At 37.8% G+C, this 907,853-nt stretch overlaps 1 protein-coding gene across 6 annotated transcripts; it reads right to left on the bottom strand.

Annotated features, from left to right (window-relative positions):
• Window positions 1–186,991: 186,991 nt before the first annotated feature.
• FBXL17 (F-box and leucine rich repeat protein 17) lies at window positions 186,992–718,535 on the bottom strand. Of its 6 annotated transcripts, none has more exons than XM_037011920.2 (9): window positions 717,424–718,535; window positions 706,674–706,796; window positions 704,828–705,085; window positions 675,521–675,652; window positions 542,880–542,987; window positions 513,222–513,352; window positions 341,867–341,943; window positions 208,324–208,466; window positions 186,992–189,871 (listed from the first exon to the last, which is right to left on the bottom strand). In XM_037011920.2, exons 1-9 carry the CDS (start codon window positions 718,402–718,404, stop codon window positions 189,731–189,733), a joined length of 2,094 nt encoding a protein of 697 aa, XP_036867815.2. In that variant the 5' UTR covers window positions 718,405–718,535; the 3' UTR covers window positions 186,992–189,730. The 6 variants fall into 6 exon arrangements, with proteins under 6 accessions (XP_036867815.2, XP_073089270.1, XP_073089286.1 ...); XM_073233169.1 differs by lacking the exon at window positions 186,992–189,871 and adding an exon at window positions 305,055–305,085 and having other exon boundaries at window positions 208,332–208,466; XM_073233185.1 differs by lacking the exons at window positions 186,992–189,871; window positions 208,324–208,466; window positions 341,867–341,943 and adding an exon at window positions 421,423–422,862.
• Window positions 718,536–907,853: the final 189,318 nt, after the last annotated feature.

Genomic DNA, 907,853 nt, shown 5'->3' with positions numbered 1-907,853 from the left:
AAACACATACTGTAACCAAATGTGAAAATTCAACATATCAAAAGAATATGGACATCCCAATATTTTCAATAACTCTAAAGTCTGGATAGTCCCATTTTAAACAGAAAAAAAGTCATGCATTACGGTCTTCCTTAAGTGATTCAAGGAGTTGGAATAAAAGATAATGGAATTTGCAAATGTTCAAAATATAACTCAAATGTCTATCTGAAATAATTCATAAAGTCAAATCAAATGCCTCTTTCTGAGATTATATACCTAAGTAGTTACTGATAGACACCTAAGTAATAACTAAGCAGATACCTAGAGATTGAAACAGTATTAACTATACACTTATCACTAGATAATGTGACTGTCCCTTCAGGAAAATATTCAAGTGATTTAAATTTGTACAAATCAACATTATATAAAATAATTATGATTGGCACATTGTCACAGAGGCAATGACTATTAAGCTGGCCTTTAAAGGATAAGTAGCATTTTGCCAAGAATAGAAAGAGGTTCAGATATGCCAGAAAGAAAACAGCAAGAAGCTAAAAAACATGGAGAATAAAAGTATAGGGAATATTCTAATGCCTTTGAGTTGACAAGACTGAAACAAAGTTGTAGAGAGCTGAGACCTAAAACGTCAGTGAAGAATAGATTGTAAAGGGCTTAACTGCATTCTAAAAATGTTTGGATTTAAAGCTACAGGCAACCAAGTACACTGGTGATTTTAAAACAAATGACACTGAAGCAATAACCTGCCTTATATTAAAACACAAATAGGGATTTATTTATTTACCTATTTATTTTCAAATTTTTTTGGCCTTGAGCTAGCTAGACTGGTGTTCTAACCTTGGCTATGAGTTAGCATCATCTAGGGAGCTTTTTTTAAAAGAACAATGCTCGGGTCCCACCTCCTGTTTTAGTTTGTTAGGAGCAAGGACATGGGGTCTGTAATTTTCAACTGCTTCCCAGGGAATTCTAATGAGCACAGAGGACTGAGAATCACTGATCCAGATCATTTATTTTTACCTTAACTACTTCAATATTTTGGGAAAAAAAGCAAATTCTGTACTTATTTGTCTGAAGAAATGTTCTAGCTAACCATCAAACCAGCAATGTAGATACTTCAGAGAACTGAATTTCATGATCCTCTCTATTAAAATGAAGTGATATTTTAAAAATAACTTTCACTGGCACAATAGGATGCCATCTCCAAGGTGTGGCTGCACTGGCAAAGCTTACTTTTAAATACCAGTTAATTTTCCTTTCTGGACTAATTTCAGCTTCTCCATTATTAGCTGCTACCAGGTGGAAGTGGCATTCTATTGGGTCAAGTGTCCAAATAAATGAAGTAAACCCCACAGTCCACAAACTAAGCAGTTCTCATTTAATACAACAGTTAAATCAGAGCAGATACCAGAAGAGATCATAAAGGAAATAAACAAGAATAAAGATTAAAGAAAAAATTATTAGTCACAAAACTTTCTAACAGATGACTAACATAATGGTATTTAAGCTAACCCCATGAACTTTTAGAATCCACTCCAAAGCTCCCAAGAAACCAGGTTCTGTCACCAAATTGTCCCCCACCTATTCTGCCCACACTGTTTGAAGTCACTTAACGAAGCCCTCTCCCTTTCCACTCCCTTGTATAACAGGTTTCTCAGATTCTTTAGAAATAACTCCTTACTAGCCTTTCTCTCCTTATAGACTGTAAGGAACATTCCTTTACTATTTCTGATCTAGCTGGCTCTTCCGTGTGCAACCTAAAATAGGGGGGAAACCCCTTTACTAAACAGAGTACAACACCCCTACCTTCAGGTTTGCGACCTTCAACTTCCACCATGAATTTCCCACTTCTCCTCATTCTCCTTGCACTCTTCTGGTGCTTTGTTTCACAGCATCCCTTCTCTTGATGTTTGTGGATAAATAGAAGTTTTACAGGTTGCTGCAATATACTGGAAGACATTTACTTTTTTTTAAATTTATGAACTAAAACCATCTCTTTGTGGTTGTTTTTCCTTGTTTCAAAACATACTTTAAGACTTAGATGGTAAACTTTTTAAAACATACAGAAGTTTGAGCAATCATTCTAATAAACAACTAAATTCTATAATTAGGCATATATGTAAATATGTGTTATGTTTTGGTTTATTACAAATATGTACGTATGTGTAATTTTAAAAGAAGTAAACAAGAACTTGTTGATTTAACTGATTTCCACATTACTTTTCATTACCTAAACTTCAGTGTATGTACCATAGAGTTATGTGACCAGTTTTCAACCATAAAGCTGAAATTAGTAGGTGATTTTATTCCCATGAGAAATTTCCATGTTGTCTTTTATGATTTCAATATGTATGTACTTTTTGCTGCTTTGTACTTCCTCTCTTTACATTTTTAAATAAAAATCACGGAATGAAATGTATGTGCTTTTTACAAATCTAATTGATCAACTAGCAGAAAATATACTGTCCTAAAATGTTCTTTGTGAATTGTTAAATAACACTACAGTCCTTACTTAAAAGATATACATTATGATGAATGCATATTACGAAAAAAAGTTGATATTTATGTTTTATTACAACAGTAATCATGGACATCTACAACGTACCTATATTTAAATAAAAAGAATGTTAGTAGCCTTTTCAGAAATAAAGTAAATTTGTATTTTTCCATATTGAAACTAATAATTAGGATATTTTTCTCTCACCAGTAAAATCTACCATCACCCAAAAAGCATATAAGTATGAGCCTTTGTATTCTTTTACTTGCTTTGAGACCAAAAATTAAAAAGCTAGAACATCTTTTTATTTTATTGATGCCATTATTTATGCACATATATACATGTGCAGCATATATATGAGCATATATGCAGACAGAGAAAGAGACCTTATTTTTCAATCAATTTTCACCCAAGATTTTCATCAACTTCTGGGAGAATTCTATTTAAAGACGAGTCAAGGACTGTAACCCTTAGTCAATGAGCATGATTTCATGAAATAGGAAATGCTGTTTCTAAGGCCCTTTTTAGCTATGGCTTTACTTCCCCTCCCCCCCGACCCCCAGATCTAAACTTGCTAAACAAAGTATAGAGTTAAGGCAAACTAAGAAATTCTTTCCTCAAATTATGTGCATTTTGGGTTTTTTATCAAATAAAGACTCCTTTAGGGGTATCTGGGTGCTAGTATTTTGGAGTGTGAACATTTTTTTTCGAGTCATCTGAATAGTTGTCTCAATTCTTTTTTCATTTCTTTTGGCCACAGTAGAGATGTACTTTTAAAATGTTACTAATTTTTTAGCAAAACTGTCCTCTTACTGCAAATTTATAACTCTAGTCTGAGACTTCCAAATACCTTATGCCAACATTACAAATTCTATTGTAATGCTGTAAAGTTACAGTTTAAGGTATAATTTTTTAAAAGCATTTCATCTTATAGTTTGGGATAATAGTTACAAAACTGGTCTCCATAGAAACCACTGTAACTTAGGATCTTAGAATGTCAGATAATGCAAAGGATTATTGGCCAAAACTTCTTTGAAATGAGAAATATTTTACTGAATTGACTGTTTCTAAACTCAAAACTAGTGAGGAGAGTGTGCTCATAAAATGACTGCCTTTTAATCAGATTATCATTTTCCATTTCCATTAGGCTACCCTTTTTTTGGCATATTATGTATACTAAATTAAATAGGATATATTGGTTCAGCTAGATTCTGAATTACCTTCTTTTCCTGTGGATTAAGAGAGGGCATTTCTTAGCCCTTTTCCTTGAAATCCATCAGGATCTTTTATGTGGTCTATCTAGTATTATGCACACTTTCAATGCTTAATAAATATTAAATTACAATATTAGCATAATAATAAATCACCTTAAAGTACTACATGGTCTATTAAGTGAGATCCTATTCAGTTTGAGCTAAGACATCAAAAAGTTTTATTTTCTCTATACGCACACAAAGTAATTTTAAAACCCTCTTTCCATGAAATGTCCTTGCATCCATAAGATGTCTACATATTACAAAGTGAAGTAGTGAAGTACGTATCTTCCAGTTATGTATTTAATTTGTTCAATTTATTCTGGGACCTGAATTTGCCATTTTAATATGGGAAAATTCAAAATTGGGCAGACAAAAATGGAAATAGCACCATTTGTCAAGGTAATGCCCTTTCCTCAATGGTAATTCTGAAATCTTTATACAAGATTACCAGGCCAACAGCTACATAGTGTTCCTTTCCATTAAGAAGTTCTGCTTTACCTGCAATTGGTTATGTCACCAGACCTAGACTAACAGCCAATGAAAACATAAGGATATTCTTTATAGTTACAGAAACAAAAATGAAGCCAAAAACATTCAGTTAATATAATATCATCCTAACTGTTTGCTTTGAAGGAGGTCCTAGATTGAAATTGCTATCAAGGCAAAAAAATAAAAATACTTCCCCTTTCAAAAGTTTTGTTCGAATATTGTATAATTTGTCTTTGTCTACCAATAAATGAATCAAATAGGATAAAATAATGCATCATCTATAGCAAAATGGCCAATATTCTTTTCCCTTTACAGCATAATTTTGCAAAAGTCTCTCCCATCAATATATGGAGTCTATTTGTCCACCCCTTGAATCTGAGGCGGCCTTGTGACTTGCTTTGGCTGACAGAATGTGGCAGAAGCAATGTTGTTCTTTCTGAGCCGTGTCCTCTAGAGGCATTCAAGATTCCACTCTCTCTAGGAACCTTGCCCAACTGCCATGTGGATAGCCTTCTGGTTGATGAGAGACTTGTTGCCCCTTCACCCCCACTGTCCCCATAGAACCCCAGAAGCGGAGTTACTGAGACAACTGGCAGCTGTCCGCAAATGCATGAGAAATTCCTGGCCAAGACCAGAAGAACTGCACAGCTGAGCCTAACCTAAATCGCCAGTCTTCAGGATCCTGTCCTACTTAACAATTTTTGTTTTGAGCCACTAAATTTTGGGATGGTTTGTTCACAACAAAAGCCAACAGATACATGTTCTTCTTAAATTACCGAAATAAAAACTTCAATATTATTTAGCTCAAATAAATGTTATTTCACAACTTCGATTTCCATTACTAAGTTGCCTGGAGTTCAATCTGTAATTGGCAATGATAACTTTCTGAATATTTCTAGCAGAAATGTTTTGTTTCTGCTACTTTATACATTTCGCAGGAAATCTTTTTTCTTCAACAAAAACGTTACATGAACCCTAAATGAACACAATTAACGTTCAATCCCTCCTCTTAGGCTAATATCATGTGATTAGAATAGCAAACCTGAGCAGATGATTTCTCCAGAGATAATTCTTCTTCTAACGTGGTACCCAGCAAGAGAAATGAAAAGGTAAAGTCAAAGGAAGCCATGTTTAGCTTCATCTCAAGTCTCCCCTGTCACTCACTGCGATTGATCTCACATCGTGGTGCCTCCATACTTCAGCAGGAAGCTCTGCCACAGGACAGAAACTGTAGTGACCCTGTGAGAGTCATCTTGTTGTCATCCTCAAATCACAACATCTCTGCTTCTGGCTGATAGCCATGCGGGACAGGGGGAGTACAGCTTCCTTCCTGTAGATGGAATAGGAATGGTTTCAAGGAAGTGAACTACAAAGTGAAATTTTATATATCTTCCTACTAACTTAAAGTTCTAAAACAGGAGGAGGGTGTTGTCAAAGGCCCTCTGTGTACTCCTTCTAAGTCTGTTTACCAGCCCATGTTTCTAACGTGTGCCATGTAGCGCAAAGACTAACCTCACATTAACAGGGTCTCTTTCGGAATTGATCACACTTTAGTCCCCTGAAGGAACTCAACCATTGGCCACCCTTCCTTCTAGAGACTTTCCTATCCTTTGGTGTTCGTCACTTCACATTTTCAGAGCTCTCTTCTTTCATCTCCAGCTAGTTTCTTCCAGCTGCTTGACCATGACTCACAGTCCTATGCCAGGCACATACTGAACACTATTTAATGAGTATTTGTGGAACAAATATCCATCCCTTAAATACAGGTGTTTTCTTTAGTGTTCTTTTCTTCCTTCACTAACAAGATCTTTAACAACCACTTCCTACAGCCTCATATATGTATCTTCTCTCTGTGGATGTCTCCCAAGCTTCAGCTCTATGACCTAATGCTTTCCATCATCAGGCCCACATTCCAAGCCATCTCGTTTACTTTTCCACATGACTGTACCCTGATACCACAAAACCAGCAAGCCCAAAAAAAGTGCATCAATTCACTCAAAAGACCCAGACACCCCCTTTCTGGCATTATTGCTCTTTAGCATGCCAAAGTTAGAATAAAGCCCTCTATCAGTTCCCCAATGAGAACTGCTAGTTGACAGCCTTGATAAAGCAGAGGACTCAATAGTCTGTTAGGGAATGCAAAAATTATTTCCCAGTTTCTCATTTCTATACCAAGTTGTCTCCTAACCCGTCTCCACCTCCCACTCTTACCTCTCTGTCCAGATGCTACTCTGTTCTGCAGCGGGAGTGACCTCTTTCAGAGGGAAACTGGATGTCACTCCCCACCACTTAAATGGCTTCCTACACCTTTCAAAATAAAGATAAAATTTTTGACATGGCTACCAAGCTCTGCATGAGCTGATCCCTGCCTTCCTCTCTGACCTCACCTATGGAACCCTCCCCACACTCACTAACCCCAGCCACTCTGGCCCTCACCCACATCTTCAAAGGAGGACATGCATCTCCCTGTCTCTGGGCCTCTGCTTACACTGTCCCCTCTGCCTGAGCCATTTAGGTGCCCACCTGTTTTAACTTGTATGCCTCCTTCAAATCTCAGCTCAAATGCCACTTCCTCAGGGAAACCTCTTCTGACCCCATGGAACAGGGCAGGATTCCTCTAAACAGCCATATGGCACTGAGTTCCTTTTCTTGATCCTGCCTGTCCCGACTACAACTGTACATTTGTGTGGCATTTTGTGTGGCATCTACTTCCCTTTCTCGACAATTGCTCGCCATCGTCTCTCCAAAGCTGAGCATTGTGCACGGCGCATGGTGGACACTCCATTCTTAATACATATGGAATGAATGAATGGCGATAATGTGCTAGTGCTTTACATGGTGTTTTCCCTCGTGGTTTCTATGCAGAACCAGATCTCAAGAGTTATACAAAAGGTAGCAAGGATAAGAGGGAAGGACAGTTGCGTACCTCTCCATGGTGTGGAAGAAGGAGTTCCCTCAGAAGGTTTAAGCTCCACACAGTGAACCCCAGCAGAGACACACAAAACAAAACTTAACGAAGTCACTGCAGCCTACAGCCCAACCTCACCGAAGGCCTCTCAGTTTCTATAGAAGGAATGCGGCAGCTTCAAAGGGAGCCAGCCAGAAATGGAGCAAAGAAAATTAAATGGACTGAGGCATCCTAACAGTTCTCATTCTCAAGTTGGGGGTGGGGAGCTGGTCTGGCTAATAGATAAATCCAAACTGTTACCAGATGTCTCAGCACAATACCATTAAACGTTTAACTCACACACATCCTTTGTTCTGAAGTCACCAAGCTAACTCTTAATAATTTATCTCCCATTCATTCATTCATAATTTTGAATTATGAATTCAAAATTTGAAATTTGAATTATGAATTAGCTTGCCATTCATTCATTCATAAATTTACTGAGCATCTAATATTTGCTATGCTTGAGAATATAGCAGTAAGCAAGTTAGAGCTGGTCCCTGCCTTCATAGAGCTTATTTTACAGTTTATCAAGTGACAGGCAATTAAGAAAGCAATCCACCAAAATCGAGTTGGATCCTAAGTGGACTACTGCTGCCTACCTAAGATCCTTTCTTCAGAGAACTTCTTCTCTTATCCTTCTGATCCTGGTGAAGCCATCCATGGCTGTAACATACCACGCCGCACCCCCACCACCACACCACTATCACCACTATGGTGTTAATCAGGCCAGTCAGGGCCTTGCTGAGATATGTAAATGGAACTGGGTTGAGAAATTTCTCCCTTCTTTTGGAATTTTGAGTTATGTAGACCTAGGTATGGGGCTGCCAGCAACCATCTTTCCTGCTCTGGGGAATAGAGTTGCTAGCTTTAACAAGTAAAAATACAACAGGATCAGTCTGAATGTTGTGAGAATCCAGGGCAGAAAAGAAGCAGGGAGAGCGTCAGGAGACTTTATGTTAAAGGCATAGTCTGTTTTTGGACAGGTGCTGCTATCAATTATATCATATTCACATTAGGTAAGTTCTACATGTCAGAATATAAGGATTACCATGTACTTTTTAATTTTTAATTATTTTTTCTTTTCTAGATACCATGTGACTGTGAAACCCAACAATATATGGTGTGGGGCTGGAGGAATGGTAATGCAACTACTTGAATACCAATAAATAATCTTTTCCCCAAAATTTCAATTTTGAGAGCACCCATAAAACAAGGGTAGAGATTTTACACATCACCCTTGATGTCACAAGTCAAAAAGCAATCGCTCTGCAGCCAGAGGACAATTTAGTTGCTGGTACCTGTGTAGGTGAATTGTGGCTTAAGGAATAACTAAATAAGTTACATTCAAAGAAATGAGAAGGGAGGAAAGATGCATGAGCTCAGGGAAAGGATTTTATAATGTGCCTCAGTCGACTCAATGATAAATGTACATAATTAATCATAGACACCATTTTGGCAAATGATATTTTTAAATGATAGAGGCAATTATCTGTACAATTACATATGCACAGGAGTGCATTATTTTCTGACTTTCAACAGGCTTATCTTACAGAATAGGTAAGGAAGACTCTTGACTAAATTAGCATCCTAATTTGTAACCTCAGTTTAAAGAGGACATTTTTTTTTTTGGTGTTTAGAGGAGTTTCAGAAGAGGAATGTAATAATGGTAACTTCTTGGTTCTACTCTTAATATCTTTGTGAAACTATTTAACCACTTTTGGTTACAAACCATAACATGTAAGTTATATATTCTCTCTCTCTGCTCTCTTTAAAGGAATATAAAATAATTTTCTATGTCTTTCCAGTAATCAAATGTATCAAATCTGGAAACAATTTGATAAATTTGTGAAAATTAAAGAATATTTGGTACTGTCTATTAAGTTATTCTATTAATATGACAGAAAATTTCAGCAACCACAGTAAGCAATGGTCTTCTTTCTAACTTGATAGAATGAACTCAGATTCTTTCTGCCATTTCTTTAGCCTGATGGTCTTATTTTACAAAGGCAATATGGTGTGGTGAAGAGTTCAGTCTGGAATCAGACAAATGTAGTTTCCAATCTGTCTCTGCAAAGAATGATTATGAATCTAACTTTGAGCAAGTTACAAACATGCTAAGCCTCAATTTCTTTGTAAAAGTACGTCTAATCATATCATCTCATAAAATATGCTGTGAGCAGTATACAGGGTGATGTTTATCAAGTATCCATCTAATAATGTAAGAGATGCAACATACGTTCAATAATTCAGGTATTGTTAAGTCCTCCCCTTCACTGAAGTTCTTTAATATCTTATCCTTCTAAAATAAATCATAATGTCATCCCATCATTCACTTGTTCCACCAGTGTGTATTGAATGCTGTGCATACATACATGGTTATCAGTATATTTTTGGGGAAAAAGAAATTTTCCCTACTCCTCAAGGTCCTTCTAGCTGGTTTAAGAATCAAATTGACATGAGACAGATTAACAAGCGGAAAAACCAGTTTAATTACATGCCTACACGGGAGCCATAGACATGGGTTCCAAAGACAGTCAGGGATGATGAGGTACATATGTCATCCAGAACCCAGGAGAAGGGGCAGGGGTCTGAGACTTCAAAGGAAAAGGGAAGCAATTCACAGGAATATGAAAAGAGTAATGTTTGATAAACAAATGTTTGATGGGCCACCCAGAAACAATCTATGGAGCACAGAGGAAATTTAATGGATCTAGCCACATCTCTCCCTGTCTGCCACACCGAGTTCACATTATAATGGAGCTACCTAAGGTGATGGCTCTCCTCCTGGGGCACCTCCTCTACCTGAATTCCCTTTATGCAATTATGAGGGGAGGTCAAAGTTTCTGAGTCTTCTGGGCCTTTGTTCACAGTAATCTGCGTGTCACAATGGTATATGTTGGGGCAGCCCTTCCTTGGTCCCTACAATACAAATAAAAACCATTTTAGATGTAAGTAAGGAAAGGATGGACTCCAGAAAACAGCTTGGAGTGACTAGTTAGCAATTTAGCTTTCTACTCAGATGATCTAAAACTGCTGTTGCATTGATAGCCATTAGCCACATGTGGCTATTGAGTACTTGAAATGTGGCTGTATTAAATTGTGATGTAATGAATATGTAAAATATACTCTGGATCTTGAAACTCAGTATAAATACTGTAACATATCTCATTAAGATTTTTTATTATACATTAAAATATTTTTTAACTATATATACTGGGTTACATAATATATTTAATTAAATTGAATTTTTACTTTTTTAACGTGGCCACTAGAAAAGTTGAAATTTTGTTGCTCACATTTGTGGACAGCATTGATCTGTATTGGGCAGCTCTGGTCTAAATATTTAAATACAACAAGAAAAGAAGGAAGAAAAGGATAAGACAGAGGGAGGGAGGGAGGAAAGGGAGAAGTAAGAAAAAAAATGAAATCTTCAAGAACTAGAAACTGTAAGCCTTGAAAGACCTTTTAGTGGAAAAATCCTTTCTATGCATAACAACAGTGGCAGAAAATAAATAAGACTTTTAGAGGTAACTATGCTTGCAGCACAATGCCAGACATTTAGCAAATGCTCAGTAAATGCCAGCTTGCATTCTTACTTGTTTAATGATCACCTCTCATATTTTAGGCCCTATACTAAGTGCTAGAGTTACAATGATAAACAAAACAATCCAATTGACCCAGGAGTGCTCAGTCCAATAAATACAAATATGAAAAATTTTTTGGAAACTTTTATATTTTGTATTTTATATTCTTTTGGACCTATGTTATATTTTTTTCTTTTAAAGACTTTGTATATCTCTCTCTACATCTGACCCTTTTTAGGACAAGGAATATTTTCTGCTTTATTAATGTGAAAATTAACAACAGTGGGATGCTGAAAAGCATTTTCAGCTCCTTTGGCAAAGATTTCATTTAGTAATATATAGCAAAGGTGTTCAGTAACAAAAATTAATTTAGAAGCACTCATCTGGCATATATTTGTACATCGTAATTATTCTTATACATAATCATTCCCAAGTCCTTCCACAATATTTCATGACAGCTACTTGGGGCCCTCTACTTGGTTACGCTTGTATATATGCATACACAAATAAGTTTGCATACAAATAATTCAGAGCAAATAAGTTCATTTGGGAGCGGTCACAGCATTTGCCCGCCCCTCCCACCCCCAGGCTCGGAGAGGAAGGAGCCTCGCGGCTGGGGCGGCTCTGTGCCTGGCCTTTTGTCCTGCTGATTAGAATCTGAGTAGAGCTGCAGGATTTACATCTTAAAGGAAATGGAGCCCTGGCCTCAGAAACCGATCCCAGAAGGAGGAGGAGAGAGAAGGGAGAGGCTTAGGGGAGCCAGAGTTGGGAAGAGCTTAGGGGGGGGTAGAGAGGGAAAGGAAATAGAGCAGTTGTCTTGGTGAGCTGTTCAAGATACTGAGATTTGAGATGAAATTGAAATGCTGAGCTGTGGTGAGGGAGGAATCTGCGCTGAGATGCTGAGAGGCAAGACGGCAGAATGAGCGGAGGCAAGCAGATCCCAGGAAGCCTCGCCGGGGGCATATAACCCCTGATGATTTTCAGAGACGCTGAAATAAGGATTTAAAATGCTTTTCATTAATTCTTGCCTATCTGACTGGTGTTTCTACTGGCTGTGTAACCACGGACACTGGTGAGAGCAGCTGTGTTAAATAAACACAGGGACCATTGGACTGGTGCGGCGCTGATGCCCTGGCGGCCATGGGAAGCAAACCAAATCTAAGGCTGTAAATGCCTCAAAGTTAGGAGATCAAAATGCTAAGGACAACCGATCAGAAACGGCCACCAGGCTTTAAGCTACAGCCAATCCAGTACTACCTTCCCTTGTTCATGCACTTTCTGGCTCTTTCCCGAGGTCCTGCCTCGGAGAGCTCCTAACCACTTCCAGTTTGGTGCTGACTGATTCCAGTCGATTTTTGCTCAAACTCTCAAAATTTTTAATATATCTCAGTTTGGCTTTTAACAGTTCAAAGCAACCCAGCTCTCTCTGGGTCCTGTGTGTTACTTCAGTAACTGTCTTGGAAGTGGTGTCTGTCCTGTTTCTTTGGGACCCAGTCTCTGGCACCTTAACCCAACAGATGCCCCATAAAGGTGGGTCAAATGAAAATTTTTCGGGGCCCGAAGGTGGATTCGATGCTGGCATCTCTGAACACTACATCGGCATAGCAACTCATTTTAAAAATGCGTCTGTGGCTCTCGGCAGTGATTAAGCATGCACCCAAGCACGACTTTTTAAATCTTCATGTCTGTAAGGCCAGGAGCTATAACAGACGCAGTTTACTACTTCAGTGCAGGTTTTTGTTTGTTTTTAATATTGAGTTGTCCTTGACAAGAAATACACATTCTCAGCTTAAATATACAAGCTCACTTTACTGCAACCCCCACCTCCTCTGCCCCAGCACTGGGGGTAGGGGCGAGGGAAGCCTGGGCTGCAGCACACTGCCCCACTGCCCAGCACGGTGTCAGCACAGGCTGATACCGGGGACAGGGAAGAGCAGGGTGTGGTCTCCTAGAAGCCTGGGAGAAACGGGAGTTCTGGAGAGGCTGCACATTAGAATCACCAGGCTTCTTTCAAAATAAAAAATAGCCTTGTTTCCATCCAATCCAGAAAAATTAGAATTGAATTCTGAGCATCCCAATTAGAATTGAATTCTTTAAAGTCTCTGGGTGATTCTGATGCTTAGTGAGAGATGAGCAGCTCTCTCCCCTTCCTCGTAACCATGTTGGAGACCTCATTTTCAATATTATTATACAGTTAGTTACAGTCGGAGGCCTCCAGGCCTCTATAATTCAGTCAGTAGCCTGAGGTCCGGAACCTGAAGGGGAGGGTCCTTACTTTGCCCTAACTGTTGAAGCCTGATATCCCCAGTTTTGCTGGCCCAGCCCCAGATCATGCTGGTATCTTGGAAAACTTACTAATAGCTCCTTCTTTCACCCTGAAGGAGTTCAGGTTTGGATGGTAAATTACATGGTCCCTCTGCACATATCAAACAAGGGAAAGTCCAGCCAAGCCTAGCCTAGTATTTTCCTGGGATTCCTTCCAGCGATGATTTTAATATTCACTCTCTACCTGTCTCAAATGCCTTCCTTTCCAGTCCTTTCTTCTTTCTCTTTCATCAGATAAAGCTTAAACAGCGTCCAAACAACCCAGTCCTTCACTCTCCTCCCTCCCTACATCCCCAAGAATTTTTTTCCCTTCCTCTCCACATCTGTAGGCTAAGGTGGAGGCTGCAGCTTAAAGAAAACTGTCCCATTTGTGGGCAGGGAGAGAGGGAAGTGTCCTGAAGCTCTGTGGGGTCACATCACCCCCGGCTTCTCTCAGAACTTGTATGACTAGAGAAATGATCTATTAAGGACCAAGTCCACGAGGACATCTCTGCAGCTGATGAGGGAATCAGACACTGTCAGATGGAGACCCACCAAAATCTGGGCCTCCGACTACTTTGGACAGAAGCACAAGGGGACCCTGGGTCTTCCAGACTCATCCATATCACAGACTCCCCACGGGGGAATGCAGAGGCCACAGACTGTCACCTACATCTTTCCTGTCCCAGCCTTTCTTTTCGGTCGGCCCTACACTTTGAACCCCAATGCCTGTATCTGATACTCGTCGCACTTTGGTACTGGGTTTGCTTTTCCCCTCCACCTTGGCCTTGTATTTTGTATCCTAATTCCAACACATTACAATCCCCTCTACCCTCCCTGCCCTGCTTTGGACTGACTCCAGTCCCATGGAGTGCTTCCTGGATTCCGTTTCTGATTCTGGTGATTCCCAAGAACACAGGTAAGGACTAGGAACTCCCACGTCAGGCAAAGGTGATACACAGGCCAACTCAGTAGCAGAGAGCCTCTGATGTGGTCATATATGTCATTGACGTTTCTTCATGTTTACTACCTGGCCTACCTTCTTTTGACCAACACTCAGAAGATTTCTCTGCAGGGCTGATGCTGGATGCTGACAGCAGCCTCTGAGCCTGCCTGCACTGTGAAGCATGCTTCTTATGGCCCTCCCCTTGCATCAGTCGCAGCTCAGACTCACCATGCTCCTCATCACGGTTCCTACCAACCTCTGAAAGCGCCTCAGTTCTCCATCCTTCTTCAAACATGAGGTGCTAACTTGTTTTATGAGCCCAAGATTGGGTTCTACTAACTATGGAACGTTTGCAGTTGCAGAACTCAACTAATGACACAGGCTTTGCAAATTCAAATGACCTCACGGTGGAAGGCAGGGAACTGACAGGGGAACTAAGTGAAGCAGGCTGGGTGGGAAACAGAGCAAGCTGGCCTGTGGCTACCCCATCTAATGCTGTTCTCTTGCAGTGAACTGTTGCCATGGAGGAATACTGTCCCCAAATGCTTCCACTTCTCAAAAAAAAAAAAAAAAAACCCAGATTCTTGTAAGCAATCTATTAATGTTTTACATATTGGCTACTAATTTCTTACACTTTAAATTCTATACTGGCTAAATAAAACTCCTCAGTTAATAGGATCTGGTTCTCTGGCTGCTAGTTCACAATGGCTTTCCAGTGTATTCTCAGAAGCTTGTATAATGGGATTTTATGAGGGAAAAATCATCAGATGCAACCCAACATGAAATCAAGGGATGTGAAATTTTAAAAGATAACCTGGAAATCTACAGATGCTGGTATTATGCATAAAAACAACAGTGGCAATGATAGGAATTCCTATTACCTGACAACAGCCACTTAACAAAATCTTCTGATGAATGGAGATTTTAAATATTCTATGAGAGGTCCACTGTGCATGCTTTTGTAAGTGAATACTTCATTTTTCATGAACAAAATCCTCTAGTTGTCTTCCGTTGTAAAACATCTTCATCAGCAAAGATATTGAGGTGGGGGAAATTATGATATTATAAAAGTTGGCAGTGAAATCAGTTAATCTCTTATACCTTATGACAGTTTACATTTTGAGTCACAACTATGGTTATCTACTTTGCAAATATTATAGCTTCATTTTGGACAAGGTGATAAGAAAACACATGATTTTCCCACTGTTACTGGGCATTATCTTTATAAAAATCAAGATGTAATACTTTAGTATGTCAACAAATGCAATTGAAAGGCAAAGTATTTCAACATGGGATGACAAAAACGGCTGACTGACTAAAGCTCTAGAGCAGGGTTTCAGAACCACAGTACTACTGACATTTCACTTCGGTTGATCTCTTGGTGTGGAGGGCCTTCCTGGGTACTATAGGGTGCTCAGCAGCACCCCTGGCCTCTACCCACTGTATCCTCCCCAGCCCATTTGTAACAACCAAAAAGTATTTCCAGACACTGCCAAATGTTTGCTCCCACTGAGAACCATTGCTCTAGAGGAAATGTTGCACAACACACCCTAGATTTTGATTGTCCAAAAAAGTCTTCAAATGGCACTTCACACCAGGGGAAAGATGCTGGGAAAGTATCACTCTCTCACTTCAGTTAAATCCTCAGAGAACTGTGGAGGCTGGGGAGGGAGGTCTTTGGGGCAAAAGCAGTGGCTGTATACTGACAAGAAAACTGCGGTAGGGGACAAGCAGGGTCAGACCTAGATGGGAAATCCATTCTTCTCAACAGTAATGCCTCTACAAGCAGGAACCGATAGAGATCTCTCAGTCTGGGCTGCGACATCTGGTAGGTTCCAAACTACACATAGGAAACTGCAGCCTTCCTCTGACCAAGCCTCAGGTGAAACATCCTGAAGGATGGGATGATACCAAAAACTTAGACATTTAATAGGGAATCTTTTCTTAATCCCATTTTGTAAAGGAAATATTTTTTCAGAAAACCATGAAAGGTTATAATAGTGGTTTGAAATCAGTAACTTCCAATTTTTTTCTTTGTGGTTATGGAAGAAATCATCAATTCCATTTCTCAACAGAACTTCATAAACACCATAGGCCAAATGCCAGAACAGAAATTAAATGGCTGTGGGATCATCAAGCAAGACATACTTTAACTATGAAGTATTCACACCAAAGCTTGATAACAGCACATGAAAGAGAATGAGTTAGAGTGTGTGGCATTCACATTTGCTGTTTGGACAGCACTGTTTATCAAAATAACTACAATTTTCAAAGAAAGGTCTACTTAATTTTTACTATATTGCTTTTCTGTCTGATAGGAACTATGAAGAATAAGTTCACTAAGTTTTTGGTTGAGTTTTAGTTTATTTAACTTTGTTTCACCACAGTTAAATGTTTCAAAATGGTATCTTATCTCCTAGTCTTTTTATATTTTGCTAGCTTAAAAACTGTTTTGAGATACAGTAGTGGTGGATATATGTCATTATACATTTGTCAAAAATCACTGAATGTACAACAGAAAGAATGAGCACTAATGCAAGCTATGGATTTTACTTAATAATAATGTGTCAATATTGACTTATTAATTGTCACGTGTACTTCACTAATGCAAGATGTTAGTAATGGGGAAACTGGGTGGTGGGGTGGAGCTGTCTGGGTGGAAAGGTGGTATATGGAAACTACTTTCTGCTTACTTTTCCTATAAACTGCTCTAAAAAATAGTCTTTTTAAAAAAAATCTGTTATATAAACTTCATAATAAAAAATCCAACCACGTTAAAATTCTTTAAGCATCTTTACAATAGGGTTTTTGAAGATTCATCTGTCCCCTGCTTATTTACTGCTAAAAGATGATTGCTCAATCTGAAGTTGAGAGGATAAGACTTCCTTCATTGTCCAAGCGTGGCCACTGAGAGCTCTCCTTCAAATTTCTGAAAAATAATCTTTAACTGCTGTGAATAGTGAGCCTCAAGTTGCATTATTCTTATGCATTTTCTGCATTTCAGCGATTTCACATGCTTTTATGTTTTCTCCTCACAAAATAACTTGAAGGAAAATTCACCCAGAATTGTTCATAATGCATTTTACACGATAGGCTGAATTTGTTTCTAATTAACAGCATATAATACTGGCTAGAGAAACAGTAAGTTATGATGAATCAGAGAGCTTTCTCCTGGACTTGATCTTTGCAACAGCAAACAAATTGTATTCTGAAATACAGTGAATCTGTTTTCTCAGTTGCATTCTATTCATCCTGTCATGAACAACATTGGTCCCTGTTTTGATCTCTTCCACAATGGGAGATTTTTCAATATAGAGGTTTCTTAGATGGTTGTCAGAGGCTCTCCAGGCTAATTAGACCCTCATCCATCATGGGATTGCTCAGAGCAGAGCTTCATACTAGCTGCTGTGAGAGGAGAGGGCAATTTAAAGAAAGTTTTAAATGACCTGTACTGAGAGGATATAATAGTCTAGTTGGAAGGCCAGAGCCTAAGTTTATAACAATATTAAGAACACAGCCAAAGCAGCTATGAGTAAGCGCATCTGAGTTCAAGAGTAAGTTAGTGCTGAAAAGTGCCAAACACAGAGTTAGGAGGCTCAGAAGGAAGTAGTCAACTCATGGACTCAGGATTCCTAGAGACTCAGGATCCACTCCAGGTGTGGAAAAATGAGCAGGCTGCTTCACCTTCCTGGGCATCAGATCACACAGCTGTGGGGCAAAGCAAAGTGAGGTCATGTCTCTGAGGGTCATTCAAGACTTGTGGCCTAAAAAAGTCTTAGTTCTTGGGTATATGTGGGGAAGATGGAAGTTCCTATGGCCAGGATCCTCACCTGACCCTAAACTACTTGATAATGTTACTGGCCTACTGCTAGGCTGATGCTTCCACACCCGTAGGCAGTAAAGTATTATTGACTGAGTGACTATCTAAAGAGCTCTGCCCAGTGGTCTGGGTAGAGGCAGAGATCAGGAGGATTACAGACCTGCAGACTGCTGGATGAAGACATGATTCTAGTGCTTAGACCTATTGCTGGGAGAATAAAGCTGGGTATAAACTCTTTTACCCCAAGAATGTTCCATTGTCATTTCTCAGTCTCACTGAATCCATAGCAAACCTGCGCAGGGCTGAAACTCTCAGGCAAGACAGCATAAAAGCGGATTGTAAAAGGAAAATAGTTGCTCCACAAGCTCTTCATAGAACTTATGGGGATGGGAAATGGACAGAGGAGGACCAAGATAAAGAGTTACATTTACAAAGTACTCTCCCAACACAACAACAGGAAAGACTGAGTCTGTTAACTTGGGGCAGGAATAGATATTAAGAGGCCTGTGAATGGGAGGACAGGAATGACATGAGAATTACTGAAACTGAGAGTAATTTTTTTGTAGAAGAAAAGGCACATGATAATCTTGTTTTTCAAAGAAGTTAAGTGTCAGGATATGGCAGAATATCTTTAATATTGACTAATGAGCAATAAATTAGATTTAGTGATTTGATATAAGAATAGATTATATTAAACATTTTTATTACCACTTTATCATATTAGAGATTTTCTAAAAACTGATTATAAAATTCATATATGAGAATAAAGGTCCAAGGATAGCCAAGACAAATTTGAAGAAGGAAAATAAGGAAGAATTTGCTCCATTGGATATCATGAATTAGTGCACATTACATCAATTAAAATAATGTGGTATTAACAGGAAGGTCAGCATATGAATGAATGGAAAAGAAGTCAGATCTATCAATGAATAAAAAGACATCAGACCTTGGTGCACGCAGAGGTGACAGGCATTTAAGTAGCTTTACTGTCCATTTGGAAAACAATATAACTAGAACCCTATCTCACATCATACATCAAGAACAATTCCAAATAAATTAAAGACATACATGTGAACACCCAACATATTATCTTTTTATAATTTTGACAGGGAAGGAATTCTTAAACCAAGCTCAGAAAATAAAAATCATAAAGGAAAAGACTAATTTGACTACAATCATTGTTAGTAAGAGTATAAATGTGGAGAGCAATCTGGAAGCCTCTAGAAAAGCTGAAGATGCATGTATTCCAGACTCCAATTGTTGTTATAAATGTTAAAGAAACTTAAACATTTATACATAAGGAGACATGCTGTATAGTATATATGTATATATATAGAGAGAGTAGTGAAAAATTGGAAGCAACCTAAATGCATATCATTAGGGGCATGGATAAGTACATAGTGATGGAGAATCCCATACCTGTGAAATTTATTTAAACCTTAATCATGTGTATTAATATAGACAGAACTTAGAAACAAAATGTTGAATAAAAAGAGCAAGACTGAAGAATGATACCATTTGTGGACATAAAATACTCTCTACCAATTATGGGTTCATATTTATGCAGTAAACATGAAGACAATAGATGGAAGAGTATACTTCTACTTCACGATCAGGTAGGAGAGGGGGGGAAGGGAAATAACATGAGGGAGGGGTTTAAACATTCGATTGTGTGTCCCTGCGCTTAATTTTTTAAACAATAAAGAAAAATCTGTTAGTATTTTAAAATTCTGAGAGATGGAGAATGAATGTTTATAATATTACTCTTTATACTTTTCTGTATGTTTGAAATATTTCAAAATAAAGAATTAGTAAGATACAGTGGTAAAATCTTTTATCACTCTATTAATTTAAATACTACTGTTGTATTTTAAGGTGTTATAATTACTGCTTGGGAAGTATTTGTAAATTGTACTTCAAACTTTTAGAATGATTTTTTGTTTTTGTTTGTTTGTTTGTTTCTCCATTTCCCAAACCTTTCAATAAAAAGTACATGGGAAAGAAAACATGCCATGAAACACTGATAGTTATGATGCCGGGGTACTTGTTTGCGGAGTTGAAGAATGAATTTAGCAAACATGCAAGGTAGGAGTGAAGGGTCCCCACCAGTAAGATGGCAAACTTCCGGCTTCTCTTCGGGGTCCTCAGTTCCCACCGGCACCACCTGAAGCCCAATCACCTCTCGCCCCCCTCCCAATCCCAGCACCTAGCCAACAGCCACCAGCCCCGTAGAAGTGACACCTCAATCAATTCATGCCCCTTCCTATATAACCCAGCACCTTTCCCCTAATAAAGCGCAACTCTCCGGTGAATTGCTATGTGTCGCTCCTTTCCTTTCAATGGTGCCGAAAGCCGGGAGACGGGACAACCCAACTGGGCCCCATCTTCCCCCCGACACCAGCAGCAGCTTGCCCTCGTCCTCTTTTTCCGGCACTGGCTCATCACACTCACCACTCCTCTCTGGCCTTTAGGTAAGTTTCCCCCCCGGAGTGGGCCACTCTTTCCCGAGCTATCGCAGTGCCATTGACCATGATCGTCCGGCAAGGCCCTGACACTCGGGGATGAGGAGGGAACTCTCCCCACCTCAGGCCTTCACGGCTGCAGCGGACCCTCAGGCCCCTTCTCCAACAGCCATAAATCCCCGCCTCAAGCCTTTACGGCTGCGGCGGATGCTCAGGCCCCTCCTCCGACAGTCATAAATCCCCGCCTCAGGCCTTCATGGCTGCGGCCGACTCTCAGGCACCCCCCTCCAACAGCCATAAATGAGGTGACTCCTTTGTGGATGAGAACACTCCCTTTTCCCCCCCTCCTCCTTCTGCTCCATCCGCCGAAAACGCCTAGCGCTAGGTACCTCGTGACTCCTGCACTCTGCCTTCTTAGGGAAGTCTGGGTGACGACCCACACGTCCTAAGAAATTCCGACTCATATACGAGTTTCCGCAGACCACCAAGGATCATCGGGGATGCCCTTTGTCTCCTTGTGGTCTGCTTCCAGTCCGAGGATCTCTATTCGTCTTCCCCTGTTTGTCTCCTTCTCTGTCCTTTAGCCATGGGAGCCTCCTCATCCCTCCCTGAAGGTTCACCTCTTGAATGCCTGCTTAAGCATCTGGCTACCCTCTCCCTGGCGCCTGATATAAAACCAAAACTTCTCCGTAAATATTGCTCCCAAGATTGGCCAACATACCCCCTAGACAATAACAACCAATGGCCCACAGGGGGAACTCTTGATCCTAACATCACTCGCGATCTTTTTAACTACTGCCAGCGCCTGAAAAAATGGAAGGAGATTCCCTATATCGAAGCTTTCTGCCTCCTCCTCCCCCAGCCCCCTCCCAAGTTCTCCTAGCCTGCAAGCCGCCGGCCCCGCAGAAGCCTCCCATTCACTCCCTTCCCCTTCTTCTCCTACAACAGCCCTTCTCCCTTCCTCCCCCACCATCTCCTCCCCCATCTCACCTCCTCCGCCTTCGTCCCCCGCAGATTAAGCATGAGCCTTTCAGCCCCCCCTTTAACTAGGTCCCAAGGGCCTCCTCCGTCTTTGCCCTCATCACCTGTTTCTCCCCTGTTAGGGACTGCCTTTGTCTTCTCACATGTTTGTAGAGAGAATGGGAAAGCACCTCCCCCCATGTCTGAACGCAGCATGGGAAAGCACAAGCTAAACAAAAACCGGTGCTGTCCTTAGAAGTTATCTGTCCACAAAAACATATCTTGCCAAGACTCCTCACTCTGAAAATAGGGAGACCTTAAAGATGTGTAGAAACACCGCCCCTGCTTCTAGCTATGCCCTTCCCCCACTTGCCAATGTGGCAGGAATAGAAAACAACGCATTCCATAAGCAATTAACTGGAGTCCTGCTGTAGCTCAATTAGTAGAGCATGGGACTCTTAACCTCAGAGTCATGAGTTCAAGCCCAACTAAAGCAGCAGAGGCAAGCAGCTGGGCTGCTAGCTGGTGACACGTGCATCTGATTCTATCTTTATTTTCTTTGCCCCCCTTCTGCACTTCAGGACCTGCTCGACTAGGCACGGCTAGAGCACGTCACTCCCCCACAGACTGAGCCAGAACCCTTCAGTCCCCCTCAGACTCGGTCCCGAGGGCCTCCCAAAATTATTGCCCCCCCCCTCTGGGAAGTAGCAAGATCCAAAGGCATCGTGCGCGTTCACATCCCTTTCGCCTTAGGAGATTTAGCCCAACTAGACAAACGCCTAAGTTCCTTTTCCACTGATCCCACAACATACATCAGGGAGTTTCAATGGACCCTCCAGTCTTACAGCCTCACACATCATGACATTTTCATGCTCCTGGCCAATACTCTCCTCCCTGAAGAGCGTAGATGAGTTTGGGACTTCGCCCAAACGCACGCTACCGAAACCCACAAGACTGACCCCACCTATCCCCCTGGCCCCACTGCTGTCCCTGAACAAGACCCACACTGGGATTATAACACCGCCATGAATCTCTGCTCTCGAAATATTTTTGCCTCCTGCTTAATAGCAGGTCTGAAAAAGGCAGTTCATAAAGTAGTCAATTTTCAAAAGCTCCAAGACATAATTCAAAAGAGAGATGAAACCCCCTCCAAGTTCTTAGACAGACTCACTCAAGCCCTATTACAGTATACCAGCCTAGACCCAGAAACACCTAAAGGAAGACATGTCCTTATGACATACTTCCTAGCTCAAAGCTACCCCGACATTAAAGCTAAACTCAAAAAGCTAGAACAGGGCCCCGCTACCCAACAGACTGAGATCCTAACAGTGGCCTTTAAAGTCTTCCATAACAGGGAGGAGGAGAAAGAACGCTGTAAATAAAAGGCTGATCAGGCCAACTTACAAATGTTGGCCCAGCTGATAAAACCACAACCTGGGCACCCCTCTACAAACAAGCCCCCCCAGGAGCTTGTTTCAAGTGCAGAAAAGAAGGACATTGGTCAAGGGCATGCCCCTCCCCCAGATCTCCTACCACCCCATGCCCCAGATGCCACAAAAAGGGCCACTGGGGGTCTGATTGCCCAACCACCCGAAGGGGAGGCTGGACGAACAACCCCCATCCTAAGCCAGCCGTAGTAGGGCTGGCAGAAGAAGATTGACGGGGCCCGGGGGCTTCTCGCCTGACCATTTCCATCACCAAACAGGAGCCCAGGGTTACTTTAACAGTAGACGGTCGTCCCATCTCCTTCCTTCTAGATACAGGAGCCACCTTCTCAGTCTCGTGAGAATACCAGGGCCCTACCATGCCAGCCATTACTCCTATAGTCGGGGTAGGAGGTAAACAGATTTTCCCATTAAAACCTCCCCCCCTTTTTTTATGCACAATCCTAGACAATCCCATACCTTTCTCCCACTCCTTACTGGTTATGCCCCAGTGTCCCATCCCTTTACTAGGACAAGACATCCTTTCCCTCCTCCACGTTTCCATAACTATATCCACTCCCACAGCCCCCAGTACTCCCTTTCTGATGGCCCTCATAGCTGACGACCCCCCTCTACCCAATGAAAGCTCTGGTTCTGCCCTCATACACCCTGTAAATCCCAAAGTTTGGGACATTACAAGCCCCTCCGTGGCCCTATGTCCCCCTGCCTCTATCAAATTATGTGACCCCTCTCAGTATATCTGTCAGGCCCAATACCCCCTAACTACTTCAGCCCTCATAGGCCTCCAACCCATCATTCAAGCAGACCCACTCACTCCCCATTTAATACCCCCATATGAGCTGTTAAAAAAACCAACGGATCTTTCCGCCTTGTCCAAGACCTTCGCCTCATCAACATAGCCGTTGTCCCTATCCATCCCTTAGTTTTATCGCAGATCCCTGCCTCAGCATCCCACTTCTCAGTCCTAGATCTCAAGGACCCATTTTTCTATCCCTCTAGACCCCTGCTCCCAAGATTTTTTCATCTTCATCTGGATGGACCCATACACGAGACATTCTAAACAACTCACTTGGACAGTTTTGCCACAAAGCTTCCGAGATAGTCCCCATATTTTTAGACAGGTCCTAGCTCAGGACCTCAAACAGTTTCATCATGATCACTCCAAGTCCACCTTATAATACATAGACAATCTTCTACTCTGCAGTCTCTCGTGGGAACAGTCTCAACTTGACACTGCCTCCCTACTTAACCTTCTAGCTTCCAGAAGTTACCGAGTATCCCCTGTCAAAGCTCAAATCTCTTCCCCTTCTATCACTTACCTCAGATTCCTTCTATCTCAACAAAGAAAGTCCATTACCTTAGACAGAAAATAGCTCCTCTCTGACCTGCCCGTTCCCAAAACCCAGACAGAAATCCTTTCCTTTCTAAGCCTGGCTAGATATTTTAGAATGTAGATCCCTAACTTCTCCCTGCTCCCTGTTGGCAAGACCCCTATACGACCTCAGAAAGAGCCCCCCTAAAAAACCATTATCCTCCTCACCCCAACACTCCTTCATTAAGCTCTGTCAAGCCCTTGTAGAAGCCCCAGCTCTCCATCTTCCTGATTTGTCGAAGCCCTTCTCATTATACATTCATGAGAGGTCCAGTCAAGCTCTAAGAGTCCTAGGCCAATATTATGGCCCATCCTTTGCCCCAGTAGCTTATCTCTCCAAGCAATTAGACCCCACAGTTCAGGGATGAGCCCCCTGCCTACGAGCATTAGCCGCTAGACAGCTCTTGCAGAAAGAAGCTCATAAATTGACATTCAGGGCGCCCCTTACCATTCTGTCTCCACATCACCTACTCTCCCTCCCTCCAGACTCCTGACCTTACTGTCCTCTTTCCTCCAAAATCCCGTTCACCCCCTTTGCCATCCATACCCAAATCATGACTTTTTCCTCCTTTACTGCGCTCTCGCTTTTTTTCCCCTCATTCCTATTGTCTTCCCCACCACCCCAGCCTCCTTTGTATGGCAATTCAAAGTCAGACAGACTTACACACAGCATCAAACAAAAGTTACTGCCCTCATTGCCACACCAGACTGCCCTCTGAAAAGCTGCTCTGAGCCTTTATACCTTCACTTTCCTCCCTCCACCGAAGTGTTCACTAGCAGCTACCCTTATTCTCCCTACCTCTGCTTCCTCTATGACCAAAAACAAGCCTATTGCAGGCAATAGCCAGACACCTACAGGAGATGTCCCTACTGGTCTTGTGCCATTCACTACATGAGTAACTTCCAGTACCCACAGTATTACTCCTCCAACCGTTTCATGAAATATCCCAACGGCTCATTCTCCTTATCAATCCCAGATCCCTGGGACTCTCGATGAGCTGCCAGAGTCACAGCCTCAGTTTACTATGGGGGGGGGGTCTTCGACCCCCCACGGTACCCTTCATATCTCTCAAAAGTATGTTCCCTCTCCTTCCCAGATCTCTCAAGTTGCATCAGATATCAGACATTCTGAAAAAGTCATTATCCAAACTCTTGATGGCGCTCTTCATCTTCTTATCCCCACCCCTCTTCCCATTTCTCCTACTCTTCATTACAGCTCATTCAGGACAGCACCATCTTTCTCAACCACACCCTTAACACAGCCAATTGTTTCTTGTGTGCATCACTACAGCGCCCACTGCTGGCCGCCGTGCCCCTTAATATTTCCAACTACTCCTTCCATGCAGAAAGACAACCCCTCTGCCCCCTGGCAGACATACCCCTATGGGAACCAGAATACGCAGATAATCTCACCATCCACCACTGTGTAGGCCCAACTCCACCCCCCTCCAGTGCACTTCACTGTCTCTCTATCCACACCCCTACCTCCGGCTCTAAGACTTTTACGCAACCGGGACACTTCTTTTGGTGTAATGGCAGTCTTTTCAACTCACTGCCTCTCAACTCCGATACACCCTGCATTCTCGTCACCCTAATCCCACAGTTAACACTTTACAGCATGGCAGAATTCCTTGAGCTCCAACCTCCCTTGCCCTCACGCACAAAAAGAGCTGCTTTCCTTCCCATCATGGTCAGTAGCTCTTTGATCACCTCAGCCATTGGGGCAGGGTTTTCGGGAGAAGCCTTGGGTCACTCTGTATAGGCAGTTAGAGATCTCAACGCCAAACTTGAGGGAGCCCTGACATCCACTGCCTATTCTCTAGCCTCTCTCCAAAGATAGGTCACTTCGCTAGCTAAAGTCACCCTTCAAAACCGGCGGGCCCTAGATCTGCTTACAGCCGAGAAGGGCGGCACCTGCGTCTTCCTCTGGGAAGAGTGCTGCTATTCCAGCATTGTAGAAACTAACATTACCAAACTCACCGACCTTGCCTCCAGCCTCCACTCTGCTTCCAATTCCAACCCATTCTCTTCAATACTAACAAACCCCCTCCTTACCTGGCTCTGGCCCATTGCAGGCCCCATAATAATCATTCTTCTCGCCTGTCTCTTCTTACCCTGTATAATAAAGTTCATCAAATCCCAAGTCGGAAAAATCTCTAATCAAGCTTTCAACCAGCTTTTACTCAGGAACTACCAGCTTCTGGCCACAGAAGATCCCTCACCCTCAGGTGACCTCCTCACCACACGCTGAGATGGACCCCTCTCTCCACTGGAAACTGTTCCTGGAAACAATGGCCGCAGACGCCTGGCTCCTGACACCCATATCCTCTTGGCACCATTGTAATCAACAGGTCCTCAACCTATGGTTACAGGGAACCTTCATTGATTTCCAAACCTGAAGAAGTCCACATCTACTCGTCCTTACTGCGGGGAGTCCTATCAACCCTTTCCTCCCAATCCTCAAGCCCTCACTCCCTTCTCTGCCCCTGTTCAGCAGGAAGCAGCCAGAGAGAAAGCAACGTCCACAAACCCATAGAGGAGAAAGGGGGGAATGAAGGGTCCCCACCAGTAAGATGGCAAACTTCCGGCTTCTCTTCAGGGTCCTTAGTTCCCGCCGGTGCTACCTGAAGCCCAATCACCTCTCGCCCCCCTCCCAATCCCAGCACCTAGCCAACAGCCACCAGCCCCGTAGAAGTGACACCTCAATCAATTCATGCCCCTTCCTATATAACCCAGCACCTTTACCTAATAAAGCGGAACTCTCCGGTGAATTGCTGATATGTGTCGCTCCTTTCCTTTCAAGGAGAGCCAGGGAGAGGCTTTTATTTGGAGATACAATGAGAGGACAGAACTCCTGGCCCACTCCAGGAGGGGACAAGAAAGCCCCTGATGGTGAGCTGTGTTTGTGTTGTCTAGGGGATTTACAGTCGGTTGAGGATTTTCAGGAATGTGGGTAAAGGGCTTAGGGCGTGGACTTGCACCACCTGCTCTGCCCCCAAGGTAGGCTGGGTTGTTTATCTGCTAGGGCTGTTTGCAGTGAAGTCACTGGTTATGCTGAGCTATCCTTCTTTATTTGCGGAAGACTCAAACATTCCAGGCCAAGTTGCTCCTGGCCTTTTGAGTTTTAACTGATCTCACTGAAGATGTCTATATTCCTAGTCTGGTATTTTTACCCTAGAGAATTAGTGTGACCTTGACTTTGCATAATGCTTAACACAGAGTTTTGATAGGGACTTCTTTGCACATTGTTACATTGCTCTGACTGTAAATATCTTGCTTTGCTTTTTTTTCCAGAGGCTCTCACACTGCTCTGCCTAGGTTCCTGTCTCGGCTACATCACAAAAGCATTCTTAGCTTATAAAGACATTCATTTAAAGGTCTCCACTTCAATTTTGAGCATTGACTGAATAGTCAGGGGCCACTACCAAATGAAAGTATTAGTTGGTATATAAAATTCAATTCATTAAAATTTACTTTCTAATCCTTTTCAAACATGGAAGTGCTGTGCAAGAGGAAGTACACCTGTAAATCCCAAAGTGTAACTCAAGCTCTGGGGACTGTACACCCCTTTAATCTTGTCACAAATTGGCTCCTGGAAACCAAAAGGCCTTCTGGATTCAAGCCTCCAGGGACCTTACCCCCAAAGCACCTCAAAACAAATAAAGTGGCTGAGACAGGCATTGGTCCCAGACAGAATGGCAGCCATTTCACAAAATTAGCTCCCAAATGATGTGAACAGACAACTCTCCCCATGTAATTATGGCCTTTGTTATTTTTCCCCCATGAAAGCATTCTGTTGCTTTGGCTTAAACACAACAGATAGACGTATTCAGCCTTGGCTGGCAGTATTTCTTATCCATGTTTCAATAGATTATCCTGAAGTGGCCTCCTGGAAGCATTTATGCTGACCAGTTTTGCAAACTGCTCTGTCCGCCCTCACCCTTCCCTGCTAATGCCCAGCTCTAATGGATGAAAGCAGGGGGTGACAGCAGTCACTGTCTGCCTGGCCCTGAGCGTGGTACCCGAGTCTGCAGAACAGTCTGTCAGGAGGAAAAAAGGAAAAAAGGAGTGTAATTCAATGAATACTTGGGAACCAAGCTTGAGGGCCTCTATTTTCTTTTAAAGCAGCAGTGATATCAGAAGCAGGATTATGAAAGAGTTAGTAAAAATAGGATCTTTGTGAATTAGAATAGCAAGGCCATTTCAAATTGAGTTACACAGGATCGTGGCAATTACAATCGGAAAAGATCTCTCAGTCTCTCTCTGTCAGAGCATGATCACTCTCGATGGCGTATGCCCCCGAGCTTAGTCCAGTCCGATTTTAAGTGATTCAAGTGATGGAGCCTCCTCAGCCTCCCTTGGGATATCACTTCACAGTCTCAAATATCTAACTTGTGGGATATCTAACAGGGGAGCCCTGTACACATTTTTTTTGCTTTATTTCCACGACTGTTTTGTCCTTCTCCCGTTCCACCTTAAAACTATTTGAATTTAATTTTATATGGGTAGGATCTACATTTAAATGATTAAACACAGCTGAGTCTGGGTCTCTGGATCAGCTAGTATCTCCCTCTCTTTTCTCTCATACACACACACCCACACACACACATACACACAAGCATACACACATCACACATGTATACTCATATGTAACACGCACAATTAGAAAATAATACACAGCTGGAATGTGTTTATGAGAAAAATAATGAAGGCCCTAGGTTTTAAGTCATTCACTGATAAAACAATCATAAAAAATCAATAACCTACTGCTTTTAAACTGATAAAGGAGTGAAAAAAATTGAAATGTATTTCACTTTGTGAATATATTTATTGTACATGAGTAAAATAATATCTTTTAATATGGTGTTTACTATAGCTTATTCAGTGTAAATAAAACAGATATGCAATATGGTGCTAATTACATAAATATATTTATAGAGATTATGTTATTCAAACTTGTTTGCATCCTTTGAAACAATAGTGACTCATCTTTTCTTTGTGGATGGACTCATTCTTACAGTAAATTTGGTATGGGCTTTGAGTAAGTCCTGGAGCCTGGGGGAACAGCTTGGGGTGTTCAAGGTTAATGGAGGTTGCTTAAGGGTATTTAAATTTGATCAAGGGATTTATATAGCTTTCCATGTCTTTTCCAAAGAGCTGCCCTAAAGTGTTTTTCACACCTGTCAATCAACCAACCAGTATCTAATCAGGAGGGAAGATGAATACCCTGCAAAAAGAAGCAAAATTTAAACAAATGATTTGAGCTTTTTTAAAAAGATGAAATTGACCATTTTCATGGGCATGACATTTTATGTCACAAATTCATAAAATTCTTGATGTGAAAGAAATTCTAGAGCTAAGAATTTTTGAGCTGGACTCCTCTAGCTCAGTGGTTACACAGTCATGGTCTGAAAAAATTATAGAGTCTCTACAGCCATTTAAACTTTTAAATTTGTCATTTGGGTGACTTTTACTTAACTATGAAAATTGAACATGTTTTTACATCAAATTACTCCATAAATCTTGGAAAAATTAAAACAAAAGAATTTAAAAAAACAAAGAGAATGTGAGGAAGACAGTAGCTAAGGAGACATGACTATGCATTTTTTGGAATATGAAAGCAAATGGAATGGTAACTGAATGAGTAGAACGGAGGAAGCTAATACAGGCATACCTCAGAGATTTTGCCGGCTGGGTTCCAGACCACCACAGTGAAGCAAATATCACAATAAAGAGAATCAAATGAATTTTTTGGTTTCCCAGTGAATATAAAGTTTTGTTTACATTATACTGTAGTCTATTAAGTGTGCAACATTATATTTAAAAAATCAATATGCATACCTTAGTTTAAAAAATATCTTATTGCTAAAAAATGCTAACCATCATCTGATCTTTCAGGGACTTGTGATCTTTTTGGAAAGTCTTACTTCGCTGATGACTTCAGGGTGTGGTTGCTGAAGGTTGAAGTGGCTGGAGACAACAATGAAGTTTGCTGTGCTGACTGACTCTTTCACAAACAATTTCTCTGTAGCTTGCAATGCCTTTTGATGGCATTTTACCCATAGAAGAACTTCTTCCAAAATTGGAGTTAGTCCTCTCAAACCCCGCCAATGTTTTATCGATTAAGTTTATGCACCTTTCTAAATCTTTTGTTGTCATTTCAACAATTGTCAAAGCATCTTAACCAGTAGATTCCATCTCAAGACACCATTTTTTTCTGCACATATAGAAGAAGCAACTCCTCATTGTTAGAGTTTTATCATAAGATTGCAATAATTCAGTCACATCTTCAGTTTCCTCTTCTAATACTAGTTCTCTTGCTGTTTCTACCACATCTGTAGTTACTTCCTCCACTGAACTCTCAAACCCCTCAAAGCCATCTTCAAAGGTAAAATTAACTTTTTCCAAACTCCTGTTTATGCTGATCTTTTGACCTCTTTTTTGACCTCTTTCCATGAATCACAAATGTTCTTAATAGCAACTAGAACGGTGAATCCTTTCCAGAGGTTGTCAGTTCAGTTTGCACAGATCCATCAGAGGAATCACTATGGCCTTATGAAATGTATTTCTTAAATGATAAGACTTGAAAGCCAAAAGTACTCCTTGACCTATGGGCTGCAGAATGAATGTTGTATTAACAGACATGAAAACAACATCAGTCCCACTGCCCATCTCCATCAGAGTTCTTGGTTGACCAGATGCATTGCCAATGAGCAGTAGTATTTTGAAAGGAATCTTTTTTTTTTCTTCCGAGCAGCAGGTCTCAACAGTGATCTTAAAATATTCAGTAAACCATGTTGTAAACCAATCTGCTGTCCCCCAGACTTTGTTGTTCCATTTATAGAACATAAGAAGAGTAGTTTTAGCATAATTTTTAAGAGCCCTAGGATTTTGGGAATAGTAAATGAGCACTGGCTTCAACTTAAACTCACCAGCTGCATTAGCCCCAAACTAAGAAAGTCAGCTTGCTCTTTGTAGCCTTGAAGCCAGGAATTGACTTCCCCTCTTTAGCTATGAAAATCCTATGTGGCATCTTCTTCCAATTCAAGTCTGTTTCATCTACACGGAAAATCTGTCGTTTAGTTTAGCAACCTTCATTTTCTTCATTAGATCTTCTGGATAACTTGCTGTAGCTTCTACATTAGCACTTGCTACTTCACCTTGCACTTTTCTGTCTTAGAAATGGTTTCTTTCCTCAAGTCTCATGAACCAAACTCTGCTAATTTCAAACTTTTCTTCTATAGCTTCCTCACCTCTCTCAGCATTCCTAGAATTGCTCTGGACTAGGCTTTGCTTTAAGGGAATGTTGTGGCTGGTTTGCTCTTCTATCTAAACCACCTGAAGTTTCTCTGGTTCACATTCTTTTGTTTGTTTGTTTCACATTCTTATTATTTGTGTATTCACTGCAGTAGCACTTTTAATTTGCTTCCAGAAGTTTTCCCTTGCATTCATGACTTGGCTAACTGTTCGGTGCAAGACCTAACTTTCAGCCTCTCTCAGTTATCAACAGGCCTTCCTCCCTAAGCTTAATTATTTCTAGCTTTTTGCTTTAACATGAGAGATGTGCAACTCTTTCTTTTATTTGAATGCTTAGAGGCTGTTATAAGGTTATTAGTTGGCCAAATTTCAATGTTGTGGAGGAGAGGGAAAGTGATGGGGGAATGGTGGTCAGAGGAGCAGTCAGAACACAGACATTTACCAATTAAGTTTGTCATTTTATATGGGTGCAGTTTGTGTGTGGTACGTTGAAACAATTACAGTAGTAACCCCAAAGATCACTGATCCACAGATCACCATGACAAATACAGTAATAGTGAAAAGTTTGAAATGTTGTGAGAAATGTGACACAAAGGGTGACACAAAGACATGGAGCAAGCCAATGAGGTTGGAAAAATAGCCCCAGCAGACTTGCTTAACACAGGGTTGCCACAAAACTCAATTCGTGAAAGCACAATATGTGCAAAGTGCAATAAAATGAGCTATGCTTGTAATAGCTAATGATTTTTGAGCCCTTATTATGTGCTAAGCATTATTATAAAAGCTTCATATAATTAAATTCAGCTAACCTCCACAACAATGTGAAGTAAGCAGCATTATTATCTTTATTTCATAGGTGTTGATGCTGAAGCAGAGTGGGTTAGTAAAAAAAGCTTTTAAGTGGTAGAAACTGGTATGTAAACCCAGAGGATCTAACACCCACATCTGTGCACAGGGGAATATAAATGACAAGCAAGCCAAACTGCCCCACAAAACCCCCCAAAAGGTTAAGTAACTGGGAGCACAGTGGGAGAAGGATTGAAGGGTGGGGCTGAATGACTGGTTGAGACTATAGCGAAAACCTTAGACTAGTTCCCCCTTTACTAACATCCAAATGGGTCAGAATACTGGAGAATTCTTTATGGAAGAACTGAATCTCTTTGAAAAAGTACTTAAAATAACTGACATTGTGGGTTACCATAAAAAAGCCACATGGCCACCCAGCACCTACACAATAGTGCCTGTCTCCTGTATATGGAGAGCTTATCATCAGATTTTACTATATCATTGTTGATACCTATTTCTGTTGACTGCTTTGTCTCTTTCTAACAGGTTGCTTTTCTGTTGCTTTTTTGTGTCTCCTTTTTGACTGAATGCCAGGCATTATGTGCAGAAGACCAATGGAGACTGAGGAAAATTTCATTTGAATACCATGAAAAAAATGAACCTTGATCCCTACCTCATACCATATTCAAAATTAATTAAAGATGGATCATAGACCTAAATATGAAACAATTTATCTTTTAGAAGAAATCATAGGAAAACATCTCCATGACTTTACAGTAATAAAGATTTCTTAAAGGGCACAAAGGCACTAATCTTTAAAGAGTAGATTGATACAGTGGACTTCAATTAAATTAAAGAACCTGGTTAATTAAAAGAGTGAAAGATAAAGACACAAACAGGAAGAATATATCTTTAACAAATATCTGACAAAATACTTATAAAGTATGCACAGAACTCCTTCAAATTAAGAGAAAACCTGACTTGCAAGAACTTAGTGAAAACTTGAACACAAACATCACAAAAAAAGTAAGCATAGGAAAAAATACTCAACTTCACTACTCATCAGGGATATGTAATTAAAAATTACAGTGGCATATCTTGCTGCACTGATGGACAGTGACTGCATTGGAGTATGGGTGGGGACTTGATAATATGGGTAAATGAAGTAACCACATTGTTTTTTCATGTGAAACTTTTATAAGAGTGTATATCAATTATACCTTAATTTTAAAAAATTGCAATGGAATATTACTGTAAAATCACCAGAATAGATAAAATTAAAAAAGAAAACAAAACTGACCATATTAAGTTTTGGTGAGGACTATGAGCAATTTGAACTTTCATACATTGTGGCTGATTTGATTATCTCTGGGGTGGTCTTATCTGCAGTATAAAAAATGCTCTCTTTCATGACTGTGTTGGTTGCACGAATTCATACACATGTAAGCATTCATTAATTTGTATATTTAATATCAGTGCACATTCTTGAGTACACATTTTCAATGAAAAATTTTGAAAGTTAAAAAAATGGATCACATAGGATCATGACAAATTTGAAGAAAATCTTTAAAACAGAACAAAATGAAACAAGAGAAACATCATTTTCCCCAGAGAGTTAAGAGGATATTTTACATCTATGAACTAAGAAGCAGGAATTAAAAACAAAGAACAGAGACAAGAAAGTTTTCTGGGAAAAAAGAAAAAAGATAGGTAAATATAAAAACATCATTAAAAATTAGGTTAAGGAAACCTAAGACAGGCACAGTCGCAGGGGGGCCATCAGGTGAGAAATTGGGGATCAACAGAGGTGAGGCTTAGAACCTCACCCCCCCCTGTTTTGAGAGAAATCTTCTGTATCCCTGGATGTTTTGTTGCCCTTGTCTAGCTTGGATTAATACTTAGTCTATAGGCACAGACCTGATCATCTATATTTGCCCTCTTACAGCACTAAACTATGTTTTCTACCTTTATCTTGCATCTACCTACCACTTCAGCATTTTATTAAAAAAAAAATAAAATAATAATAATAAGGGAGAAATGTGGGATTCACATATAAATCAAGTATAAAAATCAAACAAATAATCATAATTGACCTGATTGTTTATAGTTCATGATGCATGATCAAAACCAAAAGTTTCTGTGATGATTGCCCTTGCACTGTTCACCATGTAAGAACTTATTCACTGTGTAAGAACTTATTCACCATGTAAAAACTTGTTCATTATGCTTCAGAAGATTGGATACTGTTGAGAATTAGGCTTGGGGTTGATTAATGATTGTGCATTGAGTCCCCTATGCAGAATTTTATTGTTGTTAACAACCGTATGATCAATAAATATGAGAGATGCCCTCTCAAAAAAGAAAATTAGGTTAAGGAAATTATCTAGAAAGGAAAACAAAACATTGGGAGAGAGTCATTACAAGATTTTTAAACAGCTTAGTCACTGCAAGCACACGTGTTCATCTCAGGCCATGGTGGTCCTTGCTCACTGTGATTCCACTCTGACCCTGCGGAGGGCCTGGGCATATTTCTTGTCACAAGGCTGCACGGTGACTGTAGCACTGTAATTTTGATTTTTTATGATATTATATCAGTTCATCTTGGTAACAACTATTTCCTCAGCTAGGACTGACTGGCAACTATAATTTTTTTAAGAAAATTGAGAAAACATTTATTAACCTTTAGTTAATTTTGTTTGGTAGATGAAACATTTCAAAATGTGAGGTCTATAAGAGAGGGAGAAAATAACAAATATGGTCCTGGTATTTGTTTAAACAACAATGAAACAATAAGAGAGGTGAACCTAGACTGACACAGACCTTTTAATATATCACAGTGCTTTTTATCATTTGACTCCCTGTATCTATTCACTTCAGGATATTGCATGTTATCATTTCAAAATCACTTCTGATTCTCTATTTTCTTAGATAAATCATGTACATTGTAGAATATGTGGATAATACAGTAAAATACAAACATAAAAATCAACCAATATTAGTCTGCACAGAGATAATGACTGTTGATATTTAGTTAAGAATTCTTACAGTCTTTATCTTTCTCCCTCCCCATATACATATCATTTGGGGGACGAAATCAAGATCACACTAGACACACATGTTTTAACCTTTTCTTTCACTTACTACAGTATTGTGATCACCTTCCTACATATATTGTCTATGTTATAGATATTATATAATATATATACCCATATTATATATATAATATATATGATATATATCCATGTGTCATATATACATAATCATTTTAAATTCATAATATTTCATAATTTGGATGGTCCATGACTTATGTATCATTATTTTATTGTTGGACATTTGTTTTAAAAATATTGTAAATGATATAAATTATGATAATATAAAAATACATAAAATACCGACAGCATTGATGAACTGGAACAAATAGTTCTAAAATTCATATGGAACCACAAAAGACCCCAAATAGCCAAAGCAATCCTGAGAAGGAAGAATATAGCAGAGGGGATCTTGCTTCCTCACTTCAAGCTCTACTACAAAGCCACAGTAATCAAGACAATTTGGTATTAGCTCAAGAACAGACCCATAGACCAGTGGAACAGAACAGAGAGACCAGATATTAACCCAAGCATATATGGTCAATTAATATACGATAAAGGAGCCATGGATATACAATGGGGAAATGACAGCCTCTTCAACAGCTGGTGTTGGCAAAACTGGACAGCTACATGTAAGAGAATGGAACTGGACTGTCTAACTCCATACACAAAAGTAAACTTGAAATGAATCAAAGACCTGAATGTAAGTCATGAAACCACAAAACTCCTAGAAGAACACATAGGCAAAACTTTCTTGAATATAAACATGAACAACTTCTTCATGAACATATCTCCACAGGCAAGGGAAACAGAAGCAAAAATGAATAAGTGGGACTATATCAAACTAAAAAGCTTATGTACAGCAAAGGACACCATCAGTAGAACAAAAAGGCATCCTACAGTATGGGAAAATATATTCATAAATGACATATCTGATAAGGGGTTGACATCCACAATATACAAAGAGCTCATGCACCTCAACAAACCAAAAGCAAATAATCCAATTAAAAAATGGGCAGAGGATCTGAACAGACACTTCTCCAAAGAAGAAATTCAGATGGCCAATAGGCACATGAAAAGATGCTCCACACTGCTAATCATCAGAGAAATGCAAATTAAAACCACAATGAGATTATCACCTCACACCAATTAGATGGCCAACATCCAAAAGACAAACAAAAACAAATGTCGGCAAGGATGTGGAGAAAGGGGAACCCTCCTACACTGCTGGTGGGAATGTAAATTAATTCAACCACTGTGGAAAGAAAGCAGTATGGAAGTTCCTCAAAAAACTCAAAATAGAAATATCATTTGACCCAGGAATTCCACTTCTAGGAATTTACTCTAAGAATGCAGGAGCCCAGTTTGAAAAAGACATATGCACCCCTATGTTAATCACAGCACTATTTACAATAGCCAAGAAATGGAAGCAACCTAAGTGTCCATCAGTAGATGAATGAATAAAGAAGATGTGGTACATATACACCATGGAATATTATTCAGCCATAAGAAGAAAACAAATCCTACCATTTGCAACAACATGGATGGAGCTAGAGGGTATTATGCTCAGTGAAATAATCCAGGTGGAGAAAGACAAGTATCAAATGATTTCACTCATCTGTGGAGTATAAAAATAAAGCAAAAACTGAAAGAACAAAACAGCCGCAGACTCACAGAACCCAAGAATGGACTAACAGTTACTAAAGGGAAAGGGGCATTACAATCAGTACATCTAATGTATGGGAGGCAGGGGGCAGGGGGAAGGCATGGGGAATGCAGTATAGCACAGAGAAGACAAGTAGTGATTCTATAGCATCTTAGTACGCTGATGGACAGTGACTGTAATGGGGTATGGGGACTTGATAATGGGGGGAATCTAGTAACCACAATGTTGCTCATGTAAGTGTACATTAACGATACCAAAAAAAAAAGAGGAAAAAAAGTATTAAAAAAATTCATGCATTTCTAAAGTATATGCTACTTATTGCCAAATTGCCTTTAGAAGTGCTATCTAAATTTACATTCACACCAGACACTGAGTGAAGTGCCTGTTTTACTGAGCATGAGCTAAATCTGGAAATTTTCATTTTTATAAAATCCTCAACAACTGAAAGGGGAAAAAAAGGTAGCATTGCTTTTTAAGTCTGAATTTCTATGTTTCTAATACTGTTGAGCATTTCTTCATATGATGACTGGCACTTTTATTTCTTTCTTTTCTGAACTGCCCATTCATGATATATTCCCCAACTTTTAATTTGGGTTTTCTTCTTATTTTTTTTTGTATTAATGTGTAAAAGCTTTAATACATTAGAGCTACAAAGGCAAATAATTTTCAAATGCTTTTTCTCTTTTTTTGTTGTTTTGTTTCACAAATTATGAGTGCCTACATGAGGGAACACTTGTGAGGCAAGATAAGAGGAAGAATAGGGCCAAGGGAAGTGACCGAAAACATACACTTAACTCCCTTAAACACAGCTTCATTTGAAAAACAGCTGAGGATGGAGTCAGCAAATCAAGAAGGGGAAGAAGGCTGGAAGAAAATGGTTCTCATGGATAATATGTACTTTGGGGAGTTTCTCATATATTTGTATTATGTAAGCAGGGCATTAGCAGGATAAAAGCTCTCTCAAAAATCTACTCAGAAGCTAATTCTTTCAACTACGATAGAAATCTTTCTTTTGCAGAATGAATAAGTCTTTTGGCTAAACATGGATAAAAGCTTCTGCTCAGTATGGCATAATAACTCCAGTAGGCTCACAGCAGCAAAGCTAAGTCTATTTCAGTGTCTTATTACAATAAAATCAAATTTAACCTCTTAAACTCAAGACATAAATCAGTCACTTTCCTTTTCTTTCAAACAATTTGTGAGTATATTATCATAAATGCTACCTGCCACAAGACTGACAGCTGTCAGTAGCTCAAAAATATGAATAAAATTGAAAATGCATTTGAATATGGGAACCATAATAGCATTTTGTAGAGAGATGACAATAATAAGAGGTTATAACAGGCAAGAAAAATTCTCAGGAGTAGGGAAATCCAGAAAACTTGCTTCCAATTAAATAAGCTCCCAAATCCATCTCACCCGCGTTATGTTTCCACCAAACATAACAGTCAGTAAAATACGTACTGGCTGTTGGTAGTCTGTAGCAATGGCAAATTGAGTTTAACTTGTGAATTTTTATCTTGAAAGTATACATATCAAGTTGCAGAACATAATTCAGAACTGCACAGTTTCTTTCCAAATGATAACTGCAACTGTCATTAGTATTTCTCCAATAATGAAAAATTAATCTCAAATGAATTTTAAAATATACTTTTAATCATTAACTAGGATGAATAAACCCAGATGCTTTTTAAAAGATCTAAGTCAATATATCTAAAATAAAGAAGTTTCATCCAAATTTTAGAACTCAATTTGTATCTTTTTTTGCATTTTCTGTTTTAAAAACATAGTATCACATGCAACTATTTGAATGGCTTTCAAGGGTATTCTTCTGAGTGAAAAAAAAAACAATCTCAAAAAGTTATATACTCTATGATTCTATTTATGCAACATCCTTGAAATGACAAACTATGGAGATGGAGGAGAGGTCAGTGGTTGTCAGTGGGTGGGGTAGAGGTAGTGTGACTAATGAAGGGATAGCATAAGGGAGTTCTTTTACGTTGCTGGAACAATTTTGTATTTTGATTATGGTAGGAGTTACAGAAATCTATACATGGGGAAAACTGCATGGAACAGTACACATACATGTGCACACACAAACCAATAAATACATGTAAAAACATGAAAACTGAACAAAATTTGCAGTTTACCGAACAGTATTGTACTATTGTCAGTTTCCTGGTTTGATATTGTACTATAGCTATATAAGATGTCATTTTGGGGGGAAACTGGGTGAAGGATAATTATACTCTATGTATTAATTTTACAACTTCCTGTGGGCCTAATTTTTTAAAAGAAAATGCTTTTTTAAAAACATTGTTTCCGTTCATCCACACTTTTAACCTCATATAGACAACTGTCAGAAAGGAAATGAATCAGAACTCTTAGCAACCAGATTATGTGTCATAAAATTCACATGTTAATAATTCATTTTACCTGTTGGGGAATTTCTTAGGTTCTCATGCAGTGCCTACTTGTTCTTACTTTAAACACATTTCTAATATAATTGGTAATCTGGTTTCCACAATTACAACAGATACAGTTATTCAATCAGCCAGTCATTTACTTATTTTACTTATTTATGTATATGTGTTCATTTGTAATATTTTTCTGGTTGTGCCAAGTAATGTGATAAGATTATGTCCTGATGAATTCCATGATTTCTGCCCACAAGGTGCTTAAGGCTTAGCTAAAGAGAAGTATGGGGAAGGAGGAAGGAAATTAGAAAGTTCCGAGCTTTTCAAAACATTCACTACCCTATCCCAGAAAGTCTTATGTATCCCTTAGGAAGACATTCTCTCACTTCCTAGAATAGAGGGAAGATGATAAATGGGAAGAGGAGATGGGTGATGGGACCTGTAGGTAGATGGGACCAGATCAAGAACAATTTTATATGTGAGAGATTTGGATTTTATCCTTAAGACAATGGTGCACTACTGAAAGGATTTAGACAAGGGGGTAGAGTGAATGATCAAATTTAGAATTTTTATAAAGATGACACAGTTTCAGTGTGCAAGTGTTGAGGATGCATGACAAGTTAGGAAGCTGTTGCAGTAATTTTGAGGTGACTAAATAATATCTATGGGGATGAAGAGAAGTAGACAGACTTTTTAATTCGTTATGTGGAAAAATTAACAGGACTTGGTGAGCAATTATTCTTCATATCCAGAGAAATGGAGGTAACCAGAGATGATGGAAAAGTGACTGGCTTCAGGAGGAGCAGAGGGGAGTTACTAAATGAATGACATACTTGTGTTACATCCAAGGGTACAATTTGGTAGAAACTGGATATATACTGAATTTCCGGAGAAAGATTGGGGCTGGGGATAAAGCATTATGGGAGTCAATAGTCTATGATCAGTGGCTGTCAATCCTGGCTTCACATTAGAATCACATGAGGAGCTTTGAAAAAGACCCATTCTGTGCTCCACTTCAGACTAAGTGAATGAGAAACTCTGGGGGTCGGGGGCATGGACATTGATTGAAAAAAAAAAATACATACAGTCCCCAAGTGATTCTAGTTGGCAGCCAGGATTGAGTACCAATGCTATGGATAGCAACTGAACCTACCAAAATGAATTCATTCACTGAAGGAGACTATGTGGCACAGCCTCTCAACCTTGGCTACATAGCAGAATCACCTGAAAGCTCTAAAAATTATTAGTGTCCACATCTCCTCCCCAAAGAGTCTGATTTAATTGATTGAGAAGTAACCTGGGAACCAGGATTTGTAAAAACTCCCCTAGTGACTGTAATAACAGTCAAGGTGGTCAGCTGTTTATACGTATGAGAAAAGTGCATATACATAAATGAGAAGGGCCAAGGTCAGAACCCCGTTGTATGGACTGCATGGCAGCACCCCCGCCCCTGCCCCCAATTCACATGTTGAAGCCCTAACCTCCCACATGACTGTATTTAGAGATAGGGCCTACAAGGTCATTAGGGTTAAATGAGACCACAGGGGGGTGTCCTGAGCCTACAGGATTAGGATAAGTAGACACACTAGAGGTAGCATGCTCCTTCACTTCCTTCTTCTCTCTCCCTCTTCAGGAAGGGATTTCTCACCGGAAACAGAACTGGCCAGCACCTTGATCTTGCATCTTCCAGCCTCCAGAACTGTGAAAAGATAAATTTCTATTCTTTAAAACACCCTGTCTGTGTTATGGCAGCCTGAGCTGACTTAAGGCAGATTTCATACTGAGGCATGGATGCTGCTGTAACAAATACCTAAACACGTGGATGTGGTTTTGGGACTGGTCATTGGTAGAGGCTGGAGGAGTTTTGAGATGGATACTAAAAAATGCCTGTTCATTTCCACGAACAGAATATAAGCAGAAGCATGGATGTTAAAGGCCATTCTGGTGAGGTCTCAGACAGAAATGAAGACCAGATTATAGGAAACTAGAAGAAAGGTGATTCTTATTATAAAGTGGCAAGAAACATGGCTGAATTGTGCTCTAGTGTTTTGTGGAAGGTAGAACTTGGCAAGTGAAGAAAGGATATTTAGCTCTGGAGATTTCTAAGCCAAGATTTGAAGTAATGAGTTGGTTTCTCCTGACTTCTTACAGTAAAATGAGACAGGAGAAAGATGAATTGAAGAGAGAATTATTAAGCAAAAAGAACCAGACTTGAAGATTTGGAAAAGTCTCAGCCTATCCACATGGCAAAGATATGAGAAAGTTTGATCTGAAAAGAGCAGTAAGGGTGTGGCCAAATAACCATTTAATGAAGAGATGATGGGTGCAACTCATGACTTGATCAGCCATCTCAGCAGAAGCCAGGAATAGAGAAGGGAATATACCACCAAAGGCACTGCCAGTTTCAACTGAAGAGAACAGAGAGAGTGGGAAAGAATAAAGGAAAGCTGTGGGACTTCTTGGGGTCCACAGGATGTGACCATTGAACTATTCGGCTGTGAGTGTTTGCTGTTCTTTAAGTAAATGGCAGAATGACCCTGAAAACAATTCAGAGGACAATTAGGGCTTCCACTGTCACCACAGGCCCAGGGGAAAAGTCTGTTTCCTCCTTAGTTTCAGAGGACAGGGCCCTTGCAGAAAACCACGTTAGTGCACCTGGAAGGCGGGACATCTAGCCAAAGAGGATCATCCTTGACCCGGAACATCGAATTTGCCATGTTAGGATTTGTATCTTGCTTAGGGACCCATCACCCCTGCTTTCTTTCCTATTTCTCCTCTTTGGAATGGGAATGTCCGCCCTGTGCCTATGCCAGCATCATAATTTGGAAGCACATAACTTGTCTGGTTTCATAGGTTCACAGCTAGAAAGGAATTTTGCCCCAGGATGAACCATACCTTGAGTCTTGCCCATATCTGACTTAGATGATATTTAAATGAGATTTTGGACTTTAGACTTCAGAATTGATACTGGAATGAGTTAAGACCTTTGGGGCTGTTGGGATGGAATGAAAGTATTTTGTACTTGGAGATGTGTGGGCTACCCTGAGATTCTGATGGACTCAGCCTGACACCTCACTGTCGGGTCTTCCCCAAGCTGTGTACAGTTTAAAAACAAAGTTTTTTTTAATTGAAATGAAGTTACTGTGTACAGCTTTTTACACTTACTTTCAACCTGGCTCCTTTGAGGACTTTCCCCACTTTGCTGGTTGTTAGTAGATTCTTTCCTCAGGAAGTATAGTATCCCTCCTTTGGAGGAGTATGTGTTAAGGAGTTTTTTGTTTTCCTGGCTTGCAAGATATGTTGATAGATACCCGGTTATTTCCTTACCATTCCTACCACACGATGATTGATCTTGGTGCTTATTTCATACCCATCTCTATTCAGAATTTCTGGGGATTCTTTTACCTAGATTTTAAAATGGGTCATCCATATTCTTTTCTCCACAATCCTGATTAGTTTATTTTGTGTTTAGGTGGAATTTTGGGGGAACTAAAAAACTCTCCTATCACATCTACTCAGTGTATAAGGCACATACAACATTAGCACTGTCACTCCTACATATCCAACAAAAATTCAAACATGTTTCCAAAAATATGTGTAAAAGAATGTTCATAGCAACACTACCTGTAATAGCTTCCAAACTGAAACAACCCAATGTCATTTGGATAATGAAACAATTTTGTTATAGTTACACAGTGGAATTCTATACAGCAGTTAAAATGAACGAACTTCTAATACATGTAACAGCATAGATATATCTCATAAATGCAACACTGAGAAAATCCAGACAAAAGAATAAATATTGTATGCTTCTATTTCATCAAGTCCCAAACTATAAGAAGACAGAATAATGGTTACTTTTGTAGGGAGGATGTCTTAGCCTGTTTAGGCATATAAAATTGAAAACAGGAAATAGAGAAATCAACAAAATCAGAAGTTGTTTCTTTGAAAAGACTGTTAAAATCAGTAAAACCTCTAGCCATGCTAATTTAGAGACAAAAGGAGAAGACACAAATATCTAATATCAGAATGAAAGAGAGGATATCACTACAGATCCCACAAACATTAAAAGAATAACAAAGGAATATTATGAACAACTCTATGCCTACAAATTGATAACCTAGATGAAATGGTCCCATTCCTTGAAAGACACACTTTACCAAAACCCACACAAGAAGCAATAGACAATCTGATTGGCATATATCTATTAAAGAAATTGAACCAATAATTAACTTCCAAACAGGAAATACAAACATCAGATGGGTTTGCAAGTAAACTGTACCAGCGATTTAAGGAAGAAATTATACTAATTCTTGACAATTTCTTCCAGAAGATAAAGCACAGACACTACTTTCTAACTCATTCTATAAGGCCAGCCTTACCCTAATGCCAAAACCAGACAAAGACATTACAAGAAATTACAAACCTATCTCTTTCACAAACACAGATGCAAAAATCCTCAACAAAATATTAGCAAATCAAATCCAGCAATGTATAAAAAGAATTATATACTGCGACCAAGTGGGATTTATATCAGTTATGCAAGGTTGGTTCAACATTTGAAAATCAATTGATATAATCCACCACATCAATAGGCTAAAGAAGAAAAATCCTATTATCATATTAACAGAGGCAGAAAAAGAATTTGACAAAAATCTAACACCTGTTCATGATAAAACTCTCAGCCAACTAGAAATGGAAGGGAGGGAACTTCTTCAACTTGATAAGGAATATCTACACAAAACCTAGAGCTAACATCATTCTGAATAGTGAGAAACTCAAAACTTTCCCACTAAAATCAGGAAAATTCAAATTAAAAACAAGATACCACTCCACACCTACCTGAGTGGCCAAAATCTGGAACCCTGACACCACCAAATGCTGACAAGGATGTGGAACAATAGAAGCTCTCATTCATTACTGGTGGGAAGGTAAAATGGTACAACTACTTTGGAAAACAGTTTGGCAGTTTCTTACACAATTAAACATACTTTTATCATACAGTCCAGCAATTGCTCTTCTGGGTATTTATCCAAATGAACCAAGAAACTTATATTCACAAAAACCTGCACATGGATGTTTATAGCAGCTTTATTAATAATTGTCAAAACCTGAAAGCATCGTTCAAAGGGTGAATGGATAAACTGTGGTACATCCAGATGATTGAATCTTACTTAGCACCCAAAATGAAATGAGCTATGAAGCCATGAAAAGAAATGGAGGAAACTTAAAAGTCTATTACCAAGTGAAAGAAGCCCATCTGAAAAGGTTACATACTATATGATTTCACCTATATGACTGACATTCTGGAAAAGGCAAAACTGTGGAAACAGTAAAAAGATCAGTGGTTCCAGGCATCAGGGAGGAGGGAGGAATAAATAGGTAGAGCACAGAGGAGTTTTAGGGCAACAAATCTATTCTTTACTATACTACAGTGGATACACGTCATTATACAGTCGTCCAAACCATAGAACGTACACCACCAAAAAGTGAGTCCTAATGCAAACTATGGGTTTTTGGTGATTATGATGAGTCAGTGTAGGTTTGGTGATTATGATGAGTCAATTATAACAAATGTTTCACTATGGTGCAGGGTTTCAATATCTGTGGGTGAGGGCAAGGATGTACTGGAAATCTGTACTTCCTGCTCAATTTGCTGTGAACCTAAAACTGCTCTAAAAAAAGTAAGTTTATTCAGTAGAAGAAAGTGGGTTCAGAAAACTTACACCAATTTTCACACTCAGAGTTAGACCTTCCATATGCACTGAAATGTCTATGAAAACTAGAAAGAGATGGTTTTAAACAATTGCTTTCTGAATCACCACCACTTAGGACTCTTGTTTTTTGGACCTTGAGGCAATGTTCCTTTTCATGGCAGAAATAGAGAAATTCTTCTCATGCTCCTTTAAAGTTAATATCCACCCTTTTCCATTATAATACATAAGATTTCTATTTCAGATTCTTGTATAATCCTCTGATCTGTAGATTTTTAGAAAGAAAATATTTTTTTAACTGTCTTAAAGATAGCTTCTGGGTATTTCTATTGAGGCTTTAAAAAAATATATGCTACCGATTATTAATTGCTTTTATTTAGGCTAGCATGAATAAAAACCTACATGTAATTTCACTTTAAGGCTAATACAAAACACATTGTGTTTAGATTGGTTATATAATGAAATTTTTTCAATATGACTTTTTTTTTATGACATTTAAAAAAATCTAATTACAGGAGTAATTCCAGCCCAGAAGAAAAACAGGGCAAAGTATGTGCTATCAGGTGTATTTCCTGATTATCTTCAGGTGGTAATGTTTATGAAGAACTAGACGATTTTTTTCAAAAAATGCTCATCCCTGAGCGAGCTTTTAGTCTGTGCCTCCTTCTAACTACACCTGTTATATTAAGGGATCCTGTTGCATATAATGATATAATTATCTACTTTGGGAAATTATTGATATGTTATGAGTGAAAGATACTGGATCAGTCACTGTGAGTGATTGTAATTTTAAAGAAGTTACCAATATTTGGCCAATGAACTCTATGAAGAATGAACCGGAATTGATTTTCAAGATCTAGGGAGTCCTGAGACCAGAGGGAGATATATTTAAAAGGACTTCCCAGGGTCTCCAAGGCAGAAAGATTCCATCAAATCACTGAGGATTTTTTCACATGTGATTTTTTAAAAGTAACTCCCAGTATACTTGGAAATGACCATCTGATGTTTCAAGACTTCACTCTCCACTAGAGAGTATTTCCTTCGTATCAAATTTACTAACCTTACCAACAATTATTTTCAACTTCATTCTTCTGATTTTACTTGTCTATCCACAAATGGTCCAAATAACTATCTTTTACTTATCTTCCATGATATCCAACTACTTTTCAATGCATTACTCTCCTGACTGTAGGGATAGGTGTGAGCTCCATGCTTTGACTCCCTGCTCAGGCCTCTTGAGGGATGTCTGACTGTCGCCACAGTGATGGGATACCATGGCAAGGCCCTCCTGGGAATGGGACAGGGCTCACGGGCTGAGGCATATGCCTGGCAGAATGAGTTTTAAGTCCTGTTAGTTGGAAGAGAACAGGAGGTAGAAAGAGGTACATAAAATTACAGTATGATACTGACAGGCCTTGGAAGCCAAATTTAATGCACTATTACAAGGAAATAAAATCTTGGTTCTGCAGCTAATCTCTATTCAAACAAAAGGGAGTAAAAATTCAGGCCCCAGAAATATTGCTGTGTCATCTCTGTGTTAATGAGCCTGGAGGGGTATGTGTGTGACACTCTAATGCTCTCAACAGTAGGCTCTGAGTCTTCTATTTGGAGAAGTGGTTTGGGAGTCATTAGCATTAGGGAGAATAATTATTAACAACATCATTAATTCAAAGTGCCCTAACATACAATAACTAATCCAACTATTTCTTCACAAACTTATTTTAAATCAATATTGTTAAGAGATGTCCCCCACAAATGCTGAAAATCCAGAGAAAACCTGCTTCATTAAAATCCCATAATTAATGGTGCAGTAACCATTTCACAACTGTGAACTGATACACAGAAAAAATTATCTCAAAATCTTCAATACAGATTTGTCTGCTTCATCACAAACTGTTAGAAAGCAAAATTCTAAACAACATATTTTCTAAAATGTCAAAAACATTCCAGTAAAATTATCAAATGACTGCAGAAGTTGGAAAGAAGAATCATTTATTGATCAAAACCAAGAAGAAAGAGAATTATTGTCTCGAAAGGCTAAGGTTAGGAAGGATTTAAAGTCACAAAATTTTTTATGAGTTTTAACATGTAGGCAGTGAAGGAATAATGGATCCTGTAGGTAGTATTTTGTAATTCTAATTTCAAGGATCTGGTGTGAGAACTAAAGTTGACACTTGAATATATAGGAGAAACACTATAACCCAACACCTTAACATAGTTTTCTCCTCCATCATTGGTTCCCTGTAGGTCTCTCTCCGGCTCGATGCTCAGTTGCTCTTGTCAAGCATGGTGCTAGGTATGAAAAGGTTTCTACATCTGGAATGGGCCTTCCACAAATATTTAGGGATCAGGAAACCTTAGGAACAGTGATCGGACTGGGATGCAATTCCGTTGAGTGCTAGAGCAGTGGTTCTCAGAACCTGTGCCTGCACCAGAACCCCATGGAGAACTTGTTAAAACCCAGATTGCTGGATCCACCCGCCGGGTTTCTGATTCAGCAGGTCTAGGGTAGGACTAAGCACCTTTATTACTAAAGAGTTCTGAGATGCTCATCTGGGCAGCACAGGTTGAGGGCCATTGTTCTGGACCCGGTCTCAACCCTGACTGTACATTACAATCACTGGGATGTTTTTGAACTCCTGATGCCCAGATTATCACTCAGACCAGTAACATCACAAACTAAGGTGGTCATGACTAGGATTCAGTAATTTTTAAAGCTCCCTAGTGGATTCCAATGTGCAGCCCATGTTGGAAAACACTGTCCAGTCTTACAGTGGCTCTTTGCCCAGGCTACACATTAGAGCAACCTGGGGAAGTATTTTTTAAATTGACGTGTAATTGACATGTCGTGAGAATTACGCTTTTAAAGTGTACAAGTGTTTTTTATTTATTCACAAAGTTGTACAACCACCACCACTATCTAATTCCAGAACATTTTCATTATCATCTAGGGAGATTTCAAACAAAGTTCTGATACTTGGGTCCTGCTCTCAGGGATTCTGATTTAACTGGTCTGCTGGGTAAAGGCATCATTGCTTTTCTAGGTTCCTTATTTTAATGTCCAGCGAGGGTTGAGAACCACAGTTTCTGAGTTTGGTTACTGACCTTTCAGCACTGTTGTAGACCTACTTAAGACCTATTTAAGAGCTTTCGCTGCCCCTGGCAGTACAGAGGAACTAGCATGCATTCTCTGTCTAAACTGCTCGTCCATTAAATTTGGTCAGTCACAATACAAGGGAGTATCACCCTAATTTCTGACTCTGAGAGCAGAATCCTGAGCAGTTGTCAACAGACAGACCTGCAGAGGACTCTGCCGGTGACCCTGCCCCACCCTGCCTGCTGCATTTCCCTGCAAACGGAAGCCAGATTTCAGGCAGCTGAAGCCTCTAGGGAGCTCAAAAGGATTCACAGCTGCTGCTAAAACTTTTCAACATTTGCTTCCATATTTTTAAGAAGCCCACTTCCCACTTTTTTTTTTGGTTTCAGTTTATTTTATTTATTTTTATCGAATTACCATTGATATACAATCTTATCAGTTACCCATATTATTAAATCCGCACCCCCTCTAGTGTGGTTACTATCTATCAATGTAGTAAAACGTTATAGGATCATTGACTATATTCTCCGTGCTATACTACCGTCCCTGTGACCAACTTGACACTGTGATTGAGAATTATTGTGCCCCTTTATCCCCCTCGCCCTTCCCCCCACCAGCCCCAACCTCTTCCCCTTGACAACCACTAGTCACTTCTCAGTGTCTGTGAGTCTACTGCTGTTTTGTTCCATTTTGCTTTGTTTTTGTTTTCCACAAATAAGTTAAATCATATGCTATTTGTCTTTCTCTGCCTAAGAAGGCCACTTCTGAAACACAGTTGGTGTGATGTTTCAGTGTGGGCCTTTTGCTGATTAAGGCAGAGAAGCAGATTGAGTCCTGGGCTCCTTCAATAGCTATTTGTCTGATTTGGAGTAAAAATCTTCTGAGATACAGTGTCCTTATTTTGTAATGATCTCTCCCCCCAGAAGATGTTTCATTATTAAGGAAAATAGTATATGGGGTACATTCACCTCTGTAGAATGGATTCAGTGCAAAGATCATAAGACTTTATGTCATATGATCTGGTTTCACTCCTTGGTTCTGGCCCTTGCTGCTGATGTGATTTGGGCAAAATGTGAGCATTTATGGCCCATAAAAGGGGAAACCATAATAATAACAGCAACAATACCCAACTCACCTTTAATAATACTTTTGCATGTTTCTGGGACGATCAAAAGGTATAGCTCATGTGAAAATGCTTTATATACTATGGCATCATATAAATGATTATGCCTTAGGATATAACTAGATGGGTAGACATATGAAAGGAAAAAAGAATGCATAATTTATAAATTGACTGTTTTTGATGTGCAGTTTGAACCTGAGGATCTCCGGAGCAAAAGGATATTTCCTCTATAGATCATTTAAAAGCAGATGTTGTCTAAAATCTAGATAACAAAACCTCATTTAAATATTTTAGGGAGCAGAGATCGAAGTTGATATCCTTTAAATAGTCATTTTTTTTCATTCCCTTCCCCTCTTTTTGGTCCCTGCCTATACAAAATTGAGTTAATTATGCTTTTCGGTTCATAGCATGTAACTGGTCCATTCGAGGCCTCTCCTTTTAATGTATTCTTCTTCATCACCATCCCTGATTTCATTTCCCATCTTTTCATAGGTCCCCGGTCCTATGTTTGCAATGTGAATTCCTCCAATATACCTTCTGCATATTTGTTTAAATGAATATATGTATGTCTGTGAAAATATTGCTTGGTACATGTGAAATTGTCTTTTTAAATTTACACAACTGTGATTTTGCTATAAATTTCATTTATTTCACTTAGCAGTGTGTTTTTATTTTATTTTTCTGTGGGTAAGAGCACTTATATGAGATCTACTTCCTTAACAAATTAGGTGTACTTTACTGTTGACTATAGGTAAAATGCAGAGCAGATCTCTAGAGCTCATTCACCTTCCCAACTAAAATTTTATGCCTGTTGATTAATAACTCCCCATTTCCTCATCTCCCAGATCCTGGGAACAACCACCCTACTCTTGGATTCTATGAATTGACTATTTTAGATACCTCAGGTAAGTGGAACCATGCAGTATTTGTCTTTCTAGGGAATAGCTCATTACATTTAGCATAATGTCCTCAAAGTTAATCTACATTGTCACATACTGCAGAATTTCCTTCTTTATAAGGTGACAATATAGATGGACCTAGACAGTATTATGCTAAGTGAAATAAGTCACACAAAGACAAATACCATATGTATTCACCTACATGTGGAATCTAAAAAACAAACAAAACAGAAATGGACTCATAACAGAATAGATTGGCGGTTGCCATGAAGAGAGCACGGGAAATGGGTGAAATAGGTGAAAGGGATAAGGAAGCACAACTTCCATTTCAAAATTAAATTGGTCATGGGGATGAAAGTACAGCATAGTGAATATAGTCAATAATATTGTTATATTTTTGTATGATGACAAATGGTATCTACACTTACTGTGGTAGGCATTTAATAATGTATATAATTGTTGAATCGCTATGTTGTATACCTGACACCAATATATAATGTTGCATATCAACTATATTTCAATAAAAAATAAAGACTGAACACTACTCCCTTGTATGTATAAACTATTGTGATATCAAGCCCTGCTATTACACAGAGATCTAATTCATTTCCTTCAAGCACTGCATGGTGTTCCATCTTAGGCAAGTACTGATCATACTTATTTCCTTAGTGAGGAACACAAGTGCTGCCAAAACAATGGTGCAGCATTCCTCCTTGTGTGTTCCCTTGCACATAACTGTGCCAGGAGTGGAGTCCCTGAATCACAGGGTATACACATAGTTAGTATCCCTAAATTCCATAAAGATGCAATCCAACTGATCATACCAGATTGTGCTCTTACCTGGTTTGCAACAGGGTTCCTATTTCCCCATATTTTTGCTAGAAGACAATATATTCAATGCTTGAATTTTTGCCAGTTTGTACAGTATCAAGTGATATCCCCTGATAGTCTTAGCTGACATTTTTCTGATTATAAGTGAGATTGGTAATAGGCAGTTCAGATGTTTTCTTATCATTAGGTTTCCAGTGAATTGCTTATTCTTACTCTTTTCTCATTTTCCTGTTGGGTTTCTGTCTTTCCCTTGCAGATTTTTGACAATTCCTCATATATTCTAGAAACTAATCTTTTGCCTATTATAGATATGAAGATTTTCCAGTCTTGGAGCCAATTTTTAAGATTGTGTACAGTGTTCCCTTTTCTACAGGCAACTAGAATTATTTTGATGTAGTCAAACTCCATCCTTCCTCTTCTTAGGGGTTGTATTCTAAAGGTCTATTTTAAGACATCCTTTTCTTCCTTGAGGTTTCAAAGGTTCTCCTGCGGAGTCTGTTTTATAGCTCTATTTTTTATTTGTCATTTGTTCTTTCACCAGCAGCATATTGTTTTAACTCTTATAGTTTTTCCTAATATCTGTAATATTTCTTAATGTCTGCTAGGTCAAGTTCATGTGTTCTTCCTTTACAAAATTGTCTTAGCTGTTTATGGGCCCTTATTGCTCCATATTAATCTTAGAAGCAGTTTATCCAGTTCTTCCAAAATATTCTGCTGAAGTTTTTATTGAAATTGCACTGAGTTTATATATCAATTTGTGGAAATCTGTATCTTTAAATGCTGAAGCTATCATGTCCATTTAAAAGATGTGACTTTCCATTTATTCAAATCCTCTCTCTTCTTTTAATAGACTTTTAAAGATTCCTCCATAAAGATCTTCATTAGGTCAACTCCTAGATAGTTTTTAGCTTTTGTATTATTGTATATGATTTTTTTTTCGATTGTATTTTCTAATTGGTTATTGCTGGTATAAAAGAATGCTTTTTGTCTTTGTTGATACTTTATTTTTAACCTTGCTAACCAGAACTCCCTTATTAACTTTCATAGTTACTTCTCTTGTATTTTTATGTAAATTTTATATAATCTACACACAATGGCAATTTTGTCCTCTCCTTAAAACTGTATTCCTCTTATTTCAATTCTTTGTCTGATTGTATTGGCCAAAACACCTGGTACTATATTGATTAGTAGCATTCAAAGAAATTAGCCTTGACTGCTTCCAGACCCAGTCATATTATGGTTATGAAACTCACTATCCTATCTCCTGGTTAAGAATGTGGTAGATTTCCTTACAAGGCTTTTGTCTTCCTGTGGTGGGGAAGGGGAGGGGGGCAGAACCTGGCTGAAAAGGAAATACATGAAAAGTCTTAGACAACAATTATGAAGTCAGGACCTCATTATGCCAAAAGCCAGGTAATTATGGTAAAGATGCACCTGGAGGTTTATACGTCAGTGATCACTATAACCCAAATTAAATCCCCTGCCCTTCTTTTCTATTCTCTCACGCTTCGAAAGTACACTGGAGCCTCTCTGTCTTTAGACACCCTAAACTCTCTCTCAACATGTGCCACTGACTGTTCTGTCTCGTCCTCTCTCCTTCCACTTTGACCACTTTCTTTCTGGTAGAACTTGACTTCTCTCCCAGAGAAAAATAACTTTCCTCGTAAGAAGGGGGATATAGCATGTCTAAATGGCAAGTTGGAGCAGAGAGAGAGAGTTGTGAACATTCCCATTGGTAATTTTTATCCTTCCTGCTTACATGATTGGGCCCATCAGGGCAGATCATTAGATGTTCAGGTAGAAATCTTTGAAAACTTCTGTTCCTTTCACTCTATATCCTTCTGCCCTACCGGTCTAAATATGATTTGTTGAGTATGACACCTGCCTCCACCATGGTGTGTCCTACTTATGCAATCTAATGTAGATATATTTATTTATTTATGTAGGCAGCTGTATCACATTGCTGATCCATTTTGACATTACACTTAACTAAGCTTCTAGTGTTACCCAGTTACTTGTATAATTAGTTTTTGGATCTAATTTAAGCATTTTACATTTGTTCTTAAAATTCCATTCTGATGTTCTAGCTTATGAAGAGTTTTAGAAACTCGTCTCTGTTACCCAACATACTATCTAGTGCTCCAATCATCTTGTCATCTATAGAATATGATAGGAAGGCCATTAGTGTGCTCATCCCAACCTTTGATGAATATGTCATAAAGGACAGGGCCAGGGAAGAACCCTGAGGCACACTGCTATAAAATCTCCTTCAGGTGACATGGAATTAGCATTCCTGGACATGACTCTTCAATTATTGATGAAGTCACCTGACTGTACTTGTATCCACTTTACATTTCTGTACGTTATCCACAAGGATTTCATGAAAAACACTGTCAGATTACTTGGTGAAATACTCACACACTGTGTGCAGCATTTCCTTGACCTACCTGATCAGCAGACCCATGTTATTATCAATTCTACTTCTGTTTCAAATGACAGAATTTCAATTTAAAGTAGATTAAGCAAAAGAGATCGGTCACAAGTTGGTCTGAGTGCATTCTACGCCGTCAGAGCACTGGCTCTCTCCACCACACTCTGCATTGGCTCCATTCTTATGCTGTCTCTCCCTGGAATCGAGATGGCTACCAGCATCTAGAGTTTTTTTCCCCCCAACCATTCCTCTAACACCCTAGAATTGAGGCTCATTGTCCCTGACAGGATTTATGAGCCCATCTCTAAACCAAACCCAGGGAGATGGGATGATATGGGTAGCCAGCCTTGGGTCACCTGCCCACCCTCAAAGTTGAAGCTGGACTCTGCTCCACTCAAATTACATGAACAGAGAAAACTTCAAAGGTAACAGCACTATCAAAGGAAGACAAATGAATGTATATTTTCTATAGCTAAAAAAAAGTCTTACCTCTCAGTGTAGGCTCCAAAGTATCTCCTCAACATATTGTTATCCACAACTCAAGGATTATTCACATTATAGCTACATACATATAACCAATTATTTTATTTATATATAACCAATTATTATGCAGTTGGGAGCAATACTCATCTGGGATAAACAATGTACCATCAGAAGTTTATTTCTATAGGGATGACTAAAGAGTACTCTCCATTCTGCAGCTGGCCAACTGACTTCAAACCCACTCACCAGAGAAATCTGAGCAAGAGTCATTTACAGATGAGGGTGGGGGTATCATGTATGCATTTTGTGATGAGCTGTTCTGCTACAGAGAGATAATTTCTTGGTCCTGATTCATTTGGATGGCAATAGTAATACACAATCCAGAATATAGTGATCTTAAAGCAACAGAGAGTTTAGACCATACCATAAGATCAAGAATCTTGAAATCTGTAAGATCAAGAACTATATTCTGGCTTTAATATAACTATTAGAATCTGGCACTGAACTGCTTTTTCAGAGATGGATTCTCCTAATGCACTTTGTCACTAAGGCACCTTTCCAGGCACTTAATTTATCTGTTTCAGCCACATTCAGATGTGTGGAGAAGTCTCACTCGCCTGTACAAACCCACTAATGAGAGAGCATAGCAGTGAACACTGGAGAAAATGCTCTCAGGGAACATTAATGGGATGCTTTCATAGGAGAAAATCTTGGGGATTTTTATATCACAGAGTTGATCAAGAGTCATTGTAACCAGACTCAATGGCCAAATGAGGATACTTCAGGTCTGGCTGAATCATTAGAACAGCTTTCTCACATCAGTGCTGTCAGGCATGCCAGAAAGAAAGCCCACAACAGCTAAGGCAGGACCCCGCTCCCTGCTTGACCACCCCAAACAATATAGTATGTGACCTTGGCCTGAACTATATACATCTGTACATATTGGATAGTGTCTGTTCTTTTCCTGTTCTTATTTTACAGAAGGTCCCGTCTTTTGTGTTGAAGCTGACACTATATCAGAGTCAGTGTCTGGGTAGCAGCAAAGTCACTGAATCTTACCCTGAAAGGCAGACAGGCAAGCAGCAGAGAAATAGCAAGAGCATTACCAACTGCCAGGAATATATTAAGCTTTTCCTGAATGAACTAGATGTAAAAATGAGAGCAAAAATCCACTGGGGATTTTGCTAAAGTGCTGGGCATATTAGGACATGAGCGACTACTACCCTTAGAGAATGTAGGGAAAACACTGGATATTTCAGGACCCCAGTGGATTAGACCAATAAGCCACTCTTTTTGACAAGGTAGAGCCAAGCCATATAAACATGAGAGTATTTGGGCATCCTTGCACTTTCCAGGCTGATCGATAACATTAAATGCTGGCAGTTAAGTCTGACAAAATGAAACTAGCAAGAACATATCAATGAACACAAAGAACCTGATCATTATCACTCCTAGAATGTAAAGAACAACAAAATTTATCTGAGGGTCCTACCATTAGAAAATAGGGCAGAGTCTTAATTTCCTTTCCCATTTTCACTCTAAGAAAGTCAATCCAGTGCTCCAGGCACTATTACATTAAATATTGATATGGAGTCACTGTATAGTAGGTTTTCCTTCTAAGAAATTGATAAATTCTTAATGAAGAGTAAGAAGACAGAGCCCAACATGAATGGATAATTTGTTCAAATACAGTTGACTTTTGTCTTTAGAGTTGTTCTTTTCCCATATTACATAATGAATGATTTCTTTGGAACTTAATTTTTTCTGAAACTAAAGTATACATACCTAATATACGTGTTTCTAGATTCTAAATGAACATTCTTGGAAAGCTTTCATTTGGCACAAAAATGAATAAAATCTTAAAACCTGTATCTTATGTGAAGCCAAACAACCGATAGTGCCTACTTATGAATTTAAAAAAAACCTGGGGTGGCTTCTGCTCCCACTGCTTTCAGAACCCTCTGTGGCTCTCAACGTTCTCTGTGCTCTGGATACACAGGAAAGGAAGAGATTATAGAGTTTTGAAACTAGTAGGGCCTGGAGGTGTCCATTTGCATCAGAGCTGCATAAAGCTGTCCAGATTCATGGTTGCCAATTCAAGGGATCAATCCTGTGCACTTCAGCTCAACAAGTTTCCACTGAGCACTAAAGTACAGGGTGTAATTAGAAAGCTAGAGATAGAAAAGGCACAGAAGACGTGATTCCAATCCCTGAGATGCATATTGTCTAGGAGATATTCAAGTCATGCATACAAGCTAAACAGTCAAGATCAATGTAGGATGATAATATTTATCAAGTTACATGAAGAGGTGCTAAGTGAGTAGAGCTAACTAAAAATCTTTTTGGAACTTTGAATGAACTCTAAAGAAAATGGCAGAGCCATCTTCTAGACTCACATATGAGATCATGAAAGAGGGTCCCTATTCAGATGTGCAGCAGGAGCTGTCTGGATGAAGAAAACCACTGGTTTGCTATTAGTAGGTTGAAAAGATGTGTTTTCTGGAACTGGGTGTGTATTTTCCTAGAGAAACCAGCAGGTCAATGCTCAGAGGGTGGCCAATGTGATGATCCATACAACTTCCAGATGACCTCTAACCAGTAATCAGCAACTGTAGGGCAGCCCAGTCCTTCCAACAGAAAGAGCAGTAGCGTAAGATAACTCCCTCATATAAGATCACTTGGAGAATGGAACATATTAAAAAATGAGGCAATTCCAACCCCCAAATATAAACACATACTTTATTTAGAAGACAGGAAGTGAGAAATTCTGAAGGGTGTTTTGAATAAAACTCAGTTACAGGAGTAAAGTTTAAATTAAATGAAATAAAATAATTAAGAAAAATAGCTAGGTACAATTATATACTAAAATTAACAAGCATTTCTACTAATCAGTGTCAGACCTTTTGGTGTATCTGAAGGAGATACATTCAATCCATGTTGTGAAGCAACTGAATGAAGAGTCTTGAATTTGCTTTATTTATGGCACTGGTTTTGACATAGTGAATGCCTTTGCTTTTGAGCATATTTTTCCTATGTGCTTCACTACTGGGTGGAAACTATACCTCTCTATTTTAGTTGACTTCATCCATGGAATTTCCTTAGTTGTTCATCATTTCACACTGTGTACTCTTTCATACATAAACCTCCTCGTGTTTGACTCTCCAGTCTCTTATCAACGTCAGGCTGTAGAGTAGGTGGTTGACAGCATGACTGTGGAGTCAGGCTACTACTGTATCCAAATCATGACCCTATCATTTATCATCAGCATTACCTTAGACAACTTATATAAGGTCTCTTGTCTATGGTTCCCTATCTGTAAAATGGAAGTAATAACAGACCAGGCCTCATGCATGACTGTGAATGTAACAGTAATAATGGAAGGAAAGTTAAGCCCAATGCCTCATCAACAGTAGGATCTCAAAAGTATTTGCTGTTGCTATCACTAAAAAGAAATAATCATAACTTTAATTAATATAATTACAAAGTTAACATTACTGTGCCCTGTGCCACAGCTACAATTTCTTAATGTCATCACAGAATATTTCCCTGCCTGATTGTCCTAGTTGTGGTCAACAACTCTTTCCAGGTGGGCTTCCAAATTGTTTCAGGTCTTTTCTGAGTCTTTTAAATCATTGTTGAGTAAGATCCTGACCTGACTTTTGAGGACCTACCCCAAGTTGACCTTTATTTTTGGAATGACAAGTACTAGATCAGACCTGTAGGCAAGAGGTTTAACTTTTACTTAACAGTCACCCTTTGCCCTTCTCTTTCTTCTCTAGAATTCTCTACCTTCTAATTTTTATATCTGTGGTGTTTATGCTTTACTATATGGTTCTCCTGCTAGACTGTAAGCTCCAGGGGGAGAGGGATTTTTGTTTTATTCATGGATGTATCCTAATTATCTAGAAGAGCTCCTGGCACATTGTAGGAACTCAATAAACATTTGTTGAAATGAACCCATCACTATTAGTTGCATGGCAATGAGCATCATAAAGATGTGGCAAGTTCTATATTTCAGTTCCTCTGCCTTGGACTGTGTCCATTCAACAAGTGTGGATTATTGAGGATGAACATGTATATATAACCTTATAGTGTGTTCACTGAACAGCCCTCAGAGATGCCTCACAGAGAATACAGCCTCTACCCACACCTGAAACAGACAAAGCAAAGGCACTGCCTTACTTTTGGTTAGTATAATACAGATAAGGCAACTGAGGTGCTCACTAACCTGGTGCAGAGACAGGATGATTACAGAGAGAAGGTTAACTAAAAATGTAAGATGATGTAACCTGTGCCTCAAGAGTGATGGCAAAGGTGCTGCCATTGAGGCTGGCCTTCAGTGGGGGAGAATGATAAAGGAAAGGTTTAGAGGCAAAAATGTATTAGCATATTCTCAAGGTATCAAGGAGATCTATGACACTATGGCAGAGGCGATGAAGAGCAGTGCAGAAGGTGTTAATGTGGGAAAAGGAAGAGTTTACCATAGACATCTCTTCTTCTAAACATTTATTGCTCAAAAACTGGCATGGTCTCTGCCCTCATGGAACTTACAGTCTATTGCAGGTGACAGAGTTAGTTTAGTAATTATTCAAATAAATGTAAAACTACCTCTCCTTATGAGCACTTAAGACAGCACATGTTATTAAAAACGAGTACAAGGGAATTTGTTCAAGATCAGGGAAGTTATCGAAAGGCTTTCTTGAACAAGAGAAAAGAGGAAATTTGCCTGTTTCTCCCACTATTTCGACTTGAGGGCAGAAATTGTTCTAGTTTGCCTTTGTGTTCCCAGGCAGAATAAACAGAGTGTATTTTTGTTGCATAAATGAGTGAAAGTATGCACACTTCAGAGAGCCTTGGATATTGAGCAGAGGGTATGAATCTTGTTCTAAATTAGATCCCACTCTGAGCTTCTACCAGCCCATGGAAAAGTTCATTTCAGTTATTATTTTGCTGTTTCCCATTCCAGGATCATACCAGATTCTGGGAGGCTTACCTGGATCCCAGAAAAAATAGATCAGATTTCTATTGCCTATTCCAATCTGTAGATGCTGACCATTCTTCATGACTGAGCCCACAATAGCCCCTTGAAGTCCCGTGACTCTATGCTGTTTCAGACACAGTTACATGTATCTTTATTAAGTGACAAGAATCTTTATTAAGACTATGAACATGGCTCACCTCCTGGACACACCCTAAAGCCACTCTATTCCCTATCTCTGCATATAAGCCCTTTTCTTAATCTGAAGCAATCACCCTCTCACTCCTCTAGCTACTTTCAATGTCTTCAGTGAACTTGGGTTTTAAGAAAGTGTCTGGAGGTACTCGTTAATACAATAATCCTGCCTCCCATCCACCCCAACCCCCGCCAAGAGCCAAAAGCCTGGGCTGCCTTTGCAGAATGGGGTAGGGGGAAGTAGTAGGGGATCTTCTGTTTATTAATATCTCAAGGTTTTCCTGCCATGCTTGGATATTTGGAATTTTCCATATAGACAATGATGCTTTCAAGTGATGGAATACCTCTTCTGACCACAGGAAGGAGAAGGCGTTATTGGGAAGCGAAAGTCTAGACATGACGTGACAGATCCTGGGCCTTAGTGCCAGCAGTGGACATGGAAAGCAGGGCAGACATTTGAGGCATATAAAGAAGTACCTGATTGGAGATAGAGATTGTGTGAGGAGTTGGAGAAACACATGAGCTTCAAGTCTCAGTGAGTGGAAGACACTGACCTGGAGGGATGGGAAAGGCAAACAGGGCATACAATGATATGGAAGTGTTAGCAGGATGGCCATTGATACAGTCATATTCAACAAATGATAAAGTTGTGAGGTTGAAGCTCTAAAAAAGTTAAGTGCTAGGGAAGAAAATTTGGGAACATGCTTGAAAGGGGTGATAGGTGAAAATCTGAACATGAAAGAGAACTGAAAGAGAGGAAACAAAGACAAGGCTGGGTCTCTGGGCTGGGTTTTGTATGAGCACAGGCAGCTAAAATCCAGAAAGCTGTCTCATGAGGAAGAAGAGAATCTCTTCGGCGCACTCTCTCTGAAGCTGCGGTGCCAAGTTGGGGTCAGCAAAACCAGAAGCTCTGGGGTAAGAATGAGAATGGCCAAGTGCCCGAGACTAAGTTGGGAAACTGTTATTGAAAAGTTAGTGGAGTAGGTTTCTAGAATCTTTGTGAGAACAGATCTAGCCATTTAACGGGAATACAAATGAAGAGTTCAGGAAATAACAGGCGGCAAAGACAAGGAGATGGGGGTTATCGACCCATTCCCTAAGAAGTCTGGCGGTGAACATACAGTGAGAAATATGACAATAACTAGAAGATGTTGTAGAATAAAATGAAAGACTGTTTTCTCTTTCCATGTACCTCAAGAAAATACCATTTCTGAGGGGCAGATGTATCAAGTTGATACTGTTAAAGAAAATAACTAGATTTCTATGATATTTTGCCATCTGGAGATAGTCATAGCAGAAGGTGTTTGTCTAGATTATCTGGCTTGGGCTCTGCCATGACTCAGTGAATGACTAAATGTCCATTTTGTGGCTTTCTGAAAGACACATTCACCACCATGGCACAGTCAGCGAATGACAGTGGAGTCTTTATTCTCTATCGCCTTCATGATCACTACAGTTGACCACTCCTGCTCAGGGGCTGTCAGTTCTGCCACCAAGAATACAAGAAAGAAAGTGAGAAGTTGGAAAGGAAATGTAGACTTCAGTCCCACGCAGAGATCTAAGGGGCTGGATCTAGACTTGTGCTCTTTTCGGAATTTGGATTAGAAACAGGCAGTGATGGAGCCTTGGAGAACAGTGCCTCTGGCATTATGACTCACTTTTTGAGGATTTCATTAGGAGAGGAAGTATATGGCCTTCAGCCAGGCATCAGGAAATCATGACTGCCTGCTTATTCCACCAAAACCTGCATAATTTAGCTGCAGAGGGTAAGAGTCTGGGGGTGGAAACTTCAACATTGATTTCCTTGCCTAAATCCAATCTTTCCTATTTCAAGTCATGAAAACACATATTTTTAGATGGGCTGACAGACATATACACATGCAGAGTGTGTATATATATTACCTTTTCATAAACATTTACCTGTCAGTGTCTGTAAGTTAGAGTGCCTTTAAATAAAATCTCAGCTGAATTAACCTAAAAGAAAATGTTCTCTATACAAGTTCCCAAAAAGAAGATGAACCCTAAGAAGGACTACTTAAATTCATTCCCGGAGAAAATGGGGAATAAATGAGAATACCAGGTAGATTCAGAGGGTTATTTTGATGAACTGATTTCTATATAATATGAAGGAAGATTACAGCTCGTAGAGTTCCGCATTTTAAAATAAATCACTGCATGGAAGCAGAGGAAATATTACTAAGAATTTTGTTCTGATGTCTGGTTAACACTTTCCTCCCCTTTACAGAGTTCAACATTTCGAAAGGAAACCACAATTTAGGCAGCTCTTTCATTCAGGTACTGAAGGCCTCCCATGAACCAGGCCCAGTGTTAGGCTCTAGGACAAGATGGTGAACAAAGAGGGACCTTTCTCACTCGCGGAGCTGAGAGGCTAATGGGGGTTGGGGGGGCGGTAAACAAATAACAGCACTGGTGAATGTACAATTACAAACTGACATAGTGCTTTAAAAGAAAAGAATGCAGTCCTATAAAGAGCAAAGAACAAAGGCATGGGGGGGTGGGGCGCAGACACAGGAAGGTTTCCCAGAGAAAGGGCTATTTGAGCTGAGATCTAAAGAACAAAGTTGAGTTAAGCTAACCAAGAAAGAGGAGTCAACACCCAGAGAAGAGCATGCGCAAAAGGGAACCCCACCCAATGCTCCATCCCCACAGGGGCCTAGCCAGGCAGCTCCTAGTTAAGGATTTGATCTTTATTTCAAGAACAGTGGGAAGCCCGTTCAAAAGTTTTAAGCAGGTTGGTGACATGATTAGATTTGCGTTTTGAAAAGAGCTCTTTGGCTGCAGTGTTCAAAACAAATCGGAAAGACATTGTCTGAAAGCCATTGTTTCACTAAGGCCCACAGCTGTCACAGTCACTTACCTGTGGTCACCTGACCCACTAGTAATGTTTCCGCACCCTTGTAGACATTTGGAAACTATTTTAGATGGAGGATTAAGAATTTCTTGATCCCAGATTATTACACGATTATGTCCACATTTGGGCTACAGAAACAATGCTTTACTGTCTGCTCAAAATGTTGATTGGCATAGCTAATCGCTGTTCTTGTTGGTGACAATATCAACAAGGCCTGACATACTTCTGCATTTTGCAGTCAGGGACAGCCCCAGAGCACCCTTCTCCTCTTTCCTCCTCTCTCCTTAGACAGGCTCTCCTCTCTCCAGGTTCCCTGTCTCTGCTTTGACTCTCCATGTCTCAGCCTGTCTCTAACTCCCCTGGTTTCCCGTCACACCAAATGCCCTGCTCGGTCATTTCAGCGGTGCTGTTGCTGTGCTGAGTTGGGGAGAGCAGGCGACAGTAGGCGGAGGATAGAGGGTCAAACCCAGTCATCCTGACTAATTGGTAATGTTACCTCAGAAAAGCCACGTTGCAAAGGCCTACTTACTAAATTTCAACTACCCAGGACTAAAACCGTGAGTGAGCAGTTGTCCTCTTGAGAACACTGAGTGGCCCTCAGGCTCTGTTAGCAGGCCTGGAGCGGCAGTCTACGGCCGGTGGGCTCAGCTGAAGCACACAGGGAAACGGGACCCGTGAGTGAGGCGGTCCTGAGGACGCCGGCCCGGGGAACCCACCGTTCACCGTACTTGCTGTGAAATGTTGCTTGTAGGGCTAATGGGCTTACAGGGCATCCTAAACTCACCCTCCGCCATGTATAAAACTCTTCAGTATTCCGGGTGTCAATAACATGGTTTTCACTGTTTCGTCTTCCTTACTTGGAGCCCAAGCAGACTCCTTACCTTCCACTAACTTAAGCTAATTGTGGTCTCTGCCACCACACAGAAGGCTAACCCTTCCCTGACAGAACGGTCCTTGAGTCCTTTAAGTGTGTCAGTTTGTCTCCTCAGTCTTCTGAAGCGCCCAGTCTCCTTCCATGAGTGCTTTTCTTGTGAGCTTTCCGGTACTCTGTTGTCTTGGCTATATTTCTCTGGACTTGCTTAAAGTTTGAAAAATACTCTTCCTAAGACATGTGTAATTGGCTGATTAAATAAGCTGGGCTCAATCAACTTTGGTCTTCTATCCATTCTTTCAAACCCATTCTTTTTCCATTTGGGGACAAAATTTCAAACAGACCCCAGAGCCTTTCCACTATGGGAAAAATAGTATTAGTCCCTTTGCTTAGGCACTCAAAATTGAGTAACTCTGTAACCCAGTCCAATCTATTCCAGTTTAGTCAAAATTCCAAATACACACCCAGTTTAGGGCTTGTCCCCTGCTCCTGCCCTGCTCTAACCCAGGCATCAAAGCCTGGAGCTGGGCACAGAGCACAGTCACCTCTTTAGAGCCTCATAGCTCCCCCTCCTCTTCTCACTGGCCGCTGTTTCTGACCACTCCGGAGGAGACGGTGAGAAGAGACTAGGGGAAATCGGCTGGTGCAGTTAAGTCTGTTGATGCCTTCTACAGGTAATGGATATGCAAAGCTGATTCTTCCTCTTATGTGACAGTTCTGCATGTCCCTTAGAGATGCCCTACCAGTGATATCTAAACTGTGTTTCTCAAAGTGTGGCCCACAAATGAGTTATTATCACTTGGGAGCTTGTTAGAAATAATCATATCAGGGCTCCATCCTAAGGAATCAGAATCTCCAGCAGTGTGGCCCAGGAATCTGTGTTTTTAAACAAGCCCTCTGGGTAATTCCAATGTTGGCTAAAGTTTGAGAGCTACTGATCTAAACAGTGGTTCTCCTCTGGCTGGCTGGTCACTTACAGCTTTGGTCACGCCCTGGGTTTCTAGCACCTTGCCCCTCCAGGCCTGTGTCCTCCTGCTGAGCCAAGCCCACAAACCAGCCCCAGGACACTATGCTTTCCCTCCAGCCAGTGGCAGTGCCAACCTCTCATTGTCTCATTGCCAGACCCCTCAGAGGTCCCTGCACCTAAACTGTCCATCTTGGACTTATGAAGAGAGGCAGATGTGTCTGTGTCCCAAACTTCAGGAGACAGGTGCTGAGCTTTCAAGGACTTCCCTTGAGGCCTCCCTCTTCCTGGCTTAAGGAACAGAGCGTGCTCTTCACTTTTATCTCCTGCTGAGGCAGGGGATGGACTCGTGTTGACCCAACTGTAGCGATGGTCTGTTAACATGTTCCAGAAACGTGATCTACCACACCCCTCTGGGGCATGGGAGGACTTGGTACCTCTTGTATTTTTCATGGCCACTGATCTTGTTGCAAAAATCCAAGACAAAATAAGAGTTATATTTAATATATTTTTGGATTCGGCATCAAAACTCAATCCAATCCAATAGGCTGTGCTTTGTTCCTCATGCTGCTTTCAGCAATGCGGTCCAAGTTCACACTGGCCACATCACATCACCCATATATAAGCGGTATACTTGTCAATTCCCTTAAATCATTTTCAGTTATGCTCCTGTTAAGTCATATATCCCCTCATTTATTCTCAGCTAGGTCTTTGTGTTGATTCTAAAATAGATTCATGCTCTCCCCTACATTTACCATGGTTATGTGACTGACACTTCTGCCTTCTTGCATTCCTACACTGCTGAGCTCCTGGAACTTTCCCGACATTGGCTTGCCTCACATCCAGGCTATCTGTTCGACTACGCTACACACTTTCAGGTGAAATGATCACTGTTCCAATTATTCCTAGTATTTTCCTTCTTGTGGATCAGAATGAAGAAATTACTAGTGCCCTAGTCAACTCCTCTACATCTCAGAGATGAGATTATCCTCAAGGCCAGCGGAGAATTTATCAGATGTTCAGCTGCCACTGCATTAAATATCCTAAAATGCTCAGTATGCATGTGCGACTCCTCTTCCCTCTTTGGGTGGTGCTCACTGCTGCTTGCTCTGTGTTGCTTCTCTATGGAGCTTACACCAAATCTTCTTTACCCCTTAAAGTCCAGGCACCACTTATTCCCATCACTCCCCACAGATGACTCTGCACTCATTCAAATAAAAGAATTAACATCAGACAAGATGAGCTCCCTCGACTTCCCTCCTCTTGACTTCAAACTCTTTCCTTGTTATTACCTCAGAAGGCATCCCTCTTATGCTTGCTAAGACCATGCCTCCATCTTTGTTATCTTTTCTCATTCCCTTTAGGGATTTTTATTTACTTAGCCTCTTTAATGGTCTCTCTTCACTAGCCCACTGACATTACCCAAAAAAAATTTTAAGTCTTACAACAAGAAAACATCCTTTGACCTCAGGTTGCTATCACGTCTTTGCTTCACCATTACTCCTGTTGACCCATCTCTGCTCACTTTTCTCCATTCTCCTAACTTTTCATTCAAAGTTGGTCAATGATCTTTTAATCATCAAATCCAAAGGCCTCTCCTTATTTTTCATCTTCTTGGAATGTTAGCCTTTTCAAGTTACACTTTATACTCCTAACTCTCCCCTGAGCACATGGTAAGTCCTCAGAATATCAGTCCTGATTATCATAATTGCATCAGCTTCAAAACTGATCTCTCTACTGATAATCTCTCTATTCCGTGTATATCCCATTGCCAGAATTAATTTCCTAAAGGAAATTCAACTTTTCTTAAATATCTTAAATAACCTACTCCCAACATCCATTTCTAGCCCTATTACCTAATGTTTCTTGACACACCAACTAAAATGGAACCTTTCCTCTTCTCCAAAGAAAATGTTTTCATTTCTTCAAGATTGTCATTACACCATTTTTCCACGTTGCACTTCTCTTCCTTCCAAGTTCTTCATGTCATGGCACTACATAATCTCTAAGATCCATCACAAATGCTACCTCTTCTGTGAAGCCTTTTCTGATTCTTTTAAATGAGTGACTACTACTTCTTCTTCTTCTTCTTCTTCTTCTTCTTCTTCTTCTTCTTCTTCTTCTTCTTCTTCTTCTTCTTCTTCTTCTTCTTCTTCTTCTTCTTCTTCTTGTTAATTCCAATAGCCTACCAGCATTCAAATACATATATGTAATTACTAAATTTAGAGAGCATAACATCTTTCTAAAATGACTACATCTTTCCTACACACATACACACACACACACACACAAAAAAAAAATACAATATAAACTACTGCACCTTTCCTGTCTTTCATTAGTTTAGATAAAACACATCTGAGAACTGGGAAAACCTTCATTTCCTTTAATGTTTTACCTGCAATTTGTAAAACAACAGAAAATATTCCTGTGGACATGTTTAAAATTTTTCCCAGATGCCGTAATTTCCATACTGCATGACAATATCTTCACAACACCCACTGAACTTCCAGATGCTGAAGGAGTCTGGGGGACAGGAACCAAATGATCCACAATTTTGGAAATAGACCCTATGTGGAAATAATTTATATACGAAGAAGGAGGAGGAGGAGAGCAAATTATTTGACTCAGAAGAGGTAGGAGCAGGAAATGTTAGCAATTAGTTTCTGAGTGTCTGAAAAAACTATTATACGAGGGACAGTGAGAAGCTGTTTCATGTTCCTAGAGAAGGACAGATGCTTTGCAATATCGCAAGAGAAATTACAAAGAGACATTAGGAAAAGTCTCCAGGCTCTAAAGTTGGTAAAATGGTGAGGTATGACAGCATGTTGTCAAAGAAAGAGAGGGGAGGCAACTTCCTACACTGGATCAGGGTGGTACCATGGCTGGGAGAAAAGACGCAGGATCTAGGGTGTCTATTCCAATGAAGTCATACATGTAGAAAAAGAAATGATTCTCTCACGTAGTATATTAGAAAGCTCTTTCAGGAAACCTAAGTTAGGAATCTAATCTATACCCAAGGAAGGCGGGAGGCTTCTGAGAACATGGCATTGTGGGTAGATGGAGTCTCTGAAATGACATTCTGATTACTTTCCCTGAGTCACCCATTTCCTAGCTTTGTGATCCTGGAGAAGCTTTTCAACTGCTCTAAGAATCAGTTTTCTCATCTACAGAGTGGGGTAATAGTTGTGCCTCCTTCACAGAGATGTGAGTAGTCACTGTGATGATGCTCAATAAATGTTCATTTTTATTATTTTATTAGATACACAGCACTTTCTAGGTACTACGTTAAGCACATTTCTAATTGTTATCTCCTTTACAGAGCAATCATCCAAGCCCTATATAAGATAGGATGATATGATGACTTTTCACCAGAGTTATGTTCTTTAATTAAAAATGAAAGCCCTAGGTATCAAAGAGCAGCCTGCTGAGTTTCCGTACCTTTCCCGACCATGAGACATTTCCCTGATGTCTGCAGCATGTCTTTGACGTCTGGGACAGAGGACCAATTTGCTTCCACCCCCACGTGGCTCCACCTGTCACCGTTACTTTGTGATCTTTATAAAATTAAACTGAGAATATACTAACTTTTTTTCATTATGCTTTCAACCAAAGCTGTTAAGCTTACACATGTGGTGTCTGTTTAATAAAATAAATGAAAAAGAAAATTCCTATATTTCATATCTTCAAAACAATATACCCATTAATATATTCATGTTCAATTTTAGCTATCTTGTATTTCTCACCATCTGATGAACTTGTGATAAAGGGTCTATTTGTAGCCAGTGGTTAATACAAAAAGGACATTCTCCTCTGGGTCATTGCTTCTTTCTTCCTCTACAGTTTACCTTCAGAAAAAGCCATTTTCTCAAAGATGCCAGGATATAACTCCTTTAACTATTCTCTGTTTATATCAAGTGAAGAGATCATCATTGTGATCTTGGCGCTAGTTATTGTACATCAATATAGACACCTGGTAAGATTTCAATTCCCCCTTTGAGAAAAAAGCATAGAGTGCTATCTATGTTGCTATATTAAAGTGTGTGTGTGCATATATATATATATATATATATGTATATATATATATATATATTTCCTGTTTCAAGGAAATTTTGGATTCTCAGGAACAAGGGTAATGAGGCATATGCTCCATTCTTAGCAAAACACAAGTTTAGTGCAAAGTGTTATATATAGCTTAATGCAAAAAAATATTAATGACTATCTCTATGCTAATAATGAAATCTAAAAACCTAGACTGTAGGGTTGAATTTATATGGTTGAGTCAGAGTCATCATAATTGGAATTTCAGCAACACGTTTCAATGATAGAAATCAGTGGGGCATGACAATCTTTACTTTGAGTTATACATAAAGATAGCTTAGGACTATAATGAGTCATACATCATGTATAAAGGAATCCTGAGACACTATGAAAATGCTTTACCACTGTGAAGAGAAAAGGGGAAGGTTAAATTACTTTGACTATAAAACCCCATGTAATGCAAAAACCAACTGAAACAGCACTGTTTTCCAGATGTCTTCAGAACTGCATAACTGGAGAGGTTGGAGGAGTATACGAAGATGATTTCAGGGTGTGTCTGACACTTAGCTACAGAAATAGCAACAATAATGAAAGTTTTCAATGATCCTAGCGTGGACAAAGGAAATACTATTTCATTGATTTAGTAAGGCATTCTTTTATAGAAAATGCCTTAAATGGCAGCCTTTGGAATAAGAAACACTTGAGTCTGAGCCTCAGAACCACCACTTAGTGTCTGCTGGGCTTTGAGAAAGTCTTTCAGCTCTCTGAGCTTTAGCTTCCTTGTCTGTAAAGTGATCACAATAACAGGGCTGACCACACAGGGCTGATGTGAGGTTTAAATAAGATAAGATTAAAACACTTAGTACAGGGTTGGAGCACAGAGTAGGGGTTCAATAAATGTCAGCTATAGTGTTGGTAATGATAAAGGGAAAATTTTGATGAAGAAGAGGAAGAGAATGAAGAAGGAAATCAGCTAAACTATCTCCAATCCTTGTTAAAACAGACTGCTGGGCGGAAATAATTTTCTGCTGATGAAATGGGAAAATCCTCTCCTTTCAAGGGTAAAATATATTATAGTGAAGCATTTAGGTGCGTTCCTTTATCTGTCCTTGTAGAATATTCATTGTAAAATTGAAATGTGGTCATATGCTTTTTGTTAGAATGGAAAAAAAGTTTTTTTTAACCTAGAATTAAGAATAAGTATTAAGTATGCTATTAAAAATTTCTGTCCTTTGCCTAAAACCCTATATAGTTAAGAGTTTATGAAAGAGAGCAGTTTCTTCACCCTCCCTTGTCTATAGGGACAGTGCAGCTGGAGGGTGGCATGTCAAAGTTTAGGCTCCAAGAACAGGCTTTCTTTGATAAGAAATTGACAAGCTGATCCTAAAATGTATATGGAAATGCAAAAGACTTCGAATATTCAGAGCAATCTTGAAAAACAAATTTGGAGGACTTATACTACCTGATGTCAATATTCCGGAAAGAAGATAAAGTAATCAAGACAGTGTGATACTGGCATAAAGACTGACAGAGCCCTGGAGCGGATTAGAGAGCATAGTAATAGACTTCCACTTAGGTGGTCACTTGATTTTCTACAAAGATGCCAAAGTAGTCCTAGGAAAAGGAAATTCTTATCAATAAATGGTACAACAAATTAAAGGAAATAAATAACAATAGTTTGGCTAACCATATGGAAAAAAAATGAACCTTGTTGCCCACCTCACATCATACACACAAATTCATTCAAGATGGATAAAAGACCTAATGTAAAAGATAACACCATAAAATTTTAGAAGGAAACATTGAAAAGGTAGGAGAATATCTTCATGATTTGGGGGTAGGCTATGTTTTTCTTACATAGGAAAAAGAAATGCTAGCCATCAAATAAAAATTTGATATATAGAGTTTATCAATGAAAATATTCACTCATCAAAAGAGAGAATGATTGTCATACACTACTAAGAAAATGAATAGGCAAACTGAAGATAGGGAGATAATATTTGTAGAACATATATCTGGACAAAGACTAGAATCCAGGTTATAAAGAACTTCTATAATTCTGTCATATAAAAATCAAATAATTTAATAAGAAAGGGGGCAAAAGATCTGAAGACACTTTCCAAAAGAAGGTATATGATTGGCTAATAAGTCCATGAAAAGATGCTTAATATCATTAGTTCTCATGAAAATGAAAATTCAGAAATAAATGAAATACCATTGCCTATCCACAAGAAGAATACAATTAAAAAGACGGACATGCCAAAAGTCGGCAAAGCTGTAAATAAATGAGAACTCTCAAATGCTACCGGTAGGACTGAAAAACAGTGCAATCTGGAGTAAGTATGACCTACTTTATGCCCTAGAAATTTCTGCTCCTAGGTATTTACCCCCAAAGAAAATATGTGTCCACAAATGTTAATATGATGTTGTTTATGATAATTTAAAAAATAATTTTAAATTCTGATTTATTCATAATACCTAAAAACTCGAAGTGGTCCATCAATAGGATAATCTAGGAATAAACTGTGTTCTATTCATAACTATTTATTCATAATATAAATACCTATTCATAGATATTCATATAGCTACTACTCAGCAAAAAAAAGAGGCGAAACTATACAGATTACATACAACAACATGAATGAATCTCAAAAACAATGCTGAGGATAATAATCCTTCCACAAAGATTTTAGAAAATCCACTTATTTTAGAAAGCAAATATAATTTATGCTGGAAAATGTCAGAACAGTGTATGCCTGAGGAGGGCAATGATTGCCTGGGAAGGGGCATATGGGAATTTTCTGGAGTGTTGATAATATTCTGTATTTGGATAGGGGTTTGGGTTACACAATTACATACATTTGTCAAAACCCAGGGAATATTTACTGAAGATTTATGCATTTCATTATATGTAAATTTTACCTCAAATAAAAAACAAGCCTGTAAACAAATACTGAACCCTAGTTAATAATATGCTGAAGTGTTTTGGGGGGAAGTGTACTGATTTGAAGTGGCTTTGAAATGCATCAAAAAATAAGATGGATAAATAGATGTATTGAAGGGTAGATAGACTGTTCTGTGAAAATATAGATATACTAAAATGTCAATGGCATAATCAAGCTGGAGGGTATATGGGTGTTCACTGTAAAATTCTTGCAACTTTTCTGTATGTTTGAACATTTTCAAAATAAAATATTGGAAAAGAAATTAAGGCTGAATGGGTAGCCAAGACCCAGGTGAGTGAGTTTGGTCCTTCTCCTTTTGAGTACAGGATGGGGACCCTTGAGGGTTTTAAGCAGGGCAGAGCCATCAACAGATGTTAGAGCCATCTTTCTGCCTGAAGTGTAGAGGGTGAATTGTAAGCACAGGAGTATGAATTAATTTCAGGCTAGGAGACCAGTTAGGAAACTATTCCAGTTGTCCATGCCAGAGACTTCACAGGGTAAAGCCCATCGAATTACAGTGGGTGATGGTTAGACACTGGTGAGAGGGCAAGGGAGGAGTCCAGGAGGGCTCCCAGGTTTCCAGCACTGTTCACAGAGCGGCAGTGACAGCCTCTGAGAGGAAAGAGATGAGGCCAAAGAGGAGTTGGGAGACAGGGGGAAAGAAAGATGCTCCTTTCCTTATTCAACACGTTGTCTTTGGGGCTCCCTGTGGTTCTCAGAGGTGAAGATGCCCAGGTGGCCTCCACGATATGGGTCTAGAGCCTAGGGAAGAGGGCTGGGTTGGAGACATGGATTTCAAAATCATTAGCCAGATGGTGGTAGTTGAAGGCCTGACAATGAATGAGATTGTGCAGGGAGAGAGCCCTGAGGCTTGCTGACACTTTAGAGGTTGGCTAAGGAAAAGGAATAAGCGAATGAGGCTGAGGAGAAATGATGCAGAACAATGTCTGTGGTGCTTAAAAGTGCTAAGGACAAAATTCAGGAGAGGAGACCGCAGATAAGTCTGTTAGGGCTTTTGGGGAGGGAAGGAGAGGTGTCAGGAAAGTTTTCACAGAGGAAATGACACTTGAACGGGACTTTAAAGGCTGGGTAGCAGTTTTCCACACAAACAAGAGAGATAAACGACTGGCAGAAGGAACAGCAGATAGGCTGGAAATTTCAAGAAGTATGCAGGGAATTTCAGGACATGTCTTTTTGATTCAGGGATGGGGGCTGCAGTGAGGCATTTTCACCAAATATGAGACAATTGGAATTCAGCCATGGGGTCAGGGCAGGAAGGCCTCTGCAGTTTTCCCCGATGTAAACCACTAGTTCTCAACCGTAGTAAGCATCAGGATCCTGGAGGGTTTAGCGCTGGGTTCCACACATGCACCCCCACCCTGAGTTTCTGGTGCAATAGGAGTGGGTGGACCTGAGGATTTTATTTCTAATAAGACCCCTGTGATGGCAATGCTGCTGGTGTGGGCCCCACCCCCGGAGCATCACTGAGGGAGCTGGGAAGAAGAGGGGCCACATGATGCCGCAGAGCCAGCTTCTCAGGGCAGGCCTTCCCTGTTAGAAGGACTAGTTATACTGGGAATAATGGACAGTTCCCACCACATGGTCTCCACATCCTTCTCATTTCATCTTCAACTTACAGGAGTTGAGGAATTTTTGAGGCTGAAATCTTCTCAATAAAATAGACTGAAACTCATGCTGAGCCCCAGGGCCATCTCTGTCCACACACCCTGGTAACACATATAAGGGAAAACGACAGCCACGCATTTCTTCCCCTCCTGACCACCCTGTGGAGCTGATGGCTGGATGACAGCACCAGACGAGGCTACCAATCCAATTCTTGCTGGGTGTTTTGTACATCTGAAGGTACATTTATCTCGGTTCATCATTTTACCTTCCTGATGAAGGTTGTTATTGGTGGATAAACAAGCATGAAGAGATGGTGATGATGTGTCAAAATCTCCACAATCGTTCTCAGTCTAGTGTTGGCCCCAGTGATGCCACAGCCTCTCAAAACTGGTGATAGATTCTGTTCATTTCAAATTTATCTCTTCCACAGCTCTGCAACATATCAACAACACAATCTAATGCAAATATCCCCAAATTAATCAGGATTTCTAGCCCCTCATTCCCCCTCCTGACCCCAGATTGTATGGCAGTTGAATCTAGGGTGCTTACTACTTTGAAGGAAGGAGTCTCCTTCCTCCCAAACTCCTGGAAATGATTCTGGTGTCAATGTGTCCGGGCAATAGCTTAGTTGATATGTCTGCAAGGTGAGAGGTGACTTAACTGTCCCAAGACTCCCTGAGGTTGGTGAAGGAGAAGAGCGGGGCTGTCCCCGGGTCCATGAGAGGAACAGAGAAGGGATGAACAAGTATCAGATGATCGATTTATTCTGCAGCAAGGAGATAGTGTAACCTGTGGGGGCCCACAACAAAGGGCATGGTAAAAGGGAATGCTGAGTTTGTTAGATGACAGGCCATAATCCTGAGCAGTGTTTACACTAGCTAAGAAAGCTGAAACAGGGAGAGCTATGCACAGTTTCAGAGACAGGGCCAAACCAGAATATACTTGCAAGATGCTTCGGAGTTTTGGAAGGCATTCAACTCAAACTGAGCCAATGGAGAGATGAAGTGACTCAATGTCAGGATTTACTGAGAGAGACATGGTCACCAAAACACAAGTCTCCGAGAATCCAACCCATTCCTCTGCCAAACTAGGTTCAGTTTATGATAAAGACATTAAAAGGAAAGGAGGCCATAACTCAGAGGATTAAAGGGCCCTGTTCTACATAGTCTGCGGTCATGTGGGGAAAAGACAATGATGCTGAGTCACAAGAAGAGGCACTCAGGATGTTGAATGTTTATCATTGAAGAGTGAAAAGTCTGCCATGTGAAAGGGGATTAAATTTGTGTGGATGGGTGGATGTTACAGAAAGAAATTTTAGAGCAAGCAATATAAGAAGGAATTTTCTAGAAAGTAGAAGAGCATGATGCTTTAGAGCATAGGGTTTGGCACAAAGCTGCTTGGGTTTGAACCCCAGTTCTACCAGTCCTGTTGTGACCTTAGACAAATTGCTTACCAGCTTGGTGCCTTAGTTTTCTAATCAGCAAAATGGCATTTCTAATGGCAAAATGGAAGATTCTATAAGAATAGTATCTTCTGATAGTATTGTGATATTAAATGGGTTAATAGTTCTAAAATGCTTAGACATCGTATAGCACATGCTAAGTGCACAATAAAAACCAACAGTTACATTTGTTGTTACTATTGTTACTGATAGAGCTAATCATAAAAAGATGATAGGAGGCCTTGAGGGATGGTGTGCACCCTCTGAGAAGTAGTCCCAGCAGGCAGAAGTCATAGAGAGAATAAGCAGTGGAAGGAGGGTGATGGCGCTGGATTGATTGGTTTTTCAACGGGTGGGCTCCATGCCACTCGTGGACTGAAGTACTACAGGTAGACACAGGATTTCACAACAATATAAAAGATTTTTTTTCTCTACAATCTCTATTCCCACTTGCAACAGCATCATGACTAGTTCTATATTCAAAATGGAAATATTTTTGTTTTTGCTTTAACAAATTACTACAGCTCAATTTCTAAACATACTTCTGCAATTTTGGTATCCTAAAAACTGTCCATAGGTGATGTATACATATTATCATAAACTAATATATGTCAACATTGAGAAAAATTGAGCATTTTGAAACATAAGCTCCAGGGAAACACACATTCTTCCTTTAAATACTTAACAAGTACTGCACATGTCAGGCACTGGGCTAGGCACTGGGGTATTTAGATTAATATTAATAAGCTACAGTCCTTGCCTTCAAGGAGTTTATGATTTAGTCCCATTAGTTGGACATAAAATACAAAAGATGAAGAACCAGTATGTGAGATGAGCCTCAGAGAAGGCTGTCAGTACTGAGTGAGAGTCTACAATTCTATACTTCTTGGCATGGTAAAAGCAGCAGCCCAGGGAACAAATTTAGTACAGAGAATAAATACACACACACACACACACAACCCCAGCAGCTAGAATCAGCCTTGGGGTGGTATAAGTATGCTGAGTTAAAAGCATTAAAGGTCACTATTCTTTTGAAAAGTAAGTGTAAGGGCAAGAAAGAGCAATGCCTGTGTGATGAGGTAGAGAAGTGGCTTCTTCAAAAAGAAAACAGAAATTCTTTGAAATGTAATATAGAAAATAAAAATCTACATGGCTATAATTACAGTCATTTAAGTATTAAATACATGTATTAAAATCAGATGGAATGGGGTACATAAGCAAACGGTTCAGAGATTGATTGTTGAGAACCTTTATGAAAACTACATGTTCTAGTTTAGAAGCTGGATCAAAAGCTCTGTGGCTAAAAGTAAATTTCACAAAGAAAATGATACAAAGCTGGAGAATTCAAGAGATGTAGTTTTAACAAAAGCAGTTTAAGGTAAAACAAAAATTTCTCCTGCAATCATTTTTAGTGAAATATTGATGGAGAATAAAGTCTTCCAGGAAGTCATTACATAGCACTTAAGACATGTAAGTGTTTCAATTCTCCAAAGCCAGATGGCATTCATTGTCGGGTCCCGGGAGGAGGCACATAGGAATGGCCATAGCATGGGTCAGGACATAAAATACAGCCTCAGTGCTACATTCTTACCTAAACATTAGGCTCCACTGGGAGTGTTTTCTTTAATAAAAGCTTGAGAATTTGGTCTCATCATTTATTAGTGCAGAGGAATTATTTCTGGAAATTTGAAATGTATTCTGTTCTCGAGAGATTTAAGAAATTAAAAATCTCTGAGGTTCTTAAATTCTAAAACACTTTCTTCAAAGACTAATTGAATCAATGTGCAGTTGTAATCTTGATATATTCTGAAGTACAAAATAAAATCAATATTCAATTTAAATTCTTCCTGGGGAAGGACAACAAAATGGGGAGAAAATAACTAAGCCAACATTACTTCCTAAGAGTGATTTATATTTTTCTATTTTTTCCAAATTTTCTATCATGAATACATATTATTTCATACTCAGGAAACATGGTTGAAACAAATAGCTATACTATACCAATGCTAAAACATTTCTTAAAATATTTATCTTGAGAGTATAATTAATTGTGGTGGCTTTACTAAAAAAGAATAATATAGCTGAGCATAATAAGAGTTAAGGGGACTACTCTGGATTAAGACTCCAAATAGACACTGTAAGATGGATGGTCCAATGCATAGTATGAAATTGAACAGTCTAGCATTATTTTATTCTAGAATACAGAAAATTTGTTAAAGACTTTATTGAGCTATTTAAGCCCTCAGTGAAATCTGAACAACTCCACATTTTACCCTGTCTGTGTTAAGGGGAAAGAAAGGACACTATATGAAATTAATAACCAGGAAAATTAGTAAAAATATGAATATTTCGTTCTGTATAGAGCTAAAGTATAGAATGTGTGTCAAAGATTACAGTAGTAAACTCACGGAGGTATATATTTTATGATCATTATGCTTGTCTCCAAAAGTATAAACAAGTTATTCCATCCATCTCCCCTGGAGGTAATCTAAAACAATCAAAAGCAATAGGACATCAGTTGGTTACCTACAAAAGATATTACATTTATTTCCTTTGCTCAGCAATATCTGAGCATATGCCAATTATTATTGTATTATGGGGCCAATGGCCGACTTATTTTGGTAATAGCAGATATTGGCTACTAATGAAACAGGACCCTGGATGAGGGGGACCAAATATTTCATCATTTATGCAAGACCTTCATTTCTCTTGCAAGATTTTTCTTTAAGAGAAGTTCCTGGTCCTTGGTAGGGAAGGTTAGTATATTTCCCAGGGAACTGAAAGCTCTGTGTAAAATAACCTCTATTAAGCATGAGATAACATCTGTCTCCAGGTCAAAGAGATGATATACTGTGATGCAGGACACCGGTTCCTTTTTGTTCCCATTAGATAGAGATAAACTCAGACACTTGGCTTCAAGTGACTGTCTGCACCAGTCATATACCTCAAAGTTTAGTCATGGCCTACTGTCAATCAACAGGCTGGAGGGCAGAAGCCCTTCCCATGTAGCAACAATACTTCATTTTTAACTGATAGCTGACATCCTCCTTCAGAGCTATTAGCACATTGAAAACTCCCAACAATTAACCTTGGGGGAAAATAAATAATTATGACTAATGTCTTCATCAGGGTCAAGGACTACCATTTTATCATGTTCATACCCTTAGTAGGTAGATTTTTCTACTAATTTGCTGATCATGTATGGGCTTCAGGCTCAGTGTACATATTTAACATTTGTAGAAGTTGACTCTATAAAGACACTACCCTGTGACAGCTTTAATAGAATTAAAATGCCTAAGCAGCCCTGCCAATACAATTCTTCCTTTGCATATCTGACTTCTGAAAAACACACATTCTCTTTGTAGTGTTCAAGCAAGTAGCCTTGAGCTGGAAGCAAGAATGAAGGTCAAATGAGAGAGGAAATCTTAAAATAAATCAGATACATTTCATTTTGCACCAAGAATTTTCTATCACATTTACCTCTATCAAAAAATCGTCCTATCTTTACCGTTTACTTTTTACCTGGGCTAAAAATTAGAGTTTGGAAATTGTAAATACAGGGGAAAAGATAATTTAGCACACTGTTTTATCACTGTCAACCCAGTGGTTTTCATAACCGAATCCTACATATTTTGAGAATGTCATTACTGCCTTGCAGTGTTTATAGAGCAAAGTGGAGCAAGCCCACCTCCAGCAAAGGTCAGAGAGAGAACTAAATGACCTAGGAAAGGGCAGAGTCTGACCTATTTGTGATTAAACCCCGGAAAAGATAACTGAGTTAAGACAGCAGCCTAAGTCGGAGGGAAGGAAGATGCACAAGTAGAGCACAGTTATATATTGCCCCACCCTGCCTCCCGCCCCGTGATGCCAAGGTTGATAATTGCCCTTTTAGATTGGGGCTTAGCTGCTTTTCTTCAGTGCAGTCATTTTGCCAGGAGAAGGTGAGGATCTTATTTAGTGATGCCAAGATGCACTTTTGTTTATTGTTTTGTACTTAGGGACAGAGAAAGGCAAGGGGAGTTTACTCTGGGTTCCAACATTTGTCAATATCCCCAGCAGAAATTTTCAGCAGCTGAAGTCAGTCAGTTCCTGGAAGGTGCTAAGCAACCATACCAAGTGCTCCCAACTAACATTACCTCTGAATGTGCATGACCAGGCATATTTCAACGGGCTCTGCCAGGCGGTGTTAGTAATGCGAGCAATATGCAGCTCACTTTACTTGCTGACTGGCTTAAAAAGAGAAAATTAAATACATTTCTCATAAGGATATTTTGTGGAATTTTTCCACATCATTAAATAAAATGTAGCCCTGGTTTAAAGGCATTTCCTGAGAGAAAACATTTCTTAAGCTAAACTAACTTAACTCTGTGAAACCGTCTGCTTGTACACACCATAATATTTTTTTCCTGATTACATGTAATGGCTCTCCTATCATCCTGCAAGCTTATCCATATCATTGAATTGTTTCGTGGCCATCTGAAAAAATGGACTGCAAACTTTTCAAAGCAGTTCTTGGGAAATGGGTGGTTATTCAATTTTCTTCTCATAGTTATACAAGCCTGGGTTGTATCAGAGATGACATTTCTGAAATAATTAAGAAAAATAATGATATTCTTTCTTCAACGAGGTACATACTTCCTTCATAACTCTGACATAACAAGCTATAACATTGCATCCTTATTGCTAGAATAAGGAAGATAAGCTCACACATGACAGAGAGTAGCAAATGCTATAAAGAAGTACAGAGCTAAATGGAAAGCACTTTTGTTTGCCATCAGAATGCATATTTTCACCTTCTTCCCAAGGAAGGGATGCTGAAATCTCGTCAGAATTTGGTTTTGCAACACCCATTTAATTACTTTAGGTCCCCAGTGAGATGAATTGCCACTCCTAACTTTATAAGGTCATGGTTCCTGCATAGGGATTGTGGTGCTATACAAGATTTATGTTTCTTTTTTATTTTCCATTGGAATAGCCACATGAGATGTTCTGGTTTTTCAACAGACTCTCTTGGCCTCTATCTCAGTCAGAAATTTTCTATTAGAAAGGAAGAAAAAAAATGATCCTTACAAGAAGATACCACACATCTTCTGTTTAATCCCAGGAGCCCTCTAGCCAATTTGAAAGTCAACATCAGACGGAGAGGTAATGCTTTTTGTTTTGTTTCAATCTGAACTCTCACAGTGGTTCGAATTGAGTCAAGAAGCAAGAGTTTCAAACTCAGTGGAGAGCTAAAATAAAATGGGGAGACACCCGCTTTACAAGGTTGTATGGGAGAACTGCTGAGTACATCAGGAAGAAAAATAAAGGAGGGGAGGCTTCCACTGGAGGTTACCCACAACCCACACAATGTGTAGGAAGAGAACGTACACGCCTCCCACAGCATAAACCGCATTGCTGTGATATGGTTTGGTGAAATATTTCAGCACTGGGGTTTTTGAAAGGGCTTTGTGAGTGAGATGCCCTCAGAAATAAAAACAGTTGCGTTCCGACGACCTCAGTGACTCTCATTCCCATCCCGCAACACTCACACAGGAGCATGTACACACACAAGAACGAGCACACACGCGCGCGCGCGCACACACACACACACACACACACACACGGTAGAGGTGCCGTAGGGACAAGGGTGCTGTGTCTAAAGAGAAACATAGAACAATTTTCTCTTTCGGATGCTGGATCAAATTCCCAGTCCTCTAACTAGGTTAGGACTTTGTCCCTGCTCCAGGCCTGCCTTGTGGCACAGAATAACCTCCTGCTCCCTGAAAAAATAAAAACCTTCAAGAAGAAAGAATGTACTATTGTTGGAGCAGAATTATTCCCCCAGCTTCTCAAAGAGGAGGTATTTTTGGCATCTGGGAAAAGATTGTGTCCAGAGGGGCTTCTTAGTTTTACAGCTGGGTCCACTCAAACCAGTCCAATAAGCCAGCATTACATAGAGGAGCCCAGCCAAACACAGGCACTTCAATCATGCCCAATTCACTTGGGTTCTTGGTAAATGAAATAAAACCCCAAAGCTTGGCTTTTTATTTTTCTTAGGGCAAAGTCCATTTAGAATTGATATAATCACTTGCTATGGTTACGTATGCCACATTTATTTTTAAATAGCTCCACATCCCAAGGGCTTCTTATTTTCATCTATACGGCAGGTAGGAAGGCTGCAGGAAAATAATATTCAACACAGTCTACATTTTACCAGGCTCGAAAAAAGCACACCTGGAGATGCACACCTAGGTTGGTAAGAAGCTAGGTCACTTGGTAAATGTGCCTTGCGTTTTGTGTTCTGCAAAAGGGCTCCCAGCCAAGGGCATGGCTAGGGGATGAAATCCATATCATAATCGGTTGGCCAAACTGAGCATCCTATCATGGGGTTGCAACTTCCTGGGATGAGAGGCTTTTCTTCCTACTCTGTGTAGATATGTCATCCATGTGGGGCTGTGTCCAGAAATCACCTGAGAGGCTAATGGTGGCCCTGATTCAGAAGTCCTGTGTCTGTTCTTGAACACCAAGTGGAAGTGGATCCATGGGAGGATGTTTCTCTGCCGGGGGAGGTCCAAGGTGACACACTTTTCTTGGTCCCTCTCAGAAGCCTGCTGAGTTGCAGACAAATGCTGGGTAAGACATGAGCTCTCCCACCTCTGATGTTCTGCTTCCTGGCTACATGGTGCTTGGTGCGCCTCCCAAAGAAGTTCACCACGTTTTGCCCAATGCTACCTAAGTTTGGTGTTTTCCTTCTCTCCCTTACCAGTAATTTGCAGTCAGACACCAGTCTCACTCATGGTTAAATACTAAATGAAGTCCATCTTGCTAGTTATGTTTTATCTAATCCAGACATTGCAAACTGTGGCCTACAGACCAGTCTAGCTGGTCGTACATCATTTGACCCAAACAGAATTTAATAAACTGCAAATCATCTTCTGTGCTGTACATGCATACTTAAATTTACAAATGAAGAGCTTCCCCATTGAAAGCTGCATTTCTAGTTTCTTTGGAAAAATTGGGAGTGCTGGCATCACTGGGCTTGCTTTCTTTCTAGAGCCAGACCAGAGAAGCTGCTCCCCTGTTTGAGTGGGTATGTTCTGTAGGTCACAGAGTCGCCATGGCGCCTTCTTGCTTCCTGGGAATTATCTGCCTTGCTCTTTGAGGCATATGGTTTAATTGAATAGGAGTCCATTGGAATAAATGATCCAATAATCCCCTTTATATTCAATTACTGGATCCGGTGCTGTAGCACAGAGTTTGTCAATGTTTTTTCTCCTTTATCATCCGTGGTAGATGACTTTCCCATGTGCAGCCTACTCTCAAGGGTGCTGTCAGGGTTATTCTAGCTGTACAAGACTGTGAGATGGCTGCTATAGCCTGGAAAGCTCTCTTCTTAGAAAAGGAAAGCAAATACTTTGCAGGCTTCAGAAAAACTATTACTGTTAACAAATTTCTTGTGACATCTCACAACTGATCATGACACACCTGTGTGGAGTGAGAGTACAGTTGAGAATAGCTCTTGCAGTTGAAAAAGGAAAAGCATAAATAAGTTTAGAGACTTGTATATACAAAGCATGACAGCAAAGGAGCATCAACAAGACCTCCAAGTAAATATTTTTGGCCAGGGTAAATATTAGGTTTACTAGCTTCAATTCCAGTTCCTACACACAGACTCACACCAGTGCCAGCCCACTATGTGGGACAGATTGGCAGCCTCCTTCTTATGCCTAGGCTGGTGATGGAATCTCTGCTATTACACTTATTTCCAGGATTTAGGTAAAGACAGGGTATCATCTCTAGGAGACTCTTGAAGTCTGAGAAGATTCTCTCAGATATTTGCCCAGAACTAGAATTAGGATTGGTGTCTTAGATTAGTAGTTCATACCATGAGAGTGGCAGGAATCTTGGGTATGTTTTCAGAGAGATTGGGGTGCTGGGAGCTCAGCAGCAACAGGGAGGGAGAAGCCATAGGTCTGGATCAGGGGGTAATAGAACCAGATGTAGGATGGACAGGGAGCCATGGGGTGACAGAGACCCAGGAGATGAGCTTCTGAAAAAGAAGCATGGAGCAGTGCAGAGATCCATGGGGACTGATTACTCCATAAATTCTCTCCATAGTTGGCTTTGTTAGTGATTTTGAAATTCACCAGTGTTAGACCACTTCAATGAAAGCATGGCTGATGGGCTGCATGAGAAGCCAGTCTTCACCTTGGGACCAGTGGAAAATCAGGTGGTAGTCCCTAATGTAGAGTATGGTGTTTGTCTTGATTACCAACCTTTTTTTCAGGATTTTTAACAGAGTGACTGGCATTTTGTCTGAAAGCAATAGATTCCTAGGGTAAAGTTTTGAAAGTCTGATGTTTCCAGGAATTAGATTGTTAATGGGCACAGTAAATGGATCAAGTGTTTCATTTATCTTTATAGGCTAGGTTATTTATAAACTGGCCTGAACAAATTAGGAACCATCTATTGAGAATTAAGTATTTATTACCCTGCCCAGGTTCTAACTTCTTCAAATTCAAAGTGGAAGACTTTTGAAAGAAAAAGAGTGTCAGAGGCTTCTAAAAATGTGGGCGAGGCTAGTAGTTTCAGTCTTAGCTCTTTAAAATGTTTTTACTACTTCTCAGAGGGACTTAAATTTCAGCTGTCTGAGGCTGGCTAATTACTGAGGTAAAGCTAAAAGTTGTTCTGTGCTCAAAGAGGACATGGGGAATAAAAGCAGTGAACCACAAAACTGTGTCAGGAAAGTTTACTTTCCATGGTCATTGAATTAATGAAGAAACAAGCCAGCTCTGGACCAACTCTGTCTGTCTCAGAGTCACCCTGGGCTTCCCCGCCACAAAGAGAGAGACACTCCAAACACCTTTTCCACTAGAGGAGAGCTGACAAACGGAATGCTCCTTGATGAGAGGGGAAAAAAAAGATTGAAAATATCTAATTCTCACTTTCCACCCACTTGCTTAAAATGTGACAATTGTGTTTCTAGGGTGTCCTTCCATAGGCGCAGGATGTGAGGTCATGGGGCAGAGAAAACAATGCCTGCTTTTTTCCCTCTGCAGAAATGGGGTGTAAGCAGAAGCATTTGCAGGTGGCCTCATCTGTAGCAGAAAGGAATGCAACGATTTGAGGAAGAGAGCTCTATTTTTTTTTTTTCTAATTGCAAAAAAGAATGAGAAGAAAACGCTAATGGTTGCAGATAGAAAATACGCCTGGGAGAAGGGCCTTTGTCACTTGCTTTTTGAAGTAGGGGCTGAGAAAGAGAGGGAGGGAACCAAGAGGGCCAATCAGGCCCTCAGAGCTGTGTGAGCACCAGGACACGAGTGATACCTGAGGGAGAAACTTTCTTTAAAGTCATTTCAAACTTGCTCAGTGATCCAGTAAGAATAATTTACATGGTCTCCTACATGGTCTATCCCTGTTTCATCTCCAAACAAGAATGCAGGAGATGTTTATAAAGATCCCAGGCTCTGTTTAAGGGATGTCTAAATACATTCTGGTAATTAGCTTAATTCAATGCAGCACTTTCCTTTGGTCAAATAAATAAATCAGTGAAAAGCTCTGGAACACTCTCCCCTTTGAGATCTCTACCCATTAATATCAAACCAAATTATTTCAATGAATATTCTTAAAGTTCATGTTCATTTAAAAAAAAATCTCAGATGTGGTTGCCTTATTAATACATAAAATTTAATATCTATTCATAAGAGTTCAAAGTTAAAAACTAATTTACTAACACAAGGCCTATTTTTTCTCATAAAACAAAGCATAAAAGTGATCTGTAGAAACTGTCCACACTTTGGTATTATTGTAATCTGCATCATATCTCACTTTATTGTTAGAAATGGTACAGCAATAGAGGAGACAGGGCTCACCTTCCATTCCCATGAATGAATTAAATCAAATTCCTTTTGCCATTTTTTTCATCCCTCTTCCCTGAAACCCAGAAGGTAAAGAGTGAGGTAGGATTATCACCTAGCTGAAAAGTATCACAGGCTAATATATACCAGATATACTATCTCTACCTCTTGTTTGTATTTCATGGTATTCCTCAGTTGTGTTGTCTGTGAAATGGGCTGGCCCTGTATCAGATCTCTTATTATAAAGGGAGAAACAGAAAGCTTATTTAATTACTTGATAGGAATGTTGAATTTCATCAATATAGAGCATAACAACAGATTTCTTTTTAAAGAAAAATTTTGGAAGGCTATTTCAATTTGTATAATTGTAAGCATTTCTAGAACAACATTCTCCCATAAAATAGCCCTTATTCAAAGATAATAAACAAAATATACTTTAAGAAAATTTACTTGTGTTTCACCACTTAAAGATAATTACAATTAACATTGTAAACTGTTCCTTTCAGAATTTTTATATGCACAAAATATGCCATTTTATAAAATTAGTTTCCTACCGTATACATAATATTATACCCTGGTTTTTTATTCAAAGTTAAATCCTTTCTCCCATGTCATTATATACGTTATTTAAAAATTGACATTAGCTTTTTATAAATGAAAATTACACCTTTCTATGGTGGGGAAAAAGATTGATGGACTGTGAAATGTGATGTGATAGAAAGAAACTCTCTTTCCCATGGTAGACCTCAGTTTTATTCCCCAGGGTTAAGTAAGCATGGTCAACAGTTCTTACAGATACTGGTTCTCAGTTGCTGGTCTATACTTTCTTACTAAACTAGCATCACACTAATGCAATGAATAAAACATCCCACAGAATTTTAGTTAATGAAAAAGGGGAGGTTCTCATGCTGTAGTTTTAAGCTGATGTGAAGTCAAGTCCATTGTTAATGTCAATGAGATTGTTTACACAATTGTGCAGCTAACCAGCCAAGGGCCAGTGACACAGGAAGACTGGAGCATCCATGAGAAAGCCCAGGTATCATCACACTTGCTGGGTGATACTGTATCCTGCAGTTCTTCCCGGGCATGCTCTGGCACCTTGAAGATCACAAATTCAGGTGTCTAGTTGCCCAGCAGAGGAAACTGAGTGACTGAAGTGGGCAGGTCAGAGAAATGAACAGAGAATGATGGGAACTTTGGTGAACAGAAAAGAATGTCTCATGGGGGCATGCTACTCAGACTAGTACTTTAGGGAAATACAGACTTCTGATTTTTAATAAGAACTAAGAAACCTAAATTTTTATGTGAATTTGTCCAATTTTTAAAGTTTAAAATTTTTTTTAAAGGTTTTAAAGTTAGCAATCTATTCTAAAAATGTAACAACAGTGGACTAACTAAACTTGTCTACAGGCTGCCTTGGAGTATGACCTTGTTTTTCTCTCATAAAAGCCACCAAGCCAAGGACAAACATTGCCTTAACTGTACCTGCAAGCCCTGGCTTCTCTAAGCTCTGGAGCAGACCCCCTACTCATTTCCTTCCCAGCAGGACGCCATGTGACACAGCTGCCTGGCAGGGATGCTGATGTTACATCTCAGCCTGAGTGTAAGCATCTCCGGGGCATAAGATGAGCAGGGCCTTGGGGCAGGGGTAGAATGAGGACAGTCCCACTCTTGCCATAGACAGAGAGCAGCTTCTGACCTGCTAGCTCTGTGACTGTGATAATGTAAGGGGATCCTTAAGGCTGCAGGGCGAGGCTGGTACAGCTGCCACAGTGCCTGTGGAAGATCTGGTCCTTTGACAGGAGCACTCAGGCCAGAGCACCTGTGGGTAAGAGATCTGAAAATAGCCTAATTATCCATTTTTTAAAACCTACTTAAGAGGGTCTAAAGCCTCTTTCCCTGTTCTAAAATGTTCTTTCTGAAATCCAGCCCAACTCTCTTTATTTGTGTTAGATTTGCCCTTGAAAGGTGCCTGGTGAGTTTACTCTGTCACCTAAGAGGCGAAAGAAAGCAAATTCAATTTTACATAAGTAGTGAAAGAAAAACACCATCAAAAAACATCAGGGCAGCGATTGTAGGTGTTTTCCACAAGAGGAATTTGAGAACGTGCTTTGTAAAAATGACAAAAGTTTGCTAACAAGAGTTGACAAGCTTGGAAACTGATGTCCCATAAAAAGGATGGCCCCTGGCATGGGATGGGGGCCATAAAGGGCTCCTGTCTATATATGATGAAGCAGACATCAGTTTACTCAAAACAGATCATAAGTGATGTCTTTGCATTCTCTCACCTAAAGGGGTGCCTTACCATTTGAATATTGAAAAATGGAATCAAACAAACCTATCAATCTAGTTCCCCTACTTATTTGCCTTTCAAATTAGTGAGATCTTTTAAAATATTCATGCTCTTTGATTTGGTAACACCACTTGCAAGAATTTATCCCAAGGAAACAAATCTAAACAACAGCAAAAAATAGAAACAAGTTAAATATTCCAATAATAGTGGAATGGTTAAGTAAACCACAGTTTATGATCTCAATGAAATGTTATACAACCATTTCAGTGATTACAAAGATTATGTTATGTCACAGAAAATACTTATGCTAAAATGTTGTCAGAGAGGCAAGATGCAAAATTCTAAATAAGCATGATTATATATTATACAAGCCAGCCAGCTGACAAGTACAAAAATCCTTTGTATAGGAAACACAGGATTAGGGAAAAATTCATTGAAAAGGGAACAGTAGCCGTGTCTAGATGCTACCAGTTTTTCTCTTCTTTCCTCAATTTTCTTAAATGAGCATGTTTTATTTTTATAATTAAAAAAAGTACAAATTTTAAAAATACGGCTTAGCCCTAATGCTCTAGGAGATGACAGCTAACACCAAAGTGAAGCAGTCTCTTCAACAAAAGTGGATTTCAGGTCATCATGAACAGGATTTTCTAAAGCAAAAAGGTTCTTCTAGCACAATAATGATTCAAATGGACTGCCTCTGGTGAGGGAAAATAAATCCAACCCTCCCCTTAAATAACTCTGCCAACACTATGCACAGAAACGAGTTAATAATTCCAAGGACAGTTTACAACCCCAAGCAAGAGATTTTCTTATTTATATCATAATCTCAGCTAAACCTTACACAAGTGGTACAATCAGTCAGAAAATTAACCTTATTAAAATCCAACTATAGTATACTGAATCAGGGATTTCCATAGGAGCAGATTCTGAAGGGTGAACAAATGTAATGTGAAGTGGAATTTCCTTTCATTTTGTACCCCACCCCTCATAAATCTCTGCCCTTCAGTTTCATCAAGTGATCCTTTGTTCTGACATTCTGAGCAGGAAGTATGGAGAGAACTGATCAGCTTTCCTAACACCTCTTGTGATTTTGAATATATGCACGTGTTTGAATACATCAAACACATCTGCTTCAAGACAGTCCACGCTAAATATTCTCACCATGTGTAATTCATATACCACACCCGCTCCCTTCCTTTCCTCTCCCCTTTATGTACCAGCAGCTCACACATACACACACTAGAGTTTTCCCAGCCTGATTTTTAAAATGAAGGGAAACAAATCTGCAACAGGAATGTGCAAAACAGTATGCTGCTCTGTCCAAATAACCACCAAGAGGGAAATAAATCAAATTCAGCAAGTGAGAGGAGAAAGGGGAAAGGGACAGGGGACTGAAGGAAGAGAGAAATTTAGGCCAGAAATTCCACTGTGTGGTTTTCAAAGGCTTTTCTGAGCTTTCTCTTTTCTATTATCACCTTACAAAGAGCCCACTGAGTAGAAGAGGATACAAATACTTGTTTTGGGTGTTTTTGCTATCTTTTGCTACCTAGAGTTAGAGGAGAAAATTTTGAAAGAAGATATTGTACTAGTCTCATATAATTTCTGCTTTATTTTTTGTGGAAGCAAAAGACACAAAAGTAAACACACACGCAAAAATCATTACTGCTGAGGCATGCAACACTGGCTTACTTTTTCATCTTGTTTTCTTGGTGTCTGTGGTTCAGGCTGCTAGAAAAATGTACTGATTGGTTGACAGCTGTTCTCAAGACCCCTCCATAGGGATGTGTATGAATGAAGTTTGTGCGTATGAGTATCACATGTGAAGTACACAAAGTTTATATTATCTTTCCCCAGTCACTATCATCTTTGCTTTTGTTTGTCCAAGTTAAATACTACATACTTTCCCCCTGGCCTCTATCCCAATTTGCTTGGTAGTATCTGAAAAGTCTTCAAATTTGGCATGGCTTATCCTCATTGAACATCTACAACAAGCCTCCAAATTGGCTTCTGAAAGAAATCTGGGAGGAATCAGTTTCTGTTTGGGGGCTTTGATTTACTTATTTGAGTCTGTTAAAAAATAATAATAATAAGGCTAATTATGTAGAGCCTAATTAAATAGAATTCCTAAGAAGCTAAACAGCATTTATGGAAAACCATATTCAGTTCATACTCCCATCAGCAACACTGAACAGGGTCACCCACTAAATGCTGCCCCACAAACCAAACTTACCAAGTCCTTCCCCTTCCTAACAAGCTTTCAATTCACAAGAGGAGCTGACCTTTAACCTGTGATGTATTTCCTTTAAAAGTCAGGAAAAAATATGAAAGACTTTATTAAAATGTCTTATAAAAGACACTTTCATGGTTACATCTATATTATATATATTATATATTATATTCTACAAACTCTTGCCTCCCAGCTTTTTGCCTCAGCCATTTCCCCTGGGACTTGAAATACCACTCTGGTTACCCAAGTCACAGTGGAAGTTTCATTTCCCACTGGGTAGAGCATATATTTAAAACAGCAATAGATTGCAAATTTGAATAAACAATTCCCACAGGGGTTCCCAGTTTCAAGCCCACTCAGAGCTGAGGTTCTCAGGAGATGTGGAAATGCTTGTAAAAGGTTAGTAGACTGGCACACTGGTGCTAAAAGTAATCCAGTGTCGGTATTCCTCAACGAGTTATTTCTCAGAAACAAAACAACGATAGGGCTCCACAGCTACTGTGCTCTACGTGAAGAACATTACACATGACTTACTCCACTCTGAAGGAGTCCCTGGCCTCTGTGAACCCTTCCTTTCTCCTTGCAGGCCTCTGTTCGCAGGGGAAATCCTGCCATGTCTGACCCTAGCAGCTACCCAACATCTTTACCGGTCTCAGCTCTTTAGTGATTGCACTGACATCCACCTCAGCAACGTTGACACTTCCTTTTACAGTGACATTGGACAGACGATCCCTTTGTGATCGTCCTAATGAGAACGGAATTCGGCTGGAACACACACACACCACGCACACATACAAGTATTTTCTGGCTTCCAAACGCAGGCGCTTTTCCTTTCCTTTGATTTTCAGCATGCCTCTCTGGGACTGAAGAGCTACATTGTTTCATACACATTTCAGGGAATGGGTCTTTTCCCTGCCCTACTTCTGCATTATGGACATATTCATGATAACAATTAATGAGAGGAAAGGGTTTTATGATAACGTCTAGCATCCGGTTTTCAGCTCTTGAATTCTTCCATTTACGCAGGGACCCTATCACCTCTGGGAGAGCGCTTAGTAATCTCAGCGTCAGAGATGTTTCAACAGAACTACTGTAATAATGAAAGTCATCTTACCACACTTTGCTCTCAGTGAATTCACCATTCCTTGATAAGGTTGCAAACACCTGGGAGGTAATTGATCTGTAATTAGTGTGGAAACCGCGGAAGACAGCCTGTGCTGGGGGTTTCGTCAGTTACCTGCCAGCTCCGTGCGTCCTGCCCGGGAACACTAAATCATTTAGCATTCCTTTCAAATACAAATGGTGTCAATGGGTTCTCCACTATTTTAAGAACTTTCTGAAGAGGGGCTAACATGTAAGTTTGTGATTATCTGTCGCCGGCGCAGTGCTTAGAGGGGTTGGGGGTGGGCGGAGTCATTGTTCACACATGCCTCGCCCGCGGAGGCCGCCGCACTGTGAATGGAGCAGGACGGGGGCTCTTTGATCTGATCAAACTTGCCCGATTTATCTTTCAAATGGATCAAAGCTTTTGATAAATGTCAATTTGACAATTCTTCAAGGGCCACAATATATCACCATCACCGTGGCTATTTTGTGGGGTCAGCCAGCCATAACGTCTTGCAGCAGAACGCGGCACCACGGACAGGCCCCGGCGCCCAGGACCCTCCTTCCGCCCGGCCGCTCGTCCCGTAGGGGGCCCGGAGCTGGCGCTCCCCCCAGGCCGCACAGTTCCCGCGGCGGGACCCGAGGCCGCCGCGCCGCGCAGAGGGATGGGGCGGGAGGTCTGTTCTCCTCCGCGGCCTCTCGCATAGCTGAGGGTTGAAGTGAATGAACCTCTTCTGTCATTTGCCCTTTTTTGTCACGTGCTATTGCTATTTTAATAGAGACTTTTTTTGTCCTCTCAAAGGTGTCTTCCTCTGTTTTGCATGAGACAACCTAAGGCAAATCTGTCATCCTTAGAGGCCCAGGACTTGGTAGGAGGGGCAGACGTGGAACGACCGAGTTGCGGCGTGAGTTTTATGTTCAGACCCAGTTTATCCTTTGATTATAAAGGCCACCGATGAAGTCAAAGGGCTGGGAGTGTAGCTGCACCTTGGAGGGCGTGGAGACAATAGACGGGAAGCGTGAGAGCTTGAGATGAGATTTCACCTCTTGCAGCCTTCTAGGGTGCGGGAACTTCGAAGCTACTTCAGGCCTAAGCTTGGATCTTCCCCTTGTCTTGGCGAACTAACATGGCTGTCACATCACGAAGGATTGCTCCCTGCCTTCTCGGGGTTTCTGTTCAAACGGCACTTCTCTTTGCTCCTTTGGCTCCATGAAAATGCAACCCTCGCTGGAAGAATAACAATTGTAATGTGACATTTTGAAATGTTTCACATGAAAGATTATTTCGAACTCCACGGTTACAAGGAGTTTCTGAAGAGCTGACAAAGGAAGATGCTTTGCACACAGCAACAATGCCTCTGTGATGGCCTTTCAGGCTCTAACGTCATGACAGACTGTGTCGCCGGCGCCCAAAGAGGCCCCACCACCTAGACATTCCACATGGACTTGATGCTATCTTTTGACAAAACTGACATTTCAGTATGATTGTGAAGAAAACTAAAACTCCCAGATCAGATGGCTGACCTGCTGAAAATACAGACATAAGATGCTGCTCTCATGTCTGCGTGGTATCTTTACCCAAGGACTAAGGAGAATCGCTGTAATTCTTACTATCTCTAAGAAAACGTGAAAGAGAACTAACTGCCTGAGTGTCTGGAGGGCATCTCACTGTTTCCAACACAGATTAATTTTTTGGGTGGGCTATCATGCAGTATTGTCAATCAAACCTCCTAGAATTGTAATGTGGCATCAGTCCTCAGTAAAGCCAGAGTCACGAGTACTCAAACTTAGCTACAGGAAAAATGGAGGTCACTTCCCTGACCTCCAAAATGTTTGCATCTCTAACTTGTTGTAGAGGACTGAGAACAGCAATTATTTTGTAGTTGCGGCTACCACAGAATGTTTGTCATCTGCCTAAAGTTATTTCATGATGGCAAAGCTGGCTGTAATGATAGGGGAGAAAAAGTCATTTCGGTCAATGCCATCCCAAGCACAGTTCTAAATAGGACCAACAACTAGACGAAATTTACCCAGTGACCGCTGAGCTTTTCTATTGCAGCCATATAGTATTCAAGTCTGTGTTCTGAGATAACTATTAATTTAAGGTACACACCTGCCCTGTAAGTAAACTCCTTATTTTGTGTTTTCTCATATTTTCTCCAGTTACATTTCATTGGGCATACTTAAAAAATGATACTTTCATAAGCATACAAGAAAATACGTGGTTAGCTAAACTTCTATTTACTGATGGATAATCATCTATTTTAAGCCCTGTTGCTCAGACATTTCATATATCATGATATACATTTTTAAGAGATTGGCAAACTCCTTTGAAATGATATTGCTGATGTAATAAACTTCTAAAATATCCTTCTCTGTGTAAATTGTCTTCCGAAATATCACCAAATGAATCATGCACATTAAACATATGGAAATCAGATTGAAAAATTAATCCACAATTGAGAATGTCACCGTTTCCCCCAAAATAGTCCTTGGTAAATAGTTCCTGTTATCTAACACACTCCCATGTGTTAGTGGGTGAACTGCTTCAAGAACTGCCCAGAGCGTTATCCTATTCAGTGTGTGTTGATGCATCCCATCCCGTAGGATGGGCCCATCCCTACCACTGATGGGCCAGACATTTGTCTACGTATTTAAGGATTACACATGTCTGAAAACTGTAAAATTTACACAAATATATGTAGCACCAAAAATGTTTATTCTTCCACCTTGATGAACATTTGTTCATAATGCCAAAATTGAGAAATATGTAAAAAGGCATAGTTCTACATAACAAACTATTTATGAAAGTTTTCTTCTACATATAGAAGAATGCAGAATGCAGTTAGTTTTGCCCATCTGGATGTTTTGTTTATGTGATACTTGGATGAATAATAAAATAAGACATGCACGATTCATAAATTATTATGTATTTATCACCTAAAATTTTTTTCTTGCCTTTCTTTTCTTTCAAAATTATACTGTTCTATTGTTTTTTAAAAAAATATTATCTAGGTAAAATCCACATAATGTAAAATCAACCATTTTGAAAGTGAACAATTCAGTGTCAGAACCTTCACTGTGCTATGGAACCACCACTCCATCCAGTTCCAAAACATCTGCATGACCCCAAAAGTAGATCTCACGTCTATTAAGTACTTATTCCCTATTTCCTAGTCCTCCAACCTCTGGCAACCATGAACAAAATAATATTGTAATAATTAAGATTCTCACATAATTTTTGTCCTATTGTCAAAAATCATCTGAAGTGTTCAATATAAGAGGTTATATGAAATCTGAATGTATGTTCATCAAAATTTTAAATCAAACATAAAAATTCAATACTAGTTTTCAAATGTTATTTTCCTTCTATAATGTTAAAATTATATATTGAAATAAGAGGCACAATATAAATTACAATTACTGAATATGAAAACTAAGTCAACTTTAAAAAAGAATTAAATTTCAATTCATTTTTAAAGTTTTCTATTTCCACAAAAATTAAAATATATACATTTTTAACATCCAATGATCACTTACAGTATAAGATACCTTCATATAATACAAATTTAGTAGTAACACTGTTTAATATTATAAAATGTTCCTGGGCTACCATATGAAACTGTTGCAAATACTGGGCTAAGTCGTGGGTACCTCCAGAACAGTAAATAGGGACATGAGCAGAAGAAAAAAAATACTACTTCTAACTAGTAGTGGGCTGCTAAACCAGCATGGGGAGGGAGGCCAAGTGCCCTGATTGGCTGTGTTTACCAACTAATTTTTAGCAATTGGCTTTTTAGCAATTGGCTCTTGAGAGCATGTGTGAGCTAGCTTCACTTAGCACCATAGAAAATGATACTTCATTATGCAGGAATGTAACATTCATGTTATCTAAAAGGAAGAATTTGACAAATTACTTGTGTGTTCTTATGACTAAGCATCCTCAGCTCAATGTTCCCACATTCAGAAGCAGTCTCTCTTTGATGCTGTACAACTCCAAACTTCGGACATTTGGACATAGCTTCCTTTTGTTTCAAAGACTGTTAAGGCAAGAGATGTGGAAAAGCAATTCTCTGGAAACAGAATAGCTTAATAAAAAGTTTAATAGTTTAATAAAAAGATGGACATCTAGGAATTCTAGTCAGTGTGTGTCAATGCTGAGCATAGATTCAGAGAGGAAGAAACTCTGGTGTATTCTTTAATTAGTTTTATGGGTTTGAAAAATTCAGAGCCTTTTAAAATACAGGGCCCCAGGGTCCCTTAAAGGTGAAACTGCTTATCAGTTGGATCAACTGTACTAATTATGTTTCTTAGATCTCTTTCCTTTTTTGTCCACTTGATCTATAATAGACTCAAATAAGTAAATCAAAATCTCTACCTCTAGGACTTTTATTTTTCCTTATATATTCTTGTCATTTTGAGATGCATATCTCTCATGACTTACGGTGTTAAACACCTTTTCATGGGCTCATTGGCCAATCTTCTTTGGAGAAATGTCTATTTGAATCCTTTGTTTAAAAGATTGGATTGTCTTTTTATTGTTGAGCTGTAATAATTTCTCATATACTCTATATAAGTCCCTTATCACATATATGACTTACAAATATTATTGTAGATTATCCTTTCACTTTATTGATGATATCATTTCAGGTACAAAAATTTATTTTTAGTGAAGCCGAATTTTTCTATTTTTTAATTTTGGTTCTTTTGCTTTTAAGTCATATCTAAGAAAATACTGCATAATCCAAGGTCATGAGGATTTATTCTAATGCTTTCTTCTGCATTTTATATTTTAGCTCTTTCATTTATATCTATGACCCATTTTAAATTAATTTTTGTATATGGTCTGAGGTAGGAGTCCAACTTCATTCTTTTGCATGTGGATATCCAGTTTTCTCAGCATTGCTTGTTGAAAGATTATGCTTTCACCCACTGAACATTAATGACACCCTTGAGAAAATCATCTGGCCATAAGTTTAAGAATTTCTTTTTGACTCTCAGTTGTACTCCATTAGATTATATGTCTATCCTTATGTCAGTATCACACTGTATTGATTCCTATGGCATTATGGCAAATTTTGAAATTGAGGTGTTTGAGTCCATCAATTCCTTCTTTTTTTTAAAAATAATTGTATTGGCTACTCTGGGTCCCTCATAGTTCCATATGAATTTTAGGATCAGCTTGTCAATCTCTACAATAAAGGTAGCTGGGATTTTGATAGGAATTGCATTGAATATATAGATGAATTTAGGGATTGTGGCCAGTTTAACAATCTTAAGTCTCATGACCCATAATTATGGGATACCTTTCAATCATGTTTTGTAGTTTTTAATGTTCAGAGAACTTGTACTTCTTTTGTATATTACTAAATACTTTATTCTTATTGATGATATTCTAAATGGAATTATTTTCTCAATTTCTAAAAAATACACTTGAATTTTATATCCTGCAACCTCGCTGAACTCATTAAATAGTTCTAATAGTTTTGTGTGTTTCTGTGTATGTTTGTATTTGTTAGGATTTTCTATGTACAAGATCATGTGATCTGCAATTAAGGATAATTTTACTTTTTATTTTCCAAGCCGGATGCCTTTTATTTCTTCTTTTCTTGCTTAATCACTCTGGCTGTAATCTACTGAATAAACATAGCAAGAATAGGCTTCTTCTTCTTCCTCCTGTTTTTGGGAAGAAGCATTCTATCTTCACCATTAGTAAGATGTTACATGAGGTTTTTATAGATGACTTTTATCAAGTTGAGTAAGTTCCCTTCTATTCCCAATTATTTTAGCATTTTTTGTCATGAAATATAGTGGATTTTGCCAAATTCTTTTTCTGCATCAGTAGAGACAATAAATTTTTGTCTTTTATTTACATTGCACTGATTGATTTTTCTGATGTTAAACCAACATTGCACTACTGAGATAAATCCCATTTGGTTGTAAAATATAATCCTTTTTGTATGTTGCTGGATTTGGTTTGCTAGTGTTTTATTGAGGATTTTGCCCTTGTATTTATAAGGGATATTGACTTACAGTTTTTTCTTTTTTGTGATGTCTTTGTCTAGTTTTGGTATAAAGGTAATTCTGGCCTTATAGAATGAGCTGGAATGTTTTCCTTCTCTTTCATTTTTTTTTTTTGAAGAATTTGTATTAATTCATCTTTGAGCATTTTATAGCATCTGCCAGTGAAGCCATCTGTTGCTAAGGGTTTCTTTTGGAAAATTTTGAATTACTAATTCAATTTCTTTATTTGTTGAAGTTCTTGTCAGATTTTCTATTTCTTCTGGAGTCAGTTTTAGTAGCTTGTGCCTTTTTCAGGGATTTTTCTACACCATCCAGATTATCTGGCTTGTTGGCTTACAATTCTTCATGTATTCTTCCTTACAATGCTTTGTATTCTCATGGGGTCGAGAGGATGTAATTTCTTTCATTTCTGATTTTAGTAATTTGAGATTCTCCTTTTTTCTTATCCATTCTAGCTAAATTTTTGCCAATTTTTTTGATCATTGATAGGAGTTAACTTTTGATTTCATTGATTTTCTTTCCCATTAATTTTCTATTTTGTATTTCATATATTTCTGCCTAACTTTATTTCCTTCTGCTTGCCCTGGATCTAATTTTCCCTTCTTTTTCTAGTTTCTTAACGTAGAAGCTTAGGTTGTTAAGTTGATAACTTTTTCCTTTTTAATATAAACACAGCTATAAATTTCCATCTAAGAGCTCCTTTAACTTCATTCCATAAATTTTCATATGTTGTATCATCATTTTTATCCATTTCAAAGTATTTTTTAATTTCCCTTGTGAGCTTTTATTTTAAACCCATTTTTTATTTGAGAAGTTGTTGTTTAATTTCCATATATTTGGGGATTTACAGATTTCCTTGGAGCTGATTTCTAACTTAATTTCATTGTGGTCAGAGAACATATTTTGTATGATTTCAATCCTTTAAAATTTTCAAGTCTTGTTTTATGGTCTAATAAATAGTGTTCTTCAATTTCTCTAATACTTGTTTATCTTTCTGCTTAGGTGTTCTTATTTAACATGGGGTATTTAAGTCTCCAGTTATTGTTAAATTTTCTATTTGTCTTTTCAGTTTTGTCATCTTTTGCCTCACATACTTTGGGGATTTGTTCTTAGGTGCATATATACTTGTAATTGTTATATCTTCTTTATGGATTGGCTATTTTATCATAAAATAACCATCTTTGTAGTTAGCACCAATTTTTGTCTTAAAGTCCATTTTCTCTGATAATAGCATAGCCATTCCAACTCTCATTTACTGTTTGGAAGGTATATCTTTTTCTATTATTTTACCTTCAACCTATTTATATCTTTGTTCTTGCCAAAGTTCAGCCATTTTTCTTGAATAAATGTTCTTCCAATTGTTGCAAGCCTTTGGTTAATTTCCAAAGTTCTGAAAAAGTTGATTTTGACAAATTTTGCCAATTTCTTGTCCCTTTTATGGAGGATATTTTTGGACGTACTTTGCCAATTTAGGAGTGCTTCTCAAAGAAACCACAAACATATAGAGGCTAAATAACATGTTTCTAAATAATCAATGGATCATAAACAAATCAAAGAAGAAATCATGCAAAGCATGGAGACAAATGAAAAGAAAAATACAACAGTTCAAAATATGTGAGATGCTGCAAAAGCTGTTCTAAGTGGGAAGTACATAGCGATATAAGCCTACCTTAAGAAACAAGAATGATCCCAAATAAACAGTCTAACCTCACAACTTAAGAAACTAGAAAAGGAACAAATAAAATCCAAAAGTAAAAGAAGGAACATAATAAAGATCTTAGCAGAAATAAATAAAATCAAGAAAAATACGATAAAAAAACAATAGAAAAAAAATTGATGATACCAAGAACTGGTTCTTTGAGAAGATAAACAAAATAGATAACCCCCTACCAAGACTTATCAAGACAAAAAGAGAGGACACAAAGTCAGGAACAAATAATAAACTTATACAAACAGTTCTAAAATTCATATAGAACCATAAAAGACCCTGAATAGCCAAAACAACCCTGAGAAAGAACAAAGCTGGGGGTATTAAGCTCCCTGACTTCAAGCTATACTACAAAGCTACAGTAATCAAAAGAGTATAGTATTGGTACAAGAACAGACCCATAGATCAATGGAACAGAATAGAGAGCCCAGATATAAACCTACACATATATGCTCAATTAATATATGATAAAGCAGACATGAATATACAATGGGGAAAAGTTAGTCTCTTCAAAACTGGTATTGGGAAAACTTGACAGCTACATGTAAGAAAATGAAACTGGATTTCTGTCTAACCCCATACAAAGAAGTAAATTTGAAATGGATTAAAGACCTAAATATGAGACATGAAATCATAAAACTCTTAGAAGAAAACAGGCAAAAAGTCTCCTGAACATAAGCATGAGCAATTTTTTTTCCAGACACATCTTCTCAGGCAAGGGGAACAAAATAAAAAATGAAGCAGGACTACATTAAACTAAAAAGTTTCTGTACAGCAAAAAAAAAAAAAAAAGTTACATACTGCTTCTTCTCCCTTTCCGGACTGTCCTTCTTGGAAGGAAGTCAGTATGTGCAGCCCACACTTAAGGAATGAGGACCTATGTTCTGATTCCTTAAAGACAGAGTATCTACATAGATTATTTAGAATTCTTCTGCATGGGAGACTGGGCTACTCTCCTTCATTTTTTATTCAATCATCCATTTATATCAGTATGGACTCCTGGGTATTTAGTTTATACTTTGGGCTACAATTCAATACTAGTTTATTTATTTTGTTGCCAAGGAACTCTTTGCCTTTGTCACTGTAGCTTTTCTGTACTACCTTCAGACTAGAGTTGGGAAAGGGGCATGGTCAGGGTGTAAAAAGCCTAATTATACCAAGTTGTCAACCTTGTTTTCTGTAATAAAGGGAAGAAAGAAAAAAAAAAAAAAGGACAACCAAAGTATGGAAGAATATATTCATAAATGATTCATCTGATAAGGAGTTAGCATCCAAAATATATAAAGAACTCATGTAACTCAACAGCAGAAAAAGCAAATAGCCCTACTAAAAAATGGTGGAGGACCTGAAGAGACAGTTCTCCAAAGAAGAAATACAGATGGCCAACAGGTACATGAAAAGATCTCCACATCACTAATCATAAGGGACATGCAAATCAAATACCACAATGAGATGTCACCTCACACTAGTCAAAATGGCCACTATCCAAAAGACAAGAAGTAACAAGAACTGGCAAGGATATGGAGAAAAGGGAACCTTCCTACACTATTGGTGGGAATGTCAATTGGTGCAGCCACTGTGGAAAGCAGTATGGAGGTTCCTCAAAAACTAAATTAGAAATACCATATGATCCAGTAATTCCACTTCTAGAAATTACCTAAAGGAAACAAAATCCCTGATTTGAAAAGATATATGCATCCTTACGTTTACTGATGCATCATTTACAATAGCTAAGATATGGAAGCAACCAGTGTCCATTAATAGATGAATGGATAAAGAGGAGGTACATATATGCAATGCAATAAATATTATTCAGCCATAGAAAAGAAAGAAATCCTGCTGTTTACAACAACATAGATGGACCCAGAGGGTATTATGTTAGATGAAATAAGCCAGATGGAGAAAGACAAATACCATTTTAAGAATAGTGCAAGCTGTTTCTTCCATTCGCTTGTTGATTTACACTTGGGTAATTCCTAGTTTTGGTATTATGACTAAAGCTGATGTGAAAATTCTTATATATGTATTTTTTTTTTTTTTTTGAGAGGGCATCTCTCATATTTATTGATCAAATGGTTGATAACAACAATAAAATTCAGTATAGGGGGGTCAATGCTCAATGTACAATCATTAATCCATCTCAAGCCTAATTCTCGTCAGTCTCCAATCTTCTGAAGCATAACGAACAAGTTCTTACATGGTGAACGAATTCTTACAGAGTGAATAAATTCTTACATGGTGAACAGTACAAGGGCATTCATCACAGAAACTTTCGGTTTTGATCATGCAATATGACCTATAAACCATCAGGTCAAATATGAATATTCATTTGATTTTTGTACTTGATTTATATGTTGATCCCACATTTCTCCTATTATTATTATTATTTTTATTTTTAATAAAATGCTGAAGTGGTAGGTAGATGCAAGATAAAGGTAGAAAACATAGTTTAGTGCTGTAAGAAGGCAAATATAGATGATCAGATGATCAGGTGTGTGCCTATGGACTAAGTATTAATCCAGGCTAGACAAGGGCAGCAAGACATCCACGGATGCAGAAGATTTCTCTCAAAGCAGGGGGGGTGAGGTTCTGAGCCTCACCTCTGTTGATCCCCAAATTCTCACCTGATGGCCCCTCTGCGACTGTGCCTGTCTTAGGTTGATCCTCCCTTGAGGAATCTTACCCGTCTCTGGCTAACCAGTCATCTTCCGGGGCCATACAGGGAAATGTAAAGTTGGTAAGTGAGAGAGAAGCCATATTGTTTGCAAAGGTTAGCTTTTTACTTCTTTGCAGATTTATGCCCTGTGGCTTCTATGCCCAGCACTTGTCTCGAGGTATCTTTACCACCTGGAGGAATTATGATACTCGGTAAATTCGATATGAGGCACGAATTCTATTTAAGGTTTGTAATTAGGAAGGAAGAAGAAAAGCTATAGATGTAGCATATGAAGGAAACTTGGGAGGATTGATTATTTCTTTGACATATCTTCTTGTATAGTACCTTAAGTATGTATAGGTTTTAAACTACTAACTAATTTGCACACACATATTAACATAATAGGAATACGGTGACATAAACAAAGCAAATCTATAATTACCAGCCATCTCCAGTGAAGCCAAGAAAACCATTTAGGCACCCTAGGCATTTGTGAAAATTTATCTATGATATGATGGATATTGTCCAACTGTACTTGAACCATCAGACAAATTAAAGCAGCCCATTTCTGGGATCTGTTCACATCCCATATGTTCTTTTAACCATAGATAGTCTATAGTCATGAGATTTTGGGGTGCTACAACTTGCACCCCTCCCAACTCCTGGTTGAGTTCCAACAGTACAGATCCAGTCAGATTCGTTGTCTCACTGTATGCACATGCCAGCCTAGACATCTCCCTCCTCCTTCTTATGGCAAGTCCAGGAGACGGTGGGCTGGATGCAGCCACAACCGCAGCATCGTCCGGATCCCTGTGGAGGCTTTTTGATGATCATCCCCTGGCACGAGTCCTCCAGAGAGTGCTGATGCCGGAAGCTCCTCCTCATATCGTATCTTAGTTCATTTTCTGGGTATCCAAGCTAGGCCTTGATCTTCTGCGTAGAAACAAACAGACCCTTTGCCCACACTTTGACATGCCCTCTATACCACTGTGCAGAACTCATTGGAGGTCAGCACACAGTAACTGCTTTCTTTTTTTTTTTTTTAATTAAGAGAAAGGAATATTATCAGAAAAGAGTACCTCCATAGCTGATCATCTGACACCCTTTAAGTGATCAACATTAAGGATATTTAAAGCATGCGTTGATCTTTGATTTACCAATAGTTTTATCCTGTTAAGGAGTAATCCCACTTTTCTTTCTTTCTTTCTTTTTTTTTTAAATTTTTAATCTACACTTACCTGAAGAATACTATGTTTACTATGCTCTCCCCTATATCAGGTCCCCCCTAACAACCACATTACGGTTACTGTCCATCAGCTTAGCAAAATGTGGTAGAGTCACTACTTGTCCTCTCTGTGTTGTGCAGCCCACCCTCCCCTTTCTCCCTCCCCCCCATGCATGCTAATCTTAATACCCCCTTCTTCTTCCCCCCCCCTTATTCCTCCCTGCCCACCCATCCTCCCCAGTTCCTTTCCCTTTGGTACCTGTTAGTCCATTTTTGGGTTCTGTAATTCTGCTGCTGTTTTGTTCCGTCAGTTTTTCCTTTGTTCCTATACTCCTCAGATGAGTGAAATCATTTGGTATTTCTCTTTCTCCACTTGGCTTATTTCACTGAGCATAATACTCTCCAGCTCCATCCATGTTGCTGCAAATGGTTGGATTTTTCCACTTCTTATGGCTGAGTAGTATTCCATTGTGTATATGTACCACATCTTCTTTATCCATTCATCTACAGATGGACATTTAGGTTGCTTCCAATTCTTGGCTATTGTAAATAGTGCTGCGATAAACATAGGAGTGCATCTGTCTTTCTCAAACTTGATTGCTGCGTTCTTAGGGTAAATTCCTAGGAGTGGAATTCCTGGGTCAAATGGTAGGTCTGTTTTGAGCATTTTGATGCACCTCCATACTGCTTTCCACAATGGTTGAACTAATTTACATTCCCACCAGCAGTGTAGGAGGGTTCCCCTTTCTCCACAGCCTCGCCAACATTTGTTGTTGTTTGTCTTTTGGATGGCAGCTATCCTTACTGGTGTGAGGTGATACCTCATTGTAGTTTTAATTTGCATTTCTCTGATAATTAGCGATGTGGAGCATCTTTTCATGTGTCTCTTGGCCATCTGTATTTCTTTTTTGGAGAACTGTCTGTTCAGTTCCTCTGCCCATTTTTTAATTGGGTTATTTGTTTTTTGTTTGTTGAGGCGTGTGAGCTCTTTATATATTCTGGACGTCAAGCCTTTATCAGATCTGTCATTTTCAAATATATTCTCCCATACTGTAGGGTTCCTTTTTGTTCTATTGATGGTGTCTTTCGCTGTACAGAAGCTTTTCAGCTTAATGTAGTCCCACTTGCTCATTTTTGCTGTTGTTTTCCTTGCCCGGGGAGATATGTTCAAGAAGAGATCACTCATGTTTATATCTAAGAGGTTTTTGCCTATGTTTTTTTCCAAGAGTTTAATGGTTTCGTGACTTACATTCAGGTCTTTGATCCATTTTGAGTTTACCTTTGTATATGGGGTTAGACAATGGTCCAGTTTCATTCTCCTACATGTAGCTGTCCAGTTTTGCCAGCACCATCTGTTGAAGAGACTGTCATTTTGCCATTGTATGTCCATGGCTCCTTTATCAAATATTAATTGACCATATATGTTTGGGTTAATTTCTGGGGTCTCTAATCTGTTCCACTGGTCTGTGGCTCTGTTCTTGTGCCAGTACCAAATTGTCTTGATTACTATGGCTTTGTAGTAGAGCTTGAAGTTGGGGAGTGAGATCCCCCCTACTTTATTCTTCTTTTTCAGGATTGCTTTGGCTATTCGGGGTCTTTGGTGTTTCCATATGAATTTTTGAATTATTTGTTCCAATTCATTGAAGAATGTTGCTGGTAATTTGAGAGGGATTGCATCAAATTTGTATATTGCTTTCGGCAGGATGGCCATTTTGATGATATTAATTCTTCCTAGCCATGAGCATGGGATGAGTTTCCATTTATTAGTGTCCCCTTTAATTTCTCTTAAGAGTGACTTGTAGTTTTCAGAGTATAAGTCTTTCACTTCCTTGGTTAGGTTTATTCCTAGGTATTTTATTCTTTTTGATGCAATGGTGAATGGAATTGTTTTCCTGACTTCTCTTTCTATTGATTCGTTGTTAGTGTATAGGAAAGCTACAGATTTCTGTGTGTTGATTTTGTATCCTGCAACTTTGCTGTATTCCGATATCAGTTCTAGTAGTTTTGGAGTGGAGTCTTTAGGGTTTTTTATGTACAGTATCATATCATCTGCAAATAGTGACAGTTTAACTTCTTCTTTACCAATCTGGATTCCTTCTATTTCTTTGTTTTGTCTGATTGCCGTGGCTAGGACCTCCAGTACTATGTTAAATAACAGTGGGGAGAGTGGGCATCCCTGTCTGGTTCCCGATCTCAGTGGAAATGCTTTCAGCTTCTTGCTGTTCAGTATAATGCTGGCTGTGGGTTTATCATATATGGCCTTTATTATGTTGAGGTACTTGCCCTCTATTCCCATTTTGCTGAGAGTTTTTATCATGAATGGATGTTGAATTTTGTCAAATGCTTTTTCAGCATCTATGGAGATGATCATGTGGTTTTTGTCTTTCTTTTTGTTGATGTGGTGGATGATGTTGATGGATTTTCGAATGTTGTACCATCCTTGCATCCCTGGGATGAACCCCACTTGGTCATGGTGTATGATCCTTTTGATATACTGTTGAATTCTGTTTGCTAATATTTTATTGAGTATTTTTGCATCTACATTCATCAGGGATATTGGTCTGTAATTTTCTTTTTTGGTGGGGTCTTTGCCTGGTTTTGGTATTAGGGTGATGTTGGCTTCATAGAATGAGTTTGGGAGTATTCCCTCTTCTTCTATTTTGTGGAACACTTTAAGGAGAATGGGTATTATGTCTTCTCTGTGTGTCTGATAAAATTCCGAGGTAAATCCGTCCGGCCCCGGGGTTTTGTTCTTGGGTAGTTTTTTGATTACTGTTTCAATTTCTTTGCTTGTAATTGGTTTGTTTAACTTTTGTGTTTCTTCCTTGGTCAGTCTTGGGAGGTTGTATTTTTCTAGGCAGTTGTCCATTTCTTCTAGGTTTTCCAGCTTGTTGGCATATAGGTTTTCATAGTAGTCTTTAATAATTCTTTGTATTTCTGTGGAGTCTGTCGTGATTTTTCCATTCTCATTTCTGATTATGTTGATTTGTGTTGACTCTCTTTTTCTCTTAATAAGTTGGGCTAGAGGCTTATCTATTTTGTTTATTTTCTCAAAGAACCAGCTCTTGGTTTCGTTGATTTTTGCTATTGTTTTATTCTTCTCAATTTTGTTTATTTCTTCTCTGATCTTTATTATGTCCCTCCTTCTGCTGACTTTAGGCCTCATTTGTTCTTCTTTTTCCAGTTTTAATAGTTGTGATGTTAGACTATTCATTTGGGATTGTTCTTCCTTCTTCAAGTGTGCCTGGATTGCTATATACTTTCCTCTTAAGACTGCTTTCGCTGCATCCCACAGAAGTTGGGGCTTAGTGTTGTTGTTGTCATTTGTTTCTATATATTCCTTGATCTCTATTTTGATTTGTTCATTGATCCATTGATTATTTAGTAGCATGTTGTTAAGCCTCCATGTGTTTGTGAGCCTTTTTGTTTTCTTTGTAGAATTTATTTCTACTTTCATACCTTTGTGGTCTGAAAAATTGGTTGGTAGAATTTCAATATTGTGGAATTTACTGAGGCTCTTTTTGTGAGCTAGTATGTGGTCTATTCTGGAGAATGTTCCATGTGCACTTGAGAAGAATGTATATCCTGTTGCTTTTGGATGTAAAGTTCTATAGATGTCTATTAGGTCCATCTGTTCTAGTGTGTTGTTCAGTGCCTGTGTGTCTTTACTTATTTTCTGCCCGGTGGATCTATCCTTTGGGGTGAGTGGTGTGTTGAAGTCTCCTACAATGAATGCATTGCAGTCTATTTCCCTCTTTAGTTCTGTTAGTATTTGCTTCACATATGCTGGTGCTCCTGTATTGGGTGCATATATATTTAGAATGGTTATATCCTCTTGTTGGACTAAGCCCTTTATCATTATGTAGTGGCCTTCTTTATCTCTTGTTACTTTCTTTGTTTTGAAGTCTATTTTGTCTGATATTAGTACTGCAACCCCTGCTTTCTTCTCACTGTTGTTTGCCTGAAATATGTTTTTCCATCCCTTGACTTTTAGTCTATGCTTATCTTTGGGTTTAAGGTGAGTTTCTTGTAAGCAGCATGTAGATGGGTCTTGCTTTTTTATCCATTCTATTACTCTATGTCTTTTGATTGGTGCATTAAGTCCATTTACATTTAGGGTGACTATTGAAAGATATGTACTTATTGCCATTGCAGGCTTTAGATTCGTGGTTACCAAAGGTTCAAGGTTAGCTTCTTTAGTATCTTACTGCCTAACTTAGCTCGCTTATTGAGCTGTTATATACACTGTCTGGAGAGTCTTTTCTTCTCTCCCTTCTTATTCCTCCTCCTCCATTCTTCATATGTTGTGTGTTTTGTTCTGTGCTCTTTTTAGGGGTGCTCCCATCTAGAGCAGTCCCTGTAGGATGCCCTGTAGAGGTGGTTTGTGGGAAGCAAATTCCCTCAGCTTTTGCTTGTCTGGGAATTGTTTGATCCCACCATCATATTTAAATGATAGTCGTGCTGGATACAGTATCCTTGGTTCAAGGCCCTTCTGTTTCATTGCATTAAGTATATCATGCCATTCTCTTCTGGCCTGTAGGGTTTCTGTTGAGAAGTCTGATGTTAGCCTGATTGGTTTTCCTTTATAGGTGACCTTTTTCTCTCTAGCTGCCTTTAAAACTCTTTCCTTGTCCTTGATCCTTGCCATTTTAATTATTATGTGTCTTGGTGTTGTCCTCCTTGGATCCTTTCTGTTGGGGGTTCTGTATAATTCCATGGTCTGTTCGATTATTTCCTCCCCCAGTTTGGGGAAGTTTTCAGCAATTATTTCTTCAAAGACACTTTCTATCCCTTTTCCTCTTTCTTCCTCTTCTGGTATCCCTATAATACGAATGTTTTTCCTTCTGTATTGGTCACATATTTCTCTTAGTGTTGTTTCATTCCTGGAGATCCTTTTATCTCTCTCTATGTCAGCTTCTATACGTTCCTGTTCTCTGGCTTCTATTCCTTCAATGGCCTCTTGCATCTTATCCATTCTGCTTATAAATCCTTCCAGGGATTGCTTCACTTCTGTGATCTCTTTCCTGACATCTGTGATCTCCTTCCGGACTTCATCCCACTGCTCTTGCATTTTTCTCTGCATCTCATCCCATTGCTCTTGCATTTTTTTCTGCATCTCTGTCAGCATGTTCATGATTTTTATTTTGAATTCTTTTTCAGGAAGACTAGTTAGGTCTGTCTCCTTCTCAGGTGTTGTCTCTGTGATCTTTGTCTGCCTGTAGTTTTGCCTTTTCATGGTGATAGAGATAGTTTGCAGAGCTGGTACAAGTGACCGCTGGAAGAGCTTCCCTTCTTGTTGGTTTTTAGCCTTTTCCTGGGAGAATAGCGACCTCTAGTGGCTTGTGCTGGGCAGCTGTGCGCAGACAGGGCTTCTGCTTCCTGCCCAGTTGCTTTGGGGTTTATCTCCGCTGTTGCTGTGGGCTTGGCCTGGCTGGGGCTGTTCCTCCAAAATGGTGGAGCCCCGTTGGAGGGGGAGCAGCCAGGAGACTATTTATCTCCGTAAGGGGCCTCTGTGCTCCCTGCTGCCCAGGGGGTTAGAGTGCCCAGAGATCCCCAGATTCCCTGCTTCTGGTCTAAGTGACCTGTCCTGCCCCTTTAAGATTTCCAAAAAGCACTCTCCAAACCAAAACAACAGCAGCAACAATGAGAGAGGGAACAGAAACAAAGAGAAAAAAAAAAGGAAAAAACAAGCGATTTTTTTTTTTTTTTTTTTTTTTTTTTGTCCTCAGGTGCCGGTCCCAGGCACCCGCTCACTGGTCCTGCTGCCCTGTCTCCCTAGCACCAGGGTCCCTGTCCTTTCAAGGCTTCCAAAAAGCACCCACCCACCGGTCCCGCAGGGAAGGAACGCTCAATATTCTTTGTCCTCAGGCACTGATCCCACGCACCCGCTCACCAGTCCCGCCGCCCTGCCTCCCTAGCACCGGGGTCCCTGTCCCTTCAAGGCTTCCAAAAAGCACTCGGCAAAAAGAGAGAAAAAAAATGGGAAAAACGCGCAATTTCTTCCGTCCTCAGGTGCTGGTCTCAGGCACCCACCCACCGGTCCCACAGGGAAAAATGCGGGATATTCTTTGTCCTCAGGTGCCGGTCCCAGGCACCCGCTCACCAGTCCCGCCGCCCTGCCTCCCTAGCACCGGGGTCCCTGTCCGTTTTAGGCTTCCAAAAAGCACTCGCAGAAAAGAGAAAAAAAAAAGGGGGAAAACGCGCGATTTCCTCTGCCCTCAAGTGCCGGTCTCAGGCACCCGCCCACCGGTCCCGCAGGGAAAAACGGGGGATATTCTTTGTCCTCAGGCGCCGGTCCCAGCCACCCGCTCACCAGTCCCGCCACCGTGCCTCCCTAGCACTGGGGTCCCCGTCCCTTCAAGGCTTCCAAAAAGCGCTCGCCAAAAAGAGAAAAAAAAAAAAAGGGGAAAAACGCGCGACCTCCTCCGTCCTCAGGCACCGGTCTCAGGCACCCGCCCCCAGGTCTCGCAGGGAGAAACGCGGGATATTCTTTGTCCTCCGGCGCCGTTCCCAGGCACCTCCTCACCGGTCCCGCCACCCTGCCTCCCCAAAAAAAAAAAAAAACCGCTCCGGTTTCTCTCCACCTGCCAGGAGCCGGGGGGAGGGGCGCTCGGGTCCCGCCGGGCTGGGGCTTGTATCTTACCCCCTTCACAAGGCGCTGGGTTCTTGCAGGTGTGGATGTGGTCTGGATGTTGTCCTGTGTCCTGTGGTCTCTATTTTAGGAAGATTTTTCTTTGTTATATTTTCATAGCTCTATGTGTTTTTGGGAGGAGATTTCCACTGCTCTACTCACGCCGCCATCTTCCACACCGCTTCTTTTTTTATTATATATGTATTTTTATAGACAAATGTATTCATTAATTTTGGGTAAATTCCTAGGAGTGGAATGCTGGATCATAAGTAGATATATTTTAACTTCATAAAATAATTTGTTGCACAGTTTTATATCTGTACTGTAAATGAGAATTCTAGTTGGCCTACATTCCCAACAATACTTCACATTATCAAGTCATTTAAGTTTCATCTATTTTAGTGCCTTGTAGTGATATCTGTGGTGTTAATTTGCATTTCCCTGATGACTACTGATGTTAAACAATATGCAAAGATCTTTTGCTCTTTGTAGTAAAAAAAGTTGGTGTTGCCAAAGAGAAAGTCTGGCCTTTGTGCTTATCTTCTGGGAGGTAATCATGTCATACCTGATAGAAGTCTTTGTTTAGGGCAGGGGTAGGCCACCAAAAGATCAACCATATGAAGAGAGGGTGAATACTTTGGGTCATGTGGAGTCAGTTGACCTAGAGGCTGAGATCAATCATGTGGGCAATCAATCACACCTATGTAATGAAGCCAAAAGAAACTCTAGACCCCAAAGTTTGAACGAGCTTCCCAAGTGGGCAATATGCTATGTATATTGTCACACATCAAATTCTGGGAGGTTAGCATGTTCTGGGAACAACTGAAGCTTCACCTTTGGAACCCACCCAGACTGTGCCCAAGGAGACTTTTCCTTTGGTTGATATTCTGCATTTTTTCTCTGTAATAAATTGTAACTATAAGTGTAACAACTCTCAGTGAGTTGTGTGTATACTTCTAGAGAACTGTTGAAACTAACAGTCATTTGGGGAACCCTCCCAAACTTGAAATTGTTGTCAGAACTGAGAGTCGTGTTTCAGAGGACTGGGCCCTCAGACCTCATAGTTTAATTAACTAACTCTGGGTATGGATTTTTATTGAATCTTTGTCTTTTCTTATTGAATCATAGATGTACTTTGTATATTCTGAATAGAAGCACTTTGTCAGATATATATATAAGGCAAATATATTCTTCCTGCGTGTGCTTTGCCTATTTAACAGTATAACGTGATGAACAGAAGATTCAACTCTGAAAAAGTCTAATTCACTTTTTATTTTATGATTAGTGTTTTCTGTACTCTGTCCATATGATCTTTCCTTGCCCTGGTGTCATAAAAATATTCTTACATGTTTCCTCTGAAGCTTTATGCCACATACATATATATATCTTAGAATTTGTTGATTCAGTCTGTCTCCTATTGTCTCACTGAAAATGATGTTTAGAGAAATTTCTTCATTTACTTTTGTTTTGTATGGAGGAAAAGTATAGATCCATAACTGCTCTGCTTATACCAGGAGTCTATAGCAATATAATTTTAATTTTGGAAACCAATTCAAATATCCTATTAATTTTGTATATTTGGAATCCATTACTAACAGGTATGAATTTATAGCTCATTTGTAAGTATACTCCAGGAGACTGTAGTACCAGCCCAGATAGCATAAGTGTGTGCTATTGAAAGAAACACATTCCTCCTTCTAAGAAGGAGATTAATGATATGTGCTTCTGAAAAGGGGAGTGGAGAGACAGAGACCCAATGTCTGTGCTCAAATATCACCAGATGGCATTGGGGTAAAGGAGAAGCAATGAAAAAAAAAAGCAAGACAAATGAGGTCATGATAAATTTTTCAATCTAGGCATTTTCTTTTTTCTTGAAGACAAAATTAGAAAATCTGTAATTCTTAGTTCTATAATAAACTCAAAACTCTCTCCTATAGCTCTTGTGACTTTTAGAAATGTTGGTCTGGTCCAGTCACAGGAAGGAGAACTGAATGCACTTTGCACAGAAAATAAATATTTTGTAGATACAATCTAGAATAAGATAGGTAAATTGAAGTCATAAATATATATATGCTGCAGTCTAGCTCAATTTACCACTAATAAAATCTGAATGGGCTCAGAATTTCAGTCTTGAAAGAAGTTAGGCAATTAGTTAGTAAAGATAATAGAAGGAATGTATATTATAGCAGATGCAACCATTAATTAATATTCCAGACCTAGTTGAGACCATGTCAGAAAATTTTTACTGTTGTGACACTGTAATAGAACAGCGTTGCTGGGAAAAATCTTTCACACAAAAATTCTGCTGAAGTATTAGTCAAAGTGGTACTGATATTGATGTATATAAGTATGAATGCATTTTATTTGTAAAACATGTACACGGTTGCCTGTTCATCATTTCCTGTCTAATAATCTAACGCAAGGACAATATCTAGGAAGTTAAGACTATGTAATTCTCAAAATTCATTTATTTTTCCATAGAATTTTTTATGGCAAAGGTGACTAGTTTTTAAAAATAGAGTTGTTATATGAGTTATTTGGTCCCATTTGCAAAGCTAATGACATTTAATTCAGATTCTTTATAAAACCTCCCTTGTCTTTCTAATATTACGGTCTGAAAAGCGGTTTAAATAGGATATAGCTTGGAGCTTGTCCTTTTATAATGGCACTGAAGGTATTTTGTATGGCCTCCTTATGTTCAGAAATGTAAACTTAATTTTTGTCATTGGCTGTAAAATAGTAATTTCCTTTTGCAGGCAGTTGCTGAATCACCATACCTAACAAAAGAATATTCAACTGGTTCTTGCTAATGTAGGTTCATGAAAAAATGAAGCAGAACTCCTTGGAAAATAGAAAATGTTCTATCCCTCTTTTCTGCTTCTACAAAGTTATGAGAGTATCAGTGAACTGACAAATGCTCAGAGTGCCAATTTCATCTGAGGGTTTCACTGTTTCAGAAATGCAGGTGCAGGTTAATGTCTTTAGATTCATATTTCAAGATGAAATTTTAACACTGCAATACCCTTGATATATAATAAAATATAAATAATATTCAGCTATTATATTCCATGCTGAAATTTATCCTACTGATTTTTATCATTATCATTCCTTCTAACTATAGGAATCTATAACTCTTCAACCAACAAGTTCTAACTTTTTCATTTACTTTGAGACTTAGATTGCAGCAAGACTGAATAAATTCATTTCTTGACTCAGTTCAGTGGCCATCAGTAATCTCTATTTGACATATTTTTAATCCCTCCCTAATTTTAATAAAAATTTCTTTAGAAATAATGAAAACAAAATAAGTACATTATATTTACATTCATTGATTATCTTCTGGAAAGTTTACTATTGAAGCCACTAAGTCATTTGCATATTCTGCTGACAATGCTTGCCTTCTAGTTTCATCTTGCAATGGCAAAACTCGGTAGCAGCTTTTTCCAAAGTGTGTTCCTTGAAGTATTATGTCCTGCAGGACACAATAGGTCTTCAGCCAAAATAAAGGGAGGCAGGATTTAATGAGCAAGAGTATTTGGGAAATTCTGCGTTAAGGTAAGGAGTTTTCACCTCTTTACTACAAAATTCTCAGGGTTCTTCATATGCTAATATTGTGACTTTCTGAAAAGGCCATGAACTCTAAAACTTTTCCCAAATATTGGACATGGAATTATTCGAAAAAATATTTTTTAAAAGTGAAAATAGGTTTTATCAGGTTAAATTCCAAGTTTCCTTTCTGTTGAGATGCTGAAATCAGTCTTAAACACATCAGTTAAGGAATAACTTAATCAGAATATTAAAGAATACACAGTAGAATATTGTACAGCCACCAGAAATAATTTTTCAAAGAATTTTTTAGTGATATGGGGACATACTAATGATATCATGATATTGAGTAAAAATAATATATAGCTGTAGAGAATTTGGCAATATTACTGAAAGTTACTGAAAACTACCAGAAAATTACTGAAAGGAAATACAGAAGAAAAAAAATGGCCATGGTTTTATGGCTGACTTTTTTTCTTCCTTGCACTTTGCTATAAATGTCACTTTTTTAAGTTTAACATCTATTACTTTAATAACAGGTAGTTAAAACTTTCCCTTTATTTTATTTTCTCTACTATTATCAGTCCATCATTACTTTTCATCTGAACTATTTTAATTGACTCTTTACTTTTCCTTTACCTCCAATCACTCATCCATATCAGGAAGTCAGCAAATAATGGCCCAGAGGCCTAGCTGGGATGCTGCTTGTTTTTGTAAGTAAAGTTTTATTGGAACATTCTCACTGGTTTACATATTGTCTATGGTTGCTTTTGCTCTATGTTGACAGACTTGAGTAGTTGTGACAGAGATTATATAGCCTATAAAGCCTAAGATATTTACTATGTCGCAGGGCTGGGTTGAGGGAGGCAAATGAAGCCCTCAGGGTGCACACACTCAGGAGAGCTATGTGCTCAAATGTGTGCAGCTCTGAACTGGTGCCAGTTTGGGCCTGTGAGTAACAGATGCAACAGAAGCATTAGATATGCAAGAGATGTATTGTTGGATATGCCTGTGAAAAGAAAAGGAGTAGGTGTGTTGGGAGGCCACCAGATCAATATGTAGGTCTGACCGCTGTGGCGAGAGAGAAGGACAGAAGAGCAATCAGGAGAAGCCACAGAGCACAGTACTGCTCTGTGAAAGTCTCATCCTGGCCAACAGGAAGCCCAGGAGCAAGACTGAAAGCAGAGGAGTGTCACAGTGAGTCGGAATGGCCTGGATCTGATGCTTCCGCCTCAGCGTGAACACCAGGACGGGTCCACCGGTGCCGAAGATGGAGACCATCAGCTGAACACATGCTTCACAAAGTTCTTCTCAAGAGACTTCTGAGTAGGATGCCTTCATTGCCAACACAGTGCTTATTAATATTTACCTTTGTGATTTGAGGTGTGTGTGGTGAGCACTGTGATTATTTTCTGCCAAATTGTCACATTACCCCCTGATTTTGGGCTTGGGAGAAGTTGACTCCAATTTGAACTAAGGCAATCAGAGGTAGGTCATCCCTAGTGCCACAGTGATTGGTGCACAGGTGGTTCAATCAAAATGAAGTTTAACACTTTTATTCAGTGGGTATAGTTAGTAGGTTCTCTCTCCTTGAACATAAACAAGGGAGCATGTAACCCTCGTTGCTGCTGGTAAGTCTGTATTAGTCAAGAAGGCGAAAGCTAAAAGTAACCAAAATACCCGATAAAAGTAGTTTATTGTTGTTAAAGAACAAGAAAATTAGAGATAAGAGGTTGAAGTTCAGTAATATTGAGGCAAGATTTTCATCTGAACTATTTCAATTGATTCTTTAGCAGCTTTTTTTGAGGCCATGATTCACTAGGCCTCATTACTGCAGAAATTCCATCCTCATTCATTTGAATTCAATGGTAGGGGCAGAGGAGACAAAGCACAGAGCATCCTTTCTCCTCACATGCCTTCCTCCCATCAGGATGAAACAGTGTCATTCTCAGATGCCTTCAAAGCAAGGACAGGGTTATACACCTACCTCTAAACCAGACCCACCTTTCCTGAGAACAGGAATCTCTATCACAAACTAAACAAAGGTAGAATTCCTCAGAGTGTAGAGGTGCAAAGGAGTGGGAAGTGGCTTCCGGAAGGGCAACAGACAGAATCAGCCACTTAGTTATTTTACAAGTTCAGCTTGAGAATGAAATTGACACACAGGAAAGGATAAAAGCTGGTAAAACATAGAGAAATGGAACCAGAGCTTACACTCAAACCATACCTGGAGTTTGCTCTGCTTCGGGGATTTTCTCTTATGTGAACAAATGCAACCTTTTGGTGATCAAGTAAGTTTGAATTGGTTTTTCTTTCCTGAAACTGAAGAATCTTAGCTGATTGAAGACTGCTTGTCTTTAGATTTTCCACAGCAGAGTAGAAAGTTGAAAATCAACTAAGGGAGTTGGATTGTATTAGTTGAGATGCTTTTGGTTGTAAGTTACAAACAAATCCCTAACTCAGAGTGACTCAATAGTATGAACTGTATTGTCTCTTGCAAGAGGAAATCTAAAAGGGGGCAGAATCCAAGAATTCAGCAGCTTAAGACCATCAAGAATTGAGATTATTAACAACCAATGGGTTAATGAAGAAATCAAGGGAGAAATCTTAAAAATACCTTTAGACAAATGAAAATGGAAATATAAAGGACAAAATTGATGAGATGCAGCAAAAACAGTTATAAGAGGGAAGTTCATAGTGTTAAATGGCTACCTCAAGAAACAAGAAAGGTTTCAAATAAGCAACCTAACTTTACACCTCAAGGAACTAGAAAAAGAACAACTGAAACTCAAAGTAGAAAGAAATTACTAGAATCAGGGTGAAAAATAAATGAAATAGAGACTTAAAAGATTATAGAAAAGATCAATGAAACTAGGAGCTGATTCTTTGAAAAGATAAACAAAATTGACAAACCGTTAGCTAGAGTCATCAAGAAAAGAAGAGCAAAAACTCAGATAAATACAATCAGATATGCAAGAGAAGTTCCAGCTGATACCACAGAAATTCAGAGGATCATGAGACCACTGTGAACAATTATACACCAACAAACTGGACAGCTTAGAATAAATGATTAAATTCCTAGAAACATATAACCTTCAAAAACTGAATCATAAAGAAATAGAAAGTATGAATAGACTAATCACTAGTAAGGACATTGAATCAGTAATTAAAAATTCCCAACAAAGAAAAGTATAGGACCAGATGGCTTCACTAAATTACACCAAAAATTCAAGAATTGACTAGTCCTTCTTGAATTCTTCTAAAAAATACAAGAGTAGAGAACACTTCCAAACTCACTTTACAAGACTAGCAATATCCTGATACTTGCCTGATAAAAATCAGACAAAGACAAGAAGAGAAAGTTACAAGTCAGTATCTCTAATGAACATAGATGCAAAAATCCTCAACACAATATTAGCAAACCAAACTTAACAACACATTAAAAGGATCATACACTGTGATCAAGTGGGATTTACACCAGGGATGCAAGAATGGTTCAACATCCACAAATCAATCAACATGATATATACCACATTAACAAAGTGAAGGATAAAAATTATATGATCATCTCAATATATGTAGAAAAAGCATTTGACAGAATTCAACATCCATTTATGACAAAAATTCTCAACAAAGTGGTTGTACCAGGAACATACCTCAATGTAATAAATGCCATTTCAGTATAATGTCCACAGAAAACATTATACTAAATGGTGAAAAGCTGAAAGCTTTTCTTCTAAAATCAGGAACAAGACAAGGATGTGCTTTTATTCAATACAGTATTGGAAGTCCTAGAGCAATTAGGCAAGAAAAAGAAATAATAGATCCAGATTGGAAAGGAAGAATAAAATTTTTGTCATTTGCAGATGACATGATATTATGTGTGGAAAATCTTAAAGACTTCACCAGAAAACTGTAAAACGAATCAATAAATTCAGTAAAGTTGCAGGATACAAAATTAATATACAAATACCTGTTGCATATCTATATACTAATAACAAACCATCAGAAGGAGAAATTAAGAAAATAATTTCATTTACTGTTGCATCAAAAAGAATAAAATACCTAAGAGTAATTTAACCAAAGAGGTGAAAGACCTCTGTACTCTGAAAACTATAAAGACATTGAAGAAGACACAAATAAAGGGAAAGATAGTCCATGCTTACAGATGGGAAGAATTGTTATTATATTGTTAGAATATCCATACTGTCTAAAGCAATCTACAGATTCAGTTCAATCTCTATCAAAATTCTAATGACATTCTTTCACAGAAAAAGAACAAAGAATTCTATAATTTGTATGGAAGCTCAAAGGACACCAAATAGCCAAGGAAATGTTGATAAAAGAACAAAGCTGGAAGCCTCATATTCCCTGATTTGAAACCACATTACACAGGTATAGTAAGCAAAGCAGTATATGCAATGGAGAAAGGACAGTCTCTTTAATAAATAGCATGGGGAAAACTGGATATCCACATGCAAAGAATGAAACTGGGCAACTATTTTATACCATACACAAAAATTAACTTGAAATGTATTTAAGCCTTGAATGTAAGAGCTGAAACCATAAAACACATAGAAGAAAACATAGGTGGTAAGTTCTTTGACAACTGGTGTTGGTGGTGACTTTTTGGATCTGACTACAAAAACAAAAGCAATAAAAGCAAAAATAAACAAGTGGGACTACATCAAACTAAAAAGCTTCTGTACAGCAAAAAAAAAAAAAACCATCAACAAAATGAAAAGGCATGCTATTGGAGAAAATATTTGCAAATCATATATCTGATAAGGGGTTAATATCCAAAATAGATAAATAACCCAATAACACAATAGCAAAAAAAGAAAAAATAAAATTAAAAAATGGACAAAGGCTCTGAATAGACATTTTTTTCCAAAGAAGACATATAGGTGGTGAACAATTATGTGAAAAGAAAGCATCATTAATCATCAAGGAAATATAAATCAGAATCACAATGAGATATCACCTCATAACTCTTAGAATGGCTATTATCAAAAAGAAAAGAAATCACAAGTGTTGGTGAGATTACAGAGAAAAGAGAACCCTGTGAACTGTTGGTGGCAATGTAATTTGGCACAGCCACTGTGGAAAACAATATGGAAGGTTCTCAAAAAATTAGAAATAGAACTACCTTGTGATTCAGCAATTCCACCTCTGGGTATTTATTTCAAGAAAATGAGCTACTAATTCAAAAAGATATATGAATACCATGTCCATTGCACTATTATTTTCAATAGCTAATGTATGGAAGCAACTTAAATGTCCATCAAGGACTGAATGAATAAAAAAGATGTGGAATTAAACACACACACACACACACACACACATACCACAGAATAGACTAGAATATTATTCAGCCATAAAAAAGAATGAAATCTTGTCATTTGACACAATATGTTTGGACTTTGAGGGCACTAGGTGAAATAAGTTAGAAAAAGACAAATACAATATGATTTTACTTATATGTGCAATTTATAAACAGCAACAAAAACAAAAAACCAAGCTCACAGATACAGACAACAGATTGGTGAGGTGAGGGTGGCAGAGGGTGGGAGGGGAAGAAATGAGTGAAGCAGATCAAAAGGTATAAACTTCCAGCTATAAAATAATTAAGACATAGGGATATAATGTTTAGCATTTGACTATAGTTAATAATACCACATTACATATTTGAAAATTGTTGAGAGTAGATATTAAAAGACTTCATCACAGAAAAAAAAATTGTAACCATGTGGTGATAGATGCTAACTAGACTTATTCTGGTAATCATTTTATAATATACACAAATATCCAATCATTATGTGGTACACCTGAAACTAATATGTCAGTTATCAAAAAAGAAAAGAAAGAACTTGAAAGGAAGGAGCGACATACAGCAGCAATTCACGGAGAATATCGCTTTATTAGGGAAAGGTGCTGGGTTATATAGGAAGGGGCATGGGGTGATTGTGGTGTTACTTCTACGGGGCTGGTGGCTATTGGCCAGGTGCTGGGATTGGGAGGGTGGAGAGAGGTGATTGGGCTTCAGGTGGCACCATCGGGAATCAAGGACCTGGAAGAGAAGCAGGAAGTCCGCCATCTTATGGGTGGGGGCCCTTCATTCCCCCCTTTCTCCTCTATGGGGTTGTGAATGTTGCTTTCTCTCTCTGACTGCTTCCTGCTGAATGGGGTGGAGAAGGGAGTGAGGGCTTGAGGATTGGGAGGAAAGGGTTGATAGGACTCCCCACAGTAAGGATGAGTAGATGTGGACTTCTTCAGGTTGGAAATCAATGAAGGTTCTCTGTAACCATAGGTCGAGGACTTGTTGATTCCAATGGTGCCAAGAGGATATGAGTGCCAGAAGCCAGGCTTCTGCGGCCAGTGTTTCCAGGAACTGTTTCCAGCAGGGAGAGGGGTCCATCTCAGTGTGTGGTGAGGAGGTTACGTGAGGGTGAGGGATCTTCTGTGGCTAAAAGCTGGTAGTTCCTGAGTAAAAGCTGGTTGAAAGTTTGATTAGAGATTTTTCCGACTTGGGATTTGATGAACTTTATTATACAGGGTAAGAAGAGACAGGCGAGAAGAATGATTATTGTGGGGCCTGCAATGGGCCAGAGCCAGGTAAGGAGGGGGTTTGTTAGTATTGAAGAGAATGGGTTGGAACTGGAAGCAGAGTGGAGGCTGGAGGCAAGCTCGATGAGTTTGGTAATGTCAGTTTCTACAATGCCGGATTCATTGATGTAATAGCAGCACTCTTCCCGGAGGAAGACGCAGGTGCCGCCCTTCTCGGCTGTAAGCAGATCTAGGGCCCGCTGGTTTTGAAGGGTGACCTTAGCTAGCGAAGTGACCTGTCTTTGCAGAGAGGCTAGGGAATCGGCAGTGGATGTCAGGGCTCCCTCAAGTTTGGCGTTGAAATCTCTAATTGCCCATAGAGAGTGACCCAAGGCTCCCCTGAAAATCCTGCCCCACTGGCTGAGGTGGCTAGGGAAATACCGACCATAATGGGAAGGAAAGCAGCCCTTCTTGTGCGCAAGGGCAAAGGAGGTAGGAGCTCAAGGAATTCTGCCATGCTGTAAAGTGTAAGCTGTGGGATTAGGGTGACGAGAATGCAGGGTGTGCTGGAGTTGAGAGGCAGTGAGTTGAAAAGACTGCCATTACACCAAAAGAAGTATCCCGCCTGCGTACAAGTCTTAGAGCCAGACGGAGGTAGGGGTGTGGATAGAGAGACAGTGAAGTGCACTGGAGGGGGGAGGGGTTGGGCCTACACAGTGGTGGATGGTGAGATTGTTCACATATTCTGGTTCCCATAGGGGTATGTCTGCCAGGGGGCGGAAGGGTTGTCCTTCTGCGTGAAAGGAGTAATTGGAAATGTTAAGGGGCACGGTGGCTAGCAGTGGGCGCTGTAGTGATGTGCGCAAGAAACAATTGGCGGTGTTAAGGGTGTGGTTGAGAAAGATGGTGGTGTCCTGAATGAGCTGTAACCAAGAGTAGGAGAAATGGGAAGAGGGGTGGGGGTGAGAAGATGAAGAGGCGCCATCAAGAGTTTGGATAATGACTTTTTTGGAATGTTTGATATCGGATGCAACTTGAGAGATCTGGGAATAAGAGGGAACATACCCTCGAGAGATATGAAGGGTACCGTGGGGGGTAGAGGACCCCCCATAGTAAACTGAGGCTGTGTCTCCAGTGGCCCATCAAGAGTCCCAGGGATCTGGGATTGATAAGGAGAATGAGCTGTTGGGATATTTCATGAAACGGTTGGAGGAGTAATACTGTGGGTACCGGGAGTTACCCATGTAGTGAATGGCACAAGACCAGTAGGGACATCCCCCGTAGGTGTCTTGCCATTGCCTGCAATAGGCTTGTCTTTGGTCATAGAGGAAGCAGAGGTAGGGAGAATAAAGGTAGCTGCTAGTGAACACTTCGGTGGAGGGAGGAAAGTGGAGGTATAAAGGCTCAGAGCTGCCTTTCAGAGGTCAGTCTAATGTGGCAATGAGGGCAGTAACTTTTGTTCGATGCTGTGTGTAAGTCTGTCTGACTTTGAATCGCCATACAAAGAAGGCTGAGGTGGCAGGGAAGACAATAGAAATGAGGGGAAAAAGCGAGAGAGCAGTAAAGGAGGAAAAAATCATGATTCGGGTATGGATGGCAAAAGGGGTGAACGAGAGATGCGGAGTTTCAAGGGATCAGAGGGATGAGGCGTGGTAGAATAGACAGCGTCTTGGGCTGTATCCAAAGGACTCTGGATTGTGACTGATGGGTCTTGGGTGTCCAGAGAAGGTGGGTCCTGGGTGTTTGATTTCAACCTGGAGATATGAATCCAAGGGGTGACAGAGTTATCAGGCAGTGAGAGCTTGGCAGCAGAGGGGGTGCAGAGAATAACTGGGTGTGGACCTTCCCATTTTGGGGTGAGAGAGGGCCGATCCTCTGGCGGCTTATAAAACACTAGTTGGCTGGGCTGTAAGACAGGAGGATTTTGGGAGGCAGATGGATCAGGAAGGAGCCAATCCTGATATTTCCACAATTCAGTGCGGAGGAGAGAGAGTAGTGGAAGGGCCATGTTGGGAGGATTTGGTCCTTTGTGGGAAGGGAGCCCCGGGGGTAGAATCGGGCAGCCGTACATGATCTCAAAGGGCGACAAGAAGGAAGGCTTCTTTGGGAGGGCCCGAATGCGGAGTAGAGCTAAGGGAAGTAAGCGAACCCAGTCAAGGTGTAGTTCTAGAGATAGTTTGGTCAGGATGTCCTTTAGAGTCCTATTGGTTCTTTCTACTTTTCCTGAAGCCTGTGGTCGATAAGGACAATGTAAATGCCAGGGGAGCGAGAGCGACTTGGAGAGATTCTGGATAATTTGGGCAGTGAACTCAGGGCCGTTATCTGATTGGAGGGAAGTGGGCGTCCCGAACCTAGGAAAGATCTGGGTGAGGAGGATAGAGGCAACCGTGGATACTCATTTATTAGTGGTGGGGAAACCTTCAACCCATCCTGAAAATGTATCTACTAACACGAGTAGGTATCTGGTATGCCATATGGGGGGCATGTTAGTGAAGTCTATTTGCCAATCTGCAGTGGGGACATTACCCCTTGCTTGATGAGCCGGGAAGGGTCGGGCCTTGAGGGGGGTTTTAGGGTTAGTGCATTGGCAGATGGTGCACCTGTGGGTGATTTGGTTAAGTAGGGTTTTGTCTTCAGGAGAGAGAGAAAAAAAGGATTGTAAAAAATGGATCAAGGATTGGGGGCTGGGATGGAACAGATCGTGTAAGAAGCAGAAGAGAGACTCTTTGTCCTGGGAACAGAGGGTGTCTTGTGATAAGGCCAAAACCGCAAGGGCAGACAGATTGTTGTCTGGTGTGTCTTCTGATAGGGCAACTGACCGGGCTACTCTGTTGGCTTTGTTGTTACCTCTTGCAATGGGGGAGTCATCCTTTTGATGTGATTTGCAGTGGACTATGCCTAGTCAGTGTAGGAGTTGTGAATCCTCTAGGAGTTTAGTTATTAAGGCTGAATTAGTGATGGAATTTCCTTTTGTGGTGAGGAGGCCTTGTTCTTTCCATACTGCCACATGAGACAAGAGAATGTGGAATACGTACTTGGAGTCAGTGTACAATGTAAGAGACGTGTCCCGGGCCAGAGTGCAAGCTCTGGTGGCTGCAATGAGTTCGGCCTGTTGATTGGTCGTACCGGGGTGTAGGGCTTGTGCCTCAATGACATCTTCGAGGGACACTACTGTATATCCTGAGTAGTGGGTGCCCTCATGTTTAAAGGAGGACCCATCAGTAAACCAGATGAGGTCGGAGTGTGAGAGGGCTCCTTCGGAGATCGTGGAGTGGCACGGAAGGAAGTTGTGAAGGGCTTCCAGGCAATCATGCGAGGGAGTATGAGGAGAGTAGGGTAGAGGAAGAAGAGTGGCCGGATTCAGGGGCTGGCAGGGGAGGAAAGAAATGTCTGGATTTTGGAAGAAAGAGGATAGTAAGGTCAGGAGTCTGAGAGAGATTCTGTAAACTTTTGTAGATTAAGAGGTCCTTTAGGTGATGTGGGGACAGAATGGTAAGGGGCACCCCGAATGTTAGTTTATGAGCTTCTTTCTGCAAGAGCTGCCCAGCGGCTAATGACCGTAGGCAGGGGGCCCATCCCCGAACTGTGGGGTCTAATTGCTTGGAAAGATAAGCTACTGGGGCAAAGAATGGGCCATAATATTGGCCTAGGACTCCTAGAGCTTGACTGGACCTCTCATGAATGTATAATGAGAAGGGCTTCGACAAATCAGGGAGATGGAGAGCTGGGGCTTCCACAAGGGCTTGACGGAGCTTAATGAAGGAGTGTCAGGGTGAGGATGATAATGGTTCTTCAGGGGGGCCCTTGCTGAGGTCGTATAGGGGTCTTGCCAACAGGGAGAAGTTAGGGATCCACGCTCTAAAATACCCAGCCAGGCCTAGAAAGGAAAGGATTTCTGTCTTGGTTTTGGGAATGGGCAGGTCAGAGAGGAGTCATTTTCTGTCTAAGATAATGGACCTTCTTTGTTGAGACAGAAGGAATCCGAGGTAAGTGACAGAAGGGGAAGAGATTTGAGCTTTGATGGGGGATACCCAGTAACCTCTGGAAGCTAGAAGGTTAAATAGGGAGGCAGTGTCAAGTTGAGACTGTTCCCACGAGGGACTGCAGAGTAGAAGATCATCTACGTATTGTAATAAGGTGGACTCGGAGTGATCATGATTAAACTGTTTGAGGTCCTGAGCTAGGACCTGTCCAAAAATATGGGGACTATCTCGGAAGCCTTGTGGCAAAACTGTCCAAGTGAGTTGTTCAGAATGTCTTGTGTATGGGTCCGTCCAGGTGAAGGTGAAAAAATCTTGGGAGGAGGGGTCCAGAGGGATAGAAAAAAATGCGTCCTTGAGATCTAGGACTGAGAAGTGGGATGCCGAGGCAGGGATCTGTGATAAGAGGGTGTATGGATTTGGAACTAAGGGATGGATAGGGACAATGGCCATGTTGATGAGGCGAAGGTCTTGGACAAGGCGGAAAGATCTGTTGGTTTTTTTAACAGCTAATATGGGGGTATTAAACGGGGAGTGAGTGGGTCTGAGGTAATTTTTGTTTAAGAGATCTTGAATGATGGGTTGGAGGCCTTATGAGGGCTGAAGTGGTTAGGGGGTATTGGGCCTGACAGATATACTGAGAGGGGTCACGTAATTTGATAGAGGCAGGGGGACATAGGGACACGGAGGAGCTTGTAATGTCCCAAACTTTGGGATCTACAGGGTGTATGAGGGCGGAACCGGAGCTTTCATTGGGTAGAGGGGGGTCGTTGGCTATGAGGGCCATCAGAAAGGGAGTACTGGGGGCTGTGGGAGTGGATATAGTTATGGAAACATGGAGGCGAGAAAGGATGTCCCGTCCTAGTAAAGGGATGGGACACTGGGGCATAACCAGGAAGGAGTGGGAGAAAGGTATGGGATTGTCTTGGATTGTGCATAAAAGCGGGGGGGGTTTAATGGGAAAATCTGTTTACCTCCTACCCCGACTATAGGAGTAATGGCAGGCATGGTAGGGCCCCAGTATTCTCACAAGACCGAGGAGGTGGCTCCTGTATCTAGGAGGAAGGAGATGGGGCGACCGTCTACTATTAAAGTAACCCTGGGCTCCTGTTTGGTGATGGAAATGATCGGGCGAGAAGCCCCCGGGCCCCATCAATCTTCTTCTGCCAGCCCCACTACAGCGGGCTTAGAATGGGGGTTGTTTGTCCAGCCTCCCCTTCAGGTGGGTGGGCAATCAGACCCAGTGGCCCATTTTGTGGCATCTGGGGCATGGGGTGGTAGGAGATCTGGGGGAGGGGCACACCCTTGACCAATGTCCTTCTTTTTCGCACTTGAAACAAGCTCCTGGGGGGGGGCTTGTTTGTAGAGGGGCGCCCAGGTTGTGGTTTTATCAGCTGGGCCAACATTTGGAAATTGGCCTGATCAGCCTTTTGTTTTACGGCGTTCTTTCCCCTCCTCCCAGTTATGGAAGACTTTAAAGGCCACTGTTAGGATCTCAGTCTGTGGGGTAGCGGGGCCCGTTCTAACTTTTTGAGTTTAGCTTTAATGTCGGGGTAGCTTTGAGCTAGGAAGTATGTCATAAGGACATGTCTTCCTTCAGGTGTTTCTGGGTCCAGGCTGGTATACTGTAATAGGGCTTGAGTGAGTCTGTCTAAGAACTCGGAGGGAGTTTCCTCTCTCTTTTGAATTATGTCTTGGAGCTTTTGAAAATTGACTACTTTACGAGCTGCCTTTTTCAGACCTGCTATTAAGCAGGAGGCGAAAATATCTCGAGAGTGGAGACTCGTGGCGGTGTTATAATCCCAGTGTGGGTCTTTTTCGGGGACAGCGGTGGGGCCAGGGGGATAGGTGGGGTCAGTCCTGTGGGTTTCGGTAGCGTGCATTTGGTCGAAGTCCCAAACTCATCTATGCTCTTCAGGGAGGAGGGTATTGGCCAGGAGCATGAAAATGTCATGATGTGTGAGGCTGTATGACTGTAGCGTCCATTGAAACTCCCTGATGTATGTCGTGGGATCAGCGGAAAAGGAACCTAGGCATTTCTCAAGTTGGGCTAAATCTCCTAGGGAGAAAGGTACATGAACGCACACGATGCTTTTGGGTTTCGCCACCTCCCGGAGGGGGGTGATAATTTTGGGAGGCCCGCAGGACCGAGTCTGAGGGGGACTGAAGGGTTCTGGCTCAGTCTGTGGGGGAGAGACAGGTGATAGGGGCAAGGAGGGAGAAGGCTCCTGGGACTTAGTTAGAGGTGGGCTGAAAGGCTTAGACTTGATCTGCAGGGTGGGGAAGGCGAGGGGGACAAAGGTGGAGGGGGTGAGGTGGGGGAGGAGATGGTGTTGGAGGAAGGAGAGGAGGGGGAAGGGAGAGGACGGGAGGCTTCTGCGGGGGTGGAGGCAGTGATGGCGGATGAGGGCAGAGGGGTTGTAGGAGGGGGAGGGGCCGAAGGGGGAAGCCTGTATGGCGGAGGTTCCTCAGCCAGGTGGAAGGTAATCGAAGAGGGGCTGGGAGTGTGGGGAAGGGAGGGAGACGGCCTGCAGGCTAGGAGAACTTGGGGCGGGGAACAGGTGGTGCAGAGGCCGGGATTTTGGGCTAGGAGGCGAAAAGCTTCAATATAGGGAATCTCCTTCCATTTTTTCAGGCACTGGCAGTAGTTAAAGAGATCGCGAGTGATATTAGGATCAAGAGTTCCCCCTGCAGGCCATTGGTTGTGATTGTCTAGGGGGTATGTCGGCCAATCTTGGGAGCAGTATTTACAGGGAAGTTTTGGTTTTATATCAGGCGTCAGGGAGAGGGTAGCCAGATGTTTAAGCAGGCATTCAAGAGGTGAACTTTCAGGGAGGGATGAGGAGGCTCCCATGGCTAAAGGACAGAGAAGGAGACAAACAGGGGAAGAAACAAGGGCTGTCCGCCACAGCCGTGAAGGCCTGAGGTGGGATTTATGGCTGTTGGAGGGGGGCCTGAGGGTCCGCCACAGCTGTGAAGGCAGGGCCTTGCCGGACGATCACGGTCAATGGCGCTGTGATAGCTCGGGGGAGAATGGCCCACTCTGGGGGGAAAACTTACCTAAAGGCCAGAGAGGAGTGGTGAGTGTGATGAGCCGGCGCCAGAAAAAGAGGACGAGGGCAAGCTGCTGCTGGTGTCGGGGGGAAGATGGGGCCCAGTTGGGGTGTCTCGTCTCCCGGGTTTCGGTACCAATGAAAGGAAGGAGCGACACACAGCAGCAATTCACCGGAGAATTCCGTTTTATTAGGGAAAGGTGCTGGGTCATATAGGAAGGGGCATGGGGTGATTGTGGTGTTACTTCTATGGGGCTAGTGGCTGTTGGCTAGGTGCTGGGATTGGGAGGTGGGTGAGAGGTGATTGGGCTTCAGGTGGCACCATCGGGAATCAAGGACCTGGAAGAGAAGCAGGAAGTCCGCCATCTTATGGGTGGGGGCCCTTCAGAACTGACATTATTTCTCCTTCCACTCTGCCATCAGCATCAACCTCAGCCTAAGGCAAAGATGGCTGCTGCTGGCATCAAAAGCTACATCCAACATGAGAGAGAAAGAGCGCAGAACGCCTGTCTTGCTCTTCAGTTCGATAGAGTCAACCTGGACCAACACCACATGAAGCAAATGGCTGTGTGGGGGAGCAGCAGGGGTGAGACTCAGGAATAGCTGATATGTATGGACATAGGTGTGTGCACACGCCTACACCTATATAGCTTGTGGCCTGTTTATTTAGAAATAAATCTTGTCCCAAGCACCATTTTCATCATCATAATTATGTAAACTAATAACTGCTAAGTGTTTACTACATGCCAGGCACTTTTGTAAGTATCTTTACATACACTGTCTCATTAAGTCCTCACAACTGCAACAGCCCTTTGAGGCTGTTTTTGTATCATTTTTCTCCAGATCTGAATCCACCCCAATTCTTTAATATCATATTTTCCTGATTAGTCTGGACCTCTCTGAGGTTGTCATTTTAACATTATTGTAACAGTACTGTATTATGGAGAAAATGGTTTGATAAGGTAGTAAAGAATCAATATGAATAAAATAACCCAAAACAATAGAACGCTGAACTGTGTAGCAAAAGGACTAAGGATTCAAGGTGATCTCCCGATGTTGGATTTACTGGACTAGGTTAGTGAGGAAGGGTCCACAAAAGGGGGAGGGGCACGGCTGGCTTTTAAGGTGTATGGAATTGGGTTGGAGGCGAAGCATTCAGTCAGCAAAGGCTCAGAGGGAGAATTAAATGTGACCCAAACTAGAGAGAATGTGAGACTGGCCGCACCGAGAGCCCCAGCCCAGGCCAGCCTTGAAGCTGTTGACCTCTTCTCCCATTAGACCACTGAAGTGATTTTATCTGGTTCCTTCCCTAACTCTCAGGAGCTCCAGAGGCTGGAAGCCATCCTCTCAGGCCTCATCTGTCAAGGTAACTGAAGACTATCTATAGTTCTACAGGTCAGCTCCTTGCAAACTCTTTTCCAGAGCTTTTTAGACTCTGGCTGGCTCTCGGGCCTTTCCCCAGGTCATCGTCAATCCTAGGCTTCCTCTAGGTAGGACTAGGCTGGGCAGGTGATGGGGAGGAGACTCAGTCAGGATTAGGACCTCCTCCCTTCTACGGTGAGCAGTCCATACTTCCAAGTTAAAAGTCCTGCCAGTGAGCTATGTATCGTCTACGTGCGGTGGGCAGTTTTCATTTTAAAAAGTATGTAGTAGGTTGAGGTTGAAATAAGATTCCACTGATCCATCACCTCCCCCAGTAGTTCCCTTGGGATCATGCCTTGAGAATGCTCCCTCTCCCGAGAGTAGGCCTAAAGGGGGATCAGCTAGAGGGGGGCAAGGATAGCGGCTGGTATGGCAGTAAGTATGTGTTAGTGGAGTCAAGAGTTAACTGGCATGCATGTGGTAACGGGAAAAATGAAGGGAGCAGATGTGGAGGAGAGGCCAGTTGCCAGCACACAGCGATGGATTGCCTGTCTTTCTGCCAGGGCTCAATCCAAGCTCCTGGGAGAAACGGTTTCACTGCCTCAAGGTCTTAATGGAACATTAGTCAGGGCGGTGGGGCCTGAGCTTTTGCCAAGCAGATGTCACCTTCAACCATATTTCAAAGAGGCTGTGGCAGTGTGGAGCTCTGCTCCTTGTCCATGGTTTCAGACTGACCACTTGCAGGCCCTGTGCTCCCACAGCACCTCCATGAAAGCAAAGCTCAAGAAGCCTGTTGTTTTCTCTCTGTGCTCGGTGTGTGTGGTCCCTGACACACTCCAGAGCCACCCAATCTCCAGAGTGAAGCCAGCTACAAACAGGCCTCAGGTTGCACCTATTGCTCTTGACAGCGTCACGATGTGCTAGGGCATGAGGCTTCTGCAGAGACAGGTTTCCATGCGGAAGTCCAGTCATTCATTCATTCACAACAAAGACACAGTGAAGCCTCTCACTGTATTTTGTGCAAGGCCTAAGCAATGTTCTGGAGATATATTACTGAACGAAACAGATACATGTTCCTGCCCTTATGCAGTTTACATTCCAGTGGGGGAAGATACTAACAGAAAATAAATAAATTATGTATTATGATGGAAGGGATGTGCATTATGGAGGAAAAGAAAATGTAAAGCAGAGTGACGTGGATCGGGAGCACCAGGGCAGAAGTGAATGACAGTTTTAAATAGAGTGGACAGAGCAGGCTTCTTCATTAAAGGGAACAAGTGGAGTGTAGTGGGAAGGGTATTTAAGAATTAAGAATGGCCCACAGTTGGGAGGTGCATGAGCAGAATGAGCAAGGGAGAGAGGAACAGGAAATGAGGTGACAGGAGAATGGGGCCAAAGCATCAGGGACTATGTAGGCAATTGAAAGGGCTTTGCTTTGGAGTTGAGTGAAATGGGAGCCACTGTAGTGTTTTGAGCAGAGAAAGGACATGATCTGACATGTTTTGAAAAGATCTCTCTGGTTGCCGTGTGGAGACAGGGTAATTATAGACACAGGGAGATGACTTAGGTTATTGCAGTGATCCAAGCAAGAGATGATGGTGGTTTGAACCAAGGTAGGAAGGTAGGCTAGATTTAGAAGAAGAAATGGTTAGATTTTACATATGTTCTTCTGAGACTGTCCTCTGCTTTTGCTGTGTTTGCGTGTAACACTACAGCATAAGCTACTATGTGGCCATCACCACATGTTAGTGACTCATTCTATCTTGAATTTCCCAAACATACTTTTTGAAATAACACTCATGATCAACCTTGGAAAATGTTGTTTAATGTCTAAGCCTCAGGGCAAAGATTGTTAACTGGCCATCCACAGGCTATTATCTGGTATAAAGATTTTGTTTTTTTAAAAATTGAACAAGCATTCTAAGAATAACAGATGTACATAAAAATCTGAATTCTTAGCTTCATTTTAAAAATTGGCATATCTAGTGATGCATTGTTCTCATGGCAACCACCAGCTGGAACTGAATAGCCACTCCCATCATGCCCTCCAGTTTCCCCTCATCCGTACTTTGGCTCTTTCATGTGTTGACATTGCCTGGACCGTGTAGGCATCAGGGTTTATGAAACTGTCATGGTCCAGGAGTTGAGAAAAAAGAGGAGTAGAGATGTGGGTCAAGACCACTAATGCTACTGGGCCATTAGACCCAGGGGTATGGGACACTCCAACAGGCAATGGAACGTAAAGCTCTTTTGTCCATACAAATATCCTCTTTAGATTTTCTCCGTAGGCATGCTGGGCTCCTTCCCCTGGTCCCTCTGTCCCTTCTCACACAGTTGACATGATGAAAAGAGCCAGACCTCTTCTAATTTGTGAAGAAATCTGCTTCTCTCCTTCCTTCCCTGTAGAGAGCCCAGTGGGTCCAACACGGACTTCAGGTAGAGGGGTCCATGGAGTGGGTGACAGAGGCCACATACTCTAAAGAGAAGACAGCTATCTCTTGCGCTTGTGTCTACTGTTTTCTGCCTTTTCGTGCCTTCTGACTAGTAAGACCTGGAGAGTATGAGATTCTAAGTGACACACTTGAGTCAGAGACCTTAGACCCTCCAGCTCTCAAGGGCCAGGGGCTCCATGGAGGCCTGTGGGGCCAAACTCTCCCAGTCACAAACCGTGTGCTTGTTTGCCTAGTTTCCCTATGAAACTGGAGTGTCTATAAACAAATGGTCAAAAAAAGGTGCCTGGGGTTCAGGACTTCTCTACCTACAGAGAGATATGTGGCCTTTAACTGGGAGTGCTTAGTCAATGAGAGATATTTCAGAAGGCTTTATTTCTGCACTTTTTGGGAAAAGACAAAGAAAAGATTCACTCTGCCCCTTTCCCCTCTTGCTCTGGATCCGGAGACGGAGCAACAAGGTTTACCTTTACCACGTATTATACAATTTTAAGCACACTCTGCCATAACACTTACCAAACCATCCATACACTTGATGAGGCTTGAAATTCTAAAAGTCTCATTTCACAATTAAAAATAAGACTTAAATGCAAAGTGTAGAAACACCAGCCCTCTGGCAGCACTGGCACTATTCAGGTCTCAGGGTAGCACAGAGAAGGCAGAGATGATATGACAAAGAATCCAAGTGTGTTTACTGACCACCTTTCATCACAAAATGAGAATCAAGCCATATCTTGGTCCAGGCTGGACTCAGAGGAGGGAACAGTCACAGAAGTTTTACAGCATCTGCTCATCTTTTCCTAATTCCCATCTCCCATCACCATGGCAAACCACACAATACAAAGGCAAGAGAAGAGATTTATGAATCTTATCTTAACCCCTTGACCTTCAGGCCTCTTTAAATTTTATTCAGTGCTTTTGAAGACCATAAGCTATCTAAACTTGTACATTGCAAGGGAGAGGATTCCTATGGAGGGATATGGGAAATAACATAGAACTTCTAAATGGTTAGCTAGAAATAGCAGGTGAGCCATCATGCTAATGACTGGTCTCTCAAGGGTATTCCACCAAGAGTAGAAGATGTTACGCCCCTAACTGAGAATGGATGAGGATTAAATGCTATGACTCATCTAAATCCACTCCAGTCCTGTTTGAATGTTAGACCTTCTTTTCAGTAAAATTTGCCTCTGCATGCTTATTTGTTTTTAAAGATATGCAAAAAAACATCTGGGAGAAGTGATAGACATGTTTTAATTCTCACTAAAGTAGAAATGACTAACTCTAGATCACTCCTAAAGAACATAAGTTTTAAATAAAGGAAGGAAGCACTGAACCTAAGTATGTAGATGTATGCAATGGAGAGAAGAAAATCCACTAACTAGAAAGGTTAGTAGGCAATGGGCACAGAAAATGCTGAAGTCTAGCAGTCAGACAGTTTGCTTTCAGAGGTCTGAATTAAACGAGTCTGGAGTAAATTGGGGATGTGGAGTTTTAGGGATGGTCTTTACCCTCACAAAAGAGCTTATATAGTGAGTTTGATAGGGTTTTAAATTCTAATGCATGTTCTGATTCTGGGTAAAATAAGGAGCTCAAATGGGTCTCAGCATTAAATCATCCCCAATATGAGGCAAGTCCATTCAATGTGGTTCCCAGATGCCCCTTAACAAGCTCTAATTTGAGCCAGGTGCTCAGGCACAGTCAGCCCCCTACACCCCACCAAGTCTGAGCTGTTGCCTGAATGGCATGTCCATTTTTCTAAACCCAAAGCAGCAGCAGTCCATGCATTACTGCTGACGGTAATTAGCAGTCCTGCAGAGGTCTGGCCGGAATGGGTCTGGTACTGTCTCCTCATGCTGCATGGAGCCGCATTTGCTGCTGCCCACAGCCAGAGAACTGGGTTTTTTTTCTTCACTTGTTTGAAACCTGAAGAGGGATTTGGACCTCAAGATGAGAATGGCAAAAATGCACTTTATACCTTTATAAATGGTTTGAGCCCCAGATTCTGACTGTTGCAGTCCCTGACACAGGACACACCATCCCAAGGAGAGATACTCTGCTTAGAGTGATTCCTGTGGACCTCCTGCTGTTCTCAAACAATAGTGCCGAATGGGAGAAACAGGAAATCAAGAAGAGATTGAGTAGGGGGTGAGGAGGGGTAAGGCAGCAAACATATGGAAGAGTTTTCAGTTATGGAGGAAGGAAGCCAAACACAGAGGCCATTATTTCAATTTTCTTCAGTTTTCAACTTTAAGAGATGCCCAGGAAATACTTTATGCTGATGCTCTTTTCTTAAAAAGCTTAACAATCTTTCCAAAGTAAGAACTAAATGTGGCGTAGAAATGCTCTGGCTTCTTTTTCCATCCTTCAAAATAAACTGCATTGTTTTTCTACCTGGGAATTAACTCTTCGAAGCTGTTATGTGAGTGGCAATTTCACTAAATAATCAGAAAATATTTGTTATGCACATTCTCATGAAGTTAAATGCTGCATGGGAGCATTTTACACAACACTGGATTCTTTCACTTTCGAATATCCTGGACACAGTGAGGACACCTTCTATTAAGAAGAGCTCTCTGGGCTTTTTATTAATTTCCACAGTGCTTTTTGGCCTATTCTCACCTTTTTGTCAGAAGCATTCTCTGCAGAGAAGCAATTTAGCTGAGAAATATGCAGACTGGAATTTAAAACAACTCTTTTATTTTTATAAGCCTTATGTGGTTTCTGACTGATATTTCAGTAAACATAGTCTAAAATTTTCATGGGGATAAACATCTTTTTATAATATTTTTCTAACAAAAATTTTCATACTTCTTTTCAAAAATTACATTAATATTCACAGCCATCAATGTGAAATTGTATTACTTCTACTATGAAGTCATTTTAATCACTTAAGATATATAAGGTGCTGAGTGTTTCCTTGGGTCACAAGATACGCCAAAGAAAATAACAAGGAATAGAATACAATCTCAGGCAAACAGACCCCATGATCTTGCCATACACAAGTGCAAATGTGTGAGTGTGTGTGCATGCAAGGTGTATTTTATAGCAAGTTTTAATTCTCTCAAAATGGCACTTTAAAAACAAAGTAAGATTAAAGGTGAAAATTTGAGAAAAGTTTATCTTGGCAATAACTCTGTCTTTAAGTTTAGTAATAGTATACAGTGTTGCTTAGAAAAGAATTCTCCTAACTTGGTCTTCATCCTAAAATTCATATATTAACTGTATAGATTAGTTATACTGTAACAGGATCATAAAAACCATTGCATAGTTTGCCATAATCAAGTAATAAATGTATCATTATCATAAGTGATAAGGAAAACTAGGATACTTACAATCCCTTAGCTCAGAAATCTTTTGTGCTTTCCCAGATCCTTGAGTCCTAAATCCTTGCAGAAGCACGGTAAAGAGGCACCCCAATCCTGGTACCCAGCATCCACGGAGTGAGTCTTGGCACCGTGGGGTCACGAGCACTGCTGGGGAAGGATGTCCACTGGAAACCTATCAGTTCTGGCTCCTCTTATGAAACTGGACACCTCACAACACAGGGCATGAATTCTTCCCAGAGGGGCAAGGCAAAACTGGCAGAGCTCTGCCTGTCAGACTCACCCAACAGGGCGCATTCTGTGTCCAGCATCTCTCGTCTTGCTTGTCTGACTCACGTGTTACCTTCCCCACACCTGTAGGCATTTGAGTTGACTTGGGCCTTAGGGAATATGTGGCCCAATGCCCTTCACCTGGCGTATTCTACCCAGTCTCAGGGGTCCTCATCTCCTAAAAGCCTTCCCTGCTCCTCTAAAGAGAAGTCTGGTGTCCTTATGTGCATCCCACCAGTACACATCTCTGTCATTGCACTTCCCATGTCACATGGAAATGACAGCTTAATGTGTTTGCCACCCAAAGTTTGTAGATAGCCCCTACTGTCTGCAGGGCCCTGTGGGGATAACATTCCCCAAAGACATGGAAAGTTACAAAATGAAATAGGATAAGGGACAAATTCATGTTCAATTAAGGAGAACACCATGGACTTCTTGCAGCAATTGACATCTGAAATATTCTGCAAAGGTTTTCACAGGACAGATGGGGCCCGGGATGTGCTCCAGGACAAGAGGACAGAAATTAGAGAGCATTCAGGGGTCAGTGAGTTTACGGGGTGTGTCTGAAGCACGTGGTGGTCCGTGAATGCAGGGCTATGGAGCAGATGCTCCTATAAATAATGAGAGCCCTTTGGAGGTCTTTGAGCCACAGTGACATGATCAGAGCTGAGGGGTGGTCACCCAGCAGGAGGAACTGGAGAGGAGAGACACAGTGCTGGAAGGAGCCAGCATTTGTTGGGTGTGCCAGATGTGCGGTATATGCTTTTATCTACGATTTTATTTTATCCTCCCAGTTCTATGAAATTCGCATTTTAATTACAAGGGGGAAAAGCTCAGACACAACTGGTTAAATAAACTGCCAACCTCTCTGTCTCTGTATCCTTAACTTCTTGGCCAGCATGTGCTTGTTGTGTAAGTATAGACAAAGGTGAACAAATGAATGAACTAACAAATGGATGGATGCATGGAGCCAGGGCCGAATCACGTCTGCCTCAAGCTAAACCTGTGTTCTTTACCTTTCACTGTCAGAAGATGTTTTTTTGCATAGGCAGGAATAGGCTCATCAAGGCCTGAACTTGGGCTGTGGTACTCTGAGTGTACAGAGGGGCTGGCAGGAGAGGGCTGGTGAGCTAGAGCCACCCAGGATTAATGAAGTCCACACTAGGAAACCACCTACTCTGATTTGCCTGGAACTAAGGGGTTTCTGGAAACACAAAACTTTCAATGGTAAAACTGGGAAAGTCCCAGGGAAACCAGGACCATTGGTTTTCCTGACTGGGAGCCCAGAGGAAAGAGTCATATATTCAAGGCAGGAACATAGGAGTGCCAGGAAACTCTCTGGGAAAGAAGTAATACTGTAACTGAACATCAATGTTTCTAAACTTGCAGCAGGTTTGAGCTTCCCTGGAGGGCTTTTTGAAGCACACAGTCCTGCACCCTACTCCCAGAGTTTCTGATTCAGTGGTGTGGAGTGGATGCTGAGAATCTGCATTTCTAACAGGTGATGAGGCTGCTGGTCCAGAACCACACTTTGAGAGACACTGCATTTGTTTGCAAAGCCCTTCTGCAGGCCTCAGCTCATTGCTCCTCCTTATGACCTTGTGGCGTAGTCTGCAACCACTGGGGTGGTTTGAGGGTGACTGCTGGCCTGTAGAGCTGCACAGTCTCAGGCCAGATAAGACATAGAACTAGCTGTAAGACCAGACACTGCCTTGGAGTCCAGTCCCTGGGAATTTATCTATACTTGTCAAGACCAGCCCTGATGCACCAAGACCCAATGTATCCTCGCACCCCCAGAGAGTCTTAGGTATAGTGAATGCTATCCTGAAGTCCCAGCATTCATGAAGCAGTCTTACAACTCCACAGAATCATGAAAGGCCTGCCTTTCCCCACCATGTGCTGTGCATTGCGTATGATCCTGTGGTCCTGAGCAAATGATTTCTAGTTCCTAGAAGTGCTCTTCTAGAAGGTACCCTGTTCTAGGACGTACAGAGATTCCTGGCTGAAAAAGAGCTATTCACTTATAATTAACCATTTCCCCAAAGCAGCCCTGTCTTCATCTGACAGGCTCTGGATTAATGCAGAGGTTACCTGCATTACCTTTTAAGCCTAACTATTGAGGCTGCCAGTTGAAAATAGGCTACCAACTTTTACAGAAGAGATTAGAGGGCAAAAGCTTATTTTCACATATTCTTTATAGTTTTCAAAGTATGTTCATAAGTCATGTCTTGCTTAATCCTTACAATATTTCCCTGGGTATGCTCCCCATTTTATAGACAAAGAGGATAAAGTGACGTATCCTAGGGTTGTGGTTGTGAGCTGGAAAGGAATGGAGTTAGAACACAGCCTCAGTTCTACCCAGTGTCTATCTCTATGAATTGTAAAGGCAGAAAGTCAAACCAGCTGCATTCTTGCATATGTATATGATGAAACATACACACTTTTTGTGTATGACTCACAGATGAATGTCACGTCTGTGAAATATCCAGATTCTAGCCAGCCTTTCAAACTCATATCCCCTTAGGGAACACCCCCTTCTTTCCTGTCGCTCTTCAACCACTTTGCATCATAGATTTTATATGTACATGTCTGTTTTCTCCAATTAGATGGTAAGACCTGGCAGACAGAGTCTTGCATTCCTTCCATTCGCCCCAGGACCCTCTAAAGCGAATGCTACATACAGAGCAGGAGTTCAGTGAGCAAGTGCTGAGTGTTCAATGACTATTAAACAAGAACCTGGCCCTCAGGCAGCATCATAAACAGCAGACAAGTGAGATGTGTCTTCATTTCCTATTGCTGCTGTAACAAAGGACCACAGATCTAGTGGTTTAAAAACAATTCAAATTTATTATCTTATAGTTTTCGAGGTCAGAAGTTTGAAATGGGTGTCATGAGCTAACAACAGATTGTTGGCAGGATTGCATTTCCTCTGGAGAGCCTAGGGAAGAATCTCTTTCCTTGTTTTTTTCCAGTATCCAAGGCTACCTGCATTCCTTCCTTGGTGGCCTGTCTCCCAACATCAAAGCCAGCTACATGAGGTTTGGGTCTTCACACTGCATCACTCTGACCTTCCCATCTGCCTCCCTGTTCCACATCTAATGATCCCCGGTGATTACCTTGGGCCCCTGTGGACAATCCATGATAAAGTCAGCAGACCAGCAATCTTACTTCCATCTGCACCCTTAATTCCCCTTTGCCGTGTAACATACCATAAGCACAGGTTCAGGGAGTAGGAGCAGAAGGGGAGCCTTACTCTGCCTACCATGCTGAGTAAGGCAGAGGGTAAAACGTGTCCAGAATTTGGTAATGTTCACATGAACATGACTCACTAAAGCACCTGTTGTCACTGTGGACTGTTTGAACACTTGCAAGGTATTTGTCTCTGGGCTTAGGGCCTCATGTTCATCTTGTGTGTATATTTAATCCTCATATCCCTCTAGTGATGTTGGTATTAGCCCCATTTTCAGATTAGGAAACAGAGGCAAAGAGAAAGTATGTAACTTGCTTATGAATCAGGACACGGTGAGTACTGGAGCTGAGGTACGCCCTCCTCTTTCCACCACTCCCCACCTGGCCTCCTGGGGCCCAGCTCAGCTCCGCTCTGCAAACCACTCAGAGCCTGGCACTTTCATAGGTCCCCCTTCTTGTAACTCTCAGCCCAGATCCAGCTTAACTATACAATGAGGAGCAGGGTAAAATGAAACCCGGCAAAACCTTCCCGCAGGTAACTCATAGGGGATTTGTTTTTTCTCTTACTCTTGTTGTTCAAGGAGACAGATGATAATTAAAATGTCAGAGCCCTTCATGCTTCTCTGATCAAGATAACTACTTTACCACAGGTGATAGAAAGAAAAGGAGGACAATTTCTGCTGTGGGGGAAGGCAGGTGAGGATTCTGAGAGGGGGCAAAGCTGGCGAAATGGATCCCTTCTGCTCAGTGGAGAGCCTATTGCAGCTCCAGCTGAGCCAGGGTGAGCGCTCAGCCCACAGCGCCTTTAGGGGGCCTCCTCCCCAAGTCCCCATCCCTACAGCTCAAAGGAAGCTAACTTCCAGCACATCCATCCTACAGCTTGCTAATTCTATCCAATCTCTCCAATTCAGTTAATTCCCAGTTTCAGTAACAGAAGCAGCAGCTGTCAAGATTAGCAGCTGTGTTCTTTGTCTCTCTAGGTCTTCCTCCCCCCTTCTCTCTCCAAGTTAACTGAGTGGGTCACATACAATCTACTAGGGGAAAAAGAGAATAAAGGTACTGGTTAAAATGAGAGAAGAAAGGAGGTATGAACCCGTAAGAACTTGAAAGTGTCAGGTCAGAGGAGGCAATGGAGAAAATTCTTCCCCAACCTTCAAGTTTCAGTTCAACACTAAACAATCTCCTCAACACCCAGGTGTTCCCTGCAACAGCCAGTTCTTCCCAAGCTTACTGTGACAAGGTGTAAACTTTTTACAATCCAATCTGTTGTGGACCAGTTCTAGGTTCTGCTGTGCATGACCAGTTAGCAAGCTCCCCCCACATGTGATTCACGCTTGAAGGCAACAATACCCAGACGGGTCTATAACTTGCTCAAAGACCACACACATGGATGTCAGGCCAATGTGAGTTGCTACACATTCTCAAAGTCTGTATTTACCTCATTGACCAAGTTGCACTGTCCTAGAGGCCTCACTGAGGAAGTGTAATGTGCATATAAATTTAAGGCATATTAGTTGGCCTTGTGAATTTCTGCAGGAAGCATATTTCAGGCAGAGGCAACAGTCATAATGAAGGTAGGAGACACGATGACTAGAGATGAAGGAATAAGGGGAGGATTTAAGAAGATGAGATTTGGCAGGTAAGGGAGGATGGTAGGTCACATTAGGCCCTGAGGCTGTTAACGGATTTTGAATTATTTTCTTACTCTAAGTGAAGCAGTATGCCCTGCCCTGTAAGACTTGGAGCAGAGGAGGCATGGCACCGCTTCAGTGTCATGGGGCAAGGCTAAAGGCAGGCAGCCCAGTTAGCTGCTGCAACAATCCAGGCTCGTGGCAATGGAGGCTCCGACCAGGGTGTCAGACCAGGAGGTCTGAAATGAAATATATTTTGAAAATAGAGCGTGGATAAGACACCAGAGAAAGAGGGGAGCCAGGGATGGGGCCACTGTTGTTTGCCTGAGCAATAGGAAGGGTGGAGTTGCTATCACTGAGTTGGGGAGGGCATCCAGTGAAGTCAGTTTGGCAGGGGAGAATGAGTTTGATTTTTAGCATGTTGAAATTGGAATATCCAACAGACCTCTCAAGAGATGCCAAATGGCAGTTGGATACACCTCTGGAGTGTGGGAGAGATGTCCAGCTAGAAATAGAATGAGGCATTGTCAGTATGTGAAGCCATGGGGGTCAGCAAGATCACCAAGGGAATGAATTCAGAAAAGAAGGCACTCCAACATCAAAGGGGTAGAAGAGCAGGAACAGGTGAAGCAGGGGGTAGGATGGAGACCAAGAGAATGTGGTGGCCTAAAAGCCACAGGGAGAAAGTAAAGTCAGGTCTGAGCCAAACTGTTGAGATTCACTTTCCACATCTACTAAATGGGAATATTAATGTTTCATACGAGGTTATTGTGAGGGTTATGAGCTAATCCATTTATAAATATGTGCTAAGTATAATCACTGTACTAGGCACCTGAGTTTGAGTAAAATATCATTCCCTGCTTCAAACAGGAGGTTATATATGCATGAAACACCTTATCCTAGCACCTGATCCCAGAAGGTGCTCAATAGAGAATGGGACTTCTCTGCACAGAATAGTAATTGCCCACGTGTGGCCTGTGTGGATTCATGCTCTCCTTTGCTTCTTGAGACTAATTAAAATTACTTAGTGCTAATTAGTTGGAATGAGTAAGCAAGGGAATCTTTCCTTTCTCTACCACTTCAACCATTTCAGTGTACTACTCTGGTATTTCATAGAATATGTGGATTTCTTTCTTGGTTAGGGAACAAGAAGGGTCCCCATTGGGAATTAGTAACTAGACTTTATCTGGGCTGACCCAAGAGCCTTCAGGGCCTTAGGCAACTCTAGGGAGGCCAGTAGCCCAATTACACCATCTACAAAACTCATCCCAACTCCCCATCGCTCAGGCCAGAAGAAGGTGAAATAAGGCAACAGGAATGTCCAAGAAGAAGGGTAGCTACAGTGCGTGTGTGGCCAGAGGCAGGCCCACTGCTGTGTCCACGGCCCATGGAGAGACTGTAGAGTGTTCACTGCGTGTACATGCCCCCAAGTGCCCATGGTTACGTATGGGAGCAAGACTTACTCTTTATCTTTCCAGGAGCCAAGCAGCCACCTCCTCCACGTGTTCACTCTGAGTATTCCAGTGGCCTACAGTCTGGAGAGAGCCTTCTTTCTCTGCCCTGTCTCCAATCCTCCAGTCTGCAGGCTGGATTGACCCTGCGGCTCCGCAGGCCTGGTAACCACAGCAGCTGGAAGCCCTGGGAGCCCAGACAGGCCTCCCCGAGGAGGGAGTCGAGGTGTGGCCGCTTCCCCAGCTGCGCTCTCTCCCCTGATGTACTCTTGCCCACCTGGGATACTGCTGAGGGAGGCCCGCTGGGCCTGCCTTTTTCTTTATGACTGCGGGTGACATTGCGCTGGTGCTCCGTTCCTCTCACTACGCCTCTGTTTTGATCTGCAAGAGTCTGCTGAGCTTCTTCTGGGCCTTGTCATGTTAACAAAAACAAATGTAATAATATGCGCTTGAAAAGGCTCACGTGTCTTGATATTTTAATAAGCTTTTGATTCTACAGGGACCTCCGAAGCTTTTAAAAGTTTAAAGTTAATAAGAGTGAAAGAAAAAAATATGAATTGTTTTTAATTATTATTATACAGGATTAACCAAGCCGGTTGTGTATAATTAGACAGTAGCTACCTTGCATTGTAGAGGCAGTAAATAGGCCCACAGGGGGGCTGCCAGAAGGCTGAGGTGTTTACAAGACACTGGAGATGTTTTCACCAAGCACATAATCCCTGTTGCAGTTACTATTGCTTTGCTAATGGATGTGCTCATTACAGCCAAGGACTAATACGTGCAGCCATCTTCTTTCTAGCACAGATGACTCTGAAGCAGGGGATGGCAGTGGAGAGCGTGCAGGTTAATTTGACGGGGAAATTATTAAGAGACCCATTAGTGTGAAGCTTCTTTTGCATGTGCTTTTATTTTTGTTGCCATTGCTAAGAGGAATTTTAAGAAGTAAAATGAACAATTGCCAAAGGAGTGATGATGAAGATATTGCTAAGAAAGCTGTTTTTGTTTTTGTTTTTTAAATACCTCCAGCAGTGAAAGTAATGGGCCAGGAGTTCTAGGGCTTTGTTATGAACCAAACTATGACTTCAGGGAATTCATTCACTAATTTAACACTTACTGAGTACTGCCATATGCCAGGCATTGTCTTAAGTGCTGGAGGAAAATAATGAGTAAGAAGCACTAGATGCTTCTTCCTAGGTGTTTCTCAAACAAGGACATCCCTCGGAGTCTCCTGGGAAGCTTTTCAAAACACGTGCTTGGAGACCCCAGCCCAGACTTAACAGACCTGGGTACAGCCCCAAGGCAATGGGCACAGGACCTGAGCATATGCAGCTTGAGGAAGTGTTTCAGTGATTGTCTTACCAATGGGTTTCAGCCCTGGGCAATTTCGCTATGGATTCAGTGTGACCAAAGAAATTGATAGCAAAACGTTCTTGAGGTGAAAGGGTCATACCCAACTTTATTTCCAGGTGGCAGGTCAGTCACTAAAATCCTGTTCACTCAGAGCGAGTCTGCATGCAGCAAGCCGGTCTCTGCCTCTGGGCCCCTCTGTCTGTACAGTCGTCCCGCACAGCAGTCCTCTGGGCCTCTGTCCTTGGCGCTGCCACCACTCCAGCCTCTGCTCTCCTACAGCCTTGCAACCCTGCCACTGTGTTGTGCCCAGAGCACTGCGTGGAGCTCTTTATATAGAGTCAACAGCCATGTATTGCCCACAGGTGTGCAGTGAGCTAGTCAACCAGGGCCAGGTGTGAATCCTGGCCACAGGACCTCTCATTTTATCCACAATGATTCTAAAAGTTTCTGATTGAAGGGGAGAAAGATACAATTAAACAATAAAATACGATGAGTGCTATGAAAGGGGAAGTGTTTGACTGCTCTGAGCTTCCAGTCCTGTATCTTTATAGTGCGGATAGCGTCTGCCCTACATAGCCATCTCAGGTCAGGTGTCCCAGGCAGCAGACTCTGAGAAGGAGCAAGGAGGGAATATGCTGCCGAGCGATCTCAGGATAAACCATTGTTGGGACCAGTCATTGGCTCCTCCCTGGCAGGACTGTAACTTGGGGCAGGGCAGCTCTCTCTCCAGCCCATGGCCAATTCCTGCCATGAATCAGCTGGCAGCTATCAGACACAGGCACTCCCTGCACCTTCACCAGTAGGGGAATGAGGCCTCAGTCCTGAAGGCGGATCTGGATGGCAGGCCACAACTTCCCCTACAGTATCCTACACAAATCGTTGCTGAAATGGAGATTGGGAAGTACTTCAGGAGATAAGTTACTCATTTTCTGTTACTAAACCACAGATAATTTGCTCTTGACAATGGCTTTTGAATTTTATTCATTTTTGATGTGAGAATAATGTGGCTGTGGCATGTCACCCCATGATCACCCCTATTATTTAGGCTGAGTTCACTGGCTGGGCAAGTACCCTCTTCTTCCCCCAGAACTCCCCGTGTCCTTCTCCCAACGCTCCCAAACCTGCACCCCTGAGCTAAGAAGGTGCTTTCCAGGGAGGGACCGACTGATCATCAAGAAACATAAATGAGACTGAGCTCTTCTGCTACACACTGTAAACAAGCTTGCAGGTTCCCCTTGTAGTGATATTACTGCTACATAAAATGTATAGCTCTTTTATTTACATTCGTTAAATATTTTTCTTGATTCTCCTACTCAAGGATGAGTTGCTGGAGTTGTTTCACAGATTCAAACAAAGAGCTTAAATCCTGTACATCTCCATTTCAGCACCTAGAAATGAAGGGGCTAATTAAAAAGATCTCTAAGATTCTCTGGCTCTAACAGTCTACGATTCCCAAAGTATTTACCAAGGCTGGGAGTACCAGACTTCCTCCCAGGTAAAAAGAGGCAATGTAAGGAGACCTCCAAGTAGAAGCCTGTTTTGTTAAAATGGAAGCACTATAAAACTTCTCTAGCACAACAAAGCTGGAAGCAGGAATTTTTTTTTTCCATGCAGCTTCTCCAGTGCCATCTCTTCCTTGTCAACACTGTGGAGTAGGGAAGTCAGTAAGTGGTTATACACAAGTGCAGGAGGAGTGCACATGGCAAGATAATACCAATGTGAAGAACTACTGAAATTGGGTAAAAAGTTGTAGTCTTCTCCACTGTCTCGGCTGGGCACATAATACTGTTCATTCTCAAATAATCTGTATGTTCCTGATGATTTGACATCATCAGGATGAGAAGTATAGTTTTAAAAAATTTTACATTTATTTAAAGAGTCATCTTTCTTCAAAACACCCCATCTCTCAGTGTGTTCAAGAATAATGTAAACAAGAGATGCTCCACATAGCTTCACTGGAGCCTAGAACTCCCTGTGCTGGGCATTGAAAAACTGCAAAGCTTTGCTGGGGGACAGTGAAGTGCAACGCGAATAGTTGGAGCTAGAAAGATCCTCAGAACGCGTCAATGTGGGTACGAAGTCTCGGTGGCAAGTTGGAAAAGTTTTCAATACATTCACTTTGCAAACATGGTTTTTAGGACTTTGAGCTTCCACCACAGCCACTGTCCTGGACAGATAAACAAATACATGTTTGTATAAATATCTGATTGTATCACATTTCCATAATTTTCTCTCCTCTACTGAAGATGGGCCATCAGGACGATCTGCTAAGTATGATGCCCAGATTACTTTTGGGACTTGGAAGGGAACTGGGGAGATGGGGCAGCTATGGGGATCTGGGGCTGAGGAAGAATGAGTGATGGCAGAATGATTAAAGACAGGATGAAAGAATGACTTTGGAGCAGAATTGGCTAGGGGGAATGCTCATGTCTGCTTTTACTGTGACGTGCAGAAAGGGAGCCACTGAGGAGCCACGAAGAGCCCTCGTCCCATGGTCTACCTGTGAGGTGTAAGAGAAGAACTCCAAAAAGAAAAGCTGGAGGCAGGCACTAACGGCGAGACAGAACTTCCATATTCCCAGGGGCAGGGGAGCATGCTCAAGGCATTTAAAAACTGAGGCTAGATTAAACTCTTGGAAATATTTTCTAGTGTTGGCAACAATTCTGCACTGGCCCACTGGGATGGAGTATATCATATAGCAAGTCGTTTTCATTACTAATTTCTTTAACTCCATGGAAAATCCTTTCTGCATTCTCCACAACTCTCTGTGTTGTTTACTAAGTGAAATACCTTAGCGCCCTCCACAGCTTTCACTAACATACTGTCCACACACTCCTCTAAATCAATAAACACATTAAATAACATTGGCCCCCAAATGGGCCCCAAATGTTCCACATTCTTAACCTCCCTCCACTCCAGAAGACCAGCTGACACTGTTGCTTGCCCCCTTTGCCTGCTCCTGCCCAGCTCTCAGAGGAGTTGAGCTCCACTTCTGTCCTTTCTGGCTACTGCCGCACAACTGTCAGGGTGCAGGGCTTGGGGGTAACACCAGCCCGTCTGATGGGAGGGCCAAGAGATAGAGCAAGGAAGGAAAAGAAGGTAGAAAAACAGTTCATTGTTCTTGCTGAAAACTCGGTTGCACTGCCACTTTTCAATTCCATTGAGAAATGTCAATGTTCTTTCCCACCGTCTGGCAGTGGCAGATTTGACCAGGTGTCTCCACACAGAGTGGGTTCTCGCAGTTGGGCTGTGTGTGTGTCACAAAGCTAAATAAGGAGCCAGTTCAGTCCGCCACCCCCCTTCGCTTCTGCCGGCCAGACACACTTCCCCATATGACAGTCTTATAAATAGCTGCTAAGCAGCTGGTCCTCCTCTCACCTCCTGACTCCGTCAGATTCCCCCACCAGAAGCCCCTGACAGTCATGCAGCTGGGAGCTCCCCCTTCCCCTCCTTCTCCCTTCTCTCCCCTCCCCTTCTGACATGTGGCTACCACCTCAGCTATGGCCACTCGAACTATTCAGATTGACTTGTGTGGGAGAAGAGCTCAAAGTGGTGGGGGCTGGATGTGACCACAGAAGCAAGCTGTCACCCAGCTCAACGAGGGGATGGAAGGTTGGGAGACACCACAGTGAGACACCAGACAGCCCGTAGCAAGGGGCCAGATGGCTGACCCAACAAAAATCCCAGAATCATTCTGGAGTGAGTCAAACGTTATAAATATCTTTGGGGCTCTGCTATGCCTCTATCTATATATGTACATATCAAGAATATTTTTGAGCAAGTAAATATAGGATAAAATGCATTATTATTAACTTTTACAAAGTACCAAAAATGTGTTCAGTGTTCAAATGAGGGTAGGACTTAGGATAGGGAAAATATGTGAAAGAGTAAGATTTGGAAGCCAATATATAATAAGAAGATGATTTAATAGAAGTGGTATTTTCTTCCTAAATACCTTTGGCTTTTTTGAAAACTCAGCCTCGACCTTGCAGGGTATCAAAGCCACAGGGATGGTCAAAGAGAGCTGAGTCATCTTGTGGGAATTAACTGAGTGCCACTGAGTGCCAGGCACAGGGAATGCAAAGAGATATCTCCTGGCCTTGATCAGCCCCTGGGCTGATGAGACAGCCAGACACATAGACGGCCTGCAGATGCTGTAGAATGCAGTCTGGTCAGTTTTCCTTTTGGGAAAGAGAGTCATGGAAGTATTCAGAGTGGACACAGGGCAGTCTAGGCTATAGGGCAGTAGAGAAGGTGGCGGGGGGTTAGCCAGGAGGACGTGCAGCTCTAACAGGTTTAAGAAAAAGTGCATAATGTATGCCGTGTCACAGACCTTGACTGTCACCTGAAGAATGCTTCCACTTTCTGGTTCACCTCACACAGGCTGCCCTGAATCTTTGAATCTCTCAGTTTAAATCTCCTGTCAGAGAGTTATCCTCGAACCATGGCCCCATCGGGATCGTTTCCCCAAATACCCTGCCCATTTCACTGGAAATATGCAGATATGCCTGCCGTGGAGGGGCCCTTCACAAAGCGGATGGACGTTCTGGCCAGGCTAACGTTGGACTGGGCTCCCTCCTCGGTTAACACACACTAAGCACTGCTCGGTTATCTTACGGGCAAGGTGAGGGCTTGAGGGCAGGAAGGAGAAGGGTAGACAGGTCCCAAAGGGGCCCAGCAGAGGGACAAATACACGGGACTGGGCAGAAGCTGGGGATGTCTCTTTAGATGTCAGCCTAGCTGTCACATTCCTTGGGAAGCCTTCCCAGACCCTTCATTATACAGCCTCATCATACTACGTGTATTTTCTTCATATCCCCATTGTCCCTGTGAGGTGGTTCATCCACATGCAGCCCCTTCTGTAGGGCAGTCCTTGGAGCGGCTTTCCTCCCCACCGAATCCCCTCCTTCCAGCGCCTGACTAGCACACATGGACACTCAGGGAATAACTGTTCCTTGAAGGGTGGTAAGAGGTAACGTTTATTGAAAAGTATCTATTACACAATTTAATCTTTAACAACCACTGGTGAAATAAATAATTTTAATTCATATCATCTTACAGACGAATAAATGGAGAATCAAAGGACTAAATAACTTGCCAAGTGCTAATGAATAGCAGAGCGGGGATGTGTGGTAGTCTGACTCCAAAGTCCATGTTTTACCATTATGAATGCGCTGGGAGAGGCCACAGGGTGGGCTGTCAGCAAAAGAGGAAAGCAGAGTGGCCCAGAGAAGGGGAGGCAGAGAAAGTGGTCGATAAGGGGGTGGGAGGCTTACACAAATCCTTTCTTCCATTTAGGCTTAAGGGGCCCAGGTTTCTGGCTTCCCCACTAGCTCACCTCCACGTCAGCTATGTAGAGAGCATTTAGCCAGTGGGTGAGGCCGGTCATTCCTAACAGATGCTGACCCCCCGCTTGGACTGGTCTCCCCAGCTGTGCATTGCTGAGTTCAAGCTGCTGAATGTTTCCTCAGATGTTCTCTCAGCAGCAGGTCCCTCCAACTTCCCACGATGTCCTCCTTGCTGTCGCCTCTGACCTACGTCCTGTTCTTGGGAGCTTCTGCACAACAGGTGAGAGGCCAGGTGGCTGGGAGTTCAGGGGTCACATAGTTCTTAGGAAATACAGGAGGTGACACTAACTAAAACTGTCACCACATGCTTAAATCTGGTGTCCCGTAAGCTCTCAGAGCATAGTATTAAATGGTCCCCTGTCAGTCTGAGACTTTTTCTATGTCAAAGTCATTTCATTACTGTATGTCTTAAATTTGATACCAAGCAGACAAGATTTTGTAATGTCTGAAAGTCAAGGTGGCTTTCTCAGAGTAGTTTTCTTCAAAGAACTGAGCCCTGACCTGTGCTAAGTGTTCTATATTTATTTTATCATTTCACGCTCAAGGGAACCCAGTAAGTAGGTATTAGTATTTCACATTTTCTGATGAAGAAACCGAGGCTCGGAGGGGTGAGGCACTTACTTAAGCGTCATCAGAGAGTGAATGGTGGAGCTGGGATCAGAACCCAGATCTTTCTAAATAGAGAGTCAAAGATCTTGACACTAGGGTATTCTGGGTTAATAGCCCATGAAGGCTGCCAGGATACAATATATAAAATTTTTTTCATTTGTGGCTCTTGAAAATAGGTTTTTGAACAGTCAAATTGGTTGCCTCGAATAGTTTAAAGAGTTAATGGGAGGATTTCTTTCTTAATCAACGGTTTGATCATTTAATGACTTTCTTTTTTTTAAAGAAAATGAAGGACCATACTAAAAAAGTCCCATCTTGGTCTGCAGTCCTAAGTCTAAGGCACCTAATCTTTATCTTCTTAAAGCAAGTTGAAAAAGCAAAAGGAAGATAGGGCAACAGGGTTAGAGCGGTTTCGCTTGGGGATTTTTTTTTTCCTGGCACTTAACTGAACAACAGCTTTTGTCTAAAAAATTAAATGTGACAAGAAATTAATCCACATTGTGATCTAATTATTTTTAGAATCATGAGAAAAATGTAAGGTGTCTCAACTATTTAATTTTAAGAGGTGTCTATGGAAATTAATTTCCATTACTTTTCATAAAGATTTTTAGTTTTCTTGACATCCTTAAATGGCGTTTTTAACAGTCACTTGTGTGGCTATTGCTGTCACATAAGGTCACTTGCATGTAAGGTGGGGTTCCTTACAAAGCCTGACTTTAAAGAATGTGTGAATGTGATGGCCTAGGCTTGTCCAAAGTGGAATTTATCTAGTTCATGACCAAGAGGGTAGGGACCAATCAAAGACCTAGCTAGTTTCTTGCCTTCCTTCATGTCTCTGAATGGTCAGCTGTGAGCACGAAGGAATGCCAAGCACAGAGGGCTTTTTTGAGGAATGTTAAACGTGCTATCAGCATGATCTTTGCAAATTAGACTAAAATAAGACCAAAAGTAATGGAAAAGCGGTTCATGGGAATAGAATTAGTTAACCTACTTAAAAATATTTGAATTTGGAGGAAATAATCCACAATTTTGACATTTTTATAACAAATGTTTTGAAAATGCTAAGGTCCTCCTCTCTTCCCAAAAATATGTCCCCCAGTTTGAGGCCCCAGGGACCTAAATACTGAGTATGGAAGTTGATCCTTTGGGGGAAAAGCATTGGGTCCAGAAGACACCACTCAAACTGAAGACTGCAGTCTGGGAAGGAAGCTGTTTATGTCCCATCTGCTCTTAGGAAGGGTGTGCTTATCACACTATTAGTAGAGAACAAGCCATGGGTTAGCTTTGCCCCAGAAGTAACAGAAATTTTGATTAGGGGACAGAGTGAGGGGAAAGCAATTAGAAAGGGACAAGACCTGCAGCCTTATCCACAGAGGGTGCCACAGAGGTAGCGAGTGGAGAGCTGGCAGTCCCAGCGTGAGAAGCAAGGACAGGAAGGCGCTCCAGAGATAGGCAAGCCAGGAGATGCTAAATCTGATTTACTTAGCAATTTTGTGGGCTCCACTGTCATTTGAGATCCTAAATTCAGTGCTAGCACAGGGCTATTTGTATTCCTAAGCATCCATTCTCCGGAACAACACCTTTAAGTCCCAGGGGAAATACTCATTCACTGTCTTGTCTTAGGCCCTCAAAACAAAAGGTGACCACATCCAAGTGCCATGAAGGCCACGCCAGGCCCACACGTGGGAGATGAGGCGGGTGCATTCTGCCTCAACACCAAGGAGGGTGTCATCAGTGTGGGAGCTTCCCTAAGAGAAATGACGAATTACTTAGCTTGTTAAATTCTTTCTCTGGCAGAGCTTGAGTGCAATGGATTCTTACATAACAAAGCACCAGTCCCCAGGGGTGCCAAGCGTCCATTTGCTTGCTTCTCTTCTTCCTCCTCGTTGGGGATTCCAAAGATACTTCATAACAGTGACACGCTGATGTGTATTACTCTTAATTTGTACATGGGTCCAGATGTAACATGAGTGAAGCATGGTACTGATTCTCTACCTTGACAGCTAGATGGAAATTTAACAGTTGAGCCGCAAATATTATTTTTTCCAAATAAAGCTATATGCTAAGATTTATGTTTAAAAAGTTAAATGAAAATATAGCCTTTATATAATGTTTATTTAAAAAATTTGACAATGATAATTTATATTGTGCTTTTTAATTTTCATAGATAATTTTGAATATTTTTAAAATGGCTTTTATAATAAACAACATAACAAAATCTGCAGTTTCACTCATTTTTAAGTAATAGTAGCATTACTATATGCATGTTGCTATACAGTAGGTCCCTAGAGTTTCCTTCATTTGCAGACCTGAACCTCTTGGCCCACTGAACAGTAGCTCCTCTTCCCCGCCTCTCCCCAGTGCCTGGCAACTACCATTCCTCCTTCTGCAACAAGAAAAAAGTTTTCTAAACATATGAGCCAATTTTATTTTTTTTAATTTTTAAGCTTTCCTTTCATTTACATTTTTATGAAAATAAATTCAAGTTTTTTTTAGGTATTTTAATGCACTTGTATATTTATATTTTGATTCTTTAGATATTACTCTCAAATAAAAAAGTACTGAGTATAACATCTTAATTAGTGATTTTGTTAAAACAAAGGTGAAAAATAAACTATGGAAATTATGATCGTTTATGAATTACATATGCCTTTATTTTATTGTTGATTCAAACAACTCCAGCTCACCCTCAGAATACCCAGACATATGAATAACAATTAATTCAGTCATTTTTGACATTTTGCCAACATTAAGTCATATAAAGGCTATAATTTTACTCACATTTTTCAATTTTGTCTCTATGAAATGTATTTGTAAAGGAAGGAAAACAAAACATATTTTAACAGTTTATTAGCTTTAATTATCTAGGCATATGGTATGTGGGCCTCTATTTGTACTCTTGTCTTGGCCCCCAAAATATGAGTTTGCCTGACTGCATTTGCATGTCTAATTATCTGTCTTTACCATTTTGAAGGGGCAATTATTTGTTTTGTATATCACTGTTTCTCCACTGTTTGGTATAAACCTGGTGTATAGTTGATCCTCCAAGAACATGCTGAATTTCACAGAAGTCACCTTCACTGAGGATTACTAATTGAGCTACTGGCTGTGGGCCACTGGATTACTGTTCATATAGGTACATACTAAGTGCTGTAGACAGTGTCTTGCAAAATCCAGATTCTGTTTGTAATATGGGGATAATAATAGCATCTACTTTGCAAGGTCATTGTGAAGATTAGGAAAAATCATTCACAGGAAGCACTTAGCACAGGGCTGGCAGAGAGTATTCACCCAGCACATGGTGGACGGTGGCTGCACGACGAGCACCAGCCTCTGTAATAGTGGTCTTGGTCATGCAGTGGTAGTGGCAGTAGCCGTCACAGTGACAGTAACTGACAGAGAAGCTCAGCAGTGAATAGTGTCTATGGGCTCAGATGGTCAGTAAAGGCATCATGAAGGAAAACAGATATTAGAGAATTGAGGGTACTTGAAAGATGTATTTTTGAAAAGACATACCAAGAAGTCAAGGCTGGATAAAAAAGAATTGAAGAAAGGAAAAGTGGAAGAAGCAGTAAGTCAGTAGATGAGAACGTTTGGAAAAGGGCCAGGCTGATAGAGTTCAACAGAATAGTTCACAGTGGCACAGGCTTGGGGGAGAAGAAGGTGGGGAGAGTTAGTCATCAAGGAGTGACAGCAGGAATCAAAGAGGGCTACTCTGAGCCCTCCTGCCTGCCCTGAGGGTGGGAGAGAACTAACAACCACGTCTTCAAAGGGCTGCAGGGGGTGCAAAATGCTCAGGGAAAATCCAAATGTCGAGGGAGAGAGTTAAAGAGAGCACTCTGAGAGAAGGTTATAGACATGTTTTTTTGGAATATGGCAATTCCAGACAGCAAGGTGGAGGTGCTGACAGTGCAGGGTTGAGGATCAGGGAGCTGGGTCAGGAGCAAGAGAGAAACGGGCGAAGGAGCAGCTCAGCACGATGTGAAGATGTGAGTTGGTTGGGAATCCACGCACTACAGGGCTTATGCTTGCTGTCCTGGCTGATGAAAACAGGGAGGCGAGGTACTGTGAATTCATTTTTACCAGTTTCCTCGGAAAGAAATAATATATCATCCCAGTCCCATCACCAAATGTCTACGAGCTTAGATAAATGACTCAACTTTCTGGGTCCGTCTCTTCATTTAAAATATAAACTCAGTAATACTTGCTTTGAGTATCAATGAAAACTTAAATATAGTTAAGCATATATATATATATTTAGATACACATATACACACACATTACATATATACATATGTACAAAATATATATATATATATATGTATATATAAAGATTTGGAGGCTTAGAAAAGTAAAAAATGTTTTAAAAACATAAGGTATTACTATAATACTCATATATCCAATCAGATTCGGTTCTCAGTTCAAATATTCTGAATACACTAGTGTTGTAAATATGTAGAGATGCTTCAACTTCTTACTGGACTTTGCGAGACACAAATCATTCAGATCACTGGCCCTAACAATAACGTCAGTCAGTGGCATGTAGCAAGCCATGCTGGATGAGAGGTATGTGAAGAAAGAAGAGCAAGGATTAGGAGAAAGAAGTAAGGCCAGATGTCCAGATGGTTCCACAAGCCAAAGGAGCTGTGCTGGAGGAGAGCCCCCCACAGGTTAGGAGTTCCCACCCCACCCCACTGGAGCCATGTCCCCAGGCCTTGCCACAGGACCCAGTGGTCTTGAGCGTGGAGACAAAGAATAATTTATCAGGATAGGGATTAAATTAGCAGCATGGAAGGACCCGACCGTATTTGGGTAGTACTGTGATATTACTTCCCTGGCTCAAGCAATATTTTTTCCCTAAAGGTTGGCTGTGTACAGCTGTGGTCATACATCTCTCCAGAAAGTTGTAATTCACTGTATTTTCTCATGTGTTAATGTATCACATTGAGTGTTGACAGGCTAGGCATTTAATTATCTGAGGATTCCTGTACTTTCTTTGCCTCTTGAATAATGAACTGGATTCTGTGCCAAAGTATGAGGTACTTCCCACTTCTCTGGGACATCAGGGACACTTCTTGAAGTTGCATGGGGATTCGGCTGTTTACAGATACCCCAAGAGGGTAAGTGAAGCAATGATCTGGAGATTTCAGGAAAACTACTGACTCATCTTAATTATCTGGATATAAGTAAAATCCAATTTCAACAAACTTTAAGATACCATCCTAATTACTTTGAATATTGAATATTGTTTGCAATATTCATTATATGCGCATTAAGCCTCTGTTGTTTAGGTGGTTATCGTTGTAATGATGTGTGTTATAATCAGATTTAACCTGCTTGAATTATCTAGAAAATGGCCTTAAATGATCGGTTCATTTAAAATAAAAAAATGTAATCCACCTTGAGTAGAGACAAGCAGAAAATAGCCCTATCAATAGCATATTTAGGTTTATAGACTGTGAACTCTCCCATAGTCAAATTATGGTTCTTGCAAAACCATTTATTCTGAGTTCACTGGAATGAAGGCAGAAGTGGGGTTGGGCTCCTTGTCCTAGTCAGTTTTGCATTCTGGGCTGCTAATTTAGCTCAGCGTGCACATGGGGTAGTTCAAGTGTATCTGAGTATTGCTTTTCCTTAGTCTGGCCCTTCACGTGGACTGCTTATCTGAGGGGCTTCATTTGTCAAAGCCACCACTTCCAATGCCTGGCTTTTCCTCTGACCATGTTCAGGCAATACTACAAGAGAGGTTCTAAATAATTTCAGCATGAGCATTTTCATTGCAAACATTTTCACCACATAACTAATTGGTTGAAGGCAATTTTGCCATAAAAGATAAAAAATCATGATAAATAAGGGACATTCTTTGAAAAGGACATAATAAAACACACAAAATGAATAACAAAATTTAAAAGATTTTACTGCAAAATACAAAATACTTGAACACTTGAAAAATGTGTGTAGATTCATGGCAATACTGCACAAATAACTGAGTTTAGTTTGTGGGTTATACCTAAGCCTTATCTTCAAAGTCTGTCGTTGATCATATTATACATTTTCTTTTCTTTTGCTTGTTGAGTCATCTCCTTGTTTGGCATGGTACTTTTTCTTTTTTTGCTAAAATTTCTTCCTTCATTAAGAGAGGTCCCAGTTTGCAAATCCCGGAATGCATATCTATAACTGAGCTTCGTATTGCACAGTGAAAGCCTCCTACCTTCTGGTTTGTTCTTCGCATATTGTCACATATTGTCCCACGTCTGTTGATAGATATTCCAAAGTTCTATGGGAAATGTAGATTCAAAATTTTCCACCACTGCACAGACCACTATGAGGGCTAAGATCTGTATAATATAAAAGAGGTAGTAAAGCGCCAGTGGGGAAATGAAGCCAAACTGTCAACCAGTTGATGAAGCCAAACTGTTAAACCAAGCTATCAACCAGTTATTTTTTAAATCTTTTATGTCACATTTGCCTTACAGACAATTAGTCATGCAGCAAAAATATCTGCATCGAAAATGTTTATGACAAAGATGTCTGTGGCAAAGATGCTTTTAGTGAAAATACCAGAAAGTACAAGAAGGTATGAGGGCTTGCAACCTCACATTTTCACACCATTATACAGGCTGTAATTACTACAGGACTGCAAGAGGTTGAGCATCATTAAGAAACAGAAGAGCAACACACTGACATATTACCTGAAGGCCTAGCATAGTGTCTTAGAGACAGAGGGTGCTTGAATACTTGCTAGATAAATGAGAAGGTGTCTGCGGAATGCCCCATATTCAAAGACAGGGGCCATAGAGCTATCTGAATAAAATTGCTTCGCACACAACTATAGCTTGAAACTATTTTCCTTTTCAACTTTAAACCTATTCTCTCCCCCACACAGAGCCCTTGCTGTGGGGGAAGCAAGTGCCCTGTTAAGAGCAGCCCTGTGGGGAAGCCCATGCGGCGAGGAATTGATGTTTTCACCAAGAACCAACAAGGGCCTGCCACAGCCAAACAAGTGAGCTTGAAAGTGGGTTTTTGAGACGTTCCAACAGGCATGTGAGTGAGCACAGGCATGGGTCCTTCCCAGCCAAGGCCTGAGATGGATACATCCCTGACTGACACCTTGACTGCCACCTTGTGAGACACCCTGAGTCAGAGACACCCACCTAAGCTGTGCCTGGATTCCTGACCCATAGAAACTATAGGATAATGAATATTTATTGTTTTAAGCTGCTAAATTTGGGGGTAATTTGTTACACAGCATAGATAACTAATAAAGCCAGACCTGTGTCTTCTAGGGTATTATAATAGTATGATAAATGGAATCCTTGCTTCACTCTATTTTTGCTTACCATAAATCAAATCATAATTACCTTGCTAAAAATATTTTATAGGCCCATATTGCTCCACAGAAAAGTTCCAAAGATCTCGTATAGAACATCATAGGTCTTCTGTTATAGCATTTCCCTGCAGTTTTCAACTTTTTTTCTATCCGTGCTTCCACTCCTAAATGTCTCTGCTCCAATGACACCAAATTACTTGCAACTACCAAGCACTCCACATATTTTGTCCTGGCTCTTCTCTTTGCTTGGTATGCCCTTTCCACCTCACCCCTTACCCTCCTGGAGAACCACTACCTGTCCTTCAGGCCCCAGGTCCCAATCTTCTGCTCTGCAAAGCCTTTTCTACTATAGGCAAAGTGAGGTCCTTCCTCTGCTGCCTTCCCGTAGTTCTCTGCTTTCCTTACACCATTCTCTCTCTGACTCGACCATGGGTTTCTCACAGGCAGGAAGGGTGATTTCTAGAGCACAGTCATTAAAAGTAAAGGATTTGGAGCCAAACTGACTGGATTCAAAATCCTGACCCCCATCTCTTTACTTAGCTGTGAGTTTTGGACAAGTTTTTTTAACCTAGGTCTCAATTTCTAATCTATAAAATGAGGATTATAATAGAATCTCCCTGCTGGGTTGGTTTATAGTTAAATGAAATAATGTGAAAGGTGCTCAGGATAGTGCCTGGTGGTACTAAGAGTTTAATACATGTTATTGTTGTTTGTATCTATAACCACGGAGACTAGATTATAGTAAAATTTCAATTAATGTTTCATGATTCTCTAAGAATTATTTGCATTTCCACTGGGGACAGAGGTAGGCAAAGAAAACAATATTAACCAGAATTTCAGGCAGTATTTTGTCTCCTCCTAAGGTTGGCCCTGCGTATTACAGCTAATAAGTTAACAGGTAGGAGAGAGAGAGCAGGGTTCATTTACTCACTGGTAACCATTTGTCAAGAGTCTGGAAATGAAAAGATTTTGCCCACTAATGTGATGAAGTGTTTGTAGTCTTGAGGATAAAGAAACCATTTCCATTTTTTTGAAAGAAAAATGGTCAGGGAATCAATACTGAGGGGTCAATAGTCTTTGATAAGCTCTTTCAAGAAGCAGGATACAGTTGGAGGGACAAAAGTCTGAAGATCTGGGTTCTAGATCCAACTCTGCATTTACTGTCTTAGGGCAGGACACACTCATCTGTTATGAGGGATAGTTATACCGGTTCTCCCTAATTCACAGCACTGCAGGAAGGAGCACATGAGACCCTGTATGTGAAGACAATGTTTAAGTTTAAGAAAACTGAAATGCATGATGTGCGTATTTTTGTGGTTTCCTATTTAAATAAGAAATAGTCATCACGTGTAAGGACAGCAATGGAAGGCATAATTGATTCTGCTTATGTAAATGTGTTTTTCTTATATGCTTTCCAAAAAAACTCAAAAGGAAGTCATAAGACGAAAAGTCATTTTAAGGAACTTTTTTTTAAAAAATTGGAGTAAAAGTGATTTTCTTTTTTGGAACTAAGAGAACACGACTTAAAAAAAAAGTAAGAAAGAAACCCTGAGAGTTCCAATATTTAAGACAAAAGAACTAAATATTAAAAGATAGCCCACTATCTCCTCTACTCAGTGCTTGAGTTCTGGCAGATGTCACTGGGCAGGTATGCACCTCCTAAGTATTAGTGAGTCTCTGTATTGACCAGGGGACTGCTTGGAATCTGCCCATAGTCACTAAACAACTTGTTTTGAAAGGATCAATGCATCTAATCTTCCAAACCACTGTTGTTAGTAGATATTTGAAAAAATCAAATGCAAAAGACAATCCTCGGTTCAAGTAGATAAATATGAGTTTCCTTAAAGGGTGATTCATTCCAATAGAAGAAAAAGAAAGAAAGAAAATGGTAGTGGGCCTATGTGGTCTACATATGAAACAGGGCATTCCAATTCCAGAGGTTTCCTTTGATGATGTCTCAGAGACAGAAATCCCTCTTCACAATTTGAAACAAAAGTAAATGGAAGTTTGCAATGCTAAGAACCCCTGTGGAAATAAGGTGAAATAAGACAAGGCCTTCAGACCTGTGAGAAAAATCAATCTGATGGAAAATCGACAAACTTGTTTAACGTGAGGCACAAGCGCCGAGGGCTCACGCTGGAGACCTGCCCTGAGATGCCCGGGAAGCTCCCCTCAGTCCCCTTAATCTGTTCAATTACACAACAGCATCGCAAAGGGAGCCTTTTTTTTTTTAACCAAACATCACTTTAAATTAACTTTTTTGCCATTGTGCTTTAAATTCCAATTTCTTTCTCTTCATTCTCTCCTCTATACTAAATTATTAAAATCACCAACTGCTCTACAATCAAAAATATTTCAGAAACTAGTGATGCCAAATTTGGATTGACTAAAGTAAAATCAGACAGAAGGAAAGATATTTCGAACACTTCTACGCTTGGTGCATTGTTTAAGGATATGGCAACAATTAATCAAAATTGACTGCTTGGCTTTTCCCCACAAAAATCAACACTAAGCTCAGTGTTTGGGCCCCATTACAGCCTAAATCAGAGCAGGGAGGCATCTGAGTGAAATGAAACACACTAATTTATTTATAAATAGACTGATTTTTTTTCTTCATTTATAACGTGTTCCTTTTTCTATATTTATAAGCTATGGTAAGATGATAAAATAAGTAAGATTAGATTTCGATTGGAAAGCCAACTCGGGAAGTCAGAATAAAGAGACAAAGTAGATAAACTTTTACGACTAGAGAAAGGCAGACGTTCTTGATTGTTTATAAGGAGATTTAACTCAAATGAACCTTAAAAGAACTTGCATATGTGTAGCTAGTCACTGAAATTCTGACACGAACACTTTTCATTTACCATTATCTATATACCTACTTAGACAAATAAGAGAATATACACAACTTCCCAGAGGAAGCAGGATCGCATCCCACCTTTACACACAAATCACAAACACAGCTCCACCAGTGGCCTGGTTGCCTTTTGATGGGGGGCCACTACTGTCTCCAGGCCAAGAGTTTCTATTTTGTGCCTGTCAGCTCCTGGCCTAGCTCCCCCCTTTACTACTGTCACATGCATCTGTCATCCCAGTTGCATTCAGTTCAACAGCTGAGTCCAGCCAACACTTACTGAATGTTCTTTGTGCCAAGCACTGGGCTGTGTGCTACAGATACATAAACGGTCCCTGCTCCCAACAAATTCATGGCATAGTGAGTCCTTCGAAGTTCCTTCATATAGTGTATTCCAGGTAGCTCTGAGCAGAGTAAAATAGGCGAATTTTCAACTAACAAGTAGGCTTTGTTTAAAAACTTTAAAAAGGGAGGACGGCTTATTGTTTGGAAATCAATTCAAATTTTTTCTATGAAAAAAAAATCAAAATGGTGGTGGTTACAAGCCTAGGCATATGAAGGCTTATTTAACACCTAATGCAGCTGAAATTCCCTACACCACCAAAGGACAATTAAAGGCAAGTCCCTTGCTGTAAATGTACCATTTCAGACATGAATTGCATATTTTTTTTAAAGTCTGTACTTTTGATAGTGTTTGATATTTAAAACACTATCAAATATTAGCTCACTTGACTCCATGAGATCAGAGGCTTATTGATCTCAGTTTCTTTAAATTAGGAAACCAGACTCCGGGAAGCTCTCTAGGGATCCCTTGGTGAGGAAGGGGTGGTTCCAGGACTGGGCACCTCCTCATTCAAGAGCCCATGTTCTTCCTTCTACTGCTTCAGGATTATCTCTGGGATAATAGAAGCTATTGCATTAAAGCATTGAATTTTATTATTTAACATTAGAAATGAAATGTTTACCTAGCACTTTCCAGTGTTCCTGGTATATTCAGTTTCTTCTTGGTGATTTCAGAGTGTAGATGCACCTTGGAGAAGGACAGATTTTTCCTGAGGCAGTTTTTCTGTCAGTGGATAAGCAGCTGGTCAACCATATATTTCTAGGCTTACCAGTCCTTGGTTCCATTTCTAGATCATGGCAATATTCTTAAAAATTTCCCTTTCAGTTTACAGGTTGGAAAATCAACATACTGATTAATTTGAAAAGAAAACAGGAGCTGCTGCTAAAAAATAGGACATGTTTGTAAAGACTGGTCCTGTTTGGTTTGGACGTGGGTCGTCTAAACATTTAGAATTTTTCTTAAATGAAAGAGCAAAACAAACAAACAAACAAACCTCTCAGGTCAATTATTAAGGCACTAATTGTACAAGGGTTGCATATTTTACCAAGCACTTTATGCAGAGGATTAGATCTCTAAGAAAATCAGACAGGTCGATTTAATTTTTAAGGGATCAAAAGCGTCACCAAATGAATGACACTTGCAAAAACTGATTTTAAAATGAACATGTCTGAGTTTCGGTCCTGTGCTGTAGATACAGAAACAGAGGCATTTAGACCACAAATTGCTAAACAGTGTCAGAAGCAAATCTGCTGTGAGAAATACAGTATCTCTCACTGTTTCTAAGTTCACAATCCAGCCTCTGTATGAAGACTTATTCTTTTCTCCTCCACCCCAATCCATTTTACTTATAATACATACATGGTTTGTTACTGTGCCATCCAATGGTGACATATTACTTCTACTTTGTGAGTAAAGTATTGCACTTTCCCACATGTTACCAAGCTGCTTTTTTTTTTTTTTTGGCTCTCATGGGAAATTTCTGATGGTGTGAAGTGAACTCCTGTCACCACTCAGTGCAATGCAAAAATAGTGTGGCTTTTGCTAAAGATCTGGATCATCTCTTGAAAGATTGCACTGATCGAATCAATATCTTCCACAAGATTTGTTGTAGCTAACCTTGTTTCAATGTATGACACAGACATTCTATGTTTAAGAACATATCCTTGGCTTTCTTTTTCCATCATATTCATTCCAGCTAATCCTGTGGCACTGGTTTTTCTAAGTGTCAAAAACACAAGGTAAGTATTCCCAAACACCTATACTGGCACTCTGTGGGCACTCAACTGACCACAGTCAGGTGCTGTTGTGAAAAGAGAATGGTGTGGAGTCCCACAGACCTAGATGGAAAGCCAGGCTCTACCGCTGGGTGGACATGTGACCTTGGGTGGGCACCCTATTCCTCCTGAGCCTTGGTTTCCTTCTGTGCAAAATGCGGGAATAATGTCTGCATCACAGGCTTGAGGAGTGCCAGGCACATAGCAGGTAGAGCCTATATGCTAATTTACTATCTTTCCTTCCACTGGGCACCATTCTCCCTTTTGCTCCATGATCCATCCATTCTCATGTCTGTATTATCCCACTCTTGAGTATGTCTACATTTATAGATGTTCATGCATATGTACAGATTTATGTCTCTATATGCATACCAATATTGAGCTTGTGATTTTCTTCCTGGACAGCCTTTAGGCATTTTAAAACAACTTAGTTTTTTATATTATTTCACATAGGTAATTTAAAATTTTTAATAGATTTTTATTTCCAACGGTTACAATCAATAAAAATAAATATTCCTCTTAAAATGGGATTCCTGACCCCAAATTATGTAAAAGGGACTTGCAATTAAAAAGGACAGTCTAAATGAGTTCCATTTATTTGAAGCTGATCTAACAATAGGCTGAAAAATTAAGCATATAAAAAAAGAGTGTCTATTACAAATTCACTAGCATATTAAAGAAAACACTGAATCCCAAATGGCAATTTTTAAAGAAAAACATTCAAAAGAGTTGTTAGAGAAAAGAAAGAGAACAAAATCTTACTGAGGGCCACACTCTCTGTTTCAATGGAAAATATGAATTTTGCACTCAGGGTATATGAGGAAGAAGAGCAGGCCCAGGACAAGGCCAATCATGTTAGCAAGAGCCCTGGGCTTCATCACCATATTAGTAATATGGCCTTAGAAAGTGTCCTGTGCTTAAGCTAAGATGTTAGGACACAACTATTTCAGAAAGTAGGAACAAACAGTAGTGGGCTGAAAAGCAGCCACATTTGAAAATGAGTGCAAAATTCAGTTGCCCAGGGCCCACATCCTGACTCATTGCTAGGCTTTACCCTTTGGCAAGTAGGCATTAAGAGCTGCATCAGAGAGACCCTCTGAGGAGATATTTTTCATTTAGGAAGATATTTTATCCTTGCGGAAGAATAATATTATTGAAATTTTAAGCAATGTGTTTATATCCGTTCAAGCAGCTGGGCCACTTAAGGGTTATTGTTACAAGGGGAGGATGCTACACAGGGTGGAGACCAAAATTGCATTCCTGGCTTTTGTCATCCAAAAGCCTGGGCTCAGGAGCATCCTGAGGAGAGCCAAGGACAAAAAGTTTGAGAGCTGTGGATATAAGTGGGAAAATGTAGAAATGCATTCGTCTCCATCCTTAACTCCTCAGACTAGAAAAATGCCCTGAGCTGGAGAAGATGGAAGAGAGACAGGGAAGGGTCCTTAAGAAAAAGATGGTGTTGGCTTCTGGATAGAAGGGTCTTTTGGCCCTGTCATCTGAGCGAAGCCCTGTGGCAGCAGGAAAACACAACGTGCTTTCCCCAAGCTGTGCACCCACTCTGGGAGACCAGAGTGCACCCAGGCCCTTTCTGCAAGCCCCGAAACGGCTGTGCAGGGGTGCTAGCCGGGGTTCTTGTTCACGAGGCCAAAGAATGAGCTTCACAAACACTCAAGGTAGGAGAGCAAGGTACAGGCTTTTATTTAGAAATAAAGTGAGAGGAAAGAGCTCCAGGCTCACGCCAGGAGGGGACAAGAGAGCCCGTAATGGTGCGTTGTCTAGGGGGTTTTATAGGCAGTTGAGGATTTTTCAAGAACATGAAAAAAACTTAGGGGTGTGGACTTGCATCACCTGCCCTGTCCTCAAGGTGGGCTGGGTCATAGTCTGATTGCCAGAGCTGACAGCGGACACTCAAACATTCCAGGCCAAGTTGCTCCTGGCCTTTTGACCTTTAACGGGTCTCACTGAAGATGTCTATATTCTTAGGTATCTTTCTCTAGAGAATTAGTGTGGCCTTAACTTTGCATAATGCTTAACAGAGTTTCACTGGGGCTTCTTTGCCCATTGTTACATTGCTTTGACTGTAAATATTCCGCCCTGCTTTTCCCCAGAGGCCCTCACCCTACCCTGATTACACCCACGGTCCTCACTAGGGAGACAGGGTGGGACCAACAGGTCTTGCAGAGGCTTTCATGTGGCACATGGCATGAAAAGAGCAAAATGATGACTCTGATGTCAAGCATGCCACAGAGACACAGAGATGAGATGTGACCTCAGGGAACCAGCTGAATGGGAGCAAAGGCCTGAAGACAGAACAGAAGGGCTGGCAGATGACTAAGCACAAACCTGAGTGGCAGATACTCCAAGGGCCAACCCGCTTCCTACACTGCCTCTCTGTGCCATCTGTAAATCCCAAGCAGGTGCGACCCCAGAGAGAAAGGCAAGGTAGAACCTTAGATTCATGGAGGGTAAATTTCACCTCAGCACAGCCAGGGATTAACACAAAATTAGCCAGAGTTAAAGAAAAAGAAACGATTACAACTCTTGCACACCTGATTTGTGATGTACAGTCTCATTTAAGCCTGGTAAAAAGTCCTGAGATGAAACCACATAGCTTTCCTGAGAGAGAATAGCAGGTGGAAGAAGGAACGGCCAGAACACGGACGGGGCGAGAATGTCTCCTGTGGTCAGAAGTGCATACCTTGCTTTCTTCCCAAATCTCATTTACAGCTCTGTTTAAGTTCTGAAGCTGAGAGAAAAGAAGATGTGTCAGAGGGAATTGGGGCCTTTAATACTGTGCACGGCAGTTAGTTCTGGAAGCAGAGTAACTCTGCCCAGGTGTTTAAAAATGAAGTGCAGTTTTCAGTTCTCAGTACCTCATATATAGGAACTTCAGTGAGCTCGCATTCCTTTCACATTTGTTCCAAAGGCTCCCCTTACTCCTGAGGGTGAAGCTTTGGGTTTTTCAACTGTTCAAATGCAGTGCTTAGAGACTGGCACAAAGTTCCCAGTCCAAAGCACTAGCAGCACAGAACTGAGCCTGAGGCACATCAAGCCTTTCTCGCCAGATCCCAAGCAATGTCGGGGCTCCCAGAAGCCAGGCTCTGAGGAGCTGTGGACTCAGACCCCCCCATCTGGAGCCAGAAAGACCTGAGTCCAAAGGGGAGCTCTCTGCTCATTAAAACATGAGCAGCTGAGCCAAAAAGACTCCACGTCACTAAATCATAATAAAGCGGGCTTTATTTCACAATGCAGCGTGGGTGTTAGTCGCTAATACTGAAGGCAGCTGACAGATGAGCCATCTATATCCCAGGAAGGAAACAAAACTGGCCGAATTTTAAGCAAAAACCTTGGAATGACAAAAACAAATATGTAAGGGCTGGCCAAGGGCAAGTCAATAAATAAAAAGGGAAAGACAGCCTCCCTGGTGTGGCTGCCAGAGGTTAAGATTGATTACTTTGCATGTGTTGTAAGAGAAGTTGCATGTAATGCACTCCATATTTTTGCTCCTAATCATACCATTTCTGGACCATGGAGAAGCTCTGTGAACCCGCACGCACACTGCTGGGCCTGGCGGATGGGGGCACTGCTCCTCTGGACGGCCTTCCTGTAACCTGTGGTCACAGTGAAATCACTGTGTTATCTCGGGATTCCTTCAGAGTGTGGTAAGGAAGATGATAAGAACATCTCCTGGGGGCTTCAGGGTCCTCTTAGGCCTGAAAGTGGGGACTTACCAGGTGCAGATCTACCTGATAACATTTCAGAGATACCTGGAAGGGTCCTTTGCTTGCCTCTTCCAATTGCTCCCAGATGCTCAAAACTCTTTTGAAGAAATGCAATCTTTCTTTCCACTGTTAGAAAGAAAGAATTTCGTACTAGGTATAAATAACTGGTATCAGATTCCTTCCCAAAGATGGATTCTGATAAGTGGAAAATAGGAGGGAACAGGGCGGCATTACTGACAGCGGCAGTAGCGTCTTGGTAAAGGGAGGAGACAAGGTGTTCGGGGAAATGATGGGAAATGGGAAGGGTGAGGTTGCCAAAAGTTGATGACTTCATAATTTTCCACAGGGCCAGTCTTACCCACAGGAATGAAATGGCTTTTCTTAGCCATGTGCAGGTGTCATTTAGAAAAGTCTGCCAGTGAAGAGAGCTTATGTTTTACATTATTAACAGTGATGTAGGTAGAACTCCCACCGAAACATTCTGCACACACTGGGTTTCTCAGGCTCCAGCTTTCTAGGTCATTCGGCCTTCAAGTAAAGCACAGGCCTAAGGTCTGCCCAGCAGAGCTCCCTGCTGAGCCTGGAGGGCGGTGGCAGCAGCAAAGCCATCAGAGCCCCCTTGGGCCTTTTACAAGTGAAGGGTCACAAATGTTTTTGATCAAAAACCTCTTTTCATCATGAATATCTCCGTTCTCCCTAAACTAAGCTATGAATTTAATATGACCTCAATAAAAGTACTAATAATTCTTTTTGGACTTAAATGAGCTGATTTTAAAGTTCATATGGAAAAATAAACAATCAAAACAACCTGGAAATTTCTGAACAATTGGCCAGGCAAGGGGATATTAAGAGATCAGCTGTAGCAGATATTAGAACACAGTAAAAGCCTCAATATTTAAACAGTGTGGAGCTACCACATAAAAAGACAGACCTTTGGAATAGAATAGAAATTACAGAAAAAGAATAAAATGTATATAGAATTTATTACATGGTAAAGATGGACTTTTTATATGGGGTGTCGGGACAACTGAGTGTCATGTTCTAAAGGATAAGATTGGAATTTACACTAAAATCAAGACTAATGATTTAAATGTGAAAAATGTAACCACAGAAGTATAAGAAGGAACTATGGGAGAATTCTTTAATAATCTTGGTATAGGAAAGGCCTTCCTAACTACAACTACACATTTAGAATCCACAAAGGAAGAGAGAGGTAAATTCAGCTACATTTAAAAAAAACCAAAACCTTCTCCATGCAAAAGTAGCATAAAGAAAGTCAAAGAGAAAAAATAATTGCAACTCATGTGTAGACAAAGTGCTAATTTCTCTATATAAAGAGCCCCTAGAGAATAAAAAGAGGCTAACAAACCTAAAACAGAAGAATAAGCAAATAACACAAGCAACAGTTTGTAGAAATAGAAATGCAAATACCAAACATATATCAAGATTATCACTGTCACTCATTACAGGAGAAAGGCAATTTAAAACTGTACAGAGATGCTATTTCTCCCTGTGGGACTGACAACAGTTCAAAAGTCAGACAATACATTCTGTGGGTGAGGCAGGCGAGGAGGAACTCTCCTTCTCTGCTTGTCAGAGTGCAAAATGGTAAACTATAGAGGTAGGTAATTTCACAATACCCTTTAAAATAAGAATGCATCTGCCAGACTTCTACTTTCAGCCATGATAGAGTGAGAAAAACCGAATGTTCTCTTTCACTTTAAACAATGACAAAAAGGAAGAAATATTTAGACATTTGTAGTCTAATATGTAAAAATGTTTAGACATTGAACAACGAACAGCACAGGACAGTTGTGATGGTCAGTGCTAATTTTGTGTGTTGATTTGACTGGGCCATGGGGCGTGCAGATATTTGGTCAAACATTGTTACGGATGTGTCCATGAGGGTGTTTCTGGATGAGATCAGTGTTTGAATCAGAAGACCAAATAAAGCAGATTGCCCTCCCTAGTGTGGGTGGGCCTCGTTTGATCAGTTGAAGGCCTGAGTAGAACAAAAAGGCTCCGCTGTGTAAGAGCGAACCCCTACTTCCTGACTGCCTTGGAGCTGGGACTCTTTTTTTTTTTTTTTTTCCTGTTTTCAGACTCAAATTGAAACATTAGCTCCTCCTGTATCTGGAGTCTGCTGTCCTTCAGACAAGAATTACACCATCAGCTCTCTGAGTGTTTCCAGCTTGCCAACTGCAGATTTTGAGACTTGTTGACCTCCTTAATCTCATGAACCAATTCCTTATAATATACAGATTAAGAGATTTGGTTCTATTTCTCTGGAGAACCCCAAGATGAGCTAATGGTTGCCACAGCCTACTGCCTGTAAAGAGTAACCAGGTTCCAGCCCAGGGAGGGGTGAACCCAAAGAGCCTGAAGCCTTGCTAAACTGAGGAGACAGAGTTCAGAAATCAGAGAGGCTAGAGAAGTTAAGACTTCACAGGGCTAGGTACCAGGCAAGGGAGAGTTCGCAGACAGAAAGCTTCCAAGCTCGCAATGTGCCCCTTGCGTCTCCACCTAAGGACTCTCTTGATTCATGAACTGGTCTGAGCTGTAGGTGCCTCTCATGGTGAGAGCATCTTTACAGATTGTGAGACTTGACTTTTAAGACCCATTGTCCAGATGACGGGGCCTCTAAGCCTCAGGCCACTCCTTCATGTGGTGCATAACTTGAGAAACAACAATGTACTGTATCTGAAAATGTAGCTGTGTTGGACTCAATGGAAGGCATGTGTTTGTTTCTAGTATGGTGCCTCTCTAAGAGATGCTCAGAGGCTATTTTGACCATCTGCTATTTTCACCTGGTGTAGGCTTCATCTCTGTGCAAAATGCAAATCAAATTAAATGACAGGAATTCTAGATTCTGAGTCAGGAGAACTGCCGTAGGCTCTAGGCTGTCTGCAATCTGTTGGGGTTGTTCTCATCTTTATAAAAGAAAGTCTCTCAATCACATGATCTCTAAAGCCCCTGGAGTTCTAGAATTCTACAGCATTTTCTGGTAATACATCATAATCACAAAGAATTTACAACACTCCAAAATAAGGCATAATTGCACTAGTTTTAAAATATATAGTTATACTGCTTAATCTTACAATAAGAGTTAATTAATTCTCCTTTCCCACCATCAAAGCACCAGTGGAATAACTGTCTTTACAAGTCGGGCAAAGCTTTACTGTCCTGACTGGACACCCTGGATCCCACTTTGCTCTCATAGCAGGAAAAAACCTTGGCAAGAAGCAGTGCTTTATTCACTGGAGAAAAGGATAATGAAGTTGCGACAGGAAAGCCACCTCCACCCTCCTCTCGGCAGCCCCATAAGGCTTCCCTGAAGAGCTGTGGCACCAGGTGCCAGCTAAGTGCCATGGGAAGGATTTAGCCCAGTGGATAAATTTTGTTCCTTTGGCTGCCTTAAACAGGTGGATCCATCTGAAGCAAATGTGACCAACTGGACTTTTTCATATAACCTTGTTGAAATAACCAGTGCCCCTAAGCCCCAAAGGCACCAGGGAACGTTTGACTTAACCACAGGTTTACTCACCTTTTAGCTGAAGCAGACCTTCAAATATATGCCCAAGTGGTCGGCAGGCACCGAGTGGGTTTGTGGCCCTCCCTGGAGGTGGTTGCCTCCAAACCCCAGGAATGTATTATATGAAAAAATATATGCCTTTTTTTTTTTTTTTTTTACCATCTGTGAATGAAAAACATTCTTCATATGTTTAACTGTTTCAAACTGCCATATGTCTCACACACACGCACACGCACACATGCCCCTCATGCCTGTTTTGGGGCAGGATCAAGTTGGTACTATAGACTTTGGGCTCCTCTTCCTTCTGCTTTTTCTTTCAAGGAGCTGTAGGTGAAAAGCTTCCAGATTTGGATCCACCCAGAAACAAAGCAATTTCCATCTTAGTGGGGTGCTATGGCTGACTTTCCTGGAACTGCAGCCATCTGCTACACCCCTCCCCATCCCTTTCTGGCCGTTCCCTTTAACTGCCCCCATGTTGCCACAGAATCATAAACATCTGAGGCCCAAATCTGTGGCTACATAGGGCAATAGCACTTTATTTATGTAGTTTTATTTTTTGAGAGGAATGGATGGGCAGAGAGGGGAGAAGGAAGAAACTAAAGGACCTTCTGAATCCAACTGTCCCTCATTAACTCTGAATAAGAGAACTAATTGGCTTTCTTTCAAAGACTTTTTGTTTGGTTGTTTGCTTGAATGAAGTTTCCTGGAAAAATTAACAGACTAACAAAACGGAGCCTTTCTTACTACCTAAATTCAGCATTCCTCAGGATGAAGGCAAAACCCTTAACAGTACCCACTGTCGGATCCGTTCGGTCTGATCTCCCTGTGGTCACTAAGGCATGGTCAGTGAGCAAGCTGCTAATCCTTGGGAGTCATTATTTTCTAAATCTGAAAGGATGCCCTCCTTGAAAGACCTTCTCCTTTGATTTACAGGTATCGCCAAGTGAGTCCTTGTATAATAAGCAGTGGGTGCTTCCTGACTCGCTGGCACAGATGTTTCCCTGCCCCAGAGGGTGGAGCATGATCCCTGTTCCCCTGGATAGGGTTTCCATTAAGCCATGATCATGTGACACAATTCGAGACAAAAAGATATTAGAGACTTGGGACATCTGGGAAAAGCTGTTTTGGAAGACATACCTAATGTTCACTAATACCCAGTTCTCCTCTACCTGTAGATAGACCGCAAATTGTGCCTCCCTACCCTCATGAAGTGACGTGGGCTGTGGTAGAGTTCTGGCCAACAAAATCTAACAGGAGGTTACATGTGTCATTTCAGACCACAAGATTTAACAGCACGAGCTAGACTTTCCAGCCTTCTCTTCCTTTGGCACCACAAACTCTGACGTTCTTTTTAGATAAGAACCTCAACCAGTCTGGGTCCATTACGGTAAGCTAGCAAATCTGTGTAAGGCATGCAGCGGGAGCAATGTGCTTTGATTGTTTTAAGCCACTAAAATTTGGAGGTTTATTTGTTACTACAATATAATCTAATCTGTCATGATTGAGATAGCTTTTCTTGCTCTTGAGAGACAGACATAAGATGCAAGTAGGAATAGCTTCTTTTCCTACCCTGGAGACTAGTCTGTGAGGAAATGACCCTTGGGGCTGCTGCCATTTGGCAGCCATGAGGGGACAGACCGTGTGGCAGCTCAAAGCGGAGCAGGATGCTAACTCGAAAATACATAAAGAAACTGGACCCTTGATAACATCCATGAATCACAAAATTAAACCGGGAAACCTGTCACCATACTTGTCCTTAGGTGAGATAATAAACTTCTCATTTTTATGCTACTTTCAGTCAGATTTTCTTACTTGCAGAGAAAAGTTTTCCTAAGTGTTACACTGCAGAAGAGGTGATCTGCTGCTCTCCTTTCTGCTGTATCATCTCCCTTAGTCCCCATCCAACCATCCAACAGATATAACAATAAATATTTCAGGCAATGCCAGCCATGGGAAACAAAACAAAACAAAAGATGCTTACAGTTTTAACTAAAGCCATGGGCAAACTTCCTGGAACTCTGGCTCGGCCACGTCACCCCGGTGATGCTCTTGCTGAGGGCCTCCGGGAGGCCACACTGACTCTCCTACGGTAGCGCTGGAAAGCTGAGGGTCCTCGGAGCTATAGGGCCTCTTTGTCGGTACTTGCAGGTTTTAAATTTAGTCCTTCTACACAGATGTTTCCCATGTGTGGGCTCCATGTTGGGCCCTGCAGTGACAGGGAACAACACACAGTCACTGCCATGAGAAGGGTGGGCAGCGAGGTGAGGCAGACAGATTGACTGGCTGCTTGAGTGCGGGGCCCACCACTGCAATCTGCAGACCTGCTTCTCATCACATTCTCTTCGGGACACCACTCTGCCCACTGCATCTGTGTTCAGGGCTGGCCACTCACAGCAGCAGGCTGTGCCAGTCCTCCTATATGCTCCAAAGCTTCAGAGCCAAGGACCCAGCAAGCCCTCACACTGGCATTGCCCCGTGAGGTCTAGACTGATGCCCGGAAGTGGGATAGAAATTTTCTTGAACATTCCACTTGCCACATCACAGCCCTGTTTTGCCCACCTCTACCCAGTGATGGCTTCAACCACGGGCTGACAGTCCCTTACCTGCAAGGTGGCTTCCTGAGCATCCATCACAAAGATTGGAAGGTACTCTTCATCTCTATTCCTTGGTGACTGGCTCTGGAGGCCAAAGATCCTTGCAGACCTTGAAATGGAATGGGTTCTCCAGAAGCAGATGCTAGATGGAGTTCAGTGTACAAGATGTTTTTTAGGAAATAGTGGCTGTGAGGGGAAGACAGAGAAGGCAGGGTTAGGCAGAGGAAGAGTGGAACTGTGATGCAGGACAGACCAGCCTCAGCCAACCCTGTGTGAGCACTGTCCTTCTGAGTGCGTTGTGCTGGGCCCCAAGGGCCAGGCCTCCATCGTGCTCCGCTCCCTCCGGCTCCAGCTGACAGCTGCCCTAGGAACGGTGTGACCTTAAGCGAGGCCCCCAGTGTAGCCGAGGCCAATCATGGCAAAGCCGGCAGCCAGAACGGGAATCTGCTGCGCTCCCCACAGTCGGGCAGTGAGTCCTCTGGGGGAGGTGGGGGGAAGTGTGGGGGGCACATCCCAGTGCCCCCCACCCTTTGGGCTGCTTGTATCTACTCCCTATCTGTGTTCAGGGGGCATCTCCTTCAGGGTGCCCACAGGCCTCTTTTCGAAAGGGGCAGTCAGTGGCCAGTTACAGTCCTCAGTGTGAATGTCTGAGCATGGCAAGTGCTTTCAGGGCCCATGTTGATGCTCGTTTTCTCCCCCTCCATTCACCCTCATTCCACCTATGCTGACCCTGACGGCTGGATCCAGGCCATCCTCTCCAAGGGTCACCATACCCTTCCCTGGTAGGGTTGCTGGCTCTGTCCATTCACAATTACAATTGGGCAAGAAAGTAAAAAGAGGGACGCATTTGATTCCACACACACCCTTCCCTGCTCCCATGGTGTAACAGAAGCCCACATCCCGCTGAGAGTCGCCCCTGTCACTGATCTTGCCCACCTGTTTCTGGATACAAGGACCCTAAAATGCCTAGGCAGCAGCTGTAGTTAGAATTCAGTGGGACTCTTGCTGCCCCTTAGAGAAAGTCTTCCCCCCTTTGGGACAAACCTGGGATGCAGGGACATGAAGCACAAGGCTCCCCGAGTCGCAGGGAGTGGGGGCCACTCCTGCTTCCACGGCTTTGTTCCTGGACCATGTATTCTCCCGACTGGGAGCACAGTGCTGTGGGGACACAGTGCCCTATAAAGGCATTTGACTTAACGCATATCCTTCTGGACAGTGTGGAATGCTATATGACCAACACGGGAATCCCATGGCCATATGCTTACTCCTCACCTTTGTGCTGTAAAGTGGGTCTCCTGACGGGATGCAATGTTATATGGGATCTGTGCCAATGGACTAAATACCACATGAGCCCTTGGACAGTAGTGCTGGCTGACGCCCCGTTGGTAGGAAAGGCAAAGTCATGCCTAGTGTAGGTGTCTATTTTTACGACAACAAGCTGCTAGGTCTTCTGGGGCAGAAGAGGCTCAATGATTTCCTTGAGGAGTGATGCCATTAGGCATTCAGGGTCAGTTGCTATTGCCTGAAAGTGGGCCCCCTAGCAGGGCAGTTGCTAGATCAGCCATGGTTAGGCGGGAGTCCATGCTGTGATCCTGCAGGTAGACGCCATCTGTCACCATGGCCTCTTCTTTCATGTGCCCATCATGCCAGCCCTGATGTGCCTGACAGAAAAAGCTGGATAATGTCAACTGGCCTGGTCGTTTTGTCTACTTGGTCATTTAATGCTTCCACTGGAGACGCTGCTCTCTGGTAGGCATCAGCGTGCTGTACACGATTTTCACATTTTGTGCCCACTCCCATATGTTCATCTACACACCTCCACCCCAAACCACCTTGACCCCAATCTTCTAATCTTTTTCCTATCAAGCATCTGACCAGCAAGCTATGTCATTTGTGATAGCCTACAAAAGAGGAAATCATTGAGCCTCTTCTGCCCCAGAAGACCCAGCAGCTTGTTGTCATAAAAATAGATACCTACACTAGGTCTAACTCAGGTCATTTCCCTCCCTATGATTTTATGACCAGGTATACACCACTTGGAACTGCCCAGTGGGAGGATTTTCCCTTGACAGTGCCTTTCAAGACTGTTGCTGATACTGAAGCTCTCATCCATTTTTTACTTAAACCCACATACTGAGCCAATCCATATGTGTACCAAAGTTAGGCTTTTCCCTCCACTTTCAGCTGGTCACATAGCGTGACACACTCTCACAGGCAAGGGCTGAGGCAGGGGCATATGCAACAACAGTGGCTACCATGTGTCTTGTTCATATATTGAGTCCTGCTTGTGCTTGATCCCAGATGGATCATGTCTTTCATAGGGATTGCTGCTGGGCCTATCCAACCTTCTGATATGTAGGGTCTGAGAGGACCCAAACCCTACTGAGCAGTGCAGGCTGCCTGGTAACTTCGTGTCCTGTGTTTAGGGTGACCAACTGCACTGGTTTGCAGAGAACTGAGGGGTTTCCTGTGACAAGGAAATTCAGTGCTAAAATGGAAAAGCTGGGAAAGTCAGGCAATTGGGATGTGTTGGTCATCTGCCCGTGGTCAGACGTCCTTTGTCTAGTAGGGCCCCATTAGTATGCCAGGAGTTGTATTTCAAAAAGTACGTAATTCCCCACTGAAGGTAACTTGGCTTTGCTCCAGAACCTCAGGAGCCTGCACTGTTGTTCTTCCACTGGGGCTTGCCATAAATTCTTTGAGGCCATGCACCCATATGCTCTTATTCCATGGGCCAGGGTCCCAGGTTTCCTGACCAGGGCCCTGACTTTGGGTTAGCGTCTGTTTTGGTTGGCTCGCCCACTCTGGCTTGAGGTCCTGGCCTCAGTCCTTGGCTTTCTGTGAGGACTGAGAGGAGACCTTCCCTGTGTCCAAGCAGAGAAGCTCTTAGGCCGCCATCTCTGGCTTTCAGTTGCCTGCTTCTTATCTTCAACTACTTCTTATCTTCAGTGCAAGGTTTTCCTGTGGAGTACTGGTGACACGTAGCAGCAGTCATCCAATCTTGGTTGGCTTCGTAAGTTTCAGGGGCTTTATAGGTTGTTCTCACGAGTACATTCCCTTTACCCCTACACCATACCAATTAACAATAGGACCGCTACCTGGTACCAGAAAACAGGCCCTAATTGCCAATGAAGTGGTAAGTGATTTAGCTTTAAAACTCTTTCTTATCACCCCCTTGCTTTCTCAGATCTTTCTCAGTACCAGCTTTGCAGGGCTGGTTCTCCAGCAGCAAACACTGAGAGAGTCTGGGGAGTGAGAAATTGATTAAGAGTTAGTACCTATAAAGGGAAAGGGGAAGAGACAGGATTGGTCCAAGAAAGACAACGATGTGTGATGCAGGCTTAACAAAGCTTTACCAACCTGGTGGAGCACTCTGGAATGAGTGCTGTCTATAGTTTCAATCAGGCTGCCCTGGAAGAGTGTGACTGGCCAAGTGTCTTCTGCCACTGATGCTGATGGTGAAAGAGCTGACTAGAGGTTGGCTGCTAACTACACTCACTCCCTAGAGCCAGCCAGAGCTTCCTGAACAGGGGTCTGCACAGCACATGACAACATCTACCATGTAGTTCTCCTCAGACAACTCAGAGTCCTCATGAAACAGCTGGTCACACAAAATGTTCCAAGGGGCCTTGAGTGCGTGCAGGCCCTAAGCCACCCCATGATTCCTGGCATGTGGCTTCTACAAGTTGAGCCTTTACTTTCTAAGTGGAGAAGGAAGGAAAGTTGATGTGGAAGACCTGAAGAATAATTGCATGAATTAGGAGTTAAAAAGAAAAAAGCACCACAATGATCTAAGGAGAAGAATGAAAGCCTGTCTCTCTCCAAATACTTTCACTGCCTTTCCTCTCCAGCTTCTCCAGTCTGAGACCCAGAATACAAGCAAATACGAGTGTCTGAGCTAGAGGTTTCCCTAAGTCTCCTGGAAGAGGATCAGACATAACTGCATGGACCTCTCTTCCTGATTTTTGCCAGGAATGTTCAAAGGATGGTTACTCTTGCTTGCATTTGGAAACAAAAACTGGAAAAGAGAAATCTCTAACCTTGTTCCATAAATGCCAGTCCTAGACTTCTTACTATTGATCCCATTTCCCACCCTCCCCCAGCATATTGTGCGCACACACACTGCCCACCCTGCGGGAAACTCATCAAGTGCACCATCCCTTTGTTGTGACCAGCCATGCAAATATAGCGAGGCCACTTTCTATATAGGTCTACCACATCGCATGTTTAAAAAGTTAAGAGCAATTTAAAGTGCAAGTATTACTTTGAAAATGCTCCCTAATTAATAAATGTTCTACATTTTTATGTGGGAATGTTTAATATTTAATTTTTCAATAATTTTATCATTTATAATTTATTAAATTTATTTTGTGGCTTGTATTTATTAAAAATTGATGTACTTCCTATTTCTTTTACTCCAATGGTAGATTATTTTATGCAAAATGAAAAAAAAAACTGGTACTTTTAAGTCATAGGACTGTTTTTTTAAAGCCTCAATTGCAATGTATTAAGGCTCTAATATCCTAGGCTTCCCTTATGATATCTCTCTCATTCTCTCAATGCCTACTGCATCTGTGCAGGTCAGGAGAGCAGCAACCTCTTAGAAGTGGGCTAAGATGGTCAGCTTTTCTCTCCAATGAGTTGAGGGTAGAGGTTATTGCAGCACTAAATTTCATGGTATAGGAATGGTATGGACTTAGAGCCACAGTGGTCTACAGATCCCTGAAAACTCTTGTTCTGCATCAAGACGGGCTGGGTTGGGGATTCTGATCCTCAGGGACTGGCAGCTCAAGTGTGTGCAGTTTCCCGTCAGGTCATATAAAAGGGAGGGGCTGGCAGAGAATACTAGAAGTGGAATTCATGGCAAATGCCTCAGCCATTAAAAGCCAAATGTTTTCAAAGAAGCAAAACATGTCTGATGTCTGTGGTCTGGATTCTGCAAGTTTACAGCCTCTGCAAGGGAACCCTTGAGACTTTAAACTGAAGTCTGAATATAAGGGCTGTATATTCCCTCTGTCCGCCTAGACAGAGGGAATGCTATTATTAAACCTCTCCTTGCCATCCTGTGGGTTTTAGGCAGCTCAGGTTGTGGGTAAGGTCAGGAAACCATGTGTGTGTTAGGCAGAGCAGGTACTGGGATGAAGTTCGGTAAGCACACAGCAGGTCTAGTGCTCTCTGTGCACATACTTTTATTGAGCATTTACTATGGGAGGTACCCATGAGGTCAGATAGAAAGAGAGCTCCAGGGGTGAGAAAGACCACTGAAGTGAGGGTTGGCAGCCTGAACACAGAGGCCAAGCATGACCTCTGCCACCCTGTAAGTCACCAATGTTCTACAAACAAAAGCCCATCAAACAGGGCTGTGAAGAGTTGCGAGATGCTGGGTTTACAAATACGACCCAAAATCACTAATGTCAAAATCTACCACTCATCACATTTGACATTTTCATGACAAGTCATGAACATGTTTCCTCACCCCTGGCAGAACTGAGGACAGAGTCCACATCTGTTCTATCTTTACTTCCAGGCATCCTGCTCAGCACTTTGCTCAGAGTAACACCCGTAAAGATGGGCTGAGTGAATCGATGTTCACATCCACAGCATCTCTAGCTTGTAAGCCACAGGAGGAGAGGCTGGATGTATTTCCATCGATATGTCTTCGAGGGCATCTAGAGCGGTGCTTTGCCCTGAAGGGGCTGAATAAATGCTGATTCGGTTGAAGAGAAACTCCGGATCCCCAGCTCTTTTCATGAGCCAGGCCGCCACCAGCACCCTTCTCCGAGACTAGCAGTGCTCATGGGGTCCCCTTCAGTGCCAAGCACAGCGCGCTCCTGTGGTCTAGCTGCTGAGTGTCTGGAACATTCTGATATAATGCATTAAAACACTTCCTCAGCCAAGTGTTTTACACAACAAAAAATATTTTCCTATGCTAATGTTTCTTTTATTGAGTTTTTACAAAAAAATTATCACACATTCTGCAGATATTCAGCAACACTTACTCAACTGAAACACAAGATAAAATTACAGAAACACCAAGTACAGATATTCTCTCAAATTAATTGGAAAGAGCTGATTGTTAGTGAGGAAGAAATTCCACAATGTGAACAACTCGGCCCTTGCCTAGGGGTCTTTTCTGCCAAACGTCACATCGAGGGGGCACTTTACAGGTGGGCCAGCTCTACTGTCCCTTTGTCTGCATATCCAGCAATAAAATGCTGAGACTGGGCATTCTGAGTTTAGTTTACTGAAGAGTGCTTACACTGTAGCTCCAGGGGTCACAGAGCAGATTGCCACTAGGCATTGTCCAGCCCCTAATGAATTGCCATGAGGAGGCTATATAGACTCAGCCGGAGTTCCCTTGTGAAAGAAACACTCCTGACCAGAGGAAAGTGGAAGTGGTCTCACCCTGGGGAAGGACCATCGCCTGGATGAAGGTGACCTGGACTGTCAGGGGAGAGCAAATATTAAGGTGTGGGCATGGAGGAGAGTGTGAGAAGGAGGACGTAGAGAGGGTAGCAGATAGCGCATCAGTGAGGGGAGGTCACATGGGGGCACCTCCCATCTGGGAAATAAGGCCACAGTTTGTGTATGGTGCTCAGGGAAGATTTAGGGCTACCATCCAAAGCTCAACTCTTTATACTTTCATTTGCAACTGTGAATCACACCAATTTAGGCCCCCTGAGAGTCAGAGGCAGAGGGTCAAGGAGCGTAGACCCTGGATGAGAGGGTCAACAGCACTTGTGCACATGTGCATCGTATCTGATTCTCAAAATCACACACAAATTCATCATGAGTATTTTCACTCCTATTTGACAGAAGAGGAGACCAAGGACCAAGAAGTTTAAGTAGCTTGCAAAATGCTGCACTCAGGAGAGGGCAGGAGACCCGCACTGATGTTCAGGCTGCCTGGCCACTCACCTGCTGGCTTGCTCCTTTGTTTCCTGGGCATGTCCCTGATTCCATTTCCCTGACAGAAACCTCATAAATGTTTCCCTGATTACTCCACATCAGCCCCCTTTCCCTGCTCTAACATTTGTCACCATCAGAAATACTAAGACTCACTTGTCCACTTGTTTCTTGGTCTTTGTCCCTCCCGCCATTACCATGTAAGCTCAGGGTAAGCAGGGTTTGTTTGTTAAACTCACTGCTGCATCCTCCAAGCCTAGAACTCTGCCTGGCACATGGCCCTTGCCTACTCCGATTTGAAATGCATGCACCAGGGCTTCTGGATCTCCAGAGGATCTTGCGCAAATGCAGATTCTGATGCTGATGTGGGTGGTCGAGACTGTTAGCCATGACATTCGGTCTTCTTTTAGCCTGATTTGATGGTGTGTGGAGAGGGCCTGAGGAGGGCAAGGCAGGGCCAGAATGGAGGGGAATAGCTAAAACGATTCTCTTATAGGTGATTTTCTATCCTCAGTAATTGCCCTTTGACCTCATGTGCATCTTGAATGTGTGATACTCCTAAACCGTAGTTAAGAATTAGATATTTCTCTAACTTCTATCCCATAGCACTCTGACAAGCCACCAAGCCTTTGATCCACCAGGCCTCCCTCACGCACACTTCAGGAGCTGCACTGCCGTTGAAAACCTGGCTCAATTCCTAAGCCTACCTTAAAAAATAGGAAAGCCTCAAAGCCTGCAGTAAAAGAACCAAACTCTCTCAAACAGGGATTTTCTTCAGGGCCTGTTTGGCAAACACATATGGTTCTTACTTTGAGGCAGGCCATGTCAGCAGTTTAATTTAAGACATCAAATGAGAAACAATCTGTCTGGTATAACCTTTTGCCGGTGAAATGAACAGCCTCTGAGCCAGCTCCCAGAGAACAGTCTCATTATCCTGGTCTCCGTGACATGGGACATATTGTCTCTTTTCTTGACTTGACCTTAACACATCACTGATGCAAAACATATTTCTAGTTTGAAAAATAGTCACCTAGAAAATAAAATCATTTCAGAGCCTCAGCCACAGTTCTGAGCCTCAGCACTGTTAAAAATGTGTTGTATTTGTTTGATTTGTACCACTGACTGGTTTTAACCTCTCAAAAATTAGGGAAATATTTGTGATAAGAGAGGTATCCTGCAAAAATATCTTCTTTCCATTCAAAACATAAATTCAACAGACTAAGGTCAATGCGAACATGGGCTCTGATTTTGGCCACAAAATGTTTTTTGGAAACTGGGGGAGAAAGGGTCTTTTATCTGGAAATAAAGATTCATGATGAAATTAAAAAATATATAAAAACTATATAACTCTTTAAAATAGCAAAAATGTGATCTATTTCACAGACAGTTTCAGTGGAATGGGAGCAAGGCTGGGGAGGGGGAAATTAGGGACCATTTAAATTAATGAGACATTTTTACAGATGAGGAAGCTGTGGTCGGGAGAGGAAGACCTGCTCAGAAATATACACCCATGGTTGGAAGAGCAGGTCTAGAATTCAGGTTTGTAGGCTAATAACCTCCCCTGACCTACTTTCTTACCTGAAAAAAGTCCTAAACAATGGATAAACCTGTATTCATTGGTCCATTACTTATATGAGGGCCTCGTTGCACTTATATTCACTAGGATAGCATCAACTACTACTAAGAGTGGCTACTAAGATAAATGTTTATATTTTATTTATTTCAAAGAAGCCTGGTGGTAGGCAGATCTAGTGCAGCAACTCCATAGAAATTAGGGGCTCATTAGAGAGCAATTAATTTTTTGTTAGTTTTTTAAATACTTAACTTAATTTTTTGCTTCATCTTTCTATTTCAATTCATAACCCAAGATGGATGCTGAAATTCCAACCATTACATCCATCCACACTACACGGTGGAAGATGAGAAGAAAGGTAGAGGGCAAAGGCACTTTCTTCTGCTATCTCTTTTTCTTTTAAGGAGACGTCCACAAATTTCCTCCCAACAATTTCTGCTTATATCTCACTGGCCTGAACTTATATTGCCATGAAGGAGAATGGGAAATGTGACCCTCCATCAAAATGGGGTTCTTTTCCTGAGCAAGAATGAGAGTATGGGTATCGGAGGCAATGAGCGGTCTCTGCCACTATGCGAAGTATGTATGCAGTGCTGACAGCACTCCTCTGGTATGTCTAAATTTAGCCTCTTTAAAACAAATACATTAGGAATATGGTGCTGGTAGTGGTAAAGCAGCTTATATTGGACTAACTCTCCCACAAATAAACTCTGGAAAAAAACACAAAAGCAAAAACACCTCTTTGGGTCACTGGAGAACAACTAAAAGTAGGCAGCTATTAAAGGGAATTCAACCATTTTAAAAAAGAAACCACACTCACTGGGTGAGATCCCCTTCGACATGGCTTTTCCCTTGAGGGTACTCCCCAGTTTACATGGGAAGTGCTGGAAGGTTAGAACCTGAGCAGAAAGCTGCTGCCTACTGGCTGGAAGGGTCAGGGTAAAGTCCAAGAGATGGGAAGCTGAGTGGGGAAATCCTGGAAAGTAAAGAGATCCCTCAGAATCTGCGCATGAACTCCCCACCGACCTTGGCCGACTCCAGTTCTGTGCCCGCATGGGGGAGGTTATGACAGGCCCAGTGAGAGCAACAAGTGGAAGGCTGAAAAGATGGAAAAGATACTTCAGCTCTGCCATCACCAGTGAGAACAAGTGAGGAGTTTAAACCCTCAGAATCAGAGGCACTTGGCTATTGTGTTCTCAAATATTTTTCTTCCTTGTTCTCCTCTTCCCCTGTGTCTAGGATTCCAGTTGTTGTATTGGCCACTTACACTACAGGTAACTGGGGCTTTGTTCTCCCCACCCCACCCTGGCTTTTGTTTTCTCCATTCTTCACATTAGATCATCTCTATTGCTATAGATTCACATCTACTGACTCTTCTGGCAACTTACATTTGCTCTTAAGCCCATATTCAATGAATTTTCTATTTCAGATATTGTACTTTTCAGTTCTAGAATTTCAATTTTTTAAAATATAGTTTCCATTTCTTTGCTGAGATTCCCCATCTGTTCACTCATTATGACCATTTTTTTCTCTAAGTACTGGGGCATATTTATAATAGTTCTTTTAAAGTCCTTGTCTGCTAATTCCAATATCTGGATCATATCAGGTCTGCTTTGACTGATTTTTTTTCTTGAGTATGAGTCAGGTTTTGGTTTTCTTTCATATATCTATTAGTTTTGTATTGTATACAGGACATTGTAGAACACATATTGCAGGGGTTTTGGCTTCTGTTATCTTTCTCTGTTGATTATTTTTTCCCACTAGGCAGATTATGGCCGATGATCTTAACTGGTGAAGGCTTGGTTAAAGAGAAAACACAGATCATTGATAGCAAGATAGAAGAGGGGTATCATTATAGATCCTACAAACATTAAAAAGATAACAAGGGATTATGAAGAACTTCATGCCAATAAATTCCATAACTCAGGTACAATGAAAAAAATCCCTGGTGTTGTCCTGATATAAGAAAAAACAAAAAATTGAAAACCTCCCCACAGACAAACTCCAGGACCTGTTATCTAACTGGGGAATTCTTTCAACCTAAGAAATAAATTGTGCCAATTTTATAACTCCTTCAGAAAAGGCAAGAATATCATGAGGCTTAATATAACAAGAAAATAAATGAGAAAATCTATATGATCATATCAGTTGATTTCAAGAAATACCAAAAAGTTCTCCAGGATGGAAGAAATGATATTAGAAGAAACTTAATAAATATGAAGTAATGAAGACTACCAGAAATAGTAAATATCAGCATAATATTAAAAGATTAAGAAAAACATGACAAAATTCAACACTCATTTATAATAAAAACTCTGAGCAAACTAAAATAGAAGTGAACCTTTTCAGTCTGGTAAATGGTGTCTACAAAATCCTACAGCTAAGATCATACTAAATCATGAAAGATTAAATGCTTTCTTCCTAAGATCAAGAACAAGGAAGTCAGATTTCACCACATCTATTCAATATTGTACTGGGGTTCATAAACCAGTGCAATAAATCAGGCAAAAGAAATAAAAGGTGTAAACATTGGAAAGAAATAAGCATATCCTTATTATCTGGATTTTTTTGGATTGAAAAATCTTAGGAGAGACAATAAGTGAACTTACTAAAGTGTTGGATACAAGGCAATATACAAAAATTACACTTTCATATACTAGTCTAACAAACAATTTAAAATGGAAAAAATTAAATCCCATTTATAGTACCATCAAAGTACATAAAATATGTAGGAGTTAATTGTACAAAACCCGTACAAGAATTCTACTCTGAAAGCTCCAAAGCACTGCTGAAGGTAATTCAAGAAGACTTTAATAGTGAAATACATCTTGTTTATGAACTAGAAGACTCAGTATTGTTAAAATGTTAATTATCCTCAAATTTATCCAGATGTTGAAATAAAGTCTCAATTTAAATTCTAATGGGCCCTGAAAGTGGTTAATTTAAGAGACTGACAACACCAAATGTCAACAAGGATGTGGAGTACTTGGAACTCTTATTCGTTGGTACTTGTAGTAGTGGAAAATGGTGTAACCACTTTTGAAAACAATTTGACAGTTTCTTATAACATCTATGTTTATAAATATAACCTGTGACTCAGCAATTCCATTCCTAGATATTTGTCCAAGCAAATCCATTCACAGGAATATATCCCATAAAGAGTTGTACAAAAATATTTATAACTACTTTATATATAAGAGTCAAAAGAGACAACCCAAATGGCTCAACAGGAGAATAGATAAATTTTGATATATTCATAGAATGAACACTACTCAGCAATGATAGATACATACAACAGCATGGATGAATCTCAAAGACAAGCATGTGAGGGAAAGACATTAAACACAAAGAATATACACTGTATGATCCGTTTATAAGATGTTCAATAATAGGCAAAAATAATATGTGGTAAAAATAAGAACAGTGGTTGTATGTGGAGGGGTGAGGGGATGGTGAAATACCTGGGATGGTGTATACACACACATTGGATATCTTATATATTATATAGCTTATTTGGGGTGTTTGTTACAAAAGTCTACATATTAGTCAAAATGCAGAGAACTGTACCTTAACATGTGTGTATTTTATTGTAGGTAAACTATACTTCAAACAAAAAAATGTTACTTTTTAAAACATATTTTCCATCAGCTGGATATCTGTCTTTCCACTATCTTCATCTGACGGGCCCTGTAATTAATTCAGAAGATCTTTCTGTACTCCTCTCATCTGCATCTCCCCAGATATCCAACTTCTCTTCATGGCAGAGGAGTGATGACTCTCTTTTCTCCATTCCTACCTCGTTGGTTTACATGGTATTAATTATGTCATCACAATAGCCCTACAGTCTTGCCATTGAGGCGCTCCTAGCATCTCTGTAACTTCTCACTTAAGTTCGAGATCATGGCCTCTCCCATACATACGTGTGTAATTCAGTCCCAGGAGGGCAAGAGGGAAGAAAGCTTTGTCCTTTTAATCCATGAACCTCTCGCCTTCCTTGCCTTCCTTGCTCTCTGCACAGCTTTTGCCCCAACAGCTACAGTCCACAGTGAAACTCAGACCTCTCCTGTCTATGTTCTTTCTTTTCTCCAGAATGGAAAGACAAACATTGGTTTAAAGGGCTTTACAGCTGTTATTTCTGAAGTGGCCAATAAACATATGAAATGGTACCTAGCTTTTCAAGTATTTTGGAGAATGCAGACTAAAGTCACAAGAAGATACCAGGACATGGCAATCAGGAGCAAATAGGTGATCAGTAAGTATTCCATACTCTGCTGGTGGAAATGTGAATTGGTTCAACTCCTTTGGAAAATGGTGTGGAGTCCCCTAATAAAACTGAAGATATGCCAAAACTATTCTTTCCTCCCTTAGGTATATATATCCTGGAGACGTGCGCTTGTTTGCACTATGACACTTGTACAAGAATGTTTTTGGCAGCAGGATTTGTAGTTGTCCCAAATTAGAAACAAACCAAATGCTCTTCAGCAGTAGAATGGACAGTGGCATATTCACACAACAGAACATTAAGTAGTAATGAAACTATACAAACTAGAGTTACACACAACAAAATGATGGATCCTACAAACACGATCATGTAAAAAAAGAAGTATCAAAAACAATACACACAGTATGACTCTTTCAAAGTTCAAAACCAGGAGAAACCAAACTACATTTTTAAGGATGCATATAGGTGGTACAACAAAAATAAAAGCAAGAAAATTCTCTCCATAGAGGCCAGGAATGTGATCTAATCTGGAGAGAGGGAGCTGCCTGGACCTGGGAGAGGGCACCGGGGCTGGCGTTCTCTGCGGGTCAGTGATGCCCCACTTCTTGACTTCAGAGATGCTTGCTTCACGACTGTATTACAGCTGTACTTCCACGTGTTCTTTGCTTTTCTCTATTAGATGCACAACAAAACTCCCCATGCCACTGGAGAGTTCAGAACTAGAGAAAGTGACCCAGTGAGACCCATCAGCCTGGGTTAGCCAGGCAACACTGACGCTTCTGTTGGCAGGCAATGCTTGTGCCTCTCATCTTCAGATCTCTCAAGCCATGCCAAACTCTGGAAGAAGTACAAGAAGCATCCATCTATCATGTAGTGAATAAAAAGAGCTGAAAAAATTGCCCTTTGGCTGTTTCTCTTTTCTTGGACTGATGGCATCTCTACCTAGTTTTATTATCAATCAAGCAGAATCATAGGAAAGGGGATTTCTTTAGGATTATTTCCTAGGGATGATTTTAGTTTTCTGAAGCTTACTTTCTGGAGATGGTTGCATATCAGGGACTGAAGAAGCGATTTGCGTGTACTCAATGGCTCAAGAAACTGGGATTGATTTTCATAAGCAGAGTGCCCCAAATAGGAAACAACCTAATATCCACCATTGGTAGTACGGGTAAGTAAAGTGGTTTATTTAGAGAAGGAAATGGATAGACTTGACCCTGACTGTTCATTTCAACTATAGATGATCGCATTATCAGACAAGTCTATGGATTACTAGAAGGTTGTGATACCAGGTTTATCTGTGTAATTAAAAATGAAATGATAGTGAAACGGCCCCCCACTGCTTTACAAAGCAGTGTAGTGGTCCTTTGATTCCTGTGGTAATGACATGACATATACGCCACAAGAATTCTCGCAGCTGTCTCAGCACCACATGGACAGCTGTCAGAATTCCAACAATGGTCAGATAGGGACCAAGCAATGAGGCGATGCTCCGCTCCCAGCAGAAGAGCAGCAGGGCAGGGCTGGGGTGTTCTCCACTGCTGCCCCTGCTTCGACATGGGATTGCATAAACTCTGCTTTACATGCAGCTGACTTCCGCTACCAAATGGGTAGGGAACCATGCATCTAAGTTTAGCAATTTTTCATGATCAGTCAATTTAAATAAGGAATAAACATTTTTCTTTTAAAGCTTAATAAAGTATTTGATGTAAAATAATTTATTATATATACAAGCATTTTGAAGCATATCAATAAAATTAATATTTTATTTATTGAGGAGTGAAGCCACTCTTCAACTTATGAAACAGAACATCCAAATCCAGCTGGGGACCTCCACACGGCCCTGCGACCCCAGCTCACTGCCAGCCCGCCCAAAGACAGCCACCACTCTGAAATTCTGCAGTTATGACCTTTTTCTTTTCCCTTTTTATAAATATACTTGTATCACTAATTAATAGCTTATTTAATTTTGCTTGCTTTCACTTTATTCTAGGATAGAAATCACTCCTGGTTTTCTCCCAACCTCTCAGATTATTCTATTTCAGTTTCCTTTTAAGAGTTTCCTTCCTCTCCTTAGCTTCCAAATGTTGAGAGTGCCCGAAGACAGTCGTTTGGCTTCTTTTTCTATCTAAAATAGTGGATGATGACCAAGAGTGATGATTTCAGACACCCGCATGGCTTTACATGCCATCTACATACCTCTTCTCTGAACTCCTGTATCTATGTATTCAACATACTTACTTGAATGTCTAATAAATATCTCAATATTTACATATCCCAAACTTTAATATTCTCCTTCAAAATTTCTTTTTTTCTCCATGAATGGAAGCTCCAGTACCTACTTAAAAATTGCCTTTTCCCATTCTCTTTTATCTTCTGCAAGATTAGATGCCAGAAAGTCTTATACTATTCCTTTGTCTTAACCTCAATCCTCCACATGAAAATTAACCATACATAAAAGCCATTTTTCAATTCTCCTTTTACTTTACTCAGATTTACCTTTGAATTTATGAATTCTCCCTCTAGCTGAATCTCCTCTTCTACTCAAGTCTTCCATTTTAATTTTCAATTATATAATTTTTTTCACTTCTAAACATCCTATTTAGGTCTTTAAAAATGTTTATTTTTAGTAGTTTCTTTTTTATATTTAAAATTACTTGGAATATAGCAAACATTTTTTATTATGTACCTGAAAACTTAATATTGAAGCCTTTGAGGATATGGATTTATTGTTTTCCTGTCGATGTGCACTAACGCTGGCTTATTTTCAGCTCTCTGTGGTTTTAGATGGTGAGCTCACATTTGTTGGCACTTTGTGGGATTTCTTTTGAGGCCTGAATTGGGGGTACCTTTCTCCAGGAATAATGTTTGGCTTCTTTTATCAGGGAATAAGCACTCCTGAAATGAATCCTTTAAAAAATACCATTATAAGGGACACAAACTATGCAAATAGTGTAGGTATTAAGCAATGTGAATGATGGTCAGTGGCTATCTTCAGTCGAATCTTTTAAAAGAAAACAACCCATGGATAGTCAAGGCTGAAAATGGCAAAAGTCTACTTTTTCAGTTTTTCTTTTATTAGTTCAGTTTGTAAAAGGGTGTTGCCTTTTAGGTATCCTGGTTTAATGTGAGGTGGACACTGATTAACTCCCCATTATCCATGGGCCCAAAGTTCTGTACACATTTTCAAGCTCCTCCCTCTAGAGATGAAAGTTTAGCACATTCTCACCACTTTTACTCAATATAACACTAGAAGCACTAGCTACAGGAAAAGAAAAAAAGGGCATCCAAATTGGTAAGGGAGAAGTAAAATTGTCACTTTGAGGATGGCATACTAAATATAGAAAACCCTAAAGACTTCACCAAAAAACTACCAGAATTAATAAATGAATTCAGTAAAGTTACAGGATATAAAATCAATATATAGAAATCTGTTGTATTTCTATATACCAATAATGAGCTAATAGAAAGAGAAATTAAGAAAACAATCCCATTTATAATTGCATAAAAAAGAATAAAATACCTAGGAATAAACATAACCAAGGTGAAAGACCTGTTCTTTGAAAACTTTAAGATACTGATGAGAGATTGATGATGACACAAATAAATGGAAAGATACTCCATGCTCATGGATAGGAAGAATTAATATCGTTGAAATGGCCGCTCTGCCCAAAGCAACCTATAGATTCAATGTAATCCCTATCAAAATATTAATGTAATTTTTCACTGAACTGGAGCAAATAATCCTAAAATTTGCCTGGAACCACAGAAAAAAAAACAGACTAGTCCAAGCAGTCATGAAAAGAGAACAAAGCTGGGGGTATCACACCCTGTGATTTCAAACTATACCAAAAAGCTACATTATCCAAAACAGTATGGTACGGGCACAGAAACAGATATGTAAACCAATGGGACAGAATAAAAGCCCAGAAATAAACCCATGCCCATATGGTCAATTAACATATGACAAAGGAGGCAAGAATATACATTGGGGAAAAGAGAATCTCTTCAATAAATGGTGTTGGGAAAACTCAACAATTGCATGCAGAAGAATGAAACTGGATCACTGTCTTATATTTAGGTCTTTAATCAATTTTGGGTTTATTTTTTGTATGGGGTAAAACAGACCTCTAAGACATGACACTATAAAATTCCTAGAAAGAAAACAAAGGTCATAAACTCTTGAACATCATCATTAATTTTTTTCTGGATACATCTGTTCAGTTGGGAAACAAAAGCAAAAATAAACCGTAGGACTACATCAAACTAAAAAGCTTCTGCACAGCAAAGGAAATCATCAGCAAAATGAAAAGGCAACCTGCTGTATGGGAGAATGTATTTATAAATGATAGATCTGATAAGGGGCTAATATCCAAATTATACAAAGAACTCATAAAACTCATCACCAATAATAATAATAATAATAGTAACAATTAAAAATGGGTAGAGAACCTGAACAAACATTTTTCCAAAGAGGACATACAGATGGTCAACAGATAATGAAAAGATGCTCCACATCACTAATCATCAGGGAAATGCAAATCAAAACTATAATGAGATATCATCTCACACCAGTCAGAATGGCGAATATCAACAAGATAGGAAATAAAAAGTATTGGCAGGGATGTGGAAGAAAGGGGACCCTTGTGCACTGCTTGTGCGACTGCAAACTGGTGTAGCCACTACAAAACATAGTGTGGAAGTCTCTCAAAAAACTGAAAGTAGAAACACCATATGGCCCAGAAATTCCATTTCTGGGAATTCACCCACAGAAAACAAAATCACTAGTCTGAAAAGATACATGAACTCCTTTGTTTACGGCAGCATTATTTACAAGTCAACATATGGAAACAACTGAAATATCCATGGATAGATGAATGGGTAGAAAAGATGTGGTACATATATACAATAGAATATTACTCAACCGTAAAAAGGAATGATATCTTGCCATTTGCACCAACATGGATGGACCTAGAGGGAATTCTGCTAAGTGAAGTCAGTCAAAGACAAATACTGTATGATTTTGCTTATATGTGGATTCTAAAAATTATTGAGAATGTTTGATACTTTGATCTGGGTGATGCTCACATAAGCATATACATGTCATAATTCATCAAGCTGTACACTAAAATTTGTACATTTTATATGTACCTCAATATAAAAAAAAACGGTTAACATGGATCAGAATCACTCTGAGGATTTTCTACAACAGATTGCTGGGTCTTGTTTCCTGAGTTTCTGACTTAGTAAGTCTGTGGTAGAGCCCAGGCATGTGCATTTCTAACAGGTTTCCAGGAGACACCGACATGATTGGTTTGGGCTCACACTTTGGGAACCATGCCTCGAGACCAGGGGTCAGCCAAAATTTTCTGCTAAGGGCCAGATAGTGAATATGTTTGATGTTATGGGCCATATGGGTTTGTCAAAACTACTTACTCTGCTGTTTTAGCACAAAAGCAGCTATAGAAAACATAAACAGATACATGTAGCTGTGTTTCAATGAAACTTTATTTACAAAAATAAGCACTGGTCATGTTTGGCCTGGGACCACAGTTTGCTGACCTCTCCTCTAAATTGGTGTTCCCCCTGATCCTGGCCACAGAGGTTTCTTATGCTTTCTTGCAAGCATATCCAGTCATTTAGAAGGGTTTTAAAACTTTAAATGAAAAATTTTAGACATTACATAGCAGAAAATCAGGATCTTCATTCTGCCATATTTCCTGAAATAGAGGTCCTGCATTTAAATTTCTACTTGTTCAAAGACTTTAGGGCAAGACTTTCCTAGCAGATCTGATCTTTCCTACCAGTCCAATGTATTTTGTTGGCCTTCAAAAGCCTATGATTAGCCCTTTTTCCCCCTAGAACCTTTTTCTACACTTTGCCCCTACAGAACATACCCTTCTATTTTACTTAGTTACTCAAATATCCTGAACTTGCTTTGCTGTCTCATTCCCCAATGGTTTTGTACATATTTTTCCATTTCCAGGTTGCCTTTCCTTCTTTCCCCACAATAAGTTTCACAAATTCCTTTTATTCTTTCAAACCTCATTAAAAGTTCCTCCTCTGTACAGCTGTACCTTCCCAAAGCTGCTTTTCTGTCCTACATGTGCTCCCTCCAGTCCATCTTTACATCTATCGTACTGATATTGCTGATTTTCAAGAATGTCTCCTTGTTAGGTTGTGAAAAACGAGGAGGGAATAAGTTTTATTTATCTTCAAATGTCTAGAGTGTGGCACATGTTTTTTACTCCACTTACTGTTGAAAAATTGAACAAATGGCTACATAAATGAGTATTTAGGGAAGGGATTTTAAACAAACCACTTGTTTAAACCCTTGAGGTTTTAATCTTATCTCAATAATCACTGGCCAAATTAGAACTTTTGTTTATTATTCTCGGTTAGCCAAACCTTCATAAATAAAGTCCATAGTGAAACACACAAAGACATGGGCCACTGCATGCATCACACCCAAACAGCGAGGCCTTTAGAGAGGCTACTGTCTCTAAGATAAAACAAGAAGACACAGTATTTTGTTTCTCTTTTATTGCAACCCATTGCAAGGTCAAAAGATTCACAGAAATATAGAAACTACAAACCGGGTGAATTTCCCTTATCCACTCAAAAAGACATTAAAGACAAAGGACCAGAATTTTCCACTACAGCAATATATTTCATAGTCTTTATTCTGAAAATACTGTTGACATTTTGGAGAGGATAAAAAGCCCTGCATCAAACGTGTTCACATATATTTATGACATTCTAAGCAAAAAAAAAAGATAAGAAACTCTATATTGCCCAGAAAAATCATTTTAAGCCTCATTTTAAAGCATCTAATGAGAACACATTCAACAACCATCAGGAGATCACTAAAGGTGATGCTCTTTATGGCTGTTTTTTGAGATTAATGCTTTGAGGCTGTATGATGTATCTATCGATTTCTACAAATATACCGAAGCGGTTTTCCAGGTTATGTTGCATGAGGCTTTCTGGATTAGTCAACATTTTAAAGAATAAGTGCAAGTCCCCTGCCCCACCCCACCCCCCAAGCTAAAGCATGTCATAGTGCTGTACTTTAGATTCAAACAATGCAACATTTAAAAAAAATCAATTATGCACTTCTGAAACAATTTGACAACCAAACTCTTAACACTCCAAAGATGACTGCAACTTTGAACTGAGATGGCACCATCTATGTTAGTGATGGCTCTCCCTTCTTTTGTCTTTATTTTTTCACTATTTAAAATAGAGTGTGACATATATAAAAATTAAACTTTTGCTTATTCACTCAAGCTACTATTACTATACATACTTTCTTATAAATTAGTTTTGGATTAAAAATCAGTTAAAATAGTGTGAATTAAGATAGTGGTAGGGGAAATGACTATGGAAAAAATACCGTTTGATGTGTAAGAACTACAGTTTATTAACAGTTCATAGTTTTTTTCTTACACAAATTTTATTCCCTTCAAATTAAATTAGTCACCCATTTAGTGATGGAAAAAATATTCTTGGTGCTTAGTGACTAGATTTTCCTAACTGATTACGATTAAAAGCAAATAACATGCCACATCAGGAACATGTTGACACAAACAAGGGAAACAGTTGTTTACAAAAAAGGAGTCATTATAAATAAGTGTATGGCATTTGAATGTGAAGTTATTTTTTTTTGTTTCTTATGGTTAATATAATTTTATCAATATTGGGACTTATAGAAAGTGAAACTCAAACCTTAGTATACCTGTTAAAGACAAAAAACCATTATATCCACACTGGGGAAGAATAAATAGCAAAGTCACAAGTCAGGGTTTTGTGTCTAGTTCTACTCTTAAAGATAATCACTCTTTAGCTTAAAAAGGCTCCCTGCTGTCTTGATTATAAATCTAGACACAAGAAAGGTTATTTGAGCCTGAGTTCCCTACTATGAATTAATTGTAAAGATGTGTGAAATCAAAACATATATTCATTTACTGACAGATACTGTCTTAAGTGAAAGCTGGCAATCTTTAATTAAACAAAGAAATGCTTATTTCTGGCAAGTGTAAACAGAATCTTAACAGAAAGATTTTCTAATTTTTCCCCTTAACTCATACATTAACTAGGGATAAATCTTCGTAGTAGCATAAGAACTATTCAAGAAATGATAACATGCATATATCAAAAAATCTTTTCTAAAGCCCGAAGCAAAGAAAAAAAATCAATAGATTGTCTACTTATTATCTCACTCATCAGTCTTCTACTAATGTGACTACTGCCAATCTCAGAAATATACTTTCATAATTACTAAAATTAGCAAAAATATTAAATGATCTGTAGGCTTTTTTTTTTTTAAATAACTGCACACTATTAATTACATTGGTGACTTTAATGTTGGATAGTGCTAGGATTAGCTTCAAATATCATTAAAGTATATCCAGACTGTTTACCACCCATGAAATAAAACCTTATACACTGTTAACATAAACCTCAACTGAAATCTCTAGTACTCAACAGAATGCATTTGTAGAAAAATGAGTAATTAATTTTGTGAGCTGGCCAGGGAAATTCAGATTGTTACCTCCATATAAAAACTTCCCAAAAGGCTTTATTTCCTCTCTAGTCTCTAAGTCACTCACTAGATTGGTTAACTGTGAATTCACTGAGTTAGGCAGAGCCACAGTAGATGACATGTCCCTTCAGTGGCGTGGAGGAAGGCCTCTCTGTCAACAAATGATCTAGAAAGAAACTCCCTGGTGTGTGCTCACCACTTTGCACGTGTGTGTATATGTGACAATGTGAAAGCCTGTGTGTGTGTATGTGTCTGAAATTTGGAAAAGTACTGGTTTCCACACTTCTATAGTTAGTGCAACATCCCTTCTGGCCTGGTTGTCATCTGTAGAAGTGCACAATTCTATTGCATCAGAAAAGAAGGAATGCCTTCATTTTAGGGCATCTGCAAGTGGTAGTAATTAGAAGCTCAAAATAATAGATCCAATTTTTTTGATTCTATAGTAAAATATTTTTTTTAGAGGAAAAAGCCTTCAAACTTAAAACTGGGCTTGCGTCTTTCAACATCTTCAATTTTTAAGAAAAACATCAGCTCACCTGGGAACAAACAGCAATTGCGCTTATGCTATGCAGTATGCAAACAGGACACAAATACACACACTCAGGTACACGTGTAGACATGGGACAGTTAAAACCTTTCCATGAGATCACCCAACCCAAAACCTACAACTCCTCTCTGCCCAGAGGGACGGTCCAAGCAGATGTGCACACGGGCAGGGTGTTAGGAGGAGGCGGCTGACATGTTGGGGGTCCAGCCCATCTGATAGGCTCTCTCCAAGGTCCTCTTGCAGTCCTGCAGGACAGTGCTGAAGGTGATGTGGGGGTATTGCTGCACGAGCTGCTCTACTGTCACTTCATTGACCTGCAACCGAAGAAGAGCTGTGTCAGGTACAAGGACCACCAGAACCACCCGCTGCCGGGGCTCCCTGGTCTGCTTACAAAGGCACCAAGAACCCTGCCTCATTCCTCCTCAGCACTGAGAGGAGGTGCTTTGTGAGGAGATACGGGTCCCTTTCTGTCTGCCCTCCCTGATTTCCTAAGTACTACATTTGCCCTTGGAGTTTTTTTAAAAAGACATATGATCAAGAAATCACATGAGTTTTCTAGAAGCATACATGACTGTGATGACTGTGACTTGTCACGATCTTAACAATGTCCCTTGAAAATCTAGTGCTTAGGAGGTAAGGCAGCAGTAAGCCAGCATTCTAATGTGGTTTGGACTTCACTATAAACGTCGCAGCTTTTTAAAGACAAACTGTAGACCGGTGGAGAGGATACATGGGATTCTAGATAGAAGTGTTGGGGAAATGTTTATTTTTCTTCCCTTTAAATGTAGGTATTGCAAACTTCAAGTCCCTTTGTGAAAAGGGCTGAAATGTGAGGAATCAATAATTAAAACATACATGGCTGGCAGGTCAGGGATGGCCCCAATAGACCTTAACCATCAAAGATACCACCTTGATTCTTGATTAGACAAGGCAATCAGACAGGCCTAATTAAAACTAACACCTTTACAATTGCTGTGCTGTGAAGGGATTAATTTGTCAATTATTTTTAAGCTGATTGCAGTTCATATCACAGAAGTAGACAGCTTCCTTCATCCTTTAGATAAATAAATGATTAACCTAAGAACCACAACTTTTAGGTAGCTTTATTTAAAATCTTTATTGAACACTTGGGCATTTTCAAATACATCAATATTTCATTTATACTGAGTAAGCTGGTCTGAAAGATGCTTGTGATACACACTTCTGTGTCCCCTCTCCACGTCTGTCCATTACTGAAAAAGATCAGGAACACCAGGAAAAATCTAAGATGACATCAAACTCTTGCTGTTTGCTTTGAAAGCTGCGACATTCAGTCATCTGCACTTTTCTCTAATAACATGGTTTTCTGAGTGATTTGGAAAACTATGTTATATATAATCTGTTTTTAAAAATTGAGGGTTGATATTTCAATACTGTGTTGATGACAGTCTTTGTCAGAATATCTCTCTATTCAAGACTTTTATTTTATTCAAGACTCTAATCAACTTTCATTACAAATTCAACCAGGGTTCCAGTTAATTCTTTTTGTAATATAGATGTGATGCATCACACTTCATTTTCAAAAACATGAAAATAATTTTGAATAAAAAAGAAAAATCAAAATCCATTAGAGCTGAGAACATGAGTTGATGGTCTTAAAAGGATTCTTAAGCAATATATTTTTAAAATTTATATTTGTTCTCCAAGTCTTCTTGAGTTGAAGCAACTTATAACAATACATTGAGACGGTCATGCATCTTCTAGCTCCGCCTCTCTCTTGCATATTATCAATACTATGCAGTCACCTAACCTAAATTCAGATGATTAAGTTGTCCAAGTTTCTTCTGACCTCAGGGCCTTTGCACATGCTGTTCTCTTTACCTGGAATAGTTTTAAATCCACTTTCCCCAAAAAACCCATTTTGGGTCTACTTGCTACTAAATCTTGAGTTCTTAGCTTCAGTGTCATTTCCCCAGGAATTGTGATCACTGGCTTGCCCCTACTCCCCTCCCTAAATGAGGTAAGGCATCCAGGGTATTTCCTCTTCCAACACTGCCTACTTCACCTACTTGTGAAGTTAGTTTACAATTGGTTTAATGTCTGTTTCTCCTGCTCCAAAGTAAGATCCACAAGAGCCATGATCATTTTTGTGTCCATGAGCCAGGCCCTGTTTTTAGTGAATGAGTGATGAAATAGTAACAAACTATAACAAAAAACAGAAACCCAAGCTCAAGGCCAGGCCAGACACTAACACACTAATCATGAGGATGAACAACTTCCTGAGTTATTCACATTCAGCTCGGGAATTTCCTCCGTCAGGAAACCTTCCCTAAGAAAACTCCGTCCCCACAGGGCTGGTCAGATCCCCCTCTCCAGGGTTCCTGTGGCAGGCACCCTGCAAGGTTTGTCTTTTATTTAAGTACTTCCACATTCCATTGCAGTCATCTCTCTACCTGCCTATCTCTTCCACATGAACAGAAGCCTCTGGGGACCAGAGATTGTCTTTTATCTTTAAGGCCATTGAACTGGGCACAAGGTAGAGAAGAAACATGGCAACTGTGGTTCATACCATGGACTACAGAGTTGACCAGAATACATTTGAATCCCGGTCTCACTTTACTTCTTTAAAATTTGGTTTCCTCAACTGTAAAAACAGGAATAAAAGCACTTATGCCATAGAATTGTTATAAGGATTAAATGTAATAATACACCCTGTATCATGACTGACTTTAAAAGGTCCCCAATTGCTAGCTCTCATTATTACAGCAGACCCTCAATAAATGATCACTGAGTACATGGGTTAATCAACAGTATGTTAGGGCAAACAATTCTCTAAGGTGATGCTCAATATTGTTCCACTTCTGGAATATTGCAGAAATAAACCTTGATAACATTAGTTGTAATGTCAAAATAAAATAATCACAGGGCAAGAAGTAACCTTAAAGACATAGTTCATATACAAGAAGAATCTATTGTATGTTAATGCTCTCTGGAGGAGATTCCAGAACTTTCCTAATGACACAGTTTGAGCTTTAAATACCCACCCTCAGGAAATCCTCCCTTTTCTTTACCTTATGTTCCCAGGCTGCAGTTAGGTCACCTTCTTCCCTCCTGCCCTAAACACACCTGAAGGATACAGGTCCCCCTGAGGGAGAGCTGAAGTCACTAAGTCAGGGAGGAATCTCAGAAAATCTGCATCACATTGCAAAGGAGGTAAGGGTGGTCCAAGTCACCTAGTAGCCAAAGGACAACTAACTGAACGAGATGAAAAAGGATGGAGATGAGAAAAACCCACCATAAAGATGGGGACAGTCTTCTATGTTACATCTTTTCTAATCCACACTTGGGCTTGTACAAAGTTTTATATACTGAGAGGGTTGACAGGCGATTTGTTTTGGAGGTTCAATTTTTAAAAATAGAAAGTATTTCTCTGTGATAACTGTTTTGCAGGAAGAGAGATACAATGTACCTTAAGCAAACTAGATACACGAAAATAACGATTTACAAAGTGTATCAGTTAGGGGGTAACTGTTCTCCTTGGTAAAGACTTTCACAGCAGGGCTAAATTTATTTTGTCACCTCTTCTAATGTGTTTTATATATCCTTTGATTTACTAAAATTTGATTTACCAATTTCTGTTGCATAAAGTAAGGTACACCTGAAATTGAGAATGTAGAGTGTACTAGGTCTCTGGCTTTCATAGATGATGGCAAGAATAGACAGTAGTTGGCTTTGCATAGCTGCATGAAAACCAGTACCGGGAATTCTTTGTGGCTATAATGTGTCTTCTAGGCAATTTTTCCCCTGACTGCGCTCTGTAAATTTTACAGAACAAAACAGTGGGGAAAATGCAAATACTCCACTTTAGAGCTTTGTTGGGTAAAAGTTATTCAGGGGAAATACATGTGCTCCCACTAGGGAAGGTTATATTTTTTACTTACAGTGTCTCCTGGCAATACAGGGTGACACATTTTATATACTAATGTTATTTTCATTTACTCCTCAGAAGTACAAATTATGCTCACCTCTTTGTATAGACTCCATAAATACTTTGGTGCTTCTGAGAAAGAGTTTAGTGAAGACACTGGAAGGGTCCAAATCATTTTAAATTGTTATGCCTACACGCTCATTTCTGTGGACGTTTTTTCATGCACAATGCCACTCATTAGAATAAAAAGAACCATTCTCTGTTCTAACTCATAAAATGTACATAATATGAAAAATGAACATAAAGATGAATTTTTAAAAAAATTTCCCCATGATCCCTGGTTTTCTGTATTTAATTTTTTTCCCTCTTTCTGAAAACTATCAATGGCAACTTCTCTATCACATGAGATTGAAAAATGCAGCATATTTTCCTAAAGAAATATGCAGTGCTGCCATTTGAAGAAATTACTGTGATTAAAAGAAAAAAAACACATGCACCACAGCTTTTTTTTTAAAAAAAAAAAGACTGGATTTTATAGTTCTCTCCAAAGACTACATAACCATAATTTACATTTTTAAAAGTATTATAACCCTTTTTAAGGTAGTAGCAATTTGTCTGGTATTTTCATCTATTTTGAGTTAACATCTATTAGCATTCTTGAAAATGTGAGGCAAACTGGATGCTAATTAAGGTGAATCACACCATAGCTTCATTCTGTGGCAGCCGCTCCCATGGAAGGGTGAGGAGAGAACCTGCAGAGTGTCCGAGATTCAGATGCATGAACTTCCCTAGACCATCAACTGTTTCTTCACCTTCTTATCAATACTTTCCCCAGAAAGTTCCAGAGAAGTGAAAGCCTAGCCTGAATTATCTCCCCAATGATACCTATTGTTCAAAAGACACAATTTCTGATAAAAATTGCTGAAGAAACCATTTAAATTAAGTGATTCTTATTTCCTCTTTGTAAAATAGCATATTTCTTGTGAGGAGAAATATTTGACACCTGAGTATATTAAAATCACACTTAAGAATATAATAAAGCAATTAAAATCACCCTTTTTTTAAAAATGGAGAAAGTTTCCCTGCATAAAGTAAACACTGTTTAAAATACCATAAACAATAAAATGTATTGTGTGATTCCTAGACTGTTAAGTTCTCTGACAGTATGAGTATTTTAGTCATCTCTTTGTTTTCAGTTCTACATATATTGTCTGGCATATTCTCATCTCATTAGAATAGAAGCTCATGAGACAGGAGTTTTTGTTGTTTCTGTTCACTGCCAAATCCCAGCACCAACAGAATGCCTAGTACACAGTAATTATTCAATACTTGTTGGCAACATTAATATAGTAGTTGTTCCACGAATATGAAACAAGTAAACAAAACAGCACCAATGAACAGTGCATCAGAAATTGTGGACATAAACTCACCTTGTTCCTAGACTGTTCCAGCTACAGTGGCAGCTGTCTCTAAAGTCTTGACATTATGGCAGCTCCAAAGTCCTTTAATTCTTTGAAGTTCATACCCAAGTGATTCTTTGTGCTACTCTCCTGTCACTTGACATCACTGGGTACCTCTGTCCAGACACCCCTTCCCTAGGGTTTCCAATCACTTTGCACAAGAGACCAAAGCAGCTCATGACTGTGGCTCAGAGGTTTCTGCTGGGTCAGGGGGCTGGCAGGCGATACTCAGGAAATGACTAGGCTATACTTCAGATGAGTGGAGGGCAGGAGCCCTCCTCACTGGAGATCAGCAACACACTACACTGGGTGGGCGACACTGAGAAACATGCTCATGGTCACTGGACACGAGCCAGTTTCCAAAACACTGCAAGAGGCCCACGTGGTTCAAAATAGCCCATTCTTTAGCTTTTTGCTGCAGCAATGCCCTCCTTGGGGCCCAGACCCAGGAGGGCCACTCAGAAGATTATGAAATTCTGTGACATTTCAGGTCCTTTCTGATGTCACAGTCATCTGGTGGCAGAGGGGGAACTGTGGACAGGTCTTCTGATACAAAACAATGCCATTTCCACCCTCTGATTTCCTGGGTTTTAGCAATTCTATGCACCTTCACTGCTCCCTGGGGACAGATGGCGGTGGTGGTGGTGGTGGTGGTGGTGGTGGTGGTGGTGGTGGTGGTGGTGGTGTTGTTGTTGTTGTTGTCACGGTGGCTTTTGGCATTTGTTCTCTCAGGGAGCATGTAGACAATAATGCCAACAGATGGTGCATTCCCAGACAGGGAAAAATTCTCCAACCAAAACTGCCCTGTGCTCCCCCCGAGAAGCACTGTATTCATCAGTATTAGGCTCTCAGGTGGTAGGAGATAAATCAAACACATTTCCTCTGCTCAGCATGGTTTATTTTGGAAAAATACTTGAAAATAATTTGTTCACTTTTCATCCCATTGGCTAATAAGGTAAAATCAAAGTATATCAAAGTATGTCCCCATTCCAGTAAGGATGTAGAAGGAGAGAAAAGTGAGTATCTGCTATGGTCCAGGCATCTAAGCATGAATACCCTTTATTTAAGATGAACTGTGGCTTGGACAGAATTGGTATTTCATACAGGGTCACACGGCTAGTAAATGGCAGGCTGCATCTGAATGCAGGACCGCACAACACAAGGGTTCTCTGTGTGCCACATGGCCCTGGCGCAGGAAGTGCCAGACTGGGGCCTAGCTGACCAATAAAATGTTTGTTTTCCATCTAACATTACAGAAAAAATGATCACAGTTTACATGTAAATAAGTTTCAAAGTCCTTCACAATCTCTTCAAAATGGCTGCTCTGTGGGAATGTAACTTACAATGGATCTCGCTTGGCCTGCGGAATATTCTGTTGTGGAGTTGTGGAGCTGTGGTTATGGGAGACTTTGAAGCATGACTGATACGTGAGGAAGCTGCAAGCCGAACAAGGGGTCTTTGGCAGGCATGGCTGCCCCAGGCCTCTAACTGGCATTGCTGTCTCTCCAGTCTTCCGACCATCAAAACACTTTTCTGTGTCCCAGGGTAGAATGGCCAGCACAACACATATGGCCCTTGCTGTCCTGCAGCCAGTGGGGGCTGGGGGGTGGGGGAGACAGACAGTTACACCAGCCACAGCAAAGCTGGAGGTCCCTGTGGACAGGAGAACTTAGTAGGTACCTGGTCCTCTGCAGGAGGGCTGAAAAGGCTTTCCAAAGGAAATGACATACGGGTGGATTTCTGAAGGCCAGGGAGGCATCAGCCTGTGTACCACATGCACTGAATAGACACATATTTCAGGGAAGAAAGGAAACCTGCTTGTGAGCTAAATAAAACAATCTGTCCTTTACTCTGTAAGCTTCGTAAGGCAATCTTTCTTAAACCCAATTAACAAACTCAAGTGTATAACTGAAGTAGTTCTTGTTTCAAAGAGCACTCTTCTGAGGCGGAGGGGGAGAAAATGGGTTCCCCCATCTGCAGGTGGGAAAAGTGAGGAGCCCACTCCATGTCTATGAAGGTGCTGCAAATAGCACACTCAACTGCTGCCTCCTGAATCAGGGCCCTTGCCCTCACGCTGGGCTGTCATTCTTCACAGACTCCCTGGGCAATGTCACTCACTGCTTATAGCCCCAGAGGCTGACTCCTGGCCACCCAGAGGCACAGTGTTGTCTCTCAGGCAGTACACTCCCAGAATCTGCTTCTCTCTGGGAGCTGTACTGCTATCCATGGAAACTGGTGTTCACCAGGTGTCAGCAAAAGTCATCGTGGACAATGCATATTCAAATCAGACCCAACTGCTCTTTCAGCAAGTACCCACTGGCCCCAAGATGGGCACATATTAACATGGATAAAATACGGGTAATCTGAATTTTAGTAATACCTCAAATTTGTATGTAAATGAGATGAGTCATCTAAGTGCAGTTTAAAATATTCTAAATAGGACACTAAGAAAAGAATGAAAGAGCAGATGATACATTGCTTTTTCCAGGACCCTGGACAGCCAATGACAAGCCACAGCTCTCTGTGGGCCTGCTCAGACTTTCATGATGCTGCTTCCCTCCCTCTGCAGCAGGACTTCTCGTGACCCTGTCGGGGTGGGTGACATGCCACCTCCTGCTGATGTTGGAGCAGGAAGGTCTGGGACACGAGGAACTTGGCTCCACTTCTATCATCTTGCCTCTTCTGTGGCAAGGCCAGGTGCGCCAGCAGCTCAGAACCCGGGCGTGACCGCTGAGGGCAGAGCCCAGGAGGAAGGGCAGGTGTCCTTCCCAGACTGTAAGGGTGAGCGAGAGCACCCTGCTTTTGTCTCTTCCCTGTAGGCAACTTCACATTCCCTCCCCTCCCTCTCCTTTTCTCAGTCAAACCAGAGCCTTTCTCCGAGATCCCCAGTGACTCCTGTATCACCAGTGTTTGAAATGTGTGTATGGATGAGGGATGAATTAAACTGTGTCTGCACCCAAGAGTGCAAACAAGAACACAGTGGTTCTCAGCCCAAATGCTCATTAGAATCACCTGGGAATCTTTTAAAAATGCCAAAGCCCAAGTGTTGTCCCAGACTAACTGTATCCAAATCTTGGCGATGTAGGACCTAGGCACCAGTATTTTTTAAAGTTCCCAGAGATTCCAATGTGTAGCTCATGTTGAGACCTACTGGTCTAAAGCTTCCAAGTGAAGAGCTCCTCCAGGGCCCTGGTGATCTCCAGATTCATAGGGAATTTGAAGGCAAGGTCTGAACAAAGGTTATTTAAAGGTCACTAGCACCCACCCCCTTCTGTGCTACCCTGCACAGTAAATTGAGTCAGGAGTTCTGGAGAAAAGAAACTGTTGCCCCAATAGCTTATTAGTCCATCTTTTTTCAAATATTCATCACTGCCTGAAAAAAGGTATATTAACTGAATGTGGTGACACGAGACTGGGCTCCTCTCCTCAGCACTGGTCTGAGATCTCTAGCTGGGCATGGCCAGAGGAGGCTGCCACCTGACCTACCAACAGCTAATGGAAGGAAGATTTGCCTAAACCCAGTTCTCACATGGACCTCGTGTCTCCTCAACGGACCATCCATGAGGTGGGAGGGCACACATGACTAAATACTTAATATAGTTTTAAGAAGAAAGGTTGATTATCTCATTGAATCCTAAAGGCCACCTGCTAAAAATGGGAGTCAGCTGATGACAGGCCACCCATAATGCACTGCGCTTGATGCATGAACCTTGTGAGCTCCTGAGGCCTCTAAAGATGTATCTTTTTAGACAGAGGTAAGAAATATTACACTTGGGTGGCAAAAAAACTCATCTAAAAATTCCAAAGTATAGAAAGAGACAGATACTGAGAATGCAATGAACCTGACAGAAGCGGGCTCATAAATTCAGTCAACTTTGTCAAATGCAGTCATTCCATTTCAGAATCTGCGATGATTGGAAGTGCTATGGTCTGTCAATATCGCAACAGGCCTGGCTTTGTGCTGTCTTTTTTTTTCGTGAAATGTGGGTTGCCTGTTAACACTAGCATTGGTTCTATTCACTTGAATTAGCACAGTGAGAAAGCAGCAAAGAACCTGGGAGGATGAGGATCACAGAAACGCCTGCGGTGTTAAGTGAGAATCGGGGCTCGCCAACCTGAAGCCTTAATTAGAGATTAGTGTGACAGGAGTCCAACAGCCAGGCTGTCAGAGAAAAATTAGTTACATGTTCATTCCCTGTTTCACCAAGTCACCCTCCATCAAGAATGATGTTTCAAGCTGAGTCTAAGGTCCAGGCATGCAGCCTTGCACAGGTCATTCTGAGGCCACAAACCACTGGCCACAGAATTGACCCATTGCACAAGTCTATACATATTTTTTTGGTATCTATTTGAGTGTTCAGTGCATAGATTTGCACGTGCTGTGCAGATGAGAACCAAAACAGACATGTGTGGGATAACAGGACAGAGAAAGCCACTTGGAGAGTCATCTGTGGCACTCTAAATGGTTCAGCAAAAGAATGACTATTTGGGAAAACCTGGGCTCTAATATGATAATTAGCATAGTCACTAAGTGAGCAGTAAGTGCAATGTATTTATGGAACACATTGCAATGTTTCTAAGCTAAACTCTCAAAGTTAAGCTGAAAAACATCATCGAGGAGGAAAACTCTCAGAACTAAAAGATGTGTTTTCATTTGTGCTCAATGGCTTTCTTGATTTCAGTTTTTATTTTCTTATATAAAGCCTAGTGTAGTGGTAATCACCAGTGGATACCTGATAAAAATCATCTTTCCAAAATTGAAGTTCACATCAGGTAGAATTTATTGGTTTGACCTGTTTCCTAAAATGAATCTATTATCAGGAAAAATTTATTCTGCATAAAAGTCATCTGTAAATCTACAGGTTAAAAAACCTGAAAGCAAGTGTTATTTTTGGTTTTCAGAAATGAGACTCTACATAAATCAGAGCATTTCAGGGTTAGGCTCTGAAGGATGCTGAGGCCAATCACATAGCTGATGCCTTTACTCTGTGACTGTCCTGAACCTCATGGGCTCTGGGCTACCCTCAGAATTCCCCAGCTATGGGAAACTGGCATTAAATCCAATGTGTCATCTTTCTTACTCATTTATTTATTTCCCTCTTACTCATCTATTTATTTCCATCCACAAAAGGTACTTTTTACAATCTATCAAATTATTAAGAAGCAGTGGGATCTCATGATTTTCAAACTTGTTTTAGATTTTGCAAGCCAAAATAATAAACAAAGTAAGTAAGTAAAGCAATAAAAGCAGCATTGCTGTGGCTGAATTCAGGTGCAAGGACCAAGCACCCTGCCCTCTCTGTCTCTCTGTCATTGTCAGAGGCCACAAGGAACCTCCTCGGGACCTTGGAGCTACTCAGAATGAAGATGAGGAATGCAGCTTGGTCCATCCATCCATCCATCATCCAGTACACACTTGTTTAGCAATTCTTATGTACCAGCCACTGTGGGAGCGCCTGGGAAGAGAACATGGAGGAGAAACCATGGAGCTTACATTCTAATGAGGGGGAGAGTGACGGACAGGAGAAAGGTAAGAATCAATCGCTGTAACAATTAAGAGCTAATATTTGTTGCTTATTTCATGTAAGGAACTTTGCACATCTTAATTTACTTAATTCTCTCCATAGCCCAAGGAATAGGTGCTACTTTTATTGCCACTTTACACCTGAAGGACTGGAGGTGCGGAGCAGCAGTACAGGAGATGCAGCTAGAGAAGCCAGCATGGCAGACAAGGGAAGGGCATTCTCATAAACAGGGGAGTGGTTACTGTGTGGATGCAGCTGCCAAGAGATGGGCAAGTTGTGAGCAGAGAAGTGGCCCTGGTTTGGTGACATGGAAGTCACCAGAAACCTTGAAAAGAGCAGAATCAGTGGTACGGTGAGGATGGAAATAGAATGTAAGGAGCTGTGAAAATACAGGGGCAAGTGTTGACGGGCAGTCCTTTTCAGAAGTTTAATGGGAGAGTGGCAGAAAACTAGGGCTGCAGAGGACACAGCTGAGAGCAGATGTGGGATCAAAGGGAGGGTCTTTAGGCAGAAGAAATCTAACTTTGGGTACCATTTTTAAAAATCAATTTGTAGTCTTACAGCATTGTAATTGTCTGCTTGCTTGTCTGTCTCCCCCAAGAAGAGACAATGGGGCAGAAACTATCTTGTTCACTGTTTTTTCTGACCTGTCACCTATCATAGTCACTGGAACACAGTAAGCGGTTCCACAGATACTTCTTGTGTAAGTGGACTTAATATAGGATAAAAATTAGGCAGGGGTGGGAAGAAGCTTAGGTGTTGTCTTGAAAAACACTTGCCAAGCAGAAGTTTCACCAGGCCCAGCAAGGCAGGCTTGAAAACCTGCTGCTGAATGGCCAGGCCTCCGCACAGGCTGAGCCATTTCCCCCAAAGGGCAGCAGCCCCTGGGTCTTTGGAGCCACTACAGGCGGTGTCCCTCTTTCAACTTTGGCAAGTCAGGTGCTTAGGAGTTCTAGGATCTAATCTGAGACCTGTTAAGAAATTGCTGTTACCTTTTCTATTTCTAAATTAGAAAAATAATATGATCCTACAATCTAATTTTTTTTTGTCTTATTACTTAAGCCAAATCAAAGTTACAAGGTGACTATTTACTGCAAAGCAGTGAGGCTCCCGGGTGCCCTCAGGCAAACTCCACCATACATTCTTTCACCCTCCAGCAGCTGGGGAACAGCAAGCCCTCTCCTTCCTCCTTTAAAGCAAACAAACAATTCCACTATACATCAATCCCATAACAAGAGAGCAAAACATAAGCAGCTACTTGCAGCTTACTCCCTTAAAAGGTTCTTGAGATACGTCAATTATCCCAAAGAAACACACCGAACAGATCCCAGCCTGGAGGCCGACTGGCTGGCTGACTTGGTGAGAGCCTACTCTCTGTTCGCAGGAGAAGATGGACCGGGGGGCCTCTAGGTTTCCTCTTCCTTTGCAAGTTGGACTGTGACTTAATGGGTCCTAACTATTAAAAAATAGCTTCTCTAGCTTCTCTTGTGTTTTAGAATTACCATCTGAGTTTCAGGGGCCTAGTTTCTCTTTGTAAGATCTTAGCATGTGAATTTCTATTCATGGTTAGAATATTATGAACCAAGTAGTTCATATCATGGTTAAATATCAGATACAAGATTCCAGAGCAGGCATGTGTATACGAATAGATAATAATGGTAATAATAAGGGCGGTAGACATTTACTGAGTGCTTACAGTGGGCGTGACTGTGGGCTCAGTGCTTCAATACAGTATCTGGTTTGATTTCACAGCAACCCTATGGGATAAATATACCCCCATTTTTCAGATGGTGAAACTAAGGCTTCTAGAGATTAAGTTGTCCAAGGTCCCACAGACAGTGAAGTGAAGGAAGTAGAACTAGAAAACCTAGTAGACTAACCCTGGTGCTCACCAATGTAACCTGTGCCGTAAGCTCCATGCCAGTGTTTCCTGGTTTAATACTTGAGAGCAGGAAAGGCCTTTCAGTTACCACCTCGTGGCAGCTCAGGTGAGTAGGGCCGGGGCAGGAGGAGATGGGAACGCTTGGCTGAAGCGGGGTTGAAGGGTAACCTCTGAATTTCAGCTGATGTGTTTTTCCCTTTTCAATTACCGCGAATAATCAGGGGAGGGCTGTAAAAATGTGTTTTAAAGTGCTCCTGTGTGAGATCACCTGGAGAAACTGTTCCATCAGCAAAAGGGCCAAGATGCTGATGCTTCAAGTGAAGGACTTGAATGCAGGCTTGAGAGCCCAGCTACACTCCCTCAGTCGTCCCCCGGGGCACAGGGCCTCGCGGGCTGCCCAGGCGAGGGTACGTCACTCACGACAGGACAGGCAGACCACACCTGTCTTAGTAGGAGGGAGTGTTTGGTTTTGTTTTTTTCACTTTATTGTCTTTGATAAGGCATACATTTTCAATCTTAAGTGTTGGCCAGGGGCAATCTGGAAACAGCTGTACAGAGGACGATGGGGAGAGGGGAGTCCCTGCAGGTACACACTTTGTTTCATGGCTGAATTGCTACTAAACCAGTCCTGGATACAGTGCCCCACAAATTATTTTTCCCTTAAACTGATTTTTCCAGTTAGTTCTGTACATTAGTTACAGAGGCCTATATTATTTTCCCCATAGGGCTTTCCTGCTCATGATTTCTAAACAAGCTGATAAAAACTCCATTTTCTCCACAGAAATATTTAGGTTGTTGAGGCTTTCTCTTACAATTACTTCCTGAAAAATGTAGTGGTCAAATTCTCCTGAATATTTTTACATTAAATTGGGCACACAAAACTTGGCCCTTGATATTTTAAGGTTGTAAAGTAGATTCTTGGCTTTACAGAGCTGACTGGCGTCTATTACTTGCTTTCTGTATTGGCTTCTCATTGATTTGATTAAATCTCTCTACCACTTAAATGAAGAACTCTGTGTGAAAACAAGGATTTCTTTTAACCTGAAGAAATCATTTCTTATGGAAAGAAATCGTGTATTTCACTCCTCTACTAAGTACTTCAGGAATTGGGGCAGGTGAGGAGAAAGGTCTTGGCAATGGCAGTTTGATGAGAAATGAATTAATTCGATTATTTCCATGGTGTGGATCAATAATAGCCTCCACAGAGGCCCCTGGCCCAAAGGCAGCTGGATAATCAATAGGATCACACAGAGGCTTCTCCTCCCCCAGCAGCCTCTCTGATCTTTTCTGGGCAGACTCTTCACGCCTGTGTAATTCTAATTTATGTCAACTGGAAATCAAAGAAATTCCAAGAGGCTTTGGTCATAGGACATTGGGTGAACCTTTCAAAATCTATTTATGTCTACTCCTTAGGTAACGTGGTCCCCACAGCCCTCCTGGTGCCTCTTGGGGCGAAGGAGAAGCCTCCCAGCATAAAGGCAGCTATCTGCTGCCAGCAAAGGCAGAGGAGGGCAGTTAGGTAAATCGAGGTACACTTTCTCTTTCCTATCTACAACTCTGCAGGGACAGAAGAACAAATGAGCATTTTAAGCAAAATGCGTTTCCAAGAGTGGCTCCCTCAATAATGCTCTTTAACGATACCCCAGACGCTGGCATTTTCAAATCAAATGAACAGTGTATAAAATTAGTTCTGCATGAAGTTAAGGAAAAAAAAAATAAAGTGAAAGGGAGCTTTTAAAAGCTCCAGCATTTCTCCATCCAACTGCTTTTCACAAGGGTTTGGCATTTGAGAATTGCTACATTTATGATGTTATTCGCTGCTCATAATTCAGGCCCTCTGTCTCCAAACTTCTGTATTAACACTCACTGCAGAGGTTTCCACCATGACATTTTATCACTGAGGTTTCTAGAACCAGCCAGGCAGCCTCTGGCGAGGTCTGGCTTCTCAGCCAGTGCCATGCCCCTGGGCTCCACCACCTTCTCACCAACCTCGAGCCCCCAAACATTTTTCATTAACCTTGAACATTGCATTTCCATTTGCCCTAAAGCTTTCCCATGAATTTTTCTGTCCTTCTCAGTTTTGTTCTCCATCCAACAGCCTTGTAAAGACATGAGGAAAATATCATACTATTAGAAGAAACAGATCTATATAGCACCTAGAATTCACTGAAGCTGCAAAAATGATTCCTATGACCAAAGCCCCTGACTGTCTTTAACTGTGGCAAGCAGAGTAAACCAACCTATTGCTCTTATTAGAGAATCCCATAGATTATACAAGAAGTTTTAACTAAACCACCAAAAAATGTGTGTTAAGTTGATAGGTGATTTCGGGTCAACTCTAATTCCCAAGGTCAAGTAAGCCTTTGAACAGTCTTTAAGGATATAAATTCACCCCAATTCATCAAAGCTGTCTCACACAGCGTTTTCTTCTCCTGGTCCTTACAATGCACTAAAGTTTAGGAGATTAAGTGGCGTCGGCTTCAAAACCCAAAGTAATGCCTCTAACATGCTTATCCATCCAGCAATCGGAAAAGCTACTCAACCCGGGGCTTCTGAATGCACTTCCTCCTTTTACAAATGCACAGGGAATGCTGCATTTGCCAAATGGCTGGAGGACTCCTCCCTGAGCCACCAGGGTCACAGCCAGATGAATGCACTGCAGTTTAGCTCAGACATGGTCTGATAATCCAAATACATGTTGTTTTCATCTGCAAAGAATATGTGTAATGTTTCTCATCTGTTCTTTGTTTACCCAGTGAGGGGGAGAGAAGGAAAACACTTTTTCCTACAACAAATACAATGAATTTTGTTATAATTCTTATAGTTCCTCAAAAGCTCAAGTGAGGAAAAAAGCTGAAGTTTGGTAGTGCTTCCAAATCAAAGATAAGTGGCCTCAAATGAGACTGACTGCATGTGAAAAAAAAATACAACTAGACTTCAGTATTTCTCAGACCCACAGGATCACAGAACATGAGCCTGGGACACACAGACTTTACACACCCATCTCTCCCCAGTGCAGTGATCCCACTGACAACAGTCTTGACAAGCGGGTTAATTGTGTAGACTACCGAGGGCCCTTGCTCCCTCCTCCAGCTCCAGCTGGTGCACAGAAAGGGGAAGAAGAAATAAAATTAGTGAGTTATTAGTGGTTAGCAGATTTAGTTAAGAGTGATAGGACCAAATTAATTTTGTTTTTTAATTCTTTGCTGGCACAGATGATCACAGTGAGGTAGATAGTGGATCTTTGTCTCCATATCCTTATCACAACTTCTCTGTGCTTCCTGTTTTGGTTCTTATTTTTCACCATCATTTTTCTTACTGCTTTCTTTTTATTTCCCTACCTTCAACTCACCCTTTTCTTCCATTGCAAGTCTTTCTTCATCCCTAGATCTGGTTAGTAAGTTGGTTATAAATACAGAGTGTCCTACAGAGGCAGTATTTTTCCTTTGTAAAGTGTGTAAGACAATGTAATTATTGACATCTTTGTATAGAAAATAATAATCGAGATTTTAAACCTAAGTAAGAAAAAGGTAAAAAGGTCTCATCTTCTCTAGTCTGAGTTTATTATTTTCCTTTTTTTGATTTCCTTTCAAAATGTGATAGTGGGCAATACAATTTTTTCTCATTTGGAAAATCCAATATCAAAATACAGATTAATATAATGACAACGATAAGGATAATCAGTAACACTAAGCACTTCATAAATAACAAACATTCTAAGGGCTTGATTATGTTCATTCATTTAAGTGCTCACAGCACTTCTACAAGATAGGTACTATTATTATTGTCTCCATTTTACAAACAAGGGAAGGAGGCACTGAGACATTAGATAACTGCTCAAGACGTCACAACGAAGTGCAGAGCCCAGATCTGAGCCTGAACTCTGGTTCCAGAATCCATACCTTCAACTACTGACCTCTTTTCTTTGCTACTCAAGTATTTCTTGAATCTTAATAAAAATTTTAAATCTTGAGATGGATAGCATAATACAAATGTTGAAAGCTGAATGGCTACTTACTCTAGACTTCCATCTAACTACATCAACAAGCAGGCTATTACACACAAGGCTTTACATTTTGTGTGCAGTTTGGAAACCTCTTCCATCCTCACAGAACCTGTTATGTCTGACTCTGGGCTGACTTCAGCCAAAGACGCAGGCAGCAAGGCTGGGCCAGCACCACCTACCCTGGGCTGTGCTGCATCTGGCTGAGGTCAGGCAGCATGTGCTGGGGCCAGTGGGCCCTCTGAGCCGCTCACTGGCTGCTTAATGGATTCAGAGGCTGCCTGAGGGAAGGGCTAAAACCTGCAGAATTACCACTAACCAGATAGCCACCCCATCTAACTCTGGACTAATGTGCATTTGGGTAGAAAAGGATCCATTCCTTAGCTTAAAATAAGCAAAATGTTGGTCAGCAAATATGTCTGAAATAATTGTCTTCTGTACAGCTGAAACATACATTTCTACAACTCATCTCTGAAGGTGGAGCTGATCTCAACAATTCTAAAGAGTACAGACTAGAAATATGGTGATTTCCGAGAACAGCTATGGAAACAGACTCATTTTGAATGCGTACATTTGGGTGTCCTTGGCCTGACAGTACTCACGCAGCAGTTTCTACTCAAAGCTGAGGAGTCTGCTGTCACTATTTCAAGTTTCTAGAATACTCTTCCTACTGTGGACCCTTTAACTTTTTTTTAACAGAAGTGATTTAAAAATGACAGGGTTAGTAGCAGTATTAGGTTAGTTAGTGAACTTGGAGTAAGACTTGCAACTTCTGAGTCTCAGTGTTAGTAACAAAGTCAGCTTTCTAGGCTGGGCTGAGAACAATAATAAAATCTCTCTAAACATAACTAACTGGCAAAGGCCTCATATAAGTTGGAATTTTAAAGCATCTAGAGAAAAGAACCAGGTCAATTAACAAAAATGATAAAGCACACAGAGGATTTGGGCCATTCTTCTATTTGCCCCCATATTTGCTACATTTAGAAGACGCATGTCCTTGGAGAGGCATATATATTTAGTTTCACTTTCTTTTGCTAGATTTGTCACCATTTGCAAAAGTGGCACACATGTGTAAATTATACGATGCCAGCACTTTCTGAGTAAGTATCTGAGGTGCATCTTTTCCAAGGAAGGAGCCTGAAGACTGCCCCCAGGGTGTGCCTTGAGCCCTGGACACAGATGCCAAAGGCCTGGGGTAAAGTCTTGGAAAAGTGGCCTCAGACTTGGTCTTTCTGAGCCTCCATTTTCTCTCCTTTATAGTACAAATAACTATTGCTTAGACTTGTTATAGGGAAAACTAAGGGGAAAGCACCTTTTTAGTGCCTGGTGATCAATACAGATTTTTATCATCTTTCTTCTCAGTCTTCAAAGGGCCCCTTCAAAGGTGACACAATTCCTCAAAACTCATGCTCACATCTCTGGCCAGCTCACAGACCTTCAGCAGGATCTCTGGGACCATTTCTCCTCATGTGCTAAAAGTGGTATCTTAAATATGGAAAGAGGCAAATTCTCACACAATATCCCCTCATGGGCCCCTTTCTTGCCCACAAAATGGCCAGAACACACAGATGTTGAGCACTGAAATTGTACACATCAAATTGCAAAAAAACCACTTGGCACTGTTCTTTACTCTTTCCTGTTGCAGGAAACTTGGAACCCAGAACAGATTTTACTGTCAGATCCTGCATGTCGTAGTCGGCCATGCAAACATTTTAAGTTTGGGTCCATGGACTTCTGGATAGGAGGAATCTAAGTTGACTGTGCATGTGAGAGCTTTTTCTTTCTGCATAAGCACAAAATTCATTTTTAAACAGAGAAATGGAAAAGCAAACTCTATTAGTTTAGAAAAACAGGCATCTTATAATACATAGCTGTAATACTACATATTATATGCACGTACACATACATATATATAGGCAAAAGAAAATATAGCAGCAGGCTATTAACTAAACTGATTAATAGAAAACAAACTTGATAGGCAACTCTTACTTTATCGCATCTCATCAGCCCCAAGTATCTCAGGGATTTGCTGCTCTGCGCAATCAGAGTGGCTCCTTGGTCTGTGATTTCTTTACACCATCCAACATCCACAGTCTCTATTGTCATGCTGTGTCGCCCAATGGCTATCAGTGCTGTAAGGAAGGACCAAGAGAAAGCAAGCAAGCATGTTAGCAGTGCGAGGGATCACTTATCTTATTAGGACTATTTCTCTCATTTCCTCACTAAATTTGTTCCTGAACATTGTGTGTAAATGAATGTTTTGTAAATGAAATGAAATTTGAAATGCTTTTGGAAAGCTTGCTCTATGACAAACCCTTTTACAAAGTAAATAATCACTCCATAATTGCCCTTTCATTGAAACACAAACTCTTATCAGTTTTACTCATTACAAGGTTACCTGTACTTTCAAACCTTCATATCTGCAGAAGGAATAAGTTGAATTACACATATAACATTACAGAAACCCCAAGAAGAAACTAAACTCTACCTAAGATCATTTTAATAATTTTTTAGAAGAAAAATCCATGTAAACACCATTTTGAGGTGTGTTAAACCACATATGAATTTCTTTACCAGTTGGCATAATTTCTTCCATCTGCCCATCATATGTAAAATATAAGAGCATGTAATATTTTTCTCATTAGTCTTCCTTGAGACTGTTAGGAATTAAGAGTACATTATACATATAGTTCAATTTAATTGGTGCCGTGCTAGAGTGCAGTAAAGGGAATGCATTTGTTCTGGTGAATTTCCTCACCATATCAGAAGTCTTCCTTCTATTTACATAAGATGAAGCTTGTTATATGAAACCTATGGCAGTATGTCTGGTCTTTTTGACTGTTTAGCACTGTACCACTATTCAAGCACGGATACTTATCCCATAATCTATGATATGCACTACTTATCACGGCTCCACACCCCTCACCCTGTCAGAGCCACCAATCCGTGAATGTGGTTCTTTGCTACGGACTTCTGATTTGATAGACAAGCACACCTCCACATTTGTGGAGCAGAAAAACACATTTCAGTACCTCCAGCCAAGTCTACGGTACATTGGTTTGTAAATGAAAACTCTGAAAACAATGCACACATATTAAAAAGGAAAGAAAAATTGTTTGCTAATTATTTCCTCATTCAAGATAGGGTGAGATGATTTCTGTGACATTAAAGGCGGATATTTTCCAATTGACTAGATTGATAAGAGCAGAGTGAATTACTCATGCAAAAAAATATTAACTCTTTCAGCTCATAGAAAATGATACTTGGCAAAATCTCTTGGCTAATTATCTCAGTAACTTTTTTTTTTAACTAGAAAACTCATACCCATGCATTCAAGTATCAAAGCACTCCTAAGTAGCCAGATATTTAAAATTTACAAAGATGAAATCATGAATCCAGTGTCTTCCAGTGAAAATGCTATAAAGGAAGAAAAGAATGTATTCCTGGAAGATCCTCATGTCACCAGTTTGTTCATGCTCCCTCATATTTGCACAGCTATTCTGGCATTTCCTTTTCAAAGGAGGTGGGGTGGGTGGGGGGAAATCTGTCAAAGGTTTCCTGAATGGTCTGAGGTATATTTTTGTGTAGTAGAAGCAATATCCCAGGTTAATCATGTTGGTGTCTCTGACCTAAGAAAAATGCTGTTATGTCTGGTTTTGTCATAACTTTCATTGGTTATGATATCCTGAGGAGCTCCTACGATAAATGAAGTATAAGAGACATAAAAGAAATTTCTTTCAATACAAAGTGCTCAAGCTGTGATTTCAAAAGATGACAATGCATAAGTTGCTGGATGGCCCCAGGTGGGTAGACTGCGTATTTTTATTGAGGTTTGAGGCTAAAATATGAAAGCCCCGCACACAGAGGAAGGTGAACCAACGCCCGGAGGAGCTTTCAGAGGCTGCTGTGTAAGCAAACGAGGTGTCGATAGATAGCTAGTGATCCTAAGTGCCAAAAACACTGGCATTTGGTATTTCCTGTTTTTTTCTTTCTTGTCCAAATTAGATTAAACAGTAAATAAGACAACTGAAGATAAGTCAGGGTATTGTTTTTGTTTTGACATAGTTCTATTTACTGAGGTAAGAATTAAACTTTATTATTCCCTAATTCATTCATTTAGTCAGCAAACACCTCATAAGCACCCACCCTAGAGCATTTTCTCCAGTATTTATTGACTATCCACATGCTAGGCCCTGGGCTGCGAATTTAGGTGTATTACCTCCTTTAATCCTACAGCAATCTTACAAAGTCTTAAAGTTATTTCCACTGAAAGATCAAGAACCTGAGCCCCAGAAAGGCTGAACAGCTTTCCCACAAACACAAGGTACTAGTGGGGGAGAGGGTAGTAAGCTGAGCTGGCTCTAAGCTCTGGCTGCACATCAGAGTTATGAAGTCAGAATCATGGGGTCGGGCACCAAGCAGCTTTAATATGCTACACTTCCAGCATTTGTGACTGTGGGGTGACACTGGGCCTGCGATGGGTGCTGGGGACAGAGAGAGGCACAGAGCTCAGAGGCTGGTTGAGAGGGATCGGAAGGGGCAGTGTCAGGTGGACATGACAAAGAGCCAAGTAAACAGGCACAATACAATGTTCATTTCCCACCTCTTTCCATCACTTTTTAGATCCCAAGTCAAAGGTCAGCTTCTCAGAACGGATACCCCATCATTTACTGCTTTTCAAGTGTTATTATTAATTTGTTTATTTAATTTACTTTTTTGTGGCCCATCTCCTCCATTACAATGACAGCTCATATTTACCACTGTATGCCCAGCATCCAGCTGTGCCTGATACAGAGTTGGTTCTTAAAAATATTAGTTGAACATGTCAATGGCTATAATGTGGTTGGCCTGTTATGGGGGCATGCCAAGGCCATGGGAGGCCCGGACTCTTCAGTGGAGGGGAGAGAACATGGGAGCCCTTCCAGGAGAGCTGAGCTAGGTCTTGAGGGATGAATAAGGATTCCCCAGGAAAACAAGGAGGGAGGGCAAGTATGTCAGGCTAAGGAAACAGCAACATACGTAAGGAGAGAGATGTAAAAGGACAGGGAGGGAAAACTACATGTCCTGGTGTGTGGCTGAAATAAAAACAGGTGGCAAGATTTATTCCTGAAATACTCATCCAATGACTAATGGCACTGGTTTAGGCATAAGAGATACAAAGAACAAGAAAAATAAGCAGAGTCCTTGATGTCATGAAGCTTATGTTCTAGAACAGATAGATGTGAAACAAATAAACAACTTAGAAATAAATAAGTGGACAAAAGTATATATAACTCTGAACTGTAACAAATGCTCTTTAAGAAAGAGACTGATCATAGTATGAATAACATTTACACGGGGGGGCAGTGCACTGGGGAGAGTCTTTCCCATGAGGCTCCTTTTAATCCCTCCAATAGTCCTGCAAAACTGAGGTTAAACCCCCCACCAAGGCCCCATCCCTGGTTAAGTGTCAGAACCGGGGTGCACACTTTAATAGTTTGGTTCGCTCCAAAGGCAGTGCCCATTTTATTAGCACCAGCACCCAGGGTGGCAGAGGAGCCTGTGTACATTCAGAATGTATTTCCCTTTACCACCGGTCAGGACTTAAACATTACAGTTTATAGGTAGCCAGGTATTTACCCTGGGACCCAACAGAACCTTTCAATTGCAAAATATACACTGAATCATTTGCCTCTCTGTGACTACATCCTACCTATGCGTGTGTTTTCACTGTGGCCACGAGCTAGCTGTGAAACCTGTAGTGTAGTGTGGCTTCAACTTACTTCATTTCCAGCCCCACTGCTTAGCAGATGCCTGGCCTCAGGACAACACTGGACTTCCCTGAGTTCCGGCTTCCCCACCTGGACTGTGGGGATGCTGCTTCCATGTCCCACTGCCTTCACAGGGTTGGCTGGAGGTTCAAATGAGGTAATATATGCAAGAGACTTTGTACTACATACATGTCATGATTTATTTGGTATTTCCCCAAGCTATTCTAGAGTGGCGCAGCTGATAAAAAATGAAAAGATTTGAAAGAGTCATGAAAAATAAAAAGCTCTGGCAAATGAGAGCATTATACAAGGACTTCATCATACTGCTAGGGCTCTTGGACTGCCCCCTCTCCATCGATGATCGTGAACTTTGTAGACTGCTCCTGGGATGATAGGGCTGAAAATGAAATGTGTGATGACTGCCTTCACTAGGGGCTGTTGACACATTATACTGGTATTTAGTGAGCCTTGAAAAGGGATAAATTATGCAAGACTAATTCCTAATCCCAATGCAGTTTCAATATACTTTTTTTATGAACTAAGGGCAGTTAATAAGTGAAATTTTGATGTTACACAAATTAAAAGCTGAAGTTCAGTAACTTATATAATGATCAAGGTTATACATCAACCTGCTAAAAGGCTTTTCCATAGGTATACAAAGTGACTGAAAGACAGGAGAACATACATACTCAATTTTGAGTAAGAAATACTTTTTCTAGGAACCCACCCTTAAAATATACTTCTAATAATACAAAACTACAAATACACAAGTTCATTCCATTGAAGCATTGGTTGTAATTGCAAAATAGTGGAAACAGCCTAAATGCCCACGCATAGGAGAGTGGTTAGATAAACTATGCAACAGTCTCGCTATCAAATACTACGCAGCTGTGAAAACATGAATGAGGGGAGATCACAGATTCCAAATCATTCGGTGAAAAAGCAAAGTGAATAAGATTTTATGCGGTGTGCTACTTCCATATAAAAGAGAATACAATAAAAAAAGGCATGAATCTGCTCACTTGTGAAAAAGGAGCAGAGGAACAATAAACAAGAGACTACAGAGGCTACTTAATTATAGGAGGTTGGTGGGGAAAGAGGAGGAAAGAGGTGGCACAAAAGGGGAAGTGGGTGAGGAGGGGCAGACATTTGCACTGTCTCTTTGGACAGAAGTTTGATTCTCTGAACCATGGCGATGTTTAACCCAGATGAGTAATATAAACACACTAAATGGAAAGGGAGTTAAGGATTAAGCCATGAAAAACATTATTTTGACTGGATATATGTAAGGTTAAAACCAAAAAGACCTGACAGCAAATACAGTAGCTAGTAAATCTATTTCTCACAGGCATGTGAGTTGCAATTCAGTAACTAAGTTATGTATAATCTAGGATTGTAAATAATGAGAGCCAGTCTTTACTGTTAAAGAGAGAAGTTACAAATAAGACAAGGGGAAAGGCTTATGATGAACCTGTGGTATTAAACTGGAATCAGAGATATTAGAATAAACTCATGGTTGTGTGTGTGGTTATAAATATATTTATATGTATTACAGAGCTATACAGATACAGACATAACTAACAGATAGGATGTATGTGCATGCATGGTTCAGTACACACACATGCAGTTCTCCCCCTTTTGTTTTTTGGCTGAGGGCTCAGGAGCATGGGCACTTCGGTAGCAATGATCTACCAGCACTGGTGATCTTGGTTTCTAAGTATCTTTCTACCATAAGAGGAATTAGGGCTTCTTAATGAAATAGTTGATTCCTGACTGGGGCAGGGAAAAAACAAGATGAGTCTGGAACATCTTGTGATATCAGAAAAAAAGAGATGCTTAAAAAAGAATGACTGTCAAAAAGGTTCAGGATCCGATCAGAAGAAGCTGCTTATGGCCACAGCTGGAACTACTAGAGCAGCAAAATAAAAAATGACATTACTGGACTATAATTCAGAAAATTAAATAAGTATCCACAAGTCCATTCTGATAAAAACAGATGGATGGGTAGGTTGGTAAGTAGATAGATAGATAGATAGATAGATAGACAGACAGACAGATAGATAGTCAAGAAAGGGCCATGCTTCCTCACAGAAAAATTCTCTACAGAAAAATTAATAAATGTAGAAGGAATGAGGGAAATACAAAAGCATCATCAGGCAAAGACCACAGTAACAACTGTTGCAGGCTAAATCCACCAGCAGATGCTAAAATCAGTGGGTGAAAGTCTTATGAGAAACAGAATACTGGCATTGTGCCAAAGGTATGCATCAATTACAAAGGGAAAAAATGTAACTTCACGGTGGAGAGACCCAGCAGAGAACACCTTAACCAAATGGCCAGGTTAGCCTCGCTAGTAATTACACACAGAGACATCATGTGACACTGGACCACTCCTGCCAAAATGAATAATCTCAATTTACTCGTAAGAAAAGATTACACAAACTCACAGAAACATCTTACAAAATCATTCACCAGTATGCACCAGATGGGTCAAGATAATGAAATGTAAGAAAAGAATGAGGAAGTGTCATAGACTGGAAGAGACTAAGGGGCATGACAACTAAATATAATATGGGATCCCGTTCCGGATCCAGGAACGACAAGGAAGTTAGGGGAAAAGACTAGTAAAACTCAAATAAGATCGTAGTTTAACCTTATTGTTTCAATGTTAATTTCATGGTTTAATAATTGTACCACGGTTATATAAACTGATAACATTAGAGGTGACCTGGTGAAAAGTATACATGAATGGTCTACTATTTTTGCAACTTTTCTGTAATTCTAAAGTTATTTTTAAAACCACAGAAAAGCTAACAATAGATAACAAGTGAAATACGTAGAGAACTAAATTTTTTAAAATAAAAGAAGATATTATTTTCACAATGAACAACCTGCTATATAAATGTCAGGACTAAAAATACATTTTTTTCCTCATTGGAGGAAAATTAGTCAGATGAGGGCATTAACAAGTGACCTGCATGTGCCATTTTGTCCTTTGTGGTTCTATATTCTGCTGTAGATCTGTGTTCCTGTAACAAAATCAGAAGAAATGCCCTAGTGCTTGAAAGAATTTGGGTTAAAATTTAACAGTAGGATTAACATCTTTCATGTAATACTTGGATAAAAGCCATTTGCAAAGAAATTTCTTGGCATGGATACAAAGAGATAAATATGAAAAGTGCTCTTCTTTGTGGAAGCGACAGAAGCTCCAAAAACAAAGGAAATGACACTTTCAGAGACATTTGTTGTTGAGTGATGGTTCCTGTGAAGGCTTTCTCCACCCTGCAGGGACTACAGCAGCGGCTCCGAGCCCTGGCAGTTCAGGAGAATCACAGGTGCCTAGAAAAAGTACAGATGCCTGAGTCCCACCCCTGGAGACTGTGGTTCAGGGGATGCTATATAAAAGCTCCTGTGATCCCGATGTGCAGCTAGGGCTGAGAACCACCGGAACAGAATAACCTACAACTTGGGCAAAGTCAGTCAACTAAAAACAGAAGACTCATTTATAAGGATATAAATAGCTGGTAGGTTCTGATATTTTAAAACAACTTTGCCTCTCAAACAGTAGTGACCTCTTGTACATAATCTAGTACTTTTTTAATCCTTTATTTCCAGTGTGTATCCTTTCCTTCCTTTTTTATACGTTATTATTATACTCTCCCATTATTAGGTATTAAACTTGACAGGGATCTTCCCACATTGTCCTTTTTTGTAAATGTTTTCCACTACTTCAACACACTTCTTTATATTTCTAATGCAACACTTATCAGACTTTGTTTTATACTAGAATTTATCAACATGCCTGTCTTTCCACTAGATTGTCATCAAGTCTTTGAAGCAGTGAATGTGGAGAATGCTTTTCTAGGACCTCTGAATCTCTGAATATCAAATGTCACTCATTTTTGACAGTTTTAAGGAATTTTGTGAAGGTATGACTTGCATGCATAACAAATCCCAGGCTTGATGGATTTTGACAAAGCTAACACAGCTGAGAGGGCACTATCAGCACTCCTGATGTCCCCTTGTCTCCTATTCCAGTCACCACTCTTCCCCTAGTAAGGATAACCACTTTCCTTACTTCCAACCACACACACTGGCATTCTTGTTTTTGAGCTTCATATAGAGTCAAACACTCTTGTTTCTGGTTTTGTAGCTGTCCTTTATGTTCACGAGATTCATCCTCATTGTTAGTGTCCTGGTGGTTCATTTATACGTGCTGTATAGTATCCCATTCTCCTGTGCATGAACACTTAGGCAGTCCCTACTTGTTGGCTTTTTCACTTGGGTAAATACCTATGAGTGGAATTTCTGGATCATATAGTATGTGTATGTTTAACTTCATAAGAAACTGCCATAATGTTTTCCAAACTGGCCATACATTGTCACCAGTAATATATGAAGGTTCTGGTGTTTCCATATCCTTGCTAATACTTGGTAATGTCTTGTCTCTTTGATTATGCCATTCTAATGGGTGTGAAGTGGTACCTCACTGCAAGTTTTAATCTTCATTTCTCTAAAGACTAACCACACTGTGCATCTTTTTGTGGTGTTATACAAACATTATTTCTAAATTCTAGCATAGTGCCTTTCAAGTATCAAAAGGTATCTATTAAATTGATGAGGAAGGAAAGGCATATAGATAACTTGATCATTAGACTATAGCAAAGAAGAACTTTTTGGACAATAGATAATTTTCCATGTAAGATAAGGCATAGTACCAGTAAAGTAAATAGTCAATCCTCTAGAGACATGAAAAATCTTAAAGTTTCTTAAAATAAGAAAGTAAATTCAGGAAAAATATAGGATTATAGGAACTTCCGAAATGCTCACTTATCTGTAGAAATTTCAAAGACAGTGGAGTATGCTTTCTTTGGGAAATCTAAACCGCTGAAAATCAAAGGAACAATAAATACAATACAGAAATTTCCAACAATGATGGATAACAGAGTGAAGACTTTGAATTGTGCAAGAATCTTCAAGACACTGCACATAGAGGCATTCATTTTACCTAACTCTGCTTACTGAGTTCAGACAGGAACATGTAAGCACTGTGTGATTCAAAGAGAGCAAGCTGGCTGTGGCCCTTGACCTTTTGAGGATGGGGCTCTCCTGCCCTATACATAGTGAAATGGAAATGCAAGCATTATTTATAGGCCGCGTCTGTTCTCCTTCCTATGAGATAAACAAGTCCATGGAAAAGAATTCAAGTGAAGAATTTTTTTTTAAAAAAAGGTCTTTAAATGCATCAGAAGCAATGATGAGTATTTTTCTCCCTTTATCCCTTCCTAATTATTTTTATTTTAATAGCAGAAAGATACAAATCTGATTGTGTAGGTGGAAACTATTTCTGAATATGTGACTTCCAAAAATGTAATGAACAAGAGGCATATTTAGAACTAACCTCCAGTAACAGGCATCTGCTACAATGCTCTGGTTCTCCGTGGTGCTGTGTTTGGTGGTAACCAACCCTTTGCGTGGAGTGTGAGGTTCCCCTGACAATACCCTTATTAAATTTTAGAATTCAAGATGAGGAAGAAAAAAAAGCCTTTCCACTCTAATATTAGCCAAGAACCTAAAGTCCCTAGTTCAATGATTCTTTTTTATTCCAGCCTGCATAAATACATATATTACTTATCAAAGAATTATGCATCCTTTTCAAAATCCTGACATTATATTAGATTTCCTCATTTTATGAGAAGTGATTTCTGGGCTTCAATATGTACGTTTGTGGATATAGAAAAGTACATTAGTGTCTCTGTCATACATCTGCCTTGTCCACCTTTCTCAACTGAATTTTCCAGACCAACGTCAAGACAGAGCATCGGTTTCCAGCAGGCATTGGCTACAAACACTTACCTGAGGCGGCGTGCAGCAGAGCAGGATGTGATTTAAGCAACTGCTGCTTAAGAGATGCTGCGGTTGGTGACCAACATCTGTGTTGCCGGATTGCCCAAGAGACACTGTGAAAGCATCTCAATATCAAAGGGAAGGAGACCAAAGTAAGAGGGAAGAGAGTGGGCGGACGTCAGCAAAGTGAATATATTACCTGAGTCCCTACTAGGTATAGAAACATTTTAGGAACTGGAGATAAAGAGAGCAAATCCTTGCCCTTGTGGAGCTCGTATTATGAATACAAATAAATCATCAGTATACATGGTTTTTCAGGTGGTGACAGTGCTTTGGAGAAAAAGAAAGCAGGGGCCAAGGTGGGGAGTGCTGCAATCTTAATTAGGGTGGACAGGGAAGGCCTCACAGAAAAAGGGACCTTCGAACGAAGATCTGAAGGGGCATGGGAGCACGCCCACCAGGTATCTATGGGAAAAGCATGCCATGTGGACTACATTGAATTCCAAGGCCATGGGGTAGGAAGGTTGCTGGCTTGTTTTAGAGTAAGGAAAGGAGCAAGCCAGTGAGTAGTGTGGATGAGATTGGGGAGTTAATGGAAAAGGGGGCAGACAAAACATCTTTAAGCTATTTTAATGACTAAATGAAATTGGAATCCATTGGAGAACTTGTGGCAGAGGAGTCATATGATCTAACTTAAATTTTCAAAGGACTTCTCCAGTTCCGGGTTGAGAACAGACATAAGGAGGCAAGAACGGAAGTAGGGAGACCAGTAAGGAGGCCACGGCAGTGATCCAGACGAGAAATGATGGTGGCATAGCCCAGGGCCGCACAGGGGGCATGGGGAGGAGTTGAATTATGAAAAGATTTTAAAGAGGACCAACAGTATTCACTGATGGATTGGATGTTGAGTGAGAGAAAGAGAAGAGTCAAGAATATTAAATCTTTTTTTGGTTCTAAGATTTGAAAGCCATTTCCTACATGGCATTTTTACATAGCTTTTCTTTGTGTTCTATGTCCAAGTATCCTTGTATTAATGGGAATCTATTGGTTTCTTCTATGGATATAAACTCCACTCAGAGGGATAAGACTACCTTTACTCATCTTTATTTATCATCACTGTCTAGCATAGGGTCTTTACTGGTTAGTATTCAATGTATGTCCCTTTAAATATGTGTATGTTAGATATCACAATTGTAAACATTTAGGAGGATAAACTCAGAAAGGAGTCTTGTTTGTGTTCCTAGAATTCATGTTCATTTTTTTTTACTCAAACTATTTAATGAGCAGCTACAGTATGTCATTGACTGATGTCTGTAGATATCTTTGGGGCAGATTATTGTTAATGAATACTTTCCCTTATATGTTTTTGCATTTAAAAAATTTCAACACTAGGCATGTTTTACTTCTACAAAGGAAGCAAAAACCAGTTTTCAAGAAGATGTGCTGGACAGGTCACTTAGTTTTACCAGAGTAAATTGAAAAATTTGATATTTCTTACAATGGGTTTCTCTCTAACCCAGTGTTTCTCAAGGTAAACACATTTACTGGTGCAAAATTTTAATGGCAAAAATCACGTGAAACCCTGTGAAAAAAGCATAAAGTCATTTGCAAACTAAAACTAAAGTTCAGTTATCCCTGACTGTAACCACAGCAGTTGTAACTCAGGGGCTGGTGTCCAGAGCATGGATTAACTGAGATACTGGTAATAATTTCTGCTTGTGGGCATTTCTGCCATAAAAAGGGCAAAGGAAATAAAAACATGAAATTCAAAGCGTTTCAAGTTGAGTTTTAAAGTTTAGTGGAGAACTCGATTTCAAAGTAGAGAACCCTACATGTTCTGTAATCCTTTGTTTTCAGTGGGGAGGGAGAGTCCCAGCTCTGGATCTGCTCACGGGGGAACTTGGGCCATACACGCAGTGTGTATGCGTAACACACGAGCACATTCACAGATTAGACACACAATGCACACTGTTCATAGGCGCTGCCGACCCACAGCAGGCTGGCCTCGAAGCCAAAGGTGACGTTTCTGGTCCATTATTTACATGGACATTTACAAGGGCCTGGGTCCTAGAAATGTATTCACGTGGTAATAGGTATCTGTACAATCTGTTAAGGCAAGATGCTTTTACATTCTTTTTCTTAGAGAAAGGCCTCAAATTGTTTAAATCTCAGGCCCTGCAAGATCCTGAATTTGTCCCTGCCCCTGACCATAAATATTCTGATTCACTGCCTTTGGGGGTGGATAGGATACTAGGAGACTATCTTTGTCTTTTTTCTCTATTTTAATGTTACCAAGTGATTTTGATACAAAGCCAGGTTTGGAAATCACTAGCGAAGGACTACAGACTGATCAGTTTAATGAGTCCCTGACATCTAGGTAGTATTTCTTTCTGGAGCTTTGCCACCATTGATTGGGACATAAACCATATAACACTATGTAGTTTGGAAAAAGCTGACAATTGGCAACATTCCCTTCCACATTGCAGTGATGAATCACATAACCCTCTGTGCCGAGTAATTAACTATCCATTTGTATGTACTGGCTGCGGAGACACAGTTCTTTTCAATGAGGAAAGAAGGGAATTTGGACATAGCATTAACAGTTGTTAATTCCAAGCAAATAGAGTAAATTGGATTTATTAAAGAGTGTGTGTGTGTGGATTTTTTCCCTAGGAGTTGATATAATTTGTCTAGCTTTCTAATTACAGCTGAGACAGAAAATGGCTGAACCCAAAGACCTCTCACAGTATCTAATAAACTTTTACTTACAGGGAGAATATTTCTTGGGTTGGAGAATGACAAATAATTTACTAAGCTTTTCCTGAAAGATAGCTAAAGGTGTTTCACCTATATCTAGCTGATGAATTAGCTTTAGCTAATAATCAGTGTCATGAGACAGGGAAGAAGCAGCCTGTAATTACTTTGAAAGGAATGAAGGAACAGATCTGATAAAGAAACTAAATCAGCTAATTCCTCTAGGGGCATACTGAATGGGAGAGAAGCTTACTTTACTGCAAGTTTAAAGTAAGGCAAAGATAGGGGCATTGGTAGTTTTTACCTGCCTGGCATCCATTCCCACTTTCTGGTAACAAACCCTCAATTTTCCTTTCCATAGGCACAGCTGGGACACTGTAATCTGAAATATCTATACTCACTTTTTTCGCTGCCAAATTAAGATAACTTTATTCAGTTACATGATATCTAATTGGTCCAACAAATGACTCTACTGCTGCTGTAAAAATGGCAAACTTATTGTAAAAATTAAATCAATAAAATAAAGTACACAAAAGCTTTAAAATCCCCAAATCCCACCATCCAGAAATACCATCACTAACATTTGGTAAGCATTCTTCCAGCACTGTCTGCATATAGACAGAGCAAAAGAAAAATGGTTGCAGAAATCTTACATATAATCACACATGTTGAAAAAAAGTAATTTTGTACTTGATATTTTACTTGAATTTAGCCAAAATAAAGAAACTGAATTGAAAACTAAAAGAATTGTAGAACTTCACTTAAATGTTTATCATAGAAGATAATTTTTAGGAGAGGCTACATAAATTAAGAAAAATTCTTATGAAAACCTTTAAGAATTTGGAGCATTTAAAAAATGCTGCACTTCAACCTCAGACGGAATCTATTGACTCCATTTAGGAAAGATGAGAAAACTGGCAGGCATTTCTCCCTCTTCCTTCCTCCTCTCTTATTTGTTAGCTGTATTATTATTTTTACATTGTCAGGTTTCAATGTTTCCATCTGCTTTTGTAACCGCAGTTCTCATGGTTGTCTTTGCTCTGGTTCTACATTAAATGGGTGTGAATACCATCAGTTTCTCCATCATGCTTTTTTTTTCAAGCGTGAGATCTTTTTCTGATTAATCTTGGGTGTCTAGATATCATCTTTAATTAGTTTTGGTTTGTCTTTTAGAAGAATTCATCACATATTCCCCAAGTTCTTGAATGCTTGAGAGACTGTTACCTTATGATGAAGGAGCAGCATGGCTAACTATTACATTTTGGGGTCATACTTATTTTTGCCTTCAGAGCTTTACAGAAAGGTGCTTTGGTTTTGCTGTGGAGAAACCTAGGTCCAACCTGATTTTTCCCCCTTCACAAGTGTCTTGCTTTTAATGTCTGGAAGCTTTAACATTCCTCCTCTCTCTCTCTTAGGATCAATACTTTTATCAAGACATGTCTTGATTACTCTCATTTTTTTCCAGGCACTTGGCAGACCCTTTCAATTTCTGTAGATTCAAAATATTTTAGGCACAGATCTATGTGTTTCACTCTTGTCCTGTTGGCCCTACTTCTCCACACCTTCCTCACCCCTTGCAAGTGATGCAAATAAAATGCTAGGAATAGATGCTGTAAAGGATCCTGTGTGTGTTCAAGTCCTGTGACTGACTGGGGCTGGTTATCTGTGGCGAATGTGGGGAGGTAATGAGCTAGAGCTGTCTCTAACAACTAAGTGGTGTCTAATATCCTCATCACAAGTCTGTTGCATCCTGTATCCTGACACACCTGTCCTCTCAGGTTTCCATGTTCAAAGTGCCAGTGATAACAAAATGGTTTGAGTCATTTTGTGTTGAATCGTGGCACTTTCTGCTTCTCTCCCTTAGTCACCCACTCCATTCCTGGTGGTCTCCCTGATTCTGGAGCAAGGTGGCAGATGATGGAGACGGCTCACCAACCCGGTTACTCCTTCGGTGACCTCCTCCCCAACAATTTGAAATGTGAAACTGAGACCCAATAAGGCCATTCCCACCTCTTCAGGATGCAGCTGCTTGCCTGTTCTCCGAGGAGAGTGCTGACGGCTTTTCTTCTGTTACCTGCACCACCACTGCTTCCTCTAAGCCCCGTTTTTCTGCTTGTTTACTTTCCTATCTTTCTTTTATGTTGAAAGTTTTCTCAAATGTCTGGTTACTTTGAGATCTTTGGCCATATCACTTGGGGTTTCTGGAGTATCTGATGCCTTTGAGTGCTGAGACTTGCTGGGGTTTGGTGCAGCCAATAAGCTCTAGTTTATGAGGTCCTCTGTTTTATTAAGACAGGGAGCACTCTTTCTGTTTTTTAAAACATGTTGACATCTCTCATCTCTTCTTATCCCCTTTCCTATTCTCTTTGTCTTAAAAAAATCCCATTAATGTCATTTTAGTAAGATTTTAGAAGGGAGAAGAGATAAATGCCTGTGGTCTATCAGCCATTTTAACTGGTGAGAAAAAGCATAGGAAATCTATGGTGTTTCCTAATTGTTCCCAGTTTTAGGCATTCATTAAAATTGCTTCCTTTGGGCTTGAATGAAATATATAATTAAAGGAAAGGTCAGTCTCTTTACATGTGTATGTGTTACATTTTCAGTCTGTTAAAAGCGAAAATTAAAGTCAGAGTAAAAGCAGAACAACTTACCATCAAGGGTGAGCAGCATATCCTGGAAAAAGTAAGTAAACCTAACAATTAAGTAGAAACATCTTTTTAGTTATTCCTGGTTCCTGCACTACTACTCTGCCTATAGTTTATATTACTCTGCTCTAAATTTAGGTTAATCTGTGTGGGTAAATAGACTATTTAAAAAATCTATTGGAATGTATTTTAACTATTTTATCAACTGGAATACTGTATTACCATTGAGTAAAACAATATTTGAAATGAAATCCCAGATGCTTGAAATTTCTCCATATATTCTCAAGGAATAGCTCCTATTTGAATCTTTCCTTGATAACGTATTTGAAACACTTTTTCTGATTCCACCAGCACCTCAATACATTAAATACTTTTATTTCAGGATATTTGAGAACAAGCGAATAAACACCTGGTATTTTATGCAAGAAAATATTTTCAGTAAAGAAACCACATTTGCTAAAATAAAAGTGTGGCAATATGACTTGATTCAGTGTGTCTTTTAGTAAGAGATTTCAACTCTGTTTAATTCTAGCAAATCTTGATGAAATAATATTGTGCTTCCAGTTACTTCATTCCATCATCTATCCACAATACATGCAATAGTTATTAAATTCGGCCAACTATTTCTCAGGTCCAGAGAGAGAGGTGTCTTTAAGAAAACAGACTATGATTGACAGTTCCCTCAAATCAGTAATATCGTAAATACTTATGTATACGGTTATAAACAAACTGTTATTAGTTTAAGAAATGCAATTTATCCTCAGTGATATGAGCTTTGAAAGTTAAAAGGCAGGATTTAAAGATTTTAGTTCTCTGGAATTTTATGCTTTCAACAAAACAAACTGTTACAACTCAAGAATAGCAGATAATGTAGTTCTCTATCTACTAATTACTACATTTCATTTTTTAAAACTACACAAGCAGAGTATAGTAACCACTATGTGCTCACAAATTATTTGTGTGCAGTAAGTACATTACCTGGGAGAACTGTTCAGATGCCAAGAAATGGAAGACTGCATCCTCAAAAGCTTCTATTTATGTCCTTTGCATTTATGAAGCTTCTTATAAAATCTACTGAATTTCAGGTGATCATCTCTTTTTAAGGTGAGCCCTATAAAAGCAGGAGGTTCCATCCATAGAAGAGGAATAACAAAGTGCAATGTAGTTCATTTCTAGAACATATTTACTAGATTCAAAATAGAGTAAACATCCCAGAGGTTAAAAGATTTGTAAAGCTACTATCCTCTCATAATGAGGGGCTTATCAACTGTAGAACATTTTTAATCATAACATTCAGAGTATACTATTATATCCATGAACATAAGCTATATTTCAGACTGCAGAAAGCATGGTACTATATGCTTCAATTGCTTTTGTATGATTCACATAGTACCATTATAGAGTGTCTGTAACATTCTTCAGTATATTATGAATTCTATTAACCCGGATAAAGCACTGTCTAATTTATTTGGAATTGCGGAAAGGGGTTCCGTAGTGAAAATAAACAGGTAGCAGAAACTTACTACTTTACAGCATATTACTTAATGTGAAGTTACCATTTGTGTGGTTCAAAAATTATTAAATATTGGTAACTTCATATGGTTCAACTTACATACCAACATTTTAAATTTTAACTATTTTGGGTATATATTGTTCTGGAAAGTTTTACATACATCTTTATCTTTTTAGATAGCATTTATTGAACATGGTCAAACATTTCGCTGATTATTATGATATTAATCTACTATAGTAAGAAGCTATAGCCAGAACTGTAGAGGAGCTCTTTACTAAGTCTGAAGGCCTAAAGGGCCATGTAGGTAAAAATAAATGAGCAAAGATGCTTTATTATAGTATTTTGACATACATATGCTTTGTTTGCATATTACACACAGAAATGTTCTTTTCCTCCATAAAAAAAAAATGCACTTGCTCCTTTCCTTTCTGTACTGCTCAGCCCACTAGGTCTGCTTTCCCATTCCTCACTTTTGATGGAGACTCAGATATAACAAAAATCTTGTTCAGTTTCTTTTAAGCCAGAATTCAAAACACATACAAAGGTAAATGGCAACTAACACTAAGTCTCAGTGTTGGGGAGACAACAGGGACTAGTCGGGGTTTTGAACAGGGAAATGTCCTCTCTAAAAGTGGGGCTTGTGGCAAACTAGATACCACATACCCTGCAGTCAACCTAAATTCGCAGGCACTAATAATGCCTTTTAGGAATGTAGATTCAGTGTTGCCAGATCTTCAATTCAAGACAGTCTTGAAATTAATTTTTTAAATGTGAGTCACCTGATACTTAAGCATTATCAACTAGAAAAACAAAACAAAACTACTGTGTAGATCAACATAATGGGAGCTGAACAAAGAGTGTGAGATAATTATGGCCCATCAAGCACTGCTTTGGAATCTCGGCTCTGAATGTTCCCATACTATGCTGTGTGGTTTTAAATCTATGCATTTCTCTCTCTTCTCTATTTGCATAGCTATTTTTCAGTAGCTCCTAAGGTTGTTGGACAGCTTGAGAAATCATATAATCTCATCTGTCACAACAGTATAGAAAATTGGAATGAACGGGTTCTACAGGAGTAAAGGACTAATGGTTTCTTTGAAAATATTTTAGTTTACTTTATTGATTCTAGCATGACATCACAGTGGAGTAAGTTTTAAAGAAATACTTACTTCTGGTGCAGTATTAATGCAGTTAAGAGTACCAGACGGACCAGCAAGAAGAGCAGTTGCTATGCATTATGACCCTATCATAGAATCTCCCTTTTAGGGTAGGAGTTACTGTTAAAACTGTAACACTAAGTTTTCAAAAGGCTAAGTCAGGATTATCCTTCAGTACCTAAGCAAAGCATGAGTATCTCAGAGCCTGTTGTGCTCCTTCCATAAAGTGAAGCAGCTATCTGACGGTGATGTACTCTTCAAGACCATCTTAAAATACCTTTTCATATTTTCTTCTCATCTGCCTTTATTTATTTTTTAAAAGTTATTATGGAAATTTAAAAACAAAAGAACAAGATATTTTATGCATGTACTTTGTGGTATCTATTTTAATTGCACAAAGAATTTTTTTTAAATAACTTGCAGGCTTTTGGTTTGTGTTCCAGTTGAAGCTGGTTGATAATTGATCTCCATACAATTGAAATTTTACTGTAGTTTGTATAATAAAAATCATCATTCATGGCATTGACTGAATAAAAAGTGAAGAAACAGAGAAATTTTGTGTTTCATCTTAGCAATTTATGGGACTGAAGAACTTCCCTTGTGTCTTTCATCAACCTCTGTATAATAAAAATGGAAAACCATTAAGTCATTTTGATTTTGTCTTTGTAATTGTAACTTGATTTATAGTCTAAGCCTAAACAAAAAGATTTAGGCAACTTGTTTCTGAAAAATATTTCATGTTTCATGGATCTTAAAGTGAGACAATCCCCCCTACATTAATTTCTTTACTTTAGATTTTTCAATTTAAGCAACTTTTATTTCCTTGATATACATATAAAAGAAACTATCAATGGAAACAGTTAATTGAAGTATATTTATAGTAATAGTTGTAAATCATAATAATTATTGAACACTTTATTGAGGACTTTCAAGTACTCACAGTATCTTATCCTATACTCTACATTACATAGTATTAGGTTGAACCATGTGAAATTGCTGTTTTTGTAGACCAAATATCAGCAATTGCAAATGACTCAATGTAATCAATAGTATTAGCACAAGTCTTCTGTTACAGAAGAAAAAGAGCGGATAGTGGTGAAGGACCTTCCAAGGTCATGTGGTTAGTTAACAGCAAAGTTAGGATTCACACCAGCTTTCACCTTGTCCAGAAGCCAGTATTCTTTTTTTAAATTAAGTTATCGTTGATATACAATCTTATGAAGGTTTCACATGAACAACATTGTGGTTTCAACATTCACCCATATTATCAATTCCTTCTCTCCCACCCCATTGCAGTCACTGTCTATCAGCATAGTAAGATGCTACAGAGTCATTAGTTGTCTTCTCTGTGTGGTACTGCCTTCTCTGTGACCTGCCTATATTGTGATTGCTAATTATAATGCCTCTTAATCTTCTTCTCAGCTCCTTCCCTTTGGTAACCACTAGTCCCTTCTTGGAGTCTGTGAGTTTGCTGCTATTTTGTTCCTTCAGTTTTGCTTTATTGTTATACTCCACAAATGAGTGAAATCATTTGGTACTTGTATTTCTCTGCCTGGCTTATTTCACTGAGCATAATACCCTCCAGCTCCATCCATGTTGTTGCAAATGGTAGGATTTGTTTTCCTTTTATGAAGAAGCCAGGATTCTTATTAAAGAGCTGTGGTAGGGGTGTCCCATGATAGGTGAAGACAGAACAAAGGGAAAAAGGCAGAAGATAGTCCCTGAACTATAAAGATATTTACAGTTTGCTTGAGGAGGAAAATAATAGTATCAAAATTAACCAGGACAAAATAGAAACCATCACACCACAAAGTGCAAAATCATGGGACATTTACTTTCACAACATGATTTGAGTTCTATTGTTGCAACTTCAGACACAATTTTTCTTTACCCCTCTTCATCCCCCCAAACTGGTTTCTTGAGGCCATCAGGGTACCATGTCACAAGATAGCAGGAGGGAAGCTGTGGCCCTATGGCCTAAGGCCTACAAGGCAGCTTTCTCTCATACACCTATAAAGTACACATTTATAAGAATAGCATTTTAACTTTGATAGCAGTACAATTAACTGAAACATTAATGACCGCAAGCCTAGACCCCTCTCCAGAGCACCACACTGTGTTTTTGCATCTGGGATTTTACACCTAGATATTGCAGAGGCACTCAAATGCAACATGTCCAAAAATAAACTCACCATTCTTGACTCCGAGCCTACTACTATTCCTCCTATGCCCTATCGGTTGATGGCACCAATAAGTTGTCCAGATAGAGTCAGAACAGTCACCTTTTGCTCCTCTTCCCTGGACTTCATTTTCAATCAGCAATTTACTACTGATTCTGTCTCCTAAGTAGCTCTTAAATCTCCCCTAGTCTCTCCATCCCTACTGCCTCAGCTCTAATTTGGATCCTCATCATCTCTTGCCAACCAGTGACCCAGTCCAACTGGTGTCTGTCTCCAGTCTGCCCCACTTCAATCCAGCCTTCACAGAAAGGAAGCTTTCTGGTATGTTTACCCTCTAGTTTCTAGTCATATCAAGCATATTCAAAAGATGAAAACAGCCCTTCTTTACTTATATAGCCTAATTAGGGTTTGAACCCAAAAGCAGGGACATAATCAACACTTGATAACTCAGTTTTTTGGCAGGTAAGTAATACCCATGGAAAACAGGTTTGGGCCTATTCACTTAGGTTCTTAATTGAATGTTTATTCATGCCAATAATCAAATATAGTAAAAAAATGAAACAAAAGCATATTTTTCCTAAGTAAAGTCAACAAAGGATCACAGGTATTAAAAAATAACACTCCAATGCTTATGTATTAACACACTGAGAAAATATGATTCATGCAAACTGCTATTAGACTCTTTGCTCTAGGAGCAACATTCTAGCAGATTGGTAAAGCAACTCAGATTCTGATGAAGTACCTCTGGATACTTCACCGGTTGCAAAGGTGGGGCAGAAGGAGGAGGAGGGTGATGGAGAGAAGAAGAGGGAAGAGGAAAGGGGAATCCCAAGTAAGTTGGATGTCTGGTTTCTGCCTTCCAACTCAAACAGGCAGCTTGAATTTTTCTGCTTAATATATTATGGCTTCTCATAAGACTTAATAATAAAAGGGTAAGACTGCTTAAACAGAAATTGAAAAGTTATAGTTCTATAGTCTAAAAATTTAGAGTAGATGAAAAATATTTTAATTCAATGTGTAGTAACTATGTAAAAAAGAACTTTTAACTACACACAAATTAACAAAAAACAAACCTCTCTTTCATAAATATAAAACTATTCTGTCTTCTTAAAGACTTTCCATTTATAAAATACTTGATCTATTTCTAAAATGAGTTTCTTCTAGACTCAAGATTTTATCCCAAGTTATTCTGATCAATTCCTTTTCTTTTGGTTTTTCACATAGTTGACTTTTGATTACTGAGCAAGAGCACCCTTAAAACAAGGTGTGTGAAATACTTCTTCAGACTGCTATGTTAATATGTTTACTGTTTGTCGAATAACATATCTAGTACTTAGTATACATTGTAAAAATGAGATCTTAAAATAGTTCAAATACAGGCAGTTGCAGACATTTGTAGTTAAATACAGTCAGTAACAGGTAAATCTGAACATACAATCAGAACATATGTGTGTGTATATGTATGTGTGTATATATATAGTTAACCCTTGGAAAACACAAGTTTGAATTGCATGGCAGTCCACTTACACATGACCTTTTTTCAATAAATATAGTAGACAAATTATTGGACATTTGAGACAATTTAAAGAAACATTTTCTTTTCTCTAGTTTATTATAAGAATAGAGAATATAACACATATAATATTACAAAATATGTGTTAACTGACTGTTTATGTTATTGGTAAAGCTTCTTGTTAGCAGTAGGTTATTGGCAGTTAAGTTTCTGATCAAAGCCTAACTGCCACGTTCCTCAAGGGTCAACTGCATATCTGTACCTGTGTGTGTCTGTGTGTGTGTGTGTGCATAAAAATCTCCTCTCTTTGGATATATATAGGTGAGGCTGTAGCTCACCTACCCTAAAAGATTATTTTCAAGCCTCTGTCCATCTGGAATTCTTTTCATTACGGAGTTTCATATCATTCTTTTGGGGTGGAGACTTGCCTTTTAATAAATTCTATATGTTCCATATTTTCTCTGAGCCTCATCTGCCTCAGGCAGCAGCAGTAGCCTCCCATGGTAATTTGTGGGTCCACCTTTGTGCCTCTGGGCAACATTTCTTGCGAATGAAGTATAGGACTGTAGTCAAACTCAGCAGGAATATAAGGGCATGACCATGTTGGGAGCCAATCTAATATTATGCCCAAATGAACTGAAAAGGAAGAGAAGCAGATTGCATGCCTAGAGCAAACCTTTTTTATTTCAGGGAGTTTAGCAAATCTGGTTAAATTCCCTAGATCCAAATGTACGTTTTGACCTTTTCTTGGAAACTAGATGACAGGCCAGTCAAATAGTAAGAATAATTCCTACTAATACATATTTTTTGGAAGCATGTTTCTTAAATATCACAGGTATTCAAGATATGTTCTATTTAGCACATATGTGCTAAATGTAAAGAAAATTTACCCAGAATGTATTATTTTAAGTTTCATATGCTAAAGCATAATGGGTAAAAACTATTTTAAATTAAAGTGAAATGAAAGCTAAATAATGTAACATCCACCAAAGAGACTGTGAATAACATAATAATAAAAGGAAGGACAGTTAAGTAATATCTTGTTAAGTGCTTTTACATACATACATTCACTCAACTAATACTCATCCCTTTCTTGTGCTGTAGATACTATTTGTATCATATAAATGAGGAGGCTACAGTGTGGATAAGGTTGAACAACTTAAGGATTACAGTTACTAAGAGGCAGGGCCAGGACCGGAGCTCAGGTCTGTTGATTATCACAGACTCCAACATCTAACCTCCTATCACTGGATAATCAGAGGCGACTCATGAAGGGCAGAAAGCAACAGGATTTGGGTGGCAAGAACATGTCTAGGAACACGGCTAATAAATGTGAACTGTTACGAAAAATAAACTACAGTAACCAAAGAGATTCAAAAGCAACTATGAAGAAGGATAACCTTTCATTTTAAAAGTCTGAACAAGACAAAGAAACTACAGTCACAAACATTATGCAATATTTGGGTAGCTATAATACTAGTGTCACACTAAACTTAATTTTCTTTCAGTGAGGCACATCTGCAGTTTCCATTCTGCAAGGAAAGTAATGTGAGACTGGAATGCAAGGGCAGACCTTTCCTAGTCAGACTTAGAAATGCAGTCAACTTTAGAATAACAATTAGTATCTTAGTAAAATAGATAAAACTCCCATGACATGTACAGTAATTCACTGATGAATGGAGCAAAATATTAACAGCTGATTTGCACCTTCCTGTGCTGTTGTCCTCTACCTCTCCTTGACCACATCATCCACATGCATCTCGCACATTTACCTTGGGAAGAGTTAGGAAGTGTCACTACAGTGTATTGAATAAGGAATAGTCTCAAAAGATGACTAATTTGAAGGAGATAACAGTGATCTAAATAGGAAAAGTTGTAGCATGTTGGTTAAAGGTCACATTACTTCACAGATACCCTCTGGGCACTGCAACTGAAACTATGCAATAGCCACAGTACGTACATCCAAGCTCAGTACTAAACACCTGTGTAACCTCAGAACCATGCCCACCCAGTTCAGGAGAGCTGCAAACTAACCACTCTTCAAAGCAAAGCAAAACAAAACAAACAAAAAATGGAATCAACCAAGCAAACAAATAACCAACAGGATTCTACCTGGCACCTCCTGTACCTAGTAGTATGCAAAGAAATCATTCTCATGTATTTTTATTACATGAGAATTACTTCTTAATTTTTTTATTAAGTCATAACTATATTTGCTAATTTTACCAATATTTAAATGCCATCTTCTGCATGCAAAGAAATCCATTCATTTATTCAACATGTGATTATTATAAGTATCTATTAGGGTCCAGGCATATAGTTCTTAGGCACTGGAATATGAAAGAAGGGTTGGCTGGGAGACAGTTAAAACATATATCATTTAGATATATGTGTAATATATATATAATATATGCTATATATATGTATATATATAATTTTAGAGCCAAAAATGTCCACATATTCAACTTTAAAGGAACCTTTAGGCCATCTGAGAAAATGATGTATATAAACACTGAAATATGTGACCAAAAATCTGTATACAATTAATTCCCTATAAAGAGTCGTGGGTTCACAGTTAGGAGAGTCCCATGTGTACAGGAAAGAACTCTGTAGGCGAAGTAGGCTGTGAGCTAGGCTGTGAGGCATAAAAGGGCTGAGAAGTGATGAGAGTACATTCTAGAAAGGGGGGAGGGAGGCCAAGGCTCTGGGGGTGGAATGCACATGGTGGGATGGAGTTTAACAAGCCTATCAGTGAACACAGGAAACTGTGGAGAGAAATAGTGGGAATCAAGGTGGCAAATTCAGATTGGGGTCTTCCTAGGAAGGTCTTTAAGTGCTTGTTTGGGAAACTGAACTATACTGAAAGCCGCCCACAGCCTCACACCTACGGATCTGGGACAGTGACCTCCTGAACCAGTTCTTCCTGCTATGCAAACACACACTTCTGATGGCTGCAGCATGGCAAGAGGCCAGAGTGCCAGATTCTGCCCCTTTTTAAATTATGATCAACCAAATCTGTGATGATCTCACTTGTATACTTAAACAAACATAAATAGATGTTCAGAGGAACCTATATGAGATTCTGAGGGGAAAAAATGAATAAAATTAAACAGAATTCTATACTGTGAATCAATGTAGATTGAGGAAAAACAGTGAAGGGAGTACTTCCAGTCAGACCATTTCAACGACTCATTATGAACTCCTTTAAGTGGATCCTGAGTAGTTCAGGAAGAACAATTGTGCCCAGTTTCCATGGAAAGCACCACAATTTGTGCATAGTGCTTCACGACTGTCAAATTAGTTTCAAATAATGATACCTACTGTATGTGAACAATGTTTATTGCTCAATGGCTACAAATAACTAACTTGCATATATTCTTTTGACTAGCGGAGCTTCAAATCATAATTAGCTGCCTTGCCTAATGAGCACATGGAACTTCAGGAAGGAGACTGAATGGAATCGTCTTCAAAATCCTCAAGCAACAATATGAATGATGGAAATACAAAGAAAAGCTCTTAGTTCCACAGTTCTTTGAAACATTTTTCCCCTGAACTAAAAACATTTCCAGCTGATCCTGCATCATAAGCTTAAGCAGCAAAAATCTTACCTTTCTCACTAATTAGGGCCTTTTTACCTCAGGGATTATTCAAGAAAACATAACACAAATGGCAGCATCCCCTTCACATCCTTGCCCAGTGAATTCTGAGACTTCAAATTAAATAAAAAGCACAAATGTAGAGACAAGAGAGGTGACTGGGGAGGCTGCCCACAAAGGTGGGGAGGCTGTTCAAGTTAACCACCGTTAGTGTAGCATTCCCCAAACACTCCTGGGTCAGAATTCGGTAAGCTTCCTACTTGAGACACTGGAACAAGACCAGAGCTTCCTCTCTTTCAGGGAGGCTTAAACATTTCAGGGATAAAAGTCAGTTTTGAGGGAGGTAAGCAAATAAGTGTTTATGTTTCTTACTAGTGTTGACACCCAACCACTTAAAGTATATGATATATAGCGGTTGCATTCTAAGACTCTGCCTTCTTTAGAAAGGTCACTAAATTATCCTTGGAGAGCTACATACATGGAATGAAGTGACCTCACCATAAGCCACTCAAAAAAATGCCGTGCATAATCTCTACCATCTTTTGCTTGCAGTAGGGGCTGGGGGCTGGGGCAGAGGTTATCCAGAGTGGGTGAAGGCCCGGCCATGGGGGATTAGGGAACAAACTAGTCAAGGACTTCAAGAAAAGAACCACTAAAGGAAGAAAAGAAAGAATGGAATTGGGCCTGACTTGTCTGCAAAGTAAGAAAGAAGCTAACAAAAATTAATTGAAAACTTTCATTCTTAAAAACATAATCAGTGACAAATGACAAGTAGAAATACTAGGACTTCTACCTTACAGATGATGAAGGCTGACAGAGGTTTCTAGGCTAATAGCTTCTGTCTCCAGAAGGGCAAAATAAGAAGAGCATGGTGGGTGTAGCAGAGAGTCTCAGCAGGGGCTGTTCCTTTGAAACCTGCAGCAAGAATCAGGCTGGGGAGCGCCATAGCATAAGTGTCCATCAGAGCCAGGAACAGCAGGGGTGCCCCTGACATGCTAGCACCACGTACTCATGGTCCTGATAATGCCAGTAAAACAAGATGAAATATGAGGCACAGAAATTGTAGGAGACAAAAGGATCAGGATTTTCAAAAGAAATGATTGCAAGAGACTCAAAATAACCAACTATCAAAAATACTAAGAATGTCTAGTAAGTTGGCCAGTTACAAGATCCACAAAACCAATCACGTTCCAATTTAGTGACAACCACGAGTTAGAACTGAAAAGAGAAAAAATATCTCACTTACAATAGTAATAAAAAAGTAACATTTATAGGAATAAACCTAACAAAACGTAAAATAGCTTTGTAGAGAAAATTACAAAACTTTACTAAAGGACATAAAAGAAGACCAGAAATGGAGAGCTATACCTAATTTATGGAGGGGAAAACCCAATGCATTAAATATGTCCTTTCTCTTCAAGAAAATCCATACAGTCAGGGCAACCCTTCAAATACCAACATAGTTTTTTTAAATAAAATGTAAGAAATTGACTATAAAATTAATCTGGAAGAACTATGTAAGAATAAGGAAAACAATTTTGAAAAAGAATTAAGGGGAACAAATCTAGTAGATATCCAGTCAAAATATGAAGTTACAATTATTAAAAAAAGTACAGTACTGGTGATAGAATAGATGGAGAGCAGGGATCCCAGAAACAGGCCCCTGAATATATGGGAATTTTGTCTATAAGAGAAGTGCCATATCAAACCAGATGGGAAAAGATGTTGATAATCATAATTATGTAGAGACAATTCATGATCCTTATATAAAATTATGTAGATCCCAATCTCACACAATAAAAAAATAAATTCCAGGTGGACTAACAACCTAAACATTAAAAGAAAACTAAAATAATTACAATACTATAGGAAAATATCTTGTTGACTTTGAGTTGGGGAAGGCTTAGGTAATAACAGAAAGAAAACACATTCACTATGTGGCACACACTTTACCTGTATTAACTCATACACTTTGCAACAACCTATGAGGTAAATACTATTATTATCTTCACTTTACAGTTGAGAAAATAAAGGCATCAAGTGGTTATATTAATTGTCCACGATCTCAGAGTTAGTAAGTGTCAGAGCTAGGATTCACATCTCCACTGTTGAGGCCCAAAGCACGTAAAAGAATAGACTGATATATGTGGCCCTGTAAAATTCAATCTTTTAAAGGACAAAGATACTTGAGCTAAGGTAAATCAATGACAGATTGACAGAAAATATTTGTGGCATGTGACAAAGAATTAGTATCAAGAATGTATTTTTTTTTAAACTTACAAAAGTCTACAAAAATAGAAAAATGGCAATGGATACAAATTAGAGAAGAAATAAAACTGGCTAATAAATACATTAAAAAATTCAATTTCACTAGTAATCAGGAAAACGCAAGTTGAAATGTCACCAAGAGGTTGTTTCTTATTGAACAGAACAGTAAATAAAACCTTTGATAATACAAGGTGTTGGGAGGCATATAACATAATGGTTCAACAATTATACATATTACAAAATGCTTATATAAGTGTATTTATTTTTATTGTCACCACGAAAAGTTATTACAATATTATTGACCATATTTCCTATGCTGTACTTTTCATCCCCATGACTTATTTATTGGAAGTTTGTACCTTTTTATCTCGTTCACTTATATCGTTCATACCCCACAATTAGGAAAATGAACACTCTTTAATGGTGCTGATGAAATAATAAATCGATGTGGCCACTCTGGAGGGCAATTCAGAAGAAGCAAGTGAAGTGAAATGAGCACAACTTAGGATCTAGACATTCATGACATTAACAGCTCATTTTATGGAGCACTTACTGTGTGCCAAGCCTGTAACTCAGCACCTTACATGCATTAAACTTGTTAATCCTTGTAACAACTCTGTGAGGAGGAGAATGAAGCTCAGATTATTTAAGTAACTTGTCCAAGGTTCGACAGCTGGCAAGTCAAAAGCTGGGCTTTAACCAGCAATATATACTGCTTTACTGTACACAAGGAGGTCAACTGAGGAATTTGTAATAGCAAAAAACAAAGAAAAGGCTCAATGTTCATCAATATGGGAACAGATGACTACAACATAGTATATTCATTTCATAGGATCCCCAAAGTGGTTAAAAGAATGAACAAGATCTGTATGTCTCTATATAGATGAATCTCAAAAGAATGTTACTGAATGAAGAGGCATGCTGTTAAGAGATATACTAGAATTCATTTACATTAAAAAATACTACATGTTTTTGATTGGTACATACATATGAATATGTATAAAAAATAGTCTGAAAGAACTACCCATGTCACAGTGTTTTCTACTAGGAAAGGGGAATGGTAGCTAGGAGCAATTTCAGTTTTGTCTGTAACACTATACTTGTTTTTAAAGGAGGGATGGACCTGGAGGGTATTATGCTAAGTGAAATATGTCAGAGAAAGACAAACACCATATGATTTCACTTCTATGTGGAATCTAAAAAAATAAAATAAACAAAACAGAAATAGACTTATAAATAAAGAGAACAAAGGTTGCCAGAGGGGAAGGATGTGGGGGCATGGACGATATAAGTGAAGGGGATAAAAAGGTAACAAACTTCAATAAATAAGTCATGGGGAGGAAAAGTACAACATAGGAAATATGGTCAATAATATTATAATAACTTTTCATGTGGCAGATGGTAAATACACTTATAAGCATTTTGTAATTGATATAATTGTTGAACTATGTTGTACACATAAAGCTAGTGTAATATTGTATGTCAACATTACCTCAATAAAAAATATTAATTAGAAAATAAAGAAGGAATAGAGTATTCACGTATTATCTGTGCAATTAAATTGTAATATAAAGTTCACATTGGGTGCCCAAAAGACTTGGGTTCAAATTCTATCTTTGTCACTTATTTCCATATTTGGCCAAGGGCTCAGATATTGTAAAGAGGTATAGTACAAGCACTTAGGGGAGGTTGTATGTCTGATATCGGGTGGGCACAGGAGACCCTTTGAGGAGCTTCCCAGGGGCTTGACTCAGGTGGGAAATAGCTATCATAAGATTGGTTTAAAAGCTGAGACTATATTTTATTTATTTTGTATCTTAATAATTAGCTTTCACAAATAGGCTCACAATAAATACTCAGTGAATTACTAGAGACTTTAGGAGGATGTGTGTTCATGTTGAGGGATGAGGGTAGGAAATGAGGAAGCTGCTATGGACTCACTACTGACTGTCAAGAAAACAGCCACGAGGGAGAGATGGTGGCATTTCGGGTGGACTAACAGCCTGAAGAGAGGTCAATCTCACTGCATTCTGAGTAGGCAGAGGCGAGGTACAGAAATGATGTCAAGTTCTGAAGCAGGGCAGAGGAGATGGGACGACTGTTCGGTTAAGGGGAGTAACATTTTCTTCTGGGACAGGAGTGAGGGAAAAGAAGAAGCAGGCATAGATGGTGGTAATGCTGATGATGGTGATGGTCGCAACAGTGACGATGGTGTCGTCGCCCTGTGGTTTCCTTCGATCCTCTGGGAACACTCTTTAGGTGCAAAAGGTTTAGAACTGCCTTGAGAATCTTTAAACCTTAAGCGAAGCAGATCTACTAACTTTTCACTGTACCCCTCCCTGAAGACTGGGGGGTGGGTCGAGGGGATGAAAGGCCACATTCTAATCCTTAGACCCCTCCCCTTTTATTTCTAAGAATAGGAATCAGAGCTTAGCTTTAAAAACTCAGCAAGGGATGATTATTTGTTAAGGACAACAGTATCACTACTCATTCTGCAAATGCTGACAGCAGTGAATAGAAATTCAAGTCCAACTTAAGGCTACTCAGGGCAATTTTAAAGCACAGAAACGATGAGCATATGTACAGACATGAGAAAAATTGAGGAGAAAAAGCTTGAGATTCATTCTATGAGGGTTTTTGTTTTGTTGTCATTATTGTTTGTACAAGAAGCACTTCACACAATAACATGAATACAAAGCGCAACCATGAGTCCAGCACATGAAAGTCCAGCATTCCATAGGAATACTTCATTATAGATTTAGTGGAAAATCTAAATGTAAAACTGGTGCCGCATTTCCTGTTGAATCTAGCTTTTCTCTAAACCCTACAAATCATTCATTTAAGCCAGAATAGTGGTTCAAACCAGAGAGCACAGTCACGACAGAGGCAAAATGAAGCAGTAGAGTCACTGGGGAAAACTCCGCTTATCTACTGAATATACTTCTATCTGAAAAGTGGATTTGCTTCCAAAAGCTGTTAGGAATTAACATGTTAGGCATCTAAGTCAGTACCCTTTTTAGATATACAGTTGCAGAGGATATTTGCCAGCTCTTAATTATTCAGTCACCATGATCCTTCCCTTCTCCTAATAACACTCAGAGCTTCTTTTAAGAATCAACCCATTCCCAGACTCTTAGCTGCCATCAGGTGGGATTGAACGCATTGGGGTTAAGGCTTTGAAGAGCTTAAGGAAACCTGTGAATCCCATCCTCCCGGCCACAGCCATAATGAACATTTGACATAACCTAGCCCCACCAGAGTAAAGCCCAGGACTCTTGCTGGGCCACAGATTCTTCTTTTCCACAGGATGGTGTTTATGAGGTACTAGGTCTGGAACTAGCATAGCCCTTGGTGCCACCACGAGGAGAGTCAGCCCAAGGAGAGTACCAACACACCGAGGGAGGCACATGGGAAGAACTGCAGAAATACTGGCTGGAGCCTGAGAACCGTGCACTGCTGGTTTAAGCCTCGTGTGTAACTAGAGCTACCTCTTCAGTTCAATGAGCCAATCAAATCCACCCCTCTTTTTCATTTAGATCAGTTGAGTTGGGGTTTTCATTAATTTCAACCAAAAGATTCTTAACTGACAAATATCCCATTTATTTGATTAATGGTTTTAGAAAAAAACATGGATAGAACACTGAACTACATTTTAGTCTTTGATGGAGAGGCTAATAAACAATCTTTTGTGTAGAGAAAAAGTAGTTTCTTACTATAATTGAAAATTTAAAATATATTATTTGCTTAGACCCAAGCATCCCTTTATTATTTTTGGCACTTCCTAAAATTTATTCCATATGGAATGTGGAGAGGATGTTTGAATTCTAAATGAAGTCTCAACCATTACAAGCTGCATAAAACATAAGTAAAACATTTTTGCCAATTTTTTTATTTGTATATTCTATTTTAGATCTGGGAATCTGACACTAAAAATGGTCTCAGATATAATGTTGATTTGTATTCAATGCCAACAATAAAAAAAAGTAACCCTAGTTAATACATCTTTCGTGTTTTTAGTTTAGAGAACTGCTATTTCACAAGAGTGCTATCCCATATTGGGTACGGGCTAAGGTGGGGGATGGTTTATTCTTTACATGTGAAGAAAAATTCCCACCAGTAGTCTGGAAAAAATATACAACAGTCTTTCCTGCAAGAACTTATGAAAGTAATAAGATTTTTTTCTCCCCTTAGCTTCTAAGAAATTTACAGTGAGCCACATTGTTCTTGCGTCATCTAGTCTTGGGACATACAATTTTAGAAGTTGAATGTACCTTTTGCATGTAAAAATAAAAGTAATTTTGGTGCTTATAATAAATCCATAACTAAACAGGAGAGCTGTGTTTACTCTAGCCTTGTCTGCTGCTTTGTTCCACTGCTAGAACCAAATACCTTAATCCAAACTTGACTTCTCAAACATTTCATCGTTATTATTAGTTCCCGCTGTCTCCCGTCTGTGTTCAATCAGGCTGACATCTATTGGCTCAAAGAATGTGTCAGCGGACAAAGGGCGCTTGGTGCCAGATTTCCACACTCAGTGATAGGCACCTATGGACTTCTCACCTCATTGTTTTGCACATATTTTCTCTCATGATATAAAGGCTCATTTAATACTTTCTCTGCTCCAGACAATAGATTTTTCTTCTTGGCCAATAAAAACGTAAACTGGTTGCTTAAAGATCATCTGTGTAGTGCAGACTCACCTAAGCCCTGCTGGGTAGTGTAGATGGTGCAGTAAACACAGAGTCCAGATCCCAGGTATTATGTCTGTATTTATTCAATAAAGACTAGGTGGTTTGGGACTATAATTATCAATCCCTTGTTTTCACAAGCTTTTATAAAATGTAAGACCACCTAAACATGTTTTAAGGTCATGCTTTTAAAGTCTAAGACAAAATATACAACAGAGGTTGGGAAAGCTCTTAGTTGTGGATAAAGTCACTGTAGGAACCACCTCATCCACATCTCATGTGAGCTTGGGGTGGCCAGTGTTACCCATTTACTCCAGTCTCTTTTCTGACATTGTGCTTTTCCTTAAAGCTGCATGACTTCCTGTTCACTTTCATAATGTAGTCTCACAAGATGAAATGACACCAAATATAGAGGTTTGGGAATATACAGTTTCTGACAAGACTATTCTTTCCTCCATGAAATTCAACAATAAACAGGTGTTATGTTTAATCATTTTAAAAGAAGTCAAGTCTAAAATTTGCTATTTTATTCCAGATACAGGCTATACAAACATCTTTCTTTTTTCTCATATAAGAAAATAAACTTCTTAAGTAAGCTAACCTATTTCCCATAGCTGCTGGGCAGATAATGTGCTATTTAACTGAAGAATATTTTACCTCTTCCTTTTATCCTGTTTGTTTCTCACAAAATAATGTACATACTTAACCTTCAGAATAGACTGAATGGGAAAATGCCTCAAATATACGTGGTTAAAGAAGTTGGTTTTCCAAATTAAAAATTTGGAAATTTAATTTCCAAATTAAAAACTAGGAATGAGAAACCATTCTGTCAACATGCTAAAAATTTGGTTTTTTGAGCATGATCAAATGTGTGTCATTAAGACACAGCAACTTTAGGTCTAAGAATCCGATTAAGAATTTTCTATTTCACAGCCTATGAGGGCATTTCTATCCTTTCCTAGGGGCACTTCAAAGGAATGAGTTACAGGTTCTTGAATATATAAACCTTAAATATATTTTATCCTGTTAACTTGCAAATATTAATAGGTTACAACCACCATCGGCACCACTGCTATCACAACTATTGTTGCCACTTGCTGACTGGAACTGTCAGCTCCTGGAGGGGAACAAATTCTGGGTGGGGGAGGCGTCCCTGCTTTCCTCTTCTAATTTCTGATTCCTGAGGATTTAAAATGATCTTGTGAGGATGCTGGTGAAAACCACAGCTGAAAATCCAGGGAATGAGCATTCTATAAAGCCTACGAATGATATAATATCAAAAGCTTTAGAAAGCTGTGGATTTTTTTTTTAAAGAAGGTGAAATATGAAAGGAAAAGCCCGTACAAGTAGCATACCAAGAAACAGATGATCTTTTTAAAAAATGAACCAAGAGTGTGCCTTCCACACAAGCACGCTTCTTAATTGTAGCACACTGAGCACTTCTATGCAGATTATTGCAATTGCTAAGTGCAGAGCCGAATAAACAGGGTTGGCTCATTGACATGAAATGACATAGTGCACTTGGAGCTCATCTACTGTTTAGTCTGTAAACACCTGATATGCAAAATTGTACAAAGAAACTAGTGCCAAGACGGTTTAAGATTAACCAATGTTCAGTGAAGATTTGAAAGCCTGGCTTTTTTTGCTAAAGATGCTTCCTTTCTTATTTAATCAATAAATTTAGTCTTGTTTTAGTGCTCAGTTTAGAGTATATGATTTTATTTTACTTTGGCTTATTCCAAAATAAGTTAAAGGGAGCTTAGAACTAGGAGAGGAGGGGGTAGAAATAAGAACTTATATGAGTTAAACAGCAATAAAATGTCACAAGAAAAATTCAAAAACAATTACTAATTTACCTTCCTCTGGGCAGACTGAGGAATAATGGCTTCAATGTTCATTGCTATTTAGCACAGGATTGTGGAAACAATGCTGGTGAGACCCTGATGATTAAGGCCTTCTCTAGCTTCCCTCCCTTGGCCAGCACAACGTCCCTTCCTTCCTTGCTGAGGAAGCGTTTCAGTGAGGGTGGAGGCAGCCCCGCCGTTCAGGTGGGCCAGCTGCCCCCTCAGCTGCCTGGTGGGAGTCAGAGCAAAGGCGGCCCTCTCTGTAGGAGGAGGCGGATCTCCCTTGAAGGCAGGGGAAGGGTGTGTGTGGGGGTAATTCATGGTGGCAAAGCCAGGTCTCTGATTCCTCGGACAGCTGTAACCTAGCCAGGGGCGGCTTTCAGGGCTGGCTGGGGACACCTGGCGCTTCTTGGAGAGTTGCTGACTTTACATTACCCTGTCACTTAATGCAGAGAGATATTTTTTTAAAGGCATATTCTTGCTAATTTGGGTACTAACTTTCCAAACTCAACTTTTTTTGTGGACAAAAACTTTGAGTAGCTTATATGAACTCTTAGTTTACTATTGTTCTTAGTGATCACAGTAGCCAATTTCTGAATACTAAAATTTGGAACAAAATTATGGGTAAGTTTGCATTCATATACCTATATTGCTAGTCTATGTACACATTAAAAAATACATAGAAATATCTTCATTTTATCTATATTTGAAATAGTTCTATAACTGAGATACATTTCTGTAAATGATGTAAATAAAATCCCAGGGCTCCACTGAGTCATGGAAGGCAAAGTGCTTTCACTAGACTTTAAGTTCCTTGAGGATGAGGAATGTCATATTCCTTTGTTGATTTCCAATGCTTAGCCTTGCTGAGTAATGTACCAACCAGTCTTTGCCCAGCTCTCCTTTGGATTTTGCCTCCTGATCTGGGAAAGTCATACATGAGCTCCTCTTTTTTGTTCTACTTGTATTTCAAACTTGACCCTCCCTCTGCTTGCAATCCTCATGCATTGAATTTTGGGGGAGCAGGTGTATCACCAAACCTGGGTATTAGCTAACCTGACATTCCAGCATCATCTCCATTTTATGTTACACCATAATAAACTTTGTTTACTTTATAATAAATACTACTTGTATCATGTTGTTCTTTTTATAGACAGAAAAAGATTTTCACTGAATCAGAGAAAAAAATTTGTAGGGTTCTGGCTAAATGGAGAGTGGATTCCCTGCTTCGGCTACTACATAACAAGTCACTGGAACTCTAACGCTGGCAGTTGACTCCTCTCTCACTCTCACAGACACATTTGCTCCATCAGCAAATCCCGCTGGCTCTGCCTTCCATGGACCCAGAATCCAACTGCCTCTTCCCACTCCCATGCTACCATTTGGGTCCAAGCCAACTTCCTCCCTCGCCTGGATTACTGATCATTGCAGCAGCCTCCTAACTGATTGGTCCCTTTCCATCTGCCTTTGTCTCCTTAGAATCTATTCTCATGAACAGCCACAGGGATCTTTTCAAAGTGAATCGAGTCCTTCCCCCTCATGTGAGCCATCTACGGGTTCTCACCTCACCCAGAGTAATGCCACGAAGGCCCTCCACAACCTGGCCGCTGTCCTTCCTGGTCTTGCCTCTTGCTGTTCTCCCTGCTCCTCACTCCACTAGAACCTCACTGCCCTCATCACTACTCCGTCACTAAATGAGCCACTGTCCCACCTCATGCCCTCTGCACCTGCTGTTCCCCTCACCCAGATCTGATCAATCCTCCCTCCCCCAGATCTTCATGGCTCACTCACGTCCTTCAGATCTTTCTTTCAGAGTTCCCTTCAGTGTGGCCTTTCCCAACCCTCCTTGTTAAAATGGCACATCTTCCTGTCCTCCTCAATCCCCCCTGCCCAGCCTTATCACGTAGTGGCTGATACTACTCATTTACTTACACTAGAATCTAAACCCCTGAGGACAAGGATATGTGCCTGTTTCTTCAGTGCTGTTATCTCCAACAGCACTTTCCTAAATGAATTTAGAATTGTGACTCTTCTTCAGCCAGTAGATGTTTCAAAATGGCATATCAGTTCTTTCTGGGCAAATTGCCAAATGGAGAACTTTAGAGACCAGTCCCACACATTCATACCTGAAATGGGTGAGAATCTTAACAAATGGCTCACAAGTCTTAGCAGCACTGACTTTGTCACTTAATCAGCAAAACTCTTGTGGCCAGAAAAAATTAATACAATTTTTAGGTGGATGTGAATTACTACAAAGGATTGGGACAAACCAGCTCAATATGAATCTGGGAAGACTTTTTTAGATGGCCATCTTTAAAGGCCAATGGAGTGATATTTAGGATATGACTAAGTCCACTCCCCAAATTCTAAAGTAAATGTGTGAGAAAATTGAATGACTTCCATGAGGCAGCTTTTATAAATCTAGAAGAAACCGAATTTATATCAATGCTGAAGGCAGAGTGAATCTTTCTCTAGGAAAAACCTAATCCTGCAATAAGCCTGTTGAAGAGACAGGTTTAATGTTCACCAAGGCTAAGTGTTTAAGAGGTCTCCATGGTATAATTTATCACTACTACAAGTTTCCACTTTCCTTTAAAAGCCATGAAAATCGCTCCACAATCCCACTAGGCACTAAGTTGCTCATGTCAGGTCTATGGTTTACAATTTGTTTCTATTTTCATAGCACTTTGTTTATTCCTTGTTGAAAAAATATATACTATTATATATACAACAAAGCCACAGGGTATAGTCACATGAAAATTCAAAGGATAAAATACTTGAAAACGAACACTGTTTGACTATAATAAATGGAGCAAAAACAGCATTATACTGTTTATCAGACAAGGCATAGCCCTTTGAATAGGTTTCAGATTTACATGGGAATGAAGGACGTCACTGAATTTTTATTTCCATCCTAGTCTAAAAAATTAATTATTCACACACTCTTAGCATAGTGTCTATACTATAGTCCATGAGGTTTATTCAGAATGCCATAAGACTGAGCAACCCTGAATTCTCTTCATCATAGTAGTTATAAAAGAAAATGTTCTCTAATATCAAATACAACAGCATTCACAACTAATTAAGCAGGAATTGAAAGAAAACTTTTTAATGTATTTACATGCCAGACACATAAAAAGAATAAATAGACACAGATGGCAAAGACTTATTTTTCTGCTTTAAAAAAAAAACAATTAAGAAATGGCAAGTCTAGAGGCACACACTTAGTTGATGTCAGGGTCCACTTTCAGGGAGACATCCATCTATGGCAATACTATCTATTAATAAACAGTCACAAGAGGACTGGCAAGGTCTGAGGAGCATTCTGTCATTAAAGATAAACTGGACCCTTCCTCAGGTTTCAGTTTCAGAGCAGCCTCTGGTAGTCCTTTGTAAAGTGTTAGGAGGAGATCTGGTGCTAGTTTTTGAAAACTGTAAATGTTTATCCCCAACTTTTGATTAAAATTTCAGATTTTGGGGATCACAGGAAGATGGTGGCATGAGTAGTTCAGTGGAAATCTCCTCCCCAAATATATTTATGAAAATACAATAAATACAACTATTCCTAAAAGAGACACCAGTGGATGCAGTACAACAGCCAGGATACATCTACATCTGCGAGAACTCAACATCACACAAAGGGGGTAAGATACAAGCCATGGCCAGGTGGGACCTGAACGCTCCCCCACCCCAGAACCCGGCGGGAAGACAGGAGTCAGAATGGGGAGGGAGTGAAAGCCCAGGACTGCAGATCTAGAAATCCTCTCCCAGAGCACAGACACAAGGTGCACGGGGTGCTGGATATTAGAGAAATGGAAAAGCAAAACCTGTGGGCAGGTGCCCGCAACCAGCACCCCTGAGACAAAAGAAAAGCAAGTGCTTTCTGCAAGTCTTAAAGAGACAGGGACCCCACAGCTGGACGAAGTTGTCCCAGCACAATTAGCCAGCAGCTGGGAATCCCGGGGAACATTAGGTGCCCTAAACCCCGGGGTGGCAGTGCAGCTCTGAAGCCCCTCATGGCACTAAGCAGCCTGCCAGTTGTTCCTCCAACTGGCGTGGACCCTGACAGACACCGGCCGAGTAGTGGGAGAGTGGCAGCATGCGCTGGGGGCGACGGCACTGGAGGGGACCAGGAGCAGATTGTGTGCGCCGGCAGCACTAGAGGGGACTGGGAGCGGCTCATGCGAGCATGCTGCGGCGGTGATCAAACAGCCCGGGTGTGGCCTGGGTGCGCCGTCGGCAGTGGGGCCAGAGGAGCCTGGGAGAGATCCATGTGGGAGAGGCCAACGTGCACCTGCAGCAGTGCCAGAGGAAGCAGCAGTGCTCCCAGCAGCCGACCAGAATCCCAGCCTGATACACAGCCGCCCGGGCCAGACCCAAAGGCCTCTGCTAGCACACAGCTGCCAGGCAGGGGCACCGCTACTGTGGAGGAGTGCACCTGGCATGTGTGCCACTCCCTGCAGGGCTCTGTGCTGCTCTGACGGAGACCCCGCCCACAGCAGTTTAGGGGATTAACCCAGTGGCTGCTCCAGGAGTGCGGGTAACTGACACAGGCAGCGGAGAAGGGCAAGGCATCCAACAAGCAGGAAAGGACTTTCTTCTCCCAGCTGACACACCCGCAACCTGCCTACTGCTGCCACTATCACCATGAAAAGGCAAAAAAATTTAGTCCAGTCCAAGATAGTTCAGACAACACCTGAGAGAGGATCTTCAGAGACAGATCTAACTAGTCTTCCTGAAAAAGAATTCAAAATAAAAATCATAAACATGCTGACAGAGCTGCAGAGAAATATACAAGAGCTAAGGGATGATGTCCGGAGGGAGATTACAGAAGTGAAACAATCTCTGGAAGGATTTATAAGCAGAATGGATAAGATGCAAGAGGCCATTGATGGAATAGAAACCAGAGAACAGGAACGCATAGAAGCTGACGCAGAGAGAGATAAAAGCATCTCCAGGAATGAAACAATAGTAAGAGACCTGTGTGACCAATCCAAAAGGAATAATATCCGCATTATAGGGGTATCAGAAGAAGAAGAGAGAGAAAAAGCAATAGAAAGTGTCTTTGAAGAAATAATTGCTGAGAACTTCCCCAAACTGGGGGAGGAAATAGTTGCTCAGACTACGGAAGCACACAGAACTCCCGAGAGAAGGGACCCAAAGAGGAAAACACCAAGACACATAATAATTAAAATGGCAAAGATCAAGGACAAGGACAGAGTATTAAAGGCAGCCAGAGAGAGTAAAAAGGTCACCTACAAAGGAAAACCCATCAGGCTATCATCAGACTTCTCAACAGAAACCCTACAGGCCAGAATAGAATGGCATGATATATTTAGTGCAATGAAACAGATGTGCCTTGAACCAAGACTACTGTATTCAGTACAATTATCATTTAAATATGAAGGAGGGATTAAAAAATTCCGAGACAAGCAAAAGTTGAGGGAATTTGCCCACAAACCCTCTACAGGGTATCTTAGAGGGACTGCTCTAGATGGGAGCACTCCTAAAAAGACCACAGAACAAAACACCAAACATATGAAGAATGGAGGAGGAGGAATAAGAAGGGAGAGAAATAATCATCAGACTGTGTTTATAATAGCTCAATAAGTGAGTTAAGTTAGACAGTAAGGTAGTAAAGAAGCTAACCTTGAACCTCTGGTAACCACGAATCTAAAGCCTGCAATGGCAATAAGTACATATCTTTCAATAATCACCCTAAATGTAAATGGACTGAATGTACCAATCAAAAGATACAGAGTAATAGAATGGATAAAAGAGCAAGACCCATCTATATGCTGCTTACAAGAGACTCACCTCAAACCCAAAGACATGTACAGATTAAAAGTCAAGGGATGGGGAAAGATATTTCATGCAAACAACAGAGAGAAAAAAGCAGGTGTTGCAATACTACTATCAGATAAAATAGACTTCAAAACAAAGAAAGTAACAAGAGATAAAGAAGGACATTACATAATGATAAAGGGCTCAGTCCAACAAGAGGATATAACCATTATAAACATATATGCACCCAATATAGGAGCACCAATATATGTGAAACAAATACTAACAGAATTAAAGGACGAAATAGAATGCAATGCATTTATTTTGGGAGACTTTAACACACCACTCACTCCAAAGGACAGATCCATCAGACAGAAAATAAGTAAGGACACAGAGGCACTGAACAACACACTAGAACAGATGGACCTAATAGACATTTACAGAACTCTACATTCAAAACCAACAGGATGCACATTCTTCTCAAGTACACATGGAACATTCCCCAGAATAGACCACATACTAGGCCACAAAAAGAGCCTCAGTAAATTTAAAAAGATTGAAATCCTACCAACCAACTTTTCACACCACAAAGGTAGAAAACTAGAAATAAATTGTACAAAGAAAGCAAAAAGGCTTACAAACACATGGAGGCTTAACAACACACTTCTAAATAATCAATGGATCAATGACCAAATTAAAATGGAGATCCAGCAATGTATGGAAACAAATGACAACAACAACATAAAGCCCCAACTTCTGTGGGACACAGCAAAAGCAGTCTTAAGAGGAAAGTATATAGCAATCCAGGCATATTTAAAGTAGGAAGAACAATCCCAAATGAGTAGTCTAATGTCAGAATTATCAAAATAGGAAAAAGAAGAACAAATGAGGCCTAAGGTCAGCAGACGGAGGGACATAATAAAGATCAGAGAAGAAATAAATAAAATTGAGAAGAACAAAACAATAGCAAAAATCAATGAAACCAAGAGCTGGTTCTTCGAGAAAATAAACAAAATAGATAAGCCTCTAGCCAGACTTATTAAGAGAAAAAGAGAGTCAACACACATCAACAGAATCAGAAACAAGAAAGGAAAAATCATGACGAACCCCACAGAAATACAAAGAATTATTAGAGAATACTATGAAAACCTATATGCTAACAAGCTGGAAAACCTAGGAGAAATGGACAACTTCCTAGAAAAATACAACCTTCCAAGACTGACCAAAGTAGAAACACATAATCTAAACAAATCAATTACCAGAGAAGAAATGGAATCAGTAATCAAAAAACTACCCATGAACAAAACCTCCAGGCCGAACGGATTTTCCTGAGAATTTTGTCAGACATACAGAGAAGACATAATACCCATTCTTTTTAAAGTTTTCCAAAAAATAGAAGAGGAGGGAATACACCCAAACTCATTTTATAAAGCCAACATCACCCTAATACCAAAACCAGGCAAAGACCCCACCAAAAAAGAAAACTACAGACCATTATCCCTGATGAATGTAGATGCAAAAATACTCAACAAAATATTAGCAAACCAAATTAAAAAATACATCAAAAGGATCATACACCATGACCAAGTGGGATTCATCCTAGGGATGCAAGGATGTTACAACATTTGAAAATCCATCAACATCATCCACCACATCAACAAAAAGAAAGACAAAAACCACATGATCATCTCCATAGATGCTGAAAAAGCATTCGACAAAATTTAAGATCCATTCATGATAAAAACTCTCAACAAAATGGGCATAGAGGGCAAATACCTCAACATAATAAAGGCCATGCATGATAAACCCACAGCTAACATCATACTGAACAGTGAGAGGCTGAAACCTTTTCCTCTAAGATTGGGAACAAGACAGGGATGCCCACTCTCCCCACTGTTATTCAACATAGTACTGGAGGTCCTAGCCACGGCAATTAGACAAAACAAAGAAATACAAGGAATCCAGATTAGTAAAGAAGAAGTCAAACTGTCACTATTTGCAGATGACATGATATTGTACATAAAATACCTTGAAGACTCCACTCCAAAACTACTAGAACTAATATCGGAATTCAGCAAAGTTGCAGGATACAAAATTAACACACAGAAATCTGTGGCTTTCCTATACACTAACAATGAACTAATAGAAAGAGAAATCAGGAAAACAATTCCATTTACAATTGCATCAAAAAGAATAAAATGCCTAGGAATAAACCTAACCAAGGAAGTGAAAGACCTATACCCTGAAAACTACAAGACACTCTTAAGAGAAATTAAAGAGGACACTAATAAATGGAAACTCATCCCATGCTCCTGGCTAGGAAGAATTAATATTGTCAAAATGGCCATCCTGCCTAAAGCAATATACAGATTCGATGCTACCCCTATCAAATTACCAACAGCATTTTTCAATGAACTGGAACAAATAGTTCAAAAATTCATATGGATTTGCCAAAGACCCCGAATAGCCAAAGCAATCTTGAGAAGGAAGAATAAAGTAGGGGGGGGCGGATATCACTCCCCAACTTCAAGCTCTACTACAAAGCCACAGTAATCATGACAATTTGGTACTGGCACAAGAACAGAGCCACAGACCAGTGGAACAGAATAGAGTCTCCAAACATTAACCCAAACATATATGGCCAATTAATATTTGATAAAGGAGCCATGGACATACAATGGGGAAATGACAGTCTCTTCAACAGATGGTGCTGGCAAAACTGGACAGCTACATGTAAGAGAATGAAACTGGATCACTCTCTAACCCCATACACAAAAGTAAATTCGAAATGGATCAAAGACTTTAATGTAAGTCATGAAACCATAAAACTCTTAGAAAAAAACATAGGCAAAAATCTCATGGACATAAACATGAGTGACTTCTTCATGAACATATCTCCCCGGGCAAGGGAAACAAAAGAAAAAATGAAGAAGTGAGACTATATCAAGCTAAAAAGGACTTCTGTACAGCAAAGGACGCCATCAATAGAACAAAAAGGTATCCTACAGTATGGGAGAATATATTCATACATGACAGATCCGATGAAGGATTGACACCCAAAATATATAAAGAGCTCACACACCTCAGCAAACAAAAAGCAAATAATCCAATTAAAAAATGGGCAGAGGAGCTGAATAGACAGTTCTCTAAAGAAGAAATTCAGATGTGGCCAACAGACACATGAAAGGATGCTCCATATCACTTGTCATCAGAGAAATGCAAATTAAAGCCACAATGAAATATCACCTCACACCAGTAAGGATAGCTACCATTGAAAAGACAAACAACAATAAATCTTGGCGAGGTTGTGGAGAAAGGGAAACCCTCCTACACTCCTGGTGGGAATGTAAATTAGTTCAACCATTGTGGAAAGCAGTATGGAGGTTCCTCAGAATGCTCAAAATAGAATTACCATTTGACCCAAGAATTCCACTTCTAGGAATTTACCCTAAGAATGCAGCACTCCAGTTTGAAAAAGACAGATGCACCCCTATGTTTATTGTTGCAGTATTTACAATAGCCAAGATATGGAAGCAACCTAAATGTCCATCAGTAGATGAATGGATAAAGAAGATGTGGTACATATACACAGTGGAATATTACTCAGCCATAAGAAAAAAACAGATCCTACCATTCCCATCAACATGGACGGAGCTAGAGGGTATGATGCTCAGTGAAATAAGCCAGGCAGAGAAAGACAAGTACCAAATGATTTCACTCATATGTGGAGTATAAGAACAAAGGAAAACTGAAGGAACAAAACAGCAGCAGAACCACAGAACCCAAGAATGGACTAACAGTTATCAAAGGGAAAGGGACTGGGGAGGATGGGTGGGAAGGGAGGGATAAGCGGGGGGAAAGAGAAAGGGGGCATTACGATTAGCATGTATAGTGTGGTGGGGGGTACGGGGAGGGCTGTGCAACACAAAGAAGACAAGTAGTGATTTTACAGCATCTTACTACACTGATGGACAGTGACTGTGAAGGGGTATGTGGGGGGGACTTGGTGAAGGGGGGAGCCTAGTAAACATAATGTTCTTCATGTAATTGTAGATTAATGATACCAAAAAAAAAAAAATGTCAGATTTTGCCATGTTCTCACTTTAGCTTGGAATCTGATCTTTTGCTTCCCAACTCCTTTATCTCCTTTTGATGTGCCACATATGATGCAGAGGGCAGTGGCTGGGCACAGATATTCCCATATTCACAGACATCCCCATACATTCCATATATTGTCATACACAATATTAAGATGTCAGTAACACAAAACTTGATGTCCATGAGCTCTTTAATGGATTCTTCACAGCATTCAATGTAATCGAGAAGGAAAAAGCAGTGTACAAAGGGCGAGGCATGGCAGGTGGCATGGCATGAAGGAACGGGCTGGTCATGGAAAAGAGCAGGGAAAATAGAAGCAGCAAGACAAAATTTTCTTAATTATTACACAAAAAACAACTCCACATAGAACCTGAGGAGTTAAATCTAAGCTGGCTGTTATTACTGATACTGAAAACCCAGGGAGTGGGCAGAGAGAGCTGGCTGGGCGAATGGCCCCCACCATCATGCTTCCCTGGAGAGGTGCTGAGGTGGCTGGAGCCGTGTCCTGTCACCCAGGAAGAGGTCCCAGGACCAGCACCGTGTCACATCTGTGCTCTTAGCTAGGGAGCAGGGTGACTGAGAGGTAAGATCAGAAGACAAACGCTTGACAACCGAAAGCAGACACGGGCCAGAGATTTGGCCAGGAAGAGTTACAACCTAGGATGGGGGAGGGAGACACTCTCTTCTCAATCTATACATAAAGGAGATCTCTTTTATGCACAAGCCTCCAATATTTAAAATTGAAAAAGATTTGATTTCTCTCTCCTTTCCTGCTATCCCTACTGCCCCTCCCTCCACCTCTTACTTTCCAGGGAAGACACAGACACCTAACTCAAACCTGGTTGGGCTCAGATTTACTGAGTCCTGATTTGATTTAATTTCAGTATCTATGGAGCACCTGCTGAATATAAAACTCACATTTCCCACAACCACACAGGTAGATAGTACTGCTGGGAGCCAGCAGAGTGAAACACGGGTCTTAAAGCTGTGGCAGAGATATGGGTATCAGCAGGCAGATTCTGAGCAAGGATGCCTGCCCCTTGCTTCCCCATACAGGTACCAAGGGATGGGAGGGAAGCCAGAGAGAGGGCAATAAGACCTGCTTTCTTTTAGTGCTTGGAACATTTATTTCCAAAATGGATTGAGGTCAGATAGAAATACCACAAGGCATGTGGAATCTCTGAATGTAGGTTCGTAATGTGAGCTGTGGGCACTAGAGTCACTAATACGTATGAAAGTCAATGGGACTGGTTTACCATGTAATATGTTACAACGTCTAAAAAAAATCAATGTCCTAGGGCACAGAAAGATGAATCCAGAGTTTTTCAATTATTGTTTTTTTTCCCTAAAGATATTTCTTCCTTAAAATGGATTCAAAAGGCAATATGATATTGTTTTCAATTTGGTTAAGAAGATGTTGAGTCTATGCAAGGAGCTCACCCGGTTCTATCCTACAGGGTAATGGCCCACCGGGCAGAAGACTCTGAGAAAACACAGTAGGTTAATAAAACTCCCTGTGAATGAGGATGAGATATCTTTGGCAATGACTTGTCTGTTTAACAGTCTAGCTGCACCCAATTTCTTTAAGATTGACATTGTCTTTCTCTTTTCCTTTAAACCAATGCCTTCTGTCAGTAAGTACATGGATCATGGTATTGCTTTAAAATAACATTTCCTGTCACATTCACTTCTTGGGAAATGTAACAGAAGCAATCTTAAAATCCTAGCTTCTTCATATTCAGTCAAATAAGAAACCAGAGTCAGTTTAATATAACAGAAACCTAACTTTCAATCTCAATGACCCGAAAGGCAGAGGGTCATCTGCCAACTTTGGAAAAACAGGTCTGCACATAAATGATGTGATATGAAGAATAAGCTTGGAGACTTCCCAACTTCTTGAGGGGAAGAACGGAGTATTCTAGTGGGACATAAAAACATCTACTCTGTTTTGCATAGAATAGGTGTGCTCTATCTAGTACCTAAAACACTTCCAACAAGTGTTAATAGGTGTCCAGAGAAGGCTTATCAGGCTTGTTAAGAATGGCAAAGCCCTTTCTCCAAACCAAATTTTACACACAAGGCCAATAAATAATAAAATCAAGAGTAGAGTACCTCTGTAGCAATGTGTATGCAGGTGTGCTGGGGGTAGGAGGAGAAGGAGGGGATGAGGCTGGAGCTGAGATGGTGCTAATGCATAAAAGGTGCTTGATAAATATTTGTTAAAAAAATAAATGACGGATCATTTTAGGAAAGTACAGACTGGATGGCTGTGAATTCCCATGGTGTGTTACCACAGACACACTCAGCCTGGCCTTTCCTCTGGCAGCCTGTTAGGGCATTTTCATCTTCCTCCTGGTCCCCGGGAAGCAGGCCCCTGTAGCCAGGATATGATTGGGGGGACTGAGCCATGAGAAAACGAGGATTTGTTGAGCCTTCGATTCCTCTTGTTTCTTGGCTGATCCATACCACCTTAGCCCCCAGTACTTCCCCCAACACAGCCCCGCCACAGCTGCCTGGGACACTGGCCCAGATTTGCTCCTGACCATTTGCCCAACCCCTGCACCTAGTGCTCCGTTGTCAGAAAACCTGTGCTCAATAGCTCAACATTCTACTCTCAAGAGGCTTTTTCAAATTTTCATATTATTTGCTCCAATGAAATAAAGTGCATTTTTTAAAGCTAGAAAGAGTTAAGGTTCTTCCCCCAAACGCTAAGGTACTTGATATGCTACATTTATTTTCAAGGACACAGGATTCTTAATATTGTTCTTCCATTGATTCATTCAACAAAAATTTACTGAGTGCCTACTCTGTGGGAAGCACTGTCCTTGACATTGGGGTATACAATGAATAAGGCAGAGAAATCCTCTTCCTCCACAGCGGTACATCCCAGTGCAAGAAGTCAGACCAACTCACAAACAAATAAAGGAACAAGAATAAACAAAGAACACAAGACCGTGATGAGAATACCAAGGAAAATTAAACAGAGGTTGGTGATAGAGATGGGGGCCAGGATGAGAAGCTACTTTGACTGGACTAAGCAGAGGGGCTCTACCTGGGGAGGGGACATTGGAGCTCAGCAAGATTGGTTTCTGAGAGAGTGCTCCTCTGAGAGCTCAGTTTGTAGCCTTTACCAGGATATATAAAAAATACAAAGGAAGTATATAAAATATCTTATTTGTCTTTATCTATGTGGCTTAGGTTCCACTAACAGCTAAATTTCATGGCAGAGAGCCACATACATTTCTAATTGGGTACAAGGAGTCTTAATATTTATTACATGTAACTGGGTAAAATACTCCAGATGGTCTCTGGGCACTTGCATAGAGCTTCATGTCAAATTAATAATAATCAATTAAGGATGGGATTTTCAGAAAAAGCTGGCTTGAAAAAAAGATAAATAAGTGGTCAGGTCAATGCTAACTTTCCATGAAATTCAAGCAGGCAAGGTTTGGCCTTGAGGCTGCTTTATTCTCCTTCTAGAACTCTCTTTATCATATCACCACCAATGTACCCAAAGTCTTCATACATCACAGTTTTAGTAATTCAGGACTTAAACAAGTAATTGAAGGATCTGCCCTAAAAAGAATCTGAGGAACCCTCCTTTTAGCCTAAAAGCAATTTCACCAGATGATCTGTTTTAAATTGAGTAAACCATCCATCACAAAATTCTTGAAACCAATTTAAGAACTCAACAAAATTTCTTGTGCCTAATAATACCCTTGCTCAGTTGCAGAGGAAAGGTAAGAAGATAATATGTGAAATAAAGCGATTCTGAAATCTTTGCATTTTCTGATTTGTGTTATGGTATAATACAATGGAAGAATTGCTTTTGACCCTGTCAAGTGGAACTCAAGGACAAATATTTTATCATTTCTTTTCCTAGAAAATTGATGTAAAGATTCAATTTACTTTGGAGTGTCCGAGTGTTTCAGCAACTAAGAAAAAAAATAGATTGATTTTTCATATAGATGTTACATAATTAAGTTCTAATTTGATGAAAGAGTTGATCAAAAAGTGGTGATTATTCTGAAATATTCCTCAGTGCTAAACAATTACTTGTAATGCTTTTAGAAAGAAAAACTCTCAAGTATTTTTCTTTTATGTAAGGCAGGTATTGTGTTTCCATACTAATTTGTCAACCTTATTCTTAAAAAAAAAAAGAATTATAAATCTAGTGTTTGTATATTCCTCTTATGTCTCTAAGTATTTTGGGCTTGCCACATACAGCCTTATGTTGTAGGCTCTGGATGAAGGTCTATGTTGGTGCCCTTCCATATGCCTTCAACAATCACTGTTTCTGAAAAGGCTGACAGCTTCCTGTTGCAAGCCCCACGGCTCTGCTGAGTGCCCGGGCCTCTGGCCCCAAAGCATGCCTGGCCTGCATATGCTACTGACTGGAAATGACATGAAATTAACTCCCCAGAAGCAGCCTTTGACCAATGACAGACAAGCAGCAGTTGCTAAATACCCCAGGTTCTTTTTCCTTTAGGGAGACAGCTCAGAAGCAAGCTGTATGTCATCTTCCAGAAACCGCCAAGTGGGACAGATCCCCATTTGCCCACTGTACTGATGTGTTCATTAATATGTCCCCTAATAGCTTTCTTTTCCTGCCCCATTTTCCATCTCCACTCCCTTACTAGCTCTTCTTTGGATAACTTCCTAAGTAAACTACTTGCATTCAAATCCTTGCCTCAGAGTCTACTCTCAGGAATTACCACCTAAAGTAATCTAGATCTTAAATATGTAAAGAGACTATTAATGCTAAAGGACAGGCCCATTGCAACAATTTTTTTGGATTTCTTGTAACACCCAATACAGTGTTCTGCACATGTAATATGACACTGATAATAATGGAGAAAGCATCTAACACTGAACAAGCACATCTTCTATGCCATGCACTGTGCCAAATTTTATATCCTGTTGCCTATTTAACAGCCTTTTGGGTAGATAGTATTGAAGACACAAACTTATTTGGATCACTGTTAAGCCTCAGCTCCTAGAACATATCACTAAAACACATCAGGCACTCATTAAATACCTGTTGCATAAGCCAATTTTACAGATGATGCAATAGTGACCTAGAGAGGTAAGTAACTTGCTGATGGTTCTACAGCTGTAATGGCAGTGCTGATTTCAGAGTTCAAGCTCTTAACTCCACACTGTACTAGAGAACGACCTAGACAAGGAAGAGGAGTAGGGAGTCACTTGATGAATATTTATTTGCTCTGGGATTGCACAGAGATTAAGTAATATTGGGATTGCTGACCCAGTTGCCACACACACGCACGCAAATCTGCATTAACTGAATCTTCCTTTACTGATTATACTAGTCACAACACTTCTGACTACCAGTATTCTTCTTATGCTTCCTACTCCTTACATCTCCTAAATAAGTAAATTCATGTGTCTGCCCTCTTATTATGTGTGGTAAGAGTATTACAATGTTTAATTTGGTGATTAATGCATGTAGGAATCCCTGGCAAATGTCCTACTTGTCTGAAGGCCATTTCTCAGGTCAAAAGTGAAGGAGGCAGAATAACAAGCCTGCTTATGCTAAGTGAAGAAGTAAGGTCTCTCCTTTATTATTATCATTATTACTATTATTACTTAAAAGATTATATGAAAGGAAGCAGGTAGAGATGGCGGCATGGCAATATTTATTTTTTATTTCAAAATAAATTAGGGACATTCAGTACTCCAAAAGCAAAATTTTTTTTCAGTTACCAATGTACATTTTTGAGCTATCTGTACCTGATTTCTCCAATGAGTTCATGATTTTACTAGCCCATCAACTGGAAACTTTGAATTTTGTTTAAAAACAAGGCATGATTAAAATTACTAATTAAACACATAAAAAACCAAAACAACAAATGATGTATCTGAAAGTAATAATTGTAAATGGCTCAGGTAAAGGAGCAATAAAAAATATGCTAAACTTAAAGTCATGTATTTTAGTGGTCACATAGGTCTTAGTGGTTATTAAAATGTCTCTAAAGTCCTATGACTTTTAATAAAAACACTAAATAGAACAATAAATACTAAGTCAATTTCTCTTCAAATATTTAAAATGTTAAAGGCTACTTTGGATGAACTAGCCATGACAGAGTGACATGTTGTAAATAAACACCCTCTTGTAATAAGAACTGTAACTACATTATATAATAGAGATATTTAAATAATGGCTCAGGACCACACTGCATGCCATAGGCAATTAGCCACACAAGGAAAAAAAGCAACAGTAACTCCACCTCTAGATCTACATTACCCAAGATTTTGTAGAGAAGTAAGTCAGTACTTAAGACTCTTTGGAAGGCTTTAAAGCCTGATTCTTGAGCATCCCATCTGTCCAAAAGCTAAGAACAATCACTGCCTTTTTATATAAAGATTATGAGCCAAATGTGAAAACCAAAACACAAAGAAAAGAATTCCTCCAGTTAATAAGATCTCTTAAGACTTTAACTATAAACACATAATGATTCCCTAGTAAATAAAACTGGATATAAAAGAGCATAATATCTATCACAAGGTTATGTTTTTCACTAACATAGTAATTTTCTTCTGAAGAAAAGGTTCTTCATTTTGCAAGTATTCTTTATATGGGAAAAAACACCTCAATTAAAAAAAAATTATGATGATAAATTGACACCCAATGTAACTAACTCTTTTTCTTAACATACAAGTGCTGACTGGTATTCTACATATATTCCAAGGAGTTAAGGAGCAATAATGAAGGAAGTGACACATAACTTTTTTTGTATCATGTTAGCAGTAACTCTTTTAAATTCACCTGTTCTTATAACCAACCTTGTTTGGCATTTAGATATTAAATATACAAATATTTTAAGGATAGAAAATGATATTATAAAATGATTAATTTCTTACCATCCATTACAGAGCCTTTAAAAATACTAAGGTTACCCTGGGGAAAGAGGTTCATGGGTAGTTCCTCCCAATCATAACAAAGGAAATTCTAAATAATAATTAATATGAAAAAATGTGATTGCTGTTCAAGCACTGATATACGAAACATGGGTATATATTAAAATCTAGTAAAAAGAAGCAGCATATAGAAACACATGAAGAGAAAATGGGGCTCCTATGGGGCCTGTTCAAGCTCTGAAGAAAGCTTTTCACAAAGATTAGAAAGGTAGTGGAAAAAAACATCTTTGACTAACTTTGCAGGAAAATACATATACAGTAGCAATCCATCATATCCTTAGTTGTGAAACATTAATTCTTTTTAAACCTTTATTTACTTAAAAGAGTTTGGCTATAGGATTCGTTCTAAGAGACAAAAAACTACTTTGATTGTTTTAGAAGTAAGCAAAGATAGCTTACCCAAAATATTCACTGGGTATTCCTTTTGAAAAAGCTATCTTGCATTTAAAAATAAAATTACATTTAATTTTATATTCAGAAACTCAACAATTACTACTACTTCCAAATGATCTCCTATGCTCAGTTTTAAGAGAATATGTAGCTTGCATATTTAGTTTACTGATCAATAAATAGCTTCAGAATTTTATTTTATGAGAAGGTCAATGTATGAGGAGAAAAAGGTAGTGATTCTAACAGAATTAAAACCTAACATATTATTACTGTAAGAGCAAGAGGCATGTATTCCTAATCTTCCAAGTAAATACCTTTTTCTGTTATTAGCTGTGGGCCTGCCTATGATTATGCAATTATCACTGTAAGTGCATGCAGCCATTTGTAGAAAACGTGCTCTTAAAACAGCAGTTATGTATCTCCTAATGAACTCTCTGGAAGAAGAATTTCTTCCTAATGCAGAATTTCTTTCTTCAAATGTACACTGGCCCTCCTTATGCAGGAGTGAATAAGCTAAGGCTCTCCATCTCGTGCACTGCCATTTTACCATTTACTTTTCTTTACATAGTTCAGTAGAGGGGAAATAACACAAGGCAATGAAAGGTGAAATCTCTCTCTACCTCAAAGGAACTTGCCATATTGGTGGTGAAAAAAAATGCACTGTCAATATTGAAAACTGTGAAGACTAAACAGACACAATAGGAAAAGTCTTCAGAGAAGAATTCATATTTAAATGGCTTATCCTTTTATTTCCTTTGGGGTGGGGTGGAGGATATGGAGCCAAGTGCTTTTGAAAGCCTCAATCTAATTATTCCATGGTTTCTGATTTTTCCTGGTGCTTCTTTTCCTCCTCTAGCCTCATTACTTAAACTGAGCCACATTTTGTTTGGCATTATTAAATCTGATAAATTAACCTAAATGTTCCAAAATTACTTTTACTACTACTTAGTGGAAAAACATATTAAATTATTATAAAAACATTTAACTATGATAGGGTATGTAAGCGTATGCTAGTAAAAATGAAAATTAAATATATATTTTTATCTAATTTTTAGCATTTCTAAACGCTTTAGCAGATTTTCTTGGATTTTACTCTCAATCTAAAATGTTCATTTATGGAAACTATGAACATGTTATAAAAGGCAAAAATAACAGTTGGAATCAGATACCTATGAAACAATGATTCCAAGAAATACTTGCTGATCTAATTACAGGACCCCATCATGCTTTAGAGATCTCTGTGGGAGGAATCCAAGAGAAAGGCTGTAACGGAGTGACCTGCTCCATCTCCCCTGCCTTCCATGTATACAAAGCCAGAATGTTTCCACCATGTCCATCCCAAAGAGGGTGAAGTCTAGGGTGGAGAAGGGATGGGAACTAGAAGCTGTGAAATTTTTATTTCCCTATGTTTCTCCACTATGAAGTCTGGATTTATATATATTCTTCCTGAAAATAACATTCTAACAACATCATACAAATTCCTAAAGAAAATCCAATCTATCATCAAAGTCTATTTATTCTGCCTCCAAAATATACCTTGGATCCATTCACTTTGTCTGTCTCCATGGTCACTGTCATCTCTCCTTGGACCACTGCAACAGTTCCCCCACTCCCAATCCATTCTGCCCACAGCAGCCAAAGCAAATTTTTAAGACAGTATTTCTGATCACATTCCTCTGCATAATACTCTTCAATGGCTTCCCACTGCATTTGGAATAAAAGCTAAGTGCATGTCCACTGTCTACACAGGATAGTCCACCTATCTACTTGACTTCTTGTGCATCCTTCCTGTCATTCAGGTTGTGTTGGTCAGTTCCTTCAACTCCCCAAGCTCTGTCCCTCTGCAGGGCCTTTGTGGCTGTCGTTTCCTCTGTCTCTTTATCCAACTGTTCTTGTGCCTGCCTCCTTCTTATCTTTCACGTCAGGGCTTTAGATACTTCCTTCTAAAAGAAGCCTTCTAAGTATGTTGGACCTGACTCTGTTCTTTCCTATCACAGAATCTTGTAAATTCCCTAAGAACTATTTGATTACTTGATTTGTTCATGTGTTTATGGATTGTTCTCCAGCTAGTATACAAACCCCAGGTGGTCAGTACGATTAGGTATGCTTATTCTAGGCTGCAGCCCCAGTGTCGAGGACAGTGCCTGGCACTGTCACTCAGTAAGCATTTGTTAAATGAATAAACATAAAAGAAAGAAGTGAGGTGAATAGGGGATCTAGTAGCATCCTAAAGTTCTTTTATATTTTACTTTGCTGTTACCTACTCATGTATAATTATAACCTATAGTATAAACTGCTACTGCATGCTTATCTATGAAAGATGACTGATTTTTTTTTTTTTGAGAGGGCATCTCTCATATTTATTGATCAAATGGTTGTTAACAACAATAAAATTCTGTATAGGGGGGTGAATGCTCAATGCACAGTCATTAATCCATCTCAAGCCTAGTTCTCTTCAGTCTCCAATCTTCTGAAGCATAACGAACAAGTTCTTACATGGTGAACAGTACAAGGGCAGTCATCACAGAAACTTTCGGTTTTGATCACGCATTATGAACTACAGACAATCAGGTCAAATATGAATATTCGTTTGATTTTTATACTTGATTTATATGTGAATCCCACATTTCTCCCTTATTATTATTATTATTACTTTTATTTTTTATTTTTTAATTTTTCCTTTCTTTTTTTTTTTTTGAGAGGGCATCTCTCATATTTATTAACAACAATAAAATTCAGTATAGGGGGGTCAACGCTCAATGTACAATCATTAATCCATCTCAAGCCTAATTCTCGTCAGTCTCCAATCTTCTGAAGCATAACGAACAAGTTCTTACTTGGTGAACGAATTCTTACATAGTGAATAAATTCTTACATGGTGAACAGTACAAGGGCATTCATCACAGAAACTATCGGTTTTGATCATGCATTATGACCTATAAACAATCAGGTCAAATATGAATATTCGTTTGATTTTTGTACCTGATTTATATGTTGATCCCACATTTCTCCTATTATTATTATTATTTTTATTTTTAATAAAATGCTGAAGTGGTAGGTAGATGCAAGATAAAGGTAGAAAACATAGTTTAGTGCTGTAAGAGGGCAAATGTAGATGATCAGATGAGTGCCTATGGACTAAGTATTAATCCAGGCTAGACAAGTGCAGCAAGACATCCACGGATGCAGAAGATTTCTCTCAAAGCAGGGGGGGGTGAGGTTCTGAGCCTCACCTCTGTTGATCCCCAAATTCTCACCTGATGGCCCCCCTGCGACTGTGCCTGTCTTAGGTTGTTCCTCCCTTTAGGAATCTTACCCGTCTCTGGCTAACCAGTCAGAAAGATGACTGATTTATAGGAATTAGTATATTCTGAATGAGTAATGGAAAGCTATATCCTTTTTTTGAAAAGTTTTACTTATACCAGCTCATCAATATTTTCTACCTTGACATTTTCCATTGATCGTTAAGTATCTTTTGGAACTTAGCTCTATTTATATTTTCAATAGCGCTAGGTAAAAAGTAAATTACATTTTTCCTTGGGGCTATGTATAAAGCCTGTGTGGATAGCTTTCATGAGCTACCACTTTTGGTTGAGCTGAGCAGCTGGTTGAACTGTGCAAAACATAAAACCCAAGTGATGGATACTTCCAAGCCTCTGCCAGTTGCACATATAAACAGGCCAGGCAACAGTGTTGTCCTCAAGCAAAGCCTCTTGATATTGCTTTTGCTATGAAATGTGTAAGAAGCCAAGAACTCTTTAGCATTTTTGAGCTACTCATGTTAAAGAAACTTTTTAACATTGAGTTAACAGGTAATCTTTCTACTTTATTGTATGGCAGGCTTAATACTACTTGCAAACATGACTTCATTCTACATTGCTAGTTCAAGACAGATAGAATCTCTAGAACAGTATGTTTAATTTCTGTTAAAATTTAAAGGCACCAAAGACATGGAATTCTAGATAAATACCTATGGCTTACTCCATATGATAGGTCACACGTTCACATTTTACATTTATTAGAAACATAAATTTAAATAAAGTATCAATGTCAAATTCTATTAGAATAATTGTCACTGAGTGCTATACTTACTTCTTTTTGTGTTTATCTTCTTGATATACAGGTGTCTCTAAATAATGAGCCTCAGACTCACTGGAGAACTTATTCAAATGTGTAGCTTCCTAGATCCTACCTGCAGATTATGATTCGATAGGTCTGGGATGGGGTCCAGGAATCTGCATTTTTAATAAATTCTGTAGATGACTTGGACACTGATGGGAAGAGTCATATGTGCTGAAAGCCACTGGTCTAGTCTTTTCTCCTTTGCAGAAGTGCATCTGTACTTTCTAATGTCTCCTTAACCACTCTGTGCATTATCTGGAATCTCATAAGCATTAGTAAATTTTTATTGAATGAATTATTCATGAAAATAGAAAGTTTATTTTATGACTTCATGAAATATCTAATGGAATGTTCTCATTGGTATATATTTTTTGAATAGTAATATTAGCTATTACTAGTTTTTTAAAGAGCTATATTTAGGGAATCCATCTATGTTTAAAACTTTCTATGAATACAGTGAAATTGGATATTTTAATGACCTCCATGTGGCTAGCTAGCAGCAGGTGGAGTTACTGTGAAGAATAGGAAAACAGTCTTTACCACTTGATCTGTTTTATGCAATTCCATTAAGCAGCTTGAAATAGAGTGCAGGCTGTTGTTTATTGAACTCTCAACCCCAAATATATTTAATAAAACAAATTTTATTTGTTTTAAAAAGCATTATTATATCTCAAATCATTGAACTAAGACAGTCCTTTTTCTTAGCATATGGCCAAAAGATTTTTAAGAATCAAAGACAACCTTAAAATATACAAATTGAACATGATTTATTTCAAAAAAAGAGATATCTGTTAAAATAAGACAGTCTTTTTTCTCCTTTAGCATATGGCCAAAAGATTTTTAAGAATCAAAGACAATCTTAAAATATTCAAATCGAACATGATTTATTTCAAAATAAAAAATATATGTTAAAATAAGTTTAAAGAGAAACTGGAAAGAACAGCAGTGGGGGGAACCCCATAAATTATGTCTAAAACAATGTTTAGAATCCAAATTACTCCTAAGCTTGAAAAATCACCACCAAAAGCAAGGAGCCTACTAAGGAATGTACAGGATGGCTAGTTGAATGTTGACTGTGGATATAAATTAGGAATTCTAGGAGTGTATGGTCATGGTTATTATGAAAGCTGAAAATGGAAATACATGTAGTTTGAAAAGAGAAAACTGAATGGTATCAGAAGATGGTAGGAGACAGCAATAAAGAAAGGACAGGATTTAGAACTAGAAGGTAGAAGTGTGAGATCCGGCAACATGACCGTGGCCAAGGCACTTTAAAGATGTCTCAGTTTTCTTACTTGAGGTATAAAATGGTACTGCATTTATACACTTATTCTCAGGACATAAATATATTGCGCTGCAGATTTCAAAGAGAACAGTTCTGGGTTCATCATTTTTTGGATTGTCACTCAATACATTTAAATGAGAATTTTACATAAATTAAATGAATCTCTTAATTTCAAAAGTCAATATGACAGAATAAGCAGACATGACACTGTGATATTTAAAAAAACTTTAAAACTATTATCCCTACATTAAAGTTACTGAAAAGCTCAGTTAAGCTTTAAACTTTTTTTGAAGCAGGATAACTTCACCAAAAGTGTTTTTTCTTTTTGAAATGAGATACATATGCCCAATGTTAAAAGTTGTTTTCTTATTTCCTTCCTGCCCTATTTTCTTAATTTCATTTTCTTCTCATTTTTTTCACAGCACACTTGTTATTTGCAGAGTGACTCTAGTTGCCAGATCTGAAATGCAGCCCCTAAGGTCCATACCGGGAGGAGGTGGGGATGGGGAATCCCAGCATTTCAGATAGGCCCCCAATTTCACGAATTCAAGAGCTGCAATCTCTTACTATTTATTGAATTTCCTGTAAAAGCATGGGAATGCATTTTTAACTAGTGCCCGACTCACACACATTTTATCATATACTTTAATGTACTTAGTAAAATACATTGTAGTCATATGAAAAACGTAGGTGTCAAGTGTTGGCCTAGAACCCAGAACTCTTGTGATTGGAAACAAAATGTGTAATGCAAATGTGGGCTTCAAGACAGGTGAGTTGTTCTAAGGAGGCTGTGGTTGTTATCTCCTTACAGAAAAGAATGGTTGGTAGATCAGTAAGATGATGTCTTTTGTTTACTGTACTTTGTATACACAAGATACTATTTAAATAAAAAGTGGCATTTTTATATATAACTTAAATGTCTTTTTCCTTATAGATAGCAAATGTTCCTAGAGTAGATTCTTTGGTTGTTATGTGTGAGTAGCAGCCTTCAAAAATCAAGGACACTTAAGAATTGATTTGAAAGTAATTGTTCTGCTTTTTATATCAGGAGGAACTATAGCAAAAGTATTATATATTATTGATTTGCCTTAGCCTCTCTATCAAAACAATTCTCTTGATCCTCAAAACGACTTTAAAATAAAAGAGGCAAACACACACACACACACCACAAACACACACGTCTTAAAGTATTGTCAGTTTTAACCCTTTCCACAGTGATTGTTAGGAATCTTTAAGAAAGAAAGTGAAAGTGCTTTCACGATATGCCTTAAAAATATTTTATATACCCTAGTACTTTAGAAGTAATGATAAAATAAAAGGTATGCCAAATAGAATTACATCACTTTTTCTTAGACAGTTCTGCAAGATGTAAACATGTGTGTTGGCATAAAGGGCCACTGTCCATTAACTAAACCAAAGAGGAATGTTAGGTAACACATCTGAATGGAAATGCCAGAACCAGTTTTGTCCAACAAGCTCCTCACAAGATCTCATTCTACAGATCAGACTGCATAGGGGAAGAAGCAATAGAAGGGAAGCTGCGATTGCATCACCATAGCAACTGGAGAGGGTTGGGTAAGGCAGAGGACTGCGCGCCACCTGCTAATCAATTAGAAAAACTGTTTGCAAGCTCAAGAAATCCTGGAGAATCTGAGTGGAGTTGTAGCTACTGCTATAGGTAAGAGTCCAGTAACATGTGAAAATTTAATTGGGAATTTCTCTTTTCCACTTAAAACACTCCATCACATTGTTAACACCCATATATTAATAATACTGTGTTGCATGCCAGCCACTTTGCTGTATGCCATCTGTCCCAAAGAAATCTTTTAGTTATTATTGTAAATATGACAGCCATTAAAAAAGGTTGCATTGATAATTTCCTTTCCTTTTGCATTAAGTTGCACCACCGCATGAGTTTGAAAATGAACTTGATTTTTCAAATGCAATATTTTATAATCTCTCACTAAGGCATCCTGTAGCTTCACTGTTTATATAACCATCTATTTTGCACTCTTAAACCTCTTCAAATTCTTAATGACTTAAAAAGTCAAAGTATAAACTCTTTCCTAAGATTTATTTGTTTTGTGTGGCAAGATAATTCAACTTATTGTTGAATGGGGTCAAAGAAGCTTGTAAGTCACTTAATTTACAATTTATTCTTTCTAAGATTATTCCCAGAGGCTGAGAATCCTCTATAGTTTGCTGCTTTTCTTTTGCCCTCTGGCTAACTATTCCTCCTCCCCTTGTGACACCTTTTACCTTGACAGATCTAACAAGTATTCTTTTGTCCTACTTTTCTTGAATTCGAAACTATTGATGACTCTACATTAGAAGGATGACTGATGTGTTACACAAAGGCCCCTATGTAGGTGCAGTCTGGAGATATGTGCTAAGGAGCCCATTATTTTGATAGTACAGTTATCTGCTTGTGTAATTTTCAGAAAACATTTCCAAGGGACAAGACATCAGAGCCTCCATTCCTGTTTTATATTGACTTTTGACCTGACATTGGACCATTAAATCCCATGTGTAAATATGAGGCTGGGTGGCAAGACCATTTTCCTAAATATTTACAATAGTAAACTCTCCAGGTTATAAATTACAACAGAAACAAGATGATCAGCTTTACTCACCATGAACTTGTCTTTTTAACGCTTATTTTTGTATTATATCAAGCAGGCTAGCAGGAGTTTAACTAGCAGCATAGAGAAACTCAGAGAAACAAAATTAGATTAAGCAATTTGTCATGAAAATAACCACAGAGAAGAAAAATGGCTCAGAAAAACCACAATGGCCAGTGTTAGCATAGGAAAATGTTTCTTGAATTAAAAAATAAAGTCAAGATACAACTTGGGGAACAAATAAGTCTATTAAGCAAAAATTCCATATTCTCATTTATAAACACAAAAGGGTGTGCATTAAGTGAATTAACTTAGTGATAAAAACAGATTATAAAATGTATGTGAAACAACCGATAATCATCTGAACATAAATAGGCTGAGATGCACAGTCACCAGTCGGTGACACAGGAATGCAAATCAGCCCCATCTTATTCAATCTATTGTGTGCAGCAGTTCTCTGAGTGTAGAATAAAGGACTCAGAAGCCAGTGTTAGACTGTGATTTCTGTCTTCTGGGAAACTCCACTTAGCAGCTCTGAATATCATTAAAATCCTGTGAGACAGTCATTCAAGGGCTGCCGCCATAGGCTGATGTAGGAGCTTTCAAAATGTACACACAGGAAGACAGTTCATGGTTCTAGAGCTTTTTGCAGAATAAGTCCAGTGGCCAAAATGTTGGAAAGCTTCCTCTGACCTCCAGCAGCACTTCTTGCCTGTCCCTTATAATCATAAGATGGACTTTTCATCATCATGCATTAATACCATAAGCTTCTTGAAGGCAGAAAGTGTGCCTGTATTTCTTTCTATCTTATGGCACCTGGGGCATTTTTAGGCAAAGGGAAGGTGTGCAATAAATAGGTGTTGAATTGAATTACGGCATGAGATCATGTACTGGTCCCCATCAGCAGAACCCCACACATAGCTCACTGGCAGTATGGAGATTACAGGGGTCACTGGCGGCACTCTGCCTAATGGTGTGCTGACTGACAGAGTAGAAAATCAAATCAAGAAGGCCAGGGAGACCTTTGAGTTGGGCAGACAGGGTGCACACTCACCATAGCAACAAGGTCAAGATCAAAGTGACAAATGTCCAACCTTCTAGTGAAACAGCTAGAGACCTGAACTGACCACTTGTGATTATCTGCGCCATTTCATCAGCATCAGCTGGAATACGAATCGTAAACAGCGAGAGAGAAGCACAAGCGAAACAATCCCCAAGGGCAGCAAGCTCGCCGGCTCGAGGAAGCACACTTGACAACGGGCTTTTTGTGGATTACGCAGGCCTGCTGATTCGACATGAAACAACTGCTTTGTGGCGACCCGAAATGGGATTAACGTGGGCTGGAGGAGTGTTAGAAATTCTTTAAAGAACCCAGTGAAGCACCATTCAAAATGATACAGCCAAGCTGTTAAAAAAAAGATCCTGGGAAAACAGAAGCTGAGATGAATGTGGTTATCAGCAATCAAGAAACAGGACAGCTCATACTGAGAAAAACTATGTGGGAAAACATGATTCCAAGCACCAAAGTCCCTAGTTTCTCTGAATCGAGGGTGAAAAAGGTTATGAGTCACTTATCTGTCTTTTAGTCTTTCCAAATGGTGGTCAGACCTGTAGCATTATCTTTAAATACTAAGGACAAAAATAAATACACAGTATGTAAGTATGCATCTAAATTATTTTTACATTCAAAAATAACTTCTCTTTCAGCTATTGAAAAGCTCCTTTAATTCTAAGAGAGATATTCAATAGATGACTAAGCCACTGCAATTTACATCTGCTTAGTGGGGATATATTAGTCTAATCTCCAGGGGCTTCCAACTTGATTTTCTCCGTATGTTCCCCATATGTTACATTACCATAAACATATCTTCTAGAAAACAGCCATATGCTTCACTTTTATACCTGAATAATAGTAGCCCTTCTATTTATCCTTTGGTCATTATCTCATCTGTGGATTTTTTAATATGTATAGAAATTAAATATGAAAAGAATTATTTTAAAATCAGTTGGATGTAATCCCTATTATTCCTCATATTGCATTCCTAGGACCTACAAATTTCTTTTATACTAAACTTCCTTAATATTAAAATTCTCAAGCTTCAGTGTCAAGATAGCATCACTATTTACATTTGGGTCAAACAGAATTTAGCATGAGTTTTAATGCATCATCCCAAGCAGTGTTCCTAAGTATGTTCTGGAAGTGGAGGATTTCTCCTATTGATGAATGAGGTATAGATAATCATCATCAATCTCACGATATCAACAACAGTTTATAGTTACTCAGTACAGACAATATGCCAGGTACTGTGCTATGGGACACGGTATGTAATTTCTCATTCTAACTACAAGTAAAATGTAGGTAAAAACGTAGTAATGATATTTACAGCTTTATAATATTTTCAGGTTGAATTCACTGGAATTCTCAGTCATCACAACAGTGATTTTGTACATATGGGACCCTGACAATTCTGGTGTTTTCAGGACATGCAACCTGTGACAGAGTAAATAAACGATCTCTTTGCTTGTTGTCTTTTTTCTCCATCCACTTTCTTCTTCCGGCCTTTTAACCATTGGAAGGTCCACAGACTCAAACTAAGGATCTGGAAGGGCTATGATGATCTGGTTTCAGTGAATGCCTCTGGGTGCATGGCTGTAGATGTAAAGTTTTAGTGTGTGTACAATTTTTATTTCAGACTGCTTTAGAGTAGGAAATTCAGAGTCAGTCTCTACCCTTGGTAGATTTTCATTATTTCATGTCAGATTGGTGGGGGGAATCACCTTGTTTCTAGTATTTCCTATTTCCAATCATGTAAAACTGCACATAGAATAACTCTGTTGCTATACAATCTCAGTTATTTCATTTCTTGCTGTAGCACATCCTTTCAAAATCCAGGATACTGTTTGTCTTCTGCCAGCTGACTCAGGTAGCTCTCTGTCCCCCTTTCTCAAAGCTAGCCTATAAAGCCTTGGAAAGGAAGGGCAGGAGAACTCAACTAACCTAGACCAGACTAACGCAAACTGCACTGACTGTGTCTTACCTATTTCCTGCTCTACCCCATCCCAGTTAATGCCTACAGCTGCACCCAGAGGGAGACCAAGTAGGAGGTAATAAGAATAATAAAAGTGAACATTTATTTAATGTTTATTGTGCATTAGGTACAACATACTATTCACTATACAAATAGTAGTATACCATTTAATCCTCACAAGCCTATGAAGTAGGAAATAGTATTATTCTCACTAACATATAATGAAATTGAGGCTTACAAACATTAAATAACTTGCTTCAGTTTACAAAGCTAGTAAGTGGAAGAGCTGTCATTTGAACCCAGGTCTGCCTCTGGAACCCATGCTAATGCTCCCCATAAAATGAGTTTTTACAATAAATTTCATTCACTCATATGCTGAGTTTGCAGTATGTTTTAGGCACTATATACTATTACAAAGAAAAGAAAAGGCATGGATCTAACCGTCAAGCAACTCAGTGTTTTGTAGGAAGAGGACATAGAGGTAAATGGTGATAAACAAGTACACAGGAGGTGATGAGACGCACAGTGCAGAGAGGCATGAATGCCATCTGAACAAACCAAGGAAGGCTGCTACCTAAGAGTGCCAGGGCTTAAGGGGCTTCTTTAAAAATGGGAAGAATCTGTTGGGTAAAAACAGAGTATCTTTTTCAAAATATTTGCTAATATGTGGGGATGGGAGGCAGGAAAGCCTGCATGAGAAAATGGAGCATTACTGCAGTAATCTTTCCGTAAAATATGTAGAGTCAAATCATTATGCTGTACACCTTACACAGTGCTGCATGTCAATTATATGTCAATAAAACTGGGGGAAAAAATGAAGCTGGAGGATACATACAGCAGACTAGCATGAGCTTATCTGGACAAGCGGTGGAGCCATTCTGGGAAAGATCTTGAATGCTAAAGAGTTAAGCTGTTTTCTGTCCACAAAGGGTTTTAAAGTGTGGACATACACAACTGATTTGCATGTTAAAAGTGAGGGGTTCTCAAAACCAGCTGCACATTAGAATCACCCGGGGATCTTTTAAAGAAATGATGGAGTTCCAACCCCACTCCCCGAGAATCAAATCCAATTAATCTGAGGGAAGGCCTGGGCATCAGTATTTTTAAAACCTCCCTGGCTGATTCAGATATGCAGCCTCGGCTGAGGACCACAGCCTCTCAGCTTTTTCTAATTTATGACATAAAAAAACATACTTTTATTAAACACAAACAGCAAAACAACCAATTCAGAAGATTTTGCATAAGACATGATTCTCAACAATGTCTCAAATAAAAATATTGCTAAATCAAGTGAAAATTTAAAAATATAACCACTTTTGCTCGTGAATGCTAAAGGTAAGGATTTGTGGGCACGATACACTGGAATGCTGAGGGGTTAAAGCACTCCATTGGTAGAACAGAGCAGAAAAGCCGTGACAGTTAAAGGGGTAAAAAGAAATTCAACCATCCATCTTGAAAACCTTCCTTTCCCCAAATTCCATGATTCTCTATCAATGCATCTTGGGTGTCAAAGAGTTAAAAATCTATTGCATCTTTACACTATTCTGCAGAATCCTGGGTAAACTGCTAAAGCAACTGTAGAATTCTCTTGGCTGAGTTACAAAAGGGAAGCATCTGCAGGAGTGAAAGCTTGTCCTCCTCTTGGGTTTGGATGATGCATGCTCCAGTTTCTTCAGATGTGAAGCCACTAGGGATCTGGATGCAAGCATGTACTTTCATAGACACCTCAGCAAATGTAAAAGTCCTTAATGCAAACTTCAGTGCTTGGGGACATAAAATACGTTTGGGAAGCTTCCCCAGAGAGTTTTGGTTCCATTAACGGAAGACTTGGTGGCTGAGGATGGATATAATGCTGATCCCGTGTTAGAGATAGAAAGAGAAATGCTTTACCATCCTCGAGTTAGCACTCACATTTCAAAAGATAACAAGAACCTTTCAGTGTTGAGAAGACTAAAGAATTCAAGTTGAACCTAATTCAGCATCTTACACATATACTCCTCCCCTGATAGAGCTCAAGTGGCAGAACATAGCTAAAGTATTTCAGCTGCTGGAAGAGAGAAAGACAGAATTTGTGGGTATCAATGAATGTCACACTGAAGTTCCTGTTGTTGATCTCATGGTCCACAGAGGTTCTGACTGCTGGCTCTTAAATGGGTAAGGATTGCAGTTGCATGTGAAAATGTCTACTACCAACTCAAAGGCGGCATTATGCTCATGCCCATGGGAGGCCACTGTGCATAGATGTCCCCGTGTGGAGCTTCTACCTCTCGGTACAGGGCTAAAGTCTGGATACAGGCAACGGCAGCAAGTCTGCTGAGCTCCCATGACTGTCTTCAAAGCGCCTAACATTCCCTCACTAGGCCCTTGCCCACCACCATGGTCCCTCAAATCATGGAAGGCAAGATTTAAAGGAAAAAATAAGACTGTCCTCTTGGAGAGTTCAGGGCAGAGATGGAGGGGTCCCTATGGACATTCAAGGCTCCCAGAAGTGGGCCCCACAGCTACTTTCCCCTCCCCAAGAAAGATCCCTCCCATTCCTGAACAACACCAACTTTGCCGATATACTTCCACATTCCCTCAGCTGTCCCTTTCTGTCCATCCCTCTTTTCAAGGTCCTGATTTGGAACCTCACCATTTTTTAAGACTCAGTCCAGTCTGATCATTGTAGGTGATCCTCTGGCCTCTAGTACATCTTCTCCTCAGTCTATCCTGTATCCCAGTGGTCAGCAAGCTATGGCCAAGCCCCAAATCCTCCTGCTGCCTGTTTCTGAATATAAAGTTTAATCAGAACACAGCCATACCTATTCATTTATGTATTAGCTGTGGCTACTTTCCTACTACAATGGTGAAAGAGACCACATGGCCCACAAAACCTGAATTATTTAATCTGGTCTTTTATAGAAAAAGTTCACCAACTGCACTATTGCCACAATGACTTTAAGAAGTATAAATCTGTTCACACTGCTTCCAAGCTTAAAGACTTCTGTGGCTACGTTTGGTGGTGAGGGACCCAACTGCAGGTGCCAGTGCACTCTGACCACACTGAGTGAACTCTGGCTCTTGAAGGCGCCTTGCGTATTAATGTCAACACCATCCTTCTGTGTCTACGTTCTATGTTTTACATAGCATGACCTTCATCAGAACAATTTCTAGTCACCCTCCCAGGTTCAGTTCAAACGTCATCTTTACCATGTTCCCTTCCTTGACTCCTCCAGGTCAGAACCTCCTCACACACTTTTATTTCCACAGCACTTTAGGTGCTTTCTGTTTTGCACTTATCACTCAGTGCTTCATTCACTCACCTATCTACAGATCTGGTTGCCTTGCTAAATAATAAGGAATGGACTTAAATATACCAGGATTAAACTTCCAAATGATCATAATGCTGATTTTATGCCCTTAAATATTGAAGTTACTATTATTTCAAAATAGTTTGAGAATTTCTCCTAGATGTCTGAAGAAGACATCTTTATCTTTATGCAGTATGAAGTTACATCTCATTTTAAGTTGAACAAAAAGTCACTGTCTAGTCTCATCAAGCTTATTCTAAAGGAGTTTTAATCTTTTCCAAAAATTAAATCTGCACTTAAAGGAAAAAATTTACCATTGGTGGGTGGTTGATGTGACATAATTTATAGCAGGCTTTGAATGTAATTTAAAAAAAGAAATTTCTAAAACACTTTAAGCAATGGCAGCCATCTTAAAATAAATACTTTTGTTAGGCTATTAACTTTGATGGGAATGCGACATAGTCCAGAATGTGTATTTGATTAAATGATACTGTATAAAGGATGGAATCCTCAATAAATGGTTAGCCCCATTAAAAAATTAGATTCACTAGCAGATCTAAGTACACAAAACAAACAAAAACTTTTAGGAGAAAATGATCTTTATAAATCTTGGATAGGGAAGGCCTCTGAAAGCAAAATGGAAGGAATAAAATAAAGCAAAAGATGATAAATTCAACTACATTAAGATGAGAAACTTGTTCATGAAGATACCATAAAGTCAAACTACAAATTTGGAGAAGATATATGCAAAGCATTTAACTGACAATGATTAACATCCAGATTGCCTAAGAAGGATAACAAATCAATAAGATAAAAAGCAATCTCCTAAACAGAAAAAAAAGAGAGATATTAACAGGCAATCCAAAATAAGATTAAACTTGAAGGTCCAATAAAAATACCTGAAAATTCTGCCTTACCACAATCAAATAAACACAAATTAAAGCTATAATAAGATATCATTTCACAACAATCAGACTGGCAAACATTAAAAAGTCTGGCAACACCAAGTGTTGGCACGGATGTTGAGCAATGAGGAATATTATAACTGATGGTGGGAGTGTAATTTAGCACAATTTTGGAGGGCAGATTGGCAATATCTAGTAAAGTTAAAAATATGCTCCTACATACATTCTTAGACAAAAAGATGTAGATATATATATTCATTGAGGCATTATCCATTACAGAAAAGGAAAAAACCACCAAGTGTCCTTCATCAAAGAATGCAAAATTAAGTTGGGATTGCTTATATAGAACAACAAAAATGAGTGAAATTAGGGCACTTATATCAATGTGGGTAAGTTTCAAAAGCACCATGCTGAACAACAAGAAAAAAAGTGAGAAGCAAAAATAGATATAGTAAAATACTACTTACAAAGAATTTTAAAACCTGCAAACGATCTATATTGTTCAGGGATACATACAAATGAAGCAATAGTGTATAGATGTAGGTGGGAATGATAAATACTAAAATCGGGAGAGTGGTTACTTTTGGAGGGGAAAGATAGGAGTGTAAGAAGGGACTTAAACCACATTTGTAATCTCTTTTTTTTTTTTAAGCTAAGGTGCGCTGATGTTTGTATACTGTTCTCTATGCTTTTCTGAATATCTGGAATTTTCACAACTTAAAAAAAACAGTCAATCATTTTGAAGACAATTCTTTTTGAAGAAGGTTGCCATAACATGTATTTCTGCAATAATAAATCTAACAGCCTGACATCTTCCAGTCCCTGACAACAAACTGGTGAGTTTCCAAACTACTCTGACAGTGTGATCAGTTCTAGAATTAGAATTTGCCTTAAAGTTTGGCCAGTCCAACACTCGCATATTTACAAGAAGGAAATAGTAGGGATAACTCCATCAGCACGGTCAGATTGGCTAGTGAGAGAGAGAAGACAGCTGGGTTTGTACCCTCACTGCTACAACCTCAGACACAGGGGACATTAAACAGGGGCATTCTCAAAAACAATGTCCAACAGTCCAGCATTATTACTTTGTCAATCTTAATCTTGAATCACAACTATTTAGCTTGAAACTTTTGATAGGGGCAGAAATCCCAGATTATACTAAGGATTTGATATGATTGTATTATCAAAGTCCTTATAATTGTTTATCAAGTGAAAATAGGTACAGAATATGGTGTATAATATAACATCACTTTGTGAAAAATGAAGGAAAGAATTTTTTTGGCTTGCATATGCAGAAGAATGCCCAAAAAGGATAAATGAGAGCAGTGGTTGGCTGTTAGCAGGAATGAGCATTGGGTAGAGCAGGTGACAGGATCAGGAAGGTAACTTTTCACTATACCCCTTTTTATAGCTCCTCTATTATGAAAGGTACATTATTTTTCCCACCTTTGTCTCTCTATGAACTTCAGTGCCAGCTCCTTATTATGCCCATGTGACCTTTTTCACAGACTGATCATAAAATGATGGCTGATGATCAGGGCCTCACAGGCAGAGCACCACAGCCATTACCTTGGCATTGCTACGGACCCCAATTTCAAGGACTCAGCTTTTTAAGTATTAAGACTTAGATTTTAGCTTCCGAGTTGAAATGCCTCTTTGCTTTCTGCCTTCAGCTCTTGCAGTAACATGGTGCAGGCTTTGCTTAGGCTGTGAGGTGCAAGTTTCTTTTGGTATCTGGAACATGCCTGCGAGGCCACTTGGCACCCTTGTCACACCTTGACCCCGAGCTCCTGGGTGCTTACTGACTCTCATCATCTTGTCTTAGGCTTGGCTGACCTTGACCCTGTGCTGCTTATTCTCACTAGGTATGTACTCTAAGCTCCTTTCCCCTCTTTTTTCACCTGTCTTGTCTACTGATCCCTAAAAGGTAGAGTTCTCACTGATATATTTTCTGCTATGATAATTTCCACCAAGCGGGTGGAAGGTAATTCTTCCTTAACTTAGAATTTTGTTCTTCTATGGTTCCTTTCTAAAGAGAAGGGTCCTACGAGATAACTTCAAGAAAAACAGGGCAGTTGAGAGAACCCCAGACTTAGGATGAAAGGCTCCAGGTTGGATAAAGAAAAACTTTGCTGGCCTTCGTTTTCCTCAAGTCATTAAAATGAGTGGTTTAGTAGACATTATTACCTGTAAGGTTCCTTACAGAACTAAAATTCTTGACTCACCTTTTTAAAAATTCTCTTCTACTTGCTTTAAACTCTATTCTTTCTTCTACTTAAACATTTCAACATACTTTGAACAGATGTGTTTAGACACATGTACCCATGATTTAATCTCATAGAAATATATCAGAGAAGACTAAAAAGCTTAGGAACATAAAGGAACAAATGGGAATTGCTGCCTGCCAACTTTTCTCATGGGAAAAAAGCATTTTCTTCTACAGAGAAAAATCTCTCAAGGTACTATTGTTAAAAAAAAGACTCCATTTTCTCATGAGGACATTGTCTTACATAATTTTCCATAAGAATATGAGGTAAAAAGAGGTAAACGTTTGAAAGCAGTCTCTTATTTTAACTTTAACAGGTGTCATCCACTCAGTCACTAAGGTATTTTCTGAGTACATCACCATGTAAGTAATTTAGTCCTTAACTAATTTGCACTTTTAATCATCACTGTCATCTGTGGCTGAAGCTAGAAACCTGGGAGTCACCCCGAGTCCTCCCTTTTCTGGATCACACACCCAACCAACCACCCGATCCTGAGGACTCGGGCTCTGGAGCAGGCCATGAGCCCTCTCCGCGGTTCTCTAGCCCACTCAGCGACGCCTTGCTTCAAGTCTAAAAGAGCAGCCACAGCAGTCCTTTTAGACCCACAAAGCTGGCTGTGCCACTCCCCAGGGGACACTCTTCAATGTCATATCGATGGCTTTTGAGTCAAATCTATACTCCTTCCTTGGCCTTCAAGGCATACAGGATTTGGTTCCTCCTGTCTACCTTTCCATCATTAACTAGCTATGCGACCTCGAGCGAGTTACAGGATCTCTTTTTACAGTATAAAATTTATGCTTTAAAATGCAGCTAAGAAATAGAACCAGCTTGTAAAGTGCTGATGAGAGTTCTTGGCACAGAGCAAGCACTCAATGAGTATTAACTAGTTGAAGATTTTATAATCAGCAAAGACTCACAGAGCGTGCACTCTGTGTACTGCACTAAGCTAGGCACTTCAAAAAAACCAGTGAACATTTTCTAATAATTCTACCAGTATACACCCTTTTCTCATTGCCATGTCAACAAAGGGATAACTACAGTTTAACTATAGAAAGTCTTACACTTGGGGGGAAGTATCAATAGCACCAAAAATAGCTTAGGGTATCTCATAGTTAAAAGGGAAAAGACTAAGCGTTTTAGGTGGATGCAAGCATCCGAGAGAACAGAGCGCAGTGATTCCCCACTGCCTCCCCACTTACTCAATGCACACACAGAAAGAACTAAAGAAATCTTAGACCAGGATACTATTTATACCTAAAATGAGAAGTCAGATGTTGCCCTGGTCAGATAAGATGTGGTGTTATGCTAGGCAGTCGATCTTAATAGTGACATTAACATGTGAATTAAGGACCAATTTAGAACAAGGAAGGTAAGGGGGCTGCAAACAATGTTATAGGTGAGATGGTTAAGGGAACTCTGGTAATTAGCCTTGGGAAGAAAAGAACTTAGGAAATAGGACAGACAAGAGATTTCAAATATTTGACAAGTCTTTTTATAGAAAATACACTACATATGTCCTAATGAGCAGAGCTGGACCCAAAATAGAAGTGTCACAAGGAACAAGACTTCAATTATCATTATTAGAGCCATTCAAAAATGGGGGGAGTGGGTAAGTACTTGAGTAAGAGATGGCTCTTAGGAAAAGTTTTATGTACAGGATAGAACCATATGGAAAGAATTTCTTTCTTTTTTTTTTTTTTTTCAGTGGAAGCAGCATTACAAGCGTAGGGCTAATGGGCCCAGAAGAATTTCTTTTTGAGTAAGGGCAGGGACTAGAAAATAATAGCTAACATTTACTAAATACTTAACTATGTGCTAAAGGCTTTACAGAATTACTTATTTAATCCTCACCACAACTCCTTCAGACAGATACCTCCATGATGCAGGTGAGGAAATGGACAGAGGTTAAGAGAATTGCCCATGGTCCAACAGGGCATGAACCATGGGCATGAAACAGTAGTCAAATCCAGGCTGCTTGACTCCATAATTTGGACCCAGCCTCCATGCCATACAACCTCTAAACTAGCCGATTTCTGAATGCTCTCTACCTCTAATGTCCACATTTCCATCTTTTACAACTTTCTGCAGTCACTATTGACTATCACCCCATATGCCTGTAATTTCCTGTTACTAAGATTTGCTAGAAAAAGTTTTTCTGGAATAAATGAATGTGTACCATTTCCTGGAGGTGTACAGGAATGCATATGTAATTGATAGCTGTAGCAGAAAGGCAACATTAACTTATGCAAACTTGCCAAGATAAGGAGTTGCTGTGACCAAATAGGACCCTACAAGAGTTCAGAAAAAGAGTTTCTGAGATAGGTTTTAATATGCAGTCATTTAAAATATGCAATTAACAAAGAGATCAAAGAGAAAAACCCAAAGGTAAGCAACCTTTACAAGTATCTTCTTCTTATCATTAGATTAAAAAATGGTAATTGCAAGAAGTTATTAGGACTGCTAACATTCTGAAAATAAAATAATTACTATACAATATTCCCCATAAGGAGAGAGTTTATAAAGGAAAAATTTTCTGGAGTAATTTGACATCCAGATAAAAACGGGGTGGATGAAATGAGATAATAGCAAAGAGCAGAACACCCCACAGAATGCCCAGATATGCTGTTCTGGTAAAACTCTTGGGTGTATTACTATGCTCAGATGTCTCATATGGTCTCATCTGGCACAATTTTGCAGTGATAGTCAAAAATACAATTTGCTCATTTAGAACATCTTTTAGAGCTGGGTGAGAAATAATTTCCCTAAATTGAATATTTGGGAACCAATTACAACCCCAAATCTGCTATTAACCTCAAAATAGGTAATTGCAAGTTTGTGTCTAAATCCATTTGTCATAATAGAGCAAATTAAGAATCACATGATGGACGTGATTAATGCGTGACAGTTATCATGGGCACCACGAGCCAAACTAATAACAACATCAAAGGGAGATTCCAAATGTGATGCAGCCAGGAAGGCAAAACTAATTTTCGAATTATAATAGCAACATCCAAGAAAGCTCATGTTTTCTTCATGTGATAGGGATGGCTGGGTGTCTGGAGGACAGTTGGCCAGTGATGTCCCACTAAATGGCAGGCATGAGCAGGCATCATGTGGCCAGCTGAGCCACCTGCTGTGGCTATTGTCCTAATGCGCCAGCCAGGTAGCGGGTCACAGGGGGCTGGAAAGAAGTAAGTCCCATTGCTGGCTTGGGCTCAGGACTCAATGTGTCTGAGAGTTCTAACACTAAATAAACACATTTTCAACGCACATGGGCAGTACTCCTGCTTCATTTTTGTGCAACATTTCCTTCCTATTTTCCTCCTGAGAGAATACCAGACTTGGAAAACACTTGGTAGTGTCACAGCAAGAACCTGCTTTCGGCAACAGTTACCCTGCAGTTAAGATAGAGAACTGCCTGCAGATTTCTTAAGAAGAGGGGCTTCGGCTGATGTCACCTGACATATGGGGGGAACACCCACTCTGGCAGGTGTTGACAGGCTTGGTCCTGCCGGGTGAACTGCACAAGGAAAACAATGACCCTAGATGGTGAGAAGGTCTTTTCCATCTTCACATCCCCAGCACCAAGCATGGTGCCTGGAATAGGTTGCCATTATTAAGAGAGTTAAGCAAATGGGCTTGGAATCCTGGCTGTGCCACTGACTAGCCTATGTGACTATGGACAACTTATTTCAGCTGAGACTCAATTCTCTGCAGTTGAAAAACAGTTATGAGCATTAAGTTACTGTATTAATGCATTTAATACACAGATGTGCTAAAAATGGTAGTTTATTGCATCAAATACATTTTAATGATGAAAGCTGCCTAGGAAATATAAGGTAAGAGAAGACAGAGAAAACGTCTGAGATAGCCACTTTTCATAGATCAGAGATAGCAACAAAGTTTTCTGCATAGCACTGTATGAGCTGAATACAAATAATCTTTACTTGTCCAAAGTAGTTTTTTAAAAAAAATCTACTATGCTTTTTTAGCATTTTTCTCACAATAGTTCAAAAAAAAAATTCTGTCTGAAAACAGCCAATTCTCATGAGAGTTAAATACTGATTCGAATTACTATTTCTCACTTCATTTTAACTCAACAAATTTCTTAAAAATCTTGACTATTTTAACACTTGTAGAACCTCAAGCATAGGAATATAGATATGTCAAAAAAAATAACCAAATTTCTTTTTCACTTTTAGTCTTTGGTACAAATATTAACATACCTGCCAATTTAAGTGTAGACACATAAAATAATCACTGACCATTCTCTTTCAAATATTTTTACATTTACTCTTTGCAATCTTGTATAGTACCTTTCTATGATGGTTTTCTCTCTTTTGACAGGATAACAAAAGATTTTTTGCATTGCTAATAGTCTTAAAATTAAAACAGATATTTCAGGTGGTGGCTATTTTCCACATTTGCTTCCAACATTAATGAAACCATCTTGGTATCACCTCTAAGAATAAACATTATTATTAGTATCTGTAGACTCTAGTCACAGAGTTGGTTAGAAATGATGAGTATTTAAATATAATTGTTTCTTATTGAAGGATTAAATTTGAAAAAAAGTACTTTAAGGACTTCTTCAAATAATGGTTTTCTGATGTCTGTCTAATTTTGGCCTCACAAATATGTTTGTGTCATTTTAACACACCATCAAATAGTTTAGATAATCAAATGATGTTTTCAATGGTTCTGTTTAAAATATTGGCATGTTTCCAAAATACAGACTGGAATGAGTAATCAGAGTTTAAAGCAAGATTATTTGAACTATTTAAATGGCATAAGTGGTGCATTAAAACATCCACATATTCTGACTAAACTATATTGTGTATATGAATAAGGTTCAGCCTAAAATAGTCCAGCTTTTCTTACAACAATAAGTCAGTTTGATTTTCCTGATACCTAACATATAAATATTCAACACCTATAACAAATGAAATCCATATGTATATATCTTGTGATCGGTGATGATAACCTTCTATGGAACACCACTGCAGGGCCAGAGCACTATGTCTGTCTTGTCAGACACAAAGACCGGACAAAGCCAGGAGCCGTGAACGGTCACTCCTTCTGTCAGCCTCCCTGAACGGCGTACGCTCTCCACCATCTCACATGCTGGCTCTCCCTCTTCCTTAACACTACTATGGGACCCACGACAACACAGCCCCTTCTACTGTCTTCCTCTAATTTGAAAAAACTGTAGTGCTCCTCCATGCCCAATATTCCTCTTTTCTCAGGAGTCAGATGTACTCATGAATTCAACTGTTATTTATGTGTGGACAATACTGAAATATTTCTTTGTGGAATGTTAAATTGCAAGGTATCTCAGGACTCTTGTTTCATACATAAGAAAAAGGAAGCAGAGGCCATGAAGTCACTGGACTGAACTCACCTATCTGCTGGCATCACGGAGGCACTAGAACACAGGTCTCTGCAATCCCAGCTCTTTGCTCTCAGCTCTACACTCCTGAGTCCGTTTCTCGCCTCGGTTTCTCATTTGCTCTGTTGTATTTCTGCCTTCTAATTGGACTTCAAATATCCAAAACCAGATTTTTTACCTCTCTCAAGCCAGCTCCAGTGACATCTTTTTTCCAAAATGGCACTTAACCCTCCAGGTTATCATAGCAGGAAATCTTAAAATTACCCTTGATGCCTTCCTCTTATCTTCTAAAAATAATCAATAGGTAGTCTTTGGTATGGAGATTATATAGAAATATATACATCTTTCAAGGACAGAGTACAAACACTAGCACTTCAACCAAGCTGTCCAAGGTCATCAATTCATATTAATTTATCTTCCCTTTGAAATCAGAGAGTATTGATTGAGTCTACCAATTATTTTGATACCTAATCATGTATCTTACATTATTAGTTACTGAAGTTTAAATTTTGTTGTATTTCTCATAGGACCTAGAAAAGTTTATGCATATAGTAGGTACTCAGTAAATCGTCATTATGTTGAGTCGTATTTCTTTGTAACCTATTATCTGACACAGGTCAAAAACATGAAGAGGATGCCTGCCAATATTTTCTGATAGTTTTGAATATTCACACAAAAAAACTGAATTATGAATAAATATTCCTCTTAGAAGAGCATCTTATTTAATATTTCCAAGTGAGAACAAAGGTAAATAATAGTTATACCCAAAGTAAAAGGGATATAAAATAACTCTCCCAAGTATTATGGATATTAACAAAACAGGGCCATTTAAATAGGTATTTTTCCTGACACATATTTGAAACACACAAAAATAGTTTAAAATAGCAACAGCTTTAAGAGATCGGTGCTGTCTCATTAGGAAAGATCAGTTCAGAAAGTAGGCTGCACCGTACCCTGGACAGCAGTCAGCAGGCTTCTAGGGTGATGGAGGGTGCAGAGCGGAGGGGTCCTTTAAGAAACATGGCCTGTTTCAATTTTCCACATCTAACTTGGGGAATCATTATTAGCACAGACAGCTGATTTTCATTGTTCAGATGGGTACACAGAAAGAATGACAATCTCAAAAGTAAAGAGTTCTATTTCCCTCCTAATTAGTCAAAGAAAGTTGACACACCATGGCATATTCATGAGTCTACAGGAGAGGAAACATTTTAAAGGGAGAGATGAATGAAAAGAAAGCAGAGGGAGGGAAAATCGTTTTGATCACAGATGACTAGAAATGAAGGAAAACTGAAACACACTAATATTGGAAAGCAGAAGTGATTAGGACAACATTAATAAATGTGAAAACCCAAAAAGAAAAGGAAGGTTAATTGTAGGAAAACTGACTTTTTCATTTTTATTATTAACTATAAAGTTACACTCAAGGAGCTATAGATTACACATTACTCCTCTGATACAAAATGTGACTTGAAATGCAGAGATTTACTCCAAAAGCTGCAAAGGAAATTGAATCTCTCATTCATTTACTAGCATACTTTAGGTATGTCAAGTATGGGATATGTCAGGCATTTTGAAAACTGACTCTCTAATTTTACCCAACATCCAGGAAATAATTATTCTTTTAAATTATAAAACAATTTCTCAGAAGACGTTAATGCTGAAAACTAGTAAACTATAAGGAATTTCATTTTTCTTATATTTGCTGATAATTGAAAATTGTTTCCAACAAATAACAGAATCATTTATACAAGCAAAATTAATGCACTAGGTAGGAGGAAGTGCTGGTCCAAAAGAACCACAAATTCAATACATAAAATCATTCTCCCTCCCTGAATAGCTCTTAGTCTTAAGAAAAAAAAAGAGTGAATAATATAACAGCACATGAGTTTGTGACTTTCTAAAAACAAATAACTAAGAAGGATTACAAAGATGTTTCACCTTTTAAAAACTAATAACTAAGAAAGATCACAAAGATGCTTCACTTTACCCAACTGATTCTGAAACCCTCTTTAATGCTGATTTTGCGATCAGAGTGGAGGCAGCTCAGAACTTTTTCAGCTCCTTGTGACAAGAGCCTCCAAAGGAGATGAATGAGATCATCCTATTGATAAGGTTGCAATCGATCTGAAGCAGACCTTTTTTAAATTAGCAAAATGTTGCAGCACTTTGGTAAGTGTCACCAACAGCCTTTCTCCATGAAAAATGCACTGGCTTATGGAAAACAAATTTTTTAAATTAAAAATTTGTCTCCTAACAAAAAAGTGTTGCTACACCTATTTTCCCCCAATTTATTATTATTCCATAGACAGATTCTAAAGGTAGCTTATTTTTATATCTGGTTTCTGAATAATCTACCTCCCAAAGATCTTTTAAAATAAGTCATGTTCACTAATTGAAATCAATGTCAGCTAAAAGTGTCAAAAGGAAGGGTCCTCCAAACACTAATAGTTATCAATCTTAAATAAAATTCTGATCTATGAAAATGAAAACATCTTTAGCGATACTTGAAATGAGTTAACTCAAAAAATCAAAGACCTCTTGAATTACTCTGAGGAAAGCAAAACCAACCCTTCAGCTTGCTTCAGAGGAAGAAAGTGGACAGAGAAGGGCCGCTTAGCATGTAAAGGGGTTGAAATTAAAATCCAAAACTTAATCATCATTTGGCAAGTCAATTTCTTTTTCCTTCAAGTAAAAATTATTATGGAAACCTATCCAGTTATACATATACATGATGGATAGATACAGATAATTTTAACACCTTTAGAGAAGAGGTTCCTAAAGTGGAAGTACGATTCAAAATTACCTGGGGTACTTGCTAAGAGCTCAGATTCCTGGATTTTCTGCAGGTTATGGCAAGGACTCAGCAATTTTATTATGCTCCCTATGTAATTATTTTGCACAATAAAGCTTTGGAACCACTTCTGTAGAAGGACTTGGTAGCCACATCACTTGGGTACAGCATGTTGCTGGTAATCTCTAGCTTTCTTTCCAAAGACACGGGGTATAGGGGTCAGAGGTCAGGAAGACGGAAGGCTCCAACACTTGTTCTTCCCTTGATATTCCACCTTTGGGCAAGTTACTTCAACCCTCTGAGAGTTGTGTTCCTCACCTTGAAAATAAGGATTTTAATACCTCACAGAGGTGCTTTGGGATGAAAGAAAATTTATGTGAAGGGTCTGGTACATAGGAGGCTCTCAAAGGTAGTATCATTAGTTCAATCCCCACAGTGGCAATTAACTTGTTCTGCAGCTGGTCCACAGAATGTACCTCAAAACAGCAGCCAATAAAAGAAACTGATTATTCTGGGGTGGTGTTTCCCTAACTTACCAGGACAAGGCGATCTGATGAGATCCTGGGTAGTTTTACTAATGCTTCATGGAATTAATTCTGTGGGAGTGGGCAGAAGAGAGGCTGCTTATTGGACAGTTTAGGGGAAAGTCAAGAACAGCACTAGAAAGAAATGCTTCAAAACAAAGGTACATTTTTGGATTTTCTCTGTGTCAAATCTAGGCTTAGATAGTGTTAGGAAGGCAGCAAGTGAATTTGCAGAGATTTCACATTTAAAATTAGGACATAATTTGTCACCTTCAAGAATGTGAGGTTGATTCCTTTAATTTTAAATTTACATGGTTTCCCTGCTTTGCTTAATAGAGTCACTTCTTGATTATTCTTTCCTTTCCTTTGTGCTTTTTCAACCTTCTAGTGTCACTGATTAAAAACCCTTACTCCAGAAGTATACAACCAAGAGGACAAAGGGCATGGGCTTTAGATGTAATCCAGGTGAGGATAATGGGGAGAGAGACGCAAGAAGAGCAGGTGTAAACAACATCTGGTTCCACCCACTGTGTGACTATACTCAGCCAATTAGCGTGACCAGGAAGTAACATGCTAATAAACAGTTCTAACACTGGAAAGGGGAGAAAGGAAACAAGATATTTTCATTGGTTAGAGAAATGGCTTCAGGCCAAATTACAAAAAAACAAAACAAAACAGGAAGAAAAGAATCTTTCATTACATTTAGAATATACATTTAGAAATCTATTACTAAAAAGTACTTGACTTAAAACTGATTATTAGTGAAGAAAAGATCACATGTCATCATTCAGAGCTTCATACATATTTTAACTCATTGATATTTGACTCCTCAAATTGGGACATACTCCATTCTTCACCTAATGTAATTGTAAAGCTCTGTCTACATAACTCAGGTACAACCTAAGCTGCATTGTGTGCCTAAACACAGCATAAACACACTTATGAGCATATGTAACAGAAGGAAGCACTTTTAATTTTATTTTGACTACAGAGCACATGGTTTGTGATTATTTAAAATCTAGTTGTGATAGAAACTTTCTAGTGATTTAGTTGGATTAAGGAAAAAATAAAAATGTTTAAAAATGAGCCCTCCTTTCCCATTTTCACCAAGCAGTTTTAAGACGACCTAGTAGATTCTATGGGGTGATGGACAGCAACACAAATTAGGTCCCCTTGAAGAGCAGTTTGTGAACCAGGCATCCTGTGCGCGGCATGAGGCCCTGTGAGGCCCTGTGTCCACGTAACAAATTCTTAACTATTGATGTGGTGGAGAAAAGATCTAAGCTGAAATAGTACAATGGCTGTGTAACACAGGTGGAGAGCATAATTATCTCCCTTATGATTATGAGTCAACGATGGTACATAGAGATGAAGTGGCTTGGAAAAAAGTGAATCATGAGTAAAAATAGAAGGAGAAAAGATAGCCCAGATTCTGTTTTCTTTTTTGTCAGTTCTCAGCACAGAGATAAAGAACTGTTCCTTTATTTTTTGTAAGTTTAAATGTCTCCTTTCCCTTCATCAGACATCAATATTTCCCCTTAGTTTTAAGATTCTTATTGACCAAGAAAAACTTTAGATTTTAGATTTCAAGTGATGTGCACTTCAGCCAGGTTAAAATGTGAGAATCAACATATATAGCTTTTCCTACCTCATTTGATGAAGAAAAACCTGAACTATTTGTCCCTGTCTAGTTATGACAGCCAAAGTTAACTTGTCCTTAAAAACACTAAGACACAAACGAATTAGGGGTTTAATACAAAGGTGCTTATGTCCATCTGAGACCTATGGCTTCAGCTTTTAAAAATCATCTTATTTTCTCTTCAATTTTATTTAAATTGATGTTACACAACTAGACTTAAGTAAAAACATGACAAATTAGAATTTACAAGAATCCCCATATTATTTTAAAATGTGCCCTGTAGCATGCTCGTACTTTGTATATCTAGAAAAATATAACACAAAGAGTTCCTTTCCTATCCCCAAATGAAAAGTTATCAGAGTCCCCCCATCATTCCACAGCTGTGCCTTCAATGACCACTGCTCACATCCAAGCTGGGACGTGCTCATCAGCAGACTATGTGTAATACAAATCTGATGGCAGCTTTGGGATCACTCAAGCTCTGGCCTCACTTCTTGGAGGAAGTGTGAAGGACTCTAAAATGAACACTCCTGTAGGCATTCCTGGCATGCCTCTAAACAATAGTCTCTTTTTCTAGTCCTTTTCTCTTCCCAAATGATGTATCTGCCAGCTATCACCCTCTCACCCATTTTCCTTACATCAGGCAGGCCTGAGCTTTCTCAGAGGTATCTAAATGAAAAGAATAACTTTCAAAATTACATGGAAAATAATCCTTTCATAATGCTAAAAAATAAAACCAAGGGAAAACTGCATCAAGTTCCAAATTTTATAGGGATTATTGTACACCTTTCAAAATTTTGCATCTCCACTTTTATGAATGATAGGGAGATCATACATTTTTAAAAAATACATTCTGTCATACTAGAGTTTAAAATGTCAAGTATGGTCAAGGTTCTGTGGAAATTAGTGGAAACATGAGATCAGGTGCTTTAGCATTGGGAAGTGACTTGAATCATGTGGTCTCCATGGAAACAGCCTTGGTGCTTACATCAAAGGGCCTTCTCTTATATACACAATGCCCTAGATATCTCTGATGAGTGCTTGGGCCAATGAGTTGTTCTTCTCATAAGTGGGGGCCCTCTGCATTCAGGGCTGATCACTAACCTTAATTTAGGGATGCTGATGGGTGAAATTATCAATCACAGAACCCAGGGTCTAGCAGAGTACAGAGCCCACTTTGTGAGTATTCAGGAATCATTTGGAGGAACCTCATGTATTTTCAACTTACTTTTATTCAATTATACAGAAAATTAAAACATTCTGAGTCATGATTATTATTTAATGTACATACATGCATGCAGGTAACTCTTTATTCTGGAGATAGACTTTATTCCTTTATGTACTTTATGATGTTCCTCACCTGTCTTTCACCTGCTTCTAATCCACCTCATACCCCCTTTTCACTTAATCATCCTATTTTATATTTTAATAGGCGTAACTTTTACTATGCAAACAAATTCACATCCCCAGTGTACCACATTTTGCTATCACGGTTTGTATAACATGGAGACTATGACGTTTGTTACTAAAAACATCAGTTTCAAGTCCCTTCCAATGTGGTCTTGATTGACAGAAGAGAGTTTAAAGTGGTTTGTTAAAGTTGTCGCTAGAAATGGCCTCTGAGATCCCTGTTTCTTTTGTACTTTTGTTTTTTTGTCTTTAGAACTAGCATGGCTTCACAAAAGCACGAAAAGCTCTGGGAGGTTTATTCAGCGCTTTGTAATAAAATCCATAGTTACTGCAGGGAATGTTTCAGTAGATCTGTTCTCAATGACTAAAATTAATCTGTGTACCTTCCTTCTCATGTGACATACAGTCCCAGGGCTTTATTCTGTTGAGGAAACTGATATGTAGATTAATCAAGACCAGGAATGATATGGGCAGAAGGCAAATTTGGGGAACTTTGTGGTTCCTCTTGCTTCTCAAATCCCTTTTATTTTTGCTCCTCTGGATAACTTGCTTTTCAAGTGGGCCAGAGCTCACTCATTTTATCCATGGGACTCAACTTGTCCCCACTGGGTCTCCTGACATGCATAGTTGTTCATTCATCTGCTCTCTTCTTAAGAGTAACGTCCAAAGGTTTCTGATAGATCAAAAATACAAATATAGCACTGCATTTTACTTAGGTCTGACAGGTGGACTACAATTGGAAAAATTCTAATACTGTAACATTCATTTACTATTTACTGACTGCCTCCTCTGTATCCATTGCATAGGAATACCAATATTTATAAGTCCTGAAACCTTTGGGAGTTCTGGACTTAGAGGGAAAGGACAGTATTTTTTCTCAGTCCAGTGTGATGAAGGTCAGCAGACGGCACACACACAGGAGGTTTATGGGAGTGCAGAGGCAGAAAGGCTGGGTGTCAGAGAAGCTTTCCTGGAGGAGATGAAGGCTGAGCTGAGCAAAAAGCAACAGCAAGAACCAGCCTGGCTATACAGAAGTGAGGGTCCAAGTCAGGGAAGGACATTTAAAGTGGACAAAAGGAGTACACGCAGACACTGACATGGAACCCTAAGCACAGTCAGCTGCTGCTAAGCTGAGGTAACGGCGGTGGGAGTGGGCACCAAGACGGGGGGAGGGGGCAAGGATGGAGGCAAGAGTTGTAGATGATTCAAACTCACAGCTAAGCCAAAATTAAGTCGAAACCTGGTACAACTAATGTAAATTTTTTTCCTGGTACATATTTATTTCTTAAAGACATCTTGTTTGAGAAGGGTTTCATTTGAATGTGAGAAATCCTATCTCAGTTGCCCAGCTTTCTCAGCCAAACTTTGATTTCACGTGCTCATGGGTTGGGGTATATGTATGTGGAATGGGTAGGAAGGAACAAGAGATGAGTTCTTGCAGTTTAGGGAATAAAAATATCAAGATTTTTATAACAATAACTTTCATTCACTAATTCTTTTATAGTAAATGTGACTCATAAGAGGGTGAAATACCTTTGGAATAAAAAAGGGAACATAAAAGTTTACTATAGATAAATAATTTTTGTTCTTGAAGTCTTTAAAAATGGATAACAATTTAAAATTAAAAATAAAATACATATACAGTTTCTGTTTAGAAATTTCTGGAAGTGGATAGTGATGATGGCTGGACAATACTGTGAATGCTTTCAGTGCTGCTTTAAAGTGGCTAAAATGGTATATTTTATGTTAGGCATATTTTACCAAAAAATTACATATCAATTATAATCAAGACCAGGAATGATATGAGCCGAAGGAAAATGTGGGGAACAGTAGTTTGGATATGTTCCAAGTTTCCCAGTGGAGGTGTGAAACCATGGATAGTACCAAACCTTATATATACATATTATTTTTTTCTATGCACCCAAATCTATGATAAAGCTAATTTATGAATTAGGCACAGAAAGAAATGAACAATGACTAATAATAAAATATAACAACAATATACTGCAATAAAGGTTATAAAAATGTGGTCTCTTTCAAAATATCTTATTGTACTGTATTCACCTTTCTTCTTGCAATGATGTGAGATGATAAAATGCCTACATGATGAAGTGAAGTGAGGTGAACGGTGTAGGCATTGTGACAGAGCAGCAGGCCACTTCTGACGCTCTGACAATACGTTAGGAGGGTCATGTGCTTCTGGACTGTGGGTGATTGCTAGTAACAGAAACCGTGGAAAGCGAAACCATAGATAAGGTGGGACTACTGAATATATAACACACATGTATTGTATATTATATATATGTCATTATATATTTGTAGTATAAAACTTTTTATGTAAGGTAAAATACCATTGGCACCATTATTTAAAAGCCATGCTTATGCTGTTGACTACTAAAATTCCACTATATAAATAGCTACCAAATATTGACCATCAACTCTGTCAGGCCTCCTACACAACTCAACACTCTTTGCTATTGGTATTATTCCCATTTTATAGATTAGGAATATATACTATTGGGATAAGACATATCATTTACATGCAAAATTTGAAAGACCTTTGCATGGAAGTTATTGCTTTTATCTTGCATGCCAAATAGGATTTTTTAATTTGTTTCTTATATTCTTAAACACATTTTAGAAGATGTTTGTGAGCCAGTTTCTTTGAAACTAACAGAGCAAGTGCTAGCTTTTTTGTTTTTTTAATGAACAACTTTCCATCTTAAGGACATTTGTTTAACCAAAAGCTAATCATTTTCTTCATAAATTAGAACAGAGAAGTGGATATCAATAAATTCATGTAGATGATACATTTCTTTTAGTGACTTTCAGTAATTTCAAGATCTATATAGGAGTCCTTGTATATATGTCTGAATTTGGCAAAAATATAAAATTTTGTAGAGAAGACAGTTACTTTAAACAATGCATGCCTCCCAATAATCTAATTTGAAAAGCTATCTGAGTAATTTCATGGTATAAAAATCCATCCTTCTTTAGGGAAGTTTTTATTTGGAACAGAAAGTTATTTGTTCATGATCAGGAATAAAAAAAAATATTAAAAATATTTGGAAGAAGTAGTCATATACTTTAAAAGCATATTTTCTTATTATTACTCATAGCATTCGAGAATCTTGATCTTTTATTAAACTACACATAATTTATAAATTTCAGAACTTTATTGGAGTACTTAAAAGGATTAGCCTGAGTGTTAAGATGCCCATGGCTCTGATAATGGCACGCCCACCCAACCATTGATTCAGGGCCTACTGTGATTTAGGTTCTCTCACTAGGCATGGATGAATCAGACAGACATAGTCCCCTGCTTCCAAAATGGGGAATAAGAAATTGAACAAAAAACGTACAGATATATAAGTCCTGTATAAGAAATGTACATGGTGCTAAGACTAAACATAAGGGAAGGGCACTAATTTGTCCCCAATATTAATGAGCTAAGAGCTGAGGTTTTGAAGTCAGAAAGATTGTATTTTGGCTTCTCTAGTTAGCAGTCGTATTATTTAACAGTTGTACTACTGACCCTTGCTAAACTTGAGTTTTCTTACCTGTGAAATGATAATGGCACTACTTTTGATTTGAGAGTTATTGTAGAGAGAAAGTATGTAAAATGCCCAATAGCACAAAGGGCATACATAAGAGGTACCATTATTATTATAATGCCTCTGCTTATTATAAAATACAAAAACTGAGCATGAAACACATTTAATTCTGACAGCATGAAAAATCATGTTATTTCTCTGCCACTCTGTTGTTCTGTCATCTTTAGCATATAGATGGTCCCTGACTTACCATTTAATGGTTCAATTTGGGATTATTTAACTTTATGATGGTGCAAAAGCAGTAAGCATTCAGTAGAAACTGTATTTTGAATCTTGAATCTTGATCTTTTCCTGGCTGTTGCTGCATGGGACAATATTCTTCTCTGATGTAGGGCAGCAGCAGTGAGCTGCACCTCCCAGTCGGCCGCATGATCACAAGGGCGAACAACTGATAACGCTGACAACCTTTCTGTACACATACAGCCATTCTGTTTTTTCACTTTCAGTACAGTGTTCAATAAATTTACACAAGATGTTCAACACTTTATTATAAGATAGGTTTTGTGTTAGATGACTTTGCCCAACTGTAGGCTAATGTAAGCATTCTAAGCATGTTTAAGGTACGCTAAGCTAATTTAGATGTATTAAATACATTTTCAACTGGAGATATTTTCAACTTATGATGGGGTTATCAGAACATAACCCCATCATAAGTTGAGGAAGATCTATATTCAAATTTTGGAGATGCAAATCAATAACTTTATTATTTGTAAACTCACTCTAGGGTGTAAATTATAGAAAATAAAATGTGGTAAGTGGACTCTTTTCTAGTTGATGAGATTAATCATCACATAATTCACAATATCTAAAAATCCTGGATAAATGTGAAAGTTTGTCTTTCTTGGCTAGTACAAATAAGACCTAACACATTTATCATCTAGACAAATGTCTAAGAAGAGAAAGTTCAAAGAATGTGAATACAATGGAATAGTTTTTATGTCATCAAGAGCTTTGTAAGATTTATTATGGTCCCAATCTAATATAAACAGGTGAATTCACTGCACAACTGACCATTTGTTACTTCACTTTGGGCAGGGATGACCAGGCATCAGGCAAAGGTTCCCATTTGCTTTATTCAAACGGATGATTTTGCCCAGAGAATCACTTTGCTACATGAGCCTGGATGTGTTGAGCTGGCAGGCTTGTTGTCTTACATGATCAAACAACAACAATAAAGATCACAGCGGATGCAGTACATGGGCAAAGCACAGTTAGATCTATGAATAATGTGCATGGATAAAAATGATTACTTAGAGAATAAATACCATGAAATGACTGATTATCTATTCCTTTCAAAAAATTGCCCCAAGTGAAGACTATTTAAACATTATACAAAATTCAAATGTAATACAAATATCCTAACTGGATCCTAACTGCATGAGACAACAATTCCTGAGCCAAGAAGCTGCACCTAACTCTCATATTTTAAACACAGAATCTTAATAAAAATGATAGTTCCCATTAAATGTTGTCCCATTATCATTAGCACACAGTTATGACTTTATATAGAATGGATAGCTTTACCTTCAGGGCTATTTATAGGAAGCTAACAACTGAGACCCCAAAGTCCTCAATTTGCATAAAAAGAAGGCAAGTCTACATTCACTCAGGTATACAAATAGCAACCATATAGACAAAAGCTCTAAGAACTCATAATCTCTTCTTTTCGGGATTTCGTCAGGGATGGCTGGCTAATTGGAGGAACTCATGAAAGTTCCTTACAATCCAATTAGCACTTCAGTGCAATTAAGTGGTAGAGGCTTCCCTATTCTGCAGAGACTGGCTTTGATCTTGCAGTGAAAAGTGTCCTTCCTTAAAGCTGCGGTTTTGATTTTTTTCTCAGTAATTAGTGCTAATTGTAAACCCAAGTCTGACCTGCTATAAACAGAGTGTTTTACCGCATTTGACACTAGGACCTTAAATCAGTGTTCTCTTTTGTCTGTATTGTACTTGCTTATTAGAAGTCTGGCTATTTTGCTCATTATTTGATGCACAATGGATAAGCACATACTAAAGTCAGCTGAAACAAATGCCTTGATCTTAAGAGCTTGTGTGGGTATTTTCACTGGGGTCTTTTAAGCCCAGTTACCATAAAAGTACTTCATTGAATTTCATTTAAGGAATATACTGTAGTTTTTCCACACAAAGAATGACTATTCAAAAGCAGTTTCTAAGGAGTTTTAGTGACCCTTGTATGTTTGGAAAATAAAAACAAAAGATGAAAATGGTCTTTTCATAGGACCAAACATAAGGAATTGCATAAATCAACTGCAGTGTCTGCTGAAAAATATTTAGTCTAACAATGTCTGTTAAATTGACTCACTGTTTAGATTCACAAAAATGAATTAAAATATAAGCCTACTAGGTGAATAGGCCAATAAGATATCTCTGTATGTTAATAAGATGCTGCAAAATATAAAATCCCAGACCTTCTCTAAGGTACAGATAAGGCTCTTTGAAATTAACACACATTTTCTGTGCAAATGCAGAGCGGCTGGATATTAGATAGGACATTTTTCCCACAACTATGTTTTTAAACACTCTATTCCACTGCTTAGAAAATGGCTCCCTCAGAAAAAATGATCAATGAAGCTGGGTCCAGTCCAGGTTACACTATTAGACATTCAAAATTAGGACCAATTTAGTGATCTTGAAACAGATATAGTCTGGTGTGCAGACATTTAATTACTGGAGGGAAAAATATGTTTCTAAATACAAACATACACTACACATAAAATATGATGACACCAATTAACACTCTCTAGAAATAGCTATTTTGATGTATTTTGTTCCCCTAGGGAAAAAAATCAAGAGTCTAGAAACATTGTTTTCTGTAAAGAACAATATGACTGGATGCAACTAAAACAAAGAAAATGCAAGATGGGCTCTTAGAAATCGTCCCTCATCTACATCTTTAAAATTTATTTTAATCATTAAAAAATCAAAATACTGCATGAACATAGTTTAGAAACCAAACAATAATAAAGGCCTGTTAAAAACTTAGGGGTAGTTGTCCCCTCCTCCTCTCCACAGGAAACAACTTTCAACTCTATCAGCCATTGCTTTGGCTCCTCGCCTCTATCCTTTAAAATCAGCTGCGACTCCGAGAGGGATGGCTCCCAGGGGTCGGCCCTGATCATCTGCACTTTGGAGCTCATCAGGGGAAGAGGCCAGAGCCTCACGTCTAGGACCGGACTTCACCCATGTTCGCCCTATGCTCCCTCCCTGTCTTCGGCCCCTGAAGTCTTCAAGTCCTGAGACTCCCTGGTTTGGTCTTGCCGAGAGCATCATCTCCGGCCTGATGGAAGTGGAGGTCATCCGAGCAGGGACAGTGGGGATGTGGGGAGAGAAGATCAGGCAGTCCAGCACCAACCTGTACATATTTTCAAGCAGTCCCTATTTTCAGAACCCTCACTTGCTCCTGAGCCCTTTCTGGAAGGCAAATCGACTAAGCTGTTCTTTGGTACTCTTAACCTACAAGCATTTTTGTTTGACCTACCTTCTTTCTTGTACCAAATCACTTAACATTCCTTTAAAAAAAACCTTTTTATTGTGGTAAGAATACATTAAAAATCTGTCATTTGAACTATTTTTAAATGCACATTTCAGTGGCAAAAATTATAGTCACAATACTGCACATCTATTTCCAAAATGTTTCAATTATCTCAATCATTCATCATTCTTCCATCTGCTCTCCAGCTTCACGGGTTGTATTCTTGAGCTATGGGGAGCTCCTACTTTAATCACAATTGAATTTTATGTTTCTGCTTTTTTACTAGCTTTGGGGTGTGATTTTTCAAGATAAAAGTGTAGAAATATTTTTATGTCATCATAAAACCTAAAATACAATCTCCTTATTTTAAAGATGGGACACCTCTTGCCCAGAAGATTAAGCAACTTGCTCTGAGTACCTGTGTGATTTGCTTAATTGCCTACCAGAGCCCCTTTCATTAACTATCCTACTCATATCAGTATTGGAGTCCTCGTGAGTTCCCATCTTTGTTTTTTTAGTGTATAGTTTTCGATTGTGTATACCAAAGAGGTGAAAGTGATGTTTCTGTAGAAATTATTAGAGCAGTAACTATTGGACAGTTCATGCTTAGGAAGCTAGAGCTTCTTAAACTCCTGTGGCAACAGCAGCTAGGAATTTGAAAAATGGAGTTAAATCTCTGAAACTACTTAGATGTGCAAGCATGAAAGAACTTGCTGACCAGTGTGGGCAGTTCAACTTATCATCTTCTCCTAGAGCTGGCAGACCTTATTTTAGGGCCTATTTAACACAAATTTTACTGAGCATGTATCCCAAATTAGATGTAAAAAACACTTTCAACATCTAATAATGTAAAAGCAAAAATGACAAATAATATTTTCTGCAGTTGGATATGGCTTTTTGTTACAAATCTTTACTTCCTATATTCCATGTATCACTGGGGCCACCTATTTTAATGTGAGACAAATAATTTTAATCTCAGATATTTTGTTTCAGTGAAGAACTGCAAAAGGCCTTAAAAGAATAGTATAACTTAAGTGGCATGTTACCTTTTAAACCTACAGTTGATATCAGTATCACCAGAGGATAAGAGAAGGAAAAAGAGGAGGAATAATAAGGGCAACAACATCAAAGAAACAGCACAACCATGTTTTCAGGGCGGTATCCTTGTCATCCCTATTTTATAGACTGAAGAGTTGAGGTTCGGAAAAGTTAAGTGCGTTGTCTAACTTTATACAGCTATAAGTGGTACAGCTATGAATTGAACCTGTATCTAGTGCTCTCGACAACTCAGCTATGTGAGCAGATTAAAAAGTTCCCCAAACAAAGTTTAGTTATTTGAATAAAGTAAATCTAGACTAAGCACAAAATATTACAGTACACTGATCATGGTGAGGGCAGGGCAATTTCTTCTCTTCTGAAAAGCAATTTAGTCTCTTCTTTTAGAGTAGACACATCTGTTAGTCTTGATAAACTATTCATAAGTATGGAAAACACTGGACGAGACACACTAAACTATGCCCATGAAAATGGAGTTGAAAAATCTGTCCTTATCTCAAAACTGTGTTGTATAGTTACAAAAACCCTTTGAACCACAACAAAAATTTTTTAACAGCCTTATTTTACACATTAATGATTTGGTCAAGAACCTAGAAATAAATAAAAATGGCCTCTGAGCAAGCATCAAGAAAAGCCTTAATAAACTATGGACTTTCTTCACTATGAAGCCTGTTGCCTTTCCTTTGGAGTCTAGCGACTATTATTTTAAGAACAATTCGAACAAGCTAGTTTTTTTTCCTGGTAGACCACAGCACATCAAAAGCAATAAATAAAGGGGGTGTGATACTGCTAAAGGAAGGAACATCAAAACATCAAGAAACGACCGTAATGAACTTCTAAAAAATTACTCGAGAAACACAGTAGCTGAGGGCAGAGGCTGTCAAACCAGTCTACAAGCCCAATTCAACCATTGTCTGTTCAATGACAAATGGAAATCATCTATGCTCATTCACGATATATTATCTATGATGGCTCTCACAGTGCATAGCAGAGTTGAGAAGCGGCAACAGAGACCATGTGCCCTGCAAAACTTAAAATATTTACTATCTGGCCCTTTACAGAAAGAGTGTGTCAATCCTATGGTCTAGGTCATTAGAAGAATAGATAAACAGCTTTCCATACCTCACTGTGCCCTGTGGGCACATCACATCTGAGTTACCCAGAAATTGTTGTCTTAATGTTTGTTGAGTAAACCTCAGTATATCCTGTTTAATAAAGAAAGGATATAATGCATTTCAGGAGAAGTGATAAATTATTTTTTAACTGACCCAGCACAATCATTGCAGGGAGCCAGAAAATCATTTATATAGAATACCCAAATAAATGGTATTTCTAAAGGGAAATCTGGTATCAAAAAACTATTCGAAGTTGAAATCTTAAAATTATTCACTGGCTCAAGCAGGTGAACAAGGTGAGTCATTTCTGAGGCCCTTGCTAAAACAGCTTTTCCCCTTAAGATAAAAGTCAGTGTTCTAATTTCCTGCAGGTGAGCCACAGTCTCAGGGCTATAGAAGCCTCGTGTTTCCTAAACTGAGCACGTTGGAAACACTGATATCAGACAAGTGAATTGGCATTTTTTGAAGAACTACCTCTGTAATTTAAATTACTCCTTGATCTTCCCCCAAAGCATGCTAGAGAACCTAATTTCCATAAAACTTTCTAACCCAATTTGAATAGTATAATGTGGACAGTGGGGAATAAATGGGTTTGATCAATTATGAATTTATATGATATGTTAGTAAGCTATTCAGGCTAAGTCTTACAATTCAGTATTTTGAACACTAATGCCATGCTACATAATTTTAAAATGGTGCATTTCAGAAAAACCTCACTAGGGCATATTTGCATATTTGGAAATCTAATTAACCCAAGCATATCTTAAAGCTTTCAAGAGAGAACATACAATAACATTTTTGCCAGCTGAATGTTGCTTGAGGCCAAATAAGGATTGTAGCATCTGGGGTAATTTAACCCTTCAGCTCCCAGTTTTTATACAGGGGCTGTGTCACCTGGGCGTTAGGTGTGGGCAGAGGGAACCTTCCCCTTCCCGGGGCCTGTGGCTCCGGACTCAGTATGAGCAAAAGGACCCTGGCCACGTCAAGAACCATAATGTGCCCGTGGCGACGACTCTCTGTGGTAAGTCCATAGCTGTCTCTTCTCCCCCACCTTAGAGAACATACGTAAGAGCTGCGTTTCTTGCAGGAACACATAAACTAGGTGAACAAAATTACCATCACATTACATAGATAGCAAAACATCATTCTTTTTTATACTTTCTGCAGGGGGTGGGTAGGGTATTTTAAAAGGAAACCCAATGAGGGACACTGCCTGACTCACCTCCCCAGCTGCTACTTCCTCTACCCTCAACTATAATTCCTTCCAGTGGGGTTTTCATCTTTCCCTAGCTAGAATCTGCCAAAAAGAAAAGAAGGAAAAGACCAGTTCTTTGGACCTACTGGCTCCCTACATAACACAATTCCTGTGGGCAGCACTCTCTGTGCGCCTGGTAGAGGCTGGTCCAGGGCCAGAGCCGCCTCTCCCCAGATGTTTTCCTTTGCAGTTGTGGCCATTCACCTTGCCAGGATGAAAAAAGCATGCGCTGTCCCATTGCTGCATCTCCCCAGAGACGGCTGCAAGTATGGGCTCAGCCTGCAAAACACGATCTGCCTCATACCGCATCCTCGTTTTGCTGAATTCCCTGAGGATGCTCCCCTGTTAAAGAGGCCTAGAGGGAAGTGCTGCTCTGGAAGAAATGTAAGTCTTTTATCTCAGTGTTTAGTAGAAAACTGGATTTATGAGGATTCCTGATATGTCCAATAGAATCTAAGTGCATTATGTTAGAAATTTCAGGAAATAAAAATAAAAAAAAAAAGAACTTATTTGCAACAATGTACAGTCAGTTCTGTAATAATGCCTGTCTTCAAATTGCAAATCTGTTCCAACAGGATTGATATACCAGGGAGCAATTTGAGCGTAATGTAACTTTCACATTTGCTTGCTCGGAGTTCTTGATGACAAACTCTAGGTGAACACAGAAAACTACACCCAGCTGAACTGAACTGTGGAGAAATTTTAAAAACACACACAAGCACACATCTCAAACATCTCATTTCCCTTCCCAGGTCATGACCCAGTTATGAGGCACATGCATGCCCACCTGCATCACAAATTTCCATCAGATTTCAGATCACCTGAGTGTACTGACCGCTCCCACCTCTGACGCTGAATTCCACTAGGGAACAATGGGGCTTTTTCAAGGCGCACTGCCATCTTTATTGTAGTGTTTAGGTAGCGCTGTAGAGTTAGTATGTATTCCTAAACTGTGTAAAATGTGCAAAACCACGCTACCGTTTTTTATGGAGTTCTTATCTTTTAAAAATGTGTGTGTCCCTAATGAAGTTTTTGAGTGTTCTGCCCTCAACCCCATTTTCTCTTAAGCTACAATTTTCTGTGCAGCCTGATGAATTTGGAGACATGTTAGTCACCTTAGAGCTCAGTGTAAATCAGCTTTCATTGTTTTATTAAAGATCAAAGAAAGGGCAGAGGACAGAATCAATAACATTTTAGTTGATAAAATGAAATAAATGTCTTTATGTATCTGGCTAGGTAGAAGCAATCAGCTCGTATGATAGTCATCTTGGCATAATAGAGCACACTGAGCTCCCTTCCCACCACACCCCAATGCAGTTCTGAGGTCATCTCCTCCTGCAACTTGTAAAACTACCTCAGTCTGTTTTAGATGCATCCACTATGTCCCATGCGTTTCAAAGCTGCCAGCTCATAGCTTTGTCACAGGCCTCTGTTTAGTTATTATTCTCATTCACTAGACAGTGAGCTCTTTAGAGCTGTCGTTGCACATGTATTTGGGTTCTGAGCATGCAGCATAGTGTCTAGCACAGGAGAGGTGCCCAGCAAATGTTTGTGAAGGAATAATAAAGCATGTACGGTTATTTGGGTCACTCACTCACAGCCTTGAGCATAGAGTTTTGCACACAGCAGGCACTCAATAGACATTGTTGAATAAATGAAAGAAGACAGAAAGCAACAAGTGTACTTATTTAGGGATAGGAAAACAGTAAGCCAAGTCATGTCTTGAAATTGTCAAATAAAGCCTTAATATAAATAATGTAAATTCATCTTTATAGATGGATAAGAAAGGAAGATGACTGATATTTTACAGCTGTGATAGGACTGTTAAATTCCTCCAGAGGTTGTCTGGCTCAGTTCTACCGTCACGCAGGTCAGCTCTTAAGCCTTCCAACCAGCTGGGTGTTCGTTCCATTTTAAACACCTCCAAAGACCGTATGTCTCTTGGTGGCCTTAGACAAAGCTTGATGATATTTTACAATCAAGAAATCCTTTCCAATATAAAAGCAAGCCCTCCCTTGCTACTTTGAACTAATTTTCTTTTGTTCTTTCTTCTGGAGGGATGGAGAACCAGTCAGCATTCTTATTATAAACCTCTGTATACTATAAGACAGTTATTAAGCCATCTCTTAGCTTTCTATTTTCCTGGCTAAGCAACCAAACTCCTTTAATCTTTCCCCACATGACCTATTTTACACCCCATTAAGCACTTCTGCTGTTCTTCTACATATCTTTTCCAATTTTCACACTTCCTTTTAAAATGTGGAAACTCAAAGTCAACAAAATAGTTTAATAAAATCTTATACAATGCCAAACATAACAAAGGATTATGTCCTAACTCCCTAAGTCGCAGGCTCATACGAGGTATGTCTCATGCTTTGCTAAAAGCCAGTGAGCTCTTACCACTTCTCTGCGCCTGTTGGTCCTTATGTGTTCCCTGAAGGTTGGTGTGTGAGGAGGGCTGGTGCCCACACTCGGGACAGTTGTCCCAAGGTGCCCCGAGCACATGCGAACTCTCCACGTCTGCTGCCAACAACTCATTGAACTAAGGCTTTGGGGGTGGGGACCATGTTCCAGGTGTGCCTCATCTTAATTTTCTGTAGTTCTGGCCGCAAAGGAGCTAAACGTGGCTTCTGCAGAAGCCCTATGCCGTCTTGTTTTAAGGGTGAGTACCACTCTGCGGACTCACTTTGAACCAGAGGCCTTTTCTTGTCATTACTGCTTAGACAACCTTCTCCCTTTGTTGACAGTATAGTCTGCCTTTCCCTCTCAGGACGTAACCTTGAATTTGTTCCACATTTTTGAAATGTGATTTATATAATTTATTAAGATCATTTTGAATTCCTGTTTTAGCTTTCCAAATGTAACTCCTGTTAGCTTAGTGTAATCTCCAAACTTAATCAGTATGCCTTTTATTCTGTCACCCAGGCAATAATGAAAATGCAGAATAGAATCTAATGCAGGAGCCAGGGCTGAATCCTGAAGATCCCAATTAACAGGCCCCTATGGCTTATGATAAGGATTTTAGAGGGTACCCCCCCCCTCAAAAATGCATGTTTACCTAGTTGTGATGGGATCTACACAAAGTCTTCTTATTTATTGATAAAGGGTGCCATTTATGGAGTGGAATTAAAGCTGATTATGATTCTGCACAATGCTTTCCTTTAGCCTGTATGGGTTAATATTTCATCATAGAAGGAAATTATACCATTTTGGATAGACTTGCTGTTCACAAAACAGAAAGATAAAATTATAACCAAGGTTTTGTAACTGCACAGAGAGGCAATAACTAATGAAAAGTAATTTTTAAATTAACTGCATTCAGAGAAGATGATTCTATTACCTTCTAAACTTCAAACTAGATACCTTATTTATGTAGTTAAGCAAAAGAGTGAAACAATTATGTCCTCGTGAAGGCCTTCTTCATTGGTAATTTTTAAGTAGGTGAGTAAATTTAACTTCCACTCAAAAATATTTGATCCTAGAGCAATTTGCATCAGACATTTCTGTCACTGTTGTTATAATCTCCAAAAGATACAAACAATACACCTAGAGACAACACGGTCCTTAAAGAACAGTGTTCAGTTATATTGAAATATTTACTGGCTGAAAATTTGATTGCTATGCAGTCTCTTACTTGTTTATTTCCAAATTTCTTTTAGTTCCACTTATTTCAGTTATTTTAGACCAGAAGGTTGTTTTGTGCAACTATTTGATAGATGTTTATAAAACTACACAGCAATGGGTCAAGGGAGAATTATAAAAAAATTATTTCACTGGACTCAGATTTATGGAGTATTTGATAAGAGGATATCTGCTGTTAACAGAAAAAGGAACATGTATCAAAAGAAGAAAAAAATCTGAGCTGTAACATTCAGCAAAGAGTTAGTGAACTGACCTTGGAATCGTATTGTATAAACATACAATTCTCCCCCGCTGAGTTTTCTGCTGGCATATACACTCTGTCTGCATATAATGTTAATGCATCATTTATTTATATCAAAAGTCTGCCCTAGACAAGCTTCTAAAAATATAGTAAGATTACAGGCTTTGTTCTGGGAGTGAAAGAACTTGAGAAAGTCTTTATTTTTAAAATACGCCATTTTATAAAATCAAATCTCAGATATTCAGCATCTAGTCATTGAGCTATGGATTGTCTATAAATATACTCAAATACTTCTCCTCCTCTTCCCTTTCTTCACATACTGCCTTTCGCTGCTCATTAGGACATGTAGGACAAGAGAGGCTCTGTGATGCACATCTATCAATTTAAAAGCGTTGCCAAAAACTGGTGGAATTTCACTGCCCAACAGTGATTACATTTTTCTTTACTGTTTTTGAAATACGTTGATTAATAGGATTAAGCCCAAGACCATGTAAACAGATCACATAAAGAAATACCATAATACATAATTTCAATTTAATACATCATCATCTTATAATTTGTTCTTACTAAAAGCTATCTGATATTTTTTATTTTATATAGTAATCAAAATTAAAGATATAGGTGAAACTTTTTAAAATTAATACGTGCTTTTTGTTTTGCCACAATCTGTTTCATAAAAGAGTTTGAAAAAAATGTGTCATTGCCTGAGATTTGGATATTCCTTTATTAAAGTGTTTTTTATTGTAATGACATCAGGATTAGTGGAATTTGACTTATGAATTGAATGGGCAGGATGGGCTTAGTGTTTTGTTCAGTAATATGCAAAGAAGTCTAGGAATCAAAAGAAAAAAGGATGCATGGAATTTGAATCAATCTAGATGTACATCTGACAGTTCATTTTTATTACAATGATAACTGAAGTTTTAGAAATGAACTTATAAATAATATCAAAGCTTCCATTTGTAAGGTTCAATAAGGAGTCTAGCTCTTACTAAACTACTGGTTTTCCTAGCTTAGTTAAATCTGATTTTTCAGAAAAGAAACTTAAAGATGTTTGACCTAATATAGGTAGCATAAAGTTTTATGGGGAAAATGTTTAGGATCCCAACATGAAGATAATTATAGCAATAGTGGGCATGTTGTAAAATGGTTGCATAATATCAAAATGAATGTATTAGTTTATGACAATCCTTTGTTTTTTAATACATTTAACCAATATGAACATGATAACAGGAAGTTTAACAAAAGGTTACAATGATTATGTTTGAATGCTGATATTTTTTCCCCTACATTTTCTCTTTCAAATATTTGACTATGAATAAATATCATTTTTACAGACAGATAAAAAGGGAGTTAATGTAATAAAGTTTAAAAGCCAAATACAATTCTGAGAAGATTGGAAGATTTCTGCTAGCATTCTCCAAGGGGTCATAAATCTCCAGATGTTATAGATGATGCACGCCGACTTCGCTCAGGGCTGATATATGGCCACTTGGAAGAATCATGACTTTATTTTAAAAGTCTATCTTATCTCCACTGGTTACAAGTATAAAGAATGTTTTAAGTAAGGAAACATAAGAATCTAGGATTCTCTATCTGCAATTTTTCTTCTTGTTGCTGGATTTCCCTCAAACTAACAATTACTGAAATTGATATAAGAATGTCTGAAATACAGTAGGAAAAGATATTTGAATTGTTCACGCTTACTTGAAGCTAAAATGTAATATTCCATCAACAAAGAGTTACCTGGTAAATTGTTAAGTTTATGCAGTACTAGATACTGGATATAAGGGTTGACAAAAAGACCCTACCTTCCCCTCTCAGGGAGCATGATATATAAACTCAAAGTCTAGTTGCTGGTGACACGGGTGGCAGGGACCAAAGGGCAAGAATGGTCTGGCCATGATTTCCTTTGATCTTATAGTTTGGGCTTTCAGTTTGACTATTTGGGGATGCCTGTTACAGACAGAAGTGAAGAAAAATAGCAGGAGGTAAGATGTGAGTAGAAAAAGGAGTACATTGCATTTTTAAAAAGTGCTTTAGCGACATTTTTTTTCTCTTACTTTTTGAGTCATTTCAGGTTACAGCGAGCAACTGGAGGAAAAAAAAAGGATAAGACAGTAAAAGATCATGAAATAGATTTCAATATATGTAGTGTTTAAGCTGAGGTCTGAATATGTAGCACCTAGAGATAAAACACAACTGATTCTAGGCTCTAGAGGGAAATGACAGGTGTTAGGATACACTAAGAGAAGGAGAATCATTTTAGATCCACATTCACCTCCACCTTTCCACTCCCTTCCTTCTTTTCAAGCTCATTATCACTGGGATTGGAGAAGGGGGTTGGAAATTTCCAGGGTGTTTGCTATTTAAGTGCCAAATTAAAGCTTTAAAAATGATTATTCTTTCTCACTATTATAGGAGAAAGAATACATAGTTGGAGTGGGGTGTAGGCAGGTAGGGACTAAGTCTTATTCATGTATTCTAAATTATTCATTGGAGAAAATTCTTTCCAAGCAGGTTTACAAAGAACCATGATACACTGTTCAGTAAAAACATGGTTTAATAGACCTCATATTAAAAAAGATAAGAAATACATTTTAAAAATGGATTCAACTGTGTTATCTCTGAGTTAGCATTTATTTATGGGTTACCATTTATTTTCTTTGTAATTTTCTGTATTTTCCAAATGATAAGGACTACACATACAATTTAATGAGTACCCTACTATAATGCTAGGAGCTTTAATTATTACTGCTAAAATTTCAATGATCCTAGGTGGGTATTATCACCCCTAGTTTATACAGGAAAGAGAAACACCTTAGGCTCAAGAGTAGGTTAGTCTTGCTTAAGTTCACACATAGTAAGTTCCAGAGGTCAGATTTTTTTTAAAAGAAAAAAAAATGAACAGAGATGAACTGTCTATTATTGTTACTATGAGAGGCATTTATGGGCCCTTCACAATTATAACTGTCACAATTCTTTACAGCCACTGCCTGAGAGTCTTATCTGAACTCCATGGACAGCCCATGGGAACATGATTAACAAATTCTACAAAATTTACATGTGTGTATTTCTCTGGACAGGAGTTTCATAACTTTCACTGGGTAATGATTAGCTAAAGTGCTTGTTGAAGAAAGAAACCTAGCACACAGTTTGTTAGTTCAATAGACTCAAGTACTATTCCTTATATGGTTGGATTAAGACAGCAAGGGGGTTAACATCTAAAATATATAAAGAACTCTTATACCTCAACACCCAAACACCAAATCATCCTGATTAAAAAATGGGCAGAGGACCTGAACAGATATTTCTCCAAAGAAGAAATACAGATGGCCAACAGGTATATAAAAAGGTGCTTCATAGCACTAACCTTCAGGGAAATGCAAATCAAAACCACCTTGAGATATCACCTCACACCAGTCAGAATGGCCACTATCCAAAATATAAGAAATAACAAGTTTTGGTGAGGATGTGGAGAAATGGGAACCCTCTTACACACTGTTGGTGGGAATGTCAATTGGTGCAGCCACTGTGGAAAGTAGTATGGAGGGTCCTCAAAAAACTAAAAATGGAAATACTATTGGACCCAGTAATTCCAGTTCTAGGAATTTATCCAAAGAAAACAAAATCCCTGATTTGAAAAGATATATGCACCCCTATGTTTACTGCTGCATTATTTACAATAGCCAAGATATGGAAGCAACCAAAGAGTCCATCAGTAGATGAATGGATAAACAAGATGTGGTACATATACACAATGGAATATTATTCAGCCATAAAAAAGAAAGAAATTCTACCATTTTCAACAACTTGGATGGATCCCAGAGGGTATTATGCTTAGTGAAATAAGCCAGGCAATACCACATGATTTCACTTATTTGTGGAATATAAATACAAAGCAAAACAGAATGAACAAAATAGCAGTAGACTCATAGACACTGAGAAGTGACTGGTGGTTACCATGGGGGAGGGGTTAGGGTGAGTGGGTGGTTGGAGAAAGTGAGTGGGAAAAAGGGGCACAAAAATTCTCAATCATGATCTAAGTCAGTCACGGGGAAGGTAGTACAGCATGAAGAATACAGTTAACAATTCTGTAACATCTTGTTATGTTGACAGCTAGTAAGCATACTAGTGGGGGTGAGGATTTAATAATATGGGAAACTATTAAACCATTGTGTTGTCTAACTGAAACCAATACAGGATTGTTTATCAATGATGCTTCAAAAAAAAAAAAAGACAGCAAGGTGTTTAATGCAAGGGCTGGGGGTTAGTAGGGTGCAAGTCAGAAAGCAGTTGCAGTTTGAGCAGATACAGGCTGAGAGAGAATAATAGTGGAATAGAAGAATAGTGCTTGAGAGGGGAAGAGTAGTGGAATGCCAAGAGCACGGTCAGAATCACCTGGAGGGCTTGTTGAAGCACAGATGCTGAGCCGCATCCCACATTTAAGAAGTTTCTGGGTAATGCTGATGCTGCTGGATGGGGAACCACACATTAGGGTCGTGGCATAGGGTCTCAGCCTTTAAAGTCTTGGTCAACTATTTACTAGTGTGGATCATCAATGTTACTTAACCTCTACCTCAGTTTTCTAATCTTTTAAGTGGGGATGATTATAACTAATGAGATTAAATGGGATAATGCTGCTTATTCCAGTGCATGACATATATTCAGAGCTCAATAGACTTTACACAAAAATCAATGAACTCAGCTCAAAAAGTTGCATATATATATATACACATACACACACATACATAAAGTTATACACACACAAATACTTGGATTAAACAGAATTATGTAATACTGAAACAACTCCCATAGGATTGGATAATATATTAAATCAAAGCAAGTTGGGTAAAATATAGTCTCAGTTGCCTCTCAGATAAAGAAAACCCTTTTCAAATTATTGAATCAAGTTAATCATATCAAATTGCTATTTCCTTAAATCTGTGGCATTTCAATCATGGTAAGTGCATCAATGCTAAGGGAATCCATGGCAACCACACAAAGCAAACATCCAGCTATCCATTTGTACCAGCAATTATTTGGCATTTGTTATGTTAGTTAAACTGTGTAATGGTGTGTGAGAAATCAGTTTCTGCTTCCTTGACCCTTTGGAAAGCTAGTTTTCCAAGACAGCATGCTTTGCTGAGGTTCCAGAGTCTGACAGCTGTGACTTCAGACACTGATGCTCTTAGAAGCATCTCTGGAAATGAGGCAGCAAACATCATGATCTCTACAAGAGTAAGAATCTATTATAAGGGCTTGATTATTGATAATGACCATTTCTATTTTGGATCTAGGAACGGACTTTTACTGTTTGTTTTAACAAGTATTCATTATGAACCCTGAACTATCCTTCAAAGAAAATTAATTTTAGATGCATGTGATACACAAGGACAACAATGAAAGGATTATTTTCATGCCTTTAGATTTCAAGAAATACCTTCTATTTACTTATATTGAAGATGTAGAAGGAAAAAGAAAAGAGAATAAAATTAAAGAAATAATCTTTAATAAGAACAGTTTTAAGTATAAATGCATCTTTATGCTCTAATTAACCTAATTCTAAAGATATTATAGATCTAAAACTACACAGAAATTTTGCTTAATAAAATAGTATTTGTTGACTCAGGTATTTGCTATCTCCTTAGTGAGATATTCTGCATTAAATTCTAGAAGAGATACAAAAGCGAGTAAGTGTTTGTTATTAAGGAACTGATCATTTGTAGAGGAGACAAGGCATCATCCTGAAAGGGGAGGGCAAGTGGGATATGGGCAAAGTCCCGAGACTGTACTGAGGATGGAGCATTTAAAGTCAGCGAGAAGCCCAGTTGGCTTTAGTAGGAGCTCATGCCGGAGAGAAGTAGGAGATGAGGTGAAATAAAAGGAGACTGGGGGATGACAATGAATTCTGAGGAGCTGATCATCCTATGGCCACAGGCATTGTTAGCCAGAATCCTGGGGGTCATATATTTTTTTTCCCCTGCACTGTTTCTGCACCTCTGTGCTACTCACAGATATACCCAGGAAGAGGCTCACAAGGAGTGACCACAGCACTGGGTCTGCTCCTCTCTGCCTCCACAGGGTTGGAGAGGCGACTAGGGGAGTGACCCCTTACCAGGCGCAGAACAGAAGCCTAGAGGCAGGCAGCTGCTCAGTCGGGGCACAGCCTGGTGCGGGAGGAAGCACTGAGCACTGACTAGGTCACCTCCCGCTCACTGTTCAGCTTCCAGAGTCCCGCTGGTCTAATGAACACTTGCTCTACTCCAACTACAAAAATGTTCTCTTTAAGGAAATCTGTGTTGGCAGTGGCGTCTATTTTAAAGCATAACACAATATGGCCCCAGGGCGGGGGCATTATACAAGAAAGACATTCTCCTTGATATTCTTTCCAGCATGTGAAGGGGAGAAGAACCAATGAATACCCATATAAAAACAAACATTTATTCTACAGCCAACCCAGTGACTTCTTTTACCCCACCATGTTGGTTGACCTCTCCACTACTTCCCTCCATGGCAGCCCTCCTGTGGATAAAGCGATGCTTGCAAATAACTTTATTAGAGAAATATGTGGAAAGAAATCTGAACTAAGCCTGGCTACAAAATGTTAAACATGATTTTTTGTTCACTATGCAAAATTTCTAATATAATTTTACAGTAATACAGAGTGGGGCCCAAAATATAATGATAGCTTAGGAGAGTTTCTCATAATATTCTTTAGGTGAAAAAAAAAATCAAAAGATGAGCTCTGAGCACAAGGGTAAAATACATTTGAAAATATGGACTCTCCATGTAGTCAGAGAGATCCTCATCTTTACCTGGTATGCAGATAATACATAAACGAATTTTCTTTCAATTGTAAATGGAGAAGCTTAAAAGGATATTTGTACTTTAAGGTACATCAGGGCACACTTTACAGCATTAAAGTACTGAGCCATCAATATTGACCTTATCTATACAAAAGATTTTTATATTAGGATGTCAAGGAAATGTACCTGGTTTATAAGAACAAATCCTTCAACATTCAGAACACAGCTGAGAAGTGAGTACTCAGTTTTATAATCCTTTCACTCGATGCATTGATGAATATAATACATGACAATGAACTTGTTACGAAAACAACACTGGTATTTCAAAATGAAACTTTTCCTCTGCAGAGAACCAGAGGAAAAACACATCCATTTGCTCAGGGTGCTGCCTGGTTACACTTCATTTATGCCGACTTTAGGTTAATTGATAGGACTCACAGACAAGGGTTCTATAAACCATTTTACTGAGCATACATCCTGATTATAATGTCACGTTAAGAAATGGAGTGCAATCTGTCTTCATGTCATATTTAATGGATTTCTAGTAAATAGCCCACAAGTGCTCCTTCTAACAGGTGATGAATTATATTAATGCCCTGTTGTACTTTCATAATTAAGGGTCTGGCAGGATTTCCATTATAATCAAGACTCAAGGTAGGGAATAAAAGGAGCGGGTTTCATGTTTCCTGGCCCTGACTATACTGCTCGCCTCTTGCCCACTGCCCTTCTGGGCCGCGGGGAAGACAGCATGAGGCTAGTCTCAGGAAAAATTTGTGAAATTGGCTGTTCGATTATTACAACCTCTATGTTTATGAACTCATTCCTTTTCTTTTCCTGGCTTGCTTGCCCCTTCTATCAGGAGCTTACCTGCTCCTCCCCTTTCTTACCCATAAAAGTCCTAATGTCTGTCATCCGGAGCAGGCCTGATGGCTTCTCTTTGATGCCATTTCCTTCAGAGACTTGCTGTTTGCTCTGGAAGAAACTTGGCTGCCCTGTATCTGAGCTGCATAGTGTCTGCATTCTTTGCCTTTTGCAAACAATGAATGAAATTCATAAACAAAGCCAGTATGGCAAAGGGAGAGGGTAATATAATAGAAGGAGAACCTCTCTCCACAAAACAAACATGAATTTATCAGATAATTCAGAGAGTAAAACTGTAGCCTCTAAGGTCCATTCCAAAGTGGTGCTTCGAACAATAGGACTGTCAGAGCAGGTCAGCCGGGAGAGTAGGGCAGAGTCTGGGTAGGACTGGCCGCATACCTTGCGGTGTTCTCGGTGTTCTCGTGGCCCTGGGTGGAGTTACCCCAGCCCCCTGCATTAACACACATCAGAAATGGAAATGGAAGGGATGGGGCAGGGTGGGGAATAATGAAAGTAGAGGGAGAGATAACTAAAGGAGGAAGACAGGACTAGAAAGAAGGTTGGAGCGGTGTTCTGGATTGGTTTATCCTGCTTCGAAGTGGACAAAAGGAACAGAAGTCCAAAAAAAGAAGAAATGGAGTAGTCAATCCTGTCTCTCACACACAGTGATTTTAAAAAGCCTTGTTATCTCCATCAAAGGCAGAGTGCAGGCACAGCCTTGGGGCTTTGTACAGGTGAGGTTCTGATTGTCAGCTTTTTACCTTATGAGCTGGTGGCATCAAATTGGACAAGATTACCTGGGTCAATAATATTAACTTCCCAGAGCTATTATGAGGGCAAGCTTAGATATTTAAACACTTTCAAAGAATCATAGTCCCATATTCAATCTCTTCTTATGAACTTTCAAGCTATTTAGTTTTGTAAATGTGTAACATGTTATACCTAATTCTTAATTGTACAAAATTCTGACATTGTATATTACTATGAACAAGTGAGTAAATATCATTGGAATGACAGTATTAACAAAGGTCTAGTTCCTCATACGTGAGGTTGCCAGAGGCACTCTGGATCTAGTTCCCAGATATAAGAAGCCAGCCCTACACCTTGCGTTCCCAGATGCCCATGAATTCCCAGTACCCACCTGCTGTAGCAGACACTCAATCCTTCTAATGAACTTTCCCTTTGCTCAAATCAAAACAAGGTTTTGTTTCTTGCAACCAAAATGGCCTAAACAGTTGACTCAAAGTCAAATAAAAATTTTTAATGGTTATTATGGCATCTAAGTTCCTATTTGTTTTGCATTGGAATTATATGATTATATAGGGGGAAATAATTTGTTATGCTTTTATTGAGACACTACTCAGAAAAATCAGTATTCACTTTGGCACACAATAAGGATATTCTGCCTAGAATCTTTTATATGCATCTTTCACCAAAAGGAAGAAAGAATTTTGTGGCTGAAGTTGTATATACTTTTCTAGAGTAAAAACTTTATACTAACCTTTGGTAGAAAATCAGAATGAATTAGTATGGCATATACAATAACCAACTATGTCATCGTGGCAGAAGTTTGACCAATTTCTTTTCATGGAAGTTTGAAAATGTCAAGTTCATTTTTAAACCCATGGTTAGTTTCATCTACTTTAAACCGAAAGTGACAAAATAGGAATTGACTGGGGGGTAAATTTTGCAATCCGCTGTTGTTAATATTTGATAATCCATGTGAAGCAGGTTTACCACAAACTGCTGTGACAGAACAAAGATGACAGATAAACTCCTGTGACCAAATTAATTGGAAATAGATGCCTCAGTCTTGTGATCCTATTTCAGTTTTTGAAAGAATTATATGCACCTTCAGAGCATGCCACAGCTAAGGATGATTAGTCCTTGTACCGCTGGCATCAGGCTGATATGGCATGTTGCCAAGTGTCTCAAGAGAAAGCTAAAAGTTCAGTGGAGGTGGTGCAGACTGTGTAGCTATTCCAGGATTACCTCAGAGAACATTCTGGCGTTTCTGTTGAAAGCTTGTCAGAGTTTTATATCTATTCTCTTTGTGCCTATGATGTGTGTTTTTAGACTGCTGTACGTAAGTGGACCTACTGAAATAGGTCTCTTGTTTTTTTCACTTTTGCTGTATTGTTGAGAAATATTATATGAAGTAACTTCAGGTACTTTATCAGGCCATCTATATCCACACATCTTTTTCCACCTTTATTCTGATTTATACATGTCAGAACGAACTGGTATTAAACTATGGTAACTAGTCTCAGAGAGAACTCGTAATATTTTCCATTTGTCTAAAAAAAAACTACTATGTTTATTACAGAGAGGTAAATGGTCAACCATCTATAAATGTGCATATAAATCATTCTGCTAGCAAAAATATAGCCAAATATTAAACATAGCCTAAAGTGCTGTTAATTAAATGTTTAAATGTCCTACAAATGACTAATTGTAAACATATAATTTCTCGCGGATTTGCTTCAAAATAATGCAGTGCATGGAAGAGACTGGAGAAGGTGAAAGTACAGATGAAACAAGTTTAGCTGTCTACTGACAACTGTTGAAGCTGAGGAATGTGTACGTGGGGTTTCATACAATTTTTTTGTAGAGACTTGTGTTTGTGTTTGAAATTTTCTGTAATAAACATTAAGAATATAAAACCTAGCAGCTTTAGAAGGTTATAGTATTATCTAATGTGGTTGAAATAAATTGACTTTTCAGATCAGAAATATACTGAATCATCAGTATTGAGTCTACTTAACATAATAACTATAATTAAATTTATGAGATAAGATATATCTGTAGCTGGAGTAAATATTTCAATGTCTAATATAGATACATGTCTCTTATCTGGATCAATCTTCTTCTTGCCTGTCAAACCAACCATAACTTGGGTATTATGAGGAAAGCTTATAAAAACAGTTATTTTAACAGAGACTTTTTTTTTGTTGGCATGTGTAGCTTCAAATCACAAAAGATATGAATGCTCTCAACCCTTTTTAAGGCTAAGAAAAATTACAAGATTCAACACAAGCAGAAAAGCAGGTTAGTCAAACTTTAGAAAAATGTAACACAAACCTAAAACCAATTATTTGCAATGTAAGGCTGCAAGAAGTAACTCAGTTTACATAAAAAACTCAAGTCTAAATATCATATCTTGATAGTCTTTAGAATTTAACAGGGATACATACTGAAATCAAGTAAACTGTTTAAAACAGACCTAATTACATCACTTTAAATGTAAGTTTAAGTAGAATAGTCTTTTAAGTTGTACTTTAATGGAATTATTTTGACAACTTGATATTTTTATTTAAAAAAGTATATTATGCATTAACACATTAAACTTTCTGGCTAACAGCATGACACATTTACAAGTATGCAGCCCTATTTATAATGACAATTTCCAAAACTATCAGTCACTCAAAATATAACAATATAGTCTATAGATTTGAGGATGGAAATATCTAATAAATAATATAATTTCATTACCTGTAAGATAAGTTGTGGGAAAGCTATGCTTACATAGTTGAGCAATATTTTTTTTCTAATTTTAATGCTACTAAATTTTCTGAAAGTTTATAACAAATTGATTGACATCTTAAATTGAAAATTACTAATAAATTCTGGCCAAAAAAGTCACATAATGGAAATTTTAACACATTTTTGAGCAACAGCATTTATAAAAGGATGGTTGGAAGTGATCTGCTCCTTTTGAGAAGAAAGAGATAAGGAAACAAAGGAGTAGGAATTTAAAACATTATAGCTCATACACCTCAGATATTTTTACAGTCCTTGTTTTTTAAAAAAGGCAACATTAAGAGAAAATATATTTTCTAAGTGATTTACAAATGCCAAACCACATAAATAGTGTGGATCTTCAGCTATTCATATCTGCTATTGGTTAATTTTTTAACCAACAGTCACCTTTCCTTTGAAACAAAAAGTTTCAGATCCATCATGGTCAGGCAGGTGAGAAGTTTTCCCTCAGATGCTAAAACCTATCCTGAAAAAAAATAAGGTTTTTATTTTAAAAGAATAATGACAACCAACTACAGAAGAAAACCTATTATAAGCCAGGTACTTTGTATAAGTTCTCTCATGTCCTCATTCCTAAATTCTTCAACTTTCAGGTGAGGTAAAGCTCCTGCAAACTTGGTAGGTCAAGACATATATCTATTAAGACAATGGTAATGGCTTGGCCTGATGCCTTCTCATGCTCTTTGCATATTGTGTGTCCAGAAAACAAAACCTGTCTTCAGTGGGCTTCTTGTTGATAGTTTTTAACCAATGTCTACAATGAAGATATTCAAAGCCATGAAGCTTGGCACAAGTTAGCACATGTTGAAGAGATGCTCTGCAATCAGGGCAGAGTGTGAGAAAACTGGAAAATGTGTTTTGAGTGTTTTTAGAATCAATGAGAAGCTCTGGTCAGACACAGTACTGAATAAATCTATACCTATTTTAATGAAAAAAGACAATATTTTGACAGTGTTTAATTCATCATGGATATATTAGGTGGCACTGAACTGATGTTGATATTTTCTAAATTAATTGGATCATTTTATATAAATATTGGCTAAAATAGAATACTGTTGGGTTTATTCATTTGTAGATATATGTTTGGAAACAAACAAAAATCTACTACTAATAATTTAATAAAATCACCAATTCAAACATGAATGTCATCAAGTTGTCTTTAGTAAGCAGGGCCAATTTTAATATATTTCTCCTTTTTTAAAAAGAAAAATAATTTAAAAAGTAAGGCTCAAATCAAAAGTCTTCTCCATAATATATGCTGTATGTAATACAGCTACCACATCCTGAATTCTATGATTTGTCTGAACCAAGTAATTCTATATCCAGAAGTCTAGCAAGATATCACCTTTCAATTCATTACCACTTTTTTCTGCTGCAGGAAACAGATTAGTCTGAGAATTTACGGGCCAAACACTTTTCCTCCACATTTGCAATTAAAAAAATTATTTTTCAATCTTTTTTTCTTGAAGATGTCACACAAGGTGCTAACACTTTCATAAGCACAATCAACACCTTTAGAACACTGAAAAATTGGTATGAGTTGAATATACAGGCTGCTACACATAGTCCTTTTTCTAAGTAGTTTAGTTTTAGAAGTATTTTTGCAAAGGACCAACGAAATTATTTTATAAAAAGCAGAGCAATGCATTTAAATTACAGATCATTTACTATATATGAATGAAAATGAAACATTAAACACATGACTGGAACTACTGATAATACACCAAATTTGGATGTTTGATTTTAAATGTGAAAATTTTGCTTAAATGGATTAAAAGAATGAAATTACCCATCTAGATATGGTACAAGTTTTGAAATTTTTGATCCATTAATTAATATGAAAGTGAAAACCAGCATGATGATCTGATCTTTCATTTAGGTTAATGTGGTAACTGGCCACCTGGAATTTAACCCCAAGCTAAATTTTCTCTTAGAAAGCAACTAAATTTGGCAAAGAAAGCATTTTATGCAAAAGGCAACTCTTGATTATTCCTGATAATATGTGGGATAATCCAAAATGGCTATTTAATCTCATATCATGTCTATTTGCCCATCAGGTTGTTGCCATCTGAGCATCTAAGTAAGAGTGTATTTGATGTGTTTGGAGTTTGCAATATTTTTAGATAAGTAATAAGGTCATACTGTAACTAGCTGAATTAAGTTAATTTCTCTACCAGTTGTCCCTATAGGAACTGTTCATGGATCTCTAGTCAAAAAGGACCACTCCCGCTGGTCTTCAAGAGACAGCTTTGGAGTTCCTTTCTGTTTCTCCCCAGCCCCTCTTCACCTCTCTTCACGGAGGAGGCATGTACACCTCAAGTTAGATTCCAGGATGGCAACTGGGCAACATGTTCTAGGGATGAAACTTTCAAACAAGTAAGAGCTTTCCTTTGACTACTAAGGTGGTTGCTTTCTCCTGGTATCCTTTTATGAGGCTCTGCTCAGCACCCTCCATGCCATCCCCTTTCCTTCAGCATGGGAAGACAGAGGGGAAGTACTGCCCAAGGAGAAAAGGCATGAGAGGGTACAGATGGTCATACCTGTTTGTTGTGATGGGGTTCTAATTCTAAGATTGGTGTTTGGGGACAGGAACCCACTTGGTCCTTGAGCCAGGACAACAGGAGTGCTACATGTATTTTTTAAAGAGTTCTGTGTTAGGTTTCATCATCCTTTATTCATTTAATAGTTAATTATGAGGTGAGTAAGGATTAAGGTGCAAGCTGCGGAGTTAGTCTCCATAAATTTGTTTCTAGCTTCATCACTTAAAAACTGCATAACTTGGGTCATTAATTTCTTTGTGTCTAGTTTTCTCATCTGTAATTTAGAAATAATAATAATAACTCCCTGAGAAGAGCTGTTACGAGAATTCAGTTAATAAATGTGGAAACCCCTTAAAATAGGCCTGACGCATGCTCAATAAATAGGCCTAACAAGTGCTCAAGAAATATTAGCTAAAATTATAATTACTTAATGTAAAAAATATTAATAATGTTAGCCTTGCTTGGAAAGCAACTAAGCAAGGGAGGATGCAAACATAAACCTGAAGGACCAGGCCCAACCTCCAGGCACCTGTCTCATGGTGTCGTGCAGCATCATCTTAGTGATTGCTAGGATTTGTCTGAGTCAGGATTCCTGGGGTGAGGTATCATCTTAATAACACTGTAATTTGATCCTTATAACAGACACCAACTCTCAGTATAATGCCAGGACCAAATCTAAGCCTCACCAGCTAAAATTTATTTATGTTTGAAGAGGCCCAATTTTACATTTCAAGTTTAACTTAGTAACAAAGGATTTGTAAAAGCGATAATAGTAATAGGCGTGTGAAAAGTGAGACTTTTGAAGTGAATTAAAATGTACATGGCTGCATAAAACTGGAAGCCCACAATGCAAAGGATGCCAGCCTCTCTCCTCAGCTCCTTATGCTCATCTTCAAACATGGGGCCTTGTTTTCTAATAGCTTCTGGTTTGTCTAACATGACTACATAGCTAACAGTGCTGGCAGTGTAGATAGGCAGCTTCTGAACAGTTTCTGGAAGGAGAGACAAGAGTATAAAGGGCTGGGTTCAGACAGCAAGGCTGAGGCCTTTTAATCCTGGGGGCCTAGGAAGTGTCCCAGAAAGCAAATGTCATGCCCACAGAAGATACATATTTTTTTAATCCACATTGTTTTGATTTAAAAGAAGACAGTATTCTCTGGTGCAGTGACACTTAAATTTAACTAATCATAAAACTCACCAGAGAAACAGCAAATAACATTAACAAAAAACTACAGAGCTCTGCCCATCACCCAGACACCCTCCCCCCTCCCCCTGCAGAATCATATATAGTAGGTCTATATAGGGATGGTAATTTGTATTCCCCCCACCCAAAACTACCCGGAATATGTGAAGGCAGTACCAGGGCTGGATGCACTCACTTCGGTCTGGTTTTTAGAAGCACCACCCAGCCCCCCCACTTTCACAGGGACTCTGGGTTTACCGGTCTGAGGTAGGCCTGGCACTGGTACTATATAAAGTATGCCCAGGTGATTATAAGGTGCACTTAGAGCTAGGTACCTTGGGCCCTAGTTCAACGTTTTCCTGCTGAGCAGTTTATTATAAAACTGGATATGACTCTGTGCTCCAGAGCATAGCTGTCATTGTCATTAGAAGATGTGCCCTGCACCTGGACCGGGCATAAGCTATGGCACTGAGGGCACAGCCTGGGGTACACATCCTAACTGGTGATAAAGCCAAATTATGGATAAGATTAAAAAGTAAATTCCAGGGGGAACAAATACACTATGTAACCTTCATCCACTTCCCTGGAAATCCACGTGAAGGCGGCTCTTTTGGATCTAAGTTTCTCTTACTATTTTATCTCTTTCTGTTTCCAGTATTTAGATACTCCTCATGCTGGGAGAAAAACAATCCTGCATGGTTCATCTGCATTTATAATACTCATTAGCTTGGAAAATGAGGAACAAACTATTTTTCAGGGGTACCCTATATGAAATATACTTTAGCATATCTGAGCATATCATTCCATTGCTTAGGGTAGAGTATTTAATGAAATAAAGAATAATTGCTTAAATCAGAACTTCTGTCAAATGAAGTGAGAAGAGTGATGAAATACAACTTTACCTGTTTGCATCTAAAAACACTGAGATACAAATTATATACACACATAATGGCTTCTGAAGATATAAAATTGGAGCAAGTATATGACCATGAAATGCTGGGATTTTCCTTGCAAAAAACAAAACTAGGAAGAACTAGGTACAAACTGTCTCCCTTTATACAGTTTAATGATCAATAGATTTAGTCAGACTAGGAAGGAACTAGCTTATTATGGAAGTATAACATATCACAAATCTCCTGCACTAGCATGAAATGTATAGTACCATTAATACAGAGCAAAGTGAAATCTTCCATTATTACACATTAGACAAGAAAACTTTGTGCCCTTGAGATCGGAACTAGAATCCAAAACTCTCGGCCTTGAGAAAGACATATAAACAAGGCTATGGCTCTTTCAATATCTGTCATTTTTTTTAATGCTAAAAACCTTGCCATTACTAATGTTAAAAACCTTGCCATTACTAAGCAGATTTTCCTTTTTGTCCTTCCACATGATGAAAAAGGTAACCAATGGCACCTGTGTCATTGAAGAAGGAAGAATTATTCATATCACTTCTAAGTGTGCTTTGGGGAACACATTTGTAGAACTTTTTTTATCAGATAAAATTTCCAACATACACAGGATTAAAAAAAAGATACTATACTGAACTTCCATGCATCCACCACCTAGCTTCAACAATTAACCCACAGACGAACTTGTTTCATGTACACCCGTATCCACTCCCCCTACCCTGTACACCTGTATCCACTCCCCCTACCCTGATGGGCACAGAAATTGGCTTGATTTAAAGCAAAGGGCAACCAACATATCATTTGTGGGGTGGGGGTGGTGTCATTTCATCAGGCCACTACCCAGCATTTGAATAATTTGGATTTTGTTTTCTTTTTCAAGGCATATCTCTTGTACTTTTTTCATTCCTAAATTTTTTCTCTTATGGCTTCATGCTTTCACAAACATGCCTGGAAAACAAAGGTTCTCTCAGACTGGCATGATAAGGTGATGAATGATCATTCTTTATCCATGTGTATTGCTGATGTGCAATCTGTAACTCTACTGATATGGATTATCAGATAAAAAGTTAGAGACGCAGGAATATTTGCAAATATGTTCAAAACAACGCTACTAAATAAATACACATGTTTCTGACATTTTTGGTACATCAGTAAATAAAGTTCAATGTCAGTGTAGTGTCTACCTTCACACTTATTTGACAAAGCAATAAATAGTCTGGGCAGATGCTTTTCATGTATTTAACAAAAAATTTTTTCAAAAAATAAAATAAAAAGTCAAGATACAAAAGAAAAATGTTAAGGAATAGGAAATTTTCTTTTATTTCTTATAAGAAATAAATAGGAAAATTTATAAACAGGAAAAATAGGAGAGGAAAATTTCTTACATTTTCCTCAAATGATTTAATATAATACATATTTTTCCTATGTTTTTCCATTTTTACATATAAAGTCTTCTTTTAATATAATGCTAGTGTTGAAAAAGAGGATATGATTTGAATCTCCTTCAAATCATACTCCTTTGTATCATGGTGCTATCCCAAATAGTTACGGTATGGTAGTGCTAAAATGAAATGTGCGGCAAATCACAATTTATATCTAATAATGTCATAGCTAACCTACAAGAAAGCCCATCCTATCAGCTCAAGCTCTCTTTTGACTAACATCCATTACTCAGGAATCCACATTCCCCTCACTCTGCTAGTCTGGGCTGTCTGTGGTGCAGAGGATGAAGAATGAAGTTAACTAGTAGAGACTTTCAAAATTATGTTAAAATCATACTGAAATTATCATTCTGGCTAACTCCATATATTTAAAAATAAATCTTAAGTGTAAACATTGCATCATATTAAAAGAAGGCTTGGAAAGACAGAATAACAATAATTCATGAATAAACACAGATTCATAAAGCTGGATTTTTCTCTGACTATTCTAAGAGGTTTCAAAGTAGTGTCCAATAAAGGCTAATGACATGGTATCTCAGAAATTTTTTTTAAAAAGAAAATCCTCCATTTTGATGCCAAATAATTCTAAATGTTTAAAAAAAATCAAGAACTGTTTTCTTACTGCATTATTTTCAGGTCAGAAGAATTTGTGGTAGGGCAAAAATCTGTGTATAAGCCTCCCTCCCTGTGAGGTCACAGGTAATTCATTTATGAATAGTTTACCTTCAGGCTGGAAACAGCATTAAAATTACATATTTAAAAAATTAAACAAAAGACAACAAACATACTATAAAACTTATTTAGATATTTCTATGTTACATATGTTTAAAGAAAAATGTTTCTTAGGTAGAAAAGGTGGCAAAATTAATTTATGTTCGAAGCAATGACCCCGATCACCCTTGGGGGAGGGTAATGACTGGAGAGGGTCACAGGCTGAGGACTGCGGGGTCCTGGAATTGCTCCTCCTTGATCTGGACGCTGGTCATACTGTATATTCAGCTTCTGAAGATTCACTGAATTTATGGTATGTGTGTACTTTTATCCAAGTATATTACACTTAAAAAGTTTTTTAAAAAGCAGGAAATGAACTAAAATAGTATTAGGCCATTATCGTACTTCATTACCTGCAGCATTATGCTAACTTCTGAAATTTTATGTGTTAGTAAATATTTTCATATTCATAAAATCCACAGATATCTAACATAATATAGAAGTGGTTCTTCTAGTTTCAATGCTGTAGAAAGCCAATTATTTCCTATTTAACTTGATTATTTAAAATACATGCTTCTTCAAGGAAGTTGGAGTAATTTTGAATGTGCCATAGCCTCCATTAAGAATAAAGATGGCTAAATGAACACCTTAGTACAGGACAGTTAAACTACTTCTGTCAGGTGACTCAAAAGAAGCAAAAGCCAAGGATATATTCCTCATCAATTCCAGTAGGCCTTCTTTTAGAGACTATAAAATTTCCCTTACCCTTAAGAAAAAAGTCACATGTCCCATAAACGCCTATCAGTGTAACCAAAAGCCTAATGAATTCAAATTTCTGAGGGCTTTTATAAACTATTCAAGATCTATAAAGAAGTTATTTTTAAAAAATGATATGAGATGTATAACAAGAAATTCAAGTAGTCTGGTCTCATTTAAATTTTAATTTAATAATATTATCAAATAAAATAAATAATATTAAATAAATTAAATAAATAAGCAATATTGAATCAATGAGCATTTAAGTTGGTTCTGTGAAACCTAATAAAAGGCATAAAGCTGCTATTCTAAAACAAGTTGAAAGTTCTGGACAGGGAATACGGAAAATGAAAAATGCAGACATGAAAAAATGCAGACATTAAATGAGTCAAAAAAAACCAGAATCTGCAGTTGATGCAGTACAGTGGGGCAGCTGAGTATGGAAGAGACAATCTACCACAACAGATTTATTCTTTCAGCTATCGTTAGACACTCAGGCAGAAGAAGCTACTTAATTTTATGGTTAGCTTATGACCAAAACCTCAGCAACTTGAACCATGTGGAAATGCTCATAAATCGTTACAAATTCTGACTTCTCATATACGCCATGCCGGTTGTCACCTCTCTCATGCACTGCTGCTCCCTGTTCTTCCCAGGTTCCCTGTCTGAATCAGTCCAACCTTCCTCCACCAGCCTGCAATCTTCATTTTCCCTGAAATCTTCCCTGAACATATCCCAGCTCTCAATTATTTTCTTCCTTCTCTGAATTCCTCTGACACTAACAACTTAACTCTTACATAAGACGTATCTTATGAATGAAACTCTCATTTTTTTTGATGGGAAAAATGAAGGACAAATTCTATCTATGGCATTTTCTCATTCAATCTTTACAACGGTCCATTTCACAGATGAAGAAATTGAGCCTCAGATTAAATAATTTGCATATTTTCACACAGATATTAAGAAGCAAGACTGGGATCTAAGCTTGGGCCTGCTTGACTCCGAAGTATTAAAGCCTCTGCCTTCAAGTAGACAGTAATTTTGGAGGACAGAGAGAATTGTATCTACCTTGGTACCTCTGCTAGAAAATGGATTGCATTACTAACTTCACTACTTCTATACTTCTAGCATACTGTCTGAGACAGATGTAGATGTAAAATATTAAAAAGAAGATAACAAATCTGCACGTTCATACACCCTGTTAGTGGCAGGGCAGGGACTCGGAACCGTCTCCAGCCTCCTTTGCACCATGCTTCACTGAATACTCATAGCAGAGAGTGTTCAAGGGTGAAAGAGTTTATCTCAGCAGGCAGCATACTGTGCTAGAATGGGTACCAGATTTAGGGTCAGAGCGATCTAGGTTTAAAACCTTTCCCTACATTACTTTGTATCTTGAGGTAACATTTACAAATACTCTGAACATATTTCTTTATCAGTACAACAATAATAACACAGATATTGAAAGTCAGTGTGAAGATAAAGGGGTTCAATGAATGCTAAATTACTAACGAAATACTAAAGCTAGTCTCTCTGCCTCCTCCAAATTATATATAACTTCGAAATGCTGAACTCTGGTATTCTACTGACACCTCATCCCTTGCAGGGTTTCCTAGTAAAGCGCAGCCCAGAAATCACACGTTTGTCTTCTATAGGGGATCCACTCTACCTGGACTTCCGTAACTCCTCCACACGTCTAATGAGACAAAGGCGCTCCTTGTTATTCATTACCCAAGAGTATTAAGGAGCCAGCAGCTTGAAAACAATTTCAAGAATTCATTATCATACCAAATAACACAGGTTGCATTACAAGAGGGCAAGGAGTTATGAAGGAGATGGTTCCTTTCTTTTTCTGTTTGATTTGTTCCTGTCTGCCTTCCAAGACGTCAGATGAATAGTCTGCTTTATTTATAAATGACATTACAGCTGAGAAACAAAGGATGAGATTATACAAAGAAGGAAAAACAACTCAGAAAGATGAAGAAGGAGGTAAAGTTAAGGTATATTAACTGGATGGATGAATTATCACCCTGAGTCACCCAGGCAATAAAATAAATAAAATTCATGCTCAGTGACTGATTTCACCTTTGCCATAAAAGAAGAAAAACAGGAGTCACATTGACATCCATTTTTCTCATATTGCACAAAATTTAGAATGAATCCTGAAATAGAGTTTTACACTAAAGATGGTTAATCTAGGGCTGCACTTTCCAATATAGTAGCCACTAGCCACACACAGCTTGTGAGCATTTGAAGCATAGATAGTCCAAGTTGAGATTGCTGTAAATGGAAAATACACACCAGATTTCAAAGACTTCATGTTTTTTAAAAAATGTAAAGTATCTCAGTAGTAACATTTTTCATTGATTACATCAACTAATAATATTTTAGATATCTTTTATTAAATAAAACATTATTAAAATGAATTTCCCCAGGCTCTTTTCACTCTTTTCAATCAATGCTAGAAAACTTTGCATCACATACAGAGCTGGCATCTGTGGCTTGCACTACATGTCTATTGGACAGCGCTGGCCTGCAGTGAGAGCTGATGGTATTTGTAATTCAGGCAAGTGACAATACAAAAGAAATGCTCCTTTTAACTCCAACAAGAAGGATATAACTTCTTTAAGAATTGCATTTGTAAAATGTTTCTTGAGTCACAGATGTTCATGTGGCAGTACTTAGCATGTTATGTTGCTATCTGCAGGGTTTTTGCTCTTTAAGATTATGATCTATAGAGACTAGATTTAAATAACTTAATTCTAAATATATTTTATAAATATATATAACACAAATAACTTCTAACATATAAATTCTGAAAATATATAGTGACACAGAGAAGATGTCACTAGAATACCAGAGTTCAGAGTGTGTGTGGGATGTGTGTATGTGTGTGTGTGTAGGTAGGTTGGTAGATAGAGAGAGAGAGTGAGAGAGAGAGAGAGAGAGAGAGGGAGAGAGAGAATTTTTGACATCATAAAGTCAAAGGCAACAACCCTGGGAAACCTGAGGTCTGTCATTTCTTCCCTAAATGACTCCAATATCTTCTTTACTATTGGCCTCTTCACTGAACTTTTCTCAGTGCAACCATCTCCACACCACTGCTAGAATTCTGTTTTGAAAGATAAATTTTATTTTGCCACTACCCTCCACAAATACCTCCAATACCTCACATAAAGTTCACAGCATAAAGCCCATCTTTAGAGTTAAAGCTGGCCAACAGCTCACTTCAAACTACCCTTGCACTCGCATCTCTGAGAATTCCCCACGCAGAAGGCCTTGCGCTTCCCCATCGCGCAGGCTTGCTCACAGCTCTGCTGCCCCCCCACCCCCTGGGCCCTGCAGTCTCATTCCTTGTCCATTGGTGATCTCGCCTTGCCTTCAGTGATGCCCCAGGCAACCTGGGGTGGCCTTTTCGGTGCTCCCCAGCTCTCTGGAAGATGGATATCATCACATATCCCGCTCACCACATATTGTATAGGCCACTCCATCCAAGATCAGTTTGAGAGGGAGTAGAATGAAGATAAGAACCTTGATATTTTGCCTTTGTGTCCCCAGTATCTAGTAGAGTGACAGACATGAAGTAGGTCTTCAATAAATGTTTATTGATTGAAAGAATTAGGGTATGTTTCTCCACCATCTTAGGCACTAGCCATGCAAGATTCTCATATTTCTGAAACATCTAGTAACTTTCTGCAACTTTGACCTACATCCCTATTCTTCCACCATAGCTTGGAATACTTTTCTTTTTGAAACTTGTTTACTTTTGGTTTTACTTTTATCATAACAATACCTGTATATTCTTTTTACAAAAAAGTTAAAAACTACAACCAGCAGTTGCCAGCTGTATACTTCCTCATATCCAAACCTGCTTCCTGAAATCCAACTACTTCCAATGTCTTCAGGTGTGTCTTTTTATCTTCCCTTCATTCTTACTTTCTCAGGCCTTGTGTGCAAGGCACACATAGACAAAAGCAGGCAAGTCTATCTCAGTCTACATGCTCCCTAAGATATCTGGTAGAGTATTTACATATAATAGTTAACAAATATTTCTTGGTTGAGTGAATGAATAGAAATGTGAGTACTCATGCTCCCTGGTGCCTGAGCACAAACACTCAGCAGCCTGAGGTGGAGATGCAGTGACAGCTGAGGCAGAGAAATGAAATAGGGGAACAGTAAGGAGAAAGGAGGAGGGGGACAGTAAGAGGCAAGGCATGGTGGGTGGAGGCCAAGAAACTGTCCAAACCAACATGAGGATAGCCTGGGAATAGAAGCTGTGTAAAGGAGTAGCAGAATCAGACACATTTAGATTGCTTCTAGCTGAATAACTGTGGGCAAATTACTGAACGTTCCTGGGACTCAGTTTACACATCTGTAAAACAGGGATAATACTCCCTTCCAGAGGTGCTTAAGTGTCTCGCGTGCCCTATAAATGGAAGTTCCTTTATTATTACTATGCATGCACTTGTGAATTCTAAGAACAATAATAACATCCTCAACCCAGCAACCCTGAAGATGAGGCTGACTTCTAGTCTAACCCTAAGCTTCTTGCACACTTATTGCTGAAGCCTCACCAGGCTAGGGTGGAAACAGAATCAGTTACAGCTGAGAATGGGAAGAATGTGGCGAAGGCATGAGGACAGGTTCCTTCTGCAGCATTATAAAGGCAGAATATACTTACATCTTTATGTTAATCACTTTTCTGTTGGTTTGTTTGTGGCAGAGAGTCTACCAAGAAAAATCAAGACCTTCTCCAGATGGCACACTCAGAGACACGGTAACAGTACTTTAGGAATGACAACGGATATCTGATTACTTCTAAAATTTAATACACATACTTGAAGGAAAAGTATATTTCATGACACCCTATACTAATACAATCCATACACTCAATAAAAACTCTTATCTTCAACTTTCTTGTAAGATAGATATGCTGTAATCTCAAGACAATAAAATCTCACTAGAGAAACCCAGAACCTTAAATTGCTCTCAGCATCTCCATTATTCAGGGCATTAATTATAAGTGATTGGTTAAAAGCATTTAAATCAACCTTATGTTCTTGAAATTTTCCATGAACAAAAACAATATCCATTTAGAAAGATATTGCAAAAATGATTTTGTTGAAAAGAAAAAGAGAAATAGAGCTCAATAAATTATTTTAAACCATTTAACTAGAGAAGTAACATCATCTTCTATGTAAATGTAATATAAGCCTTTGAATCACAAAGTGCTCTAGGTGACAGATAATCAAAAACATGTGTTGTTCATAGCAGTATTATTCCAAATAGCCAAAAAGTGGGGGAAAAAATGTCCACCAAATGGTGAACAAGAAAAACAAAACACACATGTGTTCACTTTCACTTACCAGAGTCACATGAAATTATGAAAGAGCTGATGCACTTAATCATTAAACTTACCTGCAAATATAAACCCCAAAGCAACTAAGAATATGAGAATGTCTTTATAACCCAAAATAATCTAAGGGTAGAGGGAAAAAAATTGTCTTACATACAGTAGCAGATTTTGCTGGTGTTGCAATAATTTTTATATATAACAACTGTAACCATTTACTAGTTATGATCCAATTAGGGAAAGAAAACTCCAAACAGAGAGATAAGGATGGTATATATGGATTTTATGTTTCTAATGAAAGCATGGCAAATCAAAACTAAGTCTACGATTTGGAATTAATTTATAATTAAATGACTTCATCATTAAAATTTTTAAGTTAATGTTCATTATAATAACAAAAGTATAATTTTAGTAATCTGAATTTGAATATTGAGTAAATAAAAAGTGTATTTCTTTCAACGCAATTCTTCAGCTGAAAGTACAGAAGAGAAATAAGTTTCTTAGGGTTAGCCCTCCTGTGTCTTAGAATAAAAATGAAAACAAACTACAAACAAACAAAAACATCTCCTGGCTAATGCTTTTGACATTCTATTGGTGTTTTCCCTAGTGCTATTAAGGGCCCTTGATGACTGTGATAACTACAAAAAAAAGAGAGCGGAAGGAGGGAGGGACACACCAATATGATCCCTATCTTGCAAATGAGTATTTTCAAATGACAGAACTTTCAACTCACAATTTCTCTTATTAAATTGTAGCTAAAAACCCAAACAAACTCTTCAAATGTTATGCTCCAGATATACCTAAAAATCTTTTGAGAAAACAGAATTACTAGATAAAATACAAGCATACTTTAAAATATATAGCTGAGTTTGTAAGAAAGTAAGTGAAATTTATCATATAACCCAGCAATTCTAAGTATCCACTTAAGACAAATGAAAACAGGTATCCATGTAAACACATGCACAAGAGTGTTCGTAGTTGTATTATTCATAATAGTAAAAAAAGTCAAACCAACCAAATGTTCATGAGCTGGTAAATGGATGAACAAAACATGGTATATCCATTAAGACGGAATACAGCAATAAAAAGGGGTGAAATATTGATAAATGACACAACACAGATAAATCTCAAAAACAGAATGCTAAGAAGGCAGATACAGAAGAACACATTCGTGTGATTCTATTTATATGAAATGTCCAGGGAAGGCAAATCTATATAGACAAAGTAGACTGGCAGCTGCCTGAGGATGGTTATAGGAACAGGGATTAATTGTAAACAGGTAAGAGGATCTTACTGGGGTGATGAAAACACTCTAAAAGTGGATTGTGGTAGTAGTTGTGGCAAAGGTAGCCTATGATGGCTAAATGTTTAGGTGAGCCTAATAAGACCTCATGGTAGGCAAGGCATTTAAATGCTTAATTTTTAATATTTCTTACATTTTTTAGGTCTATATGTGACCCAGGATAAATAACATATTGCTAAAGACATGAACAAATTGATTTTAACAACATTTTAATTTATTCATTCATTCAGAAATATTTTTAAAGGTTCGTGTAGCTGCTTTGTGATAAATAGACTGTGAAATAAGAAGACAAATAGAAAATGCAGTTAAGTGGCCGGTGCAGTTGTCAGTGGGGCTGGCTCCATTTGAGATATATCTTGGGGGTAGAGCTGCACCAGCTTGTTAATGGATGTATGAGAGATGTGAAGAAAAGTGAGGCGTTAGAGACATCTATGTTTTGGCTGGAGTAACAAGGTGTATAGTGATGTCATTTACTGAGTCATGGAAGACCAGCAGTGGTTAGAAAGGAGCAATAGAAATGGTGATGAAGAACAATCAACAGCCTTCTACTCTGCATTTAGATAAACCCACTGGGAAGTGAGCACTTAACATAAGCCAGTGTGGAAAAATGATGCTATGAGAATAGTGATAATAGGGATCCAATCTTATAATCAGCATTACATACTTAATTCCTGTTATGGGAAGCAGAGATGGATAAAGAAGAAAAAGAAGGAAAAGCAAAACACAGCTTTAAGTGTGAAGCACATCCCATGTTAAAGCGAAAAAACCCGAAAGTTCAACTTCCTTCACTGTTCAAGGAGAAAATCCTTTACTCTGTATTTCAGGATAAAAGATTTGCAACTATATGATGCTTGAGAAATATGCTATTGCTGTAATTTAACTCACTGTATGTGGGCTTCAAGATGCACAGTGGCATTCCAAACCAACTTTTAAAGAAAATTGCATGGAATTTTCAAGACATCAGGAGCGTTCTTAAAAGTTATGCAGAGAAAACGAATTTTTGATAGTTATGAATTACATTTAGTGCCGCCAGATTGCAAGGAACACTCTTTTTGCCTCAGTTTGGTTAGAATTACTGTTGACAAATTTTTAACTTAAATTTTTAAGGCTTTAAATGGAAGAATATAGGTCACTGAATTTTCATTCACTGTGTAAGTATTACTAGTGTCAGAAAGCAAGATTTGTTAGCGAGGGTCCAATTTTGGCCCTGGAGTCCATCTTCCCCACAGTAGCTGGGAATCGAGTGTGTGTTAATGAGAATAATTTGGCTCTCAGTCAGTCAATCAGTGGACTGAACACGCACAGTTAGAAACCTGCCTGGCATGGAACAGAAGCTCAGTTCCGAAAATACTAAATGCATTTGTGAGACAGACTTAAGTCCACACAAATCATCTATTACAATCACAAGCTGGAAGGGATTCGATCTTTCCTAGGAGGCTGTAGACTTAGATAGATTTGTAATAGTTCGAAAATATACTGCACAGCTCCAAAGTCTAATTCTACAATTTTCAACCAGTTTCCTAAGTTGATATAAAGAGGTAAATACTTATAGAGCCTACTGCATGTAAAAAAATTTTTAAAGAGCCTTGCCATATACTAGGAAGCCTTAAGAAATTATGTAGGTGTCTAATTTAAATCTTGTATCTTAACTAATGTAACCTATGTGCTATATAGGCTATTAAAAACAAAGACCAGTTTCTAGAATAAAAGTTTTTTAATTACATTTTTTTCATAAATCTGAGAGAGTAGAATAGATTTCAAATCAACAATCTAGCAAAAAAGAGGTAGTATTAATCACATGAGAAAAGCAGCATAATTATGGAAAGGCTGTGCCTTTCCACGTAAGTTGTGTGTGTAGGTGGCAGGGTCTCTCCTTAGGTTCGTACTCAGTCCGGTGTCCTATTTGTCTTCAAGGGTCCCCAGCTCTAGAATCAGTGTTTTACTACCCAGAATGATGAACATGGTGGATAATAGTGGCATGTGTAGCGTAAACTCATCTGCATTCCCTGAATTTGCTCAAGCCTCTGAATATTGTGGAAGTAAAAGGGCATGACAGGTTGTGGAAGAGATGCATTTGGTGAGTAGGGCACTGGCCTCAGAATAATATGTTCTGCAAGCATATAAATAGTTAACAGTGGTAGACCCATAAGTACCAGACACCAAAAGCTGTGGCAAGAGAGAAGCCACAAATTATGTGCAAGCTTCAGAATGCTGGCCAAACTCACCCCTCTTCCACCCACTCAAGAAAATTTTATCAGTATCCAAGTGACTAAAAAAGAAGTCACTGAATGTTCTAATTTATAATTTTTTAGAAAGCAAATCATTTGCATACCTTGATTGCAAGGTGGGTTATAACAGCAAAGTTGAAAATGAATGCTTTGGAGGATTTCACCCAATTTCTTATGTAAAGCAGAGCAGAAGGTAGAATTCTCAAAAAAAGCCAAGTACATTTGCCTCACATAAAATAGGACTGATTGAATTTCAAACTCTTCATTTATTTTGTAGAGCTGAAATGTTAAATTCCTCATTACTGTTCAAAACTGGCTTGAACTGTATGTTATTGTAACATATATATATGTAATTATAATACATATTGTTCTCATTTACTTAAAAGAAGCTTTTGATCACTATAGGGTATACATAACTTAACATGTCAAATTTCTCCTCAAACATGTTCATAAAGTGTCATTCTGGATGATTTTGGCTTGGTCATGAGCTGCTTCCTGCAGGACCACCTTGTCCTCTGTACTCCTGAGAAGCATCTCTGGACTTCTAATCTCCAACTCTGACTCCCCAAGGCTGACTTCAGAGAGAGACTCAGACACACCAAGGGAGGGAAGGGGCTGGATCCTACTTGGGTATTATTGTGATTTTAAATAAAAAAGAACAGAAGAATTCTTTGTGAGAGGAAATAAAATATCTTCAAAGCAAACTGCTTTCTTGGAGAAACTCCTAGTCATATGTGAGGAACGAGATGGTAAGAAGGAAAAAAAATGGGAAATTTAACCTAAGAAAGAGGTAACAATGATGAAAAACATACTGCAAGCATCAATAATCAAACAGTATGTATCTAGTTTTCTACGCACTTTTTTTCTGCTTCTAAGAATGATTATCATATAAAAGCATGTTGGCAAGCAAAATTCACATTTTATCAGTATGAAGGCACTTCATTTTAAAAGGCTATATATACAGTGAATAGAAAAGTACCATTAATTTCCTAAAGACAAAATTTTCTTTTGTTTACATCTTATTTCTAATTTTTAAAAATCTCCTTTTCTCTGCCCACACTCAGTCATTCTCAGTGAAAGACAAGTCACTTTCAGTTATCTAGCTCACACTGCATAGAGGCACACAGGTTCAATCAGCCACATCAACTCAACACAATTGTTTGAAAAGTTGAAAAGTTCAAACTATTTATTTAATGTCATGCAGACAAATCCAAGGAAAGGAACAATTTGACAGATAAATTCTAGGTGATTGAGTCTTAAAAACCTTACAAAACCAAGGGAATGTTTCAGGATAAGCATTAAAATGAATAGTTTAATATTTAAGTTAAAAGAAGTTTGATTCACTTATAAATTACATTAGCAAAACTACCCTTTTGCCTCAGGAGAAAGTTCCATTTAATATCTATCCTAAAATGAAATCATCAAAAGAATCTGGTCTATTCTTTTACTCCCAAAAATATGAGATGGAAGGAATATTCACCTCTTATTTCACATCTATTAAGATCAACATAGGGCATTTGATGAGCTTGGGAAGGTTGGCACCTTGGACCTAAAGAACAGTGTCCATTTTATACCAAGGAAATCTGCCAGTTTTCTACTCTTAGGCAGGTCACTGACCAACAGATCTAGTTCTTGTCCATACACAGAAGGAGAAGTTGAACTTGAGCAATGTTTTTCAAACTGCTGGTCATTCTGTTAAGTGATGAAACCAATTTAGTAAGAGTCTGACAAGCACTTTAAATGTTAAGTGTATTCTGCTCTGTAGGATAAGGAAGTTTGAAAGCTCCTGAATGGGATTATGTTTGAACACTTTTCTACTTATTTCCAAGTAGTCCAAGAATTCTGATTTTAGCACTCACTTAAAACAAATGCAGAAAATCTGAGACAAACAAAATGAAAAGGAAATCCCCAGAAAGTGGACGCAGTAGCAAAAAAAACATAAAACTATTTCTACTTCCCACATCCCACCCCAAACTTCTCCAAAAGGAGATAATGTGGGTAGGATCAAGAGAGTGTTGGGTATAAGGAACTAGAAGTTTCAAGTGTGTTGAGAATCCTTAAATGCAGATGCTTTAAAACTGGAGGGGGAGGAAATGGTGTGTGTGGGGGAAACGGGCTGGGAGGCGGGTGCTGATGTTGTAACGGGAAGGCTGGACTTGTGATGAGACACAAAACAGGTTTTAAGATGGTGAATAAAAGACAGAAAATACAGTGATATAAGATTCAGAGTGCAGCACAGACTTAGGGGATAAAATTATCTTAAAAAAAAAAAAAGCCTAAATCACTCGAAGAACCAGAGTTTTAGAAAAATGCCTGATGCCATGTCTGCAGCATGAAATGCACAAGATGAGCCTGGTGTATCCTGTCATAGTCTGCTATGTTGGAAGAGACAGAAACCAAATTGAAGAAGCTTCTATTACCAAACACAGGACAATCTGAATATCAGTAAGAAAAAGATGACTGCAACGCATTGTTCAGTTTATAAATGCTAATTAAACAAAAACAACAACTCCTCATTGGTCACCTTTGGAAGACAGCATAAACCAAATTGATATTTTGAAAACTGGTAAAGAAAGAAAAGAAGCTTATTTTTTCCTTTCCTATATAAACTGAACTCAGGTAAACCAAAAACTCTAGAGGAATAATGCTCTTAATTATAGGAAGTCTTGCTCTTCATATAAGGAAGCCTTGGTAATGAATGAAATGCAAAAGACCCTCTGGTATGGCTTCATCCTAACGGTGTTAGTGGGTATCATGATGTGAGCCTAATTAGTGACAGATGCAGTAAAATTGGTTATTACAATGTTTAATTTATATTTTTCTGTGAGTGTTACTATCACTTTCTAATGGAAAACTTACCAGATGTTTGTTTTGTTTTGTTCAGAATAAATCAGATGCCAAGTGTCTTAAGTAGGCTAATTAGCCAGTAAATAGTGAAGGAGTTTTAGTGAAACATCAGTTGGGGAGGGCAAAATTATCTCAAAGAAAGTAAAACCCTAAGAGAGCACTTGTGAGTGGAAGAGATATGGTTTGATGCTTCAGAAGGAAGAAATGCAGCTCTTGGGTTTTTCCTTCCTTTCTGCTCCTACTTTTCATGTTATCTTAGAAAATGAGGAGCACAAAGTTAAACAGCACAGAGGGGCTGTGTAAAGCCACATGGAAGAGAGATTCAATTTTGACATCTCAGAGAACATTTCTGGAAAAGTGTCTCCTAAAGGTAGAAAAGTAAGGGGCAACTGAAGCCACGGGAACTTCTGAGCTCACGTTTAAGGAAGAGGAACTTACAGAACAGTTGCTTCTGCTTTCAAGAATGGTACAATTGTGCATCTCTACAAGTATCTGTACTTTAAAAAACTGCTATGAAATTGTCATTTAGTGTTGGCTAAAATTACTTTTAAAGGACCTTTAGATGAAGATATCATTTCTATATGAAACGCAGAGAAATTTGAGAAGTTACCTGCATATAATCCAGTAAACAATTTGGAGTGGGGAGATTTTAGTTCCAGCTTTGCTAATTAAAACCTGTTTGGGCTCAACTTTCTCATCTATTAATAAAGAATCACTATGTTTCTGCTTTTCTCATAAGTTTTCTTGTAATAATTTACAAAAGAAATGTAAGAAAATTTTTGTATCATGAAGAATTATATACAGTTTTGAAATTATTAGGGAAACATTTGTTGAATACATGAATACACATTGAACATCAATGAGAGTCTCTACTTTCTAGCTAGGGAATGTTTAATCATAGCACGCAACTGATATTTGGTGTCAGCATAACAAAGTTACAGTGAATAAGCACATTAAACCTATTAAGTTTTATAACTATATAATTAGTCCTCATGGGGTAGCTGCTGTGACACTGTTTTTTTTATATACAGATGGACAAACACAGTAGCATGTGATTCAATTGTATTGTTTAAGCTTTAACAACTGGGAAAATCTAACAAAGCTTTCTAGTAATAAATACACTTAATCACATCACAGACCTATGGGTGATTATGCAGGAAACTGGCTCAATATTGAACCCATGTCATACCATCCCTCATTATGTGAACCTGCACATTTCCAGGCCTCAGTTTCCATGTCTGTAAGCTTTCATATTAATAGTACCTATCTAAAGTGGGTGGTTAAGGGGATTAAATGAAAAATGCACACAGAAAACATCCAATAAATGTTAATTATTCTATCATTATTATTGTTATGAAAGTTTGCATTTGATTTATTTCAGTTGAACTGGGTACTTGATTAGTAGTTAGAACCCAAAGTAGTGTTTCCTTTTATATAATATATGTTAAGTGAAGCTGTTACCATGGGAATGGCGAATAAGACAGGGAAAGTTGAGATGAAAGTTGGAACTTACCCTGAATTTTCAACTAGAATATTTTCATAAAGTTTCTTCAAAATTTGCCCGTGTGTGCACGTAATCATTTTGGATGATTTCTATTCTTTCTTTAGATTAACCAATGCATACAAACTCATCCATTTAGACACCTGTTCCTGCTCTGAGCCTTTCCTAGAACTGTACTACCTCAAATGCCCTTCCTTCTCATCTCTGTTCTCACACCTCCTTTAACACAAGTCCTTCCCCCAACAGTTTCAATCTTTTATGACCATCCTTCTGAGCTCCGGGAGGGGGCTATTTTTTATTTTTAACACCATCATATTACTTAATATGATAGAAAACTTTTTCATTGCTTATATCTTCTTCTTCAATGCTAGAGTATATACTTCTCACTCATTCTCTATTCTCCACAGCACCCAGCCAGCACACATAACACTAAACTTTTGCTGAATGAAACAAAACACAAAACCACCCAGGATAAATTCCAGGAACTTAAACATCATATAGGTCAATTCCTTAGTCAATGCTTCTGACTTTCCATATCCTCGTCAAGAGATTATCATAGCTTAAATAACTCTTATAACAGAGAACTTAATACCACTCAAGACATCTATTTTCAAGAGGTTGTAAACATTAGGAATTGCTTCTTGCATGGGATATTGGAAATCTAGTATTATTGCAATTACCTTGGTGTTCCCTGCAGTTCCCCTTGAGATCTACTCAACATTAATGTAATACTGATAATAATTAATAATGATTCTTTTTATATTACAGCATAGTTAGTGTGAGGAAAACAAATGCCCAGTCTGCAACCTCAAAAATGCTAAGCAATGAGGCTTAAAGACAGGAACTCTTTGAAAAATGACTCTTAATATGATTGAGATGAATTTCTTTTTTCTTAATCCTTCATAAGATTCATGCTAAAACAGCTAATTAAAATTAAAATTAAATGCTATGATTTAGAAATGCTAGAAGTAGCTGAATAAAGGAAAGTTGGAAAGTTAATAATTCAGTTAAATATGGAAATTTAACATTCAGTTATAAAAAATTAATAAATCAATTTGGGCAACAACATGTATTTGGCGGTATAAGAAAGTTTAGGGGCAAACACACACAGAAATTAGTCCATCTGTTTTTTAAATATAGGTTTCCAGATTTCTTAATTAAAAAAAACTCTGTTATGTATAAAGCTAGAGTTGGCCCTTGAATTGGTCAAGGGAGTATTTTCTTCAAGAAATGTCTTAAGAAGTCCTTCTCAATAGATTTGAGATTTGTAGTCTGTTATGGCAAGACAGTGATAGCACTGCTATTGTTCAGTCTTTTATTTCAAGATTATATAGCTGCAGTTTGGGGACAACTTAGGAAATACAGAAGAAAGTCAACACTTTCTTTGCTGTTGAGCCAAGAAAAGCATTTGGAAAAAATTGTAATTAAATACTAAATTTTTGGTGAAGAATCATGATCGTTACTGAGAAGAAAGAAAAAAAAGAACAGAATACTTGCTAAGTACAATAGTAGATATAAATCCAGTAGTGAGGAAGTCCAGGAATATAATAAAGAATTAGATAGAAGTGAAGAGAAATAACTTTTAAGATGGACAGAGAAGCAAGGGAAATTGGCAGCAATAAAGGATTTAGCAATTTAGTATTATTTTGTTAGAAACAATAAAGGCTATCTATATTTAAATAATAGACCAGAGATAAAGCAGGAATCGTCAACAGTAAACAATAGGACATTCTTTTTTGACTTGCAAACGTATTTTCTAAAGTTCTTCTCTGTCACTACACAACACAACTATTAGAGTTATTCCTGCTGACAAAAGGAGGTGAATCTTCCCCACCAATCTTGAAGCAATAAGAAATACACTTTGAAAATGAAACAAAACATAAAAGGGAAAAACCAGGAATTTAATTTTAAACAGAACCTCACTGTATGCATTGTATAATGTATAACTAATAAGAATAAGATGATATAAAAAAAGGGCAAAATTATTTTTGGTATGAGACTTTTTTACTGAATAATGTTACCAGTGTTGGTTTGGCAAGAACAGACGAAGCACTCTTGATACCAGGATAACCCAGAATGCTGCAAGGTTTCTTTGAGTTTCTTCAGTGTGCTTACTCTGATAATGTATCCCAGATTAAATGTGGGTTAACTAGCAGCTGAAGAGGTCTGGTATCCCAAGAAGAGGGAGGGAGTGTAACCTATTAATCCACCAATAGCGTTAGAAGGTCAACAAGGCTGAGGTGAGGCATGGGTTACACCAAAGATGAATGTCAGCAGGCCACTCCCTGCCATTCTTCTTGTCTTGAAGGAGATGCATTATCTATTTTTTTTTTTAAGATGGACAGTCCTGTCCTCTGGATTCCCCCAGAATAAAAACTCTAGGAATGTAGGAACTGTACATGTCCTGCATTTATTACAGAGCCCAGCACATTGTCGGTGCTGCTGAATCAGTATCTATTGACAAAAAGAATATGTATTATGCCTAGTGTGGCTGGCAAACTGAAATGATACGTCCAGCGATAACCATGGGAACAGTGACTTCCTTGCCTTGGGAGACCTTCTGCCCAAAGCCACCCAGAAGCTTTTGTGGCAAGCCTTTGGGTTAGGTTTAAAAGTTCCAGATCAGGTAGAAGAGCACCAACCAGAGCCTGTCGCAGGCCCAGGGCCTGTGGGAGTGACAGGGGCAAGGAGAGCAGTACAGTGAGCCTCTGGGTTGTCAGGGGCCTTGAAGGCTCCAAACATTGATGTCAGTTGTTGAGTGTTTACAATCTTCTTCAATTAAAGGTTATTTGATAGCTTGAGAAGGGAGGCAAAAAGACATCTTGTAGCATCTATTTCTAGAGCCCCCAGGAGTGCTAACATCAAAGGAAATGGGATAACAACTCTGAAAGAAACATGGATCCTTTTTACAACTGCCCCCTGACACAGGGTCACACTGGTAAAATTTACTATGGAGATGCTAAGAGAGATAAGCACTTTATTCACACATCCCACTTATCACACTATACGTTCTATGCCATACAGGCTGAAAAAGACTAGTTCTGATCTCCACAGGCTTGAATGATATGATACAGGTTGATTTCTACTCCTTGTCTTCCTTTTAATCCTAAGGAAAAAAATTCCCAGAGGAGGAGAATTTTCAACAGAGAAGTGTCTGAAGACAAGCAGAAAGGTAAGTAGGAAACTACAAGCTGACAAATTATTACAGGAACAAAGGAAAGCATAAGTGAGGCAAGAGAAAATTATCTGAACAAAAATGAAGGTAACAGAGAGAAGAGACCTGAGACTGGGGGACAAATTAAAGACTTCAAACATTTTGCTGCATCTTTCCCTTTATTCCCTACTAAGAAGAATCTTTTTGCGATAGCTTGGATGTAGGTGTCACCTAGGCAGGAATAGACTGGTGTAGGTCAGACTTCTAGATAATGATCCCCACAGACAGAAAAGCCACACATGGATGAGGAGGAGGGCTGATTGTCTCCAGGGAAAGATGGTTCCATTTATATGACTGCCAACCAGTGAGTATCGGATCCATGAAAGCACCGGAAACCACACGTTTTATATTCATTTTCACCAACTTTTATGGCAGGCATTATTATGTGCTTATCAGATGACAAAACCAGGAGGTTAAGTAACTTGCTCAAGGGCACAAAGAAAAGAGGAGGCAAAGCTAGAATTCTAATCTAATTCCCTGACTCTTAAATTTGAGTTTTTCCTCATGATAGTGCCTATAATGTATAATCGTTCTATGATAGAAGAGTGACAATATTAGATTTCTCTTCAGGGAGCAATTTCTCAAGAATGTACTTTCCATTTAGCTGTGCCTGAATTATTGATTTGTTTATAATTGCTATCCTTTACCATAAAGATCTACGTTCAGTTTGGGGAATAAGAAGCCTATTAGAATGATTGTTTTCTTCATGACAACTATATCGTAGATCAATTAAAATGAACATAAATTCCTAACAGCCTGGCCAGGTGTTGCTAAGTACTATAACACCACATTCAACATCTGTGAGAATCTTGACAAAAATTATGGAGGATATGCCAGGCAAGCTGCTAAAACAACATATCTTGCAAAAGATGTCAAAAACCTCAGCATACTATTCTAAGAGCGGGTACAAACACAGCACCCTAGAGAAAGGAGGTAAGGAGACTCACTAGCTTCAACATGAGGAAAGCAATATGAAGCAAAATTACAGAATAGTCTCCTGAACTGGATGAAATTCCCTCAGTGTCAGATGTACATCAACTTTTACAATTTCTAAGTAGCCTCAATGATCTAAAAGTTCTACAGAATATGTCTCTACTTACCAGTTAAAGAAAAAAGGCAGATGTTTTCCTTAAAATTTATAATTAATACAGGGCAAGGGATCACATACAACCTCCCCTAGTAGGCCAGTTACCTCCAATAAAATGCTGTTTCTCTGATTATAATGAAAAATCCTTTTGGTGTCTTTTTGACAAAAATTATTCATGTGTTACTGATATAGCACCAGGGAAAAAGAGAGGTAGCTAAATCAGCTTTCAGTAATTTGTTTTAATTTTATAACCAAATAGCAATTATAGTACAATGTCATAAACTATGCCCTTTCCCCATCATCCTCAATTGTGCCTCAATGTTTTGAAGAACAGGATCCATAGATGCTCAGAGACTTTCACCATGAACTCTCTGAATACCTAAAACCTCAGGAAAGAAGGAAGACAGATAAGGTGGGGCAGACAGCTTAAGAGCTGGAGCGACTGAGTTATGAGAAAAATCGTAATAGATTTCTTGTCACCACAGTGGGAGAGTCCCCAAAATATTCACTTCTGGTTCCACTCAAATGGACTAGGTGAGTTGTTCTCAACTTGGCTGATGCTAACATCACTTAGGCAGGTTTTACAAAAACATTACCTGAGTTCTACCTACAAGAAATTCTGATTTAATTAGCCTTGAGTAAGGCTCAGGCATCATCTGCTTTAGAAAACTCCCCCAGGTAATTCCAATGTGCAAAGAGGCTTGAGAACCATGGACCTAAGTAATTCAGAGATATGAATAAATGTAAATGATACTGGCAAGGATTTAACATAGTTTTCACTTCACCTGGAGAAAAAAATCCTAAAACATGGGAACATGAAACTACCACTAAATAACAACAATAAACACTACCACCACCAACAAAAACCTCTTCCATATGGAAGGAAAAGGGGCCGAAGAATTTTGTGTGAATCTCTTCTCTGTCCCCCTCCAACAGGAAGGCAACATCTATCAGCAGTATATACTATGCTAATCATTAGGGCACCCAGTACAGCAGGAACATGCAGTCAGATATAAATTCCCCATTTGCCAAAGAGGTACTGAGTCCCTAAAGGCCACAGAACAAACAACAAAGTCAGAACTTGATCTCAGATCTGACCCAAGGACAAAGCTTTTTCGCTTCTCCATATCCTCTGGAATATTTCTTTGCACTTGTTAACTTGACAAATAGGTGCTGGAACAGGGTATAATTTTAGCAACATTTTATACCGCAGGACCCTGAAGAGTTCATTCTAAAGAATGTGATCCATGACTCTCCTGGCTATTAGCAATCTGATGTTAGCTGTGAATAGGTCAAGTGGAGAAACATAAAATAGGGCTGGAGGGTCAGGTAGGGGACTGATGGTAAAGGACTTCAAATGCCAAATAAAGAGTCTGTAATGAATGAAAGTACTAGTTAATTAACAAATCTACATGAATTGACAATATACCTTGTATTGAGCACAGATAACTCTAAGGCCTAGACAGCAAAGATTGGAGGCTTTAGAGTTACTGTATCTAAGTGGTAATCTAATATGCCAAACCAGAAAACAAAATAGATGGAAAGGAAAATATCAAAACATTCCTTTTTCATGGTACAATTAGGATAAAGCCAACAACCTAGACACATTATGGATAAATCCACCTAAGACATGTCTACATTCTAAAAAATAAACTCTGAAAAGAAATAAGGGTTACACTTAAGCCAAATTGTTCTTTGTTATTTTTATTGTAGCTTTATTAGAGTTTTTCCAAAGGAAGAATTTAGTAGCTTATAAAACAAAACTCTCCCACCAAGGGCAGATGGTCAACATGACACCCTAGGATTGGAATCATTTATTAGCATATGTCAGAGTTAACAATGAAAAACTTAATGGATTATCAGTTTCTATCAATTGAGAAAGCTTATCCTCAAGTTTAAGTGAACAAATTAAAAAATCAGAAAAAGAAAAACGATTTGTCTCCCAAAAAGCCAAATAGCTGCTAAAAATCTATACTTAGTTTAAATATACTAGTTAATAAGAAAAAATGTATATAAAGGTGAACAAAAAAGGAAAAGCTACGTTACTTTTCTTTATTACTCCCACAGGATGATTTCATATTTTCCATATTTTTATAAAGCAATTTAAATTTTTTCTACTTTAAAGAGATATTGAACATTAAGATAATTAAAAATCTTACATACAGATGAATACCCTCTACTTTCTATAACATAGAAGTCTCCCGTGTTTTAAAGAATTTAAAGCATTAAAAAGTGTGGCTTTGAAATGTCAGCAGGAATATATTTAACATGACATTAAATTAAGCAAATCAACTCAATGTAACAATTTCTTTCATTACATTTATCAAATATTTAATTATTCTAAAATTTATTTTCATTGTCTAGCTCTTTTACCCATACTTTCAAATCCTATGTGAAATTGCATGTGGGGATAAATAAATATACATGTTGCTTTTACTCTGGTTCTTTGTCTCATGATTTCTTTTTTTTTTTGTATGATCATAGCATAAATAATATCTATGAGATAGTAGCTCTTAATTTCTTTCAAAAGCTTTCAAAGATTTTGTAACTTTTTATTCTTGAAGAGAATTAGAAGAATGGCTTATTACATACCATAGTCTGTGATTTTACAGGACACCAGATAGAGCTCTTTCAGGTTTTGTCCTTCCTTTGCAATGACCTCCACACACCTGAAACACACACAAAGAAGTGGTGAGTTACATTAATGCTTTTCCAGCTCAATTAGCAAGAGTCTGGCCACGACCATAACAGGAAGAGGTCAGAGTTTGATGAATGCTACAGCTCTCCTCTTTCAACAAACCTCTTTCAAGGTGTTTTAGGAAAAAAGTGTTATATTCCCTACTTTAAACACAAGTTCTCTAATACTTTAATGATGCTAATTAATACATTAATAATGACCAGTGCATCTTTTAAAACCAAAGTGATGCAAATGAAATATTCCTATAAGAGTAATGTTACAATTAGTAATAGGCGAGTACACATAGGCTATATAACATGTCACTTACATGATAAAATATAAAAATAATTATGATGAAACTCTAGATATACGTGGATGGTTATTAATCCTGGATGGTAATATTTCTCACAGTTCAATTACTAATGATAGAGTTTGATAACATTAAAATACACATTTCTGGGGAATTTTATCAATATAAAACAAAAATGTTTTGAAAATCTCTAACATACTGATTAAAGATGAAAGAAAAATCTGCACACATAGTAACATTAAAATCTTTTACTTTAAAATGTTTTATTCTTAATATTTTAAGTGAATTGCTGCACCAGGTATAGGCTTTTTTAATAATATAGATATAGATGTGTAAGATTTAATGTCTTTTCTGGTTTCATTTACGTTAAAAGGTTTTTGAATGGTGCACTCTGCTCTAAGTCATGGCAGTACACCTAGTATAGAACTGAATGAACTTTAAAAAAATGATTAACAACACTATCCATTTTGCGGTTCAGTCCCCCATAATATCAGAAATATCTGTACAGTCATACTGACACATAGGCATTATGCATCCTTCAATGCAGTCCCTGTTTCAATCTTTACAAATAACAGTTAAGTAAAAGGGTAAAAGCAAAAAGAGTCATTAACCTTTCTAGAAAGTAAGGATCAAGTAATTTGATACCTGTGTATATAATCCATCAAAAAATTACTGAGTATCCATCTCTGTCTTTCAGATATTTTATTTGCTGTCTGGCTCATTTGTAGGTATCTTCATAAAATGTCAGGAAATTTTATACAATTTCACTTCACATAATTCATTACTGAAGGTTAAATTAGTTACAGAGAAGATATATTTTTCTTTTAAAAGTTTTATAGAATATTGCTTTAATGGAATGATAAACATTTCTAAGTTCCTCAGAATAACTGAATAAACACTTTTTTGACTATTTTTTAATGATTCATGATAAAAATGGGTAATCTCTTCCATGACTACAATAGAAATCTTAAAACACTACTACAATGTAATTATGATTGATACAGCTTATTATGAGAGGAAATTTTAAAACTGAACTTCATGTCATTTGGCTTTGATGTAACATTTGAATATACTCATAAAAAAGGAAGGATAAAAGCAGAAATGAATATCATATTCAACCATTTTTATATACAATTCTAAAAACTAATTTTTACATGCTACAGATAAAAATAAAGGCCCTAAATGACTAAAAAATCCTAATAGTTAAAAAGAAAAGTCTACTATCTGTCATATCAGAGATATATATCTCACTGTTCTCCTCTGTCACCTGCCCCAAAAGTTAGCAGATCCAATATTTTGTATGACTCCCACATAACGAAATAAATTAATGCAGGAATAATGTTCATATAATTTATTTGGTTCTCATGCTCTTTTTAAATAGTTCAAAATCCTTGATTTTATATTTGATTATGAAAAACCTCTGAACAAATGCAATATCCTATCTGTGTTCCTGCCACTTGATTCTGTATTAGATATGCTACAAGCACATGTGAACGATAAAGACACACAGAGCAGACTACAAACAGCAAATAACTACGAATTGATTTCATTGTATAAGCTAGATCAAATGCTATTTCATAGGCAACAAGAATCAGTATTCATATAAAATAAAACAATCAATCATTGGATGAAAACTGTCTGAAGACTGATGGAAGACCAAGAGCTTCAGGTTTCCTCCCCACATGACAGAGGGAAAGTTATTATGAAGAGACATCACACATATATTTAGCTTATTCAAGAAGCAACAGCTGACAGATAACACATGATTAAGAATAAAGCCATAAAGATCTTCTAGATAAAAAAAGAAAAGAGAAGTATAAGAGAAAAGCACTTTGCTTTTAACAAAGGATCACCTGGGATTTTGTTTCTGAAAGTTCAGTTGCAGGTTTTCCAGATACTTTAAATACCGTGTCCTCACAGTCAGAGTGCCAGAAGTTATGCACAACCGTACAAATATTCCCTGGAGGATTTGTAGCAAAATTTAATGTTTAAAACAGAAATACCACATCAATCATGGATGTGTTATTTGAGGAGAGAAACTGTAAATTCTGTGAATCTGAACTGAGACTCTTAACATAATATTAAAACACAAAATTGAGTGGTTCAAATAAAGAGTTAAAATAGCTATTGTATTGAGAGCTGAAAATGGAAGTGGGTCTGTATTATCCTGCTACCGCAAATGGGTGGAAACAGAGCCCCATATCAAGTTCCTGGCAAGGGCCAGACGCCCTGATGAGTCCAGGTCATTTCCCAGGCAGCCCACGGTAGTAGCAGGTCATGACCAGAGACCATGGGTGGTGACTATCTTTCCTCCTAAAACTTTGAGTCCATTCTAGAATATATTTACAGGAAGTACCCTAAAGTTTCATAAGTACCAGGAAAGCACAAGTCTGTGGACCACACTCTAAATAATTCTTCTGCTTTAAAAGAGTCTTGGTTCTAGTCATGGCCTTTAGTGGATTAACGTTAGACTATTTCCCAGTTCACCATATAGTATTGTCTGCAGGCAACCAACAAGGTGGTAAAGCTTAGTAATTATTGAAACTTTTTGACTACAGTTACTCATGTAAGTTTTTTTAAGTGTTATTTTAAAAATGTTAACAATGGGGAAGATGTTTCTAAAGGTGATAATCTTTAAGTAAGAAGGAGAATGACTGAATCACAGTGAAAACCCTTGTTTCTCCCTCTCCCCTATCACAGACACTGCATAGCAGATTAATGAGCTCAGTGAGAAATTATAGTTTTATCCCTAGGGACAAATAAAGTGAGGGACAAGTCATGAGTTCCTAAACTCAGAATCTAGAATTCAAAGTTTTCCCATTCTTTCCCCAAATGCTGTCCCCACCATTTCTACGGACAAACCTTAGAATATCATATGAACAACATTCTCTGCAGGTCAGTACACTCAAAGATTTCTCATTTCGTGCATGATAACGTAAGGGATTATAAAACTTCGGAAAAGAACAGTATCTTTGGAGAAAGTAATACTCTATAAGACTATTAAGGAGAAACTCGTAACATGGGAAGATTGTATAGTGAAAAAATGAAGAAAAAGATGAAATATTGCTACAGTAGCCTAGGAACATCAAACATAAGCCTACTGAAGCCATTTTCCCAAATTCTGAGATATAAAGTGAGATGCATCTTAACAAGAAGGAATTAAGAATCTGAAGAAAGACATTCTATTCTCATCTCCATGGAACCACAGAAAAACCACCTACCTTTGTTGGGAGTCCACGTCATCATTCTGTATAAAATGAGGGCCTATATGACAAATTTCTCCAAATCAAATGTCCTAGGTTTATCTCAATATATTTTGGTTTATTCTGAATTGCCTTCCCTCAAATTATGTTCCTGCTTTTATGTTTTGGCAGGGTTCTGAAGAGAATAAAAAAAAATTGCGACCATTGTAAATTCCTGAGTAACAGCTGTTGGGTACATATGTATATATAGATAAACTCTTTTAGAATACCAAAAAGGGCCAGAAAACATGCTCCAAAGTAACCAGAATTATTTTTTTATAATAATGCAATTTTATGCTCACTTGCTTTTGATAATGTTCTAAAATTCACCTGAAACATTTCATGTAATTTTAAAAGCACAAAAAGGTTACTTTTGTGGGCTATGTAGGATTTTTTTTTTTGGTTTCAGTGGAGGGAAAATCTGTCTCCTTAGCAATAGATTCCTAATCACCTGATTTATGTGAAGGGTAAAGGTTAATGAATTAAGCTGTGTAAGCTTCAAAACTATCAAAGGAATTCAAAAGAGCCTTGAATTATGGAAAACAATGGCCCATTCTACATACATACCAAATTTTCATGTTTTTTGTCTCCTACTCAAAAGCTAGAACATGGCATTAGTGACAATTGAAAAGAACTAATGAGGAAATATGACTACACTGCTTGCAAGAGGAGTGTCCTAGGAGACCTTGTTACTGTTTGTGATGTGCTTCAAACCCAAAAGCAGCTAATTGGAGCTGCCAGACACTGGTTTGCAAATCTTACTTTAAAGGACAGGCTCAATCACCTTAGAGGTGTGGAAAGAAATGCCTCCATTAGAGATGCATTAGTATGTGGCTTGCTGAATTTCCAAACAGACTTGAGGATGTTCTTTCCTAAGTCACTTTTATATTTGAATAATAGATATATCTTCAAGGAGAGGGAAAAATGCAACGAGACAAAACAAACCCACACTTAAAACCAAAAGTATGAAGAATTCTGTAAAATAATTGGCAAATAAGTGCAACGAGAGCTAGGTATATTTAAGGTTGAATAAACAAGTAGATCAAATCTTAAAACTCCTGAAATGCACACACATCATGAAAGTGATCTGCTTGGGGGTTTTAGAGATACAGCTTTATTTCATCACTTCTTGAAACTAAACAAGTCAACAAGCCACCCTATATTATATAGATTACAAATGTGTAAAATCATAAGAAGCTGCAACACACACACACACACACACACACACAAACGAAAAGAATAAAAAGGATTTAAGGGATCTAATGAGAGCAAAAAGGGAGTAAATTTGGTCCAGTTCTGTGCTATGAAAGCTTATCCTGACTTTGGGTCATTTAAATGATAGCAGAGTTGACCAAAACACAACTCGGCATTTTATAGAAAGAATAACAGCATTTTATTGATTTTTCTAAATCCTCAAATCCAGTTTTACTGAAGAATAATCCAATCCAGAGCAGCAAATGAACTGGCATGATTTACAGGTATAACCTGCTTTCAGAAAATGCACTATATAAAGGACTTCTGTTTACCAAAAAAGTAGAAATTTACAGGTGAACATTTATAAGATGAATCAATTCAATAATCTATTAATAGTACATTTCCCCTTGTTGCATGTGACTATTTCATCGATGAGCATTCCATTTATAGTTATTTTTTTAGTAACATGACACCTTAAACTTACAGAAATAGCATACAACAGTTATTTTTACATTTAACTTAAACAACTGCACATAATAAATGACTTCCCTCAGGAAAGTGACACATGGCATCAAAGTGATATGTTGAGCACCCTTTGTATTTTATGCTATGCTTTCTTGTAAATGTTTTCTACTCCATTAACAACACAGTACCAAATATATGCTTAAGTCAATTTGTCATCTTAACTTTTCAAGATATTTTCATAGAAGAGATGTTAGCTGCAAGAGAGATTTTTTTTTTAAGGTTGACTTGCAATTAAAATGCTAAAGCATTTGCTCAAAGCATGTTCTTAATATACCACAGGGGCAAAGACTAGGAGTGACATGTAAAATGTCACCAGCTCTACCAGTTAACAACAGTTATCTTGGGACACTCATTAAGTTCTCACTTACCAAATGTTATTGTCTGGAAAGCCAATATCTGACTAGTGAATCTAAGATTAATTAGGCATTTGGTACTTAAACAGCAGAGAACCGATGCCCATTTTGTTGCAAAGATAGTGGAACGCTACAAAATGAAAATACTAGTTTATTGTTTAATTTTTTAAAATAAGACATGCCACAATAAGAGGCCTATACACCGAAATGCTGTCGAAACTTAAGTTCGACAAACTTGGGTTTGGAATAAATACAACAAAGGTGTCACACCTTGGAGTGGGTGGAGCAGATGTCATCATATGCTGATTCTTTCTGGGCCACCTTTTCCCGAAATGTCTCTTAACATTAGAAAGGTTTTCTAACTGGAGAATAAGTAGAAGTCAGCATTGTAAAAAGGAGCAGAACAACAACAAAATAATATTTTCTAAAATATTTAGAAATGACCATCACAAACCAGCTCTTAGGAAAATATTCTCTTTCTTCATCTATACAGAAAAACATGTTTTAATTTAACTTGAATGTTTCTTAGAATACTTTAAAAGTGTTTTTCAGAAACACCAGGTCCTGAAATATTTTTTAAAAATGCACATTTTCTTTAAGCTACCAGGAAACACAGATATTTTTCCAAAGGGGAAGACAGAGAAGAACAGATTTGTGATAAACTTGTCTCTGGCTTTAACATTTCAGATATATTTACCCAAAAGTCTTGTTTTTAATTTCAGCCATTGTTCAATCCTTTTATCACAAATACATTAAACCATTATATAACAATTTGAGCTAACTTTTTCTAGGCATTCCTCAGAATATGCAAGAGGCAGAAAAAGATTCTAAGATTTTAGTTAATTCAACCATTTTGTATTGAGTACAAACTACATTAAAACATATTATCAGAAAAACCACATTATTATAAAATGATAGATTTAATACTTATAACCTTGACAGATCAACTACTATTTATTTTTGTTGTTATTACTGATATTAATGCTCATACCTAGGAGCAGAAAAATCATGACACTATCTGTCCTGAAAACCAACTGAAAATTGTAGTATCTCAGGACTGAAGGAAATGCTAGAAAAAAATGGAAGGAAAAAATTTAAAGACAAGATTTCTTAATTTAGCAGTTTATTCATTACTCAATGGGCGGTGGGAGTGGGGGGGCATCGTTACTTTGAAATAGGAAAAGTTAAGAAACCTCCTCCTTCCTTTAAGCTTTATGGAGTTCCATCAATTTACAGCCAATACCTCTGGGGAAATCCAGGCACTGCACAATGTTGATATAGTTAAGACTGGTGCTAGTGCTATCTTTGTGGTTTTCTAGCATACTTTAAGATAGAGGTCAGAAGAGAAGATTTTATTATCCTATATGTTACAAAAATTTACTGTGTGGAACCAAAAGCCCAGGCCCTTAAAAAATCCAGGAATATAAAAACATATAAAACTATGGTCCAGTTTAGTGAACTGTAATTCATCAGAGGCCATTGTTTTCTTTAAAAAAAAGTCAGGCAAAATTCTGGCAAACTCCAACTCCCCCACCTCTGCCCAGCAAATAAAAATTACTACTTCAATGGTAAAATTAGAAATATTTCACAGAGACTTGCTAGGTTTCCAAACAGCTAAAGTGAAATTTAGGTGGAATGCTAAACACCTCATACATGATAATCTCCCTGTCTATCCCCACACCCTTTCCTCTAACTGGTCCAAGTATTGATAAGAGTCTCAATTCAATAGACATCATATATTTAAGTTCATCTTAAGTTTAAAATGGCTAAGACTAAATTACTTTAGTGGAATATAAAAGCACTCAGCATATGAGACTCCAGACACCATTCAGGAAAGAGTTAAGTACTTCCCTACCAGAAGAAGCCACAAGTTGGCTTTGTAATGACTAATTGCCTCTTTAACCCCTGTGCTCTGGGAGCTGGCCTGCAGCTACAATACCAGTTTTGTGATAGAGCCAAAGACTGATGTTCAGCACAGACCTCCCATGACCTGCGCAGCCAAGGAGTTAACTCAGACAAGATGCTGACAAAAGGTTTCTCACTTGGGAAGGCACAGAACCTCTTTTTGGATAAGCCAAATGCTCAGAAGACTACAAAACAAGAGTAGGTAAAGACAATTTACCAAAGTCAAAAGAATGGTTTCACTTTAGCTAGCAATAATTCTAAACATCCCCATGTACTACTCAAAAGTTTGAGAAAATGATTTCAGTGATATGAAAAAATGATTTATTTATTTTTAAATGTAATGAAGAACACACCTAACTTAATATCTTTAAACGCTTATAATTAGATAGCTATAATAAGACACAAGAAAGCAGGTCAACCTTCTCCATGCCAAGTATTTCCCACATGCTTCCAGCATTCATAATCAGGAGCGAATTTTTAAGCTTTGCAAATTTCTGGCCTGATCAAAAACCAATGAAAGACTTTTTCTAAATGATTTTAAGTAGCAATTACATAAAACTAGTTAATCCTGCAACTAAGGAAAAAACATGTTGAAGGCTTCTTGTTAGTTGCAAAAAAGAAGGGATGAGTAAGGAATTCGAGACTAGAGAGCATGTAGGCAGTAAGAACAAAGTAACCCACATATTCATTCAGAAAAAGAAACATGAAAGATCCCTTAGGCTTGATGAAGGCAGGGACACCGCATACATTCAACCTTACTGATGCTCAGCTAGATTGTACTCTGAATCCTCTGGGGCTTAAGGATCATGACCGCTGAACTCATAGTACCTCCTTCCACAGCTGTGGGATGGCCATTGCTTTATTCCTATTTTCTCCCATACCGTTACATATTAATGGTAATGTCAGAGGTGAAATAATCTTTCCTCCGAACATTTACAGGAAAGGCAGCAGATCACATTTAATTGTTTTGGTACATTATGTTTACACAGAGAGACGTTTTTACTTAAAAAAGAGAAATAACATTTACACTTTCTTTTTTAAAAAAGAAAGTACACATATTCCTACAAATGACAATAAGGGGCAACAACCAAGAATTTTCTTATAAAAAGTATGCAGTTTAGGTTTTTTAAATCCCAATGGAAGGATGAGATCTGGTTTCAGTTAATATTTATTTATATAAAGGATAGAGAAATGAAATGCTCTACATAGGGGAAGGCTATTAGAACTTACTTTCCTGGCTAGCAGGCCAGCTTAGTGATTCCTAACAGTCTAAAGTCCATTTGCCTGTAAAATATACTTTCAGAAGATTCTTTCTTAGTTAATTTATCCATCAATGAAAAGACAATTATCAACAATTTAATTTACATTCAAAGGAGTATGTCTTGTACATGTGTACATATATGCATATACATTCATAAATATAATTTTTAACAAATACATTTTACCAATACTGTCATTAAATCCACAAGTATACTATTGTTATAAATGCACTCAGTAAAGGAATTTTAGCAGCATTGTCCCTGAAATGCAATAATCACTAAAAACCATATTGTTTTGCCAAAGACATTAGGTTATTCCCCATGAAAAGAAAGAAAAAAAAATCTCTTTGTTTTAGGGAGAGTAACGGAAAGCTAATAAAACCAGGATGTAACAGTGATAGAAACCACGGGGGGAAGCATTACCCTTTTTCTCCTTGCAGAAAGTTGCAAAAGCAAGACGGTAAGGCAAGAAGGAAGAAGGCTCTCACTTTCCGGTGTCTCCCAGACAGTGGGTACTGGCAGGCAACACCAGGGCTGACAGCCAGCAGGAGCGAGCAAACTCCCAGCTCCCGTACGCAGCGTTACGTTATTTTAAATGATAAAGCAAAATGAACAGCACATCTCCAGCATATTTCTAAATGCTCTACTACTGCCGCTGATAGTTACTGTTCTGTCTGCATAAGCCACAAACCATGCAGCAAAATGGAGTAACAGTATTACCATTTCTGCTGTACACAGAAAACAGTCTCCCAAGTACCCGACTAAATAAAGGAATTCATTGTGGTGTTCTGAGGAAGAAGCAAGTTTGAGAGGTGAGAACGGACTCTGTGTTGTTTTCAAATGCTGTTAGTGGGATAAAGAGGTGAAGCAAGGCCAGAGGTCGGAAAGGTTTGTCAGGTTTAGTGCGCTTGGAGTGAGCTGATGAGTTTTGTGCTTCTATGGGTCCAGAGGGTGCCAGGAGTTCTGCCCTGCTAGTGATAGAATTTGATTATAAAAAATTTAAGTTAGAGCACAAATTCCTTTTTGTGATCTTTTATTGAAAGGTAAGTAATCATCAGACACACACACACTTAGGTCATTTGGCAAAACTTGGGGGAAAATAATGCTAAGTCAATGCCATGCCATACTTAAAAAAATATTTTTGTAGATGAAAATGTATACAATTATATAGCCACATATGTATGTGGTTATAAATAGTAAATATTCATGTATTTCATAATTACTAAAAGGCCTACATTTATTTTACCTGTTTATTTATACCCAGCCTTATTCCACTAGAAACACATACAGAAGTATAAAAGGAATATCTGAGAGAGACAGGAAGGTGGAAAATATGGATAATAAAATAGGGATATATTCATCCTGAAGGGATTCATGTAATTCAGTCCTGAAAAACCGCTTAAGTCGGAAAGAAGTTGGAATATGCTTACAAAGAACCAGAATAAAGAGGAAAGTATGATTATTTATAAAATTCATATCAGGAGCTAAAAAAAGTCTGATGTTCAAAAGAAGCTACAAAACTACTGGCTATGCCTGAGGTATTTCTGGGGAAAGGCTAATGTTTGAAGGAAGTACATCAGGATATTCTGTATCATTTAGAAAATTCCCTCCCATTCCTTAATACCACTGCAGACTTAATCCACGAGAAGCTGGCTTCTGAAAAAGTTAACAATTCAAACTATACTGCATATGATTAACAACATAACACAATAATAAAACATGGTATTTAGCTACATAAAATTTTTACTAAATTTCAATGTTTCATGTATGAAATCATTCAGTTGTGCATAATGGAAATACGTTTCAGATGCTCAAATGGTCAAAGTTGTATGAATGTGATACAGTTCAGGGGTATCAACTTCCCTAAGCCTTTTCTGTAAAATGGAAATTACAACATCAACCTCCAAGGATTTTGTAATGGTTACACTTCATAATGTTTGCAAAGGCACTTTCAGTTATTCAACATAACATTTAGTAACCCCTACTATGCCCCTAACTATATGGATACAAAGGTGGGTAACACAAGCCTCTTCCCAAAGGGAATTCACAATATTGTCAACTTTAACACCCTCTACACAAATAAGACAGGGTTATTTAGAATAGAACAGAATTCCTAAAGTACATTTCTCGGAAATTTAGCACTTTGGGGCTCTGATAGTTGACATATACAAGAAAGAAATGTATGGCCTAGTAAGTTCATGTTAAATCAGATCAAATGTTTTCCTTAGTGAAAAAACATGAATATAAACCAAAAAGGACATCTGGTACAGCGTAAGCAATTAAACGTTAACTAATACTATTTAGGTCCTACACAGAACTTGGCACATAAAAAAATGCCAGTGGTAGGTTGAATATGGGACCCAAAACTAACAGTTCCTAATCCATGGAATGTATAAATGTTACCTTATATGGAAAAGAATCTTTGCAGATGTGATTAAATTAAGGATTTTAAGAAGGGGAGATTATCCTGGATTATCTAGTTGGGGCCCTAAATACAATTCCAAGTACACTTATAAGACAGGATTACACAGATTTGACACAGACAGAGGGATATTCTGAGGTAGAGATTGGAGTGAAGTGGCCGCAAGCCAAGGAAGTTGGTAGCCACCAGAAGCTGGAAAGAAGAGGAATGGATTCTTCCCCAGAGCCTCCAGAAAGAGGCTGACACCTTGATTTTGGCCCAGTGCAACTGATTTTGGATGTCTTGGCCTCCACAATGGTGAAATAATAAATATTTGTTTTTAAGCTACAAGGTTTGTGATAATTTGTTACAGTACCAACAGAAAGTGAATAGAGTACCTAATAAATGTTATTAATCACTCAATCACACATATAGCATCAAAGAGTATGATTAAGGTAACAAGCTAATTGCAATTAAGGTGATGTAATTGGAAAAGAACATTTTAAGTTGTGAAAGGTACAAAAAACTAAAACATTAAGGAATCCTACCGTATCTTCAGCCTGAATTAGAATAAACTCCAAAAAAGACACATCTTCTAAACTTTTTTAGCATAAGCATTTATTTTCAACAACAATTTATTATGGAAATTTTCAGACATACCAAAAAGTTGAAAGAACTGTTCATGGGAAACACATTATCCACCACCTAGATTCTATAACATTTTTCTACATATACTTCTCAGATGCATCCATTTATCTCTCTATCCGTCTAGGTATCTATCCATCAGTTTATCTTATTGATTTATTTCAAAGTAAATGCAGACATCAGTACATCTCACTCCTAAACACTTTAGCACATGCATCATTTACAAGAGTTCAGTGTTTTTAATGGTTTTTTTTAAGCCAGATTTGCCTATTGTGAAATGCACAAATCTAATGTCAAATGCAATCAGTTTTGCAAATGAATACTCTACCTTGAATACCTATCAAGATCTAGACTATTCCTAGCACCCCAAGTTCCCTCATGCCTTCTCAGTCAATGCCCATACTCACCCACAAAGGCAACTATAGTTGTAGATTCTTTAAAATTTCATTATATTTTACCACAGCTTAGTTTTGTCTGTTCTAAAACTTCTTAAAAAATAGAATTATACAACATGCTCTTTTGTATAAGGCTTTTTTTTTTTTAACATCGTAAGGCCTTGAGGTCCAACTATGTTGTTTCGTATATATCAGTAGTATTTCCTAAGTGTAACTTTCAATTGTCATGAGGTATCCTATTATATGAATATACTACACTTCACCCATTTTTCTCTTGAAGGGCATGAGAATTGTTTGCAGTTTGGGAGCTTTTACAAATAATACTGCTGGGAATATTCTTACACAATCTTTTTTTTTTTCCTATTCATCTATTTACATTGAAGTATTGTTGATATACAATCTTATATTGGCTTCAAGTATACAACACAGCAGTTCAACAGTTACCCATATTATTAAATCCTTATCCCCACTAGTGAAGTTACCATCTGTCAACATGTGAAGATGTTACAGAATCATTGGCTATATTCTCCATGCTGTACTACTATTACCATGACCAACTTGTATTATGATTGAGAATTTTTGTGCCTCTTTATTCCCCTTACCCTCCCACCCACCCACCCCAAGCCTTCCCCCATTGTAACCACCAGTCCCTTCTCAGTGGCTATGAGTCTACTGCTATTTTGTTCATTTTGTTTTGTTTAGTTTTTATATACACAAGTAAGTGAAATCATATGGTACTTGTCTTTCTCCATCTGACTTATTTCACTTAGCATAATACCCTCTAGGCCCATCCATGTTGTCACAAATGGCAGGAGTTTTTACTTTTTTATGGCTGAATAATATTCCATTGTGTATATGTACTACCTCTTTATCCATTCATCTATTGATGGACACTTAGGCTGTTTCCATAACTTGGCTATTGTAAATAATGTGGTGATAAACATAAGGGTGCATATATCTCTTTGAATCAGGGATTTTGTTACCTTTGGGTAAATTGCTAGAAGTAGAATTACTGGGTCGTATGGTTTTTTTCTTTTTTTTTTTTTGAGAAACCTCCATACTGCTATCCACAGTGGCTGTACCAATTTACATTTCCACCAACAGTGTAGGAGGGTAACCATTTCTCCACATCCTTGCCATGCCAACATTTGTTATTTCTTAACTTTTATATAGTGGCCATTCTAACTGGTGTAAGGTGTTATCTCATTGTCTTATACATCTTTTTGTGGACATATGCTTTCATTTCTCATGGGTAAAAACCTAGAATCATAGAGTATTAGTAGTATATATGTAGTAAATGAATGATTAGTTTTATAAAAAAATGCCAAATCTCCTTCCAAAGTTGTTATACCATTTAACATTCTCATCAACACTTAATGAGAGTTATAGTTGCTTCATAATCATGGCAATGTTGATGCTATCAGACCTTTTTAGCCATTCTGGTTTGTATGTAATGAAGACCAGTTCAACAAGATCCCATAATGATAATTCTACTTTTTTATCTTTTTGAGAAAATACACAATGACAAAAGGTGACTGGAAACAGTCCAATATTCTAAAATTCATTCTTATATTTCTAGGAAGTTTTAAGATGCACATGACTTAATAGTACATACAGATGACATAAATATTCAGTATACAAACAGTGCTTGATGCAGGCTCTTTGCAGTAGCTTTTTGGCCAAGATACATTTCATATGTGTTTTTTTGGATATCTTCATGGCTAAATCTATTTCTTTTATCACATCTATTCCAAGAAACCTAACTACCCAACAGTAATCAAATAACTTAAAGAAAGAGATATCGGTCATTTCATATAACCTTCAACATTGCATTATGTCACCTTCTACTTATCTCTCATGAGCTAAACTAGAAGTTGGAAACCAACCTAAAGTCAGACCCAAACTATGATTTCTTCTGTAAGCATCGAAATTTTCACTTAAGGTTTCTACTATAACTGAATATTTGATGGAAGACATTACATAATGTGACTTACAAGGTAGCCTGCTTATTCTGTCACCACGAGCATTTTTAAAAATGTGTTGCCAGAAACTGGATTAGGATTCTGGAATTAACCAGCTGGTATCCAGCAATAGTTAAAGATGAATATCATAGACATCTCAGCAGAGTTTTCTTGAATCATTGGGTGAAAAAAATTAATGGAATCCCCTTTCTTTTACTATTTCTAATTAATTAAATGAATTGCCCAATTTTTAAAAACAATTTACTGATTTTCATAGGTACATATACGGCACATAAAAAATCTTCACTGAAACACACTGAAAAGCATGGAAATTTTCAAATGAACATAAAGATGCTTAGTACTGATGAAAAGACAAAGTCAATGCTTTTCTCTAATCTTAAGTAAACAGAACAAAAAAGATAAAAAAAATTTAACCTGTCAGTAATCAATTTTTACTCTATTGTAAATTTTATTTATATCTCATGTAAAGTAATTCACCTATGACCTAGATGATTCATGTTAAGCAACCAAACATCAGGTATTTAAAGAATCTTTGTAAACATGGCTTCTGAATAGGATCGAGGAAAGAAATAATGTCAAATTTTTGAAGTATTCAATTAAGGCTCAAGACATACAAAAGTTCATGATCAGCCACACTAAGATTGCCAAGCACACTACAGGTTTCTATACTTGAGGATTTCTACTTCATCTGAAATACCTTTTTGGTATATAATAATAAAAATAACTTGATTATTAATAACATTAGGCATATTACTATAAACCTCACATGACCAAAGTCAGGTATTCAATGAGAGAAAAAGACATTATACTTTTATTTCACAAATATGTAAAAATACAGTAAAAACACTATGAGCTACTATATTATTTTTCACAATTAATATTTTTAAATGGTAACTATTGAATGATAATTACAAAATTATTAACTGTACAAAAGCTTTTAAAAGTAGTTTTTGTACTTATACATTATCAATTATGCCATATAACTTCAAAACATTCAGCCTAATTCTTTTTAAAGTAAACTTTAAACTGATTAGAATCAATGTCTACAAATCCCTGCAAGGGAGAATAAATGCATGCTTATTGCAAAAGTTAATATAAAACGCAAATCTATTTGGAAATCTCTCTTAATAGCTAGTACAACCCAATGTTGAACATTAATTAGAAAGAGGCATTCAGAATTACTTGGAGTAGGAAGAAGTTTTTAATGGACGGTAGGTTGTATATTCATATAAATAGGATATAGCTATATTAGTTGAGCTTAGCTCCCAAAACCCATGTCCAGTCACCCTGAGTATAGTGTTCAGCCAAACACCTAATCCCTCTATGCTTGGAATCCTAAATTTCATTGCCTTATCCAGAACAGCTTAAGAAGTGTAGAGGCCATGAAATACTGGGGGAAAAAATGGCTCCTCTCCCATCTGTAATTTCATAATAATAACTTAAAAATCCACTACAGGTCATGAAAAAAAAAGGAAGTCTAATTTTTTTCAGATTGTTTATGCTGTCCTTATGATGCTGGTACACTAATCATGTACTTGGTTAACAGTAACCTGGCAGAATGCCTAATCTTATAGCAACCGATTGCTACTTAACTGGGAACACTCTGTCCTCCCTGTTTTATAGACTAAGATGCTTTTACCACACTTTTTTATTCAACTTTTGTCTCTCCATCTATTTCTTTCAATGTAGCTTAAAACCCTAAATACTGACTTCTGGCCATATATTCTGTATAACAACAACTGGTCCACTGAACACATATACTACATATATGCTTCTCATAACACTAAACCTTTCATGTTAGATCTCACCAGAGCCACAAATAGGCAACCCAACCACATTTTGGGTGGCTGAGTTTGTGAATTTCAGAATGAATGCCTTTAAACCAGACATGTGCTCTCCTGCTGTAACACTCTACCACTCCCTAATGTTACATTTGACCCACTTTAATCATTTACATTCTATATCTGGCTTTTACAGACATTTAGGTTTGCAATCTCTAAAAATACCATGTACATCACATCCACATAGATTTAAAACCCTTAATTTAGACCAAGAACTGGCCTCTTCTCACACTGACTGTTGCTCCTGACCCCAGTTTCTCTCCTTCTGTTGTGCCCATTGAATGAAATGTATGTCACTATCCTGGCCTGATATGAATGGCCCATGTTTTACTCCCCTTTGATGAGATGCTGAGGAAAGGTTTGCTAAATGAACGAGTGAAGGATTGGTGTATGCTGATAAGACCATTGCATATACTTAGAAATCTGAATAAAATAGCAAAAGCACCACTTTTATTAAGGATAGGTCAACAAAGTAGAACATTATTTTTAAACATGAGGACTGGATTACTTATAAAGAGAAATACCTATATAAAGCCTGTCTAATAAAAAGGGTGAGGGTTGTGTACAAAATATAGATATTTTTAAACAAAATATAGAAATATTTAAAAAGAGAAAAATTTTTCTCCTTTTATGTGAAGATCCACAGAGTCTAAAGTATAAATAATAGGATAGAATGTGTAATGGAAACATAAAGTGGGTTCTGCTGAATTTCTCTCAGTAGATTTATCTCCGACATCAGATAAGCCAACCTGATTAAGAAGAAAATATAATATTCATTCTTACAGAGGCAAAAGAAGCAACAAGATCTTTAACAATTTTTTTGAAAATATTATGGCTGTTGAAAATTATAAATTGCCATTAATTTCAAGGAGCTCACCTTATACTTCTTGATATTGGAAAAGAAATATTTACCTATGGGAAGTAAATTCACTTTTCATGAAAAGTTTCACTGAAGGACAAGGAAAATATCACAATTTGTCAATGTGAAAGTCAATATCACAATAAAAAAATAAACATGGGTTTTACAAGCATTATTTTCAAAGAAGGTAGATGTGGTAAACAACATAGTTCAAAAGTACTTTTTACTTTATATATATACCCTTTAACATTTATTTCCTTACAGAATAAAAATAGTATGTTTACCGGAGGGGTCTGAACACACCTAACTTTTTTAGTGTAATTCAGAAATGTCAGTGCCTTCATGAGACAGAATGGCAGGGTGCTCTGGAGCGCAGACTCAGGCAGTCTGAGGGCCAAGGACCAGACCAGAACCAGGCTTGGAGACCTCAGCAGGTTACTTATCCTCCCTGTGCCTCACTTTCATTATCTGTTCAGTGGAGGTAATAAGAACATCTACTTTCAAGAGTTTTTGTAAGATTTAAAAGAAATTATGTTTACAGTAGTACCTTGTATATATTAAATGATACATGTCTTAACTATTATTACTCCATTTAAAATTTTCATTATCTTTAGACATTATACACCTCCTGATTTAATATAATAAGACATAAACCAGCACAACTTATGTAGTATTGTCTTGCCTGAGGGTTTCAGCCCTAGGGAAGTTCACTATGGATTTGGTGAGACCAAGAAATGACAATGGGATGTTCTTGGGGTAAAATGGTTTATACTTGGCTGTATTCTCATGGCAGTAGGTTGAGACTAGAATCACATCTGCATCCAGCAGTCTTCAGGTACATAATCGACCTCTGACTGCCTCCACCCAGAGCACTGGGCAGAGCTCTTTATATAGGGACTCAGTCAGTAATAGCTGATTGCCTAGGAATGTGGAAGCAGTAGCCTAGCAGTAGGCCAGTTACATCATCAAGTAGTTTAGGGTCAGGTGAGGATCCTGGCCATAGGAACTTCCATTTTGCCCATAAATATATTGCCCAAAACCTAGGAATCTAAATTAATCAAACTTCTAATTCACCTATCAATTTACAGGCAAAAGAGGGTGGTAAGCAAGTAGCAAAACACATTGAATGGCATCATAAAAAGATACTCAGCTAAATTCAGAATTTAAGAAATTTTGCAGGACAAATGATTCATGCTCTTCAACAAATAAATGGCATACAAAGAGACCTAAGAGATGTATCAACCAAATGTAGTATGTGAACTAGTTTGGATTATGATTCAAATAAATAATCTGAAAAAAGACTTTAAGAAATTATTGTTATCTTTGTTAGTTGTAAGAATAGTATTGTGTGTGCACTCAAAAAAATCTTCATTTGTTAGCTATAACTGAACATTTACAAATGGTAATTTGTCTAGGATTTAATTTAAAATATTTTTTTAAAAAGCCCCCCAAAAATGTGGGATCAATTGATGAAATAAGAAAGGCAAAATGTTAGGAACAGTTGAGTTTGGATAATAGACACATGAGAGTTCATAATATGATTTTCTCCATATTTATGTGTGTTGAAATTTTTCAAAATATACATTAAATTTTAAAAATTCACTATCTTATGGACTTAACATGGGTGTTTGCTCTCAAATCTGTTTATGCCAATCATATTTCTCATTCTAATTGTATAATTTAATTAAATGTTATAATAAATGAAATGTGAAAGTGAAAAAGAGATAATTATTTTTGTAAAACTATATTGACTGCTTTGCATATATTTGATAATGGTAACTAGCTAAAACATGTTTTTGAATCAGGTGTGAGACAATTTTTAAAGTTTAGGGGGAACTCTGTAAAACCAAGAAGGATTCTACTTACATTGAGTCACAATGTCTCAGTGCTTACTCTAATGTACTGAAAACTAGGAATCACTGATGATGTGGATTACGGAAGAAAAATGATATGAAATGCCCATCAGCATATTCTTACACAAATAAAAGGTCTTGGTTCTTCAGCAGAAGACTCATGAGTAACTAAATGGACATTTATACAATTTTAAGTGATGCATATTCATTAAATACTTTATTTTACAACACCCCCACCCCTTAACTGATTGCCTAGGGATGCCTTAACTGTTTAAAATAAACAAGTATTAATCTCCATCAGGGCAGAAAAGAGGGGCTTCTGTTGAGTTACAAGTTTGTTTTGTTGTTCTTTAAGAAAAATTTTGGACCTCTTTTTAAGTTAATGGAGTCCAAAGATTTATATAGGGACTCAGTCAGTAATAGCTGATTGCCTAGGAATGTGGAAGCAGTAGCTTAGCAGTAGGCCAGTTACATCATCAAGTAGTTTTAAAATCCTGTTCAAAACATTCTTTCAACTGTTTAAGGTCATTGACTGAGTCATAATATAAGATGAAAGTGGTATAAATTGAGAAAATGATGTGACATTTTGCAGTTTTAATAATGAAGATCATATGACCATAATTATAACTTCAACAAATATGATTTAGAATCTAGAGGCCTATCTAACTTGCAAAAAGCTGTGTTTTGTATTTGACAAAAGACAAAGCATACAATAAAATGTACTGATATCAACTAGACTTACTAAAAACCATACCTGTGTCAAGTTATTTATATTCTGCCTACTTAACCAAAGACCTAGCAATAGCTTATAATCAAAGGAAATATTCATTTTAGCTAGTTACAAGAAAATGAGATGACTCTGAACTTTGCTCTAAAATGAAAAACAATGCTTAAAATAAATGTTTCCTTCCCAAAGTCAAGTTATGTAAAAATACTCTAAGTTACCACTATAAAGTACTAGAACTTAAATGTCTTTTCCTGTTAAAAATGATCACTCTTCATTTGTACAGTTGGACATTAGCACTAGCATAATTCTAAGTCTTATTCATATACGTTCGAGACAATAGTATGATCACAGAAAGGTATCTTAAATTCTGACCTGTATGTTCTAATAAACTCAAGGAGAAAAAAATTGATTTCACTAAAATATATTTTGTTATAGATTTGATTTAATTATAGCCCCCATCTCAAAGCTGTTGGAAAAAAGTGACAAAGCAGCAGATCAGCAATGAAATGAATTCATAATTAGTGCCTAAACCCCTGCCAGAATTCCTCATTACCACAAATATTTTAAATGACATTATTTGGTCGTTTATTTAAAAAGAGTAAAAATATTCAAGCACATTGCTTTATATTTTGGGAAACAAACTCTCAAAATTGTAAAAATTAGATATTTAGGTATAAAAAAATCTTGAATTATGAAAAAGCATTTAGAAATCAGATACTGCCTCTTCAAGAATGTAGTTGTGTAGAGGACCCATCCCAGAAACAATCACCGCTCTGGGTCTCTGATCATTTGGAGCTTCTACCCTCACTCTGTACGTGGCTTATGTATTAAAAAGACAGAGTGGACTCAGCTGTCAACTTTCATACCTTGTTGTGGGAAGGAAATGGGGACACACACATGTGGCAGGAACATAAACTAGCAAAACCATCTGGAGTGCAGTCTGGTATTATTCATTCCTTCATTTATATACCAAAAGACCACCATACATGGCCTATACATACACTGGCTCCTAGTGATACAGGATGAACAAAACTAAGGAAACTTTCAGTGAATAGATCCTGTGACCCAGAAATTCTACTACTGCAAACACAGAGTAAGTTAAATAAATTGTGGAATTCAGATGTAGACAGTAATAAGATTATATATATTTTCCTTGACATGGTAATAAGAAAAAGTGATGAATTAAAAAATAAAGTCACAAAGCAGAATTAAAAATATCTCTCTACATGACTATTTTATATCTTACATATTCTTAAATTTATTTGGATTCTATATCTTTCTTTCAAAACAATTAATTGCCAAATGATTTGTAGGAATAAGGGGATAATTTCTGAGGTTTTGAGGGCATGAGGCTTTTACTATGCATGTTGACGAACAGGCATTAAATATGTAAAAAAAACAAAGGCAGAGTGCAGACTTGTTAATGCAGGAGTGATTTGGTTTATCTTTTGGGCAATAAATCAGCTATAAAAATTATAATAATGGATCAGTAAATGTGAATATTTTGGAATCAGAAAGCCTGGTTAGAACCCGGTTTCATCTTGTGATGTATGACATGGACAAGGTTATTTATTTAACCTCTGTGGTCTATGACCTTATTAATAAAATAGAGATAATGACTTCATAGGGATACAGTGAGGATAAAATGCTAATGAAGAGTGCTTCATAAATGCTCAATTATTTTGATTGGTAGCTATTACTAAATAGCTTAAATAATATCTTCTAAATCAATAAAATAATTTCTAAATCAGATAATATATAAATTTTAAATATTTTAAGGCTTTTTTTTTCTTTAGTATCTTATATTCTCAACTAAAATTCTAAACATGAGTATATTTTTCCTAACAAAGGAGACTCATGTTTAATCAACTTTCATGACTGGGTATTAAGCAGAAAGGATTTCTTAAGCCATGGTGATATATAGTGCTATGCCCAGAAGTGGAACTTAGCATACAGAAATTCACCAACTCATACACTCTACGAAGAACTAGAAAAACATCTATGAACCACTCTTTGCCATCATTTATGGTATGAAAACAGATACCTGGTATATGACCTTTTAAAATTTCACCAATTTAAGCATATCTTGATGGAACACAATGTTACCAATGATTTACATGTTTTGAAATCTTTTCTCAACAATACAATTCTAAGATCTTCTGTTTACAGACTTAACTCCTACAGGAAATTAAAAAATGCCCATCTAACTTTTGGTACTTGGAAAGTGAATTATGAATAAATTGCTGCAATAGACAGACTAAGCAGCTAAGGCTTTAGAGACATATCCCGGAAATCTAGATCTCATTCCTAAATATCCAGTAAAAATCTGGAGATTTATCAAAAAAGACAGGTAAGCTATATACCACCCAAAAGCATTTTACAAATGCCTTCAAAACCATGAGCCTAATCAAAAAAGTCAGATACAGAAATGAAAAACTCAGGCAAAAAACTGTTTGACATAATGTAAGATAAACATAACACGTCTCAGAATAAATTTAAAAATCTAGAAAGATCACGGAAGATGGCAGCAGAGGAAATCTCCTCCCCAAAATATATATATTTATGAAAATACAATAAATACAACTATTCCTAAAAGAGACACCAGTGGATGCAGTACAACAGCCAGGATACAATTCCATTCATAATAGCATCAAAAAGAATAAAATACCTAGGAATAAACCTAACCAAGGAAGTGAAAGACCTATACCCTGAAAACTACAAGACACTCTTAAGAGAAACTAAAGAGGACACTAACAAATGGAAACTCATCCCATGCTCCTGGCTAGGAAGAATTAATATCGTCAAAATGGCCATCGTGCCTAAAGTAATATACAGATTTGATGCAATCCCTATCAAAATACCAGCAGCATTCTTCAATGAACTGGGACAAATAGTTCAAAAATTCATATGGAACCGTCAAAGACCCCGAATAGCCAAAGCAATCCTGAGAAGGAAGAATAAAGTGGGGGGGGATCTCACTCCCCAACTTCGAGCTCTACTACAAAGCCACAGTAATCAAGACAGTTTGGTACTGGCACAAGAACAGAGCCACAGACCAGTGGAACAGAATAGAGACTCCAGACATTAACCCAAACATATATGGCCAATTAATATATGATAAAGGAACCATGGACATACAATGGGGAAATGACAGTCTCTTCAACAGATGGTGCTGGCAAAACTGGACAGCTACATGTAAGAGAATGAAACTGGATCACTGTCTAACCCCATACACAAAAGTAAACTCCAAATGGATCAAAGACCTGAATATAAGTCATGAAACCATAAAACTCTTAGAAAAATACATAGGCAAAAATCTCATGGACATAAATATGAGTGACTTCATGAACATATCTCCCCGGGCAAGGGAAACAAAGGCAAAAATGAACAAGTGGGACTATATCAAGCTAAAAAGCTTCTGTACAGCAAAGGACACCATCAATAGAACAAAAAGGTATCCTATAGTATGGAAGAACATATTCATAAATGACAGATCCGATAAAGGGTTGACATCCAGAATATATAAAGAGCTTACATGCCTCAACAAACAAAAAGCAAATAATCCAATTAAAAAATGTGCAGAGGAGCTTAATAGACAGTTCTCCAAAGAAGAAATCCAGATGGCCAACAGGCACATGAAAAGATGCTCCACATCGCTAATCATCAGAGAAATGCAAATTAAAACAACAATGAGATATCACCTCACACCAGTAAGGATCGCCATCATCAAAAAGACAAACAACAACAAATGTTGGTGAGGTTGTGGAGAAAGGGGAACCCTCCTACACTGCTGGTGGGAATGTAAACTAGTTCAACCATTGTGGAAAGCAGTATGGAGGTTCCTCAAAATGCTGAAAACAGAAATACCATTTGACCCAGGAATTCCACTTCTAGGAATTTGCCCTAAGAATGCAGTACTCCAGTTTGAAAAAGACAGATGCACCCCTATGTTTATCACTGCACTATTTACAATAGCCAAGAAATGGAAGCAACCTAAGTGTCCGTCAGTAGATGAATGGATAAAGAAGATGTGGTAAATATACACAATGGAGTATTACTCAGCCATAAGGAAAAAACAGATCCTACCATTCACAACAACATGGATGGAGCTAGAGGGTATTATGCTCAGTGAAATAAGCCAGGTGGAGAAGGACAAGTACCAAATGATTTCAGTCATATGTGGAGTATAAGAACAAAGGAAAACTGAAGCAGCAAAACAGCAGCAGAATCACAGAACCCAAGAATGGACTAATAGTTACCAAAGGGAAAGGGACTGGGGACGATGGGTGGGAAGGGAAGGATTAGGGCAGGGAAAAAGAAAGAGGGCACTACAATTAGCATGTATAGTGTGGTGGTGGGGGGCACGGGGAGGGCTGTGCAACACACAGAGAAGACAAGTAGTGATTTTACAGCATCTTACTACGCCGATGGACAGTGACTGTGAAGGGGTATGTTGGGGGGACCTGGTGAACGGGGAAATCTAGTAAACATAATGTTCTTTCTGTAATTGTAGATTAATGATACCAAAAGAAAAAAAATTTAAAAATCTAGTTCTACAAAAAGGCTCAAGCTTTTTGCACTAAACAATTAAAATTTCATAACAAATTAATTTCTAAGAAAATGCCTCAAGATAGTGAATAAAATTTCAATGCCAATAGTATCTTTGCATTGTGAAATTAATAGATTTAATAACAATATAGCTTAAATGCAGTAAAAGAAATAAACAGTGTAACTTTTATGTAAGAATTTGCAGAGTTGGTTTCCCATAGTTCTAAAATGTAAGCCTCTCAAAAGCACATTTTTTACATCTTTCATATTTAGGGGTCCCAAAGACTTATAAATTTTTAACTTCATCTCCCCAAGCTCTATAAATTCTCTTTTTGGAGTCTTGCATGGCTTTGATCTACATACAATTCTAAAATTTAAATGCAGAATCCTCAGAAACTCTAAATCATTTACAGTTGTGCAATTGAAGATGAAAGAACTTGTATACAGATGTTTAAAAGTATATAAACCTTCCTGTGTAAGACAGAAAACAAGAGGCTCAGTACTTCTTCTCATATCTATCCTAAGGGATTTTGTTAAAATAGGATGCTCTTTCAGCAATTCCATTACAATAGGCACTTCACTGGAAACAAAAAGGTTGCATTGTAAGACTAATTGTCAATAATAATTTCACCACTACTAAAAATAAGGATTATAATTGGTACTTTAAAAAGATCTTTTGAAATTAATTACACATCTGATCTCAGTTTATACTTAAAAACACTGTGTAGAGTGCTTTTATCTTCATTTGATAATTCAGGGGACTGAGTTACAGAGATATTAGGTCCTGGGGCCATAATATTCTGTGTTGTGACAGCAAGTCAATCTGTCTCTAATCTAGGACCTCTTGCTAGACAATACAAAAATAAAGTTAGCTAACACTTAATAGCTGGTAATTTGCTAAATATTTACTTATTTAATTCTGTGAAATATTACTCCATTCTACATTTTACTGTCTCCATTTTACAACTGCAGAAACAGAAGCACAGAAACTAGACAGTTACATTCAGTAAGGGGCAGATTTAAACTGAGGTCAGCATGATTATGATTACAAAGGTCATGCTTTTTCCCTAAGAGAAAAAGCTTAAGCCAGAACTAATTTAGAAGCTAAGCTATGCATACTTTCTTATTTGAGAGAGGGGAGAAGGGAATGAACATAGAACACATTTGGGTCAGGTCTGTAGATTTTTCCTGTTCTGAGATTCCTTCACTTCTCCCAACAACGAACTCAGAGCCCAGTGCTTTGTAGCACTTCGGTAGCAGTTGCCCCTAGAGGCTAAAACAAGATAGAACAACAGATTTTGGGAAGAGGATCATGCACTCTATTTGATGATCATTTAGCTGAATATATCTGTGGAGACTGAGAACAGCTAAAACATTGTTTCCCAGAGTGTAGAGATTTATCACACATAAAAAAGGGAGACTTGACTCAAATCAGTTGGCCAAACACTGCATTCTGGAAACCTCAGATTCTTGGGTCACAGTGCATATAAGCACAGAAAATTCTCTGAGCAGTATTGCAGAATGAAGGCCCATTTCCCTTGGCCTGACCAAGTGTTTCCCAGGTATAAGATCTATTAACATTCCACAAGACAACTTCTGATATTTCAGAACTGACTCTCAAAATAATCTATGCATATCAAACACATTGTGCTTTTCTTTGACAATAATTACTATGTACTGGAATCTTTATCAACTGGGTAGACCTGTAGTGCATTATTCTAAATGTATAGACAAGGAATAGCCCCAGGGCAGATGAAACTAAATGGCATGAACTCTGGATCATAGACCTGGCAGGGACTCAGGGTCTTATCATCACTTACATATGAATAAGCAAGAGCCTACAGAGAGAATCCACTCCAAGACCTTAGGACTCTAGGAAGTGGCTGTACTGTTAATGAATAAATAGCCTCTCCTCATCAGGCTTGGCCACAGTGCCTTAGCAGGATGTCTTTTCGGAGGCTTCCTGTCCAAAAGGTCCTGGCATTCTTTGCTGGCCTGGACCAGGGCCAACAGGTGGAAGGCTAAGGAGAAGTAGGTTTGGGCACTGCAGAATACTGCCTCAGGATGCTGGGCTTCTGCTCTCTTGCTTTGCTGTTTTGTCCTCCAAAGGAACCATCCCAAACACTATGGGCAGGTTGCAATTTTGAGCATGAAATGAAATAGGAATATCAGGCAGGGTCTGACATACTAAAATGTTTCTTGGCTAATATGTGCACAATTTTCCCTCAACTACCATATTGGCAGGCACTCACTACACCTAAGAATATTTCTAAATTTTATAAGGATAATTTGGGGAAAAAAATAAGTACTTTTTATCATATCTACATACAGAGTGGTTTTCTAGAGAGAATAAATAAATATATGTATGCATCTTGGAATTCAGTAGGAAATTCTAAGTTTCTATATATGTAGTAATATTATGCTATATGTATACACCTACATTTTATCTAAATATTACATACCTATATACAGATAAGCCTCAGAGATGTCAAGGTTCAATTCGAGACCACCACAATAAAGCAAATATCACAATAAAGTGAATCAAATGAATTGTTTGGTTTCCCAGTGCACATGACTTATGTTGACATTATACCAAAATCTATTAAGTGTGCAATAGAATTATGTCAACAAAAGTACATACCTTCAATTTAAAAACATTTACTGCTAAAAAGTGTTATCTGAGATTTCAGCAAGTTATAATCTTTTCATTGGTAGAGGATCTTGCCTTGATGATGATGGCTCCTGACTGATTAGCATGGTGGTTACCAAAGGTGGCTGTGTCAATTTCTTAAAATAAGACAGGTGTGCTGCATAAAGGATATCATCAATAGAACAAACAGGCATCCTACAGTGTGGGAGAATATATTTGTGAATGACATATCTGACAAGGGGTTAACATCCAAACTATATAAAGAACTTATAAGCCTCAACACCCAAAAAGCAAATAACCTGATTAAGAAATGGGCAGAGGATATTGAAGAGACAGTTCTCCAAAGAAGAAATTCAGATGGCCAACAGACACATGAGAAGATGCTCCACATCACTAATCATCAGGGAAATGCAAATTAAAACCACAATGAGATATCACCTCACACCAGTAAGGATGGCCAGCATCGAAAAGACTAAGAGCAACAAATGCTGGCGAGGATGTGGAGAAAGGAGACCCTTCCTACATTGCTGGTGGGAATGTAAGCTAGTTCAACCATTGTGGAAAGCAATATGGAGGCTCCTCAAAAAACTAAAAATAGAAATACCATTTGACCAAGGAATCCCACTCCTTGGAATTTACCCAAGGAATACAACTTCTCAGATTCAAAAAGACATATGCACCCCTGTGTTTATTACAGCACTTTTTACAATAGCCAAGATATGGAAGCAACCTACGTGTCCATCAGTAGATGAATGGATAAAGAAGATGTGGTATATATACACAATGGAATACTATTCAGCCATGAGAAAGAAACAATTCCTACCATTTGCAACAACATGGATGGAGCTGGAGGACATTATGCTCAGTGAAATATTATGTTTATGTTTATTGTACACATGGGTATTATGTTCAGTCACATGGTGTGGGGGATCACGGGGAGAACAGTGTAGCACAGAGAAGACACACAGTGGATCTATGGCATCTTACTATACTGATGGACAGTGACTGCATTGGGGTATGGGGGGGGACTTGATAATATGGGTAAATGTAGCAACCACATTGGTTTTTCATGTGAAACCTTCATAAGAGTGTATATCAATCATACTTTAATAATATATTTAAAAAAATTTTTTAAAAGAAGTGTGTTGCGTAATTGTCTCTTCCTGTCATGAACTACTTCTCTGTAACATGTCATGCTGTTTAACAGCATTTACCCACAATAGGACTTCTTTCAAAACTGGAGTAAACCCTCTCAAATCCTGCCACTGCTTTACCAACCAAGTTTATGTAATATTCTAAATCTTCTGTTGTCATTTCAACAATCTTCACAGCATCTTCACTGGAAGTAGTTTCCATCTGAAGAAACACTTTTCTTTGGTCATCCAGGAGCAGCAACTCCTTAGCTATTAAAAGTTTTATCATGAAATTCTAGTAATTCAGTCACATCTTCAGGCTCCACTTCTAATTCTCTTGCTATTTTTACCAAATCTACAGTTACTTTCTCCACTGAAGTCTTAGACCCATCAACATCATCCATGAGTCTTAGAATCAACTTCTTCCAAACTCCTGCTCATGTTGCTATTCTGACCTCCTCCCATGACTCATGGATGTTCTTAATGACATCTAGGATGGGAAATACTTCCCAGAAAATTTTCAATTTATTTTGCCTGATCCACCAGAGGAATCACTATCTGTGGCAGCTATAGCCTTATTAAATTTATTTCCTAAATAATAAGACTTAAAAGTCAGAATTACTCTTTGATCTATACACTTCAGAATGAATATTGTGTTGGCAGGCATGAAAACAAAATTAACCTCATTGCCCATCTCCATCAGAGTTCTTGGGTGACCAGGTGCATTGCCAATGAGCAGTAATGTTTTGAAAGGAATCTGTTTTTTTCTGAGTAATAGGTCTCAACAGTGGGCTTAAAATTTTCAGTAAACCATGTTGTAAACAGATGCACCATCATCCAGACTGTGTTTTTCCATTTCTAGAAAATGGGCAGAGTAGATTTAGAATAATTCTTAGGGGCCCTAGGATTTCAGAATGGTACACGAGCACTGGCTTCAACTCAAAGTCACCAGCTACATTAGCCCCTAACAAGAGTCAGACTGTTGTTTGAATTTTGAAGCCTGGCGTTGACTTCTCTCTAGCTATGGAAATCCTAGATGGCATCTCCTTCTAATAAAAGGCTGTTTCACCTACATTGAAAAATCTGTTGCTTAGTGTACTCACTTTCATTAATGATCTCAGCTACATCTTCTGGATAACTTGCTGCAGCTTCTACATCCGCACTTGGGGCTTCACCTTGAATCTTCCATAAACATCAAGAAACAGCCTCTGCTGGCTTCAAACTTTTCTTCTGCAGCTTCCTTATCTCTTTCAGCCTTCACAGAATTGAAGAGTTGGGCCTTGCTCTGGATTAGGCTTTGGCTTAAGAGAATGTTGTGGCTGGTTTGATCTTCTATCCAGACCACCAAAAACTTTCTCCAATAAGACTGTGTTCTCTTTGTTATCACTCAGGTGTTCACTGGAGCAGCACCTTTAATTTCTTTCAAGAACTTTCCCCAGCACTCACAACTTGGCTAAACATCTGGCACAAGAGGCCTTGCTCTCAGCAGGTCTTGGCTTTCAGCGCACCTTCCTCACTAAATTGAATCATTTCTAGCTTTTGATTTAAAGTGAGAGACATGTGAGTCTTCCTTTCACATGACCTCTTAGAGGCCATGTAGGATTATTAATCAGCCTAATTTCAATATTGTTGTAGAGGAGGAGAAAGATAAGAATGGTCAATAGATGGAGCAGTCAGAACACACACAACTTTTATCAATTAAGTTTGCTATCTTATATGGGTGCTGTTTGTGGTGCCCCCAAACAGTTACAATAGTAACACCAGAGATCACTGATCACAAACCACCATACCAAATAAAATAATGACAAAGTTTCAAACATTGTGAGAATTACCAAGACAAGATACAGAAATAGGAAGTAAGGAAATGCTGTTGGAAAAATGGTGCCAACAAACTTGCTCAACACAAGGTTGCCACAAACTTCCAATCTGTAAAAAACACGGTATCTGCAAAGCAAATAAAATAAAGCAAAGTGTGATAAACCCAGGTACACCTGTAGGGGTCTATATAGATGTGTCACTGCTAAACACTATTGATTGGTATTTGTAAATTATGTTTCATGTCATTTTTCAGTTCAATGGATGTGAAAGTTTTTCTTAGTGTTGATTCAACAATTAGATTAAGAAATTAATCTGGTTTTCATTATAAATTGTAAATACACAGTGAGATCACGTGGATATTTTTTTTGCTATTTAGCCAACCCATCATTTGGATACCCTTGGCTCTCAGCACCATCTCTAATATCAGCACATGGGACAAACAGCACTTTCTGGTATTTTTTTCACCAGGGAAAAAGGTGTCACATGCCAGAGTCTATCCTTACATAGTAGTTCTTTATCTAGCTACCAGTCTTTCACTATCTAGTTACACTTCTGAAAATCCTTTTGGAAATCTGTCTTCTCAAAGTTCCACTCCTCATAGAAAGCAGTAACCTCTAACCTCTACATTTAAATCTCTAAATTCCATCATCCTGTCAAAGACACAGCTTTTCCTTGGTTTTAATTTTTCTGATTCCAACCCTGCTTTCATACCCTATGCCCTCTTTCCCAATGTGAGTCAAACTTCGCAGACTCCATTCACCCCCATACCCACACACATGAATTAAACCAGTCTTCACATCACTGGAAGTGGAGGGGAGAAAAATATTTCTTGAGTCTTCATTCCTTCTATTTTCTACATCCCCATGGCAGGGCAGGTTGAGAATAACAGACCTATATCAAGACATCCTCAGAAAAAGACTCTTTTGTTATGATTATTTTTTTAAGTTCCCTATTTTCTGTTAATCTTTTATTTGTGCTTTTATAGCTAAGAATCCACATTTGAATTAGTGCCTTTGAGATCATAAATGTCTTTGGAAAAAAAAAAAAAGAGTGTGGAGAGGGAGGGAGACTGCTTGAGATTGGGTAAGTGAGGGCGGGACTCATTCCTGAAAATCAGCCTTTTCCCAGAACCCCATCCACATGCTGCCCTTTCAAGGTCCTCTCAACCGAAGTCACAAAACTCTCAAGTTTGACCCTGAAAAGACTTTTTCTTTCCAGTTGAGTTATTTCTATGATTTTGATATTTAAAGTCAGTAAATGGATAATCAGGTTCATGAAGTTATTCTACATGAGAGCTCATTTCTGTTATGTCACCATTTCTCCTAACTGGGCTATGGCTCTCTACAATATTGTTACTCTTCAAGCATAGCATTACTGATTTCCACGTCAAGAAAATCCTGAACGTTTTCACAGATATTTATTTAATTAAAATCATGACTTTCATGTTACAGGTGTGGGCTTCCTTCATTCAGTTAAGCTCTATCAGCTTCATTTTCCCTACTTAAAAAAAAAAAAGCCAGGGGAAATGCTACTTATGCATAAAACACTTTGAGCTCCCCAGATGAAAGCCCACATATATAAAATGTTATGCGTGTTTATTGCCTCTTCTCTGATGAAAAGTGGCAGTCTTCTGCTTGAAATGGGATTAGAAATTCTGACTATAATAGAGAAGAGAGAAGCACAAATGAGTAACAAGAAGTCAGAATAAATAAAATTGGAAAGATGGAGAGCCCTCCTTTTACAAAAGGAACATCAGTTGCAAAACCTGTGGTTTAATTTGGTATGCTTTCCACTTTTTAAAAATTGGGCTCAAGTGCATGTATAATAAGCTACAAGCAGAGGTACATTCAATAGTACATAAATAAAAAATGACCTTTTCATTTGCTCTTCCATAGCCTGGCTTTCCTATATTATTAAAACATAATGTATTAAAGATTAAGTAAGCATATTAGCATACAGACATCATACTTATATGTCCATGGATATGAGGGCTATCCAACATAGAGCTAGAAATCTATATAAAATAGCATTTTTAATAGTATAGGTATCAATTAAAAAGAACATAAACTTTTCTAACAACAAAGTCAGCTATTCTATCAGGGATGGAAAAGAAAGGAATGAGGAGTGAATCTTTGAAGATTATAATCATAGCTTTTCAGTAGCTGGAAGTGAGCTAGATTCTATGTTATAGAAAACATATTAAATAGATAAACTCCTTAGCTTAATGAAACTGATTATTCTCAATCTAGGATTTAAAAAACTAAAGGCAATTTTCATACCATCAATTTTTGGGGAAAATAAACCACTGATTAAGTATTTTTCTTGCATTTCTTCTTTTTATGGCTTCCTTTTTCACATTTTCTTTATACATCAATAGAATAAGAGAACACACAAACAAGCAGGTGCAAAAAGAGAACAACACAGAATTATCGAATTTTCAAGGGACAGGGTTTTCCTTTCGCCTCACTATTATGTAAGTAATACAGGTTCATTAAACAGAATTTGGAATTCAGGAAAGTGAATAAAGAAAAAAGGAAAAATAATCCTAGGAGTCTCATGCAGTCACTAGTCATTTGTTGTTATATATTTCCTTTTATTGCTTTCAGTACCTAGCTTGTTTTGTTCATGTGTGTATTTGTTTTTCTTTCTTGTCTCTCATACACTGTCACAGTAAAGACACAATGCTCTATCATGCTCTTTTCATAAGTAGGTCAAGAAGCATTTTATACTAAGAGCATGTGTGCTTCTTTTTTATTTATAGCTCATTTTTTCCTTTCAAGAAATTGCTTTATCTATCACAATGAAAAGTTGACATTCCCCAGAACTTTGTCATTTGTCCTACAGACTGCTCCCCAGTGGCTTGAGAAATGCTGGTGATGGTCTCACTTGGGGCACACTGAGAAAAGTAGATGCACTAGTATCTAAACTTAGAGAGAGACCAGAATTTCTCTTAGTCAACTGTCCAAGGTTTCGCTTCATATCTCAGTTACAGGACCAGCCTGAGGTGAGGTTAAGTATAAAGTAAAGCTTAGTTTACCTTGGTTTTTAAAGACCTCAACTGTCAATCTCTCTCTTCCCAGCTCTCCCAAACTCAGGGCCCATCAACCTACTACTCTTCACATGTAAGGAAATAAGAAGCCAGATCTTTGAACTACTATTCCTAATTTGTCAGATTCACAGTTGAACAATCTGTGTGTATACCTATAATGTGTGTATTGGAGAGACATTCCTTCATATGTGCATTATTAAAATGATTAAAATTCTTACTTGTATTTAAGAAAATTAGGTAAGATGGGACTCATACAAAGAGGAACACTAAATAGAAAATTTGGGGAAAAATAGCAAACCCTACTTTTGAAATCATGTTCATACAAAACACATTTATAATACATAGGTCTTTCCTGTTTTCTCTTTCTGTTAGATGAAAAACAATAGTGATTTTTTAAAATAGTTTGCTATGAATATAATTTATCATTACTGATGCATCATTTCTCAATTTCTTTTTCTTAATATCTCTCAGAGATAAATGGCAATAACAAAGACATTAAAATGACACTAAGAACAGCTTTTTATAGTTTTAATTATTTTTTTTCCTTTTTGGTAATAAAGATGATGTGGTATGTTTGCATGTGTTATATATTAAGAAGCAATAATACTGTTTAAATATTCATAATTGTGGAGGTAATTTTTACTTGATTTAAATATGAAATAGATTGCTTCTGGCCTTTAATATTATGGCCCTGTTTATTAATATGTATTGCAAGCACACCTATATTTATGTCAGTCAATCACTGTGTTTTTTATTGTAGTCTATTCTCGTGTATTTTGCATGGAGATAATACTCTTTTATAAGTCCATCAAGTTTCACTCTCAGAGAAATAATTTCACAATTTGTAAAGTAGATAAGGAGAGCTCATTTTGCCACTGCTCTTGGGATTTGAGCTCATTTTAGTCTAGGAAATAAAAACTGAAGAACTGAAACTAAAATAAAAGGCAGGAGAGACTGAGCGGATGGTGGACGACATGGGTGCCCAGCCCTGCCAGTCACAGAGCAGAGGGGGCAGCTCCGAGTGCCAAGTTGGGGAGGCTTGCCGGGGTCTCTGGAGGGTGATGCTTCATCTGGGTCACGACAGTCAGAAGCAGTCCTCAGCTTAGCACTCGAGAATCGATTTTGTGCTTAGAGGGATATTGAAAAGCCTTTTTAGCATAAACTCATGAAAATCAAACTCCTATATAATGCCAGTTTATTAATTTAGAATGGCACCTCACTATACTGCACACTGGATCTCTGGCCTTGTCTGATTAGCACATGCTCAAACAGACAGACATTTATGTTTGCATGACGGGCAGAGTTGAGACCTCAGAGGCTTGGTGGTTTTATCTTAGGGTTCCTAGCCTTAACCAGTTTGGAGCAGACTTCCTTCCCGTAGTTTCCTTCTGTTAAAGGTTTTCATCTAGGGTCACTTTTCAATTTTAACTTTTTAGATTTAACTTTAATTTTAAACATTCTATTTACTTTTAGGTATGCATTACATTTAAATGATACCAGTAAGATAGTGAAAATGAAGTCTACCCACCTTCCTCTTCCATGCCTAGATGTCCAGTTTCTTTCCCTGGAGGCTAGCTACACTATAAACAATATTTTAAGTAGCTTTTCAGAGATAACCTATGCATTTACAAATACATGCCATATGCATATGTGCATATGTATAAATATATGTGTGTGTTTTATATGTGTATGTGTATATATATACACACACACATATATATGTATATGTATAATTTGTCTCCCTGTAAATAATAGCAAAGTATACATGATGTTTCTGTATTTTACTTTTTTTTTTTTAATAGCTGAGTCACAGGGTCATTGGGAGAACTTCTCTTTTGGACATTCCACTAACTTCCCTCCACTGGTTTTCTTTACTGGCCACTCTGATTGTCTGCCAACGATGTTTTGGGTAAATTTAGTTCTACCAGTTTTCAGGTGATTGGGCTTTTTTCTTCCTTACTCTTTTTCTGTCTCTGAAAGTTAAATTATTGGAGTTCATCCCCTGAGACTTACCTAGTTATCAAGACAAGTTGTACAGGAGAAACCAACTAATACAAACTTCAGCATCAGTGGGACCAGAAAGCCTGATAGTAATTTCCCAGTAATTGTCTGGACTATGTACCTCTCTATGTATCTTTGACTACAAACTAATTTCAGCTTTTAAGAGGCCCAGACTGTGATACCTATCCAAGATCATTCTATTAATCCTAATGAAACACTTAATGTCTAAAAAAATGCATTTTACTTTTAAATTTCCCATATATTGAAACTTCTTAGTTTTAACATGTACACCGGGTATACAAATTAACACATACAGTAAAGATCTTTAAGTATTATTTCATGCATGTGGGAGTTTGTTAGATAATACCTAGAGGTGGAATTCTGGGTCAAAGGGTATACACATTTTTTTATTTGGAAAGTATTGCAAAACTTTTCCTCATAATTGATAATAAAAATTTGGAATTGGAAAACACACACTGAATACTGATCTGCTTCTAATTACTGTCTTACTCTCAAAGCTAGTAATTGAGGGTATCTGATTGATTATAGATCCCTAGAAAATAGGCCATCAATCACATGGAGTATTCTGCCTGATCAATGGAAAACAAGAAAAAATACTGAACATGAAAGAAACTACTTGAAACCTAGGTTTTAAAAAGGGTCCCTTTTTCCAGTAATTTTGGAGTTTCAGGGCAAAATTCCTCTAAAAAAAGAAGTGATGAGTAAAAAAGAAAAAGTGAGAAAAGTTAATAAAACCACCAGGACTGTCTGAACTGGAAATTCTAAAGTCATTTGCCAATAGGGTCTCATGAGGAAGGAGTGCTCGCCAAAGCAAGTGCTGACGGTGCCTGAGGAAGAAAATGGCTTTTCGTAGAAGGACAGGGGACGACTGAAGATCAGGCTTCCTGCAAGGATTTCTTCTGACACCCTTCCTGGTAAGAACTTCTTCCAACCATAAAGAAAGGAAAGGAAGGAAAAGAAACTGGGCAGACTAAGGCTCTGAAACTTCAGGTTCCAAACCCAAATGATAGCATGACACTGATTATAAGAAAGGTTATGGAATCTTAGAGATCATTCAGAGTCTGCTAACTAGTACTGCTATTAACTAAGTCACTGTGTTGGGATAAAGGAAAAAGCATTTTAAATATCCAAGATACAATAACTACTAATGTTAATTTATGTAACATATAAACTAAATACATAGATTATGTTTGAAATCTATTTCTATTTCAAAAGTTTGGGTATATACTGCCTTATCACAAGACTTAAAATCAAAGGACTTAAAATCGAAGGATCTTAAAATTTTAATTTCCATTCTAGAGTGACTTCAAACAACTTACATAATTCTTGGAATTATAAACAATCTTTTTAATTAGCTATATATGAATTTTCCTAAATAAAACAGGATATAAAGTAGATTTCAAGTGTATAATTTGTATATAAAATGTGAGGACAACGTCAAATTATTAAGGTGCTCTTTTCATTATGTATCATTTTGGAAGGCACACAATTACAATTTTCCTCCATTTCATTATCTTTTTTACAAACTTGCATATCATCACAAGTTTTATTGCATGTTTTATAATTACAAGGTTTACCTGAAGTTGGATTTAATAATTCCTCACTTTTATTTCTTCAAAACATAATATATAAGCCTTTAGAGTATGATTTTCTAATTAGTATATGAAAATAAATGAGACAACTGTATCTGAAATTAAATAAAGCATTTGGATCTTGAAAATGAGCATGGAGCAGTGAAACATAAAAGCTAAATTACAGTTTAAAAGCAAAAATATATTCTATTTTACAAATGAAATTATTTAGTTTGTCTTCTGAAAAATAAATTTTTAATATTCTTCTATTTACTATAAAGCAAGGTCACAGCATATGACTCTGAATCTACACTGTTTTAAACAGATCTCCAAAAAGACAAATATAGACTGTATCTCATGTTTGTTGAATGACTATTACAAAAGAAATGTGATGGATATCATTAAAAATTCATATAACATAGACAAAAACTTGTCTAGAAAGGCAAAATACACATGTCTAGAAAAGGAATGATTACATTAAGTAGAATGTTAGTTTCTGTAATCTATGAGCTTGAGGGTCTCTAGGTTGCATGAGCCCCCTTCAAAGGCCTGGTAGCTGTCCAAGCATTTGTATTTGCATGGTTACGTGTTCTCATAAATTTTTCATAAGATAATTTGAACTATGATTAAGACAGTAGTACACTTAGAATCTAATTATTTTATTTGTAATTTTGCATTTGATTTCTTAAGGTATGGAGAGAAAGTTATAAAAGCAACAGGCTCCACACACTTGGATCGGCTTCTCCCAAGTTGCTCATTACACTGAGTGGGCCTTATTGTACAAGAATTAAAACTGAACCAACGTTTGGGCAGGAAACAAAGATTTAATTTACATTCATAAAGATCTATCATTTCTTGTTGAAAAATGAGAACATGGTCAATTTTAAGTTACAGGCTAGCATAGTATTCTGAAATACAGTTTATCATCTAGCAAATCATGTGGTGAGATTTCAATCATGTACCAGCACATTTTCTCAAACTGCAGTTTTCTGGTAATTATGCTTGGACATTTATTGACAGTTAACAGTTGCTCTGCTACTTCAAGTGAAGTAGCATTTCATATTTACTCATATTTTCAGATAGCCTAAGGTACTTGAGGAAAACAGACACTTTGATATCACTTTTAAAAGTTTTTATGTTTTATTCTACATGTAAAAATATCATAATGTTGATTTCTGCCTGTATGTTCTAACATGCCTTGCTAAAAATGTGCAGTAATTAAAACACATGTTATTCAATTTTCAGTTAAATATTTTGACATACTTATTTTAGCAAAATATCAAGTCAGCTATCACGAAAGCACCATGAAATTCTTAGAGACAATGATGTTTCTGTTAAAGCTAGCAAAAAAAAAAAAGTTCTCTTTATACCAATAAAATATAAATATGCCTAATTGCTAACAGACTTTTTCTGAAATGTTAGCCCCAAATGAATATTTACAGCCTATGCTGAGTAATGGATGCCTGGAAAATAGCACTTACAATAGAAACACTGACAGCTTTAACTAAAAAAAAAAATCCCCCAAAGCCGAATTTGTATACTGGTGCTAGCTAACAGGACAATTAGAATACTCTTGGTCTTGGACTGATAAAACACACACACACACACACACAAAAAAAAAAACCATTTAAAGGACATCTGATTCTGCTGAAAACAAGATATTTTTGATAAAACAAATGCCTCAAGGTGTCATTTTCACACACATACACATGTGCACACACACACATACATACATACATACATATACATCCTATGGCCCACTGCAAGAAATATTTTGATCATTTTCATAGGACATTTTGTTACTTGGGGGGTGCGGGGCAGAAGAAAAGTAAACATGCCCTAAAATTTACAACCGAATCATGTTCACTCCAACTATAACATTATTTGCTTCTCCTCTTGTGTTATGCTATCTACATGAAACAAACAATTCAGCATTTTAAAAGGTGGATATTAAAGATCTAAGAGAAGATGACCTAATTTAACAGTTTGGCTCATGGTAAGGCTATTCGAGAATAATCATTTTATTTTGAAAACAGGAATATTAAGGACATAACTTTTTTAAGTCAAAGAAGATAAGCAATCTGAGTGATGTCTGTGTGCAAAGAAATGAGAAAATCATTTTTAAAGGATAATTTTGGTTATTTCTGTTAATGTGTCTTCATGTATATGCATAATGCCAACCATAGGTGTACACAGAAAATAAGAGCTCATAGGAAAAATCTGCAAAGGTAATTATCCTCATTAAAAAGTGAGATTCTACAACCTCTAAATCACTAAGTCGCAGAAGTAAACTGAATTTCCTGCTGACACATGAAGGACAGGAAGACTATTCTTCCTGCCACTGCCCCACTGGAACCCAGACTAACCAGTCAGTAAGGAAAGGGATCCTCCTTTCCCTCGGTCTCAAAGGGCGCCCGGCCCCGCACAGTGGGGGTGACATGAGGGCCAATGGCTCTTCTCATTTTTCTCGTTTCAAAATCTCCCTCATGCAACTGCCTGAAACGAAGTTCTAGAGTCTTGATAATTTTTTTCTTCTTTTTACTTTTATGTTCTAGACTATTAGCTATCATTATTTTGAAGCTATTTTGACCACAGCATTCCATTGGTCAAATAACAAATTTATCTCTAAAATACTCTCACAAAGAGAATTTGCCCATCTAAGTTAGGTTGCTTGAATCTTTATTGCTGTCTTAAGATATTTCTTTGGACACATGACACACATTTCAAATTAGAATATTATATATTAAAACTGCAAGCATTTCTTTAACAGATTTGTAAGTGAATCTGTCAACAATGGAAATCTCATCACAAATTAGTATGTTCACTGTGTCGTTGCATTATATCCAATGAGGTCCTGCAAAGCCAAATTCTGCAACAGATTTAATAACACATCTAATCTCAAGGCTCTGATCAGGTTAACGATGGTTTCATTACATTCATCCTCATGAAGCATGGTTGTCTTTAAAAACCACTGTTAGGTTCTGAGACTATAATTTTTAAGATACTTGTAACAGTTTTTCTCTATTACTAAAAATCTTATCTTTCATGCTGGCAAGTGCAAAGAGCTTTTCATGATCACATGAAGAAAGAAATTGCTATAAAATGAAAACTGAAAAATTATACTGTTTTTAAGTCACCAACAGGGTTTATTTCACAAGGGTATACTTTTACCACTACAAATGCTTTGAACCCATCCTGTAAGATGCATCTGCTTTTCCTACTTTCATTTCTATTACATAAATCAAAACAGCACTCATTAGTGTAAACTCATTAGAGTAAACCAGACCTCAATTGCAAGGATCTCAGCATTTCTGAAAACATAGATATAAAGATATCCAAGTTAATGTCACTTAATTAAAAATATGTAGTTTGCTTTGGACAGTTTTCACTAACCATGGTCCTTATTATCTGGACTAGTAAGATTAAGGTAATTTAGGGCTGAATAGTTCCAGAGTGCAGCAGAGCGTAAAGGCCTTCTAAAGAAGAGAAGCCCACACCCAGGCTACCCACCACCATGTAACTATCACTGGGAAATGTGGTTTTAATTTGCAGTAGGATTTTAAGGAAACTCCTTGGTGTAAATAAAAATTAATCTTTTTTAAAAAAAGGAATTCAATAATTTTGTAGATGAAGCAGATAAGGCACTGCTGCAACACTTTTCTTTTTAAAGTTGATCAAATGCAGTTTCTTGATGGAGAAAGAACTCTGAACAAATTAGAATCCAAAGCACCTTGAGATAAAATTTCATGAAGACCAATTTGGGAAAGCACTATGTTACTGAAATTAGATGGCCCTACCATCTGTAGATGGCATTGCTGGGACACATTCAGTCATCTTACTGAAATACCCAAAGTATGTAATTTTTGGCTTGGTTGCCAAAATGTGCATTCTAAATCATGCTTCCCAATGCAGGTGGAATGCAGTACTAAGATCGCGTGACCCTACTATACTTAACATATGAAGTTTTAAGGTCCAAGACAATGGAGCAAAACATGGAAAAGGAACTACCTGCTTCAGGACTCAGCAATATTTGAAAAACAATACTCCCTCTGTGTCATCTCTCTCATGTACAGGCTCGAAATTAGACAGAAAACTTCATCTCATTATTAGCATCTCAAGTTGTGAGGAAAACCACTGAAGTGCATGGATTCCTGTTTATTCCAATCTCATTCCAGATCCAAATGAACACCAACCTGATTCCAAGTCACCTTCCTCATCCACAGCATGTGCTGGGGAGGGGTGGGCACAGTGGGGGCGTTGTTCTGTCCTCTTCTACACTTGCCCTGACGTCCAGAGGAAGTAGCTCTACTCCTTCCCACGCCTAATCTCTTCAGTTCCCTTGTGATAGTGTGATTTATTATAAGAAAATATATCTGGCACAGCTTGCCTAAAACTCTTGGAATTTCCTAAATGATCAGAAAGGAGGAGGTAACTTTTGTTATGTTAATGAGGTGATTTTTAGACTAAACCTAAGTTTGGAGGCTGGCTGGCAGGAGAATCAAACCTTTGACTAGACGAAAGTTCCCACCTCCACCCTCTCATCTCCAGGAGGGAAGAAGGGGTGGAGATTTAATCAATTGTCAATGACCAATGATATAATCCATTATCCCTATGTAATGAAGTCTCAAAAAAAAAAATAAAAGGATGGGTTCAGAGAACTTCCTGTTTGGTGACCACATGGAGATTTGGGGAAAGTGGTGTGCTGGTAGCAAGCATGAAGCTCCACACCCTCACCCCATGCCCTCCTATGCATGTTTTCCATGTGATTGTTCCAGAGTTATATCCTCTTATAATAAACCAATAATCCAGTAAGTAAAATGTTTCTCTGAGTTCTTTGACTCCACTCAAGCAGGAGTCGTTGGAACCTCAAATTTATAGCCATTTTATCAGAAGCACAGGTAATAGCCTGGGCTTGCAAACGGCATCTAAAATGAAGGGAGCCTTGTGACGGTGAACCCTGCACTGTGAAATCTGATGCTATCCCTGTGTAGCAGTATCAGAATTGAGGTGAATGGTAGGACATCTAGCTGGTATCTGAGCATTGCTTGTTGGCATGGGGAACCCCATGCATCGGAGATTGGTGATTAGAACACTTAATCCCTCATTCCAGACCTGACCATTTTTCCCTCACTCCTCTCTCCCAACCTCAGTCAGCCTCTCTCTGTCTCTGTGTTTCTCCATGCTCAATTTTCTCAAATTCTAAAAGGAACTTCCCTTATTCTTATATACTCTGAAGTCAGTATCACAACCTTCCACTTCGCTTCATGAGTACTGGCCTAATCATTTAAACTTGCTGTCCCTTCTGTCTCATCGTTCATTAGTACATTATAATTTAGTTTCTATCTGCTACATTTTAGAGTACAACTCCAGCAAAATTGTCTAAGTCACAAAATTCCCTAAATCAAAAAGTGTAGATCAGTACTACATGCTACACAACCTCCACAATGTCTGGACTGGCCAAATACCCCATTCAGGAAACCTCTCTCCAGCAACATCAGATGGGCTCTTCCCCTCTCTTCCTATTACTTCTTAGTTTCCTACCATGATGTGCAAGATGTTTCCTCAGCTCCCCTGAATGGGATGAACTCATCTACTCTAAGCAAAGGCTTTACCACTCTACCTGAATGACCCCAAATGCATCCTAGACCCTGATCCTTATTCTTTATCTTTATACCTGCCATACTTGTCTAGACATATTTCAACTGCGATTCAACATGTCTAAGACCAGTCATCATCTTTATTGCCTCATACCTTACTTTACCTAGCAAAGGTTTAGAGAGCTCATTTACAAAATGTAAAGTTAAAAACACCACAAGAAATTCTTACTAAGATCTGCCAGAACCTCACAATGTATTGTATAAATGAGAGTTATTACTACAAATTCAAGTATGAGCAATAACAAGTCAAGAACAGTTACAGTGTCACAATCTGCAGAAACTTTCCTACAGAGTAGGACATGGAAGTCTTCAGCCTTATCTTGATCTCAACCACTAACACTTTTTATCTCATTCTTGGTTAACACTTTTTTCATTAGAAATATTTCAGATGTCTAGAGGCAGGCTAAGGGGCACTCAACTCTCTTGTTGTGAAATATGTTGCATTTAGCAGAAAGATGTTACAGAGCTAAAGAAACAAAAGGACCACATCTAAAGTGAAAAAGATGAAGGTATATGAGATCATGTCCGTAAAATTATTAAAATATATATGCTTATGATATAGCCTTTTTTCACCTATGTTTTTTGCTTCAGAAAGAACATTTTTATTCTTATGTTTAGTTAAAAAGCTAGAAATGCCAGTAAGACTATATTTTAATGATAGTTCATAGCAATAGCTGGTTAAATGGCAGTGTAAAGAGGACAAAAGAAAAAAAGAAAAACTGGTTCTATATGCCTACACTGAGTAACACCAAATCTATGGAAAAACTATTCTTAAAGGATAAAGGTTGAACTGTATTGGTTTGGAAATTCAGAGCCAAAGTGTGGGCAAGGAGTGAACAATATTTTAAATATTTATTTAAATATTAAGTTGTTAATATTTTGCTTAGTTTCTGAAACATCTATGAACACTTGAGATGCAAGTAAAAATGAAAGAAAATGTTACCCGTGATTTAATTACTACCAATTATATAAGGTATTATCTACAGGGACCTGAACTGAAGTCAAAGCCTATGATGAAAAATATTACATATACATGGGGAAATGAAAGATAACCAAAACTGAAAAACAAAGAAATAATTAACCTGTTTTACCTGGAAGGCTCAACAGAAGAAGATGACAAAACATAAGAAGGCTTTACAGCATAAGCAAGTTTCCCTGAAAATCCAACATGTTAAAGACCTTACACAGAAAGCATTCAGTACTATATTCATAAAGCATTTGCTATACTTGGAATAACAGAGATATAAATTCTTACTGAGGATTAGGTCAATCTCATGAAAACAGGTTCCAAAAGTTAACTATACTTAGCTAGGAACAAAGTAAGAAGTGGGGTGTGTCAGCGGGAGAGGGGTGAGTGGGTATTACAGTTTTATGGTATCAGAAAACTGTTTCATATAAAATTCTTTTACAGCTTCTATACATGTCCTATAATGAATCACTCTATAACCAGATCATACAAAATCAAGTAGATTTAAATCCTTTTCTTGCTAGAAAAGGGGTAGGACACTGAAAGCTATATGGCTGCTCATTCATTCATTCTTCATGCAACATTATCTATTATTACCCATTAACTGCCAGATTCTTCAGTAATCATGAAGACAGCACCTCTCCTAACAGAAACAAACACCAAGCAACATGGTGAGCATGATCACAGAGGGCTGTAGAGGGTCGGGCTGCAGGGTACTGTGCAGATCTAGGGAACTACCCGACCCGACAGTTCTCATTTAATGTTGGGGCAGGGAAGGGACATGGGATGATTGATAATTTTTCCTGCCTATGATGAAAAATGTTAAGATATAAGCAGTGTAGTAAGAACAGGAGGGACCTCATCTTAAAGCTAAGATTCCATTTTTAAAAAGTAGAGAATTGAGAAGTAAGATTTCTAACATATTCTCTGGTAATCAGACAATAACCCACCCAATCTTAAGGCAGGGCAGGCAGTCTTAACCGACATGTCCCCACTGCTTGAGGGTAACCACTATCTTAGAGAAGAACAGGATAAATAAATCCCTAGTGCTGGGTTTATTTAGCAGAATTAGCCGGAGGACTGATAACAGAGGAGAGGAGACCTGGTATCTCACTAGAGAAAAGCATCTGGAGACCACAAGTCAAGCCTACACCCAACAACCTCCCCTCTGCCCTTTGCCCGATTCTTGGAAGCCTTAAAAGACAGAATCCCCAGACTTTCAGTGTGCCTCTCTGAGGACACCCACACTTTCCTTTCCTTAAGAGAATACTTTCGAAAAAAGCTTTCTCACTGCTCAAATTACTGCGTTTTGTCTCTTTGTTATTTCACTCTATTTCCAAGTCTCCATTTTACCCCTGATAAGTAGGGAAGGGCTGCTGAGAGATAGATTTGGGCCTGCAAGTTCCCTTCGCCTGGGTGACCTGCACAGAACTGCAGCTGTGCAATTTGCTCTTAGTAGCCTGACTGAAAATCTCCTTTCTTTGGAAAGTTCTCAGAACATAATCTCACTCCATCCTGTGCTTTGCAGCTTCCCCAAATCCTGGGGTGGTAGGGGCTAGTCCTTATGCCATGTAGGTCCAAGCAGACATAGAATGCCAGGTGACACTGGCTTCAGGAGTTGGCAAGGGAATCTACCCTAGGCTGAGTAGGACTTCAGTGAACTTGCCCTCCTTCCCTCTGTGCTTTTGCTGCCTGCACAGGGGCTGCCATTCCCTGCTGCTCTTGCTTTAATGAATCCCTTCCTTACCTGCACTCCTTGACCCTCTTGAGAATTCTTTCTCGTTCAGAGTCAAGAATCCTCCCCCATCAGGGCTGAGGTTTCACCTCGTGTACAGGGAGAGACCTCCCCAGAGGCAGCTACCCAGCAACAATGTGAAAGAAACCCAGTTATAACTAGGTTTGGGTAAAATGCCAAAAGACTGGGTTCCACAGGAAAGGAAGGTGCATTAAGGAATAACTGGTTCTATTAAGGAATAACTAAGTTCTACTTTCTCTGTATCTCTTTCTACTTCTATGTATTGTCTTCATTCTCTTAGTCGTTTTCTCCACAACTCAAAATCACAGCTAAGGAACTCTGGTTGGCACACTTTTCCATCCTTTGTATGGGACTGGCGAGCCTGAGCTAGGTTTACAGTTGATCCAGAATAACCACTCAACGAGCTCTCTCAGAAATACCACCTTAAAGGGCTAAAGCCAAACACATCTAATGTTTGAGAAGATGCTGGGATGTGAACAGCAAAGTTCAGGTGGTCAGTCCTGGTTTAACAGGAATTGCACTTCCTGGGCATGCTTACTAGGAAGCTGGGTGTTTCCCAATGAGACCAGGGGGAAACATCTACTGACACCTTGACTACGTTGCTGAAAAATAATTCGTATGCTGATCGGGCAAAGTGACCCTGAAACTTTCTCCACAAGGGTCCTTTTTAGAATTTTGGATACATTCCTGGAATAGGGAGCCTGAAAATATCTTTGCTGACTTCCAATTAACAGTAGAAATATAAATAATGTATTTGAGGTGATGGAAGTCAAAGGGTGGAGTTTCAGTGCAGTTAAAGACAAGGCATTCTTTACTTATGCTTTAATTCTTAGTGTTATACGAGGACCAGAGAAAGTCATTAGAGAAAAATAATATATTCTCACTCTCAAAAATCGCACCATTATTAACCTTTGTTTGAAAAAGTTAAATGTGTGACTATAGTCTCACTGGGAAAACATAACCAACTTGATTATAAAAAATTGTATGGTTATTTTGTGGGTGCAAGCAATGAGATTTTAAGGATTATCTCACAGGGGGTTAGAAGTGGCAAACTTGAGATGTGTTTTAGGTTGCAAAAAGCAAACCGGTCTCCTGTTTACTACCCAGCAATTGCAATGGGCCTAATTTACACAACAATTACTTAGAAGTAATTCCTTTAAAATGCATTGTGTGATTAATTGACTTGGCTTCAGGAATGCAATGTCGTTCCTACTTTGTTGTTCACTTCAACCTAATGCCCTCTAGAGCACAGATTCAATTAAGAAATAAGGCAGGGAAGCATATAAACCGTAGTATTTCTATATTACACAGCACTTTCGTACAGGATTGAACATCACCACCTACTGTCTGAAGGCACTTGAGTTATTCAATGCATCCCTGTGACACTAGGAGTATGGCTAGTGGAAATGAATGAATAGGATTTAAAATAAATATCTTACAGAAAAATTAAAACCAGACAAATTTAACTTATTAAGAGGAGCTATTAACAATAAAAGCTTAAATACAAAAACTTAATTTTCTCACAGAAACACAAAGGTAGCCTATAGATTACTCTTGTTCATAATGAGAGCAGAATTTTCCTCTTCAATTAGATGTTCCCAACAAAATTGGCATGGAGAAAGAATTCTTTAGTTTCAACAATAATTTGCATTTCCCATTCTCTTAAGGAGAAATCATTCAGTTTGTTAGCAGAGGCAAGATCTGGAATCAACAATCACATTCCAAATGCCCTCATGCACACAACCTTTCCATTTGAGAAATTAGGGCCCTACCCACTAAGAGGCCTCCTCTAAAATAACAACCACGCAAGAGCTTACAGGGTCTCCTGACCATCCCTTTCTCCCCTTCCCAAGTAACTTTCCAAGCTGCCTACTTAGCTAGGCCCCAGCACCCTATGGGCAGCAAGTTCTTCAAGAGGAAAAATCCTAGACGCAATTCTTCAAGTCCACACACAGCATGAGGAAAGATGTGTCTGGCAGAGCAGATCTCCAATGTTGTTAGTGGGGCAGGGCCCCAGTGCATGAGAAAACCTGGAACCATAGCACACCGGCTCTCCTGTAACCCCACTACTCTCCCTACACCTGACCTTGGGAAAGTCACTCAGTGTCTCAAAGCTAGCTACATATTTACATACGAGAGCATAGTAAAATAAGAAGGGTTACAAGGGCTTCTCAAAGTCTCCTCTGGTATCAAAACACTAATGCCATAATGTAGAAGGAGCGGCCATCCAGGAACTGTATGCTCAGATTGTCTGATTCAAATCTCACCTAGTTCACTTCCTAGCAGTAAATGTCTGGGTTCTCACCTTTAAAATGGTGATACATCTCATAGCATTGTTACGAAAATTAAATAACTTGATATTATAAATAAACGCTTAGAATAATGTCTGACATGTATCAAGTGCTCAGTACTTTTTAGTTGTTCTTGCTGTTATTCTAACCATTTCCAACAGCAGACAAGTGTACAGAAGCCACCTGACATGCTATCTCTGTTTCATAGTAGATTAAATTTCATGCAGTAGCAATCTCTTCTACTGACTTCAAGTTTTCTTATTTCCCATCCTGGAAGTGTTCCTTCATAACCTGCAGTGTGCACTGAACCACAAAGATGGCCCAAGGTGCTCCACAAATTCCTTTTTGTAAAATAGCAAAATAATAATAATAAAGAAAACAAAAGATTGTAAGAGAACTGTTGCTTTCTCTCCAGTCCCTTTTGTAGAATTTATTTCCCAGTCTTTGATGAACAGATTGAGTTATGCTGTGACTGGATCACCTTTGGCTGAAAGTAATAAGAAAAGATTGTGAAGTAAAGTGAGAACAGCTGAATTTATAAGGGTAAGTGAAGCCTTTCAGTAGTATTAGGATAACATAATTTGTTTAAAAAAAAAGTTACCAAAAGATGAAAAAGATGGCAGTGTGAAAGGAGAAACAGAGGCTTCCTCCTACAACTGGACACAATAAGAAAATATAGTTGGTGCAACTAATCCTGAGAGAGCAACAGGAAAGAGGATGGTGCCAGACTGCATACACCTGGAGAAAAGAGCAGACCTCATGGAACAGGGTAACATACCAGAGGTGTGGCCCGGTGGGACCCAAGCCCTTTCCCCACTGCAGCTCACCAGCAGGAGGAAGAGAAACTGAGCAGGGAGGGAGTGGAAGCCTGGGACTGCTGAATACCTAGCTCCAGAGATCTGCGCTGGGAGCACAAACCTCCATTTCATGGTGCTTTCATCATACTCTTCTGATTACAGGGTTGGAAAGCTGGGACAGGTGGAGTTCCTGGGGAGACTGGGATTCCGGCCACTTGTGGAAAGCAGGGATCCATATCCAGCTATGCTGGGACAAAAGCTTATATCTCTGTGCTCGGCCCACTGGTTCAGGCAGTGGAGACAGGCACAGCAACCGGGAAGCAGGGAACAGCAATTTCCTCCCCTCAGGCACTAATACCACTACCCTGCAACCCCCGACATTGCTTCAGGGGCTGAGTAGCTCCAGACTATAGCTTCTGGACACTAGAGGGTGCCATATACAAATATGAAACGCCAAAGAAACCTGGTCCAGAGTAAAATTATTAATACAACTCCCAAGAAAGATTTAAATGATATGGACCTCATGACTCTTCCTGAGAGGGAGTTCAAAATAAAAATCATCAACATGCTAATGGAGGTACAGAAAGACATCCAAGAACTCAGGAATGAATTCAGGTTGGAGATACAATCGTTGAAGAGCACGATGGAGGGTATTAGAAGCAGGTTGGATACAGTGGAGGAGATGATAAATGAAATAGAAATTAGAGAAGAGGAATACAAAGAAGCTGAGGCACAGAGAGAAAAAAGGATCTCTAAGAATTAAAGAATATTGACAGAACTGTGTGACCAATCCAAACGGAACAATATTCACATTATAGGGATACCAGAAGAAGAAGAGAGAGAGAAAGGAATACAAAGTGTCTTTGAGGAGGTAGTTTCCCAATCTGGGGAAGGACATACTCTGTCAGGCCATGGAGATCCACAGATGCACCTACACAAGAGACCCAAGGAAGACAACACCAAGACACATAGTAATTAAAATGGGAAAGATCAAGGATAAGGACAGACTGTTAAAAGCAGCCAGAGACAGAAATAAGATCATATACAAAGGGAAGCCCAGCAGGCTAACATCAGACTTCTCAGCAGAAACCTTACAGGTTAGAAGGAAGTGGCATGATGTATTTAATGCCATGAAGCAGAAGGGCCTGGAACCAAGATTACTTTATCTGGCAAGATTATCATTTAAATTTGAAGGAGGGATTAAACAATTTGCAGATAAGCAAAAGCAGAGAGAATTTACCTCCCACAAAACATCTCTACAGTCTTTTTTGGAGGGACTGCTATAGATGGAAGTGTTCCTAAGGTTGAATAGCTGTCACCAGAGGCAATAAAACCACAGTAATGAAAGTAGAACAGCTAATTACTAAACAAATGCAAAATTAAATTAACTATCCACAAAGTCAATCAAGGGATAGACAAAAAGTACAGAATATGATACATAATATATAAAGAATGGAGAAGGAAAAAAAAGGAGGAGAAACAGAAAAGAACCTTTTTGTAACAGCATACTAAGTGAGTTAAGTTAGACTCTTAGATAGAAAGGAAATTAACCTTGAACCTTTGGTAACCATGAATCTAAAGGCTGCAATGGCAATAAGTACATACCCATCGATAATCAACCTAAATGTAAATTGACTGAATGCACCAATCAAAAGACAGAGAGTCACTGAATGGATAAAAAAACAAGACCCATCTATATGCTGCTTACAAGAGATTCACCTGAAACCCAAAGACATGCACAGACTAAAAGTCAAGGGATGGAAAAAGATATTTCATGTAAACAACAGGGAGAAAAAAGCAGATGTTGCAGTAGACAAAATAGACTTCAAAACAAAGAAAGTAACAAGAGATAAAGAAGGACATTAAGTAATGATAAAGGGCTCAGACCAACAAGAGGATATAACCATCATAAATATATATGCACCCAATACAGGAGCACCAGCATATGTGAAACAAATACTAACAGAACTAAAGGAGAAAATCGAATGCAATGCATTCATTTTAGCAGACTTCAACACACCATTCACTCCAAAGGACAGATCCACCAGACAGAAAATAAGTAAGGACACAGAGGCACTGAACAACACACTAGGACAGATGGACCTAATAGACATCTACAGAACTCTACATCCAAAAACAACAGGATACACGTTCTTCTCAAGTGCACATGGAACATTCTCCAGAATACACCACATACTAGGCCACAGAAAGAGCCTCAGTAAATTCCAAAAGATTGAAATTCTACCAACCAACTTTTCAGATCACAAAGGTATAAAACTAGAAATAAATTGTACAAAGAAAGCCAAAAGGCCCACAAACACATGCTAGCTTAACAACATGCTCCTAAATAATCAATGGATCAACGACCAAATTAAAATAGAGATCAAGCAATATATGGAAACAAATGACAACAACAACACAAAGCCCCAACTTCTGTGGGATGCAGTGAAAGCAGTCTTAAGAGGGAAGTATACAGCAATCCAGGCATATTTAAAGAAGGAAGAACAATCCCAAATGAATAGTCTAATGTCACAATTATCAAAATTGGAAAGAGAAGAACAAAAGAAGCCTAAGGTCAGCAGAAGGAGGGTCATAATAAAGATCAGAGAAGAAATTAATAAAATGAAGAAGAATAAAACAATAGAAAAAAAATCAATGAAACCAAGAGCTGGTTTTTTGAGAAAATAAACAAAATAGATAAGTCTCTAGCCAGACTTATTAAGAGAAAAAGAGAACCAACACACATCAACAGAATCAGAAACAAGACAGGAGAAATCAGGACGGACCCCACAGAAATACAAAGAATTATTAGAGAATACTATGAAAACCTATATGCTAAGAAGCTGGAAAACCTAGAAGAAATGGACTTCTTAGAAAAATACAACTTCTTAGAAAAAGACAACCTTCCAAGACTGACCAAGGAAGAAACACAAAATCTAAACAAACCAATTAGCAGCAAAGAAATTGAAGAGGTAATCAAAAAACTACCCAAGAACAAAACCCCCAGGCTAGATATATTTACCTTGGAATTTTATCAGACATACAGAGAAGATATAATACCCATTCATCTTAAAGTTTTCCAAAAAATAGAAGAGGAGGGAATAGTCCCAAACTCATTCTATGAAGACACCAGCATCACCCTAATACCAAAACCAGGCAAAGACCCCACCAAAAAAGAAAACTACAGACCAATATCCCTGATGAATGTAGATGCAAAAATATTCAACAAAATATTAGCAAACCAAATTCAAAAATACATCAAAAGGATCATACAGCATGACCAAATGGGATTCATCTCAAGGATGCAAGGATGGTACAACATTCGAAAATTCATCAACATCATCCACAACATAAACAAAAAGGACAAAAACCACATGATCATCTCCATAGATGCTGAAAGAGCATTTGACAAAATTCAACATCCATTCATGATAAAAACTCTCAACAAAATAGATATAGAGGGCAAGTACCTCAACATAATAAAGGCCATATATGATAAACCCACAGCCAACATCATACTGAACAGTGAGAAGCTGAAAGCTTTTCCTCTGAGTTCGGGAACTAGACAGGAATGCCCACTCTCCCCACTGTTATTCAACATAGTACTGGAGGTCCTAGACACGGCAATTAGACAAAACAAAGAAATACAAGGAATCCAGACTGGTAAAGAAGAAATCAAACTGTCACTATTTGCGGATGACATGATATTGTACATAAAAAACCCTAAAGACTCCACTCCAAAACTACCAGAACTGATATCAGAATACAGCAAAGTTGCAGGATACAAAATCAACACACAGAAATCTGTGGCTTTCCTATACACTAACAATGAACTAACAGAAAGAGAAATTGGGAAAACAATTCCATTCACAATTGCATCAAAAAGAATAAAATACCTAGGAATAAACGTAACCAAAGAAGTGAAAGACTTATACTCTGAAAACTACAAGACACTCTTAAGAGAAATTAAAGAGGACACTAACAAATGGAAACTCATCCCATGCTCCTGGCTAGGAAGAATTAATATCATCAAAATGGACATCCTGCCCAAAGCAATATACAGATTTGATGCAATCCCTATCAAATTACCAATTGCATTCTTCAACAAACTGGAACAAATAGTTAAAAAATTCATATGGAAACACCAAAGACCCCGAATAGCCAAAGCAATCCTGAGAAGAAAGAATAAAGTGGGGGGGATCTCACTCCCCAACTTCAAGCTCTACTACAAAGCCATAGTAATCAAGACAGTTTGGTACTGGCACAAGAACAGAGCCACAGACCAGTGGAACAGACTAGAGACTCCAGACATTAACCCAAACATATATGGTCAATTAATATATGATAAAGGAGCCATGGACATACAATGGGGAAATGACAGTCTCTTCAACAGATGATGCTGGCAAAACTGGACAGCTACATGTAAGAGAATGAAACTGGATCACTGTCTAACCCCATACACAAAAGTAAATTTGAAATGGATCAAAGACCTGACTGTAAGTCATGAAACCATAAAACTCTTAGAAAAACACATGAGCAACTTCTTCATGAACATATCTCCCTGCTCAAGGGAAACAAAAGCAAAAATGAGCAAGTGAGACTATATCAAGCTGAAAAGCTTCTGTACAGCAAAGGACACCATCAATAGAACAAAAAGGTACTCTACAGTATGGGAGAACATATTCATAAATGACAGATCCGATAAAGGGTTGACATCCAAAATATATAAAGAGCTCATGCACCTCAACAAACAAAAAGCAAATAATCCAATTAAAAAATGGGCAGAGGAGCTGAATAGACAGTTCTCTAAAGAAAAAATTCAGATGGCCAATAGACACATGAAAGGATGCTCCACATCACTAGTCATCAGAGAAATGCAAATTAAAACCACGATGAGATATCACCTCACACCAGTAAGGATCGCCACCATCCAAAAGACAAACAAAAACAAATGTTGGCAAGGTTGTGGAGAAAGGGGAACCCTCCTACACTGCTGGTGCAAATGTAAATTAGTTCAACCATTGTGGAAAGCATTATGGAGGTTCCTCAGAATGCTCAAAATAGAAATACCATTTGACCCAGGAATTCCACTTATAGGAATTTACCCTAAGAATGCAGCAGACCAGTTTGAAAAAGACAGATGCACCCCTATGTTTATCACTGCACTATTTACAATAGCCAAGAAATGGAAGCAACCTAAGTGTTCATCAGTAGATGAATGGATAAAGAAGACATGGTACATATGCACAATGGAACATGATTCAGCCATAAGAAGAAAACAAATCCTACCGTTTGCAACAACATGGATGGAGCTAAAGGGTATTATGCTCAGTGAAAGAAGCCAGGTGGAGAAAGACAAGTATCAAATGATTTCACTCATTATGTGGAGTATAAGAACAAAGAAAAACTGAAGGAACAAAACAGCAGCAGAACCACAGAACTCAAGAATGGACTAACAGTTACCAAAGGAAAGGGACTGGGGAGGATTGGCGTAAAGGGAGGGATAAGGGCAGGGAAAAAGAAAGCGGGCCTTACGATTAGTATGTGTAATGTGGTGGGGGGCATAGGGAGGGCTGTACAACACAGAGAAGACAAGTAGTGATTCTACAGCATCTTACTACACTGATGGACAGTGACTGTTATAGGGTTTGTTGGGTGGACCTGGTGAAGCGGGGAGTCTAGTAAACATAATGTTCTTCATGTGATTGTAAATTAATGATAACAAAATGAAAAAAAAAGTTGTACTTGTCAATCAGCTATTTGCATTTGTTCAGGAAGTGTGGATAAAGTGAAGGTGCCTATGGCCAGGATTCTCACCTGGCCCTGGTTGGCTTGATCATTACACACGTGAGGGCAGTAAGTTGTGACTGACTCTACATAAAGAGCTCTGCCCAGTGCTCTGGGTGACACGGTAGCATGGACGCACACTGCAGAAGAGCAGAGACTGGAGTGGTCACAGTGCTGAGGACAGAGACGGCTGTGGGGACAGAGAGGCCCAGAGTCAGAGACCTGCTTGCTACATGCAGACTCCCTCTGAGCTGACTGACAAGCACAACTTTTTAAAAAATAAATTGTGTTATCCTAATACTACTGAAAGCCTGAAAGAACATAAAGACTTGGCAACCACGGACTCCTCCTGGAGGGCTGCAGCCCCCTCCCCAGGTCGTGGAGCACTCTAAGCTCTGCTCCTATTCTCAGGCTCAAGCAATGAAAGCACAAAAGGAAATATGGTCTGCTTCTCGAAGGAAGAATTTAAAGGGCCCCGTGAAGGTCATGAGGACCCAGATGTGGGTTGATTGGATAAAGCCAGGAGCAGACAGAGAGAAATTGGATGGAAAGACAAATAGAATCTTATTGGAGCTGTGGCAACAAATGAAACTGAAGCAGAGGTTCCGGCTGTTGAAGACAAAGCAGAAGCCAGAGACAAAGCAACAAGACCGGCCTGTGTGTCTGCAGGACTTTCTGCTGGGGAGGCTGGAGAAGGTGGGTATTGTGAGGCCCACCTGTGGTCCTTTTTGTTAACTCATTTGGGTAGAACTGGTTTGAATACAGCCAGGATGACCACTTGGCAGCAATGGATCTCCTCAGGCTTGAGGGTTATTATAATTTGTTGTAATTTTTGTTACTTGTATATTGTAGCCTCTGTTGTTATTACGGAATTTAGTTACAATGTTCCAGCTAACTCTGCAGAAGATTGAGAGGCGAGAATCCTGAAGGGTGAAGTGTGGATAAAGTGAAGGTTCCTATAGCCAGGATTCTCACTTGGCCCTGGTCAGCTTGCTCACTACACACATGAGGGCAATATGCTGTTATTGACTCTATATAAAGAGCTCTGCCCAGTACTCTGGGCAACACAGTGGCACAACTGCAGGAGAGCAGAGACTGGAGTGGTGGCAGCACCACGTACAGAAACTGAGAAGACTGTGGGGGCAGAGAGGCCCAGAGGCAGAGACCGACTTGCTGCATGCAGACTCACTCTGAGATTCCAGTGATTCTAGTGACTGACCTGCTACCACGGGAATAAAGTTGGGTATAAACCCTTTCAGCCCAAGAACGTTCCATTGTCATTTTTCAGTCTTTTTGAATCCATAGTGAACTTGTCTGGGGCTGAAACCCACTGGCAAGACAGGAAGGCAACACTGTTCAGTACTGCTGAAATTTTAGGAATTAATGCATTATTTTATCCTTGCCCATGACTGAAGTGGGGGAATATATAAGGAAAAACAATGAGAACTATAACCCCAAAATAATCATTGTCTAAGAAGGCATAAAATATGGAAAATCTTTAAATGGTGGAAAACATCCACCTAATGACTGTTTTTAGAAGAGGAAAATAAGGCAAGACACACTAGACCCTTCTCCAAGGCTTCACCCTTACCCTCGCCTTAGAACACACACATACACACACACACATGTTAAGATAGCAAATATTCTGATCACAAACAAGAATAAACACTTTCCATTTCTTCCCCAGCTCTGCACATACTCACAAAACATTGCTCTCCAGGATTTTCCCACTTGTGACACAAAGCATCAGTCTCACAGTGTATGAAACTATTAAATAGATAGCTTAAACATACTGAAAATGTAAATGTCATAAAATGTGATTAAACACAACCAAAAATATATATGGCATAATTGCACCAAAACACAGCAGGCAACTATATAAAGGGACCTGAGCCCTGAGTCCTGGCCAGGTTTCCAGTTCAGAGACCAGTGCTTAGAATCATCAAGAAGGGATCCATCTGACCTGTACCTCAGCTAGGAAAGGGGGAAAAAAAAACTCTGAAAATGAAAAATAGTTTCAGACTGATTTTCATAAAAAGGTGGAAAACTCACTGTGTTTAGTCATTTCCACTTAGCAAAGAATCTTTCATATTTTTATAAAGTGGCTTTCTTCTGTGTTATCAATAAAAACTAACACTGACCTTCCTCCTGGAAGGTTAAACTTCCAGTTTCTGTTCGAAACGCTAGAGTGCCTTTTCTTAGAAGAAATGTTACATATACGTGCCGCCAGCAATGAAAAAGACTACACCACCGCTCCGACCCTTCATTAGTCAGAGGATCTTGGCAACAGCAATGCTACTTGTATACGGTCTCTGCATGAAAAACTGTTTTCAAAGGTAACCTTGCCAAGGGCTATGTTCTATCTTGGCAAAAGGAGGCAAACTTTACTTTTCTACCAATCAGTTTGCTCTGCATGAGAAACAGGTGTGAAGGTATGAAACGGGGCTCCGAGCAGTAGCAGAATAAAACTCAACCAAAATAAGTTTCATCTGGAAAAAAACACAACTCTGAGATAATAAGCCTGCAGGGCCGACATGTTTTTTGCAAAATGCAAATCATGAAAACTGGTTAAGGGATTAAATGCTCTTTTGCAAAAATGACCATGGAGATTATAATCATTAATTAAAATCATGTAAATAATTTTCTGAAAGAACTCTTTTTATCACATACGTTTCAAACAGCCTAATGGTAAAAGGGTTTAGTCTCAGAAGAGATTCTCTAATTAAAACCAGAAATCTGGTATAATTAATAAGTGTCAGTCTGCAATCTCAACCACTTAGTAAAGGCAGAGAAATCAAATGCTGATTTTTATAAAATGTCCAAGAAAATGAAATTTTTATAGAGCCTATTTCTTATCTACATGATAGGAGTTCCAGATGGGACAAGAAAGTTGTTAAGTGGATAAATATTTTAACACTTACAGTTTCTATATGCTAGTTTTACTCATTTTTCTTTCCAGAGTTTCCTCTTGACCCAAAAGTCAGCTTCCGGTGATTTAATTTGAGTTTACGTTTTTGAATTATCCAAGCTCCTTGATTCTTTCATGTTTCCCTGCTCATTATCATCTCATTCCAAAGGTGAACCAAATCAAGAAAAACAAGATGAAACTCAAACATCAAATACAAACTTTGATTTCATTGTCTGGCACAGTCCCTCCATCCTCCTTTCTCACACTGGATGTTCCAACTCTGACAGCTTTAGTGTTTACAAGCTCAATTTATCTCCCAAGTAAAAGCTTAAAGAACAAGGAGAATTTAAGTTTTTAGTATTTAGCTTGGTCTGTAGTTAGGCCCACACAGGTAAGGAAACCAACTACTGTCAGACAATAACAAGCCAGGAGCATTGATCAAAAACCATGTCTAGTCTGTTGGTGGACTGTCCTCCTTTTTGACAGCCCCAACTTCTCCTGGGAATTCAATGGGTTCTTCCAGGAATAGGCCACTGAGCCTCAGCTCAGCCAATCAGCGCCTTCTCCACCTCGGCCACTGGACTGAGCTCCTGCACTCCAGGCAGGGCTGTGCCTAACTGCACAGCACACACCATCCACTCTTCTCTGCTCTGACCTGGGTGGTACGCAGATGGGGAGCTGAGGCCTCTTTGCTACCACAGAGAGGCTATTGGTGGGAAAAGCCTTTGATACACGAAAGATGACAAAATCCAGGGAGTCTCAGAGAATGGAGCTAGAGCTGCTGGATTAAGAACACTCTGAATCCCCATGAACTCTGGGCCTCTGTGGGGAAAGTTCCTAAGGCCAGGATCCTCACGTGGCCCTGAAGTACTTGATGATGTAACTGGCCTACTGATAGGCTACTGCTTCCACATCCATAGGCAATAAGTTTTATTCACTGAGTCACTATATAAAAAGCTTTGCCCAGTACTCTGGGTGGGGGCAGAGACAGAGGTGGATTACAGACCTACAGACTGTTGGATGCAGCTGTGATTCTAGTGCTCAACCTACCACAGTGAGAATAAAGCCAGGTATAAACCCTTTTACCTCAAGAACTTCTGTTGTCATTTCTTGGTCTCACTGAATTCATAGTGAACTTGCCCAGGGCTGAGACCCTCAGGCAAGACAGCTTGTGTTTACATGAGCCAATGAAGTCTCCAACTGAATGAATGAATGTGAGTGGGTGTTGATGCCTATAATATAAAGAATCCAAGCCAATATAAATACATGCAAAGCATTCAACTCAATTGTGTGGGAAATTACAAGATGGTGTGTTAGAGATGAGATGTGCTGCTCAGATCCCCCTTCAAACATGGACTTGCTGCCAAGTATGGGGTGCAGGCAGCACGATCCTCAGCTTTTAGCCTTGGCTATAAGGTTGGCTTTGGCTACAGAGAACAGCCTCACCCAGCAGCAGCCTGCAACACAGTTGTCTGAGCCAGGCAGGGACAGAAAGACCCATCATTTCAGTCCCAGGTAGGTCACTTGCATGGTGTAGGGAAAACAGAAGCGCCGATGGCCAGGACCCTCACCTGACCCTAATCTACTTGATAATGTAATTGGCCTACTGCTTAGGCTGCTTACATACCTACTGGCAATGAGCCATTATTGTTGGTGTTACTATACAAAGAGCTCCGCCCTGGCTCTGCTCAAAGGCAGAGAGGAAGATGTGAGTCCAGCACCTGACCAGCCACCATGGGAAGAAATCTTGCTACAAACCCTTTTGCCCCTAACATTCCACTGTTGTTATTTGGTCTCCCTGAATCCAGAGTGAACTTGCCTGGGGGCAATCCTCCTCCGGAGAGACAGACAGGCAATTCTCCCTTGGAACTCTGCACAGGGCTGTCCAGGGCCTGGTGAGGCCTGCATCACAGTTTGGATTTTCTCTCTGCCTGCCCAATCCTTCTTGTGCACTTCCTTTCATGGGAGTTGATCCCTAATAAACAGACCTCTGCCCCCCACCTCAGTGTTTGCTGCCAAAGAACCCAACAATGGCCAGTGCAGTTTCTGTCCACTTTCACTTTAAAACATATTATAGAAGAAAAACAATTAAATACATATGTGAAACCACATAAGAAAAATCCTCACCAAATCTCTATAAGCAAAATGCATAACACAGATGTCCTCCTGCCCTGCCCCACCACTCCCTGTCTCCAATCTTCTTCTAATAGTTTCCTTCAGCCACATACAGAAGCCTTGGTAAGGGAGGAAGGCATTATTTAATAAATTGAAGTAATACAACTAAGTTGGCTTGGAACCTACTTAAAATTGATAAGGCCTGTGAGCAATGTGATATTTCCCATGAGTCACTAGTTTTGCTTTTTTTTAAAAGTAACTTTAAATGTTGCCACCACCTTTTTCTCATTATTGCTGTTTTTATTAAAGAGGATTTTATGTATAATCTGGGTAAGATTTAAGTAGTCAGGCAATGGGAAATAGATGTTTCAATCAAAATTTGCTGTGAAGCAAATTTCTTTTAAGTGAATCCTATTTTTAATTAGCTACCATTATAAAGTTGGACATCAGTTGAATAATAAAAAGATCACACCTGGGAATGCAGGTTTTCTTTAAAACTAATATAAAGGTATAAATAACTTAGATAAAACAACAATCTAGAGATTCTAGTCTCATTGCCTCATCAAAACATTTCTTGCTCTAGTCACCAAAGACATTTGTATCACAAAATCCATGGCCACTCACCAATACCTTTTTGTTGATTTCCCTAACGTATTATTGATCCCGATACTTTTTGTCCTTTGGCTTCTACCACACAATACTCTTAGTTTTACTTCCACTTTTCTGTCTCTCTCTACTTTCCTCGCTCATTCTCTCCCACCCTGTCATTAAAAGACACCCCTTAAAGCTTGGTTGAAGGCCCCTTTCCCTCCTTCTTACTCCATACAATCCCTGGCATTGACAGCCATACCCAGGCCTCTGATGTAGCACCTATCCACAGGTTACTAGTACACAGATGCACATAATCTGTGTATACACAGATCACTCAAAGAGCATTACAGACGAATGCCGCAAAGGCTCCTCCAATTCCACATGCCAAACTCTTGACAGCCCTTCTCCCAGGCTGTCCATCTCAGAGAATGGCCCTACTATTCATCCTGTAATGAAATGCTAAAACCAAATAGCCTTAGTGCCATCCCCATTGCGCCTTTGCTGTCTCCCCATATCATCAAGTCCTGTCAGCTGTGCCTCCAAAATTTTCATGATCATGATAAATTCTTCTTTTTATTTTTTTCAACCATTGAAAATACAAAAGCCAGTTACAGCTTGTGGAGACATACAAATCTAGGTGTGAACTAGATTTGACCTACAGGCTGTAGTTTGTTGACCCAGGTCTTATGAGACACACTAGGGGTTCTCAAACTGCATACCTTACTAAGTTGGTATAACTTAAGCATATTTAAGGTGTTCTAAAATGTTTGGTTCTATTTTATAGGTTGTTAAACATTAATACAACACACACACACACACACTCACCTTTTTTTTTTTCTACTAACATAACCAATGAATCAACTTGTGACACCTGTTTTTTTTTTTACCCTATTTAGGAGGGGGGTCTCTTAAAAGACTTTCTTCTCTGGCCATCTTGATTTAACTGAAGACTATCACAATGTGGTATTAGCAAAGCAAGCTATTAAAATCAAACAAAACCTCACTATGAAACCTACCAACAAAACTAAATGAAACCTGCAACTGATTATCTGTGTGAATCAAGAATTTTCTCTAAAATGTGCAACCTGAACAAAATACAGAAATAAATTAAAGCTAAGGCTAATATTGCATTGCAACTGCTATTCAAAGCACATAATTTAAAACTAACAGCAATAATAAGTAATTAACATTTATTGAGTCCTTACTATAAACCAGTCCCTTTGCTGCTTATTTAAATTTTTTAGTTCATTTAAATGGCCTTGCTTTTTAAATAACGTCTTAAGAAAACATTACATACATTCAAACTTGTATAACAAAATTATAGTTTAAAAAAATCACATTTCTCTGTTTTCTATGTTGGCATTTTACACACAGTTTCAGTTGGAAAGGGATGTCTGCTTTCACTGTATTTTTCCTTTAACATGCCAGCCACTTTGGCACTTCACTGCATGTTCTTATTTGCTTCTCTGCTGTTGGATTTATATGACCCTTGCTGCTTCTATTAGCAGGTTGTCCTTGAGTAAAGGCATCAGGCCTTGTGCTTTTTCTCCCATTCTTTATGCTACCTGTCTCATTCCTTACACATAGAACACATATCCCAAATACTCCCCTAAAACAGGGGTTAGCACACAGCAGGCCCCCAAGAAATAGAATGCTACTTATAGATGTGAATTTTTTACTTAATTTGTAAATTCCTTAAATATACATTCTACTTAAATGAAATTCACTTAAACTGAGATGCATGAAAAAATTCTTGTAAATTTTTAATAAACTCTAATACTTACATTATATTACAGATTAGAATAATGTGTGGGTAAAAAAAAACAGTATGTGAGTAGCAAAATAAAATATTTATTTTGAGTAACAGTAAAAACGAATCTATAATAACTTATTTCCTTTTGTTAATTTATACACTAAACTCTTTTGTCCAGAAAACCCAGAACTCCTCCTGTTCCTATATTCTGGCATTGGCTTTGGCACCATCCTGCAATCTGCAAGACTGAGAAAAATTGTCACTTCAAATGTCAAGACTTTTTAAATTCCATATATTACTTTACATACTAAAATTTATTTGAATGTCCCAACAAAAATTAACTTGTGTCTTTGTTAAAGATCAGAGAATCTCCACAAAGCCTCCAACTTGTACACATGGACAGGTCCATATTTGAAATTTTTCTAACAACTCATCACATGTCAGGGAAAGGCAGACACAATGAAAGTCGCTATGAGGCCAACAGTTGGCCTTGAAAAACTAGAGGGTAGGGCTGAAGCTGAGTGGGTCTGTATTTATATAAAGATGCAATTCATGAAATTCAGAGTTGTTTTTCCTCATCAAGAAACATTTATAGATCTCATTAAAGACCTTCCCCTAAATAAGTATACAAACAAGTTATGAAATCATCTTTTCAATTAATTACAAACCTGAGGGCTGAATGTTTCCCCAAAGGAGCAGAATGAAAATAAGAATAACAGATTTGTGCATAGTGTTATGATGCATTATATATTTTAGAAAATCTGATAAGAAAGGACAATGAATTGAGGGATTAATTAGAGTATGTTCTCCTCAATTCCTAAATTAGATAAATATATAATCAATTTGTGAGATAATTACCTAGAGAATCAGCAATGGAGAGAGGAATAAAACATTTCTAAACCATTTACTTAGTCAAATAATGAAATATTTAATAATTAAAATTTTAGGCTTATGCATACACAGACCTCCTCACACACACCCTCCCCCCTCCCTAGTATATGCATCATACATAAGTCCCAGAATCCTTTAGGGAGAATCAATTAAAATTCAATTTTTGTAATTTATTAAAGTTGGTAAATATGTAACTGTTGAGAACACTCCCCTTTTCTGTATTTCACAGGCTATAATCAATTCTTATAATAAAAATCTTAATTCACTTTAAAAAATGAGATGCAGTAGCTTTGTGCCAGGAGTTATCATCTACTGGAGCTACCGTCCCCTCATGTTTTCTAAGAGAAACTCAGTCCTGCACCCCCTCCAATGGCATTTGTCAGTAATTTACTAAGGAACAGCAAAACTTTCTGAGGAAGCGAAGTAGAATCCACTGATGTGGAGCATTAAAATGATTACTAAAGAAGATTTCCTTTGAATTTCTAATAAGGAACTCTTCTTGAAATGTATCCAAGAGCTGAAAAGGCAATTTACACTGCTAGATATTCCCTAAGGGTCACCAATGAAAATATATTGTATCAGGCTGAGTTTAGAGTCAGAGCATCTTAGAAGAATTTCCTTTACTACCCATTCAAGTTTACAATCCTACACTGACAGTTTCTTACATCTTCTGATTTAGTAATTTTACTACATTTATATTTGCAATGATTATATGCAGACCTGAGAGTTAAGTGGGTGGATCTAAGGGTAAGGACAATAGAATGAGATTTAAAATTTTTAACTCTGTAGCATGTCTATGTTTTATTCTAATGCCTGAATTTATTTCAAGATGTGTAATGAAAATGTATGATAATGGAGAAAGAAACAGAACATGATTTTTAAAAATCAAAGCCATTAAGTACTTAGAAAGCCACAGATTTAGGATTCTGGAGCCAGAACACATCTGCAAGTACTATATCTCTTAATTTCAGATGTTCATATTCCCCTTTACAGTTCCTCGATCACTTAGTACTCAAAAATAGCAGAAAGTCCATGGTTTCAACATCACAATCCATGCTTGCACACAGTGTGCTCTCTGAAGGCTGCACAGTTAAGGGCCTTGGGCTCTCACACTTAAAATGATTACTAGAACACAGGTATAAAACACAATCTGTGGCACGCGGCAGTGTGTGTTTTTTTTCAGTCATTATTTGTGCAAATTAAGCTCTCTGCGACCAGTTAGCTAATGAAAAAGGGAGGGGAAAACACGAGGGAAAAGCCCTTCTGCACAAACAAGTTACAAAATCATCTTTCTGATAAAATGGACAGAATTAATTATGTACCTCTGTGTATCTTATATCTAGAAATTTTTCCACACTCTGGTAAATCTGGTAATTCTAAGAGGGAGAGGTAACTATTAAATGATCAAGTTTCCTTAATACAAATGCCAGCAGGATGAGTGTAACACTGTGTAAACAGTATGTGCTATTTGGACCTAAAACCCAGGAAACCTCTCCCTACTCACTCCTGCTCTTCTATATCTTTAAAGAAAACCAGAACTATTTCTAAACTCCATTCTGCTCATTCACACAGACAATAAACATTTAGAAGTTTCTTATTCATGTAAAAAAATGGGTCTGTGGTTAAATAACACGAAAGCTGCAAATGTGCTCCCACTGCTTTATGAGAGAAAGGCCTTTTTGTAATTGAAAATATATTATTTTCAAAATCTGTAAGGACGCTCATATTCTGCTCTAAAAATGTTCCTGTCTAAACCATTTCTGAGGACTAATTATGACATGATTTACTCTGATCAGAAGCCTATGGAGGCTGAAGCAGGAGTGAAAATGATTTTAAAAGCTGAAATTTTGAAAGGCTGATATCAAAACTGATAGAAACAAGGGTACAGAAAAAGTAAACCAGTGAGTGATCTTCTGCAAAGAATCAGCTGACCGTTTATCTTGGCAGGCCTATGTCTTATGCATTTTATCAGAGCGTTTCAAAATTGGTAGGGAAGTAATGCTACCAATCATCACGCTGAGAAACAAACTTGCTTCTCTGGCCAAATATGATAAGTGATACATTTAGCTTTTCTATTTTATATATAAATGAGTTCCTTTAGAAAGCAAATGCCTCATTTATGACATTTCTTTTAACATCATAACATGTCATATGTTTACTGGGGTATGGGGGCATATTTTTCTTCCTACTAATAGTATTTTACATGTGCTCAGGACCCTACTTTCAAAGATCTCTAAGAAAGTTTTATAAATATCATCAGAAGGCAAAATTGTTTACCTACATTATGAAAATGAAGAAAGAACTGGGAACAGAAATCAGTGGAAACCTCAGACACTTCCTCACTTAATACGTGGTATTTATATAACCTTTACCATGCTGTTAGGATAAAGAAGAGGGAATGGTATTTATGTCCATTACGTGGGAAAACTCAAGCTACATAAAATTTAAATAAATTATTTTAGTAAGCTATTAACAAAGAAATTGGAGAAGTCTCCTCCAGCCTTAACGCCATATAAGGTATGGAAGAAACCAACCAAGTAGCTATTCAGATTAACAAAATATTATCTAGCATCCAATTTGATAAATTCCTGACAACAGAGGTCATTTTTGTTACTTTAACAAGTTTTAATAATGTTTGTTGTATTAGGAACATATCAGATGTTAGGAACCTTTGTGTACGATTTGTCACTGAATATTAGGCCAGAGGTACTAAATGGCTAATTTAGTTACATTTCATTCACATAAGGGCTGATGTGATGACAAATAGCATCATTCCTAGTGTTTTCACCTTTAAGTCAGATGCCAGAATAAAATGACACAAATTCAATTGTTTGAAAAGAACTAGGAAATTGTATGAAGAGAAATGTCTTAGAAATAAGAAAAACTGATAAATCAATTTCTTACACAGGTAAAAATCAATGCTGAACATGGACATGTTATCTATGCCAAAACATAACTTCAAAAAATATAGATAAAACTGTTTTTTAAAAGTTTAAAATTACAAAGAGCTGAAAATGCTCTGGGTTTAAGCAGTATGATTACCATATCAACCTAGTTATCTTCCCAGGTACAGACTCAGCATTTTAAAACTGTTATGCTTAGCAATTACTTGAAGTTAAGGGGTCCAAAAAGTGTGTTTGATTAACGTAACACAAAATATCCTACCTGGTTTTGTTTATAAACATAGGTTATGTCTTGTGTACGCATGGAAACAATTTATTTAGGCATGGAGAGCTCACACATGAAGCACTAGCAAAACGACTTTTTAGCTTAGTAAGAAGCCATTAATTCATTATCAATAACTTTGCTCCTGTGCAAATGGAAAATACAGTGTTTTTCAGACATGAGCAGGAATAACTCTTAATTTAGACAGTTATACACATAAGACAACCTTACTGTTACAAAGCCCATTTTCTCCAGGATGTCTTTGGTGGCAGTTCAAAATTAACACCAAATTTACGGGCAATGTCTCAAAACACCACTGGAAAACATGCTTATGTTCCCCTGAAGGAAGGGAACATGATAGGGAGCATGGGGAGTGGAAAGGGAGACGGAGGAGGAGAACATACTCAAGCTCTTTGGCAGTCACATATTGACCCAGATTCAAACATCAGATTATCCTGGAGTAATCGCTGGACAAACAAGAGTTTAGCACTAAAATAGAAGATGACAAGATAGGTTTCCCTTACTTTGGGGGTGGGGATTCAGACAGCACCAACGATGTGCCTGGATGGCCAGTTAATATACAAGGAAAAGATCAGGAAGTAAGGACCTCTTGGAGCAACAAGAATGCAGGATAAAGTTCTGGGTTAAGGAGGGCGGGCCCCACAACAGGGGCTGAAGGGCCCAGAGAAGCAGGCCAAGCCCAAGCGTCCAGCTTCAGGTTTCGAACTGGAAATTAAAGAACCCTGTAGTATAAGAGAGAGGCAGCCAGCTTACAGTGTGTCTGTGGATGAAGGAGTGGCACAGGTTAACTGCACTTCTTTGGAACATTTAGCCAGTCCACTGACTGGTCAAGCAGAATCAGAGTACATTTATTATTTGGATAAAACCCTACCGCTGTGAAAAGTGAGGCACTGCTCTAAGATTTTAGTTTTTAATACAAAAAACTAAGCAACTCATCTTCACATGACTGGCTCTTTGTGACATTCAGATCTCAGTTTAAAGATTACATCTTCAGAGGTGACCCTCCCTGACCACCCACCATCCCTCTCCATCCTGTCATGCTATTCTAATTCTATGAATAACTATTAATAATATCTGATAGGTATCTTACTGATTTACCTACCCACAAACCCTGAAATGAAAGCTTAATGAGAGCAGGGACCTTATTCACCACTGGATCTCCAAGACATTTGGCAAACTTTTAGTAGATGCTCAATGAGTATTTGTTGAATGAACAAATGAAGAGTCAGATGAATGAAAACATGGTTACTTCAGCAAGTTCTCAGTAAGTATTTGATGATTGACTGTACTTCTTAAAGACCAGAAATTTAATCCAGACTACCATGTACTACAGACATGATCTTCATTATCTATACAAGTCCACAACAACATAGTAGTTGCATTTAAAAAAAATCAAGGCATTGATCTCTGAGCATTCACTTCTTGTCCATTTTAATTCATAGTTAACCTGCCACAGAAGCCAGTATTTTTAACAATCTCTCTCAATAAAATTCTGTCAAACATTCCCAAGTGATGAAAATAACTTTTTTTTTATAAGGCACATAGATCATCTTTCATTCTCTTAACTCTGTTCAGCAAAAAAATCTCCGTGTCCACAATACTATTACAGTTTATGAAAATTCAACCATTTTCTTAATTAGAGAGTAGATTATGGCTGGCATGAGTTTACTGCTTGTCTTGCAATATGATAATGTGTTAGAAGACTGTTCATTTGTGGATAACCTATTAGAGACTAACTGAACTCTCCTAATTACCTCAAGGACCCTAGCATTTCAGTTAATACACTATTTATAGCATGATTTGGATATCTATATCCACCACCAGCATTCTAAATATAACACTGAAGGAAATATTAATTATTTATATATCATGGTATTATTTCCATCTCATAAAACTTTTTAAAGTTTTTTAAAGTATCCTGGATTATTGGATATTCTTCAGAAAAGAATTTCCTTCTATGAAAACACTGAAGTATCAGAAATTCTTTTTTAACTTTTTATCATGAAGAATCTCAAAAATGTAAAAATGCAGAGGAGATAGCATCATGAATATTCATGCATGCACCCCCCCTCAACCCGGCCCCCAGCTCAACAATGATGAACTCATAGCTCATCTTGTCATTTATATATGCTGACCTAGTTTTCCTCATTCCCCTCCCCACTTCAAATTGTTTTTTAAGCAAATCTCAGAAATTATGTTATATTTGTAAGTATTTCAAAATATATTTCTAAGTGATCCTCAGATTTTTAGTATTTACATAATGCAGATTTTTCACGGCTTTATTTACCTGTTTGCACCCTACCAGGAGCCTGATTTTATAACCCAGAACTTAAAATGCTTTAAAAGGACTCCTAAAAAGCTCTTCTTGGTAATTTACAGTATCAACAGCAGTTTTAAGACATCTAAAGTAAGTCTCTGCTCCTGCCTTCTTCAGGTACTCTTGGCAGGCTCTGATTACAGAATTTTTGTCCTGCCTTGAAGAATAAAAATTAGAAAGGAAAAGCAAGTTACAATGTCACAGTTTTAATCAATCACTAGAGCTTAATATTTCTTCCTTTCTTTGCTTCCAAGGCTGAAGTCCTCATAAGAAGATCAACTCATTCTTGGAATTGAGATGTACTGAGACAAATTTAGGCATTTCACTACACATACAGATGGAGCTGTAAACATAAAAGATCAGAATATCAGAAATTCCACAGCAAAAAATCTGTGGTAAATTACCACAGCTTTCAGAGGGAAGACTTTTGGGAGAGAGAGAACAGTGAATGTCTACACTGCTCCCTAGCTTAAAGAGTTTGTTCTTCAAGTCTTTGATGTGAATTTCGGGAAGCCACCAAATGAAATGGCAGGGCTATGTCATTTTTTACACCAGCCACTTGTTTCTGGGCATACTAGGAGAGACATTCAAGAACCTCTTCAGAACTCTGCTTTCAAAGTTTAATTATGAATAGAATAGCAAAGCAGGAAGACAGAGAAATTCAGTGTGTGTACATAGACCTCTGTCCGCAGGCCAAGATTTTATTTCCAAAAAGACACAGGGCCTTCTCACTGAACAATGCCATGGTTAGCTCATCATACTGACACAGGGCTTGTGCCAGGACATTTAAGCCTTTCGATGTTCCACTATTCATTTCTCCCTGATGCTTGCCAAGGGCCAGACTGAGTCCATTCAGTATAAACTTAGCACTGGGCTCAATCAAAGGAGTTAAAGGAAAACATGAACAAGTGTTCTGTATGCAGAATCCAGCCGCTGGCAATGTCTATTAATGTAACACTGTTCCCAGCTAATTCTTCTCATTTAGAAAATGGCTTTTGAACTAAATTGAGTTACCTCTGCTGTATTTTAACATTAACTGACACAAAAAGGAGAAAACATTTATAATTAGTCATTTAATATATACTTTGTAATAATAATTTTCCAAGCAATCTTCTCCTATGCTTAACAATAGCACTTGGGCAGGGAAACTGGACAAGTACCAACTTTTATCACCATCTATACTAATCTGTTACTTTAAACTAATAAAATGTTTTCAAAACCACTAAAAATATAGAATTGAACGTACAAAGGATGCCACTTCAGTTGGGAGAAATGCTAGGATACACTTTGCAAAGCTTTCAAAACAGACATCACAGAAGCAAAACCTCTTGAGAAAATGGTGTATTTGACAGAGAGCTGTACAAACAAGCCCACCGGTTCCCAGGGCAGCTGCACTCCAGGGCTCAGGCACCCGATTCAACGTGGAATGTGAATGGCTGGGGCTCAAATCAGATGAGCTGAATCAGTTTCGGCAGCTTGTCCTCAAGGAATGAGGATTAACAACAGCTTTTTATTTTTTTTCCAGAAGGGGTGGCTATTAAAAACTAAAAGGTTTCTGTTCTCAAAGAGTGAGATTCATGGAAATGGAATATGGAGAGATAAGGGGCATCCAAGATGCTAATCCCCAAACAAAACAAACTTGTAAGTGACATGTACTGTTTTAAATACTGAAAGTTTTAGTTCCAAACCAGTTTTCAGTCTCAAATTAGGAAAACGATTTATTACAAGTTTTAATTTCCTTTGACTAAAAATAGCTTTATTTCTCACAAATTTTTAGAATTGGAGAAACAAAACCATGAATATGGTGATTATGGAACTTTAAATCATACATAACTGAGTTCTAATCCTGATTTCACCACTAACTGGAGCCTTGGACAAATTATTTAATCTTTCTTAACCACAAGTACCTTATTTGTACAATGGAGATAACGCCTACACTGTTGCTTTGAATTCGGAGCTCGTATAGTGGTGGGATGTCTTTCCATTTCAGCTTACTCTACTCTGCTCATCAGAAATGCTCCAGTCCAAAGCAACTGTCTTACTGTTGGCCCCTTTGATTTTGCTCTCACTCAAGTTCACCAGTGCACATATGGTAGTAAAAACAGAAAACACAACACAAAAACCCTCATGAGAAGACACTTATGCAAACACAGCACAGGCATGATTTTCCCTGGGTGTCACTAATGCTTAACTGTGCAAAGAATTCCTAGTAGAAGAAATATTTAAATCATACCTTTTATAATATTGAATCTTATGACAAAGCAATTTTCTCATGACATTTTTTTTTTCTGCCAATAACATTTACTATTCCACACACTGTAAAGTCAGAGTTGAGAGACTAAATAAAAGAGGTAATATTGACTAATAGGAAAAGGCAAATATGTTATAAACACCACAGTGAAGCCAATCAAAGAGGGGGGAAGATATTTGCTATCAGAATTACTGGGTACTTTGCAAATATGTATAACATCTTGTAAAGCTGTAGGACTATTTGATTTTCCTGTCTTTAGAGGTTTTATTTTCTGTGAGCCAGCAAATCTGTCCTTACTCTGCTAAAAATCATCAGTTGTGAATTCACTTGGATAGAATTTGGAAAGCAATCAGAGCAAAAGAGAGTCATTCCATCAGCTTTATACAATTATGCAGAAGGTAGCCCTTCCTCAGTAATTCAATTTCTAAAACTTCAGAAAACTTCCCATAGCTTAAGGATTTAAGCTGCAGCCATTTGGCTCTCCATTGGCATGAAGAACTTTTAAATTTAACAGTGTTTGTTAGAAAAATGCACAAAACTGGACCATTGCCTCTGCTTCAAAAATAGTACCTTCCTTTTTGTTTCAGTTGTTCAAGTTTAAATGATCCCTTAACTTAAATCTTATCACTGATATCTTCAATGTAAACCTTCAGTAGAAAACACTGCTAATCTGACTGAAGAAGAAATATATGGCATTGATAAGCAGAAGTCTGTAAGCATCACAAGTAAAGAAAAATTTTTGAGATTAATTTTGAGTTTTTACACCATGCATTGTATTTTATCAGATAATCTCATACTCTTGCAGCAAAATTTTTATTTCTCAATTGTTTCAGGACAAGTAAGATATTTTCTCTTTCATTTACCACAAAGCTTATAACTGTTTTTTTTTTTTTTGATGGAAGAGTTGTTTTGGAGGTCAGTAGGGCTCTTATTTTACAGTTAAAAGGATAACTAGTCTCTTCTGCAGTTTTTGTGTTTATATTTGTATAACTTCTCAAAAACTTTCCCTTCATTAGCCTTCCTTCTCAGTCCACAACCAAGTTGCTCTTATGCCTTTTATTGATTTTCCCCTCTAGGTGCTCTCCTTTCCCCTCTTCCACAAAGCAAACTGTGCCAGATACTATGCCTTGTACTGGACCTTCTCAAATCCCCTTCATCAGTTTTATTCTCTCTCCTCACCCAGTTACTAATTTTGCATGCAACTGCATGTCAAATGTTATTTTTACCAGAAAGATTACCTATAATGAAAATAAATTAATCAGTCCTCTAGGATGCCTCCTAAATTACAGAAGATCACACTATGATATTAGCACAAAATGTCCAAGCCAACCAACAATACTTACTGTCTCCTACAGGACACACCTCTGTGCATCCCTGATGGGGAAGAATAAAAGCTTAAGATATGTATATATGTATATATATGTGTGCATGTGTGTGTGTATATATATATATGTGCATATTAAGTGAAAACATGTCCACATAAAAAGTTGTACATAAATGTTCATAACAGCATTATTCATAATAGCCATGAAGTAGAAACAACTCAAATGTCCATCAACAAAATGTAGTATATTCATATGATGGAATATTATTTGGCAATAAAAAACAATGGAAGGTTAGAAAAATGCAACAACATGGAAGAGCATTGAAAATATTGTGTTGAGGAGAGGAAAAGATGGCAGCCTGAGTAGGGTGGCAGAAATCTCTTCAGAAAACCATATATATTTTGAAAATACAGCAAATACAACTATTCCTAAAAGAGTGACCAGGAGACACAGTACACCAGCCAGTCTACATCTGCGAGAACATAACATTTCATGGAAAAGGGTAAGATACAAAGCCGTGACCTGGCATGACAAGAGCACTCCCACCACCCAACTCACCTGCAGGAGGAAAAGAATAAGAGTGGGGAGGGAGTGGAAACACAGGACTGCCAAATAACCAGCCCTAGTAATCTGCCCCAGGAGCACAGACACACATTGCATGGTGCTCTGGATACTAGAGCAGCAGAAAAGCAAGATCCAAGACTAAGACTGCGAACAGGTTCCCACAGCTGGCTGCCCTGGGACAAAAGAAAAGCATGCGCTTAAAAAGTCTTAAAGGGACAAGGGTTTAACAGGTGGACAAGATCGTCCTGGCACACTCAGCCCTGCAGGCTAGAAACTTTGAGGAACTTCAGACGCCCTAATCCCCTGGGTGGCAAGGCAGCTCCGAAGCCCCTCAAGGTGATAAGCAGCCTGCCATTCCTTTGCCCCTGCTGGCACAGCTAGCAAACCGGCTGAACCGCCATTGCTGAGGAACAGCTAAAGAGCAGCTCCACCTACACCAACTACACAGCTGAGCACAGAGGCTTCTCCCTACACACAGCTAACTGGCCCAAACCCAGAAGCTACTCCCTGCACACAGAGACCAGGAGGCATGAAGGGGCTTTGCTCTTACAGCAGAACACACGCCGCTCGCCTGCAACCCTGCCAGTGCCCTAGGCCATGCCAAGGGCTGCTCTGCCCAAGCCAGCTCAAGGAATTGACCCAGAGGCTGCTCCCTGTGCACAGTTGATGGTCACAGACACCGGAGAGAGGCGTGGAGAGTGGGAGGCACAAAGGGCCCTTATTCTCACAACAGAACACATGCTGCTTGCCTTCAAACCTGCCATTGCCCTAGGCCAATTCAAAGGCAGCCCTGCCATGGCAGCTTAGGGGATTAACCCAGAAGCTGTACCCTGCCACAGACAGTAGAGGCAGGCATGGAGACTGGGAGGCATGAAGGGGCCTTGTCCTTCTGGCAGACACACATGCTACTGACTGCAACCCACCATTGCCATAGGCCATCCCAAGGGCCAACCCACCCACGGCTGTTCAGGGGATTAACCCAGAGGCAGCTCCTTGTGTGCGGTTAACTGGCACAGACAGCAGAGACAAGCAAGGTGACTGGCAAGAAGGGACATTGTTCTCCCAGCAGACACACACACCACTCACTGTCGACCACTCCCATTGCCATGTAAAGACAGAAGAACTTTGTTCAATCCAAGATCCCTCAAACACCAGAGAAAGACCTTGGTGAGACTGAAATCACCAATCTTCCTGAAAATGAATTCAAAATAAAAGTCCTAAGCATGCCGATGGAGATACAGAGAAAAATTCAAGAGCTAAGGGATGAATTCAGGAGGGAGATAACAGAAATGAAAAAAACAATGGAAAGATTTAAGAGCAGACTGGATGAAGTGGAAGAAACTGTTAATGGAATAGAAATCAAAGGACAGGAATACAGAGAAGCTGAGGTAGAGAGAGATAAAAGGATCTCTAGGAATGAAAAGAACATTAAAAGAACTGTGTGACCAATCCAAATGGAACAATATTCGCATTATAGGGGTATCAGAAGAAGAGAGAGACAAAGGGATAGGAAGTGTCTTTGAAGAAATAATTGCTGAAAACTTCCCCAATCTGGGGAAGGAAACAGTCTCTCAGACCATGGAAGTCCAGATCTACCAACACAAGGGACCCAAGGAGGACAACACCAAGACATATAATAATTAAAATAGAAAAGACCAAGACAAGGACAGAGTATTAAAGGCAGCCAGAGAGAGAAAAAAGGATCACCTACAAAGGAAAACCTATCACGCTATCATCAGACTTCTCAGCAGAAACCTTACAGGCCAGAGGGAATGGCATCATATATTTAATGCAATGAAACAGAAGGGCCTCGAACCAAGAATACTCTATCCAGCAAGGTTATCATTTAAATTTGAAGAAGGGATTAAATTCCCAGATAAGCAAAAGTTGAGGGAATTTGCCTCCCACAAACCATCTCTACAGTGTATTTTAAAGGGATGGCTCCAGATGGAAGTGTTCCTAAGGCTAAAGAGCTATCACGACAGAAAATAAAACCACAGCAAAGGAAGCAGATCAACTAAATAATAACAAAATGAAAAATGAAATCAGCAATCTACAAAAATCAGTCAAGGGAAACATAACAAGTACAGAGTACACCTAACATATAAAGAGTAGAGGAGGAAGAAAAAGAAGTGAGAGAAATAAATAATCATCAGACTGTGTTTATAATAGCATAATAAGTGAGTTAAGTTAGACAGTTACATAGTAAAGAAGCTACCCTTGAACCTTTGGTAACCTCGAATTCAAAGCCTGCAATCGCAATAAGTACATACCTAACGATAATCACCCTAAATGTAAATGGAAAGAATGCATCAATCAAAAGACACAGAGTTATACAACGGATAAAAAAAGCAAGACCCATCTATATGCTGGAGACTCATTTCAAACCCAAAGACATATACAGACTAAAAGTGAAGGGATGGAAAAAGATATTTCATGCAACTAATAGGGAGAAAAAGAGCAGGTACTGCAGTACTTGTATCAGACAAAGTGGACTTCAAAACAAAGAAAGTAACAAGAGACAAAGAAGGACACTACATAATGATAAAAGGGACTGTCCAAAAAGAGGATATAAGCATTATAAATATCTATGCACCCAACACAGAAGCACCTACATATGTGAAACAAATACTAATAGAATTAAAGGAGGAAATAGAATGCAATGCATTCATTTTAGGAGATTTCAACACACCACTCACTCCAAAGGACAGATCAACCAGACAGAAAATAAGGACACAGAGGCACTGACCAACACATTAGAACAGATGGACCTAACAGATATCTATAGAACATTCCACCCAAAATTCCAGCAGGATACACATTCTTCTCAAGTGCACATGGAACATTTTCCAGAATAGACCACATACTAGGCCATAAAAAGAGCCTCAGTAAATTCAAAAAGATTGAACTTCTACCAACCAACTTCTCAGATCACAAAGGTATGAAACTAGAAGTAAATTGTACAAAGGTAACAAAAAGTCTCACAAAACATGGAGGCTTAACAACATGCTCCTAAATAATCAATGGATCAATGACCAAATTAAAACAGAGATCAAGCAATATATGGAGACAAATGAAAACAACAGCACAAAGCCCCAACTTCTGTGGGATGCAGCGAAGGCAGTTCTAAGAGGGAAGTATACCGCAATCCAGGCCTATTTAAAGAAGGAAGAACAATCTCAAATGAATAGTCTAAAGTCAGAGTTATTGAAACTGGAAGAAGAAGAACAAATGAGGCCCAAAGTCAGTAGAAGGAGGGACATAATAAAGATCACAGCAGAAATAAATACAATTGAGAAGAATAAAACAATAGAAACAATTAATGAAACCAAGAGCTGGTTCTTTAAAAAAATTAACAAAATAGATAAACCCATAGCCACTTATTAAGAATAAAAGAGAATCTATACACATAAACAAAATCAGAAATGAGGAAGGAAAAATCACTATGGACAACACAGAAATACAAAGAATTATTAGAGAATGCTATGAAAAACTATATGCTAACAAACTGGATAACCTAGAAAAAATGGACATTTTAGAAAACTACAGCCTTCCAAGACTGACCAATGAAGAAACAGAAAATCTAAACAGATCAATTACCAGCAATGAAATTGAATCGGTAATGGATTCACCACTGAATTTTATCAGACATTTAAAGAAGACATAATACCCATTCTTCTAAAAGTTTTTCAAAAAATAGAAGAGCAGGGAATACTTCCAAACTCATTCTATGAAGCCAGCATCACTCTAATATCAAAACCAGGCAAAGACACCACAAAAGAAGAAAACTACAGACCAATATTCCTGATGAACATAGATACAAAAATACTCAACAAAATACTAGCAAATAGAATTCAAAAATACATCAAGAGGATCATACACCATGATCAAATGGGATTCATCTCAGGGATGCAAGGATGGTACAACAATTGAAAATCCATCAACATCATCCATCACATCAACAAAAAGAACAAAACAACATGATCATCTCCATAGGTGCTGAAAAAGCATTTGACAAAATTCAACATCCATTCATGATAAAAACTCTCAACAAAATGGGTATAGAGGGCAAGTACCTCAACATAATAAAGGCCATATATGACAAACCCACAGCCAACATCATAGTTAACAGTGAGACACTAAAAGCTTTTCCTCTAAGATCAGGAACAAGATAAGGATGCCCACTCTCCCCGCTTTTATTCAACACAGTAGTGGAGGTCCTAGTCATGGCAATCAGACAACACAAAGAAATAAAAGGCATCCAGATTGGTAAGGAAGAAATCAAACTGTCAATGTTTGCAGATGACATGATATAGTACATAAAAAACCCTAAAGAATCCACCAAAAAACTACCATAACTAATATCTGAATTCAGCAAAGTTGCAGAATACAAAATTAATCACAGAAATCTGTTTCATTCCTATACACTAATGATGAACTAGCAGAAAGAGAAATCAGGAAAACAATCCCATTCACAATTACATCAAAAAGAGTAAAATACCTAGGAATAAACCTAACCAAGGAAGTGGAAGACCTACATCCTGAAAACTATAAGACACTCTTAAGAGAAATTAAAGAGGACACTAATAAATGGAAATTTATCCCATGCTCTCGGGTAGGAAGACTTAATATTATCAAAATAGCCATCCTGCCTAAAGCAACAGACTCAATGCAATCCCTATCAAAATACCGACAGCATTCTTGAACAAACTGGAACAAATAGTTCTAAAATTCATATGGAACCACAGAAGACACAGAATAGCCAAAGCAATCCTGAGAACGAAGAATGAAGGAGGGGAGATTTCACTTCCCAACTTCAAGCTCTACTACAAAGACACAGGTACTGGCACAAGAACAGAACACCTAACTGGTGTAAGGTGATACCTCATTGTGGTTTTAATTTGCATTTCTCTGACGATTAGCAATGTGGAGCATCTTTTCATGTGCCTGTTGGCCGTCTGAATTTCTTCTTTGGAGAAGTGTCTGTTCAGCTCCTCTGCCCATTTTCTCCCTGTTCCCCACAGACTGGTGGAACAGAATAGAGAATCCAGATATTAACCCAAGCATATACAGTTAATTAATATATGATAAAGGAGCCAAGGATATACAATGGGGAAATGACAGCCTCTACAACAGCTGGTGTTGGCAAAACTAGAGAGCTACATGTAGGAGTATGAAACTGGATTATTGTCTAACCCCATACACAAAAGAAAACTCAAAATGGATCCAAACTTGAATGTATGTCATGAAACCATAAAACTCTTAGAAGAAAACATATGCAAAACTCTCTTGAATATAAACATGAGCAACTTCTTCATGAACGTACACAGACAAGGGAAACAAAAGCAAAAATGAACAAGTGGGACTATAACAAACTAAAAAGCTTCTGTTCTGCAAAGGGCAGCATCAGTAGAACAAAAAGGCAGCCTAAAGTATGGGAGAATATATTCATAAATCACATATCTGATAAGGGATTGACATCCAAAATATACAAAGAGCTCACACACCTCAACAAACATAAAGCAAATAATCCAATTAAAAAATGGGCAGAGGAGCTGAACAGAAAGTTCTCCAAAGAGGAAATTCAGATGGACAACAGGCACATGAAAAGATGCTCCACATCACTAATCATCAGAGAAATGCAAATTAAAACCACAATGAGATATCACCCCACACCAGTAAGGATGGCCACCATCCAAAAGACAAACAACAACAAATGTTGGTGAGGATATGGAGAAAGGGGAACCCTCCTACACTGCTGGTGGGAATGTAAATTAGGTTCAACCATTGTGGAAAGCAGTATGGAGGTTCCTCAAAAAAACTCAAAATAGAAATACCATTTGACCCAAGAATTCCATTCTTAGGAATTTACTCTAAAAATGCAGGAGCCCAGTTTGAAAAAGACATATGCAACCCTATGTTTATCTCTGCACTATTTACAATAGCCAAGAAATGGAAGCAACCTAAGTGTCCGTCAGTAGATGAATGGATAAAGAAAGATGTGGTACATATACACAATGGAATATTATTCAAATACAAGAAGAAAACAAATCCTACCATTTGCAACAACATGGATAGAGCTAGAGGGTATTATGCTTAGTGAAAAAGGCAAGGTGGAGAAAGAGAAGCACCAAATGATTTCACTCATCTGTGGAGTGTAAGAACAAAGAAAAAACTGAAGGAACGAAATAGCAGCAGACTCAGAGAACCCAAGATTGGACTAAGAGTTACCAAAGGGAAAGGGACTGACAAGGATGGGTGGGAAGGGAGGGAGAAGGGGAATAAGGGCATTACGATTAGCACACATAATGTAGGGAGGCGCATGGGGAAAGCAGTATAGTACAGAGAAGTAGTGACTCTATAGCATCTTACTACACTGAGGGACAGTGACTGTAATGGGGTATGTGGTGGGGACTTGATAATGGGGGGGAATCTAGTAATTATGATGTTGTTCATATAATTGTACATTAATGATACCAAAATTTAAAAAAAAAGAAAATATTGTGTTAAGTGAAAGAAGTGAGACACAAAATGGCACATATTTTATTATTTGTTTGACATGAAATGTCCAAAATAGGCAAATCTATAGAGACAGAAAATAGACTGCTGGCTGTCAGGGGCTGGGGAAAGGGAGTAATGGGGAGTAACTGCTATTGGTTACAAGGTTTCTATTTGGGCTGATGAAATACCCTAAAATTAACTAGTGGTGATGGCTGCACAATTCTGTAAAGATAGTTAACACCACTGAATTGCACACATTAAGATGGTGAATCTAATGGTGTGTGAAATATATCTCAATAAAGCTGCTATTTTAAAGAGGTGAGAAAATTAAAAGAAAATTTTTTAAATAGAAAATATTATGAAAATAAATTATATACAATTCCTTTCCTCAAACCTCTAAATTTTAAACATACATGTGAAAAACATGTTATTTGGCATTTTTTTGTTATTTAAATGAGATAAAGAAATGAGTGTTTTTAAATTATGATTAGGCATTATTTTATAATTCAGTTTCCTTTGTAACTTGAAAACACATCACTGGATTCCTTTGGATACCTCATTTTTTTCATTCCACAACTCTTAAGGATATGAAGAACAAAAAGGAAAATTACAATGATAAAGGCAGAATTCAAACTGACTTTATAAAATACTTCATTTGAATGGACAATGAAGAGAAAATAAGGCAGAAGATATTTTAAAGGGACAGACAGCACATACATAAAGTAAATACACTTCTCGGAGGCATAAGGACTTTGGCAGGTCTGGATGGGCAATCATTTTCTTTCTCTTCTTTTTTTTGTTATTCAGTTGTCATTTTTATACAGTAGCAAATGAATACAAAAAAGAAACTGAGAAAACAGTTGTATTCACAAGAACATCAAAAAGAATAAACACTCACGAATAAGCCAACCAAGAAGGTGAAAGAATTATACACAGAAGACCATAAAACACTGCTGAAAGAAATCGAAGAAAACTTAAACAAAGGAAAGTGACTTGTGTTCTTGCATTGAATGATACAGTATTATTAAATCACAATACTACCCAGAGTTATCTACAGATCCAATGCAATCGCCTTCAAAACCCCAATGACATTTTTTGCAGAAATGAAGTGAAGCAGCTGAATTTGCTGGCTTCTGTAAATCCCTTCCCGCTCTATCCCACACATCATATTGATCAAGGTCAGAGGCTCTGCTCTTGGACTCCTTGCATTAAGAGGCTTCCTTTTCTTTTCTCCTCCTACTCAAAGCCATATTTTTAAGTTGAAGTATCACTGATATACTGTACAATCTTATATTGGTTTCAAGTATACAACACAATGGTTCAACAGTTACCCGGATTATTAAATCCTCACTCGCACTAGGGCAGTTACTATCTGCCAACACAGGGAGATGTTACAGAATCATTGGCTATATTCTCCATGCTTTACTACCATCCCTGTGACCAACTTATATTATGATTGAGAGTTTTTGTGCCCTTTTATCCCCCTCCCCTACCCCACCCACCCACACCAACGTCTCCCCCATGGCAACTACCAGTCACTTCTTTCTCAGTGTCTGTGAGTCTACTGTTATTTTGTTCATTTTGTTTTGCTTTCTTTTTACAGTCCACAAATAAGTGAAATCACATGGTATTTTTCTTTCTCAGCCTGGCTTATTTCACTTAGCATAATACCCTCTAGTCCCATTCATGTTGTTGCAAATGGCAGGATATCTTTTTTATGGCTGAATAATATTCCATTGTGTATATGTACTACCTATTTATCTATCCATTTATGGATTGACACTTAGGTTGCTTCCATAACTTGGCATTGTAAATAATGCAGTGATAAACATAGGGGTGCATACGTCTTTTTGAATCAGGGATTCTGTTTTCTTTGGGTAAATTCTTAGGAGTGGAATTACTGGGTCATATAGTATTTCTATCTTTAGATTTTGAGGAACCTCCATACTGCTTTCCATAGTGGCTGCACCAATTGACATTCCCACGGACAGCATAGGAGGGCTTCCTTTTCTTCACATCCTCACCAACACTTGTTATTTTTTGTCTTTTGGATAGCAGCCATTCTAACTGGTATGGGGTAATATATCCTTGCGGTTTTGATTTTCATTTCCCTGATGATTAGCAATGTGGAGCATATTTTCATGTGCCTGTTTGCCATCTGAATTTCTTCTTTAGAAAAAAGTCTGTGCAGGTTCTCCACCCATTTTTTAATCTGGTTGTTTTTTTGGTGTTGAGTTGTAAGTCGTATAAGTTCTTTATATATTTTGGAGGTAAACCCCTTATTGGATAAATCACTTCCGAATATATTCTCCATACTGTAGGTTGCCTTTTTGCTCTGCTGATGTTGTCCTTTGCTGTATAGAAGCTTTTTAGTTTGATGTAGTCCTATCTGTTCATTTTTTATTTTGTTTCCCTTGCCCAAAGAGATGTGTCCAGAAAAAAACTGTTCATGTTAAATGTTCAAGAGATGTCTTCTTATGTTTTCTTCTAAGAGATTTATGGTTTCATGTCTTATTTAGATCTGTAACCCATTTTGAGTTTACTTTTTGTATGGAGTTAGCAGTAATCCAGTTTCACTCTCTTACAAGTAGCTGTCCAGTTTTCCCAACACCAGTTATTGAAGAGGCTCTCTTTTCTCATTCATGGCTCCTTATTTATATATTAATTGACCACATATGTGTGGGTGTATATCATGCTCTCTATTCTGTTTCATTGATCTATGGGTCTTTTCTTGTGTAGTACCATACTGTTTTGATTACTGTAGCTTTGTAGTATAGCTTGAAGTCAGGGAGTATAATCTACCCCTAGCTTTGTTGTTGTTCTTCAGGACTGCTTTGGCTATTCGGGGTCTCTGTGCTTCCATAGAATTTTAGGATTTGCTCAGGCAACCATTTTCTTAGGGTTGACTCTTGTAAGTCCTTCCTGGTCTCCAATCTGCTCATCTCTGATTCACAGATCCTTCTAATGGGTATCTGCCAAAAAATACAATCTTTTATTCTGTTTTTATTGAAATTGAATTAATTATATCCTAGACAACATTTTTTTCAAGTCTATATTACTCATAGGTTTTCTAAACTTGAGAATCTGTACTATAAAATGTAAATATCATTCTCCATTTTCATTTGATTCAACACATGTGTTATTTCTCATGATACACATGGTGTAGAGGTAAGAACAGAATGGTGGAGCCAGTGTTCCTGGGTTCTCTTCCTAGCTTTGCTACTCATTAGCTACAATTCTACAGACCCAAGATAGGTCACTTGACCTCTCTGGGATCAGGTTTGTCATCTTAAAATAGGAAAATAACTTCCTAGCAGGCTTGTGTGAGGATTAAATTAGTTAATATATATAAAGCACTTTGCTTAGTGTCATGTACATAATACAGTGTAAGCACAGCCTAAGAGCTAATTCCTTAATAAGGACAATAGGAACAATCTGCAGTCCTTACTTTATTTGCAGCCCTTACCCTTGCACTAGGGTCAGCCTTAACCCAACCAGGCATCCAGGCTGACAGATCACAGTGCCAGGAGCTAGACTGCTGCCTCTGTTTCCTATCTCACCCATTCCACTGAAACCATCCTTTGCCCTATGGTCCATATTAGAGAGAAGAAGGGGTGTTGGGTCTATCACTATAGAGAGATAATAATATACAACAAAGATAATTTATACATAAATGAGTTATTTTAATTTCCCAGGTTCCTTTTTACTATCAACTTATTGCTTCTGTTTTCTATTTCATTCCCAGTTTATAAGAGTCCTAAGTATTCCTTACATGTGGTTGTCAGTTATTCATTGCTGTACTACTTAGGAAAGGACACATGGAATGGAGGGGAGGAAACAATCTTAAGAAACTGACTTAGAATCTTGAGTGTGTTTCAAAACAAATACAATAAAAATTTCTGTAGTCCTTAAAGTAATAAAATACTAATATAAGTATTCATTATATTCATAATGCAGATATCCAGAATACTGCCTCCTTGCTTAAACACAGAATGGTTTTAGTGTTCTGAATCGGAGTAAATGGAAAGAACAATGGACTAGAAAAAGAGTTTAGCTTTTTTTTTTTTCAGAGCTCGTCCAGGTTCTGAAACAGAAGAAGCTTTGGGAAAGTATTTAATACCATAGAAATTCCATTCCTTCGCTGCAGTGTGGAGCAGCAATATAGGGTTTGTGTGTATATCAGGAGAGTCCATCATCAAGAGAAGTCATTCTCAACTCTTCTTTTCAGTTCCCACATATGACCTAGCAACAAATGCTGTTAGCTCTCATCTTAAAATATATACTAAGTCTGACCACATCCCACAATCTCCACTCCTATCATCCAGGTTCACACCACCACCATCTTACTTAAGCTATTATAATACCACCAACCTAATTTCTTTGCTTCCATCCTTTTCCTAGTCTATTCACTACCCATCAGCCAGCATGATTCTTTTAATCCATAAATGAGATCATGCTATTCTCTCACTCAAAACCTTCTAACAACTTTCCATCACATCTAAAAATCTAGACCCTTCACATGGCCTCTAGTCCCAACATAATCTGCCTGCTGACTACATTCCAACCTCATACTCTACTCCTCCTTCCTTCACTGACTCTGCTGTGGCCAGAATGCCCTTCTTTCTATTTCTCAAACACACCAGTGTGATCCTGCTTCAAGGACTTACTTGCTATTTCCTCACTGATTCACATGGCTCAGTCCTTGACTTCACTTAAGTCTGAGCTCCAGTGCCAGCTCCTCCGTGAAGCACGTCCTCACCATCCTATGGAAAGCTGCAAACAACCCCTGCAGGCACAAACCCTATTCCCTACATACTCTTAAGCTGTTATACTTCTCTTACCACTATATGATGTAAAGAATATTTTTACTTGTTCTTTATCCATCCCTCCTACTGGAATGTAACTCCACGAAGGCAGGTCTGTCTGTTTTGTTCACTGCTGCATTTCTAGTGCCAAAAATAGGAAGCTCAGCAAGTATTTGTTGAATAAATGAATAAACAATCTGATGAGTCTCAGTGAAAATGCTTAGAAAACAATGAAACATTATGAGCTCTTCAGAAACAGGATTCATCTTTGTACCCTTAGGGCTGAGTACCTAGTAAATTTGAAGGATTATTAAGTGGATTCATAAATGAATGAAGTTGTAGTGTTTAAGGATAATCAGGTTAGGTAGATCTATATATTTGAATTAAAATGTGAGTAGCTATTATTAAAGATTTTACACTATCCTTTTGCCTTCCTGTTGTAAAAAATAATTTATCTTCTCCACTTTTTCAGTACTAAGCAGAACACTCCTTAGAACACTCCTGGATTTAGGTCCTTACTGAAAACAAAATAAATTGGGGGAAAGCACCCCCATGAGATCTGGTAAGCAAAATGATTCACACCCTCAAAGACCCAACTGGGAAAGTAAAAAGGGAGAACAGGCAGGGAAACACTGGAATTTGCAAGAGGAAGGACAAAGGATGATGGAGAGAATGGACTAGTGGTGGCCAGGGCTCCACTCCCAGGATTCTCAAACAAACAGTCCTATGATCTTTAGTTATTTTATTGTATATACTTTATATAAACAATGTACATCAATATAAGAGCCATACGTGATTAATATATTTTATGATATTTTTTGATAGTAATGCTACATTTTATCTAGTCCTTTTCACAAGTTAATTGCATTAGGCCTATACAAGTGGCAGGGGGAGGTGACACATCAATTTTGTTAAAATCAGAGTAAGAATTCCATTTCTTTATAATGAAGATTTTCTTTTAAAAGTCTGTCATGTGACAGCATCGAATGCCTTTATTCACATCTAGCTTGTCGTCAAGAAAGCAATTAACATTATCATGTACAGACCCTCAACTGTGGTGGTGGGTCACAAAACTCCTGGATGTCCCAGCTCCTGGGCCAGCCCAGCAAAGCTCCCACTGCTGTCAGGTCTCTTCACTCACTCAGTCACTTTAACATAGCTAGGACAAAAACCAGTGGATCAAGAACACCTGAGCAGAGCCTGAAGCATAATTCTAAATTAATCTCCTATATGATCCTCTCTTCAAGTTTAATTTGAAATGAATTCTTCAGTAATGCAAGCTATTTACTTATATCAAAAATTGAAATGGACCACAACATGTATTTCCAAATATAGACTTTTTAATATTGCTTAACTGGATATTAACAGAAATAATTATAGTGCATTATAGCTATGTCATTCAAAAAATAAATGAATGAATGAATACATGTATCAAACAAAAATGCCACTTGACCATGAGAATTAGATTTTAGTTAATGACCCTTGTCAAGTTTGTAAATAAAGTTTACTGTTTGAAAATTGTTTCTTATTCAGAGCCCTTATTTTCACACAGAGAAAAAGGCTTGAAATGATTTCAATTTTTAAATGCTGAGTAACATAGAATTTTTTCAAAATAGTCTTTATTATACTATTAAAAAATTTGTTATTTTTTATTAGAAGCATCACTTTTCAATCCTGCTGCATTTTGCTTTCTTTTTCATATATTGGCATGCTTTAAAAAAAAGAAAAATGCAGATTTGTATCCAGAAAATATCACACGACCATTTGCTGTACCATAATTTTTTTTAGGAGGAATAAACCCACACATTTTAATTAGGATGACATTTTATGTGTTTCTTTAATTCTAATTAGTGATTCAAATAAAATGCCCTAATAGTTATTAAACCTGGGATCTAAGCCTTCTTCTCTCTCTGGCCAATATGCTGAAGAGTCCACACTCACCAGCCTCCCAGTCTCTTTCACTAGGACAATGGCAATGGGAAATCTGCAACAAGTGCTGGCCTGACCCCTTTTCTTTTTCTATATCCAGCTAAGCAACAAAAACTGCTTGAAATTCAGCAATCACATTTCTCACTGTTCCAGAATGACCTATTTTGCACTAGAATGAACCAGTGAATTCATACATATAAATAACTATCTGCAGACACTGATTTTTAAAATATGAACAGGAAAAGCAAAAAATGGGGGGGGCACAAAACACGGGTTTGATTAAATTGGTACTTTTCAACTGTTTGATATGACAACTAGAAACAAAGCAGGTCTACAGAACTTAGGTATCAATGCTACATTTGAAGTCTTTAAAATTGCCAATACATAACAGCTATGATAGTGCAAGTTAAAGTTAGACCTTTTCTTAAAACATATCATATTCTTACTGCATATTTATTGAATTATCTTTTCTAGAGACCTAAAAAAAAAACAAGTTAACATATTTCTGAGCAGAATATGCCCATAAATTAGATGTGGTATCTTCCATCCACATGTATTTATTGTATGCTATTGTGTACAAGATCGACTACATCCTGCAAGCACAGTGTTGTAAGACCTTCTGATTCTCTCAGTAAGAGTCTTCCCCATTCTTATAACCTTACAGTCAATGAATAAAATTGTACATACCAGCTTTTTCCACTATACGATCATGGTTTATTCATTTCTATATTTCCAATGACTAACAAAATCCTATTACATAATGAAATTTCAATGAATACCTGCCAAATGGATTGATTATTCCCAACTCTTGCATAGCTTACAGAAGTTTAGGCAGTATTTATAAAGAACCTACTACATGGCTCATGCTAGAGTTCTGTGTCATAAACTTAAGTCCCTATATCATATCTTGAACTACCAAAAGATTCTGACCTCAGGCGCTGATTACAAAAAACAAAGATTCTTAAATTAAATCCAGGTTAAAGATTTTAAATGTTATAATAAAGTTTCAATGGATTTGGGGACTTCTGCTTCCAGCCACAATGAGAAGAACCAGATTTACCCTCTGACCTCAGAAAATCACTAAGCTAGCCAACATATATAAAAAGCTGGTATTCAGGGAATGTACAGCAGACAATGCAGGACAGCTATCTCTGAGAGAAGGGAAAGCAACAAGTGAGCCTTACATTTAAAACGCTCCCTGCCTAAAGAGCTTCCAGAGCTGTGTGGGAAAGGAGATCCCAAACAGAGCCCAACAGGATTGCTCAACTCAGGGCACAGACTTCAAAGTGCTAGAACACCAATGGGGCTAGGTCTGCGAGGCAGAGTATCAGAAGGAAGGGAGCTGCGGGGGAAGAGCAAGTGGGTGACTCTGGAGATACGCACAGGAGTCCAGGCATGCGTTTGGCTGAATAATGGTCTGGTTGTGCATAAAAGGAAATTACTGAGGCTAGATAAAAAATCATCATTAAGGAGTAATTAGAACAGTATCTAGAGCTCACAGAGGCCTGGAAATACTTGAGGTTTCCATGAGCCAGGGTAGTATGACTTCCTAATACACAAGGGGGTCAAGTCAAGGCCTCAGAAGGACGATGCCTCACTAGCATTGTCAAATTAGCCCTTATTTAAAAGCTGTTCTGTACTCACTGAACAAACCTTAAATGCAAGCCACAGATGTTCAAACTGTCCAAGTAATTTAACTGTATCCCAAACAAAGCTCAGAAATATTTAAGGGAATGCAAAAGAAAATTAGCAGTCAACAACCCAAATTCATGAGGTCCAGTCCAATCAAAATTACTAGGTGAGAAAAATAAATCAGTAGAAATAGATACAGAAATGGCATAGATGATAGAATTAGTAAACAAGATTAGGTCATTTAATCAGGTATTATAAACATACTACTGCTCAAGAAGGAGAAGGAAAGCATGAGCTTGATCAGGAGAGAACTGGAAAATGTAGAAAGATCCAAATTAAACTTCTAGAGATGAAATGGTATGTTGATATGCTTCAAGGTAAAGTGGTCCACATTTAACAGTATTATGTTCTCATACATCTTAAACTTCTTCTCTGATTTCCTCTGATACTTAAAGTCTAAAATAGGGGTAAAGTAGGGATAGATAATTATATCACTCCTCATCAGTTATGAACTTTTCTTCATCTGCCATTCAAAGTCTATACCCATTTACAGAAAGAAAGTTACTCTAAAATTACAGAGCATACAGTGATCCAGTTGAATGTAATCTAGGCTACGTTAATACTTTACCCTATCTTTTTCATATTTTCACTCTTATCTAGACCTCTGTGCTCCAGATGGGTCAATGCTGTGGAGAAGGCATGAGCACAGCGTCAGGGGACATGAGCTCCCATCTGGCCTCTGCCTCTGTCGGAAGGCCTCACAGGCATGTGGGCTCATGTGGCTAGATCCCAGTCTCTTTATCTTCTAAATTAAGGAGAAAACAATCTTTAGTAAGTCAGATGGAGAAAGACCATATGATTTTACCTACATGTGGAATCTAAAAAATAAACAAACAAAACAGAAATAGACTCATAAATACAGAGAACACACTAGTGTTGCCATAGGAAAGGGGGGGTGAAGGATAGGCAAAATAGGTGAAGCGGATAAAGAAGTACAAACTTCTGATTCTATAACAAAAAAGTTGTAGAAGTGAAAAGTACAGCATTTGGAATATAGACAAGAATAATAATAAAAAACAGATAACCACATTATTCAGAGTGAACATTTTGTAATGTATGTAACTGTCAAATCACTATGTTGTGATTCGGTAACTAACATGTTACCTACTTCAATTTTTAAAATCTTCAACTTTAAGATTAAGATCTTAATCCCAATCTGCAATTTTTAAAGATTTTTTTAGCCACCGGGCCCTTCAAACGCATTAAGTAAATAGATACATGCTATGCTATTATTGGAGAGGCTGTGTATGTGTAGATTGGAGGGGGACATAGGAGAAAGGTGGAAACAAACCCCCTTTCACATATTTCATCCCTTTTGGTCCTGGGTATATAGTTTAAAATGTACTAGATTATCTCCACCAGCCACCTCCAATGTCAGGTTTATTTATTCATTCATTTATAAATGTTTATCAAGTATCTGCTATAAGTCAGTTATTGGGAGAGGTGCTGGGGACGTAATGGTGTATATGATAGCATGTCTGTCCTCTGGAAGGTTGTCGATGAGCAACCTACCATCCTCTGGAAGGTAGATGAACAAGAAGTTCTCTAAGGAAAGATAGAGAGGGGTCAGGGGGAACCACATATAGCATATAGACAAGCTATAATCACTGTAACAGCGAGGGAAGTATTACTGCATTGCCCTAACCTAGGTCCTAAATACAGGCCAGTTTACTGCTGACAGAGCCAGAAGTTCAACAAAGCATATCTGTTAATAGTCCTAGTAGTTTTAAAATGACTAAAGTTGGTATCTGAAATATACAACAAAGTCAATAACTACTGCAGGATATATGAAATCGTGTTGGGAAAATTTTATATTCTTAGGTTTTGCTTTCAATATATCAAGGATGGGAGGAAATATGAATGGGGGGGTCATATATGTGAATTAATCCAGTGAAGAAAATACTTTATGAGCAAATGGGAAGAAAAAAGTACTTCTGAAATGTCTTTCTCAGATGCAGGAAAACTACTGAGGGACTCTCACAACAGACACCAAGACACCATCAAAAACTGATGAGGCTCCAAGAAATATCCCCTTAAGAGTAAACACCCCTCACATTAAAATGATCCAGTTCTAGGGAACCTGGAAAGTCCCCAGAATCTCTCTGCACAGTATGTCCTTCTGCCTTGAAATATCCCTGAACACTATACCTGAAATAGCCATCCCCGGAATGAAGCTGTGTAAGCTACTCTTAAGAAAATTGGCTTTTCAAAAGAAGAAGTATAATAGAATTATGGCATAAATATTAAGAAATTTACATTTTTGTTTTTTCTATCTTTTTAGAGCTTTTGTATATAGGAGAAATTTAAAATAATTTTGAGTCATTTAAATAGAAATCCTTTACATATCTTTTTTATTTATAGGACTAGACTTGTGGCAAGAACTATCTGGATTACATATGAGTGCCGTATATAAAGATTATAAAACTAGTTTTAGTTATCATTATCTGAATAAATGAATAAGAGTTTATTTTAATCAAGCACCCAAAAGGGGCTTAATTATATACCATTTTATGAATATAACACACAGATTTTGCATATTCTAATTCCTAGAACTTCAAAACTGTTTATGGATTCACTGTGAATAGATAAGAATTTGTCTACTCTTAGTACTTTTGATTTATTAGTATCTGAGTGAATTCATTTCATTCAATTCCCTATAAGTTGTTGTCTCTGGTTTCCAATTTACTATAAACTCAGTATGACATCAAGCATAAATCATCATTTATATTAATTGAGCATTATTGTTATTGAAAGACAATTAGGTACACATCACTAAATGTCTGATTGAAACAAATTAGGCAAGAAAATAATTTTATAGCCAATAATGAGAAATAAAGTTGTTGTATGTTCAGTAGCCCCACATTCTTTGTTAATGATGGTGTAGGATAATAAGTGACTTTTATATTCTTATCTATGTACATTTGTTTTTCAAACTATGTATATCAGAAAGACATTCAAACAGGCAAAATTTACTCTGATACTGAATGAAGCACACAAATGCTTGGCACATTGCAAAATGTTTCAAGCTTGGTTGGCTTCTCAATGCCTGAAAAGGGAATTAGAGAGAGGCCACTGAATGCTAATCACACTGCTGCATCTACTCACCACATTTAAATTCTTAGGGTGAACATATTTATCATTGACTTGCGATGCTACATCATTTTTTAATATTGCTCTCGAGCAGCTGGGTAGAATGTCATGTCCTAAGTCCAGGGAACCAAGGTAAATGACAAACATGTTGCAGATTTCTTTTCTTATCTTGAATATTAAGAGAGTGTCTCTAATCCATACAGAAATGTAGCCCAAAAAACAGCCATTTCAATGTGATTTTTCGCTCTTTTCAGTGTATACAATATCACAATCCCCAAGCAATTTTATGGGAACAAATTCAAAATCAAAATCGGGCAAATTCAGGACATATTAGAAAAAGCTGAAGAATAATCATTTGGAAATATATGTGCAGATGCATTAACCTGATATAGATAGTACCCAAGTTATGCAAACAAAAATACCTGTTCCTTCCATATCCATGATAAAATCAGAAAGTTCTTAGTAGGGGGAATAAAACAAAAACAGGAGAGGCATGGGCTTTATTCATTCATTTTTAAACCTAGGTTAGTTTTTAAAATGTGAGAAGTTTTAGTGTGTGCATGTGCATCTGCTATAAAAAATATATTTATAGTAAGCTTAAAAATATTTTTTCTTTAAAATGCATATACTACCATATAGATAATCATTCGTCCTTAACTTCTAGAAGTGGCCTCATATTTAGACTCATTTCTACTAAAGCCCATAGGCTCATTTCATTTCAAGAAGGGTGGGGACTAGAGCAAACTGGAAAGCACAGTCTCATCCAGAGATAGCAGCCAATATTCAGCTTAAGCTGCTGGGAGAAGAGGGAACGCAGACATCGTACTTCCACAACTTGCAATTTTTTAAGAAAAAAAATATAAAGTCTAATTTTTAAATTCAAAGTGGAACAGTTATTTCTCTGAGTAATCCTACAAAATAACCCACATAGTATATAGACCATGTCAGTAAGGAGCAACTGGACAAGATGAAAAGGAGTAAGAATTAGAGCAATTGGAGATGAAAAAGAAGTCCCCAAGAGAGCATTTCCTCAGAACCCCTGCCTTCAGACAGGTGAGTTGTTCGTCTAGTTCCAAAGCTGAGGCAGCCAAGGCTCAAAGAGATTAAAATGAGCTTGTTCACTATCACACTAAAATTAAATAACATAACACAGGTTGACCATTTTCCACTGGCTTAGAAATTTTACTGAATAAACCCTGGCTTAGAAAAAAGACAAAAATATAAAACAGAAATTTTGAAATGAAGATGACAGTGAACAAAATCTCCTTAGAAGGAATGTAGCAAATCAGAAAGAAAACAGCAAGACATAAGAAAAGTCCTAAAGTAAAGCAAGCGTATAATACAGGTTGCAGGAATGCCCTCAGCCTGCTATGGTAGTAAAATGACTCCAGAAGCAAGAGCTGGGAGAAAGAAAGGGGAGAAAATAGGAAGTGAGTACCGAGCCAAGTCAGTTAGCAATCCAGGGAGGGCTTAAAGAATATCATCGATCCAAGCTAGACCATTAAATATAGTAAAAAAAAAAAAAAAGGTTGAGATAAAGAATAATTGAATGAGGGATGAATGACACATTTTTAAAGAAGAAATTATAGGCACAAAAAAATCCCATCCTCTAAAAAGTAGCTCAGATAGATCCAGCCTAGAATGTATACCCAGTATGGCCCAAAACCCTGAATTCTCTGCTGCAGCAAGGCTGAGAGAGTGATTCCCTGCACTTTGTCCCATAAGTGACCCTCAGACCTGCAGAGGGAAGGGATACATATTTAAATAATCAAGTGGATCAAAACAATAATTTTTATACTTTTGTTAGGGTTAGAGATGTTTTGTTTGATATTTAGGGTGTCTGAAACATTTAAGAGAATCTGACACATTAGGAAATCTGACATTTTAGGCTTGTGATTTTTTAAAAAATATTTAAAGGAAGCTGACTACTAGTAAATTTGAGATTTAATTTGAAATATTTAAGGATACTTTGATTGACTAAGTTTATACACTGTGTTTGAAAACTGATTGGCTAATACATACATTAGGCTTTCAGTTTGTAAGTTGTGTTTAAGGGCTCTGGAAGATTTCTGTAAGATATGTAAGGTTGCCTTGCTAGAAGTTTAAAGTGCTTGGGAAAATTAGGTACACCAGGGTTTATAATTTGAAATATCTAAAGGAATTTAATTAGTCAAGTTTGAAAATGCTGTGAAATGTTTAGAGGAATGTAGTCTGTCAAATTTATAAGCTAACTGGTCATTAATCAAGGAACAAATGAAAGTGAGTGTTTAAGTATAACCTAAAATTACTAGATTTAAAAATGACAAGATATATAAATTGAGATTAAAGTCTTATAAAAACTCAGCTTTAAGATTTAAGACTTTTAAAAAATGAGTATTAATTAAAAACACAAGGAAATATGAGTATACCCTTCAAATATAAAGACTAAAAGCCCAAATGACTCCATGAAGATGACATTAATTTCTCCGGTCGAGATGAGCATCTTTTGCAATAGCTTGAAATATCATAAGGTATTCCATGAGGGAAAGGGTCTGTGGCTTAAAAAAAGGAAAGAGAAAAACTCAGGAAGGAGCTACTAACTCCTCCTGGAAATTTCTAGTGCCCATTATGAAGGTTTTGAGAAGTCCTATAATGAAGAAATGTATTACTTCTTTTTTGACAAAGGAGTTTGTTCATTTGATGCTTACTAACATCTCACAGAATTGCAGAAGGTGTTCCATGGAACACAGTCTGGTAAATGCTATATTAGGTAGCTGTGAAAAACATCCTTCAAGGATTATTCTTTGTTAGAATGCTGGCCCCACAATGAATGAAAAAGCAGTTATAGAGAATCAAAATTTCCTTTATTTGGTAGTATCGCCCAACAGTTGGCAGGTAAGCTGCCTAATGAAATGGGATAGCTCTGTCCCAGGATATGTTCGTGTATTACCGGGGTCCAAAACCACTGGGCTTTCCTAAGTATTACACGTTAAGCCCCTTCTTTTCCTTAAATCCCATCCATATGCATGATTTTCACTATGATCTATATCCTGATGGCTCCAGAATTTTCATTCCCAGTCCTGACTTCCATCTTCAGGTTCAGGTCCAACTTTCCAAGTACTTAAGGGACATCTCTGCTCATTAATTTCATATTCAACATATCTAAAACTTGAGTTCATTCTTTTCCACCCACTGTTTGTCCTTCAATTTTCCACAATTCAGTAACAGCATCCCACCCACCAAGATTCCCAAGCTAAAAACTACAGAAAATTCTAGAGTCCCTCATCTCCCTTCGCCTTCACATCATCATAACCTATATATCATTAATGACTCGAGTTTATCATTTCCTTTCCATTCGACTGCACTACAGATGTTCAGGATGTCAAAATTTTTTCTCCGGATCACTAAGCAGGACTGCTTGCTCCTCATCTTCCTCTAATCCACTGTATGTGGCAGGGTTTTTTTTTTGTTTTTTGGTTTTTGGTTTTTAGTACAAACCATTCAATGCCTTCCCTCATCTATATGTGATAATTTCCTCAAATCTTAGTGCAATATTCATGGTTCCTCAGGTTCTGGCTCCTGTTTATCTCCATAGATTCTTCTCTCACTATGGTCTCTATGCTTACCTTGTGTTCTAGACAAGTCCAACTTCTTGCACTTACTAGTACATGCCATGAACCTTCAAATCTGTCTTTACACATATAGTTTTCTGTTTGAAATGTCCTTTATTCTCTTTTTGCCAAAAACTACTAAGTCATCCATTAAGACTCAAGTGAAATGTCCCATCCTTGAGGAGTATCACTTGCTCTTTGCATATTTTCTGCACTAAAACCACTGCACTTGATGCATGTATGTAAAAGGCGCTCATTCAAATTGCTGCAATTATTTGCTTTACATAGCTGTCTTGCCCACCAAGACTGGTGTGGCATGCATTATTTTCTACGTATTTAAATTTTATTTGAAACATCTAGTACAGTACCTAAATTGAGTCAGTATCTCTTAAATGAGTTTTTTAAATCCTAAATTTGTGATTTGACCATTTCCTTACTTGCCTTGTTATAAACCCATTAGAAACTCCGGCACCAATGCCAATTCCCATCCTGTTTATTCCCTCAACTGATTTTATCTTTTCTTTCTTTTACATTTCTTTTGCCAACAGTAAATCATAGATGTCCCTTTCTATCATCTACAACTAAAGCACAAAATATACTGAAGTTTTAAATATCTTAATTTTAATATAGATCCCTCTTGGTCACAAACCCCTATGCCTAAAGGATGGGAGGAACTGAAGGGCTTGGGCTAATTCTGCTGACAGCATCAGAGACCTGTTTCTCTTCCCCTCAGGAGAAAATTGATTCAATTCAACAAATATTTACTGACTAACTACTAGGTGGAAGTCACCCTGTTATGAAACATGGCGCCCCAGCTAAGAAGATACCAGTTTTTCCCTACCTGGCAAAAAACACTCATGAGAACTAGCCTTCCATTTTTCTGGACCCTATTTAAATACCCTAGGATGTGCAGTACAATTTACTACCTGCAAGAAACCTTTCCTAGTCACTTCCTCTCTGTGATTTGTCCTTTGTGTTTAAATACAACTCAGGTATGGTTGGACCACAGTATACAAGATTTTATTCATTAATATATTTCCATCTACTTGTTCCTCAACTTCTCCATGACTCCTTCTTTCTTGCCTCAAGAGCAGGCGTGTTGTTTCCTGTTTTATTTCTGCTGTTGCTGATAGAACCTAGTGCAGTGCTCCACATACATTATGGACTCTAAAAACACATGTGTTCTAAAAGGCAATACTGCAGGATTATGATTTTCCTGGTTCACAGATTAATATCTTTCATCTAACAACCCATTAAGTTAAACTGCTTTTTGTAATCAAGCTACTAGAGAGTCAGGCAAAGATAAGAGTAAAAGAGGGTATCAGTCCTTATTAAAAATACAAATAAATGTGAGAGAATGTAACATTCCAATAGCCTTTTATCACTCTTGTTAAGTGCTCGGGGTGAGGACTGTACAGGGTCAGATGGGACGCTCCCACCTGACCCTGGTGTGGATAATCATGTCCTGAGGTTGTGCAAGGGGAATGCCACTAGTCCCAAATCAACAAGCTCATTCTATTCATAGCCTGGAATAAATTAGGCTCTTGAGGGAATGGACACGGCTATTCTCCCCAGGAGGAACCAGGGCTTCATGAGCAGGTCACAGTAACTGCCCTGGGCATGTCAGGTGCCCAGCCAGCTGTGAAGTTCTTCCTAGCCTTGCTCAGCTGGAAGCAGCATAATAGGGCCCATTGTTAACACTGAGAGAATCAGGAGTCTTAACTTCAGAAAGAATGTATTTTCCATCTCTTCAAAACTCAATGAGGAAAGTTCTGGAATGTAGACCTCAAGGATCAATAAATTGTAGCATTCATATTTTTATCAGAAAATTAAGTAAGTACATCTAATACTCTAATGAAGAGTTGGCTGTATAGTAACCTTACATGAATTAGATATTTTGCAAAAGTTTCTGTGTACTGAGAATACAGGCCAGCATGGTCTACTCATTTTGATATTAATTTAGCCCCGTACACTGCAACAATAACAACAATTCCTCATCATTTCTCTACATTTTCAAATAATTCCAATGAACAAGATTTAATAAAAATTCCTATGGCTGGATTTCCATGGTATAGAACTTCACGAAATACAAAAGGTGGCTTACATATAGTGGTATTGATGGACCACCTGCTAGCAACGGGGCACTACTGGATTGGGCCTTGGCATCAGGTTGGCTTCATGTTGCACGCTCACCTGCAAGCTGCTGTAAAATTAACATGCTGCATTCGTGCTATTAGCATTGCCTTTACATCCATCTACCCTTCATCCCATTCAAAAGAAGGTGCTAGGTAAAAGAAAGTGTACTTAAGAGCAGTATATTAACTTCATTATGAGGTACATAAACTCCTGTGGGAAACAGAGAGGGCAGAAAATTTCCCTATTCTAGCTTCTTAGCCTTTTGGAACAAAAAGGTTGGTTCACAGGCTAAATAAAGCTAGTTTAAATTAGATAGCAAAGCACAACTTACTATCCAAATATGAAAAAGATGACATATTAAGATGGAATACTATAAACTTCCATTATTTTAATCTCACCTTTGTAAAAGATTGTGTTTCAGATTTAACCACTGCATACAGTAACTATTTTATGGAAGACAATAAAAAGTCATTTTAACTTTTTAACACAGGTAGAGAAGAACTCTGTGTACTGAATGCATATTTGGATGCTATTAACAATTATGACCATGAAGCTCCTATATCATGGAGGAAAAAAGTTTCACTGACACATCGTTAGTGCCTAGAACAGTGCACAGCGGCATGGTAGGCACTCAAATATTCATTGATTGGTTGTGGATTGAGTCTATCCTTATCACCATGTTTATTATGTTCTTCATTTCATCAAAAGCTCAGAAGAACAAAGAGCTTTCAGATTTAGTCCATCACCATTAAATAATTTCTAAGTAAAAAGGCTACAACATCAAGAAAATCTTACTTTTTTTGCAATGGAATACATACAATGATGATATATAGATACACATGTATACTCCTCACATACACAAAGGCTTGACAAAAATGGAAAGGAAGAAAAGAAATATTTCAAAGTTATAAGAATGATTCTATGCATATTTTAATGTAATTGTTCATTATATAAATGTAAAAGCCTACCTAAATCTAATGGATAAAAAAATGTGGTTATAATTTAAATGTTTTCTTCCTCTTATTTTTAAAGATACTGAAATATGGCACTTTATTATTCCGTAGGTTTACATTCTAGCTAACATTTTACCTTTATTTGGATAACTAATACCCTAATTCCATGAATCTGAAGAGGGTGGTATAAAATTAATAAATACTAAAGATATCTTTAAAAGGCATTCAATTATTCTTCTCTAAATTTTAAGTAAACTTTTGAAAATATATTGAGCCTTCAGAATGAAAATACCAACAACAACAATAGAAACTCTTTTTAAGGGCTTATTATATACTAGACAAGTACACTCTATAATATATTCAGTTCTTATAAAATTTATATAATTCATAAAATAAAATACCATACAATACATAGACATACATAATATATACATACATACATACATACACACATACATGCACTGACACAAATACGTATATTTGATCCTCACAAAAATCCTATGAAAGAGATACCATCATCTCCTCCATTTTAAACAGGAGAAAACGGAGGCACACCCTCCGTTTATAAATTATAAATTATTTAACCTTATAAAAGGTTAAATAAATTGCTAATAAGTCACATAGGTAATAAGTAGCAAAGCCAACATTCAAATTCAGACATTCTGTCTCCTGAGTTATTCTTAATCACTATATTTCATAGAGAAATGGATTTTACTTTTTTGCAAAAGTATCATAAATTAAGTACATTGTTACAAAATGTAAAGATAACTACTTGCAGTGTCTTGTAATAAATCCACTTAGGAGGTATATGCATATAGAAGGAAAGAAACAGAAGTAACCTTTAGGCAGAAATATCTAAAATTAGACAACCAACATTATAGGAACTTAAAACTATATGCCAATTTTGTATTCATACAAAAATAAGACCTTTGAGTAACATATACTCAAAGTCAGTGAGGCAAATGCAAATGACTCTCAGTAGTGACTACTGTATTATTTGTCAGCCAAAAGCTTTATACAAAATGCCCATAAGGAGCTGCTCAGACAATGCTGCCCCAGATTCTCCCCATGGCATGCATTCATTCCTACAGCCTTGCAGAAAAGCTTGTGCAAGGAAAAGTGTGCTCCCATGGTTACCCCTGATTATTGGTGGAGGTGTCACATTCACTAGCCTAACATTTAGTTCACTAGAGCATCTGCTTCTGATACTGCCTACATATGACCTTAATCTGGGCCGAGGGATACAAGCATTATTATTTCTCATCTTCTAGTCTGATCTGTACTCTTTATTCTTTACCTGCATATAAGATTTTCTGCAAAGGTATTATGCTCAGTGAAATAAGCCAAGCAGAGAAAGACAAGTACCAAATGATTTCACTTATCTGTGGAGTATAACAATGAAGCAAAACTGAAGGAACAAAACAAATAGCAGCAGAATCACAGACTCCAAGAAGGGACTAGTGGTTACCAAAGGGAAAGGAGGTACAGAGGGTGCATAGGGAGGGAGAGAAATAGGGATTAAAGGGCATTATGATTAGCACTAATGTAAGTGGGCACGGGGAAGGCAGTGTAGCACAGAGAAGACAAGCAATGACTCTGTAGCATCTTACTACACTGATGGACAGTGACTGCAATGGGTGGGGGGGAGACTTGATAATATGGGTGAATGTAGTAACCACAATGTTACTCATATGAAACCTTCATAAGATTGTATATCAATGACACCTTAATAAATAAATACAGATTTTCCACTGCATCATGCTGGTCTTTTAGGGAAAGGCTGTTTCTGTTGTGGCACTGTTTCTTCGAGGCTTTTCTGCCTTCTTTGTAACTGCCACCACATAGTTTTGGCATTCCCTTCCTTCTGCAGGGAAGTCAAGATTCTGTAATACTCAAATATCTCTATTTTTAATATAGCTTTCTCCTGGAAGAAGTGTGTTCGCCTGTTAGTTTCCCTCAATTTCACCATTTTTTTAGCCCTCAGCACAGGCAAACCTCCAAAAAGTAACATCAAACAACTCGTAAAATAATCCAAGGAGGCTACCTGAACATCAGCAATCATGTATGTATACCAGTTCCTAAAGATAAATCTTACACATCACTGTGGGCACTGAAACATATTCAGTCACTATGTTTGCATTTCCATGTGATAACTTTAATGTAACCAAATGACATTCTGGTGTTTTTGTATTGTTGAATTTTTAGTAAAGACATATCATTGAGTCTTTTCCTTACAGCTTACTTCCCAGAATGAAAGAAAAAAACAGCAGACTGAGAGAAAGCAAAACCTAGTTTCATCCCGTTTTAGCACACTTCAAACCGTTATCTCATCACCTTTCATTTAGCTTGTGCTCCCTATTCCCATGTCTCTAGATTCTATATACCAATAGAGAAAAAAAATCACTATGAAATATGGGATCACTCAGATTCTGCTATTGTGTAAAGGGGAAGGAAAACCAAGAACCTACACTCCAAAATGGTCAGTCAAAATCAGTACTTTATATATGAAACATATCACATTATTATGTTTCCCAAGAGAGGCCATTCACAAAGTGAGGGAGTGAAATTCCCACAGAGCCTGGGGCAGGTTCCTCTCTGAGTCCCAGCGACAGAGTGCCTGCCAACTAGTGTTCTTTCTGAAACTGTGGTCAAGGATGCACTAAGTTTGAGCTGGTGACGGTCAATTTATGTTGGATAAAGAACCACTTCACACTCCCTATGTTGACATCAGCACCCTGCCTTGACAAACTCGGATAAATATAGGATTTGCTTATGCTTATTTTAGTTAACAACTTCAAAGTTTTGGCCAACTTCAACTAGTAAGTTGTACAAATTCACCTTAAACACCACAAATCTCAGGTCATCTGGAGGTTAATTTAAACTGATAAGAAGAAAAGGCTTTTATATTCCTGAAATAAGCAAATATTAAGACAGCAATTTCATAAGATATAAGATATGTCAGGAAAAAACCAAAGGGATGCAGAAAAACTTAATTTATGTCCCATTCATGAAAATTTCTAGGTGTTTGACCTTGGCATAGTACCTCCTCCAGGACTCAGTTTCTTCATATGTAAAATAAGAAGGCTGAACCAGAACTCTACAGTTCCTTAAAATTTTTAAACTCCAAACTTAAGCAAATTTATCTGAGTTTTAATGAACGTAATTACTGGCATTTAAGCTCTGGAATGACTAAATCGGCCTATCACAACAAGAAGCAATGGTATTGCAAACATTTCACTTGGGCTCAAGATGTTATTCTACTTTAATAAGAGTGCTACCCAGCTAGTAAGCAAATACCTGTACATTGAAAATATTTTTACAGCAAGCATAAACAGTTTGACAGTAATTTGTATCATTCTCACGGGAAAATAACTTCTCCAATCTCATCTTTCTAGTCTACATAGCTGTACCAATTTATAGGCATATAAAATTCGAAATCTCTTCTGTGCATCAATTATAACTCACGCAGCTCCCTGAGCAGCATTTAAAAAGCAAAGAAGTGCAAACAATATTCTGCTTGCTGACATAGTAAAAAATTTAGCTAACATAGCTTTAGAACTTCATAATTTAACTGCAATCAAATATCCCCTTTTCAAGAAAGGAAAACGATTAGGGCAATAGCCTAAGTGTAAAACACCACAACTAACTAAACCGTCCCTGAAATTATCTAAGTAATTACCCAAGGAGAAGGGCTGCTGAAAAGCTGGTTGATAATATTTTTCTTTGTTATCAAAGCACTAGAAGCTATAAAATCTTGCATTTTAAGAGAAAGGAATGCATTTAAAATCACAGACATACATATCAAAGTAACATACAAGAAGCAAATATAATGCAACATAAATAAGGGGTCTTTAACATTAGAGCCTTTTCTGCTGGTACTACATAGAAGGAGAACAAGATAAATGTACACAAAAATAAACTTGAAAAACCTGAAAGTTTTGTGAAAGTTCCAGGAAAATCAAAGAAGTAGGTCAGGGTCAAATCTGAAGAAAATACATAAGATGTAAACATCAGTTAGAATTCAAGTTAGAAAAAAGAATCCCCTCAATTAGACATTCAGAATTTTTATCTGTATCTATATGTGTAACTACAGGAGTCTCAGGGTAGGGGATAGGTAATGGAATTTTATGAAATCTTTTAAAAATGGCATAGTTTTCATAGATGGTGATAGCTTTAGTCAGTTATGTTAATGTATATTTGGTTGATCAATATTTGCATATAATCTTCACTGTGTTACCAGAACTAGTTATGGTTTGTGCCTGAGAGGGAGGGATTCCTTTTTAATCTAGGGGAGTTTATGGTATTGTCATTCAAATAATATCCAAGCCCCAGAAGGAACTAGAAAACCTTTCCTTAGTCTGTATATGTTCTTCTGTTTTCCTGAGAAATGCAGCCAGGTGAACACACCCCCTGTATATTCTCACAGTCCAAAGGGCCCACAGATTCAACAAAAATTCTGAAAGCCCACAAGTGTAAAAATCCTATTTCTCAACCCCTTAATTTTAGATTGCTCTGATGTAATAGGGCTTTTGAGAATTCTCTGCAGAGCAATCATGTGCAGTTATGAGAGGTGCACAGGCAAGTAGTTTCTGTTCAGATGTAGACCAGAGATAGTCTAGGGAAGCCTGCTAATAGCACATGGCTTAGCTAAAATAGAGGGCATAATGTAGCCTCTAATTGATCAGTTTAAAAATCAGGTAGAAACCTGAGCTCTAGATTAGAACCTGGCATATGAGATATCAGCCCAAGGGCACATTTTCTTAGAAACTACTTTGGAGGTTTTGTAGGTAAAACTAGATAAGGCTCACTCACTTCTCTCTCTTTTCATTTAAGATTCACGTTCTTTTGTTAAATCACGAAGCACTTTTTAAATTTGTTCACTAAAGTAATAAACTTGAAAATTTCATCTAATTCAAATTTGGCCCTTTTTACTTTAGATTAAAAATGATTTCATTAACATTCTAGACAGCTAAGACCCTAGGAGAAACTGCCAGTTTTTATTTTTACCACAGTCATTGTTTATTTTATATATAGGTGTGTACATTATTAATTCTTAGAGCAAACCTACAACATGGGTCAGCTCAAGGCCTATTTTCTAAATGAATGGTCAGATGAAAAAGTTACTGACTTTAAAGTTAACAAGGCACAACATTTTAGATAACTAAGTTTGGTCTGTTCTTCAGTTCACTAAAAGATACATTTAGGGGGGCAAAAAAGGTCACTGAGTTTTAGACTCAATAAAGTATGTCAGCGGTCACAGAAGAGCATAAGAGCATATGACAAACATCGTCATACAGATACCATCTGAAGTCACTGGTAGTCTTTGGGTGTCTAAAACCCTCAAATCAATACAATTGCAATCCTGTCTTTGAGTCTCTCTGTATTATGCTTTTCTGCTGTTACTTGGCTTGTGCCAATAAGAATAAGGAGAAAGATATAAATATGAAGTTTAAAAAGCATTTTTGTCTAAGTTATACATTTAGAAGACTCAGACATTTATGTCCTTGTAGAAGTAGCTTTCAAATTACCTACCATCGTCACTAGAGTACAAATTGAGAGTATGGTGAGACCACAGTGGTAATTTCCGATACTCAGCTACAATGATAACTGACACCAAACTGCTGTCATTGTCCTGCCAACATAATTCAAAGGAAAACAGTGTAGAAAATAGAAAGGCTGTGCAGGTACAAGGTGGTTATGCATCTTGATGCCCTTCTCGAAACTGCCATCAATGCTTGCTCTACTCATGTAAGTAAAATGCAGAATCCATAACTAATAGGACTTTGGGTTTCAAGGGTTATTGACATACAATGCTTGTTTCCGTGAAGAAAAAGGGAGGGGCTTAGTGCTAGGAAGGTAATGAGAAAAGAGGTGCTTAGAAAGCCTAAGAAACAAGTAAGGAGGAAATTCTGAGTCAGGCTATTGCATCCAATTTTTGAAAAACTGATTTCTTTAAAATTCTGTTTCAAAAACCTATATATAATATGGTATTCACTAAATATCAGTTTTTAGCATATTTTTAAAAACTTCTTTCCTAAGTCAATTTCTTTTAATGAAATCTTTAATAAAAAACAAGCATTGATTAAAAGTTGTTTTTTAAATAAGCTGTATGTAAATTCATCTAAACATTGAAAAGTGTTTGAATAATAAGCCCACCTGGGGGTTTTTAATCAGAGTTGCAAGTTTTCATGAAACAGTATTTATTTTTTTTCTGCTTTCTCTACTTATCAATTATTAAGAATTTTTCCAAAACGATTAACCAGAAAATCTAATCATAATTTAGTCGTGACCATTTTTTTTTGCTTTCACTGGGTTTTTGTCTGTAATGGAGGCCAGTGTTTTATGCTTTTCATTCCCAGTATTGTTTCGTCTAAAGTTAACAGTTGTGCTTCTGGGGATTTTTTTAGTCAACTAGCCTGGCTCAGCTTCAGTGTTAAAATGCTCTTACAATAAGAAAAAGGCTATAAGAAGATGAAAGGGCTAATATACTGACAATAATTTATCACCTTATTATAACTTGCCCTGTGGCACACAGAACTCAGTTAAAAACAACAACCAAGAAAGCTTCCCTTAACACAACACTGCTGATGGCTGTCATGATACCTGATTAAAATACCAAAATCAACAAGAGTCTACAAAGCAGTTAAAAATGTGAAGATCCATAGCACAATTTTTTCAAGTACTTTAAAATTTTAATGAGATACAGATTGCACAACACTAGCTAAAGAAAGCACTGGGATACACCAGGGAGTACAGCTACCAATGTGTATTTCTGCAGATAATGCCAACAGTAAGGAAAATAAACTTTTCAATATGATATATAATTTCAGCAGGAACATCTGGACATCTGGATATTTAAATATCTGCAATATAAAAACAAGCTCAACCAAGTTCAATTATTACATTTATGCTCGTAGTAGGTATACAGGAATTCATTTCCCCATCTAGCTATTTAAATGGAATTCTAGTTGATGTGATTTTTAAGTAGATATGATACCAGTTGCTACTGAGAATTGCATCAAATAGATTGACTTAAGAGTACACTCAAGTCTTGATTATTGTTAGCAGAAAATCTGAATTTAAGTATTTTCTTTCAACTGTAAGCAATCAATCTACCTATATTGCAGCCTAACAGCGCACATGAGTTAAGAAAAAGAAACCAAAAGAAAGGCTCTCTCAGCACTCTTTCCACAAAGCAGGATTTTACCAATTTGTTCTGCAGTTGTATAGGCTGTCAGGTATTATAAAATCAATGCAATGTATTCACTAGTTGTCAGTCACAAGATGACAGTATTGTAAATTAAGGGGATGCATCTTCAAGCAGGATTGCATCCACATACTTCTAAGGAATCCATTTGCAGTCTGATTTATGCTCTTAAAATAGACAACCTACCACTGTCTGTTGAAGAGTCTCACAGGTATGAAATTGTCTAATTGAATATCATTTTCCTTTACAATCAAAGTAGGTTCCCATTTAGCTTCAATCACTTTGCAGTTTTAACCTTAATATTTTCTAAACACTGAAAAGGAGTCAAAAGACTTCACGAGCAGTTTTGAATAACATTACTTATTTAAATATGTCTCTACTGAGATGAAAATTACTGAGTAAAAATATGTCATGGTAGTTACATAACTCCTGAGAATATATCAAATAGCATTCCTTAAAGTAGTAATTCATTACCATGATGGATTGCTAAAATCTATTCTAAACCCTGACTAAAATGAAGATTTTTAAAATAAATAAAAACCATTACTGGCTGGTATACTAAGATGGTTGACATTTAAAATAATGTTAAATTCCCAGTTTTTCAATAGGTTTTTTAAGAGACTGATGCATAGTCTTTTATCTAAGCTATGTTTTTTAATCACATGTATTTAATAATCTAATAAAAATGACCAGGCAATGTAAGAATCCATACAAGTTGTGATAAAGCTAGTAAACAATTTTATTTTTCATGATTTTACATATCAAAATAACATTTTAATAGGAGAAAAATTGTTTTAAAGGAAGGATAATTATACATAAGCTATTTTTATTTTTCATGTTCCATTCCAGACTTGGTCATATTATTTTTATGTAACTGTACCCATAATAACAAATAAATTGATTTTTAAGACATAATTTTTAGCATAGGTGTGAAAAAAAACACTAAAAAGATTTTGTTAGGTCAAAACTGAGACAGAATAGTAAGAAAATCAGAGGAAGAAAAATTTATTTCTCTCACATACACATGAGAACTTGCCACTCTAAACTGAATCAGAAATCTTAAAATTAGGAACAAATCAAAAGTCCCTATAATCAAGAAGCTGTGGGTGGGAGTGGAAAAGAAAAAATATATGTATTTTTTTATATATAAAAGATTATATATGGATATAATCACATAATTTGGGGAAATACCCTTAAAATTACAATTAAATGATAAGTGTCAATATAATTATTAGGCCTATGGATGGGATGTCACAGGGCTGATTATTATATGTGGATTCAATTTGTATGGATAAAGAAAGAAAGGCTATCTGCTCCAGATTTTACTCCAGGTGGTAAAATGTAAAAACCTAGAACAAGTTTATTTGGAAAGACTGCTTTTCTGCATGCTGAAAATTTCTCAAACCAATTCTTTTCTGTTGCTGCCTTGTAGGCATATTTATCAACTTCTATGGCGTAATGTGTTAAAATAAAGTCTGCTTTAATATCACACTGTATTCTTTTAACTTTTATATAGACTGTCAATTGTGTTCTAATTATGTAAAAAGATGTATATGCTCAAAGATGTCCATAACCACATTAGCCAGGTGTGCTGAGATTAGGATAGCTCTTGTAAATTCAATTAACAGCCCCATATTGTTGTGACCTAACCTAAAACACTGTCTTAAAAGTTCCAGTCCTCATTTTTAATCTATTTCTTGTTTAGATATTGTTTCTGAAAAATGAAGATGGTGTTAGTTATGTTTTTCATTACTCCAGATTTTTCAAGTTTTTCTAAACTTCAAATTTTAGAAAAAGAGCAAAACTCAAGAGACATACTATCCATATAAATCTCTATGCAATTTTTGACTCTGCTACTGAAATAAGTAACATTATTTCAAACAGGAATAGTAACAATTTTGCAGATTTACATCTACTCCTGTTTTATGTCTATTCTGACACAAACTTCTTGGTTCAAGTTATTTCTGACTCCACTAAATTATTACTTCTTGGTTACATTAAAAGGTTCCTTGAGCATCTATTGAATCTTAAATAATACATGTGTTTCCTTGACTATTCAGCATTGGAATATTATAAATAAATCCATGACTCTTTGGTAATAATATTTCCCTGTAAGAGTGATTTGTGAAAGATTTGCAAGCAGCCCAAGAATTCAGGTACTAAAATCACAAATGAAGAGACCCCCAGAGTCCTCATTAATAGGATGACTATAAATGATTTAAAATTGTAGTGAGGCAGATGTTTCTATGGAAAGACAACTTACATGGGCATTATTGGTTTTAATAATGAGAACCCACACCTTTGAAGGAAAATCCTAATAAAACATTCCATTAGGCAAAAACCAAGAGGAAGGCGAGGGGAGATAGAGGGATAGACTCCTTACAAGCTAATCACCACTGTGAATTCTCTTAAATTCTCAAAGCAGCAAGAGACTACATTTTCATCAAAATATAAATCCCTACTACAAAGGGAATTTACAACACTGACTTGTTAGTAAGAAAGAAATAATTATTATAATATTTGTTATAATTATGAAGGCTAATTATTATACAGTTACAATAATCATGGTTCCATTTGTAACTTCTAATTTTCTCTCCTAATTTCTAAAATTATCTCATAAATGTCAAGGCTGAATTTTAGGGACTTTTTGTCATGAAATTATTTTAGCTATTTAGATAACTGGCACACAAATTTACACATACAATCATATTCAAATTAGTATTTTACTAGAAGTATAATTGTATATTTTCCTAAAGGATTATAGGAAAATATAATGTACATTAACTTTGAAGGTAGTTCCTTTTTATCAGCACCACGCTCTAACCAAATAAGCCAATCCGCCAACTGGTAGTTCCTTTTTAAAACATGCAAAAGTATAAACAATTCACACACAACTGTGAAAATTCAAAATTATCTTTTACAAACAGATAACAATGACCAAATAGACTGAAATCTGTGTGCTATTATTAATATTAAGCACAAAACAATGGAAACCCTAATTAGATAATACACTAATATTCACTCCTTATTAACAGATAGTAGACCAAGTAAAAATTACCTGAGAATATTATTTGGGTGTGTCCTTATAAATGAGTAAACTTCTTTGTTTTATATAATATGTGGTGTCTATAAAAAATATTCAAAAATTATATGAAGGCTGTTTTCTCTTTAAGAATTACTTCAAAGGGACTTCATTTTCTAAATGATTTGATTGGCAAATTTAAAAAGTTTACATTTCAGTAGGCTTTCATTCAATTAAACACGGATCTACAAAATATCTTTACCTTCATTATTACCTCCTTTAACAAAGCCTTTATTTAACTAATTCATAATGATGGTCTTGTAACACAAAAAGTAATCTAATTCCCCAGGGCAGCTCCTGTAAACATCACCAGAAACCATGTAAGTCTACTTTGCCAGACCTCACCCACACTCCACAATTCCAAATATGAACAGACCATCTCCATTTCAATGCCCTGCAATAGTTTACCTCAAACTCATGTACATGGAACCAAAACAAAGGAATGTTATGTGTATAAAGAGGTTGCCTACTATCCTATTAGCAGTGGAAAAATTAGAAATAACTAATAAATTTTCTCTTCAAAAAGGGAGATGGAAGTAGCTAAGTAAACTGTGGTAAATATCCACTCAGAAGCACATTTAGCAGTAATCTAGTCATTAATTAACAGGATCACTGAAGATTCTGGAGGAACATGCAAATGCTGGTGAAATTATACAAGCACTATGTTTACAATTCAAAAAACAGTGTCAATGAAGGGTTAGAGGGAAAAACATTAAAAATAATGAAATTCTTAAATTTTACACTTCTCCCATGAACTATCTCCTTTCTGAGCTATCCTCTTTCTGTCTGTCTGCATGTCTAAACTTTTTTACATTAAGTTCAGCTCTTTCATGGAGGGGTCACCAACTAGCACTATGGCTGAAGGAAGTGGCCACCATGGAGATTTTAGTGCACAATACTTAAATATGTATTTCTTAATAGTTTATGCATTTAAATTCTAGCTACCAATCTAGTCTTATTTGCTAATAGCAATAATAAGCTATTTGAAATTATGAGAGAAATCTAAAGTTTCTATTTTATTTTCTCCATTCATTCATTTGTTCTAATTATGTCCCTGTAATCAAGAAGCTGTGGATGGGAGTACAAATAACAGCCCATTCTGAAGACTGAATTTTACCTTCCCTGAGGGCAACACTGAATTCCCACTGCCCAACCCACCCTCAGGAATCCAGACAGCATTCAGAAACTTGCTGAGAGAAGAAGGAAAAAAAATGGAGGGGTGAGGAGAAAGGAAGGAAAAGAGGGTGGTCTATATATAGCCAATAAAAGAAGGGAAAGAAAAGGAACAGGAAAAGAAGAAAGAATGAAAAAATGCTTAGACTTTGGAGTCAAACAGCTTGAATTCCATGTCTATTCCTACTAGTCGAAAATCTTGAGTGTATTTAAGTGTTATGTTCCCTTTTCCTTATCAGTTAAAATGAGTCAAATGTGTGGGCACTTGTAAAACATTTAGCTAAAGTCCAACACAGAGTAGGTGCTCAGCAAATCCTGGCTGCCTTATTGATGCCTCACTACATTTTGAAAAATACATATTTTTAGATCACTTCTAATGTTCTAATATTACAATCTTAAGCAGTGCCAGTAAAATGAGACTGAATATTGGCCATCCTTATTAGCTGCTTGGAAGACATACAACCATTATTCAGAGAAGCCCAAAGAGCTAGCTTCATTTTTTTCCCAAAAACGGCAAAAAATAAATAAACAGCAATTCTTAGGATAAGTCCAATGGCAAACAACCTAGTATTTGTTGTATGACTACAACGGTCCACTGAGTAAAATTATATAGAAGGAAAAAAACCCCTTGTATTTCATCTCAATACTAGAGTTGGAAACAAATATATGAATACATATGTGGTAATAAACATAGAAAATATAACACGGGGCCAGAGTGAATCCTCTTTTTTAAGAAATTGCTCTATAATGAAAATAATCGTCTCTTAACTTTGTCTCATTTTTAAGTTTATAATCTAATACATCAGGTTTTCTTAAACTGGGACACACCTGTATATCTACCCATAAGTTTTAAAACAACACATTTTAAAACACAAGTCATTTCACAAAATAACAAAGAAAAAAATGCAAGTAATTTTTTTCTCAAACCACATAACTGAACTGTAGCCACTCTTTCTGGGATAATAGCGGAGTTCTCTTTCCAAGAAGTGCCTGGCACAGTACAATGATGAAAAGAATAGTTCATTTGTATACGCAGAGGCACCATAGGGACTAACATTGCAACAAGAGTAAATACTCGAAGTTCTTCATTAAGGATAAATTAAAAATATACATATGCATGGAATATATATTGATATATCCATCGATTGCCAATCCTAATTCCAACAATTCCTGGCTCCTAAAGTCATCCAGTGATTGGCAGCTTCTTCTGTAGAAATTCTCAGATCACAATTCCTTACCCTCCAGTTCTGCTACACATTGACACCTCACTGTATTTCCTTTACTTTCTCTTCCTTACTGACAAAAAAAAAAAAAGAACTGCCATAATCATAGTAAAGTTTTTAAGGAATTTGTATTTTAATAATCACATCATCATCTAAGTACACTTTTTATCATTACATGTTTAGATAGAAAGTATTACTGCTCTCTCTCTTACGGTCCAAAATAATATTTTGCAATCAGAAACTTACAGACTTAAAAAGGTTGGCAACCACCTGTCTAATATATATTTAGTGGCAGCTTCAGAACTTCATTAGAGAGGGCCCTGGGGGTGTCAATGACAGGGACGAGGAATGCCTGTGGAAATCATCTTCCAGAGTGTTTATGTAACTGACCTATAGCTTTTACATGCTTTTTGTTCATTTTACAGAGATTTGGAGGGAGAAAGCTGATGGTGGTTCTCAGAGAGCTAAGACCTCCCCTACCAAAACTACTCCTTGATACAACTCCTTCATGTTTAAAGGGATAGTTTCAATGAGGAACAGGGGTGAAGGTGGGAGGCAAAAGAATACTTACAACGTGTTGTTTTGTTCTGGTAAAATTTCCCTGATGTCCAAAGGGGTACAAATTATGCAGGTAACTGGATTTTGCTGAGAAAAGATCCTTAGTTAACCATGCATCCTTGAGACTCAAACTGGATTTTGGTGAGAAAAGGTCCTTAGATAACCATGCATCCTTGAGATTCAAACCACGTTTGTAAGAGATTCAGTTCCCTGCTAGTATCTTAAGGACTCACCAAGTAGCGAAGTGAACAAACCTACATTTTCTATTGTCTGTTCTCCTTCACAATTCTTTACACTTCTAAAAATTTATTTCCAAGTAAACAGCAAGGAACCTAGGCTACCTGTGTAATTTTGAGAAAACCAGAGATAGATGTTGGGGGGCGGGGCGTGGAGGAGGAGGTGTCCCTTTACTTTGAAAGGTGACATTTGCATTTGGCAATCCCTTTTCTTCTTGAACTTGGATTTGAGGTTTGCAGGGCTTACAGGTAGAAGGAGAAGACAGTTTTTTCCTCTCTAATCAATAACTCTACTCTCTGTAATAAGTTGAACATCTCTGATATCCCAGAAAAAAGAATTTTTTAGGTGACTATTTTAGGAGACAGCAGGATGGAGGCAAAAAAGTTCTAAAACATTCAGCTCTTCCCACACCATCCAGTTTTTAATGCCACCAGCACAGCTCTTTGGAGGCATGGCAAGTGTAAGGGTTATTTAAACCAACAATGTGCAATAGTGGTTGTTGTTTCAATATGGGGAGGAAAAAAGTAGGGTTACTTTTGAAAAAAAGATTTTGTTTTCATCTCAAAATATGTACATGTATATATGTGTGCTTTGCAGGTGAAAAAAATACTGCAGATAGGTTAAACTTAGATTTAGAAGTGGAAAGACCCTCTTTTGTCTAGTTATGAGCTTAATTCTAGAACTAATTCAGACTAACCCTGGTTAATGTTTCTTGAATCATCCATTTCTTAGAAGTACGTTTTGTTTGTTCTCAAAAAAGGAAAATGGGCTAGCACATTTTAAACTTGCTAAATGTGAAAAAATTAAGTTTACAAATATCAGATCCAAAACCGCTAAGTGGCAGTGATTGCAAGTTTCTGTAACATGTTTCATGGTATGCTGTAACCAAGTTTAAACAATGGTATTTCTTGTCTTAATGTGGGTTGTAGATGTAAGAACTAGTATCTCTTGCCCAGTCATACACAATGGAATGAAGGATTAAGGTCAAAGAAGAAGCTAGAACTACTGTATCCACTCCATGCAAACACACATGCTCAACCAAAAAATATATATATATATATATATACATATATATATATATATATATATATATATATATATATATATATAAATACATAAAACTTATCCCTCAGAAGGAAAGTTTATAGTGGTATTAAATTTGCACACTGATTAGAGCCCAATCTAGTGAAAACTTCAAGTTGGGAAATGCCAGAAGTTTCATGAGTGACTATTATTACGAATGTGGTTTACTCTTAAAGGGAATTTCATGTTTCTCTTAGTCTGAAAAGCTAGTTTGATCATTCCCTGTTTTCTTAATATAGCAAAAAAAAAAACAAGTTAATAAACCCAGGATTGTTGGCATTATTTTAAATCAAATTTTTAAAATTACTGATTACTTTAAAACTATAACTTAAGATTATGTGTATAATTTTATATACATATTTATAATATATATACATGTATAATACATATTTTAAAGACACATTTACTTTAGTTTCCAAGAAACTCATTTTGATGATCAGATAACATCCAATCTTTTAAACAAAGGATAATAAAAATTAAAAACTAGAGTCATCAGAAATTCTATACTAATCTGTAGTACTGTAAAAGCTGCCATTAACTAGAATTGTCTGTGAAGTAAACACATTTCCTCTACAATGAAAATCACAATGTTAATCATGAAATACAGAAAAATCTTGAAATGTCTGTCATTTTTAAAGAAGAAAAATTACATTCAGGGTAATCTCTACTAAGTGCACTTTATTTCATTTCAACCCTATTGGTTATATGTGCATGATATATAGCGCATGTTGGCAACCTAAGGTGGTTTGTTTTTTGTGCTGGGGAGGGCATGAGGACCTGCCACTGTCCCCTCTTCTGCATTACTTGGAAGAGCTCACTCCCTGATCTTTGCCTCCACATTGTGACATACTGCTTCTTATCTCCCCACCACCCAAATTCACAAAATCGGGAACGTCACCCATAACCTCTGTGTTTTTAAAAACTGTAATCATACATGAGAGGAGTGGCATGCCGCTTTTGAAAAAGCTGCCATAGACAATAACTGAACACTGGTGAAAGTATTTAATTATTCCAGAGCTTATCATTGCCCAACAATTATCTGCTTCAGAAAACGTACTATACTTGTGAATTATCTGTTCCTAGTGAAAGTCATGAAATCAGGGTGATAACCAATGTTTCTGGACAGATATCTTAGTAGTACCCTTCTTGTTCACAAATAATCTAGTATGACCAGTTACATACTGATTTCACACAGTATCTGTTTAAAGCGTGAAACTTTAAGTCCAATGAAAAGCAGATGAGTTGCTAAGAAATGCACTATCTATGCCACACTTTTGATAATCTGGACACAACGCTTTTAAGATAAAAACCCCACAGCTAATAAAAACTATACCTGCTTACTACTTGAATTTTAAGTTATGTTGTATTATTTTTCTATAAACTTTGTGCCTCGTTTTTGTAACTTCCCATAAAAGTTTTTAGGACTAGGATGTTTATAATACAAAGATAACTTAAAGGTTCTAAATCAAAAGGACAAGACTATTGTCAATATAATATAATGTATTATTCAGTAATTTATCCAAAGTTATTTTTAAAAAGAGGCTCTAACTAAAGGGAACCCTCCTACACTGTGGGAATGTAAATTTATTCAACCATTGTGGAAAGCAATGTGGAGGTTCTTCAAAAAACCTAAAATAGAAATACCATTTGACCCAGTAATTCAACTCCGAGGAATTTAACCAAAGAAAACAAGATCACAGGTTCAAAAAGACATATGCACCCCTATGTTTATCACAGCACTATTTACAATAGCCAAGATATGGAAGCAACCTAAGTGTCCATCAGTAGATGAATGGATAAAGAAGATGTGGTACATGTACATGATGGAATACTATTCAGCCATAAGAAGAAAAGTCGTGCTATTTGCAACAACATGGATGGAGCTAGAGGGTATTATGCTCAGTGAAATAAGCCCGGCAGATAAAGACAAATACCAAATCATTTCACTTATTTGTGGCGTATAACAACAAAGCAAAACTCAAGAAACAAAACAGCAGCAAACTCAGACTCCGAGAAAGGATTAGCGGTTAGGGGTATAAGGGGCATAGAGGGTGGGTGGGGAGGGAGAAAGAAGGGGATTGAGGGGCATTATGATTAGCACACATAATGTAAGGGGTCACGAGGAAGGCAGTACAGCACAGAGAAGACAAGTAGTGACTCTGTGGCATCTTACTACACTGATGGACAGTGACTGCAATGGGGTGTGGGGGGACTTGATAATATTGGTGAATGTAGTAACCACAATGTTGATCATGTGAGACTTTAATAAGATACTTTAATAATTTTTAAAAAAAACAGGCTCTAGCTAATTGGGAGAAAGAGTCTTATAAGCAAAAGAAAGACAAAGTCAAGTTAAGGGAGTATGTTTCAGACTATAAACTGTAAGATTACTGACACTTAGAGAAACCTTTACTTCTTCCCATTTCCTCTTTCTCCCTGATATGTCTGCTTAGTCTTTCATTGGCTTTACCCTAAATATGGATTATCCACACAAATTAAGCATAAAGAATAAACATCTTGAACTCTCAATATTTTTGCCTATCAGAAACTTTGGTGAAAGATTTTGTGTGGGCTTTTGGATTATGTGTATATTTTATGCTTTTCTCCTATTCCATTGCCTAGAATAATTGGGCCTGATATGAAACAGATAAGGAAATACGTCCTGTTGAGTAGCACAAAGGTAAACCACAGGATACTGCAATAGGAAGAAGGGGAAAAAAGAAGTCACAAATAAAGTTTTGTTCTGCCTCTCTCTCACTCATGGTCTTTACACTGAAGAAGTAACAACTACCTCAGATTTACTAATTTATTTGGGAAGAAGCATTTATCTCCTGTCACAGAACATCATTCATCAAGGAGTAAACTAGTATCTTATATGACTGACAGAAGAATCTTTAACTCTCAGATGAAATTATCTGACTAAAATATGGATGTTTCCAGGCATAAAATAGGCACTAGATTTATTAAGATCACATCATACTTTGTGTGTAGGTGGGAAATGGGAGGTGATGTGTGGGCAGGGGGAGATGGTGTGTGTGGTGATAATAAACAGTGTTTAAATAATTGAGGATATCCCTGAATGAGAAACGCTAAATAGGAAACAAATTATGTCCATTTAGCACTTGAGAAAAAAGCATCTGCTAATTTTAGAATTCACAGAATTATTCACTCTACTTTGTCAGCTACAAATTTGTATGGAATTTGCAGGTTGTCATATGCCATCCTGGGTTCACAATACCTCAGATGCAGTGTCTGTCAAAATTGTTTGAGGTTTCATAACTGGGCTGCTGAGTTCCACTGGAGGAAATACAACAATCACGTGGACTGGTGCTACTAGCAGTTCATGGTCTCCAAGCTCTCAAAACCACTCAGCAATTCTATATTCTGCTGGTCAGCTCTATCTGCCACTTCCCACAGCAGCTCTTCCAAATTTTAGCTCTGGTTCCAAGGGACCTACACAGTTACTTACTTGCTTCAGGCTTTTATCTCAGAATTTGGCTTTAAAGAGCAATCAATTAGGGGCAATCAAAGCCTGCACTCTTTCAACTCCTCATACCCACAAATCCTACAGATGTTTGACCAGCACCCACCCTCTATTCTCAGAGCTAGAGGATACCTATCTCCTCTTCTCAAGGTTAATTTCTCCTGACATTCCCTTATTCGGCATCATGCCCCCTGAATTCCTCTTAGAGCTCTCTCCATGAATTCCCTCTCCTCTCCCTTATGTCTCTCATTCTCTTATCACCTTCACCTCAGCTTCTAAACATGTTCAAGTCACCCACCTTAAAAAGGTAAACAAGACTCCTCAATTCGCTGTAATCTGGGCCTTGCCCCCCACAACTTCCTTGCTAAATGGCTTTCACTAGTATCAGCAAGTTCCTCCTAAATGCTAAATGCAAAGGTTTCTCCTCAGGCAACTTCGTAACTATCTCTGAGGCATCTAACACCCACTTCTTGGAAACGTTCTCTTCCTTTGGTTTCAAGTAACAACAGTGCTGCATATTTTTCTGATTCCTCTTTCCCACTTTCTCTGAGGTTTCAGCTTCCTCTCTGCACCCTTACCAATGGTGTTCATTACCCTTCTACAACAGTAATCTTGAGAGAGCACATCCACACCCAGTGCTTTAACAGCCACCAAGTACTAATCATTTCCTAAAACCTGGCTCAAATTTTTCTTCCAAGTTCTACTCCCTAGATTCAATAGCCAAGTAGATATGAACTCAAGGAGAATATTCCACAAAATCCAGGATGACTTACTGGATTTTAACAGCTTTAACAGCCACCAAATATTAATCATTTCCTAAAACCTGGCTCAAATTTTTCTTCCAAGTTCTACTCCCTAGATTCAATAGCCAAGTAGATATGAACTCAAGGAGAATATTCCACAAAATCCAGGATGACTTACCTTACTCAGTGAATGGTACCACCCAATTACATCCACAAGAAACTTGAGTCATCCCCCTCACCCCCTAAATCAAACCAGATGTCAAGACTCATTAATTTCATCTCCTAACTAATTTTTGAACTTATTTCCCCTAATATTTTTCCCCTATCCTTGCCTTAAGTCTAGGTATCATCATCTCTTACCTGGACCAGCCAGATTGTGTCCATCATCAACTGAACCCTGACTTTGAACTCCCCTATTTGTCCTAATACAGAAATATGACATCACTCCTCTAAAGAGTTTTCTTCAGAGTGACCCCTGTGTACCTTTCTCGTTCCATCTCCTAACCCTGTATGCTCTCGTAACAATGAACTATCTCTCTTCCGATACAACATGGTGGTCCCTGCATTGGCCTAGTTCTGTCTGCCCAGAATAGCTTATTACCTGGCAGAAAGCTCATCTACTTAATTAAATACCACTTAGGTCCAGTGTGTCCATTCTTCTTAGTGCAAATCGTCTTTGCATTCCCCGATTCTCTATTCCAACACACACTCAATCCTGGTACTTTTTCACATTCCTTTCCCTTTTGTCATAATTCCTTTCCCTTTTGTCCCAGTGTGTCCATCTTTCTTAGTGCAAATCGTCTTTGCATTCCCCGATTCTCTATTCCAACACACACTCAATCCTGGTACTTTTTCACATTCCTTTCCCTTTTGTCATAATAACTGCTCTGACTATTGACCTTTCCCCACTATAGACCTTCTTCCCACACTGTATTCTGATTGTTGAAATGTCTGTTTGCCTGACATTCTGTGAGCAGGCCCACAACAGGTTTTCTTTAATTTGTAACCCGAGTCTCAAATCATGCTCATGCACTAGTATCAACTAACAAATATTTTTTCAATGAAAAAAGGGCACTGGTCTTTTCTCTTTCCAACGACCTTTCTCTTTCCACACATGTATATAAATTCTTTTTCTAAAAACAGATCTGATCAGGTTACTCTCCTAATCAATCTAAAGGTAATGAGGAGCCTGTGAAGGAATTTCCAGATACCTCAAGATGGCATCCAAGTTGCTACATGACCTATTTAAACCTTGGTTGCTTCTCCATATTCATTTGCCACTCCTACACCCTCAAATCAGACATCTTAGCAATATCAAATACGTTGTTTTTATGCCTCCAGGCCTGCACACAGGGGTATTGCATTCCTCCAGGGTCCACATGGGAAAATCCCTGCGTCCTTCAAGACATTATTCATCTATGAAGCAGAGTCGAGGCATCACACCTGTAGAAAGCATTTCTAACCTCACCAAAATCATCCTAGGTTGGGTTGATTCATCTGCTCTCTGGTTTACCTTTAACACAACTCTATTTTCCATTCACCTCATGCACTTTAACTTATTTGTTTTAAAAGTTTATTTCTCTAAGGGGCTCTCTTGTCCCCTCCTAGCATGAGCTGGGAGCTCTGTCCTTTCACTTTATCTCTCAATAAAAGCCTATACCTTGCTCTCCTAAATAAAAAAAAAAAAGTTTATTTCTCCTACTAAAATGTCAGCTCCTTCAGAGTAGGGGCTGTTACATTTATTTTTAAATTCCTGGTACATAAAAGCCTATGTTTCAAGTACTAGCAGGATGAGTAGAAAGATAAGAATGTACAAACACAAAAATACAAACACATTCTAATTAACTTTAGTTGGCATTAATTTGTCTACACTTAAAATATTCTCTCCCCCTATTCTTGCACTGGCACTTTAGAAACTATAAGAACCTACACTTGAATTATAATTATTTCAAATTCAGTGTTTTGATTCCCCTGTAATCTTTTTTTTTGCAAATAGTATTTTTCAAATACTGTTTTGGGAATTTTTCCCTTCTATGTTCAGCAAATGGAAACTCTTAAAAGGTGTTTAATGAGCTAAATCCGTACAGATCCAAAATGATACAGTAAATGCTAAATCATTTGGTCTTGAATTTCCAGATGCTCCTTATAATTTCCTTAAATTAACTCAAAGTAGGAGTGCTCCAGCGTTCACAAGAGCACCTCCATCCAAAAATACTGTCTGTTTATAAATAAATATCTATTTGTTAACTGATTTTTTTCCCCTGGAGCCCACATAAATAATACTAATCATTGCATTAAAAAACTAACTGGAAACAAGGAAAACTATATGAAAAAAAATTTGGTGAGGAACTGGACAAGATTTCTTTTATACTGCAGAAAAGTGCTTACATGATATTGCAATACCTCACAGAAGAAACTTACGGTATTATTATAGGTACTACCATGTAGAATTATTTAGCTATTAAATATATTCTTCAATAAATGAACACAGACTACTAATGTGCTTTGCCAGAAGAACAGCATTCACTATACATAAGAACATGATAACATGATATTAACATATTCATTCATTGCTGCAAGACTTTATGAAGAATTTGAAGTACAACCCCAGGTACCTCTTCATGCCCAGACTTTCTACAATAGACATTCAGTCACAATAGAATTCTAGATCTTCTGACTATATTCTGCTCTCTCCTGCCTCTGCTTTTACCAACATCTGCGTCTAAAGAAATAAATACCTCCATCCTCATTAATATATGTGAATATTTAAGTGTATTCTGAAGCCCAAATAGCTCTAACAAAATCACATCCAACAAATCTTTGTTGAGACCCTTAAAAGAAGTGAAGATGTTTCTACTCCTCTTCATACCCTGGACTTTGCATTTTCTCATGGAAAAAAAAAAAGTAAGGCTGATTTCTTAGATGGATACTCATCCTGCCTGTGGGTGCTTCTGCAATTCATCACCAGGTGACTCCGGGGGAAGACTCCATTTTGGCAAGAAAAACACAACCCACATTCTTTAATTCTTTATTTCCCAGGAGGCAGGTAAAGACATCCTGATTTTTTAAAAACCTGACCTAGTGGAAAGAACTTAGGACTGAAAAATTACAGAGATGTTATGACACTGCTTCACCTGCAGCTTTTAAAAAACAGACTAGCAACTCACGTTTCTAAGATGACAGAAGAATCAAAGACAAGTGATACCACTGAACACCTCTCTTTGGTTCTATAATTCTTTGGTACTTCTCATACACTAAGACAAGATTGAAAAGAACAAAAAGTTAAATGGAAGGTTTTTTTTTTCTTTGAACTATTTCTCAAACAGGAGGAAACTGTCTACTTCATTAGCCTAATGTAATCTAGGACATTAGATTATGCTCAGCCTCAAAGAGTTAATAATGCCTGTGCTACTACAGAGGGGGATTCTTAAAAGATGTTTAAATGAGCTATGTGAACCTAAAATGATAAGATAAACATTAAATCATTTGTGCTTAAATATATGTACTCTCATGGACCAATATATACTAGAAATATAATTTTATATATTTTCTAACATGAAAAGACCTTCACTTAATCATCTGTCACCTGGAGAAGGCAATTTCCCACAGCAAAAAATATTTAAAAATCTGATATAAGAATAAAATTATATTAAAATGCCATAATACATGGATTGGGCAACTTGCCAAGGGTAGATACAGACTTCTGCAGATCTCTCTTTCAAAGATACACCAAGTATTCCAACATTTCTAATCATTTGATAGTCAACTGCTGTAGGCAAAAAACTACCTAGTAAGTCTGTACTGCCGATATCTTTTAAGCTATTTCATAAATACTGCTCATACAGTATGTCTAATAGATTTTGCATACTTTTTCTTATCAGAAACTTCTTTAACACATATAATCTACGGAAATTCTCGAACTAAATTAAATCATAATAGAAATGAAACTGACAAAATCTTTTAGCCTATTCTACCTAGAGAAACTAGCTAAATGGGGTTTACGACTCTGAATCTCCATATATATTGAAATAAACATGCTTAATATTCAAGTAATTTAGTTAGACTTTTAGACTGAGAGTTTTTCAAACTTTTCTATATTTAAAAATGCACATGTGATAGAGAAGCACAGTAACACTTTAAATATATTGTTTTAGAACTATGCACTTTCAATCCAAACCCACCCAAACCAAGAAATTATTGGTATTAAATAAAGAAAATACTTCATTATCAGAGTTTCACAAAAGATTTTTTAATAGTAAAATAGGACATAATCTTCCATATATATATTTTGATATATTCTTGTTTATGGCACTTGTCAAGGATGAATTGAAGAACATAATTTGCAGTTTAAAAAGTAATCATGAAATTCATTTGATATTTTCTACTTCTGTCATCATGCATTGAGTACTTGCAGGATAAAAACATCAAGAACAAAAACAATCAACTTAGTAAAAGCAAGTAAGTCGGGATCACATGGCAACAAGCAGAACTCTATTCTTCAAGGATACCAGCATCTCAGAGCCCCTCTCTCAGAACTGTTATAACTAGACGCAACTTTGAAGTTTGTATAATCCAACATGAGATAGAGCAAGACAAGTTCTGTTTTATCTCCTCACTAAAACAAGCTTACTTAAAAATTTCCCTTATTAAACACATACTAACTCGCCAATTTCCTTCATTTGCCCACTTACTTTCATTTACTAATACAAATGTTAAGAAGTATCTTACAATATTTATTACCATGGGGAAGTCAAGGATATGAAACAGTTTGTATTTCAGCCCTAGTGGTGCAAATAAATGAAGTGAATTATCAAATAAAGGAAATTTTTCTAAACAACAGAGGTCAGTTTTAAAGGCCTATTGAAATTGGAACTCTAGGTGCCTCAGTCAGTTTCTAAAGGGCATTTTTAAAGGATAGAGGAAAAAATAACCTTATAGAATATAGCACTATATTTGTTGCCTAAAAAAAAACAAACTGTTTACAATTTACAGACAGTTACTAACAAGATTGAGAGAGAAATGTACAGTTACTAGTAGCAAGCATAAGCTGTAAAGCCTCTCATCATCAAAGCAACCAGAATCTTAGAATCTGAATTAAATTATCACCTCTTTGGCACAAAGAAGGATTTACAAATCCCCATATTTAACTGAGGTTAATTTTAATTCATGGCCTCTAACATAACTCTGGGCTTACTTTCTGTTTCACTGTCACTGAAGTAGGATGTAACAGGAGTTTCTCTTTCAGCTCAGTTCCTGTAATGCTATGCCTCTTCCCCTAGTCCCAGTGGATAGCACAACCCACCTCCCTGCCTTAAAGAATCTTTTCTTAGATAAGGAAAACAAGAATCAAACCCTTCTTTGAGTTTCATAAACCCAGGCTTTTGAGTTGTAATAACTTGATTTTGAAGCTTCAAAAGCTATAGCCTTGAGCTATATGTAGGATCGATGTCATCACCAAGATCTAGAAGATTGCTATCTACAGTTTCCCCTTAAGAGGAGGAGCTATACATTTAGGAAAGCTGTGTCCTGGGGTGGGCACACTGGTAGTGTAGGCTGGAAATCCCAAGACAGGTTCACACAGAAAAGAATCTGTGAAATCTTAGGTAGCAAAGGTCAGAAAAACAGTTAATGACTCAGGCTTGAAGTGGGAACAGAAAACATCTGCTAAATAAATACTACCAACAATACCCTCGGTGGTCATCTGCCCTCACTCTCTCTCACACACTATCAATTCAAAGCATTGTGGTCAGAGAAAATTTGCAAGAACATAATTTTGATGACCCTTCTTCACAGAAAAATGGAAAGCAATTACATTCTTACTTCCAAAAATAAAGTGCAAACATTCATAATTTATCAAATTATTTTTTTGTATGTTTATAGAGCCAATTTTTTACAGATATTCCTTCTAAGCATTATTGAACTATTTACATCTTTCAAAGGCTTATTCTTCCCTTTACATAGTGCATAAATACTTTAATATAATTTTTATCAATATATAATTATAGTTATGTTATTTTAAAGTTTATTGTCCCTTTTAAAAGAACTTTCCTTAAAATCTATGACCATGGTTTTTATTTTCCTTTAAAGGACCTTCCTGTTTTGTTCATTATGTGCCTTTTTGAATTTTAATTGAATTCTTTAAAGGAATATTAAATTATTCAGCAGCTCAAATTCAAATAAATATACATATTTTCAATTTTAATAAAATGGTTAAGGTTTATTGGTGTAATATAGTGAACTGAATAGCTAAACTGTAATATATTTGTTTTCATATAAATGACTAAGAAATTATTTGACACAAAGCCACTTTCATATAAATCACTGAAACTTTTGATTGAAAATGAGAAGAAAAAAGATGAAGAAAAATATATAAAGTTCACCTCCAACTAAAAAAGCACTTTAAAAATATGAGATTTCTTCTAAACTTACATTAGAAGAATTATACAGATGACAGCTAAGTGAAAAGGTAAAAGATTAAAAAAAACCTTGAAGTTATTCCTATCTAAAAGTATTAATATATATCTTAGAAAATAAAAGGACTTGATTTCCTTTTCAAATTAAGAAGTGACAAAGGATATTTTAGTGAGAGGGAAATAATTTTTGGTAAGTAAATATAAATCTCATTCCACATAATTACTTATGAAGAACTACAATTTTTTCATTTTTCTATAGGACTGTGTGGTTATTCTACTGGAGTAAGCCATGAACAAAAGAGCAAATTAATTCACAGTCACACCTAAAATTCTTTAGAACATAGTACTAGATCTCAGTTCCCTTCACATGCTTTTTATAATTTAGAAATGATCAATATCAAGACAAGTAGTTCAAGAGACATTTGAGGAAATTATCCAGAATGTAGCACAGACAAAGAGATAAAAAAATGTGAAGGGGAGGTAATAGACATGTAGTAGGAGTTATATAAAGGAGGAAAGAACACATATGTAATCAGAATTCCAGAAGAACACAGCATATGGGAAAGTGCAAATTTTCAAAAAGGTAATGACAAAGATTTTGAGAACTGGTGCATACCAACCCTCAGATCTAAAGAGCTCAATAAGTTATATGTATAATATAAAGTATTATGGCCCTCAATATATGATCATGAAATCACAATGTATAAAAGACAAAGAGGAAATGTTAAAATCTGCCAGAAAGTAAAGACTCATCATCTATAAAGGAATACTAATTAGACTTACAATGATTTCTTAACAGCAACAAAGGATGCCAGAAGAGTCAAATAATATCATCAATGAACACAAAGAAAATCCAAAAGAGACAAAAATATATTCAAAAGAACAAAAACTAAAAGAGCTTCTCATTGAAGGAATATCTGAAGAATACCACGGAGTGGGAAGGAAAATTATCCCAGATGGAAAGATAGAAATGCAAGAAGTGGTAAGCAAAAATACTGACAAATATATGGGTAAATGTAAATAAACATCAATTGGGTAAAATGATAATTTCTGATGGGAGAAGGGAATGGTAAGTCTGACAAAAAGTACATATTGATTACCTTTATACTTTTGTATGTATGCATGTTAAAACAGTGAAGATAATCATTATAAGAACAAACAGAGCATATTAACTTCCAGACAGAGAAAAAAAATGCCAGTGAATCCAAAAGAAGGTAAGAGAAGAGATGTGGGTTCGGGGAAGGTTAGGAAAGTGAAATAAATGAAAAGCATAATAACTAGATCAGGAAAAAAGACAATATACAGATGGTCCCTACGTATGATGGTCAGACTTATGATTTTTTTACTTTTTTATGGTGGGAAAGTGTTAAGCATTAAGTAGAAATTGTACTTTGAATTTTTAATTTTCATCTTTTCCTGGGCTAGCAATATGTGGTATAATTGATATTCTCTCCTGATGCTGGGTAACAGCAGTGAGACAGCTCCCAATCAGTCATGTGATCATGAATGTAAATACCCAATACACTTACATATTCCATACCCATGTAACCACTCTGGCTTTCAGTTTCAGTACATTATTCAACAAACTACATGAAATATTCAACATTTTATTATGAAATAGTTTTTGTATTACATGATTTTGCACAAATGCCTTACTGTAAGTGTTCTGAGTATATTTAGTGTAAGATAGGTTAACCTAAAACATTCAGTAGGTTATGTGTATTAAGCATTTCAACTTCTGAATTTCCAATTTAAAATGGGTTTATCAGGAAATAATCCCTTCATAAATAGAGGAAGATCTGTATTAGAAGTCACACCAGTGTAAATGAATTAAATGCAAAGGCAGCAAAAATTAAACTATCCAAAAGAAAACCAATGTGCTTTATTAGTATCAGACAAAAGAAACCTGAAGTGAAAAGTATGAATAGAGAAAAAGAGGGCCATAATAGTATGATAAAACATTCTTAAACAGAAAAATACAGAAATTTTGAACTTCTGAGAACCTAATAACATAGCTTGAAACAGAAAGAGTTACATAACAATAGCTATCAAACAAAACTGTCATCATTTAGAGATGGGGCTGTCTATGCAGAGAACCCCAAAGAATCTACAGATAAACTAGTAAGAGAGAATAGTGAAGTTGTTGGATATTAAAATCAACATTAAAAAGGCCATTGTATTCTAGATATCAGCAAGAGTTAGAAAACTTTTTAAAAAATATCATTTACAATAGAAATACCATATCTAGAAATAGGTAACAAAATATGTACAGCTTTGGATGAGAAAACATAAAATCTTATTGTAGGACATATACAAAAGACATAAATAAATTGAAATGCATGCCATGTAATCCAGGAAATGCAAATGAAAACTAGACTAAGTTTTCTTTTTAAACCTCATTAGTTTGAGCAATAATTAAAAGAATGTGGGACAAAGGGACTCTCATCCACTGCTGTTTTGGGTGTAAGTTTATTTGGCAACTTTGGGTAACAGTTTCACATTCCATTGGGAAGTAGAACATGCACAATCCCACAGATGACCTGCTCCACTCCTTGGGGATATGCCCTCAGGAAATGTGCACATGCATTTGGGAGACAAGGATAAGTATATTCCTGAGCAGCACTGCTCATAATAGCCAAAACCTGGAAACAATCCAAATATACTACGAAGTAAAACAGATAAATAAAAGCAACAAAAGATGAAAGATTAATATGAGGGAGGTTTCAAAGGGCACAAGACAAGTATTCCATCCTCTGTATTAACATATGTAGTTCTGATGGCTGCCACCAAGTGGCAGTTGTTGCTTTAGGTTCTGGAGGAAATACAGAATGCTGAACTAGGGTCACAACGGTATCATTATTATTACTACCTATGAGGTGCTAACTATGTGTCAGTCACTGGGCTATATTAAGACATTATCAGTCCTCATGACTCATAAGCAAAGCAGGGGTTTCTCACTTTGTTTATGATATAATCAAGATTCAGGTCACTTTGTCACAGCAAATGAAGGGGTTCTATTTACGTGACTTCAAAGCCTGTTCCCTTCCCACCACTGTTTTATGGCACGTAGCACAGTGCAGCCTGCAGGACGATGGTAATTTATAAAAATATCCTATCTCGTTCAGCAACCTATAAATTCCCTGAGGGTAGAATTGAGATCTGATTCATCACCCTTATAGCCTTCAAAGTAAGCCTTCAACTTTAAAATACCTGAATTATGTATGGAGTAAAGACTTTAATTTCTCTAGCCTTTTCACATACATGATCTTATTTAAACCTAACATATTCTCTGACAGAGGTACGTAGAGACATACTGAAATAAAGGACTGCTGAGTTAGATGGTCCAGGCTCAAAAATCAACCATGTCAACACGGTGCCAAACCACCTTGTGCCTTGGGAGAAATCACTTAAAGATGCTTTTATAAAGGAGAAGGAGACTTTTATTAAATAGTTGAAACAACACAACTAAAAAAGTGATTAAATATTCATTGTCATGACATATAACATTAAGAGAGGAATGTATTAGCTACAAATTTTTTCTTTACAAGATGGCTTTCGACTGGCACTAGGTTTTCTCATTACTCTGATGTCTCACCCATTTATATTCCTTAAATGTAAGTAGATCTTAAATTTCAGTTTCCTCACTCTCCACTTTGAAGTGTGGTAAGCATTAAAGAGGTAGGCTCTAGTCCTCTCATCATCTACTACCCTCGGCACATGAACCCCTTTGGGCGGTCCATGAGAGTGGTGGCAGCTCTGGTCCCAAACACCAACCCCAGCATCACATCCCATATTTTTGTACTTTCAGAAAATCACATTCATTCCATTTCATACTATATCCAAATTAATTATCCATTGATTTATTATAAATAGAAAAAAGTGCCCTAACTTGAAGATATCCCATGTTCTCTGAGTGTTTTCTTAAGTACCACATGGCTTGTGTTTTAAAAATACTCCTTTTTACCTCAATTACTTTTCTGCTCGTAAGTCCAATGCATAAGAGCTGGCAGAGAACTCTTGGGAGATTTCTCCTAATCCTATTAAATCACAATATGACTATCACACCCATAAATTTAACTGTGATATAATAATTTTTCTCTCATATAATCTATCTCCATTTTTCCAAATTACGTTCTTAATAGATTTTGTTTCAATCCAGGATCCAATGAAGGATCATGCATTGCATTTTATTGTCATTTTGCTTTTGCCTTTCATCACATTGGCATTTATTAAGAGTTCATATCAATTGTCTTATAGGATGTCCCATAGTCCAGATTTGTGTGATTAATCCTTTGTGATTAAATTCAAATTAAGCACTTTTGGCAAGAATTATATAGGAGATGCTACATTTCCCACAGGACCATAGTGTCCTGAAGGTGCAGAGTGTCCACCTTTCCCATTATTGATGGAGATGGCTAATCACTTGATTATGATAATGTCTGCTAGACTCCACCAGTATAAAGGTAACTTTTACCCTTCACAACAATCTGTGAGGTTACAGAACTATCTTTTCCCCAACAACTTGCCACACAGTGATTTTAGCATCATCGATGAATCTAACAAAGTTAATGTTTATGTGGACCTCATCCCTTATGGTTGCTGTATTAAACAATCTTTTCCCAGAATGCCTGCTTAAGTAACATACCATAAGGTTCTTTTATGAGGCTTATAGTTTTAGCATAACAGTTTGCCAAAATCCTCAGTCCACAGGATTCTTTTTTTTTTTCCTTTCTAAATCTTTTGAACTATCTTTTTATAAAAGTTTTGAATATAGTATTTTACATAATAGTTACCTCATCACTCATATTGGACAAACTCTAGTCTATCTGCTTGCCTTACTTCCTGTAAAACGCAAAAAAAAGTCATCAACACATAAGCAGAACTCAACGAAGCCCATCAGACTTGAGCCCATCTGTCTCATTGGTTAACAAAGAAAATTCCCTTTGCTTCACAAAATTACAGGAATCTGTCAATCAAAGTCTTAGCTTGTCTCCTTAAAAATTTGTACCAAGTTGTCTGACATATCTTCAATGTTCTGTATTTGCTGTGGAACCTTACTTTATCAGCTCTTAATGAAGCAAGCCACATAGGAAGGTGAGCTAAGGTTCCTATCAAAATCTTAATTCCCAAATCAGAAGTCAAGGGGGCAATCCTAAGAAGAGCACAGCCATCTGTAGATACCCAGGAGAAACTTTACTAAGACAGATAATTATGATACTGGAACTTTTTGAGAAAATAACTGTGACCTAGGCTCAAATGTTACCCATAAAAATCAAAACTTATCTTTCTATAATGCAAAATGGAAAAGCAATTTAAATAAGGATATCTATGTTTCCATTTACATTTTTTCCTCTGTGAAACATCAGGCAGACTTTTTAAGTAAGTGATCTAGAGATGAATAATATATGCATTAATGCCTCCAATAATGAACACAATATGCTCTGATAATATTTCTTATTCACAGGGACTTTAATATCAAAGGAAAAAAAAAACCTGTTTGAGTTAAATGATGCATTCTTCCACAGGGAAGCCTAAATGGCCAGCAGAAACCACAGTGAACAAGGAACTCCAGTCTCAATATTGCCACTGTGATTAGTTTTCTCATCTATTCAAAAAAAAAAAAGATTAGACTCGATGATAAAAGACTAGACTAGATCTGAAGATTTTATATTGAGAGTCATCTACAAACCTGAATATACTAGTGACTAAGATATAAAAACATAAGTAGATACTAAAACAAAATAACTTCTTCATTCCCCCAAAAGAACCAGAAGCACAAGACTTAAAGAGATATCAAAAATACTAGTAATTAAGATAGTTCAGTGTACTTTTTTTTATTAAGATATCATTGATATACAGTCCTATGAAGGTTTCACATGAGCAGCATTGTGGATACTACATTCACTCCTATTATCAAGTCCCCCCCAATACCCCATTACAGTTACTGTCCATCAGCGTAGTAAGATGCCATAGAGTCACTACTTGTCTTCTCTGTGCTATACTGCCTTCCCTGTGCCCCCCCACTACATTATGTGTGCTAATCATAATACCCCTTAATCCCCTTATCCGTCCCTCCCTCCCCACCCCCTTTCCCTTTGTTAACTGTTAGTCCATTCTCTGAGTCTGCTGCTGTTTTGTTCCTACCGTTTTTGCTTTGTTGTTATACTCTGCAAATGAGGGAAATCATTTGATTCCTGTCTTTCTCCACCTGGCTTATTTCACTGAGCATAATACTACCCTCTAGCTCCATCCATGTTGTTGCAAATGGTAGGATTTGTTTTCTTCTTATGGCTGAATAATATTCCACTGTGTATATGTACCACATCTTCTTTACCCATTCATCTACTGATGGACAGTTAGGTTGCTTCCATGTCTTGGCTATTGTAAATACTGCTGCAACAAACATAGGGGTACATATGTCTTTCTGAATCTGTGATCCTGTTTTCTTTGGTTAAATTCCTAGGAGTGGAATTCCTAGGTCAAATGGTATTTCTATTTTTAATTTTCTGAAAGACCTCCATATTGCTTTCCACAATGGTTGAACTAATTTACATTCCCACCAGCAATGTAGGAGAGCTCCCCTTTCTCCACATCTTTGCCAGCATTTGTTGTTCTGTGTCTTTTGCATGTTGGCCATCCTAAGTGGTGTGAGGTGATATCTCGTTGTGGTTTTAATTTGCATTTCCCTGATGATTTAGTGATGTGGCGCATCTTTTCATGTGCCTGTTGGGCATCTGAATTTCTTCTTTGGAGAAGTGTCTGTTCAGATCCTCTGCCCATTTTTGAATCAGATTATTTGCTTTTTGGGTGTTGAGGAGTATGAGTTCTTTATATATTTTGGATGTTAACCCCTTATCAGATATGTTGTTTATGAATATATTCTCCCATATAGGATGCCTTTTTGTCCTGTTGATGGTGTCCTTTGCTGTACAGAAGCTTTTCAGTTTGATGTACTCCCACTTGTTCATTTTTTGCTTTTGTTTCCCTTTCCTGAGGAGATGTGTTCAGGAAAAAGTTACTCATGATCATATTCTAGTGTAATATTTTTAAAAAATAAAAATGCAAAAACCTATGAGAATCTATTTTCAAGAAAGACAAGCTGTTGTTTGTTTGCTTCATGTCCCTGCATTCCTGTATAACAGGAACAGTAATTTCCAATCAGCTTGGCAACTCCCAGGCAATGAGGTTTTGTAAGGTTGAGGATGATGCCCAACAGACTGGGTAATGTCCTTTAGTTATACTTTTTCATTATACAGTTTTGATGAACTTTTTCCAACTGATATAAAATACAGGAGGATATTCTGATAATTGTACATAGGGATACATTTGTTTAATATTTTTTCCTCAGGCTCTAATATGTCTCAATAGGGCACTGGATTTAAGGTTTCATTCTTTCAATTGGCAAAGTACCAAAATGTTTAATACTAAATGCTTTTATTCTAGGAGCTTTCAGTCTCACAGAAATGAAGAGTCAGTGTTACAAAGAAGTAAAATTAAATACGAAGTACCATAGAGAAAAAACAAAAATCCTGGAATTCAAGGAGATCAGAGCTTCCTCTGTTAGGTGGGTGAGAATTTGGAAAAGATATCTGGAAGGAGGGTGGGTACTGGAGTTAGCAAATAAAAATATAAACATTGCATGAGATATATTTATGCTAAAAATTTTGTTTTTATCTGAAATTCAAATTGAGCTGGGCATCCTGCATTTTATTTGGCAATCCTAAACTGGTAGGTAGCATATAAACTGAGTCTTGAAATAATGGATCTAAATAAGAAACTTCCATTTTACTGTTTTGAGACTGCTATTCAATAAATAGGAAGCATTAAAACACAAGGCATTGACCTGAATTCAAATACAATTGTGGCACCAATAGCTGGGTAACACCAAATAAGTTATTCCCGTGAACTTCAGTTCTTCTAATCAATATAATGATATTATTTACCCTACATACTTTTCAGAGTTGATAGGCTCAGGAAACCTAATATTTCTGAAAATGCCTCATAAGATGTAGGTACGATAGTGAAGTAAGAATGTAAGATAAAGCACTGTTTTATTGTAGAGACCAACTTTATATGTGGTTCCAATACTTGGTAACCCCACTGTTCCATGGAACAGCACTTGGTGAAGGATCATAGCATCTGTGACTAGGAGTTAGGAAACATCACTGAAAAAATATCAAGGACTAGTTTGCTTTCTTGAGCAGAAAGCTTTATTCAAAGTCAGGACCACCCTCTGATAAAGAGTAAAATTCACAAGAACATTCACTTTCACATTTGTCAGGACTGCCTACAGATGATTAATTAGTATACAAAAATGTGTTTAAAAACAGTTTTAAAAAAAATCCAAAATGCTCAGGCACCTTTGACCCTGACATCTATGGGTCCTTCCTAGGCATCCAGATCTGAGTGTACCTGCAAAATTTCCTTCTTGCAGGCAGTATTTCCTTCTCTCAGAGGTGTAGGAACTCCCACAGATCCCAAAGGCCCACTCGCCAAATCTGCTAACAGGGACATTAGGTAACTGTCAGGGTAACAACAGTAACAGCTGGTTTCTCAACTGTGTTCAGTCTTGCACCGAACACCAGACGTGTGAACACTTGATTAGGAAAACAAGATTAACTTCAAACAATTAGGATGGGAGACAGACAAGAGAAAGGGATAGTATAGAAATACAGATGAGTAAACCTAGGAAAGGAAAGAAGAAAATTGTGTGGAAAGGATTACCTTCTCAAAGATGAAATGAGAGAGGTGAAAAAAAAAAGGAGATATGAAAAAAAGAGGCCAAAGCATGATGAGAAAGGAGAAGAAGGAAAGGAGCAAAAAGGCGGAGATCTAGCCAATCACTAGCCCTGAGCAAACCAGCCAACACGAGAGAAATAAGGCTAATCATGATCCTCTCTGTCTGGTCTGAAAGCAAGAAGCGAAAGACTGGAGTCAAGAAACTGGGACTTCCATAAATTTAAACATCAGGTTAGAGATAAACAAGGAGATAGGCCTCCCTTCAGACTTAAGAAAATACAAACTAAATTTGCCACTTCCCTCTAACTAGCTGCCAGTAAATTAATCTAAAGATTACTTTCATGTTAAAATCATTTTGTAACAGTAGGAAAATAAATTACACACACACACACACATTCAAATACATACACACATTTGAATGATGTCTTCAAGTGAAATTTCTGAGACTGAAAGAACTGAGACACATAAAGCAGGTTCTTATAGTTATTTCTCATTTCCAATTAGAGACAGACTAATACAAATTTTAATCCTGCCCTCCAGAATTAACTCCCTGGTAGCTTGACCTCTCTGTTTCAACAATGAAGCAAACCCTGACTAGCACATCCCAAAAACGTTCAGTAAGAATTTATCTTGACTTCTCATGAGCCTGTAAGTGTGCCTTTCTAATTTCCCTACCCCCTGATCTATAAACTGGTTATTTGGAAATAAACATCTAACATACCACAATATATAGTAGTCCCAGAATAAATTCTGATTTAGAACAAAGAATAAAAATAAAACTTCCTTAAGGAATCTATCTTGCACTATAAACTTTACACTCTTGGATTACTTTCAATTGTAATTATTAGATTTGTTTCTCTGCATTTTGTTTTTTAAATTCAATTTATAGCATATTAAAATTACATAATTTTGACATACTGCTGGAAAGCTAGAGGATTATAAAGAGGATACCTTATGCCAAAAATGGAGCACTGATTAAAACTTAATTTTACAGAAACAAGTTACATATAGTTCTAGTTAGTTGCATACAGCCATAGCCATCTTAAACTATTAAAACTTAGGGTGGATATTCGCTATGACCCTGTTTAGGTTTTTTGGATTGTTTGCTTCCCATGACTTCTATTGGAATAAGCACCTTATCATGCCACAGTGATTCATTTATAAGTCTTTCCCCTTATTGTTGCCTATGAGCATCTTAAAACAAGGAGACATATTATTCATTTACCTTTTTGTGCCCAGCATCTAACAAAGTATCAGAATATATTAGGTGCTCAATATGTATATAGTTCATAAAATTAATTGAGAAGACAAAATCCTCTATGCAAGATAAAATGTAAATACATTAAACCTAGAAACAAAATCTAGGTACTTGATATCAATAAATAATTTCTGGGGAGATGTACATTAGTATGATTCTAGTTATAAAGAACCACATTTATCTCTCCTACACAGACTATACTGAAGTATAAAAAAGAACAGTTATCTTTCTCATAACAGGGATTTACAAATTTGTGAAGTAGAGAAAGTACCAAAGCATGGTGATATTTTAGCATCCTATGCTGAGTCAACCTCTATATTGTTTATTTTTCCTTAGCTAAAGAAGTTGTAAATGTATTGTTATAAAAACACTTGACATTAAAGTTTTTATCTTTTTCATAAAAACAGCTTCTAGGAATCACTTCATGTCTCTATCTAAAATGAAGTTGTCTTAAAATATACTTCTAACTTTGCATATAAAAGAAAAAAGAAAAACAAGAACAAGAAATAATAGCAGCAATTATATTCCTTCTCTAATCTGAAGTTCCAAGAGTAATAATTTGATTCTAATGCACGTTAGCTTTTTTGCACAGCAGACAACAAAAAAACAAAGAAAATTAAGATAATGGGAACAAGTGTAATTAGTTATACAAAGGACTACAGTAATGATCTTTTAATTAAATTATATAATTTTAATTTCAGTCATTCTTGAAATGATCTATATTATTCAAATTTAAAAACAAGAATTCAATAAATGTTATTTTATGTAATGAATCAAAACACCAGAGTTAGACCTAGCTGTTAGATATGCAAATACAGCCAGCATCTGATAATATGCATTACATAGTATTCAATTTTTCACTTCATGCACTCCTATGAATGGCACTGAACAAACTGGGGGAAAAAAAGAGTAAGCTATGGACAACATGCAAATCTGAGATAATTAGGGGAAATTTTTTTAAATAGATGAATGAAGGGGGAAGTATTTCTTTCCAAAAGACTTTTCCATTCCAAATAACTCATTTTGTTGTATAATGCAGAGGTTTTTAAAAGCACTCTGTCAACAAATATCTTAAAATTCTAAATCATTACTAAAGCATGTTTTATATTGATTGAGTCATGGAACTATGCCAAGGTATCTCTTTCTTACAGAAAGATGCCCCCCCCACCTTTTTTTCCCCCAGAGAAACACAACAAAGTCCAATGCAACACTATTTATTTGGAAAAATCATGTTTGCTTTACACTGTGGAGTTTTAGGAACAGTCTAAGGAGACTCAATAACAAGAAAATTCAACTTCAATTTTTCTTTAAAAACTGCTAACACACCCAATCATGACATATTCAGATTAGGGAGTTCAAGACAATAGCATCTGAGAGGTCAAACAAGAAAAGAAAACCTTGCTAAGTGTACTCAGCCTCACATTTTTCTCTTGGGTACAGAAGATACTGAGAGAGGCAAAGACAACTATGGGGAGCTTCAAAGGCTCAAGGGTAAACCTCGAACCTTACTGGGAGAAGGAAAAGAGAGCTGAGATAATAGGGAGGTCCCTGCCAAGTAAATGGTAGTATATCAGTTAGTAATCCCATTTTTTTAGATTTATAAAGATCAGAATGTGCTTGGCCTGATATCGCACACAGACAACGTGATTTTCTCTGAAAAGAGAAATCTACCCTAGAATATCAAGTTGTAGGTATGTTCTCATATCCCTGTTAATCTAATCCAGACAACAAACTCAACTTTCCATCCCTCCTTTTTCTTGGTTGAAAACACCATGCAATTTGACTCAAAAAAACTACTAAAGCAAAAGGATTACTTAAAAAGACAGCCTTCCAGATCTGTAAAAATCTGGTGATACATGATAAATCCTGCAGAGCATATAAATGTATGTTGAGAAGTGTTCAGACTTTTCATAAGGGGTGAAATTAACACAAAATTTCATTTTCTATTATAATTTCTTAACTTATACTAAATCCATGATGTCTTTTTAAGTTAAAAATCCTTAAGTACTACATGAAGATATAAAAGAGAAAATAGCAATGATCAATCAACTTAGATCCCAGGATGATTCGGTCAGTAGGATAGCAGAAATTTATGTATTTTCCCTATATATAAAACAAGGCATGACTGCAATGAGAAATTTAGCTAAATAATATATCCCTGAACAAAAGTAAGAAAAACCTAAGTTTTAACAGGTTACTTTATGTTGTCAAATACCTAGAAGTAAAAGGGTCAAGCACTGACTTGCAGGGCTTATTTCTACTCATTTTGGAGAACAGGTTTTACAAAATCCAGATATTAAAATCCATGATGAGACACAATGAAAGGATGTGCAATTAATATAAGTTGCTTGCAATAATCTCTTCTCTGTAGCACCGAAGGCCTTTCATAGGATGAGTGTACCATAATACCAAGATTAGATTTATATATCCTAGAAAATGGGTTACACGCTGATGAACAGCATTAAATTGACATAATGGCTCTTAGTGGTTATAAATGCAGCTTTTTCCTACTTTAATTGGCAATGACTAGACTGACCTTTTCTCTATAATTGTAACTACAGTACAGTAATTAGACAAACCACTACTTACTTCTGAAATAAAGAGTGGAGGAAGAAAACTCCCAGTCACTAGCTTTGAGAATGCAGAGTAAAACTGGATTGGCATTCTAACAGGGAAAAAAGAATTACCAATAAGAAAAATAGTTTTTCATAAATTATGCTCTATGTTTAGTTTAATATCTGAACTAGGAACAAAAATCTCAGAGGAAATGTTCATATACTTTTCATATATTTAGAAGCAGTCTCCCCGCTTGAAGGCAAAAGCCAGTCCTGAAAACAAGTTAGAAGGAAAATAAAAATAATAAGAAATTAAGATGTTTTATTTGAGACAGTGGAGGGAGGGCAGGAGCAGAGAGAAGGTTTACTTCCAAAGAGCTAAAAATAATAATAATAAAATTCCTAACTGTGATCCATTCAGGCATGCCTTCCTGGGACCCACATAATTCCACTGGAGGAAACAGTCTTGACAGGGGCCTTGGGGTAAAGTCAGCTGCCAGTCATTCTGGAGGACTCCTGTCTGAGGTTGTGAAGGGAGCCATTTCCCTTACTAGAGAACAAACACTCTGTTTTCCACCCCATTTCTGGGCCTCAGGAGATCAGCCAGCCCCCAAACCTTTAAGCCACCATGATGGGAAACACCCTGGAGGGAAGGTGGGAAAAGGGTATTTCTTTTTCAGCAGCCAAGCCTGGGCATAAAGCAATCACCTCCCTGAATAACCTTGGGGAGAGAATCATGGCACACGGAGAGAAAAACCAAGGCACACTCAACCATTGGGTCAGTGTTTGTCACAACGTACTGGCCCGTTAGCATGCCCAGGTCTCAACAGAGGTCAGACTCTCCCCGACCAGCTGCAGTAGTCAGTGAGCTGTCACGCCACTAGCCAGAGATAAATTCAGGACCCAGGATTATTTTCTCATTAGGACAATAGGAGATTACTTATTTTCCCCATATGCGATTGGGGAAATATAACTGCAACAGGAATTATAATTAAACAGTATATCTCTGTTAGTCACTGAAAATAAGTTAGAAAATCTAAGAGCCAGAGACCATCTTTTTATCGGCTAAAGCAATGAATTTGATACACAAAGGGCAGTTTAAGGAAGTCATTGACAATAAGTGAAAATCCAATTTATATAAAAGGGCAATGGACAATAATTAAAAGCTATCCACAGATGCAAATTGGAGACCATAAATTTCCCCAATTACAGAAATAGCAAACAAGCTTTCAGAGTATACTTGGCAGAATTAAAAGGAGTAGAAATGATGAAAATGAAAAGTGGCAAAAGTATTTTACAACTATCCAGAAATCCCCTACATCAGAGGCAACTATAAACTCCGTGTAAACTGAGAACAACTGTTCTGCTCACTGCCCTACCCCAAGAGCCCAGTAATGGTAGGTCTTTAATAAATACCTAGTAAATGAGTAAATGAAGAATGCTAGAACAAATAAAAGAATGAAGCCATGCTCAGCAATTTTCTCTCACCTATTCTTAGCTCAGAAAAGTAACTACTTCTCTTAATGCTTATCAGACACAAAACAGAGACATGAATAATGCTTCTCTAAAGAGTTCATTTGGGCATATCACTTAGACTCTTGTGCTTTGATTCCTTCATTTGAAAAATGGGAATAATAATAATATCTACCTCATAAGGTTGTTAGGAGTTTAATATATGGAAAGCACTTAGAACAGTGACTAGCAGAGTCAATGCTATGTAAGTGTTAGTAGGTTCTGCTATTTTTCTGTAATGATATGCAGGGAGGTTTTTATGATGCTACAGCTGTTTACTGTTAGTCCCTTTCCCTCTGAACAGAAACTGTTGCCCATAGTAAGCAGAGTGATTGGCATAAAATAAATGATAGAGAAAAAAAAAGGAATACAAATTGTGCTGAATCAAACAGTAATATTACAATGTTCCCATCTAGATCAGAAAGAAGTCGTCTGGCCCATTATGATTCAGACCATGAATTTCCTACATAATAAATCTAAGTGTGACAAGCATTTGCCTCTAACATTTGATAATATCTAATTAAGAGATAGTTACAATAAATGAAAGAGCTTAAAATATTTCATATTTTCCAGGGCCCATCATAGGGCCCAATCTCTATTCCTTTATATTCTTCCTTACCATTTACTCATCATTCAAAAACTAGATTCTCAATCCTTTAAATACACTATTGTGACATTAATGGCACAGATAGCATATAAGAAGGTTCAACTGAGAATCAAATATTGGGAAATAGCCAAGACGTCAACAATGCAGAATATTAAAACATGAAAAACAATCTGTACTAAAGATAAGAACTACACATTACTCAAACGTTTCGCACACTTTTTCACAAAATAGTTAGAACTCTAAGAAAGGGTATTGTATTTATAAATTTAAAAAATTCCACCTGTCTGCCATAATTTACCCTGAAACATTTCTCCCTTGGGTTTCAGAAAAATAAAGTCTCAATTGGTACCTGATGCAACATGCTAGACCATCTAAAACCTGGCAATAAACTATTTTTTTCAAGTGTTTCCCTCCTAACATTTGTAAGGGTACATGATACTAAGAATGAGCTTTCCCCTGAGTACTTGGAAATAAGGTTGTCCTCTAAATTAAAGTATAAAATTAATCCAAAGTAGAACAAACGAGCAAGGATAACAGTCAATATAGATCACAAGCCAAAGCAAGAATATGATATCACATCATTATCACAGTGACAGCCAGACAAAGAAGCTATCAATAAGAAACAGGGTAACCATATAGTTTATCAACCATGGCATTAGGCCAGACACAAATCCAGACTGTGCTACACCAGCTGAGGCATATGATTCACCCTAAATCACAAGAAGACTTGGTCCTGTAAGAAAATAAGAATACAAAACACACACTTCAGTATTGCCCTTCCAAGTATTATAAGGGAACCCTGTTTCAAGAATACAACATTCATTTGGCAATCAAAAAAGTGTTGGTCCAAGTCTGTTTTTATGATGTGGTTTTGTGTTCTTACTTAACTTGATTAGGTAACTTTTCATTTACTTATGCCATATTTCTTCTGGTATATGGTGAGTCTTTTGATCACATGATAATGTCTCCTCTTTCAAACCCCAAATTCCAGCACTGAGTACTATAAACTACAGATAGAAAGCAAATGTTCACTGACTGATAGTGATAATAATAATTACTATTTATAGCTGGCAAGTATTGAGTGATTAACTATGTGCCAGAACTATTCTAAGTACTTTACATGTATAATCACATTTAAATCACACAAAAATTTAAGTCAGTATCCCCATTTTAATAAGAAAATGAGAGGTTAATTAACTTGCCCCATGACAAACAGGTAGGGACTGGCACTGTCAGGATTCAATCCAAACTTTCTGGCTCCAGAGCCTGTGCTCCTAACTACTGCTCTACAGTATCTCTTAGTCAAAAATACACTTGTGCCTAAATAATTAATTATGGATTTTTAGCTGTTAAACGTTAAAGTCATTTTTAAATACTCCAAAATAGTTGACAGCATTCAGAGTTCATGTGGAGAAACAGACACTTTTCTGCAGAGATGTAGACATATATAGATACATACTTCCATAGGTAATTAAGCAAGATGTTAAAAAAGATTTAGGTATGTACACCCTTAAGTGCAGAAATTCCACTTTAAGAACTTAGCTCTAAGAAGACAAAAATAAAAGCACACAAAGCTACAAGCATAAAAATGTTCATCACCAGGGCGGAGCCAAGATGGCGGCGTGAGTAGGACAGTGGGAATCTCCTCCAAAAACATATATATTTTTGAAAATACAACAAATACAACTAATCCTAAAAGAGAGACCAGAAGACACAGGACAACAGCCAGAGTACATCTGCACCTGCGAGAACCCAGCGCCTGGTGAAAGGGGTAAGATACAAGCCCCGGCCCGGCGGGACCCAAGCGCCCCTCACACCAGCTTCCGGCGGAAGGAGAGAGGTCTGAGCGGGAGGGAGAGGGAGCCCAGGACTGCTAAACACCCAGCCCTAGCCATCCAGACCAGAGCGCAGACACAGTGCATGGGTGGAGGGCTGGAAACTAGGGAAACAGGGCAACAGGGCAGCAAGACCTCTGAGCAGGTCCCAAAGCTGATGCCCCTGTGACAAAGAAGAGCGAGTGCTTTTTGAAAGTCTTAAAGGGAAAGGACGCAACAGATGGATGGAAACAACCCAAGTCACACTCCAGCAGCTGGAAATTCCAGGGAAACCGGGGCATACTAACCCCCTGAGCAACAGCTCTGAGACCCCTCACAGAGGTAAACAGCCAAACAGCCCCCCATCCATTACCCTCTGGGGCGCAGCCATAGCAGAGCAGCAGCCTAAGGCTGGCTACTCCTCAGCGAGGGAGCTTCCTCCATACTGGCCGGGCAAGACACAAAGACCCAGTCTACATGCAATTGCCCAACACAAGCCACTAGGGGTGGCAGTTGTCCCAGTAAAGAAAGGCCAGTAGCAAGTGGAAAGTTGGCTCTCCCAGCCGACAGTCAATCGCACCTGTCAACATGAAAAGGGAAAAAAATATGATCCAGACAAGACTAACCCAGACAGCATCGGCATCTGCTACATCTTCCCCTGAGAAGGAACCTGGGGAGATAGATTTAACCAGTCTTTCTGAAAAAGAAATCAAAACAAAAGTCATAACCATGCTGACGGACTTGCAGAGAAATATGCAAGAACTAAGGAAGGAGAATACAGAAATGAAACAAGCTCTGGAAGGAATTCAAAACAGAATGGACAAGATGCAAGAGACCATTAATGGACTAGAAAACAGAGAACAGGAATGCAGAGAAGCTGATGCAGAGAGAGATAAAAGGATCACCAGGAATGAAAGAATCTAAGAGAGCTGAGTGACCAATTGAAATGGAACAATATCCAAATAATATGGTTACCAGAAGAAGAGAGAGAAAAAGAGATAGAAAGTGTATTTGAAGAAATAATTGCTGAAAACTTCCCCAAACGAGGGGAGGAAATGGCCTCTCAGACCACAGAGGTACACAGAACTCCCATGACAAGGGATCCAAAGAGGGCAACACCAAGACACATAATAATTAAAATGGCAAAGATCAAAGACAAGGACAAAGTATTAAAGGCAGCCAGAGAGAAAAAAAAGGTTACCTACAAAGGAAAACCCATCAGGCTATCATCAGACTTCTCAACAGAAACCCTACAGGTCAGAAGAGAATGGCATGATATACTTAATGCAATGAAACAGAAGGGCCTCAAACCAAGACTACTGTATCCAGCACGATTATCATTTAAATATGAAGGAGGGATTAAACAATTCCCAGACAAGCAAAAGTTGAGGGAATTTGCCTCCACAAACCACCTCTCCAGAGCATCGTACAGGGACTGCTCTAGATGGGAGGACTCCTAAAAAGAGCACAGAACAAAACACCCAACATATGAAGAAGGGAGGAGGAGGAACAAGGAGGGAGAGAAATAAAGAATAATCAGACCGTGTTTATAATAGCTCAACAAGCGAGTAAAGTTAGACAGTAAGACAGTAAAGAAGCTAACCCTGGAACTTTGGTAACCACAAACTTAAAGCCTGCAATGGCAATAAGTACATAACTTTCAATAATCACCCTAAATGTAAATGGACTGAATGCACCAATCAAAAGACACAGAGTAATAGAATGGATAAAAAACCAAGAGCCATCCCTATGCTGCTTACAAGAGACTCACCTCAAACCCAAAGACATGCACAGATTAAAAGTCAAGGGATGGAGAAAGATATTTCATGCAAACAACAGGGAGAAAAAAGCAGGTGTTGCAATACTAGTACCAGAAAAAATAGACTTCAAAATAAAGAAAGTAACAAGAGATAAAGGACATTACATAATGATAAAGGGCTCACTCCAACAAGAGGATATAACCATTACAAACATAAATGCACCCAATAGAGGAGCATCAATATATGTGAAACAAAAACTAACAGAATTAAAGTAGGAAATAGAATGCAATGCATTCATTTTGGGAGACTTTAACACCCACTCACTCCAAAGGACAGATCCACCAGAGAGAAAATAAGTAAGGACACAGAGGCACTGAACAACATGCCAGAACAGATGGACCTAATAGACATCTATAGAACTCTACATCCAAAAGCAACAGGATACACATTCTTCTCAAGTACACATGGAACATTCTCCAGAATACACCACATACTAGGCCACAAAAAGATCCTCAGTAAATTCAAACAGATTGAAGTTCTACCAACCAACTTTTCAGACCACAAAGGTATAAAACTAGAAATAAATTGTACAAAGAAAGCAAAAAGGCTCACAAACACATGGAGATTTAACAACACACTTCTAAATAATCAATGGATCAATGACCAAATTAAAATAGAGATCAAGCAATATATGGAAACAAATGACAACAACAACACAAAGCCCCAACTACTGTGGGACACAGCAAAAGCAGTCTTAAGAGGAAAGTATACAGCAATCCAGGCATATTTAAAGAAGGAAGAAGAATCCCAAATGAATAGTCTAATGTCACAATTATTGAAACTGGAAAAAGAAGAACAAATGAGGCATAAGGTCAGCAGAAGGAGGGACATAATAAAGATCAGAGAAGAAATAAACAAAATTGAGAAGAATAAAACAATAGAAAAAATCAATGAAACCAAGAACTGGTTCTTCAAGAGAATAAACAAAATAGATAAGCCTCTAGCCAGACTTATTAAGAGAAAAAGAGAATCAACACATATCAAGAAAATCAGAAATGAGAAAAGAAAAATCACGACGGACCCCACAGGAATACAAAGAATTATTGGAGAATACTATGAAAACGTATATGCTAACAAGCTGAAAAACCTAGGAGAAATGGACAACTTCCTAGAAAAATACAACCTTCCACGATTGAAACAGAAAGAAACAGAAAATCGAAACAGACCAATTACCAGCAACAAAATTGAAGCGTAATCAAAAAACTACCCAAGAACAAAACCCCCAAGCCAGATGGACTTACCTCGGAATTTTATCAGACATACAGGGAAGAAATAATACCCATTCTCCTTAAAGTTTTCCAAAAAATAGAAGAGGAGGGAATACTCCCACACTCATTCTATGAAGACACCAGCATCACCCTAATACCAAAACCAGGCAAAGACCCCACCAATAAAGAAAATTACAGACCAATATCCCAGATGAACGTAGATGCAAAAATACTCAAAAAATATTAGCAAACTGAATTCAAAAATACATCAAGAGTATCATAGACCATGACCAAGTGGGATTCATCCCAGGGATGCAAGGATGGTACAACATTCGAAAATCCATCAACATCATCCACCACATCAACAAAAAGAAAGACAAAAACCACATGATTATCTCCATAGATGCTGAAAAAGCATTTGACAAAATTCAATATCCATTCATGATAAAAACTCTCAGCAAAATGGGAATAGAGGGCAAGTACCTCAACACAATAAAGGCCATATATCATAAACCCACAGCCAACATTATACTGAACAGCGAGAAGCTGAAAGCTTTTCCTCTGAGATCGGAAACTAGACAGGGATGTCCACTCTTCCCACTGTTATTTAACATAGTACGGGAGGTCCTAGCCACAGCAATCAGACAAAACAAAGAAATACAAGGAATCCAGATTGGTAAAGAAGAAATTAAACTGTCACTATTTGCGGATGACATGATATTGTACATAAAAAACCCTAAAGACGGACAGGGACCCCGGTGCTAGGGAGGCAGGGCAGTGGGACTGGTGAGAGGGTGCATGGGACCGGCGCCTGAGGACAAAGAATATCCCACGTTTTTCCCTGTGGGACAGGTGGGCGAGGGCCTGAGACCGGCACCTGAGGACGGACGAAATCGTGCATTTTTCCCCTTTTTGTTCTCTTTTTGGCGAGTGCTTCTTGGAAATCTTAAAGGGACAGGGACCCTGGTGCTAGGGAGGCAGGGCGGCGGGACTGGTGAGCGGGTGCCTGGGACCGGCGCCTGAAGACAAAGAATATCGCGCGTTTTTCCCTGTGGGACCAGTGGGCGGGTACTTTTGGAAGCCTTGAAGGGACAGGGATCCGGGTGGTAGGGAGGCACGGCAGCAGGACCAGTGAGCGGGTGCCTGGGACCGGCGCCTGAGGACAAAAAAAAAAAAATCACGTGTTTTTTCCTTTTTTTTTTTTTTTCTGTTCCCTCTCTCATTATTGCTGTTGTTGTTTTGGTTTGGAGAGTGCTTTCTGGAAGTCTTAAAGGGGCAGGACAGGACACTTAGACCAGAGGCAGGGAATCTGGGGAATCTCTGGGCACTCTAACCCCCTGGGCAGCAGGGAGCACAGAGGCCCCTTACGGAGATAAATAGTCTCCCAGCCGCTCCCCCTCCAACGGGGCTCCACCATTTTAGAGGAGCAGCACCAGCCAGGCCATGCCCACAGCAACAGCGGAGATAAACCCCATACCAACCGCACAGGAAGCAGAAGCCCTGTCTGCACACAGCTGCCCAGCACAAGCCACTAGAGGTCGCTATTCTCCCAGGTGAGGAAGGCCACAAACCAACAAGAAGGGAAGCTCTTCCAGTGTTCACTTGTACCAGCTCTGCACACTATCTCTATCACAATGAAAAGACAAAACTACAGGCAGACAAAGATCACAGAGACAACACCTGAGAAGGAGACAGACCTAACCAGTACTCCTGAAAAAGAATTCAAAATAAAAATCATGAACATGCTGACAGAGATGCAGAGAAAAATGCAAGAGCAATGGGATGAGATGCAGAGAAAAATGCAAGAGCAGTGGGATGAAGTCCGGAGGGAGATCACAGATGTCAGGAAGGAGATCACAGAAGTAAAACAATCCCTGGAAGGATTTATAAGCAGAATGGATAAGATGCAAGAGGCCATTGAAGGAATAGAAGCCAGAGAACAGGAACGTATAGAAGCTGACACACAGGGAGATAAAAGGATCTCCAGGAATGAAACAACACTGAGAACTATGTGACCAAGCCAAAAGGAGTAATATTCGTATTATACGGATACCAGAAGAAGAAGAAAGAGGAAAAGGGATAGAAAGTCTCTTTGAAGAAATAATTGCTGAAAACTTCCCCAAACTGGGGGAGGAAATAATCGAACAGACCATGGAATTACACAGAACCCCCAACAGAAAGGATCCAAGGAGAACAACATCAAGACACATAGTAATTAAAATGGCAAGGATCAAGGACAAGGAAAGAGTTTTAAAGGCACCTAGAGAGAAAAAGGTCACCTATGAAGGAAAGCCCATCAGGCTAACATCAGACTTCTCGACAGAAACCCTACAGGCCAGAAGAGAATGGCATGATATACTTAATGCAATGAAACAGAAGGGCCTTGAACCAAGGATACTGTATCCAGCACGACTATCATTTAAATATGATGGCGGGATTAAACAATTCCCAGACAAGCAAAAGCTGAGGGAATTTGCTTCCCACAAACCACCTCTACAGGGCATCCTACAGGGACTGCTCTAGATGGGAGCACCCCTAAAAAGAGCACAGAACAAAACACACAACGTATGAAGAATGGAGGAGGAGGAATAAGAAGGGAGAGAAGAAAAGAATCTCCAGACAGTGTATATAACAGCTCAATAAGCGAGCTAAGTTAGGCAGTAAGATACTAAAGAAGCTAACCTTGAACCTTTGGTAACCACGAATCTAAAGCCTGCAATGGCAATAAGTACATATCTCTCAATAGTCACCCTAAATGTAAATGGACTTAATGCACCAATCAAAAGACACAGAGTAATAGAATGGATAAAAAAGCAAGACCCATCTATATGCTGCTTACAAGAAACTCACCTTAAACCCAAAGATAAGCATAGACTAAAAGTCAAGGGATGGAAAAACATATTTCAGGCAAACAACAGTGAGAAGAAAGCAGGGGTTGCAGTACTAATATCAGACAAAATAGACTTCAAAACAAAGAAAGTAACAAGAGATAAAGAAGGATACTACATAATGATAAAGGGCTCAGTCCAACAAGAGGATATAACCATTCTAAATATATATGCACCCAATAAAGGAGCACCAGCATATGTGAAGCAAATACTAACAGAACTAAAGAGGGAAATAGACTGCAATGCATTCATTGTAGGAGACTTCAACACACCACTCACCCCAAAGGATAGATCCACTGGGCAGAAAATAAGTAAGGACACACAGGCACTGAACAACACACTAGAACAGATGGACCTAATAGACATCTATAGAACTCTACATCCAAAAGCAACAGGATATACATTCTTCTCAAGTGCACATGGAACATTTTCCAGAATAGACCACATACTAGCTCACAAAAAGAGCCTCAGCAAATTCCAAAATATTGAAATTCTACCAACCAATTTTTCAGACCACAAAGGTATGAAAGTAGAAATAAATTTTACAAAGAAAACAAAAGGGCTCACAAACACATGGAGGCTTAACAACATGCTACTAAATAATCAATGGATCAATGAACAAATCAAAATAGAGATCAAGGAATATATAGAAACAAATGACAACAACAACACTAAGCCCCAACTTCTGTGGAATGCAGCGAAAGCAGTCTTAAGAGGAAAGTATATAGCAATCCAGGCACACTTGAAGAAGGAAGAACAATCCCAAATGAATAGTCTAACATCACAATTATTAAAACTGGAAAAAGAAGAACAAATGAGGCCTAAAGTCAGCAGAAGGAGGGACATAATAAGGATCAGAGAAGAAATAAACAAAATTGAGAAGAATAAAACAATAGCAAAAGTCAACGAAACCAAGAGCTGGTTCTTCGAGAAAATAAACAAAATAGATAAGCCTCTAGCCCAACTTATTAAGAGAAAAAGAGAGTCAACACAAATCAACATAATCAGAAATGAGAATGGAAAAATCACGACAGACTCCACAGAAATACAAAGAATTATTAAAGACTACTATGAAAACCTATATGCCAACAAGCTTGAACACCTAGAGGAAATGGACAAATTCCTAGAAAAATACAACCACCCAAGACTGACCAAGGAAGAAACACAAAAGTTAAACAAACCAATTACGAGCAAAGAAATTGAAACAGTAATCAAAAAACTACCCAAGAACAAAACCCCAGGACCGGACGGATTTACCTTGGAATTTTATCAGACACACAGAGAAGACATAATACCCATTCTCCTTAAAGTGTTCCACAAAATAGAAGAAGAGGGAATACTCCCAAACTCATTCTATGAGGCCAACATCACCCTAATACCAAAACCAGGCAAAGACCCCACCAAAAAAGAAAATTACAGACCAATATTCCTGATAAATGTAGATGCAAAAATACTCAATAAAATATTAGCAAACAGAATTCAACAGTATATCAAAAGGATCATACACCATGACCAAGTGGGGTTCATCCCAGGGATGCAAGGATGGTACAACATTCGAAAATCCATCAACATCATCCACCACATCAACAAAAAGAAAGACAAAAACCACATGATCATCTCCATAGATGCTGAAAAAGCATTTGACAAAATTCAACATCCATTCATGATAAAAACTCTCAGCAAAATGGGAATAGAGGGCAAGTACCTCAACATAATAAAGGCCATATATGATAAACCCACAGCCAGCATTATACTGAACAGCGAGAAGCTGAAAGCATTTTCTCTGAGATCGGGAACCAGACAGGGATGCCCACTCTCCCCACTGTTATTTAACATAGTACTGGAGGTCCTAGCCACGGCAATCAGACAAAACAAAGAAATACAAAGAATCCAGATTGGTAAAGAAGAAGTTAAAACTGTCACTATTTGCAGATGATATGATACTGTACATAAAAAACCCTAAAGACTCCACTCCAAAACTACTAGAACTGATATCGGAATACAGCAAAGTTGCAGTATACAAAATTAACACACAGAAATCTGTAGCTTTCCTATACACTAACAACGAATCAATAGAAAGAGAAATCAGGAAAACAATTCCATTCACCATTGCATCAAAAAGAATAAAATACCTAGGAATAAGCCTAACCAAAGAAGTGAAAGACTTATACTCTGAAAACTACAAGTCACTCTTAAGAGAAATTAAAGGGGACACTAATAAATGGAAACTCATCCCATGCTCATGGCTAGGAAGAATTAATATCGTCAAAATGGCCATCCTGCCCAAAGCAATATACAGATTTGATGCAATCCCTCTCAAATTACCAGGAACATTCTTCAATGAATTGGAACAAATAATTCAAAAATTCATACGGAAACACCAAAGACCCCGAATAGCCAAAGCAATCCTGAAAAAGAAGAATAAAGTAGGGGGGATCTCACTCCCCAACTTCAAGCTCTACTACAAAGCCATAGTAATCAAGACAATTTGGTACTGGCACAAGAACAGAGCCACAGATCAGTGGAACATATTAGAGACCCCAGAAATTAACCCAAACATATATGGTCAATTAATATTTGATAAAGGAGCCATGGACATACAATGGAGAAATGACAGTCTCTTCAACAGATGGTGTTGGCAAAACTGGACAGCTACGTGTAGGAGAATGAAACTGGACCATTGTCTAACCCCATATACAAAGGTAAACTCAAAATGGATCGAAGACCTGAATGTCAGTCATGAAACCATTAAACTCTTGGAAAAAAACATAGGCAAAAACCTCTTAGACATAAACATGAGTGACCTCTTCTTGAACATATCTCCCCGGGCAAGGAAAACAACAGCAAAAATGAACAAGTGGGATTATATTAAGCTGAAAAGCTTCTGTACAGCAAAAGACACCATCAATAAAACAAAAAGGAACCCTACAATATGGGAGAATATATTTGAAAATGACAGATCCGATAAAGGCTTGACGTCCAGAATATATAAAGAGCTCACACGCCTCAACAAACAAAAAACAAATAACCCAATTAAAAAATGGGCAGAGGAACTGAACAGACAGTTCTCCAAAAAAGAAATACAAATGGCCAAGAGACACATGAAAAGATGCTCCACATCGCTAATTATCAGAGAAATGCAAATTAAAACTACAATGAGGTATCACCTCACACCAGTAAGGATAGCTGCCATCCAAAAGACAAACAACAACAAATGTTGGCGAGGCTGTGGAGAAAGGGGAACCCTCCTACACTGCTGGTGGGAATGTAAATTAGTTCAACCATTGTGGAAAGCAGTATGGAGGTGCATCAAAATGCTCAAAACAGACCTACCATTTGACCCAGGAATTCCACTCCTAGGAATTTACCCTAAGAACGCAGCAATCAAGTTTGAGAAAGACAGATGCACCCCTATGTTTATCGCAGCACTATTTACAATAGTCAAGAATTGGAAGCAACCTAAATGTCCATCGGTAGATGAATGGATAAAGAAGATGTGGTACATATACACAATGGAATACTACTCAGCCATAAGAAGTGGAAAAATCCAACCATTTGAAGCAACATGGATGGAGCTGGAGAGTATTATGCTCAGTGAAATAAGCCAAGCGGAGAAAGAGAAATACCAAATGATTTCACTCATCTGAGGAGTATAGGAACAAAGGAAAAACTGAAGGAACAAAACAGCAGCAGAATTACAGAACCCAAAAATGGACTAACAGGTACCAAAGGGAAAGGAACTGGGGAGGATGGGTGGGCAGGGAGGGATGGGGGGGGAAGAAGAAGGGGGGTATTAAGATTAGCATGCATGGGGGGGAGGGAGAAAGGGGAGGGTGGACTGCACAACACAGAGAGGACAAGTAGTGACTCTACAACATTTTGCTAAGCTGATGGACAGTAACCGTAATGTGGTTGTTAGGGGGGACCTGATATAGGGGAGAGCATAGTAAACATAGTATTCTTCATGTAAGTGTAGATTAAAAATTTAAAAAAAAAAAAAAAAAAAAGAAAGAAAGAAAGAAAAGGGGGATTACTCCTTGACAGGATAAAACTATTGGTAAATCAAAGATCAACGCACGCTTTAAATATCCTTAATGTTGATCACTTAAAGGGTGTCAGATGATCAGCTAAGGAGGTACTCTTTTCTGATAATATTCCTTTCTCTTAATTAAAAAAAAAAAAAAAAAAAAGCAGTTACTGTGTGCTGACCTCCAATGAGTTCTGCACAGTGGTATATAGGGCATGTCAAAGTGTGGGCAAAGGGTCTGTTTGTTTCTATGCAGAAGATCAAGGCCTAGCTTGGATACCCAGAAAATGGACTAAGATACGATATGAGGAGGAGCTTCCGGCATCAGCACTCTCTGGAGGACTTGTGCCGGGGGATGATCATCAAAAAGCCTCCACAGGTATCCAGACGATGCTGCGGTTGTGGCTGCATCCAGCCCACCGTCTCCTGGACTTGCCATAGGAATGAGGAGGGAGATGTCTAGGCTGGCATGTGCATACAGTGAGACAACAAATTTGACCGGATCTGTACTGTTGGAACTCAACCAGGAGTTGGGAGGGGTGCAAGTTGTAGCACTCCAAAATCATGACTATAGACTATCTATGGTTAAAAGAACATATGGGATGTGAACAGATCCCAGAAATGGGCTGCTTTAATTTGTCTGATGGTTCAAGTACAGTTGGACAATATCCATCATATCATAGATAAATTTTCACAAATGCCTAGGGTGCCTAAATGGTTTTCTTGGCTTCACTGGAGATGGATGGTAATTATAGATTTGCTTTGTTTATGTCACCGTATTCCTATTATGTTAATATGTGTGTGCAAATTAGTTAGTAGTTTAAAACCTATACATACGTAAGGTACTATACAAGAAGATATGTCAAAGAAATAATCAATCTTCCCATGTTTCCTTCATATGCTACATCTATAGCTTTTCTTCTTCCTTCCTAATTACAACCCTTAAATAGAATTCGTGCCTCATATCGAATTTACCGAGCATCATAATTCCTCCAGGTGGTAAAGATACCTCGAGACAAGTGCTGGGCATAGAAGCCACAGGGCATAAATCTGCAAAGAAGTAAAAAGCTAACCTTTGCAAACAATATGGCTTCTCTCTCACTTACCAACTTTACATTTCCCTGTATGGCCCCGGAAGATGACTGGTTAGCCAGAGATGGGTAAGATTCCTCAAGGGAGGAACAACCTAAGACAGGCACAGTCGCAGGGGGGCCATCAGGTGAGAATTTGGGGATCAACAGAGGTGAGGCTCAGAACCTCACCCCCCCTGCTTTGAGAGAAATCTTCTGCATCCGTGGATGTCTTGCTGCCCTTGTCTAGCCTGGATTAATACTTAGTCCATAGGCACACACCTGATCATCTGATCATCTACATTTGCCCTCTTACAGCACTAAACTATGTTTTCTACCTTTATCTTGCATCTACCTACCACTTCAGCATTTTATTAAAAATAAAAATAATAATAATAATAGGAGAATTGTGGGATCAACATATAAATCAAGTACAAAAATCAAACAAATATTCATATTTGACCTGATTGTTTATAGGTCATAATGCATGATCAAAACTGAAAGTTTCTGTGATGAATGCCCTTGTACTGTTCACCATGTAAGAATTTATTCACTATGTAAGAATTCGTTCACCATGTAAGAACTTTTTCGTTATGCTTCAGAAGATTGGAGACTGACGAGAATTAGGCTTGAGATGGATTAATGATTGTACATTGAGCGTTGACCCCCCTATACTGAATTTTATTGTTGTTAACAACCATTTGATCAATACATATGAGAGATGCCTTCTCAAAAAAAAAAAATCAAATATTCATATTTGACCTGATGGTTTATAGGTCATATTGCATGATCAAAACCGAAAGTTTCTGTGATGACTGCCCTTGTACTGTTCACCATGTAAGAACTTATTCACTATGTAAGAATTTGTTCACCATGTAAGAACTTGTTCGCTATACTTCAGAAGATTGGAGACTGATGAGAATTAGGCTTGGGGTGGATTAATGATTGTGCATTGAGCATTGAGTCCCCTATACAGAATTTATTGTTGTTAACAACCATTTGATCAATAAATATGAGAGATGTGAGATGCCCTCTCAAAAAAAAAAAAATGTTCATCACCAGTAATTAATAGGAGTAAAACTCAGAAATAATTAGAATGTCTATCAATAAGAGATTGGTTAGATACAATGTGCTAAAGAAAAAACATAAATCCATGAGAAATGGTGGCATAGACCTGTATTTATTCAAACAAAATAAATCCACAAAATATTGTTGACTTATCGATACAGATTGCAAAATAATATGCACAATGTAATTCCAAAAGGAGTTTGCGGAAGAAGGTGGGGGAGTTAGAGTGCACACATGTGCTTCTTAAAAGATGATCACCAAATGGGAATGTAAATTGGTTCAACCATTGTGGAAAGCAATATGGAGGTTCCTCAAGAAACTAAAAATAGATGTACCATCTGATCCAGGGATTCCACTCCTAGGAATTTAACCAAAGAAAACAAGAACACAGATTCAAAAAGATATATGCACCATGTTTATCACAGCACTATTTACAATAGCCAAGACATGGAAGCAACCAAAGTGTCCATCAGTAGATGAATGGATAAAGAAGATGTGATACATATACACAATGGAATACTATTCAGCCATAAGAAGAAAACAAATCCTACCATTTGCAACAACATGGATGGAGCTAGAGGGTATTATGCTCAGTGAAATAAGCCAGGTGGAGAAAGGTAAGTACCAAATGATTTCCCTCATTTGTGGAGTATAAGAACAAAGCGAAACTGAAGGAACAAAAGAGCAGCAGACTCAGAGACTCCAAGAAGGGACTAGTGGTTACCGAAGGGGAGGGATGTGGGAGGGAGGGAAAAGGGGATTAAGGCACATTATGATTAACGCACATAATGTAGAGGGGTCATGGGGAAGACAGTACAGTACAGAGAGGACAATTAGTGACTCTGTAGCATCTTACTACACTGATAGTGAATGCAATGGGATGTGGGGAAGACTTGATAATATGGGTGAATGTAGTAACCACAATGCTGTTCATGTGAAACCTTCATAAGGTATCAATGATACCTTAAGAAAAAAAAAAGATGATCACCAAAACGTAAACAGTAGAAATAACTGGATAGTGGCATTTGGGGTAGTCTCAATTTTTAAAACACTATTTACTGAAAACCTATCTGCGTGTGTGTCGTTTTCCCATTCAAAGGGGCATAAAAGAAATTTAAGAGCCTACAATGAGAGATACTCCGGTCCACTCTAGGTCATGAATGAAAATAAGTGTCATGGTGGAACAAGGGTCTAGTAAAGAAAGGAAAGGGAAACTCAGCTAGCACAGCAGCCTCGGGGCCCCAGGGAAGCAGCCTTCGGGCCCCACCACCACCACGGCCAGCAAGCTGTGGGGACCTGGACAGGGCACAGGTGGTCTGGGAGCCTCAGTTCAAAACTGCAAAATAAAGGAGCTGCACAGACAGTTCTCAGAAGTCCTTTTCATTTCTAAGGGTCTGTGGCTAAAATCATCGGAAAGAACAGGTAGGATTATGACAATTCCTCAATTCCTGCCAGTCACATGGGGATTATTCCACAGTTTGTCTATACTTTAGTCATTTTGTACAAGAGGTGAAATACCAGAGCCCAGAAAATGAGAATAGAAACAGAACCACATACAAGACCTGAAGACTGGAAATATGACTGTTGCTCACAGAGTACTATAGTACACTCACCTACAGAAGCCTCACCCTCCCAATAAAGCTCATTTCCAAACAGTTGACAGTTCTCTTATAACATTCCATTTTTATACAGAATAAAAAAAGCACACAGGATCCATCTGACATTGTGGTTTTTATATTTTTACTGGCAAAAATCTAAGGAAAAGAGTCAAGTGATACTTTGAGGCTGCATTCCGCTGTTATTCAGATATATCAATAATCAAATCTGGAGAGCTGCCAATATAAACAGAACAAACATCATTAGCATTTTAATAAACCTGCAAGCCACGGGGCTGGAAAAACAGCAAGACAGAGCAAAGGGAAATCAGCATTAGCAGTGCCTCCCCTCTAGCAGTTTGCCCTTTGGCAGTCCACCGTGTCCTCCCTGCTCCACTCTCACAAAACACACACTCCAGAGAGACTTCTCTGTATTTTAAAACTTCTTGTAGACCTGCCCAAGCTCTAAAGTCAAGGGGATGTGTTGCAGGTTTTTTTTTAAACTGAGAATAAATAACCCAATTTTAAAAACACTTTAAGAAAGTGCTCATCTTGTAGTTATAAGAAGCATTTTGAGCATCCTACAAAGTGTGCTTTTATATGTTAACTAAATAGAACTAATTGATAGATGAAGGAAAAGGTGGCACGAAGATGGGAAAAGAAAGAACCATATGCAATAGATGAAGAGCGAGGAGTTGAAGACAAAATGCTAAGTTAGATGTCCTCTGCAACTGCGTCCAGATCAGATACTAGGATTCTTGGAAGATATCAAACTCGGAATTACATATAAACACTCAAAGTAAATAGTTAATTTTCCTTAATTTTCACAGTCATTACATTTTCTCAACTGAACTAGAAATTAGAAGTTTAAAGCCCTGCTTCCTAGAATATTTTGAATTTCAGTTAATTTCCCATTAGTGATCATGCATGTGCATGTTTGTGTGTGTAGATAATGCTAAAGTATATTTTGAAAAGGGCAACTCATTAAACTCTATTTGGATGAAAATTTCCAGTGAAAATAATTTCACAAAGGTAAAGTAGCTATATATTAAGGGATCTTACTTTATAGCTACCTAAAGCAGGGATCGCTGGGTGTTTTTTTTTTTATCTCTACTTATTAATCTGAATATACTTTGCCCATTTAATCTGAAAACAAAGAGATGTTTATGAAAATACATAATAATGAGTACATTCTAATTGCTTTATTTTCTTCAGATAATTGGGAACACTTGTGTTACTATATGAAAAGCAGTAAGTAACCTTCAAGAATCTGCTAGTGTCTTTAAAAAGTGTGATTTGACATCCACTGTCAATCTGCAGGACACTATGACGCTGCAGTGGTGATAAAGCATCAATGATGGATGGCACCACCCAAGCCACCATTCTAATAATGAACTAATGATTCATCCTCAAGGTGCTTTTGAAACATGATTAAGCCTCCAAACATTTCACTAAGGGTAGGTTCTCATTACGCCAATCTTCTCAAAGAGAACCTAAAATAATTTTACCAAGGTCATATAGTGAATGACTCAATGATAAAAGTTTGGAACAGCAAAAAAACAACACAAAGAACCCCAGACTCCCAACACCCAACTCCTATGGCAAGCCCTACTCATTAGTACTACAGGGAAGCCTTTCAGGATGATTTATTTCTAACTGACCTTCTCTGGTGGCCACTGGCAAGTGTTTGCCAAAATGTCACTGAGCAAAAACCTCCTCATAATGCCATGTATTATAAAATGAGTATGTCAAGAATCAGATGAAAATGTCATCAGTGACACTGACAACAATAAAGAAAATATTCTACAGATTTAAGGAATGGGAAAAGATCTAAAGGGGGAACAATTACCAGAGAAAATGTCATCAGTGACTACATAAACAAAAAAAAAGGAAAACAGACCACGGCTTTAAGGGAAGAAGACACAAATTAAAGCAGAAAAAATTACCTGAGGATCAAATGCTCTGTAAGGGATCAGAAAGGGGAAGAAAGACTCCTTTTACAAAGGCTTGTGGGGAAACTACTTCCCGTTGAGAGATTGTCCTGCTCCTGGGTAAAAGGGAGACAGGGAGACGGAGGCAACACGTCTAAGCACCTGTGAGAGCTCTTCAGATAGGAGTTGCAAATCACTCAATTTCTTATTTGCATGTGAAAATGAATGACATAATTTGTGAATGTCAAAAGTAGTCACAGAAAGTTAAATAGGAATTGAACAAAATTTCCTCCTTGTTGCCCTTAAAATAGAAAGTCAAAAGTTGTTGATTTTCCCACTTTGAAATCTTTGGAAGTAAGTTTCACTTGTATAAATACTCAAAAATCAAACAACCCAGTTGGATACGTCTACTCTTGAAATTTTTTTTTAAATGCGATTCACTGAGAAAATTACTTTTACAGTAAGACTTGGGATATTTATTTAAAATGGACCTAGCTTGCAAATGTGATTACTGAAGTCAATGATTACAGCTCATTACTGATGATTAGAATATATTTTTTGTATATTTGGGAATTTTCATCTGCATATGATTGGCACTTTTAAATAATAACTTTAATAGAACTTCCAAAATAAAACATGTTCACTTTTGATTACCTGCCTGAGAATGAACTCTTTTGAAGATTTACCATAGTCCAGGTTTAATCCTAAACTGTTCCACCTAAATCCTTACAAGGACACCACCCTCTCAACAATGAAATGAAATCAATGCTAATATGAACATCAATAAAACAGGTACATGTTCAGATTTCCTGCAACCTTGGATTACTATCCCATGTTCTCCCCCATCCTTATGCCAAGCCCATCACTGTGGATCATCACAAATTCTAAACACTTTATCAAATGCAATTTGCACATAGTTAGAGGACTGAAATGTAGCATACAACTAACTGTGACAAGCTAGTAAGAATAAGGCAACCATTCAAATAAAACTTCAGAAAAATACTGTCGATGGGGGAAAGAATCACAAGTAAAATATACGTGCATACAATAAGCAACAGCGTGCAGCATTATAAAATTACTGTGACCTGGTCCCTTTCTAAACACCTACATTTTCAAAATGGGAGACTACCATCAAGTAGTAGGGCTGTCTGGTGGATGTGTAAATGTCTGCCAGGGCCTGTGTGCTGATACTTTATACTTTCTCCCTCTAACAAGCTGCACTCTCATACACTACATGGAGATGGATGGCTGCTGAGAACCAGCACCCCCAAAAATAAGCTCTTCTGCAATATATTGATGTCTCAGTACTGGGGATAAACTTGTGAAAGAAAAATCTTAGAAACAAAAAGAAGATGGGCATCTCTTTAAATATACAAATGACTAAACATGTCTAACTTCAATAAGGCTATGATATCTAAAATACTAAGTGCATTCTAAGTAATGTACATTTCTTTGAAGACAGTTATCCCATAAATGTATATAAATCTGCAGAAAGATATGGTACAGAAAAAGATGTTTTTTCAAATTCATTACTAAAAATTTAATGAAGCCAGGGCATTGTCTTGACATATTTTGTCATCACCTTTCCAAATAAATTGCTGCTGCATGAATACCATGTTTTTCCAGGGTTTTTTTGTCTTCATTTGTTTTTGTTTTTTTTTTAACCAGTAAGGTGAACCTGTTGTCACTTGTATCCATGTACCTCACACAAACCACCACTTTGTTAGAGAATTCAGTAAATGCCTCTTTAGCTCTTCAATTACATTTATAAAGCATTTTTAAAGGTAAAGTCTACATCCATTAAATGAACTTGAGTACTCTGACTTATTTTGACTTGAGCTATTTCTTGACTGACTTGAGCAGTTCATTTTTTTCCCTCTTACATTGAATACAAGTTTATGTTCACTAGATTTGATTGCCATCTAATCAATCACCATGCATTTAGTGAGCTTCTAGTTAGGAGACCAGGACCGCGAAAAAGTCACAATTCCCAGTTACAGTTTTACTCCTATGCTTTTATCAAAATGACATTCTAAGAAATTTATAATCCATCTAAATTCAAATTAAAACTAAAAGAAAAAAAAATGCAACTTTCCTCTCCCCAAAAATAAGATTCTCCAAACATATATTCAAATAAAGAAAGATATTTATTTGTGTGTATGTATAATACAATAAAATATCCATACAGTAAAATACACTGGTGATTTACTGACAGGAAAAATAGAGATTAATCAAAACCAAAAGTAAGAATTCAGTCTAAATTCAAGTTAGAAGGTAAACAAATGGAAATTGTATTTCCCAAATGAAACTAGTTCTCAAAATACCATAATAAATCATGGGGAAAATGGTCCAGGCTTTATTTAGCAGGCAATAAAACCCTGAGACAGGTCCAGTTAATGCACGGCTATGTCAAATGCTAAGATGAGCTATGATATGTACGTCAGAATCACCTACTAGTATCAGCTGGTTTATGATGTATGATTATTAGGGTGATGGTTAAAATTAAAAATAAAAGCATTTCAAAAATGAAAAGACTCCCATTTCTATTGTTGGGATTTCTGTGGTAGGTATTAGTACCGTTATTGACTATCTGCCTTGGAAGTTATGTCCTTACTTATTATTAGAAGACATTATTAGAAGATGTTGAAAGCAAAAATATAGTGATTAAACCTCAGCCACAGCTCTTCTAAGGGAGGATCTCCTCCATTCTACTTCTCCCAAACTTGACAAGGATGTAATCTTAATACTAGGAAACACCACAAACTATTTTTAAATATATATAAAATCAAGGCCTTATATTTATGTATTTTTTAATTTGTAATTGTATTCACAGTATTCCTTTTCAGACTCAAATGAGCCCCGAAGAGCTCTCCTTTTTCTCCATGCATTTTTTAGATGAATACTCAAGATTAAATAGGAACACTACAAACTGCAAACAGATGTTAGTTCATTGTAATATTTATTTTATTCAATGATACCTGTTTTATTATAATACCTTTACAATGCTATTTAGCTTGTACTTATATTCAATTGATTCCAACAGTAGGTTTAACTGGTTATTGCAACTAACAGTATGTTTAAAGTCAAAATAAGCTGTTGGAGGTAGTTTGATAGATGGGATTAAGGTCAGGCAGATAGATTTACATTCCACCCTCACTCTGCACTTAGTAGCTGTGATCATCAGCAAGATATTCTACATCTCTGAGCCTCATTTTACCTTATCTATGAAATAGGGTATAATGACACCTGTATCATAGAGTTGATATAATAATTAAATGAGAAAATGAGTAATAATGCTCTTATAGCAGGCCTAAGAATATAAAATTCTCAACATGGAGCAGCTACAAAGTCAATCTCAGTCACCAACTGCTATATAACAAACCACATCAAAACTTACAAGTATTTAAAAAAAAAAAACAGTTCTTACTCACAACTCCATGGGCCAGCAATTTGGACTGGACTCAGCTGAGAATTTCTGCTGGTTTCATTTATGGGCCTGCAGAATCTGAAGGCTTGTCTGAGGCCGGCTGGTCTAAAATGGCTTAACTCACATATGAAACTGTTGGTTCTGGCTCTTGGCTAGACCTCTATCTCCCCATGGTCTACCATCCACAGAGACTAGTCTGGGCTTCATCAAGTGGTGACAGAATCCAGAAAGGCAAAAACAAAAGTTGTGAGGTCTTTGAAGCCAAAGCTTGGGAGTCCCACAATATAATTTCCACCATATTCTATAGGTCAGAGCAAGTTGCAAAGCCATGCCAGAAACAAGAGGATAGAGAAACAGATGCCATGTCCTGACGAAAGATAGGCAATGTCACATTGCACAAAGGTATGCATATGGAAAAGCTTTTGGCTAATAATTTACATCTCCTAAAGTCTGCAAAATAGTGGTTAATTGTTTAGCACCTATCCTATCTTTCAACTATAAGTAATTGCAGAATTCAAGTTTTGAAGGTCAAAAAGAAAGTCTAGATTAAGTTTCTTCCAAACTAGAATAACATTGTTCTGCTGCTTCAGTGACAGATTTTGAAAGACCAATAATATATAGTTCAAGTGACTGATACCATCATTTAGGATTCTTTGTTTTTCCTTTCTAAGAGTCTTCAATACTTTTCTATTTGATCTAATCAATAAATTCATATTCATCTGATTCAATATTTTTACCTTTGACAAGCAGCTTTGTAACTGAATATTCCACCAGCAGTATCACTGAGAAATCTGGATCAAGTATGTAATACTTCTAGAAACTATTTGTAAAGAAGTAAAGAAAAACATATCATTGTATAAAGTACGTATGCCTTTTTTTCTTCTCTTTGAAAATGATCACTTAAGAAAAACTCAAGTTTTGTGATAAATTTAATTAGCTAGGCCCAGATTCACACCAAATTAAGGATAAGAGAAATAAATTAAAGAAAATAATTTTTATACTTAGTAAGAAGCAGAAAGTAGAATGCCAAAACAAAACATGAAATTTACCTTTAATTTACTGTATGCAATCTCATTTTAAGGAATACCTTTCTGAACTTCTTGTCACAGCCACAAAAAGTCATAAAACGATTATTGCTACTAGGACTTCCCTCAATGTGCATTTCTCTAAAAGATTCATTTTGAGAGCTACAATCCTTAATACAATATAATCTATTGGTCCAAATAATTTCATGGGGCAGGATAGCCACTAAACACACTGCATGGTAACAACTGCTCCTTACGGAAGAGAGGAAATGAAAGGAAGAACTCCTTGCTGTTTGACAATACAGCCAACAGAAAAGCAGTTTGGGGAAAGGCTGAGACCCCACTAATGACATTTCTACATTTTCCAATGAAGAACTGATTCCCAAATTTGCTTTTTTTTTTTTTTCAGCTGAGGATCTATTACAACATGGCTCCATAGGGAAACAGTTCGAAACTCAAGTAGGTTTCAATTTTAGACAAATTTATGCTGCCAAAATTATAATACTCAATAATGGAAAACTTCAGTAACATGAAGTGACACTTAAAAATCCTGATTACATTACAAGAAGCCACATGAGAAACCAAATCCATATTCATCTAGAGAAAATGCCACCAGCCCGTGCCACCTTTGGTGGCTAGGTATTCCTCCTCCTATGTGAACAAGGCACTTTAGTGTACGTTATTGAAATCAGATCATTTTGATTGATAGTTAGGGAATAATAAATCCATGCTACAGTTCCTGAATAGGTAATCTACTCCTTAACTTATTTTTAAAGGAAACCTTATAAATGTCTCAAATACTCTTATTTTGCTTCAATTATTTCAGTCTTACATGGGTGATAGATACATAGGGCCACATGGGATAGCTATCACTTTTGAAAAATAGTGACTTTTCTAACATTCTTTAATTATATTGCTTACTAATCTTAATTGCCACGATTTCAAAAGACAGTTCCAAAGTGCATCTTGAACAAACAGAAAAGCAATTAGCCTAAATTAATTGCTTTGCTGATGTGATTTGCAGTAGGTATGCTTGGTGGTTTTGAAACTCCTGCCAGTGCTTTCACAACTTGATGTTCTGATGATTTTTTAGCCCATTTTTGCACCAGAGCAATTAACCAGATAATTGTTCTAATGTGAACTTGGCCTTAATCAGTATGTTTAGGTTCATAGTAGCAATTAACCAAATATTAAACATACTTTAAAAAGCAGCACTTAAAAGTGCTACAAGAAGAGTTAAGAAAAAAATTTGCAACATTTTTCTTCATAGAGCCATATTTTTCTTACCAAGAAGCAGAAAAAAGCTGTAACTGTCTCCTCTGTTTCTTTTCGACTAACACAAGGTATCATTACATAGGAAAGGCAAGTGAAGTTTCTGCTTCTGCATTTACAAGTATTCTAAAGACCCTATTAAAAGGGCAAAATCCACTGATTCAACATTAAAATCCTATTTATTGTTCAAAAACTGAGGCTATGACTTTCAGATAAAGAGCATGCAATACATAAAGCAAGTTCCTTCTTAATCCAGACAATCACATTAAATCCTCACTTTATTAAGTATCAACTTTATTTGGAAATAAATAGATCTGGAAGAGAGAGAGCATTTGAACCAGTTGCCTGGATTTCAGCCAGAGTTTAAGCCAAATTTAAAAGCAGATTTCTTCACCCAACAAAAGAGGCATTTATAATTATCTCACCATGCAGGTATTAAATGACTTCTCTGAGGTGGGCCCTCTATGAGGTGCAGACCCAGGTCCTCCTTACAAGGAGAGAGACTCATAAACAAAACAAGCAGCCACACAATGACACAGGCCACCAAGACAGTGATGTGCTGTGGATTCAGCCAGACAGTAACGTGAAGCAGCACTTCATCATGACCACCATTATTATTTCTCTTCTTTAAACATAAAGGAATCATATTCATTTTAAAGAAATTATTAGTAGTGCACTATATATGTTAATGAAACAAGTTTGCTTTTTCTGACTTCAATAGGCAAGGAGTTATTCTACATTATCTTAAATAAAATATTTTATCAGTTGAGGAATGATAAACATAAAACCTTTCAGTTTTCACAAGGCAAAAGGGTTCAAGCTAAAAGTGCTCTGTCATTCTACAAGCTTTCCGGCTTCCTTCCTAATTTTGGAGAGCGCCGTCACACAGAGAACAGCCCAGGCAGAGATGTGTCAGGTCTGCCGTTTTCAATTATGGCCAATTGAGTTCCAGCAATTTTCCTCTAGTTAAACATGTGTGTACCTATCTTCTAAAATATTTCTTTATGCCACTGTTCATAAAATATTTTAGGCTAATGCAAAATCCCTTGCACTAAATTAATAACTAATCACAGGAGATATTTATCATCTTGGGCCTTTTACAAGAAAATTGTCAGATTTAATCACCTTTCTCATATTTTCACTATTTATTGGGCTTCATTTATCACACATTTAAAATTTTTGACAACAGTGAGTTATTTTAATTACCATTTCTGCTTGGGGATTAAGAATAAGACAACTCCCAGAGGAAATGCAGAAGGGAGGGATAGTCATAAATTTGTTCAAGCAGTCAATAAACTATAATCATTTTCATCAATGAATGAAGATTTTCTTCATTGTTGGCAATTTTTAAACAGGTTTGAGGTTAGGATGCCTTCAAATCCATGGGTGCAGCACTGCATTCACCATCACATAAAATGGGTCCCATGCTTTTCCATAATTTGATCACAAATTATGATTTCATAACAGGTAAAATACATGTTTTTTTAATCCCATAAATTAAATGCCTAATAAAGCTGTTCATTAATATTTGTATTGCCTGAAAAACAAAAAAGCAGTAGCAGCATTTATAGTAACACATCCAGGAATGCCAATAATATGATGCTATAGAAGGCCTGTTAATTATTAGTAATTTGCAGATATATCTACTTATGCATTATTGTTCACTAGGAACCAAAGACAAAGCAGAAATTTGAAATTACCATTATATGTTAGAACTATCACAAAAATTCACATTATTCCATAAGATAAAATAATGTGAACATAGAGAATCATTACACAAACTCATCCACATCAAATCCAGTTTTCATCCTATCTCCAGAATTGGAGTTAAAAATCAAAGCTGGCTGAGACACGTACATCTCATATAGATTTTCCTTTCAAGTGATTTAACTAGGTGAAATACTCTAGTGTTTTATAATTCACAATCACAATATACGTTGGTCATGGGGATGGTAGTACAGCACGGAGAATATCATGAATGGTTTTTTAACATCTTACTACACTGACAGACAGAGACTGCACTGGAAAGGGTGCAGATTTAATAACAGGGGTGACTGTTGAACCACCGGGTTGTACATTTGAAACCAACATAAGATTGCATATCAACGATACTTCAATAAAAAAAAAATACTGCAGTGTTTTATACCAACTAATACTTCCTTAAAATTTTTATTTAGTCACTAGATGTATTTAAAGAACTAATATCAGAACCAATATCATCATGTACCAAACAATGAAAAAGTTATTTTAATTTTGAATACACTAAGGATCTCATCTGAGACCAAATGCACAAATCATTTTATCAGAGAAATTTCACCTTTTGCAGAAAAGCATCATCAGCTATTTGACAAATCACATATACCCAGGAAAACTGTACAAATTAGTTATGGCAAGTATTTTTTATCAAAAGTTCTAAAAACCTTCAATGAATTTCCTTCTTTTTTAACTTAGTGACAAGTTATTCAGAGTATATACCCAGTATTCTATTTTATGCTGTAATGGTTAAGTGTTTGCTGCAAGTGGCAGGGGGCATTTATAAATAATAATATATTTGTAAAAATAAATGTGTATCATCACATGCTTCAATAAATACCTATTAAAAATTAATTTGTGAAATTCCTTTGGATATCAACTATAAGCCACATGTGATATAAAATACAAATACGGGCAAGATTTCCTACTTTTATTCAAGGAATTTAGTAAGAAATGCAGAGGATTTACAAATGGAGTTGTTGAGGAAAAGGTGTTTTATTGCAAAATTAGCTGTTTTAAAAATCTGCAACCCTGTGTAATACAGCAAGATATCTAAAACATGGTATCTCTCAGATATCCATAGGGAAAAGAGAAGGTAACATTCTAATGATGTTCACAGTGATGGAGCACAGTCTAATGTCTGAGGTGGGATTCCCATACACTTTATCACCCAAACCATTACACTCTGGAACACAGAAGGGAGCAGCAGTGCAAAAGCTAACCCTGACAGAATTCCAAAGCAACAGGAATGGTCGGGACTGTCCTGAGCAAATCAGGACCTGAGGTCACTCTAGGTCTGAGGTAGGATAAGGACCTGGGACACCAGAGCTTGGACTTTGAAAACACACGGGAATGGATTCTAGTCTTGGTTCCACCACTTAGTAGTCTGCGAGCTGTCTAACCTCTCCAGACTTAAATTCATTCATTTGAAAATGGGGTTAATTTCTTCCAAAGGATTGTTACGAAGATTAAATCAAACACCGTGTGCAAACACAGCACAATGTATGGCACAAACTGTAATAAGTGGTAGCTGTTGTTAACTGTTATTATTATCATTGGTCCAAAGACAAGAGAGAGAAAATATTACACACTCTGACCTCACAAGCACTACAAAAATCAATCATGGTTTTAAAGAAAGGGTCTAAGGGATAGATGGGCAAAGAAGGCATCATTTTTGTAGATGGTTTGGGAGCCTGAACAATAGTTATTCCAACACTATACTATTCTTCTAGGGACAGTCTTGCAAATAATTGTAAATATAAAAAAGAATGTCAGAAAATATGCCAATCTTAAATAAGTGTCACTAGCTCAGAAAGACCCAATTCTGTTCCTAGAAACCTTCTGGAACTCAGTAAAATACATTTATTATTCTTTTTGCGAAAATATGAATAAATATCATAGGTAAAACATAAAACTACGCAGTACATTACAGAAATAAGCTTTTGAAGTTCATTTTCACAAAGGCCATGTAACCAGCTCAGCCACATTATTAGGCACCAAAAGTATGCAGACAGACTGCTCTGTGCCCTAAACAGGCAGAACAGTGCTGCTATAAATACCAACACGGAACTGCTTCAGTAGTTAGCATTATTTTTGCCGCCTCTTTATTTCCAAGTTTTCAGGCTTTTACAAGACAAAACTGCTCAAACTTCACAATCAGTACTCCAAGGTGAAAAGTATTTCCCTCCTTCAGACCACTTAACTTTGATAGAAAACAAAATATTCTCAAACTCAAATTCAACTATGCCTGCTGGATTTAATGGATAGGTTTGTGCCCCTTGGGCAATCTTTAAACCTCAGTCTCTAGGAGAATTAAGTAATATTAGGGGATTGAAATGAAATAAAATTCTAAGCCCACTGTGACATGACATTCACAGGAAGATGGTAGATTATCCACCCAGTCCTTGAACACTTATAAATACAATATATAGCATATGTTCACAAAACAATTCTTGGAAATAAAACACAATGGGCACTCAGCAAATATTTTATATCACCAACACCTGCTCAAATCCTCTCTGAACTTTAATTCTAAATGTCACCGTTTTTTATTGAATCAACAGAAATTTGAAAGAAGAAACAGAATAAACATCCAGAGAAGATCAAGGGAGTTAGAAAAATCTTTATAGAAAGCCTCATTGAGTTTTACATGAGCCAGGGTGCTGTCAGTCTCCCTACAAGGGGCGGTAGAGTAATCTGTCACTCTACAGCTTCAACCTAAGTACACCTAAAAGACTAAGAGCCATACACAGAAAAAGAGAAGACAAAGAATAGCATCAAGACTTTTCTTAATGCTATAAACAAAGGAGTTATGAATCAAATACTAAGCACTGCAAATAAATTCATTTTAAATCACAAGCTTAAAGTTGGAGGGAATTTAGTAAAGTGGTTCAATTCTCTTTATAATATAGGAAACTTTTTTATAACTCTTGTTTGAACACTAAGTGAAAGTGAGCTCTCCATTCGGGAAGGGAGTCAATGAAAATGAAAGATTTAACTAATTTGAAGCTGAATTCTGTCTTCCTTTGTAACTTCGAAATGCTGTTCAAAGTTCTGATGTCTGAAATAATGAACAACTAATTTAGGTAGACCAATTGACTCTATTTACCTATTAATATAGTTTATCAGACTCAATTTAAAAAGAGCTATTTGATTTAAATTAAGGAATATCTACAATTCTCTACATTTTGTATTTTAATAGAGGAGAATTCAGTTTGTAGACTGGATGGCAACAAGTAGATAAAATAAGAGAATGGATCATGCCTGGTGGGAATAGTGGAGGACTGGAGAATGACAAAAGAGAAAAGCCCATTCCTCATCCTGGAAAGACTGTTGATTTGGGAAAATCTGAGTCCAGTGATTCTAGGTTTTCAACTTTTCCAACTGTGGGGAAGTTGGGGTTCCTATGGCCAGGATCCTCACCGAACTTAAACCACCTGATGATGTAACTGGCCTGTTGCTAGGCTACCGCTTCCACACCTTTAGGCAATAAGCTATTATTATGCTATATAGAGAGCTCGGCCCAGTGCTCTGGGTGGAGACAGAGACGCTAGTGCTCAACCTACCACCGGGAGAACAAGCCAGGTAATAAACCCTTTCACCCCAAAGAAACATTCTACTGTCGTTTCTTTGGTCACACTGAATCCATAGCAAACTTGCCGGGGGCTGAAACCCACTGGCAAGACACCAACAGTAGGCACAAATTCAGAATCTTTATGTGAAGTATTTCAATTTTTAAAGTGTTGGGTACTAATTCAAATTTTTAAGTATTGTATAGGCCAACAAAACAGTTTTGTGGGCTGGACTCAGTATGGTCCAGCAGTTTGCTTTAAATGGTCTTATAACTTTAAATGGTCTTATTTAAAAGTTTCACTTAAAGAGGAAATGTCTGTGGTTACTATTCTACACACTAGTACATATAAAGTGAAATAGCAACATACTGTAAATGTCATTTTACACTTGAAAGAAACTGGTCATAATAATCTAAGATTTAAAATCCTCCAAATGTTAGAGTGTCCACTGATGCACTAGCCCCTTTATATAAACAAAAGATTCAGAGAGCAAAATTAACTCCTTAAAGAAAGTGTCCTGAGTTATCGATGCTCAATAAAATGACTTTTTTAAACTTGAAATTCAAAGAATTAATCTCTGTTCAGCAAGTTTATCTCGTTGGTAACATAGTTTACTTTAATAAGCAGCCTGACTTTTGTTATACTTTGTGACTTTAGCTGCTAGATGCTAGAGAATCTTTCACTTCTCTCATTATCCTCTACTGTTATCCTAATTTATGCACAAATATGGTCAACTGTCAATGAAAAGGTCACATATTTGATAATGGGCATATAGATCATAAGACTAAACATTTTTTAGACTGCTAAAAAATTGAAAAAATGGAGAGATTAATTCCCTTTGATAGCCAACTTAAAAATTAAAATAGTTTTTACAATGAGGTATCACCTCACACCAGTAAGGATAGCTGCCATCCAAAAGACAAACAACAACAAATGTTGGCGAGGCTGTGGAGAAAGGGGAACCCTCCTACACTGCTGGTGGGAATGTAAATTAGTTCAACCATTGTGGAAAGCAGTATGGAGGTGCATCAAAATGCTCAAAACAGACCTACCATTTGACCCAGGAATTCCACTCCTTGGAATTTACCCTACGAACGCAGCAATCAAGTTTGAGAAAGACAGATGCACCCCTATCTTTATCGCAGCACTATTTACAATAGCCAAGAATTGGAAGCAACTTAAATGTCCATCAGTAGATGAATGGATAAAGAAGATGTGGTACATATACACAATGGAATACTACTCAGCCATAAGAAGAGGAAAAATCCTACCATTTGCAGCAACATGGATGGAGCTGGAGAGTATTATGCTCAGTGAAATAAGCCAAGCGGAGAGAGAGAAATACCAAATGATTTCACTCATCTGAGGAGTATAAGAACAAAGGAAAAACTGAAGGAACAAAACAGCAGTGGAATTACAGAACCCAAAAATGGACTAACAGGTACCAAAGGGAAAGGAACTGGGGAGAATGGGTGAACAGGGAGGGATAAGGGGGGGGGGAAGAAGAAGGGGGGTATTAAGATTAGCATGCATGCATAGTGGGGGGAGGAAGAAAGGGGAGGGTGGGCTATACAACACAGAGAGGACAAGTAGTGATTCTACATTTTGCTATGCTGATGGACAGTGACCGTAATGTGGTTTTTAGGGGGGACCTGATATAGGGGAGAGCATAGTAAACATAGTATTCTTCATGCAAGTGTAGATTAAAGATTAAAAAAAAAAAAGCAGTTCCTGTGTGCTGACCTCCAATGAGTTCTGCACAGTAGTATAGAGGGCATGTCAAAGTGTGGGCAAAGGGTCTGTTTGTTTCTATGCAGAAGATCAAGGCCTAGCTTGGATACCCAGAAAATGAACTAAGATACGATATGAGGAGGAGCTTCCGGCATCAGCACTCTCTGGAGGACTTGTGCCGGGGGATGATCATCAAAAAGCCTCCACAGGGGTCCGGACGATGCTGCGGTTGTGGCTGCATCCACCCCACCGTTTCCTGGACTTGCCATTGGAATGAGGAGGGAGATGTCTAGGCTGGCATGTGCATACAGTGAGACAACAAATTTGACCGGATCTGTACTGCTGGAACTCAACCAGGAGTTGGGAGGGGTGCAAGTTGTAGCGCTCCAAAATCTTACAACTATAGACTATCTACGGTTAAAAGAACATAGGGGTTTGTGAAGAGATCCCAGAAATGGGTTGCTTTAATCTGTCTGACTTCTCTCAGACTGTTTAAGTACAGTTGGACAATATCCATCATATCATAGACTAATTTTCACAAATGCCTAGGGTGCCTAAATGGTTTTCTTGGCTTCAGTGGAGATGGCTGGTAATTATAGATTTGCTTTGTTTATGTCACCATATTTCTATTATGTTAATATGTGTGCGCAAGTTAGTTAGTAGTTTAAAACCTATACATACTTAAGGTACTCTACAAGAAGATATGTCAGAGAAATAATCAATCCTCCCATGTTTTCTTCCATATGCTACCTCTATAGCTTTTCTTCTTCCTTCCTAATTACAACCCTTAAATAGAATTCGTGCCTCATATCAAATTTACCGAGTATCATAATTCCTCCAGGTGGTAAAGATACCTCGAGACAAGTGCTGGGCATAGAAGCCACAGGGCATAAATCTGCAAAGAAGTAAAAAGCTAACCTTTTCAAACAATATGGCTTCTCTCTTACTTACCAACTTTACCTTTCCCTGTATGGCCCCAGAAGATGACTGGTTAGCCAGAGACGGGTAAGATTCCTCAAGGGAGGAACAACCTAAGACAGGCACAGTCGCAGGGGGGCCATCAGGTGAGAAATTGGGGAAAAACAGTGGTGAAGCTTAGAACCTCACCCCCACCCCCTGTGTTGAGAGAAAGCTTCTGCATCCATGGATGTTTTATTGCCCTTGTCTAGCTCGGATTAGCACATAGTCTACAGGCACACACCTGATCATCTATAATTGCTCTCTTACAACACTAAACTATGTTTTCTACCTTTATCTTGCATCTACCTACCACTTCAGCAGTTTATTAAAAATAAAAATAATAATAAAGGGAGAAATGTGGGATCCACATATAAATCAAGTATAAAAATCAAACGAATATTCATACTTGACCTGATTGTTTATAGTTCATAATGCATGATCAAAACCGAAAGTTTCTAATGATGACTGCCCTTGTACTGTTCACCATGTAAGAACTTATTCACTATGTAAGAATTCGTTCACCATGTAAGAACTTGTTCGTTATGCTTCAGAAGATTGGAGACTGAAGAGAACTAGGCTTGAGATGGATTAATGACTGTGCATTGAGCATTCACCCCCCTATACAGAATTTTATTGTTGTTAACAACCATTTGATCAATAAATATGAGAGATGCCCTCTCAAAAAAAATTTTTTTAATAGTTTTTGTAAAGATCTATTAAAATCAAGTAGATTTCATTTCATTCTTTCACCAAAAAAGAACAAAAGATGCATTGTAAGCAGATAACTATAAAGATGCCCAGAACCATCCAGTTTTTTACATTATCAGTTTTTGACATCCAAAGCATGCTACTTTTGGACTCTGTGGCAAACATACAAAAACAATGAAGACCAAATTGGATGTGAGATAACATAAGATTTATATCAAATAGAAATAAATATTTCAATAAACTTAGAATCTGAGAGATGGAGGAGACATAACAACCCGATGTTTAATTTAAATCACTGATAGAAATAGTCAGTGTCCTCTTTTTATAAACCACCTGGATTTTATTTGTATTCAAAAGCAATGGTAAATGTCAAATGACTACTAGACCATCCTTCTGAATACAAGAAAATATCATGCTGTTTAACTTTCTAAACACAAAAAGTGCTTTTAAAAAAACAAAGATAAAGAACAGCATGTCTTAGTCACACAGAGCAATTCAAGAACCACAAAATGCTATAAGGCACCATAAGCACAACAGTAAAGGACTACATATTACTACATATTTTAAAATTCAGAACTTCGAAAGAAAAGTTCATAGATAAGAACTTTCAAAATCCAGGGTAAATCTTGTATCTACAGATCTGAGTATCAAAGTTCATCTTCATGTAAGGGATCCTTCATTAAAGCTGGCAGCATTAAAAACAGATCCTTTTCACATGTGCTACAATATCTAAAGCTTCTATTATACTTTTATTATGGAAGAAAGTAATGAGATTAGTCTTTAAAAAGCTAAGAATTTTTCATACAAATGTCAACAGTGTGTGAATGCCAGCTATGAAACAGAAAATTGACTCATTAGCCATTTGCTTTTTCTTGTTTGTCCTCACCCAGTTTTTACTGCATCAATGATGGAAAAATGTATCCATCAGAAAAGCCAAAGAAAAGTCAAAGAAATGGTCTAAATTTAATTGGAAAAGTATGACCTTCCACTGAACAAAAGATGTTGAAAGGAGTAAAAGAGAACATGTGTAAAGTGCCTATCAATTACCTGGGTCATAAAGGTTACTTTCCCCCCTTCTATCCTTACAAGACTCACTATCATCACACTCACGAAGTCCTGTGCCACCTAAAGAGAGCAACCTTTGAGAGCAGCAGGGACTCAGGGTTCCCCAGTCTGAGACACAGTACCCAGTATTTAGTAGGGGGTTAATAAATGCCTCCTGATTTACTAGAGGATAATAATAATGAACAAATGTAAAACACACGCTAATTGATAGGCTGAATGCATTAGTGCATTCCAGTGCCCTCTATATGAAAGGTTACTAACCCATCTTGGCTAAGTGCTGAAATTATAATTAAGTCTGACGGGAAGTCCCAGATTTATACCAATATAATTACAAATATTACTTAGCTTAGTGATAGACTATGGCAAGAACAATGAGATGAGTAATTTAGATGATACTGCAAAGTGGGGTTTAATGTTTGAAACTTCTATTACAGTACACAGGATAAGTGCAAGTAGTGTAATTAAAACCTAAAAGAGTCTGATCTTTAAAACTCTACTGCTCAACCTCATTAAAATGCATGTTTTCTCAATTAATCCAAACTTTTCCATTAAAACATAAAAATACACTTTCATTCCTTGCAAATAAATCTCTACAGTACACATATTTAGGATCAAATACCAAATAACCATTATAGTTAAGTAGGAAAAAAATGTCTGAAATAGCAAGAGGTTTGAGTAGATGAAGCCTAACAAAGGGGAGAAAAGGCAAAGTCAAGGCTGCCCACTTTCTCATTTGTAAATACCCAGTTCGGCTAAATAAGCATCTGAAGAGCTGTAAGATTAGAAATCCCTGAGTATCTTTGTTTAAATGACATAAACTTAAGCAAAATGCTTACTTAGGAAATAATCCTTATAATCTTATGTGGACTGCATCTTATTTATTACCTTTGTATTCTCTAATTCCTGGCTCTTCTGCACATGCGAGGTACCCAGAAAATTGTTGTGGAAGTAAAGGCAATCATTTCTATAATCATTTCTTTGCAGAAACATTTTTTCCTCTTAATTCGATGCATTACTAACGGCAGTTTATCTCCATGTTAAGCTAACACTAAATACCACAGGGTGCTTATGTACTTTATTAGTTGTTATGAAAAACACTTAAAAGACTTTTTTAAGTTGTCATATAATTAACTGTAGGAGAATGATGATTATAAAGAAGAATTTCACTTTTAATGTTTTTATCAACTTTTTCTAGATTTCAATGTACTTTATATAGCAACAACTACTCAAAACCTGTAAATACCTTTTATAAATGATGACAATGTGTCCACTCTTCATTACAAAATTTTTTAAGAAAAATTTTACTAAAAAACAACCAAGTCAGTCTACCACACAATTTAAAGTGTAATGCAGGTAATTTAAGAAAATGCCATTAAAACCTAAAAGAGTCTGATCTTTATTAAAACTGGGGAAACTAACTGGGAAAAATGTGATTTTAATTTTTAAATATAAAAGGAAATTAAAAGTGGAGAGTGAAAATATCTTGAATTTAAATTATCTGACACAAGCATAATAAAACATCGCTCTTATTTGTGGAAAAGCATTTAAATCTGAATAGGTTATAATCTGAAATAGTGTTTTTCCTTTTGACAGCAAAATATTTTTGGTGGCTTATCTTTAAAAAAAAATAACTTACTCTTGAAAAGTTAATGGGCAAGAATCTTGTCTCATGCCTGTATTTACAAACCCACTAAGTTAACCAGTAGTATTAGAGTAGAATAGTGCTACTCTGAAGTTGTTTTTCTTATTGAAAATGTCTACTTTCAAGAGTTTTTGCATTTTTTAAGTTTCATGCACTATTTCAAAGAAAAATGGATTTATCACTGTTTATAAGAAAAAACTACCCATTTTACACATTTTTACACTATATATTAAGCTGTCCATCATGTGGCTTCCATTTTCAAAATAAATTATATTTGTACAGAGAATAAAAATCCTCCTTGAGAAAGGATCTCAATATATAATGTTTGAAATGATGTCTCACATTCTCCTCGATAAACAAAAGTAAAATTAATCACAAAAGTTATAAAAATACTAAAGTGAAAAATAGACAATATATCTTGTATTGGTGACAAAGAAAATTTCAACAAACTGCTGTTGCTAACATTGTTTAGGCAAACACGTGAATTTATACATAAAAACCTTGGTGCAAATAAAAGCAATGGATGGATTAAAGGTTTCAACGGTTTTCAAAGCTTAAACATATCTATTTGAAAAGGCATGGCTACATTCAATTTCCTTAAAGGTGACATGCCTTATTATAATGATAATTAGTATTTGGTACATGTTTTCCTCTGGAAAAGTGTTTTTAAGAAGTTACAATGTATACCTGTCATTTATGATCCAGTTCAGACAGAGATTGAGAGAGCTAAGATTTTTGCACCTCTTGACAATTTCCATCACAGTTTCATTATCCAGTTCAGTGATATGACGTAGGTCCAAGCTGGAAAGGTTTCTTAGCTAATGAGATAAATAAAAAGAAAGATGAGAAAGACAAATGCTACGTTTATTCTCAAAGATTATATTTTATTACAAAGTATCATATTATTGTACAATATTTAAAATAGATAAATCTAATTATAAAATAGATAATTAAACCCATTGTTTATATGATAATACTATATTAGAAATAAGTGAAGAAAACTATGATGAATATATGAATGACAATAAACATTAAGATCGAACAGATTTTCTTGAGGCTCCATAAAAACAAAAAGTTAGCAATCTAATAGGTGGAGAAGCTGTTAAACATATTTCATTAAGTACTCACAATCTGGTAAGATCATTCCCTTTAACACTGTTCGATTTCAGATATTTATCTTCATGATTATAATGCCATTTTTGTAAAGGTTTTCTCATTTTATTTTAAAGATGAAATATGAGTTAAGTGGTTAATTCAGAGAAATCTTGGTGATATTTTATCAATGTATTCCAAATTGCATTATCACAGGTTGTGGGTTTCAGCATGTTAAAAGCAATATTAAACACTGTTTAAGCAGCAAAGGTTTTCTCCAGGGACACAGTCCCCATATTTTCATCTTCTCCCCTCCTTTCTTGAAGTTTCCTATATTCCCCTGAGGTTTAGGGCCAGACAGAAACCACTCTGAATCAGCACCACTCCGCAGGACATCATGCAGCAGTGAGTATGCTCGACATCTCTGCTGTCCAATATGGCAGCCGCCAGCCACGTGTGACTGGTGAGCACTTGAAATATGACCAGTATGAGTGAGACCTGAATTTTTTTCTCTCTCTCTTTGAATTTAGTTCACATTTAATTTTTTATCTGCATGTACCTAATGGCACAGCGTTGGACAGACGGCCAGGCAGCACTCAAACCCTCTTTTCCCCCCTCAGCTCACAAAGGGAGAAGTGGCACAGAAAGGGTTCGTGCAGAGTCACAACTGTTGATGAGTGTGATCAGTACTTGGCAACCAAAACACCATTAAGGGAAATGATTCGCCTTTGTTAAAGTAAACGGACGGCTCTGGCTATCTGAGCTCGGACGCTGACCTGTCAGAGCTGAGGCATGCTCCCTTCTTCCAGCGTCTCCGCACTCCTCACGCTAAAAATAGTCGGCACCACTCCCAGGGCCCAAAGGTGAGCTGCTCAGGGTCTGACATTCCACCCCAGACGTGACCCCTGATCACTGCCTATTACCTCTCACTACAAATGAGGTAGGCTGGCATCAAGCAAAACAACAATTACTGATCTAAAGGAACAAAAAAAAAAAGAAGTAACTATATGAAATATAAAATAAATAGTAAAATAGGTTTCTATAGTCTTTCTGATATCACTAAAAATCACTTAAAGAATCAAAGCACCGATACACATACTCCTTGCTATGTTTTCCTCCCTCCCAACTCCTGACTCATCTCCATGTGGTAGGCATGGAAACTAAAGCCATCCAGAGTAAAGGCTGGCCCACAGCAAGATGGAAGGCTGACAGTCAAGTTCCAACATCTTCTGTGAAGGAACAGGAAGCCCCAGGGGTATAGAAGCACAAGACAATAAAACAGGAGAGACAATGCTAATACCAAATGGCACAGGCCCCAGAGTCTCAGTGTTTTATTACATGTATATTCATTATTCTTGTGATTTTTCATGAGAGGCAGGAGCAGAATGATCCGGAAGCAGCTATGAAGAGCAAAGAGGCTCTTGCCTCCACCTAATGACTCTGAGAAACACAGTGAGAAAATAAACAGGTGTGGTAGGCAGAATTCTAAAATGACCCTAGTGACCCATGTCTAGTAAAATCCCTGTCCCTTGAGTGTAGGCAGGTCCTGTGAATATGATGTGATCTTCTCCTTATAAGGCAAAGGTGAAGGGACTTTGCAGATGTAGTTAAGAACCCTGACAAGATGGAATTGGATTAATCAAAAGAGACAGTGTCCTGGATAGGCCTGACCTAATTAGTTGAGCCCTTACAAAAGGTCTAGAGGTCAAAGAGATTCTCCTCCTGGCCCTGAAGAAGTAAGTGGCCATGTGAGAGGGACTGCATGAGGCCATGTGAGGAGACCACATGGCAAGGACCTGCAAGAAGGCTCCTAGGAGCTGAGAGTGCCCCCAGCTGGTGGCTCACAATAAAATGGAGACTGCAGATCTACAACTATAGGGAACTGAATTCTTCCAAAAGCTATTTGAGCTTGTAAGAGGATATAAGCTCTAGAATGAAATGGAATCTCAATTGAGACCTTGATTGTGGCTTTGTGAGGTTCTATGAAATACCAACTTGGAGTCTCTGGACCCATGGATATAGTAAGATGATTGAACACATGTTGTTTTGAACTGCTAAATCTATGGTAATTTGTTATGCTGCAAAAGAAAACTAATACAAAAGCCTGTAGGAGATTGTATCCTTGAAGAGAAGCCAGGTTTCTCTTAAGACAAGGGGAATATCCTTAGCCATTTTAAACTCTTATGCTCACTGCCCTTCCTTAAATGCATATACTCCCAAAACCATAGAGGGAGAAGCTTAACCCTTTCTGCCTTCCCCTGTAGGTGTATCTTCAGCTCCTCTAGGGGAACCTTCGGTAACTCCTGGGAAAAGAAGTTAATGTGACCACTCTTGATGGCTCCAGATTGTGTGTGCGTGTGTTGGCAGGGGGTGGGGATGTCTTGCTAAATTTCTCAAATTCGTCCTCGCTTGTGGTAAGCTGAGTTCAAAGGAAATGCTTCATGAAAAAGTTTGACAGCCCTGGGCTTCTATTCAATTCATATTCTGTGAACAGTCACATGTTTCCAATAAATATATTAATACCACAAGGTAACTGTCTCTTCACTATCACTAATTTTTTATTTTTCACAAGATTTTGCACTGAGGCTAAAGAAGTGGCTAAAGTTGTTTCACTGGCTGAGTTTTCTTGTTTTTCATTAAGCAAGGATGAACTAGTCCATGTCAAGGATTGGAGGACTGTTAAATTTTTTATTCCTCTTATTAATGTTCTGCTAAGTAATGTACTCTATACTTCCATTTTCTATATAAAAATCACCATTTTATTAAACCACATTATTTTTACAGTTAACATTCTTTACAGGGTATTTTTGATCGCAACACCAAAAAGTTTTCATTACAAATGGAGATGCACTGTTTTGGGACAATGTGAAAAACCAAACAGCCTTGAGTCGCAGTGCTGGGGAGCTTGCTGGGCTTGCATCCTGACAGCAGCCTTAGGCCTGTGCTACAGCAAAGTCAGAAGTATATGCAACGGACCCATGGGCTGCTTGGAAATACTCTGAAGCATGACTATTGAACCTATGAATATGCTCAGGATGAATTTTGCAATGTGTAACCTTATGCATGTACAAACTGTCAATACAGCATGTATGACACACAATTATCCTTTTCTATAGTCACTAGGAAGACAGAATATCATCAAAAAATTTTCCAGCCACACAAATATCTCCTACACATGCATATTTTGTCACCTAGCACAGCTTCCAACCAAAGTTTTGTTTGAATTCTTACATATCTCTTAGCTTCCTTCACTGTAAAATCTCTATCACAACAGTGAGTGTACGTAACACCAATGAGCTGTGCACTTAAAAATGGCTTCAACTGTAAACTTTATGTTTCTTACATTTTACCACAGTAAAAAGAAAATCACTTCATCAACCAGGACATAATGGGAGGATATAGTAAGTATCTACAGAGAAGAAAATTTAAGTTCTTTATGCCAGTTTGGTCTTTTCATATTAGGGAAGATAACTGAGGACCAAAGAGGTTTGAATAACTTATTAACATGCAGATAATGAAAAAAAGGTGTTAGCAAGTTTAAACTATTTAATAGAATTGGAAAAATCCAGAGATATCTTCTAAAACTAATAGAATAGCAAGAAGTAACAATTCCAGAAACTACCTATACATGATAAAACTCTAATTCTAGTTGATTGGCTCCTGAACTTTCAGAAATCCTGCATCCAGGCCCACCTCTCAGTGCAAGGTAGGTCAGGTGATGGCACCAGGCCCCTTGTGGCTGACACTCCCTGTGTCATCTACAAATGGAGCATTTGTTACTTTTCCAGGGGAGCATGAGCTCCTACAGGAGGGGACAGGGCCACTCTGGCTCTCACAGGCAGCATTCTGTTGTGATATTGAAGAGTGTCTCACTCTTGGATTCAATTAAGGCTCATTTTTCATGTGGCCTTCCCTATAACCATTTTGGCCAGTTCAACTTGAAATATCACAGTACCCAAAGGGAGTTCCAGGAGGCTAATTCCTGGTAACTGGCATCATTACAAGACACATAATGAGTACGTCTATGGGATGTGGCATTTTTATTCAAAACCCACAAACAGTTCTGTCAAATTAATCATCTCTTTTCTTGCTATGGGAATTTCATAATAGTGCCCCCCAGTGTTTCCTAAAAAGCTAAGTAAAATAATCCTTCACAGTCTAAAACAAATAATTCCATTTAGGAAACTGACATTTTAATTAAATTTACTTTCCTTATAAATTCACTGGTAGTCTTGGGTTAATACAAGTCACAGAGGATTTGAATAAACAAAGCCTTACAACCAAGATCTTCTAAATGCTTCACTCCAATTTTTAAACATTCAATAAGGTGTTTTTTTAAAAAAAACAACCCAAGTCAGAATGTAGAATACAGGTAATCAACTCTCGTTTAATACTGCTTTTATTGGGAAAAATTACTATTATAGTCAACTCAAGTTAAAGACTAAAATTAGTCAATGATTGGTGTAGCCATGTATGTATGTAAGAATAAAATAAGGCACTAAAATGTTACCTAGGAAACACAGACTTGGAGGATTATAAAAAGACCTCAAATGGCTTCCAAATTTTCTTATAACTCTGGAAAAGTGAAAAATGAAACAAAATTCTCAATTGTGCAGGTTTACTACAGTGGATGAACCAAAGCAAGAAGACTCACAGTAACCTGGCAAAAGCAGCAGGGATGTTCCACCATGGACATGATAATTTTGGAAAAGAGTATAAGTTCTATATAGTTAAATATGTTCAAATGTCAACTAGTACCTATTTTTTATTGCCATCCCTGCAGACACTGTCTTTGTTGAGATTGGGTTTTGGAGCAATCAGATGTAATCTTTAAGGAGCAAAGCCAAGGGTTAAGACTCACTGCCTTGCTGATGAAGGGGTTCCTGGAGCCAAAGATTAGCAGCAGACACACTCACCTGCCCAGCACCTGTCAGACTGCCAGGATGGGGATCACGGGAGAGACCAAAGACACAAGGGTCAGGAAGGCATCTGTAAGAAAACTAAGGACACGGAGCGAGACATAAGAAGAAAGGAAAGGGGGTAGTCGCTCAGGTCTTGCATGGTAAAAATAGGAAAAAAAAATAATGAAATTAAGATTGGGGAGGGGAAAGGAAAGGGGCAAAGAGGGAATTTCAAGCATAGGAGTTCCACATCTTGACAGGGTCTGTTGTCTGCATTTAAAAAAGAAATTTGTTGAACAAGGGAGAGAATGAGGGACATTCCTCTGCTCATCAGCTTGGTCTGAGCCTCAGAGGCTGGCATTCAAGTATGAAAAGGATAAATAAAAGCTAGATGAGCCACATTTAGGACAGCAGGCAAGTCCTGCTCAGCACCTCACAGAACTGAGAACCTCAGGGTGGAACTGAAAGCTTTTAAATAGCCTGAGTGCTTTGCAGAAATAATACAAATTTCTAATTCTAACCATGCAAATGAACTTCCAGGGTCTTGAATGTTGTTATAGCTACAGTAGGTACTGACTCCTTCACTACGCATTCCTTCCAACCACTGCCTTCTTAATCACACTGGGCTGCTGTATCTCCCAAGATCTGTTTCATTCAGCCATTTTCCCCCTGGATCTGCCATCTTTTGGCTATTTTGTTTTCACAGTCTGTTTTGTTTTCTACAACACTTTACATACTGCTTCTCAGAGCTGACCCTTGAACTCCTTGCTGGCATATTACCTGCCAGATTAATCTTCCCTAATTAACATTGACCATATCTCCCTCCTCTCTGAAACTTTCAGAGAACAAAAATATTACAAATGTGGAAAAGAATACCACAGCTTGCTTATCAAGGCCCTTCACTGTCTAGTCCTACTATTCCCTGAAATCTGTTAAAACTAGCTCAAATCCCTTTTCCCACATTTTGAGAGGCTGTACTCACTGTGCTCAGAGTGTTGGGTTCATTACTTAAAAAACAAAGCAAACAAACAAAAAACTGTTCTCACTTCACTCAATTTACTCAGATGATTTGGAAGTGTGTCTTCTTCTCTCCTTTGGCTTATTCAACTGCCTGGTTTACAACTAACTCATCTTCTCCACAAAGCCTTCCTGGTTACTTTAGAGAGAGGAAAAATTAGTGAGTCTTGGAAATATACTTGTCTTAACACAAATTGTTAACCAGGAAGTCCCCAACATAACTACACCCTACAGACAGGAATCACCCACTGGCAACAGCTGCCAAGGGGCCAAGGGAGCAACCTGCCCTCCCTGCCATCGACCCGGGAGCTTTGTCTTCTCCAGCTCCTCACCTGCCCTTTCCCACTCCTCTCCATCTCCCCACCAGCCCTTCCTGAGTTGTGCTCCTCAGGACCAATCTCTTACCGAAAACATTTGACATCTAATCTTAATGTTTGAGTTGGACCAAATCTGAGTAGCTGTGGTACAGTTTCATTCAATCATTCACACTTACCTAAAATGTTTCTTAAGCATCTGAATATAACTGTGGTGGCAAATTAGGATTACATGGGGGAACTTTAGAAAAAAATTAGTGACAGTCAGGCCCCAAGCTTAGAGATTAGAAAGAAGCCAGAGATTCTGGCGCAGAGTGAATAGAAAAGAAACTAACAGGAGACATGGCCAAAGTGCTGAGCAAAGAAGGGCAGACTACGGAAAGCCTTGCAGGCTAAGGTAAGGATTTAGCTTTTGCTCTGAGGAATTTGGGGAGCCACTGGAGGGTTTTGAATAGGAGTATGACATGGTCTAACTTACATTTTAAAATGATCTTTCTAGCTTCTGTGTGAGTCTAGAACAAAAGTGAGGGTAGAAGCAAAGTGAAGCTATATTGAATTAATCCAATAAAGCATATCAGTCAGTGATTGGACCACAATGATAGCAGCTGGGAATGGTAGGAAGTGATCAGATTCTGAATATATTTGAAAATAGAATCAACAGAATTTTTTTTGTCAAATAGTTTATGGACATGAGAGAAAATGAAGAATCAAGGATGATTCCAAGGTTTCCGGTTTGAGCAACTGGAAGATACTGTTACAATTAACTAAAATGGTTTGGGGACAGGTAGAAAAAGAGTTTGGTTTTGAATACACCACCTGAGATGCCTATTGAATATCCAAACAAAGATATCAAATAAATTTGGGAGTCATCAGCACATAAGTGGCATGTATACTTCTAAACTTTATTTATAAAAGTAGTAATTACGGGGGCGGAGCCAACATGGCGGCGTGAGTAGAGCAGTGGAAATCTCCTCCCAAAAACACATAGAGCTATGAAAATATAACAAAGAAAAATCTTCCTAAAATAGAGACCACAGGACACAGGACAACATCCAGACCACATCCACACCTGCAAGAACCCAGCGCCTTGTGAAGGGGGTAAGATACAAGCCCCAGCCCGGCGGGACCCGAGCGCCCCTCCCCCCGGCTCCTGGCGGGTGGAGAGAAACCGGAGCGGTTTTTTTTTTTTTTTTTTTTTTTGGCGAGCGCTTTTTGGAAGCCTTAGAGGGACGGGCCCCCGTTGCTGGGGAGGCAGGGTGGCGGGACCGGTGAGGAGGTGCCTGGGAACGGCGCCGGAGGACAAAGAATATCCCGCGTTTCTCCCTGAGAGACCTGGGGGCGGGTGCCTGAGACGGGTGCCTGAGGACGGAGGAGGTCGCGCGTTTTTCCCCTTTTTTTTTTTCTCTTTTTGGCGAGCGCTTTTTGGAAGCCTTGAAGGGACGGGGACCCCAGTGCTAGGGAGGCACGGTGGCGGGACTGGTGAGCGGGTGGCTGGGACCGGCGCCTGAGGACAAAGAATATCCCCCGTTTTTCCCTGCGGGACCGGTGGGCGGGTGCCTGAGACCGGCACTTGAGGACAGAGGAAATCGCGCGTTTTTCCCCTTTTTTTTTTCTCTTTTCTGCGAGTGCTTTTTGGAAGCCTAAAAGGGACAGGGACCCCGGTGCTAGGGAGGCAGGGCGGCGGGACTGGTGAGCGGGTGCCTGGGACCGGCACCTGAGGACAAAGAATATCCCACATTTTTCCCTGTGGGACCGGTGGGTGGGTGCCTGAGACCAGCACCTGAGGACGGAAGAAATCGCGCGTTTTTACCCTTTTTTTTTCTCTCTTTTTGCCGAGTGCTTTTTGGAAGCCTTGAAGGGACAGGGACCCCGGTGCTAGGGAGGCAGGGCGGCGGGACTGGTGAGCGGGTGCGTGGGACCAGTGCCTGAGGACAAAGAATAAAGAATATTGACCGTTCCTTCCCTGCGGGACCGGTGGGTGGGTGCTTTTTGGAAGCCTTGAAAGGACAGGGACCCTGGTGCTAGGGAGACAGGGCAGCAGGACCAGTGAGCGGGTGCCTGGGACCGGCACCTGAGGACAAAAAAAAAAAAAAAAAATCGCTTGTTTTTTCCTTTTTTTTCCTTTTTTTTTTTCTCTTTCTTTCTGTTCCCTCTCTCATTGTTGCTGTTGTTGTTTTGGTTTGGAGAGTGCTTTTTGGAAATCTTAAAGGGGCAGGACAGGTCACTTAGACCAGAAGCAGGGAATCTGGGGATCTCTGGGCACTCTAACCCCCTGGGCAGCAGGGAGCACAGAGGCCCCTTACGGAGATAAATAGTCTCCTGGCTGCTCCCCCTCCAACGGGGCTCCACCATTTTGGAGGAACAGCCCCAGCCAGGCCAAGCCCACAGCAACAGCGGAGATAAACCCCAAAGCAACTGGGCAGGAAGCAGAAGCCCTGTCTGCGCACAGCTGCCCAGCACAAGCCACTAGAGGTCGCTATTCTCCCAGGAAAAGGCTAAAAACCAACAACAAGGGAAGCTCTTCCAGCGGTCACTTGTACCAGCTCTGCAAACTATCTCTATCACCATGAAAAGGCAAAACTACAGGCAGACAAAGATCACAGAGACAACACCTGAGAAGGAGACAGACCTAACTAGTCCTCCTGAAAAAGAATTCAAAATAAAAATCATGAACATGCTGACAGAGATGCAGAAAAAAATGCAAGAGCAATGGGATGAGATGCAGAGAAAAATGCAAGAGCAGTGGGATGAAGTCCGGAAGGAGATCACAGATGTCAGGAAAGAGATCACAGAAGTGAAACAATCCCTGGAAGGATTTATAAGCAGAATGGATAAGATGCAAGAGGCCATTGAAGGAATAGAAGCCAGAGAACAGGAACGTATAGAAGCTGACATAGAGAGAGATAAAAGGATCTCCAGGAATGAAACAACACTAAGAGAAATATGTGACCAATACAAAAGGAAAAACATTCGTATTATAGGGATACCAGAAGAGGAAGAAAGAGGAAAAGGGATAGAAAGTGTCTTTGAAGAAATAATTGCTGAAAACTTCCCCAAACTGGGGGAGGAAATAATCGAACAGACCATGGAATTATACAGAACCCCCAACAGAAAGGATCCAAGGAGGACCACACCAAGACACATAATAATTAAAATGGCAAGGATCAAGGACAAAGAAAGAGTTTTAAAGGCAGCTAGAGAGAAAAAGGTCACCTATAAAGGAAAACCAATCAGGCTAACATCAGACTTCTCAACAGAAACCCTACAGGCCAGAAGAGAATGGCATGATATACTTAATGCAATGAAACAGAAGGGCCTTGAACCAAGGATACTGTATCCAGCACGACTATCATTTAAATATGATGGTGGGATCAAACAATTCCCAGACAAGCAAAAGCTGAGGGAATTTGCTTCCCACAAACCACCTCTACAGGGCATCCTACAGGGACTGCTCTAGATGGGAGCACCCCTAAAAAGAGCACAGAACAAAACACACAACGTATGAAGAATGGAGGAGGAGGAATAAGAAGGGAGAGAAGAAAAGAATCTCCAGACAGTGTATATAACAGCTCAATAAGCGAGCTAAGTTAGGCAGTAAGATACTAAAGAAGCTAACCTTGAACCTTTGGTAACCACGAATCTAAAGCCTGCAATGGCAATAAGTACATATCTCTCAATAGTCACCCTAAATGTAAATGGACTTAATGCACCAATCAAAAGACACAGAGTAATAGAATGGATAAAAAAGCAAGACCCATCTATATGCTGCTTACAAGAAACTCACCTTAAACCCAAAGATAAGCATAGACTAAAAGTCAAGGGATGGAAAAACATATTTCAGGCAAACAACAGTGAGAAGAAAGCAGGGGTTGCAGTACTAATATCAGACAAAATAGACTTCAAAACAAAGAAAGTAACAAGAGATAAAGAAGGCCACTACATAATGATAAAGGGCTCAGTCCAACAAGAGGATATAACCATTCTAAATATATATGCACCCAATACAGGAGCACCAGCATATGTGAAGCAAATACTAACAGAACTAAAGAGGGAAATAGACTGCAATGCATTCATTGTAGGAGACTTCAACACACCACTCACCCCAAAGGATAGATCCACCGGGCAGAAAATAAGTAAAGACACACAGGCACTGAACAACACACTAGAACAGATGGACCTAATAGACATCTATAGAACTTTACATCCAAAAGCAACAGGATATACATTCTTCTCAAGTGCACATGGAACATTCTCCAGAATAGACCACATACTAGCTCACAAAAAGAGCCTCAGTAAATTCCAAAATATTGAAATTCTACCAACCAATTTTTCAGACCACAAAGGTATGAAAGTAGAAATAAATTCTACAAAGAAAACAAAAAGGCTCACAAACACATGGAGGCTTAACAACATGCTACTAAATAATCAATGGATCAATGAACAAATCAAAATAGAGATCAAGGAATATATAGAAACAAATGACAACAACAACACTAAGCCCCAACTTCTGTGGGATGCAGCGAAAGCAGTCTTAAGAGGAAAGTATATAGCAATCCAGGCACACTTGAAGAAGGAAGAACAATCCCAAATGAATAGTCTAACATCACAATTATTAAAACTGGAAAAAGAAGAACAAATGAGGCCTAAAGTCAGCAGAAGGAGGGACATAATAAAGATCAGAGAAGAAATAAACAAAATTGAGAAGAATAAAACAATAGCAAAAATCAACGAAACCAAGAGCTGGTTCTTTGAGAAAATAAACAAAATAGATAAGCCTCTAGCCCAACTTATTAAGAGAAAAAGAGAGTCAACACAAATCAACATAATCAGAAATGAGAATGGAAAAATCACGACAGACTCCACAGAAATACAAAGAATTATTAAAGACTACTATGAAAACCTATATGCCAACAAGCTGGAAAACCTAGAAGAAATGGACAACTGCCTAGAAAAATACAACCTCCCAAGACTGACCAAGGAAGAAACACAAAAGTTAAACAAACCAATTACAAGCAAAGAAATTGAAACAGTAATCAAAAAACTACCCAAGAACAAAACCCCGGGGCCGGACGGATTTACCTTGGAATTTTATCAGACACACAGAGAAGACATAATACCCATTCTCCTTAAAGTGTTCCACAAAATAGAAGAAGAGGGAATACTCCCAAACTCATTCTATGAAGCCAACATCACCCTAATACCAAAACCAGGAAAAGACCCCACCAAAAAAGAAAATTACAGACCAATATCCCTGATGAATGTAGATGCAAAAATACTCAATAAAATATTAGCAAACAGAATTCAACAGTATATCAAAAGGATCATACACCATGACCAAGTGGGGTTCATCCCAGGGATGCAAGGATGGTACAACATTCGAAAATCCATCAACATCATCCACCACATCAACAAAAAGAAAGACAAAAACCACATGATCATCTCCATAGATGCTGAAAAAGCATTTGACAAAATTCAACATCCATTCATGATAAAAACTCTCAGCAAAATGGGAATAGAGGGCAAGTACCTCAACATAATAAAGGCCATATATGATAAACCCACAGCCAGCATTATACTGAACAGCGAGAAGCTGAAAGCATTTCCACTGAGATCGGGAACCAGACAGGGATGCCCACTCTCCCCACTGTTATTTAACATAGTACTGGAGGTCCTAGCCACGGCAATCAGACAAAACAAAGAAATACAAGGAATCCAGATTGGTAAAGAAGAAGTTAAACTGTCACTATTTGCAGATGATATGATACTGTACATAAAAAACCCTAAAGACTCCACTCCAAAACTACTAGAACTGATATCGGAATACAGCAAAGTTGCAGGATACAAAATCAACACACAGAAATCTGTAGCTTTCCTATACACTAACAACGAATCAATAGAAAGAGAAATCAGGAAAACAATTCCATTCACCATTGCATCAAAAAGAATAAAATACCTAGGAATAAACCTAACCAAGGAAGTGAAAGACTTATACTCTGAAAACTACAAGTCACTCTTAAGAGAAATTAAAGGGGACACTAATAAATGGAAACTCATCCCATGCTCATGGCTAGGAAGAATTAATATCGTCAAAATGGCCATCCTGCCGAAAGCAATATACAAATTTGATGCAATCCCTCTCAAATTACCAGCAACATTCTTCAATGAATTGGAACAAATAATTCAAAAATTCATATGGAAACACCAAAGACGCCGAATAGCCAAAGCAATCCTGAAAAAGAAGAATAAAGTAGGGGGGATCTCACTCCCCAACTTCAAGCTCTACTACAAAGCCATAGTAATCAAGACAATTTGGTACTGGCACAAGAACAGAGCCACAGACCAGTGGAACAGATTAGAGACCCCAGAATTTAACCCAAACATATATGGTCAATTAATATTTGATAAAGGAGCCATGGACATACAATGGCAAAATGACAGTCTCTTCAACAGATGGTGCTGGCAAAACTGGACAGCTACATGTAGGAGAATGAAACTGGACCATTGTCTAACCCCATATACAAAGGTAAACTCAAAATGGATCAAAGACCTGAATGTAAGTCACGAAACCATTAAACTCTTGGAAAAAAACATAGGCAAAAACCTCTTAGACATAAACATGAGTGATCTCTTCTTGAACATATCTCCCCGGGCAAGGAAAACAACAGCAAAAATGAGCAAGTGGGACTACATTAAGCTGAAAAGCTTCTGTACAGCGAAAGACACCATCAATAGAACAAAAAGGAACCCTACAGTATGGGAGAATATATTTGAAAATGACAGATCTGATAAAGGCTTGACGTCCAGAATATATAAAGAGCTCACACGCCTCAACAAACAAAAAACAAATAACCCAATTAAAAAATGGGCAGAGGAACTGAACAGACAGTTCTCTAAAAAAGAAATACAGATGGCCAAGAGACACATGAAAAGATGCTCCACATCGCTAATTATCAGAGAAATGCAAATTAAAACTACAATGAGGTATCACCTCTCACCAGTAAGGATAGCTGCCATCCAAAAGACAAACAACAACAAATGTTGGCGAGGCTGTGGAGAAAGGGGAACCCTCCTACACTGCTGGTGGGAATGTAAATTAGTTCAACCATTGTGGAAAGCAGTATGGAGGTGCATCAAAATGCTCAAAACAGACCTACCATTTGACCCAGGAATTCCACTCCTTGGAATTTACCCTACAAACGCAGCAATCAAGTTTGAGAAAGACAGATGCACCCCTATCTTTATCGCAGCACTATTTACAATAGCCAAGAATTGGAAGCAACCTAAATGTCCATCAGTAGATGAATGGATAAAGAAGATGTGGTACATATACACAATGGAATACTACTCAGCCATAAGAAGAGGAAAAATCCTACCATTTGCAGCAACATGGATGGAGCTGGAGAGTATTATGCTCATTGAAATAAGCCAAGCGGAGAGAGAGAAATACCAAATGATTTCACTCATCTGAGGAGTATAAGAACAAAGGAAAAACTGAAGGAACAAAACAGCAGCGGAATTACAGAACCCAAAAATGGACTAACAGGTACCAAAGGGAAAGGAACTGGGGAGAATGGGTGGGCAGGGAGGGATAAGGGGGGGGAAGAAGAAGGGGGGTATTAAGATTAGCATGCATAGTGGGGGGAGGAAGAAAGGGGAGGGTGGGCTATACAACACAGAGAGGACAAGTAGTGATTCTACATTTTGCTATGCTGATGGACAGTGACCGTAATGTGGTTTTTAGGGGGGACCTGATACAGGGGAGAGCATAGTAAACATAGTATTCTTCATGTAAGTGTAGATTAAAAATTTAAAAAAAAAAGAAAGAAAGAAAAGGGGGATTACTCCTTAACAGGATAAAACTATTGGTAAATCAAAGATCAACGCATGCTTTAAATATCCTTAATGTTGATCACTTAAAGGGTGTCAGATGATCAGCTATGGAGGTACTCTTTTCTGATAATATTCCTTTCTCTTAATTAAAAAAAAAAAAAAAAAAGCAGTTACTGTGTGCTGACCTCCAATGAGTTCTGCACAGTGGTATAGAGGGCATGTCAAAGTGTGGGCAAAGGGTCTGTTTGTTTCTACGCAGAAGATCAAGGCCTAGCTTGGATACCCAGAAAATGAACTAAGATACGATATGAGGAGGAGCTTCCGGCATCAGCACTCTCTGGAGGACTCGTGCCGGGGGATGATCATCAAAAAGCCTCCACAGGGATCCGGACGATGCTGCGGTTGTGGCTGCATCCAGCCCACCGTCTCCTGGACTTGCCATAAGAAGGAGGAGGGAGATGTCTAGGCTGGCATGTGCATACAGTGAGACAATGAATTTGACTGGATCTGTACTGTTGGAACTCAACCAGGACTTGGGAGGGGTGCAAGTTGTAGCACCCCAAAATCTCATGACTATAGACTATCTATGGTTAAAAGAACATATGGGATGTGAACAGATCCCAGAAATGGGCTGCTTTAATTTGTCTGATGGTTCAAGTACAGTTGGAAAATATCCATCATATCATAGATAAATTTTCACAAATGCCTAGGGTGCCTAAATGGTTTTCTTGGCTTCACTGGAGATGGCTGGTAATTATAGATTTGCTTTGTTTATGTCACCGTATTCCTATTATGTTAATATGTGTGTGCAAATTAGTTAGTAGTTTAAAACCTATACATACTTAAGGTACTATACAAGAAGATATGTCAAAGAAATAATCAATCCTCCCAAGTTTCCTTCATATGCTACATCTATAGCTTTTCTTCTTCCTTCCTAATTACAAACCTTAAATAGAATTCGTGCCTCATATCGAATTTACCGAGTATCATAATTCCTCCAGGTGGTAAAGATACCTCGAGACAAGTGCTGGGCATAGAAGCCACAGGGCATAAATCTGCAAAGAAGTAAAAAGCTAACCTTTGCAAACAATATGGCTTCTCTCTCACTTACCAACTTTACATTTCCCTGTATGGCCCCGGAAGATGACTGGTTAGCCAGAGACGGGTAAGATTCCTCAAGGGAGGAACAACCTAAGACAGGCACAGTCGCAGGGGGGCCATCAGGTGAGAATTTGGGGATCAACAGAGGTGAGGCTCAGAACCTCACCCCCCCTGCTTTGAGAGAAATCTTCTGCATCCGTGGATGTCTTGCTGCCCTTGTCTAGCCTGGATTAATACTTAGTCCATAGGCACACACCTGATCATCTGATCATCTACATTTGCCTTCTTACAGCACTAAACTATGTTTTCTACCTTTATCTTGCATCTACCTACCACTTCAGCATTTTATTAAAAAGAAAAATAATAATAATAATAGGAGAAATGTGGGATCAACATATAAATCAAGTACAAAAATCAAATGAATATTCATATTTGACCTGATGGTTTATAGGTCATATTGCATGATCAAAACCGAAAGTTTCTGTGATGAATGCCCTTGTACTGTTCACCATGTAAGAATTTATTCACTCTGTAAGAATTCGTTCACCATGTAAGAACTTGTTCGTTATGCTTCAGAAGATTGGAGACTGACGAGAATTAGGCTTGAGATGGATTAATGATTGTACATTGAGCATTGACTCCCCTATACTGAATTTTATTGTTGTTAACAACCATTTGATCAATAAATGAGAGATGCCCTCTCAAAAAAAAAAAAAAAAAAGTAGTAATTACATATTAATATGCTAAAATCATTAGGCTAACTAGGTACAGTCATAGTAGCCTTACTATTTATAGTGAATAAAAAAATGAAATAGTAATTTATGAAATTAAAATGCAGCATAGATGCCCATAGTAATAAACTAGAATATACAGTGGGCTAGCTCAATTCTAAAACATAAAATTTTTTAAATGCATTAACAGCAATAGTGGCCTGAGCTGCCTCGGGCAGTTATAGGCTGGCTGCATTTCCTATGAAAGCATAATTCAGCCTTCAAGGCACCAGTGCACGGCCTCTGTGAAACTGCCTGGGATGCCCACAGAGTAAGAGACTCTGCCGTCTGTACACCCAATGATCTTGCTTATTCTCCCTCTACAGCCTTAAACACACTGCTTTATAATTCAGTCTAATTAAGTGCATGATCCTCCCACTAGAGTCAAAGACAAGCTACTAGAGATCAAGAACCATGTGTTATTCCCCTTCGTGTTACCAGTGCCCAGACAGTGCTGGGTGCATCAAATGCATTTATTAAATGCTTATTCCTGAGTGACTACATTTGAAATCAGGATCAAAAAGTATAATTTGAATTATTTAAGTTTCTGGAGATCAGGTCTCCATTTTTTTAACTACCAAATGAAGGATCTACAACTCTGAGGCTACTTTTTTTAAAATTATTATTTTTAATATTTTTTCCTTTTTTAAAATCAAACTATCGATATACAATCTTATATTGGTTTTAAGTATACAACACAGTGGTTCAACAGTTACCCACCCACATTAGTAAATCCTCACCCCGACTAGTACAGTTACTGTCAACTTAGGAAGGTATTACAGAACCATTGGCTACATTCTCCAGGCTGTACTACCATCCTGTGACCAACTTAGGACTGAGGATTTTTGTGCCGTTTTATCCCCCTCACCCTCCTATACAGCCACCCCAACCCCTCCCCCATGGTAACCTCCAGTCTCTTCTCAGTGTCCAAGAGTCTAGTGCGAAGCTACGTGTTTTTAAAAGTGATGTATTTGAACAGAAACTTCACTAATATGTAAGCATTAAGTAATAAAAAACAACATTCTCACTCCACACAATTAAAGGTCATTTCAGAACATGAAGCATAATCAGTTCTCTACTTATGTATTTGTTCTTAAAAGGAAGAACATTAAAAAAAGAAAAAGAAAAAGCCTCCGTAAGTTGTCAGAGTTTTGATGTGTGTGGCAGGAATTTTGAGTAGTTCACCAAAATGTTAATCACTGTCTTCTGCTGCAGAAATGTGCATTTGTTAATTGGATTTCTGCTTCTTAGTATACCAATTCAGAATGGATGCTTCGTTCCTCCTCTTTCACTCTGGCAGGCAGCACAGTCTCTAATTGACTTTTTTCTAGGACTTTCCTTTCCACCAAAACCCTTTCTTTTCTCCACATAAGATTTCTAGAGCTCATAACGAACTACAAACAGCACTGAAACTTAGCAGCACGAAGCAAACCTGTCACATTTTTACCCAGCAGAAGCTTCTCTTCAGTTAAGAGAACAGGACTCTCTTCAATTAAAAAATAAAATGTTCACACTCTTTCACTTAAATAAGAAAAAAATAATCAAAACTTAAATAAATTACGGGGAAATTAAGTCAGATCTGAATGCAAGCAGGGAGAGATTAGTTCATCTAATCAGACTGGCTGTGTACTTCTCTATCATCATTTCCGTATACCAAGGTCAGAGATCTATTTTTTTAAAAAAGAAAGTTCATGGGATTTTGAACTACTTCAGTCATTTGCATCACATATCACACTCCACTGTAATGAAAATGAGGGAAATATATTCCAAATAAAAGTTCGATAACCTTATTTTTAAAAGTAGCATAATAACTGAAACACCATTAGCCCAAGACAAAAGCTTATCATATCCAAGCCAGGTTACCTGTACCCCGACCTCTTGATCTTTAACTACCAAAGCAGAACAGTCATATCATTCTGTTCTTTATTTCTAAACATGTGAAGCTGAAAAACAAGGAATGCCATTAATTATTTTTAATTCTAAAAAACACTTTGGCATATTTCTTACTGTCTGACATGGCAAAAATGTTACAGAAATGCTGTATCTACTTTCCAAAAGAAAATGTCTTTTTTGTTCTTTCTTCCTGGTTTAGAATATGCAACTAGGACTCAGCTTCACACTGAAAAGGTCTCATGCTGGCAGTTGGCTCTCTGGGCCTCAGCCTGAAGCCAAAGCTCAGAGTACGAAGTGCCTAAACCTTATTTCAGAAATCGGTCTTCTTATTCTGAGACCAGGCCCTGTGTCAGACACTGAGAGCCGAAAAGCCCCGGTACACACGATGATAAACACCAGCTGAGCTACTTCCCACCTTGGGGCACTCTGTTACCCAAAAAAAATTTCTCAACACAATGCGGAACACCAGGAGGCCCTGTCAAAAGCTTCTCTGGAAGGTTCTACCCCACAGGTCTGAGCCCCTGAAGTAGCCAAGAAGAAAACAGCCAGTTTCGGCATTCATCAGTCTTCCCTCTTTTCAATCTCCCAACCATTTTTAAAGTACTAGTGACTGATAACCAATAATTCAAATAACTAGTTCACAACAATTGATTCTTAGCCACATATTTTTCTTCTTTTTATGAGAAGAAACATTCCAAAATGCATATGTAACTCTTCCCCTACCTTCTCCCATGAGGTCCCCAAATAAAGCCCTAAATATCCCTGCTCCCTGGGAGACAGGTCCAGCATTAACAATCTAAGAATTAAGCAATCAGATGACTGTTACTACTGAGAAAGGAGCCACAGAATCTCATCCTAAAAGAAATAGGGATATAGGTTTAGAAAAATACTGTTTCTTCCACAATCTTCATTTCTGACATTGTACTTGATTTAATTATTCACTCTATTATCCAAATGCCCCAATCTCCTGTGATAATGAAAGAATGGACACTTTCCATGTGAGAAAAATCCTTAGAAGACTAAACTTTTTAAAGGGCAGGGAAGGATTTATACTCAAAATCCAAGTCAGGAACTTTCCAAACACTGAATTAGACCCCATTTGTTTCAAGAAAAATAAGGAAGTAGTAAAAACTAAGCAGTTTTACCTTTCTTCTACAACAACAGTTCCCATTACAATATATTTAGATTTGGAATTGGTAAGTTGTAGTTTCTTAACTCTGCTAATCACACTCAGTGTTGAGACCCAGAAGTAAATTGTCTAAAATTCTAGGTTAATGACTATGTAATAGACAGCATATCAGTTATCAATAAGAAATGGTAATCAGAAAAAAATGGCTGTATAATGTCCTCCTTGACATTAAATAATGTAGAACATGAAAGTACATTATCATGAAAATACATAATACAAATTTTTCCAAAATGAACTGCAAAAATTTTATAACTTTGTATATGAAAAGCACTGCTTTCTGATACAAGGATTTATCCATCTGCAATCCTGTTCTCTTCACCAATTTTGTCCATCTGTAAGTTGGAAAGTTTCAACCAATTAAGATGAATTACTTGTAACAATATTTAGCATACATCTAAGGTCAGACTTCATTGATTTATGATTTACTTTAATATTATGCACTTTTGAGTCATTCATACCTTCTCAATCAATAAAGAGCATGACCAAGATTTTTGAAAATTAAAAATAAATGGAAGTATTGACATGATAGAATGTGTATTTTTTAATTGTCAGTCAAAACTGTTCAAGATATAACTTAAAGTAACTAGTAACTGATAACCAACAACTCAAATAACTAATTCACAACAATTAATTCTTAGTCACATATTTTTCTTTATACTTGCCTCTGTGAATGACATTATAGATTACAGCACTGAGTAAACATTTAAATTTTATTATTGCTAGGCACCTGTAATAAAGAGTAGCCTCCATAATTAAGCAGCAAGTCTGCTATCCTATCTGTGAGCCTCACCACAGCCTTGCAGCATCATCACCCTTAATTGTCACATGGCTAGTTGCCCCATCTCAGTAGTTATAGCTTGTCTAGACCCAGGACAGGAGTATGGCTAGTGATAGCCGAAGGAAGGGTCAAGTCTAACTTAAATCTTTTATTATATGCAATTATCTGCTTTGTGCTTTCATCCCCAAAGTTACAAGATGCTCTGAGAGGAAATAAGTATTAGTTCTACTCTCTTAAATGTGTTCTCATCTAAGAAACTCAGAATGATGCAGAAAGGAATATGTATTAGGATCTAACCAGGAAAATAAATGGAATTGCATTAAGGAAATTGGTTATTCTGGTAAAGTAGAAGCTGGGAAAACAAACGGAAGGGACTACTATAAATCAGAGATTTAACAATAGCAAGAAGCCACCTCAAGGCTGGAGGAACAAAAGAAAAAGGCAGTTACTGAAGTAAGAGGCATGGTCACCCAGTACCAGTGGGAGTCACAGGGGTCTGTCCAGGGCTAGGGCCATGAAGGTTGCCAGAACTGCTACCTGAGAGAGAGAGGGGGAGAAACATCCCAGTTTCTCCCTCTCTTTGGCCTTCCTGCCTCCCACAAAATGCAGCCTGCAGAGTGAGCCCCCTAAAATGTAGAAAAAAGGATCTGAGGACAAACAGACCCAGAACTGCACAAAAAGGAAAGAGAGGGAAAGGGGCTTGGGGAGAGGGGGAGTTTCCAACGATGAAAAGAAGTCAATCCAATGGAAGTTCTTCATAACAACTCAGAAGCAGGAATAATTGCCAAAGTATTCCTGCACCTTGCCTGAGAAACCCAGGGTGCTGACCAGCTTTGCTTTCCTCCTTGAGCCGCAGGAAAGCTGTGTAAGTCATAACTTGAGTTGCTTTCTCAGGCACATGGGTATCGTTACTTTCTTAAAGATCCAGACTGATAGACAATTGCATGTTGAAAAAGTATCTCTAACCAAACATAATAACCAAGCATTTCCTCTAGTGAATATAACAGAGACAGTTCTGGTGCGAAGCTTTATCTTGGGGGAAAATAAAATTCACTGATGGTCAATCATCCCACTGGGATGCAATCAGTTAAAAGGAAGTCTACAACAGGGGAAGCAGCTATGGCCCAGAAGGTTTTGTAAATACACTGTGATCAACAGCTTTTGTGTAAGCCTGGGAGACCTCTGGGTTGGAGCAAACATGTGATTGCTCAACTGCCTTTCAGCAATGGGCTCTTGGATTCTGTTATTGGGACTAATACATTCTATTAGTGTATCTGGAGAAGGGGAAGCTCAGAACCAGAGTTTAACCCAAAAATTATTGTGGAAAATAATAAGTAATAATATGCAAGCCCAAATTCTGGCTTAATAATGAGGTTCCAAATGAAAATTCAGAACACACACCACTACTGTCACATAAATAACTTAAATTTTCTACTAATAGAGAATTACTATGGAAATGAGTTCCCTGTTTTCATAGAATACGACGCAACATAATTTATCCTCCTTTCAGTGTCAAGGAGCCCCTTTAGATCATCATTACAAAAGTTACACAATGTTAAACAACATAGTAAAAGGAAAATCAATTATTTGAATTCTCTATGATTAATGACTGACACAGTGTGGGTGTATACTGTTTACATCTGTGTGTAAATGATTATATAATATGTATACACACAGGCATTTCCCTGTGGCTGACAAGACCTTCCCATGTGCAGTGAAAATAGTGCTTAAGATAAGATAGTTGAATTAATTAAAAATAAAACACTGTTAGATATTTCATAAACATTCAAAACTCTTAAGTGAATATAGCTGTCAAGTTTCTTTAATCAATTGAATGTTTTTAATTAATTTGGATTCTATTTAATTCTAATTCTCAATGTTTGTTTTAAATTAATAAATGAGATCTGCTTACTTCATTTATCTCAGTTTATTTTCTCATTAAGTTTCATTGTAACTTATTCTCATTAAGTCCAAATCTCATTTCTTTAATTCCAGAAATCTGTTCTGTCCATTTAGAGATGTGACCCCACCCATGTACAATATCACTATTTATGTATAAACCACAACACTGAGTGAATTAGATTTACACTGATCCTTAAATACAATGTCTGTCACAAAACAGTATGAATGAATTTGAAAATCTAAGAAAGCATGAAAGCGACATCTCCCAGTATGTTTCTTAGATAAAGACTGACCTCATGTGTTAGAGACCAGATAAATGAAGCTGAAATCCTTTTTTCCAAGAATATTTGCAAAGAAAAACCACAATTTACAAATAATAAATGTGATAAAAATTCAAGGAGTGAACTGAGGATAATATAAGCAAAGTAAAATAATATTTAAAATATAAAAGTCATGATCCAACAAAGGTCCTTTCAGAAAAGATTGCCAACTTTCCCTATTTTATATTTATATATTTATGTTAAAACCTGAAACAACCATTTTAACCAAGGATAGATGCAACTAAGAAACTTATTTGTTCATTTTACTTGTTAGGATTTTCATAAAATGAGTCACTTGAAAGATGAATTCATTTATTTTACTAGTGTCACCCTGATGCATCTGGCTATTGCCCTGCTGAAATGAAAATGCAGTACAAACAAATATACATTACAACTAGAATGTGAGTAACAGAGTTATAAAGTATAAAAAGAGTAGACTCAGTGAACAGGTATTCATGACTTAACAGAATGAAAAAATAAATGTGATAAATTGCTATAGCTTATGTAGACATTCCCTATACTAATTTAGAAAAATAAAAATCAAAGTCACTAATTTGTACAATAATAATAAGGTATGACACTATATTCCCCTGCTTAAGTGTACTGCCTACAGTAGGAATTTTTTAATGATTTTATTATTAGTTGTTCAGTGTGTTAACTTAGATCATTAAATAACCCTTCAGGGATAAGCAGGGAAAGGAAAAAAAAAAACAAAACAGACAAGCAGATATCAATCTTAACATTCAGCACTAGCACACAGGTAGAATAAAGGGTCATAAAGTTTTTAGGTAAGATTTATTTTCATGAAAATTACATTTTTATTTTATTGAAAAGAATATGGGTGGATTAGGACTAAAGATCATGAAGAACTTTTATACACCATGTATTTTTCGATTTTATTTTTCAGCTGCTTCTTTAGTTATGTGCCAAGCACTTTTCCTCTACAACCCTAGAGGTGTATTGATGCTATTATTATTCTCATTTTACAGATGAGGAAACTGAGGCAAAGAGATCTGATGATTTGCCCAAGGTCATACAATCTGTCCTACCACTAGCTTTGATAACAGCAATAAATGATTTGCTATCCACTGCAAATTTCTAAGAAAAAAAAATCAATGAATGGATCACACAAGGCCTAGATAGCAGACTCAAATCTTAATTCTGGAAGGCTAAAAAAAGAACCAATAGCATGGTCATCCAAAAAATATCTCTTCATAATATTCACTGAGTCACACTCACTGGGGAATGTTTCAGAGGTGAGTCAAGTTAAAACATATATTTTCCACATCTCAAAATACCACTCAAGAACCTATAATTAATCATAAACAAATTAATGACAATCTATAAACAGCAATATTCCCTAAAATAGCAAAATACTATGTTCTTCCCTTATTCCCTTAGAATAAGGCATTCTAAACTTATCTGTTGTTGGGAAATTTAAAAGGCAAGAAAGTCCATCTTTCCTTTCTAGTCTCTAAATAAACAAGAAAAGGAAGACAAAAATTGAGTTAGTTGCATGAATGAACACTCTTTCAGTTATTTATGTTAAATTGACTGAAAAAAAATCATTTTGTTTTCCTTTAGAAAACATTCCATACTTTCAACCATAAGCACTTTAAAATTTTTTTTTAAGTTCTTTAAATGTGATTATGGTCCAAGAAATATCAGAAGTTTGGGCATATTGTTTTGCTGTCTGTTACCTTCCCCAACAAAACTCTGCTTAAAACAAAAACAAACATGAAAACCTCAACCAAACCCATACCTGACATATCCCAGGAATTCAGTTCATCTTTATAAACTGAATAATTGAAGCAACAATAAGATCAAATGTTGATCAGAATTAATGTTAATTGATTAATAAGCACAACTTTAAAACACATCAACAATCTAAAAAGGAAATACATATAGCCCTAAGTTTTAGCAAATAAAAATTTTTTATATAGCATAAAATAAAAATGAACTTTTTGTCAAGAATTCTTCATCATCTTCCTTACTAATCATAAAATAAGATCTTCCTGATTACTGACTGAGATCATTTGAAGTGATCTGATAGAAATCAATTCATAACTGACCTGTGGCATTAAATTCATGAATCTGTACCATTTTTAGAGTTTGAACCCCAACTGCAGGTAAAAATAACCTGCCACTCAGTTTGTCTTTTATTGAAAGCATTTTAGTCCCTCACATTTAGTGTAATGAATGATATACATGGATTACAGTTTTTCAATATTGTGATTAGAATTTACTTAACATTATTTGTTCTTTTACTGTACTTTTAAAATTTTAAACAAATCTTGTCTACCTTAAAAATGTTTTAACATATTATTGAGTAAAACTTGTGTTCAGAAAGAATCTCTGCTTTGCAACTTGTTAGCTATATGATCACACAAGTAATTTAACTTCTCTGAGCTTCAATTTCCTAATCCATAAAATATAAATAATACTCTTTCGATTGGTGGTTGTGAGAAATAACCATTGAATATAAAGGGCCCAGTAGAATAAGTACATTATAAATAATAGCTAAAGTAAATTGTCTTGAATCAAAAAATATAATAAAATAAAATAACCTGCCACTGTGAAATTTCACATCCCATGGCCTATTTATTAAACTAATTTTTAAATTAATATTACATGTAAATACACATCTTCATTAATTATTATCCTCAGCATTTTCCATGTTATGCATTCTTAAAAAGTATATTGAATAGTGTGATTCTTATCATGTTAAATTAATATCAACATTTTAAACTTTTGACCCTTCAAAGCTTTTTTACTATTATGGAAATTTTCAAATATAAACAAAAGTAATGAGAATAGTATAATGAACCCCCATGTCCTATTACCCAGCTCAATGGTTAATATTTTGCATTTTTGTCTCCTTTATTGATTCCACTTTTCCCATTTCTTTCTTTATCAAACCCTTTGTAATATTTTAAACCAAATCCCTAAACATTGTGTCATTTCACTAGAAAACACTCAAGCGTGTATCTCTTACTGATTAACTTTTTAACATGTAACAAATATTTATTACAATATACCAGTGAAGCAATCCAGTGGGCCTGGAGTGTTACTGGAGGGAAGATTTTTAACTACAAATGCAATATAAGAGATGTAAGTGTATTCACCTTATCCATTTCTTCTTGAGTGAATGTTGGTAGTTTGTGTCTTTCAAGTAAGTTTTCCATTTCATCCAATTTGTTGAATTTATAAGCATAAAGATGTCCACAGTATTCCCTGTTATCTTTTTAATATCTTTAGAACCTGTAGTTATGACACTCCTGAGTCAAAATATTGGCAACTGTGTCCTCTCCCTCTCTCTCTCTCCCTTCCTCTCTCTCTCCCAAACCAGTCTCTCCCAAACAACTAGCGTTTGGTTTCATTAATTTTTTCTTTTCTTTTTGTTTTCTATTTCATTGATTTCTACTCTAATCTCCTTTTTCTCTACAATTTCCTTTCCTCTGCTTATTTTGACTTGCTCTTCTTTTTCAAGTTTCAAATGGTAGAAGCTCAGGTCATTGAGACCTTTCTTTTTCTCTTTCATAGGTATTTAGTGCTATCAATTTTACCTAAAGAGTACTTTAGCAGCATCACGCTAAATATGATACGCTGTTTTCATTCTCATTCAGCTCAAAATACTTTCTAATTTCTCTTTTGATTTCTCTTTACTCATGGGTTATTTAGGACTAGATGCACAAGGGAGATCATCCACAGACGTCTATGCAGCTCTTTCTATTCCAGTATTCTGTCCTCTGAACTCTGGCTGCCTTCATACCCTGGACTTTCTGTTGTTTCAACTCAGATAATCTGCTGAGTTTTGCCTGCATTACCTCTCCCTGCATTGTAAGCTGGAAACTCTTTCAATGCATTAGATGGAGGCAAACATGGGGCTCCTCTGTTTGCTTCTATCTCAGGGGTCACTATAGTCATATCTCAGGGATATCCAGTGTCATATAGACCAGTGTTTCATACAATCACTCTGGTTTTTTGGATTGTTTCAGGGAAAAGAGTAAATCCAGTCCCTATTATTCCATCTTAGCTGGAATAAGAAATACAGTGCTGTTTTGTTTTGTATACATTATTATGAACTCATGATTTTTACACATTTGGTTTGCTTTAACCCACTGCAGCCAGTTTCCTTTTTGATGCTCAAAGTATCCCAACTTAGGCCAGTGGGAGCTACTTCATGTTGGCTTTTGGGTCCTTTTGACATGTTCCTACCAGTCTCTTTAATGGCAAATATTTGCATTTGCTGAACTTATTTTTAAAAAGTAGGAGAGCTAGAGAGCAAAATAAAAGTATTTTACATTTATAAATAAGCATACTTCAGTGAAAAGAACACACCTGTGTTGGAGGAGACTCAACTCTGCCACATATAACAAGTCAATAACATTCTTAACTGTTAAGTGGAAACCTCAGAAGTTCTTATTATTGCTTCCTAAATATGAACCTTCAAGTTTCCAAACATGGTCCAGTAAACCTGACTTAATCTTCATAATCTGTGTGCACTCATTGTTAGCTATTTCTGGACTCATAGCAGCTTACAAGGAAGGCCACTTACTCCAATACTGTTTGATATTAGCAGAATCTACCTGGAGATGAAGGGTATGTCATCAATAAACATGTCAAAGTAAGTAAGAGTCCACCCAAGACTGAGAACATCAAAGTCAAGTCCATAGAACCACAGTAATAGAGCATCAATATTCTGCATCTATCTCCAATCTTCTGTCTTCTTGCCCTTGGTTTAACAATCTAACATGTCACAAATCACCAATTTTCCTTTCTAACTTACTAAAGACTTGATATTTCTTACTTTCAAGTAGAGCTCCTCACAATCTCTTCCAGGTCTATGATTCCTAAATTCATAGATTCTTCTGTGTACAAGAAACTCAGGAGACAGATCATCTAATTCAAACATGTCTCTTCATAGGTACAGAGATTTTATGCCATTTGCCTCTATAACAAAGTAAAGAGCCAGAGACTTAGTAAAGTAATAAGCTGAAGAGATTTTCTGGGTCACATAAAATTAAGTATTTAGACTGATAGGTATGCTGTATGTCACATCCCTAATCATTTATTTAAAAATTACATACCACAATGGCAATAAACTATTCAGAAACTGTACTCTATGATGATAATAAAGATAGTACAACTTAGGAACATTTATCTATTTATAACATTTTGTGAATGCAGATTATATTTTGTGTAATGTCTTAGCATGAAATTGCAAATATCTTAACAAAAAAAACTTTCATTTTATTAACACCTGAATTCTACACTTGGTTATCAAGAGATAAAACAATTAAAATATCTTTCAAAAGTGATATATGTTTAAAATGCTATCTTGCCTTTAAGAGTCCAGGAAACTAAGCATAATTATACCACAAACCAGGCTTCTCATCAAAGTAAAGACACTGTTGAGCAAAGATGATCCTCAAAACTATGGGGACGAGCTTGGATATGAATCCCGTAGACTCTGACTACTGACAGGCCAAACCATCAATTCTGTCCCATAATCTTCAGAAGAACCTTCTCAGCAAACTGAGCCCTTCAACGCAAACATTCGCTGTAGCTACTATTTTGTCACAGAGAATAATTCTGATCTTTTAAGTACCAATGTATGATAATTTCTGGCCATCTCAAAATGCTCAGGGAAACACTTACTGATCTAATGGGTCTTGTTTTGTCTTTAATGAGTACATTTTCGAATGATTAGAAAAATCCATATGGTCATTATAACACTTGTTGTGTGCAATCTGTTCATCCAAAGGCATTTCTACTCTACACTATAAACAGCATTAGACATGATGAGAAAAACATTCATCTAATGTTCAGGCCAAGGTTATAGGGAAAGAATTTTTAAAAATTATGGTTGCATATGATCTTGGTTACACTAAGATGTTCTAACAGAGCAATTATTGAGGATAACATGCCTATCCTCTCCACTAGCTTTAGGCTGTAATTCTCAAAATACAATGCAGCTTATCAGTCATTTAAGACACAGGACAATCACAGGCTCTGTTTCAGATACACCAGACTAAAATGGTGATTTGTTAATTTTTCTCAAGGTTTGCTCTGATTTTCTAGCAATTTAAATATTGTAGCATCTATTTTAATATCAGTAGCTAAGATTTATTTACCACTTACTGCAATCTTGATACTGAGGCAAGCACCTTGCATATACTCCCTCAATTAATACCCTAAAAAATAATTTGCCCACTTAGCTAATAAGTGGTAGGGGCAATATCACTCAAGCTGACAGGAGAACCCAGGCTGCTAGCCACTGGGCTTCAGTGCCATAGCCCAGGTATGGTTCTAGGTAACTCATTAACATTGGCTCTTCTCCAAGGGAGGAAAAAAAACATTATTCCCCACTAAACTGTAAGCTTAAAGACACCTGTAGAGAAAACCCAGATAGACCTGGGATCTTACCTGTTTTATTTCAGCATTGTGCTGCTTTGCAGCGGTTTTCTAATAGTAATGCAATGAAGGAAAGTGGAATGAAAAGGTTACTCAGTGATTAAGAGGAAAAGGCAAGACTCACATCCACTCTCCCAAGTACTATATACAGTACACTTAAAATCTATGCAGTGACAAATTTCAGGTAATACACAAATAACTTTTATACTAGCCAGTTTTCCATTACTTGTTTATAAGAATTAGCTCCTAATTATTTTAGAGCTCTGAAAAGCAGTAGAGATAAAATGTAAATGAGGGATTACAAAGAGACTGACATTTTTCTCATTGCAGATTTCATATATTTGGTATGTAAGTGATCTCTCTGAGTTATAAGGTTAATTTTTGACATAAATTCATCTCTATTTTCATTTTTTATATTTAACTTCATCATATGTATGCACTGATCATATTCACTTCTTAAAATCCTCATACTCATAGGGCCTAATGATATGTGAGCAGTTAAAACTTCAATAAAAATACCTTCTAAATGCAATATATTAAAGTTAACATTTAAATAACTCTTGTCACATATATCAGTTTCTCTAATGTGTCTATGTCATTAGTGATGAAAAACGAAAAAGCAAGCTTCATGTTTAAATGAATGTCTCATTTCAGAAAGGATAAATTTGGTATTGTTACCTTAAACTGATTTTAACTTTATCAAATAGCAGTGTACTTTTACAATGGTCTGACTATTCCTCATTCAACTATATTTAACAATGCTATGGCACTGATATGAATGACACCTGGAAACACTACAGACAGGTAGCCATGGTACCTACCTTGGTTAGGTGAATGACTCCTTTAGAAGTAACCGAACAACCCATAAAGCCAACGTACTGAAGTTCAGGACAGTGCTCAGCAAATGCTTTCACCGACTGATCTGTCACCTAGGGAAGAGACATGAATAAAGTTATCCAAGGTGGCATTCCAGGAGGATTACGCTCCTGCAAGTTTCCTCTACCCTACCTTGAGTCATTAATATTTCCCTTTCCATTGGATTATTCAAATCTGTGTACAAACACTCTGTAATACCTCCTGTGTTTTTTTAATCTTTCATTGACCCCACATCCCCTTCTATCACCCCATTTTTTTTATTTCTTGATAGAAAATGACTAAAGATGCCCACACTATCTACCTCTATGTTTTCATGTCTCTCTCTTAATATATACATTTTATTGACACTTAATACACATACAATAAAATTCACCATCACAAAGGGCATGGTTCAGTGGTTTAGTATATTCACAAGGTTGTACAACCATCACCAACTTAGCTAGTATCTAATTATAGGACATGCTCATCACCCCAAAAGGAACCCTATGCCCATTGGCATTCATTCTCCTATTCTGCCCCCTCCTCTCAACCCCTGGCAACTTTCTGTTTCTTTTTTTTTCAATATATCCTTAACCAACATTTATTGGGCTTCTACTGTGAAGCAAACACTTTGCTGGGTGCTAGGCATTCAAGAGAAGACACGATGTCTTACCCTAAGCGTGTATCCTTTTAAACCAGGTGGTACTGATTTTTTTTATTAAGGTATGATTGATATACACTCTTATGAAGGTTTCACATGAAAAAACAATGTGGTTACTACATTTACCCATATTATCAAGTCCCCACCCATACCCCAATGCAGTCACTGTCCATCAGTGCAGCAAGTTGCCAGAGATCCACTATGTCCCTTCTCTGTGATACACTGTTCTCCCCGTGATCCCCCACACCATGTGTACTAAACATAATGCCCCTCAGTCTCCTACTCCCTCCCTTCCCACCCGCCCTCCCACACCCCTGCCCTTTGGTAACCACTAGTTCATTCTTGGAGTCTCTGAGTCTGCTGCCATTTTGTTACTTCAGTTTTGCTTCATTGTTATACTCCACAAATGAGGGAAATCACTTGGTAGTTGTCTTTCTCTGCCTGGCTTATTTCACTGAGCATAATGTCCTCCAGCTCCATCCACATTGTTGGAAATGGTAGGATTTGTTTCTTCCTTATGGCTGAATAGTATTCCATTGTATATATGTACCACAGCTTCTTTATCCATTCATCTACAGATGGACACTTAGGTTGCTTCCATATCTTGGCTATTGTAAAAAGTGCTGCAATAAACATAGGGGTGCATATGTCTTTTTTAATCTGAGAAGTTGTATTCTTTGGGTATATTCCAAGGAGTGGGATACCCAGGTCAAATGGTATTTCAGTTTTTAGTTTTTTGAGGAGCCTCCATATTGCTTTCCACAATGGTTGAACTAGCTTACATTCCCACCAGCAGTGTAGGAGGGTTTGTCTCTCTCAGCATCCTTGCCAGCATTTGTTGTTCTTAGTCTTTTCGATGCTGGTCATACTTACTGGTGTGAGGTGACATCTCATTGTGGTTTCAATTTGCATTTCCCTGATGATTAGTGATGTGGAGCATCTTCTCATGTGTCTGTTGGCCATCTGAATTTCTTCTTTGGAGAACTAACTGTCTCTTCATATCCTCTGCCCATTTGTTAATCGGGTTACTTGCTTTTTGGGTGTTGAGGTGTGTAAGTTCTTTATATATTTTGTATGTTAACCCTTTGTTGGATATGTCATTACAAATATATTCTCCCATACTGTAGGATGCCTTTTTATTTTGTTGATGATGTCCTTTGCCATACAAAACCTTTTTAGTTTGATGTAGTCCCATGAGTTCATTTTTGCTTTTGTTTCCCTTTCTCAAGGAGATGGGTTCAGGAAGAAGTTACTCATGCCTACATTCAGGACATATTTGCCTATGCTGTCTTCTAAGAGTTTTATGGTTTCATGACTTACATTCAAGTCTTTAATCCATTTCGAGTTTACTTTTGTGTGTGGGGTTAAACAATGATCCAGTTTCATTCTCTTGCATGTAGCTGTCCAGTTTTGCCAACATCAGCTGTTGAATCGGCTGTCATTTCCCCATTGTATGTCCATGGCTCCTTTATCATATATTAATTGACCATATATGGTTGGATTTATATCAGGGCTCTCTAGTCTGTTCCATTGGTCTATGGGTCTGTTCTTGTGCCAGTACCAAATTGTCTTGATTACTGTGGCTTTGTAGTAGAGCTTGAAGTTGGGGAGTGTAACTGCCCCTGCTTTATTCTTCCTTCTCAGGATTGTTTTGGCTATTCAAGGTCTTTTGTGGTTCCATGTGAGTTTTAGGATGATTTTCTCTAGTTTGTTGAAGAATGCTGTTGGTAATTTGATAGGAATTGCATTGAATCTATAGATTGCTTTAGGCAGGATGGCCATTTTGACAATATTAATTCTTCCTATCCATGAGCATGGGATGTGTTTCCATTTATTGGTATCTTATTTAATTTCCCTCATGAGTGTCTTGTAGTTTTCAGAATATAGGTCTTTCACTTCCTTGGTTAGGTTTATTCCTAGGTATTCTATTTTTTTTTTTATGTAATTGTGAATGGAATTGTTTTCCTGATTTCTCTCTCTGCTAGTTCATTGTTAGTGTATAGGAAAGCCACAGATTTCTGTGTATTATTTTTGTATCCTGCAACTTTGCTGAATTCAGATATTAGATCTAGTAGTTTTAGAGTAGATTCTTTAGGGTTTTTTATGTACAATATCATGTCATCTGTAAACAGGGACAGTTTAACTTCTTCCTTGCCAATCTGGATGCTTTTTACTTCTTTGTGCTGTCTGATTGCCGTGGCTAGGACCTCCAGTACTATATTGAATAGAAGTAGGGAGAGTGGGCATCCTTGTCTTGTTCCCAATCTTAAAGGAAAAGCTTTCAGCTTCTCACTGTTAAGTAAAATGTTGGGGCAACTCTCTATTTCTATGAAAAAATGACACAATTGGTTCCTAAAGCACAACAATGGTCTCTTTATGAGGTTTCTCTCAAGAAATCTGGTTTTGCCCTTCACTGCTTCAAATTATCCAAATTTGGATGGTGTGATGGTTAATTCTATGTGTCAACTTGACTATGCCATAATGTGTCCAGATAATTCTGAGTGTGTCTATGTAAGGGTTTCTGGATGAGATTAACATTTGAAATGGTAGACTGGGTTAACCATATTACCCTCCCCAATATGAATAAGACTCATCCAATCCACCGAAGGTCTGAATATAACAAAAAGGCTGAAAAAGAAAAGGCTCCTCCCTCTGTCTCTCTCTCTCTGCATATCTTCAAGCTGGGAAATCAGTCTCCTACCTTCAGACTCTGACTGGAAACACCATCGGCTCTCTTGATTCTTCTGTGGTTGGACTCACATTAGAATTATGCTATCAGCTGACCTCTGTGTCCAGACTGCCAATTGCAGATTTTCTTTCTCCAGCTAATGCAGTAGGTATTAGAATCTTCTAAGTAGTTTATTAAAAACTCAGAGCCAAAAGTTGTATGGCCTAGGAATCTGTATTCTTATCAAGCCCCTGAGTAACTCTTAGGCATGCGAAAGCTTGAGGCCCCAGTGCTGCAAATAAGTAACATTGACAGCTTTTGGCATTTCCACCTCGTCCTGCTTTAAGCAAAGGGGCAAATGAAATTCCTTTTTCACCTCTCCTCACCTCCAAACCATTTCTTTGTATAAAATCATCTTCTTGTAATTGTGCTAAAATTTTCTTCACTCTTCCACAAAGTTGTAGCTTATAAAAGAAGGTCCAACCATTCTCTATCATAGACTAAGTTTCAGATTCACTTTCCTTACAGGCAAGATGAAATCCGTAAGTTAAAGGCAGGCTTTTGTTAGTTTTTCAAACAGCAGTGACTTACATCTCCTTTGCATTAGCTTTAATATGGGTGACTCTTACTTTGTATCTTCCATTATCTATTCTGAATAGATATTGGAAAATAAGGTATGTGGGTAGCATTAATTCTAAAACAATCACAAGAACATTTTCATAAAATAATGAAACCAGCAGCATCCATGGTAGATCTGATAAAAGATTAATTCTGCCCTCAAAAGTAAAGTATGCTTCAGCATATTAAGACCAAGGGTGAGATTGATAAATTAAAAATGGGCCTTTCTGACACTCAGCTTTCTAAAAACATCATGTTAACAAAGAATATTCAAGGCATTAAAATTGCCTGGAACTTCAATGAAAACCAATCCCTATCAAAAATCAGGGGTGGGGGTTAACAAAGGTTAAATACACATGATCAGACACAGAGAAGACAAGTAGTGATTCTGTAGCATCTTACTACGTTGATGGACAGTGACTGTAATGGGGTATGTGGTGGGGACTTGATAATGGGAGGGAGTCTAGTAACCATAATGGTGCTCATGTAATTGTATGTTAATGATACCAAAATAAAATTATATTAAAAAAAATATTTTTTTAGTAAAAATAACAAAATAAAAAAATAAATACACATGATCAGTTGGTTAAGTATCCTGCCCAATCTCATTGTAATATCAAGCATTTTCTATATTCATCTTCAAGGAGGGACAAGGAACTCAGATAAGGATTAAGGACACAAGAAAGCTCAGGTCTAAAGTGTTAGAGCTTTCAGAGAGAAGAAAAAAGTATCTTTATTGTCAAGAGAACCATGGAGACCTGAATAACACAAACACACACAAAGATTCTACTAGAACTTCACTTTGTGAATTTTTAAGGGAGGCCTTGTCTAGCTGCTAAATCAGGAGCAAATGAAAATCAGAAATGCAGGGGGCAAAGTGGAAAAGAAAGAGGATGTTGGGTCCTATAAGCTCTTGAGAGATGCGCTCAATTGAGAAATCTTTTGAGAGTGGTTTCCTGCAAGATCAAACCTGGAGACAAGATAAACCTCTCCAGGAGATAGAAATAATAGGCCCAGAAAATCCTAACATAAGGCAACTATAATAGCCACTGTGGTGGAAATGGTCATAAATGTCTAATGAATTCTTGGCATGATAAAAGAGAAAGAGCAGAAGACAAGCTGTGCAGTGTCACTAATTTTGATTGGAGAATGACTGTTTATAAATGTGATTTCTGGATTGTGGAATCTCAGAATCTGGAGATTCAGTCTCTGGACAGAATGAATCAGTTGAGATGTGGGGTACTACTAGCCAAAGAGTTGAAGAGGGAGTAGATAATATAAAGCAGATGATAAAAACAGCTATATTTACTAAGGCCTTAATGTGTGCCAAGCTAAGACTCTCTCTGCATCATCTGGGATCCTCATAATAGCCTTGAGAGGTATCCTTATCCACACTCATAGGTGACTAAAACAAGCCTATTAAAGACTGACTTCTCCAAAATCAAATAACTGGAAGGTGGAAAAGTGGGGCTTTAAACTTTGGTTTTTTCGGTTTTGAAACCCATGCCCTTCGGTTTACCTTGTGACTCATTTCATGGTGCTAATCTTACTTAAATGCAAGAGCAAATTCAAGGGCCCCCCCTTCAGCCCCAAAGAAGTGCAGTGGCAAGGATGGGGCACAATAGCTCTACATGTTAAAGAATTTTCTAAGTGCTACACTTGATTACTTTTTTCATCTCCTATGGATAGAATGGGTGTGCTGCCAATGCTGTGATAGTCCTGAATGAGAGCCTCCCAAACACAGGAAAGGGTGTGGGTAGTCAACTGCAGAGTTGCTGAAGAAGCTGGATTAATACTAGTGAATAGTAAACCCTCAGAAGTAGAAACTGATAATCCAAAAAAGCACTTTCATCTTGAAAGGATTAAAATTAAACATGAAAAAAGTAAGGATGGGAGAAGCTTTTACATAAATTTCAGGATTCTAAATAAAGAGATGCAACTTATTCTTATTTTAAGACAAAGTTTTCTTGGAACATGGGAGGAGAAATCTATCTTTATCAGATGTATAAGACCAATTCAATGAAAGGTGCTTGTAAATCTGTGCTGAAAAATTAACTTTTGGGAAAGATTACTATAGTATCTGGGGATGAAGAGAACTTGTCATATTAACTCTAAAAAGGTGCAGCAATCTTTGTGGACATTTTTTGTACTGCTAGCATTATAGAACTATTCTGTGTAATCTTACACACATACACTAAATAATATAAAAATAATATAAACTATTTCTTGACCTTGCTCAGAAAATTAAAACAAAAAGTTTTCCCTCGATTTCACTGAAAACCTACTCATCAAGCCCAGAAATAGGTATTTTTAATGAGCTCTTTTAATTATTCTTATGGAATCAATTCAGAAACAGCCTCATTACTAAATCTAAAAACCATGGCTAACTAGACCCTCCAAATAATTAATACTGAAGATGGCCTTGGGTATATGTCAGGGTTATATCTTTGCCATCTCTACTGCCAACACAGACAACCATAGTATGGGATATGTCACCCTTCTCATGGATATTTTCAATATCCTGCACAACGGACCTCTTTCAGCTATCTTTGACCCCAGTGATCTATTCTCCACCCACCAAGCCATCGTGATCTTTCAAAAAGTGCAAAATGGATCATGTAAGAGTATTCAAAATCAACCAATTACTTGAAGAATAAAATCCAACCTCCTTCTGTAATCTACAAAGCCTCACATGATCCGACTCCTATTTCTTCTACCTCATTTCATCCCACAATCCCCTCTCCTTGTTCACTATGTGATGGTCTCCCCATCTATCTCATTCACCACTCTATCTTCAGTGTTGGGCACAGGGCCTGGCACACAACAGGAGCTCCAAAAAGAAAAATGAATGAGTGAATAAAGTACTGTCTTGATGCATATTAATGGCTTGTTGGTTCAATATTGAAAAACAAATCCAATGCCAAGAAAATTTAAATTTTTGATCTTATTGGTTCCAAGGAACTAAGAATGAGACATATGGCTTCATGAAGCTAAGAAGAGGATTTTCGAAGAAAGTGACAGTAGCATTTTGATTCTAGAGTGAATTGGAAAACTAATGTGTGAGAATTAGCAGAGTGACTCTAATCTCACTCAGGACTTCGGGATCAATTCAAGGCCTTCTTTCCACCTCCAAGGGAAAAACAGCATGGATCAAGGCATAGTGAGTCTACTACAGAGCGAATTTTCCAGGACAAATGCTAAGCTTTGATGACCTTTTTCATCTCTTGCAGCCAAAGTGGTTAGGAGACCTGCCGTGCCTTCACCTTCTGAATGCAAAATAAAGCCAGCATAAAACAATCTTCTTGGGCTAGGCCACAAGGGAGCACTGCAACCATGGAGCAGAAAGTAATTTCCATGTCTTCCAGTTCAGGGAGACTAGAAGAGCCCTACAGATTCTGGGCAGGAGACAAGTGTACAGAGTCTGGTTGTCTCAGTAACCCCTTCGGCACACAGCAGGAATAACCATCTGAATGAGTTACTGTTTCAGGAAAGCAGAAGGGAAATGACTCCAGTAATAAATGGTTACCCCAGCCACTGAATCAGCAGTATCTTTAATAATTTAAAAGTCACATTTATTGTGTATCTAATTGGAGGGCTTATTTCACTCAAGGTTGCTCAGTCTCTTAAATCCCTTTGATTCAACAAATATTTGAATACGTACCATATGCACAACACGTCATGTTAACTATTAATTCAGGATGAAGATAAGGTATAGCCCCTGCCTGCAAGAGCAACGGCTGCAGTTTGGGATGTGAACAGGTCTAGCTCCCACAACTACCAGGGAGACCTCTGGGAGCACTGGAGTCTGCATACTGCCTCTCAGCATAGGTCAGTTCTGTTCCCAAAGGCTGCTGACTAGATCTGAAACCAAGGCTGAAGAGGTAACCACGTTATGGAGGGTTAAAAGACAAGCAGATTAGTTATGACTTGATAATGAGGGAATCTATTTTATTGGTAATATGAGAAATATAGGACTTAAAGGACTACAAGTTCCCCTTGAGTTCAACATACTGCAGGCCCATGACTAATGGAGACATTCATTAGAGGATGTAAGGGAAGGGTAATAAAGGAAAAGTTGTACTTCAAAGTCCAGCAGGTACACACAGAACCAGAAAGGGATAGTCTGACCTCAGAGAGACTGGCCAGGAAGCTATGGCCACAGCAGGCCCAATGTCCCCTAGGGGACAGCTGCATATCACGGCAAGGGCTATATCAGGCCTAGCCACCTGCCAGAGTCAGAAGGACCCACAACTAACAGCTGACAAAGAACATGTCAAGTACTGTGATGATAAAAATCTCAAATGGAAGAAATTTTATTTAAATGCCCAGTAAATATGCATTATACTTAAAGGAGCTTTAAAAATGGTACACAATAAAATTTCTCTATTTATTCAACACTTCAAAATCTAAGTAAATATTCTTTATCATTTCCATCTTGCTTTGCTTTTTTTATATTATATCTTTCGTATGTACCCTCACAATTAATGCACTAGAAAGCCTTCTCCTCTGAACTAATATTGCAAAAACACAAAACAAACTGGCACTTTTCACATAAAAGGGAACACCTAATTATGGAGTCAAAACACTTGATATGGATTTGGCTTATAAACCATTTCAGTAAGACCTTCCTTACTGTGCTCTTCATTTAATAAAAATATTATATCATCAATAAATTTTAAAAAGACATCTAAGAGGAAATTTTTTTTAAAACAAATCGTTTTCTGTAAACCATGGTCAGACAACAATATTTATTGTGCACATGTTATGTGCCAAGTACTTTACCACACGCAATGAATGATTCAGACAGACAGACTGCCCTCGTGGACCTTACAAATCTAGTGAGCAGACCAAATTTTGAATATTTATTACAAGTGTGATCACTATATTAATACAGTCATTTACAGTAGTCAATAAATTATTACTTTCTGTATATGCCATAATTATGTAATTCAAGTGGAAAGGAGCCAAAAACATGACTAAAAATTACATTCAATTATTACAAGTAAGATTTTCGCCAAACATTTTAGGCAAAATCTTAAGTATACACCTGATACATTTCACAAAATAAAAAAAGATTGCTTTTATATATCATGTGAAAACAAGGATTATTTAAGAACTCATTTTCCAATACAACTCTGAGTTTAAATTAGCATGATACAATTATTTCATTAAATAAATCAGAAGCATAATGCAGTGAAATTTAATGTTCTAGTTTTTCATTATGGAAAATCTCAAAAATATACAAAAGTCCACAGAGGAGTAAATTAAACTGCCATTTACCAACCATCTAATTTCAATAATTATTAGTACATGGTTAACATTATTTCTGCAATAGCCCCATCTACTTCTAAAACACATCCTTTATCAGTAAATATTTCAATATATCTTTAAAAATGAGGCTCTTTTAAAAATCATAGCATACTACTATTATCATTTCAGCAAAAATGTTTATGTGAGACATAATATGAAAAGTGAACTATGTATAGTTTTTATGGAAATAATAATCCAACATGGTGATTTTTAAATCTCATTAAGAATTTACCACAATTTTACAAAAACTGACCCTTTGTCAACAAGAGCATTGAAATTCACAAGTCATCATTTTTCTAAAAGTCTAAAAATCCATTAGCGTCCAATGAGAATCTGATAATTTGACTGCTTACTTGACCTTCCCTGATTTTTACTCATTCTACATTGCTTAATGATAGTCTGGGTTTGGAAAAGTCAGATTGGCTGATAAAAAGAGAATTATAAATTACGCGTTAAAGTATTATGAAAGGGGAAGACACTGGTCCAGAACTACTGGCACAGATATGTGTCCCTATAAAAAGACCTATAAAAGGTTAGTATGATTTAACCACTCTCCTTTAACTTGCTAACCAAGTTTTGTTGACTAGTGCTGCTTTAGTTTATTGAAATTCAATAACTAGATAATGTAAATCAAACAGAAAAGTTAATCTATTCTACATCTGCTATTCCTTTATAATGAAAGAGGTAATCTAAAAAGTAATCAACCCGTGTAACAATCATAGCTGTATTTAGCAAAAATATTTGCCAAGTATCTTCCAGTACACATATACATTTTGTACATTCATCCAGCAAGATAAACAGGCAGGTGTCATTTCCATTTTACAAATGAAGAAATAAGTTAAAGTAAATCTGCCCAAGGTTATATATGAGCTTAGTGCTGTTTTCATTACACCCTACTCAATAATGTACTTAAAATACAACCAAAGAATCTATTTGAGAACTAAATTTGAGATTAATAAAATAATGAGTAAACATAATTAAAAATAAAGTTGTTTCATAAACATACAATTAATTCTTTGGTCATATCATAGGAAAAATGTTTTCATTCTCTGAAAGTACTGTCTTCCATTCTGTCAAACTTTTATTTCATTTCTAAACAACATCTTTAAATTAACAGATATGGTTAGTTTTTCTAAATAAAACCTTTAAGTAAACATGTTTCTCCTGAACCTTTTATGCCCAGTGGCATAAAATGACATCCTTTCTTAACTGGCAAGTCATTACATGGAATGACAGCATTTTAAATAGGATTATTGTACTAATTCCATATCAATGATATAAAACTTTTTATTTATCTCAAAAATAAGTATCAGATTATATGACTTGTCTGTGAAATCGCTGGACTCAGACAGCTTGGGTTGCTGTCTAGCTCCACTTCTTACTAGCTTGTGACCTTAAGGAAGTTATTTATTATTCAAAAAGGGGGAAAATAAAATATGAACCTAATGTAGTTCTTGTGCGCATCACAAGAGAATCCATGTGCTGGGCACATACCATACAAAGTGATCAGTAAAGGTTAGTCATTACTCAATGTATACACTTCCTTTTCCCAATTCCTAGGAGCTAGCATTTTGAACATTATCATACAAAGTTAATTTTTATTCCTATCATTATACTTAATAGAATATACAGCAGCATTTAATGAAAATCTCTGTTAGGATATGTCCCACCAACCCATTTAAAATAGAAATGCAATACACAAATTCTTCTATTCTATACTTGTTCACCAGACTCAAGTTTTATATCGGGAAAAAAATACAAGTTAAATGAGACTTTCAGTGGGTAAAATATCAGTAACTAGTTTAACTATACACAACTGGTTTACCTGTATTTTGCAGTGTTTAAAATTATAGATAATAAAAGGAAGTAACCCAAATAACATTATTTTTATTAGAGTCTATTGATTCTATTTGTAATGTTCCAACTAAACAAATTATTTTACTCTAACAGCACTTGGATATGGCAAAGCATTCCTACTGTTTTTATAGCCTTTGGAAAGCACAACAAAGCATATACAACCAAAATTAGACTTTGTGATGCTCTTAAATATGCAAAGTATAGGGTAATAAGTAGAATAGCAGTTTCTTATCTGTGATTATAACGAAGGTTTTCACTAAGGTGTTAATTCAAGAATGTATGAGTAGACTTACCGGAGAAACATGAGAAAAGAATCAGAGAAAGGAGGAAAGGGGACAGAAGGAAATACAGGAAGGGGGGAGGACAACACATGGTTGGGGGAGGAAGAGGCATTCAGGCAGAGGCTGAGGAAAGAAGCAGATAATGCCTAGTTCCTTAGCTACGGGAAGGAAGCATAGACAGTTTGGAAGTCTAACTAACACAACAAAGAACATACCCCTCTCTGGGAGGTTGATATATAATGTTCAAGAAGAAAATGCACAGAAGCAAGAGCACAACCTTCAAAAAGTCACTTGTGTTTGTGAAAATATTTCAGATTAGGCTTTAATATTTTAACAGGAGAAAATGAATCCCAGGATGAATAAAATCTAAACAAGGTGTAAAGCCCTAACAATCTGTGTTTTAATCATAAATGAAAGACAATAATCACCTGTTTTAAAAAAAAAGAGTACAAACACTCTAATACTCTAATGTATGAATATAGAACATTTCTTACATATTCATGTTTAACATTCTTTAAACAAGAAAACCTATCATCAAAAAACAAAACCTAAAATTAGGTTATACATTTTTCATCATGTCAGACAAATACACCCACAGCTCACTAAATGGCCGTTCTTACATTTCAAACACTTTAAAAATCTAACTTCCTTTAATAAGTTTCCCACAATAACTGACAAGTAAGATGGCGCGTCCATCATCCATCCTGACCTAGTTCACTTGGTACATACATTCAACCTCTACAAAGGAAGCATGCTAACTATCATGAATGTAAAGAAGGCATTTTCCTTGTCAATTTGGTAAGAAAATAGTATATATTGTATAACTCTATTTCATTCAATTTTTTTAAATTAGGAGCTGAGAAAGAGCAGAGTTCTTTTTGTAGAATGTCAAGACTCTCTCTCCAAGGAAGTTTTAAGTGTTTCTGTAACATTCTCCCCAAGTCCAAGTTAACTTCTATCAGTAGCACGAGGCCTGACAGAGACTAGGTGACCATTTACTGACCTCCTGAAACAAAGAATGAATGAAATCCAGAAAAGACAGGTACTTGAAAAAATGAGGAAAAAAATGACAAATAAAAAGCAGAATTTCTATTGTTAAGAAAAAGTCAGTATTTGAGTGCCTCTTTGACAAGCACTGTGCTAGATGATTTTCATTTATATTTATTTAAATGGCAGTGTAAGTCTTAAAGATGTTCACACATTTTAAGCCAGGGAGAACACTTCTGGAGACTTCTGAGCAATAGACTAAGCAGAGAAACAGACAAATTTGTGGGCAAAAATGCTCGCTGCAGCACTATTTATAGTAATGAAAAAACTGAGACCTCCCAAATGTATTAAACTAGGATAATGGCTAAATGATGGTGTATATTTTTGATAGAGTGTTACATGGCCATTAAAGATCATATTTTCTTAAAACATGTAATGAAGCAGCAAAATACAATGTAATTGAAAAAGTAAGATACACAATTATTAGAAGTATAAATATGATTCTATTAAGTATATATGAATAGAGAAAAAACTGAGGAAATAAAATGTTAACTACCTCTTGGTAGTGGGGTTATATAAATATGGTTTAAATTTTCCCTATGCCTTTCTTATTTCCAAAGTTCTATATCAATATTTATACTCTTAGAGTCACAGAAAACAAATGCAAAAAAAGGGGGAAAAAAACCCACAGAAGTCTTTTTAAACTTTATTCTCTTATTTTAACCTAAATAATTTTCATGCAAGTTTAGAAAAATGTAATAAAGTGAAAATTTTCTTAGAAATTAGAAAAAAATAGAATAAAAATTACTCTAACATATATAATATATTAAATATAAATTGGTACCATATTTCTACTGGCATTTATTCTCCCAAAATAACTTCTATAAACTATGCAGTAAGAAGAAAATATATTTTAAAACAATATACAATACATCTAAGTCACTTTGCTTGAGTAGACCAAAAACAATAGTTTTGAAAATCTGCTTTTATTTTTTCCTATATATTTTTTAAATTATTAAGAAACAGGAAGAACATTATACAGAATCAGTTCTCTAGTGTAAAACCAAAACACAAATTATTAATTCTAAAAAATCAAATCACTATTCTATCATATAGCTGAATTACAAAACAAGACACAGTTAGAACTCAGTATTAAAAGGTACTTTCGGTGTACAGGAATATGAGATGTTCAGTGGAGGAATGCATTCCAGGAGTCACCTGCTTCACTAACATGGTGATAGTGTGCTTGTTACACAGCTTCTCTCCTTTATTTTGTCTGAAAATTATATAAATCAAATACACCCAGACTTCAATTGCATGGGACTATAAAATGGGATACATCTGTTTTTAATGACCTAATTAGGGGGCTAAAATTCTCCATTAGCTTGACTGACAGAAACTAGCAACTCTAAATTTTCTCTCTAGTCATTTCTGAGATGCACAAAATAGTGCCTCACTCCTGCCCAAATGCTCTTCTGTTAGTTGCTGTCCCCACGAGGTACAGACTGGTCCAGCCCCTGCCACCCTGGTTCCTCTTGTTGCCGTATCTACCGCAGCAGACATGCTCAATGGCGCTTATGGCTCTTCCAGCTCCCATGATCACTCAGGGTCACAATGTGATCTACTGGAGCTCCCACACCTTCTGAACACGGAGGTGACAGGGCCTGCAGGAGTGGGACCAACGGAATCAGTGGGACTAGTCCTCCCTGACTTTGCACCAAACCTCATCGCTTGAGTCCCTAAAGCCTCTCCCTTGGGGATCAGCACCTCACCATGTCTATTTCTCACATATAATTTCTTCAGTTTCTAGCCCTCCTCACTAACCAAATGGATTAAAACCAAGAAAAACTCAAGGTACTAATTTCTGGCTCCACTTTAGGCAGCTGTGTGGCCACATTGGATACAGTATTTAATCTTCTGTACCTCGGTTTTATATTCTGTAAAATGGAGATAAGGCTATCAGATTAAGGCTTTCTCATTAATAAGGTCATTCTCCTAATAATGTAAGATATTACAGTTAACTTTTTTTACTGTAATATCAGATTGCTTCTAACCTTAGGTTTGAAATTTTTTAAATACGCCTTAAAAATTAACACGTAAGTAATGGGGATAAGGAGGTACAAATTTCCAATTATAAATAAATCACAGGTATGAAAAGTACAGGATAGGAAATAGTCAATAAAATTGTAATAACTTTATGACAAATGCTAGCTACACTTATCATGGTAAGCATTTTACTACATTGTATGCCAACTATTGTATGTCAACAATATTACAATTTTTTTAAATTAATATATCTAAACTTTTGATATCCAAATTTTATTTTTTTTAAAGGTTTGAGCATATTTTAGTTTTTACTCACAGCATTTAATTTTTACTGCATTCTAAACATCTTCAGAGTTTTCATAGCTTCTGGGGGCTTGTATCATTTATCTACAAGAAGCTAGGAAATAACATGATTCATATTCACCATATGTCAGGAATCAGTATTCAAGCTCACACTTCTGGTTCCAGAATAGAATGGAGTATTCTCCTCTGCCCATTAAGTACAGCAAAATCCTTGGATATCATATATAAAACAAACACATTAAGACGATGATCCTTTGGCTAGGAACAGCAGGAACTGCAGGGCTTTCCTGAAGATTTTTTGTAGAGGGGAGAGGGTCTGTGCTCACTGCTGTTTCCAGATTGCTGGCTTCTCCAGTACCCTGTTGGGTGTATATGAAGTAAAAAGACAATTCAGGGAATACCACTGTGTTTTTCTCAACACAGATGCTGGAATTACCTGACAAAAATGTTACACTGGCCATCATAAAAATGATTCAGTAAATAATTGTAGATATTCTTGGTAAATGCAAATTTAATAAGAAAGTTTCAGTAAAGAAAGAGAAGATATAAAGGTGAACCAAATAGAAGTTTTAGAACTGAAAAGTACAACAACTAAAAGGAAAAATGTCACTGGATAGCCTGAAAAGCAGTATGAAGACAAATGAGGGGGAAAAAATCAGTGAAATTGAAGGCAGAGCAATAGAAAGTACCCAATCTGAAAAGCATAGAGAAAAAAGACTAAAGAAATGACAACAGCCTTAGACACCTGTGTTACTAAATCAAGATTTAACATTCATGTTATCAGAATTCCAGAAAAAGAGGAGAAAGAACATGAAACTAAAACAGTTCAAAGAAATAATGGCAGAAATTTCCTCAAATTTGGTTAAAAGAACTACACTTACAAGTTCAAGATGATGAGTGAATCCCAAACCGGATAAATCCAAAGCAATGCATGCCAAGACATCATAATCCACACTCTTAAAAACTAAAGACAAAAAAAAAATACTGAGAGCAGCAAAATCTCTCTCTACAGCTGATATTCAAAAAACAATTCAATACTACAGCAGATTTCTCATCAGAACCACGGATGTCAGATGGAAATAAGGCAATATTTTTCAAGGGCTGAAAGAAATGAACTCTTAAGCCAGAATTCTATATCCAGCAAAAATATCCTTCAAGACATCCACAAAGAAAAACCTATAGAATTTGTTGCCAGCAGACTTACCCTAAAAGATGAATAAGCAGAAGTTCTTGAAATGGAAAGTAAATGATAAAAGAAGGAATCTTGGAACATTGAGAAGCAGGAGAAAGAGAAAAAGTAAAAATATGAATAAATAGAATAGACTTTCCTTCTCCTCTGGAGTTTTCTAAATTATATTTGACCCTGAACCATTCAAGCAGGGACAGGCTGAGAAAAATTCAAAGACAAACTCAACCCATCATAATGCTCCCCTTTCCGTTACTTTTCCTCCTCAACCAGCAAAAGGACACAGGATCTTGATCCCTTAGCCTAGAGACCTAACTCCTTCTTGACCCTGCACTACAATGGCTAGATTCATTCTTGCTACTACTTTGAGATTGGAAGATTTCAGTTTCTTCCTCTGCTGGAAAGGCTATGAGACAAGCCAGGAATGCATCTAACTGAGAAGATGTCTGAATGTGGACTTTTAACCATGGCAAGAATAAATGATTAAATGTGAAGTCTTATTCCTACTTATGATCTGGCCAAACACTACTAAATAGACGCCTTTATTCCAAACCAACATGTTAACTTACAGAAATGTATCTAATCAGTATTACAAACAGCATCATGCATATTTTATTATAAATTAGGAGAATTCTAATTTAACTTATTAAACAGTGAAGCTGGTTGGTCTGCTACCTTTATAAGGACATGAACTTGCATGAGTGCAACTTACACAGAAACAGAAAGAAAAGGGAGCAATGCTTCCCCTATATTCAGAAACACTATCTACTCTGGCTCAGTTCATAATCTATAACTCCAAGCAAAGATGCCTTGATGAGCAGGGCAAAGCTGAGAACAACAAAATAATATGACCCATGTTTTCTGAAATATGCTATTAGAGGTCACCTGCCCACGATTAGACATATTCCTATATTAACAAACTATGAGTGTAGAAGTCTCACCAGAGGCCACCACCTTAGGGCAGGGAAAGTAACTCCTCTTTCCTTTACCCACAAGTAAACTCTAATAAATGAAGAGATTGTAAAAACAGTTAGGAAAAGCTGACAACTCTCCTCTACATCTAAGAAACATATTTTTTGCATGCAAGAAAAAATTGACTTTATTATTTTTAAGAACTGTTACATATCCAAGGAGCCATATAAATCTTTTCAAAGATTTTTAAAAGGTTTAAAAGCCAGGAAATTTCAATGTTTCAGCACCATTAATGCTAACCTTGGCACTGTGACTGCTACCAATCAATTTTTTCCTTTCAGAAAGAATGAATAATTTTGATGAATGCTATTGCAAATTACACACTAAAAACATAATTTTTCATATGAATGGGGCCAATGTCTTTTGGCACACTTGTCACCACAATACAATGCTAATCTTCAAATACAGTTATTAACATCTTCAGAAAATCATTTAGAAACTAACTCTCCTTTTAAAGGTCAATGATTACCACAGTTAATGACCAATTGGCTTTAGCCATTACTATCCTGACCTTTACATCATGTTTCAAACTACAAAGACAATAAATTACTATTAATAATGACCTATTTTGAAGGATGCTTTTTAGTTACCATCTATGCTCCCTGAAAACATAATTTTTTTTGTTTTATATAATCACTTGGTCACTTGCTGGTTTTGCTGTTTCCTTACTGTAAGTTGGTATTATTTTTATCATGGAAGTAGGAATATGGGTGGAGGCTGAGAAGACAAAAAAATCTGATGTTCCCTATTGGCATTAAAAAAAATATTAGTTAAATATGTATTAGTTTAGAAAATATAAAGTATACTGACAACTATGAAATGGAACATAAAAGCCATCTTCTTTCCACTTCCATTTTCCAAAGGAAACCATTCTTAAATTTCTTACAATTCCTTAGAAAAAAGTGCTAAAAGTATATGCTTGTTTATAGGATATATAATTATTTACTTTTCCTTTTAATTTTACAGTTTCATATTTGAAAAACTGCTCTGTAGCTTTCTTTTTCACTTAATACCTTGGAGACCCTTCCCTATCAACATGCATAGAACTTTCTCAATTATTTAACAGCTACACCCTATTCTATCATGTGAAAATACAAATTTATTTAACCAATCCCATATTGATGGATATATAAGCTATGTCCTGTTCTGCTGTTTGATTTGTTATTATAACTAATACTTTGAGAATATCCCTGTACATATATTTTTGAAAACATACAAGTTATCTGCAATAATTCCTTATAGTACAACTCCTGGGTCAAAGAATATGTGTCTTTTTAGTTAGATTTTGCAACATTGTTTTCCAGAAAGACTGTACTGATTGTACATTGGAGAGATGTCCACACTCTTGCTACTACCACAAATACAGGAATAATTACATTTCTTATTTTTACAAACCTACATAAGGTAAAAAAGACCTCAATGTTGTTCTCACTTGAGTTCTTTAATTATTTATAAGGATGTAAATATTCTGATATGTTTACTCTAAGATGGCTGTTTTCAGCTATTATTCTCTGATTTAATTAGAACAGGAAAATAAGTCTGATCTCTTCAGTTTGGGACTTGATACATAACCTACTCAGTGTAATGCCTGATCCCTTAACAGATGACTCAAACAACAGTTTAATAAAAAATGTTCCTACAGCCACACCTTATTATTCCAATACAATATCGGGTTTTCAAAATTCGCAAGATTCCTTGACACTTAGCCAAAAGCAGCTGGCAAAACTACAGGCCAAGCAGGTTACAAACAGGACACAGAACAATAAACATTATGTAGCCACTTTCCTGTAGCTATTATCATAGACGATTTTCTACCCTGTTATATATAACACACATTTCTCCATTATAAAATTCTTTGTAAAGCTAAACAATATCCCACCAATCCTATATAAGTAGTGTTTTACAGGTTCTATTCTTTATATAAATAGTATATTGTATATATCCTTTTGCACTTTGCTTTTATCTTTTCATGCAACATTGTGTTTCTGAGATGTAGATATATTAATCCATGTAGCTCTACTCCATTAATTTAACTATTTCCAATCATTTAATATACTATGATTATCAATTATCTTATTAACTGATGTTTGACTGCAAACCATGCTGCAATGAACATTCTTACACATCTCTGAACATGTACAACAGTCTAAGATATCTGTGTGTATATATATATGTATGTACCAAGCACTAGAATTGTGAGTCTTAAAGAAGCTCTTTTACAAGTGTTGGAGATAATATAAAGAAAGGAGAATTCCCTTCTTTTACTGCTGAGAGTATTAAATTGGCATAAGTACTCTGGAGAGCAATTTGACCATATCTAGAAAAGTTTCTTAATCTGTAACCATGAACTAGTTTGCTCCTTAGATTCTTCCCATTCATAATTTCATAACTTCGAGGTCTTGTTATCAGATATGAAACTGATTTAAGTATTGAGTATCCAGAACAATTAAGCGACCATGGGAAACATGCTATTATATGATTGAAGAAGAGGGCTTCAGAGGGTTGAAAAGCAGAATAATTTCCCAATCAAATCAGCAAGCTTTTTGTTAAAACAGAATACCATGTTGATAATAAATTTTGACAAACCAGAATTCTTAAAGAACATCTTTTTCAAATTGCTTCTAAAATTTCTAGACCAAATGAAATTACCAAAATGTGGTAAAAGCATGGTAATATATTTGGTATGATTCCGACAGTCATTTGTTATCTGTAAGTTAGCAATGCATATATGCCTGACAATTTAGTACCATCTAAGTATATTCTACTACAAATAGAAAGATACATGAAACATGTATCAGACTATACCTTGCTTTCATATGAGGGTAAAAAGTCACAGATATAACTCTAGGCCCCCAAAAGGGCTTTATAGATACTGAATTTCCCTGACAGCAGAGAAGCAAACACTATTTCATCCCTGAAAGTGGGTAACAGGTACGGCTACTGTTTTTTATGCTCTAATTTGAACATTCTCAAATTGTCATTATGTACAGCAAATCTGGATCACATCCAGATAAATCTACTACGTACACCTGTAGTCTTAGAAAAAACATTAGCTAATGTGAAGATGATCTGAGGTCCCTGTGTAGGGCCTTTAGATCTTCTAAAGGACTTACTTAGATTCTATGCTAATGATCTAAAAGATTCCAAAGAACTACAATTATAAATCAGCTTGGCAAGTGAAGGCAGAATACCGTATCAATAAAACATTATCAGAATAAACATTCAAACTTGTTACTGCATGACCAAAACAACTGTTGAAGCTAATGCAGAGAAGCAGAGCTTTCCCAACCTATATATATGAAAGTTGCCTTTAAAGACAGGTCATATGAATTACAGAAAGGACATTTTAATCTGGGAACAAAGGTGTTTTCTTCTTAAATCTTTGTTTCTGTGCCTCAGCAGACTTTCTATAATAGTAATTCTTGTATTTAAGCATGTGGAATGGTTCTTTAAAGGCTATCTTCAAGTGATTCATGCCTGTTAAATGTGTTACTTTAAATCCTAACTAACATGTTTGTATTTATTAAAGCATAACATAAAATGCTACCATTCCACTTGAAGTCCTTTGGATTGCAGAAGTACTAGCTCATTAATGGTTGCTTCCATGTCATGTGACTTACCAAAATCACTCATAAAATTCTCCCCTCTGTTTTCTTTACAAGAGAAAATGAGTAAAGTATATCAGATCTTGCCACCAGCTGAGCCCCCTACTTGACCCATCTCTCCTTGGCTTCAAAAACTAGCATTAACCATTAGGGACAACTAGAACTAGTGATAATTTAAGAAGTAATTAGGCAACAATTAGGAATTTATAAAGAATATCCACATAAAAGTCATAACATGAAATCATATTTTCCTATAATACAAGTAGTCTTAGGTAAACTCATATTTTAAATTCATGGAAACAATTAATGAAGGCATGAATAAATTTTACAGAATCTAAAATTTCAAACTTAAGGAATTTTCAATCTGCATTAAAAAAACTTATTAGTAAATGAGAAACCTCTGGTAAGATAGCGCTTAAGTGGTAAAATGTGAATCTAAGAAAGAAAGGAATTATGTTAAAAAAATGCAACATATTCAAGTCAATTTCCCCCAGTTGAGCTTGAATTGGCTAAATTATATTCTCTGGTGTCTCATAGGAGACAAGACACCAATTGCCAGTGTCCAAAATTCTCTGCCTATACATACCTTCTTCCCTAATCCAAACCCACCTAGAGAGGAAACTGTCCCCTTTGCTTTCCTACTCTTCACTATTTAAATCACTGATGTGACTGAGCTTGATGATCCAGTAAGGATCTGAAATTATCATTGAGACATCACTATTCCCAAAGGATTAACTGAACACAGAGAAAATGGAATTCATAAGTGCCTCTAATTTCTCAAGCATTAGTTCTTTAATGTTGAAGAGTAACAGATGCCTATTTAATTGTATTCCAAGGAAAGATACAATATGTTATTTTGTAGAACTAATGTTTAATAACTTAAGATAAGCCATAATTTCACAAAAACATGCTTTTACCCCACAAAGATGAACTAAATTATAACAGTGAGAACAAAAGACAGAGGACAGCCCTACCCTCTGCTTTCTTCTCAATAGGGCTATCAGAGGTATTCATACCCTTCAGAAAATCATTCAGCATCAATGTTTACATTAATCCTAATGTATTCCTTCTGAAACTGCCTATATATATACTACTCCATCATAGATTTATTGCAGTAGGGCACTGTGCAACCTGCATACTGAATGTGTTGCTTTACACATGTATCATTTTAGAATTAATGTGGCTTTAGTGAGTGTACCAAGGACTGGTACAACTTAATGGAACAGAGTGTTGAATGTTATCTCCATCAGAGATCATTTAATCAATCTTGAAGAAAAGCTTATATTTGTTGTTTATTCTCTGGCATACTGATATGTATTTTTTCTGGAATCTGGAAGAACATTTCAGACAGAACATAATTGTGGCAGAAGATGAATATTTCATGAATAAAAAGTATATTCCAGTGACCTCAAGGCTTAACATGCAGAGTACTTTAATTTATATACATTGTAAAATGGATTTTAACTTTTGCATTTGGTTGTTACTAAAATCTTTTCTGCATAGTATTTCATAAAATCATAAACTTAAAAACTGATATGATTTTCAATGTTTTCTCATTAATCCCTACATTTAGGCAAATTCATAAAAAAGAAGGAATAAGTTTCAGGTAGGTTTTTTTTTTTGTTTATTTGTTTATACAATCCAACAACTGACTTTTTTCCTATTCCCTATTTTCCCACAATGGTTTGTAGGAATTAGAACTGTGTTGGGCTCATATTTAGGCTTAATCACAGGAGTCCTCTGGGCTCATGTCCATGGAAAGACTGACCAGGCCCAAATCACGAACTAGTTCCACTTCCTGGGGTGTCCTTTATAACATGTGAGACATGGTGGTTTATTTCCACACATGATTAAGTTTAGTGTGGTTGAAAATCAGATAATGAAGGTCTTAAAATTCAAAATAATGCAAATTATTCCAAGGTTTTTATAAGCAATACATCTTTCTTTTTTTTCTAGAGCCTTTTCTAGCAAAGCAACCTTAGACAAGTCACTTAGGAAAACTTAAGATTTTAAGATGTTTCTAAAAACAGACTCCATACTTTTTATTTGATTATTGGGGAGGGGCAGGAAATAATGCCTAAAACACAGAGCTGTTGCTGTGTTAATGTGGGAATCTATGTAAAAGTGCTTTAGTGATAACCAGGCACATGATAAACACATACATATTGTAGCAAAAACTCTGAATAATGGCTTCTCTGTTGACTCTGAATATAGCCAGCTCCCTGCCCATAGGTAATGTAGTAAACCTCTCTAGGCCTGTTGTGCCATCTGTAAAGCCATACTCCTGGATTCTAACCCTTCCAGTTAGAGGGCCTCTGAATCAGAAGAGAGGTCTGGAAGGAAATCTGAAAGGGCATCTGGTTCCTGAAGGGCCCCCACCAGTAATATGGTGAACTTCGGGCTTCTCTTCGGGGGTCATCGGTTCCCAACGGCGCCACCTGAAGCCCAATCACCTCTCGCCCCCCTCCCAATCCCAGCACCTAGCCAATAGCCACCAGCCCCATGGAAGTAACACCACAATCACCCCATGCCCCTTCCTATATGACCCAGCACCTTTCTCTAATAAAGCGATTTCTCCGGTGAATTGCTGCTGTGTGTCACTCCTTTCCTTTCATTGGTGCCGAAACCCGGGAGACGGGACACCCCAACTGGGCCCCATCTTCCCCCGGACACCAGCAGCAGCTTGCCCTCGTCCTCTTTTTCCGGCGCTGGCTCATCACACTCACCACTCCTCTCTGACCTTTAGGTAAGTTTTCCCCCAGAGCGGGCCACTATTCCATGAGCTATCGCAGTGCCATTGACCATGATCGTCCGGCAAGGCCCTGATGCTCAGGGACGAGGAGGGAACTCTCCCCGCCTCAGGCCTTCACGGCTGCGGTAGACCCTCAGGCCCCTCCTCCAACAGCCATAAAGCCCCGCCTCAAGCCCTTACTGCTGCGGCGGACCCTCAGGCCCCTCCTCCAACAGTCATAAATCCCCCCCTCAGGCCTTCACGGCTGCGGCAGACACTCAGGCCCCCCTCCAACAGTCATAAATGCACTCACCATCCCTTCCATCAGTGCCAAAACTTTTTAAGCAAAATTTCCCCAGGGTGGGCCACTCTTCTCCGAGCTATTGCAGTGCCATTGACCATGATCGTCAGGCAAGGCCCTGACACTCGGGGACGAGGAGGGAACTCTCCCCGCCTCAGGCCTTCATGGCTGCGGCGGACCCTCAGGCCCCCCTTCAACAGCCATAAACGAGGTGACTCCTTTGCGGATGAGAACGCTCCCTTTTTCCCCCTCCTCCTTCTGTTCCGTCCGCCGAAATCCGTTCTGTCTGCCGAAAATTCCTAGCATTGGTACCTCGAGACTCCGGCACTCTGCCTTCTTAGGGAAGTCTGGGTGACGACCCACACTTCCTAAGAAATTCCGACTCGTGTACGAGTTTCCGCAGACCACCAAGGATCATCGGGGACGCCCTTTGTCTCCTTGCGGTCTGCTTCCAGTCCAAGGATCTCCGTTCGTCTTCCCCTGTTTGTCTCCTTCTCTGCCCTTTAGCCATGGGAGCCACCTCATGCCTCCCTGAAAGTTCACCTCTTGAATGCCTGCTCAAGTATCTAGCCACCCTCTCCCTGATGCCTGATATAAAACCAAAACTTCTCCGTAAATATTGCTCCCAAGATTGGCCGACATACCCCCTAGACAATCACAACCAATGGCCCGCAGGGGGAACTCTTGATCCTAACATCACTCGCGATCTCTTTAACTACTGCCAGCACCTGAAAAAATGGAAGGAGATTCCCTATATTGAAGCTTTTCGCCTCCTAGCTAAAAATCCCAGCCTCTGCACCACCTGCTCCCTGCCCCAAGTTCTCCTAGCCTGCAAGCCCTCTCCCTCCACTCCCCACACTCCCAGTCCCTCTTCAATTACCTTTGCCAAGGCTGACAAGCCTCCACCATACAGGCTTCCCCCTTCGGCCCCTCCCCCTCCTACAACCCCTCCCCCCTCCACTGCGGCTGCTGCCTCCACCCCCGCAGAAGAATTCCGTCCTCTCCCTTCACCTCCTCTCCTACAACAGCCCCTCCCCCTTCATCTACCATGGCCACCACGGCTGCCTCCACCCCCACAGAAGCCTCCCGCCCCCTCCCTTCCCCCTCCTCTCCTCCCTCCACCACTGTCTCCTCCCCCACCTCACCCCCTCCTCCTCCATCCCCCTCACCTCCCCTCCTCCCGCAGATCGAGCCTGAGGCTTTCAGCCCCCCTCTAACTAAGTTCCAGGAGCCTCCTCCGTTATCGCCCCCTCAGACTTGGTCCCGAGGGCCTCCCAAAATTATCACGTCTTTGCCCCCATCACCTGTTTCCCCCCCACAGACTGAGCCAGAACCCTTCAGTCCCCCTCGGACTCGATCCCAAGGGCCTCCCAAAATTATCGCCCCCCTCCGGGAGGTAGCAAAATCCAAAGGCATCGTGCACGTTCATGTCCCTTTCTCCTTATGAGATTTAGCCCAACTAGAGAAACACCTAGGTTCCTTTTCCACTGATCCCACAACATACATCAGGGGGTTTCAATGGACCCTCCAGTCTTACGGCCTCACACATCATGACATTTTTATGCTCCTGGCCAATACTCTTCTCCCTGAAGAGCGTAGACAAGTTTGGGACTTCGCCCAAATGCACGCTACCGAAATCCACAGGACTGATCCCACCTATCCCCCTGGCCCCACCACTGTCCCCGAACAAGACCTGCACTGGGATTATAACACCGTCGTGGGAATCCGCTCTCAAGATATTTTTGCCTCCTGCTTAATAGCAGGTCTGAAAAAGGCAGCTCGTAAAGTAGTCAATTTTCAAAAGCTCCAAGGCATAATTCAAAAGAGAGAGGGAACCCACTCCGAGTTCTTAGACAGACTCACTCAAGCCCTATTACACTACACCAGCCTGGACCCAGAAACACCTGATGGAAGACATGTCCTTATGACATACTACCTAGCTCAAAGCTACCCCGAAATTAAAGCTAAACTCAAAAAGTTAGAACAGTGGGAGGCAGAGCAAAGATGGCGGCGTGAGTAGAGCAGTGGAAATGTCTTCCCAAAAACACATAGATCTATGAAAATATACCAAAGAAAACTGTTCCTAAAATAGAGACCAGAGGACACAGGACAACATCCAGACCACATCCACACCTGCAAGATCCCAGTGCCTTGCGAAGGGGGTAAGATACAAGCCCGGGCCTGGCGGGACCCAAGCGCCCCTCACCCCTGCTCCCGGCGGGTGGAAAGAAACCGGAGCGGTTTTGTTTTTTGGCGAGTGCTTTTTGGAAGCCTTAAAGGGACAGGGACCCCAGTGATAGGGAGGCAGGTAAGCAGGATCGGTGAGCGGGTGCCTGGGACTGGCACGTGAGGACAAAGAATATCGTGCGTTTTTCCCGGCGGGACTGGTGGGCAGGTGCCTGAGACTGGCGCCTGAGGACGGAGGACATCACGTGTTTTTCCCCTTTTTTTTTCTCTTTTTCGCAAGTGATTTTTGGAAGCCTTAAAGGGACATGGACCACAATACCAGCGAAAAAGGGCAGCAAGACTGGTGAGCAGATGCCTGAGACCGGCGCCTGGGGACAAAGAAAATCGCACGTTTTTCCCAATACTACGGAGGCAGGGCAGTGGGACCGGTGGGCGGGGGGCTGGGGAGGGTACCTAAGGACAAAGAAAATGGCGCGTTTTACCCTTCTTTTTTTTCTTGGCGAGTGCTTTTTGGAAGCCTTGGAGGGACGGAGACCCCAATACCAGGGAGGCAGGGCAGCAAGACTGGTGAGCGGGTGCCTGGGACCGGCACCTGAGGACGAAGGAAATTGCGCGTTTCTCCCGTTTTCTTCTTTTTGGCAAGTGCTTTTTGGAGGCCTAAGGTGGACAGGGACCACAGTGCCAGGGAGGCATGGCGGCAGGGCCAGTGATCAGGTGCCTGGGACAAGTGCCTTGGGACAGAGAGGGTCAAGCGTTTTTCCATATTTTTTTGAGAGTGTTTTTTGGAGGTCTTGGAGGGACGGGGAACCCAGTGCTAGGGAGGCAGGGCGGCAGGACCGGTGGTCGGGTGCCTGGGACCGGCGCCTGAGTACGAACAATATCGCACGTTTTTCCCTTTTTGTTTTTGTTTTTTTTGGCGGGTGCTTTTTGGAAGCCTTGAAGGGACAGGGACCCCGGTACTAGGGAGGCAGGGCAGAAGGACCGGTGAGCGGGTACCTGGGACGGGAGCCTGAGGACAAAAAAAATCGCCAGTATTTTCCTTTTTTTTTTTTTTCTGTTTCCTCTTTCATTGTTGCTGTTGTTGTTTTAGTTTGGAGAGTGCTTTTTGGAAGTCTTAAAGGGGCAGGACAGGACACTTAGACCAGAGGCAGGGAATCTGGGGATCTCTGGGCACTCTAAACCCCTGGGCAACAGGGAGCACAGAGGCCCCTTACGGAGATAAATAGCCTCCCGGCCACTCCCCGTCCAATGGGGCTCCACCATTTTGGAGGAGCAGCCCCAGCCAGGCCACGCCCACAGCAACAGCGGAGATAAACTCCATAGCGAATGGGCAGGTAGCAGAAGCCCTGACTGCGCACCACTGACAAGCATAAGCCAATAGAGGTCACAATTCTCCGAGGAGAGGAAGGCCACAAACCAACAAGAAGGGAAACTCTTCGGCAATCACTCGTACCAGCTCGACAAACTATCTCTATCATCATGAAAAGGCAAAACTACAGGCAGACAAAGATCACAGAGACAACAACTGAGGAGACAGACCTAACCAGCAGTCCTCAACAAGAATTCAAAATAAAAATCATGAACATGCTGACAGAGATGCAGAGAAAAACGCAAGAGCAATGGGATGAGATGCAGAGAAAAATGAAAGAGCAATAGGATGAAGTCCGGAGTGAGGTTACAGATGTCAGGAAGGAGATCACAGAAGTGAAACAATCCATGGAACGATCTATAAGCAGAATGGATAAGATGCAAGAGGCCATTGATGGAATAGAAACCAGAGAACAGGAACGTGTAGAAGCTGACATAGAGATAAAAGGATCTCCACAAACGAAACAATACTAAGAGAACTATGTGACCAATCAAAAAGGAATAATATTCATATTATAGGGGTACCAGAAGAAGAAGAAAGAGGAAAAGGGATAGAAAGTCTCTTTGAAGAAATAATTGCTGAAAACTTCCCCAAACTGGGGGAGAAAATAATCAAACAGACCATGGAATTACACAGAACCCCCAACAGAAAGGATCCAAGGAGGACAACACCAAGACACATAATAATTAAAATGGCAAGGATCAAGGACAAGGAAAGAGTTTTAAAAGCACCTAGAGAAAAAAGGTCACCTATAAAGGAAAACCCATCAGGCTAACATCAGACTTCTCGACAGAAACCCTACAGGCCAGAAGAGAATGGCATGATATATTTAATACAATGAAACAGAACGGCCTTGAACCAAGGATACTGTATCCAGCACGACTATCATTTAAATATGATGGCGGGATTAAACAATTCCCAGACAAGCAAAAGCTGAGGGAATTTGCTTCCCAAAAACCACCTCTACAGGGCATCCTACAGGGACTGCTCTAGATGGGAGCACTCCTTAAAAGAGCACAGAACAGAACACACAACATATGAAGAATGGAGGAGGAGGAATAAGAAGGGAGAGAAGAAAAGAATCTCCAGACAGTGTATATAACAGCTCAATAAGTGAGCTAAGTTAGGCAGTAAGATACTAAAGAAGCTAACCTTGAATCTTTGGTAACCACGAATCTAAAGCCTGCAATGGCAATAAGTACATATCTCTCAATAGTCACCCTAAATGTAAATGGACTTAATGCACCAATCAAAAGACACAGAGTAATAAAATTGATAAAAAAACAAGACCCATCTATATACTGCTTACAAGAAACTCACCTTAAACCCAAAGACAAGCACAGACAAAAAGTCAAGGGATGGAAAAACATATATCAGGCAAACAACAGTGAGAAGAAAGCAGGGGTTGCAGTACTAATATCAGACAAAATAGACTTCAAAACAAAGAAAGTAACAAGAGATAAAGAAGGATACTACATAATGATAAAGGGCTCAGTCCAACAAGAGGATATAACCATTCTAAATATATATGCACCCAATACAGGAGCACCAGCATATGTGAAACAAATACTAACAGAACTAAAGAGGGAAATAGACTGCAATGCACTCATTTTAGGAGACTTCAACATACCACTCACCCCAAAGGATAGTTCCACCGGGAAGAAAATAAGTAAGGACACACAGGCACTGAACAACACACTAGAACAGATGGACCTAATAGACATCTATAGAACTCTACATCCAAAAGCAACAGGATATACATTCTTCTCAAGTGAGCATGGAACACTCTCCAGAATAGAACACATACTAGCTCACAAAAAGAGCCTCAGTAAATTCCAAAATATTGAAATTCTACCAACCAATTTTTCAGACCACAAAGGTATAAAAGTAGAAATAAATTCTACAAGGAAAACAAAAAGGATCACAAACAAATGGAGGCTTAACAACATGCTACTAAATAAACAATGGATCAATGAAGAAATCAAAATAGACATCAAGGAATATATAGAAACAAATGACAACAACACAAAGCCCCAACTTCTGTGGGACGCAATGAAAGCAGTCTTAAGAGGAACGTATATAGCAATCCAGGCACACTTGAAGAAGGAAGAACAATCTCAAATGAATAGTCTAACATCACAATTATCGAAACTGGAAAAAGAAGAACAAATGAGGCCTAAAGTCAGCAGAAGGAGGGACATAATAAAGATCAGAGAAGAAATAAACAAAATTGAGAAGAATAAAACAATAGCAAAAATCAACAAAACCAAGAGCTGGTTCTTTGAGAAAATAAACACAATAGATAAGCCTCTAGCCCAACTTATTAAGAGAAAAAGAGAATCAACACAAATCAACATAATCAGAAATGAGAATGGAAAAATCACGACAGACTCCACAGAAACACAAAGAATTATTAAAGACTACTATGAAAATCTATATGCCAACAAGCTTGAACACCTAGAGGAAATGGACAAATTCCTAGAAAAATACAACCTCCCAAGACTGACCAAGGGAGAAACACAAAAGTTAAACAAACCAATTACGAGCAAAGAAATTGAAACGGTAATCAAAAAACTACCCAAGAACAAAACCCCGGGGCCGGATGGATTTACCTCGGAATTTTATCAGACACACAGAGAAGACATAATACCCATTCTACTTAAAGTGTTCCACAAAATAGAAGAAGAGGAAATACTCCCAAACTCATTTTATGAAGCAAACATCACCCTAATACCAAAACCAGGCAAAGACCCCACCAAAAAAGAAAATTACAGACCAATATCCCTGATAAATGTAGATGCAAAAATACTCAATAAAAGAATTCAACAGTATATCAAAAGCATCATACAGCATGACCAAGTGGGATTCATCCCAGGGACGCAGGGATGGTATAACATTCGAAAATCCATCAACATCATCCACCACATCAACAAAAAGAAAGACAAAAACCACATGATCATCTCCATAGATGCTGAAAAAGCATTTGACAAAATTCAACATCCATTCATGATAAAAACTCTCAGCAAAATGGGAATAGAGGGCAAGTACCTCAACATAATAAAGGCCATATATGATAAACCCACAGCCAGAATTATTATGAACAGCGAGAAGATGAAAGCATTTCCTCTGAGATTGGGAACAAGACAGGGATGCCCACTCTCCCCACTGTTATTTAACATAGTACTGGAGGTCCTAGCCATGACAAACAGACAAAACAAAGAAATACAAGGAATCCAGATTGGTAAAGAAGAAGTTAAACTGTCACTATTTGCAGATGATATGATACTGTACATAAAAAACCCTAAAGACTCCACTCCAAAACTACTAGAACTGATATCAGAATACAGCAAAGTTGCAGGATACAAAATTAACACACAGAAATCTGTAGCCTTCCTATACACTAACAATGAACCAATAGAAAGAGAAATCAGGAAAACCATTCCATTCACCATTGCAGCAAAAAGAATAAAATACCTAGGAATAAACCTAACCAAAGAAGTGAAAGACCTATACTCTGAAAACTACAAGTCACTCTTAAGAGAAATTAAAGGGGACACTAACAGATGGAAACACATCCCATGCTCGTGGCTAGGAAGAATTAATATCGTCAAAATGGCCATCCTGCCCAAAGCAATATACAGATTTGATGCAATCCCTCTCAAATTACCAACAACATTCTTCAATGAACTGGAGCAAATAATTCAAAAATTCATATGGAAAAACCAAAGACCCTGAATAGCCAAAGCAATCCTGACAAAGAAGAATAAAGTAGGGGGGATCTCACTCCCCAACTTCAAGCTCTACTACAAAGCCATAGTAATCAAGACAATTTGGTACTGGCACAAGAACAGAGCCACAGACCAGTGGAACAGATTAGAGACTCCAGAAATTAACCTAAACATATATGGTCAATTAATATTTGATAAAGGAGCCATGGATATACAATGGAGAAATGACAGTCTCTTTAAAAGATGGTGCTGGCAAAACTGGACAGCTACATGTAGGAGAATGAAACTGGACCACTGTCTAACTACCCATATACAAAGGTAAACTCAAAATGGATAAAAGACCTGAATGTAAGTCATGAAACCATTAAACTCTTGGAAAAAAACATAGGCAAAAACCTCTTTGACATAAAAATGAGTGACCTCTTCGTGAACATATCTCCACTGGCAAGGAAAACAACAGCAAAAATGAGCAAGTGGGACTACATTAAGCTGAAAAGCTTCTGTACAGCGAAAGACACCATCAATAGAACAAAAAGGAACCCTACAGTATGGGAGAATATATTTGAAAATGACAGATCTGATAAAGGCTTGACGTCCAGAATATATAAAGAGCTCACACGCCTCAACAAACAAAAAACAAATAACCCAATTAAAAAATGGGCAGAGGAACTGAACAGACAGTTCTCCAAAAAAGAAATACAGATGGCCAAGAGACACATGAAAAGATGCTCCACATCGCTAATTATCAGAGAAATGCAAATTAAAACTACAATGAGGTATCACCTCACACCAGTAAGGATGGCTGCCATCCAAAAGACAAACAACAACAAATGTTGGCGAGGCTGTGGAGAAAGGGGAACCCTCCTACACTGCTGGTGGGAATGTAAATTAGTTCAACCATTGTGGAAAGCAGTATGGAGGTGCATCAAAATGCTCAAAACAGACCTACCATTTGACCCAGGAATTCCACTCCTAGGAATTTACCCTAAGAACGCAGCAATCAAGTTTGAGAAAGACAGATGCACTCCTATGTTTATCGCAGCACTATTTACAATAGCCAAGAATTGGAAGCAACCTAAATGTCCATCTGTAGATGAATGGATAAAGAAGATGTGGTACATATACACAATGGAATACTACTCAGCCATAAGAAGTGGAAAAATCCAACCATTTGCAGCAACATGGATGGAGCTGGAGAGTATTATGCTCAGTGAAATAAGCCAAGCGGAGAAAGAGAAATACCAAATGATTTCACTCATCTGAGGAGTATAGGAACAAAGGAAAAACTGAAGGAACAAAGCAGCAGCAGAATTACAGAACCCAAAAATGGACTAACAGGTACCAAAGGGAAAGGGACTGGGGAGGATGGGTGGACAGGGAGGGATAAGGGGGGGGAAGAAGAACGGGGGTATTAAGATTAGCATGCATGGGGGGGAGGGAGAAAGGGGAGGGTGGGCTGCACAACACAGAGAGGACAAGTAGTGACTCTACCACATTTTGCTAAGCTGATGGACAGTAACCGTAATGGGGTTGTTAGGGGGGACCTGATATAGGGGAGAGCATAGTAAACATAGTATTCTTCATGTAAGGGTAGATTAAAAATTAAAAAAAAAAAAAAAAAGAAAGAAAGAAAGAAAAGGGGGATTACTCGTTAACAGGATAACACTATTGGTAAATCAAAGATCAACGCATGCTTTAAATATCCTTAATGTTGATCACTTAAAGGGTGTCAGATGATCAGCTATGGAGGTACTCTTTTCTGATAATATTCCTTTCTCTTAATTAAAAAAAAAAAAAAAAAAAAAAAAAAAGCAGTTACTGTGTGCTGACCTCCAATGAGTTCTGCACAGTGGTATAGAGGGCATGTCAAAGTGTGGGCAAAGGGTCTGTTTGTTTCTACGCAGAAGATCAAGGCCTAGCTTGGATACCCAGAAAATGAAATAAGATACGATATGAGGAGGAGCTTCCGGCATCAGCACTCTCTGGAGGACTCGTGCCGGGGGATGATCATCAAAAAGCCTCCCCAGGGATCCGGACGATGCTGCGGTTGTGGCTGCATCCAGCCCACCGTCTCCTGGACTTGCCATAAGAAGGAGGAGGGAGATGTCTAGGCTGGCATGTGCATACAGTGAGACAACGAATTTGACTGGATCTGTACTGTTGGAACTCAACCAGGAGTTGGGAGGGGTGCAAGTTGTAGCACCCCAAAATCTCATGACTATAGACTATCTATGGTTAAAAGAACATATGGGATGTGAACAGATCCCAGAAATGGGCTGCTTTAATTTGTCTGATGGTTCAAGTACAGTTGGAAAATATCCATCATATTATAGATAAATTTTCACAAATGCCTAGGGTGCCTAAATGGTTTTCTTGGCTTCACTGGAGATGGCTGGTAATTATAGATTTGCTTTGTTTATGTCACCGTATTCCTATTATGTTAATATGTGTGTGCAAATTAGTTAGTAGTTTAAAACCTATACATACTTAAGGTACTATACAAGAAGATATGTCAAAGAAATAATCAATCCTCCCAAGTTTCCTTCATATGCTACATCTATAGCTTTTCTTCTTCCTTCCTTATTACAAACCTTAAATAGAATTCGTGCCTCATATCGAATTTACCGAGTATCATAATTCCTCCAGGTGGTAAAGATACCTCGAGACAAGTGCTGGGCATAGAAGCCACAGGGCATAAATCTGCAAAGAAGTAAAAAGCTAACCTTTGCAAACAATATGGCTTCTCTCTCACTTACCAACTTTACATTTCCCTGTATGGCCCCGGAAGATGACTGGTTAGCCAGAGACGGGTAAGATTCCTCAAGGGAGGAACAACCTAAGACAGGCACAGTCGCAGGGGGGCCATCAGGTGAGAATTTGGGGATCAACAGAGGTGAGGCTCAGAACCTCACCCCCCCTGCTTTGAGAGAAATCTTCTGCATCCGTGGATGTCTTGCTGCCCTTGTCTAGCCTGGATTAATACTTAGTCCATAGGCACACACCTGATCATCTGATCATCTACATTTGCCTTCTTACAGCACTAAACTATGTTTTCTACCTTTATCTTGCATCTACCTACCACTTCAGCATTTTATTAAAAATAAAAATAATAATAATAATAGGAGAAATGTGGGATCAACATATAAATCAAGTACAAAAATCAAATGAATATTCATATTTGACCTGATGGTTTATAGGTCATATTGCATGATCAAAACCGAAAGTTTCTGTGATGAATGCCCTTGTACTGTTCACCATGTAAGAATTTATTCACTCTGTAAGAATTCGTTCACCATGTAAGAACTTGTTCGTTATGCTTCAGAAGATTGGAGACTGACGAGAATTAGGCTTGAGATGGATTAATGATTGTACATTGAGCATTGACCCCCCTATACTGAATTTTATTGTTGTTAACAACCATTTGATCAATAAATATGAGAGATGCCCTCTCAAAAAAAAAAAAAAAAAAAAATAGTAGTTTATGCTGTTACATAACACGAATTAAGTTATTATTTTAGAGGCATAGGGGAATTTATTTTGAAGTCAGAAGTCCCAAGTTTCAGCCTTATTGCCTATTTTCAAACTTTGAGTCTTACTTTCCTCACTTAAAAAAATGAAAATAATACATCAGAAAAACTCATATTGAAGGGTATTCTACAAACAACATGCCTATATTCATTAAAAATGCAAAGGCATGAGAGGTAAGAAAAACCTGAGAAACTGCTATAGATTGAAGACTAGGGACATGAAAATAGAATTCAATACCTGATTTGGAATTTACTTTTTCTATAAATAGTAGTATTGAGACAATTGTCAGATTTTGAATAATGTCTGTAAACTTGCTACAACAGTTCTGGTAAAACATTAAGTAAATTAGGTTGACTTTATTGGCTTCAGTATGATCTAAGAATTCCTGTAGATTTTAATTGTCCATGAAATATCAGTTCCCTTGTTGCCATGTAAAACCAGGAGTTGGTTGTCTGTAATTGTTCTTAAGCTAATGATATACTAACTATAATAGCATTACATTGATGTTAACTTCCTGTTTTTGAAAATTATGCTATTTAAAATTAAAATTAAAGAATATAAAAAAAAAAAAAAAAAAAAAAAAAAAAAAAGAAATACAGATGCCCAACAGACACATGAAAAGATGCTCCACATCAGTAATTATCAGAGAAATGCAAATTAAAACTACAATGAGGTATCACCTCACACCAGTAAGGATAGCTGCCATCCAAAAGACAAACAACAACAAATGAGGGCGAGGCTGTGGAGAAAGGGGAACCCTCCTACACTGCTGGTGGGAATGTAAATTAGTTCAACCATTGTGGAAAGCAGTATGGAGGTTCATCAAAATGCTCAAAACAGACCTACCATTTGACCCAGGTATTCCACTCCTAGAATTTACCCTAAGAATGCAGCAATCAAGTTTGAGAAAGACAGATGCACCCCTATCTTTATCGCAGCACTATTTACAATAGCCAAGAATTGGAAGCAACCTAAATGTCCATCGGTAGATGAATGGATAAAGAAGATGTGATACATATACACAGTGGAATATTACTCAGCCATAAGAGGGCAAATCCTATCATTTGCAGCAACATGGATGGAGCTGGAGGGTATTATGCTCAGTGAAATAAGCCAAGCAGAGAAAGAGAAATACCAAATGATTTCACTCATCTGAGGAGTATAAGAACAAAGGAAAAACTGAAGTAACAAAACAGCAGCGGAACTACAGAACCCAAAAATAGACTACAGGTACCAAAGGGAAGGGAACTGGGGAGGATGGGTGGGCAGGGAGGGATAAGGGGGGGGAAGGAGGGGGGTATTAAGATTAGCATGCATGGGGGAGGAGGGAGAAAGGGGAGCGTGGGCTGTATAACACAGAGAGGACAAGTAGTGATTCTACAACATTTTGCTAAGCTGATGGACAGTAACCGTAATGTGGTTTTTAAGGGGGACCTGATATAGGGGAGAGAAAAGTAAACATAGTATTCTTCATGTACGTATAGATTAAAGTTTAAAAAAAAAAAAAGAATGAAAGAAAAGGGGGATTACTCCTTGATAGGATAAAACTATTGGTAAATCAAAGATCAATGCATGCTTTAAATATCCTTAATGTTGATCACTTAAAGGGTGTCAGATGAACAGCTATGGAGGTACTCTTTTCTAATAATATTCCCTTCTCTTAATAAAAAAAAAAATGCAGTTTCTGTGTGCTGACCTCCAATGAGTTCTGCACAGTGGTATAGAGGGCATGTCAAAGTGTGGGCAAAGGGTCTGTTTCTTTCTATGCAGAAGATCAAGGCCTAGCTTGGCTACCCAGAAAATGAACTAAGATACGATATGAGTAGAAGCATCCAGCATCAGCACTCTCTGGAGGACTTGTGCCAGGGGATGATCATCAAAAAGCCTCCACAGAGATCCGGACAATGCTGCGGTTGTGGCTGCATCCACCTCACCGTTTCCTGGACTTGCCATTGGAATGAGGAGAGAGATGTCTAGGCTGGTATGTACAGACAGTGAGACAACGAATTTGACCGGATCTGTACTGTTGGAACTCAACCAGGAGTTGGGAGGGGTGCAAGTTGTAGCACTCCAAAATCTTACAACTATAGACCATCTACGGTTAAAAGAACATATGGGATGTGAAGAGATCCCAGAAATGGGTTGTTTTAATTTGTCTGACTTCTCTCAGACTGTTCAAGTACAGTTGGACAATATCCATCATATCATAGACAAATTTTCACAAATGCCTAGGGTGCCTAAATGGTTTTCTTGGCTTCACTGGAGATGGATGGTAATTATAGATTTGCTTTGTTTATGTCACCGTATTCCTATTATGTTAATATGTGAGCACAAGTTAGTTGGTAGTTTAAAACCTATACATGCTTAAGGTACTCTACAAGAATATATGTCAAAGAAATAATCAATCCTCCCATGTTTTCTTCCATATGCTACCTCTATAGCTTTTCTTCTTCCTTCCTAATTACAATCCTTAAATAGAATTCATACCTCATATCAAATTTACCAAGTATCATAATTCCTCCAGGTGGTAAAGATACCTCGAGACAAGTGCTGGGCATAGAAGCCACAGGGCATAAATCTGCAAAGAAGTAAAAAGCTAACCGTTTCAAACAATATGGCTTCTCTCTCACTTACCAACTTTACATTTCCCTGTATGGCCCCGGAAGATGACTGGTTAGCCAGAGACGGGTAAGATTCCTCAAGGGAGGAACAACCTAAGACAGGCACAGTCGCAGGGGGGCCATCAGGTGAGAAATTGGGGATCAACAGAGGTGAAGCTCAGAACCTCACCCCCCCTGTTTTGAGAGAAATCTTCTGCATCCGTGGATGTTTTGCTGCCCTTGTCTAGCTTGGATTAATACTTAGTCCATAGGCACACACCTGATCATCTGATCATCTACATTTGCCCTCTTACAGCACTAACCTATGTTTTCTACCTTTATCTTGCATCTACCTACCACTTCAGCAGTTTATTAAAAATAAAAATAATAATAATAATAAAGGGAGAAATGTGGGATCCACATATATATCAAGTATAAAAATCAAACAAATATTCATATTTGACCTGATTGTTTATAGTTCATAATGTGTGATCAAAACCGAAAGTTTCTGTGATGACTGCCCTTGTACTGTTCACCATGTAAGAATTTATTCACTATGTAAGAATTCGTTCACCATGTAAGAACTTGTTCATTATGCTTCAGAGGATTGGAGACTGACGAGAATTAGGCTTGAGATGGATTAAGGATTGTACATTGAGCACTGACCCCCCTTTACAGAATTTTATTGTTGTTAACAACCATTTGATCAATAAATATGAGAGATGCCCTCTCAAAAAAAAAAAAAAAACTAGAACAGGGCCCCACTACCCTACAGACTGTGATCCTAACAGTGGCCTTTAAAGTCTTCCATAACCGGGAGGGGGAGAAAGAACGCCGTAAACAAAAGGCTGATCACGCCAATTTCCAAATGTTGGCCCAGCTGATAAAACCACAACCTGGGCACCCCTCTACAAACAAGCCCACCCACCCAGGAGCTTGTTTCAAGTGCGGAAAAGAGGGACATTGGTCAAGGGCGTGCCCCTCCCCCAGATCTCCTACCACCCCATGCCCCAGATGCCACAAAATGGGCCACTGGGGGTCTGATTGCCCAACCACCCGAAGGGGAGGCTGGATGTACAACCCCCATCCTAAGCCCGCCGTAGTGGGGCTAGCAGAAGAAGATTGACGGGGCCCGGAGGCTTCTCGTCCAACCATTTCCATCACCAAACAGGAGCCCAGGGTTACTTTAATAGTAGACGGTCGCCCCATCTCCTTCTTCCTAGATACTGGAGCCACCTTCTCGATCTTGTGAGAATACCGGGGCCCTACCATGCCTGTCATTACCCCTATAGTCGGGGTAGGAGGTAAACAGATTTTCCAATTAAAAATCGCCCCCCTTTTATGTACAATCCAAAACAACCCCATACCTTCCTCCCACTCCTTCCTGGTTATGCCCCAGTGTCCCATCCCTTTACTAGGACGGGACATCCTTTCTCGCCTCCATGTTTCCATAACTATATCCACTCCCACAGCCCCCAGTACTCCCTTTCTGATGGCCCTCATAGCCGACGACACCCCTCTACCCAAAGAAAGCTCCGGTTCCGCCCTCATACACCCTGTAAATCCCAAAGTTTGGGACATTACAAGCCCCTCCATGGCTCTATGTCCTCCTGCCTCTATCAAATTACGTGACCCCTCTCAGTATATCTGTCAGGCCCAATATCCCCTAACCACTTCAGCCCTCATAGGCCTCCAACCCATCATTCAAGATCTCTTAAACAAAAACTACCTCAGACCCACTCTCTCCCCATTTAATACCCCCATATTAGCTGTTAAAAAAACCAATGGATCTTTCCGCCTCATCCAAGACCTTCGCCTCATCAACATAGCCATTGTCCCTATACATCCCTTAGTTCCAAATCCATACAGCCTTTTATCGCAGATCCCTGCCTCGGCCTCCCACTTCTCAGTCCTAGATCTCAAGGACCCATTTTTCTATCCCTCTAGACCCATGCTCCCAAGATTTTTTCATTTTCACCTGGACGGACCCATACACAAGACATTCTGAACAACTCACTTGGACAGTTTTGCCACAAAGCTTCCAAGATAGTCCCCATATTTTCAGACAGGTCCTAGCTCAGGACCTCAAACAGTTTCATCATGATCACTCCGAGTCCACCTTATTACAATACGTAGACAATCTTCTACTCTGCAGTCCCTCGTGGGAACAGTCTCAACTTGACACTGCCTCTCTACTTAACCTTCTAGCTTCCAGAGGTTACCGGGTATCCCCCATCAAAGTTCAAATCTCTTCCCCTTCTGTCACTTACCTTGGATTCCTTCTGTCTCAACAAAAAAAGTCCATTACCTTAGACAGAAAATGACTCCTCTCTGACCTGCCCATTCCCAAAACCAAGACAGAAATCCTTTCCTTTCTAGGCCTGGCTGGGTATTTTAGAGCGTGGATCCCTAACTTCTCCCTGTTGGCAAGACCCCTATACAACCTCAGCAAGGGCCCCCCTGAAGAACCATTATCATCCTCACCCCGATACTCCTTCATTAAGCTCCGTCAAGCCCTTGTGGAAGCTCCAGCTCTCCATCTCCCTGATTTGTCGAAGCCCTTCTCATTATACATTCATGAGAGGTCCAGTCAAGCTCTAGGAGTCCTAGGCCAATATTACGGCCCATCCTTTGCCCCAGTAGCTTATCTCTCCAAGCAATTAGACCCCAAAGTTCGGGGATGGGCCCCTGCCTAAGGGAATTAGCTGCTGGGCAGCTCTTTCAGAAAGAAGCTCATAAACTAACATTCAGGGCGCCCCTTACCATTCTGTCCCCACATCACCTAAAAGATCTCTTAACCTACAAAAGTTTACAGACTCTCCCTCCCTCCAGACTCCTGACCTTACTGTCCTCTTTCCTCCAAAATCCAGACATTTCTTTCCTCCCCTGCCAGCCCCTGAATCCGGCCACTCTTCTTCCTCTACCCTACTCTCCTCATACTCCCTCGCATGATTGCCTAGAAGACCTTCACAACTTCCTTCCGTACCACTCCACGATCTCCAAAGGAGCCCTCGCACACTCCGACCTCATCTGGTTTACTGATGGGTCCTCCTTTAAACATGAGGGCACCCACTACACAGGATACGCAGTAGTCTCGCTTGAAGACGTCATTGAGGCACGAGCCCTACCCCCTGGTACAACCAATCAACAGGCCGAACTCATTCCAGCCACCAGAGCTTGCACTCTGGCCCGGGACACATCTCTCACATTGTACACTGACTCCAAGTACATATTCCACATTCTCTTGTCTCATGTGGCAGTATGGAAAGAACGAGGCCTCCTCACCACAAAAGGAAATTCCATCACTAATTCAGCCTTAATTACTAAACTTCTGGAGGCTTCACAACTCCCAGACCGACTAGGCATAGTCCACTGCAAATCACATCAAAAGGATGACTCCCCCATTGCAAGAGGGAACAACAAATCCAACAGAGTAGCCCAGTCAGCTGCCCTATCAGAAGACACACCAGACAACAATCCGTCTGCCCTTGCAGTTTTAGCCTTATCACAAGACACCCTCTGTTACCAGGACAAAGAGTCTCTCTTCCGCCTCTTACACAATCTGTTCCATCCCAGCCCCCAATCCTTGATCCATTTTTTACAATCTTTTTTTCTCTCTCTCCTGAAGACAAAACCCTTCTTAACCAAATCACCTGCAGGTGCACCATCTGCCAATGCACTAACCCTAATACCCCCCTCAAGGCCCGACCCTTCCCGGCTCATCAAGCAAGGGGTAATGTCCCCGCCACAGACTGGCAAATAGACTTCACTAACATGCCCCCTGTATGGCGTACCAGATACCTACTCGTGTTAGTAAACACATTTTCAGGATGGGTCGAAGCTTTCCCCACCACTAACAAACGAGCGTCTGCAGTTGCCTCTATCCTCCTCACCCATATCTGTCCTAGGTTCGGGACACCCACTTCCCTCCAATCAGATAACGGCCCTGAGTTCACTGCCCAAATTATCCAGAACCTCTCCAAGTCACTCTTGCTCCCCTGGCATTTACATTGTCCTTATCGACCACATGCTTCGGGAAAAGTAGAAAGAGCCAATAGGACTCTAAAGGACATCCAGACCAAACTATCTCTAGAACTACACCTTGACTGGGTTCGCTTACTTCCCTTAGCTCTACTCCGCATTCGGGCCCTCCCAAAGAAACCTTCCTTCTTGTTGCCCTTTGAGATCATGTACGGCCGCCCAATTCTACCCCCGGGGCTCCCTTCCCACAAAGGACCAATTCCTCCCAACATGGCCCTGCCACTACTCTCTCTCCTCCGCACTGAATTGTGGAAATATCAGGATTGGCTCCTTCCTGATCCATCCGCCTCCCAAAATCCTCCTGTCTTACAGCCCGGCCAACTAGTGTTTTATAAGCCGCCAGAGGATCAGCCCTCTCTGACCCCAAAATGGGAAGGTCCACACCCAGTTATTCTCTGCACCCCCTCGGCTGCCAAGCTCTCACTGCCTGATAACTCTGTCACCCCTTGGATTCATATCTCCAAGTTGAAACCAAATACCCAGGACCCACCTTCTCTGGACACCCAAGACCCATAAGTCACAATCCAGAGTCCTTCGGATACAGCCCATGATGCTGTCTACTCTACCATGCCTCATCCCTCTGATCCCTTGAAACTCCGCATCTCCCGTTCACCCCCTTTGCCATCCATACCCGAATCATGACTTTTTCCTTCTTTACCGCTCTCTCACTTTTTTTCCTCATTTCTATTGTCTTCCCCGCCACCCCAGCCTCCTTTGTATGGCGATTCAAAGTCAGACAGACTTACACACAGCATCAAACAAAAGTTACTGCCCTCATTGCCACATCAGACTGCCCTCTGAAAGGCTGCTCTGAGCCTTTGTACCTCCACTTTCCTCCCTCCACTGAAGTGTTCACTAACAGCTACCCTTATTCTCCCTACCTCTGCTTCCTCTATGACCAAAGACAAGCCTATTGCAGGCGATGGCAAGACACCTATGGGGGATGTCCCTACTGGTCTTGCACCATTCACTACATGGGTAGTTTCCAGTACCCACAGTATTACTCCTCCAACCATTTCATGAAATATCCCAATGGCTCATTCTCCTTATCAATCCCAGATCCCTGGGACTCTAGATGGGCCGCCGGAGTCACAGCCTCAGTTTACTATGGGGGGTACCCTTCATATCTCTCGAGAGTATGTTCCCTCTCACTCCCAGATCTCTCAAGTTGCATCAGATATCGGACATTCCGAAAAAGTCATTATCCAAACTCTTGACGGCGCCTCTTCATCTTTTTATTCCTCCTACTCTTGGTTACAGCTCATTCAAGACACCACCATCTTTCTCAACCACACCCTCAACACCGCCAATTGTTTCTTATGCGCATCACTACAGCGCCCACTGCTGGTCGCCGTGCCCCTTAATATTTTCAACTACTCCTTCCATGCAGAAGGACAACCCCTCCGCCCCCTGGCAGACATACCCCTATGGGAACCAGAATACGCAGATAACCTCACCATCCACCACTGTGTAGGCCCAACTCCACCCCCCTCCAGCGCACTTCACTGTCTCTCTATCTACACCCCTACCTCCGGCTCTAAGACTTTTACACAACCGGGACACTTCTTTTGGTGTAATAGCAGTCTTTTCAACTCACTGCCTCCCAACTCCAATATACCCTGCATTCTTGTCACCCTAACCCCACAGCTTACACTTTACAGCATGGCAGAATTTCTTGAGCTCCAACCTCCCTTGCCCTCACGCACAAAAAGGGCTGCTTTCCTTCCCATCATGGTCGGTATCTCTTTGACCACCTCAGCCATTGGGGAAGGGTTTTCGGGAGGAGCCTTGGGTCACTCTCTATGGGCAGTTAGAGATCTCAACGCCAAACCTGAGGGAGCCCTGACATCCACTGCCAATTCCCTAGCCTCTCTCCAAAGACAGGTCACTTCACTAGCTAAAGTCACCCTTCAAAACCGGCGGGCCTTAGATCTGCTTACAGCCGAGAAGGGTGGCACCTGTGTCTTCCTCCGGGAAGAGTGCTGCTATTACATCAACGAATCCGGCATTGTAGAAACTGACATTACCAAACTCACCGACCTTGCCTCCAGCCTCCACTTTGCTTCCAATTCCAACCCATTCTCTTCAATACTAACAAACACCCTCCTTACCTGGCTCTGGCCCATCGCAGGCCCCATAGTAATCATTCTTCTCGCCTGTCTCTTCTTACCCTGTATAATAAAGTTCATCAAATCCCAAGTCGGAAAAATCTCTAATCAAGCTTTCAACCAGCTTTTACTCAGGAACTACCAGCTTCTGGCCACAGAAGATCCCTCACCCTCACGTAACCTCCTCACCACACACTGAGATGGACCCCTCTCTCCGCTGGAAACTGTTCCTGGAAGCAATGGCCGCAGACACCTGGCTCCTGACACCCATATCCTCTTGGCACCATTGGAATCAACAGGTCCTCGACCTATGGTTACAGGGAACCTTCATTGATTTCCAACCTGAAGAAGTCCACATCTACTCGTCCTTACTGCGGGGAGTCCTATCAACCCTTTCCTCCCAATCCTCAAGCCCTCACTCCCTTCTCCGCCCCCGTTCAGCAGGAAGCAGTCAGAGAGAAAGCAACGTCCACAACCCCATAGAGGAGAAAGGGGGGAATGAAGGGCCCCCACCAGTAAGATGGCGAACTTCCGGCTTTTCTTCAGGGTCGGTCCTCGGTTCCCGCTGGCACCACCTGAAGCCCAATCACCTCTCACCCCCCTCCCAATCCCAGCACCTAGCCAATAGCCACCAGCCCTGTAGAAGTAACACCACAATCACCCCATGCCCCTTCCCATATAACCCAGCACCTTTCTCTAATAAAGCGGATTTCTCCGGTGAATTGCTGCTGTGTGTCGCTCCTTTCCTTTCAGTTCCCATCTCGTATAAATATTATAAACAACCTTCAGTACCCTTACTTCTACCCCATCATAGGCACTAAAAAAACATTTGTTAACAAATGAAGAAAAATTTTTATAATTTAAGTAAGCATAAATAGGAATAAAAATGGAGCTACTGATGAAGGCATTCTGTTCCTGCCTACCTGATTTCTCTAATTGGGCAGTGTCTTCCTAGGTAAAGTCCACCCTCAAAAATTGCTAAGCAGCCCAAGAAAAAAGAGAAAGAGTCAAGATACCAAGACTAGGAGCAGATTAAGATCAAGAATGAAGCCAACTCTGCAAATTATAAACAAGACCAAGATCACTAGAAATATGAGCTGTGTTATTAACACAAGGCCTGAGGCAAAGCTCAGAGTCAAGAAGGCTCCAGAAAGCCTACTCCCCTGGCAGGTATTTTGTACTATCTGCCACTTGGGTTATTTGCATATATCTCATCTTCTGACTTGGAAGCAAGGATTATTGTCTAATTTACATTTACATCCCCTGTTATGCCTAGCGCATTGCAGACTTTCAATTAATATTTAGCAAATTAATTGAGTATGATGCCTTCTAAAGAAAATCAACACTTATCTTGACATTCAAACAAAACATCAGCTAAGTTAAAGTCAAAATATTTATTATTGGGCAAAAGTTTGTATTTTTTTCTCTATTTCTAGTTTTCATTTTGTTAAAATTATACATGTATCTGGCTTGAATTAGCAAATAACTTCAGAAGGATTGTTAAAAAAAATAGCAGACTCCTCTCCCTCCCCATCCCCATTGCCCCCTCCAAGAAGTAATAAGCATTTTCAGCTCTTTCAGATGATTATTTCGATGTTCATTCTGACTGCTGTGGATCTTTGGCATTTTCAGGAGCAACACAAATATTTAAATTGCTTTTAACGATTTAAACTAAAGTGTTTTAGTTACCAACATCTTGCTTCACTGAACAGCATTCTGTTAGGGCATGGGTCACAAACTGCCTAGGTTTTATATGGGTCACAGATATTTCAGGTATTGCAGACCTTTAGCCTAATCAGATATCATTTAAAAGTGTTAAACTGTGTTAATGTGATGTAATGGGAAGAGCACAAGATATGGAGACAGACAGGCCTGGAAAAGAATTCTGGCTCACCGTAAGTTATTAGCTATCAGTTTCTTAGTTTCCGCATTTATAAAATAGGGTTTGTTGGGATATCATAGGGCATGGCGAGAGCAGCAGTCTGAGAGCCAGAAAGCAAGCTCTCTGATTTCTCTAGCCACTGAAATAATTTAAGAATTAAAATAAACAAAGCTGGTGTGGGGTAAATTGTGGAATTTCCAGAATCTCCCGCCAGGCCTCAGTGCATTTACATATCAATAGTTTATTGCCGGCAGGCGGCCGGCCGGGCAGGGGGTGGACAGAGACCGGCCACCCTCGCCCCCCTCCGCTCCTGGTCTGGCGTCCACCAGTCACCGAGGACCCGCCGGCGGAGTTCTTCCCGGCAGGGGCTGGTGGCAAGTGGAGGCGCGCTGTGAGAGCTGAGCAAGGCCGCAGGCCAGAGGAGAGGGACAGGGCTGGGCCTAGCCAACAAACTCGAGCAAGCTGTAGGCAGTAAAAAGCCTTTCTCCCAACTACTCTTTCCCTTGACTTATTTCAGTGCCACCGGTTTATTGGCCCGGGGCCAGGAACACCTTCCCCCCCCACCCTCACTTCCCCCACCTCTTCCCCCCACCCGCCAGCAGCACACCTGGATAAAACTGACCAGAAGCATTTCCCCTACACATGATAGGATACAGAATTAATTGAAACTTAACAGGGCCCTAAATGACGGGGGAATTTTTAGGGCTAGTACAAAGTAAGTAGGCTAGAGCCATTTGGGAACCAATGGTCAGGAAGAATAGCAAATGAAGATAATAATAATTACTATTATGAAATGAACACTTTCTATTTAGCAGGCACTATCTCCGTTACTTCTCAATGTCAGCTGCTGTGAGGTAATTCTGTCCAGCTGAAAGATAAGCAGCTTAGGGCAGAGTGGCAAATGCCCTGTCCAAAATGCCCTGTCCAAGTTCACAGACACCAAGTGGCAGCCTCCGGATTCAAGTCTGGGAATTCTGTTGCCACAGCATATGCACATGCGCACTCAATCGTGACCTTATAGCGCCTTCCCTTATTAACATTTAAGAGGTGATTTAAATGGATGATATGAACTTAAATTGATCGCACATATTATAATTTTTTGAAAGAAAGGCATGTTTGTACCTGCATCAGGGAACTGGGAACAATCCTACCAGGCTTGTGTGCTCTGCCAAAGGTTGGAGAAGAAACTGCACTCACATCAATCTGTTTCTCCTCAGACCTTCTCCTCTAGCTTGACCTTGAAGGCGTATCACTAAAGACTCTGAGGCAGGGGTGTCAGCGGCTCTGAGGAATGCTACCTACTTCACAGGATTATGGAAGAGACTGAGCATGCTATGGACTGAACTGTGTCTCCCTAAATTGCATATGTTTAAGCCCTAATCCTCATGTGATTGTATCTAGACATAGGGTCTTAGGAAGTAATTAAGGTTAAATGAGGTCATAAGTGAAAGGAAAGGAGCGACACATAGCAGCAATTCACCGGAGAGTTCCGCTTTATTAGGGAAAGGTGCGGGGTTATATAGGAAGGGGCATGAATTGATTGAGGTGTCACTTCTACGGGGTTGGTGGCTGTTGGCTAGGTGCTGGGATTGGGAGGGGGGCGAGAGGTGATTGGGCTTCAGGTGGCGCCGGCGGGAACTGAGGACCCCGAAGAGAAGCCGGAAGTTTGCCATCTTACTGGTGGGGACCCTTCAATAAGGATGGGGCACTTATGGGATAGGACTGTGGCCTTGTAAGAAGAGAGACACCTCCCCTCCACCCCATCCCTGCCATGTGAGGCACGGCGAGAGCAGCAGTCTGAGAGTCAGAAAGCAAGCTCTCACCAGAAACCGAACTCTGCCAGACCGGAATCGCGGACTTCTCAGCCTCCAGATCTATGAGAAAATAACTTTCTGTTGTTTATGCCACCCAATCTATGTTATTTTGTATGGCAGCCCAAGCAAATTAATACAGAACATGAATATAGATTAGCTCCCTTTTCTTCCTTTTCCTACACTTTCCTGTGTTGGAGGAAAAAGTAGATAGCAAAAGAACAGTCAGTTGTTCAAAAAAATTAAAATAATGTGGGATTCCCACAAGAGGAAGTGATTCAAATAAATACAAAATTTCTGTTTACCATTCATTAAGGAGTTTAAGTGGTATAGTGTAAAGAACCAGAGTTGGAATCAGAAAACCTGGGCTCTGGGAGACTTGGGCCCTCATTTGTGAGATGGCTTGGCCATGTCATTTAATCTCCATTTGTTCAGATATAATCAAGCAAATAAGCATAAACCTTTAACTTCTTTTCTTTTAAAACACCCTAGGATCCTATAATCTGGGTGGTAGAAAACTAATCAACAGAAGAGTTGTTCAGGATATATTCCTAAAGTGGTAACACACAGAGAATTTAAAAGGAATTCCAAAGACACAAATTAGATCCCAGTAATCAAGAGAAAAACTAAACATAATAAAAAACTGTGATATGTCATATCCAGAGTCTACAGTATTTCCAAGGCAGTCTATAGATCATAATGAAAGCAACTGCACAATTTCCATTTAAATAACAAGCTGCTATGATTTAAAAGTGGCAGGTTTTCTTTCCCCAATACGTCCCTGGTTGCTATCAGCTCTTTTCACAGCATAATATGAAATAAAGAAAAGAAAGAACAAACAACACTGTTTTCCAAGCTGTGAGAATCAGGAATGCAAGAGATTTGATCTAGGAGGAAATCAGGTACAAAGCATGTTGGCTTAAAATCAAACACAGTATAAGCCATCAAAAATGCCTATCAATATGAAATAAGTGGGTTTGTGGAAATCCCGGACTTAAAACTTTCTGAACAGCAAAACTGTGAAACTCATTTTACTATAAAAACATAGAATGAAGAATTCAGGATTCTGAAATAATTATCACCAATGCAGCTGTGGTGCGGCAGACAGAGCCCAGAAACTGAAGCTGTCCTGGGTGTCCGTCCTTGGCCTGCCATTTACTGGCTGTGTCACTGTGCCCCCAAAACTTGACCTCTCTGATCCGTTCAGTTTCTCCACACATCATCAGTGAGAGGTGAATGACTAATACAAAGGGCTTTTTGAAAATGTTGATGCTAAAAAATTTGGCAGTGCCTAAGAAGTCCAAGGCATGTTCAATTTCTCAGTGTCAAACATGTGATAATATGAGACGTAAAAAACACAAAGGCAAAAAGTACCCCCAAAGTGACAGAACCAAATAAGGAAACCACACCCTCAAAGGAAATTTGTTCAATAGCTAGTGAAATCAAAACTTAAATGCCAGAAGGCAGTGCAATAAAATACTACTTTTAAATTTATCATCTTGAGACTAATAGTTTTTTAACCTAGGCTAAGATGGAACTTGCTTTGTAGTTACCAATAAGGCAGTGTATTTTCTTGTTCCTATCAAAATGATAAACTCCCTCCACTACTGGCTTCCTCCACAAAAATCAATCCTGGAGAAACTATCACTTAGTGAGGGAAGTAGCTACAAGGAGTTTATTTTTAAAAGCATACAAACAAAAAGAAAACTATGTAGGCTGGGAAGGAACAGGTTGCCGGAAAATTTTCCAGTGCTACTCCTGCCTCTCCTCTCAGATTAGCAAAGGCTACACCTTCACCACACATGGAAATGGGGCAGTAGATGTCTTGTTAACATCAGCAGGGTAATATAGGGTGACTTAAAGGTCATCTGAGGTGAGGGTGAAACCCCTATGCAGAGAAGAGGCTATCACTGATCAACAGAAGTCAGTGGTGCCTGGAGTTCAATGCCAGATGAATACCAAAGGCTGGCCTTTAGCCCTTCCCAGTTCATATTAAGAGACAGAGTAGCTATGTCTATGTCACGGGAAAAAGAATAGATCTAGAAATGTAGCTATTTAAACAATTATGAAAAACATCCACAGTTAAATTAATACACAAACGTAAACATACACCTTTGGTTTGTCTTTTGGCAAACATAAGGAAAGGGTGTAGGGTGGGAAGTGAGGTGGGGGGGGCAGGGCCGTGACAGGAAACACCGCTTCTAGAAGCAAGGAGTGACTGCGCGGCTTCCCACATACCCAGATTCCTCCCACACTGTCATGCCAATCAGGCCCACAAATGGAAGCACAACTAACCAGAAGTCATAATTGTTTTTGCCGTCTTGGAGCTCACCAAAGGCAACTAAACTGTGCCCACAGCAATCTAAGCCAGAGGAAGCAGTGGCCACTGGGGGTACCGAACCACAGCCAGGACTAAGGAAGATGTGGCTCCCAGACCAACACCCTGAAACCCTGGTGGGCAAGCTCAGGCTTGCTCTGGTCATTTCATCCATGTCAGTATCATACATTCTTACATTTACATAATTAAAAATTTGGACTCTTTTTATGGTCTCTTGGAAGAGTTTCATGTATCTGCTGAAACAGAATTATTGGAATAGATGTACCAATAATTTAAAATAAACACAATATATAGTTAAGGCAATAAGGAAAGATATTGGCAATGTGAAGCATAAGAAATCACTAAAAATCATTTAGAATAGTGGTATAAAACATAATAGCTGTAATAAAAAATACAGTAGAGAAAATATGCAGCAAATGGATACAGCTAAAGAATGAATTATTGATTTCAAAAATCAGATGGAGATCTCTCCTAAAAGACTATAAGAAAGGGTAAAATAAAAAACAGCAAAAAAGCATTAAAGAAAGCTGATGGGTGGAAGTAGATGTGTGAAAATCAGATAATAGGAGTCTCAGGAAAAATGGTGGGGATAGGGAAGTAAAGAGAGATAAAGAAAAATCCTTGAGGGCATAATTAAAATAAATGTTCCAGAACTGAAGAAAGATGAAATATCTCAGAATGAAAGGACAAATAAGGAAAACTCTATACCCTGACACATTATGGTTAAATTTTATGTTATAAGTAATTTTATGTTATAAAGTAGTTATAAGGAGTTTATTTTTAAAAGCATACAAACAAAAAGCATACAAAAAAAAGCAAAAAGGAAAAGATAAAATTCCTTAAACATCCAGAGAGAAAACAGAAAAACTTCAGAAGAAGACTGGATACAAAATGGTAACATTTTAAAGTATTTTAGGAAAATAATTTTGATTCTAGAATTTTATATCAAGCTAAATAGTTTCTCAAAGGTAAGGGCAGAATGAAAATTACTCGAGCATACAAAGGTATAGAAGGTTTGCCTCACAAAGTCCCAAACTGAAACTATCTTAGAAAAGGTAATCAAAAAAAAGAAAAGAAAAAATAAACTAAAAAGATCAGGAATATACTACAAATATACAGGACATAAGGTTTATCAAATATCTAATGTGCCTTATCTTACAAACTAAGTTAAACAAAACACAAACTAAAAGAAAAGGAAAAAAAAAAGACAATTCACAACTGAAAACCAAAACGCTAAACAAGAACAAAAAGCAAAATAATAATATTAACAAAAACAAGAAGCTAGGACATTATAATAAAAAGTAGAAATCATCAAAATACCAATCAAACACTGAGAATATTAACAAATACTGCCAAACCTTCCATCAAGGACAGAGGTGCCATGAAGGATAGAACAAAGACACAAAATACAGAGTGCAAAGTACAGGCTAATAGTTGATGATAAAGATAAGATGGATGAATTCCTAGAAAAATGTAACATGCCAAAACTGGCAAAAAAGGAAACAGAGATCTGGAATATACTAAACAGCATGAAATAATTTGGAATAGTAGTCAAAACTCCCATCCCTCTCAGGGGCCTTTTAAGAATCTTTGGGGAGGCACCAATGTCTTTATAATACAAGTTGTACCAGCAAATAGGAAGTGTGCAAGTTTCTAACTCATTTTAGGAGGTTAATTCATAGAATCTTGATTCCAAAACCTGACATTATAAGAAAAGAAAATGTGAGTCTACTTCACTTATAAATTAAATGGAGAGAAAACAAAACAAAACAACTTCCAAATAAAATATTGGCTAATGATCTAACATTACATTAAAAATAATACGTAATGATGCCATGAAGTATTCTACAATGCAAGGTATTTCAATATCCTGTGTTAGCTCAATACAGAAGAAGCATACAGGAAAAAAACAATAAAGTTTATTACATATTCACAATTTTTAGAAGAGCCTTAACAAGTTAAAAATGGAAGTGAACCTCCTTAAGTAGGTATAAACTATACAGGGACACTGTTCCACCTGAACTTAGCTGAACGCCCATTAGCAAAACACAGTAACAAAATAGATTGAAATAAGCTTTAAATTTTCTTCACTATATTAGCTTTCACTATTGACTATCCAAAATTTATGAGCTATATAAAGCCAATTGATTAAGATAATCTTGTTCCACCAAATAGCTGTTTGAATTCAGTAACCTGGGATAGCAAAATACCTACATAAAAACCTACATAAAACATTATATTTAATGTAGAATCTTTATTCTCTTTAAGATCGGGAACAAAGAAAGGAGATCACTAGCATCACTGGTCTTACATGCAGTTCTAGACATCTTGGTCAAAAAAGCATACATCTATGTACTTTCATATAGAAAGGGTATTCTTTGTATTTTGTATTGGTACTTCCATATTATCCTGACAAATTTTCCATGGACCTCACCATATTACCAGTGTTCATGGCACTGAACTCTTCAAATTACCACAAAATTATTCTCATCTGAAGAAACTTCTCACTATGGGAAGAAATTTTCAGTATTTAATGTGGAGTGTGTGTTTGTTTTAAAGAATCCTAAAGCAGGGAGGATCTTGCTTCCCAACTTCAAGCTCTACTACAAAGTCACAGTAATTAAGACAATTTGGTACTGGCACAAGAAAAGACCCACAGACCAGTGGAACAGAATAGAGTCCAGATATTAATCCAAACATACATGGTCAATTAATATATGATAAAGGAGCCATGGACAATACAATGGGGAAATGACAGCCTCTTCAACAGCTGATGTTGGCAAAACTGGACAGCTACATGTAAGAGAATGAAACTGGACCATTGTCTAACCCCATATATAAAAGTAAATTTGAAATGGATCAAAGACCTGAATGTAAGAAAAGAAACCATAAAACTCTTAGAAAAAAACATAGGCAAAAATCTCTTGGACATAAACATGAGCAACTTCTTCATGAACATATCTCTCAGGCAAGGGAAACAAAAGCAAAAATGAACAAGTGGGACTATATCAAGCAGAAAAGCTTCTGTACAGCAAAGGACACCATCAATAGAACAATAAGGCATCCTACAGTATGGGAGAATATATTCATAAATGACAGATCCGATAAAGGGCTGACATCCAAAATAAAGAGCTCATGCACCTCAACAAACAAAAAGCAAATAATCCAATTAAAAAATGGGCACAGGATCTGAACAGACAGTTCTCCAAAGAAGAAATTCAGATGGCCAACAGACACACGAAATGATGCTCCACATCACTAGTCATCAGAGAAATGCAAATTAAAATCACAATGAGATACCACTTCAACCAGTAAGGATTGCCACCATCCAAAAGACAAACAACAACAAATGTTGGTGAGGTTGTGGAGAAAGGGGAACCCTCCTACACTGCTGATGCAAATGTAAATTAGTTCAACCATTGTGGAAACCAGTATGGAGGTTCCTCAAAAAACTCAAAATAGAAATATCATTTGACCCAGGAATTCCACTCCTAGGAATTTACCCTAAGAATGCAGCAGCCCAGTTTGAAAAAGACATATGCACCCCTATGTTTATCACAGCACTATTTACAATAGCCAAGAAATGGAAGCAACCTAAGTGTCCATCAGTAGCTGAATGGATAAAGAAGATGTGGTACATATACACAATGGAATATTATTCAGCCATAAGAAAAAAGATCCTACCATTTGCAACAACATGGATGGAGCTAGAGGGTATTATGCTCAGTGAAATAAGCCAGGCAGAGAAAGACAAGTATCAAATGATTTCACTCATCTGTGGAGCATAAGAACAAAGAAAAAACTGAAGGAGCAAAACAGTAGCAGACTCACATAACCCGATAATGGACTAACAGTTACCAAAGGGAAAGCGACTGGGTAGAATGGGTGAGAAGGGAGGCGGGGGAGGAAAAAGAAAGGGGGCATTACGATTAGCATGCATAATATGTGGGGGGGGGGCACGGGGAGGGCGGTACAACACAGAGAAGACAAGTAGTGATTCTACAGCATCTTATTACGCTGATGGACAGTGACTGCAATGGGGTATGTGGGGGGAACTTGATGATGGGGGGAGTCTAGTAAACATTATGTTCCTCATGTAATTGTACATTAATGATACCAAAATAATTTTTAAAAATTCAGCATTGAATAAAAAGCAATACTCATTTGGTCCCAACTGAGCCAGAGAGGTGAGAGGTACTCTTGTCCTAGTTTGGTTTCTACAATTGAAAAGTGCCCAACAAGGGTCAGGTGCTCTGTCCCCAATGATCAAAAGGTCAGGAAAGAACCAATGATGGAACTAACATTATTTAAACTGTTAAAGAGTAAACAAAAATATTTAGTCAATTTTATTAATTATACAAAATAAGATAACAAGATGGTTCCTGTCTCTATGCTAGTTCTTCGTTTCACTGTTTATAAATTTATAGGAGTAAACAGGCTTAAAGTGAAAATAGAGAGATTTTAATTCAAAACAAATATTTTCTGACACCCAAGTGTAAAATTAGGAAGTATTCAAGAAGTCTTTCTAAATAGATCTTTGTTTGTTGAAAAAGGTTCATGGTTGAGGGAACCTTAGATCAGCTCTCTAAGCCTTGCCAGATAGGACCCATGACAGTAACTTTAGTAGAACAAATCTTAGTATGAAGGTACTAACTGTAACTATTCTAACTTCATGGAAATATAAATAAACCAGTCATTTGCTTTTTATTTCCTAGTCTGTTTCTTAATGCTATTAATATTAGTAAACATAAAATATGGTAGAGAATTATAGCAACAGTTGAGAAATATGTTTTCAACCGCCTTGCCATAGATATAAAGCCCTATTTCTTTTATCTATGATCATGGATTTGTTCTATATTTTTAAAAAACTATGCAAAATAATATCATGATGTACACAGACCTCTATTTAGAAAGCAACAGGATAATTTAGAACTTTTTTTCAATCAATGATTTGTCTATATTCATTTTTTTTCTGTTTTCATGTTTGGACAGTGATTATTTCACTGCCCTTTTAGTTGCTTTGATGATAATGATTAAGCTGGGGCACCTGTTCCCTCATTTCTTGAAATACAATTTATCAGTCATTCTACCAAAGTCAGGGAAAAGAACAAAACTATTTGTATTCATCTTCAGGAAAGGAATTTCAACATGGCCCTTAAAGATATTAAAACAATGTTTAAATCTAGACAATTGACCCAATTAATCAAATACATTTACAAAGGTTAGAAACCAAAAGCCAACATAGCCAAAACTTACTCTTCTCAAATATTCCCATTTATTGTATCTGAAGTATGTTCAACCCAATACCACTTTATTATGATTTAATGAATAAAATCAACACATACTAAAGTGATCCTACTTGTACTTTCCCAATGTTCAACTGTGTCTTGTCAATTCCATATCAATCATTAAGATAATAACTAAAGCAATTATTGTTCTCAGGGCTCACATGCACAGTAACATGCTTCCTTCCAAGACTTATGGAACTTGTGCTATTATTAAATAGCTTAATCTGTGAAAAACAATATTTAATCATCCTAAAGTCAGGTTCTGTTTTCATTTTTGTTTGACTACTGTATTCTAACCAGAGCATCTTAAACTTCAATCACATCTTGTTAAAAGGCAGTTTCTGATTCAGTGAGTCTGGTATAGACCTGAGATCCTACATTTCTAACAGACTTGGAGTGACGCCTCTATGCTAGTAGTCCTCAGATCATCTTCAAGCAGCAAAGTTCAAGACTGCAATTAAGTTTAACTTCTATAGAAATTCAGTATGCCGTACTTCTCTTCAGACATAGAGATAACTTCATTTTCCTTTAGCTTTCTCTTACAGGTGAGCAAATTTTCTTTCATGTTTCTAAACTTCAGAATGTGAGAGATGAGTGTGGCAGAGTTGAGGTATCCATAACAGATACATAAGAATTTTTTCAAGATTTAAAAATATGAACCAAAATTTGCTTAAAATTGTACATTGTAGCTTTAAGCAAGGTACAACTACATTACTATTTTAATGTTTTAATACTAGGAAATGGTTTGTAATAACTAATGATTGGGAAATTTTGATTTATTATGTAGCACAATGAACTGCAACTATATAAAGTTCCCACAAAAAAATTTTTTCTTAAAAAAGCAGTTTTTTACTATTAAAGGTATTTAACTAACATTTAGATATTAGCAAACTTTTTTAAGGATTAACATAATATTTTCAGGATTTTCCAATAATAGATACACATAAAAATTATTTAGCAAATCATGAAACATCTAACTAGCATTACTGAACCAGTTTCCCTAAATAAAAATAATGAAAAGTTAAGTTAAGTAAAATTAAATGCTATTATCAATACTTTGTATACTTGGCATTATGTTAAATAATCTATCAAGTATCTAGAAGGGTTTACATCTAGATATTCGAAGTATTTCTGGGAAATTCGTCATCATGTATACACTTAATCTTATTTTTCTGGGTCAGCATAGACTAAGTTTGTTAAACAACACCTGCAAATGGCACCTTGAAATTTTAAGTTTAGAAATATATTTCCTAAAATGTTTACTTCTACTGCTATTCCAGTTTCTAAATTTGCACACACAAATCTAAATGTTTGAGATTTTTCCCTAGATTTCTCAGTCAGATAATCTAACATTTTTTAAAGAGTCACACACAGAATTCTCCAAATACAGCAAAGGCAAAATTTCAACAGCATGCTTTAGAACACATTTTATAAAACAGACCAATTTTTACTACTGGACTCAAAATCAAAAAAGTCCACTATGAAATGATACTTAACCACAAAGTACTGAACTTCTAGTTGAGATTAACAAATATAAGTGGTTGGAAATTGTTAATTATGTAAATTGTCAGTGTTCAAGATATGCATTATAGTATTTAGGGTGTTAATCCTACCCCTAATTATTAGTAGTAATATAACCTCGATAAAGTTATTATCTGTAAGTATTCATTTCCATTTCTATGAAATGGAAGGAATTGCTTCCCTTGCCTCTCAACAATATTGTACGCCTCCTCTCGGGGAGGAGCTGGCCAGACCAACCACCGGCTGCAGCACTGAAGATCTAAACAGGAAGACAAACAGTGTACGGGGTGGGTGAACAGGGGATAAATATATAAAATAAGTCTTAGGAAGATGATCAAGTTGGATAAGAGGATTAAAAAATGTCCAGGGCTGTTCTATTATACAGGGTTAGATTAGGGAAGGCCTATCCTAGGAAGTAACATTTGAGTGGAGGCCTATGTTAAGAACTGTTTTAAAAAAAACAATGATCACGTCCTTTAGGTTTTAAATATTCTCTATTTTTATTATTTAAAAAATCAACTTTTATGTATCCATTTTGATAAATAGGAATGGCATAAAAAACTATATGTCAAAGATAATTCCCAACTAATTTTGGTTCTTAGTTTGATAACTGCTAACAAGATACAAAGATGGCTAATTTACATTATTGTGTGTTGCAGGCATGTTCCACCCTCTAGTAGAGTTCATAATGAGAAAGAAAAACTAGAGGTCTATAGGCAAGCAGCTGACAGGGAGAAACCTTGGAGAGGGAGAGAATAAGGAGAAAAAGGTCTGGAAGTTCCATAAACTGGGTTGGCAGCTCATGAATAAATCATGAGTAAATGACATATCTATTTCCACTTTATTCCAGAGAAGCAACAATTTCAATGGAGTGGTGTGTGTATGGATACACACATGCATAAATGCGCTATGGCTTTTATATCCAACTTCACCTAGCACTTTTCCCTTTTTACCTTCAAACTATTTTATCTCAAAGTATAAAGTTTAAAGGCAAATCTGTAACTATGAAACAGTGCTGGTTCAACATTATCAGAAAAGGACCAGAACTTGAGATTAGATAAATACTCATGTTTTTCTTTTGAGATGCATCAGCCACTTGGTGCAATACTTCAGTCACTACAGAAAGCCTGATTCTTCACTCCTTCCCGGATCAACTGTTCAGTCAGAACTATGCTGGACTTGTTTTTAAATATCAAATTAAAAAGCTAGAATTCAACCCCTGAAAAAATCAGAGAGGAAATTTGTTTTCTTGAAGATATATCAACACTATTTAAAAGAAGGTAGTATCAATTACTACATAATTGTTAAAATCTTTTTATAGATTTTAATTAAAGGACTCTAAAATCGAGTATATGATTTACCTTGTAATGTACTCTTTCCATATACAGTTATGAAAACTTTCAATCTTTAGCTCTGTGGAGACACATGATCAGAGCAAAAGTACTGAGACCAGTATCTCCAGATAAGAATCATCTGAAAAGTTTAATGGGAAGAATGTACACAGGAGAGCTAACTCCATCAAAGCTAGTTAGATTGGGTACAAAGGAAGAAATGTGTCAATTCCTTCATTCTGCTATATTAAGACTTCACTTTAAAGAGCAGTTTTAGGTTCACAACAAAACTGATATATTTCCTATATATCCTCTGTGTCCACATGTGAATAGCCTCCCCAGTTATCAGCGACTTCCACCAGAGGTGTACAGTTGTTATAAGTAGTGAGACTACTCTGACACAGCATATTCACCCGAAGTCCATGATATTTTTCCGTTATGCTTCACTCGTGGTATACATTTTATGGGTTTGGACAATGTACAATGGGATGGAGTGGTCATTATGGCATCATATGGAGTATTTGCACTGCCCTAAAAATCCTCTGTGCTCTGCCTATTCATCCCTACCCTCGACCAATTCCTTCATTTTTATTTTTTCCTATCAGCACTGGCCCCTCAGGATCATAAGACTGGTGCACAAAAAAAGAATCTTGATTCCCCACACTTGTGGCAACCTGAGGTAAGGCAAGAGTATGAAAATATGTGTAGTGGACCTCCTCCTCACCCTCCCTGTCTCCCTCCACCACCCAGACAAAGATATCCCAGAAAAAAGAGGACCATGTATTTTTCATCTTTGAATCTCCGGCACCTAAGACAGCACCAACACAAAAACAGATATTCAAAGAATAAAGACGGTCATCTGCAATCTCTGAAATGAGGTGTTCTTCTACCAAGTTACTGTTTATTGGGAAGCCCTGAAATGCATTTACCCTACTGCTATTCCAAATATCAGCATCAAGTACTGCAGCCATCGCCCCTCCACCAGAGACTAGGCAGGTCCTGGCAAAGCCAAAACACAGCAGAATGGCAATATCAAGAGCTGAAAGGTCGCCTCAGTAACTTTGAAACTAAGTTTTCAAACATGTAGATTAAAAGACATTAAAGAAATAAACAATCTCCAAGCACTCAGGAGACATCCATGGGAGGCTAAAAGTAGGGATGTCAGGCATGTTACCACATAAAGGATTAGATTCTAAAACAGAAGCTCTTAAGAATGAAAAGGGAGGCTTAAGTACTGACTGAGAACCTTTCAGTATTTGTAGACACCCTACAAAGAAATCTTCTCTACACTCCAGTCCAGTGGCAGATTGAGACAAGAGTGCTTGCCTAGCACATTTCCAAATGCAGCTGAGTCATGCATTAGCAGCATTGCAATCAAAAGGGGTAGAGCTTTAGAGAAATTGTTTTAAAAACCACATGTTCCTAAGTAATACATCTATTACCACCAAAGAAAGAGAATATTCATTAGCCATGAACCCTGAAATTAAATGCCATTTAAAAATTCGTCTCAGTATTAGCTTATATAAAGTTCTATAACAATATTAAATTATTTCTTCCATATCCCCTTTTAATTATGGGGGTGAAAGTCACATAACAAGGGTGAAAATCACATAAAAACAAATGATAATACAATGCGGATACACACTCCTAAAAGTCAATTTATTTTTTGTAAACATCCCTTTCTGTCTCCCTTTCCTTCTCTCCCCTCCTTTCTCTCTCCTGCCTCCCACCCCCTGGATTACATATGCATGCAGCTCCCTTCCTAATAATTATGTCCAACTGAACAGTGGAACTGACAAAGATATTGTTGGTGAATAAGGACAATGTATATGTAAAAAAAAGAATAGCAATAGGAAAGAACATAGTTAATAAAAATCAATACCTATATCTAAGCAAATCATGGTAGAAATCATGACACCTGATAGTCTCACTTTCCCTAGTCATTGGAGTTTCTTCCCTTTCCAGCTGTTAAAAGTCTATCTCCTCTATTAATCCTACAAATCTCTAAGTCACATTTATGTGAGGCAGTTGCTTCTCCTTCTCCCATTTTATGCCCAATATTTGACTATGATAAGAAAAAAAATGTTACTAGCTAAAGAGAATATTCATTTCATCCTTTCATTTATATTTATTCACCACACTTTCACTAAGCACTTCTAAATTCCAGGCCCAAGATCGACTTTCTTAGAAAAGGATCACTGCTGAGTAAGAAACAATTTAAGGGAAGAAGTTGCTCCAAACCCATAGTTACTCCATGAAATAAGTCTGGGCTCTCTTATGCTTTTTCTGTGCTTCCCCTAGTCATTCATTAATCTGGTAGGAGGTAGGGGAATACACACACGCACAGAAGCGTATGTGTGCAAAGGACAAAGCAGGTTAAAATAGCTAGTGAGTCCCTGACACCTGGCAAAGCCATAAAAGTTCTCTTCATTCATTACAGCCTAGATTCAAACTCTGGATTAAAAGTGGGAAGATGCTACAACCCACACACTGTGAAGGATGGGCCTCTACCATTAAAAAAACTATTTGCACAGCCAACTTCTTGAAAACATATCTGTGGTCTGGTACACAGTTTGTAAATTGGGATATAACCAAGAACAGATTATAAATTATAAAACAACTATAAAACAACATATCAGAGAAACTTATAAATGCCAAGTTTCACCAAGTTTCTATCTATGACATCATAATATTTCATGGAGTTTCTTTCACCCCGCTGGAAAAAAACCTTTCAAGTTCTTAGTAAGAGACCCAGAGAGGAAGAGTAAGAACACTTCAAAGATTTCTGAAGTGTTCCTGAAGAGGAATTTCTGGCTGTCCCACATACTACCTACGTGACCTTGAGCAAATCAAACTGTGTCTCGGTTTCTTCATCTATAGAATGTAGCTAATCACAGTATGAACTTCATGGGTCACAGTGAGGATTAAGTAAGCTAATATAATGCATGTGTGACATAAAAAGCAACAAACAACTGTTACCTATGGTTTTTATAACAAATTAACCCAGGCTTGCCCAATAACAGGGTCTCTGACTTCACTCATGATAAAAATAAATCCTCTCTTTGTCAGACACCTATTGCATATGACTGATGACACCCACTATCACATTATGAATATAGTTTTTATACATATGTATGAACATGTATATAAAAATAAGTCCATACAGAGTATGGTATAAAAAAGTGATCTTAACTAATAGTTAACATTAAGTACTTTCTGTATGTTAGGACTTTTGCATATATTCTTATAATTGACATATAACATTAGTTCTAGATGTACATGATTCAACATTTTTGAATATTGTGAAATCACCACAATAAGTCTACTTAACAACCATCACCACATAGTTACAATTTATTTTCTTATAATGACAACTTTAAAGATACATTCTCTTAGCAACTTTCAAATACACAATATGATATTAACTATAGACACCATGCTGTGCGCTTTATCTCATGGCTCAGTTATTTTACAACTTCAAGTTTGCACCTTTTGACCACTTTCACCCATTTCATTCACCCACCAACCCCCACCTCTGCTGCCACCAATCTGTCTCTGTATTTATTAGTTGGATTTTTTTTTTGATTCCACATGTAAGTGAAATCATATGGTATTTGTCTTTCTCTGATTCATCTCACTCAACATAATGCCCTCAAAGACCATCGAAGTTGTCACAAATGGCAAGATTTCATTCTTTTTTGTGGCTGAAAAATAGTCCACTCTGTGTGTGTGTGTGTGTGTGTGTGTGTGTGTGTGTGTGTGTCACATTTCATGTATCCAGTCATCCATCAATCCATCAATGGACACTTAGTCTGTTTTCATGTCTTGGCTATCATAAATAATGCTGTGTAAACATGGGTGTGCATATTATCTTTTCAAGTTAGTGTTTTCATTTCCTTCAGATAATTACCAAGAAGTGAATTGCTGGATAATACAGTTCTATTTTTTTTTAGTACTTTCATAATGTTTTCCATAGTGGTTGCACCAATTTACATTCCCACCAACAGTGCACAAGGGTCCCAAAACTTATTTTTTATAAGTCATTATAACAGGAGTTGGTATCTCATTGTAGTTTTGATTTTCATTTCCCTGATAGTGATGTAGAGTACCTTTTCATGTACCTGTTGGCCATCTATTTATTTTCTTTAGAAAAACTTCTATTAAGACCCTGTTCCTATTTTTTAATTTGTTTTGTTTTTTGACATTGAGTTGGGTATTAACCCATTATCAAATGTATTATTTGTAAATATTTTCTCCCACTCCATACATTGCCTGTGGGTTATCTACTTTATTAGTTACACATTTGAGCCCATTATTCATTTTGTGGATGGTTTCCTTTGCTGTATAAAAGCCTTTCACTTTGATACAGTTCCACTTATTTTTGCTTTTGTTGCCTTTGCTTTTGGTGTCAAATCCAAAACAAAAAACAAACAAAAAAAACTATCACCAAAACCAATGTCAAGGAGCTTACTATGTTTTTATCCTAGGAGTTTTATGGTTTCAGGTCTCACATTTGTCTTTAATGTGACTTCTTTCTGAGTTAATTTTTCTGTATGGTGTATGAGGGTGGACAAGTTTCATTAGCTTGCACGTGGCTGTCTGGTTCTCCAAAACCAATTATTGAGGAGACTGTCATTTCCCCCTTGTATATTCTTGCATCCTCCACTGAAAATTAATTGACCACACATGTGGGTTTACTTCTAGGCTCTCCATTCTGATTCATCAATCAACGTGTCTTGTTTTTATGCCAATACCATACTGTTTTGATTACTATGGTTTGTAATACAGCTTGAAATGAGGAAGCACAATGCTTCCAACCTTGTTCTTCTTTCTCAGGATACACATATTGTCTTATTAAACACAGAACCACAAATGTAAGTACTATTATATGCTACTAATTATATCCCTAATTAAGGATACAAGTAAACTGGGAAGCAGAGAGGTCAAATAATTGCTTAAGTCTGCACAAGGGAAGTGACTGATCCACAATTAAAGTTCAGATCTGCATAACCCCACAACCAGAGCTCCTCATCAGTTTGAACACTGCTTCCACAAATACTATCAACACACTTAGAATTCAACATATATATGTGTGTGTGTATACAACTTAATAACCTTTATAATTATATATGTAATTTAATGATCTTTAAGATTACTTATTATTTAAACATAATGTTCCTCATGTAATTGTAGATTAATGATACCAAAATTTAAAAAAAGATTACTTATTATGAATCCTGAATGAAATGCAAAAGTGTAACTCATAAAGTAGATAACAAGGACACTTCATCATAAATTATAATGGGAGTTTTGGTTGACTGAGGTAGTGCCTATGACACAAGAATATGACAAACCATTGGTCAAAAAGCCAGGTCAGGTTTACCATTTAGTTTTAGTTTGTGTGTGGAACGAGGAGGAGAGAATCAATATAAATCAAAACAGTTAAATATAATCATTAAAAGAAAATGTTTTAAAGCCACAATTTTAGCACACACATGGGGAAGGCAGTAAGCACAGAGAAGACCAGTCATGACTCTATCACATCTTACTACACTGATGGACAGTGAATGCAATGGGGTGGCAGGGGAGACTTGATAATATGGGTGAATATTGAAACCACAATGTTGCTCATGTGAAACCTTCATAAGATTGTATATCAATGATGCCTTAATTTTTTTAAAATGTCACAATTATCATGTTCTAGGTGGCTTTAGTCTCTGATAAGCCTACTCTGACTTGCCCTGAGTTTATTTTCATTGGAATATAAAATAGTAATGAGGCCTCCCTTCTACTTACTACTATTGCCAGTAAAGAGATCAACTGTTTTACTATCTTTGCTCTCAGATAGGAAAGGTGGGGAATAGGAATGAACTAACATCTTTGAAGTGCTATTTTGTGTCAAGAACCAAAAGACCCCTACAAAGACTGTAAGATTAATCCTCACAATCACATGGCAGAGGTTGTATTCCTACCTGCAGAAAAGGGACACACAGAAAGATCTATGCCTCTTAATTATATCACCCATCCAGTGAAGGACAGTCTAAATTTGAACCCAAAACTAACTCTAAAGCCTTCTCAACCAAGGATTCCTGAAGTAGCTTTGGCTGTACTCACAGGGAAAAACACCCTTTCTTCACTGGCACTAATCTGTTAACTCGGAACTCCTCCCACTTACTATCCCAGAACCAATGCAGGTGAGGAATTCAGATACAACAGAATTTATACACTGCATATAGGTTTCCCCTTCAAGATAATCAGGAGAAAAAAATCTGAAGAGATGTTAAATGTAAAATATTAAAACTTGAAAATAACCAGAAAGTCAATGTGATACAATATTAAATTATCCTTTATGTGTCTTCTTTCCCAAGACACTTCAGGAAACTGAAGTGGAGAGAAGAAAACACATGTAATTCCAAGGATGAAATGAAATGCTTGATGAATTAGCAGGATGTTTTTTATGTTTCCCAACTTTTAATCCTGTGTATTTCACTACTTCATTGTACTCCAGAACTTTAGGAAGTGGACATAATTTAAAATACTTGAATTGCACTGTTAAAATGAAAACATTTCTTTCAGAAACGCTATTATGACCTTGATGATCTACACAACATTCATTATACACTGGTAAACATTTGTGAAAATCCTTGCTGTGGCGAATGATTGCATTTTTCCCTGCTTCAGTTACCTCAAACTAAATTGCCTGTCATTAAAATGATGACTTCTGTCAATGTAGTTTTCTTAATCCTTCCTCGGTCCTTTATAGCAATGACATCCTTCGAATAATATATTGTAAGTCTTTATGGATCAATAATGCTCAGTATAAAACACTGCAATCTACCACCATCATTTTTATCCCCCTATTTATAATGATGTCTGACAAACTAACAGTAAAATTTCTTACTAAGGAAAAAAAAAAGGCTCCTAACAAAGAAATCAAATACAATACTATAAACAGCAGATGCCAATCTAAACAAGTTAAGAATTTTGAGTGAAGCTCAATGTTAGCAAAATGCTTTTATCCTAAAGTATTTAATGACTGAGATGTCACTTGCAGACTAGACTACTCAAGAAAAAAATTACTATTCAGGCCCTTACTTAGACATTTTGAAATGATTTATGGGAGGTTATTTATGTAAAAAGGCTTCTCTGCAATGTCAGAAACAGAAAGCTTCCACTTAAAAATCATAGAAGATAAGCCAACAAGCATACTCTGGTTAATTTATTTCCATAGGCAATTAGAAGAGACTTTTTTTTTATTTAATCTATATTTAGATTGTACCTTGGACATCTTTATACAGAAATTAGATTACAATTGCCTTTAAATACAATTCATTTAAACCAAGAATTAAATACCATTCTATTGATGGAAACTGAGCCATGATACTGCTTTACAACTGACATTACCTCTTTTATATAAGGCGTTGTATTAGCTATTCATTTTCTAAATCTCCATATTTCATCATTTATTAAAACTCAAATAACCTGAAGTTTCTGACGGCACTAAACAGGGAAAGTTTCAACAAGCTAACAGTTCACTCTATTTTTTCTGCCAAACCATTTAATTACAAATTAGGAAACAATCTGTTTTTACAATTGGGCAGTTTGAAAAAAATAACAGATACTGGATTTAGAGATGAATTAACCCCACACCAATATATCACTTTAAACTTTCCAGAGGGAAAAACGTAACCTCCATGCATTCTTACTCAAGAAACCACTGGAGGAATTAAAATTGATGAAGTAAAGTAAGAGACCAGGGAAATACAGGAATCACGGAAAACAGGATACAAAAGAAATCTACATTGAAGCAGGGCTTAGGGATCCCAGACGAATGTCTCTAAGGAAAAAAAAAAAAACTATGTTATTGGTTTGGTCTTACTGAAAGAGTTTATAGTTCTGCTAGAATTTAGGGTAAGAATTAATAATTGATACAAAGAACAACTAAGCAAATGGGGGAAAAGTTATTGTCACAAAAAACACTTACCCAGGGGGGAAAAGTAAGCATAGTATATTATTTACCTCTGTTATAAATGTTTACATAGTTACAATAATGTGACATAAATGTACTGAAAGATGGAAAGAGTAAAAAAGTAAAACAGAAAAAGGGAGGGAGGGAAAATGTTTCTTTCATAGTAGAAAAACATATAGTTAAAACTAAAAAGTCAGGAAAAACAGATTTGGTGGGATACATACAAGTAACTAAAACAGGGAACACAAGAAAGTTGAAAGCAGCTGTCTCTATGAAAACCAAGGAATGGAGAAAGATGTATCCATTTTTCACTCTAAGCCTAACATAATTTGACTTTTTAAATTATGAACACTTAGTGGTTTCCAGTAAGTTTTTAATTAATTGAGTGAAGTGGAGCTGCATGAGTCAACACTGACAAAATCTCAAAAAGCAAATTGGGCAAAATAAATGAAAATTGCAGACTTTTAAGTTCTCTATTAGTATCCTTTATACCAAGTTTAAAAATAGAAAATCAAAACAGAAAGAAAGGTACAGACTTGGTTAGTCAAACTGGAGCACCTCTATGTACTAATAATGTCACCATGCACAAGTCAATTACCAGCTCAGTTTCCTGTGCAAAATAGGGATAACAATAGTATCTCCATGTTTTGCGGAGTAAGTGAGATAATGTAAGTGAGTTGCTCAGTACATAGTATATATTTTTGGTAAATGTATGTTATTATTCCTTTTATTTTTCTTCATGTTTCAGTTTTTCTATAATGTATATTTTTAATTTGAAAATCTTTCCAAAATGTTCAAAATTCATTGAATTAGGAAGTGGCCATCCATTATTTGATCTATTAGTTGGTGTCAAAATAGCTCAGCCTCAATTATGCCTGCTCTGTGCTGCTCCCACACACAAACACTGACCAACATTTAAAGAATTACTGGTTTGAAGGAATTCTCTAATCTCCTCTTCTACTTTTACTCATTCAACAAACACTGACCACTTACTAGGCTAAGGAATATACAAGAACGTATGGCGAATATTAAGATGCAAAATATTTTTTTGTAGATAAAATAAAAATATTTATTTGTAGAAATGGTTTCTACACTCAAGTAGTTTACTGTGATCAGGATAGGGAAACAGAGAGCAGACACACGCAATGTGATATGGTATGTCATGGATTTGAAATCAGGCAGTTTGAGGTTCCAATCCTGGTTCTGTGATCTTGAATTCCAAACTCATTTCCTACATACAAATTTGGATAACAGAAATTGCCCAGCAGAGTTGCCTGAGGATGGAGACAATATCCTTAAAGCAACAACCGCACGATATGCAGTAGGTGCTTAATACTTGATGACTCTTGATCCTATCGGAATCATTGTCAAAGATACATACATACGTTCAGAAAAGAAGAATCCAAGGGAAAAGCTTTTGTACACATCTGCTGAAAGCTTTCACAAAAAGATACAAATAAATGCTGTGCATTTTCTTAGTGAGAGAATTTACTTTCAGGTAAGACAGACCAGGGAATTTTCTGTGGAGACACTAGCATCTTAAATACAATGTTCCATAGATTCTAAAACACACATTTTCATGTGTTAACATCTCTGAAGCAGAATGTATTCAGCAATGATGATGTGTCAGTCTAACTGGCACCTTTTCTCCAAGTGTATATAAAATAATAATGCATCTTATACTGAGTGAAGTACAGTAGATAGGGATGAAGGGAATTCTGTAAAGAGCGGCAATACCAAATGCACAGTATGGAATTCCCAGCACATGACTGTTGATGTATACATGCACGTTGGCTGGAATGTAGTTGTACACCAGAGAGGAGTAAGAAAACAAGGCTGAAACGGCAGACTGTTCAATTATTTTGTTTACTCATGTAATTATCTTACCAGTTTATTTACTATTGCTTTCTGTAGCAGAGTATAAATCTTGGTATGCGATAGGGTGATTCTACATACACTGTCCTTCAAAATTGTTTGGCTCTTTTTTTGCCCCTTACTCTTCCATGTCAATTTTAAAATCTGATTGTCTTATCCTGTAAGAAATACTAGTTGAGATTTTGATTGGAATTGTATTTAACTTAATGGATTCATTTTGGGACAATTTCTAATGCTTCCCAGCCAAAAGCATAGTACGTTTCTCCATTGTTTTAGCTCTTACATTTTAAAAACAATGTTGCATAATTTTTTCCTTAAAGGTCTTGCACATATTTTGTTTGATTTAGTTCATGGTATATCTTTTGGGGGTTTGTTATTTGTTACATTCCGTAAATTGATAGAATATTTAGTAATCTCAAGTATATGTGGCAATACAATTAATGTTAATATATTTAATCTTGCTCTTCTGTACATTTACATATATCACAATTTAAAAATTAACAGAAATATTTCTATGATGCACAGAATATTAACACTTCAAAAATCCAAATTAAAGATTCAAAACACACACCTCTTTTAAAACAATTAAGACAGAGATTTAAAATGTCCTGTAAAGACCATAGTATCTAAAGCCCATACTTATGTATACTATTATAGAATACATCCAAAATGTTGGGTTATTAAATATTGGACTAAATGTTGGACTTGAAGTAAGTTATATGAGTGGTAATGACAACAATTATTCTTGCTTACTTTAGTGATTTTAATCTGTCAACTCTCAACTGCCGACACCAACAGAGACATTGATACATGCAACTGAAAACCATAAATAATCCACCCAGGTTAGCTGAACATATATTAAAAAGCTAGGAATCCCCTAAATTTGGAAGTATCCAACACAGCTGGGTTATCTTCTACTCTCCTTTCCTTAAGACAACTTCACTAATCAAATGAGACAACAGGTGGCAGAGAACTGGAATTTACTGGCAGTAGAAATGAGTCCCGGTTTCCTGCAAATCCGGAATAGATTGTGCACAGACATTTATTTTTCCGAAATTTCTCTAACCCAAATTCTAAACTCTCCTTACTCTCATTACTTTACACTTTTCTTAGAAAGTCATTAACAATCTAAAAAATAAAACTGATTAAATGAGTTTGGAACCAAACTTCCAAATCTCTATTTCCTGTGCTCCAGATCTTTAGACATCCAGAGCTGCCTACTTGGGACATTCATAAGCTACTGTTCTGTGACATCTCAAACATGATGTGTGTATTAGCTAAGTCCACCCCAGTCCCAAAACTATGTCCTCTTTCCATTAGTCCCTATGTCAGTGAGTAGCAGCTCAAAACGGAAACCTAGAAGTTGGTCTTCTTTTCTCAAAAAAAGAAAGAAAAAAAAATCCTGAACTGCAATATCCAGTTAATCATCAAGACATGTTGGCTGACTCCATCTCCTTAACACCCACCCTCCCTTCCCACCTCCACAGCCAGTGCCTTAATTCAGGCATTCATCATTTTTTTCCTGTATACTGCCGTGATTTCTTTAATTGGTCTCTCTCTCCTCATCTCCCACGATAGGACCTGAATAATCTTTCTAAGAATGTAAATGGGTACATATTACTCCCCTGCTCGGAATTCTCCAATGCCTCACCAATGCTTACAGGATAATCAATCCAAAACTTAGAGCATAATGAGCACAAAACCTTCATAACCGTATTTCCAGTCAGCCCCATGGTCCCTTCTTCCTAGCCCTGCTTTCTAAATGCCTCCACCCCTTTCCACATACTACTCCCTCAACCTAAATCCATTTTTATTTTCTACTGCCTCCTATAAATTATTCCTCAATTCCTTAAATGAACTGAAGCATCATCTCAAAAACTTTCTCTGACTAACCCCCAGCACCGCTCTAAGGTTTTTTTTATCCTTGTACATTTATTGACAGTTCTTTTCTAGCACAATACAAAGAGTAGCTACTTCAAGCACTTCAAAAGTTTTATTATTCTGCATTGCTTTCTTTTGAATCATGCTTTATTATAGCACATATAATGCTGTATTTTAATTCTCAATGTCTCTTTCTCTTCCTAAATATTTAATTGAGAAATATCCAGCCTTAAAGCACAGTGTCAGTATTAGAACCAAAAAAAAATTGTTGAATACTATGCATTTATATAAACATATAATCTGAAAATATGGTTATCATTGATAATCTTTTAAAATTAAAAGATTTCCTGATAGGAGTCACTACCTCTTACAATGAGAATTTTCATTACAATGAGAATCATGCTTTATTATAGCACATATAATGCTGTATTTTAATTCTCAATGTCTCTTTCTCTTCCTAAATATTTAATTGAGAAATATCCAGCCTTAAAGCACAGTGTCAGTATTAGAACCAAAAAAAAATTGTTGAATACTATGCATTTATATAAACATATAATCTGAAAATATGGTTATCATTGATAATCTTTTAAAATTAAAAGATTTCCTGATAGGAGTCACTACCTCTTACAATGAGAATTTTCATTATAAAGTTAAATACTGCCTATTAATATGAGTTAAAAAGTTGGAATATTTTACAATAATTTTAAGTGGCTTGCTCATTTAAATTATTAAAAGCTTTCAAATCTGAAACAAAGCATGAAAATTGTAAACCTAATAATTAAAAGATATTTTCAAATATAGAGATATGCATAACTTTATTCCTAGAAAATAATTTTGGAATATTTCTGTTTCCTCTGAGTTTACATGATTCTGAACATACAACTTTTGGGACTAATGTACAGTTTACTAAACATTAAATATTATTTAAAATTATAATAAGTCTGTAGACTATACTTATCTTTGAATTTTTAATTAAATTCCCCAAATAAATTAGACTGGTTTACTAGACATGGTATATTTTATATCATAAGATGAAATAACATACAGAAAAGTAAAACAGCCATTTGCAGTTAAATTATTAATTGTAAATGACAAAAATTATTCAAGAATACTATCAATGGTAAGGATCTTACTCAGAAGTAGCTATGTCATGAGGAAAAAAATTCAAATTAGACATACACAATATTAAAGACAGACTGTCAAGTCTACAGTTAATTCTAATGTAACATTCAATCATAGAAAGAAAATTAAATCTGCTTTTTTTTAAAGTTATGCAATATGTATATTCTTAATGATACTAGACTGCAAAATATAAGATCCAACTCAACAAAGAATCAAAATTTTTTACTGTGGTCTGAAATATATACTTTTTATAATTCCAAGAAGTTTTAAGCTCCTTAAAAATACTTTGCATTTACAATCTAAGCTAATATTAACATTACTCAGTGATTCTCATTCATTATGAATGCTGTTATGAATTTTTGAGGAGAACTGTCTAGATTGAAGTATATATCCCAATGGATGCTTTTAACCTTCATCTTACTAATGCCAAATAGTGAATAAAAATCTCAAACTGAAAAAATCAGATTTATCTATAATATTACATACACACACATATATAAATATTCTATTGACATTTCCTTATATATCCACCCATCCTTTTCCCAAAACCATTGAAAGAAAACAAGAACTTGGCTAGAACTGACGAGAAAATTCATCAAGCCAACAACATTGGAAGAAAGTAAGAAAAACAAAACAATAAAAAAACATTTAATCTAAGACAGTGTCAGTCACAAGCCAAGTCTATTTCTGCCCAAAACCTTGTGACAGGATTACTTACTTCGAATACCCCACAGTGTCCTGTAAAACCTTCCACTAACATTGCTAAATTCAGTTTATCTTAAAAAAAAAAAAAAAGCCTATACTAGGTTTTCATTTTTAAATTTAAAAGGCTACCTAAGAAGATAAGGTGCCAATTTGTGGTTTTATTTTCTTAATATTTTTCTGTATCTCCATAAAGCATTTTGGTAAATAGTTATTTAGAGTGACATTACTTCATCATAATATAAGAACAACTTTAATAAAAATTAAACATTTATGTATGTGTGCAGATTTTTTTTAACTCTTAAGGACAGACTACTAAAACTTTACACAATTTAATTGTTACAAAGTTTTTAAACAGATTGGTTTTCAGACATTCAAAGATTTTAAATTAGTTTTAAAATGTCATGTTTTACTGCAAAAAAGATCTTTTAAGACCTTTGCTTTAAATTTGTGTACTACTTTCCCTAATTTTGAAATACAATACTTAGATGGTTTAACTTTTAAAATAGTAACTGTTAACATTTATTGAGCATTTACTATATACCAGGGACTGTTCTAAGGAATTACATACATGAACACATTAACTGTTGAACAATTCATTAAACTGCTCCAGGAGACAAAGCAGCACAGATGAGATTTGAACCCAGAAGTCCATACTCTTTATGCCTGGGACTTAGAATTCAAAGTTAAAATAAATAACAAAAATATACAATCACTGCTTTCAGAGACTTCATAATTATATAACTATATACATACATATACACACACATACACCAACAACCCCTCTAGTGGTAGGAGGCCTAGCAGTAGGACCCAATTGCTTGTAGAGTTCACATCAGTATGATTCATTTTTAAAGTGACTTCTTCACAAAGGAGATGACACTGGGTTTCAAAGGAAGGGAAAAGGGAAGGGGAAAGGGTAGAAAGGTAGATGGAACTCGACTCTAATAAGGTTGCAGTGAATGACATCCTAAGGAATTTAGATCTGATTGTGTAGCAGACAATCAAGAGCCAAACAAGAATTCTTAAGGTGACCAGCCAAGTGTTTTAGTAAAAAACAAAACAGAGAAAAAAAATTTTCAGTACTATTGAAGATAGGGTGGAATAGGAAAAAGATTAGGGACAATAACATTAATTAGGAAGCTACTGGAATAAGTGGACATATGAGCAAGGCTGTACAAGAGTAGCAGTATAGAAAGAAGAATGGGAAAGTCATTTCCAAAGTTTAAAAACTGAATCTGACAGGAGAGATGAGAGACAATAATGATTCTGAAGTTTCTAGCTATGGAAGACTACCAAGAAGTGTTGACATTAAGTGGATATAGGAAAAAGCAACAAGAGTTGAGGGGATCTGAGATATGATTCATGATTGGAAACAATCTAATACAGCTGACAGTACAAGTCTTGATTTTTATATTAAAAATATTGGTTACTTTCTGTTATGATATAAAAATGCCAATGGAAATTACTTCAACATATTTCTTCTGGCCTTATTTATACTATTTTTCTTGCTAAGAATACATCTAATACTAAGCATGGGATAATTTTTTTTCACAAAGTATGACCTAAGGGGCGGAGCCAAGATGGCGGCGTGAGTAGAGCAGTGGAAATCTCCTCCCAAAAACACATAGAGCTATGAAAATATAACAAAGAAAAATCTTCCTAAAATAGAGACCACAGGACACAGGACAACATCCAGACCACATCCACACCTGCAAGAACCCAGCGCCTTGTGAAGGGGAGTGCTTTTTGGAAATCTTAAAGGGGCAGGACAGGTCACTTAGACCAGAAGCAGGGAATCTGGGGATCTCTGGGCACTCTAACCCCCTGGGCAGCAGGGAGCACAGAGGCCCCTTACGGAGATAAATAGTCTCCTGGCTGCTCCCCCTCCAACGGGGCTCCACCATTTTGGAGGAACAGCCCCAGCCAGGCCAAGCCCACAGCAACAGCGGAGATAAACCCCAAAGCAACTGGGCAGGAAGCAGAAGCCCTGTCTGCGCACAGCTGCCCAGCACAAGCCACTAGAGGTCGCTATTCTCCCAGGAAAAGGCTACAAACCAACAAGAAGGGAAGCTCTTCCAGCGGTCACTTGTACCAGCTCTTCAAACTATCTCTATCACCATGAAAAGGCAAAACTACAGGCAGACAAAGATCACAGAGACAACACCTGAGAAGGAGACAGACCTAACTAGTCCTCCTGAAAAAGAATTCAAAATAAAAATCATGAACATGCTGACAGAGATGCAGAGAAAAATGCAAGAGCAATGGGATGAGATGCAGAGAAAAATGCAAGAGCAGTGGGATGAAGTCCGGAAGGAGATCACAGATGTCAGGAAAGAGATCACAGAAGTGAAACAATCCCTGGAAGGATTTATAAGCAGAATGGATAAGATGCAAGAGGCCATTGAAGGAATAGAAGCCAGAGAACAGGAACGTATAGAAGCTGACATAGAGAGAGATAAAAGGATCTCCAGGAATGAAACAACACTAAGAGAAATATGTGACCAATACAAAAGGAAGTACATTCGTATTATAGGGATACCAGAAGAGGAAGAAAGAGGAAAAGGGATAGAAAGTGTCTTTGAAGAAATAATTGCTGAAAACTTCCCCAAACTGGGGGAGGAAATAATCGAACAGACCATGGAATTATACAGAACCCCCAACAGAAAGGATCCAAGGAGGACAACACCAAGACACATAATAATTAAAATGGCAAGGATCAAGGACAAGGAAAGAGTTTTAAAGGCAGCTAGAGAGAAAAAGGTCACCTATAAAGGAAAACCAATCAGGCTAACATCAGACTTCTCAACAGAAACCCTACAGGCCAGAAGAGAATGGCATGATATACTTAATGCAATGAAACAGAAGGGCCTTGAACCAAGGATACTGTATCCAGCACGACTATCATTTAAATATGATGGTGGGATCAAACAATTCCCAGACAAGCAAAAGCTGAGGGAATTTGCTTCCCACAAACCACCTCTACAGGGCATCCTACAGGGACTGCTCTAGATGGGAGCACCCCTAAAAAGAGCACAGAACAAAACACACAACATATGAAGAATGGAGGAGGAGGAATAAGAAGGGAGAGAAGAAAAGACTCTCCAGACAGTGTATATAACAGCTCAATAAGCGAGCTAAGTTAGGCAGTAAGATACTAAAGAAGCTAACCTTGAACCTTTGGTAACCACGAATCTAAAGCCTGCAATGGCAATAAGTACATATCTCTCAATAGTCACCCTAAATGTAAATGGACTTAATGCACCAATCAAAAGACATAGAGTAATAGAATGGATAAAAAAGCAAGACCCATCTATATGCTGCTTACAAGAAACTCACCTTAAACCCAAAGATAAGCATAGACTAAAAGTCAAGGGATGGAAAAACATATTTCAGGCAAACAACAGTGAGAAGAAAGCAGAGGTTGCAGTACTAATATCAGACAAAATAGACTTCAAAACAAAGAAAGTAACAAGAGATAAAGAAGGCCACTACATAATGATAAAGGGCTTAGTCCAACAAGAGGATATAACCATTCTAAATATATATGCACCCAATACAGGAGCACCAGCATATGTGAAGCAAATACTAACAGAACTAAAGAGGGAAATAGACTGCAATGCATTCATTGTAGGAGACTTCAACACACCACTCACCCCAAAGGATAGATCCACCGGGCAGAAAATAAGTAAAGACACACAGGCACTGAACAACACACTAGAACAGATGGACCTAATAGACATCTATAGAACTTTACATCCAAAAGCAACAGGATATACATTCTTCTCAAGTGCACATGGAACATTCTCCAGAATAGACCACATACTAGCTCACAAAAAGAACCTCAGTAAATTCCACAATATTGAAATTCTACCAACCAATTTTTCAGACCACAAAGGTATGAAAGTAGAAATAAATTCTACAAAGAAAACAAAAAGGCTCACAAACACATGGAGGCTTAACAACATGCTACTAAATAATCAATGGATCAATGAACAAATCAAAATAGAGATCAAGGAATATATAGAAACAAATGACAACAACAACACTAAGCCCCAACTTCTGTGGGATGCAGAGAAAGCAGTCTTAAGAGGAAAGTATATAGCAATCCAGGCACACTTGAAGAAGGAAGAACAATCCCAAATGAATAGTCTAACATCACAATTATTAAAACTGGAAAAAGAAGAACAAATGAGGCCTAAAGTCAGCAGAAGGAGGGACATAATAAAGATCAGAGAAGAAATAAACAAAATTGAGAAGAATAAAACAATAGCAAAAATCAATGAAACCAAGAGCTGGTTCTTTGAGAAAATAAACAAAATAGATAAGCCTCTAGCCCAACTTATTAAGAGAAAAAGAGAGTCAACACAAATCAACATAATCAGAAATGAGAATGGAAAAATCACGACAGACTCCACAGAAATACAAAGAATTATTAAAGACTACTATGAAAACCTATATGCCAACAAGCTGGAAAACCTAGAAGAAATGGACAACTTCCTAGAAAAATACAACCTCCCAAGACTGACCAAGGAAGAAACACAAAAGTTAAACAAACCAATTACAAGCAAAGAAATTGAAACAGTAATCAAAAAACTACCCAAGAACAAAACCCCGGGGCCGGACGGATTTACCTCGGAATTTTATCAGACACACAGAGAAGACATAATACCCATTCTCCTTAAAGTGTTCCACAAAACAGAAGAAGAGGGAATACTCCCAAACTCATTCTATGAAGCCAACATCACCCTAATACCAAAACCAGGAAAAGACCCCACCAAAAAAGAAAATTACAGACCAATATCCCTGATGAATGTAGATGCAAAAATACTCAATAAAATATTAGCAAACAGAATTCAACAGTATATCAAAAGGATCATACACCATGACCAAGTGGGGTTCATCCCAGGGATGCAAGGATGGTACAACATTCGAAAATCCATCAACATCATCCACCACATCAACAAAAAGAAAGACAAAAACCACATGATCATCTCCATAGATGCTGAAAAAGCATTTGACAAAATTCAACATCCATTCATGATAAAAACTCTCAGCAAAATGGGAATAGAGGGCAAGTACCTCAACATAATAAAGGCCATATATGATAAACCCACAGCCAGCATTATACTGAACAGCGAGAAGCTGAAAGCATTTCCACTGAGATCGGGAACCAGACAGGGATGCCCACTCTCCCCACTGTTATTTAACATAGTACTGGAGGTCCTAGCCACGGCAATCAGACAAAACAAAGAAATACAAGGAATCCAGATTGGTAAAGAAGAAGTTAAACTGTCACTATTTGCAGATGATATGATACTGTACATAAAAAACCCTAAAGACTCCACTCCAAAACTACTAGAACTGATATCGGAATACAGCAAAGTTGCAGGATACAAAATCAACACACAGAAATCTGTAGCTTTCCTATACACTAACAACGAATCAATAGAAAGAGAAATCAGGAAAACAATTCCATTCACCATTGCATCAAAAAGAATAAAATACCTAGGAATAAACCTAACCAAGGAAGTGAAAGACTTATACTCTGAAAACTACAAGTCACTCTTAAGAGAAATTAAAGGGGACACTAATAAATGGAAACTCATCCCATGCTCATGGCTAGGAAGAATTAATATCGTCAAAATGGCCATCCTGCCGAAAGCAATATACAAATTTGATGCAATCCCTCTCAAATTACCAGCAACATTCTTCAATGAATTGGAACAAATAATTCAAAAATTCATATGGAAACACCAAAGACCCCGAATAGCCAAAGCAATCCTGAAAAAGAAGAATAAAGTAGGGGGGATCTCACTCCCCAACTTCAAGCTCTACTACAAAGCCATAGTAATCAAGACAATTTGGTACTGGCACAAGAACAGAGCCACAGACCAGTGGAACAGATTAGAGACCCCAGAAATTAACCCAAACATATATGGTCAATTAATATTTGATAAAGGAGCCATGGACATACAATGGCAAAATGACAGTCTCTTCAACAGATGGTGCTGGCAAAACTGGACAGCTACATGTAGGAGAATGAAACTGGACCATTGTCTAACCCCATATACAAAGGTAAACTCAAAATGGATCAAAGACCTGAACGTAAGTCACGAAACCATTAAACTCTTGGAAAAAAACATAGGCAAAAACCTCTTAGACATAAACATGAGTGATCTCTTCTTGAACATATCTCCCCGGGCAAGGAAAACAACAGCAAAAATGAGCAAGTGGGACTACATTAAGCTGAAAAGCTTCTGTACAGCGAAAGACACCATCAATAGAACAAAAAGGAACCCTACAGTATGGGAGAGTATATTTGAAAATGACAGATCCGATAAAGGCTTGACATCCAGAATATATAAAGAGCTCACACACCTCAACAAACAAAAAACAATAACCCAATTAAAAAATGGGCAGAGGAACTGAACAGACAGTTCTCCAAAAAAGAAATACAGATGGCCAAGAGACACATGAAAAGATGCTCCACATCGCTAATTATCAGAGAAATGCAAATTAAAACTACAATGAGGTATCACCTCACACCAGTAAGGATAGCAGCCATCCAAAAGACAAACAACAACAAATGTTGGCGAGGCTGTGGAGAAAGGGGAACCCTCCTACACTGCTGGTGGGAATGTAAATTAGTTCAACCATTGTGGAAAGCAGTATGGAGGTGCATCAAAATGCTCAAAACAGACCTACCATTTGACCCAGGAATTCCACTCCTAGGAATTTACCCTAAGAACGCAGCAATCAAGTTTGAGAAAGACAGATGCACTCCTATGTTTATCGCAGCACTATTTACAATAGCCAAGAATTGGAAGCAACCTAAATGTCCATCTGTAGATGAATGGATAAAGAAGATGTGGTACATATACACAATGGAATACTACTCAGCCATAAGAAGTGGAAAAATCCAACCATTTGCAGCAACATGGATGGAGCTGGAGAGTATTATGCTCAGTGAAATAAGCCAAGCGGAGAAAGAGAAATACCAAATGATTTCACTCATCTGAGGAGTATAGGAACAAAGGAAAAACTGAAGGAACAAAACAGCAGCAGAATTACAGAACCCAAAAATAGACTAACAGGTACCAAAGGGAAAGGAACTGGGGAGGATGGGTGGGCAGGGAGGGATAAGGGGGGGAAGAAGAAGGGGGGTATTAAGATTAGCATGCATGGGGGGGAGGGAGAAAGGGGAGGGTGAGCTGCACAACACAGAGAGGACAAGTAGTGACTCTACCACATTTTGCTAAGCTGATGGACAGTAACCGTAATGTGGTTGTTAGGGGGGACCTGATATAGAGGAGAGCATAGTAAACATAGTATTCTTCAGGTAAGTGTAGATTAAAAATTTTAAAAAAAAAAGAAAGAAAGAAAGAAAAGGGGGATTACTCCTTAACAGGATAAAACTATTGGTAAATCAAAGATCAACGCATGCTTTAAATATCCTTAATGTTGATCACTTAAAGGGTGTCAGATGATCAGCTATGGAGGTACTCTTTTCTGATAATATTCCTTTCTCTTAATTAAAAAAAAAAAAAAAAAAGCAGTTACTGTGTGCTGACCTCCAATGAGTTCTGCACAGTGGTATAGAGGGCATGTCAAAGTGTGGGCAAAGGGTCTGTTTGTTTCTACGCAGAAGATCAAGGCCTAGCTTGGATACCCAGAAAATGAACTAAGATACGATATGAGGAGGAGCTTCCGGCATCAGCACTCTCTGGAGGACTCGTGCCGGGGGATGATCATCAAAAAGCCTCCACAGGGATCCGGACGATGCTGCGGTTGTGGCTGCATCCAGCCCACCGTCTCCTGGACTTGCCATAAGAATGAGGAGGGAGATGTCTAGGCTGGCATGTGCATACAGTGAGACAACGAATTTGACTGGATCTGTACTGTTGGAACTCAACCAGGAGTTGGGAGGGGTGCAAGTTGTAGCACCCCAAAATCTCATGACTATAGACTATCTATGGTTAAAAGAACATATGGGATGTGAACAGATCCCAGAAATGGGCTGCTTTAATTTGTCTGATGGTTCAAGTACAGTTGGAAAATATCCATCATATCATAGATAAATTTTCACAAATGCCTAGGGTGCCTAAATGGTTTTCTTGGCTTCACTGGAGATGGCTGGTAATTATAGATTTGCTTTGTTTATGTCACCGTATTCCTATTATGTTAATATGTGTGTGCAAATTAGTTAGTAGTTTAAAACCTATACATACTTAAGGTACTATACAAGAAGATATGTCAAAGAAATAATCAATCCTCCCAAGTTTCCTTCATATGCTACATCTATAGCTTTTCTTCTTCCTTCCTAATTACAACCCTTAAATAGAATTCGTGCCTCATATCGAATTTACCGAGTATCATAATTCCTCCAGGTGGTAAAGATACCTCGAGACAAGTGCTGGGCATAGAAGCCACAGGGCATAAATCTGCAAAGAAGTAAAAAGCTAACCTTTGCAAACAATATGGCTTCTCTCTCACTTACCAACTTTACATTTCCCTGTATGGCCCCGGAAGATGACTGGTTAGCCAGAGACGGGTAAGATTCCTCAAGGGAGGAACAACCTAAGACAGGCACAGTCGCAGGGGGGCCATCAGGTGAGAATTTGGGGATCAACAGAGGTGAGGCTCAGAACCTCACCCCCCCTGCTTTGAGAGAAATCTTCTGCATCCGTGGATGTTTTGCTGCCTTTGTCTAGCCTGGATTAATACTTAGTCCATAGGCACACACCTGATCATCTGATCATCTACATTTGCCTTCTTACAGCACTAAACTATGTTTTCTACCTTTATCTTGCATCTACCTACCACTTCAGCATTTTATTAAAAATAAAAATAATAATAATAATAGGAGAAATGTGGGATCAACATATAAATCAAGTACAAAAATCAAATGAATATTCATATTTGACCTGATGGTTTATAGGTCATATTGCATGATCAAAACCGAAAGTTTCTGTGATGAATGCCCTTGTACTGTTCACCATGTAAGAATTTATTCACTCTGTAAGAATTCGTTCACCATGTAAGAACTTGTTCGTTATGCTTCAGAAGATTGGAGACTGACGAGAATTAGGCTTGAGATGGATTAATGATTGTACATTGAGCATTGACCCCCCCTATACTGAATTTTATTGTTGTTAACAACCATTTGATCAATAAATATGAGAGATGCCCTCTCAAAAAAAAAAAAAAAAATCAAACGAATATTCATATTTGACCTGATTGTTTATAGTTCATAATGCGTGATCAAAACCAAAAGTTTCTGTGATGAATGCCCTTGTACTGTTCACCATGTAAGAATTTATTCACTATGTAAGAATTCGTTCACCATGTAAGAACTTGTTCGTTATGCTTCAGAAGATTGGAGACTGATGAGAATTAGGCTTGAGATGGATTAATGATTGTACATTGAGCATTGACACCCCTATACAGAATTTTGTTGTTGTTAACAACCATTTGATCAATAAATATGAGAGATGCCCTCTCAAAAAAAATAAATTAAAAAAAAAAAAAAAAAAAAAGTATGACCTAAAATAAAAAGATCAACCTCCCGAAAACCCAAAAGCACTGATTTATTTACTGTACATTGTTAATGGATGAGGGTTCAGACTTGGATAACAGCTGTAGCACTCACTTTGATGTCAGTAGGAGAAGTACCACAGCTGCCTTCTATACCTAGTCATAATGAAAATGTATTTTTAATACCTTTGAGTATTGAAAGTTTCTTCAGACCTTTTTGCTTTGTTTTAAGTACTTTATTTTAATGATATTTTTACTAATATCTATTATAAAAACATTTTTAAATTATTAATTTGTTTTATCAGGCCTACTCAAGTTACAAGTATCAATTTCAAATGAAATATTTAATATGACAAAAGTCTAAAATTATAAAACATAACTACAATAAAAAATAGTGATTGGTTTTCAATGCAAAATTCATTAAGATATGTCTTTACTTCAAATTGTTATTAAAGAAGAAAAACCAAAAAGGATTTCATTTTCTGAAAAATTAAATATAGCATCATTGAGATAATGCATAGATAGTAACATAGGAATTGCCTGACTCTTCTTCCTCAATTTGGTAATTTCCATATAAGACAAATAAAATGATCATCTCTTTTAATAACCTTATTAAAAAACACAGGGTTAAGACCATTTACTTCCTTCAAAGGATAACTTACAATTCAGTAGCATATAACAAAGTTAGGAAAAGTTAAATAGTAAGGAGAATAAAGGTGGACTATTTTATAGTCTACAAAAATACAGTCATTCTGGTTAGTTTTATGAAGTATTGTTTTTAGACATAAATCTATATTGTGACAGAATTATACAATATATAAGACCTTAGTAGTTAAAGAATGCAATTATTTGACAACGAAAATTTTTTTAATTCACAAATTAAAATACATGAGTTTGACCAACAGGTGGTGCTCAATCTCCATTTATAAAGAAATCAAAACACTCCCAAAGCATTTCCAATACAATGAAATCATTCTTGACTATGCAGCAATTTTAAAAACTCAAACATGAGATCCTTTGGTTATCTTGTAAAGGAATTTTAAGACTTGATACTGCCTGCCCATTCATTTATAGAAGAATTTGCTAAAAACAGTTTATAATTGTTGCTGAAGTATTTCTTTTAAAACTTAAATACTGTAAACAATGTTAAGCAACCAGAAATAAAGTTTAAAAAAGCATCCTAGTGCTCATTACAAATTAGTAACTAATTTTAAGTGACTTTATACCAGTTTAACTTATACTTTAGAATTCTTATTAAGTTTTTAACATTCTATCCTTTGTTAGAAAGACAGTTTAAAAAAAATAAAAACTAAGAAATTCAGCTAAACCGGAATCAGTGTATTTTGAAAAATTCAGGTTTCTATATGACATTCTATTCATTTGTAAAGATAGTTTCTCTGGCCGAACCCAACTGTCTGTCTGAATTCTAAACATAAGTACTACTCTCACCTCTCACCAAGTGAAATGTCATTGCACTCCTTACTAAATGAAGATAAAATAATTTCACTCCTGCATTACCACAAATACCCAAGCAGGAGTTTTATAATTTCAATTTATCTATTATGTAAATAATTCTTCTTCTTCTTAGGGGAGTAAGAAACACAAAGAATTACAAAACCTCTGTGAAATACAGCATTAAATGATAGGAAATTATCCAACACATTAATTTTTAGTCTATTTAAGTTATAGTCTTCTCGCTACTTAATGTGAAGATAAGGCATAGAGTAGTTGGCTTCTGATTGTCAAAAAGGATAGAAGATACTACGAAAAATTACTTTTCTGTACAAAAACTCTGCATAGTAAAAGGTATTGCCACTCTATTAGTTTAAGGGAAAACAAAAATGCAGGACATGAATAAACTAAAATCTAAACAATTTCAAGGGGCTTTGGTTTTAGTAAAAGCACCTAAATCCGTATGTTTTACTTTACAAAAATTAAATGGCACTGATTACTAACTTGTTTAATGATGCTAAAAAGTAGTTACTCTAAATTCAGTATGACAGAAGGGAAACAACGTTGTAATTATAGAAAATATGAATTTGTAAAAATAAAAAAGTTCTTGATCAACACAAACTTAATTCATGACTTAGTAATAAGCTATCTTTCTCATATGGAATTTTAAAGTATCAGAAGTCTACAATTTCTAATCCATTCCACTTGTTTAATTTTTAGACCCATGTTTATTTATTCACTGCTATTAACCATTAATTAAAAACCTGATTTAGTTCTTACATGTTTTCCAAATGAAACAAAAAAGTTAGAAACAATACTTCAGCATTTAAAATATATATTCTTGAATTTTATGAGTCTTTTCTTCTATGCCCACATTGAAATTCTGGCTCACTGATATAAATAATAATATTTAAAATTAACTTTGTTTTATACAGTTTCAGTATTTCATTAAAATACAATATAGGACTTTTTCTTCTGTTACTTGCCAATAATGACACTTAATCTAAATATGAATACAAATCTGAAAAAGTAACCCAGCTTTCTGTTCCTTTTCTACAGCATTCTCATTCACAACAGTTTTTGGAAGTCTCTAGTAGTGTTAAACTCATTTAGTCAAGATTCTCTCAAAATCTTGTCTCTCTTTTAAACTAATGGCAGAGTTGTAATTTTATGATAACTAAGTTAGGATAAATTCCTAATTTGCAACTGGCTTAAAGCTCCTTAAGCAAATCCTTCTCTTCTAGTTCCCTAGTAAACCTGAGATTCTTACATGCAACCAAGACACCTGTAAGGTATATTTTGTGCTAACACAAAGCAGTTTCAAACTGTTTCTTCATCAACACAAGCAGGTTTACATTACAGAAATACAGAAAACAAAGACATACTTTATTTATAGAGGTAGAAAAATTTTCAGTCACAATGCAAACATTACCGAAAAAGGAGAGAAGAACCAGCAGGTAGGTCACTTCTACATAAACCTTCTGTTGTAGATAAAATCTATATTTACCTACAGGAAACTTACTGGCTTTTACTTTCCAGTAAGTTGCTTAAAATGAGTATCTAAAAATAGAAATGCAAAAAATAGAAAAATTAAAAATTAAGAAAGGAAAGGCCAGGCTGCCCCTGTTCATGATTGGCTGCTTGTCCAGGAAGACCTGGGTCCCTAGGTAAGTCATCCACTCTGCAGGAGCTGACTGAAGCAGTGCATGTGAAATTCAGAAGGCTCCAGGAGGAACTAAATAGGGTAGAACACAATAACATGACAAAATATCAGTCAAGAATCTGTAAAAAAAAGGGTAGATGTCATGGAAAAACCATTAGATATTTCTTCCCAGAACATCTGAAATGATGGGTAAATGAACCTAAATGTCCAAATATCGAACCTACACATGAAAGTTCCAGAAAATTAAATTTCTTAAAACTCAAAAAGATTATGTCCATTCTCAGAGAATTCTGATTATAGTTTAAATTTGTATAGTCTACAATCTTTCAAATCAGAAATAGATGGGCATTTAGGGTCTCACTTGAAAAATTTTTTTAATATTTTAAAATAATCACTGGTTGTACTGAAGAGTAACTGAATTAATATTTATATCTCTGACTTAAAAAATTTTAGGGACTTAACAAATAATTTTCAAAAGTTTTGCAGGGTTGATACTCAAGAATTCCTTCTACTTGGTTAAAAAATTATAGCAGAAATAGGAAGAAAATTCTATTTATTATATATATATATATGTAAATATATATGTGCTTGTGTCTGTACACATCCTTTAATACCCATCTGTGTCAAAGATCTAAAATGAAGGATTCTTTATACAGAGACACACATACTGTACTACTTGTCAAAGAGGCCCAATTTAGAGACAAACAAATCCATGGTTTTGTTCATGGACAAATTCGGAATTGTACAACAAATCCTTCCCTCAGAAAAGATAATGGTTTTAATTAAACATGGGGATCAAATTTGGTACTATAAGGCAGTCATTAAAAATTAGTAACTATAAAAGATCTGTTTCTTCTATATCACTTAATTACCTCCATATGGAGTTTCTAGGTTTTTACTGTAAAGTGAGTATGTTTAACAATATACAGAAGAGATGTATTCACTCTATGGAGTTTTGTTTAGTTTTATTTTGCTATGGTAGCAACTTCAGGAAAACTGGGGACAGCTCCTAGACCTAAAAAATATTCCTTAGTATGAAATAGCTCAGTTAGCTTCTTTCACACACAAAAAAAAGGCAACAAAGAGAAAGGAAAAAAACAAAGATTTGTATTTATATAATTTTATTACCAGAATTTATATAATTAAGGTCTACAAAGAATTGTTTTCTATAAGGATACGTTCTGCTAGTTCCAAAAACCTGATAAATCAGAATGATTTATAAAGATCATAGTAAAATAAAATATTAAAGAATATGTATATATGTGTATAAATGTTTATAGTTTAAAATAATAGCATATGATCTACAACTACAGAGAATAAAGTATACATATATATAAACATAAAAAAGGTCAGACCTACTTAAGGTTTTTTCTATGACATGAAATTGAGTAACCATGGCTGCATTTTCATTGCAGCTTTTCACTACATTTTTATCTACTAAATTTAAGAGAAGATACAATTAAAATTCAGGGATCTCTGAATCCTGTTATTTCTACCACTTAATTCTGTGACCCTTGGTTTTACTTTGTTGCTCAGTTTTCTATTACCCAGTCTTAAAAGGGAGGGTATGCATATTTAAAAAGATTAATTAAGTGATAAAATTATGAAATGAGTTTAAGAGATTTAACAAATGCATTTAATAAATGGAATTTTAAAAACAAAACAAACTCATCTTTTCATGGAGTACTGCTGGCATCATTTGAGAACTGAAAAACAATTTTAAGCCAGGAATTCACTAAATTTCTTCTAGCATACAATTACTACAGCTTGTCTATGCTGCAAGATTCTTTCATCTTTCTTATACATTGAAGTTACATTTCTAATGGGCCAATAATTTACTATCTGAATGCAATGGAAATTAATTGTGGTAAGTTTTATTTATTTATTTATTTTTGGTTGCAGTACCACAGATCTAGCCTTAAGAAAAATGACAAACACCAGAAAATTAACACTTATTCTTGCATCAATTGTAAGTCACAAAACCTCATTATTCCTAGAAACTGTATATCAGTTATTAGTATAAATGGAGATTAAAAATTATTTACTAAGAGACATGATTTTTCTATTTTGGAGAACCATCAAAAATTTGGAATCCTAAAAATTTTGGCACTTCAATTCCTAGAATGATAATTTCTACAAATTTATAAATATCTATCATGATTTTTAACTCTGCTAATAACAAAACCCAGATATTTCTCATTCTTAATTGGAGATATAAGCATTGATATAAGAGGATAACTAATTTTAAGAATACCTCCTAGTAGGACAGGCAATCCAACCATTTCTCATGTCATGATTGGAATATAACATTTCTGTGCACCAACCCATCATAAGTCTTTCTGAAAAACATGCCACAAATTTGGACTAATCAATAAAGCAGTTGGTCAAGGCTAAATTAGCTGAAAATACAGATGTCATGAGAGTAAGTAAACGGACACACTGAAGGAAAACAAAAGTTTACACTAAAATAGAGACAAAGATAGTGTAATGATTATTCTATGTGAATATAAAGTCATTGCTAGTCAAAACTACTTCCATGAATACACCAATACCTTGTAACTGAGGAATAATTTCTCTCAGAAAGGTAGGTAGGGAGTTCAATTTTGGTTTATAGAGTATCTATTTGAAACAAAATCCCAAAATGAAAGTTAAAAGTACATATTGCTTCCTGAACCTACTTAGTTAAGTTTGGAAGCCTCTCTAAATAAACCTTTAGCCTGAGATAATCACTTTCAAATTAACCCTTTTAAAAAAGGGAATTAACTTATCATTGGCTAGGACTGAGAGAAGCCTTGAAAAATTAATACTTAGAAAATATAATTCTACATATAAAAACCTGAAAAACTTCATCTAACAAAACAAATACAATTAAGTTAATAATTTTCCTCATCAAACCCTTAAACCTACATTGAACCATTGAGTAAATATTTGGTATTTTAATTTTAAGGATTTTTACTACATTTAAATAATAATTTAAGGAATAGAATATTTGTGTTTTATGGGATATTTTTATACAAAATGTTTGTTCAAAGATTAACATTCTGTATATATTATAACAGCTTTTTCTAAAATATACCTATGGAATTTATATACATGTATGCTTCATTTTTAAGAAAGCCTAGGTTGAAAGACAAATCAGTGATAATTCATAGTTCAAAATATCTTTTCATTTTATTAAAAAAAAGCCACAGAATTTAAGCCAAAAATCTCACTAAATTAACATATAACTCAATGTAAAAAAAAAGGTGATCTGCATTCACTTTCTGAGTACATAACACATGAGGCTACAAATACTACATTTTAAGTAAACAGTTGTACACACAAGTGTATATAGTTTCACCATTACATACAAGTACCTGGTTCAGATCCAGATAGTGTTAGCAACACAAAAAGCTTAAGTCATTATAAATACTACCTAAAGCTCAAAAAGATTATGAGATTCTTGCATATGTACGTATGTTTCAAAGCATAGTCCCTTTACTAACTCTGGTCTCTAAATTACCTTGCGTAGAGCTCTAATAGCTGCCATATACTGAACCACTGCATCTGGCTAAAAACAAAGCAAAATAATCAACATGGTGGCTCTGGATGAGCCACCTACACATTTCCAGTACCAGCTCAGTTCCGGCTGATCAGATCACTACCTCCAAACACACACAAACACCCACAATCAACACTTACCCACCATTCCTTCCCTTCGTATTTTGGTCTTCCAATTTAAGGATAAATACAAAGACAAGTCAAATTTCTTTCACTGTGGAAAATAATTCTGAATATAAGAGGGTAAGTTTGCTCAACATAAAGTACATATACTCTAAGTTTATTTTTTGTTTCAACTAAAGGTTCTTACCACTTAAAATAAAGAGTTCCAAAACATGTATTTTAACCACAGAAACAGTTTTCACTGTTTGGCTCAATGATTCTCATGCAGGACCTGTTCAGAGTATCTGTAAAGTTTAAACTATTTTAATAATAATGCTAATACATTAACTGCTTTTTCTACTCATTCTACTCATTTCCACTCATTCCACTGTGAGTATACAGTAGAATTTTTAAGAAACTATGTGACCTGTGATAATATTATCACTCTGATGACTAACAGAATGTATGCCTGTATATTCAAAATTTCTCATTTTTTATTTCAAATGCAAAGAACATCAACAAATATAACAACATAAATAAAAGCTCTTTGGAGTCCTGAATAATTAAAAGTGTAAAGGTCCACAGATCGAAGTGTTTGAGAACCACTCAGGAGAAATTTGGTCCCCGCAGATACCACTTAAATGGAAGAGAGGATCTATACCATTTATCTTCCTCGTTATCTTTTACAGCCCATAGACATATATCTCCATCCCTTTTAGTTATATTACAGTTTTAAACCCAAAACAAATAATCTATCATTAATACTAAACACTTTCAATACAGCTGCTTTAAATTTCCATGCAATTTTTATCTACTACCTTCTGCTTCTTTAACTAGATCTGCTTTTCATTAAATACCAGTATTTGAAAAAAACTATTTGTCTCAATTTGAATTATTGATTTTGCTTTAATAATCATATTTCATAGTGTTATCTATTTTTATTTTATTTAACATTCAGGAGTTCAACCTGATAGATTAAATCAATATTTACTAAACCAAAGCTGACCAAACAACATAATTATCACTTTTAATTGTTTTCACAAGAAACAATTTTCTAGATTCCAATCAAATCCATAAATAAAGTTGTGACATAAAATCACTTTTCATTGACAATTTCTTCTACTTAACTGACACTAAGCTATCAAATATACACAAATACACATGTGTGTAATTTTATCCTTTGGATTCCCAAGAACAAAATACCAATTCAAATTAACTCCAAAGAAATGATATCTACCCAATTATTAACATAAGAACAAAAAAACTTAGGCATCCAAAGAGCTCTCATCCCTTCCCTCACTTCATTTCCACCTCTCTACTCAGCACTTCTCATCTCTTACCTTCTAGCTCAGCCTTACACATACTCAATAAAAAAATGGTGTCCCTCCCCTATGCAGAGGGAGACCTCTTATCTTTTTCTACAGTAAAATATAAATAAAGCTCTTCTATTAGGAACTGATTCATTTTCACAATTTCTAATTGCCAAGACAGTAATCTGATCAGTTTTTGAGGAAGGGAAACTTTCCAAGATTCTATTTCCTCATCTAAAAAATGGGAAGATAATAATACCTACCTCACAAAGATGTCATAAATCAACAAGTCATAAAAGATGTGCCTGGTAGAAAAGAGGGGAAAGAGAATTTTGAGCAGGATGAAGTTAAGTGTCAATGGCATGTTCAGAAAACCAACTGTGGGTTCAGCTAAGGCAGAATGGGTCTGTAAAGGCTTGCTAAGAAAGTGGGCCAAGAAGGTACTGTCAATCACTCTAAGAAGTGTGGGCTCTCTAAGCTAAGACAGGAAACTATTTAAGGATTTTATCGAAGAATGAGAACACAGAAGAAAAATAGATTGAGAGAAGTGGGTAGGTAAGATTCTGTCCAACTGAGCACTAGACATGATCAGTATGAACTGAAAATAAAGGTTTATACATAAAGAAAATAAAACTATGAGAATTATTCAGCAATCTCATTATTCAGGGAGTAGCAAAGTCAGACCTCAAGCAGTTGTTAAATGGTCTTTGTCCAACTGTTTTGACCAGTCTCCACAGAAAGAAGCATCGCATGTTTATCCATCAAGTGCTGAAACTAAAGTTTCTTAAAACAATATTGACTTTACTATGCAATACATCTGATCATTTCTATTCTTATTTAAAAATATACAATAAATTTTTATCAAAACCCACTATTGGTACCTTTACTAGCAGAATAATACTCATTTAAGTACCACTGTAGTACTCAAAGCAGACTCTGATATCCAACAGCCACTACATCTGGATTTTTAAATCTTCTCCTTGACTGTTAATGTAAGTGGAAGAATACATTAATTTGTGTGTTTTTAGAGGATCTTTCTACTTTGAGGGTAAAATTTTATACATTTTATATATGTATACTTATGATTATTCTGTGAGCATTTAGATACAGGGTAAGTATACTTCCCAGTGCAAGCAGGCCTGAACATTTAATTTTGTGGTGCTGAAGAATGAATAAACATTGGTGGTTATATACTTGATATAAACTAAAGGATGCATGAATTGAAAATGAATTTTTACTACTCTTAGGTATAAAACAACAGTAGGTTCAAAAAGAGTAGTGGTCAAGAACATTGATTTTGATGCCATCCTGCCAAACGCTAACCGTGGCCCTGAAATTTACTAGCTGTCATCTCTCTGTACTTCAAGAACGCTCATTTAGAAAATGGAGATAACAACAGTACCTATCTCATAGAGATGGCATGAGAATTAAACTAGTTAAAATGTGTAAAGGGCTTCATAGAGTGCTGGATTCAAATAATAAATATTATTATCTTGGACTAAGTTATCCAGCCAGACTCTTATTTTAAGGGAAAGGGTCTTTACTATGTGGTTTGTCAAGTATTTCATCATTCCCAATATGAGGGGCAAGGCTGCCATTTTTCCATCATGGTGTCCACAGAGTGCTAAGTCATAGTATTTTAAGTTCAATTTAAAGGTCTTATTTAAAAAAGAAACTTGAACATTCATACCTTATCACTTGTGAGCATATAAAAAAGCCAACATATTGACACCAACAACTGCTCCATACCATTAAATGTATAATTCACTTTAACGATTATCCCTCCCTCAATCTCTTTTATTTATTGGTTCTTACACTTTCTCTCTTTTTTATGGCATACACTGTTTTAAGGTATCCATGATGAAACCCAAAAAGTAATTGTCGGGATGACTGACTATCAGGTCAAGTACCCCCATACCTCTCAATTGTCCCTGAGTGTGTCACTCTGTGTAATACAGTAATGCTATTGATATTTATAGTGAGGATATTAAACCACCAAGAAAAGACTAATTATTTTAATATATTCCCTATACCAAGATAATTTAGAAAGACTGCCTTTTATAAGAAGGTTTGAATTTAAATGAATGACCTTTAGTTATCTAGTCAAGGGTTTTAACTTTTTTATACTATCAATACAATCCTATTTTATTATATACTATATCAATTGGTATACCAATGTACCAAACCATACATTCTGTTTTACATGTATTTTTCCATTTGCTGATAGGTGATCCCTGCAGGAAAGTACTTGGCTGATATATTGACAGCACATTTTACTGGACAAAATATTCTGTATAAGAAATTACCTTTAATATTGGTCCATGGAGGCATCTTTGTTTAATAAAAAACTGACTATTTTGAGATGTTGTTGTAAAATATCAAGAAATAAAGAAAAAGCTGATCATGACAATTTTTATAAGTATCCCCACTTTGCTTTAAGTTTTGTCTATGCATCTATATGCTTTACAATATAACTATTTCGTTTAAGTAGTGTGCTACTGGAGACATAATAGATACGATTTCTTATATAAATGATCAATGAATACTGCCTTACAAAGTACTGTTCTCAGTCATTTATTCTTATAAATAGACAGAAAAACATAACTTTGTTTCCATCTGCCTAAGGCAATTCCTACTGCTGCTGTTTCTCACTACCTTGATATATTTTTCAACCAATGAAAATTAAGGAATCAAAAAGAACATTACTCTATTAATAGTAAAAATAATAATGATGGTAGCAGTAAGAATAATAGTAATCAGAAAAATAACAGCAGCAACAAATGGTGGCATTCACCAAGCACCTGGAACATGCAGGCGATGTGCTGAGCACATTCCTATGTACATATGTATTATTTAATTGCAACAGTGCTACGAGGAGAATATTGTTCCCATTGTACTGTTTAGAAAAACTGAGCTTCAACAAGGTTAAGTAACCTACCCAATATCACACAGTAAGTAAGTGGTGGAAAAGAAATTCAAACCAAGTCAACCTCCTTAACACTACGCACAACCCTGACCCAGGTGGTATACTGTACAATCAAATCAGGTTTTGCTCTATGAAACTGTAGTAGACATATTGATCAGACGTGGGGGAGAACGTTCCTTGTACATAATACACAAGCAATTATTCTACAACTAAGAGTACCTGAATGAGCAGTGTGATACCTCTGGCTGCTACTCAGAACAGAATAAACTTTGACCTCACTTCCTCTATCTTTTGCCCTTCATGGATGAGAAAACTATCTTTGCTTGAAAAAAAAATCAGATAACATTAATTTTTTTAAAGCATAACTGTTCATTTGTTAATCTTAGTTATTAAAAGACAGACAAACACATAGGTTAGAATAGACACAGGGAAAGAGGCACTCATATATACTGTGGGTGAGAGAACAAAATGATAAATGATACAACCATTTATCCTAGAAGGTAATCTGCCAACAGGTAGCAAATTTTAAAACCAAAGACCCACTGGACCCAAAAACTTCACTATTAAAATACAGGCCCAGGAAATAATTGCAGGAGTAAAATAAAAGAGGAAAAAAACTGATATGGCAATAGGTATTTATTACAGGAAAGTTTATAATACTGAAATATCACAAATAATCTAATTATGCAGTAATAAGTAATAAATAGAGCATGGCACATCAATACAATGGAATACAAAACAGCTTTTAAAAATAGTGTTATAATCTTTATTTACTGACAGAATAATGCATATTGTTTGATATAGTTTGAAAAAAGAACACAAAATGATATTTAGTATGAGCCATTTTTATATTAAAATAAATACATATTTATCTGTGCCTCTATGCATTAACAAGTCTGAACTGAGACTGACCATGCTGGTAATAGTAAATTACAGTTGGAAGAACTCTGAAAATGTAAATTCTAAGAAATGCCTTTCTGTACTCTTTTTTAAGTTCTAATCAACATGTGTTACTTTTACAATCAGAGACAGGGGTAATTTTCATCCTTTAAAAACAAAATAAATAATCAAGATGCCTAAGTAGATGTATGTGCAAAGACAGTCATTAAAGCCAAACATAAAAATCAAAAAACAGAAATAATGCTTCCAGCCATGAAGAACTGATGTTCTATCAGATTATTTATTATGGGATAATGTTCAAAATATATTAGTGAAGCCATATATGAAACATAGCACTTTTTAGAAAATACAAATTATATTTACATAGAAAAATACTGAGAACATGCACTCAGACAGAAAGTGACTGATCTGTCTTTGGTTGGTGTATTACGGGTAATTTGTGATTTCTGCCATTATGCTTTGTGTTTTCTAAGCTTTCTTTAGTGAAGATGTGTTGTTATTATAATTTTTTTTGGTATCATTAATGTACAATTACATGAGCACCATTAGGGTTACTAGACTCCCCCCATTATTAAGTCCCCACCACATACCCCATTACAGTCACTGTCCATCAGCATAGTAAGATGCTACAGAAACACTACTTGTCTTCTCTGTGTTGTACTGCCTTCCCTTTGCCCAACCCCTACATTATGTCTGCTAATAGTAATGCCTCATTTTCCCCCTTATCTCTCCCTTCCCACCCATTTTCCTCAGTCCCTTTCCCTTTGGTAACTGTTAGTCCATTCTTGGGTTCTGTGATTCTGCTGCTGTTTTGTTCCTTCAGTTTTCCTTTGTTCTTACACTCCACAGATGAGTGAAATCATTTAGTACTTGTCTTTCTCCACCTGGCTTATTTCACTGAGCACAACACCCTCTAGCTCCATCCATGTTGTTGCAAATGGTAGGATTTGTTTTCTTCTTATGGCTGAATAATATTCCATTGTGTATATGTACCACCTCTTCTTTATCCATTCACCTACTGATGGACACTTAGGTTGTTTCCATTTCTTGGATATTGGGCTATTGTGATTTTAAGAAGCAAAATAAATAAAAGGACTCTCCCTCTCTCATCTGTTTAAGAATATTAACAAATATTCTATATCCAATACTTCAAATGAAAACTATTTTACTTAGAGAAAGTATGATAGATGGTTAAAAATCACTAAAAAGTTCTTATTAACTTGAAAATTTCAATCAAAATGCACAGTATCGGTCTATAAATTAAATATTTAAGGTTTTTTAAGGCAGGTGAATTTCTATGCATTAAAAGCTACTTTTAAATAATTCTGTCTGAAGATAACTCAAGGTCTTCCTAAGCATCACCATGATTTTCTGGAATAGGATTTCTGAGAAAAAATCACAATTTTAGAACTGAAAGGTCTCATAAAACACAAATCTTTGGCTGGAATACCTTCTTCAATAGCTGCACATGGACAATTAGATTAAGAAAAAAGCACTTATCACACTATCCACCAACCCTGACCCTTTTAAGGGTTCCTTTTAATACTATCTACACATTCCATTTCTACACAAGTATCTCCCAATTACATAATATAAAAACTATTTTGCTCTAAGCAACCATTTTTAAAAAATCCTCTGCCCCAAATCTGCTTCACCCTATTTCCATTTAATGATCTTGTTAGGCTATCAGTATCCCAAATTGTTTAATTATGTCACAACTGCCCACTTAAAACTGCCTAACTTCAATAAATAACCTAACTGGGTTTACAATATATAGTTTGAAATATTCTAATAAGCTGCCTACATGAAAAAATTATTTTCCATTAGAACTTGGGGATGATTTTTAAACTCAAAAAAAAACAACTTAGAGATACTCCCTCAAAATTAATAAATTATGTATGTTAGGAAATTTGTCCAATTTAATACAGGGCCCTTTTTCCACTGCATATCAGACAACCATTACATGATTAATTAAGCATCATCATGTGTTATTTAAATTTCTTGTTTTAAACAAAAAGCACTATGTGACTTACACGCATCCTTTACTTTCACATATCCTACACAGCCCCAGGCTGAAAGTCCATAGGTAATTTTCCTTCACTATCTGCTGTTACCATTGATTCCTAACCTCCTTTCCTCTCCCAGCCAAACTGTCAGCAAGAAGCTTCTTCATATAACTCCAGCCATTAACACTCTGGCTTTGAGTAGGGACACTCAGGTCTAGGTCAAAACAATTAAATTTGGGACACCACTGAAACCACTGCATTCTATCTTCTGCTCCCACTCCAGAAAAATTAACTTACCTACCCTTTCCGCACATAGGTTTTATTTTTGTCACTCGTTCTCTAGTGCTGTTCCTTGGAAATGCTCCATGCAGGTCTGAGTGTTCTTCCAAATATGGAAATGACTTTTGGTTCCGGGATTCCTAAAAATCCACGCTGACATCTCTCCCTGGACCAAGTCTTCCCTATGAGTCTTTTTATTCTTTCTCCAAATCTCCATTTTTTTATTTGCAATAAATTCTTAGTAAACCTCATAAAAGAAGATTCGCTCTACTGACAGGAAAAGAGAAAGAAATGTTAACACTATTTTGAGTCTTAGTTGAAGAAAAAAGAAATCCTAGTTACAAAAAGAGTGGGTGATACCAAGACGCTACTAATGAACCTCTTAAAGAGATGGAGAGAGACGAAGGCCCAATGCCAGAATTGTTGTGTGCACTCTGGCTATTTACAGTGGAAGAACTCTAGTCAAGACTCTTTAGCTTCTAAACTAGAAAACCTGTTATGCAGACCCCAGCAGCCACTCCTGTGCCCCCCACTAGCTCACTGTTGGAATTCCTATCCAGGACCTTGGAGCTACCATGAGAAGACAGAAAGGTGTTCCTTGGACCTCCTGACTTTTGCTCTGAAGACATTTTTCTCTAGAAACATTCTTATTAAGGGTGGCTGGATCTCAAAACAACAACAGCATTATAGCTCAAGTATAGGCTATTAAGACTAGAATAGGGACACATCACATAGAATACTCCCAGGAAAAAAAAAAAAAGCATTCTTATTCCACTCAACTCCTAAAAAAAGCACAACTATTCAACATCAACTATTGAAACACCACTCTTTTCCATGTCATTAACTACCTATACTTCTGATGTAATTACAACGAGTATATTTCCATGTAGAAAAGCAATTTCCTTTCTTCCTATAAAAATATGAATCTTTTTTTTTTCCTAAACTTAAATATCCCAAGTAGCAGATTGCCTGATTGTAGCAGTCTAAGCCATTGCTGGAAGGCAACCCAACAGTGGGATGAGAGTAATTTCACACCTATCTTCTATTTAAGCAGTCACACATGTTATGACACTGCCCAAATGCCAAAGTGTGAACAGAGATACTAACTTTTATAAACCTAAGTTTCAGTTGAAAAGCCCCTTACAACTTAAGGGAAAAAGCCTGCTATTCTAATTCTGAATTTACTACTTCATAAGTATAGGTAATGCAGTAAAATGTTTTCTATCCTTAGAAATACAACTATGTACATTTTTCACTACTCTGAGGAAATATAAAGAAGTGATTATTATATTATTATTATTATATGTATATTACTCTATATTATTTGCAGACCAATCTGATTCTATATAACATTTTCACAAACTAATTTTTTTGTCAGGCCTCTAATTAAAATGGTCCAACACTGACAATTTCTAATTTAGTATATAGTCATTTCAGTAATTAAAACATATTCTTCTTCCATTTCACCATAATAAGCTAATGGCAGAGTCTTTGATATCCCACTTTTAGGTCAGATCCAAGTAACTCATATAAAATAAAACTTGAATTTAAATTTAATCAGTTATAAACCCCAACTGATCATTTCTGTTATGTTTTTTAAATAAAGGTAAACATTTCACATGCAGCCAAATCTCAGTTACTAAAAATCCAACTGTCCCGTACACATGCTGCTTTTATTTCTCCTTTCAACTTCCACTTTTGGTTCTTCTTCAATTCTTATCCATTGAATAGACAAGATAATTTTTTTTTAAGATGATGCAAAAATTAGACAACTTCAAGTTGTTTGAAGGAAGAATTCATCTACTCCAATTTTCTACCTGATGATCCTTCCCACAATTACTTCTATTCATGTAAGTACTGGGATCACAAGTCCTCTGGAGTAAGTCCACCTCCTAATCACATCACACTGGCACCTGGACTGTATACACATCCTTTGGGAGAGCTTTCAATTTGAAAATGATGGGCAAAGTATCTTCAAGAAGCAGAGGCTTAAAGACATTTAATTCCAACTCTACCTTCTGCTACATAGAAGTCCATCACTGTGTTGGAGGGGGAGGAATTAAGACAGACAAACCTCGTTCTGTCATTCATTTAAAACAAGCAAATAACTATAGATAACCTAGTAGCTATACTAAACTATTCTGCTCATTGACATTTTAGTAAGAGTTGGAGGATAGCAAAAAGATTAAACATAGGCCAAAATCAGGTTTGGTGACTGTCTTCAATTATTTTATTTCTATTATTTTTCTGCCCATTACTAAAATAAGGGTTATCATTTCACTCATCAGCCTCAGTGATGATGAACACAACATATTCTGTAAACATATAGTTAAGTATCATCATTTACCACTCTATACACTGTAGTTATTTAATGCCTATCAACCTTAGCTCCAATGCAATCTACAAATCATTTTTCAACATCCAATAGTTATAATACTAATTTATTTTGCTTTATAATAAAAGGTTTATATAGCATAGGTGAGAAAACTTGATTTTTTAAAGTCTAAAAATAAAATCCTTAGTAATATAAGTAGTTACCATAAAGAAATGTATGTTTTCACAATCAAAACAGGAGACAGGAAATACCATATATAGTGTTCCCATATAAATTAGTAAATCTGGGTAAACCATATGAGATCTTTATACTACTCTTATAACACTTCTCCTTTGAAATTATTTCAAAATAAAACAATTTAAACACCTAAAAATGGAAGAAAGACCACATTTAAAACATTTTCTTTAATACCACCAATACTTAATAAGTAATTAAGCAGCTATAAATTCTATTTTTATGCCTCCTTCTAGATACAGTTTCTCCTTAACTGTGGTAATAGAAAAAAGAATCTATAACTTCTAAAGCACCCAAAAATAATCATGGACCTTGCACTGTTAGCCATATTGAAATGATATGATTGAAAAGTGTAGACTTAAAAATATAAATGGGTGAAACAGCAAATTCCTAAGAATTTCCTATAAATGAGCTTTTTAGCCTGAATATTTCTTACTCCACATTATAAATTTAATCCAGATTAATTAATACAGTGCTCAAAAGTAAACGGGTCTGTCTAGACAACCCAGAAATTAGGCAAAAAAAAAAAAGTAGCAAGTTTCTGAAATTACTACTTATAAAAGCAATGAAATATGGTAATTCATATCATTATTTTTAAATAAAGCAAGAAAGTCACTGCACTCCTAAGAAATAATACTATATATGTGTAATATTCATAGTTTATAAAATGCTTTAAAATCTGTAATTTTGTTTTAGTTTCATATTAACATTGCATACTGGGTAAGGCAGATATCATAATACCAATTTAACAGGTAAGTTTTATAATCTATCATCATATTATAAGATCATTTATTATCTTTTCATACTTCTTAAAAGTTTTTCCATTTTCAGTTTCATGAACAAAGATAATCAATAAATGCCATGTAATATATCATTATGTTCACTATGAAAACTGTCTCTAAAAATCCATCAAGAATGATAGAGTAATTATTTTTGGAACTGATCAATTAATAAGGCTGTAAAAAATGCAGCTTATTAGAAAGTAAGGGGAAAATCATTAAAACTTAGGAAAACAACATACCAATAAGGTAATTTTATTATTGAAGCAGAAAGATAATAGACACACATTCAACAAAGAAATCCTCATGTTTCTTTTTTAGAATCTATCTACAGCTATGATATCTAGACAAGTTAGGAAGAAAATCAGCTTGAATAACCTATTCTTAGGATTACTTTTGAATTTGTTGTTGAAAATAGAAATAACTTAGTGAGATTATTAAGTCATTTATAATTTAGTATTTTGTACTTTTGAATGGTAAGATGAAAATATGTAATTAATGTATAATTTTAGTAACACTGCTGGAAATTGTGTTAAATACACTATATTTCAAAATATTTAAGTCAAAAAACTAAAATAACACACTACAAATTACCCCAAACTTGCATAGTTTGAACCAAATCTGGTAATGGCTTTCTTTCACTATTTTTCTTCCAATTACAATAAAACCAAGAGACCTTTTATTTTCTTCCAAAAATATGAACTTTGTCAGAAAAAGAAAATATATTTTAAGCAACTTGCTTCAAGCATATGCTTAATTTAATTCAGCACCACAGCTTCATAAAAACTCATAGAATCCTTAAATACAACAATTGGAATTATACTTGCTAATCTATGTCATTTGGTAACTATTAGGATATAAATCTAATGTCTTCCAAATATTTTTAATGTCTGTAGAATACTTAAAGACAAATGAACATGTTCTGAATCTATCTAATACTTTAGATTTGATAATGTTAGGAAACATTTATCTGATACATAGAGAAAATCCAGTAAGTAAATAGCCTTCATTTTTACATGTCCCAAAATGAGCACAAAACAACTAAAGTCTGACTGCAATGCTGTCCTAAAAACACACACACAACAGCCTGATGAGGCCATCTCATGACATCTACTTAGCAAGGTTCTTCACTGATGAAACCTCTTTGAATACAGTCCACATAAATCTATCCCAAATATGATGTATTATGATTCACGAAAAATGACATACTATGAATCCAATGAAACGTTACCCTTAAGAAAGATTAAGACTTTAAGCAAAATCGACCCTGTACATCTGACTCTCTAAAAACTTTAAAGGAGACAAAAGTTGATATACTGTTATTAAAATACTTGCTAGACAATACATTTCAAAGATTACCAATAATAGAAGAATTATATTTGAAATGTGAACCATTTTTATATAGCAATATCAATTTTAAATTCTAATTTCTAATGAAGTAACTTCCTACAACAATAAATTACCTGTCAGAGATTACAAATTAACCCTAAAGACAATAGGTGATTAATAAAATCCTCTTTCAAAACACAAGTTTTGAACAGAACATCTTACTTAACAGGCATTCAAAAGTTTATGTATATATATATATATACGTATATATATGTATATATATATATATGATATAGCTGTTTTTGAGTATGAGCTATAAAATTTTTAACACTAAATGATGAAAACAAAAAAGTGAGAAACATCGTCAAATTCAGAAGAAAATACTTATTTTCTGTGTTCAGTGATGCCCACTCATTAGACAAACTAGATTCAATATAGTTAGCCTTGTCAATTAAGTAGTCATTTTAAAGACTACAATGATGTTCTAAATACAATAAACAAATTATGAGTGAGGTAACAACATACCACAAGAGATGGTAAAACAAACAGCAGATACTGGAGATCATACTGTTGATATTTTAGAGATTTGTAATCACTAGATCACATCAAATTATTAAACGACTGGAAATCTTCTAAGTTATTGTAAAACCAAGTAATTACATAAAATACACTTTAACATTGAGTCAAAACTTTTTCCAGTTTCACTTTTTAAACAATTACTTGTTTTTGTATTTATCCATCACTTTTTAAATTCTTCATAATGATAATTTCAAATCGCACATTTTAATTTTTCAGTTATGCTTCTATCAAATCCCACCTGGTATTAATGAAGTAGAACAAGTGTATTGCTAAATGTTAACTTTTTTCTGTATTATATTTTCCTTTATAAAGTTTTTAGAAACGTAAGTAAAAGTGTTCTAGTAGTTCTCTAAAAATTGGACCCATGTATATTTATTTATTTGTTAAAATCATATTCGCAAAGGTTTGATCATAACTTTAGAAAATCAAATATAAAGAGCACTTTTACTGATGACACTAATTTTTCTACAATTTGCTAAAAAAAATATTTTAAGTATTTTGGTTTAAAAATTAAGATACATTACACTTGAAGGTTAACCACCTTAAGTACAATAAAAAAATTTTCCATGCATCTTCATATGCAGAATTCATGAAAAAAATATACTAATATGCACGTAATGCTTAATCATGCTAAATTATCTTAAAAATAATATGATGAAATATCTATTCCAAGACCTATACAAATTTCAGATGTCAATCAAACAAATGGAAGAGTAAAATTTAGCGTTAACAGTATGTGTTCCTACAAATCAAGCAATTTAAATGTGAAAGCATTTAATGGATGCATCCTTCCTACTTATCTATCTCTGCATCAGCAAATAGGCAATCACATAAGACTTAATTGTTCTTATTGGAACTGTATTTGCCAAATAAAAACTTTAATACATCAAGCAATGGTAAAATTAAATACATGGTTTTACCCAAAATGACTTTTATGAAAAAGTTCACAAAGCATTTCAATGCCTGTACATACAATAAAATAACATACTGATGGTTATAAAGACTATAAGCATTTATACTTCCTAACAAATGAATATTAGGTTTCCTAACATAGAGGGTGAAAAAAACACACATACAAAAAGACATTGTTTTCTTAAAATTTTCAATTAATGCATTAAAATATAATAATAATGAGCTATATCCAGCATACAATACTCAAAAATAGAACAATATCACATTCAGTAATTTAATGCCTTATCAGTAGGTTTTCACCCTACCTATGGCTTTACTGAAATAGTAAGGTACACAGACACCAGCCAAAAGTATCCACTCACCTCCTATTACATAACTTATACTGTGCTATGTGTTAATACATTTGTAATCATTTTTATTTTGATTTTTAAATAAATCCCAAATAACAGTATTAAGAAATGTATATGGAAAAAAACTATTTCTCAATAACCAACATGCAAATAGGCCTCAAAATTTTGAGGCAAGAAGTGAAAACTGACAGTGTTTGATATCTTTTATTATTTGTATATTTTCATATGTAAAATACTGTAGTTCTTCCTCACCAAAACTGTGTTTAGTTAAGGTTTGCTGGCACTGTATGCAATCATGAACAGGAAACAGAAAACAGCCAATTTTATAAGCTTGAGAAACTTAGAATTTGAATACAGAGAATCAATAGCACAAAAGACATAATATGACTGCTCTCAAATAGTGAAATATCTAGCATTCCCATCCATGGCTTTCAAAATTATAAGTCAAACAAGTAATGGCTATGAAACAATTGTCTAACATCCCCCTATTTATGATAGGACAACTGGAATTAATAATACAAATGCTCTTTAAATGTTAGTTTTAAAAATCACAATGGGAATTAAATACTCATTTAAAATGTAAGTTATTGCACATCCGAAAATTAAGTCCAAACCCAACCACAACTGACTATGCCTGATTTGACACAGCTGGAATGTTCTGCTTTGTCTACTCTCCATGAAAGACACAAGGTGAGGACAAACAGCGCTGGCTTCCAACGGTTTTATTCCACACGTACAGCAACAAAATAAATATTTTAAATAAGCCATTCCACTTAAATTGTTCTTCTGCATATTACTGTTAACATTACATAATCAATCTAGCTTTTGAAATTGATTATTCTAAGTACAGAATGGGCAGAATTAGCTGAGAAAAAGAAAAAAAAATCTTCAACATTAAGACATTTTTAAAAACACTAATATGTACTTTCTTTGAAATTTTTCTGGATATGAAAATTATCAGTGTGGCATTACACATACAGTAATACAAAAACTAAATATCATATTTCTTGGATTTAGGTATCCCAATTTGGTTAGGACAGCAACTACCATTAGGGGGAGGTTATATCTAATGAATTTAACTGTGCACTGCAATGCAAAAACCATTAACAAATGAAACAACTTGAATTACTTATTATTTTTCAACACTTTGTAAGTCATATGAAATAATGTGAAGATTTAATGTTTTCCTATCAGCATTAAATTAATGTTTCCTAAAAATTTTTAAGTATTTTTAAATGAATGCAAAATAATTGTGAACTATAAACACTACTAATAATACATTTTAAATAGACAAAAATCAATCACCTAAAAGTATTTAGATAAAGTTACCTATCAGAAAAACAATTATAATTTAAATTTTGATAACTTTTATTTTTAAAATTAACAATTTCTAAATGTGTGATTTCTATTAATATTACCATACAAACTAGAATAACTGCCTTTAGAATTTATGCTAAAAACCACCAAGAAGTGAACAGCAGTATTTTGTCTCAAATATGTATACCTGAGATGTGTACAGTGAAAAACAAGTTTCCCTAACCTGATCTAATATTGTTTCCTAAGGTGCAAAAAGTAATCTATTGGCCTTGAATATTATTTATACATCAAAAAAAAATCAGTTTTGTTTTTTCCTTTAAAAAAATTCTGTTACTCGAAAAGCACTAAGATGATAATGAGTTCTTTAGAACATTTAGCATTACGTAACTTATCTCTCCTTACTACTTTGAACTTATTTCATTTCTAATCTTCAACATTCTCCTGTTCTTTTACCTTGAGCTTTATTCCTTTCCTTACCTTCTCTTGTAAGGCCTTCTTTGTTTCTGTCTTTTGTATTTCATTCTTCAAGCCAGCAGCACATGAAGCCAAAGTGACCTATGTCACCAGGTCTGAGAAAGCTATACAAAATAAACTCGTACTATTTTTAAGTGAAGAAAAACAAGCCAGTTATCATCTGGGAGAGGATGAGGGGATTTTAACCTGGCAGACAAGCCTGTCCAATAAAACTCAGACTCGAATCAAGTGATTGTAACTTCTCATGCACACCCAGAGCTCTTGGAAAGCATCCAAAAAAAATTTTTTTTCCATCTCTCTTGTCTAAAAAGGAGACCTAAAAAAAATAATTGGACTGTAATAACTCAATCTCCTTCACAAATCTATTGAACAAGAAAGTATTTTAAATTAAATCTTTATAAGCTACAACTTTAACTGTTTTGACAATTTTTAATTTCATGTAAACACTTAAATCTGAGGGAAGGCTAAACTGCTTTTCTGCTCCCCACAATTTTTGCTCCAACTAATAAGAGTATTATCAATTGTTAAACATATAATTGTTAGAATGAAAACCTTACATTTACAACTAAAAAAAAGTTAACAAATATTTCCATGAATCTTTAAACACTTGATTTTTAGAATATCATTGTATTTCAGTAAGGAATTTTCAAACAGTTCTTTTAAAACAGATAAACTTCTTAACAATTTACAAATAATGCTGACTTTAACTTTAGGACAGCCATACATATTTAAAGAAAGAGCACAGGTTTAATGCCTACCTACAAACAAAGCTTTATGAAATCTAAACCTAAGTTTTATTAAATCTAAAGTTAAATAAATTATCTGAAGTTAAATAAATGATCACCAACTGGTTCACCTGGCAGGAGTATCCTAAGAGTATGTATTCAACAATATAACTAATGAGACTGATTTTCATGTTCTCAAATAGTTGTTGCTAATAAAAACATTAGCATTAATATTATTACTACTAATCACCTATCATATGGCATGCATGCACATACAGGTTGTTTAAGTCTATAGCCATGCTCACATTTATGTTTAATTACTGAATATATTATAAATAAGGCATTGAATTGGAAAAAAATTTACACCAAAGTGGTTGTGGTTAGAGATATATTCACAGTTTTAAAATATTCTGCTTCTTCTTTGAGGACAGAAGAGCAGAGAATGAGGCTTTTTCCAAGGGGCTGACAAAATTAAGCATGTGTCTTTTATTAGTGAGATTTGAAAGAATGGTCAACACTCTTTCCACACTTTCTTTAAATAAAAAATGGACTCTGGTTTATAGAAATGAGGACTGGTGTTGAATACTATTATATAAGAGTACATCTGCATACTACTGTCCTGAAAATGTTCCAGTGTCTCTGACACACATCAAGTACAGTTTATGTTGCTAATATTCCTATTACCTGAGGATATTCTAGTTTAATCAGAAAGACTGTTTCTGCCTTTCTAACTATAACTCAAACTTCAAAGGCCAAAAATGGAAAATGTTATAAATGTAAATAAACTTTTATTAAAAAAACCTGCTACATGGCAAAAGTGATATGATAAAGGATAAAGCCAAATGACAAACTGGAAGAAATATTTACAACTCTTAATTACATACAAGGAATTAATAAATATCTAATATAAAAAATGCTAAGGAATATAGAACAGGAAGACCAGCAACAGTTGGAAAATGAATGGTTTTTAAACATATGAAAAGAGAACCAATCAGACTTATAAAGGTAGAAACACAAATTAAAACTAACTCAGATACCATTTCTTGTCTATCAAAACGGCAAAAATCTACCAGACTGACAACTCTACTGCAAGGCTGTGGGGGAAAAATGCTCTCTCATTCCATTTCCATTGGCCATAGGAATACAAAATGATACAAGCCCTAAGATGGGAATCTGAGAATATCAACCAAAATCATACATGCCTGTACTGTGACATAGCAATCCCACTCTGAGAATCTTTCCTACAAATATACTTAACTTTGTATAAAATATGTATAACTGATCTGACAATAGGAAAAGAGTGAGTACAACATAAGTGTCCAACAATTAAGTACTGAATGAATAATTTTACTTCTAAAGTAACAAATTACCCTGTCACAGTTACAGAAGATGAAAAAAATGAGATCTTTTGGATCTGTTATGACATTTATGAAGTGAAAAAAATAAAAGTGCTATATACACTAATACTTTTTATGTAAATAGCATACCATCCTTTGGGTAAATCTTATCTACTTTTTGCATAAGAATATAAGAAATATTAGATGACTCCATTTTCTCATATTTTCATAAAAACTGGTTAACACATAGGAAGGAAGGGAGAAGATGGAAATGAGAAGATTTCTTGGTATATATATATATATATATATATATATATATATATATATATATATTTTTTTTTTTTAAGAATTTTATTTGGAACCAATAGCCTTTCCAAAGAAAATCAAAAGTGCTGACTTTGCCAGATAGTGGAAAAAACTACCACTATAGCTCTCTTATATCATTTCTAATATTGCCTTCAGTTATTTAATACATGTTCTCAAACAGGGCAGTGGGGTACCAAGTGCCATATCAATGCCTACAGTCATTAAAAATATTACTTAGAAATTTACTGTATGCAAGGATGCTGGAAGAAAAAAAAAGCCAACTCCAAAACTTTACTTGATGCCTATATTGCATGGTTGGTTTATAGCTAGAAAAAGTATGCAGTGTACATTGAATATAACCAATATTGTTCAATGAAAACTGACAGAAAGGGATAACATCACAGTCAATGGTGAAAGACTAAAAGCTTTTTTTCAAAGATCAGGAACAAAACAAGGATGTCTATTTTTTTGCCACTTCTATTTCACATAGTAGCTAGAGCAATCAGGGAAGAAAAAAAATACAAAAAGCATCTAAATGAGATAGGGAGAACTAAAAGTTTCTATGTTGACACATTATATGGTTTCATACATAAAATACCCTGAAGATTACACCAAAAAATAAATAAAACCTGTCAGAATAAACGAATTCAGTGGAGTGTCAGGATACAAAACCAACATACAAATACCAGTTGCATTTCTATACACTAACAATAAACAATCTGAAAAGAAAATTTTAAAAACAATTCCATTTATAACAGCAACAAAAGGAATAAAATATTTAGGAATAAACTTAACCAAGGAGGTCAAAGACTTATGTAGTGAAAACCATAAAATTTTGCTGGAAGAAATTAAAGACAAGAATAAATAGAAAAATACCTCACTTTCATAAATCATAAGCTTTAATATTGTTACGATGACAATACTACCCGAAGTAATCTACAGTACTTCCTGTCAAAATCCCAATTGCATATTTGCACAAAGAGGAAAATAAATCCTAAAATGCATGTGGAATATTACTTCCCGATTTCAAAGCTTATTATAAAGTGTACAACACTGACATAAAGACCAATGGAATTAAATAGACAGCACAGAAATAAAAGGGACATGATTTTCAAGAAATGTGGCATCACCATTAAATGAGGAAAGAACAGACTTTTTAACAAATGATGTTGAGAAAACTGGATATCCACATGCAAAAGAATGAAGTTGGACTCATCTTGCACCATATACAAAAATTAACCCAAAATGGATCAAAGACCTAAACATCAAGCTAAAATTATAAAAACTCTTACACAAAAACATAGGGGAAAAGCTTCACGAGATTGGATTTGGCAGTGGTTTCTTGTATGTGACACTAAAAGCATAGGTAATATACATAAAAAGGGATAAATAGGACTACAGCAAAATTTAAAATGTATATAAAAGGACAGATAATCAACAAAATTAAAAGAAAACTTATAGAATGGGAGAAGAAATTTGTGAATCATAAACCTAGTAAGGAGTTAGTATCAAGAATATATGAGGAACTACTACAACTAAAAAACAGTAACAAAATAATGCAATATAAAAATGGATGAAGGCTGATCATCTACAATTGCTCTCTTACAACACTAAACTATGTTTTCTACCTTTATCTGGCATCTACCTACCACTTCAGCAGTTTATTAAAAATAAAAATAATAATAATAATAAAGGGAGAAATGTGGGATCCACATATAAATCAAGTATAAAAATCAAATGAATATTCATATTTGACCATGTTTATAGTTCATAATGCGTGATCAAAACTGGAAGTTTCTGTGATGACTGCCCTTGTACTGTTCACCATGTAAGAACTTATTCACTATGTAAGAATTCGTTCACCATGTAAGAGCTTGTTCGTTACGTTTCAGAAGATTGGAGACTGACAAGAATTAGGCTCGAGATGGATTAATGATTGTGCATTGAGCATTGACTCCCCTATACATAGTTTTATTGTTGTTAACAACCATTTGATCAATAAATATGAGAGACGCTCTCTCAAGAAAAAAAAAAGACATATTATATGCCAGAAGCTGTGTTAAATATCTTATGCGCTAAATGATCATTGAATTCTACTAACCCTAGGAGGAACATAGCTAGGTTTTATTAACGTCACTGTATAAAAGGAAGTTGGTTTTGATTAATAGTGTTCAAAGAGGTAGTGGGGGGTGCATGTTGAAATCACTTAGGACACTTTCAAACAACGGTGCCAAAAAATTATACCTGGAGGTGTACATGGAATTTTTAAACTATGCTACTTTCTCAAAAGGAACCAGAATAGGGACTTGAGAAAAAAAAAAAAAAATGGATGAAGGACTTGAATAGCTATTTCTCCAAAGATATACATATAGCCAATAAGCATATGAAAAGATGTTTTCATTACTAATCATTAGGGAAATACAAATCAAAATAACAATGAGATAACATCTCACACCCACTCAAATGACTACCCTCAAGAAACCCCAAAATAACAGTATTGGACAGGATGTGGAGAAACTGGAATCCTTCTGCACTACTGGTATAAATAAAAATGTTGTAGCCACTGTGATTGTGGTTCCTCAAAAAATTAAAAATTAAATTACTACATTATACAGCCATTTCACTTCTGATTACATACCCAAAAGAAATGAGAATGGGGTCTCAAAAGAGGTATTCACATACCCATGTTCACAGAAGCATTACTCACAGTAACTAAAACATATAAGCAACCCAAAAATCCATCAATAAATGAATTGCTATCTATACATAGAGTGGAACATTATTCAGCCATAAAAGGGAAGGAAATTCTGATGCATACTACAACATGGATGACCTCAAAGGAGATTATTCTAGGTGAAATAAACAAGTCACAAGAACACAGATATTGTATGATTCCACTTACCTGAGGAAACTAGAGGGACCAAGTTCACAGAAACAGAAAGTAGAATGGTAGTTGCCAAGGGCTTCAGGATGGAGGAATTGATGTTTAATTGGTATAAAATTTCAATTTTGTCAAATGACAAAATCTAGAGATTGGTTGAACAACAATGTGAATGTATTTAATGCCATTGGTCTGTATACTTCAAAATGGTTAAGATGACAAATTTTGTTATATGTATTTTGCCACAATTAAAAATAATTTTTAAAAGAGGAGAAAAACTGAAAGAAAGACATTGCCTTCCCATGCAGTGCGACCATAAGATTCAGTTAAGAAACAAAGGAGTGATTAACCAAGAAGCATCACCTCTCTAACAAAATTCTTACCAAAGAAGCAGAATGCATAAATTCTTACCTTAAGGATCAAACAATCCAGAGGGACAAAAATTTTACACCATGAAATACTCAGCAAGATGAACTGGGCAAAAACCTGCTGTTAAAAGTAAATTAAAGACCTAAAGAATACATAGCATTTATTTTGGCAGGAGAGAAAAGGGTAGAAAGGAAAATAATAAATCAAGGTGAGAATAAACCTGGGAAGGAGAAGAATAAATCAAGGTGAAAACTATGGATATAAAGAACAAAGAGAAAGAGAAATATTAAGATGGCAAGTTCAACCAACAGTTGGTTCTTTCAAAAAATAAACAAAACAGACAAACCCCTGGCCAGACATATCAAGAAAAAATGAGACAGTACACAAATAAACAAAATCAGAAATGAAAATAGAATACTCACAACAGATACCACAGAAATACAAAGAACTGTTAGAGAATTCTACGAAAACTTTATGCCAATAAACTGGACAACCTAGAAGAAATGGAAAAATTCCTAGGAAAAAAAAAACCTTTCAAGAATGACCCAACAAGAAACAGAAAATCTGAACAGACCAATTAATTACCAGTTACAAAATTGAATTGGTAATGAAAACACTGAACAAATAAAAGTTCAGGACCATATGATCTCACAGCTGAATTCTACCAAACACCTAAGAAGAACAAATACCCATCCTTTTTAAAGTATTCCAAACAGTAGAAAAAGAGAGAACACTTCCAAACTCATTCTGAGGCCAACAACATCACTCTAATACCAAAACCGGACAAAGACACCACAAAAAAAGAAAGTTTTAGACAACCATCCATGATGAACATAGATGCAAATATCCTCAACAAAACATTACCAAACTGAATTCAAAAATATATTAAAAGGTTCATCCATCACAACCAAGTGGCATTTATTCCACGGATGCAAGGATGGTACAATATTCGTAAATCAATCAATGTCATACACCACCACATTAACAAAAAGAAGACTAAAAACCACATGATTATCTCAATAGACGCTGAGAAAACATTTAATAAAATTCAACATCCATTCATGATAAAAACTCTTAACAAAATGAGTATATATAGAGGGTATGTACCTCATATACAGCCATATGTGACAAACCCACAGTTAACATCATACTTGATGGCAAAAAGCTGAAAGCTTTTCCTCTAAGGTCAGGAACAAGACAAGGATGGCCATTCTCACCACTTTTATTCAACATAGTACTGGAGGTCCTAGCTATTGCAATCAGACAAGACAGAGATAAAAGGCATCCAAATTGGTAAGAAAGAATTAAACTGTCACTATTTACAGATGACATATTATACACAGAAAACCCAAAGGTTCCACAAAAAACTACTAGATTCAGCAAAGTTGCAGGATACAAAATGAATATTCAGAAATCTACTGCATTCCTATATACTAACAACAAACTTGAAGAAAGAGAAATCAGGAATGCAATTTACAATCACATCCAAGAGAATAAGATAACTAGGAATAAATCTAACCAAGGAGGTGAAAGATGTGAACTCTGACAACTATAAGATGCTAATGAGTGAAATTAAAGAAGACATAAATAGGTGGAAATCTATCCCATGCTCATGGATAGGAAGAATTAATATTGTCAAAATAGTCATCCTGCCCAAAGTAATGTACAGATTCAATGAAATCCCTATCAAAATACCAATGGCATTTTTCAATGAACTAGAGCTAAGAATCCTAAAATTTGTATGGAACCAAAAAAGACCCCAAATAGCCAAAGCAATCCTGAGAAAGGAGAACAAAGCTGGGGAAATTACACTCCCTGGCTTCAAGCTATACCACAAAGCTATAGTAATCAAAACAGTATGGTACTAGCAAAAGAACAGAACCACAGATCAATGGAACAGAATAGCGAGCCCAGACATAAAACCACTCATGTACGGTCAATTAATATATGATAAAGGAGCCATGAATATACAACAAGAAAAATACAACTTTTCAATAACTGGTGTTAGGAAAGCTGGACAGCTAAATGCAAGAGAATGAAACTGAATTACTGTCTAACTCCATACACAAAATTAAACTCAAAATGGATCAAAGACCTAAATGTAGAATATGAAACCATACAACTCTTAGAAGAAAATGTGGTGAAAAATCTCTTGAACATAAACATGAGCAATTTTTTCCTGGACACATCTCTTCAGGTGAGAGAAACAAAATTAAAAAATGAACAAGTGGGACTAAATCAAATTAAAAAGCTTCTGTATAGCAAAGGACACCATCATCAGAACAAAAAGGCAGCCTACAGTATGGGAGAATATATTCTTAAATGATTTATTCAGTAAGGGGTTAACATCCAAAATATACAGAGCTCTCATATACCTCAACCTTAAAAAAACAAATAACCTGATTAAAAAATGGACAGAGGACCTGAAAAGACAATTTTCCAAAAAAGAAATACAGATGGCCAACAGGCACATGAAAAGATGCTCCACATAGATAATCATCAGGGAAATACAAATTAAAATCACCCAGAGTTATCACCTCCCACAAGTGAGAATGGCCACTCTACAAAAGACAAGAAATAATAGGATGTGGAGAAAAAAGAATCCTTCTACACTGCTGCTGGGGATGTAAATTGGTACAGCCACTATGGAAATCAGTATGGAAGCTCCTCAAAAAACTGAAACTAGAAATACCATTCAATTCCAGATTCCACTTCTAGGAATTCACTCAAAGAAAACAATATCCCTGGTTTGAAAAGATAATATGTACCCTTACATTTATTATCATGTTATTTACAATAGCCAGGATATGGAAGCAACCAAAGTGTCCATCAGCAGATGAATGGATAAAGAAGACGTGGTACATATACTCAATGGAATATTACTCAGCCACAGAAAGAAAGAAATCCTGCCATTTGTAACAACATGGCTGGACCTCAAAGGTATTATGCTCAGTGAAATAAGCCAGGCAAAAAAAAGACAAATCCCACATGATTTCACTTATTTGTGGAATATAAATACAAAACAAAATGAAATGAACAAAATAGCAGTAGACTCATAGACACTGAGAAGCGACTGGTTAGCACAGGGGAGAGGTTGGTCTGGATGGGAAGAGAGGGTGAGGGAAAAAAAGGACACAAAAATTCTCAATCATAATATAAGTTCATCAGAGGGATGGGTAGTACAGCTTGGAGCATACAGTCAATGATTCTGTAGCATCTTCCTCAGTTGACAGACAGTAACTGCACTAGTGGGGGGTGAGGATTTTAATAATGTGGGTAACTGTTGAACCTCTGTGTTGTATACTTGAAACCAATATAAGATTGTATATCAATAAGTTCAATTAAAATAAAAAAGAGGACTGGTTACACCTTATCATCTATAATAGAACTTTCATCAGTTTTAAACAGGAAAGTAATACTACTGTAAAACACAATAAATATCTTACTCATTTGTCTGTAATTCCTATATAGGTAAACCAAAGGGGACAGGAGTATCATCTGATAAGACTAAGGGCAAGAAATTCAGACTCAAAAATAAAGGGACTAGGACTAAATAGTTAACAGTAGGACTAGAAATGCAAGGAAACAATAAAAGGAAACAAGACAGTCTAACAATAAGCAAAATACACAGGACAGAAAAGGACAAGACATAAATGATGACTAAAATTTTCTAGACAATAAGACCAAAAAATCCATTCATTCAAAAATTACCTCTGAGCAACAACATGTGCCTGGCAATCTTCTAGACAGAGGATATACCCATGAATAAGGCAGATAAACTCCCTACTCCTGTTGAGTTCACACTCTTGTAGAGGAGCATGATACAAAAACAGTAATAAAGAAAAAACAACTGACAATTGCCAAGAACTTTAAATAAGGCACAAAAGCACTCACTATTAAGGAAAAATGATAAATTTGACTTTATCAAAATGAAAACCTTCTGTTCTTCAAAGGGAAACGAAAGAAAATAAAAAAGGAAAGACACAGTCAAGGAGAAAGTAATTGCAATGCAAATGTTTGACAGAAGAACTTGCATCCAAAACATATGAAGGGTTTTTACAACTTGATAAGAAAACAAATTTTTTAAATTAACTCACAAAAGAAGAGACAGGAATAGCTAATACGCACATAAACACAGTGGTTAGGATCATTAGACATCAGGAAAAAGCAAATGAAAGCTACAATAAGGTACCACTATGGATCCACTCAGAATGGCTTAAATTAAAATCTGACATCATTCACCTGTTGGTGAGGAAGTAGTATAAATGGAGCTACCAGACAATTTTGGGAGAAGTGTAAAATGGCACAGCTTAGTAAAACTTTTGGGCAGTTTTCATTGAGTACAATTTAAACAAACTTACATATGACCCAGCTATACCAATCCCAGACATTTGCTCAAGAGAAATGAAAGCCTTTGTCCACTCAGAAACTTGTTCATGAATGTTCATAGCAGTTTTATATATAATAGGTAAACAACTGGAAATAATCCAAATGGCTGTTAACTGGTTAAGTGGATAAGCTAATTGTATGCTTATATTTTCTACCAAATAGTAAATTGAGTACAACATACTCAGCAATAAAAAGAAATTAACTATGACACGTACAACATGAATCTAGGAATTGTCAACAGTCTCTGAACTACAAGTTCAGATACAGATTTAGATTGAAGATGACATAGCAGAAATATACACAGAGTCCAAAAGACCCAGTTCCATAAACACAACGTGAAAGACACTGAATCAAATCAACCCTAAAGCCTGAATTACCCCACTCCATAGTCCACTTATGAGCCAATAAACTTATTAAGAAAGCTGAATCAGGTTTTCTGTTATTTGAAATCAAAATAATTACAGATATGGTGAGACCTATTTAATGATTTCAATATTCCCATTAAATAGTAACAGAATTTAACTCTTAAGAAAAAGGATTCATAGCAAAAAAAAAAAAAAATGATAGGAATCTAAGAAAAAAATTAATCAACTGGAATAACCACTGTGGATGAGTTACTAGGAGTAAAAAACGTAAAAGCAGTAAGAAGTGTAGGTGGAATTTTGAAAAAAAAAAGCAAGCACTAGCAGCTAAAGATGACTCTTCCAGATATTCCTCACAAGACGAAAGGCTCACTGGACCTCTCAAACACATAAAGCAAGCATTATGTTACTTTTCTACTATTCCAAGTTGCTCAGCAGCAAAGCCCTGGCAAGATTTCCTTCAAGGTTTCCTCTGGTAATGAAGAGAGAGAAGAGATGTGGCAGTTGGGAAGTTAACAAGAAAGAAGGGAAGCTAATATTTTATGAATAAATGCTATTAGCCAAGATGCCTTGTTGGGCAATCTATACTCAGTCTATTTAATTTCTTCAATAACCAAATGAAGAAGATGGTATCATCTCCAATTTATACATAAAGAAATCAAACCTCCAAGAAATTTAAATTTAAGGCTTAATAAGGAATACACAACTTATGAACTGGTAATGCTGGAACTAGAATCTGCATTTGTCTGACATGAAAGCTACCTTTTTTACAACCTCTCGGTGCGAGTAAGCATAAGAAGACACTCACTACCTGGACAGCTATATGTAAGAGAATGAAACTGGATTACTAACTCCATACACAAAAGTAAACTCAAAATGGATCAAAGAACTGAACGTAAGTCATGAAACCATAAAATTCTTAGAAGAAAACATAGGCAAAACTCTCTTGAATATAAACATGAGAAACTTTTTCATCAACATATCTCCCCAGGCAAGGGAAACAAAAGCAAAATGAACAAGTGGGACTATATCAAACTACCAAGCCTCTGTATAGCAAAAGACACCATCAACAGAACAAAAAAGCACCCTACAGTATGGGAGAATATATTCACAAATGACATATCCAATAAGGGGCAGACATCCAAAATACATAAAGACCTCACATGCCTCAACAACAAAAAGCAAATAATCCAATTAAAAAATGGGCAAAGGATCTGAAAAGACACTTCTCCAAAGAGGAAATTCAGATGGCCAACAGGCACATGAAAAGATGTTCCACTGCTAATCATTAGAGAAATGCAAAGCAAAAGTACAATGAGATATCACCTCACACCAGTTAAGATGGCCAACATCCAAAAGACAAACAATAACAAATGCAGGGGAGGATGTGGAGAAAGTGGGAATGTAAATTACTTCAACCTGTGTGAAGGTTCCTCAAAAAACTCAAAATAGAAATACCATTTGATCCAGGAATTCCACTTCTAGGAATTTACCCTAACAATACAGGATCCCAGATTCAGAAAGACATATGCACCCCTATGTTTATCACAGCACTATTTACAATAGCCAAGAAATGGAAGCAACCTCAGTGTCAATCAATAGATGAATGGATAAAGAAGATGCAGTACATATACACAATGGAATATTATTCACCCATAAGAAGAAAACAAATCCTACCATTTGCAACAGCATGGATGGAGTTAGAGGGTGTTATGCTCAGTGAAATAAGCCAGGCGGAGAAAGACAAGTACCAGATCATTTCACTCATCTGTGGAGTATAATAACAAAGCAAAAACTGAAAGAACAAAACAGCAGCAGACACACAGAACCCAAGAATGGACTAACAATTACCAAGGGGAAAGGGACTGGGGAGGATAGGTGGGAAGGGAGGGATAAGAGGATTAAGGAGCATTATGATTAGCACACATTATGAAGGGGGGTGGACATGAGGAAGGCAGTATAACACAGAGAAGACAAGTAGTGACTCTATAGCATTTTACTATGCTGATGGACAGTGACCGTAATGGGGTATGTGGTGGGGACTTGATAATGGGAGGAATCTAGTAACCACAATGGTTGCTCATGTGATCGTATATTGATATCGTAATATAGATAATAAATAAATAAATGAGGTCACTCACTGCATGTCGCTTTGTCTGGCCTGGCCCAAAGGAAAGCACCAGTTACGTCTCAAAAGGAAAATATGTTTCCTAATGATATGATTAAGTATAGAGTATCCAAGATTTTTTAAAGCATCTTGTTTACTCTTACCTCTGCTTCTAGATGTTAAACTATTTGATGGTCTAAGAGAACTCCAGCAGCACAAAAGGTCATTATTTTAAGAACAAAAAAACCCCACTAGAATGGAGATGAAGGGTAGTATACAGACAAGACATGTTTCTTGGTTTTATCTAAATTATCAACAAGACATAAAAAGGGACCAGCGGTAATATTTAACTGAGGGCTCTCATAAAGGAGGACTCTTGTGACAATGTCCTTATAAATACCCCAATAATAATTAAAACATTAACCCAAAAGAATAATTCTTTTAACATTTAATTCTTCAAGTATGGATCAATGGAAGTCTTTCTTTAATAGCAAAACATCTTTATAAAAAACTAACAGAACAAGTCATTGTAATGAATATAGCATATTTACACTAGATAATAGGTCCCTTAATTTTAATCTCCAAAATATATTTCATTTCAATTAGGTGACTAAGATGAAAAAGCATCTCTAGCAATAAAATATATCTAGATGCCACAGTTTTTGAATTCTCACTCTTAACATGCAGTATTCAATATGAAATGCTAAGATACAAGCTCTGCAGCAATGGCTTTGACAGGGGTTATTACTGTCTTCCCCAGCAGACTCTTACACGGGTTAATACAAGATAGACAGAAATTTCTCAGATTAGTAATAGTTACTATAAAGTAAGTGAGCTGGCATGCCTAATGAAAAATGGGTCTAGAGGAACAGTCCTCCATGTATGGTTAGCACTCAATAAACGCTTAGAATGAATAAGTGAATGGTAGTAGACTGGACTTACAAAACAGTTAATGATCCATGTAGTTAATAACCAAAAAGGAGCAGCCAAGGCAAATGTATTTTCCAGAATTATACCACTTGTAACTACAGCATCAATTTCCAAGCTTTCAATAAAATTTTCTAGGGTGTAAGATGTCACTCCACTCTCTAATTCTGCCTCTGAGCTTAGCTTCTGGTCTCCCAAATGTCACATATCAATGTGTTTAATGACGGCTGTAAACCTATGATCATTTTTTCCCATTAAATATCCAAATGATTAGTCTACATTGAGAAAAATGAAGAACCTATGTACCATTTTAGCTTTATAAAACATCTTGGCAGTTTTAAAAACGAGACAAAGTTTTGCTTCTTCAGGTGTGCCGTGCATTACAAAACACTGAATAAACCTCAATGGAATGGACTATGTGAAGCTTCTCAAACTACAACCTTAAACACTTTATGCCAACTGTATTTATCATTCATAAACAATCTCACCAAAATACACATTTTATAGAGAAAAGACAAATCAACAGTCAATATGGATCTCTTAGGCTCTCTTTACTGATGGTATGTATAGTTAATCAATATAAAGACAGGAACAAAAAATTATCTTCCTTACAAATTCAAAGGATATTAATCTGATATCCCTTCACCCACCTTGTATCTTATATATATATATATTTCTCATATATATATATGTAAATATATATGTGTGTACATGTACACACACACCCCTTTTAGATTGAAAATCTAAAAATGGAGATTGGTATAAATATTTGTTCTATATTCCACATTCTTATATGTGTGATTGATCATAATTTGTTCAAGAGGAAAAAAACTGTTTTAATCAAAGCTGAAATATGATCAACTAATTTGATCTCCAATAATTTCATATTAATTATCTCATTCAATATATTTACAAATCTTTAACCATTCTGAGTACTTACTATTCTTAGGTGTAATCAAAATCAACCAAATTTCCAAAGGATTAGCAAAACAAGGCAGATATGAATATTTATTTTTGTTTTTCAAAAACTACATGTTAAAAATAGAAACTAGAGAAACATCCACCTGTAGTCAAGCAAATGTTCTGTTTAACTTGATTTCACCAAAACTTGTATATCAGACTAATACTGAACTACTGGCCAGTCTAAATAAACTAAGCTGGAAAAGAAAAAGACACTCATTTTTCTGCAAATTAGTAGCTCTGAAATCATAGGAAGTCTTTCAATCAACAAATATTTAACGCAGTTTTTGTCCCCCACCAAAAAAAAATCTGTTATTAAATCAATGGCAAATCTATCAAAGAAATTAAGTACAATCATTTTATCCTTATGAAAAATGACCATGGTTGGATTTATTAAATTACTAATGATACTCTAAACTGATAAGTAAAACATAAAGATCATTTGGTAAGCTTAAAATCCACTGACCTCCATACCAAACTGGTTAAGTATTTAGATATTCCTGAACTCCCCATCACCTAAAAAAGACACTTTTCTAACCCGTACATCAAGTCACAGGAATTGCTACAATTGCAGCAAACCAAAACTACAAAAGCTCATTTTCTATATTTATTAATATAATTCATAAATGGAAATGCAAGATGCAAGGGCCAACATGTAGATAGATATTATAAACTGTATCTAAAGATTTAAAATAACAAAATTACAGCAGAGAATATCTTGTTAGATTAAACATATGAAGTTCAAGTTCAGAAACATACATCTCTTAATTTACTAAATTATATCACTCTTAAGTAACACTTTAAAAAATTGCTAAAGCATTACTTTTACCAGATTATCAATGACATCTTTAGAAATTTATTTGATAAAAAACAAGTAAAAACTAAACAATTTATTGATTAGGCACATATATATATATATATATACACATGTGTAGCAAAATTCAAGATAGTAGTTACTTCTGCTTCCCTCTGAAAGGGAAGCAGAAGATGAGAGAAGCGGGCAGCACACAGACAGATGAGTTATTGGTAATACTCTAGCTTTTAGATAGAAGGCTCTTAAGTAAATGTTAAATAATTTTCAAATAAATTAACTTTTAGAAAGAAAATAAGATCACTCATGGACCAATTATGACAGTAAGCCATGAATCAAAGATGACTAGTGAAATTTTATACTGCTGAGGTCCATTTTGAAATAACAATTGACATTTACTTAAAGATTTACCTTCTACAAATGGTTCTTTCTAACATTAATATTAAAATATCAGCAAACTCAAATCTTTTTTGCAAAATTCAGATTGAAAGACAGACTGGAGTGATGCCCTCAGAGAATCTAGACCCAAACCTAAACCATTTTCTTCCCTGCATCATTCAGAGTAATATTATCATATTGGTTTCACTTTGTAATCCTTCAGAGGCAGTTTAGGGCAAATGTTAAAAATGTTGTAATATGTATACCTGAAACATACAATTTTTAAATACTAAAAGCAAGAATGTGAGTCTCACTGTATTTATATGGTGTGATACATCTGTATTCAGATTTCTTAAATTTCAAAGTGCTTCAAAAAACAGAATCTTAATTTATGACATTCTATTCCAAGTAAAATAAACCAAATAAAAATCTATAGAACATCTAACTCAACGTCAACATAAGAACTCCTAACTACTTAAAAAGGAGACCTAATCAAACATATTTAATGGTAATTTACAAGCAAAGTTTAACAACCAAACCAGAAATATCTTTATTTACAATAAGTAAGCTCAAATATATATTTCTGAAATTTCTCAAGCATAAAATATACTTATAACTAACAGTAGTCTAGAAAACAAATATATATATTAATTTAATGTTAAGGTAATAAAACATAATATGTTTTATATTCTCTTATATATCTAAATGTATAATGGAAGGAGACTTAGGTAACCTAAGAGTATCAAAAATAAATACAGGACTTCATGCAAAGATAGAGTCAGATAAATCATCAGATTAAAAATCACTCTTAAAAGGATGAGGCACTAAGATTCTTTATTCTTCTTACCAGAAAATCAGTAGTTTCTAGCAAATTATTATTTCCACAATTTGAGGACAAAATGACTGTTAACTATTTATGAAACTGAATGAAATTCGGCAGCATTTAAAATACCACAAATTGAGACAGTAAAATCTAGTAGCAATCAAATCTTTGCTCTTAAAGGAACACACCGTAATTGAAAATTTTTTTACAAATATGCCTCAATTGTCAATTCATCCACACAGCAAGCTAATGAAAGATAAAAATATCATTCTTCTTCTAGACTTTCCTCACACATCTCTAAAGATGTCAGGGCACGGAAAAAGAACTGTAATACAAAACCCAAATGAATTCTCTTTAAGTTTTTTTCAACTGACTTGAGTAGAAAGGGTTACCTTAACATAAAATATATTAATAAGCACTTAAGGGAGAAGAGTTAAATTCAAATTTATTTTAAATTACTTAGCGAAGTAAATTCCAAAATTTTACCATAAAGACACCTACTATGTGTCAGGCTTAGCTCTATTCACTTTGTGCAACATTGTAACTATACAAATCCTCTGATTAATGTTATAATTAGATGCTTCAAAGAAATAATTTAGTGACTTCTAAAGCCTGTTCTATATTGTATTGAAACTTGCTTATTTATTAGTACTACCTCTAATAAAAACGATCACTATGTAGTGCTAACAAAGTTAGTAAGGGGTAAGCTTTAATATTTTATTCAACAGAGATTGACCTCTATAGCTTCTAGATAATTATAAGCAAAAAATTTAAGCACCCAAATTGCCCAAGAACTAGGAAGTAAAAACCTTCTGTACTCCACTTAAGCTTCCATTTTGACTTCTAATTCACTGTACATCAAAGAAAATCAACTTTCCCTGACACGTAAGGACTATTCCCTTCAGCGATCAGGCAGGTGTTGAGGCCAGAAAGAGAGCCTATTTTCCACAGCCCTTTACCTTGTTTGATCACTGGTTACTTTTGATCTGACACTGCCCTCTCTCTAGTAATGACTTCCCCCTCATAGACCCTACCTCACATCTGTCAGAAAGAATAAAGGATATCAAACTGAGCCCTGACAACGCCTATGGGCCATGCGATGGGCTGCCAACTGAATGTTCCCCAGCTCCCACAATTTCCTATTCAGTTTCTTTTGTTCTGGTAGGTACAGGGTTAGGGTACCAATGACAGCAGAAAGGATTATGCACCAACTGTGAAGCCAAGCCTTCTTGAATGTGCATCTTTTATCTTTGCTTCTTCATCTTCTTAAATGTTGCAAACTTCATGGTGGCTACTATGAAATACATATTCAACAAGTGCAATAGAAAGTTTGTTTAAATCCTTTTCCAAGAGAAAACAAAAGACAAAATGTATTGTAATTCAATTATAAAGCTTTTAAGGAAAAAGTTGCATATCCAGTATGAGATTAGTAAAGGCCAGCTGTCAAAGAGCATGTTAATAGTAAATGAAACCACAAAAGTTTTAGGACCACTACTTAGTGACTATTGCCATACGCCATCTAAAAATGGAAAGACCTCCCAAAACAATGCACATATTCATAATAGGCAATCATTTCAATTGTTAAATTACAGATTCTCACATTAATTTGGTGTGAGAGTAAGTTAGTACTGAAAATAAGTATCTCCAGTCTTGTTTAAATAATGTGGTAAGTGTATGCAATTTTTTTAAAGGCACTAATAATAACTTTAAACGCTAGAAATTGGAAAAATCTGGTCAAACCTCATGTAGGCACCATCCTCCTAATAATTTTTCAACTGTCATTAAAATATTGTGTGAGTTCTTAAATATGCATCAATAAATACCCTCCCCCTACACACACAATGATGAATAGCTCATTATCAGGCATGCAAGAAAGGAATTTGTAGGGAACAGGCTTAGAGACCTTCTAAGATTACTTTCAAGGTTAAGTAACTACCTTTTTTATTTAAGAAACAGGACTCAACTTTTTAAAAATTAAGTCAGAAGAAGGAAGTGCATGATCAATAAGATATGCATGCAAATTTAACGTACCTTTAATATTATAACATAAAAACAAATAATTAACCTTAGACATGTACAAGTACAGAGTCTCAAAGCTGTGAGCTAAGCATTAAGGTGATTATAAGCTGATGCTAGTAAATGGAGGAAGTTGGTTTCTGTAACAGCTATAGAAAGGTCTAAAGAATTACCTCTAACACTGGGCAAATACATACACTAGTCTGAAAATGATTTACGACTATGGAAAGACTACATGAAATTCCTCCCGTTCTTAATGCTGATCAGCAACCAGCACTATTGTGTCCTTCTAAAAAAAAAAACTTTTCTTGATCTGTAATAAAAAAATATCATAATATAAAGTATATTAGAAAAAATATTATTTTAATAGATTTTTGTATATGAAAAAGATGATTTCTGTATACTTGGACTGACTTTACAGAAGAAAGCCATCTAGGTATACTAGAAAAAGATACCACTTCAAGATTGAAAAAACACAACTTAATCTAAGGTTAAACAGTACAGTTAGCGGAACCAATATTTATCCATTTTTTTTTCCTTAAGTGTTCCAAATGCCACTTAATCCTCGAAGAAAAAGAAGAAACAAACTGCATTATTCTAACAAATTACCTATTTATGCTTCTTTTTGGGTATTCTTTCTCCAATACCTGACCCTACAAAAACATTAGAACATATTAAAGAACAAAAAGATAATTAAGAAATGGAACCAGTTTATGAAATTAAAAAACTAAAAATTGTATATAAAGTATTTTAAGAAACACTTGTGAGTGTAATTTCTACATGGGTATTTTACTCTCAAAGCATGCAATGTCAGTGACTAACTAATGCCAGATCTGCCTGAAGAATTTCGTTGGTACCAAGCAACCAAGGTATGTATTAAATATTATATTAAATATCTCTCTCTCCAATGGCAACAATAAATCAAGCTCTTCTAGGCAAACTCAACCATAGAAGCAACTTGTTAACTTTAATCTTTTCAAGAATCAAATGATTAAAGCATGACAAGTGAAAAAGGACCATAATTCTTAGCAGTTGCGAAAGATTTTTGTTACTATTGTCTGAAAGTAGAAAAAGTACAAAGTATTGGTGGAAGCACTGAAACAATCCAATATCCTCAATGGGATGTAAACCAAGAAATGAAAATACAACTACAGGTAATTTGCAATAAGAAGTTTTAAGGACACAAGTTTCAACATTAAAATTTAAGAAATGAATTCCTAAAACTACTTAATTCTTAAAGAGAACAGACTTTTTCGGGATGTTACTTCCTTAAACTATCTGCAATTCTTCTGGTATGAACACTAATGGAGAATCACTTGACACCACCAGAGAACGAAAGAAACATACTTCACCAATTCAGATGTTAACAAAAACTGAATCTTAGGTGCTAAAAGCTATACTCTGTATATATCAAAGTATAAATCATTACCTTTCAAGTTACTGATATGTCTCATTAAAAGCATTCTGAATAGCTTCCTTGTCACAAAAATTTTTCCAGAACTAAACCAAAAGCACTTGAGCATAGAATGACTCACCTTCAACAGTTCTTTTCAGAAAATTTACAATTTTTATGTAGAAAACAATTTTTTTTAAATTCTAAGTACTAACCATTTAGCCAAAACATCGACAAATATACAGTCAGTTACTAAGTACAGCATTTAGAAAAAAATAGGCCATATCACCCCAACTATTAAAGAGCCTAAAAAAAAAAAACTGAAGCCTTAAAACTTAAACCAAATTATCAATGCATTAATAAGACATGATTAAACATTAGAAGAGGTGGAATATGGGGACACAGTAAATGTGGTGCAATTCTTAAAGAATGCTTGAAAAAAGCAGTATTTGGCTGAGCTTGAAAATAATGAACATACACTGGAAGAGAGCAAGGTAAGAGAAAATGAAGAGTACATTGACAAGTTGAGAACTAATGAGAACAGAGACTAGTTACTGGAGAAATCTTTGAAGTTATCAACTACATAGTTCTGAAATGAAAAAATATTTAAGCAAGAGCATTCCTGGGTTGAGGATGTGAAAAATAAAAAGTCAACCTTTAGAAATATCTTAGGTCACAACTGAAGTCAGTGAAATACACTATATATATATATATATTTTGTGTGTGTGTGTGTGTGTGTGTGTGTATATATATATATATATATATATATATATATATACACACATACACATCTTTACCTTTCACACTGTTTTCCGTTTTCTTTCATTAGCTTAAAACAATTATTACGTGAGTGTATACACGTGTATAAATTCATCAGCTGTAAGCTTTCTGTTTTATTGTTACCTCAATATAAAAAAATTTTTTTAAAAAAGAAAAAACAAACCAATGTTTAGTTACACATTTAAAAAATGCAATTTATGGACTGTATAATAGATCACATTATGGAACCGCCTACAACTACATGATAAAAATATTTCTTAATGTATCAATGGAAGAGGGTCATGAGTAAATGTATGTATATATAAAATTGTGTCCTGAAACAATTTAAAACGACATGAACTACTCAAAATTATCTTCAAGTATTTAATAACATTAACCTAATAAAAAAAAACAGAAATACATTTTGATTCTCTATTCAGAGAATCTGCAAATCAAAGTTTAACCTAATGCTACCACGTTGTCAGAAAAGTCAAAATGAAAAGCTAACATAACATGATACAAATCATTTTAAAATCTGTGGGCATTCACACAGGCATTTCAGCAACAATGAATATAAGTACATGCCTTCCTCTTTAGCTCAACAAGAGGAGGAAAAAAGATAAGAGTAATCACCCAAATGTAGTTCAATAAGGCCTTTTTAAGTACTTTTCTTTGAATTACAAATTCTTAATATATTCATTTATACATCATATTAAAGTGAATGATAAACACCTAAATTATAAATCAAAAGATGCTTAAATCAAAAACAGTCCATGAAAATTTGGGAATAGACACTACAAATTTTCTACCACCCAAGAACTCTCCCATTTCTATCATATTTTTGAAACCAAAAACAGTGAAGTGCACAACCAATTAAAGAAAAATACTATTTGATCTTTTCTACAACTTAAATTTGATGTGGCTGTACGAAATAAAATGTAATAAAGGGGTAAAATAAATAATGTCAAAATAATATGGATTTCTTCTGGCTTTTCAACTTCTCAGCTACTAAAAACCAGAAGGTGTGGTCCAAGGCAACAAATGTACCAACACTCTCATGACTGCGCATCTTTCCACTCTCCAGGAGGCAGCTTCATGTTTTCACCTTTAACAAAAACATCAAGAAAAACAACAGAAGACAACCTAGGTAATATGAATAATCCAAATCTGCAGCGGGAACAGAGTACTCACCACACAGGCTGCCTAGATAGGAGCACAACTTGCATAGCTTTTGCCTGAAGAGAGGATAGCCTAGTGAAAGCCCAAGTGGGACAGCACTTTCATTGAAAATGTACCTTTTTAATAGTTACTACAAGAAAATGTTGGAAAAGAAGCTCCTATCACCTGGTAGCCAGATTCAACAACAGTGTATAAACGATATTCAGAAAGGCAAATCTTAAAAACCTGAAAACAAAACAAAAAAGCTAACTCTTCCTCCTCTTAAACCTAAGAACTAAAGTAATAAATGGGATTAAGTCTTGGAACCTAAGATCCTAGACCTCATTATTGTGGATAAAGAAAAACCTAAGCCAAAACTTCTCCCTACGTCCAAACAATGTATCTCGCTTGTGGAATGACAGTCTAGAAAGGTAGTTAAGGATCATGTGCTCATAAATAACACATTCAACATTCTCCCAGCAACCACTGCCATCTAACCTTATAAATTTTCTATTTGCTAAGTCTAATGACTCAACCCCTTATCTCAAGCCACTATCTCTTGTTTCCAACACTTGAGCACAAAGCCCAAGACAGCAGTTTCACACTTATATCTGAGAGATAATTTGATTTGCTCTAAATCTGACTTTTTAAATAAGCAGTCCTAAAAGAAAGTAGACAAAAATTAAATCTTTTTTTAAAGGATCTAAACTATAGAATATGTAAGTGAAATAACACCAGCAAAAGAACTGCAATGCTAGGAACAATCTAGCAATTATAAATTTTTGATCCAAAGCAAGTTGGATATTTTTAGTAATCTAGAATTTGATCCAGGAAAAAACTTGAGAATATGTAAATACTATTTGCAGTCTCCTATTTTTAATCATAATAAATTCTGCATTATCAACATTGGGATATCTGTATCAGAGTTTTACTACTTGACTAGCTTCCTCCTGAGATCCTGTTTGCACCTGAGCATCTCCTTATTATCAGCTGATAAGAAAAAGATGGTCCCCAAAGTTTATGAACTAATTTTAATATTACTAAACCAATATAATTAGGAAAGTAAATATGATAAGTAAAGATTAGTTGCATTCACCCCAAAAATTAATACATTCCAAAAAAAATTATTTGGATATTATCCAGGTCACTGCCTGCCCTTCATACCATACTGGTACACAGGAGAAGAAAAGACACACACATACATTCTTTATGGTTTTCTATGCCTATGCCTTTTAAATGATGGAATACAATTCATTTGTGTTCTTACCAAAATATCTGACAGATAAAAAGGATACCCATAGGAGGAAGATACCAATAGATTAAAAAGAGATGTGAAGGTAAGCTCTAGCAAAGAATACAGAATGATGAAAAACGTATTTATTCTTCAGACTGAAAAATCAGCCAAGTTAAGATTTTAACTTTTTTCAATTTGTCTGCCAAATAACTTTTATTTTTAAAGTGGATCTTTCAAATAACATTCAACAAAATAAAACCAATTTTAGTAACAGTAAGAAAGTACAAGTCAATGTAATTCTTACAAGAGTAATAGTAATTTATTCTAGCTGATCAGAACAGCATGTTGTTAAAAACAATCTTCCGAGATATTTACCCATGACATCAGATATAAACTATATATGACTATAAGCTAAACAATACTGTATTGTTATTCATAGTATCATTTATGTGAAAGTATTTAAAAATATTTTTAAAGCATTGTAGGTCACAGCTGCCACTAGAAGGAGACAGTGGGATAACTGAGGGTGCAAGACAACAGAGATTTGAAGTTTATTTGCTTTATTAATCCAAGAAGAAGCAAATTTAACAAAATGTTAGCAACTGACAATGTCTGGGTAATGGGCATATAGATGTTATTACGCTTTTTAATCCATATTTTTCTTAATTTCTCAGAATTAAAAAATACCAAACATAAAAATTTGATTCATTTTCACATTTGCTGAAATCCCATTCTATAACCTCATTACATAGAGACAAATTCATTAGCATGACACTCAAGAAACTTAACAACCTGATCCCTACCTTCCTTTCAGACCCAAATAAAAACACTCCCTTACCACCCTGCCTATAAACCTAATCTTACTCTAACACTCACTATTTATTATACATTCCACGTATTTTCCTGATGCCTGTTTTTGTTAAAGCTATTTCCCAAAATTGCAATCACTTCCCCCCAAAAATGTTTGCTTGCATCACGATCGTCACACCTCTATGTGTCACTCAAGACCCAGTTCAAATGTCACCTACTATTACAGGATTTCTTGATTCCTCCCTTATCTCCTACACAAGCAACTATTTTTGTGATTGGCATTTTCATATTACTTATTACTGGATGGGGATCCCCTCTCTGCAGCTGTACAACTCTTAATTCCTCAACACCTCTCAGAGCAACGGACATACAATAGGTATTCCAATGTTAACTGAACTAAAGGAACATTTGAAACAGTGTAAAGAAACAGAAAGTTATTAGTTCATTAGTCAATTAAAATTTCCATTTAATTTGCTAGACAAAAATGAAATGGTATGAGGTATGTGGTGGGGAGTTGATAATGGGGGGAATCTGGTAACCACAATGTTGCTCATGTACTTGTATATTAATGATACCAAAATTTTTAAAAAAATTTTTTTAATGAAATGGTATTTATCTTCTGAATCCAAATTTCACAAAAAATAGAAAATACTATATTCTTGCAAGGTAAAAAATCTTGCATAAAGAGTGCAATTCTACTATAATTAACTATATCCATATTTGTACAGGATTAAGAGCAACATTAAATACTATCTTGAAGACAGTTTTCCTCTTCGATAATTTTACTAATTTTCCTAGACAAGATTTCAATGTACCTCCATTGGTACTTGAAGTTTTCCCTGAAATCTGTTACCATCCTAGCAAAAAGATCTTCTGCTCATGCTAATAATTAACTTCTTCCTTTGATGTCTTACAGCACCTGTCAGTAAGTGTTTTAAAGGGAGATAATGCCTTTTGGAAATTACTGCTTGGTTCAAAGGCATGTGGATTAGCTCCATCTGTAATGTATCCATGCAGCTAAAGGGCCTAAGAAGAGAAAGGTTTGGAAATCAAGCAGATCTGGGTTAGACTATTAACTCTGAACTTATTTGTTGTTACTTAACCTCTTTAGGCCTCAACTTTCATATCTGTAAAATGGAATAAAAAATATGCTACTTCATGTGGTAGTGGTAAGCATTATTTATATAAAACTGCACAGTGTCTGGTACATTATAAACAGGCAATAAAAGATATGTACTATTAACTATTTAAAAATTTTAACAAATAACAGCAAAATCCTGAAATGTAATATACAATAAGATGGAAATCCAGTATTTTTATGTCATCCTTTAGAATACCACATTCATATATCACTATGTACTACAAACTACCACTCTGGATGTAAGTAAATGCCTCATCCATTAGGAGGGGAGAGGGCAATGAAGGCACCTTTCCTGGCAGATTTGGGAACTTGAATACTTAGAAAATGGAATCCCCCACACAAAAAAAAATCCCCCACAAACTCAAGTACTTCACAAGTACTTGAGAAATAAGATATCAGAAGTATAGTGAGGGAGTTGAGGTGGGAGGGACCAAATCCATTAATATATTAACTTTAAGTTGAAAAGAGTAAAGAAATACAAGCCTTAATATATTGCTGAATTAGCTACTACTATTTATACTCTGATGTGTTTATCTTACATACTCCAGTTGATAACACAGCTACCAGTCTATTCACTTAGCTGGTGCAACAACCTCAAATTATAGCAAGCAGCAAAAAGAATTAAACTGTGGATAGCTAATGGATGAAATCAAATCACAGTAGGTGATATCAGGCACTGACAAAGCCCAGTTCAAGTTAGTAAACTCCAAAAAGTAAACTCTGGTAAGAGAATGAAGTAATGTAATCTTTACTGAAGACTTCCTATGTTTGGGACAAAAAAACACATCTGGTACTTTACCTCTTAATTTCATTTAGACTGATCCTCATAAAAATATGTGGTATTATATCCTTTCTACAAATAAGAAAATGAAAGCACAAAAATTAACTAACCTATGTCACATGAGTAAGAAACAGTAGGATCAAGGTATGAACTGAGTTCAGTTCAACTCAAATGCGGCATTTGCCCCAATCACCCCTAAAATGCTTCTAGCCTGGAAGAAGGAAGCCTCAAGAAGTGAATTTAGGTCTCATCTCATACATGTAAGCCTCCAAAGAATAATAAAATGAAAAACAATGTTACAAATAATGTTACAGCAGCAGTCAGAGGAATCCAGGAGATGTCAATAGACTTACAAAAGCGGTAAAATAACAATTCACCAGGATGTTGAAAAAATAAAAGGTCACAATTAACTTCCAGGAAATCAAGTTTTAACCAGGAAACATTTATCATTTCCCTAAAACTTTCTAAAATCTATTCCTAATATATTACTACTTTCTTGGTAATTCAGAAATCTATACTATTTTACAACTCAACTCTACAGAGTAGAAAATATATATACATAAAAAAAAAGACCAAATAAACACCACATACAGATCTGGGTCAACTATGCGATCAGTTATTTGCAAAATAAACCATAAATTCCTAATACTTTACAACATCAGATTGGGTATCAAATGCCAGATAATCTATTTAATCCACAGAATCTATCATTTTACAACTGAATAAAAAACTGCCAAAGAATTTCTTTCCAAAAAGTAGAGAAGCAAAATCTGGAGCAAGGACAATAAAGAAGCAGAGAGAATTCACTTAATGAGATTTGTAGATTAAGCATAACTATACACATAAACTAAATTATGACCTAAAAATGACTTTGTAGTTAGTACTGCACTGAAGTAATAGACTACCTATCACTAGAAGAAGGAAGACAGATACAGACAATATGCTAGATGCTCATTATACTTGTAGTCCTCAGATCTATTTCTAGAGTCTATACAACAGTTTTACAGCAAACGCAAAATAGATCCATGTAGGTGCATGGTAGTTGTCTCATTCAAACACAACAAAAACAGAAACTTACTCTCTTTGGGGGAAGATTTTACATTAAGTCCTCAATTCTTTACCTTACCATAACTTATCCGAACCTTAAAATGTCAAGTCATCGCCCTCTCTTTCCACCTGAATAAAACCTCTCTCTCTAATGAACACAAGAATCCATCCCCTGTTCCAAGTTTATCTTACTTAAAGCAGTGCCACAAATAAGAATGTTCAAATATCTTTTTACTTTGCACAAATAGCAAATTCATCTTGTAACATTCTAGATGCAACTAATATTTCAAATTATTTTAAGAAATTTTCCCATTAAAACCACTTAAAGGACAAAAACTTTAAATGAACCATAATCTCTGCAGAAATTGTATGCACGCATTGTGTCTCTATAGTTAGTATCAAGGACACGTTATGTCACTGAAATATACAAAGACAATGCTGCCATCTAAAGGCCAGATAAAATGTTAAAAAACTATATACTCTTGTCAAATACTGCCAATATATAAAAGCAATCAATTTAATATTTTAAAGTATGAAAAATTTATACTTTAAAACACTATGCTATGATTATTTTCAGACTACACAATGAAGCTATATTACCCTTTTGAGAGGATTCAATTTAATAAGAGAATTAGCAAAATAATTTGTCTAATGATTAGTATACACACCAGTCAAAATTCCTTTGGCATCCTGTTAAATATTCTCCTAAGTATCTCTACTAGTTGTTAATTAAAAATATGTCTTACTTAATGATGTTTATATTTCCTGTCTATAATTACATAACAATATAATCTTATAAATATATGCATATATAAATATTTGCCTTTAACCAAACTGCTATTATTTCTACTCACCCTATTTAAAATATTTTTTGTTAAAGGACTAATAATACTTCTCAGAGTGAAAACACCCAAACTATTTAAAACTGTAGGTTGTTATGCAATTCAAATACTTGTTATTTCATAAATTGCAAAAATACAAAGCATAATTCCTATGGGAGGTTAGTGATCAATAATTCAGCTGTCCAATAGAAAGAGTTCAAATTACTCTAAATTTCCCTTTTTTTTTAATTTCCTTTTAAACTGACAGAACTTTATTGAACTCAACTTTAAGATTAAGCAACATTACTTCAAATTTTCAATGAAATCAAAATGTTTACCAAGTAACACTACATACAAAACTGATTCCTTTAGCACTTAAGTGTAAAACATCTTTTTAGTGGACAACCATAGTAGGGAAAAACTAATGTGAACTAGAACTTCTAAAACATACATATTTAATTCCTTTGGGAAATCACAGATTAAAATTTTTAATGTGTCAAGAAACTTATCCTCTGTGTTTAGTCAACAGGAAAATATTAATCACTCAAAAATATTCTCATTATGTGAGGAATATAAAAAATTTAACTCGGGATTACCATGCTTTGAGCGTAAAGTGAAAACCAAGAGACAAACACAGTAGTGATCTCATAAAAACTACTATTTTTTAAGTGTTTCTCATAGGTTTGTACTAGACAACTTAAGAGCACTCCACCACTTGAACCTCAAAGCCATAACCTGCAAAATGACAAGTATTTTAATAACCCAGTTTGCAAAGGAGGTTCAGATAGCTGAAGTAACTTTCCCAGCAACAAAATGCAAGTAAGTATATACCAGAATTCAAAAATTCACTCTCTGCCCCAAAAGAACTTATTCTCTGTACTAGACCATACTGCCTCAAGAGTGATTATTAAATCTGTATTTAATGTGTAGAGGAATGTGAAGTATTTTTACTATATAATTTCAGAAGAAAACAATTCTATGTGGTAATAAAAGCACTTACTTTTAATTCACAGTGTTTCAATTTTTCTAACTGGAATCTTTTTTTAAAATAGCATTTATTGCACTTGAAGTGCTAATGCTTCTAGAGACCTTTCAAAACTTAATACATGAAATATAGTTATCAAATTTTGTAAATTACCCAAAGGCAAAACAAAAAGATCTCTTTGTTTTGGGGATACAATTAAAAAGCAAGTGTTCTTTGTAAATATGCTACATATTCAGGACCACCTTGCCCACAGTTTGAAGTACACTATTTTTCAACACTGAGAATTCTAGTGCCTCCCTAGTGACAAGTTTTTCTATTAACCTGTACTATGGACCTATCAAATATGAATTGAATGGATGTGAAATATTATTCAGGCATAAAAAAGACTGAAGCTCTGACACATGCTACTACATGAATGAACTATACTGTTAAAGCAGGTGGACACAAAAAACACATATTGTATGATTTCGTTTATACCAAATGTCTGTAAGAGGCAAATCCATAGAGACAGCAAGTAGATTACCAGTTGCCAGGAGCTGGAGGAAGGGTGAAATGAAGAATGATGGCAAATGGGCACAAAGTTTCTTTATGAGGTAATGAAACTTCTCTAGAATTAGTGATGATGATTGTACAACTCTGTGAATATGCTAAATATCACTGAGTTGAGTTTGTACACTTTAAAAGGGTGAATTTTATGTGAATTAAATCTCAGTAAGAGAAAATTAAATGGCTTTAAATTTATTATATATATTAAGTGTGAATGAGTTACACATGTGCTTAAAACATAAAATCTATGTAACTACAAAGATCTTCTGCCTCAATTTATTGAATCCCTTTTTCACCATACTGTGAAAGGCTGTATTTCAGAAGTGTACATCTTCCTGAATATTAAAAAACCCTAACTAGAATTATTACAATCCCTAGGGAATCAGAAGGAACAACAACCATATACTTATGTTTGGCATCTAAATTTAGTTTTTTCCAATTTACGTGACTTAGTTCACTGTCAGAATTAAGAAAAAAAGTATTTAAGTATTAGCACATGCTAATGAGGAATGTTTAACTTGCAAGTACCACATTCAAACACCTATACAGTTATAGTATCAATTTATAAAGTCATTTTTTGAGAGGATTCTTGCTTTTAAATAGTATTTGCCTATAAACCACCAAAAGAAAATAAGCAGAAGAAAATTTATAAGCTAAGTTACAAGGAATTCAAGAGTTAGAAAAACCCAAGGATGATAACAAGTACTTACCAATTTGTTTTCTTGCATGTATATTCTTTGCAATTTCAGACAGCCCTTGGCTATGACGATCATGCCTTCATCTGAGATCTTGTAACACTGGCCGAAATGAATATCTTTGAGTTCTCTGCATTTTGAGCCCAGCTATAAACAAAGAGATCTGGCTGAATGCTCAGAAAATAACAAAGGTAACATATTTCTAGAGAGATTTCCACATAATTTTATAAAATAGCCACACCAAAGTTAAATAATTGTTTATAAAGTGCTTCTAACACAGAATATAGACCATCTATAATTTAAAACAGTACTGTGTAAAACTTTCACGTCCTAATTAGTTCCTTGCTTCAACTACCTTATACTATTTGCCCACCTAGGTGCCTAGATTCCTTAACACCTCAAATTCATAGCTTTATTTCTTGAGTCTTTTATATTAGTTGTAGTGTTACACCAAGTGGGACACAGGTCCAAGGAATAAAATAAAGGTTCAAGAAGTGAGACAAAGTCCAATGGGTGAAAATAATAATCTATGAGATTCTGTTTCTACTTCTAATTGCCCCAAGGAACCACTTCCCTTCATCAGCTCATTTACTCTGTGAAAGAGAAGTCTCAACATGCTATAGCTAATAAGCTAGTTAGAGTACTCATTTACACACTGGAGTGCATAAACTGAAAACAAAAGGACTAGGGATTTCCTGATTAAAGTCTCAACTGTACCTTAGTTACCATTGACTATCACGATGAACAAATTACACACATTTCTTTCAAAATCTACAGAGGAGATTGGACGATAAAAGCTCACTTAATTCTCAATTGGGCAACATGCTTCAATCTATCCTTTCTGAGTAATGAAGTATATACTTTTCCTCTGTCACTATTCCTGTCTTATTTGTTAATTTGTTCAGATCCTGGTCAGTGAAAAGAGAGTGCACCAGCTGGGATCACTGATGAAGAGAACAGAATCTAGTCAAAAAGGAGTGACTGAGGTATCTGGTAGGGTCTTACACATCAGTGTGTGTGTGTATAGCTTGGTCAAGTCTTATGTTAAGACACATAAGTTGCAGTGCTGCAGCCTGTGAGAGAGGTTTTAGCTGAGTACCTGTGCTCTGACCTTAGCAAGTGGCTCTAGGAGCTTTATCTACAAACAAGAGACTTTCCCTGTTTCCAAGAGACAGGGGCCACATGTGTACCATACACAAATGAGGACCATGTGGGTGCCCTCAATAGACATTAGCTGCATGGGAGGTTCAGCAACTTACTAGGGAAGAGTGCCTCAGTGGATAATTACTGTCATTTAGTCTCACTATAGAAACTGATGTTTCGCTTTAGATGTCATCATTGGACATAAGAGGCAAGATGACAACTCATCAGTGCCTATCTGCACTAACCACCATTACGCCAGCCATAAATGTCCTTGAGTTTTAGACCATCCAGGTACCAGATAACTGGAATATCAATCATTTCACTGTGTATTTTCCCTGTGTTGCTGATGTTTTTCAAATCTCTCAATGCTGCAACCATCTGTCCATCCTCCATAGGAAAACATTCGGAGGCCATCAACCAAGCCCTCTAAAAATATCTCTGTTAGCATCCCCTAAATTTAGTACAATTAGTCCTCTATCTAAAAACCACAGCAGCAGTATAAAACTCCTCTAAACACAGAATTCTCAGGAATCTCGTCTATGGATTCACCATACTTATGTAATTAAACTTTGTTTTTCAACTCCTGTTTAAAAATATATATATATATATTTGGGACCTACCCAAATGGAGATCTTGATAAGTGCCCTAGCATCCATCTAAGACACCAAGAAGGTAATATTATGGAGGATGAACTAAGCCCTAGAGTCAGACCTATTCTAGACCATTCAAGTTAGAAGGTTTGGGAAAGACCTTGGGCTTTTCTAAAGATCCACTCATATTATAGCATGAATCTGACTGTAAACAAGACCATCCAGTAACTTCAATGTCTTTAAAAAAAAAAATCAACATCTGGTTCCAGTCTTACATGTAAGGAACTTAGAAGTCACCACTCCATCATAACAAGTAAAAACCTAAACTGAAAAAAATCAACAACTATTTTTAGATCCAACAAAACACTGAAGTTGGAGGGAAAACCACTACCCCCAAAACTGAAGAAACAAAATGATGGATACAGAGAAACTTGCCAGAGCAGAAAAGCACTAGAAGAAACCTCCATAGGAACACTGTCAGGGTAAGAAACCCTAAATTATATTGATCTATATAATGTAAAGGGTTTACTCCATTAACTCTTACACTATCCCAACAAAAAGTCAGTGTGTATAGGATCTACAAACACCTCAAAATTACCTCTATAATACTGTCCACCTTACCAAAGAACACTCATTATTAGATTAGAACACCCATCTGATTGTTGACTGCATGCAAACCACCACTCTCCATAGTTCGGATACTAGAAAACTGCTGCTTTAGGGTCCTTCCAGGTAACAGAGGTTATTAACCTTGTGGAATTTAAGCTCCAACCACACCTCTCCATTCACATTTAGCCTATCCTTCACTGCTACTTGCACCTGGCCTCAGTGCCAGGTACTATCATCACTCTACACCCAAGTTAAATGGTCTTAGGGACCTAAGACACCGAATCCCAGGATGCCATTTAAGAGGTTCTAACCTTTGTTACTACCAGTCCAGTTTCCTGTGCCCTAGGAAATGTGCAAGCACAGTTGAAAAGTAATAGAACTCCTTCTCTAACTCAGGAAGAACAACAATGTGTCAAGGACACCCACCAGTCAAACCTGAAGCAAAATGATTAATAAAAAGGGTACTTGTGGCCACTTTATCATTTAGAAGAAGCCAGTCCATCCACACAGTAAGCCATGGTTCACTTTGGCACTGAAAGTTATAGAACTGCAAAAAGACGAAAGGAAATAAATATAATACACAAGGGATTGTCCTTGATTCATTCTTTTCTTCTTTAGAATAACTATTCAAAATTGTTCACAAATTTGCTCAAATACACCCAAAGGTATTTTTCAACTGTTTCTGTAAAATACTGGGAGGTGATTTTACCAGCATCTCAAATTTAAATTAGAATTTTGCACACAACTCTTGAGACTTTACAAAAGAGAATGTTTTAAGAAGCCATCTGTTGTTACTGTGTTATTTTTATGATAAAACAAACACATTAAGAAGAGTACACTTCAAAAAAAAAGAAGAGTGCACTTCAACAAACAAAGAAGCCAGGCTCATGAAACTGGGGTAAAAAAAAAATTGGGTCTTCCCATGTCACATGAAACCTCCTTAAAACCAGTATTAAGAATGTAACCTTAGATTCTGGAAAGAGGGCTGCGCCAGACTGCATACACCTGAGGAAAAGAAAAGACCTCATGGAACAGGATAACATACCAAAGCAGTGGCCCAGCAGGACCCAAGCCCCTCCCCCACCCCAGATCACCGGCAGGAGGAAGAGAAACAGTGGGGAGGGAGTGGAGCCCTGGGACCGCTGAACACATAGCTCTGGAGATCTGCCCTGGGAGCACAAACCTACATTACATGGTGCTCTGGTGATTAAAGGGGTTGGAAAGATAAGACAGGCAGAATACCTAGAGAGACTGAGATTCCAGCCTCCTGTGGAAAACAGGGATCCGTATCTGGCTGCTCTGGGAAAAGAGAAAAGTGGACAGTCTGAGGGACTTCCTAACAACAAGAGGGCTGCTAATGGGGCAAGGATTGCACAGAGCTTACTGCTCAGGAGAAAGGACAGGGAGAAAAATTGTCAGGGTGCACTCTGCCCAGCAGGTTGGGAACTTTCACTATCTTCAGATGCTCCAGCCCCTAGGCTGGCTACACAGCTACAAGGCCTCCCTCCGTGATACGCAGCCTGCTGCACCTTCCTCCCCGCCAGCCCACACATGGCTTACAAACCAGCAAACCCTGCCCTGGCATCAGGCAAGCCAGAGGGAAGCTCCACCTATGGCAGCTACAAACGCAAACCATAGAGGATTATACCTGTGTGTTCAGTCCAATGGTTCAGGCACTGAAGATAGGCATAGCAGCCAGGAAGCAGGAAACAGCTGTTTCCTCCTGCCCAGGCACCAACATCGCTCCCCTGCAACCCTTGACATTTCTCCAGGGGCTCAGCAGCTCCAGAGAATAGAGCTTCTGAGCACTAGAGGGTGCCACACACAAATATGAAACATGAAAGGAACTTCATTCAAAGCAAAATTATAAATACACCAGAGAAAGAGTCAAATGAAATCAACCTTGTGAATCCTCCTGAAAGAGATTTCAAAATAAAAATCATAAACATGCTCACGGAGGTAAAGAAAAATATTCAAGAACTCAGGAATGAGTTCTGGTTGGAGATCCAATCACTACAGAAAACAGTATCAGAAATGAAACATACAATGGAAGGTTTTAAAAGCAGGTAAGACATGGTGGAGATGAGAAATGACACAGAAATTAGAGAAGAGGAATACAAAGAAGGTGAGGCACAGAGAGAAAAAAGGATCTCTATGAATGAAAAAATATTGAGAGAACTGTGTCACCAATCCAAATGGAAAAATATTCATATTATTGGGGTATGAGAAGAAACAGAGAGAAAAAGGGATAGAAAGTGTCTTTGAGGAGGTAATTGATGAAAACTTCCCCAATCTGGGGAAGGAGATAGTCTCTCAGGCCATGGACGAGCACAGACCTCCCAATACAACGGACCCAAGGAAGACAACACCAAGACACATAGTAATTCAAAGGCAAATATCAAGGACAAGGACAGACTATTAAAAGCAGCCAGAGAGAGAAAAATGATCATCTACAAAGGAAAGCACATCAGGCTATCATCAGACTCCTCAGCCAAAACATTACAGGCAAGAAGGCAGTGGCATGATGTATTAAATGCAATGAGGCATAAAGACTTCGAACCAAGAATACTTTATCTGGCAAGATTATCAATTAAATTTGAAGGAGGGATTAAACAATTTCAAGATAAGCAAAAGCAGAGAGAATTCACCTCACACAAAACCATCTCTACAGTGTATTTTGGAGGGACTGCTATAGATGAAAGTGTTCCTAAGGTTTAATAACTGTCACCAGAGGTAATAAAACCACAGCAAAGAAAGTAGAACAGCTAATTACTAAGCAAATGCAAAATTAAATCAACTAAACCCCAAAGTCAATCAAGGGATAGACAAAGAGTACAGAATATGATACCTAATATACAAAGAATGGAGGAGGAAGAAAAAGAACAAGAAAAAAAGAACCTACAGATTGTGTTTGTAATAGCACACTAAGTGAATGAAGTTAGACTCTTAGGTAGTAAGGAAGTTAACCTGGAACCTCTGGTAACCACAAATCTAAAGCCTGCAATGGCACAAGTACATACCTATTGATAATCACCATAAATGTAAATATGGTCTGAATGCCCCAATCAAAAGACATAGAGTCACTGAATGGATAAAAAAACAAGACCCATCTATATGCTGCCTACAAGAGAGTCACTTTAAATCCAAACACATACATGGACTAAAAGTGAAGGGATGGAAAAAGATATGTCATGCAACTAATAGGAAAAAAAAATAGGAGTTGCAGTACTTGTATGAGACAAAATAGACTTCAAAACAAAGAAAGTAACAAGAGACAAAGAAGGACACTACATAATGATAAAGGGGTCAATCCAACAAGAAGATATAACCGTTATAAATATTTATGTGCCCAACACAGGAGCACCTACATATGTGAAATGAATACTAACTGAATTAAAAGGGGGAAACAGAATGCAATGCATTCATTCTAGGGGACTTCAATACTCCACTCACTCCAAATGACAGATCAACCAGACAGAAAGTAAGTAAGGAGACAGAGGCACTGAACAACACATTAGAACACATGAACCCAACAGACATCTACAGAACTCTACCTCCAAAAGCAGCAGAATACACATTCTTCTTACGTACACATGGAACATTTTCAAGAATACATGACATACTAGGCCACAAAAAGAGGCTCAATAAATTCAAAAAGACTGAAATTGTACCAACCACTCTCTCAGACCACAAAGGTATGAAACTAGAAATAAATTAGGCAAAGAAAATGAAAAATCCCACAAACACATGGAGGCTTCACAACATGCTCCTAAATAAAAACAATGACCAAATAAAAACAGAGATCAAGCAATACATGGAGACAAATGACAACAATAATTCAACACCTCAAAATCTGTGGGATGCAGTGAAGGCAAAGCTAAGAGGGAAGTATGTTACAATACAGGCCTACGTCAGGAAAGAAAAACAATCCATATAAACAGTCTAAACGCACAATTAACGAAACTACAAAAAGAAGAAATGAGGCCCAAAGTCAGTAGAAGGACAGACATAATAAAGATTAAAGCAGAAATAAATAAAATCAAGAATAAAACAATAGAAAGAATCAATGAAAACAAGAGCTGGTTCTTCAAGAAAATAAACAAAATAGATAAACCCCTAAGCCAGACTTATGAAGAAAAAAAGAGAGTCTACACACAGAAACAGAACCAGAATTGAGAAAGGATAAATCACAGAAAAGAAAAATTACTACAGACACCATAGAAATACAAAGAATTATTAGAGAGTACAATGCAAAATTATATGCTAACAAACTGGATAACCTAGAAGAAATGGACAACTTTCTAGAAATATACAACCTTCCAAGGCTGATCCAGAAAGAAACAGAAAATCTGAACAGACTAATTACCAATAACAAAATTGAACTGGTAATCAAAAAACTACCTAAGAACAAAACCCCTGGGCAGATGGATTCACTGCTGAATTTCATCAAACATTTAATGAAGATCTAATACCCATCCTCCTTAAAGTTTTCCAAAAAGTAGAAGAGGGAATACTTCCAAACTTATTCTTAGTCCAGCATCACTCTAACACCAAAAACAGGCAAAGACACCACAAAAATAGGAAATTACACACCAATATCCCTGATGAACATAGATGCAAAAATACTCAACAGAATATTACCAAACCAAATTCAAAAATATATCAAATAAATCATCCACCATGATCAAGTAGGATTTATTCCAGGGGTGAAAGGATGGCACAATATTAGAAAATCCATCAACATCATCCACCACATCAACAAAAAAGCCAAAAACCACATGATCATCTCCATGGATGCCGAAAAGCATTTGACAAAATTCAACATCCATTCATGATAAAAACTCTCAACAAAGTGGGTATAGAGGGAAAGTACCTCAACATAATAAAGGCCATATATGAGAAACTCACAGCCAACATCAAACTTAACAGCAAGAAGCTGAAAGCCTTTCCTTTAAGATTGGGAACAAGACAAGGATGCCCACTCTCTCTACTTTTATTCGACATAGTTCTCGAAGTCCTCATCACAGCAATCAGACACCACAAAGAAATAATGGCATCCAGATTGGCAAGGAAGAAGTTAAACTGTCCCTGTTTGCAGACGACACAATATTGTACATAAAAACCCTAAAGAATACACTCCAAAACTACTAGATCTAATATCTGAATTCAGCAAAGTTGCATGGACACAATACACAGAAATCTGCAGCATTCCTATACACTAACAATGAACTAGCAGAAAGAGAAATCAAGAAAACAATTCTATTCACAATTGCATCAAAAAGAATAAAATTCCTAGGAATAAACCTAACCAAGGAAGTGAAAGACCTATACTCTGAAAAATACAAGACTCTCATGAGAGAAATTAAAGAATATACCAATACATGGAAACACCCTATGCTCATACAGAGGAAGAATTAATATTGTCAAAATGGCCATCCTGCCTAAAGCAGTCTACAGATTCAATGTAATCCATGTCAAAATAGCAACAGCATTCTTTAATGAAATAGACCAAATCGTTATAAATTCAAATGGAACCAAAAAAGACCCCGAATAGCCAAAGCAATCCTGAGAAGGAAGAATAAAGCTGGAGGGATTACGCCCCCTGACCTCAAGCTCTACTACAAAGCAGTAATGAAGACAATTTGGTACTGGCACAAGAACAGAACAATACACCAATGGAACAGACTAGAGAGGCCAGATATAAATCCAACCATATATGGTCAATTAGTATACGATAAAGGAGCTATGGACATACAGTGGGGAAATGACAGCCTCATCAACAACTGGTATTGGCAAAACTGGACAGCTACATACAAGAGAATGAATCTGGATTACTGTTTAACCCCACAGACAAAAGTAAAGTCAAAATGCACCAAAGACCTGAGTGTAAGTCATGAGACACCATAAAACTCTTAGAACACAACATAGGCAAAAATCTCCTGAATATAAACATGAGCAACTTTTTCCTGAACGCATCTCCTCGAGCAAGGGAATCAAAAGCAAAAATGAACAAATGGGAGCACATCAAATTAAAAAGCTTCTGTACAGCAATGGACACCATCAGCAGAACAAAAAGGCATCGTACAGTATGGGAGAATATATTTGTAAGCGACATATCCAACAAGGGGTTAACATCCAAAATATATAAAGAACTCATATGTCTCACCACCCAAAAAGCAAATAACCCAATCAAAAAATGGGCAGAGGATATGAAGAGACAATTCTCCAAAGAAGAAATTCAGACGGCCAACACATGAAAAGATGCTCCACATCACTAATCATCAGGGAAATGCAAACTAAAACCACAATGAGATATTACCTTACACCAGTAAGGATGGTCAGCATCAAAAAGACTAAGAACAACAAATGCCGGTGAGGATGCACAGACAGGGGAACCCTCCTACACTGCTGGTGGGAATGTAAGCTAGTTCAACCATTGTGTAAAGCAATACAGAGGTTCCTCAAAAAACTAAAAATTGAAATACCATTTGACCTGGGAATCCCACTCCTTTGAATTTACCCAAAGAATACAACTTCTCAGATTCAAAAAGACATATGTATCCCTATGTTTATCACAGCACTATTTACAACAGCCAAGATAAGGAAGAAACCTAAGTGTCCATCAGTAGATGAATGGATAAAGAAGAGGTGGTACATATACACAATGGAATACTATTCAGCCATAAGAAACAAATCCTACCATTTGCAACAACATGGATGGAGCTAGAGGGTATTATGCTCAGTGAAATAAGCCAGGCAGAGAAAGATAAGTGCCAAAATGATTTCCCTCATTTGTGGAGTATAACAATGAAGCAAACCTGAAGGAACAAAACAGGAGCATACTCACAGACTCCCATAAGGGACTAGCAGTTACCAAAAGGGAGGGGTGTGGTAGAGCAGGTGGGGAGGAAGGGAAATGGGGATTCAGGGGTATTATGTTTAGTACACATGGTGTGAGGGGTCACAGGGAAGACAGTGTAGCACAGAGAAGGCATATAGTGAATCTGTGGCATCTTAATACACTGATGGACAGTGACTGCAATGGGGTGTGGATGGGGACTTGATAATATGGGTAAATGTAGTAACCATGTTTTTTCATATGGAACCTTCATAAAAATGTATATCAATAATACTTTAATAAGTAAATGAATGGCTGCAGCCTGGCAAAGCTGCACCCAGGTTTCTGACCCATAGAAACTATGCTAGATAATAAATGCTGATTGTTTTAAGCTTATAAAAAAAAATAATGTATTTTTAAAACAAGAGGTATGCCGCTTTCATTAGAAAGAAGCTGTTTCTTCTACTTTCCATTCCCACTTGGTCGCCACTGAAACTATTATACACATGCAAAAGAGAAAATCCAAACCAAACCTCCAGTAACTTCCCCCAACTCTACTAACTGTTCATGTTTGTAAAAGCATAAAAATAACAGTTTTACAAGTTGATTCATTAATCATTTGTAGCACAGTAGCACAATGAGATACATAAGAAAGTAAACATCAAAATGCCACCCATCAGATCTATTTTAAAGATTTAAATTTTAATCTTTTTCATGGATTTATATTGTTTAACTTTGTCTTGTTTAAACAACATTCCATTTGATACAATGAAACTATGCTAAATAAGCTCCCAAAATATGTCCAAATACAATTTTTTCATTAAAGTATCATTTTATACAACCTTATATTGGTTTCAAATGTACAACACAGTGGTTCAACAGTTACCAAAATCCTCACCCCTTCTAGTGCAGTTACAAGCTATCAACTTAGAAAGATGTTAGAGTCATTGACTATATTCTCTATGCTGTACTATCATCCCTGTGACCAACTTATATTGTGACTGTGAATTATTTTGCCCCTTTATCCCCTTCACACTCTCCCCACACCTGTCCCAATCCCTCCCCCATGGTAACCACTAGTCACCTCTCAGTGTCTATGAGTCTACTGCTACTTTGTTCAGTCTTTCTCTATCTGGCTTATTTCACTGAGCATAATATCCTATAGTTCCATCCATGTTGTTCCAAATGACAGGGTTTCTTTTATTTTTATGGCTGAATACTCCACTGTATATATGTACCACCTCTTCTTTATCCATTCATCTACTGATGGACACTTAGTTTGCTTCCATATCTTGGCTATTGTAAATAGTGTGGTAATAAACATACAGGTACAGATATCTTTTTGAATCAGGGATTTTGCTTTCTTTGGGTAAATTCCTCAAAGTGGAACTACTGGATCGAACGGCACTTCTATTTTTAATTTTTTGAAGAACTTCCATACTGCTTTCCATAGCAGATGCACCAATTTGCATCCCCAAAATCAGCGTAGGAGGGTTCCCATTTGTCCACATCATCAACCAATACTATTTTATTAATTGTATTGGCATGGTATATAAATAAATTCAAAGATGAAAATTCAGAGCATATATGGAATAATCATTTGATTTATTACTTTTATTTGTTAGAAAATCAGCAAAAATGATTTTTAGCACCAAAATACAAAACCTTTATTACCTGTTACTATTGTTTCAACCAAGAAAATATTTTAATAAAACTTTTGCAACTTAAAAACATAGGAATCGAGAGGGGCGGAGCCAAGATGGCGGTGTGAGTAAAGCAGCAGAAATCTCCTCCCAAAACCATATATATTTTTGAAAATACAACAAATACAACCAAAGACACAGGACAACAGCCAGACTACATCCACACCTCCGAGAACCCAGCGCCTCACAAAGGGTAACATACAAGCCATGGCCTGATGGGAAGCGAGCACCCCTCACCTCAGTTCCCGGCAGGAGGAGAGGAGTCAGAGCAGGGAGGGAGAGGGAGCCCAGGACTGCTAAACAGCCAGCCCTAGCCATCCTCACCATAGCGCAGACACACAGTGCGTGCGTGGGGTGTTGGAAACTAGGGAAACAGGACAGTAAGACCTGTGAGCAGGTCCCCACAGCCAGCGTTCCTGGGACAAAGAAAAGGCAAGTGCTTTTTGAAAGTCTTAAAGGGACAGGGACCCCACTGCTGGATAGAAGTATTCCAGGACACTTAGCCTAGCAGCTGGGAATCCCATGGAACTCCGGGTGTGCTAACACTCTGGGCAGCAGCGCAGCTCGGAGGCCCCTCATGGAGATAAACAGCCTCCCGGCCATTTCCCCTCCAACGCGCTCCGCCATATCGGAGCAGCAGTCTGAGGCAGGCCACACCCACAACAACCGCGGAGCTAAACTCCACAGTGGCTGTGCAAGAATCAGAAGCCCCGTCTGCACATAGCTGCACAGCACAAGCCACTAGAGGTCTCTTTTCTCTGAGGAGAGTAAGGCCACAAACCAGCAAGAAGGGACGTTCTCCCAGCCAGCACACGCGCCAGCTCCGCACAACTATCTCTATTGCCATGAAAAGGAAGAAGACCAAAATCACAGTCAACCCCTGAGGAGATAGACCTAACCAATCTTCCAGAAAAAGAATTCAAAATAAAGGTCATAACCATGCTGATGGAGCTGCAGAGAAATACACAAGAGCTAAAGGATGACATCCGGAGGAAGATTTCAGAAATGAAACAATCTCTGGAAGGATTTATAAGCAGAATGGATAAGATGCAAGAGGCCATTAATGGAATAGAAACCAGAGAACAGGAACGCATAGAAGTTGACGCAGAGAGATAAAAGGATCTCCAGGAATGAAACAATATTAAGAGAACTGTGTGACCAATCCAAAAGGAAGAATATCTGCATTATAGGGGTACCAGAAAAAGAAAAGGGAGAAAAAGGGATAGAAAGTATCTTTGAAGAAATAATGGCTAAAAACTTCCCCAAACTGGGAGAGGAAATAATCGATCAGACCACAGAAGTACACAGAACTCCCAACAGAAGGGAACCAAGGAGGACAACACCAAAGACACATAATAATTAAAACGGCAAAGATCAAGGACAAGGACAGAGTTTTAAAGGCAGCTAGAGAGAGGAAAAAAGTCACCTACAAAGGAAAACCCATCAGGCTATCATCAGATTTCTCAACAGAAACACAACAGAAACAGAAAAGAATAGCATGATATACAAGAATACTGTATCCAGCACGATTATCATTTAAATACGAAGGAGGGATTAAACAATTCCTAGACACGCAAAAGTTGAGGGAATTTGCCACCCACAAACAACTTCTACACGTTATTTTAGAGGGAATGCTCTAGATGGGAGCACTCCTAAGACTAAATAGATATCACCAGAGAAAATAAAATCACAGCAAAGAAAGCAGACCAACCAAATACTAACTAAAGGCAAAAAATTAAATCAACTACCCACACAGACAGTTAAAGGAAACACAAAAGAGCACAGAATAAAACAACCAACATATAAAGAAAGGAGGAGGAGGAATAAGAAGGGAGAGAAATAAAGAATCACCAGACAGTGTTTATAACAGCTCAATAAGCGAGTTAAGTTAGACAATAAGGTAGTAAAGAAGTTAACTTTGAACCTTTGGTAACCACAAATCTAAAGCCTCCAATGGCAATAAGTACATATCTTTCAATAGTCACCCTAAATGTAAATGGACTGAATACACCAATCAAAAGACACAGAGTAACAGAATGGATAAAAAAGCAAGACCAATCTTTATGCTGCTTACAAGAAACTCACCTCAAACCCAAAGACAGGCATAGACTAAAAGTCAAGGGATGGAAAAAGATATTTCATGCAAACAACAGGGAGAAAAAAGTAGGTGTTGCAGTACTAGTATCAGACAATATAGACTGCAAAACAAAGAAAGTAACAAGAGATAAAGAAGGACATTACATAATGATAAAGGGCTCAGTCCAACAAGAGGATATACCATTATAAATATATATGCACCCAACACAGGAGCACCAGTATATGTAAAACAAATACTAACAGAATTAAAAGAGGAAATAGAATGCAATGCATTCATTTTGGGAGACTTCAACACACCACTCACTCCAAAAGATAGATTCACCGGTCAGAAAATAAGTAAGGACACGGAGGCACTGAACAACACACTAGAACAGATGGACCTAATAGACATCTACAGAACTCTACATCCAAAAGCAACAGGATACACATTCTTCTCAAGTGCACATGGAACATTCTCCAGAATAGACCACATACTAGGCCATAAAAAGAGCCTCAGTAAATTCAAAAAGACTGAAATTCTACCAACCAACTTTTCAGACCACAAAGGTATAAAACTAGAAATAAGGTGTACGAAGAAAGCAAAAAGGCTCACAAACACATGGAGGCTTAACAACACGCTTCTAAATAGTCAATGGATCAACGACCAAATTAAAATGGAGATCCAGCAATATATGGAAATAAATGACAACAACAACACAAAGCCCCAACTTCTGTGGGATGCAGCGAAAAGCAATCCTAAGAGGAAAGTACATAGCAATCCAGGCATACTTAAAGAAGGAAGAACAATCCCAAATGAATAGTCTAACATCACAATTATCAAAACTGGAAAAAGAAGAACAAATGAGGCCTAAAGTCAAGCAGGAGGGACATAATAAAGATCAGAGAAGAAATAAACAAAATTGAGAAGAATAAAACAATAGAAAAAAATCAATGAAACCAAGAGCTGATTCTTTGAGAAAGTAAACAAAATAGACAAGCCTCTAGCCAGACTTATTAAGAGAAAAAGAGAATCAACACACATCAACAGAATCAGAAATGAGAATGGAAAACTCATGACAGACTCCACAGAAATACAAAGAATTATTAAAGATTACTATGAAAACTTATATGCTAACAAGCTGGAAATCCTAGACGAAATGGACAACTTCCTAGAAAAATAAAACCTTCCAAGACTGACCAAGGAAGAAACACAAACCAATTACAAGCAAAGAAATTGAAGCGGTAACCAAAAAACTACCCAAGAACAAAACACCCAGGCCAGATGGATTTACCTCAGAATTTTATCAGACATACAGAGGAAACATAATACCCATTCTCCTTAAAGTTTCCCAAAAAAGAGAAGAGGAGGAAATACTCCCAAACTCATTCTATGAAGCCAACATCACCGTAATACCAAAACCAGGCAAAGACCCCACCAAAAAAGAAAATTACAGACCAATATCCCTGATGAACATAGATGCAAGAATACTCAATAAAATATTAGCAAACCGAATTCAAAATTATATCAACAGGATCATACACCACGACCAAGTGGGATTCATCCCAGGGATGCAAGGATGATACAACATTTGAAAATCCATCAACATCATCCACCACATAAAAAAAAAGGACAAAGAACACATAATCAACTCCACAGATGCTGAAAAAGCATTCGACAAAATCCAACATCCATTCATGATAAAAACTCTGAACAAAATGGGCATAGAGGGCAAGTACCTCAACATAATAAAGGCCATATATGATAAAACCACAGCCAACATCATACTGAACAGCGAGAAGTTGAAAGCTTTTCCTCTGAGATCGGGAACCAGACAGGGATGCCCACTCTCCCCACTGTTATTTAACATAGTACTGGAGGTCCTAGCCACAGAAATTAGACAAAACAAAGAAATATAAGGAATCCAGATTGGTAAAGAAGAAGCTAAACTATCACTATTTGCGGATGACATGATATTGTACATAACAAACGCTAAAGACTCCACTCCAAAACTACCAGAACTGATACCGGAATACAGCAAAGTTGCAGGATACAAAATCAACACACAGAAATCTGTGGCTTTCCTATACACTAACAAGAACCAATAGAAAGAGAAATCAGAAAAACAATTCCATTCACAATTGCATGAAAAAGAATAAAAAACCTAGGAATAAACCTAACCAAAGAAGTGAAAGACCTATACCCTGAAAACAATAAGATACTCTTAAGAGAAATTAAAGAGGACATTAACAAATGGAAACTTATCTCATGCTCTTGGCTAGGAAGAATTAATATCGTCAAAATGGCCATACTGCCAAAAGCAATATACAGATTTGATGCAATCCCTATCAAATTACCAACAACATTCTTCAACGAACTGGAACAAATAGTTCAAAAATTCATACGGAAACACCAAAGACCCCGAATAGCCAAAGCAATCCTGAGAAGGAAGAATAAAGTGGGGGGGGATCTTGCTCTCCAACTTCAAGCTCTACTACAAAGCCATAGTAATCAAGACAATCAAGACAATCAAGACAATTTGGTACTGGCACAAGAACAGAGCCACAGACCAGTGGAACAGATTAGAGACTCTAGACATTAACCCAAACATACATGGTCTATTAATATATGATAAAGGAGCCATGGACATACAATGGGGAAATGACAGTCTCTTCAACAGATGGTGCTGGCAAAACTGGACAGTACATGTAAGAGAATGAAACTGGATCACTGTCTAACCCCATACACAAAAGTAAATTCAAAATGGATCAAAGACCTGAATGTAAGTCATGAAACCATAAAACTCTTAGGAAAAAACATAGGCAAAAATCTGTTGGACATAAACATAAGCGACTTCTTCATGAACATATGTCCCTGGGCAAGGGAAACAAAAGCAAAAATGAACAAGTGGGACTATATCAAGCTAAAAAGCTTCTGTACAGCAAAGGACATCATCAATAGAACAAAAAGGTACCCTACAGTATGGGAGAAAATATTTGTAAATGACAGATCTGATAAAGGCTTGACATCCAAAATATATAAAGAGCTCACACACCTCAACAAACAAAAAGCAAATAATCCAATTAAAAAATGGGCACAGGAGCTGAACAGACAGTTCTCCAAAGAAATTCAGATGGCCAACAGACACATGAAAAGATGCTTCACATCACTAGGTATCAGAGAAATGCAAATTAAAACCACAATGAGATATCACCTCACACCAGTAAGGATGGCTACCATCCAAAAGACAAACAACAACAAATGTTGGCGAGGTTGTGGAGAAAGGGGAACCCTCCTACACTGCTGGTGGGAATATAAATTAGTTCAACCATTGTGGAAAGCAGTATGGAGGTTCCTCAAAATGCTCAAAAGAGACTTACCATTTGACCCAGGAATTCCACTTCTAGGAATTTACCCTAAGAATGCAGCAGCCCAGTTTGAGAAAGACAGATGCATCCCTATGTTTTTCGCAGCACTATTTACAATAGCCAAGAAATGGGAGCAACCTAAGTGTCCATCAGTAGATGAATTGATAAAGAAGATGTGGTACATATACACAATGGAATATTACTCAGCTATAAGAAAAAAACAGATCCTACCATTTGCAACAACATGGATGGAGCTAGAGGGTATTACGCTCAGTGAAATAAGCCAAGCGGAGAAAGACAAATACCAAATGATTTTACTCATATGTGAAATATAAGAACAAAGAAAAACTGAAGGAACAAAACAGCAGCAGAATCACAAAACCCAAGAATGGACTAACAGTTACCAAAGGGAAAGGGACTGGGGAGAATGGGAAGGTAGGGAGGGATAAGAGTGTGGAAGAAGATAGGCAGTATTATGATTAGCATATATAATGTGCGGGGAGGTAAAGGGGAGGGCTGTGCAACACAGAGAAGACAAGTAGTGATTCTACAACATCTAACTATGCTGATGGACAGTGACTGTATTGGGGTTTGTGGGGGGAATTTGGTGAAGGGGAGCGCCTAGTAAACATAATGTTCTTCATTTAATTGTAGATTAATGATAACAAAATTTAAAAAAAGGAAACTATCAAGCCTCAACAGATGAATTTAAGAAAATGGAGTATTATTTGACCATGAGAAGGAATGAATCTGACATTTGTTACAACACAGATAAATCTTGAAAACATTATGCTAAGTAAAATAAGCCAGACATAAAAGAATTAAAATTGTATGATTCCACTCACATGAGGCAACTAGAATGGATCTAGAATCTATAATAAGTGATTAGAACAGAGCTTACTAAAGGATGGGGAATGCAGGAGGAATAGGAAGTACTTGTTTACTAGATATGGAGTTACTGTTTGCAATGATGAAAACGTTCTAGAAATAGACACTGGTGATGTTTACACACACTGTGAATGTACTTAATGCCACTGAATAGTTCACTCAAAAATGGTTAACCTAAAAATTGTGTAATTTACCACAGTAAAAAATAATCAACATGTTGAAATAGCAAATGTCAAAAAAACTTGAGAAAAAAATTAAAACTGCTAAAAGGCAGTGGTGTTTGTTCCAAAACCTGTGCTTTCTAATTGTTAACATAAATGAGTTGAAAATTAAATAAATTGACTTAAATGAGAAGGAAAAAGAAAGCTCTTGCTCTAAAAACAAGGTTGAAAATTTTGCCACCAATGAAAGCAAGCCATGAAAATTTACTGTTGAATTAGTCTAGGGTAAAACAGCTATAAAACGATAAAATACAGATTGCCCCCAACTTACGACGGCTCATCTTACAATTTTTTTACTTTATGATGGTGTGAAAGCAATATGCATTCAGTAAAAAACATACTTCAGATTTTGAATTTTGAGCTCTTCCTGGGCTAGCGATATGTAGTAGATACCCTCTTGTGAAGCTGGGCATCCTGAAGCTTACGATTGGCCATGCAATCACAAGGGTAAACAACCAATACACTTAAAACCATTCTGTATTCCTGTACAATACAACCATTGTTTTTCACTTTCAGTTCAGTGCAGTAGATACACTTTATTATAAAACAAGCTTTGTGTTAGATAAAGTTGCCAACTGTAGGCTAACATTAAGTGTTCTGAGAACACTTAAGGTAGGCTACGCTAAGACATGATGCTCAGTAGGTTAAATGCATTTTCAATTTATGGTATTTTCAACTTACAATAGGTTTATCAGAATATAACCTCATCATAAGTCAAGGAAGATCTGCATTTGGAAAATCATATTCTAAAGGTAGCTGCACTCATATTTCTTCATAAGTAGCTTTAATTTCCTGTTCCACTTCAATGAAAAAAAAAGAAAATTGCACCTATCACATCATTGATAGAGTGTAAGCAAAACAGGTAAAAATCAAAACTCCAACTAGCCATCTCTAACTCAAGAAAAAGGCCTTGACCTTACATCAAAAGACTTACTAATGAATATACATTTATAGCTTTTTTAATTGTTTGTGATACAAGCTAATTTTGTGATTCTGTAACTGATTTTCAGCCAACCAACCAACTTCCATTCTCAGGCCCATTAGGTAAGAAGTCTTATGCTGAATTATAAAACAGCGTCTTCCTATCCCTCACATGGTTGTTGAAAAGATTAAAAATGATAATGCAAACAGAAATTCTTATTAGTATACTGTAAGACATATGAAAGTGCTTAATAAATGTTATATATCATTATTAATTATTATAATGGGTAAAAAGAAAGCTATTAGAACACTATTCATTAGCATTCATATGAAAACATTTTAGAAGTGCTATAAATTTTCAGAAAGAAATCTTGACATTTTATGAAGGCTCTACACTTTCAGCTATAGACAGAAAATATTCTCTCTAGTCACTGCAGGTTGAAATCCTAGGTATGATACCACATGATATATGATATTTGGAAGTCAAGTGGAATTGAAGGAGAAGTGAATTTGGAGTGGAAGTCAAGTGAATTTGGAGATCAAGTGGAATTGAAGGAGAACTGATTCCATACCTGCCCTATATAAACTTGGGTAAATTAATTTCTATAAGATCACACTTTGCATCCTGAAATATCACCTCAGGGTTGTGAATATTAATTTGGATAACATATATAAAAGTATAAAATACAATGTCTGGCATATGAAAAGCACCCAAAACATATTTTCTTCCTTTTGACAACTGTGATGCTAAAATCAAAACATTATTTTTTTTTTAGTAAAGTTTTGGGAGAGTTAAAGTTATATATGGACTTTTGACTGTATGTATGGTGACCCTAACCTGTGCATTGTTTAAGGGTGAACAATACCTAAAACCCTCTTGAACTTCCTAAATATAACACATTTTTAAGGCTCTGCAAGATCTGTAGTTTCTCAGTTTCATTATAAAAACATCAGTTCTCATAATAAGGATAAAATGAGTGTCATGTCATCTGAAAAGGGAAGGGAATGTATTAAATGGATTAAGTATGAACTCTAGACAGCCCTGGATTATGAGTGTCAGCCTATCACTTGATACTTTACCTCAGATAAATTACTTATAATTTATAATAAATTACTTATAATCTTTTAATTTAATACCTCAGATAAATTACTTATAATCTTATTATAAATTACTTATAATCTTTTAATTGTTTTGTCTAAAACGGAAATAGTGCCCAAGTCAAAGTGGTTGTGAATCAAAACAGAAATTAAGCATACAAACATACTAGATTATATGAACAGTGCCTAACACACGGAAGATGCTCAATAAAGGGTATTTCCCTGCTCACTATTACTGGAACATGTGAAAATAGTTTAGATGAAACTGACATTTTCCTTTATCTTATAGAAACTTAGAATCTAAAAATATTAGGCATTTATTTATTATAGTACAATATACAACATAAAAATTGCCACCATTTTAGATATACTTAAGGGTATAGTTCAGTGACATTAATTACATTTAATGTTATACAACCAGCTCCACTATTTCCAAAACTGTATCATCTCCAAACTTATCTATTAAGTAACAAGTCCCCATTCCCCAGTAACCCCAGCCCGTGAAAACCTTTATCTATGTTGTCTCTATGAATAATCTATTCTAGGTATTTTACAAAAGTGGAAACATACAATATTTTTTTAATGTCTGGCTTATTTAACTTTACATGTGTTTTTAAGGTTCATGCATGTGGTAACATTTATCAGCACTTCATCCTGTTATATGAATAATATTCTATCACATATACATACATATTATTTATTCATTCATCTCTAAAGGAACACTTAAGCTATTTCCATCCCTTGGCTATTATGAAGAGTAATGCTATGAAAATCAGTGAACAAGCATCTCTTTGAGTCATTATTTTCAATTATTTGGGGTATACAGTTAAGAGTGGAATTGCTGGGTCATATGGCAGTTCTGTGTTTAATCTTTTGAGGAACAACCGAACTGTTTTCCACAGCAGGTACACCATTTTACATTTCAATGAGCAATTAGATAAATTACTTATAATCTTATTATAAATTACTTATCTTTTAATTGTTTTGTCTAAAAAGGCAATAATGCCCAAATCAATGGACCATAGATGTAAGGGCTACTTCTAGACAATTCTATTCCATTGGTCTATATGCCTAGTCTTATGTAAATATCAGTTTTGATTACAGTACATTTATAGTAAGTTTTAAAATGAAAAAGTATGAATTCCCCAACTTTTTCTTCCTATTCAAAATTGTTGTAGCTATTCTGGGTTCCTTAAAATTCCTTATGAACTTTAGGACTGGTTTCCCCATTTCTGAAAAACACACCACTGGAGTTTTAATAAGGAATGCACTGAATCAGAAAGTCACTTTGGGTAGCATTATCTTAATAATATTAAATCTTTCAGTTTGTAAGCTCAGGATGTCTTCCCATTTATTTAAATCTTTAATTCCATTTAAAAGTGTTTTCAGTTTTCAGTGAGTATTTTTGCATTTGCTTGGTTAAACTGCCTCCTAAATATTTTATTCTTTTGGATGCTACTATAAATTAATTATGTTGGGTTTTTTTCATATATAGTGTGTAGAAATACATCTGTTTTACACACTGACTTTTTTTTGTCCTGGTACTTTGCTGCATTTATTAGCTCAGTTTTTTTGTGTGGGTATTCTTTAGGGTTTACTATATACAGGAATACCTCATTTTATTTCACTTCACTGTACTGCACTTTGCAGATACTCCATTTTTTATGACTGAACATTTGTGGCAATTGCCCTCTGTGGAACAAGTCTGTCAGTGTCAATGCCATCTTTCCAAAATTATTTGCTCACTTCATGTCTGTATCATATTTTTGTAATTCTTGCAGTATTTCAAACCTTTTAATTATATTTGCTATGGTGATGTGTGATTAGTGATCTTTGATGTTACTTATTGTAATGCTGTTTTCATGCCTGCAAAAACATCCATTCTGCAGCCATGGATCAAAGCGTAATTTCTACTTTCAAGTTATTATTTAAGAAATTATTTCATAAGGCTATAGCTGCTATAGTTGATTTCTCTGATGGATCTGGACAAAGTAAGCTGAAACCTTCTGTGAAGGATTTCCCCATGCTAGAAGCCATTAAGAATATTTGTGATTCATGGAAAGAGCCAAAATATCAACAATAACAGAAGTTTGGAAGATGGTGATTCCAACACTCATGTTTGACTTCAAGGGGTTCAAGCCATCAATAAAGGAAGTCACTGTAGATGTAGTACAAACAGCAAGAGAATCAGAATTAGAAGGGGAGACTAAATATGTGACTTAATTGCTACAACCTTATGATAAAATTTTAACAGATTAGAAGTTGCTTCTTACGGATGAGCAGAGAAAGCGGTTTCTGTAAAAGTAAACTACTCCTAGTGAAGATACTGTAAGGGCTGTTGAAATCAGGACAAAAGATTTAGAATATTACATAACCATAACTAAAAGCACAGGCAAGGTGTGAGAATATTGACCCCAATTTTGAAAGAAGTTCTACTGTGGGTAAAATGCCATCAAACAGCATTGCATGTTAGAGAGAAATTGCTCATCAGTGTGGCAAACTTCACTGTTTTCTTATTTTAAGAAAATGCCACAGCCACCCCAACCTTCAGCAATCACCACCCTGACCAGCCAGCAGCCATCAACATCGTGGCAAGACCTTCTACCAGCAAAAAGATTATGACTCATGAAAGTTCAGCTGATGATTACCATTTTTGTGGCAATAAACTTTTTTAATTAAGGTATATACATTGGTTTTTTTAGACATAATGCTATTACAGACTTTATAGACTACAGTGTAGTATAAACATAACTTTAATATGCACAGAGAAACCAAAAAATCATTTGACCCGTTTTATTGCAATATTTGCTTTATTGCAGTTGTCTGGAACCAAACCCACAGTATCTCCAAGGTATGCCTATACAAAACCACATCAACCACAAATAGAGATAGCTTCACTGTGCCTTTCCAATTTGGAAGCCTTTTCTTTCCTTTTCTTGCCAAATTGACCTGGCTACAATTCCAGTACAATGCTGAAAAGCAGTGGCGAAATTGGCATCCTTGTTTTGTTCCTGAACCTTGAAAGTTTTCAGTTGTTCAGCATTTAGAATGATATCCGTATTTTTGTCACATAGAGCCCTCAACTTTTAGGAAGTACCCTTCTAGTCCTAGCTTATGGTGCTGTATCACGGAGACGTGCTGGATTTGACAGTTATTTTCTGTACCAACTAAAATGATTATGCGGGGTTTTACCTTCATTCTAGTAATGTGGTGTATTACATTAATTTTTTTATGGTGAGCCACCCTTGCTTTCATGAAATAAATCACACTTGGTCATAGTATATAATCCTGTTAATATACTGCTGATTTGCTAGCATTTTGTTGAGTATTTTTACATCTATATTCATTAATCTCATCTTGTAGTGTGTCTGGCTTCAGAATCAGGGTAATGCTAGCCTCACAGGACTTAGAATGTGTTGCCTCCTCTTTATGTTTTGGTAGAGTTTGAGGAGGATTAGTATTAATTCTTTACATGTTTGGCAAAACTCATCAGGGAAGCTATTTGGTTCCTGACTTGTCTTTGTTGGGAAGACTTTTATTACTTACCCAGTCTCCTTGTTTTAAGTGCATTCAGATTTTCTACTTCTTGAGTCAGTTGTTGTAGTTAAAATATTTGTAGGAATTTTCCCATTTGATTTAGGCTACCCAGTTTGTGTATAGTTGGTCATAATATTCTTGTATAATCCTCTAAGTTGAGTCTTCTTTTTTCCTTAGTCAACCTAGTTAAAGGTTTGTCATTCTATTGATTTTTTTCAAAGAAAAATGGTTTTCTTCACGGTTTTTGGTTTTGCTGATTTTTTCCTATAGTTTTTCTGTTTTCTATTTCATTTAAGTCTATTCTGAGCATTATTTCCTTCATTCTACTAGCTTTGGGTTTAGTTTGTTCTTCTTAAAGTTCCTTTGGGTATACACTTAGGTTACTAATTTCAGATTTTTCTTCCTTTGTAATGCAGGTTTTTACAGCTGTAAATTTCCCTCTGAGCACTGCTTTTGTCGCATTCCATAACTTGTGATAAATTGTTTTCATTTTCATTCACTTCAAGGTGTTTGCTAATTTCTCTGGGGACTTCTTCTATCATTGGTTGTGCAAGACTGTGTTGTTAAATTTCCATGTATTTGCGTATCTTCCAGTTTTCCTTTTGTTACTGACTCCTAGATTCATTTCATTGTGGTCAAAGATACTTTTGTGATTTCAATCTTTTTACATTATCATGAACTTATTAAAACTTGTTTTATGGTCTAAAATATTGTCTAAATATTCAGAATGTTCCATGTGCACTTGAAAAGAATATATATTCTGTCTCTGAGTGTAGTGTATTCTATATGTCTGTTAGGTACAATTGGTTTAGAGTAGTGCTCAAGTCCTCTATTTCCTTGTTATCTTTGTCTGGTTGTTCAATCTATTATTGAAAGTGGAGTATTAGAACATCCAACTATTAATGTAGAACTGTTTCTCCCTTCAAGTCTTTCCATGTTACTTCATATACTTAGGGGCTCTTGTTAGGTGCATATATGCTTATAATTGTTACATTTTCCTGATGAATTGAAACTTTAATCAAATATATAATGACCTTTGTTTCCTGCAACTTTTGACTAAAATCTGTATTTTTCAGTAATAATACAGCCACTCCATCTCTCCTTGGTTATTAGTTTTTGAGTGGACTATATTTTGTATTCTTTCACTTTCAACTTCATTTTGTCTGTGTTCAAAATGAGTCTATTTAAAGTAGACATACATGCATGGCTGATTTTTTTTTTAATCTATTTTGTCAATCTTTGCCTTTTAATTAGAGTCTGATCAATTTAAAGGAACTACTGATATTTATTTCTGCCATTTAACTATTTGTTTACTATATTTCTAGATTTTTCTCAGTTCCTCTGTTACTAAATTTTTTGTATACAGATTTTATGAAATGAACCATTTGATTCTCTTCTCATTACTTTCCTGAACATATTTGTTATTTTCTTAATGGTTACCATGGAAATTATAATTAACATCTTTAACTTACAATAGCCTAATTTGAATAATACCAACTTAAATTATAATTAACATCTTTAACTTACAATAGCCTAATTTGAATAATACCAACTTAGTTTCAACAATATACACTCTGTTCCTCTACATCTCTATCCCTACTTTACATAATTATTATCACAGATTACATTTCTACACATTTGTCCATTAACACAAATTTATAATTACTGTTCTCAAAATTTGCCTCTTAAATCATATTTTAAAATGAGGGGTTACAAACCAAAGGCACAATAAAACTACCTTTCATATTTACCTATGTAGTTACCTATACTTATACCCACGGTCTTTTTTTCTTCACATGGCTTTCAGTTACTGTCTACTATCTTTTTGTTTCAGCTGAAGGACTGATTCTGTTTGGCAATTCTTTTGGGGCAGGTCTAGTAATAATGAATTCCCTCAATTTTTATCTGGGAATACCTTAATATGTTAATTAATTAACATCTTCATTTTTGAAAGACAGTTCTGCCAGACATAGAATTATTGGTTGACATTTTTTCTTTCAGCACTTTGTCACAGCCCACTGCTTTCTGGCTTCCAAGGTTTCTAGTGAAATAACTGTTAATCTTACTGAGGATCCCTTATATGCTATGAGGCACTTCTCTGTTGCTGCTTTCAAGACCACCTCTTTGTCTTTGGCTTTTGACAATTAGACTATCATGTGTCTCAATGTACATCTCTTTGAAATTATCCTGCTTGGAGTTCTTCGAGTTTCTTGGATGTACAGATTCATGTCTTTCATTAAATTTGGTAAGTTTAGGCCATTATTTCTTCTTTCTGCCTCTTTCTCCCTTCTCCTTCTGGGATTCCCATAATGTAATTTTGCTTGATGGTATCCCATAGGTCCCTTAGGCTCAAGTTCACTTTTTGTCATTCTATTTTTTTGCTTCTCGGACATAATTTCATTTGTCCTGTCTTCAGATTCACTTATTCTTCCTTCTTCCTGTTCACATCTGATACTGAATCCCTCTAATAAACTTCTTGTGTCAGTTATTGTACTTTTCAGCTCCAGAATTCCTATTTAGTTCCTTTTTATAATTTCTAGCTCTTTACTGATATTCTCACTTTTTTCATACATTATTTTCCTAAGATCTTTTAATTTTTTGTTCATACTTTACATTAGTCCTTTGAGCATATTTAAGGTAATTGATTTAAAATATTTGTCTACTAAGTCCAGGGTCTGAGCTTCCTCAAGAATGATTTCTGTCAATATTTTTTTTTCCTTTAAGTGGGCCATATTCTCCTATTTCTTTGGATGCCTCCTATTTCTTTGGATGGAAACTGGACATAAAACTTGGGAAATCATCTTCTCCTGCTTTCCCAGGGTTTGCTTTAATTTTTGAAGGTTTAGCTTGTGTTCAGTCAGTGTTTTGACAGATATTTCCTTGAATGCCAAGAGCTTAAAAACAAAACTAAATAAAACAAAAACACTTCTCCTACTCTTTACAGACTGGTTCTGTGCAGAAATACTTCTTCAACACTCAGCCATGCTATTTACAACTCTGCCTGGGCCTTCACTTCCTGCACTAAGACCAGAGAAGAGCCAGTGCTGAAAGTTTAAGGGCTTTTCAATTATTTCCTGAGCATGTACATGGCTTTCTGAATTCCCCTATACATACTGGTGCTTTTGACTGCCCTAATTTCCCAAAGATATTCTCTCCCAGGCTTCCTCTTTCAAGCCTTAGGTGGTCGGTTGCATGACTTAGCCATAATCTTTTGCCCCAGGCATCTGGAGGTTTTTCATTTGTCTTAACAATGTTTTCAATCAATGTCCACTACTTTTCCACCTTGAATGAGTTCTGAATTGGATGAAACAGATATGGGAACCTTGCCTCAGTCCTTCAGGAAACTCCCAGGCAGGTTAGAATATACAAACACAGTAATTTGTTAATAAAGTCCAGTCTGTTCCCTCTGGAACCAGGGACCTTGGTACTGGGAATGTAGGCCGCTGTCTTCAAGATTGTTGCCCAGCTGGGGAGAATATGGGACACAGACAACAATTCCACTGAGCTTTCCTGCGCCATATTTTAATTTCCTTTGTCTTGGTTTAGCATTACTTGATTGCTATAAAGCACTGTATTCTAGAGTTCTGGCAAAATTGGTTCTAACAGTTTCTGCTTATTTTTTGATATTTCTGGGTAGGAATGGGGTTTTGGAACTCCCACTCTGCCGTTTTGTTGATGTCACTCTCAATACTTATTTTTAAAGACCTAAAAACTCATGATATAGTAAGACTGAAATTTACTAATGCAACTTTATTAATTTTGTACCATCTTAATCTGAGATGATGCCTATAGTTACCATTTTCAGAAATTTCTAGGGAGACCCATGAATTGGACAGAAGTGTTAAACTGCTAAAAACTGCTGGTATTTACCAGCAGTCACATAAATATTAACTTAATGGATACAATTTTTTAGATTTCTTTGAATATCTTGGTTACTGCTATCACTTGTTTGCTGTTGGACAGTAATAAAATACTAGAAAAAACTGAAACAGCCTATTATTCTTAATTAAATAGCTCTTTTTTCCCTCAAATACATGATTGTAGTTTTATGAGATGTATATAACAGAAGTACATTTCACTGGTAAAATTATTTGGACTTATTTTTATAAAAATAAAAATATCAAGATTTCAAGTGATATTTCTCAAAGAACATAGTGTTTGGCTAAAAACAGTCTGACTTTTAGGTGTTTCACCGTAAGTTTGAAAAGCACTATTAAACAGAATTAAATATTTAAAATATCAAATTTTAGATCCATCAGAACTCCAAATTAAAATGCTTTATATAACCGCTTTTATAGATAGCAAACAGAATTAAAAAAACACACTCATATGGTATTTGCTAGAATTATAGTAGTTATGATGAAAATGTATTTTAAAGACATTATCAATAAAACACATGTATACCATTCTAAAACATTTGTCAGCTTTACTAACAGAAGAGGAAAAAAACCCAAAACCCTGTAACCTGATCTGTAGAATCAACTCTTCAATCAATTGCTTTGTTTAGGAACAAAAAAGAAAAATCAATCCCAGTAAAATTTATCAATTATGAATAGTTCAGTCCTAGGCCTTCTGAAACTTTATTATACATTTTTAAGTTGTTAGTTCACTAAACTATAATATACTCCATAGCAGAGCTCATTCAGCCTCACTGGATCATGAAATTAAATTACTGAGTTGGTCAAGGCCAACATTTATTTAACATATTGGTATAACAAATGAACAAAACAAACAGCAAAAGACTCATAAATACAGAGAACAAACTGGTGGTTGTGGAGATGGGAGAGCCAGCTGAAATGGGGGTAGGAGATTAAGAACACATCATGATGAGCATTTCATAATGTATATAAATGTCAAATCATAAACTATGTCTACTATACTTCAATATAAAAACACTAATAGTACAGATTAGAAAATATCAATTTGCACCATACATAAGGCTATGATGTATAAAATGCTCTGCTAGTGAATAAGCAGAAATGGATCCGGACAAATATTGAAACAACTAAGATTGTTACTGTACAATTTGCCTTTGTAGATAAAATAGGGTTCTATTTTGAACCCCTTTTGACCACACCTGAACTTAACACTAATGGAATGACTTAAGTTGGGGCCTCTAGATAGCTTCAGAGCTGTAGCATTCTTAATATATAAATTTTATTGACACAGCCAGTACTGTTTAGTATAGAATCTTTCCAAATTTCTCCTAATATTGATTGAACTTTGATTTCAATGTTCAGTTCAATTCATATTGTAGTGTTTAAACTTAGGGATCTTCATTTTATTTCTAACTTCATCTCAGATCAGATTTAAATATAGGACTTTATTGATACTCTGCTTTTATTGGGAAGTGTTAGGACTACATCCTAATTCTAAACTGAAGCATTAATCCTGACAAAGTTTTTGAAAGGAATTCTTTCTGTCAACAAATGTTTACCAAGGGCACAGTGAGTAAAGTGATAAATGTGTATGGCCCCTGCCCTCATGGAATAGGTTCCTGTATTCAAGTTTTAGAAGAGTACAGTCTCTTAGAATGGAAAAGTGAAAAGACAGTAGAAACTTGGGAGAATCCCAGCTCCAACATCTGCTAAACAATAGGCAAGCTCATTAATCTCCCTAAGCGTTAATTTCCTTCCTTTGCAAAAAGAGTTTAGCATCAACTATTTCACAAAATTATTTCAAGGGTTAAATGTAAAGATACAGAAAGTACCTAGTACAATAAATAGTGGGTACATTAACTAAATAAATATTCAAAATATCTCCAAATTCAGGGCCTAGCACATAGAATCCATTCAATATTCATTGAATGAATAATCCATTCTGAGACAAGAAACCTTATATACCCTTTCCAGATAAAGTGCATTAAACAGAAAATATATATGATACTATTTTTAATCCAATTATCACCATTTTCTTCATCTTATACTCTTTAACTTAGACTTCCATTTATGCCTTCAACCAGATATTTTAAAGCATGTAAGCATGTCATCTAGTAACCTGAAAGGGGAGTTCAAAGTTAATTTTTAAAATCTCATGATGACCCAAACTGTATAGTGTTGTTAAAGCAAAATTTAAGTAACAAAAGAATGAATCAATAAAACAGCTGGCCACAGTTCTTCAGGCACTCACTACAAAACGCAACAGAGTTAATTTATCAGTTGTAACAACAGCACTCTATTTCCCTATCCCAAACGAATATTCATGGGTACATTAGAAAGATAATTTATTTTAGTCTCTGAGCATTATTTTTACCATAAAAAATCTTTTGTTGCTGCAAGAAAAACATTTTGAGTTAATATGAGTAAAATCATTTTATAAATGCTGAAATTTACCTGTTTGAGTCCTTCATCAGTAAGTTTGTCCTGGTTGCCTACATGAACTTTCTGAAGTAAAGGACAATGAGAGGCAACCGCAATAATAGAGGTGTCAGAAAGCTGTTTACACCTGTAGGCTGTATATCTAAGAAGTCCAGGACACTTAAATGCTAGAACACATACGCCAGTATCAGACATACTGCGACAATCAGAAATGTTGATTTCAATTATATTTTGACTTCTTGATGCAATTTTTTCCAATAATTCATCAGTGACCTATGAGAAAAAAAAACAATACATTTAAAATTTTGCTGAAAGCGGAAATAACTATTATTTTATTAAATTTTCCCCTGGTAAATAAGCAGATTACAGAATGAAAACCACAATCAAAAGAAAGCCTACCATAATATTAAAGCATCATAAGAACTGTGCTATAATAAAAAACATGTATTTGGTCTTTCTCCAATTCCTGGAACAAAGCTCCTAAAACTCTTCGAATTTCCTGAGTGACTGAAATGTCTTTTGTTGTTCATAATGAACCCCTTTTGCCCACACCTGAATTTACACTAATGAAATGACTTAAGCCGGGGCCTCTAGATAGCTTCAGAATGAAAGCTGGTCCCAAAAAGACCAAACATATCACGTAATTAGAGGGTAAATACCTTCAGCCCCATCCCCTCACTTACTGAGAAGGGAAGAGGAGCTTGAGACTGGGTCACAAAAACTCTTGAACCATGAAATCTGAATAGTTTCTGAGTTAGCGAACACATGAAAGTGCTGTGAGAGTGGTATGCCCAGAGAAGGTATGGAAGCTCAACACCTTCTCCCTCTACACCTTGCTATATGCCATCTTTTCCACTTGGCCAGTCATGAGTGGTATCCTTTAATAATAAACCAGTAAATGTAACTATTTTCCTGTGTAACTATGTACCTCTTTTCAAATCACTGACATCACTGCATTCAGTGACACCACAATGGTAGCCTGAAATTGGCTGTGGTGGGAATATTTGCACCACAGAAACTGGCAAAGATTACAGGCCAGGGCTTTTTATTTGTTTGTTTGTTTCTGAAAACCAGTTTTAAAATATTTACCAGCATACTACTATTACTAATATGGAAGGATTTACAGCAGGTTTAGAACTCCAATAAAATCCTACTGTTATTGGATATTTTTATACATATATCCAATGACAAGTACTGACAACCAACACTAAAGGAACAATCCAACAAGTCCACCAAATTGTTTGCAATAAGCACTACTAACTTTTTTCCTAATTTATGCCACCACATACAAATACATTGAGCAGCTGGGCAATGGGGAGAGGATTAGAAAACTCATCAAAAGAAAAATTAAAATAAAATTAAGTTATTTTAGCCTATTTTGTTTCTATTTATTCATCTATAATACAGCTGTAATTTATATTATTAGTAGTAGTATAATAATAAAGAAAATAGTATCGACTCCTAAGGTTGTTTTGATAATCAAATTATATATAAAGCTCAAAGACTAGTACATGGCGTATCAGCAGTACTATACAAACATTGTCATAATTTTCTATTAAATTAATATTCATGATTAACCCCTTCAAAAAAGAAAAGGTTTAGTGACTTTTTTAAAAAGATCATTTGAAAGAAGACAAAGAGAACTAAAACAGAGAATTAAGAGGCAAAATTATGAATCCACACTAAAAAATATATTCTTCAACATAAAAACCTAGCTTTAACCTGAATTTACAAAAAAAATAGCTAAAACATGGAACTGTAAATTATAGTCACAGTTGAAAAACTACAACATGAAAGAAGTGATTTCTTTCTTAAGATTTTTTGAGTAGGCCAAACTGTTTCTTAGAACTAGTTTCCATACCTGCTGACGACTACTAAGATCCAGCTGCTTCCAAAACTGGAAATCTAAACAAAGGTCCCGCCAATACTTGCAAACCAATGATGCAGAAAGGCAGCGCTCATCCAAGGATAAATTGGAAAATATCTGTGAATAAAAAAGGAACCATATTAATATGTAATAAACATTTTAAAGGTTTTTATTAGTTAGAAAAAAAATAACTTTTTGAAACAGAAAACCATTTTGACTATAAATGGCCATTATTAAGAGAGTCACTATTAGGGACTGCCCTAAAGGGGAAGTATGGTACAGGAGGTAAGAACAGGGGCTAATGTTACCTTTTGGGTAGAGCTGGGGAACATGTGTGTACAAGCACTTGCCAATATTAAAAAAAGGGGAAGGATAAGCCAAAAACTAATAAAAAATGCTTACCTTTAGGGAAAGGAAGAAGAGACTAGGAAGGGGAAAAGGATGAAAGTGAGACTACTCTGAAGGTACCTAGTTTATAGTTTTGACTTTGGAACTGTGTAACTTTTTCTAATTATTAAAGTATCACTGATACACAATCTTATGGTTTCACATGAACAACATTGTGGTTTCAACATTCACCCATATTATCAAGTCCTCACCTCCCCTATTGCAGTTACTGTCTAGAAACTGGATAACCTTTTTATATGCCTTTTTTAACAAGGAAATCAAATCATACGAAGGACATTTTACTTGATGGTATTTTTTCCCAGGAACTCATAATCCAAATCTAACCCTGAGAAAAAGATCATATACACTAAATGTGGGACATTCTATGAAATACCTGATCAGGAATCCTCAAAAAATTTAAGGCCAGAAAAACAAGAAAAAGCTATCACAAACCAGAGGAGCATAAAGACAACTGACAACTAATACAATCCTGAATTGGAAAAAGGACATTAACAGAAAAACTGTACCAATGCTGATTTCAGTTTTGGCAAATGTATCACAGTAGTGTAAGATAATCAAATTAGGGAAAATTGAAAGTGAGTGAGGAATACACGGGAACTCTGTACTATCTTTGCCACTTTTCTAAGACTATTCCAAATGAAAAATTTATTTTTAAGAGAGTTGTAAAAAGTCAAAATCAAAAAAATATGGTTAGCATAAAGTTAGGACCAATACAGATTTTTTTAAATTATTAGTAAGAGATAGACCAACAAATACAAAATGTGAATACTGAGATCCTGAATCAAACTAAGCTACTTCTGAGACAGATAAAACTGAACACAAAATATATATTAAGTGACTTAAAGGAAATTATTCTTCACTTTTTAGGTTATGATTATATTGCAGTTATATTTATAATGTGGTTTACATTATTTCTTAAAAGTTATTATCCATTTTAGATACATACTTTAGTGATTGTGGCTGAAATGACAACTCTAGAACTTGCCTTCAGATACTTTATCAAAAAACAAAAAATTTTGGTGACAGAGATAAAACAAAAAAGGCAAAATATTGGAAATTCTTAAAACTAGTTCAATGATACATGGGAGGTTCATTATATTATCTACTTTGTTTTGTATATGACAAGTGCCATAATACTAAGTGAAAATTTTAACATGACAATGTGTTCTAATGCTAAATTGTCTTATCCTAGATTTGACTCATCACTGTACCATTATCTAGGTAACATTGGGCAAATTACCCAACCTCTCTGTATCTCAATTTCCCTATCTTCAAAATGAGGATAACAGTATGTTTATATATCTCTTCTTCCTGAGTTGCCTAAAATGATTTGTCTCTGTCCAGTCAAAAGTTTTAGACATCTAAGCTAGAATGTCTACTGTGCTTAAATTGTGAGCCTTGGGAAAACAACTGCCTTCCATTCACAACTACTCGTTCTCCTCCAGGGGTCTAGTTAGAAGAAAAAATATATGTAAGAATCTCTGGCAAAGTGGAGTACAGCCTCTCTCTCACCTTATTCATATCAATTAAAACCTCTGGACATTATACTAAAAGCAATTATCTCAGGACTCCAAAAGGTTTATAACAGATGAATTAGGGAGGTTCAAACTGAAAGGGAGCAAAAACTGAAAGAATGACCAATAACAGGGATAAGCATCCTGAGTATTTTTTCCTTTTATCTCTCAGCATGGAACTAAGTATGACCCCAATGCAGAACTGCAGAGCACTTTCTGGACAGAGGATCAGAAAAATAGGCCTCTGCAAGACAGAGAATGTGAGAAGAGTCCTTATTTCTGGTTTTCCTTTCTTTCCCTTTTCGCTTTTCTCCTTACTGCCAATATCCCAAATGCAGCCTCAGTCACAGCACTGCAATGTGGCAGCTCTGTAGCCACCTAAAACCCAGAGACAAACCCTTCTTTCTGGCCAGCAGAACCAGCACAGGGGACTCTGTGGAACAAAGAGTACACAAGGAATCCCCATTATGTTTTTCTGTCACTTCATCATGAAAGCAGTCCCAGTTATTCAAAACTCAGGAGTGCAGGTGGCTGTAATTTTGAAACTCCACGTCCTTATTTCCAGCCAAAGAACAACAAAAAGGGAAAGACTGTAAAGGAAAGATCAGAAAAGAGATCTGGAAAAGACGGTCGCTAACTCTGCATACAAAGTGACAAAAACCTGAGCTGACCACCAAGTTGCACATGCACAGAAGACTCACAGCAAAGTCTTTGAAAACTAAGACAGCATTGGAATCACAGGCCAAGGAAGGTAAAATAGAAATTTCAGTGTAAACATAACAGTGCTGAACCCTGGCAAATTTGATAAAGGACATGACTCTAAACATTCATAAGCTCAATGAACCCCATAGAATTAACTCAAGAGTCTACACAAGACACATTATAACCAAATTGTCAGAAAAGACAAAGAAGAACCTTGAAAGCACCAAGAGATAAGCAACTCATCACGTACAAAGAATCCTCAATAAAATAAATTCTGGTTTCTTGTCAGAAATTAGGTAGGCCAGAAGGCAATGGGATAACATACTTAAAATACAGAAATGAAAAGTGTCAATCAAGATACCTGGCAAAACTATCCTTCAAAACTGAAGGAGAAATTAAGATACTTCCAAATAAACAAAAAACTGAAGGAGGTTGTCACTACTAGACCTGACTACAAAAATGCTAATGGGAGTCCTTTAGGATAAAATGAAAGAACATTAGCCAGTAGCTTGAAACCACATAAAGAAATAAAGAACAGTAAAGGAAAGCATTTAAGAAGGTAAATATAAAAGGCAGTATTACTGTATTTTTGGCTTACACTCTTCTTTTTCCTATATGATTGAAAAGACAACTATATAAAATAATAAATTTATGTTGACAGACACAAAACATATAAAGGTATAGACTGTGACAATAAAAACCTAAGCACAAGAACAAAGTTTTTATATATCATTTTAAATACCAAACTAAATTGGTATTTGTAGTGTAAGTACCTTAAGCTTTTTTGATGATAATGTATCTGAATTAAGCTTCTGATTGCCAAGACTTCAAAACACATCAATCTAGTAAATAAATCATTATCAATCTTATTAATAAAATGATCAATAAACAAACATATTGCCAGATGGATGACACAGGTACTAGCAAAACCACCACATAAGGAACTAGGCTACCTCCACCCCAGGAAGTCCCTATTTCAGAAAGCCCTGGGTAACCTAGATAACTGACCACTTGAGTGACACCAGTTCTCCCTTCCCATAATCTAATTTATGCTCTTATCCTTTAAATTAGCTAATAAAGAGTAAGCACAAAAACCTTAAGACACCATTCGGGCCCTATGTGCCATACATTCTCCAGGATCTGTGAGTAATAAATCTTATTCCTCCAAGTTCCCTGATTCTTGCTGAAGTGCTTTCTGAGATCATAAGAACCAAGAAGAGCTGGCCCAGCCATACATCAGGGCACCAGTGGGAGAAAAGTCTGTGGAGCTTGCTATAAGTGATGTATGCCTAGGCAACTCTACAGGCATTTCTTACCAAAGGTGCTACCATCAATAGGCTCAGGACCAATGGAAGTTTTCAAACTAGATTACTATAAATCATGGTATTAATTATAACCCCCAGGGCAAATACTAAGAAAGTAATATACATAAAGAAAGGAGAAGGAATCAAAGTAGTACACTAAAAAATATCTAACACAATGGCAGAATTAATAAAAAATAAAAGACATAGAGAAAGCAGAATGCCAGAAACCTTTCCTTATCAGTAATTACATCAAATATAAGAACATTAAACTCTCCGATTTAAGAGAATGTAATGGGGAAAACATACACACATACACACACACACACACAATATCCAATTATATGCTGTCTACAAAAGACTCACTTCAGATCCAAAGACACTGGTTAAAAGTAAAAGGATGGAAAAACGTTCTATTCAAATAGTAACCAGAAGAGAGCTGGAGCGTCTGCATTAATGTCAGACAAAATAGGCTTTAAAACAAAAATTGTTACAAGAGACCAAGAAGAATTACAAAATGATCAACGGGTCAATCCATTAAGATACAACAATTTTATATATACACATATGCACCTAACAACAGACAAAATATAGTAAAAAAACTGACAGAATTGAAGGGAGAAAAATAAACAATTCTACAAAATGCTTGGAGATATCAACACTCCACTTTCAATAATGGATAAAATAACCAGACAGAAGATAACAAGGAAACTAAAGACCTGAACAACACTTAAACCAACGAGCCCTAACGGATATTTATAAAACACTCCACCCAAAAACAGAATACACATTCTTCCCAAGTGCACATGGACCATGTGTTAAGCCACAAATCACACCTCAATAAATTTTAAAAGACTGAAATCATACATAGTATCTTCTCTGATCACAAGGGAATGAAATCAGAAATCAAAAACAGAGGGAAATCTGGAAAGTTTACAAATATGTGGAAATTAAATAACATAACTGTAAGCAATCAATGAATAAGAGTAAATCACAAGGAAAAGTAGAAAATACTTTGAGATGAATGAAAAAGAAAAGAGAAGATAACAAAATTTATGGGATATGGGTGTGAATAACTATGAATAAAAAAATCTCAAATCAATAACCCTAACCTTCCACATTAGGGAACTACAATAAGAGGAAGAAACTAAACACAAGCCAAGCAGAAGGAAGGAAATTAAAATCAAAGCAGATATATGTGAAATACACACCAGAAAAATAATAGAATCAGTGAAATAGTAAGTTTGTTCTTTGAAAAGACCAACAAGATTGGCAAACCTTTATTTAGCCAGCTAAGAAAGCACTGTTTAGAAAAACAAAGGAACAAAACATATTTCTTGTACTTTTCTAACCATGCAGCCATAAAATGAAGCCATATTTCTTCATCTGTAATTTAAAATAATTTCTCATAATTAAAATTCAAGGTACAGCAAACTAATGAAATCACAACTATTACTACAGTGTTACTCTATCATAAACTCAGATATTATGAAATTTACACAAGAATAAACTTTATTCTAAAACCACAATTCAATAAAACATAAAACACCTTTTTTTTTAAAGTATTTTGGGAGGAGAAACAATGGAACAACTTTTGACCTAGCTCCATTATTCTTTGAGCACTTCCTTGTGTTCTGGAATAAAGTACTCTAGGCTTCTCTTGCACTTTCCTTCTCCCAGCCTGGAATCAGCCATTTGTACAAGGAACACTGAATGGTAGTTGGAAGCTAAGATATGGATGCTAAGTATGCACATAGTTAGTGGATGCTGCTGCTCCACAGTTTTCTCAGTGGGTAAAGCTACCATCCTTCCTTCAGCAGACTACTTAGAAAGTTTCACTTTCAAGCTTTAGGCAGGCAATGTAGGTAGAATATTTAAGAATGAGGCAAGATATGCCATTCATGGGGGAAAAAATTAAAAGACCAGGAAAATTGAACTTAGTTGAAATAGTTAATTCTGAGATTTCAGAGAGGGGAATCTATCCGAATCTATAGGATATTATTTGTTTAGTTCCTCATTAAAACATACATATGTATGTAAGTCACCAATCTCCCATCACTGCTGTTAGCTTATTCCTCCACATGGATGCCCTTACCACACAACTTTGCTCCAAACTGGCTGAGACTTGGGCAAGACTCTTGATAAGCATAAAATATTACATTTAGCCAAATTAAGCAACTTTTTAAGAAATTAGTAAGCTAATATTAAATGCTTTCATGTTTGTACTCACTTATCTTCCCTTACATTCCCTATCATTTATGTAACATAGAACCTCAAGTTGGCAAAGAATGGCTCAAGGTTGACTCCTTGACTTACAAGACACCAGAATGTATAGACTTCTTAAAATGACAAGAAACAGATCTCACCTCCTGGTAGCCTGATTAAGTTAATTAAGATTACATGACATGCTTCAGCAAAGAAAAATCTTGAGTCTGACTTAAGACGCGTCATTTCAGTGCTTAACTAAAACCATCCCTAGAACTACAGGGACATACCTTCTACAAGTTATCTGATACTGCAGCCTGAGGTCAAGCATTCATGAAATGTTACATGTAAATTAGTTCCTCTTGCCCACCAGTAATCTACATTCAAAACTTTAAATGTGGTATTACTTTTGTTCTTTGACTCCTATTTCCATTATTTTCAATCTTATTTGCACATCCGATAAAAAAAAGTTCAGGTACATAAGCTTTCCTCCAAAGCACATTTATCTTACAAAACTCTCTGGTGATCACTAAAGCAACCTTGTGCTAATAAAGCTATAAAAATAAAGATTTAATACCTGACACATTATCAGGGTAAAGCATGGTGAGGTAGTTTCCTGATGGTGTTATGAATTTTGGATCTATCATCCCTTTTCCTTTGAAGAAATAGGTCTGTTGACAGCAAAATATCTAAACACATGGCACACAAAGTCTCTAAAATTTAAATAAAGATTTCAAAATGCCCAGTTACTCAAACAGTAACTACTTGAAGAAAAATATTCCAGTGCCATCATTTAGTAAAACTGTTACATACTATATATATAAAATCTATAATCTAAAATCTAATTGTGATACTACTAGGCAGGGTTGCTAAGTCACAAAGGCAACAGGTAGCAAAAACTGAAGCTGATTTATTTGATCCAAAACAGTCCATTAAGCAAAGATCAACTGTCACAGACTTTAAGTACTTAAGAAAATGCTATTCCCACAGTTGACCTTTGAGGAGCCATTCCCTGCTTCTCAAATTTCTTATATTTAAAGACCACAACTCAACCCTACAGTCCCAATTATAAAATTAGCCTCTGACTGATCATGGCTTAGAAGTCCTCTGGTGTAAGCAGCTCCCTGCCTCCCTCACCACCCCTGCCACAGCCTCTCCCACCCGCCACTTCAGGAATCTTTTTCCTAAAATCTCTGAGAGAAAGTTATTCAGGTCCTCTTACACAATGTTGAAAAGATCTCTAGACCTGGAAACACTGAGCTGGGTTCCTGCCCACGGTCTGCCATTCACTATCTAAAAGGTCTTGGGCTAAGCAAGCCATTTCATTTCTCTAATGCCTGTTTTTTCATGCATAAGTAGGACATAACCAGATGACCTTAAAGGTCTCTTTCTGCTCTGAAGTTACAGAATTATGATTTCCAGTGAGGCTTACTATTTCAAGAAAGAACTCATTAACTCATTACATTTTTGCACAGCTGCTATTGTTAGAAAGGACTTTCTAAATTCTGAAATACATCCATCTTCAATCCTAAAATTCTATTTCTCAAAATCTACGCTAAAAAGAAGACATGTCCACTGAAACAGTACTAGCACTGTTTGTGGTAGCAATTAAATTAGAAGGTCCATTAATAGAGAAATAAATACAGTATGGTATAATACTATGGTATACTATGCAGTAATTAAAAAGAATAAAGGAAATCATATACGAATAAAAAAGACTTCCAAAGCACATTAAATGGAAAAAAATTACAGAATTTGTACATTTTGATGTCATTTATGAAAAAAAAAAAAAGCTATGAAGGTTTACACAGAGCTTTCAACAATGATGGAAATGTTCTGAACTTGCACAGTCCAGTATGTAGCCACCAACCACACTACTGATCTCTGAAATGTAGATATTGTGACTTAGAAACTGAATTTTAAATTTTATTTAATGTTAACTACTTTAAATTGCCATATGTGGCTAGTGGCTACTGTACTCCACAGCACAGGGGTAAAACAATCTACACTAGTAACAGTGGTTAGTTACCTCTGGAGAGGATGGTAGGTGTGAACAAAGGCAAACTTTTGTTTCACCTCCATTTTTTGAATTTTTAAATTAATACTTATTACTTATACAAAAATAAAATTTAGAAAGAAAAAGGTTTGTAGATATTGAGCCAAAAATATGCCTATGAAGCAATATATATTAAAATTTAGTTTTTCTCTTTTGCTTCTGTCATACCTCAAAAAAATTAGGCAAGTACGGTAGTTTTCCTGAAAAACAGCCATTAGATTACGTTTCCTCACCTTTCTCTCCCAAACTCTCCCCACTCCATATTCCCTTTTTTACAACTATAGAAACTCCTGCTACAAAAGACAGAGCAATACAATTATAAAGGCTACTGATCCATTTCCAGGAAAAGAAGGCATACTTTCTAAGAATGTCTTCCAGTGCGGGTGATGCATTTTGTTCTCTCTATGCAACAACCCTTTTTATCCTGTAAAAAAATTATCATAGCCCCCAAAGTCTTCTCTTCTCCAAGTTAAACTCCTCCAGCTCTCACCGGAAACAAGGCAGAACACTTTCACCACCACATGAATCTCTTGCAGCTCAAAACAACCGTAACTCAAGTCAAGATATAAACATGCCTTAAGACTTCTTACTGGTATGGCATATTCACTAAGGTTCAGTCCAGACTTCCTAAACACCTGGACATTCATGTGGTCATAATTTACCGAGTTCTATTAAATGCCTGGGACTGCACTTGGGGGAGGGACAGAACCTCTGCCTTCGAAAGCCTTATCCCTTAAAGTTCTACTTAGATTGGTAAACACTGAAAAACCTCCATTTCAATTCATTCCGAACAGTCCAACTCACTTGATGCTGAACACTTGGGACCATAAGACTCAGAGAAATCTTTATTCAAGTTTCTAATACAAGGAATGGAAATCTGCATAACGTCCAAACACTCCAACACAACAAGGAATATCCAATGAGTTAATTCCCAAATGTCCCTTAAGCCAAGTTTTCAACATTCCACAGCAAAATGTGAAAAACAACAATGTAGCAGACAGAATAAACTGTTCTGTATGGATTCTCTCTATTTTATGAGATGTCTTTCGTCCTTTTTTTGTATTAAAATATTCTCTACCTCATGAAATGATTGTTTAAATAAAAGGAGAAAGTAACCAGTTTTTGTTCTTGCTTTTTTTTTAACCAGTCTTACTTGCCAAATAACAATACAGCACTCAAAGCTCTATACCAAATATTTGTTACTTTGTCTATGTCAGCCACTCATTTCAAGAAGTCAAGAAAGTTTCCTCTGCCCTAAAATGCACCCCTGAACATACACAGGAGGCGATTACTCCTCCAATAAATATGCCGCCATAAGAGTTAAATCATTACATTCTGACACAAGAACAAGTTAAGCTTTCCAGCTTTTCTCCTATATTATTTACAAGATCATTAGTATCACAATAAAACATCCAAAAACACAAGATTATAAATACTCAAAAAGTCTAATCAAGTATACCGGTGACGGTAACAATAACAATACAAGTAACCAAATTCTTAACTAGGTCATTTTCAGGAAGTCTTAAATATCATCCACACTGAAAAGGTGATTTATATTTATTTATTAAGCTCCAAAAAGGAAGTGGGGGGGGGGGAGAAGAGCGTAAATGAAGAAAAAATAACTTGCTAATAATGATACAAACCGTGTCACATAATAAAGTTTCTCACTACACTGACCAAATTGCAAATTTTACCTAGTAGTTGAAAGTGAGATAAAGCTCCCACAGGACACCTACCTCATCTCCACTCACCCATCGCCCAACACAAAATACATCTGTTCTTACCTCTTGATAATCTGTATGCTTTCATGCAAAGGTTAACATGTAGTAAGGCAACACAACATTGCCATAAAAGAAAGAGTTTTTAAGTCAGACAAGCCTGAATTCCCAGATCTGCCCCAGTGTGTGACCTTGGACAAGTCATTCAGCATCTTCAAGCACCGCCAAACTGTAAGCTCCGTTAAGAGCAAAGACCACTTCTGCCTGCCTTACTACTGTAGGCACATAGCACCGAAATATCAGTTCCTTCTTGCAAAAAGTTAAGGATGTTAACAATATTTATCTCACAGAGAGGATCGAATGAAATACCATGTATACAAAGCTCTGGCCCAGTCCCCAATCATAGTAAATGCTCGGTAAAAGTTCACTGTTACTGACATCAACGAGCTGCTATCAAACCTGAAAGTACTGTTTGAACACTTTCAGATACTAATATACAAAGCCTTTATAAGTGTAAACTGCTCGATTAAAAAAAGAAAAAGAAAAGAAAGAACCTACGAAAAGTTTCTAAATCACCCGGCTGGAATCTAATACCAGATGAACCCTGAATTGTGCAACAAATTCAAGCTATTAAAAGACACTCATCCGACTCCCAAGTTCTTCTATCTCAAAAGTAGGCCACAAGCATCCTCCCCATTGGCTTCCCGATCTCCCCTTCGGACGTCGCAGGCTGTCAGGAAGCCCCCTCCTCCGCGCTTAGGGGGAGGAGAGAGAAAACCTCCGAGGTGGGGGCCGGGTTGGGGGAAAGCGCGCATCTCAGCGCCTCTCGCCCAGACCCACCTTGAGCAGGATGGATGGCGGCAGCTGGTTGATGTCTGGGGTTTCAGGGGGTGGCTCCCTGTGACAGTCGCAGGGGTTTTCGGGGGGATCCTGACAGTCCGCGTCGCCACATTCATGTCGCTGGGCGGGCGAGGGGGCGGTGCCCCCCGCTCGGACGGCGTCCCCGCTGGCCTCTGGCGGGGTACCTTCGGCAGTTGGAGAGGAGGGCAGGGGGCAGAGAGGCTGCGGTGGCTGCTCGGGGCCCTGGCAGCAGCCGGCGTCGGGGGGCCGCGGCGGCGAGGCGCCTCCCCCCGCAGGCCCGCCGCCGCCGCCGCCGCCGCCGCAGCCCCCACCTCCGCAGCGGGGCTGCTTACAGGGGGTGCAGGCAGGGACCCCGGCCCCCTTCCGCTTGCACACCATCTCGGGGGGCGTGGGGGGCTCGGCCGGCGGCGGCGGCCCTCGGAAGAGTTGCACGGCGGCGGGCGGCCCCAGGAAGCGCACGGGCCCCACGCTGGCCAAGAAGAGGCTCCGGCCCTGCTGCTCCCAGGCAGCGGCCGCGGCCAGCCCCAGTTCTTTACAGCAGGAGGCGGGCGACGAGGCCGAGGCGGCGGCGGCGGCGGCGGCGGCGGCCGAAGATAGCAGGAAGCGGCGGGCGGCGGCGGCGCAGTCCTCGGCAGCCAGGGCCGCGTAGCGCCTCGCCAGGTGCTGCGAGGAGGCGGCCGCGGCGTAGGCCCCGTCCCGCGGCGGCGGCGGCGAGAGCGGCGGCTCCTCCTCTGGGCCGGCGGGGGCGGGAGCGCCGGGGCTGTGCACGATGAAGCAGAGCATGCAGGGCCCGCGGAAAAAGCAGTCCCGGCTCCGGGGCGCCGCCGGCTGTGGGGGCGCCTTGGACGGGGTCCGGCGGGGCAGCCTGAGGAGAAGGCGGCGGCGGCGGCACCAGCTGCAACAGCGAGGCCTCTTCTGGCTCGGGCGGTTACGCGGTTCCTTCGAGAGAAGGTGGCCCATATAGAAGGCCCCGAGGAGGGGACCGGGACGGGGAAGTAGGGAAGCCCGAAGAGGCGAGCTACCGGCAGCGGGGCAGGCGCTCGCTGGCTCGGCCTCAGGCCCGCGGCGGGGTCGCCCTCCCTGAGCACACACACACGGGCAACACGCGACGGTGGGGGGTGGGCGTCAGCTGAGGGCCGCCCCGGAGCCTGACCGGGGCTACATGCTTTGCCCCGGGAAAGCCGGGAAAACGATGGGCGCGAGCTTTGGGAACGCGACGGAAGGAGCGAGCCTGCCGGCTAGGCGACCAGTCCGAATCTGGCCCGCCAGCTTAGTCAGTCAGTGCAGCGGCCAGGGGAACGCGGGGTCCGGCTCGGACCATTTTAACTGCGGCGCAGCCGGCAGCGCGCGCGCCCGCGACACAGCTCGGAACCGCAGACGCGCGCGGCCCTCGGGAGGGGCGGAGCTGGCGGCGGGAGCGCGCTCGGGGCGGGAGCGCGAGCCCGAGCGGTTCCGCGAGGACCGCCGCTGGGCAGGGACTACTGGGAAGAAGCGGCCCGGCGAGCGCGCGCCCCCTCCCTCACGTCCCCAAGGTTTAGTGGAGGCCGATGTGCCCACGCCCCTTCTCTGGGGCGGGAGGAGACGCTTCCGAGCCAGCTGTGTGACATCCGTTTGCACAGCCGCGCTGACGTCTGTCTGTAGGTGTAAGTTCAAGAACTGCCATTGGCCAGGAGTCGTTCTTCCACCTCCCCACTCGGAGACTGAGGCCACTGCTGAGCAGTAAACAGGGTTCCGCCGGAAGGAACCTGGTTCCCTGGCTGCAGGTCGTTGGAGTAGCAGATGTGCGGCCCGCGGGCTATGCGCACCTCTGTTCTCACGTGAGGACCTAATTGGATGTGCAGCGTCGCTGTTTCTCCACTTGTTCTAATGCTTGTTGCTTGTGGCAGACTACTGACTTTCCGTGACTTAATTTAAAAATGAAAGCCTATATCAAATTGCCCATATACAACAGAAAGATAAAATTGCTTCACTCAGTGAGTCATCCAACATTCCAAACTACAAGCTATAGACTGCTTTATCTGCGGCCTCGGAGTCTCATCGATCCATCATATACGTGTAAGTGATTGTGCAGTGCCTGCTCTATGATAAACGGTTTTAGAAGGCTCTTGATGTTCCAGATGAGAAAGTGGAAATGGGCTTTACAGCAACCCTTTTGAAGGTTTGATTATAATGAGGCCAGAGAAAGGGAAATAACTAGAGTTGGTGCCTGGTATTGAGAGAAGGTTGTCCTTCAATGAGGGAGAAATTGGAAGAGGCTTGAATACTGAAGAGAACGAGTCAGTATAAAGGACATGAAGAAATGAGAAGACGGTCTTTTTTCCATTAAGTGGAGCCTGATCACCAGAGCTATGAGTTTTAGAACTCATTATCCCAAATAATAACAGCATTAGAAGTAAGTGTTATAAATTGCAATTTAGAGACAAGTATAGCACTTAATTACTTTGTTAGTGAGAAAAAGCAAAGCAGCCTGAACAACCAGGAGCTGGACTGCATCTTTTACCTTTACTAAAATTCTCAGCTAGGTTTGACTGTTCTGTTGAACGTTCTCTCACAGAATGTCAATATCAGACATGTCCGCAATGTGACAGCATGGTAAACAAAAACCCCTCCAAGATCGTGTCTGAACACCGCAAATAAAAAGAACATTCTTCAAACCACAAAAATGACCAAACATTCTAACATAAAAGACTTCTGTTTGTGAACACTTACAACCTTAGCTTTTCTCCATTGTTCCTACCCTCTAGATAACAATTTTTAAGATACCCAAACATAGAATTACCTGTTTCCTAAGAGCATCAATCCAAAGCAAAGCTTTGAACCTTCGCAGAATCACCTAGTGTTAGGCTGGAGGAAGAAAAAACAAGGACATGCAAACAGAACAGAGAGATACCATAAAAGGAGAACAGACCAGACCTCAAGGTCTGTGCCTTATATGGAAAGGGGACAGCTCTTCCTGAATTCCATCCTTCTGATGTGCCAACTAAGACCCAGATGTCAGCCTCCTCCCTCTTGGAAGGAAAAAAGTTTCTAGTTGTCTTTTATGACACCTTTAGCCAATCATCTCTCTCCACACCCCCTAGGATAGCTTGCCCACTCCTCCCCTTCCTAACCCCTTATAAGCCGCCACCTCCCTGACCCGGTGTGACTTCCCCGGCCTGTGATAGCCAGACCTGAGAACATCACCCAGGAATTGCGCTCAAATAAACTGCCTGGCCCTTTGTTGCCTCTCATTGCCTGCTTATTTCAGCTAGAATTTATCTTACACCTAGCACAAGGGCACAATCCTACAATAAGTCTTATACAACACCTTCTTCCTGAGACTACAGTTCTCGTGGTGTGCTTTCTGCTTTCTGTGACAAGTCAAACCCAACTTGGTTTGACTATGGATGTGTTCCTGCTGGTCATTGACTAAAGGGCATTAACATGTGTTACAATTTAGATAGATGTCATCATCTATCTAAAATGATTTGTGACACCTTAAACTTAGTGCTGTATGTCAATTTATCTCAATAAAAATAAAAATTTTTTAAATTACTCTCTTTTACTCTTTCCTCTCACCCTGTTTTTACTTTCTTTATACCTCATTATCACAAGTTTATTTTGTCATTTGTTTACTTTTAGTGTCTTCCATTAGAATGTAAGCTCCATGAAGACAGGGATTTTGCTCAGTTTTTAGGAACAGAATTTGGCAACTGTATAAAATATGGAGTAGGAAGAGGCTCTTAACAGCAAAACTAGTTACACTGTTCAGTCAATACAGAGGCCTTAAAAAGTGTGAATAAGGCAATCATAGTGGGGATAATGCTATAAGAATGGGATTAAGATACATTCTTTTATGTGGGGTTTTAGGATTTAGTAACTTATGAATTAGAAAGAAGGGCATGATAGGGTGGGAATGAAGAACCCCAAATAACAACTTACACACTTATGTGATTTATTTCAATGTATAACATTGTGGTGAAATAATGGATTCTGTGCTACAAAATATTTTCATATTTGAGTAAGATTCAAACCTGGGTAAACGTGTTATTATGTAGATTCACACTGAAAGCCAGTACATAAATTTAAATTTGAAAACAATTTAAAGGGAAATACATTTTTAAATTGGAATAAAATTGATATACAATATTATAAATTTGATTTCAGATGTACAACATAGTGACTCGATAAATATACACATTACTAGATGTTTGCCACAGCAAGTTAGTTATCTCAATACCATATTACCATTCCAAGATATTACAATGTTGGTTGCATTCTATGTGTTGTAACTATGAAACGATGTGTTCCATTCCTATCACTAACTTATTTTACAATTTATGCTTTGTACCTCTTTATCCCTTACCTATTTCACCCAGGTCCCCACCTTCCTCCCTATGGTAACCAAATCTGTAGTAAATAATTATGGATCTATTTCTTTTTTGTTTGTTTAGATTCCACATGTAAGTGAAACTATACGGTATTTGTCTTTGTCTTATTTCACTTAGCAGGACACCCTCTAGGTCCATCCATGTTGTAACAAATGGCAAGATTTCATTCATTTTTATGGCTAATATATTCCATTGTGTATATGTACCACATCTTCTTTATCCATCCATTGACCAATGGGCATTTGGATTGCCTCCGTATCTTTGTTATTGTAAATAATGCTGCAAATAAACATGAGGAAAAGCCTTTTCTTTCTTCTTTGCTGACATAGAATATACTCACTTTGAAATTCATATTTTCCTTTAAAAAGACCCATATATAAAAGACTCTAATGCTTGCAGTTGGGTGGCAATAGTTGTTAGAAGTAAATAGCTAAAACATCCTACAGCAGCAGTGATATAAGTAGAACAGTTAATTAGCCATTGATCCCACTGATTGTAGTGTGAGGGATGACCTAGAAGGACACTCTGGGAAGCAGAAAACATTGATGCATCCAGAAAGCATGTAACATCCAGGTATTCAATAAATTTAATTCTGTATTGAATTGTGTTTTTACTGAAATACTCAGTCAAAGATAATAGAGAAAACAAGGTTTCAGGGAATTCCTTCAGGAGGATGATTTGTACTCTCAAATAGTTTGTTTTAGACACAATATAAAAGTTCAGCTGATGCCTGGATTGTTTTTCCCTCAGCTCTTCTCATGAGTGACTCACACTCATCTTCCTGGTCTCAACCCAGATACCAGCTCCTGTCACAAGAACTCTTCCTTAGTTACTCTGCTACACCACCCCATTCACCTCCTTCAAAGCAGCCACCGCAGTCTGCAGTCGTATTCCAGTAATTGACTATCGCTTGCATCAGGATTAAGACCTACTTTATTTACTCTTGAATCACCAGCACCTTAGTCCCTAATCTATTGCATTTTAAAAGATTATCCTGGATGGGCCTTATGTAATCAGTGAACTCTTTAAAAGAAGGTCTAGAAGTCAGAGTCCAGGAAAACTCCAGGAGATTCAAAGCAGCAGCAGATTTCTCCCACATTGTGGAGAGCACTCTGTGGCAGAAAAGAGGAGGCCTCCAGGAACTCATAGCAGCTCCTGGCAGATGGCCAAAAAGGGGGCTGGTCCTCAGTCCAGAATTCTGAATTCTGCCAACATGCATAAGCTTGTTAGAAGGCCCGGAACTACAGGAGACAGCACTGCCCCACTGAAGCCTTGATTTCTGCCCTCTGAGAACCTGAACAGAGAATCCAGTTGAGCCCATGCCAGGATTTCTGGTATACCCAACTATGAAATAGTAAATAGGTGTTATTTTAAATCATCACATTTGTTGTTCAGTAATAGAAAATCTATTCGACCACGAAACACAGTCTGTAGAAACCAAGTGTGAGGTAGTTTAATGAGGAGAAAGCAAAACAATCGATTATTCATAACCCTCCAAATAGAAATTCAAGCCCGTGAAAGGAAACAATTAACCAGGAATTAATACAGAAAATTCATTGCTCTCCCATTTTTATAGAAATTAATGTGATAATTGAGGCAAAGGTAATTTATTTTACTTTATTTCTGCTTAAGATTCACATATTTATCTTTTCCTCCACTTATGTTAATACAACACAAAGATGTTCTTCCATTTATATTCCCTCAATTCTGTGCTAACTATATCCTATATTATAATTGATTTTTCTTGTTTTCAACAGGTAAAATAGGGTCATTAGAAGAATCAAGTTACATGTGTCTTCCTAGCCAATTTCATGTTTTTCTCCAAAGTTTACAGAGTGTGGGTTTCTTATTATGCAGTTTTAAAAGTTACATACTTGCTCACAATAAACAACAGATAATTTTAATTACTTTTAGTGTCTCAAAAATGGCAAGCCACAGTTCTTCATGTTGACAATTTGTTTCACTACTGGTATGACTACCAGTAGGTTGCCTCTTCCTAACTATTCCCTCTATAAAATGGGTGTTCTCTCCCATTCTGGAGATAAAACAATCATAAGCAGGATCTACAAACGGAAGAGACTGAAAGAGCCATTCAAGTTACATGTCTAATCTTCCTGGAACAGGTTGGAGAACAGAAAAGGGAGTAACTCTCCCATCTCTGATCTGAGACTGCTGGCTTTATTAATCCCTGGATTACAGGACTTTTCTGCCTTATGTTGCCTCCTTAGCCAAGTGATTAGACATTGTTCCTTGTTACCCAGGAAGTAGATGATCCTCCTTGGATATAGGATAAAGTACTTTTTAAAGGTATTTTTCCTCTACAAAATAGAAAGAATCATAGCTAAGTGTGAAAGCAATGGAAGAAATAATTTGGAAATCTATGTTCTTTAACCTCATAAATTACATAAATTTCCTCAACTTTCTGGAAGGACACCTTTATCAGTACCACCTGTATTATCTTGAGTAGTCTCTGAGTTTCAATTCTGTTCTACCTGCATTTTAATTATACACTACTGTTTGTTTAGCATGTCTAACTTAGTTGGTTATGTGTGTCTTCATTTATGCCTATAGGCTGTACTGATACAAATGCATCAACTCTGAGTTCCATTATTTCTCACCGGTTACATGTTAAGACAAGGGTATTGGGATTAAACATTATATCGTCTATAACCCAATTGTTGAAGCAAATATAAACATAATCTCCTCTAAATTTGGTTGTTTCACAACACTTGTTATTAGGAGTCACCTTTCCCACCCCAGCTGAAAAATGGGAAAGGGTAAAATTTGGAACTTCGGGTCTTTTGCACCCTCTGGGGCAACTGATCCAAAAATCTTAAGAGTGACTGTTACATGACGTATCTTGTTCTTTGTGACTTTTTCCATTTTACCACTTCCTTAGATATTCATTTCAGTCTTATTTTGGAACCCTGAGTATGTGTCAGTGCATGACCTCAGGGACAAATATATATGAGGAGTCAGGGCTTCCCACTTCCTATTGTTTTGCCAATGATTTTTGCTAACAAATCATTACATTTCCTCCTACTATCTTCCATATTTCTAAAGCTGACATCCCTGAACATTAATGAATCAGATCTGATTTGAATAATTTGATTATTAACTGGACTACAAATCAAAGGTATTCTCTGCTTATTCACCAACAGGTTCTACAACCGCAGGTAGCAATAGGGGCCATCTCTGTCTCCATGTGCTATGGGTTTAGAGGAACTCTATTTATAAAATGAATGCAGTTGTTTTCCATGTCTACAATGAAAGGAGAAATAACATTCTCCCCGTCAACAACACTCCACACTTCATTATTACAAAGAAAAAAATGAAAGAAGGAAATTTACTTTGGAGTTTTAAGAACACAGAATCTTCACTAAAAAGATGTGTGAAACATATAGCCATGGGAAAGTGACAAGAATCTATAAAGGACTGCAATAAAATTTGATTTTTCAAAAGGAACTTTAGTTTTAAGGGAAATTAACCCTAAAACCTATATAATTGTATTGCCTATTTCATGACCTATTGTCTATTTATATTACCACCCTCACTCCAGAAATGTCTCATCTCTGTTACTTACTATTCTAGACTATATCTCAACAATATTGAGATATGCTTTATAGTTTCTTCTCAAAGATGTAGTTTTAGAGAAAAGTCTGTGAAGAAAATTAATAATCCTTTTGAGGCATATTAAAGGGAATATTTGCTAACATCAAATTAGAAAATCAACACTCTGAATAGAAACTTTGAAGAGTGGTTTAATGGAGGAATAATACTTTCTAAAATAAAACATAAGCATGGAACACTTTTTGTGGGAAGTCATCATTTTTCAGATTGCTTGAGGTGTATAGGTATGCGTGTGTGTATAAGAGAAAAAGAGAGATAAACCTCCTCATTGGGTATGCTACCATCGATAATAATTTTAAAGAAATACCAAACAAATCCTAACTTTAACTCATCCTCTTCCTTTGATAGAAAAATTCCAATTCACAGAAGCAAGTAAAAAATTTCAGATTGGAAAATTTCTGACAGCCTTTTGATTAGACTGAGACAGGCATCAGGGCTTGGTTTACAATCTCACCCAAAGAAAGACTGAGAGGAGGAAACCAAAAAAAAAGACAACAGATAAAAGACTTCAATGTTTTGGTGGGGTAGGGTATTTCTAATAACTTCCCAATTTCATTTGAAATAGTCCAGAAACTATTCCTTCATGTCCCTGAAACATAGGCCTATAGTATTCATTAAAGTAATTCAAATGAAACTCATTATCAGCGACCATGACAAACCTATACAATGGATAAAATGAAAAAAGATTGACAAGGATATGGAAAAACTGAAACTCATATACTGATGGTAGAAATGCAGAATGGTACAACCACTTTGGAAAACACACTGCCTGTTTCTTAGAAAATTAAACACACACTTGCCATATAACCTAGCAATCTCGGTCCTAGGTGTTTACCAAAGAGATGAAATGTGAAAGGATATCTCGCTGCGACCCTCCTTACTCAGAACGACTCAGGAGACACAGCCCACGCAAGAGATTTTATTATCTGAAGGAGAGAGTGGCTGCTCCAGAGGGGAGTGGGGGGGGAGAGAGAGAGAGAGAGAGCAGCAGAGAGAGCAGCAGGACAGGGAGAGCAGAGAGCAGAGAGAGAGAGAGAGAGCAGCGAGACAGACAAAGAGAGACAGAGAGAGCAGCAGAGAGAGACAAAGAGAGAGAGGGCAGTAGCATGGTGCAGAGCGTTGTGCCTTTTATTGTGGCGGATCCGCTCAGCCTGTTGCCTCAGGGGAGGGTCGGGATGTTTAGAGATAAGGGGGGGTAAACCCAGGCAAGCCCAGGCATAATTCTCACCGGCTTATATGCTTGGGACCATGGGGTAAATGGAGGATAAATTACTATATTCTTACATTCCTCCCTTTTCTGTTTTATAAGTGGTAGAGGATTTGGGAAGGGGTGAAGGTCAGTCTTCAGTAACTGCTTCCTGCTAATTAGGGGCGATGAAGTTCATTTTTGTATTGATGGGGGCGGTCCTCAGATGAGTCCTTGGTCTGCAGTGACGATGGCATTTTCCAGGTTCAATAAGGATCATCGTCTTTGGAGAGGGGTTGGTAATCCTGTAATACAAGCTGGTTAAAGGTTGGTTAGAAATTTTTGCATTTGGGCTGATTGCTATGTTTACATAGGGTGGCTGAATTAATAGCATTTTTTGGGACATATGTGTAGGCAGCAAAGCAACCTGTAGGGCAAAGGGAACCCTTGATGGTGCAATCTTTTGGACAGTCTGAAAGAGAAGAAAGGGCTGGCATTGGGAATATAGGTCTGGTTAGAGAGTAAATGTTGAGACCAGGGTTAATAATCCTGAAGCATGATGCATGGCAGTTGTAAGGGAGGTCTTAGGACTCCGTGCTGGCAGAAACTTCTTCAGTGATGAGTGGCAGTGGAGATAAGCAGTGCAAAATGTGGAGAGTAAGAGGTCCCATCAGGGTGGAGAAGGAGGAATCTGGGAGATTTGGTGGGAGAGGAATAAACTGAGACAAATGGCTTAAGGTGGGAGTTGTGTATCTAATGGGGAAGACCCTGGAGTTTAACTGCAGTTGGCGTGGAAAGGATTACTGTATATGATCTTTGCCATTTGGGAGTTAGGGATGGTGTTGCTTGGTGTTCGGAATGGGCATGGTTTGGAGAAGTTTTTTACTGTCTATGGTAATGGCCTTGTAGCGCGGGGAGAGCCGAACTCCCAGGTATGTGACCTGAGCGGCAGACAGCTGAACTTTGGAGGGTGAGACCCCATAGCCGCATTCTGAGAGAAAGTTTAAAAGGGGAATAGTATCCTATTGACAGGTTTGTAGAGACGGACTGCACTGGAAGAGATTATCTACATATTGAAGGAGGGTGGAGCTCGAGAGAGTAAGGGATTTGAGCTCTTGTGCTAGAGCCTGTCCAAAAAGATGGGGACTATCTCTAAAGCCTTGGGAAAGGACTTGTTAAGTGTTCTCTGAATATTAACTTAACATAAGGAATTTCCTACCTTGATTTTTCTCTGGGATACCAGCATCTTGGTCTGGGAGCATATCAAAAGGCTGCCTGCTCAGCGCCCAAGGTGGGCTGACGTATTGTCTATTTGATAAAGAATCCTGCCTTTTACTATGCTGTCTACAGCTGGGTCTGCATGCTAAATTAGTTGCTCAGTTTGCAAAATTACCTTGTCAGATTTGAAGGAGGGAAGACAGCACATAGGCCTGGGCCTTTTAGTATGCTAAAGTGAATCTTATACATGATTACAAATGATTAGCATAATAGAACATGTGCTACTCTTCTTTATCTGGGGAACATTAACTGATCTCACTGAAGACTGATTCTAGAGCTTAATGTTCAACATAGTTTTAGTGGGGGGGGGGGGTCCTAGCATGTAGTTTTACATTGCTCTGACTGCAAATATCCTGCCTTGCTTTCTCCAGAGGCTCTCACCTTATTCTGCCTAAGCCTATGTCCCTGTCTCATTCTCCCCTCTACAGATAGAGACTCTAGCTGCTGCTAGGGAAAAGGGGCGATGACCGCTCTGGCTGCTTCATGCTGAGAGGGGGCGCAGTAAAGGGTGCAGCTAGGTCTTCTCACTGGTCAGTTGAGAGGGCCTCGGAAGGTTGGCGCTTCTATTCTGGGTTTCATTTCTATTACTATTTGCAGTTTTGTGGCTTCTAGGCAAGATAGAACAAATTGTTATTAGGTTAAGTAGCAACATCTGGAGTTGAATTTTCCGTTCTGGAAGGACAAACTTGACAAGATTAAGAATGCATGGCTGAATATGAGAACTAGAAATAAGATTTTAACTGAGAATCATAGCCAGGTATCACGGGAAAACTAGAATTCTGAATCGAGTTTACATCTCAATGACTAGTATTAGGATTTAGTATAGATAAGACTGCATTATTGAAACAATACTTTTCTCTAAAATCACCCTCATTTTTATTAGAAGTAGCCAGATTAAGAAAATAGTTAACAGTTGGCTTGATTATTTGCGTAAGTGCAGCAAGAAGAGTAATTGATTACATGGGATCTTTTAAATGTGCTTTGGTGGAACTTTTTGTAAGGAATTTCAGATTGAACTTTTAAGGGCTTCTTGAGGCCAGAAAGCTTAGCCAGACTTGCCACCAGGTTGTGCCTGCAGTACCTGTAGATTTGGGTGAATTCCGCTCTTCTTGAGGTTCCCAAGACATTCCTGAGGTTCCTGCACTTGCCATAAAGTGACCTTCCTTACTCACTTGGTAAGGCTGCTTGGGAACTCTGTAAGCAAGGTACCAGGCCCATTCTTCTAAGGGGCTTTGTTGGCTTTATAAAGTCAACCTTAGTTCCTTAAAGCTGTCTGTTCATATCTGAGTTTACACACGTGTCTCTCAGGTATGACGTTCCAGTCAAAGCCTTGGTAATATAACCAGTGTTTTTAATTAGTCCTCTTACAAGGAAAGCAGATTCTTATTGAACTTGTGCAAATGAACATACTGCCATGATATATAAAAAATAGTCACTGAGAGTCTTTAAATTCTGGAGGTTCAGGTAGAAAGATAAAGTTTCAATTCTGCTTATAAAGGCAGTCATTTACTAAATTGTTGTCAGCTTAAGAGAAAAATCTTAAAACACTTTATCAACATTTGAAACAAAAAGCCACCAAATCACCTTCCTTAGTTACTAAATCCTATGTAACTAATACCTGTTCTGCTGAAATCTAGTTTTTTACTAGTTTAGGAGTAATAAAACAGTGACTTTAGATGACAAAAGACTTACAAATGACAATGGTTAAAGATCTGATGAGAGCTTACTGTAAGACAGTTGTCATAAGGGAATTTGGATATTTCTGTAGCACAAAACATTCAGTAACAAAGTTTAGTATTATTCTCTGTGATAGTGCCTTCCAGGTAATTAAGCAGGTAATTATATATCAGATATATTAGCTAAATTAGCCAAATATTTTCTCCAATGAGAAAAAATTCCTCTGACATGTTCCAGGGGCCCTCTGGAAAATATCAGAGTGTACTAGAGATAAAAAGCACTTTTTTGAATTTGATTTTGGGAAGCTGTTTAAAGTTTTAAGGCACTTGCTCAAATAGTTACTCACATTAGACATTAGACAAAGCTACACTTCACTTTAAGCATTTTTCTTTGAAAGATTTAACAGATACCATCAACTTAAATGACTTTAGGTAAACTTAGGCAGCTGATAAACATAAGGACATGTCTATTCAGTTCAACTTAAATTAGCATTAATGCTTAATATCTTCTATTAGAATTTTTTGGAAGTTTTAGAATGCCCAATTTTTACAAGTGCTTGTCTTTAAATCAATTTTTATTAATACCATCCAGAGGTAGAAAAATATTTTTCATTTACACACTTAGAAACAAACATATAGGTTGAGACATAATGATACAGTGAGAGGATAGACAGAGTTCCTGGCATGAGCCAGGAGGGGACAAGAGAGCCTGTGGTGATGCATTGTCTAGGAGTTTTATAGGCAGTTGAGGATATTTGGGAACATGAAAAAGCTTAGGGGTGTGGACTTTAAGGCAAGTAGAGGTATTTAGGATTGCAGGGGAGACAGAGAGAGAGCTTGGTTCAGAGGTAGGAGAAAGCCTGGATATACGGCATCTCTTTCCATTTTCCCATATGCTCACAGAAGTTGTATAAATTGTGGAGAATTTTAGGATCTAAAAAGCCATTTGGGGACCATTTAGACTGATTGTCCAAGGGATATTGTGGCCAGATCTCATTACAGTAGTGAACAGGTTTGAGGTCTGGAGTGAGGTGGAGGGGCTTTAGACTATTGAGTAAGCACCCTAGAGGTGAATCTGTGGGAACGGAGGGGCCAGATCCCATGCTGAGAAAGAGACCATTCAGAAGTTGCTGAGGCGTCCCTGAGCCATTGAGAAGGTGGCGGAGAAGACCAGGCACAGTTAGGTGGTTGTCACCACCTCTAACTGTGGGGTCAAGGCAAAAACGCCGAGGAGGCTCAGTACCTGGTACCAGGAGTTTACAAGTAGAATAGAAATGTAGATAAAGGGAGACCGGGCCTCAGTGGATGAGGATTCTCACCATGGGGAGGCAGAGAAGGGTCGACTATGGGGATCAACTGTGACTCTGAAAGTCATGGTTGGGGGTGCCCCTGTCCCAGAGGAGTGCTTGGGGGTGCCGGACACTCAACAGTCACTTTCCAGGTTCCAAAGGGACACTTAAGTCAACCATGAATAGGAGACTCACCAAATCAAAGGCCAGTGTTGGGTGAGAAGACGAGCAACTGGGGAAATGGACGGTGAGCCCGTGGAGGAGGATCAGGCAGTGAGGGTTCCCAAAGCAGCTCAGGTTCCTGGAGGAAGAGCAAAGTCAATGGGAGAGCCTCATCCGAGTCACAGCACCAATGAAAGGGTATCTCGCCGCAACCCTCCTTACCCAGAATGACTCAGGAGACATGGGCCCATGCAAGAGATTTTATTATCTGAAGGAGAGAGTGACTGCCCCAGAGGGGAGTGGAGAGAGAGAGAGAGGCATGAGGGGAGAGAGAGCAGGGGGACAGAGAGACAGAGACAAAGAGAGAGAGATAGCAGCGAGACAGACAGAGAGACAGAGACAGAGAGGGCAGCAGAGAGAGAGAGAGACAAAGAGAGAGAGGGCAGCAGCATGGTGCAGAGCGTTGTACCTTTTATTGTGGCAGATCTGCTTGGCCTGTTGCCTTGGGGGAGGGTCAGGATGTTTAGAGATAAGGTGGGGTAAGCTCAGGCAAGCCTCAGGCAAGTCCAGGCATAATTCTCACTGGCTTATGTGCTTGGGACCATGGGGCAAATGGTGGATAAATTGCTATATTCTTACAAAATGTTTACACAAAAACCTGTATGCAAATATTTATAGCAGCTTTACTCATAAAAGTTAAAACCTGCACACCACCCATTTTTCCACTGGTGAAGGGATAACCTGTGGTACATCCACATAATGGATAAATCTCAAACACATTTGGTGAGTGAAAGAAGTCAGACCCAAAAGACTACATAATGTATGATTCCATTTCTATGACTTTCCCAAAAACATAAAAGTGTAGGGACAGAAAACAGAGCTGTGATTGCCAGGATCTGGCAGTGGGGGAGGGGGTTAGTACAAAAAGCAGAATGGAACTTTCTGGGAAGTTAGAAGTATTCTATATCTTGATTATGAGGTAGTTACATGACTGAATACATCTGTCAAAACTAATAGAACTATCCAATAAAGAGGATGAATTTTACAATGCATAAATTATATCTCAATAAACCTCTCTTTAAAATAATGGAATATAGGACAATAATTTATAAGGCATCTCACAAACACTTCTCAAAAATTCAATGTCATCTAGGAATAAACCTAATGAAGGAAGTGAAAGACCTATACCCTGAAAACTACAAGATACTCCTAAGAGATATTAAAAAGGACATGAATAAATGGAAATTCATCCCATGCTCTTGGCTAGGAAGAATTAATATTGTCAAAATGGCCATCCTGCCTAGAGCAATGTAGAGATTTAATACAATCCCTATCAAAATACTGACAGCATTCTTCAATGAACTGGAACAAATAGTTCTAAAATTCATATTGAACCACAAAAGACCCCAAATAGCCAAAGTAATCCTGAGAAGGAAGAATAAAGTAGGGGGATCTCACTTCCCAACTTCAAGCTCTACTACAAAGCCACAGTAATTAAGACAATTTGGTACTGGCACAAGAACAGACCTACAGACCAGGGGAACATAATAGAAAGTTCAGATATTAATCCAAACATATATGGTCTATTAATATATGTGGTTAAATTGTAGAATTCCCAAATATCTCACCTGGCTTTGGTACATCTGCAAATCAACAGGCGATCAGAGATGTAAACAAGTAGTCTTTTTACATTTGCATCTTTCCTCAGGGGTGGAGAAGTTCATCTCCATATTAATGGATAATTACATGGGCAACAGAGGGCTTATCTGTACCTGAGAAGTGAGGGGAGGGTGGTGTTGTGACTCCTTGAGCAGGAGAGAGAGATAGGCTGGACTACAGTTTTGTAAGCAACAAATGGATTTTAAACTTTATTTCTCCCTTTGACTGATTTTGGTTTTTAGAGGTATTTTGCCCCGGGATTTCCTTTCCCTGGAGTTACATATATGATAAATGAGCCATGGACATACAATGGAGAAATGACAGCCTCTTCAACAACTGGTGTTGGCAAAACTGGACAGCAACATGTAAGAGAGTGAAACTGGATTACTGGCTAACTCCATACACAAAAGTAAACTCAAAATGGATCAAAGACCTGAATGTAAGTCATGAAACCATAAAACTCTTAGAAAAAAACATAGGCAAAAATCTCTTGGACATAAACATGACCAACTTCTTCATGAACATATCTCCATGGACAAGGGAAACAAAAGCAAAAATGTGCAAGTGGGACTATATCAAACTAAAAAGCTTCTGTACACCAAAGGACACCATCAGTAGAACAAAAAGGCATCCTACAGTATGAGAGAATATATTCATAAATGACATATCCATTAAGGGATTGACATCCAGAATATACAAAGTGCTCACACACCTCAACAAACAAAAAGCAAATAATTCAATTAAAAAATGGGCAGAGGAGCTGAACAGACACTTCTCCAAAGAAGAAATTCAGATGGCCAATAAGCACATGGAAAGATGTTCCACATCGCTAATCATCAGAGAAATGCAAATTAAAAGCACAATGAGATATCACCTCACACCAGTTAGGATGGCCACCATCCAAAGGACAAACAACAACAAATGCTGGTGAGGATGTGGAGAAAGGGGAACCCTCCTACATTGCTGGTGGGAATGTAAATTAGTTCAACCATTGTGGAAAGCAATATGAAGATTCCTCAAAAAACTAAAAGTACAAAAACCGTTTGGCACAGGAATTCCACCCCTAGGAATTTATCCTAAGAAAGCAGCAGCCCATTTGAAAAAGACACATGCACCCCTCTTTATCACAGCACTATTTACAATAGCCAAGAAATGGAAGCAACCTAAATGTCCATCAGTAGATAAATGGATAAAGAAGAGGTGGTACATATAGACAATGGAATATTATTCAGCCATAAGAAGAAAAACAAATCCTACCATTTGCAACAACATGGATGGAGCTAGAGGATATTATGTTCAGTGAAATATGCCAGGTGGGGAAAGACAAGTATCAAATGATTTCACTCATCTGTGGAGTATAAGAACAAAGAATAAACTGAAAAAACAAAACAGCAGCAGACTCACAGAACCCAAGAATGGACTACCAAAGGGAGTGGGACTAGGGAGGATGGGTGGGAAGGGAAGGATAAGGAGAAAAAGGGCATTCCGATTAGCACACATAATGTAGGGGCTGGCACGGGGAAGGCAGTATAGCACAGAGAAGACAAGTAGTGATTCTATAGCATCTTACTATGCTGATGAAGAGTGACTGTAATGGTGTATGTGGTGGGGACTTGAAAATGAAGGGAATCTAGTAACCACGATGTTGCTCATAAAAGTGTATATTAATGATACCAAAATAAAAATAAAAAAACGATTCAATGTCATGGGGGGAAAAGGTAGAGCTATATCTAAGAGAATCAAGAAACAAAAATACCAAAAATACCAGATAAAATGTATGAATGAATTCTTGTTTAATATAACAAAAAACTAAGAAAATTATCTTTGTACAGTTGGGGAAAAGACCACATATTAGATGATATTATATAATTATTGTTAATTTTCTGAGGCATTAAATAATACTGTGATTAATAGAAGAACATCTTTTGGTAGGAGTGCATACTGAAATAGTTAAGGTGAAATATCATGGTATTTACAACTTATTTTTGAATGGTACTGCAAAAAAAGTGGGAAGGGAAACATGAGAAATGCAGATCATTATTGAAACTAGGTAAAAAATCTGTTGGCATGAGCTGCACTTACCAGTCTTTTATATGTGGTGATAACACTCCGATCTAAAATATCAACTTTGTTATATACCAAATACCCATGATGGTGATGAGTAAAAGGAAAATCGCAGGCAAATGTATATTGCACGATTCCAAGGTTTTAAGATATATGTGCAATTAGTGTAAACAGGTCTATCTTTATAAAGTCCAAAATAATTTGGCGGTGATATGCATCATACCATAAATAGTGGTGCCCCTGGTAAATAAGGTGTGAGAACAGGAACCAGAAGGGGCAACAAGGAAATGTCATTTTGTACTCTATAGTTAATGCTTTATATACTTTAAAATGCTAAAAAGGTTTTGAATAGTTTCTACTTTCATTGTGGTAGAAGACTAGAGGTAAAAAAGAAGGTGGAAAGGAGGTCATCTAAAATATTGTTTTTGATCCTTACTCTCCCACCTGGACAATGAGATTAAAATTCTTTCCAAAAAATTTGTGATTCTTTTGAAATTAAATCCTCCTTAAATGGATGGATATCTACACTGAGGTATTCACAGTGGTATACTTCTACATTTGAAGGCAGTTCCGAGGAAGAATGTCAAGAAACATTTTCCTCAGTGGAAAAGTATATGTAATCCATCGATAACATAAGCAGTTCCCAATACAACAGAGAAGTTAAAAATTCATTTGAAAATTGTTACTAATCCTTTTTATTAAGGTATTATTGGTATACACTCTTATGAAGTTTCACATGAAAACACTATGTGGTTACTATATTATCCATATTATCAAATCCCCACCCATACCCCAATGCAGTCACTGTCCATCAGCATAGTAAGATACCACAGATCCACTATGTCCCTTCTCTGTGCTACACTGTCTTCCCCGTGACCCCCCACACAATGTATACTAAACACAATACCCCTCAATCCCCTTCTCCCACCCTCCCACACCCCTCCCCTTTGGTAACCACTAGTCCCTTCTTGGAGACTGTGAGTCTGCTGCTGTTTCATTCCTTCCGTTTTGCTTCATTGTTATACTCCACAAATGAGGGAAGTCATTTAGGACTTGTTTTTCTCTGCCTGGCTTATTTCACTGAGCATAATTTCCTTCAGCTCCATCCATGTTGTTGCAAATAGCAGGAGTTGTTTCTTCCTTATGGCTGAATAGTCTTCCATTGTGTATATGTACCACCTCTTCTTTATCCATTCATCTACTGATGGACGCTTAGGTTGCTTCCGTTTCTTGGCTATTGTTAATAGTGCTGCAATAAACATAGGGGTGCATATATCTTTTTGAATCTGAGAACTTGTATTCTTTGGGTAAATTCCAAGGAGTGGGACTCCCAGGTCAAATGGTATTTCTATTTTTAGTTTTTTGAGGAACCTCCATATTGCTTTCCATAATGGTCGAACTAGCTTACATTCCCACCAGCAGTGTAGGAGGGTTCCCCTTTCTCTGCATCCTCGCCAGCATTTGTTGTTCTTAGTCTTTTCAATGCTGGCCATCCTTACTGGTATGGGGTGATATCTCACTGTGGTTTTAATTTGCATTTCCCTGATGATTAGTGATGTGGAGCATCTTTTCATGTGTCTGTTGGCCATCTGAATTTCTTTTTGGAGAATTTTCTCTTCATATCCTCTGCCCATTTTTTGATCAGGTTGTTTGCTTTTTGGGTGTTGAGGTGTGTGAGTTCTTTAAATTGTTACTAATCTTATAGTGATAGGAAATGATAAATTAGGACCTTTTTCTCTTCTATTGGAGATATCATAGAAATACTAAAGTTTTTATTTAGTCAACAAATGTTTCTTGGAATGCATAGCACATTTTCCCACAGCAACATTGTTAAACAGGTTGGTAAGACATGAATGCCAGACTGGAGAAGTTTATTTAACCCACTGACTTATTGTACTAACAGTAGGTCCTAGTAAATATTTGTAGTGTGAGAGAGTGAATGAATGGATGATCAATAGGAAGGAACAGGAGGTTCGCTAGATTGTGAACTCTGGGAGGCAAGAACTGGTCTTTCATATTCGTGTTTGTATCTCCACATATTTTTTGATCAGTAAATGTTGAATGAATAATCCAAGAGCTATCCTTATCTTCCCTGGGTGTGGAACTGGACTTTTATAATAAATTATATTTGTCTTAACCCTTTATTAAAAGACACATTTTTTAAGCCAGTTCAAGGAGATTGTGAACACAAGACACAAATACAGGCTATCAGGAATACAGAAATGAATTTGCTAACAGCCAATTTTCCTTAGTGGACTTAATAGGTATTGGTCCCATATGTAAAGTAAACCTTTGTTTTCCATTAAAATTAACTGATTAAAGAACACCATTCTGAAATCATATATTCCAGTCAATTTGCCCAATTATATTCTGGAATAAAGGCAGATAGACTCTTATTGAATGTATACAAACAACTATATTATGAAAAGACTTAGAAACTACGTTTCTGTATTTGGGGGGGTCCATGAGAACCAAATACCATGTAAAAATGTTTTATTTCAGCTTACAAAAGCAGTCTAGTAAATTGTTGTGGATTGCTTAAGAAGAATGAGAAAGGACATTCCAATATATCCCTCAAAATAGAACAACATAACATCAACAATGTTCCAAACAAATAACCATAATACAGTTTCCTTATCATTCCCCTCAGTCCTTTGTAATTAATTCTTGCATTGCTTGATCTCAGTTAACAGTCTGCTGTCATGAAAACACCAGTTTCTGGACTAAAAAGAGTCTGGAAATTCTGACTCAGTTCATTGGTAAGGTCTAAAAGTTATAGCAACTCAGAAACCTGAGCAAGAGTTCATTTTTTTTGGAATACCCATAGTTTAAAGTACCTGTTAGAGTCCTTTCCCACTAGTCACCCGGACTGTTTTTATTTGTTGAAGGCACAAAACTCTGGGCTGTAACTTCCAACAGTCCTCAGGAAAGCATCAGAAAAAAAAAAAAATACTATCTGTAGGTTACAAAGACTCAATGACTGTGATTTATTTATTACTGCAACCAAAACTATCAGATTGAGAGAAAGTAAAATTTTCTATTGGAGGGCAATGCATAACTACTACATGAGTTATGATCCAATTTCCCTGAGAGTAAAAACCTCTCATGGACAGCAAGGGCACGGGCAAACCTGCAGGGACGTTTCATCAAGCATATAAGCTCTAAAGGGTCATCTCAATAACACTTATGTGTGCAAGTCTACAGCCAGGGAAGAGTGAACATCCCCTCCGATCTGACAACTGTTCCCATTCAGTTCTCACAACAGGAACGTGTCGAACAAACCCAACAGACTGTAAGTGTGTAAATTTATCTTTCTATTGGTATTAATGAAATTGATTTAAAGACAAGCGCTGTGAAAATTGGGTATTCTAAAACTTCCAGAAAACCTGATAAAAAGTGTTAAGCATTAACGAATTTGAGTTTGCCTGAGGCGGGCATGTCCTTGTAGTTATCAGCTGCCTAAATTTACCTGAGGTCATTTAAGTCATCTGCTAAATCTTTTAAAAATAAAATGCTTAAAGGCTTGGCAATATTCAGTAAAGGTCTTGTAAGTAATCTAGAATAGTTGTTACTGAGTGAACTAAATGACTGAAGCAAGTGAACCTCTTTTTAATTGTGTGTTACAGTGTGTATACCTACCTACTGCCTGAGAATCTTTGTAGAAACCTAAAACCTTAAAGTTTTGCTAAGTTAAGAAGATAACTCTATGAGAGATTGTGCTCATCAGAAATTATAAAATGTGTTCATAAATTTGTCAGTATTTAAGCAACTCTTTTTGATAAGGTAAGAAACCAAATCTGATTTTCCTTGGGATCCTTTGAAAATCTCAAAGATACTCCTAGGTGTAAAGGACACCCTGAAATTTTAATTTTTTTTTCAAAATTTAGGGTTCTGACTTTGAAGAGGCAATTTTGAAAGAGTTGTCAGTGGATATGTGGGCAATTAGTTAAGGTAGCCTCATGGGCTGCTAGGAAATAATACTTCGTTAATGTAATCAAAGTGACAATGAAGTATTTAAAAAATAAACGCAGAAGGTAACATTGAAATGGTATCTCACCGCGACCCTCCTTACCCTGAATGACTCAGTAGACACGGGCCCACGCAAGAGTTTATTATCTGAAGAAGAGAGTGGCTACCCCAGAGAAGGGTGGGGAGACAGAGAGAGAGAGAGAGAGAGAGGGAGCAGCAGGACAGAGAAAGCAGAGAGAGAGAGAGAGAGAGAGAGCAGGGAGAGCAGGGGGACAGAGAGAGAGGGCAGCAGAGAGAGACAGAGCAGAGAGCAGAGAGACAGAGACAGAGACAGAGAGAGACAGAGAGACAGAGACAGAGAGAGGGCAGCAGCGTGTTGCCTTTTATTGTGGCGGATCCGCTCGGCCTGTTGCCTTGGGGGAGGGTCAGGATGTTTAGAGATAAGGCGGGGTAAGCCCAGGCAAGCCCCAGGCAAGCCCAGGCATAATTCTCACCGGTTTATGTGCTTGAGACCATGGGGCAAATGGAGGATAAATTACCATATTCTTACACACATGATAGTAAAGAATTTTAGCTTTTTCAAAAGTGAGAAGACCTTGTTCTTTTTTTCTTAAATAATTGATAGCATAATAAAGTAAAAATAAAGCACAAATAAAATTATACTGATAAGCCACAGAATCTCTGCTACGTGGGCAAATAACACAAAAGGTAAAGAGTGAGCTTTCATGTAAGTGAAGATTATTGATCAGTGAACCAAGGAAGTAAGCCATTAAAACTGAGTAATCGTTGCTAAAACTTAACTTGTTTTATAGCCTGTTTTCAAGCTCAAATATTATAAAACCATAGAAAAAAAAATTCACTTTGCAAATTTTCCTCATTTTATTATTTTATATTCTAAATAAATTGGCCCTTTTCTGAAGGACTATTTTGGTCCATTAAGGCTGCTGGTTGGGCTACCACAGGTTGGGCAGGTCAAACAGCAAACATTTACTTCTTAGAGTTCTGCAGGCTAGGAAGTCAAAGATAAAGGCGCTGGCAGAATCAGTGTCCAGTGAGTACCCTCTTCTGGGTTCACAAATAACTGATTCTCACTGTGCTCTCACAAGGCTGGAAGGGGGCAAGGAAACTCTATGGGATCTATTTTATAAGGGTATTAATCCCATTAATGAGGGTTAATAAGGGTGCTGTGGGTAAAATTGCAGGATTTTCAGAATCTCTCACCTGGCTTTATCATCTCCATATGAATAGGTGTTTACAAGGGCTGGGGAGAAGCTGTTCAGCCCTGAGGTCAGCCAGGATGGAGAGAGAAACACAGAGAGTGAAAGCGGTGGCCAGAAAAGTGCCCCAGGCTGGGATACACTTTTCCCCCCAGAGTTACAGGTAGTAATCTGCCCTCATGACCTAATCACCCCCAGAAACTCCACTTCCTAATAACATCATATTGGAAATAGGTTTCAATGTAAGGATTTTGGAGGAACACAGTCCACAGCAAGGACAGAGTGTGGTCTCAGGACCTTTAGGGTCCCTAAAACTCATTTAGGGGATGCACAAAGTAAAACCTATTTTCATAGTAATATTAAAATGGTATTTGCCCTTTTCATTCTTGTTCTCTCAGGATCACATGACAGTGTGATACCACAACAGATTAAATGCAGAAGCAGACATGAGAATCCAGCTATTTTCTAGTAAGACAGACATTTAAGAAGTTTCCAATAATGTAAAATAGTGCCATTCTTCTTATATATTTTTGGCTTTAGAGAATAGTTACTTTTCATAAAAATGCTATGTGCAATGGGTTAATAGGGTATTGCTGTTTTCCAAAAATTCAAGAAGCAATGATTTTTTTATTTCCCACACCAGTGGAAGCTCTTTGGAGTCCTCAATTTTTAAGTGTAAGGATGTCCAGAGATGAAAAAATCACCCAACTTTTTATTTTAAGGGAAAAGACTGGATTCTGCTTATTTGAAAAACAAAAGCACATGCAGCTTTATTTTTCTGTCACTCTTGTTCCTATTGTAGTATCAACCAACTGAAAGGGCAAGCTCCTAGATTCTATTTCCGCCAATTGGGACCCGGATCCTACCTCAGCCAATCAGGACCTGGATCCTATTTCACCCAATCGGAGCTTGGTCTCTCTCCTCTCCAGTCAGCAAAGAGCTCACCCACCACCCTTAGACCCTGCTAATTGACCAGAGCCACAACCTATCACCCCACCAACTACCCCTAGATCCAGCCAATCAGTCAGAGCCACGACCATCACCCCACCAACTGCCCTAGAACCCCATAAAACCTTTGAGGTATTGAAACTCGCTCTCTTTCTCTGGCATCTTGCCACTGCGTTGGTGTAGATGAGAGATTGAGCTCGAGCTGGCTCGAATAAAGGCTCTTTGCTTTTGCATCGGTGTTGGCTCCTTGGTGGTCTTCTGGGATTCGTGACTTTGGGCACAACACAACTAATATTAATTTTAACAAAGTAACTGGCTTTTATTTCACAGAAAAGAAGGGTGGTACAGAGGTGAAAAGATTAAAATTACTTTAAACTTCAAACACTTGAACAATCAGCAGCCACAGAATAAAATATCTAAACTTAAGCAGATACTCCCCAAAATACTACTGCCATTCACTCCTCTCTAACAGATTATCATATTTGGAAGAAGACCGACTCCTAACCCCAAGAGCCAATTCAGCTCTATTTTAGCATTATAAAGCCCAATAGAACTGTTCGAGCTTTCCAACGGAAGCCCAAAATCTACATCTTTGTTAAGTTGATATAAACCTTTACCTATTCAATTAGTTACTCATTGCTGAGTGACTTCTGTGAACACTTGTAAATAAACCTTGTCTTTTCTCCTATTTGTCTATTAATTATTCACAGGCCCCTTATGAATCGAACTTTAGTGAGTATAGGAAAAGTTTTTCTCTCAAAAGACATGGGTTTTTAAACTTATGTCATGCACAATGATTTGACAAACTAGCATGAGAACACATGTTAGCACAACTTTCTACAAGCAATGCACGTCTTTCTTATACCTTAAGATGGCAAAAATGAACACATGCATTAACATGACTGAAAGACTATAGGTTCTCTGTAGGATATAAAGATGAAAAGTAGTTAAATTTCAAACTTTGATTCATCACCAATATTATGATTTGTCTAGAAATTGTCCTGCTATTTGATGATTATCTATTCATTAAGTCAATAACAGTCCAAGATTTTAAGTTATCTGAAGATCTTGGTAAATTATCTGACATATTTGACATTACTACAAAATATAATTAATTGTAATTAAAAGTATGTCAGAATAATGACTCAATTTAGTTGAGCAAAATTTATATTTTTCAAAACCGTAGACATAAGGTAAGAGCAATGTTAGTTTATTTGATCAGTAAACCTGTATCTTAGAAAAACAAATCCAAATAAAATGTACATACCTACACCACTGCGGCATAAAAGTTACACTTAACAGGAGGCATTTCAGTTCCTGAAATCCTTTATCTGCCTAAAAGCAAAGCCTCCAAAAAGAGCTCATATGAACCCGATGTCACAAATCCCCTCCCTGGGAGCAACCAGGGAAATTTGATTCTTACTATCAGAGGTGAGGGGTCTCCACACCATGCCTACATATTGTCACAAAACTTTGCCAACTGTTTCCCATTTATCTTTGCAAAAAGTTATTTGTTTTCCCATATGTGCCCTTCTCTCCCTCTACTGCCCCGATTAAGATGGTATAAAATCTTCAAATTCTAATCACCCCTTTGAGTCACATTTTTTTCTGTGAAATTCTGAGTACTTTGTACTTATGTGAATAAAAATATCTCTTTTGCTAATCTGTCTTTTGTCAATTTAATGTGAAGGCACCCAGCTTTAACCTAAGAGGGCAGAGGAAAAGTTCTTACTCCCTGACATATATTATACTTAACACTGATAAATCAGAAGGAAGACAGATTTCTTTAAAACCAAAATTATTGAACTACTCTGATTTACCAAAGAGATTCATCTTAATTATATAAATTTGAATTCTTAAAATGTTTCTGATTTGACTGTTTCTGTAGGATGAATTTATTTTTAAGCATGACACTTTTTAAGTGTTGGATACTTGATTTCCTTATTTTCTGGGAATTTAGGAATATTCCATTTATATATATACTTAGTTATTTGTAAACTAATCAGAACAGAGTTGTCTAAGAAACTTTGTTAACTAGTATACGACTATTCTCTAAAGATAGGAAAACGTTTTACAGTTCAAAACAGAAAGTTAAAGACCTTTCTGAATTATGAACATAGACACACTGAGTACTTACAATTTCAGTTCTGTTTCTGATGTAGGTCAAGATTAGACAAAGACAAAACTCACTGGTCTGTATTTATTTTGTACCAATGGGGGAGAAAAATCAGCAAAGTTAAAGTACTGCTATTGTTTGGTTTTTGCCTCCTGGAGCCACAGTAGATGTGCTGGGGCAGACTTTGGGATATACTTCTCAATAGTGACATTTCCTGGTTCTGTCAGGTGAAGCCATTGAGCAATTCTGAGGACTGTTGGGGAGGAAGAAATTTTCTCTACTTGAGATTCTTCTAGTTGGTTTAGGAATCAAATTTACATGAGACAGATTAACAGGAGAAATAACCAAGGTTTAATTAGATGCCCACAAGGAAGCCACAGACATGGATTCCAACAATAGTCAAGGAGAATAAGTCATATGTGGCATCTGGAACAACAAGAAGTGGGTAGGGGTCTGTAATTTCAAAGGAAAAGGGGAGTAATTCACAGGAATGTGAAAAGAGTAAATGTTTGGTAAACAATATCTATGATAGATCACACAGAAATAATGGGGCACAGAGAGAAATTTTAACAGAATTTGTCACATTCCTTCCAGTCTGTCAGCCCTAGTTTACATTATAATATAGCTGTTATGGTGAGAGCCCTCCTACTGGAGTAGTTCTTCCATCTAAATTCTTTTTCTGCAGTTGCAGTAGGTTGTGCATGTTAGGGGAGCAGTGTCATAGTATCTTCCTGAGACTTCTGGGCCTCAGTGATTTTCATCTCAAGATAATCTGCCTGCCAAAGTGACACATCTTGGGGCAGACTGCCCTTGGTCTCTAGAGGATGACCTTTTAGATAGTTAAAATTTAAATTTTTAAGCAAGGAAAATCATAGCTGTCAATCAAATGTAAAATGAACAAATGTCAAAAGATTTTTTAAAACTCAATTAATGAGGGAATCAGGAAAGTGTTAAAAACCAAGTCAGATGAGAAGTCAAAGAACAAGGATATAGGCAATCAGACATGCTGAAATGAATTTGGCAATAGATGTAAAACTGGTCTACCTTCACAGGGTAATAATCAATTGCATCCCTAGTAGGAAAAATCTTTTGTGTTTCTGTGGAAAAGAATTATTTGTATTTATGGATGGGAAAGAAGTTTTCTTCAATACACTTAGTTGCCTGTGTTAGGTAGAAAGACATACGCAACTGAGGAAGAGGAAGAGCAGGTTCAAGGAAAAGTGTCCAAACTCTGCCCGGGTAGAGTGTCCCACACGAAGACCATGAAGTCATTGGAGGGAGATAACTTTTTGCTTATTGGAACCAGGCTAAACTGGCCCCAACCTGATCCCAACGTGGGCTCAATCGAACAAAACTAAGAACCACTCAAACCACATCTCATCATAATCTTATTAAAATAAAACTGCGGTTTTGCTCCCCACTTCCTTGGGCTTCTCTGTGTGCATTTTGGGAAAAGACACGCACCAAGAGAAATGGGTGTATAAACAGAGCTGTCAATCAAATTACATAACCCTGTCAAAGAAGTGCCTGTGGTTAGGTCGTGGTAAATAAACCCTCCCCTAAAAGTTCAAGGCCTTTGTCTACCTTGACCCTGGGTCACTCGAAGTGTTCAAATAAAACTTTCGATCTGCAGTGCTACTGTGTCTCTGCTTTTCAATTCTTTGTTGCAGCGAGAACAAGAACTGAGGAGAACAAACTTAACCCATAGCAACTGGATTTGAAAATTAACCTGACAATGACAGGTTGATAGGAGAAGAGCGTATGAGTTAATACAAGTTTTATGTGATAATGGCAGCTTTCATAAGGAAATGAAAACCTAGAGAAATGGTTAAATCTAAGTATTTTTATGCTAGGTCTGAGGAAGGGTGGACAGTCCTAGTCAAATATGACAAATAAGACGAAGGCTATGACGCAGGTGTGATCAGCTGGGGAAGGTTAGCCAGGCCTGTTGGATGCTTCTTGATGTCCCTCTGTCTTGGAAATAAAGATATTCCTTTCTTCTGGGCATAGGGAGGGCACCTCTCCCATGAGGGACTTATGACCTGCTTCAGGGTGAAGAGGTGTAGGGAAGGTCAGAGATACCTTCCTGCCTCCGCAGTTCTTTCAAACTGTATCTGCTTGAAATAATTTAATATGCCAAGATGCCATATTTTAAGGTTGTGTGTCCTAAACCCCATCATATTACTGCCTGTTTACACACCTAACATGTGGTAAAATAGCTCTGAGACCAAAAAAGAAGATCTAGATACATTAGGCTAGACCACACCTAGCATTTCATAGAACACCCAATAATGTTTTCCCTCTTTTAAAATCTTCCACAACTTTTCCTGGCATAGTTTCTCCCACTTTCGGTATCCTCTTCCCCACTATCCTCACATAGGCAGCCCAGAGAGGTCTGCCCTTTCCCTTCTACTCCTCCTTCACAAGTTCTATTAACCTTTGGCTCCATCTACCTCATCTTCACTAGCTTTCAGAAAAAGCACTAGGAATGAAATATAGTTGGCCCTGGAACAACATGGGTTTGAAATGCATGGGTCCACTTACACGTGGAATTTTTTTCAATAAATATATTGGAAAATTTTTTGGAGATTTATGACAATTTGAAAAAACATTTTCTTTTCCCTAGCTTGCTTTATTGTCAGCATACGGTGCATTATACATATAATGTACAAAATATTAGTTAACCAACTCAGGCTTCCAGTCAATAGCAGGCTATTATTTATAATTAAGTTTTAGGGAAGTCAAGGTAATACATGGATTTGCAAATTTGCATAGGTTTGGTGCCCTTAACCCCCCTGCATTGTTCAAGGGTCAACTGTAATTTATAAGCTCTCAACCCTATACATCTTATCTGCCGTAAGTGTAGCTATGCTAATAGTGACGATAGTAAAAATGCTTGTTGTCCTAAATGAAATCTCTAATTGAAGGTGTTTTAATGGGTAGCAAAGAGAAAAAAAATTCTTCAGACAGTTTTAGGGAACAAGTTTTTGATGCTGGGTAAACACTTAGGAAGCCCAACTCTGGCTGGTTCTGATCTTCAGAATCTCTGACTTCACAGACAATGCATAGCAAAGGTCACAGGCACTCTAGTGGTCAGAGAAGTAAAGGTGGGGCAGTAGCAGCCTGGCTATATTGGTAGGTCTTCTATGGGTGACATGTTTAGAAATCTTGCATTTTGTCTTTTCTTTGAAGAGGATAGTAATCATTGGATAAATGACTAAGTTCTGGTCGTTTAAAATAATTTTATTTATGCAAGTCATCTTGTGATGACAAAATGTTATATGAGTAATATAGTATCCATTTTGCAGAAATGGGAGAATTGTTATGAAGTGGTTTTTCTTTTTGCTGAAAACAAAGCAGATACTTCATTATAGTGATTTAGGTCATTTTAATTCAGAAATGTTTTCTATTTTCTCCTAAGAATTGAACTAATTAAAGCTTCAATGTTAGTATTCAGTATTGTTTTATTATCACTTCTTCCATCTCATTTTTAACATTTTGAAGTTTATTGAAATTTACTACACAGTCTATTTTTAAGCTATTAAAATAGTTTCTACTGCCTATTATGGTGACAGAGTCTTTGCTTGACCAATTTCTAGTCAGGCTCCCAAACATTTTCCTGGGCCCATCTGTGCACTTCCTTGTAAAAGTCTAGTTTCAGCAAGAAGCCTGATAGTCAGTTTAATCAGACCCCCCATATCTGATCACTGTTCCTCATCCTCCACCATGACCCAGATGATGTACCCTGGAGGCACTAGGGGCCTTGTCATCACATCACATAGTGAAAGAACTTAACACTGAGACTTAGGAGTATGCAAAGCAAGCAATGTGCTTTATTGGAGAAGTGAGAAAACAAACACCTCGATAGACCAAGGTAGGCTGCTCAAGAGAGAGTGAGCCCTGAGAAGAATCAGGGTAGCTCCTAGTATGGGGAGTGAAAATGTTTATTCATTAGTTATTAGGTCACCTAGCATGAATAAGGAGGGTTTCAATTAGCACAGGTGCAATTGGATTGCATACATACAGGTATGTTGCAAAGTCGGCCCATGTATCATTAGCATATAAAATATCCACCCAGGGATGGGAAATTTAATATTATAATAAGGAAAAGGCAACTTTTGGACACTTTTCCTAATGCACATGTCACAAGTTGTTTGTGTCTTGGTCCATTGGTTATCTGATCCAGGGGTCTCTAAACCTAGGCCATGGTGGTTACAACTTGTTAAAACAATAGGTTGACATGAAAAACAAGACTTATTGGAGCCTTGCAGAGCCAGTGACCTGAGTCACAAGGCCTTTTTTCAGGATTTAGGTATGCAGTGTTGGACTGTGCTCTCCGTTTTTTTTTTTTCTGCCTATCTCAATTTCTGATCGCACTGACCTGTCTTCAGCAAGAATCGCAACAGGTTGGTGTAGCCAGAATCCCCTCACTCATGAGCTTTCTTTTTAGTAATTTTCCACCCACTGACTCCCACTCTGCTCCTTGGCTGTAAATTCCCACTTACCCATGCTGTATTTAGGGTTGAACCCCAACTCTCTCTCCCATTGTAAAATTCCATTGCAGTGGTCCCTACAGCTAATACCAAACTCTGCCTTACCATCTCTAACAATTATTATTGATTTTTTTCTTTAACAATGTTCTAGAGAAAACTGTGAGGAAAATATATAACTGATTTTTATTAATTAAAGAAATACAAGAAAAGAAAGAAATGATGTGAAGACAGGTGGTATCTTGGAAAAGATTCCCATTATTCTCATTTTTGACATAAAGCAATAATAAAAATGAGTATTCATCTTACCATCTCTTCAATCTCTGCTTTTATGATCTACTATCTTCAGACAGCTAGAATTTTTTTCGAGCTCTCATTTTCCTTGCTCCAACTGACTTTCTAAGGCTCTTCTGAGGAAAATACCAAAGGTGTATGTCAAAGCACAGCATAACAAATTTTAACATTTGACCATCATTTTCCTCTGACAGGAATTAATGATGCACAACCTTGGTTGTGCTAAAAAGCCACAAAACAGTATGTGCTGCTACCCAGATCCTTTACATGTTCCTCAAATCTTGTAAGAAATCAGTTGAGTCCTAGAAAAACATTAAAAATATGTTTACTCTTTTTTTATACATCTAGTAGAAATTTTAAGGAGATATATAGCAAATTTGAAATTGAATATAGCAAGATACCCTTACTTGAGGAGCTAATAATGGGGGGAAGAGGGAGGCAGGAATAAACACTCAGTTGTGAAAGAAGCAGAACAGAAGGAAAGCTACAGAGAGGAGTAAAACAAGCCTTCTGAAAGGCCAGAAAAAAGAATCGCCTGATCCTGGTGAGGGAGGGAAAGAGCTTTTTGGGCGACGCTTAGAGGAAAAAGGCAGCTGAATGGGCTTTTAAAGGATGATAATAATAATGACAATAATTAACGTTTGTTCTTTAGATGCACTTCAGTACTCCGTGGTTAGTGACCTGCGGCTAGAATGAAAGATGATTTTGCAAAGTTTTGAATCCAGGTTATGTAAAGCCTTGGATTATAGCCAGGGTATCAGCAACAGACATGCACACCTTAGCAAATATGGACTGGCAAGAATTACCAGACAGAAATCATTGTTTACATCCTGTATCCTGTATTCCTCTGATCTTCTCAATCTAGTATTTTCACGTTCTCTCAGCTGCTGTAAGCAGCCACCTCCTACCCACATCTTGCCAGGGAGCTTAGTTGCCCTTCCAAAGTCTCATTTGTCACAAGAATCAGAAAAATATGCAAGGTTCTAATCATATCAACCCTACATTTTTACATAACAGTACGAAAGGGTTTTTTTGTGTGTGTGTGTGATTGGTGGTGGTGATGGTGATGGTGTCATAATTTCCTAGGGGAAGTTTCAATTACCTCTGAGTAAATTATTAATAGTTTTGTAACTCAAAACTTGCTCTGCTCCTGTGTCTTCTGAAAATTCCCACTTTATTCCACTTTTAGTCAGTACTTCAGCTAGTGCATAAGTCCCCTAACCCCCAACACACACACACACACTTTTGAATGGTAATAGTGCATTTAATTGGCCCCAAATCAGCTGTTCAAATCCCTTAGGTAGAAATCAGATTCATTAACATCTCAATGACTGCTATCTCTTATCTAAACCTTTCCTGCTGTACAAAGGAAAAGTCCATTTAAATCCAGTAATTCTCTGATAGAGGCTTCTCCAGATCATTTATAAAGATGCTAAGTAGGATGCATAGCACCTCTAATTCTTAAGAAATCAACTTCACACACTTCTCACTTATCTCCTCCATTTCCTTCTTGTCTCCAGGCCAACTTTCATTTTAAACAAATCCCACCCATGTTCCTGTCTTATTTCCATTGAAAACTGTTAGAAAAAATTATGTCAGCCCTTAATCCCTTTTATCTACATTTTCTGCTAAGAATTCGAATAAAGTATGATTTCATTTTGCAAAATACCACCTATGAACTATTTATCCGTTTGATAATCCTACCATTAGCTTAGTTGCATAAGAGAGAGAACATTAAGACAAATCACTTCTCTGGGAGTCAATTTCGCTCTGTAAAAAGACTATACCACGGCCTCTTACATGGTTAATGAGCAGCTGTGAGCAGAGGCCCCACCTGCCACAGCCTGCAGGTGCCTAGCTAGTGTTGTCCTGCTCCTGCCCAGCTCACAGGTGCCTCATCCTCGGGTACACCGATCCTGTGACTAGCTTCCAAGTGTTGACAGCTATCACAGGATTATGCAGCCTGGACAACACTAGTTCAGTTTTATCCTCAACTTTCCAGGTGTTTTACTCTTTTTATTCTTTTCTGCCTTAAATCTTTTCATTAACCAAGCAAAGTAATACATATGTGCATGCATGTATATTGTCAATGGAACTTGTTGCATTCAGATATGAATCTCTTTTCGATGTATATATGTGATATAATGAATCATAAGGAATATATATTTGGTCATATGAATGTATATTTGTCTTCACCCACAGTTTTTTTAAATATATTTTTTTATTTTGGTATCAAAAATCTACAATTACATGAAGAACATTATGTTTACTAGGCTTCCCCCTTCACCAAGTCCCCTCCCCCCCACATACCCCTTCACAATCACTGTCCATCAACATAGTAAGATGCTGTAAAATCACTACTTGTCTTCTCTGGGTTGCACAGCCCTCCCCATGATCCCCTACCCACTATACATGCTAATCGTAATGCCCCCTTTTTTTTCCCCGCCCTTATCCCTCCCTTTCCACCCATCCCCCCCAGTCCCTTTTCCTTTGGTAACTGTTAGTCCATTCTTGGGTTCTGTGAGTCTGCTGCTGTTTTGTTCCTTCAGTTTTCCTTTGTTCTTATACTCCACATATGAATGAAATCATTTGGTACTTGTCTTTCTCTGCCTGGCTTATTTCACTGAGCATAATACCCTCTAGCTCCATCCATGTTGTGGCAAATGGTAGGATCTGTTTTTTTCTTATGGTTGAGTAATATTCCATTGTGTATATGTACCACATGTTCTTTATCCATTCATCTACTGATGGACACTTAGGTTGCTTCCATTTCTTGGCTATTGTAAATAGTGCTGTGATAAACATAGGGGTGCATCTGTCTTTTTCAAACTGGGTTGCTGTATTCTCAGGGTAAATTCCTAGAAGTGGAATTCATCGGTCAAATGGTATTTCTATTTTGAGCTTTTTGAGGAACCTCCATACTGCTTTCCACAATGGTTGAACTAATTTACATTCCCACCAGCAGTGTAGGAGTTTGTTGTTGTTTTTTTTTTGGATGTTGGCCATCTTAACTGATGTGAGGTGACATCTCATTGTGGTTTTCATTTGCATTTCTCTGATGATTAGCGATGTGGAGCATCTTTTCATGTGCCTATTGCCATCTGAATTTCTTCTTTGGAAAGTGTCTGTTCAGATCCTCTGCCCATTTTTTAATTGGATTATTTGCTTTTTGTTTGTTGAGGTGCGTGAGGTCTTTGTTTATTTTGGATATCAACCCCTTATTGGATATGCCATTTATGAATATATTCTCCCATACTGTAGGATGCCTTTTTGTTCTATTGATGGTGGAGGACAACCTTTTTGAATAAGCTCACCCACCTTCTCAGAGACCTAGGTTTCAAGCATTCTTGGGAGTACATGTCACCAAGCCACAAGCCCACCTTTTCCCTGACCCATACCCTCAGAAAGCCTGCCAAAAAACCAGGCCATAAAAATCCTCTTAGCCTGTAAGAGATACCTCCTTTGTTCTGCTGGCTAGAACAGAGGTGTCCCTCTCAGGTTTAGCAATAAACCTGCTTGGACTGTTTGAGTTCGCGTCACTTCTCCTCCTTCTACAAGAAAGGCTTGAGGCCAGTTTGTGCGGTCAGCTCGCAGAACAGGTTAAGTGAAAACAAACTAGCTACACTCTAGGAAATTAATTGATAGTAAAACAGAATGTGGTTTCTCACCTGTTAAACCAAGTAGATTCAAGATTGGAAACAAAATAACCTACAGTTACCCAAAGTTCATTATATGCTTATTAGCTAAAATGACACTCCTGGCTCTGTGGCAGGTCTGAGACTTACTGTATCAGGACAAAGAGAGGGTATAGCCACTCCCACCCCAAACCCCCTCCTTATATTTTTGGAGAAAAACCCACCTACCCTGATAAACACCCCACCCCCTGATTAAACTCCAGCTATAAGACTACCTAATTCAAAGCGGCCATGTTGCTTACTTCTTGAGCACCCCCACACTCCTTCCTTGAATGTGTACTGCTCTCACTTTATTAAACTACTCTTTGCTTACTTTGCTTGACCTACTCATGAATTATTTCTCCATCAGAGTCAAGAAGCATCTCCTGTGTTGAGGTCTCACCTAGTACTCAAGAGACCTCTCTGTATTGGATTTCCCAAAAACAGTCTGAACCAACACTTATAAAACCATCTTTAAAAAGATGGTTCCCTATTCTTTCAGGGGGCTTACATTCTAGAAAATAAATATGTGTGTTGGGGACTGGTGGCTATTTTAGATGAGGTAGTTAAGGATAGCCTCTAGATAAGGAAACATAGCAAAGAATGTAATGAGTAAGTAGGTAATGCTGTTATCTGTGTGTGAGGGTGGGTGGTAGGGCCCAGTAGGTGCAAAGGTCCTGAAGTGGGAGTCCCAGAACAGCAAGGAGCCAGTGTAATTGAAACAGTGACTGACAGCAGAGTACAGTAGAAGTTTCAAAGGTAGGTTAGGGCATTATCAAGAATAACCTTGTTTACCATGATAATAACTTTGGACTTCATTCTGATGTAGAAAACCACTAGACAGAAATCCATTTCAAACTGGGTTCTCTCCTTTAAAAAAATATATGCCAAAAAATCAACTCAGTCTGTATACTGTGTTATTTCTATCCTGGGGCATACTCTTAATTAAATGGTAATTATCTGATACAGAGATTGATAAACATTTTCTGGGAAAGACCAGATAGTAAGTATTTTAGACATTTCAGTCTATGTAGATTCTTTTGCAATTACCCAGCTTTGCTATTGTAGTGCATAAACCGCCATGGACAAAAAAAAATATGGCTGGTGTTCCAACAAAACTTCATTTATGGACACTGAAATTTTAATCTTCTCTAATTTTTACATGCTGTAAAGTACTGTTTGTCTTCTGATTATTTTCCAACCACTAAAAAATGAGAAAGCATTCTTAATACCTCATGAGCCATACAAAAAATTGTTTCCAACTGGATGTGGCTCAGAAGTCATAGTTTGCCAGCCTCTGTCTCAACCATAGTTTATAATAATTGGGTCTTTACTCTTAGGCTACTGAGAAAAGAAATGATAAATTGTGACAAAAAGAGAAAAATTAATCCCATTTGAAATCTCTGAAGTAATGCATTGACATATATTTGAGATAAACATATACACGATGATGTACTGAACTCTTCTTAAGTAAATATAATCTGAAGTCTTTAAGGTCGGAAAGAAATAAGATTACATTTAAACTAGAGAAGGAAAAAATAGCTTTGGTAAATAATCTGAAAAAGGCATCTACATTTTAACAAGTAAAATAAAAAGTATATTCAGAAATAAAGCTTTAAATGTGGATTTTCTTAAGAATCTAAAACCGGAGTGGACTTTACTGTTAGACAAATTCTAGCTGAAATAAGCAGGCGATGAGAGGCAACAAAGGGCCAGGCAACAAAGGGCCAGGCAGTTTATTTGAGTGCAATTCCGGGCGAGGTTCACCAGTCTGAGGCTGGGGAAGTCACGCCCAGGAGGGGAGGCAGGGAGTTTTTAAGAGAACAGGGAAGGGAGGGGGAAGTGGGCCTCACTAGGGGTATGTGGGGAATTTTTATTGGCTCAGGGTCGGGTGATGGACAGCCAGAGGTCTCCTCCTTCTGGATGGAGGGGGTCTACATCTGGTGTTTGTCTGCACGTCATGGGACTGGAATCCAGGAAAAGCTGTTCGTTCCTTTTCCATACGGCACAGAGCTACTTGGTGCTGTCTCTGCTCTGCCTGCATTGTCCTCACCCTTCTCTCTCTGGTATCTCTGGCCTTACACTTATCTGTAAGTAATAGATGACACCTATCCCTGAATAATTTCTAGGGTAACGGACAAGTTCTGGCACCTTCCCTAGTACTTTCATAACCAGGATGCCAGAAGTTTCTTTAGATAGAATGAACCTTTTTATTCCATAAATACAGAGTTTAAAATAGAGATAAGGGTTAAAAGATAACAATAGGTATGCACACTGTAACTCTGGGGGGAAAATCCTGGGCAAATACCTTTGAAACCAAAACCAGTCACAGGGAGAAATAAAGTTTATTTCCTACGAGCAGCAGCCGTCCACTTCTGCTCCTGTGTGTCTCACGATCAGGCTGCAGAAGAAGAGGCTCCCACTCAAACTCTCCCATCCAGATAAGCCCTCAGTTGCCCCATGTAATTACCTATTCATATGGAGATGGACTGCTCTGCACCCCCTGGAAACACCTATTGTATGGAAATGCACTAAATAAAGCCCAGCAAGAGATTGTGGAAATACTGCAATTTTACCCACACACACCCACGAAGACACCTGAAAACTTTCTAAAATGTGCACTTACATAAATAGTTTTAAGGGCTGTCAACATCTTATGTACCCTTTACTAAAATTGATCTCCCTGAAATGTCTGAGTTGCCATTGGTTTGAAATAATCCCCCATCCTAAGTCTCACCACAGCATTTAGCTCTGGAATATAAATACTTCTGTGATGTCAAACAAAGAAATATCAAAGTTTTTGTTCAAGGAAACCTCTGAGATAAGGCATAGATATCTACACAGAATTCTTTAAAGGAGGAGTTTGGCCTGAAAAATGGTGTTTTACCCATATTGGTACACTGAATTCATAACAGGAGAGGAAACATAGATAATGATGCTTATTCCTTTAAATGCAAATGAAGTGCTTTGTGAGGCTACCACAGCTTTGAGATATATTGTATAGAACCCACAGATAAAAATGTACCATCACTTCTTTAGGTGGAATATGCTTATTCAAATTTTTAGACCTGTTTCATCAAATCTTAGCTGGAGACATTGATTCCAGTTATAATCCATCACCCTATTTTACCTTATAAAATACTTTAAAATTTGTACATGCTATTAAACAAGAAATAAGCTTATTGAAATATATGATAAAATTTTAGTTGTCAACTTAAAAGTGAGCAGGAGGGTACACAGCTTTTCAGAGTTATTTTAAGGGATAAGTGAATGAAGCTGTCTGAAGACAAGCGCCCCAGAGAACTGAGAGGGGCACTTGGCTCCTCCAGGGAAAACAGAAAGACAAGGAGAGGGGAAACCTGGGGGACAGCACAAAAAGGCCGCTGAAGAATCCAAACACACTCATCTACTTTGCAATTTTCACAAAGAGCAGCCATACTGCTGTCTACTGAATCTACCCCCACTCCCTCCCCTCCATTTGAGATTGGGCTAGGGGAAGGGAGATGAGCTTTACTGAGGTTTCTATGGGGAAAGTAATTGTTTATGACTGGCTAGTTGAATAACTGCAATGGGATCTGGGCTATAGGGGCAATCTCTAGTCATCTGGTACCTGGTCCTGGGAAATAATATCTTGGCAGAAGAGTTAGACTAGGAGATGTTTGGGGCTACATATTAAGGACTGATCAGTTTGCATATGACAGATGAGCTCCCTGCCCAGTCTCAGCTGGCTCTAAGTATTGGCTAGTCCTGGGAGGGATAGTCTCTCCCCAGCCAGCAAGCTTTGGAAGATGTCAAAACATCATAAAATATAACTATTAAAAAAAGCAACAACCCATGATTGATACAAATTATCTGTTCATATCATTTGCCTACTTTTTACCTGTTTGTCTTCTTACTGAGCTGTAAGAGTTCTCTGTAAATTCTGCATAGTAGTCCTTTATCAGACATGTGTTTCACATATATTTTTTCTCAGCTGATGACGTATTTTTTTTTGTTAATGGTTAGACAATTGTTGTTAAACTAGCTATGAATATCTTTCCTTAGTCTAAAATTTCTCAGTTCAGTGATTCTCAATCATGAATATACGTTAGAACCACCTGAGAAAAAAACATCTTTACCTGTCCCCACCAAAGATTCTGATTTCATCTGGTACTGCATTCTCACCTTCAGCAGTTTTTTAAAGTTTTTAAAGTGATCCTGATGGGTAGCCAGAATGGAAAACCACTGCATTAGGAAAGCATGTAAAAGGCTGTTAGAGGCATGGTTAAGAATGATCAAAGGATGGGGCTTCTCTGATACTCTGTTCCCACATAGCCATAGCCCTGCCCCCTGGTTGATTCTCCTGATTGATTCTCCTCTGAATGACTCCCTGTGCGCCAAGTCCAGCGTTTGGTACTGTTATGTCTCTTATTAAATTTAATTCTCCCAATGATGCTGGGGTTTTTGTTTGTGGAGCCGAAGAATGAGCTTCACAAACAGTCAAAGTAGGAGAGCCAGGTACAGGCTTTTACTTAGAGATGAAGTGAGAGAATAGAGATCCTGGCTCATGCCAGGAGGGGACAAGAGAGCCCGTAATGGTGCATTGTCTAGGGGGTTTTATAGGCAGTTGAGGATTTTTAGAGAGCATGAAAAAACTTAGGGGTGGGGACTTGTTAAGTGGTCCCTGAATATTAAAAATTAACTTCACTGTAAGGAATTTCCTGCCTTGATTTCTTTCTGGGACACCGGAGCCTTGGTCTGGGAGCATATCAAAAGGCTGCCTGCCCAGCCCCCAAGGGGGGCTGAGGCATTGTCTACTTGCTAAAGAATCTTGCCTCTTGAACTTCCTGGGTGTTAAAATGCAATCTTATCTTCAAGATGGAGTTCTTCCTGCCTTTTACTATGCCGTCTACAGCTGGGTCTGCAGCTAAGTGAGTTGCTCAGTTTGCAAAATCACCTTGTCAGATCTGAAGGAGGAGAGAGCACAGAGGCCTGGGCCTTTTAGCATGCTGAAGTGAACCTTACACATGGCTACAATGATTAGCATAATAAAACATGTGCTACTCTTCTTTATCTGGGGAACATTAACTGATCTCACTGAAGAATGATTCTAGAGCTCAATGTTTAACATAGAGTTTTAGTAGGGGGGTTTCCTTACATGTAGTTACATTGCTCTGACTGCAAATATCCCGCCCTGCCCCCTCCGGAGGCCCTCACCCTACTCTGACTATATCCACGGTCCCTGTCGCACCAAGACTCTGTGAGACTAGATATGATTCCCTTGTTAGTAAATAAAGGAAATAAGGCTGAGAGAGACCAAGCAAATCAGTTACAAATATGCCTGTACTAGGTGGTGGCAATAGAAAACTTGAAATTCTGTATTCTGACACTAAAACCCATGTTTTTCATATGCATTTCAATTTCACAATGAAAAGGCAGCACCAGGATGAGTCAACACTTCTTATTACATGGTGGTGATTCTTCATTGAAGAATACCATCTCATGTCTTAAAGGCTGGAGGAAAGAACAGGATATTTGAAGTGGAAAGGAAGACTACAGCTTCATGCAAAAGTTCCTCAATAATTAGTTCCCCAGTGCCTTTAAGGTTTGCTAAAGCAGCTTTCTTACAAGGAGCCAGTAACTGTTATAGGAGAAAAAGAAGACATGAGCTCCAGAAAATTTTCATGTCTAAAGAATTCACCCTCACTTTAGAAACAAGGTACTAGGAGGGGGAAAAAGCTTCATTAGAAAACTCTAGCCCAGAGGGGGGGAAATCCTCTATCTAGTAAAAGAGAAAGAGGCTAACTCAGGGACAGCCTCCTCCCAGAGCCTTACAGGGACTTTTCAGCTTCTGTCTTTATAGTCAGGCTGTGAAAAAAGAAAAGAAGAAGAAAGAGAAAAAGTCAAATTACTTTGAAGGCTCTCAGTTAGAAAAACCACTAAGGCCTTTAAGAATATAAAATTAGCAAAAAGAGAACTTCTTAAATTTCTTTTTAAAAATTCTTCTAAATAATTTCCAGAACCCCTAAACTTTTTTAAATTCTTCTAAATAATTTCTAGAACCCCTAAAATCTTCACAAAGTCTCTTTAGAATCTTTAAAGTGCAGGTGAAGGAAATGGTAGAACTTAATTAAAAGCATATAGTCTTAGGTCTTTAAGACTATGAGGAAATAAGAATATTTGTATAGAAAATAGAGAAGCTCCATGAAAACTCTTAAGAAAAGAAAAAAATGTCCAGGTGTGACAGAAAGAAAGAGAGAGACAGAGAGAGGGAGGGAGGGAGGGAGGGAGGAAGGAAGGAAGAGAAGAAAAAAGACAAAGAGGATAATTTTAGTGGGAAAAAAATTAGTAAACTTATGTAAAAATCTTTTGAGATATTTGAGATATGGATTAGACCAATCAGATATTTTTAGGCTAGGCTTCTGGAAGGGTAAGAGAAATCAGAATTGGTGTAATAAAAGAAAACAGTTCATAAAAGTAATTACTTAGAGTAAATTTTTAAAAAATGAAGTAAGGAAAAAGAGAAAGGAAGAATAGAGACCTTCATGCAAGATTTCCTAAATAATGAATTCCCCAGTGCTTTCAATAATTAAGATAAACTACTTCAGAAGGTTATAAAAAATACAATGGAGAAAGAAAAAAGAGTACTGAAGAAAATACTTGTGCAAAATGGCATGTTTATAAATGTACTGTAAAATTTAAAGCTAAATGCTTAGAGCAGAGGTTTTTACCAGCATAATTATTTTGTGAATAAATTAATTTGGTATTAAAAAACAAACCTAGGAGGGAGCCAAGATGGCGGCGTGAGTAGAGCAGTGGAAATCTCCTCCCAAAAACACATAGAGCTATGAAAATATAACAAAGAAAAATCTTCCTAAAATAGAGACCACAGGACACAGGACAACATCCAGACCACATCCACACCTGCAAGAACCCAGCGCCTTGTGAAGGGGGTAAGATACAAGCCCCAGCCCGGCGGGACCCGAGCGCCCCTCCCCCCGGCTCCCAGCGGGTGGAGAGAAACCGGAGCAGTTTTTTTTTTTTTGGCGAGCGCTTTTTGGAAGCCTTAGAGGGACGGGCCCCCGTTGCTGGGGAGGCGGGGTGGCGGGACCGGTGAGGAGGTGCCTGGGAACGGCGCCGGAGGACAAAGAATATCCCGCGTTTCTCCCTGCGAGACCTGGGGGCGGGTGCCTGAGACCGGTGCCTGAGGACGGAGGAGGTCGCGCGTTTTTCCCCCTTTTTTTTTTTCTCTTTTTGGCAAGCGCTTTTTGGAAGCCTTGAAGGGACGGGGACCCCAGTGCTAGGGAGGCACGGTGGCGGGACTGGTGAGCGGGTGGCTGGGACCGGCGCCTGAGGACAAAGAATATCCCCCGTTTTTCCCTGCGGGACCGGTGGGCGGGTGCCTGAGACCGGCACTTGAGGACAGAGGAAATCGCGCGTTTTTCCCCTTTTTTTTTTCTCTTTTCTGCGAGTGCTTTTTGGAAGCCTAAAAGGGACAGGGACCCCGGTGCTAGGGAGGCAGGGCGGCGGGACTGGTGAGCAGGTGCCTGGGACCGGCACCTGAGGACAAAGAATATCCCGCATTTTTCCCTGTGGGACCGGTGGGTGGGTGCCTGAGACCAGCACCTGAGGACGGAAGAAATCGCGCGTTTTTCCCCTTTTTTTTCTCTCTTTTTGCCAAGTGCTTTTTGGAAGCCTTGAAGGGACAGGGACCCCGGTGCTAGGGAGGCAGGGTGGCGGGACTGGTGAGCGGGTGCGTGGGACCAGTGCCTGAGGACCAAGAATATTGAGCGTTCCTTCCCTGCGGGACCGGTGGGTGGGTGCTTTTTGGAAGCCTTGAAAGGACAGGGACCCTGGTGCTAGGGAGACAGGGCAGCAGGACCAGTGCGCGGGTGCCTGGGACCGGCACCTGAGGAAAAAAAAAAAAAAAATCGCGTGTTTTTTCTTTTTTTTTTTCCTTTCTGTTCCCTCTCTCATTGTTGCTATTGTTGTTTTGGTTTGGAGAGTGCTTTTTGGAAATCTTAAAGGGGCAGGACAGGTCACTTAGACCAGAAGCAGGGAATCTGGGGATCTCTGGGCACTCTAACCCCCTGGGCAGCAGGGAGCACAGAGGCCCCTTACGGAGATAAATAGTCTCCTGGCTGCTCCCCCTCTAACGGGGCTCCACCATTTTGGAGGAACAGCCCCAGCCAGGCCAAGCCCACAGCAACAGTGGAGATAAACCCCAAAGCAACTGGGCAGGAAGCAGAAGCCCTGTCTGCGCACAGCTGCCCAGCACAAGCCACTAGAGGTCGCTATTCTCCCAGGAAAAGGCTACAAACCAACAAGAAGGGAAGCTCTTCCAGCGGTCACTTGTACCAGCTCTGCAGACTATCTCTATCACCATGAAAAGGCAAAACTACAGGCAGACAAAGATCACAGAGACAACACCTGAGAAGGAGACAGACCTAACTAGTCCTCCTGAAAAAGAATTCAAAATAAAAATCATGAACATGCTGACAGAGATGCAGAAAAAAATGCAAGAGCAATGGGATGAGATGCAGAGAAAAATGCAAGAGCAGTGGGATGAGATGCAGAGAAAAATGCAAGAGCAGTGGGATGAAGTCCGGAAGGAGATCACAGATGTCAGGAAAGAGATCACAGAAGTGAAACAATCCCTGGAAGGATTTATAAGCAGAATGGATAAGATGCAAGAGGCCATTGAAGGAATAGAAGCCAGAGAACAGGAACGTATAGAAGCTGACATAGAGAGAGATAAAAGGATCTCCAGGAATGAAACAACACTAAGAGAAATATGTGACCAATACAAAAGGAAAAACATTCGTATTATAGGGATACCAGAAGAGGAAGAAAGAGGAAAAGGGATAGAAAGTGTCTTTGAAGAAATAATTGCTGAAAACTTCCCCAAACTGGGGGAGGAAATAATCGAACAGACCATGGAATTATACAGAACCCCCAACAGAAAGGATCCAAGGAGGACAACACCAAGACACATAATAATTAAAATGGCAAGGATCAAGGACAAGGAAAGAGTTTTAAAGGCAGCTAGAGAGAAAAAGGTCACCTATAAAGGAAAACCAATCAGGCTAACATCAGACTTCTCAACAGAAACCCTACAGGCCAGAAGAGAATGGCATGATATACTTAATGCAATGAAACAGAAGGGCCTTGAACCAAGGATACTGTATCCAGCACGACTATCATTTAAATATGATGGTGGGATCAAACAATTCCCAGACAAGCAAAAGCTGAGGGAATTTGCTTCCCACAAACCACCTCTACAGGGCATCCTACAGGGACTGCTCTAGATGGGAGCACCCCTAAAAAGAGCACAGAACAAAACACACAACATATGAAGAAGGGAGGAGGAGGAATAAGAAGGGAGAGAAGAAAAGACTCTCCAGACAGTGTATATAACAGCTCAATAAGCGAGCTAAGTTAGGCAGTAAGATACTAAAGAAGCTAACCTTGAACCTTTGGTAACCACGAATCTAAAGCCTGCAATGGCAATAAGTACATATCTTTCAATAGTCACCCTAAATGTAAATGGACTTAATGCACCAATCAAAAGACATAGAGTAATAGAATGGATAAAAAAGCAAGACCCATCTATATGCTGCTTACAAGAAACTCACCTTAAACCCAAAGATAAGCATAGACTAAAAGTCAAGGGATGGAAAAACATATTTCAGGCAAACAACAGTGAGAAGAAAGCAGGGGTTGCAGTACTAATATCAGACAAAATAGACTTCAAAACAAAGAAAGTAACAAGAGATAAAGAAGGCCACTACATAATGATAAAGGGCTTAGTCCAACAAGAGGATATAACCATTCTAAATATATATGCACCCAATACAGGAGCACCAGCATATGTGAAGCAAATACTAACAGAACTAAAGAGGGAAATAGACTGCAATGCATTCATTGTAGGAGACTTCAACACACCACTCACCCCAAAGGATAGATCCACCGGGCAGAAAATAAGTAAAGACACACAGGCACTGAACAACACACTAGAACAGATGGACCTAATAGACATCTATAGAACTTTACATCCAAAAGCAACAGGATATACATTCTTCTCAAGTGCACATGGAACATTCTCCAGAATAGACCACATACTAGCTCACAAAAAGAGCCTCAGTAAATTCCACAATATTGAAATTCTACCAACCAATTTTTCAGACCACAAAGGTATGAAAGTAGAAATAAATTCTACAAAGAAAACAAAAAGGCTCACAAACACATGGAGGCTTAACAACATGCTACTAAATAATCAATGGATCAATGAACAAATCAAAATAGAGATCAAGGAATATATAGAAACAAATGACAACAACAACACTAAGCCCCAACTTCTGTGGGATGCAGCGAAAGCAGTCTTAAGAGGAAAGTATATAGCAATCCAGGCACACTTGAAGAAGGAAGAACAATCCCAAATGAATAGTCTAACATCACAATTATTAAAACTGGAAAAAGAAGAACAAATGAGGCCTAAAGTCAGCAGAAGGAGGGACATAATAAAGATCAGAGAAGAAATAAACAAAATTGAGAAGAATAAAACAATAGCAAAAATCAACGAAACCAAGAGCTGGTTCTTTGAGAAAATAAACAAAATAGATAAGCCTCTAGCCCAACTTATTAAGAGAAAAAGAGAGTCAACACAAATCAACATAATCAGAAATGAGAATGGAAAAATCACGACAGACTCCACAGAAATACAAAGAATTATTAAAGACTACTATGAAAACCTATATGCCAACAAGCTGGAAAACCTAGAAGAAATGGACAACTTCCTAGAAAAATACAACCTCCCAAGACTGACCAAGGAAGAAACACAAAAGTTAAACAAACCAATTACAAGCAAAGAAATTGAAACAGTAATCAAAAAACTACCCAAGAACAAAACCCCGGGGCCGGACGGATTTACCTCGGAATTTTATCAGACACACAGAGAAGACATAATACCCATTCTCCTTAAAGTGTTCCACAAAATAGAAGAAGAGGGAATACTCCCAAACTCATTCTATGAAGCCAACATCACCCTAATACCAAAACCAGGCAAAGACCCCACCAAAAAAGAAAATTACAGACCAATATCCCTGATGAACGTAGATGCAAAAATACTCAATAAAATATTAGCAAACAGAATTCAACAGTATATCAAAAGGATCATACACCATGACCAAGTGGGGTTCATCCCAGGGATGCAAGGATGGTACAACATTCGAAAATCCATCAACATCATCCACCACATCAACAAAAAGAAAGACAAAAACCACATGATCATCTCCATAGATGCTGAAAAAGCATTTGACAAAATTCAACATCCATTCATGATAAAAACTCTCAGCAAAATGGGAATAGAGGGCAAGTACCTCAACATAATAAAGGCCATATATGATAAACCCACAGCCAGCATTATACTGAACAGCGAGAAGCTGAAAGCATTTCCACTGAGATCGGGAACCAGACAGGGATGCCCACTCTCCCCACTGTTATTTAACATAGTACTGGAGGTCCTAGCCACGGCAATCAGACAAAACAAAGAAATACAAGGAATCCAGATTGGTAAAGAAGAAGTTAAACTGTCACTATTTGCAGATGATATGATACTGTACATAAAAAACCCTAAAGACTCCACTCCAAAACTACTAGAACTGATATCGGAATACAGCAAAGTTGCAGGATACAAAATCAACACACAGAAATCTGTAGCTTTCCTATACACTAACAACGAATCAATAGAAAGAGAAATCAGGAAAACAATTCCATTCACCATTGCATCAAAAAGAATAAAATACCTAGGAATAAACCTAACCAAGGAAGTGAAAGACTTATACTCTGAAAACTACAAGTCACTCTTAAGAGAAATTAAAGGGGACACTAATAAATGGAAACTCATCCCATGCTCATGGCTAGGAAGAATTAATATCGTCAAAATGGCCATCCTGCCAAAAGCAATATACAAATTTGATGCAATCCCTCTCAAATTACCAGCAACATTCTTCAATGAATTGGAACAAATAATTCAAAAATTCATATGGAAACACCAAAGACCCCGAATAGCCAAAGCAATCCTGAAAAAGAAGAATAAAGTAGGGGGGATCTCACTCCCCAACTTCAAGCTCTACTACAAAGCCATAGTAATCAAGACAATTTGGTACTGGCACAAGAACAGAGCCACAGACCAGTGGAACAGATTAGAGACCCCAGAAATTAACCCAAACATATATGGTCAATTAATATTTGATAAAGGAGCCATGGACATACAATGGCAAAATGACAGTCTCTTCAACAGATGGTGCTGGCAAAACTGGACAGCTACATGTAGGAGAATGAAACTGGACCATTGTCTAACCCCATATACAAAGGTAAACTCAAAATGGATCAAAGACCTGAATGTAAGTCACGAAACCATTAAACTCTTGGAAAAAAACATAGGCAAAAACCTCTTAGACATAAACATGAGTGATCTCTTCTTGAACATATCTCCCCGGGCAAGGAAAACAACAGCAAAAATGAGCAAGTGGGACTACATTAAGCTGAAAAGCTTCTGTACAGCGAAAGACACCATCAATAGAACAAAAAGGAACCCTACAGTATGGGAGAATATATTTGAAAATGACAGATCTGATAAAGGCTTGACGTCCAGAATATATAAAGAGCTCACACGCCTCAACAAACAAAAAACAAATAACCCAATTAAAAAATGGGCAGAGGAACTGAACAGACAGTTCTCCAAAAAAGAAATACAGATGGCCAAGAGACACATGAAAAGATGCTCCACATCGCTAATTATCAGAGAAATGCAAATTAAAACTACAATGAGGTATCACCTCACACCAGTAAGGATAGCTGCCATCCAAAAGACAAACAACAACAAATGTTGGCGAGGCTGTGGAGAAAGGGGAACCCTCCTACACTGCTGGTGGGAATGTAAATTAGTTCAACCATTGTGGAAAGCAGTATGGAGGTGCATCAAAATGCTCAAAACAGACCTACCATTTGACCCAGGAATTCCACTCCTAGGAATTTACCCTAAGAACGCAGCAATCAAGTTTGAGAAAGACAGATGCACTCCTATGTTTATCGCAGCACTATTTACAATAGCCAAGAATTGGAAGCAACCTAAATGTCCATCTGTAGATGAATGGATAAAGAAGATGTGGTACATATACACAATGGAATACTACTCAGCCATAAGAAGTGGAAAAATCCAACCATTTGCAGCAACATGGATGGAGCTGGAGAGTATTATGCTCAGTGAAATAAGCCAAGCGGAGAAAGAGAAATACCAAATGATTTCACTCATCTGAGGAGTATAGGAACAAAGGAAAAACTGAAGGAACAAAACAGCAGCAGAATTACAGAACCCAAAAATGGACTAACAGGTACCAAAGGGAAAGGAACTGGGGAGGATGGGTGGGCAGGGAGGGATAAGGGGGGGGAAGAAGAAGGGGGGTATTAAGATTAGCATGCATGGGGGGGAGGGAGAAAGGGGAGGGTGGGCTGCACAACACAGAGAGGACAAGTAGTGACTCTACCACATTTTGCTAAGCTGATGGACAGTAACCGTAATGTGGTTGTTAGGGGGGACCTGATATAGGGGAGAGCATAGTAAACATAGTATTCTTCAGGTAAGTGTAGATTAAAAATTTAAAAAAAAAAAAAAAGAAAGAAAGAAAGAAAAGGGGGATTACTCCTTAACAGGATAAAACTATTGGTAAATCAAAGATCAACGCATGCTTTAAATATCCTTAATGTTGATCACTTAAAGGGTGTCAGATGATCAGCTATGGAGGTACTCTTTTCTGATAATATTCCTTTCTCTTAATTAAAAAAAAAAAAAAAAAAAAGCAGTTACTGTGTGCTGACCTCCAATGAGTTCTGCACAGTGGTATAGAGGGCATGTCAAAGTGTGGGCAAAGGGTCTGTTTGTTTCTACGCAGAAGATCAAGGCCTAGCTTGGATACCCAGAAAATGAACTAAGATACGATATGAGGAGGAGCTTCCGGCATCAGCACTCTCTGGAGGACTCGTGCCGGGGGATGATCATCAAAAAGCCTCCACAGGGATCCGGACGATGCTGCGGTTGTGGCTGCATCCAGCCCACCATCTCCTGGACTTGCCATAAGAAGGAGGAGGGAGATGTCTAGGCTGGCATGTGCATACAGTGAGACAACGAATTTGACTGGATCTGTACTGTTGGAACTCAACCAGGAGTTGGGAGGGGTGCAAGTTGTAGCACCCCAAAATCTCATGACTATAGACTATCTATGGTTAAAAGAACATATGGGATGTGAACAGATCCCAGAAATGGGCTGCTTTAATTTGTCTGATGGTTCAAGTACAGTTGGAAAATATCCATCATATCATAGATAAATTTTCACAAATGCCTAGGGTGCCTAAATGGTTTTCTTGGCTTCACTGGAGATGGCTGGTAATTATAGATTTGCTTTGTTTATGTCACCGTATTCCTATTATGTCAATATGTGTGTGCAAATTAGTTAGTAGTTTAAAACCTATACATACTTAAGGTACTATACAAGAAGATATGTCAAAGAAATAATCAATCCTCCCAAGTTTCCTTCATATGCTACATCTATAGCTTTTCTTCTTCCTTCCTAATTACAAACTTTAAATAGAATTCGTGCCTCATATCGAATTTACCGAGTATCATAATTCCTCCAGGTGGTAAAGATACCTCGAGACAAGTGCTGGGCATAGAAGCCACAGGGCATAAATCTGCAAAGAAGTAAAAAGCTAACCTTTGCAAACAATATGGCTTCTCTCTCACTTACCAACTTTACATTTCCCTGTATGGCCCCGGAAGATGACTGGTTAGCCAGAGACGGGTAAGATTCCTCAAGGGAGGAACAACCTAAGACAGGCACAGTCGCAGGGGGGCCATCAGGTGAGAATTTGGGGATCAACAGAGGTGAGGCTCAGAACCTCACCCCCCCTGCTTTGAGAGAAATCTTCTGCATCCGTGGATGTCTTGCTGCCCTTGTCTAGCCTGGATTAATACTTAGTCCATAGGCACACACCTGATCATCTGATCATCTACATTTGCCTTCTTACAGCACTAAACTATGTTTTCTACCTTTATCTTGCATCTACCTACCACTTCAGCATTTTATTAAAAATAAAAATAATAATAATAATAGGAGAAATGTGGGATCAACATATAAATCAAGTACAAAAATCAAATGAATATTCATATTTGACCTGATGGTTTATAGGTCATATTGCATGATCAAAACCGAAAGTTTCTGTGATGACTGCCCTTGTACTGTTCACCATGTAAGAATTTATTCACTCTGTAAGAATTCGTTCACCATGTAAGAACTTGTTCGTTATGCTTCAGAAGATTGGAGACTGACGAGAATTAGGCTTGAGATGGATTAATGATTGTACATTGAGCATTGACCCCCCTATACTGAATTTTATTGTTGTTAACAACCATTTGATCAATAAATATGAGAGATGCCCTCTCAAAAAAAAAAAAAAAAAAAAAATAAAAATAAAAATAAAAACATAACAAAAATAAATAAACAAAGGAAAAAAAAAAAAAAAAAACAAACCTATCCTAGATTTCATTGCTAAGCAACTAGAGAGAAAGGAGTTTCAGTTTTTCTTTTTTAGCCAACTTGCCAGTTTGGGTAATTGATTCCTCACCATAATCTCATTTCAGAATCATTACAGGGGAATAAAAAAATATATATATATATACACATGCAAACACACATGTGTGTGTGTGTGTGTGTGTGTGTGTGTGTATATACACACACACATGTATGCTAGGCCTCACCTCCCAGAAATTTTGATTCAGTTTGTTTGGAGTAGGAAATTAGCACCATTTTAAGACATTTCCACGGGTGATTCTTTCAAATCACCCTCCTGAATTAGCCATGAGGGTAGAGAGTCCGTGGTAGCACAGAATTGAAAATATGCATTAAGAAACCTTAATCGACAATTTGACAGAACAATTTTATATGTTGAATTTAAGTATTTAGGCTTGTATTTTATTTGTTTTTATTTTTGTTTCTTTTTTCTAATTAATTGATTTGTAATTTACAAACATATTAGTAGATGATGAAGTGGATTTTTAAAATTGAGAATCCCTATTATAAATATATAATTTCAGTGCCTTAAATATCTTCAACATGGATTTTGAAAGTCTTGCTAAAAACACTGAAAAGTCTTTCATGGTGGAAAGAGCAAGTTATTTTTTCTTCCTAATGGGAGTAATAGTTGTAGTATCAGAGGGGTGGTCAGGAATTAACTCTGCAGAGAGGTGTGGACCACAACATGGGCAAAGGCCCTGAGACAGTCAGAGACACCCCAGAGGAGGTCGAGAGGGCAGGAAGAGAAAGTGGTCAGGATATTTATGTCTGACAGGTAGAAGTGGGTTGGCTATGGGCCTCTGTGGAAGGAACCCCAGCTCCTGGCAGATGCCCTCTGCATACTTCTTCTCTGGTTGCATTATCTGCTCCATTTTCTTATTCCTCAGGCCAAGGAATTGTAACCACTCTTCCCTTACCCTAAATCCTATCCACATCTTAGGTTCTTATAAAATTATGTCCAGTTTAACAGTGTCATCTCTTCCAAACAGGATCCTGACAAACACCATCTCCACATTTTAATACTTAAAACAAAAACCATGCATTTCCCAATTTCATTATTTGCTTGAATGCAAATATGAATTAGATTCTACCAATCAGATACAACCTCCTGAGATTTGCATTTGGAGCTAAGTTTTGCAGGGAAACAGGCAGGGTGCAGAGCATCCATTTTGCTGTCACGGATTATTACAGAGGAAATGTTTCAATTAAGTTTATTAGGGAAGCAGAACCACACTGTAAGTACATGGAGTAAGGATTTATCATAGGAATTGAGCAGCACACACAACTGGGAGAAGAACAGGGACAGTAAAGTTTGAAAAAAGGAGTTGGAAGATCAGGATTAAGGCCAGTTGTTCTGAAGCACTGGCACCAGTGGACAAGTCAGAGGTTGGGGAAGGCAGGCACATGCATCTGGTGAAATGGGACCCAGATGGGCGGTGTCAGTCTATGGAAAGTCATTCCCTCCTCTTGGCTTTGCCTCTGAGTTCACAGTGGAGCCTTTAGTGGTGTGCCTGGGGTTGCTTTGCTTTTGGTAGGAACGGCCAGCTATCAGGAAGGACTGACAGTGGGGCCAGCAAGAATGAGTACAAACTAGAATCCGCCAGTTCTGCTGTGTCCTTCTTTCACACCACTGCTAACCCCAGTATCCAGAGAGCAATAGCTGCCACTTCACTTCTACTTTCCAAATCCTGCCCCTATTTCTCTTTTGCCAGTGCCAACCTGGAATCATACCATCGTCCTGCAGTCATTCAGGGGATTCGGGGATCTGCATTTCCACTGGTGGTTACCGGATGACAGCAGAGGATGCTGGTCGGATGCCAGTGTGGGGTTAAATCAGAATAATCAGGTACAGCCCGTAGGCTTTGTTAGCTGTCCTGACGTATGCTACCTTGGCTGCAGCTGAGATTGTTCCCAAACAATGGGGAATTTGGGGAATCTCTCTAAGGTTTTCTTCTGTGGCTCCTGGGTCATGCCAAGTTATTACAGCCATTCTGACATCACCTGGACTGTCACTGACTCTGCCTGGCCTTGCTGGACAGACCATAGGAGCAGGCCCATTTGTTAGCATGAGGTAGGTTGTATTTGGCATGGTGAGGAAAAGACCTCAGAATATGGTGACCACGTGGTCAGCAAGCCTTCTGAAAGGGATCCCACATTCATTTTGTCAATTGTACCTGCAATTAAGAAATTCTATCCCTACCTGGAAGCTCCTTGAAATCTGATGATACAGAACTTCTTACCCATCATCAACAAAAGGATGATTATTATTTTCAGAGGAAAAGGGACTTCTCTATTTGAGAAACAAAGCATGAGTTTCATCAGTTGTAAAATAAAAGGTTTGACTGTATGATCTACCTTGTAAAGAGATTTATTAGAGATGCAAATTTGTAATTTCACCTCTGCATTCTTTTTACAAAATATTTGAAAATTAAAATTAAATACGTATAAGAGTATATGACCTGTAAAGTATAAAGAGAAAAACAAAAGGCTCATTCTCTTAAGAATAACTGGCTTGTTCAGCAAGCTGTAGGAAATGTGTAAAGATGAAATGCATAAAAATAAAGTTAGTGGTGGAGCCAAGATGGTGGCGTGAGTAGAGCAGCAGAAATCTCCTCCCAAAACCACATTTATCTATGAAAATATAACAAAGACAACTCTTCTGAAAATAGAGACCAGAGGACACAGGACAACATCCAGACCACATCCACACCTGCAAGAACCCAGCGCCTCGTGAAGGGGGTAAGATACAAGCCCCGGCCCTGCGGGTCCCAAGTGCCCCTCCCCCCAGCTCTCAGCAGGAAGAGAGACATCTGAGCGGGAGGGAGAAGGAGCCCAGGACTGCTGAACACCCAGCCCAAGCCATCCAGACCAGAGCTCAGACACAGTGCATGTGTGGGGTCCTGGATACTAGGGAAACAGGGATGCAGGACTGGTGAGTGGGAGCCTGAGGCCGATGCTGGAGAACAAAGAAATGGGAGCGGCCATTTTTTTTTTTTGAGAGTGCTTTTTGGAAGTCTTAAAGGGACAGGGACCCTAATACTAGGGAAACAGTGAAGCAAGACAGGTGAGTGGGTGCCTGAGACTGGTGCCTGAGTACAAGGAAAATCGTGCATTTTTCTTTTTTTTTTTAAAATTATTTATTTATTTATTTTTCTTTTGTTGTTGCTATTGTTGTTTTGGTTTGGAGAGTGCTTTTTGGAAGTCTTAAAGGGGCAGAGCAGGACACTTAGTCCAGAGGCAGGGAATCCGGGGATCTCTGGGCACTCTAACCCCCTGAGCAGCAGGGAGCACAGAGGCCCCTTATGGAGATACATAGCCTCCCAGCCACTCCCCCTCCAATGGGGCTCCAACATTTTGGAGCAGCAGCCTGAGCCAGGCCACACCCACAACAACAGTGGAGATAAACTCCATAGCAGCTGGGCAGGAAGCAGAAGCCCTGTCTGCGCACAGCCGCCCAGCACAAGCCACTAGAGGTCGCTATTCTCCCAGGAAAGGAAGGCCACAAACCAACAAGAAGGAAAGCTCTTCCAACTGTCACTCGTACCAGCACTGCAAACTATTTCTATCACCATGAAAAGGCAAAACTACAGGCAGACAAAGATCACAGAGACAACACCTGAGAAGGAGACAGACCTAACCAGTCTTCCTGAAAAAGAATTCAAAATAAAAATCATGAATATGCTGATGGAGATGCAGAGAAAAATGCAAGAGCAATGGGATGAGATGCAGAGAAAAATGCAAGAGCAATGGGATGAAGTCTGGAAGGAGATCACAGATGTCAGGAAGGAGATCACAGAAGTGAAACAAACCCTGGAAGGATTTATAAGCAGAATGGATAAGATGCAAGAGGCCATTGATGGAATAGAAACCAGAGAACAGGAACGTATAGAAGCTGACATAGAGAAAGATAAAAGGATCTCCAGGAACGAAACAATAATAAGAGAACTATGTGACCAATCCAAAAGGAACAATATCCATATTATAGGGGTACCAGAAGAAGAAGAGAGATGAAAAGGGATAGAAAGTCTCTTTGAAGAAATAATTGCTGAAAACTTCCCCAAACTGGGGGAGGAAATAATCGAACAGACCACGGAAATACACAGAACCCCCAACAGAAAGGATCCAATGAAGACAACACGAAAACACATAGTAATTAAAATGGCAAGGATCAAGGACAAGAAAAGTTTTAAAGGCAGCTAGAGAGAAAAAGGTCACCTATAAAGGAAAACCCACCAGGCTAACATCAGACTTCTCGACAGAAACCCTACAGGCCAGAAGAGAATGGCCTGATATACTTAATACAATGAAACAGAACGGCCTTGAACCAAGGATACTGTATCCAGCATGACTATCATTTAAATATGATGGTGGGATTAAACAATTCCCAGACAAGCAAAAGCTGAGGGAATTTGCTTCCCACAAACCAACTCTACAGGGCATCTTACAGGGACTGCTCTAGATGGGAGCACTCCTAGAAAGAGCACAGAACAAAACACACAACATATGAAGAAGGGAGGAGGAGGAATAAGAAGGGAGAGAAGAAAAGAATCTCCAGACAGTGTATATAACAGCTCAATAAGCGAGCTAAGTTAGGCAGTAAGATACAAAAGAGGCTAACCTTGAACCTTTGGTAACCACGAATCTAAAGCCTGCAATGGCAATAAGTACATATCTCTCAATAGTCACCCTAAATGTAAATGGACTTAATGCACCAATCAAAAGACACAGAGTAATAGAATGGATAAAAAAGCAGGACACATCTATATGCTGCTTACAAGAAACTCACCTTAAACCCAAAGACAAGCATAGACTAAAAGTCAAGGGATGGAAAAACATATTTCAGGCAAACAACAGTGAGAAGAAAGCAGGGGTTGCAGTACTAATATCAGACAAAATAGACTTCAAAACAAAGAAAGTAACTAGAGATAGAGAAGGACACTACATAATGATAAAGGGCTCAGTCCAACAAGAGGATATAACCATTCTAAATATATATGCACCCAACACAGGAGCACCAGCATATGTGAAACAAATACTAACAGAACTAAAGAGGGAAATAGACTGCAATGCATTCATTTTAGGAGACTTCAACACACCACTCGCCCCAAAGGATAGATCCACCGGGCAGAAAATAAGTAAGGACACACAGGCACTGAACAACACACTAGAACAGATGGACCTAATAGACATCTATAGAACTCTACATCCAAAAGCAAGAGCATACACATTCTTCTCAAGTGCACATGGAACATTCTCCAGAATAAACCACATACTAGCTCACAAAAAGAGCCTCAGTAAATACCAAAATATTGAAATTCCACCAACCAACTTTTCAGACCACAAAGGCATAAAACTAGAAATAAATAGTACAAAGAAAGCAAAAAGGCTCACAAACACATGGAGGCTTAACTACATGCTACTAAATAATCAATGGATCAAACAAATCAAAATAGAGATCAAGGAATATATAGAAACATATGACAACAGCAACACAAAGCCCCAACTTCTGTGGGACGCAGCGAAAGCAGTCTTAAGAGGAAAGTATATAGCAATCCAGGCACACTTGGAGAAGGAAGAACAATCCCAAATGAATAGTCTGACATCACAATTATCGAAAATGGAAAAAGAAGAACAAATGAGGCCTAAAGTCAGCAGAAGGAGGGACATAATAAAGATCAGAGAAGAAATAAACAAAATTGAGAAGAATAAAACAATAGCAAAAATCAACGAAACCAAGAGCTGGTTCTTTGAGAAAATAAACAAAATAGATAAGCCTGTAGCCAAACTTATTAAGAGAAAAAGAGAATCAACACAAATCAACATAATCAGAAATGAGAATGGAAAAATCACGACAGACTCCACAGAAATACAAAGAATTATTAAAGACTACTATGAAAACCTATATGCCAACAAGCTGGAAAACCTTGAAGAAATGGACAACTTCCTAGAAAAATACAACCTTCCAAGACTGACCAAGGAAGAAACACAAAAGTTAAACAAACCAATTATGAGCAAAGAAATTGAAACGTTAATCAAAAAACTACCCAAGAACAAAACCCCGGGGCCAGACGGATTTACCTCGGAATTTTGTCAGACACACAGAGAAGACATAATACCCATTCTACTTAAAGTGTTCCAAAAAATAGAAGAAGAGGGAATACTCCCAAACTCATTCTATGAAGCCAACCTCACCCTAATACCAAAAACAGGCAAAGACCCCACCAAAAAAGAAAATTACAGACCAATATCCCTGATGAATGTAGATGCAAAAATACTCAATAAAATATTAGCAAACAGAATTCAACAGTATATCAAAAGGATCATACACCATGACCAAGTGGGATTCATCCCAGGGATGCAAGGATGGTACAACATTCGAAAATCCATCAACATCATCCACCACATCAACAAAAAGAAAGACAAAAACCACATGATCATCTCCATAGATGCTGAAAAAGCATTTGACAAAATTCAACATCCATTCATGATAAAAACTCTCAGCAAAATGGGAATAGAGGGCAAGTACCTCAACATAATAAAGGCCATATATGATAAACCCACAGCCAGCATTATTATGAACAGCGAGAAGATGAAAGCATTTCCACTGAGATCGGGAACCAGACAGGGATGCCCACTCTCCCCACTGTTATTTAAGATAGTACTGGAGGTCCTAGCCACGGCAATCAGACAAAACAAAGAAATACAAGGAATCCAGATTGGCAAAGAAGAAGTTAAATTGTCACTATTTGCAGATGATATGATACTGTACATAAAAAACCCTAAAGACTCCACTCCAAAACTACTAGAACTGATATCGGAATACAGCAAAGTTGCAGGATACAAAATCAACACACAGAAATCTGTGGCTTTCCTATACACTAAGAATGAACCAACAGAAAGAGAAATAAGGAAAACAACTCCATTCACAATTGCATCAACAAAAAAATACCTTGGAATAAACCTAACTAAAGGTGTGAAAGACTTTTACTCTGAAAACTACAAGTCACTCTTAAGAGAAATTAAAGGGGACACTAACAGATGGAAACACATCCCATGCTCGTGGGTAGGAAGAATTAATATCGTCAAAATGGCCATCCTACCCAAAGCAATATACAGATTTGATGCAATCCCTATGAAACTACCAGCAACATTTTTCAATGAACTGGAACAAATAATTCAAAAATTCATATGGAAACACCAAAGACCCTGAATAGCCAAAGGAATCCTGAAAAAGAAGAATAAAGTAGGGGGGATCTCACTCCCCAACTTCAAGCTCTACTATAAAGCCATAGTGATCAAGACAATTTGGTACTGGCAGAAGAACAGAGCCACAGACCAATGGAACACACTACAGAATCCAGACATTAACCCAGACAAATATGGTCAATTAATATTTGATAAAAGAGGCATGGACATACAATGGCGAAATGACAGTCTCTTCATCAGATGGTGCTGGCAAAACTGGACAGCTACATGTAGGAGAATGAAACTGGGCATTGCCTAACCCCATATACAAAAGTAAACTCAAAATGGATCAAAGACCTGAATGTAAGTCATGAAACCATTAAACTCTTGGAAAAAAACAAAGGCAAAAACCTCTTAGACATAAACATGAGTGACCTCTTCTTAAACATATCTCCCCGGGCAAGGAAAACAACAGCAAAAATGAACAAGTGGGACTATATTAAGCTGAAAAGCTTCTGTACAGCAAAAGACACCATCAATAGAACAAAAAGGAACCCTAAAGTATGGGAGAATATATTTGAAAATGACAGATCCGATAAAGGCTTGACGTCCAGATTATATAAAGAGCTCACACGCCTCAACAAACAAAGAACAAATAACCCAATTAAAAAATGGGCAGAGGAACTGAACAGACAGTTCTCTAAAAAAGAAATACAGATGGCCAACAGACACATGAAAAGATGCTCCACATCACTAATTATCAGAGAAATGCAAATTAAAACTACAATGAGGTATCATCTCACACCAGTAAGGATGGCTGCCATCCAAAAGACAAACAACAACAAATGTTGGCAAGGCTGTGGAGTAAGGGGAACCCTCCTACACTGCTGGTGGGAATGTAAATTAGTTCAACCATTGTGGAAAGCAGTATGGAGGTACATCAAAATGCTCAAAACAGACTTACCATTTGACCCAGTAATTCCACTCCTAGGAATTTACCCTAAGAATGCAGCAATCAAGTTTGAGAAAGACAGATGCACCCCTATGTTTATCGCAGCACTATTTACAATAGCCAAGAATTGGAAGCAACCTAAATGTCCATCGGTAGATGAATGGATAAAGAAGATGTGGTACATATACACAATGGAATACTTCTCAGCCATAAGAAAAGGGCAAATCCTACCATTTGCAGTAACATGGATGGAGCTGGAGGGTATTATGCTCAACAAAATAAGCCAGGCAGAGAAAGAGAAATACCAAATGATTTCACTCATCTGTGGAGTATAAGAGCAAAGGAAAAACTGAAGGAACAAAACAGCAGCAGAATCACAGAACTCAAGAATAGACTAACAGGTACCAAAGGGAAAGGGACTGGGAAGTATGGGTGGGTTGGGAGGGATAAGGGTGGGGGACGAAGAAGGGGGGTATTAAGATTAGCATGCAATTGGGGGTGGGAGAACGGGGAGGGCCGTACAAAACAGAGAAGACAAGTAGTGACTCTACAACACTTTGCTATGCTGATGGACAGTGACTGTAAAGGGGTTTATAGGGGGCACCTGGTATAGGGGAGAGCCTAGTAAACATAATATTCATCATGTAAGTGTAGATTAATGATAATAAAAATAAAATAAAAAAAAGTGGTTCCTGTGTGGTGACCTCTAATGAGTTCTACACAATGGTATAAAGGGCATATAAAAGTGTAGGCAAAGGGTTTGTTTGTGCTTATACAGAGGATCAAAGCCTAATTTGGCTACCCCAAAAATGATCTAAGATGCTATATGAAAAAGAACTTCTAACATCAGCACTCTCTGGAAGACTCATGCCAGAAGATGATCATCAAAAAACCCCAACAGAGATCCACGCGCTGCTACAGGTGTAGATGGACTCATCCCACCGTTTCCTGGACTTGCCATGGGAATGAAGAAGGAGATGTCTAAGCTGGCCTGTGCATACAGTAAAACAACAAATTTGACTGGATCTACACTGTTGGAACTCAACCAAGAATTAGGAGAAGTGCGAATTGTAGCGCTCCAAAATCTTACAACTACAGACTATTTACTGTTAAAAGAACATATGGGATGTGAACACTCCACAGGAATGGTTGTTTTAATTTGTCTGATTTCTCTCAGACTGTTCAAGTTCAGTTGGACATTATCCACCATATCATACATAAGTTTTCACAAATGCCTAAGGTGCCTAACTGGTTTTCTTGGTTTCACTGGAGATGGCTGGTAATTATAGATCTGCTTTGGTTATGTAACTGTATTCCTATTATGTTAATGTGTGCGCAATTTAATTAGTAGTTTAAAACCTATACATGCTGAAGTTACTCTACAAGAAGATATGTCAAAGAAATAATCGATCTTCCCATGTTTTCTTCCGCCTGCTACTTCTATAGCTTTTCTTCTTCCTTCCTAATTACAACCCATAAATAGAATGCATGCCTCATATCAAATTTACCGTGTATCATAATTCTTCCAAATGGTAAAGATACCTCAAGACAAATGCTGGGCATAGAAGCCACAGGGCATAAATCTGCAAAGAAGTAAAAAGCTAACCTTTTCAAACAATATGGCTTCTCTCTCACTTACCAACTTTATATTTCCCTGTATGGCCCCAGAAGATGACTGGTTAGCCAGAGACGGGTAAGATTCCTCAAGGGAGGAACAACCTACGACAGGCACAGTTGCAGGGGGGCCATCAGGTGAGGAATTGGGGATCAACAGAGGTGATGCTTAGAACCCCCCCCCCCCCCCCGCTGTTCTGAGAGAAATCTGCTGCATCCTTGGATGTTTTATTGCCCTTGTCTAGCTTGGATTAACACACAGTCTACAGGCACACACCTGATCATCTACATTTGCTCTCTTACAACACTAAACTATGTTTTCTACCTTTATCTTACATCTACCTACCACTTCAGCATTTTATTAAAAATAATAATAATAAAGAGAGAAATGTGGTATCCACATATAAATCAAGTATAAAAATCAAACGAATATTCATATTTGAACTGACTGTTTATAGTTCATAATGCATGAACAAAACTGAAAGTTTCTGTGATGACTGCCCTTGTACTGTTCACCATGTAACTTATTCACTATGTAAGAATTTGTTCTCCATGTAAGAACTTGCTCGTTATACTTCAGAAGATTGGAGACTGACGAAAATTAGGCTTGGGGTAGATTAATGATTATATATTGAGCATTGAGTCCCCTATACAGAATTTTATTGTTGTTAACAACCATTTGATCAAAAAAAATAGGAGAGATGGCCTCACAAAAACAAACAAACAAACAAATAAATAAATAAATAAAGTACACACTTCCAATTGTAAAATAAGTAAGTAACCGGGATGTAATGTATACCATAAGGAATATAGTCAAAATATTGTGACAACTTGGTGTGGTGATAGCTGGTACCTAGAATTATCATGTATATAAATGTTCAATCACTGTGTTGTACACCTGAAACTAATGTAATACTGTATGTCAACTACCTTCAATAAAAAATAATTATCTAAAAAAAATAATAAAGTTAGTCCTTGGTCTCTCCAGGACTCTCCTGTCTGCCAGCCATTTTTCTACATTTCTCTTTTTCCAGCTTAAACTAAATGTTTATCACTTCAATAATACCTTTGTAATTCTCTAAACTGCTATGCCCTTTTATCTTTTTGCCCTATGTCTGGCAAAACATTTATCCTGGTTAAACCTCGAATAAACTCTGTTCCATTAATATCTGCAAAAGTTCACTGAGCACTGATGACAGAAGTCACTTAACAGAGAAGACTGGTCCCACCACAAACTCAATCCTGCTGGATTTGTCTGGGTAGTTCTTGTCTCCATGAAGCTACTTCCTCAAACTTCCAACCTTCCTGGTTTCCCCCTGTATCCCCTCAAATACCTTAAAACCTTCCCCTTTTCCCTAAGTAATACCTCATTCCCTAGTTCACATAAGAAGCATAGGAACACAACCTTGTCTTCCCACTTCCAGATGCACAAGCTTACCTCCACCGCGCTCTATATCCCTCTTGTTACACTGGCACAGACCTTTACACCTGGGCCGTGAGCTCCATGCACTAAATTTAGTCATCATAATAATCACGTGAAGTGTGCCCTATCATTTCTTTTTCTAACATTGACTTAAATTTGAAAGCAATTTCTTTGCATTCTCAGAGGTCTCCTTGTAGCTCTTTATATTCCCTTGGGCCTGATTCCCTTGACTGACAATGTTTAGCTGGGACAGGGGTGAAAACTTAGGCCCTAGATTGTGTCATCTTGGATTAGTTAAGAGTGGTGCTGTGTTTAGGAATAAAGCAGTCTGGGCTCAACCACTTATTTCTCTCACCCTCTGACCTCTATCCTAGGCCTCCCTCCTAGGGAACAGGGGCTGCCTCCTCTTTTTGTAACTGCCCAGCCCATGGTTGTTGGGGTGTGGGTGGAGTCCTGACAGCAGAGGTAGGTGGTGAGAGAGGAGAGTATAGGGCTGCACTACTCTCACCAGCTCCAGCGTGCAGCCAAATTCTGGCAATCCCCCAAGTCATCGACACCCTGGCTGGCACTTGGACGGGGCTGCCACACAAAGCATTGCAGCAGCCAGTGGCATTGTCAGGAAGTGGGGAGAAGGGAGGGAGCAAAGAAGCCCTCCCCTGCTTGTGCCTGTCGCTGGAGTCTGGCTTTCATCTGCTCTAACCTTCATTTTCCCCTCCCTTGTACACTGCACTTCCCTTCAGGCACATACTGCATGACCCAAGAGCTTCCCACAGTTTGGGGTTAGCATGGAGACCCACCAGCCTCGCTCTAGCTTCAACTCCATGTCTATGGTTGGTTGTAGGGGAGGAAGCCACAGCCGAGCTGGTTAGATAAGAACTGGTGATACTGCTTTCTAATATGTTTTGTTTTCAATTCAGAATACCTTGACAATATTTTCTATATCACTAACTATAACTCTGTCACAGTTTGGATGCAGGTGGTTAATTTGGGAGGTGATCCCAGGGAACACAAGTAGGAAAGTGGTACAAGTGAGATAGGGTAAAGTGACAGTGAAGAAGAGCACACTCAGGAGCCCGCCACTGCTGCGAGTCCGGGGGCCCAGGCCTGCCGAGGACCTGTGGAGAATGGAACATGCCTCTGTGTATTAAGCCCGGAGGGAAGGAGGACGGAGCACCCACTTCCTTCCCTCTGGGGCCTTACCTCTCCCACACTGCAGGTTACACCTGCCAGGACTAAGCTCTCTGGGTGCCATGAAGAGCTCTCAGGCAAAGGAGTGAGAAGAGGCATGGCAGGCAGGAACCTCAGCCTCTGGGGACTACCTACTGCAGGTGCAGGAGAACTCATGGCATTGTGGGGAGGGGTGGGGACCCACCAGGCCTGCTACATCTGCAGGGGCCCAAGCAGTGGAAGAATAGCTAGGGAAACAGTAATAATAATCCTTCATGTTTTAAGGATTAAAAATAAAAACGCTGCTTGCCCTTGGGTTTATTCTCTCTAGTGAAAGGCAGACATGGTTTTGACATTCCCAGGGGACCAAACCAGAACCTAGTCCCACCCCAGCACTTCTGGCCCAATGGAAACCCTAGGATGTGTCTTTGTATGAAAATTGGAAAGTGCTGAGCACAAAAAGCTCTTCTCCAAGGAGCCCAAAAGTAGGACAAATCTGGGTGGGATAGCACTGAGAGGACAGATCACTCCTTTCAAATGACAGTGTGCTCTGGACAGGGAACTATGTCAGGATTAAATGTATTCATATGGACTTAAAGAAAAACCTTTTTAGTTTGAAATAATTCTTAAATTCCAAAAGTTGCAAAAACAGTATAGAAAGTCTCATATACCCTTCATCCTGCTTCCCCCAATGTTAGCAACAGACTATATAATCATAATTACCCAAACCAAGAAGTTAACATTTACAATAATACTGGCTAAAATACAGATCTCATTTACATTTTGTCACTTGTGTCTTTTTTCTGCTCTAGGGTTCTATTCGGGAACCCACGCTGCATTCAGTTATCACAATTTCTTCATGTACTCTGATCTATGACATTTCCTTGGTCTTCTTTTGTCTTTCATGAACTTTACACTTTTGAAGAGTACTTACTGTAAGTATTTTTTTAGAATGTCCCTCAGTTTGGGTTTGTCTGTTTTTTTTGGTTATGCATGATTAGATGGAAGTTATGCATTTTTGGAAAAAACCACAGATCTGAAGATGCTTTTCTCAGTGTATCCTCTCACGAGGTATGTGATGTCAACATGTCATATCTCTGGTGACAACATTACCTTTGATCACTTGGTTAAAGTGGGGTCTGCAGGTTTTTCCAAGGTGATGTTTCTATTCTTCCCTTTTCCATTAATAAATAATTTGGAGGGAGATTCTTTGAGACTATCCTATTTTTCATTACATTTCGCCCATTAATTTGAGCATCCATTGACAGCTCTGCCTGCCACATTATTACTCTACTGTTTGCCAAATGGTGATTTGCTGTTATCCACACTTACACGGATTGGCTTTCAATAACCTGTTGGTTGCAGTTAGGACTAATGACAGGAGTGGGCTGGTCATGGAGCAGTTCTATTCCTGCACAGATGTGGAGGCTGGAGTATACGCCTTCTGAGCTTTGGGGGATTGTAATGGCCAGAATTCCTGGATAGATCTGTAAGAGGATGAGATTCAAGAGGGAGATACTGGACTTCCTGCTAATACAGCAGTTGAGGAACTGAATAATTAAATAAAATTAAAAGGATATTAACCATATTTATACATGATTGTGTGGAGCAGTTTAATTATTAATTCCAGTTAATTATATTTATCCAGAATACAGTGGTTCTTTTAAATCTGTAGTCTTAGGTGTGCTTGCCTCCAGTTTTTGAAAGTTTTAAAAATTACATTTCATAGAGTTTGTCCTTTTATTTATACCAATTATAAAATATTGGTTTTCTGTTGTCTTTGTTTTGTATCTATTATTTTCTTTTTACATTATCTTTATCCTTTTGTCCTTTTCCTCTGCTTTTTGTGGGTATCTTAAACATCTCCCAAAGTCATTGGTTCATTTGTCTGTAGGGTAAAATTTGCTCCTAATGAATTTGAGGTCCTAAAATGCAATTAAATTCCTCTTAAAATACCTCACTCACTTAAATACCTCTTAAAATACCTCACTTAGGTTCTATTTTTATTTTATTCTCATGTGTCAATTTTTCTCTGACATTATTAAGGACTGTTTTCTAGATTTTTTTTTTCTATTTATTAGAGTAAATTTCTTCTTTGGATGCCAATGTTCACTTCCCTTTTTCCATTTGCTAAACTTCACATAGATATCACTAAAGATTGTCTATTATTCTCAATTCTGAATCAGAATAGTTCATCCAGAATTATTATTTGGCCCCAAATACCACGTATGGCTTCTTCTTGACTTCTTTCCCTGCTTTGCTGGGCACTATCTGAGTCTTCACTTAGAGACAGAAGACTAGATGTTAGTTTAGTATTGGTAGGAAGCTCTGCCTAAAGGCAGCTGTACTCAGGGAAATTTGTCTCTGCTCCCTCTCTCGTAATAACTCTGTTGAAACCCCTTCATTCAAGGCTGGCTGAGTTGAGATAGTAGTATTTCCTAACCAATTGTAAGGACATGTTACCTCCAGTGTGTTTTGCTCTTCTCTTCAGGATGAGTGAACCCTTATGGTGAACAGTCATATTTTTTATTCAATACGTGTCTTGAGCGTGTGTGAGTGTGGGTATGTTGCTGCACTTCTATCCCTACACTTACCTGTCTTTGCTTGCACTGTCACCCAAGAATTATTCCCATACCTCCCCATTTGGTCGTGGGTCAGAGAGAAAACCCCTCCTGCTTGGTATCTGTTCTAGTCTCTGCTGTGGAATCTTGTCTAAAGAATGGCAGAGCATACATTACATCTTTTTCTTAGTATGCTCCCATCATCAGATCGAGGGTTTCTCAACTTGACAGTGCCAAAGAAGTTTTTTACGTCTTGCTCTACCATCTTGACCTTTTCAGGAAGGAAATTGTCTTTGACTCCTGGCATTGACATTTACCTTGCTCTAAACTGAATTATTCCTCATCTATGCCTTGCGAAGTTTGTAGACAAGGTCAGACATGTTCCCTGAGTTCAGTGTTAATAATACCATCTTTATACTTCACTTTTGATTGTTGGCTATTTTGGTTCTGATTTCTTTTAAATTGATTTGTGGAAGAAATCTTCAGCAAAATCCCCATATCCTTTAAAAAGAATCAATATGCTTTTTGTAACATGAAAAATAGGTTTCATCTCTCCTACCAATGAGATGAGATAAATCAAATTGCAATTTTTTTGTGCTTTGGGAATTCAAAATACCTCCTAATTGATTTCCATTGCATAGCAAGTCCCTTATTACTTTCATAATCTTCTGCATGTTGAAGTTCATAAAATAGGAAAGATACACACTTAAAAGATTTTATTTATTTATTTATTTATTTATTTATTTAATTTTTTTTGAGAGGGCATCTCTCATATTTATTGATCAAATGGTTGTTAACAACAATAAAATTCAGTATAAGGGGGTCAATGCTCAATGTACAATCATTAATCCATCTCAAGCCTAATTCTCGTCAGTCGCCAATCTTCTGAAGCATAACGAACAAGTTCTTACATGGTGAACGAATTCTTACATAGTGAATAAATTCTTACATGGTGAACAGTACAAGGGCATTCATCACAGAAACTTTCGGTTTTGATCACGCATTATGACCTATAAACAATCAGGTCAAATATGAATATTCGTTTGATTTTTGTACTTGATTTATATGTTGATCCCACATTTCTCCCTTTATTATTATTATTATTATTTTTATTTTAAATAAAATGCTGAAGTGGTAGGTAGATGCAAGATAAAGGTAGAAAACATAGTTTAGTGCTGTAAGAGGGCAAATGTAGATGATCAGATGATCAGGTGTGTGCCTATGGACTAAGTATTAATCCAAGCTAGACAAGGGCATCAAGACATCCACAGATGCAGAAGATTTCTCTCAAAGCAGGGGGGGTGAGGTTCTGAGCCTCACCTCTGTTGATCCCCAAATTCTCACCTGATGGCCCCCCTGCGACTGTGCCTGTCTTAGGTTGTTCCTCCCTTGAGGAATCTTACCCGTCTCTGGCTAACCAGTCATCTTCCGGGGCCATACAGGGAGATGTAAAGTTGGTAAGTGAGAGAGAAGCCATATTGTTTGAAAAGGTTAGATTTTTACTTCTTTGCAGATTTATGCCCTGTGGCTTCTATGACCAGCACTTGTTTTGAGGTATCTTTACCACCTGGAGGAATTATGATGCTTGGTAAATTCGATATGAGGCATGAATTCTATTTAAGGGTTGTAATTAGGAAGGAAGAAGAAGAGCTATAGATGTAGCATATGGAAGAAAACATGGGAGAATTGATTATTTCTTTGACATATCTTCTTGTAGAGTACCTTAAGTATGTATAGGTTTTAAACTACTAACTAATTTGCACACACATATTAACATAATAGGAATACGGTGACATAAACAAAGCAAATCTATAATTACCATCCATCTCCAGTGAAGCCAAGAAAACCATTTAGGCACCCTAGGCATTTGTGAAAATTTGTCTATGATATGATGGATATTGTCCAACTGTACTTGAACAGTCTGAGAGAAATCAGACAGATTAAAGCAGCCCATTTCTGGGATCTGTTCACATCCCATATGTTCTTTTAACCGTAGATAGTCTATAGTCATAAGATTTTGGAGTGCTACAACTTGCACCCCTCCCAACTCCTGGTTGAGTTCCAACAGTACAGATCCGGTCAAATTCGTTGTCTCACTGTATGCACATGCCAGCCTAGACATCTCCCTCCTCATTCCTATGGTAAATCCAGGAGATGGTGGGCTGGATGCAGCCACAACCGCAGCATCGTCCAGACCCCTGTGGAGGCTTTTTGATGATCATCCCCCGGCACAAGTCCTCCAGAGAGTGCTGATGCCGGAAGCCCCTCCTCATATCGTGTCTTAGTTCATTTTCTGGGTATCCAAGCTAGGCCTTGATCTTCTGCATAGAAACAAAAAGACCCTTTGCCCACACTTTGACATGCCCTCTATACCACTGTGCAGAACTCATTGGAGGTCAGCACACAGTAACTGCTTTTTTTTTTTTTTAAGAGAAAGGAATATTATCAGAAAAGAGTACCTCCATAGCTGATCATCTGAGACCCTTTAAGTGATCAACATTAAGGATATTTAAAGCATGCGTTGATCTTTGATTTACCAAGAATTTTATCCTATCAAGGAGTAATCCCCCTTTTCTTTCTTTCTTTCTTTCTTTCTTTTTTTTTTAAATTTTTAATCTACACTTACATGAAGAATACTATGTTTACTATGCTCTCCCCTATATCAGGTCCCCCCTAACAACCACATTACGGTTACTGTCCATCAGCTTAGCAAAATGTTGTAGAGTCACTACTTGTCCTCTCTGTGTTGTGCAGCCCACCCTCCCCTTTCTCCCTCCCCCCCATGCAGGCTAATCTTAATACCCCCCTTCTTCTTCCCCCCCCGTTATCCCTCCCTGCCCACCCATCCTCCCCAGTTCCTTTCCCTTTGGTACCTGTTAGTACATTTTTGGGTTCTGTAATTCCGCTGCTGTTTTGTTCCTTCAGTTTTTCCTTTGTTCTTATACTCCTCAGATGAGTGAAATCATTTGGTATTTCTCTTTCTCCACTTGGCTTATTTCACTGAGCATAATACTCTCCAGCTCCATCCATATTGCTGCAAATGGTTGGATTTTTCCACTTCTTATGGCTGAGTAGTATTCCATTGTGTATATGTACCACATCTTCTTTATCCATTCATCTACCGATGGACATTTAGGTTGCTTCCAATTCTTGACTATTGTAAATAGTGCTGCGATAAACATAGGGGTGCATCTGTCTTTCTCAAACTTGATTGCTGCATTCTTAGGGTAAATTCCTAGGAGTGGAATTACTGGGTCAAATGGTAGGTCTGTTTTGAGCATTTTGATGAACCTCCATACTGCTTTCCACAATGGTTGAACTAATTTACATTCCCACCTGCAGTGTAGGAGGGTTCCCCTTTCTCCACAGCCTCGCCCTCATTTGTTGTTGTTTGTCTTTTGGATGGCTGCTATCCTTACTGGTGTGAGGTGATACCTCATTGTAGTTTTAATTTGCATTTCTCTGATAATTAGCGATGTGGAGCATCTTTCATGTGTCTGTTGGCCATCTGTATTTCTTTTTTAGAGAACTGTCTGTTCAGTTCCTCTGCCCATTTTTTAATTGGGTTATTTGTTTTTTGTTTGTTGAGGCGTGTGAGCTCTTTATATATTCTGGACGTCAAGCCTTTATCGGATCTGTCATTTTCAAATAAAGTCTCCCATACTGTAGGGTTCCTTTTCGTTCTATTGATGGTGTCTTTCTCTATACAGAAGCTTTTCAGCTTAATGTAGTCCCACTTGCTCATTTTTGCTGTTGTTTTCCTTGCCCGGGGAGATATGTTCAAGAAGAGGTCACTCATGTTAATGTCTAAGAGGTTTTTGCCTATGTTTTTTTCCAAGAGTTTAATGGTTTCATGACTTACATTCAGGTCTTTGATCCATTTTGAGTTTACCTTTGTATATGGGGTTAGACAATGGTCCAGTTTCATTCTCCTACACATAGCTGTCCAGTTTTGCCAACACCATCTGTTGAAGAGACTGTCATTTCTCCATTGTATGTCCATGGCTCCTTTATCAAATATTAATTGACCATATATGTTTGGGTTCATATCTGGAGTCTCTAATCTGTTCCACTGGTCTGTGGCCCTGTTCTTGTGCCAGTACCAAATTGTCTTGATTACTATGGCTTTGTAGTAGAGCTTGAAGTTGGGGAGTGAGATCCCCCCTACTTTATTCTTCTTCTTCAGGATTGCTTTGGCTATTCGGGGTCTTTGGTGTTTCCATATGAATTTTTGAATTATTTGTTCCAATTCATTGAAAAATGTTGCTGGTAATTTTAGAGGGATTGCATCAAATCTCTATATTGCTTTGGGCAGGATGGCCATTTTGACGATATTAATTCTTCCTAGCCATGAGCATGGGATGAGTTTCCATTTATTAGTGTCCCCTTTAATTTCTCTTAAGAGTGACTTGTAGTTTTCAGAGTATAAGTCTTTCACTTCTTTGGTTAGGTTTATTCCTAGGTATTTTATTCTTTTTGATGCAATGGTGAATGGAATTGTTTTCCTGATTTCTCTTTCTATTGATTCATTGTTAGTGTATAGGAAAGCTACAGATTTCTGTGTGTTAATTTTGTATCCTGCAACTTTGCTGTATTCCGATATCAGTTCTAGTAGTTTTGGAGTGGAGTCTTTAGGGTTTTTTATGTACAGTATCATATCATCTGCAAATAGTGACAGTTTAACTTCTTCTTTGCCAATCTGGATTCCTTGTATTTCTTTGTTTTGTCTGATTGCCGTGGCTAGGGCCTCCAGTACTATGTTAAATAATAGTGGGGAGAGTGGGCATCCCTGTCTGGTTCCCGATCTCAGAGGAAATGCTTTCAGCTTCTCGCTGTTCAGTATAATGCTGGCTGTGGGTTTATCATATATGGCCTTTATTATGTTGAGGTACTTGCCCTCTATTCCCATTTTGCTGAGAGTTTTTATCATGAATGGATGTTGAATTTTGTCAAATGCTTTTTCAGCATCTATGGAGATGATCATGTGGTTTTTGTCTTTCTTTTTGTTGATGTGGTGGATGATGTTGATGGATTTTCGAATGTTGTACCATCCTTGCATCCCTGGGATGAATCCCACTTGGTCATGGTGTATGATCCTTTTGATATACTGTTGAATTCTGTTTGCTAATATTTTATTGAGTATTTTTGCATCTACATTCATCAGGGATATTGGTCTGTAATTTTCTTTTTTGGTGGGGTCTTTGCCTGGGTTTGGTATTAGGGTGATGTTGGCTTCATAAGATGAGATTGGGAGTATTCCCTCTTCCTCTATTTTTTGAAACACTTTAAGGAGAATGGGTATTATGTCTTCTCTGTGTGTCTGATAAAATTCCGAGGTAAATCCGTCTGGCCCCGGGGTTTTGTTCTTGGGTAGTTTTTTGATTACCATTTCAATTTCTTTGCTCGTAATTGGTTTGTTTAACTTTTGTGTTTCTTCCTTGGTCAGTCTTGGGAGGTTGTATTTTTCTAGGAAGTTGTCCATTTCTTCTAGGTTTTTCAGCTTGTTGGCATATAGGTTTTCATAGTAGTCTTTAATAATTCTTTGTATTTCTGTGGAGTCTGTCGTGATTTTTCCATTCTCATTTCTGATTATGTTGATTTGTGTTGATTCTCTTTTTCTCTTAATAAGTTTGGCTAGAGGCTTATCTATTTTGTTTATTTTCTCAAAGAACCAGCTCTTGGTTTCGTTGATTTTTGCTATTGTTTTATTCTTCTCAATTTTGTTTATTTCTTCTCTGATCTTTATTATGTCCCTCCTTCTGCTGACTTTAGGCCTCATTTGTTCTTCTTTTTCCAGGTTTGATAATTGTGATGTTAGACTATTCATTTTGGATTTTTCTTCCTTCTTCAAGTGTGCCTGGATTGCTATATACTTTCCTCTTAAGACTGCTTTCGCTGCATTCCACAGAAGTTGGGGCTTAGTGTTGTTGTTGTCATTTGTTTCTATATATTCCTTGATCTCTATTTTGATTTGTTCATTAATCCATTGATTATTTAGTAGCATGCTGTTAAGCCTCCATGTATTTGTGAGCCTTTTTTTTTCTTTGTAGTATTTATTTCTACTTTTATACCTTTGTTGTCTGAAAAACTGGTTGGTAGAATTTCAATATTTTTTAGTTTACTGAGGCTCTTTTTGTGAGCTAGTATGTGGTCTATTCTGGAGAATGTTCCATGTGCACTTGAGAAGAATGTATATCCTGTTGCTTTTGGATGTAGAGTTCTATAGATGTCTATTAGGTCCATCTGTTCTAGTGTGTTGTTCAGTGCCTGTGTGTCCTTACTTATTTTCTCCCCAGTGGATCTATCCTTTGGGGTGAGTGGTGTGTTGAAGTCTCCTAAAATGAATGCATTGCAGTCTATTTCCCTCTTTAGTTCTGTTAGTGTTTGCTTCACATATGCTGGTGCTCCTGTATTGGGTGCATATATATTTAGAATGGTTATATCTCTTGTTGGACTGAGCCCTTTATCATTATGTAGTATCCTTCTTTATCTCTTGTTACTTTCTTTGTTTTGAAGTCTATTTTGTCTGATATTAGTACTGCAACCCATGCTTTCTTCTCACTGTTGTTTGCCTGAAATATGTTTTTCCATCCCTTGACTTTTAGTCTATGCTTGTCTTTGGGTTTAAGGTGAGTTTCTTGTAAGCAGCATATAGATGTGTCCTGCTTTTTTATCCATTCTATTACTCTGTGTCTTTTGATTGGTGCATTAAGTCCATTTACATTTAGGGTGACTATTGAGAGATATGTACTTATTGCCATTGCAGGCTTTAGATTCGTGGTTACCAAAGGTTCAAGGTTAGCCTCTTTTGTATCTTACTGCCTAACTTAGCTCGCTTATTGAGCTGTTATATACACTGTCTGGAGATTCTTTTCTTCTCTCCCTTCTTATTCCTCCTCCTCCATTCTTCATATGTTGTGTTTTGTTGTGTGCTCTTTTTAGGAGTGCTCCCATCTAGAGCAGTCCCTGTAGGATGCCCTGTAGAGGTGGTTTGTGGGAAGCAAATTCCCTCAGCTTTTGCTTATCTGGGAATTGTTTAATCCCACCATTATATTTAAATGATAGTCGTGCTGGATACAGTATCCTTGGTTCAAGGCCGTTCTGTTTCATTGCATCAAGTATATCAGGCCATTCTCTTCTGGCCTGTAGGGTTTCTGTCGAGAAGTCTGATGTTAGCCTGATGAGTTTTCCTTTATAGGTGACCTTTTTCTCTCTAGCTGCCTTTAAAACTCTTTCCTTGTCCTTGATCTTTGCCATTTTAATTATTATGTGTCTTGGTGTTGTCCTCCTTGGATCCTTTCTGTTGGGGGTTCTGTGTATTTCCGTGGTCTGTTTGATTATTTCCTCCCTCAGTTTGGGGAAGTTTTCAGCAATTATTTCTTCAAAGAGACTTTCTATCCCTTTTCCTCTTTCTTCTTCTTCTGGTATCCCTATAATACAAATATTATTCCTTTTGGCTTGGTCACATAGTTCTCTTAGTGTTGTTTCATTCCTGGAGATCCTTTTATCTCTCTCTATGTCAGCTTCTATACGTTCCTGTTCTCTGGCTTCTATTCCTTCAATGGCCTCTTGCATCTTATCCATTCTGCTTATAAATCCTACCAGGGATTGTTTCACTTCTGTGATCTCCTTCCTGACATCTGTGATCTCCCTCCGGACTTGATCCCATTGCTCTTTCATTTTTCTCTGCATCTCATCCCATTGCTCTTACATTTTTCTCTGCATCTCTGTCAGCATGTTCATGATTTTTATTTTGAATTCTTTTCCAGGAGGACTGGTTAGGTCTGTCTCCTTCTCAGGTGTTGTCTCTGTGATCTTTGTCTGCCTGTAGTTTTGCCTTTTCATGGTGATAGAGATAGTTTGCAGAGCTGGTACAAGTGACCGCTGGAAGAGCTTCCCTTCTTGTTGGTTTGTGGCCTTCCTCTCCTGGGAGAAAAGCGACGTCTAGTGAGTTGTGGTGTGCAGCTGTGCACAGACAGGGCTTCTGCTTCCTGCCCAGTTGCTATGGGGTTTATCTCCGCTGTTGCTGTGGGCGTGGCTTTGCTGGGGCTGCTCCTCCAAAATGGTGGAGACCCATTGGAGGGGGAGCGTCTGGGAGGCTATTTATCTCTGTAAGGGGCCTGTGTGCTCCCTTCTGCCCAGGGGGTTAGAGTGCCCAGAGATCCCCAGATTCCCTGCCTCTGGTCTAAGTGACCTGTCCTGACCCTTTAAGACTTCCAAAGAGCACTCTCCAAACCAAAATAACAACAGCAACAATGAGAGAGGGAACTGAAAAAAAAAAAAAAAGAAGGAAAAAACACGCGATTTTATTTTTAATCCTCAGGCGCCGGTCCCAGGCACCCGCTCACTGGTCCTCCTGCCCTGCCTCCCTAGCACCAGGGTCCCTGTCCCTTCAAGGCTTCCTAAAAGCACCCACCCACCGGTCCCGCAGGGAAAAACACGCGATATTCTTTGTCCTCAGGCGCCGGTCCCAGGCACCCGCTTACCAGTCCTGCCGCCTTGCCTCCGTAGCAATGGGTCCCTGTCCCTTTAAGGCTTCCAAAAAGCGCTCGCCAAAAAAAAAAAAACCGCTCCGGTTTCTTTCTACCCGCCGGGAGCCGGGAGGAGGGGCGCTCGGGTCCCACTGGGCTGGAGCTTGTATCTTACTCCCTTCGCAAGGCGCTGGGTTCTTGCAGGTGTGGATGTGGTCTGGATGTTGTCCTGTGTCCTGTGGTCTTTATTTTAGGAAGATTTTTCTTTGTTATATTTTCATAGCTCTATGTGTTTTTGGGAGGAGATTTCCACTGCTCTACTCACACCGCCATCCTGGCTCCGCCTCTCTGAAGATTTTATTTTTATTTATTTATATTTTTTTTAATAAAAAGGAGCTGTAGAAATAATGAAATAATTCCAAAGGCATAGTTCCATGTAATGAACTTACATGATCACCAGATGTCACTCTTGCTTCATGCTATATTTCAACCAGAGCCTAAATACACTGCAATGCTTCTTTTCAAGTGGTAAATATTTTTATCAGCAGGAAGCCTTTTCTCCTCTAATTAAGCAATTAGACATAAAAAGGTGTTCATTTTGATAGGAAAAAGAAAAAAAGTGTCTGCCTTTAATTACCAAATGAAAGAGGTAATTCTTTAAAACATGTGTCACCTGGAGAATGAAGGAATTATTGTACAGAGCTTAGCTTGCTGTTAATTATATAGTTTTTTTAAATTGACAAACACAATGGCTGCCTCATAGTTTTAATTTGTGTCAGTCAGTACAATTATGACGATTTTAAAGTACCATTTTCTCCTAAGTTTTGGCAGAACTGGTGAAGTTTAAGGTAAGTGCAAGCTAGAAATTATAAATGTCTAAAGTTTTCCTGTTAAAGAAACAGCAGGTGTCAACTTTTTTGAAAGCTGCTCTTTTCAATGGTATGTAGGATGATTTAATTTCATAAATATTACTCAAAAGTTATCTTCAGGATTTGCACATCAAAAAAATTAATGTCAATATGTTAAATTGCATTTCAATTCTAATTCCTAACATTTATTGTTTACTTATTATATGCCAGGCCCTATTCAAAGCACTTTAAATATTTGAACTCATTTAATTCTCTTGATAAACTGTGATGTTAATATTATACTCATCATTTCTTTTTTACAGTTGGACAAACTGAGTCTCAGAAGAGTTCAATAAACTATTCAAGGTCTGATTTTTAAACCCATGAAGTCAGTTTCTGGGCCCCACTGCTATCCTGTCCAATAAACTTTTAAACACAAATAAACTTTAAAGAATTTGTAGAAGTTAAACTACCACAGACTACATAGCAGGTAGCCATTTTAGAGTGGTTTGCAAGCTTGGTTATACATCAGAAAGCTATAGCACCTCAACTGTAGACTAGATTATTTTTGTGTACTCTCATTTTGTTTCAGTAGGGGACAAACTTAAACACTGTTCAGGAGGTAGGATGAAATATATATATATACTTCTAAGTTAGGATGCCAACTGGGATAAGAGAGTGCATGTAATTTAATTCATTCCCCAAGCCTATTAAAATTGCAGACAAGGTGTACTGTATATAGGCAAAAATTCTCAGTATGGTGACAACCTGACAGAAGAAAACAGCAACAAAGTTTTGTAAGGTGGAAAGCATGTGGTTGAGAGGAAACTACTGGAAGACCAGATCTTAAGCTAACAACTGAGAAATCTGTGACTGAATACAGCTCACAATTTACTCACATCTTGAAAAAGCCAAGGAATTGTTAGTTCCAGGTACATTTGGAACTGGATGTGAAGTGTGACTTTTTATGGGTGTGTATGATGGGATCATGCTATATAATAAGGAGTATGGAGTGAATGCTGTTTGAGAAAAGACTAGGTTTTTAAAATTTTCTCCTCCTCTCTGCGCCTCCAGGCAACCGTCCAGGCAGAAGGCTGGAGATTTATTTCTGGAGAAAGTAAGACAGGATCTCTGCATAGTGGGGTATGGGAAAGTTGCATTCCAAGCACAGTTGTGAGAGTGTGGGCAGGATGCCAAAAACTGGGGGAATGAGTGATCATATACTTCACAGAATGCTGAATGCCGAGGCCTCTAGCCTTCATCCCTTATTTGGATTCCAGAACAGTCAACCAGACTCTTACATTCCAGTCAGTGCTTGAAGTCTCTTGGAATTATGACCAGGACAAGAGGAAATCCTTAAATGTATCAAAATCCAGGTTTTCACAGCAAAACCTGGATAAACTAAAAGGGAAACTGAGAGTTGCTAGGTCTCAATCCCATGCCCAAGCTTCTAATTAGCTCTTTAGTCTCCTACTTTTAATCAAGGGCAAACAGCCAAGGATTTCCAGGTATATAAGGAAAGCTAACATAGAAAATAAGGGCAAAAATAAATAGAAAACAGCAACTTGGAAGAAGCAAAGCTATCCAGTTAGAAGAAAACTTAAAACAAAAGGAAAGCTGTGTTTAATGTCCTCTGGGACATAAAATGTAACTATGAAACAAGAAGAAGATGATAAAAATTTTACAATGAACAAAAAAGAAGTTTTGGAAATTAAACATGTATTAGCAGTGGAAAAAAACTCAGAATATTAGAAGATAAAATTGAAGCAATCTCCTTGTAAGCAGGGCAAATGTATAAAGAGATGGAAAATAAGAATGAAAAGATATGAAAATTAGAGGACTAGTCTAGGGGATCCAATGGCCATGTAACAGGAATTCCAAGTAGAAAGAACAGAGACCTGAATTATTCAAAAATTGAAGATTCTGAGTTTCCAGACTGAAGGGGCTCAGTAAGTATCCAATACAATGGATCCAAACAGACAAACAGACTTGGAGTACAGTGAGAGGACTGGCTGAAATGCTCACTGTGGTGCTCACTGTGGTGCTCGCTGTGGGCCTTCTGGTCTGCAAACTAACTGGGACCTAGCTTATTTCCTCTGCCCAGTGGAGAGGGTGAACCCAAGTTCAGCTTCCCATGGCACCAGTGACTTCTGCCCCTTGCTAAAGGGGGTGCTATACCTTCCCATAGACCCCATCATCTCCAGGTACAAGCAGCTAATGTTCTCATACAACTCCTATAAACTTCCAAACCAGACTAGGTAGTCTCCTCTCTTTGAATCCAGGCTGAGGGACTTGCTGCCTAATAGAACAAAGTAGGCATGATACTCTGGGACACCAAAGGCTAAATCCTAAGAAGCTTCTGCACAGGTCTTTTCAAACACTTGCTCTAGGAACAGAGCTGCATGCTGGAGAGAAGCCTAAGCTCCCTGTACACAGAAACTGAGGCTCCCCTAAAAATTCCAGCTGGCTTTCTAGACAACAGCTAGTACCAACTTTCTGGCCATGTAAGTGAGCTTTTTTGGAAGTTGAATTGCCAGCACCAGTCAAGCCACTCCAACCAAAACAGTGTGCAACGGAGGTGGACTATCTCTACCAATTCCTGCCCAAATTTTAGAGTTATGAACAAAATAATGGTTTGCTATGTTCCTCCCTTTTTAGTCTGTTCATATGGTGAATTACAGTAGTGGATTTTCTGATATTGAACTCCTTGTGTTCTTGAAATACACCATTTTTTTTTTTGAGAGGGCATCTCTCATATTTATTGATCAAATGGTTGTTAACAACAATAAAATTCTGTATAGGGGAGTCAATGCTCAATGCACAATCATTAATCCATCTCAAGCCTAATTCTCGTCAGTCGCCAATCTTCTGAAGCATAACGAACAAGTTCTTACATGGTGAACGAATTCTTACATAGTGAATAAATTCTTACATGGTGAACAGTACAAGGGCATTCATCACAGAAACTTTTGGTTTTGATCACGCATTATGAACTATAAACAATCAGGTCAAATATGATATTCGTTTGATTTTTATACTTGATTTATATGTGGATCCCACATTTCTCCCTTTATTATTATTTTTATTTTAAATAAAATGCTGAAATGGTAGGTAGATGCAAGATAAAGGTAGAAAACATAGTTTAGTGTTGTAAGAGAGCAATTGTAGATGATCATGTGTGTGCCTGTAGACTATGTGCTAATCCGAGCTAGACAAGGGCAATAAAACATCCATGGATGCAGAAGCTTTCTCTCAAAACAGCGGGGGGGGGTGGGGGTGAGGTTCTAAGCTTCACCACTGTTGTTCCCCGATTTCTCACCGGATGGCCCCCCTGCAACTGTGCCTGTCTTAGGTTGTTCCTCCCTTGAGGAATCTTACCCGTCTCTGGCTAACCAGTCATCTTCCGGGGCCATACAGGGAAATGTAAAGTTGGTAAGTGAGAGAGAAACCATATTGTTTGAAAAGGTTAGCTTTTTACTTCTTTACAGATTTATGCCCTGTGGCTTCTATGCCCAGCACTTGTCTTGAGGTATCTTTACCACCTGGAGGAATTATGATGCTCGGTAAATTCGATATGAGGCACGAATTCTATTTAAGGGTTGTAATTAGGAAGGAAGAAGAAAAGCTATAGAGGTAGCATATGGAAGAAAACATGGGAGGATTGATTATTTCTTTGACATATCTTCCTGTAGAGTACCTTAAGCATGTATAGGTTTTAAACTACTAACTAACTTGTGCACACATATTAACATAATAGGAATACGGTGGAATACACCATTTTTTATCTTGATGTATTCCCACAATTTAGACCCTGTATTGAGCATAACCATAACTATTTATAAAAAATAGATTTACCAAATTAGTAATGTAGAAAATGCATGAAAAATGTTTCACCTATTTCATAAAATTTCAGACATATGGATAGAACATCACTAAGTAGTCAAGAAGGATTCCTAGCTGGCAACACTGTAATAAACAGTTTTCTTTATTTTACATAATTAGACTTTTCTTTAATTTGAAATAGTCATCCAAATGAGCTAGTTCTCAATATTTTTTGGTAATTTTGAAGGTTGCATTTGAAGTTCAGCTTTTCCATTTGTAATTTTTACTATTCATCTTAGGGACTTGATTAATGGCATTCCATTTAGAAAATAACTGAGGCTTCACTAATCTGAAATAATCAGAGATAGAATTCTCTGTCCCTTTCTCTTTCTCCCTCTGTCTTATCTCATTGAATGTTTCCTTTAATGAATCAATTGTTTAATGTAGAAATGCAGAAACACAATGAGCCTTGAAAGGCTTTTGAAAATGGAAAATAAGAAAAAAAGTAACAAGGCAGCCTAGAGGCTCCGGACTGCCTTAGTTTGAAAACACACCAAGTGAAAAGATGCTTTTCTGCTTTTCAGATACAACAATTTTTAGGAGAGAACCTCCCACCCATCCCCCACTCTCTACCTCCTACCCTAACCCCTCTCTCACCCCCAACAAATGCTTGTACTCCCCTATACTCCCTACTTTCTTTATGGTGGTGTTTTTTAACCAATTCCCCAAAGCATTCTTTCTAAAGTGGAACTGATGAGCTCTCCCCTTCCTCTACCACCCTACCACCACCACCTTAAGAAACTTAACTATCTAGGAAAAAGAGAGACCTAGAAGTCTTAGCAAATTCTCTTCCTGTGCATTTCTAATTTTAAGGTTTTTCAATAAGAATCTCCTCTAGAAGACTTCTTACTTCGAAAAATTTACTGAAGTCCCAAACAGTGAGGGACCAGCATTTATCACCAGAAGTGACAGTAGCAGAGAGTAGAGCTCCCATCTGGGAAGCTCTCATTATGTAAATGTATCCATGTGACAGCCCTCCAAGGAGGACAAATGACTCGTCAGTGACTTCTTAATCAGCTTGTCTCTAGCAATAATAATTTAATCACTGGTCACCTAATTAAAAATGAAAGAAATTAGAGTCTCTCTAAACACTGAGCTTCTAGAATCTCAGGTTACAGATTGTCATTAAGCAGAGAGCAGTCAGCTGTTAGCATGTCATATCACAGAGAGGCACACCTTCCTGAGATGCCTCATGCTCACGTCTGTGATTTGGTTAGTGTTGCCATCATTCATTTAATGCACTTATGTGGATGTTTTGTTGCTATGTGCTTCTGGTCATTTACTCATTTGTTTATCATTTCCACCACAAACATTTACTGCAGGCTTAGTATATGCTAGGGGACAAATCCTGGGGATGGAAATATGAACAGGACACTGTTCTAGCATTTGGAATATCTCATTGTGGGGGAAACAGATATAAAAATATTTAACTATGGTACAGTTTGATCAAGCTGTAGAGATAACAAAGATACATGTGTATTGCATATTATGGAAGAAGCTAAATGGTGGCTCCCAGAACCAGTTCATAGAATTTGAGATGATTTATTTGGTGCAGATGTTCCTCAGGTTACCAAACACTCCACCAGATCCTTTTCTTTTAAACTTGGTTTGCTTCATTCATGTTTTCTCCTGGTCGCTGTTGAGCAATTGGGTTTAAGATCCTGGTGTAGAGATGGGTCTAACAGGCAGCCAGCTGCCATGAGATGCTATATTATAATTTGATATAAGTACTGTTATTTTAAATGAGTTTTAAAGAAAATTGTGTGTGGCCTTTAAAAAAATTCTTAATCATACCCTCTCAGGTGTGGGGAAAAAATAACTCACCAGCCACCTGTGCTGTATGGTAGAGAAAATAAACTTTAAACTTGACAATCAGTAGAATCTCAATCCGTTTCTTTTTAATTATCTTTTGGGGATGTTCATTGCCTTTGGGCTCAGTGCTCAGTCTAGTTTCTCTTTCCTCTGACCTGCTTCTATTCAGATAATCTTAGATATTTGAGGGGCTCTCTTGACTCTGGGATAGTGGGGAGAAAATAATCCTGTCCTGTTGCCAAGTGGCTGCTCTGCTGCCCCTGGACCAGTGGCTGTGGAAGGGCACCTAGTGTGTGGCCTGCTATGGACTGTTAGGGCATAGGCACCACGGCTGAGTCCAGTCATGGTCATTTGTCACTGGATCCAACATTTCTAGTCATGGTGGCCTCTTTCTTCCTATTTCAGGCTTCTGCTTATGGAAAACCAGCCTTCTTAGCGTTTTTAGGCTGCACTAGGGCACAGAAAACTGGATCCTCTGCAATTCATGAACAAATTGTTGTGTTAATTGTACTGGGATCAAAGAAAGTAATTTATATGATATCAGTTATTTGAAATTTGCTGAAACTTACCCTAAGATCTTGCTTGTGATCAATTTTAATAAATATCCCATGTGTAGTTGAGAAGAATGTATTTCTTTTAGTGGTTGAGTACACATTAGCTTTCTATTCCTGTATAACAAATTAATACAAACTTAGAGGCTTAAAATGACATCCTTTTTTAGTATCTCACAGTCTCTGTAAGTCAGGTGTCCAGGTGTGGGTTCTCTGCTCAGAGTCTCACACCAGAAAGGAGGTGCCCCAGTAGTGCTGTCATCTGCAGCTCAGGGTCTTCTTCCAAACTCATGCAGGCTGGCACTCTTCAGATCCTTGTGGTTCCATCTGTGGCCTTCTTTTTCTTGCTGGCTGTTCACCAGGGGTTGCTCTCAGCATCTAGATTCCACTCCGGTTCTAGCCATGTGGTTCTTTCACACGTGGCAGATTCTTTTTTTAAAGCCAACAAGAGAATATCTCTCTTGAGTCTGGAAAGGTGGATATATATATATATGTATATAACATAATGGAATCAAGGAAGTGACATCATCATATTCCCAGGTCCTGCACACACTCAAGGGGAGGGGATAAAAAATGGCATGTGCAACCAGGGGTGAAATCTTGGGGACCACCCTAGAATTCTTTCTTTGTATGTTGATTAAATCTAGCTTTTTAACTGTTATTCATATCTCCTTTATGCTTATTTTTTGTCTGCTTTACCTATTTTAATGACTAATACAGTTGTGTTGATGGGAAATTTATCAATTTCTTCTTGTAATTCCACCTTTTTTGTTTTCTGTTTTACATAATTTAAGAATGTTTTATTGGGTATATACAGTTCAGAATTATATTGAGCCTCTTTACTTCTAATAATGGCTTTGTCTTAAAATCCATTTTGTTTGATATTAATATAGAAAACTGAACTTTCATCTTGTTAGTATTTACCATGTATATATATTTAATCTTCAGTCACCCCATAGCTTATATTTTAGGCATGTATTAGTTATCTGTTGCTGCTTAACATGCTGCTCCAAAATTTAGTAGTTTATCAGAGCAACTACTGGATTTACTCATGATTCAGTGGGTCAGCAGTGCAAACTGGACTTCTGTAGGTCTTGCCTGCGATTATTCATGTGGTTGCAGGTCACCTGGCAATTTGACTGGGGCAAGCTGGTTCAAGGTGTCCTCACAGGTCTGGGAGTTATTGTCAGCTATCCACGACGTCACTCTCTCCACATAGTCTCTTATCCTCAGGGAGGATGCCAGGGCTTTGTCATGGGGTGTTGGTGTATGACGACTGAGAGCGGAAGCTGCAAGGCTCCTGGAGGACCAGGCTTGGAAATCCGCTGGTTGCAGCCATTGGCTGGAAGCAACCAGAGGGTGTGTGGTCTTGGTGTGAACTTTGTGAGGATCCCAAGACATGTCAGTTCATTAATGTTTCTCACAGCCTGTTCTTTGAGGGGGAAGTTTGAACAGCACTCCTACATGGCTACCACACAGGTATGGTTTAATACAGTAATTTAAAAATTTCAGATTTTTCCTATTAGTGAGAAACCTTGTTATTGACTTATACTTTGTGTTTTCAATGCTTGTGTTTTCCCCTCACATATATCATATGAGGGATTCAAAACATGATAGAATGAGGATATACCTATTGGGTATATATTCACCTTTAAAAGACAAACTGCCTTAGCCACTGGTGAATTAACTCAAACAGAAAAAATAAAATAAATTTGTTTCCTGAGTTCTGGAAAAATTCAGAACTCTTTTCTTCTAAACACCTAGCTTTAAATGGCTATCATTAAGACAATATAATTATGTAGTAAAGATTTTAAAAGACATTAATACAACAATTAACTTCTGCTTATCAACTCTGTTTTTCAGCTTAAGGGTGTAGTCTTTGGAGTTATGTTCATCATGATTCTCTGCTTTCTGCAACACAGTCCATTGCCTCTCAGTATTTGTCCTTCCTTCAATTTTCAGCTAGGCATATGCTTGCCACTAATGAAAGCTAGTTGCTGCTGTATAGGTTCTGGAAAATGGGATATTGATGAAAGTGATATATGGGATGTCCAGAAGTGTCTGTAAAGAGAAGATAAATATTGTATCTGCTCCTCCTTTTCTCCTTCCAATTGGCTTACTATAGACCAGAGATTGGAACAGCCATTTTGAATCATCAAGTGACAGCTGCACGATGAGGTTGACAGAGTAGCAGGGTTACAAAAGCCTAATGCTGCCTTTCCAACTCTATAGATTTGGACATTTAGATGAGAGAAAAATAAAGTTCTATCATGCTTAAGCCATTGCTATTCTGGGATTTCTATTGGTAGTTGCTAAAGCTAATTCTAAACATCTCTTATATTTTGTTTTTCCCACCATTCTACTCCCAGCATCTGCAATAATAGTGATGGGAGCAGAACTATGAGAGACAGCCGCCTAGCAGGATAAATATGATGGACCTTCCTCTGCCTGGGAGGAGGGCTGTTAAAGTATGTTAAAAGTGAGTACAAAAGCCTCCTCTGGCATAAAACAGACAATAAATACTTGTTGAATGAATTAGTGAATATAACAAGTGGCTACCATGTTTTTGTTTTATGTTTTGTTTTATTTTCTCCTTAAGGTATTATTGATATACAATCTTATGAAGGTTTCACATGAACAATATTGTGGTTTCAACATATACCCATATTATCAAGTCCTCACCTTCCCCACTGCAGTCACTGTCTATCAGCGTAGTAAGATGCTATAGAGTCATTACTTGTCTTCTCCATGCTGTACCCTTACCTGTGACCTGCCTATATCGTGAATGGGTGCCATGTTTTTGAAGCAAATATATCTGTCTAAAAGATCCCCTCCTTCCCACACCAATTAGTCAACTCCTACTAATCTCTCAAGATCCAGTTTAAAGGTGACTTTTCTGTGAAGCCTCCCCAGCTTTTCCTGGCATTCGGTAGTGCCCACCTCCTTGAGTATATCTCTACTTCTCTTACATCTACCTCTGTTACCATCTCATCATATTGAAACCTCATAGCTATGCCCATGACTTTTCTTCTTTGTGTCCATAACACCCAAAGTGATATCTGGAAGGATGGGAGAAAAACAAGGAAAGAATTCTTCCAAACATACACAAATGCATATAGGACTTTCCTCTGAAGATTTACTTCCTTTGCAATTTAGGTACTGTGTTAGGGTTCACTACTGAAACAGAACCAATAGATTACTTATATTTATACAAAGAGAGAGACTTATTTTAAGGAATTGACTTAAGCAACTGTGGAGCTGGTAGTTCTGATATCTGCAGGGTAGGGTGGCAGTCTGGAGACCCAGAGAGAGTTGATGTTGCAGTCTCAAATCTGAAGGCAGTCTTCTAGCCAAATTCCCTCTTCCTTGGGGGACCTCAGTCTTTTCTCATAAAGCCTTCAACTCGTTAGATGAGGTCCTTCACATTATGGAAGATAATCTCATTTGCTCAAAGATTATTGATTTAATGTTAATCATACCTAAAAAATACTTCCACAGCAATATCTAGATTGGTATTGGGCCAAAAACTGGGGTACTGTGTTTGACACATAAAATTAACCATCACAGGAACTGTAAAGGGAAGTGCATTTACTAAACAATTTTACATTTATATAGTACTATTTGGGTGACTTCTGTCAGGAAAGTTGTGTTTTTTATCAGTGTTGTGGCAGGTCAGTATAAAGCCAGAAAAAACAATTGATCATGACAAATGAGAGAGGAGGTCTTATAGGAAATAATTAGAAATATAATCAGGTGTGTTTAGTAACCTGATTTATAAAAAAAAAAACTTTATTATTACTGTTCATAGAGTTAAAGAAAGTTCACTCTTATGAGAATTTGCTATGTAATAAAATTAAGCCAAGTTTATGTGAACCAAGAGCACCAGGGGGAAAAACAAAAGAATCTGCACACCAGCAATATTCATTTCAGGTTAAAAGATTTTTACTATTATTAATCAAGAATTTAAATATTCCAAAGATGTAATACTTCTTTACTCAGGACAAGATGTCCTATTTATAGCCCAGATGAAAACTATATAAAACGAAGGAAAAGAAGCGCTCTCTAACATGCATTGATCTAGATTAACGGTTGCAGTGTGCAATGTTGTAAATTTAACTTCTCTTGCTGTTTGTGCAGTAAAGGGTCTCCACTGGCCCCAAAGAATTAATGCAACTTCTAAAAAGTAGGCCAACTTATTTATAGGCAATAGCTTAAAAACTAGAAAAACTGGATCAATAAGTAATGCTAAATTTATTTCCAAGGAACCTAGCAATATTTTTCTCACTGAAAAGTGAGCAGGGATGAAGTCAATCAGAAAGTGTTTTTTTTCTGAGGATGGGATTGGCATGGTGAAACATCTCTCTGTCTGGTGAAGAGGTGTATGAAGCAGGAGCCAAGGAGGCAAAAAGGAAGAAGAAAAGAGCATGTGGTAGGAAAAATCTGATGAATCTTTGTTAGCCTGTCAGAAAGAGGATGTAAAAATCTAAGAACTTGGACCAAATTTAAGGCCAACACCAAGAAAGAAAAAACAATCTTCCTTGGCAATTAGAATTACTTAAATCTCATTTATCCCTTCTTCTATTTATTCATCTTTATCAATTGTCCATTTATTATTTGGCTGTAATTTATGGAGCACACAGGAGATGCCAGAGCCTGATCTGAAAACAAAGGCTGTAATAGGGCTGTTCTTGCCCAACTCACATCCGCTCAGCCTTCTCTGGGCGTTGACTGCAAACAGTTCCTACTCACTAATGGGTGCTTGTTTTCCTCTGAGGGTGTTCTGCAGGCCTGGGCATGTGCTCAGAGATGGACTAATACCTCTGAGGGCCTCTTTAACCAATGAGGCCCAGGATATGTTTGATAAATGCCCCAGGGTCCTCACCCTTGGAGGACTGAGGCTGTTTGCCCAGTTGTGCCCTCCCCATTGACTCACTTTCCTACTTTCCCTGTTTTTTTTTCCTGCTCTCTCTCCCAGTGTTGCCTGGGCTAGCCCCCAGTTATCAAATCTTTTTCTCTTTTGGGGGCAAACCAAGTTAAGGCAGCAGGAAATAGGGCAGATAGGGTTCATTCTTGTGGAATTTATTTATCACCTGGGGAGAGGGGCAATAAACACATAAAAGAAAGAAATCCACAAAACAATTTATTTTGATTATCATTAGACCCCAAAGGTGGTAATAACCAGAGTTCTGTAGGAGTTGACAGGGAAAGGGTCTCCTTGGAGTGAGCAGGAGAGGTGACAACCTATAAACTGGAGAAGGCAACCTATAAACTGAGGCCTGAGAGAAAGGGGCCATGTGTGTGAAGAGCTAGATGGAAAATCCTACTCCCACAAAGCTGTTTCTTCCTTTCTCTGGAGCCCAGGGTTCCTGGAGGGGGGGTCCTTTCTCTTCCAGAGCTACTCCCCATCCCCACAGGCCCAAATATACCTGGTGTGGCAGCATTCCTTGTTCTGGAAGTGGGGCTCTACTCACTGAGGAGGAAGGGAGCCTATAGAGCAGTGTGGGCCTTCTTGCTTTGGGGCCAGGCACCACAGGGCCTTGGGGTGGTCCTGGGAGACTGCCTCCTCGAGATCACGGCTTGAATCCCAGGCCCTGTGGTAGACGGCCTTTGGTGCAACCTGAACCTCTTCTCTGGATCTGGTTTTCTCCCCGCCTGTGCAGCCAGCAGGGTTTCACTCCCACCCCTTTTCAGATTTGGGAAGGCTGTGGTGGATGAGCAAAGGCCCGTGTCTGGGTTCCTAGGACTTCCTCTCTCCCTTTCTGCGGGCCACAGCCCTAGGGGCCAGAGGTTCTTTAAGCTGCCACTCCAGGGCTCTGGATGAGGGAGAGCGCCTGACGCCGGAGTAAAGTGTTTCCTTGTGCCAGGCTTTCCCTTATTCTTCCTTCTATGAGAGGCGAAGACGAGTCAGGTTCTCACCTGTGTAAGATCTGGGGACTCCCCCACCCCAGGAAAATGCAGGTGACCTCCTGGTGATACATGCTGGAAAAGGGAGATGAGAACAGCCCATTGTATTTGGTAATAAAACCATCATTTCACAGGGAAGCACTGTTGATTCCTTTAATAAAATCACATCCCAGCTTGCAGTGATGGTGGTGGGGGACTTCAGAGCCAGGTAGGGATTTTCTCTTGTTTAACTCGCAGCTGCTCCGGTTCCCGGGACGTAGTAGCACCCTGGGCCCCTAGGGGCGGGGCTAGGCTGGGGGCCGGGCCCAGGGCGCTCCCCAGCGCGCATGCTCCCTCCGGCCGCGCCCTTCCGTCGGGGGGTGGGTTCCGGCCTGGAGGCAGGCCCTCCTTCTTCCTGAGTGCCTAGCAACCTCTCCTCCGGGTGGGGCCGCCACGGTGCCCGCGAGCGCCACCCGCCAGCTGTTGCCTGAGAGCCGGCACCGACCCGCGCCAGGTGGGGAGGGGCTGCAGGGGGCGGGGGTGATTCGTGCTCACCTTGCAGAGAGAAATCTCAGCATAGATATTGTACTGGAAGTGAAATTGCGGTATGCTAAGAAGGTTTGGGTGGGCAGGAAACAGGAAGATAAGAAAAAGTGTATTTATTTGCGATTTTGGGCTATTGAAAAAAGAAAAGGAAAGAAAACAACAAATGAATGGGAACTGAAGGAATCCACACTGTGGCAGATTTAAAAAAATTTTAGCCAAGGCACCTGGGCCTATTAGAAAGGAGAAGGGCTGAGGGACAAGGAGAGAACGAGGGTGCGTGAGACTTGAGAGCTTTTCTGAGGGAGATCTCTGTGTCTGTTTGCATTGTGCAGCCCCCAGCATTGACAACAGGCCTGTCCGCCATCATTTCCTTCTCCTCTTTGACCTTCATCTCCTTATCCTCCTCCATTCACTGGCTTAATGTTTCGTCTTGGCTCTATGTAGAAAGAAGGATGTATAATGTAAAGGATAGAGGCCTCAGAATCCGCACCTCAACTGTGAGATAATTGCTGCTGTCAACAATTCAGTATTTCTGCATATGTTTTTCTGTGCTAATGTACAAGTAACTATTTTGCAATGACTTATTTTTACAAATAACAGGTCATATTATGTAAGCATTTTTTTTCCTACTGTAATGACATTTCTAAGTTTTAATATACTTATTAAACCACAGTTGCTGTAGTTTATTAGTGATTGATCATTGCACATCTGTTACTCAGTTCACACACAGATAGAAAAGTACAAATTGTGTTGCTTCCTTGTTTCCCACTGATAAATCCACATGACATTTTACAAAAATGGATAATGGTAAAGAGAAAATTGGCTGATAAAGATGAAAGAGCGGCAAAAACAAGAAGTGATAATGCAGGAAGTGAAATTGAGTAGAATTTGTAGAAGAAATGACTGACCATGGAAATGTTGACATTACTACCATTTGAGAAACCCTAGATACGCAGCCAGGAAACTTAGTGAGGCTGCATGTATTGACATAAATGAGGATAGTGCTTGTGATGAAAAGGAGAAAGATATCCCAGCGGAAGTGGACAGGAACTTCACGTCACAGGAACCATGGGAGATCTTCCACAACACTGAAAACATAGAGGATAAAATGTTGAAAGGTGATCCAAACTATTAAAATATGCTAAGGCTAGAAAAATGCTCACTCGCTAGCTTAAGTTATATGAGATATAATTTGAACAAGTGTTCAAACTACTCCTGATGAGTACTTTTCAAAGAAATTAAACACTATAATTCTTGTTTCTAATGTTTTAAATTGGAGTGTACTAAATAAATATTTGCATCATTTTCATTTCCCTGTGCATTTGTAGTACACGGTACAAGTGCTCTCAGTATTTTGATAATTTTTAAGTGATGGTTTTTCCACTGATTATGAAGGTCACTTTATTCAGTGTGCATGGTTATTTTACTGTCCTGCACTACTGTGTAAAGTAAGGACTTCCTATTTCTAGCTGAGTATCTTAAATGAGTCACTTTAACTCTCTATGGCTAATTTTTCCACCTGAAAAATGGAGGTAATGATAGTATCTATCTAATAAAGATATAATGATAGCTATCAAGTTAATACCTATAAGGCAATTAAAACAAATAGTGGGTAACAGAAGGTAAATAGCACTAATTGAATGCTCCCTTATATTTTATTGTATGGTTATATCTTAATTTTTAAACAATACCTTATTGATGGGCATTTGCAGTATTTCTGTTACAAACAATGTTGCAGTGATCATCTGTGTATATACATCTTTCACTGTGTTTCTGTTAGATAAATTCTTGAGAAGAATGGTAGCATTAAATAAAATGATCATTTACAAATTTAACAAATATTTCCAGATTGCCTTCCAAAAATGTATCAAGGATGTAAAAGTCCCCATTTCCCCATGATAACACAAATTCTAAATATTGAAAAATCTTTTAAGTTTTTGCTAATGTGATAGGCAAAAATGGTATTTGATTTCAATTTTTATTTCTTTAATTAGGAATAATTTGATCATTTTTCAAATATTTATTGACCGTTTTATATTTCTCTTGCTGAAAGGCTCATTTTTCTGTTAATATGTCTTTTCCAAAGCGACATTTTCCTGCTTTCATTTGTTTATTTTCATATACTAAACAATGAAATTAAACATTGCAAAAATAATTGCATATACTACCTGCTAGGGTTAAAAGTAATATTTTCATATTTAGCAATCCCTCATTTTAGGCAACAACATATTTCCTCATAACTATAGAAAAACCTTTTTATTTTATAAAAAGCATTTATAGACTTGTAAGAAATTGCTGAAACAGTGCATAGAGCCCCATAAACACTTCACTCAGTTTTTCCTAATGGTGACTTTTTAATGTAGTAGTACAATATCAAAACCAGGAAGTTGACATTCGTGCAATACTGTTAACTTGCTTACAGACTTTAGTTTTTATTCCTGTGTGTATGTGTTTATATGTTTGTATTTGTAGGTAAAGTTCTATGCAGATTTTATCCAGTATATAGATTTGTGTAACCACTGCCATAATCAAGATAGAGAATTCTTTTATTTCTGAAAAGGAATTCCCTGTTCTACCATTTATAATTGCACCTGTCTCCCATCCCTGTCCCCTAGCAATCATTGATCTATTCTCCATCTCTGTAGTTTTGTCATTTTAAGAATGGTGTAAAAATGCAGGCATACAGCATGTAACCATTTGGTGGTAGCATTTTTGACTAAGTGTCATGACCCAGAGCTCTATCTAAGTTGTCTGTATCAGTAATTAATTCCTTTTTACTGCTGAGTAGTATTCCACTGTATGGATATAGCAAAGTTTGTTTAAGTTCTTATCCACTGAAGGACATTTGGTTCATTTCCAGTTTTTGACAATTGTGAATAAAGCTAATATGAACATTAATGTACAGGTTTTTGTGTGAATGTAAGTTTTCATGTCTATGGAGTAATTAACCAGGAATGTGACTGCTAGGTAGTATGACAGATGCATGTTTAGTTTTACAAGAAGCTATCAAATTATTTTCCAGAGTGGCTGTACTATTTTGTATTCCCACCAGTAATGCATGAATAATCCAGTTTCTCTGCATACTTGCCAGTATTTGGTATTATCACCATTTTTAAATTTTAGACATTCTGATAGGTGTTTAATGATATCTCATTGTGGTTTTAATTTGTATTTCCCTAACAGTTAATAATGTAGAACATCTTTTCATGTACTTATCTACCACTCATATCACATGTTTGGTAAAATATCTCTTCATATCTTTTACCTATTTTCTGATTGGATTTGTTTTTGCTATTGAAGTTTGAGAATTCTTTATATATTCTAGCTAAAATTCCCTTGTCAGATATGTGGTTTGCAATTATTTTTCTCTAGTCTTCAGCTTGTCTTTTTATCTTTTTTTTTTAGTTGAAGTGTAGTTGATATACTATCTTATTGATTTCAAGTATACAATACAATGGTTCAGTAGTTATTCATATTATTAAATCCTCACCCCCAGTAGGATAGCTACTACTAGTCAACACAGGAAGATGTTACAGAATCATTGATGTATTCTCCATGCTGTACTACTATCCCTGTGTCTGACTTATGATTGAGATTTTTGTGCCCCTTTATCCCCACAACCCCTCCCCCATGGTAACCACTAGTCTCTCAGTGTCTGTAAGTCTACTGCTGTTTTGCTCATTCTATTTAAAAAATTTTTATTTTGGTATATCATTAATCTACAATTACACGAGCACCATTATGGTTACTAGACTCCCCCCATTATCAAGTCCCCACCACATACCCTATTACAGTCACTGTCCATCTGCTTAATAAGATGCTATAGAATCACTACTTGTTTTTGTATTATACTGCCTTCCCGTGTGTTCATTCTATTTTGCTTTGTATTTATATTTCACAAATAAGTGAAATCATATGGTATTTTTCTCTCTCCACCTGGTTTATTTCACTGAGCTAATACCCCTAGATCCATCTACGTTGCCATTGGCAGGATTTCTTTTTTTAATGGCTGAATAATATTCTATTGTAGTATGTACCACATCTTCTTTATTCATTCATTTGCTGATATACACTTTGGTTGCTTCCATATCTTGGCTATTGTTAATAGTGAGGTGATAAATATAGGGGTGCATGTATCTTTTCAAATCAGGGACTTTGTTTTCTTTAAGTAAATTCCTAGAAATGGAATTACTGGATCAAATGGTATTTCTATTTTTAGTTTTTTGAGGAACCTGCATACTGCTACATTCCTACCAACAGTGCAGGAGGGTTTCCATTTCTCCACATACTTGCCAACACTTGTTATTTCTTGTCTTTCGAATAATGGCCATTCTAACTGGTGTGAGGTGATATTCCATTGTGGTGTTGATTTGCATTTTCTTGATGATTAGCACTCTGGAATATCTTTTCATGTGCCCATTGGCCATCTGTATTTCTTTGGAAAAAATTCTTTTCAGATCCTCTGCCCATTTTTTAATCAGGTTATTTGTTTTTTTGATGTTGAGTCATAGGAGTTCTTTATATATTTTGGGTGTTAACCCTTTATCAGATGAATCAGTTATGAATATATTCTCCCATACTATAGGATACCTTTTTGTTCTGCTGATGGTGGTGTCCTTTGCTGTACAGAAGCTTTTTAGTTTGATGTAGTTCCACTTGTTCATTTTTTACTTTTTTTCCCTTGCCTGAGGAGATGTGTCAGGAAAAAAATTGCTCATTGTTATGTTCAAGAGATTTTTGCCTTTGTTTTTTTCCTAAGAGTTTTATGGTTTCATGTCTTACATTTAGTCTTTGATCCACTTCAAGTTTATTTTTGTGTATGGAGTTAGACAATAACCCAGTTTCATTGTTCAGTTGTCCAGTTTTCACAACACCACTTACTGAAAGGACTATCTTTTCCCCATTGTATATTCATGGCTCCTTTATCGTATACTAATTAACCACATATGCTTGAGTTTGTATCTGGGCTCTCTATTTTGTTCCATTGATCCTTTGATCTGTGATTGTGCCAGTACCATACTGTTTTGATTACTGTAGTTTTGTAGTAGAACTTGAAGTCGGGGAGCATATTCCCCGCAGCTTTGTTCTTCTTTCTCAGGATTGCTTTGACTAGTCAGGGTCTTTGTGGTTTCATATGAATTTTAGGATTCTTTGTTCTAATTCATTGAGAAATATTCTTGGAATTTTGATAGGGATGCATTGAATCTGTACATTGTTTTGGGCAGGATGGCCATTTTGACAATTATATTCCTATCCATGAGCATGGGATAGATTACTGTTTATTGGTAATCTTCTTTGACTTCTTTCATCCAGGTCTTATAGTTTTCAGAGAACAGGTCTTTCACCTCAAGTTTATTCCTAGGTATTTTATTCTTTTTGATGGCAATTGTAAATGGAATTATTTTCCTGATTTCTCTTTCATTCTCCTAGTTCACTGTTAGTATATAGTATATAATTCAGTGATTAGTTCTAGTAGTTTTTTGGTGGAGTCTGTAGGATTTTCCATATATAACATATATCATGTCATCTGCAAATAGTGACAGTTTTACATCTTACCACTTTGGATGCCTTTTATCTCTTTATCTTGTGTGATTGTGGTGGCTAGCTTTGTATTTTTTAATGGAGCCTTTACAGAGCAAACATTTAAATTTTTTGTAAAGTCCAGTTTATCAATTTTTTATTTTATGGCCTTCTTACTCACTATTAAGTGCTCATATGTTAGGGAAGTTAGCTCTATGTCAGATTTGTTGGAAACAGTTTTCCAATTTTTATATTAGTTCATTCATGGTACTTTATTCTAAATTAAATTTCTTCTGTGTGGGTGTAGTCAAATTATTCATCATTTTAATCTGTTGTATGTTTTATTTTGTATTTTTCTTAAATCTCTTCCTTCTTAAAATTCTTTATCCTTTTGGCTTCTCTCATGCTGATTTTTTTCAGCTGCCTCAAAGTGTAAGGCTTCACAAAAAATTCTCAACTATCGAAATCGTAATATACTCAGTTTTTTCTGTATATGTTTTCCAGCTGATCTCCCATATTTTCACAGTTTTTAGCTGTTACCTTTAGCTTTGATGTGTATTTCTAATTCCACACTGACTGGATATTTTCACATGTCTGTCTTTACACCATCTCAAACTCATATGTCCCCAGAGGAAATCATCATTCTCCCCACTTTGATTCAGGGTTTTCCCATCATCCTAGGCTAGAAGCTTCAGCATCAAGTTAACCTTTTCTTTTCTTTTCTAACACATTAGCAGTAGTCACTGATTCCTACTAATTTTATTTTGTAGCATTCTTTAAATCTCTTTCTCCCTGGTTCATACTCTAATCATGACTGACTCGAGAGGGGAAAGTTGTCTCCTAAATCATGTTCCCATATCTTGTCTCTTTTCATCTATTCTATACATTATCATAAATGTTGTTTTCCTGGGATGGAGTCCAAATAGATATTCTTCTGCTCAAAATTTTACAATGAAAGGAAAAAGTAAAAAAAGATATAATGCTAATGAATAAAAAATATAGGTACATGAGAGACTAAATCTTTTATAGAAGAATATTTTGTACACTCCTTTGACAGTGAATTTGAAAATCTCGGATAAAATGTTTTTTTTTTTTCCTAGAAGTAAACACGTTACCCAGATTGAATAAATATATCACTTGAAAAGGTACCAGGCTTAGTTTTAGTTGCTACAGAGGGTGAAAAGACCCCAAACGAGCAAATACTCTATCTATATTGAATTTCTAGCCCACTTAAAAAGAAAGTTTTCAGATTCAACCTTGGGTTCCAATTTAATACAGCACAGGTTGGGCCAAGCAAAGCAAGAGTGAGACTTGTCAGGTTATTTCTTGTTTCTTTTAAATTAATGATTTTTATAATTTTTCCCCCCAAATCAAATACCTTGCATATTGAAGCATCAAACACAAATAGATTTCTATTTTTTATTTTTTATGTTATCTTTGTGCTCTGGAAACCTCAAGATGGCAGCATTTTACTTCGGAAGAAGGTGTTCAGTGCCTACAGTATCCATGCTTTTCTATTCAGAACAGCATCCAGGCATCAGGAAGTCAATAGTGGGAGGGGATGGGAGACAGGGTGGTAGATGCGTTTCAAAATATTCTGACCTTTACACTCTTCTCTAATTTACCATCCACAAAGAACCTCTGTAAATTGGCAGTTCGGGCAACCAGTTCCTCTGTCGTCATTATAGAAATAGGTATTTCGTTCTAGCTGCTTTTGTACTAGTCTAGCCAAACAGCTGATTTTTCTGTTCCCTACACACCACTCATAAGAAACAATTTTTATTGGAAATTTCCGTCTTGGAAATTAAGCAGTAAAGAGTCAATATTAAAGTAGTGCAACAACATCGGTCCTTTTCCATACTGCCGAAATGGCCTCCTTATAACCTCTTTTCCAAACTTCATGCCCTGTCAGTCTCCCATTCCCAGCCATCCTGTGGCTTGCCATTACAACTAAAGTAAACCCAAACTCCTTGCCATGACCTGCCTGCTCTGCAGGGTCTGGTCCTCCCTACTGCCGTGCCCCTGTCTTCTGTCACCCTCTCTCTGGCCTGCTCAGTTTGTCCTGGACACCATGGTCTTACTGTTGCTGAGCAGACTTGTTTCATCAGGGTCTTTGTACTTCCTGATTGGCTCTGATGTTTACATGGCTCATTTCCTCCTTCAGGTCTCTTCTCAAGTGTTACTTTTTCAGAGAGGATTTCTATGATCACTGTCTCTCTCTCTCCTCCACCTTATCCTTACTTTTCTATATTTTTTTCATTGGAAAAATAATACCACCTACTAAATTATTGTCTGTCTTTTTCAAGCAGAATCAAAGTTCCATGCAGGATTGGCATTTTGTCCTGTTTACTTCTGTCTCCTTGGAAACTATAAACATGCCAGACACATATAAAGTGCTCAATAAGTAGTTTAGACTGAATGAAAGAATGAAGCAAACTTCAGTCCATCTGATGTCTCTATTCCATCTCTTTTGTGTGTGGCAGTGTGCCAGATACTTGGAAACTAGCAGTCCAAACCCAAATGAGGCAGTCTTATGGACAGTAACTCATTGAATTTTTTAGACACCCATGATTCTTAATATTTATTTATTTTTAACCAAACATTTGATTTTTAAAACACCCTCCCCACCCAAATTATCACTAAAACAAAAGTGGTCAGATAAGTGCCAGCAGTTAGTTATCTTTAGTATTTACATAATTTAAAAAACATCAGAACATCAGAATTAGCATCAGATTATTCTATAATAGATCTGTGGAATTAATTCTTACATGAAGTAAATTTTACTGAAAAGTTAGGCAAGTTACCAAAAAGAGCTTGTCATCTGTGTCAAAAGAGTATGTGCACTGCTAATCCTGGATGATATTTTGTCTGCAAAACAGCTCTGAGGCATAGAGTATTCAGGCTGCAAAGGGAAGAGTGTAAATAATTAAGATGTAAATTCAATTATGGCTGTGTCCCCATTACAGTTCCTTTTTGGTAATAGTAATATACTGTGACCTCAATTTATAAATGGAATTGCATCCAATGTAAGCATGTGGAAGAAGGAATTCTGAAAAACTTCTAACAAATAAAGAGCAATTCATTAAATATGCCCATCTGTATGGCTTTAGTTATACTCAAAATGTTTGATTCAGCTTTGCAACTACATAGACTCCAAAATTAAAATTATCATTATTATTTGTACTAAGGTTTTATTGATATACACTCTTATGAAGGTTTCACATGAAAAACAATGTGGTTACTACATTCACCCATATTATCATGTCCCTCCCATACCCCATTGCAGTTAGTACCCATCAGTGTAGTAAGATGCCACAGAGTCACTATTTGCTTTCTTTGTGCTACACTGTCTTCCCTGTGATCCCCCACCACACCATGTGCACCAATCATGATACCACTCAATCCCCTTCTCCCACCCTCCCCAACCCTCCACTTTGGTAACCGCTACTCCCTTCTTGGAGTCTGTGAGTCTGTTGCTGTTTTTTTACTTCAGTTTTGCTTTGTTGTTATACTCCACCAAAGAGGGAAATCATTTGGCACTTGTCTTTCTCCTCCTGGCTTATTTCACTGAGCATAATACCCTCTAGCTCCATCCATGTTGTTGCAAATGGTAGGATTTGTTTCTTCCTTATGGCTGAATAGTATTCCACTGTGTATATATACCACCTCTTTTTTATACATTCATCTACTGATGGACACTTAGGTTGCTTCCATGTCTTGGCTATTGTAAATAGTGCTGGAATAAACATAGGGGTGCCTATGTCTTTTTGAATTTGAGAAATTATATTCTTTGGGTAAATTCCAAGGAGTGGAATTCCTGGGTCAAATGGTCTTTCTATTTTTAGTTATTTGAGGAACCTCCATATTGCTTTCCACAATGGTTGAACTAGCTTACATTCCCACCTGCAGTGTAGGAAGGTTCCCTTTTCTCTGCATCCTTGCCAGCATTTGTTGTTCTTAGTCTTTTCGGTACTGGCCATTCTAACTGGTGTGAAGTGATATCTCATTGTGATTTTAATTTACATTTCCCTGATGATTAGTGATATGGAGCAGCTTTTCATGTGCCTGTTGGCCATCTGAATTTCTTCTTTGGAGAATCATCTGTTCATGTCCTCTGCCCAGTTTTTAATTGGGTTATTTGCTTTTTGGGTGTTGATGTGTGTGAATTCTTTATATATTTTGGATGTTAACCCCTTGTCAGATATGTCATTTACAAATATATTCTCCCATATTGTAGGATGCATTTTTGTTTTGTTGATTGGTGTCCTTTGCTGTACAGAAGCTTTTTAGTTTGATGTAGTCCCATGTGTTCATTTTTGTCCCCTTTCCCTTGCTCAAGGAGATGCATTCAGGAAAAAGTTGCTAATGCTTATATTCAGGAGATTTTTGCCTATTTTGTCTTCTAAGGGTTTTATGGTTTCATGACTTTCATTCAGGTCTTTGATCCATTTTGAGTTTACTTTTGTGTATGGGGTTAAACAGTAATCTAGTTTCATTCTCTTGGTAGCTGTTCAGTTTTGCCAGCACCAGCTGTTGAAGAGGCTGTCATTTCCCCATTGTATGTCCATGGCTCCTTTATCATATATTAATTTACCCAGATATGTTTGGGTTTATATCTGGGCTCTCTAGTCTGTTCTGTTGGTCTATGGGTCTGTTCTTATGCCAGTACCAAATTGTCTTGATTACCGTGGCTTTGTAGTAGAGCTTGAAGTCAGGAAGTGTAATCCACCCAGTTTTATTCTTTCTTCTCAGGATTGCTTTGCCTATTCAGAGTCTTTTGTGGTTCCGTATGAGTTTTAGAACTATTTGCTCTACTTCATTGAACAATGCTGTTGGTATTTTGATAGGGAGTACATTGAATCTGTAGATTGCTTTAGGCAGGATGACCATTTTGACAATATTAATTCTTCCTATCCATGAGCACGGGATGTGTTTCCATTTATTGGTATATTTAATTTCTTCCATGAGTGTCTTGTAGTTTTCAGAGTATAGTTGTTTCACTTCCTTGGTTAGGTTTATTCCTAGGTATTTTATTATTTTTGATGTGCAATTGTGAATAGAATTGTTTTCCTGATTTCTCTTTCTGCCAGTTCATCATTAGTGTATAGGAATGTGACAGATTTTTGTGTTTTAATTTTGTATCCTGTGACTTTGCTGAATTCAGGGGTTAGAGCTAGTAGTTTTGGGGTGGATTCTTTAGGGTTTTTTATGTACAATATCATGTCATCTGCAAACAGGGACAGTTTAACTTCTTCTTTACCAGTCTGGATGCCTTTTATTTCTTTGTGTTGTCTGATAGCCATTGCGAGGACCTCCAGAACTATGTTGAATAAAAGTGGAGAAAGTGGGCATCCTTGTCTTGTTCCTGATCTTAAAGGAAAGGCTTTCAGCTTCTCGCTGTTAAGTATGATGTTGGCTGTGGGTTTGTCATATATGACCTTTATTATGTTGAGGTACTTGCTCTCTATAACCATTTTGTTGAGAGTTTTTATCATGAATGGTTGTTGAATTTTGTCGAATGCTTTTTTAGCATCTATGGAAGTGATCATGTGGTTTTTGTTCTTTTTGTTGATGTGGTGGATGATGTTGATGGATTTTCTTATATTGTACCATCCTTTCATCCCTGGAATAAATCCTACTTGATTATGATGGATGATCTTTTTAATATATTTTTGAATTCGGTTTGCTAATATTTTATTGAGTATTTTTGCATCTATATTCATCAGGTATATTGGTCTGTAATATTCTTTTTTTGTGGTGTCTTTACCTGGTTTTGGTATTCAAAAATAAAAATTATAATATCACAATTTAAATAATTCTCTATTCTGAAAACTATTAAGAGAATTCTCCAAAGTATTTTGCAATAATAATCAGTCTTTAAGCTGAAGCATATTAAATATTTTTTATTTGAAGTACAATTAGGAATTAAGACAAGTAGGGCTTGTTTTCTCAGTTACTTACTGAGTCTTCCTGTCTGTCATTTTTCTAAAAGCTCATTAGTTTAATTATTGTTGCTTAAAAAAATCATTTTCATTGTTTTGCTCATGTTTATTATAAATAATAATAACATCTATAATATATTAAGTTTTTCCAATGTGGTAGGCACTATACCAAGCACATTCATATCGCTTGGTTAATCCTCATGGGCTATCCTTGGAAACCAGTCAGTCACCATTTATGATATATTTTCAATGGGAAAATGGACTCCAACTTCAATAGTACTGAATTACAAATGAAATTTCTTAATAGGATGTATGTGTAAGGAGAGAACTGTCTGAATTAGGTGAGTGCTACTTCTAATGAATGGAAACCTGTACAGCATGAAAAATTAAATTAAATCAGAAGAACTTTTGTGTTCTGGAGAACACTGAAGCTCTGACATATTTTATTTCCAAATAGCATTCTTGGCATTTAAAGATATTACTGCTGAATTTTTCTGTCTACCTGTTTGCAAAGATACAAAGTCTGATGCATGAATGACTTGCAGTTACCTTCACAGTAAGCATCATTTGTGTGAATTTCATTTTTTGACTGTGTTATGGCAAAGCATTTTAGTAGCAATGCTTCTCAACTCTCTGTTAAAGGTTTCCTTTGCCAAAATAGGTCCACCATCTCTGATTGTACAGTCAACTAAGCCTTTTTGTTGCTGCTCCTGGGTCTAACATTTGCATTGATATGGCTTAGTGTACCTTTATTAGAATTCTTCAGCTCACTGTTAGTTTAATAAACCACAAGTTAGTTTATTATAGGGAAGTCATTTATATGGAGAACTTAAAATCTCAAAGTGATAAGACAAGATGGCAACTTACTATTCTTGCATGTAAAGGTGGTTATAGTGGACATCTGTGGTTTATGTCTGTTCAGCATCCATTTCCCTTTGAGGCAAAACCATCCTCCAGAGAACCATCCTCCTCCATTGATTCAGTGGAGGCTTATGATCCAGCTGGGGCTGAATCTTCCTCTGGAGCTGGTGGTTACATGGCAGATGAGAGCAACATATGCCCTGGCAATAGATACTAGTTCAGGCCAGTCACAGCTATAAACATCAGTTTGGGAATTTCTTATGGAACCACTGGGGAAGAGAAACTTTTCTTTTCTGGGGTTGTTAAGCCTAGACCTCCTGATAGCCATTTTGCCACCATGTGACTTGAGGTCAACCTGAGACACAAAGCCACATGAAGTAAGCCAAGATGGGAGATGGAGAATATACAGACTATCTTGTTTGAGTACCCGGATGTAGCTTCACCTAGAGCCAGTAATAAATCCTTAAAATTACATTAACTTAAGTTATTTGAGGTGGTTTCTTTCCTTTGCAACCAAAAGAATCCTGAATAACACAATGGGGATGACCACAAGCCAAATCTCAAGAGCAGTTGTACGGCTGTATTTGCCTTCCTACAGATGCAAAGAGTCATATTGAAGCCTTCAGTTATTTGAGGAGGGGTATGAAATCAACTGTTGTCATGTTCCTGAAGATCAGAAGTGTGTGCTGCATTTACTGATGCTGTGTTTGAGAATTCTGCTTTTCTGTCCTTCATCCTTTCGTAAAACTGTAGTGGCAGAAAGCAATCATTAGGGAAATGCTGGTTCTGTATCATCTTGTCAACTTTAGAATCTTAACACAAATTTTAGTATTTGGTTGAAAGGTATTAAAAGTAATTAATACATAGAAGGGGAAATCCCAATTGAGGTACCAAAGACTTTCTATGTGATGTATATGCTTTTGAACTTAGGCTGTACTTTCCAGCTTGTGATCATGGTCAAGTTATTTAACCTCTCAGGCACTTTTGCATCTAATATAAGAATAAGGTTAATCATAACCCTGCCTAATAGGGTCTATTTTTTATCCAATTAAATGGGTTAATTTAGGGAACAAGCCTAGAATAGTGCGTGGGCATAAGAAGTATTCAGAACAAATTGGTTATGATTATTATTCCCCCTAATTTTAGGCATCACAACATATGGTCCTAAAAAGGAACCCTGGATTTACCTATTGTGATACCATTCTCAGCTGTCTCTCCAGACACATTTGGACACAGGTCTGGCAGCCCAAGATAAAACCATAATACTCTACGCTAGATCTTAGCATGTTTTCAGTTTCTTGTGGCTTAATGGTTAATACAGAAAAGCAACAAAATGTGACTGGTCTATCAGGATTGTATTCAGCCTGGAAGTGATTTCCATTTTTATATGTTCACTCAAACCAGTTTGTGTGATAACAAATCAATGAGAAGAATACTGTGTTGGCAAGATCTCTGCCTAGTAAAATAAAGACATTTTTCTTAGACCACATATGCCTTTAAACACTGTTAATTAAAATTCTGTTACTTCCCTGCAAAGATGTGATTGCAGCATTACAAGGCAGATATTGTGGTTGTACAATAGCCTTCTTTCGTTCAGCTCTCTTGAGGCAAATATAGATTCCTGGTGTAAGTACAACCATGTATTGTAATAGGAAACAGAGCAAAAGGATGTAACATCTGAAATTGGTCAGAAAATAAGAAAGGTTGGCTTTTAGGGGCACCATTTTTAAGCTATTCTTTTTTGGCTTATGTAATACAATATGAGTTTCTGTAACAGAAACAAGATTATCAGAGAGTAAAGATAAAACATTAAAACAATTTAATGAAGATTTTTTGACTGAAGTAATTAATCTCAGTTCATTAATCTTATCTCAAATAATTACATCTTTCAATTGATTGCTGCTTTTAATACATTTCTACCTCTGTTTTCTGATTGTCAGCTATCAAATCTTAGAAGTGTCAGAATGTCTGAGTCTAGAAGCTACCCTTTTAATTTTTTGCCTCTGATCTGCAATAGAATTTGGTTTTCTATGAACTAAGAGTCAATAAGCTGTGCATGAGAGTCAATTTTCTAATGGTGAATTAGGTGACCTTAAGGTGTATGGGTTTGTGATCCATAGCCCAGATATTCAAAGGCTGCTTTTTGCATACTTCTAGTTTTCTCAACTATGTCCAGATGAGATTATGAGCTTTGGTTAAATGAAGTGCTTTTATAACATATTTAAAATTTTTGGGACTTTTTATTTTGCTGAGCTTTGCACTTATGCATAATTAATTTTATGTACTACCTTGCTCATGACCTTCCAATGGAGATATTTAATGTTGAAAGAAACAAGTCCAGAGTCTGTATTTTTTATCAGTTCTTTTTCCAAATTGACCCCGTGTGCCTTCTCAAGCCAATCAAAGACAATCATTTACCTCATCATTGTTTCTTGAGTATATCTTGCATGCTCTTACCTAAATGCAATATTTAAACTGTTGCTCTGAGTTAAGGCACACTTTGCTACCTCTCTTAATCTTCTCGTGTTTCCTAAGTCTCACAGTCTAATATTTTCATGACTCTAACTCTGGTTCATATGAATCACTCCCCACTCTAATTGCCTATATAACTATATAATCTTTCCATACATTGGGGGGCTGGTCAAATATCATCACTTACTGTTCTCCATTTGGGATTATTATCTTATTATCTCTAAGTACACTGTTATCTACTCAAGCAAATGTATGTTCCTTCTTCAGTACAGATAATAAAAATAATATTATTACTGTATTCTTTGTATTCTTGCCATTCTTAGGTCTGGTAGAAAGGAAATGACATTTATTCTGTTAGGGATGATGGAGCAGCACAGGAAGTCTAGTGATTTGAGCAGAATTGTTTGTCCTTCTTTGTACATATCTTTGTTTCTCTTGACACATGTCTTTGTATAAAGATGTCTGTCTGTTGCTATGCTACATTGCAGTGGGTAGAAAAAAATAATTACTTAATCACTCATGTACATCTGTGCAGGGCTTTAAAGGAGACTTAGGCTCAAAGGATCTAGTTGCATATACAAAAGGTGAGATACCAAGTCCACCTGTAAATATAAGGTGGTTTAGGCACTGCTTTCAGATAGAGGATTTCTTGACTCAAGCATATGGTTCAAATATGTGACTAATACAGCTTTCTTGTCATGAACCATAATATTTCCAATTATAGAAAAACATCTTTTCATAGTTCTGTTATTCCCATCTCAATGTTTGTGTTTTGTCAAAGAGAATCTTTTCCAAAATCTTTTCTTCTCTGTTTTGAAACCACTGTAATGGAAAATTTGCTCCAATTACTTTTGTACAATTCAGATGAAGGCTGTTTTACTCTTATTCTGACCACTTGTTAATGACTCACATAAATCCCTTGGGTTTTCTTGACCCAAATTCCAAGTGTTTTGTTTTGTTTTAATCTTACAACATGTTAGACACTTATTAAAGATGAATAAAATCCTTCCTGGAAGTAAAATATGTATCATTAAATTGGTCAAGCCATCAGAGTCTCCACTTAATAATTCATGGAACACAGCAAAAGATTCAAAGGTGTATGGATTGCTGGGTTGCAACAGGAAGCTAATAACAGTTAAGTCAAAAGAGCCTTAGCCCAGTTAGTTTTTTTAAATTGAAGTATCATTGATATACAATCTTATATTGGTTTCAAATGTACAACACAGTGGTTTAGCAATTACCCATATTATTAGATACTCACCTCCTCTAGTGTGGTTATTATCTATCAACATAGAAAGAAGTTACAGTGTCATTGCCTATTTTCTCCATGATGTACTACTGTCCCCATGATCAGCTTATATTGTGATTGTGAATTATTGTGCCGCTTTATCCCCCTCACCCTTCCCACCCTGCAACCCTCTCCAATCCCTCCCCCTTGGTAACCACTGGTCACTTCTCAGTGTCTATGAGTCTGCTGCTGTTTTGTTTCTTCTGTTTTGCTCTGTTTTTATAGTTCACAAATAAGCGAAATCATATGGCACTTGTCTTTCTGCTCTTGGCTTATTTCACTGAGCATAAAACCCTCTAGCTCTATCCATGTTGTCACAAATGGGAGGATATCTTTTCTTTTTATCATCCCAATTAGTTTTATGCTGATGAAGTCTCTGCTTTAAATATGTACACTGTTTTTTCAGTATGGGCAGCTACCTCAGTGGTCCACTTGCCCCTGTCAGGAAGGAGGAAAGCTGAGTAGCAACCTCACCATTGTGAGTGGAGTTTCAAACTGAATAAATCACATTTCTATAGATGCAGGGTCAGTGTATGTCAAAGCAAAGTTACTTACTTCTAAATTTTCTTGGAAATTAAAGACCTCTATAATGGTGTGTTCTGACTTATACCGACCCAGCACCTTTCTCTTCCTGGTGCCGTAACTAGCCCACAAAAGACAGTGGGTTTCAGCCTGCCGTGATTTCAATACCTGCGCTCCTACACCTTTCCCGAAAGCTTTTTGTAAAGGAGAGTTAATTACAGATTGGAACATGCAAAACTGACACATATAACGTATAAAAAGTTTTTTAATGCCAGATAAATGCTTTCTAAGTTGCAAGTGGTGATACCCAAGGATGGCAAATTACAGGTCTGATTCCCAGTGGATTATACTGAGGTTGTACCTTGGACTCCACTTCCTATTTCAAGGCAGAAGCATGAATTTGAATTACATAAAACACTTTATCATACCTATTACATTGGAAAAATTACATTAGATGGCTCAAAAGGGAAAATGATTAGTACAATCTAAAGTTTTTTTAAATTAAAAAAAGTATATATTTAAATATAATTTAGAATACATTAAATAACAGTAATACTGGCATTTGACGTTCTAATTTTATACAAAGAGATTTCTGATATTTTCTCATTTATTTCCCACCACTTTCTTGTAACATGTTCTTTCATAGGTTCTTGGTGGAGATTTGAAGGTTTGAAAGGAAAATGTCATATTGGAGAAAAAGTTTGAAAAATAATCTGAATTTTTATTCATTATACTTAAAAGCAACTTTTGGGATCCTATCATTCTTTAGATGTTTGGTGGAGAATTAACAGTTACTAACTCTAGTGCTTAGATTGCTTATGTCATTACTTCCTACTTTCTGAGTATTGAACAATTGTGCATTTATTCTCAAACAGTAGGTCAAACTTATTGTGACATCAGTTTAAGTGTGGCCACACATTAATGAAAGCTCTCATGGAAAGTGCATATATATATGACTTGTTAAAAAAAAGAATCTGTTCGCACAAGAGTATTCATTCTATCAATAATTTTTGGTGTCCAACTGATACTAATTATTCCAATTAAAGGTTTTTAAAACTTAATTATTAAAAAATTAATAACTTAATAATTTTAAGAGTTAAAAAATATGTACCATAAAAAGTAAGCCTCCTTCTTACTTATCTCTAGGGCAACCAGTGTTACCAACCTTTTTTTGTATCCTTCTAGATATATCCTATGCACATACAATAATCCATCCGCTTTTATATACAAATGGCCACATAATATATTATATTTTTATACCTTGCTTTTTCATATAGCAATATAGCTTGTAGATCTCTTCATATGCAGCTATTTTATTGGCTTTTATGTTGGCATAATATTCGATCACAATTCTTAAATACATAAAGGGCTTCTGACCTTTTAAGATATATTTAAAATGAAAATACATTTCCTTTCCTGGTAATCAGAATACATGATGGCTTATCTTCCTATTCTAATTTAGAATGTTTTTGTGCAAGAAACTCAACATAACATCTGTTTATGCAAATAGCATGCAAATTCAGTGATTTCCAGTGCTAACACTTTCTAGCTAAGTGACTTTGGACATGTTATTTAAACTCTCTGAATATGGTTTCTTCATTTGTAAAGTGAGCTAATACATCTCAAAGGACTCTTGGGAAGATTAAATGAACTAGTTAGTATGACACAGTTTAGCTACTTATGTGGCACCCAGTGTTTTATCTAGAATGTTTACATCTGAATATACCTGAATATTTATACCTGTACCTATGTTTATATCTATACGTTTCTATGTCCATGTCTACAAGAATACCCATATCTTTACTATATGAAGTTGAAACTAAGATGACTACCTCATCTATAATCACCCTTGTGACAGTCCCTTTTCTATGCTTTATTTTTCTTCATAGCATTTATTAACATAATTGATATAGCACCTAACATTGTCATATATTTATTTACTATCTATTTCTGCTGGAATATAAACTCCAAGAGAGCAAAGACCTTGTCTGTCTTATTTACCACTGTGTCCTACATATCCTAGATGTATGCCTGACACATAATAAATACTCATAAATATTTGCTGAATGAATGAATGAACTTAGTAACTATTTATAGAATGTCTATATTAGACCCTAAATTGTGCTTACAAGTTTAACTCAAGTTAAAGTATACACTGAATATTTCATTTTTATCCTATCAAATATGGTGCTCACTATGCTATAGAATCTTAGAATCAAAGCAATGTAATGTATGTGATGTGCATTCTCACAACTTTAGGTCAAATAAATAAAATAATTAGTTTTTGCTAGAATGAGGTTGCAGCAGGTGAAAAGAATGTATTTGATCAGAGAACTGGGTTATCTTAATTGACAAATAAAAAGAACTCAACTTAAGGGGGTAAAGCTTGAATTAAAAAATGAGATCACCTCACTTAGGTACTTGCTACTACACTAATTTGCCTCTTAACACCTTCTGTGTGTTCAGTACTCTACAAACCACTGTGGGAATCTAGGGTATAAAACAAGGTCTCTGTCCTCAAGGACCTTATTTGAAAAGACAAGTCTAGCAGATGTGAACTGTTAGAGAACACTGGGAGATAGCACAGTTCTAAGGACTATAATATGCTGTAAAGAAATTCAGAGATAGCCTAGGAAAGGCATTATGGGAGCCATGGAGCTAGCCAGACCAAGATCTAATTTGGAAGGAAAATTGGGAGAAATATTACAGATGAGGAAAACACATGGAGAATGTAGGAATGAGCATGAGTGTTCATGAATCAGAGAAAGGAAGCAGATGACACATTACAGAGGTTCTTAAGTAGGTTAGTGGTGGGAAACACTGTGGGACAGGGATGTGCAGTGAGTAAAGCAAATGGCCTTAACAATATTCATTTCTCAGTGATGTGAGAGTTGAGGCTTTTTAATTTAATGGTGAAGGAACTGTAAAGAAATGAAGGATTTAATAAGGAAACTGAAGTGTTGGAAATGCTATCAAAGGCTAATGGTGTGGCAATGGCATGTTGCATGGTTTAGGAGGGATTTAGGACAGCCAGAGATGTTGGAGGGGAAATAGCACTTATTAACATAATCGATAGAGCACCTGACATTCTTACACCCTTGTATCCTTATGTTTTTCATGTTATACCTCTTGTACCTTTATGCTCTTCTTATATATCATAAAGACTAGCTACCCTTAACTGCTCTTCATCACTGTCTTCTGATTCCTAGGACACTCCCTCTAGTAACTCCGGAAAGCATTACCTTTCAGCCAAGTCCCTGAACTTTCCAAGTTGTTGGCTATACTTCCTGTTTGTATGTCCGCTATGGTGGGTATCTCATGTCAGTTACTATTTATCACCTGCTAAGTGTGATATATGTTTATTTACCTGTGTTATCTTGAACAATATTGTGTGCTCTTTTAGTGTGTATAGAATATGACTTACTGCTTAATGTAGTACTTCATAGAAAGTGGGGCTTTATAAAAATTCATTAAATTGTTGCATTCTTCTTCACTTGAAGTTCTTCTGTGTGACCTCAGTGTCTACTCTTCTGGCATTATATTTGTTTTAGGATTCCTACCCTCCGTGGTACTAGGAATTTTTGCCAACTCCCATTTATCACCTACTACAAGGATGAACCTTGAACCAGATTGGATCCAACTGAAATATTAGACCCCTATATGTTATTATATGCCTAGAACATCCTGTCATTTGGGTTCTCTTACTGCCTTACTTCCAAGTATCTTGTCCCTTAATCCCTTCATCATCTCTTATGCTATCAACCTTGTCTTGGTTTACTTCCTTCCTTCTGGTAGAGATCGCATAAATACTCTCAACTCTTTGGTCCCTTGTTTTCACTGTACCAGCCATGGAGAAGAATCACACATCCAGGTTAATATAGAACCTCCACAGATTCATGGCATCCAATATATGCTGGTCTTTATGCTTCCTGGAATTTATCCCAATTCGTCTAGTCAGTTCTCTTTCTCCATCATTTTGCTAGTTTAAGGCTTCACTACTCTCCTATCTTCTAACCTGCCTTTACTCTCAAAAAAAGATCTTAACTCCTGTTTTACAGGTAAAATAGAATTAATCAGGCAGGAACATTTTCACGTTCTCCCAAGGTACCTACCAGTTCAGTTGCTGTCTATGTCCAGAGGTAGTCCTCCCACCTCTGCTCATTGTTTTCATACACTTGCCTTTTGTTTACTACTCAGTCAGTCACAGTCTTATTTCTGCCTGATGCCCCCACCTTGCCCTATCACTGAAACTTATTTAGCTAAGAGCACTTATATTCTTGTAGTTGCCAAGCTTTTGGACAAATTTCAATCCTTTCTATCTCAGTTATGCTCTATGTTTGACACTGACAACCTCGGCCCTGTTTTTGTTATATTTCATACCTTTGGTTTCTATGATTGGCCTTTCTTTTGACTCTGTCTTATCTCCTTAAATGCCATAAGTCCTTGAACTGCCCCTTTCCTCTCCTCTCCTCTCTCCTTTCTTTTCCTTGTCTTGATCCATGTACATTCTCTGTGTGATGTCATCAGAACTCATGGCTTCAACTGCAGTGACGATCAACAAAATCACTATCTCCATCTCACACTTTCTTGCTAAACTCAAGACAGTATAATCAGCTGAACATTTGCATTTTTGTGTCCCATGGGTATTACAGTCTCAACCTGTCAAAAACTGAATTCATCTTCTTTCCCAAACTTCCCTTTTTTCTGTCTTTTGCCACCACATATCTGAGAGTACTTCTCCTTTGTCCTCTCTCACAATATATTAAATCAGTCTTTAAGTTCCATTAATTTAAACCCCGATATGTGATCAATTTTCTTTCTGTCCTCACTGCTACTGACTTAGTCCTGGTTTATAGGATTATTACTATAATCACAGCTTTCCAGTCAATTCCATGATTTCACTTGTACTTTTCTAAACTGTCTTTAAGGCATTATCAGTTTCTATGAAGCAAAACTAGTCATGTCCCTCTTAGACTTAAAATATTTCATTTGTTTCCCATCTCCTTCAGGATAAAATCCAAATTTATTGGCATGGCAATAATAAACCCTTGGTGATTAGACTCCAGCCTTTATTATTATTTTTTGATTGTGAATATGAACATTGTCTTTTTTAAAATTAAAGTATTGTTGATATACAATTTTATATGTTGGCTTCAAATATACACCACAGTGGTTCAACAGTTACCCATATTATTAAATCTTCATCCCCTCTAGTGTGGTTACTATCTATCAACATAGTAAGATGTTACAAAATCATTTATATTCTCCATGCTGTACTGCTGTCCCCATGACCAACTTATGTTGGACTCCAACCTCCTTTTGACCTTGTCTTCCATTCATTTATTAAGCATAGAATATGTGTCAAGCAGTCTGCTAGGTAATGGAAACAGAGAGAAAGTGAGACATAATCCCTGTTCCTAAGGAACTCATAGTCTAATAGGATAGAATGACAGAAATAAATGTTTCTAGAAGAGTAATAGGAAGAATACCAGCAGTCTAGGCCAGACCTCTGTAGTCTGATGTCAAGCCATTCTCTACTTGGGCACACAAGCACTCATGTCACTGACAGTTCAAAAAGCTGACTTGGTCAGAAGATGTGTTAGTTTCCTAAGGCTGCCGTAATAACAAATTACAATAACTTTGGTGGTTTAAATGACACATATGTATTCTTTTCCAGTTCTGGATTCCATAAACTTGAAATCAGTTTCACTGGGATGAAATCAAGGTGTTATCAGGGCTGGTTCCTTCTGAAGGCTCTAGGGGAGAATCCGTTTTTTTGCCTGTTCTGGCTTCTGAGACTGCCTGCATCCCTTGGCTTCTGAGGCCTTCTGCTTCCGTCGTCTCCTTTCCCATTCTTTGTGGTCAAATATCCCTCTGACTCCCTCTTCTCAGGATACGTGGGATCACACTTAGGGCCTGCTCAGAGAGTCCAGGCTGATCTCCGCATCCCACATCCTTCATCACATCTGCTGAGACCCTTTTTTGCCATGTAAGGTAACATTTACAGGTTCCAGGGATTAGCACCTGGACATCTTGGGGGCCATTATACCACTAAATACGTTTGATTTTTCTTACAAAACATAATTTAAAAAAATTAGTTGCTAATGAAAATTAAGATAATACAGGACAATTCCAATTTCTGGATTCTTTTGAGACCTATCTGGGCCTGCACTCCATGTGGGCCCTGCAGAGTGGTGCCTTCGAAGTGGCCGTGTTCTCCAGTCAGGTCAGTGCTCACCAATTCCTACTGCCCTTCACTCAGTCTGTTTCACTCATCCACACCGACAGCTGGAGTTTGGAACCCCTGTCTTAAAATCTTTGTTCTTTTTCACAGCTCTTTTTCTTGGAAGATGTTCATCCCCTCCTCCTAGAGTTACTTCCTTATTCTCCCTCCTTTGTGGTGACCTGAATACTCGTACTCAGCCTTTAAGAACAAGTAAAAGTGTGCCTACTCTGGGAAGCCTTCTCCACAGCTCCTGTCCATGTGGCTATTAACATTTGGCCCACTACATTTGTTACCTCCTTTGAGGTAGAGTTTTGAGTCTGTTTTTTTTTTTTCATGCTAGCACATCACCCACAGGCTGTTGAAGCTCAATAAATGTTTGCTGAATCAATCTATGTGAAGGATGAAGCTGGTGACGCTATTTATGGGGGTAGTTATCGTGAAGTCAAAAGTGCTTTTAAAAGAAGAGTTTTCAGTTATAAAAGAGGATAATTAAAAATTTTCCACTGTTAGATAGCTTTCTGGAAAGACTAGATGGGACCAGATACTTCTGAATGAGAAAAGATTCAAATCCAGAGAGAGTATTGGAGAATATGGAGAGGAAGCAAGCCAGATTCAGGAACTATGGAAAGCCCTAAAACAAGGCTGGGCCCTGGGGTCTTGCTTTGTTAAGATCTGGTCAAACTCTGCTATGCATAAGGACCTAAGGACAGATCTACAAACAGTAACATCAGACAGTATGATGTCTAGTATCATTTCAGTTCTAGTGTGACTGAAGTGCTCTAAAGAGACACAGTTTGAATAATGAAATTGGTAAAATCTTGTGGAAGACACAGGGGAGATGGAAAGCATACCTGAGTCATGAATTATTCATGCTTCACTGGAGAACAATGAGGCAGAACTAGGCTTTTATTACTGCTTCTGATATGAAGTGATTAGTTTTAATTTTAGATGATTGTACATGCTTATGTAACACACTAAATTCTATTTGGATATTAACATTTTTGTTTTGACCATTCCAATTTGAGACAATTTACTTGAGGTTATGGAATTGTTTCTTCCTAATGAACGCATTAGATTGAATATTAAGATATATGGAAGACTTCTTCCCTGTCCTCATAGTTAATCAAATAAAGTAATTTTTGTCTCTGATGCAGAACCAGAGATGAATGGATCTTTGAGCTAAAATTAGATTAAACTGACACAGTCATCTGAAGAACAGAAATATATACACCCATTGCTAATATTTATTATAAGAGAACATCCTTGTTTTCTGATGTTGATCATAGAAGCGCTGGCTATACCATGACAGGGAAATGACATTAAGTCGCAAACAAGTTGAGTCTCTAAAATTGGCAAAAGTGGTTCAGCTGTTTCCCCACAACTAAGAATATTGGCTATGCAGTGGTAAATACAAACAATTTAATATCAGAATTGTTGACCATAATAATCACATGAATTTAGCCATAGATAGCCTGTTCACTTTTTGCTTATCAGTAATTATCACAGGAGTTTTAAGTACAGAATTTCTTTGGTTATCTTGCATATTCTGTTTGTTTTCAAGTTATATGGAGAAGTCATTATGGATCCCTTTACAGCTTATTTTAATACTCTTGGCACCTTTATATATGTTAGACTCATTTAATTATGGTTTGCAGTGCTTAAAAAAAATTGACTACAGCAGGGAAAATGGTCATTCCTCCTGTGATACCACATCTATTGCTAGGGAAAGAAAAGAAGCTGGCTGCAGTAATTTAAAAGACAACTGGGTGAATTATATTTCAGTTAGCCAAAAGGTATTAATAGAACTTTAACATTAAAAGTACTGATTTTAGTATTAAGGTGATGATAACCTTTAATCTCATGATCAAGATTTAATTTGGATTCTCAGGCAATTAGAAAATAACAACTCTAAATGCCTTTAAGCCTCTAGTGATGACAGATTGTGCAAACCTCCGCAGAATGAAATGAATCTCATGAAGTGTGCTTTTCAAGAATTCTTGTGATGGCCTGGATCTGAAGAAATGTTTTAGCTTCTACATTTTGAAACATGAAAAGATTTAATATATCTTATAGACAGTGGTCTTTTTTAACTTTGATGTTACTCTTTTTTAACTAAAAACATATATTTAGATCAAACTGTGATTGTGTAAAAATTATCTACCTGAACACATGTTGTCCATGCTGGGATCACCTTTTAAATGTCTACCATTTTTTTTCTGAAATAATAGGAAACCCAGACCCTATATGTGCAGATAATTTTCATAACTTAATTGTATTTTTAATATGAGTAGTGATAAAACTGATTTAGGAAAAATGAGATGTAATATTCTCTCCCAAATTGTAAGAATGAAGGTTCATCCCCTCAAACTCTGTCAAATGACATTTCTTAAAAATGTTTTCTGACATGGGTCTAGAGACAAAAATCTTTATTTTCAGCGACAGGAGTGACACAAGAGCCACTTCTGAGTTGCTTTCAGTGTGGCTCTAGCCACCAGTGACATGTCTTCTACTGTTTTCTTGTAGGAGTTTCCTATCTCACCATTTCAAGTGCATTTTGTCATAGCCAAAGTGGAACGCTGTTCCCTTCCTCCAGTCTCAAGAGTCACTGTGGAAACATCCCTTTCTCATGCTTCATGAGAAGCAGTGTCTTTCCCAGAGCAATCGGAATAGTTGAAGGTCTACCACCTGCTTAGCCTCACCTAAATGAGCTGGCCTTAGTCACCACTCAGACCCCTCTCCCTCACATTGCTCTCTCCAACACTGAAAACCTAAGCCCATCCAGAAGATGAATGAACATGGGGGTATTGATTCTGAAAGGCTGATGGCACTTACTTGAGAGATTTAGATTTAGTCAGATCATTCTGGGTTCTCTTCTTTATCTTTGACATTTTTTGCTTTACCTTCTCATGTCTTACTTTCCCAAGGGAGAAGAGATTCAGTGGTAACATCTACCTCCTCTCCTAATCATTTCTAAGAATATTGCTTTTGTTTACTTACTACTTGAAGATTCTTGGAAGAAAAGTGCTATGTGCTTGTAAAAGGCATGACATGTTTCTTTTTAGTGTTTGAGAAGAGATTTACCAAATTTAATGGCTCTTAGAATGAAATTGAACAGTTCTTTTTCTAGAGAAGGAAACCAGGAAGATGTCAGAAAGCACTGTGTTCTTCCAAAGCTGTCCAAACTCACTGTGAATTCAACTTAAGCTTTTAGAGGTGGTAAAAACTAGGGTGAGAGAATGTGGTTGTGCTCAGTTCAGTGGGTTTAAGCTGAAAGTGACTTAAAAAAAAAATCTTTGGTTTTTATACCCAGAGAGAAATCCTTCTTGCCTGGCTTGAGAACAACAAATTTACTTACTGTGGTGTCTGATGGAAAGCAGGGTGCACATCAGGGATCTGTGGCTCTGGTATCTGAGATGTCTTCTAAGCACAGGACTGGGAGGGTCTAACGATCTGGGGAGGAGTAGCCACACCCTCAGAACTAGTTTAGGGAGAAATACCACTTTATTGACATCTTATAATGCAGTATAAAATACCGTATTCAAAAATACTATATTCTTTTCTTACTCTAATGGAAACAAACTCTCAATTTTGAATTTACATGGGATAGAAAATCATGGGAGGAGACAACATCTGTGTTCTATGTAGAGGCGAGTCTCTTTGTGATGGACACAGATTACTCATTCATTCTATAAACATTTATTAAGCATCTTGTATTATGTACCAAGCTCTGTTAATTCATAAATAACACCATCCATCTGAAAGAGGGATTTAGAAAGAAAGATAGACATATAATCAAATAATTTATAGGTGTTTTTATGAACGGTCTAGAGAACAAAATGACTAATGTTTGTTAGACATTGCCAGATGTAATTCCTATGATAAGTTACAATTTAAAGACCTGACTATATCCTTTCTGTATGGATGTCAGGGATAATGCTGTGGGCTTCCTGGAAGGCCTATGCATAGGGAGATAGACTAGCATGCTTGGTGTATCTTGGAGAAAGGTAGTGCACCACCTATACAGATTAGATGTGGTGACCCTATGCTTAGCACATCTTGGACCCTCAGCTTGTTGAAAGAATAGATAAATAGATCTACACGTAGACTGATGACCTATGGAATAAGTGGTTTATTTGAGGTAGAAGAAAGAGAGGGAGCTATAGAGGTGAGGCAAGTTTGTCTAACTTCAAAAGTAAAGTCTTCCACATAAAAGAACGCCCCCATTTATTTATTTAAAATTTTTTATTAAGGTATATATACACTCTTATGAAGGTTTCACATGAAAAAACAATGTGGTTACTACATTTACCCATATTGTCAAGTCCCCACCCATACCCCAATGCAGTCACTGTCCATCAGTGCAGCAAGATGCCACAGATCCACTATATGCCATCTCTGTGCTACACTGTTCTCCCCGTGATCCCCCACACCATGTGTACTAAGCATAATACCCCTCAATCCCCTTCTCCCTCCCTCCCCACCCACCCTCCCACACGCCTCCCCTTTGGAAACCACTAGTTTCTTCTTGGAGTCTCTGAGTCTGATGCTATTTTGTTCCTTCAGTTTTGCTTTGTTGTTATACTCCAAAAATGAGGGAAATCATTTGGCACTTGTCTTTCTCCTCCTGGCTTATTTCACTGAGCATAATACCCTCTAGCTCCATCCATGTTGTTGCAAATGGTAGGATTTTTTTCTTTCTTATGGCTGAATAGTATTCCACTGTGTATATGTACCACCTCTTCTTTATCCATTCATCTGATGGACACTTAGGTTGCCTCCATATCTTAGCTATTGTAAATACTGCTGCGATAAACATAGGGGTGCATATGTCTTTTTGAATCTGAGAAGTTGTATTGTTTGGGTAAATTCCAAGGAGTGGGATTCCCAGGTCAAATGGTATTTCTACTTTTAGTTTTTTGAGGAACCTCCATATTGCTTTCCACAATGGTTGAACTAGCTTACATTCCCACCAGCAGTGTAGGAGGGTTCCCCTTTCTCTGCATCCTCACCAGCATTTGTTGTTCTTAGTCTTTTCAATGCTGGCCATCCTTACTGGTGTGAAGTGATATCTCATTGTGGTTTTAATTTGCATTTCCCTGATGATTAGTGATGTAGAGCATCTTTTCATGTGCCTGTTGGCCATCTGAATTTCTTCTTTGGAGAATTGTCTCTTCATATCCTCTGCCCATTTTTTGATCGAGTTATTTGCTTTTTGGGTGCTGAGGCATGTGAATTCTTTATATATTTTAGATGTTAATCCCTTGTCAGATATGTCATTTACAAATATATTCTCCCATACTATAGGATACCTTTTTGTTCTGTTGATGGTGTTCTTTGCCATACAGAAACTTTTCAGTTTGATGTAGTCCCATGATTTCATTTTTGCTTGTGTTTCCTTTGTTCGAGGAGATGTGTTCTGGAAGAAGTTGCTCATGCTTATATTCAGGAGATTTTTGCCTATGTTGGCTTCTAAGAGTTTTATGGTTTTATGACTTACATTCAAGTCTTTAATCCATTTTGAGTTTACTTTTGTGTATGCGGTTAAACAATGATCCAGTTTCATTCTCTTGCATGTAGCTGTCCAGTTTTGTCAACACCAGCTGTTAAAGAGGCTGTCATTTCCCCATTGTATGTCAATGGCTCCTTTATCATATATTAATTGACCATATATGGTTGGGTCTATATCAGGGCTCTCTAGTCTGTTTCATTGGTCTATGGTTCTGTTCTTTTGCCAGTACCAAATTGTCTTGATTACTGTGGCTTTGTAGCAGTGCTTGAAGTTGGGGAGCATAATCTGCCAGCTTTATTCTTCCTTCTCAGAATTGCTTTGGCTATTTGAGGTCTTTTGTGGTTCCATATGAATTTTAGAACTATTTTCTCTACTTCATTGAAGAATGCTGTTGGTAGTTTGATAGGAATTGCATTGAATTTGTATATTGTTTTAGGCAGGATGGCCATTTTGACAATACTAATTCTTCCTATCCATGAGCACAGGATTTGTTTCCGTTTATTGGTGTCTTCTTTCTCTCATGAGTGTCTTTAAATTTTCAGAGTATAGGTCTTTCACTTCCTTGGTTAGGTTTATTCCTAGGTATTTTATTCTTTTTGATGCTATTGTGAATGGAATTGTTTTCCTGATTTCTCTCTCTGCTAGTTCATTGTTACTGTATAGTAATGCCACAGATGTATTAATTTTGTGTCCTGCAACTTTGCTGAATTCAGATATTAGATCTAGTAGTTTTAGGGTGGATTCTTTAGGGCTTTTTATGTACAATATCATGTCATCTGCAAACAGGGACAGTTTAACTTCTTCCTTGCCAATCTGGATGCCTTTTATTTCTTTGTGTTGTCTGATTGCCATGGCTAGGACCTCCAGTACTATGTTGAATAGAAGTGGGGAACATGGGCATCCTTGTCTTGTTCCTGATCTCAAAGGAAAAGCTTTCAGCTTCTCGCTGTTAAGTATGATTTTGGCTGTGGGTTTGTCATATATGGCCTTTATTATGTTGAGGTACTTGCCCTCTATATCCATTTTGTTGAGAGTTTTTATCATGAATGGATGATAAATTCTGTCAAATGCTTTTTCAGCATCTATGGAGATGATCATGTGGTTTTTGTTTTTTTGTTGATTTGGTGGATGATGTTGATGGATTTTCGAATATTGTGACATCCTTTCATCCCTGGAAGAAATCCTACTCGATCATGATGGATAATCTTTTTGATGTATTTTTGAATTCATATTGCTAATATTTTGTTGAGTATTTTTGCATCTATGTTCATCAGGGATATTGGTCTATAATTTTCTTTTTTTATGGTGTCTTTGCCTGGTTTTGGTATTAGAGTGATGATGGCCTCATAGAATGAGTTTGGAAGTATTCCCGCTTCTTCTACTGTTTGGAAAACTTTAAGGAGGATGGGTTTTAGGTCTTCCCTAAATGATTGAAAAAATTCAGTGGTGAAGCCATCTAGTCTAGGAATTTTGTGCTCAGGTAGTTTTTTTATTACAAGTTCAATTTCATTGCTGGTAATTGGTCTGTTGAGATTTTCTGTTTCATCTTTGGTCAGCCTTGGAAGGTTGTATTTTTCTAGAAAGTTTTCCATTTCTTCTAGGTTATCCAGTTTGTTAGCATATAACTTTCCATAGTATTCTCTAATAATTCTTTGTATTTCTGTTGTGTCCTTAGTGATTTTTCCTTTCTCATTTCTGATTCTGTTTATGTGTGTAGACTCTCTTTTTTTCTTGATAAGTGTGGCTGTGGGTTTATCTATTTTGTTTGTTTTCTCAAAGAACCAGCTCTTGGTTTCATTGATTCTTTCAATTGTTTTCTTCTTGTCGGTTTTATTTATTTCTGCTCTAATCTTTATTATGTCCCTCCTTCTATTGACTTTGGACCTCATTTGTTCTTCTTTTTCTAGTTTCATTACTTGTGAGTTTAGACTGCTTATATGCATTGCTCTTCTTTCTTGAGGTAGGCCTGTATTGCAATATACTTTGCTCTTAGCATGGCCTTGGCTGCATCCCACAGATTTTGTGTTGTTGAATTATTGTTGTCGTTAGTCTCTATATGTTGCTTGATCTCTGTTTTTATTTGGTCATTGATCCATTGGTTGTTTAGGAGCATGTTGTGAAGCCTCCATGTGCTTGTGGGATTTTTTATTTTCTTAGCATAATTTGTTTCTAGTTTCATATCTATATGGCCTGAGAAACTGGTTGGTACCATTTCAATGTTTTTAAGTTTACTGAGGCTCTTTTTGTGGCCTAGTATATGATCTATTCTTGAAAATGTTCCCTGTGCACTTGAGAAGAATGTGTATTCTGCTGCTTTTGGGTATAGAGTTCTGAAGATGTCTCTTAGGTCCATCTGTTCTAGTATGTTGTTCAGTGCCTCTGCTTCGTTACTTATTTTCTGTCTGGTTCATCTGTCTTGCAGATTGAGTGGAGTGTTGAAGTCTCCTAGAATGAATGCACTGTATTCTATTTCCAATTTTAATTCAGTTAGTATTTGTTTCACATATGTAGGTCCTACTGTGTTGGGCACATAGATATTAATAACGGTTATATCTTCTTGTTGAATTGACGTCTTTATCATTATGTAATGTCCTTCTTTGTCTCTTGTGACTTTCTTTGTTTTGAAGTGTATTTTGTCTGATACAAGTACTGTACCTCCTGCTTTTTTCTCTCTATTAGTTGCATGAAATATCTTTTTCCATCCCTTCACTTTTAGTCTGTGTATGTCTTTGGATTTAAAGTGAGTCTCTTATAGGCAGCATATAGATGGGTCTTGTTCTTTTATCCATTCGGTGACTCTATGTCTTTTGATTGGTGCATTCAGTCCATTTACACTTAGGGTGATTATCGATAGGTATGTACTTATTGCCATTGCAGGTTTTAGATTTGTGGTTACCAAAGGTTCAAGGTTAACTTCTTTACTATCTAAGAGTCTAACTTAACTCACTTAATATGCTGTTACAAACACAATCTAAAGGTTCCTTTCTTTTTCTCCTCCTTTTTCTTCCTCCTCCATTCTTTATATATTAGGTATCATATTCTGTATTCTTTGTCTATCCCTTGATTGACTTTGGGGATAGTTAATTTAATTTTGCATTTGCTTAGTAATTAGCTGTTCTACTTTCTTTACTGTGGTTTTATTACCTCTGGTGGTAGCTATTCAACCTTAGGAACACTTCATCCTTAGCAGCCCCTCCAAAATATACTGTAGAGGTGGTTTGTGGGAGGTAACTTCTCTTAGCTTTTGCTTATCTGGAAATTGTTTAATCCCTCCTTCAAATTTAAATAATAATAAGTAATCTTGGTTGCAGGCCCTTCTGTTTCATTGCATTAAAGACATCATGCCACTCCCTTCTGGCCTGTAAGGTTTCTGCTGAGATGTCTGATGATAGCCTGGTGGGCTTTCCTTTGTATGTGATCTTATTTCTCTCTCTGGCTGCTTTTAGTAGTCTGTCCTTATCCTTGATCTTTGCCATTTTAATTACTATATGTCTTGGTGTTGTCTTCCTTGGGTCCCTTGTGTTGGCAGATCTGTCAATCTCCATGGCCTGAGAGACTATCTCCTTCCCCATATTGGGCAAGTTTTCAGCAATTACCTCCTCAAAGACACTTTCTATCCCTTTTTCTCTCTCTTCTTCTTCTGGTACCCCTATAATGCAAATATTTTTCCATTTGGATTGGTCACACAGTTCTCTCAATATTCTTTCATTCTTAGAGATCCTTTTTTCTGTCTGTGCCTCAGCTTCTTTGTATTCCTCTTGTCTAGTTTCTATTTCACTTATCATCTCCTCCACCATATCCAATCTGCTTTTAATACCCTCCATTGTGCTCTTCAATGATTGGATCTCCAACCAGAATTCATTCCTGAGTTTTTAAATCTTTCCATACCTCCATGAGCATGTTAATGATTTTTGTTTTGAACTTCCTTTCAGGAAGAGTCATGAGGTCCATGTCATCTTTCTCAGGAGTCATATTAATTTTACTTTGAACCAGGTTCCTTTGGCATTTCATATTTGTATATGGCACCCTCTAGTGTCTAGAAGCTTTACTCTCTGCAGCTGCTAAGCCCCTGAAGCAATGTCGGGGGTTGCAGGGGAGAGGTATTGGTGCCTGGGGGTAAGAAAGAGCTGTTTCCTGCTTTGCGGCTGCTATGAATGTCTCCACTGCCTGAACTAGTGGGCTGAGCACACAGGTAGAAGCCTCTATGCTTTGTGTTTTTAGTTGTTGTAAACAGATCTTCCCTCCAGCTGGCCTAACGTCAGGGTAGGGTTTGCCGGTTTGCAAGCCAGGTGCGGGGTGGCCGGGAGAAAAGTGCAGTAAGCTGCCTATCACGGAGGGGTTCCTTGGAGTTGTGTAGCCAACCAGGGAGCTGGAACACCTTGAAATCGTGAAAGCTCCCAAACTTCTGGGAAGAGTGTACCCAGACAATTCTGTCTACCTGTCCTTTCTCCTGAGCAGTAAGCTCTGTGCAGTCTTACCCCTTTAGCAGCCCTCTTGCTAAGGGCTTCCTTGTTAAAAAGTCTCTCAGACTGCCTGCCTTTCTTTTGTCCCAGAGCAGCCGGATATGGATCCCTGCTTTCCACAATCTCAGTGGAATCTCGGTCTCTTCAGGAATTCTGCTTGTCTTAGCTTTTCAATCCCCTAATCATGAGAGTATCTTGAAAGCACCATGAAATGTAGGTTTGTGCTCCCAGAGCAGATCTTTGGAGTTAGGTATTCAGCAGTACCAGGCCTCCACCCCTTCCCTGATCCATTTCTCTTCTTCCCGCCAGTGAGCTGGGGTGGGGAAGGGCTTGGGCCCTGCCGGGCCACAGCTTTGGTAGGTTACCCTGTTCCATGGTCTGGTCTTTTCTCCAGGTGTATGCAGTCTGGCTCAGTCCTCTTTCCTGTTGCTCTTTCAGGATTAGTTGTATTAATTATATTTTCATATTATATGTGGTTTTAGAAGGAAGCCTCTGTCTCACCTCTCACACTGTCATCTTTAATCTCCAACTAGGTCTTTTTTAAGTATGAAAACCCCCATTTATAATAGCAACAAATATTTAAGAATAAAGTTAAGAAATGTCCAAAACCTGTTCGAGATAAGCCTTAAAACATTCCTGAAAGATACAAACATAATCTTGAACAATGCAAAGTGTATCCACTTTTCTTGAAAAGGAAAACTGAAGACATTCTCCCTAAGCAAACTTATTAATATGGTCCAATCCCAATAAAAGCACCAATAAGCTTTAATATGGAGCTAGAAAAGTTGATCCTAAAGTTTATATGGAAAAACAACATGCAAGAATTTTCAGGGGGAAAGAAACCCTCTAAAAACACTAAAAAAAAAAAAAAAAAAAGAACGGGGACTGCTCTTACCAGGCATTAAAACATACAATTATAAAGCCCTTATAATTGAAGCAGTATGGTACTGGTGCGTGAATACACAGACAGACAAGTAGAACAGAATAAAAAGCCCAGGCACAGATACAAGTTCATACAGAAATCCAGTATAATGTAAGGGTGGTATCTTAAATCACTGAGTCAAAGATGAACTTGGGTAGCCATTTGGGAAAAGGTAAAACTAGATCTCACAATATACACAGTTGGTGAATCTGTTTTTAATTTCAATATTGCCTTTCCCTATTTGCTCTATTCTTTATTCCTGAAACTTCAATTAGATATTTATTAGACCTTATTTTTCTATCCCCCATTTTAGTGTCTCATTCTTGTTTTCTGTCTCTATCTTGCTTTGGAATTCCCAGTGGGATTCCTAGATCTGTCTCCTAATGCAATACTTCTCTTTTGGCTCTATTTAGTCTACTATTCACTTGTGCATTGAGGCTTTAAAAAAACTTGAGCTTATTTATAGATTAAAAAATTTTAAGTTATGTAAGTGGAAATTTTAATGTAGTTTAGGTAGAGGTGGTATATTTCACACAGCTTAAAATGTCATACTGACCAGTAGTCTCTAAATATTTTTTTAAGTATAGATAAATATTCATGATGGCCTTAATTTATGGCTATCTAATGTACTCCTTTCTTTTGTCCCAGAGCAGCCGGATATGGATCCCTGCTTTCCACAATCTCAGTGGAATCTCGGTCTCTTCAGGAATTCTGCTTGTCTTAGCTTTTCAATCCCCTAATCATGAGAGTATCTTGAAAGCACCATGAAATGTAGGTTTGTGCTCCCAGAGCAGATCTTTGGAGTTAGGTATTCAGCAGTACCAGGCCTCCACCCCTTCCCTGATCCATTTCTCTTCTTCCCGCATTTTCCTAGTTTCTGCAACTGAGGTTGTTTCAAATTTTCACTAATGTAAATAATTTTGAAGTATCTTTATTATTGATTTCACAAGATATTTTTTTTCTTCATTTACATTAAAACTCTTGAGCCAAAGGTGTGCACAGTTTTTGCATTCTCAGTGCTTATTGTCAAAGGGTTCTTTGAAGGAAAGAGCCAATTAAAATGTGATGGGCAGATTATATCAGAGTGACAGACTGCCACTTCAGCAGCATTGAGCATTTAATTTTGTTTAAGTTTTTGTTAATTTAAAGGATGAAAACAGTATCCTCTTTTTAAAGTTTTCATTTATTGGATTACTGGTAGGAGTGAACATTTCTACAAGTTTGTTTACTAGCTATATTTACTCTTTGGAGGATTATCTCTTTGTGCACTTTGTCTTTCATTTATTAGGGCCTTACTGTTCTTCTTATTGATGTGTAGGACTCCTTTCACAATACTGATATAAACCCTTTGTCATATTTGTGGCAATTTTCCTCCCAGCCTATCATTTAATTAATCTCTAAACTGCTGTGAATGCATTTACTTTCCTTGAAGCAAGACCAGCTCTTTGCTCATGTTAGTCAGTTTGAAACTGAGGAACACATTTTCTTCATGGAGATATAGAAGCTGCAGCTCTGATTTCAGCTCGTTGTGATTAAAAATGGCCTGTATGCTGTACCTGCCAGGAGCAGAGATTGTAGTATCGATGTGGTGATGACCCCAAGGTAAAGCTGTGTGGCTACAGCATGGGACAAGTAGGGGCTGTCCAACTGATAGAATTATGGCTAATATTTTGTGGAGTTACTGTAAGATCAGCACACAAATCCAGGCTAGCTTGAATAACTCACTGCTGAAGTATATTCACATAATCAAGAAAGATTCCCCAATATTATTGGGCAGGAAAAATTATTTGCCCATAGTTAGGTTTCAAGATATAAACTGTGGAAACACACTTATTGAAGCTGAGTCATTTTCTGTCTTCAAGTAATATGGGCTGGATTATTCAATAAGGAGTTAGTCTAGTTCTATTTTAAGAATGGCTGTGAAGACAAACAGATACCGGAGATATATTTGAGCAGATGTTATAAAATTTGTGAATATAGCTAGTGTAAGAGATTAAACAGGAGCATATTTCAGAAAAACACATCCTATTTAATAATCTGCATTATTCAACTTGGAGCTGACTGGCCCCCAAAGAGTGAAACTTGCATCAGTGCCATGTGACTGAAATTGAACCTGCTGTGGCTAACATCACTAATGCTATAGTAAAGTCGCAAGTGGAAGAGTGCTTTCCCTGAATGGAAATGGAAATTTCATCTTTAAATGTAGGTTCCACTTCCCCTGTTCTAATAGGAATGCCTAGGTTTACCCTCAAGGGTAGACTTCCTTTGGGAACTGTAAACATAAATCCAGTTGTCTTTGGGGTTCTAGTCTTTCTGCCCAGCACAGGGTGAACTGATCTTTTGCCACCATTCAAGAACCTCTGCTGTCTGGAGGTCCCGCCCCTCTGCTCAGTAATCCTGAATGACCCTCTCTAGGGTAGCACTTTTAAGGTCCTACACAGTCTTCATATATCCACTTGCACAGACAATCATAATCAAAAGAAAGTACAGCCATATCCTCGTCCCTTTTATTTCTGAAAGCTAACTGGAGCGAAAAATTTTATTTCAGACTTCCCACACAGAGTCACAAGATTTATTTTCCACTACTTGGCTTCCATTTCTCAATAAAAGTAGTTACACTGATCATGGTAATCAGTTCTTTTCACTAGCCATAAAGCACAAATATCACAGGTTTGAGTTCATTTTTAAAAGAAGCACAATTTAAAAACTTTTAGAAAGTCCATGCCTGGTACTGGGTGGTATAATGACCTCCTTTCAAATCAACATTAGACCCAGATTGTATTTCCAATCTGAAAAGGCTGCTGGGCCAGGGAAAGTGACCTTTGGCTGAGTGACTACTTGTTACCTTGTCAGCTTCAGTGCTGCCTGCCATTTGGAAGAACTAGCAAGTAATAAACTATTTACAGCCTGCACTTTTGTATCCCTTACAGGCACTTTCTGGGGTGGGAAAAAAAGGCAATTGACTTTCTCTATTCAATAGTTATTCTCATGTACTTAGGTCATCTAACTGCCTAGCAACTGCTTAGATTCAGTTCTCAGGGTACCTTATATAACAAGGGTGGCTGGGTTTTTTTGTTTGTTTGTTTGTTTTTTGACAAATTTTAAATGCACAACATAATAACTAGAGCCATACACAAATAAGGCATACAGACAAGGAAGGCAGAAAGAGGTTTTCCTGTCTTAAAAGATCTCATTTGAACAAAGCTATAAAAGGAATATCTAAATTCTCTTTTCATACACTCCAAACATTTTTATTCTGATGAATTAAGGATTATCTGAACTCTGAAAATTTCTTTTGGAAAACATTTTTAAAAAGTGAATTCACTTAAACTCACCAAATCTTTCACATCTGATAAATAAGGAAGTTTGTTTCATTTCTGAGATTAATTTTAAGAAGTAGATTTGAATAATATGTAGCAAAAAACTTTGATTTTATGGCTAGTTTATGTGGTGGGACAAACTTTTAGACAAGGAAGCATCAGGATACTTAAAAAACATATAAATAAATTGCATGTAAGTGTTTCAACAGTATTTTTGGAGATCTCTTATTTACCAGCATCAGGACTGTCTGGGCACCAGAAATCACCAGAAGCCTAAGGCATGGTTCTTGATTTCCTGAGACACAGATATATAGAAATATAAACCAAATAGAGTCTGAGATAGCATGTATTCATGCGGGGCTAATGACAGGCAGGACAGGGCTACTAAGACAGGGCCTCGTGTTGGGGCACAGGTGGGATGTGCGCTAAGACTTCAAGTGCAATGAATGTGGCTTATGGAGAGGCAGATAGAAAGCTCCCCCAGTGATCTATAAGATATACATTTTGGAGTAGTGGAAGATACCTTTAGAGGGAGAGATGGTGAGAGGTTATAGAGAAGTATACGTTTGGAAATGCTTTTTATTTTGAGCCTTTAGAGCAGTAGGCTCCAGTAAGGTGCACACACACAAGGAATTGCACACCAACTCAAATGTGGAAAGAAAATAGTACAGCTTTAATTTATATTTATTCTGTGTTTCATCCTTCAAACAGTTCTATTTTTATTTATTTTTTATATTATACATAGCACATTGGTATATGAAGATATAATTTATGAGGAAATTACATATTTTGAGGCTACAGTACCCAACTTTTTTTGATAGATGTGAATGATCAAAGACCTTTGGAGATCATTGCTTTACATCATTGTTATTAATCACAATAGTTGCAGCCACTTATTAATATATGCCAGAGACCATGTTTGGTGGTTTATGTAACAGTGGCATCTCATTTAATGTGCACAGTAATTCTACCTTGTAAATTTTCATAAATTTGAAGCTCAGACAGGTAAAGTAACTTTTGCCCGAAGTCATGTGGATGGTAAGTGGTGGAACCAGCTTTAAACCCTGACTTGCCGGCTGGATCAAGAGCCTATGAAATATATTTTCAGCTTTTTGGTCTTTTATAATAATAATTCATGCTCAGAGGCTATGTGGCAGAAAGCTTTCAGAATTTAAAAAATGTATTTTTATTGCATTGCATGGTATAGCTAGAGTTACTCCTCACAACACTAGAGTAACTCCTTTAAACCAGTAAATAATTCAGTTGACTTGTCTACAAGTTCTCTGGATCCTTAGGGCATTTTTTTAAATTGAAGTATTGTTATACAATCTTACGGTTTCAAATATATAACACAGTGGTTCAGCAGTTACCCATATTATTAAATCCTCACCCCCATAGTGCAGTTATTATCTGTCAACATAGGAGGATGTTACAGAATTACTGACTATGTTCTCCATGGTGTACTACCATCCCTGTGATCAATTTATATTATGATCGAGATTTTTGTGCCTCTTCATACCTCTCATTCTACCTACCCACCCATGTTAACCTCTCCCCATGGTAACCACCAGTCACTTCTCAGTGTCTATGAGTCTACTCCTGTTTGTTCCTTCCGTCTTGCTTTGTATTTATATTCCACAAATAAGTGAAATCAGGTGGCATTTGTCATTCTCTGCCTGGCTTATTTCACTGAGCATAATACCCTCTAGTTCCATCCATGTTGTTGCAAATGACAGGATTTCTGTTTTTTTTGCTATGGCTGAATAATATTCCATTGTGTATATATGTACCACCTTTTCTTCATCCATTCATCTATTGGATGCTTAGGTTGCTTCCATAACTTGGCTATTGTAAATAATGCGGTGATAAACATAGGGTTGCTATTGAAGGGGTTTAGTTATATGTCATATACTTAGCAGCCAAGAGAATGGACCACTTACACAGACTTAGAGGCCTATGACCAGACCTCCCTTGTTACTTGAAGGTAGAACTATATGGAACAGAAAGCAGGAAAAAATAAAGCCAAAGGTCAGATTCTGTTGTGCAAAATCCTCTTTGGGCCTCCTCCACTTCTCTGTGCTGGCCCAGGGCCACATTCACTTGAGCTACAGAAGTCTAGGACTGCTGAGGACCACCTGCAGGGCCTTCTCATCCACTCATAGTTGGGGGTTGGGTAGATACAGGATACACATCAATTTCTACTACTTTGCACATACCCACAGGTGGGAGCCCCCACACATTTTAGTACACAGGCAAAGTGCTTGATACCAAGCTGGTCAGAACAGTCCAGTACTGACCTAGCTATTGGTTTTTTTGACCTCAGACTACAAGACAGAAATTCTTTATTACTGGAATGTACTAGAGCTGATGTACTCTCTAACACATTTATAGCTACTGTGCTTTGGAGTAACAATTCTTGTGAAAGTATCTGGCATGTCTAAAATCACGTATATTATATTCATATATATAATGCTTGAATAAATACAGTGATGAATATATCTGAGGCAAAGATACTGAGTTTGTGATTTAAAAAGTGGCATTAGTCTGTGTTAGAGAAATCACCTAGTGGTATGTCTTGACTGCCTAGTTAATGGCCTGGCTTTAGCAAGTTGTAATCGTTTACTCCACTTTTACCATTAGAAGGTCCATGTTGCCAACAGCCATGTGTAGCACGGTGGTTTATACTGGAAAGTTGGTTCTGCCAGGTATTTAGCTATGAAATGAAGGCAAAGTTACAGACCTCATTACTAAGTGTTTCCTCACTTGAAAATAGATAAAATAATAGTTAATAGCTCATCAGTTGTTAATGAGATTAAATAAGATAATGCATTCTAAAATGCTTATCTTAGTGCCCATCTCAATGAAAATGCCCAGTAAATATTAAATATTGCTTTTGCAGTTACTTAAAGTACTTCTGAATGGCCTTTCATACCTGCTACTCCTCATTCTATAGAGGCAGGGAGCATTGTCCCTGGGGCTAGCTAGAAGTCTTGCTTCAGTGGTGATCTTCTGTCATCACTAAATCAGGCTTTGGCATCTGGGGTCTGCCCACCCAGGCAGAACTCTCTTCCCTCTGGCCCATGTTTACCACCTCTGCTCTGCAGGCCAGTGGTACAGAGGGAAATAAAAGGAGCCTGGATGGGACAGTGCAGGATCCCACTTGGCTGACATATGGGAAGCAAGCACATCCCTTCTCTTCACTCCACCTCTAGGGAATGCATTTCCAGGGAGTAGTCTGGTGTGGCTTGTCCTGTCCCTTGGATTAAAGAGGAAGTTAGAGGCCCTGAGGGAAGGCTAGGAACTGATATAGAGCCAGGGGCTTGAGAGGGAAAGGTCTACTTTACTGAAGACCTATTGCATGCTAGGCACTGTTGAAAGTTCTGGAGATATAAGCAAAGTAGACACTGTTCTTTCTATCAGAGAACGTAAGAGATTGATCAGGAAGGAAAAAGCATAAGAAGTGATAGAACAGGGCCTGAACTAATTGGGAAAGTTCGACCTGTGGAAGTGTATTTGAAATGAGATCTAAAGTTTCAATAAAATATAATGTGCTAAAGAGATGGCCGGACGAGCTGGTCAGCAGATGTCAGAGACTTGAAGCAGAAGGAGTAATAGTGTCCTCAGATGTGAAAGAAAGCTGTTATGAATGGAGTGTTGCTAGCAAAGGTGAGATTGGAGAGGTCAGCAGGGCCAGATCATACAGGACATTTTAGGCCAAGCTAGTTATGCTAGTTTTTATCCTAAGAGTACTGAAAAGTCACCAGAAGGCTCTAATTAAGAGGTTGACATGCTTTAACCTGCATTTTTGCTTGCTGTAGGGTAGAGAGTATAATGAAGAGTGGATACTGAAGACCATGCAGAAGCTGCTGCAGGCGTCCCTGCAAATGAAGAGTGCTGTGGACTAGGATGGCTGTCCTTGGGATGCACTAGACGCACTAGATATTATGGACAGGAAAAGGCTCTTAGCAAGGATGACTCCTAGCTTCCTGGCTTGCTCTAGTTGCTGTATGCTTAATCCATTTACGAAGGTTGGTGGTGCTGGAAGAGGACTGGTTTGAGGGAAAATATAGTCTAGTTAGCAACATTTTGAGTTGGAAACACGTTTGAGACATTGAAGAAGTCTTACACTGAGCATGGTTTCTACCCCAGGGCCTTTCACTTGCTGATTTCCCTGTCTGGGACTTTTTCCTTCAGGTATCCTATTGGCTTGCTCCCTTATTTTAATCAGGTCTCTGTTTAAATGTCAACTTATCTGAGGGGGTATCCTGACTATGTTGTCTAAAATAGCAGCCAGCCCCCACTGTTGCTGTCTGTATCTTTTCCAACACGAGCCCCCTGCCTTCTCTGGCCTCTGGTGCCTTTGGGTGGGCAGTCCTACCTAGTGGTTTCCTGACACCGTCTTAATGAGAGCCACTGCCTTCCCAAGTTTCCTCTGCCTTACCTTGTTCTGAAGCAGTGGCTGTGATTTCTTCCAAGCCATCATAGTTGTCCTGGGATAACTTTCTGGTTGTTTTTTAACCTTTCCTCGCTTCCTAAGATGATGTTTGATCTTCTGGGGGGTTAGGGACAAGCCCTGATGAATGTGTTAGGTCTGCTTTTCCCAGATTAGTTGACCACTTAATGAGAAGATGATAGTTCAATTGCAGTATTTCCTTCTCTGCCTTTGAGAAAAACAGTTTTTCGTTTGATTTTTATCAAAGCAATATTTTTATGTAGAAATAAGAACACCAAAAAAAGTTGTAGAAAGGTTTATAATGAAAAGTAACCATCTCCTAGCCAATTTTTCCCCATAGAAGCAGTCAATTAATTTTTTTCCTGGTGATTATCTCTATACCATTGAATATGCTTGTAACGCTCTTTCTTGTTTGCCAATTAAACCACTGTCCTTTACTCCCTGCCTTGAAACATGAGGACTTAGATTACTTTTTTTCTTAGCTTATTTTCTACTTCTAATTTTTGGTAGTTAGTTCTTCTTTTGAACTGTTAAGGAGGGGTAAGTAGCAAATTTATAGTAGTAGAGTTAATAGTAAATCTGTAGTAAAATACTAAATAGTAGGAAATTATTGAATATTTAAATACTTATTTAGATATCTTATGTTCTGTTAATCTTTTAAAATACTTATATAGAGAGTTTTTCTTGACTCCTACTATGTTAGATGAGAATATTTACATTATTATAATTGGTGTGAATATGGTCCATTGAAAAGGAAAGGGAATGTGCTGGGTCTCAGTGTCATGATCCCTGGGCCATTCAAACACTAATATTTCTATAATGAATATTCCTACATGAATTCTCTTATATTTTGTATCCAATCCAGCCATAATTTAGTTTGCTTATTTGGACCATGACTTCTTACATTTTTTTCCTGAAATTTCTAATTTTTTCTTCTTAAAGGAGGCAACTTTTTAAAAAATCTTGTCACAAACATCATCTCTTCCCCTTTCGCTATGTATTATCTTGAGTCCATTCTGTTTTACCTAAGGACATTTCTGATGGTTCCATTTTCATAGGATTTTTGTTTTATCTCTACAGTCTCTTTTTCTGTCTCCTCCATGCTAATGGTCATCTTGTTATGTCTGTGACCTTGTTTGACTGTGGATTGCTCCAGGTAGCTCTAGCCTGGAGTAGCTGCGCTGTTTTTCTCATCTGTTTCTAGCCTCATCAGGATGGCTGACCGGGGACTCTGCAGACCTGGGAGGGAGGATGGGGCCGGGGAGGGAACGGGCCAGAAGCAAGGGTGGCTTCAAATATCAAAATGGTAATGGCTGTGATTTGTAGGCTGTACTAGTTACTCTTGCTCTCTTCGGGCAGTTCACTGAGTTCATAAGAGAAGACCCCCTGATTTTTGCCTTGGAGTGACATTCCGGGTGGCCTGGGAGGAGAGGTGGAGAGTAAGGGGAGAAGGCTGCCTTGTGGAGCTCTGCAGGTGACAGCTGGTCGATCAACCCTTCTTTTTGGTTTTTACCTTTTCATAGTACCAGCTTCCCCTGAACCTCTGCCAAAAAGATTGCATTCTCTTCTCTCTTCCACAGCATGTGCGTAGTTGTCCTGGCTTGGCTTTGCTCAGGCTGTCCACAGCCTTTCCTCCTGTTTATCTTCCAGAAATTTCTCAACATCTCTCCTCCCCTGATGTAATATGGCTTTTTTCCTTTTTATCATAGTTCTGGGTTTTAGGGAGAGAGGAGATAAGGACTTGTTCTAAATTTGCTACTTGAACCAGAAATCCCAGTTTGTATCTTGAAATGTATAATAATGTGTCATGTTCTATGGAATGTTAACTGAATAAGAGATTTTGAATATTTTGCAGTGTTATTTAGATTGGGAAATTTTGGCCTAAGATAGAGTTTCTTGCACTGAACTCAAACTGAGAAAATCATAGAGTATAACCTCCACTGGCTTAGTTTATTTGGTGAAGTTTTAAATATGGCATTCAGATAACCACCTCCTGTAAAATATAAGATGCTGACTAAGCACACAGTGGTAAAGTACTCATCAGACCCAGTCTCAGATAAAGTGGAAAACCTCATAGGATGCAAAAGGATAAAAGGAGAAGATGGAAAAGGGTAATGGATTCATGTCAGCTAATAGAACTTCCTGTGTCAGAAAACACAGCTTTTTCATAAGCATTTAATTTCCATTTGAACATCGCCAGTGAGTTTACTATAATTACCTTCCACTTTCTGACTATAATTAGCTCCAGGAATATTTTCCCAGTATCAGTTTGAGTTTGCCCTTTGATCTTGCCTTACTCTTCTTTAGACCGCTTCAGTCTAAACTCTGATTTCCTCTTAAGTCAGGCACTTTTTTAAAAGTGTTTTTCTACCTGAAATGTCATTTCTTTAATCTAAATAAATCAGATGTCTTGACCTCTTTTTGTCCTTTTCTTCTTATATCACCAGCTTTTCTTGTTTGTTTCTGGGATTTATAGTTTCTCTTAAAGTTGAATATACACATAATGTATAAGTGAATCTTTTATCCAAATGTAAATAACATTAGGTGGTGAAAAACCTTGTCACCTTTCAAATTACAATTTAGTGAACCTTTCTTTAACAATGCATGCATTATTCAGTATGCTTATAGCTATGTCTCTTGGGGTGGGCTCCTAAGGCAATTTGGAGAATTATGTGCTATTCACTGCCTTATATGAATTCTTTTTGTAATTCAACCCATAGATTCTGCAAGTGTTACTTTATCAACTGGTAAGACCCAAAGCTATTTGTGCAAACACTGAACCCAATCATTCATTCATTCAACACCAGTTATGTTCCAGACACTGTGCTAGATGCTAGGAAGCAATAATAAATGAAAAGCAAGCTTGGCCCCAGTCTTATGGAGCCAAGAATCGGGTAGAGGAGAAAATTTTAGCTGTGATAAATGCTATGAAGGAAGAGCATAGAATTAACTCTGGTGGGACAAGAGGTATTCAGGAAAGCATCCTGATTAGAGATGTAAATACAAATATATTTATTTGTGTGCATGTGTGTAAGTGATATTTAAGAAATATCTAAGGCTTCAGTAGCAATAATTTTTTTATAACAACTTTACTGAAATATAATTCACATAACATACTGTCACCCATTTAAAGTGTACAGTTCAATGGTTTTATATATATAAAAATATAAAATTTGCTACTTTAGTGATTTTTGATTAGGTAGTTCATGACATTAATTACACTGACAATGTTATCCAACCATCACCACTATTTCAAAAACCTTTCACCACCCTGAACTGAAACTCTGTTATTATATATTAGTTCCATATTATGATATACATAATAAGTCCTAATTCCCTCTACCCCCTAGTAGACTCTGTTCTATTTTATGTTTCTATGAATTTGCTTATTCTAGCCATATAATTGGAATCAGTAGTGTTTGTCTTTTTGTCTGACGTATTTCACTTAAATAATGTTCAAAGTTCATTAATACTGAACCATGTATCAGAACTTCATTTTTATAGCTGAATAATATTCACTGGGTTTGTAAATACCACATTTTATTTATCAGTTCATCTGTTGATGGACTCTTAGATTGTTTCTACTTTTAGCTAATGTGAATAATGCTGTAGTAAACCCTGGTGTAGAAGTATCTGTTTGAGTCCCTGCCTTCAGTTCTTGGATAAACTCCTAGGAGTGGAGTTGCTGGATCATATGATAATTTTGTGTCGAACTTTGAAGAAACACCAAACTGTTTTCTACAGTGGCTGCATCATCTTATATTTCTATCCATGATACTTGAAGGTTCCCATTTCTCTGCATCTTCACCAATACTTGTTGTTATCACTTAAAAAAATTATAGCCATCCTAGTAGTTGAGAAGTAGTGTTCTATTTTTAACTTTTGGAGAAACTTCCAGAATATATTACAAAGTACCTATACCATTTTACATTCCTACCAGCAGTGTATGGAGATTCCAATTTCTCCATAACTCATCACTTACTATCTGATGTTTTGATTCTAGCCATCCGAGTGGGTATGAAGTAGTATTTCTTTGTGATTTGAATTTGCATATCTTTAATGACTAATGATATTGACATCTTTTTATGTTCTTATTGCTCATTTGTATGTCTTCTTTGGAGTAATATCTATCCACATCTTTTGCCCATTTTTAAGTTGGCTTATTTGCCCTTTTATTATTGAGTTGTAAGAATTCTAACAGCACTAGTTTTAATTTCAAGCTACTGGATAACATTTTGAAAAGGAACTTATCTTGATCCCAATAATAAAAGATGTCCATCTACAACTCCTGGATGTTTTCATGTCTTCTAATACTGCAAGGATTTATGGAGGGTTAGTTAGTTACTTGATTTGATTCCTTTGGGGTTTTCACATGAAGTGAAATGATTAATTCTAAAAGAGAATAGAATCTTAGTTTAATTCAAAGCAATAGTCAAATAGCTAAATCTTGTTGTTTCCCCCTACATTTTTAATATTTTCCTGTTCAGCAGTTTTCCTTGGGTTTTTAAAATTGTTTTGTAGCCAGGATTCTCACCTGGCCCTGGTTGACTAGCTCACTGCACACCTGTGGGCAATACATGACTGTTGACTCTATACAAAGAGCTCCTCCCAGTGTTCTGGGCCCTATACGGTGGCACAGCTGCAAGGCTGGAGGAGAGCAGAGTAGAGGCTGGAGTGGTGGCAGCGCCGAGGACAGAGGCCCAGAGGATGGCTGTACCGGATGACTGTGCGGACAGAGAGGCCCAGAGGATGACTGTGCAGACAGAGGGGCTCAGAGCAGAGACCGGCTTGCTGCCTGCAGACTTGCTGTGAGTGAACGAGATTTTAGTGACTGACCTGCCACCTGGAAATAAAGTTGGGTATAACCCTTTCACCCCAAGAAGCTTTTGCTGTCAATTTCTTTGGTCACATTGCATCCATAGCGAACTTGCCTGGGCTGAAACCCATTGGCAAGACAGCGTTTAACTGTTTCCCAGATACTTATATTTCCACTATTCATTCCTTTTTATTTAATTTGAATCATTGAGTTTTATAATTACATTACTTTTAAAAATATTTTTTTGAGGTATGTCATACAGTATTATATTAGTTTCAGGTGTACAGCATGATGATTTGATATTTGTATTATTGCAAAATGACCATTATAATATGTCTAGTTAACATCCATCACCATACATAGTTACAAAATTTTTTTTTCTTGTGATGAGAACTTCTAAGATTTACTCTCTTAGCAACTTTACAGCAGGGTGACTATAGTTAATAATAGCATTGGATAATTACATCTTTTAAACCATTCCTAGGTCATGGGCAATTTTGATTCATGTCAAATCAACTCACATTTGATAAATGTCAAATGCATTCAAGTTTATTCATGTGAAATCATACTTGGCATTCATAAAGCAATTTCTATATACAAAGCACTCTTCAGATAATAACTAATTATACTTTACAGTATACCTGGAAAATAGATTTACTAGTAATAATATTTGTCTGGATGTCAAACTCCATGAAGCATCCACTTGACATTAATGTCTAATGTGATATAAGTTAACTGAGAAGAACCTTTGCTTTTCAACTTGTAGTCAGCTGTTTATCCAGGTATCATATTACTAATCTCTTGTCAGATGATTTTTTTTCAAAAACAATGCATTAAATTGTTACTAAAACTTGATAAATTATAACTTGTCTTAATAGAGGAGCCATGAATAAAAATCTGCCCTGTGATATTTGATTTCAAAATAAAATGAAGGGAAAATGATTCAAATTTTTTTGTTTGTAGGTAAATGTCTTGAGAAGTGATCAACCTATTTAAAGCACCTTGAATGTCAATTAGGTAATTTGAATTCGTAACAACAGAACAAGTTCAGTGGTTACTTAGGACAAAGGGAGTGCTAGGGAACAAGGAACTGAGATAGAATCCAAACCCTGACATGAAGTACTTCGGTGATGTTTGGGCAGGGCTTCTAACCCCAGTTATTTCACTTATACAGTCGTAGGGTCACAGTAAGTCAGTTCTGTAAACTGATAGATAGTAGTCTAAATGCAGTCCCAATGATCAGTTGTTTGGCCTACACAGTATATTTTTTTAGTGTGAGCTAGTTTCCCATATTGTTTTAAATGGCAGATTACACATACAAATTCAGATATTTAATTTCTCTTGAAAAAGTCAGGTGAGCTGGCAATAGTAGTCCACATCCTTGAGTAACATTTGTTTGGGGGTGAGTAGCTGTCCCTGAACCATGGCTGTGTCATTTCCCACACCTGGCTCAGGTTATTCATTTATGTCACCTGCCCAGCTTCTCTAGTCACTTGAATGTACTACAGCAACACAAAGTGGGATATTCTAGGTTTTTTTCTAAAATGGCTGTGGAATCTGTGGCATAATTCTAAGATGGCTGTCAAGATTCCTATGCTGGTGTGCAACCCCTGTATAATCCCTCTTTTGAGTGTGTTTGAACCTGTGAATATGATGGAGGCCAGTGTCATGACTGTGTTATGTTATATGGCAAAAGAGATATAGATGCATTTGAGGTCCCTGATGGTTGACTGTGACTTAATCAAAATGGAGATATTTTGGGTGGGCCAGACCTAATCAGGTGAACTGCACCGAGCCAAGAAGCAGTTTTTGTGTGTGTGTGTGTTTAATTAAGGTATCACTGATATACAATCTTATGAGAGTTTCACATGGCAGCATCATGGTTTCAACATTCACCCATATTATCAAGTACCCCTTCCCAACACATTGCGGTCACTGTCTATCAGTGAGAAAGATGCTATAAACTCATTACGTGTCTTCTCCATGCTGTACTGCCTTCCCTGTGACCTACCTATATTGTGATTGGTAATTATAATGCCCCTAATTCCCTTCTCAACCCCTTCCCTTTGGTAGCCACTAGTCGCTTCTTGGAGTCTCTGAGTCTGCTGCTGTTTTATTCTTTCAGTTTTTCTTTGTTCTTACACTCCACATGTGAGTGAAATCATTTGGTACTTGTCTTTCTCCGTCTGGCTTATTTCACTGAGCATAATACCTTCTAGCTCCATTCATGTTGTTGCAAATGGTAGGATTTGTTTTCTTCTTATGGCTGAATAGTATGTACCACATCTTCTTTATCCATTCATCTATTGATGGACACAGGTTGCTTCCATATCATGGCTATTGTAAATAGTACTGTGACAAATATAGGGATACATATGTCTTTTTGAATCATGGATCTTGTTTTCTTTGGGTAAATTCCTAGGATTTGAATGACTGAGTCAAATGGTATTTCTATTTTTAGTTTTTTGAGGAATGTCCATATTGCTTTCCACGATGGTTGAACTAATCTACATTCCCACCAATAGTGTGGGAGGGTTCCCTTTTCTCCACATCCTCACCAGCATTTGTTGTTTCTTGTCTTTTGGATGTTGGCCATCCTAACTGGTGTGAGATGATATCTCTTTGTGGTTTCAATTTGGATTTCTCTGATGATTAGTGATGTGTAGCATCTTTTCATGTGCCTGTTGGCTTTTGAATTTCTTCTTTGGAGAAGTGTCTGTTCAGATCCTCAGCCCATTGTTTAATCAGGTTATTTGTATTTTGGGTGTTGAGGTGTGTGAGTTCTTTATATATTTTGGATATTAACCCTTGTCAGGTAAGTCATATGTGAATATAATCTCCCATATTATAGCATGCCTTTTTGTTCAGCTGATGGTGTCATGAATAAACTTCCAAATGATCAGAGATCTAAATGTAGAAAAATAAAACAATAATGGTACTGGAAGAAAACAGAGGTGAATTGCTTTTTGTGGAGAAAAGTTATTTTAAGTAGCATTGAAAATCCAGAGGCAATTACAGTAAATCAGTAATAGATTGAACTACATAAAATTTAAAAACTTTTACATGGCAAAAAGCACTCTTAGCAAATTCAAAAGATGGTTGTGAAACTGGGAAAAAATTTTTGCAATATATACCACAGATGAAAGGCTAATATCCTTCACATACAAAGAACTTCTAAAAATGAAGAAAAAGACCAAAAGTCTGGTTGAAAAAATTGAGCAAAAGGGATAAACAGTCAGTTAATAAGAATTGATGTAAGGTTGGCCTTAAATGTGTAAAAAGTTGTTCAAAATCACTCATAACCAGAAAAATACAAACTAAATATGCACTGGATAACATTTCTCAACAGTATGGTTAAAATTCAAATACTTAAGAGCATTTTCTGCTGATGAGGCTGTGGGGAAATAGGCATTCTCAGACATTGCTGGCAAGGATGCAGAATGGTGGTAAATTTGGCAGTATTAGCCAAAATTACATATGCATTTATTTTCTGACCAGATATCTTATTTCCATGAGTTTTCTCCTGAATATATACCTGCAACAGTATAAAAATGTGTGTGTAGCTTCTTCACGTCAGCTTTATTTGTAATTACAAAATGTCAGAAACTGCCTAGACCTCCAAACATAAACAATGTACACACAATGGGACACTATGTAAAAAGAGAATGAGAATGATCTCCATGAAATTATATGCAGTGATTTCCTGGGAAATAATTTTAAATAAAAAAGCAAAGTATAAAAGAGCATAGTTTGTATGTGACATTTAATTTAAGAAAGAAAGGAAAATAAAAAATCATAAACATCATTAAAAAAAAGCAGAAATGATAAACAAGAAAGCATTGTTTTTTTAAATGACTACCTATTGAGAGAATGTGGGAGAGTAATACTTTTCTGTGAGTAACTTTTTTTGTATAGTTTGGCTTTTCAAAGCATGTTAATATGTTACCTACTCAAAAAATAAAATCGAACCATCTTATACAAATCTCATTTGTATGAGAATAGGGAAGAAGCCTTAAAACTGAAAGTATCCTGATAGTGTGTCAAATAAATATCAGAACCACATCCAGGGAGAAAACATAATGGCATAAAGAAAGAAGTACGTGTAACTGATGTACATACTGACTGACATATCCTGAGTTTGGGTAAGGGAAGAGGCTGGGAGAGGGAAAGAACTGCAAACAGATTATCATCTTTTTTGAGTAAGTTTATTTCTATAGTGGTATGGCAAAGCAATTCTTAAATGACTTTGGATATATAATAGGATTTAGCAAATGAATAAATATACTGATGTTGGAGCAAGGTTTCTCAGTGAGGAAGAAGGGACATAACAAAAATGGAATGTGGGAAGGGATTGGAATTGGAGATATCAGTTTGTATTCATTATTTCTAAAATGTGTATATGCATATGTATATGCATTTATTAGTTATCTATTGCTGATAACAATTTATGCTAAAATTTAGTAGCTTAAGACAATAAAAATTAATCTCATAGTTTCTCTGGGTTAGGAATCCAGAAACAGCTTAGCTGGGTGGGTTGTTCTGACTTAATGTCTCTCATGCAGTTGCAGTCAAACCAGTGACTTAGACTGTAGTCCTCTTAAAGGTTGACTGAGGCAGGAGGATCCACTTCCAAGATCACTGATGCGGTCATTGGCAGAAAGCTTCCGTTCTGCGCTCCAGGGGCCTCTCGTTAGGCTGCTCACAGCATGGCAGCTGGCCTTCCCCAAAGAGAGTAAAGAGAGGAGAGGGTGCGTAAAACCAAAATGGAAGCCACAGTTCTTTAATAACCTAATGTCAGAAGTGACATATCATCACCTCTGCCATGCCCTGTTGGTCACTCAGACCAAACCTCACGCCAGTGTGTAAATACCAAGAGGCAGAGATTATTGGGGGTCATCTTGGAGGCTGGCTATCATGATGCGTGTGTGTGTGTATATTTATGTGTGTGCATGTGCATGTGTTTGTTTTGTAGGTGTGTGTATGTATATGTGGCTATACATGCATATATTTCCTACCTCTGTCTGCTGAAAGGGCTAAAAAGTGAAGACCTGCCAGTCACCCTCAGCATAGCTAGCATCCAGGTTTTGGTCTCTAATCTCATTCTCACTAACAAAAACTAGGGCTTCTCAGAAAAATGGCTGATTCCAGGGTTGGGTCAGGTTAAGTACAAGATGATACAAGAGTATCTTGTTTTTCCAAAAAGTAAAGAAATACTCAAACATGTGATAGTGACGTGTCATAGGAACATAGGAGCAGCTTAATGGATCCCACTGGTCAAGTCTGACAGTTTGAACATCTACATAATTAAATAATGAATTATAAATCATTGAAAAAATATGAACCCATGAATCCTTCCTGAGGATAGAGAGATAAATGATAGATTGATAGGCAGATGGATGACTTCTCTTACTTAGAGATGATGGGGCCTTAGCGGTAAATGTAGAGGGAGTGCTGGATTTGGGAAATCATCATTTGCAACCATAATGATAATGACTGGCTCATACAAAAATCATCAATGCATATCAAATTTCAGAAGAAATTTTAGTGAAGAGCAAGATATTTGCATTGTCTTAAAGTATCTCTCTATAGACTGCTTATTGGTTGCAACTGAGGAAAAATAATTATAAAGTGGAGAAATTGGGAACACATTGACCATGTGATCAAAGTTAGCGTCACTCATGAGGGTCAGATGCACACTGATATACTATGCACAGCATACAAATGATATACTCTGAGAACACATCACTGTCCTATGCAGTACTGTACCCAAGAATGTAAAACCTTAATCTAATAAAAAGGAAACCTCAAATACAAAAGGAGAAACTTTCTGTTAAAAAAAGCATGTAGATGGACAGTATTCTTTAAAAATGTCAATGTTGTGAAAGAGAAAGAGGCTGCAGAGATGTTCCAGGATTAAAAGAGGCTAAAGAGGCTGGACAGTTGCATCCAATTACCCAACCCTAGACTCAGTCTTGTTCGGGAGGAGGAAGTCCATTAGGTCAGCTGGCAAAATTGAAATATGAGCATAGCGTACATAAAAGATTTGTAATGGAGAATGGTGTTTTGTGTTGGTCAGAGATTGGTTTGAATGCTCTCTCTAGTACTACTACATGAATGATTTGTCTTTTTCCCCTTGTCTGAAAATGGGGATAACTAAACCTGCCTCATGTAGTTATAGAGGTTACTTAGCCTAAGTTAAATACTTGGTGTGGACAGAGTAGGCCCTTAGTAAACACTTTGTATTCTACAGTAGAGACAGCAACCGATAATTATCTGCTTAGTTTTTTCCACGTTGAAAATCTAGTGTGATCACTGCAAAATGATTTGTCTTCTTTAATGGTGTAAGAGATTTAAATAATTTCCCTAAGCATATATCTTACCACCATGGGGTAATTAAAGCCATTGTTACATGTGACTTTATTTCTTCAGCAACTTTAATGATTGATGTTGACACAATCAGATTGGCTGGACAGACCCACCATCTGACAATTAACTGCCAAAACCAGTTTTGATCCTTTTCAGGGTGTTAGATGCCTGCTGAACAGAGAAGAAGATACAACACCAACCCAGCAAGCTGGTTGTCTTAATGCCAAGACTGTCTTTTCTTGTGTCTTAGCTTCTTTTTAAGGTACTTTATAAAGGCTCATTTTCGGAAAGATAAGCAATATTTCAATAAATAGAGGACTGAATTAGAATGTGAACAATTGCATTCTTTAACTGATCCTGAGATTCTTTAGAGAATAATGAAACTAATATGGAAAGAGACTGTATAATTCTCCACCACAATTTTTACCTTTTTAGTAGTCTCTTAGTAATTTGCATTTTTAGTAACAAAGGTAGCTCACTCAGGACATGTACAGTCACTAAAAAGCAACACACAGCACCAAACAAGACAAAATCTCTGGAATTTTCATATAACTGTACCTCATACAATGATTGTCTCTCCTGCTGACCCCCTGAAGCAGGAGAGAGATCATACCACCCTGTGCACCCATGGTGCTTCTTATCTACTCCAATCTTCAAGGTGTCGGCAGGACAGAACTTCATGAGCATATTTAAAAAAAAATGTATCCTTTTCTTTTGAATTAATATATTCACTTAGTTCAATATTCAGAGGTACAAAAGGCCTTATAGTGAAAAATACTCCTCGAACCTTTTTATCCTAAGCTCCCAAGTCCCCTCTCTGGGCATCTGATGATATGAGTTTCTGGTGTATCTTCCCAGGCATATGTTGTGCCTATACAACCAAATATTAACATATACTCTCCCCCTCTTGGGTGAATGATAGCATACTACACACTGTCCTATACATTTTCATTTTTCACCCCCAGTAGGTCTTGGAGATCCTTCTATATCAGCTTATAAAGAACATTCCCATTCTTTTCTAAGGTTAAGAACAATTTATTGTATGACTGTGCCGTTATTTCCCAGCCTGCTATCAATAAACATTTCGGTTGTTTTCCAGCTTCTGCTCTTGAAGTGATGCTGCCCTAAATAACCTTGTATATGTGTAAGTTCACACATACTTGAACATATCTGTAGATTAAATATTTAGAAATGCAATTGCCGGGTCAGAAAAAATCCATCTGTAAATGTGATACCATCAAATAGTCCTCCATAACAATGATACCAATTTACATTCCTGAACAATTTAGAAGTGTGTCTGCTGATCTCCTTGATCTTGCCAAGTAGTGTTGTCAACTGTTTTGCCCTGTGACAAGCTAGTAAACAAAAAGTGCTGTTTCAATAAAGTTTTATTTGCATTTCTTCTGTTATAAATGAGGTTTAACATGATCTTACATGTTTAAGATCCATTTTTTCTGTGAACTATAAACTCTTATCTTTTGAACATTTTTTATTGGATTGTGGATATTTTCCTTTTTTATTTTAGAAGGTTTATATGCAATTAGGAGAATTGACCCTTGGTCTGTGATCCAAACTGAGAATATTTTTTCCAAGTGTATTATTGTAGAGGCTTTTATAGAATTTACTTTGAAAAACACTTTAGTATTGAGGTATAACATACACACAAAACATACTTAATGATTTTTTTTAAGTGAAGACACTCATAATCACCATCCAGATGAAGACACAATGTTTTCAGCATTCATGGGCATATTATTAATTTCAAGAAGTGCAAAAACAGATCACTTTGGACAGATTAGGAACTGTAGACAATGAACAGTTTCATGATTTATTTAGTGCAGTTGTCCAGATAGTAATACCAAAAAGTTGTATTTTGCAGAAGAACAGAAAATTCCAAGGAATAATGACTTTTTTTCTGGTTAGGTTGCATATTTTAACATTAGCTTACTCATATTCTTCTCTTATGACGTAAAATGTACCCTACAGTAAATGCTGTGAAGAGAGTCTTGAAGAATGTTAACTAGAAGCCACAATTCCCATGAGAATTTCTACTGACAAGAAGAGAGCTTCATCTACTGTGAGAGAATTTCACCTTTCTGTGTAACAAGCAGAATGTGAAATAGCGGGAGCCAGAAATTCTTGTTCAACTCCAGGACAAGAACAACATTATATCCTCACAGTTGATACTCAAATATGTGTTCAGTGTGCATGGTCTGAAGAGCTCAGAGCATCTTGAACATTTTAGTAGAAATAATCAGCTTTTTGGGATCTAGTTCAGTATTCCTAAATATCCAGCTTGTCTCTCTTAGTCAGATTTGATCAAAGGGTAGGTCTCAGCAAAATACAAAAGCAGGTAATGCTTTTTATCCCCATTTCCTTTTTTATACCCTTTCCCACATTGTTAGTTTTCACAACTCTACCCGAAGCATTGAGGATCCTTGGCCCCACTTCTGCTGTCACCTGCTCTTGTCTCCACTATGTAGAGGCAGTAGGGTGAGGAAAATACTGAATTCATACCTGAGTTTTTATAGTCCTGACTCTACAATGAAATAGATGTCAGACAATGGTCTCTAAGTATACCCGAGTATCAGCATTCTGTATTTTATATATTGATAAACCAGGATTATTAACTTATTCCACACAAAGTAAATTTAAAACCTGAAAATATAAGTCTGCCCTTCATGTCACCCTGTTTGTTAGAATTGGGAGAAGGGCAGGAAAAGCTAGCAGGGCTCACAGAGGCATGCAGGAAGAGAGAGAGATGAGAAGACAGCATGAGAGCCTGGCTGTACCGGGCTATTTCTGATGCTTCTGCTCCTTCTAAAAGAGACCAACACAACTGGATGTGGCTGGAAGCTGGGTTATAATGTGTATATATGGCTTATTTGTTGCCAGGCTAAAAATAAAATACCGGTCCAGATTTCTGTAGCTCTGATATTTCTTTTGATCCTTTACTGACACCGATAGCTATCTTTTCATGAGTTTTCCCTCATCAAAATTTTACCTGAAGAAACACAGACATACAAAACAAGGGAAAAAATATAGACCTCAGAAATAAACCCTTGCTAATAGAGTCTAATGACATTTGACCAGGCTGGCAAGACCATTCAGTGGGGGAAAGACCATTTTCAACAAATGGTGTGGGAAAACTGGATATCCACATGAAAAAGAATGCATCTGGACTCTTACCTTATACCATATACAAAAATTAACTCAAAATGGACCAAAAATCTAAATGTCAATGCTAAAATTATAATAGTCCTAGAAAAAAACATAGGGAAAAAGCTTCACAACATTGGATTTGGCAATGATATATTGGACATGACACCAAAGGTACAGATGACAAAAGGAAAAACAGACAAATAACATTTAATGAAAATTAAAAACTTTTGTGCATTAATGAACAGGATCAACAAAGTGAAAAGCAGTCTATGGAATGGAGATATTTGAAAATCACTTATCTGATATGGGATTAATACCTGGAATATATAGAGAACTCCTAAAGCTCAACAAAAGAGCAAACAATCAGATGACAAATAAGCAAAGGACAGCTCTCCAAAGAAGATACATAAGTGACCAACAAGCACACGAAAAGATGCTCAGCATCACCAATCAGGGAGATGCTAGTCAGAACTACAGTGAGATAACACCGTATACCCATTAGGATGGCTTCTATAAAAAACAAAACAAAAAAAATGAAAAACAGGAAATAATGTTGGTAAGGATGTGAAAAATTGAAAGACTTGTGCACTGTTGGTGGGGATATAAAATGATGCAGCCACTTTGAAAAGCAGTATGGTGGTTCCTAAAAAAATTTAAAATAGAATTAACATATGATCCAGCAATTCTGTTTCTGGGTATATAGTCAAAAGAATTGAAAGTAGAGTCTTGAAGAGAGATTTCTATATTGATATTCGTAGAAGTATTATTCACAGTTGCTAAAACATGGAAGTAATCTAAATGTCCATTGACAGATGAATAGATTAAGGAAAATGTAGCATAGACATACAATGGAGTATTATTCAGCCTTAAAAAGGAAGGGAATTTTGACTGTGCTACAATATGAATGAACTATGAAAATAAGTGAAATTATCCAGTCACAAAAAGACAAATACTGTTTGATTCACTTACATGAGGTACCTGGAATAGTCAAAGGAATAGTGGATATGTACTTCATCATATTGTTAAGACATGAAAAGGTTTTTAAAGAACCTCCCATCTGGTTGGGTTATCATTTTAGTCCTTGAGTAAAAGGACTTACTATCATTTGAGTAAACACTTGTTTACCTCAAATGTGCTAAAGAAAATTTTTTTTCCTTTAAAAATTATAGCATCTTCCCCAAGAATATTCTATGGCATATTACATCTGAAAGATGCTACCACAGAGGGGTTGAATGATAAAATGGGGAAGCAATGAGTTAAACAAAATTGAAAAAGATTCATTGATGCTAGACCTCTCAGAACTCTTAATATGCTACATTCATGCTGAATCTTTAAAGGAAATAATATTGGTAAGAATCTTTAAAGGAGAGATAGCATGTAGGGTTTTCCAAAATGAATTAGCCATGGGGCACTTTTGAGAAACGTGTGGGCAAGTGTTTCGAGGAAAATAATGTAAAAATTTTTGTCTCAAGTTTTCTAGTTTTGCCTTATCTAAATCAATGCATGTGGAATGTCTTCCATAATTTGAATCTTTCTTGACCTCCTCTAAACTCCCCAGAATTTACATGATTTTAAGCATTTCCACCAGAGTGTGCCACGGAACTAAGCTGATAAATTATATTCAGATAAAATATTAGCACCTAATAAGAGCTTTCTTACCTCCCCAGGCCACATTGGCATGACAAGGAAGCTTCAGCCTGAGAGCCAGTTCAGAATTTAAGGCAGGACCTCTCAGTGGAATGGGAGCCAAACAAGGGCTGAAGATGAGGAGCAGTTTGGAGGCAAGAGGTTTCTGATACTCCTTCAAATTACACGCTATAGGGATCAACTCCTCTTTGTATACAAACAGCAAGCTGGTTATGTTCCCACCTGTCAAACTGGGGAAAGTCATTTTTCTTTTTCGATATCAGAGGGAGAATCTGTAAGGTGACCAATGATCACAATTTTCCCAAGACAGGGATTTTATGGGACTTTCAGTTCTAAAACCAGGAAAATCCCAGGCAAACTCATACAAGTCAGTCACACTCACAGAACAGCCTTTCACAAAATACCCTAACATTTCTGGAATCAGAAACTTCCATGTGAGGCACATTAAATATTTTTTACTGAATTGCGGAAGTGTATTTGTTGGTTTGTTTATGGTGAAGAAGAAAATGCAGGAGAAAAATGGTGCAGTGTTCTCTGTCATTTTCAATCTAATCACGCAGTTTGTGGAAGGCCCAGCTGCCTCCTTCACTTCCCCATTCTTCTTTCCCCTTTGCTTCTCGGCCACGTCAGTGCTTTTTTTGCAAGAGCACCACATGGGGTGCTGCAGCTGATGGGGAAAATATTGGTTCCATAGATGGGGGGTACTACTGGTATTCTAACCCTGGTTTTTCCTCACTCCTCATTTCTAACCAACTGACTGATGTGTATCCAGGCTTTGTTTTGTTAAATCTTATCCATCTTCTCCTTTTTATTTTGTTTTGCTTTCTTAGTGTTATTCCCTAATCTTTTCATGAAAAATACATATAATGTCCAACATGTGCTGTGTCGTGCACTGTGCATAGACTTCACATACTTTATTTTGACCAATTTCACAAAACCTTAAGATGGAAACAATTTTTTAAAATTGAATTATCTATTTTTTTAAGTTTTTTTATTGAAGTATTTTTTTAATTGAAGTATTGTTGATATACAATCTTATATTGGTTTCACATATGCAATACAGTGGTTCAACAACTACCCATATAATTAAATCTTCATCCCCTCTAGAGTGGTTACTATTTAAACATAGAAAGATGTTACAGAATCATTGGCTATGTTGTCCATGCTGCACTACTATCCCCATGACCAACTTGTATTATGATTGAGAAATTCTGGGCCACTTGATCCCCCTAAACCTCCCTCTCAATTACCCCAACCCCTTCCTAATAGCAACCACTAGTCACTTTTCTGTGTCTATGAGTCTACTGCTGCTGTTTTGTTCATTCTGTTTTACTTTGTTTTCATATTCCACAAATAAGCGTGGCATTTGTCTTTCTCTGACTGGCTTATTTCACTGAGCATAATAGCATCTAGGTCCAGCCATGTTGTTGCAAATGACAGGATTTCTCTTTTTTAATGGCTGAATAATATTCCATTGTGTATATGTACCACATCTTCTTTATCCATTCATCTATTGATGGACACTGTTGCTCCAATGTATTGGCTATTGTAAATAATGTGGCAGTAAACATAGGGGTGCATATATCTTTTCGAATCAGGGATTTTGTTTTCTTCAGGTAAATTCCTAGAAGTGGAATTACTGGGTCGAATGGTATTTCTATTTTTAGTTTTAGAGGAACCAACATACAGCTTTCCACAGTGGTTGTCCCAGTTTACATTCCCACCAAGGGTATAGGGGGGATTATCTTTTCTCCACATCCTTGCCAACACTTGTTATTTCTTGTCTTTTGGATAGTGGCCATTCTGACTGATGTGAAGTGATATCTCATTGTGGTTTTGATTTCCATTTCCCTGATGATTAGCGATGTGGAGAATCTTTTCATGTGCCTGTTGGCCATCTGTATTTCTTCTTTGGAGAAGTGTCTGTTCATATCCTCCACCCATGTTTAAATCAGTTTATTTGCTTTTCGGGTGTTGATATTTTGGATATTAACCCCTGATTGGATAAATAATTTACAAATATATTCTCTGATACTGTAGGATGCCTTTTTGTTCTGCTGATAGTGTCTTTTGCTGTAAAGGAGCTATTTAGTTTGATGTAGTCCCACATGTTCATTTTTTATTTTGTTTCTCTTGCCCAAGGAGATGTGTGATGGAAAAAATTGCTCATGCCTTTGTTCAAGAGATTTTTGCCTTTGTTTTCTTCTAAGACTTTTATGGTTTCATGTCTTACATTCAGGTCTTCAATCCATTTCAAGTTTACTTTTGTATATGGAGTTAGACAATAATACAGTTTCATTCTCTTGAATGTAGCTGACCAGATTTCCCAACAGCAGTTATTGAAGAGGATGTCTTTTCTGCCTTCTATGTTCATGGCTCCTTTACTGTGTATTAATTGAACATATATGTGTGGGTTTCTATCTGGGCTCTCTATTCTGTTCCATTGATTTAGGGGTCTATTTTTTGTTTCAGTACCATACTGTCTTGATTACTATAGCTTTGCAGTAGAGCTTGAAGTCAGAGAGCATAAATACCCCAGCTTTGTTCTTCTTTCTCAGGATTGCTTTGGCTATTTGGGGTCCTTTGTGGTTTCATATGAGTTTTAGAACTATTTTTTCTAGTCCATTGAAAGATGTTCTTGGTATTTTGATAAGGATTTTATTGAACTGTACATTGCTATGGGCAGGTTAGCCATTTTGACCATATTAATTCTTCCTATCCATGAGCACAGGATAGGTTTCCATTTATTGGTGCCTTCTTTAAATTCTGTTATGAGTGCATTATAGTTTTCAGGTTTTTTACTTCCTTGGTTAGGTTTATTCCTAGGTATTTTTTAGTTTTTGATGCAATTGTAAAAGGAATTTTTCTGATTTCTCTTTCTGCTAGTTTGCTGTTAGTATATAGGATGGCAACAGGGTTCTGTGTATTAATTTTGTATCTTGCAACTTTGCTGCACCCAGTGATTATTTCTAATAGTTTTTTGGTGGCCTCTTTAGAGTTTTCTATATACAGTTTCATGTCATCTGCAAATAGTGACAGCTTAACTTCTTCCTTACCAATTTGGATGCCTTTTACTTCTCTGTCTTGTCTGATTGCCATGACTTGGAACTCCAGCACTGTGTTGAATAAGAATGGTGAGGGTGGACATCCTTGTCTTGTTGAGTATCTTAGAGGAAAATTTTTTAGCTTTTCATGATTAATTATAATATGTTGGCTGTGGGTTTGTTATATGTGGCCTTTATTATGTTGAGGTATGTATCCTGTATACCCATTTTGTTGAGGGTTATGAATGTATGTTGAGTTTTGTCAAATGCTTTCTCAGCATCTTTTGAGATGATCATGTGTTTTTATCCTTTTTATTAATATGGTATATGACATTGATTGATATACAAATATTATACCATCTTTGCATCCCTGCAATAAATCTCACTTGGTCTTGTTGGACAATCCTTTTGATATATTTTTGAATTCAGTTTGCTAATTTTTTTTTGAGGATTTTTGCATCTATGTTCATCAAGGATATTGGTCTATAATTTTTTTTTTTTTACTGTCTTTGGTTTTGGTATTAGAGGAATGCTAGCCTCAGAGAATGAATTTGGAAATATTCTCTCCTCTTCTACATTTTAGAATCTTTTAAGAAGGGTGGGTATTAGCTCTTCTTTAAATATTTGGTAGAATTCAGCTGTGAAACTACCTGGTTCTGGATTTTTGTTTGTTGGGAGTTTTTTGATTACCAGTTAAATTTCATTGCTGGTAATAGGGATGTCCAGATTTTCTGTTTCTTCTAGGGTCAGTTTTGGAAGGTTGTATTTTTCTAGGAATTCATCTGTTTCTTCTAGGTTGTTCAATTTATTGGCATATAATTTTTCATGGTATTCTTTAATAATCTGTCTTCCTGTGGTATGTTTTGTGACCATTCTTCATTTCTGATTTTGTTTAATTGTGTACTCTATCTTTTTTTCTTGTTAAGTCTGACCAGGGGATTATCTATTTTGTTTATTTTCTCAACCAACTAGCTCTTGGTTTCATTGACTTTTTAATTGTTTTATGTTTCTCTATGCTTTGATCTTTTTTATGGCCTTCCTTCTGCTAACTTTGGGTTTCATTTGTTCTTCTTTTTCTAGTTTCTTTAATTGTGAGTTTAGACCATTTATTTGGGACTGTTCTTATTTCTTGAGGTAGGCTTGTATGGCTATGCATTTTCCTCTTAGAACAGCTTTTGTGGTGTCCCACAAATTTTGAACAGTCGAATTTTTGTTTCATTTATCTCCATGTATTGCTTGATTTTTGTTTTAATTTGTTCATTTATGCATTGGTTATTTAGAAGCATGTTGTTTGGCCTCCATGTGTTTGTAGGCTTCTTTGTTTTCTTTGTGTAATTTCTTTCTAGTTTCATACCACTGTGGCCTGAGAAGCTGCTTGATACAATTTCAATCTTTTTAAATTTATTGAGGCTCTTTTTGTGACCTAATATGTGATCTATACTGGAGAACGTTCCATGTGCACTTGAGAAGAATGTGTATCCTGCTACTTTTGGGTTCAATTTCTGTAGATATCTGTTACATTCATATGATATAATGTATTGTTCAGTGCCTGTTTCCTCATTAATTTTCTGTCTGTTTGGTTTATTGATGTGAGTGGTATGTTAAAGTGTCCAAAAATGAAGGTGTTGCAGTTTATTTCCCCTTTTAATTCTGTTAGTATTGTTTTACATATTTAGATGTTCCTACGTTGGGTACAGAGATATATATAGTGGTTATATCTTCTTGTTTGACTTGCTCCTTATTATTATATTATGTCCTTTGTCTTGTTACTTTCTTGGTTTGGAAATCTATTTTATCCCTTTGTTTCTCTCTTCTCCTCTGGTTCCCCTAATATGCAAATATTGTTTTGCTTGGATTGGTCACACAGCTCTCTTATCTGGAAATTTTTTTTCTTTGTTTTCAGCTTTGTTGTGTTCCTGTTGTCTAATTTCCATCTCATTGATTGTCTCCTCTAGTTTTCTGATATATGTACTGCTACTCCTACTTTTTTGTCCCTATTATTTGCATGAAATATCTTTTTCTATCCCTTCACTTTTAGTTTGTGTATGTCTTTGAGTCTAAAATGAGTCTCTTGTAGGTAGCATATAGATAGGTTTTGGTTCTTTATCCATATTGCCACTCTGTGTCTTTTGATTGGTATATTCAGTCCATTCACATTTACGGTAATTATTAATAAGTATCTACTTATTGCCATTTTATTGGTTGTTTTCTGTTTGTTTATATAGCTCCTCTCTGTTTGTTCTTCTCTTATACTCTTCTCTTGTTATCTGATGGTTTTCTTTACTGTTGTGGTTGGATTTCTGTTTTTTAATTTTTTTGTGTATCTGTTACAGGATTTAGGTTTGTGGTTACCATAAGGTTCCAGAATAACTGCCTGACTATATAACAATACTAAGTTGATGATTGCTCTATTTCAAACACAATCTGAAACCACCTTTTTCTTCTTCCTCCTCCACACTTTATGTATTAGATGTCATAATGTGCACTTTTTGTGTATCTCTTGGCTGAATTTGTTTATAGTTGATTTTACTACTTTTGTTTTAATTTTGTACTTGCTTGGTAATGAATTGGTCTAGTACCTTTACTGTGTGTTTATTTTCACTAGTGAAAACTATTTCATTTACCCTTAGAAAGATTTCCATCTACAGCAGTCACTTGAACATATCCTGTAGTGCTGGTTTAGTCAATATAAATTCCGAGCCTCTGTTTATCTGGGAATTGTTCAATCTCTTCAGATTTGAATAATATTGCTGAGCAGAGGATTCTTGGTTGAAGGTCCTTCTGTTCAATTAATTAAGCATTTCATGCCACTCTCTTCTCACCTGTAAAGTTTCTGCTAATAGCCTGATGGGGTTTTCCTTATAAGTAATTTTTTGTCTCTCCCTGGCTGCTTTCAATACTCTCCCCTTATCCTTAACTGCCATTTTCATTTTTATATGTTGGTATTGTCTTCCTGGGGGTCCTTTTATTTGGGTTTTCTGCCCTTCCATGACCAGAGAGTGTCTTATTTCCTTCCCCCAGATTGGGAAAGTTTTTCACAATGATTCCCTCAGAGAGACTTTCTAACCTTTTGTCTCTCCTCCTTCTGGTACCCTTATTATGCAAATATTGTTTTGTTTGGATTGGTCACAAAGCTCTCTTTTCATGCTTTCATTCCTTGAAATTGTTTTCTGTCTGTTGCTCAGCTCTGTTGTGTTTCTGTTCTCTAATTTCCATCTTTGTCTCCTCTTTGCAGCAATCTTTTGTTTCCCCCATTGTAGTTCATTTGAGTTATTATATTCTTCAGCTCTGAGTGGCTCTTTTTCAGCTCTTGTATTTCTTTGTTGAAGTCCTCCCCAAAGTCTTCAGATTTGTGGGCATATTTGTGACTTTTTCTTTAAATCTTTATCGGGAAGATTAGTAATCTCTATTTCACTTAGCCCTCTTCCTGGAGTCTTATCCTGTCATTTTGTTTGGAATAAATTCCTCTGCCACTTCATTTTGTCAAGGTTTCTGTGTTTCTTCCTTTGTAATAGATGGATCTGATGCTTCCTGACCTAGAGAGTAATGACTTTATGAAGAAGGCATTCCGTGGAGACCAGGTTTTCAGTGGAACCCCAGTTGCTGTTGGTAGGCAATGAGCAGGGCTGCCTTTCTGTCTGTCAGAAGTGGTCTCAGTCTGCTGGGTCTGGTAGTTTGCCTCAGCCAGCCCTTTGTGATCAAAGCAGTGGCTTCTGCTGGCATTGTTGTGGGTGGGCCTCTCTCTGCTTGCCCTGCAGCGATGGCAGGTATGCTTTTCAGTGAGGGCAGGTGGTTGTGCTTCTCTGGAGCAGGGTGGGGCATGGTGAGTCATGAGGTGCCCAGGTGTGCTATGACAGAGTCACGCTGGTACCCCCTGGCAGCAGTGAGGTGCGCAGGACCAGGCTTGGCCACCGGTTCAGTGGAAGGAACACTCGGAGCTGGGTCTTGCTACAAACACCTAGAAATGCTACATGAGGAAAAATAAATATCTTTTAAATGTATAGATGGGCTCATAAGAAAATAATGGAAACCTACAAGTGTCAAAAATGAAGAGAGAGATAAATGAGTGGCGGTCATGCCCACAGGCTGCCCTGGGACATCTCAAGCCTTGAAGAATCTAGAGACTAGAAGTTTAATGGCTGTGAAGGGGAAGTAAGACTAAACAGAAGACCCTCAGCAGGTGGTGAGTTGGAAGTGACACCCCTTCATAAAGCTTAGAGCCTCAAAATGTCAGTACTTTTCTTTTTTCTTTCTAGAAGAGGGAATGCTGTATAAAGTTTTTAAAAGTAAAAACTGATAGTAGATATTTTTATGTAAATACCAAATTCTGGCTAGAATTTTCTAAATTCTGGAAGGGGGAGAAGTGGGAGAGTGAAGGAGGCGAATGCAGGTGGGGGGGAAGGTCACACCCAGGGTATCTAAAATATTTGCAGTGTTTAACTTTTTGCTCTATGTCCATCTGAGTTTATTCTATTACTTTTTGTATTTGTGAAATACTTTTGGGTAAACATCCACAATGAAGAAAATGAGGTTGCAAAGTGATGTGTCTAGTATGTCTGTGTATGTGTGCCTTGTATATGTGTAGAACTTCCAGAGTATGTACATTTAAATAAAGACTACGGCAAGTTGCAGAAGAATTCATATAGAAAGATACATACAATTTAAAACATGTAGCGCAATACTGTTGGTGCCTGAAGACATACCCACATAGTACAATTATAGAGAGATTATATATATGAGAGATAAAACATAAATTATATATGAGAATTGGTGAATACCAAATTAAGTGTAGTGGTTATATCCCAGGGAGGGATGGGGAAAGGCATCCGGGAAGGGCCACACTAGGTGAACTGAACATTGTTGGCCTTATATCATCTCTAAGCTGGGTAGTACATACTATTCTTTATTACCACTTTTTATTTCTTAAATATTATAAAAAATACTTTGAAACTTTTAAAATAAAGTATTTTAATGTCATAATCTTCTAAACAGCACCTGGGCATGCATGCCTGAGGCTTGAGGGCATGCTGGTGGCCTAATATCTTAAGAGTGACCACCTCTGCTCAGAACTGTCTCCTTAATTTTTTTCTAATGCAATAATTAATTTTATTAATGCTTATTGAGCCCCTACTCTGTACCAGGCCCTGTTCTAGGTTCTAGAGATACAGCAGTGATGAAAACAGAAACTATATCCTAGTGCATATCAGATCCAGATCATCTCAGTAAAGTCTGGACTCTGCAGGAAAAAGTTGCTGAATTTTTTTCTCTAACTGCTATTAGAGGCATTGGTAGATGTGTGTGTAGCATATGCTGGAAGGTTTTTTGTGATTCATTTCTGAGGATTCTGTACATGTTCAAATAAACCTCGGAATTGTGACCAGGTATTGTGTCAGCGTTAATGAAATACACCTATAATTCATACATGTATCTACACTATCTGTATAGACTCATCAGATAGGCCTGGAGGAAAATTGCATTGGAATTAAACTAGATATTATGGCAGGATTTTTCATTTATGGGTTGTCCTGATGAGATATTCTTGATTTTATTGTGGTTTAGATTGGCTGTTCTAGAAAACAGCCAGGAATCTACTTCTGAACCTGAGAAGTCACCATTTATCACCCTTACTCCCAAATATTGATTAAGGTTTATTTGTGTATCATGTTGTCGAGTGATTGCAGCCATCTTTTTCAAAGGGGTAGAGAGTAATATAGTCTTTGAAGGACAAAAGTCAGTCTGCTTGCTTGTCATCACCTATTGTCACTTAACAAACCACTCAAAACATAATGCCTTAAAACAGGAGTCATTTCATAAGCTCAGATCTGTGGGGTAGGAACTGGTCAGGGCTCAGTTGGGTGATTCCTTTGACTCACAGGGCATTGACTGGGACCACTCAGTTGTCTCAGCTGGTAGCTGTTTAGATTTGGAGGTTCCAAGAGGGATTCATTCAGATATTTGCTGTCTTATTTGTGTTGAGTGATGCTTGGGCTCATCTGGGCTTACCCTTTCCTATAGTTTCAGGGCTTCTTGACATGGTCTCTCCACAGGTGACTGAACTTCTTACATGGCAGCTCAGAAACCTAAGAATGCGTGTTCTTGGAGGCATAAGTCTCTTGAGGCCTGGACCCTGGATACTAGCACAGCAGCAGTCCAGGAACACAACACTTTCAAGGGGAACATGTACTGAGGAGGGGTCCAATGAATCTGTGACAGTCTTTAAGCCATCACACCATCCTTTTCCACTGTTAGCTAATGATGTGGATACAGATAAGGACTCACTGTCAGGGTCCCACACATAGGCTCAGCCTACTATGATAAGCAGAACTCAGTCAAAGCAGGATATGTCAGAAGGGACTGGAATATCAGACTATCTCTTGTGGTGCTTTTAACCAGAGGAAAGCGAGATAATGTAATGACTCAGCAACTTGGAGTTAGGGGTTAGAGCCAGAATGTCATTCCTTCATTCATTCTCTACATTCCACTTAGTAAATATTTATTGAGGCCTGCTATACACCAGTAACTACTAGGCACAAGAGTAAGACTGTCTTGCCAATGGGTTTCAGCCCCGGACAAGTTCACTATGGATTCAGTGAGACCAAAGAATGACAATGGCTTGGGGTGAAAGGGTTATATCCAACTTTATTCCCTCAGTGGCAGGTCAAGCACTAGAATCCCGTCCACTCAGAGTGAGTCTGCCTGCAGCAAGCCGGTCTGCCTGTAGGCTTCTCTGCCCCCGCAGTTGCCTCAGTCTCTGTCCTCGGTGCTGCCAACACTCCAGTCTTGTCTCTGCTCTCCTACAGCCTTGCAGCCATGCCACCCAGAGCACTGGGTGTAGCTCTTTATATAGAGTCAATAACAACGTATTGTGTGCAGTGAGCTAGCCAACCAGGGCCAAGTGAGAATCCCGGCCATAGGAACCTTCACTTTATACACAGAGATACTTGTTCTAATGGATCCTATAGTGTGTTGGAGGTTAACAAATAAATGGGTAAATGATTAAGCAATCTGGAAAACGTGACAGATTTTTCAGGGAGTTAAAATCTATTATGAGAACTCCCTGTGGAGTGGATGTTTAATCTGATTACCTGAGTGGTACAAAAGAGCCAAGACTGGAAGGAAGCACATTCTAGAGAAAGTGCAAAGTAGGAGGAACAGGATGAAGGTGAGTGTGTTTGGAGCACTATGAGTGATGGGAGCTGTAGGAAATGAAAATGTAGAGAGAGGCAGAAGTCAGAGAATTTAGGGCCTTCAAAACCATGGTGAGGAGTTTGGATTTTATTGGAGCAAGGAAGAAAGCCAATAAAGGGATTTGATTCAGGGGAGTGGCATAACTTGATTGATGTTTATGAAAAGATCTCTCTAGAATGGACTGTGAAAGCACAGGAAAAGGGGGAAGGAGACCATAGGTTGGGAATGGTGTGTTTGTGTGTGTGTGTGTGTGTCCTGGTGAGAGCTGAAGGCCAGATATTAGTGGTGCAGATGGAAACCATAGACAGATTCAAGAGGTATTTAGGAGGTAATGTTGATGGGGATTGCTGATGGATTGGAAAGGGTACAGAGGGAGAGGAACACCTCAAAGAGGAGGCCTAGGTTTCTGGTACCTGGGACCTACTGTCATCTCTGCTTGCCTTGTCACCCAGCCGGACAGAATATTTAGATCATTATTTTCACTCATCTCAGCTTGCTTTTGAGAGTGAGGCTTCTGAGTTACCTTGTGGCTTCTGTAAATGCTACCAGCAGTGAGCCCAGAAATATTCAGACACTAAATATATATTAAAAGTACCTTTCAGTCTGCTAAGGGAAAAAAAGGGGGGCAGTGCCTTCCTAATCCTTTCGTGGTCAGCAGATTTAGCTGAGCCAAGTAGCATGAGCTTTCCCCTGTGTGGGTGTCACAGTGTGTCTTTGAAAAGTGGCTAGCCTGATCATGAGAATAGAGTTGAGAGATTCAGGCTCTGTGGGAAACTCTGACTTGTTCTTGCAACCTATCAAGGAAATAGCTCTAGGAGAGCTCTCTTGCCTGCTTCAGGGTGCTGCTCCTCTTGATTTTCTCGGATGAAGGGACACTGAGTGATCACAACTTCAGCTTTGTGCCATAATGTTAGATTGACCTTAAGCGGCTGTAGCTGCAGACAGTGGGCCAAACAAGATGCCGGAAAAATATCTGAGTAAGAATTATTTTCTGGGCAAATCTTTACAATTCTTCAGATTGTAGTTTATCATTCTAGTCTAGTTGGAAGAGTTTGGACATCAGAATAAAAAGGTAGTTTATTATTGTGAGGAGTTATGGACAGGCATACTATGAAGATACAGCAATGGAGGGGAATAAGCGTATTCTGTTAGCCTGATGTTGCTGTCTCTGGCAAGGAGATGCTGTGGGTTAAACTTTTCAAGTCTGCTTGGCTTCACTGCTCAGCTAGTTATTTATCTCTGTTTTAAAAGTTTCCAGGCTTATATGAGAAACTTGTACAAATAAATCTAAGGATCAGAATCAAAGCACTTTGGTATCCAAAAATCTGTGATCCTTACCTCTAAAAGTAAGTTTTGCTTCAACTGAACTGCTTCCCTGGCTCTTCACATTTAATAATATGCTCTGCTCAATTTGGAGCATGGTATTTTAGAGTTATTTCTAAATGTCTTAAATATGCACACATAAATAGAAATTTGCCATCAGTGTCCTGTGCTCTTTGTACATAAGGCTAATAGTTCTAATGACTCTAAACATGCAGATTGTCTCCTACATAGGGCCATTGCATGAGACAATGCCAGGGGACCTTTCACATTGTATTCCTGTTGAGTCCCGTCCCCTGGGTGGTGCCAGTGGTGCCTTTCATATGCCTCTTGGGAGTTTGGAATGAGGCATCTTGTTGCCACCCATCTCATCCATGAACCAACTTCATGAACCTATTAAATGCTCCTCTCCTATCTTTGGCACTGTTTATGGTACCTAGGATGGGCCTCCAGGCATTCTTGGGTGTACCAGGCTACAGACTTTATGCTGCTGGCGCATACTACTTATAACTTGGCTTTTGCTTTGGTTTCTGGATGTATTTTGTCCTACTATATATGAGAACCCTGCCCCAAGCCATGCCTAGCTGTTGTCCTTCCCTTTTATAGGGCATTGGAATCTGTTTCCTGTACCCATCCTTAGGCTCTACTCCAGCACAGAGTCTTGTCCCAGCAAGCATAATCTGCCTCAGTCTGTTTCATCTGACAGGTCCAACTCAGATCAAGCCCAGGTGTGCTCACCTCCTGAAACACTGTGATTTGTCCTGCTGTGAAGCCATGCCCAGTCTTGATCCTGACATTTTGGGCTCATTCCCTGTTTCTTGCAGGATCACTTTAGAGGATCAAGTGGGCAACACACAAGAGGGTGATATTATCCCATTATAAATCTATATCATTGGACATGTAAGTGTGGGCTGAGTTATGACTCATATTACTTCATTCAACAGCATTTGACAGGAGCGTTTTAAATTTAATTCATGAAACACATCAATAAATACATTCTTTCCATTTTTGTTGTTTATGAAAAGCTCGAAGTGTTTGAAAGATCAATTCCTAAACATCAGTTTGTCTTTCTTTGGGTTGGCTAGTAACATAAACTTTCTCCTCCTGGATTGTCATTCTCTTCTTTATGTCCCATTCCCCTATCTTTTCACTCCATTAAACCCTTAGAAATTTGGACAAAAGGTGGAAGTTAGATATAGGAGATGCAAGGCATGGTGTTTCTTCAATGGTTGTTTTCCTTCGTGTTGGGTAGGTTGAGATCTGCCCTTATTTTCATAAAGGGATTCATAAAGCTCTGGACATAACCAACTCTATTCTGGGAAAGAAACAAAAAATTGAAATTTGGGTTTTTTTTAGTGGTACATTCAGTGAAAGAAAAATGATGAGTATTTGCAAATAAGCTTAATATCACTTAGTCACATACACCATTGTAATCTGGGCACAGATTTAAGACACATGTAATCCCTGTGCTCTCTGGAAGCTCCCCAGGGGTGACATCACTTGTTAGGAGGTTGAGAGGGAGTATCTCAAAGAATGTAATGGAAAAATCCCAAATGCATATGTAATTGGTTATGAATCCCAGAAAGTTCACTGTGTTTATACCAAGAAGACTGACTGCATCTTTTAAGAAATAGGAGTCTGGCTGTTACCACAAAACTGTCTTTTGAAGATCCTATTCCTCTTACTTATGCCCTCCGATTTTGTCCATTAGGAACCCAGGTGTAAGCATGGGGACCTTCAGCAACTGCCTTTCTGGCAAAATTGAGAGGTTAAGTCTGTAGGGACAAGGGGTAAAATTCTACTCCCTTTCCCTTACAACCTATCCTCACTTTCAGCGTTAGAGGGTTTGGGTAAATGGCCAACGACTGCGCCCTGGTTCCATGCGGGAGACACATGAACTGAAGCAGCATTCCGTGATGAAAAGAGCCCTGCTTCAGCATCAGACTCGCTGGCCTGGCTTTGAATCCCTGGCCATTACTCGCCGAGTGACCCTGGGAGAGTGCCTTAATCTCTTTGAGTCTCTGTTGTGCTATATGCAAAATTGAGGATAAAAATACCTACCTTGCAAGAATTGTTATGAGAATGGAAGATGATAAATAACTATTTTTCATGTTTCCTACAGAGTAGAAATTTATAACCAGTAATAGGAATTACAAGTATTTGTGACTATAACTTTTATTATTGTGATTTTTATTATTATTATGATTATTACTATCAGCTCCCTCTCCTTTTACTTCTTCCTAAGAATTCCTTGCAAGTCCACCAGTGATAGGTAAGTACTGAGAAACATTCTGTTTCTTCCTTTCTCTTGGGCTGGCCTAGGCACTAAGGCACAATCTCCCCCCAAACTTACCCCAGACTGCTGAGATCCCTTAGCCTGGCAATGCACACCCCATGATTGAGTTCAGTTAACTCAGGACACCATCCTATCCCTACTCACCATTTCTTCAGGTGATGGGAAATGAATCTTGATTTTGCAGATTAAAGGTGATTTAGTCACATTAAGTTTAAAACTTAGTCTCAGTTAATTATGTTTGGTTCAGGTTTTAGAATAGTACAATTCAAAGTTCATAACCTTTCTTTCCATCCTCCTGGCGGTCTTGGGAGACAGGTGGAGATTATGTGCTGTTAGGGTATTGGGGCAGTGGGTGTAGTCTGCAGGCTGGCCTCAGCACTGCCGGCCTTCACTGGTTCTTCAGGACCGGCCTCTGTGGCCCTACATCTGCTGCTGACGTATCCAGTGCCGCTGGTTTGGGGGCTTGGACAGAAATGTTATGCTGATGTTTGTTGTCCCTGCCAGAGCCTCTGGTGACCAGGTCCACATTTTCTGTGTCCTTTTCACCCAGCTGGGGCCTCTGGTCATTTAATCCTCTGACCTGGCTGCTTTTCTCTTTCTCTGTCTTCCTTGCTCAAAGAAATCCAATTTTGTTCAGGGTACCAATGCGATTAATACCAATATTCAGCTTTTCAGACTTCTTTTCTCTAGGGATAAATAAGAATAGGCTTCTAGGCTTCTCAGAAACTATTGTTTCCAGGACGTGGAAAAATAAAAGCTGACGTGTGCCTTTTGTCTTTGCCTTTTCCCATTCTTGCTTATTGGAATGTAGACATGATGCCAGAAGGTAGAGCAGCCGTCTGGCCACCAGCATGCCACATACTAAGGTGACAGTAAGATGCGAGGAGGAGTCTGATGTCTTTGAATACAGACCAGAACTACTTATCTTCAGACTTTTTGTTAGAGGGAAAGAAATAAACCTGTATTTACTTAAAAGCCATGGTGATCTAGTCACAGGTACATGCAGCTAAAAGCAATAAAAATTGATCAAATTGTGTACCACATTCCTAATCTTGCTGCCTCTAAGGCCTAGTCTTGTGGCCTCCCAACCTCCACCAGCACCCGCCAGAGTAGCAAGTGTTTTTATAGACATCCTGTGTGTTAGGAAACTACTGTTGTATCATTGTGAGGAAATAAAATTTCCCTGGATTCCTCAGTACTCTCATAAAAAGCACTAGCCTTCTGAACACAGAATGTAAAAGATATAAAGATAGAGAATTGGCTTTCACTTTCTCTGCACACATTTTTGCATACAATAAGGCTGTGTAGCCATTTGTTTCCCTAATAATGTAGCTAATTGCTCTCATCAGAGAGGATAACAAAACCTGTCATCTCCCCCAAAGCCACAATCTAGAGATAGGCAACTAGGTTAGCTCCTAGGAATTTATTTATAAACAAAGATGAAGCTGGGGACCTATCCAGGTTGGAGTTCAGGCTCATTTGACTCCTGGAGAGATTTTATTTATAATCCAACACTAAGGGTAAGAACCCCGCATCCTTTCCATCCCCACAGAAGGAGGTTCCCCCCCCCCCCTTTCTTCTCTTATTTGGGGAAGGGAGTGGAGGCAGCTGCTTCTCTCTTGTGTATAAACAGAGAAAATCCATTATTCTCCACCTTCACTACCTGAGTTAAAAGATACGGTGGCTCTCTGGGAAGCCTGTGGCCCTGGTGCGGGCAGCTGGCACTCTGGGGTTATCCTCGTTGTTGATTTGGTTGTATCAACAGAGGACTCCTCTCTGGACTGGACGCTTCATATCTCTGCAGTATTCACCTTTGAAAAGGAGATAAAACTGTGCAAGCGGCATAATATGTCCCAGTTCTTGACAAAACAATCACACTTTTATCCTTCCTATTCTGCAGTCCATTTATAGCCACTATTCTTTGATTCCCCTGAGTTCAGGCTCATTTAAAACTGTAAGCCCTACTTGCTCTAAACAGCCTGACTCTTTCACACTCTTGTGTGAAATGGACTTCACAAAGTTGGAAGTCTGAATGGAACATTTAACCGTTTGTCTTTGCTCTAGTCTTTCCTCACTTTGAAGAGTACCTTTAGAGAAGTAATATTACAGGAATAAAATATGCATGGTGCTATATTTCAGAATATTAGCCTGTTGTACTGTTTGTGTTAGCTAGTATAACATTACCACATTACGTGGTGCTGCAGTCTTTCATGACATTGTAAATTTAACCCATCGTCAGACTTTGGGACCGTAGTAGCAGTACTTGGGCTGACCTTATTGTTTATTTTGCATTGAGCCATTTCTTGCTTGGACATGGTACTTTGCATCTTGGTGTGGTGCAATGTGTGTACATCAACCTCCTTGTCTTCTGTCCTTCAAATCTGGTAGGCCAAGCAGCCACAATGTCTTTGATCCTTTTCCAATTGAAGGATGAGGTCTGGTTTCCTTCCCTCAGAATCTGTGCACTGTCTGTGATAGTGACCAACAGAAAATGATGGAAAGGGTGCTGCAGTAGTTTCTGGGCCAAAGCCTTAAGAAGCAGCTGCATTCACTTCACAGGAAACATTCTTTTAGCCTGGAGTCACCATGTAAGCAACCAAATTACTCTGCAGAAAGGATCATATGGAGAGGACATGGAGCCCAGCCAAGCCTAAGCTTTTAGCTCTCCTTGTCAAGGCATTGAGCATGTGAAAGAAGTCATCTTACCCCTTTCAGAGCACCCCATCCTCCAGCTGAACACTGGAGTGACTCCAGTGGATGCCACAGGCAGCAGAAGAATTGTCCAGGTGAACCCTACCTAAATTTCTGACCCCCAAAATTTTTAGGTGTAATTAAATTGGCTATTACACAAGTCAATAAGCAGAACACCCAGGTTCATTGCTGTCCTTCCTTTGTCATCTGTCTTTGTCAGCAGCATCTATTTTCTTTCTCTTCTCCCTAGGACAGTCTCATAGCATCCCCCTCATTGATTTTACCCTACTGCTATTTGTTATATAACAGTGGTTCAAAAAAACATATAGAAAGTTAATTACCAGACAAATTGCTTAATAGGCTAGAATGTGAATTGTAATAATTATGTTTGGATATTGTCAAGATCTAGGCCTGTCCTCTAGTTGGCAAGACAATGTATTCATTCAGAAATAGATTTTTTTAAAGTCTAATCAACATTATCATTACTTATGTTGATGGAAGTATTGGTATTAAATAAACCCTAAACAGCCTCAGGGTTTGAATTTCTTTTCCATTTAGACCTGTCAAGATTCATAAAATGCAACTTTGATTAATGAGGAGAAATACGTCCAACATGCAATGATGTAATTAGTATCCAAAAGCTTAAGAAAAAAATAACATTTCAAAAATGTTCAAAGCAGAGCCAAGATTGAATATCTGTGCTTCTCAGAGGGATATATACAGATGAGAAGGCAAGAGGTGACGAGGTTGTAATATGTTTACACAGTCTTGCTCTTTGGATTTTTCTTCTAAAATTTTAGAACCGTTCTTTCTTTGAAGTTCTTTCTTTCACTGGAGTCTGCCTATGCTGCATGGTAGTCCAAGAACCTTCCAGCAGTGGTTATCCACCCTATCAGACCTAACATCCCCTACTGTCCTGATGTGAAATTCACATGTAGCAATGTATCTGCACAGGTATTTAGAACAAATTATATAATACCCTAATTTTAATGGACTAGAGAAATACATGAAAAGTAATTTAGAATACAATATTTTATTATGTAAGAACTTGGGCTCAGTAATCCTATAAGAATAATGAAGAATCAGGTGCTTGCACACAGATGGACTCACTATGATGGGGACAGCTACAGGTGATACAGGTGTGGTATATTGGCAACTCAAATTTAAGCACTATTGTCACAGGTGATAGAGTTTTCTGGAATGATGAATAACTATTGTTAACATACTGAACAAAACAAAAATCATTCCTTAAGTCACGTAATTGTTGCCTTCTGATTTTTAGGATTCTGTTGTGTATTAAATTCTTTATACATTAAAGCCTTCCCAACTTACTTTGTGTCCATTAGTGTGCAGTAGGATATTCAAAAGTCACATGGCTATGGGACCATTCTCTATTGTATAAGGTTGTTCAATACTTGCACAATATCTAGCATCCTTGCTCCCTCCATCACTATGATGAAAACATTTCCCCTAGAAATTATGAGAACTCCCTAGAGGAGGGTTGCTGCATTAAAATCCAGATGCCTTATTATATTTGAATTTCAGAGAAACAACAGAACATTTTTTCAGTATAAATGTATCCCATGTAATATTTGGGACATACCTTCACTGATAAAACTAGCTGTTTCTCTGAAATCCATATTTTACTAGGCATCCTGTATTTTTATTTGCTAAATCTAACAGCCGTAGCTAGAGGGAGGTACCACTCTTTTGAGAACCAATGCTCAGCAGGCTACACTCAAGACCATGAACCAAACTTCCACCAAATAGCCTCTTGATCGCAGGAAACAGGGGCCTCTCATGAAGAGAAGAGACAGGCACCAGGCTGTAGGGGCCCAGCTGCTCTCCTTTTGTGTCATCCACTGTCCACAGCATGCAGAAATTCTCTAATACAGGAAACTCTTTTTTTGGGGTGGGGGAAAGCCCAGAGTTGTTTACGGCACTGCATTCACTTGTCATTCCATTCTCTCTGCTAATTTTAATTTAAAGAAAGACACAAAGGCATCCAAGCCCAGTTTTTTCTAAGAAACTATTTAAAACATTTCCTTTATGAGGAAAAAAGGGCACTTAACCTTTTATTGGTTTTCATGTTGGTGTATCTTCTCTCTAGAGATAATGAAGATAAACAGAGAAATAACATAGCACCTTATCTCTTTTTTTGCTGGACATATTTCTTCTGAATACCAAATACAGACATGGATGATATTAAGAGAGAGGGAAAGGAGGGATCAAGAGAAAGAGAAATAAAAATTTATAAGTCTGTCTCTCCTATATGACTGAAAACTTTTTCTTGAGGAGAAAGTTCTTATAGGTCTCTTCAAAAGTGCCTAGCATAGTACCTTCTAATGGGGACACTCATCTCCCTAATGTGACAGAAAGGATCGAAAGCAGCAGAGTAAAGTAGATTTCATATTAAAAAGCATCATGACATATGCTAGTCAGAAATAAGCCAATTATTCTTTTTTTATTGAAGTATCGTTCATATACAATCTTTTTTTTTTACTTTTTAAAATTTAAGTATCATTGATACAATCTTACATTGGTTTCAAGTATGCCATGCAGTGGTTCAACAGTTACCCATATAAATAAATCCTCACTCCCAACTAGTGCAGTTACTATCTGTCAACATAAGAAGATATTACAGAATCATTGACTATATTCTCTGTGCTGTACTGCTCCCCCTGTGACCAATTTATATTATGATTGGGAATTTTTTTGCCCCTTTATCTCCCTCACCCTTCCCACCCACCCACACCAACCCCTCTCCCATAGTACCCAGTGTCTGAGTCTAATGCTGTTTTTTTTCTTTTGTTTTGCTTTGTTTTCATACTCCACAAATAAGTGAAATTATGTAGTATTTATCTTTTTTCCACTTGGCTTAGTATAATACACACTACATTCATCCATGTTATTGTAAATGACAGGATTTCTTTTTTTTATGGCTGAATAATATTTCATTGTGTATATGTAGCACATCTTTATCCATTCATCTGTTGATTAACATTTTGCTTGCTTACATGTCTTGGCTATTGTATAGAATGTAGAGATAACATAGGGGTGCATATATCATTTTGAATTAGGGATTTTGTTTTCTTTGGGTAAATTCCTAGAAGTGGAATTACTGGTTCATATGATATTTCTATTTTTAGTTTTTTGAGGAACCTCCATACTGATTTCCACAGTGGTTGCACTGATTTATATTCCCATTAACAGTGTAGGGGGGTTTCCTTTTCTTCATCCTCAACAACATTTGTTATTTCTTGTGTTTTAGATAGTGACCATTCTAAGTGTTGTGAGGTGATACCCATTGTGGTTTTGATTTGCATTTCCCTGATGATTAGCGATGATTTCCTCCATTTTATAGATGAGGAAAATAATAAGATTCAAAGAGGTATTTTAGATTCAAAGAGGTCTTAGCTTCTCTGAATAATATTTTGAAGCTGGAGGCCAACCCTCCTGAAAATGGTTCTAGATTTTATTTCCTTCCCCTAAATGTGTTCTAAATACACATGGCCAGAGTTACCACAGTCATTAGCTTATCTTCTGTTCCTGTGTCTCCACCTCCTCCCGAGTGCCCCGGCCTTTGACCCTCCTACCTCCACAGCCCTTCACTAGCACCCATCATGGATAAGAAGTCAGGAAAGTTGCTGGTAATGATAGTAAGTGGCACCCTTCTTCATCCCCTTCCTCCACAGTTCTCTGGAGATACTATAAAAGCATACCTTTCAGTCTCAGTATTATTACTATTACTGATAATAGTAATGAAGAATGTGTATCGATTACCTACAACTAAGAAGCTTAGAGTTTACATTTTATTACTATTTTTTTTTTCAAACACTTAGGGGTTGAGCTCAGTGTATGAGAAAAACACAGAATTTCAATGACACAGGTACCAAATTACTATGAAGAAAAACCTGATTCTGATATCTATTCCCCTGGCTTTCAGTTCACACACAGACAAGTCTAAGGGTTACAGCAAATGTTGTTGGGCTGGGCCCATGAAAATCTTCATTATGCACCATGGCAGCACGCATAGACAGGATCCTACCGCAAATATACTTGAAGCTCTTTGCCTGGGTGCTTTCTGTCCACTCAATCAACAGCTGGGGCAGAAATGTCCAGGAGGAGTTAATGCCCCTGGCAACAGCCTTCAGCCAATGACAGATGGGGAGCCAAAGGAAAATCATCCTACTTATTCTACAGGTGGGATTACTCTTAGGAGTCTTCCCAGAGGGTCTGAGCCCCAGTTGCTCCCAATAGCAGCTGTTATCACACACCCTTTTTAAGCGTTCTTCTGTTCCTCACATCCTCATTCCCCTGTGATCACTTCCAAAATAAACTACTAGTGCTTGACTTGTTATCCGAGGGTCTGCTTCAGGGGAACCACGTTAAGACAATGGTATAGTTTCCTTGGTTAATTTTTAACCTGTTATTTTATACACTGGTCTCTTTATAGCTGGTGAATTCCTCTAGACATCAAAGTGATTTTATTTCATAGACAAAGTATGGTGGTCATAGAAGCTACTGACTAATTTTTTTTCCTCCTCTTTCTGGGCATCCAGTAGGATTGCATGCCTCCTCTTCCAATATAGATAAGGCCTGTGACTTGATGTGGCCAATGAAATGTAAGTGGAATTGATGTGTCGTAAAGAGCCAGTGCATGGGCCTTCATGTTTACTTTTTTCTGTCTTGGTGGGTGGTAGACAGACTCTGAAATGGACCCCTGTCATCTCCACATCCTGGGATTCATGTCTTTGTGCAATACCTTCATCTTGAGTGTGAGTTGTTCTGATAATTTGACAATGGACAACAGAATATAGCAAAGTTGTTGGGATGGCATTTCCATCATTGCATTACATATGATTATAAATTCTGTCTTGCTAGCACATTCTCTGCCTTGGCTTTAGTGAAGTGAGCTGCCTTATTTTAGTTGTTCTGTGGTAAGGCCCGTATGTCAAGGAACTATGAAATACTGTATCCTGTGAACAACACATGAGCTTAGAAGTGGATCCTTCCCCAATCAGGCTTTCAGAGGAGAATCCCAGTCCTGGCTAACATCTTGATTGCAGCCCTGTGAGAGACCAATAAAGCCAAGGACCCAGCCTGGATTCCTTATACATTGAACCTATAAGATAATATTGTGTTATTGAAAGCTGTTAATTTTATGGTAATTTGATACACAGCAGTAGAAATCTAGTTGGCAGCACAGAATTGTAACCTCCCTCAAAGTAGGTCCCAGCAGATTCAATGAATATCTACTATGATGGAAAAATAAAGCTTTGGTATTTAAAGCTATTGTGGTTTTGGAATTGTTACTACAGCATAGTTTAACCTATCCCAACTCAATTGTAATGCAAAGTTTTTTGCCTTCACCAATCTGGCTACCACATTATTGAACAAAGAAAAAAATCCAGCTATGGTAGTCACCTTGAGTTAAGCAGAGAACAGAATTTTGCATGGAATCAAACTTGGCTAAAAAATCTTCCTCCCTAAATTAATAGTCAGTTATAATAATTTCAATGTCTTTCTCAGCTACTAGTTTTAAAATGTGACCTCATCAAAGTTAAGACCTATTCAAAGCACATCTTTGACATCCAAATATCCTAATTACTAATGTACTAATTCTGCCAAATTTCAGAGTAGTTCCCTCAAAACCTAAACAGTCTTTTCTTTCCTTGTTGAAAATAATAATCACCCAACATTTTGCTGTAGTTTGGTGATTTACCTTTCTGACATTTCACATTTAGCAGGAGGTTAATCAGACACAATTGCAACACTGCTGTGTTGCCCTAGGTCCTAACACAAAGGGCCAATTTGGAGACAACTGTATCTTGGAAACCCTAGGAGATACCAGCTTGAAATTTCTATCAGGTTTAAAACAGAACTTCTTTACAAATGCAGTAGCTTTATTGGAACCTTAGATCTGCAGCATAAGCCCTAATTGGACTAAAGTTTCCATTGCAATGATTTGCTCAAGGACATAATGAAAAGTCAACTTTCTGATGTGTTTATCTACTTCTTGGCTCCTAGGCACAAGTGGAAATGCTAATACCCAGATGCCCTTCTACTGAAAGAAACTGAAGGCTTTAAACTTGAATTATAGTATGCAGGTATTTCTGTCCTAAAAACTCACTCGCACAACTAGACCACCACTGAGCAGAGTGCAAATGTAAATGTGGAAAGTGAGTATAGTAGAGACAGGTAACTGCTTAGCTCTCTGTGTGTCATAACAAAAGGAAGAAGTAATTATCCCTGGGATTGAGGGCATTTCCTAGGCAGGCATTTCCTGTTCTTTGTTCCTCAGTCCTGGCTTGGAAAGCCCTCATTCTCTTGGCCAAATCTTTCCTCCACTAAGACTTCTGAAGAGTCTAATTGGCCCTCTGAATTCAAGTCACTGGAGGAGTATCTCTGGATTCCAGTCCCAGATGCCTCACTAAGTGCATCAATTTGATCACATTACATTACCTCTCTAAACTTCAGTTTCCCAAAATGAGGATAATACCTCAGAGGTTATAGGGAAGACTGAGGGCCACAGTACCTGGAAGTCCTCGGCCCATTGCTGGGCCGTGTTAGGAATATTGACTCCTTTTTTATATCATTCATTCTGTTGAGCAGCTAATACCTTTGGTCTTGAAATCTCTGAAAAGTATTAAACTTATCATATCCATGTCTTCTCCTCAACTGTCTTCTAGGCTTCATTAAAAAAGCAAGGACCAATTGTCATTGCTCTTTATATTCAGCCCAACACCTAACACAGTAACAGTTGCTTTTTGGTGTAAATGGTGAAGGTATTCATCTCACAGGGACCTGTCATAGTGCCTTGCCCTCAAGAGTGACTTAATGCATTCTAGTGATTGATGGGACACACAATAGGGAAGTCACTGTAGTGCTAATTTTGTAACCTTGCTGAAATATGATGTCTCTAATGTCAGTTATAAATGTGAGATTTTACAATGTATAACTTGTATTTCAAAATCTCTGGGCAATGTTTATCAACAATACTTCAATTAAAAAAAAAGATCTGTGGGCAAGAGGCATTCAGTTTGCTGGGTTTTATAGAGTTAGAGTCATTTGAAATGTGTATGAGTGCTTTTAGGCACATTCTTGTATTAATTATTAAGTATGTTTTTTAGGGAATTTTAGCAGTACATGCCTCCTGTATTTAGGTTTGAAGATCCTCTATACATATTCATACATTTAGAGAGGATTTGAGCTTCTCAGGAGATGGTAAATTTGTGGCAGGAGGGTCTCAGATGGTTGAGGCTGTTTTTTTCTTTCAAGGTCTCACGTTGGCCTCTTTTCCACATTGCACAAAGAAATTTGAAGAAAACTTTGAAGACCCAGAGGCATTGCTTTTCTGAGTAGATAAGCAGGCCTAGTGTATAATACAAGTATTCTAATATACTGCGCTGCTGCATTAAAACTTGGAAATAGAATCCTAGTAACACATAAAAAACAAAAGACAACTTCACTGCTAGGAATTTCCGTCAGCCTGCAGCTGCCCTGAGCCTGAGGAGTGCTAGAAACAGGCCTGATCATTAGCAGTTTCAACAGGGAATAGATCTACTAACAGCACAAATGGGACAATGTATGTTATTCCTCTGACTTTTTGCCCTCTGTGGTTGGTATATTTGCCCTCAAGTTTCACTGAAACTGTCAAGTTTAGTTTCGAAATATATTTTAGTATCAGTTACTTAGCAGCAAACCTATTTCTAAGAGAGATGCAACTTGTAGTTGCATACTTTTGTCACATCTCTCCATTTCTGTTTCCCAGTCACACTCTTGCCTTTTCCAAAGGATCTGTAAGCATGTTACCTCCTCTCTGATATTCTAGTCTTTGGTGAAGAAATGTAAATTCTGTGCAGGCGAGTTACTCAGCACCAAAACATTATTCAAGATGTATATTTGCTTTTGGCATTATAACCTGCACTGTGTGTTGTATTGTATCTATTACATTTTTTGTTGCCACTGTTGATCTTTATTATGGTAATCTTGACATGAGCACTTAATCAGTGACTACATCAGGAGGTAAGTATTCTATCAGTAGGACAATGAAAATGATGATGATTATCCTGATTCTTGTGGTAGTTAAGATTATCTGAGCTGTTCCAGTAAGTTAGGACATAGGCTTAGCTGTGGTAACAGAGATTCCAAAATATGTTGGTTTAAATTAGACGGAAATTTTTTTTCTTTTCATGTAACAATCCAGAACCAAGCATGTATGTGACTAAAGGGTGGCTCTGCTCCATGTGCTCATCTAAAGACCAGGCTGCTGGGTTGGCCCAACCATCCTTACTTCGCAACTTCCATCTCTAGGTTAGGCAGCTCCTCTGGCTGTTGCTATTGCCTTTGGTAGTGGGAAGGGGGAAAAAGGAAGCCCAGAGGAAGGGGTTTCTCTTTATTGATGTAACCAGAGGTTCCCACATCTGTTATGTTCCCATCCCAGTGACTTCAATCCCTCCTAGCCTCACATAGCTATAAGGCAGGCTGAGAAATGTAACCTCCAGCTGCTCAGTGATGGGCCAAGCTAAAACTTAGGACGTCTTTTTAAAATTATTATTATTAAGGTATCATTGATATACAATCTTATGAAAGTTTCACATGAGCAACATTGTGGTTACAACATTCACCCATATTACCCCATTGCAGTCACTGTCCATCAGTGTAGTAAGATGCTATAGAGTGCTACTTGTCTTCTCCATGCTATACTGTTAGGGCATCTTTTTTTTTTAATTAAAAGGAACAACAGAGAATACATATGAAGGATAATTAGCAATATCTGTCAAATTCTTTCAATACTAACCAAAATTGAGTGAGAAAAGAAGCAGAGCAACCAGGAGTTCCAGGAGAGGCCATTCATCTTTGTCATACAATTCCTTTCTGACACTTATTTCCAGAAATGTTTGAGCGCCACTGTGAGAAACATATTTCTGGTCTCTACTCTCCCAAAATTGATTTATGGGATCAGTGGATCCACTAAATAAAATGTTAGCCCTAGAGAGTACAGAAGCAGGAGGCCTATTCAGACCTGAATGTTATTTGCCACTACAAGAGTTACTAGATTTCCTGCACAATACTGCAGTCATTAGCTCAGCTATAGGCCATGTGAGCCCTATGTATGGGGGACCAATATTATATGTCCCACTTCATGGAGAACCAACAAGAGAAGAACAAAAAGAGGGCAACCAATAGGCATTAACCCAGAAGAACTAAGAAGGCACTGTAATGCATTCTCAGGGTGCAAACTTAGAATGTGTGATAACAGCAAAACAGCAATAATACATCTTGGATGTTTGTCAGCTATATAGAATTATATTCAGTTTAGACTCCTTCTTTGGTTTTGTTAACTGGTAAATGAAAGAGGTCACCTCTTTAGAGTTGAACCCTTTTTCTATTTTCATGAGGCATAAATAACATCAGGTAACTGATCAGCGTATAAACAGGCATTTCTTTTTATAAGCTCCAAAGCGCCAGTTTACCAAACTCAGGATTCTTTTGGCTCCTTCACATAGCAGGTGAAAGAAGTCTTCTGATAGCAAAAATTTCATAATTAAAATGGTTTGTACAGAAAACTTTTTGGAAAAATATGTATTTTAAAAATGTAATACAAAGAAAAGTAAATCATTCTAAACATTTCTGTGATCACATTTTATGCAATTCCTGAAGAATAATGTAAATTTAAGCCTTTTTCTGCTATTGGACTGACCCATAGTCATATTTGCATCACTGCATTGAACAAAGCATATTTTTAGAGTTACAAGGTCAGTAGATATTTTTAAAATATCATATTATTTATGATTTTACATAATAGACTTCTTATTCTCTGTGTAATGAACCACCTATGATTTATTTAGTAAACAACTCAAAAAAGGGGGAGTAGAAAATTTTTTGTTAAGTGTCATTATAGAACTAACATAGAAAAGCCTTCAAAGAAAAAAATAAGACTTGCTTGTTTTGGCTCACAAAGTTGTAATGTAGAAATTCTTTCATTATAAGTGATTGAAAATTAACATTAAGCCACTCTTTTCTTTCAAATAAACACTGGTGAACTGAACTATACAATGTTGAAAATAAAAATCTACCAATGTAAAACACAGAACAAGAAAAGTTCATGTGTGATGAAGAAATTTCCAATTCTCAGATTGGTTTTCAAGTTTCTTGCTGTTAAAATAGCGTCATTGAATTTAACACTTCTGGCTTCCTCTCATCCTTCTATATGGTTACAGAGACTGAAAGGTCTGGATGAATGAATTTTATAATAAGAATCTTCAAGTCAAATCTGATTAAGGAGTTTCCCAACCTCAAGGAGAAACCCAGTTCTATATTTATACTGTAGTTCAGCCTCAACTTGTAAAAAAGCAAACTAAATATGCATATTGGCTGAGACAGGTAAATTTAAAGTCTGTAGAGACTTCTCTTGGGATGTTATAGCCTAAGTTGGGATTTAGCTTGGAGCCAAAACAGTAAAGCCTTGAAGAGGGTCCACTAGGTTAATGGTAGAACACCAAATGAAGGCTGAGAATTGGGAAGTGGAACTGAGCACAAAATCAGACAGTGCTCCCAGCCGGACACTGATAATTGATATTGCCGTAAGTAGGTTACATGGTAAGACTACAAATATCAAGGAGTGGTATGACAGAATACAGCCAGAATGTTCATGTTGCTTACAAAAGAAGGAGAGGAAAGCTTCTATATGACAGACAGGTCATATTTGGAGGGCCTTTTCATAACCATTTGTTTGTGTGCCAGTTTATGATAAAAGTAGAGTTAGTAAATAATACATTTTGTACTAAAAGTTCTAGGAAAGATTGTATTATGAGAAAACTGAGCATTATAGCTTACAGGGTTGATGTAAGACAGAGAAGCAGGGGGGATTTTAGGCCAGAGTATTGATATTTTGAAGTCACTGTCAAATTATAACTATTGTTATTTTTCAGAAGAATCACATGTAACTCTGTTCTTATTATGATGCCATTTGGAAGAGCACATCCATTTTTTCAAGTTTTAGGTACATTTTCTATAGCTTACAAATTGCATCTGATTTCTCAATTCCATAGAAATTCTGACTTAAGGACCCTGAGTCCATTCTGTTTAACATCCGTCATCTGATCAGGAGATATGCCTCATGTTTTCACCTCGTCTGAGGGGAATCACTTCTTTAAGTGGTTGTTCTTATCTCTGGAAAAACTAGCCCTTGGAGCCCTAGAGCCACAATGTAAGAAGTGCACTACACTATTGGGAAGACCATAGAAGAGGCCCTGAGACTATGTAGATAGAAAAAGGCTCAGCCCAATCTTGGATCCATCCCTGGCAAAGCATTAGCCATGTAAGTGAAGCCATCTTGGACCTTCAAAAGTAACTCAGGTGTCAGCTGAATACCACATGGTGTCATTGGTCAGTGCCCCAGGGAACAGAGTAATCACTCAGCTAAGCTAGCTCTCCATTTGAATTCTCAATCCACAAAATCATGAGATAAAATAAAGTGTTTTTCTTTTCTTTTTTAAAGCCACTAGGTTTGGGAAAAGTTTATTATGCAAAGATAGTTATCTAGAAAGATCTGACAGATCTGTAAAGTCTTCTAAAAAAATCTGTAGGGAATGAATTTAATTCACCTAAGAGATAATTGGAGAAACTTCAGTTAAAAGACTGGTGGTAAGCTTTGAAATATTTAATTGAAGATCGAAAGTTAAAACAACATGAGGATGAGGGGAAGCAAAGTATAAAAATGTTAACAAGTTCTGACAAATAGAGTAAAACAAATGTGAGCAAAGGGAGGAGAATGTAGAAAAATCTTGTTGATTGCTATAGAGGGAAATGGAGGCAATCAAGGCATAGCCTGTGAAGTTTTCATGAAAAGAAGAAACTTAAGAAAAGGTGAGGAATAAAGACATTGCCTAAGGTATTTAAAGGCTACCAGAAACAAAAAATACAAACCTTTGTAAATACTAAATTTTTTTCTTTTAGTTTTAAGAGCAAAGAGATCAGATTTCATATTGACACATAATCAACATAAGACACATTATATTTCTGAGATCAAATATATCAACCTTATTCATAAATATAAATGAGCTTAACTCACCTATTAAAGGACTTCAGATGTCCCATAACAAGATATATGCCTAAAACAAAGTAATTCCAACAGACTAAAAAGAAAGGACTGGATAAAGGTATACCAGGCAAAAGAAAAGCAAAAAAACAAGTTTGGATTTTGCTATCTGACATGGTAGAATAATTTAAGTAAAAAACAACAATAAGACAAAGAAGCAGATTTTATAATGCTAAGAGCCATAATTGATAATGAAACTAACAGTTATAATTATCTAGGTGCAAATAACACAACAGCTGGATAAGGCAGAAATGATATAAATGCAATGAGAAATAGATACATCTACTGAACAGAGACCTAATTTACTTCACCATTACAACAGCAATAGGAAACTAATGCTGAGGAACTTTTCAATAAAGGTATAGGAAAAAATATAATCACTTAGAAAAAGTATAGTCATTTGGAAAAATACTTAGGTCTATATGTTGTGTCATTCACCAGAAAAACTCCAAATAATTGGATATCTATATGTAAAAAATAAAATGATTTAAGTATTAGAAGTCAAAGGTGGATTCCTTTAAAACTTGAAAATAGGGACTTTCAAACTGTGACTTAAATCTAAAAACAGTAAAAAAGGGAGCTAAATAAGACTACATAAAAATTGGAAGCAAAAAAATGACCAGTAGTTACAGAAACAAAGTAAATTAGTGGTTGCCTAGAGCTAAGAGGATGGGGTGTGGAATATCTTCACGGGGTAATGAAAGTGTTCTAAAATTTACTGTGTTAATGAATATACAACTCTGTGAATATACGGTAAGCCAACGAAGTGTACATTTCAAGTGGGCAAATTGTATGTATGGTTAATGAGTAATATTTAAATAAGCTGCAAAAAATAAAAGCACTATTTAAAAAAATATATCCAAAGTCAAAACATAAATGATAAACTGGAAGAAAAATTTTGTAACTATTATCAGACAAAGAACTAGTGTCTCATATATATAAAGAGGTCTTGAAAATACAGCTGAAATTGAGCAAAAATTTGAAGGAAATATTAGCAGAAGACCCATGCAGAAAAGCAAGTGGTCTTTAAGTAAGAAGAGATGTTCAGTGTAACTCTATTTTGATTAGACCCTCAAAGCTGAGATACCATTTTTCACCCATTAAGTGGGCAAAAAATCCAGAAGTTGACAACATATGCTATTGGCAAGGCTTTGGAGAAATAGGTACTTTCATACTTTATTAGTGAGAATACAAATTTTACAACTTTTATGGAGAAAAATTGTCAATCCACGTTAAGAAATCTATTCCTAAGATACATCACAAATGTAGAACAGATATATGTACAAGGTTACTAATTGCACTGTTATTTTTAATCTCAAAAGATTGGCAAGAATCAGATGTCCATCAATAGGGGATTGGCTTAATAAATTATAGTACATCCATAGAGTGGACTATTTATCCAGCTACTAAAAACTAATTAAAAACATCAATAATAACTCATATGAAATGATCTCCAAGATATGATTACCTAGTGAAAAAGAAAGTTGTAAAACAGTGTATAGAAAGAAAGGAAGACATACACATACATAAATTTTTACTAAATATTCAAAAACTAGCATAAATCAGAAACTAATAAATGATTTTCAATGGGAGAATAGGGGTTAGACAGGATAAAAATAAACATGAGATTTCTCTAATACACCTTGCTTAATATGACTTTTGAACCAAGTAAATGTTAACATATTCAAAAAATAAAAAGAAAACCCCCAAACTGAAAATAAAGTTAAATAAATGAATTTAACTATTTATCAAATTGGTAACTACATGAAAGAATTGTTTCAAGTGACTTTCATATATAAGACTGTTACTGTACATTCTTAAAAGATAAAAAGAACTGCAAAGAAATTTTAAACTCAGTAGTTTGTTAGAAGTATTATGGTATTGTAACTGAAATTATTTTCTGTGTATATGTATATAAAATTATGAACCATGATTTTCAGTGTAAGGGAAAATAAATATAAAAATCAATGAAATTAAGGGAAAATCATCGAATGTTATACTTGAGTTGAAAACTTTTAAATGAATCCATGATTTAAAAATATATATGTTTTCTAGCTCTAGTCACTGAGAAGCAGTGATACACCAATACCAATAAGTATATCAATGACTATGTCTAGTACTCAGATTCTGATTTCTTTAAAAAAAATGTGTATTGTGGTACATACAATAAGATGCATGAGTTTTAGTGTACGGCTTAATGAATTTTGACACGTATGCACTTATAACTGTTGCCCAGACCAATGTATCAAACATCCTTACTAATTCTTTCCCCCTTCGCTCACTGACCTTTTCTATGGCAACCACCAGTATGTTCTCTGTTTATGAGTCTCTTTCAATTTTGTTTGTTCATTTGTTTTGTTTTTTATAATCCAAATATAAGTGAAATTATATGGTAGTTATCTTTCTCTGACTTATTTCACTTAGCATAATATCCTCTAGGTCCATCCATATTGTCACAAATGACAAGATTTCATTAATTTTTTATGACTGAGTAATATTCATTTGTAGCTATGTACCATATTCTTTTTATCCATTCATCTATTGACAGACATTTAGGTTGTTTCTATATTTTGGCTATTGTAAATAATGCTGTGATAAACATAGGAATGAACATATTTTTTTTTGTATTAGTGATTTTGTTTTCTTTGGGTAAATTCTCAGGAGTGGTATTTCTATTTTTATTTTTCTGATAAGTCTCCATACTGCTTTTCATAGCGGCTATACCAATTTTCAATCCCCCCAGCAGTGTACGATGGTTCCCATTTCTCCATATCCTCACCAACACTTGTTATCTCGTCTTGTTGATATTAGACATTCTGGCTTGTCTGTGGGGATCTCATTGTGCTTTTGATTTGAATTTCGCTGTTGCTTAGTGATGTTGAGCACTTTTCATGTGTCTATTGGCCACTTGCATGTTTTCTTTGGAAAAATATATATTCAAGTCCTCTGCCCATTTTTAATCAGATTACTATTATTTTTTATTATTGTTATTTATTTATTTTTGGTGTTGAGTTGTAAGAGTTCTTTATATATTTTGGCTATTATTCCCTTATTAGAAATATCATTTGCAAATATATTCTCCCATGCAGTAGGTTGCCTTTTTGTTTTGTTGATGGTTTCCTTTTCTGTATAGAAGTTAGTTCAATATAGTCCCACTTGTTTATTTGTTTATTTATTTATTTTTAATTTTGGTATCATTAATCTACAATTACATGAGGATCATTGTTTACTAGACCCCCCCCATCACATCCCCCCAACAAACCCCATTAAAGTCACTGTCCATCAGTGTAGTAAGATGCTGTAGAATCATAACTTGTCTTCTCTGTGTTGCACAGCCCTCCCCATAGCACCCCCCACATTATACATGCTATTCGTAATGCCCCCTTTATTCCCACCCCCCTTATCCCTCCCTTCCCACCCATCCTCCCCAGTCCCTTTCCCTTTGGTAACTGTTAGTCCATTCTTGGGTTCTGTGATTCTGCTGTTGTTTTGTTCCTTCAGTTTTCCTTTGTTCTTATATTCCACATATGAGTGAAATCATTTGGTACTTGTCTTTCTCCACCTGGCTTATTTCACTGAGCATAATACCCTCTAGCTCCATCCATGTTGTTGCAAATGGTAGGATCTGTTTTTTTCTTATGGCTGAGTAATATTCCATTGTATATATGTACCACATCTTCTTTATCCATTCATCTACTGATGGACACTTAGGTTGCTTCCATTTCTTGGCTATTGTAAATAGTGCAGCGATAAACATAGGGGTGCATATGTCTTTTTCAAACTGGAGTGCTGCATTCTTAGGGTAAATTCCTAGAAGTGGAATTCCTGGGTCAAATGGTATTTCTATTTTGAGCTTTTTGAGGAACCTCCATACTGCTTTCCACAATGGTTGAACTAATTTACATTCCCACCAACAGTGTAGGAGGGTTCCCCTTTCTCCACAACCTCGCCAACATTTGTTGTTGTTTGTCTTTTTGATAACGGCGATCCATACTGGTGTGAGGTGATATCTCATTGTGGTTTTAATTTGCATTTCTCTGATGATTAGTGATGTGGAGCATCTTTTCCTGTGCCTGTTGGCCATCTGTATTTCTTCTTTAGAGAACTGTCTATTCAGCTCCTCTGCCCATTTTTTAATTGGATTATTTGCTTTTTTTTGTTGAGGTGTGCGAGCTCTTTATATATTTTGATATCAATCCTTTATCGGGTCTGTCATTTATGAGTATATTCTCCCATACTGTAGGATACCTTTTTTTTCTATTGATGGTGTCCTTTGCTGTACAGAAGCTTTTTAGCTTGATATAGTCCCACTTGTTCATTTCTGCTTTTCTTTCCCTTGCCTGGGGAGATATGTTTATGAAGAAGTCATTCATGTTTATGTCCATGAGATTTTTGCTTATGTTTTTTTCTAAGAATTTTATGGTTTCATGACTTACATTCAGGTCTTTGATCCATTTTGAATTTAGTTTTGTGTAGGGGTTAGACAGTGATCCAGTTTCATTCTCTTACATGTAGCTGTACAGTTTTGCCAGCACCATCTGTTGAAGAGACTGTCATTTCCCCATTGTATGTCCATGGCTCCTTTATCATGTATTAATTGGCCATATATGTCTGGGTTAATGTCTGGAGTCTCTATTCTGTTCCACTGGTCTGTGGCTCTGTTCTTGTGCCAGTACCAAATTGTCTTGATTACTGTGGCTTTGTAGGAGAGCTTGAAGTTGGGGAGCGAGATCCCCTCCACTTTATTCTTCCTTCTCAGAATTGCTTTGGCTATTCAGGGTCTTTGGCAGTTTCATATGAATTTTTGAACTATTTGTTCCAGTTCATTGTAGAATTCTGTTGGTAATTTGATAGGGATTGCATTGAATCTGTATATTGCTTTGGGCAGGATGGCCATTTTGACAATATTAATTCTTCCTAGCCAGGAGCATGGGATTAGTTTCAATTTGTTCATGACCTCTTTAATTTCTCTTAAGAGCGTCTTGTAGTTTACAGGGTACAGGTCTCTCACTTTCTTGGTTAGGTTTATTCCTAGGTATTTTATTCTTTTTGATGCTATTGTGAGTGGAATTGTTTTCCTGTTTTATCTTTTTATTAGTTCATTGTTAGTGTATAGGAAAGCTACAGATTTCTGTGTGTTAATTTTGTATCCTGCAACTTTGCTGAATTCAGATATGAGTTCTAGTAGTTTTGCAGTGGAGTCCTTAGGGTTTTTATGTACAATATCATGTCATCTGCAAGTAGTGACAGTTTGACTTCTTCTTTACCAATCTGGATTCCTTGTATTTTTTTGTTTTGTCTAATTGCCGTGGCTAAGACCTCCAGTACTATGTTGAATAACAGTGGGGAGAGTGGGCATCCCACTCCTGTTCCCAATCTCAGAGGAAAAGCTTTCAGCTTCTCACGGTTCAGTATGATGTTGGCTTTGGGTTTATCATATATGGCCTTTATTATGTTGAGGGACTTGCCCTCTATACCCATTTTGTTGAGAGTTTTTATCATGAATGGATGTTGAATTTAGTCAAATGCTTTTTCAGCATCTATGGAGATGATCATGTGGTTTTTGTCCTTCTTTTTGTTGAGGTGGTGGATGATATTGATGGATTTTCAAATGTTGTACCATCCTTGCATCCCTGGGATGAATCCCACTTGGTCATGGTGTATGATCCTCTTGATGTATTTTTGAATTCGGTTTGCTAATATTTTGTTGAGTATTTTTGCATCTACGCTCATCAGGGATATTGGTCTGTAGTTTTCTTTTTTGGTGGGGTCTTTGCCTGTTTATGGTATTAGAGTGATGTTGGCTTCATAGAATGAGTTTGGGAGTATTCCCTCCTCTTCTATTTTTTGGAAAACTTTAAGAAGAATGGGTATTATGTCTTCTCTGTATGTCTGATAAAATTCCGAGGTAAATCCATCTGGCCCGGGGGTTTTGTTCTTGGGTGGTTTTTTGATTACTGCTTCAATTTCATTGCTGGTAATTGATCTGTTTAGATTTTCTGTTTATTTCTGGGTCAGTCTTGGAAGGTTATATTTTTCTAGGAAGTTGTCCATTTCTCCTAGGTTTTCCTGCTTGTTAGCATATAGGTTTTCATAGTACTCTCTAATAATTCTTTGTATTTCTGTGGGGTCTGTCGTGATTTTTCCTTTCTCATTTCTGATTCTGTTGATGTGTGTTGACTCTCTTTTTATCTTAATAAGTCTGGCTAGAGGCTTATCTACTTTGTTTATTTTCTCAGCGAACCACCTCTTGGTTTCATTGATGTTTTCTATTGTTTTATTCTTCTCAATTTTATTTATTTCTTCTCTGATCTTTATTATGTCCCTCCGTCTGCTGACCTTAGGCCTCATTTGTTCTTCTTTTTCCAATTTCGATAATTGTGACATTAGACTTTTCATTTGGGATTGTTCTTCCTTTTTTAAATATGCCTGGATTGCTATATACTTTCCTCTTAAGACTGCTTTTGCTGCATCCCCCAGAAGTTGGGGCTTTGTGTTCTTGTTGTCATTTTTTTCCATATATTGCTGGATCTCCATTTTAATTTGGTCGTTGATCCATTGATTATTTAGGAGCATGTTGTTAAGCCTCCATGTGTTTGTGAGCCTTTTTGCTTTCTTTGTACAATTTATTTCTAGTTTTATACCTTTGTGGTCTGAAAAGTTGGTTGGTAGAATTTCAATCTTTTTAATTTACTGAGGCTCTTTTTGTGGCCTAGTATGTGGTCTATTCTGGAGAATGTTCCATGTGCACTTGAGAAGAATGTGTATCCTGTTGCTTTTGGATGTAGAGTTCTATAGATGTCTATTAGGTCCATCTGTTCTAGTGTGTTGTTCAGTGCCTCTGTGTCCTTACTTATTTTCTGTCTGGTGGATCTGTCCTTTGAGTGAATGGTGTTTTGAAGTCTCCCAAAATGAATGCATTGCATTCTGTTTCGTCCTTTAGTTCTGTTAGTATTTGTTTCACATATATTGGTGCTCCTGTATTGGGTGCATATATGTTTATAATGGTTATATCCTGTTGCTGGACTGAGTCCTTTATCATTATGTAATGTCCTTCTTTATCTCTTGTTACTTTCTATATTTTGAAGTCTATTTTGTCTGATGCTAGTATTGCAACACCTGCTTTTTTCTCTCTGTTGTTTGCATGAAATATCTTTTTCCATCCCTTGATTTTTAATCTTTGGGTATGTCTTTGGGTTTGAGGTGAGTCTCTTGTAAGAAGCATATAGATGGGTCTTGCTTTTTTATCCATTCTATTACTCTGTGTCTTTTGATTGGTGCATTCAGTCCATTTACATTAGGGTGATTATTGAAAGATATGTACTTATTGCCATTGCAGGCTTTAGATTCGTGGTTACCAAAGGTTCAAGCTTAGCATGTGTACTACCTTACGGTCTAACTTAACTTGCTTATTGAGCTATTATAAACACAGTCTGATGATTATTTCTCTCTCTTCTTATTCCTCCTCCTGCACTCTTCATATGTTGGGTATTTTGTTCTGTGCTCTTTTTAGCAGTGCTCCCATCTAGAGCAGTCCCTCTAAGATACCCTCTAGAGGTGGTTTGTGGGAGGCAAATTCCCTCAACTTCTGCTTGTCTGGGAATTGTTTAATCCCTCCTTCATATTTAAATGATAATCTTGCTGGATACAGTATCCTTGGTTCAAGGCCCTTCTGTTTCATTGCATTAAATATATCATGCCATTCTCTTCTGGCCTGTAAGGTTTCTGTTGAGAAGTCTGATGATAGCATGATGGGTTTTCCTTTGTAAATGATCTCATCTAGGCAGAGAAGTGCTGGCACTTACAATCTCAGCATGCTTCTTCAACTTAGATGGAAGAAAAACTTCCAACTTCAGATCTTTATGTATTGTTAAAAAACACTAGTAAATTTTCCAATGGAGGCTTGGAATTCTAAGTTGGCTCAATGGTGGGACGAAGAGTTGATTGTGATTAAAAATGGGTGAGATTCAAAATGAGGAAATAAGAAAATTATAAGCTAAATCTGAAAGAATCACTCTTTCTTGATGTTTGAATTAATGTGTAGCGACTACCAGAAAACTGGCATGCCCTTGAGTGGAGTTTAATTCCCTTACACATAGAAGTTCCAAAATACATTTACTATGAGTATCAGATTTCTTTGCTACAAGTTAGGTTAAAAACAATCCTTTGTGAATGACCAAGGAATTTATATTTCTAAAATATTAATCCTACAAACTGGGACTATTCAAATCCATTTTATAAAGTGAGAAGAATTTTAAGGGAGAAAATAGTTTTGAATTATCTCTTGGATAACTGTATCAAGAAATCTCGGAGTTTATAGAGTTGCTACAAAGCATCAATGAACCCTTTCCTTAGGCTCATAATTCTGTCCTTCTTATAGACCACATGCCTTCCTCTGCCATTTTTCCTCTTAACTAAATGTAAGCCTGAAATCCAAGTTATTTGAAATAAGCAATTTTGTAAATCAAATGCTCTGGGCTATTAGAATCTATTATACTTAAAGACTCAATAACAATTGTGATAAATGAGCTAATAAAAGTAAAATAAGGAGTTCTACTATTATCCACCCTTACCTGAATCCAATTTCCCATAGCTGGATTAGTGTCAACTGAAAATAAAATTTAAAGCAAAATTAATTTTAGGAAATAAGACATTTTAGAAAGCACTTCTCAAATATATGGTTTGCAAAAGAAGGATCCTCATTATGGATAACTATCAGAGTTGTAAAATCTGGCTTCTAGAAGCACTCTTCTGCCAAAGTTAGGAGAATAGATAGCCATTGTTTGGCTCTGTCTTTTATACTAGTCAGACACAGGGTTTGTGACATCCACTCTCTGTGACATCAGTTCTCTTTCATGGAATTCTGAATTCTGTTCCATATCCAATCATATTATAGCCCTCATGGAAAAATAAAATGTCGAAGTATTAGTTTTAATCATTTCATTGTAGGTCTTTTATCTTTTGAGGCTTTTGCTTTCTCCAACCAAGAGAAATTTTCAGAGTTTGACTCATCAAAACCTGTTTGGGAATGCAATGAAAGATAAATGGGAAAAATTATGCCAGTAGGGAGTATAATAATTCTTTAAATTTAGAAGACTAAATATAGAAAACTGGTCTGATTTTTATTCATGCAATGAAACACAAAATAACACTATGGATTGTTAAAATAATTTATACATATTTTTTTTATTGTTCATTTGTTCATTTTTTATTTTGTCTCCATTGCCTGAGGAGCTGTGTCCAGAAAAAATTTCTCATGCTTCTGTTCAAGAGATGTTTGCTTATGTTTTCTTCTGAGAGTTTGTAGTTTCATATTACATTTAGGTCTTTGATCCATTTTGAATTTACTTTTCTTTAGGGAGTTAGACAATAATCCAGTTTCATTGTATTGCATGTAGCTGTCTAGTTTTCCCAACAGCAGTTATTGAAGAGGCTGTCTTTTCCCCATTTTATATTCATTGCTCCTTTAATTGACCATACATGTGTGGGTTTTTACCTGGGCTCTCTATCCTATTTCATTGATCTATGGGTCTCTTCTTGTGCCGTACTATACTGGTTTTATTACTATAGCTCTGTAGTAAAGCTTGAAGTTAGGGAGTGTAATCCCCCCAGCTTTGTTCTTCTTTCTCAGAATTTCTTTGGCTGTTTGGGGTCTTTTGTAGTTCCATATGAATTTTAGAACTATTCTAGTTCATTGAAGAATGCTGTTGGTATTTTGGTAGGGATTGCATTGAAACTGTAAACTGCTTTGGGCAAGATGCCCATTTTGACCATATTAATTGTTCCTATCCATAAGCATGGGATAGATTCCCATTTATTGGTATCTTCTTTCTCTCATGAGTGTCTTGTAGTTTTCAAGTGTAGGTCTTTCACCTCCTTGGTTAGGTTTATTCCTAGGTATTTTATTCTTTTGATATGATTATAAATGGAGTTGTTTTCTTGATTTCTCTTTCTGCTACTTCATTGTTAGTATATAGGAATGCAACAGATTTCTGTGTATTAATTTTGTATCCTGCAACTTTACTGAATTCAGTTATTCTAGTAGTTTAGGAGTGGATTCTTTAGGGTTTCCTATGTGCAATATCATGTCATCTGCAAACAGTAACAGTTAAACTTCCGCCTTGCCAATTTGGATGCCTTTTACCTCTTTATTTTGTATGATTACTGTGATGAGGACCTCTATTACAATGTTATATGAAAGTGGAGTTGATGGACATCTATTTCTTGTTCCTGATCTTGGAGGAAAAGCTTTCAACTTTTGCCTTTTAGTGTGATGTTAGCTGTGGGTTTTTCTGATACAGACTTTATTATGTTGAGGAATGTAAGCTCTGTACCCATTTTGTTAAGAGGTTTTATCATGAATGGATGTTTAGTTTTGTTGAATGCTTTTTCAGCATCTATTGAGGTGATCATGAGGTTTTTATTCTTCTTTTTGTTAATGTTATGTATGATGTTGATTGATTTATAAATATTGTACCATCCTTGCATCCCTGGAATACATCTCACTTGATTTTGTTGGGTGATCCTTTTGATGTATTTTTGAATTCGGCTTGCCTAATGTTTTGTTGAGAATTTTTGGATCAGTGTTCCTCAGGGATATTGGTCTAGAATTTTCTTCTTTTGTAGTGTCTTTGCCTTGTTTTTGGTATTAGAGTGATACTGGCCTCATAGAATGAGTTTGGAAGTATTCCTTCCTCTTCTACTTTTTGGAATACTTTGGAGAGGATGAGTGTTAACTCTAATTGTTTGGTAGAATACAGCTGTGAAGCCATCTCGTCCTGGATTTTTGTTGGGAGTTTTTTGATTACCAGTTTAATTTCATTGCTAATAGTTGGTCTGTTCATATTTTCTATTTCTTCCTGGGTCAATCTTGGAAGGTTGTATTTTTCTAAGAATTTGTCCCTTCTAGGTTGTTCAACTTATTAACATATAATTTTTCATAGGTCCTTTTAATAACTCTTTGTATTTCTGTGCTATCTGTTGTGACTATTCCTCTTCATTTCTCATTTTCTTTTGTGTTCTCTTTTTTTCTTGATATGTCTGGCTTTAATAGGGCTTTGCCTATTTTGTTTATTTTGTCAAAGAACCAGCTCTTTGTTTCATTAATTTTTCTATTTTAGTCTTCTCTGTTGTATTTATTTCTGCTCTGATCTTTATTATGTCCCTCCTTCTACTAACTTTGGGTTTTATTTGTTCTTCTATTTCTAGTTTATTTAATTTTGAGTTTAGATAGTTATTTGGGATTGCTCTTGTTACTTGAGGTAGGTCTGTATTACTGTGTTCTTCACTCTTAGAACCACTTTTGTGGCATCCCACAAATTTTGGACTGTTGTATTTTTGTTTTTATTTGTCTCCATGTGTTTCTTAATTTCTGTTTTAATTTATTCATTGATGCATTGATTATTTAGAAGCATGTTGTTTGGACACCAATGTGTTCGTAGGCTTCTTTGTTTTCTTTGTGTAATTTATTTCTAGTTTCATACCATTGTGGTCTGAGAAGCTGCTTGATTCAATTTCAGTCTTTTTTAATTTATTGAAGATTTTTTTTGTGGCCCAATATGTGATCCATTCTGGAGAATGTTCCATGTGCACTTGAGAAAAATGTGTATTATACTGTTTTTGGTTGGAATGTTCTGTGGATATCTGTTACATCCATATGATCTAATGTATTGTTCAGTGTCTGTTTCCTTAAACACTTGTTTTTAAATGCCATTTATGTTTGTCTTAATTTGAGAGTGTATTCTGAATTGTTGGGGTTTTTTTTTGGCATGTTATCCAGAGTTAAATACCTTTAGAAATGTAAGAACATTATTTATTAAACAATTACTGTGTGTCAGTCACTATCTTTGTGCTAATTATTTTTTAATATATTCAGTAGTTATTAAGCATCCCCTTTGTGCTTTTGTTCTGGGTCATGGTTAGTGCTTAATATAATATCAATATAGACTGTCCAGAGATCAGCAAAGGTGTCTGCCACCATGAGGTTTATGTCCTACTGGGGAACATAAGATAATAAGTATGCAAATGAATATGAGAAAGTAAAATTTTCTATAAAGAAAAGGAACAAAAAGGTGACATAATGTAATGGGGATCAGGAGATGACTATTTTAGCTACAGTGGTCAGATAAGGCTTCTTCAAGAAAATGATTTTGAGCAGATACCTAAAAGAATAGAAGTAGCAGTATGGGGAAATTTATTCTAGGCAAAGAGAATTTAAATGTTAGAGTCCCTGGGGCCAGAATGGGTTTCTTGTGTAGAAGGAACCACACCACAGAAAGGTCAGTATGACCGGGTAGTATGTGAGGAGGGAGATGTAGGACAGGAATGGAATTAGTAGCCAAGGATATTGTAGAGGGTCATGACTGTAATAAAAAGTTTGAACTTCACTTTGATCCTCATGAAAAGACACTAAAGACGTTCATGTAGGGTTAGGGTTGATGCTTTTGGAGACCACTCTGCTATAGGGATGTAGAATAGATGGGAGACCCGAAGGGAACCTAATACAATGTGCAGATAGAAGTTTGTGGTGGCTTGGACTATGCTGGTAGCAGTGGTGGTGATGGGAAGTGCTCAGATTTAGGGCCACAGTTTGAAGGTTAATTCTACACAACTGGCTAATGAATTAAATGTGGTGTGAGGAAAAAGAGAAGGAAGTTCATGTTCTCCCCGTTTTCTGTCTTCTTTGATTCTCATTCACCCAATATTTTTTTACCCTCTTCTCTGTGTTGAGAACTGTGCTAGGTGCTGAGATAAATTGATGAGCCAAAACCAGACATGGCAGCAGTAGTGCTTCTAGGATAATGGGGACACAGATGTTATTTAAATAGTCACAAAAATAAAATGAAAAATTTTAATTGTGATGTATGCTGTAAAGGGGAGTTCAACGGACCTATGAGAGGCTATAAGTAAAGAATGGGTGTCACACCAAAGTGATGCTTGAGTTAAATGGGGGTAGGGTTGTCCAAGAAAAAGGAAATAGTGTCCAGGCACAGGGGGCAGTATGTGCAAAGTCCCGCAAGCATAAGGAACAAGGCATCAAAAGAAGACTAATGTGGCAGTAGTGGGGAGAATATACAATTTAGTGCAAGTTATGTGAAGAGTTCTGTCTCCCTATAATGTAAAATGGGAAGTCAAGGATGGAATTTAAGAGGGTAGAGGATGGGGTTGGAGTAGTGGTGACAGGATCATTTTTACATTTTTTGTGGAGAGTAGTTTTGAGCAGGGCTTGAGGGGATGCAGGTAAGCTTATTATACAAAGTGAGCAAGAACAATGCTTCGCATTAGGCTGAAGCTACTGGATGCATGATGGTGCCGTTTCCTGAAATGTAGAAGAGGAGGAACTCTGTCCTGGCACAGCACCAGATCTGATTTCCTTTTTTTTGTTTTCCTTAAAGGTTCTCATCTCACAACTTTGACTTTCATGTGCCTATTGCTTAACATGGCTCATCATGGCTTCTCTCTAAAATATCCCATGCATACTTACCTCTTTTTAAGTGTCCCTGCTCATTGCTTCAGTCTCTCAGTTTCCCAACTCCAAATTCCTGAGGGGAATCTCATTGGCTCAGTCATTGTTTTGAAGCAGGTCATGTAGCCCATGGTTACATCACCAGCATTTTGACAGATGCCCACTGGTCAGGTCCAATCAACTTTGACCTTTAAAGCAAGGAAAAGGATACAGGCTACATGGTAAAAACAGATGCAAAGGCATTTGGTAATGGTAAAGACTGATAGACACCTTTACTAAATTTCTTCTGGAAAAAGGTAGAGAGATAGATATCAGTGTATGGGGAAACATATCTGAGTTCTCTTTTTGAAAATAAGCTGCCAGGAGTCACTTTATTAAACACAACTGCAATAGGAAAATGATCAAACAGATTCTTCATTTTAAAACCATCAAGGGAAATCAATCTTTCTTAATACAGTGTAACTTGAAGAAAACCTTAGTAAACTTTCAAATATTTCATATTAACAAAAACATTCGTAAATCTATACTGGGTTGATGGAGGGAGGGAAGGAAGAAAGGGAAGAGGGAGAAACGGGTAAGAGAGAGAGAGAGAGGGACATTATTTGCCTTCTTTAGAGGGGCAAAAGTACCATTCCTCACTCTTAAAATTGGCAATGAGAGAGAAAGCAGTAAGCATTTACTAAGCATTCTCAGGAGAAACTGTAGTTTCTCCCTGTTCAGGGAAAGTTCTTCATTACAGAAAAACATCAGATAATAAATGTAGAAGGAATGAGTGAATTAGAAAAATCACCATTTTGTAACCCCATTTGAAATAATAATGTTCCAGAAAAAATCACCAATGGCTGCTAAAACAATGGGATGAAAAATTGTGAGGTGCAGCATATTTGGAGGGTCCTAAAATATCCCATTCATTTCCAGTGAAGAGAACTGGTGGTTATCACCTTACCCGAGAGTCCGAACTTAACATCAGCACCAGTGGGGAATGCAGACATTTTGTGCCTCCTGATGTGAGGTACTATGAGGTACATGATGTGACCTATGGAGTGTTCTTGCTAAATATAGTTAACCTCAATCCAGAAGATTTTTAGACCTTATTGCCAGTATGCAAGACATAATCTTAATAGAAGAACAAGCTAAGTGACATGAAGAAGAAGCAATCAGATAAATGTATAATATGAGACATTATCCTGTAAGATGACTGGTTTGATTTCCTAACAATTCAAGGTCAGAGACAAAAAGAAACAAAGATACCTAAATGTGTGCATATGTGTGTGCACACACATCCATACCACACAAACACATTCTATACAAGAAAATTGGGTAAACTTTAACATAGAGTAGAATTAAGATAATACCATGGAATTACTGTTAATTTTCTTAGGTGTGATAATGGTACTATGATTATGTAGGAGAATGTCATCACTATGAGTCACCTGATTAGGGTGATCAATTGTCCTGGCTTGCCTGGTACTGGAGCAGTTTCTTAAGACACTAGACTTTCAGTTAAAAAACAAGAAAATTCTGGGCATATGAGGATGAACTGATCATCCTATACCCACTGAAGAATTTGAGGTGTAGGGACATGATATCTGCAACTGATTTCCAAATGGCTTGGCAAGAAATTTGTACACATACTCATACAGAGTTAGAAAAAATAAATACAGTAACAGGATTAGTAACATAATTTGTTTTACTAAATTAGTAAAGTGATAAATTTAGGTAGCATACAGTTATTGAAGTTAGGTAGTGTGTATTTGGTTATTATACTGTTCTTTTATCAGTTATGTATATTTACAATTTTTCATAATAAAATGTTGGAGAAATATGCAAAGATAATTCATATATGAAACCAGACAAGATTCAGGTTCTGATAGAATTAAACTTATTAGAAAAAAATGTTACAAACTGAAAACCTGTTAGAAACTGAAAATATAGCAGAAGTAAATATTTAATAGAAGGACAAACCAAAAAGCAAATAGAAAATTTATTCAGTAAGTTTAACATTCAAATAGCTGGAATTTCAGAAAGAGGAAAGAAAGAAAAATAGAAGGGAAGAAACCATCACCCAAGTAATTTGGGAAAAATAATCCTAGAAATGCACTATTTATTTTCCAGATTAAAAGGATGTACAAGTGCATAGCACATATGGATTAGAAAAGAATTACACTGAGGTTCTTCACTGAAATTTCAAAGCACAGGGCACAAAGAGAAAGAAAGATAAAACAATGGTAAACTACTAAAGACACTGAAATCAAAATGTTTCAGACTTTTCAACAGCAACATTAGAAGGAAGAAGACAATAGAGTAATGCCTCAAAAATCTGAAAGAAAATGGTCCCAATCTAGATTTCAGTTCTTACAGGTCAATGCGGAAGAGAAACATTCAGCATCTTGAGACATTCATGCTCCTCCAAGCATCACTTCCCATTCCTGTATTTTCAGGACTTGTGGAGATTAAGTCAAAAAAGAGGAAAGCACAGATAAACGGACCAGGAGAGCAAAGAAAAGAGGAGACAGCGAATGTCAGGCCAATGTTGAAGGGAGATGCCCGGATTAGAACTATGCATCAGACCAGCCATGCTGCTGTTCAGGGTGGAAGCAGTCTGAGGGCTCTGTGAGGCCCTTCTTTAGGAAGACAAGATGCTGATATGCACAGTGTTCAGAGTAGCTTTTGGCAAGGTGTAAGAAGTCAGGATGACTACTGGATAACCTAGAAGAAATGGACGACTTTCTAGAAAAATACAACCTTCCAAGGCTAACCCAGGAAGAAACAGAAAATCTGAATAGACCAATTACCAGCAACAAAATTGAATTGGTAATCAAAAAACTACCTAAGAACAAAACCCCTGTACCAGATGGTTTCACTATTGAATTTTATCAAACATTTAGTGAAGACCTAATACCCATCTTCCTTAAAATTTTCCAAAAAGTAGAAGAAGAAGGAATACTCCCAAAGGCATTCTATGAGGCCAGCATCACTCTAATACCAAAACCAGGCAAAGACACCACAGAAAAGAAAATTATAGACCAATATCCCTGAAGAACATAGTTGCAAAAATATTCAACAAAATATTGGCATACCAAATTCAAAAATATATCAAAAAGATCATCCATCATGATCAAGTAGGACTTATTTGGTACAACATTCAAAAATCCATCAACATCATCCAACACATCAGGAAAAAGAAGGACAAAAACCACAAGATCATCTCCATAGATGCTGAAAAAGTATTCAACAAAATTCAGCATCCATCATGATAAAAACTCAACAAAATGGGTATAGAGGGCAAGTACCTCAACATAATAAAGGCTGTGTATGACAAACCCACAGCCAACATCATACTTAACAGTAAGAAGCCAAAAGCTTTTCCTGTAAGATCAGAAACAAGACAAGGATGCCCACTCTCTCCACTTTTATTTAACATAGTTCTGGAATTCTGAGCCATGGCAATCAGACAACACAAAGAAATACAAGGCATCCAGATTGGCAAGGAAGAAGTTAAACTGTCCCTGTTTGCAAATGACATGATATTGTACATTAAAAACCCTAAAGAATACACTCCAAAACTACTAGAACTAATACCTGAATTCAGCCAAGTTGCAGGATACAAAATTAATACACAGGAATCTGTTGCATTCCTATGCACTATTGATGAACTAGCAGAAAGAGAAATCAGGAAAACAATTCCATTCACAATTTCATCAAAAAGAATAAACTACCTAGGAATAAACCAAACGAAGGAAGAGAAAGACCTATACCCTGAAAACTACAAGACACTCATGAGAGAAATTAAAGATAACAGCAATAAATGGAAACACATCCTGTGCTCACAGATAGGGAGAACTAATATTGTCAAATGGCCATCCTGCCTATAGCAATCTACAGATTCAATGTAATCACTATCAAAATACCAACAGCATTTTTCAACCAACTAGAGCAAATCATTCTAAAATTCATATGAAACCACAAAAGACCCCAAATAGCCAAAGAAATCCTGAGAAGGAAGATTAAAGCTGGGTGGATTATGCTCCCCAACATAAAGTTCTACTACAAAGCCACAGTAATCAAGACAATTTGGTACTGGCACAAGAACAGACCCATAGACCATAGACCCAACAGACTAGAGAGCCCAGATATAAACCCAAGCATATGTGGTCAATTAATATATGATAAAGGAGCCATGGACATACAATGGGGAAATGACAGCCTCTTTAACAGCTGGTGTTGACAAAACTGGACAGCTACATGCAAGAGAATGAAACTGGATCATTGTTTAACCCCATAC

This window comes from Manis javanica, chromosome 1 (genome assembly GCF_040802235.1).
Source record: "Manis javanica isolate MJ-LG chromosome 1, MJ_LKY, whole genome shotgun sequence".
In the NCBI taxonomy this organism is placed as follows: Eukaryota; Metazoa; Chordata; class Mammalia; order Pholidota; family Manidae; genus Manis; species Manis javanica.
Note: the sequence above shows the minus strand (reverse complement) of the source record. Positions and strands in the feature narration are given on the sequence as shown.

Bases quoted from the DNA above. Each gene is read 5' to 3' on its own strand.
- FBXL17 (XM_037011920.2), bottom strand. From the start codon at position 718,404: ATGGGCCACCTTCTCTCGAAGGAACCGCGTAACCGCCCGAGCCAGAAG. The intron at 542,988-675,520 runs GTAAGTACTTGT...TCTCTTCCCTAG, and splicing joins ACATGCAAGAAAACAAATTG to GTGACAGATCAGTCGGTGAA. The intron at 189,872-208,323 runs GTAAGAGTTGCC...CTTCGGTTGCAG, and splicing joins GGCTGATGAGATGCGATAAA to GTCAATGAAGTGACAGTAGA.